The sequence below is a fragment of the Stegostoma tigrinum genome, chromosome 35 (assembly GCF_030684315.1).
Source record: "Stegostoma tigrinum isolate sSteTig4 chromosome 35, sSteTig4.hap1, whole genome shotgun sequence".
Classification (NCBI taxonomy): domain Eukaryota; kingdom Metazoa; phylum Chordata; class Chondrichthyes; order Orectolobiformes; family Stegostomatidae; genus Stegostoma; species Stegostoma tigrinum.
Genome location: NC_081388.1, coordinates 6,360,262 through 7,513,694, shown reverse-complemented (window position 1 = coordinate 7,513,694; position 1,153,433 = coordinate 6,360,262). Strand labels below are relative to the sequence as shown.

At 43.9% G+C, this 1,153,433-nt stretch overlaps 3 protein-coding genes, 2 long non-coding RNA genes and 1 other non-coding gene across 18 annotated transcripts; 5 read left to right on the top strand and 1 right to left on the bottom strand.

Annotated features, from left to right (window-relative positions):
* The first annotated feature begins 28,840 nt into the window (after positions 1–28,840).
* LOC125447581 (uncharacterized) lies at positions 28,841–51,890 on the top strand. Its single transcript, XR_007246571.1, has 3 exons — positions 28,841–28,904; positions 33,239–33,326; positions 49,791–51,890. It is a non-coding gene; the product is annotated as an uncharacterized LOC125447581 (long non-coding RNA).
* Positions 51,891–249,431: 197,541 nt separating this feature from the next.
* LOC125447480 (adhesion G protein-coupled receptor L1-like) lies at positions 249,432–767,432 on the top strand. Of its 7 annotated transcripts, none has more exons than XM_059639848.1 (26): positions 249,432–250,109; positions 327,440–327,504; positions 391,096–391,252; positions 511,672–511,885; positions 559,354–559,463; positions 655,362–656,162; positions 680,254–680,550; positions 682,763–682,866; positions 685,686–685,871; positions 688,794–688,832; positions 689,565–689,748; positions 692,770–692,892; positions 695,867–696,072; positions 702,803–702,976; positions 704,973–705,182; positions 713,837–714,057; positions 717,825–717,891; positions 719,020–719,111; positions 735,214–735,255; positions 747,488–747,514; positions 752,291–752,459; positions 758,365–758,493; positions 762,044–762,140; positions 763,774–763,902; positions 765,007–765,024; positions 766,338–767,432. In XM_059639848.1, exons 3-26 carry the CDS (start codon positions 391,186–391,188, stop codon positions 767,126–767,128), a joined length of 4,497 nt encoding a protein of 1,498 aa, XP_059495831.1. In that variant the 5' UTR covers positions 249,432–250,109; positions 327,440–327,504; positions 391,096–391,185; the 3' UTR covers positions 767,129–767,432. The 7 variants fall into 7 exon arrangements, with proteins under 7 accessions (XP_059495831.1, XP_059495830.1, XP_059495834.1 ...); XM_059639847.1 differs by having other exon boundaries at positions 249,433–250,109; positions 758,365–758,532; XM_059639851.1 differs by lacking the exon at positions 735,214–735,255 and having other exon boundaries at positions 249,433–250,109.
* Positions 767,433–907,200: 139,768 nt separating this feature from the next.
* Positions 907,201–963,479, bottom strand: LOC125447407 (uncharacterized). 2 transcript variants are annotated; one of them, XR_007246551.1, is made up of 3 exons: positions 963,188–963,475; positions 949,371–949,525; positions 907,201–907,309 (listed from the first exon to the last, which is right to left on the bottom strand). It is a non-coding gene; the product is annotated as an uncharacterized LOC125447407 (long non-coding RNA). The 2 variants fall into 2 exon arrangements; XR_007246550.1 differs by lacking the exon at positions 907,201–907,309 and having other exon boundaries at positions 949,370–949,525; positions 963,188–963,479.
* asf1bb (anti-silencing function 1Bb histone chaperone) lies at positions 934,451–951,897 on the top strand. The gene is made up of 4 exons (XM_048521734.2): positions 934,451–934,830; positions 935,358–935,473; positions 946,147–946,323; positions 950,788–951,897. The coding sequence occupies exons 1-4, from the start codon at positions 934,722–934,724 to the stop codon at positions 950,989–950,991; spliced, it is 606 nt and encodes a 201-aa protein (XP_048377691.1). The 5' UTR covers positions 934,451–934,721; the 3' UTR covers positions 950,992–951,897.
* Positions 963,339–1,130,496, top strand: LOC125447405 (cAMP-dependent protein kinase catalytic subunit alpha-like). Of its 6 annotated transcripts, none has more exons than XM_048521730.2 (10): positions 963,339–963,849; positions 1,084,186–1,084,247; positions 1,097,971–1,098,099; positions 1,101,668–1,101,766; positions 1,114,317–1,114,399; positions 1,117,531–1,117,657; positions 1,120,391–1,120,486; positions 1,121,203–1,121,325; positions 1,125,620–1,125,784; positions 1,127,979–1,130,496. In XM_048521730.2, exons 1-10 carry the CDS (start codon positions 963,744–963,746, stop codon positions 1,128,102–1,128,104), a joined length of 1,116 nt encoding a protein of 371 aa, XP_048377687.1. In that variant the 5' UTR covers positions 963,339–963,743; the 3' UTR covers positions 1,128,105–1,130,496. The 6 variants fall into 6 exon arrangements, with proteins under 6 accessions (XP_048377687.1, XP_048377689.1, XP_059496006.1 ...); XM_048521732.2 differs by lacking the exon at positions 963,339–963,849 and adding an exon at positions 990,988–991,065; XM_048521729.2 differs by lacking the exon at positions 963,339–963,849 and adding an exon at positions 1,000,136–1,000,771.
* On the top strand, positions 1,127,497–1,127,578 carry trnas-uga (transfer RNA serine (anticodon UGA)). The gene has a single exon. It is a non-coding gene; the product is annotated as a tRNA-Ser (tRNA).
* Positions 1,130,497–1,153,433: the final 22,937 nt, after the last annotated feature.

Sequence of the window (1,153,433 nt, the reverse complement as noted above, 5' to 3'; positions counted from 1 at the left end):
ATACCATCAGGTCACAAACCATGACACAGTGATGATACCACAGGTATATCTATTAATAGTTCCATAGAATCCATATGGTGGAGGAGGAGACCACCCATCCCACTGACCCACCGAAAAGCATCCCACCCAGATCTAGCCCTCCACCCTATCCCTGTAACCCTGCATTTCCCTTGGCCAATCCATCTATCCTGCACATCTTTGGACTGTGGGAGGAAACCGGAGCACCTGGATGAAATCCACACAGCGACAGGGAGAATATGTAAACTCTACAAAGACAGCCACCCGAGATTGAACCCAGGCCCCTGGCACTGTGAAGCAGCAGTGCTAACCATCCTGCCTTGATAGCGCCAGCTATGAGACATAATATAACTCATGTTTTGCATATTTAGATTCTACCATCTCTTTCAACTTGATCTTTTGCCACTCTGGCATGATTATGTTAGTCGTGCTCTGGTGGAAAGCCCCAATCACAAAGTTTAAAAGTTTTACACATATTGATACTTCTACATATGCTAGATATCCTAAAGTGCCAATGCAGTGTTTTTTTGAAATTTCAAATTGTTGAAATGTAGAAAGCTACTGCACAGGGATATAGGTACATCAGGGCTGCTGTCACTGAAGGGCAGGATAACTGCATATGTAGGTTAATTTGGAAACTCTAAAGCACATGGTTCCAGACATTGTATGTTGTTGTGCCTTGCACAGAGTCCACACTGCACATGTGCGCATCACAGGCATAATATTGAGACAGGAGCCAGATAGGGCCAGGGAAGGGAGGAGAGAATAGACAGGTCTGGAGGTAGAGAGAGATCAGATGGGGATATAGTTGGGGAACGGGACAGGAGAGACTGGATGAGGCTGGCAGGGTGGGGAGGACCAACCCATTTCTACCTCTTCCACCACCCTTGGCTCAGTCTCCCCCCAACTCCATCTTGACTCAATCGCCTTACCTCCATCCAACCTAATCTCTGCCCCCTAAACCCTGCCTGTTCTCTCCCTCAACTCCCAGCTCAAACTTACCCCAACCCCCAACTCAATCACCCCAACACCACAGCCCAGTCTCTCACCCCCTCCCCAACCTTATCTCTCCCCTCACCCCTTCCTGATTTCACCCCCACTCCTGCCTAATCTCTCGCCCACCCCTCCCAGATTCCCCCCATCCCTGCCTGATCTCTCCCTGATTTTGAACCCCAATCCTGCCTAAGCTCTTCCCCACTCCTTCCTGAATCATCCCTCTGCCTGATCTCTCCCCTTATCCCTCCCTGAGTTTTACTCCGCCCCCCCACCCCTGCCTGGTTTCTCACTGCCTCTACCTGATTTCTCTCTCCCTCTCTCTCGCTGAACTCATCCCTTTCCCCTCCCTGATCTTTCCTCCTACTCATGGCCCAACTGCTCCCCTGTCACCAGCCTGACCTCTCCACACACCCTGCCTGATTTCTCCCTCCACCCCTGGTGCATCCCCAAGCCCCCATTCGCAGCCATATCCATTAATTCAGTGTCAGCACTCGTAGCCATATAAATATGGGTTAAATGTGTGGGCAAAATTTTGGCAATTGGAATCCAATATGGGAAAATGTGAAATTATCTGTTTTGGCAGAAAGAACAAAGAAACATGTTATCTAAATGTTGAGAGGATGCAGATTACTACAATGTACAGAGATCTGGGTGTCCCAGTGTATGTATCACAGAAGGTTAGTACACAGGCTCAGTAAGTAATCAGGAAAGCGAACAGAATGTTATGTTTTATTGCAAAGGGAATTGAATTCAAGGAGGGAGATTATGTTTCAGTTATACAGAGTGTTGGTGAGACTGTATCTAGAGTACTGTGTCCAGTACTGGCCACTGTACTGACAGAAAGATGTCAATGTTTCCCAGTTCAATTCTGTTTACTGGACTAGATCTCAGAATGAGTGGATTGTCTTGTGAAGAAAGGCTAACAGGCTCGGTCTGTATACCTTGGAGTTTAGAAGAGTCAGACGTGACTTAATTGAAGCAGATAAGATCCTGAAGTGAATCGACTGAGTGGATGTGGAAAGGATGTTTCCTCTTGTGGGAGAAGCCAGAACTGGGAGGTTGTGGTTTAAAAATAAGAGGGCACCCATTTGAATCAAAAGGGCCGTATAAAACAGTTTAACCAAAGTTCACTCCACTGATTCCTGTGATGAAAGGACTATTTTAAGAGGAAAGTTTGTTCAGATTGGAACGTGGAGCCATTGATGTTTGAAAGAATGAGAGATGAGCTTTTCAACAGATATAAGATCCTTAAGGGACTCAACAGAATGGATGCTGAAAAATGATGTTCCCTACTGTCGGACCAACCAGAACTGAGAAGTACAGTTTAAAAATCAACAGTCTCCCATGCAAGTTGGAGTCAAAGACAATCTTTTTTACACTCAGACTCTGTGGAACTCTACCTCAGTGAGTAATGGGACAGGATCAATGTATTTTTGTGGTAGAAGTGGATAGATTTTTGACTAATAATGGAGTATATTGTATCCCCACTGAGAGTATTGCATTCAGTTCTGGTCACCACATTACAAGAAGGATGTGGAGACTTTGGAGATGGTTCAGAAGAGGATGCTGCCTGGATCAGAGGGTATGAGCTATAAGCAGAGGCTGGACACACTTTGGTTGGTTTCTCTGGAGTGGTAGAGACTGAGGAGAGTCTTGATTGAAGTTAATAAAGTGATGAGAGGCATAGATAGGATTGACAGTCAGAATCATTTTTCCCAGAGCTGAAATGTCTAATTATAGGGGACATACATTTCAGGTGAGAGGGGGAAAGTTCAAAGGAAATGTGAGGGATACGTTTTTTAACAAAGTGGTAGGATTTTGGAACATGCTGCCAGGGGTGGTGTTGGAGGTAGATACGACAGGGGCATTTAAAGGGCTTTTAGATAAACACATGGATGTGTAAGGAATGGAGGGATATGGACCATGAACAGGCAGGTTTCATTTGGTGTCATGTTCGGCAGAACACGATGGGCCGAAGTGCCAGTTCCTGTGCTGCAGTGTTCTCTAGTCTATAACAGGGGATGATGTGGATGTGGGGTTAAGAGCGAAATCTGATGAACCATGATCTTACCAAGAGGTGCTCCTTTCTGGCTGTTATGTTAAATGAGGTCCTAAATTCTATGAACCTTCCCCATCCCTCCCCCATTATTGACTATAAAAGGTTCCATGGCAACTTTTGAACAAGAACCATACTGGGACTTCTCTGTGATCTCCTGTGAGGTCAGTGTTGCTTCACCTTTTTCAGAATTGTGGACTCAACTGAGGCAGAACTTTAAAAGTCCTGCTGCATGGTTTGAAAGCATAGAGTCACCGAGAACACTGTTTAAAGGTGAAAGCTGAAGTCACTATAGCCTTCCCAGAGCATAGGGATGCTCTCTGATTGGAGACAAAGATGACTGGTCGTGGTCTAACCTGAAGGTCACCATGTCTCAGGACAAGCAGTGATGAGAAGGAGAGTCATTCATGGTAACCTCAGCTGGCGTGGGAGCTGAGCCCATGGGTGAAATGGACCAGACCAAAGTCCCTCCAGAATATATTAAGAAGATAGCCTAGAACTCGATGTTGTCCTATTTTCAAAGGCAAGTGTAAGGCATTGTGTTCCAGATGCAATTCAATTGTTCAAACTACCAGGCTGAAAGCACCTTATTTTAACACTATAGTTAAAATACAAACACAAGAAAGAAGAATTGGAATAACAACACTATTAGAAACTTAACAGAATAATAGATGATCTAACAACTAAACAGCAACTGTTCCAATATAGTAACATCTAATAAGCACAGTCTTGGCAAAGGCAAATTCAGTAAAGTTGATTATGTCACATGCAGGTCTCCAGCCCAGGAGGAAACAGTGACAAGAGAAAACTCTGAGAGATAGAGAGACAAAGAGAAATCAAACATTTTGCTATAGTAGCGTGAAATGTATTGCAGCTTCCAAACCCAACAGCTAATGAAAGTTAAACTAAAACCCTCGCCCTGTGGGAGCTTGAACCCCACCCCTTCATGCGTCTATTATTCCAACTTTAAAATAAAACCTAAGGCCTCACGAACTGTTTATTAGTTTGGAGCAGACCACTTGGCACTTCTGTCATGACATCTCTTCATAAAAAAAGGACACAATACACCTTTTAAACACATTATATTGTCATACTGGCTATCCTGCTGACTGAGCTAACTGAGCACCCAAACACTGTTGATAGAACCGTGAGTTATGGCACTGTTTGCAGGCAAACTGGAATCAAGGAGTTGTGTGCAGATGGAGCTTTGGTTGACAACATTGCTGGTTGGTCAATGAACTAGTGACCAGTTATTGATAACAAAGAGCATCGGTTTGCCACCAATGATGAGATTGGTTTGCAGACAGCTAAATAGTTTGGACAAGATGCAGAGAGGTCATCAGTTCATCAGCAGCTAGGAACTCTGTCTCCATTCTCTGCGATTTAAACCTGAAGAAAGCCAGCTTATCTTACTTCAGCAGTTGCTGTGAGGTGTGATTTTTAATTAATAAACCAGACACCTTTTATAAGTAAACCAGTCACCCTGTGCCTCTTGCAAACCAATAGAAAAATTCAGAAAACGGAGTGCTGAGAATAAAAGCCTCCAGATCAGCAACAACCAGCTCAACAATTCAACAATTTTATGAACAAGGACAACTGAACTGATTTCCCAATGTTTCCTGCCATCCATGTTCTTTTCCCTTGTCTGTCTGTGTATGGAAGGGGAATTTATAAAGGGACTAGAATTTTAACTAGCAACATGCTGATGGCTTATAATTGCTTACATGCAGCTAAAGGCCAGTTAATAAATAATAATTCTTGTTAATTGCATAAACCTGGTCCACACTATCATACAGTCATAGAGTCTTAAATTAATCTAGTCCCATTTGCCAGCATTTGGCCTATATGCCTATAAACTCTTCCTAATTATTCGCCCATCCAGATGACTTTTAAATGTTGTAACTGTACCAGCCTCCACCACCTCCTCTGGCAGCTCATTCCATACACACACCACACTCTGTATGAAAAAGTTGCCAGTTAGGTCCCTTTGAAATCTGCCCCCTTTCACCTTAAACATATGCCCTCTACTTTTGGAGTCCTCTGCCTGGGAAAAAGCGTTTGTATATTCACCTTCTCATGCCCCTCATGATTTTATAAACCTCTGCAAGGTCACCCCTCAGCTTTTGACTCCAGGGAAAGTAGCCCCAGGCTATTCAGCTTCTCCCTATAGCTCAGTTCCTCCAACCCTGGCAACATCCTTGTTAATCTTTTCTGAATCCTATCAGGCTTAATAACATCTTTCCTATAGCAAGAAGTCCTGAATTGAACACAGTACTTCAAAGTGGTCAAACTCATGTCTTCTATAACACCAACAGGACCTCCCAACTCCTACAGTCAATGCACTGACAAATAAAAGCAAGTGTACCAAAAGCCATCTTCACTACCCTGTCAATCTGTGACTCCACGTTCAAGGAGCTATGACCCGGCACTTCAAGGTCCCTTCGTTCAGCAACACTCTCCAGGACCTTATCATTAAGTGTATAAGTCCTGCCCTGATTTGCCTTTCCAAAATGCGGCCCCTCACATTTCTCTAAATTAAACTCCATCTGCCACTCTTCGACCCATTGCCCCATCCGATCAAGATTTCTTTGTACTATGAGGTAACCTTCAATCCACATGAGTCTAAAATCAGGTAAATTGCATATGTTTGTATACACATTTTAAAATATTTAACTTTTGTGATGATTGGGAATAGCAGGGCTTGATTTCCAGTGCACCATTGCAGTGAGGCATAACTGGCCAGATCAATAGCTTTCCCCAACCAGTATCAGATAACCTGGTCGTAGTCGCATTGGTGTTCACGGGATTTTGCTCTGCATGAACTGGCTGTCATATTTCCATCATCCCACACCTCAATGGTGCTTCACTAGCCTACGGGGTGCTCTTGGGTTCACCCTGAGGTCTCAAAATGTGTTATGCCAATGGAAGTCTTGCTTTTCTTTTCTCATGGGATGTCAGCTTCATAGTTGCCATGGATCGCTCTGAATACACCTAGACATTCAGACGTAGAATCCCTACAGCGTAGAAAGAGGCAATTCGGCCCATCCCATCTATACTGATGCCCCCCACTCCTCCAAACAGCATCCCATTAGACCCAAACCCCTACCCAATCCTACCCCTGTAACCCTACATTTCCCCATGGCTAACCCACATAACCTGCACGTCCCTGGACACTATGGGGTAATTTAGCAAAGTCGATCCACCCTAACCTGCACATCTTTGGACTGTGGCAGGAAACCAGAGCGCCCGGAGGCAACCCACACAGCCACAGGAAGAATGCACAAACTCTGCACACACAGTCGCCTGAGGGTGGAATGGAACCCGGGTCCCTGGCGCTATAAGGCAGCACTGCCAACCACTGAGCCATTTCCACCCCGCTCCCCACCACACCCCCAACCTTTCTGCACAAGGTGAGTCAACAATCTCCCTGGCATATCTCACCATGACCCTTCGCCATGTCCAGTTAGGCCAGTTATTGAGTCGATAACTGTTTGGAGTGAACAGGTTCGACCCAACAGGCCCTCTGCTTGCCATCCAGTGGAAGCTGTTCTGCTCACACCAAACTGTCCTCTGGATGTTTATGTTGCCTTCTGCAGTGGCCCTGTCTGGAATGGTTGCTGAGAGAAGCAGAGACAACAGCTCGAGATTTAAACCCAGGTCACACAGCAAGGTAGTGCCTGTTGCTATGGTGACCTCCGACGAGAAGAAAAGGAAGCGTGCAAAGCTTGCAGAGGGCATAGGCTCGCTGCCACGCTGGGGTGCTTTGATGGAAAGCTTCACCTTGTGATGAAGCCACAAGTAGATGGCTTGAGTGACGTGACGCATGAGCAGAATACTAATGGCGCTAATGACGGAAGAAAAGGGAGGTTTCAAAAAAAAACATTACGACAAACTCTCTCGATAAAACCTTTTCCGAGCGAGCACACAGGATGCTGGAGAGACTCAGCAGGTCCGGCAGCATCCACGAAGGGACAAATATTTCAAGTTCAATATCACTCTTCTTTGGAACACTGGAAGCCAAACATTGATTCTGTCTCTGTCTCTTCACAGGTATTGCCAGACCTGCTCAGTTTCTCCAGCACTGCCTGTGTTTGTTTCGGATTTCCAGCATCCGCAGTATTTTGCCTTTATTTCATAATGTATCGGGACACTTCCATCACGAAGAGCTTACTTTAACATAGCGCCTGTCATGACTCCCAAGTGTTTTCCTAGCCAGTGACTTAGTACTTAGTCACTGACAGGCCCCATTAGTAGTTATTCAATCTCCCCAGGCTGACTGTTAGCCACACTTTTATCTGTCCAACTGCTCTTCTCCTTCTTTGGGTCCTACCTCCACCTTTTGCTTACCCCTTACTCTCTCCCTCCAGCCCATCTTTTCCCTAGCTACCTTCAGTTCTGAAGAAGGGTCACAGGACCCGAAAGTTTAATTCAGATTTCCCTCTGCGATGCTGCCAAACCTGTTGAGCTTTCCCAGCAATTTCTGGTTTTGTTGAATCCACTGGGCCACTGAATCACAGAATTCATTTGTACCATCAGGCATCCGCAAGTGAGCACTTTATTTATTCATTCATGAGAGTGTCGCTGGCTCGGCCAGCATTTATTGGCCATCCCAGCCTGCTGTTAAGAGTCAACCACATTGGAGTGTGTCTGGAGCCACATGTAATGATTGCAGCTTCATTCCTCGAAGGGCTTTAATAAAACAGATGGGTTTATCTGGCAATTGACAGTCGATTCATTATCATTGGTCATCATTAGACTCTTAACTCCAGATTTTTATAGAATTCAAATTCCACCATGAGCCAGGGTGGGATTTGAACCCAGTTCCCAGAACATCACTTGGGTCCCTGGATGAATAAACTAGTGATAACACTGTTGAGCCATCACTTTCTCCATAGCATTGTTGTCTACCCCCTGCCCTGCTTCCCTCCTCATAACCCTGAATCCTTTTCCAAGTAACACACACACTTCCTTATGAAGACTTCGCTGGTACTGCTGAAGGCAGTTGGACCGTGGAGCAACCTGCCAATGATGTCATGGAGCTACACATCACTGAGCATAAATCGCCCAGAGTGGGCACAGCTGAGGCACCCTGAAAGGAGAGAGATCCTTGATAACACATTGACATGAACACATGACGGATGTACATTAGCTGGGTATTGCATTTCGATATAACAGACAAGGGCAAGGCTTATGCAATTAATGACAGGACCCTGGATAGTGGAGTAGAACTGAGAGACCGAGGGGTTCAGGTACGTAATTCATTTAAACTTACGTCGCATCTTGACAGGGTGGTTAAGAAGGTGTTTAGCACACTTACCTTCATTGCTCAGACGTTTGAGTACAGGAGTTGGGAAGCTATATTGAAGTTATATGGAACATTGGTGAGGTGTCTCCTGGAGCACTTTGTCCAGTTCTGGTTACTCTGCGATAAGAAGGATATTATTAATTTGGAGAGAGTTCACAAAATATTTACCAGAATGTTGCTGGGAATGGATGGTTTTCATTATAAAAATAGGCTGGATGGGCTGAGGTTTTTTTTACTGGAGCATAGGATGTTGACAGGTGACCTTGTAAAGGTTTATAATATCAAAATGGGCATGGATAAGATAAATGCAGGGGTCGTTTACTTAGGGTGGAGGAGTTCGAAACTGGGAGACGTATTTTTATGATGAGTGGAGAAAGTTTTGAAAAGGACATGAGGGGAAACGTTTTTTTAAACACAGACAGTGATTTGTGTGTGGAACGGGCTAGTAGAGGAGGTGGTGGGCGTGGGTGCTGTTACAACATTTGAAAGCCATTTGGATAAGTACATGAACAGGAAAGGTTTGGAGGGGTACAGGCCCAATGTAGGCAAGCAGGACTAGTTTAGTTTCGATTTATGGATTGGCGTGGACTGGTTATACTGAGGGGTCTGTTTCTGTGCTCTATGACTCCATGATTCTATGACTCTAGCCCTTAATATATCTGTAAATCAGAGCCTGATATATCCATGATTTATCATTTAGATACGTAAAGGGTGGAAGAGCGGCAAAAGTGAACATTGCACCACTGTAAAATGATATTAGAGAGATATTAGTGGAGAACAAGGAAATGGCTGAGGAACTGAACAATTACTTTGCCTCAGTCTTCATGATGGAAGACACAAGTTATATCATAAAAAGTCAAGAGAGTCGGGGGCAGACCTGACAGCTTCCAACAAGGAGAAGGTGCCAGAAAAACTGAATGGCCTGAAGGTGGAAATAATCACCAGGACCAGATGGACAACACCCAGAGTTCTTAAGGAAATTGCTGAAGAGATAGTGGAGGCGTTAGAGGTGATCTTTCAGGAATCGTTAGTCAAGGAGAATCCCAGAGGACTGGAAAATCATGAACAAAGAACAAAGAAAATTACAGCACAGGAACAGGTCCTTCGGCCCTCCAAGCCAGCGCCGACCCAGATCCTCTATCTAAATCTGTCAACTATTTTCCAAGGATCTGTATCCCTCTGCTCCCTGCCATTCATGTATCTGTCTAGATACATCTTAAATGATGCCAACGTGCCCACCTCTACCACCTCCGCTAGCAATGCCCCCTCTGTGTAAAGAACTTTCCACGCATATCTCCCTTAAACTTTTTCCCTCTCACCTTGGAATCGTGACTCCTAGTAATTGGGCCCCCCGCTCTGGGAAAAAGCTCCTTTTTGTAGACCTCAATCAGGTCACCCCTCAACATCTGACTTTCTAATGTAAATAATCCTCATCTACTCACCCTCTCTTCCTAGCTAGCACCGTCCATACCAGGCAACATCCTGGTGAAAGTCCTGTGCACCCTCTCCAAAGCATCCACATCGTTTTGGTAATGTGGTGACCAGAACTACACGTAGTATTCCAAATGTGGTCAAACCAAAGTCTTATACAACTGTAACATGACCTGCCAATTCTTGTACTCAATACCCCATCCGATGAAAGAAAGCATGCCGTATGCCTTCTGGATTGCTCAATCGACCTGCATTGTCACCTTCAGGGTACAATGGACCTGAACACCCAGATCTCTCTGTGCATCAATTTTCCCCAGGGCTTTTCCATTTACCATATAGTTCACTCTTGAATTGGATCTTCCAAAATGCATCACCTTGCATTTGCCTGGATTGAACTCCATCTGCCATTTCTCCATCCAACTCTCCAATCTATCCATATTCTGCTGCATTCTCCGACAGCCCCCTGCACTATCTGCTACTCCACCAATCTTAGCATGATCTTCAAACTTGCTAATCAGACCATCTATACGTTCCTCCAGATCATTTATGTGAATCACAAACAACTGTAGTTCCAACACGGATCCCTGTTGAACACCACAGGTCACAGTTCTCCGTTTTGAGAAACTCCCTTCCACTACAACACTCTGTCTCCTGTTGCCCAGCCAGCTCTCTATCCATCTAGCTAATACGCCCTCGACCCCATGTGACTTCACTTTCTCCATCAGCCTTCTATGGGGAACCTTGTTAAACACCTTACTGAAGTCCATATATATGATATCTACAGCCCTACCCTCACCTATCAACTTTGTCACTTCCTCAAAGAATTCTAACATGACACCCACATTGAAAAAGGGAATAAGTCAAAAGATTGAAAATTACAGGCCGATTAGCCTAACCTCAGTCCTGGGTAAGATTTTGGAGTCGATTGTGAAGGATGAGATTTCTGAATACTTGGAACTGCATGCTAAAATAGGGCAAAGTCAGCATGGCTTCATCAAGGGGAGGTCCTGCCTGGCATTTCTGTTAAGGAAAACCAGTGGATGTTATCTACGTGGATGTCCAGAAAGCCTTTGATAAACTCTCTTCCACTGCCCCTTGGGGTATCCCACCCAGATGAGTTTCTCATCTGGGTGGGATGCTCCAAGGGGCAGTGCGGACTTGTTGGGCCAAAGGGCCTGTTTCCACACTGTAGGGAATCTAAAAAATAAGGTGCCGCACAGGAGGCTGCTGAGTAAATAAGGGGCCATGATGTTAGAGGCAAGGTGCTGGCATGGATAGAAGATTGGCTGTCTGGCAGAAAGCAGAGAGTGCAGAAAAAGGGTCCTTCTCAGGATGGCAGCTGGTGACTAGTGGTGTTCCACCAGGGTCTGTGTTGGGACCACAACTTTTCACTTTATACATTAATGATATAGAGGAAGGAACTGAGAGCATCTTGGCTACGTTTGCAGATCATAAAAGATAGGTGGAGGGACAGGAAGTATTCAGGAGGTGGGGAGGCTACAGAAGGATTTAGGTTAGGAGAGTGGGCAAAAAAGTGGCAGATGGAATACAACATGGGAAAGTGTGAGATAATACACTTTGATAGAAAGAATAGAGGCAAAGGCTATTTTCTAAATGGGATGCAAATTCAGAAGTCTGAAGTGTAAAGACATGGGAGTTCTAGTCCAGGATTCTCTTGCAGGTTGAGACAGTAGTTAGGAAGGCAAATGCAATGTTGGCATTTATTTTGAGCAGACTTGAATAAAACAGCAGGAATGTACTTCTGAGGCTCTAAAAGGCTCTGGTCAGGACATATTTGGAGCGTTGTGCACAGTTTTGGGCCCTATGTCTCAGGAAAGATGTATTAGCCCTGGAGCAGGTTCAAAGGAGTTCACGAGAATTGTCCCAGGAATGAAAAACTTAACATATGAGGAATGTTTGAAGACTCTAGGTTTGTACTCTATGAAGTTTAGAAGGATGAGGGGGGATCTAACCGAAACTTACAGAATACTGAATGGCCTGGACAGAGTGGATGTTGGAACAATGTTTCCATTGGCAAGGGAGGGCACAGCCTTAAAGTAAAAGGAAGACCCTTTAGAACGGAGGTAAGGAGAAAATTCTTCAGCCAGAGAGTGGTGACTCCATGGAATTCACTGCCACAGAGAGCTGTGGAGGTCAGCTCATTGAGAATATTTAAGACAGAGATAAATAGGTTCTTCATTGTCAAGGGGATAAAGGTTTGCTGGGAGAAAGTGGGAGAATGGGGTTGAGTAACTTATCAGCCATGATTGAATAGCAGAAAAGACTCGATGGGCTGAATTGCCTAATTTCTGCTCCTATGTCTTATTGTCTTATGGGCTTATGGATTCTAATGTAAATATTATTTAATATGAAGGTATGACAGCATGAACGTTGAAATTAAAACACCATTCTCAACCTACCCCTCTGTTTGACCTGTCTGTACAGAGAGCAATTTGATACAGTGCCATCAACTCACGTGACAAAAGAGTTTGCACCTTGCTTCTATCGCCATCTAAGGCAGTCCATTCCGCACACGCACCACACGTGGTGTGGAAAACTTTTTTTCTCATGTCACTTCGGCTTCTTTTTCCAATGACTTTAAACTTGCACCTTTCATTTTTCATCCTTAAATGAGTGGGAACATTTTCTCCCTATCAATTCTGCCCAGGCCCCTCAGGAGTTTGAATGCGTCTATCAAATCACCTCTCAGCCTTCTCTTCTTGAAGGGAAACAGTCCCAACTTCTCCTGTCTATCCCCATCACAGATGTTCCTCATCCGTCCCACTACTCATTAATCTTTTCTGAAATTTCTCTAAAGCCTTCACATCCTTCCAAAAGCATGTATCTATCCTAAAAACATCACTGGGCGATTCAATTGATCAGAACCTGGACTGGACTATTTGTATCATAGAAACTCTACAATGAAAGCAAGCCATTCAACCCATCAATCTACACCAAGCCTCCAAAGGCTCCATATCCAGACTCACGCTCATACGCTCTACCTACATTTCTTATAACTAATCCACCTAACCTGCACATCCCTGAACACTATGGACAATTTAGCATGGCCAATCTACCATAATCTGCACATCTTTGGACTGTGAGAGGAAACCGGAGGACCCGCAGGAAACCCACACAGGCACGAGGAGAATGTGCAAACTCCGCACAGACAATCAGCCAAGGCTGGAATCAAATCCAGATCCCTGGGTGCTAACTCCTGAGCCACCATACTGCCCAAGCCACCTAATAAACACAGTGGCTACAAGAGCGGGTCAGAGACGAGGAATACTGCAGAAAGTAACTCACCTCCTGATTCCCCAAAGTCAGTCCACCATCTACAAGGCACAAGTCAGGGGTGTGATGGAATACTCTCCACTTGCCTGGATGGGTGCAGTTCCATCAACACTCAAACAGCTCAATTCTCCAGGACAATTAGGAACGGATGATATATTGACTGTACCAGTGATGCCCTTGTTGCATGAAGGGAAAAAAAAAGTTCTTCCTAAAGTGAGGCAGCCAGAATGGAGCAAAACATTCCACTTTCCGATGTGGGAGTAATGCATTAACATCACAACTACAAGTGAGGCTAATTGTAGCATTGTTACTGTGGAGACCAGCCTGACCTTTACATACCAGGAGTTGAGTCTGGAGCATATAGCAGGTAGCTTTAACTGTCTATACATCTGAACAGGAGCAATGATGCACATACTTATAAAAATGAGGGGTATGATTGAGGAACTCTGTTGGTGGGAATTCTCACTGCACCTCAGGTTATTAGTACCAAGTGCTATATCAAGGTTCCCTATGGCACACAGTGTCTCATAAACTCTAGCTGATTGTGTTACACTTCTCCAGCCTTTCTCTCAGAAGCCCATGACTAACCCATCACCGTGTACCATACACAGCAGTCCCAAAACACACCGTGCTGAAAGATCAGTTGTCTGAGAAGAAGGGAAATTGTACTCCAATTGAACAGTAACAATCCCCATGTTGGACAGGTCCCTGGTGCAGGACAGTGTCGGGTCATGTCAAATGAGCCAACCACCTCCCCTCACCATCCAGCTGGCCCAGTAAAAAAGCAAATTGCGACCAAACAAATGTGGCCATGAACATCATTCTACGACAAACACAATCCTTAGCCATCCTGGGTAACACAAAACAGTGTCTAGGAGATGGAATTACTGCTTCTATTGGTAAGATGAATCATAAACCATGGGACAATATCTTAACAACCAAGACAGGCCATTCAGAGGGACGGGTTGAGGGGAGGTAGTCAGGATTTACACACACTCCAATCTGGTGCATTGGCAGTGTGCCTGCCTGAGAGCCAGGTTCAAGTCCCACCTGTGTGTAGTATCATCTCTTACCAAGCCAATTTGGAAAATTTGGTATTTAGACTCTTGGGCATTTGCATTTTATGCTCTGAAAGGAGATGGTAGGGGTAACAGTATCAAGAGATAGAATATCCAACAGAGTAAATAGAGCTGAGATTGAAATTGGCCCTGAGCAATGGAGTAGACATGATCCTGCCTCAATGTCTCCAATCTGATGTTATATATTTCATTGCTAAAGGCCAAGACAATATTAAAGATCACACGACACCGAGCTGTAGTCCAACAGGTTTATTGGAAAACACAAGTCTTTGGAGTCTCGCTCCTTCTTCAGGTGTTAGTGGGAGATGTGGCATTAGATACAGAATTTATAAGCAAAAGTTCAAAAGGTCACAGAACCGATGTGAATGTTTTGAACAATCGTAAGATAGCTGTTAAATCTTTAATCAGTTAGTAAGGAGATGCAGGTTTCAATTGATTAATATACAAATCCCAGAATATTTTACAATTTGATTCATCAGCTGCGCTCACAAGGTAATGCAAAACTTTACCCAAATGCAACACAACGGCCATCTGTGTTCTCAAGACCAGCTGCAACATTGTCATCAAACCAGCAAAGGAGGAGCCATCTTCACACAGAATAGAATGGACTGCTGCAAGGAAATATACAGACAACTGAACAACCTAGAACATACAGACAACTACATGTCAATCCAACCAAAGAATATACCTGTGAAGTCAACAGTCCTTCATTGTACCCTACGCAAGCTCATTCTGCATACTTCTCAAACAGGAGACTTCTACTGTCTTCCAAAGAAATGCAATGCATTTACCTGGATGTCCCATCATAGCAGGCAATGGGGCCCCATGTGAGACCCTCTCTTGTTATGTCAAGGGCAGCTTGAAACCCATTGTACAAGGAACCGCAGCTTCTGTCATGACACTAAGATTTCCTGCAGAAACTCAGCACCCACAGACCAGTCAAACCAGGAAAATACCTCATCACAATGGATGTTTCAGCACTCTAAACAGGCATCCCCCGTGATGACAGCATCACTACAACAGCCTCAGTACTCAATACCAACAACTGCTAATTTGCAGACATCATCCTACATCTCAGAGATAATGGGAACTGCTGATGCTGGAGAATCCGAGATATCAAAGTGTGGAGCTGGATGAACTCACTCGGCCAAGCAGCATCTCAGGAGCACAAAAGCTGACGTTTCTGACCTAGTCCCTTCATCAGAAAGTTTTGCTGATGAAGCATCTAGGCCCGAAATGTCAGCTTTGGTGCTCCTAAAATGCTGCTTGGCCTGCTGTGTTCTCCAGCTCCACACTTTGTTATCACCATCATACATCTCATCTGTTTCATCCTCAACCCCATCACCTTCGACAACCAGTTCTTTATCCAGACACACAGCACAGCCATGGGGACCAGACTGGCTCCCCAATATGCCAACATTTTCATGTATAAGTTTAGGCAAGACTTCTTTGTGCACAAGATCTCCGACCAATGCTATACATCAGTCACATTGATGACATTTTCATGCTTTGGACTCATGGCGTGGAATCACTGAAATGACTACATAGTGGTATCAACAAGTTTCATCCCACCATCAGGCTTACCATGGACCGCTATTCAGAATCAGTCTCATTCTTAGACACACGCATCTCCATCAAGGACAGACACCTCAGTACCTTGCTCTACTGCAAGCCCACTGATAACTCCATGATGCTGCACTTCTCTAGCTTCCACCCTAAGCATATTAATAAAACCATCCCATACAGACAAGCCCTACACATACACAGAATCTGTTCAGATGAGGAGGAACGTGACAGACACCTGAAGGTATTGAAGGATGCCCTCACAAGAATGGGCTATGATGCTCAGCTCATCGATTGCTTGTTCCGACAGACCACAGTGAAAGACAGACACGGGATGCGATAGCATACCCTTTGTCGTTCAGTACTTCCTGGGAGCAGAGAAGCTATGCCATGTTCTTCACAGCCTTCAACACATTATCGGTGACGATGAGCACCTCATCAAGATCTTCCCCATGTCACCACTTCTCACCTTTAAACAACCACCAAACCTTAAACAGACCATTGTTCACAGCAAACTAGTCAGCCTTCAGGACACCATCAACCACTACAATATAATCCACTCTCTTCCTGCCCATCAGCGATCGAATGAGAGACACGATGCATATGCTGTCAATGAATAAGGAGATAAGGTCCACCATTGTCCTAGCAAATTCAGAATTTAATTGTCCTCAGAATGAATACAGCCAACAAACACACACACACGCACACTCTCTCTCTCTTACATGCACACACACATATACACACACACACACACACACACACACACTCTCTCTCTCACACACACACACTCTCTCTCTCACACGCACACTCTCTCTCTGTCTCACACACACATGCGCGCACAAGCATATAAAATCTCTGGGGTGAATTTGCATTTGCAGATTTGTGATTGCGGATACATTCTACTTTGTTCAAAAAGCACACAGACAAATTTTTACAAATGTTTACAGACAGACAATGTGGCATTTTAAAATTTGTGCTTTGGAAATAAAACCAGTCTGACGCCAAGTTAAAACACACACAGATTCTAAACAAGGCCTCGCACCTAAAATGCATTGTCTGGCCTGAGATATTACCTCTGGTACACTAATAAAACCTTTAGTTACCTCATCGTAGTGACTTGAAAGAAATTTTGAGATTTGCATATTAATCATTTGAGACCTGTATCTCCTTTCTAACTAATTAAAGATTTAACAGCCATCTTATATTTGTTCAATACATTCTCATCAGTCCTATAACCTTTTGATCTTTTGCTTATAAATTCTGTGTCTGATGCCACCTCTCTCACTAACACCTAAAGAAGGAGTGAGATTCTGAAATCTGGTGTTAACAAATAAAGTTGTCAGGGGGTGTCAGTTCATTTTTGACCTTGTCTAACACTGGCACTTCCACATCAAGGCAACAGCGAGGAACCTGTAGCCTTGCCAACTTTTCAAAATGTCCTTAGAGTTTCCAGGAATACAGAGCTGACTTTGCAACCAGAAAGGCAGGAGTAAATATATCCCAGCAATATGATAATTCTGTTTCTGAGAGATAACAATGATACCTTTAGGCAATTTGATTATTAAAGGATAGAAAAAGGCCTGGGATGGAAAATGAAGACTGATGGCTGGTGAATAAATCAGCCAATCGATAGACTGTGCTCCTTCCCGTTGCTGGAGGAGGCTGGGGAAGCCATAAGAATGAATGGGCAAACAGCAAAGGGGAAACCCAAATCAGAAGCAGAAGTAGGCCATTTGGCCCATCAAGCCTGCTCCACCATTTGATAAGCTTGTGGCTGATCTGATTGTGATCCCCCTGCCTACTCCCCATAACCTTTATCTCTCTCTCTTTCTCTCTCTCTCTCTCTTTAGCCAGGAATAGATTTCCACCTGCTCTTAAAATACTCAATGAAGGCCACATCCATCTGTCTTGGGGGACTCCTAACACTCTGAGAGTGGAAAATTCTCTTCACCTCCTTCTTAAAAGGGACACTCCTAATAGTTAACTGCCTTTTATTTTGCATTTCTACTCACACATTATTCCCCGCACCGCACCTTTTGTCATTGCCATCCCTCAGGCTAGAGAGTGTCTTACAGTGCCATAGATTTATGCAGCACATGAATAGGCCAATCAGCCCGTCAAATCTACACTGGTCAAAAACAACGACCTAACTATTCGAGAGATAGCAGGAACTGCTAATGCTGGAGTCAGAGATAGCCAGGTGTAGAGGTGGATGAACACAGCAGGTCAGGTAGCATCAGAGCTGCAGGAAAGATGACGTTTCAGATCTGGACCCTTCTTCAGAAACTATTCTAGTCCACTTTTTACCTCTTGGCCCATGGCTTTATGCAAACTATATGAAGGGTTTGTGCATCCGTATTTATAGGGAGGGATTCAGATCCAAGATCATTCTATCATCCGTAGAATTGTAGAATCCCTACAGTGTGGGAGAAGGCCAGTCAGCCCATTAAGTCTGCACCGACCCTCCGAAGAGCATCCCACCCTGACCCAGCTCTCTACCCTGCATTTGCTATGCCTAATCCACCTTGTCTGCACAGCCTCAGACACCATGGGCAATTTAGTGTGGCAAATCCACCCTAATCTGCACATCTTTGGAAGGTGGGAAGAAACTGGAGCACCCCAAGGAAATCCACACAGACACAGGGAGAAGTTACAAACTCCACACAGACAGCCACCCGAGGCTGGAATCGAACCCGGGTCCCTGCCGCTGAATGCTTTTTCCGAGGCACAAAAATAGGACCTGAATCCAGAGCATTTGATTAAGAGGCAAAGGAAATGACCTGCTGCCACACAAAGCCTCCTTATCAATGGTAGGAGGAGGTAGAAAGCCAAGCAGCAATGGAGAATCTAGAATTGTTAAACCAGAATTAGGAACACTTATGAGTCAGCAGCCCTTAACTGCATAAACATATCAGTAGCCAAGGGGCCTGAATGGAAGGGAGGAGTGTTAACTCTCCAATGAATTCAAAGCAATTCTTTTTGACTTACAAGAATTCTAGCTCCCCAGGCAATAAGAAGTGAAATAAAAGGCTTGCATTCCCCGGACTTCTCTGTCAAAACCCCAGCATGAACACAAAAGAAGCCTGACACACTGCAAACACTACATAGTAATTGTTGGAGGCGATATCCATAACAAATAGCAGGCTTGGTCTCCTCTGTCAAACCCGTCCTTTCTTAAAGCTGTTTTTTTGCGCTGTTTGTTGATCGGTAGATTAGTGTTTTCCTCTGTAGAGTTTTGTTAATGAGCTTTTATGTTGACTGTAGATGTCAAAGACAATGACTCCTAACTCCCACTCTCCATCACCACTGTGCCACAAGGGTACGCTTTCTCAGCTAAAGCTATTCAATGGCACAACAGTCGCTAGCACTCGACCTCTTGTGAACTCAGGCAGCCTCAACTCAGCCCCATGAAAAGACTTCCCAGTCGTGAGCATCAAATGGATGAACTGCTCCCTCTAGTCATTCAGTAATAGAACCTTTTGCTTGTTGGCTGTATTCACTCCGAGGACAATTAAATCCTGAATTTGTCAGGGCAATGGTGGACCTTGTCTCCTTATTCATCGACAGCATTTACATCTTGTCTTTCATACAACCACTGATGGGCAGGAACAGAGTGGATTATATTGCAGTTTCAAGGGGTGGTGAAGGAGTCATCATCTAGCAGGTTCAAACTGGAGGCCAGCTAGCTTTCCTTAGTAAAGAGCATGAGATAACCAATCAGCTTTTATTTTAATTCATTCACAGGCTGATGGCAACACTGGCTAGGCAGCATTTATTGCCCACCCTTAATTGCCCAGAGGGCAGTTAAGAGTCAACCACATTTCTGTGGGCCTGGAGTCACATGGAGGCCAGGCCAGGTAAGGCTGGCAGTTTCCTTCCGTAAGGGACATTCATGAAACAGACGGGTTTTTCCAACAATTGACAATGGATTCACGCTCATCATTAGACTTTAAATTCCATATACTTATTGAATTCAAATTCCACCATCTGCCCTGGCGGGACTCGAGCCCAGGTTCCCCAGAACATTACCTGGGTCTCTGGGTTAACAACCCAGCGATAATACCACTAGGCCATCACTCTGCTCCCCCAACCCCCCCCCCCCCCACCCCCACCGCCAAGTCAGGTCTTTAAACAGGAGGCAGCAAGAACTGCAGATGCAGGAGTCAGAGTCGATATAGTGTGGAGCTGTTGGAACACAGCAGATCGGGTTGCATCAGAGGAGCAGGAAAGTCAATGTTTTGGGTTTACACCCTTCATCAGGGCTCATAGAGCGGAGAAAAAGTGTTGGATGAGGGGGTAGAACCTGCGTAGAATGAAAAGCTGTCGGGGCTGTTTGCAGGTCTGGGAGATAGATGGTCCAAGCTGGGGCAGGGCTGACTATAGTGAGAGAAGATGTCAATGCATTGCTGAGAGCGTGAAACTGAGGATCCGCGGAGAAAACCATTTTTGGAGGTTCTGGAGGTCACGGTTTGCTCCAAGTTGGGATGGTCTGAACGTTGTTTGGCGTCCATGGGGGATGAGCTGGTTGCGTAGGCAGGTACTGAGAAAGGAGGCTTGTTGTAGCGCTGGGTTTGTTTCAGTATGTGGTCAAAGAGCTTCAGGGCAGAGGAGATCACCAGTAGGGTGCAGTGGGAGAGAGATCCACTGAGATCTTTTCGGCCAGAGGAGAACAACTTCTTCAAGATGGGAAACCTTGGAAGACGCCTCCCAGTAGGGTTTTCAGTAACTAGGAGACAACAAGAACTGCAGATGCTGGATGCAAGGCAATACAGCGTGGAAGTGGAAGAACATAGCAGGCCAGGGAGCATCAGAAGGGCAGGAAACTCAACGTTACGGGTTTACACACTTCATCAGGGCATGCAGTAAGCCCGAAACATCGACTTCGCTGCTCTTCTGATGTTGCCACACCATTAAACAGTATAGGAACATCAGAAATACAACAAATTCCAGAGGCTCAAGAAAGAAACTCACCACTGCTTAGAGTCATAGGGTTGTACAGCAGGGAAACTCATCCATGTCAACCAGATATTGTAAATTAATCTAGTCCTATTTGCCAGCATTTAGACCATATCCTTCTAAATCCTTCCTATTCATTTACCCATGCAGGCACATTTTAAATGTTTCAATTGTACCAGCCTCCTCCACTTCCTCTGGCAACTTGTTCCATACACACACCACCCTCTGCATGAAGAAGGTTGCCCTTAGATCCCTTTCAAATTCTTCCCTTCTCACCTTACACCTACGCTCTCGAGTTTTGCACTCAGTCATCTTGGGAAAAAGACTTTGGCTATTTACCCTATCCATGCCCCTGATGATTTTATAAACTTCTATAAGGTAATCCCTCAGCTTCCAATGCTCCAGTGAGAAAAGCGCCAGCCTGTTTTACCTGTCCCTATAGCTCAAACCCGCCATACCCAGGCAGCATTCTGGTAAATCCTTTTGCAAACTTATAATGACATCCTTCCGATAGCCTGGAGACCAGAACTGATTACAATATTCCAAAAGTGTCCCAACCAATGTCCTGTACAGCTATAACATGGCCTTCCAACTCCTATACTCAATGCACTGACCAATAAAGGCAAGCATACCAAATGCCTTCTTTACTATCCAGTCTACCTGTGACTTCACTTTCGAGGAACTATGAACCTGCACTCCAAGGTCACTCCCCAGGACCTTACCGTTAAGTGTATAAGTCCTGCCCTGATTTACCTTGCCAAAATGCAGCACCTCACATTTATTTAAATTAAACTCCATCTCCCACTCTGCGACCCATTTACTGACCAAGGTCCCATTGTACTCTGCGACCCATTTACTGACCAAGGTCCCATTGTACTCTGAGATAATCTTCTTCAATGTCCAGTACAGTACCAATTTTGATGCCATCTGCGAACTTACGAACCATTCCTCCTCTATTGACATCCAAATCATTTGTATAAATGACGAAAGGCAGTGGGCCCAGCACCAATCCTTGCTGCACACTACTGGTCACAGGTCCCCAGTCTGAGAAACAAACCCCCATTACCACCCTCAGTCTCCGACCTTCAAGCCAATTTTGTATCCAAATGGCTCAAAGGAAACTCGAACCGGGCAATTAATGCTGGCAAAAAGTTTACCCTATAATTGTTCATATAAAAGATAGCCAGCTCTTCAGTCCATCAAGCCTGTTCCACCCTTCAACTAAATTGTGGTCAACCTCCAAACCCAGCACCATTTCCCCACACTATCCATATATCCCCCTATATCATTAATATCTGCACTTGAAGGTAATGTCCTCCACAGCTCTCTGGGGAGTAGTGAATTCCAAAGAATCATGAAGACTCCCCTCCATGGCTCTGCCTCTTATTCTGGGAGTGTCTTCTCTAGCTAGCAGCTGGGGGAAGCATCCTTCAAACATCTACCCTATTGTAAGAATTTAGCATTTTTTCAAACAGATGACCTCTCATACTCTTAACTCTGCTAAGTATAACCTTTGTCTCCACATAGGACAATGACAATTCAGGAGTCAATTTGGTGAATCTTTTATTGCATTTCCTCTCTAAAGCATATCTTTGTTTTGGTAAGGAGACTAAAACTGTATACAATACAATCTCAGCAAGGGTCTATATTACTACAGCAAGATATCTTTAGTTCTGTACTTCAATCCTCTCAACATCCATTTCCCTTCCTAATTGCTGCACCTACATTTTAGCTCTCACTAAACATTTTGTTCGCTTTGTAGCTTCCTTTCTTTTAGAACTAGATTCAAAATTTCCAGTTGCCTGTTTGAGATGTTATCACATTGGATCATTAACAGTAAATGTAAAAAAGAAATGAATACCACCCAAGATCCTATTTTGAAGTTAGACCCAAACCATGACCTTGGAAGGTGCTGTCAAAGACACCTTGGTGAGTCGCTGCAGTATATCTTGCAGATGGTATACACTGCTGCCACAATATGTTGAGAGTTGATGACAATGGATGGGGAATTGATTCAAGTGGGATACTTTCATCCTGAGTAGTGTCGAGCTCCTTAAGTGTCGTTGGAGCAGCACTCTCCCAGGCAAGTGTGGAATATCTCCTGACATAGAATATAGAACAGTAAACAGCACAGCAAAAGGAACATGACCTTCGGCCCACCACAACTGTGCTGACCATGATGTCATTCTAAGCTAATCCCATCTGCCTGCACATGATCCATATCCCACTATTCCTGGCCTGTTCATGTGCCTGCCTAAATGCCTCTTAAACATTGCTATTGCATCTGCTGCTACCATCAACCCTGGCTGTGCGTTCCAGTCACCTACCACCCTCTGTGTAAAAGACCTTCCTCCTTTAAACTTTCCCCCTTTCACATTAAGCCAATGACCCCTAGTATTTGATGTTTCTACCCTTGGAAAAAGACTCCCACAATCAACCTTATCCATATTCTTCATAATTTTATACACTTCTATCATGTTGCCCGTAATTCTGTAGTGAAAACAATCCAGTTTGTCCACCCGCTCCTTATTGCTAACGCACTCTAATCCAGGCAACATCCCGGTAAACCTCTTCGGCACCCTCTCCAAAGCCTCCACATCCTTCATTTAGTGTGGCGACGAGAACTGCTCACAATGCTCCAAACGTGGATGAACCAAAGTCTTACAGAGCTGCAACATGGCTTGCCAACTTTTATACTTGACCCAATCAATTAAGGTAACATGTCGTATGCCATCTTTACCACCTTATCCGTTAATGTTGCCACTTTCAGGGAGTTATGGACTTGCACCTCAAGGTCTCTCTGTATATCAATGCTTGTGAGAGTCCTACCATTCACTGCATGCTTGCTTCTTGCTCTTGAACTCCCAAAATGCGCCATCTCACACTTGTCCAGTTAAAACTCCATTTACCATTTATCTGCCCAACTTTCCTGATGATCTATATCCTGCTGTATCCTTTCATAACCTTCCTCACTATCCACAACTCCATTAATTTTCATATTGTCTATGAACTTACTCATCAGGCCACCTACATTTTCATCAAAATCATTTTCATAAATGACATACAACAGAGATCCCAGCACTGTTCCTTGCAGAAAACCAACAGTCAAAGATGTCCAATCAGAAAAACAGCCCTCCACAACCAATCGCTGTCTTCTGTGACCAAGCCAATTTTGTATCCAACTTCCCAACTCACCATGGATCCCATGTGATTTAATATTCTGGAACAGCCTGCCATGATGGACTTTGTCAAATGCCTTAGTAATACAGACAGCATCCACTGTCCTACCTCTCATCAATCATCTCCATCAATTTCGCAAAAAGCTCAATCAAGTTTGTGAGACATAACCTCCCCTGCACAAGGCCATGCTGACTATCCCTAATAAGTTCATTCTTTTTTCCCAAATGTGAGCAACCCTGTCCCTAAGGATCTTCTCCAATAATTTTCCAACCTCTGATATAAGGCTGTCCAACCTATGATTTTCATGATAATAAAATGTGAGGCTGGATGAACACAGCAGGCCAAGCAGCATCTCAGGAGCACAAAAGCTGACGTTTCGGGCCTAGACCCTTTATCAGAGAGCTCTCTGATGAAGGGTCTAGGCCCGAAACGTCAGCTTTTGTGCTCCTGAGATGCTGCTTGGCCTGCTGTGTTCATCCAGCCTCACATTTTATTATCTTGGAATTCTCCAGCATCTGCAGTTCCCATTATCTCTGATACTATGATTTCCATGGTTATCTCTGTTGCCCTTCTTAAATAAGGGAAAAACATTGGTGATTCTCCAAACTCCTGGAATCTCTTCCATGGCTAAAGTGGATACAAAGATCTCTGTCAAGGCCTCACTAATCACCCCTTTTGCCTCCTTCGGTATCCTGGAAAAGATCCCATCTGGCTGTAGGGACTTATCTGCCTTAAAATTTTTTAAGACACCCAACATCTCCCTCTTCTTAATATTGAGATGCTTAGAAATATCAATAACCTCCTCCCTAATCTTACCATTTTCCCAACTTATGTCTTACAGATGACAGATAGGGTTTAAGGAGACAGGAGATGAGCTATTCAGAATAGAATTCCTAGACTCTCTCCAAACTACATATGGTTAGTGCTAAATCTGAATTATTGAATTATTGAACATCAAGAACTTTGGTTTTCTCCTGGTTTTTGCTTCTGGGATTCTGTGAAATGTTTTCTAAAGCAACAATTGTCTGTCTATCCAAATTTCCTACAAACACCCAGCAACAGTTATCTCCAGCCACAGTGAATTTCAAGTCAAAACAATCATGATGTATGAATAAGGTGAAATGCCAGTACTTAGGGAAGTTGTATTACCACTAGACTAGCAATCCAAGACCTCAGTTCAAACCCAAGTGTGTAAGTTCAAATTGCACCATAGCAGGCAGTTCTATAGAGATGGAACTAAAAATGAGTCCATCAGCAGCCGTGTATTGATGGTTGCAAACATACCAAACCTGTTCACCATAGCGTCATAGAGGTTTGCAACATAGAAACAGCCCCTTCGGCCCAACTTGTCCATGCCACCCAGTTTTCACAATTAATCTAGTCCCATTTGCCTGCATTTGGTCCCTATCCCTCCATACCCATTTCTATCCAATGCACTGTCCAGATGTTTCCTAAGTGATAAAATTGTACTTGCCTCCACCACTACCTCTGACAGCCTGTTTCAGAAACTCACCATCCTCTGTGTGGAAAATTTACCCAGCTGGACTCTGCTGTGTCTCCCACCCCAATCACATTAAACTATGCCCTGTAGTTTTAGACTGCCCTACCATGGGGAAAAGCTGTGGTCTATCTATCTTAGGGAAGGAAATTTGATGGAACTTAACTGGTCTGGCCCATGCGAGCGTCCAGACCCACAGCAATCTGGTTGACTCTGAGCAACTATTTGAACAATTAAGGATGGGCAGTAAATGTTGGCCTAGGTAGCAACGCCTCTGAACAAATAAAAAATCATTACTGGCGATGATAATTCTAAAGAAATCACAATAAAAGGAAAATGTTCAATCAAGCTGCGTACTGCTCAATCAGATCAACAGACACTTAAGCTCTGATTTCTGTTTTATTTTCAATTGCACATTGCTAATTGCTCACAGAGAAATGAAGAGTCACTTTGCTTAACTACATTCTGTTCAAATTGCTCTTCACCCTTTCTGTCTGTAAGAATGTTCCTTCAGTTTCAAACCAGGAATTTTCTCGGCATTGTCTCTTACTTTTTGATCTGTCTCAGTCTTTATCGTGACCTATGTCTGAGGGAGGAGACTTGCATAGGCCAATTTATCCATTTTAGTGTAATGGATGTTGGTGCTTCTAACTGACCTACTAGTTGGTCCAGAGCCAAATGGTTCTCGGAAAATAAACCATGCTTGTCGTTCCAAGTCAATGTCGTCTCAGCTATCTGTTCAAGCCTTTCTCCTTCAGCTTAAGCGGTTATGATTCATGTGCAATACAAAGGGAGTGTTGCCCCTGCTGGAGATTGTGTATTTTGGTTGGTACATGAAACAAAGGCGCATCCAAGATGGCAACAGAGTAGGATGCTTCATCTGGACCTTGTCCAGTCCAACTGGTCTTCTTCTTTTCTTCTCTTTTCTTTCCTCTTGGTGTATTTTTTCATCTTCTCTCCTGGCCTCTGACAACTCCAGGCCTGGCATTGCGCCCTCCCAGCCCGGCGTAGTGGCCTCCCAAAGTGGCAGGATAGCACCCCCCCACCCCCCGATAATGGAAGCCTGTCAGCCTGGTGTGGCATCCTCGGCTCAGCTTGGCAGTCTGAAGTGAACCCCCTAGCCTTGTGATCTTCAAGGTGAAGCCTGGGGCAATCTGGCGCCAGGCCCAGTGTGGGATAAAGGCTAGGTGCCAGCATGGTTTGGATTGGAAGACCATTGTTCTGGACTTTCATTTTTGCACGTTTCCATGGGGTGGCATAGTGGCTCAGTGGTTAGCACTGCAGCCTCACAGTGCCAGGGACCCGGGCTCAATTCCAGCCCTGGGCGACTGTCTGTGCAGAGTTTGCACATTCTCCCCGTGTCTGTGTGGGTGCTCCGGTTTCCTTCCACAATCCAAAGATGTGCAGGCTAGGTGGATTGGCCATGCTAAATTGCCCTGTAGTGTTCAGGGGCGTGTGGGTTACAGGGGGATGGGTCTGGATGGGATGCTCCAAGGGGCGGTGTGGGCTATTGGATCAAAGGGCCCGCTTCTACACTGTAGGGAGTCTAATCTAATCAAGCTGGGCATTTTATTTCACTACTTTCTAAGCCCGTGTAATTGAAGAAGCTGTACCTAGGTACCTTCATGCATAAGATGGTGCTGTTAGTGGAGATGTATACACTTTACACTGTACTCATTGGATATGTGACAATAAAGCCAATTCATTTTTGGCAAGCATAATCAACTGCGTGACATCATTAAAAGAAGGCCAGATGGAGTTCCCAGTTAAATTTATTCTTTAATCAACAGGATCCAAAATAAGGCTCCACTAAGGGAAAATCACGCCTGACAAATCTATCAGAGTTGTTTGAGGATGTAACAGGGAGGGTAGCTAAGGAAAAGCAGTGGATGTAATAGATTTGGATTTTCAGAAGGTATTGGCTATATTGCTACACATTAGGCCAACAGAAGAGCCCTGGGTTTTGGACATTGTATATGAGCATGGATTGAGGATTGGCTATAAATGGAAGACAGAGAGTTGGGATAAGGGAGTCATTTTCAGCATGGCAGCCTGTAACTAGCGAAGTGCCACAGGAATGAGTGCTGGGTCCGCAATCATTTACAGCATTTTTAACGACTTAGATGAGGAAAGTGAATTGCACTATAGCAAAGTTTGTGGTTGTCACTAAAATAGGTGGGGACTTCGATGGTGAGGATGAGGCAAAAAGTCTGGTTGAGTGAGTGGGCAACAACATGGCAGATGGAATATACTGTGGGATTAGGTGAGATTATGCACTTTGGAAGGAAAAATAGAAGATCTGGATCTTATTTAAATACACAAAGACTGCAGAAAGTTGCAGAACCCAGGGGTTTGGGAGTCCTCATTCATGAATAACAATAGTCAAGCATCCAAGTTAAGCAGGTATTAGGGAAGGCAAATGTAACCTTGGCTTTTATTTCAGAGGCTATGGAGTATAACTGTAGGGAGCTTTTGCTAAGATTATCCAAGGTGCTAGCCCAGAAAACAGCCAGAATACTGTGAACAGTTTTGAGCCCCTTGTCTAATGAAAAATATACTGACATTGGAGACTGTCCAGAAAATGATCACTAGACTGGGACCAGATATGGAGAGACTAATTTATGGAAAGAGATTGCATTGATTGGGTTGTATTCATTGGAGTTTAGAACAATGAGAGGCGACCTTATTGAAACATATGAGGTCTGTAGAGGATTTGACATGGTGGATGAGGGGAGGTTGTTTCCCCTTGTGGGAGAGTCTAGGAGCAGATAATCTAATCTCAGAATAATCGGTCACATATTTCAGGAATTTCTCTCTCCAACGGTAGTGAATCTGCGGAATTATTTACTGCAGAGGGCTGTTGAGGCAGAGTCATTTAGTATATTCAAAGCTAAGGTAGATTTTTGATCAGTAAGGGAATTAAGGTTTATGGTAAAAGAAAATCAGGAAAGTGGATCTGAGGATTATCAAATCAGCCATGATCGCTTTGAATGGTACGCAAGGCTCTGTGGGCTGAATGGCCTAATTCTGCTCCTACAGCTTAGATTGTTATTGTTGTACAATCTGATCATTCAGATAAAAGATGCAGGTCTTTGTGGACAGGGGCGATTCTGTCACTGCGTGGCTCTTTTATCAATCAGAAAGTGTCATGAGAGATAGCCAGTCACTTCTGTGTCCCCACAACACCACAAATGGGACTGGGGCCTGGTTAGAATTTAGTAAACTAACCAAGGTGGACAGTCCTGCTGTTTTGTTTTTTCACACTATCCCTAGTCCAACAAGTCAGCTTCCTCTTGGAATGCTGCCAAAGTTGCTGCTTCCTTTCTGAAGCTGGTTTTCTTGCATTTCAGTTCTGAAACGAAAAGCACGTTTGATGCCTGGCAACATTAATCCCATTGATGTTTACGGAATCATGCAGTGTGGATTAGGTCGCCACAGTTACTGAAATTATAGCTGCGAGGATCCTTCACTGGCTTCCAAATGCTCTGCAGCAACCTGGGGTCACGAACGATAATGAAACCAGGAAAGGTAAGGAGAGGGCTCAAAGAGAATTTTGACAGAAGAGCTGTAATGTTTCGATAATTCAAGCCATTTGACTGTTTCAAGGTTTTGTTGGATTTTCATGTTTGCAACACACACTGTCAGTTGTGCCTAAAAATATTACACCGTGTTTAAATGTAGGACGTGAGGTTTTCTGGAGTTGGAGATCAGCCAACTCAATAGCAGGGTTAATGGCAAATTGTTTCTGACTCCACTTGTCAGGTTTAAAATAGAAAATTGTATCCCCAAGGTCCAATTTTTGCACGATGTTCAAATTGGTGCAGACGAGAGGATTACAGATATTCAGAAATATTTGAATACGTTGCAGAAAGCCAACTAAACTTCCAGTTGTTACCTGATTGCTGCCAATGAGGAAGAATGAATTAGCACCTTCACGAAGGTAGATTAGGTGTAAGATCTGAAGTTAACACGAGCGATTCGCAAAGTGACCTCGTCACAATCCCTTGGCTGCAGTCTCCACTGATCCATTCCCTTCACTTTATATATTCTAATTTCAGATGAACAATCTTAATATGTACATTATTGTGTTTGGAATCCATCAACAAATTCCCATTTCAGATGATCAATGTGAAGGAGACATCAATTGTATTAAGATGTAGGCGAAGCTGTTGAAGTCAGTGTGGTAATGTAACAGTAATACTTTGTTGAAAAAGGAAGTGAATTTAAAGCCTGCTGCCAGAGTTTGCTGATGAAGATGGTATTAGCATTCAGTCGCTGATACACTGATTGTCTCAAACTAGTTCTTCCTGAAGACAACAGTTAATTATAGCACAACTTTCCAGTTCCTTTCATGACTTCTTATGCGAGTTTTTATATCTATGTTGCAAGTGTGGCAGCTTTGACTCTGAGTCAGAGGGTGAAGATTCAATTTCAGGATTTGGGCGCAGACTGTGAGTCAACTTTTCATCGCAGTGTTGAGGGAGTGTAGAGTGCAGTTCTGCAGATGATGTTTTTCTTTTGCAGGTGAGGTTCCTACCTGCTACTCCAGGTAAAAGATCTGAGCGCACCATCCAGATGTTCTCTCAATGTTGACAACAACCTTGGCCCATTGTTCGGTCCAGCATTTATCAGCCTGGTGAATTACAGTAAAAAACTGTGAATGTTGGGAAATCTGAATCAAACACAGGGAATTCTGGAAATTCTCAGCAGGTCTGCGGAGAGAGAAACAGAGTCAATGTTTCAAACCCAATCTCTCCCTGTCACACTTTAACTTACACACATTTTACATTCCTGCTTCTGTATCACCACCATTAGCAATTCCCTTGTCTTTTCCCGTGGGCCGCCACACCATCTGATCCCCTCACGTCTCCTCTGCTTATGACCAAAACTGAATCAACCCATCTTGCAACCCCTTTCAGTTCCAAAATAGTTGTGCTGGACTCAGGACGTTTGCTCTGTTTCTCTCTTCACAAACGCTGCCAGACCTTCTGAGTTTCACCTGCATTCCCTGCTTTAATTCTCCACTATCTGTATGTGGCTATGAGGTGAGGAGATGTTCTGGAGAGGTGTGAAGCAGAGGTTAAAAACACAGAGTGGGTATGAGTTATCATATCACCAGTGTGTTAACATACAAGAGCAGAGAGTCTATAATGGGTCATTCCTCATATTCTGACCTCTTGTGCATCCCCAGTTTTAATCAGTCCAGCATTTGGGAGTGTGCCTTCTGTTGCCTCAGTCCCAACCTCTGGAATATCCACCCTATGCTCTCAAACTTGCTGCCCTCCTTTATGAACATATGAACCAGGTGCAGGAGGAAGTCATTCAGCCATTCAAGCCCATTCTGAGGGGTCCTGGCCAATTAACCCCATTTCGCAGCACTATTCCCATATCGCGTGATGGTTTTGATACCTTGTAATCTATTGATTTCTCCTGAACTCATCTTGACAACTCTCTGAGGGAGAAATTCCAAAGATTCCACTATATGAAGGAAACTAAGTGACCCTCCAACACCACCCCTCAGTGAAAGAAAAACATCATCTGTCAAGCCATTTACAAATTATGAATGTTGGAATACATAATTATCATCTAATTGTGACCAAGAATCAATTGGCTGTTGTCGGGAAAACCCCATCTGGCTCACTAATGTTCTTTAGGGAAGGAAAATGCCATCCTTACCTGGTCTGGCCTACATGTGACTCCAGACCCACAGCAATGTGGTTGACTCTTAACTGCCCTCTGGCCAACTAGGGATGGGCAATAAATGCTGGTCTAGCCAGCAATGTCCTCATCCAATGAATGAATGAAAGTAAGAAACTCAGTATGATCCAAACCTGAGGATCCTCCTTTCGACTTCCAAGTGTCTCACTTTAGAATTGAGGTAGAGCCAGTATAGATAATTTTGGCAAAACTGGGGTGAGAGACTTCAGATGGGAGGATTGTTCTAGCATTGTTCTCCTTTAAGGCTCAGGAAGTGGAAAGTGATGTGCGTTTCTCCCCCTCAAGGATATTTGTACCTAATGTGACAATTGTAACCTTCTGTCTCGTGACTAGAGACTAGGATGTGGTATTGGAGGATCTGACAAAGACTTCTTACAGCAGACTCGTTATTCTGAATGCAAGGATAACCACTGGTACACACACAGAGCAGGCAGGAGACGTCAGCAGCCTGCAACAGACTACACAGATGCATCAATGACACAGCACATCCACAGAGAGCTCACACACACCCCAACCTTTACTTCACACTTGTTGGTTTTTAAAAGTGACAGCAATTCCAAGCTGCCATGGATGCTTCCTGTCACACTCCATCCAGGCTCCCTGCACCAAATCAGATCCCTCAGAGTCCTGCGGTATTTATTTCTACCCAGTGTGCCTGAATGCTGTGTGAATTTACCAACAATCCCATCTCTGTGACAGGCAACCAGTCAGCTGGGCAGTGACATCACCCTGTAGACCTAGGTTTCAATGTGACTTTCATGAATCCATCTGGTAGTGGCATTCACAATAAACATGGCTTTATTACAGCTCACCAATACATACTAATATTGCATTCACATGTGTGGGATAACATTAAAGTATACAGTATAGTCGCACACTTCCATCAGCATGGTGTGCTTCAAGTGGTCCCTGTTAAGATGGAGACTGAGGCCATTATACCCCTAGACTACATGCAGGGATAACATCATGAGTATTTATCTTAAAGAAATATTGTTGCATCAACTGTTGGACCATGGTAGCTAACTGGTTAGCAGTGTTGCTTCACAGTACCAGGAATCCAGGTTCAAATCCAGCCTTGGGTGAATGTGTGGAGTTTGCATAGTCTCCCTGTGCATTGCATCTGGATGGTCCAGTTTCCTCCCACAGTCTGAAGATGCACAATCTCAGTAGGTTGGCCATGCTAAATCACCCCATAGTGTGCCGGCTAGGTGGATTAGTAATGGTAAATTGTCCTATAGCATCTAGGGAAGTGTAAGTTAAGTGGATTGGCCCTAGTAAATGTGGGATTGGGGGAAATAGTGTAAGGGGGTGGGATGAACTTTTGAGGGTCAGCATGAACTTGAATGGCTGAAGGACTTCTTTCCGCACCGTAGGGATTCTATGAACTCTGAGATATGATGTAACAGAGAGGAAATTGATAAAAGTTTCAAATTCATGATGAAAAAGCTTTAATCATGCAGCGATTGGTTAGGATCTGGAATGCACTGCCTGAGAGTTGTCAGTTCAGCGGACACAGGAAAAGGGAAAATTAGACTGTTAACTGAAAAGGAGGAATGTGGAGGGTTGCAGAGAAACAGAAGGAAATTGGTGCTAAGTGAAATGCTCCTTTGAAGAGCTGGTGGAGACACAAATGACTGAATGGCCTATATCTGTGTCATAACTGTGTTTTGGATTTTATTTTTGTTTGAGGAGCCATCTCCCCTCCCAAAAACAAATGCTGTTTGAATCTGGTGGTCTTTTATGGGAAAAACTCTTAACCTGCAGATAAAGAGGTTCATCCGTCAGACTATCATAAGGGGTTAGAGCCTGCGTTTCTTTGCTCTGCCTGGCCACATAACTCAATCATAGCTATTACAGCCACCATCATGGAAGTATCTGATGTTAACTCTGTGCAGCTGATTTTGTGATTCTGTGAACACATTGGGAGAAACTGGTCCCTTCACTTAAGATTGGAGACACACAGGAAATGCATGCAGGACTGAGACGAATGGCAAAAGAACTAAATGTGAACTGAGGTTTTCACCTTTATTCTCAGCGGGGAGTCAAGATTCATCATGAGGTGCCTGAGAGGGTGTGGGAGGCAGATTCAATTGTACCATTTCAAAGTGGAATTCAATAACTTCTCAAAATATTAACAATTACAGGGGTGCTTGGAACTGGAATTAGCTGAGCTGATTTGGAGGAGAGACACCCAGTTGAATGGCCTCTTCTGTGCAGTAATTGAGCAACGAGGTATGTTGGCAATGATAAGTGTAATAATGTTAATGCCAATGATCTAATAATCAAGGGAGCCAAGCAAATGTTTGCCGACATGGGTTTGAATCACACCGTAGCCACTGATGGAATTTAAATTAAAGTTAAAAAGTCTACAGTTGTAAATCTTGGCTCAGCACACCTACAACTGTGTTGCCAAACTTTGAATGAATACCACCTACAAGTTCGCTAACAATACCACTGTAGTGGGACAGATATCTAACAACGGCAAGTCAAAATACAGGTGAGAGATAGAGGGCTCGATGACGTGGCACAATTAAAAAAAAAATCTCTCAACATCGGCAAAACTAAAGAACTGATCATCGACTTCAGAAAGAAAGGAGAAGACACCCCCATCTACATCAATGGAACTGAGGTTGAGAGGGTGAAGAGCATCAAGTTTCTCAGGGTGATGATAGCTGACAACCTGTCCTGGACTTCCCCATAAATGTGACAGTCAAGAAGGCACAACAATGTCTCTTCTTCCTCAGGCAGCTCAGGAAATTTGGCATGTCCATAAGGTCCCTCACCAACTTCGACTGAAAGCATACTGTCAATTGCCCGGTACAGCAATCGCTCTGCCCAGGACTGTAAGAAACCATAGGAGGTGGTGTGCACAGTCCTGACCATCATGGAAGCCAGCCTTCCATCCATGGACTCCATTTACACAGCTCATGCCATGGAGAGGCAGCCAATAATATCAAAGACCCATCATACCCTGGTAATGACCCCCTACAACCTCTTCTGTCAATCGGAAGATGCAGAAGCCTGAACACACGCACCACCAGGTTCAGGAACAGCTTCTTTCCAGCCATTATCAGACTGTTGAATGGACTCTAGCCTCAAATAATGTAACCTGAAATGTAACCTGTATAGATCTAAGTCTTTTTGATCAGTACATCCTTCGCTTGCTGTGATCTGCCTGTACCACTCGTGAACAAAGCTTTTCACTGTATTTTGGTACACAAGACCATTGAATCAATCAAAATGGTGACTGTAACAACTGTCACTAAATGTTCTAAAAACACATCTAATCGCTAATGTCTGTTAGGGAAGGAAATTTGTCATCCTTACCCGGTCTGGTCTACATATGGCTCCAGACACTCAGCAATGTGGTTAACTCTGAATTGACCAGCAAGCCATTCGGTTACAAGGCAACAAATACTGGCCTTGCTCCAATAACAGGGAGATATTCTCTGATTCATCATTGTTACTTGGTTTAATATCCATTCCCAAAAGCACATCAAAGCTGTAATTGGCATGATGCAGTGTAGAAAAGTGGGTGGGATATTCCTCACTCTACAATCTCTAGCATTAAGGAGGCTGCACTGCGACACTGCTTATAACTTTGAATAGGATCGCGTTGGTTCCTCACTGTTGCTGGTTCAGAATTCTGGAATTTCTAACAGAACACAGTTGTTTTGTGATAAAAGCAGAAAGTACTGGAGAAACTCAGCAAGATTTGGCAGCAGTTGTGAAGTGTTAATGTTTCGCGGCCAGTATGACTCTTCTTTGCAACTGGAATGGATTGACTAACACAATCAATGCCACCAAAATCACCAACACTAACTGCCTCAATGTTTCACAATTCATTCAACATGGTCACATCAAAGACTGATTTTATTTTAGAAACAATAGGAACTGCAGATGCTGGAGAATCCGAGATAACAAGGTGTGAAGCTGGATGAACACAGAAGGCCAAGCAGCATCAGAGGAGCAGGAAAGCTGATGTTTTGGGCCAAGACTCTTCATCAGATAAAGGGTCTAGGCCCAAAATGTCAGCTTTCCTGCTCCTAAGATGCTGCGTTGCCTGCTGTGTTCATCCAGCTTCACACCTGATTTTATTTTACTTTCTTTTTTTGGGCTCCCCTCTCGTTTCTTATCTGTGCGTACGTGTCGTGTTTTATCATTTAGTTTCCCTCTTCAGCAGCGGAAAAACTCACTCTTTCTTCTACTCAAGAAAATCGGGTTAAATTGATTCCTTTTTAATCGTGATTATATAGAAGACAGCCATAAAGGAAGGCGTCCTTGTTCAATTGACCCCTATTGCCACCAACCAAAGTGGGTGTTGATAAAGAAAGGGAGACAGTTCCATGCCGTCACCTGGAAGCATATTGCTTCCAGAATCACAATAAGCTGGGGATAGTCATAGCAGGGTGTACAGGACAGTGAAGTGAGGCCACCCAATCAGATTAACTGTGCCTAATTAAATGGCAGAGAAGAGGTGAAATAGCCTCTAGGCCTTAGGTTCCCAAACCAATGCCCCGAAACGTCAGCTTTTGTGCTCCTGAGATGCTGCTTGGCCTGCTGTGTTCATCCAGCCTCACATTTCATTATCTTGGAATCTCCAGCATCTGCAGTTCCCATTATCTCTGATCTCCAACTCCTTCCTGCCATCTGAGCCTTAACCACTTTTGGATTGTGCCTTAGATCCACTAGCCTTCAATTTTGCTGACAGACTCGTAGAATCCCTACAGTGGGGAAACAGACCATTCATCCCATCAGGTCCACATTGACCATCCAAAAAACATCCCCCAAGACTCACACCCCTACTCTATCTCTTTAATCCCTGCATTTCTCATGGCTAGTCCCCTTAGCCTGCATGGGCAGCATGGGACCTCAGTAGTTAACACTGCTGCCTCACAGCGCCAGGGACACAAGTTGAATTCCACCTTTTTGGCGACTATCTGTGTGGAGTTTGCACATTCTCCCCGTGCCTGTGTGGGTTTCCTCTGGGTGCTCTGGTTTCCTCCCACAGTCCAAAGATGTGCAAGTTAGGCAGATTGGCCGTGCTAAATTACCCATAGTGTACAGGGATGTGTGGATCAGGTGAGTTATAGGGGGATGGGTCTGGGTGGGATGCTCTGAGGGTTGGTGTAGGCTTGTTGGGCTGAAGGGCCTGTTTCCACACTTGTGGGGATTCTATGATCTATGGTCACTGGACAGTACAGACAATTTAGCATGGCCTATCCACCTAACCTGCGCATCTTTGGACTCTGGAAGGAAACCTACGCAGACACTGGGATAATGTGCAAACTCCATACAGGCAGTCGTCCAAGAGTGGAATCAAACCGAGGTCGCTGGTGCTATGAGGCAGCAGCGTTAGCCACTGAATTCATTGACTGCCTTTGCCCTTGTGTGAAAGGGAGGTGGCTTCGGGTCATTCCAAACTGATAGCAATTTTATGCCTTTTGCAGTTCACAGTAAAACCTGTCCACCTGAGTGATGAAGACTGGGCTTACTACACTGGGCACCCTAAGGACTCCAAATCAATTCTGGCAGGGTACAAGGCGTCATAAGTTGAAATGGTTGTGCCATCGCAGAATGCAAAGGATTTATTTGGGGGAATGGGGGAGTGGGATGTTCACTGATGCACACTTTGTGCAAGTGGAGAGGCCCCTTTGGGACTATTCACATAGCAGCATAGACAATGTTAAGAATCAAGAGATGTAGGGGGAATGTGTGGGAGAGGGGATTGAAGTTTAAACACCAATAAGGGAGCAGGTGGAATTCAGGTAAGAGGCTAAAGGGTTAATAATCTCAATCCCAAAACCAAGCACACTTTAGCTGTGCTGTTTGTGGGTAGTAGGTGCTACTCTTTCCTTGACTGGGTGTAAGGGCCTGTTTAGCTTGCAGTGCAAGAGGACAGACCACAACAAGAAACATCTGTCTTAAAAAGATGTAGTTAATTGCCCGATAGTAATTAGACAACATATCTAACCCTGTCAAGATCCAGAGCTGCACCGTGACTCAGTGGTTAGCATTGCTGCCTCACAGGCCAGGGACCACTGAGTGATGTTTGCACATTCTCCCCGTGTTTGTGTGGGCTTCCTCTGGGTGCTCCGGTTTCCTCTCCCGAGTCCAAAGGTGTGCACGTTAGGTGGATTGGCCGTGCTAAATAGTCTAGCGATGTGCAGGCCAGGTGGTTTAGCCACAGGAAATGCAGAGTTAAAGGGATAGGGTAGAAGAGTAGGCCCTGGGTGGGATGCTTTTTGGTGGGTCGGTGCAGTTTTAATGGGCCGAATGGCCTGCTTCACTACGATAGGAATTCTATGATTATGGTTCAGAGCTTATCTCTCAACTACCCAACCTGAGACTGTATGACATTACAAGATTGGGTGGAGCTTAATGCAGTCTCCAGCATTAACCCTTTCATTACCTTGTGTAACTTTGACCTATTACTTGTAAGGGAGACAGGGCAGAGAGAAGCAACTAATCTGGTATCAGGAGGTGGAGTGAGACACGTTAGATAAAATAATGACGTGGGAGCTTCATTGATTGTGAATTTGGGAAGCCTGTTACATTCATGATATGATGTCAACTTGACCACTGGATCCAGTGAACCTTGCTGAGCACCATTGCCCACTGTTCTGACTGCCCCCTGATCAATCTGACCCAATCCAACTATTCGGATCCCACTCAGGCTTTTGATTCCCTCCAGTCTACCTGCTCTTTGCCTTCAATCTCTTCCTTTCCACCCCCTTCTCCCAAGGCCTCTAAGAACTCTTACATTTATACCATCCCATCTGAAGATTAGGCCAACTAGTGTGAAAAGTGAGGAAAGCAGGGAGACAGATGCACTATTGTTTCTTCCCTTCTAAACATCCTTTATTCTGTTCTGCATCAACACGTGGACACCCATTAGATGGACCAAATTTAATCAGGAATACCAAGGGAGAGGGTGAGCGATTATCAGGCACAGGCAGGAATATAGATTTGAGGTTGAAATCAGATCAGCCATGATCTCATTGATTGGCACAGCAGATGGGAAGGGCCGAGTGGGCTACTATTCTTCCTTGTTTGCACGTTAGGGTCGCTCATTTTAATTAGTTGGCCTGAACACCAGGCATGGCTGTCGTGCAAAATAGTGGGAAGGATCCAACCAACTGAGGGACATCGGTTTAACATCTCAACTTGAAAGAAGGCACACCAAACATGCAGGACTCCCTCAGTAGAACAAGGAACGGTCTGCTGAGTTTATGTGTCAAAATATTTGCCCTGGGACAGACCTGCAAGCTTCTGATTCAGAGGCAATGAGGATTCTCACAAAACAGTCTCTCATTGGTTGGCATGATCTAACTCAGCAGAGACTTGGTGTTGTATCTGGGACCTTTAAGCTTGTCAAAGAATCCTGACACTGCAGAAAGAGGCCACTCAGCCCATCTTCACTGAACCTCTGAAGAGCTTCCCACCCTATCCCTCTAACCGCACATTTACCAAACTTGCTCATCCCTGGACTCTACGGGTAATTTAGCATGGTCAGTTCACCTAGCCTGCACATCTTTGGACTGTGAGAGGAAACGCACGCAGACACAAGGAGCACGTGCACAGACATCGTCCAAAGCTGCATTCAAGCCTGGCTCCCTGGTGCCGTGAAGCACTAACTACTGAGCTACCTTGCCAAACAAGCCTGCTGTTGGATTACAACATAAGTGAACCATCCGGATTGCATTTGGTCAATGCGGGCCCAGGGGCTGTACAAATGAACTACAGTGCAGGCGCTTTGGAAAATCCAGCAGAACGCAAAGATCGACCTAGTGGCTCAAAAATAGAGAATTATTATTTTTTCCACTGGAGGATGGGAGATGGAGGGATGACATTTTCAAGGTTTGTAAAATAATGAGGGGTATAGATAAGACAAAAGGCAGATATCTTTTCTTTTGGGTGGGGGATTTCAATACTACGCAGAAGGGTTTTAAAGTGAGAGGAGAAAGATTTCAAAAGGACATGAGGGGCAACTTTGTTTTCTGCAAAGAGTGGTTCGGCCATGCAATGAACCTCCAGAGGAAGTTATGCATATAGGGACAGTTACAACAATTAAAAGGCATTTGGATAAGCCCGTGAAGGCGATCCTAGTTTAGTTTGGAAACATGGTCAGCATAGACCGGTTGGACCAAAGACTCTGTTTGTGTGTTGTATAATTCTATCGACTCTGGGTGAAAACAATTGGATGAACAGAGCTACCAACTGGTGCGAAAAGTGAGGAAAACAGGGAGATAGATATCCTATTATTTTTACCCTTCTAAACAACCTTTATTTAGTTCTATGTCAACACGTGGGCACCCATCCATTACAGTTTAGATCAATGATGGTCAGGCCCATTTTGATCATATTTATCGAACAAAGTAGAGGCTTATGAGGCAGAGCATCTGAAACTCAACCCGACTGTGTTTGTCAAGGTTAGTGTGCGAGGAGTAGCTTCTGGAACCAATCCAAGATGCAATAATGCCAATTAAACCAGACTTAAGTTTCAGAGGGAGAATTTCAGCTGTTGGATAAACGTTTCCTGTTGTTCAGCTGAGTTTGGTTTTAAGAAACTTCCACATTGTCTCCATGGTAAGCAGGCATTTGTTGGTGGAGTTTTTTCTGTGAATCTTTCCTCCCATTGGAATCATTGCACAATTTGAGGTGTTCGGATGAGGGGTAAATTTACCAATAGTCTCTGTGAGCTCACATACAAAATTTTCCCTTTCCCAAGTATCCTGTTAATTATTTAACCAATAGAACACAGCTTCAGGAGACATCGCCATCACTCCATGGCCCTCACCTCCAAGAGAGCTGATTCAGACTGAGGTCAGAGATAATTGGAACTGCAGATGCTGGAGAATCCAAGAAAACAAAGCGTGGAGCTAGATGAACACAGCAGGCCAAGCAGCATCTTTAGGAAGCCAAAAGCTGATGTTTCAGGCCTAGGCCCTTCATCAGAAAAGGGAGATGGGGAGAGGATTCTGAAATAAATAGGGAGAGGCCATCTGCATGGGGAAAGCAGGTGTATAGGGACTGGACGTCCATGGTGAAAATGAGATTGGGGTCAGATAGTGGACTATCATCGTTCCTTCTTATATGGTACTAAAGAGGTCAGAAGACCTTCAATGAAATCATCAAAATGTTCAATAAAAACCAAAGGAACTGTGGATGCTGTCAATCAGAAACAAAAACAAAGTTTCTGGAAAAGCTCAGCAGGTCTGGCAGCATCAATGAATGCAGAAAATAGGGAGGGGAGGTGGAGTAAGGTGTAAACAATAGGATAGAGCCCAAAGAGAGAGAAAGACAGTTGGACAGATAAAGGAGTTGCTAATGATCAGGCTGGGAGGGTGAATAGTTATTAATGGGGACTGATAGTGACTAACAACAGGGGGTGTGTAATGGCAGGCTGTGTGGTAACAAGGCCTGGTGTGTGGGGTCGGGGCCTGGGACATGGGAGAGTTTAGGCCCTAAAATTATTAAGCTCAATATTGAGCCAGGAGGGCTGTAGGGTCCCCAAGCGGAAAATGAGGTGTTGCTCCTCCAGCTTGCGTTGGGCTTCACTGGAACACTGTAGCAAGCCAGAGACAGAGATGTTGGTCAGGGGGTAGGGTGGTGCATTGAAGTGGCAGGTTACAGGTAATTCAGGGTCTTTTTTGTGAGCAGAATGTAGATGTTCTGCGAAGCGGTCGCCAAGCCTACGCTTCGTTTTCCCCAATGTAGAAGGGACCACATTGTGAGCAGCGAATGCAGTAGGCTGGATTCTGGGAAGTGCAGGTGAAGTGTTGCTTCACCTGAAAGGTATGTTTGGGCCCTTGGATACTGGGGAGGGAGGAGGTAAATGGGCTGGTGTCGCACCTTCGCTGGTTGCAGAGGAAGGTGCCGTAGGGCTGTGGGGAGGTGTTGGAGGTGAAGGAAGTGTGGACCTGCACAGCCAATATCAGCAGGGCCAATACCAGCAGAGCCAATACCAGCAGAGCCAATACCAGCAGAGCTAATACCTCCAGAGACAATACCAGTAGAGCCAATACCTTAGAACCGGCACCTATAGAGTCAATAACTGTAGAACCAATACCTGAAAGGACAATAACACCTCAAGCGTTCCTAGAAATTCAAACGTCTTCAACACCTCAGTAGCTGCAGAACTTCTGGTGTCCCCAGAGCCTCCAGTGTCCCAGAGCCTAAATAAACCTTGACCATCCAGTATGTCCAACACCTCCAGTATCTCGAGTGTTGATCTGAGATCGGAAGCTTGTCCTCATTGATTCCAGGCCCTCCCTCAAAAGGAAACAACCACTCAGCATCCTCCCTGTCAAGGCACCCTTAGAATCTTGTATTTTTTCAATAAGATCACTTCTCATTCTCCAAAACTCCAGTGAATACAGACTCAACATATTTAACCACTCCTCATAATATTTAGGATCAACCCTGTGATCTTCTCCGGACGGCCTCCAATCCATTATAACTTCCCTTAAAGTAGGGCAAGAAACCGTTCACTGTATTCGAGCTGTGGCCTGATTACAGCTTTGTACAGTTTTAGCAAAGCCTCCCCAATTTTTACAGTTCATTCCCTGTGAAATGAAGACTAATATCCCCTTTTCCGAATCTATTCTGTTCTGTGTATGTATGCCAGCTTTTTGTGATTTATGAACAAACTCTGCTATTCCTGTCAGCAAGTCATACAGCATGGAAACAGACCCTTCAATCCAACCAGCCTATGCCAAACACCATCCCAAACTAAACTAGCCCCACCTGCCTGCAATTGGCCCACATCCCTCCAAACCTTTCCTATTCATGCATCCATCCAAATGTCTTTTAAACATTGTAATTGTACCCACATCCAACACGTCCTCAGGAAGTTTATTCCACTCATGAACCACCCTCCATGTAAAAACTTTGCTACTAATGTCTTTTTCAAATCTCTTCCTCTTACCTTAAAAATGTGCCGCCTAGACTTGAAATTCCCCATCTTACCATTAACTCTATCTATAACTCTCTTTAGTTTAGAAACTTCCATCAGGTCACCTCTCAATCTCCTACGCTCCAGTGAAAAACAGTCCCAGCCTATACAGCCTTCCTTTATAACTCAAATCTTCCACACCTGGCAACATCCTGGTAAATCTCTTCCGAACCCTCTCCAGCTTTGCAATATCCTTCCTATAACTGGACAACCAGAACTGGACACAGTGTTCTAGGGGGGAGACCTCCTGTAACTTTTCGCAGCCTTACTCTATTTGAAAAATATTCTGCTCCTTTATTCTTCCTGCCAAAGCGCATAACCTCACAATTGCCCACATCAAATACCACCTGCCAAGTTTTTTGTCAGCTTATAGCCTGATCAGCCGACATCAATTTTTAGAAATGAGTTGGAATCAATTATAACAAAATAGGGCTGGCGGTGGCCTAGTGGTGTAATCACTAGACTATTAGCCCAGACTAAACCCCGCTAATGTTCTGGGTCCCAGGTTCAAATCTCACCATGGCAGATGGAGGAAGTTGAATTCAGTAATTTTTTTTAAAAGCCTGGAATTAAGAATCTACTGATCACCATGAAGTGATTGCCAAATGCCAGAAAAACCCATCTGGTTCACTATTATCCTTCAAACCTGCCACCCTCACCTTGTCTGGCCTACGTGTGACTCCTGACCCACAGCAATGTGGTTGACTCTCAATTGCCCTCTGAAACACCCAGCAAGTCGTTCAGTTGTAACAATCGCTACAAAGTCTCAAAGAAATGAAACCAGATGGATCACCTGGCTTTGACCTCAGCACCAGAAAAAGCAACGGCAGAAACAGCCCTGTGGACTCTGCAAAGTCCTCCTCACTAACACTGTGGGGTAGGTGCCAAAACTGGGAGAGCTGTCTCACAGACTAGTGAAGCAACAGCCTGACAGAGTCATACTCACAGAATCATACCTTACAGACAATGTCCCAGACACCACCATCACCATCCCTGGGTACGGCCTGTCCCACTGGCAGGACAGACCCAGCAGAGGGTGCAGCACAGTGGTATGCTGTCGGGAGGGAGTTGTCCTCGGAATCCTCAACATTGATTCTGGACCCCATGAAGTCGCATGGCTTCAGGTTAAACATGGGCAAGGAAACCTCCTGCTGATGTCCGCATATCATCCTCCCCCAACTGGTGAATCAGTATTCCTCCATGTTGAACAACACTTCGAGAAAGTACTCAGGATAGCAAGGGCAGAAAATGTACCCGGGGGGGGGGGGGATTTCAATGTCCATTACCAAGAGGTACTCAACAGCAGTACTACTGATCGAGCTGGTCGGGTCCTGAAGGATAAAGCTGCGAGACTGGGTCTGCAGCAGGTGGTGAGGGAACCAACAAGAGGGAAAAACTACTTGACCTCATCCTTACTAATCTGTCAGCTGCAGTCGCATCTGTCCATGACAGTATCGGTAAGAGTGACCATCGCACAGTCCTTGTGGAGACAAAGTCCCGCCTTCACATTGAGAACAACCCCCATCGTGTTGTGTGGCACTACCACTGTGCTGAATGGGACAGAATTCGCTCAGATCCAGCAATTCAAAACTAGGCATCCATGGAGCACTGTGGGCCATCAACAGCAGCAGAATTATGCTCCAGCACAATCTGTAACCTCGTGGCCCAGCATATTCCCCCACTCACCCATTACCATCAAGTCAGGGAATCAACCCTAGTTCAATGGAGAGTGCGGGAGGGCATGCCAGGAGCAGCACCAGGGCATACCTGAAGGTGAAGTACCAACCTGGTGAAGCCACCAAACAGGACTGCATGCACATCAAACAGCAAAAGCAGCAAGTGATAGACAGAGCTAAGTGATCCCACAACCAACGGATCAGATCTAAGCTCTGCAGTCCTGCTACATCCAGTCATGAACGATGGTGGGCTACACCCTGGAGGAGAAGTGTCCACTAATATCCCCATCCTTGATGATGGAAGAGCCCAGTACATCAGTGCAAAAGATAAGGCTGAAGCATTCGCAGAAATGCAAGTGGATGATCCATCTCGGCCTCCTCCAGTGGTCCCCAGCATCAGAGATACCAGTCTTCAGCCAATTGAATTCACTCCACATGATAACAAGAAATGGTTGGAAACACTGGATATTGCAAAGGCTACAGGCCCTGACAACATTCTGGCAATAGTAGTGAAGACTTGTGCTCTAGAACCTGCTGCTCCCTTAGCCAAGCTGTTCCAGCATAGTCACCTATTGCCTGAGTATGTCCCGTACATAATAAGCAGGACAAATCCAACCCGGCCAGTTACTGTCCCATCAATCTACTCTCAATCATCAGTGAAGTGATGGAGGGTGTCAGTAACAGCGCTATAAAGCAGCACCTGCTCAGCAATACCCTGCTCACCTACACCAGTTTGGGTTCTGCCAGGGCCACTCAGCTCCTGACCTCAATACAGTCATGGTTCAAACATGGACAATAGAGCTGAATTCCAGAGGTGAGGTGATAGTCCTTGATATCAAGGTTATGTTGGACTAAGTGTGGCATCAAGGAGCCCGAACAAAACTGGAATCCATGGGTATCGGGGGAAAACTCCCCAGTGGTTGGAGTCATACCTGACACATAGGAATATGGTCATGGTTGTTGGAGGTCAATCATCTCAGCTCCAGAATATCTCTGCAGGAGCTCCTCATGGTAATGTCCTCAGCATAACCATCTTTACCTGCTTCATTAATGACCTTCCTTCCATCATAAGGTCAGATGTGGGGATGCTCACCAATGATTGCACAACATTCAGTGCCGTTTGTGACTCCTCAGATATTGAAGCAGCCCGTGTTCTAATGCAACAAGGTCTGGACAATATCCAGGTTTGGGCTGACGAGTGGCAAGTCCCATTTGCACTACACAAGTACCAGGCTGTGACCATCACCAATACGAGACAATCCAATCACCACCCTTTGACATTCGGTGGTGTTACCATCACTGTATCCCCCACTATCAACATCCTGGGGGTTATCACTGACCAGAAACTCAGCTGGGCTCACCACATTAACAAAGTGGCTGCAAGAGCAGGTCAGAGACTAGGAATACTGTGGCTAGTAACTAATCTCTAGGCTCCCCAGATCCTGTCCACTACCTTCAAGGCACAAGTCAGGAGTGTGATGGAATACTCCCCACCTGCCTGGATGGGGGTCAGCCCCAACAACACTCAAGAAGCTTGACACCATCCAGGACAAAGCATCGCGCTTGATTGGCACTGCATCCACAAGTATCTATCGCTGACGAACCTCAGTAGCCGCAGTGTGTACTATTTACAAGATGTACTGCAGCAGTTCACCAAAGATCTTCAGACCAGCACCTTCCAAACCCACGACCACTTCCAACTAGAAGGACAAGGACAGCAGACTTATGGGAACACCACCCCTTGCAAGTTCCCCTCCAAGCCACTCTCTACCATGACTTGGAAATATATTGCTGTTTCTTCGCTGCATCAAAATCCTGGAATTCTCTCCCTAATAGCATTGTGGATCAACCCACAGCAGGAGGACTGCAGCTGTTCAAGAAGGCAGCTCACCACCACCTTCTCAAGGGGCAACTAGTGAGGGGCAAGAACGCTGCCCTAGGCAGCGACACCCGCATTCCACAAACGAATAGGAAAAAGGAAGGCCAACATTTGAAAGGTCATAACCTAGTCATGGTTTTATGAAAGGGAAGTGATGCCAGACTTATTTTTTTAGTTTGTCAAAGAAGTCCTCAGCAGAGTTGATAACAGGGAACTCGATGGGTTTTATTTGCACTGTCAGAAAATGTCCAGAGACAAGGTATCTGATGAAAGTTTAAGTCCGAAGATATAGAGGCTATGTTATTGACGGTAGTATGTTGGTGTGGTTAGCGAATTAGCGAATGAGCAAGAAACAGCGAGTGGGGATAAAGGATTTTTTTTCAGGTTGGCGAGGGGTTCCATAGGGACCGGTGCCAGGACCACAACGTTTATGATACATGTTAATGACTTGGAGGATGGAAGTGAATGTACTGCAGGCAAAATTGCAGACAAAAAACAAAAGAAGTATTTTCTGATGAAGGGCCTAGGCCCGAAACGTCAGCTTTCCTGCTCCTAAGATGGTGCTTGGCCTGCTGTGTTCATCCAGCTTTCTTATTTAAGTAGAAAGGCAGGTTGCTGGAGGAATACAAACAGCTTACAGAGAGAGAAGTCATAAGTGGGCAAAAAATTGACAAATGGAGTATAACATAGAAGAATGTAAAATTGTTCATTTTGGAAAGCATAAGTAAAGAATAGAACATTATTTCAATGGAGAAAAACTGCAGAAAGCTGCAACAGAAAGGGATTTGGGGGGACTTTCGCATGAAACACAGAAGGCTAGTACACAGAGCAGCAGGAAATCAGGAAGGCTAATGCAATGTTGGCCCTTATTTCAAGGGAGTTGGAGCACATGGCAGGATTTAAACTCACATCCCCAGAGCGTTACCTAGGTCTTTGGATTAGCAGTCTGGAAGTACTGCTAGGCCATGACCTCCCTGGTACTGTGCAATGCCCAGTAAACACTGCTCTTACTGCAACAGGACAAGGTGCTGGTAAGACCACATCTGGAGTGCTGTTAGCAGTTTTGGTACCCATATCAAGAAAAGATATTGTTTTATTGAAGGCAGTTAGGAGAAGGCTCACTCAGATGATCTCTGGTATGATGGGATTGTCTTCTGAGCAAAGGGGAAACAGGTTGGAACTTGACTCACTGGAGTTGCACAGAATGACAGGTGATCTCATTGAACCATATCGGATTCTTAAGAGGAAAGACAGGGTCAATGCTGAGAGGGTGTTTTGCTTCATAAGACCAGAGGGCACAGTCTCAGAATCAGGGCCACCATATTAAGACCAATTGAGATAAGGATGAATCTCTCCTCTCAGAAAGTTGAGAGTCTTTGGATTTCCTTAGTGTAGAAAGCTATGGGGCACAATCCTTGTGTACATTCAAGGCTGAGATAGATAGATTCTTGGCCAATTCAGGGAATGCAGGGTTACAGGGAAAGGTTAAGAAAGTGGATATGCGGAATGTCAGAACAATCATAATCCTACTGAGTGGCGAAGGAGGCTCAATGATCAGCTTAATGCTGAATGACTTTACTTCGAATTTACCTGGAAATGTCAAACCAGAAACCTATATGTTTACGAGCATCACAAATAGGAGTAGGCCATCAGCCACACTTCTCTGCGCAATCGTTCAATTAGACTATGGAGGATCCTTTCATTCAACGCCATTTTCCCACACTCATGCCATATATTTTAATATCTAGAAAATAGTATTCAAGTACTGAATAGATCCAATATTTCTGTACAGTGTAAATGGGATCCTCCCAAGCACTTCCACTGAAAGAGCAGTGTTTACTGGGCATTGCACAGTACCAGGGAGGTCATGGCCTAGCAGTACTTCCAGACTGCTAATCCAAAGACCTAGGTAACGCTCTGGGGATGTGAGTTTAAATCCTGCCATGTCAGATGGTAGAATATGAAATCAATAAAAATAGATAGATTCTTGGCCAATCAGGGAATGCATTCCCTCCCTAATAGCATTGTGGGTCAGCCTACAGCAGGAGGACTGCAGCTGTTCAAGAAGGCAGCTCACCACCACCTTCTCAAGAGGCAACTAGGGAGGAGCAAGAAACGCTGACCGAGCCAGCAACACCCGCATCCCACAAATGAATGGAAAAAAGGAAGGCGAACCTCCCTGGCACTGTGCAACACCCAGTAAACACTGCTCTTTCAGTGAAAGTGGTTGGGAGGATCCCATTTACACTGCTACTGGAAAATTGGATCTATTCAGTACTTGAATACTATTTTCTAGATATTAAAATTCAATAAAAATCTGGTAATAAGAGTCTAATGATGACCATGAATCCATTGTCGATTGTTGGAAAAGCCGATCTGGTTCACTAATGTCCTTTAGGGAAGGAAACTGCCATCCTTACCTGGTCTGGCCTACATGTGACTCCATTTCCATAGCAGTTAGGGATCAGCAATAACTGCTGGCCCAGCAGGTGATACCCTGATCTTTTGCATGAATTAAAGAAGTAACAGGTTCGCACATACCTCAGGGACTGAGGCTGAGCTTGTGGACTCAATACCGGAGGATGTCCGAATAGACTTGTAGCAGGGAAGCTGTCTCCTGTTCCTCCTGTCACCTCTCTCCTACAGTAGCTGATAATGTCCATCCTGGTCTCAATGTCTTCTCCCTGTCCTCCTGCAGACCAAGGGGGACCTTAAAGAAAGAAGTCAGTAACCAAACATATGCATTCTCCTGGTGACTCCTGTAGGGTGCAGCACTAACTCATTCCAGGCAACATTCTCCAAGGAGTAAATCCGAGTGTGTGCCTCAGCTCCTTTCCCAAGATTACCTCTTGAGCTAAACTTGAGTTAATCAAGCAATACAGGTCAAAGTCTCATTTTGGGCTCTTTCAATCAAAACGCCTCTGTTTATAAAATCAAGTTCCCTGTTTGCTTATTCAATAGTCTTCCCAACACATCCTACTATTTTAAAGATTTGTAGGTGCAGGTTAGAGGAGCAATATAGAGTTGTATAGCATGAAAACAGATCCTTTGGTCACCCTAGAGCCTCTGACCCAGGCTTAACCCCTGTACCAGACCCTGGATTTACATCCCACCAACTGCAATGGTTAAGAAGGCTACTCACACCCACCTACTCAAGGGTAATTAGAAATGGGGCAATACATGACGTGTAGCCAAAGCTGCTCACCTCCTGTGAATGGATTTAGGACGGCACGTGGCTCAGTGGTTAGTAGTGCTGCCTCACAGAGCCAGGGACCCAGGTTCGATTCCATCTTTGGACAACTGTCTATGTGGAGTGTGCACGTTCTCCCTGTGTCTGTGTGCGTTTCCTCCTACAATTCAAAGTCTTGCAGGCTAGGTGAATCAGCCATGTGAAAAGCATCCTCACAGCAATAAGACAGGGGGGTGGGTCTGGGTGAGATGCTCTTCGGATGGTTGGTGCAAACTCGATGGGCTGAATGGCCTGCTTCCATGCTGTAGGGATTCTATGAATCAAATAAAATAGGTCTTAAGGAGTTCTTACAGAGGGGGAGACAGGTGTTGAGGTTTAGAAAGAGTGAGCCTCGTCAGCTGAAGGCATAAGCCACCAACAGCAGAATGATTTGTCGAAGGCCTTTGCTGAAGTCCTTATAGACAATGTCCACCACTCTGCCTTCATAAGCCTTCTTTGTTTCTTCTTCAAAGAACTCAATCAAGTAAGTGAGACATGATTTCCCACGCACAAAGCCATGTTGATTATCCCTCATCAGTCCTTGCCTTTCCAAATACATATAAATCCTGTCCCTTAGAATCCCCTCCAACAACTTATCCACCACAGGTGTCAGGATCACTGCTCTATAGTTAGGATTGCATGGATCAATTGGAGTGGCAGTTAAAGGCAATGAGGAATTTACAGGAGCCAGGGGGTGTGATGGATGGCAGTTTCAGGAAGGTAGAAAACCCACAGATATAGTCGAGTAAATGAGTTACCTCTGGGAAAGGTAGGCAGGTAGTGCAGCAGTCTCCTGTATCTATCCCCATCTCAAACAAGTATGCTGTTTTGGGAAATGTAGGGGGTCATAAATTCTCAGTGGAATGTAGCACTGACAGCCAGGATTCTGGTACTGAGACTGGCCCGAATATAACAATGGAGCATGTCAGGTTAAAAACAGCCTCTTTTCTCTAAGATTTGCAGGAATGAGAAGAACACTCATTAAGTGGACAAAGTGCCAAGAGGGTTTAACAGAGTCGATGCAGAAAGGATGGTTGGGAGCGGCGCACATCCAGGGATTCTCAGAGTAATAAAAGATTGAGATGAAGAAGAACTTCTTCACTCAGAAGGTGGAGAAAACTGTGGAGGTTCAGTCATTGAAACTGAGTATAATAGGTTTCTATGCAATTAAAAAAATGATGTAATGTAAGAAAATGATGTGGAGATAGACAATCACACCTTATCTAGTTGAATAGCAGTGTAGGTTTGAGGGGCTGAATGGCCTCCTCCTGCTTATATTTCTAATGTTCTTGTATAGATATCACCTATCCGTTCTCTTTAAAATGATACAATTTAACTTAATTTGCCTCTCTTCATTCTTGCAATTTGAGTTCATCACTTTGCAATTCTGTGCATTAAATTTAATCCACTTTGAGTCTTTGCATTCCACCAGTCTGCCTATCCCCTTTGGGAATTTGTAACAAAGTTCCTCATTGTTCACTGCCTTTCTGAGATTGCTGTCAAGCTGTGAGCTTTGAAATTATTCCATGCATACCCCAACACAAGATCACTTCTACATTCGTAAAGGAGCAATGGTGCCAATTCCACTGGGAAACGTCACTGCATACCAACCCCCTAATACGAAAAACAACCATTCACCTCCACTCGGTGCTTTCTGGTACTTCGCCAACCTGGTGTCCTCACTGCCGCTGTCCCATTAATCACATGGGCCCTCACTTTGCTGATTCCTTTAGTTCTGATATTTGATTCGCAAACAAATTAACTTTGGCACTTTAATCTTCCCAAATCCTCACCAAAGAACTCAACCACATCAGTCAAACATAATTTGTCTTTAACAAATCTATGTTAGCCATCACTTATTTGCCCATATTTATCACCACAATTCAGTTGTCACAGATTATTGTCTCAACATTAGGCTTACTGCCCTGTAATCATTGGGTTTACCCATCAAACCACTTACGTAGAGAAGTACAGCATTTCTAATTCTCGCTTCATCCAGTGGTTCTATTCTATCTGTGGACGATGGTGGTCAGACCCTCCTCCATTTCTTCTTTACTTCCTCCAGCAGCCTAAGATGTTGTCCATCCTGGCCTCTGAGTTCTCTACTTACACAGTAACAAGATCTGACCGAGGTTCTCAGACACGTGGATGGGCTCCTAGGGAGAAGCTCTTCCTGTTCGTAAAAAGAATAACAATGAGAAGGTGTAGAGTGAAAGTGATTTTCAAAAGAAACAACGGTGAAGTGAAGACAAATGTTTTCATATAACCAAGGAGTTAGGATAGAGAATGGAAATGTGGTGGGGGAAGGTTCGGTTGAGGCTTTCAAGAGGAGCACTGGATGATTATTTGGATAAAGTAGTGTGTAAAGATACAGGGAGAATGTGGGAGATTGGCACTAGGCAATGATGCTTGTTTAAGGAGCTGACACTGGCATGGTGGGCCGAATAGCTTATTTCTGCACTGTAACAGTTCTGTGATTCTTTGAGCACTTTTCAGTAACTTGACTTTATTTTTATCCTTTCCAGACTCAGTACCCTTCCTTACTTGCGGTGACAGAAACAGCATCCTCTTTGATAGTGTAGACAGATGGAAGATATTTATTTAGTGTCTCAGCCAGGCCTTCAGCCTTTACATAAAGATGCCCTTTCTGGCCCGAAATTAATCCCACCTTGCCTTCAACGAGTTGATCATAATTTATAAGTTTCTACACTTACTTTAATGTTACACAGACATCTCTTCTCATATGCTCTTTTTGCCTCTCATCTTTGCTTCACTTCTCTTTTGTACTTTTTGTGTTTAGTTTGGGTCTGTGGTACATTATAAGCCTGACATTTATCATAAGCCTCCTTTATCTGTTTCATTTCAATCTGTATATCTTTAGCCACCCAGGGAGTTATGGCTTTGAAGGCTTTCCCTTTCACTGTGAGAATCTATCTTGTCTGTCCCCAAACTATCTCCTCTTTGAAGGCCTCTCATTAAATGTTACACTGAAAGAATGAAGTGGAAGTCAAGTGTTGATGCTATCTCCATAATCAGTTATGTTCGGTAATGATAATGTGGCATAATTCAATTGAATATCACTGCAAGTGAGCTATGTGTTGCAAATCATAATAAAGTTTTTCAATTACTTAGAGCAGAGCTTGTTTTAAACTAAGCATCAATATTAACAACTACTTCTTTCAAAATGATGAGCACATTTCTCAGAAAGGGCTTCATGGATTCCCACCAACCAGATTCCTGGAATGGGACATTCTCCATGATCCCAGTGGGGTCCCACTCAGATTGAGAAACCCACTCCAGCCTATGGTGATCACAGAGATGTACGGCACAGAAACAGACCCTTCGGTCCATACCATCTGTGCCAGCCGGATATGCTAAATTAATCCAGTCCCATGTGCCAGCATTTGTCTCCTATCCCTCTAAATCCTTCATAAGCCCATCCAGATGCCTTTCAAATGTTGTAATTGTACCAGATTCCACCACTTCTTGTGGCAGCTCATTCCATACACATACCACCCTTTGCATGAAAAAGTTACCCCTCAGGTCCCTTTCAAATCCTTCCCCTCTCATCTTAAACCAATGCCCTCTGGTTTTGGACTCTCCTACTCTGGGTAAAAGACCTTGGCTATTCATCCTTTCGAAGCCCCTCATGGTTTTCTAAACATCTGTATGGTCACGCCTCAGCCTCTGATGCTCCAAGGAAAATAGCCCCAGCCTATTCAGCCTCTCCCTGTAGCTCAAACCCTCCCAACCCCCGCAACATCCTGTTGTCTTGAAGTGAAAAAGCCAGCAACGTTCCATTCCTCATTAGAGAGAGAGAGAACCTGTGGTGAGCTCCATGTGAGGGTCCTCAGATAAGGTTGAGAAAGCAGGGTGTCATCAGCTGGTACAGGTAATGAACCCACAGTGTTGGTTTCACAGCCAACTGAGCTAATGACAACATTAGCTGGCAAGTCCTCATTAAACTAGCACAAGCAGAGTGACTACGTGTAGTTTATCATAAGTTCTCTTAGAGGCACATAATCCCACTGCAATTTATTGGACCCCAATGCTAGGCCATGTTGCTTGTCAATTAGCATGAGACCATCGGCTTAATGAGATGGGAAGTAGTATGGATCTATATTCCCAACCTTCCGCTCATAAGAAGCTGATGTTTCACCAAGGAAGCTCAACAAATCATGCCACTCTTTCCGGGAATAAAACAGCTCATCTACAAACAACTGGGCTATCAGGTCCGCTAGCTAGATGGATAGAATGTAGAACAGAAGACACAGGAGTACAAGTATCAGCATCTTTCGGGTTATCGTTGACCACAAACTCAACTGTGCCTGCCACGTACACTCAGCAGCCACAAGAGCAGGTCAGAGGCAAGGAACACTGTAGTGAGTACCTCACCTCCTTACTCCCTAAATCCTATCCAGCATTTACAAGGCACAAGTCAGGAGTGTGATGGAATACTCCCCACTTGCCTGGATGGGTGCAGCTCCAACAATATACAAGATGCTTGACACTGTCCAGGACAAAGCAGCCCACTTGATTGGCATGACATCCACAAGCATCCCATCTACCACCAACGGTCAGTAGCAGGAGTGTGTACTAACTACAAGATGCACCACAGATATTCACCAAATTTCCTTAGATAGTGCCTTCCACGCCCATGTTCAGTTACATCTAGAAGCATAAGGCTAGCAGATACATGGCAACACCACCAACTTCAAGTTCCCCTCCAAGCCAGTCACCATCCTGACTTGGAAATATATCACCATTCCTTCACCGTCATTGGGTCAAAATCCTGGAATTCCCTCCCTTAGAATATTGTGAATCAACCCAAAATATGTGGCCTGCATTGATTCAAGAAGGCAACTCGCCCCACTTTCTCAATGGTAACAAAGGGCAGGCAATAAATGCTGGCCCAGCTGGTGATGCTAACATCCCACAAGTGAAAGAAAAGCAAGTAGGCCATTTAGCCCATCAGGCCTGCTCCATATAAGACCAAGTCATCACCATCAGCACTGCCAGGATCTCCAACAACTCCAGAATGTCCAACACATCCAATGTTTCCATATCAACATAGTTCAGATCCTTAAGGGGAGCACGGTAGCTCAGTGGTTAGCACTGGTGCCTCACTGCACTGGGGGTGCAGATGTTGTTCCCGTCTCGGGTGACTGTCTGTGTGGAGCTTACACATTCACCCCTTGTCTGCGTGGGTTTCCTCTGGGCACTCTGGCTTCGTCCCATGATCCAAAGTTGTGCAGGTCAGGGGGGATTGGCCATGCTGAATTGCACTGTGGTGTGTAAGAATGTGCAGGCTAGGTAGATAGGCCATGGTCAATACAGGTCTATGGCAATAAGCTGGGGAAATGGGTCTGGGTGGATTTGCTCTTGGGAGGCTCAATGCAAAGCCAATGAGCCGAAGGGCTTTTTTCAGCACTGTAGGGATTCTAAAACTCAGGTCCCTGGATTTGATGTCCCTGCAAAGTAGTGAAGAGTACTGAATCACATCCATGGATGATGTCTATCCAATAAAGAAGTAAAAGATAAGACCAAACCCAAAGTGCAATTGTGACCATGTGCCTTCACCAAAGAAAACACCACAACCTGCCCACTCAGCTCTATTCCAGGAGCTACCTCATTTTTCAACTTGTCATCTCAGGTGGACATTGAATGGATAGACATTTAGACATTGCATTAAAAGTTCTTTCCAATACACAACAACATTAAGGTCAGTGGCGGTACATCTTCCAAATACACAAAACCATCCATAAGCCTTTCCAGCTTCTGTTTTCCTTCCATTGAACAAGTGACTTCATTTTAAATGCACTTCATTCTATGTTGATTGTTTTGGAAAGGCCTGAGGTCATAAAAGATGTCGTATTAATCCTTGCCTTCACTTTGTATGCTCCTTCTTCAAAACGAACTTTCCACAAAACTCATCTGTAGGAATATTGTAGGAAACCTATACAAACCTAACAGCATCAAGGACTGAGCTCCAGATCAGTGTTTTTTTTATACATCAGTTCATGGGGCATAGGTGTCACGGGTTAAGCCAGCAATTATTGCCCATCCCTAATTATCCAGAGGGAAGCTCGGAGCCAACAACATTGTTGTGAGTCAGAAAGGACTTGGAGGCCAGACTGGGTTAGGATAACTAACTCGTAAACTTCTTTCAAGGGCACTAGTGAATCAGATGGGTTTTTCCAACATGAATACTTGGCCGTCATTAATATTATTAAATAGGAGCAATCTATACAGATCAGAGTTAGCTGGCTGAACGGCTGGTTTGCTGATGTTGTGTGATTCCAACACCATGGATTCAATTCCCACATTGGCAGAGGTTACCATGAAGGATTCTCCTCCTCAACCTCTCTCCTCAGCTGAGGCTGGTGACCCTCCACCACCAGTCATCTCTCGGTCATGAGAGGCCGGCCTTGAGGTCTGGTTAGACATTTTTTTTGTTATATATTCATGGAATGAGGGCATCGTGGCCAGGCCAGCATTTATTGCCCATCCCTAATTGCCCAGAGGGCAGTTAAGAGTCAACCACACTGCTGTGGACCCACAAGTAGGCCGGACCAGGTAAGGATAGCAGTTTCCCTCCCTAAAGGACATGAGTGGGTTTTCTTTCCCCTTTCCAACAGTAATTGATTCATGGTCATCATTAGATTCGTAATTCCAGACTTTTATTGAATCCAAATTTCATGGTGGGATTCGGACATCACTTGAATCTCTGGATTAACAGATCTGTAATGATACTAGTAGGCCATGACATCCCCTATGATGACTTTACCTTATCTATGGAAGTACAGTAGAGGTGGTCTTCACCAGTGCTTTCTTCCCTCAGTTCTATATAATATGACATCAGAACATAAGAACGTAACTCCTTCTTCATATGTTTCCTAAAGATGCCGTTCACTCTTTGTTCCATATTATCATCTAAGCTTTTCATCATCCCTCTTAAACTAATCATTGGTCAGTATTCTATTCAAGCTGATTCCAAATAACCTCAAGTAGTCCTTTGTACCTCTGAGGCTAAAGATTGCAGGTCAAGACACACTCCAGAAATCTGAAAGTACAATCTAAACGTACACTCCTAGTGAAGTACACTGCAAGTGTTACACTATCAGAGGTGTTGCCATACAGATTAGAGTGGAAAATCAAGGCAGGTGTAAAAGATTCCACTCAACAGTTTGAAATGGAGGGGCAATCTCTCTAGCGTCTTTGTCTCAATCAATAGCAAGCCTGTCAGTATCTAGAAGTAGCCATTATGCCATTGCTAGTTACAGGACCTCCCTGTGTGAAAGTTGGCTGCTGCTTTCATCACATGACCACTGAAATAGCTCCATGAGGGCTGGTATCCAAAAACCAAGTCACCCTTTATTTACGCATGCTCGGTACATTACACAGCCAAGTCGCAGCCAGCTCCTGGAGTCAGCAGAACCCCTCACACTCCTGTTTATAACTGTCAGCCAGGGATCCCTGATTGGACCAGATTAACAGCCCCAATCAGGGAACTCATATTCTCTGAGGTCCATCTGGCTGACTTTGTTCTGATTGCCACAACAACATTCCCCAATGTACTTCATCGGCAGTCACATTTGTGTGGGACTTCCCAATATTGCAAATGGTGCAAATTAATGTAAACCTTTCCATTGTGGTAGAGCCAATGAGCTGTACAACACGAAAACAGACCTTTTGCTCCAACTCGTCCACGTTGACCAGTTATCCTAAATTAATCTCTTCCTAGTTGTTAGCATTTGGCCCAGATCCCCCTAAACCCTTCCAATTGTACACAGCCTTTTGGATGCTGTGATCATGTTCTGAGGAAGGGTCCCTGGACCTGAAATGTTAACTGCACTTTCTCTCCACAGATGCTACCAGGCCTGCTGAGTTTCTCCAGCAATTTCTGTTCTTCTTTCCATTTATGACTCCACCCCTCCAACCTGTAGCACCTCAGGCTATGTTCTATAATTTTGGCACCATTGAGATGAAGTTGATGATACTTAATAAAAGTGCTACTAATTGCATTCAAGCCTCATTCCTCTTCTGGCTTTCTTAACATAGATTTTAACCCCATTTAACTTAACCAGCAGTCAGTTCTAGCCTTTTGAGCCTTACAAAATACATTTTCTTTGGAAGATGAATGATATCTCTTCATTATAATCAGCATTATTATTAATACTGGAGCGGTGAGTTATTCATTCTCAAACTGAGACAGCTTTTATTTCCCAGTTCTTCAACAAACCTCTTTGCCCTTGATCGTGTTAAAATGGAAATTGAGTTCGCTTCCAGCCCAGCCAGTGATTCACTCCAGCATTATTCAACCTTTACAGAATTAACACATGATTTATTTTTGAAATATTTCCTTTAAGATTTACGTTTAAAAGTCCTTTCATGATAGAATCACAACATGAATCTCATTATTTAAATGACCAAGAGGATAGATTGTTATCGCAGATGTCTTTCAAGGTAATTATTTAAGCCCTTTTTTTGTAACAGGCTTCAAACAAATGTTTATTTTGGATCATTGCAATTCAGCTAGTTTAGTTTGTCCCATTGCTGGTTTAACCAGAATGAAGGGGAAGCAATGCACTGGTGGTATTATCGCTGGACTATTAATCCAGAGACCTAGGTAGTGAAATTGAATCCAGTAAAAAAATCTGGAATTAAGAGTCAAATGATGACCATGAAACTGTTGTCAATTTTTGGGGAAAAACCCAGTTGGATCACTAATGCCCTTTAGGGAAGAAAGCTGTTGTCCTTACCTGGTCTGGCCTGCATGTGACTCCAGACCCACAGCAATGTGGTTGACTCTTACCTGCCTCTGGGCAATTAGGGATGGGCAATAAATGCTGGCCCAGTCAGTGCTACCTACGTCCTGTGAATGATTTTTATAAAATATCCTTGGGCCCCTTGAAAGAGTGATTTTTTTTCCCACTATTCATCCATGTGATATAGGCATCATCAATAATGTTAGTCTTATTACAGTCCTTACTGAACTGAGTGGTTTACTCAATCATTCCAGTGGCCAGAAAGGAGTCACCCACATTGCTGTGATTCTGGAGTCACATGTTGTGCGACTCATTACCAATAGTTTCAAAAGCAAAACAATAAGGAGCTTGTGGTGTCTTGGGAATGTCACTTGGACTAGAAATCCAGAACGCTAGGCTAATGTTCCAGGGACCTGGGTTCAAATCTCACCACAGCAAATGATGAAATATGAAATGGAAAAAAAAGTTTGACAATAATGATGGACATACAACAATTGTCCCCTACCATATCAATCCATCTGGTATATTCATATCCTTGACAGAAGGAAGTCTTTTGGCCAACATTTGTCTGCAGCAATATGGTTGATTCTTTACTGTGCATTTGGCAACTATGGATGAGTAATAAGTGCTGGCCTAGCCAATGATGCTCACATCCCACAAAGGCGCCTAAAGCTCTTAAAGACATAAATATCCATCTCCTCTAATCAGCCTCTGGTTTTAGTACAAAACCTTGATTGCTAATTATTTGTTTGATAATGATGGCTTTCTAAAGGATTAAACATGATTCAAACTGAACCAGTAGGGAATTAATTACTTTCGCTCTCAGTTGGCCAAACCAATAACTGTAACCACCTCTAAGGAGAATGTTCTTGGAATCAGATTAATACCAGCCTTAGTGCTCCCTGAAATATCAAGCTTTCGAACAAGTGTCCTGGAGCTAAGTGATAGGGAGCCATCCAGCAAGCGAACAAGTTTGAAACAATTGAGCTGGTAACCAAAGTGTAAAAACTGAGATGGTTTCTATTTGTGTATTTCTTTCAGCTAGAACATCAAGACCCACTGATTACTTACAAATCACAATAAAATGCAATGAAAACCACCCATAGTCCACACATATGCACCTACATGGTATCCTGGGAAGGTACTGTGTAGCTCTTGCTTTACATCATATGCCATGGGCACAGCTAGAACACAAAATTTCATCAATATTGGACATGAATGATGTTATGATAAGATATGCATACACCTTTAAGGGAGAATTTTTTTTCTGATTCCTTCATGGGAAGAAGGTCTTCATCCTCAATTGCCCAGAGGGAAGTTAAGAATCAACCACATTGCTGTGGGTCTGGGAGTGACTTGCAGGCCAGACCAGGTAAAGATGGCAGTTTCCTTCCCTAAATGACATTAGCGAACCAGGTGGGTTTTTCCAACAATTGGCATTGGATTCATGGTCATCATTAGACTCCTAATTCTATATATTATTGAATTCAAATTCAACCATCTGCTGTGGCAGGATTCAAAACTGAGTCTCTGGATTAACAACCCAGTGATAATGCCTCTAGGCCATTGCGTCCTGTAAATTACAATCAATTATTATCTGCCATGATAAGAGGTGATGTGTTAGTCACAAGGCTTGTCAGCACTGTGCACACAGCAAGGTAGATTCTTGTATGAGCCACCTCCAGTATCTTCAATCAGTATGTGCTCCATAGTGGTTGAGGCCAGCTGGTATTTGGTCTAACCAGAAGAATCTCTTGTAGCAAAGAAAATGCAATTTAGTGCATCTTGTGAATAATGCAAGAATCTGTTACATATTTTTTCAGAGACTGTTTGGAGGACCTGGACTTAGACCTGATTCTTTCAAGATCCTTAGCCCCTTTACCTGTCCTTGTGATATCATTTACATCGGGTGAATCATAGAATCCCTACAATGTGGAAACAGGCCCTTCGTCCCACAACTCCACACTGACCCTTGGAGCATTCCACCCAGACTCATCCCTGAACACCACAGGCAATTTAGCATGGCCAATCCACCTAACCTGCACATCTTTGGACAGTGGGAGGAAACTGGAGAACCTGGAGGATACTCAGACAGACACGGGGAGAAGGTGCAAACTCCACACAGAACCTGTGTCCCTGGCGCCGTGAGCCACCATGCCACCACCAAGGTGGTGCGTATGGATTCAATAAAGTACTGAGGCAGAAGTCAGATGCACTATACTTAACTTCCAATAGACGTATCTGCATCAGGGTTTATCCTCAAATAGGAAACCCATGTGATTGTTTCAGCAGTCCTTGTGGGTGCATGGTATCTCTCTATTGAATGGGAGGAGAACGCATCGGGTTTAATAAGATTTTGGGTGATCATATTCTGTGGTGATCCCTGACTCTGGTGAACATGTCAGATCATTGTCACATCATGGTGATCACTATGGCGTTAGGCAGGTTGACTGATGAATTTCCAAAGAGGTTCGAGAATACTGATTTCCTTCCTGAATATGCTGATGAATGCTAAAACAGCACGTTAAACAGCTTAAGGACCAGCTATTCACTCTCTCCTCTGTTAGTGAAAGGCCCCTGACAGATCGGCCTCGATCTTGCGTCGTTCCGGTTTTAACAAGTTGCGTTTTTACATATTGTCCAGATCAGCTGATTAAAGCGCCGGTCAATTTGACAAATGGGGCCAGTGTGGAGCACAATGAACAGGCTCTAGCACAGAGGCTTGGACACTACCACTGCAGCCCAACAGTATAATATTGTTAAGCATTCCTTTCAGAGAGGTGGGACTTGAACCTAGGCCTCCTGGTCCTGAATTAGATACGCTGCAACTGTGCCACAAAATCCTCTCAAAATGAAGCCTGACATGGAAGCCAGAAATGTTGGTTCGTACTGTGATTGAACCCACAATCATGGTATTATAAGCTTCCTATACTAGCTGCCACAGCTAAGCAACCAGCATAACGCAGGCGAAGGCACTCAACACAGCTTTGAAAAGCTGATTCAATCACTGCGATTGGAAAATGCTTAACTGGGTTATATTCTCATCACCTCCAAATAGATTTTCTAATTCTGACTCTTCGTCCTCCCTGTGTTCTTACAGCATTAGAAAGAAGCATTGATGCAGGGGAAGAAAACTCCAGAAAGAACAGTGCATTGAGTTGAGTACAAATCGCCAAGAGAAAGATGAAGGGTTAGAAAATCAATGATTGCATACCATCAGATCATTACAATATCGATCAAATCGAGTGGCTTTTATACTAATGCAAAGGGCATGAGAAGCAAGGGTTATGGAAAAAATGAGAAGATGAGTATAATTGGCTGAACAGAGACAGGATTAAGGCTGAGGGTGGGCAGACATTTTAAAGAACTGGCTCTGCATTCTACATCAAGGACAGTAAGGTAGGCTGGGGGCTGGAAAAGCTATCTTCCAAGTCTGGAATTGGCAGTAATCAAAAGTCATTATTTAATCTGAGATGAAGGGAAATTTTACTCAAACTGGTTGGAAAAAGCGTCCGTGCTAGACCATAGGGTTCACATCAGAATTGTGACATAACAAAAGGACAGAATGAAGAGATTGAAATGGAATTACTTCTGTGATAATAAATTGTATTGGAGCACTGAGAAGTTACAATTTAGATGACATTTAATCACACTGAAAGCAACAAAAGAGCCAGGTATCTTCATAAAGTCAGCGTACAAACTATGCTGAATGAGACATTGCAAGTGTATCTTCACCATGCACCTCACCTCAGCTGCATCTTTAAAATATGGAAATGTTGAGGGAGCATGAATCTTTCTCCAGTCTACGTTATAACTGACCATGTCTTGCCTTGAAGGAGTAATGGAGGGAATATTACATTGTCTCTTACCCTGAGGTATTTTGTTTTCTTCAGTTAAGCAAACTAATTGGAATGTTACTTTGTACTTAATTCATGTATCAACATAATTAACTTACTAAGGTGAGGTGGTCATGAATTCTGTGCTCTTTCAGTAGCTACACAAGTTCAACACATTAGTTTGGATTTGTATGAGTTGCTGAATCAAATCCACGTACACTGCCCAGGTTCACTAAATGATGGAACAATGTAGGGACATCAGTTGCTGGTGGCACGTTGTATATTATTTAACCGTACCTAAGCAGGGGTGAAGTTTATTTACAATGTCCATTTTAAAACATCTACTCCATTTTTCCAGCATGTGTTCTGGCTCATTCTACAGGTAGGATAATTTACCTCTGGGCCCAAACTCCAGCTTAACCATCTAAAAACAGTAAGTGTAGTTCAGTCAACAGACACACACATTATCAAACACAGGTCAATTTAACCATTGAACACTACATCTCGAAGTTGCAAAAATGTTACAGAGCAGCCAGAGGATTGAAGGGAATTGTAGGAAAAGTGCAAAAAAGGTCACAGCCAATACTAGGTGAGGGGATCCAAGAAATCTGAATTAAACTTATATAACACAAGCTCTATTCCCTTTCTCTTTAAACTAAAAATATGGGATTTTGACTAGCAACATCAATTGACTTCAGAGATACCATCAGTGATATTCAATAATAACTTCCATTTATATGGTACCTTTAGGCTATGAGATGCACAAAAAAAAATGCCAATGTGGGCAGCATTCACTAAACTCTTGGTTTAAGAAATAAATTACGTTCAAGCAGGATAGTGGGATAGTGAGGTGGGATTCCAGGAAGCTGAAGGCATGGCTGCGAATTCTAGACTAATTCAAAATCTTGGAGGAGGGGGTAGTGTACCAGAATGCAGGGATTTGATAGGGTGGTAGAGGAATGAGGAATGAGTCTGCATAAGGAGTTAAATAATAGGCTGGCAGCCTTGTTGAGGGTTTAACAAGGGAATGGGCGGGAGGGATCTGGTGCAAGGGAACAGAAAGGCAATGGGTTTGCTGTAGGTGAGTTTAGGTTTATGGAGGGTGGAAGATACCAGACTGAGATCACAGCCTCACCCTTAATATGGCTTGGACGTGCTTTCTCTGACTCCATTCATTCATTCGTGGGATATGAGGCTGACTGGTGAGGCCCGCAATGGGACCAATGCCAAAGCATTCACTTAAGAGTCAACCATATTGCTGTGGGTCTGAAGTCACATGTAGGCCAGACCATAAGACCATAGGACATAGGAGCAGAAATTAGGCCATTCGGCCCACCAAGTCTGCTCCGCCATTCAATCATGGCTGAAAAATTCCTCAACCCCATTCTCTCACTTTCTCCCCATAACCCTTGATCCCCTTGACAATCAAAAACCTATCTGTCTCAGTCTTAAATATTCTCAATGACCTGGCCTCCATATCCTCCTGTGGCAGTGAACTCCATAGATTCAATTTCTCCTTATCTCTGTTCTAAAACGTCTTCCCTTTACTCTAAGGCTGTGCCCTCGGGTCCTAGACTCTCCTACCAATGGAAGCATTTTCTCAACATCCACTTTGTCCAGACCATTCAGTATCCTGTAAGTTTCAATTAGGTCCCACCTCATCTGTCTAAACTCCAATGAGCCCCAGAATCCTCAAATGTTCCTCATATGTTAAGCTTTCCATTCCTGGGACCATTCTCGTGAACCTCCTCTGAACCTGCTCTAGGGCCAGTACATCCTTCCTGAGATATGGAGCCCAAAACCGCATGCAATACTCCAAATGTGGTCTGACCAGAGCCTTATAAGGCCTCAATAGTACATTCCTTTTATATTCAAATCCTCTCAAAATAAATGCGAACATTGCATTTGCCTTCCTGACTACCGACTCAATCTGGAAGTTTCCCTTGAGAGGATCCTGGACTAGAACTCCCAAGTCTATTTGCATTTCAGACTTCTGAATTTTCTCCCCATTTAAAAAATATTCCATGCTTTTATTCTTCTTACCAAAATGCATGACCTCACACTTTCCCACGTTGTACCCCATCTGCCACTTCTTTGCCCACTCTTCTAACCTGTCCAAATCCTCTGCAGCCTCCTCACCTCCTCAATATCTGACCTTCCACCTAGCTTTGTATTGTCTGCAAATGTAGCCAGGATGCCCACAGTTCCTTCATCAAGATCATTAATGTACAAAGTGAAAAGTTGTGGTCCCAACACTGACCCTTGTGGAACACCACTGGTCAGGTATAGATGGCATCATAATGACACCCTCAACGGCATCATTACAGTATAATAAAACCCATGGTGCATCATGGTGATATGACTGATCACATGTCTCTGAAATCCAGGAAAGATACCAGTCTGAAATGTGAAGCCAGGCCTGTAATTCTGATAGAGGCTGAAACCTTCAGAACATATAAGAAGTATTAGATCATACACTTGTGATAGTAAGGCATCCAAGGATATGGGCCAAGTACTGGGAAATACAACAAGAATACAGCAAACCTTTTTTAACAAGTAGCATCTCTGGGGCCAGGAGTGCAATCAAATATTCCAGATAATCAAAGGCATGCATAGTCAGTGTAAAAACACACCAATGTAAAAACTCAGAAATAGAAATGTAATGCAGTGTAATACACACCACTGCTTAATTTTATTTAGAACATGACATGCTCAAATAATAATGCAACTTTGTCTTAAATAAAACTTACCAATATCTCACTTGAACGTTCAGCTGACTACTCGGACATCACAGAGATTGCAGTAACACAGTGAACTTCCAATATTTGTGGTATATAATTTTTTGCCGTTTCATGGCTCATAAGGTGCTGTTTAAAGTCTGGTGTAGTGAGGTGCTTTAGTCCAGTGCAGACTGGGAGGGCTGAAGGACCTTTTCCTGTGCTACAGCTGAATGACACTGCAGAAGTGTATTTGATACCGACCATATAGAGATGAAAATAAGGGAGAGTTACAGTACACAAGGAGTTGAAGAGCCTTCCTTACAGATAAGGAGCTAGCAGCCTCAGTGTACATGCAGACACTCAGTTTGCTATAAAGCGATAGTTGCATTCTTGTGTGACCTCCCGCTAGAAAATCATGCGAAAGAAAATTGCCGTTTAAAATCATGTTATGGGGAAATCGCTATAGAAAATCGCTACGCCTGCAGAAAGTTCTCATTATCCGAACAGCATTCACTACTCATCAAATGCATTACAGCCAATTCACGTCAATGAAATACGTTTTAGCACCTGTGCTACAGATTGGGTGTCTCAATGGCTGAAAACACAAGAAACAGCAATTACTGAACCAGTTGGGAATTTTCCGACATTCAATACCATGGTTACTATTCCTGAGATTTGTTTCAATGGTTTTACTTAAACAGCGATGATGGGACATGCCCCAAGAGCCTTAACCTGGGCCTCTACGTTACTAACACTGTGACTTTACCATCGCAAGACCACCTCTACTGCTACCAGCAATTTCACACTGCTGGAAGATTGTGGTTTCTCCCCAACTGTTCCTGCAGCTCATAGGAGAAAATCTAAGGGCTGATCTGACAAGCCGAGTCAGAAAGGGTAAATAAACAAACAAGTCGGACACCTCCTGCTTTCAGGCACAGATAAGTGCTCTGACAGCTATTCCTATATACAACAATCAGACACTGATACTCCCACTATTACATGTATTGAAACACAACTCGAATTCATAGGAGCATTGGCCTGACCTTGTCAAATGCTGGCAGCTCCTTCACTGAAGGCAAGGACTGAATACAAAGCATGCATTAATTGGATTCAATTGTGATCTTTCTGAAGTGCCTGTTGTTCAACGATTTATACTACCTCACGCATGAGCTGTTTTAGAAAAATTAATTACCAAGCAATGATGTTAGGAGTGTATTTACAAACATTGGATTCCCTTTAAACAAGTGTTTTAACACAGGACTGTAAGATCTGAAAAGATAAAAGGTTCAGGAAGTCCAGAGCCTGACCTAGAAAGTTCTTCCTTCGAAACTTTAGCCATATTCCAACAAAGAATGATGATCACTTTGTTCTTTCTGTGGATGCATTATGCTTCACTTCCTCCCCTTTGCATCTTCTCTGAAGAGTTATTGTATCCTTGCCTACTTTTACTCTCATCCACAATCTCATGGTCAGGTGAGTCCCCATCTTGACCATAAGTTGATAAGGTTCGTTCTGAGGAAGGGTCACCGGACTCGAAACATTAACTCCGCTTTCTCCTCCACAGATGTTGCCAGACCTCCAGAGCTTTTCCTGCAACTTTGTTTTTATTCTTGATAGGGTTAGGGTCAGGGATAGGGTGAGGGTTACGGATAGGGTTAGGGTTAGGGATAGGGTTAGGCTTAGGGTTAGGGTTTGGAATAGAGATAAGGGATAGGGATAGAGTTAGAGTTAGTGATAGGGATAAGGATAGGAATAAGGATAGGGATAGGGATAGAGATAGGAATAGGAATAGAGATAGGTGATAGAGATAGGATTAGGGTTTGAAATAGAATACGGGATAGGGATAAAGTTACAGTTAGTGATAGGAATAGGGATAGGAATAGGAAAAGGGATAGGGTTTGAGTTAATGATAGGAATAGGGATAAGGATAGGGTTAAGGTTAGGATTTGGAAAAGAGACTGGTGATAGGGATAGGGTTAGGGTTTGGAATAGAATAAGGATTATGGATAGGGTTAGAGTTAGTGATAGGAATAGGGATAGCGATAGGGATAGGGATAAGGATAGGGTTAGAGTTAATGATAGGAATAGGGATAGAGATAGGGTTAGGGTTAGGAATAGAGATAAGGGAGAGGATAGGGTCAGGGTTAAGTATAGAAATAAGGGATAGGGATAGGGTTAGGGTTAGGAATAGAGATACGAATAAGGACACCACTACATTTCCTGATTTATATAAATAAGCTAAACCTGAGTGGGCGAGGCACCATTCCAAAACTCGGGAATGATCCAAAACTTCAAAAGGGTTTGTGAACTGTGCGGGTGATAGTGATAAATTTCAAGACAATACAGACAGCTTGGTGTAGTGGGTGGGCAAGTGACTGATGAGATCTAATCGCAGCAAGTGTAAAGTGATTCACTTTACTAGGAAGGGTAAAGAGGGGCCTAAAATAAAGCTTTCAATTCTGCTGGGAGGGTGGGACCAGAGGAACCTGAGTGTGCATAAACGATTGACGGTGGCAGTGGAAGTTGAGAAAGTAGTTAATTCAGAGCAGGTGATCCCAAGGTTTATAAATAAAGAACATGAGTACAAGAGCAAGGCAGTTATGACGAGGCGTTATAAAATTCTGGCTTGGTCCCAGCTGGAACATTGATCCAATCATCACCATACTTTAGCAAGTATGTGAAAACCTTGGGCAGGATGCAGAAAATGATTCACAGGAGTTGTCCTAGGGACGATGGCTTTCATTTACATGGTTTAAATATTGGAGAAGCTGGTGTTGTTCTCCAATTAAGAGAACATTTGATGGAGGTCATTCAAACTACAGAGGGATCTGTTCATTGTAAATAGGGAAAACTAATTTCACTGGCAGATGGATCCAGAGCCAATGGGCACCAATTTAAAATGCTGGTGAATGACAAAATGGCAACATGAGGAAATCTTTTTTTAAGACTACAACACACAGGAGCAGAAGTAGGCCATTCAGCCCATTAAGTCTGTTCCCCCAATCAGTGAGATCGTGGCTGATCTGATAATCCTCAACTCCACTTTCCTTCCTTTCCCCCATATCCTTGATTCCCTTACTAATTAAATATTATCTCAGCCTTGGAAGTACTTAGTGGTCCAGCCTCGACAGCCCTCTGTAATAAAAAGTTCCACAGGTTCACTCCCCTCCGAGAGGAGAAATTTCTCCTCATCTCTGCCTTAAATGGGTGACCCTTTAGACTGAGATTATGCCTTCTGGTCCTAAACCCTCCCAGAAGGGAAACAACCTTTCTGCATCTATCCTGTTAAGTGACCGAAGAATTTTGTACATTTCAATGAGGTCTCTGTCATTCTTCTAAATCCCAAAGGGTACCTATTCAATATCCCCTCGCAAGACAGTCCCTCTACACCAGGTATCAACCCAGTGAACCTTCTCTGGATGCCTCCAATGCCAGTATATATTTTCTGAGATAAGAAATATGCACTGTTCTCCAAACATAGTTCAGCCAGTGCCTTGCATAGTTTTAGCAAGATCTTCCCATTTTTGTACTGCAGTCCCCTTGAAATAAGGGCCAATTTTTAATTTGCCTTCTCTCTTTCCCACTGAGCTTGGATGTTGGTATTTTTGGGATTCATGTACAGGGACTCTCAAATCCCTGTTTGCTGCACTTTCTGCATTTTTTCCCCAGTTGGGTGGCTCAGTGGCTCAGTGGTTAGCATTGCTGCCTCACAGAGCAAGGGACCATGGTTTGATTCCGCCCTCAGGTGACTCTCTGCGTGGAGTTTGCAAATTCTCTCCGCATCTGTGTTGGGTTTCCTCCAGGTGCTCTGGTTTCCTCTCACATTCCAAAGATGTGCTGGTTAGAGTGGATTGGCCATGCTGATTGCCCGTAGTGCCCAGGGATGTGCAGGCTAGGTGGGTTAGCCATGGGAAAAATGTAAGGTCACGGGGCGTGGGTCTGGGTGTGATGCTCTTCGGAAGGTAGGTGTGAACTGAATAGCCTGCTTTGATTCTGTGGGGATTCTATGATTGAATTCTCCATTTGCTAAGTGGTTATAAACAAGACTGTGGTGGTGAGCAGTGTGAAAGTGTGATGATGGAGAGATTCAGCAGTGTTTTCCAAAAGGGAATTGTTTAGTGTTTGAGACCTAAAGCTCACTCAGGAGTTCCAGTTTGCTGCATCAAGATGCATTTTCACCTTCATGTTGTAACCCAGAGATATCATGAATGGTCATGGGTAGAAGCTTCAGGGTTGTGTCCACCAAATATTGACCAGCATCCTCCTCCACTTTTACTTTTTGTCACTTGTACTCTATGATGAAGTAAAATGTAGCAAAAAGCTTCAACAGTCGCCACAATCCAGTGCCATACTTCAAGAATAAAAAGATAAAATTGAAAACAAGTCCATCTTCACTCTGCCATTTGCACCATGAGTCCTGAGCCCTGAGCCAGCCTACCAACCACACCCACGCTGCCATCTGTTGGAGTTGCCACTCTTCAGGTGTCATTTCTTTGTCACTGGGCCCACTCCACCAATGATGCTGGACCCACACTCGCCCTGCAACCAGGAGTCCCCAGCTTTGGGCCTATCGGAACCAGGAGCTATTTCTGCCGCTTTGCCGATGCCTGGAGCTCCCACTCTGGGCCTATCGGAACCAGGAATCCCTGGCTCCACCACCAGGCCAAGCCTCTGCCTCACCAAGAGCCTTGCTCCAGCCGCTCCCCTCCATGATATCATGCCCTCCCCACCAACAGGAAGAAAGCAAACAAAAAGATAAAGAAAGAAGGCAAAAAGGGTAAGGGAAAAAGAGAGGAAGTAGCTGCTGGAGCAGATGGACACAGGAGCCTGAATGCTGTCTAACTTGCCTGCACCACCATTTTGTAATGTGTTGGAAGGATTTGAAGGTTGCACTGTTTGCCCACATTATGAATGCATCTCTCTTGGTCATGAATCCTGGGGGTAGGACTCAAATCCTGAGTTTCTAGAATGGACGCTACTGTGCCTTGGAGTCTCAACTCAAGAAGTGTCTGATTCGGAAAAGCGCAGGAATATAGTGGAGGAATGGGGCGATTAATGTTACACCTCACTGCAGGAATGCACCGGAATGCAAGCCCTGAAGTCAACATAAAATTTAGAGATTTTAAAAAGTGTTCAAAATTCCCCAATTGTCCTGTCTTTTAGACCTAACATGCCAGGTTTATGTATTTAACAAGAATTGCTATTTATTACAAATAAATAGGTTTGAGCTACAGACAAACAATTCTGAGTCTGTCAGCTGAGAACTCTACTAGTTAAAATTCTAATCTTTTATAGTCTTCTGCTTTCACACACAAAAACTACATCAAACTTGAAAAGAAATGGGTGTTTTAGTTGGAGAGATAGAATGGGAAAGTAGTTCAGCAGTTTCTGCCCACAGGCTCAGTTGAGATGGTTCCCATACAGATCAAAACATTGCTTCTCAGTCTTTCTTCTCCGAATGCTTTTACTAGGTTGCAGGAGTCACGCAGTGGCTGGGTCACACTCATAAAAGTCTCAGACTTTTTAATTAAAAGTCACAGCTCACAGCAACTGCTGAAGGAAGAATAAACTGGTTTTCTTTAGGATTAAAGAGGGTTTTTTCTGCACAGGACATACACAGCTCTTGACCTGGTATAGGCCTGATGGCTTCTCATTCCTTTATTCTCAAGACTAAGCTGTTTGCCTACCCAGCAGCTAATCACGTAGCTGTTGGCAGAAATTTGACATTGGTAACAGTGGCTAGTCAACAGACTAATCTATGATTTGCTGATGTTTTAATCTTCATTTGTACACGCACTATTGTCCAGATCTTCTGCACCTTGTCCTGTTACTAATTGAACCAGAAGTTGTGTAAACAAATGCAGAGAATGCTGGAGAAATTCAGCAAGCCTGGCAGCAAGGCCTCTTCAGTTCTGCTAAAGAGTCTTTCCAGGCCCAAAACTCTGCTTCTCTCGCCATAAATGCTGCAAGACCTGCTGAGCTCCTTCAGCATTCTGTATGTCTGTTTCAGATTTTCAGCTTGTGCTACATTTTGTGTTGATTAGAATAGAATAGAACAGAACCCCTGAAATGTAGAAACAGGCCCTTCAGCCCAACAAGTCCATAATGACCATCAGAGCATCCCACCAAGACCCATTCCCCATATAACCCACCTAATCTACACATCCCTGAATGTTACGGGAAATTTAGCCCAATCCACCTAACTAATCTTTGGACTCAGGGAGGAAACCAACGGAGACATGGAGAGAACATGCAAACTCCACACAGACAGTCATCTGAGGGTAGAATCGAACCCCAGTCCCTGACGCTGTGAGGCAGCAGTGCTAACCACTGAGCCACTGTGCCGCCCCAGATAGCTGTGTAAACAATGTTTACAATGAGCATCAGGTTTCTTACTTTCAATAATATTCAGCAGACCTTGGTTTTTAAAACAATTATTTTCCCATTTCAGTTCCACAATCAAAAATGCAGAAAAATGATAAGGCATGACTTGCAGAGGGACATCACAGATAGAATGGACCTAATGATATCCATCTGTGATGCAACCACAGAATCATGGAGTCAGACAAAATGTAAACAGACCTTTCAGTCCAACCAGTCCATACTGAACATAATCCCAAACTAAGCTAGTCCCGCCTGCCTGTGCTTGGCCCATATCCCTCCAAACCTTTCCTATCCATGTACCTATCCAAATGTCCTTTAAACATTGTAACTGTACCCACACCTACCATTTCACCAGGAGGTCCATTCCACATGTGAACCGCCCTCTGCGTAAAAACATTGCACCTCATGTCTTCTTTAGATTTCTCTCCTGTCATTGTAAAAATGCGCCCCTACTTTTGAAATCCCCCATCCTAAGGAAAAGACATCTACCATTAACTCTATCTATACCCCTCATTGTTTCATAAACATCTATCAGGATGCCTCTAAACATTTACATTCCAGTGAAAGAAGTCCTACCCTGTCCAGCCTTTCTTTATAACTCAAACCTTCACACCCAGCAAATTCCTGGTAAATTTCTTTTGATCCCTCTCCAGCTTAATAATGTCCTTCCTATAACTGAGCAACCAGAACAGGGCACAATATTCCAGAAGAGGCTTCATCAATGTCCTGTACAACCTCAACATGACCTCCCAACTCCTATACTCAAAGGACGGAGTAATAAAGGCAAGCGTGCTAAATGCCTTTTTAACTACCCTGTCTAATTGTGATGCAAACTTCAAATAATTATGTGCCTGCACTCCTAGGTCCCTCTGTTCTACACTACACAAGGCCTTGCCATTAATTGTATAAGCTATCCCTGGTCCTTGTACCAAAATGCAATACCTCACAGTTGTCCAGATTGAATTCCATCTGCCATTTTTTACCCCATTGACCCATTTGATCAAATCCTTTTGTAATTGCAGAGAACCCTCTTTACTTTCTACAATGCCACCAATTTTGGTGTCGCCGGCAAACCTGCTAACAATGCCTTCTATGTTCTCATCCAAATCATTGTTATAAACGACAAACAAAACAGGACCCAGAACTGATCCCTGTGGAACACTCAATAGCTCCATGTGTTTTAAAGGATTTTGGTGCCATTTGGGTTGATAGAAGGGGAGGTAAGAAATGTACCATTTTGTCCCTGCCAAATGACCCACTGCTGGAAAATACATCTTCAGAGGGAAAAACATTCAAAATCAACTTTGAACAGCCTGCACAAGACTCAAGGACAGACATAGAGCAGTGTTGGAAGACAGACCCAGCAGCTTGGAGACAGTATTGTGATGACTCTGTCTTGTCGAAAGAGGGGCTTTTTGGGAGACAAAATTGACTTTCAAAGCCTGGTGCGACGAGTGGGTGGATTATAGACTCTTGTGTTAAGGTTGTTAGCTGTTAATATTGCCATCAGGAATGGAAACATTGCTTTCTTTATCATAAAATAGTGTTCTTTTCCAAGTGACAGGGAGAAAAAAATTCTTTATTCTTAAAGCGTTAGAGAGGGAATCAGACAGAAGTCGAGTGTTGTAATAATTCTATCAGTGCCTGACATGGTGACATTCGCCTACACACAGATTGACAGAGATTGCCTGCAGCACATGGAGGGCCCTCTGATCAAAACAGAATCATTCCCTAATCTTATCAGCACGTCTTTGGCTAATACCTTTCTGCCTTGGGCCTCTGCAATTGTTTGCTTGCACGCTGTTTTGTAATTTGAGGTTTTTGCAGAAGGTAAAGAGGCGAGTGGAACCCTGCCCTATCAGAGATGGAATTCTGGCCAGTGTCGGTTTTCGCAACTGGGCAAATGGAGCTCACTTCCATTTCTTCTCCAGCTTGAACTCTGCATGTCATAGCGACAATATCTAATAGCTGCCCTGAGGTTGTCATCTTCCCAGATGCTGTGACATGATTCAATTTCTTTCCCCCTTTCTCTCTCTCTCTCTCTCTCTCTCTGTCGGCTTTTTTTCTCATTTACAACCTCTGTGCCCCACAAGTCTCTGGCAGACTGCGGACTCCGTGCTTGCCAGGCACCTTCTGCTGACTCCTACTGACTCAAGTACACCTACTTGAACTGTGGGGTCAATCCCCTGGGGGCAGCATAGAGTCATAAAGCACAGAAACAGACCCTTCAGTCCAACCCATCCATGTCAACCAGATTTCCCAGACTATAACTAGTCCCATTCATCTGCATTTGGCCAATATCTCTCTAAACCTTTCCTATTCATGTAATTGTCTTTTAAATGCCGCAACTGTACCTGTATCTACAACTTCCTCTGTCAGTTCATTCCTTACACGCACCACCTTCTGAGAATAAAAGTCACCCTTCGGGTCCCTTTTAAATCTTTCTTCTCTCACCTTAAAATTATGCCTCCTAGTTTTGAACTCCCCTAACCTGGGGAAAAGAACTTTGTGATTCACCTTATCTATGGCCCTTGTGATTTTATAAAGAGAGCAGCGAATTCAGGCTGGCATTGCTGGTGTTGTTCAGTGCTAATGATAAACTGAGTTCGGGGGCTGTACAAGATCTCATCACATCATTCAAAGGTGAACAGAGAAGTTTCCACAGCGCCCTGGGGTCAATATTTATCCCTCAATTAAAGCAGCTGAAAGTAGATTATGAATGACAGTACATGTCTTGCAGGATCCTGATGTGTGGAAATTGTCTCCTGCATTTTGTATGGTGCTTACCAAAGTAACTCCACAGAGGCCGGTATCCCATCACCTTTATCTACACGTGCACAGTACATGACACTGAACCAGCTAGCTCAGAGCCAGCTCCCAGAGTGAGCAGAACTGCAGACCCTCCTGTTTATACCTGTTTTTCCTAACCAACTTGTTCAAAGATGTTATTACACACCCCCAGAGCAGGTGGGAGTTGAACCTGGGTCGATGTCAGTCAAGGCTCCCCGATTGGACCAGATTACCAGCCCAAATCAGGGAACTCATATTCTATGGACCTACCTCCTGACCTCCTTCCAATTACTGCACAGACATTTAAAAAATACCAAATTGTCCTGAAAGTAGTTTGGGAAGGTTGTGAAAAGAGCTATAGGCAGTTCCTGGGTTGTGAACAGGTTCCATTCTGGAGACCGTTTGCAAGTCGATTTGTGTGTGAGTCGGAACACAATGCAGAATAATATATAATAGCCTTTTGTAAGCACATTAAATGTTCATCTGTCAGATCTTTAAAGTTACACGCTTGTATGGAATCACATTCATAAGTACAAGGTTTTGCAAGTCAGATGTTCGTAATTGGGGCTGCCTCGATAAAAATCCAAGCCTTGTGCTTTTGTCCTTTCGTATACACACTCAGTTCATTAGGGCCCATGCCTCTGGTTTATAAGCTACAGCTTAAAGTCCTACAGCAGGACTTCAGTGTACAATCCAGGCTGACCCTCTGATGCAATATCATGGGAGAGGCACTAAGCCTCCATGCCCCCTGTAAAAGGGCCACAAAATATCCTGTTTTTGGAGAAGAGCAGGACAGTTCTGGTTGGTGTCCTGGCAAATTCTTACTCATTTAAAAACAGCTTGGTGGACCAATAGTTCACCTTTTGTTCATTGCTGTGTGTGGAGTCTTGACGGTGATGGTGATAATGTTGCTGGAACCTTAATACAGGCTCGTGTTCCAGTGACAAGGGTTCAGTTCCCACTGTGACTGCCGGTGGAATGTAAAATCCAAACAGTAAATCTGGGATACGAAGCTGAACTCAGGTAAGGTGTTCTTAACTGTCACCAATCGCTATTAAAATGTCTAGATCACTGATGTCCTTTAGGGAAATAAATCTGTCATTTTCACCTGATATGTCCCACATGTGACTCCAGACCCACAGGGATGTTGTTCACTCTGAAACAGCCACTCAGCGAAAGGGCAGTTAGGGGTTCTGCCCTGCCAGCAAAACCCATATCCCATGAAATGATGATTTAAATCGGCTGCAGAATTTTGTTAGAATATAACTGGGGCTGTACTCTCATAGTCGATCTTAATAAAGCACTTTGGGATGCCATTGTAGATTCACAGAATTGTTACCATGCAGAAAGAGTCCATCCAGCCCATTGTGGCTGGTCCAGCTCGTTAAATAAGCAACATTACCAAGTGCTAAACTCCAACCTTCTCCCATTACTTTCATACATATAACCACCCAATGCCCTGAATGCCTCAAATGAATCCTCCTCCATTCCCAGCCAGTGCAGTCGATACCCTAACTATTCACCATGTGAAAACACTTTTTTTTTGTCAGATCGCCTTTGCTTCATTTGCACATCATTTTAAATCTATACCTCTCTTGTTCTTGTCCCTTTTAAGAGTGGGAACAACTTCTCCCTGTCTCACTCACCTATGATTTTGAAAACATCTGTCAGACCTCCTTTCAGCTTCCTGGGAAGGTTTGATGGGAACTATACTATTGCAAGTGCTTGCTTTAATTCAGGGCACGACCTCTTGGCATGTTTTTGTTATTTCTCTCCTCAATCCTGAGTTTTCAATTTATGCCCCCTCTCAGATTTAAGCTGCACACTGCAACATAATGAAAAAACTATTTGTGTTTATGTATTACCTTCTTTAATGTGGAAAGTACAATTCAATGCACCTCACTGATATAAACACTAAGTGCCTGAATTTCAATGGAATCCTCTCAAATTCTTCTCTTCACCAAATAGAAAGTCAGAATTTTCTCTCAGAGTTCCTGTGCTTGGTTGTAAGAATGGTAAAGGGTTCAGGAACAAACTTTCAATTCTTAGTAGCATTATACATTCAAAAATCTGAGCCTCTACCCTATTCTTTTTTTCTTTTTATTCATTGAATGTGGGCATCGCTGGCTGGCCCAGCATTTCTTGCCTGGCCCTTAGTTGCCTTGAGAAGGTGGTGGTGAGCTGCTTTTTTGAACCACTGCAGTCCTCCTGCTGTGAGTTGACTCACAATGCCATTAGGGAGGGAATTCCAGGATTTTTACCCAGTGACAATGAAGGAACGGCGATGCAAGTTTCCAAATCAGGATGCTGAGTGACTTAGAACATAGAACAGTACAGCACAGAACAGGCCCTTCAGCCCACAATGTTGACTTGGAGGGGACCGTGGAGGTGGTGGTGTTCCCATATGTCTGATGACCTTGCCCTTCTAGATGGAAGTGGTCATGAGGTTGGACAGTGTTGAGTGAGGATCTTTGGTGAATTTCTGTAGTGTATCTTGTAGATAGTACACACTGCTGTGACTGAGAGTCAGTGGTGGAGGGAGTGGTTGCTTGAGGATGTGGTGCCAATCAAGTAGGCTACTTTGTCCTGGATGGTGTCAAGCTTCATGAGTGTTGTTGGGGCTGCACTCATCCAGGCAGGTAGGGAGTGTTCCATCACACTCCTGACTTGTGCCTTGCAGATGGTGGACAGGCATTGTGGAATCAGGAGGTGAGTTACTCACCATCGTATTCTTATCCTTGCATCGCAAACTCCGTTATTTTCTACTTATCTGTCTGATCATCTTTCAGTTACCTTTCACCAACTATCTATCTCTTTGATTTGCTTGCTTAGGTTGAGGCAAGGAGTTCCATTTGGCTTCTTTATTTTCCTCAGACTTTATTTATTCCTTTATTCATCAATAACCTTCCCTCCATCATAAAGTCAAAGGTGAAGATGTTCAATGATGTCTGCACAATGGGCAGTACCATCCATGACTTCTCAGAAACTGAAATAGTCCCAATCTAACTTTAGCGAGATCTGAACAATATCTAGAATTGGCTGACAAGTGAGATCATAGAATCCCTATAGTGTGGAAACAGGCCCTTCAGCCCAATGCGTCCGCACTGACCCTCGGAGCACCCACCCAAACCCATTCACCTGTAACCCACCTAATCTACTCATCCCTGGACACTATGGGCAATTTCTGATGGCCAATCCACCTAGCCTGCACATCGTTGCACTGTGGGAGGAAAGCAGAGCACCCGGAGGAAACCCATGCAGACACGGGGAGAATGTGCAAACTCCACACAGACAGTTGCCAGAGGCTGGAATTGAACCCAGGCCCCTGGTGTTGTGAGGCAGCAGTGCTAACCACTGAGCCACCGAGCCACCCCCAAAGAGGGAAGTAATATTTATGACACACAAACGATGACTACCTGCCACTGAAGCATATCCAAACATTGCCTCCTGATGTTCAATGGCATTGCCATCACTGAATCCCTCAATGTGAATATCCTGGGGCTTACCATTGTCCAGAAACTGAACTGGACTAGTCATTAAATATGGTGTCAACAACAGCAGGTCAGAGGCTGGGAATACTGCAGCGAGCGGCTCACCTCCTGACTCCCCAAAGCCTGTCCCCCATCTACAAGGCACAAGTCAGGAACGTGATGGAATACTCCCCACTTTCCTGGATGGGTGCAGCCCCATCAGCACTCAAGAAGTTTGGCACCATCCAGGACAAAGCAGCCGCTTGATTGGCACCACATCTATTACTTCCCCCCGTCCACTGCCTATGTTCAGTACAACAGTATGTACTATAACTAGATGCACTGCAGAAATCTATCAAGGCTCTTTTGACAACACTTTCCAAACCTGTGACCTCTAGCATCAAGAAGGTCAAGGGCAGGAGATGCATGGGAGAACCACCCTCTGCAAGCGCCTCTCCAAGCCACTCACTGTCCTGACTTGGAAATATATTCCTTCAGTATCCTAACGTCATTGATACAGATTAATTGGTCATCTGTTTCATTGCTGAGTGCATATTGTACCGCAAAGTATTTCAATCACTTTGGGACATTCATGGAAGGCTGACTACAAATAAAGTCTCTCTTTCCATGATCGGGGCATAAAGTATTTCAGAAAGCCATTTGGAGAAGCACAGAACTAGAACCAATTAGCTGACATTTATCAACAGGGATCTTCATCACAAGAGCAAATCTCCTAACTCAACAACCACAGATTTTGTATGTGTCTATTTATACGGCCTCACGTAAATCCCCAGTTGTTGCATTAGTGTACATTCACTTGAACACAACCAGCACACAATTCACATTGACAATGTTATAAATGATGGCCCGTTTAAGAATGAACCAGGATATGCTCCAGCAATAATAGAGAACAGTCATTGCTCATTGGAGACATATATTTAAGGGCTGCTTTTCAAGGGGAGGCTATGGCCCAGTAATATTGATGATTACAATATTCCACACCATTCATGAATCCTCAGATACTGAAGCAGTCCATGTTGAAATGCAACAAGATCTGGACAATATTCAGGCTTGGGCTGACAAGTGGGAACCAGCATCGTGCCACACAAATGCCATGCAATGACCATCCCAATTAGAGACCATCTAATCAACACCTTTTAGCATTCAATGGTGTTACCATCACTGAATCCCTCACTATCATCATCCTTGGGGTTATTACTGACCAAAAATTCAATGGGATTTATCATGTATATACAGTGATGACAAGAGCAGGTCAGAGGCGCGGAATACTTTGGTGAGTAACTCACTTGCTGACTGTCCAAAGCCCGTCCACCATCTACAAAGCACAAGTCAGGAGTGTGATGGAACATTCCCCATTTGCCTGGATGGGTGCAGCTCCAGCAACACTCAAGAAGCTCAACACCATTCAGGACAAAGCGACTTGCCTGATTGGAACTGCATGCACAAATATCTGTTCCCTCCATCACTAACGCTCAGTAACAGCAATGCGCACTATCTGCAAAACGCACAGCAGAAATCCACCAAGGATCTTTAGACTGCATCTTCCAAACCCCGACCACATCCATCTAGGAGGACAAGGGTAGCACACACATGGGAACACAACCACCTGCAAGTTCACCTCCTGACATGGAAATATAGGGCCATTCCTTCATTGTCACTGGATCAAATTCCTGGAATTCCTTTTCTAAGGGCATTGTGGGTCGACCCACAGTAAATGGACTGCTGTGGTAGAAGAAGGCAGCCCACCATCACCTTTGCAACGGCAACTAGGACAGGCAACAAAATGTTGGCCAGTCAAATGTTGGCCTACATCTCATAAATAAATAAATAATAAACATTTTCACTTGCATTTTAATGTAGAAACTCTCCTAAAGTTCTGGGGAACTCGGTTCAAATCCTACCACAACCCAGGTTGGAATTTGAATTAATTTGTTTTTAAATCTGGAATTTAAAGTTCAACGGTGACCATATTAATTGGAGACACCGGTGAATTACTGGTGGTGGGTAATAGATGAAAAGGAATACTGTAGGTGATTTCATGATGGGAAATTAAGCTGTTCAGTTGTGCGTAGGAGCACTTCTGGATTTTTCAAAAAACATTCTGCCTTTCAAATTGTTTAATGAGTAACATGGCTGATTTAGTGATGATTTTCTAAAATAAAGGGCTGATTTTCAAACTCAAGACTGTTAAAGAGAGTTGGGCATGGTGGGGTTAGAGTGCATTAGTTCCACCTCAAACCTTACTCAAATTTAATTCCATCATCCCTTCCTATCACTCTGTCACATTTGTTATGGTCCCATTGACCCTGGTAGACAGTGCCTATAATTTGTTAGACCAGAGCAGAATTAGGCCATTCAGCCCATCAAGGCTGCTCTGCTAGTCAATCATGACTGATACATTTCTAAACTCCATTCTCCTGTTTTCTCCCTATAATCTTTGATCCCCTTACTAATCAAGAACCTATCTATCTCTGTCTTAAATACACTCTATGATTCATCCTCCATAACATTGTGAAGTAATGAGTTCCACAGGTTAACCATCCTCTGGCCGAAGAAATTCCTCCTCATCTAATTTCTAAAGGGCCATCCCTTCACCCTGAGGCTGTGCCCTCGGGTCCTAGTCTCTACCTTTAGTGGAAACATCTTCTCCACTTCGGCTCTTCCCAGACCTCTCAGTATTCTGTGTGTTTCAATGAGATCCCACCCTCATCTTTCTCAGCTCCATTGAATTCAGGCCCAAAGACCTTAACAGCTCCTCATGTGAAAAGCTTTCCATGTCTGGGATCATTCTTGAAAATCTCCCCTGGATCCTTTCAATGCTACCACATTCTTCCTTAAATACAATGCTCACAATGTTCTAAATTTGGTCTGATCAGAACCTTGTACAGCCTCAGCTGGACATCTTTGCTCCTGTATTCTAGCTGTCTTGAAGCAAATGCTACCATTGCATTTGCCTTTCTAACTGGCAACTGAACCCACACGTTAACCGTACGAGAATCCTGAACTAGGACTCTCAAGTCCCTTTGCGATTCAGATTTCTGAAACCGTTCCCATTTTAGAAAATAGTCTATGCCCCCATTCTTCCAAACAAAATGTATAACCTCACACTTTCCCACCATATATTCTATTTCCCACTTCTTTGCCCAATTACCTGGTTGTCTCTTGTTAGTTGTTTAAGAAGGCAAATGGGTGAATTGGTAATGATTTTATAAAATAAAGGATTGATATTCACCTTTGAGGCTTTTAAAGAGAGGTAGGCACCATGGGGCTGGAGTGCATTATCTCCCACTGCAACACTACGTAGATTTATTTCTCTCGCTCTATCTATACCCTTTTTATTTTTATTATCATCATGGGTCCGTACTGGACAGTGTTTTGTTTCATCATTTGTTCATTGGGTGATTCTATAAAAGGGATAGTAAACTTTTCTTAATCAAAAGGCTAATTTGGTTTGATTTGATTTATTATTGTAACATGTACCTACGTAGAGTGAAAAGTTTTGTTTAACAAGCAGTACAGGCAGCTCATCCCATACAAAGTGCATTAGGGTAATAGAACAGAGTGAGGAATACAATCTTACAGCTGCAAAGAAGGTACAAAAAGAACAAGATCAACAGTAAATTTAAAATTTGGGAGGTCCATTCAGAAATCTAATAACAGAGGGAAGAAGCCGTTCTTGAATCTGTTGGTACGTGAGTGTAGGCTTTTGTGTCTTCTGCCTGACCAAAAAGGGTGGAAGAGAGTATAACTGGGGTGGGAGGGGTCTTTGATGATGTTGGCTGCCTTCCCGAGGCAGCGGGGAGTATCGATGGAGTCAGCAGATAGGAGGTTGGCTTTATGTGATGGACTGGACTATGTTCACACTCTCTTTGGTTTCTTACAGTCCTGGGCAGAGCAGTTGTCATACCATACCATGATGCATCCAGATAGAATGCTTTCTATGGTGCATCCATGAAAGTTGGTAAGAGTCCTTATGGGAATGCTGAATTTTCTTAGCCTCCTGAGGAAATAGAGGCACTATTGTGCCTTCTTAACCATTGCATTTGCCTGGGTGGTCCAGGACAGAACGTTGGTGATCATCACTCCTAGGAACTTGATGCTCTCGACCATGTCATTTTTTTTCATTAAAAGGGGGCTAACTTTGAGCAATAGAGGGAGTTGGCCAGAAAAGGAAGAGTTTGTATTGAACTATGAATTTTTCAAATAAACACTGGTGGAGGATAGATTAACTCCTACTTCCTGCTTTGGTAAATTATGCAACTGGGTCTAGCTTTCCCCTTGGACACTCTGAAATCCAGTCGCAAAATGGTAATTTGAAGTTCGATATAACAGAATCAAAAATTGATGGAGAAACTCAGCTGGTCTAGCAGCATCTATGGAGAGAGAAAAAACAGAGATAATGTTTTGAGACCAAGATGACTCATCTGACAAAGATATTTCCACTAGTAGGAGAGACGATGACCAGAGGGCACAGCCCCAGATGACACTTTACAACAGAGATGAGGAGGAGTTTCTTCAACCAAAGGGTGGTGAATCTGTGAAACTCATTGCCACAGAGGGCTGTGAGCAATTTGAGTGTAATTAAGGCAGAGATAGATAGGTTCTTGATTTGGTAAGGGTATTAAATGTTATGAGGAGAAGGCAGGAGAATGGTGGAGCAGAGTCGATGGGCAGACTTTTCATGTGATCAGATAACTTGAGGTAGTATCAGCTCCCTACATGAACTTTTGCAAAATCAAATCATCCATGTCTCAAATTAAATGACCAATTTATGTGGAAAGCCTATCAATAACAGCAAAAGTGAGGCAACGTTAGAGAGAGAGGGACAGGTGGGACAAAGTGAACATGGAATTGTAGGGAATAAATAAGGATGGGAACAAAAACACCTAAAACAGAACATTATTACCAAGTCTGAACTTCCTGCCTCACCTCACCTTCAGGGTCCACTGTTAGCGGTCCGGATCTGATCTTTGGTGGGGGGGAGGGGGCACAGAGTTCATAATCAGAGTGGAATAGACACCAAAAAGGAAAGCATGTGGAATCTTGACCCAACCTTGAGGGCAAACTATTGCCTGGTCTCTTGGTGCCTGAGACAGATGCTAATGAACGGTGTGTGTTGCAGGGAAGAGTGACATGTTTCCGGAACAGGAGACAAGGTAATCACCTTTGCAAAGAGATGGTACTCTCAGTAAAGCAGAGGTACCTTCAGAGAGTCCTTAAACCGACTTCTGTGGATTTAAGGACTCTGTATGATTCATGTGCAAAAGAAATTGTTAACATTACTCAAGCTGAGTGTTTGATTGTTCCTACCATCTACTGGGCCCAGCAATCGCTTCCAATTTCTGTGCAGTGTTTACAATTCTTTTCAGCCCAGGCCCCACCTCGTACGGGACCTCACACAGAGAAGAGGAGGAACGTATTTTCTAGCTGACCAATCCCCTCACTCTGTCACTGAAACAGATCATTTTGCCATATATCTCACTGTGGGGAGAGCATGGCATCCCCAAACCATTACTCACCTCCCGGTCAACATCATCAACAATGCCATCACTAACCAGGCTGCTGCTTATAGGATAATAAAATGTGAGGCTGGATGAACACAGCAGGCCACGCAGCATCTCAGGAGCACAAAAGCTGACGTTTCGGGCCTAGACCCTTCATCAGAGAGGGGGATGGGGTGAGGGTTCTGGAATAAATAGGGAGAGAGGGGGAGGCAGACTGAAGATGGAGAGAAAAGAAGATAGGTGGAGAGAGTATAGGTGGGGAGGTAGGGAGGGGATAGGTCAGTCCAGGGAAGACGGACAGGTCAAGGAGGTGGGATGAGGTTAGTAAGTAGGAGATGGAGGTGCGGCTTGGGGTGGGAGGAGGGGATGGGGGAGGAGGGGATGGGTGAGGAAGAACAGGTTAGGGAGGCAGAGACAGGTTGGACTGGTCTTGGGATGCAGTGGGTGGAGGGGAAGAGCTGGGCTGGTTGTGTGGTGCAGTGGGGGGAGGGGACGAACTGGGCTGGTTTTGGGATGCGGTGGGGGAAGGGGAGATTTTGAAGCTGGTGAAGTCCACATTGATACCATTGGGCTGCAGGGTTCCCAAGCGGAATATCTTGGATTCTCCAGCATCTGCAGTTCCCATTATCACTGCTGCTTATAGGATCTTGCTGTGCACAGTTTGGTTGTCCCATTTCCTTCGATGTTATGAATGCAGAGATGGTATTTCATGATCCAGCACGCATTGTGATATGTGAAGTCAATGAGTCCTAATACAGCGCGAAATAGGTCACTCAGCCCATTGAGTCCACCTCAGACCCTCTGTAGAATCGGCCTGGTCAGCCCCAAAAGCCGACTCCATCACCTGCGAGTTTATTTTCCTCTGTCCCCATCCAACTCCCTTCTGAAACCAGCCTCTTCCATGCCATCTTATAGGAAACACGTTCCAGGCCATGTAATTCTAATTTAAAGATTGCAAGGTTCCTGCTACTCCTTCATTTCTTAGTTCCACTCCTCACCTCGACATCTTTCTTTCCCCTTTATTCATTCATGGGATGAGGGCACCGCTGGCTAGGCTGCATTCATTGCCCATCCCTAATTGCCCAAAGGGCAGCTCAGAGTCAACCACATTGCTGTGGGCCTGGAATCACATGTAGGCCAGACCAGGTAAGGCTGGCAGTTTCCTTCCCTAAAGGACAGTAGTGAACCACATGGGTGTTTCCAACAATCGACAATGGATTCATGGTCATCATTAGCTTCTTAATTCCAGATATTTATTGAATTCAAATTCCACCATCTGTCATGGCATGATTCAAACCCCAGTCTCCAGAATATTCTCTGGGTCTCTAGATAATAGTCCAGTGAAAATAATACCAGGCCATCGCTTCCCCCATCTCATAGATACTGCCGTCTGTCATCCTGTGGGCCCTACAAGTTGGTGTATAAACTGCAGTATTGTTGCTGTCAGTATCCATGCAATTTGGATAAATAGAACATTTGAGGACTAGATGGAAGTTTAGTCAGAATTTGTATCGAGAGGAGATACTTTAATGGTTGAGCTTTAAGATTCTTTGACAGAACTGGAGACCAGCAGCATTGGAAGGTTAATCTGTCTGTTCCCCTTGCAGATGCTCAAAATTATGGGGGAGGGTCAAGAACCAGAGGGCGTAGGTTGAGGGTAATTAGCAACACAATTGGAAGAAGAGAAAGGGAGTACATTTTTTCCCCTTTAACACAGCAATTTGTTATGATCTAGAACACACTGCCCAAAAGGACGGTGAAAACAGGTTCAGTCCAAATTTCCGACAGGGAATTGAGTCAGTATTTGGAGACGGAACAATTTGCATGGCTTTGGGAGAAGCGAATTTTAAAGACTTCTTTTATACCTCTACCTCCAAGTGTTCTCCTTCCAAAAAGGTGAGACATTCTCCACTCTCCCGATGGGAATAACATAAATTCTGCTCTCACTCTTGTAAATCTTTCTTACACCCTCCCCAGTACCTTTGTATACTTTTAAAATTTAGCAGTTAAAACCATACCCCATACTGTAATTGTGGTCCAACAGTAGTAGGCACAGGGAGCTGCTTGTGGGATCTTCCTGTGAACAAATTATTCCTCTATTACAACAGCGACCGAGCTGCGAAAAGTATTTGAATGTTGCTGACGTAAGACACATAGGTAGAATCCCTGCAGTGTGGAAACAGGCCCCTTCACACAAGTTCACAGAAGCCCTCACAGCATCCCACCGAGACCAATCTACACATCCCTGGACACCGCAGGGCAATTTAGCATGACCTCCAGATGTTTACACTGTGGGCAGGAAACCCACACAGATTCAGGGAGAATGTGCAAACCCCACACAGACAATATCCCAAGGCTGGGATCAAACCCAGGTGCCTGGCACTGTGAGGCAGCTGTGCTAGCGACTGAGCCACCATGCTGTTGCTTAGTTTGTGAATCACTATTTGTACCTATCAGAACATTTGCAAGAATGGTGAGGTAAAAGAAGCCTTACATTTGTGTTGTCTGGGGAAAAAAAGGCCCTATTGGTTGACAAGTGGGAGGAGGCATTGCCCTAGACCAACCAGACCCTACCGATCTATCAATTCAACAAAGCATAGCCCGCTTTCCAACAGCTCAGCTTTCTCTTCGCACACGTAAAAAACATTGCTCTCCTTGGACTTTGATATTCTTGTGAATTATCCCGATAAGTGCATGGCAATACAGTTTTGACAAAATATACCTCACCTGAGAAGTGGGATATGTTTTATGCTACCAAACATTACTTGGCCAGACACACTTGGGCATGCCCTGAAATTACAAAAGGCGATAGGGAAATGCAAATTGCTCCTTTATGAATCTCACGGACAGACAAAACAAACACGCTCGGTCATCCACGCAGATATGCAAGTGCAGCGATAATCCATTGGTCGCCGGGGGTAGAAATTTGAGGTATTATTTGAGGACTTAAAACTGCCCTGTAGTAATCACCGGAGTGAACGTCAATATCTCATGTCCTGGCCACATCACGGTGACTCAAAGCTTCATTGTAATTATGAAGTGTGTGAGAATGAAAGCACAGTGCACCCTCAGAACATATTTAAACATCATGTTTGTTATAAATAGAAAGCAGATTGCCTGTCCGTGACATATGGATTTAATTTCCAATCGTGAGCTGACTATAACTCAATACTGACACATGCGCTCAGCCTCTCCTCCTGGAAATGAAACAGGGTAATGTCGAGGGCTTTGACTCCTGTTCTGTGGATGACATCCGAATCCATCAACAACAGAGTGCGCGTCAATCCGAGGGTCCGTTCTCACTGGATTCAGTTGACCAGGAAAGAGAGGTGTGTTCCAGCTCTGTATTGATCAGACGGCCTTTCCTTACAGCCTCTTACCTGCTTGCAGTGTGCCCCCATTTGGTTGGATTCCCGTTGTATCATCCATTCCGACCTGGTACTGATTTACACATTGACTCAGGCTCTTCCCTCACCTGCTTGTGTGTGTCCTGCTAAAGAAAGGTTAGAAAAGTACAGCACAGTACAGGCCCTTCGGCCCACGTTGTTATTAAACTGGAAAGGATGCAAAGAAAGGGGACATTACCCAGTGAGGTATAAGGAGGGGCTATTTTTCCCTGGATTGTCAAAGGCTGAGGTGTGACCTTATAGAGGTTTATAAAATCATGGGGGGCACAGATAGGGTGAATAGCCGAGGTGCCTTCTCTGGGTTAGTTATCCAGGGACACCCGCCCAAGCAATTGGTGACATTTTAATTCAATAAAATCTGAAATCTAGAGCCAGTGTAAAGGCAACTAAATCAATTCTTTCACAAATCCATCTGGTTCACTTATCCCCCTTAGCGAAGGAAATCTGCTGTCCTTATCTGGTCTGGGCTACATGTGACTGCAGGCCCGCATAGCTGCCCTCAGAAATGATCCAGAGAGACACTCACTTTCAGGGAAGAGAATTGCTACAGTGTGCAAGAAGGCCATTTGGCCCACCAAATCTGCACCAACACACCAAAAAGCATCCTACCCATTTCACATGGGTAAACCATCCAGCCTGCATATCCGTGGACACTATGGGCAAATCAGCATGGCCAGTCCACCCTAACCTGCACATCTTTGGATGATGGGTCGAAACTGGAGCACCCAGAGGGAACCCACACAGACACGGGGAGAATTTTCAAACTCCACACAGGCAGTTGCCCGAGGCTGGAATGTAACCTGGGTCCCTGGTGCTGTGAGGCAGCAGTGCTAACCACTAGGCCACTGTACCATACAAAAAACAACAAGCTGGCATTTAAACTGAACCCCATGTTGCATGAGCTTCTACTTTCTTTTCAGTTGTGGTATGGGATCTTTTACATCCACGTCAAAATGCAAAACAGGCCTTAGTTTAAAATCCAACCTGGCAGCGTCAGCCTCCCTCAGTGCTGCTGATGCAGAGAGCTCTTGGGGCTAAAGAGAATCAAAGGATATAGGGGGAAAGCATAAACAGGCTTTTTTTAAAATTTCCTATTCATTCTACAGGTTGCTGACTGGACCAGATTTATTGCCCATTCAAGAGTGAACCACATTGCTGGGGGTCTGAAGCCACAGGTAGGCAAAACCAGATAAAGATTGCAGTCGCCTTCCCTAAAGGGGTATTAGTGAACCAGGTGGGATTTTCCTGGCAATCATTTAGCACTTAATTCCAGGACTAATTCCCTCATTTGGATTCAAACTCCACCATCTCCTATGATGGGACTTGAACCTAGGTCCCCATAACATTATTTACATCTCTGGATTAACAGCCCAGCAATAATACCACTAGGCCATTGAGTTGGATGATCAGTCAGGATCATACTAAATAGCAGAGCAGGCTTGAAGGGCTGAATGGCCTACTCTTGCTCCTATTTCCGATGTTTGTTATGGTTTTCTTTCTTTCTGATGGTCATGGGCCTATGTAATTCTCTTCCCCAAAGAACAGAGAGGCAGGGTCATTAGATATTTTTTCGATAGAATGTTGACTCGCAAAGGGAGTCAAAGAAGGTATTCGATGGCTCAGCAGGCTTGAGAGCCGAATTGACTACTTCTGTTCTTAATTCACACATTGCAGGTGACTTGAGGAGAGCTACAACTGACTGCAAATGGTGCTATACTGTTATAGCTTCCTCCTTTGGGTTTTAATTGTTACTGCCATGAAAGGCCAATCCTCAGAGTACAGATGAAATTAGGAACATTGATGAATATTATACATTCAGCACCATTTCCATCAGTTGGCAGACATATACCACTTCAAAATTCTTGAGATTCTTCGGCAAGGTTACCAGCACTGGCCAAAAAAAAAATTCCCCTTCCCCAGGAGACTTAGAATCGAAATCACTCAACACTTGCTGACCTTCTCACCTGGGAGGTTTGTCCGAGAACAAACTGTGATAAGAAGGAATATCATCACCAGGTGATGACTCAGACAGCTTGTGAGTTGCTGACTCACTCAGATTCAGCCATGTTTTCCACTCCAATTAGGCTCAGTGTATCGAGACACAAGAGGGGCTCATCCTCAGGCCTCTGCTCTGATTTTTACCCAATAACGGCAGGATCAAACTTAGCTGAGGCCAAACACTCCAGGGTACAAAGCACTCAATAACACCCTCATAGGGGCAGCTACCAAACTGGGATAACTAGATGAATGTGGCTCAGATCAATTATAAATTTGGAAGAGTTTTGTTTTGTTAACTTCATTTGAGAGATGTTGCATCACCAGCCATGCCAGCATTCATTGCCCAGGTCCCCGTGGGGCTGAAGTCACATGTAGGCCTGACCAGGTAAGGACAGCCGATTTCCTTCCCTAAAAGACATTAATGAACCAGGTGGACTTTCCCCTGAAAATTGGTGCAGTCGTTACTAGGCTGTTAAATTCCAGATTGTGATTTGGAAATCAAATTCACATTTTGTAATAGCAAGATTTGAAACCAGGTCCCCTGAACAGTGCCTGGATCTTTAGGTTAATAGTCTAGAGCTAATGATACTAGACTATTGCCTCCCAATGTGCATAGCAGTAATATCACTAGACTAGTAATCTAGAAACCCAGGTAATTGCTCTGCAACATTAGTTTAAGACCATAAGACCATAAGACATGGGAGTGGAAGTAAGGCCATTCGGCCCATCAAGTCCACTCCGCCATTTAAATCATGGCTGATGGTCATTTCAACACCACTTCCCTGCACTCTCCCCGTAGCCCTTGATTCCTTCTGAGATCAAGAATTTGTCGATCTCTGCCTTGAAGGCATCCAACGTCCCGGCCTCCACTGCACTCTGCGGCAATTAATTCCACAAGCCCACCACTCTCTGGCTGAAGAAATGTCGTCTCATTTCCATTTTAAATTTACCCCCTCTAATTTTAAGGCTGTGCCCACGGGTCCTAGTCTCCCCACCTAACGGAAACAACTTCCTAGCGTCCACCCCTTCTAAACCATACATTATCTTGTAAGTTTCTATTAGATCACCCCTCAACCTTCTAAACTCTAATGAGTACAATCCCAGGATCCTTAGCCGTTCATCATACGTTAAACCTACCATTCCAGGGATCATCCGTTTGAATCTCCACTGGACACGCTCCAGGGCTAGTATGTCCTTCCTGAGGTGTGGGGCCCAAAATTGGACACAGTATTCTAAATGCGGCATAACTATAGCCTTATAAAGCCTCAGAAGCACATTGCTGCTTTTATATTCCAACCCTCTTGAGATAAACGACAACATTACATTCACTTCCTTAATTACGGACTCGACCTGCAAGTTAACCTTTAGGAGAATCCTGGACCAACGCTCCCAGATCCCTCTGTACTTCTGATTTGCGATTTTTCTCACCGTTTAGAAAATAGTCCATAAGATCTGACTTACAGGGGAACCACCCCTCGGATTTGCTCTGGGAGTGTCAGCCTGGATTATGAATCCAGGTTAATGTACTGGAAACCTGAGGTTAAATCACATTACATCTGCTGGTGACACTTCTCAATTAATACATTGGGAAAATCTAAAGCTAGTTTCAGTAATGGTGACCATGAAACCATTGCTTGTTGTTGTGAAAAAATCCCTCCAGCCTTTAGGGAAGGAAATCTGCCATCCTAACCCAGCCTGGCCTACACGTGATCCATTCCCACGGCAATGTGCGTGACTCTTAAATGTGCTTGAAAGTGTCCTTAGTCAGCCACACTGTTGCATCAAGCTGTTGCAAAGACTAAAAGGATCGAAATTGCTCAGACCGAACCCTTTAGTATTGCTGGGTCAGTGTTTGTTGGTGTCCCCATGCTTCCGTTTTCTCACAAGGCAGTGGCTCAGTGGTTAACAATGCTGCCAGGGACCTGGGTTTGATTCCACTCTCGGGCATCTGTCCGCGTGGGGTTTACACGCTCTCCCCGTGTCTGTGTGAGTTGACTCCATGTGCTCCACTTTCCTCCCGCAGTCCAAAAGCATGTGGGTTATGTGAACTGGCCATGCTAAATTGCCCATCTAGGCTTGGTGGGATATGCAGGGTTACAGGGATGGGAAGGATCTGGGCAGTATGCTGTTTAGAGGGGTGCTGTTGATTTGATGGGCCGAATGCCATGCTCCCACACTGCAGGAATTCTGTGAATTAGGGATGGGTAACAAATGCTGGTTCAGTCAATGGTGCACATATCCCATGAATCAATGTGCATTTTTTTGAAATTGTGAGAACTTGGGGCTTGTCTGATAAAAGCCCAACTAAGGGTTAACTGTAATAGCCTCCAATGCTACAGAAGGAACTGACAGACACACAGGGGATTTGAGTGGAACACAGGAAGGAACGAAGATGTTCTCAAAGCTGTAAACATCTTCTCATGAAGTCTGAGTGCTTTATAGCTGCCAAGAGTTAATGAAACTGCCCAAACCCAATGACACAAACGAGAATTACGGTCACAGATGTGAAGAGATCAGTGTTGCTCTAACACGTGCAGTGTTTAATTCAGTCTCAGTGTGAATGTTCAGTCTCAGATTAGCTCAGTGGGTGACATGTTGACCAGGAGGTGTTTCTTTGGTTAAACACTACTCCCAAGATGAAAATGACTGTGTGTTTTCTATTTACAGTCATAGAGCTGTACAGCATGGAAACAGACCCTTCGACCCAAATAGTCCGTACCGACCAGATAACCGAAATTAATTTAGCCCCATTTGCCAGCATTTGGCCCATGTCTCTCTAAATCCTGAGATAATGGGAACTGCAGATGCTGGAGAATCCAAGATAATAAAATGTGAGGCTGGATGAACACAGCAGGCCCAGCAGCATCTCAGGAGCACAAAAGCTGACGTTTCGGGCCTAGACCTAGGTCTAGGTCTAGGCCCGAAACGTCAGCTTTTGTGCTCCTGAGATGCTGCTGGGCCTGCTATGTTCATCCAGCCTCACATTTTATTATCTCTCTAAACCCTTCCTACTCATGTACCCTTCCAGATGTTTTTTAAATACTGTAATTGTACCAACCTCCACCACTTCCTCTCAATCATTCCATACGCACACCATCCTCTGCCCCTTAGGCCCCTTTTAAATGTTTTCCCTCTCACCTTAAACCTATGCCCTCTAGTTTTGGACTCCTCCACCCTGGGGAAAAGACCTTGGCTATTCACCCTATCTATGCCCCTCGTGATTTTGTAAACCTCTCTGATGCTCCACGGAAAATAGCCCCAGCTTATTCAGCCTCTCCAGACCAAGCAACATCCTTGTCAAGATAACAAAGTGTGGAGCTGGATGAACACAGCAGGCCAAGCAGCATCTCAGGAACACAAAAGCTGACGTTTCGGGCCTAGACCCTTCATCAGAGAGGCCTAAGTGTCTAGGCCCGAAATGTCAGCTTTTGTGCTCCTGAGATGCTGCTGGGCCTGCTGTGTTCATTCAGCCTCACATTTTATTATCTTGGATTCTCCAGCATCTGCAGTTCCCATTATCACTGACATGCTTGTCAAATTTGTCTGAAACCTTTCAAGTTTAAAAACATCTTTCCGATAGCAGCAACACAGAATTGAACGCAGTATTCCAAAAGTGGCCTAATCAATGTCTTGTACAGCAGCAACATGACCTCCCAACTCCAATACTCAATGTTCTGACAATAAAGGCAAGGGCATCAAACACTGCCTTCACTACTCTATGACTACCTGTGAATGCACTTTGAAGAAACTATGAACCTAACCCGGGTCTCTTTGATGACAAGGTGTAGAGCTGAATGAACACAGCAGGTCAAGCAATACCAGAGGAGCAGGAAAGCAGTTTCGGGCTAGATCCTTCTTCAGGAAAATTATACTCAAATACAACAAAGTCCGAAGCTCAAGGTATTAAGAAAGAAAAAGAAAAAAAGATTTTCTGAAGAAGGGTCTAGGCCCGAAACATCAGCCCTCCTGCTCCTCTGATGCTGTTTGGCCTGCTGTGTTCATCCAGCTCTACACCTTCTTATCTCAGATTCTCCAGCATCTGCAGTTCCTACTAACTCTGAAACAATTTTATCCCCAGGTCTCTTTGTTTGGCAACTCTCCCCATGCCCCCACAATTAAGTGTATAAATCCTGCCCTGATTTGCATTTCCAAAATGCAATGCCTCACATTTATCTAAATTAAACTCCATCTGCCACTCCTTGGCTCAGCTGCCTATCTGATCAAGGTCCTATAGCATTCCTGCAACATGGCTTTTATCTTGAAGTTTATTAACAACACCAACCATTCACACTGTTATAACGTATCAGACTTACAAATGGGGAGAGATCACACTGGGATGTGGCCAAATCATTTGAGAATTTCAATAAGGCCCATCTCAACGTTAGAAGCAACTTTCTAAGATTGGGTGTTGTAGTGAGTTACCTGCTAAGGGGCATTATTTCTTGTTAACAATCTTAATAATGGTCGATCGTGCCTCATTACGATGCAGTTTCCTGTCCCACCAGTGGTAAACTGGACATTCTCGATGTGGAAGTCAGAATGGATACTCGGCAGACCCAGCTCACTATTTGCTCCAAAGGATCTCTATATTAGACACTAGTTACCAATATCTCAGGTAATGCTCCCTAGGCACTGGCCAAGTGCACACCATGTCCATGGACACTACCATCTGATATGTAGTGACATCTAGGAATTGACATTGCACATCCCTATCCACGTACAAGACTTCAACACTTCAGTGCTGTACCTTAGACTGCGTTAGCAACCATCTTAGCCTTCAATATACTTAATGACTTATTCTTTACCACAGTCCACTGTGGTAAAGAATTCCACAGGTTCACTCCCTTCAGAGAGAAGAAATTCCTCTTCATCTCCATCTTAAATGTTCAACCCCTTGCTCTGAGATTGTGCCCTCTCCAGCAGGGCAACAATTTTTCTGCATCTATCCTGTCAAATCATCGAAGAATCTTGCGTGTTTCAATGCAATCACCTCTCGTTCTTCTATATTCTGATGAGTACAGGCTTAACTATTCAACCTCTCCTCATAAGGCACTCCCTCCATGCCTGGGATCAGGCAAATGGGCCTTCTCTGGACTGTCTCCAAAGCTGGTCTCTTTCTTCAGATAAGTGGACCAAAACAGGTCACAATATTCCAGCTGTGTTCGACTAGTTCCTTGAACAGCTTTAGCAAAGCTTCCCTATGTTCATGCTCCTTTCCCTTTGAAATAATCAAAGTGCTTTAAAGATACACACCCTGTCTGATCTGGAGTCTATGCAATACTACGATAAATGCTCAACTCCTCATTTTAGAGTCTGGAACGCATAACCCAAATGACATTCCAAGGCTGTGCAGGGACAGTTTATCTCTGATTGAGATACTATCATTCAGTTAAGGCATTAAAATCTCTGCCTGTCCTCTCTGGTAGATGTATTTCATTCTGCCTAGTGACCCAAGCAAAATTTTATCTCCATCAACATGAGTACAGAGGAGTTTATCTGCTTTTTTACCTGTTGGCCCTTGCCTTTCTCATTTCGGCTTGCAGTCCTTAAAATTTTGAAACTTAAGGCGTGATATCTTCAACGTTTTCACAATATTTCAAAGGATAGATATGGAAAAGCCACTTCTGATCAGGAATGCCATCAATGTAGGAGTAGTCTTTTGACGCTTGAAAAATCCGTCCACATATAGGGGCCCATTTTTGGATATTTTTAAGTCAATCATGTTCTGACACATTTCTGGAGGAAGTGAGACTTGAAGCTGAGCCTTCTAGCCTCAAGCTAGAGATAGTATCATTGTGTCACAAAAGCCCTCAGGCTTCACTTTTACACCAAGTCTAACCATTGCTGTTGGTGTGGGCTGGTGCCATTTTTATCTTTAACCATTTGGGGTCTGGTTTGAGTGAGCATATTTTACATCACGCATGTAATCACAACAGAGCTTGTAAAGTGTTATTAGGTCAAATGGATCCATTTGTTGTGTTTACTGCTAATGGGGGTATGGTGTGGTTGGAGGGGGGAGGTTGGTTTATATTCTGAGTGTATACAAATGTATGGTGTTTGGGACCAAGTTTTTTTTTAATTATTCATTCATAGGATGAGGGCATCGCTGACTAGGCCAGCAATTATTGCCTATCCCTAATTGCCCTAAGAGTCAGCCATATTGCTGTGGGTCTGGAGTTACAATAGGCCAGACCAGGTAAGGATGGCAGATTTGCTTGCTATGGTTAATTGAATAGTATTATACTAAGCAGCCGGTTAGGCTGGGTACTGAATTGAATTAACAGTTAACCAGATTGCTGAGGGCCTGGAGTCACATGTAGGATGGTACTGAAGAAGGTCCCTGGACCCAAAACATTAGCTCTGGTTTCTCTCCACAGAAGCTACCAGATCCACTGAGTTTCTCCAGCAATTTCTGTTTCACATAAGGATGTTAATTTCCCATCCTAAAGGGCATTAGTGAGCCAGGTGGGATTTTCCGTTTCCTGAACATGGAATCATGGTCAGTATTAGACTCTTAGTTCAAAATTTTGATTTGATTTAAATTCGCCATCTGCTATAGCAAGGCAGCACTTGGGTTTCTGGACTAACAGTCCGGCGATAATGCCACTAGACCATCACCTCCCCATGTAATAATGAAGGACATTGGAATGGGCAAAGACCATTCAGCCCATCAAACCTACCCCATCATTCAGTACAATCATGGCTGATTGAATATTTCAATACCTTTACTCACACTACCCGCCTAATCCATCGGTGATCAAAAATTATCAACCAGTACTTTAAACATACGCAAAGACTGACCATGCTCAACCCCCTGGGGTAAAAGAATTCCAAAGACTGACAACTCTTCGAGTAAAGAAGAAATTCTCCTCATCTCATTCCAAGTGGCATTCCACTTACTTTGAAATGTTGCCTTCTTGTTCTAGACATCCCAATTAGCGGGAATATCTTATCTGCATCTACCCTGTCAATCTCTTTAAGTATTTTGTATATTTCAAAAAATTAATTTTTCAATACTGTTAAAAATACTGGCCCAGTTTACCAATCTCTCTGCATAGGAGAGCCCCACCATCCCAGGGGCAATTCTGACGAACCTTCGTTGAACTCCCTCTGTTGCAATAATACCTTCCCTGAGATAAAGAGATCAAAACTGCACACTGCACTCCAGTTCAGATGAACCACTATCCAATAAAATTGAAGCAGATTTAGTTACTGCTGAACTGAAATCCTCTTGTGATAAAGGCTAACATTCCATTAGCCTTCCTAATAACTTGCTGCATCTGCACATTAGCCCTCCGTGACATGTTGACAAGGACGCCACGTCCTTTGCAACACTTTCTGTAAAAGTGGATAACCTCACACTTATCCACAGTATGTTCCATCTGTCATGTCCTTGCCCACTCACGAGACTTGCCCAAATTCTCCTGAAAATATTTTACATTGTCGCAGCACACACTTCCACCAAGCTTTGTATCATCTGCAAATTTTGAAAGATTTGTCCCCACATCCAAAACTTTGATATTTTATTGTGAACAGCTGGGGCTCAAATCATACAGACCCCTAAGTCCAATCAGTCCACACTGATCATAATTCAAAACTAAACTGGTCCCACCTGCCTGTGCTTGGCCAATATCCCTCCAAACCTTTCCTATTCATGAACTTCCCCAAATGTCTTTTAAACATTATAAGCGTACCTCCATCCATCACTTCCTCTGGCAGCTCAGTCCACACACAAACCACTCTCTGTGTTAAAATGTTGTCCCTCGTATCCTTTTTAAAGCTTTCTCCTCTCACCTTAATAATACGCTCCCCTAATTTTGAACTCCCTGAGGTTAGGGAAAAGAAACTTGCCATTCAACTTATCCATTCCCCCCATGACTTTATAAACTTCAATAAGGTCACCCCAACCTCCTACACTCCATTGATGAAACTCCCAATCTCTCCAGTGTATTTTTACATCTCAAACCTTCCATTTCCAGCAATATCCTAGTAAATCTTTTCTGAACCCTCTCCAGCTTAATAATGTCCTTCCTAGTATAGGTAGTGACCAGAACTACCTATAGCACTCCAAAAGAAGGTCTCACCATCGTCCTGTAGAGCCTCAACATGATAGAATAGAATCCCTACAGAGTGGAAACAGGCCCTTCAGCTCAGCAAGTCCACACTGACCCTCAGAGCATACCACCCAGACCCATGCCCCTATATCCCACCTAATCTACATGGCCCTGAACACTACATGCAATTTAGCATGGCCAAACCACCTAACTTGCACATCTTTGGACTGTGGGAGATAAACCAGAGCACCCAGAGGAAATCCTCACAGACAGAGGGAGAATGTGTAAACTCTGCACAGACTGTCACTTGAGGATGGAAATGAACCTGGGCCCCTAGTTCTGAGGTGCCACGTGCCAAATGGCTCCAATGTTAACTGCTAGACACTGGTGGGGACTGAACATGATCTTTGGTTTACGAGACCAACACCTTCCCACTTGGTCACCGTGGCCTCAATGGTGTCCCAATTCCTATGCTCAAAGGTCTCGGCAATGATGTACTGATCCACTCAACACAGTTGGAAAGCACAAGAATGACCAATTATCCTACTCTCTATTTCTGTCCGTTCACCCATCCTTAATCCATACCAGTGCAATATCTACATGATCATGCTCTTTAACTTTTCTACTCAACTTACAGGGAATGGGGGAGAAACATCAAAAGCCTTCTGAAAATTCATCTACTGTCCTTAAATAAATAGTTTTTACACCCTCAAAAAAATTCCCAAAAGTTTGTCAGAGACAATTTTTACATTTACAAATCCATACTGACTATGTTTAAACAGATTTTTATACAAGTGCCCCATTTTACCATGCCCTTTATGATAGATTATACTATTGTTATGTTTACTGATATAGGTTTGAAGGGTCAGAAGTTTCCTGTTTCTCCATTGTGCCTTTCCTAAATTTCGGGTAACATTTTCAAGTTTCTAGTCTTTAGGATACATTAAGATACAAATCGATGGATTTTTGAGAAATAATTCGCAAAGGATCAATTATCTCTATATTCACCTCCTTCAACACTCTGGGATATCGACTATCAGGTCCTGGATACTTTACAGTTTTCAGCCCCAATAATTTCTCCAGGACAATCATCTTACTTATACTCATTTCCTTTAACTCCTCACGACCACTAGTCACTTAGATTTCTAAATCTGACAGATTTCTTACATTATTTCAATAAAACAGATGCAAAATACTTATTTTGTTTCTCTGCTATTTCTCTTTTTCCCCATTATAAATTCTCTTGAATCTGACTTTAATTAATCCACATTTGTCTGAACCAAACTTCTCATTTTCAGGTACCTACAGAAGCTTTTACTGTCTAGTTTTACGTTAATTGCTCAATGGCATTCATATTAAAGTCTTCCTCCTCTTATCAATTTCTAGGTCTGCCTTTGTTTGGAAAGATTGGGAATTTCATCAATGGAGTGTAGGAGATTGGGGTGACCTTATTGAAGTTTATAAAATCATGCAGGGAATGGATAAGTTGAATGGCAAGGTTCTTTTCCCTAACCTCAGGGAGTTCAAAATTAGGGGAGCGTATTATTAAGGTGAGAGGAGAAAGATTTAAAAAGGATATGAGGGACAACATTTTAACACAGAGAGTGGTTCGTGTGTGGACTGAACTGCCAGAGGAAGTGATGGATGGAGGTACAGTTACAATGTTTAATAAACCTCCCAGCCCTCAGACCTTTTGCCATTTCTGGCCACTTCATGAGTCTTTGTTTATTAATCTTATTCAATCCCTAACTTCCCTTGTTAGCTGTGGCTGGCTGATCTTTTGCACCATGATGGATAAAGGGTAAGCCATGTGATAGTTCTTTGAATACCATATCTGACAATGTACAATCGTGTCTTTTAATGTAGTTACCCAAATCGTTTCAGCAAAGTTGTCCCTGGGCAGGGTCCAGAGGTGTTTCACAAGAATGATCCTGGGAATGTGGTGCTTACCATTTGTCAAACAGCTGAGGACTCTGAGCTTGTACTGGAAGGAGTTTAGAAGGATGAGAGGGATCTGATTGAATGTTACAGAATACCGAGACACCTGGATACAATAGACATGGAGAAGATATTTCCACTATTAGGAGAGACTAGGACCTGAGGGCAAAGCCTCAGAGTGCAGGGATAACTCTGAGATGAATAGGAGTCTTCACCTGAGGGTGGTGAATCTGTGGGACTGATTGCCACAAAAGGCTGTGGAGACAAAATCATTGAGTGTATTTAGGACATAGATAAGTTCTCAGTCAGTAAGAGAATCAAGAGTTAGAGAATCATAGAGATATGCGACAAAGGATACTAAAGTATAAAGCTTACTTGGAAAAGGAATCAGAATGTATTCCAAAATATTATTACTTTAAATATAAAATTTTAATGTGGAAATGGAGACTTCGGCAGGTCAGTGCACATGAGAAATGGGTGGAAGTTCACCAGATTGTGTTGGCAGTAGCATACAGTAAGGAAGTATTGTGGGTAGCACAGGAATTAGCTGGAGGGGGTTATCTAGGAGCGAGGAGGGTCTCGGCCCGGAACGTCAGCATTCCTGCTTCTAAGATGCTGCTTGGCCTGCTGTATTCATCCAGCTCCACACTTTGTTATCTTTGATGCTAATTCCCGCATTTGAAGAAACTTCCGTCCGGATTATGATTGGATGTGTCGGCCCCTTTCCTGCAACCAAAAGTGGGAACCAGTATTTGCTCATCCTTATGGATATGTCTACCAGGCTTCCAGAGGCAATTCCATTACGGAATGTCAAGGCAAAAATGATGGTGGAGCAGTTGCTTGTTTTCTTTACCAGTTATAGGCTACCCAGGGAGATTCAGTCAGAACAGGGGTCCAGTTTTACTGCCAAATTATTTAAGGAGGCCATGGATAACATAGGCATCAAACACTTTGATTCCAGTGTGTACCACCCTGAATCCCTGGGAGCATTGGAAAGGTGACATCATACCCTAAAGACCATGTTGAGGACTTACTACCAGGGTTATCCAAATGATTAGGATCAAGGCATCCATTTATATTGTTTGTGATTAGAGATGTTCCAAATGAATCGACTCAGTTTACTCCATTTGAGTTGATATTTGGACACAAAAGTACGAGGGCCTTTAAAATTAATTAAGGAAATGTTGATAGGTCTGAAGTCAGAGGCCTCACAGTTGGATTATGTATCTGAGATGAGAGAAAGATTAAACAGGGTAGATGAATTAGCTCGACAACATTTGAAAGTGACACAGCACATAGTGAAGCGAGAAGCAGATGAGAAATATAAAATTCGGACATTTGCCCGTGGGGATAAAGTACTGGTCCTGTTACCAGTGGTAGGAGATCCCTTCAAACCAAGGTTTAGTGGTCCCTATCAGATTGAGAAGGAGTTAAGTCAGGTGAATTACCTGGCAAAGATGCCAGAGGGGGAAAAAATTATTGGGCATGTCATATGAACATGCTGAAACCTTACTATGACAGGGAAAGGGAACTGGAGAAACAGGTATCAGTTACTGCCACTCAGAGTGAGGAATCAAATCTAGATGATGTGGATTTTGATGTGCCTCAGACTAAATTGAATAATGAGGAAATCCTTAAAGAATAAGATAGGGTAAGACCATAGACACAGGAGTGGAAGCAAGGCCATTCGGCCCACCGAGTCCACTCCACCATTTGAATCACGGCTGATGGGCATTTCAAGTCCACTTCCCTGCACTCTCCCTGTAGCCCTTGATTACTTGTGAGATCAAGAATTTATCAATCTCTGCCTTGAAGGCATTTAACATCTCGGCCTCCACTGCACTCCGTGGCAATGAATTCCACAAGCCCACCACTCTCTGGCTGAAGATATGTCTCCTCATTTCAGTTTTAAATTTACCCCCTCTAATTCTAAGGCTGTGCCCATGGGTCCTAGTCTCCCTGCCTAACGGAAACAACTTCGGAGCATCCAGCCTTTCTAAGCCATACATTATCTTGTAAGTTTCTATTAGATCTCCCCTCAACCTTCTAAACTCTAATGAATACAATCCCAGTGAGCTATCTGTCCCAGGTAGAGTGAACTGAACAGGAAGACTTATTACAGCACTATGAGGACATATGTAAAAATAAAATGTGGAGGACTAAACACCACAGTACATGAGTTTGACGTAGGGAATGCTGTTATAATGAAACAACACCCATACAGGCTTAATGCTTTCAAAGTAGTGCAGGTTTAGAAGTAAGTAAAAGTGATGCTCTAAGGAGACATCATAGAGCCGACTCAAAGTGAGTGGAATTCATCATGTTGGTCCGCAAACCTGATGGGTACTGAACAACTCTGGATGGATTATCGGAAGAACAACACTGCGATCAGATCTGACTCATACCCAATTCCAAGGCTGGAGGACTATGTGGAAGAAACAGGACAAGTCACTTAGATCACAAAGTTGGACTTACCTCTCGGTTACTAGCAAGTGCCTGTTTCAGAGAGATCAAAAGAAGTTTCTGCTTTTGTAACCCCAAATGGGCTATATCAGTTTAAAGTCGTGCCCTTTGGAACGAAAAATGCACCAGCCACTTTTCGAAGACTTATGAGCAGAGTTGTGGAAGAATAGACTAATTGTGCTGTCTATGTAGATGACTTGGTGATCTTTAGCCATTCGTGGCAAGATCACACTGAGCATTTAGCAGAACTCTTTGAGAAACTATGGAAGGCAAAGTTGGACAGAAACTTGGTGAAAGCAGATTTCATGAAGGTGGAAGTGACATTCTTAGGGTACAACATCGGACACAGACGATGATGCTGAGGAATGCAAAGACAAAAGCCATCAAAGAATTTCCAAGACCATCCTCAAAGGAGGAAGTGCAGCGATTTTTAGGACTGAGCGGATTCTGCAGGAAACTTGTGCCAAACTTTAGTAGCGTGGTGAATTTGTTAAAAAAGAACATGAAATTTTGGTGGACAGAGCAATGCCAGGAGGCATTTGAGAATTTACGAGCAGTGTCAATCATCGCTCCAATTGTAGCCACACCAAATGTTTTGAAACCCTTCAAAGTCACCATTGATTCAAGCAATGTAAAAGTTGGAGCTGTGTTATTACAGGACAATGATTGAAATGACAATCAGCTATTTTTCAAAAAAACCTCAATAACCACCAGAAAAAAAAAATCAACCATTGAAAAAGAGTTATTGAGTTTGGTACTGGCCTTACAACATTTTAATGTCTACGTTGCAAACATTGCAGCAGAGAATGTTGTGTATACCAATCATAATCCTTTGACATTTCTGGAAAGATTTAAGGACAAGAACACCAGATTGCTTTGTTGGCGTCTTATGTTACAAGCATTTAATTTACATTGTACATGTTGTGTGTGTACTGAAAATGTTATTACGGATGCTTTATCGCAGGTTTAAAAGAAAAAATGTTTATCTAAGATAGAAACGATAGCTTTCAATGTTGTAAATATATAGAATTAGTATGAGATGTGTGACTCTATATTAATGAGATATGGATCTAGTAATAATAGCACTATGATTTAGAGAAGAAAAAAGTGAAGCCATCTTTTCACAATGATAGTTCATTCTTCATCTTCGGGGGAGGTGTTGCGAAGTTGGGTACAGTACTTGTTGAGTGGAAGGCAGGACATTACAATTTAGTATTTGTAAGTTGTTAGCGTTTGTAAAATGCTATGGGGACAGTAGTGTGTGGTCCCTTTAAAAGATGATAGGCTTTTTTTCTATGTTTCATGATTCAAATAGAATGTCTGTGGGTTTGCAGGTGCACAGAGCACCTGAATTGAGACATTTAAATCAAAAACCTATACTGTTAGCAGGCAAAGCAGCATTTTTACCAAGACAACAGGTTTTTGAATTTAGCCAAATAATTTAAACCAGGCCTTTAGATACCAAAATTAAATTTAAATCTGATGGCTTTGACAACATAAGGCCAATCCCATTGTAAGAAATTAATGTCATCGAGGATATAAAAGAAGAGGGCATTTGGAAAATCAGAGAAGAGCTAACCGTCATCTGCCAAGAGAATAGCTCTCAACTCTAAAAGAAATGATCACTGTCTCTCTCGGAATTCTCTAAGTCTTAGAGTAAGTTCCATCGAAATTAAAGGTACCTATGGCACAAATACTTAATATTCCTGGCAAAATTATTCAACAGAGATGGCATTCCTGACAGAAGGATTCGCCGAGAAGGCATTCCTGACAGAAAAGTTTGTCAGAGAAGACACGGAACATTCCATAAGACATAACCTGGCCAAAACCTTGAGATACCAAATTCTGTTGTATTTATTCTGTTTTTTGTAAATGGTACTGGTATTTGTTGGAATAGCATTCCATTAGAACCTTAATCAAAACCAGAAGACCTGTGGATGCTGTGAATCAGAAACAAAAATGAAGTTGCTAGAAAAGCAACTGGTGCTCTGAGAAAGGGTCACCGGACCCGAAACGTTAACTCTGTTTATTCCTTCACAGATGCTGCAAGACCTGCTGAGCTTTTCCAGCAACTTTGTTTTTGTTCCATTAGAATCATGTTTCGTTAAGGAATAGTTAGTAGTTAGAAAGGATTTATTATAGCTTAATTAATTTGTTCCCTGATGGAGTTAGAGAAATAAATTGTTACTTATTGATTATAACATGAGTGTCAGGGGTTTAGTTTGATTTAACCCCTACTTTATAACAGATTGGGGGCTTTTTAACAGATTATAGAGTGAGGCATGAAACTCTGGGTGTTTCAGTGTTGATGATCAGTGGGAAAGTTTGACCTCCCCATTATAATAATATTGCAAAGTGGCATCAATCATATTCCAGCCTCTCGCAAGAACTTGAAGTGCTATTCCAGGACATGGTCAGGCACAAAGGCAGACACCATTACACTTTTTCCCTTACACACGCAGGAAAAGAAGCCTGAGAGTAACTAGTGATCGATGACAAAGGAAGGGAAATCGAATGAACATACAGACCATTCATGACATAATTACAGGATGATTAAGGTTTGAGTGACTTCGTGACTTGGTGCCTGATTTTTAGGGATCTTGTTCAAGGCCACGATTGTGCCCCAGGCAGTATTTTGTCCAAAAATGTGGCACTTGAAGGAATCGGCGTTGAATGTTCTGCTCAGACTCAAGTTACCTCTTAACTTTACATCACCTCCACCCTCACCACCACTACTCCCAGGGCTAAATGAGGAAGAAAGAGGTCTCTGCTGCAGACCAGACAATGGCGATTCAAGCTGAGCATTAATCTAAACCCTGCAGAGCAGTGGTGCAAAGGCGTTTAAATCAAAACCTTTCACTCAGGCTTTCCATCCATCACTGGCCTCCTCTCCCCATGACCATTTAAGGAGATGTCGAAACAGCCGTTAGCAAATTTGCCTCATGTCGGCTGTGTGTGATGAGCTGCGTGTCTGGAGGTGGCTCACAGAGAAAGCAGCACCACCACAAGTCAGTATAGTGTTGGCCAGTCAAAGGTGAAAATGCTGGCTTCAAAATTTGAGCTTCTTATGGCAACCTGCCGTCAAACCCGCCAAACCAATGCCGTGACATAAATGCCTCATATTAACTCTTTAAACCAGCGATTAACAGCCTTGACATTAACTAGTTCATTGAATCTTTACAATGTAGAAGCAGGCCATTTGGCCCTTCAAGACCCTCTAAAGAGCATCCCACATAGACCCACTTCCCCCACCCCACCCTAACCCTGTAACGTTGCATTTCAACGAGTCTGCACATCCCTGGACCTTAGAGGCAATTTAGCATGACCAGTCACCCTAACCTGCACATCTTTGGACTGTGGGAGGAAACCGGAGCACCCAGAGGAAACCCACACAGACACAGGGAGAATGTGCAAATTCCACACAGACTGTCACCCGAGGGTGGAATTCAGCCCAGGTTCGCTGGCTCTGTGAGGCACAAGTGGTAACCACTGAGACACTGTGTCACCCCACTGTACATGGCCTCAAGATGTCCTAAAGTAGTGTTGCAATGAACAGAACACTGCAACCAATCTGTGCACAGCAAGCTCCCACAAGCAGCAAATCGCAAGTGACCAGGCAATGTGGTTTTGTAATAAACATTAACCAGGAAACTGGTACAAAATCATGCAATAAGATCTTTTACAAGATCGGCTGATGTGCCTTGGTTCACCCAATCAACCGATTGACAGTTCCCAGTACTGTACTGGGATGTCAGCTCAGATTCTTGCCCTCATGTCAAAGAGTGGAATTTTAGACTATGGTTCTGAAGAAGTAAATGTTTATCTTACATTGAGTTATGTTATGTTTACATTGCAGGCAAACTGGGAGATTCATGCTAGCCTTGGTTGGGAGCAGATGCTTTCATCACAATTCCCAAGAGTTCCTAACTAGCAATGATGTAGTTACTCATTGCTATCTTCAATAAACAACGTTGTTTATTCAGAATAGACCTACTTCCGTAAAAACTTTACAGTGGAGTAGCCTCCATTACTGAGTAAGAGACAGTTCCCAGACAGAATATAAAGAGAATCGGTGGTTGTGAACTACCTCAGAGGTGGGACATACCACAAGACTTGATTTGATTTATATTGTATTCAAGTACAAAAGTAGGGGAGCACAGTGAAAAGTGTGTAATGTTGCCACACAAGGCACCATTTCAGGTATAGGTACCTAGGTACAGAATCTCAGGCACAAGATAGAAGGAAAGAACGAAGTTAAAGTTAAACATTGCAGTAATTATAGCATGGTGAAACCTTCTTAATTGTAAATACAAAATAAAGCAATAAAGCTGAAAGTTCAAACATTATAGTCTTTCTTAAGTGCTAATTGTGTTCAGTTCTGGTCACCTCATTATAGGAAGGATGTGGAAGCTTTAGAAAGGGTGCAGAGGAGATTTACCAGGATGCTGCCTGGACTGGAGGACAGGTCTTATTGGGAAATGTTGAGGGAGCTAGGGCTTTTTTCATTGGAGTGAAGAAGGATGGCAAGTGACTTGATAGAGGTTTACAAGATGATAAGAGGCATTGATAGAGTGGATAGTCAGAGACTTTTTCTCGTGGTGGAAATGACTATAATGAGAGGGCATAATTTTAAGGTGATTGGAGGAAGGTGTAGGGGAGATGTCAGAGGTAGGTTCTTCACACAGAGAGTGGTGGGCGTGTGGAATGCTCTGCCAGCAGTGGTAGTGGAATCAGATACTTTAGAGACTTTTAAGTGACTCTTGGATAGGCACCTGGAGGATAGTAAAATGTAGGGTAGATTGATCCTAGTAGGATAATAGGTTGGCACAACATTGTGCACCGAAGGGCCTGTACTGGGCTGTACTGTTCTATGCTCTAAGTTCTATGCTTGGCCACGATGAGTCCGCACTTTGAGGAATCGTCCGTAGAACAGAAGTCCACACCGGGCCGAGAAACCGCCATGTACCGCTGAAAGACCATCACGCCAGGCCGAGACACACCACACCAGGGTGAAAGTCTGCCTTGCTGGGCTGGGAGGCCCCCACACCAGACTGGCAGACTGCCATGCCAGGCTAGGAGGTTATTCTGCCCAAGCTGGGACAGAACCATACCAAGCCAAGGTGCCTGCATGATGAACAGCAATATAGTCTGGAATTGCATGCAGAGATCCCCACCTCCAGGAGACGAGGATCCGAAAGAAAGGAAAATGCTGTGAACAAGCGAGCTTGCCGATTGTAGAGCATTCCCACTTTAAGAAGGCGCAGTCAGCCAGCAGCTAAAATGTGGTGAGTGAGAAACAGAGAGCGTGGAAGCAGTAACAGGGCAGCTACAGCACTCTGTGGACACAATTCCACCAAGAAGTTGGTAAGAGGTACAGGTGAAAAAAGATGGGTGAGGAAAAGAGAGGAAAAAAAACCATCCACATTCAGAAAAAATGAGCGTAGTGAAGGAGGCTCTGTCTCTGAAGTCTCAGTCTGTACTGAACAAAGGAAACCCCTGGGAGTAAAGTTAAATTGGGAAAAGAAGATAACTTTATGAATACAGTGCAAAGACATAGAAATGAGGAGCTGTAATAGGCCATTCAACCCTTCAAGCCTGCTCCGCTGTCCAGTTTGATCATTGCCAATCATTTATGTCAATGCCATATTCCCACTATCTCTCCTCATTCCTAAATAATTGGCATGGTGTCTCAGTGGTTAGCACTGCTGCCTCACAGCGTCAGGGGACCCAGGTTTGCTTCCACCCTAAGCTAGCTTCCCGTGTGGGGCTTCTACATTCTCCCCGTGTCTGCGTGGGGTTCCTCCGGGTGCTCTGGTTTCCTCCCACAGTCCAAAGACGTGCAGGTTAGGTGGATTGGCCATGCTAAATTGCCCGTAGTGTTCAGGGGTGTGCAGACTAGATGGGTTAGCCGTGGGAAAACGTAGGGATGTGGGAGTGGGTGGGATGCTCTCTGGAGAGTAACTATGAACTCAATGGTCTGAATGCAAAACATTATTGATATATTTTGTGATATACTCAGTGACTTGGCCTCCTCAGCGTTCTGTAGTAGAGACTGACCATTCTCTGAGTGACGAAACACTTCCTCATCTCAGTATGAGATGGTTTACTCCCATATCCAAAGACTGTAACCCTTAGTTCAGGACTAGTCCCCCGCCAGCCCACCTCAACCCCAGAAATGTAAGGCAAGGAAATGATAAACAGAGTTTTCACCTATCACCACGAACCTCAGAATGATTGTGATTAGGCTGCGCAAGACATAATTACAATAGACAATAAAAGAGCTGGGGAGAAAACAGATTGGGATGGGGAGACCAATTCTGTAGACCATCAGAATTTACAGTTGCTGAAAAAGATATAAGTTAATGAAATCAAGTGAAAGATTCAATCTGCAGAAGAGAAAGCAGGAGGAGCTAAAGATTTAAAAGACCCGGGCCTCGGTGAAGTAGCTGTAATTTTGGTGGAAGATTTATAAAAGGCCCTTCATTTACAAATTGGAGCAAAGACAAGTGCTTGGATTAGTTCTGAAGAAGAACCATATTGGGCTCAAAATCATAACTATTTCTCTTTCTGTTGAGTTTCTCCAGAACTATCTCTCCAAACTAGGATTCACAGAATTGCTTATGTCAACAGACATTCTGTTTTATTGAAGTTTGACAAATGAGTCAAAGTTAGTATCCAGTCCATACCAGTTACCAAAGCTGAAAAAGTTGAGATTACAGCCTCCAGAGAGGAGGCTAGGTGCCTCGGATGCCTGGAACACAGTTTGCTATACGTTTCACGGCAATATTGGGGTGGAAGACAGTGGATGATGTTTCTGTCGATCACTGTTAATAATCCTCTCAATTTGAGCCAACACGAACCTTTGGACCTCAAAAGAGATTTGAACGAGCTTTGAAAGTTCCTTTAGAATAACTGGCCTAGAAACAACCCTGCAATAGAGACATAGAGGTCTGCAGCACAGAAAATGGCCTTTCAGCCCATTTTATCCAAAACAGCCAGTTTACTAACTTTCGTGGTGGCACAATGGCTCAGTGGTCAGCGCTGCTACCTTACAGCGCCAGGTAGCCAGGTTCGATTCCAGTCTCAGGTGACTGTGGAGTTTGCACATTCTCCCCATGTCTATGTAGGTTTGCTCCAGTTTCTTCCCACAGCGAAAGATGGGTGGGTTAGGTGGATTGGCCATGCTGAATTACTCATAGTGTCCAGAGATGTGTAGGATGGGTGGATTGGTCATGAGTTACAGGAATAGAGCAAGATGCTCTTTGAAGGAGTGGTGTGGACTTGATGGGTTGAATGGCCTGCTTCTGCACCATAGAGATTTTGTGAGCTATTGAAACCCACTGAAGAAGGATCAGAAGAGGAAAACCCAGTAAAGTTGGCTAGAAGAAGCAGTCATTGTGAACAAGAATGAACAGTCCAAACCACTTGAAGTGTCTCAAGAATCCTTAATGGATGCTGTTCAACTGCAGTACAATCAATGTGGGATGGCTATGAGTGAAGCAGCAAAATCCCAGTAACAGAGCTGAGCATGTGAGAAAAGAAAATCTAGTTGGCCAGTTAAACAATCACAGAGAGCAACTGACAATGACCAATCTAAACGCCAAATTGAGGGAGATAGGTAGCACAGGAGCCAGACTAATGTCTGCAGATTGAGGACATGGTCAAGACAAAGACATTTCCTGGATTAAACACCTAGGTTACTGAGGAAAATCAACTACCTCTTCCAATGAGAAGGATCATGCTTGGTCAAGAAATCCAGGAAAATCTAAGAAACAGAGTATATGTTTCAATGGAGCAGCCTCTCCCATGAATTTCAACCCCAACCCCATGATGATGTTTGGCCAACTATCTTTGTTGGCAGCAAAGGGTTTCATTGTGAAGGAGATTGAGGGCCAAGGTCTATAAGGAATGATGATATCGGACGGATTTAAAAAATGTCTTTGGATCAGAATAAGTGTCCACGGTCCTCAATCAAAATCTACCCTTCATCCAGATCCAAAAGAGAGTACATTCTGGGAAAATTGCAAACCTGCCAGTTTATCTGCATTTGTGAGATCAGAAACTTGGGAGAGATAGTGTAGTGGTAACTGTAATATATATAGAATGAGGTAAAAATGAGGGAAAGAGTTTGGGGAACATGCAGTCTGTGGTAATAGTTCTAGCAGAGTTAGTGTTCATGTTAAATAGAGCTCCACTCATTCTACTGATGTCACACACAGCCTGAGAGTGGAGATAAGGTGCTGTTTGGAGACAACAGATACATCTGCACAGCTCCCAGTATTTTATGCCTGAATTGTTACGTAATTGTACTTATTGCTATTGTTCAGAAACTTTATAATGAAGAATAGCATCTCTTCTATAAAGGTTCACCGACAGTGTATCCAGCAGCACTGAACATTAGGTCAGCCCTAGACAAAGGATGTTTGGTGGGAAAAAAAACTTATCTCAAACAAGCCTTACTCTGAAATTTTCTGAAGAAGGGTCCAGACCTGAAACGTCAGCTTTCCTGCTCTTCTGATGCTGCTTGGTCTGCTGTGTTCATCCAGCTCTACTCTGAAATACATGCTCATAGTGGTGACAAATACCATGAGGTGTCAGCAATTGTCATCAGAGTAATGACACACTGCAAACTTCTAACTCAAAGCTGAAAGTGCTAACAAATTGGACATGGTTATCATTAAATGATCAACAGTCTAAACATTAATCCTTTCTGCCTTGGTGACACACATCATAACAAATCTTTCTACCATAGTAATGTTCTACCCTGTGTTACCGAGCAGAGGTTAAATGAAAGGAATCTGTGATACTCATTTTACAAGCAACAAGTGTAACAATTTGTTTATCTAACTCTAACAGTGTACAAATTAACAGAATTACTAACAAACTGAACAAATCTCCCCTTAACAACTAACTATTCCCAAATAAAACAAAATGCTAATGGTGTGCTGTTCCAATGGATATAAATCCTACTTATATAAACTAAATTAATGTAAAAAATGTTTAATCTCTCAAAATTATAGCTAGTATAAGCCTTCCAGAATGTTCTTTGCTTTCTCTGCTGTCCTCCAGTCAGGAACATCTTCCTCCGTCGAATTCTTGTGTCAGGAATATTAGCTAAGAATGCCATAGTGTCTTTATTTTGATGGTGTTTACTCTGAGATCTTAGAGATTTCTGTCAGAGCCAATGATTTTCTCTTTCTTTGGAGCTGACGGCTGTTGAGACCTGATCTTTAAACAGATGGCAGTTTGCTCTCACACTGATTTTCAAATGCCCTGCTCTTTTATACCCATGATGACCTATTAATTTCTTAGATTAAGATTGGTTCTAGGTTCTCAATACCATCGCATTTAAATTTAATTGGGTTTTGGTATCTAGGGCCTGGTTTAACTTATTTGGCTAAATTCAAAAATCTGTTGTCTTGGTAAAAATGCTGCTTTGTCTGCTAACAGTGCTTTTGATACAATGTTTCAATCTCAAGATCTTTCTGTGTATCTGCTGCTACTTGCAGATATTATTAAAAAACCTTTTAAAGAGACCACGCACTCTTCCCCCTATCATTTTACAAACAAATTCTAATGTCCTGCTTCCCAGTTTCTAAGTACTGATCATATTGATCATAATTGCAATATCATAAGGTCTCACTCTCCTGCTGGCCCTAAGGAATCAATAGCACTGACACTAAAACCATAAACTACTATATTTGACATTCCTGACATGAACCCTTCAAATACTGTGATCTACAGCTGATATTAACCCTACACACTGCCATAATCAACAGTTAAGCCTTTGTACCTCAATTGTACACTGCCTGTTAAAGCTAAAATGATACATATCATTAACAGAAGCCCTCTGCGTTGTTCTGAGGACGGGTCACTTGACCTGAAACTTCAAGTCTGATTTCTCTCCACAGATACTGCCAGGCCAGCTGACCATTTCCAACATTTTCTGTTTTCATTTCTGATTTACAACATCCATAGCTCTTTCAGATTTTTAATCTGTACTGCCAATCCACCATTGCATATAAGTGACCTATGGCTCTGAAATTATAAAAGTATAATAGTTTTACATTGCCTTAAATTAACCATTTATGATTTTACACTGTCCCAATATTAACAATTTATTCTACAGTGCTCAAATTAACTTTTTGGATTGTAATGACACACAAATATGATGCTTAGCCTTGACATCATAATGACATATCCTGTTATCAACCTGTTACACTATAGCCTTCATATCAACTCCACAAACCTGAGTGATCAACAGTACTGGCTTAACTGTTAAACATTAAGACCATAAGACATAGGAGCAGAAATTAGGTAATTCGGCCCATCGAGTCTGCTCCACCATTCAAATATGGCTGATAAGTTCCTCAGTCCCATTCTCCTGCTTTTTCACCGTAACCCTTGGTCTCCTTGATAATCAAGAATCTATCTATCTCAGCCTTAAATGTACTCAATGACTTGGCCTCCACAGCCTTCTGTGGCAGTGAATTCCATAGATTCACCACTCTCTGGCAAGAAGTTTTTCCTTATCTCTGTTCTAAAAGGCCTTCCCTTTATTCTAAGGCTGTGCCCTTGGGCCCTAGTCTCTCCTACCAATGAAAACATCTTCCCAACATCCAATCTGTCCAGGCCATTCAGTATTCTGTAAGTTTCAATTAAAGCCCCCCCTCATCCTTCTAAACTCCAATGAGTTTAGTCCCAGAATCCTCAAACGTTCCCCGTGTGTTCACCTTTCTATTTCTGGAACCATTCTCGTGAACCTCCTCTGAACCCATTCTAGGGCCAATATATTCTTCTTGAGATATGGGGCTCGAAACTGCATGCAATACTCCAAATGTGGCCTGACCAGAGCCTTATAAAGCTGCAGTAGTACATCCCTGCTTTTATATTCAAGTCTTCTCAAAATAAATGCTAACATTGCATTTGCCTTGCTGACCACTGACCCAACCTGCAAGTTTACCTTGAGAGAATCCTGGACTTGAACTCCCAAGTCTATTTGCACTTCAGACTTCTGAATTATCTCCCTATCTAGAAAATGGTGCATGCTTTTATTCTTACCAAAGTGCATATCCTCACACTTTCCCCCATTGTATTCCATCTGCCACCTCTTTGCCCACTCTCCTAACCTGTCCGAATCCTTCTGCAGCTTCCCCACCTCCTCAATACTACCTGTCCCTCCACCTATCTTTGTATCATCTGCAAATGTAGCCAGGATGCCCTCAGTTCCTTCATCAAGATCATTAATGTACAAAGTGAAAAGTTGTGGTCGCAACTCTGACCCTTGTGTTAAACCACTTGCCACCGGCTGCTATCCTGAGAAAGACCCATTTTCCCCACTCTCTGCTTTCTGCCAGACAGCCAATCCTTTATCCATGCTAACACCTTGCCTGGAACACCGTGGACCTTATCTTACTCAGCAGCCTCCTGTGCAGCACCTAATCAAAGGGCTTTCTGAAGTCCAGGTAGATAACGTCCATTGGCTGTCCTTGGTCTACCCTGCTCATTACTTCCTTAAAGAATTCTTATGGATTTGCCAGGCATGACCTCCCCTTGATGAAGCCATGCTGACTTTGAAGACAGTAAAATGTGAGGCTGGATGAACACAGCAGGCCAAGCAGCATCTCAGGAGCACAAAAGCTGACGTTTCGGGCCTAGACCCTTCATCAGAGAGGGGGATGGGGAGAGGGAACTGGAATAAATGGGGAGAGAGGGGGAGGCAGACCGAAGATGGAGAGTAAAGAAGATAGGTGGAGAGAGTATAGGTGGGGAGGTAGGGAGGGGATAGGTCAGTCCAGGGAAGACGGACAGGTCAAGGAGGTGGGATGAGGTTAGTAGGTAGATGGGGGTGCGGCTTGGGGTGGGAGGAAGGGATGGGTGAGAGGAAGAACCGGTTAGGGAGGCAGAGACAGGTTGGACTGGTTTTGGGATGCAGTGGGTGGGGGGGAAGAGCTGGGCTGGTTGTGTGGTACAGTGGGGGGAGGGGACGAACTGGGCTGGTTTAGGGATGCAGTAGGGGAAGGGGAGATTTTGAAACTGGTGAAGTCCACATTGATACCATATGGCTGCAGGGTTCCCAGGCGGAATATGAGTTGCTGTTCCTGCAACCTTCGGGTGGCATCATTGTAGCAGTGCAGGAGGCCCATGATGGACATGTCATCTAAAGAATGGGAGGGGGAGTGGAAATGGTTTGCAATTGGGAGGTGCAGTTGTTTGTTGCGAGCTGAGCGGAGGTGTTTTGCAAAGCGGTCTCCAAGCCTCCGCTTGGTTTCCCCAATGTAGAGGAAGCCGCACCGGGTACAACGGATGCAGTATACCACATTGGCAGATGTGCAGGTGAACCTCTGCTTAATGTGGAATGTCATCTTGGGGCCTGGGATAGGGGTGAGGGGGGAGGTGTGGGGGCAAGTGTAGCATTTCCTGCGGTTGCAGGGGAAGGTGCCGGGTGTGGTGGGGTTGGAGGGCAGTGTGGAGCAAACAAGGGAGTCACGGAGAGAGTGGTCTCTCCGGAAAGCAGACAGGGGTGGGGATGGAAAAATGTCTTGGGTGGTGGGTTCGGATTGTAAATGGCGAAAGTGTCGGAGGATGATGCGTTGTATCCGGAGGTTGGTAGGGTGGTGTGTGAGAATGAGGGGGATCCTCTTAGGGCGGTTGTGGCGGGGGCGGGGTGCTCCGCCGCATCTGCTCCCACGATAAGACATTCCACTCCCGCACATCCCAGATGTCCAAGTTCTTTAAGGACCGCAACTTTCCCCCACAGTGATCGAGAACGCCCTTGACCGTGTCTCCCGTAATTCCCGCAACACATCCCTCACACCCCGCCCCCGCCACAACCACCCTAAGAGGATCCCCCTCGTTCTCACAAACCACCCTACCAACCTCCGGATACAATGCATCATCCTCCGACACCTTCGCCATTTACAATCCGACCCCACCACCCAAGACATTTTTCCATCCCCACCCCTGTCTGCTTTCCGGAGAGACCACTCTCTCCGTGACTCCCTTGTTCGCTCCACACTGCCCTCCAACCCCACCACACCCGGCACCTTCCCCTGCAACCGCAGGAAATGCTACACTTGCCCCCACACCTCCTCCCTCACCCCTATCCCAGGCCCCAAGATGACATTCCACATTAAGCAGAGGTTCACCTGCACATCTGCCAATGTGGTATACTGCACCCACTGTACCCGGTGCGGCTTCCTCTACATTGGGGAAACCAAGCGGAGGCTTGGAGACCGCTTTGCAGAACACCTCCGCTCAGCTCGCCACAAACAACTGCACCTCCCAATTGCAAACCATTTCCACTCCCCCTCCCATTCTTTAGATGACATGTCCATCATGGGCCTCCTGCACTGCCACAATGATGCCACCCGAAGGTTGCAGGAACCGCAACTCATATTCCGCCTGGGAACCCTGCAGCCTAATGGTATCAATGTGGACTTCACCAGTTTCAAAATCTCCCCTTCCCCTACTGCATCCCTAAACCAGCCCAGTTCGTCCCCTCCCCCCACTGCACCACACAACCAGCCCAGCTCCTCCCCTCCACCCACTGCATCCTAAAACCAGTCCAACCTGTCTCTGCCTCCCTAACCGGTTCTTCCTCTCACCCATCCCTTCCTCCCACCCCAAGCCGCACCCCCATCTACCTACTAACCTCATCCCACCTCCTTGACCTGTCCGTCTTCCCTGGACTGACCTATCCCCTCCCTACCTCCCCACCTATACTCTCTCCACCTATCTTCTTTACTCTCCATCTTCGGTCCGCCTCCCCCTCTCTCCTTATTAATTCCAGTTCCCTCACCCCATCCCCCTCTCTGATGAAGGGTCTAGGCCCGAAACGTCAGCTTTTGTGCTCCTGAGATGCTGCTTGGCCTGCTGTGTTCATCCAGCCTCACATTTTACTGTCTTGGAATTCTCCAGCATCTGCAGTTCCCATTATTTCCATGCTGCCTTTGCCCTATTTTACTATATACTTCCAAATATTCAGAAATCTCATCCTTTACAATGGACTCTAAAATCTTACCCACGACTAAGGTGAGGCTAATCGGCCTGTAATTTTCCATCTTTAGCCTAACTCCCTTTATTAACAGAGGTGTCACGGTAGCGATTTTCCACACTTCTGAGAAACTTCCTGAATCAAGTGATTTCTGAAAGGTCACCACTAATGCTGCTACTATCTCTTTAACTATCTGCTTTAGAATTCTGGGATGTCGTTCATCTGGTCCAGGATTATTTATCCACCTTCAGGTCAATCAGTTTTACTAGCACCTTCTCCTTGGTGATGGCCACCACACTCAGCTCTGCCCCCAGACTGGAGTATAGATGAATCATTATGACGTACAGGATTCTTAAGAGGCTTGACAGCGTAAATGCTGAGAGGTACATTATGGATCTACAGCTTTTTATATGATAGCTCTGATGTTAGCTTAACTGTTATAGAATCCTGTATTATAGAATACTGAGTGTACCTCTGGCCTCCATAATATAAAGGGGATATGGGAGCATTTTTGGAGAAAGTATACAAATCAGATTTGCAGGGAGTCACAGAACTGAGGGATTATGGTGATCTGGAAAAATCAAACAGGCTTGGATTGATTTGCTACTCAAAATGATTGTAGCTGATCTAGCATTCCTCACTCCACTTTCCTGCATTTTCTCCATAACCCACTCATTTCCCCATTGATCAAGAATTTATCTATCTCAACATTAACTACACACAACTTTCTGTGGAAAGGAGTTCCAAAGTCTCATAACCCTTTGAGAGAAGAAATTCCTTCTTATTACAGTCTTCAGTTGGTACCCCTTAATTCTGTGACTGTCTTCTGCTCCTAGACTGTCCCATGTGGGGAAGCACCCTCTCAGCATTTACGCTGTCAAGCCCCTTAAGAATCCTATTTGTCACAATGAGAACACCATTCATTCTTCTAAACTCCAGTGAGTACAGACCCAAACTTTACTCACAAGACAATTTCTCTGTAAAAGGCATCATTCTACTGTACCTTCTCTGACATGCCTCCAGTGAAATAATTTTTTTCCTTAAACATGGGGGACCAAAACTGCTAACACTACTCCAGATGTGGTCTCACCATTACCTTGTATAGTTGCAGTAAGATTTCCCTACTCTTACACTGAAATCCCTCTTTGAAATAAGGACCAATGCTCCATTAGCCTTGCTGATTACTTGCTGCACCTGTGTGTAGGCTTGCCGTCTCTTGTGTGTAAGTGCCCCCAAGCTTGGAGACCTTGCAATAATTTCCTCCTTTAACCTCTCCACCTGATATCCCACTCTTTCCTCCTTTAAGAAACCTTTAAAATCTACCTCTTTGACTAAGGTCTCTTTATATTTTAACTGACATCACTGAACACCAGACTGCATTGAAGCTACTTGTCAAAGACTTTGGCCTATAGTCCCTCCAAGTCAACTATACCCAATGGCAAGGTGACTATGTTCAAACCTTTCTCTAAGTTACTCAGGACCTGGGGAGCTGAGAGCTGCCCATTGTTCTCTCAAAACAATGTCATGGCCAATCAGAGCTAATTTGCTGACCAACATGCCTAATTTCCAGTTGTGTAAATTGTTGTGATTTTCTGAAGTTTGCAGATCTTGCTTTTTCTAGAATTAGAATCAGAATTAGGTTTTATTGTCACGTACTCAAGCACAAAAGAGCAAGAATTAAGTGACAAACATGCAATGCATCGCACATGGCACCATTTTAGACACAAAGTACCTAGTCAACAAAACCAAGGTACTAAAATACATCAGGTACAAAAATAGAAAAGGAAACAGGAAAGCTAAAAGTTCTACATTGCAGTTCTTCATCCTACAAATGAAGGAACCAAAAATGTAAAGCTAAAAGATAGACATTACAGTCCGTCTATAGCCTGGGGGCTTTCCACATGTGGTCTGCTCTTCCACACACTAGACCGACCCCCCAGCCAGGCTCGCCATTCATGATAGACTGATAGTACTGGGCTCCAGTCTGCCCACTGCTTCACTCCACTCCAGGCCAGTCAACCACTGGCCATCCAAATGATGATTCTGGTGAGTACGAGATGAAAGGCATCTCTCTTCTCAACAATATTTAAGGGCTACCCAGTGTCGGCCTGGTCGTTACCTCATTCCTTTGGCTGGGATCTTGCTATGCACAAATTTGTTGTTGCTTCACCACAGCGCTTAAATCGCGCTTTATGGGCTGCAAAGCATCACGGAGGGGTTCACTGAATTCACTAGCCCGGCACAAGGCTTAGCTGGCTTGCCAGGATCAACACTCCAGAGGTAGATTTATTCTGGAGTTTGAAAATAAATCTGTAGACTGGTGTCCGAGTGAGATGGCTCGGCAAATACCATCAGAAGCTTCAGTGAATGTGACGCAGCCGTTGTAAATCTCCACCCCCTTCCCCTCTCCTCCAGCACTCTGCATATTAACAGGAACATAAATACATTTTCACAGTACCACATGGGGAACCTTAGCCTGCAGTGTCAGTAAACAGGGACATCTCCTCTGTTCAAAAGTAAAGTCAGAATAACAGTGCCAGTCAGTAGCAATGACAAGAATTAAGTGTAGTGCAGAGAGAACTTATTAAAATATACTATTTCTGGAGCATTATGTGTGACTGCTATGGGGCTTTAGTGGAACAGGAAATTAGTCCCAATCCCCACGCTTGAATACATTATTCAAATGAGGCATACATTGAATAACAATAATCTTATCCAGCCATCAGTCCCCTGGCTTCATGCACAGATACATCACCCGTGTTGCACTGTAACAGGGTCAGTAACAACCTGAGTTACAGATACATTGCATCTTTCCCAGAGATGGGATCTCTAGTTAACAGAGTTGCACATGTACAATCACTGGTACAACACTGCAGCACAGTTTGTCACCATCTGACACATCTCCTGCATTACACTGTCGACCGGGGCTGCCGCAGTTTGGTATATCACAGATACTTAGAATAGTGGGAGGTGGAAGAACGTTGGAGCAGTAGAGGTGTGGACAAGTTGGACTTTATGCCTGTGGGAATGCAGGGACTATGAGGTAGAAGACGCAAGCACAGAGATGGCAAGAGTTTCGGTGGTGGTGAATAAGGGAGGGAGGTTTGAGATGGGAACTGATACAAAAGGGAACATAGGCATTCCTATCTCCCACTTAAGATGGAAGTGAGGAGGAATCTTTTTCTTCTCATTAACATTTAGAATTCTTTCCCCCAGAGAGTGGTTGGAGCAGGATTGTTCAATGTGTTCATGATTGAGTTAGATTTTTGAGTTACCAGGGATTGGTGCTGGAAAATGAAATTAGAATAGTTAAGTGGTTATTTTTGACTGGTGTGGACAGGATGGGCCACAGGGCTTTTGTTGGTGCTGCAGGCGCCTATGACTCGATGGCAAATGGACAATACATGGAACTGAGGCCACAAACTGTGAATACATTGAGGCAGCCTTGAGAACTTACGCCAAGTCTTACACTCTAATCTTTTTATCCTTGTTCATTCACGGGATGAGGTTATCACTGGCTAGGCCCGCATTTATTGCCCATCCCTAATTACCCAGAGGGCAGTTAAGAGGCAATCACATTACTGTGGGTCTGAAGTCACATGTAGGCCAGACCAGGTAAGGATGGTAGTTTCCATCCCAAAAGGGCATTAGTGAACCAGGTGGGTTTGTCTAACAATCAGTTAATGGTCATCATTAGACTCTTAATCTCAGATTTCTTATTTTTCATTGGATTCAAATTCCACTATCTGCCACGGCAGGCTTCAAACCCAGCACCCAGAACATTGCCTGGGCTTCCCCATTAACAGTTCAATGATAATGCCACTAGGCCAATGGAGGCTGAAGGCCAGTTATGGGTCTAACAACATAAGTTTTCTTCTTGGCTTCAGTCTAAAACTGCGATTGGAAGGAGTAGAGCTGGTTTCTACTGGGTACAACGTATAATGGAAGCATTGGTCTCCAAAGACCAGAAAGTTCCAGTTCATCCACAGGTTGACCTCTGCTGGGTAACAGGAGTAATTGTCTACTGAGTGGGTGGGGACGCCAACAGAAACTTGGCCGTCACTGCCCTATTGCTGGAAGTTAAATGAATTTTGGTGGAATAGGTTGCTTAAGAGTAGCTTGTTGACAAAGTCAGAATTCAAAACCATAGCAACTGCTCACATAGGACAGAGGAAGAAACCATTTTCCTTCGTGCATGGGGACATAGGGACAGTTCTGCGGATGTGAAACACAGAGAGGATTAGGAATAGCAGGATAATGTCTACCGAAGGTCATCCAGACAACATAAATAGGGCAGAAGAGTAGCATTTATACACAGAGGACCAAGGAGCCAGGGGTTGCATTTAATGGGGCAAAAAGTATGTCTTGAGAAGGGGGGACAAGGTGAGAAAAATATACAGAGCATTACAGGATGGGAACTGTGTGACTGTAGACAGTATGAGCTGAGAAGGGTAAAAACTCTCAGTACAGCTCAGACTCGGTTTCTCATCCTCTGCTTTTGACTCTCTGCTTTGGACACTCTGTTTCTGCCAACTCTTTGAAGATATTGTCTCAGCTTCTGATGGAAAGCAGGGAATGAAGCAAAGGGGAGTTATCAAGTTATAGAGTCGTACAGCATGAAAAACTGACCCTTCGCCCCTGCATTCCATGCTGACCATACTCTGGGACGCAATGGCCTAGTGGTGTTATCGCTAGACTGTTAATCCAGCGACCCAAATAACATTCTGTGGAGAGAGATAATGGGAACTGCAGATGCTGGAGAATTCCAAGATAATACAATGTGAGGCTGGATGAACACAGCAGGCCAAGCAGCATCTCAGGAGCACAAAAGCTGACGTTTCGGGCCTAGACCCTTCATCAGAGCATTCTGTGGAGCTGGGTTCGAATCCCACCACAGCAGCTGGTGGAATTTGAATTCAATAAATATCTAAATTAAGAATCTAATGATGACTGTGAATCAATTGTTGGGACAAAAACCCAACTGGTTCACTAATGTCCTTTAGGGAAGGGAACTGCCATCTTTACCTGGTTTAGCCTACATGTGACTCCAGACCCACAGCAATGTGGCTGACTCTTAACTGCCCTCTGGGAAATTAGGGATGAGCAAAAAAATGCTGCCTAGCCAGTGTTGCCCTCATTGTGTGAATGAATGGAGGAAAAAAAAATCTCAAACTACACTATTGCCCCCTGCCTGTGCTTGATCCATATCCCTCCAAACAGTTCTTGTCTAATCAAATTGTCTTTTAATTGTTGCAACTGTACCCACATCCAGCGCTTCATTCCACACACAAACCACTCTCTGTGTAAAAAAAGTTGCCCCTCATGTCTTTTTTTAAATGCCTCTCCTCTCACCTTAGAAATATGCCCCTAGTCTTGAAATCCCCCAACCTCAGGAGAAGACACCTGCCATTCACCTAACCTATACACCTCATGATTTTATAAACCTCTATCAGATCACCCCTCTACCTCTTAGGTTCCAGTGAAAAACATCCCAATCTATCCAACCTCCCCTTATAAACCAACCCTCCATTTCCGGGAACATCTGGAAAATCTTTTCTGAACCCTCTCCAGCTTCATAATATCCTAAATGCCTTCTAAACCACCCGTTTGCTCACGTGAGGGACAATCTTGTTTCAGGGTTTGAGTATTGGCGAAAGTGCAAGTTGGTTTGGGTTTTTGTTACAGCAGTAGAATCCCACCCTCTGGTCCAGAAGGCCTGGATTCAAACCCCAGGTACATGTCATAAGACATCTGGACAGGTTGATTTGAAAAAAAAGTACCTGCCCAGTTTAGTACCCTATAAAAACCGAAGGGCTGCAGATGCTTTAAATCAGGAACAAAAATAAACTTGCTGGAAAACCTCAGCAGGTCTGGCAGCATCTGTGAAGGAGAAAACAGAGTTAACATTTCAGGTCCGGTGACCCTTCCTCAGTAATGGTAACTCTGTTTTTTCCCTTCACAGATGCTGACAGACCTGCTGAGGCTTTCCAGCAATTTTGTTTCACTTCAGTACCTTGTATCTTTAAGTCTTTGCCTCACCGAGATCAGAATGATGAACTGGGTATTGCAACATCAGGAGGTGTTGGGGTTATTTTGCTAAGGATAAGGACATCGGGAGGGAAGGAAATCTGATGCCTTTAGCCAGTACAGTACAGATGTGACTCCAGACCCAAAGCAATGTGTTAGGCTTTAACTGTCCTCCAGAATGGCAAGTAACACAACTCGAGGGTAATTAGGGATGGGCAACGAATGTTGGCCTTTGACTGTGACACCCACGCGCTTAAAAGAATAATCAAATAAAGCAGTGAGTGTCCTATGCCAAAGGTGGGAATATTCACGTCTGGCAGTTGGGTCCTGTCATAAGCGCAGACACTTCTTGGGTATTGGGTGCAGGGAGGCCCAACAACAGAGGAGAGCTATAACTATCATCAACATGCGTATGCATGGGCATTTTGTTCAATTTGGTTCATGTTTTTAAGTTTGACCATAATCATTTATTATAGCCTGTATCAGAGGATTAATGTTACACATAACAAAATAATGTTTTACTGTAATTTTTTTTCAAGTCCCATTCACAAGGTGCTGAGAGTGGAGGTTAGACAGCAATTACAGACTGGTAACTTGCATGCACTCTGCCACGCTCAATGCAGAGAGATTCCAATGAGAAAGAAACTGAAGCCGGAGCAGAGGCCAGAAATCCAAACAGGAACGACCACATTGTGTGGAAATCAGGACAGGTTTAAGGTGCAGAGCAAGTCCTGGGATTAAAATGGAAAGGGAAGACAGGGGATGTAGTCGGGGTACAGACCGAATGGGAAAAGAGAAAGGCTAGAGAACTTACTACAAATGAACAAAGGGCTAAAGGTACAAATCTCAGGGGCAATTGTATAGGGTTGGCAGAAGTCCTTAAGTGAAAAGGTTTGCAAGAGGCAAACTCATCCTCTCCCCATTCTCTGTACTGACACTTCAAACGAACCCATCAGTTCAGAAGCCTCAAATTCAGAGCTCAAGCCTGTCACATGAGGCAGCAAAGAAAGTCTTGCATTTACATAGCACCTATCGCAAGATGGGGAATATGGTGGCGTAATGGTGGCGTACCTTACTAATAATCTAAAGGCTCAGGCTAATGCTCTGGGAAAGGGGGTTCAGTTCTCACCACGGCAGCTGATGGATTTTAAATTTAATTAAATTAAATTAAATTTAATTAATAAGACTGGAATTGAAAGCAAGTCCCAGTAAAGGTGGCCATGACAACTAATGCCGATTATTGCAAAACCCCATCTGGTTCACTAATGTCCCTTTCGGGGAGGAAATTCGCTGCCATTGCTCGGTCTGGTCTACCTGTAATTCAAGAGACAATCTGACTAATACCCATTGACATTCAATCGTGTTACCATCGCTGAAGCCCCCATTGTCAACATCTTGGGGTCAGCATTGACCAGGAGCTGAAATGTACTCAACAACATGAATACAGTGACTACAACAGTAAATCAGAGACTGACAATACTGCTTTAGCTAACTCACCACCTGTCTTCCCAAAGTCTGTCCACCATCTACAAGGCACAAGTCAGGGAGTGCGATGGAATACTCCCCACTTGCCCGGATGGGGGAAGCTCCAACAACACTCAAGAAGCTCAACACCATCCAGGACAAAGCAACCCATTTTATTGGCACCACATCAACACACATCATTGACATTCAGTAGCAGCAATGTGTGTACTGTCTATAAGATGTACCACAGAAATTCACCAATGCTCCTTAGACAGCACCTTTCAAACTCACTACCATTTCCATCTAGAAGGACAAGGGCATCGGTTACATGGGAACACCACCCCCTGCAAGTCCCCCTCTGAGTCACTACCATCCTAACTTGGAAATATATCGCCATTCCATCAGTGTTGCTGGGTAAAAATCCTGAATTCACTCCCAAACAGTGTTGTAGATCTACCTACAACACATGGACTGTAGCGGTGCTAGAAGACAGCTCACCACCACCTTCTCAAGGGCAGCTAGAGACGGGCAATAATTGTCAGGACAGCCAGTGACACCCACAACCCACGTTCGATTGAATAAAGAAAATAGGCTTGGGGTCCCAGCACTGTCGCTGTACCTACCCCACTTGGACTGCAGTGATTCAAGATGGCAGCTTCTGGCCATCCTCTCAGGGGTAATTAGGGATGGGTGATAAATTTGGGACAACCAAATATGCCCACTTCTTGGTGAAGGAATTAATAAAAAAGGATCCACAGCGGTGTGGCTGGCTTTTAGCTATGCTCTGAAATGCCTAGCAAGCCACACCTCCAGCCACAAAACACTTAGAATCCCTATACTGTGAAAGCAGGCCATTCAGTGCATACCAACCCTCCAAAGAGCATCCCAGCCTGACCCACCTTACCCCTGCATTTCCGATGGCTAACTGACCAAGCCTGCACACACCGCTGGACACTCCTATGAGCAACCCACACAACCTACACATCTTTGGACTGTGGGAGGACACTGGAGCACCTGGAAGAAAGCCACGCAATGGCAGCGAGAGTGTACAAACTCCACACAGACAATCACACAAGGATGGGATCAAACCCGAATCCCTGGCACTGTGAGGCAGCAGTGCCAACCACTGAGCCACTGTGCTGCTGCCAATGAAACCTTTACAGCCAATATTTACGTGTCCACATTGTCATATGCACGTGAAAATCGTTTTGCAGGCGGCAAGCTCTCCAAAACAGGAAAGAGATAAAGACCAGATACAAGATAACAAAGTGTGGAGCTGGATGAACACAGCAGGCCAAGCAGCATCTTAGGAGCACAAAAGCTGACATTTCGGGCCTAGACCCTTCATCAGAGAGGGGGATGGGGAGAGGGAACTGGAGCAGCAACTCATATTCCGCTTGGGAACCCTGAAGCCCAATGGTATCAATGTGGACTTCACAAGCTTCAAAATCTCCCCTTCCCCCACTGCATCCCAAAACCAGCCCAGCTCATCCCCTTCCCCCACTGCATCCCAAAACCAGCCCAGTTGGTCCTCTCCCCCCACTGCATCCTAAAACCAGCCCAGCTCATCCCCTCCCCCCACTGCATCCCAAAACCAGCCCAGCTCGTCCCCTCCCCCCACTGCATCCCAAAACCAGCCCAGCTCGTCCCCTCCCCCACTGCATCCCAAAACCAGCCCAGCTCGTCCCCTCCCCCCACTGCATCCCAAAACCAGCCCAGCTCGTCCCCTCCCCCCACTGCATCCCAAAACCAGCCCAGCTCGTCCCCTCCCCCCACTGCATCCCAAAACCAGTCCATCTCGTCCCCTCCCCCCACTGCATCCCAAAACCAGCCCAGTTCGTCCCCTCCCCCCACTGCATCCCAAAACCAGCCCAGTTCGTCCCCTCGCCCCACTGCATCCCAAAACCAGCCCAGCTCGTCCCCTCCACCCACTGCATCCCAAAACCAGCCCAGCCTGTCTCTGCCTCCCTAACCTGTTCTTCCTCTCACCCATCCCTTCCTCCCACCCCAAGCCGCACCTCCATCTCCTACCTACTAACCTCATCCCACCTCCTTGACCTGTCCGTCTTCCCTGGACTGACCTATCCCCTCCCTACCTCCCCACCTATACTCTCCTCTCCACCTATCTTCTTTTCTCTCCATCTTCGGTCCGCCTCCCCCTCTCTCCCTCTTTATTCCAGAACCCTCTCCCCATCCCCCTCTCTGATGAAGGGTCAAGGCCCGAAACGTCAGCTTTTGTGCTCCTGAGATGCTGCTGGGCCTGCTGTGTTCATCCAGCCTCATAGTTTATTATCTCGGATTCTCCAGCATCTGCAGTTCCTATTATCAAAGACCAGATACACCTGCTTTTAATCAAACACAAACACTGGCCAAGAAAGAGCTGTGCCTTTTAAAAATAGTTGCACGATGTGTTCTAAATCGCCAGAGGGGAAGGTGCAGTCTCCAACAGAACAGCACTCCCACAGCACCGCATGGGAGCTTCAGCTTAAATTTTACACTCAAATTACCATTAGAAAGGGACTTGAACGTGCAATAGTCTGCCTCAGGGAAAAGTTATATACCCCTGACGCGGCTGATGCTTTTAGTCCGTTGCAGGCAAAGGAAAAAGGCTCAGTGATTAGCACTGCTGCCTCACAGCGCCCGGAAGGCAGCTCCACCCTTGTCTGTAGTTTGCACATTCTCCCCCTGCCTGTATAGATTTGCTCCAGGTGCTCCGTTTTCCCCTCACACTCTGAAGATGTACAGGTTAGGGTGGACTGGCCATGCTAATCTGCTTCATAGTGTCCAGGGATGTGCAGGCTGGGTGGGTAAGCCATGGGGAATGCAGGATTAAAGGGATAGAGTGGGGGGGCAGGGGGGGTGCCAGACTGGGTAGGATACTCATTGGAGGGTTGGTGTGGACCCAATGACCTGCTTCCTCACTGAATGGATTCTATTAAGAAATACCAAAAGGCTTTAGGTCACACTGAGCAGCTCTAGCCAAACACCAGACGCTGGAATCTCTCAGTTATTTATTCACGATGTGACACCACCATGTGTCAATGACTGTGCCTCGGGCAGCAGCTGCCAAAAGCCTCCCTGAAGTCTTGGCTGGCATTCTCCATGAAACACGTCACAGGAACAGGAGGGGAGGGTGTAGCAGTAAGGCTTTCCTGCATTGGTGTTTTCAGTACCTTCGCTGGCATCCAGCGACCCGCTCAATCTCTGTGGTGTGCCAAGGCCAGAGACCCTCCGCTCCTAGCTCCATGAATTTAGGTGTTCACAGGTAGTGCAGCCAGTGCGAGGTGGGGGCTGGTTTAGAAACTGGATCCCAGTGGGAATGAAGGGAAATAACAGTGGCTGGCTGTTATAGATTAAAAACACACTCTCCTACTGTGGAAACTCTGCTGAGAAACAAGCACTGTGCAAGATTATTCACATTGGATCAGGAGAAATAGAAAGATTTTCTCCACACCCCAACAAATTGGCAAAGCCACTATTCACAATATAGATGAGGGAACTAAATATGATATCTCCAGGTTTGGGAGGATGACCTGAAGAGATGCTTCAAGGTAATTTGAGCAAGTTGATTGTGTGGGGGAATGGCAGTACTAAATGTGGATAAATGTGAGATTTTCCACTTTGATCACAGAAAGCAGAGAGGCAGTTTATCATCCAAATAACAATAGGTTGGGAAAGGGAGAGGTGCAATGGGACTTGGTTGGTCTTGTGTACCAGCTGCTGAAGGTAAGCATGCAGATACAGAAGGCAGTGAAGAAGGCAAATGGTATGTCGGCCTTCATAGCAAGAGGGTTCGAGTACAGGAGCAGGGGATGTCTTGCTGCAATTGTACAGGGCCTTGGAGAGACCACACTTAGAAATATTGGGTGCAGATTTGGTTTCCTTATCTGGGGAATGGTGTTCTGTCTCTGTATGTGAAATAAATCCACAGAGACCAATATCCTGTCACCGAGTCACTCTTTATTTACACATGAACAGTCCTTAGGTCCAGTACTGCTTCATCGAAGCCAGCTCTCACAGTGTCAGTATCTCTGACCTTCCTGTTTATATCTGTCAGCCAGGGCTACCTGATTAGACCAGGTTAACACCTCTTATTCTGTGAGATCCAGCTGGCTGACCTCGTTACAATCTCCACAAGGAGGGAATACAACAAAGGGTTATCAGATTCATTCCTGGGATGAAAGGTCTGACATATGAAGAGAGATTGGATCTCTTGAATATGTTCATTGGAGTTTAGAAGAATAAGGGGAAGTCATAAAAATTTATAAAGTTCTAACAGGACTAGATGGGATAAACACAGAAAAGGGGTTCCTAATGACCAAGGAGTCCAGAACCTGAGCCATAGTTTAAGGATATAGAGCAAGCCATTCAGGACTGAGATGAGGAGAAATGTCTTCATTCAGAGAGTGATGAGCCTGTGGAATTCTCTCCCACAGGAAGCGGTTGAAATCAAAACATTGAATATTTTCAAGAAGGAGTCAGTTATAGTTTTTAGGGCTAAAGGGATCAAAGGGTATGGGGGAGAAACCGGAAACAGTGGACCGAATGGTGGAGCAGGCTTGAAGGGCTGAATGTTTTAATGTTTATCAGTACAGTCCCAAAATTACCGCATTCATTAAGATTAACAACATGCCTTTACAGAGTAAAATAGGCAAGATATTTTGCAAAAGTATAATCGGAATGAAAACACTGAGCTGAAGAAGGAACAGAAGAAGATGGCCAGAGCTCTGGTCAAATAGGTAACTGTAAGGAGGACAGAGAGAAGGAGAGGTTTAGGATCAAATAAACTGGGGTATGGCATAGCCCCAAATCAAAGCTGATTAGGGAGCAGGAGGAATGAGTATTAGAATTAAGTTTATTGTCACATGTACTCAAGTACAGGGATGCATGGGCACAGTGAGAAGTGTACAAAGACACCATTCCCAGTGCCATCTTCAGTACAAATGTACATAGGTACAAAATTTTGGGTGTAAATTAGGAAATAAAGGGAAAAGTTCAGCGTTGCAATCCTAAAGAAGTGACAGAGATAGAGATGTTTGATAAGCCCTGGGCAAGTACAAGATCACATTAGAGAGAGCACGGAAGGGGTTTCACAAGAAATGGTTCCGGGATGAGAAATGAAATTCACTAATGAAATTGGGACTGTTTCCCCTGGAGAGGAGATTCGGTTAAAGTTTCCAACGTGACCAGGGGAGGGGCCTGGGCAGAGTAGGTTGGGGCAAAATTGTTCCCACTTGTAAGGAATCAGAGAACATAAAAGTAATTTACAAAACAAAAATCAAGTGAGGTAAACTTTATTCACACAGTAAATGGTTAGGGCCTGGAATTTTCTGCCTGAAAGTGTGGAGGTGGAACGTTCAATTGAAGCATTCAGGGATGGTATTGATGGTCATTTGGATAGATATAATATGAAAAGACAAAGGGGAAAGCAGCGAGAATGGCATTGACTCAGTGATGCTCATTTGGAGGGCTCGTGTGGACGGGATAGGCTGAAGGGTCATCTTCTGTGCTGTTAACACTTCCTACTGCAATCACACAGCAGTAACAATACAGTACGTTTTTCTAGACTGAGAATCAAAGCTCCTGGTTACGCACAGGGCCTGGTGCGAGTTAGCGCACGGGGATCAGATATGGTCAACTTCATAGGGACAGAGAGGTGGAAGGTGAGGCAGGAAGCAGAATACGTAAGTCTGGAAATAACAAAAAGCATCGATGACAGTTTCAGCAGTGCGTTGCAAATGATGCAGCCATTCAGTTATGTTGACTTGTTTTTGTGTCGAGTGATTTTCAATCAGCCCACTTTTCACTCAGTTATGTCAAATTCACCTGCCCTGTTACATAACCAACCTAAAGGCTCCTACCACTGTCGAGAATCTCATTGTTTACATTTGCTGAAAGTATCCAGGTTGCTTACATAAGCATTCCAGACTTCCTCGATACTGGGTCATCTGCTGTTATCCAGTTGAGCATTAACCAATAATTAGCAGTTTATTTGCAGCATAGAGTGCTAGAATGAGGACGAGTGGGGACACAGTGAGGCCCAGAGACGATGCACCACTGGATTCGACAGCCTGGGGTGGTTTTTTTTTCAACTAAAGCAATATGTTGACGATGCTGGAAATCTGAAATAAGGGCGGGGGAAAAGGCTAGAAAATCTCAACAGGTCAGGCAGCAGCTGTGGAGAGAACTAGTGTTAATGGAGATCTTTCATCACCGTAAGCAGCAAAAAAGAACCAAAGGGTGTCAACTTAAAGTGATGTGCAAACGAAGCAAGGGATGTAGGTACATAGTTCCTTGACAGTGATGTCGCAGGTAAACAGGATGCTGAAGAAAGCATGAAGAAGACTTGCATTATTTGCCCAGACCTTTGAGCATAGGATGCTGCTTTATAGGACTTTGGCCACCTGAGTACAGTTCTGGTCAGCTTGCTAATAGGAAGGATTTTTCCAAACTGCGGACAATGCAGAAAAAATTTACAAAGATGTTGCCAGGACTGGAAGGCTTGAGCTATAGAGAGAGGTTGGGTAGGCTGGGGCTTTTTTTCCCTGGAGTGTCAGAGGCTGAGGGGTGACCTTATAGAGGTTTATAAAATCATGAGGGGCATGGATGAGATGAATAGACAAGGTCTATACCGCAGGGTAGGGGAGTCCAAAACTAGAAGACATAGATTTAAGCTGACTGGTGAAAGATCTAAAAGGGACCTGAAGGGCAACTTTTTTTCACACAGAACGTGGTGCATGTATGGAATGAAAATGCCAGAGGAAGTGTTGGACACAGCTACAGTTACAACATTTAAAAGAAATTTGGGCAGTTACATGGATTGGAAGGTTGAGAGTGATATGAGCTTAATACAGTAAATTGAAACTAGCATAGTTTGGGAAATTTGGTCATTTGAACTGGAGGGCCTGTTTCCATGCTGTATGACTATATAAAACCTTTGCATACAGCAAGTAGTCAGTGTCTGAACTCCATGGTGTCGGCATTTCAGGACTTCAACCAAATATACAGGAATAAATAGCAGCAGCAGGCAAGTTTGGTCTGAGTAACAGACAAGCTAACACAGAGGCTGCTGGACATGACTAATGTGGGACCCTCCTGTCTCCATTATACATTCATCTGGATGGCTCCACTGAGAGGTCAGATGGCCAATTCCAGTAATGTCAGGGTGTGCTATGTATAAGCACAGACCTGCATTCCATTGCTCAAATCGCTGTTGGTTAGCACCAACAGCAAACCAACAGAAGCACAAGGGTCCTCAGCCTCACTCCAGGTGCCAGGAGGCAAGGTCTGAGCCAATGGGTCTTCTCAGGACACTGCAGAGGTGTCATAGCCTTCTACCTCTGCCCTGCCTGCTCCTCCCCTCAGCCTGGTGGGGGGTCAAATCAAGGAGGGTGCACCTGTCCCTGAGCAGATGCACTCAGCATGTCTGAGCCCTGGAGGCACAAGTGACACACACCCTCCCAGCAACCCCGCACCCCTCACCCCACCCCACCACTACCAGCCCCCCACCCCCCCAACCAACAGCACCCCCCCCCCCCCCCCCCCCCACCCCTGGCCTCCGGCCCCACACTGAAACCCTTGTCTTAGCTTCCAAGGCCCAGGATCTCTCTACCTCTGCTGTGGGCACACCAAGCGGTACGGTTACGGACAAGACCGAAAGACAATTCAATGAGGGCAAATGATGTACTCATTCCCTTCCTGGCTGTCATTCCTATCAACCCCAAAAGCATCCCTAAGTCCGCCTCCAGCTCATTTTTCTAAATGCCCATCTCCTCATTGCGCACCTTCTCTCCATTCACCCCCAGCTCCCAGTATATCAAACAAACCTGGCCGACATTGTAGTCCCCTCTGCCCCGCTCAAAGCCAGAGGCTGCTGTTTGTTAATGACTCCTTTCCCAGCATCTCAGGCATTACCCCTTTCCCCTAACATGCTGTATTGTCTCCCTCACATCACCTTGTTGTATATTCATTTGCTCCTTTGACAGTTGGAAATCCCTCTGAAACCCAGAATTCCAGTTCCATTCGCCATGATTAGGTCCCCCAGCCTCCATTTCTCAGCACTGATAACTCCCACTGGAGTCAAACCCCTCCAGCGATTAGCAATGTGTCCTTTGCCTATTTAGCAAGAGAGCACAAGGAGTGACCAGAGCATTGGCTGACATCTGTACAGTTCTCTGACAGTGTTTCATTAGAGCTGACTGTAGGCCACTCCCCAGGCTGTAGAGGTACACAGGACCTGACACTGAAAAGGCCAAGCTGCCAACTGTCTAATCCCTGCACAGATACTGGGGTGCTGCCCTTGTTTTAATGCGCCAAGAATCCCTCGCAGAAGGGTGTCTCCCTAGTAGTGCCTGAGGCAGAATGCCCTTAGACTTGGACAGCAGGCAGCTTGAAGCCATGTCTTTGATGAGAATGCGGCTGACACACAGTACAGGTGCAGAGCCACACATCTATATGCCATCGACTGATCAATGGTGACCTGAACGAATAACTGCCAGGCTTTGTGTCTGCACTGAACAACAAGGCAATTCTGAACCAAGGTGAGTTTTTAAGGAGTGACTGAGGAGGCAAGGGGCGAGGTGAGGATGGAGTGAGCATTGAAGTGGATGCAAAATTAAACAGCACAAAGACATTAATTGAGGAGCCTGGAGATACAGTCTGATGCCGATCCATGAGCTGGGTTCCAATTCCTGTGTGTGAAGTGTCCACTGCAACACTCAATTGCACCACTCAAGTTTAGAACTGTACCAAAAAGTGCTTTAGAGATGTGCCGTGATGAAGTTGGCATCTGTCTCGTGCCAAAGTCCATCAACTCGGGATGAGTGCAGCTGATGCCCATGAAGTGCCCCTGAGATGTTTTTGTCTGGAACCCATGATCTGAGAGGTTCCATGGAGTGAGTCAAAATCTCCAGGCATCTCCTCAAACATCCCCAAACAAAGTTGGAAAATCACAGTGTCTAGTTTGCATTCCGCAGATGGGAGCCTGTGTATTAATGAGACAGTAAGAACTGCAGCTGCTGGAGTCAGAGTCGACACAGTGTGGAGCTGGAGGAACACAGCAGGTCAGGCAGCATTAGAGGAGCAGGAAATTCGATGTTTCTGGTTTACGCCCTTCATCAGGACTCATGAACGGTCCCATTTCAAAACGTCAATTCTCCTAGTCCTCTGATGCAGCCTGACCTGCTACGTTCCTCCAGCTCCACACTGTGTCGACTCTGCATATTAATGAGGTGAGATTACGTATTAACAAAGTGATAATGAGCAACAATACCTGTTAGTTGGCTTCTTACTGCTCACTAGCAAGAATCTTCTCACAAGGTCAGGAGACTAGAATGGAAAGTGCAACTTTTTGGTCTCAATGTTGAGAAAGGTCTTGCTGAACACCTCCCTGAATTTTCCCAAATTTCTCACCATAGTCCACATTGTCCTGGACTTGCTCTGAGTATAAATAGCCCAAAGATGCAGAGTGGGAGCATTCTAGAATGAATGGCAGTCTTGAGAGCACACAAAATCACAGTTGTACAGCACCAAAACAGATCCTTCACTCCAACTCAACCATGCTGACCAGATATCCTAAGTTAATCTAGTCCCATTTTCCAGCATTTGGCCCATATCCCTCTAAACTTGTATATAAACACATAATGTAGATTGTACCTTAACTAATCTCACTATAAATCAAAGCCTGCTATATATATAATTACTGTATAATAGCAGTTTTTAGCAGTAATGCATAATAAAAGAGTGTCATTTTGAAGTCCAAGGCTGAAAACAGTTCTTGAACTTACGTTTCCCTCTGTTAGACGGTCTTGATATCATTCTTATTGTGTGACATCAAACTACACAGTAAAAGGAACCTTTCTTCAATCTCTATGTAACTTCAGACCCTCAGCAATTAACCAACCCTTTGAAATGGTCCTAGCAGCCCATTCAGTTCAAGGGTCAATTGATAATGGTCACCATACCAGTGACATCCATAATTATCAAAAATCATGATGCATTAGTGGTGGTGATGGCCTAATGGCATTAGTATTAGACCATGAACCCAAATCCCACCTAATGTTCAGGTTCAATTCTCTCCCTGTAAGTGGGATAGATTCATAGAGCATGGGAGCAGACCCTTCAGTTCAGCCAGTTTATGCTGACCACAATCCCAATCTAAACTAGTCCCATATGCCTGTGCTTAGCCCATATCCATCTGAGCATTACTCACTTAAAAGTCTTTTAAATATTGTAATTGTATCCAAATCCACCACTTACTCTGGAAGCTCATTCCACACATGGACCACTTTCTGTAAGAAAACATTGCCCGTTGTGTCTTTCTTGAATCCTCCTATCTCACATTAAAAATATGCTCCAGTCTTGAAATACCCCACCCAAGAGAAAAGAAACCTGCCATTCTCCTTATCTATACACTTCATGGCTTTATAAGCCTCCAATTGATCACCCTTCAATTTCCCACGCTTTAGTGAAGAAAGTCCCAGCCCATCCAGCCTTACCTTATAACTCAAACACTCCACTCCCAGCAACTGCCCAGTAAATTTCTGCTGAATCCCCTGCAGCTTAATAATATCCTTTCTACAACAGTGCGTCCAAATCTGGACATGATACTACAGAAGAAGCTGCACCAATGTCCCGGAACTGCCTCAACTTTTTCAGAAATCCAAAATGAAGAGTCCAATTGTTGACTGATGTCAGGAATAACCCATCTGGTTCACCAATGTCCTTTAGGACATTAATGTTCTGGTCTTACCTATGTATTATCTAGATTTACAACAATGTGGTTGACCCTTAACTGCCAATGAATGCTGCCCTAGGCAACATGCCTTGACTGAATTTTTCAAAAATCGGTTTCCATGTTCAAATGAGACTTTAAATGGGGTCTACTCTGGGAGCGATACATTAAAGGGTGTCTACCACAGTAATGCTTCTCAGTGTTATTTCAACTCAAGTGAGAAATGCACAGCTCTTTCTCTCTCTCTCTCTCTCTCTCTCTCTCTCTCTCTCTGTCTCTCTCACACTGTCAGATGTCAGCTGTGACTCGTTGGGGTACCTCACAACTCTGTATCAGCAAGGGAAGGTATCAAGGTCCCACTGCTGGAGGAGCGAGTACATAGCCCAGGCTGGAACTTTGTACAGGACCATTGAATGACATATGAAACCAAGGCAACATCTGTCCTCACAGGGCAAAAGAAGAGGTCCTGTGTCCCCAAGAATAGCAGGGTACATCTTGTACTGTAATCTATGTTTATCCTTCAGACAAGGCTTTGTTTTTCTTTAGCTTCACCTTGCCATTCTCACACGTTCTGTGGAGCCTTGCTGTGTGCAAATTGACTGCTGCCTTTAACTCTTCTAACACAGCGACTGCACCTCAAGTGTGCTTAATTGGCTGTGAGGCGCTTTGAGACTTCCAAGGTCATGCAAGGTTCAGTGGTGATGTTCACTGTAAAGCCATTCTCCCCTCTGACTTCACTACAGAACTCTTTCCTGCAGTTCTACATGAGGGACAAGGAACATAGAACATAGAAAAATACAGCGCAGAACAGGCCCTTTGGCTCTCAATGTTGAGCCTACCTGTAACCTAATCGAAGCCCACCCCCCTACACTATCCCATCATTATCCGTATGCTTATCCGAGGACTGTTTAAATGCCCCTAATGTCGCTGAGTTAACTACATTGGCAGGCAGGGCGTTCCACGCCCTTACCACTCTCTGAGTAAAGAACCTGCCCCTGACATCTGTCTTAAATCTATCACCCCTCAATTTGTAGCTATGCCCCCTCGTAAAAACTGACATCATCATCCTCGGAAAAAGACTCTCACTGTCCACCCTATCTAATCCTCTAATCATCTTGTATGTCTCTATTAAATCCCCTCTTAGCCTCCTTCTCTCCAATGAGAACAGACCCAAGTCCCTCAGCCTTTCTTCATAAGGCCCGCGCTTCAGGCCAGACAACATCCTGGTAAATCTCCTCTGCACCTTTTCCAATGCTTCCACATCCTTCCTATAATGGGGCGACCAGAACTACACGCAATATTCCAAATGAGGCCGCACTAGCGTTTCCTACAGTTGCAGCATGACATCATGGCTCCGGAACTCAATCCCTCTACCAATAAGACCTAACACACCATATGCCTTCTTAACAGCACTATCAACCTGGGTGGGAACTTTCAGGGATCTATGTACATGGACACCAAGATCCCTCTGCACGTCCACACTACCAAGAATCTTTCCATTGACCCAGTATTCTGCCTTCCTATTATTCTTCCCAAAGTGAATCACCTCACATTTATCTGCATTGAACTCCATTTGCCACCTTTCAGCCCAATTCTGCAGTTTATCCAAGTCTCCCTGCAACCTGCAACATTCTTTCACACTGTCCACCACTCCACCGACTTTAGTGTCATCTGCAAACTTACTAACCCATCCACCTATGCTTGCGTCCAAAGGAGGGAGAAACATGGGCCTAATTACCGTGACACTCAGTGCTTGGATTCAGGAGCAGGGGTATTGAACCAGTGAGTTGGTCGGGCGGCGGGAGGGGGTGGAGGCTGGGTATGCAGAATGTTCAGTGGCCTAGGCCAGGATTAGCACTGGATTTGCATCCCTGCCCCCAAAATCTCAGAAAATAAAGTTCAGTGTTGGACAACTTACCACTGATTATGTTCAAATTCAAATTTCCCGCAATTGTTCCATTTCATTAAATGCTATGATATGTCAAGTGGCATGCAAATATTTTTGTAAGGATTGCGAGGTTTCCATTCCAGATCATCACCTACCTAAGTGAAAAAAAGTTATTTTCTGAATCCAGGGGTGGCACGGTGGCTCAGAGGTTAGCACTGCTGACTTGTGGCACCAGGGACTCAGGTTTGATTCCAGCCTTGGGCAAACATCTGGTTGGAGCTTGCCCATTCAAGCTGTGTGGGCTTCCATTAGGTGCGCTGGTTTCTTTCCCTAGACCAAAGATGTGCAAGTTAAGGTGGATTGGCCATCCTAAATTGTCTGCCAGCATCCAGGGAAGTGCAGGTTAGGTGGATTAGACGCCGTAAATGCAGGGTCAAAGGGATAGGGTGAGGCGTTAGGTCTGGGGGGGTGGATGATTTTTGGAAGGGGCAGTGCGAATACAATTATCTGTCTAACCCAGCTTTAAATATAGTCCATGACAAAGCTTCCGCAGACTCCTGGGGTATACAATTCAATACATTCGCAACCTTCTGAGCAAAGACATTTCTCCTCTTCTCAGTTCTAATCATTTGACACCTTCAAGTCTGTGTGTATTAGACTCCCCAGTCAGGCGAAATAATGTTGCAATGTTTACATATCAGATCTTTTTCCATAATACAGAAAAAGGTCCCACATTGTGTGGCATCCATCATAATCCAAAGTCAATCTCCAAATGCTCTTGTGTCACAACAGTTTGATTGCTACGATGATCAAGGTGTTGGCTCATTCCAAAGCAGAGCAGCAGCAAATAGAGATTGGAGATTTTGGAAGGGGTCAGAAGGAGATGGTTCAAACATCATCCAAGGGCTGGTGCTTCCAACAGTCCCCTTCAGTGCTGCACAAAATCATTGCCTTAGACTTCACCCTCAGGACTCTGGAGTGGGCCTTGAACAATCTGAACGAGTGGTGACAGAGCGAATCACTGAGCCATACCTGACATGTACAAGGGGTAGAGATCAAAATAAAAATGAAAAAAAACATAAGTGCCAGCTAGAAATCAGACAAACTACAAAAAGGGCATCTATATTAAATGTTGAAAAATGATGGAGCTGGTCACTGACATCAGGAAGCAGAGTGGAGGGCATGCCTCTGTCTGCATTAATGGTGCAGAGGTGGGGATGGTCAGGAGTGTCAAGCTTATTGAAGTGACGGTCACCAACAATCTGCAATTACAGTCAAGAAAGCACAACAATGCTTCTCCTTCCTCAGGAGGCTAAAGAAATTTGGCATGCCCACAAAGATTCTTACCAATTTTTGCAGATGCAACATAAGAGAGCATTCTATCCAAATGCATCACAGCTTGGTATGGCAACTGCTCTTCCAAAGACTGGAAGAAACTACAGAGAGTTGTGAGCGCAGCCTATTCCATCACTCAAATCAGCCTCCCATCCATTGACTCCATGTACACTTCTCGCTGCCTCGCGAAGGCAGCCAACATCATCAAAGACCCCTCTCATTCCAGTTATACTCTCTTCCACCCGCTTCCATTGAGAAATAAATATAGAAGTTTGTACACATACAAACAGATGCGAGGACAGCTTCTTCCCCACTGTTATCAGACTTTTGAATGGACCTCTTCACTGTTACTATGGATCTCTCTCAGCAACTTCTCGGCAGCTGTAACACTACATCCTACACTCTGTTCTATTCCCCTGATGTTCTTGTAGAGTACAATCTGCCTTTAAAGCCCATAAGACAACACTTTACACTGTACCTCAGTACACGAGACAGTAATGAATCAAATCAAATCAAAGAGCAAGGCTCAGATTTAAACATGTAATTAATATTTTTGCCTTTGTGGGTCATCTGAGGCAGTTATTTTTGTTTTCACCTTTTGCTGATGTACAAATTGAATTTTGAAAGCGACACTTCAGCTAATTATATCAGCCGTGTATGAACCTTTGTGTTTGAGAAGGAAATAACATCACCTGTGAGTGATAACCTATTCTAATTACTTGCAGTTGTGTTTGATATGGACTAAATGTCGACTCAGCAAACTACCACCAAATAATACCGCTTTGATGTGCGAGCGAGAGGTTGGCTTGGAAGGCCAACTGCAGTGCACGGGTGCCTGAAGAGGGCAGCACTGACCACCCTCCCTTCCCCTCGCTCTGTGATTCTTGTTCTGCACCTATGGACTTCAGCTTGCTCATTGGCTGCTCCATCAGATTCTTCAGCCCTTTCCAGGACTGGCACAACCAGGAACGCCACCCAACTCTCTCACATTCCCACACCACACAGTCCTCAATCTCCCAGAAATAACACCACAACAAGAGCCTCATTCCCACTGTCCTGCCTATGGTAGTGCACGAACAAGGGATGATCTTATTGAAACATGTAAGGCCCTGGGAGCTCTTAGAGTTATAAAGCTGTACAGCACAGAAACAAGCCCTTCAGTCCGACTTGCCCATGCCGTCCAGATATTCTAAATTGATCTAGTCTCATTTACCACTATTTGGCCCATATACCCCCAAACTTTTCCCATTCACAATCCTGTCCAAATGTCTTTTATTTGTACCAACCCCCACCACTTTCTGTGGCAGCTCATTCCATAAACATACCACCCTCTGCGTGAAAAAGTTGCCCCTTAGGCCCTGTTAAATCTTTCCCCTCTCCCTTAAACCTATGCCCCTCTGGTTTTGGACTCCCCTACGCCAGGCAAAAGACCTAGGCTATTCATCCTATCAACATTTATTAACCCCTCAGCTTCTGACTCTCCAGGGAAAATAGCCCCCAGCCTAATCAGCCTCTCCCTGTAGCTCAAACCCTCCAAACCTGGCAACTTCCTTGTAAATCTTTTCTGTACCCTTTCAAGTTTAACAACATCCTTCCCACAACAGGGAGAACAGAATAGCACGTTGTATTCCAATCATGGTCTAACCAATGTCCTGTACAGCCACATTCCAACTCTTATACTCAATGCACTGACCAATAAAGGGAAGTGTACCAAACACCTTGTTCACTATCCTGTCTACCTGCAACTCCACTTTAAAGGTACTATGAGCTTGCACCTCAAGGTCTGTTTGTCAAGGAACACTCCCCAAGACCTTCCCGTTAAGTGTAGAAGTCTTGCCCTGATTTGCCTTTTCCAAAATGCGGCACCTCACATTTATCCAAACTAAATTCCATCTGCTACTCCTCGGCCCATTGGCCCGTCTGATTAAGGTCCCATTGTACCCTGAGGCAACCTTTTTGCTTGACCACAACACCACCAATTTTGATGTCATCTGCAAATTTACTAACCATAGCTTCCATATTCACATCACCTCTTGACAGGATGGATGGTGAGACGATGTATCTTTTTGTGGAAGTTCAAACGAGAGGACGAGATCTTTAACAAGAACATGAGAACCAGGAGCAGGAGTGGGCCATCTGTCCCCTTGACCCTGCTCTGCCATTCAATAAGTTAATGGCTGATCCTTTCATGGGCTCAGCTCCACTTACCCACCCGCTCACTATAACCCTTAATTCCTTTACTTGTCAAAAATCTATCTTTGCCTTAAAGACTTTCAAAGAGGTTGCCTCAACTGCTTCATTGGGGAGGGAATTCCACAGATTCACAACCCTTTGGGAGAAAAAGTTCCTCGTTAAACTCAGTCTGAAATCTATTCCCCCTTACTTTGAGGCTACGTCTCAAATATTTGCCTATGAGAGCAGGTACCAGTTCAACTCATGGAAAAGCCAGCACCTCTGACAATGTCACATTACTTTAGCGCTGCACCAGAGAGGACATGTCTCTGGAGTGTAACTTGAACCAATTTATCTCTCACTCAGAGGCATGCTGCTAACTGGGCCACAACTGACATCTTTTGAAGAAGCATACAACAATTATCAAAGACAGAATCAAGGAACATAACTTATAACAGCCTAGTAGAAATCCCTGATCACACTAGCCTGGACATTTCGTGCTAATTTAATATGTTTGCCATTTTCTGGACTCGTGCAGTTTAGCACAAAAATCCAGCTGCTGTTCCTCATTCCTCGGTTCCTTCATAGAATTTGCAGATGGAAATCAATTTGAAATCAGTGAACTGACATAAGTATTCATTTTTCAACGCTGCATTTTCACAGTAAAAATGCTTATAAAAGCTAAAGATTGAGATACAACTTTTTTGTGTTTATAACAATCACTGTAGATAAACCTTTTAGGCCTGAAAACCTAATGTTCTGTTTGTGAAGTATCATATTTTCTCTCTTCCTTGATTAAAAAGTCTATATGTACATAAAATGTTGGGACGTATTTAATTTTTTAAACAAGTTCAGCATCTACCTTAGCAGTTCCCAATGTTCAAATCACTTTCCATAAGATAAGAAAATGTGCGTGATCAGACATTTTGTCACTTCCTACTTTCCTGTCTGAGAATGGCTCAGTGTGATTGATTCTGATCTTGCCTGAGGAGACCGCTCCTGCTGGACGATAGAGATCAGCTGCAGAGTTACAGCATGAAATGACCACCAGGAAACAGGAAATCCATAGCACTGAGGCCATAGATCTTTATTCAAGGTACATTCACTTTGGGCAGATTATATTCGCTAACACTGCCTTTCATGTTTCTCTATAGATAACAACATCATACATTGTTATTAAAGTGTGAAGCTGGATGAACACAGCAGGCCCAGCAGCATCTCAAGAGCACAAAAGCTGACGTTTCAGGCCTAGACCCTTCATCAGAGAGGGGGATGGGGTGAGGGTTCTGGAATAAATAGGGAGAGAGGGGGAGGCGGACCGAAGATGGAGAGAAAAGAAGATAGGTGGAGAGGACAGTATAGGTGGGGAGGTAGGGAGCGGATAGGTCAGTCCAGGGAAGACGGACAGGTCAAGGAGGTGGGGTGAGGTTGGTAGGTAGGAGATGGAGGTGCGGCTTGGGGTGGGAGGAAGGGATGGGTGAGAGGAAGAATAGGTTAGGGAGGCAGAGACAGGTTGGACTGGTTTTGGGATGCAGTGGGTGGAGGGGAAGAGCTGGGCTGGTTGTGTGGTGCAGTGGGGGGAGGGGACGAACTGGGCTGGTTTAGGGATGCGGTGGGGGAAGGGGAGATTTTGAAGCTGGTGAAGTCCACATTGATACCATTGGGCTGCAGGGTTCCCAAGCGGAATATGAGTTGCTGTTCCTGCAACCTTCGGGTGGTATCATTGTGGCACTGCAGGAGGCCCATGATGGACATGTCATCTAAAGAATGGGAGGGGAAGTGGAAATGGTTCGCGACTGGGAGGTGCAGTTGTTTATTGCGAACCGAGCGGAGGTGTTCTGCAAAGCGGTCCCCAAGCCTCCGCTTGGTTTCCCCAATGTAGAGGAAGCTACACCGGGTACAGTGGATGCTGTCCTCTCACCCATCCCTTCCTCCCACCCCAAGCTGCACCTCCATCTCCTACCTACTAACCTCATCCCACCTCCTTGTCCTGTCCGTCTTCCCTGGACTGACCTATCCCCTCCCTACCTCCCCACCTATACTCTCCTCTCCACCTATCTTCTTTTCTCTCCATCTTCGGTCCGCCTCCCCCTCTCTCCCTATTTATTCCAGAACCCTCACCCCATCCCCCTCTCTGATGAAGGGTCTTGGCCCGAAACATCAGCTTTTGTGCTCCTGAGATGCTGCTGGGCCTGCTGTGTTCATCCAGCTTCACACTTTATTATCTTGGATTCTCCAGCATCTGCAGTTCCCATTGTCACTCATACATTGTTATTGTCCAGTTCTAGTCACTCAGCTATAGGAAGAGTATAATCATGCTGGACAGGGTTCAGAAGAGGTACACCAGGATGGTGTCAAGTGTGGAAGGTTTGGATTATAAAGAAAGGCTGGGACTTTTCTCACTGGAGTGTAGGAGGTTGAGAGGCAACCTTATAGAAGCTTATAAAATAACGAGGGAGTATAGATAAGGTGAATGACAGGTGTCTTTCCCCTAAGGTGGGGGATTTCAAGACTAGGGGGCACATTTTTAAGGTGAGAGGAGAGAGATTTAAAAAAGACATGAGGAGCATTTATTTTTACACAAAGGGTGGTTTGTGTGCGGAATGAATGCCCCGAGGAAGTGGTGGATATGGGTAGTTACAACATGTAAAAGACGTTTAGGTAAGTACATGAACGGGAAGGGTTTGGAGGAAACCGAATGAACTGTGGATTCTGTAAATTAGGAATAAAAACAGAAATTTCCAGAAATGCTCAGCAGGTTTGGCAGCATCGGTGAAGGAAAAAAATCAGAGTTAATGTTTGGGTCCAGTGACCCTTCCTCAGAACTTTTTCTTCAAGGCTTAGAAGAATATGGGCCATGAGCAGGCAGGTGGGACTAGTTGAGTTTGGGATTATGGACTGGTTGGGCTGAAGGGTCTCTTTCTGTGCTGTATGACTCTATAACAAAAACTGACTGTATGTGCCTTGCATTTTTTTTTGGTTTGTAGCTTAAAATTGACAAGATATGGATCTCTTGAACCAATAGCTTCCATGCTGTAAAAATTATGTAATCTACAAGGCTGATCGTTTACGCTGCGAGCGAACTCTAAATGATCTACCCTTCTGCTTACTTGCAACTTTTTAAGCAAAAAAAAATGGCACTGAGGCCAGATAGAAAAATGTTCAGTTCTAACTTCTGATCTTGTAAAATAATCAGTAGCCAAGGGGTACACAGTGAAACGTGTTGGAAAATGCCCATCAATCAACTCCTTTAATCTCAATCCACATTTCCAGTGTTTTGAATACTAGATGTGCTGCAGTATGGTCACTGTGCTGCAAATTAATATTGTTTGTTCAGTCTCCTCTCAGTTTGTATCATTCAAGTCAAAGCTAAACAAGTAGTGAAAGCTTGTGGTTCAAACTAGTTAATGGTTAGTTTACACCAAGTTATGACTGAAGTTTCTTGAGGGATAAAGAGAAAAATTAATAGAAAATTTTAGATAAAGATTGAACCAAGTACAGATAAGACTAAAGCAAACTTAGAAGAAATCCAATAAGCCTCTGTGATGTACCATCCTTTCTTCTTGCTGAAGCAATTTCGAAACATAGAAACACAAATAATAGGGGCAGGAGGCGCCATTCCATCCTGCCACACAATAAGGTCATTACTGATCATCCAACTCAGTCCTCTGTTCCCATTTTCTCCCCATATCCTTTATTTTTTTTCAAGAAAGATGTAAATACAGTTCTTAGGATGAAAGTCTTCCATGATTTAGCCTCAATCTCCTATGACAAAGAATTCCACAGTTTCGCCACTGTCTAGTTGAAGAATTTTTTTCTATTTATTTGTAGGATATGGGCAATGCTGGCTGACCAGCATTTATTGCCCCTCCCGAGGTACCTTTGAGAAGGTGGTGGTGACCTTCCTTCTTGAGGTGCTGCAGCCCACTTGCTATGGGTTGACCCGCAATGCCCTTGAGGAGGGAATTCCTCGATTTTTGACCCAGTGACAGTGGAAGAATAGCGATATATTTCCAAGTCAGGATGGTGAATGGCTTGGAGGGCAACTTGGAGGTGGTGGGTCTTCCCATATGTCAGCTGCCCTTGTCCTTCTAGGTGGAAGTTTCTGTGAGCTTGGAAGGTGTGGTCTGAGGATCTTTGGTGAATTTCTGTAGTGCATCTTGTAGATAGTACACACTGCTGCTACTGAGCGTCAGTGGTGGAGGGAGTGGATGGTTGTGGATGTGGTGCCAATCAAGCGTCTGCTTTGTCCTGGAAGTTTTCAAGCTTCCTGAGGTTTGTTAGAGCTGCCCCGATCCGGGCAAGTGGGGAGCATTCCATCACACTCCTGACTTGTGTTTTGTAGACGGTGGACAGGCTTTGAGGAGTCAGGAGGTGAGTTACTGGTCGCAGTATTCCTAGTCTCTGACCTGCTCTTGTAGCTTTTTTGTTAATGTGGTGAGTCTAGTTGAGTTTCTGGTCCGTGATAACCCCCAGGATGTTGATAGTGGGGGGTTCAATGATGGTAATGCCATTGAATGTCAAGGAATGGTGGTTAGATCGTCCCTTATTGGTGATGGTCATAGCCTGGCATTTGTTTGGCGTGAATGCCACTTGCTACTTGTCAGCCCAAGCCTGGATATTGTCAGGATCTTATTGCAATTGAACACGGACAGCCTCTGTATCTGAGGAGTCACGAATGGTGCTGAATGTTGTGCAATCATCAGTGAACACCCACATTTCTGACCTAATGATGGAGGGAAAGTCGTTGATAAAGCAGCTGAAGATGGTTGGGCCTAGGACACTACCCTGATGAATTCCAGCAGAGATGTCCTGCAGTTGAGATAATTGACCTCCAACAACCACGGTCATCTTCCTATGTGTCAGGTATGTTTCTAACTACCGGAGAGCTTTCCCCCAATAGCCATTTATTCCAGTTTTGCTCGGGCTTCTTGATGCCAAACTCTGTCAAATGCAGCGTTGATGTCAAGGGCAGTCACTGTCATCTCACCTCTGGAATTCAGCTCTTTTGTCCATTTTTGAACCAAGACTGTAATGAGGCCTGGAGCTCAGTGGCTAGCACTGCTGCCTCACAGCGCCAGGGACCCAGGTTCCATTCCAGCCTTGGGTGACTGTCTGTGTGAAGTTTGCACATTCTCCCTGTGTCTCCCTGAGTTTCCTCCCACAGTCCAAAGTTGTGCAGGTTGGGTGGATTGGCCATGCTATAGTGTCCAAAGTGTTCAGGGGTTGGTCAGTGTGTGCTTGTTGGGACGAAGGCCCTGATCCCACGCTGTAGGGATTCTATAATTCTAACCCAGAATACATTTTGTGCCCTTGCTATCCTGAGTGCTTCCTCCAAGTGTTGTTCAACATGGAGGAATACTGATTCACCAGTTGGGGGAGGATGGTATGTGGTAATCAGCAGGAGGTTTCCTTGCCCATGTTTAACCTGAAGCCATGAGTCTTCATGGGATGCAGAATCAATGTTGAGGATTCCTAGAACAACTCCCTCCTGACTGTATACCACTGTGTTGCCCCCTCTGTTGGGCCTGTCCTGCCGGTGGGACAGGGCGTACCCAGGGATGGTGATGGTGGTGAGTGGGACATCGTCTGTAAGGCATGATTCGGTGAGTAAAACTATATCAGGCTGTTGCTTCACTAGTCTGTGAGACAGCTCTCCCAATTTTGGCACTAACCCCCAGATGTTAGTGAGGAGGACTTTACAGGGTCAACAGGGCTATTTCTGCCGTTGTTGTCTCTGTCCTGAAAGGCTTACCCCATATCCTTGGACTGTGTCTCCTGGTTCTGGTCTCCCCAGTCATCAATAATGTCTTTCCTGCATCTACTCTTTCTAATCGTGTTCAAACCCTGTTGACTAACATAGTGTCAAATCCTGTAATGGCTGGCATTGTTGAATAGTTGGCTGTTTTCTTATGCAAGTAGATTCCGCAGCAGAGCAGATATTGGGAATCTCTGACCCCTGGTTCTAAGGGTATGGCACTCTTAGATGCCATGTTGCTTTACGGCAGACCACTGGATGGTTTAAATCTTTCTCTTTTTCTCTCACACGCGCACACGCGCACACACGCACACGCATTCTCTCGATCTCTGTGCTTTGAGATGGTTTTCTTCTAAATGTCTCAAGGTGTCCTCTTGTCTAGGTACTGTTGTTACGAAACAGATCAAACCCTCTCAAAATTTTCAGAAGATAGTCTATACTTTAACATTTTTTTCTTCCTTGAAAAGTAAATGTAAAGTGCTACATTCCAGATGCAATTCGATCGGTTAAACTACTGGATTTAAAGCAATAGAAACTTAACTGCCGTCTGGGCAATTAGGGATGGGCAGTAAATCACCAAATGTATGAATTTCAAAAGCAATGGTGAAGAATGATCACTTAGCCCAACAGCAGTGACGCAACAAGAGGTGGTATTGAATTAGAATCAGTGCAGATCCACTTAGCTGCAGCTCCAACGACACTGAAGAAATTCAAGGCAAAGTCAGACACTTGGCTGGCGATCCACCACTTTCAACATTCACTCCATCCACCGCCTATGCTCAGCAGCAGCAGCGTATACTAGCTGCAAGACGCACTGCGGTACAGCAACTCACTCAGACTCCTTTGACAGCACCCTCCAAATCTGCAACCTCGACCAGCTAGATGGACAAAGACACAAAATCCATGGGAACACCACCCCTTGTATGTTCCCCTCCAACCCAACCAGACGTGGAACTATGTTGCTATTCCTTCAGTGTGGCTGGATCAAAGCCCTCAAACTCCTTGTCTAATAGCTCTGAATTGCATTAGCTTTTTTTGTCACGACTACAGTGAAAAGTTCACAAGTCACACTAAAAGTGCCATTATAGGTACAAATTCTTCACTGTGGGTTCTCAGGAAAAAAACAATGAAGAAATAAATCGTAGGAATAATTTAGAAAATAGAGAAACAAACAAGTTCAGAACAACAATCCTTCCAACTCAGTCCATGCCAGCACCTAGCCTCCAGTCCACACCAGGCTTTCTTAGTGTACGTCAGGGGTGGCAGTGGTTCATGAAGGTCACTCATCACTACCTCCTCTAGGGCAATTAGGAAGAGGCAATAAATGCTGTCTCAGGCAGCAACATTAACCCTCCCAAGGACAATGTTTTTAAAAAATCTGTCTCTTGCTTGAGAACAATTGGCATCAATCTAAGTGAATCTTGAACTATCCACTGTATGCATTCACAACTTAGATTTACTCAAACTTTGCATTGGGATAAAGGTGGCCAGCATTGTGTAAAAAACAACATGGATGGGAAAGTGAAATGACAAAACAAAATATTGATCGATTAAGCAAAAGGTCAACTGAAATTCAATGAAGGCAAACAAGAGTCAATCCACTATGGATCTGAATGGGGTAAAACAGAAACTTTCTAAATACTTAAAAACCAGAAACAACTGAGGTCTAAAGATTTGGCGATCTATGGATGCAGCCCATTAAAATAATCTTATCATGCACAGAAAACATAGAACATAGAACATTACAGCACAGTACAGGCCCTTCGGCCCTCGATGTTGTGCCAACCTGTCATACCGATCTCAAGACCATCTAACCTACACTATTCCATGTGCGTCCATATGCTCATCCAATGACGACTTAAATGTACTTAAAGTTGGCGAATCTACTACCGTTGCAGGCAAAGCGTTCCACTCCCTTACTACTCTCCGAGTAAAGAAACTTCCTCTGACATCTGTCCTATATCTTTCACCCCTCAATTTAAAGCTATGCCCCCTCGTGCTCGCCATCACCATCCTAGGAAAAAGGCTCTCCCTATCCACCCCATCTAACCCTCTGATTATTTTATATGTTTCAATTAAGTCACCTCTCAACCTTCTTCTCTCTAATGAAAACAGCCTCAAGTCCCTCAGCCTTTCCTCGTAAGACCTTCCCCCCATACCAGGCAACATCCTAGTAAATCTCCTCTGCACCCTTTCAGAAGCTTCCACATCCTTCTTATAATGCAGTGACTAGAACTGTACACAATACTCCAAGTGCGGCCGCACCAGAGTTTTGTGCAGCTGCAGCATAACCTCTTGATTTCGGAACTCGATCCCTCTATTAATAAAAGCTAAAACACTGTATGCCTTCTTAACAGCCCTGTCAACCTGGGTGGCAATTTTCAAGGATCTGTGTACATGGACACCAAGATCTCTCTGCTCATCTACACTGCTAAGATTCTTACCATTAGCCCAGTACTTTGCCTTCTGGTTACTCCTGCCAAAGTGCATCACCTCACACTTGTCTGCATTAAACTCCATTTGCCACCTCTCAGCCCAGCTCTGCAGCTTATCTACGTCTCTCTGCAACCTACAGCATCCTTCGTCACTATCCTCAACTCCACCGACCTTAGTGTCATCTGCAAATTTACTTACCCATCCTTCTACGCCCTCACCCAGGTCATTTATAAAAATGACAAACAGCAGTGGACCCAACACCAACCCTTGCGGCACACCACTAGTAACTGGTCTCCAGGATGAACATTTCCCATCAACTACCACCCTCTGTCTTCTTTCAGCAAGCCAATTTCCGATCCAAACTGCTATATCTCCCACAATCCCATTCCTCCGCATTTTGTACAATAGCCTATTGTGGGGATCCTTATCGAACGCCTTGCTGAAATCCATATGCATCACATCAACCAGTTTACTTTCATCTACCTGTTTGGTCACCTTCTCAAAGAACTCAATAAGGTTTGTGAGGCACAACCTTCCCTTCACAAAACCGTGCTGACTATCCCTAATCAATTTATTCTTTTCTAGATGATTGTAAATCCTATCCCTTATAACCTTTTCCAACACTTTACCAACAACTGAGGTAAGGCTCACTGGTCTACATAACTGAATGAATGGAATGCTGGCCTCTGTATCTTGAGGAAGAGAATGCAAGTGTGTCGAATTACCCTTGATCTAAACAAAGCCCTTGGTTCAAGGGTAGCATGTTGGCTCCGTGGTTAGAACTCCTGCCTCACAGCACCAGCGACCCAGGTTTGATTCCATCCTTAGACGACTGTCTGTGTGGAGTTTGCACATTCTCCCCACGTCTGCGTGGGTTTCCTCTGGGTGCTCCGGTTTCCTCTCACAGTCCAAAGATGCGCAGATTAGGTGGATTGGCCGTGCTAAAGTGGTTGTAGTGTTCAGGGGTGTGTGGGTTATAGGGGGATGGGATGCTCTGAGAATTGGTGTAGACTTGTTTGTCCAAAGGGCCTCTTTCCACACTATAGGGGTTCTATGATTCTATAATACAACATACCAGGGTTGTATTCCTTAGTATTTACTCACTGTGATTTGAAAGATGTTAAGGAAAACAGATAGTGAGAAACCATAGATAATGGGAACTGCAGATGCTGGAGACTCCAAGATAACAAAATGTGAGGCTGGATGAACACAGCAGGCCAAGCAGCATCTCAGGAGCACAAAAGCTGACGTTTCGGGCCTAGACCCTTCATCAGAGAGGGGGATGGGTGAGAAACCATCTCCAGTTAGGTGCAGATTCAAGGTCTAAATGTTGCAATAAAATAAAAGAGGAATTACAGGAGTAAATGTTCAAAACACTTTCTCAAGAAAAATGAGAATACCGAGAGTGATAGCTATTTGGTATCACAGTAGTAAAGATCTGCAATACAGAAAAAGGCTTCTTCGGCCCATCAAGTCTGTATGGTTCCAAAAGAAACACCCACCAAACGATTCTTATCCCAGCATTTGACCCATGGCCTTGTATGTCTTGCCATCACAAGTGCAAATCTGTTTACTTCTCAGTGGTAAGAGGACTTCTGTCTCTACCATCAGTGTTAAGGTATAGAAACATAGAAAATAGGAGCAAGAGTGGACCATTCGGCCCTTCGAGCCTGCACCACCATTCCATATGATCATGGCTGATCATGCAATTTCAGTATGCCCTTCCCGCATTCTCTCCTTACCCCTTGATCCCTTTAGCCACAAAGGGCCAGCTCCCTCTTGGGTATATCTAATCAACTGGCCTCTACAGTTTTCTGGTGTAGACAATTCCACAAGTTCACAGCTCTCTGAGTGAAGACACTTTTTTTCCAAACTCAGACCTGAATGGCTGTTATTAAGGAATATAGGGCAGAGGAGAGTACATGGAGATTACACTCAAAATGGCAATGATCATATACACACTATTCAGTACCTCTTCCATTTTCTCCGTCCCAAAGAGCAGAATGGACAAGGCTTGAGGATCTGAAAGTCATCCTCCTGATAGCACCCTATATTCTTAACAGGTGGTGTGAATGCTAAGAGTGAAAGAATGTCTCGTGGGAGTCCTTCTAAAAGTTTCTCCACTCTCTGATGTTAACAGCTCTGTTAGATTAGATTAGAGTAGATTCCCTACAGAATGGAAACAGGCCCTTCGGCTCAACAAGCCCACACCGCCCCTTGAAGCATCCCAACCATCCCTCTTTAACCCACACACCCCTGAACACTATGGGCAATTTAGCATGATCGATCCACCCAACCTGCACATCGTTAGACTGTGGGAGGAAACCAGATCACCCGGAGGAAACCCACGCAGACACGGGGGGGGGAATGTGCAAACTCCACACAGACAGTTACCCGAGGCTGGAATCGAGCCTGGGTCCCTGGCGCTGTGAGGCTGCAGTGCTAACCAGTGAGCCACCGTGACACCCCAATATTGTTTGTTGTACAAACAAAATTGCGGTGAGGCGTCAAGTTCATAATCACACAGCACAGAAGAGGCCCTTCAGCCCATTAAGTCTGCACTGCTAAAAACACACAGCTACTTACACTTGTCCCACTTACCTGCACTAGGCCATAGCCCTGATACTTCAAGTGTTCATCCAAGTTTTTTGTTTGGAAAGGTTGTGAGGTTTCCCAGCTTAACTTCCCTACCAAGGCCACACATTCCAGATTTCACCCCACCCAACCACAAGGTGAAAAGATTTCTCCTCAAATCCCCTTCGAAACCTCTTGCCTCTCACTTTAAAATTATTTCTCCAATTGTTAATGACCCTTCAACTAAGGTGAAGAGATGATTTCAATTCATCCTGTCCATTCCAAAAAAAATAACCCAAGTTTATCCAGCCTCCCTTCATTGCTGGAATGTTCCATCCCAGGCAACAGCCCGGTGAATCTCCCCTGCAACCCCTCCAGTGCAATCGCATCCTTCCTGTCATGCAGTGATCAAAACTCCACCCTGTACTGCAGCTGTGTCCTAACCAAAGGTCTGTGTGGATCCAATATAACTGCCCTACTCTTATAATCTACACCACGACTGGTAAAAACTGTACTGTTAGATAATAAAATGTGAGGCTGGATGAACACAGCAGGCCAAGCAGCATCTCAGGAGCACAAAAGCTGACGTTTCGGGCCTAGACCCTTCATCAGAGAGGGGGATGGGGGGAGGGAACTGGAATAAATAGGGAGAGAGGGGGAGGCGGACCGAAGATGGAGAGTAAAGAAGATAGGTGGAGAGGGTGTAGGTGGGGAGGTAGGGAGGGGATAGGTCAGTCCAGGGAAGACGGGCAGGTCAAGGAGGTGGGATGAGGTTAGTAGGTAGCTGGGGGTGCGGCTTGGGGTGGGAGGAAGGGATGGGTGAGAGGAAGAACCGGTTAGGGAGGCAGAGACAGGTTGGACTGGTTTTGGGATGCAGTGGGTGGGGGGGAAGAGCTGGGCTGGTTGTGTGGTGCAGTGGGGGGAGGGGATGCACTGGGCTGGTTTGGGGATGCAGTAGGGGAAGGGGAGATTTAAAAACTGGTGAAGTCCACATTGATACCATATGGCTGCAGGGTTCCCAGGCGGAATATGAGTTGCTGTTCCTGCAACCTTCGGGTGGCATCATTGTGGCAGTGCAGGAGGCCCATGATGGACATGTCATCAAGAGAATGGGAGGGGGAGTGGAAATGGTTTGCGACTGGGAGGTGCAGTTGTTTGTTGCGAACTGAGCGGAGGTGTTCTGCAAAGCGGTCCCCAAGCCTCCGCTTGGTTTCCCCAATGTAGAGGAAGCCGCACCGGGTACAGTGGATGCAGTATACCACATTGGCAGATGTGCAGGTGAACCTCTGCTTAATGTGGAATGTCATCTTGGGGCCTGGGATGGGGGTGAGGGAGGAGGTGTGGGGACAAGTGTAGCATTTCCTGCGGTTGCAGGGGAAGGTGCCGGGTGTGGTGGGGTTGGAGGGCAGTGTGGAGCGAACAAGGGAGTCACGGAGAGAGTGGTCTCTCCGGAAAGCAGACAGGGGAGGGGATGGAAAAATGTCTTGGGTGGTGGGGTCGGATTGTAAATGGCGGAAGTGTCGGAGGATAATGCGTTGTATCCGGAGGTTGGTAGGGTGGTGTGTGAGAACGAGGGGGATCCTCTTGGGGCGGTTGTGGCGGGGGCGGGGTGTGAGGGATGTGTCGCGGGAAATGCGGGAGACGCGGTCAAGGGCGTTCTCAATCACCGTGGGGGGAAAGTTGCGGTCCTGAAAGAACTTGGACATCTGGGATGTGCGGGAGTGGAATGTCTTATCGTGGGAGCAGATGCGGCGGAGGCGGAGGAATTGGGAATAGGGGATGGAATTTTTGCAGGAGGGTGGGTGGGAGGAGGTGTATTCTAGGTAGCTGTGGGAGTCGGTGGGCTTGAAATGGACATCAGTTACAAGCTGGTTGCCTGAGATGGAGACTGAGAGGTCCAGGAAGGTGAGGGATGTGCTGGAGATGGCCCAGGTGAACTGAAGGTTGGGGTGGAAGGTGTTGGTGAAGTGGATGAACTGTTCGAGCTCCTCTGGGGAGCAAGAGGCGGCGCCGATACAGTCATCAATGTACCGGAGGAAGAGGTGGGGTTTGGGGCCTGTGTAGGTGCGGAAGAGGGACTGTTCCACGTAACCTACAAAGAGGCAGGCATAGCTGGGGCCCATGCGGGTGCCCATGGCCACCCCCCTACAGACTAAGGGGGTGGCCATGGGCACCCGCATGGGCCCCAGCTATGCCTGCCTCTTTGTAGGTTACGTGGAACAGTCCCTCTTCCGCACCTACACAGGCCCCAAACCCCACCTCTTCCTCCGGTACATTGATGACTGTATCGGCGCCGCCTCTTGCTCCCCAGAGGAGCTCGAACAGTTCATCCACTTCACCAACACCTTCCACCACAACCTTCAGTTCACCTGGGCCATCTCCAGCACATCCCTCACCTTCCTGGACCTCTCAGTCTCCATCTCAGGCAACCAGCTTGTAACTGATGTCCATTTCAAGCCCACCGACTCCCACAGCTACCTAGAATACACCTCCTCCCACCCACCCTCCTGCAAAAATTCCATCCCCTATTCCCAATTCCTCCGCCTCCGCCGCATCTGCTCCCACGATAAGACATTCCACTCCCGCACATCCCAGATGTCCAAGTTCTTTCAGGACCGCAACTTTCCCCCCACGGTGATTGAGAACGCCCTTGACCGCGTCTCCCGCATTTCCCGCGACACATCCCTCACACCCCGCCCCCGCCACAACCGCCCCAAGAGGATCCCCCTCGTTCTCACACACCACCCTACCAACCTCCGGATACAACGCATTATCCTCCGACACTTCCGCCATTTACAATCCGACCCCACCACCCAAGACATTTTTCCATCCCCTCCCCTGTCTGCTTTCCGGAGAGACCACTCTCTCCGTGACTCCCTTGTTCGCTCCACACTGCCCTCCAACCCCACCACACCCGGCACCTTCCCCTGCAACCGCAGGAAATGCTACACTTGTCCCCACACCTCCTCCCTCACCCCCATCCCAGGCCCCAAGATGACATTCCACATTAAGCAGAGGTTCACCTGCACATCTGCCAATGTGGTATACTGCATCCACTGTACCCGGTGCGGCTTCCTCTACATTGGGGAAACCAAGCGGAGGCTTGGGGACCGCTTTGCAGAACACCTCCGCTCAGTTCGCAACAAACAACTGCACCTCCCAGTCGCAAACCATTTCCACTCCCCCTCCCATTCTCTTGATGACATGTCCATCATGGGCCTCCTGCACTGCCACAATGATGCCACCCGAAGGTTGCAGGAACAGCAACTCATATTCCGCCTGGGAACCCTGCAGCCATATGGTATCAATGTGGACTTCACCAGTTTCAAAATCTCCCCTTCCCCTACTGCATCCCCAAACCAGCCCAGTGCATCCCCTCCCCCCACTGCACCACACAACCAGCCCAGCTCTGCCCCCCCACCCACTGCATCCCAAAACCAGTCCAACCTGTCTCTGCCTCCCTAACCGGTCCTTCCTCTCACCCATCCCTTCCTCCCACCCCAAGCCGCACCCCCAGCTACCTACTAACCTCATCCCACCTCCTTGACCTGCCCGTCTTCCCTGGACTGACCTATCCCCTCCCTACCTCCCCACCTACACCCTCTCCACCTATCTTCTTTACTCTCCATCTTCGGTCCGCCTCCCCCTCTCTCCCTATTTATTCCAGTTCCCTCCCCCCATCCCCCTCTCTGATGAAGGGTCTAGGCCCGAAACGTCAGCTTTTGTGCTCCTGAGATGCTGCTTGGCCTGCTGTGTTCATCCAGCCTCACATTTTATTATCTTGGAATCTCCAGCATCTGCAGTTCCCATTATCTCAAAAACTGTCCTGTACCTCTTTTTAACTACCCTGCCACCTTCAAGGATCTGTGGACGAGCACCCCAGTCTCTCTGCTCCTCTTGTTATGGACCAGACCAAACCGGCTCAAAATATATTAAGAAGTTAGTCTGGACCCTAACTTTTTCTTATTTTAAAGGTAAGTGTACGGCATTGCGTTCCAGGTGCAATTCAATTTCTCAAACTACTTGACTTTAAGCAAAATACACATTATTTTTACACTACAGTCAAAATACAGACAAGGCAAAAATTTTAAAAAGGCCTAACTGTAACTCTATTGAAATGCTTTAAAAAATGTACATATATTAACTACTCCTAATTCACTGTTCCAATAAAGTAACATCCCATAAACACGCCCTTGGCAAAGGCAAATTCAATAAAATAAATTGATTCACAATTCTAGCAGCAGGAAGAGAACTCTCAGCTTTTAGTTGTAACAGAGAGAGGATTAACAGCTTCAAGACCCCAACAATTGCTAAAAGCTAAAACTAAAAATCCTGATTCTGTGGGGGGCTTGATCCCACCCTATCAGATGCTTCTATTGTTCTAACTTTTCAAAAAAACCGAGGCCTCACAAGCTGCTGATTGGCTTTGAGCAGACCACTCAGCAGTTCTGTCTCAACCTCAGAAACCAGACAAAATGCACCTCTTAAAGCCATAGTATCATCACACTCTAAGTTTCCTAATGTCCTGGCTATTCATTAGATCATGAAGAATGAAGTAATGAAAGGTAATCTGTAGATCAGATTGCAAGATGTTGCTTAGGGGGTACAATCAGCAAAATTCCACATGCTATCTCTCCGGTGACAATTAAAATGAGCTAAAATATAACGACAGCGAAACAAATTGACTTGTTTTCCTGTGACTGGAACCGTCACCACAGCTTTAAGCAAACACGATACTTACTGTCTCTCAAGTCTGTAACACGACAAGGGGAAGCCATAATTAACAGATAGAGCAATTAGAGAGAGCCCTGTTGATGGAGACGTGTGATATGTAGTGAGTATCAGGTGTGAATGGGAACCAACTGCTCCTGCACCACACCATGTCTGTTCAACATTAAGGAAGGATAGGGAGAAGGTGGCCAATAGCTAGAGGATATCCAAATATAAGAACAATGGCAGGGAGAATAAGGGAAGGATCTCTTCACAAACACACAGCAAGTTACAATTTGAAACACACTTCCCAAAAGGTGGACATACTTTAACGGCGGCTTTCTGAAGGGATGGATAGTTTTATTTAATTCATTACACGGGATCTGGATATCATTGTCTGTGACAGCTTATATTGCCCGAAAGCCGTTTGGTCCTGGTCAGTGGCATATGGAGAAACAAACTAATATTTGAGTCTTAATTTATCCAACAGACAAATCCAGGGCATTTCTTATTTGCATAAGATTATATTTACATACATTTGAGGCACTGGGTGGGTCCAACAACTGAACGAACCCCCATTTAACGACTTCAGATGATGATCTTTCCCTGCTGCATCTTGGTGGCAGCTGTCCCAAGCTTTAGCGCATCCCTCAGCACATAGTCCTGGACCTTAGAATGTGCCAGTCTGCAACACTCAGTCGGTGTCAACTCCTCATTCTGGAAGACCAACAAATTTTGGACGGACCAAACAGCATCGTTCACTGTGTGTCCTCCAGACACTGTTGATGTTTGACATGGTGCGTTCACAGAGGAACAGACTGTAGAGCAGAGTCCTGCCTCACGGAGCTGCTCAGGACGAGCCTTGAGTAGAGCACTGTGTCTTATTTCAGACTTCCTTTGCAAAGGCACATTCCAGCAGGAAATATATGACAGTCTGTACCCCTGGCGCAGCTGCTTCAAACGCAGTGTGAGTGGCATATAACCTTGGGTGTATATGAAGCATCTCACAGGTATTGCCCTTCTCACCACCAGCCAGGTGAGGTCCTGGTGCTTTGACAGTCTGCACAGGGAACCACACGACAGGATCCACCCTGTCCTTCACTCACAGGGTCTCAAAGAGGCTATGTGCCGACCTCTTCCCAATGGACTTGTGGTCAAAGGATGTTTTTCTTTGCAATTTCTCCACAAAGGATGGATGTTTCAGAATGATCTAACTATTGGAGCATTGTGTGGCATCAAGGCCAGTCCCATCATTGCAACACCGCAGACAGGTAGAACCTCAGTCAGTAGAGAAACTTGGTGTTTGCAGACTGAGGGCCTACACACAGCTTGATGCAGCCACAGGCATGTAGACCAGACAGGATAAGGACAGCATATTTCTTTCCTTAAAAGGATATCAGTGAACCAGATGGGTTAGAGTGGATTGTGAAACAGGTTAAAATTTGTAGGGCAGTTTCAAAGAGGGGAGGGGTGTGGGACAATTGGATTATTTATTTCAAAGGACTAGCACAGGCAAAAATGGGCAGAATGGCCTTGCTTTGTCTGGTACGATTCTGTGTGATAATGGCTCCAGGCTGAAACTTCCGACTCCCGGTGAAACTATATCAATTTGCATTTCATGAATGCCACTGGAATCTGATGTGTGTGCTGTGCATAGGAGAGAGGGAACGTAGCAGTCCAGACTCTGATCTGCATCTCACAGCTCAGTGTTATGACTCACAGCAAACACAGCCAGGACCAAGCAGGCTGCATCTGCAGACAAAAGGGAAAGCACTTGCATGAAGGAGGACATTAATTGGAGTTGCAGTCATGGCCCCTGATTCGCTGGTTGATATGGCAGTCTGTCTCATCCAAAATTGGCTAATGAGGAAAAATGCCCTCTGAGACCTTAGCAGGGGTGGGGGGAGTGTGGGTTGGGGAAAATGGGGTGGGGCGGCTGTTGTCATCCAAGCCCTTTATTTGCCAGCTCTACCAACCCCAGGTAATGATTTCTCGGCTCAGTTTCGCAGGTCTTGATCATTGTCAGATCCAGGCAATGTTCAGTGGCAATGGGCGAGTGATCAAAAATCAAGGAGCAATAGATGGAGAAGGATACTTTAGGAACAGGGCTTGAGTCACCTTTATGTGTCATCTTTAGGGCAGCACGGTGGTTAGTACTGCTGTCTCACAGCGCCAGGGACCTGGGTTTGATTCCCAGCCTCAGTCACTGTCTGTGAGGAGTTAATGCATTCTCGCTGTTTCTGTGTGGGTTACATCCCACAGTCTAAAAATGTGCAGGTTAGGTGAATTGGCCATGGGAAATTGCCCATTGTGCAGCAGGAAGTGCAGGTGGGTGAATTACCCAACGTAAATATGGGGTTACAGGGATAGGATAGGGTGGGGGCTGTATGGCTCACTCTGCAGAGGGTCAGTATGGACCCGAGGGCTCTCTTACCGCATGTAGGGGTTCTATGATTAAGTGTACTTAAGGGAGACAATGGGAAATGACTTCATGTAGCTATTACCCAGTGACATTGATTGTTGAATAAAAATGGGGGATACTAAAGAGGAGAGGGCAGGAACACGTGGTGGGGGGTGGGGTGCGCACGGAAGAGAAATGAGCAATGGACCACCACTCGGGGTAGATGATCTCTACCTAATTGCCCCTTAGATTTTATTTCAGTAGCACCTTTCATGACCTCAGGCTGTGCCAGTGCATTTTACAGTTGCTGAAGCACTTTTGAAATGTTGTCACTTATGTTACAAGAAATACATCAGGCAACTTGTAAGCTCCCACATACAGAAATGCGATTATGATCAGATTACTTGTTTCAATGCTAATGACTGAGGAGGAAAGGTATTGGTTCCAAGGCACAGGCAGAGATGCTCTCATGATATGCACACAAATGGTGTGTTTTGTCTCACAGCTAATATATCGGTTTATGCCCAGTCATGTTCATAATATAACATTGTATGAGGCATAAAGATATAAAAAGGTCTCAGACTCCATCTTACCTTAGGATCACTTGAAGTGTGGCATGCTTCTAAAAGCATACCCCTTTATTATAAACAAATAGCTTAACACTTATGTGCCTGTGAATGTAAAGCTCGCGCAGAATATTTAGCTATCATAAATATCTGTCGGATTCTCCAATGTCACATCATCCCATGCCTAGTTTCTTATGTTATGGAGCTAATATGAGCATTGTCACACCAAGTAACCCTCTTGGAGCCAAACGTCACATCAGCAAAGGCAACAAATCCTCTGGTTATTGCCTCAACTGAAAGAAAGCACCTCTGACTGCGCACCACTCCTTCCACCATTCCTTTGTTCTTGTGAGAACATAGGACTTAGCAGGCCATTTGGCCCTTCAAATCTGCTCCACCATTCAAAAAGATCATGGTGGATCGGATAATTCATGTTATTTTGTAGGCATTTCAAGAATGAGACTTCTATCCATCTTCTCGCTCTCAGTTTCCATTCTTCCTTTATGAAATCTTATCTCACTTGGGTTTCACAGAGTGCTCCCACCTCAATATTCAAATAGAAATGCATGATGCAGACCACTTTACGCCTCAAACCTGCTCTGTTACTCAATAAAATCATAGCTGCTCTGAATATACCGCTTTCATGCCTATGCCTATTAACCAGTCACCCATCCCTACCCCTTGTACCTCAAACATTTATTTAGCTCCACTTTCAGAATTTTGCTCCTGCTGCCTTTTGAAGATCTGTTCTAAAGATACAACAGCCTTTGTAAGAAAAAATATTCTCCTCATCTCCGTCATAAATGGGTGACTCCTTCTTTTGAAACTGTGACCCTTAGTTCTTTCCGACAAGAGAAAACATTCTCTCCATCTCCATCCTGCCTACATCACTCAGGCTTTTATAAACCAGCCCATGTGCCCTTCCATTGAGCTAACTCTTTGCTTCAGTCTTTGAATACAATCCTTTTTTTTTACAACTCAGCGAAAACAATCTTTCAGTGTTTGCCCTCTCAAGGTCTTCCGGTGTTTCAAAAACCTCAAATAATTGGCTCTTTAGATCTGAAAATCGTTTCTTGTGATGGGCACACTGTTCATTTTTCACATTCATCATATTGATCAGGTGGGTGTTCAGATCTGCATTGTCGGAGCAATTTAGGATCGGGACAAAGGAGTTGTGATAAGGACTTGACTCCATGATGTTTGACAGTTATACATCTCAACACTTAGTGAAACCTGACTGCAAGTAATATGCACAAATACTGATCTAATCTTTTAAGTTCCCTGTTGTGAGTGCAATGTTTGATTTACCGTAGAAAAATGTAGAGTTGTCACTACTTCCTCAATGTGCATTGGATATGTTCTTCAATCACACGATCCCTACAATGTGGAAACAAAACATTTGGCCCCATTAGTCCACATGGGCCGTTGGAAGAGCATCCCCCTACCCCATCTCTGTAACCCCACATTTCCCATGGCTAATCCACCTAGCCTGTACATGCCTGGGCGCTATGGGCAAGTTAGTATGGCCAATCCACCCTAACTTCATAGAATCGTAGAATCGCTACAGTGTGGAAACAGGCCCTTTGGCCCAACAAGTCCACACCGAATCTCGGAGCGTCCCACCCAGACCCATCCCCCTGTAACCCACCTAATCTACACCTCCCTGAACACTATGAGCAATTTAGCATGGCCAATCCACCCTAAACTGCACATCTTTGGACTGTGGAAGGAAACCGGAGCACCCAGAGGAAACCCACACAGACACGGGGAGAATGTGCAAACTCCACACAGACAGTCGCCCGAGGCTAAAATCGAACCCGGGTCCCTGGCGCTGTGAGGCAGCAGTGCTACCCACTGAGCCACTGTTGCACTCCGAACAGAAAAATTTTTGAATCTTTCAACTGTGGGAGGAAACCGGAGTGATCAGAGTAGCTTGCCTTCAGCTGAGGAAGGCACGGTGGCTAAGCGGTTAGCACAGTTGCCTCACGGAGCCAAGGACCTAGATTCAATTCCAGCCTCGGGTGACAATGTGGAGTTTGCACATTCTCCCTGTGTCTGCGTGGGTTTCCTCCCGCAGTCCAAAGATGTGCAGGTTAGGTAGATTGGCCGTGCCCCATTGTGTCGAGGGACATGCAGGCCATGGGAGATACAGGGATAGGGTAGGATGTTCTTCAGAGGATTGGAGTGAACGCGATAGGCCAAATGGCCTGCCTTTGTACTGTAGGGATCATATGCTTTACTTTACTCTGAGACAACACACAGGCTTAACCAGTCTTGAACTTAGATCAGTTACCAGGGTTTCAAAATCTTACACAGAGCAATTGGCGAGCAATAGTAAGAACTATAATGCTGGAGCCTGAGACAACACGGTGTGGAACTGGAAGAACACTGCAGGCCAGGCAGCATCAGAGGAACAGGAAAGCTGATGTTTCTGGTCGGGATCCTTCTTCAGAAAAAAATCTTTTTCTGATTTTTGCTGAAAGCGGGTCCCGACCCCGAAATGTCAACTTTCCTGTTCCTCTGATGCAGCCTGGCCTGCAGTGTTCTTCCAGCTCCACACTTTGGTATCACAGAACAATTGACATTTATTTTCCATAGCATTCAGATTCAAAATGCCAAAATGGATGGGAAATACAACATGGGGAGCATGCTGGACCTGATCAAAGGAGTCTGAATTTTCACCTTGCACAATCTGTTTAATTTACCCATCCCTTGATAGATTCAAAATTAAAACCGAAAAGAACGGCGGATGCTGTAAGGAAAAGCTCAGCAGGTCTGGCAGCATCTGTGAAGAAAAAAAAACGGAGTAATTTACTTCCCACCCCGTCCCCCTCCCTATTTTCTGCATATAAGTTGACATTTTCCATTTGGAAGGGTCACTGGACCTGAAACATTAACTCTGATTTTTCTCCACAGAGATGCCAGACCTGCAGAGCTTTTCCAGCAACTTTTTTTGTTCCACAGTAGATGCATTGGCCCTAACCAATGTTATAAAGATGCATCTGCTTCACTAATGTCCTTCAGGGAAGGAACTCTGCTATCCTTACCCAGTCTGGCCTACACGTGACTCCAGACCCACAGTCATGTGGTTGAAGGAGAGATCAAGGGAATTCTTTGAAGTTTGCATCACATGTGGACAGGATGGTTAAGAAAGCATTTAGCATGCTCGCCTTCATTGCTTAGACCTTTGAGTATAAGAGTTGGGACGTTATGTTGAGGTTGTACAGGATGTTGGTGAGGCCTGTTCTGGAATACTCTGTCCAGTTCTGCTTGTCCTGTTATAAGAAGGATATTATTAAACTGGAGAGGGTTCAGGAGAGATTTACCAGGATGTTGCCAGAAATGGAGAGTTTGAGTTATAAGGAGGTGCTGGAAGGGCTGGAGCTTTTTTCACAGGAGCGGTGATCTTATAGAGATTTTTAAAATCATGAGGCCCATAGATAACGTGCATGGCGGATGTCTTTTGCCTAGAGTGGGGGGGCTTCAAAACTAGGGGGCATATTTTTCAGGTGAGAGGAGAAAGATTTTAAAAAGACAATGAGGGGCATATCTTTTTTGACACAGACAGTGGTTCATATGTGGAATGAAATTCCAGAGCAAGTGGTGGATGTGGGTAAAGGCACAACCTTTAGAAGATATTTAGATAAGTCCATGAATACAATGCAATTGGAGGGATATGGGCCAAATGCAGGGGATGGGCTAGTCTATTTCGGGAGTAGTTGGACTGAACAGTCTGTTTCTATGCTGTATAACTCTATGACTCTAGCTCTTCACTGCCTCCCAGGGCAAATAGAGATGTGCCAGCAAAGCCCTCACGCCATGAGCAAATAAAGAAACGGCATAGGACGGGAACTGCCTGTGATTTGGTGAGCAGCTCCTCACCACTTCTATTACGGGCCAACTTTCTGTGATTGGCCACCCCCATGGGATCAGCTTTCCTACAGTGTTTTGGGGGTTGCCACCCGTGTGTGGAACCTGAGGGCTGTGGCTATGTAAGTGAAGCCCCTCAAACCTGGTGCAATTCTCATTAGGACAATGGAGAGAATCCTAGAGAAACTTAGCAGGTCGAGCAGCATGTGTGGAGAGAGAACCATTCAAATCTGGTATGATACTACTTCAATACTGAAAGGGGCTGAAGAATGATGGCTTCATTCCGTGAAGGAGTGGGTATAACAGAGAGCGAGGGGGCCCAGAACAAAGTTCAAAAGAATTGAAAATAGTAGTAAAAGGATTGAGAGATGTAAAATGGCTGTTAATCAATATAGAGGTGTGAAATGGATGTTAATGAATGTGTGAAAAGGAGAAAATGGGTCTGCTTTGCTGACCACAATGTCAACAAGACAAAACAATGTATAACCAGGTGGTAAGTATGACAAACGCTCTGTTGAAGTTGTGGAACTCAATGCAAATCTTAGAGGCCATTGTATTAAATCTAGTCTGTCCCTTCATAATTTTCCTAAAGGGTGGTTTAGAAGCACAGAGTGGTCATATCGGTGCTAGCTCTCCAAAGGAGCAATTTACCCCAGGCCACCCCACTTTAGTTGGTTAGGCCGTACTAAATTACCCATAGTGTCCAGGGATGTGTAGGCTAGGTAGATTGGTCATGGGAAATGCAAGGTTACAGGGATAGGGTAGGGGGTGGAGCCTGGGAGACATGCTCTTCTCTGGGTCAGCATGGGCTCAATGGGCTGAATGGCCTGCCCCCACACTGTAGGGATTCTGCGATTCTCCCACAGCCCTGTATATTCTTCGCTTTCTGATGGCAACCCTCTTCAAATGCTTCAACTGAACCTACCTCCACCACAGTTAGACTGCATATTCCAGCTCAAAACCATTCACTACGTTCATACAGTTCATCTTGTATCGCCGTTGCCTCTTTTACAAACTTCCTTCAATCCATGCCCTTCTGTTCTTACCCCTTCCACCAACGGGAACAAATTATTCCCTACAAACAACTCAGATTTAGCAGGGTGTTTGGAGGAGAATGATTAATCTGGTAGTTTAAGTAGAGGCAGCACTGTAAAGTCAGAATACAGAGCTGTTAATTGCAAGGCAGCATCGTGTCATTTGGACTGACAGCCTAACAGTACTTTATCCACAGTAGTTTCACATAACCACTGTTGCAATCAAAACAGTCTTGACCCCTGTGCTGAGATGTTACTCTGCAAGATTGTCATCACAATATCTGTCAAGAGGTTTCACAATGCCTCTATACAGCCTTTCAAAGCAGAAGGGGAAGTGAAATATTAAACCCATTTAAATTTATTTCTGTGAAGGGTACTTTTCACTACATCAAATGTTTAAAGGGAAAAAATAAAGTGAGGGATTGTTGCGCACTTCATCGCACTCCACTGAGTTCTTGTTAAATGAATAATTCTGTTAAGTGAACACCAATTGATAACCCAAACCCATTTCCTAACTGCACCTGATAGTTTCATTCTGGTTATCGTCAATCAGCTTTGGTCACAACTGAATGCAAAGGGCGAAAACGGCTATCTTATGATGTGGCTTAGCTCACCTCTGCACCCCTCTATCAAGTTTTAGGCATTCCAGTTGACCCTATACACTATGGAGTCCTGTTCACAGTGAAATACAAATTAATGCCTTTTATGATATTAAGATGACACCAAATGTTTTGCAGCCAGTTACAGCAAAAGTACCTAAAAGGTGCAGTTTCATTTGTTATGCAAGACTGCCAAGATATTGCAACAAACAGCAATGAGTTAAAATGCTAGACATTTCTTCCCAAAATTATTCCCATGGCAACATGGGGTTTGCTACCAGCAGGATTCCTTTATCTGGTGTGACAGTTCTTATGATATCCTGCATAAGAAACAAGGTGTGGACATTGTGGTATTGAAAAGATACAACAGACATTTGTTACAGTTCACTGATTTATACAAATATTACATTCACCGGCACACAGGTGTCTGCGTTACTATTAGGCCATTCAGTTCAACACAGCAGCAAACTTCCAGTAGTGTGGCATTCTTCAGTTATCACCTGTAAGATGGAGTATGGACTGTTAATGCTGTTTTCTCTCCACAGATGCTGACAGTGCTATTACTTTTCTCTAGAAGTTTCGGCTTTGTTAGTTTCAGATCTCCAACTCTACAACTCTTGGTTTTACTTCATCGGAAGAATGAGAGAAGGATTTGGCCAAAGTTGGGAGCTATCATTGCTGTTGCTGGGGTGTAATGAAGATGCGGAGGAGGAACAGACATACCAGCAAATCCTGGGCTCACAGGAAACCGCCGGCAGATGCTGAACAGCCGCCACATGAAGAGAGGTTGCTGCTGAAGGTCTCCGCGGAACGTACAAGAGGTACAGGAGGACCAAAGTCTATCGTCCTCAATCCAGATGACTAAGCTGCAGCTCCATTTGAGACCAAGGAAGACCGAGACACTATCCATGAATTATGCCAACTGCTGGGGCAGGACCATAGGAAGGAGTGAGTGCCAATCCTCTTCCAAGGGCTAATAGATGCGTTACACTTCCATCCAACTGCTTCCTTCCGAGTGAGCTGAGTATGATCATCAGCCCACCAACATATCAAGGCTGTTACTGATGCCATTTGTCGGTAGCAAAGGATAATATTTAACAGCTGGCTGTAGAATATTACCTTCAAGGTGAGAGGAATCAATTTGATGCCCCTGTGATCCCTATGGGATCTCGCATTAGCTTTATGCTCTGTGGCCCAATTATGTGGCTATTTTCACTCTGCAGTGCCTTGGTCCAGATCACTTGTGACCAGCATATCCCACCCAGTTGGAAACTGACCGTGTTTCGCATGCTCTGATTACAGAGGACTTCACCCTGTACTCTGCAAGTGTCTGACTGATATGATCGCTCCCTGAATGGATTCCCATCACTCAGAAATGAAGCTTACATGTTGGGACAGGAAAACAAACACTGAGCCAGTCCACTCCAGGTGTGGTCACAGCTATTTTCAATCTGCGTGTGCTTTTAGGAGTCAAGAGAAAATGAGGTTGCACTTGGCTCCATGTGACATATTCTCAGCTTTGTAATGAAGACCTCCCTGTGTCCCTTTTTGCCCAGCATCGCCACTCATCCCCCACCCAGCACCCAGAGTGACAAGTGTAATTCTTAACCTAACCCTCTGAGTCCTGTCCCTATAGCACAGTCCCGCCCATCACTGTGCCCCACACTGCCCTCCCAAAACAGGCCACAATACCCCACAGTGCTGCAATATTCAATGCATTTTTTGTTTGATATGGCCAAATTCCCCTTTCTACCTCCTCCTACATCGTGAGTCGGTGCCACTAATCCCCAGCATCAAGTTCCTGCATTTCCCTGGCACAGCAGTAACCACTGATGACCAGAGACCCTGCCCCATTCCCTGACCCTAGGACTGGCTGTCTGACTGATGGCTGACCAGACCCCTGACCATTCCCTGCGCAGCTCTCCGACTGACACTCTGCACTCCCCAGGACTGCTGGCACTGGGTGGGCAGGGCAGACTGTGGCGCACTTCCTGGATGGTAGTGAGATGGAGACCCTCATCCCGGCTGGCTCATGCCAATGACTGACTACATCCAAGCCCCCAGACAGTGAGTGGACACTGGCCTTGACTGGCAGTACTGGGATGCTCCGACTAATGGCCATCTCCGTTTGCTTGACTGAGGACTAATCCCTGTCAACATTAGCGTTTGACTGATACCACAAGACACTGGTACATGCTGAGACTGTGAGATTGATCTAACACTGTGCTTTATACATCAACATATCCACCCCTTCACTGACAACCATGATGAACTGCCTGACTACATTAAGCAGAACAGCAAGACAGAAGGGGCAGCTGAAGAGGAACAGGAATGGATGCTGTGAGCAATGAAGCAGGTATAAAGTGAGGGAGGTGCTACCTGGTCCAATCCATGAGCTGGGTGCCTGCCCCTGTTTATAGAGTATCCCTGTAGCAACATTCCAGTTGTCCCTGTGCAGCCCTGAAGACCCGAAGCACATACTCCAAGTGAAGGCTGAGGAACATTGGCTTTTATTTCATGAGAGTTTGGAATAAAAGAGTAGGAAAGCTTTGCTGCAAATTTACAAAATGTTGGTGAGACCATATCTGGAGTACCATGAGCAGCTTTTGTCCCCTTATTTAAGGGGAGATACAACTTCATTGGAGGCAGTTCAGAGAATGTTCACTCGGGTGATCACCAATATAGGGTGGGTGTGAGTGTGCACATCTTTACGAGAGTGATTGCATTTGTCTCTGAGTGAGTGCATATGTGCACATCTATATAAATGTGTCTCTATGAGAGTGAACGTGAGTGCACGGATAATGTGTGTTTCTGTGAGTGAGTATGTGTGTGTCTGTCTCTATGAGAGTGAGTGAACACACATGTGTATCATAGAATCATAGAATCCCTACAGTGTAGAAACAGGTCGTTCGGCGCAACAAGTCCACACCGACCCTTGCAGCATCGCACCCAGACCCATCCCCCTATAACCCACACACCCCTAAACACTACGGGCATTTCAGCATGGCCAATCCACCTAGCCTGCACATCTTTGGACTGTGGGAGGAAACCGGAGCACCCGGAGGAAACGCTCACAGACACAGGGAGAGCGTGCAAACTCCACACAGACAGTAGCCCAAGGCTGGAATCGAACCTGGGTCCCTGGCGCTGTGAGGCTGCAGTGCTGATCATTCTCGGGCTGAAGTTTGAAGTCTGCCTAAGGCTGCACTTGCATCCTTCCATGTGCCTTTTCAACAACACTAAACCACATATATGCGAGTGAGTGTACGTGCGCATGTCTGAGAGTGAGTGTGAGTGAGTATGCCTGTGTGACTCTTACACTGACACTGAAAATAATTCTCTGACTGTGACTCAACTAATTGAGTATTTGAACACATTACATCATCATAACCGAGAAGCAGATTTGTGGCAATTCCTAGGTTACAGACTGGCCTGACGTATTGCAATATAAACTGTGAAACTGCTTGACCCAGTGTGTCATAGCCCATTTATTACAGGATAATTAAGGAGGATGAAGGATCTGCTGATAATCCCAATTCATTTCACTCAAAGTGAGCCATGAAGGCAAGAAGCAGTCTGTTGATATCCAGTGAATCAATGAAAGAAACCTTCACCAAATTAAAAAAAGGACAGAAAAGTTCTCAAAGTCATCACTTCAGAAATCCTGCAAGGTATTGACTCGAGAGTTTACAATGGTCTGGGGTGGCAGGACTGACGTATGAAGAATGAATGGATCGATTAGGAGTTTACAAGAACGTGGGAGGGATTTCACAGAACAGGACTACACAGGTTAAACGCAGGAAGGATGTTCCCAATGACCAGGGGATCCACAACTGGCTGTTACGTCTAAGGGTACAGGGTGGGCCATTTAGGACTGAGATGGTGAGAAATGTCTTCACCCAGAGAGTGGTGAGCCTGTGGAATTCACTGCCACAGAAAGTGGTTGAGGCCAAATACTAAATGTTTTCCAGAAGGAATTGCAGTTCTTGGGGTTAAATGGGGAGGCAATGGCCTTAGTGATACCATTGCCAGACTATTAACTCGGAGAATGTTGTGGTGATCAGAGTTCAAATCCCACCACAACAGGTGGTAGAATTTAAATTGAATTGTAAAGAAAACAGAAAATGGAACTCAGAATCTACAGATGACCATGAAACCACTGCAAATTGTCAGGAAAACTCATCTGGTTCACTAATGGCCCTGAGGGAAGGAAACCTGCCATCCTTACCTGGTCTGGCCTACATGTGACTCCAGGCCCACAGCAATGTGGTCGACTCTCAACTGCCCTCTGTGTAATTAGGGATGGGCAATAAATGCTGGCCTGGCCAGTGATAGCCACACCCTGTGAATGAATAATAAAAATATAGAGATGTGGAGAAAGCAGGAACAATGGACTGAGTTGGATGATCATAATCAAAAGGCAGAGCAGGCTCAAAGGGTCAAATGGCCTACTCCTGCTCTTGTTGTGTTTCATTAGTCTGCATTATAGATTGATGATACAATTCCCCAAGTATCTTAATGTAATGCTACAGTAACTCAATGTAGAACAGTATTGATGGTGCCAAACCTTCGTTCAGATGATGCACACCCATACCAAGGCCTAAAACAACAGGCTGAGCAGAAAACCAACATCAATCGCTATAGGTTGGCAGCCTAATGATCCCAATACAATGTTACATAGGCACAGGAGACAGCCAATCAGCCTCTCTGGTCAGTTCTGTCCCTCAACAAAACCCATTTGTACCTTAACTCCACCCAACCATCTTGGTTCTTTAAACTTAACTTTCACTTTCGGCTGTTAGTTTCAAAATCATCAATTACCCATGTCCACAGTTGAAAACTTTATTTTGGGTTCCCCACTGTACGAAGAAAGTCCCCTGAATGGCCTGTCCTTAATTTTAACTTCACTTTGACTGCCTCTGCCAGAGGAAACACCTTCTACCTTTCAACTCCTGTAATTGTATAAAACTCCTCATTTATACCACCCCAACACTGATTTGAACAAACCCTTTGCCTCCATTGAATAGTCAACACCCATAGCTCTTGTTCCAGTCTTTAGATGTGTCCACTAAGATGATGTCAATAATCAGAGAGCTATTTGGTTTCATGAGCAGTGAGGTCTAAAAAACATTGAAGCTAATGACAGTGGTCTTAGGATATTGCAGTGGTAATCACAAGGTCATTATAACATTCCAACTACTTTCTCAAGCGGGGAAAGATTGTGATATCATGGTAATTATTCATTCATAGGATGAGGGCATCTCTGGCTGGACTGGCATTTATTGTCCATCCCTAATTGCCCAGAGGGCAGTTAAGAGTCAACCACATTCCTGTGGGTCTAGAGTCACATGTCTATCAGACCAGGTAAGGATGGCAGTTTCCTTCCCTAAAGAGCGTTAGTGGACCAGATGGGTTTTGGTTGTTGAAAAGATACATGGAAGAATGCAAGCGCAGCCTTAGGCAGACTTCAAACTTCAGTGCAAGAATGAAGAGGAGCAAGTCTATCAACAAAACGGAAAGGCAACACAGCGGCAGATCTATCTTCTCTGCTTCAAGTATTTGAGACTTGGATTGGGTACTGGTTTCTTGCCAAAAAAAGACTTGAAGATAGATCAGACAGCAGGAGAAAATGCCACATATTAAAGCGCTCATTTATGTGAACATTGTCTGTATCCACAATGTATTGGGCCAGTCACAACTGAGTTGGACTAGCCATGTCGCCCAAATGTAAGGCACTCGCACAGAATGTGGATCAGGAGCAGAAAGTAGACTATTTGGCATCTCGAGCTTGCTCTGCTATTCAATAAGATCATGGCTGATCTGTTTGTGTTTTTAATTCCACATTCCTATCTACCTCCTAATAGCCTCTGTCTCACATGATCTATCAAAGCCACTAATTTGGCCACCTCTATCAAGATGCCACCATCAGATATATATTCCTCTGCCCTCTGTCATCAGTATTCCATGGAGAACATTCTCTCCAGACATCACTCCCAACAACCCCCCTCCTCCATACCCGCATGGCAACTTTCTCTGTGATCGGAGAAGGTGTAGTAACTGCCCATCTACTTCCTCCGCCCTCAGTAACCAATGGCCTAAACATACCGTCCAGGTGAAGAGGCACTTTATACACGCTTTCCACAACCTAGTCTACTGTGTGCCAAAAATGCAACATGGTCTCCTATACATTGGGGAAAACAAAACATAAGCTGGGTGACCGCTATGTGGAACATCTATGTTCTGTCCACAGAATAGTCTTTAACACACCACCCTGTTCCATGGCCAACATCTCTGTCTCAGGCTTGCTGCAGTGTTTCAACAAAGCTCAGCACAAGCTAGAAGAGCAGCATCTCATTTTCAGCTTGGGGACCCTACAGCCTTTAGGACTCAATATTGAGTTCAATAATTTCAAGGCCTGAATGCTTCCCTCCATGTCCTTTACCAAACCCCACATCCCAGGCCCTGTCATGACATTAAATAACAAGGCTGAGCTCCAACCCAAAAGGTTAGACAGACCAGGCTTTCCTCACAAAAAAACAACCCCCTCATTTCAGATATCCATCCAGTCAACCTCCTCTGAATTGCCTCCAAGTGTATTGGCATCGTTCCTTAAATAAGGAATCTGAATCCAAACGCAGAATTGGAGATGCGCTCTGCCCTGTTTAACTGAGCATTTATAATAGTTATCACCAACGCAATGTGCTACAAAGTCACGCTCTAGGCCTCACCTCTGGTGTTTCGATATTAGCTTTGACTCCTCAGAGAATCTCACCAAGGACTTTCACATCTGGTGCAACCAAATGGCAGAAATAAACACTGTGGTGTCCTTTGGAAATGAGACCCCAATCAGAAACCGAGGTGGAGGAGGAGGAGGAGGAGGAGGAAGTCCAAGCCCAGCCCTCATTCACCTGCTGTTTTCTGTCCCGTTTATCTTAGCCATGACCTAATTGCCTGTAGTTTTCATATGTGTATGGGTTATAGGGGAATGGGTCTGGGTGGGATGCTTCAAGGGGCGGTGTGGACTTGTTGGGCCGAAGGGCCTGTTTCCATACTGTAGGGAATCTAATCTAATCTAATCTAATTACCCACTGTGACCATACCAACCCACAGGTAGCACTCATGGTTCACCCCCTCCCTCCTTAAAAACCGACAAGACCATTCCCTGCTCAAAACTACCAAAGAACTGTGAAGCTGAAAAACACAGACGGACACCATTCAGCCCATCAAATCCGCACCAGCTCTTCCAAAGGGACATCCACTAATCCCCTTCACTGGCCTTTTTCCTGCATTGCTGTATTATTTCTGTCTCGTAATTACCTTATAGCTTTCTCATGGCTGTTATTAAATCTGCTTCCTTCGGGCAGAACAGTCCAAATTCTAAGCCCTCAGTTTAAATAATAGTGTTTCTTCGTGAATTCCTGTTCCTCCTGTCAATCACCATCAATCTGTGACTTCTGGTTATCGACCCTTCAGCCACTGGAAACAGTTTCTCTTTATTTACTCTATCGAAAGGCATTGTGATTTTAAGCACTTCTATCTTCCCTGCACACACGTCCAATCTCTCCACTCATTGTCAAATAATTTGCTCTTTGCGCCATCTCCTATAACTCAATCATCGCCAGTCCCTCAAGACTCCCTTCAGTCTACCCCGTGATCTGGAGACTTTACAAAATCAACCCCGAGCCTAATCATTACCCGCTTTCTCTTGGCTTTTCATACCCACACTGTGCCCCTCGGCCTCTCACCCAGGTTTGAGGCAGTCATGTAGCATTTGCAGTAATTACCACTGTTGTACATTTTCCTCGTACGGTTGAACTCAGCTGCATTTGAAACACTGTATGTTGACTACAACACCAATTACTTTAATTATTAGGGAGCAGATCTGACTACAATTAACCACAGCAGTATTTTCCTCATTAAAAACATGGTGCTCTGCTTGTTGAAATAGACACAACTGAAATATGCTTAATTGCCATTAGACATTGACTGCTCATATACGCTCCTGTGCTTGCCAACACATCCGTCAGGATTTGCTTTAATAATGTTTTTTTTGTAACAAAGAGAGGAAGGAGCAAGCCTTAAGATCATAAGAGAGAGGAACACCAGTAGGCCATTCAGTCTTTCAACGTTTTGCTCCTTATCTACCCTGTTAAGCCCCCTACGAATCTTGTATGATTCAATAAAGTCACCTCTCATTCTTTTAAACTCTGATGAGCACAGGCCCAACTCTTTGAGTTGTGAGGAGAGGCTGGATAAACTGGAACATTTTCGCTGTAGTGAGGGAGGACCTTACAAAGATTTATAAAGTCATGAGGTGTATCAAAAAGGTGAATGGCACGTGTCTCTTCCCTAGGGTGGGGGATTACATGCCAAGGTCATATTTTTAAGATGAGAGGAGAAAGATTTAAAAAAAAGACATGAGGGGCAATCTTTTTACACAGATAGTGGTTCGTGTGTGGAATGAACATGCAGAGGAAGTGGTGGTTGTGGACCCAGTTACAACGTTTAAAAGGCATTAGGATAATTACTTGAATAAGAAATGTTTGGGGAAATATGGACCAAACACAGGTAGGTGAGTTTAATTTGGGATTATGGTTAGCGTGGGCTTTTTGGAGTGAACGATCTGTTTCTGTGCTGTGTGGCTCTATGGTGCTACACAACCTCTCCCCATTTGATAGTCATTTCATAACCAGGATCAGCCTGGTGAACCTTCCCTGAACTGCCTCTGATGTTACCATATCTTTCCTTATATCACAGGCCCAAAATTGAACATAGTTTTCTAGCTGTTACCTGACAAGGGCCTTAAGCATATTTAGCAAGACCTCCCTACTTTTATACAAAAATAGAAATTATTGGCAAAATTCAGCAGGTCTGCAGAATCTGTGGGAAGAAAGCAGAGTTAACATTTTGAGCTCCCTATTTTTATACTTCCTTCCTTTTAAAATGAAGGCTAACAATTCAGCTGCCTTCCCTATTATCTGCTGAACTTGAATACTAGATTTTTGTGATTTATATTGAGGACTCCCAAATCCCTGTGTTTGATAACTTTCTGCAGTCTTTCTCCATTTAAATAATATTCAGCACCTCTCTTCTTCTTGCCAAAGCACATAACCTCACATTTTCTCTCACTGTATTTTATCTGCTACATTTTTATCCATTCAATTTGCCTAGATCTCTCTATAGGCTCTGTGTCATCCTCATCATTTGCCATCCCACCTGTTTTTGTGCCATATGTAAATTTGGCAATGCTATACTCACTTTCCTCATTCAAGCCATTAGAAAGAAATGCAGAATATGATGTTCTCATTGTTCAGCAATGTTTCTCTTCCTCTTGTGCAGCACCCTTCTGCCCATTTGCCTCAGAATTAGCAGCTCTACCTTCTGTCACCTCATTTAGACCAGCATTTATTGCCAATCCTTACTTGCCTTTGGTAAAGTAGTAGTGACTCTCCTTCTTGAACTGCAACAGTCCATTTTTGTGGTAATAGGATGTGACCCAATGGCTAGCTTAGGCTATTTCAGAGGATGGTTGATGGTCAACCATTGTGTTGTCTGGAGCCACATATAGGTCAGACCTGGTAAGGATGGCAGGTTTCTTGCATTATAAGCCCATGAATGAACCAGATTTGCTTTTCATAGAATTGAATCCCTACAGCGTGAATGCAGGCCATTCAGCCTATCAAATCCACACCAACCCTCCAAAGAGCTTCATACCCAGACCTACCTCCTTATTCTATCCCCATAACCCTGCATCTCCTGTCGCTAATTCTCTAAGCTTGCACATCCCTGGATGTAGTGGGCAAAATAGCATGGCCAATCCACGTAGCCTGCACATCTTTGGACTGTAGGAGTAAACCAGAACACCTGGAGGAGAACCACACAGACACGGGGAGAACATGCAACCACCACACAGACAGTCACCTGAAGGTAGAATCAAATCCATGTCCTTGGCGCTATGTGGCAGCAGTGCTAACCACTGAGCCACTATAGCACCCCTATGACAGTCAATGGTGGCTATCATAGTTGGCATTAATGGTGGTGTCCCATATTTTGAATAATAGAACAAAGTGTCTTCTATCTTTCTGATATTTACTTGGAGGATATTTCTGCTCCAGCATTTCATGTCAGGTAAGCAGTCTGACAATTTTGGACGAGGCTAAGGCCATGAGAGGTGATGGTGAGACAGAGCTGGTGGCATCAGAGAAAACTGATGTGCTGTCATTATATAAGGTTATGTTTCTGTTAATCTTCAGGTTACTTTGAGCCCTACCCAATCTGCTGATGCACACTGTCTTTGGGTGGAGATGGCCAAAGTTCTCCAAAGGGAGCTGATACAATCTGTATCGATTCCAAGATGATTTCAGTAGGACACCTGAAAAGTTAATGAAATGTTATCAGCAAATAAACTACCTTCTTGTGTAAGAAGAGGACCTTTCTGTTTAGACTCACCAGTAGTTTTACCTTCTACCATTAATTATGAGGTAGGTCCGAGACTCGGCACATAGACAGGAGGATTGATGCCAGAAGACTACACAAACCAGAAAAGCACACAATGGAACCAGTGGTAGCTGAGAATTAAACAATGTTTTGAGTGATGTTGCCATGTAGCAGTTGTAATGTAGGCTGTGTGATGTGCATTCATTTTAATGTCATTTATTTTAACTTTACATTTTTGATGTTTTAATTACTGACAAATGGGTTTTTCTGCATGTCTGACGAGTTTGTCTACTAATTTGTAGGTTGCCATTCTTTTAATACAGCTGGGGAGAGGTAGCTTTCAGAACTGATTGGGTTTTATTTTGATGGTAGCCAAAGATTAAACAATGATTTGGGTGATGTTGCCATGTGGCATTTGTAATGTAGAATGTGTGCTTCATACATATTTTAATGTCATTTATTTTAACTTTACATTTTTGCTGTTTCATTGGTGACATATGGGATTCTCTGTGTGTCTGGAGTTCACCAATTAAATTGTGGGTATTTCTGTAGCCATGGTGACTTCTTTTAAAACAGCTTGGGACAGGTAGTTTTCAGAACTGACAGGGATTAGAGTTGTTTTAAAATAGATCAATTCAGAGGAAAGAATTTAATAATACTTCCAGAAGTGTTTGGATAAAGTCCTGAACTGGTGACTGACAGTTGAGAATATCTAAACTCTCAACCTTCTCTCTATCACAAGAACAGAATTGGGGATGTCACTGAAGTTTGCACACCATTCAATACAATTCACAACTCCTCAGATAATGAAGCAGCTCATGTTCAAATGCAACAAGACCTGGACAATACCCAGGTTTGAGCTGACATGTGGCAAGTAACATTTGCGCCACACAACCACATGGCAATAGCTATTGCCAATCAGAGGCAATCTAACCTTGGCAGTGTTCCTATCACTAAATCCCCCACAATCAAAATCCTTGGGGTTAACATTGTCCAGAGACTGAATTGGACCAACCAAATGAATACAGGGTAACAAAAGTAGATCAGAGGCTAGGAATACTTAGCAAGTAACTCACCTCCTAACTCTCCAAACATGTCCACTATCTACAAGGCATAAGTCAGGAATATGGTGGAATACTCTCCACTTTCTTGATGCATGAGCTCCAACAGCACACAATAAGTTTGACACCATCCTGGATAAAGCAGCCCACTTTTTGGCATCATATCCACAAGCATCCAGTCCCTCCACCACTGATGCTAAGTAGCACCAGTGTACAAGGTCCAATGCAGAAATTCACCAAAGATCCTCAGACAGAACCTTCCAAACCCATCTAGAAGGACAAGGGCAGCAGATACATGGGAACACCACCCCCTGCAAGTTCCCCTCTGAGTCACTCGCCACCCTGACTTGGAAATAAATTGCAGTTTCTTTACTGTCGCTGGGGTCAAAATCCTGGAATTCCTTCCCTAATAAAATTGTGGGTCAACCTACAGCACACGGACTGCAGCAGCTCAAGAAGGCAGCTCACCATTACCTTCTCAAGGGGCAACTAGGAATAGGCATTAAACACTAGTGAAGCTCAAGTCCAATGTCTCATGAGAGAATGTAAAACAAAAGCTGCATCGGAAACTCCAGGAAGAAGCTCCAAGATTTTCCAGACAAATAGTTGAAGTGACTATTAATTTAAACCTATAGAGGTATTAGAGGAAATAACTTTGCTCTGGTCTGACTCCTGTTCTCGGGTGTTTTTGGTTTTGTATCTTGTTTTGGGTTTTTAAAGTTTTTTTATAAATTAATGAAGTATTTGCTATCAAATGCTTAAAAACTTTTCAATTTGTCTTATAAATACATAGTCTGGTTTATTCCATTTTATCCCGATTTTTCTTTTGCTTAATAAACTTCTGTTTTATTGTTAAATCAATGAGTGCTTCTATCCTCTGAGACACCACTTCATTAAAATGAAAGCAAAACAATGTATGATTTATTAATAGAGACAAAAATGCTGTCGATACTAGAACCCAAGGTAGACAAACAGGAGGATGGAAGAACACAGCAAGCCAGACAGCATCTGGAGAAAAGGAGCGATCAACGTTTCAGGTATAACCCTTCTTCAGGACTGGAGTCATTGTTGTGTTCTCCCAGCCTCCGTGATCTAGCAAACATGATTTCAGTCTAGGATCTGACTGATGGCTGGTACAACACAGAATGTAGATGAGAAACAGGAATTAAGCTGTTTCAAGACTTCCACAGATCCCAGTCTAACATGGGTTCTTAATAACACATAGGGACAATTTTACAATTCCATCAGTGAGTACATTTCAGGGAAAGGGAGGAAATGGAGTTTGGAACAACTCTCCCCAGCCACCCTTTAGGAACATTGTTTTAACAACTGAGGAAATTCTGAATGTAAGGTAAATGAGATATGGCATAACAGACCTTAAAGGCCAGGGTGGCGCGGTGGCTCAGTGGTTAACACTGCTGCCTCAAAGTACCAGGGACGCAGGTTTGATCCTAGCCTCAGGCAGCTATCTGTGTGGAGTTTGCACATTCTCCCCATGTCTGTGTGGATTTCCTTCGGGTGCTCCAGTTCCCTTCCACAGTCCAAAATGTGCAGGTTAGATCGACTGGCCATGCTAAATTTCCCATCGTGTCCAGGGATGAGCAGATTAGGTGGGCTAGCCATGGGAAATGCAGGGTTACGGCTGGAAATGATTCTTGGTAGGACGCTATTTGGAGCGGAGGATTGGTGTGGCTCGATGGTGCTCACACACTGTAGGAGATTTAATGATAAGAGAGGGAATCAGCCATTAAATGGCCCATAGATGTTCTGCTGGGGCTTTGCAATCTACTGCACTGTGTTCTGTCTCGATATTGTATTCAAATTTGATCAGCTCTCAGCAAAAAGCCTCTGGGCTTAGAAAGAGAATCATACAGGACCTGAAGAAAGAAAAGGGACTGAGAGAGCGACAGTAGTGTCAGTTGCTGTCCTGGGTCTGGTAGCCCAGAGGCTGATGAAAACAGCGGCTGGATTTTAAATCCAATTCATAAACCTGCGATTGAAAGCTAGTCTGAGTAACAGTGACCATCAAGCTATCACCGACTGTTGTGAAAACCCATCCCTGAGGGCAGGAAATCTGCTGCCCTTACCCGGTCTGGCCTAAATGTGATTCCAGAGCCGCAGTGCTGCGCTGAATTCCAAAATACTCTTCAGGCACAGGTAGCAGAAGCTGGCCTTGCCATTGGTGTCCAGCTCCCCTAAATAGATAAATGAAGTTTGATCTCAAAATAAAATATGCGATGTAAATATTAACTGGCACTATTAAAAGCTCAGGGAGTTTTTGATGAATTTATATAAGACACTAATTAGAACTCAGCTGGAGTGTTGTGCACAGTTCTGAGTTCTACACTGCAGGAAAGCTGTGAATGCAATGGGCAGAGTACAGAAGGGGTTTCTATGAGAATGGTTGCAGGATAAGATTATATGGAAAGATTGGGGAGACTGGATTGTTGGAGAGAAGGGGGCTAAAAGAAGAATTGAAAGAAATTCTCAAAATTGTGAGAGGTCAACACAAAGTAGGTAGGGAGAAACAGTTCCTACTCAGAAAAGGATTAAGAACCAGAGGTTCTAGATAATCCAACCATCTTCAGCTGCTTCAGTGATGACCTCCCCTCCATCAGGAGGTCAGAAGTGGGGATGTTCACCAATAATTGCACAATGTTCATGCCTCCACAAATACTGAAGCCGCATGTGTTCAAATGCAGGCTTGGGCTGACAAGCAGCAATTAACATTGGTACCATATAAATGCCAGGCTATGACCATCACCAGTAAGGGACCATCTAACCTCCACACCGTGACATTTAATGGTGTTACCATCACCGAATATTCCACTATCAACATCCTGGGGGGGTTTTACATTGACCAGAAACTCAGTTGGTCTCAAAATAGCTCCTCAAAAACCGAGTTAGGGAACTGGAGCTGGAGCTGGATGGACTGCGGATCATCCGGGAGGCTGAGGGGGAAATTGAGAGGCTGTACAGGGAGGTGGCCACTCCTCAAGCACAGCTGGGTTACAGTCAGGGGGCGGAAAGGGAACCGACAGACAGAGCGGGGATCCCCTGTGGCCATTCCCCTCAGCAATAAGTATACCGCTTTGGATACTGCTGGTGGGGACGACCTACCAGGGGAAAGCCATAGTTGTCAGGTCTCTGGCACTGAGCCTGGCACTGTGACTCAGAAGGGAAGCGGGGGAGAATGGAAAAAAGCTAGTGGTAGGGGACTCAATAGTTAGATGGATGGACAGGAGATTTTGTGGTCAGGAACGGGGCTCCCGGAAGGTATGTTGCCTCCCAGGTGCCAGGGTCTGGGATGGTGCCGATCAGGTCTACAAGATTCTGAAGGGGGAGGGTGAGCAACCAGGAATCGTGTCACATATTGGCACCAATGACATAGCCAGGAAAGGGATTGAGGATCTGAAAAGGGACTACAGAGAGCTAGGTTGGAAGCTGAAGAGCAGGACGAGCAGAGTAATGTACTCAGGTTTGCTACCGGTGCCACGAGATAGTGAGGTGAGGAACAGTCAGTGAGTGCAGCTTAACATGTGGCTGTGCAGCTGGTGCAGGAGGGAGGGCTTCAGATACTTAGACCATTGGGATGCCTTCTGGGGAAGGTGGGACCTGTACATGAAGGATGGATTGCACCTGAACTGGAGGGGCACAAATGTCCTGGGTGGGAGATTGGCTCGAGTGGTTCGGGAGCGTTTAAACTAGTTTGGCAGGGGGGTGGGAACCAGAGCTACACATCTGAGGGGAGAAGGGGAGGGTGCATAGTAGTAGATGAGGCAGTAGCAGGATGCAGTGTATCTACCAGGAAGGTTTTTCATGTGATGGAATGAAGGGATCAGTTAAAATGTGTCTGCTTTAACGCAAGGAGCGTCAGAAATAAGAGTGACGAATTTAGAGCATGGATCAGTACTTGGGACTATGGTGTTGTGGCCATAACAGAGACGTGGGTTTAACAGGGGCAGGAATGGTTGCTAGATGTTCCAGGGTTTAGAACATTTAAAAAGAACAGGGAGGGGGGAAAAGAGGAGGGTGTGTAGCGTTGCTAATCAGAGAGGGTATCACAGCAAGAGAAATGAAGGTTGCCGAGGAAGGTTTGTCGACTGAGTCAGTATGGGTGGAAGTTAGGAACAGCAAGGGAGCAGTCACCTCATTGCGGGTTTTCTACAGACTCCCAAATAGCAGTAGGGAGATCGAAGAACTCATTGGCCGGCAGATTGTTGAAAAGTGCAAATGTAGCAATGTTGTTGTTATGGGTGACTTCAACTTTCCCCAATATTGATTGGAACCTCCTTAGTGCAGTTGGTTTGGATGGAGCCGTTTTTGTCAGGTGTATTCAGGAGGGTTTCCTTACTCAGTATGTGGACGAGGGGGGAGGCCATTTTGGATTTGGTGCTCGTCAATGAGCCAGGACAGGTGTCAGATCTCGTGGTGGGAGAACACTTTGGCGACAGTGACCACAACAGCCTCACATTTACCATAGCCATGGAAAGGGAAAGGAGCAGTTACCAGGGGAAGATATTTAACTGGGGAAAAGGAAACTATGACGCTATCAGGCTGGAGTTGGGAAGTACAGATTGGGAGCAATTGTTCCACAGAAAGGGCACAACAGACATGTGGAGACTGTTTAAGGAGCAGTTGTTGCGAGTGATGCATAAATTTGTTCCTCTGAAACAGGTAAGAAGGGGTTAGATTAAGGAGCCTTGGATGACGGGAACAGAGGTGCTTCTCGTCAAAACGAAAAAGACAGCTTACGTAAGGTGGAGGAAGCAAGGGTCCAGCACAGCTTTAGCGTATTACAGGCTTGCTCGGAAGGAGCTCAAAAGTGGACTGAGGAGGGCCAGGAGGGGGCACGAAAAGGGCTTGGCAGGAAGGATTAGGGTGAATCCAAAGGCATTTTACTCATACGTGAGGAATAAGAGAATGATCAGGGAGAAGGTAGGACCGATCAGGGATAGCGTAGGGAACTTATGCGTGGAATCTGAGCAGATAGGGGAAGCCCTAAATGAGTTTTTTGCTTCATTTTTCACTAAGGAAAGGGACCTTGTTGTGAATGAGAACATTTATCCTAGGTTGCTCCGGGAAGCGAGAATGGAGGTTGCTAAGCCGCTGGCGAAGATCTTTGCTTCCTCACTCTCCATGGGAGTCGTACTGGAAGATTGGAGGGAGGAAAATGTTGTTGCTCTTTTCAAGAAAGGGAATAGGGAAACCCCTGGAAATTACAGAGCAGTCAGTCTTAAGTCTGTGGTCAGCAAGGTTTTGGAAAGAATTCTGAGGGATAGGATTTATGACTATTTGGAAAAGCATAGCATGATTAAAGGGAGTCAGCATGGCTTTGTGAGGGGCAGGTCATGCCTCACAAATCTTATTGAGTTCTTTGAGGAGGTCATGAGACAGGTTGACGAGGGTCTAGCAGTGGATGTAGTGTACATGGACTTCAGCAAGGCATTTGATAAGGTTCCCCACAGCAGGCTCATTCATAAAGTCAGGAGGTATGGGATACAGGGAGATTTGACTGTCTGGATTCAGAACTGGTTGGCTGACAGGAGGCAGAGAGTGGTTGTAGATGGTAAGTATTCTGCCTGGAGGTCAGTGCTGAGTGGTGTCCCACAGGGCTCTGTTCTTGGGCCCCTGCTCTTTGTAGTTTTTATAAATGACTTGGATGAGGAGGTTGAGGCGTGGGTTAGTATGTTTGCTGATGACACAAAGGTTGGAGATGCCATTGATAGTATCGAGGGCTATTGCAGGCTTCAGCGAGACATTGACAGAATGCAGAGCTGGGCTGAGAAATGGCAGATGGAGTTCAACCTGGATAAATGCGAAGTGATGCATTTTGGAAGGTCGAACTTAAATGCTGAATATAGGTTTAAAGGCAGGATTCTTGGCAGTGTGGAGGAACAGCGGGATCTTGGTGTTCAAGTGCAAGGCTCCCTCAAAGTTGCCACCCAAGTGGATAAGGTTGTTAAGAAAGCATATGTGTTTTGGCTTTCATTAACAATGGGATCGAGTTTAAGAGCCACGAGGTTTTGCTGCAGCTCTACAAAACTCTGGTGAGACCACACTTGGAATATTGTGTCCAGTTCTGGTCACCCTATTATAGGAAAGATGTGGAGGCTTTGGAGAGGGTGCAAAGGAGGTTTACCAGGATGCTGCCTGGACTGGAGGGCTTGTCTTATGAGGAGAGGTTGACTGAGCTCGGATATTTCTCTCTGGAGAGAAGAAGGAAGAGAGGTGACCTGATCAAGGTGTACAAGGTAATGAGAGGCATGGACAGAGTCGATAGCCAGAGACTTTTCCCCAGGGCAGGATTGACTGCCACAAGGGGTCAGAGTTTTAAGGTGTTAGGAGGAAGGTATAGAGGAGACGTCAGAGGGAGGTTCTTCACCCAGAGAGTTGTGAGCGCATGGAATAGTTTACCATTGGTAGTCATGGAAGCGGAGTCATTAGTGACATTTAAGTGACTGTTGGACATGCACATGGACAGCAGTGAATTGAGGGGAATGTAAATTACATTATTTTATTTTTGGATTAGGATTAATCCACGGCACAACATCGTGGGCCAAAGGGCCTGCACTATGCTGTACTTTTCTATGTTCTATGTTCTGTGTAAATGCAGTGACTACAAGAGCAGGTCAATGGCTAGGAATATAGCGATTAACTCACTTCGAGGCTCCTGAAAGATTGTCAACCAACTACAAGGCATAAGTCAGGAGTGTGATGGAATGTTCCCCACTTGCCTCGATACAGCAGCCCCAATAACACTCAAGAAAATTGGCCCCATCCAGGACAAAAGCGGCCGCTGGATTGGCACCACATCCACAAGCATCTCCACCCTCTACTACCGACGCTCAGTAGCAGCAGTGTGTACTATCTACAAGATGCACAGAAGAAATTCACCAAAGATCCATAGACGCCATCTTTTAAATCCATGGCCACCTCCATCCCGGGGGAACAAGAACAGCAGATGCATAAGAACAGCATCCCCTGCAAGTTCCTGTCTAAGCCTAAACCTGACCCTGATTTGGAAACTAGGGATAGCCAATAAATGCCAGCTAGCCAGCGATGCCCATCTCTCATAATGGTCACCGGTTTGAAGTTTTTTGCAAAAGATGCAAATGCATGGTGAGAAATGTCTTTTCACACGCAATGTAATTAGCATCAGGCATGCACTGTCTGGAAGTGTGATGGAGGTACAATGAATTGAGACATTTGTAAGGGCATTGGATACTTAGTTAAATAAAAACAATGTGCAGAGTTTGGGGAAAAGACCCAAGGATTGGCACTATGTTCAGTGAGATAGTGTAAACACGATGGGTTGAATGGCTTCCTTCTGTATTGTAACAATTCTGTGATTATTGCTTCAAAGCCCAGAATGTAGACAAGAGGACAACAGAGGAAGTTAATGTAAAGTAAATTTGGTACAGATATGATGTGTAGCCTTTTAACTCAAAAAATAACAAATGTTTGGATTAATACAGCGATCAAGGAGATGGAAGCTGAAAGTGTCCACTTGAAATAAAATGAGTTAATGGCTCTCAATGAGCTGAATATAATTTTCTTGTGCATTATGTTCTTAAGCCTACAGCAGGCTGTTAATAGGAGTAGTACAGGCAGAGAGAGGCGATTCTGTACAAACACTGCCAGTGCTAAAAAACGCCAAGGTTTCTCTCTTACTTTTGGGAGCTACCTAGAATTAATTGGTTTTGGTCACCATAGAAACACCCCTTTGTATTTTTCCACGATACTTCAGTGATGCAGGCTGTTGAAGGTTTTTAGTTTGGAATGAAAACCTCTAATCTCTTCCAACATCAACCCGGCCTACTCCCACCTCCGTAACCTTGCCCGACTCCACCCCTGCTTCAGCTGTTCCGCTGCTGAAAGCATCACTTGGCGAATGGTGACCCTAAGCTTCAATTATTTCCACACTCGCCTGGCAGTCAGAAGAATTACTGTAAAACAAAGGTAATACTCGGAAATCGGGTGTATACGAGCACCGTTTTGCAGTTGTATGGTCATACAGAGCTACACAAAAATAGGCCCTTCAGCCCATTGCATCCAAACCAGTCAATAACAACTTCCCAACTATTCGAATTCCATTTTCCAGCAGTTGCTTCATAGCCTTGTATGCCTTGGCATTGCGTACCTAAATACTTCTTCAATGGCATGAGGGTTTCTGCATCGACCACCCTTTCAGGTAGTGATTCCCAGGTTCCCGCCACCCTCTGGGTGAAAATGTTTTCGCTCACATCACCTCTAAACCTTCTACCTTCCCTCTATGCTCTTACCTCTATGGTCCCTGGGTATTGACCCCTTCATCAAGGGGATTTTTTGCTTCCTGTCTACCCACTCCTGATGGGCATCATGGGCTCAGTCAATCGGGCAGCTGGTTCGCTAATGCAGGGGTAATGCCAACAGTGTGGGTTCAATTCCTGCACCAGCTGAGGCTACCATGAATCACTCTCCTTCTCAACCTCTCTCCTCGCCTGAGGGTGCGACAATCCTCAGGTTAAGCCACCGCCTGTTGTCTCTCACTCTAAGGAGAGAGCGGGACTTTGATTATTTCACTTTAACATTTATGCCTCTCAAATTTTACACAGTCCAATCATGTCCCCTCTCCATCTCCTATGTTCTGAGGAAAACAACCTCAGTCTGTCCAAGATAACAAGGTGTAGTCTGTCTAATATATCTTTAGATTAGAACAGCCTTTATTGTCGTTTGCACTCGAAGGAAAATTTTGTAACATCTCCTCTCGGGTACCTAGGTACAGATACTTTTAGGTGTTTTTCCAGAAGTGTAATAGTTTAAACAAAATAGACTAGCATGGGAATACAGAATTTAAAAAGTCTAAAATGACAATAAGGAGTATCTTTAAAGTACTCAAGCTATAGTCCTTTTTCACTGAGTCTGTCCCTGCCAGGCTTCACGACAGAAGGCCTCACTGCCTTCATGTGCTGGCCTCTGTTTAGGGCACATATCCCAGGCCATCCTGGGCTTGCTCTGCTCCCGCTCCGGGCTCCAGCTGCAACTCACTTCTGGGTCTCAGCACACACTCTCTCTGCTCCATCTCCAGCTGTGATTCACTTCCGGGACTCAGTCTGCACTCGCTTTGCTCCCACTCAGGCCACGACTCACTTCTGGGAATCAGCTTGTGTTCGCTCTGCTCCCTCTCCAGCTGCGATTCAATTCTGGGACTCATCCTGCACTCGCTCTGCTCCTGCTCTGGCCGTGACTTGTCTCCCGCGCTGGGCTGATCTCGGAATGGTACTTTAAGAAGTTAAAAGTTGTGGGTGTGGGCGCTTGGAAGATAAATTGCAAAAAGAGGGAAAAAAAAGGAAAAGTAGCTGATGAGTAGAGGACCCCCAGCTGAAACATCTTACTCTGTCACCATCTTATACCTGAAGGATGTAAGAGGAGTCAGGTCTTTTTTGTTCTGGGCACCCTCTGTAACTTAAGCTCATTCACAACACGAGTCCCCACGTCCCAATCTCACTGCTTCCCATTTCCCACATCACCATTGCTGGACATTGGTTCCTGGTCTTGCAACAGCTCAATCTCCAAATTCCACAATGTCTTCGGAATCTGTGTCGGCATAGCGGATAAAGGAAGTTACGGACAAACCGCCAGGAAATGAATGGCTCAGACTTTTGAGTATAGGATTTGGGACATCACATTGAAGTTGTACAAGACATTGATGAGGCCTCTTATGGAGTACTGTGCCCAGTTCTGGTTGCTCTGTTATGGGAAGGATATTACTAAACTGGAGAGGGGCCAGAAGAGACTTATGAGGATATTGCCAGGAATGGAAGGGAAAGGTTTGGACTATTATCACTGGAGCATAGGAGGTTGAGGGATGGCCTTATAGATGCTTACAAAATCATGAGGGTACAGATAAGGTGAATGATAGGTGTCTTCTCCCTAGGCTTCAAGACTAAGGGGCATATTTTTAAGGTGAGAGGAGAGAGACTTAAAAAATACATGAGGAACAATCTTCTTCCACCAAGAGTTGCTTGCGTGTGGGATGAACTACCAGAGGAAGTGCTGGTTGCAGGCACAGTTAGAACATTTAAAAGACATTCAGAGAAGTATATGAATAAGAAAGGTTTGGAGAGATATGGATGAAGCACAGGCAGGTGGGACTAGGTTCAATTGGGATCAGGATTGGTATGGACAGGTCAGAGCGAAAGGCTTGTTTCCATGGTGTATGTCTTTAATGCTGTACAAATCTTCTCAAAACTCACTTTATGACTGTGACTCAATGAGAGGACTACAAAATCAAACTGTTCAAATGAACGATTATAACTAGAATCACAGAGTCAGGCAGCATGGAAACCGACCCTTCGGCCCAATGGAGGCCACACTCCCATTAATATCAGGATGGCAAACACCAAGACTGATCAGCTAAAAGACTTGCAGTTATATCGGGCAGAATGTTGGCAAATGGGGTATAATGTGGGAAAAGGCGTTGTATAATGAAGAAAAGCTGTAGAAAGCTGCAACACAAAATGACTGTGGGGTACTTTTGCACAAAACAGAGAAAGCTGCCCACGTCCCATGAAAGAGTTAAAATGTAACAATGGAGTCCCTTCGTTCTGAATGTGTGAGGTTAGCAAGCCATTCCCTCATGCTTTATTGCCCAGAGGTTTATTGCATTAGTTCCATTTCATGCTGAAGCAGCAACTCCTTTGCATCTCTGAAGATTCTGTTTGCATCAATGTGCAGATTATTTAATTCCTTCTTCTGGGCAGCAACACATATCCACTCTCATGCACAGGGTCCCCAACCTCACATCTTTGAACTGTAGCATAGTCTGGCCTGATGAAATAGACACAGCTCACAGCAACCATCAGAATTGGGAAATGAGACACAAAAAATTAACAATCTCTTAGCAAATGGAGAAAAATGGAACCCCGACTCGGAATGCTGAAATGTTGCATTATCAGCACTTTATTATCAGCCATTCTGTTCTGTTTGTGAAACAGTAAAAATAAAAACTGTATTCTGTAACATTCTACAGCACAAGGTGCCCATTCAGTCAGCTGCAGAATTTATAACAAGCTCTGAAAAGCAAGGAATTGGGTAATTTTCAATTTAACAGAGTCAAAATTGTCACCCTCTTTTCTTTTCCGTTGTCTTTACTGCTGGAGGAGAATGAAGTTTGGATATTTAAAAAGCCACCTTTTCCCCTCCCAGATCATGATGGCAGAGCTGAGCTAAGCTGTAGTGCGTGTGATAATGGGAACTGCAGATGCTGGAGAATCCAAGGTAACAAAATGTGAAGTTGGATGAACACAGCAGGCCAAGCAGCATCTCAGGAGCACAAAAGCTGACGTTTCGGGCCTAGACCCTTCATCAGAGAGCCTCTCTGATGAAGGGTCTAGGCCCGAAACGTCAGCTTTTGTGCTCCTGAAATGCTGCTTGGCCTGCTGTGTTCATCCAGCTTCGCACTTTGTTAACTAAGCTGTAGTGCTCTGACTCCAGAGTCAGAAGGCAGTAGGTTTAGTTCCCACTTCAACAACTTGTTCATAAAATCTGCATAGAACATGAACATAGAACAGTACAGCAAAGTACAGGCCCTTCGGCCCATGATGTTGTGCCGACCTGTTATCCTACTAAGATCAAAAATCTAAGATCTCGGCTGATTCCCTGAAGGTTCCACTGAGGGATCACTGAATGACTCAGTTCAATCAATCTGACTTGAGTGCTGGAGGTTAGCCCACTGCTGTGATCAGCTTTCATTAATGCATGTTCTTCAGTTCCTTTTCAGCCTGGCCTTTCGCTGCAAAAGGTACCAGCTGAGCCTTGAGGCAGGTAATGGTAGAGTAGTATTAGAGCCAGGCTATTAATCCATTGACACAGGTAATGTTCGGGGGAGCTAGGTTCAAACCCCACCATAGCAAATGGTAGGAACTAAGAGTCTTGACAATTAAGAGTCCAAATGTCGAGAATAATCCATCTGGCTCACTAATGTCTGTAGGAAACAAAGCTACTGTACTTTCATAGAATCCCTAGTGTGGAAGCAGGCCATTCAGCCCATCGGGTCCACACCAACCCTCCAAAGGGCATTCCATTGGGCTCACCCCTCTACCCTGTCCCTGTAACTCTGCATTTCCCATGGTTAAACCAATCTGCACGCCCCTGGACACAACGGGTAATATAGCATGGCCAATCCAGCTAACCTGCACATCTTTGGACTGTGGGAGGAAACCCACAGGAGAATGTGCAAACTCCACACTGACAGTTGTCCAAGGGTGGAATTGAACCCAGGTCCTTGGTGCTATGAGGCAGCAATGCTGGGCCACAGTGCCACGCAGTCTGGCCTGGATGTGACCCCGGGCTCATGGCCATGGGGTTGACTAATCATAGTGGTAAGCAATAAATGATGACCTGGCCAGTGATGCCCACATCCTGTAAATGAATTTTACACAAATAAAGCACATCTCTTCTGAAATCCAGTCCTGGCAAATGCTATATGTCCGCTGGCTGAGAAAAACCAAAGAAGCTGGTTAGAATCATTGCTTTCACTTCATGGTGACCTGTTCAATCCACCCACTGTCCATTTCTGTTTCCTGTTTGAAATGCCCATCCTGAGAAAGATTCACCAACCCGTGCATCCTAGGGTTTAAGGAATGAGAAGGCCAAAGAGTTCCCTGTGACTAACTTCCATCTGTCAACTCGCAGGCTTTTTGAACTAACAGTGATCCTTGTTAAACCGTAAGATGTACGAGCAGAATTAAGCCATTCAGCCCATCAATCCACCATTCAATCATGGCTGATATGTTTCTCAACCCCATCCTCCTGCTTCCTCCCTGTGACTCTTGACCTTTGTACCAAGCAAGAATCTACCTGTGTCTTAAAGATATGTTTGTTCTACTTTCATCTACACTGGCAGAAACTACCTCATGTTGGACAATAGCAAAGGTTGAGTTTCCAGTGCAATATCCACCACCTAAACATCGTGAACCATAGCTGCAATCACCTAACCCTGGCTACTAACCAAATCTAAGCAGCTACCTGAACTGAGAAGTATAATTGCCTCTTGGTTAAAAATATCCAAGGAACTTTCCAACCTCTCTGAGGCCTCCAATTTTTACAGCTTAAACTCCCGTTTTGACCCCGCTGAGCCAAATTCCCCCACATGGCAAACACTTAGAGATCACACTGCCCTCCACAAACTCCCAAATACAACAGATGTGGTACACAAACTGCATTGACATCTCTGTTGAGCCAGGTGGAATCCACTGAATTCAAGTTTTGTGTAATTCATTTCATGGAAACCCGAGAGTGCAGAAGCAAGCCATTCAGTCTATTGAGCCTGCATTGGCCCTCCAAAGATCATCCCACCTAGGCCCATCCCCCACCTAACTTTATTCACTGTAACCCTGCATTGCCCTTGGCCAATCCACCTAACCTGCACATCTTTGGACTGTGGGAGGAAGCCCACAAAGACACTAGGAGAGTATGCAAACTCAACACAGATAGTCACTTGAGGTGGAATCAAACCCAGGGCTCTGGCACTATGAGGTCAGTAGCGCTAACTCTCTGAGCCACTGTGCTGCCCCTATTTTTCCTGACATCTTTTACCAAAAATTTCAAAAATCATTTGCCTAATTTAAGTTATTAATTAAAGCAATAATGGGCTGTTAAATCTTCTTACCGTAGTGGAAGTCAGGTTGAAACCAGTAACAGCCGCAGAGCCCCGAGCTTGAATTAAATTTGTATTTTGAATTTTCCTCAAGATTTGTCACATGAAACAGGCAGTATGAGACATATTCCCAATTTAATAGTTCTCAAGAATCACCAGAACATAGAGGCTTTTCACACCTGTCTAACTTCTCAAATTGAGATTTTCCACTGTGGTAAGTGGAATTCTGTTTGTAAAGTCACACAGATTTTGGAATAACTATCACAAATTCAGGCTGTTGTGATGCAGTCTGTCCCTTCCCGCAATCCTCATCAGAAATTTAGGCACAGACATCTGTGGATTCGAAATCTTTTTGCACCCATCGGTTTAAAGAAAGAGCTTGCATTTTATTTGTATAGAACATGTTTTATCTTACGTTGATGTAGCAGGTTGCCCGAACTCAAGATATACCCAAACATACTCAGTAGACAATGAAATGCAGTTAATGACTGTTGAGATCCTGAAGAATTTTGAAAACGAGGATGTGTAAAGGATGTCATCTGTTGTAGGTGAGCCCAAGGCTAGTCGGCACCGTTTGAAAATTAGGATTTGCTGTTTTTGGACGCAGATTAGTGGAATTTCCTTTTCTCTCAAAGGGTTATGTGACTTTGGAACTCGGGAGGTGTTGGAGGCAGGGTCATTCAATGTTTTTAAGGCAGAGGTGAATTCTTGTCTGGCAGCAGGTCAAAAGTTTTTGGAGTAGATGGGAATGTGGAATTCAAAACACACAAACAGGTCAATCATGATATTATTGAGCGGAGCTCGAGGGTTCGAATGGTCCTCTTCTGCTCCTATTTCATATGCTCACGCATTACCATGTAGGCTGATTTGTGACAGTAAGCTCCCACAAGCAGCAGTGAAACAAGTGACATGATAATGAATGTTGACGGTGAACAGTCGTGAGAGAAAAAAATTGACTCAGAATTACTCACCAGTTCATTACTGAATTGTGCCATGGGACTTTTTAATTCACCTGGGAGACCAGGCGCATCAACTTAATGTCTCGTATGATGTTCAGCTATTCAGACAATGGAGAACTCCCACACTGGTGAGTCCACTCACACTGTTACCTGGAGTTGGACATAAGCACACAGCCTTCTGACTGACAGTATGAACTATTCGAGATAACAAAGTGTGGAGCTGGATGAACACACCAGGCCAAGCAGCATCTTAGAAGCTCATATTGTCTGGTTGAGCTATGCTTTGTCCTATATGTCATGATTGTAACAACGTAAGTCAGGTGGACCTCATAAAATATGTGATAACAAAGTGTGAGGCGGGATGAACACAGCAGGCCAAGCAACATCTTAGGAGCACAAAAGCTGACGTTTCAGGCCTAGACCCTTCATCAGAGAGGGGGATGGGGAGAGGGTTCTGAAATAATTAGGGAGAGAGGGGGAGGCAGACCAAAGATGGATAGAGGAGAAGATGGGTGGAGAGGAGTGTATAGGTGGGGAGGTAGGGAGGAGATAGGTCAGTCCAGGAAGGACGGACAGGTCAAGGAGGCGGGATGAACATAGAACATAGAACATAGAACATAGAACAATACAGCACAGAACAGGCCCTTCAGCCCGCGATGTTGTGCCGACCATTGATCCTCATGTATGCACCCTCAAATTTCTGTGACTATATGCATATCCAGCAGTCTCTTAAATGTCCCCAATGACCTTGCTTCCACAACTGCTGCTGGCAACGCATTCCATGCTCTCAGAACTCTCTGTGTAAAGAACCCGCCTCTGACATCCCCTCTATACTTTCCTCCAACCAGCTTAAAACTATGACCCCTCGTGTTAGCCATTTCTGCCCTGGGATGAGGTTAGTAGGTAGGAAATGGAGGTGCGGCTAGAGGTGGGAGGAGGGGATAGATGGGAGGAAGAACAGGTTAGGGAGGCGGGGACGAGCTGGGCTGGTTTTGGGATGCAGTGGGGGAGGGAGAGATTTTGAAGCTTGTGAAGTCCACATTGATACCATTGGGCTGCAGGGTTCCCAAGCGGAATATGAGTTGCTGTTCCTGCAACCTTTGGGTGGCATCATTGTGGCACTGCAGGAGGCACATGATGGACATGTCATCTGAGGAATGGGAGGGGGAGTTAAAATGGTTCACAACTGGGAGGTGCAGTTGTTAATGTGTTCGCTGATTGGGGCTGATAACCTGGTCCATTCAGGAGAAGACCTGATGGCAGACAAAAAGAGGAGAGTCAGATATTTTGGCACTCTGAGAGCTGGCTGTGAGGGAGCTGGCTCGGTGACAAGGACTTTTCATGTGTAAATAAAGGGTGATTTAATGACAGGATACTGGCCTCAGTGGAGTGATTGCACTAGGGAATGTGCAGAATCTGTGAACAAATTCCTGCCAACTGGTAAAATAAAACAAAGAACTGGCAAAACCTAGATCTGAAGCAAAGACAGAAATTGCTGGAGAAACTCAGCAGTCTGATAACATCTGTGGAAAGAAAGCAGAGTTCGGTTTCGAGCCCATTTCTGATGAAGAGTCATCAGACTCGAAACGTCAACTCTGCTTTCTTCCAACAGAGGCTGCCAGACCTGCTGAGGTTCTCCAGCAATGTTAGTTTTGTTCCTGACGACTACTATTGAGTCTCAGAGCTGAACGTAGCAATTTTGTGTGTTCTCGGAGGGAGGAGTTATTTTGGTGCAGTGGATAGCATCCTTGCTGCCAAGCCATAAGCTTTGGGTTTGAGTCCCAGTCTGGGACTCTGAGACCACTGAAGGTGCATTTACAATCTCGTCAAAGGGGTCACTTATTGACTGTCAAGGCCCTCTGCTAAGCCTGCAGCAGAAGGTAAGAGTGAGCAATATTATTAGCCAGATCCATGGAGTAATGCGATAGCCTCTCCATATGTTAGCTGTTACCATAGCATTCTGGTAAGTGTCCTCATCACTTTGAGGAGCTGCCTTTGTTACAGCCCATTGTGCTTGCACCAACTCTCTCAATGAGCAATTCATATAATACGATTCTCTAGAATACTTCTCTGTCTATACCAGTCTCGGCTTTGAACGTACTTAATGACCCAGCTTCAACAATTTTTGTGATAAAGAATTCCACAGATTCATTACCTGCTGAGAGAAAGAATTCCTCCTCATCGCTTCATAAATACATGACCCTTTATTATGAGATTATACACTTTTGTCCTAGACACGCCCACTGGTGGAAAAATTCTCTCCACATCTCCCTTGTCTAGCCCCTTAAGAATCTTGACTTTCAATATGATCTCTTCTCAGTCTTCTAATATCCATTGAGCCCAGGCTCAAGTTATTCAACCTCCCTCATAAGACAGTCCCTCTGCAGCTTGTATCAATCTAGTGGGACCTTTTCTAGCTACCCCCCATATTCCTTTCCTGAGATAAGTGGCCCAAAGCTGTTCACAGTATTTTAGCTGTGGTCTGATTGGACCCTTGTATAGTTTTAGCAAAACCTTCCTACTTTTATGCACCATCTCCTTTGGAATAAAGGTCAACATTCCATGTGTTATTTTTAGTACCCTTTGAACTTAGATGCTAAACTTTTGTAATTCATGGACAAGGACTCACAAATTTCTCTGATTTCAGCAGCCTTTCTCCTCTTAAACAACATTTAATTCCTCTATTCTTCCTGCCAAAGTTCACAGTCTCACATTTTCCTACAATATATTCCATCAAATCATACAGAGAGGAGCTAGTAATCCCAAAAGCAGACAGTGATCTTCCTCTAATGAGCTTACATGGGCAGACATATATCATAATTGAAAATACATTTTGTCAGGAGCGGTGATGAGGTCTTTTAATGTGATGCAATCAACTCAGACCGGCTCAATGAAACGAGTGTCAGGAGAGTGGGGTTAGGATCGGGGGTTACACCACTCATATCATTCATTCAACTTTCCAGGCTCCAAACAGCAGGGAGTTTTTGTTTGGCCAATGTTAATGTCAAGCACATTGAGCTTTGTCTGGATGAAATAAACTTTATCTGCCCAATCATCACTCTGGGACATGACCCCACCCCTGACCTCCCAGCTCACTTCCTGTGAGCTCTCAATGATTCGGTCTTCATTATCTTTATGTTCCTTTCCTAGGTCTTTGTATGAGACCTGGGACAAGAGCTACAACAGCTTTTAGGCTGGACAAGTGGAAACAATTCAGGTGTGTTTCAGGAGGATGCCACTTGAAGCCCAATTTCTTCTGCACCCAAAAATATGCCTTAAACTCCAGTTTGGATTAGCCCCAGGTCCTTGACCATTTTCCTGGCTCCTCTAGCCTTACCACCTCGTGCCTGAGCATTTTTTATTCACTCATGTGACATGGTCATTGCTAGCTGGGCCACTATTTGCTCCCTGTCCCTAGCTGCCCTTGTGAAGCAGTGGTGAGCTGCTTAGTGGTCAGCTTTGCAGACCTGCCAATTCTAACAATAAGGCTTGTCAACCCTCTAGAATTGGGCCTGGAGTCTCTAGGAACTAAGGACCAAGCTTCATAACACTGCTCTGTGCAACTTCAGAGCAAAATCATTGGGACGTTATAAAAGATTGTTATCTTTTGTTAATTTTCTATGAACACTTGCCTTTACCAGAAAGGAAAGTATGTAGAATGAGTGGTGAGAAAGCCTGCTTAGCTGACAGTCAAGCGCCTCACAATTGGGTAATAAGTCTTTCTGCCTTTTGATTGATCTAGGGAGGCAGTACCATGGATGAATATATTGGCTGAATAATAGCCAAAACATGGTGTCAAGTCATGTGATGAAACCTCCAAAAATACACTTAAGCATAGTTGTCAAGCCTAACATCCAACCAAATTGAGGAGCAGACTGAAGGGGCTGAATGGCATCCCTCTAGTCCTCAAATGCAATGAGACTAACTAATTCACATTGCTTGAACTACTTAAATAAAACCAATTATCCAGCCAATGTTGGGATCTTGCAATGCGCAAATTACCTGTCATGTTTCCTATACTGCAGCATGTCAACTCACCACTGCAAAGATTAGATGACTAGCATAGAAGCATTTAAGAGGAAGCTTGATGATCCCTGGTGAGAAAATGAAGAGGATATGCTGATAGGGTAAGATGAGGTTCATGCAGAGGAGTATGGATTAGTTGGGCCGAATGACCCAATTCTACAAAGAGCAGTCTATTGAAGTAACCGTAGGAACTTTACTGGCTGCAGAGAGGAGAAAGCTTTCAATGTTAACAAACATCTTCTGAGTTCAGGTGGCTGTAAGCAGCTTTTGCATTTCTCAATTTTGAAGAGTATTGCATTTAAACTTAGTGCTGGATCCATGACAAAGTGAGTGCTGTGCATATAATTACACACATTGATCCTTCAAACGTATCATTCCTCCAGCATTGCTTCGGCATTATGGTTTGTTTATAATTTATTAAACATTAGGATTAACCTGGCTAACCCATCCTTGGTGTCCGCTCCGTTATCTCACACATACAGTAGGTAGCCCTTCGACAGTTTCTGTGAAGAAGACAAAAATAAGTCTTAATTCCTTCCTCCTTTTGAATGGAATTAAAAAGGGGGGAATAACCCTTAGATTGCCAGGAGTTTCAATGAAGCCCAGACTACCTGCAAGTATTCAGCTTCCTAGCTATCGTACGAAGCCTGCTATATATTCTTGCATGGGATGTTGGAATCACTGGCAAGGCAAATTGTTATCTGTTTTTGTTTTCTCAGCCTATTCAGAGGCCAGTTAAAAGTCAACCACATTGCTAAGGTCTGGTATCCCATGAAGGCTGAAGGGCTTGTTATGGATGAGACCCTCTCAAAATACTTTCAGAAGGTGGCCTAAAGCCTATCCTTTTCTTATTTTTAAAGGCAAATATGAAGTGCCTGCTCTGGATGCAAAGCGACTGATCAAACTCCTCACTGTAAAGCAAAACACAATTTATCTGGACACTGTAAGGGGCTGGTGATGACCTAGTGGCATTGTCACTGGACTGTTGACACAGATAATGTTCAAGGGACCTGGGTTCAAATCCTGCCACAGTAAAAGATGAATTTGAATTCAATAAATATCTCCAATTAAGAGTCTAATGATGACCATGAATCCATTGCCAATTGTTGGAAAAGTTGGCCTTCTGGTTCACTGATGTCCTTTAGGGAAGGAAACTGCCATCCTTACTTGGTCTGGCCTACATGTGATCCACAGCAATGTGGTTAACCCTTAACTTCCCTCTGGGCAATTCGGGACGAGCACTAAATACTGCCAGACCAGCGACATCTTCATTCTGTGAATGAATAAAGAAAATAAAACTGCAGTTAAAATACAACCAAAGAAAGAAGAATTTAGAATTGCTTAACTCTATTGGAAACTTAACAGAACAATAAATATATCTTTTACTAATTGACTGTCCCAATATAGCAACATCCTGTAAACACGCTCTTTGGCAAAAAGGAAAATTCAGACACAGATTTTTACAAGTAGTTCTCCAATCCAGGAGGTTAAAAACATCAAGAGAAAGTTCATGGAGAATAGTCACTAGGAGACGTTCACTGAAGCTTTCATCTCTGTTGAGAGCCCAATAAATTCTGCTTAAAACTATACCTAAAAGTTCAGAAATCCTAATCTGTGAGAGCTGACTACACCCATTCAGTCTGCTAAAAAAAACCAAGGCTTCCCAAGCTGTTTACTCAGGTGTTCTTAACGAACCAGCTGGGTACGTTTGCCCTCCAACCTAGCTTCAAAAAAAAGTCCCAGCATTAATGGGAGTTACAGGCTACTTCTACTGAGACTAGCTTTCAATTCCATTTTGTGGGCTTAATTTAACGTGATCAGTTGCTGTTTACAGCATTATGTCCCCACTGTTAGTTAGCCACCTTGTTGCTGTATGAGAGACTCAGCAGCTTAGAAACTGGCCGCTGTGATTTCTACATTTCAACACTGATTACATTTTACAAAGTACTTCATTAGCTGTAGAATAATTCAAAAGACCAAGAATGGTGATATATAAATGCAAGCTTTCACTGCTTTAATAAAGCCATTTGGGTATCAAGTATAACACTATTACTGTCACATTAACACTGAACCAATAAAATAAAGACTTCAAAACCTTTTAAAATGCAGGCATTTTTCTTCAGTCTATCGCCTGTTTTCCTTTGTTACATACATCCCTGGCCTCTCTTACTCACATCTATGTTTTGTTATCTTTACTTACATTCCTCATTGTTTGCGTAAAATTCTTGACTTTTCCCATGATCTGCTGTGGTTTCCAGATAATAATGAAGCATAAAGTGTGTGCAATTCGAGTTTTTAGAAACAAATATTTGTGGCAGAAAATGAAGCAGAAATATTACTCTCACAAAATAGTCGAAGAGTTAAAGTCCAGGCCGGGTCTTTGGATCTGCTGACAATGGCCTGGGCTCTGGTTGCTGACCATGGTGCTGAATTCAAATATCTGATAAAGTCACTAAAGCGCCCAAAAACACACTCAGCAGGTGGAGCATCAGTGGAGAAACGGAATTAATTCTTTTTTCAGTGACCCTTTCACAATGGGGTTGTTGGCCGTGGTGCTGAAGTCAACTGGGAACAGCTGTCCAATTTAGAAAAGAACAATGAAGAGAAAGATAACTCGCATTAACACTGCTTCCAAAAACTGGTGTGAACCTTATGGAAAATTAAGGAGTTTTAAGCCAATATTCGACTTATGTACGTGCTTTATCAAAAGTTCAGGACTTTGGGACTTAAAGTCAAGGTCAACTTATACACAAGATCAACAGGTACTTGAGTGTATATGGTAGTTTTCATGGTGATTGCCACATTGTGTCCCTTGCTGAGTGAGAGTAATCAGGCTATTCTACATCAGGGGATTCATAACCAACAAAGTAGTCAGTTGACTTGCTAACTTGACTTCCTCCTGGGCCATAATGTCTCTAAGTCAACAAGCTCACTTCACATCAACAGTTTTATTTCATCCAGGACAAGATTGCCTGGGAATATCAAAGGCAGTTGTTGTATCCCTATCTCAAGGACAGAGGGTCTCCTTTCAAATCCACCCTATCCTGGGCATGTGCCATAACACGTCTGACAAGTTGATTTTTTTTTAAATCCCCAATTTCATTTTTGAAAGAGACTGTTTTAAAATGTTTGGCTGTACTTCAGCCCCATATGGAGACCCGGTGCAGAAGTATGTGGTGAGCAGCTTGGAGGACATTCTGACAGGCCTGCCGCCTCCTGCATCTGGATATGATTGCCATTGAGAGGTTCAGGCAGCAATGTCCTCCCTCTGGACAAACCTCACTCCAGCATCTGCAGTTCCTAGTATCTCTGTCGACTCTTTTTCCATGATTGTATCCATGCTCAGCTGTCCAGGAAGTGGAATGTGGAGTCCACCAAAACCTTCAGGTGCTGTTGGATGCCACAGAGCCTGGTGTGGGCCATCACCCCGGGGACAGCTTGTTAATTTAATTTTGCTTAATTTCCATCGATTTTTTTTCAACTTTGTTTCATTACAGTATTTAACACGTCTTTTTAAAATGCAGAAGACAGGATTGGCATCAACAAAATACCTTAACCGCAAGTCATCAGTAGTTGGCGTAATATTATTACTTTATGAGCTATGTTGCTTGAAGAACTAGAAGAGGGTCAACATCCCATCAGCGGTACAATCTTCAGATTGCAGACAGAGTGCCCCAGCCTCTAACATTCATTTCACAGCCTGTGCCTGTTCATCCAGTCAATGCGCACATGAAATTTTCTCCAACATTCCAAGGCTGATCCTCCGGTGAGGGCTGACTTAAGTCGTTCAACAAAATTGGGATAAAAAACATTTCAGAATGGCTGGAAAGGTGAGTCAGAGTAAACTTCAGTCATAACCACATTGATGAATTGCCTGTATGACTTTTTGAAGAGTTCCTTTGCTTTCGCATAGACTGTATCCCTATCCTACCTGTCCTAAACTTGTACAGGTTGGTCCTCAATATCTCATGTACGCAGTTGGCCATGCACAAGACTTGACAAAAACAGGCACAGTGGGCAAAAGTGAATGACAGTCAGTGACCAAAACCTAATTACATTTATGATGATTTGGGACGACGAGGGAGAATGCACTCTCTCATCTTCATCTTGGCATGTTTGAGTCGACCTGTAAGGGCAGAAGGGTTGTCAGTTTTATATTTTACCTGAAAGCCAGGCCATTAGATGGCACAGCTCTCCCTCAGTGCTGCAGCAGGAGAGCCAGGCCATATCATGTGCTTCATTCCCTGCCTCAGAATTAAGAGTGCAGCTCATGGCTCTGCAGCAGATAACTTTCACATCTCACATGACTGTGCAGCTCCTGTGTCTCTCATAGGCACCTAGTGGGGAGATGGAAATTTGAGAGTCTGTGATGCGAAGAAGATTTTATTTTTAATAAGTATGGCTGCACCTAGTTTGGAGGCTGGGGAGTATCTGTAAGAGAGGCGGGATGTACAAGGACCATGACAAAACTACATGTGGTTAGAAAAAAGTAAGACTTCATAAGTGTCAAGGTTTGCAAACTGCAGGATCTTTTTATCCACAGTCAAGAAGTGGAGATTGTGATCAGATCTGCTGAAGTCTTACATTGATCACAAAATGTTCTGACTAACATAAACCGCAGGAGAAGTTCTGGGAGAAGTTCTGACTCACTAGTTGATGGCACAAAGATGTTGCAAAGGGCACATCAAAAGAATATTGAGGAAAACATGGAATCTGAGAGTTCAAGGGCTCTGCATGTTCTGTACTTACTCCGCCATTACAGCTGAGACCTTTGCTATTCTGGTGAGTCCTTCAATGGCTGCACTTAAACAGCTGAGTAAGTGAGGCTAGATGGAGCATCCAGAATGGAAACATCTGTTAAAAAGAAATCGTCAGTTAAGCAAACAGAAACAGCATCAGTAATTGTGTGAGGACAGGTCATGCTCAAAACACCAAAGGGGCAAGGAGAGCACTGAGTCCCAAAAAAATATTGAATATCAACTTTTCCTAGCAGGAGAGGAGAAAGTCACAATAACATGCATGAGCATAGCACCTTTCATTGGCTAATATATCCCAAGGTACTTCACAGGGGAATTATCAGGTGATAACAGACAGTGAGCCCGAGAATGAAATGTGAGGAGAGGTCACCAATAGCTTCGTCAAAGGCTGTTGCAGGACATCTTTAATCTTTCGTCTTAAGAGAAAATTCCACAAAAAGAGGCTAGGATACTGAAACACAGCCACTGCTGGCAGAGTGAACAAAATCAGGAATGTACATAAAGCCACTGTGTGAGGATTATGGAGCTTGCAGGAGTTGAGAGGTTTACAGAAATAGAAAAGGCCATGGAGGGATTTGAATATGATAAAAATTTTGAATGTAATGTTTTGGACCAGCAGGTGACGATTGTATCAACAACAGAGCTGAGCTTAACGCATTTTCAAGTTATGTCAAAGTCTTTATTCATGATATGCAGTTTTTGGAGAAGTCTACCAGCAACTGGAAATGTTTTAATCGGATCACAGAATCATCCTTCATGGTGAAGATGACTGTGTTTGTTGTCTAGGGTATGTGATAGGATTTTGATTGTAAATAGGTGATTGCTAAGCCTGGCCTTTGCCTAGAAGCTTCTACTGAAAATAGGACAGGAGACAACAAAATGTTGAGTTTTGGATAAGCTGCTAATGCATGTTTTTCTCCCCCTACATTTTTCTCTCTGCCTCTGATATATACATGCTTTTGAAGGAGGCCGCACTGTTTTGCTAATTTGACTGTACCAGTTGAAATGATCCTGGGCAAGCATTTGCTAGGACTAAGAGTCAATATCGAACATTCTGAGTAGAATCTTTGGAGTGTCCTTGTGGTTCTTCCATTGGCCACAATGGGGTATCTGCTCGGAGTCTGCTCTCCATGGAAGATTCACTTTGATAAGCATGTGTTGGGCAATCCAGCTACATGACCAGCTGAGAGTCACACAGCAGAGGTGGAGGCCATTAGAGCCATCTTCCTTGTGCTACTCCACCTCCCCTCCCACTCTTTTCCCAGTAGCTCAAGCAGATTTTTTCCTTCCCTTTTTAACTATGCCCTTTGTTCCCTGTTCAATTTGCTATTCAATTTGCTAAGGAAATCTGCCATCCTTACCTGGTCTGACCTACATGTGATACAAGATGCATGGAAATGTGATTGGCCCTTAAAAATCCACTGAGCATTGAGTCATGGGCAATAAATTTTGGTCTAGCCAGCAATGCCCACGTTCCATGAATGAATGAGAAAGGAGCTTTACCTTCAATGTGAGAATGGTGCTGTTTATTGGTCGTTCTGAGGTGAGAGAGTGTTACCATTTATAGCATCACCTTCCATGACATAGGAAAATGTGATGCTCTCTATTTCAAAACGAGCACAAGGTCGCAGTGAACCTATTTGCATGTGTACTTTATTGCTTTGAACACTAGATGGACAAGTGAGTGCCTCCAGATTCCTTGAACTGTAATTTATAACTTGATTATACTCGGAAGATGAGGTTCAACTTTCTACAACATGTAACTTAAAGGAGGTTCATAAAAGAGGCCTGTGTAAAGTAAATATGAATGAATCATTGAACATGTTTTTAAGTAGCCAAAGGATTAGAGAGGAGGCCAGAGCACATTATTTCACCCACGGCTTTATGTGTAATGAGCTTCACAGATTCTCCATCCTCTGGCTGAAGAAATTCCTCCTCAACTCAGTTCTAAAGGGTTGTCACTTCACTCTGAGGCCCTCAGGTCCTAGTCTCTCCAACAAGTAGAAACATCTTCCCTGTGTCCACCTTACCCAGGCCTCTCAGTATTCTGCAAGTTTTAATTAGATCCATGCCTAAACACCATTGATTACAGACTCAGAGCCCTCACTAATGTCCTTTAGGGTAGGAAACTGCTATCCTTACCTGGTCTGGCCTACATGTGACTCCAGACCTACAGCAATGTGGTTGACTCTTAACTGCACTCTGAGCAATTAGGGATAGGCAATAAATGCTGCCTGGCTGGCACAGCCCTCATCCTGTGAAGGAATAAAGAAAAAAAAATTGCTCCTCATAAGACAAGCCGTTCATCCCTGGGATCATTCTTGTAAACCTCCTCTGGACCTCAACATCAGCTCATCCTTAGATTTGGGCCCCAAAACTGCTTACAATATTGCAAATGCTGACCAGAGCCTTCTACAGCCTCAGCAGTACATCTCTGCTCCTACATTCTAGCACTTTTTTGATGAATGCTAACACTGTATTTTCCTTCCTACTTGGCAACTGAACCTGCATGTCAACCTCAAGAGAGTCCTGAACTGGGACTCCCAACCCCTTTGTGTTTGAGATTTATGAAGCCTTTTCCCATTTTGAAAATAATTGATGCCGCTATCCTTCCTACCAAAGTGAATAATCACATATTTTCCCATAGTGTATTCCACCTTCCACTTGCTTGTCCACTGTCTTAGCCTGTCCAAGTCCTCTGCTTCCTCAACATGACCTGTCCCTCCACCTATGTTTTTGTCATCTCCAAGCTTCACCAGAATGTCCTCAGTTCCTTTCTGCAGATCATTAATGTATTACGTAAATAGGTGTGGTACTGTCATGGAACGCTATGGAACCCCACTCACCAGCCCACGTGATGGAAATGCTCCAGGGCAGTATTTCAACAATGGCATTGATGTCCACATCAATACCGTTCAACCAACATCATGAGGCAAATAGACCGACCATAGAGTCCTTGCCATTCACAGGGACAAGCTGTGCACATATGGGACTGCTGTACATTTTCCCGAGCAACGTTGTAGCCTGTCCTACTCCTGATCCAAGGAAAGGCACTACATAAATGCAAATAGTTTTTTGGTTTAGCACTCGTAACTGAGTCAATGTGATGAAGAGAGAATCGTATTAGACTCATCAACGTGTCCAAACAAAGTTTCGTTCTTCACGAAAACCCTTTTGACAAGTTATCTAAAAATGAGAAACAGTAAATTTTAGCTGGCAGTCAACAGAAGTCGACTGTGCTGTGACAGGCTTCATCGTCAGTGTGTAAACATAACCCTGTGTTCAAGCATATTGTGTGCTAGCATTGAAGAGTGTCAGTGTAAGAGTGAATTATCTGCTTCGGGCTTTGAAAGATTTTTTTTTCAAATTTGCAAATACTTCTATCTACATGCTATCCCTTCATAATATCCTGTCAAACTCAGCTTCATCACTGTCAGGCTGTGTCAGATAAGCATCTTACACAGGCTTTCTCCTGCATCGCGTCTATGAGTGGGAGCTCGCCAATGACAGGGCTATCAGCGAGTGATACAGAGCTATAATTTCTGAATAGTTCTCAATCTGGGCTCGCTTCAGAAACTCTAACCTTCATTTGGAAGTGAGTAAAACTGCAAAGATTGTCCCATTTTATCCAATGATTGTAAAATATCATGGGCTATCGCAAGGAAGTATAACTTCATGTTAAGGCCACAAATCCTTCAGCAGAACTAAGATGAGATAGGTGCCCCATTCCCCTTAAAGAACTTGTTTTTTATAATCCGAAGAAAATCTATTATTGCCCAAGAATGAATGCTAGAACTAGTTGACAAGTCAAAAGATTAGGTGTGGGAGAAGAACGTTAAGTGTGCCTCCGCAGCAAGCATCGAAAAATGATACTTGCACACAAAAAAAAATTTGCTTCCACAGAATGTCTGAAAGGATTTTTAGGGTGTGTTTTGTGATTGGGACACTTTTTCTGAATCCAGGCACAGTGTAAGATGTGATTAAGAGACAAGAAATATCAAGGTATAATAATGGACAATGTTAAGGGTCAATGTCACAGGTTTGCAAGTTCTCCCTGTGTCTACGTGTATTTCCGCCAGGTACTCAAGTTTTCCTCCCACAGTCCAAAGCTGTGAAGGTCAGGTGATTTGGGCCATGCTAAATTGTCCCATACTGTCCAGAGGTATTCAGGCCAGGGGTGTTAGCCATGGGGAATGCAAGGTTATAGAGATAGTGTAGGGGGTTGGTGCTGTGTGGAATGCTCTTCAAAGGGTCAGTGTGTATTTGATGGACCCGATTCCACACTGTAGAGATTCAATGATTCATGATCAACCGAGCTGGTTGAGGAGGGACAAAAGGGAAGAATATTCATTCCCAATCATGTCACTGAAAAAATGAATGAATTATTTATTGTCTCATATATCTTGAAGATACAGTAAAAAGTGTTTGAAGCCACCTCCCAGTGCTATTTTGAGTTGAAATAAGGAAAATAAGAAATTACTTAAATAGGAGTTCATCCTCAGTTCAAATTGGGATCTCAAGCTAAGCCTCAGAACTTCTACTGGGAAGTTTTTCATGTCCTCAAGGAATCCCACTTCAGGAACAGCAATTATGACACTGTTGTCCCAGGAGACCCCAGGCGCTGGGAACCACCGCTGGGAGTCGAGAGTCTAGGCCTCCCACCACGGCAGGCCAGGCATCAGGCCTACTGCCACTGTGACTCCAGCTGTGGTCCTACCACTCCAAGCCCACTACTGCCAGGAGTCCAGGATCTGGTCCTACCACCACCAGGAGTCCCACTCCAGGCCCACCACTGCCAGGAGTCCAGGATCTGGGCCTACTGCCAAGAGGAGCACAGGCTCTGATCCTACCGTTGCAAGGAGTCCTGGCCCACACCACTGCCTTGTAGCCACCGCTCCATCGACACCGCTCCAGCTTGGAGATGAAGAAGAAAGGAAAAATGATGAAAAGTACATGGGGAAAACGATGCTGCTGGCCTGGAGCAGTCAGACTCTGACGAGGCCGAACACTACCAACTCTGCTGGCCCATCTTGGATCCGAGTGAGAACTGCTGAACGAATGAAGTTTTCTGATCATTTCCTGCTACCGCACAATTTAAGGAGAATGTCTATCTATTCAATGTCACACATTTGTGCCGTTTGTCTTTGTGTGACTGAACAAGGGCAGATTCTCAACCTTCTGAGTTCTTGGGCTCACGAGGCATGATTGGCCATGAGGCGGTGGGAGTGCAGGGCTCACTCATTTTCCTTCTTCCCTGCTGCCCTTCCACCTTATCGTTGAGGCTTTTCGGACTAGGACATCGTGTAGCATAACGAGCAAGTTGTTACCACTTTATGCGATTTGTACTGCGTTCTTCTGCGTTATTGAGGCCAATGCTGAAATTCTCCAACAAAGCCTCTGGATGGCAGGGTCATATTTTCTTTGCCCTCATCAGGAAGACTGACCACTTTAGAGTTGCGATACTATGAATCTGTGCAATTCTTCACCACAGAGTGTTGTCACGGCTGGGTCATCAAGTATATTCAAGGCTAAGATAGACGGATGTTTAATCAGTAAAGGAATCGAGGGTTACGGGGAAAAGGCTGGAAAGTGGATTTGAGGATTATCAGGTCAACCATGATCTCAATGAATGACAGAGCAGTATCGGTGGGCTGAATGGTCTACTTCTACTTCGATGTCTCATGGTCTTATGGACATAGCTTCTCGGTATTATGTGTCTCGCAGTCCATATGTCAGTGCTCATTACCTGGTCACTGCATCATAGTATGTGCCCTGAGGGTATAAAAGTCTCAAGTTCCATCTTATCTCAGATCACTTGAAGCATGTTGTAACGAAATAATTTCAGAAATTCTACCTCATCTCTGTCTTAAAATGGGTGATCCTATATTCGGAGATGATGCCTTCAGTTTTAGAATCTCCCAAATGGGGAAACAATCTCTGTGCTTCTACATTGTCAAGTCCTCTGATAGTTTTACATGTTTCCACAAGGTCGCCTCTCATTTTTCTAAACTCCAATGACTACAGGCCCACCTTACTCAACCTCCCCTCATAAGGAAATCTCTTCATAGGGTGGCACAGTGGCTCAGTGGTTAGCAATGCTGCCTCACAGCACCAGGGACTCAGTTTTCATTCCCATCCTCAGAGAACTATCTGTGTGAAGCTTGCAAGTTCTCCCTGTGTCTGCGTGTATTTCCTCCAGGTACTCGGTTCTCCTCCCACAGTCCAAAGATGTGCAAGCCGTGTGATTTGGGCCATGCTAAATTGCTCCATACTGTCCAGAGGTATTCAGGCTAGGTGGGTTAGCCATGGGGAATGCAGGGTTATAGAGATAGCGTAGGGGGTTGGGTCTGGGTGGAATGCTCTTCAAAGGGTCAGTGTGTATTTGATGGGTCTGCTTCCACACTGTAGAGATTCAATGATTCATGATCAGTCGATGGACCTTCTCTGGTCTGCCTTCAATGCCAAGACATGCTGGCGCAGACGTTGATGTGTCTGAGAAATTTAAGATTTGCGTATGATCGCTAAATCTAACGGTAAGGAATAGCTCTGGATTCTTCAACACCATGATATCTACGACAATCCCTTAAGAGGGTAACATCAACATTTGCACATCAGGTAAACACCCTGTGGAAGCAGAATCAACTTTGTCAAGCCCTCTAAGATTCTTACACCAACTTTAATATCCATTGCTCTGAGCTGCAGAAAGAATTCTCCTGCAAGAAAGGATAACGTGGGTATAGGGGGTGCAGAGCTTCAGGATTCAAAAGGTTAATGAAGAGGCAGCAGGATCGATGGACTTATCCAAGTTAAAGCCTGATTCAATCATCTTCTGGTTCCCAGGCTTTGCCAGCCCAGTCTCAGCCGTATTGCCGGTGACAGTAAGTGCTTTCACAGACCACAGAGGGAGACGAATGTACTTGAACAAATGCTCTTTGCTACCTTATACTTGAAATGCCATCGATTTTTTTTGTTTGGGTGTGTGGGGTGAAGAAGGGGAGAGGAGTGGAAAGCTAGTGCAGAAACGGTAACTCTCTGTTGGTGCCAGAGAGAATGAGGGCCAGGGAAAGAAGCGAGCTAAACAAGCTAATTAAGTGTTATGACAATCAACTTTGTAAAAAGCACTAATCAGCAGAAACTGCAATGAGTTGAACCCTGAAATTTTATTGTAGAGACAGGTTGACAACTCCAGACAAGAGGTTTCTGTCAGCCCACACTTCAGTAACTGACAAAAAGGTCAATTAACTGATGGGATGCTAAAACCTGTCTTGATCTCTCAGATCAATGTGCAGCCTTAATTTTGTAAAGGTAAAGTGATGATGTCAAACAACAGGAGAAATACAAAGAGATAAAGAGTAACAATCACTATGAATGGCACATATCCTGACTGGGATAAAAGCCTAGGTTTTTGCATATTTCTGAAATGTGCCTTCTGTTGTTATAGGACTGAGGGGAAGAGAAGTGAAACATCAGTATTGTGAAAACACAAACATGCCAATACTTAAGAAGTGTCAGACACCCCCAGCTGACAATCCAGTCCTGTTGTATACATTCTCAATGGACTCCGCTCAGTCTTTTTCATTCTCGTTATGTTGGAATCTCCATCAATCAAACCCCTTCCAGTTTATTTCCACTGTAGGAAATTTGAGTGGCTAACTCTTTGCCTTGTAATTTCAAAACATAGAGTCCTTTCTTGTGCAATTTCACTAGACTGAAATCCAGTGAATCAAATTATTTCTCATCCACTCCCAGTATGCAAAATTCCACAGGGTCAAACACTCCCCATTTAATTACTTTGTTTCAAATTCCAAGGATTCAGCTTGTTTATTCCCATTGCATAGAATTCCAATGGACTAAACTCGTTTGATTTGATTCCCGTCTGTGAATAGCAATAGGCTTAACAGACAAACCTATTCTCCTCTAAATAGATCTCATTGAGCACAATTGTTTCCTATTATGTTGAATTGCCTCATCAAGTCATAGAGTAGTACAGCATGGAAACAAAGCCTTTGGCCCATGCCAACAGATATCCTAAACTAACCTAGTCCCGTTTGCCAGCATTTGGCCCATATCACTCCAAACACTTCCAGATGCCTTTTAAATGTTGTAAGCGTATCAGGCTCCACCACCACCTCTGGCAGCTCACTCCATACATGCGCCACCCTCTGTGTGAAAAAGTTGCCCCTTAAGTCCTTTTTAAATCATTCCCCTCTCACGGTGGCTTAGAGGTTAGCACTGCCGCCTCATAGCGCCAGGACCTGGGATCAATTCCACCCTCAGGCACTGTCTGTGCAGAGTCTGCACGTTTCCCCCATGTCTGTATACTTCTGGTTTCCTCCCACAGCCCAAAGATGTACAGGTTAGGTGGATTGGCCGTGTAAATTATCCATACTATCCAGGGATGTATAGGCTATGTGGATTAGGCATAGAAAATTACAGGGATAGGAATGAGGAGTGGGTTGGGGTGAGATGCTCTTCAAGTGTTCTGCCTGGACCCAATGGGCCAAATGTCCTGCCTCACTACAGTAGAGATTCTATTCTATAAATCTTAAACTTATGCCCTCTAGTTTTGGACCTCTGCACCCCCCCCTCCCCATTCCAGGAAAAAGACCTTGGCTATTCATCCTATCCATGCTCATCATGTGTCTCAATGTGTGTCAGTGTGTCTTTCCTTCCAGCTCAATCATTGCACCAAGATATATTGGATCCCCAATCACTTCCAGTGCATCTTCAATATCTAATCCTGCTGTGTACAAACACAATGGGTAATGTAAAGTATCCAATAAAAAAATTACTTTCTCTTTACTTTTATCAGGTCTCATAAAGTCCTCACATTCATTCATTGACAAATTTGCATCAAACATTAGGCTCAACACCATGCAACCATGTAACTATGCTGTGATCTTCTAGGGTGGCCCTTAACATACAAATACATAAATTCAGAGCAGGAGTAGGCCACTCAGTCCCTAAAGCCTGCTCCACCATTCAAGAAGTTCATGGCAATTTGATTACTCCACATTACCGTCTACCCCTGATAACCTTTCACCCCTTGCTTAGCGACAACCTATCCTGCTTTGCCTCAAAAATATTCAGAGACTCTGGGCTGAATCTTGGGTTCTTTTCAGAGAAGTTCAAGTTGGAGTGTTTTTCTCCGTGAGGCCCTGTTGCATTTTTTGACATTCTTTCCAAACTCAGCTCATCGATTACCCAGCCAATCCTGCTGGCACTGTCACATCTGTTTTCTGTGGCATCTTGCACCATTTCTGGAGCAATTTGCCACACAGCAGGATATTCCACAATTTACCAATGACTTACATCCCTTCTGCCTGTGTCATTTTGAAAACGCTGTTGTGTACCTGGACAGGTTCTGTCAGCCTAGAACTGTCCTGTATAGCTTCCTAGTAGGGCCTAGACTGGTCTTGGAGGCTGCCCTTGCCTTACTGTGCTGGGACTCCGACTGAGACCTTCTGACAACTATGGCAATCTTCCCTGATTTGTTCCAGGCCTTAGCTCTGTGCCAAAAGGCAGGGCACAGCAAGACAGCAGTAATATGAGCCTGGCATCTCTGGCCAGGCGTCCAAAGCACACAAGAGTAAGGCAGCTGGTAACAGAGGTGCTGCGAGCATCTGGTTAACAGTCAAAGTGAAGGCATGTTCAGACAGTGAGTGAAGGGCCTGAAGCTAGAGCCTGGTCTAGCCCTTGAGCTGGGTGTCTGTCCCTGAGACCACACTGTGTCCTTGCTATACCATTACAACAAGCATCACCAGGACAACTCAAGGTGCAGCACTGAAGAGCAGAAGGCACTTGTCCATGGACTGGAGATACGCCATGAGTATTCTTAGAGGCTGGCACATGTCAGGTGCTAACATCCATGGATATGGGGTGCACATGGCCAGTGCCCATGGAGCATGCCCAGAGATGTCGGCGTCAAGTGTCCAACATGCAAGTCATTCAGCACAAGCAGTGAGCTGAATCCACCAACTAAGCATATGTTCTGCTTTCCGTGTCAGATTTTCCCAACAGTATACTTTTTTGGTGAGTTCGGCAATATGTGAGGTGAATGTTAATGAGACGAGCAGTGCCATTAACAAGGCAGCTAATGAATAATAATCCCCCTTACTTATAAACTCGCTGCTGCCGAACGAGAACCCTGCCAAGTCTACTTGTTCAAAGCTAAAGAAATGACTGAGTTGTTCCAGATGTCGAAATGGGCTTCATTGGATCTATCACCCAAATCTACCAAGCATTTCGCTGAGGGAGGCACCAGCTGAGTCGCTCCTTTGGAAACCCAACACAGGCATGGAAGGGTGAATGGCCTTGCACTGTGCTGCATCGAGCCCTAGATTCATTTGAAAGGATGAACTGTTTGTAAACGTGTGGAGATGTGATTAATTTACAATGCAATGACATGTTGCTGGGCATTCATGTCAAGACTCAGTGCATCAAAAGCCAGATGTTCAGTTCACCATCGAAGGTTACTCATTGACAGAAGAGGATTGACCTCAAATCAATTTACGGAGTTTCAGGTAATTGCCTGGTGTTCCTCCCCTGTTTAATTCAATAGAACCTCTGAAGGATTCATTAAACAGTGTGGTACAAAGATTTATAGCCAGGTTATTTAGTGCCTGTTAATCCTGAACAAAGTAGAACATTTCTTGACAATGGAGGGAGCTATTCCATAGCATTTAGCCACTTGCATAACGCTCAATGGCCAATGAAAGGACGCTTCATTCTGCATATTAATCAATATGCAGGCAATCACTTTGCATAGTAATGAATACTTGAATATATATGAATCAATACTGGATCTTTCTACAGAACATGTCTACAGGAATAGTGCCAGATAACTGGAGGATAGCAAATGTCGTTCCCCTGTTCAAGAAGGGGAGTAGAGACAACCCTGGTAATTATAGACCAGTGAGCCTTACTTCAGTTGTTGGTAAAGTGTTGGGAAAGGTTATAAGGGATAGGATTTATAATAATCTAGAAAAGAATAAATTGATTAGGGATAGTCAGCACGGTTTTGTGAAGTGAAGGTCGTGCCTCACAAACCTTATTGAGTTCTTTGAGAAGGTGACCAAACAGGTAGATGAGAGTAAACTGGTTGATGTGGCGTATATGGATTTCAGCAAGGCGTTCGATAAGGTTCCCCACAGTAGGCTATTGTGCAAAATGCGGAGGAATGGATTGTGGGAGATATAGCAGTTTGGATCGGAAATTGGCTTGCTGAAAGAAGACAGAGGATGGTAGTTAATGGGAAATGTTCATCCTGGAGGCCAGTTACTAGTGGTGTATCGCAAGGGTCGGTGTTGGGTCTACTGCTGTTTATCATTTTTATAAATGACCTGGGAGAGGGCGTAGAAGGATGGGTAAGTAAATTTGCAGACAACACTAAGGTCGGTGGAGTTTTGGATAGTGATGAAGGATGCTGTAGGTTGCAGAGAGACATAGATAAGCTGCAGAGCTGGGCTGAGAGGTGGCAAATGGAGTTTAATGCAGACAAGTCTGAGGTGACGCACTTTGGTTGGAGTAACCGGAAGGCAAAGTACTGGGCTAATGGTAAGATTCTTTGTAGTGTAGATGAGCAGAGAGATCTCGGTGGCCATGTACACAGATCCTTGAAAGTTGCCACCCAGGTTGACAGGGCTGTTAAGAAGGCATACACTGTTTTAGCTTTTATTAATAGAGGGATTGAGTTCCGAAACCAAGAGGTTATGGTGAAGCTGTACAAAACTCTTGTGCAGCCGCACTTGGAGTATTGCGTACAGTTCTGGTCACCGCATTATAAGAAGGATGTGGAAGCTTTGGAAAGGGTGAAGAGGAGATTTACTAGGATGTTGCCTGGTATGGAGGGAAGGTCTTACGAGGAAAGGCTGAGGGACTTGAGGCTGTTTCCATTAGAGAGAAGAAGGTTGAGAGGTGACTTAATTGATACATATAAGATTATCAAGAGGGATAGATGGGGTGGATAGGGAGAGCCTTTTTCCTAGGATGGTGACGGTGAGCACGAGGGGGTGAAAATTGAGGGGTGAAAAATATAGGACAGATGTCAGAGGTAGTTTCTTTACTCGGAGAGTAGTAAGGGAGTGGAATGCTTTGCCTGCAACGGTAGTAGATTCGCCAACTTTAGGTACATTTAGGTTACATTTAGGTACTTTAGGACAAGCATATGGACGTACATGGAATAGTGTAGGTTAGGTGGGCTTGAGATCGGTATGACAGGTCGGCACAACATCGAGGGCCGAAGGGCCTGTACTGTGCTGTAATGTTCTAACTAATTCTAACTTCTAACAAAAAATATATACTTCCTTTAGAAAGTGAACAACTCCATCCAAGCAGCAAACAAGGCGTTGCCACACCTTTCTATTATGATGGTTGCAACAGTTACCACTCTGGTCGGTTTTAAGTCATTAGCAATAGACTCTGAGATGACGTGTGCAATACCGTGTTTTTCTAACACATGGTTCAGATTTGGAAAGGTCTGCCTGTTGGAAACAGTCGCTGTAAAAGAGAACTAGCAAGTTATTGGAAGGGGATAGTGATGTGGGGAATGAATGGACCCAACCTTCGAAACAGAGGCTTCAGACTCAATCAGTTGTGTAACTCTTATCCAAAAACAAAAATACTCAGGACACTGCAAACACAGAGAATGCTGGAGATCCCCAGAAGGCCTAACAGCATTTGTAGAGAGAGGAACAGAATAAATATTTCAAATTCGTGATGACTATTTAGACCTGTTAAATTGTAAAGAGACAAAAATAAAAATTGCCGGAAAAGCTCATCAGGCCTGGCAGTATCTGTGGAGTGAAATCTGTTCTGAGGAAGCGTCACTCCACCTGAAATGTTAACTCTGATTTCTCTTCACAGATACTGCCAGGCCTGATGAGCTTTTCAGCAATTTCTATTTTGTCTCTGATTTATAGCATCGAGAGTTCCTTCAGTTTTTATTAAGCTCTAAAGAGTATTGAACTCGGAACGTTAATTCTGTTTCTTGCTCTACAGATGCTGCCAGACCTGCCTTGTTTTTCCATCTCTTTCTGAAAATCTTTCATCGAATGTCCTTCATCTAATTATAATAATCAATTCATAATTATAGTGAATGGCAGCTGTACAATGATCAGTGCTCATTATATACTTCCTGCATTTACAATGCATACTCAACATAGAATCAAAGCTTCCATTATATATAGTAATTGATACAGCTCCAATGACTTTTACATAATAATTCATGTTCAGCCAATCCTTGACTGATATCTGTATTCAATATGAAAGCTAACATTCAGCGAGAGTACATTCTTAAAAACAGAAGGCTCACTCTGAAGCCAAACCCTTTCAAATTGTAGTCACTCTCTGGTATGGAGGCATACATTCTGCAGAGCAATCAGATGATCCCAAAATTACTATGGAATTGTCTGCTGTAAAATGTTTCAAAGAAAGAGTTGGAAATATTTGAAAAGATCAAGGTGTATTAGAAGAAAGCAGGAACAGGATAATGAATTGAATGATCAGCCATGATCATATTGAATGGTGAAGCAGGCTTGAAGGGCTGAATGGCCAACTCCTGCCCCTATAAGACCATAGGAAACCATTGACCATCAGAAATGGGAACAGGCACAGGCCACTCATCCCCTCAAGCCTGGTGTGCTATTCAATAGGATCTTGGCTGGTTCAACACTTTTCATGAAATAACTGTACAGAGGGCGGTATCCCATCACCAGGTCACCCTTTATTTCCACATGCACAGTGCACTGACTGTGGCCAGCCAGTTCAGACTCAGTCCCCTGAAATGAGGACATTCTAAGTGTCCTGTTTATATTGGTCAGCCAGGACTTCCTGATTGCCCCAAGTTAACAACCCCAATCAAGGAATTCGCAGTCAACAAGGTCCAGCTAACTCCAGTCCCTACACCTCACGTACACTTCTCTATTTTTCTGTGTTTGCCGGACAGATTCAGCTCAAAAATGTTAGTGCTTTCTCTTATTCTACCTCATGTCATCCTCTCAGCCAACCCCTTATGCACTCTCATATTTCTAGCCAATGTGGGGGCGCTCATTGTGTAGTGTTAGTGTTCCTACCTCTCAGCAAGAGGAACTGGGTACACACCCCATCCTGTCTCTGAGGTATGTGACAACAAATCTGAAAAGGTTGGCGTCAATAACTACAGGCACTCAAATTACACAATCAATAGCTAGTTGCTTCATAAAAAAGCAATCAAAGCTTAATAGATAAACAACCAATTCATCCAATGTCGTCTATTATCAATAAATTCCATCGAGATAATGATCAAGATGCAATACACAAGCATTCCAATTTGGAAAAATTGATGCTTCATAAATAGGCAATACTTTCAACAAAATAATCAGTTGTCATCACACAGTGATATTCTGTGCAATGATTGATGTTCATAAACCTTCGATCACTTGGCCTAGTGGTTTTATCGCTGGACTGTTAATCCAGAGACCCAGATAATGTCCTGGGCAAACGGGTTCAAATCCTGCCACAGCAGATGGTGGAACTTGAATTCAATAAATATCTGAATTAAGAGTCTAATGATGGCCGTGAATCCATTGTTGTAAAAACACATCTGCTTTCACTGACGTCCTTTAGGGAAGGAAACTGCCATCCTTGCCAGGTCTGGCCTACATGTGACTCCAGGCCGACAGCAACGTGATTGACTCATAACTTCCCTCTGGGCAATTAGTGATGGGCAATGAATGCTGGCCCAGCCAGTGAAACCCTCATGCCATGAATGAATTTTAAAATATCTTTCACTTAGAAATAACTATTGGCTACACTATCTATAACAGATGCAACGTAAAGTAATATCACCAACTTGTAGATGATGGAGTTCATGAGCGTTAACAATTTGATGGCAGCAGAGTGGGGCTCCTGAGCCACGTCTTGTATGCTCCAGCATCATTTTTTTCCTCTTTTCCTTTACTTACATCTTGTCCTGAGCTCAGATGGCATCAACGTCAGTGAGGGATCCCCATGCGGGGCAAGGGCAGGGCCTGGTATCGGAATCGGCGGCTGCTACGTCAATTGAGGTGGCATCAGCAAGGCAGGCCCAGCGGTGAACGATGGCGCCTGAGGATGAGTGACCTCATCGTTGTTTGGATCCGGCACTAGACATGGTGAAGTGATGATGGAAGAGCATCGCAGCAATATCGACGAAGCGTACCCAGCAGCGAGAGATGCAACTCTGACATTGGTGGGCCTGGCAGCGAGGCATTGGCAGAGGAGAATCGGCCCAGAAGCAAAAGATGGCGCCTGAAGATCAGGAAGCTCATCGTCTGGTGTAGATGGCAGTGAGGCCGTGGAGGACGGATGGTGGCAGGGGCATCATTGATAATGAGCTGGATCAGGACCGATGGACACTCTTTGAGCTATATCTTTCTATTTTTCTTTCTTATTCTTAAACTATTCAAATTGGTGCCAGATCATGGTGACAGTGAAGTGTTTCACTGTATTGTTGCTGTTTCTCTCACTGTAAAGCACACGTAACAATAAAGCCATTCATTTTCGAAAAGTGTACCTTCTGGTATTATTGCAGTGCACATAATTCTTAAAGTCCAAGGAGCAGCACCAATTGCACGATACTAACTTTTTCAACCTCACAACCTACCAACCATGAAGACTTACCAAGTACTCTCAAATTTGCCTGCCATCAGCAATTTGTCACCAACTCCTCTTGTTGACTCCGTGGTGATCCTCACAAACCAACCCAGCACAAATCCTGTGACAGTGGGAACTAGGTCGCGCAAGGTCATTTTGTTCTACTGACTCTCCTCCCTTTTGCAACAGTCTCTCACCACCAGCAAGTACCCAGAGGTCTGGAGCTGAGAAAGGTGGAGTGTGCTATCGTCAGGTCTGTGGAGAATACATAAACAGTTGGGAAGGCAGGTGATGAGGATGACACAAACAGTCTGCAGGGGAATGTAGACTGGTTAAATGAGGGGCAAACGGCCGACGGAATACAATGTGGGAAAATATGAGGTTATGCACTTTGACAGGGAGACTGAAGAAACAGAATATTAATTAAATGGAAAAAGATGCAGAAAGTTAAAGCACAGAGGAATTTGTGAGATCTTGCCCATAAAGCAAGCATCCAAACTCAACATATAGTAGGAAATGCAACTGGAATGGTGGATTTTATTTCAAAGGGAATGGAGTATAAAAGTAGGGATGTTTTCTTCAAATTATACAAGACACGCACTAGACTATATCTGGAATACTATGGACAGTTTGTCACCCCTAATCTATGAAAAGATAAATTGGCATCAGAGGCAGTCCAGCGAAAGCTCACTATGCTGATACCAGGTAAGGAGGGAGTGACTAATGAAGAGACCTTAAGTAGATTGAGCCTGTATTCATTGGGGTTTTGAAGAATGAGAAATGAGCTTTTTGAAGCAGACAAGATTCTTAAGGGCCTTGACAATGCTGATGTAGATGTTTCCCCTTAAAGGACAGTCTAGGAGCATATGCTATTATCTCAGAATAAGGGGTTGCACATTTCATACAGAGATGAGGAAGAATTTCTTCTCCCAGAGGTGAATGAATCCGTGGAATTCTTTCTCACAGAGGGCTGTCGAGGCCAGGTTGTCAAGGCTGAAATGGAACAATTTTTACTCAGGAAGGGAATTGAGGGTTACGAGGGAGAGGCAGGAAAGTGAAGTTGAGGATTATCAGATCAGTCACAATCTTATTGAATGATGAAGCAGACTCGATGGCCTGAGTGGCCTACTTTTGTTCCTCTATCTCGGGGTTTTCTGGAGACAACGTACAGAATAAAGAGGAAATTGTTTGGCCCAACAGTAAAACTGCTCTAACCTCAGTTGCAGAGCTCCAATGCTTGTGATGATGCTTGTGTCCATGCTCACTGAGAAACCAAGCTCCAGATTACTGACAACTCCTTCTGTGAAACCAATGGGAAAATTGGGCTTTTACCAGTCCCCCAGAAAACTAAAGACCCTTGTCAAGTAGCTCCCACTGCAAAATTCCTTCGTTTCCCCAAGAGCAACAGTGACATCCTGGAAAATACAACATTTTGAATGCACATGCAGAAGGATTCAAAAACATCTTGTTCCCCGCTGTTATCAGGCTTTTGAATGGACCTCTCAAATGCTGACTCTGATCTCTCTCTCTGCACCTTCTCTGCAACAGTAGCACTGTATTCTGCTACCTTGATGCACTCTGCATGGTGTGATCCATCTGTAGACCATGCAAAACAACACTTTTCACTGTATCTCAGTACATGTGACAGCAATAAATCAAATCAAATCAATCAGAATGTGGACCATTTTCTATATCTTGGAAGCTTCCTCTTGGCAAATACAGACATAGGGGATGAAATTCTTCATCACCTCCAATGTGCCAACACAGCCTTTAGGCCGACTGAGGATTAGGATTTCAACTCTGAGACCAAGGTCATGGTTTACTGGGAAGTAGTGATACACAGGATCCTACATATTTTGGAGATTTAGACAAGCTATAGAAGACTTTCAAAACACTGGAGAATTCTCACCAAAGAAACCCTACAGCAGGCCATTCAGCCTATCGAGTCCACACTGACCTTCTGAAGAGCATCCCACCCACTCAGTCATGCAATGGGAAAAATTGAAAGCCCTGCTATCATTATCCACACCAGGCTACAGCAGGCAGGGAAATGCATGCTCCCACAACAACCTAAGCCCTCTGAATGATCTGCAACCTTTGTCATTTTCTGAGGATGTGACTGGTGCTATAGAATTACAGGACTGGCTTTCGTCTAGAGCCAACAGGATCTGAGCAGGCTGGAAACTGAAGCATCAGTTCTAGGGGCAAGGTCCGAAAGTGGGGAGCATAGAGCAAGTTGGCGTTGCAATCTGGTTGGAAAAATGCACAGGAAAACAGAAACCTTTGGTGGTGGGAAATGGGGCCGGGTAGGCGAGAGGGAAGGATGGGGTAAACTCATCTTCCTGTAATTATTCACTAAGCAAGTTACAGCCAGGAAATGTCAGCTGTAACTCAGTAGGTAGCAGCCACACGTCTGAATCAGATGATTTCCCAATTCAACACCCACTGCAAAGAATTTAGCACAAAATCCAGGTTGGCACTGTCATGTAGCACTGAGGAAGACCATCATGGTCATGTTTTTGGATCAAATACCAAACCTAGGTCCCCTCTGTGCTGTTTTGTCAACCTTGAGCTTTGTTTTGAATAACAGCAGTAGGCTTTTCTCTAAGCTACCCAAGGAATATTTATCCCTCCGCAAACACTGAAAAATGTTTTACAGTAATTTCTGTGTTAATATGATGGCAAAAAAAATACTGCTAGCTCTTGAAGTCTGTAACAAACAGAGAATGCTGGAAGAACTCAACAGGTCTGGCAGCATCTGTGGAGAGAGAAAAATGGAGTTAGCGTTTTGACTCTTTTTCACAGCAGTATAGCTGCCTGGATGTGAATATTAAGCCAAGGGTCTGTCTGCCCAGGTGAGTGAATGAAAACAGTTCCATGGGACTATGCCAGCAGACAGCAGGGACATTATCTCCAAAGGCCTCTGATGAAGGGTCTCGGCCCAAAGCATCATCTTTCCTGCTCTTAAGATGCTGCTTGGCCTGCTGTGTTCATCCAGCTTCACACCTTGTTATCTTAGATCCTCCCGCTGGTATTCTGTTCTTTTCCTTTGCCAAAAACACCTCATCAATCCTTAGAATGGTTAGCCCAGTGGAGATGTGACGATGACTGGTGCTCAGTGCGGCGTGATATTTTTGTGTTTCCATGTCTCGGTAAACAGAAATAGTTGTCATTGTTATCACCTGGTGGCATTTGACAGAGCTGCCTGGGAATAGATAATGGTTATATGTTCATTCAGGACAATTGAGTGAGTAGCTGACTGGGAGTACACATATGGGGAACAAATAATCAGTGAAGCTAATATTTATGGTGTGTAAGTGGGGAAAAAACTCTAACTGGAGAAATACGTGTCTCGAGTCTGTCTAACCAGCATTAAAACTTCGGCATTTAACAGATATGGGACATTAAATGCACTAACAATTCAGTAGTCACCCATATGCAAAATCTATGATTAATGCGCAGGATAAAAGTCTTACATCTATTGAGTACTGGAAAGCATGCATCAAGCTTCTATGTGCCTGTACATATAAAGTGTCCAAATAATGAACTGCTTTGCTTTAATAACCACTAGATGTTAAGAGAACAATGATGAATCACTCAGATTTGCTCTTTGGGAAGTGTTAGCTCAATCACAGACCTGTAGATGGGTCAAGAAAGCAATGAATTAATTAAGAAGCAGCAAACATAACCAATTAGATGCGCTAATTTTCCCAAAGCTAACAATCAGAAAGTGGCAGCCAGCACAATCTTGCTTACAGAAGTCTTTCCAAACTGCTTTCAACTCCCATTTCCCTGAGGTTATTCGAAAAGAACACGGCAAAGCATCATACACTTCATCACTTAAAGGAAAAAAATGACCTTGTTCCAAAACAAAAGTCACTAAACTTCGCATAAATGAGGGTTTTACATTTTATGAGCACTAGCTTGAAGATGCACCTGGAAAATCTGGCTATCAATTTGCAAGATAATAAAATGTGAGGCTGGATGAACACAGCAAGCCAAGCAGCATCTCAGGAGCACAAAAGCTGACGTTTCGGGCCTAGCCAGAGGTATGATCTCTGGCCTACGTTTCACCATTTCCCAGTCCCCAACACATTTTCCAGGCAGCAAGAAAAGAGAGTTAGTGAGGCTGTCCTTCAAGAGGCCCATTCAAGTCAATGATGGTCTCCCAACAGGCTCATTCGAGGAAGCCATTTAGGAATTTTTGGGGGATTTTCCAGTCTGTCTTCAGGTTCTGCCAGCACTTCACAAGTGACTGAGAAACCACCAGAGTAACCCTGAGACCAAGAGGGTCAAATTACACTGTTATCAGAGACTGGGGATGAAAGACATGACCTTGCTGAATTTCAGAGTAGGCTAGATGGGCCGAGTGGCCTACTCCAGCAGGCGATTGGTGACCTCGTGATGAAGCCAGGGAGATGGTGCTTCAGGCAGACTTTACCCCTGGGCACTGAAATGTCTTTGGACTCCCATGTGAAGCAGTTTCCCTCTTGCCCTGCAGACAGAAAGGGGTAAAGCTAGTATGTCTCGTGTATCACAGGTAAAATCCAGAGGAATAGATAAGAATGCCCTTACCACTCTCTGAGTAAAGAACCTGCCTCTGACATCTGTCTTAAATCGATCAACCCTCAATTTGTAGCTATGCCCCTTTGTACAAGCTGGCATCATCATCCTCGGAAAAAGACTCTCATTGTCCACCCTATCTAATCCTCTGATCATCTTGAATGTCTCTATTAAATCCCCTCTTAGCTTTCTTGTCTCCAATGAGAACAGACCCAAGCCCACAGCATTTCTTCATAAAGCCTTTGCTCCAGACCAGGCAACATCCTGGTAAATCTCTTCTGCATCTTTTCCAATGCTTGTTACTAAATATTTACAAAGAACCATACAAATAGAAAGAGAATCTTTGGGTAGTTTCATTCAAAAAGGCCAACTGATTTTAAATTAAAAAATTACTAATCTGCAACATAACCATACTATTGTATTACATATTGCCCTGTTGGAATTGCTAACTGATGGATCAGTTCACTGAGAGAGTGCTGCTGTACCTGAGGTGTTCTGGATGAGATATTAAAATGCCAGTACCATCTGCCTGTAATGGATGAATATAAAATAGATCTCATAAGAGCAGAGCATCCTCCCCACTGCTTTCAAGTAATATTATCCCACAGTCGATGTCGCAAAAGCAGATTATCTGGTCACTGGCAGATTGCTGTTTCAAGAACCTTGCTGTGTGTAAATTGGCTGCCGCATTTCCATAAGGACAAGAGCACCTACTCTTCAAAAGTACTTTATTGGGAGGAAAGATCGTTGAGACATTATGCAGGCATAAAAGGCACTATGTAAATGCAAGCCTTGCTCTTTATCTGTTCTCTGTAGATACCTCACAAATTCAAATACTCCCATCTCAACCCTGGGTGGAGAACACCCACAGCTTATCCATAAATGAAGCCCCTCATGCTCAAAACATTCCCATAAATCTTTTCTGTACCTTCTCTGAAGCCCAAGTACCTTCATGTTGATTTGTGTTTGATAAAAGTTCATAGTGCCCTTTTATGATAGTCTTTACCCTCCAGTAATTTCACATGGTCCCCTGGCTGGGATCACAGTGTGTAACCAGGCAGTTCTTATCAGATTTGGGTAAATATAATTAAGAGAAGGCTCAACCACAGCAATTTGCTTAAATATGAATTTTATTGAGTAGTAATAAATGTAAGAGAAAAATAAAACAAAAATCGGCAGGTTTCACACCCTTCTAGAAAAAGCAACAAACCTTACGTCCTCTTGCCTGTCGGGGTCCCCTCGATTGATGGCTGGTTTAGAGGCTAAGGTTTTTCCTGGCACTGTTCGCAATTCTGGTCTGAGGTGAAGTCCAGTAACTTGGAAAGAAACTCTCTCTCCCTCTTATACAATGTAGCAAACAGCCAGCACAAAGAAAGCAGTTACAGAAAACAAAACACAGCTGCAGAAAAACATGTTGCAAGTGTCATCTTCAGCCCATAAAGGAATGTTAACAAAACTCATCTAAAGGTATGCAGCTTGTCGAGTATCATCAACAATTTTAGCTATTCAGTCCATCCTATACGATCTATCTTCTTACGCAGCTGTCGAATATAATCATCAATTTTTAGCCCTTTGGCCCATTCCACACATCCCCTCAAAGTGGAGAGGGTCAGGCACAGTTCCCCACACCAGATAACTCTTTATAATGAACTCCTTATACCTGCCTCATTCTCAGAGTACTGACAATAAATGTTCTTATTAAAGGCTAGAATGAGTCTGTTATTGACTGGAACCAGTTTACCAATTATCTGAAGTCTCCAATGAGGCAGTGTCTCAAGAGGTGAGAATCATTCTGAAATTTCCAAACTGATTTTGTTGATTATAGTGAATGGTGGAGCAGACCACGATGTAGGAGCAGAATTAGACTATTCAGCGCATTGAGTCTGCCTCAGCATTCAACAGTGGCTAATATGTTTCTCAACCCAACTTTCCTCCCTTTTCCCCGAAACTCAATCCCCTTACTAGACAAGATCCTACCTATTTCTGTCTTTAACACACTAAATGACTTGGCCTCCGCAGCCCTCGGTGACCATGAGTTCCACAGATTCACTTCCCCCCGGCTGAAGAAATTCCTCCTTATCGCAGTTCTGAAGGATCATCCCTTCAGGCTGAGGCTGTACCCTAGCTTCTGCAACTAGCAGAAACATTTTCCCCATGGCCACTCTATCCAGTGCTCTATAAGTTTCAATGAGGTTCCCCCTCATTATTCTAAAATCCATGGAATACAGACCCAGAGTCCTCAACCACTCCTCAAATGTTAAGCCCTTCATCCCTGGGATCATTTTTGTAAACCTCCTCTGGACCCCCTCTAATATCAGCAGATCCTTTTTGAGATACACGGCCCAAAACTGCTCACACTGTTCCAAATGTGATCTGAAAAGGGCCTTCTACAGCCTCAGCAGCTTTTTCTGCTCTGGTATTCTAGACTTCTTGAAATGAATGCTAACATTATATCTGCCTTCCCAGATGCCAACTGAGCCTGCATGCTAATTTTAAGGGAATCCTCAACTAAGCCTCCTAAGTCCCCTTGTGTTTCAGATTTGTGAAGCTTTTCCCCATTTAGAAAATTGCCTATGCCTCTATTCTTCCTGAAAAAGTGCATAGCCTCACACTCTCCCACATAGTATTTCATCTGTCACTTCGTTGCCCACCTTCTGAGCCTGTCCAAGTCCTTCTGCAGCTTTCTTGCTGCCTCAATATTACTTGTCCCTCCAACTTTCTTTGTGTCATCTGCTAACTTTGCAACAAAGCGCTCAGTCCCTTCATCTAGATTGTTACTGTGTAATGTGAACAGTTGTGGTCTCTGCAGAACTCCACTAGTAATTGGCTGCCAAGCTGAAAAAAGACCCATCTACCCTACTCTCTGCCATCTGCCATAAGATTCTGATTTGTCTAAACAAGGTGGCTATGGAAAGGGTGTTTCCTCCTGCTGGTCAGTTCAGAATAAGGGGGAGTTGTTTTAAAATTAGAGATTACCCTTTTAGACTGGAGATTTATCTGAGGGTCATGCAGCTTCGCAACTCTCTTCCTCAAACATTGGTGGAGGTCTGATCATTGGAATTTTTAAGGCCATAATGCATGTGGGCAGAAGTAGACCATTTAGCCCATTGAATCTGCTCCACCATTTAATGAGATTGTGGCTGATCTGATAATCCTCAATTTCACTTTCCTGCCATTTCCCCATAACCCCTGATTCCCTTATTGATTAAAACTTGTCTCTTTCAGCTTTGTATTTACTAAATGACTCAGACTCGACAGCCATCTGCAGTGAAGAATTCCACAGACTAACTGCTCCAAGCAAAGAAATTGCACACCTTTGTCTTCAATGGGTGACCCCTTAGTCTGAGATTAAGAACTCCGACCACGGTAAAGAGTCTTGCGAGGCAAGGGTTGTCATGGGGGTCAGGGGTGGGGTAGATGGGAATGTGGATATCAAACTCAGCATTGCGACCATGATCCGATTAAATGGTGGAAAGGGGTCAAGAGGGCCGAATGGCCCACTCCTATTCCAATTTCATATTTAATCTCTTCTCGCTGTCTGATTCTATTCTTCAAGTTAGAGATTGAAAACTAGGAATGCAGCATGACAGTGTGAACATTAAATAGATTCCAATGGCAATCTTTAGTTTCTAAATTTAAATGCAGACATTATCTCATTTACATTCATTAAATTTAATCTAAACTACTAAGGTAGCAGACAGGGGACATTAACCCAATTTATCCCATTCATATTCATTCATGGGATAAGGGCATTGCTGGTTAAGCTAGTATTTCTCGTTTATCCCTAATTACTCCTTTATAAAGTTTAGGTGCTGGAGATGAGAGGCAGTATACACTTGGATAAAACTCTCAGATATAGATAGTTGTTTGGCCACACAGAATTTAAGGGAATTTCAACAACACTCAAAAATCAGTGAGTTTAAAGGGATGAGGTTTCTCCAACACTGGGTCAGGCTCTGTCAGCCTAGGCACAGACTACGCCTGTGCTGCTCTGATCCAGGTAATGTCCCCTGTGTTCAGAGATAATGGGAACTGCAGATGCTAGCGAATTCAAGATAACAAAGTGTGTAGCTGGATGAACACAGCAGGCCAAGCAGCATCTCAAGATCATAAAAGCGTATGTTTCAGGCCTAGACCCTTCATCAGAGAGGGGGATGGGGTGAGGGTTCTGAAATAAATAGGGAGAGAGGGGGAGGCGGACCGAAGATGGATAGAGGAGGAGATAGGTGGAGAGGAGAGTATAGGTTGGGAGGTGGGGAGGGGATAGGTCAGTCTGGGGAGGATAGACAGGGCAAGGGGGCGGGATGAGGTTAGTAGGTGGGAAATGGAGGTGCGGCTTGAGGTGGGAGGAGGGGATAGGTGAGAGGAAGAACAGGTTAGGGAGGCGGGGATGAGCTGGGCTGGTTTTGGGATGCAGTGGAGGCAAGGGACGAGCTGGGCTGGTATTTTCTGGCCAGGCATAATTGAGGTACATTCCTGAGAGGAACCCTGGGGTGCCAAGAGAATGCCAGGAAACATCCTGAAACTCACTTATAAATAATCCTGTGAGATCCATGGATTCCCATCTCGCATGCTGACCCCCTCAACTCAGGTGAACAGTCTTTGCAATGACCCTTGGTTTCTATATTCCAACCCCCACCCTCAGTTTCCTACCCCTCCCTCTCGGTTTTCCCCTCCCTCTCCCCCAGCCTCATTTTCCCCAACCACCTCCATCACTCTGTCCCTTGGTTTCCCTCCCCCTCTTCCCCACCCTAGGTATTCCCATCCCCATCCCTCAGCCCTCAGTACCCCCTCCCTCACCCTCTGTTTCTCTCTGCCTTACCCTCGATATCCCCACCCTCCTTCCCTTCCATCAACCTCAGCTTCCCTCTCCATCACCCTTGGTAACCTTTAGTTTCCCCTCCTTCAGCCTCAGTATCCCCCTCCCCCACCCTCGCTATTCCCCCTCCCCCATCCTTGGTATCTCCCTCCCCTTCCCCCAGCCTCCAGTTCCCCTTCGCCCACCCTCAGTTTTTCCCTTCCTCACCCTCAGCATCCCCAACTCCCACCCTTGGTTTCCTTCCTCTCCCTCCCTCATTCTCAGTTTCTCCCCTCCCCTCAGTTTTTCCCACCTTCAGTTTCACCCCCTTCACTCCCAGACAGGCTTTGAGAGAGAGGGACGGGTGAAGCTGGAGCAGGTGAGGGTGAGAATTTTGAAAGCGAGGGCCAGGCTGCCTGTGTAGGTCAGAGACAACAGCAGCTCAAAGTGTACATCAGGATGTCGGCAACAGACTATCTGCTGAGGCACAGAGACCAGCTTGGATCAGGCATGTTGGTGTGACACTTGGTTGGAGAAAGAGGTGAGCAGATGCCAGGCATAGCTCATGAGTAGATGTACATGGCAGAGACAGGGTGGCAAATATGCCTTGTCAAATAGGATGGCAAAGTTAAAAGGTGCTTAGTTGAGCCTAGGACAGTGGCCAGGGAGACAGGTGGAGTTACTGACAAGTTAATGGGGTTTTTACATTAATTAGTAATGCCTCCTCACAGCGCCATGGACCCAGGGTACAATTCCATCCCCCGTGTGGAGCTTCTGTGCTCTCCCTGTGTCTGCATGGCTTTCCTCCCACAGTACAAAGATGTGTAGGTTGGGTGGATCGGCCGTGATAAACTGCCCCAAAGTGTCCAAGGATGTACAGGCTGAGGTGGGTTAGCCATGGGAAAATGCAGGGTGATGGGGCTAGGGTGAGAGGCTTGGATCTGAGTGGGTTGCTTTTCAGAGGTTGGTATGGACTCAATGGGCCAAATGTAGGATTCTATACTTCATTTCAAAATGAATTTGTTCATTTTTGCCCCTTGATCTAATTTGTTCCGAACGTCAGACTAACACCCAGAATGTGACTGCCAGTCTGTAGCACTCAGTCTGTGACTCCCAGCCTGTAACACCCAATCTGTAATGCCCAGTCTGTGACTCCCAGCCTGTAACACCCAGTCTGTAATGCCCAGTCTGTGACTCCCAGCCTGTAGCACCCAGTCTGTAATTCCCAGTCTGTGACTCCCAGCCTGTAACACCTAGTCTGTAATTCCCAGTCTGTGACTCCCAGCCTGTAACACTCAGTCTGTAATGCCCAGTCTGTGACTCCCAGCCTGTAGCACCCAGTCTGTAATTCCCAGTCTGTGACTCCCAGCCTGTAACACCCAGTCTGTAATGCCCAGTCTGTGACTCCCAGCCTGTAACACCCAGTCTGTAATGCCCAGTCTGTGACTCCCAGCCTGTAGCACCCAGTCTGTAATTCCCAGTCTGTGACTCCCAGCCTGTAACACCCAGTCTGTAATGCCCAGTCTGTGACTCCCAGCCTGTAACACCCAGTCTGTAATTCCCAGTCTGTGACTCCCAGCCTGTAGCACCCAGTCTGCAATGCCCAGTCTGTGACTCCCAGCCTGTAACACCCAGTCTGTAATTCCCAGTCTGTGACTCCCAGCCCGTAACACCCAGTCTACAATGCCCAGTCTGTGACTCCCAGCCTGTAACACCCAGTCTGTAATGCCCAGTCTGTGACTCCCAGCCTATAACCCCCAGTCTGCAATGCCCAGTCTGTGACTCCCAGCCTATAACACCCAGTCTGTAATGCCCAGTCTGTGACTCCCAGCCTATAACACTCAGTGTGTAATTCCCAGTCTGTGATTCCCAGTCTGTGATTCCCAGTCTGTGACTCCCAGCCTGTAACACCCAGTCAGTAATGCCCTGTCTGTGACTTCCAGCCTATAACTCCCAGTCTGTAATTCCCAGTCTGTAATTCCCAGTCTGTGATTCCCAGTCTGTGATTCCTGAGACACCATCTGGTACAGAGTATGTATCCAACATGTGGTAGCTAAAGCGCTCCACTCTGAATCCAACCTCTGGACAGAGCAAGGAGCATGGTCGAGGTGACAGTGGGATGTGTTAGATCAGAAACACTAACACTGTCTCTCCCTCAACAGATACTGCCAAAGGAGTCTTTTCTGGTTTTATTTCTGATTGCCTGCATCTGTAGCATTTTGCTTTCGTAACCATTGTGTGGAAACAGTATTTCAGTGAGCAAGTGTTTAATTTATGGAACAGGCCCCCTAGGGAGATAATGGAAGCTAATAGTATTGATTCATTAAATGTAAATTAGCTACATTTCTCTCAGAAATTATCATTTTAGGATAAAGTCTGTGAGCAATTTTAGATGTGACATGTGATGTGTGAACATGCTAGGGAGGAACAGTGACTTTGAAACTATTCTTCCCAAAACACTACCTTACTGAGATTCTCCTCAGTATATACTTAGATCTATTCTCAACTCATTAACAAAAGCTAATGGTTTTGATTAGTCTTGGTGTCATGTGACTGCTAAAATAGTGAAACTGATTAGATAAATCTTAGAATTTTCTTAACCCTAGTCATTGACGTGCACCATCTACAAGATACAACTATAGCATCTCCCTCAAGGTTCTTTGGGGGATTTCCAGCATTTCCCAAATCTCTGATCTCTAACATGGCTCAGTGGTTAGCACTGCAGCCTCACAGCGCCAGGGATCCAGGTTCGATTCCAGCCTCGGGTAACTGTCTGTGTGGAGTTTGCACATTCTCCCTGTGCCTGCGTGGGTTTCCTCCGGGTGCTCCGGTTTCCTCCCACAGTCCAAAGATGTGCAGGCTAGGTGGATTGGCCATGCTAAATTGCCCGTAGTGTTCAGAGGTGTGGAGATTAGGTGTGTTACAGGGGGATGGGTCAGTGTGGACTTGTTGGGCGAAGGGCCTGTTTCCACACTGTAGGGATTCTATGATCTACGATCTACCATCTAGAAGGACAAGGGTAGCAGACATATGGGAATACCACCATCACCTGCAAGCTTTCCTCCAAGCCATTCACCATTGTGACTTGGAAATATATTGCTGTTCCTTCACTGTTTCTGGGTTCTTTCAACTTAACAGGGTTTGTGTACTTTATCTGCTCTTTACCCTTCCATAGCATATGGGTATCATTGGCAAGGCTTGTATTTGTTGCCCATTCCTAACTGACCCTTGAACTGAATGGCATGGTCACTATTTCAGAGGACATTGAAGAGTCAATCACATTGCTGTGTATCTGGAGTATCTACTGCACAAGAACATCAGCTGTTCAAGAAGGTAGCACAGTGGCAGGATAGTTAGCACTGCTGCCTCACAGCCTTAGCGACCTGGGCTCGATTCAACCCTTAGGTGACTGTACCTGTGGAGTTTGCTCATTCTCCCTGCGTCTGCGTGAGTTTCCTCTGGGTGACAATAGACAATAGATAATAGACAATAGGTGCTGGAGTAGGCCATTTGGCCCTTCACGCCAGCACCACCATTCATTATGATCATGGCTGATCATCCACAATCAGTATCCTGTTCCTGCCTTATCCCCATAACCCTTGATTCCGTTACCTTTAAGAGCTCTATCTATCTCTTTCATGAAACTATCCAGAGAGTTGGCCTCCACCGCCTTCTGGGGCAGAGCTTTCCATATATCCACCACTCTCTGGGTGAAGAAGTTTCCCCTCAACTCTGTTCCAAATGGCCTACCCGTTATTTTTAAACTTCATCCTCTGGTTCTGGACTCACCCATCAATGGAAACATACTCCCTGCCTCCAGATTGTCCAATCCCTTAATAATCTTATACATCACAACCAGATCCCCTCTCATCCTCCTAAACTCAAGTGTATACAAGCCCAGTCGCTCCAATCTTTCAACATATGATAGTCCTGCCATTACGGGAATTGACCTTGTGAACCTACGCTGCACTCCGTCAATAGCCAGAATGTACTTCCTCAAATTTGGGGGCCAAAACTGCAAACAATCCTCCAGGTACGGTCTCACCAGAGCCCTGTACAGCTGCAGAAGGACCTCTTTGCTCCTATGCTCAGTTCCTCTTGTGATGAAGGCCAGCATGCTATTAGCTTTCTTCACTGCCTGCTGTACCTGCATGCTTGCTTTCATTGACTGATGTACAAGAACACCCAGATCTCGTTGAACTTCCCCTTTACCTAACTTGACTCCATTTAGATAGTAATCTGCCTTCCTGTTCTTGCCACCAAAGTAGATAACCACACATTTATCCACATTAAACTGCATCTGCCATGCATCCGTCCACTCACCTAGCCTGCCCAAGTCACCCTGTATTCTCATAACATCTTCCTCACATTTCACACTGCCACCCAGCTTTGTGTCATCAGCAAATTTGCTAATATTACTTTTAATGCCTTCAACTATATCATTAATGTATATTGTAAATAGCTGTGGTCCCAGCACCGAACCTTGTGGTACCCCACTGGTCACTGCCTGCCATTCCGAAAGGGACCCGTTTATCACTACTCTTTGCTTCCTGTCAGCCAGCCAATTTTCAATCCAACTCAGTATTTTGCCCCCAATATCATGTGCCCTAATTTTGTTCACCAATCTCCTGTGCGGGACTTTATCAAAGGCTTTCTGAAAGTCCAGGTATACTACATCCACTGGCTCTCCCTTGTCCATCTTCATAGATACATCCTCAAAAAATTCCAGAAGATTAGTCAAGTACGATTTCCCCTTCGTAAATCCACGCTGACTCTGACCTATCCTGTTGCTGCCATCCAAACGAGTCGTAATTTCATCTTTTATAATTGACTCCAGCATCTTTCCCACCACTGACGTCAGGCTAACCAGTCTATAATTCCCTGTTTTCTCTCTCCCTCCTTTCTTGAAAAGTGGGACAACATTAGCCACCTTCCAATCCGCAGGAACTAATCCTGAATCTATAGAACGTTGGAAAATAATTACCAATGCGTCCACGATTTGTAGAGCCACCTCCTTAAGTACCCTGGGATGCAGACCGTCAGGTCCCGGGGACTTATCAGCCTTCAGACCTAACAATCTATCCAACACCATTTCCTGCCTAATATAAATTCCCTTCAGTTCATCCAGTACCCTAGGTCCTTCAGCCACTATAACATCTGGGAGATTGCTTGCGTCTTCCCTAGTGAAGACAGATCCAAAGTACCTATTCAACTCTTCTGCCATTTCCTTGTTCCTCATAATAAATTCACCCGTTTCTGTCTTCAAGGGCCCAATTTTAGTCTTAACCATTTTTTTTCTTGTCACATACCTAAAAAAGCTTTTACTGTCCTCCTTTATATTTTTGGCCAGTGTGCCTTCGTACCTCATTTTTTCTCCACGTATTGCCTTTTTAGTTATCCTCTGTCGCTCTTTAAAACTTTCCCAGTCCTCCGGCTTCCCACTCGTCTTTGCTATGTTATACTTCTTATTTTTTATCTTTATACACTCCTTAACTTCCCTCGTCAGCCACGGCCACCCCTGCCTCCCCTAAGGATCTTTCTTCCTCTTTGGAATGAACTGTTCCTGCGCCTTCTGCATTATATCCAGAAATACTGGTGCTCTAGTTTCCTCCCGCAGTCCAAATATGTGCAGGCTAGGTGGATTGTCCTGCAGTGTCCAGGGTGTTCAGGCTAGGTGGTTTGGCCATGGTAATACCCCATGCAGAGTTACAGGGAGAGGGAGGAAGGTGGTTCTGGGTCTGAAGATGTCCTTCAAAGTGTGAGTGCAGGCTTGATGGGCCAAGAGGCCTGTTCCTGTACTGTAGGGATTCTAAGGCAGCTCAGGCCATCTTCTCTAGGGCAACTAAGGATGGGCAATAAGTGCTGGCTCAGCCTGTGAATGCATGAAAATCTAAGACAGCAGATTTCCTAAAGGACATTGGGGAAACCAGATGGGTTTTTACAACTATCGCAGAAAATTTCATGGTCATCACCACTAAAATGTTTTATAATTCCAGACATATTAATGGAATTTGCTTAATAAATAAACCACCATTAGCTAGTTTGAACCCAGAATCTCCAGCCTGAGTGTCCTAATCCCTCATCCAGTGCTACTACATCCCACTGTCTTCTGATGCTAGCTGAATGCTGACGTTTGGAATTCAGCATCTGGAAGACAGGCAAAGAGAGAGCACTGTAATATGTAAATAATGGCAAATGGAGTAAACTGAGTGGTTAAAGGCTTTCGTTTATTCATTCATAAGACATGAATGTCACTGATCACACTTCTCCTTGTCCTTCTCAGCTCTTGGCATAATTAAATACATTAATGTCCTCCAGCAAAAACAATAATTGTTGGAGAAATTCAACAGGTCTGACAGAATCTGAGGAAAGAAAGCAAAGTTAATATTTTGGTATCAGTGAACCTCCTTCAGAATTGCTGTTTGTTTTGCTTTAACATCCTTTAGGTTCAGTCCTGTGGTTCCACTCTAATCCTTTCTAGTTGTAACCATTGTGTTGCTATCATGCACTTTGACCTTTAGTGCCTCCTCCCAAGCATATACATATAGACCCCTCCTAACTCTGAACTGCCCACTGCCTCTTAGCAGCATTGCTGTGCTTTCATCAACATATTGATGACACCCAGCTCTACGTTACTACCATCTCCTTGCTGTGGCTAAATTGTCAGGCTATTTGTCTTGAGCTTGGTGTGAGTGGAACCGGAATACCTTCTGGATAAATATGGGGAAGATTGAAGACATCGTCTTCGCTACACCAACCCCCACCCCACCACTGCCTCAAACTGTGTTCCCTAGCAACTGACAGTATCTCTCTCCTGAGCGATAATGTGTGGCAGAGCCACATGTCTGACCCTTAGTTGACCTTCATTGTCAATAAAACAGGTCTTATAATTCCAGGTGGTCCAAAACATCGCCAAAACCATCTCCCCATTTCGGCACCCACAGCCCATCTTGCTGCTTAAAATTTCACCTGTGCCTTTCCTACTTTCTAGACTTGAACAAACATCCCATTAATGAAAAATACAGTCCTGGCCAGTCTTGGTGCGCGCAAACCCCTCCTGCCCAGATGCTGGCCTCTTTCAGTCATGAATGAATGAATGAGTGATTTATGGTCATGTATTCAAAGGGAGACACAGTGAAAAATGTTCTGTGGCCACACTCCGGTGCCTTTTTGAGATACAAAGGAATAAAAACAAAGTAATTAAATAGCATTCTTCTTCATTGGCCAGGGTCCCAAATACAGCTCCAGGACTTACTTTAGGCTCTTGGTCTGGGCCTACCACAGTCAGGAGTTCCCGCTCAGGGCACTGACACCACCACAGTCGATGATCCACCCCTGCTGCTAAGAGTCCATGCTCTGGGCCTACCACAGCCTGGAGGTCCTGCTCCATCATCGCTGTGACCTACACTTTGCCGCCATTTTAGGAAAACAAGAAAAAGGAATAAGATGAAAAAGGTCAGGGGTGGGGTGGAGAGTGAGAGACAGAATGAGAGAGAGTGAGAAAGAACACAACCAGAGTGGAGCAGACAGGCTCAGGGCCCCAACACTGCATACCTACCTTGCCAGCACCGCCATCTCGAATCATCACCCCTGTGCTTGCTAAACTGCAATTAGCTTCTGGTCCAACAATATCTCAATTCTGAAATTCTCATTCTTGTTTTCAACTACCCTTCCATGGCTTCACGTCTTCCCGTCTCTGGCATTGCCTCTATCCTGATAGCTAGCTTCATGCTCCTTGCAGTTCCGAATTCAAGAGCATGTCCAATCTTGAGCCTTCCACCTCTGGAGTTTCTTTAGGGCTGATTTTTTTTTAAAAAGCATACCCTGCACAACATGAGACCACATGTAATGGGTGCCGCTGCAGTTGCTTCGCTTTCCCAGATATAAACGACTTCTTGAACGAGGGCAGAAGGTGAGTTAAAGATAACAGTTACATTCCTGCTAGGCCACTGATGCCTCGTGCTCTGGGTTGTTTCGGAGCTTGAAATGGGAGCAGGCAAGGAGATAATGGTTATCCTCTCATCATGAACAGTTGTCCCATGCTGAAAGGATAAAGGATTCAGAGAAGTGATTGGCACATCACAGGTTGCCAGTCCCAACAAGCACTCAGAGGCAGAGAGCAGTCCTTGTGAGCATTAGGGTTAGGGAGCTGTCTTCTTCACTTGGAAGATGGAACAGAAAAGATTGAGGACAAACCCAGGGAAGAGTAACCTATCCCCTCCCTACCTCCCCACCTACACTCACCTCTGCTGGCTCCATCCCCGCCCCTTTAACTTGTCTGTCTCCTTCCCACCTATCTTCTCCTATATCCATCTTCGATCCACCTCCCCATCTCTCCCTATTTATTTCAGAACCGTCTCCCCCTCGCCCTTTTCTGATGAAGGGTCTAGGCCCGAAACGTCGGCTTTTGTGCTCCTGAGATGCTGCTTGGCCTGCTGTGTTCATCCCGCTCCACACCTTGTTATCTCGGATTCTCCTGCATCTGCAGTTCCCATTAGCTCTGATAGAGTTTCCTAACACTTTGGTTGGAGAGCAGGACACTGCTTTCACCCGAATAATGAGAATCTTGGCACCCTGTGCTAACTGCCTGTTCATTCGTCAGTTTCAGTGAACCATCCAGAATTGTCACTGGTTGCCTACTTATTGTCTAATTAACTAATGTACCGTATCTAAATTGCTGCTGCTTAATAAACTTAATAATCTATCTGAAAATTCCTTTGACATGGTCGATGGCCTTTATTCAGCTAATGTTGTCAAAAACCCCTAAAATTTAACAGCCCTGTTTTCAGGTGCATGGGTCTGAAACCTACACTTCTTAAACAACTCCACCTCACTCCCGAACAAAAATAGAGATTGCTGGAAAAGCTCAGCAGGCCTGGCAGCACCTGTAGAGAGACATCAGAGTTAACATTTCAGGGCTGGTGGACCTTCCTCAGAACCTCATTCCCTCCATTTTATCTTCATAAGGCTCTTAAAATCCATGCCTTTGACCAAGCATCTTTCCTGGTGTGCCCTTATGTGGTCAAATATCATTCCTGTAAAGCACTTTGGGATTGTTCACCATGTAGTAATGGTGCTACATCAATTCAGGTAGTTGTTGCACACAGCACAAATGCCAGACATAAGGCGGGCCGAATGGCCTATTTTTGTACTGAAAGTTTTATCTAATTTTATCAAATTCTGCACAAAAGGTCCAGGAGAACAGCTACTTTGAAATCTATGAAAGGCAGATAAATATCTGTTGAGACAAAATTTCTATTTTTGGCACAGTCGAACAACACAGTATAAAAATCTATGAATACAAGACTTTCAGGACACACAGGATTTTCAGATTCTGCACGATGTTCTGTCACACAATGCTCTGCAACAGTACCTATTGGGAATATTGAAATTCACAAACATACACACAGCCATTGCTTAAGTTGATATTCCTCTGATAGAATTGCACCAACCGAATTTGCAGCGGTTGCTATTTCTTTATTTTTACAGCATCTTGTATTTACGCATGTGTGTTTGCATCAAACAGATGACAGTTTTATTATTGGCTTTCCTTCCAGCTCAGTAAAAAGTCAGCATTGGTGAAATTTAAGATCAGATGACTAGCTATCTGTCTGCAACTTGTTTCCAATTGCAGTTCCACCACATACAAGGCACAAAGACAAAAATAGTATATGGAGAAAGGTCATCAACCTGAAAACCTCAGCTCTGCTCCCCCCTCCACAGTCGCTGCCTGACCTGTTGGGTGTTTCCAATATTTTCTGTTTCCACTCCAAACAAAAGCTAGCTCTTGCACTGCAAGGTTTGTGTCTAGACAGAGGGGAGAGTCACTTCAGCTGCCAACAGATAGCTTTTGTTACACCTGGACCAGAACTGGCTGGTGTTCCAGATAGGGAGGGACAGCAGTCCCCGCATTCCTGTATTGTGTAGAGTGCGATGTGATGGAGGGAACACGAGGACCTTGTTGAATAGGAAGCAATTTGGCAAGGCTAACATTTATTGCCCATCCCTAACTGTCCCTTGGGATTTGTAGAATCCCTACAGTGTGGAAGCAGGTCGATTGGCCCAGTAAACCCACACTGACCCTTCGAAGAGCATCCCACCAAAACCCTTCTCCCCCCTTACCCCCTCCCTGTAACCCTGCATTTCCCCTGCCTAACCCATTTAACCTGCACATTACTGGAACAATGGGGCAAATTAGCATGGCCAATCCACCTAACCTGGACTGTAGGAGGAAACCGGAGCACCCAGAAGAAACCCACACAGACACGGGGAGAACATGCAAATTCCAAGCAGACTGCCGCCCAAGAGTGCAAACGAACCTGGGCCTCTGGTGCTGTGAGGGGGCTAACTGCTGAGCCACTGTACTGCCTTCAAGGTGGAAATCTGCTGGGGAGAATTTGGGGACTTGATATCTTCTTGAACCTCTCCAGCCTATGGGATGTAGGAACACACAAACAGTGCCGTTAGGGAGGGAATTCCAGGATTTTGACTGAAGAAATATTTCCAAGTCAGGATGGCAGAGAATTTGCCGATGGTGGCATTCCCATCTATTTGCTGACCTCGTCCTTTTAGGCAGTAAAGATTACCGGTTTGGCAGGCTTTGTATAGGAGCCTCGTGTGAATTGCTGAATCCCTACAGTGTAGAATCAGGCCATTCAGTCCATCAAGTCCACAATGACCCTCTGAAAAGCATCTCACCCCCCCCACCCTTTAATCCTGCATTTCCCATGATTAATCCACCTAGCCTGCATATCCTAGACATTTTAGGCAATTTACCACAGCCAAACCAACCAGCCTGCACATCTTTGGACATCATTGGTAGACGGAACACAACGCTGCCACTGAGCATTGTCAGTGTGAGGATTGAATGATGAAGGTGGTGGATGGAGCCCTAAACATGTGGGCAGCTTTGTTTTGGATGGTGTCAAGCTGTGCATCAACATTAGCTCGGTGGGTAACACTCATAAGATGCAACGATTGTGGGCCAAGTGGCACTTCAGGACTTGACATGACAGACGTTTATTGACATTGACAGCACCAAGGGAGTGCTGCACTGTCAGAGAGCTGCTAAGTAAAGGATGTATCTTCCATCTCAATCATATGTTAAATATAAGTCCAGAGCCACTATTTTGAAGAAGCAAAATTGCCCCGAGCGTTAGGATTTATATCTATCCCTCAAGCAATGTCACACAAGCGGGTTATCTGGAAATAATCACTTTACTGAGACAGGGAGCTTGCTGAGCACAAATTAGTTTTTGCGATCCCTTTGATGAAAACATTACAAAAGCCCTTCGGGAATGAGATTGCAAAAGTGTCTTGTGAATCTTAGTTTCTTTCTATTTCTGTGAGTGGAGACATGGAAAGAAAGTACTGAGATGGAAGAAGAGGTTACATTCCCCTCAAGGACATGGTGCAATGTGTCACCGTAGTACAATAAGCCAAGCCAGGCTGCTACCATGTTGTTGGTCTTCTGCAAGCTAATCCCCATTCATTGTTCACCAAAGCCAGGGATGGCTTTGGCTTAATTATCTGGGAAATTTCCTTGAGTCAATGGTCTAATCTTATAAATATTCAGTGGCAGAACATAACAAGGTTTAGCTTCACAATTATATCAGTCTGAGACAATACAACATACTGAAAGAAATGGAAAATGTATTTCAATTTACTGATTTTCTTTTGGCCTTTAAACACTGAGTGCCTCAACAAAATTACTGACACATTAAAATACTCATCTCAAAGCCATCTCTGAAATTACATCAAGGATGGGTTATTCAGCCTGACTTGTGGCGCACAAAGTAAGCTTCCTTTCACATTCACCCTATCTACCCCTTCCTCAGCTGCTCCCAGTGGTTATGAATCCCACAACTCAACATATGCTGGGCAAAGAAATTTTGCCTGAATCTGCTCTTCATGTAATTTCAGAGCAGGGTTTGAGATGAGCATTTGAATGCGTCAATAATTTTGTGAGCCAGTCTGTGTTTAAAGCCAAAAAAATCAGTAAATTGAAACACGTGAGGTTTTTTTTCCATTTCTTATATTATAGTGTACTTTCTGAGATTGATATAATTGCAGGATAAACCTTGTTATGTACTGCCACTGGAGATTTGTACCACTCACTCAAGGATGTTTCTCAGAAAATTAACTTGAAGCCACCTTCAGCTTTTACCAGGATTACTGTTTATCTGTCTTTTCTACTACCCTCGTTTCCAACATTGGGCCATTGCTGTCCATTGGGTTAGCCCACTTCTCTGGAGAAAGTGCTGCAGTAGTTTACTGTTGCCACCTGCAGGAAGGTTGAATAGGATACTCTTGTGCTCTTTCCATGTGCCAGGTGGCTCGGAACCTGTTTGGCGACATTACAAACACAAATACAACAACCCACGGCCAACAATCTTGATGTATGACTCGAACATCTGGCCCAGAGGCAGAGATATTACCCACGCTGCTACTAAATTTCCCACTGGATTTATTGCTGCTGACTATTTTATCTTTCTGGCAGTAGTATCTGTCACCCTGGAAACATCCTGTCTATATCCACACCTCCTGTGAGTTGACATGCTTTAAGTCCAGTCTGCCTCCACTGCATACACAGTACAGATTCAATGATAAAACTGTAAGAAATTGGAACAGTAGTAGGCCGTTCAGCTCTCTGAGCCTGCTCCACCATTCAATAGAGTCAAGACTGATCCAACATTCCTCACGTCTACTTTCCTGCCCATTCCCTATATCCCTTGATGAACCAACTGACCAAGAATCTATCTATCTCAGCCTTAAGTATACCTTTGGACTCTGCCCCCACCATTCTCTCTGTGGCAAGGAGTTCCAAAGACTCACAACCCTCAGAGAGAAGAACTTTATTCTGAGAATGTGCCCTCTGGCCCTAGACTCTCCCCATGAGGGGAAACATTCTCTAAGCCCATGCTCTGTATAGGTCTCTTAAGAGACCTATATTTTTCCATGAGTTTACCTCTCATTCTTCTAAACTCTAGTCAGAAGAATCCCAAACTGTTTGTGCTCTATACCAGGGATCATCCTCAGGAACCCTCTCTTAACTGCCTCCAATGATTTTGATGTTGCCTCATTTGTGGGCCAACAATCGGGCTTTCCATAAACAAGAGCCCTTTCTAATTCTACCCGAAGCATGCTCCTTTCTCAGTCATATATGTGTGTGTTTGGAGGTAAAGAAGTCGCCTGAGTGCCTGCTTTAAATCTATTTTTCATTAATTTAAATGGATGTTCTCTAATCTTCTCTTGGTCTATTTTGAATTAATAAACCAGATTCTGTTATATATTGCATTAATATTTTATCCCTAAGCTTCTCCAATCTCTAGCTTTTCGGGGTTAGGAATTGACTTTATTCTCTGTTGCTCCCACACTTGAGTGTTTGCACTGTATGGTCACTCCTGTAACAATGACCTGGATCATCATGAAATTAAAACAGGAAATGCCATGGGAAGGGGAAAACAGTAAATTTTTCAAGTCCGATATGACTCTTTCAACATTAATCCAAACCTACCCTTGCCACAACAGCGTCAAACCATACAGCAACTTGAGGGGCCTGTACAAGGCAAGTCGAGAGTGTAATATCTTTGTCTTTGTTAACAAGGCCAAGATTTATTACTTATTTCTAATTGCCCTTGAACTGGGTGGCTTGTTAAATCATTTCAGAGGGCAGTTACGTTAACCCCATTGCAGTGTGTCTGGAGTCACATGTAACAAAAGTAGGTTGCTGTCCAAAAAGGGGATTAATGACAATTGGGCTTTTAAAAAATATATAAATGATGACAGCGATGGCGACTGAGACTAGTTTCCAAATCCAAGTTTTTGTTTATTGAATTTAAACTCCGCAAGTTTTGGCAACATTTGAACCCTGGCCACAACCAAGCCTTCGGTTCTTGAGTCAAGCGACGAGTTTGCGCCAGTTGTTATTAAAGAATATTTAAGAGAGTTGCCTCAGCCCTGAGCTCAGGGATTCCTTTCTTTAAACATTGCAGCCTCTCTCCTTCTGTCCCCTCTATCTTAAAATGGCGCTGAACACCTGCAGCTTTAACCAAACGCCTGTTCTATAATCTCCTTAAGTATTTTGGTGTCAGTTTTTTTTGATTGCTCTCCTTTCAAGAGCCGTAGGATTTCCCTTCCTGTATTAAAGATGTTACATAACAATATAAGATATCGAAGCAGAATTAGGCGATTCACCCCATTGAGTCCGCTCTGCCATGCAATGTGTTTCTTAATCTCTTTCTCCAGCCTTCTCCCTATAACCTTCGAGCTCTGCACTAATCATGAACCCAAAGAGCCTGCTCCGCGATTCAGTGAGATCGTGGCTGATCTGACAATCATTAACTCCACTTTCCTTCCTTTTCATCACAACCATGATTCCTTTCTTAATTAAAATATCTGTCCAACCCAGCCTTGAATATAGTTCATGACCCAGCCTCAACAGCACTCAACAGTGAAGAATTCACAGATTTACTATCCTCTGAGAAAAAAAATTCTTCATCTCTGTTTTAAATGCGCAAATTACACCCTCTGGTCCTAAACTCTCCCACAAGGGGAAACAACTTTTTCTGTATCTACCCTGTCTAGTCCCCTAAAAATGGTGCATGTTTCAGTAAAGTCACTTTTCATTCCTCTATATTCCAACAAGTACAGGCCCAATCTATTCAACCTCTCCTCATAGGACAATCCCTCCAAATCTGGTATCAGCCTCATGAGCATTCTCTGGACTGTCTTCAAAGCCTATATATCTTTCTTTAGATAAGGGACCCAAAACTGTTCACAGTATCCCAGCTGTGGTCAATTAGTGCCTTGTGTAATTTTAGAAAAAACATCCCTACTCTTGTATTTCATTTCCTTTGAAATAAAGGCCAACATTCCACTTCTTTTCCCTATCACCTTCTGAACTTGTATGTCAGGTTTTTGTGATTTATGCGTGAGGATTCCCGAATCCCTGTGTGTTATAATTTTCTACAGTCTTTCTCCATTTAAATAATATCCAGCTTTTTTATTCTTGCTGCTAAAGTGCATAACCTCACATTTTTCCATATTATGTTCCATCGGCCCAGTTGTTTAACCTGTCTGTAGATTCCTCACGGCTTCTTCAATACTTGCCTTCGCACCTATTTTTGTGTTATTCTTAAACTTGGCTATAACACATTCACTTTTCTCATCCAAGTCATTAATATATATAGTAAATAATTGTAGCCCCAGTTCTGATTCTTGTGTCACTCCAGTGGGTACAGGTTTCCATTCTGAAAAAGCATCCTGCTTTATTCATCAAAAACAACTTTATTCATTAGCTTTATTCATTATTCATTAGCTCATCACCTCAGGGGACCTCCCACCCACAGCCTCCAACCTCATTGTTCCCCAACCCCGCACGGCCCGTTTCTATCTCCTTCCCAAAATCCACAAACCTGCCTGCCCTGGTCGACCCATCGTCTCAGCCTGCTCCTGCCCCACTGAACTCATCTCCACCTATCTGGACTCCATTTTCTCCCCTTTGGTCCAGGACCTCCCCACCTATGTCCGTGACACCACCCACGCCCTCCACCTCCTCCAGGACTTCCAATTCCCTGGCCCCCAACACCTCATATTCACCATGGACGTCCAGTCCCTGTACACCTGCATTCCGCATGGAGATGGCCTCAAGGCCCTCCGCTTCTTCCTGTCCCGCAGCCCCGACCAGGCCCCCTCCACCGACACTCTCATCCGCCTAGCGGAACTCGTCCTCACACTCAACAACTTCTCTTTTGACTCCTCCCACTTCCTACAGACTAAGGGGGTGGCCATGGGCACCCGCATGGGCCCCAGCTATGCCTGCCTCTTTGTAGGTTACGTGGAACAGTCCCTCTTCCGCACCTACACAGGCCCCAAACCCCACCTCTTCCTCCGGTACATTGATGACTGTATCGGCGCCGCCTCTTGCTCCCCAGAGGAGCTCGAACAGTTCATCCACTTCACCAACACCTTCCACCACAACCTTCAGTTCACCTGGGCCATCTCCAGCACATCCCTCACCTTCCTGGACCTCTCAGTCTCCATCTCAGGCAACCAGCTTGTAACTGATGTCCATTTCAAGCCCACCGACTCCCACAGCTACCTAGAATACACCTCCTCCCACCCACCCTCCTGCAAAAATTCCATCCCCTATTCCCAATTCCTCCGCCTCCGCCGCATCTGCTCCCACGACAAGACATTCCACTCCCGCACATCCCAGATGTCCAAGTTCTTTAAGGACCGCAACTTTCCCCCCACGGTGATTGAGAACGCCCTTGACCGCGTCTCCCGCATTTCCCGCGACACATCCCTCACACCCCGCCCCCGCCACAACCGCCCCAAGAGGATCCCCCTCATTCTCACACACCACCCTACCAACCTCCGGATACAACGCATTATCCTCCGACACTTCCGCCATTTACAATCCGACCCCACCACCCAAGACATTTTTCCATCCCCTCCCCTGTCTGCTTTCCGGAGAGACCACTCTCTCCGTGACTCCCTTGTTCGCTCCACACTGCCCTCCAACCCCACCACACCCGGCACCTTCCCCTGCAACCGCAGGAAATGCTACACTTGTCCCCACACCTCCTCCCTCACCCCCATCCCAGGCCCCAAGATGACATTCCACATTAAGCAGAGGTTCACCTGCACATCTGCCAATGTGGTATACTGCATCCACTGTACCCGGTGCGGCTTCCTCTACATTGGGGAAACCAAGCGGAGGCTTGGGGACCGCTTTGCAGAACACCTCCGCTCAGTTCGCAACAAACAACTGCACCTCCCAGTCGCAAACCATTTCCACTCCCCCTCCCATTCTCTTGATGACATGTCCATCATGGGCCTCCTGCACTGCCACAATGATGCCACCCGAAGGTTGCAGGAACAGCAACTCATATTCCGCCTGGGAACCCTGCAGCCATATGGTATCAATGTGGACTTCACCAGTTTCAAAATCTCCCCTTCCCCCACTGCATCCCTAAACCAGCCCAGTTCATCCCCTCCCCCCACTGCACCACACAACCAGCCCAGCTCTTCCCCCCCACCCACTGCATCCCAAAACCAGTCCAACCTGTCTCTGCCTCCCTAACCGGTTCTTCCTCTCACCCATCCCTTCCTCCCACCCCAAGCCGCACCCCCAGCTACCTACTAACCTCATCCCACCTCCTTGACCTGTCCGTCTTCCCTGGACTGACCTATCCCCTCCCTACCTCCCCACCTACACCCTCTCCACCTATCTTCTTTACTCTCCATCTTCGGTCCGCCTCCCCCTCTCTGATGAAGGGTCTAGGCCCGAAACGTCAGCTTTTGTGCTCCTGAGATGTTGCTTGGCCTGCTGTGTTCATCCAGCCTCACATTTTATTATCTTTATTCATTAGCTAATCCTTTATCCATGCTAACATACAACCTCCAATGTTCTTATCATGTTAGGCAGGCTAATATACAGTAGCATAATCAAACATCCAAATATATTGCATAAAGGCAACTGCTGAATTCTATCCAATATATTAACACAGATATTAATCTCGATGAATGTAACACTCCCAAGAAAAGCAGATTGAGTAATGTCTTGCGAACATATTAATAATGCTCATGTTAATATCACCAATGAGATAATGATCAGATAATCTGTTTTAGGTGTTGGCTGAGGAATAAATATTGGCTAGGATACTGTGAAAAGCTCCTGTGCTCTTTTGTGAAGGAGCACTGGCAGATCGCTTGCCTCTTCTGAAAGAAGGCAACTCCGACGTGCAGGACTCCTTCAGTCCCGCACGGACCCATGGTGTGGGACTTGATCCTACGACTTTCTGGCTGTGACGTGAGTGTACCATGGAGATGTAGCTGGCAGGTCAAACTTAAAGAGGGGGCGGAAATCTGAATAGGCCACCAAAAGCCTGCTGAACTTTGGCATGGCCCTGGGGAGCGTTTTGAACAAAGAGATCCAGTGGTGCAGGTTCATAGCTCCTTGAAAGTGGAGTCACAGGTAGACAGACTGGTGAACAAGGCTTTAGAAATGCTTGTTTTCATCGGTCAGTGCATTGAGTAGAGTTGGGGCATCTTGTTGCAGCTGTACAAGACATTGACAAAGCCACATCTGGAGTACTGTGTGCAGTTCTGGTTGTCCTAAAGCAGGGATATCATTAAACTAGAAAGAGTGCAGGAAAGATTTACCAGTATGCTCCCTGGACTGGGAGGTTTGAGTTATAAAGAAAGCTTGGATAGACTGGGGCTTTTCTTTCTTGAAGCATTGGAGACTGAGGGGTGACCTTATAGATGTGTATAAAATCATGAGAGCCTAGGTAAGGTAGATAGCCAACAGCTTTTCCATATGGTAAGGGAGTCCAAAACTGGGGGGCATAGGTTTAAAGTGAGAAGGGAGAGATACAACACGGTCTAGAGGGGCAATTATTTCACACCAAGGGTAGTGAGTTTCTGGAACGGGCTGCCAGAGACAGTGGTGAAGGCGAGTATAATTTTGTCATTTAAGAAACATTTGGACAGGTTCATGGATGAGTTGGGTTTGGAGGGATATGAACCAAATGCAGGCAAATGGGGCCAGATTAACTGTGGAAACAGGGTGGCATGGGAATGTTGGGCCAAAGGAGCTGTTTCCAGGTTGTAAATATGTATAACTCTAAGTTGTTGGCTGGCCAATGGCAGACAAGAAGGATTGATGGGAATGAAGCATGAACAGCAAAAAAAAAGCATAGCAACAGAATACCAGCAGGATCAATGGAAAATGAGCAGGGTGAACAGAAAAATAATTGGCTAGTATCCAAAAATCAGTATGTTGGCAGAGGCCAGCAGAGTGAGTAGAAAACCAGCAGAGTTGCAGAAACCCAGCAGAATAACAGAAAACCAGCAGAATGTAATAAACCAATACATTGGAATAAACCAGCAGAGTCAGTTAAACAGCAGGGCACTAAAAAAATGCAGAGGGAGGTAAACCAGCAGATTGAGATAAACCAGCAGAGATAAACCAACAGAGCAAGATAAATCAGCAGTGAGATAAATCAGCAGAGTAACAAGAAAACCTGTAGAGAATCTGAAGACCAGCAGAATAAGAGAAACTTACTGAGTAATAGGAATAGTATATTTTCCCACTAAACAAATTGAAATCCAGTAAGAACATGGCAAGTATTACCGAATAGAACCATAGAATCATTATAGTGTGGAAACAGGCCATTTATCCCATCAAGTTTACACCAATCCTCTGAAAAACTTTCCACCAAAACCCACCTCCCCACCCACCCACGGCCACCGCTCTCCCCCCCCCAACCCCCATTCTATCCCTGTACCATGCATTTTCCATGGCTAACGTATCCAGCCTGCACATGCCTGGAAGCTATGAGCAATTTAGCATGTCCAATCCACCCTAACCTGCACATCTTTGGACTATGGGATGAAACTAAAGTGCCCAGAACCAAAATCTTCAACAAAATATGTCTTTTCTGCAGCAATATTCAAATTCTGTAGTACCTAATAACTTAAGAATAGCTGTGGACTCTTCTACGCTCAAAGGTATATAAATCTCAAATGATTAAAATGCTGATGCAGCAAGTGTTTAGGAAGGCAGGTGGAAAATTGTGATGTACTGTAAGTGAAATGAACATTAAAGCAGGAAAGTTTGACTGCAGCTGCATTGGGCCTTGGTAGAAGCACATTTGGAGTACAGCGTACTGTTTTAGTTGCTTTATTTGAACAAGAATAATATTGCACGAGAAGAACTTCAGACAAGGTTCACTTTACTCATTCTTGTCAGATTATCTTATGAAGAATGGGCTGAACAGGTCAGAAACAAAAAACAGAAAGTGCTAGATAATCTCAGCTGGTCCCGGCAATGTCTGTGGAGAGGACATCTATCTCACAGATTGGCTCTTTGCTCATTCGAATTTAGAGGAGTGATGGGCAATCTTATTAAAACATATCAGACCCTGAAGGAGCTTGATCAGGTGGATACAGGCAAATGCTTCTTCTTGTGAGGGAGAGGAGCACTATGGGACACCATTGACAAATAAGAGGTTTCTCTTCTGAAACAGTAGATGAGGAGATTTTCTTTCTCCTCGGAGGGTTGTTCATCCGTAGAATTCTCTCTACCCAAGCATGCAGTGGAGGGCTGGCTCAGTGAGCTGACTCAAGCTTGAGTTGGATAGATTTTTGCTAAAGAAAGGCTATCATAGAATCCCTACAGTGTGGAAGCGGGCCATTTGACCCATCAAGTCCACGCCAACCCTCTGAAGAAAATCCCGCCCAGACCCACAACCATATCCCTACCCTATCCCTGTAACCCTTCATTTCCCATGGCTACTCCTCCTAACCTGCTCATCTCCAGACTGTGGGAAGAAACCAGTCCATGCAGAAAATTACCCAAGGTTGGAATCAAACCTAGCGCTGTGAGGGCAGTAGTGCTAACCATTGTCCCACCTTTATGGTGGTGGGATGTTTGGGGGAACAAATGGCTAAGTGGAAATTAGACCACAGTCAGATCACCCACCATCCTATAGGAAAGTAGCGTGATCTCAAAGAACCAAATCATCACAGACTGCTCTGAAGTCCTATTTTTCTCATTCATCCTTTTTTCTACCTGATTTCCTTTTGCTGATTGCAGTAAGCCTGTTTTGATGCACCTCTCACTAATAATCTACTGTAACCCTGGGTTAATAGGAGCAACAGGAAGGCCATTTGGTCCAGCTGGCCTGTTCTAGCTCTTTGAAAGAGGTAGCATGATAGGCAACATCGTCGCCTGATGTCCTGCAGCCTCTTTTCTTCATCTTCTTGTTTTCTTCAGTTTTGATCGACCTTTGGCCATTGGTAATGTGCATAATTAGGGGAGGCAATGGCCTAGTGGTGTTTTTGCTAGTCACATTAATCTAGAAACTCAGCTAATGTTCTGGGGATCTGGTATTGAATCCCATTGTGGCAGATGGTGCAATTTGAAGTCAATTAAAAGAAAATCAAATCCCAAGTTAGGAATCTACTGATCACCATGAATCCATTGTTGGTCATCAGGGAAAGCCCATCTGGTTCACTAATGCCCTTTAGGCAAGGAAACCTGTTATCCTTCCCAGGACTTGGCTACATATGACTCCAGATTGATAGCAATATAATTGGCTCATGACTGCCAACAGAAACAAGCTAATAATACATTCAGTTCAATGCCAGCTAGGGCTGGGCAATAAATGCTGGCATGCCAGTGATGCCCATGTCCCACAAGTGAATTAAACAACCTATTGATGCTGCTGCTACCTTCTCAGATAATACGCTGTATGTTCTTGATACAAAGATTCTGAAAGCACAAGGTCTTGATCAAAAGAGTGCAGCAACACAGAAAGGGAAGGTTATCACATTCAAAAGCAGGCAAATGAAGTGGCATGATGGCTCAATGGTAAGTACTGCTGCCTCTGTGCCAAAGGCCTGGGTTTGACCCCAAACTCGGGCAAATGCCTATGCAGAGTTTGCACATTCTCCCTGTGTCTGCGTGGGTTTCGTCCCAGTCCTCCAGCGGTCCAAAAATATGCAGGTTAGGTGGTTTGACCATGCTAAGTTACTGCGTAGTATCCAGGGATGTGCAGGTTAGGTGGATTAGCCATGAGGAATGGAGGGTTACAGGGAGAGGGCAGGGGTATGTGTCTTGGTAGGATGCTATTTACAAGGTAGGTGTGCTCTCATTGGGCTGAACAGCCTGCTTCCATGCTATAGGGATCTTATGAGAAAGCAAGGCGATGCGGTACATGAGGTTGAAAGGGGTTAGGCAAGGCGGTAGAAGATACTGAGCTCAATAAACACAATGCACTGAGTGCACCATATTGGAGGGTGCAAACAGAGTGGTAAAATATTTAGGAGGTGGCAGAGATTTGAGGTTTTGATACAAAGAAGGTGAGGGGCAAGGGGTTACATTTTCTCCCCCTGAAGATATCACTTTGAAGATGAAGACCTTCTCATTTTGTACGAGTGGATGTACAACAATGTCTGCTAATTTGGGACAAGCTCCGAAACCCCTTCTCTAGCGTCTGACCTCCATGTCCCAACTATTGGGCAGCTTGAGAGCCATTAAAGATCTTAACCCCTGGAAAAACACAACTGGAAACAGAGAAGGGACTTGGAAGAGGGGTCATTCCAACTTCCTGACTGCCATCTCGGAGGCACTGAGTGAGGCAGAGAGGAGCACGGACACCTATACTTGGGCTTCTGGGAGAAACAGATGGGGGAGTGGACAGGGACATTTCTCATTACAGTACAGGATAACAGGCAGCAAAAATCATTCAGGAACGCGGCTCATGGTCCTGGGATAAGCCTTGTCACAATGCAGGAACTGGCTATTTCCCAACCATCACACTGTAATAAATGTACTATATATGAAGACCTGTGTCCGTTCCATTAATATTTTGATGTATTTTAGGAGAAGCCACAATACACTAGAATTAAAAGAAAGAACTGTCTTGTTAGATCTTGTAATACAATGCAATTCAAATGGGAAAGTTTGATTCTTTAATTGAATTGACTGGTAGTTGCCCAGGTAAAGGCTGGCGAACTCCACAATTTGTTGCAGTGTGTCTGGGCTAGTTGCTAATGACCCTAATCTGAACGCCTTCTAGACGATGTATGTCCCAATAAGCTTTGGGTGAAGTGGGATCAGGTTAAGCCGCATCACTTCAATCATACAAAAGCTTGTTTCAATCAGGGTTCAGCCTGGTGTATGTCCCTCTGCTGACCCATCAGCAAGGTACGAGGAGACTACCAAGACCCTGTGTAGGCGAGGCCTGCCAATGTGACCGGGGGAATGGGGCAAGGCAACAATTCACCTTAGGCAGTCGCATGCTACTGGTGATCGCCAGCCAAATTGGGCATATTACACCTTGTCCACTGGTATCTATAAAGTGGATTGCAGCTTCATCCTCCAGTTTTGTGCCCATGAAAAGTGAGTGTTACACCCAGTGATAATACACGGAAATAAAACAAGTAATATTAAATGAGACAACATGTTGTTACCTTGCATTAATTGTCATGCCTCGCTAGAGGGGCACAACCATCACACTGTAATAAATGTGCTATATATAATGGCCTGTGTGCATTTGTCTCCATTCCATTAATATTTTGATGTATTTTAGGAGGAACCACAAGGGACTAGAGTTAAAAGAAAGGACTGTCCTATTAGTTCTGGTATAAATGCATCTTGCATTGCAATACAAACCCATTCAAATTGGGAATATTTGATTCTTTCACTGAATCTATAAATCAAGGCCTGCTATTTTCAGAATCATCCTAAAAGTCAAAGATTTTAAAAAGTAAGCAGAATTCCCCAATTTAGCTGACTTTCAGACCCAGCTTGGCAAAAAGCATTCTGAAAGGATTCTGAACTTAACAAGGATTTCTACTTATAACAAACAAGTTGACGCCAAGTTACAGATAAACAGTTATGAACCATCAGCATATATACAGCCTTTCCAGGGTGCTACAGCTGGATACTATATATATACAACAGTTAGGGCCGTTATTGCATTCCAAAACTGAACTAAAAGGCTTGGGTTCAAGTCTCACCCGCTCTGGAGGTGTGCCATTAAACAGTCCAAACAGTTTGGTTGAAAGTAAAATGACAGCAGATATTGATGTTACTCCTCTAAATGAGAGTAATATCCCTGAGCAATTTACAGAGCTGTTGTGAGGCATAACCTAATACCGAGGTGAAGGAGGGGAATTAAGGGTTGCCAACAGGGTTGGTGAAAGATTTGATGGTCCAGTGAGAGACAGCAGAGGGAGAAGAGTTTAGGTAGAGATTCCAGGGTGCTGGTCCAAGCCCAGGCTTGGAATGGACCTGGCCTCTCCAGTAAGTGTTGGTGACTGTATGGAAACGTGTGAAAGGATAGGTACTGAAAGTTTGTTTCCTCTGGCTAATATCTGTGAAAGAAGCTGTCACATGACTGAGAATCCACCACCAAGAGCAATCATTCCTGGTGTTCACTCTCAACTTTATCAGGTTGGCAATGATAGTGCCTGGTTTAGCCGACACAGTCCATAAAAATCTTAGTGGTCTACAGGCCTTACTCTCTGGACACAACTAAAGCAGGAACACAGTCTGGGGAGCTAGGAGAAATGGGGGAGGTTTTAACATAGGGCAAGGGTTGGTTGGGATTGAGCCTGCGTGAGGTATTACAAAATTACTGGCAGAGATGTTTTTGATTTCTTGAACTTGGATGAGCGGAAGACAAAGTTCTTCTGTGTCATGTCTCTCCCTGTTTGTACGGCATCTCCACCTTCACCAGTCTCAGGATAAGGGTTTACTATTCAGAACTGAGATGCAGTGAGCTATTGGAATTCTCTACCCTGAGAGCTATGTGTGGCTGGCCTTTGGGTACATGTAAAACTGGGATTATGATTATGAACACTATCAAACTCACAGGACATGGTGGCACAGTGATAATATCACTGGGCAAGTCATCCAGAGGTCTCAGGGTATGGGCTCATATCCTACTGTAGCGGCTAGTGAAATTTAAATGAATACATACAAAGCTTGGAGTCATCTTATCCTGAAACTGTCCCCAGAATCCAACTCCTGCACTAATATCACTTGGTGAAAGAAATCTGGCATCCTACCCAATGTGGCCTATATGTGACTCCAGACCCAGAGTAATATAGCTGTCTTCTGAAATGACCCTAACAAACCACTCATTTCAAGAAGATGTGCAACAAATACTGACCTTGCTAGTGAGATCTACTACCCATGAAAGGGCTGAGGTGATGGTCTAGTGATATTATTGATGACTAATGGCCCAGGTAATGTTCTGGGGGCAGGGATTCAAACTCTGCCATGGTATCATTGTTGCCAGACAAAAGCACACACTATTATGCTTTCGGTGATGACCTGTAAACTTTTCAGTGAGCACATGTGACAATAAGCCTAATCCAATTTAATTATGCATTCTGGAGATCTGCAACAGCCATTCAAAACAATTTGCTTCTATTCTCAATTACCGTTAGCTGTCTTTCTTGTGCTCACCAATTAAGCTCACTTCCTTTTCAGATTGTATTCTGCTCTAAATTAGACACTGGGCATTAAAACTTGAGGGCTAGGGTTCAAAGTCCGGACTGAATGATGACAATGCCTCCTTTTGCCTGGTAACAATGATACTCTATCAAATGAATATGTAAAGTTGCAGCACAATCCCTTCTGAGCAGTGAACCATTGAATGAATCTTCTCCTAACTTGGACAGATGGGTAATATCATTCTCAGCAGAGGATATCTGGAAGGAGCAATGTAACAATATCACAATTGGAATAATGGCATACTCTTGTGAGGCATTGTGCAGAGGGAGATTTACTCTGTCTCTAACTTTGTGCTGTTCCTCTCTTGGGAGTGTTCAATGGGGACAATGTAGAGGAAGATGTAGTCTGTTTCTAACTCCATGTTGTCCCTAGTGTGGAGGTGTTTGTTGGGGACAGTGTAAAGGGAACTTTACTCTCAATTTAAAAGAATAGAGTGTTTGAAGGGGACAATACAAAGTGAGAATTATTCTGGATCTAACCTCATGCTATTCCTGTCAAGAGAGTGCTTGATGGGTACCATGTTGAGGGAGCTTTATTCAACATCTAACTCTGTGCTGTCCCTGTCCTGGGGAAGTTGGATGAGAACTGTGTTGAGGGAGCTTTCCATTTAGTTTAAAAGAGTAGAGCGAGCTTTACACCATGTTTGACACCGTCAATAAATGGATGTAGTTAACTGTCTCATTCTTCATTGGATTGAGCACATTTACAGAAGAGGAATCATAACAGACTTGAAACATTAACTATTTCCCACTCTTTGCAGACGCTGCCAGGCCTTTAGAGCTTCTTCAGCACTTTCTGTTTTGATTTATTTTCTGTAGCCCGAGAGTGGTAACCCCGTGGAATTCTCTGTCAAGGAAGGTGGGTGAAGCTGAAACACTGAATACTTTCAAGAAAAAGTTACATATAGCATATGTTATATGTACATATAACTCTTAGGTCAAAAGGGATTATAGGACTGCCAGAAACAAGCCGTTTAACATTTCTATAACTTTCAATGAGTTCTTACAACTAAAGGGATCACAGGGTTTGTGGAGGAAACAGGAACAACGTATTGAGTTGGATGATCAGCCATGAACATACAAAAGCTTTAACGCATGTACCAACAGATTCAAGAACAGCTTCTTCTCCACCATTATCAAACTTCTGAATAGACCTCTCAAATTTCAAATTTTAATGTTAATCTTGTTCTTTGTGCACCTTCTCTGCAGCCATAACATTTTATTCCCCATTCTGTTCAATTATCCTAATGCACTTTGTATGGTATGATCTGCCTGTTCTGCCCACAAAACATTTCACTATATATAGGAACATGTGACAATAATAAATTAAATCAAAAAGGGCTGAATTGCCTACTAAAATAGAAGTTGCTGAAAAAGCTCAGCAGGTCCGGCAGCATCAGTGGAGAGAAATCATTTTAACATTTCAGGTTGAGTGACCCTTCCTCAGAACTGATGGTCAAAGTCATAAGTCAAATGATGCCAGGTCATAGTCCAACAGGTTTATTTGAAATCACAAGTTTTCAGAGCGCCACTCCTTCATCAGGTGAATTCTTGATGAAGGACCAGTACTCTGAAAGCTTCTGATTTAAAACAAATCTGTTGGACTATACCACGGTGTTATGTGACTTCTGACTTTGTCCACCCCAGTCCAACACTGGCACCTCCACATTGGAACTCATTGTAGCAAGGAAAGTATTAGTTTATATGCAGAAGATAGGTTGGGGGAAGGAGGTAAGGAGTAAATGATAGTTGGAAATAGAGCCAAGAGAAGAGAGAACAGTTGGACGGAAAAAGGAGTGGATAACGATCTGCCTAGGAGCCTGAATAGCTATTAATGGGGCTACCAATGTGTTGTGCGTAATGGCAGACTATGTGATAATGGCCCACTCCCGCTCCTTTTTTCTCTACTTGGAGACTGCAGATGCTGGAAGCTAGAGTCAATAAATGTGGAGCTGGAAAAGCACAGTTGGTCAGACAGCATTCGAGGAGCAGGAATGTCACAGATTTGGGCCAAAACCCTTCGGCAGGACTGGTGGAAGAGCTTCAGGGCAGAGGAGATAACCAGAATGTTGCAGTGGGAGAGAGACTCACTCAGCTCTCTACCGAGGGAGGACGAAATCTTCTTGAAGGTGGGCATTCTCAGAACAGCCTTCGCAGTGTGGTTTTCACTGACTTGGAGACAGCAAGAACTGCAGATGCTGGAAGCTAGAGTCAATAAATGTGGAGTTGGAAAATCATAGCAAGTCAGACAGCATTCCAAGAAAAGTCAATATTTTGGGCTGAAGCCCTCTGTGGAGATGTTTATTTCAATATGTTTCTAATTATCTGACTTATTTGACAATAATCTAATTATTGGTAAAAAATGTAGGCAATTCACAATCCATCCTAAATAAAAACCGAAGGAACTGTGGATGCTGTAAATCAGGAGCAAAAACAAAGTTGCTGGAAACGCTCAGCAGGTCTGGCAGCATCTGTGAAGGAGAAAACAGAGTTAACATTTCGGGTCCTGTGACCCTTCCTCAGAGCACAATGTATCCCCCTGTCCGAGGAACATCTGCTTCCTGTGCTGAGATGTTGCTTTCCCTTGAAAACTGTGTACGGTGTCTTTTTTTTTAACCGGGGTGAATCCAGATCGGGATTTCCTTGCTCCCCAATTCGTCCTCCTTCAGCGAAGCCAGCCGCCAGATTTTCCAAATGCCCGGTTGTATCCGGAGAGAGAGAGAAAAAAAACTGGGTTTGTCATTGTTAGCATCTTTCTAGTACGGTGTATGGCCCTCTATGAATGTATGTGTGTGTGAGTGTTTGTGTGCGTGTATGTGTATCCGTACAAGACAAGCCGTCTGGCTCCACCTCTCTCTATCCTCTCTTCCCCCTCTCTATCTCTCCCCTCCTCCTCCTCCACCCTTACCGTCTCTTTCACTCTCTCTCTCACGCATCACACACACTCTCTTTCTACCAGCTGCAAGCAGCTGCCTGGTGTTATTTAGGGGAGACCCAGCGGATTAAAATAAAGGAAGCGAAGAGAGAGAGAGAGAGTGGTGAAAAAGAAAAGAAATCACCAGAAGGAGAAAAAGGTGAAGATTTCACATCAGCCTGCAGAATGCTACACCGTCTGTGTTTGCCTGGTCGGATTGAGAGGCGAAAAGAGCACCGAGAGATTGCATTTCTTTAACAAAATAAAAAAGACCACGCAAGAGAGAGATTTATTTTTAAAAAGATAAAGCCTCCCCATCTCCAGCTTTACACGTGAAAAGATACCATCCAGGCGGCTCGGCGTCCTTTGCAATGCCAGCGGGTCTACAGGATTCCGGGCTGCGGTGAATCTGAACCAGTTTAACGGCTCCCCTCATCCCCCCCCCATCTCACCCCCCCAACCCCAAACCACCATTCCCGGAGCTGGGGCTCGACGGACATTCGGCCAGGTGAGAGAATGAGTGCAAGAGCGGACAGCACGGACGGACAGGTGAGTGGCGGAGGGGCTAGGGGGTGGGGGGGGTGCGAGTGACCGGTGGCTTTTCTATTGGGGAGAGATGGAGGATTATTTCCAGCGTATCTCGGGGGTCGGGGCCGGAACAGAGTGACCACCTTACCGAGGGGGTGAGGAATGACCACTGCATCTGGGGGACAGTGACTAAGAAGGGGATCAATGTATCTGTGAAGAGAGTGGACATTTTGTGGTGGGAGAGGGGAGAGTGGAAGGGAGGGGAGGGGAAAGACCATTGAGATGCGGTGACAGTGGCCACTGTATCTGGCGGGAGAGTAGCTCAGAGAAGGACCAATGTATCCGGCATGTGTCTGTGAGGGAGAGTGACCACTCCGATGTGGTGAGAGTGACCACTGTAGAAAAGGAGGAGTGACCACTGAAATATATTGAGAGTGACCACTGTGTCTAGGGGTGGGAGGGAGCGACCACCGTATTTGGGGAGAGGGACCAATGTATCTGGGGACAGTGTCCACTGAGGTGGGAGAGTGACCACTGCAGTTGGGTGTTGGAGGAGGCTAATGGCACGTGAGTTGCGAGGAGACTAACCCTCTGACGCTTGGGGGGGGGGGGTTGCCACTGAGAGTGACCCTGAGGGAAGGGGTGGGGGTAGTTATCCTTGCACGTGAGCTGTGTTCTGGGAGGGAGATGGTGGTGGAGAATGGCAGTTCATGGGGGTGAACATTGACCCCCAGGGTGGGAGGTGATCTTTGAGTGAACCGGAATAGTGGGCCGTTTGGAATCACTGCAGAATGACCAGTGGGAAGGGATGGGTTGAGGGGCGACCTCTCCCATAGCGAGAGTGAGGAGTTACATCCGTTGGAGGGGCGAGTGAGTCCTGACCGTGAACGGTGGCGGGTTGTGTTGGTCACATAAGGACAGGTCTACTGAAAAGGGGGAATGGACGGGGGACTGTGAGACGGAGAATGATCATTGTGGAGATTCTTGCGAGGAATAGCTCTGCAGAGACAGAAAGGAGTGAGAGAAGCAAATACACATTCCGCAATCTGTCCGCATTTCCTTTTTTTTGGAAAAAGGAGCCATTCCAGATCGGTTTGCCAGCAGAAAAGGGGAGCCACCGACGTTTTAGTTTATTGCCCGCTATCATCTCCTCCCGGGTGGTCGCGACTTTTCCTCATCCTGGCTGGGGAGGGTTCACAGACCGACTGGCAGCTTGGGGTAGGGAGGGGAGAGACGGTATGGGGGGGTGGTGTTGCTGAGAGAGAAAGCAATTCGGTGTATTGGCTGTGGAAGCCAGATCTTCCTTCACCTCAGTCATTTCCTTTCTCTTGACGACCAGGGGAAAGGAAAGCGAGAGGGGGTGGGTGGGCGAGAAAAAACATGTTTTAGCATGGCTGCGGAATTAAAACCCAGCTCACATCTGTGTCAACTCTGCCCGGTGAATGTGGAGCTGGAGCACTTGTATTCCGTCTGTGGATCTTGTCTATTAATGGGAGGGAGGGAGTTGGTGAACTGACTGCTGGTGTGATCCCCCACCTCCAAGTCCTGCTACCCTCTTCCCTCCCTCCCTGTTAACTGTACAGTGGGCACACTGGATAAGATATACCATGCTGCAGCCTCTCAGCTCTGACACAGTGCAAAGCCTTGTGATGATCGGTGTTAAAACTGTGTGTGTGTGTATAAAATCATTTAACAAGGATTGCAACCTAATTCACTTCTTGCAGTCAAGTTGCCACTGCCTTTACTCTCAGAGCAGCTTGATAAATATTTATATATTTTCCGCAAAGACCTGCCTTCCAGAGGAAGACAGTCCGTAAAATTATTGATGGGTTCCCATGTAATGGAAATGATCTAATAGGCAGACACACACATTCACTGTCTCTCTCTCTCTCTCTCTCTCTCTCTCTGACATGCACACTCTCGCCTACTGTGTGACACACATACAATACTAAACAAGTAGTCATTCACAATGGATGTGCAAGGACTGTTTAAATACTGCAACACTGTCTGTAATAGGATTGGGGCTGGAAAGCAAAATTGTGCTGTACATCTGTCCAGTCTAGATGGATCCAACTGTGTTTGACCGGTACTTTGGCTCGTTAAGTGGGAAGCCTGATCATTTTTAAGAGGTGCAGTTGTCTACTGTGCATTTCGATGCTCCGTGGTTAAGAATTAAAACAGTGCCCGGCATAATTAGTCATGTATTGTCATAAGACGTGAGATTTTTCCTGGAGATTTTCACCGGCTGCCATATTTTCATTCTGTTCTCATCATGCCATTTGACATAAGTCGTGTTTCTTCATGCCAATACTGTCAAGCAGTTGAACTTTGTAATGGCTGGATTCATAATTAGAGATGTAATTGGGACTTAGGAGGGATTGGTCAGCAATGTAGCTGGGAAGTAAAAAGGCATTAATAGCAATATCCGGTTCTGCACCAGATTCCAATACGGGGTTATAATCTTCCATTTTCTGCTGCCTGTGCTGTTTATTTAGCCCGGGCTCTTCCGAGAGATCATTGCATGTGCAAACTTCACAATCCCTCGCAATCTTTCCATTTCTTCTCTGGCAATACCTGGGCCTGTTAGTGTAGACCTATTTGGTTGAGAGGAACAAAAGCCATTCCAGAGCAAAAAGCAGGGGGGAAATGAGGATCATGTTCTCTCTCCCTGTTTTTTTTCTCTCTCTCTCCCTCTCTCTCACTCAGATCAGTCTATGAAGATAAAGGTGACAATCGGCCATGCATGGTCTATATGTGAGTTGCCAAGCCTTGCATCTGTCCAGGCCGTAGTTCCTTTGGCGTTCCCTTCTCTGAAGGGAGCTCAGTTGCATCAGACATAGTAGCTAATGTCTTTGCTTTCTGGGTGCCTCGCAATAGCCTGTATTTTTCGTTTGCGGGAGACAGCTCCACACCCTCTGCAGTTTAAGACTCAGTGGAGATTTGTTGGTAAGAGGATGCAGCATATTTGAGGGGCTTTGGGAAGGGAGAGGACAGGTGAGGGGCACCCTACACTTCCCCAGCCCTATGTCGGACATTCCAGCCCATTAAGGGGAGATGGGTTCCACTACACTGCCTGATACCATAAATGCTTCACTTCAAGGGGTCATGGGCTAGCAGACTCAGCTCTTTGTTCAGTGCTCTACGGCTAAACACTTGCACCCATTCCTTTCCCCTCACAAGCACAGGGGGAGGGGGTTTGGGGGTCAGCGTCGCAGTGGCTTGCATCAGGGCTGATTGTGTGCCATTCGTCATGAATGCGGAGTTGGCACTGGTGCCATAAATGTGAGCACGGACTCTGCTCTGCCTTGGCTCGTGTTGGGAGATACCAGCTTCACGGAATTGTTCAAGCCTGCTCACCTGGGTGCCTCGGCCTGGGTGGGAGCAGGCGGGACTTGAAGAACAAGTCCAAAAGACAAGTATTCAAAACGTAATTTTGAAGGCTTCTAATTCTCTTTTTGTTGACTGCTTTGATTTCCTCTTCAGTTTTAAACAGGCGTTCTGGCGTAGTTCAGTTGCTACGTTGTTAGAGAGAGCGCGATCTATGTGACTATAGACCCCAAGCATTAAATGCATTTGTTTGAGCTGCGGGTGCCAACATACTGCCTTCATTGTGTTCTCAAACAGTGCAGTATTGCATCAACTAATCCCAGGCAGTTAATCGACTTGGCATGATTGGCATCAGTTCCTCTGCAAAGGAACACCTCCAATGGGTGTCACCACGCTCAGACTTCGAGTTTCAACTGTGCCAACTGGTAATTGCAGCTTCCACCATGTGATCACTTCCAATGAGTAGGCATTGAGTGAGAGGAAAATCGAATCAAGCTAGCTGCCCACCACACTTGGTGACTTTGTCTCATTTGGATGAGGGTCAGTAAGCGGCTGGTTATTCTTGAAATATATAGCCCTCTCCAGCGGGAGTTGGCATCTCAAGGGAAGGGTCTTTGGTGTCTCCATCCAGCCCGAATCTGCCCAAGACTGACAGCCTCTCCATCACCATCCTCTGCTTCTTACGACGGAAGCGCTGAAGACCCCGTGGCAGTATGGCTTCTCTGCACTGAAACAGCAACTTGTAATGGAAGTGAGTGGTGATGTTGCGATGCTAAGATGTTGCAAGGTGGTCTGTGTTCACAGGTATCAGATTTTCTGCATTGTACCAGTTTCACGCTTCGATCTTCTCTATTTTCTATTCTTTTATCGTCTGCTATATTCGTGCTGTGCCTTCTCCATGTTTCCTTTGATCACTGCATTCTCTCCAATTGCCAATTTCCATCCGTGCTTCTCTGTCCTTGCTCCTTCACAATTTCTCGAACGTTCTGTCTTCACCCCCATCTCTTTCACTATCTCTTGTTCTTTTTTTAATTTTCTGTCTCTCTCACTCTCCCCTCTGCTGTCTTCATGTTACACTCCATGTTTGCTGCACTCCTCCACTCTCTAGTGTTCTATACCTTTCACACATTCCACAAACCTGCTTTTCAGCAGCATCTCCTGTCTCTTTCATATCTCAGAATTTACCTTGATGTGTATATTTTTAAGTTTTTTTTTTATAATGCTTAAAAAAGAAGTTAGGAGAAGTATCACATTTGAAAGAGGCTGAACAGCTCTTTCCACTCCATCTGCGTCAGTCTGAATGATTGCAATTTGCTTGCTAACGATAGGACTATTAGTGCAAGATGAAGCAAAGGGTATTCGAAATGAAAAGCGGAGATGTGGGTTTTGTTATACTGTTTGTGCTTGTTGTCTTGCAAACATACAGAATATTTCGGTTTTAGTGAGGAGATATATATGTAATGTAGCCTGAAGTATCACGATTGTGTTTATCTTAAAGTGTTGTGCATTGTTTGGTGTCTCGGTTCCGTTTGCGGTATCATTCCCTGTGTCTCAATACCTGTATTCTACTTCGCTTCTCTTTCTGAATTTTTAAAATCTATCTTTCTTTATGTATCTTTTTCTAGGGACGTGCGTGTCTATGTGCGCGTGTGTCTCTTTCTCTCTGCAAAGTGTGTATGCCGTTAATGTTGCACCTCTTCTGTCTTCCTCTACCTTTCTCCTTCTGTGACTCAGTTCCTTTGTCTCTCTGTATTTTCTTTCCATCTCCCTCTGTGCCTGAATTTTGAGCTGTTGTTTTTGCTATCCCTCTCTCTTGCTGTTGCTTTCTGCATCTGAATATCTCTCCATCTCTTCCTGTCCGTCTATCCCTCTGTCAGGCTCTCCGCTTGTGTGTATAAGTCTGTTATTTTCCGTGCCCATTTTTCTCTGCCTTTCTGTTCCATATTCTCCATTGTCTTCTCTGTCTCTCTCTCTCTCACATATATAGTGATGCGCACTCACTGTCTCTGTCTCTGTCTCTCTCTCTCATTCGCTACATCTATCCCTCTGTCTCTCAATCCCTCAGTATGGCCATGTCTACCCAGCTAGCTCTGTGGCGACTCTGTCTTTCTCTCGCAATATTTTATCCTGCTCCATTTCTCTCTTTTCAATTGCCCGTTGTGTCCCTCAATTCTGTGTATCTCTATTTATCTATCTCCATATCTTTCCACACCTCTCTCCACACCTATCTTTATTGAATTATCTGTCTCTCTGTCACTACACACCTGTTTCTCCCAGAACGCTTGATCTCTCTCTCTGTCTCAGTCCCTCAGTTGGTCTCCAGCTTTCTATTTGTCTCATAGTCTGCCCCCATCCCTCTGAATACCTCTATCTCTCTCACTTTCTGTCCCTGTCTCTCTTTCCATCTCTCTCTGTCCATTCTCATCTCGGTATCTGTGCGACTCTCTGGTCTCCCTAGTTGTCTATTTCTTTCTCTGCAACAACCTGTCTCATCCTCCTGCCCCCACCCCCCCATCTGCCACCACTAAGTCCCTCCTGCCTCAGCAATGCTCAATGCTCTCCTTGTTGTTCTGTGTCTCTCTCTTTCTTTACCACACCCCTACCCCCCTCCCTCTCTCTCTCGGTTGTTTTCCTTTTGCTCAGGCTCTCCTTCTCTCTGCGTACCTCCCTGAACACACATTTCCGTCTGCACAAATCTATACCTTTTTCTCAGCACTCCTTTGCAGAAAGAGTCAGATTGTGGGTGTGATAAAGGAGCAGTGTACGGAGACAGAAAGGGAGACCTCCTGTGTGTCGTAATCAGTGTGAGAAATGGAAGCTGGTGATATTATGATATCAATCAAGAAGTCTTGCATAGCCTGATGATTAAATTAATTCCAACATTCCCAACACCTCACAGTGTTGTGCAATCTGATCATTTCAAAATGGTAGATTTCCATCATTTGCCTGCTATTCGGTTCCCAGGTATAAAATTCTGATGGCAGCTTTTCAGAACTGTAGCTTGGACTGTGAAGGGCGAAGCCAGAGCTTTTAACTCCGTGCACACTCCATTGTGGAGCACACCTTCCATTAGCCTGACCTCATCCATTAATACAGTTATCGTCCCCAGTCCTGTCTGCCGCATAAATGGATCTTGTGTTTATAGAGTGTAGCCCCTCGTCACTCAAGATGAACCTTGTTTGCAGACAAAGGTTCATCCAAACCAAAGATGCTGTGACATGTCTTGTTGATTTTATTTTTGGTGTGTTTGGTTAAGACAGGGTGGTGTCTGCAATGCTGTCCATTTTCTTTATCAAGTTGAATCATAGCATTATTTCTTTTCAACGTAGCAATGCATGTCGCATGGGATATCTCTGGCATTTGTTGCCTATCCCTATTTGCTGTTGTGCAGTTGAGAGAGTCCCAGGATTATTTTTCCAAATATATTTTTATTTGTGGGATGCCGGTATCGCTGGCAAGGCAAGCATCAATCAGCCACCAGTTGTTGACCACAAGAGAATGGAGGTGAGCTGCTGCGCTGTGTTGTTGTCATTTCTGATAATACTGAATGGCTCATGTTACTCAATTCTGAGGGCAAGTAACAGTCAGGACACTTTACTGTGAGTCTAGAGTCACGTCCAGGTCAGATCGGGCAGGGAGAGGGCATTAGTGAAACAGTTGAAATTTTATGACAAAAATCAGCATTTGTTGCCCATCGCGAATTTCCCTTGAAGTGAGTGACTTGCTGGGCCATTTCAGAAAGCAGTTAAGAATCAATCCTATTGCTGTGAGAGGCACGTGCAGGTCAGACCAGGTAAGGATGGTAGATTTCCTTCTCGAGGGTATTAATGAATTGATGAAGTTTTGTAAGTATACAGAAATAATATTTGGTGATTCTGCTGGTAAACACAGGAAGGATGTTCTCAATAATCAGGGAGTCCAGACCCAGGGGTGACAGCCTCAGGATTTCGGGTAGGCTGTTTAAGGCTGAGATGAGGAGAAGGTTTTTCACCTGTAGAGTGATGAGCCTGAAGAATTCTCAGCCACAGAAAACAGTTGAGGCCAAAACATGGAATGTTTTCAAGAAGGACTTAGATATAGTTCTTAGGGCTAAAGGGACAGAGGAGAAAATGGGAACGGAGGACTGAGTTGGATGATCAACCATGACCGCATTGAAAGGTAGATCAGGGCTTGAAGGACTGAATGGACTATCCCTGCTCCTATTTCCTATCTTTATAATATTCGATGATTGTTGGCATGGTCACCCGCACTGACAGTAGCTTTCAATTTCAGGTTTTATTAATCGAATTTTAAATCCACCATCTGCCATGGGCAATTACGGATGGGCAATAAATGCTAACTTACCCAGCAATGTCCTCACCCTGTGAATGATCAATTCAGAAAAAAACCTGCACAAACCCACAGCAAACCGCTGTAGTAGCTTGCACGCTGTATTAATGTACATACCTGATGGGGGCCTTGGCTACCAGTGCCCTCTTAGGGCGCATTTCCTCATCAGACAGAGATGGCATAAGGGGGCAGAGATAGGGAGACAAGTGTGATTTGTTTTTTAGGCCTGAAGCCTTACCTCAATCATACCCCTCTGCTGCCAATTTTCTGGTTTCTCATTATATTTGGGGCTTTTGTTAAGTCTCATGAAATATAATGATGCAGAACGTTGGGTGTGTCTTCGAGGTAAAAGCAGATAAACTGATGTGGATGTCTCAAATGACGTGCTATGAAAATTAGCCACCCTTGGGATGATGCTATTGTCACCTCCAAAGTGGTAATAAACAGTGAGAAACCACCCCTGGTTGGAAATAAATGTACTGGAACGGTGTTTTGAACTATAGCAGAGGGGTCAAATGAATATGTCACATAGAATCCCTACAGCATGGAATCATGCCATTCAGCTCATTGAGCTCACACTGACCCTCTGAACAGCATCCCACCCACAGCCACGCCCCTATCCTATTCCTGTAGCCCTCCATTTTGTGCAGCAACCTGCTAATCCACCGAGCCTGCCCATCTTCAGGTTGTAGGAGGTAAACAGATCACCCCGCGGAAACCCACGCAGACACGGGGACAATGTGCAAACTCCACATAGTCACCCCAGGCTGGAATTAAACTTGGCTTCCTGACACAATGAGGCTGGCAGTGATAACCACTGAGCCACCATGCCTCTCATCTCATTCTCCAGTTTGTTGATTATTCCTTAATGGGTCAATCATTAGACTCTCTGGGCATAATGTTCTTCAATCCTCTGTCCCCCTAACTCTACCCCATAATGTTCTCAGCCTTGGTGTCTGCAACCTGGTCAAAAGATGACTGGTGAGTGAATGTGACAATGTAATTGAATTCAAATTCCACCATCTGCTGTGGTGGGGTTCGAACCCAGGCCCAAGAACATTACCTGGGTCTTGGGGTTAAAAATCCAGCAATAATACCACTATGCCATCTCCTCCCCAATAGCTGGCTAGGTGTGCTCTCAGGGTTATAGGTTGATGATTACACTGGTAAGCCACATTATGAAGGTAACTTATGCAGCCATTGAGTCCTAAAGTGGGTCTTGAACTTCTGGGTTCTGACTCAGAGGTAGGGATGCTACCTACTACACTACAAGACCTCTATTTGCAACATTGGTGAAGGTTAAAATGACTCTCGGCTAATCCTGTAAGAAAACAGAACCATGCTGGAAAAAACTCAGCAGGTCAGACAGTATGTGTGGAGAGAGAAAACAAACTGTCAATGTCTCAGGGTGATGATCTATCCGCTGGGGAAGGATCATCAATCTGAGACGTTGGGAATATTTTCCTGGTGGGCTTGGGAACCTGAAAGTTGGCTTAAGTTAGGAGGTCTTGTGCCTGTGCTGTTTAGGAGCTAGAGCAACAGGGTTATTCTCCTCAAAGGCACCACCATCTGAACCTGTAGTCTTGTTGAGTTTGGATGGGCAGGCAGATTGCTGATGCTGGCCGAATCAGCAGCCACGAACTAAGGCAGCCCATCAGGAATGGTAGGTAGGTTGAAGATTGAGAAGGCACTTCACAACGGATCTGTGGAAATAGTTACATATTTCCCAGGGTCGGGAAGGCAGAAACCTCTCTAGGTTTGGGAGGGATAATGCCTGAAGATGGATCATTGAGGTGGAGGGTGTTGGTGGTGGGGAGCCAGTGCTTTGGAAGATGGAGCCCCTGGTGCATGTGCTGAAGAAACTCAGTAGGTCCAGCAGCCTCTGTAGAGAGAGAAAAACAAGAGTAAACATTTTGAGTGTGATGTGACACCTCGTCAGGAATCTGGAGACCTCTGAGACCTCCGCAGGGAGGCTGCCATTCATGAAGTTAGCAGCGCCCACCCTCAGCAGGATGAGGGGTGTCTGGAGGGTGTGGTGTATGATGATGGCTTGGCGGTGTGCCATCCTGGCATGGCAAATTTCCCCTGGTGCCACAAATGTTACTACTGCGTTGACTCTATGTTTCTAATTGTACTTAAGTTTTGTACCTGAGTACCTTCGTACCTAAGATGGTGCCCTGTATGTACACTGTCCTCCTGTACTTGAGTACCTGTGACAATAAAGCTTAAATCAACTCAAATGAAATAAATCAAATATACTCCCAACTGGGGAAACAGCAGTCCCAATATCACTCGTGGAGGAAGTCATTCATATCCTGGTCTGCCTCTGAGAAACTGCTGCTCCTGACTCAAAAATGTATTACAGGAGCATGGTTTACATTATGTCTCGCAGTCAGTATGCCTTTAAGGCATATGCTTATTATGTCATCACTGAATTACAGCATGTAACCTGATGGTATAAAGGTCTCAAACTCCATTTTAACTGAAGCCACTTGAAGCATGATTTGCTAAGGAGAGTAGGCTGTTGTTTGTAGCATAATATTCACCCAGGCGCTGAAATGCTTCTGACTGTAATATATGTATACATCAGGAACTATAATAAGCAGCTGTTGATTCTTTCAGTGCCTTGTTATCCACGTCTCGTTCTTGTAGTGCAAAAGATAACATCAATTGTTGCTGCATCAGCTAAGAATTTTCTGCTGGAAGCAAAATGGACACATCCTGACATGGCTCCCTCTCTTATTTTCTCACTTCTCCTGTCTCCCTCACCCACCACGCGACCAGGAGAATACCTCCCTGCTGCCACCACCACCCCACCCGCTATGACTCCTCCCCCCCCCCCCCTTCACCCCACCAGTACCCCGTTGCCCACTCCAGACTGAGCATTGTCTGTTTTTCCATAGAAAACAGGAGCAGGATTAGGCCATTCAGCCCTTCGAGCCTGCTCCACCATTCAATATGTTCATGGCTGATCATCCAATTCAGACCCCTGTTCCCAACTTTTCTCCATATCCTTTTATCTCTTTTTAGAACTAAATCTAACACCTTATTGAGAAACAGCCAATGTTGTTATTTCAGATTTCTGCCGTCTGCTTTTTGTTTCATACATTTTAATCTTCTGCTGTGAGCTGAAATTTGTTTGTTTGGTTTAGCAGAGGAAATAAATTCAGTTGAATTGGCTTGAGGAATGTCTCAAGAAAGTCCTGTTAAAAAACCCCAGACAGAAACCCTGGTCCCTGGTTAACATGCCCACTGTCACACTAACGGTACCTTGGCCTGGCTCACTGATACTTGCTGCCTTGGTGCAAGCATTCCTCAAGGGGGCACTGTTTGTGCTTCAAGAAGATGAACAATTATCCCACGGTGCACAAAGAAAGTGAGTGACCTTCAAAGAGACATATTCTTAGCTTACTGTTTATATTGAAATCTCAATAACTAGCTATTTCTAAAGAAAGTCCTGCATTTTGACAGCGCCTTGTGCAGCCACGGGCCAGTCCAAAGTGCTTCACACGCTGACAAAGTATTTTATGAAGTGCGAGCAGCCCAATAATACATATGGTACAAATCATACCACAAATGGCATTGGAGATAGTGTCCGGATGTTCTTTTTCAGTGATGTTCATCGATAAGGTATCAGCTAAGACAATGGAGGGAGCCCTCAGTTCAATAGCACAGTGGTATCTTTTACAGCCACCTGAGAGAGTACTTCTGATTAATAGGTCATCCAATAGAAAAAAGTACCTCCAACAGTGTAGCACTCCCCTGGTACTGCAGTGGGGTGTAAAGCTCATCCAGGGTGGGAGTTCAACCAGAGGTAAATTTGGTAGGTGTTGACTAGTGGTATTAATGGTAGATGATTAATCTAGAGACCCTGGTAATATTTTGGGTACTTGGGTTGAAGTACCACTATAGCAGATGGTGGAATTTGAATTCAATAATAATCTGGAATTAAGAGTCTAATGATGACCATGAAACCATTGTCATTTGTCAGAAAAAAAATGTGATTCACTCATGTCCTTTTAGGGAAAGGAACTGCCCTCCTTATGGTGTGGCCTACATGTGACTCCAGACCTACAGAAATGTGGTTGACTCTTTACCACCCTGTGTGTAGTTGGAGATGGGCAAAAAATGTTGCCCTGGCCGGTGATGCCCACGTCACATGAATGAATTTTTAAAAAGTGACACAAAGTGATTCAGACTCCTAGATGTTCAGCACAGATTGGATTGGTGCTAACGACACTGACTTTCCTTCTTGTTCCATTTGGGATCAATTTGGGATCTATCCTTGCATCTAACACAGATTGGTGCCAATAGCTTTAAGTTTCATCCTTGGGATGGATTGGGGTTCTACCCCTAGTGGAAGTCTTGACACTGTGAGTCTACCCTGCCTTTTGGACAGGGAACTCAGCATTAATGGGGGAAAGGGGGGGGGGTGCAGTGGTAATGTCTCTGGACTAATAACCAAGAACTCCAGGTTAATGGCCTAGGGATAAGGTTTCGAATCCCACCAGTGCACCTGGTGAAATTTGAATTTGATAAAAATCTAGAATTCGACACCAAACCTAATGGAAATCATAGTTGATTGTTGTAAAAACCCAAATGGTTCACTGATGCCCCTTAGGGAATGAAATCTGCCGTCCTTACTTAGTCTGGGCATACATGTGACTCCAGACCACACCAATGTGCTTGAGTCTTAACTGCCCTCTGGGTAATTAAGGTTGTGTAATAAACACCTAGCCAAAGAGACCCACATGCTATGAATGAATTTTAAACATCATTGCTATTTGAGGAAGAAAGGCATTGACCAACTTGTGCCAGTTTCTAACTTCATTCCCAAAGGTCCAGTTCCAATTTTGTAGGCTATTTTCCAGATTCCTTATCAAGGAATTATGAAAAAAATAGCAAGACAACTGGTACAGCCAACCATGTCTACTTACCCTCTTGTTTTTGTTCATAATTAGATCCCTTTGTCTAATTATTTTTCTCTTTCTCAATGACGCCAGAGATGTTTCAGTTTGCATTGTTGGGAAATCCAGGCCAGAGGTGATCTCTTGTTTGACTTTTCAGCCAGAGGAGAGAGTTGTTGAGATTGAGTTGGACCACGCTCAAGCATGCGGAATGTGTGTTCTCGTGTCAAAGATTTATTGATGTTAAAACCTGTCAATTTGATTTGCTGCCCCCCCACCCCCCTACTCCCTGACAGGAGAGGTGGAACCTTATGCTGATTGGATGAATAATCATCTATTTGTGTTTACGCTTTCAGGAAAGAGGTTTTCTATTCAGTCTGTTCAGGGATGTTATTACAAGCCTCTGGAGCAGTTGGGACTTGAACCGAGGCCTCCTGGCTCTGAGGTAGAAAGCCCTACTCTCAGGATAGGGTAGACAGGGAGGAACTGTCCTCCTTGATGCAACAATCAATGACCGTTGAGCTCTATGATTCTTTTGAGGGATACAGACATCACTGGCAAGGAATGCATTTGTTGGATCTCCCTAATTGCCCTTGAGGCCATTTCAGAGGGTAGTTAAGAATGAACAACATTGCTGTGGGTCTGGAGTCATGTGTAGGCCAGATTAGGTACGGAGGGCAGATTTTCTCCCCCTAAAGGACATGAGTGAACCAGCTGGGTTTCCACAAAACAAAATCAATGATATCTGTCATGGTCACCATCTCTGAGACTAGCTGTCAATTCCAGATTTTTTAATTGAATTTAAACTCCAGTAGATGGCTTGATTTGAGCTCTCAAATAGATGGTATCAACCTGGACCTTTGGATTGTGAAGTGCCTCCTTGTGCAGCACTATCTCACCATTTCCCCTCTGGATAGGAGATGTTCAAGCACACTATAATCTACCTCGGAAGCAGGTGGGGACTTGAAGCTGGACATTCTGGTTCAGAAAGACCCATTTCTATATCTGATGTAATTCTATGTCTGTTGACCATAGTATTCATGAAAAAAATCTTCAGAAACCCACAAACTGTTATGTCATTTCACCTCAATTCTTGCCTGACTTTAGAGCATAGAACAGGAACAGGCCCTCCGACCCACCATGTCTACGCCAACCATGATATCATTCTAAACTGATCCCATCTGCCTGCACATGGTGTGTATTCCTTTGTCCCCTGCCTGATCACGTGGCTGTCTGAATGCCTCTTAAAACATTTCTATTGTATCTGCTTCTCTCCTCTCTCCTGGCAGCACGTTCCAAGCACCTACCACCATTTGCGTTAAAACAAAACTTTCCTCTCACATCTGCCACTGGCCTCTCATTGATGAAATGTTAGCAGGGATATTGCAGGAACACAGTTGAAGTTAAAATCTGATTGGCCATGACCTTATTGAATAGTCGAGCAGGCTTGAACCTGTTTGATTGGACCGAGTCGCAGTTTCAAACATCACGCTGCTTCCCGACTGTCTCCTGCGCTGATTAATGGGAACAGTACTGCCAATGTGCCAAGTCGACCACAAGGGGCGAGGAGTTAAACTGCTTCATATGATGTTGACAATAAAATTCCAAATCATGGATTTGGTTTTTCTCTGAATAATTGCTCTGCTGTCGTCTTCGCATTTAATCTCTGGCTCAAAAGCCTGGAGTTATTTGATAAGCATTACATGTCTCTGTTATTGGAACATTACATTGGCAAAGCGTCATCCTCCTGCACTTCACATAGATACCTGTTGCAATTAATTGGTTGCAAGTGGCACCTTTTCAGCTCTTTTCACTGGAAATGGCAAGGAGCACCAAAAGCCCGATAACGAGCGATCAATCATTCCCCTTTGTTCCGTCTTCCTCTGACTTGATTGAATTCTCATCCTCAGCACCTTCTGCTTCAATCTCAGTCACCCCTTTCTCAAAATCCCACACCGTTTTGTTCTCCCTTAACCACAACCCTGCTCTGAGCAACCGGAAGAAGGGGACACAATGGACTGGTGATTGTCCAAGCCAGGCTAATTATCTGGGAATGAGAGTAAAGTACTTCAGAAACTGGAGGTCTGAAATCATAAGAGACAGCGCTGGAGAAACTCAGCAGGACCGGCAGCCTCCCTGGAGAGAGAAAAACAGAGTTAATGTTTTGAGTCTGGTATGATTCTTCTGAACTGATCTGGGGACAGGAGGTTGAGAGGTGACCTTACAGAGGTTTATAACATCATGAGGAGTATAGATAGGGTGATTAGTGGGTGTCTTTTCCCTAGGGTGGAGGATTTCAAGACCAGGGGCATATTTTTAAGGGGAGAAGAACAAGGCTTAAAAAGGACACGATGGACTTTTTTTTTCCACAGAGAACGGTTTGTTGTGTGGAATGAACATCCAGAGGAAGTGGCGGATGTGGGTTCAGTTACAAAGTTTAAAAGGCATTTAGATAAGTTCATGAATAAGAAATATTTGGAGGGATATGAACCAAGCATAGGCAGGTGGGATCAGCTTAGTTTGGGAACATGGTCAGCATGGACTGGTTGGACCAAAGGGCCTGTTTCCATGCTGTATGACTCTCTATAAATCCTACTACCATGGCAATATATTAAATTTAAATCCAATTAATTAAAAATCAGAAATAAAAGCTGTTTTCAATAATGATGACTCTGATGACTATCACTGATTGTCATTAGAAAAGCTACCTGCTCACTAACATCATTTAGGGAAGGAAATCTGCCATCCTTACCTGGTCTGGCCTACATGTGACACCAGACACACAGCAATGGGGTTGAGTCTGAATTCCCCTATGAAATGGCCCAGCAAGACCCTCATTTCAAGTACATTTAGGGATGAGTTAATGATACCTGAGGTATCCCTCCAGATCTGGGCCCCAATTCCAATAAGATGTGATGATGAATGGCTAAGCCAGGGAGATTCAAATGCTCACACCCTGGATTTTAAGTAAAGCTTGAGGCCATGCTGGGGAGAATAAACAGGTGGTTGTGGAATAAAGATTTTACTGTGATGAACGTTACATTGTCTACAGAAGACCCATTGCTTAGGGAGGACCAAAGGCAGGTGTTGGAGTTTTAAGAATGAAGTTGTAAATGACGGAGATTCAGGGCTCTTGTGGTGCAGCAGTAGTGTCCTTACCACTGGACTAGGAAAGCCTGGACTCAAGTTCCACTTGCTCCAGAAGTGTATCACAGCATCTCTGAACAGGTTGATCAGAAATATTTCTTGGTAACAACAATGGATTTAGAAGGAAGTAGGTTTGCGTGAAGAGTCGAGGATGTTAGATAACAAGGCATGTGGAGAGATGGCATTGTCATTGAATAAGATAGTCCTGTTCCCAGGTGGCAAAATCGAGAAGGGGCATTGGATAGCTGTATTCAGATAGGGGAGGGGCCAAGGTCAGAGACCTGGGCAAGAGTAGCACTGGGAGCCATTGTTTCTGTCCTTGCCCCTGTTAGAACTCAAGAAACATTGTCTCTTCAAGCAAAGTCCAGCCGCTCTTCCAGAATCATGGTGGGATGTGGAAGTTACACTTTGTGGTAGCGTGATGGCTCCTCATTCAGAGGCCCAGGCTGGTGCAAAGGGGATAGGGGTTCAAATCCCACCACAGTAAATTAAATTTCAATTAAAATGGTTGATTGAATAATTATTATTTCAATGGAATTGAATGACAGCAATGATTAATTTCTTGTTGATTATTGTTAAAAATCCATCTGGTTTGCAAACACCCAAGAGAGAAGGAAATCTACCACTGTTAGCCAGTCTATACGAGACTCCAAACCCCAGGCAATGTAGTTGGTAACTAAATTCAAATGCAATGTCAGGTGAGCAATAAATGTTGCCAGGAACATTCCATCAAGAAAAAAAGCTTAAAAAGTCCGGAAGGAAGAAGAACAGTGATAAACCAGTAATACTTGGAATGAATGGACTGGTTGTGCTAGTTCTGCAGTTTGAAATACAAACCTGTATATTTCATTCACCAATTTTGCTGTTTTCTTTCCTTCAAATTCAACTGCTGCTTCGCCCAGTTTTTTAAACATTCATTCATGGAATAAGGTTGTTGATGGCTAGGCCAGCATTTATTGCCCATCCAAGTGGGCAGCTAAGAGTCAACCATGTTGTTGTGGGTCTGGAGTTAAATATAGTCCAGACCAGGTAATGACAGCAGTTTCCTTCTCCGAAGGGCATTAGTGAACCAAATAGGGTTTTCCCAACAGTTCCATGGTCATCATTAGACTCTTAATTTCAGATTTTTTTTTATTGAGTTCAAATTCCACCATCTGCTGTTTGTAGAACATTATCTGGGTTTCTGAGTTAACAGTCCAGCGATAATACCCAACTATTCACATTCCTGGGCTCACCACAGTAATCTAGTTCCCCGCTTCCCTTGCTCTGTATCTTTCTCTCATGACTTTGCGAGCTCAGCTGAACTACAAGACCCCACAGTATCTCACTGACCACTCAACCTCCCTTCCTGGTTCCCCATTATGATCATTGAGAAAATGGTACGCCTCTCCCACATTCGGGTACTGCCCCCTCTCCCGTTCAAGCAGTTGCTGCTGGTCCTCAGAAAAACTCACATGGAGCAGCCTCTGCCCTTGAAAGTGAGCTCTGCCTCTTCAAAACTTCTACTCTGCTTCAAAGTCATCTGATGCATTTGGGCTGCCAAAGGGGGAGGTAACGGCCTATTGGTATTATCACTAGACTATTAATCTGGAAACTCAGCTAACATTGGGGGATCCAAGTTTGAGTCCCACCATGGCATATGATGGAATTCGAATTCCATCAGAAATATCTGAAATTAGTTTGATGACCATGAAATCATTGTTAATTGTCTGAAAAACCCGTCTGACTCACTCATGTCCCTCAGAGAAAGAAATCTGATGTCCTCACCTGGTCTGGCCTACATGTGACTCCACACCCACAGCAATGTGGTTATGCTGTCAGCTGCCCTCAATGCAATTTAGGATTATTGATGAATGCTGTCCTCGCCAGCATTCCCTCAGGCCTGTAGGAGCAAGATACTGCTGATACTGGAATCTGTACTGAAAACTGGAGTTCACACAGTGGGTCAGACAGCGTCCATGTTGAGAGAGCATGGTCAAGTTTTGAGTTTAGATGGCTCTTCATCAAAGCTCTGAGTTCCTCTGACCTGTACCTCCAATAGTGTGACACTCCTTTAGCACTGACCCTCTGACAGGGCAGCAGCAGGCATGCCAGCTTATGTAGGAGAAATGTGCACAAGACCAGAATTGATCACAGAAATGTTATTTTCACACAGCAACAACAATGGAGCATACCCAGACATGATGGACAATTTTTCCCTGTCTAATGAAAGCAAGATAAATTGAATCCACCCAGTTACCTCCCCATCAGTATGCTTGCAATCATCAGCAATTGATGGAAACTGTGTTATCGACAGTGCTATCAAGTGGCACTTACTTAGCAATAATATGCTCGCTGATGCTCAGTTTAGGCTCCATCTGTGCACTCAGGTCTAGAACCTATTACATCTTTGGTCAAATCACAGGTGAAAGGCCTGAATCCCAGATGAGAGATGGGAATGACATTGAAGAAGCATTTTAAGTGGCATGGAGGAGCCAAATTGACGTCAATGAGAGTTGGAGGGAAATCTCTCCTCTGCAACAACAGTAGTTAGTTGATGCATTTTTGGAGGATCAAATTTTGGTGTGAATTATACTGTAAATGGCAGAACCCTTAGGGGCGTTAACATACCGACAGATCTGGGCGTGCAGGTCCACAGTTCCCTAAAAGTGGCAACACAGGTAATTAGGTGATTAAGAAAGCATACGGCATGCTTGCCTTCATCGTCTGGGACGGAGTGTACAAGAGTTGGCAAATCATGTTGCAGCTGTGTAAAACCCTTGTTAGGTTGCGTTTGGAGTATTGTGTGCAGTTTTGGTTGCCACATTACCAGAAGGATGTGGAGGCTTTGGAAGAGAAGGTTCACCAGAATGTTGCTTCATCTCAAGGGCATTGGCTGTGAGAAAAGGTTGAAAAGTCTAGGATTGTTTTCACTGGAAAGACAGTGGCTGAGAGAAGACCAGATAGAGGTCTACAAAATTATGAGAGGCATAGATAGGGTGGATAATCAGAGGCTTTTTCCCAGGGTTGAAGTTTCAATTACAAGGAGGGTCAAGGTGGGATGGCAAAAGTGTGAGATGTGCGTGGAAAGATTTTCATGCAGAGAGTGATAGAAGTCTAGAATGCACTGCCAGAGGAGATGGTGGAAGCAGGTATGTTGGTGACATTAAAGAGGCATCTGGATGGTTAATTGAATAGGGATGGAACAGTGGGATATGGACTGAATAAGGGCAGAAGGTTTGTTTTCTAGTTTAGTCAGGGCATGATGATCGGCACAGGCTTGGGGGGCTGAAGGGCCTTTTCCTGTATCATACGTCTCTTCTTTTATTTATACCTGGCACATAGGAAGATGGCCACAGCTGTTGGAGGTCAGTCGTCTCAGCTCCAGGACATCTCTGCAGGAGTTCCTCAGGGTAGTGCCCTAAGTGCAGTCGTCTTCAGCTGCTTCATCAATAATGTTCTGTCCATCGTAAGGTCAGAAATGTTTGCTGCTGATTGCGCAATATTCAGCACCATTTTGTGATTCCTCAGATACTGAAGCAGCCAGTGCCCTAATTCGGCAAGGCCTGGGCAACTGACAGGCTTAGGCTAGCAAAATGTGAGGCTGGATGAACACAGCAGGCCAAGCAGCATCTCAGGAGCACAAAAGCTGACGTTTCAGGCCTAGACGCTTCATCAGAGAGGAAGGGTCTAGGCCCGAAATGTCAGCTTTTGTGCTCCTGAGATGCTGCTTGGCATGCTGTGTTCATCCAGCCTCTCATTTTGTTATCTTGGATTCTCCAGCATCTGCAGTTCCCATTATCTCTGACAGACTTAGGCTTATGTGTGGAAAGTACCGTAAATGGTACGAGATAGTATTTACATGGCCAGTCTGGTCCTGTGGCTACAACTACACATCAGAGGCTGGGAATTCTGTGGCAAGTAACTGCTGTCTTCCCCCATCATCTGTAGGTCAGAAGTGTAATAAAATGCCTTGATGAGTGAACACCCAAGAACCAAGATGGTATCCTGGGCAAAGAAGTTCACCTTCACCACCCATCCCATCCGTCACCTTTAACATTCACTCCCTCCACCACCAATGTGTGGTAGCAGCAGTGTGCGCTGTTGACAAGCTGGACTGCAGTAATTCCCCCAGGCTCCTTGGACAGCACTTGTGAAATCTGGAAGTTCTACTGTCTAGAAGGACAAGGGCAGCAGACACGAGGGACCTCTACCTCCTGCAAGTTCCCCTCCAAGCCACTCCCCACCCTGACTTGGAAATATACCGTTGTTCCCACTGTCGCTGGATCAAAATCTTTGAATTCTCTTTCTAACAACATTGGGGGTCAACCTATTGCACACGGACTGCAGTGATTCAAGGAGGCAGTTCACCACCACGTTTTTGAGGGGCAACTAGGGAAGAACAATAAATAGCACTGATACCCATATCTCAGGAATGAATAAACAAAGAGGAGGGGGAGAATGTTTTGACAGTTGTCAAAATATACAACAGGTTTTTTTTTAAGTATTAAAAGCCTCACTGGAAAATGAGCAAATGCAGATTAGTGACCCGAGAGGTTATGGGAGATCAGGAGTTGGTGTGAGGACGGTGATGGATTGGAAACAGGCCAGGTTAGAGAGCACAGATATGGCTCTGAGACTATTGTGACAACTAACAGAGTTTCAGAAAGGCAATTTCTCTGCTTGTGACCCTCCTCTCAGTACCTTGTCACTTTGTTGCATTTCCTCCACTTTAGCCCTCTCTCATTGTAATTTTCTTTTTGGCTGTAACTGATCCTACCCTCGGAGATCAGCTCTTAAGAATCTTTCACTGCATCAGTTGCAATGTGATATTTTGCACTAACTGCTCAGCCATTATGACACAGGCTGTTGCTCCAAATTACAGCTTCATTGTTATTATGTTCTACCTGTCTTCTCCGATATTTCCCTGGAGCTATAAGAAAATTATTCACTCCTGCAATCATTGCTTAATGCATATTTATCCCTGTTATCCCAATCCAGTCAAACACTTGTTTCTGTCTCCAACCTCACCACAGCCACTGTGACCTATTTGTGACTCCCTCACCATCTACACCTGGTTGTGCGGCTTCTCTGTGTTACTGTTTTTCCCAATGGCACTCAGCTTGCTGAGGCTGGGTGTGGTCAGTTTGCTCAGTTGGCTGGACAGTTGGTATGTAATACATCAATATCGTGTAGTGATTGTAATGAGATTGGCAGGTGGTCCTCATACAAATATGAGTTCTCTGATTGGGGCTGTTAATCTGATCCAGTCAGGGAGCCCTGGCTGACAGATATAAACAGGAGGGTCAGGCATCCTATTCACTCTGAGAGCTGGCCATGAGGGAGCTGGATCAGTGTCCAGGACACTCCCTGTGTAAATAAAGGATGATTTAGTGATGGGATACTGGCCTCTGTGGAGTTATTTCATGGTGTAGGTTCAATTCATGCACCAGCTGAGTTCACCAGGAAGACCCCTTTTTCACAACCTCACCACTCCCCACCCTCATTGCCTGAGATGTGTCTCTGGTCAAATACACCACCAGTTGTCTCTCCAATGAGAGACTTCTATGGCAACTTTCATTTCTTAGTGCAGTTTCATTGCTGCCAGCCTGTCATTTAGCAACTACTCCATCCTTGTCATCGCATGGCTTTGGAGGAGAGGGTTTTGATGTAGGGATAACACAGCAGTCCGACTGCCATCTCCAACCCCCTTAGTGTTACCCTTCTGTGGCTGTGAGGATGCTGCAGTAGCCAGCCTGTCCACTAGGGGCAGAGCTGCCCAGCAAATAAAACCAGCTCCACGTTGAAAATAGCCAGCAGAATGGAAGTGGGATTGTTCCTCACATGGATCCCATTTGATGCCATTCCTGAGCAAATCTCACTGGGACTCTTTTGGCGCAGTGGTAGCATCCTTACCTCTGAGCCAAGAGGGCCGGGTTCCAGTCCCAACCCCACTAGATGTGCCTTGTCACATCTTTAAACAGCATGTATAGACAATACCAAGAAAATCTCACTCCACAGTCCAGATATATAAAAGGACTTTTCTTCGGGCACAACTGTCTTCTGGGGTTTTTTTTTTGTTTTTCCTAGTGCTGTTGTATGGGAAGTATTTGGACATGATCGTGAAGCTTTAGGTAGTGACAGGTAATGAATGGTCTTTAATCTTTCGTACATTAGTGCAGTTTGCCTGAAAGGGATTTATTTTTCTTCTCTTCCCTAGCTTATGTTTGCTTATGTTTGTAACCGTGCTGAAGCTGTTACAGTGAGTACCTGCAATAAACAGCCACTGACATTCCTGGGGGGAAGAGAGACCTTTGCTGTTCCCAATATTTAATCATCAATACTGCATGGATATAAAGCCCCATTGCATCCAAGAGGGAGAAATAAGCCATCAACACTGTGTCTGGACAATAGAGAGTCAGAGCGTGAATGCACTCTCACTCATATGTACTCTCATACTCGCTCATTCTGATTCCATCTCTCTTTCTTTCTGTCCTTCTCTGTCACTCACTCACTGTCTCAGTCTCTGCTTTTTTCGCTCCCTCTCTGTCCCTCACTCACTTGCCCACTCTCTTGTCACTCTCCCATTTGTATTCATCATAATCCAAGTTGATTTCTGATTTACCAAGTCCCATTCTCCGTCTGTTTTCTGAAACATAGTGGCTCTGTCCAATAGTGTCTCAAATTTACGATTCTGTGCAGAGATCCCTCTGTGGCCTTGAACTTCGCTGCCTCTGTTACCTCTGGAATTCTTACGCTCCTCTGATTCTGTCGCCCTTGTATGTCTTCAGTTTTGATCAATTCGCCATTGTGCACTGTGCGTTATTTTGGCAAGGTCCTAAAGCCTGGAATACCCTCCGCAAATCTTTTCACACTCCCATTTTTGGTCAAAATTCCGGGTTGCCCTTTTAGAACAGAGATGAGAAGAAAGGTTTTCTCTGAGGGTTATGTAACTTTGGAACTCACTGCCATCAAGGTGGTGTGGGTGGGTTCACAGAATATTTTTAAGGCAGAGGTGGATAGATTCTTATTAGGCAAGAGAATTAAAGATTATCGGGGCTGGATGGTAATGTGGAAACTAGAATACAAACAGATTAGCTATGATCTTACTGAATGGTGTAAGAGGCCCAAGGGCTGAGGCATGCTTAATTTGCACATTTGTATCTTTGTAATTACGCCAGTTGATGCAAGAATAGTCCTGCATGTAACTCGGTATCTCATCTTGGCTGCTAACGCTCTTGTAAAACTGCATGGAAAGTGCTATACGAATGCAGGCTGTTGTTGCATGTTATAAATGTAGCGGACAAAGAGACACATTCCTCCCTGATTTGCTGAATGCTTTCTGTGCTCGGTCCGAGAGAATGCCAGCAGCGCAGTGCCACCTGCACCGACAGCCCCGGACACACTCTTGCCCACTACCACCACTGCAGAAGTCAGATCGGTTTTCCTGGGAGCCAACCCAAGGAAAGCGATGGACCTGGATGGAGTCTCCAGATGAGCACTTAGATCTTGGGCAAACCAACTGGCAGAGGTATTCGCTGATAAAAACAGAAGTTGCTGGAAAAGCTCAGCGGGTCCAGCAGTATCTGTGAAGAAAAGTGAGAGTTAATGCTTCAGCTCTGGTGACCCTTCCTCAGATCTGATGGTAGCTGGGAAAGTATCGGTTTTTATGCAGAAGATAGGGTAAGAAGTAAATGATAGGTGGGGATAAGCCCAAAGGGAGAGAACAGTTGGACAGACAAAGGAGTTGATAATGATCTGGCTGGGAGGGTGAATATCTGTTAGTGGGGACTGTTAGTGACTAACAATAGGTAGTGTGTAATGGCACACTGTGACAACGAGGCCTGGTGTGTGGGTTGTCGGGGCTAGGACATGGAGGAGTTCAGTTCTAAAATGATTGAACTCGATAATGAGTCTGAGGGACTGCAGGGTCCCCAAGTGGAAAATGAAGAGTTGCTCTTCCAACTTGTGCTGGGGTATTCACTACAACCTTCAATCTTGCTCTCCTACAAGCCAAAGTTGCCATCTGCTTCAAGAAGACCACCATCATTCCTGTACCTAAGACAGCAAATGCAATGTGCCTTAGTTACTAATGCCCAGTGGCTGTGACCTCCATAACCATGAAGTACTTCGAGAGGCTGGTCATGAATTACATCAACTTTAGTCTCCCAGATTGTCTGAATACCCCACAATTCCTACCAACGTAACAGGTCCACAGCGGACACCATATCCGTACCCCTGCACTCATCCCTGCAATAGCACAACAAGTACACCTACATAGTCCCCTGCTCATCAACTACAGCTCTGCTTTCAACATCTTTATCCCCTTCAGATTCATCTCAAAACTCCGAGACCTTGGTCTCAGCACTATCCTGTGCTACTGGATCCTCAGCTTTCTGACCCACAGACCACCATCAGTGAAGATAGACAAGTGCACCTCCTCCACAATAACACTCAACCCAAGCCCTCCAGTGATGCGTCCTCAGCCCTCTACTATACTTCCTGACTGTGCTGTCAGTTTGCTGATGACATCACCACAATTGGATGGACATTGAACAATGACAATCTAGAATAGAGAAAGGAAATAGGGGGCTTGGTGACATGGTGCAATGAGAACAGCCTCTCAACATCAGCAGAACTAGAGAACTGATTATTGACTCCAGAAAGAAAGGAGGAGAACACACCCCCACCTACATTAATGGAATTGAGGCCGAGAGGGTGGAGAGGGTCAAGTTCCTCAGAGTGATGATAACCAACAATCTGTTCAGGACTTCCCATGTGGATGCGACGGTCAAGAAGGGACATCAGCTCCTCTTCCTTAAACGGCTCAGGAAATTTGGCATGTCTGTAAGGACGCTCACCAACTTTTACAAATGCACCATTGAAAGCACACGGCCTGGGTGCGTAACGGCCTGCTATGGCAACTGCTGTGTCCAGGGCTGTGAGAAACTACAGAAGGTTGTGTGCACAGCCCAGACCATTGCGGAAGCCAACCTCCCATCTGTGATGAATTACTCCATTTACATGGCTTGTTGTGATGGAAATGCTGCCCACATCATCAGAAACCAATAACATCCCGCTAATGCTCTCATACAACCTCTTTCACAGGCAAAAGGTACAGAAGCTTGAACACACGCATTAGCAGGTTCAGGAACAACTCCTTACTGGCCCTTATTAAACTGATGAATGGACTCTGTAACTTCAAATAATGCTGTTCTTGCTAACGAGATAGTATGAACTGCCGATGCTGGAGAATCTGAGATAACATGGTGTGAGGCTGGATGAACACAGCAGGCCAAGCGGCATCAGAGGAGCAGGAAAGCTTGACATTTCAGGTCAGGACCCAAGAAGGGTACTGCTCGTAAACAAAACTTTTCACTGTACTTGCATATCTGTACTGTAATATCCCCTCGCTCAGGCGTTGGTCTCACAACTAGATAGAACAGCCCGGATGTGTTCTGAATAAAGTTCAGCTGAAGCATGGCAAATTTGCATGTTGCATTTGAGCCTGTTTGGGATTACTTCATTTTGTTCCTGTTTGTACCTGTGCTCAATCCTTCTGCGATGTCTGAAGCAAATTTTGTTGCCTTCCCCTAACACCCACTGCAGTATACAGTATGAGCACTGTGTTATTGTTAATAGACTTCCCACCATCCTGTAAGTGCACAGCTGCTGTTTGCAAGGGGGCTGTACGATTGCAGATGGAGTTCTGGCTGGTAGCTAGAAAGGGCTGCACCCATCATCATGCATCAGCTACCAATCTTAAACACCCGTATCAACAGATTCAAGAACAGCTCCTTCCCCGCTGTTACCAGACTTCTGAACAGACCTCTCAAATTTTAAATTTAAAATGTTGATCTTGCTTTTTGAGCACCTTCTTTACTGCCGTGATATTGTATACCTCGTTCTGTTCTGTTGCCCTAATGCACTTTGTATGGAGTGATCTGCCTGTACTGCACACAAAACAAAACTTTTCATTGAAGCTGTGGGGAAGCAGTGGCCTAGTGGTACTATCAGCGGACAGTTAATCCAGAGATCTAGGTTATGTTCAGGGGACCTGGGTTCGAAACCCACCACGGCACATGGTGGAATTTGAATTCAATAAATATCTAGAATTAAGAATCTAATGATGACTGTGACTCCATTGCTGAGTGTCAGGAAAAAGCCATCTGGCTCACTAATGTCCTTTTAAGGAAGGACACTACCATCCTTACCTGGTCTGACCTACATGCTGTTGACTGAGAACTGCCCTCTGGGCAGTAAATGTTGGCCTAGCCAGCGATGCCCTCATCCTCTGAATGAATAAAGAATAAGGGACCTAGGTACATGTGGCAAGAATAAATCAAAACAAAAATTCCTTGGGATCGTCTTCCTCTGGCCGTCTGCTTTGGATCAGATTGTGTTACTTAGTCCTGGCATGCCTGAATATCCAGCTGCTTTCAGTCGAAAAGCATCTGTAAAGGAGACTTAATATCAGTTCGGTGACTCGGCTGCGCAGAGCAAAGTATCACCTGTCCGTCTTCCCTGGACTGACCTATCCCCTCCCTACCTCCCCACCTATACTCTCTCCACCTATCTTCTTTACTCTCCATCTTCGGTCCGCCTCCCCCTCTCTCCCTATTTATTCCAGTTCCCTCCCCCCATCCCCCTCTCTGATGAAGGGTCTAGGCCTGAAACGTCAGCTTTTGTGCTCCTGAGATGCTGCTTGGCCTGCTGTGTTCATCCAGCCTCACATTTTATTATCTAAGTATCACCCTCCGCTATGTTGCAAATATATCCTGGTAGGATAGATACAGAAAGGATGTTTCCCCTGCCTTGGGGAGGGGGGAGAGTAGGGATCTCTAGCTAGGTACAATTTCAGAACGAGGGGTAGGCCAGTCCAGACTCGTCTGAAGAGCCATTAATATGAAAATTGAAAACAATGTAAGCTGTGAGGAGGACACAGACAAGTCGGTGGAGCTGGTGAATAGATGGCAAGTTCAATGCATAACACTGTGAGGTGATACATTTTGGTAGAAAGAACAAGAGGCAGCACAAAATAAAGATTATACCTCTGCAGGGTGTGCGCAGGCAGAGACAGCTGGGTGTATATACGCATAAGCCATTAAGTGTGATCAGAGATAACGGTAACTGCAGATGCTGGAGAATCCGAGATAACAAATTGTGGAGCTGGATGAACACAGCAGGCCAAGCAGCATCTCGGGAGCAGAAAGGCTGATGTTTCGAGCCTAGACCCTTCAGAGCAGATGAAGAGTCTAGGCCCGAAACGTCAGCTTTTGTGCTCCGAAGATGCTGCTTGGCCTGCTGTGTTCATCCAGCTTCACAATTTATTACCTTAGCCATTAAGTGTGACTGGGCAGATAGACAGAGCTGTGATTAATGCATGCAGTATCCTCGACCTTATGATAGGGCATAGAGTACAAGAGTAGGATGTTATAGTGAACCTGTTTAAATACTACTTAGACCTCAACTGGAGTATTATGTTCAGTTCTGGACACCCCACTTCAGAAGGGATGTAAATACACTGCAGAGGGTGCAGAAATGTTTTACTAGAATGGTTCCAAGGATGTAATACTTGAGTAATAAGAGAAGATTGAAGAAGAGAAGGCAAAGAGGACATCTTTTAGAAATTTTCAAAATCATAAACGGTCAGGGCAGGGTAAGTTGGGAGAGACTGTTCCTGCTCATAAAAGGATCAAGAGGAACAGATTTAAAATGATTAGCGAAAGATGTAAATGTGAGGTGAGGAGAAACCTTCTTCAAACAGTGACTAGTTAGGAGTTTGAACATGCTGTCTCAAAGTGCGGAGGAGGCAGATTCATTGAAATCATAGAATCCCTCTCGTGTGAAGCAGGCCATTCAGTCCATCAAGACCACACCAATCCTCCAAAGAGCATCCAACCCAGAACCCACCCCCGACCTGATCTCTGTAATCCTGTATTACCCATGGCTAATCCATCTCACCTACATGACCTTGGACACTGGACAATTTAGCATGGCCAATCCACCTAACCTGTACGTCTTTGGGCTGCGGGAGGAAACCAGAGCACCCGGAGGAAACTCACTCCAACACAAGGAGAATGTGCAAACTCCACACAGACGGCCACCCAAGTGTGGAATCAAACCTGAGTCCCTGGCACTGTGATGCAGCAGTGCTAACCATTGACCACCATGCTGCCTAGCTGCTGGCTTCCAAAGAGTCACTGGGATAGAAATAATATGCAAGGAATTGAGGAAAAGACAGGAGATTAGTCATGAAGCTCATTTGCAAAGCTGTGCAATTCTGTGAATTTTTTCACTCCAAGGGCGATGAACCTTCGGAATTCTCTACCCCAGTGAGTTGAAGAGACTTATTCATTGAATATGTTCAATCCAGGGATCAACAGATTTGGAATTTGGAATTAGTAATGATATCAAGCGATATGATGATAACACAGGAAAACGACATTCAGATTTAGAATGGCATGAGTATTACTAGCAAAGCAGTTCTTGCCTACCCCTTGTTGTTCCTTACGAAGGTGGTTGTATGCTACCTTCTGAAACCACTGCAGTCCATGTGCCGCAGAGTTACCAAGCTTTGTTAGGAAAGGTGTTCCAGCATTTTGAGCCAGGATGATGAGTGGTTTGGAAGGGAACTTGCAATTGTTAGCGCCCTTGTCCTGCAAGATAGAAGTGGTCGTGGGTTTGGAAGCTGTGGGGTTGAACAGATTTAGGTGAGTTCCTGGTCCAATTCCTTCTCACTGACAAATAATGAAACGATCCTTCAAATGTTCGTAAACATCTAAGCCTTGCCTTGCAAGAATACAATGGAATAGCAGACAATATGCAGTGCACTATAATACAGTCTGAATTGATCATGCTTCACGACATATTTCTATAAAGCCTTCACACTTTATAGCAAATGAAGGAATTTTGAATTGCAGCCTGATACATTGGAGGAAATGTGGCAGACAATTTGCACATGGTAAGCTCCCACAAACAATGAAATAATAACCAGCCCTTATTGAATTAGGAATAAATATTGATCAGGTCCCTGGGACAATGCACTCTGCACCTCCCAACGTCTTTGAAGGAGATGCGTGGGATCCTTTGTATCTACCTATGAGGAAAAATACAGCCTTGTTTAATGCCTCAAGTGAGAAGACTGCATCTCCAACAGTGTACACTGAATTGTGGCTGAGATTCTGCTCATGGTGCAGTATTACACTGCCTGGTTTGGTCAGGATACTGTATTATAATGTCTGGACTGGTCAGGGCACAATAGTACATTATGATTTTATTGGCTGCTTTGTTTACTACTGCAGCAGGTTTCCTAAGAAACATTAGTCTCGGAGTTGCAGTTGAGAATGACGTATTTCCACTGCGGTTTGCTGGGGTCTGAGATGTCAAATGAGTCCAATGTGTGATCTGTGCACTGTCCTGGCATAAATTGTGGAGTTTGGAATGTGCTTTCGAAGGAGGGTTTGCAAGTTGCTCGTTCACCTCCTCTTTGTCAATGTCCTCTTGCACCACCTCAAACTCTGTGTCTTCAAAGAGATACTCTCTTTTTCACCTTTGCACCTCTTCAGTATGTCTGGATCCAGGTGTTATACTGTACTGAGCCCAGCTGCTCACCACGAGGAACTGGGTAGCAAAGTGTTTTGACCCAGGGCACAAGATGAAGCCAATTTGGATGATATTGTCTAGAAAATCAGAAGTTTAAAAACCAGAAATTATTCATCAAATGCAGATGAACATCCACATTTGGGTTACATATATGGTCTGAAGTCCAGGTTAGGGTGAGCCATTCAGATGGTTGTGCGCTCTCTCTGATGTCTTAACTTTGCCTCTGTAAGTTCCTAATGAACCTTGATATGTCCACTGCCTTATCACGAGTGAACTTTACACAAGCGGGTTGGTCACAATGTAAAATCTCCCACGAGTGATGGAGATAGAGTCATACAGCATGGAAACAGGCCCTTCACTCCAACCCCAGTCCATGCCAACCATAATCCTAAACTAAACTCGTCCCACCTGTCTGCGCTTGGCCCATGTCCCTCCAAACCTCTCCTATTCATGTACTGATCCAAATGTCTTTTAAATGTTGTAACTGGACCCACATCCACCACTTCCTCATGAAGCTCATTCCACATACAAACCACTCACTGTGTAAAAACATTGCCCTTCACATCCTTTCTAAATTTTGCTCTCCTCACCTTAAATATACCCCCTAGTTTTGAACTCCCCAACCCTAGGGAAAACACCCTTGATATCCACCTTATCTGTGTCTGTCATGATTTTATAAACCTCAATAAGGTCACCCCCCAAGCTCCTACACTCCAGTGAAAAAGCCATGTCCAGCCTCTCCTTATAATTCAAACCCTCCATTCCTGGTGCATCTTTTCTGAACCCTCTCCGGCATAATAATATCCTTCCTGTAACAGGGAAACCAGAACTGGACACAGCATTCCAGAAGAGGCCTCACCAACATCCTGCACAGCCTCAACATGACGTCCCAACTCCTGCACTCAAAAGTCTGAGCAATGAAGGCAAATGTGGTGAATGCTTTCTTAATCACCCTTTCAACATGTGATGCAAACTTCAAAGAATAATGTACCCGAACCCTAGGTTCCTCTGTTCTACAGCATTACCCAGTATCTAAACAACAAATAACAATAAATAAAACTCCAGGGAATTTGCTGGTCGCCTGGATGCTCTAATCACATCAAGGCAGAGCAGTACATGATCCAACAGAGCCTGTGTCCTTGCAAATATTTAAGCACAGCATGTAATGATTTGATTTGTTCTGTTGTTAATGTGATAGTCTTCAGTGGGACATGGACAATGTACCCTCTAAGCCATGGGACTGAGTTGCCACTCAGAGGGTTTGTGCACAGTCAGTTGCGTCCGGATGCTTCTGGAATGCAGTGCTGCGCATGAAGCTTGGAATTCTGCGCAGTGGCAGTGAAAACTGGCAGCTGCATAGGATGTGAGCCTCACTGGAATGCTCAGCATTTGTTGCTGATCCCTCATTGCCCTGAAACTGGCTCACTGCGCCGTTTCAGAGGGCAGTTCGGAATCAGCTACATTGCTGCAGGCCTGGAGTTATCCTGGCCAGACCAGGATGGATTGAGAATTTCTTCCAACACCCACCCCCAGCCAGGTGTTTGTTTTTTTTCCCCTGTTTAAACACAAAAATATGTTGTAGCTTGGGGCATTGTCACTGAAGCAGAGTTTAATGTGGCAGATTCATTATTCATTGAATCTAAACTCCACTACCAATTGTGGTGGGATTTCAACATGTGGCCCCCAAAGCATTGGCCTGATTTTTTTAGACAGCTAATCCAGGGACATTACCACTGCATTGTCTGCCATCTTGTGAAGCATGTCAGCACCCATTTTGTCACGTTTATGCTTTACTGAATGGGGCGTTGGAAGGGTGCAGGGATTGTTTTGTTTCAAACCTCCAGCATCCACAGTTTGTTGTTTTATTTTGAAGTACTCGATGGTGCTCTGGCTAACACTGAACCACCAATCGACATGACTCCGATAGATGATCTGGTCATTGTCATTAATTAATTCTGAGGCTAGATAAAGTAGGAAACTGGGCACTATCAATCTTTTCCTACACAATATAATTGTTTAGAAAGTGCAACCTAACAAATGTCTATCTCCCTTCTAACCAACAGTGTCCCAGAATTCTCCCTTTATACTCTTTGGAGAATTGGTTAACTAATAAATGAATTAACTGATTAACTGATCCTTAATGGAGCATGTAACTGAAACAAAATATCAAAATAAATTTAAATTAAAATGTCATTATTGGGACTGATAATACATTGAAGCCCCTGTGGTGCCCACAGGTTATAGAAGGCCTAACATATAATAGGCATCACGCACTCCCTCCCCACAGGTGAAAATCTATTTATGTCTTATATTCCAAAGCAATTCCCTAATGCACAATGTTCAGCACCATTTGTGACTTCTCAGATACTGAAGCAGTCCATGTTCAAATGCAACAAGATCTGGACAATATTTAGATTTGGGCTGACAAGTGACCATCTCCATTAAGACACAACCTAACCACTGGCCCTTGATTGTTATCATCACTGAATCCCCCTGCAATCAACATTGATCAAAAACTCAGCTGGACCCATCACATAAGCACAGTGGCTACAAGACCGGGTCAGACGCGAGGAATACTGCAGTGTGTAACTCCTCTCCCGATTCCCCAAAGCCTGTTCTCTATGTTTAAGGCACAAATCAGGAGTGTGACGGAATACTCCCCACTTGCCTGGATGGGTGCAGCCCCAACAACACTCAAGCTCAATGCTGTCCAAGACAAAGCAGCCGCTTGATTGGCATCACATCCACAGACATCCACCGCCGCCACCACTGACACTCAGAGGGAGCAGTGTGTACCATCCACAAAATGCACTTCAAAAGATTCACCAAAGATGGTCAGACATCACCTTCCAAACTCGCAACCACTTCCATTTCAAAGAAAAAGAGTAGCAGATATGTGGAACACCACCCCCTGCAAGTTCCCCTCCAAGCCACTCACCATCCTGACTTGGAAATGTTATCATCACTCCTTCACTGTCGCTGGTTCAAAATGCTAGAATACCTTCTTATGGCGTTGTGCGTTAGAGTTAGGGTTACAACCTATAACACATAGACTGCGATAGTGATAATGGGAACTGCCGATGCTGGAGAATCCAAGATAACAAAGTGTGAGGCTGGATGAACACAGCAGGCCAAGCAGCATCTCAGGAGCACAAAAGCTGACGTTTTGGGCCTAGACCCTTCATCCGAGAGGGGGATGGGGAGAGAGTTCTGGAATAAATAGGGAGAGAGGGGGAGGCGGACCGAAGATGGAGAGAAAAGAAGATCGGTGGAGAGGAGAGTATAGATGGGGAGGTAGGGAGGGGATAGGTCAGTCCAGGGAAGACGGACAGGTCAAGGAGGTGGGACGAGGTTAGTAGGTTATAGACTGCAGTGGTTCAAGAAGACAGCTTGTCACCACCATGTCAAGAACAACTAAGGATGGGCAATAAATGTTGGCTAAACTATCGACATACACACCCCTTGAGTGGGTTAAAAAAAAGTGTACTATCCAGCCCCGAGTCGTCTGAGGTCAGATACTTTCAGACTAGTAAGGCCATAAACCAGGCTTCCTCTACTCTCTTCTGAGTGATGAAAGAACCAAATAGGACAAGTCCACGAGTGCCCTCAGGATTGTATTCGCCAGCATAGTATTGTGTTCCTGCAGCTTCATTGTGTGCTTGTCAATTATGGCTAAGCCTGTGGCCTTCATCTGGGGCTGCTTGAGGCCAGTTGTATGCTGAAAGACCATGGGTACTGTGATGGTGTCGCACAAAGGGACCAAAGAGGCTTTGAATGGCCTGCTAGTAGAACAGTGACAGAAGAGAATCATTTCACTGTCTCTGAAAGAAGCTTAGCCAAAGCCAAAACTCCCCATTAAGTAAGCTGAGATTTCAGAACAGGACAAAGCAAGATGCTCATTTCAGAGGGCAGTTCTCTGATCTCTAACATGGCTCATTGGTTAGCACTGCAGCCTCACAGTGCCAGGGACCCGGGTTTGATTCCTGCCTTGGGCAACTGTCTGTGTGGAGTTTGCACATTCTCCCCATGTCTGCGAGGGTTTCCTCCGGGTGCTCCGGTTTCCAAAGATGTGCAGGCTAGGTGGATTGGCCATGCTAAATCGCCCATAGTATTCAGGGATGGGTCTGGGTGGGTTGCTTCAAGGGGTGGTGTGGACTTGTTGGGCCGAAGGGCCTGTTTCCACACTGTAGGGAATCTAATCTAATCTAATCATTCCCTGTAAAGATCGATTCTAAAACAAAGACAATTTTTAAAAGGAACTTAATTAATTAAAGTGAAAATTCAGTTTTTGGGAAGGTAATCCATTCCAGCACCTGGCCTCAAACCTGAGATGTACCAATGTTTAATCAATCAACAGCTTCCACCTTTGTGTCCCTAACCTTGATAATAAGTTAATTATTTCATTGATGTTTTGTGGGAGCTTGCTGTGCACAGAATGGCAGTTCTGTTTCCCTACAGTGAAACGGTTTTAAAACAAAAATGCTCAAAAATACAACAAGGAGCTGCAGATGCTGAAGATCTGAAACAAAACCAGAAATTGCTCAAAAAAACCTCAGCAGGTTTGGCAGCATTGATGGAGAGAGAAACGGAGACAATGTTTTCGAATCTGGTGACACTTTGGCAGAACAGTTCTGAAGAAGCGTCTCTGGACCTGAAACTTTAATTCAGTTTCTCTCTGCACAGACCTGCAGAGATTCTCCAACAGGTTCTGTTTCATTTTCAAAAAGTGCTAAGTCGGTCTAACTTTTTTGAGACGTACTAGGGCCGTGAACAGGACTGTAGAATTCACTTCTATCTTTATTCTGAGTCTCCCATTGCATCAACGTCACAGATTACAGACATTTTGGTTTTGTTTCTGCTCACTTATTTTGTTTCCATTTTCCCCTGACAAATCCACGAGTGCCCTCAGGATTGTATTCGCCAGCATAGTGTTGTGTTCTTGCTGCTCTATTGTGTGCTTGTCAATTATTGCTAAGCCTGTGGACTTCATCTAGGGCTGCTTGAGGCCAGCTGTATGCTGAAAGACCACGGTACGGGTACGGTAAGGGTGTTGCACAAAGGGACCGAAGAGGCATTGAATGGCCTGCTAGTAGAACAGTGACAGAAGAGAATCACTTCACTGTCTCTGAAAGAAGCTTAGCGAAAGGCAAAACTCCCCATTGGGTAGGCTGAGATTTCAGAACAGGCCAAATCAAGATGCTCAAACAGCAGTGCTGAAGACCAATCTGTTCGAACCCTCACACCACTCAGAAAATCGGGATAGGAGCAGAGGCCATCCATCCCCATGTTCTTGTTGCATTAGATATTGGCTGATCTCTATCTTTAATCTGTACATCTGCCTTTGTTCTGTAACCCCTTGAGTGTGCAAGGAGTATAACTGAGCATGTACAGTCAGCCCTTAGGTTGTAAATGTGTCCGTTTCTGAGTCTGTTCATAGGTCAATTTGTTCACAAGTTGTTACATGATGCAGGACACTATAAAATACCCATCAGTACATACAGGAAAGGTTTGTTTGATTAACTCGGGGGCCCTGTCTGGGTGAACTCAGAATACTGTTGGACTGTCGCTTTAAGAGTCCGATCATGTGACATGATGGTGATGTCATGGATGATTTTGGAGGGAAACCGCTCAGTCTACCATGCTGCCTGTAGAGTGAGCATCTCCTTCATAAAGCTCCTGCTATCGTTAAATACCATCATGGCTCTTAATCCATATTGAAATGTAACACAAGACGAAAATTGGTGACAAGGATGAGATCCACTGAGGCTAACTGCTGATTCATTGAAACAAAAGTTAACCCCAGGAAAGAAGTGAGCCCTGCAAACATAGTTTGGCACATACTCTACCCTAAAGGAACACGGCGAGTAGTACATGTCCCACAGCAGAGGCAAATGTTTTGAGCTCGGGCAGACTTGAAAGAACAGGCAGCCTCAGGAATACCTTGTAAAAAGTAATGGTACGGTTTTGTGCTGAAAACTTAGTACTAAGAACTTACGCAGGCAAAGTGGTGCTTTTTAAGGGGTTATATCAATGTATACATTCACTGTGAAGCTTTGACCTTACACAATGTCAAAGGAAAATTTCCAGCTTTATCGGGAAGATGTTGGTTGGAAAAAATCAAACTCAACTGGGCTGAAGTGAATTGCTTGTCTTGTGGCACGCTGGTAGTATCCCTGCCTCAGAGCCAGGAGACCCAGGTTCAAGTACCACCTGTTAGCTCTGAACAGATTGATTAGAAACTTTCAGATGGTGTGACTGATGTAGCCCAAATTCTGAAGAACCATGCTGCTGTTTTAATTGAGGGTCTGGGAAAAGTGTGTGAAAGATCTCTGTCAAGTTGAAAGTCAAGGATGAGAATCAAGCAAAATGTTGCAAGTTTAAATCAGTGCCTTATGCAGTCAGACCAAAAGTCACAGCAGAAGCCAAGCCAAACAAGAAGTATGAATTGAACCAGGATGGTACTTTTCTGAACCTTCCAATTAATCTGCTCAAGAAGACCGAAACTGTCCACTACACCTGGGAATGCACAGTCAACAGCTCACCAGATAGATGCAGCCTTGCCTATGACCTTCAATTAAAAGCTAAAGGATGAAGAAGTTCAAGAGGATGATACTGCCATCCTACATTGTGAAATTAGCATATCAGATACAGCAGTAGAATGGACGGAAAGATCCAATTGACTTCAGTCTAGTGCCAAATATGAAATGAAACTGAATGGATCTATCACTGACCAGGTATTGAGAAGGTTAAACTAGTGGATAGTAGGAGATACACTTGTGACATTGAAAGTTAATGGCCTGCCAGTACTTATCAAAAAGATGCCTCAGAGGAAGGGAGCTAATAAACAAAGAAGTCCGTGAACACGCTCTATTCCCGTGTATCCTCTCTGATTTCAGCATACCACTCTGATTTCCATTACACTCTAATTTCCATGTATACTATGATTTCTGTGTACACCCTCTGATTTCCGTGAACACACCCCGATTTCCATGAACGCTGTCTGATTTGAACGTACGCTGTCTGATTTCAATTTGTATGTTTTGATTTTCTTGGAATACTGACTGCTGTACACAGATACACCAAGTACACATTCTAATATGCTCAGTACACAATCAGACTAACTTAGACTGACTGATTTACAAGGATATACAGTCTGATTTTCTATAATAGTATTTGATTTAAAGTTTTGGCAAAACTCTATAGCCTGGGTTGCGAGTGAGGTTGTTGACTTGCTTGGCGAGCTGGCTTGCTCTCGTTCAGACATTTCATCACCATGCTGGGTGACATCATCAGTGGAGCCTCTGATGAAGTGATGTTATTCTACTCCGCCTGGAATTTATACTGTCCGGCCTGTTATGGTAAGTAATGTCATTTTTGGTTTTGATCTGTATGGGTTTGTATATGGAGATTGAAGTATGGGTGGAGAACCATGCCTCTAGGAATTCCCGTCTGTGTCTATGTTTGGCTTGGGCCACTATGATTACTTTGTCCCAGTTAAACTAATGGCCTTCACTGTCTCCTGAATATCTGTGCATTCAGACAATGAAGGCCATCAGTTTAACTGGGACAAAGTAACCATAGTAGCCCACACTAAACATTGACATGCACGGGAATTCCTAGGGGAATGATTCTCCACCCATACTTCAATCAACAAACATACAGAATTGGACCCTATGCACAAACCCATGCAGATCAAAACCAGAAATGACAGTACTCACCATAATGGACCAGACAGTATAAATTCCAAACAGAGTAGATTAGCATCACTTCATTGGAGGCTCCACTAATGATGTCACCTAAAATGGTGACAAAACATCTGAACAAAAACAAGCCAGCTCAGCGAGCAAGTCAACAACCTCAGTCTTTGATTTACTTTGAAGTATTGGCTGATTTAATTGGTACACTGAATTCTATATAGAGTGTCTGATTGTTGTGAGCACTGCCTGAGACAAACTTTGCATTGTTGATTCCTTCAGTGAAGGTAGGACCAATGTTGGCCAGCCAACAGAATATTGAAAATGAGAAACCGAAATGTCAGCTGGTTTTTGTCTGGTTTTGAAAGCAATGTTGCTTTGAAAGCTGTAGGACTATGTTTTTCTGTTTTGCTCTCTCTACTTATTCTCAAGATATGGATTTGTTGAAAGTTCTGAGAAAAGAATCCCAGTCTATAAAAAATGAGGAAAGAGCTACAGCGGTCAGCAGAAGTTATTTGCACTGCCAGTGACTTCAGAGTTTAAGCAAGGTCCAATTCTACGTGCCTGCAGTATTGTCTGTAGGATTTCATGAAGGTTGGTAGTCATTGGGGAAATGGTTATCGAAAAATTTATCCTTTACCTGTGTGTCTGTCGGTGTGAGTGGGGAATTGATAATCAAAGAAGTTTGGACTTAGATTTTCAATATTAGATTGCCTTGTATCTGAGTTCTGCTTAGATCATTACCAATTTTTAGTTTTCATTTCAGTTATAAACTTGGCATCTAAGATCTATTATTTGTCAAGCCTGGTCGGGAACGAATGAGTGATTTTGAGTATCGTTGAATGTTCTAATTTCACTGTTGCAAATCTAGTGATCTCAAATCTGATTTGGTCTGGCTGGTTGTCCCTGTGTCATAATAGTACACTGTTTTACTTGGTACACTATCTGACTTGCTCAATAGACTTTCACAATGTTTTATTGGTATGTTGTCTAATTTTCATTGTGGAGACAATGCTTGCTCAGAAATGTTTGATTTACTCAGGACAGTCTCTGACTTGCTGGGAATAAGTTTAGATTTTCTGGATACACTCTGATTTCCTTGATACACTGTGTGATGACCAAGGAATACAATCTAATTTACTCAATATTATCTGATATACTGACACAACTGTTGAATTTTCTCTGTTCACCATCGGATTTTCTTGGTATGCTGTTGGAATTGTTCGGAATGGCGTTTCATTTTCTCAGCACCCTTGGATTTTCTCATTACACAATCTGATTTACCCAGGAAACTCTGATTTACTTGAAATATTAGCTGATTTAATGACATTTGGATTTTCATATTCAGTATCTGATGGCCCTGAACACTGTCCCCTTTTTAGACTACCTGCTGTGATTTGCTCAGGACACTGCCTGGTGTAGTTTGAATATTGGCTGAAGTTCTAATGTCCAATTTACTTGGTATATTGCGCGATATTCGCTGTTTACTGACTGAGTTATTCAGTACGCTCTCTGAGGTACTTGCTATACTCTCTGAATTACTTGGTACATTGTCTCACTCAGTACTTCTTCGTCAGACTGACTCAGCATGCTGTCTAATTTACTGGATCACTGTTTGATTTACCTGATGTACTGTCTAATTTTCAGGGTATCCTGAATTAGTCAGCACACTGATTTATTTTTAGTGTCTGGGGGTGCAGAGCTCTGCCTGGTGTGGGCAGGGCTCTGTCTAGTGTCTGGTCACTGCTGTCCAGTTGGTGCAGGAACACCCCACAATGCTGTTAGTTCCAGGATTTTGACCCTGTGATAGTGAAGGAACGGTGATATATTTCCAAGTCAGGATGGTGAGTGGCTTGGAGGGGAACTTGCAGAGGGTGGTGTTCCCATCTATCTGCCGCTCTTGTTCTTCTAGATGGAAGTGGTCGTGGGTTTGGAAGGTCCTATTTAAGATTTTTTTGATGAATTTCTGCAGTGCGTCTTGTAGATAGCACGCAGTGCTGCTACTGAGCTTCGGTGGTGAAGGATGTGATGCCAATCATGTAAGCTGCTTTGTCTTGGATAATGTTAAACTTCTTGAGTGTTGGAGTTGTACCCACCCAGGCCAATAGGAAGTCTTCATCAATTCTCCTGTCCCAAGCCTTGTAGATGGTGGAGAGGCTTTGGGAAGTCAGGAGGTGAGTTACTTGCCACAGTTTTCCTATCCTCTGACCTACTCTTGTAGCCATTGTGTATTATATGGTGAGTCCAGTTGAATTTCTGATCAACGGTAACCTCCAGGATGTTGATGGTGGAAGTACTCCATGATGACAATGCCTCTAAATGCCAAACAGCAGTTGTTAGATCCTCTCTTCTTAGAGATGGTCATTGCCTGGCTCTTGTGTAATATAATACACTATGTACTATAATATGATATGGGATTTAATTGTGGAATATAGTATGTATCTGGCCAAGCATAGATATTGCTCTGGCCTGACTGTTCTTAGACTTTTGAATGCTCCGATACCTAAGAGTTGTGTATGGTGCTGAACATTGCGCTCAGACTCTAGGATTTGATCTCCACTGAAAGCAGGTTACTTTCAGAGAGTGTTGAACAGTTCAGACTCAGGTGGGTTGAGAATTGAAGGAGCTTAGGAAATGCAGGAGGGACTGCAAGGCTTCAATAGAGTGGCATTTAAAGCCCTCTGAACGCATGGATAGGCAGACTGTATGTGAGTTCCTCTTGTTAAGGCACTGAATGGTTGTAACTGCTGAATCTTTATGCCAGTCCATGACCAGATGCGCTGTTGCCACATCCCTGGGCCTGGGAATTGTTTAAAATACTTGCGTGACTTCTGAGCCTCTTTCCCCCACATCTCTTCGCCCTCAGGGACTGCTGTCAATCCCTCAGAAGACTTTTGACATCACATGGGTAAGAGGGTAGCATCCCATTGAAGAACCAGCATGTGTGGGAGGCTGCAAATTGCTGTATTCATTAGGAGCTTCTGTCGGTCTCTGGGGGACCCTATGGGAGTGGAATTTGTCACCTTTCCAGCATCGGGTGCTTAACATGTTTCACTCTGCACTATCTTTTACACTGTGGTGTCACGTAGCATGCTCACATTTATACAAAGGCCCTCATATTGATTTTGGGTTTTCTGGAAACCATCGTCACTTCCTAACTCACCCCATGTCTCCCTTCCTCAACACTCACATCATCATTCCCTATTCTACCATGTATCATTTAGGATTTTTAAAAAATTCACATGAAAGTGGGAGCATCAGATATCACGTCAATAGGCTCTAAGGTCTCAAAGAATCCCTACAGTGTGGAAAAAGGCTGTTCGGCTCATCAAATCTGGACCAACTGTCCCAACAGCATCCCACTCAGACACAGACAGCCCCTTATCCTGTCCCTGCAACTCTGCATTTTCCATAGCTAGTCCACATAGCCTGCACATCCCTGGATACAATGGGCAATTTAGCATGGCCAATCCACCTAATCTTCACATCTTTGGACTGTGGGAAGAAACCACAGTACCTGGCAGAAACCCACACAGACATGTAGAGAACATGCAAACTCCAGTGGACCCGGGTCCCTGATGCTGTGAGGCAGCAGTACTGAGCACTAAGTCACTGTGATGCTTATCACCTCTGGAATAAAAGATTCCATGGCTCTGTGAATTTGTCAGAGGTTTCTGTCAAAAAGAACAGAACATCCTGAGCCAGCAGTGGGACTGGATCAGCAACCTGCCCGGCAATAGCTGCCTGATTGGCTGCTCAGACCCCGTCTGAGATGCACTACAGAAATTGATCGAGCTCAAAATGAATAACACACCCTGGGTCGATGGAATGCATCCATATATTGTAAAGGAATCTGGAGAAGGCATTGCACTGGCATGACTCTCTATATATTTAATCATTTGTTTGAGAAAGGCATTGTGCCAGAGAGCTGACAAATAGCTTAGGTGCCTCCTATACTTACAAAGGTCAGATGAGGAGCCGAACGTGCCCTGGTTATTATAGATGAGTCAACTTCACATTGGCAATGTGAAAAATAGCATGATCCTCACAAAGAGAGATAATAAAAGAATGTATATAGAAATAAGAAATTTAATCATGAATTATAAGCATGAATTCTTAAAGGGAGAATCTTGCCTGACTGACCAAATTGAAGTTTATGAGAAGGCAAGAGAGAGTGTAGACACTGGTCTTGAGTTATGTTTCAATATTGCAACTGTAAAATAGATGCTTTTGACAGAGAAAGCAGATTAGTGCAAACTGGTGAGCTATGTATTTACCCCACTTACAGAGATATTGTTGAGCAGAACTCCATTGCGACCCTCTTCTCTTGCTTCTGAATTTTGTGTGAGGTGACAACATCTGTTATTACTGATGATGCACTGTGGCTATTAACAGTAAATATTAGCAGTTTTATCAGACTGACTTCTGGGATGGCAGCATTGACGTATGGAGAGAGACTGGATCAGTTAGGACTATATTCATTGCAGTTTTGAAGAATGAAAGGGATCCCCGAGAAACCTCAAGTTCTAAGAGGCGTAAATATGGAAAACAAAGCAAGGATGTTCCCAATAACCAAGCAATCCCAGAGCCAGGGTTCACAGTCTGAGGAAACTGAGTAGGCCATTTAGGACTGCGATGAGGAGAAATTTCTTCAGAGAGTGGTGAGCCTGTGGAATTGTCTGCCATAGAAAGCAGTGGGGACCAAAACGTTGAATGTTTTCAGGAAAGAGAATTACATGCAGTTCTTGGGGCTGAAGGGCTCAAAGGGTATGGGAGAAATGAGGAACAGGGTACAGAGTTGGATGATCAGTATGATCATATTGAATGCTGGCGAAGGCTCGAAGGGCTGAAAGGTCCACTCCTGCTGCTACTGTCTATGTTTCGATCTTCTTAACCTTCAAAGCCCTAAATGCCAGAGAATATAGGCCTAGTTTACTCAGCTGCTCATCATAGTACAACCACTATATCTGAGGGCCTAGTTTATGCACTGTTCAATGTACTGTCTCCAATGCAAGTTTATCCTTCCTTAAATAGAGGAGCTCCCACAGTCTTCTGGTGTTGGTGAGTAGCATAGGTTCAATTTACTTGTTAATTTCAAACAGGTTTTCTTGGCAGATTACTTGTAGTTATATGGTGACTATGTACTCATCCTTCATCCAGAGTACAGCTGCTTGACCTCATGACTGGCAGTCTTAGGGTCATGCAGCATGGAAACAGACCCTTCTGTTCAACCAGTCCATGCTGAACATAATCCCAATTTGAACTAGTCTCATTTGCCTGCTGCTGGCCCATATACCTCCAAAATTTTCTTATTCATGTGTTATCATCTGGGTCCTTGGATCATGAGGATACTTAGCCATTAGATATAACATAACAGAGAACAGCAGGAGTTTTCCAGACAGCGGGTCCAGAAAGTGAAATTTGCTACAACTGCAAAGTAAGAGGGTCAGCCAGTGAATGACTCAGTAAGCAGCACTCTCAGAATTTTCACCTCAGTACAGAGAATTAAGTACAAAGTTAATGCTTCAATGAGGCACTGAATCACACTATTGTTATGCCACAGAAGGAGGCCATTCAGCCCATTGTGCCCACAATGGTGGCACAGTGGCTCAGTGGTTAGCACATCTGCCTCACAGTGCCAGGGACCTGAGTTCGATGCCACTGTCGGGTGTCTGTGTGAAGTTTGAGCATTCTCCCCGTCTCTGTGTGAGTTTCCTTAGGGTGCTCTGGTTTCCTCCCACAGTCCAAAGATGTGCAGGTTAGATGGCTTAGCTATGGGAAATGCGGAGTTGCAGGGATAGGGTGGCTCCAGGTGAGGTGCTCTTCAGAGTGTTGGTGTTGGCTTGATGGGCCAAATGTCCTGCTTCTGCATTGTAGGGATCCTATGATTTTATCTAGTGCCAGTCTTTATTTATTCTCTCTGGATGCCTTGACAGAGCATTCTGTCTGGTGAAGGTGCCATTTTCATTTCTGATGAAATGTTCAACTGAGGTTTGCCTGTGTCTCAAATGGATGTAAAACAAACCTAGCCCGCCTCAGTCTCCTGCGCAATATTATTCCTTCTCCAGCATCACAACAACAAAGTATCACATCATGGTTGTTTGTGAACTCTTACTATACACAAATTGGCAGTTGTGTTTCTTGCACTGCAACAGGAACATACTTTTAAACAAAATCCAGTTGTTCTGAAAGTCCCTGGATGGAAGCAACTCTTCCAAAGACATACAGCCAATGGATAGAGCACAGTCATCATTCACCAGCCTGTTCTGGATTGACACCAAAATCTCAGAGGGTCTTAGAAAATACTGAGGAGACCAGTCTACCCATTGCACCCAGTGCTAGCCCTTTGGGCCAGGCTATTGCAGCCAGTGCTGTAACAGTTCTAATTGACAGGCTCGTCGTGGGGAGGATAGGATGGGGGAGGAGGCAACGAAAATGACTGTGTCAGAATCATAGTCCCCTCGCATTTATGTTACTTTACTTTCATGAACAAAAGAGCAAGTCAAAGCTGAAAGAGAGGCACATCCATTCTGTCATCCCATCACACAGAACTCAGAGTTGGGACCATCACAAACAGAATATGCTGAGTCTACACCATTCCCATTTCCCCGCATATTATCTACACCTCAAGATCCCCTTTTGGTGATAGAACACGTTGGGCTGGATTAACGTGTGCAGGTGGGAAAACGTGAGGAGGTCCCTTTTCTGGCTTATGTAATGTAGGCCCACCCTCTGAACTACATTACCACCACAGTCTATGGCCTGGGAAGAGGAATATTTGGGTTTTGGCAAGCCACAATGCAGTGTTAGCAGCTGTGGGTATAAAGGCAGTCCAATTAGGTACCCTCCTCAGTCATAAAATGTAGGAGCAGAAGTAAACCATTCAGCTATTGAGTTAATAAAATGTGAGGCTGGATGAACACAGCAGGCCAAGCAGCATCTCAGGAGCACAAAAGCTGACGTTTCGGGCCTGGACCCTTCATCAGAGAGGGGGATGGGGGGAGGGAACTGGAATAAATAGGGAGAGAGGGGGAGGCGGACCGAAGATGGAGAGTAAAGAAGATAGGTGGAGAGGGTGTAGGTGGGGAGGTAGGGAGGGGATAGGTCAGTCCAGGGAAGACGGACAGGTCAAGGAGGTGGGATGAGGTTAGTAGGTAGCTGGGGGTGCGGCTTGGGGTGGGAGGAAGGGATGGGTGAGAGGAAGAACCGGTTAGGGAGGCAGAGACAGGTTGGACTGGTTTTGGGATGCAGTGGGTGGGGGGGAAGGGCTGGGCTGGTTGTGTGGTGCAGTGGGGGGAGGGGATGAACTGGGCTGGTTTAGGGATGCAGTGGGGGAAGGGGAGATTTTGAAACTGGTGAAGTCCACATTGATACCATATGGCTGCAGGGTTCCCAGGCGGAATATGAGTTGCTGTTCCTGCAACCTTCGGGTGGCATCATTGTGGCAGTGCAGGAGGCCCATGATGGACATGTCATCAAGAGAATGGGAGGGGGAGTGGAAATGGTTTGCGACTGGGAGGTGCAGTTGTTTGTTGCGAACTGAGCGGAGGTGTTCTGCAAAGCGGTCCCCAAGCCTCCGCTTGGTTTCCCCAATGTAGAGAAAGCCGCACCGGGTACAGTGGATGCAGTATATGTACTACTCGCCGTGTTCCTTTAGGGTAGAGTATGTGCCAAACTATGTTTGCAGGGCTCACTTCTTTCCTGGGGTTAACTTTTGTTTCAATGAATCAGCAGTTAGCCTCAGTGGATCTCATCCTTGTCACCAATTTTCGTCTTGTGTTACATTTCAATATGGATTAAGAGCCATGATGGTATTTAACGATAGCAGGAGCTTTATGAAGGAGATGCTCACTCTACAGGCAGCATGGTAGACTGAGCGGTTTCCCTCCAAAATCATCCATGACATCACCATCATGTCACATGATCGGACTCTTAAAGCGACAGTCCAACAGTATTCTGAGTTCACCCAGACAGGGCCCCCGAGTTAATCAAACAAACCTTTCCTGTATGTACTGATGGGTATTTTATAGTGTCATGCATCATGTAACAACTTGTGAACAAATTGACCTATGAACAGACTCAGAAACGGACACATTTACAACCTAAGGGCTGACTGTACATGCTCAGTTATACTCCTTGCACACTCAAGGGGTTACAGAACAAAGGCAGATGTACAGATTAAAGATAGAGATCAGCCAATAACTCACCTCAAGTGGGATATCTGTGGTAAAACCTAACAAATACTCATTCAGTTATCACAACGATGTCATTTGATCTTTCAGCTATGTTTTTCAAATTGTCAGTCAAAACGTGAACATAGCCACTTGCTGAGATAAGTGGTCCATATGTTTGACAAACTCAGCCAAGCATTCATAGTAGTCTCAGCTATCAGAAAAACCCTGAAGAATGTAAACAGTGGAGTCGACTGAAATTGAAAGGCCAGGTGGCTTTTCTTTCTTTATAATTCTCCTTGCTGGCATCATTCTATGAATGTTTATGGTTTCCTGTCTATTTTCCTAACATTCTTCAACCAAAGAAACAAAACTGTGGGAACCAAACCATTGCCTCATATTGTTCATTCACTTCTTTGTTATCAGAGCCTCAGTGGGGATATTGTTATTGTCTTGCTTCTTCTCTGGTACTTTAGAATACAAAACCTCCACATCCAACATTTCTCCATTCTCTTCTGTTTTTACCCTCGAGTTCCCCCTTCAGTTGTTGACTGAACAAAGCCAGCAGGTTTTCATTTCCAATGTTTGTACTTGCCTGTCTGAAAATGATAGAAAAATGTTCTTCACATATAGAGATCTGTCAATCTCAGTCACAATGCTGGATCTCCACAGCCCTCTGGTATAGACACTTCTGAGTAAAGAATTTCCATACATCTCAGTCCTAAATGACTTGTCCCATATTCTGAGACTCTTTCCCCTTCTTCTAGACCCTCCACCCCCTCGGACAGGATGAACCATCCTTCCTGCATCTGTCTTGTCGAGCCCTGTAATAATTTTAATGTTTAAATGAAATCACCTCATGTTCTTCTAAATTTCCAAGAATAAAGTCTATTTGACCTTTCCTCATCAGTACATTGCTCCATCTGAGAATTGCTCAGGTAGACCTTTGTTGCTGTCTCGCTATGGAACAGGTAGAAACTCGGAGCAGGAGTAGTCCATTTGGCCCTTCAGACTTTCTCTGCCATGCAAAATGATCATGCAAGACTTATACACTTAATGGTAAGGTCCTGGAGAGCATTGCTGAGCAAAGAGAGTTTAGCGTGCAGCTTCATAGTTCCTTGAAAGTGGAGGCGCAGATAGATGGGATAGTGAAGAAGACATTCGGTATGCTTGCCTTTATTGGTCAGTACACTGAGTATAGGAGTTGGGAGGTCATGTTGCAGTCATGCAGGTCATTGGTTAGACCACTTTCAGAATACTGCATGCAATTCTGCTCTCCCTGCTTCAGGAAGGATGTTGTTAAACTTGAAAGGGTCGGAAAAGATTTACAAGGATGTTGCCAGCTTTGGAGGGTTTAAGCTACAGGGAGAGGATGAATAGGCTGGGGCTACTTTCCCTGGAGGCTGTGGAGTAAACTTAGAGGTTTATAAAATCATAGGGGGCATGGTTAGGATGAATAGACATATTCTTTCCTGCGAGGTGAGGGAAACCAAAACAAGAGGGCATGGTTTCAAGGTGAGAGTGAAAAAATTTAAAAGGGTCCTAAGAGGCAACTTTTCCAAGCAGAGGATGGTGCATGTTTGGAATAAGCTGCCCAGTGGAAGTGGAGGGGACAGGTACAATTACAACATTTAAAAGGCATCTGGATAGATCTATGAATAGGAAGGGTTAAGAGGGTTATGGGCCAAATGCTGGCAAATGGGCTAGATTTATTTGGGCTATCTGGTCGGCATGGACGAGTTGGACCGAAGGGTCTGTTTCCATGTTGTATAGCTCTACAATTCTATGATTGAGCCTCCATCTCAATCCTGATTTCTCCACTTACCTCTTGATGCCTTAAAGCAATATGCCTTTAATCTAAAAACATATGTGGCTTTCTTGAATATATTCACTTCAATGCCAAGTATGTCCTTCTGTGAGCAGGGCCCTGGACATTCACTGGGGATACTTCTTGTCTCCTAACCAGGGCCCAGTGTTATAGGGATCCACTGTGCTTGGGCTAGGTGCAGCACCATGGTTCGTGCTTTCTGAATCCAGCCCTGTTTATAAATACATGAATGTCAGAATTTAATATGCTGTTTCTTTCCTTTGTAGTCTTTTATAACAGATCCTTACCATCAAAGATCTAAACCTCCAATATCTGTATTCCTTCAATCCCCCACTCCTGACCAACAACAAAATGTTTGTTTTCTCTGCACTGAACTGCACTTGCCACCTGATTGCCTGCTCTGCTAAACTTGTTGTGCCATTCTCCTCAGCTCAGCATCAACAGCAAGCCTGAATTGCCTATGCCTTATGTAGAAAGAAGGATAAAGCAACATTTTCTAAAATAGACCTTTCAACATTGCTGCAATTTTTGCTTTCTGTCCCTGAGTCACCTTCCTATCTGCTTGCCTGAATTTTCATAACAAATCTCTTTAAGGCATCTTATCAAATGGAGGCATCTGGAAATCTGAGAGTGCAGCAATCCCCATTTTTTTTGCGGTAGTCATGAGGACGCTGCAAGAGTCTTGATTAAATTAGTCAAACTTAATTTCTCCATTCCAGATCAGTAGTGAATGCCCTGGTAATTCTTCACCTTACAAAGTGCTTAGTAATTTAATCCAGGATTATAGACTGTCAAGACTCCAGCTATTTAACAGCCATTTTCCAGGTGCTTCAGTGCTGGTGGGAGTGTAAAATTCAGCAGGGACCATCCCGCTCTCTCTCTGGCAGCTGTGGTTCAATGGCATTCAGACCTCTAAGTCAAGAGACTGTGGGTACAAGTCACACTGCAGAAACTCGAACACAGAATCCAGGTTGATGCTGTGGCACGTTACTGAGTGCAGCAGTGTCACTGTGGCCTCTTTCAGATGAGACATTAAACCAATGCCCCACCTGCTTTCATAGACAGATGTGAAATATCGATGGCACACCTGAAAGAAAAGCAGCAGCATTCTGCCTGGAATCCCAGACAGTATTTATCTCTCATCCAAACTAACTGAATCAGACTATCTGGTTAATATTATTGTATAAGTTTCTGGAAAGATTTAAGAACTACGGATGCTGTAAATCAGGAACAAAAACAAAGTTGCTGGAAAAGCTCAGCAGGTCTGGCAGCATCCGTGGAGGAGAAAACAGAGTTAATGTTTCAGGTCTGGTTTCTGAGGAAGGGTCGCTTGACCCATAACGTTAACTCTGTTTTCTCCTTCACAGATGCTGCCAGACCTAGAACATAGAACATAGAACAGTACAGCACAGAACAGGCCCTTCAGCCCACAATGTTGTGCCGACCATTGATCCTCATGGATGCACCCTCAAATTTCTGTGACCATATGCATGTCCAGCAGTCTCTTAAATGACCCCAATGACCTTGCTTCCACAACTGCTGCTGGCAACGCATTCCATGCTCTCACAACTCTGAGCGTTTGCAGCAACTTTGTTTCTGAAAAGGTTAATGCTGGAAATGCATTAAGCTCCATCCAATCTGGTAATGTTCTAACATCTTGGAGGGGAAAAGGCAGATCACCGTAGGATCATGAAGGGAACAGACCCACCTCCTAGGTCTCCTCATTGTCTTTATAGCAACATCGAACTTCCTAATGTAACCCATACTGAGTTACTAACATGCAATAAGCTACACCTTGTGGAGAGAAGACCCTCTTCTTGTTAAGACTGACTAGAAATTTTCCTCAATCACGTTAAACTAAGTAAATCAATAAAAAGGAGAGGGGACAGTGGCAGCAAGCTAATCTAACCACAAACTAGTACTGATTGGCATCATAGCACATACAACAAATTTGACATTATTTTATGGTTGATCACATTGTTTCTGACGTTATAACAGTGGCTGCAGTTTGGAGATAAAGTGCTTTAAGATGGAATGGGTTGTGAAGTATACTCGGGATTTGCGAATCTTTCTTTACAGCTTATTCTCCATAAGATGCAGGAGGAAAAATGGGCCATGCATCCGATCGAGTCTGCTCTGTCATTCAATGAGATTATGGAAAATTTGACAATTCTCAACTCCATTCTCCTGTCTTTTACACACAACCCTTGATTCCACTTCTGATTAAAAATCTGTCGATCTCAGCCCTGAGCGTACTCAACAACTCAGCCCTGATAGCCCTGCGTGGTAAAGAATTCCACAGATTCATTACCCTCTGAGAGAAGAAATTCCTCCTGCTGTCTGTATTAAATGTTTAATCCTGCTTCGGAGATTATGCCCTCTGGTCCTGGACTCTGCAACACAGGGAAAGAACCTTTCTGCATCTACCCTGTTAAGCCCCTACAACCTTTCTTGTTTCGACAGGTTCTGTCCTATTCTTCTAAACTGCGGTGAGTACAGGTCTAAACTACTCAACCTCTCCTCAGAAAAAATCCTTCTGTAGCTCGGATTAGTCTAGTGAACTTTCTCTGGATTGCCTCCAATGCCAGTATATTTCCTTAGATAAAGGGCCCAAAACTCCACACATGCTTTTTATAGTTTAAGCAGAGCCTCCCAACTTTTATACTCTTTTTCCCTTGAAATAAAGGCCAACAATCCGTTTGCTTTCCCTATTAACGGTTAATAATCCGATATATCACTATCGTGCCCTGAATGAAAACAGAGAATTTGTGAGAAAACCAGCATTCTGGCAGCTTCTATGGAGAGAACAATGGTGTTAATGTTTTGATCCCATTATGATTCTTACGACCTGCTGAGTTTCTCCTGCGCTTTCTGGCTTAATATCAGCATCTGCTATACTTGTGTTTTCATTTTACTGCAGACTCCTGAGTTGTGAAACAGATTGTAGAAGTTTTCGACAAATGAAAAAGTTAGATATTTTTAAATTCTTCGATGGGCATTGCCAGTCACATGGTGAGGTACTGTGGGGGTATAGCTGCTGAGGACACTTCCATCCTGCCTAAGCAAGGCAAATGACCAGTGGAAGCCCAGTGCAATGATTAAAGTGAAGCTAATTCCAAGGGATCTTGGCTTCCTGCCAGATAACCCAATCTGAACAATGATGTCAAACGTTGTTGCAGCAAGCGTGTGTAAATGAGCACAGCCCAGTCTGAGCTGTTCCATATTCTGGTCAACAGCTAAACCCACAAATTAGACAAACAGTGCCCTCTTCCTCTTTTGTTTCTTTATACTTCTCCAGCCTAACTTACTCTGAATAATTGATAAGCCAGTCAAGGTAATTATTTGTTAAACAAGTGATTATCCACTTGTGCAGAAAATTTAACGCTCAGCCTGTTGGTAATCTTCAGCTTGTCCCAGAAATGGAATATTGGTTTTGTGCGAATGAAATAATTTCCTTACAGGGCCTTTTATCTTTGGTCAACATAGGACAGTTCTCCTCCATCATTGTTTGTATTTGTGCCATGGACTGGTGTCACGTGCGTTCCTGCAACTTATTCAAATGATTACCCGGTCTACAAGGTTCAGGGGAGTTAGTCTTTAGCTCAGCTGGTATAAGACTTGTAAGTTTGTAGCAAGCCTTGTTTCTGAGGCCTTGGCTTTGGCTATGCATAGCATTGAGGAAACCAGTGGACTGCCAAGGCCCAGGCCCGGGTTAATTCTCCGGGGACAAGGTTTCTAAACCCACCAGGGCAGCTGGTGGAACTGAAACTCAATTGATCAAAAATCTAGATTTGTAAGCTAGTCTCAGTGTTGGTCGCCATGCTAACGATTATTAATTACCAGAAAAATCCATCGTTAATATCCTTTTAGAGATGGGAAAATCTGCCTGCATGACTTCAGACCCACGGCAATGTGCACTGATTCTTAACTGCCTTCTGAAACAGCCATAACAAGCCACTGAGTTCAAAGGTAATTAGGGATGGGTAATAAATCCTGGCATTGCCAATGCTGCCCCCCCCTCCTATAAATGAATGGAAAAAAGAGTAATAAATTCTGGCATTGCCAATGCTGCCCCCCCTCCTATGAATGAATGGGAAAAAAATGTACTTTTCTGAAAGCTTACAGAAAGAAAAAGGTCGTATCATGAATAAAACGAAGAACCACGGATGTTGGAAATCTGAAACAGAGACTGAAATTGCTGGAGAAGCTCATTAGGTCTGAAGAAGGATCACTGCCTCGAAATATTAACTCTACTTTTTCTCCACAGATGCTACCAGACCTGCTGAGTTTCTCCAGTAATTTTTGTTTTGGTTCTTGAAATTGTCTCTTGGTGCGAGTGCACTGTTTTCTGATGTCAGTCACAGGTCTTACATTCTTACATTCCTCAACTCCAAATCCTCACTGTGAACCCCTGTGCAAAATGTTGTAACTGTCAACTCTTGTGACAATATTTACTCACCTCTGTATTTTCCTGTGATTTCCAGTCAGCTGGAATTGAACAACCAGATACATTTTTTAAAAAATCTGTATTTTCATTGCATCTTTCCTAGCCACGGGCATCTCAAAGCACTCTACAAATCCAGTCAGAGAATCATGCAGCATGGAAACAGACCCTTCGGTCCAACTCGTCTGTGCCCTTCAGGTTTTCTAAACTAAACTAGTCCCATTTGCCTGTGTTTGCCCCATATCCCTCTGAACCTTTCCTATTCATGTACCTGTCCAAATGGCTTTTAAATGTTGTAATTGTACCTACCTCTACCACTTCCTCTGGCAGCTCATTCCATACGCTTACTGTTCTCTGTGTGAAAAAAATTGCCCCTCAGGTCCCTTTTAAATCTTTCCCCTCTCACCTTAAACCTCTGCCCTCTAGTTTTGGACTTTCCTACCCTTGGAAAAAGGCTATCCTATCCATGCCTCACAATGACTTCATAAGCTTCTATAAGGTCACCCAATAGCTGCCGAAGCTCTAGGAAAAATTGCCCCAGCTTATCCAGTCTCTCCCAATAGCTCAAACTGTCCAATTAAAGCAACATTCCTGCACATATTTTTCTGTGCCCTTTCTCGTTTAACAACATCCTTCCTATTAGCTGGGCAACCAGAATTGCTTGCCGTACTCTATAATGTCCTCACCAATGTCCTGTATAGCTGCAGCACGACGTTCCAACTCCTATACTCAATGTTCTGAGCAATGAATGTAGATGTAGCAAGGAGGAGTAGGCCATTTAACCCATTGTGTCTACCTTGCCATTCCACCTGTTCATCGCTCTTTGTCTGTCTCAACGTCGCATTCCCATTCTGCCTCAGTGAGGTACTTTTGGTTTTGAGATGAGCTCACTGTTGTCCTGGAGGAAATGCATCAGCCAATTTGTGGACATCAAGTTCCCACTGCTACGAAAGATGACCAGATCACCTGTTTTTTTGCTTTTGGCTAAGAGTCCAGGTTACAGGAAAATCTCACTGGCTTTCCCTCAAAATCATGTCATGGGATCTTTTTGCAGAGATTAGCCAGCCCTTGGTTTAATCTGAGAAGCAGAATATCTGACAGTGCAGGAGTCCCTCAGCACTGTCTTTAAATAGTAGCCTGAATTTTATGCTGAGGTGGGATTTGAGCCCACAGTCGTCTAATGCAAGCATGAATGTGCTACCACCACCACCCCACACACCCAGCTGAGCCACAGCTGACACAATTGCTGTGATAGATTAGTTTGAAATGCCTGAAAAGTCAACAAGCAAAATGTATGCTTAACTATCCATTGGCTGTGCTGCTTTTGATCTACCACAGTGATTTATTGGAATTACTTCTGCAGCAAGTTGTGGTGTGAATCCACCATGTGCCCATTGAAGACGAGTACCAATGGAAGCAACCTTCTGTTAGCAGAGCTAATGCAGAAAATTCTTCTTCTCGACTGCTCTGCCCACAGGACGGGCTGGTTTGACCCACAGCCCCACAATCTCCACCGTTGGGTGGAGCAAGGACGCAGGTGACTCTGGCACACCCAGCTGGAGTGGGGATCAAAGCCTGAACTATTGGCAACAATTTGATCAGGACCGTCTTGTCCAGCTAACCATCCCCTCCCACCACCATTGCTTGGTAACACTGGAGTATGGCGTGTAGTTTTGAGCTCCCTACTGAAGAAAGAATATACTTGCCAAAGAGGGAATGCAGCAGACATTGTCTACATTGGTGCCACTCGGCCTGTATTCACGAAAGTTTAGAACAATGAGAGGGGATCTAATTGACATGGATAGAATCCTAACAGGAGGCATGGGATTCAGGAAAATTTGGCTGTCTGGATACAAAACTAGTTTTCCAACAGGTGGTAGTAGATGTAAAATATTCAGCCTGGAGCCCAGTGACCAGTGGTGTTTGGCAGGGATCTCAGCTCTTTGTGATGTTTATAAATCACTTGTATGAGGAAGTGGAAGGGTGGGTTAATAAGTTTGCCAACAATGCAAAGGTTGCTGGAGTTGTGGACAGCGTGGAGGGCTGTTGCAGGTTGCACCGGGACATTGACAGGATGCAGAGCTGGGCAAAGAAGTGGCAGATGGAATTCAATCCAGAAAAGTGTGAAGTGATTCATTTTGGAAGGTTGAATTTGAATGCAGAATACAGGGTGAACTGCAGGAGTCTCAGCAGTGTCGAGGAACAGAGGGGTCTTGGGGTCCACATCCGTAGATCCCTCAAAGTTGCTATGCAAGTTGATAGGGTTGTAAAGAAGGCGTATGGTGTGTTGGCTTTCATTGGCAGGGGAATTGAGTTTAAGAGCCGCGAGGTTATGCTGCAGCACTATAAAACTCTGGTTAGACCACACTTGGAATATTGTGTTCAGTTCTGGTCACCTCATTATAGGAAAGATGTGAATGTTTTAGAGAGGGTGCAGAGGAGATTTACTAGGATGCTGCCTGGACTGGAGGGCAGGTCTTATGAGGAAAGGTTGAGGAAGTTAGGGCTTTTCTCATTGGAGTAAAGAAGGATGAGAGGTAACTTGATAGAGGTTTATAGAACATAGAGCAATGCAGCACAGAACAGGCCCTTCTGTCCTCGATGTTGTGCCGATCTGTCATTCGTTCTAAGCCCATTCCCCTACACTATCCCATCATCATCCATATGCTTATCCGAGGACTGTTTAAATGCCCCTAATGTGGCTGAGTTAACTACATTGGCAGGCAGGGCGTTCCACGCCCTTACCACTCTCTGAGTAACGAACTTGTCTCTGACATTTGTCTTATATCTATCACCCCTCAATTTGCAGCTATGCCCCCTCGTACAAGCCGATGTCATCAACCTATGAAAAAGACTCTCACTGTCCACCCTATCTAATCCTCTGATCAACTTGTATGTCTCTATTAAATCCCCTCTTAGCCGCCTTCTCTCCAATGAGAACAGACCCAGGTCCCTCAGCCTTTCCTCAGAAGACCTTTGCTCCAGACCAGGCAACATCCTGGTAAATCTCCTCTGTACCTTTTCCAATGCTTCCACATCCTTCCTGTAATGGGACGACCAGAACTGCACGCAATATTCCAAGTGAGGCCGCACTAGAGTTTTGTACAGTTGCAGCATGACATCATGGCTCCGGAACTCAATCCCTCTACCAATAAAACCTAACACACCATGAGCCGCCTTAACAGCACTATCAACCTGGGTGGCAACTTTCAAGGATCTATGTACATGGACACCAAGATCCCTCTGCACATCCACACTACCAAGAATCTTGCCATTGACCCAGTATTCTGCCTTCCTAGTATTCTTCCCAAAGTGAATCACCTCACATTTATCCGCATTGAACTCCATTTGCCACCTTTCAGCCCAATTCTGCAGTTTATCCAAGTCTCCCTGCAACCTGCAACATTCTTTCACACTGTCCACCACTCCACCGACTTTAGTGCCATCTGCAAACTTACTAACCCTGGATGTGAGTTTGCTCGCTGAGCTGGAAGGTTCGTTTTCAGACGTTTCGTCACCATACTAGGTAACATCATCAGTGAGCCTCCGACGAACCTTAAAACTATGACCCCTCGTGGCAGTCAATCCTGCCCTGGGGAAAAGTCTCTGGCTATCGACTCTATCCATGCCTCTCATTGATATGCAGGGTAGGTTGATCATAATCATAAAATAGGTCGACACAACATTGTGGGCCAAAGAGCCAATACTATGCTGGACTGTTCTATGTTCTGTGTTCTAGATATGGACAGACTAGATGCAGGGAAGACATTTTCCCTGAGTGGTGAGTCTGGATTGTGGGGTGGGGGTGTTGTTGGGGGAACACGGGATATAGAGTGGACTATTTAGGACAGAGATCCAGAAGGATTTATTCATTCAAAGGATAGTGAGCCTGTGGAATTTTCAACCACAGAAGGCTGGAAAGGCCAAGCAACTGAATTTCTTCCGGAAAGAATTTTATTTTAGATTTTAAAGGCATCAAGGGGTGGGGAGACAGCAGGAATATAACATTCAGATAGAGGATCAGCCTTGGTAATATTGAATGATGGAACAGGCTTCGAAGGCTGAATGGCCTAATCCTGATTCCAGTTTCCATGTTTTACACATATGTTGTAGCTGGGAACTACAATAGTGATGGTTGAGGCTCCAACTTTCTTCCTCTTGCACAGTAACCAGAATGCGCTCCTATCTTTGTCACCTACCATTGGCATGCTTTATAAACATAGGAAATAGGTGCAGGAGTAGGTTATTCAGCCCTTTTGAGTCTGCATGACCGGCATTTATGATTGTGGCTGATCATGCAATTTCAGTGCCCCACTCCTGCTTTCTCTCCATTCCCTTTGATCCACAGGATAAAATCCCTACAGTGTGGCAACCAGCCATTCAGCCCAGCAGGTCTACATAAACCCTCTAAACAGCATCCTGCCAGACCCAGTCCACTACCGTATCACTGTAACCCTGCATTTCCCATGTGCCAACCTACCTAACCTGCACATCTGACTAATTTAGCATGGCCAATCCATGGGCAGGAAACCAGAGCACTCAGGGGAAACCCATGCAGACACAGAGAGAGCACGCAAATTCCCCTCAGACAGTCACCTGAAGCTGGAATTGAACCTGGGTCCTTGGTATGAAGAGGCAGCTGTGCTAACCACTGAGCCACCATGCCACCTCTTTAGCCACAAGGGCCATGTCTGGCTCCCTCTTGAATATGTCTAATAAACTTCCCCAACACCTTCCTGTGGGAGAGAATTGCACAGGTTCACAACTGAGTGAAGAAATTTTTCCACATCTCAGTCCTAAATAGTTTACCCCTTATTCTTAGACTGTGACCCCTGGTTCTGGACTTCCCCAACATCGGGAACATTCTTCCCACATGTAGCCTGCTCATTCCCATTGGAATTTTATGTTTCTATGAGATTCCCCCTCATTCTTCTAAATTCCAGCGATTACATGCCCAGTTGATCCAGTCTGTCCTTAACTGTCAGTCCTGCCATCCTGAGAATCAGTCTGGTGAACCTTTGCTAGACTCCCTCGATAGCAAGAATGTCCTTCCTCGGACTAGGAGACCAGAACTGGGCATAATACTCAAGATGTGGCCTCACCAAGGCCCTGTATAACTGCAGCAAGACATCCTTACTCTGGTACTCCAGTCCTCTTGCTATGAAGGCCGGCATGGCATTATCTTTCCTCACTGCGTGCTGTACGTGCATGCCAAACTTCAGGGACCATTCTACCATGACACCCAGGTCTCATTACACCTCACCTTTTCCTAACCTACCACCATTCAGGTCATAATCTTCCTTTCTGTTTTTTGTGATCCAAAGTGGATAACTTCATGTTTATCCAAATTGTATTGCATATGTCAAGTATTTGCCCATTCAGCCAGTCTCTCCTAGTCATCCTGCAGTCTCTTAGCATCCTCCTCACAGCATGTACTGCCAGCCAGTTTAGTGTCATTTGCAAGTTAGATATTGTATTCAATTCCTTCATCCAATTCATTAATGTATATTGTGAACAGTTAGGGTCACAGCACTGAACCCTGCGGTACCCCATTCGTCCCTGCCTGCCACTCTGAAAAGGATCAGTTTATTCCAACTCTCAGCTTCTTGTCAACCATCCAGTTTTCTATCTATGTCAATACATTACCCCGATACCATGAGCTTTAATTTTCCTTTCTAATCTCTTGTGCGAAATGTTGTCAAAAGCCTTTTGAAAGCCCAGATACACAATATCTACTGATTCACCCTTGTCCACTCTACTGGTCACATCCACAAAAAATTCCAGAGGATTTATCAACATGGCTTTCCTTTACTGAATCCAAGTTGACTTGGACTAATTTTGTCATTGCTTTCCAAATGCTCAGTTACAACATCCTTAGTAAGTGATCCCACGATTGATGCCAGCCTAATCAGCCTGAATTCCCCTTTTTCTCTTCCCCCTCATTTTCTAAAGAGTGGGCTTACATTAGCTACCCTCCAGTCCATTAGAACTCTGGCAGAGTCTGCCAAATGCTGGAAAATGATCACCAATGCGTCCACTATTTCTAGGCCACTTCCACGCCTTTTCTGCAGAGCATCAGGCCCTGGGGATCTATCAGATTTTAATGACGTCAATTTCCACAATACCGTTTCCTGACTAATAAGGATTTCCTTCAGTCCCTCCTTCATGCTTGACCCTCTGCCCCCTAGCATTTTTTGAAGGTTATTTGTGCCCTCCTCAGTGAAGACATATCCAAAGTATTTGTTCAACTGGTCTCTTTGCTCTGTTTGTTCTCCACTTATGGATTCATCTGATTCTAACTGCAAAGGACCTACGTTTGCCTCCACCAGTCTTTTTCTGTTGACCATTCTATAGAAGCTTTTGTAGTCAGTTTTTGTGTTTACTGCAAGCTTACTTTCATATTCTGTTTTCCACTTCCTGAATTAAACCCTTTGATGTTCTGTAATGAATTTTAAATTTTTTTTCAGTTCTGGTTTGCTTTTTCTGGCCAAGTTATATGTCTCCTCTTTGGCTTTAACACTATCTCCAATTTCCCTTGTTAACCATTGTGAGCCACTTTCCCTAGAGATGTACGCCAACTAGGGATGTACAGCTATTGAAACTGATCCTTAACCTGTTTGGCTGCTTTCTGGACATGCCTTCCTTGGAATCAGGTAGGACTTGAACCCCACGCCCCTGGCTCAGGTGTAGTGGGACTACTCCCCCTCTAATGGAAAGAGTTGCCTCTCTATAACAGAGTCTTCTGCCTTGTATATTCTTCGAGCATCAGGGCAGCTTTGTTACGACTCACACATTATTCTTTGGTCAATCTTCCTCTGCCCAAGCCATCATTTAACATTTAACCCACAGAAAATGAGTTACAGTGGCTAAAAATATTCAAAGAAATCAAGTTGAGTCGGGGTAGGGAAGTTTCTATTTTAACCACATGAACATTAATGAAACCATCCATACCTATCTATGGGGGCAGGTGGTGTAGCATCTTTTGGGCACCTTAGGTATCATTTGTATATCTGCTATTTCACTAGGATTGTTTTGAATATCACTTGAAGAGTAGATTGATCTGAAGATGAGGATGAGGCTCATATTGGTTTGACATTGTTTGCTTTTTGAAAATTAGAAATTTTGAAAATGCTGTGAGTTGAAGGGGTTTGTGCCAGGCTCTAGTTTTCCCCAGGAACTACAGCGTCACAGAGATGGACAATCAGTTCAGCTCTCAATGATACAGCCCAAATGGTGTTGGAACACATCCTGCCTGACCAATAATCCAAGTGGTAATCTACCAAAAGGAAGTCTAAAAGTTGTCAGCTCCTATCGCTCAGTTTGCTTGGGGTGGTTGGCATCACTTTCCGGTTCTGTTTTTCACTGGTTTGTATATTGGGTCCAGTTCAATCACTGAAGAACAGAACTGGAAGTGATGCCAACCACCCCAGCAAACAGAGGCATATAAATAGCACCAACAGAACACCAACGCTTCACCTGAGGTGCACTGACAGTGTTACCAGCAGGGTGAAGAAACATTTGCGATCAAATCCACTGGTTTGGCGAGCCAGTTTACAACCTCATCCACAACCCGAGCTACAAATCTCAAAAACTTTGGTGTTTGAATTGATGGGTTTGTTACCAGGTGGTCTGTCATAATCTGTAGATCTGTACATGTTGATAGAAGACCCTGCTATAAATGATTAAGACAGTTCCAACATTTATAAGGAGTCATATTGATTGTCAAGATGGAAAAAATACAATGCATCAATTGTCAGACCTGTTGTCAGCAATTAGCTTATCATGTATGGACTGTGCCACATTTCTGCTAATTTCCCTGAATATGTTTTGTGCAAGATACATAAAGGAGTGATTTTAACAATCGCACCAGTGTGAATCTTGGCGTACAGTGTGTATTGTCCACTCCTTTTGGGATATATCGCTCAGATGGAGGAAACAGACTTCAGCCTTTCTGATTGTGTCAAACGGCTCACGTGCGCAATTGTCTTTTGTAAGCTATACCAGTGGTTACCTCTGAAACTTGGTTAACATGCTTGAGCCATGGAAGGATATTTGGGAAGATCTTTGATATTGTTCCTCAGTTGAATCTTCTTCAGATGATGCTGTGTTACTTCTCGTTTTTCTCGGAGCACTTGGGCATTGTGCACATTTTAGGCCAATGTCTCTTTGTAGGTATAGGAGGGACTGCCGATGCTGCAGTCTGAGGTAACAAGGTATGGAGCTGGGTGAACACAGCAGCCCAGGCAGCATCAGAGGAGCGGGAAGGCTGACGTTTCGGGCCTGAAGAAGGGTCTGACCCAAAATGGCAGCTTTCCTGCTCCTCTGATGCTGCCTGGCCTGCTGTGTTCATCCAGCTCCACACCTTGTTATCCCTTTGTAGATCGTAGTTGCATATATCATGAAATGCTGGACATTGTTTTTTGTGGGCGAGACGTACCACATCTCATGTGAAATTTTGATGTTTTACTGTCCCTGTTGTCACTTGCAATAACTTTTCTAGGGTCTGTTTTGCTATAATTGCTTCAAAGCTGCTTCCTTTTTCTGGCAATGCATTGATGATCCAATCTTTAGGCTTCTGAAAGTCCCTTTCATAAAGATTTGATGGGTATTGAGGTGATCCCCAGTTCCATCAGCCTTTAAGCTAAGTTAGTTTCAGTGAAGTTAAAATTGTATCAGAAATAATAAGAACTGCAGATGCTGGAGAAACCGAGATAATACCTGAAGGGTCTAGGCCTGAAATGTCAGCTTTTGTGCACCTAAGATGCTGCTTGGCCTGCTGTGTTCATCCAGATCCACACTTTGTTATCTTAGTTTCAGTGAAGTTGCATTCCATACATTTCTATCAATATCTGCATGTGACCAGCATGGTAACTCAATGGTTAACACTGTTGCCTGACAGCGCCAGGGACCTGGGTTTGATTCCACTCTCCGGTGACTATGCAAACTTCACGCAGCCTGTCACCTCGTGTCTGTGCAGGTTTCCTCTGGGTACTCTAGTTTATTCCTACAGTCCAAAGATGTGCAGCTTGGAGAGTATAAAGACTGCAGATGCTGGAAGCTAGAGTCAATAAATATGGAGCTGAAAAAGCACAGCAGATCAGACAGTATCCAAGGAGCAGGAAAGTCAGCGTTTCAGGCTGAAACCCTTTTTCAGGATTGTCAGTGTGTAGGTATCTGGATTAGCAGTGGGAAGTGCAGGGTTAGGGTACAGGGATGTGTCTGGGTGGGATGCTCTCTGGAAGATTGGTGTGGACACGAGAGGCAAAATGGCTTGCCCCCACGCTGTAGGGATTCTATGGACTGATTAATTATTTCACCTGGATGTTGACATAATGACATGAACTCAGGCATATGAATCCTGAAGTTTACTTGGACCTCAGGAATTTTCTAAAATTTAGGAAATTCTTCCAGAATATTTGCAATCGTCAGAAATATTGGAAGAGTTTATTCATCTTGGTGATTCATTTTACAAAGTGGTGAGGAGTTTGACTGCTGTCTTTCTTTATCCGCTTTTGTTGGCCTTTTGAGGTACAAATTCATTCTTTCTTTGAATAATTAAACTTGAGACAAAATGGTATTGGAGTGCCAATCCATGTTCAACTGTTTTGCTTTTTCATCCTCACTCTGGAACTTTACACTTTTGAAAAACTGCCAGTATTTTCTGTGTTGTGGTTAAGTGCTTTTTATTTTTTGGCCACTTCTGCTTTTGTTTCTCTTCCTGTTGCTGTTCCTTTACTCGCTTTAACAAAAATAATTAACTCAGCAGTGTCTGTACATGGTGCTCATGCCAAGAAAAGTATCAGAGTAACATCATGTACATATTATTATCGCTTCCAAAGAGAACAAAACAGCAGAATCAACCCCCAACTGTGCATAGGTAAAGCCTGAATGAAACACAAAATCACTTTTTCAATTATTTTAAAATTTAATTCCAAATCACTTTGCCAAATCAGAGCTGCCCGAGGCCTTTTATAAACTGCTTTTTCTAAAAAAAACATAGACACACCATGGCCTCCCATTTTCCTTTAAAAGAAGGAGACAAAATGTATTCACTATGGTTTCTACTGATCATCATGAAATCATTGTCGATTGTCGGAAAAACCCATCCGATTCACTAATGTCCTTCGGGGAGGAAATCTGCCACCCTCACCTGATCTGGCTTGTATGTGACTCTCAAAATGTATTATCTTCCAGCAGATGTTGGAGTTGGTATAAGAATTGGGACATCATGTTGCCACTGTACAGGACATCGGCTCGGCCACTTTTGGAATACTGCATTTAATTCTAGTCTCCCTGCTATTGGAAAAATGTTATGAAACTTGAAAGGATTCAGAAAATATTTACAAGGATGTTACACAGATTATAGGGTTTGAGCTATAGGGACAGTCTGAACAGGCTGGGGCGATTTTCCCTGGAGTGTCCGAGGCTGAGGGGTGACCTTATAGAGGTTTATGAAATCTTGCGGAGCATGGATAGGGTGCATAGCCAATGCCTTTTTCCCAGGGTAGAGAAATTCGAAACTAAAGGGCATAAGTTTAAGGTGAGAGAGGAAAGATTTAAAACAGACTTAAGGGGCAACATTTTCACGCTGAGGGTGGTGTGTGTATGGAATGAGCTGCCAGAGGAGATGGCGGAGGGTGGTTCAATTACAACATTTAAAAGGCATCTGGCTGGGTATATGAATAGGAAGGGTTTAGAGGGATACAGGCCAAATGTTGGCATATGGCCCTAGATTAATTTAGGATATCTCATCAGCACAGTTGAATTGGACCAAAGGGTCTGTTTCCATGCTGTATAACTCTGTGACCCTATGAGGTATGTTCTGCAATATTATGATCCTTCCAAGCTCAACATTTTGGAAGTAGATGCATCCCAGAAAGGTCTGCTACAGGATGACAAGCCTATAACATTGGTTCCAATGTCCTTGTGAAACATTTCTACCTAGAAAGGGAAGCTGTCACTCCTGTTCGCAGAATATCAGTGTTCCACATGTACGAGCTTGAATGCCTTTTGATGTGTATACCAGCCATAAATCATTGTAAATGATTCGTCAAAAACATAAAGCGGTGCCTAGTAGTAATATTGCAGGACTATGCTCTGGAGCACCAGGTAATGTTCTGAGGACCTGGGTTCAAATATGGTAGATGGTGGAATTTAATTTAAATTTTTGAAAAATTTGTAATTAAGAGCTAATGATGACCATGTATCCATTGTTGATTGTCTGAAAAAGCATTCATTAATGTGCTTTAGGGAGGGAAATTGTTACATCACTTGGTTTGGCCAATTACATTTAGGTCCAGATCCACAGCAATGTGGCTGACTCTTAACTGCCCTCTGGGCAACTCAGGATGTATAATAAATGTTGGTCTAACTGTCATAAGTGAACCTCTACAGTTGCAATGTATACTTGCGAAGATGCTACAGTATGACTTTGTATTACAATACAAACCAGTCTCTCAGATGCCTATTTCCAGTGTTCTTAGTTGACTTGCTATTACCACCAAGAGCAAAGGTAATCCTGTTGACCTACAAATGAATATTATCAATCCAAGTAAAAAGGTAATCACCCCAATGATCTCATTCACTCTGGTCAAGGACAAGCAGAGCAGTTTCAGAAAGTTACATTTAATGCTGTCTAACTCAGAAAGATCCTCATCAGTGGGCAGCACATATATATTCAACAACTTCCTGAGCAAGCATATTCTTTCTGGTCATTATGGAGACTAACTAGGAAACTAATCTTTGTGGTATATGTTGTTCATGGAAAATCACATCACATCCATGGTCTAATGAGAAGCAGTTCTGTTCTTAAACGAGACATAGTTTATTATATAATAGTAACTAGGTGCAAGTTACATTATTAAGATAGATGTTGTTACAAAGTCTACAAGGAGACTTAGATTGTAGGTCTGTCAATCCAGAGATTTTCTGTCTTCCCTCACCCAAGTCCTTATGACAGCATAGGATTGGGTAGAGCTTAAAGCAGCCTTCTGTGTTAACCCTTTCAGAGCCACAACCAAATACCACAAAGAAAAAAATGGCATAGATTTTGTGCTGATATTCCTGAATTAAAACTTGAACTCTTCTGAATAGTAAGGGACTAGGAAATGTGGAAGACAAAGGGGATTTATCCAGCTACCTGGATCGCCAGAAGCTCCTGCACAGGCCATTAACGTCATTACAAAAAGCCAGTGGAAAGGCTATGGCAGAGTTAACCACTAAATATGTACAGTTTAAAAGCACAGACTACATAAGCCAAAGAGCCTGTCTCTGTGCTGTACCATTCCGTGGCTACGGAGAAAAGGCAGGAGATACAGGGAAGTGATAGTGTAGTGGTAATAGTAATCCAGAACCTCTGCCTAATGTTCTAGGTACATGGATTTGAATCCCACCAAGGCAGCTGGTGAAATTTGTAACCAATAAAAAAAAATCTGGGATTAGGAAAATAGACTAATGGTGACTCAATAGGCTAAAACTTTTTTCACTGGAGTGTAGAAGTTTGAGAGGTAGCCATATAGAAGTTTATAAAGTCATGAAGGGTATAGATAGAGTTAATGACAGGTGTCTTTTCTCTGGGATGGGGAACTTCAAGACTCGGGTTTATTTTTACATATGTTTAAGGTGAGAGAAGAGAGATTTAAAAAAAAACACGGCAAATATTTTTAGCAAAGAATGGTTCATGTGTGGAATGAACTTCCTGAGGAAGTGGGGATGCAGGCACAGTTACATTTAAAAGACACTGAGAAAAGTACGTGAATATATTTTCTTAAAGAGCGCTGAATTAAAACGCTCAGAGAGCAAATGCAAATACAATGGGCCAAATGGCTTCCTTCTGTACCATAACAAATCTGTGATTCACCTTGAAGTGTGTCTGTAGTCATGTGGGCAAGACTGGTTAAGAATAACAGATTTCCTCCCCTAAAGGTTATGAGTGAACAAGAGTGGTGTTTACAACAAGCCCAAAAATTGTTGGTGAAATTCAGCAGCTCCAGAAACACCTGGTGAGAGAGAGAGAGACAGCCTTCTTCAGAACTAGTTATTACAACAATTGACAATAATCACCATTAGGCTTTTTAATTCCAGATAGTGAAATTTGAATTCACTAACAATCTATCAAAGTGGGACTTGAGCTCCAGGACATTAGCCTGGGGTTCTGAATTGCTAGTCCAGTGACGACATTACTACACCACTGCCTTGCCAAATCCTTCTCCTGTGTTTTATGTTCTTCATTAGAGGGTGAAGCCTGAACTGTTAAACAGCAGGACTTTCTCTTTCTGCATGGCCGGTGAGAAGAGAAGCTTTGAGGAGGCTGAGCTGGCCTCAGGCAGGCAGGAGGGGAAAAGATACTGACACAATTGGTTCTGACAGAGAGGAAAGGAGGTGTGCTTGGCGAGGTGGAAAGACCAGGGTTTCAGGGACCAAGAAGGTGTGTGTGTGTGTGTGTGTGTGTGTGTGTGTGTGTGTGTGTGTGTGTGGAATGAGAGGTATGTAAAGAGTTTGAGTGTATGCTAATTCACTAGCCTGAGAATTAATTCTATTGTAGATCAGCTGGAAGCCTCAGGAGTAAGTCAGACAAGAATTAATGCTGTGCTAATGGAGGAAAGAGCTGAAAAACACCATTGATTTACAGCAATATAGGTGGAGTTTTCGTGAAAGAAACAGACTTTCCTGTGCTGTTACATAGGGATAGTTCTTCTATGAATGATACCTCTGAATGCAAGAGTACACACTCTTACTGCAGGCAATTACCTCAACCTTACATTATTCCTCCACATCCAACAGAGAGGAACATTGGAACCTCCATTATCACTCTCATACCTGGTTGTCCAGCTCTTGTATGTCATCAGTCCCTACCAATCTTACAAGATGGCATCTGCTGGTTAATATAATCAGATGGGTGCTAGTCATAGGGGAACTGTACATTGATGTTTGAATAGATGTAAAGGACCCTGATGGCTATTGAATGGGTCAGCCAGTGTGGACCCTAGGAACAGGAGTTGGCCATTCAGCCCCTTGAGTCTGTTCTGCCATTCAGTGAGATCATAGCTGATATATGATCTAACTCCATATACCTACCTTTGGTCCATATCTTTGCTTAGCAAAAATTTACCTATCTCAGATTTAAAATTAACAACTGATCCAGCATCCAGTGTCATTTGTGGAAGACAGTTCCAAACCTGTACGACCCCTTGTGTGTTGAATTGCTTCCTAACATCTCTCCCGAATGGTCTGGCCCTAATTCTCAGACAATGCCCCTAGTGTTAGAATCCCTAACCAGTGGAAATAGTTTATTTTTATCTATCCTGTCTTTCCCTGTTAATACGTTAAAAACTTCGATCAGATCCCTGCTTAACCTTGGAAATTCTAGAGAAAACAGGCCACGTTTGTATAATTTCTCCTCATAACCCCAAAAGTCCAAGTGTGATTCTTACACATCTATATTGTACTCCGTGTAGGGTCAGTATATTGTCTGCTCATGAGTAAATATATAGATGTTCCCAAGGAGGCCAGAATGAATTGGCACATTCTAAGAATACAAAGTAGACCTTTTAGGACTGAGATGAGGAGAAATTTCTTCACTCAGAGAGTGGTTAGCCTCTGGAATTCTCTGTCACAGAATGTGATTAAGACCAAAATATTGAATGTTTTCAAGAGGGAGTTGGAGATAGATCTTTAGGACTAAAGAGATCAAGGGGTATGGGTGGAACTGGGAAAGGGGACTGAGTTGGATGTTCAGCCATGATCATATTGAACGGTGGATCAGGCAAGAAGGGCTGAATAGCCTATTCCTGTTGCCTATTTTCTTAGTTAACATTGGTTAGCTGTGGTACATTGGCATGGTCCCTGCCTCTAGGTCTAAGTCTTCTTATTACCCCCAAAAGCCAAGGAGCTTGTGTCTGTAATATGACCTAATAGGTTGATTTTTCTCCACCTGTAAATTCTTCCAATGCAGTTTAACAGGCTAGAAGTTAACAGGGAGAGGGATTCTTGGTAGGCCATGTGAAGAATATCAGAGCCCAAACACTGCTCTCCAATTCTGCGGACTACACCATCTGGAAGTGTATGTGACCACAGCAGCTTGGACTCCCAGGTGAATTTACTGAGCAGACCGGCTCATTCCCATATGTTTCTCAGTGGGCAGTAGATGGTTAGGAAATAAATCCGGTAAACTCTGCTGGTCATCATAGTTTAATTTTTAATCAACCTGTTCAGGCATATTATGCACATTTCTAGGGCAGGTGGAATTTAACCTAGATCTCCTAGCCCAGAGGAATGGATATTGCTCTGGGACACAATCCGTCAAAGTCACAACTAATGAGAAACATGGTAGGCGAGACTTGAACATCACAGGGACATCCCAGTGGATTTGAAAGCTATTGCTTTGATCTCTCTGACGATTACAGGCTCACTGCTGCTTATTACAAGAATAGACTTGACTTTTATTTCTTCAGACATGGCATGTGGATATCTCTGGGCCAAGATTATTGTCCATCCCCTAGTTACCGTTCAAAAGTTGGTGGTGTTGGCTTTCCTGAACTGCTGCAGTCTATTTGTTGTAAGGATGCTATAGTTATTGATATAGGGAAGGCGGGAATAAATACCAACAGACACCCAGAATCCCATCGGGGAGGGAATTCCAGGATTTTCACCCAGCAACAGTGAAGGAATGGTGATATATTTCAAAGTCAGAATAATGGGTGGCTTGGGGTACTTTCAGGGGTGCTGTTACCGTGTATCTGCTGCCTTTGACCTTCTAGATGGAAGTAGTCAGGGTTCGGACGGTGCTATCTGAGGATATTTGGTAAATTTCTACAGTGCATCTTGTAAATGGTGCATACTAGTTACTGAGGGAGTGAACGTTTGTGGATGTGGTGTCATTGAATCAGGCTGCTTTGTCTTGGATGGTGTCAAACTTCTTGAGTGTTGTTGGGGCTGCACCCATCCAGGCAAGTGGCGAGTATTCCGTCCGCACTCCTGATTTGTGCCTTGTGGACAGGTTTTAGGAAGCCAGGAGCTGAGTTACCGGTTGCAGGATTCCTATCCTCTGACGTACTGTTGTAGCCCTTGGGTTTATGTAGCAAGTCCAGTTGAGTTTCTGGTCAATGGTTTGTTATGGATTTGAACCAAGTGGGACTATTGGAAAGGATCAGGTGTACAGATGGGTTCTTGTCGGTTGTCTGAGATAGTCCCAGCGGGCTATTGATTCCTGGCTGGTTGATTTGTTATTGACGAGGGAGGATAGTCTCTGTTGGTTTTCATCTGTCGTTAGTCTGTAGCATTCTGGGTGATGGGACTGTACCTATTTGGTGGCTGGGTGGGCTTTGCCAATTACTGGGTGATGGGTGTTATCCTGTTCTATTGTACCCGAAAGCTCTAGCAGTGGAGATGCTCCTGGCTGCATCCTGGGTTCCAGTATTTAATTCTATGTTTTCTCCGTATCGATGGTATCAGCTCCTATGCCAAGCTGCTGAAACATAATAGCATAAAATCGAGGAGCTGTGGGTCAGCTTAAACAACACATCCAGCGCATTAAACACACAAGGCAAATGAAAGAAACCACACAGCCTGCTACATGCCTGGAATATTACAGTGAACTTCAAGGCAAACGCCAGGTCAAATCTGCTGCAAGTTTCCTGTGCAGGCTTCTGCTTTTCTCTGATTCAGTGTGTGTTGTCCGCCTTGTTCGCACTCTCTTCCCTTCTAATGCTCACTCCTACATAGTCTCATACATTTTAACCGTTTCTCTCACTCACACTCTGTCCCTCACACACATTAATTTCCTCATGCTTGCTCCCTCGTGGTCTGTCCCACGTGCATTCTTCCTCGTGCGCTCTCTCTCTCCCTCGCGCGCTCTCCGTCCCTCCCTCGCGCGCGCGCTGTCATACCTCCCTCCCTCTCTGTGTTGAAGTCTGGACATAACCCATAACAGCTTGTTCAGATCATCGAAACCGTGAGTACCTTTCTTCCCTCAGTCCTTCCCACTTAAACAAGAATCATTTGAAACCCACGTTCATCGTTGCAAACCATTTGGTTACTTAACTTTGTATTTCCCCCCTTACCCAGTGTGGGAGGAGTTCTGTAACCCGAGCTTCACCATGGATTCTGAGTAAAAGTGTAACTACACGACAAAATGTCCTGTGGCATTGAATAAAAGAAGTCAGGGCTATGTTTGATCCACAAATGGAGGGCTGGTGGATAGTAAGGATGTAATTCCATCCCCTATTTTACAGCCAAGCACTGACCTTTTTCTGAAGTAATTCCATTGAAGTAAACTTCTGTCTCTGAGTTCATAATGAAAGTTTTGTATGTAAACATTTCACACTTGAATTTACAGCTTCCTACCTGTGCACCAACCTCATGAGAGAAGACTAGGTTGACAAGTACATACAGATTTATCACCACCATTTCTCTGGAACCAGCTGATTCAACTTGAGGAAGTTCAACCACAAATTGAATCCCAAACAAAATATGACTGACTTTTTTTTATACATAAGTAAAGGCACATCTACCAAACTGATCATCCCTTCCAATCATATTAATGGCCCTGATGATTCTGCCAATTAACATAGATGCGACACCTTAAAGGAGGCTTTTAACCTCAAGCCTTATTCTTTAGGCCTCTAGTCATTAATAGGCACCTTTTAACAGCTCTGAAATATTAGTTTACCTGTAATTTATGCAAGTCGAATACTGTACATCTTTGTAACTTATTGAATTTGTTTCAGGCTGTTTTTACTTACTTAAAGTAGTCACAGTGAGTGTAAAAGATCCACTGACCAAAAGTGATTTTCTTTTTAAAAGTGGTTAATCACTTTCCAGCTGTATTCATGGGACTCAACCAGCCCTCTTGTATTTGTTCATGAGGCACGGATGTCACTGACTGGGCCAGAATTTACGGTATTGCCTGTCCCTAGCTGTCCTTGAGAAGGTGGTGCTGAGCTCCCTTCTTGAACCGCTACAGTCCATATGCTGTGGGTTGACCCACAATGCCATTAGGAGGGAATTCCAGGATTTTGACCCAGCGATACTGAAGGAATGATATATTTCCAAATCGGTGGCCTGGAGGGGAAGTTGCAGTGGGGTGGTGTTCTGTTTATCTGCTGCCCTTGCCCTTCTAGATGGAAATGGTTGCGTTATTGAAGGATGCTGTCTGAGGAGCCTTGGTGAGTCGCTCCAGTGTGTTGCGTTGATAGTACACACTGTTGTGTGCGTTGGCTTCCACTCTTGAATACATCAAATGATTCTTTGGTACTGTCATTACATTAGAAATTACTGCCTGATCGGCAGAGCTGATGAAAGATACAATGCTTGGCGAAATGCAAGTGAGTGTGAGCAAGGTTTAAAAAAAAGTGTAAAATTTTTCAAAATTTGCACAATTTGAATCCAGAATAATGATTGTACCTGAAGCAGAAACTCTTGTCCTCTAAAATAGGTAACAGAGCATATGGGAATAGATCAGCAGCTAAGACCCTGGAGTCATGGGTTCACGTACCACCACAGCAGCTGGTAGACAGAAAACCATAAGACATAGGAGCAGAAGTAGGTCATTCAGTCCATCGAGTATGCTCTGCTGTTTAATGAGATCGTGACTGATCTGATAACCCTCCACTCCACATCCCTGTCACTTCCCCATAACCCTTGATTCCCTTCCTGATTTTAAACATGCCTGTTTCAATCTTGAATATATTTAATGACCCGACCTTGACAGTCTTCTTCAATAAAGAATTCTACAGATTTATAACCCACTGAGGAAAGAAATTCCACCTCATCTTTGTCTTAACTGGGTGACTCCTTCTTAGAAGATGATGCCCTTTAGTCCTAAGCTGTCCGTGGAGGGAAAACTACCCTCCCTATATTGACAGTGTCAGGCCCCCTAAGAACCTTGCATGTGAGGTTGCAGACTTGCTTGCTGAGTCAGTGTATCAGGTTACAGACGTATTGTCACCCTGTTAGTAACATCGTCAGCATGCCTCCAGTGAAGTGTTGGTGTTTAGTCCCTCTTGTTATTTATAGGCCTCGGGTTGTTGGGGTGCTTGGTATTAGTTCTGGTTTTGTTCTTCAGTGGTTTGTATATTGTGTCCAGTTCAATGTGTTTATTAACTGAGTTCTGGTTGGAATGCCAGGTCTCCAGGAATTCCTGGGCATGCCTCTGTTTGACTCGTGCTATGATATATGTGTTGTCCAAGTGGAATTCGTGACTTCCTTTGTCCATGTAAATTGAGACCAGTGAGAATTGGTCATGTCTCTTGGTGGCTACTTGGTGTTCATATACCTTCATTGCCAGTTTTCTTCCAGTTTGGCCTATGTAATGTCTGCATGACTGTAATCCTTATTGGAGCCCAATACATCGAGAAAGCTGATGCACTATTAGCAGATATTGACGCCGACTAATAGATGGCGGTAGACCCAACGCCACAGTTAGGCAACCAGATCACACCAACCCTGAAGAAATTACACAGCTCAGGAGACATCAGCAAGACGGACTACCAAAAGATGAAGCCAGAAGGATCCAACACAGCCCGCTTCTATGAACCCCTTAAGGTACACAAGCCAGAGGTGCCCCTCAGCTATCTCACTACCAGGCACACCAACATATAGGCTAGCCAACAAACTACAATGGAATCTATAATACTTAGTAGACAACATTCCCCACTCCATCCACTCCTCCCAAGAATTCCTCAACATTAAAGGACGTCAGAAGAACAGAGCACGAGATGATCATATCCTTCGACGTAACAGCACTATTTACATCCATTAGCATCGACCCAGCCAAAGAGACAGTTGCCACGTTGCTGGACAAATCAGGAAGGCAGGCATTCCATAAGTCCAACAACATCAACAAGGGCAGACCCCTGAATCTACTGGATCTGTGCCTCAAAACCCACTTCACTTTTAACGGCCGTACATTTAAACAAATCAACGGAACACCAATGGGATTCCCAATATCAGGACTGATAGCACAAGCGGTAATGCAAAGATTAGAATGGATAGTGCTCCCCCCTATACAGCCCAAACTCTGCGTCCACTATGGAGATGATGCCTTCACAAGTATCAAACGCATAAAACTAGAAGAAACCCACACACATAAACAACATCCTCAGTGGAATAAAATTCACAAAAGAAGAAGAGAGCAACAACCGATTATCCTCCCTGGATATAATGATAGAATGCAAAAACAACAGGAACTCCAGACTAGCGTACACAGAAAGACAACACATATGGACCAGATAATTACACCAGCAGCCACCCCAACACCCATAAACAGAGCTGCATCAGGACATTATTCAAATGAGCCACAATACACTGCAGCAACCTGGAATTGTGAAAAGCAGAATGGGAGCCCTTTACGGAGTTTTTAATAGGAATGGATACCCAAAAAGCACAATCTGCCATTACCTCCATGACAAACCACAACACGGCCAGATATGCTAGTTGCCCTACCATACATCAGGGACATGTAATATACAAAATACCATGCAAGGACTGTGACAAACATTACATAGGCCAAACTGAAAAATAACTGGCGTTAAGGATATATGAACACCAACAAGCTACCAAGAGACACAACCAATTCTCACTGGTCTCAATACACGCAGACAAAGAAGGACACAAATTCAAAGTACAAACAACAAAAGAGAAGTACAGCACAGGAACAGGCTCTTGGGCCCTCCAAGCCTGTCCTGACTAAACTAAAAATACAAACCTTCTGCCCTCATTCAATCCATATCCCACTATTCCTTCCTTATTCATATAACCATCCAAATGCCTCCTAAATGTTGCCAATGCGCCTGCTTCCACCACCTCTAGCAGTGCATTCCAGACTCCTACCACTCTCTGCGAGAAAAACATTCTTCGCACATCTCCCTTACACTTGCCCCGCCTCACCTTGAACCTGCTCCCCCTTGTTATTAAAACTTCAACCCTGGGAAAAAGCCCCTAATTATGCACCCTTCTATGCCTCTCGTAATTTTGTAGACTGCTACCTGGTCTCCTCTCAGCTGCTGTCTTTCCAGTGAAAGCAATCCTAGTCTTTTTAACCTTTCTTCATAGCCAATGGCCTTGAGACCAGGTAATGTCCTGGGGTGTGCTCCTGAGATGCTGCTTGGCCTGCTGTGTTCATCCAGCTACACACTTTATTATCGTGGATTCTCTAGCATCTGCAGTTCCCATTATCACTAATGTCCTGGTGAACCTTCTCTAAACTGTTTCCAAAGCTTCCACTTCCTTCTAGTGATGAGGTGACCAATCCTGCACACAATACTCCAAATGCGGCCTGACAAGGTTTTTATATCGCTGCAGTATGTTTTACCAACTCTTGTACCCCATGCCCCACCGATGAATGCAAGTATCCACATGCCTTCTTCAACTTGGACAACTCATTCAAACCACAAGCCAAACAGAGACATGCCAGGGAATTCCTGGAGGCCTGGCTTTCCAACCAGAACTCGGCTAACAAACACATTGAAGCGGACCCAATATACAAACCACTGAAGAACGAAACGAAACAATACCAAGTACCCCAACAAACCGAGGCTTATAAATAACAAGCAGGACAGAACGCAAACACATTACCAGAGGCACACTGATGATGTTACCTAGCAGGGTGATGAAACGTCCGCAACCAAACACACCAGCTCAGCGAGTAAGCCTGCAACCTCATCTACACCCGAGCTATAAATCTCCTCATAAACTTTAAATCTTGCATGCTTCAATAAGGCTGCCTCTCATTCTTCCAAACTCCGGTGAGTACGAGTCCAATTTAAGAAACTTTTCCTCATAAGAGGTGAAATTTAAATTCAGTTTATAAAATCATTCAGTTACTTGATTTGTGCAATTAATTGATGAAATCAATTGAATGTTGGAAGCCAGTCTACTCTATGTTGACCAGAAGCTGCCATTAATTGTCATAATAACCCATCAGCTTCACTAATGTCCTTTAGGGAGGGAAATCTGCTGTCCTTATCTGGTCAGACATAGACTGGACTCCAGTCTCAGAGCAATGTGGTTAACACCTAACTGCCCTCAAAGAGGTTTGTCAAAGCATTCTGCAGCATTGGACCTAAGGCAACATTAGGTGAAAGATTTATTTTTCTAATGATCATGTCTATAGTTATAAGCTTCCATTATAAATATGGAAAGAAATAATATCACTGGACTATCACCAGACTAATAATCCAGAGACCCAAATAATATTCTGGGGATCCAGATTCAAATCCTGCCACAGCAGATGGTGGAATTTGAATTCACTTAAAATCAGGAATTAAGAGTCTGGTGATGACCATAAAACCGTTGCCGATTGTCGGAGAAATCCATCTGGTTCGGTAATGTCCTTCAGGCAAGAGAAATCCGTCAACCTAACCCGGTCTGGCCTACATGTGACTCCACACGCAGAGCAATGGGGTTGACTCTCAATGGCCCTGTGGGCAATTAGGGCTGGGCAATAAATACCTGCCTGGCCAGCGACGTCCACATCCCATGAATGAATTTTTTAAAAAATGTGTGATAGAGAAAAGTTGACTGGAAGCGCAGGCACGCATAAGATGGGAGATACATTAAATCTAGATGTACTGTGGTAACTCAATGAGAAATGTGAGAAGATTGCTGCTGTCAGCTCTGCGCCTTGAAAATGATTAAGTTGCTTAGATTCAGCTGAGAAAGCTCCGCATTAATCACCTCCACTTTGGCTGGAACTTCAATCCGTTATCCCAGATCTTTAAAACCCACTTTTTAGTAAGACCATTGTCGAAATTTGAGTGGTTGATTATTTGCTCATTACGTTGTTGTAAACAGAACTCGAGGCTGGCATCGATTTACTTTGGGTTTTTATTTTAGTTATTTTTTTCGTAAAGGAATGGGTCCCAATTTTCTTGCTTTCTTTTTCTGCCCAACTCTTGTCTGGTTTTCAGCGGATCAATAATTCAGTGTGTAGGCATTGAAATATCAAAGCTGGACTGCTCTGTCAGGCTTGAGACCTAGAGATGAGCATCAGCAGGCGCTTGAGTAAATATGCCCCTTGTACCACTTACGTGCCCAGAGATGTGTTCTCATGCATTTTAAGAACAAGACCTCTGCCCCCACACACCCCTCCCCCAACTATCCAATTGTGGCAGTCCATTCAACCTGTTTAATTGTGGAACGGTGTAGCCCCGAAGGAGACTGTTCAAGTCTGCATTGTGAGCAGGGACATGGGGCAGAGAGAGGAGACTGGAGCCCGGTTAAGATGCTCATCTGAAGAGTTGTGCAAGCACAATGTGTCGAATGGCATCCTTCAGCACTGTATCACTGCTGTGATTCTGAAGTCTGCACTGGTTGTATCAAAGAGAAATCCCCAGTTAGTGTGTTCTTTCCCTGCCTCCGTGAATTTCTTGCCCCTTTCAAATATTCATCCAATTCCTTTTCGAACATGACCATTGAACCTGTATCTATCATCTTCCCAAGTCATAACCTCCCGTCATGTTACAAAAATTTATTTTAACTGTGCTGCCTCCTTTTTATTAGTCCCAATAGAACTGTGTCATTAGATAAGACACAGGAGTAAGTAGGCCATTCAGCCCATTTAATTTGTTCCAACATTCAATGAGATTGTGGCTGATCTGATAATCTTCAACTCCACTTTACTGCCTTTCCCCCATAACCATCCCCTTCTTGTTTAAAAATCTGTCTATTTCAGCCTTGACAGCGCTCTTCAGTAAACAATTCCACAGATAGAGTTCCTTCTGAGAGAAGAAATTCCTCCTCATCTCTGTCTTCAACAGGTGACTCCTTACTCTGAGATTATGCCCTCTGGTCCTAGACTTTCCCCCCAGGGGAAGCCGCTTTTCCAAGTTCTGTAAGAGTCTTGTGTGTTTCAATAATTCTAAAATCCAAAGAGCACAGGTCCAACCTACTTAACCTCTTGTGATAATATGTTCCCTTTGTTCTTTGGCTGTCCAGTCTTCAGCCATTTAGCCATTATAGTGTCTCAATCTTTTATGGATGGCCTTATGGTACAGTGGGTGGTGTCGTTGCCTCTTGGCCACCAGCTTTGGATTTGAGGGATATGCCTGGGCTTGACAGATAATCATAGACTCGCTATAGTGTGAACGCAGGCCATTCAGTCCATTGATTCCACACCAACCCTCCAAAAAACATCCCACCCTCCTTACACTATCCATGTAACCCTGCTTTTCCCATGGTTAGCACATCTAGTCTACACATCTGTGGACAGTATGGGCAATTTAGCATGGCCAGTCCACGCTAACCTGAACATCTTTGGACTGTGGGAGGAAACCAGATCACTCGGTGGAAACCCACGCAGACATGGGGAGAATATGCAACTCCACACAGACAGTCGCCCGAGGGTGGAATCAAACCTGGATCCCTGGCACTGTAAGACAGCAGTGCGAACCACTGAGCCAGTGTGCGGCCCTAAGGAATGTGTTTTCATAAAGCTGCCAAATAGATTGAGTATCAACTGAAAATCTTTACTGTCAATGACAGATGGTAAGAGTGGGAGAGATTCCTGATTAGCCATGCAATGGGGAGCACACTAGCATCCCCACCATCACTGTCCATAACTGTGGGCTACAACATGCTTGAAAAATTATGTATTGCCACAGCAATTTGCATTCTTTTGGGGGAGCAGGGGCCAGTTTTCAGGGTAATGAGTGCAGACCAAGTTGGTGCTAACAGCACCAGGTTAGAATCCTCATCTGGTGGCTTCAGAAACTGCCTTGCAGTGACAAAGATCACAATGTAAGATAACAAAGTGTGGGGCCGGAAGAACACAGCAGGCCAAGCAGCATCTTAGGAGCACAAAAGCTGATGTTTCGGGGCTGGAGACTTGCATTCAGGCAGAGAAGTGAGACGTGAAGGCCTGTGCCTGTCAGACTTCTCTGGTTTAAGTTGAAACAGTGCTCAGCATTCACCTTCTCAAGCTAGCACACGCCAATGAAATTAGCTCACGATGCTCCCTTTCTGCAACAAATATCTACATTAATGTAGCACCTCTGAAATGGTTAAACATCCCAAAGCATGTCACAGGACATTATCAAATCAACATTCATACTAAGGAGTCATTAGGACAAGTAACAAGCTTGGCCAAAGAAGAAAGTTTTAATGAGTGTCTTAAAGGAGGGGAGAGTGAGCTAGAAAAGTGGAGAGATTCATAGAGTATATGGTTCAGACTGATGAAAAGATGGCTACCCATAGTGCAACAAAGGAAGTAGTCTCTTGGGTCAATCAGCACAACCTGTTTGATTTGGCCTGATTTATATGTTCACCCATGTAATATATCCCACAAAGATTGCGTTCAGTTGAGGCAGATGTTCGGAAACTTATTAACAGCACTAACTACTTACGATGCTTTACTATCACTGGCTCACATGATCTGTTTTCCATGCTGACCTATGTTACTGTACGTGGCATATACTTAACTGACGGACGTAATGCACTGCACAGACTTCACAACAATGAGAGAGTGACTAAAGCTGACAATGTTACAATGTTACGCCATATAACTGTCCTAAATGTACACTGGAATTTACGCAATTACACAACCCATACACAAGAGATCACAGTGGGATGTAGCAAGTTAGAAAAATAGGGAGGGGGCAAGACAGGAAAGAGATTTGACTGCAAGGAGAAGAATTGATCCAGTAATCAACAGGCAACCAAGAGCGAGATGAATGTGACTGAGAGTTACGTGAAGCAGGGTCTGTGTTTTTCCAAACTTTCCTCACAGTTCAGTTTTTGGACATGAAGGTCACGTCTCTTTTCAGAATGGAAACAAGAAGATGGTGCATTCTAAAACCAGGCCAGAGTTCATGAGATGACATGACTTGAGTAAACAGCTAATGAGTTTAATTGTGTCTGATTAAGCTGTCCTGTAAAATGAGTATCTACAAGGAGTCATTTTGTCTTCATCTACTTCCTTTCTAGTTCCATTCATAATGTGGATGTGAAGAAAGATACATTAAAAGGCTCTGGGGAGCGTGTGGACAGAGGTAGGAATTGATTTTCAGCTTTCCTTGTTGCAGACTGAGTGCTTGTTGCTGTGTGGGTTGGTGAAGATTTAACAGACTACATAGCTGTATCATTACAGTACAAAGAACACTAGCTACGTTAGAAGAACTGAGATAAGTTTAATGCATCATATTCACAGTACCTAAACCAAGGAAAATCCCATGTCACTGAAACTACCTTGCATCCACTTGCAACAATCATCTGGGTCTTCTTGTCCCAACATTTGAACGATTCTCTTAATGTACAAGTGAAGAAAAGTTTTCTCTTGACAACGAAAACTGCTGGAAATCACAGCGGACCAGGCAGCATCCATGGAGAGAAAGCAAGCTAACGTTTCAAGTCTAGACTCTCCTTGTGACTCAAAATGTTAGCCTGCTTCCTCTCCACAGATACTGCCTGGCCCGCACTGATATCCAGGATTTTTTGCTTTCAGCACAGATTCCAGATCTGCAGTAATTTGCTCCTAAAAGGTTTTCTCTTGCTCTTGTTATCAGTATTGTCTTGCAAAGAGATGTAGAGCTGGATGATCACAGCAGGCCAAGCAGCATCTTAGGAGCAGGCTCCTCTGATGCTGCTTGGCCTGCTGTGATCATCCAGCTCTGCACCTTGTCATCACAGATTCTCCAGCATCTGCAGTTCGTACTATTTCTTGTCTTGCAAAGTATTTGTTTCAGTATCTGTCTTGAGTTCATCTGGAACCTTATTTTATCTCTCAGACTCGTTTTAAAGTGTAACATGGAAAATTTCGTTGAGATTTAGAATGCTAGATTCCACCATGATATTACCATAATGTTCTCACTGACCCCTAATGCAGGCCCACTCCACTTCTCATCACCCTGAGGTTGCGTCCTTTTCAGAATGGAAACAATGAGATGGTGCATTCTAAAACCAGACTAGAGTTCATGAGATGACGACTTGAGTAAACTGATAATGAGTTTAATTATGTCTGATTAAGCTGCCCTGTAAAGGGACATTGGTTTTAATTTTCCAAAACTCATTGCCTGAGTCCAATGTGTCAACTATTTTGTTACCTACTTCATTTTAGACCTGAGGATGAAATGCATCAGGACTGAAGGACTTAGCAGCTTGCAATTCCAACAGCCTACTCGATAATTGTGATTTTCCTAAGTTTCTCCCTCTGTTTCAATTTCTGATTTTCAGCTATTTGCGGGATGTTACTGTACCCTCTCTATTGAAGACTGAAGCAAGTTATCTGTTCAGTTTGTCTGCAATGTCTTTATTCTCCTTTGCTAATATCCCATATTCAGTTTCAATTGGACCCAGACCTACTTTGCTAACTAAGTGTGGAGCTGGATGAACACAGCAGGCCAAGCAGCATCTTAGGAGCACAAAAGCTGATGTTTTGGGTCTAGACCCTTCATCAGAAAAGGGGGATGGGGAGAGGGTTCTGAAATAAATCGGGAGAGAGGGGGAGGCGGACCGAAGATGGATAGAGGAGAAGATAGGTGGAGAGGACAGTATAGGTGGGGAGGTAGGGAGGGGATATGTCAGTCCGGGGAGGACAGACAGGTCAAGGGACGGGATGAGGTTAGTAGGTGGGAAATGGAGGTGTGGCTTGAGGTGTGAGGAAGGGATAGGTGAGAGGAAGAACAGGTTAGGGAGGTGGGGACAAGCTGGGGTTTTGGGATGCACTGGGGAGAGGGGAGATTTTGAAGCTTGTGAAATCCACATTGATACCGTTGGGCTGCGGGTTCCCAAGTGGAATATGAGTTGCTGTTCCTGCAGCCTGCTGGTGGCATCATTATGGCACTGCAAGAGGCCCAGGATGGACATGTCACCTAAGGAATGGGAAGGGGAGTTAAAATGGTTCGCGACTGGGACATGCCGTTGTTTATTGCGAATGGAGCTTGGTGTTTCTGCAAAGTGGTCCCCAAGCCTCCGCTTTGTTTCCCTGATGTAGAGAAAGCCACAATGGATACAGCGGATGCAGTATACCGCATTGGCGGATGTGCAGGTGAACATCTGCTTAATGTGGAAAGTCATCTTGGGGCCTGGGGTGGAGGTGTGGGGGCAAGTGTAGCACTTCCTGCAGTTGCAGGGGAAAGTGCTGGGTGTGGTGGTGTTGGAGGGGAGTATGGAGCAGACAAGGGAGTCGCGGTGAGAGTGGCCTCCGGGAAGCAGACAAGGGTGGGGATGGAAAAATGTCTTTGGTGGTGTGGTCGGATTGTAGATGGCGGAAGTGTCAGAGGACGACGCGTTGTATCCGGAGGTTGGTGGAGTGGTCTGTGAGGGCTAGGGGAATTTTCTTTTGGCGGTTATTGCGGGGGCAAGGTGTGAGGGATGTGTTGCAGGAAATGCGGGAGACATGGTCGAGGGCGTTCTCCACCACCGCGGGGGAAAAGTTGCGTTCCTTGAAGAACGGGGACATTTGGGATGTGCGGGAGTGGAATACCTCATCCTGGGTGCAGACGCGGCGGAGGTGAAGGAATTGAGAATAGGGGATGGAATTTTTGCAGGAGGGTGGGTGCAAGGAGGTGTAATCTCGGTCGCTGTGGGAGTTGGTGGGCTTGAAATGAACATCGGTTTCTAGGTGGTTACCTGAGATAGAGACAGAGAGGCCAAGGAAGGTGAGGGATGTGTTGGAGATGATCCGGGTGAACTTGAGGTTGGGTTGGAAGGTTTTGGTGAAGTGGATGAACTGTTCAAGCTTTTCTTGAGCACACGAGGCAGTGCCGATACAGTCATCAATGTAACAGGAAGAGGTGGGGTTTAGGGCCTTTGTAGGTGCGGAAGAGGGACTGTTCCACATAACCTACAAAGAGGCAGGCATAGCTTGGGCCCATGCGGGTGCCCATGGCCACCCCCTTAGCCTATAAGAAGTGGGAGGAATTAAAGGAGAAGTTGTTGAGGGTGAGGACGAGTTCGGCTCGGCGGATGAGGGTGTTGGTGGAGCGGGACTGGTCAGGTCTGCGGGACAGGAAGAGAAAAATGTGGAGAAACATTTTGTTCCTGTCTTTACATTTTAGCTAACTGTCTCTTTCACTCTAATTTTTCCCTCCTTATTAATCTTCTAGTAATCTTTGCTTTTTAATATTTTGTACAATCCTCAGATCTATCTTTGCACAATTATATGTCGTCTTCACGTTTGTCACTACCTTTGACTTCTTTGGTTAACCACAGGTGGCAGGTCCATCTCTTGTTCTTATTTATTGAAATGTGTCTGGTGTATGCTTTCTGTAATATTCCCTTAAATATTTTCCATTCCATCTTTATTGATCTATTCCTTAACCTAAATTACCAATTCATTTTTGGCTACCTGTACTTTCATGCCCTCATAATTTACCAAATTTAAATTCAAAACAGTGATCTTGCACCCATACTTATTCACCTTAAAATGCATGTAAAATTCAATCAGATTATGGTTGCTGCTACCCAGGGATGCTTTCACTGCCAGGTCAGGAATTAATCCTATCTCATTGGTGAAAACCAGGTCTCGTACAGCATGCTGTCTGTTTGGTTCCATAACATGCTGGTCTCAGAAACTGTCCCAAAAGCAGTCAATGAATTTTGCCTCTTAACTACTTTTATCCATCTAATTTTTCCAGTCTAGCTTAAAATCCTCCCTGATAATTGCTGTACCTTTTTGACAACTTCCCATTATTTCTTCCTTGACCTCCTGCCCTATCAAGTATTTCTGTTAGTGGGGGGGTTATCCTCAGCTCCCACAATTAACCCCTTGTCTTTGTATTCGTCATCACTGCCCAGACTGCTGCATCCTGCTTCCCTGAAGGTAGGTCACTCCTCTCTACTTGGCTAATACCATCTTTAACAGACAAAGCAGTTTTCCCCCACTGTTTCCCAGCTTCCCAACCTTTCCTACTTTCCTTAGAGATATATATCCTTCAATATTCGGCTCCCAGTCTAGGCCTTCCTGAAGCAATGTCTCAACAAAAGCCACTAGATTATACTTCTTTATCTCAATATAAAGGACTGGTTCATTTGCTTTATTTCAAATACTACATGCAGTGTCTTAGGTTTTGTCCTTTTTTTTTAAAAGCCTCTCGTCTTCTCTGCTGATTTTCTCTGACACTTGCTGTTATTGCTTACCATTTCCACATTAATTCCTTCCTTTGCCTTTCACTTCACGCTTTGATTCACCATAACTTCTCAAATTTGGGCCCTTGCTCCCCAAGATGTAGTTTAAAGACTACTGTGGTTCACTAGTTCCGTCATTCACACAAATACTGGTCCCAGGACAGTTCGTGTGAAGACATTCCCAGCGGTACTGATCCCACTTTTCCCAGTGCTGGTGACAGTGCTTTACAACCAGATGCAACTTAGAATCATTGAATCTGCGCACAGTGTGGAAAGATGCCATTTGGCCCACATGAGTCCGCACCGAACCTCTGAAGAGTATCCCACCCAGAACCACTCCCCTGCCCTGTTCCCATAACCATACGTTAACCATGGCTAACCCATCTAGCCTGCTCACAACTGGCAATTTAGCATGGCCAATCCACCTTACCTGCACATCTTTGGACTGTGGGAGGAAACCGGAGCACCCAGAGGAAATCCACGCAGGCAGGGAGAATGCGCAAGCTCCACACGGATAGTCACTTGAGGGTGTAATTGAACCCGGGTCCCTGGTGCTGTGAGGCAGCAGTGTTAACCACTGAGACACCGTGCCACCACTTCTCCCACACCAGTCTTTCAGACATGCATTCATCTCTCTAAACTTGTTTGCATATGATCACTGAGATAGCAATCTGGAGGCTGAAGTTAAGGTTCTGATGACAGGGATTCAAATCTCACTGACAACTGGTAGAATTCGAATTCGATTACTGTATGTGGAATTAGAAGTAATTATAAGTACAAATCTACCATCAATCATCATTAAATCTGTCTGGTTTATTAATGTCCTTCAAAGTAAATCTGCTGACCTTACCTGGGCTGGCCTACACGTGACTCCAGACCCACAGCAATGGGGTTGACTCTGAAATGGCTGAGCGAGCCATTCAGCTCAAGGTCAACTACAAAATGGGCAGTGTGCAGCTGGAGGAACACAGCAGGCCAGGCAGCATCAGAGGAGTAGGAAAGTTGACATTTTAGGTCAGGATCCTTCTTTTGAAAAATTTTCAGCTCTCCGGCTCCACGCTGTGTTATTTCTGACTCCAGCATCAGCAGTTCTTACTATCTCTACAAAATGGGCAGCCAGTGTTAGCTGAAACTGCAGTGCATACATCCTATGAAGGAATAAAGAAATATACCTGTTTGCAACCAAAACACATCTTTTTGTGTACAACAGATTGGTTTTATGAGGTCTGTCGAGAATCAAGAATGAAGCAAAGCTGGTTAGTGTCAGCAGTGAACTCAGAAAGATCATTCGAAGTTTGAGAATAAGCATTTTCTGTCATACTTGGACCTCAGCTGACCCTGACGTTTAGTGTCATTTTACCTGCTGCGAGATTAATATTGATTGCATTACATTTAAAGCTTTTAAAACCCACTCATGTCTGTTCCGTTTGCCAGATACATATTTCTCAGTGTCAAGACAATGCAGCTGCTTTGGTTTATTTTAATGTGAATGCAGCGACACATAATTGTAATCTTTAATGGAGATGTTGATACCTGCAATGGAAAGGTGACCAGCTCGTGAAAGGTATCCTTTCTTCCTCAGCCTTCCTCAGTGAGTTCAGGTGTCATCAAGAGAAGCAGCTTGTAATATACGAGCCAGCTCTATATTAGCGCCTTGATGTTTGGGCTGACTGGCTGGACCCCTCAGGAATAGAATGTCATGCTTTCCCTGTTTGAATTCCTCCTGAACTCTTTCACTCACAACTGTTTGGCATCGTAACTGTCTAAATGATGCTGTTGGAGAGTCGTGCGGTCAGAGGTACCGTATCCTGGTTGATGGGTTCAATCAAAGCCCAGTCTGTCCTTTGAGATGGACGCCATTCCGCTGCTCCAACAACACAATTCTTTCACAGTGTTGGCCTGGAATCAACCTTGAGTCAGTTGCCCTGAAACAGGTAATCTGCTTGTTTTGGATATTGGTCTTCATAACAGCTTGCTGTGAGCAAATTGACTGCGGTATTTCCAAATCACGATGAATGCTCTTGATACTTTATTACCCTTGAAGCCTTCTAAATCTGAGAACCGGCGCTCTATAAATGCAAGTCTTGCTTTAACTTTAGCTAACGGATAATATGTAGATCAAATTCTGATGCAATAATTTATGCAGATAGATGCACATGTTTAAGGCTGACTGATGGGAAACAGAGGGTCATGGTGAATGGTACTTTTCTGTTGAATGGAAGGCATGCAGTATGGCTCCCCAGAGATTTTAACAAGGACTAGTGCTGTCTTTGAAGTTGTTTGGGTACACAAGGCAGATTTCCAAAATTTGCACATCACAAAAAAGTGTTATAATTGGTAAGGAGGACACTGATAAACTTGAAAAGGGGACTACACAGGCTAGTGAAATGCACATGTCTATTTACGAAGAGCTGGTAGCATAACGGTACTGTCACTGTCTAGTAACTGAGACATGGAGAGCAAGAGTTCAAATCCCTCTGTGACAGATGGTGTAATCTGAATTTGGGCTCATTTAATTGCCCTGCCAGATTGTCACTGACGGCGACCTTGTAACCGCTATTAATTGTTATTCAAAAGGAAAAAATGGTTAACCAGTGGGAATTTTCGTAAGAAAAATCTGCCAATCTTACCCAGCCTACATATGACTCCAGACCCACGGTAATGTGGTTAACTCATGAGAATTATATTCTAGTTTTGCGTTAAATTCAAATTTCACTATCTGGCATGTTGAGATTTGAACTCATATTAACCTGGGGCTCTGTTTTTTTTGTTCTTGGATGTGGCCGTTGCCTGGCACTTCTGTGGTGCAATCACTGCTGGCCAAGCCTGTAGTCCAGGTTTTGTTGCATTTGGGTATGGACAGCTTCACTTTCCAAGGAGTAGTGAATAGTGCAATCATCACCAAACATCTCCACCTCTGACCGTATGATGGAGGGAAGGTCATTGATGAAGTAGCTGAAGACGGTTGGGTGTAGGACACAAGCCTGAGGTACTCCTGCACAGATGCCCTGGAGCTGAGATGACTGACCTCCAACAACCATGACCAACTTCTAATTGGCCAAGTATAGAGAGTTTTTTCCTGATTCCCATTGGCTTTGCAATTTTGCCTTAATGCCACACTTGGTCAAATTTGGCTTTGATGTTAAGGGCAGTCACTATAACCTCACTTTTGGAATTTAGCTGTTTTGTCCGTGTTTGAACCAGGTCTGTACTGAAGTCAGGAGCTAATGGAACCCAAACTGAGCGCCAGTAATCAATTTCTTGACAAACAAATGATAGCACTATCGATGACACCTATCACTTTACGGATGATCCACATTGTTTGGTAGATGTCAGTGTTGTAGCCCTACCAATGTACCTAGGTACAAAAAATGCTTGGGTACAAAGTAGTAAGAGAAACGAGAGTTAAACAGTTAAATGTTATTTCACAGAAGAGTAGAAAAATAAAGAAATCGGTTATGGTTTACAAGTCTTTTGTAGTTTCAACCAGGAAAATAAAGGAATAAGCTGACACCTCAACAGTCTTTGAGTCCTCTGCTTATCTGGCTCTGCTGTCTGTTCTCGGAGCCACCACAGGTGTTGGTAGCTGATACCATTGCTGCTGCTGAAACTTCTACGTCTCTGATCTCCCCCAGAGCTTTGGGAATATGCTCGGCCATGATCCATTTGCACATGGGGCCAGCTGTCAGCTGCCAAGAGACTGACCGACATATCACCAAGAGACCGGGCCGGAACCTGCCAGGAGCTGACGAGACCAGGCTGAAAGCCGCCACGCCGCTGACAGAACAAGCCCAGCACCCAACACCAGGTCAGGACCCACTATAAGCTGCCTAGGCTGAGAGCCACTATGCTACCGGGAGATCAGGCTAGGACCCACCAAGAGATCAAAGAGGGAGAAAAGAGAGAGAAACAGAAGGAGTGGATGAGCTCCACTTGGAGTATCCTACTCCGCCACTATTTTGACCGGAAGTAATTGTGAATGGGTCTCTGCCAGACTGGCAGCATGTTATAGATTGGGTGCCGCGTAGATCTGTGCTGGGGCTGTGAACATTTTACAACTTATATCAATGATTTGGATGCATGGTGGCCACATTTACAGATGACATTAAGTTGGGTAGAAAAGTATGTTGTGAAGGTGACATAAGCAGGAAACAGACTGACATAGATAGGTTCAGTGAATGAATAAAAATCTGGCAGATGGAGCACACTGTGGGAAAATGTGACGTTGCTCACTTTGGTGGGGTAAATGACAAAGCAGAGTACTGTATTATTTAACTGGAGAATTGACTGCAGAGTTCTAAAGTGCAGCAGGCACTCTGTTTTAGTGCATTAGCCATAAAAGGATTAGCTGCACATACAGCATGTAATCGTGAACGCAAAGGACATCAATCTTTGTTATGAGAAAAATTGAACATAAAAATAAGAATAAAACAAAGAACTGCGGGTGCTGGAGCTCTGAAACACAAAAACAGAAATTGCCAGAGAAACTCAGCAGGCCTGGCAACATCTGTGGAGAGAAAGCAGAGTTAATGTTTCGGATCCAGTGACCCTTCTTCAGAATGTTCTGAAGAAGACCCATGCCTGGGTCAAAATGTCAACCCTGTTGAAAATAAAATGATGAAGTGCAAAACAAAACCAGAACTTACTGAAGAAACTCAACCGGTTGAGCAGCATCTATGGGGAGAGAAAGCAGAGTTAATGTTATGGGTCAAGTTCTGCATTAAGAACATTCTGCTTCAGTTATGCAGGACCTTTGTGCGACTACATCTTGAATACTGCGTACAGTTTTGATCTCCTTATTTAGCGGAGGATGTGAATGTATTGGAGGTAGATTACTGGAGGAAAGGCTGAGTAGGCTTGTTTTCCCAGGAGTTCAGAAGACCAAGAGGTGATGTGATTTACGAGGTTTATAAGGATATGACAAAGTGAACGTAGGAAACATGTTTGCTCTTGCCTGCGAGTCCAGGGCTAGAGGACCTGGTTTAACAATAGGCCATCCTTTTAGGTCTGAGTTGACAAGAAATAATTTACATCAGGGAATTGTAAGTATTTGGAATTCTTAACCCCAAATACTAGTAGACGCAAAGTCTTTCAAGATTTTTAAGGCAGAGGTGGATAGATTTTTGCTAAGAAAGGGGTTGAAAGATTCTTGGGATAAACGGGAATATGGAATTTAGGTCACAATTAAGTTAGCCATGATTTGAGTGTCAGGGCAGATTCAAAACAGATTCAAAAAGTTAAACAGCCAACTCTAAGCTGGGATAACAAGGTGAAGAGCTGGATGAGCACAGCAGGCCAAGCAGCAGCTGAGGAGCGGGAAAGCTGATGTTTTGGGTCTGGACCCTTCCTCCGAAATGGGGCTGGGGGTGGTGAAGGGGACTCTGGAATAAATAGTGAGAAAGGGGGAGGTGGATAGAAGATGGATAAAGGAGAAGATAGGTGGAGAGGACACAGACAGGTCAAAGAAGCAGGTGTGGAGCCACTAAAGGTGAGTGTTGGTGGGGAGTTGGGGAGGGGATAGGCCAGTCCAGGGAAGACAGATGGGTCAAGGAGGAGGAATGAGGCTGGTCAGTAGATGGGAGTGGGGCTTGAGGTGAGAGGAGGGGTTATGTGGGAGGAAGGACAGGTCAGGGAGGTGAGGACGAGCTGGGCTGGTTTTGGGATGTGTTAGGGGGAGGGGAGATTTTGAAGCTTGTGAAGCCCACATCGATACCATTGGCCTTCAGGGTTTCCAAGCGGAATATGAGGTGCTGTTCCTCCAACCTTCAGGTGACATCATTGTGGCACTGCAGGAGGCCCAGGATGGACATGTCGTCTAAGGAGTGGGAGGGGGAGTTGAAATGGTTCGCGATTGGGGGGCGCAGTCGTTTGTCGCGAACCGAGTGTAGGTGTTCCACAAAATAGTCCCCACGCCTCCACTAGGTTGGTAGAGGAGGCCGCATCGGGAACAGTGGATACATTGGCAGATGTGCAGTAGGTTCATAGATGTGCAGTGTTTCATTTTGGTACAAAAAAACAAAGAAAATGGTCTAAAATAAAGAGGACCATTCTAATGAGGGCCCAAAAATAAAGAAACCTGTGTACAAATGTGTGTGGATGGCAAGACAGATTAAAGAAGGAGTTTAAAAATAAAGATGTTAGGCAGTATAAATAGAGAGATTATTTTGGTTGGGCCACATCCGAAGTATCATGTTCAGCTCTGGGCATCGCACTTTGATAATAATCGAAAGAACTCAGAAAGATTGAAGAAAAGAATTACCAGGATGGTTCCTGGGATGAGTGATTTGTGTTACGTGAATAAAGAGATGAATTTGGGACCGTTCCCCTTCAAGTTGAGAAGGTTAGGAACAAATTTGTTTGAAGTGTTCAAAATAGGGAGTAAATTGAGGGAAATTGTTTCGTTTGGCTTGTGGGTCAGGAATCAGATTTATTCCATTTGATTTGTTATTGTCACATGCCCATAAGCACAGGTAGTTCTGCAATAACACGTGCTTCGTTAACATGAATTGGCTGTAACACATTGATGAATAGTGGACGCTGTTTGGATAACGAGAATTTACTGCTGTACATGTATAGCGATTTTTCTACAACAATTTCTCTATAACGTGATTTTTTTCGAGTGCAAGGCCACACAAGAACACAACTATCACATCATAGGCGACCTGCCTATACAGCGAAAAGTTCTGTTTTGCGAGCAGCACAGGTAGATCACAAACAAACAAGGACATACAGATCATAGGGTGCTAGGTCAGAGCGCGGCATAAAATGTTACAACTGCACAGGAGGTGCACAATAGCAAGGTCAACATTAGACTTGAAATTAGAGATGTGCATTCAGCAGCCTAATAAAGGTAAGAAGATGATGTTCTTGAACCTGTTGGTTTGTGTATTCAAGTTTCTGTATCTTCTGCCTGGCAGAGGAGTTTGGAAGAAAGTATTGCAGGGGTGGGAGGAGTCTTTGATGGTACTGACGCTTAAGACCATGACAGGGAGCCAGCGAATATAGCACAAGGAAAATCCTTGTCTTGTAGCAAGTGCGCTGCCTGAGTGTGTGGAGAATGTAGATTCAGTTGTGGCATTCCAAAGAAAATTGGACCAGCATCTTCTGAAAAGAGAAGATTTTCAGGGCTGCAAGGGCAAGAGCTGTGAGAATTGTGGAATCCACCAGCTTGCTGTTGTACAGAGCATCATCAGGGACACAGTAGGCTGAATGGACTCCTTCCATTCTGGAACTGTGCTGTAATTCTGTGAAAATAAATGGAAGCTTTTCCTGTTTATCTATATCGGATTCTGACGCAATGTTCGAAGATGCATGGAGAAAATGCAGTGTGAGCCTTAGTGAAGATTTGTCTTCTCAAAACAAAAACTGCTGAAAGGTGACCGTTATGAGTAAAACAAGAAAACACTCTCTGCATTCCTTTTAGTGCCAATGAATTATGCGTAACATCCCTTATGGGGAAAGAAAGGACAGGGAAGTCTTTTTTTATTTATTCACAAGATGAGGGCATCACTATCTCGGCCAGAATTTATCACCCATTCCTGATGCCCAGAAGGCAGATAAGAGTCAGCCATATTGCTATGGGTCTGGGGTCAGGTGTAGAGCAAACCAGGTAAAAACAGCAGTTAGCTTCTGTCAAGGACACATAGCGAACCACATTTCTTGACAATCAGCAATGGTTTCACAGTCATCATCAGACTCTGAATTCCAGATTTTTTTTTTATTGGATTCAAATTCCACCATCTGCTGCGACGGGATTAAACCCGGGCCCCCAGAACATTAGAGATAACAAAGCATAGCGCTGGATGAAGACAGCAGGCCAAGTAGCAACTTAGCACCACAAAAGCTGACGTTTTGGGCCCAGACCTCCCCAGAACATTACCGGGGTCTCTAGACTAACAGCCCAGCAATTGTACCAGCAGGCCATTGCCTCCCCACTGATGTTATGCTGCAGTTGCATTTGAAATTTACAGGAAACTTTGAGCTGTTGTCTCTTCAGGTATTACTGTAAAAAGGCATAATTGTTTTTGAAGCTTTTCATTGTGTACTCATCAAATTGTTCACAAGAAATACCTGAGTGTAAGACAAAGAGCTTTGATGAAATGAGTGTTCATTCAAATTCTGAACTATCAAACTGCTAATTGTCTCCTTCTTGGTCTTAGGACCTAATTTTGTTTTTATACATCTGGAGTGTGCCTTCAGATTTAATTTTCCGTAAGTTTGTGGCACTAAATTAGTGCACGCAATTGTTACTCATATCCTCAGGTGCCTGGCCTTCTGTAAGTCTCACTGTCATATTCTCCAGCTTGGAGTTTAGTTTGACCTGCAAATTACAAGGGAAATAATTAATGATGCGCTAAAACGTCATTGTGTTAAATAAAGTCGCTTATGAGAGAAATAGGGTAACAAAAAGACAGCGAGGTGCTCACTGCATAGATTTATTTAGAATTAGATTTTATTGTAATGTGTACTCAAGTACAGTAGTACAGTGAAAAGTGTACAATGTTGCATTACTGGCACCATCTTAGATACGAAGGTAATTCAGTACAAAATAGAGATAAAAAAAGGTTAAAAGTTAAACATTACAGTCTTTCTTAGTATTAAGCAGAAAAATAAAGGAATAAAGTGTAAAGTTCTACAGTCTTTGTTTAGTGCTTAGTCGTGCTGAGCTCGCAGTTCCGACAGGGTCTCAATCTCCTCCACTTTGGCCCATTCTCTGGGAGACCTTGGGCTGCCTGCTGTCAACATGACTGATGCCAGGGAGCTTCTCACTGCTGCATTGAGCTTGCTGTCTATTCTGGGCTCCCAGTCGCAAACCAGACAAAGCCACAACACTGTTGCTGCTGCTTCCTCCACAATCGAGCTCTCTCTAGAAGGTGAGTAAGTAGAAAAGAGAACCACAACTAAGTAAGGGGGGGAAAAAAAAGAAAAGAGGAAGGAGTGGACGAACCACGTTCTGCTGTTACTGTCATTTTTCGCAATTACCTACATAAAGCAGCATCTACAATTGCAATGACTCAAGTTCAGTATGATTAACATATAAAAACTGTTTTCTCACCTTTTTGACCACCTTTGATTCCATTGGTTGATCCATGGACTCCCACTGGATTGATCTTAATGAGCTTTTAGTTAGTGTGCTGCCATGGTTTGTCATTATCTTCCCACAGGATGACTGAGCTGGAGGCTCTCACACTCTCTGTGTCAGGTCAATCAGAAGGATTTACAGCCTATCAACCTGTTTGGCCACAAGTCCTGGTGTCGGACCTGAACCTGCCACTTCTGGCCTGGAAGTAGGGATGTTACCCCCTGCCACACACTGTCAATCCCCCCACCCAACACCCCCAAGACTATTTTTATCAAATCACCTTATGGAACTCTTTAAAAATAATTGAAATTTTCAGCACTCATTCTCACACCTGCCCACCACTCTGTCTCTCTCTAACATACACACAGATACAGAAAGTGCTTGAAGATGAAAGAGGATCCACCTAAGTTGGAAATGAGAAAAATAAATGCTCGAAGTGCCTCCGGCACACAGTGTCCATCTGAACGAAAAATCTGTTTAACTTTCTGTTCACTGTGACTTGCCAGCGTTTTCTGTTATCTGTGCAGGAGGTTATTAGAAACCATCTGATGTGTTTGAAGCAGAAGTTTTCTCATCTTTTAAAAGGTAACAGTCGGAAGTGAAGAAAATTACAGGGAAAGGGAATGGTGCAGTGGAATTTGCTGTATATCTTTGACCTTCATTGGAGCACAGCAGAAAAGGCACTAGTTCTAAGTGTGCAGGAACTTTATTTATAGACTTTTAGACACTGCATACTGCACTTCAGTTCTGAGTTTCTGTGGTGTCTATTTACTTTGCTCTGAGTCAACACCCAGGTTTAATCAATCAGGCACAGTGCACAAAGATAAGTTACTCGATTCAATCAAAACCAGAGTGACTGAGCTTTTGAATGACACACAACTAGAAACAAAAAAGCGATGTTGATGGAAAAGCTCAGCAGGTGTGCCAGCATCTGTGAAGAGAAATCAGAGATAATATTTTGGTGTCCGGTGACCCTTCCTCAGAACTGATGGTAGCTAGGAAAATGTCGGTTTATGTGTAGAAGATAAGGTGGGGGGAGCGGTTATGAAATAAATGATAGGTGGGGATGGAGCCCAAAGAGAAATAAGATCAGTCAGACAGATGAAAGAGTGGATAATGATCTGGCAGAAAAGGTGAATAGCCATTAATGGAGACTGTTTGTGGCTAACAATATGTGATGTGTAATGGCAGAATATGTGATGTGTAATGGCAGAATATGTGATAACAAGACCTGGTGTTTGGGGTTGGGCCTAAGACATGGGAGAGTTGAGGCCCTAAAATTATTGAACTCCATATTGAGTCCAGAGGGCTGCAGGGTCCCCAAGCAGAAACGGAGGTGTTGTTCTTCCAGCTTGTGCTGAACTTCGCCGGAACACTGAAGCAAGCCTGAGACAGAGATAGTAGGGAACAGGATGATGTGTTAAAGTGATGTGAAGCTCTGGGTCTTTTTCGCAGGCAGAACGCAGGTGCTCTGTGAAGCGGTCCCCCAGTCTGCCCTTTGGTTCCCCAGTGTAGAGGAGACCACACTGTGAGCAGCAAATGCTGTAGACTAGATAGTGGGAAGTGCAGATTAAATGTTGCTTCACCTGGAGGGTACATTTGGGCCATTGGATACTGAGGAGGTAGGAAGTAAATGGACAGGTGTTACACCTTCGGTGGTTTCAGAGGATGGTGCCGGGGTGTGAAGGAAGAGTGGACTAGGGTGTCATGGAGGAAACGGTCTATGCAGAAGGCAGGCGAGGGGAGACGAGGGAATATGTGGCTGGTAGTGGCATCTTGCTGAAGGTGGCAGAAGTGGCATCTGATGGTCTTCTGAATGTGGTTGCTGATGGGATGGTAGGTAGGGACAAGGGGAAACCTATCGCTATTGCAGAGAGGAAGACTGGGTGAAGGCAGAAGTGTGGGAGATAGGTCAGACCCAGTCAAGAGCTCTGTTGACAACTGTGCTGGGGTATTCTTGATTGAGGAAGAAGGTGGACATTTCAGAGGCTCCCTTGTCGAAGTTGGCCTCATCAGAACATATGCGATGGAGATGGAGGAAACTGGGAGAACGGGACGGAGTCTTTACAGGAAGCAAGGTGCGAGGTAGCAGGGAGCAGGTAGCTGTGGGAGTTGGTGACTTTGTAGTGTATATTAGTGGTCAGTCTGTCCCCAAAATTAGAGTTGGATTTGTGTAGCGAGGAGCCACTCATTAGTCAAAAGACATGCTATATAAGTCAATGACTCAACACAGACGAGAAGAACGAACTGGGAATGCTACTGATGTGCATGGATTCCTGCCACATCCAATTCGGCATTTTCAGGCATTCGAGTGTGTATGTGATCCAAGTATGAAGACTCTTCGCTCTCAGGAAATCTCTAGAACTGTTGTAACTTGCGGTAGAACTTTCTAGTTCTTTTCATCTACTCCTACTGAGGAAAGTATTATCCACTCTTTCTCCCTAAATGTTGAGCAAACATTTGGGTTTATTTATACATGGGTAGAAGATTTTCACGGTTAAGTTCCACTGTCTCCCATTATCTCATAACCTCACTGATCAGCAACATCAAGCCAGAGACTGCTCCCACCGACTCCACTGCAAGAAGCAGCCAAAAAGTATTTATATTATTGACGTTATTGAGGTTATGTGAAATCTAGATCTTTTGTCACAGTAGAAAATGTTTTCTATTCCTATTCTGATAAAAATAAAAGGTAAAGTTGGCGGAGTCGCTCACACTCAGTGAGTTTCTTGGTGAGGACTGGTGGTGGTTTAACCTGAGGTCATCATGCCTTAGATTAGGCGAGATATTGAGAAGGAAAGCTCCTCATGGCAACTGCAGACAGTGGGAGCATTGAGCCCATATTGTTGTCATTACTCACCAGCCGTCCAGCCAACTGAGCTAACCAACCCTCTCCAAACCTTAACCTGCTCTGCCATCCAGGGCCAGCTAGGAAATCTCTAAATACCTATTTTTGTTTTGCTCCAAGGCGAAGATTTGGATAAATCCTCATTCAAGAAGCTAGGAGTCTGTTCTGGTTATTTCCATTATGCAACTTCATTCTCTAACCATGGCAACACACTGCGATTTTCTTGGTTCCCTTCTTTGTTTTGAGGCTGCTGCCCAAACCGTGCAGAGAGCTTCCTCCAATTGCCAGTATTCCTGTCTGATATTTTTAATGCTTTCACTGCTGCCCAATTATTTGTCTGCCCTGTGATCTCAACAACTTTTCACTTTCTCCAGGGCTATGTATCTGCGACTACTTTTTGATGCTTTGTTACTGTCTTGGAGGTTGGAATTGCAGTGCAAACAAGTTGATACTGCCATCCTGTCTTTTCTTCCACCTATCCGCTCCCCCATCCCAACTCTCTTCCTGGGCTCACCTTTACTGGCTCCATCCCTGCCTCCTTGACCTGTCTGTCTTCTCTCTACCTATCTGCTCTACTATCTACCTTCCATCACCGCCTCCCCCCGCTCTCTATTTATTTCAGAGCCCCCTTCCCCTCCCCCATTTCTGAAGAAGGGTCCAGATCCAGAACATCAGCCTTCCTGCTCCTCTGGTGCTGCCTGGCCTGCTGTGTTCATCCTTGTTAGACCAGTTGATGATTGTCTAAACATTGTATATTGGCAAACACAGGTACAAGGAGCCGTTGCTTTCACTGAGGTGCTATCCTGTGGTTCCATCTACGTGCAAGATGGATTTCACTTCCACTGTGAGCAAGTGATAAACACAAAGTATGTGGACATTTTAGGCAGTGTTGACTTGTATGTGAGATGTATGAAATATAAAGGGCTTTTTTATCCAAAAATAGGGGGTCGACTTTTGCATACGAGCATATGAACAAGGGACACAAGTAGACCAGCCAGCCTTTCGAGCCTGTTTCACCATTCAATAAGATCATGGCTGATTTGATTTTAACCCCAACCCTACTCTCCAGAACTAGATATCATAGTATAAGAAAAAGGAGTAAGCCATTCAGGACTGAGATGACGAAGAATTTCTTCTCTCAAGGAATTGTGAATCTGTAGAATTCTCTCCCACCGGAACCTGTTGGGGCCAATTTGTTAGTTTTATTCAAGAGGGAGCTGGGTATGTCCCTTTGCAGCTAAAGGGATCAAAGGGTATGGAGAGAAATTGAGTGGAATATTGAAATTGTATGATCAACCATGATCAAATTGAAAGGTGGTGTGGGCTTGAAGGGATTATTAGCATTATTACCCACTGAACTTGGACACTAACTTTTTGTGATGCATGCAGCAGGAGTCCCAAATTATTTCTATCTTTAGTGATGCTGATAAAGAGCAGTCTGCTCCCTGTAAAGAGGGCTTTGTGATCTTTTTCGCTGTCTTTAAAAACTTCTATAGGATGTCACTGACAAGGCCAGTACCAATTGTCGTTGAGCACAGTGACCGTCTCGGCCATTTCTGAGGGCAATTAAGAGTCAACCACATTGCTGTGAATCTGGAATCACATGTAGACCAGATTGGGCAAGTATGGAAGATTTTTTTCCCGAAAGCACATTTGTGATCCAGATGGGTTTTGATAACAATTAGACTAGCTTTATAAGTTTAGATTTTTAGTGAATTCAGAGTTTACCATTGGCTATGGTGGGACTCAACCCCACACCCCAGAACACTAGTCTGGATATCTGTGTAATTAGCCCAGTGATATTAGCACTACACCATTGCCTACTCCATCGCCCAAGAGTGTAGACGAGGCCTTAAGAAATAGGATCTGAATTGAGCCATTAGGCCTATTGAGTCTGCTGTGCCATTCAGTCATGGCTGATACATTTTTCAAACCTGTTCTTGCCATAACCTTTGATCGGCTAACCAACCAACCTGTCTCTGTCTCAAGTACACTTGATGACTTAGCTTTCTGTAGCAATAAGTTCCGTGGAGTCACCACCCTCTGGCTGAAGGACCAGAACAGAGAATGCTTCAGTAATTCAGCAGGTGTGGTTAAAACAAAAATACGATTCTCCTTTAGACCTGAACTCAGTTCAGTGTCTGCTTCTTCATTTTTGATTTCTAATATTTAACCTTTTTTGCAAAGTTGGATTGTCACTCTCACTTGTCACATTGTACACCCTTGGCGGTACACTGGGGTGATACGATGAGTGGGTTTTGAAATATATTCGCCCAACTTAATTGGAGACAGGAGCGCAACACAATAAGCCCAAGCCAAACCCCTTTATGGACCTGTGTAATCCATTCCTAACTTTTGTGACTACTGCTGTTTGTCCCTTCCACTTCCGTACATAGGTAAGTGATCTGATTGCCTGGAGGAATGCCGTGTTGACAGAGCCAGCCACCTCCTGTGCACCCACTTGTATTCTGAAAAGAAATGTGGTTTGAAAATAATCCTTCGGCTAAGCACCATCAATCAGGAACGGGTGCCCGTGAGAAAGCTCTCCACTTTTCAACCGCGTAATCTCATCAGTGCTTCACAATCCATGTAAGCGGCTGGCTGGGAACCAGCCACTATTTATAACCTGCTGCTGAGCCCAGAACTGATTCTCCATTACTTTTGAATACATAATTAATATACCGTCAGGGGCCAGAGCTAAAACACGAGGAAGGTTGAGAGAGTTCTGCTGCATTTTGCGACACAAGCGTTTATATGTTGTTTGTCAATATTTTCCATTCAACCTGGTCAGAGATATAATTACACACCTTTTGGAGCAGAGAGGACTCGAACCTAGGCCGGTTGGCCACTGCACCACAGGAGTCCTTACTGTGTTGTGTTCATATGAAAAGGACTCAGGAATGTAGAAGACACTGTCTGTAAGGGTGGTAGAGACAAAAATCCTCATAACATTGAGGAAGTATTTAGATGTGCACTTGAGATGCTAAGGCTCACAAGACTTTGGGGAACCTGCTGGAAAATGGGACAGTTGGGTTGTTGTTTTGACCACCACGGACATGATGTGCTGAAGGGCCTTTGTCTGTAGATCGCTGTGACGCCACGACAACCCGGCAAAAAAAATGAAAGTATGGATAGATTTTCATCTGGCTGGGGTACGTGATTTATTGCCCTTTTTTTTGCTGTCCCACACAGCTTCTGGACATCTAAAAGTTCTTTTCGTCCAGTGACACACACAATGCCATTGGTCAATGTTGAAATTTGTCCCTCGATTTGGGGCTAACCTCTGAACTCCGGGCTGCACCGTGACTAGTACTCGAGGAAGTGAAGGTGCCGGTGTTGGTCTGAGGTGGGCAAAGTCAAAAATCACACAAAATCACATGGTTTCAAATAAACCTGTTGGACTATAACCTGGTGTCGTGCGACTTCTGACTTAATACTAGGGGGCTTGCGTTTAAGGAGAGAGGGGAGAGCTCAAAGGAAATATGAGGGGCAAGATTTTTTTAAACACAGGGTATTAGGTACCTGGAATACACTGTCAGAGGTAGCGGTAGAGGCAGATATGATGGTAGCATTTAAGGGGCTTTTAGATAAGCACATGAATAAGCAAGGAATGGATAGATATGGACCATGGGCAGGCAGAAGGGCTTAGTTTAACTTAGTGCCATGCTTGGTACAACATTGTGGGTCAAAGAGCCTGTTCCTGTGCTATACTGTTTTGTGTTCTACGTTTCTACTGCAGAGCTTCACGTGACTGAACAGGAGCCGATTCCTGACCTCCAGGCCTTTGGGTACACAGGGCCAGATATCTTGGGTGGTGATGGGAACTAGAGTTTGGACTTGCTTCCATTTTGTTCCTTCCTGTGGCACCATCCTTCCTCATTGTTAAGGTGTTTGGACTCAAATGTAGCTTGATGGAGAAGTTGTTGCCATTTTAAAACTTTGGTCACTGAGAATAGCTCGCCACCAATGTTAGTGCTGCCATGATTCAAGGAGAGATTCAGAGGGTCCATGTAGTGTTCACTTTTTGTCCTGCCCTGAATTGCTGGCTATTGACAGTTGAGACAACAGCTGGTGGGGGGTAGAGGTGCTTTTGCCTGTCCCGACACAATTGTCCAGTCCATGAAATGTGCTTTTGCTGGAGTTTACCTTGAAAACCTGTACAGCCGGCTTAAGAAAAACATTAATGTTTATTCAACATGGGAGCAAAGCAAGCTCCCAAAAACAGCAAGCAGCAATGAGTGAATAATCTGGTTTTTGGGTGGGGTATAAATGCACCCAAAATTATCTCATTTGAGTAATAGTCTAGGATCTTTTTGATTTGTATCAGAATTTTTCGCAAGGCGAAATGAGTTGATGCAATCAGAAATGAGAGAACTGCACTTAATTAAAGATCTGTTATATATTAAATAAACTAATCAAACTAATCAACAACAGAGAATAAAAGCCCTGGTCCAGACAGATTATTTTTGCTCATTGTAATGGAATTTGAAGAAAAATGTAGCAGGAACAAAACAAAATGTTTTTAATTAGTTATTAAAGTAGTTTGTAATGGCGTAAGATTGGATGGCTAACATAATGCATCTAATTTGCTTTTATCCTTTAACAGGATGTAGATGACATCGACAAGACCAGCAATGTGTTTACATTCACGGATTGTGCGCATTGCTGACCAGCTAGCATTTATTGCCCATCCCTAGTTGCCCTTGAGATGATCAAGGTGAGCTGTCTTCTGGAACTGCTGCAGTCCATGTGCTGGAGGGACATCTACAATACCCTTAGGGCCAGAATTCCCAGAATTTGACCTAGTGAATGCTGAAAGATACATTTCCAAGCTAGGATGGTGAGTGGCTCGAAGGGGAACTTGAAGGTGGTGGAGTTCCAATGTACCTGCTGCCCTCGTCCTTCTGGATGTTTAAAAGGTGCTAAGGATCTTTGCTGAATTTCTGACATGCGTTTTCTAGACGCATAGGTGCATATTGCTGCTACTGAGTGTCAGTGGTAGAGGGAGTGGATGTTTGTGAAAGGACTACCAATAAATGCTTTGTCCTGAATGGTGTTGAACTTTTGTTGACTTTTGCTGGAGCTTCACCATCCAGACAAGTGGGGAGTATTCCATCCCACTCCTGGCTTGTGGCTTTGTAGATGGTACACAGGCTTTGGGGAGTCAGGAGGCGAGTTGCTCGTGCAGAATTCCCATCCTCTGACCTGCTTTTGTCGTCACAATGTTTATGCAGCTGGTCCAGTTCCATTTGTAGGTAATGGTACCCCCCCAGGATGTTGGCAGTGGAGGTTTCAGAGATGGTAATATCACCTTACGTCAAGGGGCAATGATTAGATTCTCTGTAGTTGGAGGTGGTCTTTGGTTGGCACTTGCGTGATGTAGATATTACCTGCCGTTATCAGCTTAAAACCAAATGTTGTAGAAGTCATGGACATGGGTCTGCTTAAGTGTCTGAAGAGTCGTGAATGGCACTGAACATTGTGTAATTGTCAGCGAACATCCCAGCCTTACGATGGAGGAAAGATCATTGATGCAGCATAGAGGTATAGAGTTGCACAGGATGGAAACTGACCCTTCAGTCCAACTCACCAATGCTGACCAGTTTACCTAAATGAATCTAGTCTTATTTGGCCCCTATCCATTAAACCTTTACTGTTCATATACCCACCCAGATACCTTTTAAATGTTGTAATTGTCTAAAGTTCTTGAGTAGATTTGTAACTTGGGTTGTGGATGTTGTGGTTGGTTTGCTTTCTTAGCTGGTTTGTTAGTTTGCAGAGGTTTCATTACCCTGAAGTTGTAATTCCTTCCTTTGGTGGCTCATTCCAAACTTGCACTACCCTCTGTGTGAAAACATTGCCCCTGAGGTCCTTTTTTAAATCTTTCCCCACAGTTAAAAATGGTTGAGCCTAGGCCACTACCCTGAGATGATTAACCTCCGACAACCTCAACCACCTTCCTATGTGCCTGGTAGGACTCCAACCACAGAGAGTTTTCCCTTGATTCCCATTGATACCAGTTTTACTGAAAGAATTCCTTGATACCATACTGGGTTGACTGTGGCCTTGATGCCAAGAGCTGTCACTCTCACCTCACCTCTGGAATTCACCTGTTTGTCCATGCTTAGTGAAGGCTGTAATGAGGTCAGGTGTTAAGTGGAACACTAACAGAACCCAAACTGAACATCAATGACGGGGCTATTATTGAGTAAATACCATTTGATACCACAGTTGATTCCACGAAGGATATTAGTGAGTCAAGTGGGTTTTCACAATGATCTACAAATGGTTACACGATTGCCATTAGACTAGCTTTCCTTTTGCAGATTTTTTTGTCTTCGTGCGATAAAGAGTCATACATTATTCATTGCTCCCATACTGAAAGCCTCTTGCATAAAAACAAAAATACCATTTGCTTTCTGAGTTGCTTGCTGCATCTTCATGCTGGCTTTATGTGACTTGGAAACCAGGATATTCAGGTCTCTTTGGACATCAAAACTTTTCAATTTCTTACCATTCAAGAAATTCTCTGCATCTTCATTTTTTCCTTCCAAAGTGGATAATCTCCCATTTTAACCACATTATATTTCATCTATCACTGTGTTGCCCACTCACTCAACCTACCTTAAAACCGCTTTACAACCCCTCACATCCCCACCATGTTTTATAACACCTATAAATTTGAAATATTTCAATTGCCCATGATGTCCAATTGTTATAGATTGTGAACAGTTGGGACTCAGGTGAATTCATCATACTAAATTGCCCATAGTGTCTAGGGATGTGTACACTAGGTGGATTGGCCATGGGAAATTGCAGGATGGAATAGGTCAGGGTGGGATGCTGTTTGGAAGGTCATTGTGGGCTTGTGGGCCAAATAGCCTGCTTCTACACTGTAGGGATTCTTTGATTCTATTCTATGATACTGACCCATGCAATATCCCACTGGTCACAACCTGTTAACACAAGAATGGGCTCCCTGCATTGATCTACTGCAGGCCCCTTATAGAAAGACTGATGTTTATCTTTTAAACTTTATTTCTTAATTTTCTAACTTATCCTATGAATAAATGTAACATTTTTTCTTTATGCCTCTATTTTTGTACCTAAGATTTGTACCTAGGTACTTTATAATCTAAAAATTATGCCATGTGTGGTGACATTGTAAATCTTTCACTACAGTCCTGTACTTTTGTACATGAGTACCCGTGGCAACAAACCTAAACCTTTTGAGCCATTTATTCATAATTTTTACTTTATATCTGTGCATCTGTCTTTCTGTCTGTCTGATACTGACCGATTCTCAATCCAAATCAATATATTACCCCCAATTGCCTGCACTTTGATTTTGTTTAATAACCTTCTGTAGGGCCTTAATCAAAAGCTTTCTGAAAATCCAAATCCACCACATTCACTGGTTCCTCCTCATTGACTCTGCAAGAACTGTCCTCAGAAATCTCCCAGGGTTGTCAAACATGGTTTGCCTTTCATAAATTCGTGTCGTTTCATCCCAATCAGGCAGTTATAATCAAAATATCCCATAATCACATCCCTATTACTGCAGTCAGGTTAATATGTCTGTAATTCCCTGTGCTGTCTCCACCTTCTTTCTAAAACAACAGGGTTGCTTTTGTAACCTTCCTATCTGCAGGCATTTCTATAGAATAAAATGAATTTTAAAAAGATGATCACCAGTGCAACTATTATCTCTATAGCCTTCTCTTTTCAGACCCTAGGATGACGGTTACTGGGCCCTAGGAATCTTCCAAAGTGTCTCACTAATGTCTGCATTACTACTTCTTCACCAATGCAATTTTCTTTCAACTCCCAACTTTGACTAGACCTTTGGATCTTAATTATTTCAGGCATACATCGTGTCTTTTTTCCTTAAAGACAGTAACAAAGTCCTAATTTTCCTTCTCTGCAACTATTTCCAATTATAAGTTTATGATACAGTCTCCTGTAAAGGATTCCCATTTTTCCTTGCTAATCTTTTCCTTTTTGACATGCCTGTAGAAGGCTCTGCATTCCATTTTTAGGTTTCTTGACAATTACCTGTGTGTTTTGATTGAGGTGTTTACAATGTTGAAGAAATTTGATAGGATAAGTATGGATAAACTATTTTCTCTGGTTGGGAATTAGAAATGAAGGCATACAGAATTGAAATTATGAATCAATCAGTTCTCAAGTGAATCAGGAAGCACCTTTTCATACAAAGGGTTTTGAATTGGAATTTGCTCATCCGTAAAGGTGATAATTGAGGTTGGTTGGCTTGCCGAGCTGGTTTCTTGTTGCGCAGACGTTTCGTTACTGTGCTTGGTAACTTCCTCAGTGCAACCTCCAATAAAATGTTGGTGTGTTTTCCCGCCTGGTGTTTAAACTCTGGGGTCCGTTGAGATTGGATCCACAACCCGAGCTACAAACCACTCCAAAACCTTAAAGGTGATAGATTTGTGGAGTAAAGGATTCATTATTCCTTTACAGCAGGGATAGCTACTGAGGAAGTGCATATGAATGGTGATGTCCAGTCACATGGAACTAGAGCCTACATCTGCAGGTTTCCAGGAACTTACCATCCCTTATATTTGAATAAAGTCCATTAATGATCTCCTGTAAGAGTGGAGAGATGATTTTAGCACATTATAGGGGATTAAGCCTGTCTTTTTGCCATGCGAATAAGATAGTATTGCCATCACAGGAAGTAATGTATTGTTAAAGGGGAGGCAATGGTCTTGTGGTATATTTGCTGGACTATTAATCCAAAGACAAGATGATGCTCTGGGACTCAGGTTTGAATCCTGCCATGGCAGATAATGGAATTTGAATTCAATAAAAACCTGGAAATGAAAGTCAGTGGTGACCATGAAACAGCCATTAATTGTCAGGAAAAGTCCTCTGGTTCACTAGTGCCCTTTAGAGACGGAAACTGTTGTCCCCTCCAGCCTACATGTGACTCCAGACCACAGCAATATGGTTGACTCCTAACTGCCCTCTGGGCAATTAGAGATGGGAAATAAAGTGCTGATCTAGCCAGCAATGCCCATATACTGTGAATGAATAAATATACATGATGTTGCCGCCCCCACCCCCCCCCCCCCCACCCCAACCTCCTGTATCCTGTTGGCAAGATGACACTGCATTGAGATGTTTTCTAAATAAAATTAATGTTCTGCTTATCTCAGCTGTTCTATACATATTCTTTCACAGCAAAACAACACCAGAGGTATTATAGATATTGGCAAGCAATTGTTTTCTGGACTGAAATCACTAGATTGTTGTAAAATGAAGGAATTAAGAAAAATGATGTGGCAGATAAATGGAGTTAAGGTGCAGATAGACTGTAATCGGCCTGAATGGTGAAGTGGGCTCAATGGAATGAATAGTCTTTTGCTGTTCCAGTGTTCCTATTATATACCAGGTTTAAGACATTGAAACAAATGGAAGTACTGGTGCTAATATTGGCTTTGCCAGACTTCTGCGTTCTGATTACAACCTGGAACTCAAAGTTTAGGTAAAAAGGAATGCCGTTAACGTTTTGTGAGCAGTATGAAGAGTTCCAAAGAAGAGTTGATTCAAAATGTTAACTCTGTTTCTCTCTCTGCAGATGCTGCTGGACCTACTGTGTCTTTCCAGATTTTCTGTTTTTATTTCAGATATCCAATATCTGAAATATTTTGTTTTTTAATTAAAATGAGGTGCTCTTTCTTACAATGTGTGTAGCATGGAGTCGAATGTTTGGAGAAGGGAAACAGCAATCAGTGCAGTGAGAGGAGGGGTTGCTGAGCAGTCAGTTATCAGGCACATTTCCTCATTTGTCACAGGCTCTTTACTAATGCTTATCCGGTGTGAGCCCTGAGTTGTCACTATGACATAGCTCAGCTGCCAGCTGCGATCTTGTGTTGTTCCACAACACACACTGGGCAGAGAAAATAGATTCCTTGCAGTAGAGGAAGTTCACAAGGCATGCCTGGAGAAATTAAACAACCCTATGCGCAGTTTTAATGTCCTTTATTTAAGGGAGGATGTACATTCGAACAAAGTGATTTGGATAAGCTGTGTGAATGGGCAAATGTGGTGCAGTGTGGATATATGTGAGGTTATCCACTTTGATAGCAAAAACAGGAAGGCAGATTATTATCTAGATAGCAATAGATTGGGAAAGGGGAAGGTGCAGCAAAACCTGGGCATCCTTGTGCACCAGATGCTGAACGTAAACGTGCAGGTGCAGCCTGCGGTAAAGAAGGCAAATGGTATGTTGATCTTCACAATGAAAGGATTCGAGTACAGGAGAAGGGATGTCTAACTGCAATTGTACAAGGCTTTTGTGAGATCACACCTGGAGCACTCTGTGCAATTTTGGTTTCTTTATCAGAAGAAGGACGTTCTGGCTCTGGAGGGAAGGCAACAAATGTTTACCAGACTGATGCATGGGATGACAGAGAGACCGAATCAGTTGGAACTCTATCCGTTGGCGTTCAGAAGAATGAGGGATGATCTCCTAGCGGCCAATAAAATTCTAACAGGGCTAGACAGGGTAGACACAGGAAAGTTGTTCCCTATGACAAGGGAATCCACATCCAGGGATACAGTCTAAAGATACAGGATAGGATATTTAGGACTAAGATGAGGAGAAATTTCTTCACCAAGAGAGTAGTGAGCCTGTGGAATTTTCTGCCACAGAAAATGTTTGAGGCCAAAATGTTGAATGTTTTCAGGTAGGGGTTAGATATAGTTCTTAGGGCTAAAGGAGATCAAAGGGTGTGTTGGCAAAAGCAGGAACTCCTACTCCTATTTTCTATGTTCCTGTTGTTCTAAATGTGCTAGAAGTGGTTCAAATGAGGGATATTAGCTTGATACATTGAATGAGTAGGTTATCTTATGAAAAAAAGATTGGACAGTCTGGGCTTGATTCCACTGGAGTTTAGAAAAATGAGAGGTGACTTGATTGAAGTGTATAAGTTTCTGAATAGTCTTGACAAGGTGGATATTCCTCTTCTGCGTTAGTCCAGACCCAGGCAACACTGAAAATTCAGATTCACCTTTAGAACAGAGATGAGGAGAATCCTTTTCTCTCAGGGTTGTGTCAATTTAGAGCTCTCTGCCTCAGATGCCATTGGAGGTGAGTTCATTGAATATTTTTAAGGCAGAGGTGGAAAGATCCATGTTTGGCAGTGAAACTGAAGTTATTAGGATTGATTGGAGTGTGAGAACACAAACACATCAGCTGTGACCTTATGCTATAGCAGAGTGGGATTATTGAATATTTTTAAGGCAAAGATGGATAGATTCAGGTTAGGCAGAGAATCTGAAGTTATTAGGATTGATGAGTGTGTGGAATTTGGAACAGAAAGACATCAGCCATGATATTATAGAAAAAACAGAATAGGAAAAAAGGGCTGAGTGGCCTGCTCCAGCTCCTGATCCATGTGGTTATAGTCCTGCTCAGAAAAAATCTGCCACAGATACTCACAGCCCTCTCACGATTCTCACTCCAACTGTTTACATTTTTCCATAATGCCATAAAAGTATAAAATATTGGATCAGAATAAAACCATGCAGTCCATCAAGTGTTCCACCATTTGAACATGGCTGATACGTTTCATAATTCCATTCTCCTGCTTTCTACCTATAACATACTAACCCATACTAATCAAGAACTTGCCTATCTACGTCCTAAATACAGTCAGTGGCTTGGCCTCCATAGACCTTTGCAGCAGTAAATTCCGCAGATTCACCATCCTCTGGCTGAAGAAATTCCTCCTCATCTCGACCTTAAAGGGTTGTGCCTTCACTCTGATGCTGTATCTTCAGGCACGAGTCTCTCCTCCCAGTGGAAACATCTTCTCCACTTCCAATCTAACCAGGTCTCTTGGTGTTCTATAGCTTCCAGTCAGATACCCCCCATTCTTTTAATTTTCATCGAGTATAGACCCAGAGTCCTTAACTGCTCCTCATGAGATAAGCCCTTCATCGCAGGATTCTTCTAGTAAACCTCCTCTGGACCATCTCCAGTGCCAGCACATCTTTCCTTAGATACAGAGCCCAAAAATGCTCACAGTATTCCAAATGCAGTCTGACCAGAGCATTATGCAGCCTCAGCAGTACATCCCTGCACTTGTAGCCCTGTTGAAACTAATGCTAACACAGTATTTGCCTTCCTAATTGCCAACTGAACTTCTGTGTTAATCTTAAGCAAATCCTGAATTAGGACTGCCAATTCCCTTTGTTCTTCAGATTTCCAAAGCATTTCCTGGTTTAGAAAATTGCCTGTGCTTCTATTCGTCCTACCAAAGTGCAGAAGCTCACACTTTCTCACACTGTATTCCATTTGCCACTTCTTTGCCCAGTCTCCTAACCTGATGCAGCCTCCCTGCATTCCTTAACAAGACGTGTCCCTCCATCTGCCTTTGTTTCTAAGTTGCAGATGACATAATGCCATCAGTCCCTTTTGTCCAATTAATGTATAACATTAATAGTTGTGGCCCCAACATAGACACTTCAGAAACTCTGTTAGTCACCAGGTGCCGACTTCAAAAAGACCCTTTTATCCCCACATTCTGCCTTCTGCCAGTCTATTCATGCCAGTACCTTGCCCCTAACACTATGGGCCCTTGTCTTATTAGCAGCCTCCTGTGTGGCACCTTTGCCAAAAGCCTTCTGGAAATCCAAACAGATCATGTCCGCTGGCTCTCCTTTGTCTAACTTGGTCATTACCTCCTCAGAAAATTCCAACAGATTTATCTTCTCTTCTCTTCACTTCTCTTCACTTCACTTGCTGGCTTAGCCGTGTTTTACCATACACTTCCAAGTGCTCCACAATTTCCTCCTTAGTAACAGACTCCACATTCTCACCAACAACTGAGGTCAGGCTAACTGGCTTATAATTTTGCGTCTTCTGCCTCCCTCAGTTCTTAAAAATGTGTGTTCCTTTGGCCATTTCTAGTCCTCCACTGTCCCCTCCCTTACTTTGGTGATCATTCAAAAATCACCACCAATACCTTGTCAATCTCCTCCACTGTCCCCTTCTGAACTTGGGTGTAGTCCATGTGGTCCGGGTGATTTTTCCCATGTTTAGACCTTTCAGCTTCCCCGGCCCTTTCTCCTTAGCAGTGACCACTAGACTCAGCTCAAACTCCTGACTCTTCCTAACTTTCTGGTATGCTGCTGGTGTCTTCCACTGTGAAGACTAGTGCAAAGTACCTGTTCAGTTCTTCCACCATTTCTTTGTTCCCCGTTACTGCTTCTCCAGCCTTATTTTCCAGCTGTCCAATGTCCACTCCTGCTACTTTCTTACCTTTTAGATATCTTTTAAAGAAACTCGTTCAATTTTCTTTTATATTACTAACTAGCTTACCCTCATATTTCAACTTCTTTCTCCCCAACCACCCCAGCTTATTGTTTATAATGTCCTGTGCTGATTTTTAAAGGCTTCCCAATTCTCTGTTTCCCACCACTGTTCACCACATTGGATTCTTTTTCTTTTGTTTTTATGCTGTTCCTGGTTTCTTTTCAGCCAAGGTTACCTCATCCTGCCCTTAGCCTATTTCTTCTGCCTTGGGATGAATTTCTACTGTGACTCCCAGAAACTCTTGCCATTGCTGCTCAACCGTCTTCCCTGCTTGGTTTCCCTTCCAACTCTGGCCAGCTCTTCCATCATGTCTTCGCAGTTACCTTTACTCAATTGTAATACCATTACATCTGATTCCGCCTTCTCCCCCTCAAACTGCAGTGTGACTCCTGTTGTATTATGGTTACTGCCCTCCAGGGGTTCCTTCACTGTAAGCTCCTGAATCAAATCTGTCTCATTATACAGCACCAAATCTAGAATTATCTGCTCCATAGTGAGCTGTACTATAAGCTGCTCCAAAAAACCCATTTCGTAGACATTCCGTGTATTCCTTTTCTTATGATGTGCAACCAATATGATTTTCCAAGCCCACTTGCATATTAATTATTGTAACAGTGCCTACCTTACATATCTTTTCTAGCTCCTGATTTATTTTCCTTTCCACATCCCAACTACTGTTAGGAGGCCTATACACAACTCCCATCAGGGGTCTTTTATCCTTTGTGGTTCCTCAACTCTACTCGCACAGATTCTACACTTGCTGACTCTATATCACCTCTTGTTACCAATTTATTTTAATTTCTTACTAACAAGGCATCATCTGTCTGTCCTGCTCGGAGGATGAGTGTCCTTGGATATGTAGTTCCCAGCCCTGATCCCCTTGCAGCCACATTTCTGTGATACCCACAACATGGTACCTGCCAATTTCAATCTGTGCTACCACTTACCTTGTGTGCATTTATGTATAACACCATTGATTGTGCATTGACTGAACCCCTCCTCATAATTGTCCCTTATCTGCTGTGTCTGAAGTTAGGTTCCTGACCCCTTCCATACTGTCTATGCTATTTACTTGTTCTGGAAACTTCAATAATGTTTGCCAAGCCCTCCCCCACATTTAATTTTTTCCATAGTTTTCCACACATTTGAACTCTCCACCCCACTATTTAGTTTAAGCCTTACCCAAACATGGTTAAACAATTTACCAGGATTCTTCTTCTAGCATGATTCAGGTCGAGCCCAACCTATCGGAACAACTCCCTCCTTCCCCAGTACTGGTGCCATTGTCCTACAATACAAACTCGTTAACGCCACATCAATCTTTAAGCCACATGTTTATCTCTTGAAGAGTTAACAAAGTGTAGAGCTGGATGAACACAGTAGGCCAGGCAGCATCAGAGGAGCAGGAAAGCTGACATTTCGGATCTGGACCCTTCTTCAAAAATGGGGGAGAGTGAAGGGGGCTGTAAAATAAATAGAGAGGGGGAGGCGATGATGGAAGGTGAATAGAAGAGCAGATAGGTGGAGAGGAGAGGGATAAGTCAAGGAGGCAGGAATGGAGCCAGTAAAGGTGAGTGTAGGTAGGGAGTTGGGATGGGGGTTGGTCAGTTGAGGGAAGACGGGCAGGTCAAGGATGCAGTAATGAGGCTGGTAGGTAAGAGGTTGGGGTGGGGTTGGCCATTTAGGTGGGAGGAATGGATAGGTGGGAGAAAAGATGGACAAGGCAAGGAGGCAGGGACGAGCTGGATTGGTTTTGGGATGCAGTAGGGGGAGGAGAGATTTTGAAGCTTGTGAAGTCCACATTGAGACCATTGGACTGCAGAGTTCCCAAATGAAATATGTGGTGCTGTTCCTGCAACCTTCAGATGGCATCGTTATGGCACTGGAGGAGGCCCAGGATGGACATGTCGTCCAAGGAGTGGGAGGGGGAGTTGAATTGGTTTGCAACTCGGAGATACAGTCGTTTGTTGCAAACCAAGCGTAGGTGTTCCACAAAGCGGTCCCCAAGTCTCTACTTGGTTTTCCCGATGCAGTGGAGGCCACATCAGGAACAGCAGATGCAGTGTACCACATTAGCAGATGTGCAGGTGAACATCTGCTTGATGTGGAAAGTCTTGGTGCCTGGGATGGGGGTGAGGGGGGAGGTGTATGGGCAGGTGTAGCACTTCCTGCAGTTGCAAGGAAAAGTGCTGGGTGTCGTGGGGCTGGTAGGTAGTGTGGAGTAGACGAGGGAGCCACAGTGAGAGTGGTCCCTCCAGAAAGCAGATAAGGGTGGGGAGGGAAAAATGCCCTTGGTGGTGGGGTCACATTGCAGGTGGCGGAAGTGGCAGAGGATGTGGCGTTGTATCCGGAGTTTGGTGGGATGGTACATCAGGACGAGGGGGATTCTGTCTTTGTTTATCTCTTTAAACTGGTTGACTCAGTGCTAAGTGAATTCTGTTCTGCTAACTGGATTACTTTGTGCTGATTGAATTACTAGATGCTAGTTGAATTAGTTATATTTATTATTTCGGCTCTGATGAGTAGGTCAGTAGGCCTGGGGTGAGAAAATTTGTACCGTACATGGTCTTTCCTCATGTAACTGACTTTATATGGATGCCTGTAGTTTTATGCACACACTGTTATAATGCTGGGTAACTGTGTGCTACCTCAGACATCCATTTCTGGTTTGATTGTTTGTGTTGTTGCTGTGGGGTAGCTACAGTTACTAATAGGTGCCTGGACAATGGTGCTACAGCCTGTATTTTCCTACACCTGCCTGCAGTGAACCATGAATGCTGGCATTCTTGCTGAACATACAAACAGGAGGCAGAATGCTGTGATAGCTGCCTGTACTCAACTGTTGTGCAGTATTCCATTGCGGGTGTCTCCATATTGGCAATTCATCTGCACTTTGTACCAGAAACATATATGCTGATGTTCTGTATTCTGCCCAAAGTGCTTCTATGATGTGGCAAATGGCTGAATTCAACACCCAGTGCTTGTATTCTGTAGTCCATGTCAGTGTTAATCAGCCATTGCCTGTATTCTACAGTCAGTGCATGTATCTTGCAGTAGGAGCCCGTATTTTGCAGTTGGCGTTGATATCCTTCCATTGGTGCCAGTATCCTGCAGCTGGTGTCCGTATGCATCAGTCACAGTTTATATCCTGCTGTCAGTGCTGATATCCTGCAGTTAGTGCCTGTAACCATTAGTCACAGCCTGTATCGTTCAGTTAGTACCAGTAACCTGCAATTGGTGCCTATAACCTGTAGAGAGTGTCTGTATCCATCAGTTATAGTCTATATCCTAGATAGCTCTCTGATGAAGGGTCTAGGCCCAAAACATCAGCTTTTGTGCTCCTGAGATGCTGCTTGGCCTGCTGTGTTCATCCAGCTCCACACTTTGTTATCATAGTCTATATCCTGCTGTCAATGCAGATACCCTACACTTAGTGTCTGTATCCATCAGTCACAGCCCGTATCTTGCTGTCACAGCCTGTATCCTGCAGTCGGTACCCGGGTCCTGCAGTCACAGCCTATATTCTGCTTTCAGTACGTGTATCTTGCTGTCACAGCCTGTATCCTGCAGTCGGTACCCGTATCCTGCAGCAGGAGCATGTATGTTACTGTCAGTGTCTGTATCCATATTAGGATGAAAACGTAGTTGTGTCTTCTATGGTAACAGGGCCATTTGTATTGAACTGAGGAGTGGTCTGAAATCAGCACTGTTCCCCAGTCTGTGTGTTCTATTTTGTTATTAATAGTGGTGTCTGTTCGGTTGTATTATCCCCCCGAATGCACAGTAATTGATCAATGGAATAACGATCATTGTGTTTGCTCATAATGAGTTGTTTGTGTTTCTGAAACCTTATCCCTTGCTTGACAGCGGAACACTGGCCCAGGGATTTGAGACTAGTCCTAGACACTGTTTTTATTTTGCTACTGCCCGGACTGTGACTGTCAAAACAAGAGGAAGAGAAAGGGGTTTTTATGTTGTTAGCAGCCAAGCACCAATGCCGAGTTTAGCCACGGAGGTATTCTCCAGTCTGGGTAAGGCAGAGCTGAGTGCTAGTGCGTCTACTGGGAGTACAATTCTTATTTAGACAGAACAGTGGCACACCAGGTCAGTGAATGTTTGTGGGGCAAGTAACAAAAAGCTTAAAATGTTGACCTGAAAAGCCAGAGTTATATTGCAGGGAACTGTAGCATACTGGCAGTGTTGTGGCACTAGTATTCCCAAGACCTGGATTTTAGTTTTAAGTTCGTTCACAGGATCTGGATGTGACGGGCCAAACCAGCATATATTACCCATCACTAATTGCTCAAAGGACAGTTGGAGTCAATCACATTGCAGTGGATCTGGATTCATGTGTAGCCCAGATCAGGTAAGGACAGCTGTTTCCTCCCCTAAAGGACATCACAATTGTCAATGGTCCCATGGTCACCATTAAACCCCTAATTCCAGATTTATTTTTATATTGAGTTCAAATTCTACTGTCTGCCATAGTGAGATTCAGTCCAGGTCCTCAAAACATTATCTGAATTTCTGGATTAACAATGCAGCGATAATACTACTGTGCTGTCGCCTCCCCATGCTTTGGGTCAGGGTTCCAATTTCCCCATAGTGAACTTTTAAATTTGATTAGTATATTTGGCATCAAAAGCTAGTTGGTGACCATGGCAGTCATCATGGGCTGCTGTAAAAACACACCTGATTCACCACTGTCTCTTTAGGGAGAGAATTCTACCTGCCCTTACCCGGTTTAGTCTCCATAGGACTCTGCACTGACAGCATCAATTACCAGGAACTGTATCCTGTTTAATTCCAGTAGGCTTTTTTCATGTCCACATGGGAGATGGACACACTGTTAAGATGGCACCAGGCTAGTTTTAATTGGTTCTCTCACACAACATCTTATCCAGATGTGAATGTGAAATACTGCCTGCTGAAACACTCCACTCGTTGCTAACATTAGTTCATAGCTCTAATATATCACTATATGTATGAAGCAACATGCAACAGCAGCAGAAGGCAATGGCAGCCATGTAAATAGGGCTTACAGTGGCAAAATATTTGGAGGCTGAAATAACTGCACAGAGGCCGATACCCCAATGCCAAGTCACCCTTTATTTACATGGGCTCAGACCAACCAGCTCAGGGCCAGACCCGAGCATGAGGTCACTCTTTTGTGTTTATTTCTTTTTTTCAAACAAGATCTTGTCAGAAGCATCTGCACTCAGCACATGGGCTCTGAGCAGCCAGCTCTGAGCCAGTCCCTAGAATGAGGAGACTTTCTGAATCTCCTGTTTTTGTCTGCCAGCCAAGACACCAAGATTAGCCGAGATTAATAATCCCAATCAAGGATCTCATAGTCAAGGTGATTCACTTGATCCTTGTTCCAATCACTACAGAGGCCATCAGGATGAAGAGTGGATTAGAAGTGATTGAGGTTGCACTTTTTACGAAAACTTCACCAAAACTCTGGATTAGACAATGGGGATTATAAACAAGATCTAATGGAAATGGAACTTCCCCCCACTGAGGGAGAATTAAACTCCAGGGAGAAAATATTTAGGTTTCCAAGATTTTGTAGTGCGGAGTTGAGCTGCATCTCTCAAATATTTGGCACAGAGTTATGTTTTATTGTCAAGTACCCAGGGCAACATTATTAAACTGTCCAGCAGGCTCTTAGTCATGCTTTGCTCATCATGAGTTAAAAGTGGTTAACATTTTGACTTCCGAGAAGAAAATGTTTTCCCTTCAATACTGCGCTTCAGCTCCAGAACCTGTCTTGGGCTCACCTTGAAAAGAAATTGCAGACAGGATTGCACGCTGTTATAGGAACACCAGAGCAAGAGGAGGTTGTTTAGACCCTCCAGCATTCCAATTAGATGATAGGTGATCTGTAACCTAACTTGATTTTTTTTCTACCCACATAAAATATTCTCTGAGAACAAAAGGTTTAACTGAATCTTTCTAATGATCTACACTCAAACCTGGTACTAGCATTGAGTATCACAGCTCCAGTACTGCTGGATTAAAATCACCCCTGACTTCACTTTAGAAAGGTATCTCCGGTAGTTCACCACTCTAACAGACCTGAGCCCTGTCTCAGTGATTTTGTGTGAAATGAAGGGCATTTTTGGCCTGTGAGCACCTGTCCAACAGGAACTGCATGGGAAAAAGAAAGCTTAAACTTGTTTTACATCCTTACCACCTGCAAACAGGAGCATCCAATTACTGAAGCAAAATGTTTTGTCAAAACTTGTCATCTTGCACTCTTCAGGATCATTAGACACAGGAGCAGAAGTAGGCCATTCAATCAGTTGAAGCTGCCCCACCATTCAATGAGATTAGGGATGATCTGATAACCCTCAACTCAATCTTCCTGTCTTTTGTCTGTAACCCTCAATTTCTTCACTAATTAAAAATTTGTCTGTCACAGCCTTGAGTGTACTTAATGATATAATGGATATAATGCAGAAGGTGCAGGATCAGTTAATTCCAAAGAGGAAGAAAGATCCTAAGGGGAAGCAGGGGCGGCCGTGGCTGATGAGGGAAGTTAAGGACTGTATAAAGATTAAAGAGAAGTATAACATAGCAAAGATGAGTTGGAAGCTTTTAAAGAGCAACAGAAGATAACTAAAAAGGCAATACACAGAGAAAAAAGGAGCTATGAAGGAAAACTGGCCAAAAATATAAGGGAGGATAGTAAAAGCTTTTTTGGGTATGTAAAAAGAAAAAAAAATGGTTAAGACTAAAATTGGGCCCTGGAAGTGAGAAACGGATGAATTTATTATGGGGAACAAGGAAATGGCAGAAGAGTTGAATAGGTACTTTGGATCTGTCTTCACTAGGGAAGACACAAGCAATCTCCCAGATGCAATAGTGGCTGAAGGACCTCGGGTAATGGACGAACTGAAGGGTATTTATATTAGACAGGAAATGGTGTTGGATAGACTGTTTGGTGTGAAGGCCGATAAGTCCCCGGGACCTGATGGTCTGCATCCCAGGGTACTTAAGGAGGTGGCTGTAGAAATTGTGGACGCATTGTTAATTATTTTCCAATGTTCTCTAGATTCAGGATCAGTTCCTGCAGATTGGAGGGTGGCTAATGTTGTCCCACTTTTCAAGAAAGGAGGGAGAGAGGAAACAGGAAATTATAGACGGGTTAGCCTGACATCAGTGGTGGGAAAGATGCTGGAGTCAATTATAAAAGATGAAATTACAATTCATTTGGATAGCAGTTACAGGATAGGTCAGAGTCAGCATGGATTTACGAAGGGGAAATCGTGTTTGACTAATCTTCTGGAATTTTTTGAGGATGTATCTATGAAGATGGCTAAGGGAGAACCAGTGGATGTAGTGTACCTGGACTTTCAGAAAGCCTTTGATAAAGTCCCGCACAGGAGATTGGTGAACAAAATTAGGGCACATGGTATTGGGGGCAAAATACTGAGTTGGATTGAAAATTGGCTGGCTGACAGGAAGCAAAGAGTAGTGATAAACGGGTCCCTTTCGGAATGGCAGGCAGTGACCAGTGGCGTTCCACAAGGTTTAGTGCTGGGACCGCAGCTGTTTACGTTATATATTAATGATATAGACGAAGGCATTAAAAGTAATATTAGCAAATTTGCTGATGACACAAAGTTGGGTGGCAGTGTGAAATGTGAGGAGGATGTAATGAGAATATAGGGAGACTTGGACAGGCTAGGTGAGTGGACGGATGCATGGCAGATGCAGTTTAATGTGGATAAATGTGTGGTTATCTACTTTGGTGGCAAGAACAGGAAGGCAGATTACTATCTAAATGGAGTCAAGTTAGGTAAAGGGGAAGTACAATGAGATCTAGGTGTTCTTGTACATCAGTCAATGAAAGCAAGCATGCCGGTTCAGCAGGCAGTGAAGAAAGCTAATAGCATGCTGGCCTTCATAACAAGAGGAATTGAGTATAGGAGCAAAGAGGTCCTTCTGCAGCTGTGCAGGGCCCTGGTGAGACCGCACCTGGAGTATTATTTGCAGTTTTGGTCCCCAAATTTGAGGAAGGACATTCTTGCTATTGAGGGAGTGCAGCATTGGTTCACAAGGTCAATTCCCATAATGGCGGGACTATCATATGTTGAAAGATTGGAGCGACTGGGCTTGTATACACTTGAGTTTAGAAGGATGAGAGGGCATCTGATGGAGGCATATAAGATTATTAAAGGATTGGACACTCTGGAGGCAGGAAACATGTTTCCGCTGATGGGTGAGTCCAGAACCAGAGGAGACAGTTTGAAAATAAGGGGTAGGCCATTTAGAACAGAGTTGAGGAAAAACTTCTCCACCCAGAGTGTCGTGGATATATGGAATGCTCTGCCCCAGAAGGCAGTGGAGGCCAACTCTCTGGATACTTTCACGAAAGAGATGGATAGAGCTCTTAAAGATAGTGGAATCAAGGGTTATGGGGATAAGGCAAGAAGAGGATACTGATTGTGGATGATCAGCCATGATCATAATGAATGGTGGTGCTGGCGTGAAGGGCCGAATGGCCTACTCCAACACCTATTGTCTATTATCCATTGACATAGCCACAGTAGCTCACTGCAGTAAAGAATTGCACAGATTCACAACTCTAAGTGAAGAAATTCCTCCTCATCCCTGTGTTACATGGATGGCCACTTAGTCCGATATTATGCACCCTGGTCCTAGACACTCACATAAGTAGAAAAGACTTTTCCACTTCCTCCTTGGCAAGTCCCCTAAAAATCAAGAATGTTTCAGTAAGGCCACCTCTCATTCTTCTATATTCCAGAAAGTACAGGCCCAAACCACTCAACCTCTCCTCTTAAGAAAGCCTCTCCTTACTCCAGAAGCAGTCTGACGAATCTTCTCTGGACTGCCTCTAATTCCAGCATATTTTTCTTTAGATAAAGAACTCAGATTGTTCACCATATTACAGGCATGGTCTAACTACTGCCTTGTTTTGTTTTCACAAAATCTTTCCATTTTTAGACTGCATTCCCTTTTGAAATAAAGGCCAATATTTCATTTGTTTTTCTAATTACCTGCTGAACTTGGATGATAGCTTCTTGCGATTCATGGACAAAGACTCACAAATCCCTCTGTTCTGTTGTTATTTAAATAATATTCAGTTCTTCTATTCTCCCTGCCAGCGTGAATAACCTCACATTTCTCGACATTGTAGTCCGACTGCCAAATTTTTGCCGTCTCACTTAAACTAATACACAAACTGCCAAGAAATGCAAAAACCTGCATTTAGACTGTGAGAGAGGGGAGATAGAATTTCAAGATGGTGCACAGGATGACTGTTCGCAAGCTCTCTACAGATCTTATTCTCACATTTCTTATAATTGTTCTGCACTTTTTAGCCTCAGTTCCAAGTCTGTTAAAATTACTAACAATGTTCTCTTAAATATTAGATTTCTGAATGAACGTCTCAAATTTAAAATCTAATGTTGGTCTTGCTTTTGTGTACCTCCTGTGCAGCCGGAACTTTGCATCCCTCACTCTGTTCAATCACTCTACGATCTTTGTATGTTATGATCTGCCTGTACTGCATGCAAAACAAAACCTTTCACTGTGCCTAGGTACATATAACAATAATAAATCAAATAAAATAATAAATCAAACCAAAGTACGGATTGATTGGCAAGTGGAGGATGAATGGCTGAGGCATTGAAATGAAAAATGTTTAATGACTGTTAACTGCTAACTTCTTGTGTCTCATCAATGGGAAATGTGGTGGAAATAGGTTCAATCAAAGCTTTTAGACTAATGTGAGAAAAAATAGCATTCAAGATTACAGGGAGAAATGGGAAAACGGCACGAAGCAAGATGCTCATTTGGAGAGACAATGCAAATGTTATCAGCTGAATGGCCTGTCTCAGCACATTGACAGTTCTGGGATATCATTGGGAAGTGACTCACCAACTGTGCCCATTCCCCCCTCTACCGCACCGTGCTCTAAGTTATAATAAATTTGGAGATTCCAAGAAAAATACAGTAGTCTTCCTTGAGTAGCGATGTGAAATCTTTTGAACCCGCCCAAGAGTCATACAGCATGGAAACAGACCCTTTGGCCCAATTAATCCACAGTTAATGTTCTCAAATTAAATTAACCCCATCTTGCCTGCATTTGGCCCATATCCCCCTAAAACTTTCCTATTCATGTAGTTATTCAAATGTATTTTAAATGTTGTAACTATATGTACATCCACCACTTCATCTGGCAGTTCATTCCACAAACAGACATACTGTGTAAGAAATGTTGCCCCTCATGTCCTGTTTAAAACTTTTTCCTCTCACCTTTAAAATGTGTCCCCTAGTTTTGAACTCCTCCACCCTAGGGAAGATGCACCTTATCTATGTCCCTCAAGATGTTATAAACCTCTTTAAGGTCACCCTCAACTTCCTATGCCCCAGCCTGTTTTTATAACTCAAACCCTCCCTTCCAAGCAATGTCTTGGTAAATCAAACTGGGACTCACTTTATGGTTTCACCCCACACCACCCCTCTGAGGATATAAGATATGGGTTAGGTTAGGTCATATAGGCTGTGGCAGCCTGCGTTGCCACTTGGCTAATCTGACCTCGGCCTCAAATCCATTTGCCTGCTGATTCCTTATGACCCTTGTCTGCACTAAAATTTAGAAATCTATTTAATTCAACTTTGAAAATATTCAATGACCCAGCCTCGACTGCTCTCTGGGGTAGAGAATACCAAAGGCAAATCACCATAGCCCCAGAGCCTGCTCTCTGATGAGAGAGACAGAGGAAACTGGTAGTGGTTACATCGGGCAAGGTGTAAGGTTGAGTTTCATGACGACCTCAGCCAAACATGAATTGAAGGAATTCTCCTCCTCATTGCTGTCTTAAATGGATGATCCCCTGTTCTGAAATTGTGATGCCCATTTGTAGATTTTCTCCCACCCCTAGCCTGTCAAAGTCTGTCAGAATCTTACATTTCAATATGATCATATCTCATTCTTTGAGATTCTGCTAAGCATAGGCCCAAGAGATGCTGATCACTATGTGGGTGTTATGTGGGTAGTTTGTAGAATCTGTGACTTATAGCAAGGAGATTTGAAGAAATTATCATGAGAAATTGTTTCGTACCCACTGTGGTGGAGACTGGTTCAATCGAAGCATTCAAAAAGAAATGAGGCATTTATCTGGAAAGGAAGATTATGCAGGGTTATGACAAAAAGGCAGGAGAATGGCACTGAGTGAACTGGTCATTCAGACAGCTGGACATGTTGGACTGAATGGCCTGCTGCGCTGCAATAATTCTTCGCTTTGTTTTTCTATTCACCTATTGGGCATGTATGTCACTGACTGGGCCCAGCATTTATTGCCTACCTCTAGCTGCCCTTGAGAAGGTGGTGATGAGTTGCCTTTTTGAACTGCTGCAGTTCATGTGCTGTAGGTTGACTCACAATGCCCCGGGTTGGGGGGGGATTTCCAGGATTTTGACCTGGCAACAGTGAAGGAACGGCAATATATTTTCAGGTCAGGATTGAGGGGAAATGGCTTGGAGGGGACCGTGCAGGCCGTGGTTTTGTGAAGTACTTGTCTCTCTGCACAGCAGTGATTGTGGATTTGGAAGAAGCTATCTGAGGAACCTTGATGAATTTCTGTAGTGCACCTTGTAGATGATATGCACTGCTGCTGCTGAATGTCAGTGGTAAATAGAGTGAATGTGAGTGTGGATGTGGTGCTAGTCAGGCGTACTGCTTTGTCCTGGATGTTATTACGCTACTTGAGTGTTGTTAGAGTTGTATTCATCTAGGCATGTGGGAAGTATTCCATCACACTCCTGACTTGTGTTATGTAGATGACGAACAGGCTTTGGGGAGTCAGGAGGTGAGTTACTTGCTACAGGGTTCCTAGTCTCTGACCTGCTACAGTATCAATTGTCATGATTCATTGTGTGGCTCTTCTGAAGTGCATTTGAATTTATATCACTCTCTTAACATGATACTACAAATCCAAAACACAAACAGGAATTGCTGTTGAAACTCAGCAGGTCTGGCAGCCTCAATAGAGAGAGAAATAAGAATTAACTCTCCATGACCCTTCTTCAGAACTCCCAGTCCCTGTTTGTCACCCTGTAGATTTGCAAATATTTCCCTGCCCAGGATTTGTTCAGTTCTTTTTCAGAATCTAGGTTTGAGGTCTTCTTTCAATTTTCTTTTCATTCAGCACGCTCTAGATCATAACAACTCATCGCATTGAAAAACTTGCTGTCTTCCTCTCACCTCACTGCTTCTTGACAGCCAGAACCGCACTGACTGACAATTTGTTAGACGATTAGCAGCCTTGTGCCCCACAGTTTTCAGCAGCTATCTCTGGTTAGCAACTCAAGCTGGGAACCTTTGGCTGTGCTTTTCCCAGCCGTCGCCAGGAGACCCATTGTAGCAGACAGACAGGTGCTCTGGTTGCGACCAGCCAAGAATTGACCCCAGGAGCGAGTCAGTTTAATTCACTCACACAGAGTGCGCCATGTTCACCAGCTGTCACAAGGGCAGCTCCTCCGAAACATCCGACTGTAACTCAGTCCCAATGGGAACCTCTTTAAATCTGGTTCAGTGATGATTTCAGGGTGATTAAGTGCCCATATTTATGTGTTGTCACGACAACAAGCGTTCAATGGCTTTGATCTCCAAGCCTCTGTAACAACTTGTATTACACAAAGTTATTGATTACAAGGCAGAAGAGGCAAGTTTATCTTTGTAATGCCCGAATTGCTTTGTAGTTTCGTCCCTGTCAAACCCTCCTCTCCCACAAGGAAACCCCACTTTTCAGAAGGCAGCTTGAAACCAGTGATGTTTCACAGGGATCAGTGATGGAACCCCAGCTATTTGCAATCTATTGTTAATTTAGATGAAGAGACCAGGTGCAATATATCCAAGTTTGCTAACAACACAGAGCCGATAGAGAATGTAAACTACAGGGGGGACACTAAGCAATATAGACACATCTTAGTGGAGACAAGATGGGAAAGTGTGAGGTTATTCACTTTTCTGAAATAGAAAAAGACAGAAAAATATGAAACTTTCAGAATCATCTTTAAAGACTCACATAAGGAAGACAGAGGCAAGTAATTAGGAAGATGATGGGGCATTTAGCCTTCATTGCAAGAGGATTTTAAAGTATGGGAACAGGGAAATCTTGCTGCAATAATGTCGCATTTTGATAAGACCTCACCAGAAATACTGTGAACGGCTTCAATGTATGTACCTAAGAATGGATATATGTGCCTTGGAGGCAGCAAAGGTTCATTGGGTTGGCTCCAGGGCTGAAAAATTTCTCCTATGATCAAAAATTGTGTAAACTGAATCCATATTCTGTAAAGTACAGGAGAAGAGATTCTAAAAATACATTAAGGGCAAAAGAGTAACTAGGGAGAGAATTGGGTCTCTTAAAGATGCAACAAGGCTGCCTGTGTGTGGTATTACAGGAGATGGGGGGAGATCTAAACAAATATTTTATGTCCATAGTTACTGTGGAGAAGGGTTTGGAGGCTGGAGAACTTGGAGAACTAAAAAGTGGTTTTGTGAAAAGTTTACATTTTACAGAAGAGGAGGTGCTGGACATCTTAAAATGCATAAGGGTGGATAAATTCCTGGGACCTGATCAGGCGTATGCCGGAACTTTGTGGGAAAGCTAGGGAAGTGATTGCTGGGCTCACTGCTGAGCTATTTGTCTCATCAGTAGCCAGAGGTGAGTTGCCGGAAGACTGGAGGATGGCTAATTATTTAGGAATGCCATTTATTTAAGAAAAGTGGTAAGGGAAAACCAGGGAACTATAGACTGATGACCCTGATGTCAGTGGTGGCTAATATGTTGGAGGGATTCTGAGGGACAGGATTTACATGTATTTAGAAAGGCAAGGACTGATTAGGGTGAGTCTGCATGGCTCTGTGTGTGGAAAATCATGTCTCACTAACTCTGAAGAAATGACAGTGAAGATTGACAAAGGCAGAGTAGTTGATGTTGTCTATATGGACTTCAGCAAGGCATTTGACAAGGTCCAACATGATAGACTGGTTAGCAAGGTTAGATCACATGGAATCCATGGGGACCTTGCCAGTTGGATACAAAATTGGCTTGAAGGAAGGAGAGAGAGGATGGTAGTGGAGGGTTATTTTCAGACTGGAGGCCTGTGACCGTTGATGCATCACAAGGATCAGTGCTGGGTCCATTGCCTTTCATCATTTATATAAATTATTTGGATGTTAATACAGAAGGTATGGTCAGTAAATTTGCACTTAACACCAAAATTAATGGTGTTGTGGACAGTGAAGAAGATTGGCTCAGAGTACAGATGGGCCAATGGGCCAAGGATTGGTAGATGAAGTTTAATTTAGATAAATGTGAGATGTTGCGTTTTGGTAAGGCAAATCATTGCAGGACTTATACAGTTAATGATAGAGCCCTGGACAGTGTTGTCGAACAAAGAGACCATAGGGTGCAGGTGCATAGTTCCTCGGAAGTGCAGCCATAGGTAGACAGGGAGGTGAAGAAGGCATTTGGTATTCTTGCCTTCATTGGTCAGTTCATTAAGTCTAGGAGTTGGAGTGTCATTTTGTGGCTGTACAGGGTATTAGTTAGGGCACTTTAAGAATACTGCATTCAATTCTGGTCTCCCTCCTGTCGAAACAATGTTGTCAAACTTAAAGGGTTCAGAAAAGATTGATGAGGACGTTGCTGGCGTTGGTGAGTTTGAACTATAGGGAGAAGCTGAATAGGCTGGTGTTATTTTCCCTGCGGCATTGGAGGCTGAGGGGTGACATTATAGAGATTTATAAAATCACGGGAGCCATGGACAGGGTGAATAGCCAGGTCTTTTTCCCTGAGTTGGAGAATCTAAAACTAGAGATTATAGGTTAAAGTGAAAGGGGAAAGTTTTAAAAGGGACCTAAGGAGCAACGTTTTGGTGCAGAGGGTGGTGCATGCATAGAATGAGCTACCACAGAAAGTGTTGGAGGTGGGTACAATTGCAACATTTAAAAGACATCTGAATAGGTACATGAATAGGAAGAGTTTAGGGAGATATGGGCCAAACACTGGCAAATGACTAGGTCAGTTTCAGATATCTGGTAAGCATGGACAAGTTGGACCAAAGGGCCTGTTTTTCTGCTGTGCATTTCCATGACACTATACCTTAATTAGAAATACACAAAATTCTGAAAAGGCTTGATATCTGTGACAGTCTTTAAATCAGAATCAGTACATGAAGAAAAGTGTTTCTTTTAAAGCTAATGATGGTAACGAGGAATGTTTAAGAATGTTGAAAAGGACTTTCATGAGGTCGTGTCAGTTGTAAGGGATCATTGCAATTTTTTGGTTAATAAGAAATGGTGACCTGGTGGCCCTTGATGTGAAAGCAATACCAATAGGCAGTTAAAATCAGATGCCATGTGACTGACAGAAACAATGGAGAGCTGCAAAACATGAAGGACAGCTGGAGGCAGATGCAGATACATAAAGAAAGTAGAGAAGAACAGAAAGGAAGACACACAACTGATGTGACAAGAAGCAGGAATAGTTCAGTATTGACATGTCATATTTTATTTGACCCCTCAAAGCATTGTGGAACTGAAGGAGATTTGGTAGCCTTTGCGAGTCAACTGTGGCCTAGTGTGCTCTCACAATGTTATAGAGTCATACAGCACGGAAGCAGAGCCTCAGGTCCAACCAGTTCATGCTAACCATAGTCCAAAGCTAAACTAGTCCTACCTGCTTGCACTTGGCCCATATCCCTCCAAACATTTCTTATCCATGGACTTATCCAAATAGCTTATAAACTTAGTAACTATACCCGCATCCACCTCTTCCTCTGGAATTTCATTGCGTACATGAAGCTCTGTCTGTGTAAACAAAAAATTGCCCCCATGTCTTTTTAAAATTTTTCTCCTGACACCTTAAAAAAAATGTCCCTTAGTTTGGAAATTCCCCACTCTAGGGAAAAAGAAACTTGCCATTCACCTTATCTATACCACTCATGATTTTGTAAACCTCTATAAGATCACTTCTGAACCTACTACACACCAGTGAAAAAGGTTCCAGTCTACCCATCTTCTCCTTATAAATTCAAACCCTCCATTCCTGGCAATATCCTAGTAAATCTGTTCTGAACCCTCTCCAGCTTAATAATATCCTTCCTATAACAGGATCGCTAGAACTGCTGTTAGTACTGCAGAAGAGGCCTCACCAACGTCCTATACCATCTCAACAAAATGTTCCATCTCCTAAACTCAAAAGGTCTGAATGATGATGGCAAGCATGCTAAATGCCTTCTTAAACACCATTTCCATATGTCTCAGTGTGTGAGACGTGTCTGGATTCAAGATACTCTTTAAAGATATCATTCATATTGACACAACCAGTGCAGTACTGAATGGGATTAAAATTGTGATCAGAGATAATGGGAACTGCAGATGCTAGAGAACCCAAGATAACAAAGTGTGTGGCTGGCCCTGCATTGCCAGTGGCTTTGTCTTTTCATTAAGACATATTTGCGGCAGTGACATGGCTTCAACATTGCCTGAAATACAATTTGATTGTTCTGAAGCCATGCAAATGCTCTGTGACCACAACTCCTCTTCAAGTGCACATTTATCATAAAAACTGCTTATTAACCATATCATGTAGACAGTACAAGCTTCATTTCCCTCCAAAACTACTAGAAATCAGTACCAGCAATTACAAATGACAACTTTGGCATGGAGAAGTCAAATAAAGGAACAAAGATGTTTCCAACAGAAGAGAGACTTTTTTGAAGTTTATCATCTTGTCCTCTTGAGGACGAATGAAAGGAAACAAAATTTAAAATGATTGTGGCAGTTTATATTAAAGAGAAAAGAATTGTGGAACACAACCGAAGTTAAGGCTGTTTGGATTTGGAAATGTATAATGAGGCATCTTTAGAAAAGTAGTCTCAGTAAAAGGTCCCCTTGGGAACAGTGACCATAATATGGTAGAATTTATCATTTGTTTTTGAGAGTGAGCAGCTTGGGTCAGAAACATGTGGTAAATCTAAATAAGGGTCATTAAATTAGGGTGAGGAGAGTTAGCTGAGGTGGACAAGGAAAGGAGTTTGCCACAAAACATTGAGGAACATTGATAGACTCACAGCAAAAACATATTCCAGTGAGAAAGAAGGATCCTAGAAAGGGGATAGACAACCCTCATAACCAAGGGATGTAAGGAGAATATCAAATTGAAAGAAAAATATACAATGTGTCAAAATTTAATGATAAACAGAGGATTGAGAAAGTTTAAAAACCAACAAAAGATGACAAATAAAATAATAAAGAGGGAGAAAATAAACTGAGGACAAACTAACAAGTAGCATAGCAATGGACAATAAGAGCAAGTTTAAACTTATAAAATGGAAGAGAGAGTTTATTAACCAAGTAAATTGCATAATCCCCTTATAATTGACACAATTTTCATGAAATCCTTTTCAAAATTCTTCAGATACTGATTCTGATTCAAAGTGACCATAGACCTCTTAGACAATGAGGTTAATGAAACATTAGGGAAAAGGAAATAGCAGAAGAGTTGTTAAAATGCTTTGCATCAGTCTGCATGGTGGAGGACTCTAATAGCATTCCAAGAATATTAAATAATCAAGGGTTTAAAAGAGAGGAGAAAATCAACACAGTTAGTATCACAAGAGATTAAGTGGTGTGGGAAGCTAATGGGGCAAAAGGCTGATATGTCCTCCAGATAATGGATAGTATCTGAAGATTTTAAAGGAAGCACCTGCAGAGATAGTGGATGCACTGGTAATAATCTTCCAAGAAGGCATAGATTCTGGAGAAGTCCCGGAGGACTGCAAAACTGCCAATGTAGCACTTTTTGTTAGAAAGGGAAGGAGACAAAAAGAACTGGGAAAAAATATAGGCCAGTTTGTGTAACATCTGTCATTTGAAAATGTTAGAGTCTCTTATAACAGATGTAATAGCAAAGCATTTAGAAATGCATAATCATACCAAGTGGTGTCATCAGGGCTTCATGAGGGGAGATCAGAATCATAGATTCCCTGAAATGTGGAAGCAGGCCATTTGGCCCATCGCATTAACACCAACCCTTCGAAGAGCATCCCATTCAGACCTACCTCCCTACCCTGCCCTTGTAACCCTGCATTTTCCAGGCTAATCTACCTAGCCTGCACATCCCTGGACACCATGGGCAATTTAGCATGACCAAACAATCTAAACTGCATATCTTTGGACTGTGTGGAGAAACCAGAGCACCTGGAGGAAACCCACACAGACAATCACTCAAGGTTTGAATCAAACCTGGATCCCTGGTGCTGTGAGGCACCAGTGTTAACCACTGAGTCACCCAATATGCCTAACAAATTTCTTACTTTGCTTTGTGGAGATATCTGACAGAATGGATAATGACGCAACATTTTGGAATTTCAAAAGATATCCAGTAACAAACCACACATTAAACTATTTCATAAGAGCCCATGGTGTTAGGGTAATATATTGATCTAGATAGACGATGAACTGACAAATTGAAACACAGAAAATATGAACAGGACTAGGCCACTTGGTCCTTCATGCATGCTCCACCATTCTATAAGATCATGACTCGCCATGCAATTCAGTCCCCTGTTCCTGCTTTCTCTCCATATCCTTTGACCCTTTTAGCCCTAAGAACTAAGATAGACAATGGCACGGAGGGGAATTTGCAGGGGGTGGTGTTCTCATGTATCCGCTGCCCTTGTCCTTCTAGGTGGAAGTGGTCATGGGTTTGCAAGGTGCTGGTGAATTTCGACAGCACATCTTGCAGATAGTACACACTGTTTCCACTTTGCATTGGTGGTGGAGGGTGCCAGTCAAGTGGCTGCTTTGACCTGGATGATGTCAAGCTTCCTGAGTGTTGTTGGAGCTGCATTTATCCAGGCAAGTATTCCATCACTGGTACCTTGTGGACCCAAGCTGTGGGGAGTTAGGAGGTGAGCTACTTACTACAGGATTCCTAGCCTCTGACCTGCTGTGGTAACCATTGTATTTATATGGTGACCCCAGTTCAAGACCTGGTCAATGGCAACCCAAGGAAGTTGCTATTGGGGATTTGATTATTGTAATGCCATTGAAAGTTAAGGTGTGATTATTAGATTTTCTCTCATTGGACATAGCCATTGCCAGCCATTAATGTGTAGCTTGATGTATCTTGGATATTGTCACGTTTTTCAGTGTTATTGGTGTGAATGAGTTTTTGATGCCCGAGGGCCTCATAATATTGATGTTACGGGGCACTGGTAATGGTCAATGCCATTGACATTGAAAGGCAATGTTATTGGTGTTGAAGAGCAGGGTTTTGGTGCTCGAGGGCAGAGTTGTTGGTATGAAAGGGATAGTACTTTTTGATAAAGGGTAGTGTTATTGATATCAAAAGACACACCATTCCTGCTCAAGGGCAGTGTTATTGGAGTTAAAGAGCAGTAGTTGTTCAAAGGCAGTGTTAGTGATTTCACAGGCAGTGATATTGGCAATGTACTTGTTGTTCAAGGGGAGGATATTGATATCGAAGGGCAGTGTCATTCCTGCTCAAGGGCAGCATTTTTGGAGTTAAAGGGAAGTGTTATAGCACAGCAGTGTTGCTGTTCAAAGACAGCGTTACTGATGGTAAAGGGCAGCATTATTGATGATATAAGGTGGCATTTTAAGTGTTAAATCGCACCGTTATTCCTGTTTATTGGCAGTGTTATTGGTGTTTAAGGGCAGTGTTATTAGTGTGCAAGGGCGGTGTAATTGGTTTTCAGACATAGTTTTATTGATAAAGGGCAGTGTTATTGGCATGCAAGAACAAGGGTTATTGATGTGCAAGGGCAGTTTTTTGGTGTTAAATGAAAGTGTTATTCGTGTTAAAACACAGGGTTATTGGTGTTAAAGGGTAACTTTTGATGTTAAAGGTCAGAGTTTTTGATGCTCCAGAACAGTGCTATCGATGCACATGGGCAGCATTAAAGTGCAATTTTAAGTGATGTTAAAAGACAGCATTATTGATGATAAAGGGCAGTGTTATTGATCAAAAAAGGCGGCATTATCGATGATAGAGGGCAAGGTCATTGATGTTAAGGGGTACTGTTGTTTGTAGTGAAGGGCAGTGTATTTGGTGTTAAAAGCAGCGTTATTGTTGATAAAGATCAGGGTTATTTGCGTGAAAGGGCAGAGTTATAGGTGTTCAAAGATAATGCTATTGGTGTTAAAGGGCAGCTTTATTGGTGAAAAACGGCAGTGTTTTTAATGCTAAGTGACAATATTATTGCTGTTAAATGAGAGTGTTAATGGTGTAAACGTGCAGAATTATTGGTGTTAAATAGCAGAGTCATTCATGTTGAAGGGTAGCATTATTGGTTTGAAAGGGCGATGTCATTGGGTAAGGACAGTGTTAGAGAAGATAAAGTGCAGTGTTATTGAAGATATAGCGCAGCAATATTCATGTTAACTGGCAGCGTTACTAATATTAAGGCACAGTATTATTGATGATAAAGGACAGTGTTACTACTGTTTATCGAAAGTGGTGGTCATGTTAAAGGACGGTGTTTATGTTGTATGGCTGCATCATTGGTGCTGCAAGGCAGCGTTATTGGTCAAAGACCGTGTACTTGTTGTTTAAGGGCAGTGTCATTCTGCTCAGAAGTAGCATTGTTGGTGTTCATGAGCAGCATTATTGATGATCTAGGGCAGCATTTTAAACATTAAATAAAAGCGTCATTCCAATATATCGGTAGTGTTATTGGTGTGAAAGGGCCGTGTCATTGATATTGGAAGGGTATGTTATTGATGTGAAAGGGCCGTGCTTTTAATATAGGCCAGGGTTATTTATGAAATAGGACAACATTTTAAACATTAAGTAGCAGTGATATTCCTGTTTGTTAGGAGTGTTATTGGTGTTAAATGAGAGAATCATTGGTGTAAGTGGGCAGTGTTTTTAATCTGTAGGAGCAGTGGTATTAGTGTTAAAGGGCAGTGTTATTGGTGAAAAGGTGGTGTTATTGGTGTCAAAGGACAGTGTTATTAGTATGCAGGGCTGCGTTATTGGTTTGAAACTTTAGCATTGTTAGCATTAAAGTGCACGGTTAAAGGTGAAAAAGGGTAGCATTATTGTCATTACAGGACTGTGTTATTGACTTTACACTGCAGTGTAGTTGACGTTAAAGGGCAGTGTGATTGATTTTAGAAGATAGTTTCGAAGGGCAGTGTCGTTGGTTTGGGCAGAGTCATTGGTTTAAAGGGCAGTGTTATTGATTTGTGGGCAGTATTTTTTTTTCATTTTTCTCTAAATTTATTTGACAGATTATATGAATCATCAGATTTATTGCTTTTCTGAATAATGGCTAAAGGCAACCATTCAACTGTCAGAATTGTGTTCCTGTGCCCTGAGACAGCTGGCTTTCTTTTGCAATATGGTGTTATTAGTTTAGAAGCGAGTGTGATTGGGTGTGAAAGGACAGCGATATTGATTCTAATCAGCTTTTTTATTGATTCTGATGGGCTAGAGTTTTGGTGTTAATTGGGCAGTGTTATTGGTGTTAAAAGGCAATGCTGTTGATGTTAAAAATGGTATCTTTGATGTTAAGGGCAGTGCTATTCGTGTGAAAGGACAGTGTTGTTGGTGTGAAAGTGCTTAATGCATAAGTGTAGTCTTGAGGTTATTGAGCAGTGTTATTGGTTTAAAACAGCAGTGTTGTTGGTGTATAAGTGCATGAGAATCCATCTAATGTCCTTCCAAAATCATTCTTTATCTTTTCCATGGCCCTTTCAGGAGTAAGCTCAGGAATAACATTAAAAGTAAGACTTCTCTTCAGTTCTCCCTGTATTTCTCACCCAAAGTCTTAACACTGCGTCGCTGCATCATCTAATGAGAGTAGCTCATTTACCTTTATTTTTGAAAACCCACAGATTTACAGGCACTGTTCAGTCATCCTTTGTCCTCCAATGAGGACAATCCCAGATTCTCCAGACTATCATTACAGGCAAGATCCCTTATCTCTGGATTCATTCTGGTCAATCTTTCTTGCTCCCTCACATAAAAAAAGTTGGACTTGAAACCAATCATTGTCACGTCAGGGTTGCAGCAAACTCTGAAATGGGAACAGAGAAGGGAGGAAAGGGGTTAAGATATTTTCTATTTAACACATTCAGAGATATTATGATACACCTCTGGAGTGGGTGGGACTCGATCCATGTGTCCCGGCTCAGGAGCATGAACACTAACACTGCCACCGGAGGCCTTCAGGCATGCAGTTTATAATTTGCAATTGATCTGGATCAATTGTGCAATTATGCAAAAGTAATGTGATACATATAAAAGTGCAAAGCATGTGTTAGCAGGAGCAATAAACAACATAGACACAGGACAAAGAAAATAGAATGAGACAGGGAGACTTGGTCACCTGGGATTGATAGCAGTTATCAATTTCACTGTTAATAGAATGTGGAAACAGACAATAAGGATGACACGGTGTAGAGCTGGATGAACACAGCAGGCCAAGCAGCATCAGAGGAGCAGGAAGGCTGACGTTTCGGGTTGAGACCTTTCTTCAGAAATGGGGGAGGGGAAGGGGATTCTGAAATAAATAGGGAGAGGGGGAGAGGCGGATAGAAGATGGATAGAGGAGAAGATAGGGCGAGAGGAGACAGACAGGTCAATGAGGCAGTGTTAGAGCCAGTGGAGGTGAATGTAGGTGAGGAGTTAGGGAGGGGATAGGGCAGTCCATTGAGCATGGACAGGTCAAGGAGGAGGGATGAGGTTAGTGGGTAGGAGATGGGGGTGGGGCTTGAGGCAGGAGAAATGGTTGGGGAGGCGGGGTCTAGCTGGGCTGGTTTTGGCATGTGGTCGGGGGAGGGGGAGATTTTGAAGCATGTGAAGTCCACATTGATACCCTTGGGCTGCAGGGTTCCCAAGCGGAATATGAGATGTTGTTCCTGTACCTTTCGGGCGGTGTCATTGTGACAATGCAGGAGGCCCAGGATGGACATCCTCGTCTGAGGAGTAGGGGGGAAGAGTTGAAATGGTTCGCGAGTAGGAGGTGTACTTGTTTGCTGTAAACTGAGCATAGGTGTTCTGCAAAGTGACCCCCAAGCCTCTGCTTGGTTTCCCCGATGTAGAGGAGGCCACAATGGGAACAGCGGATGCATTATACCACATTAGCAGATGTGCAAGTGAACCTCTGCTTGATGAGGAAAGTCTTCTTAGGGCCTGGGATGGGGGTGATGAGGGAGGTCTATGGACAGGTGTAGCACTTGCTTCGGTTGCAGGGAAAAGTGCCGGGGGTGGTGGGGCTGGAGGGGAGTGTGAAGCGGACAGGGGAGTCATGGAGAGAGTGGTCCCTCTGGAAAGCACATAAGGGTGAGGAGGAAAAATGTCTTTGGCAGTGGGGTCAGATTGCAGATGGTGGAAATGTCGGAGGATGATGCGTTGGATTTGGAGTTTGGTTGGTACGTGAGGACGAGGGGGATTCTGTTTTGGTTATTACTGCAGGGATGGGGTGTGAGGGATGAGTTGTGGGAAATGCGGGAGACATGGTCGAGGACGTTTTTAATCACTGTGGAGGGGAAGTTGCGGTTCTTGAAAAAAGAGGACATCTGGGATGTTCGGGAGTGGAATGCCTTACCTCGGGACCAGATGCGGCAGAGGCGAAGGAAGTGAGAATAGTGAATGGCTTTTTTACAGGAAGGTGGGTGAAAGGAGCAATATTCTTGGTACTTGTGGGAGTAGGTAGGCTTAAGATGGACATCGGTTTCCAGGTGGATATCAGAGATGGAGACAGAGAGGTCCAGGAAGGAGGGAGAGGTGTCAGAGATGATCCAGGTAAACTTAAGGTTGGGGTGGAAGGTGTTAGTGAAGTGGATGAACTGTTCAAGCTCCTCATGGGAACACGAGGCGGCGCCGAAACAGTCATCAATGTAACGGAGGAAGAGATAGGGAATAGGGCCAGTGTAGCTTTGGAAGAGGGACTGTTCCACATAACCTACAAAGAGGCAGGCATAGCTTGGGCCCATGTGGGTACCCATGGCCACCCCCTTAGTCTGTAGGAAGTGAGAGGAATTAAAGGAGAAGTTGTTGAGGGTGAGGATGAGTTCGGATAAGTGGGTGAGGGTGTCAGTGGGTGGGGACTGGTCGGTTCCCAGAGGTCTGTTTTCAAGAACCGCAACTTGCCCTCCACAGTGATTAAAAACGTCCTCGACCATGTCTCCTGCATTTTCCGCAACTCATCCCTCACACCCCGTCCCTGCAATAATAACCAAAACAGAATCCCCCCCCCCACCCTCACGTACCACCCCACCAACCTCCAAATCCAATGCACCATTCTCTGACATTTCTGCCATCTGCAAACTGACCCCACTACCAAACGCATTTTTCCCTCCCCACCCTTGTGTGCTTTCCGGAGGGACCACTCTCTCCGTGACTCCCTTGTCCACTCCACACTCCCCTCCAGCCCACCACCCCTGGCACTCTTCCCTGCACCTGCCCCTACACCTCCTCCCTCACCCCCATCCCAGGCCTTAAGAAGACTTTTCACATCAACCAGACGTTCACCTGCACATCTGCTAATGTGGTATACTGAATCTGCTGTACCCGTTGTGGCCTCCTCTGCATCGGGGAAACCAAGCGGAGGCTTGGGGACTGCTTTGCGGAACACCTACGCTCGGTTCACAACAAACAAGTTCACCTCCCACTCGCAAACCATTTCAACTTCCCCTCCCACTTGTCAGACGACATATCCATCCTGGGCCATGGTGACACTGCCTGAAAGATGTAGGAAAAGCATCTCATATTCCACTTGGGAACCCTGCAGCCCAATGGCATCAATGTGGGCTTCACATGCTTCAAAATCTCCCCTTCCCCCACCCAGATGCCAAAACCAGCCCAGCTAGTCCCCGCCTCCCTAACCATTCTTCCCACCTCATGCCCCACCCCCAGCACCTAACCACTAACCTCACCCCACCTCCCTGATCTGTCCGTCCTCCCCGGACTGCCCTATCCCCTCCCTAACTCCCCACCTACATTCACCTTCTCTGGCTGTAACCCCGCTTCTTTGACCTTTCTGATCCTCTCACCCTATCTTCTCCTTTATCCATCTTCTATCTGCCTCCCCCATCTCCCTATTTATTTCAGAATCCCCTTCCCCTCCCCCATTTCTGAAGAAGGGTCTCAACCCGAAACGTCAAGCTTTCCTGCTCCTCTGATGCTGCTTGGCCTGTTGTGTTCATCCAGCTTCACAGCGTGTTATCTCAGATTCTCCAGCATCGGCAGCTCCTACTGTCCCTCACAGACAATAAGGAGATGGCTTACCCCAGGCAGCGCTCGAGGTGCCGATGATCAGGTGGTTGCTGTGGCTGAGGACAGACTTTTTGTTTCCACACTTTGGAAGGGAATTACATAAACCAGAGAGAACAGCAACTGGACTCTCTCAAAAGAGTAGAACTAAGAGCGGAGATGAGAGAAACTAAAATAAAATCAAGAACTGTGGATACTAGAAATCTGAAACAAAAAGCAGAAATTGCTGGAGAAACTCAGCAGGTCTGGCACCATCTGTGGGGAGAGAAATAGTTAACGTTTTGAGTCTGGTAACCTTCCTCAGAACTAGTAGCATCCAGGAAAAAGTGATGTTTATTTATCTAACCCCCTCCATCACCCCGCACCTGTCATCAAGATAAAAAGCACTTTTGTTCCGAAGAAGGTCACTGGAATAAAACATTAACTCTGTTTTTCTCTCCACGGTTGCTGCCGCACCTCCTGCAATTTCGCTGGCAATTCCTGTCTTTGTTTGAGAGAAACTAATGTTTGGCAAACTGCTAAAGATCAAAAGGTCAGCTGGAAGTTTGCAAAATATGAAATTATGCCACAGTGATATCTCCACATTGGCCAGGTGTAAAGCGACGCAGTGAGATCTAGCAATTGACTGCAGCACTGTTTGACAGAGATTCTCAGTGCCAAGATGCAGCAATGTCATTAAGCTGCCTAACCAAGCCAATCAAATTGAAGAATTCTCATAGACAAGCAGGATATGAAATGCACTCATAATCAAATCTTTGTAAAAAAATTTAGAGTGAATTTAAAATTTGGACATACATGTGAGGTTAATGTAGAAGTTGAAACAATGTAAGCAGTTTCTCTAAGAAATAAAATATGTTTAAAGATTACTTTGGCAATATTGAATGGTTATAGTTTGGAAGGAGGCTATTCAGCCCATTGTACGCTTGTTAGCTTTCTCGCAGCGAGTCAGTAAATCATCACTCCCTTACTTCCTTTGTAACCCTATAGTTATATTTCTTGCCAACCATTTGCACAGCTCTTCTTTTGAGAGGAACATCTGCAGTAATTTATCCTAATAGGAACTTATAACAGCAGCTCAGGAAAATTACATTAGACTTTCTGGGCCAAAAAGGTTGTTCAGCTAGTTATTAATCAGGTCACTGTTGAAAATGCTGTTATATCTCATTGAACAAGGTTTAATGTTTCTCATACCTGTGAGCAGAATGGACAAAGTTCTCACTGACTAACTGATTTCACTGATAGTGCCTTCAGGGACCAAACAGTCCACAGTGCAGGGTGTGAAGGAGCACTGAAGATTATAACTTCAGTATTTAAGATTTTAGAGTAGATTTCACATAAGTATTCTTTTTACTACCTCTTTGAATCTGACAACGACTTCAGTATTTTCCTGTTAGCCTGGATTTGTGTTAAATCCTGAAGCAGTTGTCAGATTCAAAGAGGTAATAAAAGGAATACGTATATTTATATAACACTTTTCATGACCACCAGTCACCCCAAAAGACTTTACAATGAAGTACTTTTGAACACTGTTGTATCGTATGAAATGCAATAAACAAATTTCACAAAGCAGACTCCCTCAAACACCCGTGTAATCATGATCGATAATCTGGTTTTATGAACTCAGTTGAGGGATATATATTGGCCAGAACAGTAAGGAGGTCTCTTTTCCAATTGAAAATAAGACTGTGGGATCTTTTGTATTGCTAGTCTAGTTTGTAGTCTGTGATACCCCCAGGATGTTGATAGTTGGAGTGGGGAGGTGTGGTGTTTACTGATGGTAATGCTATTGAATGAGAAGGCACTTTTTGAAGAGAATTCACTCTCACTTCATAAGCCAAAGTTTACTTCTTGCATCTCAATATACATTCCCGTCTATCTTTCTGTCATTTGCAAATTTAGCGACCATGCCTTCAATCCCCTTGCCTAACTCATTGATATAAATTGTTAAAGGTTGAGGGCCCAGCACAGACCTGTACAAGACTGCACTCAAAATGGTATTTAGATTAGATTATTAGATTCCCTATGGTGTGGAAACAGGCCCTTCGGCCCATCAAGTCCACACCGCCCTTTGAAGCATCCCACCCAGGCCCATTCCCTTATAACCCAAACACCCCTGATCACTACGGGCAATTTAGCATGGCTGATCCACCTAGCCTGCACATCTTTGGACTGTGGGAGGAAACCGAAGCACCCAGAAGAAACCCACGCAGACATGGGGAGAATGTGCAAACTCCACACAGACAGTCGCCCGAGGCTGGAATCGAACCCCGGTCCCTGGCGCTGTGAGGCTGCAATGCTAACCACTGAGCCGCTGTATGAAAATGATCTATTTGTGGATCTACTGATCAGCCAATATCTGCCTGAGCTATGGCCTACACCACAAACTCCTACTTAGCACATAACTTTTTCACATCAGTCTCATCAGATGCCTTCTGGAAATCCAAGTACAGTGTATCAGTGGGCTTCCCTTTATCAACAGCAAATGTATTTGCTTAAAAGAATTCCAGTAAATAGCTCAACAGGATTTCCCTTTTGTAAAACCATGCTGATTCTTCCTGATTACCTTGGGTTTGTGTACATTCCCAGTTATAATATCCTTAATGATTGATGCACACAGCTTCCCCATGACAGTTATCAAGCCTACTGCCTTGTAGTTTCCTCTCTTCTTCCTCTATCTCTTCTTGAATAAAGGGTTTATATTTTCAGCTTGCCAGTCTAATGGAATCTGTTTAGACTCTTGAAGTTTGGAAAACCGACACCAAGACCTCTGATATTTCATTAACCACCTCTTTTAAGATCCAATAATGAAGTTTCTCAGGACCTGAAGATTTGTCAACTCACAGTTCCATCAGTTTGCTCGGTACCACTTCCTTAGTGGTTATAATTTCACCAAGTTCCTCTCTTCCTTCACCTTTCTGATTTACCGATATTACTGGGAATATTTTTCGTATCCTCTATAGCAAGGCCAGAAACAAGTTATTCATTCCTTACATCCACCATTCATTGATTATCTAATGTTAACTCTTTATTCACACGTCCTAGAGTACCAACACACATTTTTCGTTTTTAGGTATTTCTAGAAACACTTACTATCTGTTCTAACACTTCCAGCTCCTTACTCTCTAGCTCAAATTTCTTAGTGAAGCCTTCAGTCATTCTCTGCTGTTCCTTTTATTCTGACCAGTCATTTGATCTGCCAGTGACCTTTGCACAAATATATGTTTCAATTCTTTAAATTTGATGCCCTCCTTAACTTCTTAATTTAACCACTGATAGTGGCTCTTCTCTCTATACTTATTTTGAGTATTCTGAAATATTCTTTTCAGTGTCTGCCAATGCTTTTGTACATATATCTGTAAATTTCATATACCAGTTCATTTCAGCTAACTCATTTTTAATGCAAGCATAATTTCTATTTTTTAAGTTTAAAATTTTAGTCTGAGAAAACTCTTCTCCATGCAAACTGGATGTAAATTTCAATTATTATTATGAACAGTGCTATATAGAGATGCCTTTACTCCGAGGTCATTAATTAATCAGGTCATGTTACATAGCAGAATCCAGTATAGGCTGCTGTCCGGTTCCAGAATGTGCTGCTCTTAAAAGTTACCTCAGAAGCACTTTATGGACTCTTCATTGAAGTTATTATCACCAATATGATTTAGCTAGTTTCTATGTAGATTAAAATCACCCATTGTTATTACCATCTCTTTATTATACAAGTCTAATATTTCATCTTGTATGATTCGTCCCACATTACAGCTAATGTAAGGCGGCATGTAGAACATTCCCAGTGGTAATCTTTTTCTCCTAACTTAGCTCGTTTCCACTCAAATGGATTCTACATTCTGATCTCACAAGCCAAAATCAGTGCTAACGTTTGCACAGATACTATCTTAGATACTGAGTTCCACACCTCGCATTACCCACCTTCCTATTCCTCTCGAATATCATATACCCTTCAATGGTCATGACACATTCCTTGTCATCCTGTAGCCAAGCCTCTGTAATGGCTCCCTGATCAAATTTGTTTGCTTTGCTGTGTGCAGTTAGTTCATTTACTTTATTACACAATAATACTGCACCAATCGCTGTGTAACACTGCACCAATCGCTGTGTAACACTGCACTATTCACATGTAGTACTGCACCGTTCACCCTGTGATACTGCACCACTCACCCTGCTATATGAGAAAATGCATCCTGTAATTTCATACCTCCAGTATGCAGAATAGCACCACACACCCTGTAATGTTGCATTTGTTCTGTTATCGTTAGATCTCGGGCACTCTCCACATAATGCTGTGCCTTTGGCTTCATAATATTGCAAAATTTGCACTGTAATTCTGCATCATTCACTTTGTAATGTGGAACACACAGTCACATCTTGATCAGAGACCATAAACCAAACCCACAATCATGATCTGTCAAGATATTTACATACTTTCACCAACTGCAAAGCTGTAACTTTCAGCTAATTTCTTTGAGAGTGAGCAAACATTTGCCTCCTTTTGAAAAAGCAGCCAGTTGAACACAAGAACTGCAGCGATTCCACGCCACCCCCCCCCCCCAACCATCATAGATCGAGCAGTTATCGAGCGCATGTCGTTTGTGCTTCTCTGAAGATTTTACAGATCTGTTTTTGTGTAGGGGGTGGCCAGTTGGAACAAGGGACGTGCTTCTTTCTTTGTGGGCAGGATTAGATTCCCAGCTGCCAATTCATCTCTGAGCTCCAGGTCTCTCGACTGTGCTGATACTCCTTACAATTTCCCCTGCTTTCCCTTTCTTTCTTTACTAATCCCTGAGCTAATTTTCTCTACCACTTGGATTTGAGCAATAACTCCCTCCCTGCTACATCAATGCTCCCTTCCCCGCTCCTAATCAGTCAAGAAGTTTTCAATGTGCCCACAGTTGTGATATTAGCCACCCCTGTGCAGTGACTGATTGTCTCTGTCGACATCTAAAACCGAGTAATTTTATTAAAGGGAAGAATGATTCAACATCCTACGTGTGGTTTCTGTCATATTGCCAATGCACGTGTTTGGTTCAGTGCCCTGTTCTGTCATGATTTATTGGGCAGTGTTCGAGGAGAGCCCCGGTACCATCGATCAAGAGTTGCAATACATCCGAAAACCAAAAAGGAAAGACTTTATATTACTCCTCATAAGGCCATAGGAGCAGAAATAGGCCATTCAGCTGATCGAGTCTGTTCCATCATTCAGTGAGATTGTGGCTAATCTGATCATCCTGAACTCCACCTTCTTGCCTTTTCCTGATAACTTTTGATTCCCTTCCTGGTTAAAAATCTGAGATAACAAGTTGTAGAGCTGGATGACCACAGCAGGTCAAGCAGCAACAGAGGAGCAGGAAGGCTGACGTTTCGGGTCAAGGTCCCTCTTCAGAAAAGCGGTTAAAAATCTGTCTGTCTCAACCTTAAATATGCTTATTCACCCAACTTCAACAGCCCTCTGTAGTAAAGAATTATACAGATTTACTACCCTCCTGAGAGAAGAAATTTGTCCTCTGTCTTGAATGGGCCACCACTTAGTCTGAGATGATGCCCTCTGGGCATAGGTTGTCACACAACAGGAAACAATCTCTTCTGATCTACTCTGTCATAGAATCCCTACAATGTGGAAGCAGGCTATTTGGCTCATCAAGTCAACACTGACTGTCTGAAGAGCATCCCACCCAGACCCATTCCCCTACCCCATCCCTGCATTTCCCAGGAAATGCACCTAACCTACACATCCCTGAACACAATGAGCAATTTAGCATGGCCAGTCCACCTAACCTGCACATCTTTGGACTGTGGGAGGAACCCCACGCAGACCGGGGCGGGCGGGGGGTGCAAACTCCATGCCAACAGTTGCCTGAGGGTGAGAACGAACCTGGGTCCTTGGTACTGTGAGCAGCAGTGCCAACCAGTGAGCCACCATGCCACTCCAAAGTCAAGTCCGCCAAGAATCTTTGAATAATATTTCAGTAATGTCACCTCTTATTTTTCTAACTGCCGGTTGGTACAGGCCCAACCTAATCAACCCATCCACATAAGATAGTCACGGCATTTTACCTTTTAAAGTGACAATATTTTGTTAGTATCCCCAATTATAAAATTTATGCCACAAATTTAACACACAGCTCCACCAACTTCCTCGATTGTTTTTCTTCAACTTTCCAACTGGAGACATTTTCCTTGATAATGACAGGTTGCTTGGGCAGTCTTCCTTTGTCCAGAGCTTTATAGTAATTTTTATGTCCAGTAACAATAATGAACACCGTTCCTTCAGGTTTTGTGGCACAGTTAATTAGGTTTGCTCACTGGTCATCCACAGCTGAACCGGATTTATAGTCATGCAGAACAACTGTTTCGTCCTGATAACAAATAAACCAGAGAACTGCAGATGCTGGAAATCAGAAACAAAAACGGATTTTCTGGAAAAACTCAGTAAGTTCTGGCATAGTCTATGCAGAGAAAACAGAGTTAATGTTTCGGGCCCAATGATCGTTCTTCAGAACCAGTTCTGCCAGACCTGCTGAGTTTTCCCTGCAGTTTCTGTTTGTAACTGTTTTTAAGATAAGATGGCAATGTCTCGTACCAAAGTTTCTAAAGTAACCTGAATGATATGTGTCAGTCTTGATTCTATGATAGTGCATACCACCAACATTGTTGGAACTGCCTGGACACTTACTGTGTTTACCAATTCGGCCACGACCGTGGCTAACGCGTCCTCTCAGCTTGTTAGGTTTTCTCAATAGTGTTGGTATCTTAGCTGATGATGGACAGTTCCTTCATGGCTGGGATTAGCCAAGTTCTCTTTTTCTGAATAGCCTGCATTACCCGGATATCTTTCCTTAGATACGGTGTTCCACCTGTGATTGTGGGCGGTCACAAACAGCTTTATAATAAATTAACTGCTTTTGAAGTATTTGGTTGGAACCAGATTGTACAAAGAAGGCTCCCATAAAACAACTATGTGATGATGACCAGATAACCTAATTGAGTGATGTTGGTTGAGTGATCGATGCTAGTTGAAACACTCTGGGCCATCGCACCTTGAATCCCCACTCTTCTTCAAAATGTTTTCTTTTTGCAGTCACATCAGAGAGTAGATAGAAATCTTGGTTTAAAATTTTACTGTCTCAGAATATGTGGCAACCCCTCAGCACTGCACCAGAGTGTTAAGCAGGGCTTTATGCTCAAGTCTCAAGTGGAACTTGAACCCACTGCCATCTTATTCATAGGAATAGAAGCCACTAAGCCACTGCTCCAAGGCTCAGAGTTGAATGTTTTGCTGTGGTCCTGCTGAAGTGAAGACAGGCAACAGTTTTCCCACCACTGTTACACAACCAATGATGCGAGAGATTCATTTAACTGCCTCAAAGTGACTCTGTTGCACATTTGCAAAGGTACAGGATCATGACTATGATTCATGTAATACTGTTTTATCTGCCGAGGCATTCAAGATGCATTTTTTTTCTTTGCACAGCAGGGAGGTGGAGTGGGGCTGGTGTGATCTTCTTCTGTGGCCAGACCCCTTATCTCTGAAATGGTATGCTTTGGTAGGATGTACATAGCAACAGGAGTTGGTCATTCAGCCCCTCAAGCATGCAAGACTCTTGGCTGACCATCCACTTTAATACCAACTTCCCTGCATTATTCCATTATTTCTTCAGTGTCTGAGAATCCATCAATCTCTGCCTTGAATATACTCAATGTCTGAGCCTTCTCTCTACTCCCATCCTCATCTCAATGCTAAAATGACCTGTCCCTTATTTTGACAGTGTGCCTCCTGGTTTTAGACTCCACCACACCCAGATGACATCCCAGGGCATCCACATAATTTAAACTAATCACCACCTAACCCTAATCTTAACCCTATACCTCTAACAATGTTGTAAGACCCATCATGTCCTTGTAAACTCAAGAGAATACAGGCCCAGTCTCCTCAGCCTCTGCGAGGAGAGGCAATCTTAAATGGAGGATACAATTCAAAAAAGTGTGCATATGACAGGGCCCGCTGTGAAAAACAGTGTGTCATAATTCCACCTTAGCGGAGATATCCAAAATTACCATGAGGTGTCACTGTCTCAAAGTTGGAAAGAACTCATTGAAAGCAATCCCAGATTTCAAATGATAAACAAAAACTTCATACTTGAGGTCCAGGCTCAGACAGAAATGAAGGCCCAAGATGGGGTTTTGCATGGGGTAGCTGTTATGTGTAACACTGCCAACTCATGGAGAAATCTCCAATATCAAGTAACTGATGTTCTTTTCTTTTAAAGGTTGTAATTTGTTATTTGGAGCTCAAAAGGTGTTAGGTTGACACCAGAGGGCAATGAGTCAAACCAGGCCTGATACCCTTAACACGCAAATCAGAGGCAGGATTAGGCCATTCAGTTGCTTGGGCCTGCTCTGCCATTCAATACGATCATGACTGATCTGATTTCGGTCTCAATTCCACTTTCCTGCCTAACCCCAATTACCTATTGACCTTCAAGCACCTCTCTAGACAAGAAGTGAGAAGTATTCTGATTGATATTCAGGCAGAATGAAAGGAACAAGAACTACAGCCTCGATAAAGCACCAGATGGGGTAATAGGGAAGTTATTTTTAGTTGTCGCATGTGTGTGTGAGTTATGATGGTAGAGTAACATTTTTCATCTCCAGTTGTCTTCTCGTCTTGCACTCTTAATGAAACAATACTTTTTTAACCTTAAATGCCCTTTCATTGTCATCAATGGAGCCAGCCACATCTCGTGATTCAGCAAAAATAAACTTAGGTGTACAACGTGGATGAATTGAGGTGAGGGTTGGGGAGTGGAGGTGTTAACTGCAATCCTATATATTCCTTTGCGAGGTCCAACTCCTCAGCATAGATGACATCTTTGACCTCTTGTGGAAGTCCAATCCAACCTCCTATGTTTGTTTCCACCTCAGGTCTGAGGATCACTGGTCCCAGTCCTACAGCATTCGAGCGTTAGAATTCAACGGAGGACTGGACAACGCACAGGGACTTCGCTAGAGACAATGGGCTTCCATTGGTGGACACTCTGGGCTTGCTGGATCACACTCTTCAGCCCAAGACCTGCAGAAGGTAAGGCAGCAATTCTGAGGGCCAGTCAGTGGCCATTGGAATTAAGGCTGTATTTCCTGGTATGGAATGAGCAATATGTTTCTGACAGTTGCCTGCAAGTGAGGTTTTAAATGGCAGAGCTGTGATAGCCAAGAGAGATAGATCTGTTCCGACATGTGCCTCTGCTTTATGAGTCATTTGGAATATTGTGTTCAGTTCTGGTCGCCACACTACCAGAAGGATGTAGTGGCTTCCGAGAGGGTGCAGAAAAGATTTACTGGCATGTTGCCTGGTACGGAGGCCATTGGCTATGAGGAGAGGTTGGAGAAACTTGGATTGTTCTCACCGGAGGGGCGATCTGATAGAGGTCTACAAGATTATGAAGGGCATGGACAGAGTGGACAGTTAGAAACTTTTTCCCACGGTGGAAGAGTCAATTACCAGGGGCCATGGGTTTAAGGTGCATGGGGCAAGGTTTAAAGGTGATGTACAAGGCAAGTTTTTTTACACGGGGGTGGTACGTGCCTGGAACTCACTGCCAGGGGAGGTAGTGGAAGCAGATACTGTAGTGACTTTTTAAGGGCGTCTTGACAAATACGTGAAAAGGATGGGACTAGAGGGATACAGTCCCTGGAAGGGTAGGGAGTTTTAGTTGTAACAGGCAGCATGTGGGTGCAGGCTTGGAGGGCCAAAGGCACTGCTCCTGTGCTGTAATTTTCTTTGTTCTTTGAGTGTTTTGGTATTCTGCAGCGAAGACAGACTAGAGAGTGAAAGGGGCTGGAGGAGAGGGGTGAGACTTTGATTTAGGACAGTGGACTAGTTCAGTGATGAATAGCTCAGGTTTTTGGCACCCGGTACATGGCAGAAGCCAACAGGTTGGACAGATACGACCTCACTTGCCAGGTTCAGCTGCCAACTTACGCAGTGATCCCCTTCTTTCCAGTGCCCTGCATTCTGAGAACAGCGTCCGCGATCAGTATTGACAGGCTGATTCTTGATGGCCTGAGGAGTTGATGCATCAGACTATCATCAGGGTGCTTCTGCACTGCATCCTGCGGTTAAAGTGAAGGATGTTCGGCTGAATAGCACAGACCCTCTTTCCACTTGGTGCTCGTGACTGTAATCCAAATGCACATAGCAAGTCCTGGCAAATGTGGTTATGGACTGGAGCCAGCGCACAGGGCACACTGTGCTTGGTTGTGACAATAAAGTAGCTTTAAGCGTCGATGTTTTTAATGCAGATTATAATTAGAAATCAAAGGAACTATTGGTAGAAATACAACAGAAACAATTGGAGAAGAGAGTCCATGAACGTGTGCTTCCTACTTTGAATACAAAGTAGAAACACATAAAAGGCACAGCAACACATCTTTTCTCGAGTTCCAGTAAGCCTGTCTGATCAGTGATCCTAGTACAGTGCATGGTTGCTTTAAGCTATGGATGGAGCAAGTGGGTCAAATAACTGATTCCTGATCCTCAGAGAGAAAATGCTCAAGAGACGAGAAATGCTGCTCCTATCTATGGCTGTGTGGACATTGAAAAATATGTCAGGTTCTAAGATGTTTTAGATTGTGTAAATAAACTGTTTGAATTTAAAACCACCTCTGCATTAGTATAAGAAATATCAGATCCACGTCAGCTCATTCCAAATATAAAGCAACTGATCAATGCTACCATCTTAAATCCCAGCCTTTTAGTATGTCTTTCCATCTCCCCCTAGCTCCCCACAACCATTATGTGTCTCCCTTATTCACAATAAATGCATTCATGTGAATTGTCTGAACTACTCCTTGTGGTTACAACTTTCAGATTTTAATCAATCTTTGGTTAAAGTTACTTTTCCCTGAATTTTGATTTATTAATGTCAAGCTTCAGACTTGCCCACAAGTAGAAATATCCTCTTGGGTTGCATCTACCCACAAATGGCAATTGGGAACTGATCAACTATTCATTTTAAACCTGAGTTGGAGATTTATGTTAGCCATTTTTTCCTTTTTATTCAGGGTCAAAGGGTAAACATCGGAATATGATATTAGGGCACAAATTGGCTATGATCTCTCATACAGTGGAATTATGGAGGTGATGAGAGTTTTATCAGTTGGAGGGTTGACAGGAGAACCATGGGTACCTTTTAGAAATTCCCACCTGATGATAATGAGTTCTGAGGTCACCAGGGCACTTCTTTGGACCAGAAGGTGGTGGTTGCTGCTGGAAATGACACCTACCAGAAGAACCGAGATTGCAGAGTGACCCAAGACCGAATCAAATGATGGTATCAACCAAATACAAATGTTACATGTGCAGGCCCCTGAACAGCTCTTGGGGGGCCACCGTTCCCGACTGCCTGCCCCTCTTCCACAGTTGTGCCCAGGTGTTCTTGGAATGGGAGCATGCAGTGTCCACCAACACACTCGGGGCATTCAGAGAGAGATGTGGCCACCACAGGAGTCTAGAGGCTGATCAGCTCCATGTTCTGGGTCTGACTGACCTGCTTTCTCATGATGTTTAATGAGAAGTCCTTGAGAACATTGAATCTTCAATTGGCACTCGTGGAACCTGGCATTGAGCTGCTGATACCCCTGTTAGTACTTTCTTGGCCTCACATTCTGTCCTACAGTGAGGCTGTTCCAAGTGGTTGGCTTTGAAGCAAACATCTGCTGCCAAATGCATCTAATTGAGCTGAGGAAAATTACTGGGCAGGCTTACCAGGTAGGGAAATAAATAACCTGACCTGGGTACTTTGAATGTGTACCAGCCTTCTTTTGGTCTGGAACCTTCCCAGTGCCCATAAAGATTGCAGGCGCAGTTATTATGATGACTTTGGAAGGAATTAAAACGCCAGCTATTGCCTCCCAAATGCAGTTCAATTAGCTTGCCAATAGAGTGATTCAGTTCCCAACTTGACCAAGGTCAATTTGCACTTGCCTCTTTGAGGAATGTGCCCCTTCAGCTATATATAAAGTCAGTTGCCCCTTTGTAATGGACAGATGCTGACAAAGGCTGTGGCTATTTGCCAACATAGAACATAGAACATAGAACAGTACAGCACAGAACAGGCCCTTCAGCCCACAATGTTGTGCTGACCATTGATCCTCATGTATGCACCCTCAAATTTCTGTGACCATATGCATCTCCAGCAGTCTCTTAAATGACCCCAATGACCTTGCTTCCACAACTTCTGCTGGCAACGCATTCCATGCTCTCTCAACTCTCTGTGTAAAGAACCCGCCTCTGACACCCCCTCTATACTTTCCTCCAACCAGCTTAAAACTATGACCCCTCGTGTTAGCCATTTCTGCCCTGGGAAATAGTCTCTGGCTATCAACTCTGTCTATGCCTCTCATTATCTTGTATACCTCAATTAGGTCCCCTCTCCTCCTCCTTTTCTCCAATGAAAAGAGACCGAGCTCAGTCAACCTCTCTTCATAAGATAAGCCCTCCAGTCCAGGCAGCATCCTGGTAAACCTCCTCTGAACTCTCTCCAAAGCATCCACATCTGTCCTATAATAGGGCGACCAGAACTGGACACAGTATTCCAAGTGCGGTCTAACCAAAGTTTTATAGAGCTGCAACAAGATCTCACGACTCTTAAACTCAATCCCCCTGTTAATGAAAGCCAAAACACCATATGCTTTCTTAACAACCCTGTCCACTTGGGTGGCCATTTTAAGGGATCTATGTATCTGCACACCAAGATCCCTCTGTTCCTCCACACTGCCAAGAATCCTATCCTTAATCCTGTATTCGGCTTTCAAATTTGACCTTCCAAAATGCATCACCTCGAATTTATCCAGGTTGAACTCCATCTGCCACCTCTCAGCCCATCTCTGCATCCTGTCAATAACAGGTTTGCAGCCGTGTGCTGTAGTGGGCAGGTACTGGGTCAGATGATTTGCAACTAGGTATTTGCTTACCACTCTCTATTGAAGACTCAGCAGAGTAATATGGTGGAAGTTATGTGAAGCCAGCACTGTCCTGTGAGACTCAGTCCGGCTGAGTTGCCTACAAAACCAGGACTGTTGCATTCCAGGGGCAACAGAGTGCATTAGTTTTGAACTAACACAGACGAACACTGAGAACTTCGGAGGAACTGAACAGGCCTGGCAGTCTCTGTGGAGAGAGAAACAGAGTTAACATTTCCAGTCCAGTAACACACTTGTTCAGTTTTGAATTAATTGTCTTTAACATATTAGTGCAAATCCTGACTAAGTATTATGGGACAAATCTACATCTTCTGTACTTCTGTCTCCCCCTCCCTTTCTACTGGTATTCCCATTTTCCATCTATAAATTTCAAGAAGCCATAAGGAAGATATAAGGTGGCTTCCAAGCAAGTCGTAAAAATGTGATTAATTTAAAGTTGCCCAGGATTGCTTTCCTCTGGGGTGTTCATGGCAAACTCCAGGGAATTAATCTCCAATTCCAGGAATTCCACTGCAGGGTTAGCAGGCCCACTTTAAGCCCTCTTTGCCACCCACTGCTCCCCCACAAGTCTTAAACGAGCAATTCAAAATGGTGTCTTCATAAGTATTAATGCCATTTTTGAGAACATTTTGTCTATTCCTAGGCAGTGATACCCGTTCACATACCTGTGAAAAATGTCAAAGCTCAGTGACTTACATCCTTTTGTTAAATATACTCAAAGCAATGAATAGTATGCCAAGAGAAACTGGATTGTCGGTAACCTAAAGTGTCTGAGTCATAGTGACACTCATAGATATCATAGTGATTCAAAAGAACCAGGGCAGTGAGGAGGAGAGCACTTACTTTGCACAGAGCATTACTGTGATTGGAATGCCTTGTCTGAATGAGTACTGGAAGCAGATTAAAGGGCAACATTGATAAGAGAGTTTCATTACGTAGGACAAGGGTGAGCAATGTTGCATTTCTAAAAGCTGGTATTATTTTGGTAGACTGGATAGCTCTTACTGAATGCCAGAGACGGAAATCATGGGCCTTGGTGCTGCTTGTGACTACGTCCACTGCCTCAATGCCAAGTGCAGCAGCTGTGCGCCCCCGGCCAATACAAGCATAGGCACCCCTAACTTCAAAAGTCAGACCTCATTTATTGGGCCCTGATGCAAAACTGCCATTCCCAGGCCTTGCTTCCTACTATGATTTTACAAGATTTGCACTTAAAACAGTGAGGATATCAAGAATGGAACTATCTGGAAAGCAGGGCACTTGATGTCGGCCCGCAGAATGGATATCAAAAGGATGCTTCCCCTCGAGGGAGAGTTTGGAACTAACGGGCACAGTTTCACCATTCTGGGCTTCCCATTTAAAGATGGCGATGAGAATTATCTTTCTCTCACAAAGGGTCATTTGATTGCCATTAGAATTCTCTTAAACAAATGTGGTCAATGACTTCCCAGTATAGCTGCAACTTGAAGCAGATTAAGAGTAAGAAAAGCACTGAGCCAGTGTCATCAGTATTCACACCAGTTAGGCCATGAACTGTGATCAAAGTGTCAAACTCAGCAGGACAGATCCAGCTATTGCATTTGCTGCTTGTTATTAAGATTAAATGGACACTTACTCCTGGGATTGGATGCACAGCAATAAAATGTCCTCTCTCCTTCCTGTCAGTTATCCACAGTCTGTAGCTTATCAGAAAGCATTGATGGAGGATGGGCGTGACACTTCAAAGATGAAGTGGAGCAGAATTCCTGGCCTTTATTTTCTGACCAGATAATTGCTCACTGACAATGTAAGGGTCAGCCCCATCTGGTCTCCAAACCTCTGGGGTGTCAACATTCAAAGAGAATCTGCATATTTGTCTTCACAATTGAAGGTATCCCTAATGTTCCCAGGATGGGAAAGGGTGACATAATGGTAACATCACTGCATTAGTAATCCAGAGATCACGGCAGGTGGTGGAATTTAAAATTCAGTTCAGTTTTTTTTTCCTTTTTTAAATTCACTCATGGGATGCGGGACATAGAATGTGGATATCATTGGTTGTGCCAGCATTTATTGCCTGTCCCTAGTTTCCCCTGAAAGAGTGGTGCTGAACTGCCTTCTTAAGCTGCCTTCTTGAACTTCTGCCGTCCATGTACTGTGGATTGACCCACAGTGCCTTTAGGGAGGAATTTCCAGGATTTTGACCCAGTGACAGTGAAGGAACAACAATATGTTTCCAAGCCAGGATGATGAGTGGCTGGGAGGGGAACTTGCAAGTGGTGGTATTCCCATGTTTCTGCTGCCCTTGTCCGTCGAGATGATAGACATTGTGAGTTTGGAAGGTGCTGCCTAAGGATCTTTGGTGAGTTTCTGCAGTGCTTCTTCTAGATAATACACATTGCTGTTACTGAATATCAGTGGTGTAGGGAGTGGATGCTTGTGGCTGTGGTGCTAACCCAGTAGACTACTTTGTCCTGGATGGTGTCAAGCTTCTTGAGTGTCGTTTGAGCTGCAGCCATCCAGGCAAGTGGGAAGGACTGACTTGTGCCTTGCAGATGGTGGACAGGCTTTGGGGAGTTAGGACGTAAGTTATTTGCCACAGTATTCCCAGTCTCTGACCTGCTCTTGTAGCCATTGTATTTATGTGATGAGTTCAGTTGCGTTTCTGGTCAGTGGTAGCCCCAAGGATGTTGTTAGTGGGGGAATTCAGTGATGGTAACACCATTGAATATCAAGGGGTGATGGTTACATTATCTGTTTTTAGAGCTGGTCTTTGTCTGCCATTTGTGTGGCATGAATGTCACATGTCACTTGTCAGCCCAGACCTGGATATGGCCCAGATCTTGTATTTGAACATGGTCTACTTCTGCATCTGAGATGTCGTGAATCATGCTAAACATGAAGCAATCATCGGCAAGCACCCTCACTTGTGAGGAGAGAAGATCATTGAAGCAGTTGAAGATAGTTAGGCATAGGACACAATCCTGAGGAATTCCCGCAGAGATGTCCTGGAGCTGAGATGACAATCATAAACATCTTTCTCTGTGTTTGGTATGACTCCAACTGCAGAGAGTTTACCTCCTGATACCCATTGATTTCAGTTTTGCCAAAGAAAATCTGGAATATAAAGCTCGTATCAATAATGGTGACCTTGGTAATCATCACTGAATGCCATTAAAAACCCATCTGGTTCATTGATGTCCTTTTGGGAAGGTTCTCTGCAATCCTTACCCAGCCTAACCTACATGTGACTCCAGACCTGCAATGAATCTAAACTGCTGTCTGAAATGGCCCTAGTAAGTCACTTAGTTCAAGGGCAATTAGGGATGGGCAACAAATGCTGGCTTTGTCAGTGACACCCACGTCCCATGAAGCAATAAAAGGTGGAATCCTTATCCTCTAGTTTAGTGAGTCCAGAAACGTTCACAGTGCTGTCCATTCCTATTGCTATTCAGCGAATCTCAGCGTGGCTCAGCATCCACAACCTCCCAGTTCCACTTGACATCTGGTGGAACTTTGAAGAGCATCAGAACTTTGGATTTGGGCACCTACATCTTCATCGAGCCAACATTGGGTGGTACTTTCCTTAAAGACAAGAGATTTTACCAGATGGTGTTCAGGGATGGCAGATTGCAGTAACATCAGAAGCTGGGTTTGTTCTCATTACAGCAGAGAAGGCTAAATGAAGATGGGAAAGAGACGTTTGAAATCATGTAGTGTGTAGATAGAGTTATACAGTATTCTAGATTTCATTATTGTGGACCCAGAGTACAAGAGCAAGGAGTTTATAATGAAGTTGTATAGGATCCGGATTAGACCATAGCCGGAGTATTATGTACAGTTCTGGGTGCGACACAATAGGAAGGATATGAACGGTTCCAGGAATGAGCAGCTTCAGTTATCAGGCAACTTGAAAATGTTGGAACTTTTTTTATTGGAGAGATGAAAGATATGAAAGAAGTTTTCAAGATTGTATGGGGTCTGGAGAGAGTAGGTAGGGAGAAATTGTTCTTGCTCAAAAAAGGATAGAGAACTAGGGGGCGCAGTTTTGCAAAAGAAGCAATTGTGAGGTGACAGAGACCTGTTTCACACAGCAAATACCTTAGGGTATGGAATGCACTGCATGGTAATGCAGTGGAGACAGATTTAATTGAGACATTGAAGGGAACATTGGATGATTATTTAAATGGGAACAATGTGCAGACTTACAGGAAACAGTAGGAGATTACCACTAAGTCAAATGCTCAGTGAGACAGTACAGACATGATGAGCCAAATCCCCTTTTTCTGCACCAAAACAGTTCTGTGATTCTGAACATTTGGAGGTTATTTCCAATGGCTGAAGGATTGATAATCAGAGCGCGTACATTTAAGGTGATCGGCAAAAGCACCAGAGACCAGGGGAAGAAGAGCTATTTTATACAGTCGCTCGAATTCAGCTATCTAGTAGGAGTGTGGATAGGGATTCAATAACAGCTTTGAAAAGGGAATCAGTTAAGTATTTTAAAAGAGAAGAAAATGGACTGATATGGGGAAAATGTGGGACTAACTGGATAGCCCTGTAAATGAGCGAGGACAGGTTAGATAGGCTGGACAGTCTCTTACAGTGAACTATTCTGTGGGTCTGTGCATCTGCAATTGGCGTCATTACCTTGGGCTTAAGTTGTAAATTCACCAGCATTCCTCCTAATCTCTTCATATACATGGGGTAACTTGAGCAGCGGAATCTCTGACTTCTCAATAATGCAGGCTTCCTTTTTGACAGAACAGATTTCTTCCAAACGCATGATACCACAGCCCAGTGGTTCTGTGATTAGCAGGGCTGCCATGATAATTAAATAATGGAATTGAAGGACACGCGAATGGAAACCTGTGCTTTCAACGGACAACAGTAACATGTTGAGCGATTTCACCAGGCTGTTCAGATTTGTTATCAAGTGTGTCTGGAACAGGTAGATTATGAACCGGGATGTTCTGACTCAGAGGTCAGGACACGACCGCTGAACCCCATAACGCGATTGTAACTTGTACAATGAATGCATCCCTGCAACTGAAGGAGCATATGAAGTAAGTCTGTCGACACGGGCCCCAGGTAAACATTAAAATGTATTATACAATCAAAGCCCTTCTGACTGCCAGTATACAGTACAAAACACACACACACACACACACACACACACACACACACACACACACACACAAAAACTCTTACTCTCTTTCAGTTACATGCATTCTTTCTCTCTCCGAAATGTACGCTCTTATGTATACAAACCCTCACGTGCACACTAGTGCATACTTTTGTTTGTTCATGGACCGTGGGTGCCGCTGGCTGAGCCAGCATTTATTGCTCGTTTCTTGTTGTCCCTTGACAAGTTGGTGGTGAGCTGCCTTCTTGAACCACTGCAGTCAATATGCCGTAGGTATAGACACTCAATGCCCTTGGGGAGAGAGTTCCAGGATATTGACCCGGTCACAATGAAAGAACGGCGATATACTTCTGAATCAGATGATGACGGTCAGGTGGTGACGTTCCCATATATCTGCTGCCTTTGTCCTTCTAGATGGAACCGGCCATGGGTTCAGAAGGTACTGAGTAAGAGTGACACCAGTGCCCAATCGCACTCGTACACTCCTACACAGACAATCCCGATATGGTTTACTCTCTCAGATAATGTTCATAAACACCCCCTCACTCACTCGCTCATACACACTCATTCTCTCTCAAATTCATGCATACACCACAACACACACAGTCAAATTGAAGGAGAACAATGGAAAGGAGAGGGCGATCTCTAACATAGCCAAGTTCCTTTAGTCTGTAAAGAACCCCAGAACTGGTGTTTGAGAAATTCCACCCCTGTTTGAAAATGCATCTGCTTGTTCATCCACTCCTTGTGAGTTGCTGTAAGTCATGCTTGGGTTTCCTAGGGGTGTTACATCACTAGGGGAAACAGGAACGCAGACCAGCAGCTCCATTATCAATGACTACGTACCCAAACTACTAGGTTTGTGCCTTGCCACATACTTCGTCTTTTATGGTCAAGTACACAAACAGGTCAATGGCACACTCATGGAATCATCCATCTCAGGACTCATCACAGATGCAGTCGTGTAAAGATTAGAACACATCCTCCTCATTCAACTGAAACTGTGGATCCAGTACGGGGCGACACATTTGTCATCGTTAAACGCACCAAACTAGAAGAGACCCGCTACCTCATCAACAACGTATTTGCTGGGATTAAATTCATGAGAGAAGAAGAAAACAACAATCAGCTTCCGTTTCTAGATGTCAGAGTTAAAAGCATGGTGTTCCAAATCTCTGTAGACAGGAAAGCAACCCACACTGATCAAATCCTCAACTTCCACAGCAACCACCCCAGCGTCCACAAACAAAGCTGTGTTAGGACACTATTTAAATGGGCCACCACTCAAGACAACATGCCAGAACTACCCAGGAAAGAGGGACAGCACCCATACAAAATCTTCACTATGAATGGATATCTCTACAACTTCATATGCCGGTGCTTACCAAATAAACAACAACACGGGAATACTGGCCATACTCCCGACATCAATAACATTATCAGAACTGAAAACAAGACTCCCACGACCACTGGGAACCATAGTAGCACAGCCATGCTACGACCAACACTCGCAAGGAATAAATATGTCAACCAGCAGGAAAATGACGCCACGAACTTTCCCTGATATCAGTACACTCGGACAACAAAAGCCATCAGTTTAACTGGGACAACAAAAGCCATCAGTTTAACTGGGACAACATAACGATGGTAGCTCAACTCAAACATAAACATGCACAGGAACTCCTAGCGGCATGGCTCTCAATCCATAATGCAATCCACAAACATGTAGAATTGAACTCCATACATAAACCCGTACAGAGCAAAGCCGGAAATGACACAACTCAGTAACGCACTGGACAGTATAAATTCCAAGCAGAGTAGAACAACATCGCTTCATCAGAGGCCTCTCTGATGATGTTACCCAGCATGGTGATGAAACATCTGAACAAAAAGAAGCCACCTCGGGGAGCAAGTCAACAACCTCCTCACCCACAACCCGAGCTGCAAATCTTTGCAAAAAAATCCCAGGACTGTCTTGAAGGAGGGGGAGATTTACAGGATGAGTGATGGAGTTACCACTCAGTGATTGAATTAGTTTTATGGAATTAGATTTATTGTCACGTGTACTTAAATGAGTACGGTGAAAAGTTTACAAACTGAATAAATGCGATTAACATGGTTCACTCTGATTTGTGGGTCATGCAAGCTCATCCAAGCCCTGTGTTTGAATGAAGATGTTTGTTTTTAAAACAAATCACATGTACCATGGCTAACGTTGCTGGAATTTCAGAGGGCTGCTGCTTTATATATCTGTCACTAACCCTGCTGGTGATGTCAGTATGAGTCGTGCAATGGGAAACAAAGCTTTTCAACACTCTCTTTGAACAATGTAAAATCTTTTGGATGAGATCTCAATACTAAGGCCCTGATGTCCTACTCTAGCAATTATAAAAGATTCCCTGACACCTCACAGGGCTCCTGGGATCTTGGCAAATGAGAGGACCAATTCAAGTCATCTCCTTGACTAAAATTGTTTAAGGATTGAGGAAAAAAAACAGAAAGGAGTATAGGGTGAATTTGAGTCAAATCAGATCCAGAACGAGTAATGAAGGAGGGAGGGTAACAATTGAATGAAGAAAGAAGCAAGATGACATTAAAAAAAATTAATTTTATTTTTTATGAAAAATCTTTAACAACCATTTACTCCCTTTGAAATGAGAATTCCCTTTCCAGGATGGACAGGTTGATTAACCAATCACAACAGAATACCCTCCTGAGAAATGTACTTAGTGTTAAGTTGCAGCCCTAATTGTCCACGGTGAGTTTAATTGGTGGCGCTCAGGTTAAACTACCACCTGTTATGTCTATTTTTATGATTAATTCATAAGGACTGCTAAATCCATTTGTGCTGTAGCTTTCTGCAGTCTCTGTCAGTTTAAGTAATATTCAACTCCTCAATTCTTCTCACCAGTATGCCTAACCTCACCTAATTTTACCTCATCCACAAACTTGGAGTACATTGACTTTCCTCATCCAAGTCATTAATGTTATGAATAATTTTGTCACCAGCACTGATCTTGGTGACATTCCATTAGCTACAGGTTAACATCCTGCAAACTCAACCCTTATCCCAAATCTCTGTTTTCCATTTGTTACCCATTCCTCTTTCCATGCTAATATACTACCACTTGTGGGCTTTACCTTATTCAAATGGCTTAATACCTTATCAAATACCCGCTGAAAAATCTAAATATATTACATCCCTTTATCTACCATGCTTTTTCTTCCTCAGAGAATTCTAATAAATTTGTAAAGCGTGATTTCCCCTTTGTGAAGCCATACTGACTTCCAATTGATTATATTATATATTTCTGAAAGATTTGATACTGTATCTTAAGAATACATGCCAACATTTTCCAATGACAGATGTCAAGCTAACAGGCCTAAAGTTACCTGTTTTTGGTCGTCTTCACTACTTAATTAATGGTGTTACAGCGGCAATTTTACAGTCCTCTGGGGCTTCTCAAGAATCAAAGAATTCCCAGAAAATTATTATCAATCAAACCATTATCTCTCTAGTTAATTCTATGTGCACCCTATCCATCAATTCCATTCTCTGCCTCCTCTACGCTCTTCATAACTTTGAAACTGCAGGTTAAGCTTCTCTGTCCTTAACGTGTCTACAACAGAAAGCACTTGCATTCTTGATTCATTTGGGATGTGCGTATCCCTGATTGGGCCAGTATTTATTGCCTGTTCACTAAATACCCTTGAGAAGGTGGCAGTGAGCTGCCTTTTTGAACCGCTGCAGTCCATGGAGACTCTCAACGCCCTTAGGGAGGGTGTCCTAGGGTTTTGACCCCGCAACAGGTGATATATTTCCAAGTCAGGAAGGCGAGTGGCTTGGAGAGAAACTTGTAGGGGACGGTGTTCCCATGTCTCTGCTGTCCTTGACCTTCTAGATGTAAGTGGTCATGGGTTTGGAAGGTGCTGTCAAAGGACCCTTATTAAGTTACTGCAGTGCATTTCCTAGATGGTACACAGTGCTGCTTTGGAGAATTGGTAATGGAAGAAATGAATGTTAAAGTGTTGGATGAAGTGCCAATCAAGCAGCTGCTTTGCTCTAACTGGAAAAAAAAACTCATTTCACTCACTGCCTCAGCCATCAGTCTGTTACTTCTTGCCTTTATTACACCAATACTCTCCTGACTGACCTCTCAATGCTGCATATCCCATCAGCTTCAGCCCATATCATGAGTCCCACCTATCCCCTATCACTGTGACGTTGTTGGTCGTGATTGGTACTCTATTCCGTGTTTGTTCAGTCTACGGCTTGTATCTTTGTGTTCAAATCCTTCCAAGGTCTCCCTCTCCTATAGTTCCATCAGCCAGACAGCTGCAATCTTTCAACTCCGGCTTCTTGTGCATTCTCTACCTCCATCACTCATCAACATTGGCAGCAATTTCTTACATTGCTCAGACCCGAATGTCTGTAATTCCCTAGCTACACCTCTTTACCTCACTGCCTCCCTCTCCTTCTTAAGTTGCTCCTTTAAACCAAACTGTTTGAGTTAGTTGCTGATCTTAATATCCTCTTGGGAATAGTATCATATGGAGAACATCTGTCTGTGTTAAAGGCCTCTTTATAAGTAAAAAATTACAGTTGTTGAATACCGTCAGTACTTGTTACTGGCAGAATGATACTTATGTCCCGGTATTTTGTAAGTCTTGTTGATGCTGTGGCAGCAACAAGGAAACAGTGAAATTTGATATCACTTTGATGTTGGAAGGAATTATGGAAGAAAGCAGAAACAGCAACACCAATTAGAACCAATGTAATTGGACTGTTCTATCCAAACACTCCAGCTGAAGGGAGCCTGCTTAGTGTGTGTTAAGAGTTTGCTGGGTCTGTATGCATGAAGGTACAGAGCAGTAAGATCCCACATTGGGCCAGTCTCTGAGGCATCTGAAAGTGATGGGCAAAGAGGGAGTAATGAATAAACGAGAAGTTGAAACAAAACCCCAGAATGCTGGAGAAACACAATGGGTTTGGCAGCACCTGCAGAGAGAGAAACAGTTAATGTTTTAAATCCAGTAGCACGCTTCTTCAGGACACTTTCCCTCCTTCTCCTGCAGATTTCCAGCATCCACAGTATTTTGCTCGCAAAAGAATGCAAAACAAATGGGAGAATGTACGGTCAGGTGGCCATTTCCTATTTCACACTAGCACCACCCGCCCCCCCCTTACCTAAGGGAAGTATTTGTATCTTGCATTGCACCTTAGTATACTGCCAAAGTGTTTTACAGCCATTAACAGACTTTGGGAGTGTCTCCCCCATTGCAGTGTAGAAAACACTGCACTAAATCTGCAGACAGCAAGAGGTGTTTTTGTTTGTTCATGGGTTGTGGGTGTCTTTGGCTTGGCCAGCATTTATTCCCTATCCCTAATTGTTTCTTGAGATAAAGTGGTGAGCTGCAATCATGACCTACTACAATCTGTATGCTATAGCTCGACGCACAATGCTGCTGGGGTGGAAATTCCAAGATTTTGACCTAGCGACACTGAAAGAGCATTGATATTTTTCCAAGTTCGATGGTGAGTGGCTTGGAGGGGAACTTGGAGGTGGTGGTGCCCCATGTATCAGTTGCACTTGTCCTTCTGGATGAAAATGTTATGAGTTTGGAAGGTGATGTCTAAGGAGTCCACCGGGTTTCACAAACATCACTGTGAAAATGGCCTGATAATCTGTTTCAGTGGTGTTGCCTGAGAGAGAAATCTTGTCCAGGACATACAAATCTTTGCTTCGGCCATGGTTGGTGTACTCTGTGTGGTTCTGGTCGCCACGTCATATGAAGAATGTGTTTACACTGGACGGTGTGTTGGGGACATTATTCACTATTTATTTGTTGTGGAGCATTTCAATGATGAAAACAGGCAGGATAACCTAGGATTGTTTTTGTTAAGAACAGAGAAGGTTAAGTGGGGGAACCTGAGAGAGGTGTGAAAGATTATGACGGGCATGGACAGGATTGCTAGAAAGCAGCTGTTCCTCTTAATTGTAGGATAATATCAAGAGGGCATAAATTGAAGGTGAAGGACAGAAGGTTTAGAGTGGATTCGTGGGAGATTTTTCTTTTTTCTTCATCCAAGGTGGTAGGAATCTGGAATATGGTACCTGGGAGAATAGTAGAAGTGGGACATCTAACAACCTTTGAAACATACTTGGATGAGCACTTCGAATGAAACATACAGGGCAATGGGCCATGTGCTAGAAAGTAAGATTAGTGTCAGTAGGTCAGCGCAGACTCAATGGGCCAAAGAGCCTCATTTGTACAGAATGGCTTTGTGATCAGGATATGGCATTGGGTCCAACACCCAATTACTTTGCTTCTTCCCCTCGAGACAAGTGTGACGCAGCAATTGGATTCATCATCTGACTGGATGTGACATGAGCCCCCCTTTCTGTGGCCATGGCTGCCTTTAAATCAGTCATGGTTTACTGGGGCAATAGTAATGCATGTACTCCAATATGCTTGAGAGCCTGCGATTTACCACAGCAGCCACCTCAAAGCACTGGAGAAGTACTATCAAGTAGTGTCGTCATAAGGTCCTGCCAATCCAGTGTATGAAAGATGATCAGACTGCAACATCCTGTCCCGACTTAGTAAGAATTGAGTTGCAAAACACTCAAAAACCAGCCATGCTCAACAGGACGTGACATCCATATGTCTGACAATGGACTCCCTATTGCAACTGCTCCACTTGGAATTCTGTGGTTTTGGGGGTGTCCAATGGGGCATGGTGGGTACATTTTAAGGAAGCCTCAATCTCCCTGAAATCCCCTGTCTGGATGCCTGGTCCATAAACAACTGAGAAGGTGAACACTCATTCAAGAAAGCACCAAATGCTTCGAGAAACCTTGACGCAATTACACAGAGGGGACATTGCAGGGTCAGAGCGAGTGCACAAAACTCCAGAAAAACATCATCCATCTAGCTGTTCCAAAGTCCACCTGTCCCTATGGGTGGCGGAGTCCACAGGTCATGCTTGGAGCGATCAGCTGCCTCTCGGGGTGCATGGTGGCTCAATGGTTAGCGCTGTCCCTCACAGCACCAGGGACTCACATACGATTCACACCTCAGGCAACTGCCTGTGTGGAGTTTGCACATTCTCCCCATGTCTGTGTGGGTTTCTCTCGGGGGTGCTCCAGTTTCCTCCTACAGTCCAAAGATGTGCAGGTTAGGTGGATTGGTCATGCTAAAATTGTCCGTAGTGTTCAGGAATGTACAGGTTAGGTGCGTTAGCTATGGAAAATACAGGGCTGGGTTCGGGGATGGGTCTGGGTGGGATGGTCTTCAGAAAGTCTGAGAGGATTTGTTGGGCTGAATGGCCTGTTTCCACACTTGGGGATTTTATGAAATCTCAGAACCCATGGAAAGCAAGTCACCCTGTATCTCAAGGGACTACCTTAGAAGCATGTAGGGCATATAATGACAAATGCGAACATGGAGGATGTCAGGGGAGGGTACAGTCACTCATACTCGCAAGACACTGAGTCTCACACTGGATATTGTTCCAGATCTTGGTTTCCCCCTGGCTAGGTGAGAAGAGAAATGGAGCCTAGCACCCTCAGGTTCTGAGGCCAAGCTGGAGACTTGTTCAATGTCTGGGCACATTGCGAAAGATACACTTGCTTTGGGAATCACTTAACACTAGGCCTCTGCCATCTGGTCCCTGAAAAACACTAAAGTCAGGGATTCCACAAAAACCTGTTGTGGCAGTGACATCGCAGGGCCACCCATCCCGTGAGTGTGCGCTCATGTTAAAGAGTTACAGTGCCCACCAACTCTCATCTCCCGACAAGTTACTGGCTCAGTGGGACTCCAGGAAGAGATGAGAATGCCACTGTCTCCACTCTAAGAAGATAATAGATCGTTAAGTGTTGTATGTTACTGTGTTTTTTTTTGTACCAGTGAATTTTATAGTACTTTCAGTTGCCTAATTAGCCCAGAGATGGATCACGCTGCTGGTGTTGTGATTTTTGAAGAAACGCAAGGTAGTTACAGTGTGGAATTTATTGTGATGTCGAGGATAATAAACCTGGGGCAATCTGCCATTTGAAGAAGTTAATCAGGGCTGGCAAGTGCTGATTGACACTGCTGGAGAATTAGGATGTTTGAGCTGAGCTATAGGTCATGCTGAGATTTGGCCTCTCTGACAGAAAGGCTGGTACAGTGCCCACTGAAATGCCTCAGCCACTATCATTGCTTCAGATTCACATGTCCATCCATTTTCTGCTTGCCTTGTCTGACTTACCTGCTTTCATTTCTGTTTCTCACGATGTGACTCTGTCTTTTCACACTTTCTCAGTTGATATTTCCTTTGCTCTTTGCCTCTAAATCTCAGTCACTGTTTGAAATAACTCCACAGAGGCTGGTATCCTGTCACCAGCTCACCTTTTATTTACACGTAGAAAGTCCATGACACTGATCCAGCTCCCACAGAGCCAGCTTTCAGAGCGAACAGGATGCTTGACATAGAGATAGCAAGAACTGCAGATGCTGGAGTCAGAGACAACACGGTACGGAGCCAGAGGAACACAGCAAGCCAGGAAGCATCAGAGGAGCAGGACAGTTGACAGCCCTGTTTATATCTGTCAGCCAGGACTTCCTCATTGGACCAGCTTAACAGCCACAATCAGGGAACTCATATTCTTGAGAGTCCCCATGCTGACCTCATTATAGCCACTACATTCCTCTCTCATTGCCTCCAGGTCCTGGTTTAATGTCCCACCTCAAAGCTTAAGCATGAGAATTCCCTGCACTAATGAAGGAGCGCTGCTATTCCTCTCACTCATTTCCACTCTCTCTTGTGATGCATGTCTGCCTTTTCTCTCAGTTTTCCCTTCCGCAAGTATCGCCATTGCCCTTTCACCCTCTATTTCTCAATCACTCTGTATATCCTCTCTTCTCCCCAATATCCATTCCTTGAGGAGCCAATCATTCAGTTGTCACTGATGTGCTCTTTCTCTCTCGTCTTCCTTATTCCTTGATTAGACCAAAAGGCATTGGAGCAGAAATTAGACCATTTGGCCCATCCAGCCTGCTTTGCCATTCAGCCTTGGCAGATAAATTTCTCACCCCATTCTCCCACTTTCTCCCCATAACACTTAATACCCTTGACAATCAAGAACCTATCTATCTCTTAAATATACTCAATGACCTGGCCTCCACAGCCCACTGTGGCAATGAATTCCATGGATTCACCACTCTGCCTAAAGAAGCTTCTCCTTATCTCTTTTCTAAAGTCTCTTCTTTTACTTTAAGGCTGTGCCTTCCCCTGCTAATGGAAACATCTTCTCAATATCCACTCTGTCCAGGCCATTCAGTATTCTGTAAGTTTCAATTAGATCACCCCTCATCCTTCTAAACTTCATCAAGTATAGAACCAGAGTTCTCAAACATTCCTGTTATGTTAAGCCTTTCATTTCAGGAATCATTAAGGGAAGGCAATGGCCTAATGGTATGGTTGCTAGACTGTTCTGGGGACCTTGGTTTGAATCCAGCCATGGCAGCTGGTGGAATTTGAATTCAGGTAGTATCTGGAATTGCTGATTGTCAGGAAAAGCCCATCTGGTTCAGGAAGGAAGGTAGGGAAGGAATGTGCCAACCTTACCTGGTCTGGCCTACATATGACTCCAGACCCACAGCAATGTAGTTGATTCATAACTGCCCTCTGGGCAATTAGGGATGGGTCATAAATGCTGGCCTAGCCAACAATGCTGTCATCCCATGAATGAATAAAGGGAAAAAAATCATTCTTGTGAACCTCATCTGACCTGCTCCAGGGTCAGTACGTCTTGAGGTATGGGGCCCAAAATTGCTCACAATACTCTAAACGTTGCTTGACCAGAGCTTTATAGAGCTTCAGAAGTACATTCCTGCTTTTATATTCTAGTCCTCTCAAAATAAATGCCAACATTATATTTTGCCTTCCTAACTACCAACTCAACCTTCAAGCTTACCTTAAGAGAATCCTGGACCAGGACTCCCAAGTCTGTTTGCACTTCATGTTTCTGAATGTTCTCCCCATTTGGAAAATAGTCTATGCCTCTATTCTTCCTAACAAAATGCATTACCATCTGTCACTTCTTTGCCCACTCTCCTAATGTGTCTACATTCTTCTGCAGCACCCCCGGCCAACTTCCTCAGTACTACCGGTCCCTCTACCTATCTTTGTGTCATCTGCAAACTTAGCCAGAATGCCCTCAGTTCCTTTCCCTATATCATTAATGTTTAAAGTGAAAAGTTGTGGTCCTAACACTGACCCTTGTGGAACACCACGAGTCACTGGCTGCCATCCTGAGAAGGACCCTTTTAGAACATAGAACATAGAACATTACAGCACAGTACAGGCCCTTCGGCCTTCGATGTTGTGCCGACCTGTCATACCGATCTCAAGCCCATCTAACCTACACTATTCCATGTACGTCCATATGCTTGTCCAATGACGACTTAAATGTACCTAAAGCTGGCGAATCTACTACCGTTGCAGGCAAAGCGTTCCATTCCCTTACTACTGTCTGAGTAAAGAAACTACCTCTGACATATCTTTCACCCCTCAATTTAAAGCTGTGCGCCCTCGTGCTCGCCGTCACCATCCCAGGAAAAAGGCTCTCCCTATCCACCCTATCTAACCCTCTGATTATTTTATATGTTTCAATTAAGTCACCTCTCAACCACCTTCTCTCTAATGAAAACAGCCTCAAGTCCCTCAGCCTTTCCTCATAAGACCTTCCCTCCATACCAGGCAACATCCTAGTAAATCTCCTCTGCACCCTTTCCAAAGCTTCCACAGCCTTCTGATAATGCGGTGACCAGAACTGTACAAAATACTCCAAGTGCGGCTGCACCACAGTTTTGTACAGCTTCACCATAACTTCATGGTTCCGGAACTCGATCCCTCTATTAATAAAAGCTAAAACACTGTGTGCCTTCTTAACAGCCCTGTCAACCTGGGTGGCAACTTTCAAGGATCTGTGTACATGGACACCGAGATCTCTCTGCTCATCTACACTGCTAAGAATCTTAACATTAGCCCTGTACTTTGCCTTCTGGTTACTCCTACCAAAGTGCATCACCTCACACTTGTCTGCATTAAACTCCATTTGCCACCTCTCAGCCCAGCTCTGCAGCTTAACTATGTCTCTCTGCAACCTACAGCATCCTTCGTACTATCCACAACTCCACCGACCTTAGTGTCGTCTGCAAATTTACTAACCCATCCTTCTACGCCCTCATCCAGGTCATTTATAAAAATGACAAACAGCAGTGGACCCAACACCGACCCTTGCGGTACACCACTAGTAACTAGTCTCCAGGATGAACATTTCCCATCAACTACCACCCTCTGTCTTCTTTCAGCAAGCCAATTTCCGATCCAAACTGCTATATCTCCCACAATTCCATTCGTCCGCATTTTGTGCAATAGCCTATTGTGGGGAACCTTATCGAACGCCTTGCTGAAATCCATATACACCACATCAACCGGTTTCCTCTCATCTACCTGTTTGGTCACCTTCTCAAAGAACTCAGTAAGGTTTGTGAGGCATGACCTTCCCATCACAAAACCGTGCTAACTATCCCTAATCAATTTATTCTTTTCTAGATGATTATAAATCCTATCCCTTATAACCTTTTCCAACACTTTACCAACAACTGAGGTAAGGCTCACTGGTCTATAATTACCAGGGTTGTCTCTACTCCCCTTCTTGAACAGGGGAACCACATTTGCTATCCTCCAGTCATCTGGCACTATTCCTGTAGACAATGACGATTTAAAGATCAATGCCAAAGGCTCGGCAATCTCCTCCCTGGCTTCCCAAAGGATCCGAGGATAAATCCCATCCGGCCCAGGGGACTTATCTATCTTCACCTTCTGAAGGATTCCTAATATCTCTTTCGAGTGAACCTCAATCCCACCTAGTCTAGTAGCCTGTATCTCAGTATTCTCCTCAACAACATCTTCGTTTTCTTGAGTGAATACTGTTGAAAAATATTCATTTAGCGCTTCCCCTATTTCATCTGACTCCACACACAACTTACCACTACTATCCTTGATTGGGCCTAATCTTACTTTCGTCATTCTTTTATTCCTTAAATACCTATAGAAAGCCTTAGGGTTTACCCTGATCCTATCCGCCAACAACTTCTCATGTCTCCTCCTGGCTCTTCTGAGCTCTCTCTTTAGGTCTTTCCTGGCTACCTGGTAACCCTCGAGTGCCCTATCTGAGTCTTCACATCTCATCCTAACATAAGCCTTCTTCTTCCTCTTGACCAGAGATTCCACCTCCTTTGTAAACCACGGCTCCCGCACTCTATAGCTTCCTCCCTGCCTGACAGGTACATATTTATCTAGGACACACAGGAGCTTTTCCTTGTATAAGCTCCACATTTCTAATGTGCCCATCCCCTGCAGTTTCCTTCTCCATCCTATGCTCCCTAACTCTTGCCTAATCTCATCATAATTGCCTTTCCCCCAGCTATAACTCTTGCCCCGTGGTCTACACCTATCCCTTTCCATCACTAAAGTAAACATAACAGAATTGTGATGGCTATCACCAAAGTGCTCACCTACTTCCAAATCTAACACCTGGCCAGGCTCATTACCCAGTACCAAATCTAATGTGGCTTCGCCCCTTGTTGGCCTATCTACATACTGCGTCAGGAAGCCCTCCTGCACACTCTGGACAAAAACTGACCCATCTATAGTACTCGAACTATCGTGTTCCCAGTCAATATTTGGAAAGTTGAAGTTCCCCATGACAACTACGCTGTCTGTCTCACTCCTATCGAGAATCATCTTTGCTATCCTTTCCTCTACATCTCTGGAACTATTCGGAGGCCTATAGAAAACTCCCAACAGAGTGACCTCTCCTTTCCTGTTTCTAACCTCAGCCCATACTACCTTAGTTGACGAGTCCCCAAACATCCTTTCTGCAACTGTAATACTGTCCTTGACCAACAATGCCACACCTCCCCCTCTTTTACCATCTTCTCTGTTCTTACTAATCCCCACTCTCTGCTTTCTGCCAGACAGCCAATCTTCTACCGTTGCTAGCATCTTGCCTCTAACACCATGAGCCTTTATCTTACTCAGCAGCCTCCTGTGCGGCACCTTGTCAAAAACCTTCTTGAAGTCCAGGTAGATAACATCCATGGGCTCTCCTTGGTCTAATCTGCTCATTACCTCCTCAAAGAATTCTAACAGATTGTCAGGCATGACCTCCCCTTGATGAAGCCATGTTGACTTTGCCATATTTTATCATGCCCTTCCAAGTACTCAGAAATCTTATCCATCACAATTGAATCCAAAATCTTACCAATCTTTTACTATTACCGTGTGTGGATGTGGGAGTGTGTGCCTGTTTCTCTCTCTCTCTCTCTCTTCCACCCCGCCTTTGTCTGTTTCTGTGTGTATAATGTATGTGTATGCTGTCTATGTGCATCACTCTGTGTGTGTGTGTGTGTGTGTGTGTGTGTGTGTGTGTGTGTGTGTGTGTGTGTGTGTCAGCCTCTATGTTTTGTCTATGTGCTTGTGGGTCTGTGTACCCCTGTGCATCTATGTATGTGTCTCTGCATCTGTGTCTTTCTGTTTGTGTCGGCTATGTGAATGTTCAAACTGCATTTCATAACGTAGTACACGGTAGATGAATAGCAGATAAAAAGGACATTCGCAGCACACAAAATTAGCTGAGGGATGGAAACCAAAGATTTGTGCAGATTAGCTTTCTTTCTTTCCTGGAGGGAGATAAACGATGGACGTTCCATGGGATCGTTGCTGTTTTTAATACTAATAGACTTTTGGACTTGGTGTTCCAGATCTCAATTTTAAAAATTATAGATGACACAGAACCAAAGAGTGTGATGACATTGAGGTGTTGCAGATTGGTTCAGAATGGGTGAAGATGTGCCAGGTAAAGTTCAATGTAGAAAATTGAGAAGATTTTCTTTGGGAGAATGAGGAGAGGAGTCTGCTCCACCATTCAATTCTATCATCCGACTCAGACCCCTGTTCCTGCTTTCTCTCTGTAGCCACTGATCCATTTAGCCCTTATTGTGACAATTGATGATAGTTGAGCCCAACTTTACATTCCAGGGGCCTTAATATTACATCCCCCATTGGTAATGTTTCATCATGGGGATGGCACATACAGTAGGGTAGGTGGCCAGCCCAGCGTCTTCCCACCCATCCCCAGTACCCACAGCCCACCTGCCATTCTACATACATCAATATTACATTATCAATGCCATTTCATAGTTGGCATGGACAGCTTGCTTTGTTTCAAAAGTTTTTGAAGGGAACAGAAGGAAACGGGGAGATGCGTATCCCTATACTTTTGAGGCACCCCCCCTCCAAAAGATAGTGCACCCCTCCTTCCTAACTACCAGCTCTACAAAATCTACTGCCACTGTGGTTAAAAAAATGCTTATTAGAGCAGATGGGAACTCAAGCATTATATATCAAGGCATATTTTTTAATATTCATTCCCAAAGGCTATGGGTGTCATTGCTGGGCCAACATTTATTGCCTATCCCTAGCTGCCCTTAAGAAGGTGGTGGTGAGCTACCTTCTTGAACCGCTGCAGTCCCGGTGTTGTAGATTGACCCACAATGCCATTAGGGAGGGAAATCCAAGATTTTGACCCAGTGACACTGAAGGAATGGTAATATATTTCCAAGTCAGAATGGTGAATGGTTTGGAAGGGAAGTTGCAGAGGGTGGAGTTCGCACGTGTCTGCTACCATTGTCCTTCTAGATGGAAGTGGAGGTGGATTTAGGAAACACCTTGGTGAGTTGCTGCACTGTATCTTGTTACTGGTACATCGTGAAAACAACAATCAGGAATATGCTAAAGCTTCATAAAACACAAATTTGAATTCAACTGGAGTACTGTATCCAATTCTGAACACGTTAAGAGTTATGCGAGGAGAGATTTACTAGAATCAGATGTTGCTACATAGTTAAACAGAAAAAGCTGCACTTGGGCTTCGTACAACTGGACAGGTAAGAGAAGAGGTATTTGAAATCATAAAGCATTTAGAGAAAATAAATAAATAAATAGCAATTGTTCTCAGTTGCTGAAGTAACCATCAAAAGGGAAACATTTGGAGTGGAAAACAAAACACAGGGAAATGGAGTGGAGTAGCTCTGTTCTCTGAAAGGGCTGAGTGGGCCTGGTTTCCATGACATGCTGAAATGCTTCTGGCACCCTGGTCAATGATCCAGCTATCATTCAAGCTGGTCATCAGGTCATTTATCTGATTGCTGCTTTTGGCCCCTTGCTGTGCGCAGCCTGGTCGCTAGCAACTCCCATATCACAACAGTGAGCTGACCTCAAAAAGTGCTGTGAGGAGATTTGAGGTGTGGTATGTAAATGCCAATTGTACCTTGTTGTTCCCTTTGAGAATCTACTTTGGGCAGTGGGGATGGTGGGAAGGAGTTAAGCTCAGTGTGCATGAGAAACTGCCTGTTATAGTGAGAATGTAACCATTAGAACAGGCTCAGGCAGCAGCACACACCTCTTCATGATTCATTGTTTGGCAGAGAGCTGAGGTTATACTCTATCCATCATTTATTTCAAGTGTCAGTCCATTCATAGCTGTCATCTGATCCCCATTAAATCCAACATAATGAAAGCTGAGGCTGCTAATTACCCCAGTATACTAGAGGGCTCTTGGGCCTGACCCCTCTGTCACTGGCAATGAGGTGTGATGGGAATCATGTCTGTGAGAGGCTCTTTTACAGCACATTCCTGCACAGCCTCAATGCTACATGTTGTGGTTCTACTGAGCACAGTACCAGTCCTCCCTCCTCTGCATGCTGGCCTGCTGTTCAGAGCCACATAGGTGTTTTGTATGTATCAAATTTTGTTCATGGCACATGGGCATTACTGGTTGGGGCCAGCATTTATTACCCATCTCGAATCTTGTCTTGAGAAGGTGGGGGTGAGCTGCCTTTTTGAACCACTGCAGTCCATTTGGTGTCACAATAGAAACATTCAGCTCTTCATAGCCTGCTTCACCATGATTATGGCTGATCATCCAAAACTGATCCCGTACCCTCTGGTACTCTTTTTTTCCCTGTACATAACCCACAAACCCATTAATTTGGAAAGGGTACAGAAGAGATTTACAAGGATGCCACCGGGATAGAGGGTTTGAGTTATAAGGAGAGGTTGGATGGACTGGGACATTTTTCCCTCAGTTATAGGAGGTTGAGGAGAGACCTTTATAGAAATCTATAAAATCATGATGGGCAAAAATAAGGTGAATAACAAAGGTTTATTTCCTTGGGAAAGGGAACTTCACAATTATAGGGCATAGTCTTAAGGTGAGAGGAGAATATTTAAAAAGGACCTGAGGGGCACCTTTTTGACACAGGGGATGATGCATATATGGAATGAACTGCCAGAGAAAGTAATAGATGCAGATATAGATGCAACATTTATAAAAATTTTGGTCAGGTACATGAATAGGAAAGGTTTAGAGGGAGAGATAGGAAGAACTGCAGATGCTGAAGAATCTGAGATAACAAGGTGGAGAGCTGGATGAACACAGCAGGCCAAGCTGATGTTTTGGGCTTTTCTGAAGAAGGGTCTAGGCCCAAAATGTCAGCCTTCCTGCTGCTCTGATGCTGCTTGGCCTGTTGTGTTCATCCAGCTCTACACCTTGCAATCTAAGATTTAGAGGGATATGGGCCAACTGGCAAATTGGCTTATGACTCTGAGATAACAAGGTGTAGAGCTGGATGAACACAGCAGGCCAAGCAGCATCAGCGGAGCACCTGTACACCTTGTTATCTCAGATTCTCCAGCATCTGCCGTTCCTACTCTCTCTGGCTTATGAACTATTTGGCCTCAATTGCTTTCTGTGGAAGACAATTCTACAGGCTCACACCCTCTTGGTGGAGAAGTTTCCATTCATTTCAGTCCTCAGTGGCATACCTTGTAGCCTTAGACTGACCCCTGATTCTGTACTGTCTGATCATCAGGAATATCCTTTCTGTTTACCCACTCTAGTCCACTTAGAATTTTATAGCTTTCTATGAGAGTCCCCCTCATTCTCCTAAACCTCAGTGAACTAAGTCCTAACTGATCCAGTCTCTAACACCATTAGGGAGAGAGTTCCAGGATTTTGACCCAGTGACACTGAAGTTACAGCGATTATATTTCCAAGTCAGGATGGTGAGTGACTCAGAGAGGAACCTCCATGTGGTGGTGTTCCCATGTATCTGATGCCTTTGTCCATTGGTAGATGGAAATACACGAGAACTTGCATTTATGTAGCATCGCTGCTGGTCTGTAGCGGGCTTGAAATTCCACGCAAACAATGAATTGCTTTAAAAAGTGTAGCCACTGCACGGATGAAAGGAGAACAGAGGCTGGTTGGTACACAGCAAGATCTCGCAAATGGCAGAAAGCTAGTTTTGTAATTCCTTCCACAGTATTTAGTTTTTAGAACAGTCCTTTTTGCATTTTGCATACAAAAACACAGAAAGTAAAACAATGCCATCTTCACAACTTTTTAATGGAATGTGGATTCCTCTGCCAAGCAGGAATTTATTGCCCGTCCCTGGTTGCCCCTTGAGAAGGTAGTGCTGAGCTGCCTTTTTGAACCACTGAAGTCCATGTGCTGTAGGTTGACCCTCAATGCCCTTAGGGAGGGAATTCCAGGAATTTGACTCAGAGTTACTGACAGAACGGTGATATAGTTCCAAGTCAGAACGGTGGGTGGCTTGGAGGGGAACTTGCAGAGGTGCTGTTCCCATATATCTGTTCCCTTGTCCTTCAAAGTTATTGAGGTGGTGTATATGGAAGGTGCTGTTGAAGGAATCTTGATGAATTGTTTCAATGTATCTTTCAGATAGTAGCAGCATTATGTACTATATGTTAGTAGCGAATGTTGAAGGTAGTTGATGTGATGCCAGTCAAGGGCTTGCTTTGACCTGCATGGTGTCTAACTTCTCGAGTGTTATTTGAGCTTCACTCATCCAGAAAAGTGAGGACTATTCCATCGTCCTCCTGACTTGTACCTTGTAGATGGTGGACAGGTTTTGAGGAATGAAGAAGTGAATTACTTGCCACAGAAATCCTAGCTTCTAAACTGCTCTTGAAGCCCTAGTTTTTATATTAATTATCCCCCGCATCTAACCTTTTCCAAAGTTTGAATCAAAGCCTTTTAAACAAGCTAGTTTGGGTCCTGTCATTGCACATCCATCAAATGACCCTGGAATTTTTTCCCGTTTGAGTTTTCCAAATGCTGGATTCTGCATCTGGTCAGACCAAAGCCTCAATTGTCTCCCTCATCCAATATCACTGAACCAAATAATCAGGTCGTTTTAGCACATTGCTGTCTATGGGAACTTTTGTATATTAGCTGCTGCATTCCCTTCATTACAACAGTGACTACACTGCAAAAGTACATCATTGGCGTAAGGCATTTTGGGATGACCTAGGGTCTTGAAAGGTGCTATACAGTTGCAATTTCATTTCTTTTCTTTCCTTCTTTCTTTCTTTTACATTCAGTTGCCCAAACAATACATCTGAAATCACAACTTTCATAGCAGCCTTACAACCAGACCATGGACTATAACTCACCATTTAGTAACTTCAAGTTATAGAGTAAATCTTGGAATTGCCTTGCTTAGGAGTATTTCTCCACCTTACTTAAAACGAAGTGATCAAATGCAGCTGCATTGTCCCCTTGCCTCAAGTTTGTCCTCAACTATTCTGACAAAATCTCTTTCCTCCTGTAGATATATTCATTTGCAATGTTGTCTGAAGATTGTGTTTAGGTTATTCATACAAGCACCGATCAGTACAACCATTAATACTGCTATAACTACTGTGACTACTAGTGATTGTGGCTGGCTTGCACCATTAATAACCATCCTCTGCCCAGGCAAGTGTAGCTAATTCCTTAACTAACTCTTACACACAAATCCCACCAGGCCCAATGATGCTCAACAGCTTGTGAGCAGCATTTGTCATATTTAAAGTGGCATTTGTGCTATATAAGTGCTGAGCAATAACCATCCCCAATAAGTGAAAATCTAACCAATCCCCCTGACATCTAATGACATCACCAGTGCTGAATCATACCTGTTTGATATGAAAGCTCCATTTTTAATAATTGCTGTGGACTTGTGTTTGAAGAATTGTGGATATTTTTTTAAAGTTAATGAACAGATATTAGAACTTTGATTTGACAAGGAATTGCTTGGTAGTCGCATCTCTTGTGATAAGTGCTTGTTTACTGGAGACCAGTTGCCTGGGTTTCCAACTGTCAGTTTCCAGCTTCAGCTTTAGAAATTGATTGAAGCAGTTAGGTAGAAGTCTGGAAAAGTAACCTCGCAGCGGGCCTATTGTACCTGGAGCCCAGATCTTGCTGCCGCTGCCTGCGAAGCTTCTGAAAGAGGCTATCAAAATTCCCTGAACGATTGAGTCTGCATGGGGCCATAGCAACAGTTGCAAGTGTTTAGTGACATCTGTCTTTGTGCACTGGTATGGCAGTCTGACAGCCAACTGAACATCTCAAACATATCCTTCTTGTCTCCCAAGAACCAAGATTTATTGGCTAAGATTGTTTCCCATGTTATTTTCAGCCAAGTCTTTCCCTACCGTATAACCTGTCCGTTTCTGTCTGTAGACTCTTTGTGCCATCCTCACTACTTGCCTGTTCGCCTCGAATTATATCATAAGCAAACTGGGCTATAGTACATACATTCACGTCCATCATCCAAGTCATTAATATATATTGCAAATAATTGTGGCTCCAGCACTGATCCCTCTGGTACTTCAATACTTACAGGTTGCCACCCTAAAAATGCCCCTTTTATCCCAACTGTTTGTCTTCCATTAGTGAAGTAACTCTCTATCCATGATAATGTACAATCCCAATGCCATGGACTCACATATAGCGTTAAGTGTGGTATTTTATCAAATGCCTTTCAGAAATCCAATTTTTTACAACCACTGCTTCTGCTTTACCAACCCTACTTGTTATCTCCTCAAAGAAATCTAGTAAATTTGATTAGCATAATTATCCCTTCATGAAACTATGGTGCTTCTGAAATAACTCCACAGAGGCCAGTATCCTGTCACCACATCACCCTTTGCTCTAACATGGAGAGGCCTTAACACTGATCCAGCTACATTAGAGCCAACTCTGAGTGAAGAGAATCTCTGACACTCCTATTTATATCTGTCAGCCAAGGTTCTCTGAATGGACCAGGTTAACAGTCCCAATCAGGGAACTCATATTCTGTGAGATAACAAGGTGTAGAGCTGGATGAACACAGCAGGTCAAGCAGCATCAGAGGAGCAGGAAGGCTGACATTTCAGGCCTAGACCCTTTTTCAGAAAAAAGCCCGAGCGTCAGCTTTCTTGTTCCTCTGCTGCTTGGCCTGCTGTGTTCATCCAGCTCTACACCTTGTTATCTCACACCTTGTTATCTCAGATTCTCCAGCATCTGCAGTTCCTACTATCTCATATTCTGTGAGGTCCAGTTAGCTGACCTCATTACAATTACTATAACCTCTGCTTGATTATACTGTATATTCCCAGATGCTCTGCTATTATGTTCTTTATAATAGAGTCCACCATTTTCTCAAAGATGGATGTCAAGCTAACTGGCCAGTGATTACCAGTTATTTTGGTCTCCATCTCTATTAGAATAAGGGTATTATATTGGTAATTTTCAAACATTTTGGAACTTTTCCAGAATCTAAGGAACCTTGGAAAATTACAAGAGTACATCCGCTATCTGTTTTATTTATTCACTCATAGGGTGTGTGCGTCATTGCTAGCAATAATCATCCATCCCTAGTTGTCCTTGAGAAGATGGTAGTGAGTTGCCTTCATAAATTGTTGCAATCCATTAGGTTTAGATAGACTGAGAATGCCCTTCAGGAAGGAATTACAGGGTTCTGACCCGGTGACACTGAAAGGATGATGATGTTTCTAAGTCATGATGACAAATAGCTTGGAGGGGAACTTGCAGGGGGTGGTGTTCCCATCTACCTGCTGCCCTTGTCCATTCTAGATGGTAGTGGTTGTGGATTTGAAGGTACTGTCTCAGGAGCTTGGTAAATTTCTGCAATGCATCTTATAGATGGTACACACTGCTGTTACTGAAACTCAGTGGTAGAGAGAGTGGATGTTGAATGTGGATCTCTGGGACTACTTCCTATAAAATCCTTGGGTGCAGTTCATTGCATCCAGGGGACATTTTCCCTTTCACCCCCCTTAGTTTCACTGGGACTATCAATATTCAAACTGAATTGGATCAGCCATTTATGGTTACACAAGCGCAAGTTACCTCTGGGGATTCTTTGAGGAATTCACTACCTGTATTGCCAAAGCCTGTACCCCATCTACAGCTCACAAATCAGGAGTATGATAGAATTTCCTCACTTGCTTGTATGCATGCAGCTCCAACAGCACTAATGGCGTTCAGCACCTTCTCTAGGGCAATTAAGGATGGACAAACGATCATATTCTTACCAAGGATACCTATATGCCATGAAAGAGTAAATAAAGAATCACATCTAGGTTAAACTAGCCTATCAGATCAACATTAAAAATTCAGTCCTCTGCTATTGATCATGAGTAGCAGCAGTGTGCTTCAACCACGATGTACATTGCATCTCCTCACCAAGCTTCCTTTGACAGCACCTTCCAAATCTGTGATTGATTCTCAGTCCGTGTTTCTGCCCCTCTGCTTCTCACCCACTTTTTTCCACCACCTACCCCCCTCCACTCCATCCCACCTCCAATTTTCAGCTGCTGGGTCAAATTCCTGGAACTCCTTCTGTAACAGCACTGCCAGTTGTATTTACACCACCAGACTGCAGTGGTTCAAAAAGGTAGCTCAGTCCCCCTTCTCAAGGGCCTCTGGAGTTAGGCAATAAATTCTGGCCTCACCAAAAATGGCCATATCCCAAATTCAAATCAAGCAAAAATGTATATCGTCCAAGCATCCAGTACTGCTTCCATCGTCTTGCCAGATAGCTGACATCAGCTGGTGAGAATGAATGTCTTTCTCTCAAATCCATGCTGGGATTTCCTAATTGCCTCAGCTCCTTCAGAACAATCATATAATTTAACAATCCCTTCTAGCAAATGGGCTTCAACATAGATAGACCTAAACTTTTCTGGCTCTGCCTCTGTGCCTCATTAGATGCAAACATCACGTAATTGCCCTCCGGTCTTTGGGAAGGAGCATGTTCTGTTGCCTTATCCTGGAGTCTTAACACTGTCTGATCCTAGTTGGTTATATGCAGTGGATGTACTGAACTCCTTATAGTCTGTTTCTGTATTGAGCACGTTAGACTGAATGCTAATAACAACATCTTGTCTTTCTATAACACTGTAAATGAAGTAAGAAGTCCCAAAATGCTTCTCAGGCATTTGAGCAATTAGGATTTGACATTAAGCTACGTACGATGGCAGCAGCAGAAGGATTTGGCAACTGCAGAAACCTGTTTGACATAATTCAGAAATGGAGTTGCAGGAAAGATGGGTGTGAACTTGGGAGGTGACAACATATTAGAAAAGAAGGTGGGAGAGGTGTCTGCTCGTCACAAGGAGAGAGAAGCTGAGAGTTGCTGTTGCTTCGAAGAGTCATGGTAGGTTTGGAAAAGGTGGTGCTATAGGAGACAGAGATGACAAGGTGTAGAGCTGGATGAACACAGCAGGCCAAGCAGCATCAGAGGAGCAGGAAAGCTGATGTTTTGGGTCTGGACCCCTCTTCAGAAATGGGGGAGTTTAAGGGGATTCTGAAATAAATAGAGAGAAGGGAGAGGCGGATGGAAGATGGATAAAGGAGCAGATAGGTAAGAGGAGAAAGACAAGTCAAAGAGCCAGGGATGGAGCCAATAAAGGTGAGTGTAGGCGGGGAGTTAGGATGGATATTGGTCAGTCCAGGGAAGACAAACAGGTTAAGAAGGCAGGGATGAGGCTGGTAGGTAGGAGGTAGGCGTGGGGCTTGAGGTGAGAGGAGGGGATAGGCGGGAGGAAGGACACTTTAGGGAAGCGGGGATGAGCTGGGCTGGTTTTGGGATGTGGCCGGGAGAGGGGAGATTTTAAAGCTTGTGAAGTCCACATTGAGACCATTGGGCTACAGGGTTCCCAAGCGGAACATGAGGTGCTGTTCCTGTTCGGGTGGCATTATTGTGGCACTGGAGGATGCCCAGGATGGACATGTCGTCCAAGGAATGGGAGGGGGAGTTGAAGTGGTTTGGGACTGGGAGATACAGTCGTTTGTTGCGAACTGAGTGTAAGTGTTCCACAAAGCGGTCTCCAAGTTCCGCTTGGTTTCCTCTATAAGAGACAGAACTGTTTAGCGTTTGGAGGAACATGGGAACCAGGACGGAAAGTTGGAGAGTCAGGCTTATAATGGACACAGTGATGTCCATTGCTGCCAGTGTCTTCTATTTGCTTTATCTCCACTGTCGTCACCATCCTATAATGTCAGCTATGACCTGAGATGTATTGGGTAGATTTACTGCCACCAATATTTCTTGGTAGCGGACGTTGGTTTGAAAGTTGCTGAGGATCTTTGACAAATTTCTGCATTATGCTGCTGCTGCTGCTGCTGAGTGTTGGTGGTGGAGGGAATGGATGGTTATGGATATGGTGCCTGAATAGTGCGAAGCTTCTTGAGTGTTTTTGGAGCTGCAGCCATCATTCCATCAGACCCCTGACTTGTGCCTTGTATATATGGTGGACCAAGTTTCGTTACCTACATTACGTCAAAAATGCATGAATATCTGTTGTGAGACATACAGCTCAACACAGTAGTAAATAGATATTTGCCACCTTAACTGGGTGCTGTTAACAGAATGAATGACCTCTGAAGCATCTGCTGGAGGCTGTTTATATCTTTCTATCCTGATAGACAGAGACTATCATGTGACGATAAGTTAACCCTTTCAGGGAATATCTACAAGTCAACAATTGAGTGGAAACAGGGATTTGGGAGTATAAAATGGATGGCATAGACACTACATGTTTGAAGAGATTGTTGGGATTGAAGTGAAGAGGAATGGCTGAAAAGACAGGGGCCTTTCTTCCGTGGAGTGTCGGAAGCTGAGGAATGATCTCCTAGAGGTTTATAAAATCATGGGGTGCATTAATAGGGTGAATAGCCAAAGTCTTCATCTGAGGCGAGAAGAGCCCAAAACTAGAGGGGCGTAGGTTTAAGTTGAGAGGGGAAAGATTTAAAAGGGGCCTAAGAGGCAGCTTTTTCACTCAGAGGGTGGTGCGTGTATGGAAGGAGCTGCCACAGGAAGTGGTGGAGGCTGGTACAGTTACAACATTTAAAAGACATCTGGATGGGTACATGAACAGGAAAGGTTTAGAGGGATATGGACTAAAAGCTGGCAAATGGGACTAGATCAGTTTAGGACATCTGGTTGGCATGGATAAGTTGGGCTGAAGATACAGTGGGAGGTACAGTGCGGATAATATTTTTAGGTTTATTCTTATACATCAGGGTCTGTAACCTCGTGATTAGGGTTTGTGCTTAACATGCTCACCACAGCCTGGTATCAACAGCAATCACACTACTGACCCTGGCCCACCTCATGACTCACTGAACTGACCTCGATCTAAACAGTTTCAAAGCTGGTTACTGATGGATTCATAATCACCTGATTGATTAGGTTCTGTATGTCGAGAACGGCTCTGCTCATTCACACTAATCCATTAATATTCAGCGACTGTCGCACTCAGCTCTGCACCTCCATTGTCTGAACGATCGATGCTCAGCCACCGATTCCTTTCTGTGATAGCAGTAGGGGAGGGGCAGCGCACTTGAGTGAGCAAAGTGCAAGACCACTCGGGTCTGACCCTGGACTCCTGTCTGCCAGCTCCCTAATTATACTGCCATCTTCAAAGACAGCCTGATCCAAAAGAATGAGGGATGTTTAATAACAGAGGATCCAGAGACATCAGTAAAGGTTAATGAATTCCCTTCATCTTGTGTGTGGCTCTTAACTCTTCCTGTACTGGGCTAATATTTCCCATAAACGAGTAGGGAAGAGAATTGCGATTCTCACAAAGCCTGGAGATGTGAACTCAAAGCAGTAAAGGCAGAAACAAACCAGAAAGGAAGAGAATAGAATTTTGGTAGATGGATATCTTCATATACTCAGACATGGAGTCATAGAACATGGAGACCATTCAGCCCAACTCGTCCAACCAGATGTCCTAAACTGATCTAGTCCCATTTGCCAGGATTTAGTCCATATCCCTCTAAACCCTTCCTATTCGTGTACTCACCCAGATGTCTTTTAAATGTTGTAATTGCACCAGCCTCCTCCACTTCCTCGGCAGCTTTTTCCATACATGCAGCAATCTCTGCGTGAAGAAGTTGCCTCTTAGGCCCCTTGTAAATCTTTCCCCTCTCACCTTAAACCTATGCCCCTCTAGTTTTGGATTCGCCTCCTCTTGGATGAAGACCTTGGCTATTCACTTTATCCATGCACCCATTATTTTATAAACCTCTAGAAGGTCACCCTTCAGCCTCCAACACTCCAGGGAAGAAAAGCCCCGAGTCTTTTCAGCCATTCCCTATATAATCCAAATCCCAACAACACCCTTGGAAATCTTTTCCGAACTCTTTCAAGTATAACAATGTTTTTCCTGTAGCAGGGAGACCAGAATTGAGCACGATATTCTAAAAGTAGCCTCACAAATATCCTGTACAGCTGCAATATAACCTCCAACTCCAATACTCAATGCACTGTGACATGTTTGAAATGTGGATATAGTATTCTCAAACAGTGGGGTTGCCATCCATGTAAGATCGGCCTATAGACCCAGAAAGTGAAGAGCAACATCAAAGGTCCATTTAAACATAATTTTTTAAAAATTTACATATTTTTTGTGCTCTTAAAAATTGGTTCAGTTGGATGTTCATTTGAGATATTCAGAAAGACATTGGATGATCATTCGGACAGAAATCCTATGCAAAGATATGGGCCAAGGGCCAAGAGCCAGGAGGTTGGTGCTAGGCAATGATGTTCATTTAATGAGCTGATGCAGGTACAATGGACCGAACGGCCTGTTTCTGCTCAAGAGCAAGTCTGTGGTTCCGTGAAATATTGGAGATGGGAAGACTATTTGACTGATATTCAAGGTCAATCCAGTATTAGGGATTGGGCGGGGGCACAAATAAAGGTTTTTCGTGTTTAGTTGGGTGATGCACAAAGGAGTTGGAAAGGGGTGCACAGTTCAAGGGTGCATTTGAAACCTGGCGTTCAGATGTGCAACTGGGCGAGCAGATTACAACCCAATCATCAAAGATACTTTGCCAGGCAGTTTAGCTCTTACTGTCCAAGACCTGCTCACTTCACAGTAATAAGGTCCAATTCCCATTACCAGCAGACCTCGGACTTTAGGCATTAGGAAAGTATCATGCATTGTAAATTTCAACACCATTTCTGACTGCAAATTCAGAGTGCAAAGCTCCTCTTCTCCCTGGCTTCATTTGTGTCTGCACGGGAGGTGATGGCCTAATGGTATTATCGCTGGACTGTTAACCCAGAGACCCAGATAATGTTCTGCCATGGCAGATGATGGAATTTGAATTCAATAAATATCTGGAATTAAGAGTCTAACAATGACCATGGGTCCATTGTCGATTGTTTAGAAAAACCCATCTGGTTCACTAACGCCCTATAGGGAAGGAAATTGCCATCCTTACTTGGTCTGGCCTACATGTGACTCTCAACCCACAGCAATGTAGTTGATTCTGAACTGCCCTCTGGGCAATTAGAGGTGGGCAATAAATGCTGCCTGGCCAGTGATGCCCTCATCCCATGAATGAATAAAGAGGGCAAAAAAAGTCAGGTTTTGAGGGGGTTTGGTCTGGTCCATTGCAAGTTAGGTGCCCTTGTTGGGTTCAAAGTCACTAATTCTAGTTTGGGTTTAGGATTTTTGGACTCAAAGGCAGTGAGTAGTGAGAGTTGATGTTCTCTTTTTGGATGTTGAATTCGATTGGTTTAGTAGGATATGCCTTGTGCAGTAATGGCTATTTTGGTCACTAAGAGCTTCCTGAGGTTGGAAGAAGTCACTTTGGGATTTTTAGAGAAAGTGAGTAAGGCAAAGCTTTTGTAATTGGCGGATAAGCTGGAGTTGGGTTTACCATTGTCCATGCAAAAAGAGGAGGTAATTGCAGCAATAGCTCAACGTTTACAATTACCGGAAATGGCTAAAATTCATGTGCAAATGAAGCAGCTTGAACATGCAAAGGAAATTAAGCAGTTTGAATTATGATTCAAAGCAGAAAAAAAGCAGAAAGAGAGAGAATAACTCTAGCAGAGGGAAGTGAAAAGGTAAGAAAGACCCTGGCAAAACAAAAAGAAAGGATGGCCCTAGCAGGACAAAGGGAGAAAGTTTGTCAACTTGCTCAGAGTTGGCTTGTTCTCGTTCAGATGTTTCGTCATCATGCTTGGTGACATCACCAGTGGAGCCGCCAATGAAGCGATGTTATTCTACTCCGCTTGGAATTTATACTGTTTGGTCCATTATGCTGAGTAGCGTCATTTCCGTTTTGATCTGTGTGGGTTGTAAATGGGGTCCAATTCCGCATGTTTGTTGATTGCATAATGGGTGGAGATCCATGCCTCTAGGAATTCCTGTGCGTGTCTATCTTTGGCTTGGGTTACTATAGTTGGGTGGCACGGTAGTTAGCACTGCTGCCTCATCGTGCCAGGGACCTGGGTTCAATTCTACCTTTGGGTGCCTGTCTGTATGGAGTTTGCCTTTTCCCCGTGTCTGCTTGGGCTTCCTGCAGATATTCCGGTTTCCTCCCACAGTCCAAATACATGCAGGCTAAGTGAATTGATCATGCCAAATTGCCCACAGTGTTCGGGGATGTGTAGCTGGGTTACAGGGAAAAGGGTAATGGGCCTGGGTGGGATGCTGTGAGGGTTCGTGTGGACTTGTTGGGCTGAAGGCCCTGTTTCCACACTGTACGGATTCTATGAAAATAACAGACCAAACAGTATAAATTCCAAGTTGAGTAGAAGAACACCACTTTATCTGAGCCTCCATTGATGATGTCACCTAGAATGTTGACAAAACTTCGGAATGAGATCAAGTCAACAACTTCACCCGCAGCCCAGGCTACAGATCTTTACCAAAACTTTGAAAAGGAGAAAGAGAGAGCTTTTGAACTTAAGAGGCTTGAACTAAAAATTCAAAGTTGACTTCAAATGGCAGAGGTAGAGGTGAAAGGTAGGAGTAGTGATGTGTCAGTGATAGACAACAGTCCCTTCGTCGCCAACAGTCTGGTGGGGATCCGTTTAAATATGTTCAGGCATTGCCTAAGTTTGATCAGAAGGACGTAGAAGCCGTTTTCATTTCATGTCAGAAAGTGGCGAAACAAATGAAATGGGCGGTGACCATGTGGATATTGTTAATCCAAACAAAATTGGTAGATTTTGAGTTAGTGAAGTATTTGCATCACTAACAGAGGAGGTATCTGGGTGGTATGATGAGATGAAAAAGGCCATCTTAAGCACATATGAGCTAGTGTGAGAACCCAACAGATGCCGTTTTAGGAATCTAAGGAGGGAACCTGGTTAGAAGTACAGAGATAATGGGAACTGCAGATGCTGGAGAATCCAAGATAACAAAGTGTGGAGCTGGATGAACACAGCAGGCCAAGCAGCATCTTAGGAGCACAACAGCTGATGTTTCGGGCCTAGAAAAGGCTTTTCATCAGAAAAAGGCTTTTCTGATGAAGGGTCTCGGCCCGAAACACCAGCCTTTGTGCTCCTAAGACGCTGCTTGGCCTGCTGTGTTCATCCAGCTCCACACTTTGTTATCCTGGTAAGAAGTACACAGGGTTTGAAAGGATCATATGAAGTAATTCTGATAGGTGAATGATGACATTGTAAATAGATCAAATATATAACCCTCTTGGACAATTATTTTGGAGGAATTGAAAAATTCACTTCCTGAAGTCATGCGAACTCACATGGAAGAACAGAGAGTTAAGACTGCAACATTAGCAGTAGAAATGGTAATGAATTGGTTCGTAAATCAAAGTTTGGCCCCTGATATCAATTTCAGTCTGTGAGGAAGTTGGGGAAAAGAGAAATCCTCAGGTCCAGGGGAAAAGGAGACTTCATTGAAGATGGTAAAGATAGTTTACCACAGGTTAAAAAGGAAACTCATGAGAGGAAAGAAGAAGTAAAAAAGCTCAGGTGTTTTCACTGGAATAGAGCAGGCCACATGAAGTCACAGTGTTGGTGGGTTTGGAAAATGCACTGCGCAGATGGATGTGGGAAATCAGGATAAGCCTGTGAGTTTTGTTGAAGTGGGAAAGGAAAACATATTGGAAGCTGTAAGGAATATATAGCCTGATCAGGGGTTAGTTGAGAAGAAAGTGCCAGATCTCTTTAAAGAATGGGTAAGATTTACTGATGCAAGCTAATAGGAGTAGGTAATGAAATTAAGATTTTAAGAGATACTGGAGTAAATTAATCTTTGGTGAGAGATCAGGAACTATGTAATTCAGAAGGTGTATTGCCAGAAAAGGTGGTAATGTGTGGAACTCATGGTGAGAAGAGGACTGCTCCATTACATAAAGTAAGGTTAGAGAGTCTGGTATAAAGAGGTGAAGTGCTGGTAGGAGTAATGGAGAAATTCTCTGTCCTGGAAATACAGTTTATTCTTGGTAATGATGTAGCTGGGTGACGGGTGGGAATGATGCCTACTGTGGTTGAAAAGCAAATGTAAAGTCAGACAACCGAGGTGTTACAGGAAGTATATCCTGGGATTTTTCTTGACCGTGTGGTAACAAGGTCACAAAGCCATAGGTGGAAACAGGAGGAGAAATCAAAGAATAAAGATAAGAAAGTTGAAGTTTGGTTATCAGAAATCATTTTTGATCAAAAAGTTGAGAAAAAAAAACAAGAACAGATGGTGGACAAATGGACCTTTTTAGTTCAGCAAAATTAGCTGAATTACAACAGAAAGAGGAAAACCTAGAAGCAATTGTATCACAAAGCATACATAGAAGAAGAATCTAAGTGCATCCCAGAATGTTACTATCTTAAAAAGGAGGTCTTGATGAGGAAACACATTCAGGCAGATGAAAAATGGTTAGCAATTCATCAAGTTGTATTACCAGTGGGTTATAAAAAGGAGGTGTTGCAAGTAGCACATGAATTACCGTCATAGGAGGTCATTTGGGACTAATGAAAACTTACACCCAAATCTGCCTCAATTTTGCCAGACATTTCATGCATGTCAGGTAACTGAAAAACCTCAGGTAGTGATAAAAACTAGTAGCCTTAATACCCATTCCCAGATTTGAGGAATCTTTTACAAGAGTATTAATTGATTGCATAGGACCCCTTTCTGAAATAAAACATGGGAATCGATATTTGTTGACCATAATCGATGTGTCTACTGGATTTCTAGAAGCCATTCCATTATGCAGTATCATGGCTAAATGGATTGTAGAAGAGTTACTCAGTTTTTTTTACTAGATAGACACTACCCACAGAAATACAGTCAGATCAAGCTTCAAATTTTTCATCAAAATTATTCAAAGAAGTTATCGATAGCTCAGGGATAAAACAATTCAAATCCATTGTGTACCATGCAGAATTGCAGGGGCCATTAGAATGGTGGCATCAAAATTTAAAGACCATGCTGAGGGCTTACAGTCAAGACTGTAGAGGAGATTGAGATAAACTAATTCCATTTATGATTTTTGCAATTCGGGTGTACCTAGTGAATCAACTGAATTCAGTCCATTTGAATTAGCTTTTGGACACGAGATGGGAGGACCACGGAAATCAATTAAGGAAAAATTGGGGTGAGTCAGAGACCACAGTGTCAAATTTTAGGCAAAACTTAAACAAAACGGGTGAGTCGGCTCGACAGCATTTGAAAATAGTGCAGCAAGTGATGTAACAAGAAACAGACAAGAAGTCAAAAGTTTGTCGAGATAAAGTGTTAGTGTTACTTCCAGTAGTAGGTGAACCTTTAAAGGGAAGGTTTAGTGGGCCTTATCAAATCGAAAAGAAACTGAGTGAGGTAAATTATTTGATAAGAACATCAGATAGAAAGAAATCTCATACAGTGTGTCATGTAAATGTGCTCGCAAGGTGTTTTGAGAGGGAAGGAAAACAAAAGCAGAATGTGGTACTGGTTACAACACAGAGTGAAGAACCAAGTGCATTCAAAAGCCAATTTCAATTCAACCAAGCAACATTCCTACAGACTTAACCCTCTAAAGTTGGTACAAGTTCAAAACACATGCTCAAAGATAATATAATCGACATGAGTTGCAGCAAATGGAGCTCACCCATAGCAATGGTGCCGAAACCAGATGATACCCCGTGACTATGTGTGGACCATTGCAAAGTTGGTGCCGTTAGAAAACCCTATTCCACTTTGAGAAGACTGGATTGAGAAGGTAGAATAATCAACTTGTATTTCAAAGTTGGACTTAGTGAGGGGATTTTGGCAAGTACCTTTATCTGAAAGAGGGAAGGAAATTTTGGCTTTCGTGACAGTGAATGGACTGTACCAGTTTAAAGTCATTCCATTTGGTATGAAAGATGTGCTAGCCACACTTCAAAGACTAACCAATAAAATAATTTCTGGATTACTCAATTGTGTGGTGTGTATAGACGATCTGGTGATTCTTAGTGGCATGCAGAATGGAACATTGGAGCATCTGTCAGAATTGCGTGTTGACTTGGGGAAGCGGGCTCAGTGATAAACCTGGCTAAGAGTGAGTTCGCAAAAGCCTTAGTCACATTCGTTGTCCATGTAAATGTACATTGACAAATGGTCCTGCGGGATGTGAAAACAAAGATTATTGGTGAGTTTCCCAAAGCATTGACAAAGGAGAAGCACTGTGACTTCCAGGACTGAGTGGTTTGGTCAGAAGTTCATACCAAATTTTAGCAGTGTGGTTGTTCCACTGACTGACTTGTTGATGAAGTGCAGAAAATTTCAGTGGATGGAGAAATGTCAGAAGGCATTCGACAGCTTGGAAGCTTGTTAGCCACACCTAATTACAGAAAGCAATTAAGGCTATTTGAAGCAATGTGGCTGGTGGTGCTGTACTCTTGCACGAAGACAACGAGAAGATAGAAAGACCTATTAGGTATATTTTTTAGAAAATTGAATAATCATCAACAGAAATATTTCACAATTGAGAAGGAGACATTGAGTGTAGTCTTGGAGTTACAACATTTCAACATTTCTATTGCCAGTAATGTGTCTGAGATAATTGCATATACTGATCATAACCCCTAAAGGCTTTTGGAAAAATTTATGGATAAAAATATCAGACTGTTTAGATTATTATGGTATCTATTCAATTTGAAAATTATACACATAGCAGAATGAGAACGTAATTACTGACACATTCTTGCGCCTTTGATGAATGAAGATGGAGGCGCTCAGCGCTGAGAAATAATGGACTGAAATAGTAGTAGTGAATGTTTGCATGTTCAGAGTCAATGCAAAGTATATGTGTTGTAATGTACTAGTAATGCAAGGTTTTTATAAATGAAGACATCTTTGTTTATTGATGGGGTTTTTTTAAGGGAAAACTGTGATGGTAGTTTGCCTTTAAGAGGTGTATTTTGTCCTGGGTTGTTTTGTGAAGAAATATTGAGACAGGGTGGTCTGCACAATGCCAAAAAGCAGCTTGTGAGGCCTTGGTTTTTTAAAAGTTGGAACAGTAGAAGCAGCCTGAATGGGTGGGATCAAGCTCCCACAGAACCAGGAATTTAGGTTTTGCTTTCAGGAATTGCTAGGGTCTTGAAGTTGGATGTGGAACCTCTTATTCCTCTCTCTGTTACAGCTAAAAGCTGGAGTTCTTTTCAGGCTGCTAGAATTACATGTGGGACAATCTATTTTACTGTATTTGCCTTTGCCAAGAGTGTGTCTGTGGGATGTTACTGTATTGGAACAGTGAATTAGTAGTAATTAATATGTCTGTAATTTTGATAAGCATTTCAATAAAGTTACAGTCAGGCCAATTTTAAAATTTTTATTTTGTCTGTATTTTAACTGTAATATAAAATACATATGTTTTGCTTAAAGTCAAATGGTTTGACCAATTGAATTGCATCTAGAACACAACGCCTTATACTTACCTTTAAAATAAGAACAAGTTAGCACTTAGGCCTTCTTCTTAACATATTCTGAGGGGGTTTGGTCTCATCCATAACACTCACTGGTGCTACCACAGCCATTGCCCTCTGGTTGACTGGCAGGACTTAGAGAGTGGGATTTCCATCCCTGGAGCTCCTTGATCCTGGAGAAGGCCAAAAAAGCCAATATGCCTTGCCTCGAGGAGGTGACACGGGACTTCCCATAGCTGAGACTCCCCAAAAACCCTCTTGCCTGCTTTAAATGCCAACCATCATATCCTTCAGCAAAATTCATCTACACCCAGGAAGGGAGGAAGCAGTGCTAACCACTTGTGTGTGTGTGTTTCTCTGTTTCTGCTCTGTCTGCCTCTGTCTCACTCTGAATTCATCATTCTCCCCTCTTCCTCTGTTTTTCTGTGTTTTCTCTCTGTTTCTTTCTTTGTTTATCTCTGCATATTTCCCATTCTGTCCTCGATTTCGCTCCCTCCCTTTGTGGTAATTTCTACTTTTCTCTCCCTGTGTTCATCTTTGTTCGTTTCTCATTCTCTTCTGTTTTTCTCGCTCACTTGCATTCAACTTTCCACTTTTTTTTTGTTTTTCTTTTTCTTCGCCATTTTCTTTATTTCCCTGTTCATCTGTTTATTTCTCGTTTTCTCCTGTATTTCTTTCTGTATTCATCTTTCTCTCTATTTTTCTCTCTTCCTGTTTACATTTGTAACTATTTTCTCTCTCTATCAACTCCCTGTTTCCCTCTGTATTTCTGTTCATCTCTGCCTGTGCATGTCTCTCTCTCTCTTTCTCGCTCAGCCTGTTTCCCTCCCACAGCTCAGACTGCTTGTACAGAATGCAAAAGCAGGCACTAATTAAGCCCAGGACAAAGACAACACCCAGAGCTGTGGATACTGTGCAGCTGACAATGGTGTGATTCTGAGCGAGGAAGCCTGCCACGGGCCTGATTTGTAAACTGTTGATTTGTGACCTAGCGATTCAACAGAAACAGCAAACACTTGCTCTGAATGCTGTTGAGAAAACCCAAACACTGCCCTCAACTGTTTTTCCTCAGCCACCTCTTCATCTGTTTCAGGAGTGAAGGAAAGCACCTGCAGACATTTGTTCACAGAGCACAGCTCTGTCAGCATTCAGCCTCTTCCCAGTCCATTTTGATTTTCAGCTTTTAAGAACCGCCTGCATGTGAAACCCTGGCGGACAGGATTCTTTCAAAGCAAAACCCAGAATTCAGCCTCTTCCCTGGAATGTTGCAAGTGATTTTTGTCTTCCAATCCCAAAGAAACCTGGGGCATATACTCCAAGCTCTCAGTGCAGTACTGAGAGAATGCTGCTTTATTGAGGGTGCTTTCTTTTAGATGAGGTGTTAGACCTCTTCACTGGTGAGCACCAAGACCATCAGGAAACATGATAGTTCCCATCAATGGAACTGAGAAGGCAAAGATTTCCTGGGTGCAGATTTGAGGACAGTCCAACCGCTACATGCATACCCTTCTCTCTCTGTCTGTCTCTCTGTCTCTGTCTCTGTCTCTGTGTGTCTCTCTCTCTCTCTCTCTCTCTCTCACACACACACACACACACACTCACACTCGTATAACATATATACACACATGCGCATACATGCTATCACACATGCGCATGCTGTCATACATTCCATGCACTCTCATACTCTCATGCAAGATCCACAAACACGCGTGCATGCTGTCTCACATATGCACACGTGTGCGCGCATACACATGCTCACACACATCAGTGCTCACACTCACACATGCACAGTCTCACACATCAGCACTCACATGTGCTCACACACACATGCATGCTGTCATACATGCATGCTCTCTCTCACACACACACATGCATGCGCAGTCTCACATGCATGCTTACGCACACATGCTCACTCATGTGCATGCTCTCTCGTGTGCACACACGTGCATGCATATACTCTCATTTGGACGCATGCTCACGCACTCTGTCACTGACAGGCACACTCTCCTACATATACACTCTCTCACACCCACTCACATAGATACACTCCTTTTCACATAACATTACAAATGGGAGACAGGCAGCCAAATCAAATCAGCCTCCCTGTCCCAAAACAGCAAATCGTTTGGTGGCCCTCAGTTTTGACCCAAACAGTTCCTGCCCGGACTACCAATTCCACACACCAGGTTTATGGTTTAATCAAATGATTTAACAATTTATTAATAATCTACAACTTTATCAGAGCAAGGTGAAACCCCAAGATAATATAATTAATGCCTGTGATTTAAACCCGATCATCTTTAATTCTAGCAACCCACTTTCACAGAGACTGACCGGCAAATAGGTACAGCTAAGGGATAAATCAAAAATGAAAATATATGAGATGTAGCTGACCAATTCATTTAAGCAGACTCCATGATCCATAACATCACAGACACACGGGTTGTATCTTGCTTGGTTTTTGAACACGCTGGTGCAGGCACTTAGCTCCCAGTAGTATCTGAGGAATATTCACTTAATACTTAGAAATCAGAATCTATTCTTTAGATTTTCAGTAAGTTAACAATGGGAGGAAAAGCCAAGGACCAATCAAATCTCTGTTTAGCTTTTGCAGGCACAACCCTTCTGACTTAAACACACAGTTCAAAACCAGTTCAAACTTTGGCTTCTCTTTGTTAGACTGGTTATTACCCTATGAGGTCCCAGTTGACATTTGTCATTGCCAACTGATTGAACATAATGCATCTGCAGAACTGAAACATCGAGAGTTGTCTTTGAACAAGAATCGACTACCAGGCCTGTCCTTATAAATAATATCAGTCTGTTTGTTTTTTTTTAAAAACAAGCTGATGCTCACTGTCCAAATGTCACCTTAAGCTCTTAGCTTAGAGTTCAGAGCTCCAAACCAAAAATTATATGAAAAAATAAAATAAGAACAAGGTCTCAACACAAAGTAGAGCAGGGGAGTCTGCAGTGACCCAGGCAATACGTATCCCTCAGCCACTATCTGTGAACACATGATCTGACAATCACAGAATTGTTCTAGAGCAGAAGAGACCATTCAGCCAAATGTGCCTACATTACTTCCATCATAATTACATCTTCATTTTTGTATCTTCCTCTGTTGGTGCTTCATTGGTTGTTAGGATACAAAGTGTCCAGGCAATGATTGATATCTCTTCTCAGAAGCATGATGGCATTTCCCACTTACCAGCCAACTCGCACCAGTCCACATTCTCGCTTTCATTTGCCCTGCAGGAAGCAAGGAGGGGAAACGGGGAAGGAGGAGGGGGAAATGGGTAGAGGGGCAGGATGAGGTGCGAGGAGGGTGGTAGCAGCGAGGGAGGAGGGGGAAAGGGTAGGGGGACAGGAGGAGATATGAAGACAAAGGAGCCAGGAAGGAGGGAGACAGGGAGGGAAGAGGCAGGGAGCAGTGGAAAAGGAGGGGTGCAGGGACAGAGAAATGGAAGAGAGGATGGGTGGCAGAGTGGAGGAGTGGGGAAGAGGGTGTCAGGAGGGTGTGGCAGGTTGGAGGAGGGGCAATGGGGACAGTGGGAGCAGGGAGGGGGGAGCCAGGAGGGGGAGAAATGGATAGGAAAAGGCAGAGGGAGGGGTGGAGCAGGAGGAGGAATGGAAAACAGGAGGGGAAATGAGCAGGGGTGGAGGAGAGGGAGTAGGAAGGGGGGGGAATCAGGAGGGGAGAACAGGGTGTGAGGAGTGGTAATAAGGAGGGGGTTGAGGAGTATGGGAACTGGGGTGTGGGGGGCAAGAGTGAAAAGGAATGGGGAGCAGGGAGGATGGAGCACGAACAGAGGAGGGGGGAGCACGGAGAGAAGAATGTGAGAGAGGGATGGGGAACAGAGGAGTGTAGGGAGGGAGGGGTGAGTTAATCAGGCTGGAATGACAATTCACTTTATAGTAGAGAGAATAAAACTGCAAATGAAACTCTACAGAGGTTTCGCAACCATAAACAGGATCACCTGCAGAACAAAATTCTGTGTGACACCAGAACACTTCCAGTTCTAAGTCCTGCTGTCAGTTTCCTCACAGTGATCACTAGACTGAAACAACACACAATGTGGAACAAGAGCTGGTTGTACACTTTGTATGCAGCTCACAGCATCTAGTTCTACTCGTTCTCTAAACTAAGGGCTCATCTTCCAGTGTCTTCCAATAAAACAATATCCTGCTTCTCTGTCTCTGTTTCTCTCTGACACACACACTTGCGCTCGCTCTCACACTCTCTCTCATTCTCTTTGTCTGAGAAGTTGTTTCCCGTTACATTTTGAATCTTGCTGATCTCCACGTAATCAATGGTTCAGAAGGCAAGGGAGATGAGATGCTCCTGTGGCTAGGAGACCCGACTTCAAGTTCCAATGGTTCCAGAGGTGTGTAACAACATCTCTGAATAGGTTTATTAAAAATGTCCGTACCAGCGGTCTTCTGAATGAAATTGGAAGAAATAGGTTGTTCTGCGTGTTTCACATCTTTATATTGTCATCTTCTGGTCTACAAGGTGCTTTCAATCAGTAGCCTCTTTGTTAAAACAGCCCTGAGAGGTAGATCATCAGCCTTGGTGGGTGGTGCCTGCAGTAGCAGAGAGAGTGTACGGATGTTGAAGTCAGTCATCTCAGCTCCAAGACATCTCTGCAGGAGTTCCTCAAGCTATCTTCTTCAATAATCTTCCCACTACAATAAGTTGAGAAGTACGTGCGGATGTTCACCAATGATTGCATAATGTTCAAAATAATTTGCGACTCCTCATATTCTGAAGTAGTCCATGTTCAAATCCTGTGACAAACTCACATCCTGCGAAGTGAGCCAACAACAAAATAGGCTCAAGAAGGTGACGTTCGTGTTCTTCAAACTGAGCAGGTTCAAGGGAGACTTAATTAATGCACAAACTATGAGGAAATTCGGGAACAAAAACAAGATACTGGAATGGCTCAGCAGGTCTGGCAGCATCTGTGAAGAAAAAAAATCAGAGTTAATATTCTGTTTCTGGTGACCCTTCCTCAGAGCTGATGGTAGCTAGGAAAATGTTGGTTTATATGCAGAAGATAAGTGGGGGGACAGGGTAAGAAGTAAGTGATAGGTGGGGATAGAGCCCAAAGAGCAGTTGGACAGACCAAGGAGTAGATAACAATCTGGCTAGGAGGGTGAATAAACTGTTAATAGAGACTGTTAGTGGCTAACATTAGGTTGTGTGTAATGGCAGACTATGTGATTACAAGGCCAGAAATGGAAACAGCGATGTCGAGGAAAGGAAGTGAGAAGTCAGAAATAGACCAGGTGAAAGTGAGGGCAGGTTGGAAATTGGAAGCAAAGTTGGTGAATTTTTCCAATCAGGATTCCCTTTCTGAAGAATTGACTGACTATTAAAATCCACTACAAACCCACCGACTCCCACAGCTACCTGGATTGTACATCCTCTCACCCTGCTTGCTATAACGACTCCATTCTATTCTCCCAGTCCATCTCTCTCTGCTGCATATATTCTAATGAGGCCAACTTCAACAAGGGAGCCCCCAAAATATCCACCTTCTTCTTCAACCAAGAATTCTCCAGTATCATTGTTGACATGGCCCTCAACCGGAGCTGACCCATCTCCTGCACTTCTGCTCTCACACCGTCTCTTCCCTCCCTTAAAAGCGATAGGGCTCCCCTTGTCCCTACCTACCATCTGACCAGTATCCATATCCAGAAGACCATCAGATGCCATTTCCGCCACCTCCAGCAAGATACTACCACCAAACACACATTCCCTTCCTCCTCATCCGCCTACCACAGGGATCGTTCTCTCCAGGACACTCTGGTCCACTCTTCCTTCACTGCTAACACATCCCCATTGTGCCACAGCTCCTTCCCCTGCAACTGCTGAAGGTGTAACACCAGCCCATTTACCTTCTCCCTCATCAGTATCCAAGGGACCAAATGTACCTTCCAGGTGAAGCAGCGCTTCACCCACACTTCCCAGAGTCTACTCTACTGCATTTGCTGCTCACAATGTGGTCTCCTCTACATTCGGGAAACTAAGCATAGGCTGGGTGACTGCTTCACAGAACAGCTACTTTCTGCCCACAGAAAAGACCCTGAGCTCCCATTTGCCTGCTACTTTATCACACCACCCTGTTCTCTGGCCAACATCTGTGTCTCAGGCTTGCTGCAGTGTTCCAGCAAAGCTCAGCACAAGCTAGAAGAACAACACCTCATTTTCCATTTGGGGACCCTGAAGCCTTCCCAACTCAATATCAAGTTCAACAATTTTAGGGCATGAACGCTCCCATGTCCTAGCCCCCTACCTCACACACCCAGGCCCTGTAATCACATAGTTTGCCATTACACACAACCTAATGTCAGCCATTAACATTCTCCAAACCCAGTCATTACTTACTCCTTTGTCTGTCCAAATGATCTTCTCTTTGGACTCTGTCCCCACCTATCACTTTTTTCTTACCCCCTTCCCCAACTCGATCTTCTATGTATAAATCAACAGGTTCCTAGCTACCATTGGCTCTGAGGAAGGGTCACTGGACCCAAAACATTAACTCTGATTTCTCTTCACAGATGCTGCCAGACCTGCTGAGCTTTTCCAGCAACTTCTGTTTTCGTTCCCCAATTTCCTCATAGTTTGAGTGTTTCCTTTGAACCTCCCTTGAACCTGCTCAGTTTGAGAAAACATGAATGTCACCTTCTCGGGCCTATTTTGTTGTTGGTTCACTTCGCAGGATGTGGGTGTCACTAGCTGGGTCAGCGTTTTAATGCCCATCACTAGTTGCCCTTCAGCTTTTACAAACATTTCTGTTTTTGTTTCTGTTTTATAGCATCCATAATTCTTTCAACTTTTATTTAGGAAATTGGGGAAACTGTTTCTCTAAATGATGGGCGGTTACCATAGGGGACAGAATGAAAATAAGTGGCTAAAGAATGGTATGAGATGGTGTTGAGCATTTTTTTTTGTTGCAATGAAATAAAGACAGTGAAATGGTGGTGAAGGCAGATTAAATATCTGTGCTTTATAATGTGTGAGAATGATGTGCAGGACTGCAGGGAAGTCCTGAGGCAGTGGATAGTGAAATTAAAAAGGCTAGTATGGCCATGACTGGCAAAAGTTGTCTCTTTCTGTCTTTAAGTATCTGTGATTCCATTACTATTTTAATCATTTTATTGTTTATTTTCTTTGAGTATTTTCTCTCTCTGCACACCCCTGTACTTTTCAGGAAGATTCTTTCAGCCATACAGGGCATCGGTGAGACCACATCTCAATTACTGAGTGCAGTTTTGCTCTCCTTATTTAAAGCAGGATATTAAATACATTGGAGATAGCTTAGCTTATTAGTGCAATACCTGAGCAGGCTGTCTTGTAGGGAAGGAGTGAAGAGTGATTCTATAAGATTGTGAACTGCCTTGACCGGGTGGATTTGAAGAGAGCGTTGTGGGGGACTGGAGAACAAAGGGCACTATTTTAAAATTAGGGATCACCGTTTTAGGACAGAGGTGAGGGGAATTGTTTTCTCTAAGGGTTGAGATAATATTCATTTGATATTTTTAAGACAGAGACAGGGAGATTCTTATCGAGCATGGGAACGGAGCTAGGAGGGAAGGTGTATTTTGGAACACAGTTAGATCTTACAGAAACAGCAGAGCTGGCCGTAAGGGCTGAACGACATGCATCTGTTCCTAGTTTGTATGTCAGTACATTCACATCCATCTACTTATGTCTTCTTCGTCCTGTTATAATTCTGCATTGCTACGGCAGGCTCATATCCTTCTTAGGGAAGGGCAGTGACCCAGTGGTATCATCACTAGACTATTAACTCCGAGGCCCAGGTAATGTTCTAGAGACCCTGCTTCAAATCCTGCCATGGCAGGCGGTGGAATTTGAATTCAATTTAAAACAAATCTGGTAACTAATGACAACAGTAAATCCATCTGGTTCATTGATGTCCATTAGGGAAGGGAATAGAGTCATACAACACGGAAACAGACCGTTTGCTGTAGCTAGTCCATGCTGATCATAATCCCAAATTAAACTAGTCCCACCTGCCTGCTTCTGGCCCATATCACTCCGATCCTTTCCTATTCATGCACTTATCAAAATGTCTTTTAAGCATTGTAATTGTGCCCATATTCCACACATGAACCACCCTCCATGTAAAAGATTTGCTCTCATGCCTTTTTTTAAATCTCTTTCCTCTCCCCTTAAAAATGTGTCCCTAGTCTTGAAACCACCCAAACCTTGGGGCGGAAAGAAACCTATCATTAACCGTATCTGTATCCCTCATAATAATATGAAATTCAATACGGCCACCTCTCAACCTCCTAATCTGCCATCTTTACTTGGTTTGGCCTACGTGTGACTCCAAATCCACAAGAATGGCAGCTTTGGACAAATACAAATGGATAATAAATAATGGCCCAGCTAATGATGCCCACATCCCCTAAATGAATGAAAAAATTTTTCTCAATAATGAGAGGTTAATAACTAAAATTGTGTGTTCTTATAGCTGAAGGCAGTATAGTTGAGTTCATTATCTTATTGAATGGTAGGGTAGGCTTGAGGGGCCGAATGGCAGACTCCTGACCCTTTATCTCATGTTCTGCCTGATGTGGTGGAGTCTACTGCTGATGTCTATGAAATGGTGGGGAGTATTCACAACAAATATTTGGATCAGTTTCCCCGGTGTCATCCCTGTCAACAATTTACCCCCTTTCCGCTGAGACAGTTCAGCTCTTTCTTCTTGTTATTTTGTTGAACTGCTCAATCAGCAGTGCCAACCTCTCTCCATTCAGTAATTAACCTGTCAGCCTGACCCCAGTGAGTCCAGAATGAGTGCGAACAGCCTCGTACATTGACAGTCTGCAATCTGGAGATAAGGGAGTGTTGAAGGGGTGGTCTGATGTTATCATTTTACTTCAAGACATTTCCAGAAATGTCAATTTTTCAATATTGCAGATAGTTAAGTACAAACTGAAGAAGTACATCAGTTGTCGAGAGACAGAGAGAGAGAGCTGCCTCCTGAAGAGGTCCCAAAATGTTTTGCAGCCAGTTAATAACCTGTTGCAATATAATTATTGAAGTAGTACTTAAAAAGTCTTTTCTAAATCCTCCTCCCCTTACATTGTGTTGTGTGGCACTATCGCATGCTAAATGACTCAGAATTTGAACAGATTTAGCACTTTAAGACCAGACATTCTATGAAATGCATCAGTAGTGGAATTGTAGTCTGACGCAGTGTGCAGCCTTATGGCCTGGCATTTCTCCATCTACCATTTCCATCTTGTTCAATAATGCTTGTTCAATAAAGAGTGCAGGAGGGCATGCTAAGAGCAACACCAAGCATACCTCAAAATGAGCTGTCAACCTGATGAAGCTACCAAACAGAACTACTGGTATGCCAACCAGCAAAAGCCGCACGTGATAGACAGAGTTAAGTGATCCCACATTAAACAGATCAGATCTGAGTGCAGCAGTCCTCCACATCCAGTCATGAATGGTGGTGGACAACTAAACAACTGACTGGAGGAGCAAGATCCATAAATACCTCCATCCTTGATGGTGGAGCCCAGCAAATCAGACAAGCAGCTGATCTATTTTAGTCTCTTCCCAAGCACCCCCCCCCCCAACCACCGGCAGCATCACTGATGCCTGTTTTTAGTCAACTCGATTCACACCAGGTGATATCAATGGACATCCGAAGTACTGAATATTGCGAAGGCTATGTGTCCTGACAACTTTTCTGCAATAATATGTGCCTCAGAACTAGCCATCCCTGTAGCCAAGCTATTTCAGTACAGCAACAACACTGGTACCTATCTGACATTGTAGAAAATTACGCATTTATATGCTGTTGACAAAAACCCAGAGCAAGCCAAGCTAGTCAGGTACCATCCCACTGGTCTACTTTTGATTATCTTGTAAAGTGATGGAAGGGGTCGCCGACAGTGCTACTAGGTTGCAGAGCAATAAATAGCTCATTGGTGACCAGCTTTGGTTCCATCAGGGCCACTCGCCTCATTACAGCTTCAGGAGACGATGGCCTAGTGGTATTATGGCTGGACTGTTAATCCAGAGACCCAGGTAATGTTCTGGGAACCCGGGTTCCAATCCTGCCTTGACAGATGGTGGAATTTGAATTCAATAAATATCGAGAATTAGGAATCTAATGATGACCATGAATCCATGTCAATTTTTGGGGAAAAACCCATCTGGTCACTAATGCCCTTTAGGGAAGGTAACTGCCATCCTTATCTGGTCTGGCCAACATGTGACTCCAGACCCACAGCAATGTGGTTGACTCTGAGCTACCCTCTGGGCAATTAGGGGTGGATAATAAATGCTGCCTAGCCAGTAACACCCTCGCCCCATTAATGAATTTAAAAAAAATGTTACTGCAGTCACTACGTTCCAGAGGTGAGATTAGAGTGACTGACCTCAACAGCAAGACCACATTTGACTGGAGTCTTTGAATATGGTGTTACGTCTTCTGTGGAGCCTGTGCCCGTCTTTCCCAGAATTCCACTTCTGGGACATTCCGAATATAGTTCCACCTCTGCCACTGGATCAAACAGCTCTTAGCAGGGGTAGACTGTAATGCAGTGGGGTTTGAAGCCCACCATGACAACTGGTGAAATTTGAACTCGATATAAACTCAAAGGCTTCCCTTCCCGTTGTCGCATTTTTAAGGCTGCAGATCACCAATGACTTTCTTTTGTCACTCCTAGTTCTCATTTGTCTTTGGCAACAATCTCCAAGAATATTTCACTTTCTGTCTGTACAGTGCAGACACAGTTTTACCTTGGCAATACTTTTTTTTGGCTAGAGTCTAACTCATGGCCTCAAAAACCTTTTCCACCTCCATTTTGAAGCTTCAAGTTTGGCATAGCCCCCAGGTCATTGCAATCACCAAAAGGAGAATATAGTACTGTTCAGTATTTAACTTACCAAATTTCACTCCATATAGTACACCAAATGAATATCTGTTTTCAGTAATGTGAAAATGTTATTTTATGTACTTCCTTGGCTACCTGTTCATCTCCAGAGCAGAAAAGCACCTGGCTGTTAAGGATGAAATAACTCCAAAGATCATTATCCCTTCACCAAGCCATGTTTTATGTCCACATAGAGAGTCCTTGACAGTGATCCAATTCCCTCAGAGCCAGCTGTCAGTGAACGGGATGTCTGACTCTCCTGCTCTCTTCTGTCAGTCAGGGCTCCCTGATTGGATCAGGTTAACAGCCCCAATCAGGGGATTCACATTCTATGAAATCCACCTGGCTGACCTTGTTACAATCACTACAAAGGAGTTTTGGAACTTTCTACTCCTTCTTTGCCCCAACACTCCAATTGCAGCATGAACTCCTTCCCAGCTCACTGGTCTTCCAATTGCAATTTGTATTCAGCGGTGTAACCCTGTCGTGTGTGTAGTCACTTGAAGGTAAGGTCCCCTCACCTCCCTGTGAACCTGGCTGGAAAAGAAAATTGAGTGCACTGAAATGGGCCTTGTAGCTAATTCCAGCCATGATCCAAATTGCTCCTCCTATGACCTCATGAGGCATCACAACCCTGACTTGGGAACCCTTGCTCTGAATTTCCAGTTCACCTGTCCAGAATTTAACATACAAATTGCCTATTTGCCTTCTGGGAGAGGATCGAAGAATGAAAGAAAAAGTAAAAACAAATGTGAATCTTTGGAAACGAGCATACTGGGACTTCATTTTGAAGTAAAGTCACCATTGTCCCAGAGGACCACAGAGCTACTCCCATATTAGAGAGAAAGAGATGACTGGTGATGATTTAATCTGAGGGTCACCATGCGAGGTTGAGAATGAGAGTCCTTCACAGTGCAGGGATTGAACCCAATCTGTTGGCATCTCTCTGCATTGCAAACTATCCTTTAGCATTTTGAAGTACAGACAGTCCCCGGGTTGTGTTGTTGAAGCCATTCATAAGTCAATTTGTGTATGAGGCGTGACACAATGCAGGGCAACATTAAATGCCTGGTCATAAATACAGGAAATGGTTGTATATTGGGTCTTTAAATTTATGCCTCTGTATGAGATCGAGTTTGTAAGTACAAGCAAAAGGAGATTCCCTGTATATCTCATCCTTCTGGAGTATTCATTAAAATAAAATGGTTAGAAACTGGTATGGTCCCAGTTGCTAATTATTTTGACCATTAACCTCTGACTCAAGACTAACCCAAATTTTGATGGGTGTTAAATTTCAGTCATTGATGTCAGATTAAAGAAAAGGTGTGGATTACTTTAAGTAAGTAAAAATCAGCATGCTTGTGATGTGAAGTAAAAGTAGGAATCAGTTGGTTTAAATTACAATCTTCCGCCGATTTGAGATGATTGCTGATCTTGAAATAAATTGAGATTACTTTAAACGGTGATTGGAACTGTACTTAGCAGCTCATGAGACAGATGGAGAAGGCAGAAAGATGAAGGTCTCAATTTTCTTCGTGAATAGTTCGATATATTTGCACTGATTTCAACTTTTAAGAAGAAAAGTATCTGGTACTGGATGAAGTGTTGAATGCACTTGAGAATTGCTGCAATGAATGTGCATCATTACAGTAATCAGGCTGAAACCATTCATCGATATACGTGGAGGACCAATTCGGTGAATCAACAAGTAAGACCAGGTTAGGGCTTGTGTCAAATAACAGTAGTATCCCTACCTCTGGGCCTGATGTCCTGCTTCAAATAACACATCCGAACAGGTTGATTAAAAGATATCTGAAGATAAGGACAACTTAACAAAGCAAATTCCTTCAGGCTGTAACTGTACAGTACAGATAAACAGCAGAGCACGAATAGTAAAGAAGCTGGTTAAGGACTTGTGCAGTGGGGAGAATGGAATCAATCAGGCATTACTCAGGAATGCGATTACGGAAGATACCAACACGGAATCTGAAAGGCTTTCTGGCAAGGGGAAGAAAGGAGACGATTGTGCAGGGCATAAACTGAAAATCAGACACAAGTTTGGCAGGAGATACGCCAGAAGGAATGATGATAAATGTTACCCACAGCAGTGAAAAAGAGAATTCAACCAAGCATTGTGGAAGCGAAAAAAACTACTTTAAATATCTTCTGCGGATGTGATAGCTGCGAATCAAGCATGAGGATGGAACTTGATGGGTCATGATAGCAGAAGTCACACCATTTAAGTTGGATATAGGTGTGGGAGCACATGTCATCTTCAAGTGTAACGTTTGAACTGATGGTGAATGAAGATACCAGTAAACAGAAAATGCACATGTACCAAACATAAACCCTTATCCTCAGATATTGACCATCCAGTTGTAGCCCTTTTGTAACGAATCAGCAAGGATGGCATTTACAGCAAAGACCTCAGGGGCAGGCTGTGCAATGAAGTCCTCTGTGCCTTGAAGAGCAGCTTTTTAAATGTTTTGTTTAGCTCCCCTACCCACGCACTCAGTCCCAGTGTAAGAAGTGCAGAATAACAAAGGTTGAAAATCAGCCACATAGGAACTGAGTGCGTGGGAGGAGCTGTTAAACAGAGCATTAAAAGGACTCCAGAAGTGGCAACTGAGAGCCTGTTTACATAGCGGCTTCGCTGGATTGGAACAATACTCTGAGATCTATTACATCCATAAATGAATTAATTCCTTTCTGTAACCACTGCCAAATATGTAGACCTAATTATCATTTCCTCCTGACCTCTGCAGAGCTCTCAGCTTGGCAACTGTCTCCTGTCATTTCCACAGGACTTGACGAGCCTTTCTCACACAACAGAACTAGAATCAAACAAACCTTACAGAGAAAACAGGCTATTCAACCCATCAAGGCCACACCAACCCTCCGAAGAGCATCAAGGCCCAGTCTCACCCCCCATATCCCTGTAACTCTGCATTTCCCATGCCAGACCACCATCTTTGGACAATGGGAGGAAACCGGAGCACCAGAGGAAGCCCATGCAGACAGGGAGAATGTGCAAGCTCCATACAGACAGTTGCCTGAGGGTGGAATGGCTGGGGAGGCAATGGCCTTGTGGTGTTATAGCTAGACTGTTAATCCAGAGGCCCAGATAATGTTCAGGGGTCCTGGGTTCAATTCCCACCACAGTATATGATGGAGTTTGAATTCATCAATAATATCTGGAAGATTTTGGAGTAGATTTGTAGCTCACATTGTGGTTGGTTGGCTTGCCAAGCTGGTTCATTGTTCTGCAGACGTTTCCTTACCCTGCTGGGTAACATCATTAGTGAATCCTCTGATGAAGCGCTGTTGTCTTTTCCTGCCTGTTATTTAAACTCTGGTGTCCGTTGAGCTGGACTACCTCATTTCCGGTTTTCCTTTGGAACAACGAACCAGTTCGTCGAGCCAGTGAACCACAAAAATATCTGGAATTAAGAATCTAATGATGACCATGAATTCATTGTCGATTGTCAGGAAAAACCCATCTGGTTCACTAATGCCTTTTAGGGAAGGAACTGCCTTCCTTACCTGGTCTGGCCTACATGTGACTCCAGACCCACAGCAATGTGGTTGACTCTTAACTGACCTCAGTGCAGTTAGGGATGGGCAATAAATGCTGCCTTGCCAGCACCACCCTCATCCTGTGAATGAATAAACCTGGGAATTGAACCTGGGTCCCTGGCACTGTAAGGCAGCAGTGCTAGCCACTGAGCCATTGCGACATACAAACAACTGGCCAAAACTCTCGACCTTTAAAAAGTACTTGAAGCGTCATAACATCCAAGTGCAAGAAAGTGGTAGTATATTTCCAGCAGTACAGATGTTATGGCTGAAGGGCCTCTTCTGTATTGCATTTTTCTATGAAATCAGCATCAATGAGGGGTAGGAAGGGAGAAAACAGGAATAAGGGACAGGACAGGAGAGAGCCATGAATTAAGGTCAAAGCAACAAGTAGGAAATGAAAGAGATTGGGAAGAAAGAAATGGCAGTGGTAATGAATGGCGGAAGTGTCCTCAGGAAAGGATGTATGTAAAATGAATGAGTGGTGCAGGGAGAGAGACTAAATAATATGGAAAGGAGGGATTGATGGATAGAGAAAAGCTAGAAACAGCAATGATGGAATGAGAAAGGACGACTTGAGTTTCTATTCAGTAATTTGACAAATTTCAACTCTGTATTCAGCATCCTTGGGTTTAATATCAGGAGCCATTCCCTTACAATCAGGGGTTCATAATTATTGGCCAGATGCTTATACTAACAATATTGTAATCCCTGGAACATAACAAAACTGATATATTATGGGTGCGCCTGTTATCCCGGGTGTGGGATCCTGTTTGCTGGAACATTAAGGATAAACATTGCAATCAGACCCGGCCAATTATAAACCTGACGTAATGTGTGGGTGAACAGCAGGTAGTTTACGCTGTGTTCCAAGCTGTTCTGCAATGTGCTTTTCATAAACAAAGTTCCCGCCTTTGCCGGGATCAGTTCACTTCACGCATCAGCAAAGACCCCAAAACTAATAGCCTCTGAATTAGGAAGAGAGGGCAGTCCTTGTGTTTTGGACTGCACATGATTATCCCTCTGATAAAATCAGGATACTGTGGATGCTGGAAATCTGAAATAAAAATAAAGTGCTGAAGAAACTCAAGAGGTCCAGTGCCCTCTGTGGAGAGAGGGGACAAGAGTTAACATTTTGAAAAATTTTTTAGTTTGGTTAACATTTCGAGTCTGGAATGACTGTTCGTCAGAATTGGTGACCCTGTGTCCCAGGAGACCAAAGACTTGACATCCTTATTATGGATTGGTCAATTGAGTGGCCAGCCAAGCCAGCTTCCACCTACCCAGGAATAAAGTCCTTTGTCATGTCCTCTAGGTTTACATGGGAGGCCAGTCTATCATAGGCTATCGACTGAATGCCTCATTTTTTAAAATTTACTCGTGGGAAGTGAGCGTTGTTGGCTGGGCCAGCATTTACTGACCTTCACTATGGACCCTTGAGAAGGTGGTGGTGAGCTGCGTTCTTGAACTGCTGTAGTTCACAAGCTGTAGGTTGACCCACAGTGCTGTTGGGGAAGTTATTTCCAGGAATTTGACCCAGTGACAATGAAGGAACAGCGATATATTTTCAAGTCAAGATGGTGAGAGGCAGGTGGTAATCCCATGTAACTGCTGGCCCTGACCTTCTAAATGGAAGTGGTCATAAATTTGGAAGCTGCTATCTAACAAACTTTGGTGAATTTCTGCAGTGTATCATTTAGATGGTACATAATGCTGCTACTGAGCATCCGGGTGGAAGGAGTAGATGCCTGTGGATGTGGTGCCAATCAAGCAGGCTTCTTTGTCCTGGATGGTATAAAGCTTTTTGAACATTGTTGGTATTGCACCAACCCAGGCAAGTGAAGAGTATTTCATCACAACTCCTGACTTCTGCCTAAGAGATGGTGGACAGGCTCTGGGGAATCATGAGGTGAATTACCTGCCACTGTATTCGTAGTCTCTGACCTGTTCATATGGCCACTGTATTTCTGTGGGGAGCCCAGTTGAGTTTCTGGTCAATGTTGATAGTAGGTGATTCAGTCATGGTAACACCATTGAATGTCAAAGGGTGGTGATTGGACGGTTTCTTTTTGGAGATGGCCATTGCTTGGCATTTGTGTGGCACAGATGTCACATTTTGCCACTTGTCATACCAAGACTCGATATTGTCCAGACCTTGTTGCATTTGAACATGGGCTGCTTCAGTGTCTGAGGAGCTGTGAATGGTACTGAACATTGTGCAGTTATTAACAAACATCCCTATTTCTGACCTTATGACTGAGGGAAGATCATTGATGAAGCAGCTGAAGGTGTGTGGGCTTAGAGCCAAGGACTGATGAACTCCTGTAGAGATGCCCTGGAGCTGGGATGACTGACCTGCAACAACCACAGCTATTTTCCTGTGTGCCAAGTATGACGTTGCTTTCTGATACCTATTGATTTCATTTTTTGCTGGAAGGTTCCTTAATGAAGGAGGGCTCCTTGATGCCACATACAGTCGAGTATGGCCTTGATGTCAAGGGCTAAGTACAAAGCAGCCGGATCACTCTTGTTGGTCACACATTTCTAGTTCTGCAACAGAGAGTCAGACATGGGTAGGGGAAAAGTGCATTAGCCATTCTAATCGCAGCCCAACCTCACACCCACTGAGCGAATACACAATCCTAAATGCTGCACATTCTGTGGATTTACCTCACCCTTTGAGCCAAAGCTAAGTTCCCAGAACAGCCACAAGCTGACTTAATGGGCCAGAGCATCCTCACTGGGCTGAACAGCCAGAGATTCCTGGGTAACATCCTCTATTGAAGTGTATATTCGTTCAGATATTAATCCTCGAGAAAGTATTCAGATGTCTTTAAAGTTGACAACAAAGTCTGTCAAAATCTGATTGATAAGCTTGGCTTTATCATTTCTGTCTGCTATGTTCATCATTTCAGTGAGAACATGAGTGAATGTTCAAATTATTATATCTTGAAAAGGCATTGTAAATATGCAGCTTCTTTTTCCAGATATCGAACTTTGAAAAGTAGCTGCCAGATGCAAAAGTAGCTGCCAGATGCAGTGAAGACCTTAGACTGTTTACATGCAACTGAAAAATACTGATTAATAAACATATTTACATTAAGTTACTGGAACCGTATCTTAGGATGTCACAGTTAAACTCCCATCTTAAACCAGCAACCTTGGGTTACCCTAATTTGTTACCCAAGTAATCCCCTCAGGTTTCCCCAGTACTATACCCAGAAGAGGGAGCAGTAACATTGTGGGTGTTAATCCAGAGGCCCGGGATAAAGCTGATGGAATTTAAATTGAATGAATAAGTACAGAATTGAAAGCTACTTTAAATAATAGTGACTATGAAGTTACTGTCAGTTGCTTTAAAAATTTATCTGATCATTCATGCCTTTGAGGAAGGAAAGCTACCGCCCTTACCCAGTCTGGTCTACATGTGACTCCAAACCCACATCAATGTGGTCGACTCTTAATTTCCCTCTGAAATAGCTTTAGCAAGCTTTTCTTTTCAAGAGCAATGAGAGATTGGCAATAAATGTCGGCTTTGCTAGCAACACCCTTACCCCAATAATTAAAAAGGACACATTTTCACACCAGTATCCCACTTTATAGTCATTACATGATTATCCTCATCAATATTGGTTATGCTAATTATACACTCAATTTAGCCCAGTAATTCCAGGTTACTCCAATTATAGACCCAGATTACATCAGATAGCCCTTATAATAGGCCTCAGTGACTCTGAATTCGGCTCTTGGAAGTAATACTCTCATTGAAGAATTAATTAAAAATATAGTGAGTGACTCAGAAGTTGGCAAAATCCTCAGATAAATCAACATAATTAGGTAATGCTAACAAAGAAGTAGCAAATTGCACATTTTGCTTGGCTGTAAGAAACCTCTGATGGGATGTTAAAAAGGATTTTTTTGTTGTTTTGAGCTAAAGAGGAATGCATGCAAATCAAAAATAATCAGATGTGCTGTTGAGCTTCTGACCATTGAAGCAATTGGTCTCTTTCCAAATTAGTGTAAATCCAAAACTCTCAGGAAGGACGGGTGCAGGTTCTTGAAACTTTCTTGAAGATTGGCCTTTTGAAGGAGGAGGAATGAAAACAGAAATAGCTGGAGAAACTTAGTGAGTCTGGCAGCATCTGTGGACAGAGAAACAGTTAACGCAGTGAAAACAAGGCCATGAAATATTTTTAAGACTGTAAGGTAGAGATAGGTTCTCTAAAATAAAACAAAGCATTGTGGGTGCTGAAGTTCTGAAACAAATGTAGAAATTGCTGGTGAAACTCAGCAAGTCTGGCAGCGTCTATGGAGAGAAAGCAGAATCAACGTTTTGTGCCCTGTGACGCTCCCTCAGAACCGATTGTAGCTCAAAAAGATGGTATTTGTGCTAATAGCAAGGGGTGAAGAAGCAAAAGAGTGAGTGGATATTTGGAGATGGAGCCCAGAGAAAGAGAAGAATAGTTAGGCAGACAAAGGGCAGGTTAGTAGTGAGCTAGCGAAGGGGAAAAGCTGAAAATGAGAATAATGAGTCAGTGAAAATGGGTTGAATTTTGCAGAAAGAAGCCCATGTCCTGACAGGACCTGGGATATGGGGTTGGGTGAAGGATATGGAAGGAAGTGTTCAGCCCCTAAAATTATTGAACTTAATATTGAGTCCTAAAGGTTGCAGGGTCCCCAAGTCGAAAATGAGACGCTTTGTCTAGGCTTGCTTGAAGTATCTTTTTCTGAGGTGATGGGATTGATAATAAAGTCAGAATTCAGCTGCAACCACCTCTGTAACCAGAGTTGAAGTTTTCACCAAAGTGGTCAAGAAGTAAAGTTTCTCAGGAGGAGGGAATACTCCTTTATTTTCACTTTAATGTGGCCATGGGGTGCCTAGTTGTACAGCAGTTCTTTGGATGGTATTTGTCTGTGTCAATCTCCTGGTCGAAAATACTGCCTCTCTAACGTTTTTTCTCCGAGAGTTCCTCTTGGAGCTCTGTTTAAAATGGTCTGATCCATCAAGTCAACTTAAGGCAGCTACCATCCCAAAAACTGTTGCATCGTGCTTTCATGTTAGAAAACAAAGCATCCATGATCACTTCGTCAAGGATATTAATTTTTAGCAGTCTCAGTCAGCAGTTTGGATGATTGTCATAGTCATGTTGTGCTGACCAAGGATGAGCTACTCACACCTCCAGGAGAATCCTTGTTAGGGAGTTTCAGATTAATCTTGGAACTAATCATTAAATTTCAGAATGGCTTATCTCCTGCTGACACACTTCAACAGGATGTCACTTTAAATGCCCACATGACAATTTGAGCCAGAGTTTGGAAGTGGAACTGGCAGTGGTATCTCTGTCGTTATTGTCCCTCCCTCACTATTTTCAGATTGTCCAGACCACTCAGTGACCATTTTATCTAGACCTGTCACTGCCCCATTGTCCACTCTCCTCACTGTCACGCTGTCCCACTCTCTGCACTGTTCACTCCCCTCACTGTCCCATTCCTTCACTATCCAGTTTTGCACACCACTCACTGCCCCACTGTCCACTCCCCTCACTGCCCCACTGTCCACTCCCCTCACTGCCCCACTGTTCACTCACCTCACTGACCCATCGTCCACTCACCTCACTGCCCCACTGTTCACTCCCCTCACTGACCCATTGTCCACTCCCCTCACTGACCCATTGTCCACTCCCCTCACTGACCCATCGTCTACTTCCTTCATTGCCCATTGTCCACTCACTTCACTGTACTATTGCCCATTCCCCTAACTACCCCATTGTCTGCCTCTCTCACTACCCCATTGACGATTCCCCATCAGCCCTGTTTTAACTCCCATCACTGCCCACTCTCCTCACTGCCCCATCGTCCACTCTCCTCACTGCCCCATCGTCCACTCCCCTCACTGCCCCATCGTCCACTCCCCTCACTGCCCCATCGCCCACTCTGCTCACTGCCCCATCGTCCACTCTGCACACTGCCCCATCGTCCACTCCCCTCACTGCCCCATCGCCCACTCTGCTCATTGCTTCATCATCCACTTCCCTCACTGCCCCATCGTCCACTCCCCTCACTGCCCCATCGTCCACTCTGCTCACTGCCCCATCGTCCACTCCCCTCACTGCCCCATCGTCCACTCCCCTCACTGCCCCATCGTCCACTCCCCTCACTGCCCCATCGTCCACTCTCCTCACTGCCCCATCGTCCACTCTCCTCACTGCCCCATCGCCCACTCTGCTCACTGCTTCATCATCCACTTCCCTCACTGCTTCATCGTCCACTGCCCTCACTGCCCCATTGTCCACTCCCCTCACTGCCCCATTGTCCACTCCCCTCACTGCCCCATTGTCCGCTCTCCTCACTGCCCCATCGTCCACTCCCCTCACTGCCCCATCGTCCACTCCCCTCACTGCCCCATCGTCCACTCCCCTCACTGCCCCATCGTCCACTCCCCTCACTGACCCATCGTCCACTGCCCTCACTGACCCATCATCCTCTCTCTTCACTGCTCCGTTGTCCACTCCCCTCACTGCCGCACTGCCCACTCCCCTCACTGCTTCATCGTCCACTCCCCTCACTGCTCCGTTGTCCACTCCCCTCACTGCCACACTGCCCACTCCCCTCACTGTCGCACTGCCCCGTCCCTTTATTGACCATTGTCCACTCCCCTAACTGCCCGTTGACCACTCTGATCACAATGCTACTATCCATTTACCTCACTACCCATTATCCATTCCCTCACCACCCCATGACCCCTCTTTCTAGGCTCCCCAACAGGGCAAAGCATCCTCTCAGTATCCACTCTGGGAAGCCCCTTCAGAATATTATCTGTTTCAATCAGATCACCAAATTGTTCAACCTTTCCTCATAAAACAATCCCTTTCATCCCAGGAATCAATCGTGAGTCTTCTGCACCGAAGGCAATTATTCCGTTTTCCTGCTAATAAATGGAACCTCAGTGAGACCACACCTGGAGTACTGTGTGCAGAATTCATCTCCTTACCCTTCAGAAGTTGCCGTTTTCCGAGACTGCTTCCTGGGGGAAGAGAGTGTCTTTTGTGTGGAGATTACATAAACAAGGCCTATATTCAGTCAGGAGAGAAAGAGGGAGGTTATCTCTTTCAAACATATGCATTTCTTAAGGGATTTGACAGATGAAATAATGGGATATTTTGCCCTAGATGAGTTTTTGGAAACGAGGGGATCACATGCTCAGAATAGAAAGTCAGCCAGTGTTTATTGAGATGAGCCGGAATCCCATGAGCCAAAGGGTTAGGAACCATCAGAGTCCAGTATTCCAGTGGCACACTTGTTCTCTGAATGTATGAATTCGGAGAGTGATAAAAAAAATTGGGGTAGCAATACAGGATTACATAGGTGAGGTTGAAGATCAGACATGACGTTATCTAAAGGCTCAAAGGGTTGAATGGCCAACTCCTCCTTTTATTTTTGCATGACTCATAATGAGTTGCAACATTGAGATGATTTTTTTGGTGGCATCACTGATCAGGCATGAGGCTTGTCAAGGAAATGGTGTGCTGAGCTAGTCCAAGGTGAACATCCAGACAGAACAGAGGCTTTAAATCTCGCACCTTCTTTCCCAGACCCTGTCTTCCAGCATCCTGCTAGGGTGTGGGTTCCTGAGGCACACAGGAGGATTCTGAACAGTTGACCTACACAGTACAAAACATCAGTGTTACAATATGGAAGCTGTCACCACCAAACTTCATGTGGCTAGGGTTAGAGATAATGGGAACTGCAGATGCTGGAGATTCCAAGATAATAAAATGTGAGGCTGGATGAACACAGCAGGCCAAGCAGCATCTCAGGAGCACAAAAGCTGACGTTTCGGGCCTAGACCCTTCATCAGAGAGGGGGATGGGGGAAGGGAACTGGAATAAATAGGGAGAGAGGGGGAGGCGGACCGAAGATGGAGAGTAAAGAAGATAGGTGGAGAGGGTGTAGGTGGGGAGGTAGGGAGGGGATAGGTCAGTCCAGGGAAGACGGACAGGTCAAGGAGGTGGGATGAGGTTAGTAGGTAGCTGGGGGTGCGGCTTGGGGTGGGAGGAAGGGATGGGTGAGAGGAAGAACCGGTTAGGGAGGCAGAGACAGGTTGGACTGGTTTTGGGATGCAGTGGGTGGGGGGGAAGAGCTGGGCTGGTTGTGTGGTGCAGTGGGGGGAGGGGATGAACTGGGCTGGTGGACTTCACCAGTTTCAAAATCTCCCCTTCCCCCACTGCATCCCTAAACCAGCCCAGTTCATCCCCTCCCCCCACTGCACCACACAACCAGCCCAGCTCTTCCCCCCCACCCACTGCATCCCAAAACCAGTCCAACCTGTCTCTGCCTCCCTAACCGGTTCTTCCTCTCACCCATCCCTTCCTCCCACCCCAAGCCGCACCCCCAGCTACCTACTAACCTCATCCCACCTCCTTGACCTGTCCGTCTTCCCTGGACTGACCTATCCCCTCCCTACCTCCCCACCTACACCCTCTCCACCTATCTTCTTTACTCTCCATCTTCGGTCCGCCTCCCCCTCTCTCCCTATTTATTCCAGTTCCCTTCCCCCATCCCCCTCTCTGATGAAGGGTCTAGGCCCGAAACGTCAGCTTTTGTGCTCCTGAGATGCTGCTTGGCCTGCTGTGTTCATCCAGCCTCACATTTTATTATCTGTGGCTAGGGTTACCTTGGTTAAAAAAATTCACACCGTGCCTTTCAGACAAAAATGTCAACGTGTCGAAAACCATGATGAAAGACCTTAAAACAAACCTGCAATCACAAAGCTTGGTTATTTTCAAAGAGGCTACTCCAATTCGGGTTGGATATGAACCTCTACAGCCAATAATATAATATCTGTCAGTACAATGCAGAAAGAATTATGTGCTTTCTTCCTGCTTCAAGTCTGATGATTAGTGGCAAGCTGTCACTTGTGTATTAGATTTTCCGATTGATGTAGAGGAAAGATATGCACAGAAGAGAAAAAGAACTATTAAGCGTGACGTTTGCTTATGAAAGGACCAATCAGTTTGTACATGGCTAGGATTAGTGTGAAATGGGCCACAAGCTGCTTAATTGCTCTATTTGTGAAATCTTTGAACAATTGTCCTTTGAATGATGATCAGACGACAGGAATATGACCTGAAGGTGTTCTGTACGTTGGGCAAATTTATACACCGTGGAGGCACTGTCAAAAACAGTAGGCTAGAAAGCAAAAGCTTATGAATAAAACTGATGAGGATAATCATTCTGGCATTAACGCCTTTCTCAAAAATTATTAGACGATGCCAGAATCTGACTGGACGATCAAGTCAGAGGAGAGTGAGACCTGCCTGGAAAGTACAATACTGTAGGGATGACCATGAGGAAAGCAAGATTGCTGTTCACAATTATCCACAATTTCAAGACGGTTGAAACTGTAATGCATAGCTAGAAGTGACAGATGGAACGATTCATGAGAGGAATAGATATGCAATTGTAAAACTCCAAATAAGTCAGCTTCAAAAGATCCATGAGCAAGCTATAGCTGTTGCAAGTGTTGAAATATTGGTGTAAGGCTGGGAGTTGAGTCCAACAACTTCAAATAATAGTAATAGCAGGATCTTAAAACTTAGAATGAGACCATTCAGCCCATCGTGCGTGCGTGTGTGTGTGTGTGTGTGTGTGTGTGTGTGTGTGTGTTTATGTAGCCTATTGGAGATGCACTATGCATTGCAACAACTCACGCAAGCTCCTTCAAGAACACCTTCCAAGGGCAGCAGATGTAGGTGTACACCGATCACCTGCAAGTTCTCCTCCCAGCCACTCACCATCCTGACTTTGAAATATATTGCTGTTCCTTCAGTGTTGCTCAGTAAAAATCGTAACATCCTCTCCCTAACAGAATTGTGGGTCTGACTACAGCACATTGACTGCAGCGGTTTCAGAAGATAATTCACCGCCACCTTCTCAAGGGCAGTTAGGAATAGCCAAAAAATGCTGGTCCAGCCAGCGTTGCCCACACCCTCTAAATGAGTTTAAAACATCTGTTATGAAGATTTATCCAATTAGTTCAATTCTCCTATTGCCCAATAATCTTGCGATGTTTCTTCCCTTTTCCAGAATTTATCTGATTCTCTTTTGAAAGTTCCTTTTGAATTGGTTTCCACCATCCAGGACTTTTCTGGATTGTAACAATTCGCTGCATTAAAAAAGAAGTTACTGACAACTACTCCACATACCCAAAGGTACACTCGATACACAGCACATGCGTAAAGTGATCATCAAAAGCACAAAAATCATTGTTTTGAACCGGGCAAGTAATATCTATAGTGACAAAGGAGTACGCTTTGTAAATGCTGAGTTCAGCCACTTGAATGAAAATGGGATTTGCTCACACCATTACAGTCCAAATTACCCACACTTGACTGAGATGATGGACATGTTAGTATAGAGCATGAAAGATCTCAAAGACAATGAGAATAATGTGTACAGGAATCTCTTCATTTATTATGGTACTCTCATTACAGAACAGTACATCTGCTATTGGCAAATTAGCCATTGAAAAAGAATTCGTCAAGCCAGGATAATTGCTGCACACGAGGACGCCATTCAGCCCATTGTTCCAATGCATTTACTGGTTCCACATCAAAGCTAATCCACATTCTTCCCAATTTCTTGCTCATTCCCCATATGCCTTAATTTACATAAAAGTCTTCAAGCATTTATCCAGCTTCCAATTAATTAACGTGATTGAATTGTTAACAGTTGGAATTGTGCTAAGGATTTCAGCAGACTCTATGTATAACACAGCTCTTTACTAACCTCGCCCCATTAAAATCCTGTCACAAATCCTGTTAACAATGCCTGGCCAGTGAAAGTCATCTATCACTATTTACCCTTTCCAAAACCTTTCATAATTTTCAACACTCCAGTAGATATCCTTTTAAGCTTCTCCACTTCAGTGCAAACAAGCTTACATTTTCAAGCCTCTCGTCATGAATTCATCCTTTCAACTAGGTCATTGTCCCAGGCAAGCAAACTCCTTCCCTACTCCTGAGAAAGGGGAGGAGATACAAAGCTTGTTAGTATGCTCCAACTGTGACTTAGTTGCTATGCTGTGCACACTTACCTTTCCGTAGGACCATTGAGACTGCTCAGCCATTCAGTAGGATTATACCTGATTTTACTGGAGGGCATTAAAACTCAAAGTTTGATTGGCTCCCTCGAGCTGTTTCGAACTAATCTGCACCCTTAAGCTCCCATTCATTCTGTGCTGAAATAAGAATGTACCATTCATTTCTACAGGAATCTAGAAACAAGAGGAGGTCATTCAGTAGCCCCCACCCCCGCTCCGAGAGTCTGTTCCACCTTTCAGTTAGATTGTGGCTGACAGCCAGGGAAGCTATCCGTGGTGACCTTACTAAAACATACAACTTGATTTTGTTTCCTGCAAGGAATTGTTTTTTAGTTCGTGTAGGTGAAAGAAGTTCACAAAATTATGTGGATAGAATGGATAGCTGGAGTCCTTTTCCCAGGATAGAAATTTCAATCACTAGGAGACATAGGTTTAAGGTAAGAGGGAGAAAGTTCAAAGGAGATGTGAGAGGCAGGATTTTTACACAGAGAGTGGTAAGTGCCTGGGATGTGCTGCCGGAGCAGGTGGTAGAAGTAAACAGAGTGGTAACATTTAACATCTTGACAGATACGTGACTAGGCAGGGCATAGAGGCACTTGGACCTCGTAGAGGCTAAAGGTTTTTAGTTTAGAAAGGCGTCGTGCATTAGCACAGATTTGGTGGGCCAAACGGCCTGTTCCTGTGCTGTATTATTCTTTGCTCTCCGTTCTCTGAAACTCCATGACTCTTGTCAATGTCCCACCTACAGTCTGCTACATTCAGACAGTTCCCTGTCAGTGTCTCTTGTCAGCTCATTCCCTCAATGACCAAATCATTTAGTGTCTTAGGTAGGGAAGAATGGTGACCCAGGTGATTATTTCTGGGGACATGGGCTCAAATGGCAGCTGGTAGAATTTTTAATCAAGAAAATAAAATCTCAATGATGGTGACTATCATTGACTGTCATAAAACCCCATCCAGTTCACGAATACACTTTAGGGGAAGGAAAACTTCTATTTTTACCTGTCTGGCCTACATGTGACTCCAAACCAGTATGCTTGGCTCTATAATGGCCTCTCAAGCTGCTCATTTTAGGAGTCATTCAGAATGGGCAACAGATGCTGACCTCCCAGTGATCCCCAATTCTCATGAAAGAATAAATAGCCCAGCACAGGAATCTGGTGGCCAAGTAGATTCTCAGAAACTATAGCAGAAGCCATGCTACTACCCATCCCCACCTCATTAAAACTCACAGAATGTGGCATGTACACCATATGTTGTCCGAGCTGGCCACCATCTAGACTTCCTCTCCAGGGCTGTGCACTGTGCCAACATGCAGGAGATGCCTAAGGAATTGAAGTCCCAAGTTCCAGTGGACATTATTGATCAAGAGTCTGCTGGCTAACTCCACTCACTCACTTGACTCTTTCAGAGAAACTCTAGCTCTCCAGTTATTATGCATTGCTTTACTATTTGTGGCAAGCTCCTGGCATGCAATGGGTGCTTCTTTTTCTGACTTCACCAGTACACATCAAAGTAATCCATCGCACGAAGAACCTTGAGACATTTTTGACATGACAGGGCGCCGGGTAATATAAGTGATATTATTCCAGCATGCATTGTCTGACAAATTTGTCAGAAATGAACAAGGCTTTGTCTTAAAATGACTAATGATGCCCCGTCAAGGTAAAACATCTCAGTGTGAAGGATTGACAAGACCTGGAGAGGTACAGTTCTCCACCCTTAATGCACTTAGTGCTTGCCCATACAGCCATGTCGGAGATGCTGGTCACCAGAGTCCAGACTGAGAGAGATGCACTATCTGGTTAATTGTTAAATGTGCCTGGATCTGGGTGATGGATTGCAAACTGCTCGAGATTCATGCTTTCTTCCCAACAGACAGGAATGAAATATATCCTGCAATCACTCTCTGTCCCAGAGAGCAGACATTCAAATGTACTGATAATATAATTCGTTAAATTGTAGCTCAGTCCCTGCTCAGAACAGATGAGCTGGTTGTTGAGCAAACTGACACTTTAATATACTTACAGCAAGCAGATTGGATATGCCCATGGAATCCTTCCATGTTGTCATGTACTCCACATCCTTCATTATATCAGTCTCTTCAAAAACATATTCCTAGTTCACACCCTGATATTCCCCACATTCCTCACTATAACTCTCTTGATACACCCCCCCACCCTCATTGTAACACTCTCTGATGTACCCCACACCCCTCACTGTAACACTCTCATATATGCAACACATCCCTCACTGTAGCAGACCCTGATATGCCCCACAGTCCTCACTGTAGCAGACCCTGATATGTCCCACACCCCTCACTGTAACACTTACTGATACATTGCACGCTTATCACTGCAATTGTGTCTGATACATCTCACAACCCTCACTGTTGCAACCTCTGATTTTTCTCACACACTTCATTGTCACACTTTCTGATATACTCCACACCCCTCACCGTAATGTTCTGATATACCCCACACCCCTCACTGTAACACCCTCTGATATACCCCACACCCCTCACTGTAACACTCCCTGTTATACCCCACACCCCTCACTGTAACACTCTCTGATATACCCCACACCCCTCACTGTAACACTCCCTGTTATACCCCACACCCCTCACTGTAACACTCTCTGATATACCCCACACCCCTCACTGTAACACTCTCTGTTATACCCCACACCCCTCACTGTAACACTCCCTGTTATACCCCACACCCCTCACTGTAACACTCTCTGATATACCTCACACCACTCACTGTAACATTCTCTGATATATTTCACATACCTCACTGTAACACTCTCTGATACACCCACACTCCTAACAGTAATAATCTCTGGTATTTTCCACACACCTCACTGTAACAACCTCGAATCTAAAATTATTCTTTAGTCAATTATGATATCCAGATGTTGTCCTGAAGTGAATATATCCAAGTTTGGCACTCTCCACAAATCCTCAAGATAGAAGGTAATTTTTATATCTATTAAACCCCAGGAGCAGAAACTTTTATTTCACATTTCCAGTTTGCTAAGTGTTTGATTTTCCAGCAGGAACTCCTCACGAGCATCAGTATCCATGATATATTTTGTATTCAGGTTGTCTTCCAATTCAATATGTTAGAAGTAATCATACCTTGCATTTGGAAAGTTTTGAACTTTTTTTTGTTAACAGTGCCTGGTTAGAAGATCGCTTTAAACAGATGTCCTGTTATGTGTCCTTTGACTCTCCAGTGTAGCCATGAATGTGGCCCTCTGGACCACTTACACAAAACAACTAGTTCCTGGCTAATTAGTTCTTTGCACTTTATAGACAATACAACAACACATAATATAACAGACAACGGGTGGAATGTGTCACCATAACCCAGCGCTGCACAGTCATTTTCTTACTCTGACTCAGTTTCAAGACTCGATAGTTGTCATGAACACACAGCGGAGTATTACAGTGAGGGGTGTGGAGTATATCAGAGATTGTTATAGTGAGGGGTATGGAGTATGTCAAAATATTACAGTGATAGATGTGGAGTATATCAGAGAGTGTGACAGTGAAGTGCATGAGGTATATCAGCGGGTGCTACAGTGAGGGATGTGAGATGTATCAGAAACAATTACAGTGATGAGCATGCAGTGTATCAGAGAGTGTTACAGTGAGGGGTGTGGGGTATATCAGAGAGTGTTACAGTGAGGGGTGTGGGGTATATCAGAGAGTGTTACAGTGAGGGGTGTGGGGTATATCAGAGAGTGTTACAGTGAGGGGTGTGGGGTATATCAGAGAGTGTTACAGTGAGGGGTGTGGGGTATATCAGAGAGTGTTATAGTGAGGGGTGTGGGGTATATCAGAGAGTGTTACAGTGAGGGGTGTGGGGTATAACAGAGAGTGTTACAGTGAGGGGTGTGGGGTATATCAGAGAGTGTTACAGTGAGGGGTGTGGGGTATATCAGAGAGTGTTACAGTGAGGGGTGTGGGGTATATCAGAGAGTGTTACAGTGAGGGGTGTGGGGTATATCAGAGAGTGTTATAGTGAGGGGTGTGGGGTATATCAGAGAGTGTTACAGTGAGGGGTGTGGGGTATATCAGAGAGTGTTACAGTGAGGGGTGTGGGGTATAACAGAGAGTGTTACAGTGAGGAGTGTGGGGTATAACAGAGAGTGTTATAGTGAGGGGTGTGGGGTATATCAGAGTGTTACAGTGAGGGGTGTGGGGTATATCAGAGAGTGTTACAGTGAGGGGTGTGGGGTATATCAGAGAGTGTTACAGTGAGGGGTGAAGGGTATATCAGAGAGTGTTACAGTGAGGGGTGTGGGGTATAACAGAGAGTGTTACAGTGAGGGGTGTGGGGTATATCAGAGAGTGTTACAGTGAGGGGTGTGGGGTATATCAGAGAGTGTTACAGTGAGGGGTGTGGGGTATATCAGAGAGTGTTACAGTGAGGGGTGTGGGGTATATCAGAGAGTGTTACAGTGAGGGGTGTGGGGTATATCAGAGAGTGTTACAGTGAGGGGTGTGGGGTATATCAGGGTGTGTTACAGTGAGGGGTGTGGGGCATATATGAAAACTTTAAGATCAGGAACAGGGGGTGGTAGTATTTAATCCTCAGGGATTTATACAATCTTAACTAACTGCTGTTTCATTTGGTGCGGGAATCTGGCCTCAAAAGTTAACCAATTAGGCCATGTGCCCACTATTTTAAAACAACACACAGATTTAAAAAGGCCTTACAGTTGTTAACAGTACGTCGGAGCTCCATTAAAGTGATTGCTGCTTCCGGGTTCATGACCTCAGAATTCCTAGGGGGTCACACCCTTCAGTTTGGGAGGCATTGCCTTACCCGGTCAAACTGGGCTGATATCCAAGTATACAGCGACTAAAGCAAAAGATCTGCCTCCCTAAAACCCAGATCCCATCAGCAGCAAAATACAAAATAAAACCATGATAGGAACACAGAAGCAGAGCATTCAGTCTTTTGAGACAAAGCTGTCATTCAGTTAAATCATAGCTGATTTGTACCTTAATTCCATTTCTTCACTTTTGCTCCTTTAGCAGTTTACCCAACAATGATCATATCAGGATAATAAAATGTGAGGCTGGATGAACACAGCAGGCCAAGCAGCATCTCAGGAGCACAAAAGCTGACGTTTCGGGCCTAGACCCTTCATCAGAGAGGGGGATGGGGAGAGGGAACTGGAATAAATAGGGAGAGAGGGGGAGGCGGACCGAAGATGGAGAGTAAAGAAGATAGGTGGAGAGAGTATAGGTGGGGAGGTAGGGAGGGGATAGGTCAGTCCAGGGAAGACGGACAGGTCAAGGAGGTGGGATGAGGTTAGTAGGTAGATGGGGATGCGGCTTGGGGTGGGAGGAAGGGATGGGTGAGAGGAAGAACCGGTTAGGGAGGCAGAGACAGGTTGGACTGGTTTTGGGATGCAGTGGGTGGGGGGGGAAGAGCTGGGCTGGTTGTGTGGTGCAGTGGGAGGAGGGGACGAACTAGGCTGGTTTAGGGATGCAGTAGGGGAAGGGGAGATTTTGAAACAGGTGAAGTCCACATTGATACCATATGGCTGCAGGGTTCCCAGGCGGAATATGAGTTGCTGTTCCTGCAACCTTCGGGTGGCATCACTCCACACCCCTCACTGCCACAATGATGCCACCCGAAGGTTGCAGGAACAGCAACTCATATTCCGCCTGGGAACCCTGCAGCCATATGGTATCAATGTGGACTTCACCAGTTTCAAAATCTCCCCTTCCCCTACTGCATCCCTAAACCAGCCTAGTTCGTCCCCTCCCCCCACTGCACCACACAACCAGCCCAGCTCTTCCCCCCCACCCACTGCATCCCAAAACCAGTCCAACCTGTCTCTGCCTCCCTAACCGGTTCTTCCTCTCACCCATCCCTTCCTCCCACCCCAAGCCGCACCCCCAGCTACCTACTAACCTCATCCCACCTCCTTGACCTGTCCGTCTTCCCTGGACTGACCTATCCCCTCCCTACCTCCCCACCTATACTCTCCTCTCCACCTATCTTCTTTACTCTCCATCTTCGGTCCGCCTCCCCCTCTCTCCCTATTTATTCCAGTTCCCTCTCCCCATCCCCCTCTCTGATGAAGGGTCTAGGCCCGAAACGTCAGCTTTTGTGCTCCTGAGATGCTGCTTGGCCTGCTGTGTTCATCCAGCCTCACATTTTATTATCTTGGAATTCTCCAGCATCTGCAGTTCCCATTATCAATGATCATATCAGCCTCATTTTTCAAGAACATTTGTTCCAAATTTCCACTATTTTTTCCAAATTTCCACTGTTTGAAATATGAGAAAAGTCTTTCCTGATTTTATTCCTCATTGACCTCACCCTTGATTATGAAATGATACTTTTGTGGGTTCGGATTTCGGCAGTGAAGGAGTTGGTCTGCTACCTGAACTGCAGGGAGTGCCACTCTGCAGCTCCCTTAGCATGTGTTCTGGACAGCTTGAGGGACCCTGGTCAGCCTGGTGTTAGGCTGCAACATTGACAAAACATTACTAATGTTCAGAAGCAAGGTGAGGTTGTCAGAATCACAAGCCAAGGCTGTGTGGCACTACTTATTCCATGCCACATATCACACACAGATTCCCAAGCTGCTGCAGTTATTTGTTGATCCAGTAGGGGTATGATTACATAATGGTAATGTTGCAAGGCTGATAAATTAATAAGGTAATGGTTCCAAAATAGTTACTGTGGAAATTGCTTTAGCTGCACCTTTTCTGGTGATTTCACACTACCTTTGTGTGGGGAAATAAGTATTCTTGCACTGTTAGTTGTCATTAAGGTTAACTAGTTAATGCTATTTGCTCCAATTGCTGAAACCCAATAAACTACACCTTGTCATGGAAGCAAATGCCTCTTCTTGTTAAGACTCTTGAGTGAGCTTCTCTCTACCATTGATTATTAGATCGGTTCTTAGACTCAGCATAGAAAGTGGAATTGGCTTTAGAAACTGATGGGCACTGCAGGGGCTTGAGTGCATTTTCATCCTTGGCGCCAATCACCTAAATGGAGCCAGTTTGACTCAATTTTGGTTTGAAAGAATAGAAATGAAAATTACATTTAGGGATTGGTGGACAGGGGTTGGGGTTATGTTGTTTTGATTTCATTTTGATACATTTCTTCTCCAGTTCTGTAACTTGTTCTTGACCATTCATTTTGTTTTTATTGCAATTCCCCAGGGATTGTCTAACCTGATTAAAGTTTTATGTAAAATGAGTAGAAAGGAGAATTGGTGACAATGCATTAGCACAACCATAAGTAATCAAATGATACGTAACGGCTGAACTAATACTTTAAAGTTGAGGGTTCAAATCATATCACAGCGGCTTAGGAATTTAAATTCAGTTATGTAACTAATAATAGAATTAAAATGCGTGTAGCACCTTTTGCAGACAAAATATTCCAAGGTATTTCATAGGAACAGTACAACAAAATATGGCATTGACTCGTTTAGGGAGATATTAGGTCAAATGGCCAAAGGCATAGGTTTTAAAGAGCATTTAAAGATGAAAAGAGAGCTGAAGAGGAAAATTTTTAAACATGCATATTAATTAGAACTATAAGAAACCATTCTGGCCCACCAGTAATGACTACCACCTTGAGTTGGCCAGGCCTGTGTATTGTTCCATTGTTTATTCTTTTCTTGAATGTGGGCCTCATTGGCAAGATCAGCGTTTGTTACCCGAGTCAGCCATTTCAGAGCTGACCACATTGCTCTGTGTCTGGAGTTACATGTAGGCCATAATGAGTAATTCCTCCTCTGAAGAGGTTATAGTGAACCAGTGGATACTTACAACAATTGATGATGAAGACTAGATTTTATCTTGCAATTTCGTTCATTAAATTTGAATTTTACCAGTTGCTGTGATGGGATTTGAACCCCTTGCCCCCAAGACCTTTAGCTTTTAATCCAGAAGGTTGCTAGCCCAGTGATATTACGACTACACCACCACCTTGCCTGACTTGACCTACTAAGACAGCTTCAGAGAAGTTCCTGTTTTTGAAGAGTTGTTAGGCCAGAGAATGGCTTTGCCACAGGCATGTGGTGTGGTATCGTATCAAAGCCATGACATTTTGTCAGGGAAGAAGAGTAAATATTCCAAGCAGCGTTTAAGGATTACATTTGGATTGCTCTCTAGCAAAAAACCAACACAGAACTGATGTTGAATGGCCTCCCTCTGTCTCCTAAATTTTCGCCGTTATACAGTAAGAATCGAGTTGGAACAGTATTGATCAAGCTGTTCTTTGTGTGTGAGGTATGTCATAGCATTTTATAGATCTATGGAATATTCATGAAAAATAACGGAAATGGCTGGTAAAGCTCAGTAGGTCTCCAAGCATCTGTGGAGAGAAATCAGAGTTGATGTTTCGGGCCGAGTGACCCTTCCTCAATTCTAATGCTGCCAGACTTGCTAAGCTTTTTCAGCAATTTATATTTTTGTTTCTGATTTCCGGCATCCACAGTTCCTTTGGTTTTTATTTGTGAAGAATGTTTGTAGTGTAATGAGAATGAAGATGAAAATAAGATGGTACTACCTATTTGAATGAAGGCTCTGTTTCTGTGCTGTGTGACTCTATGGTGTAACTGTGAAATCAGTGATCGTAAGCAAGGGACGGTGAAGAAAGAGGGAATAGTCTGTATCAGTAAGAGACATATTCATAGACAACACTGTTCTGTAAATAGAGTTGCGGAAATCTAATAGAGTTAGATACAGCCACTTGTAGGTAAAGGGGAAATCATTGCAGGCCACAAGCTACCAGTGGAGACAAAGTTGTCATCTCTGCAATACGCAGAATAGAACCTTGAGCCGCAAGGTAACTCAGGCTAGTAGCACACAATTTAAAAGGTCCACCACTATAACATACACTGTTCTTGTCTTTATATGTCTGCTTAAGTATGGTCCATCACACTTTCAAGGAGAGATTAAATAAAGTTGTGCTAATTCTTTTTGCCTGATTTGGCCTTTTCTAATTCAATAATATTCACAGCCATTGTCTTGATTTCACTCTCTATTCCGGTTTTAAAAACTTTTGCATTTGTGTTCAAACCTTTAAGAAACGGCCGAGCTGAGTCCAAACTGAACATAATTAACACCACAGCAGGCAAACTGACTTCCATTGTCTGACACTTCCTGAGATACATAACGTAAACTGTTCTTTAATATATTGCCTCCTCAGAGCGTGTGCACATTATGGGTATGCTCCAGGAATTACTGAGCTCAGTTTAGGAATAGTGATAGGCTTTATCTCATTGGCAGCTCAAAATGCTTCTCTCAAGCACAGGCTGCAGTGATTCCTTCTGCTTTGTGAATGTAGGTTTCCATTCATGGTGTTAACCTGGGCTCAGTCAGAGGTCGAAGAGATTGTACGCAGTATTTTAAATGACTGCTCATCCCAAGATGCTGTGCAGGAGCACTATCAGACAAGGTCTGGCATTAAATCACACAAGGGCAAAAGAAAGGCAAGTTTTTACAAAGCATCTTTAAGAAGGAAAGAAACCAGGAGAGATTCCATAAAGGAACCCCAGATTTGTAGGCCTGTTAAAAGTAAAGTCATCAAGATTAGGATAGAGGGAATCAATGATGTGTAATGAAGAGGCCACAGTTGTATTTGTGGAGGTTGGGGGTAGAAGAAGGTCACACAAATATAAAGAAAGGGGATGAGATCAGGGAGAAACTTTGAGAATTTAAATTCAAGCACATGGAGTTTTGCAGATGCAGCTCCTTAAGTGCCCCGCAATGACAGGCCCAGTAGTTTTGTGCTCTTTGTCACCTTCAGTGCTATGTCCGTGACTCTGCTCCACTCATGTCCTATTCAGGAAATTAACCTCTTTGTGCACGTGAGTCTGAACTCTTGAAAATCAGATGTACCGCCCATTGTTTTTGACTTCTGCAAAGACATTGCGAAGGTGAAAATAAAACTGTAGATGCTGGAAATCTGAAACAAAAATAGAAAATGTTGAAGGAACGCAAAGGTCAGACAGCATCAGGTCTCTGATCGTCATCAAAACTTCTTTGATTCTTTTAATTACAAAGACCCCTTCCTAAGCTTTGTGCATGTACAGATTAATTTAAATCCAAGGTTATGTGTGCATGATGTCAGCTGACATACCCAGTGTTGTAGTGAGGGAATGCTGTACTGTTAGGGGGGGCCATTTCGAAGTTAATATTGTAATCCCTGTTCCTGTCTACAGTTTAGGTGGATGTAAAGATCTCTACAGCACTGTTTGAAGGAGAGCAATGTGTTATCCCTAGATAATATTTGTCCTTGGATCAATGGCACCAGTTATGCTATGGCCCAATGGGATTAGAATATTTAGATGTAACACAGTGTGGAGCTGGATGAACACAGCAGGCCAGGCAGCATCAGAGGAGCAGAAAAGCTGATGTTTCGGTTCGGGACCCTTCTTCAGGAATCAGAATATTTCGGTGGTTGTTTTTGACCGGCACAGACTCGATGAACGGAAGGGCCTCTTTGTGCACTGTTGACTGCTTTGACTCATTACCGTACAGCTGTTCATGGAGTTTGCTGTGTGCAAAGTGGCTGTCATATTTCCTGCATTATGACAGTGACTATACTTAAGCAGTCCTGCAGGTTACAGAACTTCAAATGCATTGACGCTATGCTTCTGATTGTTGGAGATTAACTATCACAGTACCAGGACATTGATGCAGGAGTTCTTCGGGTTAGTGTCCTGCTCCCAACCATCTTAATCTACTTCATCAGTGCCCTTCTCTTCATCAGAATGCCAGAAGTGAGGATATTCATTGGTGATTGCACAGTGTCCAAACCATTCAGTACCCCTCATATACTGAAGCAGTGCATTATCGTTGGCATGATGGCTCAGTGTTTAGCACTGCTAACTCACAGCGCCACAGTCCCAGGCTCGATTCCAGCCTTCGGCGTCTGACTGTATGGAGTTTGCACATTCTCCCTGTGTGCATTTCCTCGGGGTGCTCTGGCTTCCTCCTACAGTCCAAAGATGTGCAGGTTAGATGGATCAGCCATGCTAAGTTGCCCATAATGTTGAGGGATGTGCAGGCTAAGTGGATTAATCATGGGAAACACAGGGTTACAGGGTTGGCGGGTTGTGGGATTGGTGGGGGGGGGGGGTGAAATGGGTCTGGGTGGGATGCACTTCAGAGGGTCAATGTGGACTTGATGGGCTGAATAGCCTACTTCCACACTGTAGGAATTCTATGCTTGCATGTTGCAATGGCTGAACCACGTTCAGCATTGGACTAGTGAGTGGCAGGCAACATTCACACTCTAAAAAGTGTCAGGGAATGACGATGTTGAACAAAAGAAAATCTAGCTATTGCCCCTTGCAGTCAGTAGTTTCATTGTCATGGAATCCACCACTGTCAACTTTCTGGGAGTTGCTGTTGACCAGAAACTGATCAGTAGCATCCATATAAATACTGTGACTGGGAATTCTACAGCAAATAATTCACTCTCTGACTCCCCAAAGTCTGTCCACCCTCTACAAGGCTGAAGCCAGGAATGCAATGGAATACTCCCCACTTGCCTGGATGGATGCAGCTCCAACATCAGTTAAGAATCTTGACTCCATCCAGGACAAAGCAGCCGCTTGATTAGAACCACATCCAGAAACATCAATTCCCTCCACCACAGATGCACAGAGCAGCACTGTGTACCGCCTATGAGATGCACTACAGAAATTCATTAGTGCTCCTTAGACAGCACCTCCATGGGAACACCATTACCAGCAAGCTTCCCAACAAGCCACAGACCATCCCGTGTTGCCACTATAGTGCTGTTCCTTCAGACTGATTGGGTCAAGAATTGAAAGCTGCCTCCCTTGCAGAACTCCAAGGACTGCAGCAGTCCAAGAAGACCACTCATCACCACCTTCTCAAGGACAATTAGAGATAGTCAGTAGTCCAGCCAGCAACACCCACATCCTGCAGATGAATAAAACAGTTTTTAATATGAACCTCTGTCAGAATGTCTAAGTACAGAATTCTGTATAACAGTGTCTAAATCATATGGACTGCAGTGGTGCAAGAAAATGCAATGTTTGGCCTACAGTACTAAATGGGTTCTTTAAGGTCTGAATGAATGCAAAAAGATGTGTGCACTTTAACATCGTGTGACTTTATTAGCTTAATCAGGGTGACCTTATAAAGGTTTATAAAATCATGAGGGGCATGGCAAGGGCGAATAGCCAAAGTCGTCTTCCTAGGTGGGGAGTCTGAAACTAGAGGGGCATAGGTTTAATGTGGGGGGGGTAATGTTTAAAGGGGATCTGAGGGCTAACTATTTTTCACACAGAGGGTGGTGCATGTATCGAATGAGCTGCTGGAGGAAGTAAGGCATAATTATGACATCTAAAGGCATCTGCATAGTTACATGAATAGGCAGGGTTTAGAGATATATGGGCCTAATGCTGGAAAATGGGACTAGGTCAGATTGGGTGTGTCTGGTCAACGTGAATGAGTTGGACAAAAGAGTCCATTTCTGTACTGCATGACTGTCTGACTCCATAACTTAAACTATGTTAGTGACATAGGCAAACAAATGAGTGAATCTGTTAGCTTAAATTACATAATATACATGTTTATACAGACAGGTAAGTCTCACACTGCCTTCTATGCATTCGGGACATATATCTCGGATTCCATGGCACTGGTCTCGTGTGTCGCAGCCCAGTATTGAAAAGTCCCATGAGTGGAGCAAAGCCTCTGATATTAATACTATTCTGAATCTAAGATTACATGCTAAATCTCCATTTTGTAATGCTTCACTACTTTCCTGACATTCTGTTATGCAGAAAGTAAGTAGAAAACATCTCCAGGTAGCCCTGTGTTAACACATTTATAAAAATGGCTCTTGTAGGCAATCGAGGTTACGCAGTTAACTTCCCAGCCAAAACATGCATTTTTTTAAACACCGGGCTTATTTTCATTTATTTTTCCACCTTATTTCAATTGCTCATTATCGTGACCAAGTAACCCTTAACAATTAACTCGTACTGGTCTGGCTTGAAGATATCATTTTTTAACCCTTACACTACAGAAGGTGGCTCAGCTCCACCTCCTTGAGGACAATGAGGAACATGTCATTCATCCCACAAATGAATGAACTAAAAATGTGTTTTTCTAAATTTGTTGAAGGGTTTTGCCTCACACAACTCGTTCAGGCAGCAGTTTCCAGATCAGCCACTACCCTCTGGATGAAAGAATAACTCCTCAACTCCCTGCCAATCCGTTAATCAATTCCTCTAAATCAGTATTTCCTGGTCATTGACCTGGCTGCTCAGGGCAATTGGTTCCTCCAGCCAATCACAATATTAAACACCTCAATTAAATCTGCCTTTAGACAACTGTTTTTCAAAGAATACAAATCTTGCCTCATGATTAACATGTTTCAATCTTGGCAACATCTTGGTAAATCCCCTCTGTGACTTCTCTAGTGGAAAGTGAGTGAAGTATTATCTTTCTTTTAGGGTGAAGCAGCAACATTCCAACACTGGGAGAACAATTTTCCTGAATTGTGCATCTAATAGAGCAGGACTTTTAAGGCCCCCTTCAAAAACACTTGTTCATGCATTCCCTTGGTACTTCACTGAAGAGTCAGCCACAGTTATTGCACTCATATCTCTGAATAGGGCTTGGAAACTGTAACGACATCAAAGGAAAGAGTGCTGCTAGCAATGAGAAGCAGTGCTTTTAAAGCTTGTGGGGAGCGGAATCCAGTACCAGTAATTGGTGTTCATTCGGCAGTCCAGAGTTTGAGAAGAAGAGACATGCTGTCACAGCCCTTCACCTTTCTCTGATCAGGACAGAACTGCAAGAATACCAAATCTCTAAGGGAACAACAGTTTATACTGCATGAGAAGAAAAAGCTGATTGATTGGCAAGTTGACTCTGAATGATAGTGATGTTACCATGGGAAATGCACCAGAGAACAATTAGCTGGAGCATTCATTTAAACCAGGATGCGATGCGGTTGTATTCAATGCCTTGACTAATAAAGACAAGAGCAAGGAGCTCATATTGGAGCTGTTTATAATGTTAGGCCACAGCTGGAATACTATGGGAAGGATGTGATTGCACTGAAGAGGGTGCAGAGGAGATTCACCAGGATGTTGCCTGGGCAGGAGCAAATCAGCAATGAAGACAGCCGAGATAGGATAGGATGGTTTTCCTTAGAGCAAAGAAACCTGAGGAAAGGGACCTGATTTGAGGTGTTCAAAGCTCCGAGGAGCATGGACAGAATAGGCACAGATAATTTTCCTGGAGTCCCCTGGATGTTTAAAAACTATTTAGGTGAACACTTGAAATGCCACAGCAGACAAGGCAATGGATTTAATGTTGAAAAGTGCAATTAGAAGAGATAGATATTTGATGACTGGTGCAGACACAATGGACCGAAGGCTGTCTTTCTGTGCTGTGTAAATTCTGTGATTTTGAGATGCTGTAATGGCATACCTCTCTGCTCAACACTCATCTGTAATTGAGTTGGATTTTCCAAAAAGCATTATCAAAGGAGCTTCAAGTGAGACAGACAAGAAAGGTTAGGGCTCATAGAATGGATTGTCAGGAGCAATGGAGAATGACTTAACGACAGAAGACAGAGTCATAATAAAGTCCAATTCTGGAAAGTAGAAGCAGTGTGTTTCCACTATAATCAACAAGAGCATGCTTATATTAATGTCACAAAATGCCCTAAAACACATAGCAGAAGTGATTCTTAGAGGATTTGACAAGATAGATGAGAAAATGTTGTTTCTCCATGTGGGTGAGTGTAGGAACAGAGAGGTTGATCTCAGAATAAGGGGCAGCTCATTGAAGACAGGGCTAAAGAGGAAATTATTCTGTCAGAAGGGAGTGAGTCTCTGGAATTCTTTACTGCAGAGGGCTCTTGAAGCTGAGTCGTTAAAGATATTCAACACTGAGATGGACACATTTCTTAAATCAATAAGAGAAACAAGAGTGGCAGGGAAATGGGAGGAAAATGGTGTTGTGGATTTCAGATCATCCATGGTCTCAGAATTACAAAGCAGACTTGATGGACTGAATGATCTACATCTGCTCCTTTGTCCTACAGTCGTCTTATATTTGATCCTGTGTGGCATAAGGAAACATTAAAATAGATCACCAGAGGTTTGGCCAAAGCACCAAATTTTCAGCTGCATCTCAGAGGAAAGCAGGAGGCAAAGGGATTTCAGGAAGTTACAAGAGTAATTAGAAGACAAACAACTAAAAGCATGGTTGCCAATACCCTTCACTTTCAACAGCAATCGTATTCAATATTGAACTGGGTGTCTGCAGGGTCTGTACTAAATTTGCTGATGGCACCAAGCTAAGTGAAGAAGAAAGCAGATTGACTTGTCTTCAGAGAGATTTGCACCAACTATGCAGATGAGCTGTGACAGGCAGATAGGTTTTAGTTTGATTGCATGAGGGATAATGCACAAGATGAAAGACTCTCCCTTATAAAGAACTCTCAATAAAGAGCAGGGATTCCAGAGTGATCATTGATCAAAACCTGAAAGCAGTTTATTGGCAGAAAGGCTGTGATCAGTGAAGCACTGATAGACACTGGACATTAGCATGTTGTTCAGTGCAATCTGTACCATACAATCAAGATTGTGGACAGTGATGGGAATTTTGATCTCCCAGGCAGTGAACAAAAAAAATATGTGTTTATGTAGAAACCCACCATATCGTCAGGACAAGGGCTGTGTCGTATGACCATGACATCTCAGTGCACTGTAAGAGCTGCTGTTCATAATGTAGAAACAACAGGACCTGTAGAAAACCACTTCCTGGTCTAACTAGAAGAGTCCCTTATAATTAGTACATGTTAGTGACTTGTTACAGGTTACATTGATATGATCAGCAACGTTGCAGGGAGTATGATGAGATCCAATCATTCCTTCGAGATACTCAGCTATTCTCTTATAATGCCATATGACACCATCATAGTTGATGATACTTCCAGCAATCTTTGATATTAACCCTTTCAAACTTTTATACACGGGCAGCACATTAATTATTTGTTACAGATGCAGAGTTACTTCAGCCAAGAATGTGGAAAATTATGAAACCCCACAGAATTGAGAATAATCACCAATACACAGTGATCTTTCCTCATTGATAGTGGATGTAGGGGTGTATATGAGGACATGAGAGAAACACCAAGAATCTAGTAACACTGCACACGGCCTGAAATATAATATTCTACACAGACTGAAACACAGAATACTGTATCCAAACTAAATACAAAACTGTGCCCAGACTGAAACTGTATTGTACACAATCTGAAACTCAATACCGTATGCAGACTGAAACACAATGTTGTATCTAGTATGAAACACAGAACACAGTACCTAGACTGAAACACATAATACTGTATGCAGATTGTACACACACTACCAGTAGACTGCAGCACAGTGAAACATAGGACTCTTGTCAACAGACTAATGCAGAATAGTGTGTATATAATTAATGCACATGGTTTGTTACCCAGCCCACTTTGTACACACTGTAGTAGAAATACTGTATATAGCTGTTACACAGGATACTGTACTCAGACTATTAAACAGCACAGTATGACTAGACTGTTAAGATAGTGACTGTACAACAGAATACAGTACACAACCTGTAGAACACTACCCATACTGTTGGATAAGAATACTGTAACCAAAATGTAACACTGAATGTTATGCCCACACACTTGGACAGAATATTCTACATGCACTCTAACATAAAATACTGTTACCGGACAATTGAACAGAATACTATACCCACGCTGCAACACAAAATACTGAATCTGTACCGTATGCAGCATTACACTTCACTGGGATAGCACAGAAATTGAGCCCCACTGTTCCCAGAGCCATTACGGAGGTTAAAGATTTTATCAAAATACATGAAATTCCACGATGTACCTGATTTTTAGATGCAGGTTAACAGGAACACAGATCAAGTTTGTCTACTTAAGAAGAATGACTGTTTGTTACAAATAAATAGATTTTAGCTTAAGGTAAATAACAAGTTAAAACTGAATCCTTTATAAGCTCCACCTTACAGATGCAGTCAGGGACAGATACAAAAGACATTGGTGTTATGAGGGGAAGGAAAAATTGGGAAAACTTAACAGCCACTCTCCACAGGGTTCATTTGGATGCTGTTTTTGCTTGCCAGGAATAGCTGTTCATTGATTCACCTCATCTCCAGATGTATTCCAGATGTGTTCCATTTGCTTGCAGGAGGCACAGAGTAACTGGTTCACAAATTATAAAGTCTCTGACTTAATGGTTAAAAGCCTTACAACTTACAGAAACTGGTAAGAGAAGATAAACTGGCTTTCTTCTGGCTTCCACCTCTCCTTCCAAAGATCCAAAGGCTTCTGGTAGCGTCATTCACACGCACAAACTGTTAAGCTGCCTGGGAGCCAACCACATACTTGTTGGAAGACATTCGTCCATTGTCATTGTCAACCTATCACCCACCTCTCCACAGACAAATCAGCTATCTGGTATTGGCCAAATCTCCTTTGTATACAGTCTCTGGTTCCAGCTCATCTGCAACCAAACTTCTCCCACTGCTCCTCTGATCTGTCATTACTTAAAAGCTCATGAGAAAAAACAAGCTAATCACCAGGTTTTATTTTCAGAGAGTCAGAAATGAAAAGTAGGGAATGTTAGTCTCAACATGCCTGGACCCTTGGCTAGGCCTCATTTAGAGCCCTCCTCCACATATTGTGAAAGGAGTGAATAAATGCCTTCATTTGGGCAAGACAGTATTTACGAGGATGATACCAGAAATGTGTTGATATACGTATTAACAAAAAAAATGTAATTGGAATAAATAGGAGCACGAGGCTGTTTGGCCAATCAAGCCTCCTGCTTTTGAAATATTAGATTCTGAGGGCATGAGAGCACGGTTTATGATAGTAAAGTTAGATGAGGAAAGGTGACAGGGGCTTCGAGTGTAGTAGAAACATCAGCGTAGTCTCACAGGGCTGTACAGCCTGTTTCATTGGCCTGTGTAATCCAAGATAATCCTGTATGAACACAGGTGGATGTAGCATGTTAGGAACTGTCCTCTTCCAAAGTGCTTTTGGTTTTGCCCACTGTTGTTTCTCAATTCCTTTCTTCTACCCTGGATCTGTCTTTTCTCCAAAGGGACAGCTATGTGTAAGCTATTATTGTCACTGTTCCTGGATCTTGGAGTATTTCTCAGATACTCGTGTGCCTGCCTCTGGGATGAATTTTATTTGACAGTGGCTTCGCTCAGAGGCCTCACATGCTAAAAGCCCCTCTCGATGTAATTGGTGAGGGTGCATTGCTTGGAGAATGGAGCAGAGAAGCAAGAGAGGTCAAAGTGGTGGAGTGGCAAAGCAAGCAGAAGACCACAAAGTGAAGGAAGACGGGGAGCAGCAAGCAGAAAGGAGGAGATGGGGATTGACAAGGAGAGAGGCAGAGAGAAAGAGAAGGAGAATTAACAGAAAGGGAAAAGAAGAACGAAAAAAATAAAACAAAGAAGGAAAGCAGGCAGAGAACACTGGGAAACAGTGAGACACAGAAAGATGCAGTTGAAAAAAGAGGAAAAGAAAAGACATAAAAGCAAACATTATGTAAGAAAGCATGTAAGAAAGAGATGGGAGATTGAGCAAGACAGGACGCATGAGTCAAGTCAGGCACAAGTCATGTATCATATGAATCAGAGTAGCCAATTTGAGCCCAATTCACCATTCTGTGACCCTCTACTTAAGCACAGTTTTCCTGGAGTAGCCCCATTTCCCTTGATGTGTTTAAAATGCAGAAATTTATTGATCATTGCCTTGAACATACTCAGTGCCTGAGACTGCACTGCCCTCTAGGGTAGAGAATTCCAAAGAGCCACCACCATCTGAGTGAAAAAAATGTCTGCAAACCCCCTGAAGCCCAGCCATCATATTGTGGAACATTGCTGGTTGACATCCTTGTGTTTTGACCCAGTCCAGGAGATTGTAGCAAACAGGCATTAGCTGTATCAGAGCTCAGGAATAGGCAAATAAGGGACTCCAAGAAAGAAAAAAAAGGAAAGTAGACAAGGACAAAGCAAGGAAAGAGAAACAGAAGGAACGTGACACGAAAGAAAAAGAAAGCAATAGTTTGAGGCAGCTGCAAAAAAGAGAGAATGATGAAGAGTACCAGAAATTAAAGGACAGGCAGATAATGGAAGAGAAACAGAGATAAAGGAAGACTGAGAGACAGAACGAGAGAGAGAGGGAGGCAGAAGATAGAGGACAGAACAATTGTGACGGACAGACCCAGAAAAAATGGCAAAACAAGGAAGAATTCACCACAGTAAAGATATAACAGATAGGGTCAAGGGTTGATGGAACATGACAGCGAGACCAGCACGGATAAAAATACAACCAGAAAGAGAATTACAGAGACACCGACAAAAGCAGACACGTTGGGAGAGGAGAAACAGAAAAGCAAAGTACAGGAGCACCAACGTTTAAGGCTCTCACAGCCTTCTGCAATCAAGTTCAATTGATTAAAAGATCCCTTCTCACACCACTAGGTGTGACACTAGGGTAAAAACTAAAAGAACTGCGGATGCTCTAAATCAGTAACAAAAACAAAGCTGCTGGAAAAACTCAGCAGATCTGGCAGCATCTGTGAAGGAGAAACGGAGTTAACATTTCAGGTCCGGCGACCCTTCCTCAGAACACATTCTGAGGGAGCCTCACTGTACCCAAAATGATTGACGAGGTCAAAGTGTACGTACGCTTGGAACTTGATTGATCTTTGCAGTGACTGATCCATTGCTGAGTGGACCTTCCTGGAAGCCTCTTACACAGAAGAGGATAGAAGGAAGCCATTCAGTCCCTTGCTCAATCCTACACCTGCTCTTTCAAAATGTAGCTTAGTTAGTCCCACAGCCTCCAACTCTTGCCCATTGCCGTGCAACCTTTCATCATTCAAATGTTTAGTTCATTCCCCTTCTGAAGTAACTGTTGAGTCCGCATCTATCACTTAAGTACCTTCCAAATCATAACTTACCCAGCATGCCTTTTCAAATTAGGTTATAAAGATAAGTCTTGGATGTACTCATGAGTTTGACCTCTATGATGGAAAGTCTTACAGAACCTGTAGTCTGGGGAAAAAAAATAAACAATCACAGGGACAAGTTAATTAAGAAAAGTCAACACAGAAAGAAAGAATGTGTTGAACTAACTTGTTTGAGTTAATGAGGTAGCAGAGAGAATTGACAAGTGTAATGCAGTTCATATGGCATACATGGACTTTCAAAAGGCATTTGATAAAGTGCCACATAATAGCCCTGTCAGTAAAGCTGAAGCTGCGGAATAAAAGGGTCAGTTAAAGCCTAGATACGGGGTTGACTGAGTGGCAGTAAACAGAATATTGGTGAATGTCTATTCTCCAGACTGGAACAGGACCAAAAGCATGGTTTCGCAAGAAAAAAATGTCAACCCTGGCACCACTGTTTTTCTTTATATACTTTAATATCTAGTTCTGAGTGTATGTGACATGGACTGGATTTCTGTACAGAGCCAATTAACCCAATAGGGAAAATGTCTTGTGTGAAAAAGCTTGAAAAGAAATCATTCATTCATAAGATAACAAGGTGTGGAGCTGGATGAAAACAGCAGGCCAAGCAGCTTCAGAGGAGCAGGAAAGCTGACGCTTCGGGTCTAGATCCTTCACTTCCTTTGCAAAGAAATGCTTTTACTACAGCTCTGTAAGAGTATCAGTCAACCAAACTTTTAGACTATCAATAGCAGGAACTACAAGTATTTAACAACTCTTAATCTTGTGTAAATGAACATTGAGCAGCTAAGAAATAAATTTATGAGAAACATCTACCAGTTAAGTAATTATTTCCCTTAGGTACAACTGCTTTATCAGACTAATGGATATCTGGGCTTTTAGCCCAGCCTCTCTGAGAGGGGCATAAGCTAACACAGCAGGTATGAGATGTCATTGATGGGGATTGGTGGAGGAGTGTTGGTTAGCCTGGAGGGGAATACGGGAGAATATTGATGGGGATAGAACCAACTGTGTCACTCTTGTAGAGCTCACATAGCCTGAATTCCCTCTTTGTTACTGTTCTGTGGTTTTACAGCTTGAGGAGCAAGGCTCCCTCCCAACAGGTCTAATGTTGTATTAGATCATGCAGATCAATGTTATTTGTTTCCCACATTTCCTTGCCCTCAGTTTCCTCAGAGATTTGGAAATGTTCCCAATTTTGTTGGCTCTCTGTTGGATAAATCCAGGACATTAGAACACATGCACTTCCTATCAATCCAGGCTTACATGGCAAGTGACTGCCATTGTGTCTCAATAATTGTTTCTGATTACACATTTGCATCTGCACTGCCGACTTGGGTTACGTCCCTGAGAAAGAGAAAGTATTCTTTAAAAAAGGACTGAAACAGTGTGACATGGACAAGGGGAAGGGAAGGACCAAAAAAAGACATTTGGGGTAAGAGGAATTACAGAACTGGATGCACAATGAAGGAGAAGGTGGCCTAGTGGTAATCTCATTCGACTAGTAACCTCAGAGGCCCAGCCTGATGATCTGTGGTCACAGGTTTGAATCCCACCATGGTAACTACTTTCAGTAATGCTGATCAAAAAAAACCCAGCTGGTTCACTGAGAGATAATGGGAACTGCAGATGCTGGAGATTCCGAGATAATAAAATGTGAGGCTGGATGAACACAGCAGGCCAAGCAGCATCTCAGGAGCACAAAAGCTGACGTTTCGGGCCTAGACCCTTCATCAGAGAGGGGGATGGGGGGAGGGAACTGGAATAAATAGGGAGAGAGGGGGAGGCGGACCGAAGATGGAGAGTAAAGAAGATAGGTGGAGAGGGTGTAGGTGGGGAGGTAGGGAGGGGATAGGTCAGTCCAGGGAAGACGGACAGGTCAAGGAGGTGGGATGAGGTTAGTAGGTAGCTGGGGGTGCGGCTTGGGGTGGGAGGAAGGGATGGGTGAGAGGAAGAACCGGTTAGGGAGGCAGAGACAGGTTGGACTGGTTTTGGGATGCAGTGGGTGGGGGGGAAGAGCTGGGCTGGTTGTGTGGTGCAGTGGGGGGAGGGGATGAACTGGGCTGGTTTAGGGATGCAGTGGGGGAAGGGGAGATTTTGAAACTGGTGAAGTCCACATTGATACCATATGGCTGCAGGGTTCCCAGGCGGAATATGAGTTGCTGTTCCTGCAACCTTCGGGTGGCATCATTGTGGCAGTGCAGGAGGCCCATGATGGACATGTCATCAAGAGAATGGGAGGGGGAGTGGAAATGGTTTGCGACTGGGAGGTGCAGCCAGCTGGTTCACTGATGTCTTTCAGGGAAGGAAATCTAACATCCTTACCCGGTCTGGCCGATATGTGACTCCACAGCAATATGTGGTTGACTCTTAACCTCCTCTGAAGTGGCCTCTCAGTTCAAGGGAAATGATGAATGGGCAACAGATCTGATCAGTGACACCCACTTACTAAAAATACATGATTGACACATCATCCACTCAGCCACTTCATACTGCTACCTCAGGGGAGCAACCAACATAATCAAAGTCCACTCCCACCTCAGTTTTACTCTCTTCCACCCTCTTCCGTAAGGCAAAAGGTATAAAAGTTTGTATGCACGTATGAACAGATTCAAGAACAGCTTCTTCCCTGCTGTTATCAGGTCTTTGAATGGCCCTGTTTAATATTCATATCGATCTCTCTCTGCACCTTCTCGGCAGCTGTAACATTGTATCCTGCAATTTGTTCTGTTACCCTAATGAACTTGTATAGTATGATATGCTTCTAAAGCACATCAGACAACACTTTTCACTGTATCTCAGCTTACATTATAGTAATAAGCAAGGTTGCAGTCGTGCTCACCAAGCCAGTGTGTTTGATTGCAAAACGTTTCATCACCCTGTGATGTTTCATCGTCAGTATGCTCCTGGTGAAGCATTGGTGTTCTGTCCCATTTGTTATTTATGTGCCTCGGCTTGCTGGGGTGGTTGGCATCACTTCCGCTTCTGTTTCTCACTGGTTTATATGTCAGGTCCAGTTTAATGTGTTTAATGACAGTGTTCCAGTTCGAAAGCCAGGCCTCCAGGAATTCCCTAGCACATCTCTGTTTGGCTTATGCTATGATGGATGTGTGGTCCCAGTTGAATTTGTGTCCTTTGTCCGTGTGAATTGAGACCAGTAAAAATTGATTGTGTCTCTTGGTGGCCACTTGGTGTTCATGTATCCTTATTGCTAATTTTCTTCTAGTTTGGCCTATGTAATGTTTCTCACAATCCTTGCATTGTATTTTGTATATTGCATTAGTCTTATTGGTTGTGGCTATGGGGTCCTTTACGTTTGTCAGTAGCTGTCACAGGGTGGTTGTTTTGTGGGCTACCCTGATTCTTAGGGGCCTGAGTAGTCATGTGCTCATCTCTGATATGTCCCTGAAGTACGGTAGGGTGACTAGCATGTCTGGCCATGTTGTGTCTTCTTGTTATGGTCTACCATGGAGGTAACAGCGGATTGTGCTTTTTGGGAATCTATTTCCTTTAGAAACTCAGTGCTCCGTTCTGCTTTGCACAGTACTGGGTTGCTGTTGTGTATTATGACTAGTTTGAATAATGACATGATGCATCTTCGTTCATGGGTGTTGGAGTGGTTGCTGGTGTAATTAAGTATCTGGTCCGTACGTGTGGTCTTTCTTGATACACAGACAAAGAAGGACATAAATTCAACTGGGACAACACATCCATAGTAGCACAAACCAAACAGAGACATGCTAGGAAATTCCTGGAGGCCTGGCATTCTAATGGGAACTCACATCAACAAACACAGTGGACTGGACCTGATGTACAAACCACTGAAAAACAGAACTGGAAGTAATACCAGCCATCCCAGGCATATAAATAACAAGCGGGACAGAACACCAGCGCTTCACTGACAATACTTAGCAGGGTGACAAAACATCTGCAACCAAACACACCAGCTCAACGAGCAAGTCTACAACCTCATCCACAACCTGAGCTACAAATCTTCTCGAAAACTGTAATAAATCAAATCAAATAAAAAGTATCGAAATGTTTGCATCCATCCCCCATCAGATGAGGTGGCTGCAAACTCCATGACCCCTATTACCAACAATGGCAGAAATGAAATGGTGCGACCACCTCCTACAAGTTCCCCATCAAGCCACACGCCACACTGACTTAGAACCATATGAATCATTCCTTCATTGTCGCTGGGTCCAAAGCCCTGCAACTCCCTCCCTGAACTGTGCTGTTGATGTCCCTGCAGTCACTGTGATTCAAGAAGGGCAGGCCTCCATCATTGTAAAACAGGTGGATGGCAAATGCAGACCTAGGCAGCGATGCCTACACTCCGAAAGCAAAGCTTTTAAAAACAAAAATCTCATTACTTAAACTGAGCTGGCAGGAGCCAAAGTTTAGTTCGGGAAAGTTCCTGTTCGCAGCTGGAGGTCACATAACATAGCAATGAAGCAAATATTGCTCGACAGCAAAGGGAGGGAGATATTGCCAAGCATGACAATTAGTCAAAGAGTTCTAATTTTTATTACAGCAAGCAGCACTTGTGGAATATGCTAATGAAGTATGAATAATTCATGTTATGTAAAAGTTCCATTATGAATATGTTAATTTGCCTAATGTGTTCTGTTAGGTTGAAGCACCAACAGAAGTTGATGCTCCCGCTCCTGATATAGTGTCCAGTAACGGCTACTCTATAAGACAGGGCATAGGGGTGCCTCGTCTCCAAAGGCTATTTATTGTTCCCCTGCAGTGCCAGGGAGGGGAGCCCATCGGCACTCAGGAGCGCATGCCTGTTGGGGCATGGTCGCATGTTATTTTTCCATCACCGTCTACCAAGACACTAGACACTTAAGAAAAGCTATTAACAGCTGCCTACATTTTGTGTTATCTGTGCGGGGTGTCATTTTCTATCCTGCATGCCAGCATCTCCGACCACTGCCTGGCACTCATTTTGAGGGCCCTGTGCTGCTATTCTGCTACTCCCTGCCTGTGCTGAGGCAGAGCTGCGTCATCCAGCCCGGTTATTAAATCATTAACACATCAGCAAACAGCACACATTATGGCTGTTTAATTCCGAGATGATAACGTAAAGTTGCTGTAACATTCTGAGGAATCGGAGGCCTGCATGCTGTCAAGTGCCATCCACTGTTGCTCATTGCCAACAGCTGGGACTCTGCCCTGACCGCACTAACGAGGGTAAGGGGTTTTCATCAGACATTGACCTTTGGCCTGAGCATCTTTAACCCCTTCATTTCCAGAGGCTAGCAGCCCTTCTTGACTGGTCCATGTTTAGCTCCAAAAACATACAAAAGAAGTCTTTCACGTGCAGGCTAGGACGCTGTGCTTTGGGAAGCTATAATGATACAGTGAGGCTAAAGCACAGGAAGTGGTTATTTGTCAATGTTGGCAGTTCTGGTCCATAGAAAATGGTCAATTTCTCATCTACGTATTCACATCTATCATCTTCTTTAGTGCGGCTTTGCCACTTGTATTCAAACTAGCCTGACGGTATCAAACAACTGTGTTACGAAACAAAACAAGACCATTTGGCCATCATGCCTGCACAGATTCACTTACTGGGTGGCAATCTCCTGTTAAGAAGGCATACAGTGTTTCAGCTTTTATTAACAGAGGGATCGAGTACTGGAACCAAGAGATTATGTTGCAACTGTACAAAACTCTGGTGCGGCCACACTTGGAGTATTGCGCACAGTTCTGGTCGCCGCATTATAAGAAGGATGTGGAAGCTTTGGAAAGGGTGCAGAGGAGATTTACTAGGATGTTGCCTGGTATGGAGGGAAGGTCTTACGAGGAAAGGCTGAGGGACTTGAGGCTGTTTTCATTAGAGAGAAGAAGGTTGAGAGGTGACTTCATTGAAACATATAAAATAATCAGAGGGTTAGATAGGGTGGATAGGGAGAGCCTTTTTCCTTGGATGGTGACGGCGAGCACGAGGGGGCACAGCTTTAAATTGAGGGGTGAAAGATACAGGACAGGTGTCAGAGGTAGTTACTTTACTCAGAGAGTAGTAAGGGAATGTGACGCTTTGCCTGCAACGGTTGTAGATTCGCCAACTTTAGGTACATTTAAATCGTCATTGGATGAGCATATGGACGTACATGGAGTAGTTTAGGTTAGATGGGCTTCAGATTGGTATGACAGGTCGGCACAACATTGAGGGCCGAAGGGCCTGTATTGTGCTGTAATGTTCTATGTTCTATGCCTTTTCTCCATATCCCTGCACACCATTTCTATCCAAATAACCATCCTACACTCCTCTTGAATGGCTCAGTTGAACCTGCCTTCACCACATTTCCAGGTATTATATTCCAGACCCAAACCACTTACTGTGTGAAAAAGGTATTTTTCTCGAATAACCCTTGCTTCCTTTGTGCATCCCTCTCAATCTGTGCCATCTTGTTCATGTTTCTGTTGCCAATAGGAACAGCTTCTCGCTATCTATTCTGTTCAGCCTGCTCATGATTTTGAAAACCTCCAAATTTCATCTTAGCCTTTTCTCCAACAGCCTCAACTTCTTCAATGTATCCTCATCACAAAAGCTCTCATTCTTGCAACCGTCGTGGTGAATTTCTTCTGGTACTCTGCCCAGTTTATTGACATCTTTCCTATAATGTGGCACCCGTAACTGCACACAATAGTCCAACTGAGGTCTAACAAGTGTCTTGTCCAAGTTCAACGCCACTTCCTTGCCCTTGTACTCTGTGTCCCTGATAATAAAGCTCAGAACACCATATTCTTTATCTATTGCTCTCTCTCCCCCTTTCCTGCCACCTTCAATGATCTGAGTACCTGTGCACCCAGGCCCCTCTGCTCCTGCACCCACTGTCTCTGCTTAAAGACATTTCTTCTCAGTTCTCTATTGTATTGATTGAACACCATCCTTTATATTATGACCCCTTCATTTTGGGCTATCAACAATTTCTCTAGCTCTGCTGTAATGACTGCTTTAATTCTATTAAAGGCACAATTCAAGTCACCACTTAGCCTTTTCTGTTCTAAAGGAGTCCTGTCAGCTTTTTGAAAAGTTGAGTTTAGAATAGAATACATCCTCTTGGTTATGGTGCCAAGTGATTTTTCTTTTTACACCTCTTTTTTCCAAAAATCTGGAAACGCGAACTGAGCAGGCTATTCCAAGTTTATTTTAACCAATGTTCAGCATAACTTTAACATAACTTTACTGCTTTTTAATTCAATTGATGCACGGGGGTTTTATGGTCTTTTTTATTCTTCCCTCATATTTAGGCATTTAGTCAAAGCCAGAAATTGTTATCCGTCCCTAACTGCCCATGAATAAAAACAAAATTCTGAGGATGTTGTAAATCTGAGACAAACACAGAAATTGCTGGAGAAACTCAGCAGGTCTGGCAGCATCTGTGATGAGAGAAACTGAGCGAATGTTGCAGATCCAGTGTGAGTCACCTTCAGAATTCGCTCCCTAGTTACCCTTGAGCTGAGCAGCTTGCTCAGATGGATCAGTTAATAGTCAACTGCATTGCTATGGGTATAGCAGACTGAGCAGAGGGCCTTTCCTAAAAGGGCATAGAGAACCAGATGCATTATCACAGTAAATGACAATAGTTACGATCACTGGGGCAAGCTTGATATCCCAGATTTATTGGTTAAGATTAAATTCCACCAGCAGTTTTAGAGGGACTTGAATCCATGTGCCCAAGAACGCTGTCCTGGGCCACACTGTAGCACTAGCATTCTGTCCAAGCAATTCAGGACCCTGGTTGAAGAGGTCAGTCTGCATCAGACCCTATTCACTGCAATCTTTCATACAGTGCCTCATTGTGATTTTCTTTTGATTCTGAAGTTATTTAAATTCTTGGGTTTCACGTTGCACATACACAGCACCCCCTCCCCGCCCTTGGGTTTTTATAACAATTGTTGATAGTTGTCATGCTCACCATTACTAAGTCTAGCCTTCAATCTAGATTTATGAATTGTGATTTAAGTTCCACAATGAGAATGGAGCCTACACCTTCACATCATTAGTCTTGGACACTGCATTGCGAGTTCAGTGACATTACCATTACACCAAACTCTCTGCTCAATGAATGCCAATAAATGTGCTGTAAATTGTGTGAAGATACAAAGGTACAATTGCCAACATATCTGCTGTTCAGTTTTTGATTGAAATGACTGGATACCAAGTGTAGCTGTGATTGATGTGGTTCCTCCTGCTTCGCATCACAGCCTGACACCAAGTTCACCCAGTCACAGAGGCTAACACATTTGGAATTACACTAAAAGTGGATGCTTCTCAGACCTGGGTCCTTTCTTGGCTTGCTTCATCCTTGCTTACCTTTACACTGCTCTCAGCAATGGCCTGTTCCTCCCATGATTGCTTCACAAGGGAAGCTCTAGACACATCACAGCAGCTTAGCACCGGCTATGCAATGGTGGCATTGCTGTGACAATGGGCCTGTGTCCAATCAGCAGCTCAGAACATACAGTCAAACCACTCCCTTCATCAGTCCTGATCACTGTCTGAAAGAGTCTGTAGATTAAGCTATTCCTAATTGAGACACACATAGGGTCTTGCTCATGAACAAAGGTGTAAGACAAAGGATCAGGCATAGCCTGTTTGGCCCATCAAGGCTACTGCGCTATTCATGGTCGATCTATAATTCGAAATCCATTTTCCTAGCTGCTCCCCACATCCCTTGATTCCGCAAGAGACCAAAAATCCAACTTTACATGCTTTCAACAATGGAACATCCAAAACCCTCTGGGGTGGGGATTTCAAAAGATTCACAACCAATCCTATGTGTGAACTAATTTATCCTCATTTCAGTTCTATATATTTGGCCTTTTATCCTGAGACTGTAACCACTTCCTCACGCTATGCTTTAGATTCCCCGACTATCAAAACGATCTTTCAGCGTCTTCACTTGCAACCCTGTCGCAAATTTTGTGTCTTGATGAGAACACTTCTCATTTTTTCTAAACTCCTGAGAATATTGGCCTGTTTTACTTAGCTCCTCTGCCACACAGGGACTATCTAGAGTTGGTGATTGGGCCACAACCTCTTCTGGAATTGTGGGAAGGGGAGGGTAGCTGTAATATTCCACAGTAAGTCTTTTCCTGCTTACCACCTTATACCCGCTACTGAATACGATAGATGTGAGGATGAGATTGGGGTCAGCTGTGATGTCCACTGGACTTCTACATCCACCATGCAGCTTGGCATATGAAGCACAAACATTGCAACAGGTCTAATGCGTGTGGTATGATGAGTGGCACAAATTAAGGCTTCCAGGCAAGAAAAGGAGGAGAATAGGTAATGTTTTTTTTTCCTTTTTTCATTCATGGGATGAGGGCCACACTGGCTAGGCTAAAATCCATTGCCCATCTCTAATTATCCAGAGGATAGCTAAGAATCAACCACATTGCTGTGAATCTGGAGTCACATGTGGGCCAGCCCAGGTAAGGAAAGCAGTGTCTTTCCCTGTAGGACAACCGTGAGCCAGATGGGTTTTTCCTGACAATGGACAATGAATTCATAATCATCATTAGGCTCTTCATTACATATTTTTAAAAATTTAATTCAAATGGGAATAGAGAACAGGGCTGACTTTAGTTGGCAGCTTACAGGATGGACATGAATGACGCAAATATTTTGTGGCATGTAGTTTATCTCTTGCTTTATTCTTTCATGTGATGTGTCATTGGTAAAGGTTACGTTTGTTGTCCATCCCTAACTGCCATTGAACTGAGTGGTTTCTTAAGGCCACTTCAGATTCAACCACGACTTCACACAGGCCAGACAAGGTAAGGATGGCTGAGTTCCTTCTTTAAAGGACATTAGTGAACCAAATGAGTTTCATGTCAATTGATGATAGTGGTCATGGTCAAAGCGAGCTTGATTTATTAACTGAATTTAGATTCCACCAGTCGTGGGGGTGGATTTGAACTCATTTCAGCATAAAACTGGGATCTCTCCTTTGCCATTATCACAAGGCCACCATCTCCTGTGCTGTGGTTGTCTGGAATCACATGTAGGCCAGACCAGGTAAGGATGATAGATTCCCTAGAGCACTTGAGAACCAGCTAACAATCACTGGGACTAGCTTTATAATTCCAGAGTTGTTAAGTGAATTTGAAATTTCACCCATTTACTGGGATGGGATTTAAACTCACTTCCCTCAGGGCATTAGTTTAGGTTACTAGCTCAGTGACATTATCACTGCACCACTGTCCCACACAGCTGATTAATGTACCTATGTTTTACCTAGAGTCCAGTCTCTGGGACTACAGACTGACACATATTGCCTGAGCACTGGGACAAACAATATGCTGAGGCTGATTGATGCAACATAGATTTCTGTTGTGATCACTGGCTTTGAATTTTACTTGTTTTAACAATTCTTTTTTCCGTCCTCTCTGGTTCTTAAGTCACAATCATCTGATATGCAAACATCTGCTCAGAGTTAGACTTGATTTCAGCATTGCACTTGGCTCCCATAATTGCTCTCTGTGACAGTCTCTGAGAATGGAGCCTGGTTCTGTTGCTCTGTTTCTGAGGCCATGCAAACCTTAGCCATAACCCTCAGCACTGTCACCCACCATTCCTCTCCCCTCCTTATCTTCCCCTTGGTGATTCATGGCTGCCCTTGTGGCAGTGGGAGAAGCCACTCCAACTGCGCCCCTTACTGAATCCAACGAAGGGAGGGTTTGAATTTTTAGTGGGGGAGGGGCCCAGTTTGAGATGGAAATCGGCCTCAGTTTGAGTGGAGGAATGGGTGTCTGAGTGAGGGAAGGGGTGCAGTCTGAGTGAGGGAGGAGACTCAGTCTGAGTCGGGTGGGGGCTCAGTCTGAGTGAGGGAGGGGTTTCAGTCGGAGTTCCGGGGGGGGGGACTTTAGTGTGAGTAAAGGAAGACTCTCAGTCAGAGTGAGGGGTGGAGCCTCAGCCTGAGTGGGGGAGGGGACTCTGAGGGGCGAGGTGGTGTGGGTGTGTATAAGTAGGTAGTTTGAAAGGAGGAAGTCAGCCTGAGTGAAAAATATCCTCAGTTTAAGTTCTGAATTCAGATTTAGTTTGGATGTAGTTGCGCTGCAGTGAAGTGAAAGCAAATGGAATCAGAGATCTAATTATTCATGTGCATCACTTCAGCATTAAAACACTAATCTACTCACAGTCAAATTAGTCACTGAGGGAACTCTTAATCATTCAAAGGACGTGCAAAATCCAAATGCTTTTATTGTGTAACTGCAATTTAATTGCTTGTTCCTTAGTTTTGGGACACATGGCGGATAATTGCTTTTGTGTGATGGGTTGACACAGATCATAAAAATCAGAAGCGGAAGTAGTTACGAAAGCTCAAAACAGGAGGAGAGCACAGGAAGATGGAAAATTATCCCCTTTGAATCTAATAGCTATCCTTGAATCACCACGTACCACTCATTTGGTTTGGGAGCTCTAACTTCGTATATTCATGGAATCCTCAGTGAGACTGACCAAACTATTTTAGCACAGATCATAATCGTACACTTTATTGTCACTAGGTCATTGCTGAAAGAAGAAGCAAGCTGTAAAATGCCTTCATTGTGCACTCACTGGGACAGACACCAGAATGCCAAATTTCAAAGGGAGCAGTTTATATCACATGGGAAAAGATCCCGATCAGTTGGCAAGCCAATTCTGATTGAGATATTACTGTGAAAAGTGTACCAGGAAACTAATACCCCTCATGCCTTTGTTTAGTTAAAGAAAAGCACAAATACCTGGGCATGTTCCTAATGACTGAGAGAGCAGGACCATGCAGATGCACATAAAAAGCTTCTAACAATCGGAAGTATAACTGATATGATAGTCGTTAGTGTAAGTTTTAACACACTCAGGACTGATCAGCATGTTCTGTCCAATTATGTAATCTCACCTAATGTTAGGATTGGTTTTTGGGCTGATTGGGTGGTCTGTACTGTGTAGTAATTTTAGTTTACTGTGGCACAGCATACTTCATTCCATATGCTACTTACTGGTTGTTTCATTAGCACAAGCAATGTTGGCACATGATCTCTAATATTTGAGTATAGAATGTTGAAAATGTCCAGATATCCATAAAATTGAACCTCCTTACTTTTCTTTGAATTGATCCCCGAAGTTTTTAAAAACATCTCGTCATAAGTGCTAGATCTGCCCCTACACCTCCCCCCTTACCCCCATCCCAGGCCCCAAGTAAACCTTCCACATCAAATAGATGTTCGCCTGCACACCTGCCAATGTGGTATATTATATCCGCTGCTCCCGATATGGCCACCTCTACATTGGGGAAACCAGTTGGAGGCTTGGAGACGGCTTTGTGGAACACCTATGCTCAGTTTGCGACAAACGACTGCACCTCCCAGTCGCAAACCACTTCAACTCCCCCTTGGGCAATGTGTCTATCCTGGGCCTCCTGCAGTGCCACAACGATGCCACCCGAAGGTTGTAGGAACAGCACCTCATATTCTACTTTGATACCATTGGGCTGCAGGGTTCCCATGTGGATATCCCCTCCTCCCACCTCAAGCCCCACCCCCACCTCCTACCTACCAGCCTCATTCCCGCCTTCTTGACCTGTCCGTTTTCCCTGGACTGGCCAATATGCATCCTGACTCCCCACCTACCCTCACCTTTATTGGCTCCATCCCCGCCTCTTTGACTTGTCTGTCTCCTCTCCACCTGTCTGCTCCTTTATCCAACTTCCATCCGCCTCACCCCTCTCTATTTATTTCAGAAACCCCTTCCCCTCCCCCATTTCTGAAGAAGGGTCCCGACCCGAAATGTCAGCTTTCCTGCTCCTCTGATGCTGCTTGGCCTGCTGTATTCATCCAGCTCTACACCTTGTTATCTCATCGTACTGTAATACTGGTCACACCTTACTCTTGGCCTTGTGGCTCCAACTGAGCAATTTCATTTCACTCAAAGGATCACTTACATCTAATTGATTCTGAAAGCAGGGAAGGAATATTTTCCCTCTGAACTTTGACCTTGATAACTCTTGCTATGGGAGTGCCATAAAACAAACTATGAACTATTTCCTTGCTTCCATTGCCACAGTGACATGCTGTTAATATAAGCCAGTACTACACCATGTCATATGTTGTTACAATCTTTTCTGTTTTGTCATTTCATAGCCAGCAATATGTGCAAAAGCCAGACAGCAGATACTTGTGGGCCATCTCTGTTCAACTAGAAAATGACCCATTTATCCCTACTCTGTTTCCCAACTGCCAATGAATCCTCAATCCATGCTAATGTTTCACATCCAACTCCATGAGCCCTTGTCTGGCACATTAACCTTTTGTACAGAACCTTATTGAATGTCTTATGGAAAACTACGTAGACTGTGTCCAATGGAGCCCCACTATCTGTCATGTTACTTGTGATGTTAGAAGTTTATAAAATCATGAGGGGTATAGATAAGGTGAATGGTAGTTGTCTTTTGCCTAGGGTGGGGGATTTCAAGACTATGGAGGCATATTTTTCAGGTGAGAGGAGAAAAGCTTTAAAAAGACATGGGGGTAATTTTTTTACACACTAAATGGTTTGTGTGTGAAGTGGAATCTGTTTGGAGTCATGGAAGGTAATAGGGAGGGTAAAATAATTGTACAGCGATGAAGACTAGCAGGAAAGCCAAAGGATTGGGAAGCCCTTAATAACCAGCAGAGACAACCAAAAAAATAATAAGGTAGTGGGGAGGTGTCTGTTGAAATATCAGGACCAGCTAGCTAATATAAAAGAAGATTGCAAGAGTATTTTAGATGTATAAAAGGTAAGAGAGAGGCAACAGTGGACATTGGACCAGTGGAAAATGAGGGTAGAAAGTGGTAAGGGGGAACAAAAATGGCAGAGGAACCGAATGGGTAGTTTGCATTAGTTTTCACAGTGGAAGGCAGTAAAAACATACCAGAACTTCAAGTGAGTCAAAAAGCAGAGATGAGTGCAGTGGCCATCACTAGGACGAGGTGCGGGGGGAAGCTGAAAAGCCTGATGGACTACACTCTAGAGTTCTGAAGGAGATAGCTGAGGCGATTGTAGAGGCATTGGTGGTGATCTTTCAGGAATCGTTGGAATCAGGGAGGTACCAGAGGACTGGAAAATGGCTGATGTAACACCCTGATTGATGAAGGGAGAGAGGCAGAAAATGGGAAATTATAAGCTGGTTAGCTTGACCTCAGTTACTGATAAGATTGTAGAGTCCATTATCAAGGATGAGCTTGAGGAGTACTTGCAAGTGTATGGCAAGATAGGGCTGAGTCAACACAGCTTCATCAAAGGTCATACCTAACACATCTGTTAGAATGTTTTGAGGAGGTTACAAGCAGGTTGGACAAAAGACAGCCGGTGGAAGTGACCTATTTAGATTTCCAAAAGATGCCAGTTGGGAGGCTGCTAAATAATAAGACACCACGGTGTTAGGGACAAGATACTGCTAGGGTTGAAGGTGGAAAGTGGGGATAAAGAGGTGTTTTTCAGGATAGCAGCCAGTGACTCATGGAGCCCCACAGGGGTCTGTGTTGGGACCACATCATTAATGTAAAACATAAATAGCTCTGGACAAGGGAACTGACGCCATTGTTACTAAGTTTGCAGATGACACAAAGATTGGAAGAGTGACAGGTAATGTTGAGGAAGCAGGGAGGTTGCAGAAGGACTTGGACAGGTTGAGAGAGTGGGCAAGGAGATGGCAGATGGAATACAATGTAGGAAAGTGTAAGTTTATGTACTTTGGTAGGAAGAATATAGGAATAGACAGTGTTCCAAATGGGGAAAGGCTTTGGAAATCTGAAACACAAAGGGACTTAAGAGAATCTTGAACTTGGATTCCTAAAATTAATATGCAGGTTAATTCGACAATTAGAAAGGCAAATACAATGTTAGCATTTGTTTTGAAAGAGTAGGAATGTACTGCTGAGGCTTTATGAGGTTCTAGTCAGATCACATTTGGAGTTTGTGAGCAGTTTGGGCCCTATATCTAAGGTAGGATATGCTGGCCTTAGAACGGATCCAGAGGACATTAACAAGAATGACCTGGGGGAATGAAGTGGTTGAGTGCTCTGGGTCGATACTCAATGGAGTTGAGAAGGATGATGGGGGTGTGGGGGAGTCTCAAGGAAACTTACAGAATATTAAGAGGCCTTGATAGAATGCACGTGGAGAGAACTTTTCCACTAGTAGGAGAGACTAGGACCACGCCCCAGAGTGAAAGGATGTCCCTTTAGAACTGAGATGAGAAATTGTTTCAGCCCAAAGGTAGTGAATCTGTAGAACCCATTGCCACAGAGGGGAGTGGAGGCTAAGTCTTTTGGTCTAAGGTAAATGTACTTGAAGATCAGATTAACCATGATCCAGTTGAATGTAGGAGCTGATTCAAGGGGCTGAATGGTCTCCTTCAGTTCCTATAATCGATCAAATCATCCCAGCCATATTGCACGATACCCTGCAATCCATACCACATCACTTCTTGCATATAATAATGCCTTTCAATATTCCAAGGCACTTCACGAGAGTATTATCATACTGTTTTTGACACGGACCTGGATAAGGAGGTATGAGGATGACTCGGTCAACAGGGAGTTTTTAAGGAACATCTCAAAGAGGGATAAGGAAGCAAACAAAACCCGAAGATAAATGAGAAGAACTGGGCTATTTAGCATCTGGCCTGCATCACCATTCAATTATAACCGATATGTTTCTCAACCCCATTCTCCTACCTTTCTCCAAAACCTTGAGCCCTTTACTAATGAAGAAGCTATCTATATATGGAGGTAATTTCAGAGATTACGTTCTTAGTAACCAAAGACAAAGCCCTTGATGGAGGAAAGGAATTTATAGATGGACTTGAGGACAGAATTGGAAGAGTACAGATATCTTGTGGGGCCAGAGGTGATTGGGAGGGTTTAGGCTATGTCGAAATTTGAAAACCCTGAAAACCATGAGCTATTCCATACCTTACTGTATATTGCAGCTCCACTAAACCCCATAGAGAGCACTGCATTAAGTTGTGATCACTGCATTAAAGAAGGATATATCGGAGGGAGTGGCAGCTCAGAATACTGGGGTTTAACGGAGAGACTGGCTTGATGTCCTTTGAGTATTGAACAGTATTGAAGGCTGATCTGATTAAGGCAATTAAAATGTCAAAAGGACTCATTCGATAGGGAAGATTCAGAGAAACTGTGGGCATGGAATCATGAATAAGGTGTAATAATCTTAAAATTGGACTTAGGTCAGCAAGGAGAGCAATCAGAAAGCACTTATTAGCTCAAATGGTGGTAAAATTGTGCAATCCATTTACCTGAAAGTTTCAGTGCAGTCCCATCCATCACTGTGCTCTCATGTCTAAGATTTTGTGTTGATGAGCAAGGCAACCCTGTTTTCTCATTGTAAACTGTGGAAAGGGTAGGTGGTAAGAGTAGAGATTGAATGCCTCATCAATTAAAATGAAGTGAAATTGGCTGGGAAACCCCTCCAGCCTGATGATAGCACTGACTCGCCACAGCTGGAGGCCTTTAATTTTTGCCTTGACTCGCTGGGGGTGGGGTGGTTTGGAGGATGCTGTGTAATGCTGGAGTACTGTTTGGGCTGGTGAGTTCTGCATGCCACTTCCCACAGTCCCAGACTGTTTGGATACCAGTTAATTGACGAATAGTGACCAGTCGCTATCGGCACCTTCCAGTGGATCAATGCACAAATTCTCCATGATAGGTAGAAAAGATCCTTAACATATCAAATTCACTGAGACTACTGTCTTATTCACTTGCAGGTACGCACACCCAGATTCTAACCTGCAAAGTCGTACTGGATTATACCACGCCTTACTGTAACCATAACAAACTATATCCACTCAAACCTATGCATCAGGGTACTACACCCTTCCCTAAATGGTTTCCTGTATTTATGCAATAAATAATGTACTCTACTTGCTTGCTCTTTTGGCTGTACAGGATTTTTTTTATTCATTCATGGCATGTGATTGTTGCTGGGTAGGCCAATATTTATTGTCCAGTGGGCAGTTAAGAGTCAACCATGTTGCTGTGGGTCTAGAGTCACGCGTAGACCAGACTAAGTAAGGATGGCAGTTTCCTTCACTAAAGGACTTTAGTGAACGAGGTGGATTTTTCCAACAATCAGCAATTGATTCATGGTCATCATTATGGCAGGATTCAAACCCAGATTTGCAGAACATTTCCTGAGCTTCTTCAGTAACAGTCCAGCAATAAGATCACTAGGCCATCAACTGCCTCCAGGTTAATATGGTCACTTCTGGGGCTTCTTTATGGCAAAAGTGGGGATGTGTGTGGGCCACTCATGTCTGAACTTGCATCGAGCCCTGTTCTCCCATCACCCCTGTGCTTGCTGGTCTGTACTGGTCCCCAGCCAAGCAGCATTTTGATTCTAACATTCTCATCCTTGTTTTCAAATCCCCCTTTGGCTTCAAGCCCTCCCCACTTCTGAAACTTCATCCAACCCCACAACCCTCCAAACACTTACTTGTACTCAATATTTAATCACTCCACCATCAGTGATGCAACAGCTGCCCATGCTGTACGTTACCTTACTTCTTTGAGATGCTGCTTAAAATCTACGTCTGATCAAATACTGCTTTACATTGATATCATGCTTGGTCTTTTTAATGCCACTGTGAACTATCTTAACATTTTATGCTAAACGTGGTAAGAAAGACCGTAAGAAATAGGAACAGGAGTAGGCCATTTGGCCCCTCAAACCAGTTACATTAATGAATACATTGAATATTAAGGGAAAGTGTTTGGATTCTCTTTTGTTGGAAACAGTCATTATTTGACACATGTGCAGCATGAATTTTAATCACCACTTGACCAGTCTTACCCCAAATCTGAGTCATGTTCATGTCTTGCTACAGCTTAATGTTGGGATTGGGACCTGTCAGACGGCTTTAATATGTTAACATGTGTTTAATGAAGAGCAGTCACAGTGAACCTGTGTATTTCTTAATGCCCATGAGTTACAAGATCATTGGGCCATGCATTCAAGCTGATTAACATCTGAGGGGTCTTGTTGGGGGTAGCACTTAAGTGTGAGTGACTGCAATGAAGATGTAGATCGACTGTATCAAAGGGACAGGGACGTAGTTCTCGTATACTATTTACACGACAGAAACAGCTTGCAATCAAACAAGCCTATGTAAGTGTTTATATTTCATAAGCCCTTTGAAATCTCTTTGGCTCCCAGCTCCTTAAACAAAACTCTCTGATTGTGTTCTTGTAATGGACTACCTGTGATGACAGCGCTTCCCAATGTGAGGATCGGGACTCCAAGCAGGGTCACAAATTGAAAGCTTGGTGTTGCAAGTTCCAAAGCAGCAATGGAGTTCTGACTGAGCTGTAACAACCCCTAGTCGAACAGAGTTCCATGCTCACAGCCCTCTCCCATCCATTATTTACGGGTCCCACCAAAGGGGTCATGACAATCTTCAAGGCTCAAAATGGGGCCACAGAGGGAAGGCATTTGGGAAGCACTCTGCCCAGAGCTCCCTGGTCCTTCACATTCGGATACTGGGCTTTACAGATCATGCAGCAGCATCTCACAATGTGAGCAACTGTGTTTTACAGACACAATTTATGTTGAGAGGTGGGAAGAAATATCCACAGTGTTTTGAAAATAATAAACTGAGTAATTAGTTCAGGTTCTGTTTGCACAGAAACGTTGTTATATATTTCATTCTAAATGTGTTTATTGGTTAAAGTCAGAACCTCAATTTGATGAAGGATCAAATCCTGGAATTATACAGCACATTTCATTTCTTTACATTTCAAGTAATTATCCAATTCTCCTTTTGAATTCTATTCCTCAGGCAGTGCAGTCCAGATCATCATAACTGACTGCATAATATTTAAAAAAAAGTCATCTCCCATCTAGCTCATCTGCAATTATCTTAAATCTCTGACCTCAGGATACTGACTGTCCTACCAATGAGAAAGGATTTCTCATTATATAATTGATCAAAATCCCCCACAATCCTGAACATCTTTAATCTCCTCTACTCATAGAGGAATAACCCCAGCTTCTCAACCCCTCCAAATCATTGAAGTCCCTTATCCCTGGTGCTATTCATGTAAATCACGTACAAACCAGTCCACAGTTATGTTTCACACTTGCACTCACTCTCATATTTACACACAGAAACACATGCATACAGGCAAGCGTACATGCATGCACACATATGCACAGTTAGGCACAAACACACACAGTTATACATAGTCACAAACAGACACATATTTGAGCACAAGATAATAAAATGTGAGGCTGGATGAACACAGCAGGCCAAGCAGCATCTCAGGAGCACAAAAGCTTTTGTGCTCCTGAGATGCTGCTTGGCCTGCTGTGTTCATCCAGCCTCACATTTTATTATCTTGGATTCTCCAGCATCTGCAGTTCTCATTATCACTGACATATTTGAGCACAGACATGCACGCAAAGACACACAGGCACACGCATGTACATACACAGTTACACACTGCAGAAACAGGCACTCATATCTGCACACAGGTGCACACATACAAAAACAGGCAAACAAACAGTTATAGAGAGGAGCAAGCAGGCACACATTTTTGCACACAGACACGAACAGACGCCCTTGCACACAAACACAAACAAATGCATATTTGCACAGAGATGTGTGCGCCACACTGTATTGTACACAATCATACAAACAACGTACAAATACACACACACGCAGGCGCGCATATTTGTACACCGATACGCATGCACACTACTGCACCATGGAGGCACAGACACACACATCCAAATACCCTTACATACAAATACCCACACTTCCACATACATATATACAGCTGCACATGCATGCGCATACAAACTCGCAGATGCGCACAGATACACGCCTACATCTACAGACCTATGCACGCACACCCACACACACATATGCTCAATACATCCTGCTCTCTCTCTCACCCTCACACTTACACATAACCCTTACGTAAGCACTAAGACAATTCCACTGGGAACTCTGTGTGCATCCTTTCATTTGCAGCACTCTTAAATATTGTGTGAACCTTCCTACTCATTGATTCATGACTTTTCTCCCCTCACTGAATGAATTGAAACATTTGTGGCTGTTTTATTTTTGTCTCAGTGACAGAAAGCTCAGAAAACTACTTCTCATTCTCACTATTCACCTCCCTTTAATCAGGAAAAGACATTAATTAGCACAATTGGCTGGTGGAGATACTGTGGAACAGCTCATCCTCACATTAACACTTATTAAAAACGTCACTGGAAATCAGAAGTAGCACAGCGCAGTGCAGTCAGGGATTGAGAATAACACGCATATCAGAAGCAATGAATGGACCCCCAATATCATAGACATATCAAAGTCTAATTCGCAACCAGCCTTTGCAACGTTCAAGCATGAAGATTGTTACAGTGAGATGTCTGGGGTAAATCAGAGTCTGACAGAGAGGGGTGTAGGGTATGTAAGAGGGTGTTATAGTGAGGAGTGTGGCAGAGAATGTTACACTGAAGGGTATGGGGTATATCAGAGAGTGTTACAGTGACAGCTGTGGGGTATATCAGGGAGTGTTACAGTGAGGGATGTGGGGTATATCAGAGAGTGTTACAGTGAGGGGTGTGGGGTATATCAGAGAGCATTACAGTGAGTGGTGTGGGGTATATCAGAGAGTGTTACAGTGAGAGGTGTGGCGTCTATCAGAGAGTTACAGTGAGGTGTGTGGGGTATATGGGTGGACTGTAACAGTGAGGGGTTTAGGGTGTATCAGTTGCTGTTACAGTGAGGGATGTGGGTATATCAGAGAATGTTGCAGTGAGGGGTGTGGGGTACATCAGCATGTTAAAAGGTGTGTGCTTAGTAAAGTGGTTGGTTAGTAGCACTAAAAGGACTGTACACTATTCAGTACTATGTTGAACAATGCATGATTGAAGTATGGTGTTGTAATTCTAATTCATAGAATCCCTATAGCATGGAAACAGGCCATTTGGCCCAACAAGTCCACAATGACACTCTGAAGAGCGTCCCATCTAGACCCACTCCCTGACCCTAGCCCTGCAAGTTATGTCTCCCACAGCTAATCCACCCTTCCTACTCATGCCTGGCTTCTTGAATTGCAGCCCATTTCAGTGAGGGTCTGTTTGTGTAGGTGCTGTGTACTTTCTCATTTTTTGGCATGCCTGACGTTACTGGGGACAGATGCGGAGTGAAAAACTGACTTTCTTTCACACAGGCCTGGATTTCAAGGTAGCTTTCAAAATTGCTACCTTGATGGAGTTGACCACAAGCAAAAAAACTCAGTTGGCTGATGACGGATGGGTACGTCAAGTAGAAGAAACTTGGCAGAACGCGTACCAACCATAGATTGCTGCCTGTGTGGCAAGATTGGGCAGAGGGAGTCAACCTGTTGGACTTGAGAAGCCCAGTGCCACAGGTGTGAGTGGGCTATGTTGTATGAAATTGCTAGGTACAGCTCAAACAAGAGAAGGGCAGTCAGAAAGAAGCAACCAGAAAGTGAACACGCCCTAACATACACGCGGTTGGGGCAGAGAGTAGACAGGTAGTCAGCTAGGACTGTGGGAGAAGTTGAAGTCCTAGAGCCTTGCTTAAACTTCCTGCCAGTATGGGGTGAAACGTTTTATTTTTGAGTTCTTCCCAAATTAGAGGGAAAGACATAAAAATGGAAGTTGAACAGGTGCAGCAGTGTCCCTCCATAAGGAGAAGTTAAGGGTACTATCATTGATGCCTGCCAAGATTATACTACGGATAAACATGGAACAAGTGGTGCCACTGAAGGGCTTCATACTGATGCAAGTACAGTTGAGAGACCAGTGTGCAAAATTGCCATTGTTCAAATGTTCCTGGTTTCAAAAATTAAGGCTAAATTGGAGAGTGGTTAATGGACTGGTGGACTCAAACATGAGTTTGTTGGAGATCCCAGATAAACATAAAGAAGTCTTCAAAAGAACCCTGTGGGAAATGAAAGGAGTTGAAACTAAACTACAGCTGAGGCCAGATGCTGGTCGAAGGGGTCTCATGGCATGTCCAGTACCACACGCCATCTGGCCTAAAGTGGAGGCAGTACTGGAATGTCTGCTAGATCTAGGAGCGTCAGAAACAGTAACCACCAGTGAATGGGTCACTCCATCGTTCTGATCTTTAAACCAGATGGTGCAGTGAGGTGTAGTGACTTTAAGGTCATAGCCAACCCCGCCCTGCAGATCAATACCCCTTTCCACTCAATAAGGACCTGTTCAGTGGACTAGCACGGGGTAAGGATATTTTCAAGAATGGATCTGTCACAGGCTTACTTACATATGGGAGTGGCAAAGAAGTCTCAGCTACTATTGATGATAGTGACACACATGGGACTGTTCCAATACCAGTGACTGCCTTACGACATCACGTCAACACTGCCTGTTATTTCAGAGGGCCATGGATAAATAGTAAATGGATTGTTAGGAATCCACTATTATATGGATGATACTTTGATTATTGAATCCTCTGAAGAGGAGCATTTTAAAAAATTGGAAGGAACCCTAAAACATTGCAGGAGCACAGCCTACAAATGATAAGGGAGAAATGCAAGTTTTTTTTAAAATCTCCATAAAGTATCTGGGCCAAATAATTGATGGTGAGGGACTAAACAAAGTGCCCAAGAAGACGAAGATTATCATGAAGGCCCCCGGACCAGAGTATCTCAACTGAGATTGTTCTTGGGATTTATGAATTATTATGGCAAGTTCATCTCGGATCCGACAACCATGCTAAAACCTGGGAGAAGGGCAACTGTGGAAATGGACCCAAGAAAGTGAGCTCGCTTAGCAGGAGGAGAAGCAAGCCTTGAAAAGGTCGGAGATGTTAATGCATTTCAACCGGAAGTTGGAACTGTAGTTGGCCTCACCCATTTGGGTTGGCACTGGATTGTCTCAGATCTTATCAATGAAGAGCTAGACCTATTGCATTTTCATCGTCGTCACGAGCAAAGATGGAGAAGTATGATCAAGTTGAAAAAGAAGGATCGAGCACCATGTTCACCATTAAGAAAGTGACCCACTTCCTTTACGGAAGGCACTTTGTTCTGCCGACAGACCACAGGCTGCTGACCTCCACTTTTGGCCCATATACGGGGGAGGGTCAATGGTGGCAGCACACTTGCAGCTGACTCATGAGTGATCAGACACCAACAGGCAGAGAAGCACTGTAATGCAGATGCTTTGTTAAGGTTACCACTACTGGGAAGTAAGGATGTACCCAACTGAAACCTCAGGATGACAAGATGCTGGTATCAGCAAATCAGGTGTGCAACGTGGCTCGAAACGACCAGTTTTGAACTGAATGGTGGGGACTGAGAGGCAGATTTTTTTCATAGAAACCGCCCAGAATTAGGCCCTTACCTGCCCAAGAAGTGGCTGCTGTCCGTATTGGATGGGGAATGAGAGTTTGTTATTCCAGCCCCATTAAGAGGAAGAGTGCATGGACAAATGCATCGTGTATCCCCAAGCAAGGGTTGGCCATATGCAGGGAGGAAGCAACAGCAGCATCACAGGGCAACGGCAGATAATAGAGAGTGATGTATCAGCGAAACAACAGGAGTTTCCTGAGGCCCAGGAGACTGCACTAGAAAAGGCTCCTGAAACAAGGAGACAGCCTTTAAGGAACTGCCACCCCACTGAGAGGCTAATTATGTCAACGTAAACTGGAGAGATGGTTTTCTTTTCCTTTTTTTGTAATATTCCTTACTATATATATAAAATATATGTTAGCTACAATGCCTGTATAATGGTAATACATGTTGTATGTATGTTTATAATGAGACTTCTAAAATAAAGAGGGAGGGATGTTGTATATGTAGTTGGGGTTCCTGCTGCTTTAAGAAAAATGGTCAGGTAACCTGGGAGGGTGAGATTGGGCTCAATCTTGAACCAGCTGTGAAGATGGTAACCACCATTAAAGTGTTCCTGTTCAGATTTGCCATTCATTTACCTGGTATATAATTACTCGTTCCAAAGGAAGTACCAACATGACACCCGACTGAGAGCTTATGATGCAGGCATCATAGAACTGTACACGACAGAAACAGACCCTCCGGTGCAACTCATCTACGCCAACCAGATATCCCAGATTAATCTAGTCTCATTTGCCAGCATTTGGCCCAAATCCCTCTAAACCCTTCCTGTTCATGTATCCATCCAGATGCCTTTTAAATGGTGTAATTTTGAGAGTGGGTTTGGAGCCTAGGTTCCCACATTCCAGATTAATTATATTAACATGCGCTCACCTGTCTGGCCCTTTTCTGGGCAGAGGGCTGAAAGAATCAGAGAGATATACAGCATGGAAACAGACCCTTCAGTCTAACTCATCCATGCCGACTAGATATCCTAAATAAATCTAGTCTCGTTTGCCAACGTTTGGACCATTAGCCTTCTGAACCCTTCCTGTTCATACAACCATCCAAATGCTCTTTAAATGTTGTAATTGTACCAGCCTCCACCACTTCTCCTGGCAACTCATTCCATACACGCACCGGCCTCTGTATGATAAAGTAGTCCCTTAGGCCCCTTGTAAATCTTTCCCCACATGCTGGAGTTAATGACACGTTCTTCATACATCCTGCCAAGATATCATTCTACTGTCATTTCTCTTCTTGCTACTGGAATCTCTCAAACTGATACACATCTGATCAATGATTTTAAGCATTTTTGTACTATTTCTTTGAATTGTCACAAGCTGCACTGCCATTGGTAAATTATGGGCCTAGTCTCCACAGATCCTGGAAGTTCTTGCAGTATTTTGGTTAGCTTCCCTGCCACTGGGTTTAAGCCTCACTGCATCATTCAGTTCAGTCATGGCTGATCCGATAATCCTCATCTCCATTTTCCTGCCTTTTCCCCATAGCCCTTGATCCCCTTACTCATTAAAAATCTGTTTCAGCCTTGAGTATGCTTAATGACCCAGCTTCAGCAGCCATCTACGATAAAGAATTTCTACAGATGCACTACACTCTGAGAGAAGAAATTCCTCCTCCTCTCTAAATATAACTCCCATTACTCTGAGATGATATGCTGTGGTCCTAGATTCTCCCACAATGGGAAAGATTCTTTCCACACCTACCCTGTAATGTCCTCTAAGAATCTTATATATTTCAATAAGGTTACCTCTTATTCCTCTATATTCCAACTGTCGTAACTCCCAAAATACAATTGTGCACAGGAAACTCCCACAAGCAGCAAAGAGGTAATGACCAGATAACCTGATTTTGCAGTGTTGGTTGAGAGATAAACAATGGCCAGAATATAAGGGGGAATCTTACCGTACTCTTTTTAAAACTCCTGCCATGGGAAATTCTACATCCAGCAGAAAGTAGGAAGCGTATCTTGTTTCAAGTCTGATCTGAAAGGCAGCATGTCCTTAGCACTGCGTGACCCTGGTTTATGCACCAGGGGTCTCAGAATTGGAACAGAGCTTACAAAGCAGGAAATGCTGTAAATTCTCAACACTTTTTTTTTGCTTTGTTCGTGCAACTTGGGCATTGTTAGTTTTGCCAACATTTGTTGCCCTGTGATGAAGGTGTAGTGAACCACCTTCTTGAGCTCTGTTGCAGTCCATGTGGTGTAGGTTCACCCACAGCGATAGAGACCAATAAACTTCAGTTGCTGGAAACAAAAGTAGACAAACAGGAGGCTGATAGAACACAGCAATGCAGGCAGCACTGGGAGGAAAGGAGAGTTCAGCATTTCGCGTATTTTATAATACCCAAAGTGTTGACTTCTTTCTTCCAGATGCTGCCCGGCTTATTGTGTTCTTCCAGCCTCCTGTTTGTACACCCACAGTGATGTTAGCCCAGAATCCATGAAGAAAGACAGAGGCAAAGTAGAGTTAGTATCTTGGGCCAACTCTGTTTTGCTCTCAGAGTTGCTCAACTGAGTTGATGAACACTTCTGGATTTTGCTTCCAAGTTCCTGAACGGTTTGTATTTGTTTTCATAGTGACAGTGCCTGGACAGGAGAAGGTCCTTATGAAAGTTCTACATCGATCTTTGATAGATTCCATTTTCTGGTAGGGTGAAGGTGGAAGGCATGACTCACACAAGCAGGAAGCTTTCAACTCAACAGGGCCAGTACTGAGTTCAAACACCATTTGCGGTGAAAGAGACTTAACATGCAGCATAGATGTTACAAGTATTTGGAGCAGACGTAAATGTCTTATAATAAGGTCTCCAGAACAGTCAAATGTGAAGTAATTTAAATCCCCAGTCCTTTAAAAAAAAATTTTTTAAAGTACACTGCCTGTGTCAGTGAGAGTTGATGAAAGCTGTGCTCTAGCAGTTACAATTTCTATGTGTTGATATCTGCCCAAGCTGTATGTCACTATGAACGCTTGGCCACATTTCATAGATTATATTTATCACACCATACAGATCCTAAGTTTACGGTTCAGTTGGCAGTTCAAAAATGTCAAAAATTAAGAGTTTTTAATGTGCATTAATGAATAGAAAATTGTTTCTTGTTATATGGGTTTAGGCATTTGAGATTTAAAAGTTTTGAATGAGCTTTCATGAATGGTAACGTCGACGCAGTATAGTGAGAACTGTGACAGATATATAATCTCAACATGGCTCCATAGGTCAGTACATACTGCATACTAGGAAAGTTGGCATGGGTGGACTTCAAGTTGGAGGGAAGGTGATGGTCAAATGGTATATCACTGGACTGCTAATCCAGAGACCCAGGGAAATTTTTGGGGACCGGGTTTGAATTCTGATACAGCAAGTGGTGGCATTTGAATTCAATAAAAATCTGCAGTTAGGAGAATTTAGATGACCATGAATGCATTGTTGATTTTCGGAAAAAAACCATCTGGTTCACTCATGTCCTTAGAGAAAGAAACTGCCATCCTTGCCTGGACTGGCCAACATGTGACTCCAGGCGCACAGTGGTTACTCTTAATTGCCTTTTGGGCAATAAATTCTTGCTTAACCATTGTTGACATCTCCTCATCCCATGAATGAATTAATAAAAGCCAGGTGGGGGGAGGGACTTGACATTAATTTGTCCTACATGGCGTGTGAAGTCTAAAGAGCCGGAAAATTAATAAAACCACGTCAGATGAGCTCCAGCCTACCTGTGGCTACCTCTGAACTGTATCCAGGAATGGTGAGTCAGGTTCTACCTTGAATCTATGAACTCCACTTCCCCATCCCCGAATGAAGATAGTATCCTTCAGTGGAGAATCCCCCAAGGTGACTGAACCTAGCCGGAGTATTTCCTGACTCTCAGCACCCAGTTTGGGAGTGAAAATCTGGGTCTAGTCCCCTTGTTCTGACTAAGCCCATTCAAGAAAATTAATTATCTCAGTCAGATCTATCAAATCCTTTAACCATCCCAAGTAAATCAACCCAAAATACTTGAAGGTATATTTGCCCTCATAACTTGAATTGTGCACAACCTGAACCCACAAATTTATGACTTGAGCTGAGAAAATTGTTTCCCGCAGAACCAGAACTAGACATTGTTAGGATGAAGGCAACAGAGTTTTGGAATTGCTCACATTGATGGAACGCAATAGAATTAAACTTCAATCAAGGTGTTGTCCCTTCGTCCCCAACCCCACCACAGTGGTTTCCTTAGACTTCACTTTCCAAACCTACGATGAACTCCTATCTTGAAGGACAAGGCCGGCAGATGCATGAGAGCACCACCCCCAGCAAGTTCCCCTCCGAGCCACTCACCATTGTGACTTGGAAATATATTGCTGTTACTTCAGTGTTGCTGGGTCAAAATCCTGAAAATCCCTGCATAATAGCATTGAGGTTCTACCTGTAGCACATGGACTGTAGCAATTCAAGAAGGCAATTCACCACCACCTTTTCAACAAGGGACAGAGGCTATATTCTGACCCGACCAGCAACACCCAGATCACATGAATGAATGCATGAGTGAAAAACTCATGACTGTCCGGCAATCTGTTCTAACAATTCATAAATAATGTATCATTGTGTGATTTTTTTTAAAAAAAAGACATTGGAAGAAAGTGCAATGGGGGCATAGATTTATATCCCAAGAAGGCAGATGCTGAAATTTTAATTTAATGAAAAATGTCTAACATTATTAAGCTTGCCAAACGACAAACATGTAATCACTGACAAATGTCACAAAAACCCACGTGGTTCACTATGCCCTTGAGGGAGGGAAATCTGTTATCCACACCCTGTCTGGTGTACATGTGACTCCAGACTCTCAGCAATGGACTTGATTCTTAACTACCCTCTGGGCAATTAGGGCTGAGCCAGTGACATCCATGGACTTTTTTTTAAATTGAGCCTAAAAGTCATTATTTTGAACTCTACGGAACCACATGTGTAACTACAACTCTTGCAATGGAGAATAGGCCATGATGCTATTTCTCACAATCAGTGACTCAGGTACTTAATCCAAAGATGTGAAATCAACAAAGCCATTCATCAAATGATGATGCTGAGAAGTGGCAGTAGTTTACCAACAAGGCAATAATTTTTTTTAAAATAATAATACCAGACACAAGACCCTGCTAAGCGAGAGAGGAAGTTTACTTCAGGAGACAAAGTTTGGAGTAGGAACCAAGGGAATAGCCCTGCATGAGTAAGAGGCCTGGTCGACATAAAATCAGGTCCAGTAAATTATAAAGTTCGGGTAGGTGCAACGGTTCTGAACAAACATGGGCCATATGAAAGCTCTAAACTCACAAGCAGTGCGAGAGCAAAATGTGCCCAGTTCCTCGACAGCCTTTCGAACTGGCCAATGGATTCTCCCGCTCCGTCAAGCATTGAAAGTACCTGAAATCTGAGATAAACACAGTGAATGGTACCACTTCAACGCTTTTGCCACCTGAAGAAGAGAGTAAATTTCGCCTGCGACGCTGCAGGCGTGAGAGACTACACACCACCCATATCTGGGGCAGGGTTGGACGATCCTGACCCTGTGCTAAAATGACCCGGAAGGAGCCACAAAAATGCAGAACCTGGCCTATGTCCTCAGACTCAGAGGGGGAGGGATGTAGTGATTGTAATGAGGTCAGCCAGGTGTTCCTCATAGAATATGAGTTCCCTGATTGAGACTGTTAATCTGGTGTAATCAGGGAACCCTGGCTGACATCCTGCTCACTCTGAGAGCTGGCTCTGCGGAAGCTGGATCTCTGTCAAGGGCTCTCCATGTGCAAGTAAAAGATGACTTGGTGATGGGCCACCAGCCTTTGTGGAGTTACTTCAGTGGGTTGCTTGGAAATTCAGTTACTTATAAAGGGCACGAGAAAATGCCCACACGCCCTTTGTCCAAGTTTTGAAAAATGATTCTATATTTCGAAAGAAGAGACTGTTTTTAACCGTACAGATTTCTTTCCTGAACTTACAGAAGTTTACAATCTGGGAGAAAAGACCGATGGAAGGAAACATTATCCCAGACAGGTCTAAACCCTAAACCTGATGCAATCCTGGAAGTTTAATTACCTTGTTTAGACTTGCTTTGATCTGTGATTGTCCCGACTGAGTGGTTTGTCTGAGGCAATGCTAACATTTGAAGCCTGGGGCCTGTTTAGGAATGGCCCAGGGCCCTATCAGTCTGGGGCTGCCTGCAATCCATGTTGGTTTGTCATTGCAATTCATTAGACCACACTCAAATCTCAGATCTGTGAATGTTTCCCCTCCCTACCTGATTGATTGAACCTGTCATGATCTCCAGAATATACTTATTTTTCATTTACACATCGTCTGACCCTGTGAAAGTAGAGTCTTACTCTGATATATAGAGTGCTCGCTTTCTGAAGGATCAATCATGCAGGAGGGATAAACTTTCTTTTCCCTTGATGCCAAAGCTATATTTGTAGAAGTAAATATTTTAAAACTTGACACTTCATAAGAATCCAAATGATATTGTCCACTCATTTTACACTTTATGATTTGCACCTCTGTCCTATTGTTATTTTCATCAGTCTGCTTAGATAATGCACAGCTGGGACTGGTACTTATCATCATATGCATCACAGGTAGCCAGGGTGGTTAAGAAGGTGTTTAGTGCGCTTGCCTTTGTTGCTCAGACCTTTGAGTCTATGAGCTGGGACGTTATGTTGAGGTTGTACAGGACATTGGTGAGGCCTCTTCTGGAGTACTGTGTGCAGTTCTGGTTGCCCTGCTATAGGAAGGGTGTTATTAATCTGGAGAGGCTTTAGAAGAGATTTACCAGGATGTTGCCAGGAATGGAGGGTTTGCATTATAAGGAGAGCCTGGATAGGCTGGAACTTTTTTCATTGGAATGTACAGAGGCTGAAAGGTGACCTTTATAGAGGTTTATAAAATCATGAGAGCTTTGCATAAGATGAATGGCTGGTGTCATTTCCGTAGGGTAGGGAGTTTCAAGACTAGGGGGCATATTTTTAAAGAGAAAAATTTAAAAAGACATTTAGGACAACATTTTTTACACAGAGAGTGATTTGTTTGTAGAATGAACTTCCAGAGGAAGTGGTGGGTGTGGGTCCAGTTGCAACGTTTAAACAGCATTTAGATAATATATGAATAAGAAATGTTTGGAAGGATCTAGGCCGAGTGGGAGTAGCATAGTTTGGGATAATGGTCGACATAGACTGGTTGGACCAAAGGGTCTGTTTCCATGCTGTATGACTCTGTGACTCCATCTGGCTCAGAGGTAGGGACACTACCATTGCACCATCACTCCTGACCACAGTTTTAAATGCTGTCCCCTCAATGACCCTTATAAAACACAAGCACCCATACCTCCTTGACAACAGTCCTTTACATTCTTTCATTCCTTTCACCAGTGTTCCCCAATGGTCAATACCACATCTCCAAGTTAGGTTGTTATTTCAAATTCAAAGCAGAGCTTTGAGCTCAATATACAGACTGACACTCCCAGTGCAGTGCTGAGGGAGTGCTGCAATGTCAGAGCTCTGGTCTTTTGGATGAAACATGAAGCCCATGCCTCATCTACTCTCTCAGGTAGACATAAAGGGTGACGTTGATGAAGCTGCTTAAAGGAGAGATCACTCCAGTCTTTCAAGTGAGACACTAAAGCACCTTTGATCTTTCAGATAGTTACAAAATATCCCTTCCCCTTTCACCATTTGTGTGATGGACATTAGTGAAACAGATGGGATCTTTTGACAGCTGATGGTGGTCCTCATAGTATCCATTATTGAGACCAGTTTCATATTCAACATTTAATTAAATTTAAATTCTGTCAGAGTGGAATTGAAACTCATTTTCCCAAATCATTTACCTGGTCTTCTAGATGTCTAATCCAGAGACTTTCCCACTACATCACTATCTCCCTTCTGGTGTGTGACATGTCCTCTGGGTCTACTATTCAAAACAAGGTTAAACTATTGAACTTGTTCTGTCTTATCCAATCACTTTAATATCCTAAAATAAAACATTGCATCATCTCTGAAATTTCACGTAGCAATCAGGGAAACCCTTAATGGTGGAGGGCTTTGGGATCCATAGCAATAATGTTGTTAATGGTGTATCAATTGTATTGTTTGTGTGGTTAGGATAAATAAGTGGAGGGAATTGATTCCCTTGAACACATAACGAAAAGGGACTGATCATTGGGGATTTGGCATGCAGCAGTCCCTTGCAACAAAAGATTAAAATGGTTCAGAGACTTGCAAGCAACTTGCCTCTTCTGAATCCTCAAGGAGTCTATCTTCCACATGTGTGAAGTCACTTCTTAATTTTTAATTTTGATGGCACTTCAGCCCCACAGTTTGAATGTTTGGCCACCTGGGACAAAGATGAGGTTTGGAGGGCAAGGATAATGACTTGTTGGTGGGTTTGTTCCAGAGCCTGGTTAAGGTTGATATTCATGGATCCAGCCGGTGAACAATTGAAAAGGCCATTAGACCTGGTTTCTGCCCCACTTCTGTGGTTATATCCATGCCTGGGTAACTCTGGCGAGGCAGTGCACCAATACACTTGTGGCCTTCTGTGACTTGTAGGCACCACAGAGAAAGGAGTGAGTCAAGGGTAAGGGTAGCTTAGCTTGATTGGTGGGTTGGCTCATGTATAATGCCAACAGAGTAGGCTCAGTTCCGATGTCAACTGAGGTCAATCCCTTCTCAGGCTCAGCTCTCTGAGAGGTGACCGGCAGGTTAAACTCAGCACCAGCCATCTCTCTCTTTAACAAAGAGAGCAACCTCTGGGACTTAGGCAACTTTTACTTTGGCGCACCAGAAATAATATTTTTGATAAGTTTCCTGTGAAGGGTAGATTTTTGTTAGAAAGCCCCCTTTAGAGGCTGCTCATAACTTGCTTCAAAAGAATATGAAAAGGGACTCAGGAGTAGTAAGGACTGCTGATGCTGGAGTCTGAGATAACACAGTGTGGAGCTGGAGGAACACAGCAGGCCAGGCAGCTCCTTTGATGCTGGGTCACTGAGGGGTTGTAGGTCAGAGGCAGACTTTGGCCACACTACATTTTCTGAATAAATTTACTGCTAATAAGGATTTTTGCCGTGATTCACCGTTTAGCCTGGGTCCATGTAGCATGTCTCAAGTCGCTGTTTCTTTGCCTTCCCCAGGTTTGAGTCGGGCTGCCTTGCCATTTGGTTTGATGCGCCGGGAGCTCGCGTGCGAAGGATACCCCATCGAGCTGCGGTGTCCAGGGAGCGACGTCATAATGATTGAAAGTGCCAACTATGGGCGAACCGACAGCAAGATTTGTGATGCCGACATCTTCCAGATGGAGAATGTGGAGTGTTACCTTCCCGACACCTTCAAGATCATGTCACAGAGGTAGGATGTCAATTATAGGGAATGTGGGCCATTGGGTAAGAGGTGGAGAGAGTGAAAATAAAAGTTTGAAAGAGATGAGTATTTGATCCTATTTCAGGTTCCTTCCGTTCTGGTAAAACATTGGGTTGATTTGCCAATATCCTACAACATTGTACACAAGGAATCCTGACCTGATGTTCAGGATATACAGTGAGTGAGCCAGCTGCTATACAGACCCCATTCTTTCCCTCATGTGCACTTTGTCCTTTTTGTGTACATGACCTCATTGCAATTCTACTTGTCATTGGCATAACAAAATGTATTACGGGAGTTCTAGAAAAGAGCTAAAAATACAAGATTGGGGTGTTTGCAGTGCCACAACAGGCAGGAGGGTGCAAATGCAATGTGACAAATTTACATAGGATTTTTCAGTTACAAATTAGGAGATGGGAGTTTTGAAATTGACAGAAAATTGTGTCAGAACCTGACAGCAGAGCATGAGGTATTATACACTCAAAGTAGGTGCAGACCTAAGATACATTGATTTACAAATATAGAGATGATAATTCCTTGCAGAAGATGGGAAATGTTCAGATGTATCAAACGGCACAAACCACCGGTCGTGGCTGATAGCTCTGCCTTTATTGTCATCATGCCAGTATCACCTGAGTTTCCTGTTCCTGTTCACAAGTGCATTTTAGCTGCCTTTCCAGTTTCAAGATCTTTGCTTCCACCCTCTCCAACGTCCAGGCTCCAATATCCACCTTTTTAAAACATACATCTTTTACCAAGCATTTAGTCACTGAGCTGAATATCCTATTTGCTTGGCTCAGTTTTACATGTTTGTCCGATAATGCTCTGTGGCAACACCTTACAATGCTTTACAGCATAATGTTGACCTTCACAGTGAGAAGACATAAGTACAGGGTCTCAGTGAGACCTCACCTGGAATATTGTGTGCAGCTTTGCTCTTCTTATCTGAGTAAGGATGTTCTGGTGATGGAGGAAGTGCAACAGGATTTACCAAACTGATTCCTGGGATGGCAGGGCTAATATACAAAGAGACTTCAGATCAGTGAGCACTATATTCACTGGCATTCTGAAGTATGAGAGGGATCACATAGAAACCTATAAAATTCTAATAGGACCAGACAGGATAAACACAAGAAAGACGTTCCTAATGACTGGAAAAGTCCAGAACCAAGTGTCACAGTCCAAGAATAGTGGGTAGACCATTTATGATTGAGATTTTGCATCCAGAGTGTGGTGATGAGCCTATGGAATCCTCTGCTAAGAAGAGTGGTTGAGGCCAAAACATTGAATATTTTCAAGAAGGAGGTGGATATAGTTCTTAGGGCTAATGGGTGTGAGGAGAAAGTGGGAACAGGCTACTGAGTTGGACGATCAGCCATGATCATATTGATTGGTGGAGCAAGACTGAAGGACCAAATGGGTCATTCCTGCTTGTATTTTTCATGTTTCCATAAAGTTGTTGTTGACTAGGCAAGAGCATGCAGCAGCTCCTTAAGTATCATTGTATATTTCTTTATGGTTGCCACTGAATCACAGCTCACGCAATTCATCTTGTTAGCGACAATAGCTATCTGGACTCACTGGATCAGGCTGCTGTGGGCTAGAAGGATCTCCCTCTTGCAGATGTTTATTACCTAGTTCCAAGAACAGTGTGGCTCTGATCATCCTGAGTTTCATGAGGGCACCTTCAGCAGCAACCCCTTCATGTGGAAGATTTTCAACATCTGGTGGAGTTTTGCTGCTGGTCTTGAACTTGCTGGTGTATCTACTCTTCCTCTGTGTCTCTGCATCTCCATTACACCCCAGAAACAGCGACGATAACCCCTACTGCAGCCCGATCTGTCTCTCATTCTTCTGATGAAAACAGAATAGGCTCTTAATACTGTGAGCAGTCAGCATTCACATCACACACGGATGATGGTTTTTCAGAGTCCTCTACACGGTGGGACATGGAGTACTTGGACAAGGAGAGCCTTGGATTGTACCTACACAGTAGTTCACCTGTCCACCTTATTCCAACAAATGTATCATATCACAAGAGGCAGCCAGAGAAATTTAAGTGCTGCGTGAGTATTGACACCATCTCCTCCTAGCCCCATTTCATCACGAAAGGCAGCATTGCATGTAAGACCGTGTTGCAGACGGTGAGAGGAATCAGTTCGATGCACCTGTGATGACTGTGGGATCTCTCATTAGCTTTATGCTTTGTAGCCCACTTATAAGGTCACTTTCACAGAGATGGCTATTTTCACTCTGCAGTGACGTGTTCAAGATCACTTGTGACCAGCATATCCCACCCAGTTGGAAACTGACCATGTTTCGCATGCTCTGATTACAGAGGACTTCACCCTGTACTCTGCAAGTGTCTGACTGATATGATCGCTCCCTGAATGGATTCCCATCACTCAGAAATGAAGCTTACATGTTGGGACAGGAAAACAAACACTGAGCCAGTCCACTCCAGGTGTGGTCACAGCTATTTTCAATCTGCGTGTGCTTTTAGGAGTCAAGAGAAAATGAGGTTGCACTTGGCTCCATGTGACATATTCTCAGCTTTGTAATGAAGACCTCCCTGTGTCCCTTTTTGCCCAGCATCGCCACTCATCCCCCACCCAGCACCCAGAGTGACAAGTGTAATTCTTCACCTGACCTAACCCTCATGAGTCCCTTCTCCAACAGGCCACTGTGGCGGTGATGCCAATAACTCCTACTTCCATAGTTTCCTATGTTCTACCGTGTACTACCGTTTTCCCACCCCTCAATACCTTATGTAATACCTAATAGAAGTTAATAAAATGATGAGAGGCATACGTAGGCTTGACAGTCAGAACCTTTTTCCTAGAGTTGAAATGTTTAACCCGAGAGGGCATGTATTTAAGGTGAGAAGCGGAAAGTTCAAAGAGGATTTGAGGGGCAAGTTTTTTACACAGAGAGAGGTAGCTGCCTGGAACGTACTGCCAGGGGCAGTGGTGGAGACCGATACAATAGGGGCATTTATGGGACTTCCAAATAAGCACATGAATAAACAAGGAATGAAGGGATATGGATCATGGGCAGGCAGAATGGATTAGTATAATTTGGCATCATGTTCAGCACAACATTGTGGGCTTAAGGACCCATTCCTGCATTGTTTTGATGTATGTTCTAAACCGTATTTGCCCCCTTCACCATTCTTGTTCTCCCTGCACCCTTGCTGCTGCTTCCAATACCCAGCATTGAGTCCCCCAACTTCACCACTGCAACACAGAAACCAAACCCCCAACCACTTGACTTTCATTGCACTGACCCCGAGAATGACTTTGGCCTACTCCTGTGGCCGACTTAGACACACATGACTCCTGACAGCTCCCTGTGCCCATCCTTAGGAGACTGGTTGTTTTAGTTAGCTAGTGTGGATGAGATTGGTGCCAACAGCAGAGGGATCAATCCCCGTTCTGGCTCGGGTGCACTGGGGACCTGCTATGTTGCCCTACCCCTGTTGGAGATTGCGGTCCTGTGGGTCAGAGCTGCTCTCAGTCAGAGAACTCAGAGTGAAATCCCTAAGTCGTGTTTCAACAAGAAAAGTATTAGAAATACGTAAGTGATCAGTAAGATAAATGTTGCCAAACATTTGGCAAGTGGGAATTCTTCTGACTGCTGTTGAGGAGCCTATATCTCCTGATGGATCTGCACTGATACATCCAGCTTTGTCTCTGTCTCTCTGTCTCCTTCCTCCTCTCTCTCACTCTCTCTTTTCAGTGTATTTATTCCTCTCCGTGTTTGAAAGCACTATCGCTCACTTCTTTCAAAGCAGCAAGGACACGAGAAATTAGTTGCTAAAATTGCCAAGCCTCCACATCTCTCTTTTTTCCTTTCTCCCCTTACTCTCTCTCACTCTTTCTTTCTTTCTGTCTCCCTCTGTCTAACTCTCCCTCATATTTCTCCATATCCCACTGTCATTCCTTCTCTCTTTTTTTCTCTCTTCCACTCACATTTCTCGACCTCATAATCTTGTTGTTTTCTCTGTTCTCTTCCTTTATCCCTCTCTGTTTCTCTTCCTCTCTTGCCCTCTCTCTCTTCTCTCCCTTTCTGCCTTTCTCCTCTTCCTCCTTCTTCTACTGCTCCATCGTATCTTTCCCTTTCCATCTCTTCCCCGGTCTCACCCTTTCACCCATCACTCTCTGTTTCCCATCCCTCTCTTTCTCCCACTCCCTCTCCATCCATCACTTTGCCTCTACTCCCGCCCAGCAGGTTATGCTGCAGCTCTACAAAACCCTGGTGAGACCACACTTGGAATATTGTGTCCAGTTCTGGTCGTCCTATTATAGGAAAGATGTGGAGGCTTTGGAGAGGGTGCAAAGGAGGTTTACCAGGATGCTGCCTGGACTGGAGGGCTTGTCTCACGAGGAGAGGTTGACTGAGCTCGGACTTTTCTTTCTGGAGAGAAGGAGGAAGAGAGGTGACCTGATCGAGCTGTACAAGGTAATGAGAGGCATGGATAGAGTCGATAGCCAGAGACTTTTCCCCAGGGCAGGACTGACTGCCACGAGGGGTCATAGTTTTAAAGGTGTTAGGAGGAAGGTATAGAGGAGACGTCAGAGGGAGGTTCTTCACCCAGAGAGTTGTGAGCGCATGGAATACTTTGCCAGTGGTAGTCGTGGAAGCAGAGTCATTAGTGACATTTAAGCGACTGCTGGACATGCACATGGACAGCAGTGAATTGAGGGGAATGTAGGTTAGGTTATTTTATTTTTGGATTAGGATTATTCCACGGCACAACATAGTGGGCCGAAGGGCCTGTACTGTGCTCTACTTTTCTATGTTCTATGTTTCTATGTATCTTACCTTCCTTCTCTCTTTACCTTCCCTCTCTCCCTCAGTCTTTTTCCTTCCTGCCCTCTTCCAGTGTCGCTCTCTGTCCCCCATCGTGGAATCATAGACTCCCTATAGTGTGGAAGCAGGCCATTTGGCCCATTGGGTCTACATTGACTCTCTGAAGAGCATTCCACTCAGACCCACTCCCCTACCCTCAACCTATCCCTGTAAACCTGCATTTAACATGGCTAACCCACCTAGCCTGCACATCCCTGGATACTGTGGGCAATTTAACATGGCCAGTTTACCTAACCTGTAGACCTTTGACTCATTCACCACTTTTCTGGCTCTTCCTGACCCTGTCTGCCTTCCCCCTGTCCCTTCATTCTCTGCCTCTCCTAATCCCTCCCTTCTTCCAACCTCTTCCTTTGTCCTCTGCCTGCTTCCCTCCTTTCCCCCCACACACCCCCCCCCCCCAACCTTTCTCCCTTCCCTTTACGTCTCTCCTCTCATTCAGTCCTCCTGTTTCCTTCCCCTGGGGCGTTCACTACCAATAAGTGGAAAAGTAGGAAGATGTACTGACCAGCTAAGTTGTCTGGAAGTCTCTGTTTCTGTGGTAATACATGGGCTTTGATCAATATGTTGTCTGCTCCAAACCTCAAGTGCAATCAACAAAGTAAAACTTGCCAATAGATCAATAACAGCTGCATCAGTCAGTGCGGACTGTTCATTAAACCTTGGCGCCAACTAAATCTGTGGGGAGCTTCTACCTGGCGGCCTTTTGGGGATGTGACTTGACGTGTGGTCTGAGCAATGGAGTGTGCAATCAATAATACTACTGGACCAGGATGCTCTGGCACCCACTTCCTAAAAGAATGTTCTGTGATGTGATCAATGCTAATTGAACCTTCTTGAGTGGGAAATGGTCTCTGGGCTGCACAGTGTTTTTTTTAAAAGACTGCACTGACTGTATAACAGATGAAAAGGGAAACTAGGGGACCGTGAACCTGTACCCCACCCTTCATACTCCATAATGTCCCCTGACTCCAAGTCAAATAGTGTCCTCAGTTTTGAATTCAAATCCGTTTTTATCAAATCCCTCCAATCCCCTCAGTCATCATTTCCAGTCTGAGTTCCAGCTGCAATACTGTGCTGCTCCAAGGCTGGCCTCTTGAGCATTCCCTGTATGAATCATGCCTCCATTAGTGAATGTGGCTTAAGCTTTAGGCTCTTTAAACCTCTGAGTCTCTCCCACATCTTTTGTGATGCTCCTCAAAACCTATGTTTCTAATCATGCTTTTGCTTATTTGGCCTATTACTTAACACCTATTACCTGCTTATATTGCTCGGTCTCCTATTTTTAAGTTGCTCCCTGGCAGCTCCTTCAAATTTTTTATCATGTTAAAGACGCTTATCTTGAAGATCCATCTTTCTGCTGGGTCACAAATTCATGTGGGCTGGCACCCTCCTCAACCAAGTCCCTGTCCTTTAGCTCGGGAATGCAGACAAGAGGGAGGCTATTCACCTATTCAAGCATCATAGTTGATCCTAGTCTTGACGCTACCTATCAAGCACAACACCCTTGACATCAACACATGAATAGAAGCTGTCTTTAGCTAGTTTGGGAAACAAGCAATTGATATGCTTGAGTGATCCCAAGCCAGACAGCATAAGTTTTCTGGAAGCAAGAGCCCTCGTGTATTTTTTTTTTCTGTGTAGAATTTAGTCACCCATAAGGGTTAATGAGAGATGTTTTGTTTGTTCATTCATGTAATGTATGTCACTCACTGGATCATCATTTATTGCCTGTCCTTAATTACCCTTGAGGAGGTGGAGGTGAGCTGCCTTCTTGAACCACTGCAGTCCATGTGCAGTAGGTAGACCCACAGTGCTGTTCTAGAGGGAATTCCAGGATTTTGACCCAGCAACAGTGAAGGAACAGTAATATTTATCCATGTCAGGATAGTGAGTGATTTGGCGGGGAACTTGCTACTGGTAGTTTTCCTATGTATCTGCAGCCCTTGGCTTCAAGGAGACATTAATTCTGAGTTTGGAAGGTGATTTATGAATTTCAGTGCCAGCGTGATGCCAGATGGGTAGACAGCAATGTCATAGATCGCCTCAAACAGCACATCCTCTCGACTGTTTGCGGTGGCCACACTGAACAAGCCCATGCTTGCAAAACTCAGAATATAATGTCTAAGCTTAGATGAGATACCATCATTTGACAGCACTTGCTGAATAATGCTGAGTTTGTTAAGAATTGCACTGCCAATCAGTTTAAAATTACCCTTAAGACTTGCAATGTGGCCATCTCTGCAGGCAAAAACATTCTGTTCAGACATTGAACCTTCTTTGAACAAAACAAAAATGTTGACATTAGTTCCCTGGTGCATTCTCCATAGCAATGCTTTGAACAGTTGGTATTAACTTGCCAACCATCAGTGTCATTTTCTTGTGTAGTATATATAGTAGCTTCCTTTGACATTAGGGTGTCTTGCATCTGTCCTCATAAGTGGAAGCTTTGAAAACATGTCTATCTTTTGAATGAAGCTAGTTCCCCTATGTCGGCCTTCAATACCAATGGAAAGAATCTTTCTCGTTTTCTGTGGTCTCTTTGCTTCTAAATTTTCAACACCTGCATAAGCTTTTGTATTGGGGGGGAATGTCAGCCTGATTGACCTTTTCTTTAAAAAAAAAGTTTCTAAGGACTGTCTCATGATAAGACAGGAAAGAAATATATCACTTCTTACAATATCTGAAACATGTCGATTAAGTGAAGGCAGAAGTCCTCTGCATCAGTTAATGTTAATTTTTTGAACCTTCTCAGCCAGCCCACAAAATGTTCATTCACAACGATTGATCAATCACTCCATTCACTCACTGATCAATCAGTCCATTCTCACACTGATTAATCTTTCCATTCACACACTGATCAGCCATTCCATTCACACTCTGATCAATCCTACCATTCACACTTTGATCAATGAGTCTATTTCACACTGATCAATCAATTCATTCACTTAATGATCAATCACTCCAATCACACAGGGATCAATCCTGCCATTCACACTCACTGATCTGTCCTTCCATCCATACACAATAATCAATCCTACCTTTCACACTCTGGTCAATCAGTCTATTTACGCACTTATAAATCAGTCCATTCTCACAATGAGCAAACATTTCATTCACACAGGGATCTATTCTTTCATTCATACACACGCCCTGATCAACCACTCTATACACACACAGTGATCAATCCTTCCATTCATTCATAATGATCAACCACTCCATTCAGACAGCCTGATGAATCATCCATTCACTCACCGATCAATCCTTCCATACAAGCCCAATGATCAATCCGTCCATTCACATGCACTGATCAATCATGTCATTAATACTCTGATCAATCCGTACATTCGCACGCCGATCAATCCATCCGCTACCACATAAGTCACTCAAATCACACAATGACTAATAACTCCATTCACACAGTGATCCTTCATGGTAGGTCCACCCTGGGATTCCAATGGAAGCTGGATCCTTGAGCCCAGAACTGTAAAATGGACGAAGTGAACATTGCCTTGAATTCTCTCTTTTAGTTTCTTTTCTCTATATTATCATGGAAGGACTGTTATTCTAATTCTTTTTTATTTTTCTAATTTAATACTTTGATTTTGTACTTTTCAAGGTTTGTAATGCGGGACTTCTTTGGAAAATTAGGAAAATAAAGAAATAAGAATTTGTACTCAAGAATCTGTACCTTGTTACCTTTGTACATGAGATGATGCCGTAAGTGGCAACTTCTAAACTTTGCAGTGCACTAAAGTGGATACTTGATAGTGCTGCTAATTCAATTCAATTCAATCTATCAATCCATTCGCACACTGTTCAATCACTGATTTGTCACATAGCTTGTTTTTTGACTACATTATTTGCTGATGGTTTTGTTGCATCATGAGGGGTGAATGATGGCTTCTTATGTACTTAACCTGGCAAGTGTTAAAGATGCCAGCAGGTCTGCTGAGATACCACTGACCTACAAATAGCACCCAGGGGTAAAGAGGGCAACTTACACAAGCTGTGATATTTTTATTCCCCAAGAAATAAATTTCAAAAATTGAGAAGGTGTGTTTCAGTTTATAGAGTCTTAATTCAACAGCAGTCAGAAGATTGTGAAAAGGCCCAATTTCCACCCTACCAGGAATGTAGAGGAGCACCAGAGAGTGTGCTGAAGAGATTTACAGTGATCATGCCAAAACTGAAATCATGTAATGGCATGGACGACCTTAACACAAATGAAGATATTAAAGCTACTGCATGTCTTCAAATTTTTGATTCGGTGTGGGACTGACCTGTTTCCACTTGAAGGATACAAATCAGTATCAATATCCAATCAAATCAATAAAAATATAGGATATTCACCATTCAATCCAATTTGGAATTCAGGAGATATAGGCTCACTCAGAGAGTGGCTTGCACTTGGAACTCATAAGTAATATTGACTTGAGTAGCATTGTTGCATAGAAGACCGAAGGCATGTAATTGTGTGATGGAGAAAGGGACAGGATCGTATGCTGATGGATGACTGACATGGACCAGTTGGATAGAATGCCTTGTGTCTGCATTGTGAATTCTATGTATTGTAAATGCTCAAATAATGTCATTCTTGTGTGATTCGACCAACTCTTGCTCCAAGAGTCATTTTTCTTTTTCTCACAACCTGCTTATAAGTCAGCCTTTGGCTTCAAAATCCATAATTTCCCACACAGCTTTTGCCAGCATTATGGGTTTGGCTGGTGGGAACTGCCTTATAAGTCTTTTTCATCATTCATCTTGTAACTTTAATGTAAAGATGACCGGGAGGAAGCTCAGGACAGAATCTAGGTCCATGGTCAGCAACCGATGTCAGTGCTGTTGTCAGCCGTTCCATACTAAGGTCAGCACCATGGTCAGCAATCAGAGTCTGCATCTTAGTCTGCAATTTGAAAGACCTGACACGAATCTAAAACTATCAAAAGTGTCGTTCGTATAAAGTCAGTCCTTCACTGTTTACAAAAATATTTGCCTCAAAATGTCAACTCTTAATCAAGTATATACAATAAAGTCACCGCATAACACTAAGCAAGATTGTGTAAATATTAAATACCATTTTCAAATGAGTTTATTTTTAAATCAACCTGCTCAGAGATGGTGCTATTTGATTTGATTTATTATTGTTACGTGCGCCAAGATACAGTGAAAAGTATTGGATTCCATGCTAACCAAACCATACCTTGCATTCGTACATCACGGTAATAGAACAGAATGTGAAATATAGTGTACAGCTACAGAGAAGTTACAGAGAAAAATCGATGATATTATATGAGAGATTCATTCATAAGTCTGATTACAGCATGAAAGAGAGTATAATGGGGTGGAAGAGGTCTTTGATTATGTTGAAGATAACACAGTGTGGGGCTGGAGGAGCACAGCAGCCGGGCAGCATCAAAGGATCAGGAAAGTTGATGTTTCAGGTCGGGACCCTTCTTCAGAAATGGGGGAGGGGGAAAGGAGCTCTGAAATAAATAGAGAGAGGAGGGATAGTGCTGAGGATGGTAGGTAGGATGGTGACAGGTGAGTGCAGGTAGGCAGTGGTGGGGATTGGTCAATGAGGTGGGAGGGGTGGATAAGTGGGAGAGAAAATGGACAGGTTGTATCAGGTCAAGGAGGCAGGGATGAGAGGGAGGGTTGGTCGTGGGGTGAGGCCGGGAGTGGGGTGAATTTGAAACTGGTAAAGTCACTGAGTGAGTTCTTACTATATCTTAGACAATGTTTGTTGCTTTCCTGAGGCAGTGGGAAGAATAGACAGAGTAAATAGACGGAAGACTCCTTTCTATGAAGGACTGGGCTGTGTTCACAACTCTCTGTAATTTCTTGTAGTCGTGGGCAGAGTGGTTGCTGTACCAAGCTGTGAACCTTCCAGATAGGATGCTTTCCATGGTGCATCTATAAAAGTTGATAAGAGTCATTATGGACATGTCACATTTCCTTAGTGTTCTGAGGCAAGAGAGGTGTTGATGCACTTTCTTGACTGCAGCGCCATGTGGATGGACCAGGATAGATTTTTATTGATACTTAGTCTGAGGAACTTGTAATTCTCAACCGCCTCTGCCTCAGCACCATTGTTACAGACAGGACATGTCCTCCACACTGCTCCCTGGCAGTCACAGGTAGACAGGTATTACAATGAGTCACGTGCTTTTGTCAAACACATGAAGGCAGACACACGTACACATACAAGCATGCATGTACACATGCATATTTACTTTCAAACAGAATGACAGACACATGACAAGTGCACATGCAAACCCTTGTAAGCACAGACACAAATACACACAAGCCTTTGAGCAAGTACTTGCAAACGTGGCTATGCATCAAAATACATATACAGGCATATGCAAATGACAGGTGCACCCATGTGCAATCACAAAAGCAGGACGCCCAGACTCATGCATTCATGTTACATGGCTTTTTCCAGCCTATCTTATTCAAAGACATGAAAGTGACTGCAACAAATCCAGAGAGGCTCTGCACAACTAGTCGATTAGATCCAATGTCAGGTAGATGCCACTGTGTACCCAGGCCTTTTGGGACTCCAGGTGAGAAAACAGTCATGTCTGGGTCACTGCATCTGAGAAAATTGGGGCCTGGCCAGTGTCGCAGTGGGAGTATGTTGTTTGGCTCAGCTTTTCAAGGCATAACCTGACCCTGAATGATTGGAAATAGTCTTTAGGTTCATTTCTTGCTGCAGTTTGCTTCTGCAACCTGGCCTCAAGGGACTGCAGAACAGCGAAAACAACACAATCGATTTTTTTATTTCTGCCAATATCTTCACTTCCTTTAATAAATGCCACTGAGCCTCACAATCCTGCTCCGCGGAAACTTGATATTTGAATCATTTTCCTTCTCTCACTGTTACGTCAAGTCTATTGAGCACAGATTGAGGGCAATATGAACTGTGACTTGAGGCAGACTTGGGGAACACAGCAATTTGATAGAGGATCCAAACCTCAGCATGAAAATAGGGAATTCGAAGACGACAGCTGTGGGCTAGGGGAGTGGGAAACATAGCAGTGGGCTGGGGGGGGGCGGGGAAAATATCAGCGGGCCTCGGAGATAAGGAATGGAACAGCAGTGGTCATGCTTTGTGCAACTTCTGGCCGAAACTCTGCAATTCTGTCTTTAAAACTCTGTATCCATTTCCCTTCTTTAAAACACACCTTGAAACTGATCCCTTTGACCACGCTTTCAGCTGTCTCCCCTAACTTATGGCTCGGTATCACATTTGATTTTGTAAAGCCCCTGTGAAGCACCTTGGGATGGTTTAGTCTGTTAAAAATGCTGTATAAATAGAGGTTAGTGCAGAGTATCATACTTTAGGGTACAGAAGGATAGGGTTCAAGACTGAGCCGTGCTGGACTTCAGTGAACTGTACATTACTGTGATTACAGACCATTTCATTGAGTAGTGTAGTACTATGTAATAAGATTACAGTGAAAACGCAATGTGACAGTGCAAAGTATTGCAGACTGAATTTTGAGTGTTTTCTGTGCATTAACCAATGAATCTCCTGCTGGTCTATTTTTCAAGTGTTTGACACCTCTCTGAGCAGCGTGGTTAATGCTGGCACGCGGGTTTTTAGAGGTAATTATCCAATCATTCTAAAGGTCAGCTTTCACAGTGACTGCTCAGATGGATGTATCTGCGACAAGCTTCTTCTGTTCACGGCCCCTCCCATCTGCCATGGGTGTTGGCATGTTGCTGGTCCCAGCTCACCAAACCAGTGAGGGTAATGATATCAGAAGATCACAAATCGAATGAGATTTGAGATGAGAAGATTACAGCCTCCACCTGTTACCCTGATTGCCAACCTTTATCTGAGGATCCCATTATATCGTGACATTTAGATCCCACTCTGAGTCTCATGCTCAATTCAAATCCTTAAACTCTCTTAATTATTCAGGTCTGGTAAAGTTGTTGATCTTTGAAGCTTGCCGTTTGTGACATTATTGTTACAGGAAAAGCATAATTAAACATGGCATAAATACCATCAGCCTTGGAGTGAAGAAGCATGAAATCTGAACTGAGAGCTGGTTACTAATTAGACTGCACATTCTACAGCGCATACACGAATCTGGTGCGAGCTTTGCCCACCTAATTAACTTGTAGAAATTACTGTAGAGGCGGACAGCCTCCCCAGCGCTGCACTCCCCTAATTACATCCCCCCTGGTGCTGAGTGGGTGCTGGCCAGGCTGTAATACACGTGTTGTGCTGGGTTGATGGTGTGCAGTGGTGTGTGCACTAACGTTGGGAGCTGACTGTATGGGTTTGTGATTATAGAGCACCGTGAACTTGGTTGGTGAGGGGTGCCATTTCGGTTACCTGGAATGAATATGCTGATTGCAGTCGAGTCTCAAGAATTTGAATTATTGCTGGGTGAGCTCAGGTCCCTGAGTGCAGTGAATTTGGGTTCCTGAATACAGAAGCACATTTCAAATCCTTGAGTTCAGAGGGTGAACTGGGCTCCCGAGTGCAGAGCATAGTCAGGTCCCTGAGTACCATGGGTTCAAACTACTGAGTGCAGAAAGATTTAATTTTATTTATTATCATTGTCAGATGTACCTTGGTACGGTGAAAAGTTTTGTCTTGCATGTAGTACAGGCAGATCAGACCATACAAAGTGCGTTAGGATAATAGAACAGAGCAACAAATATTGTCACGGCTACAGTCAAGGTGCACAAAAGGAGAGATCAATATTAATTAATCAATATTAATTGTATGTGTTTGTATTCCAGAATACACTGGATTCAGGTTCCTTAGTTCAGAGGACTTGGTTTCTGAGGAAGGAAAAGTTGGGTCTTTGAATGCAGAGACTTAGGATTCTGAGCATAATGGTTTTGGGTTCGTGATAACGGTGGATTTAGGTTACTAAGCACAATGAGTTTGGGCTCCTGAGTATACAAAAACTTCTAACTTCTAAGTACAGAAGGAGGGTTCAGCAGTTGAGTGTAAAGCATTTGGATTCCTCAATAGCGTATATTCTGGTTCCTGAGAACAGAAAGGGAGTTTGGGTTCCTTAGTAGTTTGTACAGATGGGGGAGTGGGGAGAAGCAAAGAGAAATTTGAATGGATGACCATGATTAAGGTCCAGGAAACCAACCCCTGTCTGCCCTGGAGAAAGTGGAGCTTAGCAGGGCATTGTAAGGCCAGAGGGAGAAAAGAAACCCCCTTGGCCTGTGATCAGTACAGGCTAAGATCAGGTTTAGCAGGTTGATTGGGGGCTCAATGAGATTGTGATGCTAGACATCCATCACTAGACCCACATGATGGCATGTTGAATTAACTTTATGGGTTGATGGCCTAGGTCTAGACAAGTGGAGAAATCTGTGCCATGATGAATAAGGACATAGGTAACACCCAAGCTGCCAAAACCTGCTAATTGCAAGACCTGTTCTGGATCCCATGAAGCAATCTATTGTGTATCACCTTGTAAAATCTTTTCTGAAAATCCAAATCTGTTGTGTCCTTTATTTCATCGTAAACCCCCTTGACCTCGGAAACTCTTAACACATCTATCAAGTATGATTTCCCTTTCATAAGACCATCTTGACTAAACTTAAATATATTTTGATTGTTAAGGTTTGCTATTACTATTTCTGTAACAGTGGCTTCCAGCATTGTCCCTACTATTAACACTGAGATTTTATTGTTTCCTATCTCTCTCGTTTTTCGTGATCAGTAGGTTACATTTAAATAAAAACCAAAAGAACTGCAGATGCTGTAAATCAGGAACAAAGACAAAGTTGTCAGAAAAGCTCAGCAGGCCTGGCAGCATCTGTGAAGAAAAAAATCAGAGTTAACATTTCAGGCCCAGTGACCCTTCTTCAGAACAGAAGGTTACATTTACTACCAATGAGAACTTAGCGATTTCTGGAAGATCAGAACAAGAGTATTCACTAACTGCAGCCATTTCTTATATGACAATAGAAGGTAGGCCATCAAGTACAGGGATTGGCCATCCTTTCGTCCTATTAATCAGTCCTATTTATCTAGTTTTTCCTAAGTGGTATTAATTGTTTTAAGTTCCGCACTCTGGTCAAGTTCTTGGTCTCCTACATTTAAAAATATGTTGTGTATCTTCCATTGTGAAGGTAAACATAAATATTTGCCAACCATCTCTGCCATTTCCTTTCTCCGTATTGTAACTTTTCCTCACCCTGTCTATGAAGGAAGTTCATTATTTTCTTCACTCTTTACATACTTGTAAAAGCTTTTCCAATCCATTTTCATAATCTTTGCTAGCTTAATCACATTTTCCTATATCTCCCTTTTTTAAGACTTCCTTAAACATTTTTTGCTGATTATTATACCCTATCCCGTTTTCAGACTCCTACTCTTCTTGTCAATATTGTACTTTTTCCATGAAATCTAATACACATGTTAACTTCTTTTGTTAGCTGTAATTATACTACTTTTGTAGTGGAATATTTATTCTCAGAGGGAAGTGATATTTAGTGAGAATTATGAATTCATTATTTAAAATGTTTTCCATCAGCTATCTATAATATATCTTTATCTAATTTCCCAATCTACCTCGGCAAATTCTCCCCTCATACAAAATAATTGATTCTGTTTAAATTTAAGAAGCTGATTTCAGACTTAAAGATATCATTTAAAACTTAATATGAAATTCAATTACGTTATGATCACTCCTCCCCAGATGATGCTTTCCTATATGATTATTAATTAACCCTGTCCCATTACACAGCACTCGATATAAAATAATCTTTTCCCTCTTTGGTTTTTCTTTCTCAACACATTACTCCAGAAAGTTGTCTTGAATGCATTCCATTAATTTAGCCTCCAAGCTACTTGCGCCAGTTGATTTGCGCAGTCTATATGAAGATTAAAGTTCCTCACAACTATTGCATTACTCTTTTACATGTTCCTCTAATTTCTGATTCACACTCTGTGTAGCACCAAGATGAATGTTGTTTGGGTGTCTGTAAACTATTCTCATCAGTGTTTTCTGCCCTTAGTCATTTCTGAACCCCATCTTTACAAATTCTGCATCCCATTTTTGTTTTGTGCTAAGATCCTTTCCCTCATCTTTTATTGTCAGGAATATCCCAATTTCTTTTGAATTTTGCCCTGAAGTATTGAGCTCCCAACCCTGGCCTCTCTGCAACCAAGCCTCAAGAATGGCAGTTAAATCAAACTTTTTTTTTGTATTTATGTCACTAACTCCTCTACCTTGTCACACATACTGCCATCTGTTGTATCTGCTGACTGCCATGCATTGTATCTGCTCAACATCATATGTAACTGCTCCCTACAGATATTGTATCTGCTCACCATCATATCCTGAATCCATTCATCGTCATATTTTGTACATCCACTTGCCACTGCATGTTGCATCTGCTTCATGCCATGTGTTGTATCTACTTATCACCTTGATTTGTATATCCCCTCACTATTGTATGTTATATCTGTTCAATATTACATATAATGTTAAACACCACTTGGCTCCCAGAACTGGCAATTCCCAGACGTCTTGAACTACAGAATTGAGCACCAATTCCAGAACAATCTGCCCAGATTTACCATGCTGAGCAGCACATTAACCTGGTCCCAGATAAAAAGTGGTTCTGCCTGGCTGTCTGCCACTGTGGATCAAGCAAGTTTACTTCAAGGTTAAAGAAGATCCATAGACTGGGAGACAATGGCATGAGCAAATTATAAATGTCAGTGTATGTGTCACCAGTTTAAATCCCTTCATGATTGGTGGGCCCTTCTTTATTGGAAAGTCCACTAAGATCAAACGTCCCTAGAGCCATTGCACAATCCTACCTCATTGCCGGTTGTTGCATTCGGGGTAGCTGTGCTTGGACCGACAATATTCGAGGTATTGTTTTGCTGCAGCAGGCTAGACACAGAATATGCTGAGTCTAAAGTTAAACATTTCACAACAAAACATCTTGTGGCTCCATGTTGCCATGAGGCTGTGAGAGACAGCAAGAGCATGCAACATTGCATCACTTCCTCTACTGATGTTCACTGTGTCTCATTAATATTATGTAGTTAGAATGAACCCCTCAAATGACAGAACCAAGGACTAGTAGAAAATACAGTACGCAGAGCTCTATTTCCCTCAATGGTTTTTATCGATCCATACAGTGCTGGGTTCAATTTTAACCAATTCAAACCCCAGCACTTATATGGGGTCAATGTTGGGCCCACTATGTCCTTTTTATCCTTTCTCTGGGAATGTGTGTTGCTCGCTGGGCTAGTAGATCATAGACCATAAAAATTACAGCACAGTACAGGCCCTTCGGCCTTCGATGTTGCACCGACCTGTGAAACCAATCTGAAGTCCATCTAACCTACACTATTTCATTATCATCCTTATGTTTATCCAATGACCATTTAAATGCCCTTAAATTTGGTGAGTGTACTACTGTTGCAGGCAGGGCATTCCATGCCCTTCCTACTCTCTGAGTAAAGAACCTACTTCTGACATCTGTCCTATACCTATCACCCCTCAATTTAAAGCTATGTCCCCTTGAGCTACAGAAGTGAGCACCAACTCCAGAACAATCTGCCCAGAGGAAAAAGGCTCTCACTGTCCACCCTATCTAATCCTATGATCACCTTGTATGTTTCTATTAAGTCACCTCTGAACCTTAATCTCTCCAACGAACACAGCCTCAAGCCCCTCAGCCTTTCCTCATAAGACCGTCCCTCCATACCAGGCAACATTCTGGTAAATCTCCTCTGCTCCCTTTCCAATGCTTCCACATCCTTCCTATCATGCAGTGACCGGCACTATATGCAATACTCCAAGTGCGACCGCACCAGAGTTTTGTACAGCTGCAACATGACTTCATGGCTTCGAAACCCAATCCCTCTACCAATAAAACCTAACACACCGTGCGCATTCTTAACAACCGTATCAACCTGGATGGCAACTTTCAGGGCTGTATGCACATGGACACCGAGATCTCTCTGCTTGTCCACACTACCAAGAATCTTATCGTTAGCCCAGTTCTCTGTATTCCTGTTACTCCTTCCAAAATGAATCACCTCACACTTTTCTGCATTAAACTCCATTTGCCCCCTCTCAGCCCAGCTCTACAGCTTATCTATGTCTCTCTGTAACCTGCAACATCCTTCCCCACTATCCACAACTCCACCGACTTTAGTGTCATCTGCAAATTTACTAACCCATCCTTGCACGCCCTCATCCAAGTCATTGATAAAAATGACAAACAGCAGTGGCCCCAAAACAGATCCTTGCAGTACATTGCTAGGAACTGAACTCCAGGATGAACATTTCCCATCAACCACCACCTTTTTACAGCTAGCCAATTTCTGATTCAAACTGCTAAACCACCCTCAATCCCACGCCTCCATATTTTCTGGAATAGCCTACCATGGGGAACTTTATCAAATGCTTTGCTGAAATCCATATACACCACATCAACCTCTTTACCCTCATCCAGCTGTTTGGCCACCTTCTCAAACAATTCAATAAGGTTTGTGAGGCACGACCTACCCATCACAAAACCGTGTTGACTATCTCTAATCAAATTATTCCTTTCCAGATGATTATAAATCCTATCTCTTATAATCCTTTCCAACACTTTACCCACAACTGAAGTAAGGCTCACTGGTCTGTAATTACCAAGGTTGTCTCTACTCCCCTTCTTGAACAAGGGGACAACATTTGCTGTCCTCCAGTCTGCTGGCACTATTCCTGTAGACAATGACGACATAAAGATCAAAGCTGAAGGCTCTGCAATCTCCTCCCTAGCTTCCCAGAGAATCCTAGGATAAATCCCTTTCAGCCCAGGGGACTTATCTATTTTCACACTTTCCAGAATTGCTAACACCTCTTCCCTCTGAACCTCAATCCCATCTAGTCTAATAGCCTGTATCTCAGTATTCTCCTCAACAACATTGTCTTTTTCCTGTGTGAATACTGACAAAAAATATTCACGTAGCGCCTCTCCTATCTCTTCGGACGCCACACACAACTTCCAACTATTGTCCTTGACTGGCCCTAATCTTACTCTAGTCATTCCTTTATTCCTGACATACCTCTAGAAAGCTTTAAGGTTCTCCTTGATCCTACCTGCCAAAAATTTCCCATGTCCCCCCTGGCTCTTCTTAATTCTTTCTTTAGGTCCTTCCTGGCTAACTTGTAACTCTCAAGCACCCTAACTGAACCTTCATGCCTCATCTTTACATGAGCCTCCTTCTTCCTCTTGACAAGAGATTCAACTTCTTTAGTAAACCATGGTTCACTCGCTCGACCACTTCCTCCCTGCCTGACAGGTACATACTTATCAAGGACATGCAGCAGCTGTTCCTTGAACAAGCTCCACATTTCAATTGTGCCCAGCCCCTACAGTTCCATTCCCCATCCTATGCATCCTAAATCTTGCCTAATCACCTCATAATTGCCTTTCCCCCAGCTATAACTCTTGCCTGCAGTATATACCTATCACTTTCCATCGCTAAAGTAAATGTAACCGAATTGAGGTCACTACCACCAAAGTGCTCACCTACCTCCAAATCTAACACCTGGCCTGGTTCATTACCCAGTACCAAATCTAATGTGGCTTCGCCCCTTGTTGGCCTATCTACATACTGTGTCAGGAAACCCTCCTGCACACACTGGACAAAAACTGACCCATCTAAAGTACTCCAACTATCGTGTTTCCAGTCAATATTTGGAAAGTTAAAATCCCCCATAACAACTACATTGTTCATTTCGCTCCTATACAGAATCATTTTGCAATCCTTTCCTCTGCATCTCTGGAACTTTTCAGAGGCCTATAGAAAACTCCCAGCAGGGTGACCTCTCCTTTCCTGTTTCTATCCTCAGCCCATACCACCTCAGTAGACATGTCCTTATCAAACGTCCTTTCTGCACCGTAATACTGTCCTTGATTAACAATGCCACACCTCCCCCTCTTTTACCATCTTCCCTGATCTTATTGAAACATCTAAACCCCGGAACCTGCAACAGCCATTCCTGTCCCTGCTCTATCCATGTCTCCGAAATGGCCACAATATCGAAGTCCCAGGTACCAACCCATGATGCAAGTTCACCCACCTTATTCTGGATGCTTCTGGCATTGAAGTAGGCACACTTCAAACCACCTTCCTGCCTGCCGGTACATTGTATTCTTCGTATTTATTGCCCATCTCTAATGGCTGTTCAGAAGTTGGCGATGAACTGCCTTCATGAGCTGCTCTGGTCCATGAATTGAAAATACTCAATCAGTGCTACTAGGGAACGAGTTCCAGGATTTTGACCCAAGGACACTGAACGAACAACGATATATTTCCAAGTCAGGATGGTGAGTGGCTTGGAGGGGAACTTGCAGGTGATGCTGCTCCCATATATCTGCTTCCCTTGTCCTTCTAGGACCTTCTAAAAGGTAGAGGTCATGGGTTTGAAAGCTGCTGCGTAAGAAGCTTTGGTGAATTTCTGCAGTGCATCTGATAGATGGTACCCCAGTGTTACTAATGAGCATCGGTGGTGGAAGGAGTGGATGTTTATGGATTTGGTGCCAACGAAGTGGGACTACTTTGTACTGGATGGTGTCAAAATTCTTACGTGTTGTTGCAGCTGCACCCACTCAGGAAAGTGGGAGGTATTCCATCACACTCCTGACTTGCACCTTGTCGATTGTGGACAAATTTAGGGAGAGACTTACTGGGGTTGAGTTACTCCTTGGAGAAATCCCGGCCTCTAAGCTCATCCTGTTGTCCCATGTCTAATTGCACCACATACATGGGTGTGACTCCAGCTCCGCTCCCCAACCCCCATCCCAGCAGGAGTCTAATGTTTTCCGAGTAGAAGATGAAGAGGAAGAAATTGAGAAGCCATGAGAATGGAAGAGCATGATGGCCTGAGGAGATGAGTGGAGGAGGAAGAAAGGTCAAAGAAATGGAAAGGAAGAGGAGGAGAACAAGAGAAAGTGGTGAAAAATAAGTTCAGCAAGTAAAGGTGAATGAGCACAATAAGATGATGCTTGCAAAATTATATTTTTTTATCATCAAATAAACTAATGACATAAAATCAAGTGAACTTTCAGCTCATTCCCTGACAGACAGACATTTGTACCTCGACATTAACAAAACTGTTTAATTTGCTGCAGATCCTCCATAACTGCTGGTTAAAGTTGCCTCTAGCGCATCCAGCGATAACAATGCCTCAAATCTCTGGAGTGTTGGCCTTTTCTGGGATCTGCAGAGAAGCACATTTTGTCATGTCACATAATGATGTTAAGTAGCAGCATCCTTCTGCATGTTTGATTATCTGGATTCAAATTATTCCTGGGGCTTCCTGTTAGATCGCTCTCAAGGTGAAAAGGAAAATCATTTCACTCCAGATCTAAATCAAATATGACATGCATTAAATGTTGCTCATTCTTTGTCTCTGCACTCATTCACTCATCCATTCCTATCTACACCAATGAAACATTAAACCGAACTCCTTGCCTGTCCCCTCAGGACGATGTGGAAGGTCCCATGAGAAAAAAAGTGCAGGGAAGTTCTTCCTTAGTGTCCTGTGCAATATTTACCCCTCAGGCAATGTCGGGCATTAGGCTGTTATCATAGTGTCACCTGTGGGATTTTTCTTCCTGCTCACGAGCTGCTGTATTTCCCACATCATGAAGGTCATGACACTTCAAAGATACCTGATTGTCAGTGGAATGCCCTGAGGATTACACAATTTTGAGTTCCCCTCTGAAGTGCCCATATTCTAAGCATCTTTGCCTTACAAGGGTTGGTGAGATCAGTTGGCTAACTGGCTCTGGTGTGGTTCAGGTTAATGTACACAGTGCAGATTTGGTTACTATCCCAGTATTCTTGCCTTTTCACGTTACTCTATGCTTGATACATAGTAGGGTTCCTCATACTATTGGCACTCTGTAACAGAGAGACATGCCCAGTGTCACTCATGAACTGTAGCTAATTACCTACCTCCTTTTGTCTAAGCTGGCTGCGTGTTCAGCATTTTATTCGGACACCTCGGACATGTGTCTAGTGTATCTAGTGTATTACGGACATGCAGGAGATTTGACTGAACCACACTGATAGAACAGGTAGCGTTAACCCTCCTTCTTCACCCGCTGTGTTCTGGACAAGCACACTCACCACTCTGTACGTCTCTCTCTGTTGCACACACATGCACGTACACACACTAATATACAAATTCCACAACACACACACAAATATGCTCTCTCATACATGCACATACATACATATGCACACGCTCTCTCTCACTCATACATGTGCTCATATACACTCCCGCACACATACTCGTACACACACACCCAACAATGCACACAGACACATCCACACCACGTATATTCGCCACACACTTACTTGCACACGCATACCATGTATATGCGCATGTACACAGCCATGGCACTGGAGCATGTCCAGCAGAGATTCACACCGATGATCCCTGGAATGGTAGATTTAAGGTACGATGAACGGCTAAGGATTCTGGGATTGTATTCATTAGAGTTTAGAAGGTTGAGGGGAGACCTAATAGAAACTTACAAGATAATGTATGGTTTAGAAAGGGTGGACGCTAGGAAGTTGTTTCCGTTAGGCAGGGAGACTAGGACCCGTGGGCACAGCCTTAGAATTAGAGGGGGTAAATTTAAAACTGAAATGAGACGACATTTCTTCAGCCAGAGAGTGGTGGGCTTGTGGAATTCATTGCCATGGAGTGCAGTGGAGGCCGGGATGTTAAACGCCTTCAAGGCAGAGATCGATAAATTCTTGATCTCAGAAGGAATCAAGGGCTACAGGGAGAGTGCAGGGAAGTGGAGTTGAAATGCCCATCAGCCATGATTTAAATGGCGGAGTGGACTCGATGGGCCGAATGGCCTTATTTCCACTCCTATGTCTTATGGTCTTACATCACACACATCACAGAGGCACCCTCTTACACTCTCACACTCTTTGCACAGAACCAGTAAATCTCCTTTACTCGTCCTTTCCAGCAGAATCAAGAAGTAACTAGAAGGTAAGTGCATATCATCCAATTCTAGGCAGCATTACAGCTTCTTTATGCAACGCAATTGACAAAAACCTGAAATGATTGCCGAGTCAGTCGCTGTGAGACATGATAGTGTTCTAAGGATGGTTATTTGTGGGGATATTTGCAACCAAACTAGACTTTGCAGCTGATGCTGAAGTGGTTAGAAGCAATAGGGCTGCTGGTGTGTGGGCAGCTCTGGGTAAACTGACCAAAGGTTGTGTAGGACAGAGCTGTGTGTGTGTGGTACTAAGGCAAGGCTCTGATCTGCTAGGTTCAATTCTTTTATCTAGTTAAGTAATGAACATCTGGTGTACGGAAGGGAGATTTATATATTAAGCAGCTTAGAGGAGCACAGAACAGCAGGGCATTAACAGAGCTATGGTCAGTCACATCCCAGTCAGGAAGCAGGACTCATCAACCTCTGTGCCACAGAAACATAGGAATTGGATTTGTCAACTGGAGTAGGAACAGGGACAAGATTGGAGGAGGGGCAGAAATTGGAATGGGAGAGGGAAAAGGGATATGTTCGCAAGTAGGAGTAGGAAGATGAAGCCGCTCAGCCCACTGAATCTGTTCACCCAGTTTGTTAATCATTGTATTTTTTTAAATCTTCTTTATCCTTTCTTCCTGTTTTCTGTACTCTTTGCTTTCCTTCATCTCACCGGGCGTCTCTGCCCTCATTGCCTTGACTGGTGACATGAGTATTCCCAGTCCTTCCTTGTACCCCTCACCCACGTTCCTCTTTCTACTCACCCCACTTCTAACCTTATTACCTTCCACATTTACTACTAGACAAAGCCCCTTTTTGTATTCTACCTTCCAATTCCCAATTCTCCATTTGCCAAGACATCCCTGGAGGAGTCATGAAGATCAGAGCATGGTTACCGCAGAGAAGGAGGTCCTTCAGCCTATCCGTGTCCGTGCTGGCTCTCTCTGCAACAGGAAGTGAGTTTGCCCCACTCCCCCCGCCACCCTTAACCCATAATACTCTTCCAGTACAAAGCTGATTCCTTCTGAATGCTGTGGTTGATCATTCCTCCACCATACTCTCAGCTTTTGATTTCTACATCCTCACCACTCATTGGGTGGAATGATTTGTGTTCATGTCACCCCTGGTTCCTTTGCAAATCATCTTAAACAAGTGTCCTTTGGGTTTCTCAAACTATCCACCAGTGAGAATGGTTTCTCTCAATCTGCAAATCTCTCTCCACTAAAGAAACAAAGGACCATGAGGATAATGCTGGAGTAGGACATTGAGCCACATGATCGGCTGTGATATAGAATAGTGGAACAAACTTGAGGGACTGAATGGCCTACTTCTGTTTCTTAATGTCCACTCTGTCCAGACCCCTTGCAATGTGGAACCATCTCTATCAAACCTCCCCTCAATCATCTGGCTCTTAACAGCACTAGCTTCTCCAATTCATCTTTGTCACTAAAATTGTTCATTCATCTTTTACTGCACCCTCTCCTGGATAATATTTCCTGGTTGTTTATCCCCTTGGTGTATGTGGGATCTCACTGTGCACAAAATGGCTTGTTTCCTACACTGCAGCAGCGATTGCCCTTTGAGAGTGTGTTATGGGCTGTGAAGTGCTTTGGGACATGGGTGGCACAATATAAATGCAGGTTCTCGCAGACTGAGCTTTGTAAGGCACCCTTGAACACCGTGACTAACCCTTGTCCTGCTGAATAAACACTAACGCAGCTCAAATAAACATCCTCAGGGGGTAAATAGGCCTTTGGATCACCACATCAGAAAGCTACATTCTGAATAATGAATCCTGTCAGGAACGCCCTTGCTCGAAGTAAATGAGGTTTATTGTTAATCTCCTGTAATGAGATGCTATATTTTATGTCTCTGTTCCATTCACCACAGGCGATAAACACGTAAAATGGCTATGTCTCTCTCGGCAGTGAGTGAGTTTAATCTGAATTCTATTACACACACACCAGAGGCTGAGAGCTTCCAGTTTCTAGACACTGTAATTAAAATGTTGAATGGATTTGATTCTGAAATTTGATCATGTACTAAAAACCACTCAAAGCCCTGACTTAATGTGGAAGAATGGCCTAAATCATTGAGTCCAGTATGCTGTCCTTTCATAAGAAACCCTTTGCTTCTGTCTGATAATCTCTGTAATTCTCTGCTGCTTTCTCCAGTTCTATTTCCTCTCTCTAGTCATTTGTCGTCTCTCCAATTCTTTGTTCTCCCCCACCCCACCAGTCCCTAATTCCTGACGCACCTTTTGTGCCCTCTCCGTCCCTCTCTCTGGCAACTGCCTGAGGTTGGACTGGCCTGTTCTTAGCAACGTCAGTGCCAGTTTTGACCCCAAGGTAAGCAAGGGGCCATCTTTCTGAGGCTGGCTGTTTCCACATCCATGGCTTCGCCTGTAAACTCCAACTCTCCCTCAGCTGATGGCTGCTAAAACCGTCATTCATATTCCCACTCCTGAGACGGTTCTCTTCAACGCACAACCAGTCGGACTCCTACCTTCCACCCTCCACAGGCTTAAGGTTATTGAGGTCACTGCCCATGTCTGAACTCATCCCAAGTCTCATTCATCCTTTTACTGTGTGATTACTGACCTGCCTTGGATCCCTGCCTACAATTTAAAAATTCTTCCTTTATTCCCCAGTGCTCTCATGGTCTCCCCCTCCCTACCTTTGTAATCTCTTCCAGCCTTGAAACTATGAGATACCTATGCCCCTCCAATTCTGGCCTTTTTAATGGTTCCACCTTTAGTCGCCATTTTTTCCACTGCCTGAAGCCTGAATTGCCTCTTGCGACTCTCCAGGTCTTCTTCACTCCAATGCTTCAAGAATTTCCTTAAAATCTGACTCCTGACCAAACATTTGGTCAGATGGTATAATGGTGTCAAATTTAATTGTGCAACACCCCCCCCCCAAAAGCCCAATTGGGACATTTTACCATATTAGAGGTGCTTGACAGATATAGATTTTTGTTGCCTTTTCTTCCATTATTATGCAATATCTATATCTCAGCACTTAGTCCATAAAAATAAAAGTTTCCATTTATATGGTGCCTGCAGCCTTAGGGCATCGCAAAGTGTTTTACTGATGTCTTGTCACTATTGTAATGGAAGAAATCCAGGAATTTATTCATGTGCTGTAAGCTCCCAAAACAGAAGGTATGCAGAATGAGGAAATTCTGTTTTTCCTTTTTTATTCATGGGATGAGGGCCCCACTGGTATGATCACATTTGTTACCTGTCCCTTGAACTGAGTGGCTTGCTAAAGGGCAGTTAAGTGTCGTTGCGTGTTAGGAATGACATTTTGCACAGACTGGGTAAGGATAGCAAATTTCCCTCCTGAAGAACATAATTGAGCCAGATGGGTTTTTACGGCAATTGATGAGTTTTGTTGCAGACACCATCACTGCAACTATCTTCCAATGGTCGATTAATTTGACTGAATTTAAATTTCACCAGCCACTAAGGTTGGATTTGAACCCAGGTTCCCAGAACATTAGCTTGCTGCCTGAATTACCGGTCCAGTGACTTACCATGATGCCACCATCACAGTGAGAAAATGGGAAATCTGGAATTGTTCTCCTTAGATCATAATATGTAGAAGCAGAAGAAGGCGACTCAGCCTATCAAGTCTGCTCTGCAATCAGCGGGATCATGGCTAATCTGATAATCCTCAACTCCACTTTCGTGCCCTTCCCCATAGCCCTTGATTCCCTTCCTAATTGAAAATCTTTCTGTCTCAGCCTTGATTATACTTAAGGATTCATTCTTGACAACATTCTGCAGAAAAGAATTCAACCCTCTGAGCGAAGAAATTCCTCCCGAGCACTCTCCCTACCAGGCACTCCATCACACAAATTAGCCAGAGAAATAAAAAGAAGACTCAAGCACCTAGTTAACAAATCACCCCACTCCATCCACTCAGCCCAAGAATTCCTCAACTCCATCAAAGACATAAAGATAAAGGACGAAGAGACCATGATATTGTTTGATGTCACCGTCCTATTCACATCAATAGACATACCACTAGCAAGGGAAACAATGACAACACTACTTGAACAAGAACACGACCCCAGTGGAACCATCTCCAAGGACAACGTGCTTAAACTACTGGACCAATGCGTGACCATCCACTTCACCTTCAACGGCTAAACATACGAGCAAATCAACGGGACACCGATGGGATCGCCTATCTCCGGACTCATAGCAGAATCAGTGATGCAAAGACTGGAAAGGACTGCCCTTCCACAAATCCAACCTAAACTATGGATATGCTATGTAGACAACACCTTTGTCATCATTAAACGAACCAAATTAGCAGAGAGACACAAACTCATAAACAACACCCTCACCGGAATAAAATTCACCAGTGAGGAGGAGAAGAACAAACAGCTCCCATTCCTGGACATCATGGTAGAGCACAAGACAAATGGGGAACTGCAAATGAAAGTACACCAAAAAGCCACACACATACAGACCAGGTACTAAACTTCAATAGTAACCATCCCAGCACACACAAACGAAGCTGCATGCGAACACTGTTTAAAAGGGCAACAACACACTGCAGCAACACGGAACTACGCCAAGAGGAGGAGTAATACCTCTTCCAAGTGTTCAGGGATAATGGATATCCAAAGAACTGGGTCAGGAGATGCCTACAGGAACAACATCGTAAAGATTCTATATGCCCCGACACAGTCATCACACTACCCTTCATCAGGAACACGTCAGAACTCACCACAAGACTTCTATGACCAACGGGCATCAGAGTGGCACACAAGCCCACATCAATCCTACGACAACTGCTCACCCGAACTGAAGACACATTCCTTGCCATGGACAGGACCAGTGTCATCTACAAGATCCCTTGCAGAGACTGAAAGAAACAGTACATCGGATAAACAGGAAGGAAGCTAACAAGGATATATGACACCATCTGGCTACAAAAAGACACCACCAATACCACTCATCTCGATCCACATGGATAAGGAGAGCCACGACTTCGACTGGGACTACACCAAGATCCTGGGACAGGCTAGGCAGAGACACGTGTGAGCATTCCTGGAAGCATGGCACTCCACGAAGCAGGTTATTAATAAACACATTGAACTCGACCCTATATACGTTCCACTACAGAGAAAACCCAGAAGTGAGGCAATCCATTGCAACGGAACGCAGAGTTTAAAAACCAGGCGGGAAAACACACCGATGCTTCATCAGAGGCTGCACTGAGGATGTTACCAAGCACGGTAACGAAACGTCTGCGGACCAACAAACCAGCTCGGCGAGCCAACCAACCTCAACACCCACAACCCGAGCTACAGATCTACTCCAAAACTTTAAATTCCTCCTCATTTCTGTCTTAAATGGGTGACTCCTTATTCTAAGATTATGCCGTCTTGTGCTAGATAGTGGGAAACAATCTTTCTGCATCTATCAGTGGAGTGAAGGAAATCAAAGGGATTTATAATGGAGGTCTGATAAGGAGAGAGAAGGAAGTTCAAGGAAGGAGAGCCAGTGGATGTGATCTATTTGGATTTCCAGAAGCCTTTCACAAGGTGCCAGTCAGGTGTTAAATAAAATAGGAGGCCATGATGTTAGGGGCAAGATACTGGCATGGATAGAGGATTGACTGACTGGCAAAAGGCAGACAGTGGGGATAAAGGGGTGTTCTTCCGAGTGGCAGCTGGTGACTAGTGGAGTTCCACAAAAGTTTGTGTTGGGACCACAACTATTCACATTCTGCATTAGCAATTTGGATGAAGGAACTGAAGGCATTGCTGCTGAATTTGCAGATAGCACAAAGATAGGTGGACGGACAGGTAGTGTTGAAGAAGTGCAGAGGCTGCAGGAGAACTTGGACGGGCTAGGAGAGTGAGCAAAGAAGTGACAGATGGAATATAGAGTGGGAAAGCATGAGGTTATGCACTTCGGTAGGAAGAATAGGAGCTCATACCATTTTCCAAATAAGGAAAGGCTTCAGAAATCTGAAGCACAAAGGGAATTGGGTGCCCTAGTTCAGGGTTCTGTTAAGGTTAACATACAGGTTCAGTTGAAGTTAGGAAGATAAATATAATGTTAGCATTCATTCCAAGAGTGGTAGAGTGCAAGAGCACAGATGTAATGCTGAGCTTGTGTAAGGTTCTGGTCAGACTGCATTTGGAATATTGTGAGCAGTTTCAGGCCCAATTTAAGGAAGGATTTGCTGGCTTTGGAGGAGGTTTACATAAATGATCTCAGAAATGAAGGGTTTCTCATATAAAGAGCGATTGAAGTCTTTGGGTCTGTACTCAATGGAGTTTAGAAGAATAAGCAGGGGGATTCTCATTGAAATTTACAGAATACTGAGGCCTGGATAGAGTGGACATAGAGAAAAGGAATCCTCTGGTGGCAAGGCTAGTACCTGAGAGAACAGCGTCAGAGTGACAGGATGACCTTTAGAATTGAGATGAGAGGAAATTCTTTAGCCAGAGGATGGCAAGTCTGTGGAATTGTCACAGAAGGCGGTGGAGGCCAAGTCATTGAGTGTATTTAGGACAGAGATAGATGGTTTCTTGATGAGTAAGGGGATCAAAAGTGTATGGAGAGAAGGCAAAAGAATGGCACTGAGAAACATCTCAGCCATGATTAAATGGCAGATCAGATTTGATGGGCTGAATGGACTAATTTTGCTTCTATATTTTATGACCTGATCCTCTTGAAGGGACGAATTTGTATTGGAGACATTTCAGAGAAGGTTCATTCAATATAAAATTCTGAGGCCCTCGATTGACCTGATTCCTCGAGGATGTTTCCACTTCTGGGGAACTCTCAAACTGAGAGCCGCAGTTTAAAGATAAAGGCACTCCCAAGTAATGTGAAGGATGTGAAGGAATTTCTTCTCTCACAGGTTCATTAATATTGTGAATTCCATCCCCTGGTGAGTACTGGAGGCTGGGTCACTGAATGTATTCAAAGTCTAAGTTAGACAGTTTTTGAAAGAGTCAAGGTTTGTGAGTGAAAGGCAAGAAAGTGGAGTTGAAGTCAAGATCTAATCAGTCACAGTCCTTCACACTGGCAGAGCATGGGGCTGAATGGCTGTTATTTCTGATATTCTTTTGCAAAGAACCAGAGGAGAGCGGAGAAAATTTTTATTTTTATTATTTTATTGTCGTAACCAGAAATGTTCTGTATGAAAAGGCAATAGAACCAGTCTTAGCTGTCCAAAAGGATTTGGAGCCATAATTGAAAAGGCTATAGTTATGCGAATAGTATGGGAAATGTATCTAATTGGATAAACCTTTCAAAGAGCTGGTACAGCTATGATGGACCAAGTGGCCTCCAGTGAGGTATACAATGTCTCTCCACAATGGTTAACCCAATGACCATCATGAGTAAACTCAACAGTCACATGACACTAGGTTATAGTCCAATAGGTTTATTTGAAATCATAAGCTTTTAGAGCAGTGCCCCTTCACCTGATGTACCAGTTGGGATTTTCCAACAATTGACAATGGATTCATGGTCACCATTAGATTCTTAATTCCAGATAATTTTTTATTGAATTAAAATTCCACCATCCACTGTGGTGGAATTCGAACCTGGTCCTAAGAACATTGTCTGGGTCTCTGGATTAACCGTCTAGCGCTAATACCACTAGGCCATTGACTCCCCATTACAATGATGAACGTGAATGAGCACCAGATCAAATCACTAGCCTCACATGTCAGTACAGCAGGAGGAGGTGGCATGCGGCACTGAGTAGCATCCTCCAAATGCTGAACAATGCTCTGTTCCTTATCACTCATCACTGTGCGGAATAAAGAAAGGACAGCAAACTCCCTTTCCAACTTACAGAGCTGCCCCAATTTCAAACCAGTTTTGATTTGGACACCAGGAAAATTGTGATAAAAGAAAATCAGATAAGAAACGATTCCTGTAAGAAATCACTAAAATTTTGTACCATTTGGCATCCTTGTGACTGGAGTGCTAAAAGTCATGTGTTGGTCTCGCCGAGAGCAGCAAACCAATAGAGGGAAACTGCAGCAATGGGGGGCCCAGGGCAAGAGGGCTAGGGGTGCACTTAGGGCTGTGTTTTTGGCGATTGATGTGAGATGTTTGCCTGGGAGATATCTCAAATTGCTGGATCCTTCTCTGTAACAAGCATCCCAAAATGCATGGTTTTCACCGGGGTCGGGGGGTGACGTGGTGGAGAGGGTGCGGGAGTGATGTATGACACAGTGTGTCTGGAAACAGGCTGGAAGTGGCCTTGAGTACAGGGGAGCGCTGAGGGTGACATGCCTCTATGCTCCACAATGTTGCCCCAGTTGCTTTGAAAGTTGTTGGCTCTTCAAAGCCCGCAACCCCATCCTCCCTTGACCATAACCACACCCACCCACATACCTTCATGCCAATTTGACACCAACCCATACTGTCCCCATGGCCTTCCATATCCATATACCACTTCTATAGCCACTTATCTAGTATCTACATTGAGCAGACATCGAGTGTGGAGATGAAAAATAATAAATTTCTAATAAACCTATATACTTCTTATTCCTACATACTTGATGGGGAAATAACTCCCTTTTTATTTGAACCATACATGAAAAGTAATGAATATTGTTCATTTTATTTAAAACAGTCAATCAAACTGTGAACTCAGAACACTCCACTGAGATACGATAAGCTTCTGAAACTCAGCCAAGCATGCATAATGACACAGTGCTAGTCCTTGATGAAACTTCAACCAAGAGTTCAACTGAAGCTGCATGACCAATCACTGTTTTATCCTAGATAACAAGGTGTAGAGCTGGATGCTAACTGAAACTGCTGTCTCTGAAACTGTTTTATCCTACTTTGCTCGTCAATCAAAGCAATGTAGCACAGTAGGGTTTTTTTCCTAATTTTCACCAACAGTGCAACCTTTTTTTACAAGGTTAGAAAATTCTCCAGATCACAACAGTTCTACAAATATATCTGCCCTTCATGTGTGTAAATGCCTACCCCAGTAAATTTGAGAGTCCTGTGCACTTTCTCCACAGACGTTTGAACTCAGCAATAAATTTAAGTGGCCTCATTGTGTTAGGTACCTAAACTCTGTGAATCACAGCCCACCTTACTCCCCCACAAGAAAACTGGACATGATAGAAATGAGAATTCTGCTTCCACGTGCACTCTTCATTTTTACAGGTGGGCACATTCCATCCTGACACCAGATACCTCGCACATTACTATGATACATTACCTCTTTATCGCAGTCATTTATTCACTGCATACACTGCATGATACCAGCTGACAATCCTATAACTGTTATAAACACACTTGCACTTGTTAATACCCGTTATACAGCTTTAATAGACTGGTTGCACATGACAACAGACACTACGTACATCAAATTAACCTTTTACATGTGAATTGTTCTAATAATTTGAAGGCTCAATAAAATTGAAGTTTCCCCATATTCCTTCTTTCTCAAGTACCCCAAAATGAAAAAGTGACCTCACAGTATCATTAACATTATCATTCAATTGTATCATTACAAAGCTCAATGGATATTCCCAGTACACCATCAGAATCGACCTCCATATTCCAGTTGTTATGGACCAGACAAAACCCCTCAAAAAATTAAGAAAATAACCTAGACCCTAACTCTTTCTTAATTTAAAGGTAAAGGCGCTGCATTCCAGATGCAATTCAATTAGTCAAACTACTCAACATTTAAACAAAACACATTTTATTTTTACACTACAGTTAAAATACAGACAAAATAAAAAGCAAAAAAAAGCTTAACTGTAACATGATTTAAATGCTTAACAAAATAGTATATGCGTTAACTACTACTAACCAACTGTTCCAATATAGTAACATCACACAAACACACCCTTGACAAAGGCAAATTCAGTAAAATTGATTGGTTCACATGCAATTCTAACAGCAGGAAGAGGACCCCAGCTTTTAGCAGTAACTGAAAGAGAAATAAGAGCTTGTGTACTCCACTTCAAGACCCCAGCAACTGCTGAAAGATGAAACTAAAAATCCTGGTTCTGTGGGAGCTTAATCCATTCTGCCTTCTTCTGTTGTTACAACTTTAAAAAGATCCAAAGGCCTGACATGCTGTTTATTTTATTGACTCTGAACAGACTGGTCTCACCTCTGTCTCAACATTTCTTCATTAAAAAAAGGATAAAATACACCTCTTAAAGCCACAGTATCATCAGAATGCACATCTATATCCATGTACACCATCAGAATGTGCTGCAATATCCTAGTACACCATAAGAGTGCACCTCGATATCATAGTACATCTTCAGAATCCACCTCTCTCTTCCATTACATGAACAGGGATCACCGCATCACCCATAACACGAGCAGGAGCCAAGTATTTGTCTACCTTACCAGCAAGACTCAACCGTATACTCTACCGTGTAACTGTGGTAACGTTCCAACTAAATTACATCTCTAAGTTATCGGGAACACAAGTAAGTACATGGCATTCAGGTATTAACCGTGTTCCCTGAATTGGAACCTAGTTACCTGTCTGCAACACAAAGATTGACAATAAATATAGAACATAGAACAATACAGTGCAGAACAAGCCCTTCGGCCGTCGATGTTGCACCGACCTGTGAACTAATGTAAACCCATCCCCCTACACTATCCTCTCATCATCCGTATGCTTATCCAAGGACTGTTTAAATGCCACTAATGTGGCTGAGTTAACTACACTGGCAGGCAGGGCGTTCCATGCCCTTACCACTCTCTGAGTAAATGCATGACTTTAAGAGTTTGGACACAGTAAGGAAGTCAAGGGAAAAGGCAGGAAAGTGTCATAGAGGTTTACAGAAAAGGACCCTCAGCCTGCAGCAACTATTATGTTGCATATAACTCCCAGCTCTCTGCAGCTGCTGAGACTGCAGGATTACTATCTCAGCTGAGGAAGCTTGACGCAAAGTTAGGAGCTGAGGTCACAGCTTGCTCGGGAGATTGGTATATTTACTCTGTGACTCCTCCCGGGATTATCCAGTTAGTGTAGTGTGGGGGATATCTCCAACATGAATGCTCGGCGCAAAGGAGGAGATATCCCACAGGGGAGAGAGACTTCTGTTTATTTATGTCGCCAGAAGAGGGTGAGTGAACGGGGAATAGAATCTTTTCCATCGTCAACCTCCAAGCTGAGACACAATGCACCAGAACAATACGGAACAATTTGCTCATACCTGCTGCTGTGTGATTCCAGTAGTTTCCTCTTCAAATGGAAAGTTACTGTCCCCAGGAGCCAGAATCAAAGAAGAAGCTCTAATGAAAGATTAGGCAACAGTTCATTAGTATCAGCGCTGCCACCTTCCGCAGAATAAAGCTTCCTCTAGACTGTCCCAAACAAACATTCCTGGACAACTACAGCATGAGGTTAGTTACAGACTAAATCTTCTGCTACACTGTCCCTATCAAACACTCCTATGTAAGGGACAGAGCAGGATTGGCTATAGAATAAAGCTACCTCTGCACTGTTCCCATCAAACATTCCCAGGACAGGGACAGCGCCGGATTGGATACAGAATAAAGCTACCTCTGCACTATTCCCATCAAACGCTCCCAGGTCAGGGACAGCACAGGGTCATGTACAGAGTAAAGCTTTCCCTACACTGTGCCCATCAAACAGTCTCAGGCCACAGACAGCGTGGGATTAGATACAGAGTAAACCTCCCTCTATACTGTCCCCAGCAAATGCTGCCGCTACTCTTTTAAACTGAAAGCACTGTACTTTTTTGTACTCTTCCCAGAACAAGGATAACATAGGGCTAGATACAAAGTAAAGCTTTTTCTGCTCTTTTAAGCTGCACGTAAAAGTATGTTGACACTGCCCCTGTCAAATACCGGGGGCAGAAGCGGAACAGAGTTGGGTATAGTGTAAAGCCACTCCTAAACAGCCTCCTTCAAGCAATCCCTGGACAGGCACAATACAGGGTTAGACATAGAGTAAAGCTCATCTACACTGCTTCCATTAAATACTCCCAGGACAGGGTCAGCACAGAGTATGATATGGAGTGAAGCTCACTCTGCATTGTCTTCATCAAGTACTCCCAGGACAGGGACAACACTGGCTTGATGCAGGTTAAATCAATCTCCACACTGACCCAATACATCCCAGTTAATGTAGAATAAGCTGTCATGACCCACTGTCTCAGTCTGACAAAGCAAATGTAAGATTTCTGCTGCTCGTGCTTGGCTCCCTGTGGCTTCATGGAAGCTGACAATCTGCTGCCACTTCACAAGGAGCTGTGAGCATTGCAATGCTGTGGGAGGCTCGCTCATCAAGTCTGATCATGAAACTAGAAATAGACGCTGCTTTGAATCTGAGTGCCACCCAGCTCTGCCAACCTTCCTGATGAATAGGTGTGGCATTTTGATCCGTACGGTCAGACATTGACCGGCAGTGACCAGGCTGCCAAACCTCACCTGCTCTGCATCCTGAGAGAACTCCCATCTTTAAATAAACATTCATTGTTATTCTGTTACCTTTGTGTTCGTGCTGTCTGAATTGAGACTGATATTGCGACTGGGAAATCTATTCCCTGCCTTGTCATCCCACGCCTCTGTCACCACAAATAAACAGAACATTGGTTCCAGTGAGGGTTGCCTCCGGGTCTTTCCATGTTGGCAAATACCCCCCGCTGCCCTGACAAGATGCTCCCAAAGGTGCAGGCGAATGCAGATGCAGTGATCTGTCCCTCCCCCACTTTTTGAAGCTGGTGTGACCTCACCACCACCTACCTCACCATCAATGGATCCCCAAATCCCAGCACTCTGGGAGACGGGGAATGCCAGCCATGTTGCATAGCTGGGATAGGCATGAGGGTTAAAAGAGAAAGCCTCACTGCCAGTGCCAACCCAACCTTGCCAACCATTTCAAAAAAAGACTAATTTGCATGGGACAAGCAATTTGTCTCCTGTGCAGATTACTGAATAACTGCTTAGATAGTGAACACTAGACTGTATAAAGAATTACACCAGAAGCCAGTTTAAGATTATCAGTGATGCATTTGCATGTGCTTGAAGCTGCATAGAGGAACACACAGAGCCCTGTTTCATGTAGACAAAAGAAGTTTGTACGTGCATTGATATATGGCAATATATTTCCAAGCCAGAGTAGTGAGTGTAAGGCCTCCTTCAAGCCACTTACCATCCTGACTTGAAAATATATCACCATTCCTTAAGTGCCACTAGCTCAAAATCCTGAAACTACCCCCCTAACACTACTGTTGACCTCATCTCCACCAAATGGACTGCAGCCGTTCAAGAAGACAGCTCAACACCATCTTCTCAAGAGCATCAAGGGTCAGGTAATAAACGCTGGCCAGCCACTGATGCCCACATCCCATTAGAGAATTTAAAAAATTGTACCTATTACATTTTGAAAGAAAGAACTCATGAAAATGGGGTGGCACTGTGGCTCAGTGGTTAGCATTGCAGCCTCACAGTGCTAAGGATCCGGGTTCAATTCCAGCCTCGGGCGACTGTCTGTGTGGAGTTTGCATGTTCTCCCTGTGTCTGCGTGGGTTTCCTCCAGGTGCTCCAGTTTCCTCCCACAGTCCAAAGATGTGCAGGCTAGGTGGATTGGCCATGACAAATTGCCCATAGTGTTCAGGGGTGTGTGGGTTATAAGGGGATGGGTCTGGGTGGGATGCTTCAAGGGGCAGTGTGGGCTTGTTGGCCGAAGGGCCTGTTCCACACTGTAGGGAATCTAGTCTTAAAAAAAAAACTGCCAATCTCAGCAACATGGCAACACCCTGAACAATCAGAGACTACCTGCTGCATCTCCAAACTAATGATAGCCCAAGCAATTAGCACCCTTCTCTCATGCTGTCTGAATTGGTGTTCTTTTTTAAAGTCAGTTTCTTGTATCCTCATCCTGATGGGTGCCAAGAAGCTGTGGATTTGTGTCTCCTTTTAACCATTTATACCAACGTATATCTGGAGGGTGCAATGGCATAGTGGCAATGTCACTGGGCTAGTAACCCAAGATTAATGTTCTGGTACATGGGTTCAAATCCCACATTCAGATTTGCATTCAATAAAAATTTCAAGTAAAATGTTAGCCCTGTGGTGACCAGGTAACCCAATTTGGATTTAAAGTTAGTTTCGGTAATGATACGACAACCATCCTCAATTGTCATGAAAACCCACCTGATTAACTAATGTCCTTCAAAGAAGGAAATCTGCCATCCCTACCTGCTCTGGCCTATATGTGATTCCAGGCCCAAAGCAATGTAGTTGATTCTTAATTGCCCTATGGGCAATTAGGAATGGGCAAAAAATGCTGGTCTAGCCAATGATACCTTCAACCTATGAACAATTTCTTTTTTAAAAGTATGAAGTAGCCAGGAAATCCAGAGTCTGGGAAGATGAGTGGGAAAGAGATAAGAGTCTGCAGTTATTTTTAATGCATGGGATATAGGTGTCACTGGTAAGGTCAGCATTTATGTCCTTCCTTTAGGTTCTTCACCCAGAGCGTTGTGAGCGCAAGGAATACTTTGCCAGTAGTAGTCGTGGAAGCTGAGTCATTAGTGACATTTAAGCGACTGCTGGACATGCACATGGACAGCAGTGAATTGAGGGGAATGTAGGTTAGGTTATTTTATTTTTGGATTAGGATTAATCCACGGCACAACATCGTGGGCCGAAGGGCACCCATCAGGATGAGGATACAAGAAACTGACTTTAAAAATGGAACACCAATTTAGACAGCATGAGAGAAGGGTGCTAATTGCTTGGGCTATCATTGGTTTGGAGAGGCAGCAGGTTGGCAAATCTTAGTCCCCAGCAGGGACTTTTGTATGTTCTATGTTCTACCCTTGAATTGAGTAACTCAATAACTATTCTATTACTGACGGCAGTTAAGAGTCACCCCTATTGCTGAGGACTTGGAGTCACATGTAAGCCAGACCAGGTAAAGATGGCAGATTTCCTTCCCTTAATGGCATGAGTAAACTAGGTGGGGCTTTTTGAATGACAATTGAGCATAGATTTTGTGCCATTAATTAAACTAGTTTTCAAATCCAAATTAATTAATTGAATTTTAAGTGCCACTGTGTTGTAGTGGTGGGATTTGAGCCCATGTTCTGAGAAGATAAGCAGAGAGCTGTGGCTTGCTAGCCCAGTGATATTATCACCACATTACAATCTCTTCCCAGCACCTTCTTAAAAGACATTCATTTCAGATATTTTCCAATCCTGATGATGTGTCCTTATTTTGAAATGTTTATTCTGTTTTTCTGTCTGTCTCTGATGCATTATGTGTTCTCTGGCACACTGTAAGGGTGGCACGATGACTCAGTGGTTAGCGCTGCTACCTCACAGTGCCAGGGATCCAGGTTTGATTCCACCATTGGGCGACTGTCTATGTGCAGTTTGCACATTCTCCCCATGTCTGCATGGACTTCCTCTGGGTACTCCAGTTTCCTCCCACAGTCCAAAGATGTACAGGTTACGTGGATTGGCCATGCTAAATTACCCACAATGTCCAGGGATGTGCAGGCTAGGTGGGTAAGCTCTTGGAAACAGAGGGTTACAGGGATAGAGTAAGGAACTTGGTCTGGGTGGGATGCTGTTCGGAAGGTTGGTGTATACTTGATGGGCCAAATGGCCTGCTTCCACACTGTAGGGATTCTATATTTCCACCAGACTTTGGCCATGATTTAAAAAGAAATCCCTTATGCCGTTATGGGGATGGGGTGTGTTTGTCTTTCGAGGGTTGGTGCCAACTCAGTGGACTGAATGGCCCCTTTCTGCACTGTAGGGATTCCGTTCTGTCTTTCATTGAGACTTCTGGTGTTGAGGCATTATATATTTGAGGCATTTGTGTTGAATTTTCAGTTGTATTTGTTTGGCAGCTAAAGTTAAATCTAATGAGATTGTGATCACTACAACAGTCAGAGGTAGTACCAGGTGGACACTATCGCAGAAAACCCTCAAAGCAGGCACAGAGATATAGCTAAAACAGGAGGAGTGAGACTGAGGTGTAGGGGCAGACAAAGATGTGATGGATAGACAGCGCACAAACAAAAAAGGAGAGAGTATGGGAACTTAGGAGTTTAGGCAGAAGAAATGAGAAATGATCTGTGAAAATGTTGAGCTGTACTAAGCAATGGAGCAAGACAAATGTTCTCTCATTCCCAGAAACTAATCAGGGATGTTAGTAGATCAATTTGTTATTTCAGAGAGAAAGAGAGATAGAAATAGTGAGGGGGGTGTGGAGAGAGGGAAAATAGAGGGCAAAAGTAAAAAAGAAAGGGTGGTGGGGGAGTGTCAGAAAGAGAGTAAATAAAGAGATGGAGGGAGAAGGAAAGAAAGAGGAGAACAAAACACCAGGGGTTTAAGTCATGGCAAAAAAAAGAGAGGAAAAGAAGGAGTGGCCCTGAGAGAAGGAAAGAGATGGTGAGAAGTAGAAAAAGAGAGATGGGTGGTGGTTACAGAGTCGAGAGAAAAAGGTGGAAGGAAAGAAAGAGAGAAGAGGAAAATGAGAGAGGGCAAGAGGTGAGGGGAGAGAGAGAGAGAGAGAGAAGGAGGAAGTAAGAGGATAGAGCCGGGTAAGCGACGGATAGGAAGAGAAGAAGGGTTAAGGAAGAGAGAGAGAAAGGTGGGATCAGGTTGGAGAAGATTAAAGCAGAAATGCACGGAAGTAAGAGGTAAGTGTTAGGTGAGAGAGAGGATACAGGTGAGACAGAGAGCAGGAGGAAGTGAGAGGGTGAGGTCAGGTGAGAGAGGGATAGAAAGAGAAGACAGTGAAAAAAGAGACCAGTCAGAAGGAGGGAAAACTGAGGGAAATAAAGAAAGAGATGGTAGAGCATTGATTGAGAATGAGAAAGGAACAGAGAGAAAGAGAAAATGAATTGGAACAAGACAAGAGGTGAGGAACTGGTCAGAAAGGATGTGTATAGCCAAACGCAGTTGAGATGATGAAAGTCACTGACCTAGCAACAAGCAAGAATATGAGATGATACCACATGCTCTACACTATTAACTCAGAGCATGCTGTAAGCTCAGAGGGTCTGAGCTCTGCTACAGCCAGCTTCAAATTAATTCATGCTTTCATTCATAAACCCATTACCTCACCTTACTTCAATACATAAATTCATTTACAAACCTATGTCATTAATTATCAATGGATACACTTCCAAATTCATGTGCACATCTAGAAATCAATTTGAAAACTTTTGAATTAATTTGCAAATGTCTGAAGCTATCGTACATTAAGAAATTGATTTATTAATTAGTTTGCACATTAATTGCATTCACAGTTCCTTAATGTGATGATGATAATGGCCTGTATCTCCCAGGTTTCGCATCAGACAGGAAACTGAGAGGGGTTGGCTATTTAGAACCGAGATAAGGGAAAACTTGTGAATCTTTGGAATTAAACTGTGGATGCTCAATCATCAGGTCCATTCAAGATTAAGATATGTTTTTGGGAATAAAGGAATTTGAGGATAATGGACACAGAGGTAGCAAAGAGGAATGGATGTAGAAGTTCAACCATTATCTTATTGAATGGTGGGACAGCCTTGCAGGCTGAATAGCCTAATCTTGCCCGTATTTCTGACATGATTACAAGAAGTAAAGAGAAATGGGGCAAGCAACAATATAAAGAGATTTTTGTGTCATTGTTTCTCAGGCAGGACATGAACCCAGGGACCTTCTGACTGACAGACCTATCCGTGATGTCATGCTGACAACACACAATAACATACAGCCCATTTAATGAAAAAAAGATAGGGTTTGTAGCAGAACACAATTTAGCTGTGTTTAGGAAGTAGATTTGCGATATTGTTAGCAATGCAAAGAAAGACATTTGTGAAGCCAGGCGGAAAGCTGTTAAGGTGCATGTGGAAAACTGTTAGGACCATTTGTGATGGGATGACTGAATTCTGGAAACCAGGAAGCTGTGTGGAGCTAAGTGGCAAAAGGTATCCAGGCAATATGCCTCCTTTGCATTTTCTGGAAGTTACTTATATGCAGAGACCGGTCCTCTGCGAGCAAAGAGAATATTTTCTAGGCATTATGTCTTTTCTAAAGAAAAAATGTGGAGGACAGCAGTTCCCTCTGAGTTTTTGCCTGAGGCAATACCGTAACCTCAGCCAACTTGCCAACAAATCAGTGCCTTTTCTCATGCAAAGTAAATTGTTGCTCCCTTTGAAATTTGGTCTTTTTGTAGTGACATGGACGGCACCTGTTACAGCTCAACAAAACAAGCGAGAGTCATTTGCTTGTTCATGTTCTCAAGATAATTCTTTGACCAAGAAGTCAACCTGTCTGGCTTAAAATTTGAACCAAGTTTGGCAGTTATCTGTCAGTCACCATTAACAGGTGCATTCCCCATGGCAATACTCTACCAGCCAGAGACCACTTGCCAATCAATCAGCATTCTCCTCTCATGTTTCCCTTTAATTTGGTATTCTTGGAAATTGTATTTATGAGTGCAAGATCAATAATTTCAACATAATGTGCCTTTTCTTAGATATACTCAAATTTGATATTCATGGGTCCATACTGATGAGTGCCAAATGAAAAACTTCAAAAGCATGTCCATCTGACAACGCGCATCTATCAAACATGTTTAACAGACTGTGGAAGAGATGGATGCAAAATTTAGGCAGAACAGTTAGAGAGAAACAGGCCCCTTTCTGGGCTCTCTGCTCTAAGATAGTCCATAAATCCTGCCTCTCCGAACAATCTTTCCCTCTCCTGCCCTAATAACTGTTTATGAGTCTCGTTTGAAATCTTGGTTGATTAGGCTCTTGCACAGAAGCAATGCTTTGATCTGTGTGGAAGTTTGTACTGTAAAGGAAGCGGAAATAATAGCCCTGACCATATCACAACAATGGGTTCCTAATGTGGGTTTGTCAGAGGGAATGATTGAAGAGGAACCTTGACTGATAGTCACTAAGAATGTGGTCACCCTGACCTTTGGCATGCTGTACCCTAAGTCCATCTTAATTGGTGCAGTGTTAATTAGGCCAACTTTAAGACGGTGTAGCAATTGTTTTATCAAATCAACCAGGGAAAGTGCTATAGTTCCAGTGCACTGGGGACAATGCTGATGAGAATGTTACAAAGGAGAGAGCGCACGATCAAAGACTTTGAGCACAACTGAAAGCAATGTGATATAATTCATTTATATAGTGTTTTTTGTGATCTTAGTACATTCTCAAGCAATTTAAAGCTGATGAGATACTTTTGAAATGTAATCAGTGTCCTGGTGTAGGAAACATGAGAAACAATTCTGTTAAGAAGGCATACAGTGTTTTAGCTTTTACTAATAGAGGGATCGAGTTCCGGAGCCATGAGGTTATACTGCAGCTTTACGAAACTCTGGTGCAGCCGCACTTAGAGTATTGCGTACAGTTCTGGTCACCGCATTATGAGAAGGATGTGGAAGCTTTGGAAAGGGTGCAGAGGCGATTTACCAGGATGTTGCGTGGTCTGGAGGGAAGGTCTTACGAGGAAAGGCTGAGGGACTTGAGGCTGTTTTCGTTAGAGAGAAGAAGGTTGAGAGGTGACTCAATTGAAACATATAAAATAAGCAGAGGGTTAGATAGGGTGGATAGGGAGAGCCTTTTTCCTAGGATGGTGACGGCGAGCACGAGGGGGCATAGCTTTAAATTGAGGGGTGAAAGATATAGGACAGATGTCAGAGGTAGTTTCTTTACTCAGAGAGTAGTAAGGGAATGGAACGCTTTGCCTGCAACAGTAGTAGATTCGCCAACTTTAGGTACGTTTAAGTCGTCATTGGACAAGTATATGGACATACATGGAATAGTGTAGGTTAGATGGGCTTGAGATCGGTATGGCAGGTCGGCACAACATCGAGGGCCGAAGGGCTTGTACTGTACTGTAATGTTCTATGTTCTATGTTCAATTTGCGTACAGGAAGCTCCACAAATAGGAATGTGATTCTAAACAGACAATCTGCTTCAGCAATGGTAGTTCAGAGATAAGTGTTGGCATCATGTTCTCTTTCCAAATAGCACCATGGAATCTTCTACACCCACCCAAAAAGGCAGAGAGTGCCTCTGTTTAACTTCTCGCCTGAAGTTCTGCACTTCTGACCGTGTAGCACTCCCTCTGTACAAGACTGGAGTGTCCACATTGATTCTCCCCACAGCCCATCTCAAGGCCAGTCACGAACAAGATAATGGGGCCAATTCACTTTGGTCCCCGACAGAGGCAGTTACATTTAAGTATTGTTCAGCCCCAGTTTATGTTCAGCCTTCAATGCGTTTCTCTCTACCTATGCACCTAATGTCACAGAATCTCTGGATATTTAATGATCCCAACTTAAATGCAGTCTCCTGGGAATTGCTGTCACGCCAATCAGCTGACAGCTGTAGATGGCAAGAGTTCAGTAAAGCTTCACATGTCACTGGTTGTCAGAGCTCGTTCGTTCTTACATTATGAAGCTCCGTAATGCCATACTCCTGGGTTGCCAGAGGCAACAGTAATGGACTAATCCTTATTGTTCACCTCCAAGGTAATTTTTCAGTGGAATGTGCTGTTCAAAAGCTTTGCAATGATACCATGACAGACACACTCAAGTAGCTGAGAGTTTGCAAAAGTGGGTTGGTATAATAGTAGACGAATAATTAGAGGGAAAGTGCAGCCACTTTACATTAGTGCGTCAAGTGCCCAAGGTGGTTGCAAGATATTTGCATAAGTGGAAAAGCTCTGACATATCTCTCTCCCTCTCTTGCTGTTTTCATTCTCTACTCTTAATTTGAATTCCAGATTCCTGGAGTCTATGAGACATCTCGCTGTGTTTTTGCTGTTAACTCTGGTCTTCACAGCCCAGTGGAAGACTTTGTTTCACCTGTTCATATCCGCTGTAGCTTCAGGTGCATTGCAGTGGGAACATTTGAACTGCATCCTAAAGTGTCAAATTCACATCCTTGAGTTTAAGTGCCTTCTTGTCTCTGTACTATCCTCTTATTCTATGACCACCTTCAAGCAGCCCCTTCCTGTAGCAGCATAGGAAACAGAGTAGAGAGTGGTGGGCATGTGGAGTGGACTGCCGGCAGTGGCAGTGGAGTCAGATACTTTTGACACTTGTAAGTGACTCTTCGATAGGTACATGGAGGATAGTAAAACATAGGGTATGCAGGGTAGATTGATCTTAGTAGGATAATAGGTCAGCACAACATCGTGGTCTGAAGTGCCTGTACTGTTCAATGTTCTTTTTCTATGAAAGGCCTCGTGACTCTGAACTAGATCATGGCCAACATTCATGCCAGCACTATCGCCCCTGGAGAGCTTCAATATTTAACTTAGAAAATAGATACAGGAGTAGGCCATTCAGCCCTTTGAGCCTGCACTAGCATTCAGTATGATCATGGCTGGTGGTGCAATTTCGGTATCCCACTACCACAAGGGCCATGTCCAGCTCCCTCTTGAATATAGCTAACAAACTGGCCCCAACCACTTTCTATAGTAGAAAATTCCACAGGTTCACAACTCTCCGAGTAAAGAAATGCTTCCTCGTCTCAATCCTGAATGACTTATCCCGTATTCTTAGACTGCGACCCCTAGTTCTGGACTTCCTCAACATTTGGGACATTCTTTCCCGCATCTAGCCTGCCCAGTCTCATCAGGCTTTTACATGTTTCTATGAGATAACCCCTCATTTTTCTAAATTCCAGTGAGTACAAGCCCAGTCAATCCAGTCTTTGTTCATATGTCAGTCCTGCCATCCTGGGAATCAGTCTGGTGAACCTTTGATGGATTCTCTCAATAGCAAGAATATCCTTCCCCAGACGAGGAGACCAAAACTGCACACAATACTCAAGGTGTTGCCTCACCAAGGCCCTGTATAACTGCAGCAAGAAATTTAGAAGACTGTTGATCTCTATCTTGAATGTCCTCAATCATTGACCCTCCATGGCTCTGTGGGGAATTCCAATGGTTCACCACCCTCTTAGGAGAAAAGTCTTCCTCACCTCAGTGCTCAAGCTCAGAGGGGTTTGCTCCTGGTTCTTGTTCTTAAGCTTATGATTGCCACATTTAGAAAGACTCTAATTCAACAGCCCAGCAGCTAGTTTATCAGTTCTTCCGGTCTTGTCTCTTATCTCTCTAGCCCTCAACATTTTTGTAGGGTAATGGGGATAAATATCTAAATGAAAATGATGGACATGCTGATGTAACTCTGACAAATAGTCACGTGTGTGATACTTGAAGAAGAAAGGAAGGGTAGAAATGTACAAGAGAGCCACGGTAAGTATTCTGTATATTAGAACGTAAATAGAGTTTACAGCACCGACAGACAGTCAGACAGCAGTCATATTCAATAAGGGAAGGACAAAGATACAGCAGACTCAGAATTGGAACAGTCCATCTAGAGCTAACTGAACTTGGTCAACCAGAGAGAATAAGTTTAAGGTGAGGAGCAACAAGTTTAGAGGAGATGTGGGAAGGAAATTTTTTCACCCAGAGAGTGGCAGAAATATGGAACATGCGGCTTGAGAGGGTGGTGAAGGGTGGTACTCTCAACGTTTAAGGAGCATCTGGATGAGCATTTAAAATGCCAGGGTAGAGTGGGCTATTGACAAAGTACAGGGAAGCGGGGTTAGTGTAGTTTGGTGATTGTTGGTTAGAACAAACATAGTGGGCCAAAGGACCTGTTTCTATGCTGTATGACGTTTTGGTCATACCAAATGGTGAAGCAGGCTCAAGGGGCTGAATTGCCTACTCACTAATTTACTTACTGCTCCTAGTTCTTCTATTATGTTCTGACCTCAGGACGTGTGATGTACAAACCCATGGTGGGCACAATGCATGATGGCAGAACAATGTCCATAGAGACAGGAGCTGGAACACAAGTCAGTTTTTACATGAGCTGATATATACAGATTCAGGTTTCCTTGCTGACTACCTTTCTTTTCGAACATAGTATACAGTAACAAACCAAGAATATCAACTTCATAGAGCTGAAATCTCTCTCTTCTTTTGCTGTTCCCACTTTTGACCCACCTCTGCTCTGTCCGTTGCATTAGTGGTCACTAACAGTGGATGTGAAAAGTCCAAAACCTTCCACAATTGAACCTGCCCTAACTTACTGCACAGGCCATGAGCTCACCACTGTGCCTGTGAGCTGGCCTAATTCAGCAGTCATGTAAGATGCAGGATGCTTGGATTTTTAGAAATGACACGTGACACAACATTGCTGTACAGTTTTATGAGGTAAAAGCTGTGAGAATACAAACTGAAACCAAAACCTTGACTGCAAATCTGTGCACTGTTAGCACCCAACAAAAGGAAGGTCAGACCTAAGGACAGGAAGTGAATGATCATAGTGTACAATAGGGAGAGTATCTGGTTCTGAGCCAGAGGCACTGGATTCGAGCCCCAGTCCAGGACTTGTTGGCCAAAGAAGGTGCATTCATAAAATAGGTCCAGTGTCAGCGTACAAATTTTCAAGAGAGCACATTAATGACAGGTAGTAAGAGCAGGAAAAATGGTTAGCATGGGATGGGAGGAGCGTTGGAGGCTGTAGCATCACTAGGCAGAGCTCTGGGCTACAACATGTTTATAAAAGTGGATATAGCAACAGTTCCCTGAGTGAACTGGGCAGAATGCTAAGCAACCCCTCTGCTCCAAAGATGGTTCCATGGGAGGAACGTAGAACATTTGTGTGAGTTCTCCTGTTTTCCTGCCACCCCACTCCACCCTTGCCCAATAATTTTGGTGCAACCTCCAAGGAGGCGATGCAGACAGCTGATATCATTCTGCCAAACGGAGGTTAAATCATTGATAATCAACCTGGGAATTGTCTCTGTTCTCAACAGTGGGCCAGAACTCCAATTAGAATCTTGAATACGAATCAAAGCCTCCAAAAGCACAGTCCTACTTCAGTGTTATCACCGATTCATAGTCAGACATGAAGCTTCTGTTAGAGTCATCAAGCCAACCAAGGTGAGAAGAGGTCGATCAAACTGTAACTAACCCATGCTGCACCTGTCCTGGGATAGTGTGGTGGAAACAATGCAGAACAATCTTTACTTTCAATTTAAAAGAGTATGGGAAGCTTTACTGTGGATCTGAACCTGTGTTGACCCTGTTCTGGGGGTGATTAATGGGGACAATGTCAAGAAGGCTTTCCTTTCTGTCTACTTTCATTTTAAAAAGTACAGGGAGCTTTACTTTCGATCTAAAACTATGCCCTATCCTGGGAGTGTTTGGAGTGGACACTGTAGAGAAAGCTTTACCTTCCATTTAAAAGAGTAGAAGCAACTTTATTCTGTATCTGGTAGCATGCCTTCATATCTGGGAGTATGTGATGGGAACAGTGTGCATGAATCTTTACTCTGTATCGAACCCCGTGTTATCCCTGTCTTGGCCATGTATGATAGGGACAGTGTAGAGGTAGCTTTACTTTCCATTTACATTTAGTTTGAAAGATTAGAGGAGGCTTTACTTTGTCTCTAATCCCAAACTGTATTTGCCCTTGGAATTAAGAAATGATTATCTTTTACACTTTCCACAGCAGTTTTCAAGTGTGTAATTGGTTTTGTTTCTTTGGCAGGTGTAACAACCGTACACAGTGTGTGGTGGTGGCAGGTTCTGACGTCTTCCCTGACCCCTGCCCAGGGACCTACAAGTATCTGGAGATCCAGTATGAGTGTGTCCCCTACAGTAAGTAGCAGCTCCCATTCTAATTTCACCCTCACGGACCACTGCCCTTTGTGAAGAGCTTGTTTGTTCATTGTTGTTCTTGCCATGGAGATTGCCCCTGAATCCGGGGCGCACTCTCCTGATCGTAACGACTGTGTATTGTGCTGAGGGGCACAGACGTCACATCTTGGGCCTGTCCTTCGATTGGTTTCAGCAGGCATTGTCTGTCCGTCTCTGACTTCCCTTTCAGACGTTCGCTCAGTGTTGAATCCAGCCAATCACAGCCCTGTCGCCAAGCCGTGAGTCAAATGACTGGCGCGGCTGGTCATTCGCTGCTAACCCTTTCCTTCTAACCCTGCTGACAGCTTCTTTTCAAGGCGTCTTCCTCGTTCCTCCTTTTTTCTCCCTCTTTTGTTTTTCTCCCCGCAGCGCAGTGAGAAGAGGACGCCAACATCTTTATGAGCAGCTTTTCCACACATCTAAGTTTGTTCATTTTTGCAAAGTTGGGGGAGGGGTGGCGTGGGCAGTGCAGGGGAAATAGGTTCTTGTAGCTCTCGATATTCTCTAAACAACCTGTTCAGAGAGGATGTTACCATGCACTTCTGGAGCAGGAGGGACTTGAACCCAGGCGTCCTGGCCCAGACGTCTGGACACAGCCACTGCTCACAAGAGCCCTTTTCTCATGTTTTCTATAGCAGCAACAAATGATAGCATCCATTAGATCACACTATTTAGACTGCTGCTTCACAGCGCCAGGTTTGATTCCACCCATGGGGTGACTGTCTGTGTGGAGTTTGCACATTGTCCCTGTGTCTGCGTGGGCTTCCACCATGTGTTTGGGTTTCCTCCTACAGTCCAAAGATGTGCAGGTTAGGTGGATTGGCCATGGGAAATTGCCCTGTAAAGACCAAGGATGTGCAGGGTAGATGGATTAGCCTCGGGAAATGCATGTTACAGGGTTTGGGTGGGTCGGAGGTAGGGAGGTGCATCTGGGTAGAATGCTGTTTAGAGGGTTGGTGCAGCTGCAATGGGCCAAGTAGCCTCAATCCTCACTGTGGGGAGTCTGTGAGATCAAAGGATCTGCATCTTCTGACATCTGACAGCATGTGTCACAGAGTCTGGTACAGCCCTCACTCCATGCACCCTCTCCCAATCCCAGTTCAGGTCATAGATTCTGATAGATGAGAGGGTGCACATCTATTATCCACACTCAGTCCCGTGTCATGTTTGAATCTGTTGGATGGTCTTCAGGGAGAATAACTTGCCCCAAGACTGTGACAGTTCCCAGTTCTCTTCGCTCTTTGCATCTCTCATTCTGGTGTGTTCAGCTGTCTGACCCATGACCCTGCAGGTCAGTTCTGTCTTGAGACCCTTCACCATCTCCAATTCACTGGTAGGGTCCTCACTGGGATAGTTCAGGGCTGCTCCACTCCTGGAGAGTAGCCACAGATATGTTTTTGATTTAACTTGTTCAGAGATGTTCTTATATATCTGTGGAGCTGGTAAGACCTGTCTCCAGAGCTCTGGGCACTACCACTGCTCCACAAGACTATATCAGGCTGCAGACCAAATCCCCCCTCAAATCAGATATCAGGTTCTGGTAAATGGTCATCCCTTCTTCTACCACACCCTCCTAGGCAGCACAGTGGCTCAATGGTTAACACTGCTGCCTCGCAGTGCCAGGGACCCAAGATCGTTTCCAGCCTTGGGTGACTGTCTGTTTGAAGTTTGCACATTATCCCCGTGCATTGGTTTTCCTCTCGGTGCTCTGGTTTCCTCCCACAGCTCAAAGATGTGCAGGTTAAGCAGATTGGCCGTGCTAAATTGCCCATAGTGTCCAGGAATGCATAGGTTATGTGAAGTAACCGTGAGAAATGCAGGGTTACAGGGATAGCGATGGTAAAGGGCTAATTGTGGGTGAGTTGCTCTTTGGCAGGTTGGTGCAGACACAATGGCATGCTTTCAATCTTGCCCTTACTACAGACAGAGAAGGTTTGAGACAGGAAGGTGTCTGTTGGGACGGAGTAGAGACTCTTGAGGTACATGGGGATATAGACTATTGCAGGTACCCCCATCAAATTTAATGGTCAGAGATCTCAAAAAGACTTGAACACAGAGGGAACGCTACTGATATATAAAACTCCAGCACAACCCCGGATCAAAGTTTCATTTTGAACGCCATACCTCAGGAATTATATCATAGATATTGATCTCCAAAGAGTGAGAACATGTAATGAGGTTTACATTGCCTGTTTTTAATGTAGATTTAGGTTAATATTTACCTGTGCTGAGATTACTCACCATAAGTTTGAACTAAGTTTTCCTGATATCCACTATACTGGCCTGGCAGGGGTGCAGCACAGTTCTATCTGATTCATTCCAGGAATAAAAGGGCTAAATTAGAAGGGCAGATTTTCCTTCTGAATTCATTCACACGCATAATGAGAGCCCCTGGGCAATTACGGATGATGGCATCCCTGTTAAACTGCCTTTTATTGGCCATCACTGTTTGCCCAGTGGGTAGTTAAGAAACGACCACATTGCTGCAGGTCTGGAGGAACATGGAGGCCAGACCAGGTAAGGATGAGATTCCTCCCCTGAATGACATTAGTGAACCAAATATTTACTCCCCCTGAAAGTCACCAGGTCACCCTGAATGTCATAATTCCAGATTGTTATTGAATTCAAATGCCATTATTTGCTGTAACAGAATTTGCACCTGGATCCCCAGAACATTCCCTGGGCCACTGCACAATGCCACTAGGCTATTGCATCTCTAGAGATTGCACATGTTCGGCTTGTATCGCCCTTAAGTACAGAAAATAAGGTGCACGAGCTGGTTAACAGCATTGAGGAAGCAGATGTAGAGAAACTCTTGCCTCTATTTGGAGCAGGGTAAAGACCAGAACAGGGAGGGGAATAACCTCAGAATGAAGCCCAGTCCAGGGGTTGTCAAGAAGTACCTCTTCACCCAAGGAGTAGTGAAAATATAGGACTTACTGTTACCGCCGTGACTCCCACAATAACAACTGAGCCTGGGAGGCGATCAAAAACTTCAAAGCTGAGCTTAATTGACTTATTTTGGGTTAAGTGAATCAGAGTTGGATGAATGAAGTTGAAATACAGATAAGCCACGGTCAGATCAAACATGCATGAGCAAGGGACTCAGAGCCCTTCATCATGACCTAAAACCTGCAAGCAACTTGTGCCAAATGTTCTCCAAAGGGTTCCAGGCCTACCACATTCCTGAGCTCAAAGTAGAATATTGATGACCCCATCTTGCCACTGTCCAACTCTACTATCTCCCCACTTATATCACCTCCTCAAACCCCTACGCTTCTCCACCCAAATTCCAGCTAGGGACATTCCGGAGAGTCTCAAACAGAACTTTGTTAAGGGATACATTTTGACTTTCTCAGATTCTGATTGGGGTGTTTAAAATTTATAAGGAACCAACAATGAGGATGATCTGAAAAGGTCTGAAGGAATCATTTCCCCTGGAGGAATCCAGAACAATCCCAGGAGGGTACCATTAGATCTGGTCTGTTCAGCTCTTTTTCCTGTGAAGGGTCAGGGAAGATCTAAAACCGTCATGTCCAAACTGCTGATGGAAAGTGGCTGGGAGCATTTAAAGTGTTGAAAATGGAGACCAATGGATTTTTATTAGGAATTGAAAGAAGGGATGTGGTGCAAAAACACTTAATGCAGGAATGTGGTTGTCATATTATAATTTCACCAGATTAATAATCCAGAGGCCTTACGAATGCTGTGGGAACAAAAGTTCAAAACCCACCACAGCAAGTGGTTGTTATCCAAATTCAATTAAAATCCCGGAATTTGGAGCTAATTTCAGCAATGGCAGCCAAAACAACTATCATTGAATGATCTGGTTTACTTAAGCCATTTAGGGAATGAAATTTCCTTTCTTTACTCAATCTGGCCTACATGTGACTCCAGACCCACAGCAACATGCATAGGAAATAAGAGTAGGCCCCTGCTTTATCACTCAACTGTACCAGGTTGATCTCCTACATCAGTACCATTTTCCCACAGTGTCGTAACATCTAATCTGGTTCACTAATGTCCTTCAGGGAAGGAAATCTGCCATCCTTACCCGATCTGGCCTACATGGCAAATGGGACTAGATTTATTTAGGATAACTGGTCAGCATGGATGAGTTGTATTGAAGGGCCTGTTTCCATGCTGTCTATCTCTATGACTCTCTTATGTAACTCCAGACCCATAGCAATGGGATTGACTCTTGACTGCCCTCTGAAATGACTCGGCAAGCCACTCAGTTTGAGGGCAGATCTCGATGAGTGGCAAATATTGGCCAAATTGCTGACGCCCTCATCCTATAAAAGATTGACTATATTTTAATCAAATAACCAGACAGGGCTGAAGATTTGCTCCTTCGTGTTTTGGATCAGCACGTTGGCTCAGTGGTTAGCACAGCTGCTTCACAGTGCCAGGGAGCTTGGTTCAGTTCTACCCCTCAGTTGACTGTTTGTGTGGAGTTTGCATGTGCTCCATGTGCTTCCAAACGGGTGAGATGTGAAAGATCTGTCAATCTGCTTTCACCTGTTTTACAGAAGTGTGCAAATTGTAGATTTAACCCATCTGCACCTCAGGGCAGGTCGGGCAGACTCCGAAAACTTCCACAATGTGGCTGGTAAACTTTTACAAAGTGACCCAGACACCTCTTAGTTTTCAGCTGTTTTGGTGCCTCCTTCAGTCCCCAGCAACAGTGCTGCCTCTGATATCATTTCTACAGCTTCCACAATGGGACTGCTACCAAACGGGAGAGAATTAGCAACCCTGCCCGCTGCCCATCCTGGGGTGAATACGCTTGGGGCATTGCAAGCTAGATGCTGGCTGCCTACCTCTGCCTTTGAAGTATCAAGGTGTAATCCAGTTGGTAGCACTCATGCCTCTGAGGTAAAGAGTCCAGTGACTGAAGATGTTCATTCAGGCCAAACAGTGCTGCACATTGCTGAGGGAGTGCCACACTGTTGGAGGTGTGGGAAGTGTCAGAACAAGAATATGAGGTTCCCATGACATCTTTTCTCCCTGCTGACCTGGTTAATAGCTAACAGATTATCTGGCTGCTGTCCTATTGCAACTTGCAGGATTTTGCTGTGCACAAATTGTTCACTCCCGTTCCTACATTATAGCAATGACTAAACTTCAGTAGTACTTTACCACTAGTGGAAAATGCCATATTAAATTTAAGTTCACAGATGGATTGAAGAAATTGGGATTGTTCTCTTTGGAGAGAAGCAGACTGAGAGGAGATTTGAGAGAGATTTTCACAATCATGAGCGGCCTAATAGAGTGTAGATAGGGAGAAACTGTTCCCACTCATAAAAGGAATAAGAAATGATGTGCAAACGGAGGAAGGGTGAAGTGAGGAAAATCTTTTTCACACAGCAGGCAGTCAGGGTTTGGAATGCACTGCTTGGAAATCTGGTGGAGGCAGGATCAATTGGGGCATTCTCAGGGGGCATTGGATGATTATTTCGATAGACATAAGGAGATGTCCGAAAGGCAGGAGATTGGCACCATTTAGTGAGCTAGAGCAGGTAGACATGATGGACCAAATGGCCTCCTCTTGCGCTGTAACAATTCTATGAAGTGTTTGCTGTCCTGAATGTAAGCTGACAGTGGCGATATTCCACCTCATCAAACCTGCAATCCTTTCACTCCTGGTTCAATTGAATCACAAACAACTAAGCAGAAAGGGAGCTGGAGAGGCAGAGAAGTTGATGGAAGGGAATTCTAAATTCGGGGAAGCTGTAGGAATGGTTATCAAGGATAGGTCAGAGGGAATGGAGAAGGCTGGGTTTATTTGTCCCCCAACACTAGGAGAGTACTTCCTGCACAAGCTCAGTTGCCATCTCAGTTTCAACTGTTGCATTACGAGCTGTGTCTAGCTGGCTTGACACAGACTAACATAAAATTCAAGTTATCACTTCTTATATTCGTGCAATCCTTAACCAATTGCAAGTTTTTTATGTCTCATCTATAATTAGTTATCAACTGTGCCTCTTACTGTGACAATTTAGTAAACAATGAAGATATATAATCAGAAAATGTCAGTAAGTGAAGTTTCTAAAGTACAACAATTTCAAAGAAGTATTGATAATATTTAGCTTAAGGACACTGTATCAGTGAAAACCATTAATTAAGCAAGTAATTTGAAAATCAGTAAGAATAAATTCACTACTTTGCGTGAGATATTAACCTTTATTCCTTAAATTGGATATCCCAAAAGCCATTGACAGAGTTAACCAGCTGCATGAAATCTCCCTGACCAAATACAAAACATAAATAGGTTAATTTCAAGAGTCTGGTTATGTGGGACAAGCCTGAAGCTTGCAGGAAATGGATAGAGATCAAAACAAACTGGCTGGAACGGGGTTATTTGGAAATCCAGCAGCAGGTTAACTAAAATGACAAAGAAATCTTGATCACTTGGGTCAATGGGCTGAGGAGTGGCAGATGGAGTTTAATTTGAATAAATGTGAAATATTGCATTTTGGTAATGCAAACAAGGACAGGACCTATACAATTAATTGCAGGACCCTGATTAGTGTTGTAGAGAGACCTAAGAGTTCAGATATAATTCTTTGAAATTTGCATCACAGGTGGACGGGGTGGTTAAGAAAGCATTTGTCACATTTGTCTTGATTGCTCAGACCTGTGAGTGTGGGAACTGGAGCGTGATGTTGAGATTGTACAGGACGTTGCTGAGGGCTGTTCTGGAGTACTGTATATAGTTCTGGTCACCTTGCAGTAGGAAAGGTATTATTAAACTGGAAAGGGTTCAGAAAATATTTACCAGGATGTTGCCGGGAGTAGAAGGCTTAAGATATAAAAATAGACTGGAAAGACTGGGAAGATTTTGACTGGAATGTAGGAGTTTGAGGGGTGACCCTGTTGAGATTTATAAATTCAGGAATGGCATTGGTAAGGTGAATGATGAAGGTCTTTTTTCTAAGGGTGAAGAGTTCAAATCTGGGTGTAATACTTTTAAGGTGAGAGGAGAAAGATTTAAGAGGGACATGAGGGCAATCCTTTCAGGTAGAGAGTGGTTCATAATGCTCACGGTGACTCAGTGGTTAGCACTGCAGCCTCACAGTGCCAGGGACCCAGGTTCGATTCCACCTGCAGGTGACTGTCTGTGTGGAGTTTGCACATTCTCCCCATGTCTGCGTGCGTTTCCTCCGGGTGCTCCGGTTTCCTCCCACAGTCCAAAGATGTGCAGGCTACGTGGGTAGGCTGTGCTAAATTACCCATAGTGTTCAGGGGTGTCTAGATTAAGTGGGTTATAGTGTGGTGGGTCTGGATGGGAATCTCCGAGGGTCAGTGTGGACTTGTTAGGCTGAAGGGCTGTAGGAGTTTTATGATCTATTATTCACTCCGTGAGAACACCATTCTTTTATGATATATGGAATGAAATGCCAGAGAAAGTGGTGGGTGCAGGTACGATTGTAATGTTTAAAAGATAAATTCATGAATACGAAACGTTTGGAGAGAATTGGGCCAAGTGCAAGCAGGTGGGACTAGTTTAGTTTGGGAACATGGTTGGGATGGACTGATTGGATTAAAGGATCTGTTTCCATACTGTATGATTCTATATCCAGAAATACACCAGGAATGGTGAGATGCACATACAAGCATCCAGTTTCCAATCGGGCAGCAGGACTCACTGTGAATGCAGAGGGTGCTATTTGGGGTGTTGAATAGATAAATGATGATGAGTGGTGGGAGTAGAGGGATATAAGCACATGGAAGAGATGGTTAGAGTGAAAAAGGCTTATGTGTTCACACACAGGCAAGCAAGAATGAGGAAAAGCAATGTAAAATCAATGATATGGGCATGTCAGAGTAGAGAGGGCTAAAAGGAATTAAAGTTTGCATAGATCATTCAACGCAGTGGAACTGACTGCGAAGCCAGGGCATTGGGAATCCTAGGGTTTATTATTTTGGATTTAACACCAGTGCTGTGTTTTGGAGTTCAATACTCTGAGCAATGCACACTAATCATGCACAACTGAATGTGCATTAAATAGCTGGAAGATCCATGCCCATGCCAGCTCTGTCATTAAAGAGATTGTCAACTACTTATAAATTGATTTTTGACTGTTTCAACCTGGTTGTTGCTACAATTGTACACATATTGCTTTCTTGCCTTTGTTACGTTTGAAATACCAATGGAAAATGGTAAGCCAGAGTTGAAGTGAAAGGCTGCTGCACAATCCCGTTGCTCCCAGGTTGTGGGAACACTGGTAGGCATTGCTCTTGGAATACCATGAGCGGCAGGAATGCAGAGCAGCACAAGGTGTTGGAAGATACAGGAATGGAGAGTATCAATAACCTATATTAACCCGTTTCTCTTCCTGGAACGATTTATTAAACAATGAAGGTATCTCATCTGGAAATGACGGTAAATGAGATTTCTGACATCCCATGATCCCAGAAAAGAATTGATCGTATTAGTTAATTTAAGGACACTATAAACAAAAAAAATCCAAAAAACTAATTTCAAAATACTTCAAAGAAAACCTACTACCTCTCGTGAGACATTAACCTATGTCCCTTAGAATCTTCTTGAGAGCGTACTTATGAAATGCTAACAGGGTTAGACAGGTAGATGCAGGAGGGATGGTCCTGATGACCAGGGAGTTCAGAACCAAGGATGGCAGTCTTAGGATAAAGGGGTAGACCTTTAAGACTGAGATGAGGAGAAATCTGTTCACCCAGAGAGTGATGAGAACATAAATTCATCATAAATAGGGACAGACAGAGGCCATTCAGCCCTTTGAGACTACTCCATCATTCATCAGGACCATGGCCAATCTGACATTCCTCATGTCTACCTTCCTGCCTTTGCCCCAGAACCTATGATAACCAGACTGGCGAAGAATCAGTCTATCACAGCTTTAAGGCTACACCAATATACACCTGCATTATTCTCTGCCACAGAAAGCTGTTGAGGCAAAACATTGAAGATTTTGAAGAAAGATTTAGAAATGCTTCCTAGGGCTAACAGATTCAAAGGGTGTGGGGAGAAAGCAGAAACAGGGGACTGAGTTGGATGATCATACTGAATGACAGCACAGGCTCAAATGGTCTAATGGCCTGTTCCTGCTCCTATTTTCTGTGTTTCCGTCCATGGCAGCCAAGGGTGTTCAGGGAGCAGTTCCAGCAGCAGAGTGAGGAACAGGGTGTGGATGCCCCCCACTGAAGTCAAACAGCATGCTGCAACTTCAAAGCAGGACTTGTCAGTGGCTGCAGAGGTTTTGATTTGCTTTGATGTTGCCACATGTACCAAGATACATTGAAGCATGTTTTCAGCCACTCAGAGATAGCAAGAACTGCAGATGCTGGACTCAGAGTCAATATAGTGTGGAGCTGGAAGAACACAGCAGTTTAGGCAGCATCATGGGAGCAGGATAGATGACATTTCAGGTCGGGACACTTTATTAGGTCCTCTATTGACCGTGCAGTGTGTTGTTTAGTGTACTATAAAGGCAAGTCGTGTCATACAAAGTGCATCAGGCTGGCAGAACAGTGTACAGAATATAGTGTTAAAGCCACAGAGAAGGTGCAGAGAGAGAGATGAACAGATGAATGCCTTTGCAGAAGTGAAGCAGACACAGTGAGCAGTTGACTTCACTTAGAACGTGGTGCAGGATGACTGCATTATCTTTATTCATGTTGCTATGTGGGTCCCACATGTCAACTCATAAGAAATTCCATTCCCTCAACTTACAATTGGTCTGCACCCATAGGTACTGAACCCTGCGGGTCATTGTCCTATACCCTGGCAACCATCAATGATACCTTTGCCTTGCATCAGTCCACCGTGCCATCTGCATTTGTACCACTGTGCCAGACCAGAAGTATCCTCCAATCACATGGCCCACAAATTCTGTGAGTAACCAGCACACATACACAACATGCTTACAATGAACGTCATGTTGCCACATGTTAAGGCAGACCATTGGTGTGCTGAAACCAGATACTGAATGCCCATCTGCTGCTGTGGCATATACCCATTCTGTTACTGGAGTGAATATTCTCACTAGATCCATTCCCGAGACCCATTCTGTCATGGATTGCCTGAATACTCCATTCTGGTCAATCATCTTCTTTATCTGGATCTGTCCTCTCCTGGACTCCAGAAATGTACTCCCTCACAGGCACAACTCCTGCTTCCACAAACAGTAGGCTTTTCCAGCCCACTTCTACTTTTGGATTTTTCTGAGCGCTAATCTTACTCGGTTGCATTGAGCAAACAGTACCTGTTGGATTATTGATACCTGCTCCCGGCTGTACTGAACTGTTAATGACACATTCTTCCTTATGAGCTCCCAAGACTTCCCTGAGCCTACACTAACCAGCACACTTCAACCACTGAAGGATTTTCCTGAGTTCTCACTACATTAAACCTGCAGCATTGTTAACAGTAGTTCTCCCTAGCCTGGAGACTGAATCTGCCTGTTCAACTTACTGTCTGTCCACATTGAACTCCTCTTCAGAGGCTCCAAATTGTCTGTGTGACCTATTGAAAATATTGCCATGAGTCCCTCCCCTGTTGCTGTGCAGAATTGAATGCAGCCGCAAGCCACCTCTTGGATTGATAAATTCGATAGATGTTATCAGTCTTAGATTTCTGACCTGCTCAGTACAAGTTAAAATAGATTAAAAAAAGAGGATTTCATCACACAATGTTGTCCCAGCCAGCCTCCTGCTTTCCACACTCTGCAAACACCAGCTCCTCCATCATTCTGCTTTCTATGTTCTGCTATATCTCTTTCACTCAGTGTGACACAGTTTGTATCTTGCTGAAGAGAGAGACATGGTTCTCAATCTGGTCATCTTGCATTCATCAGCACCCATGCAAGAATGGCAAATTTCAAAAGACCACAACAATTTATACTACTGCAGAGATGGTTGGGAAATTGACTTTTGTTGGCCAAGTTGTTGCCTTAGATAAAACAACATCTCCCCAAGCTCTTGGGTAATTTTAGACAAAAGACTGAAGGCTTGAATATGTTCCTTTTGTTTGCAGAGAATAGAACCTTGCAAATCGTCCCACTACCTGTTCCTATCCGATCATTATCCCAAATTAAGGCATTGACTAACTGGGAGCCAATGAAGGGTAGCAAACACAGGTCTGGTAGGTGAGAAGGACTTAGAGTCATAGAGATGTACAGCAAGGAAACAGATCCTTCAGTTCAACACGTTCACACCGATCAGATATCCTAAATTAATCTAGCCCCACTTGCCAGCATTTGGCCCAAATCCCTGTTAAATTCTTCCTATTTATGTATCCATCCAGATGCCTTTTAAATGTTGCAATTGTACCAGCCTCCACCACTTCTTGTGGCAGCTCATTTCATATATGGAACACTCTCTGCGTGAAAAAGTTGCCTTTAGGTCCCTTTCAAATCTTCCCACTCTCACCTTAAACCTATGCATTCTAGTTTTGGACTCCCCTACCCTGCGAAAAGACCTTGACTATTCACCCTGTCTTTGTCCCTGATGAACTTATAAACATAAGGTCACCCCTCAGCTTCCAACGCTCTACGGAAAATAGCCCCAGCCTATTCAACCTATCCCTATAGCTCAAACCCTGCAAACCTGGCAACATCCTTGTAATTCCTTTCTGAACCCTTTCAACGTCCCTCCTTAACAACATCCTTCCTATAGCAAGAGGACCAGAATTTAATGCAGTATTCCAAAAGGTTTTTGAATGACACATGCTTTCAAAGGATCACATTTAGAGACCAGGGAGGATTGCTAAATTGGGCAAATCTGGGCATAACGAAGGCATGGCTGAGAGTTTTGGCCACAGATGATCTGAGACAGGATGGACTCAATCTTACAAATCGGGTGTATGTGATGAAGGTGGAAATGGACAGTTTAAGTCGTGGTGCTGATACGTGGTGAGACACTCATCTTCACTCATCACAGAAGGACAGATGGGTTATCCAGGTTGAGAGCAGTCTGGCTGAGCAAACAGATGGCGGGGGTGGGGGATGGTGTTTGGAGCAAGTTATTAAAACAGTGCAATTTCTAACATTCAGTTGGAGGAAATATCTGCTCACCCAGGTCTGGATGTTAGGCAAGTGGTCTGACAATTTAGAGGAAGGCAAGAGGTCAAGAGAGGTGCTTGGGAGTTGGGGAATAGGTGGATAGAGAACTGTGAGTCATCTGATGTCAGCAGCACAATGGCTGTTAATCAATCTAGGACAATGGGCTTTTTATACCAGGACCTTTTGAACTCATATTTCATTCCCAGCTCTCTGTCAATGCACCTTCCTGCTAACTCACTGATTTTTTTCACAAGGAAGTCCCGTCCTCCCAGTTTTTGGGGTTCCCACTTCCCAGTTATCTCTTTGTAGAGAACAGCACTTGCATTTTTATAAAAGACAAGAAAAGGGGAAGGTCATTTGACTAATCAAGCCTATTCTTCAATTTAGTAGCTTGTGGCATTTTCTTCCCCAGTGTTTGTGTTGTAGCTCAAAGTTGGCATGCAATACCCCTTTGTGGGACATGCTCATGATATCCTCACTGTATCACAGCATGTGACCTGACGGTATAAATGTCTCAGATTACCACCGTAACTCAGGCCACTTGAGGCATGACATGCTGGTGGGAGTGTGTTACTGTTTGTAACAGAATAACTTAGTAATAGCCGAGATTCTGATGCGTCTGCGAATGTAATGTCTTCATAAATTGGCGAGCTGTGATAAATGGCTGTTGAATCTTCATATTACACATGCCCTAGATTCTTATGTTACGAAGGATAGCAGAAGCATTGCCGTATCAGGTAAAATAGTCTGGCCGCAGCAAAATTCATATCATCCAGCAGTAACGTTCCCTCTAATTTTCTTACCAACTGCGCATGCCAATGTAACCCATGCATGGCAGTGACTTCTGGAACCAGAAATCATTACCACAATCAGCAACGCCAATTGCCATGGAGGGAACATCAGGACAATGCGTGTGCGCAGTTCAGAGGAAAAGTTGCCTGGCAGTGGAGCAGGGCCATTGAGTATTTATTTTTTGAGATTGAGTGACAAAGGAGTCAAAGGATATGCAAACGCTAGATAGGAAAGAGGGAGGTCACAATCAGATCAGTGAAATCTTATCAAATGGCAGAGCAGATTAGAGGGACCAAGGGCCCACCCTGCTCCTAATTTGTATGTTCAGTCCTTCGCAACAAGGTCATAGTTGATGCTTCCTTCCTGCAATAGCAAAGTAAGAAATAGTGGTCAGACCATAAGAAATGGAACTTTTCACCACACGAAAATATCCCAAAACATTATCAAGCAGCATCAGAGGAGCAGGAAAGCTGACGTTTCGGGCCTAGACCCATTTCTGAAGAGGGGACCAGGCCCGAAACGTCAGCCTTCCTGCTCCTCTGATGCTGCTTGGCCTGCTGTGTTCATCCAGCTCTACACCTTGTTATCTCAGATTCTCCAGCATCTGCAGTTCCTACTAACTCTAAGACATTATCAAGTCAGTTTTTAAAGTGATATTATAGAAAAGGTGTGAGCAGTGAGATAACAACCAGATAATCTGTTTTTGTTTGTTGTGATTTTGCGTCAGTGATACTTATTGACGAAAAGACCTCAAACCACTCTCTGACATTCTTTGAAATGATTCAGTAAACTACCTTACATCCATCCTGGAGGGACAGAGGTCACAGGTTAATGTCTCATTTACAAAAACAGCATCTCCTACAGTGCAGCACTTTCTGAGGTGAATGTCTCCAGTGGCACTGTATTACCCTAGTGCCCCTGTGAGTAATTTCCCTGGTGTCAATGTCTGTATTTTTCCACTCCCAGTGTAGAGTTCCCACTGCTCACATTTGCTTCAGTGTCAGTGTGGGTAGTTCCCCAGTACCACTGTAAACATTTACTCTATTTCGACTGATATTTTCCCACTGGCAATGTGGGGATTTTCTCAGTGCTGGTGTGGGTATTTACAGTGTGGGTATTTTCTCAGTGCCAGTGTGGGTATTTACAGTGTGGGTATTTTCTCAGTGCCAATGTGGGTATTTACAGTGTGGGTATTTTCTCAGTGCCAGTGTGGGTCTTTACAGTGTGTGTATTTTCTCAGTGCCAGTATGGGGATTTACAGTGTGGGGATTTTCTCAGTGCCAGTGTGGGTGTTTACAGTGTGGGTATTTACAGTGTGGGGATTTTCTCAGTGCCAGTGTGGGTGTTTACAGTGTGGGTATTTACAGTGTGGGGATTTTCTCAGTGCCAGTGTGGGTATTTACAGTGTGGGTATTTTCTCAGTGCCAGTGTGGGGATTTACAGTGTGGGGATTTTCTCAGTGCCAGTGTGGAGATTTACAGTGTGGGGATTTTCTCAGTGCCAGTGTGGGTGTTTACAGTGTGGGTATTTTCTCAGTGCCAGTGTGGGTATTTACAGTGTGGGTATTTTCTCAGTGCCAGTGTGGGTGTTTACGGTGTGGGTATTTTCTCAGTGCCAGTGTGGGTATTTACAGTGTGGGTATTTTCTCAGTGCTAGTGTGGGTATTTACAGTGTGGGAATTTTCTCAGTGCCAGTGTGGGTATTTACAGTGTGGGTATTTTCTCAGTGCCAGTGTGGGTACTTACAGTGTGGGTATTTACAGTGTGGGTATTTTCTCAGTGCCAGTGTGGGTATTTACAGTGTGGGTATTTACAGTGTGGATATTTTCTCAGTGCTAGTGTGGGTATTTACAGTGTGGGTATTTTCTCAATGTTAGTGTGGGTATTTACAGTGTGGGTATTTTCTCAGTGCCAGTGTGGGTATTTACAGTGTGGGTATTTTTTCAGTGCTAGTGTGGGTATTTACAGTGTGGGTATTTACAGTGAGGGTATTTTCTCAGTGTTAGTGTGGGTATTTACAGTGTGGGTATTTTCTCAGTGCCAGTGTGGGTATTTACAGTGTGGGTATTTTCTCAATGTTAGTGTGGGTATTTACAGTGTGGGTATTTTTTCAGTGCTAGTGTGGGTATTTACAGTGAGGGTATTTTCTCAGTGTGAGTGTGGGTATTTACAGTGTGGGTATTTTCTCAGTGCCAGTGTGGGTATTTACATTGTGGGTATTTTCTCAGTGTGTGTGGGTATTTACAGTGTGGGTATTTTCTCAGTGCCAGTGTGGGTATTTACAGTGTGGGTATTTACAGTGTGGGTATTTTCTCAGTGCCAGTGTGGGTATTTACAGTGTGCGTATTTTCTCAGTGCCAGTGTGGGTATTTACAGTGTGGGTATTTACAGTGTGGATATTTTCTCAGTGCCAGTGTGGGTATTTACAGTGTGGGGATTTTCTCAGTGCCATTGTGAGTATTTACAGTGTGTGTATTTTCTCAGTGTTAGTGTGGGTATTTACAGTGTGGGTATTTTCTCAGTGCCAGTGGGGTATTTACAGTGTGGGTATTTTCTCAGTGCTAGTGTGGGCATTTACAGTGTGGGTATCTTCTCAGTGCCAGTGTGGGTATTTACAGTGTGGGTATTTTCTCAGTGTGAGTGTGGGTATTTACAGTGTGGGTATTTTCTCAGTGCCAGTGTGGGTATTTACAGTGTGGGTATTTTCTCAGTGCCAGTGTGGAGATTTACAGTGTGGGTATTTTCTCAGTGCCAGTGTGGGTGTTTACAGTGTGGGTATTTTCTCAGTGCCAGTGTGGGTATTTACAGTGTGGGTATTTTCACAGTGTTAGTGTGGGTATTTACAGTGTGGGGATTTTGTCAGTCCCAGTGTGGGTACTTACAGTGTGGGTATTTTCTCAGTGCCAGTGTGGGTATTTTCTCAGTGCCAGTGTGGGTATTTACAGTGTGGGGATTTTCTCAGTGCCAGTGTGGGTGTTTACAGTGTGGGTATTTTCTCAGTGCCAGTGTGGGTGTTTACGGTGTGGGTATTTTCTCAGTGCCAGTGTGGGTATTTACAGTGTGGGTATTTTCTCAGTGCTAGTGTGGGTATTTACAGTGTGGGAATTTTCTCAGTGCCAGTGTGGGTATTTACAGTGTGGGTATTTTCTCAGTGCCAGTGTGGGTACTTACAGTGTGGGTATTTACAGTGTGGGTATTTTCTCAGTGCCAGTGTGGGTATTTACAGTGTGGGTATTTACAGTGTGGATATTTTCTCAGTGCTAGTGTGGGTATTTACAGTGTGGGTATTTTCTCAATGTTAGTGTGGGTATTTACAGTGTGGGTATTTTCTCAGTGCCAGTGTGGGTATTTACAGTGTGGGTATTTTTTCAGTGCTAGTGTGGGTATTTACAGTGTGGGTATTTACAGTGAGGGTATTTTCTCAGTGTGAGTGTGGGTATTTACAGTGTGGGTATTTTCACAGTGCCAGTGTGGGTATTTACAGTGTGGGTATTTTCTCAATGTTAGTGTGGGTATTTACAGTGTGGGTATTTTTTCAGTGCTAGTGTGGGTATTTACAGTGAGGGTATTTTCTCAGTGTGAGTGTGGGTATTTACAGTGTGGGTATTTTCTCAGTGCCAGTGTGGGTATTTACATTGTGGGTATTTTCTCAGTGTGTGTGGGTATTTACAGTGTGTGTATTTTCTCAGTGCCAGTGTGGGTATTTACAGTGTGGGTATTTTCTCAGTGCCAGTGTGGAGATTTACAGTGTGGGTATTTTCTCAGTGCCAGTGTGGGTGTTTACAGTGTGGGTATTTTCTCAGTGCCAGTGTGGGTATTTACAGTGTGGGTATTTTCACAGTGTTAGTGTGGGTATTTACAGTGTGGGGATTTTGTCAGTCCCAGTGTGGGTACTTACAGTGTGGGTATTTTCTCAGTGCCAGTGTGGGTATTTTCTCAGTGCCAGTGTGGGTATTTACAGTGTGGGGATTTTCTCAGTGCCAGTGTGGGTGTTTACAGTGTGGGTATTTTCTCAGTGCCAGTGTGGGTGTTTACGGTGTGGGTATTTTCTCAGTGCCAGTGTGGGTATTTACAGTGTGGGTATTTTCTCAGTGCTAGTGTGGGTATTTACAGTGTGGGAATTTTCTCAGTGCCAGTGTGGGTATTTACAGTGTGGGTATTTTCTCAGTGCCAGTGTGGGTACTTACAGTGTGGGTATTTACAGTGTGGGTATTTTCTCAGTGCCAGTGTGGGTATTTACAGTGTGGGTATTTACAGTGTGGATATTTTCTCAGTGCTAGTGTGGGTATTTACAGTGTGGGTATTTTCTCAATGTTAGTGTGGGTATTTACAGTGTGGGTATTTTCTCAGTGCCAGTGTGGGTATTTACAGTGTGGGTATTTTTTCAGTGCTAGTGTGGGTATTTACAGTGTGGGTATCTACAGTGAGGGTATTTTCTCAGTGTGAGTGTGGGTATTTACAGTGTGGGTATTTTCTCAGTGCCAGTGTGGGTATTTACAGTGTGGGTATTTTCTCAATGTTAGTGTGGGTATTTACAGTGTGGGTATTTTTTCAGTGCTAGTGTGGGTATTTACAGTGAGGGTATTTTCTCAGTGTGAGTGTGGGCATTTACAGTGTGGGTATTTTCTCAGTGCCAGTGTGGGTATTTACATTGTGGGTATTTTCTCAGTGTGTGTGGGTATTTACAGTGTGGGTATTTTCTCAGTGCCAGTGTGGGTATTTACAGTGTGGGTATTTACAGTGTGGGTATTTTCTCAGTGCCAGTGTGGGTATTTACAGTGTGCGCATTTTCTCAGTGCCAGTGTGGGTATTTACAGTGTGGGTATTTACAGTGTGGATATTTTCTCAGTGCCAGTGTGGGTATTTACAGTGTGGGGATTTTCTCAGTGCCATTGTGGGTATTTACAGTGTGTGTATTTTCTCAGTGTTAGTGTGGGTATTTACAGTGTGGGTATTTTCTCAGTGCCAGTGGGGTATTTACAGTGTGGGTATTTTCTCAGTGCTAGTGTGGGCATTTACAGTGTGGGTATTTTCTCAGTGCCAGTGTGGGTATTTACAGTGTGGGTATTTTCTCAGTGTGAGTGTGGGTATTTACAGTGTGGGTATTTTCTCAGTGCCAGTGTGGGTATTTACAGTGTGGGTATTTTCTCAGTGCCAGTGTGGAGATTTACAGTGTGGGTATTTTCTCAGTGCCAGTGTGGGTGTTTACAGTGTGGGTATTTTCTCAGTGCCAGTGTGGGTATTTACAGTGTGGGTATTTTCACAGTGTTAGTGTGGGTATTTACAGTGTGGGTATTTTGTCAGTCCCAGTGTGGGTATTTACAGTGTGTGTATTTTCTCAGTGCTAGTGTGGGTATTTACAGTGTGGGGATTTTCTCAGTGCCAGTGTGGGTATTTTCCTCAGTGCCAGTGTGGGTATTTACAGTGTGGGTATTTTCTCAGTGCCAGTGTGGAGATTTACAGTGTGGGGAGTTTCTCAGTGCCAGTGTGGGTATTTACAGTGTGTGTATTTTCTCAGTGCTAGTGTTGGTATTTACAGTGTGGGTATTTTCTCAGTGCCAGTGTGGGTATTTACAGTGTGGGTATTTTCTAAGTGCCAGTGTGGGTATTTACAGTGTGGGTATTTTCTCAGTGCCAGTGTGGGTATTTACAGTGTGGGTATTTTCTCAGTGCTAGTGTGGGTATTTACAGTGTGTGTATTTTCTCAGTGCCAGTGTGGGTATTTACAGTGTGGGTATTTACAGTGTGGGTATTTTCTCAGTGCCAGTGTGGGTATTTACAGTGTGGGTATTTTCTCAGTGCCAGTGTGGGTGTTTACAGTGTGGGTATTTTTTCAGTGCCAGTGTGGGTGTTTACAGTGTGGGGATTTTCTCAGTGTTAGTGTGGGTATTTACAGTGTGGGGATTTTCGCAGTCCCAGTGTGGGTATTTACAGTGTGGGTATTTTCTCAATGCCAGTGTGGGTGTTTACAGTGTGGGTATTTGCTCAGTGCCAGTGTGGGTATTTACAGTGTGGGGATTTTCTCAGTGTTAGTGTGGGTATTTACAGTGTGGGTATTTTCTCAGTGCCAGTGTGGCTATTTACAGTGTGGGTATTTACAGTGTGGGTATTTACAGTGTGGGTATTTTCTCAGTGCCAGTGTGGGTATTTACAGTGTGGGGATTTTCTCAGTGCCAGTGTGGGTATTTACAGTGTGGGTATTTTCTCAGTGCTAGTGTGGGTATTTACAGTGTGGGTATTTTCTCTGTGCCGTTGTGGGTATTTACAGTGTGGGTATTTTCTCAGTGCCAGTGTGGGTGTTTACAGTGTGGATATTTTCTCAGTGCCAGTGTGGGTATTTAAAGTGTGGGTATTTTCTCAGTGTTAGTGTGGGTATTTACAGTGTGGGGATTTTGTCAGTCCCAGTGTGGGTATTTACAGTGTGGGTATTTTCTCAGTGCCAGTGTGGGTATTTACAGTGTGTGTATTTTCTCAGTGCCAGTGTGGGTGTTTACAGTGTGGGTATTTTCTCAGTGCCAGTGTGGGTATTTACGGTGTGAGTATTTTCTCAGTGTTAGTGTGTGTATTTACAGTGTGTGTATTTTCTCAGTGCTAGTGTGGGTATTTACAGTGTGGGGATTTTCTCAGTGCCAGTGTGGGTGTTTACAGTGTGGGTATTTTCTCAGTGTCAGTGTGGGTATTTACAGTGTGTGTATTTTCTCAGTGCCAGTGTGGGTATTTACAGTGTGGGAATTTTCTCAGTGCCAGTGTGGGTATTTACAGTGTGGGTATTTTCTCAGTGCCAGTGTGGGTATTTACAGTGTGGGTATTTTCTCAGTGCCAGTGTGGGTATTTACAGCTTGGGTATTTACAGTGTGGGTATTTACAGTGTGGGTATTTTCTCAGTGCCAGAGTGGGTGTTTACAGTTTGGGTATTTTCTCAGTGTTAGTGTGGGTATTTACAGTGTGGGGATTTTGTCAGTCCCAGTGTGGGTATTTACAGTGTGGGTATTTTCTCAGTGCCAGTGTGGGTCTTTCCAGTGTGGGGATTTTCTCAGTGCCAGTGTGGGTGTTTACAGTGTGGGTATTTTCTCAGTGCTAGTGTGGGTATTTACAGTGTGGGTATTTTCTCAGTGTTAGTGTGTGTATTTACAGTGTGTGTATTTTCTCAGTGCTAGTGTGGGTATTTACAGTGTGGGGATTTTCTCAGTGCCAGTGTGGGTGTTTACAGTGTGGGTATTTTCTCAGTGCCAGTGTGGGTGTTTACAGTGTGGGTATTTTCTCAGTGCCAGTGTGGGTATTTACAGTGTGAGTATTTTCTCAGTGTTAGTGTGTGTATTTACAGTGTGTGTATTTTCTCAGTGCTAGTGTGGGTATTTACAGTGTGGGGATTTTCTCAGTGCCAGTGTGGGTGTTTACAGTGTGGGTATTTTCTCAGTGTCAGTGTGGGTATTTACAGTGTGTGTATTTTCTCAGTGCCAGTGTGGGTATTTACAGTGTGGGAATTTTCTCAGTGCCAGTGTGGGTATTTACAGTGTGGGTATTTTCTCAGTGCCAGTGTGGGTATTTACAGCTTGGGTATTTACAGTGTGGGTATTTACAGTGTGGGTATTTTCTCAGTGCCAGAGTGGGTGTTTACAGTTTGGGTATTTTCTCAGTGTTAGTGTGGGTATTTACAGTGTGGGGATTTTGTCAGTCCCAGTGTGGGTATTTACAGTGTGGGTATTTTCTCAGTGCCAGTGTGGGTCTTTCCAGTGTGGGGATTTTCTCAGTGCCAGTGTGGGTGTTTACAGTGTGGGGATTTTCTCAGTGCCAGTGTGGGTGTTTACAGTGTGGGTATTTTCTCAGTGTGAGTGTGGGTATTTACAGTGTGGGTATTTTCTCAGTGCTAGTGTGGGTATTTACAGTGTGGGTATTTTCTCAGTGTTAGTGTGTGTATTTACAGTGTGTGTATTTTCTCAGTGCTAGTGTGGGTATTTACAGTGTGGGGATTTTCTCAGTGCCAGTGTGGGTGTTTACAGTGTGGGTATTTTCTCAGTGCCAGTGTGGGTATTTACAGTGTGGGTATTTTCTAAGTGCCAGTGTGGGTATTTACAGTGTGGGTATTTGCTCAGTGCCAGTGTGGGTATTTACAGTGTGGGTATTTTCTCAGTGTTAGTTTGGGTATTTATAGTGTGGGTATTTTCTCAGTGCCAGTGTGGGTATTTACAGAGTGGGTATGTACAGTATGGGTATTTACAGTGTGGGGATTTTCTCAGTGCCAGTGTGGGTATTTACAGTGTGGGTATTTTCTCAGTGCCAGTGTGGGTATTTACAGTGTGGGTATTTTCTCAGTGTTAGTTTGGGTATTTACAGTGTGGGTATTTTCTCAGTGCCAGTGTGGGTATTTACAGAGTGGGTATGTACAGTATGGGTATTTACAGTGTGGGGATTTTCTCAGTGCCAGTGTGGGTATTTACAGTGTGGGGATTTTCTCAGTGCCAGTGTGGGTATTTACAGTGTGGGGATTTTCTCAGTGCCAGTGTGGAGATTTACAGTGTGGGGATTTTCTCAGTGCCAGTGTGGGTGTTTACAGTGTGGGTATTTTCTCAGTGCCAGTGTGGGTATTTACAGTGTGGGTATTTTCTCAGTGCCAGTGTGGGTGTTTACGGTGTGGGTATTTTCACAGTGCCAGTGTGGGTATTTACAGTGTGGGAATTTTCTCAGTGCCAGTGTGGGTATTTACAGTGTGGGTATTTTCTCAGTGCCAGTGTGGGTACTTACAGTGTGGGTATTTACAGTGTGGGTATTTTCTCAGTGCCAGTGTGGGTATTTACAGTGTGGGTATTTACAGTGTGGATATTTTCTCAGTGCTAGTGTGGGTATTTACAGTGTGGGTATTTTCTCAATGTTAGTGTGGGTATTTACAGTGTGGGTATTTTCTCAGTGCCAGTGTGGGTATTTACAGTGTGGGTATTTTTTCAGTGCTAGTGTGGGTATTTACAGTGTGGGTATTTACAGTGAGGGTATTTTCTCAGTGTGAGTGTGGGTATTTACAGTGTGGGCATTTTCTCAGTGCCAGTGTGGGTATTTACAGTGTGGGTATTTTCTCAGTGTGTGTGGGTATTTACAGTGTGGGTATTTTCTCAGTGCCAGTGTGGGTATTTACAGTGTGGGTATTTACAGTGTGGGTATTTTCTCAGTGCCAGTGTGGGTATTTACAGTGTGCGTATTTTCTCAGTGCCAGTGTGGGTATTCATAGTGTGGGTATTTACAGTGTGGATATTTTCTCAGTGCCAGTGTGGGTATTTACAGTGTGGGGATTTTCTCAGTGCCATTGTGGGTATTTACAGTGTGTGTATTTTCTCAGTGTTAGTGTGGGTATTTACAGTGTGGGTATTTTCTCAGTGCCAGTGGGGTATTTACAGTGTGGGTATTTTCTCAGTGCTAGTGTGGGTATTTACAGTGTGGGTATTTTCTCAGTGCCAGTGTGGGTATTTACAGTGTGGGTATTTTCTCAGTGTGAGTGTGGGTATTTACAGTGTGGGTATTTTCTCAGTGCCAGTGTGGGTATTTACAGTGTGGGTATTTACAGTGTGGGTATTTTCTCAGTGCCAGTGTGGAGATTTACAGTGTGGGTATTTTCTCAGTGCCAGTGTGGGTGTTTACAGTGTGGGTATTTTCTCAGTGCCAGTGTGGGTATTTACAGTGTGGGTATTTTCACAGTGTTAGTGTGGGTATTTACAGTGTGGGGATTTTGTCAGTCCCAGTGTGGGTACTTACAGTGTGGGTATTTTCTCAGTGCCAGTGTGGGTATTTTCTCAGTGCCAGTGTGCGTATTTACAGTGTGGGGATTTTCTCAGTGCCAGTGTGGGTGTTTACAGTGTGGGTATTTTCTCAGTCCAAGTGTGGGTATTTACAGTGTGGGTATTTACAGTGTGGGTATTTTCTCAGTGCCAGTGTGGAGATTTACAGTGTGGGTATTTTCTCAGTGCCAGTGTGGGTGTTTACAGTGTGGGTATTTTCTCAGTGCCAGTGTGGGTATTTACAGTGTGGGTATTTTCACAGTGTTAGTGTGGGTATTTACAGTGTGGGGATTTTGTCAGTCCCAGTGTGGGTACTTACAGTGTGGGTATTTTCTCAGTGCCAGTGTGGGTATTTTCTCAGTGCCAGTGTGCGTATTTACAGTGTGGGGATTTTCTCAGTGCCAGTGTGGGTGTTTACAGTGTGGGTATTTTCTCAGTCCAAGTGTGGGTATTTACAGTGTGGGTATTTTCTCAGTGTTAGTGTGTGTATTTACAGTGTGTGTATTTTCTCAGTGCTAGTGTGGGTATTTACAGTGTGGGTATTTTCTAAGTGCCAGTGTGGGTATTTACAGTCTGGGGATTTTCTCAGTGCCAGTGTGGGTATTTACAGTGTGTGTATTTTCTCAGTGCTAGTGTTGGTATTTACAGTGTGGGTATTTTCTCAGTGCCAGTGTGGGTATTTAGAATGTGGGTATTTTCTCAGTGCCAGTGTGGGTGTTTACAGTGTGGGTATTTTTTCAGTGCCAGTGTGGGTGTTTACAGTGTGGGGATTTTCTCAGTGTTAGTGTGGGTATTTACAGTGTGGGGATTTTCGCAGTCCCAGTGTGGGTATTTACAGTGTGGGTATTTTCTCAATGCCAGTGTGGGTGTTTACAGTGTGGGTATTTTCTCAGTGCCAGTGTGGGTATTTACAGTGTGGGGATTTTCTCAGTGTTAGTGTGGGTATTTACAGTGTGGGTATTTTCTCAGTGCCAGTGTGGCTATTTACAGTGTGGCTATTTACAGTGTGGGTATTTTCTCAGTGCCAGTGTGGGTATTTACAGTGTGGGGATTTTCTCAGTGCTAGTGTGGGTATTTACAGTGTGGGTATTTTCTCAGTGCCCGTGTGGGTATTTACAGTGTGGGTATTTTCTCAGTGCTAGTGTGGGTATTTACAGTGTGGGGATTTTCTCTGTGCCGTTGTGGGTATTTACAGTGTGGGTATTTTCTCAGTGCCAGTGTGGGTGTTTACAGTGTGGATATTTTCTCAGTGCCAGTGTGGGTATTTAAAGTGTGGGTATTTTCTCAGTGTTAGTGTGGGTATTTACAGTGTGGGGATTTTGTCAGTCCCAGTGTGGGTATTTACAGTGTGGGTATTTTCTCAGTGCCAGTGTGGGTATTTACAGTGTGTGTATTTTCTCAGTGCCAGTGTGGGTGTTTACAGTGTGGGTATTTTCTCCGTGCCAGTGTGGGTATTTACAGTGTGAGTATTTTCTCAGTGTTAGTGTGTGTATTTACAGTGTGTGTATTTTCTCAGTGCTAGTGTGGGTATTTACAGTGTGGGGATTTTCTCAGTGCCAGTGTGGGTGTTTACAGTGTGGGTATTTTCTCAGTGTCAGTGTGGGTATTTACAGTGTGGGTATTTTCTAAGTGCCAGTGTGGGTATTTACAGTGTGGGAATTTTCTCAGTGCCAGTGTCGGTATTTACAGTGTGGGAATTTTCTCAGTGCCAGTGTGGGTATTTACAGTGTGGGTATTTTCTCAGTGCCAGTGTGGGTATTTACAGCTTGGGTATTTACAGTGTGGGTATTTACAGTGTGGGTATTTTCTCAGTGCCAGTGTGGGTCTTTCCAGTGTGGGGATTTTCTCAGTGCCAGTGTGGGTGTTTACAGTGTGGGTATTTTCTCAGTGCTAGTGTGGGTATTTACAGTGTGGGTATTTTCTCAGTGTTAGTGTGTGTATTTACAGTGTGTGTATTTTCTCAGTGCTAGTGTGGGTATTTACAGTGTGGGGATTTTCTCAGTGCCAGTGTGGGAGTTTACAGTGTGGGTATTTTCTCAGTGCCAGTGTGGGTATTTACAGTGTGGGTATTTTCTAAGTGCCACTGTGGGTATTTACAGTGTGGGTATTTGCTCAGTGCCAGTGTGAGTATTTACAGTGTGGGTATTTTCTCAGTGCCAGTGTGGGTATTTACAGTGTGGGTATTTTCTCAGTGTTAGTTTGGGTATTTACAGTGTGGGTATTTTCTCAGTGCCAGTGTGGGTATTTACAGAGTGGGTATGTACAGTATGGGTATTTACAGTGTGGGGATTTTCTCAGTGCCAGTGTGGGTATTTACAGTGTGGGGATTTTCTCAGTGCTAGTGTGGGTGTTTACAGTGTGGGTATTTTCTCAGTGCCAGTGTGGGTATTTACAGTGTGGGTATTTTCTCAGTGCTAGTGTGGGTATTTACAGTGTGGGGATTTTCTCAGTGCCAGTGTGGGTATTTACAGTGTGGGTATTTTCTCAGTGCCAGTGTGGGTGTTTACAGTGTGGGTATTTTCTCAGTGCCAGTGTGGGTATTTACAGTGTGGGTATTTTCTCAGTGTTAGTGAGGGTATTTGCAGTGTGCGTATTTTCTCAGTGCCAGTGTGGGCATTTACAGTGTCGGTATTTTCTCAGTGCCAGTGTGGGTGTTTACAGTGTGGGTATTTTCTCAGTGCTAGTGGGGGTGTTTACAGTGTGAGTATTTTCTCAGTGTTAGTGTGTGTATTTACAGTGTGTGTATTTTCTCAGTGCCAGTGTGGGTATTTACAGTGTGGGGATTTTCTCAGTGCCAGTGTGGGTGTTGACAGTGTGGGTATTTTCTCAGTGCCAGTGTGGGTATTTACAGTGTGGGTATTTTCTCAGTGCCAGTGTGGGTATTTACAGTGTGTGTATTTTCTCAGTGCTAGTGTTGGTATTTACAGTGTGGGGATTTTCTCAGTGCCAGTGTGGGGATTTTCTAAGTGCCAGTGTGGGTATTTACAGTGTGGGTATTTTCTCAGTGTTAGTGTGGGTATTTTCATTGTGGATATTTACAGTGTGAGTATTTTCTCAGTGCCATTGTGGGTATTTACAGCTTGGGCATTTACAGTGTGGGTATTTACAGTGTGGGGATTGTGTCAGTCCCAGTGTGGGTATTTACAGTGTGGGTATTATCTCAGTGCCAGTGTGGGTATTTACAGCGTGTGTATTTTCTCAGTGCTAGTGTGGGTATTTACAGTATGGGGATTTTCTCAGTGCCAGTGTGGGTATTTACAGTGTGGGGATTTTCTCAGTGCCAGTGTGGGTATTTACAGTGTGGGTATTTTCTAAGTGCCAGTGTGGGTATTTACAGTGTGGGGATTTTCTCAGTGCCGTTGTGGGTATTTACAGTGTGGGTATTTTCTCAGTGCCAGTGTGGGTATTTACAGTGTGGGTATTTTCTCAGTGCTAGTGTGGGTATTTACAGTGTGGGTATTTACAGTGTGGATATTTTCTCAGTGCCAGTGTGGGTATTTACAGTGTGGGTATTTTCTCTGTGCCAGAGTGGGTGTTTACAGTGTGGGTATTTTCTCAGTGCTAGTGTGGGTATTTACAGTGTGGGTATTTTCTCAGTGCCAGTGTGGGTATTTACAGTGTGGGTATTTTCTCAGTGCTAGTCTGGGTATTTACAGTGTGGGTATTTTCTCAGTGCCAGTGTGGGTATTTACAGTGTGGGTATTTTCTCAGTGCCAGTGTGTGTATTTACAGTGTGGGTATTTACAGTGTGGGGATTTTCTCAGTGTCACTGTGCGTATTTAAAGTGTGGGTATTTTCTCAGTGCCAGTGTGGGTATTTACAGTGTGGGTATTTTCTCATTGCTCGTGTGGGTATTTAAAGTGTGGGGATTTTCTCAGTGCCAGTGTCGGTATTTACAGTGTGGGTATTTTCTCAGTGCTAGTGTGGGTATTTACAGTGTGGGTATTTTCTCAGTGTTAGTGTGTGTATTTACAGTGTGTGTATTTTCTCAGTGCTAGTGTGGGTATTTACAGTGTGGGGATTTTCTCAGTGCCAGTGTGGGTGTTTACAGTGTGGGTATTTTCTCAGTGCCAGTGTAGGTATTTACAGTGTGGGTATTTTCTAAGTGCCAGTGTGGGTATTTACAGTGTGGGGATTTTCTCTGTGCCGTTGTGGGTATTTACAGTGCGGGGATTTTCTCAGTGCCAGTGTGGGTGTTTACAGTGTGGGTATTTTCTCAGTGCTAGTGTGGGTATTTACAGTGTGGGTATTTTCTCAGTGCCAGTGTGGGTATTTACAGTGTGCGTATTTTCTCAGTCCTAGTCTGGGTATTTACAGTGTGGGTATTTTCTCAGTGCCAGTGTGGGTATTTACAGTGTGGGTATTTACAGTGTGGGTATTTTCTCAGTGCCAGTGTGGGTGTTGACAGTGTGGGTATTTTCTCAGTGCCAGTGTGGGTATTTACAGTGTGGGTATTTTCTCAGTGCTAGTGTGGGTATTTACAGTGTGGGTATTTACAGTGTGGGTATTTTCTCAGTGCCAGTGTGGGTATTTACAGTCTGGGTATTTTCTCTGTACCAGAGTGGGTGTTTACAGTGTGGGTATTTTCTCAGTGCTAGTGTGGGTATTTACAGTGTGGGTATTTTCTCAGTGCCAGTGTGGGTATTTACAGTGTGGGTATTTTCTCAGTGCTAGTCTGGGTATTTACAGTGTGGTATTTTCTCAGTGCCAGTGTGGGTATTTACAGTGTGGGTATTTACAGTGTGGGTATTTTCTCAGTGCCAGTGTGGGTATTTACAGTGTGGGTATTTACAGTGTGGGGATTTTCTCAGTGTCAGTGTGCGTATTTAAAGTGTGGGTATTTTCTCAGTGCTAGTGTGGGTATTTACAGTGTGGGTATTTTCTCAGTGCTAGTGTGGGTATTTACAGTGTGGGGATTTTCTCAGTGTCACTGTGCGTATTTAAAGTGTGGGTATTTTCTCAGTGCTAGTGTGGGTATTTACAGTGTGGGTATTTACAGTGTGGGTATTTTCTCAGTGCTAGTGTGGATATTTAAAGTGTGGGGATTTTCTCAGTGCCAGTGTGGGTATTTACAGTGTGGGGATTTTCTCAGTGCCAGTGTGGGTGTTTACAGTGTGGGTATTTTCTCAGTGCCAGTGTGGGTATTTACAGTGTGGGTATTTTCTGAGTGCCAGTGTGGGTATTTACAGTGTGGGGATTTTCTCAGTGCCGTTGTGGGTATTTACAGTGTGGGGATTTTCTCAGTGCCAGTGTGGGTGTTTACAGTGTGGGTATTTTCTCAGTGCTAGTGTGGGTATTTACAGTGTGGGTATTTTCTCAGTGCCAGTGTGGGTATTTACAGTGTGCGTATTTTCTCAGTCCTAGTCTGGGTATTTACAGTGTGGGTATTTTCTCAGTGCCAGTGTGGGTATTTACAGTGTGGGTATTTACAGTGTGGGTATTTTCTCAGTGCCAGTGTGGGTATTTACAGTGTGGGTATTTTCTCAGTGCCAGTGTGGGTATTTACAGTGTGGGTATTTTCTCAGTGCTAGTGTGGGTATTTACAGTGTGGGTATTTACAGTGTGGGAATTTTCTCAGTGCCAGTGTGGGTATTTACAGTCTGGGTATTTTCTCTGTACCAGAGTGGGTGTTTACAGTGTGGGTATTTTCTCAGTGCTAGTGTGGGTATTTACAGTGTGGGTATTTTCTCAGTGCCAGTGTGGGTATTTACAGTGTGGGTATTTTCTCAATGTTAGTGTGGGTATTTACAGTGTGGGTATTTTTTCAGTGCCAGTGGGGTATTTACAGTGTGGGTATTTTCTCAGTGCTAGTGTGGGTATTTACAGTGTGGGTATTTTCTCAGTGCCAGTGTGGGTATTTACAGTGTGGGTATTTTCTCAGTGTGAGTGTGGGTATTTACAGTGTGGGTATTTTCTCAGTGCCAGTGTGGGTATTTACAGTGTGGGTATTTACAGTGTGGGTATTTTCTCAGTGCCAGTGTGCGTATTTAAAGTGTGGGTATTTTCTCAGTGCCAGTGTGGGTGTTTACAGTGTGGGTATTTTCTCAGTGCCAGTGTGGGTATTTACAGTGTGGGTATTTTCACAGTGTTAGTGTGGGTATTTACAGTGTGGGGATTTTGTCAGTCCCAGTGTGGGTACTTACAGTGTGGGTATTTTCTCAGTGCCAGTGTGGGTATTTTCTCAGTGCCAGTGTGCGTATTTACAGTGTGGGGATTTTCTCAGTGCCAGTGTGGGTGTTTACAGTGTGGGTATTTTCTCAGTCCAAGTGTGGGTATTTACAGTGTGGGTATTTACAGTGTGGGTATTTTCTCAGTGCCAGTGTGCGTATTTAAAGTGTGGGTATTTTCTCAGTGCCAGTGTGGGTGTTTACAGTGTGGGTATTTTCTCAGTGCCAGTGTGGGTATTTACAGTGTGGGTATTTTCACAGTGTTAGTGTGGGTATTTACAGTGTGGGGATTTTGTCAGTCCCAGTGTGGGTACTTACAGTGTGGGTATTTTCTCAGTGCCAGTGTGGGTATTTTCTCAGTGCCAGTGTGCGTATTTACAGTGTGGGGATTTTCTCAGTGCCAGTGTGGGTGTTTACAGTGTGGGTATTTTCTCAGTCCAAGTGTGGGTATTTACAGTGTGGGTATTTTCTCAGTGTTAGTGTGTGTATTTACAGTGTGTGTATTTTCTCAGTGCTAGTGTGGGTATTTACAGTGTGGGGATTTTCTCAGTGCCAGTGTGGGTATTTTCCTCAGTGCCAGTGTGGGTATTTACAGTGTGGGTATTTTCTAAGTGCCAGTGTGGGTATTTACAGTCTGGGGATTTTCTCAGTGCCAGTGTGGGTATTTACAGTGTGTGTATTTTCTCAGTGCTAGTGTTGGTATTTACAGTGTGGGTATTTTCTCAGTGCCAGTGTGGGTATTTACAGTGTGGGTATTTTCTCAGTGCCAGTGTGGGTGTTTACAGTGTGGGTATTTTTTCAGTGCCAGTGTGGGTGTTTACAGTGTGGGGATTTTCTCAGTGTTAGTGTGGGTATTTACAGTGTGGGGATTTTCGCAGTCCCAGTGTGGGTATTTACAGTGTGGGTATTTTCTCAATGCCAGTGTGGGTGTTTACAGTGTGGGTATTTTCTCAGTGCCAGTGTGGGTATTTACAGTGTGGGGATTTTCTCAGTGTTAGTGTGGGTATTTACAGTGTGGGTATTTTCTCAGTGCCAGTGTGGCTATTTACAGTGTGGGTATTTACAGTGTGGCTATTTACAGTGTGGGTATTTTCTCAGTGCCAGTGTGGGTATTTACAGTGTGGGGATTTTCTCAGTGCTAGTGTGTGTATTTACAGTGTGTGTATTTTCTCAGTGCCAGTGTGGGTATTTACAGTGTGGGTATTTTCTCAGTGCCAGTGTGGGTGTTGACAGTGTGGGTATTTTCTCAGTGCCAGTGTGGGTATTTACAGTGTGGGTATTTTCTCAGTGCCAGTGTGGGTATTTACAGTGTGTGTATTTTCTCAGTGCTAGTGTTGGTATTTACAGTGTGGGGATTTTCTCAGTGCCAGTGTGGGGATTTTCTAAGTGCCAGTGTGGGTATTTACAGTGTGGGTATTTTCTCAGTGTTAGTGTGGGTATTTTCATTGTGGATATTTACAGTGTGAGTATTTTCTCAGTGCCATTGTGGGTATTTACAGCTTGGGTATTTACAGTGTGGGTATTTACAGTGTGGGGATTGTGTCAGTCCCAGTGTGGGTATTTACAGTGTGGGTATTATCTCAGTGCCAGTGTGGGTATTTACAGCGTGTGTATTTTCTCAGTGCTAGTGTGGGTATTTACAGTGTGTGTATTTTCTCAGTGCCAGTGTGGGTATTTACAGTGTGGGGATTTTCTCAGTGCCAGTGTGGGTGTTGACAGTGTGGGTATTTTCTCAGTGCCAGTGTGGGTATTTACAGTGTGGGTATTTTCTCAGTGCCAGTGTGGGTATTTACAGTGTGTGTATTTTCTCAGTGCTAGTGTTGGTATTTACAGTGTGGGGATTTTCTCAGTGCCAGTGTGGGGATTTTCTAAGTGCCAGTGTGGGTATTTACAGTGTGGGTATTTTCTCAGTGTTAGTGTGGGTATTTTCATTGTGGATATTTACAGTGTGAGTATTTTCTCAGTGCCATTGTGGGTATTTACAGCTTGGGCATTTACAGTGTGGGTATTTACAGTGTGGGGATTGTGTCAGTCCCAGTGTGGGTATTTACAGTGTGGGTATTATCTCAGTGCCAGTGTGGGTATTTACAGCGTGTGTATTTTCTCAGTGCTAGTGTGGGTATTTACAGTATGGGGATTTTCTCAGTGCCAGTGTGGGTATTTACAGTGTGGGGATTTTCTCAGTGCCAGTGTGGGTATTTACAGTGTGGGTATTTTCTAAGTGCCAGTGTGGGTATTTACAGTGTGGGGATTTTCTCAGTGCCGTTGTGGGTATTTACAGTGTGGGTATTTTCTCAGTGCCAGTGTGGGTATTTACAGTGTGGGTATTTTCTCAGTGCTAGTGTGGGTATTTACAGTGTGGGTATTTACAGTGTGGATATTTTCTCAGTGCCAGTGTGGGTATTTACAGTGTGGGTATTTACAGTGTGGGTATTTTCTCTGTGCCAGAGTGGGTGTTTACAGTGTGGGTATTTTCTCAGTGCTAGTGTGGGTATTTACAGTGTGGGTATTTTCTCAGTGCCAGTGTGGGTATTTACAGTGTGGGTATTTTCTCAGTGCTAGTCTGGGTATTTACAGTGTGGGTATTTTCTCAGTGCCAGTGTGGGTATTTACAGTGTGGGTATTTTCTCAGTGCCAGTGTGGGTATTTACAGTGTGGGTATTTACAGTGTGGGGATTTTCTCAGTGTCACTGTGCGTATTTAAAGTGTGGGTATTTTCTCAGTGCCAGTGTGGGTATTTACAGTGTGGGTATTTTCTCATTGCTCGTGTGGGTATTTAAAGTGTGGGGATTTTCTCAGTGCCAGTGTCGGTATTTACAGTGTGGGTATTTTCTCAGTGCTAGTGTGGGTATTTACAGTGTGGGTATTTTCTCAGTGTTAGTGTGTGTATTTACAGTGTGTGTATTTTCTCAGTGCTAGTGTGGGTATTTACAGTGTGGGGATTTTCTCAGTGCCAGTGTGGGTGTTTACAGTGTGGGTATTTTCTCAGTGCCAGTGTAGGTATTTACAGTGTGGGTATTTTCTAAGTGCCAGTGTGGGTATTTACAGTGTGGGGATTTTCTCTGTGCCGTTGTGGGTATTTACAGTTCGGGGATTTTCTCAGTGCCAGTGTGGGTGTTTACCGTGTGGGTATTTTCTCAGTGCTAGTGTGGGTATTTACAGTGTGGGTATTTTCTCAGTGCCAGTGTGGGTATTTACAGTGTGCGTATTTTCTCAGTCCTAGTCTGGGTATTTACAGTGTGGGTATTTTCTCAGTGCCAGTGTGGGTATTTACAGTGTGGGTATTTACAGTGTGGGTATTTTCTCAGTGCCAGTGTGGGTGTTGACAGTGTGGGTATTTTCTCAGTGCCAGTGTGGGTATTTACAGTGTGGGTATTTTCTCAGTGCTAGTGTGGGTATTTACAGTGTGGGTATTTACAGTGTGGGTATTTTCTCAGTGCCAGTGTGGGTATTTACAGTCTGGGTATTTTCTCTGTACCAGAGTGGGTGTTTACAGTGTGGGTATTTTCTCAGAGCTAGTGTGGGTATTTACAGTGTGGGTATTTTCTCAGTGCCAGTGTGGGTATTTACAGTGTGGGTATTTTCTCAGTGCTAGTCTGGGTATTTACAGTGTGGTATTTTCTCAGTGCCAGTGTGGGTATTTACAGTGTGGGTATTTACAGTGTGGGTATTTTCTCAGTGCCAGTGTGGGTATTTACAGTGTGGGTATTTACAGTGTGGGGATTTTCTCAGTGTCAGTGTGCGTATTTAAAGTGTGGGTATTTTCTCAGTGCTAGTGTGGGTATTTACAGTGTGGGTATTTTCTCAATGCTAGTGTGGGTATTTACAGTGTGGGGATTTTCTCAGTGTCACTGTGCGTATTTAAAGTGTGGGTATTTTCTCAGTGCTAGTGTGGGTATTTACAGTGTGGGTATTTACAGTGTGGGTATTTTCTCAGTGCTAGTGTGGATACTTAAAGTGTGGGGATTTTCTCAGTGCCAGTGTGGGTATTTACAGTGTGGGGATTTTCTCAGTGCCAGTGTGGGTGTTTACAGTGTGGGTATTTTCTCAGTGCCAGTGTGGGTATTTACAGTGTGGGTATTTTCTGAGTGCCAGTGTGGGTATTTACAGTGTGGGGATTTTCTCAGTGCCGTTGTGGGTATTTACAGTGTGGGGATTTTCTCAGTGCCAGTGTGGGTGTTTACAGTGTGGGTATTTTCTCAGTGCTAGTGTGGGTATTTACAGTGTGGGTATTTTCTCAGTGCCAGTGTGGGTATTTACAGTGTGCGTATTTTCTCAGTCCTAGTCTGGGTATTTACAGTGTGGGTATTTTCTCAGTGCCAGTGTGGGTATTTACAGTGTGGGTATTTACAGTGTGGGTATTTTCTCAGTGCCAGTGTGGGTATTTACAGTGTGGGTATTTTCTCAGTGCCAGTGTGGGTATTTACAGTGTGGGTATTTTCTCAGTGCTAGTGTGGGTATTCACAGTGTGGGTATTTACAGTGTGGGTATTTTCTCAGTGCCAGTGTGGGTATTTACAGTCTGGGTATTTTCTCTGTACCAGAGTGGGTGTTTACAGTGTGGGTATTTTCTCAGTGCTAGTGTGGGTATTTACAGTGTGGGTATTTTCTCAGTGCCAGTGTGGGTATTTACAGTGTGGGTATTTTCTCAATGTTAGTGTGGGTATTTACAGTGTGGGTATTTTCTCAGTGCCAGTGGGGTATTTACAGTGTGGGTATTTTCTCAGTGCTAGTGTGGGTATTTACAGTGTGGGTATTTTCTCAGTGCCAGTGTGGGTATTTACAGTGTGGGTATTTTCTCAGTGTGAGTGTGGGTATTTACAGTGTGGGTATTTTCTCAGTGCCAGTGTGGGTATTTACAGTGTGGGTATTTACAGTGTGGGTATTTTCTCAGTGCCAGTGTGCGTATTTAAAGTGTGGGTATTTTCTCAGTGCCAGTGTGGGTGTTTACAGTGTGGGTATTTTCTCAGTGCCAGTGTGGGTATTTACAGTGTGGGTATTTTCACAGTGTTAGTGTGGGTATTTACAGTGTGGGGATTTTGTCAGTCCCAGTGTGGGTACTTACAGTGTGGGTATTTTCTCAGTGCCAGTGTGGGTATTTTCTCAGTGCCAGTGTGCGTATTTACAGTGTGGGGATTTTCTCAGTGCCAGTGTGGGTGTTTACAGTGTGGGTATTTTCTCAGTCCAAGTGTGGGTATTTACAGTGTGGGTATTTACAGTGTGGGTATTTTCTCAGTGCCAGTGTGCGTATTTAAAGTGTGGGTATTTTCTCAGTGCCAGTGTGGGTGTTTACAGTGTGGGTATTTTCTCAGTGCCAGTGTGGGTATTTACAGTGTGGGTATTTTCACAGTGTTAGTGTGGGTATTTACAGTGTGGGGATTTTGTCAGTCCCAGTGTGGGTACTTACAGTGTGGGTATTTTCTCAGTGCCAGTGTGGGTATTTTCTCAGTGCCAGTGTGCGTATTTACAGTGTGGGGATTTTCTCAGTGCCAGTGTGGGTGTTTACAGTGTGGGTATTTTCTCAGTCCAAGTGTGGGTATTTACAGTGTGGGTATTTTCTCAGTGTTAGTGTGTGTATTTACAGTGTGTGTATTTTCTCAGTGCTAGTGTGGGTATTTACAGTGTGGGGATTTTCTCAGTGCCAGTGTGGGTATTTTCCTCAGTGCCAGTGTGGGTATTTACAGTGTGGGTATTTTCTAAGTGCCAGTGTGGGTATTTACAGTCTGGGGATTTTCTCAGTGCCAGTGTGGGTATTTACAGTGTGTGTATTTTCTCAGTGCTAGTGTTGGTATTTACAGTGTGGGTATTTTCTCAGTGCCAGTGTGGGTATTTACAGTGTGGGTATTTTCTCAGTGCCAGTGTGGGTGTTTACAGTGTGGGTATTTTTTCAGTGCCAGTGTGGGTGTTTACAGTGTGGGGATTTTCTCAGTGTTAGTGTGGGTATTTACAGTGTGGGGATTTTCGCAGTCCCAGTGTGGGTATTTACAGTGTGGGTATTTTCTCAATGCCAGTGTGGGTGTTTACAGTGTGGGTATTTTCTCAGTGCCAGTGTGGGTATTTACAGTGTGGGGATTTTCTCAGTGTTAGTGTGGGTATTTACAGTGTGGGTATTTTCTCAGTGCCAGTGTGGCTATTTACAGTGTGGGTATTTACAGTGTGGCTATTTACAGTGTGGGTATTTTCTCAGTGCCAGTGTGGGTATTTACAGTGTGGGGATTTTCTCAGTGCTAGTGTGTGTATTTACAGTGTGTGTATTTTCTCAGTGCCAGTGTGGGTATTTACAGTGTGGGGATTTTCTCAGTGCCAGTGTGGGTGTTGACAGTGTGGGTATTTTCTCAGTGCCAGTGTGGGTATTTACAGTGTGGGTATTTTCTCAGTGCTAGTGTTGGTATTTACAGTGTGGGGATTTTCTCAGTGCCAGTGTGGGGATTTTCTAAGTGCCAGTGTGGGTATTTACAGTGTGGGTATTTTCTCAGTGTTAGTGTGGGTATTTTCATTGTGGATATTTACAGTGTGAGTATTTTCTCAGTGCCATTGTGGGTATTTACAGCTTGGGTATTTACAGTGTGGGTATTTACAGTGTGGGGATTGTGTCAGTCCCAGTGTGGGTATTTACAGTGTGGGTATTATCTCAGTGCCAGTGTGGGTATTTACAGCGTGTGTATTTTCTCAGTGCTAGTGTGGGTATTTACAGTGTGGGGATTTTCTCAGTGCCAGTGTGGGTATTTACAGTGTGGGGATTTTCTCAGTGCCAGTGTGGGTATTTACAGTGTGGGTATTTTCTAAGTGCCAGTGTGGGTATTTACAGTGTGGGGATTTTCTCAGTGCCGTTGTGGGTATTTACAGTGTGGGTATTTTCTCAGTGCCAGTGTGGGTATTTACAGTGTGGGTATTTTCTCAGTGCTAGTGTGGGTATTTACAGTGTGGGTATTTACAGTGTGGGTATTTTCTCAGTGCCAGTGTGGGTATTTACAGTGTGGGTATTTACAGTGTGGGTATTTTCTCTGTGCCAGAGTGGGTGTTTACAGTGTGGGTATTTTCTCAGTGCTAGTGTGGGTATTTACAGTGTGGGTATTTTCTCAGTGCCAGTGTGGGTATTTACAGTGTGGGTATTTTCTCAGTGCTAGTCTGGGTATTTACAGTGTGGGTATTTTCTCAGTGCCAGTGTGGGTATTTACAGTGTGGGTATTTTCTCAGTGCCAGTGTGGGTATTTACAGTGTGGGTATTTACAGTGTGGGGATTTTCTCAGTGTCAGTGTGCGTATTTAAAGTGTGGGTATTTTCTCAGTGCTAGTGTGGGTGTTTACAGTGTGGGGATTTTCTCAGTGTCACTGTGCGTATTTAAAGTGTGGGTATTTTCTCAGTGCCAGTGTGGGTATTTACAGTGTGGGTATTTTCTCATTGCTCGTGTGGGTATTTAAAGTGTGGGGATTTTCTCAGTGCCAGTGTCGGTATTTACACTGTGGGTATTTTCTCAGTGCTAGTGTGGGTATTTACAGTGTGGGTATTTTCTCAGTGCCAGTGTGGGTATTTACAGTGTGGGGATTTTCTCAGTGCCAGTGTGGGTGTTGACAGTGTGGGTATTTTCTCAGTGCCAGTGTGGGTATTTACAGTGTGGGGATTTTCTCAGTGCCAGTGTGGGTATTTACAGTGTGGGTATTTTCTCAGTGCCAGTGTGGGTGTTTACAGTGTGGGTATTTTCTCAGTGCCAGTGTGGGTATTTACAGTGTGGGTATTTTCTCAGTGTTAGTGAGGGTATTTGCAGTGTGCGTATTTTCTCAGTGCCAGTGTGGGCATTTACAGTGTCGGTATTTTCTCAGTGCCAGTGTGGGTGTTTACAGTGTGGGTATTTTCTCAGTGCTAGTGGGGGTGTTTACAGTGTGAGTATTTTCTCAGTGTTAGTGTGTGTATTTACAGTGTGTGTATTTTCTCAGTGCCAGTGTGGGTATTTACAGTGTGGGGATTTTCTCAGTGCCAGTGTGGGTGTTGACAGTGTGGGTATTTTCTCAGTGCCAGTGTGGGTATTTACAGTGTGGGTATTTTCTCAGTGCCAGTGTGGTTATTTACAGTGTGTGTATTTTCTCAGTGCTAGTGTTGGTATTTACAGTGTGGGGATTTTCTCAGTGCCAGTGTGGGGATTTTCTAAGTGCCAGTGTGGGTATTTACAGTGTGGGTATTTTCTCAGTGTTAGTGTGGGTATTTTCATTGTGGATATTTACAGTGTGAGTATTTTCTCAGTGCCATTGTGGGTATTTACAGCTTGGGTATTTACAGTGTGGGGATTGTGTCAGTCCCAGTGTGGGTATTTACAGTGTGGGTATTATCTCAGTGCCAGTGTGGGTATTTACAGCGTGTGTATTTTCTCAGTGCTAGTGTGGGTATTTACAGTGTGGGGATTTTCTCAGTGCCAGTGTGGGTATTTACAGTGTGGGGATTTTCTCAGTGCCAGTGTGGGTATTTACAGTGTGGGTATTTTCTAAGTGCCAGTGTGGGTATTTACAGTGTGGGGATTTTCTCAGTGCCGTTGTGGGTATTTACAGTGTGGGTATTTTCTCAGTGCCAGTGTGGGTATTTACAGTGTGGGTATTTTCTCAGTGCTAGTGTGGGTATTTACAGTGTGGGTATTTTCTCAGTGCCAGTGTGGGTATTTACAGTGTGGGTATTTACAGTGTGGGTATTTTCTCTGTGCCAGAGTGGGTGTTTACAGTGTGGGTATTTTCTCAGTGCTAGTGTGGGTATTTACAGTGTGGGTATTTTCTCAGTGCCAGTGTGGGTATTTACAGTGTGGGTATTTTCTCAGTGCTAGTCTGGGTATTTACAGTGTGGGTATTTTCTCAGTGCCAGTGTGGGTATTTACAGTGTGGGTATTTTCTCAGTGCCAGTGTGGGTATTTACAGTGTGGGTATTTACAGTGTGGGGATTTTCTCAGTGTCAGTGTGCGTATTTAAAGTGTGGGTATTTTCTCAGTGCTAGTGTGGGTGTTTACAGTGTGGGGATTTTCTCAGTGTCACTGTGCGTATTTAAAGTGTGGGTATTTTCTCAGTGCCAGTGTGGGTATTTTCTCATTGCTCGTGTGGGTATTTAAAGTGTGGGGATTTTCTCAGTGCCAGTGTCGGTATTTACAGTGTGGGTATTTTCTCAGTGCTAGTGTGGGTATTTACAGTGTGGGTATTTTCTCAGTGTTAGTGTGTGTATTTACAGTGTGTGTATTTTCTCAGTGCTAGTGTGGGTATTTACAGTGTGGGGATTTTCTCAGTGCCAGTGTGGGTGTTTACAGTGTGGGTGTTTACAGTGTGGGTATTTTCTCAGTGCCAGTGTAGGTATTTACAGTGTGGGTATTTTCTAAGTGCCAGTGTGGGTATTTACAGTGTGGGGATTTTCTCTGTGCCGTTGTGGGTATTTACAGTGTGGGGATTTTCTCAGTGCCAGTGTGGGTGTTTACAGTGTGGGTATTTTCTCAGTGCTAGTGTGGGTATTTACAGTGTGGGTATTTTCTCAGTGCCAGTGTGGGTATTTACAGTGTGCGTATTTTCTCAGTCCTAGTCTGGGTATTTACAGTGTGGGTATTTTCTCAGTGCCAGTGTGGGTATTTACAGTGTGGGTATTTACAGTGTGGGTATTTTCTCAGTGCCAGTGTGGGTATTTACAGTGTGGGTATTTTCTCAGTGCCAGTGTGGGTATTTACAGTGTGGGTATTTTCTCAGTGCTAGTGTGGGTATTTACAGTGTGGGTATTTACAGTGTGGGTATTTTCTCAGTGCCAGTGTGGGTATTTACAGTCTGGGTATTTTCTCTGTACCAGAGTGGGTGTTTACAGTGTGGGTATTTTCTCAGTGCTAGTGTGGGTATTTACAGTGTGGGTATTTTCTCAGTGCCAGTGTGGGTATTTATAGTGTGGGTATTTTCTCAGTGCTAGTCTGGGTATTTACAGTGTGGTATTTTCTCAGTGCCAGTGTGGGTATTTACAGTGTGGGTATTTACAGTGTGGGTATTTTCTCAGTGCCAGTGTGGGTATTTACAGTGTGGGTATTTACAGTGTGGGGATTTTCTCAGTGTCAGTGTGCGTATTTAAAGTGTGGGTATTTTCTCAGTGCTAGTGTGGGTATTTACAGTGTGGGTATTTTCTCAGTGCTAGTGTGGGTATTTACAGTGTGGGGATTTTCTCAGTGTCACTGTGCGTATTTAAAGTGTGGGTATTTTCTCAGTGCTAGTGTGGGTATTTACAGTGTGGGTATTTACAGTGTGGGTATTTTCTCAGTGCTAGTGTGGATATTTAAAGTGTGGGGATTTTCTCAGTGCCAGTGTGGGTATTTACAGTGTGGGGATTTTCTCAGTGCCAGTGTGGGTGTTTACAGTGTGGGTATTTTCTCAGTGCCAGTGTGGGTATTTACAGTGTGGGTATTTTCTGAGTGCCAGTGTGGGTATTTACAGTGTGGGGATTTTCTCAGTGCCGTTGTGGGTATTTACAGTGTGGGGATTTTCTCAGTGCCAGTGTGGGTGTTTACAGTGTGGGTATTTTCTCAGTGCTAGTGTGGGTATTTACAGTGTGGGTATTTTCTCAGTGCCAGTGTGGGTATTTACAGTGTGCGTATTTTCTCAGTCCTAGTCTGGGTATTTACAGTGTGGGTATTTTCTCAGTGCCAGTGTGGGTATTTACAGTGTGGGTATTTACAGTGTGGGTATTTTCTCAGTGCCAGTGTGGGTATTTACAGTGTGGGTATTTTCTCAGTGCTAGTGTGGGTATTTACAGTGTGGGTATTTACAGTGTGGGTATTTTCTCAGTGCCAGTGTGGGTATTTACAGTCTGGGTATTTTCTCTGTACCAGAGTGGGTGTTTACAGTGTGGGTATTTTCTCAGTGCTAGTGTGGGTATTTACAGTGTGGGTATTTTCTCAGTGCCAGTGTGGGTATTTACAGTGTGGGTATTTTCTCAGTGCTAGTCTGGGTATTTACAGTGTGGTATTTTCTCAGTGCCAGTGTGGGTATTTACAGTGTGGGTATTTACAGTGTGGGTATTTTCTCAGTGCCAGTGTGGGTATTTACAGTGTGGGTATTTACAGTGTGGGGATTTTCTCAGTGTCAGTGTGCGTATTTAAAGTGTGGGGATTTTCTCAGTGCTAGTGTGGGTATTTACAGTGTGGGTATTTTCTCAGTGCTAGTGTGGGTATTTACAGTGTGGGGATTTTCTCAGTGTCACTGTGCGTATTTAAAGTGTGGGTATTTTCTCAGTGCTAGTGTGGGTATTTACAGTGTGGGTATTTACAGTGTGGGTATTTTCTCAGTGCTAGTGTGGATATTTAAAGTGTGGGGATTTTCTCAGTGCCAGTGTGGGTATTTACAGTGTGGGGATTTTCTCAGTGCCAGTGTGGGTGTTTACAGTGTGGGTATTTTCTCAGTGCCAGTGTGGGTATTTACAGTGTGGGTATTTTCTGAGTGCCAGTGTGGGTATTTACAGTGTGGGGATTTTCTCAGTGCCGTTGTGGGTATTTACAGTGTGGGTATTTTCTCAGTGCCAGTGTGGGTATTTACAGTGTGGGTATTTTCTCAGTGCTAGTGTGGGTATTTACAGTGTGGGTATTTTCTCAGTGCCAGTGTGGGTATTTACAGTGTGGGTATTTACAGTCTGGGTATTTCCTCTGTACCAGAGTGGGTGTTTACAGTGTGGGTATTTTCTCAGTGCTAGTGTGGGTATTTACAGTGTGGGTATTTTCTCAGTGCCAGTGTGGGTATTTACAGTGTGGGTATTTACAGTGTGGGTATTTTCTCAGTGCCAGTGTGGGTATTTACAGTGTGGGTATTTACAGTGTGGGGATTTTCTCAGTGTCAGTGTGCGTATTTAAAGTGTGGGGATTTTCTCAGTGCTAGTGTGGGTATTTACAGTGTGGGTATTTTCTCAGTGCTAGTGTGGGTATTTACAGTGTGGGGATTTTCTCAGTGTCACTGTGCGTATTTAAAGTGTGGGTATTTTCTCAGTGCCAGTGTGGGTATTTACAGTGTGGGTATTTTCTCAGTGCTAGTGTGGGTATTTACAGTGTGGGGATTTTCTCAGTGCCGTTGTGGGTATTTACAGTGTGGGGATTTTCTCAGTGCCAGTGTGGGTGTTTACAGTGTGGGTATTTTCTCAGTGCTAGTGTGGGTATTTACAGTGTGGGTATTTTCTCAGTGCCAGTGTGGGTATTTACAGTGTGCGTATTTTCTCAGTCCTAGTCTGGGTATTTACAGTGTGGGTATTTTCTCAGTGCCAGTGTGGGTATTTACAGTGTGGGTATTTACAGTGTGGGTATTTTCTCAGTGCCAGTGTGGGTATTTACAGTGTGGGTATTTTCTCAGTGCCAGTGTGGGTATTTACAGTGTGGGTATTTTCTCAGTGCTAGTCTGGGTATTTACAGTGTGGGTATTTACAGTGTGGGTATTTTCTCAGTGCCAGTGTGGGTATTTACAGTCTGGGTATTTTCTCTGTACCAGAGTGGGTGTTTACAGTGTGGGTATTTTCTCAGTGCTAGTGTGGGTATTTACAGTGTGGGTATTTTCTCAGTGCCAGTGTGGGTATTTACAGTGTGGGTATTTTCTCAGTGCTAGTCTGGGTATTTACAGTGTGGTATTTTCTCAGTGCCAGTGTGGGTATTTACAGTGTGGGTATTTACAGTGTGGGTATTTTCTCAGTGCCAGTGTGGGTATTTACAGTGTGGGTATTTACAGTGTGGGGATTTTCTCAGTGTCAGTGTGCGTATTTAAAGTGTGGGGATTTTCTCAGTGCTAGTGTGGGTATTTACAGTGTGGGTATTTTCTCAGTGCTAGTGTGGGTATTTACAGTGTGGGGATTTTCTCAGTGTCACTGTGCGTATTTAAAGTGTGGGTATTTTCTCAGTGCTAGTGTGGGTATTTACAGTGTGGGTATTTACAGTGTGGGTATTTTCTCAGTGCTAGTGTGGATATTTAAAGTGTGGGGATTTTCTCAGTGCCAGTGTGGGTATTTACAGTGTGGGGATTTTCTCAGTGCCAGTGTGGGTGTTTACAGTGTGGGTATTTTCTCAGTGCCAGTGTGGGTATTTACAGTGTGGGTATTTTCTGAGTGCCAGTGTGGGTATTTACAGTGTGGGGATTTTCTCAGTGCCGTTGTGGGTATTTACAGTGTGGGTATTTTCTCAGTGCCAGTGTGGGTATTTACAGTGTGGGTATTTTCTCAGTGCCAGTGTGGGTATTTACAGTGTGGGTATTTTCTCAGTGCTAGTGTGGGTATTTACAGTGTGGGTATTTTCTCCGTGCCAGTGTGGGTATTTACAGTGTGGGTATTTACAGTCTGGGTATTTTCTCTGTACCAGAGTGGGTGTTTACAGTGTGGGTATTTTCTCAGTGCTAGTGTGGGTATTTACAGTGTGGGTATTTTCTCAGTGCCAGTGTGGGTATTTACAGTGTGGGTATTTTCTCAGTGCCAGTGTGGGTATTTACAGTGTGGGTATTTACAGTGTGGGGATTTTCTCAGTGTCACTGTGCGTATTTAAAGTGTGGGTATTTTCTCAGTGCCAGTGTGGGTATTTACAGTGTGGGTATTTTCTCAGTGCTAGTGTGGGTATTTACAGTGTGGGGATTTTGTCAGTGCCAGTGTGTGTATTTACAGTGTGGGTATTTTCTCAGTGCCAGTGTGAGTGTTTACAGTGTGGGTATTTTCTCAGTGCTAGTGTGGGTGTTTACAGTGTGGGTATTTTCTCAGTGCTAGTGTGGGTATTTACAGTGTGGGGATGTTCCCAGTATTAATCTGGGTATTTACAGTGTGGGGATTTTCTCAGTGCCAGTGTGGGTATTTACAGTGTGGATATTTTCTCAGTGCTAGTGTGTGTTTTTACAGTGTGTGTATTTTCTCAGTGCCAGTGTGGGTATTTACAGTGTGGGTATTTACAGTGTTGGGATTTTCTCAGTGCCATTGTGGGTATTTACAGTGTGGGTATTTTCTCAGTGCCAGTGTGGGTATTTACAATATGGGTATTTTCTCAGTGCCAGTATGGGTAGTTACAGTTTGGGCATTTTCTCAGTTCCAGTGTGGGTATTTACAGTGTGGGTATTTTCTCAGTGCCAGTGTGAGTATTTACAGTGTGTGTATTTTCTCAGTGCCAGTGTGGGTATTTACAGTGTGGGTATTTTCTCAGTGCCAGTGTGGGTATTTACAGTGTGGGTATTTGCTCAGTGCCAGTGTGAGTATTTACAGTGTGGGTATTTTCTCAGTGCCAGTGTGGGTATTTTCTCAGTGTTAGTGTGGGTATTTACAGTGTGGGTATTTACAGTGTGGGTATTTTCTCAGTGCCAGTGTGGGTATTTACAGTGTGGGTATTTTCTCAGTGCCAGTGTGGGTATTTACAGTGTGGGATTTTTCTCAGTGTCAGTGTGGGTATTTACAGTGTGGGTATTTTCTCAGTGCCAGTGTGGTTATTTACAGTGTGAGTATTTTCTCAGTGCTAGTGTGGGTGTTTACAGTGTGGGTATTTTCTCAGCGCTAGTGTGGTATTTACAGTGTGGGTATTTTCTCAGTGTCAGTGAGGGTATTTACAGTGTGGGTATTTACAGTGTGGGTATTTTCCCAGTATTAATCTGTGTATTTACAGTGTGGGTATTTTCTCAGTGCCAGTGTGGGTATTTACAGTGTGGATATTTTCTCAGTGCTAGTGTGTGTATTTACAGTGTGTGTATTTTCTCAGTGCTAGTGTGGGTATTTACAGTGTGGGGATTTTCTCAGTGCCAGTGTGGGTATTTACAGTGTGGGGATTTTCTCAGTGCCAGTGTGGGTATTTACAGTGTGGGTATTTTCTCAGTGCCAGTGTGGGTATTTGCAATGTGGGTATTTTCTCAGTGCCAGTGTGGGTAGTTACAGTTTGGGCATTTTCTCAGTGCCAGTGTGGGTATTTACAGTGTGGGTATTTTCTCAGTGCCAGTGTGAGTATTTACAGTGTGTGTATTTTCTCAGTGCCAGTGTGGGTATTTACAGTGTGGGTATTTTCTCAGTGCCAGTGTGGGTATTTGCTCAGTGCCAGTGTGAGTATTTACAGTGTGGGTATTTTCTCTGTGCCAGTGTGGGTATTTACAGTGTGGGTATTTTCTCAGTGTTAGTGTGGGTATTTACAGTGTGGGTATTTACAGTGTGGGTATTTTCTCAGTGCTAGTGTGGTATTTACAGTGTGGGTATTTTCTCAGTGTCAGTGAGGGTATTTACAGTGTGTGTATTTTCTCAGTGCTAGTGTGGGTATTTACAGTGTGGGTATTTTCCCAGTATTAATCTGGGTATTTACAGTGTGGGTATTTTCTCAGTGCCAGTGTGGGTATTTACAGTGTGAATATTTTCTCAGTGCTAGTGTGGGTGTTTACAGTGTGGGTATTTTCTCAGTGCTAGTGTGGTATTTACAGTGTGGGTATTTTCTCAGTGCCAGTGTGGGTATTTACAGTGTGAGTATTTTCTCAGTGCCAGTGTGGTATTTACAGTGTGGGTATTTTCTCAGTGTCAGTGCGGGTATTTACAGTGTGCGTATTTTCTCAGTGCTAGTGTGGGTATTTACAGTGTGGGGATTTTCCCAGTATTTATCTGGGTATTTACAGTGTGGGGATTTTCCCAGTATTAATCTGGGTATTTACAGTGTGGGATTTTCCCAGCACCAGAATTGGTATTTTCCTCACTATCAGTACAGGTAGCCTCAGTGTGAGTGTTATCCCTGCTCGCAGTGTGGGCCTCAGTGCCAGTGTGGTTATTTTGCCTGGTGCCAGTGTGGTTATTTTGCCTTGTGCCAGTGTGGATATTTTCCCCAGTGCCAGTGTGGATTTTTTCAATCTGGGTATTTTCCAAGAGCCAGTGCAAGTATTTTCGGTTTGACCATTTTCTCAGCTGCCCCTGTTTGTATTTTCATTCTAGGTATTTTCCTCATGCCTCTGTGAGTAATTATTCACAGAATGGTTACAGTGTAGAAGGAGGCCGCTCAACCATCGTGCCAGCACCGGTTCTAATACTTTCTCTTTTCCCCGTGTCCCTGTGCACCATTTTGATCCATATAACCATCCATTGCCCCTCATGAATGCCTCAATCGAACCTGCCTCCACCACATTTCCAGGCAGTGCATTCCCTACCCTAAGTGCTCACTGAGTGAAAATGTTTTTTTGCTCACATCAAATTTGCTTCTTTTGCACGTCACTTTTATTCTGTGCCGTTTCAGCCTTGTTCCATTTATGAGTGTTTATTCAGAGTGCCTTAGATTCCTCAGTTCCTCATGAGCTCTGCCTTGCAAAACAATAAAAGGTGAATTTATGAGCCATTTAAAGGACAATGTATACAAATCTTTTTTAATGCACCATGTTACAATAATAGTACCCGCATAGAATATAGTTTAGAGAACCTATTCATTCTTGTAGCAACTTTCACTTCCTCTCCTTACTTAGCCTGAATAGTGTCCCAACCACCTCATTCTTAACTTTAATATTGGTCAGTCCTCATCACTATCCAAAAGGTTGGTTGAAGAGTTAGATTTTAGAGAACATCTTATGGGAGGAAGGGAGACAGGCAGAGAGTTCTAGGGAGGGAATTCAAGTCTGTTACAGAAGGTACAATGAGGAAAAGGTGATGCACTCTCAACTGTCAAGCAGATTGAGAGAAAGAACTTCACAGGTCAACCTGCAGGGGGTGTGTAAATAGACTGAGTTCCTGGCCTCTACTTAACCATTTCTGTTTCCTCATGTTTGCAGTGTCGCCGGGCACTAGTTACAGGGAGACGGAGACCGATAACCACGTTCTCTCAGTCAAACAGTGAAGAATGGAGGAATGTTGCAGTCGAGGGGTAGGGGAGAAAACGCAAAGATGACAAAGAGGCCCACAAACATGGAAACAGGGGGATGGATATCTTAGAACTGTACACATAGATGGAAGGGGAGCAGCCATACAGGGGAAAAACTGTTACGGAGAGGCAGACAGATAGAGCAAGAGCTCAGGCAGATGGAATCTAACAGGCTTTGCCCCCTTCTTGTCCATCTGTTTGCCCCATCACTTGACCTGCTTGACTCCTGCCGCATTTATTCGGTATTGACTAATGTTATGCGAAGTTGGGTTCGGGGGGTTTGTTTGAAATAGGAAATCGAGTTGGCTGGCCAGTACAGAAAACAGACATGTAAGATCAAATTACTCTTATGTAGCATCTTTATGACAGAGCACAGCTCCGAACATCTCAGAGGAGCTCACAAAGCAGACGCCAAACATTACTTTAAAGGAAAAAAAGGGAGTAAAACTGGCACATATGACGCAATGGCCCAAATCAACTTGTATGCTTCAAAATAGCACTCCAGTACATTAAGTTCCCTTTAAGATTGACACAACACTCTGCATGGTAGTGGAAAGTTTAAGGGAGTTGAATCATCAGGTAGGTTTTCTGGAGCGTTTTGGAGATGGAAGAAGGGAGCAAGAGGAATGAGTTTCGTGGAGAGTTGGAATAAGGGAGATGAAGGTGAAGCAGAGGGAAGAGAGTACCAGGGAGGGATACACAGTTGGCACAGACTGACATATAGGACTGAAGTAGCTGGCAAAGCAGGGAATATAAAGCCTCAGAGGGATTAGAAAACATGAGCAAGATCTTTTGATTTTGGTGACTGGCATGATAGCAAGGACCAGATTAATTACTGTCTGGTGCTGAGTCCAGTAGAATGCAGAGTGAGCTGGGATTTTAAACTTGGTCAGAAACGTAGATTTTTTAACATCACTTCATTGGAGAAGAGAGTTAGAGAGATGGAGAGATTTAGAATGGCAATCTCAGAGTTCTGGATATGAAGAAATGGTCACAGTGGTGCAGTGATGAAAACTCAGGTTGTGTATGAGGCCAGAATTGGAGGAGTGCAGACATTTCCAAGGGTTGTAAGACATAAGGTGGTTAGAGACAAGAGGGTTTGAAGTCCTAGAAGGATTTGAAGATAAGAATGAGAATCTTAACTTCAAGATACCCAAGAAACTGGAACAAATATGGAGGAGAACAAAATTTAGTGCAGGTGAAGATATGAACAACTAAGATTAGGATGAGTTTGTTTACTTGGATACCAAGGTGGGAGGCTAGCTTCAGAACATTGGAATAAGTAAACCTGAGGTAAAAAAGAATCATGAGTTCATTTCTGACTTGTTAGGCCTATATGGGCAGGAAACTGAACTTAGAGAAGGGAAGTCAGAGAGGAGATTTATTTGAGGTTTCACGGGTTTGGGCAGTAGTAGTCTGGACAGTGTAGTTTACAGAGAGAAACTATCCCTCACTGCACAAGGGTCAAAAACCAAAGCACCCCAAGTTAAGGCGATTGGCAGAAATTCAAAACCGGCATTGACATGAGGAAACAACAAAGTGTAGAGCTGGATGAGCACAGCAGGTCAAGCACCATCTTAGGAGCAGGAAAGCTGATGTTTTAGGCCTAGACCCTTCATCATGAGAAAAGGCATTTGTTAAATCCAGTGAGGGGTTACAGATCTGAGATGCACTGCCCGAGAATATTGTGGTGGCAGATTCAAACAAGACCTTCAAAAGAGACTAGGACTAGGATCTTAAATGAAGACAAAAAAATCTTCAGAGTTACAGAAAAACGGATGTGGAATTGGGATTAGACTCTTAAAGAGAGCCAACATAGAACTGACCAGCTGAGTACCCTCCTTCAATTCTGTAACCATTCTGGGGTTCTGTAAGTTCCTTAACAACATACTGGTGTCTTTGGAGTAGTCAGCATTGATCTATGATCAGTACTGTTACCTCTTGTCACTTCCTCTGTCAGTTTACTGATATTATTTCTGGATGTTCTCTAAAGAGCAACAGACAACGTTTTGTTGATGTAGCAACCTTGAATTAGGCTCCAAGCCACTGCACAGGAAGAGCCTCAGATGAAAGTGGCACAGAGGGAGATACTAGGAGTTCCGAACATAACATCAGAGAGACAGTAGAATTGGTCTGCATAGGGAAGCAACCAATGCTGGAACTTACAGCACACAATTGTAACGAGAGGTTACAGAGTTAAAGGGGACAGAGTTCAAACATAAGATCACAGCAAGTTGTGGGAGGGTAAGGAGGTAGTGACCCGCAAGCAGACATCGGAAGTATGAAAATACAGTGTGTTATTATACCGAATAGGGGTGAATTGCTGTACTTCCCTGATCCTGTACCATGGCTGTATGACCCCATGTTCCCTGTAATGCTTTGTCTGTTGTTGTGTAAATGCCTTATCAAGATTGTGAAAGGATGGCCATTGTGAGTTGTGAGCTGCCTGCTGTTAAACCGGAACCTGACTCTGACACTTTTCAGTATTGTGTATTTCCGGGGAAGTGCCAAACTCTAAGCTATCGGTTTTGGTTCAAGACCTGCAGTTGGGACTGTCATTAAATTAATCACCAAATCTATCTCGTTGTTTCAGCTCTGTCTTGTACACCACCCCCTAACTAACGCTTTCCACCTCATTGTACTGGGAGGATCTTACAGGACCTTTCTCCCCAGAAGAAGTTGTAATCACTTTTTGTTATTGCAGATCTAGCTCTGTGTAAACAAAGATGGGATCAGGCTGAATGCTCTAATCACGCTATTTCCCAATACTAGATCTTTCCATGAAAAGTGCATTACATGACCCATTTCTCTATCACTTCTCCCTGTGCTGCAACATTATGAATGCTCAACTTGGTTTATGCTCCCTATTTATAAGACCTGGCTGGCTTTTTCTTCATCCCATCTTTCTTTTTCCCATTCTTCCCCATTTGTTCCATGCTCCAATTCTCTTCTCTCACTTGGCCACTCTACCCCTTTGTCACTAGCTCTTCTCTTGCATGCTTTGAGTGTCCCCGTTCCTCTCACTTTTTCTCCTGACCCACTTATTCCAATTTCTCCCTCCTTGTCATGAGCAAACATTCTCTGGGTGAGTAATCACTCTGAAGAGTGACTAATTCCTTTTCTTAACCCCATCCTCCCAAAGTATGGCAAACTATAATTCCTGCAATGTGCTCCATGCCATTTTTTAAAGTTGAATTGAGTCATATATTGTCATGTGTATTCGATATAAAAATACTGTGAAAAGTGTGTACTATCACCGTACATACATGGCCCCATTCACATTAACTTAGAGTAAGATAAGAGAAAAAGATAACAATAGAGTCCACCTTTCCTTTCCATTGCTGCAGCCCTGCTCCGGGCTTTCCAGCCCTTGCCATGCCTCAGCCAGAGTCCCACTCAGGGCTTTCCAGACTTTGCCGTGCCTCAGCCAGCATCCTGTTCTGGGCTGCCTCAGCAGCTTGCTCTCGCTGCCGCTGTCTCACCAACCCGCTCTCGCCGGCCCACTCTTGATCTGCCGCCGATACTTTGGCCCACACTCGATCTGCCAACACTGCAGGACAGAACCTGCGTATTCAGCTCCCACCAGATGGCGCCCGGTCATGACTCAGCTCCTTCCCGACTCCTTAGGTAGGCAGTTTAAATGGGTTGTTGGGGGATAGAGTTATTACAAAGGGAGAGAGAAAAAGAGGAATAAAAGGAAGGACAAAGAAAGGAAGAGAAAAATAACTGGGAAGCAGAATGGAAAGTCTTATCCTGCCACCATCTTGCCAGAAGTCATTGGCTTCAGCCTTGTGAATGATGCACAATTATAGACCTTTCCCTTCCTCAGAATTACAAAATTAAACCAACAATCTTCTCTCAAGAGCAAACAGCTTAAAAAATAAATGATGATATCTTGCAATAACATTTGTAAAAATCGGCAATAGCTCTGCTCCTAGTATATGTAGGATTGGAAGACATATGTCGTATTTTTGTAATGGAAAGGTCAAGCAGCATTGTTAGCAATGTAGATGGAAACGGGACACCATGAGGAGATATTTAATGGGTTCAGTGAAAGGGTCTTATGACAGAGTGGTAGCATCCCGATCTCTGAGTCAGAAGCTGGACCAAATTCGCGGGAGTTAAAAGTCACCAAAGTGGCCAACCAGATTGATTTCTATATCTGTAAATCCTTCCCATAGCTGGCAGTAAGAGAAGGGAGGATGTCATGTCAGCTAGAACCATTTGGGAGCTGGGGTGTCACAGACTCACTGCATTAAAAGGCTCCATGGTTCTTACCGTGGGTTGCCATAACCCTTGCTCTGAGGTACTGGCATACAAAGAATACAGAAGCTCAGTCCGAGAAACTGAGGCAGATGGATTTCAATGTTGGCGAATGTACGGCCATCCACTTCAAACCAGAACCCTATCACTGGAAAGTGAAAAGCTAAAAGCCAGTGACTTGGAGTCCAGCTACTCTCATTACTAAAGTGCCATAACCAGGTATAGAACATCATTCAGGGCAAAAACAATGTTAATCCTTCCACTTGGAGGAGCAGAATATAGTGGGATAAATATCATGATTTATCTGTCCAAAGCCCTAGTTAGACCACACCTCGAGTTAAGGTGAGCAATTCTGGGTCCCACACCTTAGAAAAGATATATTGGCTTTGGAGGGAGTGCAGCATAGATTTAGCTGAATGATATTAAGTGTTAAAAATACAAAGCAAGAACCCATAAAGTTAGGTTGCATTCCTCAAGAATTTGGTAGGTTACGAGGCAGCTTCATCCAACCGTTCACTATATCAAGGGAGCAGGTAGGATGGGTACAGAGGAATTTTCACTGCTTGCAGAATCTAGGGGGTGTTGTCTAAAATTAAACCAGAACTATTGGGAGTTGAATTAGCAAACACCCCTTCAGAGGAAGGGTTATGAAAGTTTGGAGCTTGCTTTCACAAATAACAATTGGTTAAAATTAATACTTAACTATTAGCTGAAGGTGTTAAGTGATGTGGGACAAAGTCGAGGATATGGAGCAAGGTCACAGGTCAACTGTGATCTCATTAAGTGGTGGAACAAACTTGAGGACTTTAAGAGGCTTCCAGTTTTTGCATCCCCATATACAGGAATTATTCAGGATTATAACCAACGGTAGAGCCATAGTCAAAGGTGCTGAACTCATAATTATCTGCAAATTGTTTAGAAACTGAGACCCGTAAGTGGTAGATTCTCAGGAACTGCTTCATGCTATGGGGCTTCACGTTAATTTTAAAGGTTAATATTAATTTTAAATAGTTCAATACTAACAAGCACCTTTGAGTTCAGATATTTTATTGGCCTTCTGAGCCAATGCCACATGTATACTGACTTTAAGTGGGGCAGGAGCAACCAGGTTGTTAATCGATATGTTTCAGCTTGTTGATATGTAAAAGAATTCTCCTTCTGCCGGCTGTAAGAAGAAGTAACCCTTCTACATCCTCATTCAGCTCAACACATTCAATACTCTCTGCTTTTCAAGCTAATGTAACATTGACAAAAATAAGTTCAATGGCATGCCAAGTCCTCAGCAACACTGAATGCTAGTAAACGGTGCCCTTTCCTTCATTATTGTTGCCACTGTTTTGTCTGAATAAACACTCACATTGGTGTGGTAATAACTAACTACTTTTACTTCCAGCTCCACTGGAACAGCCCCAAAGAACAACAAAAGGAATATAAAAGCAATGTGATTACTACAATGTTGTTATTTCCCAACAGGAAGCCATCTAGTGTTCAGTTAATAATATCCTTGTACAAATGTATCATGAGCTTCTCTCGTTTCCATTTTCTTTTCGCCATTTCCTTCCTTTGCACTTGTCTCAATCTCCCACAGCTCTTGCAGACTCTTCGCTGAATATCTTAATCACTTGTTTTATATTGTTCTTCTTGTTTTATTCTTTTATCTTTCGGAATCCTCCCTCCGTTGCCATTCTCGGATTGACGCATTCTGTTCCTCTCTCCCCCCCCCCCCGACCTCTCTGCCTCTGTCTTTCCCCAAACCCCATTCTCTCTCAGTCTCTCTTTGTCCCCCCTTTCTGTCTGTCCCTCTCTGTCTCTCTTTCATTCTCTCTTTCTCTCTCTCCCACCCTTCTCTCGATCTCTCTTCCCATCCCTCTCTCTCTCCCTCTGACTCTCTTCCTCACTCTGTCACTCTTTCTCTCCCCCTGCTCCCACCCCAGGGTCATTCACCTTCTACCCATTTTTTTTTCTTCTCATTACCTTTGTATTCTGTTACCTCCCCTGTACCTCTCACCACTCTCCACACACTGTCTAATGGGATTTGTTCCAAGTGGTTTATTGCTGTGCATTGATTTGCCATAGTGATTTCACTAAGTGCACAGTGTAATTTAACAGAGCAGAAAGGTATTAACAGTTTATCAATATTAACAATTAATATTTTACAGCAATAAACAGGATGCAGACTCCCTGTCTCAGATATGTATAGATCGTTCATTTTAATTCAAGTGCATATAGTTCACTCTTCCCATTTCACATGTGAGTGTTTGTCAGGGTGAAGGAGGATTATGCTGGGAAATGGACTATGTCTCCACCCTGAGGCAGGCTGGACACTGTTAGTCACTGGATTCCATTTGTCTTGCCATGAGGCTCCATGACCCATTTCTGTCGCTGTGTGTTGTCTGTCCTGTAGTCTGTCTGTATAACATCAAGTCCCTTTGGTGCAGCTGTTTGATACATGACACCAATAAAAGTGTGGTAATCGTTGCAAAGTGTGCAACGCACACACAAACCTCCGTGATAAAATACCTTCAACACACCAGTAATTCTGTAATAACACATTAACAGTGAGATATCACTGCAGCTAACAGTGCAAACACCCCATCAACAGTGACAGCACCCCACTGGCAGTGATACCAGACCTGTAATAGTGCAATAACACAGATGTAACAGTGTGATAACACACCAGTAAATGTGCAACAAGGCACTAGTAAACTGTGATAATATACCAGTAACAAATCTGATTACAGACCATAAAAAGTATGATAACTAATGATTATGATAACACACCATTATAACATACCAGTAATTATGGGATTGTATCGGTGACAGTGCAATAACACACCAGTAATGGCAATTTAGATTAGATTCCCTACAGTGTGGAAACAGGCGATTTGGCCCAACAAGTCCATACCGCCCCTTAGAACATCCCACCCAGATCGATCCCCCTAAACCCACACACCCTGAACACTACGGGCAATTTAGCATGGCCAATCCACCTAGCCCGCACATCTTTGGGCTGTGGAACGAAACCGGAGCACCCGAAGGAAACCCACGCAGACACGGGGAGAATGTGCAAACTCCACACAGGCAGTTACCCCCAGGCTGGAATCGAACCTGGGTCCCTGGTGATGTGAGGCAGCAGTGCTAACCACTGAGCCACTGTGCCGCGATTTTATATGTAATATAAAATCGTGTCACAAACAAAAACAGAATTTGCTGGAAAGGTTCAGCAGGTCTGGCAGCATTTGTGTTCAGAAATCAGAGTTAACATTTTTGAGTTCTGAGGAAAGGTCACTGGACCTGAAATGCTAACTCTAACTTCTCATCACAGATGCTACCAGACCTGCTGAGCTTTTCCAGCAAATTCTGTTTTTGTTTGTGATTTAAAGCATCCACAGGTTTTTTTTTAAATTTAGTTTGTAATCCATAGAGTCCCTACAGTGTGGAAACAGGCCCTTCGGCCCACCAAGTCCACGCAACATCCCATCCAGACCCGTTCCCCCTAACCTACACCTCCCTGAATACTTGGGCAATTTAGCATGGCCAGTCCACCTAGCCTGCACTTCTTTGGACTGTGGGAAGAAACCTATGCAGACACAGGGAGAATGTGCAAACTCCACACAGTCAGCCAAGGGTGGAATCAAACCCAGGTCCCTGGTGCTGTGAGGCAGACTGGGCCACCGTGCCACCCTAATTGTGCGATAGTTGCACATCAATAGCACAATAACTCACCAGTGACCATGCCAATAGTAACACTGTAATAACAAACCAGTAATAGTACAATGACACACCCAAAACAGTGGCAATACTACAGTCAATACATACTATGGTAGTAACTATGATAATGCCAACAGCAGCATAATAACCCCAGTCATACTGTAAAAGCACAAATAATGTTATTATATTTGTAGTAACCAGTCGCTAGCCCCAGGAAATGTTTGAATACACAGCAGTATCTGTAGTCGTGCAGCAGTAACTGTGTGAGTAACACACCAGCAACTGTTGTAATACAACAGTATCTAAGTGGTAGCACAGTGGTAACAGAGATAATGGGAACTGCACAGTGGTAACAGAGATAATGGGAACTGCACAGTGGTAACAGAGATAATGGGAACTGCACAGTGGTAACAGAGATAATGGGAACTGCACAGTGGTAACAGAGATAATGGGAACTGCACAGTGGTAACAGAGATAATGGGAACTGCACAGTGGTAACAGAGATAATGGGAACTGCACAGTGGTAACAGAGATAATGGGAACTGCACAGTGGTAACAGAGATAATGGGAACTGCACAGTGGTAACAGAGATAATGGGAACTGCACAGTGGTAACAGAGATAATGGGAACTGCACAGTGGTAACATACCAGTGACAGTACTAACATTCTTGCAACAGATTGGCAATGCAATAAATATGTAGTAATACACCACCAACTGCCTAATAAAACATTACAACAGTGACTACAGATCAGTCAGTTTATGATAACTAAGAATGTTGTTACCAACTGCACTAACAGTGATAAAGCACCAATAATAGTGTGATAACATGCCAGTCATATGTTACATTACTCATAACTCATCACCTACGATAGGGTTAGAAACAGTATGATTGCACACCAGTAATAATAGAGCCACATGCCACTTATAGCATGATAAGACATACCTAATATGATTACATTGCTAATAACTGCTCACTAATTCCCAGTAACAATGTGAGAACACACCTGTAATAGTGGTAATACGAATAATAATATGATAACATGCCACTAATAGTGTGATAATATACAGTAACCTTATCACATTAATGAGTTACTCACACCAGTAACAATAATGCACCAGTAGCATAATAGCATATCAATGACAATGATGACATAACAGTAACATTGGTATTGTATTTTGACAGCAAGTGATCTGTATTGTATCCTGCTGTGCTCTCTGATGTAAGAAGCACAAAAGAGGGAGCTATCTTGGTCACTCTGCATCAGCTAGACTTCTTGAAAGATGGCATCAGCTTCTTTCTTGACTGTTTAATACTCACCACATTCATTTCTGTGTGGGATCAAATGATACATCTTGGACAGCTATCATTGCATCAAAGATCTGGTCTCAGTGCCTATATTAGAGTGTACACCACATGAAAGGACTAAGATGGGTGCCCAACAGCTTCACCAGAGGCAACATTCCTATCATCATCCATACAGAATTTGCACAGAGGAAACCAGAATATATGTAATAATTCTGACATCAAGTATCATCATCATAAAGAAATGTCAGAGTCTTGGTACCTGAGACAAAGTTCACTCTAGGCTAACGGGATAACAGCCTCTGCTGTCTAATTCCTCACTCCTTGTCAAAGTAATTCAGTGTGAATGAGCAAGGGTTTCAATGGGACTGCTACACCAAGGTTATGTAAACTCATGCATGCTATTTTTGAAAAATGAGGGAGCCTTACTCTGTCCCTAACCCACATTATGCCCTGGGAGTGTTTGATGAGGACAATTCACAGAGAGCTTTACTCTGTGTCTAACCCCGTTCTGTCCCTGAAATGGCAGTGTTTGATGGAAACACGAAAGGGGAGACTTACTTTCAGTTTAAAAGAGTAGAGGCAGCTTTCATTTCAGTTTAAAAGAGTACAGTGGGCTTTACTCAGCATCTGAACTCATGCTGTACTTGGCCAGGGGGTGGTTGATGAGGACAATGCAGATGGAGCGTTACTTGCAATTGAATAGAGTTAGGGAGCTTTACTCTCTATCTGACTTCATGCAGCACCTGTCCTGGGAGTGGTTTTAGACAGACGATGTAGATGGAGCTTTACTTTCACTTTTAAAGAGTAGAGGCAGCTTTCCTCTGAATCAACCCTCTCTTGTCCCTGCCCTGGGAGTGTTTGAAAGCATTGGTAAAGAAGAACCTTTACTTTTTTATTATCCATTCACATGATAGGGGTGTTGTTGGCTAGGCCAGCATTTATTGCCCTTCCCTGACACTCACTCATACTCCTGTGGGTCTGAAGTCATGTGTAGGCCAGATAGGTAAGGATGGTGTCAAGGAAGCTTTACTTGCAGCTTAAAAGAGTAGAGGAAGCTTTGCTCTGTACCTGACCCTGTGCAGTCCCTGCCCTGGGACTATTTCATGGAGACAGTGTAGAGAAAGCTTTCACTTCAGTTTGAAAGAGTAAGGAGCACTTTATTTTGTATCTAACACCATGCTGTGCCTGTCCTAGGAGTTTTGATGGAAATAGGGTAGAAGGAGCTTTACTCTGTATCTAACTTTGTGCTGCCCCTGTCCCAGGAGTGTTTGAGGGAGACAGTGTAGAGGAGACTTTACTTTCAGTTTAAAGTAGGAGAGAACTTGCACCTTAAGAGAGTAAAGGGAGATTTACTCTGTATCCAATCCCATGCTGTATCTGACCTGTAGTTTTTGACCACTTGCTGAAGCAGTGATTGTGTCGTTTTGTAGTTATTGCTGTTCAGATATGTGGGTTTATCACCCGTAGAACATGGTTTCAAATTCACCCACGATGTTAAGAGAATGAATCAATTTTAAGCAAGCTATAATTAAAAATGTGGCAGTACAAAACTTGAGAATTTTTGTAAACATGTGTTTGAAAATCAAAGTGATTCTCTAATAGAGCAGGCTGTGTGCTGTGATAATGTCACTGCATTTGTAGTCTAGTGACCCATGGAAATGCTGTACAGACAATGATACAAATTTCACCACTATGGCGGAGCTAAAGTCAAATCCGGAGCTAAGAGCCAGTCTCTGTGAAGGTGACAACTATTACCAATTGTTTTTAAAAACTCATATTAATGTTCTTTAGGGAGGAAAATCTGTTGTCCTTACCTAGTCTTGACTACATGTGGCTTTGGATCTAGAGTAATGTGATTGTCTCTTAACTTCCCTCTGAAATGACCCAGCAAGCCATCTGCCAAAGAACAATCAAAAAGAAACCAGACCAACCATCTGGGGCCAACCTAGGCAGGAGAACTGGCAATAGCAACCCCAGGTCTCTCAATTCTGCCATAGTTGGGAGAATTGACCTGTAGGCTAATCAAACAACAACCTAATGTAATCATATTCGCTGAATCGTTCCTTCCAGACAATGCCCCAGACACCACCATTACCATCTGAGTAGAGGTGGCAGTACAGCCGTTATACAGTCAAGACAAAGATTCACATGGAGTCCAACATGTTAGCTCCGATCTTACTGACATTCATGGCATCAGGTCAAACATGGGCAACGAAGCCTCTTGCTGATTAGCACCCACCACCCCCATAGCCCTGCTCTTGCCCGCCTCGGGTGATGAATCAGTTCTCCTCCATGTCTAACAATACAAGCCACCTAAAATGTATTCCAGGTGGGGAATTTCAATGTCCACCACCAAGAATGGCTCAGCAGCACCAGACTGGGTCTGCAACAGGTGATGAGGGAATCAGTTAGAGGGAAAAATATACGTGACTTTGTCCAGACCAATCTGCCTGCCACATCTATCCACGACAACGCCACACAGTCCTATGTAGACAAACACCTTCACGTTAAGGATACCCTCTATTATGTTGTGTGACACTGCCACCATATTAGACGTGACTGAATAGATCTAACAATTCAGCATCCACAAGGCACTGTGGGCCATCAGCAGCAGCAGAATTGTACTGCAGCACAATCTGCAACCTCATTGCCTAGCATATCTCCCACTCAACTATTACCGTCAAACCACAGGATCTACCCTAGTTCAATGGAGAGTGCAGGAGGGCATGCCAGGACCAGCACCAGGCTACCTAAAAATGAGGTGTCAACCTGGTGAAGTTACCAAACAGGGCTACTTGAATACCAGATAACATAAACAGCAAGGCATAGACAGAGGTATGTGATCCCAGAATCAACAGACCGGATTTAAGCTCCGCAGTCCTGCCACATCCAGTGTGAACAGCGGTGGCCATTTAAAAACTCAATGGAGGGGAAGGCTCCCTAAAATTCCCATCTTCAATGATGGGATATCCCAGCACATCAGTGTAAAAGATAAGGCTGAAGCATTCACAACAGTCTTCAGCCAGAAGTGCCAAGAGGATGATCATCTCGGCTCCTCCAGTGGTCCCTAGCGTCACAGATACCAGCCTTCAACCAAAGTAGTTCATTCCACGTGATGTCAAGAAACAGCTGAAGTCATTGGATATTACAACAGTTTTGAGACATGACAATAATCCTGAACAATACTGAAGACATGTACTCCAGAATGTACCTCACCCCAGCCAAGCTGTTCCAGCACAGCTACAACATCTGGCATCTACAATGTAGATCTACAATCTACCCGACAATGTGGAAAATTGCCCTGGTGTATTCTATCCACAAAAAAACAGGAGAGCAGTGTTCACCAAGCAATAACTGCTCAATGACATTCACTCCAGACCTCATTACATTCTTGCTCAATTCCAGGGCTAAGGTGACAGTTACTGCCCTTTACATCAAGGCCACATTTGTCTGAGTGTGGCACCAAGGATCCTAGCAAAACTAGCATCAATGAGTATCAGTGGGAAACTCTCCTCTGGTTGAAGTCATACCTGGCACCTGGGAAGATGGCTGTGGTTGTTGGAGGTCAGTCATGTCAGCTCCAGGACCTCTGCAGGAATTCCTCGGTATAGTGTTCTTGGCTCAACTATCATCAGCTGCTTCATCAACGACCTGGCCCCCATCGTCAGGTCAGAAGTGGGGATGTTTGCTAATGATTGCACAATGATCAGCACCGTTCCCAACTCCTCAGATGCTGAAGCAGTCCACATTCAAATGCAGCAAGATCAGGACAATATCCAGTCTTAGGCTGACAAGTGGCAAGTAACTTCTGCACCTCACTGGACAAAGTCTAACCTTCACCCCTTGACATTCCATGGCATCATCATCTCCACTATCAACATCCAGGGGATTCAAGTTGCCCAGAAACTGAACTGGAATAAGCATACAGATATTAAGCATAAAAATGGACAATATAGGAACACAAGTAGATTAATTGGCCCTTTGAATCTACTCTGCATTCAATATTATCGTGACTGATCATCCAACTCAGTCATCTGTTCCTGCATTTCCCGACATCTGTTAATCTCTTTAGTCCTAAGGACTGTGGATGGCACAGTTGGTAGTGCTGCTGCCTCACAGCACCAGTGACTGGGTTCAGTTCCAGCCTTAGCTGACTCTCTGTGTGGGATTCCACATTCTCCCCTTATCTGTGTGGGTTTCCTCTGGGTGCTACAGTTTCTTCCCGCAGTCCATAGACATGCAGGTTAGGTGGATTGGCCATGCTTAAATTGCCCATACTGTCCAGGAATGTGAAGGCCAGGTAGATTAGCCATGGGAAATGTAGAGTTATGGGGATAGGAGAGGGGGTTTAGAGAGTCGGTGTGAACTTGTTGGGTTGAATGACCTGTTTCCACACTGTAGGAATTCTAACTATGTTGATGTCATTCTTAAAATTCTTCAGCGTTTTGGTCTCAATGGTTTCCTGTGGCAGAGAATGCCACAGCCTCTCAGCTCTCTGGATAAAGAAATTTCTCCTCATCGCTGTCCTAAATGGCCTACCCTCTATCCTTAGACTGTGACCCTGGTTCTTGACTCCCCAATCATTGGGAACATCCTTGTATTTACTTTGCCTTGCCCTGTGAGAATGTTACAGGGCACAATGAGATACCTCTTTTTCTTCTGAACTCCACTGAATATAATCCTAACTGATCCAGCCTGCGTTCATACATCAGTTCTACCATCCCAGGAGCTAGTCTGGTAAACTTTCTGTGCACTCCTGCAATATACTGAGCATCTTTCCTCGGATAAGGAGGCCAAAACTGCACACAGCTCCAGGTGTTGTTTCACCAAGGCCCTGTACAGTTGCAACAAGACATTTTTGCTCCTATACATGAATCCCCTCACTACAAAGGCCAGCATAGTGGTACTGCATGGTGCCTCACAGTGCCAGGGACCCAGGTTCGGGCCCACCCTTGGGTGGCTGTCGGTGTGGAGTTTGCACATTCTCCCCGTGTCTGCGTGGGTTACCTGTGGGTGCTCTGGTTTCCTCCCACAGTCCAAAGATGTGCAGGTTGGGGTGGATTGGCCATGCTAAATTGCCCACAGTGTTTAGCAATGAGTAGATTAGGGAGATGGGTCTGGGTAGGATGCTCTGGTGGTCAGTGTGGATTTGTTAGGCCGTAGGACCTGTTTCCACACTGTGGGGAATCTATGATGATCTGTGAACATACCATTTGCCTTCTTCACTGCCTGCCGCACCTGCACGCTTTCTTTCAGCAACTGGTGTAAAAGGGCACCCAGGTCTCATTGCACCTCTCCTTTTCCCCAATCTGTCACCATTCAGATAATAATCTGCCATCCTGTTCTGGCAAACAAACTGGGTACCTCACATTTATCCACATTGTACTTCATCTGCATATTGTGTCTACAATAGCTCAAAGGCTGGAGGTGAATAACTCAAATCTTGTCTCTACGAGACCTGTCCATCATGGAATATTGTGGATTTCAGGTCATCTTCCTCTAGAGGATTTAAATTGCTAATTGCTTATCACTATCCCTGCTGAGTGTGGGAAGAAGAAGAAATATGGCTCCTCTTTGATGCAAAGGGAGGGAGAACACAATGTGTTTCAGTGACAACACCATGAGCTTATATATAGAAATTAGACAGACTGTGTGAAGGATTTTTGTTCATACCAAATGTGCACACAAAACTCTTCCAGGGCTATACAGGGTAAATGCAGGGACAGTGATGCTGCAGGCTAAAGATATTGTATAACAGGAGTCACAATTTCAGAATAAGGGGATTTACGATTGAGTTGGGGAGGAATTTCTTTCACTCAGATGGTGGTGAACTTTTGAAATTCTCTACCCCAGAGGGTTACAAATGCAGATTCACTGAGTGAGTTCAAGACAGAGATTGATGGATTTCTTAAACAATAAAATGTCAAGGAATATGGCTGTAGCATAGGAAAATGACAGAGATGGAAAATCCGCTGTGATCTGGTTGAATGGGCTTGAGGGGCCAAATGGCCTGCTCCTCCTCCTACTTCAGACGTCCCTGTTTGTTTTGTGCCAAATTAAGTAGATTTAGACACTGATTGTGCAGTCCCCATACTGAGTGTAATGAGTTTGGGTATTCTGAACATTGTCCTTGGGGGTGAAGGACAGGTCAAAAAAAAAGAGGAGCCAGTTTTAACAATCTAAAGGCCCTGATGCTGATTTTCATGATCCACTGGGCACTAGACCTCCCTCCCACATACCACATTGCACCATCCTGCCTCTTGGGAAGATGCCAGGTGTGGAGATGGTCTCCACAAGAAACCTGGAAGCTTCTTGACCCAAAGAGGCATCCAGAGATAGAAAAGGCTGCCCTTCTCCCCAGCCTGTACCATTGAGAGGCCATCCAAAATGTGCTGTGCTCTTGTACCTTGAACCTTTACTTACAGCTTAACTTTTCAAGTCTACCCTTCAGTCCGAAGGATACCTTCAGTCTGACTCAACAATGCCCAGCTTGCCCCACTGGGGCTGTTGAGGCTTTCTTCATTTCCTCTTTCATAAAATGTGGGTATCACTGGCTGATCCCTAATTACCCTTTAGAAGATGGTGGTTGACTACCTTTTTGAACAACTGCAGTCCATGTGCTGTAGGTTGACCCACGCTGCTGTTAGGGAGAGAGTTCTAGGATTTTGACCTAGTGAGACAGTGAGACAATGGCTATATATTTCTATATATAAGTCAGGATGGTGAGTGACTCAGAAGGGAACTTGCGGGGGTGGTGTTCCCATGTATCTGCTCCTCTTGTCCTTCTAGATGGAAGTGGTAGCGGGTTTAGAAGGTGCTGTCAGTTGAACCTTGGTGAGTTGCTGCAGTGTATCTTGTTGATCGTACTTCCTGTTGCTACTGAGCATCAGTGGGGAACAGAGCATGTTGAAGGCGGTGGATGGGGTTCTGCTGCTTCACCTGGATGGTGTCAGGCATCTTGAGTGTTATTCCGGCTCTCCACGCAAGTGCGGAGTCCTTTGAGGTGGGCTTCCTGAACTCCATTTTTAAACACCTCGCTGTCAGCACAGGTCCAGTACATGGGGTGACGTAGTGGCTCAGTGGTTAGCTCTACTGACTCACACAGCACCAAGGTTTCTGTCTGTGTGGAGTTCTCCCCGTGTCTGTGTGGGTTTCCTCTAGGGTCAAAAATATGCAGGTGGCTTGGCAATGGGAAGTGCAGGGTTGCAGAAATAGGGTGGGGGGAGGATCTGGGTGGAATGCTGTTCAGGTGGACCCAATGGGCTGAATGCCCTGCTTCTACACTGTCGGGATTCTATCATGGGGCACAGCTTTTGGACCACGTCATGAACAGATATAGACAGGATTTTAAAATATTGCTCTCAGTCAGCGTACCTGTGTTCTGTCACCATAGTTGGCATAGCCTTTTGGCAGGTGAAGTGCCAGCAGGCCACTCAAACCCTCATGAAGCAGGCGGGTAACTGGGTTTTACTGTCAGCAAGGAGCAGCCTTAGAGCACAATTCATGGAGCTTCTCTCTCTGGACATGAGCAGCCTGCAGCTTGGGGTGGACCTGATTTTGGTCATTACTCCAAGCAGGGCTACAAGCTTTCCCTGCCATTTTGGGTGGGGAATATGGCCAAAGGCTGCCCTGCCAACCCCCACAGCCTTGGCTTTTTGGTTTGTTTTATGAAGGGCTGTGGACAATGTGCCCCCATGTTCAAAATCCCTCTCAGTCACTGCAACCCTCTCAAGTGGGAAGGACTCTCATAGGCGTTTGATAGCTCCCTCCCTCCCCACCTCCCTAGATTTCCAGGGAGCCAGTCTCCATGCCTGTCAAGAGGGCACCTCCATACAAATCCTAAAGGTCACAGAATCACAGAATTGTTATGGTGCAGAAGGAGGCCGTTTGGTCCATCATGCCTGCTCTGGTTCTTATGCTGAAAGATTGACTCCATCCCCTCTGGATGGTGTGGGGAGGGATTGTGGGTTCATGATCCACAATCCGTGCCATCTCCTGCTTGCCGTACCACCACCATGACGCCATCCCCTCCCCTATCTTCTCAGAGGGTATAACCAGCCCCATTGAGTTTGGACACTCTGAATCCCATTCTGTGAAGGTGGTGCGTTAAATTTAGACAGCCTGATCCCCAGTATATTGAGTTCTGAATGGTCCTATTCTCTAAAGTAATTATAGTTTGGGTTTGACCCTTTGTAGTCAGTGTTTCAACTTTTGGTACTCTTAATCCACCTTTGTCAGGGAAAAGATTTCCTTCTATTCTGGCTCCATTCTGTACAGTCTAATATTAAAGGCTGGAAAGTTGCAAAAATCCTGATGAAAGTACCTTCAGGAGCACGCTAAATCTGAGCAGGGTATAGAGAAGCCTCTCATGTATAATATACCAACCTCCACTCACCAGTTGTCCAGTCAGGCAATGTTCCATTTGTCACTGATTTTCCTATCTCTTTGATCAGAACACCTGCCTGTATTTCTTTTTGTATTGTTTATAAAGCAGAATTCTACATTTTAATGCATTTCACGTGAAGAAAATACATTGGAATTGTGACAGATGTAACAAAAACGTCAAGTACATCACAGCTTATTGGGATATCACCAATAATCAATAGCTCCAGTAACTATGCTGCAGAATGGTTTGAAGTTCAATATTGCAAAATCATATGCAAAATTATTCATTATCATATGCCCATATGTATTATTGTTTTTTATTGTCTTTTCTTTGTAGTCGTACGATAGAAACTGTTAAATTACTGTACATTATTGTATATTCATGAGTCGTGATTGCAGAGTAGAACAATCCATCTGTTTGCACACAAATGTTCTCTGCAGTGTTGCAAGTTATCACAGTACAATGTATCATGATTATGTGGAGCAATACAGATTGTGTTACCATGCTGTCTCTGTTTTATATGCCTGTGCTTTCAAGTTCTGTGCAGTGTAATTAGTTGTATGCCCTTCCATCATTGTAAAAAAACACAGGCCAACATAACTGTCTGCCTAATCTCTAGGCAATTCAGGGTAACCAGGCAACCAGTTAGGGACCTGAGAGGCATCAGAAAAATCCACATGGATAACTCTTCTTTCCCTCTCCCAATGGACTGTCAACTCCATCACATGCCACACTTCCCTCTCCATCACCTTTTAGATTGTGCATTCCTGTTCCACTTAAACTCTTCACTCCTTTCTGCATAGATCCCTCACATTCTTCTGCTTTCATTCCTGTTGACCCTTCCACTCCGTCTCATGCTGCCCTGTAGTGCTATTAGTCTCTCCTCACCACCACCATTTACGTTCCCCACTCTGTCTCAATTTAGACAATCCTCCATGTTGCCTACTATACTCACAACCCTCTCTCCTGCTAAGACTTCCATTTTCATTGTTTTTCAGGCTTCCCACTCTGGCACTTGTTAAACCATTGTCTTCAACACTGACTAAATTCTTCATTAACTATTGGACCTTCCAAACCCTTTATTATCCCCCTCAACTCACCAATGAGACTCTCCTGCAGTTGCTCATTCAATTCCTTCCATTAGCCTCTCCTCTCCATTAATTTTCAAATTGCCATCTCGTTATCCTCACTTCTCCACCATCTAGTGTGTTAGACCTTCCATTTGGCCATCCTTTGCCTCTCCCTCTCTTGGAAAGCTCTCCATTTGCATTACTTGTAAAGGGGCTCATGATGCTGGAATGAACCCCCATTCCAGTATTGGATGCTTAGACGTCATGCGGTCTTTATGGTAACACTGCTGAGCTTTCGTCTGAACGCACTCAGTTTGAAGTACTTTTCTTTTGAGTCAGTTACCTGTGATGGTAGCCAGGTCTAAAAAAAGAAATTATTTTGAATCAACTATGAGGACACATGTCTCAGGAGTGCAGTCGAGACCTGAACCTGGCCCTTCTGGCCAAGAGGGATGCTACCACTGCACCACAAGACCTTTATGTTGACAGCAAGCCAGCAAGTAAAATAATCAATTTGATAACAGAGTGACATAGTTACAGAGGCACAGAAAGCAAGATCTCAAGTAAGACCATGAGCTTTATTAACATTTTTGGAATGACAATAAAAACAGGTCAGGGTGCGAAAATGATGGATGGGATGGTCCTAGATGTCTCTGAAGAAAGACAACAGGGAATTAAAAAGAGCAGCAGTATTGATTTTTTAAAATATGTCATACGGGATGTGACGTCAAAGCATGTTCCACCATTATGTCAAAGAGAATCAGCTCCTTAACTGGTTAGCCAACAGTTGACATAGTATTTAACACTCTCTCCCCTTCTCCTCCACCCCTCATTTTAACTGGTTGTTAAGTGACCGTCGGGCCTAGATTCTCAGTTGCTCCAGAATTCCAAAATAAAAGCTTGACCAGAGTTGGTGCAGAGTGTAAAGTGAGATGCAGTCCTCTGCCCACATACGTCAATACTGGGTCAGCATTTGTGTAACCTCAATTAATGGATCCTTTTCTCAAAGTAGGTAATGGCTCAGGCCCCATTTTCAGGTGATTCCGGTTGTTTCATCTGTTCTCATTTTAATCAATCTTGTCATCATTTTTCCAAGGGATTGTGAAATGTGACTTGTCAAGTCTGTGGAGATTCCAGGTCTCTAACTAACCTTTCTCTCTTAACGTGAAACTGTGTAATGATCTGCTAGCTGCTAATATTAGCTCTGCTCCAGATTGCTGTTGAATAGATGAAGGATATACAACGGGAACAAAACCATTTCATTATTCTGTGACAGGTTTGTTGACTCATCAGCTTTAAAAAAAAGAAAAATTATTCCACTAGTTGCAGTGCTCGAAAATATGTTAATCTATTTTCTCTTTTTTCTTACACTTTTTCACTCTCTCTCTCTTCCGATGCTTAAATAGAAGTGGAACAAAAAGGTAAAGCTATAACATACACAGTTCCAACCCCGACACTTTGTTTTTTGTACCTTTATAATTGTTTACTCCCTTTATCCCCTTTTCTCTGGTCTGCTGGCCCTAAGCAGGGCACATGTGTAGCCAAAAATTAATTCAGTCTTGATCTCTACATGTAACTAGCAGTCATTAACCTGTATCACAAACCTAACATGGGGACATCAGTAAGTGTTTTATATGAAAATAGAAGCTGCTCGGGATGTGTTGTTTTACCTCCTTAGGGATATTCCTCACCCATGGGTGCCACAATTTGTCCATGCATCTGATTTTATCCAGAAACCTTCTTCATGCTTCCCATAGCAACTGGGTTTCCTGGGCTACCTCACTTGCTGTTCCTCTTCCTCCTCTGCTCTTCCTTTCCACACCTGTAAGCTTTGTTTAACTATGATTTGGTTTCGGTGGCGCAGTGACTCGACCAGATGCCAGATTTGCAATTTATTTATTTTCTGCTTAATTTAAGAGACAATTTGCTTTTTCTTTGTTAAAAAAAAGAAAATGGTCACAAGCTTTTAAAGATAAACAGAGATACAAAATGCAAAACGAGACAATATGGTGACTGTGCAGCCGTAGTGTGATTCAGTCATGATGTGATATTCTGACCACGTTTGATCTGAGGTAGGGTTTCTTCGCAAGGGTTCATCAAAATTGGGATTGGAGGGGGTATTATGATGGGCTGAATTACCAAGTAAGAACCTGAGGGATGTGCAGGGCTGATAATGCGCCTCCCAGCTACTCAGCAGTGTTTTCCATGGTTTTCGATCTGCATCTTACTTTACACTCTGGGCCTGTTGGAGCTCCTGAGGGAAACAGGTGGCAGTGTATATTGTTCTCAGAGGCTTCAGGGAGACACGAGGTGGGGGGCAGGGGAAGGCGAAGGAGGTTGGGGTGGGGAATGGGTTGCTGCTTAGGTCCGTCGTGTTTTGTTGTGGTCTCGAGGTAAAGCATGACAACCTTGGGTTGCCACCCTCCTGAATTGTCCTGGAGTCTCCAGGGCCAGGAGATGAATCTCTGACATGATATTGCCAGCAAACTCCAGGGCCAGGAGATGAATCTCTGACATGATATTGCCAGCAAACTCCAGAAGGCAAACCATTGGGGAATTTAAGGTTGGTGTACCTCTGAACTCTTTCGGAAGACTTTTGTTCATTAAGAGTAAATAGGGAAATATGTGTCTTCTGGAAATAGGGAAGAGAAACTGTTTGACAGTCAGAAATTGTCCAGTCAAACAACACAGAGCCTGCTTGCTGTCCAATTGACCCTGTGTAGTCAGGTAGGCAGTAAAAGTTAATTTCCTGCATTTAGCAAGCAGCTAATGGGTGTGATACTGACCAATAGCTGGATAAAACCATGGCATTTACTTCTTGTTCAAAACCAATCATGCTATTGTTTCACTTAGTTGGACTACCGTTGCTTTCAGCATGTTGCCCTGAGATACTTATGATCCAAATGTATTGCCCTCAGATGCCTGTTCTCTGAATGTGTTCCCATGGGTTACATGTGCTCCAAGTATATCGCCCTGGGATAGTCATATCTGTATGGTCCCCAGGGAAACTTTTGCTTCAGATGTGTTCCATTTGGTCACTCATGTTCTTAGTGTGTTCTCCTGGAGCACTCCATGGGTATCCCAGGGAAACATATTCAGAGTACAAATATCCCAGGGGAACACACTTGGAGCATGAATATCTTTCAGAAACACGCTCAAAGCATGAGCTCTCTGCAAGTGTACACTCTGAGGACGAGTATGTCATAGGGACACACTTAGAATATGAGTATTCGAGGGAAACATGCTCAGAGGAAATTACTTTCTCCACTTACTGATGTGCTTCAGCTGCAAGACTTACTCTGTTTCTGCCAGAACTGGATTGCTGCAATTGATCGAGAAGATTGAACAGACTGGGATATGTTTTCTCCCCTGCAAAACGAAGACTGAAGGGAGTCCTGATAACAGTCTTTTAAAAAGGTGTTTGATTGGATGGATATGAAGAAATTGTTTCTCTACAGTTAATTGCACATGATTAAAATCCATAGCTGTAACAGGCAACTGATAGGATGAAGTGAGAAAAATCAAATCACTGTTGCCCACCGCTCGTAGCTGAGTGAAGAACCAGAGGACCTGAGAATATGTTAGTGTTAGTACACAAGCTGACTGTCAAATTTCCCACATTACAGCAGCAACTACATCTTGAAATTGTCCAAAGATGTGCAGGCTGTGTGGATTGGCCATGCTAAATTGTCCCTAGTGTTCAGGGATGTGTAGATTAGTGGGATGGGCCTGGATGGGATGCTCTCATGTTCAGTGCGGATTTGTTGGGCCAAAGGGCCTGTTGCCACACTGTAGGGATTCGATGATTCTTGATTCTATGAAAGCACATTAGCAGTGAATTCCTTTGATCCTTGTAGTAACTGTGGACGGTGCAACCTAACAGCAAGTTTTTTCTTAAATATCAAACAACAAAATTCCAAGTAGTGAACACGGGGTCCCTGTGTCATGCTAAATAATTAAAAGTGAGGCAATTGAAATGTCTAAGATTTGCTTGGTGTGAATGTGAGGGAAAAGAGAATATAAACATAAGGAGCAGCAAAGAGTGAGATAATCAGGGTGGATTCAAGCTCATATGGAGCAAAAGCAACACCATTGGCCAGTTGGGCTAAATGGACTATCCTTAAGATTCACATTCTTAATCTTTTGTCTATTCATCTGAATACCATTGTAAGACACTTCTAGAGCAGATTTCTAACAGTTGTACATTCTACATATCTCAGCCACGCAGAGATGAGACTAGTTTCTCAGTATGCGCCAAATTTGTTTATAAGTTTTAAAATATTTCTGCAATCACAAAATGCCTGCACTCATGCTTACATCTCAGCTTCTGGAGGGTCTGTTTACTTTACTGAGAGACAAATTATGCCATCAAGCACAGTGAACATGGATCAGTTAGCAGACTCGCGTAATCAAATGTAGACAGTTGGACATCACACCTCCTAAACTGTTACTTGCTCCCTATTCAGTATCCGCCATCCTGCAAAGTCTTCTGAGACATAGAACATAGAACATTACAGCACAGTACAGGCCCTTCGGTCCTCAATGTTGTGCCGTCCTGTCATACCAATCTCAAGCCCATCTAACCCACACTATTCCATTTACGTCCATAGTCCATCTAACCTACACTATTCCATTTACGTCCATTTCCTTATCCAATGACGCCTTAAATGTACCCAAAGTTGGCGAATCTACTACCATTGCAGGCAAAGCGTTCCATTCCCTTACTACTCTCTGAGTAAAGAAACTACCTCTGACATCTGTCCTATATCTTTCACCCCTCAATTTAAAGCTGTGCACCCTCGTGCTCGCCGTCACCATCCTAGGAAAAAGGCACTCCCTATCCACCCTATCTAACCCTCTGATTATTTTATATGTTTCAATTGAGTCACCTCTCAACCTTCTTCTCTCTCATGAAAACAGCCTCAAGTCCCTCAGCCTTTCCTCGTAAGACCTTCCCTCCATACCAGGCAACATCCTAGTAAATCTCCTTGCACCCTTTCCAAATCTTCCACATCCTTCTTATAATGCGTTGACCAGAACTGTACACAATACTCCAAGTGCGGCCGCACCAGAGTTTTGTACAGCTTCACCATAACCTCTTGGTTCCGGAACTTGATCCCTCTATTAATAAAAGCTAAAACACTGTATGCCTTCTTAACAGCCCTGTCAACCTGGGTGGCAACTTTCAAGGATCTGTGTACATGGACACCGAGATCTCTCTGCTCATCTACACTACTAAGAATCTTACCATTAGCCCAGTACTTTGCCTTCCGTCTGACCATAAATGGTGAGCACTCGAGTGTGTTTTCCTGGGATACTGCTGCACTGTGCATGTTGCTTCGAGCTCCAGCATGATTAATGGCCAACCATTCATCTGTACAATCTTAATATAAATCATTGTGTCTGGATAGCTTGGTGCTTTGAGGCACATATCACCGCCTGATTTGCAATATTAATGTTTTGGACAGCCAAGTTGCATTTTAAGGTGTGATCAATGCTCACTATTTGTTTTACATTCTAATAGTGAAAGGGCTTGAAAAGGAGTTGTCTGCCTTTGCTCTTGTTACTTCTTGGTATTTTTTTTTCCTATTCATCCTAACACAACTTTGTAAGATGCTCTAAAGCACCATTCTTGGGCAGCACAATGGCTCAGTGGTTGGTACTGCTGCCTCACAGTGCCAGGTAACTTGCAGTCAATAAATGTGGAGCTGGAAAAGCACAGCAGATTAGACAGCATCCGAGGAGCAGAGAAGTCAACGTTTCGGGTTGAAACTCTTTGTCAGGGCTGGGAATGGGGAGGGGAACCCAGAAATAAATGGTGGGAGGGTAGGTGAGATGAAGATAGGTGGATGCAGATAGGGGGTTATTGTGATTGGTCAGTGGGAAGGGTGGAGCTGATAAATGAGTCAGAAGATGGGCAGGTTAGGGGAGGGCAGATATTGAAAATGAAGAGGTCAATATTCAGGCCACTAGGCTGTAAACTCCCAAAGCGAACTATGAGGCGTTGCTCCTCCAGTTTATGTTTAGCGTCATTCTGACAGTGGAAAAGGTCAAGAATGGACACATCACCAGGGGAGTGGGAGGAGTGTGTTAAAGTGGATGGCAACCGGAAGGTTGGGCTGGTTGATGCGTGAAGAGGGCCGGTCCTCCACAAACTGGTCGCCGAGTCTGCGTTTGGTCTCCCAACAAAAAACCAACCATGCACCAACCAACCTGACCTCTGGTTCCCATTCACTTTAACCACCTCCCTCTGTACCCATCCGACTTCCCTCGTGACATGTCCATCCTTGACTTCCTCTACTGACATAGTGAAGCCAAACATAAACTGGAGGAACAGTACCTGGTACTTCACCTTGGGAGCTCACAGCCCAATAGCCTGAATATTGACTTCACCAGCTTCAAAAATCTATGTCCTCCCCCAACCTGTCCATCTTCCGACTCACCTGTCTGGGCCACCCTTCCCACTGACCAATCACAATAACCCCCTACCTGCATCCACCTATCCTCACCCCAGCCCCACCTCCTCCCTCTATTTATTTCTGGGCTAGCCTCCCCCTCCCCAGTCCTGACAAAGGGTTTTGGCCGAGGTAAATCCCCCATACTGTTCAGGGATATGTAGGTTAAGTACAATGCCACGGGAAGTGCCGGGTTAAAAGGATTGGGTAGGAGGATGGGTCTGAGTGGGACCGTCTTCGGAGGGTCAATGTGTGCTTGTTGGGCCGAATGGCCTGTTTCCACATTTGGCGGGGATTCTGTGATTCTGTTCCTCCATGTGACAAGGGCATCACTGGCAAGGCCAGCATTTGTTGCCCATCCCTAATTGCCATTGAACTGAGTGACTTCCAACGCCATTTCAGAGGGCAGTTAAGAGTCAACACCACTGCTGAATCTTGAGTTGCCAGACTAACAGATTTCCTTTCCTTATTACAACAATTTTTGGTGGTTGTCATGGGTTCCATCATTGCTGACTAGCCTTCAATTCTAGTTTCTTGAAGTGAATTTGCTTTCCATCAGATGCTATAGTGTCCTATGTCCTAAGAGCATTAGGATGCCTCCCAGCATTTCTGGACCGGTGACATTAGCACCATACCACCAAACATCATTCTGTCATTTCACCCATTTAACAAGTCTACCATCTCACAATTCATCTACATCATTCAGTCTGCAAATCATAAATTCAGCTCATTTACTGCATACAGAGCATCGGGTCTTCAGCCCGTGTGATGTGATGACCCCCTGCCACATGTCATTCAGAGATAGTGTGGAGTCACTCTGCTCCTAAAGTGGATCGCAGAGGAACATTCACTGTTACTCCGCCTCAAGCAGAGGTCCTTCTGTGTACAAGCAACATGGAGTGTCTATCTGTGAGAGAGTGTGAGTGTTAAAGAGTGAGTGAGTGAGTTGTGTGCGTGTTGAGAGAGAGAGAGGGACAGAATTCAAGTGTTCTGCTCACTCTTGGAGTCAGCCCTATGTGAGCTGGACCAGTGTCAAGTACAATGCATATGTAAATAAAGGATGACTCGGTGACAGGACACCAGTCCTCCTCGTATTATTTCAGAGGTGATGAGTGTAAAACATGCATTGAATAGATTCACTTGCGACAGTTGTCTTCGAGTTGGAGTATGCATTTCTGGCATCACACCACGAGTTGGGAAGCCTGACTTGTTTGATCTTGCCATCAAAGACTGGGTCCAGTGTGTGGAAAAAATGCATTATGACATTAGGGCAGATGCAAAGCAACAAGTAATTCTCCTGACAGCTTTTTCAGTTATCTTTCCCTGACGCAATGATACTAAAACATTTCAAGAGTTGATGGATTTAGTTAAGGAATATTTCAACCCTAAGCCTCCACTAATTCTGAAACACGATCAGTTTTACTCAGCAGTTCAAGAAACAGGGGGGATTTTTGACTAGGTTAAAGAGGACTGGCAGAGGCATGTGACTTTGGTTTAACTATTAATGAGAGGCAGAGAAACCATTTGTTATATGAAATTAATGATGTAGCCATGCAGAGGTGCCTAGTAGCTGAAGCCCAAGTGGACTTCAAACAGGCAGTACAATTGGCTTTACCATTGGAAAATATGGCAAGTGAAGCATATGAATTACAGGGTATGCCAGTGTAATGGATATCCTTACTAGGCCGACTGAGCTTGGGAGTCACCACTTGAGTGAAGGCAATTGCATTGCCTCACTCAGGATGTATCCTGAGCAGAGGGAGTCTAGGTCAGCCCACAGCAAAACCCCAAAACAAAACCAAGCCTCGACAAAATGGTTAACATCTTCATCAGGACCTGGGCCAGCAGGCCATTGTAGTTACTGCTGGTACATGGACTCAGGATGGCGAAACAGTCCCACTCGGCCACAGATGAGTAAGAGAAGCCGTAGGCCAGTATCCAATACAGTGTACACCCTGGAAAGCCCACCAACAACTTCCAAATCAGAACCAGTCAAAATAAACTCCTGGTTAAATGGTCACCCAGTTCTAATGGACGTCAATACTGGTACAGCTATATCAGTGGTTGCAAAACCAGTCTTTACCAAAATTCACTCTGGACTCCAAGAGTTTGCGCAAGACTGTGGCTGGGCTGAGAACCTAAACCAGGGAACCATTATCGATTAAGGGTACAACTTCAGTTCTGGTCTCTGATGAGAAACAGTTCAGTAGTAAAAGGCTCAGGCCCAGGCTTGATGAGGTTAAATTGGTTGACAAAGATTCCGCTTCATTGGCTCAACTCTTTTTGATTAGAAAATAACTGCCTGAGTGAAATCCAAATGAAATGCTCAGAGGTTTTTCAGGAAGCCCTGTGGACTATCAAAGAGGCCAAGGCCACCATACACATTGACTGGGAAGTAATTCCACAATTCTGAAAGGCCCACCCAGTGCTTATTGCCTTACAGGTAAAAGTAAATCAAAAGGTAGCAAAGTGGAAGAATCGTCAAATCAGTCCAGTTTGTGGAACAGGCATCACCGGTCATACCAATTGCAAAGCCCAATGCGTTAGTTCGTTTTTGTGGGGATTTCAAACAATAAGTAAACTGCTTTGTTCAGTTGCAAAAAATACCCAGTCCCTCGCATTGAGTACTCAGACACAAAACTGGAAGGAGGGCTATCCTTCACGAAGATGGAAATGAGCCATGTAGACCTGAAATTGTAATTAAATGAAGATTCCCAGAAGCATGCTACAATTAATACCCATAAGACTTTGTACCAATATACGAAATGTCTTTTGGGGTATCATCAGCCTGTGCTATTTTCCAGCAGATGATGGAGAACATTTTATAAGGTCTGCCTCAGGTCACCATTTATCTGGATGATGTGCTAATAACTGGGAAGACCAATAGAGAGCAGGTAGAGAACTAGGCCTTAGAAGTTTCTCCCAGGCGGACGTATACCTTAGAAGGGAAAAATGTGTGTTCCAAGATCCCCAAATGACCTACTTGGGCTACAGTGTTACACCTGTTGGTAGATAAAGTGAGGGTGATCAAAAGTGTTCCAGCTCCCATGTCCGTACCAGAGTTTAGGTCTTTCCTTGGATTGGCGAAATATTATGGAAAGTTCACATGTAACCTGGCCTCCATCGTTGCCCCCTTACATTTGCTATTGAACAAGGGTCAGCCTCGGAAATGGCCTCATAGCCAAGATGTAGCCTTTAGAGAAACCTGAGGCGTTGGCACACTATGATCCCAAGCGAAATGTGCTACTGATATGCGATGCCTCCCCCTATGGTATTGGGGTAGTGTCGATTCTCTAGTAACCCAGCAGAGAGGAGCACCTGTTACCATATACTTCCCAGACTTTGGCTAAAGCCAAGTGAAAACACACCCGGATAGAGAGGGATGGTTTGGTGGTCATCTTTGGTGTGAGAAAGCTCAACCAATACCTTTTGGATGTAAAATTGTAATAGTAATGGAACACAAACCCCTGGTTGAGCTACTTAAAGAGGACGTGGCCAGCGGCCAATAGCTTCAGATCGAATTCAGCGGTGGGCTCTTAGTCTGAGTACGTACAGTTATAAGTTCGAAAACCGTATAGCGGACCAAGTGGAAATGTGGATGCTTTGAGCCTCCTCCCTAGTGTTGCTGCCACTGGAAGAGTCCATTCTGGTTTTAAATTTTCTGGACAGTCTTCCAATTAGATATCAGACTGTGGACGAAATAAAGGTCCGTCCTGGCAAAATTAAACTAGCTGATGATGGGAGAAACAAAATGGCCACCACAACCAGAATTTAAGCCTTTCTGGACCCAGAGAGACCTGATCACTGTAGAGGATAGTACATTGTTATGGAGAGCAAAAGTGATTGCCCTGAGCAAAGATCCCTGCCAGGTACTGGCTGAACTCCACCCGGGTCATCCAGGGGTTTCCAAAATGAAGATGTTGGCGAGAAGTTGTTTCTGGTGGCCACGATTGGATGCTGACATAGCCATATTGCTGGGCCAGTGCCCAGAGTGTCAACAAGAGCAAAAATGACCCCCAGTATCTCCCCCACATTGGTAGGAATGACTGCGTAAACCTTGGACTCAGTTACACATTGACTCTGCCAGTCCTTTCATGGGTTGTATTTTTTTAGCCGTTGTTGATGCGCATTCAAAGTGGCCAGACATGCATAGAGTTCATTTATCAAACATGGATCGAAGGTAGGAAATCTATGAGCACCTTTTGCAATACTCGGACTCCCAGAGGTTGATCACAGACAACGGGCCATCATTTATCAGCAGGGAATTTAAGTATTTCCTAAAGTCGAATAGCATTCGGCACATAAGGACTGTTCCATGCCATTCACCATCCAATGGTCTGGTGGAAAGAGCAGTCCAAACCTTGAAAGCAGGCTCAAAGAAGCAGCCTACAGCTTCACTTGATACCGAACTGTCCTGGCTCCTATTGGATTATACAACCACCCCTCACACAACCACATGGATAGCTCCAGCAGAGCTACTAATGGGAAGAAGACTCCGCACCAGATTACACTTGATCTTCCCAGATCGGGCTGGGGCTGGGGGTGGGGGTGGGGGGTGCATGGTGGTAAAACGTCATCAGGAATGCCAATGCCAGACACAAGAGTCCTTAAAGCGGAGAGGCAGTTTACTTCAGGGGACAAAGCTTGCTGTCAAAACCCTGGGAATGGCCCTGCATGTTTAATAGGTATGGTCAACATGAGGTCAGGTCCTGTAACATGCTCAGTTCAGGTGCAATAAATATCATGAACAAGCACATGGACCACATGAAAGCTGCAATCTTACAAACGAAGCTGGAGCAAAACATACTCAACCCCTCTGAACATCTGGTAAGGCTGTCAGAACCCATGAGCTCTCCCCCTCCACCTAGCATCGAGGAAACCTCTGAGGACGAGGTGGACACAGCAGATGTCACAGTCTCAATGCCATTACCACCTGAAGAAGATGAATTTCCAGGTGCAGGAGGCAGGGTACAGCCTGGTACGTGCTGCCTATATCTGAGGCACAGTTGGAGGATCTGGATCCAGTGCATAAACACGTGTGGATAAAGATGTGGATGCTTTGGAGAGGGTTCAGAGGAGGTTTACCAGGATGCTGCCTGGACTGGAGGGCTTATCTTATGAAGAGAGGTTGACTGAGCTCGGTCTCTTTTCATTGGAGAAAAGGAGGAGGAGAGGGGACCTAATTGAGGTATACAAGATAATGAGAGGCATAGATAGAGTTGATAGCCAGAGACTATTTCCCAGGGCAGAAATGGCTAGCACGAGGGGTCATAGTTTTAAGCTGGTTGGAGGAAAGTATCGAAGGGATGTCAGAGGCGGGTTCTTTACACAGAGAGTTGTGAGAGCATGGAATGCGTTGCCAGCAGCAGTTGTGGAAGCAAGGTCATTGGGGTCATTTAAGAGACTGCTGGACATGTATATGGTCACAGAAATTTGAGGGTGCATACATGAGGATCAATGGTCGGCACAACATTGTGGGCTGAAGGGCCTGTTCTGTGCTGTACTGTTCTATGTTCTATGTTCTAAACGCTGTAGGAGAAGTTACAAGAAAAATAACCGGCCTACATTCCAGGACTTAGAGGGGGACGGATGTAGTGATTGGAATGAGATCAGCCAGAGAGACCTTAAAAATATCGGTTTCCCGATTGAGACTATTAACCTTGTCCAATTAGGGAGCCCTGGCTGACAGATATAAACAGAAGGGTTATGGGTTCTCCTCACTCTAGGAGCCGCTCTGTGCTAGCAGGGTCAGTGTCAAGAAGTATGCACGTGTAAATGCAGGGTGACTTGGTAGCAGGACACAAGCCGCCATGGGGTTATTTGAGACAGAGTATGTGCTTGTGTGTGAGACAGAGAGTGCGTCTCTGTGTGTGTGTTTTTATTTTATTTACCCATGGGATGTGGACATCGCTAACTGTGCCAGCATGTCTAGTCCTTACTTGCCCTTAAGAAGGTGGTGGTGAGCTGCCTTCTTGAACCGCGGTAGATCATGTGCTGGAGGTTGACCCAGAATATCCTTAAGAAGGGAATTCCAGGATTTTGACCCAGCGGCTGTGAAGGAACGGCAATATATTTCCAAGACAGAATGGTGAGTGGCTTGAAAGGGAACTTGCGTGGGTGGTTTCCCATGTATCTGTTGCCCCTTATGCTTCTAGATGGAAGTGGTTGTGGGTTTGAAAGGTGCTAAGGACCCTTGCTGAATTTCTGCGATACATCTCATGGATAATACACACTGCTGCTACTGAGCATTGATGATACTGAGCATGGTTATGGTGTGGTGCCAATCAAGCGGCTGCTTTGTCCTGGATGGTGTGAAGTTTCTTGAGTGTTGTTGGAGCTGCACTCATCCAGGCAAGTGGGGAGTATTCCATCACACTCCTGACTTGTGTCTTGTAGATGGTGGGAGAGTCTTTGGGGAGGCAGGAGATGAGTTATTACATTATTCCTAGTCTCTGACTTGCTCTTGTAGCCACTGTGTTAATGTGGTGAGCCCAGTTGAGTTTCTGGCCAAGAGTTGATAGTGAGGGATTCAGTGATGTTAACACCATCGAATGTCAAGGACCCATGGTTAGATTGTGTCTTATTGGAAATGGCCATTGCCTGGCACTTGTGTGATATAGATATTAGCAGCCCAAGCCTGGATTTTGACCAGGTCTTGTTATATTTGAATATGAGCAGCTTCAGAATTGAGGAGTTGCAAATGGTGTTAAACATTGTGCAGCTATTGAAATTCATTCTGACTTTTGACCTTATAATGGAGGGAAGGTCATTGATGAAGCTGCTGAAGATGGTTGACAGAGCAAGAGAGAGAGGCAGGTAGTGCATAGAACATCGAACAGTACAGCACAGTACAGGCCCTTCGGCCCACAATGTTGTGCCGAACTTTTACCCTAATCCTAAAGTCTATCTAATCTCCACCCCTACCTTATACTATCATCCATATGCCTATCTAATAGCCGCTTAAATGCCCTTAATGAGATCAACTCCACTGTCCTCTCCAGCAATGCATTCCATGCCCCTAACACTCTCTGAGTAAAGAACCTACCTCTGTTGTCTCCTCCGTAACTACCTCCACTCACTTTAAAACTGTTCCCCCTCGTAATAGCTACCTCCACCCTAGGAAAAAGTCTCTGGCTGTCTACTGTATCTATACCTCTGATCATTTTGTACACATCTATCAGGTTACCTCTCATCCTTTGTCGTTCTAAAGAGAAAAGTCCTAGCTCTCTCAATCTTTCCTCATAAGACCTTCCCTCCATTCCAGGCAACATCCTGGACCTTTTCCAACACTTCAATATCTTTTCTGTAATGAGGTGACCAGAACTGGACGCAATGCTCCAGGTGTGGCTAAACCAGGCTTTTGTATAGCTGGAGCATAACTTCACGGCTCTTGAACTCAAACCCTTTATTAATGAACGCTAACAGACCATACGCCTTCTTAACAACTCTATCCACCTGGGTGTCAGCTTTCAGGGAACAGTGGACATGACCCCCATGATCCCTGCTCCTCCCTGCTGCCAAGAATCTTTCCGTTAACCCTGTATTCTGTTTTCAAACTTGTCCTTCCAAAATGAATCACCTCACACTTTTCAGGGTTAAACTACATCTGTGAGTTCTCAGCCCAGCTCTGCATCCTATCAATGTCCCTTGGTAGTCTAGAACAGCTCCTCCACATTGTCCACAACTCAACCCACCTTTGTATCATCTGCAAACTTACTAATCTATCCTTCCATTCCTACATCCAAATCATTTACAAAAATCAAATAGAAGAGAACCCAGAACAAATCCTCGTGGTACACCACACGTAACAGAGCACCATGTTGAACATTTTCCATTCACTACCACCCTTTATTTGCTAAGGGTCAGCCAAATCTGAATCCAATCTGCCACATTTCCCCCCTATCCCATGCCTCCTTACTTTCTGTATGAGCCTACCATGGAGAACCTTATCAAATCCCTTTCTTAAATCCATGTATACCACATCCACTGCTCTACCTTCATCCAAATGTTTGGTCACCTCTTCAAAGAATTCAGTAAGGTTTGTGAGGGATGATCTACCCCTCACAAATCCATGCTGACTATCACGAATCAAACTGTGCCTATCCAAGTGATCATAAATCCTATCTCTCCGAGCTCTTTTCAATAATTTGCCCACCATTGACGTAAGACTAACTGGCCTGTAATTTCTGGGGTTATCCCTATTCCCTTTTTTAAACAAGGGAATGACGTTTGTCTCACTCCAATCTTCCAGCACTATGCGCGTAGACAGTGAGGACGACAAGATCATCACCAAAGGCACTGCGATCTCTTCCCTCGCTTCCCACAGAATCCTTGGATAAACCCCAAGAGGCCCGGGGAATTTATCCATCTTCAATTTCCTGAAAATTCCTATCACATCTTCCTTACTAACATACACCTCTAGCCTACCAGCCCTGTTTCACACTGTCCACCCCTACAACTAGGTCCCTCTCAGTTGTGAATACCGAAGGAAAGTATTCATTAAGGACCTCTCCTATCTCTTTAGGCTCTGTGCACAAATTCCCTTTACAATCCTTGATCAGCCCTAACCTTTCTCTGGTCATTCTCTTATTCCTCACGTACGTGCAAAAAGCCTTGAAGTTTTCCTTGATCCTATCTGCCAAGGTTTTCTCAGGTCCCCTTATAGCTTTCCTGAGCCCTTTCTTCAGCTCCTTCCTAACTAACATATATCCCTCTGGAGCCTTTTCCGTTCCTTGTTTCCTAAATTTTCCTAACATCCTTCTTCCTCTTAACCAGTCATTCAAACTCTTTTGAGAACCACTCAACCGCATCTTCCCTTTTTGCGAGGGGCAAACATATCGAGCACACACAGTGTGCATTCCTTAAACAAAGTCCACATTTCAGTAGTGCTCTTCCCTAACAACATCTGTTCCCATTTTATGTTACCCAGTTCTTACCTAACAGAATTATAATTACCTTTCCCCCAATTATAAACCTTACCCTGCTGTATGTACCTATCCTTTTTCTTGGCTGTTGTAAAAGTAACAGAGTTATGATCGATACCGCCAAAATTCTCTCCTACTAACAGGTCTAACACTTTACCTAGTTCATTGTCAAGCACCAAATCCAAAGTGGTCTCTCCTCATGTTGGTCTATCTACTTACTCTGTCAGGAATCCTTCCTGAACGCACTGGACAAAACCTGCTCCATCTAAACTATTACAACTAAAATGTTTCCAATCAATATTTGGAAAGTTGAAGTCAACCCTGTGAAGTCTGCACCTTTCCAGTATCTGCCTCCCAATCCACTCCTCCACTTCTCTGCAACTATTAGGGGGTCTGTAAAAAAAAAAACCAACAAAATGACTGCTCCTTTCTTGTTCCTGACCTCAACCCAAACTGACTCTGTAGTCATATCATTCGGGAACTGCCTTTCAGTAGCTGCTATACTAGCCCTGACTAGCAATGCCACTCCCCTGCCTCTTTTCCCACCCTCTCCATTTCTTTTAAAGCATCTAAATCCTGGAACTTCCAACAACCATTCCTGCCCCTGAGTTACCCAAGTTTCTGTAATGGCCACAACATCGTAGTTCCAAGTACTGAGCCATGCTTTAAGTTCATTCACCTTAATTCTGATACTTCTAGCATTGAAGTATACACACTTCAAACCATCCCTGTGTCCACAATTACGCTCCATCGACCGCTTTTCTTAATTAACGACCTCATTCCCTGTTGTGTCTGTTGGGAGGCTGAATACCTCATCCTATCAATTAGACATCCAGTTCCCCAACCCCTGCCAATCTAACTTAAATCTCCTGTGGCCATTCTACTGCAAAATAGCTATCCTGCTCTGGATAGTGTTGAGGGGAATGACCTCTCAAGGGAAAACAGTAGCAGCCAAACTCATTGCACCATGGTTGTTTCTGCAGCAGAGGGGAGGGGTAAAAAATGGTTACGGGGGCGCAATTGTAAGGGGAATAGACAGGCATTTCTGTGGCCGCAAATGAGACTTCAGAATGCTATGTTGCCTCCCTGGTGCTGGGGTCTAGGATGTCTCGGAGAGGGTACAGGACATTCTGAAGGGGGAGGGTGAACAGCCAGTGATCATGGTACACATCAGTACAAGCAACATAGGTTAAAAAAAGGATGAGGTCCTGAAGGCAGAATACAGGGAACTCGGAAGAAAGTTGAGAAATCAGACCTCAAAGCTAGTAAGCTCAGGATTACTACCAGTACCACATGCTAGTCAGAGGAGAAATGTCAGGATATACCAGATGAATATATTGTTGCAAAGATGGTGCCGGGGGAAGGTTTCAGGTTCCTGGGGCATTGGGACCAGTTCTCGGGGAGGTGGGGCCTGTACAAATTGGACGGGTTGTACCTGGGCAGAATTTTTTTATCAAGATGGAGAGTGAGGTTGTTGATTCGGAGACCAGGGCGCTGAACCTTAATAAAGGGAACTATGAGGATATGAGGTGTGAGTTGGCGTTGATGGATTGGGGAGAGTTACTTAAAGGAATGACAGTAGATCGGCAATGGTAAACTTGTAAGGAATGCATGGGGGATCTGCAACAATTGTTTACTCCTGTCTGTCGCAAAAGCAAAATGGGTAAGTGGGCCAATCCATATCTTACACAGGAAATAAGAGACAGTATCCAATCCAAGAAAGGAGCATGCAGATTAGTTAAGAAAAATAATAAATCTGAAGATTGGGAGCAGTTTCGAATTCAGCAAAAAAGGACCAAGGGATTGATTAAGTTGGGGAAAATAGGGTATGAAAGTAAACTCAAGAGAAGCTAAAGACTGACACTAAGAGTTTCTATAGGCACGTGAAGAGAAAGAGATTGGTAAAGACAAATGTACCCCCCCCCCCCACAGACAGAAATGTGACTGTATAATTGGGGTCTAAGAAATGGCTAAGGAACTGAATACATACTTTGGTTCCGTCTTCACAAAAGAGGACACAAATCAGATACTAAAATTGTTGGAAGATGCAGGATTCAGTGAGAGGACAGAACTGAGAGAGAGCAGTGTTAGTAAAGAAATGGTGCTGGAAAAATTATTGGGATTGAAGGCCGATCAATACCCAGGGCCTGGTGAATCCCCAGGGTCTGATAATGTACGACCCAGAGTATTTAAGGAAGTAGTTCCAGAAATAGTGGATGCATTAGTGGTCATCTTTCAGGATTCTGTAGACTTTAGAACAGACCCTGCAGATTTGACCGTGACTAATGTCACTCCAATATTCAAAAAGTGGGGTAGTGAGAAAACAGGGAATTATAGACCAATGAGCCTAACATCAGTACTGGGCAAAATTCTCAAATCTATTGTCAAGGATTTTATAAAGGCGCATTTAGAAAGCAATGTCAGGATCAGACAGAGACAGCATGGATTTATGAAGGGAAATTCATGCATGACAAAACTGTTGGAATTCTATGATGATGTAACTAGTAGAGTTGACAAAGGGGAGCTGGTCAGTGTAGTGTATTTGGACTTTAAGAAAGTGTTTGACAAAGACCCATATAAGTGATTAATGTGCAAGATTAAAGCTCATGGGATTGGGGGAATTATATTGAGATGGATAGGAAACTGATTGGCAGAGAGGAAACAAAGAGTAGGAATTACTGGGTCCTTTTCAAATTGGCAGATAGTAACTAGTCGGATGCCACAGGGATCAGTGCTGGGACCCTAGCTGTTCACAACATATATTACTGATTTGGATGGCAGAACAAAAAGTAACATATCCTAGTTTTTCAAATGATACCAAGTTGGGTGGGAGGGTGAACTGTGATGAGGATCCTTCAACATGATCTCAACAGGATGGGTGAGTGGGCGAATCAATGGCAGATGCCGTAAAATTTGTATAAGTGTGAGGTTATTCACTTTGGAAGCAAAAACAAGAAGGCAGATTACTACCTGAATGGCTGTAAATTGGGAGAAGGGAGTGTTAAGTAGGACCTGGTGCACCAGTCTTTGAAGGTAAGCATGCAGGTGCAGCAGCGGTAAAGAAGGCAAATGGTATGTTGGCCTTCATTGCGAGAGATTTTGAGTACAGGAACAGGAATGTGTCGTTGCAGTTGTACAGGGACTTGATGAAGCCACAACTAGAATATTGTGTGCAGTTTTGGCCTTCTTTTCTGAGGAAGGGTGTTCTTGCTCTCAAAGGAGTGCAACAAAGGTTTACCAGGCTGATTCCGGGAATGGCGGGTCTGATGTACGAGGAGAGATTGACGAGGTTGGAATTGTTTTCACCAGAGTTCAGATGAATGAGGGGGCATCTCATAGAGATTTATAAAACTGTAACAGGACTGGACAGGGTAGATGCTGGGAGGATGTTCCCGATGGTGGGTGTGTCTAGAACCAGGGGTCACAGTATGAGGATTCTGGGTAGATCATTTAGGACAGAGATGAGGAGACGTCTCTTCAGCCAAAGAGTGGAGAACCTGTGGAATCCATTACCACAGGAAGTAGTTGATGCCAATGCATTGAATGCATTCAAGAGGCAGCTAGATATAGTTCTTGGGGTGAATGAGATCAAAGGTAATGGGAAGAAAACAGGATTAGGCTGTTGAGTCGGACGATCAGCCATAATTGTGAAGAATGGTGGAACAGGCTTGAAGGGCTGACTGGCCTCCTGTTACTCCTTTCTTCTATGTTTCTATGTTGAGCCAAGGACATTACCATCCAGGACCTCCTGCAGAGATGTCCTCTTCTCATGCTCAAGCACCGTTACCTCTTGTGTCCCCCACCAGTGGTCTGCCCTTAACCCCTGTCTATTTCCCATCTATGTGCTGCCCCTTAGAAACACCATCTGAAAGCACATTACCAGTTTCCACGTGAACAACCATAGTACCCAGCTCCAGCTCACCATTGTCTGTAAATTATCAGATTGCTTATCCAACATCCATGATTGAATGAGCAGAAATTCCTTTTAAGCAAATATCAACAAGGCCGAAGATGTTTTCTATGACCCCCCAGTCACAGAATCCACCCCGCTCCCTGGGAAATGAATACAACTTTTTTGCAGACTGAGTGTTTTACTTGACTTCGCCTGCATCCATTCGACACCATCACTAGGGTTGCTTGTAATGCCTTCCACACCATTTGCTGAAATCCATTTACTTGCCTTTGTTTCCTCAATGACATTGCACTCCTGGGCAGCACATGCTGTAATCTAGAGATCATTGGAGACTCTGCTGCCCATGTCCTCACTCATGCCCAAGTCCTGTCCACCTGCACCCCTGTGTTGGTTGACCTACATTGATTCACGGTTAAGCATCGCCCAATCTTAAAATTCTCAGCTCTGTTTCCGTGTAGGCTCGCCTCTCCTTGTGTAATTTCCTCCAGTCCTACAACCCTCCTAGATATTTCCGCTCCTCCAATTCTGGACTCTTGACCATCTCTCATTATAATGGCCCACCATTCCCTCTCTAATCCTCTGCTCACTTTAACTTTCCTTCCTCCTCGAATGTGTAGAAAGTGATTTGTCTACAACCAGGTCCTCTACTCATTTCTCCATAGGCCTAGACTTGCACTATCCTTTTCAGTTGTTCATAAAAATTTCCTTGTTCAATCTCAACTTGCTTAACAAGGTTTTGCTCCTTCTCACTCTTGGCTTGTACCCTTCTCTGACCTTCTTTCAACCACCTCCCACAGCAAGTTCTCACACTTACAACAATGTTCGGGCCTTTTCTCAATGACTTTTGCTGACAATCTTTCCTCATCAGCCATTTTCTCAAAAACAAATTAAATGGCATTTTTGACAGAAGGAAAGGTTCTTTAGATTCTTAAGAGGAATATAATAAAACAAAGCTTGACGCTAAGCCTCATTTGAGGCCTGGGGTGGGGTGGGAGCCAAATGGCCTAAGAGCTTGGTCGAAGAGAGAGGTTTTAAGGAACATTTTATAGGAGGAGATTGAGATAGAGAAGGTGAGAAAGAAAATTCCCGAGTTTAAGACCAAAGTAACTCTCAACAATAAAATATGGCTCAATTATAATTAGGAGAGATGCAGAGGATAACCATATTATCTCCAATACTTTTAACTGTGGACCATGAAGGAGATTTCATAGATTGGGAGGGATGGGGATGAGGCTATGGAGGAATTTGAAAACAAGGCTGAGAATTTTTCAAATCAAGACATTGAGAGGAAGCCAGATCAGGTCAGTGAACGTAAGGGTAATGGGTAGACAGGAGATGTCTGTGTTCAGGCGCAACAAAAGATGGGATGAGGATTTCAGCAGCTGATCAGCTGCGACATGAGTCTAGCTGGGCGACTTTACAGAGGTGGAAATAAGCAGTCTTAGTGATTAGTGCGTATGGGATCAAAAGCTCATCTGATGTTCAAATGTTATTGTTGAAGGGATGGAGCCTATAACAAGGGAACACTCCTGGTTACTTGCTTACATTTTTCTGCATTAAGGTCTATACGAACGCAAATTGTTGTTTTGAGTGTGCTCGCCCAAGATGTTCAAGCTCTGACTGTGTTCCCCTGAGATACTTACATTCAAAGTTTGTTCCATGGGGATACTTGTGTTCAGTGTCTGTTCCCCAGGATACTTAGATTAAAAGTGTGTTCCATGGGGTATTTGTGTTCAGAGTCTATTCCCCTGGAATAATTGTACTCAGAGTGTGCTTTGCGCTGATAGTTTCCTCCTCCTCAGTTCTCTTCAGGTTTGAAAGGAGTTCTTGTGGAAATTCTGTGGTATTAAGCTATAATTGTTTAATTGTTATCTAGAATGAAAAGGAAATGATGGATCGAAAAGCTTCCAAATAAAATGTGTCAGTGTTGGTATAATCAGGCTTCATTTGCCTGCTTTGGAATCTAAAGAGGAACTAAAAGATGGCTCAGAAATGCAGCACCTGTGGATTCTTGGCTTGTCATTTTATTATGAATCAGTAGCAGCTGTCACTCACTTCTGGAATCAGAGGTGAGTGGGTTCAAGCCTACTCTTGGGATTTAAGTAGAAATGCATCTGGGCCACCAGCACGGTTGTGAGGCAGGTCTACACTGTCAATGGTGCGGTCTTACAGATGTGACATTAATCTGACCCCTCTTTGCTCGTGGATGGATGTAAAAGATTCCATGACACTGTGCCAGAGAGAGCATGGGAGTTCTTCCGGTGCCTCAGCCAATGTTTGTCCCTGACCCAGTATTGTTTCCTAATGGCAAATTGGTTTTTGAACATCTTGCTTCAAACAGTTGGCCAAAGAGTGCTTTTAGGGTGCCTTGAAGTTGTGAAGGGTGCTGTATAAATGCAAGTCGTTCCCTTCCTGAGGATGACAATGCCATCAAGAGCAAGAGAGAAGGTTCAGGCAGCAGTCAAACTTAATTATCCCATTCTAATGGCACCTTCTCCAACATTCCTTACCCTCTGAAGGAGATCATCCATTATTGTTTCTGATCCCATTAACAGAATATGTGCCTGGGCTGAAAATTACATGCAGTACCCTCCAAACATATGAACTAAGAGCAACAGTAGGCCATTTGGCCCCTCACATCTGTCCCACTGATAAGATCAGGACCAACCTGATTGTGGCCTCAGCTCTACTTGCCTTTTAGTCCCTTCATTCCATTTAACTCTGGTCAATCAAAAATGCACGTAACTTGGCTTAATATTCAAAGATCAAGCCTCTGCTGCTCTGTGGTCAAGAGAAAGGAGGCAGTGGCCTCGTGGTATTATTGGTAGACTATTAATCCAGTGATAACAAAGTGTGGAGCTGGATGAGCACAGCAGACCAAGCTGACGTTTCATGCCTAGACCCTTCATCGGAAAATGCTTTTCTAATGAAGGGCCTAGGCCCAAAACGTCAGCTTTTGTGCTCCTCTGATGCTGCTTGGTCTGCTGTGTTCATCCAGCTGCACACTTCGTTATCTCAGATTCTCCAGCATCTGCAGTTCCCATTATCTCTGATGCAATATTAATCCAGTGACCCTGGTAATGATCTGGGGATATAGGTTCAAATGGCAATTGTTGAAACTTGGATTCAAATAAAAAATCTGGAATTAAGAGTCTAATGATAACCATGAAAACATTGTTGATTGTCAGGAAATCTGGTTCATTAATGTCCTTTTGGAAAAGAATTCTGCTGTCCTCAACTAGTCTGGCTTGTGTGTTACTCTAGACTTTCAAAAATGTGGTTGTACTGTTAACTGCCCTCTGGGCAATAAATGCTGGTCTAGCTAGTGACACACATATCCTGTGAATGAATTTTAAAAGAAGTGTATAGACAAGTGAGCCTCTGGGAGATAAGTAAAGACCGTCTATTCACTGGGAAATCCTTTTACTTTTAGACTGTGTTCCCATAGCCCCAGATTCACCACAAGGGAAAAAAAACCTGCCATGTCCCCTCAGGACATCTTTCAATATCTTATCTTTCAATAAAGGTATCAATTTCGATATATTCAATAAAATCACCTCTCATTCTTAACTCCAATAGATACAGGACCAAAATTTCCTCAAGACAATACATTCATTGCAGGAATCAGCTGAGTGACCTTTTCCTGAAGTGTTGGCATGGGCGTCCGTTAGCTCATTTGGTTGGATGGCTGCTCTACAATACAGAGTAATACCAACAGTGTGTGTTCACTTCCCACGCTGGCTGAGGTCACCATGAGACACTTTGCTTCTCAGTCTCTCCCCTTGTTTGAGGTACAGTGACCCTCCAGTTAAACCACCACCGGTCGTCTCTCTCCAATGAAAAAGCAGCTCTGTGGTCTGGTTGAACTATGGTAACTTTGCCCTTATATTTTCTAATAAAGATTTTGTTGTGTTTATATGTACGCCCATTGACTCTCACAAATAAAAGGATTCACTCTGTAATTGCTGGCAGAAGAGGTGGAAGCCACAGAATAAGTGGTAAAGTGTAGTTTCGATAGAATTTAGTATGCTTCAGCAGGAACATGAAGGTTATCTTATTTTTTCATGGGGATGTGAGTGTCACGAGCAAGACCAGCATTTGTTGCATATCTCTAACTGCCTTTGAATTAAATGGCTCGTTCAGACCTACCATTTCTTGGCCAGTGTTGGCTGATACTTTAACTGTCCTATGACTGAGTAATTCCAACAGGTTAAAGTGAGGAAAACTAGGATGGGGAAATGAATGCACAAATACAAGAACATAAATCAGAGCATGAGTAAACTATTTAGTCCATCAAGCCTGTTGCCCCGTTCAGTACATTATGGCTGATTTTAGTCTTCAGTTCTACTTTCTCACCTCTCTCCATATCCTTTGATTTCCCAATAGACCAAAAATCCACCTTGCGTAGAGAATTCCAAAGATTCCCAATCATTTGAATCAAGACATTTCTCTTCCACCCAAACCTGAAATGATCGGCCTTTATCCTGATTAACCTGTCCAAGCTCCAAGAATGTTGAATGTTTCAGTATGATTGTCTGTCATTCTTCTAAACACCAACAAATATTGACCCAATTTACTTTGCTTTTTGTTGGAGGGCAAAAGTCCCCTCAACCCAGGAATCAATCAAGAACCTTCTCAATTGCAAATACATCCTTCCTGACATGTGAAGATCAAAACTGCACATAATATTCCAGTTGGGATCTCTGCAAAACCCTGTACAATTGTAAGAAGACTTCCCTATCCTGTACTCCAATTTCCCTGCAATAATTTGCCTTCCTAACTGCAGATAAATCCTGAAAATGAAATCTAGAAGAGGTTGTATCGTTGCTATGTGACGTGTTGTTTTGGAATCCTATGGTACTGTGCACAGTGCCAATTTTCTCATTGTAGTAAAAATATTATGGCCCCAAAAACAAGTGACTGAGATGGTTACAAGAATCAGCAATTGAAGTTATGGTGAAAGGTTAAACTGAGATGAGGTGAAACTTGACCCAAATTAAAGGGATTCAACAAACATTGATACAGGCATAAAAGAGAAAATGCTGGGGAAGCTAAGCAGGCCTGGCAGCATCTATTCAGGGAGAACACAGTCAATGTTTTTGAGACCCAGTATGACTCTTCTATGGAACTGAAAGGGTTCGAAAGATCCTGTTTTTAACACTGTTGACAGAGGAAGAGGAGACAGTGAGACAGATGGTGAGGGTGCCTAGAGAGTGCTAATGGTGGTAAAGGAGAGTTAGAAATGTAAAATGGTGTAAATAGAGATAGATGTGTAAAATGGATGTAATGAAGATGTGAAAAGGAGATAACGGGTCTTCTCTGTTAAAAACAAAGTCAGCAAAATATGGCCAGGGAGGACGGGGGTTGATGCCGACTGTAGGAGAAATAAAAGACAGAGGTCATGCTCTGAAGTTGTGAAGCTTAATTTTGTGTCCCAGGGCCCATGAATACCTCCACGGAAAATGAAGTGTGCCACAAGTTTGCACTTGGGCAAATAGTCCCAGGTTAATGAGTGAAAGTGGTTGAGTGAAGTCTCAAATGCAGGTTACAAAGAACAAAGGATTACAGTTCTGGAATAGACTATCTGGGAATTACAAGGAATGAATAGTGGAGAAAATATGCAGAAATATGCTGGAGAAAATCAGCAGTTCTGGCTGCATCTGTGGAGAGAATATCAGAATTAACATTTCACGTCCAATATGGCTTCAGAACAGATAATGGGATATGTTTCTGGAAACAGGAGTTGATGAGTACAGTGAGAGGAAAGATAAGTGTGATCAGTCAACCCAGAAACAGCACTGGATGTGTTTAATGGTCTCTCCCTCTTCCTAAAACAACATTCTGCTCCTGAACTAATTGGGTTTCTATCACAGCACACACTGGTTTCGTGTCAGGTTCACATTAGTAGATGCACTCATGTCTGGTTAGGATACAAACCTTTGCCTAATGCACCAGTTACAATGATGAACAGAAAAATGTCAATCTCTGCTGTTCAAATGGTGTGAGATCTTGGTGTCATTTGTAACTCAATGGGTTGCATTCTTGCCTTTACGTCACAAGATTGTGTATCCAAATTCCACTCTGCAAATCTGAGCACGATATCCAGAGTTCAGTGCAGTCATGAAGGAGTGTTGTATTGTCACAATCTTTGTGTGAAATTGAAACTGATGCCCTGTCTGCCGGACATGAAAGATGCCAAAGCAACATGGGCAAGTTAACAGCAACATGATAGCCAATATCTATCCATCACAGAAAGTAGACAATCTGGTCAGTATTATATTGCTGGTTATGGGGGTTTGCTGTGCCCAAATCAGTTATGTTACAACAGTGACTACACGTCAAATTTAATTAACGGACTATCCTTTTTAATATTATGTCTTTGCTAACAACATACCACCTAATTTCCTTTGGAGTATACAATGATTTGTTTAAGTGCACAGCCCCATTAAATCTTCTTTTGCACAGCAGCACATTTGACTTGCAAAGGAACTGTGCAACTGTTCAGTTTAGAGGGAATGGTGTTTGTGAAAGGTACTATATAACTGCAAGTTCTTACTTTCAAGGTAGAAGGGCTGTGCAAAGTTAAAACGTGTGTAGGGCACAGATTAGAAGTCACCAATTGACATCTCAGTAGTGTTTGTCGAATCCTACAGTGCACAGTCAGTTGTTACATCTGTCAATTAAAAAAATGTCACTCTGCACTTGTACACTGGTGTGTCATGGAACAAGCTTGGTGGTAAACAAATATAATCTCCCTCTTAGATAATGAAATGTGAGGCTGGATGAACACAGCAGGCCAAGCAGCATCTCAGGAGCACAAAAGCTGACGTTTCGGGCCTAGACCCTTCATCAGAGAGGGGGATGTGGAGAGGGAACTGGAATAAATAGGGAGAGGGGGGGAGCTGCACCCCCATCTACCTACTAACCTCATCCCACCTCCTTGACCTGTCCGTCTTCCCTGGACTGACCTATCCCCTCCCTACCTCCCCACCTATACTCTCCTCTCCACCTATCTTCTTTTCTCTCCATCTTCGGTCCGCCTCCCCCTCTCTCCCTATTTATTCCAGTTCCCTCTCCCCATCCCCCTCTCTGATGAAGGGTCTAGGCCCGAAACGTCAGCTTTTGTGCTCCTGAGATGCTGCTTGGCCTGCTGTGTTCATCCAGCCTCACATTTTATTATCTTGGATTCTCCAGCATCTGCAGTTCCCATTATCTCTAATCTCCCTCTTCCCTTACTCTGGATCGATGTGGTTCCAGACATGATTTGTAAGGTTTGCCGGACACACTCAGCCTATTGCAAACCCAATACAAACACACACAGTACACACTCAGAAACACACTGCCACCCACTGACCATCACTCCCTCACCTGACCCTCACTCTCTCACACTGATCCTCCCTCGTACTGACCCTCACTCGTTCACACTGATCCTCACTCCCTCACACTGACCTTCACTCATACTGACCCTCACTCCCTCACACTGACCCTCACTCATACTGACCCTCACTCACTCACACTGACCCTCACTCATACTGACCCTCACTCCCTCACCTGACCCTCACTCTCTCACACTGATCCTCCCTCACCTGACCCTCACTCGTTCACACTGATCCTCACTCCCTCACACTGACCTTCACTCATACTGACCCTCACTCCCTCACACTGACCCTCACTCATACTGACCTCACTCTCTCACACTGATCCTCCCTCGTACTGACCCTAACTCGTTCACACTGATCCTCACTCCCTCACACTGACCCTCACTCATACTGACCCTCACTCCCTCACACTGACCCTCACTCATACTGACCCTCACTCCCTCACACTGACCCTCATTCACACTGATCCTCACTCCCTCACACTGACCCTCACTCATACTGACCCTCACTCACTCACATTGATCCTCACTGACGCTGACCCTCAGTCCCTCACACTGACCCTCACTCATACTGACCCTCACTCCCTCACACTGACCCTCACTCATACTGACCCTCACTGACTCACACTGATCCTCACTGACGCTGATTCTCAGTCCCTCACACTGACCCTCACTCATACTGACCCTCACTCCCTCACACTGACCCTCACTCATACTGACCCTCACTCACTCACACTGATCCTCACTGACGCTGATTCTCAGTCCCTCACACTGACCCTCACTGATGCTGATTCTCAGTCCCTCACACTGACCCTCACTCCCACTCACTCACTCTTGGACCCTCACTGCCTGACCATCTCTCTGTGGTTGTTTACTTTTGCACCGACTTGCTTTTGTCAAAATTACACAACCTGGGTACCCCTCATACCTGCCTGGCAGGCAAAGATCATCGTTGGAATTTAGATGATTGAATGTAAAAGGTGTAGCTTGTAATTTGTTTAGTAAACTGCACAGTACTGCCTTTCTATGGCATTGATATTAATGAGAGTTATTTGGCATTTCATTTCGAGACACAATGATATAGTCAGATATTCTCTGAGATTTTGTGTCTTTCTCTCCTTGTTTGGGAGTATTAAAATACTTCAGAAGCAAGTCATTCTGCCCAACAACTCTATGCTGGCCCTTAAGCTCAAGTCTAGCGTCCTCCTGCCGTATTTCGCCTCACTCTACTGCCACATTCCTCTTTCCCATTCCCTATCACATGTACCTTTAACCTTTCTTCATGTGCATTGATGTTAGTGATCTCAACGATCACCTATGAACACATTTCATTTAATAACCAGTAATCAAAAAGCTTTCTGCGGAACTCCTGATTGGTTTTATCACTGTCTTTATTGTATTTATTGCAGCATCACTTCACCTCTGCCATCCCAGTTCCTGGCTTACTGACCTGTGGAAACATTTTCTTTTCAACCATCTGGCCTCTCCCCTTGCTTAAAGACCATCATCAGGTTAGCCCTTCTATCCACAAACAAACCTGATAGTCAAAATCCCTCAGCTTTGGCATTATTCCAGTCAGTCTTTCTCTCCAATCCTTTATAATATGGTAATCACCAGTGTGTTCTGACTAAGCTTAACACATCTTAAATATCACACGAAAGAGAGGCACGTTGGCTGAAATTTTTCATCCTACGCTCATAGGACAGATATATGAACTTTTGTACTCGCTCATGGAATGTAGGCATTACTGGCTAGGCCAGTATTTATTGCCCAGAGGGCAGTTATGAATCATTCCCATTGCTGTCGGTCAGGAGTCACATGTAGGCCTGTCAAAGTAAGGACAGCAGATTTGCTTCCATAAAGAGTGAGATGTTTTCTTTTAAATCAACAATGGTTTCATGGGTCATCATTAGATCCGTAATACCAGATTTTTTTTATGGAATTCAAATTCCACTATATGCCATGGTCAGACTAGAACCCAGATCTCCAGAACCAGTTACTAGTGGTGTCCTGCAAGGGTCGGTGTTGGGTCTACTGCTGTTTGTCATTTTTATAAATGACCTGTACAAGGGCGTAGAAGGATGGGTTAGTAAATTTGCAGACGACACTAAGGTCAGTGGAGTTGTGGATAGTGACGAAGGATGCTATAGATTGCAGAGAAACATAGATAAGCTGCAGAGCTGAGCTGAGAGGTGGCAAATGGAGTTTAACGTGGACAAGTGTGAGGTGATGCACGTTGGTAGGAGTAACCAGAAGGCAAAGTACTGGACTAATGGTAAGATTCTTGGTAGTGTAGATGAGCAGAGAGATCTCAGTGTCCATGTGCACAGGTCCTTGAAAGTTGCCACCCAGGTTGACAGGGCTGTTAAGAACGCATACAGTGTTTTAGCTTTTATTAATAGAGGGATCGAGCACTGGATCCAAGAGGTTATGGTGAAGCTGTACAAAACTCTGGTGCGGCCGCACTTGGAGTATTGCGTATAGTTCTGGTCACCGCATTATAAGAAGGATGTGGAAGCTTTGGAAAGGGTGCAGAGGAGATTTACTAGGATGTTGCCTGGTATGGAGGGAAGGTCTTACGAGGAAAGGCTGAGGGACTTGAGGCTGTTTTCATTAGAGAGAAGAAGGTTGAGAGGTGACTTAATTGAAACATATAAGATAATCAGAGGGTTAGTTAGGGTGGATAGGGAGAGCCTTTTTCCTAGGATGGTGACGGCGAGCATGAGCGGGCATAGCTTTAAACTGAGGGGTGAAAGATATAGGACAGATGTCAGAAGTAGTTTCTTTACTCAGAGAGTAGTAAGGGAATGGAATGCTTTGCCTGCAACGGTAGTAGATTTGCCAACTTTAGGTACATTTAAGTCGTCATTGGATAAGCATATGGACGTACATGGAATAGTGTAGGTTAGATGGTCTTGAGATCGGTATGACAGGTCGGCACAACATCGAGGGCCGAAGGGCCTGTACTGTGCTGTAATTTCTATGTTCTATTACCTGGGTCTCTGCATGAACGCTCTGGTGATAATGCCACGAGGCCATTGTTTCCCATGTCAAATATCAAATGATAACAATAATTTCTACCACTGGAGAAAGGAAAGTGCGGGGGGGTGGCGTTGTGCCAATTGGTTGGCAGGTCAACTCTGAATGGTGAAACTTTACCATGATGATCATTACTGCACCGACTAGCCATCCAATCGTTACCCCCTCTTATACTGAAGTATAAATTGGTATGATTGTTTTAAATTTGACATTGTTGCATTTGGTCCTATGAACATGAGATGGAAAGCTTTGCCGACATGCCTGTCTTGTCAGCAAAATTTAACATATCCTTTCTTTTTCCAATTTGATTGACAAATGAACCCTAATGCTTGGTTTGTTTTTCTCATGGTGCTGTTAATTTGTGTCGATATTTTTAGCAGCTCGTGTATCTGTAGCTCCAGATCCCTTGACTCCATTTCACCATTTCAACTTCTTTTTTCCAAGGAATTCATGACCCCCTTTTATCGTCTAACCTAATCTCATGCAGCAAGCATTTCTACATTAAAATTCATTTGCAAATTTTACATCCATTTTGCAAGTTCATTCATGGTTTTTAATTAATCTGCTTCTGTTACCACATCACAAAATCTCTCCATCAGTCCATCTTGTTGTCTCTGTCACCATCTCTCAGTCACGTTCACACCCTCTAAACTTGGGAGTATGTTCACCCACCCTCAACAAGTTCCATTAACCAAGCTAATGTTTTTCATGCCACTGGGAATTACAGTCGTGTGTGGGTGTCAGAATTGAAATGGTCGTTCCAACACTTGAAGCTGGGAGGGAGACTACTGCCACGTCATTAAGGTTGACCCCCTTTGCTGGCTCGTAACACTGCCCCCTGCAGTTTCATCATTCCCACAATTATGCACTTGATCTGGAATTACCAGAGGCCAATCCGGATTGGAAACCTTTTGGTTGATCTTGTCTCCCTATTAATCCAGGACACTGAAGCCAGTTGGAGTATCTAAGTCAATTCAACGTTTTGAGTCCAATATGACTTTTCCTCAACCGAAGAAGGGTTACAGGACTCAAAAAGTTAACATGGTTTCTCTCTCTCTCCACAGATGCTGCCAGACAGGCTGAGTTTCTCCAGCATTCTCTGCGTCTGTTTCAGATTTCCAGTATCTGTAATATTTTTGCTTTAATCAGAACTCTTAGCAGTTGTCAGGAAACTCAAGATAAAGTGGGCTGCCAACCATTGTTGCTCCTGGTACCTGTATCCTGGCACTACCACGTGCCAGGGGGCATTGCATCTCAGGCTGTGGTCTAAGATGTTTGATGTTGAACTAACCGCCATGAAAGATACAATATTTCCCTACCATCAGTTTTTAACAGCAAGGTGGGTCAACTGATGGAACAATGTTAACTGGTTAAGAAACCCGGCAGGTGACCTCTTCAGTTGCCCCCATTTTGCACCATTCCCTGCAGTTATCACCAAAAGTCCTCAGTGTGTTTATTATCCGCTGGAGTCTCTAGGGATGGCGAGAGTGGAGCTTTGGCCTGGGAAATGGTGCCAATCAACAGGTTGATTCTGAATGGCTGGGGTTAGACCCTGGGCTGGCACTGACCTTGCTGAGACATGGAAGCATTATGGGCTGATGGCCAGGCAGTGAAAGCGATGGATCTATTTCGCGAACTCTTGTGAGTGAACGATGGTCAGAATACCAGCTCATGACTGGATTGCAAGCATTAGTTCATAGCAGACTGGGTCTGTCCATGAATCAAGTACCGAATCATGCCCAACTGTTTGATATGATGTGACACATTTTTGTTTGTGTGATTATGTGCATTATTAGGAATAAAAGTGATCAGTTTGTGTCTCTATCCTACTTGCTCCATAGTATTCGTCTGCCCTGGGACATTGCGGAAAGTCTTCGAGCCAACCAATGTGTTTGAGTCAGAGCATGAGGCAGGGGCCTGGTGCAAGGATCCTCTTCAGGCCGGTGACCGTATATACTATATGCCGTGGATCCCATACCGCACCGACACACTGACCGAGTACGGTTCGTGGGGGGACTACACGGCTGGACGGCCCACCACCTCGTACCGCCTGCCGCACCGAGTGGACGGCACAGGCTTTGTGGTGTATGACGGTGCTGTATTCTATAACAAGGAAAGGACACGGAACGTAGTCAAGTTTGACCTGCGGACCCGCATCAAGAGCGGCGAGGCCATTATCGGTGGCGCCAATTACCACGACACTTCACCCTATCGCTGGGGGGGCAAGACTGACATCGACCTGGCCGTTGACGAGAACGGGCTGTGGGCCATCTATGCTACTGAGCAGAACAACGGCAAGCTGGTAGTGAGTCAGCTCAACCCCTACACACTGCGCTTCGAGGGCACCTGGGAGACGGTGTACGATAAGCGGTCAGCCTCCAATGCCTTCATGGTCTGCGGGGTACTGTATGCCGTGCGCTCGGTGTCCAAGGAAGACGACAGCGAGGTCATCGGTAATACCATCGATTTTGCCTTCAACACCAACCTCAACCGGGAGGAACCGGTCTCCATCGCCTTCCCCAACCCCTACCAGTATGTCTCATCAGTGGACTACAACCCCCGGGACAACCAGCTCTATGTCTGGAACAACCATTTCGTGCTGAGGTACTCACTAGAGTTTGGACCCCCTGACCCAACCGCAGGTAGGAACTATTCCTCCATCTTCAAACTTTGTCACCTCTTGGGAGTGTTAGTCTGTATCGAGCAAGTCAGGTTAGGGAATTTGGTATAAAATAAGTCAATACTTTACACTTGATGTGCTGCAGATTTTAAAATTTGCCCCAAATTATTATCTTTTTTTTCAAGCCAGTATTATTTCAAACATATGGAAGTCTTTTTGTTTTATTTGGACACAGGGTGTGGTGTCATTGGCTGGGTTAGCAATTATTGTCCCTCCCTTGTTGCTCTTAAGAATGTGGTGGTGAGCTGTCTTCTTGGACCGCTGCAGTCCATGTGCTGTAGGTTGACCCACAGTGCTGTTTGGGAGGGAATTCCAGGATTTTGACCCAGTGACAGTGAAGGAACAACGATATATTTCCAAGTCAGCATCATCCGTGGCTTGGAGGGGAACTTGCAAGAGGTGGTGCTCCCATGTATCTGCTGCCCGTGTCCTTTTAGATGGCAGTAGTTATGTGTTTAGAAGGTGCTGTTGAACAAGATTCAGTGATTTTACAGTAGCCCATCTTGTAGATGGTACACACTGTTGTCAATGAGCATCAGAAGTGAAGAGAATGAAAGTTGTGGATATGGAGCAAACTAAATGGGTTGCTTTGCCCAAGAAGGAATTGAACTTCATGAGTGTCCTTGGAGCTGCGCCCATCCAGGGAGGTGGGGGGTATTCCGTCACACTCCTGATGTGTACCTTGTTATGCAGTGGGTCATTGACTTACCACTGAAACAAAATCTCTGGGTTTGACTCCACTTCAACTTGGTGGAGGGAGGTACATCATAACAGGTACATCGAATGGGTATCAACTTGTAAATCCTTCCAGGCTCATTACACACTCTTCACTATATGTGATTTGCTATCCACTGATCTTTTTGCTTGCAAGGTTGATCCCAGAACCGTCTTGTTTTCCCACATGGGCTTGTCTGGTCTGATCACATGTGTGGGATGTAAGAACATTGTTAGCTGTAGGAATTCTGTGCCCTATCTGCTGTGGATAACAAAGATTTGATGTACACCTTTGAATTTGTACTGAGGAGAGATCGTTCATCTGCTCTGTGTATGTGAAGAAATGTATTGTTCAGTGGACATTGCTGAACTTAAAAAGAACAGAGGTAAGTTGTTGGAATGGGCAGTTAGGTGGATGATGGAATTTGGAGTAGAGTGAAATGATGCATCTCGGTGGGAAGGTCATATACAAACAATAGGGCTACAATTAAACAGGAGCAGAAGGACCTGGGTGTTTATGTGCTCAGATCATTCAAGCTGGTTGGAAAGGCGGAGGCAGTAAGTAATAAAACCTATAGCGTCCTGGGAGTTAAACACAGGCAAATAGGAGCAAAGGGGAGGAGCTGAAATTGTATAAGACACTTCTTACAGACCTCAGCTGGAGTATTGTGTACAGTTTTGGGCACTATGTTATGGGAAAGATGGAAATGTATTGGAGAGACTGCAGAAGCGATTTATAAAAAACGATTCCTGAAGTTAGCCCTTGCAGTTATGAGGACAGATTGGAGAAGTTGTCACTGTTTTCATTGAACACAGGAGGCTAACAAGATTTCAAAATCGTGAGTGATCTGAATACAGTGGGTAGAGAGAAATAGTTTCTCCTTGTTGAAACACTAAAAATGTGAGGGCATAGATTTACAAAACAAAAGCAAAAACTTTGTCGCTCAGTGATGGTTAGATTATGGAATGCATTGCCTAAAAATGTGGTGGAGGCCGCTTCAGTTGAGGCTATCAAGAGAACATTGTTTCCATTGATATAATCATTCAGTTTGCAAAGGAAAACGCAGGCAAAAGGCACAAAACCATAATGCCTATTCAGCCAGCAGGTGTAGATGCAATGGCCCGAATGGCCTCGTTCCATACTGTTATTGTCCTCTGATTCCGAAGTGTTCACAGCAGGAGAGATTTATGGTCAGCCATTTAACAGTAAGAACATTGAAGCTTCACCCATTATTTTCCATGGTACGTCACAAAACGGTGGTACGGTGGCTCAGTGATTAGCACTATAGCCTCACAGTGCCAGGGACCTGGGTTCGATTCCAGCTTCGGGCAACTGTCGGTGTGGAGTTTGCATGTTCTCCCAGTGTCTGTGTGGCGTCCTCCGGTATTCCGGTTTCCTCCCACAGTCCAAAGATGTGCAGGCTAGGTGGATTGGCCATGCTAAATTGCCCGTAGTGTTCAGGAGTGTGTGGGTTATAGGGGGATGGGTCTGGGTGGGATGCTTCAAAAAGTGCTGTGGACTTGTTGGGCCAAAGGGCCTGTTTCCACACTGTAGGGAATCTAATTTAATCAAAAACACATGTTGTCACAGGATCGTGGATTTTTTGGGATATGAAATAACTCCACAGAGGCCAGTTTCCCATCACCAAGTCACTCTTTATTTACACATGGAGAATCCATGACACTGATCCACCTGTCTCAGAGTGAATTGAACCTGTGACCCTCCTGTTTAAATTTGTCAGCAAGGACTCCCTGATTGGACCAGTTGAACAGCCCCATTCAGGGAACTGTTCTATGAAGTTCACCTGGCTGACCTTGTTACAATCACTATATTCCCTCCCACACTGAGCTTGAGACACAAACTATAGCTCTTCCTGGCACACTTTAGCTTCGGGTAAGTTTCCTGTGAATCTGCCTGTGATATGGGCGGTGTCTGATGCACAGTAGCTCGCCTCTTACACCCAAAGCACCTTGGAAGAAATTCATGCTCCTCTTCACGTGGCAAAGGCATTAAGGTGGTGACATGCACAGTGTCCATTTCAGATTCTGATGTATTCTCAACGCTTGACGGAGGGGGAGAACCATGGGTTCCGTAACAGTCGGAACTGCAGCCTAGGAGGGAGGCACATTTTGCTCCGGCACCATTTACATGTTTGCAGCTTTTATATGGTCCATACACTTTGTTCAGGACCATTGCACCTACTTGAACTTTATATATCACTGGACCTGACCTCACATCAACTGTGTCTCTTACCTATACAAGACCATTTCCATGGTTTTGGTGCAAATCTTCATCACTTACGTAAACTATCTCTCTCACTTAATGGAGTCTTTTATCTGGCATTGCTGTTCCTTATGCCAATTCACCACCACTCCCCGGGGTACAGGAAGATCAGATCTAGCCTGGTGCAGATTGTTCTCCCCATTAGGAACTCTGCTGGAGCTATCCCCGTGGTTGCATGAGTGGTGGCCCTATAATCAGACAGGAACCAGGACAGTTAGGTATCTGGTGAAGCTGTAGGCTGCTTCTTTAAGCCTGCCTTTAAAGTTTGGACTGCTGTTTCTGCCAGATCTTTGGATGATGGGTGGTATGGAGCTGTCCTTACATGACGAATACCATTCAACTTTTGGAAATACTCACATTCCTTGCTGGTAAATAATGGCCTGTTATCTGTAACAGGGAATCCATGTATTGCAAAAAACAAGGCACTTTTTCCGTAGTCATCCCTGTGTTTGACAAATGAGCTATATGCATTTCAAGCCATTTTGATTGAGCATTCACAATGACTTAGAACATCGAGGCCATGAAAGCACCTGCATACTCAATGTGCAACCAAGTCCAGAGTTTAGCTGACCATTCCCATATGGGAGAGCTTTTTGTAGGAATGTTTGTCCTTGTTGCTACTCTGGGCACTGTCCCACCAATGCAGCTATGTCTGTATTCAGTCCTGGCCACTAGGCATAACGTCTCACCAACATCTTCATATTGGAAACCCCTGGATCACCCTGGTGGAGTTCAGTCAGTACCTGGCGGTGACCTTTGCTCAGGACAATCACTCTTGCTCCCCATAATAATATACCATCCTCTACAGTGATCTGGTCTCTCTGGATCTGGAAACGTTTCAATTCTGCTTGTTACAGCCGTTTTGTTTCTCCATCACCACCAGCTGTTTTAGTTTTGCCTGGACCAGATCTTGTGTATCCAAAGTACGATATTGTCAGCTGTGACTGGAAGTGTGTGCAGAAAATATAAAACCATCACAGACTATTCCAGTGGTGTATCTGCCAGCAGGAGGTGGCTTAAAGCATCTGCATTTGATACCTGACCTCCCAGACAGTGTTCCAACTTCTAATTATACGCTGTTAGTACTGGAGCCAGCCACTGAATTCAGCTTGAAGCTATGGACAGCACTGTCTTGTTTTCTTTAAGTAGATCTACTAGGGGTTTGTGGTGCATTATTATTACAAACTTACGTCCATAAAGGTATTGGTGGACTACAAGTATGCCCGCCAAACCTTCCATCTCTATCTGGGCATATGTATGTTCTGCATTAGCCTGGATGCATGTGCTTTTGGGCTACCTATGAGCTCGTACTACCCCAGTTCTGTACAAGGAGGCATTGCATGTCAATACCAAATCTTGCTTGAGATCATAGTGTGCCAACACCTCAGAGGATAATAGCTGTTTCTTCACTTCCCTGAAGGCTATTGATTGGTTATGTGACCATTTTCAAGATGACCCTTTCTTAAGACTTAATGCAAAGGTGCTCGGATGGAGGTTACGCATGAACTATCCATAATAGTCCACCAGCCTAAGAAAAGCCCTAAGATCCAGTACAGACATAGGAGTTGGAACACCTTTATTCGCCCTCACTTTATCTTCCAACAGGTATAACCTGGTCTTACCGACTCTGTATCCCAAGTAGGTCATGTGGGGTACCTGGAACATATACATGTTCCCTCAAAGGCATTTCCATGTAGGGTCTGTGTTCAAGTTTTCTATATGCTCCTTATTGGTGTTCCCTGTTATTAGCACATCATCCAGATAAATGGCAACCTAGGGTAGACCTTGTAAAATATTCTCCATTGTCCACTGAAAAATTGTACAGATTGACGATATCTCAAATGGAAGTCTCATTTATAGGTAATTAATTGGAACATACTTCTGGGAATCATGATCTAACCACAATTACAAATACAAATGGCTCATGTCCAGCTTCGTGAAGAGCAGCCTGCCTGCCAGCTTTGCGTGTAAATCCTCAATGCAAGGAGTAGGCTATTTGTCCAGCTGCGAGAACCAGTTTACCATTTAAAATCCTCACAAAGCCGAGCCAACCCATTGGGATTCATAGTCGATACGACCAGTGCTGCCTGTTCCACATACTAGACTGGTTTGATGATTCTTCCACTTTGCTGCCTCCTGATTTCTGCCTCTACTTTTGCCCATAATGCAAATGGCACTAGACTGGCCTTGCAGAATTGTGGAATTGATTCCTGGTCAACATGCGAAGTAGCCTCGGCCCCCTTGATAGTCCCTAGACCTTCCTGAAAAACTTACAGTTATTTAATTAGGACCTCACTAAAACAGTTATTTTCTAATCAAAAAATGATGAGCCAATCTAGGTGAATCTTTCTCAACAAATTTCGCCCCATTAAGCTTGATTCCGAGTCTTTTATTACAATCAGTGGTAACTGAATCAGCTGCTTCTCATAAGAGACTAGAACTGAAATTGTACTCTTAATCTGTAGAGGCTCCCCATTGTAGTTTCTCAGTCTTGCAAAGTCCTTGTGCAAACTTGAAGATTGGAGCCCAGAGTGAATTTTGGTGAAGACTGATTCTGCGATCACTGAAATGGCTGTACCAATGTCAGACAACAGTGTGGAGCTGGAGGAACACAGCAGGCCAGGCAGCATCAGAGGAGCAGGAAAGCTGACATTTTGGGTCGGGACCCTTCTCCAGAAATGGGGGAGGGTAGGGGCCTCTGAAATAAATAGACAGAGGGGTGGTTTGGCTGGCAAAGGTAGGTGGGATGGTGATAGGTGAGTGCAGGCAGGTAGTAGTGGGGATTGATCAGTGAGGTGGGAGGAGCAGATAGGGGAGAGAAAACGGACAGATCAGGGAGACGGGGATAACAGGGGCTGGGGAAGGTAGGTGAGATGGCGATCAGTGAGTGCAGGTAGGTGGTGGTGGGCATTGGTCAGTGAGGTAGGAGGAGCAGATAGGTGGGACATAAGACAGACAGATCAGGGAGGCGGGGATGAGAGGGAGGATTAGTCATGGAATGAGGCCGGGGATGGGGAGGTTTTGAAACTACTAAAGCCCACATTGAGACTAGTGGGTTTTAGGCTCCCAAGGCAGAATATGAGGTGCTGGTCCTCCAGTTTCCGGGTGGCATTGTTGTGACACTGGAGGAGGCCCAGGATGCACATGTCGTCCTGGGAGGGGAAGTTGAAGTGGTTCGCAACTGGAAGACGTTGTTGTTTGTTGCGAACCGAGCGCGGGTGCTCTACAAATTTGCCTCCGAGCCTCTGCTTGGTCTCACTGATGCAGAGGAGGCGACATCGGGAACAGCGGACACAATATACCACATTAGCGGATGTGCAGGTGAACATCTGTCTGATGTGGAAGGCTTTTTGTGCCTGGGGTGGAGGTGAGGGGGGAGGGGTATAGGGGCAGGTGTAACACTTCCTGCAGTTACAGGGAAAGGTGCTGGGGGGGTGGGGGGTAGGGCTCATGAGAAGTGTGGAGTGTACATGGAGGGGAGCCACAGAGAGCACGGTCCCTCTGGAAGGCAGATAAAGGTGGGGAGGGAAACATCTCTTTGGTAGTGGGGTCAGATTGCAGGTGGCGGAAATGGCGGAGAATGATGTGTTGAATCCGGAGGTTAATGGGGTGATATGTGAGGACAAGGGGAATTCTGTCTTGTTTTTATTGCGAGGAGGGGATGTGAGGGCAGAGGTGTGGGAAATGTAAGAGACCTTGTACTGATATCAACTCCCATTAGAACCAGGTGGCCATTTAACCAGATGTTTATTTTGATTGGAAACAAAAACAGAAGTTGTTGGAAAAGCTCAGCAGGTCTGGCAGCATTTGTGAAGGGAAATCAGAGTCGGACTGACGAGGGTGTCCACTTCTCTTGGAATACACTGCAACTTATATGCTTCACTTGCCACATTTTCCATGATAAAGCCAATTGTAATACCTGTTTGAAGTCCAGTTGGGCTTCAGCTAGTAGGCACTTTTGCATGGTTACATCATGAATCCCACTCAGCATCCCATTAAGGGTTAAACCAAAATCACTAGCTTGTGCCAATCATCTTAACCTCGTCAAAGATCCTAGTAAGGATTCCTCTGGTTCTTAAATTGCTGAGTAAAACCAATAGCATCTCAGAATAAGAAGAGGCTTGGGCTAATAATATTCCTTAGCTCAAGAACATTCAACTCTTTACAGGTTTTAGTATCTGTTGCTTCAGGGAAGGTAGACTCCTAATAACTAAAAAAATCTGCGGGTCCACAAGCTGTCGCAAGAATTACACATTGCTTTTCATCAGTGTGGTATTCCCTTTTAGGAGATTCCTGCACATTTGATGCAAATGCAATACGCCAACTTCTATGAATAGCCACAGTTTATTGAAGCAAGTACAAGCTTTTGGAGGATCACCTAACAATCTTCGCAGGGCTTTGCAGAGCCATGTCAAGCGTGCTTTACCTGTGAATAAAGAAACTTTAGAGATATTAGCTGTTGAAAGTATCTTTGCATTTCCTCTCCCATAATATATATGTCTACGTGGGCAGGTGGGTCTGTGTCGGCATCCCAAGCGGTCCCACTGGGTCGGCCATTATTATTTCTGTCAGTCCAGTGGTCGAACGTGGGGTAATTCTCATATGATACAGGGCCAAAGGCAAGGCCTTCAACCAGTTGAGGCCTGTTTCAGATGTTAACTTAGTTATTTTTGTTTGAAGGATCCCATTCGCCCTTTCCACTATTCCTGCCGCCTGAGGGTGGTAGGCACAATGGAATTGCTGCTGGATATGCAGCACCTCACATCGTTCTTTGTTGATTTTTCCTCTAAAGTGGGGGCCATTGTCTGAACTAATCTGTTAAGGCATCCAAACCTCGGTATGATCTCTGTCAGTAGTAATTCTACCACTGTTGAGGCTATATTATTAGTGCTTAGAAAGGCTTCAATCCATCTGCTAAATACATCAACAATAACAAGATAATACTTATAGCAAAGTGTGGAGCTGGATGAACACAGCAGGCCAAGCAGCATCTTAGGAGCACAAAAGCTGACGTTTCAGACCTAGATCCTTCATCAGAAAAGGGGGATGGGGCGAGGGTTCTGAAATAAATAGGGAGAGAGGGGGAGGCAAATCGAACATGGATAGAGGAGAAGATAGGTGGGGAGGAGACAAACAACTTAAAGAGGCGGGGATGGATCCTGTAGAGGTGAGTGTAAGTGGGGAGGTAGGGAGGGAATAGGTCAGTCCGGGGAGGACGGACAGGTCAAGGGATGAGGTTAGAAGGTAGGAAATGGAGGTGCCGCTTGAGGTGGGAGGAGGGAAAGAACAGGTTAGGGAGGCGGGGGCGAGCTGGGCTGGTTTTGGGATGCAGTGCAGGGAGGGGAGATTTTGAAGCTTGTGAAACCCACATTGATACCATTGGGCTGCAGGGTTTCCAAGTGGAATATGAGTTGCTGTTCCTGCAACCTTCGGATGGCATCATCGTGGCACTGCAGGAGGCCCAGGAAGGACATGTCATCTGAGGAATGGGAGGGGAGTTGAAATGGTTTGTGACTGGGAGGTGCAGTTGTTTATTGCGAACCGAACGTAGGTGTACTGCAAAGCGCTCCCCAAGCCACTGTTTGGTTTCTCCACTGTAGAGGAAACCACACTGGGTACAGCGGCTGCAGTATACCACATTGACAAATATGCAGGAGAACATCTGCTTGATGTGGAAGGTCTTCTTGGGGCCTGGGATGGGGGTGAGGGAGGAGGTGTGGGGGCAAGTGTAGCACTTCCTGCGGTTGCAGGGGAAAGTGCCACGTGTGGTGGGGTTGGAGGGGAGGGTGGAGTGGACAAGGGAATCACGGAGATAGTGGTCCCTCCAGAAAGCAGACAAGGGTGGGGATGGAAAAGTGTCTTTGGGGTGGGGTCGGATTGTAGGTGGCGGAAGTGTCGGAGGATGATGCGTTAGATCCGGAGGTTGGTCGAGTGATATGTGAGGATGAGGGGGATTCTCTTTTGGTGGTTATCGCAAGGGCAGGGTGTGAGGGATGAGTTGCAGGAAATGCGGGAGAGGGCATTCCCGACCACTGCGGGGGGGAAATTGCGGCCCTTGAAGAACGAGGACATCTGAGATGTGCAGGAGTGGAATGCCTCATTCTGGGAGCAGATGCAACGGAATACTTTTAGCAATGTACATGCGGTAATTCAATGAAATCAAGCCGAATACACTCAAATGGGCCACCTGGCAAGTGTGTTTTCCCTGTTATGCACCACATTCCTTGGCTGACATTATTTTGCTGACATGTCAGACATGACCTGACACGCTTCTGGGCCGCCTCAACCAATCAGGGGTGCCACCAGGTGCGTAACATGATATTACTCATTCCCTCCTTGCCGAGGAGGGTATCAGTATGAAAACAGTCAATAAGCATTGGTAACAAAGCATCAGGTATACAGATTTGTCCAACTGGATTGAGACCTCTTAACGCAGAGTGCAAACACCCATGCGTCTTCCATATTTCTTTTTCTGAGTCAGGGACGTCCCCATATAAACACTGCGCAGTGACAATGTCTGGTATGCCTATTGTCTTCGAGGCAGGTGAGCGATTTAACGCCGGCCAGTTCATAGAGGACACAATAGAAGTGCGTGCTGTTACAGCATCTTTGATAGCTTGATCAGCTCTGGCATCGCCTTTGCAGATATCTGTGTTGTCCATTACATGGGCCATACATTTGGTTATGGCCAATTGCTTGGGGAGGAGGATCCTGGTCAACGGTGTCATTATTTCGGAACAATATTGGCCGACCAGACATGTCATGAGGTACTTCCATTTTATTCCCACATGATAAACCGGCTTGACACTTCAACACTGATTCCTTATTTTGTCTCTCCTTTCTCAATCTTTCCTGTTCTGCCTCACTCACGTCATAATCCTCACACTGCCGTTTCAACACCTCCCACGACTTAGAGTATGTGATCATGAGGGAAACCCTAATCCCTCTCTGACGTGCATTGTTCTCCCAACTGGCCTGTTTAGATTTATTCGTTACTTCCTCAGCCGTCTTTCTCCACGTGGATATTAAAGTTTTCCATTGTGTCCCCGTATTATGTTTCCAAATTGCCTCATCCACTTTTATGCATTTATCTACATCCCAAGTTCCCCCTATTGGCCAAATTTCATTTCCCAATTTCTTATTTCGGAATGCCGACAAGATGCCTGAACCGTTCTTCATTTTCAAGGTCATCCCGACATAACCGATGCAAAGGGGTTCCAACACCCAACTTTTCCAACATTTGTCACATTTTAACGCTTCAACTTCTTACTTCTCTCTATATACTAGCCCAGTGTCCTTGGTCTCCACACCCACTTCAGAGTCCTGACCTTTGTGTGGGGGATCTCCCCTCTTAACAACCAGTCTAAGACAGGGAGGTTGAGACAGACGCTGTAGTTATCCTTTACCTTCAGTATTACGTTCCAGGGACTCGAACTCTGGTATTGGAGGACTCTAACCTCCGAATTCCCGACACTTATAGTTGGGAGGACTCTAACCTCCGAATTCCAGAGGGTCTCAAACCTCCCTGAGACGAGCACATCAATGTACAAGTGCGTAAGTTATCGCGGAGTTTCCATCTCTACAGAGTTCTAGGGGATGAGGGGTCAACTGAGTAATGAGAGAGATCAAGGCAAATATTACGTTGTGGGCCCATCCATCTCATGTTACCATCACGCAGGCGATCACTTATTTAATCCACTTAGGAGATTCCTACGCATATGATACAAATGCAATACGCCAACTTCTGTGAATAGCCACAGTTTATTTAAGCAAGTACAAGCCTTGCTTGGAGGATCTTAACAATCTTTGCAGGGCTTTCAGAGCCATGTCTAGCGATGCTTGCTAATACGGGAACCATCCTCCCTTTATATAGGATTTTACATCACAGTCAGTCATGTACGCATGATACAATTTTTTACTCCCCCCATCGTCACATGCGTAGCAATAGTGATAGTACATGACTTAATCACCTAACAGTAGAAGCAAAGGTCAGCTGCCCAAAAACAATGTGTATGACTAGATAGTTCCTTATCTTTTAGCCTTAGTTCAACATTTACAGAGAGCAGAGCGTAATTACATTACCACAGTTTGTCTGCGAGACAGAGGTGCCCATGGTGCAGCTTAGCACCTAATTTCTTACATGTCAGCAGAACAAATATTAACCTTTTAACATTTCATCTGCTCCAATATAATTTGCCCAGAAAAAATAATGCTTTCCTTCCATATACTGGACCCATCCTTTGACAGCAGGTTTGAACAAGTCAAGTTTCCCAAATAAAAGCATGATGCCAGAAATGCTTACCCAACACAAACACGACTGTTGCGAGTGAATTTCTTCAGTACTTTTGTCTCATTGCCACTGAAATAACTCCACGAAGGCTGGTACCTGTCACCAAGTCCCCCTTTATTTACGTATGAACTGTCCTTGACACAGATCCAGCTCCCTCAGAGCCAGATCTCAGAGTGAACAGATAAACAGCCCCAATCAGGGAACTCGTATGAGCTCAGTGTAGCTGACCTCGTTACAGTCACTGCAGGGCAGGTAGTTTTCTCAGCTGGTTGGATAATGGTGTGGATCAGATTGGTCCCAATAGCACAGGGTTGAATCCCCATTCCAGCTGGAGTGGATTCGCAATCTGCCACCTTGCCATACCCATGGAGGCAATCTCAGGGCAGTCAGCCAAACCTCCCTTCTGGCTGAGAACAGAAGAAAATCCCAAAGACTGCAACAGTTTAAGAAGGTAGCTCATCGCCACATGTCAAGGGCAACTAGGGCTGGGCAATAAACTTCAGGTCTAGCCAGTGACACCTACGTCCAATGAACAAGTAAATAGAAAAGAAAGGCTGCATAAAGAAGGCCAATTTCCTTTCATAAAGAGCATTACTGAACCGAATGGGTTGTATGATTTGAGCTCACATTTACCAATTCGTGTTACTCTGATTCCAAACCAGTTTAAGAAGTATGAAACTAGACACTAATACATCTCTGGATCATGGCATTACACATATCTGCCTCCTACCTACCATCAACCCAGTACCCCAGCAGTCTCTCTTTAAATGTGCTCTCAGCCTTTTTCTTTTCATTGGTATCAAATGATCCCAATATGCATCTGTTGGTGTGAGATACTTGTGTATCTAACATACTGGCTTCCTGTTGTGTATTTAGTAATATAAACAGTTTAGTAGGATTTTCATAAAAAGTGGGGATTCAAGCTAATCTTTCCCATTTTTGGTCAGAGACCTTATTACTCAGCTCTGCAGCAGGGTGGACTTAAACCTGGACCTTCCAGACCAGACTTAGGGCCACTACAGCTGCACCGCAAGAGCCCTAAGATATCTTCGAATCAACCAGTTCAAAGATGTTATGACATACCTTCAGAACAGATTGGATTTGAACCTGAGTCTCCTAGCTCAGAGGTAGAAACACGACCACTGCACTGCAATAGCCACATGAGCAGCACAGTTTTTGACCAGCACAGATATGATGGGTCGCAGGGCCTTTTATGTGCTGTAGGCTTCTATGGCATCAGGAGTAGATGGGATTTGAAGCTTCCTGGCTTAGAGGTAAGAACATTACTACTACACTAAAAGAGGTCAAGATTCAGTTCCATCCATATTTACTAACATGTGGGATCAACGTACCATGCCGGACAGCATATGTGATGCTGCCGGGTTTTAAAATGGGGACTTTATATATTTAGGAGCGCATGATCACCTCTGCACTACAGAAGCACAGTACAAAATGTTCTCAAAGATTTTAAAAAATTATTGAACCAATTTTTAATCTACTTTTTCAGAGACGTTATTACATATTTCTGGAGCAAATGGGACAGGGAACCTGAGCTTGCTGGTCCAGAAGTAGTGACACTACCGCTGCACTATCTAATTAAACAGTTCCCTTCATCTGTGCACTTCAACAGTGTAATCAATATGTCGTTAACAGGTTTCTGGTTTAATAGCTTAGCTACTGTGCCTGCAGAGATGCTGTAGCCAAAACAATCAGGTATTACTGTGTCTACAGTGAAACAATGAGCTGTTATTGTAACTGCTGTCAAGTAACACTTAGATATTGCAGCCTGAATCTGTGCATTGTTATTACACCCTGCCCAGTGCACCAGCAGGGAATTACACACATCCAAAGTGAGAACTAGAGCTCTGCTCTGCTTATGCATGAATCAGTCAGCTAACCCTAACCTTCTGTCCCTTTTGTGATTGGAGTATTTGGAGCATGAGCAGAACGACAGAGGGGGACAAGGTGGTGCAGCAATGATGTTGAGCAAGACCCCAGTGAATCTTATGCTGTCATGGGCCCAAATCCCACGTTATGCCAAATGGTGACATGTAATTTCAATGAATAAATCTGGAACTAAAAGCAATGGTGACAATGCAACTATTACTGATTGTTGAATAGCCCGAGTTGGCTCACTCATGTCTCTTAGGGACAGAAACTGCCATCTTTACCTAGTCTGGTCTACATGTGACTCCAGACCCACAGCAATGTGGTTGGCAGCTAATTGTCCTCTGCCACAACTTTTGAAGGACAGTTAGGGAGAGGCAATAAATGGCAGCCTTGCCAGGGATGCCAATAAAGAAGTTTTGAAAAGCACAATCAGGAATCTATCACTGAACTTGTTCATTCGGAGTATTTCAGACTCATTGTTGCTGTACCATGGAGTAGGAAACACACCCTTTATCCTGACCCTGCACACACCACACACTACCTGTAAGAGAAAAGGGGCCCCATAACTAAACCATTCATGGAGCTTTTGTACCAGGTTTGATGTGTTCAATGCAGATTCGTGAGCCTGTAAGGCAGGTTGATACACTGAAGGAGTGCCACACAGTCAGAGGAACCCCTATCTGCCCTGCCAGGTGGATGTTAAAGATCCTACAGCAGTTATGACATACTCCATGTTTGGTTCACTTCGGGTTGGCCAAGACTGTGGAAAGTGAATTAGGTCAACAATGGCAACTTAATCACTATGTGAATTATGTGAACTTAATCATTTTCTGAAAAAGGGCCCAGACTCATAACGTCAGCCTTCCTGCTCCTCTGATGCTGCTTGGCCTGCTGTGTTCATCCAGCTCTACACCTTGTTATCCCTTAATCATTTTGTAGTACCTTTACCAGAATGAAAATGACTCAAGGTGCTTCACAGTAGTGTTGCAAAACAAAATATGAAACCAAACCGTATGAGGAGTTATTGGGTCAGCTGAACCTGATGAAAGAAGCTTTCAGGATTGCCTTAAAGGAGGAGAGTGACGTAGAAGGTCATGGGGCAAGGAAGAACTCCAGATTCCAAAGGCAGGGCAATTAAAATCAGTGACGCTTCAGAGACCAGAATTAGAGCAGTGAAGAGATCACAGTGATTTGTGGGGTTGGAGGAGGTTACAGCGATAGGGCGGAGTATAGAGGCTGGAGGAGGTTACAGAGATAGAGGGGGGTGCAGGAGCTGGCAGAAGTTACTGACATAGGGAGGGGTGTTGGGGCAGGAGGAGGTAACATTGATTGGGAGTGGTGTAGGGTCTGGAGGAGGTAACAGAGATAGGGAAGGGCGTAGGGGCTGGGGGAGGTAACAGTGATTGGAGGACTGTAGGGGGCTGGAGAGGTTACAGCGGTATGGAGGCTAGAGGAGGTCACCAAGATAGAGTGGGATGTTACTGAGAAAGGAAGGGGTGTAAATTATAGAGATAGAAAGGGATGTAGGGTCTGGAGGAGGTTGCAGAGATAGGGAGGGTGCAGTGGCTGGAGGAGGTTATAGATAAGAGAGTGTAAGGGGCTTGAGGAGGTTCCAGGGATGGGGAGGGATGTAGGGACTGGAGTAGATTACAGAGGTAGGGAGGGTAGGGGCTGGATGAGGTTACACAGATATAGGTGGGTGGGGGTTGGCAAGGGATACAGAGATAGGGAGGAGTGTAGGGGCTGGAGGAGTTAACAGTTAGAGAGGGTGGAGGATATAGCAAAGATAGGATGGGTTGTAGAAGCTTGAGGAGGTTGCAGAGAAAGAAAGGAGAGTATGGTCTGGAGGAGTAACAGTGAAATGGGAGAGGTGTAGTGGCTGCGGAAGACTACAGAAATGGGGAAATAGACATAGAGAGGGGTCTGGGGTAGGAGTGGATATGGCGATAGGAACAGGTGTAGTGGCTGGAGGAGATTGCAGAGGTAGGGAATGTTGTAGGACTGTATGTGGTTACAGAGATAGGGAGGGGTATAGGCACTGGAGGAGGTTAAAGAGAGAAGGAGGCAGTGGAGCAATTTGAAAGTGAGGGTGGGAGTTTTGGTCTTCAGATTGCATCACCGAGAATCAGTGAGGGTGAGTGAACACAGGGATGTTAGGAAAATGGGGCTTGTTGCGTGTTAAGACAACAGCATTGTGAATGACCTCCAGTTTACTGAGGTTAGAATGGAGAACTAGCATTGAAATGGCTGAGTTTAGTGGTAACGATAAAGCACAGATGAGGATTGCAGCAGTAAATGTGCTGCACCTTATCTCATCAAATGCTAATGTGAGCCCATTGCAAAGCTCTAAGCCAGCATTGATCTGAAGCACAGAGAAAGCAAGCTGCATGAGCCCCAGAATCAAAGAGTGGAAGCTAGCTTTGAGATGGTTCAGCAGCAGGGGGAATGGGATGATAATCCTATTCTCCAGCAGCCAGGTTTGATACTGATATAGATTTGCCTGGCCTTGATGTGACTGACGTTTGGAAAGGTCAGCTCACACAACAAACAATAAGAAACACAAATATATTTCCCAAGGTCCAGTTGCATTGTGAAGAAAGCAAAGGTTTTTTAAAAAATTGGACTGTCCGCAGAGCAATCGAATATCATTCAGGCAACCACTCTGCCAAGTATCTCCTGCAAATTGCTGGAAAATCACATAACTCTGAAACTGATATTCTATTGTCCATTTGCTCCCTGGATATGCGCTCTGTAAAGTGATGTGATAAATTCCTGAATTTGGGCTTAGTAAATGGTAGAGAAGTTCTGAAGGTTCAGGCAGTCTTTGGAGAGAGCTGTTCAGAGGTGGTACTGGTCTCTGTCTGTACTTTCAAATGTTTTGTGTGCTGCATGCTTACAGCTTGAGTTTCTAGCAACTTTGACAGTTTGTTCATTTCAAGCTCAAATTCTGCAGTCAGCCATAAAAGTCTGCCTCAGCACTGAATATACTTAATGACCCAGCCTCAAAAGCCCCCACTGGTATAATATTCTACAGATTCCCTACCTTCCAAGCGAAGAAATTCCTCCTCAGCTCTGTCTTAAATGGGCAACGTCTTGCTCTGAGATGATGCCCTCTGGATCTATACTGTTCCACAGAGAGAAACAATCTTATTACATCAGTCCTGTCAAGTCCTTTATGACCTTGTATCTTCCAATAAGTTCACTTGTCACTCTTTCAAACTCCAACAAGGATAGACCCAACCTACACAACCTCTGTTCATAAAATAGTCCCTCTATAACTGATATAGACTGAGTGAACCCTCACTGGACTCCTTCCAATGCCAGTATTTCATTCCTTAATTAAGAGCCCACATTTGTTCACACAGTATTCCAGCTGTGGTCTGACTAGTGCCTTCTATAGTTTTAGCAAAACCTCCCTACCTTTATACTCCCTTCCATTTGCCTTCCCTATTAATCATGGAACTTGGATGCTAACATTTGATGATTCTTGAATTGTTGCAGTGCATGGTGGATTAGTGCTGACAAGGCTCAGCTTGGCCTTCTTGTTTCCAATGTCTAGTTCAACACATTATCCTGCTCTTACATTCCAGCACTTCACCAAGATTTGATTTAGCTCCAAGGTTAAATACTATGGCAGTAGAATGAGGCTCTTCAGCCCATCATACGTGAACTGGCTCTCTATAGAAGCAATATACCTGATGCCACTCCCCTGCCCTCTCCCTGTAAATCTGCACAACCTTTCGTTTTGGATAATTATCCAAAGCTCACTTGAACCTTGTTTGAGCCTGCCCTCCCCCACCACCACCACCATTCTCTCAGGCAGCATATTTTAAATCCCAATTACTCACTGCAATAAGATGCTTTTCACCTGATGTCGTCAGTGCTTCGTTGCTCGATGATATACTGAGGTTGCAAATGGCATTCAGAAAACATCTTATTTCCATTTTCTCCTGCTCTTGGCCAGTCCTGCCAGCCATCCATCATCTGGACCTTGAATGCTTCCCACAGAGTGATGGAGGCCAAAGCCAGCACAACAGCAAGCAGGTTGTGGGTTGATGAGTTAGTCTGTGATCCCTGTGACTGAGGGTTCCACTCCCAGCGTTTGCTATCTCCCTTAAATAGACTGCCACTCTGTTGCCTTCCTGCACACCCCATAGACACCGCTCATAAACCCTTGCCTTCATTAGACACTGGGTGCTGGGCACATCTACTGGGTGCTAGCCCACATCTATTGCCCTACCTCTGATGCCCTTGATTCTCCCTGATCCTCCATCAAACCTTACCTGTGTCAAGAAAGTATGAAATAGGAGCAGGAGCAGGCCATTGAGCCCTTGCTCCAACATTCAGTAAGATCTTTTCTGATCTGATTATAGCCTCATCTTCATTTTCCTCTCCGCCTGCCTCCATCGTCCTCCATTATCAGTCAATACCCAGTCGACTACAAAAGTTATCCTACTTTGCACTCATGTTACAATTAAATTCTTTTGAGATTGGCTCTTCAGTGGTCTCGCAACCTCAGGAATTGGGCCCAGTGATGAATTAGCGATGGGAACATGTGTTCAAGATCCGTCTTATTCCTTTATGGCAGGATCTGGCCAAAATAAACTGGGAACTTTGGCCTCTAAATCTCAGCAGAACAGTCGGAGGTGTTCAGGAAAGTATTGGGGAAGGTACAGACTTAACATTTTCCCTTCAGGGTGAACTGTAGGAGCAATGTGTCCAGAGAATCATGGATGTCAGGAATATTCAGGACTGAATAAAAAGGAAAAGAGAACAAATCAATGGGGGACCTACAGGAGTATAGAAAGTTCAGGAGGAAACATGAGAAAACTATCAGGAGAGCAAAGAGGACACATGAAAAAACTGCTAGTGAGCAAAGTTAGGGAAATTCAGAGATCTCCTACAAATATTTCAGAGGGTAGAGAATGACCAGGGAAAGAGTAAAGCCGACGAGGGACAAAGGGGGCAATCTGTGCATCGAGCCAGAGGACATTGGTAGAGTGTTAAATCAGCGCTTCATATCTGTCTTACTTTGGAGATGGAGGCTGCAAATATAGATTTCAAGAAGGTGGACTGTGAGATTCTTGGTCAGATTGATGTATAAAACATGGAGGTATTGGTAGGTGAGCGAGTCGAAAGATCACCAGATCTGGAATGAGTTCTATCCCAGGCTGCTGTGGGAGATAAGGCAGGAAATAACAGAGGCCCCGACCCAAATTTTTAAATTGTTTCTGGCCACAGGGAAGCTGCCAGAGGACTGGAGGATGGCTAATGTGATTTCACCCTACAAGCAGCTAGACCAGGGAATTATAGACCTGTCAGTCCAATATCAGGGATAAGGGAACTGTTGGAGAAAATAGTGAATGAGAAAATCAATCTCCATTGAGAGGGGCCAGGTTAAATCAGGGATAGTCAGCATGGCTTTGTCAGAAGCAGGCCACAGCAAACAAATCTGGTGGAATCTGATGGCCGAGGAGGTGTCCAAGTGTTTGGATGAGGGTAGGGCAGTTAAAGTAGTTTATATAGATTTCAACAAGGCCTTGCACAAGGTCCCACGTGGGAAACAGTTATTGAAGGTAAAAGCACATGGGATCCAGGATAGCTTGGCAATTTGGATCCAAAACTGGCTCAGTGACAGGAGACAGAGGCTGGTGGTAAGAGGCTGTTTGTGTGACTGGATCCTGGTGTGCAGTGGTATACCACAGGGCTCAGTGCTGAACCCCTTATTGTTTGTGATATTCACAAATGTTATAGATGAGAATTTTGGGGAATGATAGGTAAGTTTGTGGATGACATGAAGCTTGGCCAGGTGGTTGACAATGAGGATGAAGGTCTTCCGTTACAGATAATACAAATAGATGGGTCAGATGGGCAGATGGAATTTAACCATGATAAGTGTAAGGTAATGCACTTTGGAAGAAGGAACAAGACAACAGAATACTCAGTGATTGGCAGGACACCAGAAAGCTTGGGATGTTTTTCCACAGATCCCTGAAAGTGGCAAAGCAGCTCAGTTGGATAGTTTATGGGATGCTTGCCTTTATCAGACATGGTATAGATTATAAGAGCAGGGAGGTCATGTGGAGCTGCAAAGAATTTTCATTACTCCACAGTTGGAACACTGTGTACAGTTCTGGGCCACCACACTGTAGGAGGGATGTTATTGCACTGGAGGGTTTGCAGAGCATATTCATCAGAATGTTGTTTGGGATGGAGCGTTGCAGCGATGAAGAGAGGCTGGTTAAGAGAGGTGTTCTGCATGGCAACATTTCTGCCATTCAGGCTCCACTTGCCAACATATCCTGAGTGTAAATTGTTGTGATCATTTGAAGTTTGGCATTCTTGCATTAGGCCGGACAAGTGAAAGATGAGATATACAGCACAAGGCTAAACTCTTCATCCAACTCATCCATGCTGACCAGATATCCCAGATTAATCTAGTCCCATTTGCCAGCATTTGGCCCATATCCCTCTAAACTCTTCCCGTTCATATACCCATCCAGATGCCTTTTAAATGGTGTATTTGTACGTGTCTGTACTGCCTCCTCTGGCAGTTCATTCCATACACACCATTGGCGTGCATTGACTAATTCCTTATTACATAAAGAATACTCAATGAATGGCAGGATCTGAAAGTGGCAGGGTGGGCTGATCAGGTGGTTAAGAAGGCGTGCATGACATTTGCTGTTGAGTTGAGGCATAGATTGTAAGAGTAGGGCAGTTATATTGGATCTACACAGAACTTTGGTTGGGCCACAGCTGCAGGACAGGGTGGAGTTCTGATCCCCACACTATACAAAGGATGTAATTCCCCTGGAAGGGGAGCGGGGGTGATTCACCAGGAGGTTCCCTGGGATGGAACATTCCAGCAATGAAGAGAGGCTGGATAAGTTCAGGTTGTTTCCTTTACAAGAGAGAAGGTTGAGGGCTGACTAATTGAGGTGTATAAGATTATTTGAAACATGAACAGGCTGGGTAGGAAACAGCTGCATTGAAGGATCAACAACAAGGGGAAAAAGTTTTAAAGTGAAAGATAGGAGATTTAGAAGGGATTTAAGATAAAATGTTTTCACACAGAGGGCAGTGGGGGGTCTGCAATTTGCCACCTGGGCAGATAGTTGAGGCAGGAAACCTCACAATGTTTAAAAAGTACTTGGATGAGCACTTGAAGTGTCATAACATTCAAAGTTATGGACCGAGTGTTGGAAAGTAAGACCAGTGTAGATATTAGTGTATTTTTGGCAGTACAGGCTGGATGGACCAAATGGTTTTTTCTGTACTGTGTGATTCTACAATTCTGTGAAATGATTCCTGCAAGTTTTTAAAAGATGCTGTTTTTATATTACTTTATATTACATAAAGTATTACTACCTCAGCACTCAAACAGATCAGCTTAATTTTAAATGCTTTACTGAAGAAGCTACAGTTGCTGATTAATTCCACCTGGGAATATGGCCAGGGTTGTGGATGGGTCTGGAGAGGGATACGATAGTTTCTGAGATGCCAATTTTTTAAACTGGTGCAAAGATGGGCGGCAAACAATATGTGGTAGAAATAACCTTACACTTAAAAGACCTCAATCCTTTGCTCTGGTTTATGCTATTTTGGGTTTCATAAACTTGAAAGAACAATGGTACGCACAATATGGAGCTGGAGGAACACAGCAGACCAGGCAGCATCAGAGGAGGAAAGCTGATGTTTCAAGTTGGAACCCTTCTTCAGAAATTCCTGTGTGTCCTCCGGCTCCGCACTGTGTTATCTCTGACTCCAGTATCAGCAGTTCTTACTATCTCTGAGTGGTACCCACAATTCCTTATTTCATGGGACATGGCTGTCACTAACCATAGCAACATTTGTTGCCCCTATCCTGAAGGTAAAAACAATAAAACTAACAAAATAGACCAAGTGGTCCAATTCATCTCATTCTTCTAAATGGAGAACCAGTACATTCATGTTGCTGGTTTTCCCTTTCGGATAGGGCCTTGAACTGCTTGGCCTTTCAGGGGACAATTATGTGCTAACCACATTGCTGTGGGCCTGGAGTCACGTGTAGGCCAGACCAGGTAAGGATGGCAGATTTCCCACCCTAAAGGGCCAGATGAGCTTTTACAAATGATGATTTTATTATTTTATTCAGATATTTAATAATTGATTTTAGATTCAGTTGCGCTGGATATGACCCCACATCCTCCAAAGTGTGAGGCTGGCTGTTGGGGTTGTTAGTCCAGTGATGTTACCAGCATGTCACGGTTAATTTGACATCTAACAAGTCAAGGGTTAAGTCCCAGATGGCCATTGGAATGCTCTCTCATTAGAAAGAGAGAGAAAGAGAGAGAACTGGTGGTGGTTTAACCTGAGGGTCACCGCATCTCAGGTGAAGGGAAAATTGAAAAGGGCAGTCCTTCATAGTAACCTCAGCCAATGCAGGAATTGAACCCACACTGCTGGTGTCACTTTGTATCCCAAACCAGCCGCCAGCCAACTAGCTAACCCAGTGACTGTTTAATAAGTGCTGTCCATTCTGATGGTATTTCTGCAATCTCCGGAGACAGACATTGGCTGTTGCCCAAAATTTAACTGGTTGAAGGAGTCAAATCAGTCACATTGTGGCACCCCTGTGTATCATTCTTTCAAAATCACTGGGGGATTTCAGTGAGATTGTGAGAAATGTTTGCTGTGTTATGAGAGACTTCAGTGCGGTAATGAAATTTTGCTTTTGCATCGTTGTGGCATTTAGCAGATCTGGGGTGATGTTGTAAGCCAGTGCTGAGGGAGTGCTGCACTGTCAGAGACTCTGTTTTCCACATGCAAAATAAAGTGCATTTACTCTCTCAGGTGAAGACAAGGAATCCTGTTGCAAGACATGAAAAAGAACAGGCGAGTTCTTCCCTACATCCTGACCACTATTTCTCCCTCAACTAATATTTCTAAAACAGTTAATAATACTAATTTTGCTGAAACAGTTAATAATACTAATATTGCTAAAACAATTTATGTGGTCTTTATCACATTGCAGTCTGTGGGAGCTTGCTGTGCACTAAATAGCCACACCATTTCCTACATTACAACAGTGATTACAATTCGAAAATACCTCATTGGGTGTAAAGCATTTTAGGATGGCCTAAGGTTATAGAATCGTGGAATATTACAGGACAGGACAAGGCCATTCAACCCACTGTGACTGTACCAGCTCCTGCTGGGGCAGCATGGCAGCTCAGAGGTTAGCACTGCTGCCTCACAGCACCAGGGACCTGGGTTCACTTGCACCTTCAGGTGACTGTGCGGAGTTTGCACATTCTCCCTGTGTCTGTGTGGGTTTTCTCTGGGTGCTCCGGTTTCCTCCCACAGTCCAAAGATGTGCAGGCAGGTAGATTGACCATGCCAAATTGCCCCATTGTGTCCAAGAATGTGTAGATTAGGGGGATGGGTATGAGTGGGATGCACCAGGGGTTGGTGTGGACTTGTTGGGCCAAAGGGCCTGTTTCCACACTGCAGGGATTTCAATGATTCTATGAAAGACCTATCTAGCTGGCCCCATTCTCCAGCCCTAGCTTTCTAAATTCATCACATTCAAATACATATTTAGCTGTCTTTTGAAACCTCATATGGAATCCGCCTTCTCCTCTCTCCCAGGTAGCCCATTCCAAATCTTAACAACTCTGAGTAAAGAAGTTTCTCCTTAGCTCAATCCTAGCTCTTTTGCTGTTGGTCTTGGAGTTATGACCCCTAGTTACTGATATACCACTATTTGAAACAAAATATCCTTCTTTACCCTGTCAGAATTGTTCATAATTTTGAACAGTTCAATAAGGCCACCTCTTAATCTTCTCTGCTTTGAGGAGAATAAGCCCAATTTCTCTAATCTTTCCTCATATCTAAAATTTCTCATTCCTGGTATCGTTCTAGTGAATCTCTCCAGGGCTTTAACATCCTTTTAAATAAAGTGCCCAGAACTAAACACAGTAATCCAAATATGATCAATGATTTATGGAGTTGAAGCATCACTTCCTTGTTTTCATACGCTAGGCCTCTATGTATAAACCCAAGGATCCTATGAGCCTTCTAACAACTGTTTAACTTGGCTGCCTGTCTTCAGAGAATCCCAAGGTCACTCTACTCCTCAGAGTTGCATTGTCTCTCATGATTCTTCTACTACAGTGCATTTCCTGACATCTCTCTGCATTGAAATTCATTTGTGAGGTGTCTGACCATTTGGCCAACTTGTTAATGTCCCTCCGAACTCCATATTCTCCCTGCAAAGTCGGAGATCCCTCAACACCCATCTCCAAATTAAATTGCTGTAGATACATGAATCAGAAAAAGCAAGGATCCCGGCATCAATCCCTGGAGAACTCCTCTTTCGGTCTGAGAATTGCCCATCTATACATATCTCTGTTTCCGATCTTTTGGACAACTTCTAGTCCTTGCTACAAGGACCCATCAATCCCAAACATTTCAAGCTTGCTAACTAGCCAGCCAAGTGGCACCGTATTAAATCCTTTCTGAATGTCCAAATATACAATGTTCACAACACCAACCTCATCAACTGCTTGTGTTTACTTCGTCAAGAACTCAACTAAATTTGTCAGAAATGACCTGCCCTTCACTGTCTAGTATTAACTTATTTTTCTGTAAGCGTATATTTACCCTATCCCATATTATGGCCTGTATCTTGGTGTCAAACTGATAGGCCTGCAGCTCCCCATGGCTTATCCTTTGCCCCTTTCTGGTGAAAGGTGTTATATAAATGCAAGTTCTTTTTTTCTCTGTCCTCTTTGTCCAGGGAATTTCAGTCAACCTCTTTACTGTGCCTGGACCCGATATTTGGCTGTGGTTGCTGTAGATACTGAGTGACAAGTTTTTCTTTCTTTTTAGCACAAGTCACAGTGGCTTCCACAAGCAACACAGCGGCGGCAAAACCCACCATGGTAACCACGACAACCACCACCAGGAAAGCCCCGCTCACTACCATGGCGGTGGGTGCAATTAACCAGCTGGTACCGGAGCAGCGGCCCGTCACGCCCAATGCCCCCAGTACCAGGCGGACACCTCTGTCCAACCAACAGCCATCACCTCAGCGATACTGTGAATCAACAGAGGCCAGAGGCATCAAGTGGCCATCGACGCAGCAGGGTGTACTGGTGGAGAGACCGTGTCCCAAAGGGACTAAAGGTATGAGGCTGGCATTTGTAAACTGGCGGAGGAAGAAATATCCTGTAACAAGAGATAGCTTGCCAGTGCCTATCGCTGGGGATATGCATATGTGATTCATCCTCAATCTGTCTAACACATAAGGACTTGCATCCCCGCACTGCCTGGCACCTGTTCCCTCATTCCCAGTGCTGCCTGGCACCTGTTCCCTCATTCCCAGCACTGCCTGGCACCTGTTCTCTCATTCCTAGCACTGCCTGGCACCTGTTCCCTCGTTCCCAGCACTGCCTGGCACCTGTTCCCTCATTCCCATCGCTGCCTGGCACCTTTTCCCTCACTCCCAGCACTGCCTGGCACCTGTTCCTTCATTCCCAGAACTGTCTGGCACCTGTTCCCTCATTCCCAGCACTACCTGGCACCTGTTCCCTCATTCCCAGAACTGCCTGGGCAGAATTTTCCATTCCCAGCTCTGCCTGGGTAGAGATCCCCATTCGCAGCTCTGTCTGGGTAGAGATTTCCCATTCCCAGCTCTGTCTGGGTAGAGATCCGCATTCCCAGTACAGCCTGGGTAGAGATTCCCCAATCCTCGTGTTATAGAACATAGAACAATACAGCGCAGAACAGGCCCCTCAGCCCTCGATGTTGTGCCGACCTGTGAACTAATCTAAGAACCTGCCTCTGACATCTGTCTTAAATCTATCGCCCCTCAATTTGTAGCTATGCCCCCTCATACAAGCTGATGTCATCATCCTCGGAAAAAGACTCTCACTGTCCACCCGATCTAATCTTCTAATCACCTTGTATGTCTCTATTAAATCCCCTCTTAGTCTTTTTCTCTCCAATGAGAACAGACCCAATCCCTCAACCTATCTTCATAAGGCCTTTGCTCCAGACCAGGCAACATCCTGGTAAATCTCCTCTGCACCTTTTCCAATGCTTCCACTTGCTTCCTGTAATGGGACGACCAGAACTGTATGCAATATTCCAAGTGAGGCCGCACTAGCATTTTGTACAGTTGCAGCATGGCATCACGGCTCCGGAACACAATCCCTCTACCAATAAAACCTAACACACCGTAAGCCTTCTTAACAGCACTATCAACCTGGGTGGCAACTTTCAGGGATCTATGTACATGGACACCAAGATGCGTCTGCACATCCACACTACCAAGAATCTTTCCATTGGCCCAGTATTCTGCCTTCATATTATTCTTCCCAAAGTGAATCACCTCACATTTATCTGGCACCTGTTCCTCTGAATCCAGTCGAAGGGGTGATCAGTACATAAACTATCTTTAAACTAAAGTTCCTCCTCTACATGGCACAAACTGCACTCAAGCAACCTGCTAAAACCTCCTAAAAGCATCACTTTCAAACCTGTGACCCCTGACCTGTCCTCTTTTGAAGAGCAGGGTTAAACAGCATGAGGGGAAGCAGCTCAAAACACTGCAGTTAGAATGCAGAGTTCATGCATTTCATGTGGATTGCAATTCCTAAAGTAATGAAATGGCAGTGTATTAGCCCTTCAAAAACCAAGTCTTTAGCGCTACTGTTTTGTCACTGGAAGTAAATACATTTGCAGAGATAACTGCACACAGCTGTTATAGTTGTCTCTCTCTCTCTCTCTCTCTCTCTCTCTCTCACTCACTCTCACTCAGTCATTCATTCACTCCTTTTTCTGTCACTCTCTCACTTTTAATTTCTCTCTCAAACTCTCTGTCCTCCTTTCTCATTCCGTTTCTCACTGTGTGTATCTCTTTTGCTGTCTCAGTCACACTGTCAATCTCTCTCACTCTGACTTTCTTTTTTCTCTTTCTCTCACTACTCTCCTCTCTTTTTATCTCTTACTCGCTCTTTCTCTCTCTCTTGCACTCTCACACTTTTTCTTACTGTCTCTCTTACTTTCTCTCTCACTCTTTTTCTCTCTCACCCAGTCACTCTTTTTCACTCTCCCTCTCTCATTCACATTCTCCGTTCCTTTCTCATTCATTCATTGACTTACCTCTCTCTCTCTCTCTCTCTCTGAGCTCTGCAGCACAGAATCAGACACTTTGGTCCAACCTGTCCATGCCGAACATAATCCCAAGCTAATTAGTCCCACATGTCAGCTCCTGGCACATATTCCTCTAAACCTTTCCTATTCATATTCTTATCCAAATGTTCTTTAAATATTGTAATTGAATCCGCATCTACCAGTTTATTATTTTCTTTCTTATATTTTCTCTCTCTGACAGGTATCGCCTCCTACCTCTGTCTCCTTTCACTCGGACTCTGGAGCCCAAGAGGCCCTGACTTGAGCAACTGTACCTCACCCTGGGTAAACCAAGTGGCACAAAAGGTAGCCATGGAAGAGAGAAACTTCAGGGTCAAATGCAGAAATAAAAACACAGAATGCTGCAGATACGCAGGAGATCTGGCAGCTGCAGTGGAGAGACAGAGACATAGCGTTAACGTTTCAAGTCAAACATGACTCCCCTTCAACTTTCTGTTTTCAATGTCCAATTGCCAGCATCGTCACTGTTTGGCTTTTGATCACGGGGCCACTGGCCACATGCCGGAAAGGAATTTAGAAAAGTGGATGGAATGTTAACCTTAGTCTCAAGGCTGGAATACAAAGGGCTGGAGATTAGCTAGCAGTAGTACGTCTATCCCATCAGCGCTGTTCCCTTCTATTCCCTATCACAATTTAAGAAGAGAATATTGATCTTAAAAGAGTGTAAATTCATTAAACACTGGTGCAATAAAATTAAATTATATAGACGTAAAGATGTGAAATTAGAAAGTATGGTTAGGAGGTTTGCAGATGACACCAAAATAAGCAGTGAAGAAGGTTACCTCAGAGTACATTAGGCCCTTGATCAGATAGGCCAATGATCCGAGGAGTGACACCTGGAGTTTAATTTTGATTAATGTGAGGTGCTGCATTTTGGAAAGGCAAGTCAGGGCAGGACTTATACACTTAATGGTAAGGTCCTGGGGAGTGTTGCCAAACAAAGGGACCTTGGAGTGCAGGTCATTGTTTCTTGAAAGTGGAGTCACAGGTAGACAGGATAGTGAAGAAGGCATTTGGTATGCTTGGTTTAGGGGGATATGGGCCAAATATTGCCAAATGGGACTCGATTAATTTAGGATGTCTGGTTGGCATGGATGAGTTGGACGCAAGCGTCTGTTTCCATGTGGTGCAGCTCTATGACTGTATGACATGTTAGCGAGTTTTGAGAAGATTTGTAGCTCAGGTTGAGGTTCTGGATGTGAGTTTGCTCGCTGAGCTGGAAGGTTAGTTTTCAGACGTTTCGTCACCATTCTAGGTAACATCATCAGTGAGCCTCCGACGAAGCCAGCTGTTCATGGGTGGCACTGTCGGATGGCATTGGTTTCCCATCTTCAGGCCTGTTTTAGCGTATTGCGCCCATAGGTGCTAACGAGTTTTGAGAAGATTTGTAGCTCAGGTTGAGGTTCTGGATGTGAGTTTGCTCACTGAGCTGGAAGGTTCGTTTTCAAATGTTTCGTCACCATTCTAGGTAACATCATCAGTGAGCCTCCGACAAAGCTTCGTCAGAGGCTCACTGATGATGTTACCTAGAATGGTGACAAAACGTCTGAAAACTAACCTTCTAGCTCAGTGTATGACATGTAGCATAGACCCTGCTTGTGTTTCCTTCAGATTAGAAGATAGAGGAGACCTTTTGATTTATTGTCACAGTGCCCTACCAGAAACTGTTTAACCTGGTTAATCTTTATTTAAAAAAAAGAGTAGAGGATGGAGTACTGATCGAATTGAACTGCTAACACTGATTAAACAATTTGACATGCAGGACAGAGAGAAAGTGTTTTTTCTCACAGAACCAAGAACAAAAAGACACAACGAATGTCTCTTTGGGTGTGATATCAGGACACCACTGGCACTTCATGTTTTGTATTCATCCAGTAGGATGTGGGCATTGCTGGCTGGGCTAGCATTTATCGCCCTACTTTAATTGCCCTGAAGAAGGTGGTGGTGAGCTGTCTTCTTGAATTACTGCAGGCCATGTGCTTATTGCAGGGACTCCTCTAGACCTCTTAAGAGGAGAATTCTGTGATTTTGACCCAGTAACACTGAAGGAATGGCAATATAGGGTGAAATCTTCAACATTTTACCTAGATAGTGGCTTGTGTGTGGAATGAACCACCAGACAGGTACTTGTGTACCTGTGACACGGGTACAGATACAGTGTTTAAAAGACATTTGGATAAGTTCATGAATAGGAAAGGTTTGGAGGAATATAGCCCAAGCACAAGCAGGTGGGACTAGTTTAGTCTGGAAACATGGTTGGTGTGGACTGGTTGGACCAAAGTGTCTGTTTCCATTCTGTGCGACTCTATGAGTCCTGGATGCAATGAATGCAGGAGTGAGCAGAGGATTTAATTGGGTGGGGAGGGTTGGACTCCAAAACCCTGCCACCCTCCCACCTCTACATGCAACCAGTGCCAACCTGTCATTGGCACAGCACTGCCAGTGCAGAAGTTTAGAGATCCTGCATTGTGGGTGAGAGTGAGAGCAGAGTGCACAAGTGTGGCAACCTGGACCAGGTAGAGGAGTGTGAGTCTGATTCACATCTTTTTGTTATGAACTGGGTACAGACACAGCAAGAGCTCAACGGTAGTTTACTTTGCAGAGTTTTTCGGTTACCACAGAAGGAAAATACAGTAAAATTAGTGAATGAGACAAACTGGTCGCCTTCTGGTTAACACTGGTGTCTCATGGAGCCCCAGGTTTGATTCCAGCCTAGGGCAACCGTTTGTGTAAAGTCTGCTTAGGTTTCTGCTGGGTGCTCCAGTTTCCTCCCACTGTCCAAAGATGTGCACTTTAGGTGGTCTGGACAAGCTAAATTGGCCAATAGTGTCCAGGGATGTGTGGGCTAGGTGGGATAGCCATGGTAAAACAAAATCCTATGGGGATAGGGTGGGGATTGGTCTGAGTGGAATGCTTTTTAAGAGTGTCAGTGTAGACTTGATGGGCCAAATGCACTGTAGGGATTCTGTGATTCTAAATGGTTCATTTCAGCTCATGTACCTGAGAAATGATTGTCCAGTCCACCCAGCACATTGGACCGGTATTTTCGTTCCCCTGGGATTTTCTGGTGCTGATTGTGCATCATTTGGACCTTGCTTCAACAGATTAAGAGTGGAGAGAATGCAGCTAACATTGCGAATGAGCTGGCCCGGCACACCAGAGGCCCGATTTATGCTGGCGATGTCAGCTCCTCTGTCAAACTGATGGAGCAATTACTGGATATTCTCGACGCCCAGCTGCAGGCTCTGAGACCCAGTGACAAGGAGTCAGCAGGACGCAGTTACAACAAGGTTCGCACCATTTTCCTTCATGTGGATTGCATCTGTTTATAGGGTACAGTTAGCATCCACAAGATCCACAGTTCAGAGAGGGAGAAGTGGGTGACTGCAGAGTGGAGAGATAAAGAAAGCAGAGCACAGAGTCAGTAGAGAGAAGAGTGTGACAGAGAATGCAGAGTGAGGAGTAAGGGATAGAGAATTCAAACCAGACAGAGAGTGAACAGAGCAGCAAAAGAGAAAGAATATGCAGTAAAGAATGAGAGAATGCAGAGCAGAGAGCAAGAGAATGCAGAGTGGAAAGCAAAAAAGACAATATAGCGTAGAGAAAGAATAGAATGGAGAGAGGGAGTGTGCAAAACAGAAAGAGAGAGAATTCAGAGTTGAAAGGGAGTGAATCCAGAGTGGAGAGACAAAATGCAGGGTGGTGGGAAAAAGAGAAAGAGAGTACAATGCAGAGAGAGAGAGGAGAAAGAGAGGAAGTGAATATGATGGAGTGAAGAGAATTCAGAGCAGAGAGGAGAATGTAGAATGGGAAGCAGGAGAGAAAGAGCTTGCTGAGCAAAAAGAAATATGGAAAGAATGCAGAGCTTAAAGGGACTGAATGCAGAGCAGTGAGTCAAATGCAGGATGGTGAGAAAAAGACAAAGAGAATACAGAGTGAGGAAAATGAGAGAAAGAGAATGCAGAGGGAGAAAATATTAGAACAGAGGGAGAGAATGTAGAGCAAAGATAGAACGCAGAGTGGAGAGAAAAACAAAATATATCACCGAGAAAGAGTGGAGAGAAGACATGTGAGAGCAGAAAAAAAGAGAGAAAGTAGAGCTGAAAGGGAGCAAATCAAAATTGGAGAAAAAGAGAATGCACAGCTGTAAGGAAGTGAATACAGAGCAGAGCAAACTGCAGAGTGGTGAGAGAAAGAGAGAGAAAATGAGAAGAAGGTAATACAGTGGAGAGAAAAAGAATGCTAAGTAGAGAAAGAGACGGGGAATGCAGAGCTGCAAAGGAGTGAATGCAGAGTGGAGAGAGAGAGAGAGAGTTCAACCTGGGGCGAAACAATGCAGAGCAAAGAGTAAATGCAAACTGGGAAGGAGGAAAGAGAGAGTGGAGAAAGAAGGAGAATGAACTGCAAAGAGAGACGGAATGAAGATTGGAGCAAAGGTAGAGCAGAGAGAACATTCTCTTTCTCACTCCGGTCTGATAATGTAGATGAGAAAGAGACAGAAGTAATGCAGCTCACAGAGAAAGAGAAAGGAAGAATACAGACTGGACAGACACTCCAAACATCGACTCCCAGCCTCACCCTCACCCACTCATTCCTATTCACTGCATGGACAAAATGTTGAAGCAACCAGAGGGAAAAGAGAAGGCCAGCAGCTGTAGCTGGATGGGGAATATATATTCATCTTGGATAACAAAGTATGGAGCTGGATGAACACAGCAGGCCAAGCAGCATCTTAGGAGCACAAAAGCTGACATTTCGGGCCTAGACCCTTGATCAAAAAAGGGTCTTTTCTGATGAAGGGTCTAGGCCCGAAATGCCAGCTTTTGTGCTCCTGAGATGCTGCTTGGCCTGCTGTGTTCATCCAGCTTCACACTTTGTTATCTCGGATTCTCCAGCCTCTGCAGTTCCCATTATCTCTGAGTACTATATTAATCTTGGAAACTGGATTCACGGCAGCAGTTTTTAAGATTTACAATCACAGTATGTGAATGTTTCTTGCACAGCTTGTGTGGTGGGAGGTGGGTGTCAGCTGAAAGAATGCCTTTTGAACAAGCTCCAGAAATAGCAGGAGCAAAGATTCTGTATTAATATAGAGCATTTAATGGAAGGATTTATTTGCACAGTGAAGAGCAATTGGAGAGAAAAGGTTGACAGTGTGGAGGAGGAATGAAATGAGCAAAACAACACCAAATGGATTTAAGTGTCAGTAGGCATGAGGTCATCACTTGGGACCAAAGGGTATGTTTTTAAGGTTGAAAATGCAAGAAGCAGAATGAAATTTGAGGGATCTTAAATCTTGTGGAGACTGGAATGGAAAGAAATTGGGAAAGCTTCTGGCATTTTGACCTTTATTGCAAGGGGACTATAATGCATAGAGGTTAGGAAGTTAGTTTTCAAATGCTGAAGAGCTGAGCTTTGACCCATCTAGACCACTACACCCAGTTTCCACCACTGAAGGCCTTATCAACTTGTGAGGAAATGCAACCCAGATTTATCAGGATGGTGCTGAGGGTTAGGGTTTAGGTTCAATCAGAGTGGTCAGAGGTTGTGTATTCACTGGAATACAGAAGATTACAGGGATATCTGATCACATCTGAAGTGACTATAGTGACCCACTGGGAAAATCCATATACAACTTGCAAATAGGAAATATTGGTTCGACCCTGAATAACTCAGAATGGAGGTTCAGCAATATCAAGGTATTCATTTCCAAATATTTCAGGGGAACGATAATCTATTCCTTCTGCTTGGATAAGGGGCAGTGGAGAAAGTCCTAAACAAGTGGGAATAATCTAAAAATTAGAGCTAGGCTATTCAGGAACACATGCGGGAAACACATTTTCTCAAAGAAACTTGGGAAGTCTTCTTTCCTGTAAGGCTGAGAACATGACAGTTCCCAAGGCTGAGGTTAATCAGTCTTTGTTGTTTGTTTGGCCAGGGTGAAAGAGTGAAGTGGGATATTGGGGTTTGGGTTGAAGACCCTACCTGACCCCCTCCTGTCCCTGGTGATTGTTCACCATGACACATACACACATACATACACACACACACACCCTCACACAACTCTGTGGAGCAAACAAGAGCTCAGGACGTCAGCAAATAAGAAGAGCAGGGAAGTTGGTTCACAGCAGTGGGACTTCCTCTGCACGTGACAGTTTTGGAGAATGTGTGACAAATGTTATGTTTTCCTCTCTCTCCCCCAATGGGCACAGATACAGAAACGGGAAAGGACCTGCAGAATGTACATAGAGGTACGTGAGTGTTTCTGTGAACGTATTGGGGTTGGATTCATGGATTTTGCACAGTTGCTTGATATTTACATGTAACCTCTTTTACCTTCCCAACACAACATCCTTCCTATCCTCTTTAATTCACTCCCACACCCCAGCTGGGAGCACTGCCCCTGAGAATCATCAGGTGGTGGCATACAGACCCACTGGCATTTTTTCTTTACTCTTCCATGGAATGTATGCCACACTGTTACTCATTCCCCAGATTCCCACAAGAAGGTGAACCATTGTACTCCTGTGGATTTATGGTCACCCACAGTGTGTGGCTGTTAGGGAGGAAGCTGCAGGATTTTGACCCAGCAAAACTGAGGGAACAGTGAAATATTTCCAAGTCCGGACAGTGAGGATTGAAAGGAAACTTGTGATGGTGGTGTTCCCTTGTACCTCCTCCTCCTGCCCTCTTGGATGGTGATGGTCATGCATTTGGAAGATGCTGCCAAAGCAGCCTGGGCGAGTTGTTGCAGTGTCTCTTGTAGCTGGTACACACTGTGTGTCAGTGGTGGGTCTAATCTAGGCTGGCAGGCCAGACGTTGGGACTTCTGGGCTGGGGTGTTCTCTATGGTGATAGACTGTGCTTTCCATCACATCCCAGAGATGGTTCACTTATTACTGGAGACTCCGGAGCAATCCTGGAGAGGTTGGCAACTCGAGCCTAAAGCCATTGATCTTGATACAGATGTGATTTACTTACAGGCTGTTGTACAAACCGTCGATAACCTTCTGAGACCAGAGGCTCTGGAATCATGGAAAGATATGAACACCACGGAGCAGGTTCACACAGCAACCATGTTGTTGGACATCTTGGAAGAGGGGGCCTTCCTACTGGCAGACAACCTCAAAGTGCCGGCTCAAGTCAACACCACCACTCAGAATGTCGGTGAGCATTGATGGGGGGGTCAGTTAAATGTAGCTGTTCTGGCCTAACTCCATATGCCTGCCTTTGGCCCATATCCTTTCCTGCCTTTGCTTAATAAAAACAAAAAGTGTAGATCACAGGTTTAAAACTAATACCTGATCCAGCATCTGTTGTTGAGATTTCCAAACATCTGACTCCAATATGTTACTGCTTCCCACTCCACAACACCTTTTTGTTATGCTGCTCACCTGTTGTTGGTTTAGCTCAGTTGGCTGGATAGCTGGTTTGTGATTCAGAGTGATGCCAGCAGAAGGTTCAATTCCCCTACCAGCTGAGTTTACCCTGAAGGGCTCTCCTTCTCAACCTGCCCCCTTTCTGGAAGTGTGGTTAACCCTCAGTTTAAACACCACCACTAGTTTCTTTCTAATGAGAGAGCAGATATGACCAGCATGACAAAGTCTCTGTTTTGTCCATTTTAAATTTCTTGGCATTCTCATTGCAATTCCACTGTCTTCCTCCTCTTCTCTCTGAACACTGAGCTATCTCGGTCCAACCCAAATGCCTCAATACAACCACTGCATCTCAATCTGCGTCCCACCTCAAAGTTTAATCCAGCAAAACCCCAAAGCCATTGTCCTCAGGGTGTGATTCTTAATCTTTCAAAACCCACCTTTATATGTTCCCCTAAACGTTAAAGTTTTGGCGAAGATCTGCAGTTCGGGTTGTGGACTTGTTCGCCGAGCTGGCTTGTTTTTGTTCAGACATGTCGTCACCATTCTAGGTAACATCATCAGTGGAACCTCTGAAGAAATGATGTTATTCTACTTCACTTGGAATTTATACTGTCCAGTCTGTTATGGTGAATACTGCCATGTCTAGTTTTGATCTGTATGGGTTTGTAGATGGGGACCAATTCTGTATGTTTGTTGGTTGAAGTTTAGGTGGAGGACCATGCCTGTAGGAATTCCCATGTGTGTCTATGTTTGGCTTGGGCTACTATCATTACTTTGTCCCAGTTAAACTGATGGCCTTCACTGTCTGAATGCACCAATATGTACTGTATACAGAAAAGCAGCAGATCAAATCCTGAACTTCCACAGCAACCTCCCCAACGTCCACAATCAAAGCTGCATTAGGACACTATTTAAACAGGCCACCACTCACTGCAACACTCCAGAACCAAGCGGGAAAGAGGAAGAACACTTATACAAGATCCTCACTTTAAACTTCATCCACAGATGCCTACAAAACAGAAGACAACAATAGGACACAGTGTGCCCTAACACACTGGCCACACTGCCCTACATCAAGAACATATCTGGACTGACAACAAGACTCCTAACACCACTAGGAATCATGGTAGCACACAAACTTGCAGCCAGTCTACGACAAACTCTCACAAGGATTAAAGACCCCATTCCCACAACATACAGAATGAACGTGGGTTACAAAATACCATACAATGACTGCCACAGATATTACATCAAACAGACAGGAAGGAAACTAGCCATCAGAATACATGAACATCAGCTAGCAGCAAAACAGCACGATGAACTCTCCTTCATATTGGCACATTCAGACAATGAAGGCCATTAATTTAACTGGGACAAAGTAACCATAGTTACCCAAGCCGAACACGCAGAGGAATTCCGAGAGGCATGGTTCTCCACCCACTTCAATCAACAAGCATGTAGAATTGGACACCCTGCACAAACCCATACAGAACAAAACCAGAAATGACAGTACTCACCATCCCGGACTGGACAGTGAAATTTCCAAGCGGAGTAGAATAACATCGCTTCTTCGAAGGCTCCACTGATAATGTCACCTGGCATAGTGATGAAACATCTGAACAAAAACAAGCCAGCTCAGCAAGCAAGTCAACAACCTCGTTCCCCTAAACTAATCCGTTGACGTTGTGAGTAACAGCACAGGAAATCATTTAACATGTTGGAAGTCTTGCACAAAGTATATGTTTTCTATGAGGCATCAAACTTTCTTCCTGTTACATGTGCTGCTTCTCTTTGTCATGAAGAGATCTGGTTATTGTCAGAGAGAACACCTTTCCTGCCAAACGAACCCCATGTCCCTCCATGTACATCACACGCAGCATCCTGTCCCACCATCTGTAGACTGATTTACCTCCATTCACCACAGACCCGACTTGCACATCCCATCCTGCCTGGGCTCCGACTAATCTAGTGCCACGGCCTGAGATCAGAAGGCTGTTTTGGACTTGAATTACCCTCTGTGCATTCATAGGGGAAATGAGAAACCTAGCCCTCTTTCCAAAGAATACCACATCAGCGCTAACCGCAAACATGTTTTTCTTTCCTCCTGTTTATCTGACACTGTATACCTGTTTCTGTCTTACTATTTTTTCCTCTGTCCCGTTTCCTCATTTGGTTCTTTTGATTTATCTGTCCCTTCACTTTGTACTACTTTTGTTTTCTGTGTTCCTGCCCGTTGTCCTCTTTGTTGGGATACTGGTGCTCACTCTTCCGCTGTTTTTCCTTGTTATGCATCAACCATGTCTCCTGTGTGTTTCATTATATGTTTCAACTGATCGTATCTCTCAAAAATGCTGTCTTGCTCTTTCATATCCTCTTATTGCATTTCAAATTTTTCTTTCCTTCTCCCATTCCTGACTTCTGCTCTCTTCTCCTCTCCCCTCTCCTTCTTTCCTCTCACCTCTACCCCCCTCTTTCTCTCCCTTTTTTTCCATTCCACCTCTCCCTCCTCCATATTTGTTCTATTCCCCTTCCCCACCCCACTGTGTTTTCCTCTCTCCTTTTCTTTCCATACCTCGCTCTCCTCTCCTCTCTCCATCTCCCTCTCTATCTCACCTTCTCACTCTCTCCATTTCCCTTGCTCCACTTCCTCTCCTCTCCTCTCCCTCTCTCTACCTTCCTCATGCCCCTTTCCTCTCTGCTTACCTCATCCTCCAAACTAATGCTTCTCGTTTCACTCACTCAACCCTCTCTCCCTTCTCCTTTCAATCCCGGCTCTGTTTCTGTCTGTCTATCTATCTCGCTCCAACAGTGTTTGAAGTCTGCGTGCTCAACACTGAAGAACAGGTGAAGGAGCTGACATTTCCAAATGGCTATCTGACAGAAAGCTTTATCCAGATCTCGCCAAACACCATCAAACAGAACAGCCGTAATGGTAAGTGTGAACACAATGCAGACAATTAACTCCTGCGCTTCTGAAATGTATTGACTGAGTGAGCACCATTCAGGTTCACAACATGCACCACCTCCCCAAAACTGTTCCCAAAGCAAGTGATAGTAAGAACTGCTGCTCCTGGAGTCAGAGTTAACACAGTGTGGAGCTGGAGGAATAAAGCAGGCCAGGCAGCATCAGAGGAGCAGGAAGGCTGACGTTTCTTCAGAAAGGGTCGCGACCTGAAACATCAGCTTTCCTGCTCCTCTGATGCTGCCTGGCCTCCTGTGTTCCTCCAGCTCCACACTGTATTAGAGATAATGGGAACTGCAGATGCTGGAGAATTCCAAGATAATAAAATGTGAGGCTGGATGAACACAGCAGGCCAAGCAGCATCTCAGGAGCACAAAAGCTGACGTTTCGGGCCTAGACCCTTCATCAGTGTATTATCTTCCACACTGTATTATCTTGTTCCCAAAGCAAGAACCTCTGTACGAAGGATAGGCACCCACTGTATTTGGGAAAGTTGTTTGTGCAGTGGTGACAGCAAGAGATGCAAGCTAATGCTCTGGAGATCTGCAACGAAAACAGAAATTGCTGGCAAAACTCAGCAGCATCTGTGAGGAGAAGCCAGAGTTAACGTAGCATCCACAGTTGTTTGTTTTATTTTAATGCTCTGGGGAAGCATGGTCTCAAATCCCACCAAGGCAGCTGGTGGAATTTAGCTGTTTCTTTGAAATCTGGAATTGAAAGCTAATCTGGGAACAATGACAGCTTTTGACAATTGTCATAAAAGTTCATCTGATTCACTCATGTACTTTAAGGAAGTATGCCACCCAATCTGACCTACAGGCAGTTCCCCTATAATGTGATAGTCACATTCTTGTGTGACCCTCACGCTGTAGAAAATCACCATAGAAAATTGCATTATATGAAATCGCCATAGAATATCACTATACCTGTACAGCAGAAAGTTCACGTTCTCCGGACAACATCCACCATTCGACAATCGTGTTACAGCCAATTCACGTTAGCAAAACACACATTACAGCAGAACTACCTGTAGATGTGACTGCAGATCATGCAAGCAATGTGGTTGACATTTAGCTATCCTCTGAAATCCCCCTCACACCACTCAATTCAGGGCGGTGAGGGATGGGCAATGAATGCTGGCCTTGCCAGTGATGCCCACATCCCATAAAAGAATATAAAAACTATCAAGTTTGATCTGCTTATCCAAGTGGGATTCCTCCTCCTTTCAAAGACCCATCTGACTTTGAGACTGTTATCCAATTGTTAAAAAGGAGACTGAGAGAACCTTCTCTTTACTTTCCATAACCCCACCCTGAGCCCAGTCTCAAATCTTTCTGGCTTGGGCATTAAATCCTGTCTCTGCCATTTGCCTGAAAATACCCTCAATTTTCTGTTTGTTCTTAATATAGTCAAACACAATGATTATGCAGCTATGAACTGAGACCTGCAATCACTAATTCTCTCACCACAAACCCTCACAGAGCAGCAAGTGAAACATGGAGCCAAGCATCAGGAAATCCCATTGACTGGCAACGGGTAGTCCCAGGTCCTGGCAACAGTTGGCCCTAGCAACCTAGATTCTAGCCAATGGGCAGCCCTAACGGTGCAGTCATGACAACAGTCAGTGGTGTGAATAGCAATCTTTGGCCCCAGTTGGTGATCATCGTGGCAATGAGCAGTCCTTGGCCCTAGTAACAGAAAGTCCCACATTCTGAAAATGGGTAGTCAAGAAAGTGGGTAGTACTTGGTACTAGTAACTGATGGTCATGGTAATAGGCAGCTCATGGTCCCAGTTTGAAGCAGCCCCAAGTATTGATTGGCCCCAGGTGGTCACAAGAGCAGGTTGTGACTTGAACTCCATGAGGAAGTTAAATTGAGAGGTAGACAGCCTAATGACACAGGGGGTAAGAGGCCTCCATTGCTGAAATTTGGGCATGTTACCTCGAGTACAGGTTATTGAGAAATGATCTAATTGGTGCATTTAAGGTTGTAAAGGCATTTGATAAATTAAACAGAGAAGAACGATTTCCCAGAGTAGGGATGCTGTTCAGTACAAGAAGTCATCACCTTGACAACAGTGCTGAAGTGTTGTCTGAAAGCAATTCTTCATACAAAGCCCATTGAAATGTAGAAAATGCCCCAAAAAGTCTGTTGGGACCGCAGTTGGGTGACGGGATTGAGGGCAGGTGGGGAGAAGTGATGGAGGATGATGAATGACAGATTTCAAGACCAAAAAAGAGAGATCCTTGATGAGTATCAAGGAATGTGGGTACAGTGACAGGTTAAGGGAACCATGGAACAGATCAGCCACGATCTAATTGATTCACACTAACTTAAGTGGGATACGCGACACGGAAACAGGCCCTTCGGCACAACCAGTACTTGCTAGTGTTATGTACCATTGATACTTCTTACCAAGTGTCATCATCTAATTCTGCCAAAATAGCCCTCTCTGACAGTTTCCCTCTCGCGCTTATCCATCATGCATTGAGACTCTTCATTTGAACGCCCCTGCAGCTGCAACCTCCATGGTAAATCTCTGGATAGCAACATTTATTTCCGAACTCCCTACTGGATTTTTTTGATGAGCAGCTTATTGTGATAGCCTCTCGTCCTGCCTTCCCCCGTGAAGGGAAAAATTCTACATGTACTCACTCAAGTATAACCTTGCACCATTCTAGAAGGCCAAAATGGTCACCTCCTCAACCTTAATCTTTGGACAGAACTGGCAGAATAAGTTTGAAGGGCTGAATGGCCTGTTCTACTTTCTACAAAGAGTGAAAACATGGCTGAAGCACATTTACATTCCCTGGGAGGGGGGACAGTAAATGGTTTGGGGAGACATCTACTGGGTAAAGAAGGGATTTAGCAAACAGTTGTGAAAGCTTATCAAGTCTCATTGAACCATTTAGGACTCACTGCGACCTGCTGTTGTTTCCTGCAGGTGTTGTGAAGGTGGTGTTAATCCTGTACAACAACCTGGGCCAGTTTCTATCAACAGAAAATGCCATGGTGAGAATGGGCACAGACATCAGTAGCCAGAGCACTTCCATCGTCGTCAACTCTCAGATCATCGCTGCTTCCATCAACAAGGAGTCAAGCCGGGTCTTCCTCACTGAGCCAGTGATCTTCACCCTGCAGCACCTTGATGTAGGTATCATGGACGATCACCAGGGGACAGACTAGACCAGTTAGGGGTATAGTGGCACTTGTGTCAGCCACCTATACACTCCACCAGATTTCTTCAGCACCCTCTGTCAGGATGTGGGTGTTACTGACAAGACCAGTGTTTATAGTCTCATAAAAATATGGGACAGCTATTTAGGACCAAGACGAAAAGACATTTCTTCACCCAGAGAACAGTGAGCCGTGGAATTCACAGCAACAGAAAGCAGTTGAGGCCAAGACATTGTATGTTTTCAAGAAGGAGTTAGATATAGTTCTCATGGCTAAAGGGATCGAAGGAAATGGGGAGAAAGTGGGAACAGGTTACTGAGTCAGATGATCAGCCATGTTCATATTAATTGGCAGAACAGGCTGAAAGGGCCCAGCTGGCCTATTCCTGCTTCTGGTTTCTGTGTTCCTGTGTTTATTCCCTAATTGCCACTTCATGAGGCAGTGCAGAGCTCCCTTCTTAAACCACTACAGACCATTCCCAGTGATACTGAAGGAACTGTGATATATTTCCAAATCAGAATGGTGTGAGGCTTGGAGGGGAACTTGCCAATCGTGGCGATCCCATGTATACGATTCCTTTTCTGGTAATGATCGTGCATTTTGAAGGTGAAAGGAGCTTTGATGAATTTCTGCGGCGCATCTTGTATATGACATTCTGCCACTACTGAGCATTGCTGGTGAAGTGATTTTCTTCAGAATCTCTGGGCCAAAACCCTGGAACTCTTCCCCCTGCCAAATAGCACTGGAGGTGTCCCTACACTAACTGAACTGCAGCAGTTCAAGAATACAGCTTCCGTTACCTTCCCAAGAGGAGTTAGGGACAGGCAATAAATTATGCCTCAGCCAGTGATGCACACATCTCATGAATGAATGAAACACACTCTGTTAATAAGGGAGGCAACGGCCTAGTGGTATTATCCCTGGAATGTTAATCTAGAGACCCAGATAACCTTCTGGAGAACCACGTTTGAATCCTGCCATGGCAGATGGTGGAATTTGAATTTAATAAAATATCTGGAATTAAGAATCTTAAGACGATCGAGAGCCCATTGCTGAATTTCAAGGAAAAACCCATCCGGTTTGGTAGTGTTCCTTTGGGAAGGAAACTGCCATCCTTACCTGGTCTGGCCTACATGTCACTCCAGATCCACAGCAATGTGCTTGACTCTGAACTGCCCTCTGGGTAATTAGGGATGGGCAGTAAATGCTGCCCAGTCAGTGACACCCTCATCCCAAGAATGAATAAAGAAAATGTAAACTTTTTCCTTCCTGCATGCCAAGCTATGCCCTGTCTGGTTTACAAGATAACACTTGCACTAACCTATTGGTACCTTGTTCTGAATTAATGCATTAGCCAAGACACTTTCTACATTATTTCATGCTTTCAGCAAATCCTGCAACCTGTACTTTGAGATACTGGTCTGGAGTATCTTGAGCTGTGGGTGTCTGTACGTACACTGTCCCTGAGGCTTAGGGTTTTTGCAAAGATTTTGCAGCTTGTGTTGTGGGTGAGGTTGTTGACTTGCTCGCTGAACTGGCTTGTTTTGGTTCAGATGTTTCATCACCATGCTGGATAACATCATCTTTGAGGCCTCTGATGAAGCGACGTTGTTCTACTCCGCTTGGAATTTATACTGTACAATCTGTTATAGTGAATTGTGTCATTTCCGGTTTTGTTCTGTGTGGGTTTGTATATGGGGTCTAATTCTATATGTTTGTTGATTGCATTGTGGGTTGAGAACCATGCCTGTATGAAATCCTGTGTGTGTCTGTTTGGGTAGGCTACAATGGTGGCAGTGTCCCGGTTAAACTGATGGCCTTCATTGTCCAAATTTGCTGATATGAGGGAAAGTTTGTGTGCCATTTTGCTGCTAGCTGGTGTTCATGATGACTAGTTTCCTTCTGTCAGTCCAATGTAATGCTTGTGGCAGTCGCTGCATGCTATTTTGTAAACTACATTGGTTCTGCACGTTGTGGGAATAGGGTCTTTAATCCTTGCGAGCGTTGGCCATAATGTGGCTGAGGGTTTGTGTGCTACCATGATCCCTAGTGGTTGTAGGAGTCTCATTGACAGTTCTGATATGTTCTTGAAGTAGGGCAGTATGGGCAGTGTGTTAGGACATTCGTGTTATCTATTTAGCAGGCACATTTGGATGAAGTTGTGGGGATGTCCGTTCATAGCAAAGATTTCGTATCGGAACTCTTCCTCTTTCCTGGGTAGTTCTGGCACGTTGCACCGAGTGGTGGCCCATTTAAATAGTATCCTACCACAGGTTTGTTTTTGGATGCTGGGGTGGTTGCTGTGGAAGTTGAGGATTGGGTCAGTGTGGGTTGCTTTCCTGTATATCGAGGTTTAGAACTCTCCGTCGGTCATAATTTCAACCCTGAAGTCCAGAAACAGAAGCTAATTGTTGTTCTCTTCTCCGTGAATTTAATCCTGGTGAATACGTTGTGGATGAAGTAGTGGGTCTCTTCTAGTTGGGTGCGCTTAATGATGTCAAATGTGTCACCCCACGTACAGGATCCGCAGTTTAGGTTGAATAAGAGGGAGGGTAGTGTATTCCAGTCTTTGCATGACTGCCTCTGCAATGAGTCCTGAAACGGGTGACGCCATGGGTGTGCCATTGATCTGTTTGCCTACTCGACTATTAAAGACGAAGTGTGATGAGACACAAGTCTAGTAGTTTGAGTATGTTGCCATTGCTGATGGAGCTGCTGGTCTGCATTCCAGCTTCCTCTAGTGATGTGGCCAGTGTTTCTTTGGCTAGTGGGTTGTCAGTTGATGTGGATAATGCTGTGACATCAAAAGATACTGTAATCTCATCATCGCTGATTTTTATGTTAAGGGTATTGAGGAATTCTAGGGTTGCGTGGATGGAATGGCATGATCTGTTGACTAGGTCTTTGGCCAGTCTGTGTGAAGGTGTGCCTGGTCGGGAAACAATGGGTCTGAAGGGCATGTCTGCTTTGTGTACTTTAGGAAGTCCGTAGAAGTTGGGCGGGTCGGGGGTGGGGAGTGATGGTGTGGGAGTGGTGGAGTGTGCAGTGTTCATGCCTTCTGGTTTCATTCTCATGTAGCCTGTCTTGGTTATCTGTCCTGTATCCCTTCAGTCTCTTGAGTATTTGGGTGATCTTATGACCTCGCTGCGGTGTTGGGTCTATAGCTACCTGTTGGTAAGTGTTTGTATCTGCAAGCAGTGCCTGTGCTTTCTCAACAAATTTGTTCATAGTGCCGGTCATGCCCCCTTTGTTCACTGGTGGGATTATAATGTTGTTGTCTTTCTTGAGTTTTTCTAGTGCTTTTCTCTCTGATATGTTCAGGGTGACCCATTCATTCCTTTGGCTTAATGTGGGGATTATAGTTTGTCGGATGGCTTGTTGTGTTTCATCCGTGAGTCTGTAATATAGTTTCCGGGACGGCCTCAAAGTCTGTTCTGTTTGCATCTTTATGGTTATAGTTCAGTTATAGTTCACAAACAGTGCTGTGCTATGACACTGTTTAAACGGGCCAGCACTGACTGCAACATGCCAGAACTACGCAGGAAAGAGGAAGAGCATCTATACAAAATCTTTGTTATGAACAGATATCCCCAAAACTTCACTTGCAGGTGCCTACTAAATAGACAACAACAATAGGACACAGTATGCCCTAACACACTGGCCATACTGCCCTATGTCAAGAACATATCAGAACTGACAGCAAGACTCCTACAACCACTACGAATCATGGTAGTACACAAGCCCACAGCCACGCTACAACAAACACTCGCAAGGAATAAAGATCCCATTCCCACAACATGCAGCACCAATGCAATTTACAAAATACAATGCAACGACTCCTACAAGCATGACTTCGGACAGACAGGAGGGAAACTAGCCATCAGAATACACGAACATCAGCTAGTAGCAAAACGATGTGACGAACTTCCCCAAATATCAGTACGCTTGGGCAGTGAAGGCCATCAGTTTAACTGGGATAACGTAACCATAGTAGCTCACCCAAACACACACAGGAATTCCTAGAGGCATGGTTCTCAACCCATAATGCAATCAACAAACATATAGAATTGGACCCCATATACAAACGCATACAGAACAAAGCCGGAAATGACACTATTCAGCGTAAGTATAAATTCCAAGTGGAGTAGAACAACATCGCTTCATCGGAGACCTCACCAGTGGTGTTACCTAGCACGGTGATGAAACGTCTAAACAAAATCAATCCAGCTCGGCGAGTAAGCCAACAACCTGTACCTAAGGCTGCCCACACGTTCTCACTGAGTTAGGCCCTTCAACTCCTTATAGACTGTAACACCCATATTTATATCCATACACTGTAGGCTCTCGCATACAGCCCTCTAGAGCAGTGTCTAAGACCTCTATCTTCACATGCTCATTTTAGGTGGGCATCTTCTGTCTTATGGATGTCAGAGCCATATCATCAGTTACACCATCGTGATATACATGAATCTAATTGAATCACATTTTGCCCAGTCAATCTGTTTTGCACTCTAACATTTCCCAGCAGGTACAATATAATGGAAGTACTCACCCCTCACAAGCATACATTTTCCCAAACGTTTCTAGGTTTTTACTTTAGCTCAACTCATAGCATTCATACCACTGAAGCAGAAAGGTGTGTGTTCAAGCCTTACTGCAGCCTTTGTTTCAATGATCCTTGCTGACAGATCAGTGCCATTCAGAGGGAGCACTGCATAGTTGGAGGTTTCATGCTCTGCTCTGATAAGCTGAGGCCCTCCTCTACCCCATTCAGGTAATTGCAAAAGATCTCATGGATGCCATTTGAAGGAGAGCTCGAGACCAATATCCTTCCTCAACCAGCGTCTCCACTAAATTACACAACCACTGAGTGTCTGTGCACCCAGCATCAACTTCTGCTTTTCAGAAGTCAACGCCATCCACATACCTCAGCGGTCCCTGCAGGAAGAAACAAATTTAGAGGGAACATAGCCCTGAAGCAATTTAACTGGTTACTGAACTCCCGACTGTCGGGACTTTCCCATGTCAGCTATGCTACCATGCTTCTGTTTCTTGGTACCACATTTGATCCTGAGATGAATTTCCAACCTCATATTCACACCATCGTCAATCAGATTATTTCCACCTTCTTGTCATGCTCCAAATTCACCCCTGGCTCAGCTCATCTGCTGCTGAAATCTTCATTGAAGACTCTGTTGCCTTTTGACTCAATCATTCCAACACACTCCTGGCTAGTCTCCAACGTATTTGACGGCACGGTGGCTCAGTGGTTAGCACTCACAGCGCTAGGGCCCCAGGTTCGATTCCAGGCTCGGGTAACTGTCTGTGTGGAGTTTGCACGTTCTCCCCGTGTCTGCGTGGGTTTCCTCTGGGTGCTCCAGTTTCCTCCCACAATCCAAAGATGTGCAGGCTAGGTGGATTGGCCGTGCTAAATTGTCCGTAGTGTTCAGGGGTGTGGGTCATAGGGGGATGGGTCTGGATGGAATGCTCCAAGGGGTGGTGTGGACTTGTGGGGCCAAAGGGCCTGCTTCCACACTGTAGGGAATCTAATCTAATCTAATTCTACCCCCCACAGACTTTGAGGCCATCATGACCCTGTCACCAAGTCTTAACTCACAGCAAATACACTCTTCTCACACCTCTGTACCTACTGACCTGTGTTAACTCACAATCCAGCAAGTTTAATTTTGAAACTCATTGTCAAAATCATCCCAATCCTTATCCCCTTCATAATCTCCGACACCCCCCTAGGGTATCTGCAGTCCTCTAATTTTGGTCCCTTTGTATCCCAATCACAATCACTCTATCACTGGACACTGTGGACCTTCAATTTCCTGAGGCCCCTAGCTCGGGCATTCCTCTTTACCTCTCTCACACAGCCCCCCAACCCCCTTCCAAACACAGACACACACACACACACACACACACACACACACACACACACACAGGTGCGCGCGTGCACAGAAAGACACAGACACACACACACTGTTTTCCTCATTTCAGATGACCAAGCTTCTGGTTTTCTGACCTAATCTCCCCTTACACAGTTCAACATCATATTTCATTTATAATGCTTCCATGAACTATCTTGGGATATCTCTTTATGTCAAAGGTGCTATCGGAATGTAAGTCCTTGTTGACCACATGCACAATGTGCACATTTTCCATGAATACTGACACTGGAATGAGTAACAAGGATGTTTAAGGCTGAGAATCTATATAATATACTGATTGGGAAGGGTGTGAAAGCCAATGGTACTCTGTAGGGTGGAGTGAATGGGTAGGGATCGCAAGCTATGGAATTCTATAGCATCAGGTGGAAAGAAGTATAGAATCCCTACAGTGTGCAAGTAGGACATTTTTTCCATCAAGTCCACACCTCCCTGTGAAGAGCATCCCACCCAGACCCACCAACACAGGAAGGGCAACAGCGTATGGGATTCTGCAGTATGGAGTGAATAGAGACGGGAACATGCTATGATATTCTATAGTATGGAGTTAATGGAAAGAGGAGACAGCCTGTGAAATTATATTGGAGTGAATAAGAAGCGGTAAGAACCTCTGGAATTCTATGGGATAGAATGAATAAGAAGAGGGAACAGCAATGGGATGGAGTAAATGGAGAAGGCATTGACGGACACTGAAATGTTTTGCATTTTTCTTCGTATTGCCCAGCATTCAGTTGATATTTTTTCTCTTTCAGTCAAAAAACCACTTCAGTGCAAACTGCTCATTCTGGAATTACTCGGAACGAACCATGATGGGGTTTTGGTCAACGCAAGGTTGTCGTCTGATAGAAAGTAACAGAACTCACACTGCCTGTGCCTGTAGCCACCTTACCAATTTTGCAGTGCTGATGGCTCACAAGGAGATTTTGGTAAGTGGCTCTGTGACATTATGAACATTCCCTTTACATGTCATAATTTCACCATCAATGCAGATGTCACTGGCTGGACCAACATTTATTGCCTGTCCCTAATTGCCCTGGAGAAGTTGGTAGCAAACTTAGTTTGAACCTCTGTAGTCCATAGAGTGTAGGTAGGACCCACAATGCTGTCAGAGAGGAAGTTCCAGGAACTTAATCCAGCAACGCAGTTCACAGTTGTGTGTGGTTTGTGGGGAATAGGCAACTTTCCATTCTGAGCAGTGTCAGAGCCTTTGAAATCCAACTGCACGGAATGTCAGGCAGATAAACGTGGTAGGGTCAAAGGGCGTGGAATGAACCAGTTGGGTTTTTCTGGCAATTGAGCAGTTGGCACTCTTGGTACTGTCTCACAAATCCCCAGATTTATTGCATTCAACATCACAACAAGTCATGTCAAGGCTTGAACTCATGACCTCTGCCATATTATCCCTCATAGTTTTGTGTACGGTTTCGGTCACTGGAAGTTGTTCAAAAAAGATTAATTCCCATGATAAGGGAACTTTTATAAAAGGAAAGTTTGAGCGGGTTGGGCCTATATTTATTGGAACTCAGAAGAATGAGAAGTGATCTTATTAAAATGTCAAAGATTCAGAGAGAGCTTGGCAGGTTAGCCCTAATGCAGGCAGAACAGATGCTGAGACATTGTTTCCGCCCATGAGGAAATCTAGAACCAAGAGGTACCGTTTCACTCTAAGTAATCAACTTGAAATAAAATAAGTTACGAAATAAGGTGGGGGAATTCAAAACTACGGGGCATATTTTTAAGGTGAGAGAAGAAGGATTTAGAAAGGGCATAGGCAACTTTTACAAACAGACAGTGGTTTGTGGTGGAATGAACTTCCAGACAAAGTGGTGGATGTGGGTACAGTTACGACATTTAAAAGACATTTGGATAAGTACATAAATAGGAAAGGATTGGAGGGATATGGGCCAAATGCAAGCAGGTAGGACTAGATTAGTTTGGGAACATGCTTAGAATGAAGCTTCTGTTTTCATGCTGTATGAATCTATGACTCTATAAATTTGGAAATTAATATGTCACTTTCTATGCCCTTTCATTATTTATCACAAAATTATGTCAGGTTTAAGGGGACAGAAGGAGGCCTTGTGAGTAGTATCACTGCCTCTGAGCCAAAGGCTCCAGGTTCAAGTCACTACCCATAGCTCTGGGCTACTATTTGCATATAAAAGTGTGCAGAAACTAGGAGCAGAAATTGGCCCTTCAAGCCTGCCCTGCTATTTAATGTGATCGTGTGTGACCCTCTATTTCAAGCAATATTTTAACTTTCTCCCCACACCTAATGCCTTTAAAAATCTAAAAATATATTGTCTCTTTCTTGAATAAACACAGTAACCTGGCCTCCACAGCCTTCCGTGGTAGAGAATTCCACAGGTTGACCACTCTCTGACTGAAGGATTGTTTCTTCATCTCAGTCCAAAATATCCATCTTGCATTCTGAGACTGCGAACCTTGGTTCTAGATTCCCCAAATAGGGAAACATCCTCCCTCCATCTAGTCTGTCCAGTCCTTCACAAATGTCTACATTTCAGTCAGGCTCCCATTTGACCTTCTAAACTAGTGAGCCCTAGTGTGCCATTTAGTGTGGTACTGAGCCAACATGACACAGGTACAGAACTTGAGAAGTAACAGGAATGTCTGAAGGGAACTGACTAGCCCAGAAGCTAAAGGTGCCAGGTATCATGGTACTGAACCAGTGGGACCAGGCACGTCTGGGTTGGGGGAACTAGAGGCTTAGTTTGGATCAGGATCTTATAAACCCTCTCACCTAGTGTATTGCTGAAGGGAACAGTTGTTTTAGGCACTTGGGGTAGAAAAAAGGTCTAGATTGACTCAATATGTCCAGGTCCTCAATTACTTTTGATGTTTCCGTGGGCCATGCTTGTTACTATGTGCCTCCTTTCACGGAGTTCCCTTTTCTCCCCTTAGTATGAAGACCGCATGCACAGGTTGCTACTATCTGTTATCACCTGGGTGGGCATCGTCATCTCCCTCGTCTGCCTCACCATCTGTATCTCCACATTTTGCTTCCTTCGAGGGATTCAGACAGACCGCAACACCATTCACAAGAACCTCTGCATCAACCTCTTCATCGCAGAACTCATCTTCCTCATCGGTATCAACAAAACTCAGTATCAGGTGGGTACCGTCAGTTCCAGGAACAGGGTCGGGAGCAAGAGTAGAAGCAGCTCCAAGGGTACAAGTGACCAACAGGGCCTGAGGGAGGGTTGAAGATCATTTGCAAAGTTTGGGTTGGGGTTTTATTTTATTCTTGTACAGCATGTGGGCATTGCTAGCTGGCCCATATCTGTTACTCATGAAGGCAGTGCTGAGCGGTTTTTTTGAACTACTGCAGTCCAAGTTGTGGGTACACCACAGTAGTGTTAGGGAGAGATGTCTTGGATTTTTAAGCCAGCAATAGTGAAAGAACGGCAGTTTGGTGGCTTGAAGGAAAACTTGCAAGCAATGGTGTTCCCATGCACAGCTACCCTTGTCATTCTACATGGTCAAGGGCACGGGTTTGGAAAGTGCTGTTTAAGGAGCCTTGGTGAGTTACTGTAGTGCATCAAATAGATGGTACACTGTGCTACTGCTAAGTGTCAATGGTGGAAGAAATGGATGTTTGTGGATGTGGTGCCAATAAAGCAGGCTGCCCTGTCTTCAATGGTGTCAAGCTTCTTTAGTGTTGTTAGAGCCGCACCCATCCAAGCAAGTGTGAAGTATTCCACCATGCTGCTGACTTGTGGCTTGTATATTTGGGGACACGCTTTGGAGAGTCAGGAAGTGAGTTTCTCATTGCAGTTTTTTCAACTTCTTTCCTGCTCTTGTAAGTCACCACCATCTTCTCAGGAAAATTAGGGATGGGCAATAACGCTGGCCCAGCCTGAAACATCCATGTCCCATGAATGAATGTTTTAAAGGGCTGCTGTATTTTTTATCTCAGAGATAATAGGAGCTGCAGATGCTGGAGAATCTGAGATAACAAAGTGTGGAGCTGGATGAACACAGCAGGCCAAGCAGCATCAGAGGAGTAGGAAGGCTGACGTTTTGGGCCTAGAACCTTCATCAGAAATGGGGGAGGGATAGACGATTCTGAAATAAATAGGGAGAGAGGGGGAGGTGGATAGAAGATGGACAGAGGAGAAGATAGGTGGAGAGGAGATAGACAAGTCAAAGAGGCCGGGATGGAGCCTGTAGAGGTGAGTGGAGGTGGGGAGGTAGGGAGGAAATAGTTCAGTCCAGGGAGGACAGACAGGTCAAGGGACTGTCATGAGGTTAGTCGATAGGAAATGGGGGTGCGGCTTGAGGTGGGAAGAGGGGATAGGTGAGAGGAAGGACAGGTTAGGGAGGCAGGGATGAGCTGGGCTGGTTTTGGGATGCAGTAGGGAGAGGGGAGATTTTGAAGCTTGTGAAATCCACATTGATACCATTGGGCTGCAGGGTTCCCAAGCGGAATATGAATTGCTGTTTCTGCAACCTTTAGGTGGCATTGTGGCACTGCAGGAGGCCCAGGATGGACATGTCGTCTGAGGAATGGGAGGGTGAGTTGAAATGGTTCACGACTGGGAGGTGCAGTTGTTTATTGCGAACCAAGCTTAGGTGTTCTGCAAAGCGGTCCCCAAGCCTCCACTTGGTTTCCCTAATGTAGAGGAGGCCACAACGGGTACAGCGGATGCAGTATACCACATTAGCAGATGTGCAGGAAAGTCTTCTTGGGGCCTGGGATGAGGTTAAGGAAGGAGGTGTGGGGGTTCCTCCCTGCCTCCCTACCTCCCTACCTACACTCACCTTTACTGGCTCCATCCCTGCCTCTTTGACTTATCTGTCTCCTCTCCACCCATCTTCTCCTCTACCCATCTCCTATCCACCTTCCCCTCTCTCCCTATTTATTTCAGAACCCCCTTCCCCTTTCCCACTTCTGATGAAGGGTCGAGGCCCAAAACATCAGCCTTCCTGTTCCTGTGATGATTGGCCTGCTGTGGTCATCCAGCTCTGCACCTTGTTATCTCTGTATTTTTTGGCTGTTCAGTTAACAGTTAACATCAACCGCTAAGTTGTGGATTGTCGGGGTTTCAGTGGCAGTAGTGGCATTTACCGATAACGGGAGACAGTTAGATTCTGCTTTGTTGGAGACAGGTCAAGGCAAACAGGAAGGAACCTCTGAAGTTTGAACTCCTCCTTTGAGATGCCAAATATTTATTTGGAATCCCTTCTGTTGCAAAATAGGACTGGACAGGGTAGATACAGGGTGGATGTTCCTGATGGTGAATGTCTCCAAAGCCAGGGATCGCAGTATGAGGATTCGAGGTAGATGATTTAAGATAGAGATGAGGAGACATTTCTTCACCCAAAGAGTAGTGAGCCTGTGGAATTCATTACCACAGGAAGTGGTTGATGCCAAAACATTGTATGTATTCATGAGGCGGCTAGATATAGCACTTGGGGCAAATCGGATCAAGGGAGAAAGCAAGATTAGGCTATTGATTTGAACAATGAGCCATAATCATGAAGAATAGCAGAGCAGGCTCGAATGGGCTAACTGGCCTCCTCCTGCTCCTATCTTCTACGTTTCTACGTAAATTCATAAATAACTGCATCATGTCTAAGTGGGGTCTAACAAAGACTTTGCAGTACCCCTAACGTTCCACCTCCTCCAAACTTCTAGCACTCCAAACCAATCTATTTGGGCCTAGGTTCATTAAAATCAATCTTTGAAGTCACGAAACGTCATTGCCAACTAGTTGTAGCGAATGAACTTCCAGTTTGCTGTGGCATCAACATAAATGTCGTGAGTTTCCCCTCACAGCACTCAGCAGCAAACCTTTGACAGTTTTGACGATTACAGATTATCATATCAGACACTTTGCCTGGCCCGGCCATCATTAATTGTATATCAAATATGTTTAATTATGTGTATATACGGGATATTAATTGGCATTTTACTTAAACTCATATGAAGAGATGCTTACTGAAACTTTGAGGCGCTTGAGTTGGGAGGTGTACACTTGTCACATTTCATTCTGTAAATAAGTATAAGGGTGAGTAAAGATTGGCTCCAGTTGCATCCTTCCTAAACTGGCTCCCTGGTGTTGAGCAGTACTGACCGAGGTTGCTGATGGGTCTTGTCAAATCTGTCTGTTGCTAAGCTCAGAAAATGCACAGGAATCTGCTGCTTTCACACGTCGTTGCTTACAGCAATAAATCTGCGGCAAAACAATGACATCTTTTGCTTTGATATGATTTTAAACGTGGTAACTCAGTATTAAAAATAACATCAGCCATCTGTGCCTCTGACACTTGTGATGGAAGCTCCCTTTGTTCTGCAGAAATGTCAGTCTGGGGGTGGCCGATTTGCAAAAGCTGCCAACAAATAGGCCTTGTCACTATTCAGATAGATCAAGAGTTCTCGCGTCTAAATGTTCAACTGTGCAATCGATCGGGAAGATGCATCAAACTAACGTTGACAAGTTACTCACTACAGCTGTCTATCCTAAGCATACTTGAATTGCATTTCACTGTAGAAGCCTGGATCTACCAGAGAGAGATTAAGTGCATAGGTTATAAATTCTACATGGGCGCGGGGATGCTTTCAAAAACGTAGCTCCAACATCAGAAGAATCCAACTTCTTCTCTGGAGACATTCCACTGTCGGGGGTGTGTCACTGACGTGGTCATTCTTCAGGCTCATTTCAATATTGGGGGGCTTCATTAAAAACTGAAAATGTTTTAGAATCTTAGTTCATGGTTAGAGATGGACATTCCATCTTAGAGATTGGCGACAATGCTGAAAGAGGCTGGTCGGCCTGTTGCCTCAATCCTTGCTGTCTGAAGGAACAGCTCACTGAGTTTCCCCTCCCCTGTCTTGTTATGTCCATGGTCCTGCAATTTCTCTCTCTCTCTCTCTGTCTGTCTCTCTCTCTCTCTCTCTCCCTCCGCTCCATCTCTCTCTCTCTGCTCTCTCTGTCTCTCTCCCCCCACCCCATCGCTCTCTCTGTCTCTCTCCCCCAACCCCATCTCTGTGTCTCCGTCTCTACAAATAACTGCCCAATTCCCTCTTCGATTGGATCCACCTCCAGCCCATTCTCAGACAGTGCACTCCAGATCCCAACCCAAGCCCACCTCCTTTTGCCTATTTAAGTATCGGAGAGTGTGGGGTGTTGGATTTTGCGCATTCAGAAAGGGCCAAAGATTTTTAAAAACAATGCAGAAAGTTGGGCTGCACTAAACAGTGTTTGTTCTTAAAATTGTGTAGTCATGTTATACCCGTCACTTCAAGGTTTGGGCTGAGAAACCAGTGCAGGAACTACACAGACAATGCTCCACTATCCAATGTGATCGTGGCTGATTTGATTTTAACCTCAACTCTACATGCCTGCATCTCTGATGAGCTTTCATCCCCTTGGTCATCAGGAATCTATCTCTGCCTTCAAAATATTTAAAGACCCTGCATCTGCTGCCTTTTGAAGACAGAAATTCCAAACACTCAGTTCTGTGGGGGAGAAATAATGTTTTCTCATATCTGTTTTAAATGGGTGCCCTCTTATTTTTAAGCCATGACCTCTAGTTCTAGATTCTCCTACCAGAGGAAACATCCTTTCCACATCCACCCAGTCAACTCCCCTCAGGATCTTACCCGTTTCAATTGAGTCACCTCTGAGTCTTCTAAACTCTGGAGGATACAGGCCAAGCCTTGTCCATTCCCTCACAAGGCAATCCACTCATTCCAGGTATTAGTCTAGTAAACCCTCTCTGAACTTCTAACACACCTGACATCCTTCTGAGCATATGGTGACTGGAACTGTACACATTGCCCCAGATGCAGTCTCACCTGTGCCTTATTCGACTGAAGCATAATCTCCCTACTCTTGCATTCAATTTTCTGCACTGTATAACATTAAATTTTATGAGCTGTCCTGGTTACTTGCTGTACCTGCATACTAACCTGTCATTCATGCATAAGGTGACCTATACTACACATTGCCTAATCAAGTAGACCACCACACACAGTTTTCAAAATTATGTTTAGTTGTATTTAATGTCCTGAGAGTCTACTACATCACGTGGGACTAATGCTAATCCATTGCTAATGTTGTCCCCTTGTTTGAGAAGAGAAACAAGGATAATCCAGCTAATTATAGACCAGTGAGCCTGATGTCAGTGGTGGGGAAGGTGCTGGAGAAGATACTGAGGGATAGGATCTATTTACATTTGGAAGAAAATGGGCTTATTCCTGATAGGCAGCATGGTTTTGTGCAGGGAAAGTCATGTCTTACCAACTTGATTGAATTCTTTGAGGAAGTGACAAGGTTGACAGATAGGGAAGGGGCTGTGGATGTCATATATATGGACTTCAGTAAGGTGTTTGACAAGGTTCCCCATGGTAGGCTGATGGAGAAAGTGAAGTCACATGGGGTCGAGGGCGTATTAGCTAGATGGATAGAGAACTGGCTGGGCAACAGGAGACAGAGTGTTGTAGCAGAAGGGACTTTCTCAAAACGGAGAACTGTGACCCATGGTGTTCAACAGGGATCCATGTTGGAACTACAGTTGTTTGTGATTCACATAAATGATCTGGAGGAAAGTATAGATGGTCTAATTAGCAAGTTTGCAGATCATGCTAAGATTGGTGGAGTAGCAGATAGTGAAGGGGACTGTCGGAGAATGCAGCAGAATATGGATAGATTGGAGAGTTGGGCGGAGAAATGGCAGATGGAGTTCGATCCAGGCAAATGCGAGATGATGCATTTTGGAAGATCCAATTCAAGATCGAACTATATGGTAAATGGAAAAGTTCTGGGTAAAATTGATGCACAGAGAGATCTGGGTGTTCAGGTCCATTGTACCCTGAAGGTGGCAACGCAGGTCGATAGAGTGGTCAAGAAAGCATACAGCATGTTTTCATACATCGGACAAGATATTGAGTACAAGAATTGGCAGGTCATGTTGCAGTTGTGTAGGACTTTGGTTCGGCCACATTTGGAGTACTGTGTACAGTTCTGGTCGCCACATTACCAAAAGGATGTAGATGCTTTGGATCGGGTGCAGAGGAGGTTCACCAGGATGTTGCCGGGTATGGAGGGTGCTAGCTATGAGGAGAGGTTGAGTAGATTAAGATTATTTACATTAGAAAGATGGAGTTTGAGGGGGGGCCTGATTGAGGCCTACAAAATCATGAGAGTTATAGGCGGGGTGGATCACAAGAAGCTTTTTTCCAGAGGGGGGACTCAGTTACTCGGGGTCACAATTTCAAGGTGAGAGGGGAAAAGTTTAAAGGAGATATGTGCGGAAAGTTCTTTACATAGAGGGCATTGGGTGCCTGGAACGCATTGCCAGCAGAGTGGTAGGGGTGGGCACGATAGCATCATTTAAGATGTATCTAGACAGATACACGAATGAGCAGGGAGCAGAGGGATACAGATCCTTGGAAAATAGGCAACAGGTCTAGATAGAGGATTTGGATCGGCGCAGTCTTGGAGGGCTGAAGGGTCTGTTCCTGTGCTGTAATTTTCTTTGTTCTTTGGGACTGAAGACACACTTAAGCCTGATAAAGGGAGGGAGAGCAAACTCTACTCCCTGAGGGGTATTAATGGCTGGGTCAAGTATTTGTAGTAACCCAGTCCATTTTATGATCATTTTCAGATATTAGCCTATGTTAACAGATCTGTTGAATTCCATTTCATAACTTGGGAGAGAATAAATGAACTGCAGAGCGAACTGAGAGCTACAATCACTGAGTACTGAGCTACGGTGTGATGTGGAGTACCTAGAGATTTGACACCCATTCTGAAACTTCACGCTGTACACTGCAGGCTAGTTCTTTCTTGGCCCATATCCAGTTCCCAGAGATTGGAGCAGGTGAAGACAATTGAGTCCTTTTGAGCCTGCATCCAATCATGGAAGATCCTGTAACTTGATCTCCCAAGGCTTAACAACTGTGAGGATTACAATACACTCCTGGGGGTTTTGTGCACTCTGGCCTACCATTGACCAACAACCCCATCCTAGTAATTCATTATCCTTTCCTGGTCAACCAAAAAAGAGAGGCCCCATTGGACGATGCTTGACATTCTCCAAATGGGCATTGTTTCTCAATCCTATTATCAATATTTTAAAACTTGTTAAAAATAAACCTTCAAAGTAAATTATAAAAAATACTTTCATTTTTCTCCAGACAGCAGGATCCTGGAGAGTGATCTATAATTCCCAGAAATTCCAGGCCATCCTGGAGAGTTGGCAACCTGAAATTCCTGCATTATCTCTATGTGCCCTTAATATTCCAAAATCTCTCCTTTGAATATAAACAGTGGCTGAACATCTAGAAGCCTGTGTAGTAGATAATTCCAAGGCTTCGGAATGAACTGCTGAGTGACAAAAACAAATTTTCCTCCTCTCAGTCTTAAATGATCACCCTTCGCTGCCATTTTCTGATGAAGGGTCTAGGCCCGAAACGTCAGCTTCCCTGCTGCTAAGATGCTGTTTGGCCTGCTGTGTTCATCCAGCTCTACACCTTGTTATCTCGAACCCTTCCCTGCGAACTTGCTCCTGAAATTGTGTCCCTGTGGTCTCAACTCCCCAGCCTGGAGGGAAGCTCACTCTCTAACCATGTTCATCACCTTCAGAATTGTATGTGTTTCAATAAGATGGCCTCCCATTCTTTTAATCTCCAAGGCATTTTGGGCTGGGTTAACTGATCAAATTGTGTACTGTTCTTGAAGACCAAAATAGCTGATCTAGCTAGCTGTTCAGATGTATCCATCACACCATATTGTAGAGCATTAGTTACTTTCTGTGGGACTCAGAATTGGTAAAATTTAGGATCAGTTCTCAACTGGTCTCATTTTAAATGGATTTGAATCATTTCAATCCATTTTAGAAATACACAAGCCTTGCAGGGCAAAGCTGCCCCTCACTCATGACCGGCATCTCAGAACTGACCAGAATGGAAGAGAATGTAGTATCTATGACATTTTTTTGTTGCTGTTCACAGTTTGCATTGTGACAGATATCTGTTTACACTGGAAGGTCAGCACTAGTCCCAGGTCAGTTCCAGTTCAGCCCTGGTCTCAGGGCCAGCCCCAGGTTTTAAGCCTGAGCTCAGCCCCTCACAATCCCAATCCCCATTTTGAATCCAATCCCAGTTACAGGCACAATCCCAATCATCAAATCCCAGTACTGGCTCAATCCCGCATCCCAGCAGCAAACCCAGTCCTAGTTCCAGCCACATGCCCTTTCCCAATCCCCTGTCCAGGCAATGGCCCAGTCCCATTCCCCAAATCCCATATCCCAGATCCCAGATCCCAGCCACAGCCCCAGTCCCAGTCCCTAATTTCAGCCATAGCCCCAGTCCTAAATTCAGTCCCAGCCACAGGCCATATCTCACCCACAACCCCAGTTTCAGTCTCCAATCCCAACCATAGGTTCTGTCTCATTGCCTAATTTCCAGCCATTGGCTCAGTCACAAACCCCAATCCTAACCATAGGCCCAGCCTCAATCGCAATCCCGAAATCAGGTTCAGTCCCAAACCCAGACACAGAACCAGTCCTAATCCTATATCCCAGCCACAGCCCTGTCCCATTCTCCAAGCCCAGGCCCAATGTCTAAATCCCAGTAACCGTTCCAAACGCAAAACCAGCCTCAAGCCCAGTCACAACCCCAATTCCAACCTAAGTACCAAAAACCAATCCACAATCCCAGCCAATGACCTCGCCCACATCTCAAATCCCAGTATCAGGCCCTAGGCCCTGGCCCTCTCCCAGTCACTGATGCCACTTACTTTATGTCTCTTTTGCAGATTGTGTGCCCAATAATTGCTGGCTTCCTTCACTTCTTCTTCTTGGCGGCCTTCTCCTGGATGTGTCTGGAAGGTGTCCACCTCTACCTCATGCTGGTCGAGGTCTTTGAGAGCGAGTATTCCAGGAAGAAGTACTATTACCTATGTGGTTACTGCTTCCCTGCTCTTGTGGTTGGCATCTCAGCAGCAGTGGATTACAGGAGCTACGGAACTGACAAGGCGTGAGTAAAGCAAAGAAATTCAACTTCAAATAGAGACCAGTGGAAAAATGGAATTCCTACCATGCTGAGTTGTGTTTTCCTTTTCTTCGATATGGGCATGTCAGCATTTTTGCCCATCCCTAATTGCCCAGGTAAGGATGACGGATTCTCTTCCCTAACAGACATGAGTGAACCAGACAGGTGTTTATGGCAATCGATGGTTGGTTTGTGATCAAAATTAGTGAGACTAGCTAACTGAACAAAAATTCTGCTCCTCTATTGAGATCTACGTCCATGTCCCCAGAGCATTATTTTGGCCCTCTGAATTACAAGCCTGGTGACAGTGTTACTACATCCACCATCGCCAAGTTTGTTGGAATACACAAGTAGGGAAGTCTTGCTCCCACTGTAAAAGACAACTTCTCAGACGTGTGTACAGTTTTGGCCTGACTTTAGCAGGGACAGGCTTGCATCAGAAGCAGTTCAGAGAAGGCTCACTTGGCCATTTCCTGAGGTTAAGGGGACTTCTCATGAGGACTGGTTGAACAGGTATGGATGGTCCTCTGTGAAGTTTAGAAGAATGAGAAATAGAGTCATAGAGGTGTACAGTGCAGAAAAAGGCCTTGCAGCCCATCACATCCATGCCAGTGAAAAACAACCCCACTGACCTGTTCTAATCCTATTTTCCAGTAGGCAGCCCATAGCCTTGAATGTCTTGACATTATATGTGTACATCCAAATACTTCTTCAATGTTATGAGGGTTTCTGCCTTTACACCCCCTTTACGGGCAGTGATTCCCATATTCCCACCAATTCTGGGTGAAAAGATTTTCCTCTCATCTCCTCTAAACCTTCTGTCTCTTGTCTTAATTCTATGCCACCTGGTCATTGATCCCCCTCATCAAGGGAAAATGTTTATTCCTGTCTAGCCTATCTATGGCCCTCATAATTTTATGCATCTCAGTCATGGTCCCCTCTCAATCACCTCAGTTTCAACAGAAACAAGGCCAGTCTCTCTCTTCATTACTGAAAAACTCCAGCCAAGACAACATCCTGGTAAATCTCCTCTGCACCCTTTCCAGTGCTATCACATCCCTTCTGTAATGTGGATTCCAGAACGGCACACATTATTCTAGCTTTGGCCTAACCAACATTTTTATACAGCTCCAGCTAACCACTCTGCTGCTAATAAAGGCAAGTTTCCAGTATGCCTCCTTCACCACATTATCTACCTGTCCCGTTACGTTAAGAGACTGCTGGACATGCATACCTAAAAATCTGATCTTCAGGGTTTTCCAGAATCTTATTGAAACATGTAAGACCTGGGGATGCTTGATAGGATAGATGTTGAGAGGATATTTCCCCTTGTGATAGAACCTGTAAATAAGAAGGCATGGTTTCAAAAGAAAAAAATCGTCTGTTTAGACTTCAGATGATGAAGAATGCCTCCTCCTAGACAGTCCCTCACCTGGGAAATTCTCTGCCCCAGCGAGCAACAGAGACTGGATTTTTGAATATGTTCAAGGCTGACTTAGATTGAACTGACAGGTGCCAATGTTGGGGGAACAGGCAGGAAGCTGGACTTGAGTTCCACCAATCATCCATGATCTTATTGACTGGCTTGAACAGGCTTGATGGGCCACACAGCCTATCCCTGTTCCTAATTCTGACGTATTTAAGGGTTTGAATCACACAACGGCTGTTTGAGAAGTAATTAAGAAGCTTTGTAAAATCTCACCTGGTTCATGAATGTCTTTTAGGGAAGGCAACCTGCCAATCTTGCCCAGTATGACCTATGTGTGACTCCAATCCCCAACCATCAGGATTGACTCCTAACTGACCTTTGAAGTAGCCTAATGAACCATGATGGATAAAACTACTGTCAGTGGTTCACAAAGAAAACTCAATTCCACCATCTCGTGAACAACTAGAGATAGGTTATAAATGCCAACCTTGCCAGTCACACCCATATCAATACTTGCTAGGGCTAAAGGAAGCAAGGGTATGGGGAGAAAGCAGGTACAGGGGACTGAGTTGAATGATAAGCCATAATCATGTTGAATGGCAGAGCAGAATTGAAGGGCCAAATGGCCTACTCCTGCTCCTATTTTCTATGCTTCTGTGTCGCAGAGAGGAATAAAATGAAAAGGAAAGCAAGATGTACAACGATAGAACATGTTTTTCCATGTTCTTCACTTCAGTCAATCGATATTTAAGTGAACCATTCATTCGGAGTGAGCATTATTTTCAGAAAATGGGCTGTATTACACAGAAGCATTTGTTCAGCGATTCCCCGAAGGGGTCATGGCCAAGGGTAGCAATCAGGTCAAATGGAGTCTCTAGACAGAGAACAATCAGCCCAAGCTCTAGTTATATCCAGATTGTGAAGTCCCTACTTTTCTTTCTCTCTCTTTGAAAGATTGCAATGTCTGCCTTTATAATGGAATCTACCTATGTAAACTCATCAACTGTAATTACAACTTCCACCCCTGTAGAGGGGAATGCACATGAGGTCTGCTACTTTGAGATAGGAAGAGTAATTTTTTAGTCTGTTCAGGGAACATCAAACACAGTCATATTATGAGAAGGCAAACTGGCCCTCAACAATGCTTTGAAATTGCTGTTGCCAAGGAAACAGCAAGGAAATTGTACATACTTAGAGCCTATTTAAGCTTTTGAAATAACAACCTTTGAGCTGTGTGGACACAGTGAAGTGCTGCAGATTTTTGTAAAGTGGAAAAGCTCATGGAAACCATGTCTTAATAAGCAGGTGGTATTTTGCCCTGTCTCTGTGGGATTAATACTGTGTGTGTGGGCGACACTGAGAGAGTAACTGTTGATCACAGGGTGACTAGCACACAATGTTGTCTCAGACTGAGTAACACACACTGCAGGAGTAACACACAGTATGCCACAGGTCAAGTAACGCATACAGCGAGAGTAACATGCAATGTATCACAGAACAAATAACACATGGCGAGAGTAATACAATGTGCCACAAAGCATGTAATATCCAAAGAGAATAACTCAGTGTACTATCTGGTGAGTAATACACGGCAACAGTAATACACAGGGTGAGTAACACACAGTATGAGTAACAAACAGGATTACTCAGCTGTAGCGAGAACAAGGATCAGAACCCCTCCAGCTGTGTGCCTGATATAGAACTTAAGTTGTAATACCAACACAATTAAAATTATGTTGACACACCTGAGAGTAGATTGCACTGCGTGGAAAATAGTTTAATTTCACTCTACTATCTGTAAGGTTCAATTTGAAATGTATTGAACAGCCCTTTTAAAGATGTTATGAATAATTGGGATAAAAACTCCTGACTCTAAGTTGCTGCTTTAAGTAATAGGTATTATAGCCTTCTGGAACGAGTCACATCTAACGCTGGGTTTTCCATCCCCTGAGTAACATTCCCCTTTAATCTTCCAGGAAAAACAGTATTTGTTGTGGCTTCAAAGTTCTGTTTCACTGATAAGTGTCTCTGCGCCCGGCCAGGGTTGATATTTAAGTTGGGAGTATCCATCACCAATGTAAGGACAGTTAATGAGGCTGACTGCACCACATTTATCACCAACGTTGTTTCACTCTGTCTAACACATTGAGCTAATGCTTTCCCTTGCTTTCTTCCTCCATTTATCATTCCCACTGTTGTTTTTTCTTCCCAACATGCATTTGTTTTCCCTTTTATTTGTTTAACTCACCCCTTGCACCCCTCCCACCCCACCCATCACGGTCTCGTCTAATCTCTCTTAATCTCCCTTCTCCTCCGTACTCAGATGTTGGCTCCGAGTGGACAACTACTTTATCTGGAGTTTTATTGGACCAGTTTCCTTTGTTATTATGGTAAGTGCAAATTTTGCTATTATCTGTTTGCACATGTGTGCATCTACTTGTCTATGTATCTATGTGTGTGTGCATCTACATATGTGTGCTTACGTACCTAGATAAGCATGTGCACACGTGTGCATTTACATGTGTGTGTATGCATATTTACTTGTCCATGCGTATCTACGTGTGTGAGACTGATAAGAGAAATAGAACAGTGATGGGCTTTATCCATTTCTCCACGTCGGTCTTCAGTTTTGAAGAAGGGTCACTGGACTTGAAGTTTGTTTCTCTCTCCCCAGAAGCTGCCAGACCTACTGAGTTTCTCCAGTACTTCTGTTTAGATTTGCGAGACTCATACCTGGAATGTGTGGATCATGAGGAAAGGTTGGACAGGCAGGGCTGGAGTTTTGAGGAGTAAGGGAGGACCTGATTGAAATCGATAAGATCCTGACAGGTCTTGACAGAGGTGATGTGGAATGAACCAAGAACTATGGGCTACTGTTTAAAAATCAGCAGTCACCCATTTAAAACAAGAGATGAGCACATTTTTGATCCCTGTTGAACTCTTCTTGAAAAGTTGGTGGAATCAGAGTGCTTGAATATTTTTAAGGCAGAAGTGGATAGGCACACTTGTTAGGTAAGGGTCAATGCAGGGATGTTGTTCCCAGTGTCTGGGAAGTCCACAACCGGGGTAACAGTCCAAGGATACAGGATAGGCCATTTAAGACTGAGATGAGGAATTTCTTTACCCAGAGAGTGGGGAGACTGCGGAATTCTTTGCCACAGAAAGCAGTTGAGGTCAAAACACTGAATGTTTTCAAGAAGAAGTTCGATGGAGCTCTTCGGACTAAAGGGGATCACAGGGTATGGAGAGAAAACAGAAATAAGATACTGGGTGAGATGGTCAACCATGATCATATCGAATGGTAGAGCAGGTTCAAAGGGCTGAATGGCCTACTCCTGCTCCTGTTTTCCGAGGGGATGAGAGTATCGGGGTATATGCAGGAATGTGGATTTGAGGTTACTATGAGAGTAGCCATGACCTTACCAAATGGTGGAGCAGATTCAAGGGACTGAAAGGCCTACTCCTGCACCTTGTTCATATGCTCATGTGACATCCTGTGTTTCTCCTTGTCCCGGCAGATGAACCTGGTTTTTCTGATGATTACCCTTCACAAGATGATACGAAGCAGCAGCTCCTTGAAGCCAGACTCCAGCAGGCTGGAGAATATCAAGTAGGTGATGTCTTACCTGGGTAATGACCCCAGGGTGGAGTGGAATGGGGGTGCTGGTGGCAGCAGCGAAGAGGGTAGGCAGGACGTGGTGGGGAAGAGGGCAATTTGTAACTGTGGGTGAACAGAGGATGGAGAGTTGAATGATGGTGAGGGAGGAGGGAAGACAAGGGGAGGGAAGGGCAGGGAGTGGTAGACAAAGACAGAATTTGATTAGAATTGGTCTGGAGTAAGACTTATTGTCTACTTGAGAATCAAATAGCTCTATTTCAATGCTCAGTTGGAGAAATAATTAGAGACAGCCTCACTTGCTTCCTATTGGGGGATAGCATATTGAAGGTGATTTCATTGGCCGAGCCAGCATGGTGATGCACTTAATTGGCTGCCACACGGTGAGGGGTTCATTGGATTGTGAAAAGGAAGGATTTGATTGGACAAGGAGACATTTGGCTCATTAATGAAGCTGGAGTTGACATCTGCACCCATACAAAAGATGAACAAAAAAATAGATTTGTTTTAATGGGAAAAAGTCCAGGACAGAATGACACCATGAGCTCTGTCTCACTTAGCCCAAATGATCGCAGGCCTGTCTCTCCTTCATACCTTGGAAGTCAAATTCTGTTATGGGGCTGGGAAATATGTGCCCACATTATATCACGAGGAAACTAAGCAGCCACACTGCCAGGCTCCCAGCTTCCCCCGTGGGCAAGACTCAAAATTCCTTCATTGCAGCTGTTCGCAGGCTTGTGTGTACCCTCTGCTTTCTTGAGAGGAGCTCCTGCATTTTATCCCTGACCCTTCACTCGCCCCACAGCTGTAGGACTGCAGCGGTTTGAGAAGGCAGCTCACCACAATCTTTGCCAAGGCAGTTGGGGACAGATTAGCAGCAAATGCTGGCCCACCCAACAATGCCCACATCACATGAGAGAATTTTTTTAAAGGGAAACTTTCTGAAAAGGGGTCACACTGTTGGAGCTTACATTCATCAGGACAGAATGGCAAGAATGCCAAATCTCAAAGGATATAATGATTCATACTGCATAAGAAGAGGGTTCTGGTTGGTTGGAAAGTGGACTCTGATTGGGAGGAGTGTTGCCATGGGGAATGCCCCAAGGAGTGGCTTCCCACAAGTATTGCTTTAATTGACAGAAGCACAACGCCTGGATATATTCTTTCTGATAGCAGAGGGCAGGGTCTTACATACGAATATGTACTGCTCCTAACGTGTGTAAGTGAGCTGAAAAGCTTTTCTGTTTAAATTGGCACCTCTGGGCCTTCTGTGTTAGTTGAATGACAAACATCAGTCTCAAAGCCAGCATTCTTTTACTGTTTCTCTTACAAAGGTTGGATTTTTGTACCTTGCCTTGTCTTTCCACATTGCTGCCTTTGCATTGATTTTATCTGTAGTTTGCTGCTGTGCATTTGAACCATCGGGGGTGTCCCTATGCCCAGATCTCCTGCATTAGTGCTGTGCCAGCCCCTCAGTCACCAACTCTGTCCAACCCACAGATGGGTTCTTGGAGGGAGAGTTCACACCAAGGTGAAGTGGAGAAAGTCGACTGGGCATCTTTCCTAATCTGTCAGGTCACCAGGCCAATGAACTCCCATTCCCTCAAGCCTTTAGAGACACTCACTTGTCTGAGAAGATTCTGCCATCTTCCAGAGGAAGCCCTGTGGAAGCTCATCTTGTGCTATCCCCTAGAGCCAGGGATGGCAGCGAGATCAAACAAGGGTATCGGCCCCTTCTCATGCCTGGGAAAGCCTTGATGTTACCAGATCCACCCCAGCCCACCATATTCACCACTCTAGTTCGGTCACAGCAACCTACTGAACACAGGGACACTTCCATGTGAGAGCATAGGAAATGATAAGCCATCTGGTCCATCATTGAGCCTGCTCTGCTAAGGCCTCATTAATGACAAGTGGGATCCCTTACAACACCCACATTGGCTTTTAATCTGTTTGCCCCCTCCCCCGGAGATCACTAATTGTATGAGCGTGGAAAGCATCTTACACTGTGATCCACTGTGCATTGCCCCGTAGATTGGGTGGAAATACTTCAGCTCCATTCATTTGGAGCCAGTGATGTTGCCCCACAGGAAAATGGAGGGTAGCCTCCAACAATAGTCTTAATGTCTTAAGTTTGCACCAACATTATATGGCGTTTCCAGGGGATGTCAACACTGGTTGCTAGGGGGTATGAGTTCTCTCTATACCCTTTGCTGGTGACTCCAGTCAGGAAAGCCTGCAGTTAAAGGTCAAGCAATCGGAAAGGTCCATGGGAACTCTAGTGGATAAAATGGGATTTCATGGGAATGGAAACTTTGTTATGGCTTTGGTGAGACGGTGTTCAGTTCTGGGCCCCTCAAGAAGTACACATGAGCAAGGCCGCTCCAGCAGAGAGAAAGCAAGAGGCAAACTGGTTCATTTGTGAGATGCATAGATTTGGCTGGAATCTCTTCAGTTTAAAAGACAAAAGGTGATTGGATAGAGCTGCTTAAAATTTCTGATGGATTCAATGGGGCATGGCAGAGTCAGGGACAGAAAGCAGAATATAGGAATAAGAGCTAGTTCCATTCAGCAGGGAACTCAGGAACAAAATGAACCTTGTCCCCAACAGGGTCAGGGAACTAGCTCATGATTAACGTTGTCGGAGTTCTGTTGGTTTGGGTTATGAAGCCAAATGGAGCAAAGGTGGGAAAATGGGTTGATCACAGATCAACCAGGATGTGACTTTACAAAGCTCAAGGGGCTGAATGGCCTCCTCCTGTTCTGACATCTGAATGGGTAGTATAAAGGACTTCCTGCCCATGTCTGAAATCAGACCCAACCCTCAGCTGTGGGCGTTTTAAATCAAAGATTCTGTAACCCGGCCTGATCAATGAGTGTTTTCCCATTGCCTGAGTAATCATCAGCAACCCCCCCCCCCCCCACAACCCCAACCCACCATTCTGAATAATTTTATAAATACGGAGATTGGAAAGCCTTTCAGGTGGTGGTAGGTAGAGGGGAAAGAACAGAAGAACCTGCCCAAGAAGCACAGGTAGCCAGAACAGGCTAATATTTCAGTCATCAATGGAGATTTTTTTTAAATAAATCTGTTAAGTGATTATATTTCACACCTTGGAGCAGGGGAAGCCTGAACCCAGAGGTAGGGACATTGCCACTGCACTATAAGAGCCTCTCAGTCATTGATTAATAGGGCTTATACCGAGAAGCTGCAGCTGTGGCCTCAAAACCTCATTGATTTTCCATAGATCAGAATCTTTACAAAGAACAAGCACTACCTGAACACCACCAATCTCTCCTGCATGTCATTCCAGCCTGCATATCACCCCAGCCTGCAAAACATTTCAGCCTGCATATCACCCCAGCCTGCATATCACCCCAGCCTGCAAAACATTTCAGCCTGCATATCACCCTAGTCTGCATATCACCCCAGCCTGCATATCACCCCAGCCTGCATATCACCCCAGTCTGCATATCACCCCAGCCTGCATATCACCCCAGTCTGCATATCACCCTAGCCTGCATAACACTCAAGCCTCCATACCAATATTGCCTCCACTATCATCCCCATCCTATGTAGCAAAACCTATAACATTGACCTGTGCCTTCTTTCTACAAACGTGCAGTGAACACTGCCACTCTGTGCCAGTGTGTGACCCTGTTCACTTCTCTAAGGCTCATGCTCTGAAATTCTGTTCCTAAATCAACCCATCTCTCCAACTCTGTCTGTTCCTTTAAGATGTTCCTACCTCACTGACATCACCATGCAGGTATAGTGGTGAAAGGATGGGTCTTCAGACAGAAGGTGCTATTGTATAAATTACCTTTAGATAGTTCAATACAGGTAACCTTGTCTTGTGCAATGTTATATTAACACGGCGTGTTACTGTGCTCTTCACCTTTTTATTCTTTAATGTGACATTAGCATTACTGGCTAGACAGCATTTATTGCCCATCCTGAGTTGCCCTTGAGGATGCTGTGAGCAACCTTCTTATTCCGCTGCAGCCCAATGCTTTTAGGGAGAGAATTCCAGGATTTTGACCTGATGCTGAAGAAACAGCAATATATTTCCAAGACAGGATAGTGAGAGGTTTGGAGGGGAACTTGCAAGTGGTGGGGCACCCTTGTATCTGCTGTTCTTGGCCTGCTGGATGGAAGTGGCTGTGGATTTGGAAAGTGCTGAGGAACCTTGCTGATTTACTGCAGTGCATCTTGTAGATGAGTGGAGCAGTATGGTGGTGCGAGGGATAATTACTTTGCATGACCATGGTTAAACTGCAGGACATGTTGCTGCAAGAGGACTCGAACCCCATAGCCAGCTCTGTCAGAAGATGCTGTGATTTCCTGAAATCAGGTACTGAAAAAGAAGAGGGAACACAGTGTGGAGCTGGAGGAACACAGCAGGCCAGGCAGCATCAAAGGAGCAGGAAAGTTGATATTTCGGTTGGGGACGCTTCTTCAGAAATCTTTTCCTAAGAAGCATCCCCACCCAAAACATCAACTTTCCTGCTTCTCCGATGCTGCCTGGAGTGCTGTGCTCCTCCAGCTCCACGTTATATTTTCTTTGACTCCCGCGTCTAACTATCTCTGCTGAAGAAGAAGCTTCCTTTCTGATTTGAACTTTACATACGTAGCTACCATTTACTAAATTACATAAGACTTTTTAAATACCCTCCTAAAACTGTCTGAGAAAGCTCTCAGTCCCCATTTTCAAGTTATGCTGCAGTTTGGCTAATGCTGAGTCCTCGAGTACTGAGCAAAGTATTGGAGGTGAGATAATCCACTGTCTGAGGTACTTTCTGATATCTCCCACTAGATGGAGGCAATGAGCTATGGAATCGGCAAACTGCACACTCCCATTATCTTTCCTGTCACACAAGTAATCATTTTCCTTCGTTGCAAATATCCCATTTAATGCACTCTTTTTCCTCTATTAGTGTAAATTATTATAGCTCCATCAATGGTATATTCAGAGGGGAAGTCTTCAAATCCTATGACATAGCAGCAGGTGCAGGCCATTCAGCATTTTGAGTCTTTTCTGCCGTACCACTCAGTTGTGGTGAAATGACTTCTTGCCATTCTCCCTCCATATCCTTTTATATCATTGGTACTTAGAAATCTATCAATCTCTACCTTAGCTACTCAGAGACTGAGCTTCCAAAGGCTGAGCTTCTGCAGCCCTATGTGGTAGAGAATTCCAAAGATTCAGAACCTCCTGAATTAAAATTTTATTTATCCTCAACTTTGTCATAAATGACAAATTTATTTGAATTTTGTTTTTGAATTTTTGAATTTATTTTTGAATTTTTTTTTAATTTTTGAATTGTCCCCCTGGTTCTAGACTTCCCAGTTGGCGAACATCTACCCTGTCTATCTCTTTTATGTACTTTGTCGCTTTCAGTGAGATCATCTCTCATTCTTCAAATATTTACAGACTACAGGCCTAGTTTGCCCAATCTCCCCAGCATCTTGGGACAAGTCTGATGAACCTTTGTTACACTCAATATTTTTCCTGAGACAAAGAGAAACTGCAAATAGTACTCCAGCTGCAGTCTAACCAAGCTGTTATACAACTGAAGAAAGACTTTGTTACTCCTGAACTCAAATCCTCTTGTGATAAAGGTTAACATTCCATTAGCCTTCCTACACATTAGCACTGCACATCAGCTTTCAGTGACATATTGACAGGGATACACAGATCCTTTCGAACAACTGCACTTTCTAATCTCGCATCTGTTTCTCTTACCAAAGTACATAACCTCACATTATTCCATATAATATTCCATCTGCAGTGTTCTTACCCATTTACTGTGTATACTCAAATCCTCTTCAAGTTGTGCTGCATTTTCCTCAAAGTTTTGTGTCATCTGTGAGTTTGTAAATTTAAAAGTTAGTTCCCAACCCCAAATCATTGATATACACTGTGAAAAGCTGAGGCCAAAATCCTGACCCTTGCAGAACCCCACGAGTCACTGCCTGCCAACACTGGCCTAACCCATTTCCTGTTATTTTCTGTTTTATATTTGTTTGTCAATCATTAATCAATGCCAGTACATTACTTCCTATCACATGTGCTTTAATCTTTCTAAACAACCTCCTGTGGTGAGTTCATCAAAAGCCTTCTGAATCCATGCAGTCTGCATTCTCTGACTCTCCCTTTATCAGTTCTGCTGGTAACATCCTCAAATCACTCCAACAAGTTCAATAAACACAGTTTCCCATTAGTAAATCCCAAGATAACTATGCCTAATCAGATTATTCTCCTCCAAGTGCCTATTTTATCCCATCCTTTGTCATATACTCCATCATTTTCCCTACTACTGATGTAAAGCTAACAGGTCTGTAGTTCCTTGTTTTCTTTCTTGCTTCTTTCTTAAATCGTGGGGTGACTTTTCTACCTTCCGATCCACAGGAATCATCTCAGCATCAGTAGAATATTGCAAGGTCATCAACAGTGCATCCATTACCTCAATAGCTACCTCTGTCAACACTCTGAGATGTAGAAGCTCAAGTCCAAGGGACTTATTAATCTTCAGACCTATTAATTTGTTGAACACAACCTTTTACCGATACAGATTTCCTTCAAATCCTCATTCTGTCCAGTCCCTTATATTGTGAATTCTGGGATATTTCTTGTATCTTCCTCAGTGAAGACAGACTCAAAATAATAATTTAGCGTCTCCGTCGTATCTCTGTTCCCTATTATAAATTGTCTTGACTTTGCCTGTAATGGACCTGCGCTCATCTTCACCGAGCATTTCCTTTATACATGCTTGGAGAAGCTTTTACAGAAGCTTTTGTCCCTCCCTCCCTACTGTTGAAGGCTGCCAGCATTGAAGACTGTTGCAATCCAACTATGACTAAATTAATCCGGTTTTTGTTTTGTTCCAATGTTTTCTTCAAATTCAATGATGTGCTTCTCAACAGCTGTGAGATGCTGGTCCTAACTGTGCTTCAGTAGGTAGCATTCTTCTGCTGTTACCAAGAGCTGGTTCAGTTCACATCTCACTCCGGAGGTCTGTGTTGACGCACCAATGTAGTGCTAAGGGGAAACTGAAGAAAAGCTTGGCATTCTCCCTTTCAAATAGTTGGGGGAAGGTTGTGACAATGTGACAGGAAAAGTCAACAAAGGACCCAGGGTAATTGTGGTTTCAAATCCGACCACCGCAGTTGTGGATTTTAAATTCAATTTAATAACATGGAACATAAAGCTAGTCTCAGTAAAGGCAACTGTGACAAGTCTTGTAAATTATCATTAAATTTCTTTAGAGGAAGATATATTTATCGGTCCTTACCAGGTCTGTCCTACACATAACTCCAGGCTCACCTATGGCTGACTCTTAATTACTGGGCAAATTTGGATGGGCAATAAATGCTGGGCTAGACAATGATGCCCACATCCTGTGAACAAGTGATAGTGGAGTTCAAGGTGCAATTAGTATCAGGCAACAAATTCTGTCCTTGCCAGGAAAGCCTACATCCCATTAAAGAATAAACAAGAGGGGGGAGTAAAGCGAATCTACACTTTACCGGCATTACTTTTTTAAATGTGGGATCTTGCTGTGTACCCTTGGTTCCCTACTTTGCAAAGTGACAATGCATCCAAAATGTTTTGCGATAAAGACCTTTGAAGCATCTCGCAGTCGTGAGAGGCGCTATATAAAGGCCAGCTTTCAGACACTAGATTGCAGCCACCCCTCTAGACTGGGCTGTCAGGTGGCCTATGACCTCCTGTATCGTGCATTCAGTGTGGAAGACAGACAGTGCCAAACAAATCTTTCTGAAGGAGCATGCTGGAAACACCCAGTAACGGTTGGATAATTTGAGCTGAAAATCTCTGTTGGTAAGCCTTGCATTGGAACAAACTGATTCCTGAGATGGCAGGACTGATATATGAAAAAACACTGGATCGGTTAGGACATCATTCACTGGAGTTTAAAAGAACTTGCGGGAGAATGGGGGTGTCACATGGAAACCTGTAACGTTCTGACAGGAATGGGCAGGTTAAATGCAGGAATATATTCCTGATGACCGGACAATCCAGAACGAGAACTGGGAAGGTGATGGGTCATGGTATTATCACTGGACTATTAATCAGATAATGTTCTGGGGACCCAGGTTCGATTCCTGTCACAACAGATGGTGGAATTTGAATTCAGTAATATTAAAAAAATGGGCAGGGCTCAGTGGATAGCACTGCAGCCTCACAGCACCAGGCACCCAGGTTCAATTCCACCCTCAGGCAACTCTCTGTGTGGAGTTTGCACATTCTCCCCCTGTCTGTGTGGGTTTCCTCCAGGTGCTTCAGCTTCTTCACACTGCCTGAAGATGTACAGGTTAGCTGATTGGCCATGCTATAATTGCTCCATAGTGTCCAGGGATATTTAGTTTAGGTGGGTTAGCCATGGGAAATTCAGGGTTACAGGAATAGGGTGGGGAGGTGAGTCTAGGTTGGATGCTCTTCAGAGGGTTGGTGTGGACTTGTTGGGCCAAATGGCCTGACCTGACATTGTAGGAATTCTATGGGTTCTGTTCTGAGTCACAGTTTAAGGATACAGAGTAGGTCATTTAGGACTAAGATGAGGAGAAATTTCTTCACCCAGAGTGACAAGCTTGTGGGATTCTCTTCCACATAAAGTGGTTAAAGCCAACACATTGAATGTTTTCAAAAAAGGGTTAGAAATAGATCATAGAGCTAAAAGCGGTCAAAGATATGGAGAGAAAGTGAGAACTGAGTTGGATGATCAGCCAGAATCATATTGAATAGCACAGCAGGCACGATGGGCTGAATGGCCTGCTTCTATTTTCTAGCTTTCTGTGGAAAGCACAGTTAACATTTTAGGTTAATGACCTGTCTTCAGATTAAGAGCTGTGACATGTCTAGGGCAAGTTAAGAGTCAGAGGAAGGAGGGAGAGGAGGACTGACTGAAAGTGAGAGTCTGTGATAAACCGGAAGTTGGAAAAGGCAAAAAGGCGATATCATTTTCAGTTGCCCAGCCCTGTCATCCATTTTGTCACTGGAATTGTTTCCCCGCTCTTCCTGGTTCCACCCTGCAGTGAAACATCAGACAAGGCAGTTGTGCAGTAGTAATGTCGCTGGACTAGCAGTCCAGATTTCCTTGTTATTCCTCATAGGATTTATTGGAATCTTTCGAAAGAGCAGTCTAGTTCTGTGTTTATTTGAAAGAGGGCACCTCCAATATTTTTCAGCTTTGGCGGTACGGGTTGTATTTAATGCTGCACGGCTGGTGAGGGAGAGGTGTAAAAGGAGATAATCCAGTGGGAGTTCCGCACTGCCAACAGTAGAGTGAGCATCTGGCAGCCTTGGGCTCATCGAGGCCCTGAAGTAGACAATTAATCCCCACCTTCCAGGCTGTCAGTCCACTGGCACCTGATGAAACCAGCATCAGGAGAGGCCCACGGCTAGTGCCACACACTCACACATGAGGTCTGGTCAGTCTAGTTTGGGGAAAGTGAGGTCTCCCTCCTCAATGGTTACCACTCCTTAGGCCAATAAGTAGCATCCAGACCCAGCATCTCCTCCTTGCCCCATTTCTCTTAATCCGACTCTTCCCCAGGGTGTCACATGGGATCGGACCTTGTCAAAGTGCAAGCCCCCAGAGAGGGAGGGAAGCAAGGCCTGTCCTCCACAGTTGGACGAGTGACAAGTCACAGATTTACCTAAAGGCCCATTACCCAAAACCCTGCAGAGAGATCTGAGGGAGATGAAGAGTGGAGGTCACAGTGACAAAAGGTGCAGTTGGTGATTTCATAAAATCACAGAATTGTTACAATGCAGAGGAAGGCCCATCATGCATGCAATCGTCCTGCTACCTAGCGCCTATCTCCTGCCTTTTTCCTGTTTCTCTGCAAACCCCATTTCTATACAAATAACCATCCAATGCACTCTTGAATGTCTCAACTGAACCTGTCACTACTGCAGTTTAAGGCAGTGCAATGGCTCTATTTTCTCACATCATCCCTGCCTCACATGCACGCCATTTCAAATCTATGCCTTCTCTTTCTTGTTCTTTTTATGAGTAGGAACGGTTTCTCCATATCCATTCTGTCCAGCCCGCTCATGATTTTGAAAACCTCCCTCAAATCTCCCTGAGCTGCCTTCTCTTCAAAGAGAACAGTCCCAACTTCTTCAGTCTGTGCTCATAATTGAAGTTTCTCATTCATGGAACCATTCTTATTAATCACTTCTGCACTCTCGCCAATGCATTTGTATCTTGCCTATAATGTCATGGATTCCTTGGAATAAGGAGGATACTTGCTATAAGTCCCAGAATAAGAGAGAAAAAAATTTAAAAAAGGGAAAGGGGGGAGGCCGTGAGAGATGAGGGTGAAGTGAGAGAAAGGTAAAGGAAATGGAAGACACAAGATCACAACATTTGTGAGTTAACTAATGGTTGGAAGAATTCTGAACCGAGGATTTGTAGAGATGAAGATGGATTTGAGAATCTAACAGAGGAATGTTCGGTTGGATTACAAATGAGTAATAGTTGCAGTGGGTTTTATGAAGAGTGGATGGGTCATGATTATGTTGCACAGCACAGACACCATGTAGCTCAACGTGTATGTGACCTTCCTTCCCTGACCTTCCCTCATGGCCAACTTCACTGTCCCCAGTTGTTTGTCCAATCCCCTGTTGAAAGTACAGGGAAGCCTCTGTTACCTGATGTTCTTAGAGTTGGGGGGGAGATAGTGGTAGTAGTGGTGGTGAAGCTGGCTAACCAATGGTTTCATTACACAGGTTACAAGGCAAGGCTGTATCTTGCAGCAGGTGAAGTGTCACAAGGAGCATCCAGGCAGTCAAGGGATCCCAGCACAGCAGGGCACCATGGTATAACCACCACAGACAAGAACCAGGCAGAAATCATGACCTTTAGGTGCACATTGATAAATGAACTAAGTGGTCAGCCTCAATAACAGCTGCTGCAAGTGGCACGTAGTATCTTTGTCCCAGGTACAATTCCCAAAATTGACCCAATAAATTAATAACATTAATTCTACAGACCACTGTACAAAGAACGTTAGGCAGATTTATAATACGCTGCTATTATTATTCTTTCTTGTTAAAGAGAAATGTCTTGACCAGCTTTTAAAAGAAATTTGATTGTCAGAAATTCCAGTTGGCACGGTAACTGTGCTATCAAACCGGTTTCCATTGTCTTCTCAGAATCCAGATCTCTGCAACTCAAGATTCTCCTTATCTATTTTTACTTTTGCCATGCTTTTAAATCAGTATTTTGGTTATCAACCTACTTGCCACTGGACCTAATTCTCCTTATTTATGTGTTCAAAGCTTTTTGTAATTTTGAATGCTGGTAGATGACCCCTTAACCTTCTCTATTGGAATGAGAATAATCCCAGTTTCTCCACTGTCTCTCCATGTTACTGAAATCCTTCATCTCCAGTATTGTTCCAATATATCGACCACCTCATGGTCTTTGACGATTTGATATCCTTCTTAAAGCACGGTGCCCAGAATCGGGCATTTCAGTTAGCTGCACCCTGATGAATGACTTACAAAGATTTCCAATTTCTATGCTGCTGCTTACAAAAAAAATCAAGGGTAGTGGAAGATTTTTTAAAAATCACTTATCAACTCCTGCCTCCTTTGATAAGATATTTGTACATTGAAGAGAAGGCAGGGGGTATGGAAACTGATGGAGATGAGTGTAAAACTGTTAACAAGGGGATAAACCATGAAAGGAGGTCAGGTGACATCTGTGGGTGCATACCTACTTCAGGCCAAAGGCAAAAATGAATGCTGAGCGATACAGTTACCTGGTACAAACGTGCTACAAAGGAAGAGCCCCTGGAGCTGGAATAGAGCATAGAAAAATACAGCTCAGTACAGGCCCTTCGGCCCACGATGTTGTGCCGTGGAATATTCCTAATCCAAAAATAAACTAATCTAACCTACATTCACCTCAATTCACTGCTGTCCATGTGCATGTCCAGCAGTCGCTTAAATGTCACTAATGACTCCGCTTCCACGAATACCACTGGTAAACTATTCCATGTGCTCACAACTCTCTGGGTGAAGAAACTCCTTCCGACGTCTCCTCTATACCTTCCTCCTAACACCTTAAAACTATGACCCCTCGTGGCAGTCAATCCTGCCCTGGGGAAAAGTCTCTGGCTATCGACTCTATCCATGCCTCTCATTACCTTGTACAGCTCGATCAGGTCACCTCTCTTCCTCCTTCTCCCCAGAGAGAAATGTCCGAGCTCAGTCAACCTCTCCTCGTAAGACAAGCCCTCCAGTCCAGGCAGCATCCTGGTAAACCTCCTTTGCACCATCTCCAAAGCCTCCACATCTTTCCTATAATAGGGCAACCAGAACTGGACACAATATTCCAAGTGGGGTCTCACCAGGGTTTTGTAGAGCCGCAGCATAACCTTGCAGCTCTTAAACTCGATCCCCCTGTTAATGAAAGCCAAAACACCATATGCTTTCTTAACAACCTTATCCACCTGGGTGGCAACTTTGAGGGAGCTATGCACTTGAACACCAAGATCCCGCTGTTCCTCCACACTGCCAGTAATCCTATATTCAGCATTTAAGTTCGACCTTCCAAAATGCATCACTTCGCATTTATCCAGGTTGAACTCCATCTGCCATTTCTCAGCCCAGCTCTGCATTCTGTCACTGTCTCGCTGAAGCCTGCAATAGCCCTCGATACTATCAACGGCACCTCCAACCTTTGTGTCATCAGCAAACATACTAACCCACCCCTCAACTTCCTCATCCAAGTCATTTATAAAAACTACAAAGAGCAGGGGCCCAAGAACAGAGCCCTGCGAGACACCACTCAGCACTGACCTCCAGGCAGAACACTTACCATCTACAACCACTCTCTGCCTCCCGTCAGCCAACCAATTCTGAATCCAGACAGCCAAATCACCCTGTATCCCATACCTCCTGACTTTATGAATGAGCCTGCCGTGGGGAACCTTATCAAATGCCTTGCTGAAGTCCATGTACACCACATCCACTGCTCGACCCTCGTCAACCTGTCTTGTGACTTCCTCAAAGAACTCAATAAGATTTGTAAGGCATGACCTGCCCCTCACAAAGCTATGCTGACTCCCTTTAATCACACTATGCTTTTCCAAATAGTCATAAATCCTATCCCTCAGACTTCTTTCCAAAGCCTTGCTGACCACAGACGTAAGACTGACTGGTCTGTAATTTCCAGGGATTTCCCTATTCCCTTTCTTGAAAAGAGGAACAACATTTGCCTCCCTCCAATCTTCCGGTACAACTCCCGTGGAGAGTAAGGAAGCAAAGATCTTTGCCAGCGGCTTAGCAACCTCCTTTCTCGCTTCCTGGAGCAACCTAGGATAAATCTGGTCTGGCCCTGGGGATTTATCAATCTTAATGTTTGACAAAATTTCCAGCACATCAACTTGCTCAATCTCGATCTGTTCAAGCCTGTTTTCCTGCTCCTCAAAGTTCTCATTCACAACTAGGTCCCTTTCCTTAGTGAAAACCGAATTCCTCCTTGTTTTCCTTCATGTAAGTAACAGGAAAACCTGAGGTATCGCTTTACCCAAACAGTTCAGTGGCTGGCACTTCAATTTCTGATCTCCTGTAAATCAGTAAATCCAAACCACTACGATTCTTAGTCTGGGTCAGAGTAAAATTATTATCCGGATACTTCTGTAGCAACAATTTAAACTTATACAAAGCATTTCTGATGCTCCAGAGGGTTTTCCCTTGGTTGTATGTTAGTTATTGACTGAGATGTCCTCCCTTAGCAAGGCAAGATGTCCCCCAAGGTTTAGGAATGCCCAGACATTTACACAGAGATGCAGTCACACTGGCTAAAGGCACTGTGACGCATTAAACCATGACTTCAGCACAGATGGAGACAGAGCTACAACCTGGTGAGAGACAAGTTCAAGACTGATCAATCTCTGGGACTAGAGTTTCTTGCAACTCTCCTGGATAGCCCCGGACCCTCCAGAAGTTGAAGATTAATCTCCAACAAGGAACACGCTGGGTAAAGGATGTTTGAAATTGTTCCTCTTCTCAAACAATATATTTCTACACCTTTATTTCTTGAGTGGCAGAATCTCCCGAGGTGTGTAATTGACTAGCTCTAACCTTAATTCACCAAGATAATGGGATTTGGAAGCTCTGCCATTGGCCAAAAAGTGATGGATGCCGCCTTGATGGGCAGGTCAGGTGCACAGTGAGGCAATGAGGAAGTGTGAATTCAGGGCAGGAGGCCTTGTGATGAAGTTTCCAGAAATATATTCAACCAGAGCTGGTGAGCCCAGCATGGTGGGGTTGGAAGCATGTGACAGGAGGCAAATATTTTGATATTGCATTTGAAGAAACACGGGTCACCACAGAAGGCAACCAATGAACCAAATTCCACTGTCACCCCAATTCCTGACTTCTATTTAATGATTAGTCCTAAGGGCCTCACCTGAGAGGTGACTTTGGAGGACATTGCCAGGAATTGAGGATTCCAGCCATGTGGAAAAATTGTAAACAGAGCTGTTTTCTTTTGAACAAGAGAGGGCTGAGAAGGGATTAATTCAATAGTATTTTGAAGATTCCCGACTGAGTGAACAATAAGAACCTATTAGTCGGAGAAGGGTGGTCAATCACCAGGAGATTTCAATTCAAAGTGAGTCTCGGAATGATAAGAGAACTGGAAGTATTTTCACTCAGCGAATGATGGGGTTGGGTTGGCACGGTGGAGGGAGCTCTGGACCTCTCTGTCTGAAAGGATGGTAAAGACAGGACCCATTCAAGGCAGTTGTAAAACACTTGGATCTGCACTTTGGAGTGCTGCAAGAATTGAATTCGAGCTGCTACAGACACAGAGGAAGGGCTAAAATGGCCTCTCCTGGGCTGGGACGCATTCTCACTTTCTACATGTGCTTCTCACCCACCCATCACCCTTGCAACACATGCAGCAGGTCCTCAGGTAGGGGTGAGGTTGGCGAGTATCTGAATGAGGAGCAAAATTGGGACATAGTTTTGAAAGCACATCTGCATCCACCATGTTCTTATACTCAGTGACCAGGGGAATGCACTGGATATTCACCAACATATCCCTGGAGTGACTGGATCACACAATGACTAGGGATAGAAAGGGAAAACAAGACAAAAGGTGGTTATGATTGAAAGCTTCTGTCAATGATTGATGTCTTGTCGCATTCCATCACATTTAATGGGCTATTTAATGTTCGCTGCTCATCCCACACTGTACTATACGGACAGGAGTCTCATTTTTATTCTGAGTGAAAGCACCGTTGGATGTTATTTCTTCAGTCATTTCAAAGCTTCCAAGTTGCACTGTGCTACTTTGCCAGGTCAATGTTGGGTTTGGGCCTTACCCCGCCTCTGAAATTGTTCCCTGACTCTGACTTTGTCCTGTGCAGTGGACCTCCATTGCTATGATTCTACCCTGAACTTTGGCCTGCCCCTCAGATCCTGGATCCTTGCCCCTTAACCTCAGCCCATCTTGATGTCTTTTACCATCCTCTTTTCCCAGGCCTACATCCTCCCCCTGGGCCTACCTTGGGGTCCAGACTCCACACCATTTGGGCCCAAATCACCCACTCAGACAGCATCTTTCCCCCCCTGGATCTTACTCTTCTCTCTGGGACAGCCGAACCCCTCCCAAAGGCAACACCCTCTCCCACATCCTCCCCCAGAAACCCATACCCTCCCCCTGTGGCCCACATCCAACCCTGGGGACAACACACTCTCTGGAGTCCACACACTACCCTTGGGCCCTTGACATTGCCCTTCCCTGAGTACCACATCCTCCTGTTTACAAGACCCTATCCTAGACTTTACATGCTCCTCATATTTGCAAATATGCCTGTGATCAGTACCTTTAAGTATTGACTCAGTATGTCACCAAGCGGCCCTGTGATTTGGAGTTAACTGAGGTTTACTGTTTACACTCTGGAGTATTCAGATGGGAAGATGTGTAAAAACAAACTCCCATCTAAGCTGCTGCATGCTGCATGTTTAGAGTGAGTTAACTTTTTCGTCCTTCTTTGTCTCTCTCTCTCTCTCTTTCCCCTCCTGTTAATTTTCATGCTTGCTAGTTACCCCATATGTGATGGCTACTATAGTATGGATTTGCCTGGGTAAGGAAAACCAAGCAGCGCTTTCAGTTCAGAGCTTGTATTCTTCATAATCTGCCTGCTAGGACATCGGTTACTGTACAGACTGGATCTAGCTTGATGACTGACCATCATTAGTGACCAGTCTCCTGTCCCTAGTTGCCCAGTGGTTGACTGGATGACCCATTCACAGTCACTGTACCACTACATCCAACTGTGTCTGACCCCCTTGAACTACCTGTTAAATAAAGCACCCAAAAGGCATGGGACCCAGCAACACCAGTAAAGGCAGTCTGCTGACTTTGAATGTGACCCAGTGGCTCCAGGACAAGAGACTCTGACATTGACCATATGACCCAGTGGCATCAGGACATGTGACTCAGACACTGACCATGTGACCCATTGACACTGACCATGTCACCTAGTGGCACCAGGACATGGTCCATTGACATTGAACATGTGACCCAGTGACATTGAAAGACCCAATGGTGTGTCATCACATGATTCAGTGACATCCGGATACCTGACCTCATGAGTTGTAAACAATTGACCCAGTGGCACTGAACATGTGACCCAATACTATGTGAACACATGACCCTGGGACCCTTGGATAACCTGAGCTCGTGCCTCCCACATTGCCCAGTGACGTCTGCAACCACTGAATACCCAGTGGCTAGTGCCCAGAATCTGGATACAGAATTGTGTGTGAATCTGTTTCGAACACATCCTTCAGGACATCATTTCAACCAAAAAGCAGATTCTCCTGTCAGTAATGCGATGCTGTCTGAGCTTTGTATTTGCAGGGATTCTATTGCAAGGAATATGTGCTGGTGCTGGCTATTATTCCAATGAGTATGGGCACGGGTCATTAACCAACCACATGCTTCATGATCCTTGCTTTCATATAGTCTGTCATTAATAGGGGCCTCTCAATGGCAGAACACTTCTCTACTGCTCTGCTCTCTACACCAAAGGCAGACAGGAATCCCCTGCCAGAATGAAAGGAGTGCCTTAAATTGGCCTTACAAATTATTGGGGCTGTTGTCAAAGGGGTATCCAGCAAAGGGAGTACCATTGAAACTATTGGTAAATTGAGCTAGGCATGAACTTCCAAATAATATGTCACCCCACATGTAACCCAGTGAAATACGCTGACAACATGGAGGGTAGGAAGTCTCATAAGAGCATGGCAGAGCATTGAGTTACACATCTACCTCCTGCTGTCCTGACCTTCCCCTGCTGAGAAACCATTCCCGTCTTTGGATAATTCTTCATTTCAGAAGGATTGTTGACCTCCCTGGCTGCTCTCACATCTTTAATTAAACCCATCTGTTATAACACACAGCGCATGCCTGAAGCAGATGGGACCTGAACCCAGACCTTCTGGCTTAGAGGTAGGGACATTTCTGTTACGCCACAGAGCCTGGTTTCCAACATCATGGTCCTCACTTTTGCTAAGACCATTGACTGCTTCTATTTCCACTTGACACCATACCCCTCTCTTGCCCCAAACAATCTTAACCATTGTACATGAAACCCTCCTCTGTGCCTTTGTTACCACCTGTCTCTCTGCCCCAGCATTCTCCTGGTCCGTCACCAAATTCCACTCTCCATAAACCTCAATCCTTCTGAAACTCTGCTGCCCATTGCCTACCTTGCAGCCTCTCCTCCACTGTTCCCCAGTACCTAAAAACCTAAAACTCTCGCCCTATGTTTAAATATCTTCATGGTCTTAAGCCTCCCTATCTCTGTATCTGCTCCACTTTTGCAACTCTCAGTGACCTCACAATTCCTTGAAAGTTGATTTCTCATGAGTGCCCCCCTCCCTTTACCCTATCAATAGGATCCATGCCTTTAACTCTGTACCCCCAATATACTGTTCTTCAATACCTCCACTTCTCTGTGCTTCTTTAAAGTCAATAAAGCACACCACTTCAACTGCTTACGTGGCTACTTCTTCCAGTCTGTCTGTTTCCCTGCATCCAATCTGTCCCCTTACCCTGGATGTAACATTTTAGAATTTTCATCTATGCTAAAAGTTGAACCAACATTCCCAGTCTATGATAAACCAGGTTCAAGTTGTGTATTCACACCTGTGTAGAGATTAAAGACACTTTTATGTTTTTTTGGCACCAATTCTTGGCCCACCGTTGGCCAGGGCCTCCTAGTAGATATAACAAGTCCCCAACGCATGGTCTTCTCCAAGAACTATTGTTGATATAACTGAGGCTGTGACCTTTGTGAAGCCAGCCTGTTCAATCTGGAGTTGCCAATGGAATCCTCGCATTGGGACTTGTGGCTTTCATGTTTAAAATAGATGTCACCATGGGCTTCTGCACTGGGGAGAGACACAACTGGTGGTGCATTTACCCAGAAAGTTACCACACCTCAGGCAAGGGGTTAGGTTCAGGGCAAAACAGGGCCTTCATGATGACTGCAGCCAAAACAGAAACTGAACTCACATTGTTGGGCATCACTCAGCATTACAAACCAGCTAACTGAGCTAAACCAACCTTGACTGTAGGCCCAGTGTGAAATCAGCTTCAGCTAACAACATCCTGGGAACTGGAGGAGGCCATTCAGCCCCTGAAGCTTAACCCAACATTCAGTTAGATCTTGGCTGATCGACAGTATCCTTATTCCACTTGCCTTGGATCAGCACGCCTTGTGGACTTTGATGTAATTTTCCTTTGCGTGAGCTGAGTTTGGGATTAAAAGCTGAAAAGTGCACTGAGAAAAGAAGGCTAGTGAAGCGACAAGAGACACATGAAGCATCTGGAGCTCATATTGAACTTTAGTATTTCGTGCATGTGTTGTACATTAGTCAAACTGTTTTGAAATTGCAAGGGCTGGCTTTTTTCTAAAAATGTAAGTATCTGGGGCTATCTTGATTCCTTAAGGCTTTTATTTAGCATAGAAACTGATAAAACTAATCTGATAACCCAAACCTTAACAGCACTAAAAGCCAATGATTCGACCCAGCCAGAATTTATTCTCCACATGAGCTTCCTCTGCTCTTAATCTCCTCACCAACCTCCGCATCCAGCACATCATCCTCTGCCACTTTCCCCACCCAACACCAAAGAGATATTTCCCTCCCCACCCCTATCTGCCGTTTGAAGTCACTCTGTGATTCCCTCATCCGCTGCATACTCCCTACCAACCTCACCACTCCCGGCACCTCTCCCTGCAACTGCAGGAGGTGCTAAATCTGCCCCTATACTTCCCCTCTCACCTCTATACAAGGCCCCAGACAGACTTCAAATCCGATAGGGATTCACCTGTACATTCTCCAACCTGGCCTGTTGTATCCATTTATCCTAATGTGGTCTCCTCTACATTGGCGAGAACAAGCGCAGACATGGGAACTAACTTGCGGAGCATCTGCGATCTGTATGCTATTATCAATAACGCCTTCCAGTTGCTAACTGTTTTAACTGCCCTTCCCAATCTCTGGGTGATATGCCCATCCTGGACCTTCTCTAGTGTCACAGTGAGACCACATGCAAACTGGAGGAACAGCACCTCATATTCCGCCTTGCGAGCCTCTCAAAGGTCTCAATGTGGACTTTCAAAATCTCCCCACGCTCGGCCTCATCTCATGTCCAACCCTCCCTCTCATCCCTGCCTCCTTGACCTGACACTACCTATCCATCTTTTTTCCCACCTATATGCCCCACCCTTCCCACTGATCAATCCCCACTCCCCTCCACCTGCATCCATCTATCATCATCCTAACTACCGTCCCCCAGCCCCATTACTCCACCTTGTATTTACTTTCCAGCTCCCTTTCCCCCTCCCCAAGTCCTGATGAAGGGTGTAAATCCAAAACGTCAACTTTCCTACTCCTCTAATGCTGCCTGGCCTTCTGTGTTCCTCCAGCTCCACACTGTGTTGACTCTGATTCCAGCATCTGAAGTTCTTGCTGTCTCCAATAGTTGGCCCAAATCCAGGGTAATATAAAAATGTCTTAATTATCCACCTCATCCAGCTATCATACCCAATGGCTATAGACATTAAATAGCTCAATCCTGTCATGCTGTGTCCAGCGTTTACAGCCCTATAACCAACAGCACCCCAATGTCTTGGTCCTATCTGACCTCCGATGATTGGAAATTATGTTAAGGATGCAGTAAGACTGAATGTGAGAGCTGGTGCATGTTTGTGTTCCAGTGTGTGGGTAGAGACGTGTACACACACCAGACAAATGCAGAAATCATAAGACTCAGTACAGTGAGAAGCAGATAACTTAGTTAAGTTGGGTGGCTCGAAACAACAGTACATCATATCACTAAAAGAAAGAACACAGAGGTAAAAAGATATTAGAATCCAGACAGACAAGAGACTTAACAATACACAGAGAGAGATACAGAACAACAGAAAATGGCATAGCAACAGAAGCAGAGAGAAACATCAATACACATAAAGAAAGGCAAACATTTATTCCCTAGCCCTGGTTGCTCTGACAACGAAAAATCTTACTGGATCATCTTTGAGTGTGCAAAAAGCCTTCTGCGTCGTGTGGGGCTTGAGCCACTTGGAGTTCCTTCTGAAAGGAGTGAAATGTTCCTCTCTGTTTCCAGTTGAGTATTTCATTCCGGTGTCAAGCCTTTATGTTGGTACCATTTGTGAAAAGATAGCAGAGTGATGGTGCCACTTGACTAGCGCTCCTGAGGTCTCTAGTCTTTAAGGACATGGCAGCTGGTAGAACTTAAGTTCAGTTATACAATATGGAATTTATATGAGCATGTCCGTTCACTGCTGCTCATGATGAAGTTTGCTGCCACTATCCTCTTTAACTGAAGGAAACTACCGAACCCAGCTTAGTCTATTGGAGAGAAACTCCACTTCCTGGTCCAACTAGAAGAGTCTCTTCTGATTTACAAGGTTTTGGCAACTTACACATTAGCAACTAGTTACAGTCTTCATCAAGATGATAAACATCCATACTGGCCACCAATGCAGGGGTGCATTGATAGTATCCCTTTGAAGTCTGGGTTCATGTCTAGCCTCTCCAGAGGTGTGCAATAAAATTTCTCTGAAAAGATTGATCAGAAAATATCTATATTGAGACGATAGAGATTGTTACATATAACATAGAACAGTACAGCACATTACAGGCCCTTTGGCCCATGATGTTGTGCCAAACTTTTACCCAAAACCGAAGGTCTATCTAACCTCCATCGCTACCTTATACGATCATCCATATGCCTGTCTAAAAGTCGCTTAAATGCCCGTAATGAGGCCGGCCCCACTAGCCTCTCTGGCAATCCATTCCACACCCCGACCACTCTCTGAGTAAAGAACTTTCCTCTGACATCTCCCCGATATATACCTCCTTTCACTTGAAAACTATATACCCTTGTAAAAGCTACCTCCACCCCAGGAAAAAATCTCTGGCTGTCTACTCTATCTATACGTCTGATCATTTTGCACACCTCTATCAAGTCACCTCTCATTCTTCGTTGTTCTAAAGAGAAAAGCCCGAGCTCTCTCGACCTTTCCTCGTAAGACCTTCCCTCCATTCCAGGCAACATCCTGGTAAATCTTCTCTGCACCTTTTCCAAAGCTCCCACATCTTTCCTGTAATGAGGTGACCAGAACTAGACACAATGCTCCAGGTGTGGCCAAACCAGGGTTTTGTACAGCTGGTGCATTACTTCACGGCTCTTGAACTCGATCCCTCCATTAATGAAAGCTGACACATCATTCGCCTTCTTAACAGCTCTATCCACCTGGGTGGCAGCTCTCAGGGAGCTGTGGATATGAACCCTGAGACCCCTCCTCTCCTCCACGCTGCCAAGAACCTTTCCGTTAACCCTGTTTTCTGCTTTCATTTTTGTCCTTCCAAAATGAATCACCTCACACTTTTCAGGGTTAAACTCCATCTGCCACTTCTCAGCCCAGCTCTACATCCTATCAATGTTCCTTTGTAACCTGGAACAGCCCTCCGCACTGTCCACAACGTGACCCACCTTTGTATCGTCCGTGAACTTACCAATCCACCCTTCCACGCCTTCATCCAAATCATTTACAAAAATCACAAATAGAAGAGGGCCCAGAACAGATCCTTGTAGTACACCACTCGTAACTGAGCACCATGTTGAATATTTTCCGTCCACTACCACCCTTTGTCTTGTAAGGGTCAGCCAATTCTGAATTAATAAGACTTTAAGGAGAACACCCTGATGATGCTTACAACATTCCTTAGTTAACCCTTCAGATCCTTATACGTCTCCTCCACCCGCAAAATTTTCTTGCTGTTATTACTGTTAGTTACATCGACCACAAGCTCATCTCCCCCACAGTTTCTGGCTTTATAAATGCAGCAAATGTGGAAGATTCACTGTTCTCCCAGAACCCATTCTCTTTGGAGTTGAAATATTGATAGTTTTCTGGATACTTTGATTCTATTCCAGACTGAGGTCTGTAGCTCATTTTAAATCTTTAATCGCTTGGACTTCCTTTACTGAGACTTCTTCCCTGCCGTGGTCCTGAATCGTTAGATATTAGTCATCACGTCTCAGTGGTGGCTTCTATGCAACTGTGTACATACTTCCACAATCTGCATCAGCTGATTTAATTCACAAACTGCCTATGAATCTGTGCTGAAGGCCCTCTTGTAGCGCATAGAGTCCCTACCTCTGGATTGTGAGACCCAGGTTCAAGTTCCACTTGCACCAGAGCTGTGTAAAAAAACATGTCTGAATAGATTATTTCACGAAAAAATGGATCTGTGCTGAAGCAAGGAAGCTTTTACTTCACTTTGCCAATTGGTTTAGATTCTCTCATTCACCCTCAACAGTTGCATTTTTGGTGAAGTCACACTTCTCCACTAATCTGTAAGGATCATTAATTAAATCAACTGGTTGCTGAACTCGATGAACACTTGTTCTTTCAAAAATGTTATTAGCTCTTAGGTTGAAGTAATTGTCCAAGACTTTTAGTACCTCTTCAAAAGTATCTGTTATTTCTTTGACTCCCTGGCAAGTTATAACATCATCAGGTATATTCCCAATTCCTTATAGAAGTGTCATTAGTTAATTGTTCAACTTCTGATTAAGCAACCAATTTGGAAGCCGTTCAATATCTCAGAAATTGTTTTTTCTGAGATGTCCAATTCCGTGTTCTATTTGACCCATCTCTGCAATGAAGTCTTCCTTGCAGTATTACTTTTGATGCCTTGTCTTCTAAATGTGAGCATGTATGTTGCTTGCTTAAAAGACTTTTGTTTCTTAGCAGTAGCATTTCTACCGCTCTGAGCCATGGTCCTGGTGGATTCCCCTGTGTTTTGCAGCTAAAATAGAGACTTTCTGTCCTCTTGTGGCTAAAAGGCAAGATTGCCACCCTGCACAGATTAATTTTTGGTGAATTCCTGCCATTCATGGATAATGTGAAGGAATCCTACATTCTTCCTGCATTTCCATTGAATGAATTCTGCTGCCTGTCTTTAATAAACAATTCCTATTTAAATCACTGTGTTCTGATTAAACACTGACCAGCAATGCCTACATCGCAAGTAGGAATTTTAAAAAAGTTATAGGTTACATTGTTATGATCGACATTGTTACAGAGACTTTGAGAAGGATTAAACGTTAGGTCTCTCTTCTTTGAAATCCTCAGTTGTTCCGCTCACTTCTCAGGATAGCATCAACATAATATGGCACTCCTGTAACCTCTTCAGACACATACACAATGTGAAAAATCAAACTAGTCTCAGCACCTATCAGCAATTGTTGTAAAATCTCATCAGGCTCACAAATGTTCTCAGGAAGGAAATCTGACATACTTACCCTGACTGGCCTACATGTGACTTCAGACCCACAGCAATGTGATTCACTCTTCACAGCTCTTTGAAGGGATCTAGTAAGCCTTCAATCTACGAATGAACACAATTTTGAAAAACACTCAATAGCATTAAGGAATGGACAAATCACACTGACATTGCCAATGACAAACATATCCCGGCCGAAAGAACAGGTCTACTAGAATATTATATCTCTTTTCACAGTTGCTTCATATTCTGATAAGAACTCCTCCACTGCAATCATATCCATCATTCTGGAGGGAAGCACTATCCATTATAAATGTCACACTGATTAGACGTGTGTATGTGTGTGGTGTGTGCATGTCTGTGAACATGCATGTTTACTCAGGTGAACGTATGCACACACTGGAGAGGGGTATGCACTGATCAGTGAGTGATGGAATGAACGGGCCCTTATTTCTCCCAGGGCTGTGTGAAGATTTGGTCAGTTAGTGGTGAAGAGAGGAATTGAAAATAAATGAGGGATTTTTTTTTCCAAAAAGCCTTAAAGAGTGCACTGGTGAAGAAGCCCCAGGCTAGACTGTTCGCATGCTTGGCATTGCTTGTTGAGTGAATTAGCATTGGCGCTGATGTGTTGCTATGATGCAGATTTTAACATTTCAGTGCATTGCTGCTGTTGATGAATATTCTATGCTGTATGTGTCTGTGTAACCCAATGGGCCTTTACCTCTTTAAAACGTGGGGCATCATTTAAGAATCTTGTTGCACAGAAGCAGACCATTTGGTCCATCTGGTCTATGTCAGCTCTTTGAAAGACATATCCAATTAATCCAATTCTCTTGCTCACTCCCCACAGCCTTATCTTTTCTCTCTCCTTCTCAAGCATTTCTCCAATGGCCGTTTTGAAAATTACAATTAAATTTACATCCACCACCCTTTTCAGACAAAGCACTCCGGAACATCATAATCTAAAAAAAAATTTGCTTCACATCCCCTCTGGTTCTTTAGCTAATTACCTTAAATCAGTCTCCTTTCATTACCAACTTCTTCATTGTATCAAAACCTGAAATAATATGAAATATCTCTGCTAAATTTCCTCATAACTTTTCCCACTAAATAATATAAATATTATATAAATTCCAGTTTATCCGCATTACCATGCTTAATTGGTAGATGAATTGGCCACAAGAGGTTGGCAGCAGAAGTGTTCGATTCAGCACTGGGAGTTTCCCACATTTTAACTGCTGTCTCTTTATTTTTCTGGACTGAGACTTTTACAGAATTATGTGCAGCAATGCAGTTAGCTCAGGCAAATTTTAACTAATCAGTCACCACCATGACACGGCAGACTGACTATTTTATTTATCAATTTGCTGGCAAAGCCACTACACAGGTAGCTAGGACCTAAGAGCATGAAAAGACCATTCAGCCCTTCTATACTGTTCCACTAATCTAAAGGAAACTGGTTGTGAATTCAACTCCACTGTCCGGTCTCCCCATCACATGACTCAGAGGTTGATCAAAATACTATCTAACTCAGCCTTAAACAAGCTCAATGAATCACCCCACCCCCCCCAAACAGCCCATCCCCAAACCCCATCTAAATGTCGTGCAAATGCAATGGTGAGTTGCATCCTTGAAGCATCTGGGAAGGTGCTCCCTCAAGACAATGTTAAAGGGAGCTCCAGGGTTCTGAACTGATTACACCCTGACATATGATGTAGGTATAACTGGACACATGGCCCAGAGATCCACACACGTGATCCAGTTATACCCAGGACATGAGATCAACCAATGGCTGAACACATGACTCAGTGACACCAACATGTGTGATGCTGACAGCCAGTAACTGCCCCATATACCATAAGTCAGAAACTGGACTGAATAGAGATCCGGACCCACGAGGCCAAGGAAACTTTGGCGAGTTGCAGGAGTGCATCTCATTGAGGTACATACTGTCACCGCAGAGGCCACAGGCCAGAGACGTCTTTGGCACCAGGGTTACTGTGTACCAAGATTTTCTGTAAGCTTTCTGTCAGTCTCATTTTGTACTTGGCCACACAGCTGTCTCATGGTCCAGGTACCTGCTTTGAGGGCTTCTCCAGTCAAGCCCCAGTTGCATAGGTTTGTTTAATCAATGTGAAGTAATTGAACAGCAGCCACATGCACCTCAGTGCCACAGTATGCCCCTATGAATACATGAAATGGAAAAATATCATCATTTAAATAGCACTGAGATTTGATCCATTGTTTTAATTCTAAAAACCCAAATAATTCCAAGAAAATTTCACATCCAATCTTAAATTGTTTAACTTAATTTTTCTGATTCTCATTAAGTGCTCTACTTTCTAAAAAGCATTCACAGGCATGTGTCATATGAAAACTTTTTATTTTTCTGATTGCCAATGTTAACATCAAACACGCACTGGACAGGGGCAGCACATGTTTAGAGAGAGATTAAAGCCTCCTGTACCCTTTTAAACTAAAAGGGAAGCCTCCTCTACACTATTCCCATCAAACCCTCCCAGTAGAGGGACAGCATGAGGTTCGATACAGAGTAAAGTTCTCTCTACGCTACCCCTATCAAAAAACTCCCAGCAGGGAGTCCGATACAGAGTAAAGCTTCTCTACGCTTTCCCCATGGCAACATTCCCAGGACAGGCACAGCACAGGGTGAGATACAGAGAGAAGCTCCCTCTCTCTTATTTCTCACCCTAATTTCAGGAGGGCACCCTTCTAGTTCTGCCTGTGTAGCATTCCTTCCAGTGGCGATATTGATGGTATTTTGGATTAAAACTATGCAGACTCCCCATAATTAATGTTCTCATGGGCTGAATCTGAATCCACATGTGCCGAGTTAAAGAGCAATGTGTCGTGGTCAAGCTGGTGAATTCGTGGGCTCGTGTGCTAACTTGCCCCAGGAAGGCCTTTTAAACAGTGCCCAGGACAGAGCAGCATGGAATTAACTGCACCAAGAGGGTTGCTCATATCCAGAGACTGCATAGTTGCTTTGCATTCTGGAGACTGTGCACCCCTCCAAGGACTCAGCTCTCTTGTGGACTTACCAGCCTTAATCCTGTCGTATTTCCCAAACTATGCATCCTCAATCTTGTTCAGTGAAACATTCAAAAATTATTGGTTAGACCATCACTGAACCATGTGGTCAGTTCTGTGCACTACACTTTATTCTTGATGTGAAGGCCTTGGTGATGGTACTCGGCCATAGGATATCAATAATATTGAGACTCTGGAAAAACTGGGATCATGCTTCTTCAAGTAAAGATGATGGGTTTTGTTGGCAGCAATAAAGATATCAGTTTTCTCCAACAGACCAGAAGACTTAAGATCCTTTGTTTAAAAAAAGCAGTGGGGAGATGAAAATAGAAAGATTCATACACAGAGTTAATCTGGAACATGAAGCCTGAAAGAACGTACTGGGAAGGGGAAGTAGCATATTTAGTAGGAACTCGTACAATATTATTGGACAAATATTTGAAAAGATAAAAAGCAATTTCAAGGGACTGATGGATGACTCCTTCAAAGAGCTGGCACGGGCATGATGAGCTGAATGGCCTCCGATTTGTATTGTATTCCAGTACAGTTCCAATATTGTTAAAACGTCTGGGAGACTGCAAAGCACCAGGTCTGTGTAATCTAGAAATTGTGTCACCCGCCCCCCTCCCCAGTAACTGTGTACCTTCTGCACTGTGACCCCAAAACCCCTCACCCAGTGCTGACTTTCTGCCAGTTTCTGCATATCCCTTGGAGAATGCATGGCAGTAATCTCTGTCTAGAGAATGTGATGAAGACATGGACGTCAGGCAATCAGTGTAAGCATGAGGTAGTCACCAATAAACCCAATGTGGAATTCAGGAGAAATCTCACCGCCATGGGGTGGAGGTAAATGAAATCAATATATTTAAGGGGAAGCTTGGTAATTGTGCAAGAGGGAAAGGCATAAAGGATGTGCTCATAGGGTGAGGTGAAGCCAGTTGGGCAGTTCATGGAGTTTAAGCACCATCATGGACAAGTTTGGCTGAATGGCCTGCTTTTGGCCCTAATCTCTGTTGAATATGATGTCAGCATTTCATGTCCTATCATACATGTGACCCACTTGTCATCATGGTTACAGATAAGCACATTGGGATTTGCACCTCGGTGCCTCATTGCCAGCTCAGGGTCATTCATGTCCCTTTTTCCAACACTGGCTATCCTCAAGGATGGCAAGTGCATTTACCTATACAGTGTAACATTATACCGGGAATACCCGCCTTCCAAACCTCCCACAAACTGGTCCATCACACAAGAACAGTCATTTGTAACGGAGTTGGCCAGATGTTAAGTGTTGGAGTTCATAACAGTTCAGTTTCCTGGAGTTTGGTGCTGGCTGTTAGGACTTGGGTTACACAGAGCCATTGTAAAAGTGTTGATGTGATCTCCCGCAACTGGCACTTATTCTAATGGAACCTCTTTTCTTTGCTTCTGTAGATATGAGGACAACAAACCGTTTCTCAAGTAAGATCTAGTGTTACAATGTCAAACCTAGTGCAGCTATTATTCGCTGTTGTCTGACCCTGTCGGCTGCACCCTTCCTTTGTATGGTATTAACAATTGCAGCGTTCCTCGCTATTTCTGGTGTATGAGTCACTGTTGCCAAGAGAATCAGAGAACATAAGAAATATGTCGATGGGTGTCTTGTGTCCAAGAGCGTCACACTTTAAGAAGAATGTCAAAGCCTTGGAGAGGGCGTAAAGAAGATTGGCTTTGGTTATGTAGATAGACTAGTGAAACAGCAGGTGGCCCCTTTTGAAAAATGCAAGTTTGAGGGGTGACTGAACAGAGGAGACTGTGAGTTTTTCCGGAGTAATTAGGAGGATCCACAGACAGAAGAGTCAGTAACTACAGGACACAAGTTCATTATAATCAACAAAAGAAACACAGGCAAAGGATGAGGAAAGTGGCTCTGGTGCATTGGTTAAAAGGGTGGGAAGCAGATTCAGTGATAATTTTGGCTTATTTCAAAGTATGAGAGTACTGAACAAGCCAGATATTTGTTAAAATCTGGCTTTATTGTCCATAATCTTTGAAAAATGTGCGGAAAAACCAAAAGTGAATCAACAAATGGCAGGATGAATGTAAACCCCAATAAAAATCTTTATCATACAAACCTGAACAAAGCAACTGCAAATCATAATAACTAAACAGCTGAAATGAACATTCAAAGCCATGAACACTGTGTATACAATTTACTTCTACCAACTAACTGGAGGAGAGGGGAAACTTGGCTTACAAAGCAGAAGGATATAGCAGCGTTGCAGAGCACCAACTAGGATAGTACATCCAGAGTGAAACAGGAGAATGTCTACATCCAAGTTCAGCTGGAAAGAGGGAGAGCAAAAGGAACGTTGGCCTTTTTTCAAAGGGAACGTAGTGTAACAGTAAGGAGGCTTTGCCGAAACTATACAAAGTGTGACCACAACTGGAAGGCTGCGTGCAGTTTTGAGTCCCTTAACTTAGGAAAAATGTACTGGCTTTGAAGGCAGTCCTCAGATTGTCATAAAAACGTAGTCCTTTAAGGAAGAAAATCTGCTGTCCTTACCCAGCCTGGTCTACATGTGACACCAACAATATGGTTGACTGCCCCTGAAATTGACTAAACAGGCAGACAGTTTAAGCGCAAATAAGGATGGGAAACAAATGTTGACCTTTCCAGTGACTGGCCACGTTCCATTTAAGAAGGAAGAAAAATGTAAAAATAGTGCAGTCTTTACCCTTCTTTCACTCCTGGTCACTATTACCAGCCATGAGAGGGCAGGTGCACTGTAGGTTTGATCTAGTTATCCATGTCGGTCTAGCCTATCAACACTGGGGTAACAACTCTTATAAAGCCATGTTTATCTGACCTCATTACACAGTTCCCTTTGTTATATCTGAATTTCTTCTCTGCTGATTTGAAATGCATTTCCCCCAATCTGTACTCTTAACACAAAACTTAAAATGGAGGAAAACCTTTATTTTCAGGTCACCTTGTACTTTACACCAAATGAAACATCTCTTCAAGTGTAGCCACTGTTGTAAAGTAGGCAACATGGCAGCCAAATTGCACACAGCAAGCTCCCTCTGAGGGAAGTATCATAATAAGTAGATCATCTGTTTTGGGTGAGACTGGTTAAGGGGTAAATATTGCCAGAACACCAGATGAATATCTCATAATCTTTCAAGCACCATTGTGACATTAACACTTGCAGAAACCTTAGAAGGCAGTTCTCGGCTGAATTGCAGCATCCCTACCAGGGAACACTGCTTTTGTGGGTGGGTCAGCAGGCTCTTGTGCTGAAGTGTTTGCTTTGGGACTCTTTTTATTCATTCACAAAATGTGGGCATTGCTGGCTGGGCAAGCATTTGTAGCCCATTCCTAATTGTGCTTGAGAAGCTGCTGTCTTTAACTGCTGCAGTCCATGAGGTGGAGATACCGCCCCCACCCCCAGCCACCTGTGTTTATAGGGAATGAGTTCAAGGATGTTGACTCATTGACATTGAAGGAACGACGATATATTTCTGAGTCATGGTAATGTATGACTAGAACTTTCAATCTCCTGACTCAGAAGCAAGATGCTACTCATTAAGCTCTGGCTGATGTCAGTGGAATTAACAATGGGAGAGATGTTAATTCATTGGGTTGTGAAAATATTTACAATATTACACAAAGTCAAAATGTAGCCACAAGCCTGCTGTTACACAGACAGGGTCTAGAGGCTTTTGATCACCTTTCATTGAAAGCAGTTCAAAGGATGTTCGCTCAGCTTCAGGGATAACAGCATTGTGTTATGATCCAAGTTTTGGCAGGTTGTTCATACTGTCATTACTTTTTAGAAGCATGGAAGGCAATTTTATTGAAACGTACAAGAATCTGCAGAAACCTGAGAAGGTTAGATGCTGAGAGGATGTCTCCTCTCATGGGGGAATCTAGAACAAGGTAAACTAGTTTCAGAATAAGTCACACAGCGATAGTAAGAACTGCAGATGCTGGAGTCAGAGATAACACAGTAAGGAGCTGGAGGAACACAGCTGGCCAGGCAGCATCAGAGGAGCAGGAAAGTTGATGTTTTGGGTCGGGACTCTTCTTCAGAAATGGGGAGGGGGAAGGGAGTTCAGAAATAAATAAAGAGGAGGGGTGGGACTGGGAAAGGTAGGTGGGATGGTGACAGGTGAGTGCAGGTAGGAGATTGTTCAGTGAGATGGGAGATGCAGATAGGTGGAAGAGAAGATGGACAGGATGTGTCAGGTCAAGGAGGTGGGGATGAGAGGAAGAGTTGGTCATGGGATGAGGCTGGGGATGGGGAGATTTTTTAACTGGTAAAATCCACATTGAGACCATCAGGCTGTAGGGGTCCAAGATGGAATATGAGGTGCTGCTTCTCCAGTTTCCAGATGGTGACATTTTGCACTGGAGGAGGCCCAGGATGGACATGTCACCCAAGGAGTGGGAGGGGGAGTTGAAATGGTTCGCGACTGGAAGGTGTTGTCGTTTGTTGTTCACCGAGCCTAGGTACTCTGCAAAACAGTCTCTGAGCCTCCACTTGGTCTCACCGATGTAGCGGAGGCCACATTGCGAACAGTGGATACAATAGACCACGTTGATGGATGTGCAGATGAAACTCTGTCGAATGTGGAAGGTTTGTTTGGTGCCTTGAATGGAGGTGAGGGGAGGAGGTGTAGGGACGAGTGTAGCACTTCCTGCGGGAAAGGTGGTGGGGAGTGTGAAGCGGACGAGGGAATCACAGAGAGATCAGCCCATATGGAAGGCAGGTCGGGTGGGGAGGGAAATATATCTTTGATTGTAAGGTCAGATTTTAGGTGGCGTATGTGGAGGAGAATGAGTCCTTTACTGAGGACTGACTGTCCTCAGTGAAGGAGTGGTCTGGAGGGATGGCGATGACCCAGCAGGGCTTGGGGCTGGGACTGGGTGTTGAGCTGGTGGCTGGGTTGGAGCTGGCTAAAGGGCGGAGTTAGTGACACGTCAGCAACATCAGTCATGGGCAGGGTGAGGCGTCAGTGACGTCGATCTTGTTGTCGGAAGTGACATCGTCCCTGATGTTGGCGGCGGGAATGGCGTCCTTGACGTACATGGCGTCTCATCTCCACCTCCTTGACCTGACACATCCTGTCCATCTTCTCTCCCACCTACCCACTCCTCCCACCTCACTAACCATTCCCCACCACTCCCTACCTGCACTCACCTGTCACCATCCCACCAAACTTCCCCAGACCCACCCCTCCTCTCTCTCTTTATTTCTGAGCTTCCTTCCCACTCCCCATTTCTGAAGAAGGGTCCTGACCCAAAACGTCAACTTTCCTGCTCCTCTGATGCCACCTGGCCTGCTGTGTTCCTCCAACTCCACACTGTTATCTCTAGTTTCAGAATAAGAGGTCTTGCATTTAAGTCAGAAGTTAGGAGCAACTTCTTTTTCAAGAGGGTCATTAGTCTGTGGGATTCTCTTCCCCAGAGAGCAGTGAAGGCTGGATCATTGAATATTTAGACAGATTTCTGATCAACAAGGGTTGTGGGGGGTACAGTAAGGAAACTGGAGTTAAGGCTACATCAGATCACCCATAATCCTAAATGAATGGTGGACTCAAAGGAAAAAATAGCCTTCTCCTGGACCTAAGTCATATGCTTTCATGTCCTATATGTTTGGGTAGGTTTAAATGGGAAAATATTGTAGCAGAAGTAATAACGCCATTAGGAAGGACTTGCCCCTGGGGTGAGAATCCAACTCTCTGAGAAAGGATGTGAGTGGCCTCTCAAGTACCAGGCACATTGTTTAATTGATTTGCTGAGGGAGTTTACTCCCTCATCCATTCAGCTATCCTTCCACATTTAGATTTACAGAATTTGTTGTCACTCACACCTTTCATTGATGACTGGAAATGTACTGAGGAGTCAAGGAAGCTGACAGTCAACAATGTCACTAGCTAACTCCTACACGGCAGTTTGCGATCTGCTGCTGGTCTGTAATCCCTTTTTTAAGTACAATTTGCCAAAATCAATTTATGTTTAGAAGGCAGAGCTCTGATGTTAATGTACCTTTCGAGTCAAGCAGCTTAATGAAATAATAATATTGACAGGCGAGTATGTCTATTTGCTGTTCTCTCCAAAACTGTGACCACCTTCCCTTGAAGTAATTGCAAAACTACAGAGTTTCCTCTCCCTCTCCATTTGGTTGATAAGAGGTCTCTTGAAATCCCTCATGCAGAAACTTACTGATCGTTCTTTGTGTTGTTTTTTAGGTCCTGGGCTTTGGGTGCAATCGCTCTCCTTTTCCTGCTGGGTCTCACCTGGGCATTTGGCCTAATGTTTATCAATGAAGAGTCCATGGTGATGGCCTACCTCTTCACAACATTCAATGCCTTCCAGGGAATGTTCATCTTCATTTTTCACTGTGCCCTCCAGAAGAAAGTAAGGCTCCCCAAAAGTTCCTTGAATTTAACCTGTGAGAATATTCGCTGAGATTTAGAAGATCGGGGTGATTTATTCATAGTTTTCACAATATTTTAGGGAACTGCCAGGGTAGATGGAGAAGAAATTGTTTCTGCTGTTTACAAAGTCTATGTTCAGGTGCAAATCAGCACACACCTTTTGGGAGTGAAGTTAGAAAACAGCTTTACATTCTGAGGGTAGTAAAAGTTCGGCATTTCCCTCAGAATACAGTAGGTGATGCATTTTAATTATTCATTTTTAAATCTGAGATTGAAACACTTTGGTTAACTAGAGGAGGTTCTGAGGAAGGGTCACCGGACCCGAAATGCTAACTCTGATTTCTCTTCACAGACGCTGCCAAACCTGCTGAGCTTTTCCAGCAACTTCTGTTTCTCTTCCTGATTCACAGCAACTGCAGTTCTTTTGGTTTTTATAATAACAGGGATTGGCTGGCTCACTCAGGCAGACTAACTCCATGATTGGTTGCAGGAGCTGCAAAGTTGGAAAAGCACAAAGAGTTGCCAATCCCTCCACGTCTGCTGAGGGTGAGTGTGGGAGAGAGGTTGTTCGATAACTGTAGAATAAAGCTAGGCTAGACCTCAGGTTGCATCACCTTTGAATGATGAAAGACGGTGATCCATGTGTGCGTGGAACCAAGATGGCACCACAGTATTCCTATCCAGAGAGGAACATTGGAAGGAGTCATCACAACAGTAGCATGGCCTTCTTTCAAGAGGCTCTATATCCAGCAAAAAGGAATTTTTAAAAATGTTGACAAGCTGAAAAGAAGTGACAAGAGGCTCCTAAGGAACATAGAGCACAGCATGGACATATTGGGCCAAATGGCCTGCTTCTGTGCTGCACAGACTGTAAAAATGTGTCAAATGCAATTATTTTGCAGAGATGAAGTGCATAATTGTTGTCACTGTGCCACATGCCAGTGTCAAAGGTATTTTTCAGTGAGAGACATAAAGCACCAAGTGGGTCAAGAAAGAGGAAAGGGGAATTTAATCTTTTCACTAAGGTGCTCGCCCTTTCAATCGACATTTCTTTCAATAAGAAGCAATTTTGTTAGTAATGATGATCAAGGGGTTGGTTTTGAAGTGTTTCTGGCTGTGTAATTACATGCAAAATCAATAACCCATGTTTGAGGGGATTTAACAAGTGCATAAACTCTACGTGCGCAAGATCAATAATGAAAGTCATGCAGTGATGCATCCCAGGATCGAACAATGTGCCTCCTGGACCTGTATAACCAAATGTACAAAAAGGTGTCAGTGGAGAGGCTTCGCCCATTGAAATTCTATACAATGGAAGTGAGTGGAACGTGTTTCATCCCCTGAGAATCCACTGGAGTGCTGTTTGAATGGATTTGATCCGAGCATCACTGATCCTGAATCTATGTTAAACAAATCGCTGGCACAACTCTCTGCAACAGATGGTCATGTATTATCACAGAGTGAATGGCAGCTTCAAGTGAAGCACCGGTGTTACAAGATTGTGTCCTCTCCAGTTAATGGAATGGGACATCAGAGAGACTCTCAGCATTTCCAAGTTGCATTGATGGTCATGGAATTTTGCCCCAGTGATATAAAAGATAATGATCAATTATATGCCCTGTCAATTAATTTCTACAATAAGTAAAATTAGATAGTCGCCCATTTTACAGCATCCCCAGTATTAATAATTCCACCAACTACCATCAAGTGGACACTGCAAATCCCCCATGGCCAGTATTGTGTTTCAACAACAACAACAACTTACATTTATGTACCACCTTTACCCCAACAAAATATCTCAAGACTCTAAATAGTTAAACTAGATTTGACCCTAAACTGTATAAGTAGATATTGGGACAGGGTTTCTAGTCAAAGAGGCAGGTTTTAAGGAGGAACTTAAAGGTGGAAATAAAGAGAGAGAGGTGAAGAGACAGAGAGGCCTTGAGAAAGGCTTCCAGAGCTGAGGGCTGCTGAAGCCACAAGCATCAATAGTGGAACACTGGAAAAAGTGTATGCTAAAGGGACCAGAATTAAAGGAGCACAGATACCTTGGTGGGTTGGGGGACTGGGGGAGATTAGAGAGGTGGGGAAGTGTGAAGTCCTGAGGAAGCTGGAAACAAGGGTGAAAATTTAAAATTTGCGTTGTAACCGGACTGGGAGCCCAGTGTGGGTCAGAGAGCGTGGGACAAACAGAACTTGCAGTGAGTCAGAATCTGGGCAGCAGATGTTTGGATGGACTAAGGAGAATGGAAGGCCAAGTAGAAGGACTTTGGGATGGTCAACCCGGCAACAAAAGCAAGGATGAGGGTTTCCGCAGAGTTGAAGGCCATATTCAGTGATGTTGAGGCAGAGGCAGAGAGAGATTAAGACGGTAGCCTCAGACTGTTCCCAGGGCTGGTAATCACAGATATGAGATAATCAAGGCCAGCATCACACTCACCAGCTTGGCACGTCTCCCAGTTTCCAGCCTGGTGACAGCTGCTGCTTAATAAACCAGAGGCAACTGCTTTAATTGTGCTGACAGACTGCCGTCTGATTTACTCAGTTTTACTCCACTGCAAAGTGGGAAGGATTGTTTTGACCTGGCTCCTCACAACTGGTTTGCTGCACTCTGAAGCCTGTGGGATGACGAAGGCAGCAGGTATTAAAGCAGTCAGCAGAAAAGCTAACACTTAGAGGAGCAGCAAGTCTGAGGGGACACCAGGCTCCAGACATTGTCCACTTGCACTTTTCAGCCTTTGATCTGCCTCTAACTACTACCTTGAAGTAGAAGCTTAGCATCCCCAAGTTATAAAAACAAGTAATACAAGTAGACCATTAAACCTCTGAGCCTGTTCCATCATTCAGTAAGACCATAGCTGATTTTAACCTCAAAACTACAATTCTGTATATCCCCTGATAATCTTTCATCTTCTTGATCATCAAAAATCTGTCCCCACCTTAAAACTATTTAAAGATTCTGCATCCACTGCCTTTTGAGGAAGGGAGTTCCAAAGAATCCTCGAGTAGAAAAAGTTTCCTCTTCTCTGTTTATATATTGGCAGCCCCTCATTTTTAAATTATGAACCTGAATTCTGGTTTCTCCCACAAGAGGAAACATCCTTTCCACATCTGCCTGGTCAAGTCTCCTTAGGGTCTTATATGTTTCAATTAAGTCATCTCTGACTCTTCTAAACTCCAGAGGATACAAGCCAAGGCTGTCTAGCCTTTCCCCATAAGGCGATCCACTTATTTTAGGTATTAGTTCAGTAATCCTTCTTTGGATGCTTTACTGCATTAACATTTTCCTATAAATACGGTGACCAGATTTGTACATAGTACTCCAGATGCAGTCTCACCACGTTGAAGTAGGCTGCTTTATTTTTAGTTCAGTTGCCTAACAAAGGAACAATTACCGACAATTCTGGACAAACTCAACAGGTCTGGTAGCATCCCAGGAGAGAGCAACAGAAACATTTCTAGTGCAATGTGACATTTCTTCTGAACTAAAGAAGTCAAAACAGATTTGAAACATTAACTGTTAATGCCATTTAATCACCGATGAACGAGGCCCCAGTGTAAAACCCGCAATGAAAGCTATATATAATAACCATCAATCCTTTTGGAGTTTGGACTTTAAACCAGTGCTATATTGGTTTGGTATATTCGTATGAAGGAATTTAATAATTAACCAGATCATTCTTTTCAGAAGCATGATTTCAAACTAGTTTGTGTAAAAGAGTAGATGACCTTAGGCCTCCAAAGCTGTGAAAGGAAGTTTATTTATAGATATTTTTCTAATCAGTCTATTGAGAGATGTTATGATGCACCACTGGAGTAGTTGGGACTTGAACCCATTGCCTCCTGGTTCAGAGGTAGGGGCACTCCCACTGCACCACAAGAACTTCAAGTATTTATGTAGTGGTGTTTATGCAGGAGAGAAAAGATACACTAAACCTGAAGTTTAATAGAGGCTGAGATGAGCAAGCTTTTTAAAATTCATTTAAAAACTATTGATTTTATTTCAAAAGAGACACGACATATTAGGCACAAGATTAGAAAAAGGAGTCTGTTCAGGGCACTTAACCGAATATGTTAGTATGGCGTAAGGGTTTCAGCACTTCCAGACCAGGGGCGTTTGGTTGGAAATCTTTATTGGCTAATCAAAGCTGAGAGAGTCTAAGCTCTCAGACACGTAAGTCAAAAGGAAAAACTTCACAGCTCACGGAATCAAAACTAAAAAGAAGCAGCAAAGTCAACCTACAGGTATGATAGGAAAGCAACATTACTCTACATTTTTATTAACTATGAATTGCCATTTTTGAGGAATAAAGGGGATTTTGATTTGTGGATTGTTTGAAATATTTTAAACTGTGTTATATTGAGATAGCTTGTTTTGTTTTATATATCGTTCTTTTATGTAATGAATTGAAAATGCACTGACTTTATGGGTGGCATTGTGGCTCAGTGATAAGCACTGTTGCCTCACAGTGCCAGGGACCTGGGTTCCATTCTACCCTCAGGCAACTGTCTGTGTGGAGTTTGCATATTCTCCCCATGTCTGCATGGATTTCCTCCCACAGTCCAAAGATGAGCAGGCTGTGTGGATTGGCCATGCTAAATTGCCCATAGTGTTCAGGGATGTGCAGATTAGGTGTGTTATGGAGAATGGGTCTGACAGGGATGTTGTGAGGGTTAGTGTGGACTTGTTGGACCAAAGGGACTGTTTCCACACTGTAGGGATTCTATGATCTGATCTGTGAATTTCTATTTTCTTTTTAAAAAGAAATCTGCAGCTTTATTTGCTTATATTTCAGTGAAAGACCGCCAAGTTTTTAAAAAACCCACAGATTATGGTCCATAAGCCAATTTCATTCAGCAATCTAACTTGTCCAGAAGTAATGTCACCTGGGATCAATACATACTGATCAGCTAGGTTTCAAAATAAAAACTGACGAGTCACAGGTCACAATGTATGGACCACACTGTAATCAATAACCAACTAAGCCCCAATACAACCACTTAGTACGGTGGGGGGGGGGGGGGGGGGGTGGGGGGCGAATGGACTGTCTCAAATTTTCATGCGCTCTTTCACAATTTGGCTTTTCATCCCACATTCTGGGAAACATCCTGGATCTTTTCTCTGTGTCTATCAGCTTTGTGTCTACAAATTCGTCATCCCCAGAAATATTGAGCTTAAAACTTTGGTGCTTTCCAGTAAGTGTCCTGACAGTGTTTTACAAGGACAGTTCACCCTAGCTGACCAGTCAGACCCATTAAAAACCAACTAGGCTTCAATAAAAGCCTAACTGGGCTGCTGTAGAAACACTGACCAGCTATGCCCCAGTACAAACACCACGCACCAGGCCCCAACAGAAACACTATAAAATAGACCTCAATAGAAACACTGACCGGATAAGCCTCAAAGCAATTTTTATGTTGTTCTTTCATGGGATATGGCGTCATTGACAAGCTCAGCTTTTGTTGCTCATTTCTAACTTTCCTTGGACTGAGTGAATTGCTAGAACACTTCAGAGGGGAGTTAAGAGTCAACCATATTGTTTTGGCTCTGGAGTCACATAGGCGAGACTGATATGGATGGCACCTTCACTAAAAGATATTAGTGAACCATCACTGAAAGTAGATTCCAGGTTTTAATCACAGAATTTACATTCCACAAGCTGTTGGGGTATGTGTTGAGCTTGTGTCCCCATAGACTCTGGACCTGAAGATTACTAGTCCAATAACCATCAAAGCTTCTTCATTCTGCTATGAGCTGCATCCAACCTCTGCTAGAATGAACTGCCCCGATGCTACATCGATCCAAGTCACTGTGGATCACAGCACAGTGTTAGCAAGCTGTCCTACCGTAACTTCTTTTTTTTTCTCCCTGTTTCTGTGCTCAGGTCCACAAGGAATATAGTAAGTGCCTGCGGCATGCCCATTGCTGCAGCCGCCCCTCTGCTGGGGTCTCCCATGGCAACCTGAAGACATCCACTATCCGGAACAGCAGCCGGTACTACACTGGTACTCAGGTACAGAACGCTGCGGCAAGCAGGAGGATGGCTGAAAAGGTCATTTTTTGACAGGGTCATATAAAGTTGAATCGTGTTGTTGTCCATTTTCTCAGACGATGGGTTCTTCAGCTAATTCACCCTCTTGGGTTGTGGGGAGACATGATGGATTGACGAAAGAAAGCCAAACATTTCATTAGTGGGGATGGGGGGGGAAGAGGTGATGGTGAGTGGATACTGGCAGGTGACCTTTCCCCCACCACTGATCTGCCCTTGATGCAGTAACCCCCATCCCAAGGTGAGGTGACATTTTCTCCTCACCGCAGAAACTGCCTCCTTGGTAAATATGGGAGCCATTCACAACTTAGAATCCCTACAGTACGGAAACAGGCCATTCGGCCCAACAATTCACACCACCCCTCTGAAGAGCAACCCACCCAGACCCATTCCCCTATATTTCCCATTTCTAACCCACCTAACCTAAACATCCCTGGGAACTGTGTACAATTTAGCATGGCCAATCCACCCTAACCTGCACATCTTTAGACTGTGGGAGGAAACTGGAGCACCCGGAGGAAATCCATTCAGACAAAGGGAGAACGCTGAGACTCCACACAGTCGCCCGAGGTTGGAAGCGAACCTAGATCCCTGATACTGTGAGGCAGTAGTGCTAACCACTGAGCCACTGTGCAGCCCCACTTTCCACTTGTTTCTGACATTGCCAACAGCCCCTGCCATGAACCTGTTTACAATTGCTCAATGTCAGCAACTTGGCACAGCATGGAAAGTGATGAAACTCGATTTGTTTTAAAGCAGTCAGTTTTAACCCTCGTTTCAAAAACAGCTATCACAGTTGTTTGAATGGCAGGATCCCAAATTCACACAATTTCCAGGGATAATCCAACCATTGCTCTAAATTATCGGTGCAAGAGTGGTACAACCCTGCATTGTTTCTGGATGGTTGTTACAGCCTCAGGCCAGTTGCTATGTCGATGGTACAGCCTCGGGACTGTTGCTATGTCGATGGCACAGCCTCAGGACCATTGCTAGGTCAGTAGGGCAGCCTCAGGCCTGTTGCTATGTCGATGGTACAGCCTTGGGACCGTTGCTAGGTCAGTGGTACAGCCTCGGGACTGTTGCTAGGTCAGTGGGGCAGCCTCAGGCCTGTTGCTATGTCGATGGTACAGCCTCGGGACTGTTGCTATGTCGATGGCACAGCCTCAGGACCATTGCTAGGTCAGTGGGGCAGCCTCAGGCCTGTTGCTATGTCGATGGTACAGCCTTGGGACCGTTGCTAGGTCAGTGGTACAGCCTCGGGACTGTTGCTATGTCGGTGGTACAGCCTCGGGACTGTTGCTGGGTCAGTGGGGCAGCCTCAGGCCTGTTGCTATGTCGGTGGTACAGCCTTGGGACTGTTGTTAGGTCAGTGGGGCAGCCTCAGGACTGTTGCTGGGTCAGTGGGGCAGCCTCAGGCCTGTTGCTATGTCTATGGTAAAGCCTCGGGACCATTGCTATGTCGATGGGGCAGCCTCAAGCCTGTTGCTGGGTCAGTGCTGCAGTTTTGGTCTGTTGTTAGGTAGTCAGTTAACCTTGGGCTGTTGCTGAATTATTGCTGCAGCCCCAGGCCTGCTGCTAAGTAAATAGCCCTCAGCCCAGTCTGTCAGTGTGCTTCACAGATGTATCACTGTCCCAGTGTTTTGACCCTCTCATGTGGTGGAATAGAGGAGTCAGAGCTGAGAAAGTGGGAGGGCATGCGGGCATGCCTTTGGTTCTATCTAGCTCCAATCTGCCAGCACCGTCCAATTGAACCTTTGTTTTACAATCTCATGGCAGGCGCGGTTCGGCAGGGAAGGCACTCTCCTCATTCAACCTTGTCCTTTTCACTTGAACAAACACCAGTAGCCATCGTCTGAGAAACCGTGGTGATGTACCGTGTTCATGCTCTCCAATGTCCCCACCTTTCGCTTTTGCAGTGCAGCTCTCTGTCCTTGTCCCTGCTTTGTACTGCTTGTTTGTTCAATGTCTCCCTCTGAGGAGCTTAGGAACCACTATGATGAAGAGAGTTGACCTGAAGGCAGTGGATTTTTTTCAATGTTTTTCAGAGGGAGGAGGGGGACTTCCAGTAGAATGGGACTATGCGGTTACATGTAATAGAATGAAATGTGGCTTAACCCAAGACCCGACCAGAATAAGGCAAAGGGACAGGGAAGATACCTAAGCTTATTATAATGGTGTGATGAGGATATAAAGACCTAAAGCCATTACAGTAGTGTTGAAGATACCGGTGATTAAGTTGGACATTGAACCAATTTTTATTCAATTTCTGTAGAGTGACACTTGTGACTATCTCTTTGCCAGTACGTTTTCTTATGGAATGTAAGTATCATTCGCAAGGTTGGCATTGGTTGCTTATCCCTCATTGCCCTTGACCTGAAGCTTGCTGGGACCATTTCAGGAACCAGTTAAGTGTCACTACATTCCTGCAGGTCTGGACTCAGATGTAGGCTGGACTGGATAAGGATGGTAGATTTCCTTCATTGAACGACATTAGTGAACCAGGTAGAGTTTTAAACAATATTGTTAAGACAAGATTTGTTTCTGGATTTATTAATTGAATTCTTCCACCTGCAATGGTGGGATAGGAACCAAATGTTCCCAGAGCAGCACAGGCTAGGTCGCTGGATTAGTAGCCCAGTGATATTATCATTGTACCACCATCACCATGGTAGTGAAAAGGGCACTAGTAAGAACGACAATCCCTCTACTCTCCCAAACCTTGTGTTACCAAGGAAAGGAACCCAACAAAGTAACCTAACCAAGTGCTGTGACTCCTTCAGATGCTGGGTGACAACTGCGTGGCATTCCTCTCCTACACTTGTCTCAACAACCCCTGTAGTTTCCTACATTTAAAGAGGATAATGACAACACTTTCAATACAGTCTATGAGTTACAGCTCATGATGAATGGCAGACCATACAACTGCAGTTAGTGGAAACTTGATGTGTGTAAACTGCGTATCATGCCTCCTTTATTAGAACAGTTCAACCCTTCTGAAGTAAATCAGTAGCGAAACTAGACACTGGTCCAATGTGGAGGAGGAAAACCCCTTCCTGGTCTAAATGAAAGTGTCACTTTAAAAAGATATAGTTTATCACACATTAGCAACTACTTACAGGTTATTTTGACGCATGTGACATTGTTACAGAGACTTTGAGGGAGTTTAGTTGTTAGATCTAATTCCTTGGAGATCCTAAGCTGTTCTGGCCGCAACTCCCCACAACATCATCATTGTCGCTGATGATTTTGACAGTCTTTCACGGGATCATCCCAATAGACAGGGGCCTCAGAGAGGGTTTTCCACTGGGAAGAATCAGCTGTCAGGGATCTCCTGGGGATAATCCCATGTCAAGGGATTCCAGACCTGCATCAAGTGCTGCTGTTGCTTGCTCGTATAGAATTGTCTGCTACTGCCAGTCTGTTTCTCCAACTGTCATCTGGTCCAATTCCCCATTCCCGTGCCTGGCAGCAAAGTTTAGGCCACAAACTAACACACTGCGCCCTCCATTTACAGAGTCGGATCCGGAGGATGTGGAATGACACAGTTCGTAAGCAGTCGGAATCTTCCTTCATGGCAGGAGACATCAACAGCACTCCAACCCTAAACCGAGGTGACCTTCCAAACAATGGCTCGCAGGCTGTCAGAACCTGTTGACATATTCAATGGGTGTCACAGAGGGGAGGGGGTGGCAAGATTTGTAGTGGGAGCTTATTGATTTGTCTGTATGGAGGTGGCAGTAGGTTTGCAAGCACAGCATTCGATAATGCCAGTACTCTTCAATGATCATTAATACTAGAGGACCACTCCCTGCCAAGGGTCCCTGGCAGTCTGACCCTTGAAAAGGAGATACCTCATCTCAAAGGCAGAGGCACTACCCATTGCACTACCAAACCTCCCTGAGTTCTTGTCTTCGAATTATTGGAACTATTTTCTGCCATTTTCCAGCACCAAGGTACAAGCTCAGGTTCACCTAAAAGATGGACTATGAGAAAAAAGAATAGAGAGATTAGGGATTTGCATTACACAAATCTTTAAAAGTAGTGGTAAGGGGTGGGGTAAAGGTTGCTAAAGATATAAAACAAATGATACACTGGATTGTGAGTGTATAAGGAGGGCTACTGAAAACAACCTGTATACTCTTGATTCCTGCACCAGCCAGAAAGGTCATACCTGATCATTGATCCCAGGTCTAATTGCCCGACCAGATACCCACAGTCCTCAAATTCCCCTGGTCTCTGCCTATTCTTCTGGAAGCCAATTTTCATGAAAACTGTTCTGAGAGTAGCTGAACTAAAAGAACTTTAGCAATGTCTGCTTCAGTGTCAGCTTCACTGTCAGAGTTCAAGAATCTCTAGTATTTTGCCTTTGTCATTGTCTTCCCTCACCACCTCCTGTCTCCCTCACTTCCTGTCCCTCTCCCTCACCTCCTCATGTCATTAAACCACACCCCCTCTCTCTATCCCATTCTATAGAATCATAGAGGCCCTATCGTGCAGATAGAAGCCATTCGGCCCATCAAGTCTGCATTGAACTCCAAAGAGCATCCCTCCTGCTCACCCTATCCCCGTAACCCCACATGTACCATAGCTAGCCCACCTAGTCTTCACAACCCTGGATACTACAGGCAATGTAGCAAGACCAATCCACCTAACCTGCACGTCTTTGCGCTGTGGGATGAAGCCAGAGCATCCAGAGGAAATCCATACAGACTCAGTGAGAGCATGAAGATTCCACACAGACTGTCACCCAACGCTGTAATCAAACCCGAGTCCTTGGTGCTGAGGAAGCAGTGCTAACTCCTATGCCACCATGCCAAGATCACACACCCTCTCTGTCACACCCTCCCCTCTTTCCCTCACTGCCTCCTGTTTCTACAGCTCAACCTCTTCAGTCTCTCCCTCACCTTCTCCTGTACCGATCCTTACCACATCACTTCTTCTCTCTCCTTACTGCCTCCCTCAAATACTCCCATCTCTCCCTGACATGCCTCTCCCTCCTCCCTCCTCCCTCCTCTGTCTCCCCCTCACACTCTCCTGTCTTCCATATCTCCCTGACATGCCTCTCCCTCCTCCCTCCTCTGTCTCTCCCTCACACTCTCCTGTCTTCCTCCCTCACATACTGCTGTCTTTCTCACTTCCTTCCTTTACTCCGACTACTTCTTCTCTCTCCCTCACTTCATCTCTCCCCCTTCCATCCATTCTGTCTCCCTCACTCAAAGTTATTTTTTCTTCCTCTCTTACTAGGAACTATGGGCAACCACCTGCTGACCAATCCTGTTCTGCAGCCTCGTTCTGGTGCCAGCCCCTACAACACTCTCTTGGCTGAGTCCGTTGGCTACAGCGCTCCCTCACCCACCGTCTTCAGTTCACCAGGTTGGCTATGATATTTTCTTCAGGCCTCTCAGCCCACTACTCGAGCTGACACTGTGATTCAAACTCGATATTGTGCCTATCAATATCCTACAATCTTACATTAGAACTCACTGTTCAACACATTGGCTTGTCAATGCTGAGCAGTCACTCCACAAACATCTAAAGATAGTTGGTGTCTGCAGGAGACTGAAAAATGTAGGCAGAGCATCTTCACCACTGCTGATGTCTTACTCCACAGACCCAACGGTGCATTGGTGAGGAAGTATTGTTTTGTTGGCGGTGCCATCTTTCAGATGAGGCATGGAAATGAGTACTGTTTGCCTTTTCTCATCGACTTGAAATATTATACTCTGCAAAGAAGACTAAAGGCATCTCCTCAGTATTCTGGCCAATATTTACTCCTATTCTTGTGTCACCAGATTAGAATATCTGGTCATTATCGCATCCATGTTTGTAGAATCTTGCTGTGTGCTTAACTTCCCTAAATTTCAAGAAGCTGCAAACCTTAAAAGGTACTTGATGCAGTTTGTGGTGTGATGAATTCATGAAAATCACCTCATAGACTTTCTTCCATATCTACACCTGCAACTTTCAGAACAGGGGCTACTGATAATTTATCAACAAGGAATTCCTAAAGGCAACTGAGGAATGAGAGTACCTGTAGCTGAAAAGTGTGAAAGTCTCTTAACACTGTAGGCAATAGAGTGCCCTGAACTTAAATCAAAGGGTCCTAATAACCAAAGGGGGGAAATAATCTCTTTATCTGAGAAGAGACCAAACCCTTGGACCTGGATTTCTAAGGCTGGACATCTTATAAGTTGCTCTACACTGCTGTGTGACAGGACCCTGCTGGTCACATTAGCAATCACCATTCCTGCACAACCATGCGAATATCAGACCTCTGATGAATTAACGGTGGCTAACTATCACGGAAACTGTGTATATTCAGAATTAACAATTAATGAAACTTGCTGCTGATGTCCGTGTGCCTCTGCTGAAAAATATTTACACTCATAATTAGTGCTCTGCGTTGATGTCTGATTGAAGTTGACTTGGTGATACCTCACTGTTTATTGTTGATTGTCTCCACATGCTTCCATACAGGGACCTACAGAGAGACAAGTACGTCAGTTAAGCTTGTAATTTCTCAGTGAATGTAACTGTTTCATGCTTGGGCCTTAATGTTTTGTCCTTTTCTAATATTTCTAAATTTCTCCAATTGGTTTGTTGGTTTATTTCTGTTGCATGGAAGGGTTTATGTTAACCCAAACACCACCAATCACAATTGTGGCCCCTGAAGCTCCATCAAAATTGACTGCTTCTCCAATTTTAGATCTTTATCAGTTTTTCTCCCATTGAAAATCCTGTTGATCATTATCCAGAGCAGAATACGAATAATCCTAGGCCCCCAGTATTCTTAACTGAAGTGCTGGCTGTAACCATTCGCACTGTCTGTCAGTCCCAAGCTTGCAGTCATTTGCAGTTCATTTCTCAATCCCAAACTGACAACCATTTATGGTGTGTTATAAAAAGATGGCAGTCATTTTTAGTGTACTAGTCATCTTCGTGTCAATATTTTGCTGTAGATAATTTTGCCTTTCCTGGAAACACTGCTGACTCACCATTTTTACCCATACAACCAAGTTCATAATAAAGAAAACAGAACTTTGTAAAAATACCAAGGTGCCTGCACTACTGGCAAGATCTGTGGGTAAAACACAATTGTGTCAGCTTCACACTCAGTGTCACTGAAAGACTGGAAGGACACCATTCAGCCCATTAAGTCTGTGCTAATTCTCTGTAGAACAAACCAGTCAGTTCACTGCCCAACATTATCCTTTCGAAAGGATTGTTTTTGTTTCTACACATTTGTTAGTGTTTACATTTCGTGTGTTGAGGACTGGCTAATATGAATTTATTATTCACTTACCACCATGACGACCAGGCTGCATGATCCTCTGAAATGGAGCATTGAGATAAAAAGGGGAAAGATGGCTGTAGAGTCAAAGTAAAGAGCAGGAGTTGTTGCCGGATTTAATTTCTGAATGGAATATGGCTTGATACCTACTTTTAAAGCCAATCTCCCAAACTTCTCCCAAGTCATTCTCATTCTATTCCTAATCACTTCCACATACTTCCCAAGCAATTCTATTCCACCCTCAACTGTTTTTCCATTCATTTCTCCATCACTCCCTATTATGCTTCCTAATTATTCCCCCGATGCCTTTCCAATTCTTCCCTTCCCAATCGCTCCCCATTTGCCTAACAATCATACTTCATGTCCCTCCTCCTGGCCACACCCAATCCCTCACCATCTTCCCTGTCCACCTATTCCAGGTGATACTTTTCAGGACAGTAAAAACCAGCTTTAAACATATCTTTAAACTAATGCTTTCTCTTTCCTCATTCATTTGAAGTCTTGTGTTTATTGACAGAGCACCCAGTGAACATCACGAGAGACCCATGTGCAGTGGACACACTGCCTCTCAACGGCAATTTCAACAACAGCTATTCCTTCCGAAACAATGACTTCAGCGGAGATGGCACCCCCCTCACCGACTGCCGGCGCAACCTCAGCGATGCTGCCTTTGAGAAGATGATCATCTCCGAGCTCGTCCACAACAACCTGCGTCCTGGTGGCAAGACCCTTCCCGGGGAGCAGGGAGCGCCAAGCAGCAGCGGGGGTGGCAGTGGAGGAGGGGGAGGAGGAGGTGGAGGAGGAGCAGGAGGAGGAGGAGGAGCCACCAGCAGTGAAGATGACGCCATTGTCCCCGACGCCCCCTCGCTGACCCAGGAGGATAACATGGAGATCGAGCTGATGTACAAGGCTCTGGAGGAGCCCCTACTCCTACAACGCGCTCAGTCGCTCCTCTACCAAAGTGATCCAGAACTGGAGGAGTCCGAGAGTTACACTGCCGAAATAGCAGATGGCTTAGATGGCCAGCTGCCATCCCCAAACAGAGACTCCCTCTACACTAGTATGACCAACCTGAGAGACTCCTCCTATCCTGACAGCAGCCCGGAGGTGATGGGTGAGACCATGCCCCATTCCCAGGGCAACGACGAGATCTACTACAGCTCCAGGCCCAACCTGGTGTTCAGGAGCCAGCTCCAGGCCTACTACCAGTCCAGGAGAGGCAGCAACAATGACTACGCCATCTCAGTCAACGTGGATGACTCTGTTGCAGAAGGTGATGGGCAAATGCAGTTGGTGACCAGTCTCTGAAACAAAAAGTGTGGGGTTGGGTTGGGAGTTGGGGGTGGGGGGATTGGTGTTGTCGGGACAATTCATGGACCCAGAGAAATGTTACCTTTAGTAATGGTGGAAACGTAGGGCTGTAATCTGTACAGAGGACCGACCTGGTTGGAGCAGGGCTGCCAGTTCTTTTATTTCTCGATTGTTGTCATTGTTGCTCGACACTTACAAACCTTGGGATCGCCTGATGAATCAGTTACTACCTCCAGCCAACTTCTCCGCACCCCAGGCGTGAACATGTCGCCGGTTTGTTAGCTGGGGGCTGGGGGTGGGGGGCAGGGATCGGGTGGCGAGAGAGAGAAGTGCTGGGGTTGTGGGTGTATGGGGCAGGATTCATCACTCATCTGGGGCAGGGAGTGGTAGTCGATGCAAGGAAACAGATCTGTGGCCCCATGTTGACAGACATTCCCGGTGCCACGTGGATTTGCTGGCCGAGGTGTGGAGTGGGCCAGCGGTGTGCACATGGAAGGACACCTCTCAGCTCCTGTGAAACATGATGAGGACTGGGGAGGCAGCTTTGACATCCAAACCTGAATCCGGCCAGCAGTTTCCGAGTTCACTGTTGGAGTGCAAATGGAGCGTCCTTTGATAAAGCTTCCTGCCCCACTGTGTGGATGCCCGGGCCTCAATTTCATCACACGTAGCCGGGACTCCCTCACCAGAGACTTTCTTTGCTCGGGCTCAACCGTGCTTGGGATTCCCTGCTGCTAAGTTGTCTGGAGTCCAGCATCAGGTCAAGGACTGTCCCTGCCACCACCATATTCCTGCAGCCTCACCCCTCCCTCCAAAACGTTGCAGACATGGGATGCGTGATCAAAGGAGATCGCAAGGGAGGCGAAGCGACGAGGGATTTCATGTAGGCCGTACCAGGGAAATTAGCCTCTTGGCAGCAGCATATCTGCACCTCAAGCCCTGCCAACCTCGCTCCCCATCTCCCCATCCCATTACCTCCACCACCTGCCGGGGCCTACCTGGGTGGCAGAAGAGGAGCGAGCGCTACTCTCTCTTGATCGAGCCTCCCGCACCTGTCAGGGGATGTCAGTTGCTGGATGGTTGGAGGTTAGCGCTGAATGTACAGGGTGTGGGAGGGGCGGAAGTGGGGCATGAGGAGGCAGGGCAGACGCCACTCCCGCCCACTGCCATTCACCAGAGCTCACAGACAATGTAAATAGAAAATGGATCCACCCGCATCCTGTGTGGGAAGCCACATTTTTGGGTTTTTTTAAAATATGAACAAAAATCCGGATCTTACCCTGTGCTTCGGTGCCACTGAACTGACAGGAAGTTATCGACTGACAGAGCTCAGGCCCTGCTTCATACGGCGAAGTGACATTGACATTATTCATCTCTTACGGTACATGTATTACATACACTGGTTGGCCTTCTGCCCCAAACAAAAGAAAGGATGTACTTTCACCTCAACGTTAAACAAAGAATTCTCAACGGTGGATGGGCCCCATTTTATTTTGTTGTGATTGTACGTCATCATTTAGCTGTGTCATTGAACAACAAACAAAAAAAAACACAAAGTGTTTAATGTCCTCTTAAACCCTTTGAGTTATCAGAGCACAAAACCTTTTATAATCGCGTCGTGTCCCCAATTATAGAGGAGGAGGCAGATTAGACTTCCGTGTTCAGAAGTTGCCTTTTGTTGCCTTTTCAAAAAGGTGGGACTTTTACAAATGGTGTGTATGTGTGTGTGTGTGTAAAGATAAACAAAAGAGAAGAAAAATCTTGCCAATATAAGCTTTAGACACAAAGAGTGTTACCGCACAGTCTGATCACAGCACTTTCAACATCAGTCTGACATAAGCTATAACTCATGTCATTAGTCCAAGTGGGCAGCCAGCTAAATCTGTACTTCTTTCTTTCATCATAATACCACTGAAACCAAGGCTTGAGATGTAGTCCTACTGAAACCTGCTCTGTGCTCTGGGTGTAGAGGGCCCTAACATGGAGGGCCCACCCAGTGAGTGTCATAACCTAAATCTGAGTGGCTGGTGTGGAGAATCCAAGACTGTGTGTTGGGGGTTGTGGGGGGTTCCCAGGTGAGTCAGGCCATAGCACAGAGGGCACCTTGTCCAAGGCAGACTCACTGCTGGTGAGGAGGAGCAGAGATCAACTCTGTGTTAGTGATGAAGAGGATTTGACACTGCCCAACGTGGATGGTAACCTGCACAGCCCAGATGAAAACCCATTAAAACTTGATGCCTACTGGTCCGAGACATCTTACAATCTTCAAAATGCATGACCAGTATGTTCCTTTCGAAGTGTTACTGGGATTTTCTTTTCAACTAGTTTTCCCTTCTGCATGGTGTCTGGTGCTGAGGTCAGACTCCACTCCATGGGCTTCCTGTTAATGCTGACATGGTCAATCTTGATGAGCAGCCAATGCAGTCCTATGTAAAGAGGTGTGTATGTATCTGAATGCTTATACCCGTTCACAATGCAGTCACAGACGCACCACAATGATATCTTCACAGCCCCTCGTACAGTCACCTCTGATTAAGTGTTCAACATCCCACTTTAACTCATCAACATGCTCCATGGGCACACCAGCTCTCTCACAATGATAGGGTCAGTACGCAGTACAACCAACATAATGGTAGGAACACTCAGTGTATCTGGGATGAGAGAGAGATGGAGTTGACAGGCTGGATTTTCATCTCCAAGGAGTTTGGAAATTGCCCTGCCCAGCACAACTGCCTCAAGATAAAGTGCCCTGAATGGCATGATTTTAATCCTGGGGTAGAGGTTGTATTGCAAATGTGGAATGGAGCTGGGCTGATCATGCTTGGACACAGGTCGGGGTCGATCATGGACTGACAAGTGCCAATACCTTGAAACATCCTCCCAGCACTTTTGTTAAACATTTGGCTCTCTAGCCCTCCCACCTCATCTTCCATTCCCCAATCCCTCCTGGCCACACTTCCATGGCCTCATTAAATCCATGCTAACTCACCCAATATCCACCATGTGGATACCTTGGGAACCAATATTAATTACAGATCACAAACAACCATAAACATGATGCCATTTTAAATGAACATTTCTATTAATGAAAGCCCACTGAATATTATCTAAGCTCTCAAGTACTTAATCGCCATAAAACAAGCAGATTTTTATTCATAAGCACATGCCAAAGACAGCAAATCTTTCAATAACTTCTTGGTGCTGTCAATCAAATGTCCAACTTGAAATAAATCCCTGACCACCACAACTTTACTCCTGCCTTCACCACTACACAATAATCATAGGCTGTGGGAAACAGCAAATGATGTCTAGTAGTAGCCCTTGGGTTGATGTGAACAAATGGCTATTGTAACTTCCAGAACCTTTTTGATTACTCTCATTGACACATGAAAGTTTTTTTTCCATATTTTGTTTAAAGAGCTGGGGATTTAAGTACCTTCGTACCTTGAGATTTTTTTTTAAAAACATCACCGACACAAGCAGGCTTTTTTTTATTTTAGAAGGCTAAGAGCAGGCACCTTGCTGCAGGTTTCTAATTTGTCCACGTTCAACCTCACACACACGCAGGAATCGCATGTTCTATGATGAGTGTGAGTCTCAGGTGACATGCATGGAATTGTGCGCAGAGCTGCCACTCCTGGGGCAAATGGCCAATTCTAAGCACCTGCACATGCCAAACCCACTGTACACACCAAGCATATAACAGAAGCCCACTTTAAACCCCATATCACACCCTACCAGTGATGAAGGAAAAGGCAATCAAGCTGACTCAACATGGTCTTAAAGCAAAACTGAAATAGCAGATCTTTCATTTTAAATGATTCTGTACACTTTTAATTATTAATACAAAGTAAAATTACAAAGGGCCAGGCAATATTTGAAATATTGGCTTATGATCTGATTTTTTATACTAATATATTACATTTAATGTATATTGAATGTGATTGGAAAGAATGGCTGTCAATGGATGACGAGCTGGTTAATATATTTTCTGTTTATTTATTATGTATTCTACAGACTAATATATAAAATGGAAACATTGGTTGTTGTATGTGTGACTACAGTCTGGTAATTACCATGTACAATCAGACTTCAGATGCAATTTCTTTTGGGGGGAGAGGGGTGGGTGTATACATTCTGCTTACATTGGTTCAGATTGGAGATGAGGTGGTTTTCACATGCCAAGTGGGAGCTGGTCACTTACAACGTATCCCATTCTGGGGAAGGATTTGCAAGGAAATGGGATAGAAGGGAAGGAAGAGGGATGCACTCAATACTCAGAGAGAGAGAGGTTGTAACCAGTGTAGGAAAGGAGTATTTTCAAGCCTGAATACATTAGCTCTACTTGAAATTGTGATGTCCCTGATCTGCAACATAAGGAAGATTCCTTATCTGAAGTACTGCACAAATTCTCCATTGTTAGAGGTTCATCTTTCTAATTCAACCTCATCTGTTTGCTCCCCTTCCTCATCATGTTGTACATTTCTCAAGTTCTGAACTTTTCCAGCCCAGAGTTCTGTCAGCACACAACTGGTTTAATGGTTAATCTTTTATTTATTGTACCTGCCAACTCCATTCCTGTCCTCCAATATTTATTGCCTCATTATAACCCTGTGGAGAATCTAAAGGAACTGGGATGTTTCTCCTCAGAGCAGAGAAGCTCCCCTGGCCATGCTTGTTTCTCACAGTGTTGGCTGTCCAGGGTGTGTTAAGATGGAGTTTTGGGACCTGGTAGTTGATTGTGGCCTATTTGAGGACAGTCCTGTCATCATGATTGTATAGCTTGCATTAAAAAAAAACTGGAACTAGCTGTTTCTACATTTTTTGAAAATATATATATAAACAAGGATTTGTTTAATAGAAGTGCTCAAAATGTCAAGGGGCTTTTGTAGAGTAAATGAAGAGAATTTTTTTCAGTGGCAGGAAGGTCAGTAATCAGAGAATGCAGATTCAATGCGATTTGCAAAAGAACCAAAGGCAACATGAGGAAACTTTTAATGTAGCCAGTTGTTATAGAATTTCCCACCTGAAAAGACTGTGGAAGCAGATCCAATAATAAATTTCAAAAGGGAATTGGATAAATACTTGATTTTTTTTCTGATTTATTGTGAAAGAGCAGACAGGAAGTGGAATGAATTGGATCTCTTTCTTAGAGCTAGCACGGGCATGATGGGACCAATGGCCTCCTGTGCTGCATGACTGTATCTTCCATTCTCCTCTGAGTTCTGTACATTGCTTCCCACCTTGCTTGCTATGTGATACTTGAAACTCCTCCCTTGTTTCTCTGTGTCTCCCATGGCTCACTCTATCCCACATTGTAGGGTGGGGCACCCCCTCACCTCATCGTGGAGCCACCTGGGCTTTGAATGTAGTCGAGGTTGGGGGTGTGGCAATTGGGAGGGGTGGTTGCAATGGCTCCCCTGGCCATGCGTGTTTCTCACAGTGTCGGCTGTCCAGGGTGTGTTAAAATGGAGTTTTGGGACCTGGTACTTGACTGTGGCCTGTCCCAGGACAGTCCTCTCATCACAATTGTATAACTTTCATTAAAAAAAAGACTGGAGCCAGCTGTTTCTGCATCATTTTTTTAAAATCAAGGATTTGTAAGAGCAAACTGTTTATTCGCTTGTATAATGTGATTTCAGGAACCAAAAGAAAATTGGCAATGTGGTATGAATAATGTATGAAAGGAATAACATTGTAACTTTTTTAGTTTAAATATTATGCATTTTAACACTGATATAATCAACTGCATTGTAAACTGCAAAGAGCATATGTCTTGACATTGGGCGATCAACATCCTATTTTACATCTATTTTCATTGAAATCAATAAGAATAAAAGGGATAGAAATTGACTGCCCACGCATTACAATTCACTAAATCAAAACTGATACAAGGAGTTTAGACAAATTGTTTTAAAAACAGACTAGAGTCTGATGGAGTAACTGCTGTTGCACGTTGGAATCCGTTCTGGAGTTTATCCTGGTGTCCACAAATGCTGCTACTGGTACATGTGTGTCCTGGAGACAGTATAGGTGTGTATTGGATTTGTTAGGGTTTTTGTATTAGTTCACAGTATGGGAGCTTCAATGGCTTCTATTTCCCACTCTTAATGCCCACCCTTGAGTGGGCGGTGGTGAACTGCCTTCTTGAAACACTACAGTCTAAATGGTTTGGGTTGACTCACAATGATGTTAGGGATACAGTTCCAAGATATTGTTCTAGCAACAACACACACGTAATGCAGTTCCAAGTCAATATAGCGAGTAGCCTAGAGGGTAACTTGCAAGTGGTGGCATTCCCATTTATATAAATAATTTGGATGAGAAACAGGCATGGTTAGTAAGTTTGCAGATGGTTCCAAAATGAATGGCAGAGTGGATATTGCAAATTAAAGGAGATTTTGATCAATTGGGTCAAAGGGCTGAGGAGTGGCAGATCAAGTTTAATTTGGATAAGTGTGAGGTATGGCATTTTGGTAATACAAACAAGGACAGCACTTGTACAATTAATGATCGGGCCCTTGGTAGTTTTGTAGAACAGACAGACCTAGGGTTTCAGGTACATAATTCTTTGCAATTTGCATCACAGGTAGACAGGGTGGCTAGGAAAGCATTTAGTACACTTGCCATCATTGCTCAGATATTTGAATGTAGGAGTTGGGACCTCTTGTTCAGGTTGTACAGGAGGTTGGTGAGGCCTCTTTTGGAGTACTGTGTCTAGTTGTGGTCGCCTTGTTATAGGAAGGGTATTATTAAGCTGGATTGGATTCAGAAAAGATTTGCCAGGTCATTGCCGGGAATGGAGAGTCTGATATATAAAAATAGACTGGAAAGATTGGGACTTTTTTCACTGGAGCATAGGAGGTTGAGAAGTGACCTTATTGAGGATCTTATTGATAGTTGATAATGGCATTACCACCACTGAATCCCCTCTGAAAGTCTAGGGACAATGGCTAGATTCTTTGTTGCAGAAGATGGTAATTGTCTAGCATATGTATAGCCAGAATGTTACTTGCCTCTTAACAGCATGAACCTGGTTATTGTTGAATCTTGTTGGGTTTGGATATTGGCTGCTTCAGTATCTGCGGAATGGTGCTGTATGTTGTGCAGTTGTCAGCGAACATCTACGCAGTTCTGACTTTATAGTGGAAGGAAGATCATTGGTGAAACAATTTAACTTGGCTGGACCTTGGGTACAACCTTGAGGAACCCATGAATGGGGTCCTAGAACTGAGATGACTGACCTCCAACAGCCACAGTTATCTTCCCATGTGCTAGAAGTGACTGCAGCCATTGGAGAGATTTCTCCCAGGTCTCACTGACTCAAATTTTACCTAATTTCCTTGATGTCATGCTTAGTCAAATGTTTCCTTGATGTAAAGAGACATGACTCATGCTTCACCTCCAGAGGTTGGCTCTTGTCGTGTTTGGATCAAGTTGAAATGAGTTCCAGAGTCACAAAATTTTAGCGAAACCCAAGCTATATATCAGTGATCAGTTTATTGCTGAATAAGCAACTTCTTGATAGTAAAATTAATGACACCTTCCAAAACTTTCCTGATGATCAGGTGTAGATAAATCGAACAATAATTTGCTGATTAGATTGTTCTGTTTTCGAGTGCTGTTAGGGGAGGTGACAGCCCAATGGTGTTATCACTGAACTGTTAATCGAGAGACTCCGTTAATCTGGGGACCTGGGTTCGAATCCCACTATGGCAGATGATGGAATCTGAATTCAATTAAAACAAAAATCTGGAATTATGAGTCTATTGATGACCGTGAATCCATTGTCAGGAAGAATCCATCTGGTTTACTAATGATCTTTAGGGAAGGAACGTGCCAGCCTTACCTGGTCTGGCCCACATGTGACTCCAGACTCACAGCAATGTTAACAGCCTGCTGGGCAATTAGAGATGGGCAATAAATGCTAGTTTAGCCAGTGATGACCCCCATCCCATAAATTAATTTAAAAAGGACACGCCTGGGCAATTTTCCACATTGTGAGGTGGTTGCCATTATTCATACTGTACTGAAACACCTTGGTCAGATGTGTGGCAAGTTCTGGAGTCTTCAGTACTGCAGTCAGGATGTTGTTAGAAACCATGGGCGTGGCTGTACTCTATATGCCCAGCTATTTCTTGATCCCATACAGAATGAATTGATTAGGCTGAAGATGGGCATCTGAAATTCGGTGGGCTTCAGAAGGCTGAGGTGAGCATCCAGTTGTTACTTCTGGCTGAAGAGGTTGTAAATGCTTCCACTTTGTCTTTTGCACTTGTGAGGAGTTATCCCTCCTCGCTTGATGGTGATGATAGAGTGGTGGCTATATCAGGCCACTGTGACCCATTGTATGGAACTTTTGCTGCTGATTGCACACAGTGCCTTATGGATACCCAGTCTGGAGCTGCTAGATCAGATCGCCATTCCATCAACGTAATAGAATGTAAATAAAGATCTTTGGAAGTTAATCTTAGCAATTCCATCATGGACAGATGCATCTGCATCAAATAGACTGCACAGTTCCACGAGGTTTTTCTCTCGCGTTGCTTCACTCATCATGTGCTACAGAGCCAGTCGCTAGGGCTTAGCTGGCTCAATCAGTAGTGGTGTGGCTCAGTCACCTTTTATGATGGACATTGAAGTTCTCCATCTAGAACACATTCTGTTTCCTTTCCCACCGTCAGCTATCCTTCCATGTGGAGGAGTAATCTGTTAAGGAGAGGGACTTGGATGGTAATCAGCAAAAGATTTCCTTGCCCATGTTTGACCCTATGCCTTAAGACTCCATGGGCTGTGGAGTCGATGTTGAGGACTCCCGGGTTAAGTCCATCCTGACTATATACCGCTGTGCTGCCACCTCTGCTGGGTTTGTCCTGCAAGTGGGAGAAAACATACACAGGAGTAATGATGGAGAACTCTCAGACATAGCCTGAAAGGTGTGTTTCAGTTCAAGACAGCCTGACTAGTCTGTGCAATAGCTTTCCAAATTTTGGCACAAATTTCCATATATTACTGGGAGAACTTTGCAGGTTCAACTGACCAGAGCCTACCTGTCTTGTTGCAAGTATCCAGTTATTGCCACGTGGATTGATTCTCACTGTGGTTTATCATAAGTGGTTTAATCCAACTGAGTGACAGAGGGTAGTTAAGAGTCAACCACATTAGTGTGGGTCGGAATCACATGTAGGCTAGACCAAGTAAGTACAGCAGATTTCCATCCCTAAATGACATTAGTGAATCAGCCAGGTTTTTATAACAATCATTACAGATTTATTTAATTAATCCAGTTTAACCCATTCCCACATCCCCTGTCATACTAGGGTCTGAACTTATGTTGCAGGAGCATTGATCCAGTGTCTAGATTACTAATTAAGTAACATTGAGTCTTTGCTACCATTCCCATGTCTGCAGGACTGAGTGTTGGTAGATTCAGAAGTTGGGTGAATGTGTTTTGGAATCAGTACTGTATTGGTATTGATGGATATTGGAGCTGGTTTGCCAGCCGTGTGTACTTGTTGAGGGAGCTGCTGCAGTACAGTGTTAACTTAGGACAGATTTGTCATGTGTTTCCAGTTAAGGGCTGCTTTAATTCCTTCAGTTAACCCAAACTTCCCTGAACTATACATCCTGCTTAGGTTAGTATATCAAGAGTTTATAATGTCTGTTTTCTGTTGCCTTCCTCGGAGCAGAAAAAAAGATTGAGAGGGGACATGATTGAGAATTTTTAAATTTATTAGGTGCATAGATAAGGTAGGCAGGAAGGCACTTTTTTCCTTGATGAAGGGATCAGTGACAAGGGGACATAGATTTTAGGTAATGGGCGGAAGATTTAGAGGAGATGTGAGGAAAACATTTTTCACCAGAGGGTGGTGGGAGTCTGGAATTCACTGCCAATTAAAGTGGTAGAAACAAAAATCGTCAGAAGATTTGAGAAATTTTTAGATGTATGCTTCTGATGCCAAGGCAAACAAGGCTACAGAAAAATGAAGGGTCTAGGCCCGAAATGTCAGCTTTTGTGCTCCTGAGATGCTGCTTGGCCTGCTGTGTTCATCTAGCTTCACACTTTGTTATCTTATACAGAAAAATAAGATTGGAATGATTGGGTGGGTATTTTCAGCCAGCAGGGACTCAGTGGATTGAAGGGCCTTTTTCTGTGCTGTAAACCTCTATGACAGCATAACTACTTTGTACAGATGGTATGCATAACCTATCACATTCTCACTCTTTCTAAGAACAGAAAGCACCAGCCTATCAGATCTATGCAGAAAGTCCAAAAAATGTATTTCCAAGTTCAGAGGTAGTTGCTGATCCTTCTTCTCCTATGGTCACTCAACCAGGATTGTTCCCTCCATTGTAGGTGAACACAACAATAGCTTTTAGAAGCTACCCTGAGCCTGGTGATTACTGTACATCAGTAGGTAAGGAAAATGGTACGGGCATTAAAGTTCTGCTTAGACAGTATTCCTGACACAGCATGAAGCACAATCAGAATTCTGAAAAAAGTGATATTTTGCTCTGTACGTTGCTTGGACAATGTAAATTTCTAATTCCTGGAGCTCAGATCCTCAGACAAAACTAAGACTGAGTCATCAAAGCCACATTTCCACAGACACTCCTCTCAGAGCACAATCCAAGCATGAGCAATAACTTTGTGGAGAAGGCTTTGACATCAGGAAAGTGTCTTTCTTGAATAATTTTGCAATTACAGCCTTTGAATTAATAGTTTTATCTGATCTATTAATCATACTTTTAAACTTACGCTTTTATTTTCAATTAACTTTTGTTGACACAAAACAGACCCCTATCAATAGTAGGCAGATATATATTTGGACAAACCAGTCATTTTAGACCCATTTCATTGACTTCAGCAGGCTGATTTATTCAATACTGCCCACTTCACGCCATTAGCTAAAGTTAATATTTACTCCTTGTAACATAACTGATCCTCTTGACCATGAGTCAGTGTTACGTAGGCAAATGCACACAGAAAGATTCCACAAAAAAGGGGATAATAATGATCAGATATATGCAGTCCACACTCAAGAAGCTCAATACCATTCAGTACAAAGAAGCCCACTTGTAGAAATGTAGAAAAATGGAGCAGAATAGGCCATTCAGCCCTTCCAGCCTGCTCCACCAGTACTAATCATCCAATTCTGTCCCCTATTTCCACTTTCTCCCCATATCTTTTTGATCCTTTTATCCCAAAGAACTACAGATTACCTCTCCTTGAAAATATTCAATGTTTTGGCTCCAACCATTTACTATGGCAGAGAATTCTACAGGATCACCATTCTCTGGTCAAAATATTTGGAAGTTTTCCTGCTGTTCTTCAAATAGTGCCAAGGGATCCTTACCATGTACATGAAGAAAATAAAGAATTGTCCAAGCACTTTCCATTCACCTAATCTATATGTCTCATGAATTTATAAACCTCAATAAGGTCACCCTTCAACCTCTTACACTCCAATGAGAAAAGCCCCGGCCTGTCCTTACACGCATTGGCAATACTACAGATCTATGAAGGAAGTAGGTGAGAGTAGTTTTTCTGATGAAGGGTCTAGGCCTTAAACTTCAGTTTTTGTGCTCCTAAGATGCTGCTTGGCCTGCGGGGTTCATCCAGCCTCACACTTTGTTGTCTTGGATTCTCCAGGATCTGCAGTTCCCATTGTCTCTGAGAGTATTCCAATGTCCTAGTTATAATATTAGAAGGCTCTCTCAATTCAGAAGCATTTCTTTTCAATTCAAAAATTGTGCCTGTCACTCCACAATTTAAGAAGTGAGAGGCAAAGTACAGAATAAAGGACCAGTTAGCTAGGTTCTGTTGCTGGCAAAGTGCAGAAATCTGTAACTAGGACAAGGTGACTGAACACTTTGAATTGATCCAGCAATGGGTTTGTAATGGGTGGCCATGCCTGATGAACCGAGTGAAAAGTTTTGAAGCAGCAAAAGTAGTGGGCAGAGGAATATTTCTGGATGTTATTTAAATGAGCTTCCAGTGACATTTAATAATGTTTCTCATGTGAAAATGTTTGCTGAAGTTGGAGCTCATGGAATTGAAGGCAAATTGTTGACTTGATTAGAGAATGGGCTGAGCGACAGGAAAAAAAAGTAGAGATAATGGAGAGATTCTCTCATTGACTGTAGTGGGATATTGTCGTGAGTATATTAGATTGGGGAATCTCGAAAGAGTATACAGCAGGTGAATATTGCAGTGAGTCTGCTAGTTTCAGGATTCAGCAATGAGATATTACAAAACATTTGGGGATTCCATACTGAGTACACTGCGGAGTGATACTGCAGTGAATACAGTAGATTAGGGATTCTACAGCAAGATACCACAGGGAGTGTACTGTATTAGTGATCCTAAATAAGTACTTGGCCCATATCCCTCCAAACATTTTTTTCTCATGTCCTTAAGCTAAATGTCTTTTAAAAGTTGTAATTTTACCTTCATCCATCACTTCCTCTGAAAGTTCATTCCACACATGATCCAATTTCTGTGTTAAAAAATTGCTCCTCATGGCTTTTTTAATCTTTCTTCTCTCACCTTTAAAATATGCCCCTAGCCTTGAAATTCCTCACTGTAGGGAAAAGACACTTTCCATTCACCTAATCTATACATCTCATGAATTTATAGACCTCAATAAGGTCACTCTTCAACCTCTTACGCTCCAATGAAAAAAGCCCCAGCCTCTCCTTATAACTCAAACCTTCCATTCCCAGCAACATTCTGGTAAATCTCTTCTGAACCTTCTCCAGCTTGATAATATCCTTCCGTTGACAGGATGACCAGAACTGGACACAGTATTCCAGAAGAGCCTCACCAGCATCCTGTACAGCCTCAACATAACTTCCCAACTCCTATTCTCAAAGGTCTGAGCAATGAAGGCAAGCATGCTAAATACCTTCTTATATGTGATGCAAACTTCAAAAAAGTATCTACCTAAACCCCTCGATCTCTCTGTTCGACAACACTACCCAAAGACCTACATTGCAGGTCCCAACCTTGTTTATTTTACCAAAATGCAATGCCTCTTATTTATCCAAATTAAACTCCATCTGCCACTCTTCAGCCCATTGACCCAATTGATCAAGTTTGGAGGAATGAAGGGAGATCTCATAGATCCTCACTGTATCTCAATGTAGATTCACCAATCCAGTTTACTCACTATACAATCATCAAATTAGTATACTCACTAAGTGTACTAGATTGGTGAGTCTACAGTCAGTGCATTGGATTGGAAATTCTACAGTGAGTATACTAGATTGGTGATCTGATAATGGGGTACTGGATTGGGGATTCTTCAGTGAGATACTGCAGTGACTATAATAGATTGATGATTCCATAGTGACTATACAGAATTGCGGAATCTACAGTGAGGTATTAACAGTGAGCTTGCTAGATTGGTAAGCCTATAATGAGTGCAATGGATTAGAGAATCTACAGTGAGGTCACATTTGGGAATCTACTGTGAAATTCTGCAGTCAGTATACTAGATTGGTGATCTGATTGGGGAATCTGCAGTGAGATACGACAGTGAGTATAATAGATTGGTGATCTAACATCTCCAAAACAATCAATGTTTAGGCCTCAACCACTTCTCCATGGCAAAGAATTCAACAGGCTCACTAGGCTCAGGTGAAGAAATTTCTCCTCATCTCAGTCCTAAATGGCCTACCCCACATCTTCAGACTGAAACTCCTGGACCAAACGCCCAGGTCATCGGGAACATCCTTCCTGTATTTACCTTGCTTAGTCCTGTTAGAATTTTGTAGGTTCTATGAGACTCCCCCCCCATTCTTCTAAACTCCAGTGGATGTAGTCTTAAGCAATCCAATCTCTCTTCATCAAGTCCTGCCATCCCAGACAGGCTTTACATTCCTAAAGCAGGAGAAAACAATGGGCCCAATCTGCTGCTTGGCACATTCCCTTGCTTTTTAAAGAAAATGTTTCAGGTTTGTTCACATGTTATGACACACCTCAATCACCATCTCATTTTTGATGATGTTTCTGCTCAGTTTTGAAGCAGGGACCTGGTGCATGCAAGGAAAAGAAATAATGACTGCTCAGTAAAAATCACTGCACTACTTCTGTCTGTGGCTGGCTGGTTTTAATTGTCAATGTTAATTTGGCAGTAGATCATTCAGACAGGTGTTGCTGATAATGAGGAGCCTCTACATATGACCCCTGTCATGCAGGCTGGTACCAAATGCATGCAGCGAAACAAAATAGCTCATTTTCTCTTAATTGCAGGTTTATTTAACAAGCCTGACTTCCATTGATCTCTTCAAGTTCCAGTCAAAATAAGACTTGATAACAACATCAAGCATTTATATAGCTCCTTAAATGCATCCCAGTGCACAGCACAGGAATGTCACTGAGCAACCAAGTGGATGAGAGCAACAGTTGTATCAAAACATCACTGACCTGAAACGCTAACTCTGTTTTTCTCTCTCTACAGATGCTGCCAGTCCTGCTGAGTTTCTCCACCATTTTAGTGTTTGTTTCAGCCTCTCCAGCATCTGCAGTATTTTGTTTTACTCAAGTGTTTCCACTACATTTTGTCCTTGTTTCAGATTTCCAGTCTCTGTGGTGTTAAGGGACATTGACCAAGAATGTGGTCAAAGAGTCAGATTCCAAAGAGTGTCTGAAAACAGAAGGAAGGGGAGACCTTGAGGGAAGACATTCCAGAGTTCACGGCCCAGGCTGCTATTGTCTGCTATTGCTATGGCAATCAGGAATGTACAAGTGGAGTTGAAGAACGATGGAGATCTAGGAGAATTGGCGGGCTGGAGGAGGTTTCAAGGGTGGCAAATGAGTCAGGCCCTGCAAGGATTTGAAAATAAGGATAGGATTTTTAAAATTATGACATGGCCAGCCTAGCGGCCAGTGGAGGTCAGCAAACAGAGAGGTTTTGGCTGAATGAAAGTTGTTGTGAGTTGGGCGATGGTCAACGGAACTTTGGTTGAGGTTAAGTCTCGAGGGGGGGGGAAGGTGGAAGAATGACCAGAGCAGCATTGGAATGTTAATAAGACCTTAGTTGATGGTTTCAACAGTCGATGAACTGAAGCAGGAATAAGAAGGTTGGTACCATAGAGGATGATGGTAGTGCTTTTGGTGATGGTGAAAACATACCTTCTGAAGATAGGCTGACACTGTATTATCCTCACTGTATTATCCTGAATTCCTACTTTAATATACTCACTATAAAATTCCACTGCAGAATCCCCAGTCTAGTTAACCCACTGCAATATCCAATTGTCGGAGCTCCCAGTTTAGTATACTCACTGCAATATCCCAATGAAGATCCTCTTATCTAGTATTATCCACTGAAACATCCAACTGTAGATACTCCAGTCCAGCGTACTCACTGCAGTATCCCACTGCAGGGCTCCCAGTCCAATTTACCCACTACAACATCCTACCATAGAACCTTCAGTCTAGTATATTCATTGCAATAACCACAATTCAGTATAATCATTGAAAAATCACACTGGAGTATCCCCATTGTGGAATTCTGAGTCCATTATACTCACTGTAAAACCCTGACTGAGTACCCTCACTGAAAAATCACACTGCAGAATCCCCACTGTGGAATTCCCAGTTTTTTGTACTCACTGTAAAATCCACAATCAAGTACCCTTGCTGAAAAATCACACTGCAGTATCCACGCTGTGGAATACCCAGTTCATTAAAACCACTGTAAAATCTCCCATCGAGTACCTTCACTGAAAAATCACTTAATAGTATCTGCACTGTGGAATACCCAGTCTAGTTTGTTCCCTGTATTCTACCACTGTATAATTTCTAATTTAGTACATTCACTGAAATACTCCCCTGTACTACTCTCACTGTAGTGACTCACTGTAGAAGCATCAATTTTGTACACTTACTGTTGTAGAATCTCATTGTGGATTCCCTAAACTACTACAAGTCAGGTATCCATTACTTGCATGCACCAAAGATTGAAAAGATCTAAAACTGAATGCCTTTCCAAAAGTACACCTAAACAGACATGTAGACACACCGAGTTTGGTTCCTTTGGATGGAAAAAAAACCTTTGCTTGGCCCAAACAGATCCGAATGGACATATAGGAAAAGGTTTTTTTTTCTCTAAAGGACCCAAACAGACCTGCCAAAGGATAATTGTACCTGAAAACTGACAGTGCCTTTTATCTGAAAACCAGTTGTTCTTTGGATGGAATGAAGGATTCCTGAACTATATACATGCTATAGCAGCTAATTGTGAAATTCCTAATTTAGTGTACTCAATGTAGAGACCATAATTTAGTACAGTCACTATCATATAAAGGCCAGTATACTCACTGAAATACTCCACTGTAGTGGTTCACTGTAGATTTCCTCATTGGGATACTCACTGGATACTACCTGCAATATCCCATTGTAAAATCCTCAATCCAGTACACTCACTATAGGATCACCAATCTACTATGCTCGCTGTAGTATTCACTGTAGATTTCCTAAACTAGTATACTCAGTACACAATCCTACTGTAAATTCCCAAATCCTGTATACTTACTATAGGGATCACCAATCTATTGTATTTATTCTAGTATCTCATGGAAGAATTCCAAATGGTGCACACTCTCAATAAGATCAACTATCTAGAATACTCTGGAATTTCACTGTAGATTCCCCAAACAGTCTACTCACCATATAATCACCAACCTAGTGTACACATGTAGTATGCTACTGTAGAATTCCCAATCCAGTGTACTCTTTATAGGATCACTAGTATACTCACTATAGTATCTCAATGTAGATTCCCCATTCCAGTGTACTCTTTACAGGATCACCAATCTAGAATACTCGCTGTAATATCTCACTGTAGATTCCCCCAATCCAATATATTCACAATAGGATGACCAATGTAGGATATTCACAAGACTATCTCTCTGTAGATTCCCAAATTGAATATACTCACTATTGAACCCCAATCTAGTTCACTCAATGTAGTATCTCACTTCAGAATCCTTAATGCTGTATACTCACCATCAGATCACCAATCGAGTATACTCACTGTTGACACTCATAAATTCCCCAAATAGTAAATTCACTGTTGAATCACAGGTCTAATGTACTCACTGTAGAGCCACCAATCCAGTTTATTCATTATAGGATCATCAATCTAGATATTCGCCGTATGATTTCACTGTATCTTCCCCAATCCAATATCACAATCACCACAGGATCCACAATCACCTATACTCACTGTGGTACCTTACTATAGAATCCCAAATCCAGCATATACACTATGGAATCTCCAATCTAGTATGCACATTGTTAGCATCGTGCTGTACTTTCTCCAATCCAGTATATTCATGATAGAATCATCAATCTAGGATCCTAAATGTACTGGAGTTGATAGGGCTTCTGTATTTGTTCACAGTATGTGAGTAATGGCGGCTTCTATTGCCCACTCTTAATGCCTTGAGTAGGTGGTAGTGAACTGCCTTTTTGAAATGCTACCATCCAAATGGTTTGAATCGGTTTACAACACTGTTAAGGATAGATAGTGATCCAGTACAACAGGTAATGCAGTTCCAAGGCAATATAGTGAGTAGCCTAGAGGGTAACTTATAAGTGGTGATGTTCCCATTTAATAAATGATTTGGATGAGAATATAGGAAGCATGGTTAGTAAGTTTGCAGATGGCACTAAAATTGGGGGTCATTGTGGACAGTGAAGAAGGTTTATCGAAGCTTACAAAGAGATCTTCATCAAATGGCTCAATAGGTTGAAGAGTCGCAGATGGAGTTTAATTTTCATAAATGTTAGGTGTTGCATTTTGGTTAATAGTATACTGTTAATGGTAGGGCCCTGGGTAGTATTGTAGAACAGAGAGACATAAGGACTCAGGTACATTATTCTTTGCAACTTGCGTCACTGGTAGACAGGGTGGTTAAGAAGGCATTTAGCGCGCTTGCCTTCATTGCTCAGACCTTTGAGTATAGGAGCTGGAACATCATGTTGAGGTTGTAGAGGAGATTGGTGAGGCCTCTTCTGCAGTACCATGTCCAGTTCTGGTCGCCCTGTTATAGGAAGGATATTATTAAACTGAAGAGTGTTCAGAAAAGATTTACCAGGACGTTACTGGGAATGGAGTATTTAATAAAAAAAAATAAACTGGAAAGATTGGGGCTTTTTTCATTGGAGCATAGGAGGTTGAGGGGTGATCTTACAGAGGTTTGTAAAATCATGAGGGGCATAGATAATGTGAATGATGAGGATTTTTCACTAGCATGGGGAGTGTTCAAAACTAAGGGGCATATTTTTAAGGTGAGAGGAGAAAAATTCAAAAAGAACACGAGGAACAAACTTTTTACAGAATGAATGGTTCATGTGCAGAATGAACCTCCAGGGGAAGTGATGGATGGAGGTACAGTTAAAATGTTTAAAAGACTTTTGGATAGGTTCATGAATAGGAAAGGTTTGGAGGAATATGGGACAGAAGTAGGCTGGTTGGACAAGTTAAATCTTAGAACATTGTCGGCATGGACCGATTGGACCACAGAGTTTGTTTCCATGCTGTATGACTCTATGATTCTATGTCTATATAATTGCCATATTTGCTGTGGAACCTCAATCCAATATACTCATGATAGCAACACCACCTATCTAGTAAAATCACTGTATTATCTTGCAGTAGAATCCCCAGTCCGGTATACTCACTAAAGAATCCCTAATCTGGTATACACACTGTAATATCTCACTGTAGATTCCCCAATACTGCAGACTCACTGGAGGATCCCCAATCCAGTATATTTGTTGTAGAATCTCACGGTAGACTTCAAAGTTTAGTAAACTCACTGCAGTATCTCACTGTAGAATGCCCTATCTTTTATATTCAGTATAGAATCCAGTGTACTTGTTTTAGTGTCTCACTTTAGATTTCCCAATCTAGTACACCCACTGTACTGCCTCTGTAAATTCCTCAACTCAGTGCAGTCATAATAGGATCACCAATGTAGCATACTCACTGAATAATTTCACTGTGGATTCTCCAATCCAGTATACTCAATATAGTATCTTGCCGTAGAATCCCCAATCCAGTGTACAAACTAGGGGAATCACCAATCTACAATGCTCACTGTGGCATCTCACTGAAGATTCGCCAAACCAATCTAGTATACTAATTGCTGTATTTTGCTGTAGAACCCCTAATTCATATACACATTATGGGATCACCAATCTCTTATTTTCACTGTAGATCCCTAATCTGCTATACACACTGTATAGTCTCACAGTAGATTCCTCAATCCAGAATATTCACAATAGTCTCAACAATCTGATATACTGACTATCTTTCTCCCTGTAGACTCTGGTATACTCGTTATTGTTTCTTACTGTAGAATCCCCATTCCAGTGTACTCACAATGGGATCATTAATCTGAAATACTCACTGTAGTATCTCGCTGTAGATTCCTCAATGCAGTATACTCAGCAGATGATCACCAATCTGGTATACACACTGTAGAATGTCACTATAGATTCCCCAGTTCAGCATACTCACTGTAGAATCGCCAATCTGGTACACTCATGGTATCCTGCTGTATATTCCCCAATCTATTATACTGACTGTAGTGTCTCCAATGTAATCTATTCACTGTAGAATCTCACTGAAGAATCCTCAATACAGATTAATGGACTATGGGATCACCAATTTAGAATGCTCACTGTAACATCTCATTGTAGTTCACCAATCCATATGCACACTTTTGGAAACCAATTTAGTATTCTCGCTGCTGTATCTTGCTGTAGAAACAGAAATCCAAGGTTTAAAAGGATCAATGTGCATGGGGAGAAAAGATAGCCGGGTATTGAGTAGGAGGATCAACCATGATCATGTTGAACGGCAGAGCAGACTCGAAAGGCTGAATGGTCTATGTTTCTATGTAATACGCAGGAACTGGAATAGCCATACAGTCCCTTGACAATTCACTTGGATCATCCCAACCAATTCCCATATTCCTTAATGCCAAAATGTATCAGTCTCAGTCTTTAAAATAATCCTCAACTAAGCATCTGCTGTAAAAATTCACAATCCTCTGCTGAAGTTTCCCAAGTGGCTACCTCATTTCTTCTGAATCCATGGTCACAGCCAAGGGGAGGAGCCTGTAAACATCTCCCTTGTGAAGCCCTGTGAGAATTTTATACATTTCAATGAGGTCACCTCTCCTTCTCCTAAACGCCCTGTGTACATACAACATGTCTCCCTCATGCCATTTGTCTTCCAAACTACTTGTACTTGTATAATAAAGTGTGAAGCTGGATGAACACAGCAGGCCCAGCAGCATCTCAGGAGCACAAAAGCTGATGTTTCGGGCCTAGATCCTTCATCAGAGAGCTTTTTTTTCAGTACCTGTGTCTGGGCAGCCAGTGCCTTTACAAATGAAAGGCTGTTGAATGGAAAAAAGGTGACAATTATAGTGTTTGATTAAGTTTGTCTGATTACAGATCTTTGTACAGAGCTTGATTGCTTCAGCCTGTTGAATGGAGTTCGGTAGCTGATTCCTGGCTCTCAGAGAAAGATTCCCAGGGAGAGATTAGACATAGTGCTCTTTGATATGACTATATATATATATATAAAACTCTGTAAAACTCTGAGATATTTTAAATTAATAAACTGTTTATATTTAGAACTATCTTTGCATTACTCTGTGAAAAATAAGATCTACAGCAACTCAAACTTAACAGTCATGATTTAAACATTATCACCAGAAGAGAGACCATAAGAATCACAAGTAGAAACCAAAAGAACTCTAGATGCTGTAAATCAGGAACAAAAACAAAGTTGCTGGAAAAGCTCAGCAGGTCTGGCAGCATATGTGGAGGAGAAAACAGAGTTAACATTTCAGGTGGTTCTGAGGAAGGGTCACCGGACCCGAAACGTTGATTCTGTTTTCTCCTCCACAGATGCTGTCAGACCTGCTGAGCTTTTCCAGCAACTTTGTTTTTGTTCCAGAATTACAAGTAGGCTGTTCAGCCCATCAAGTCGGCCATACCAGAGATCATGCCTGATCTGACAATCCTCAACTCCACTTGCCTGCTTTTTCCCATTGCCTGTGATTCCCTTAATGATTGAATATATTAATGACCCAACTTCTGCAATACTCTGTGGTAGAGAATTCCACAGATTCACTTCCCTCTGAGAGAAGAATTTCCTCCTCAGCTCCTTAGAGTAGCGACCTCCCTTCCAATCCCACATTGGGGATGAGCTTTTGAGCGTGCTGAATTGGTACAAGATTGCTAAGTGACTTCGAAAAGAATTGTTTGAATGTAATGACGTTGGTTAAATCACTTGGAAGTAATATGAGTTGGGCTTCAATACTGGTACAAAGAATGACAACTGGGGAAGATATAAAATCACAAGCCACCTTCAAATGTAATAAGCAAGAAGCATGGAATTCCTGGCAAATCTCCCCACAGGTACGCGGCCAAGAGCAAGCCTTGCCAAACAAAGGCCATTGCAATTAATTTAGGAAACATAGAATTTCGAGTGCAGCATTGAGGGAGTAATGCCCTGCAGCACATCCTGTCTTTTGAATGCAACGCTGTGCCTTTTACCCTTGCAGACGGGTGTCGGAGATCCCACAGCAATAATCCCAAGAGAGTTGGGGAATTTTCCCAGATCCCTAGCTAATGTTTATCCCACAAATTCAGAAGTACCAGACACATATTAGACCTCAGCGAGAGTGTTGTATGTAGTTATGGGTGCCACATCACTGGAAACATGTGAATGCTTTGGAGAGTAAGCAGAAGCGATTCACATAGAATTTTGAAAGAAATCATTCTGGTTCTTAACCCAGCAGGCCCCTTGTGTCAAATGGCTTCATTTTAACTCCACTGAAACTGTGTCAAAATATGTTTATTAAAGGGATCTTTGCAGAAACATGTCAGGCAGATTTTGAGATAGCACGAACTGCCGATGCTGGAGTCAGAGATAGCACAGTCTGGAGCTGGAGGAGCACAGTAGGCCAGGCAGCAGATGTTTCAGCTTCCTCAGAAAATCAGACAGATTTTGATCAGGTATGACTGTGACTCAGTGGATCGCACATTTCCTCAAAGTCAGGAAAGCAGGAGTTCAAGACCCACATCGAAGCTTTACGCACATAATCAAGACAGGCACTCAAGTGCAGCATTGAGGGAGTAATGCCCTGCAGCACATCCTGTCTTTTGAATGCAATGCTGTGCCTTTTACCCTTACAGGCGGGTGTCAGAGATCCCACAGCAATAATCCCAAGAGAGTTGGGGAATTTTCCCAGATCCCTAGCTAATGTTTATCCCACAAATTCAGAAGTACCAGACACATATTAGACCTCAGCGAGAGTGTTGTATGTAGTTATGGGTGCCACATCACTGGAAACATGTGAATGCTTTGGAGAGTAAGCAGAAGCGATTCACAAAATGCTGCTGGAGATGAAGACCTTCAGTTACGTGGATAGATTGAAGAAGTTAGAGCTGTTCCCTTTGGAGTAAAGAAGCTGAAGAGAGGTTTTCAAAGTCTTGAGGGGGCTGGAGACGGTAGATAGGGAGAAGCTGTTCCCACTTATAAAAGGAACAAGTAAGCATAGGTTTAAATTGATGTGCAAATGAAGCATGGGTGATGAGAGAAAACATTTCTTTCACACAGCAAGTCGGTAAGGTCTGGGTGGCACTGCCAGGAAATGTGGTGGAGACAGGTTCAATTGAGGCAGTCAAAGCATTGGATGGTTATTTGGTTATTGAAGTGGTGTGCAGGGATGTGGGGTAAAGGCAGAGGATTGTCAGTAGATAATAGAGACAGTGCTGACACGATGGGCTGAATGGTCTCCGTCTGCACCATAACAATTTTGTGAAGCTCAGGCACTTGTTTGCGGATTGCATGCAGCTGTTTGTCCTGACCCATTCTTCCATAACTCCAAATTTCCCATAAAAGAGTCTTTCATCTCCATTTTTCAACCCCCACCCCAACTCCCGAGGGCTCCAGATGTTCCCTCCAGCTAAACGGCAGCTTACTTAGATAGTAGGCTCTGCAGATGCTGGAGAATCTGAGATAACAAGGTGTAGAGCTGGATGAACACAGCAGGTCCAGCAGCATCAGAGGAGCAGGAAGGCTAGCGTTTTGGGCCTAGACCCTTCATCAGAGAAGGAGATTGGGGAGAGGATTCTGAAATAAATAGGGAGAGAGGGGGAGGCGGACCGAAGATGGATGGAGGAGAAGATAGATGGAGAGGAGAGTATAGGTGGGGAAGTAGGGAGGAGATAGGTCAGTTCGGGGAGGACGGACAGGTCAAGGGGGCGGAATGAGGTTAGTAGGTAGGAAGTGGAGGTGCAGCTTGAGGTGGGAGGAGGGGATAGGTGAGAGGAAAAACAGGTTAGGGAGGCGGGGATGAGCACTCCCATTTCCTACCTCCTAACTCATCCTGCCCCCTTGACCTGTCCGTCCTCCCTGGACTGACCTGTCCCCTCCTTACCTCCCCATCCATACTCTCCTCTCCACCTATCTTCTTTTCTCTCCATCTTCGGTCCGCCTCCCCCTCTCTCCCTATTTACTTCAGAACCCTCTCCCCATCCCCCTTTTCTGATGAAGGGTCTAGGCCCGAAACGTCAGCTTTTGTGCTCCTGAGATGCTGCTTGGCCTGCTGTGTTCATCCAGCTTCACACTTTGTTATCTCGGATTGTCCAGCATCTGCAGTTCCCATTATCTCTTGGATCCAGTGTCCACAAGGCTTCTTGCTCTGAGGGGACAACTTAGAAATATATATCCATCAGACAACTTTATGAATGCAGAAATGAAAATTTATAGGCAGCAATAAGAAGCCAACTAAATTAACATTAAGAGAATCAAGGGATATAGAAATAGGGTAGCAGATATGGAAACCTTAAGGGTTAGTAGAGTTGCTGGAGATGGAGGTGCTGTTGTTTATCATCTCAAGTAGTTTATCTTGTTCATTTCTACAATGGTATCTTCTACCAGTGTGTCTGTGACAATGTGCTTTCTAGAGATATCAGTGGAGGCCACGGATTATGCAGGAGCAAGCTTGAGAATGCTTTACGAGTTGTTTTTGTCTTTTTAGAATTATGTCAGAATTATACTTAGAGATAGCAAGAACTGCCGATGCTCGGGTCAGAGACAACAAGCTGTGGAGCTGGAGGAACACAGCAGGCCAGGCAGCATCAGAGGAGCAGGAAAGTTGATGTTTCAGGTTGGAACCCTTCTCCAGAAATGTGGAGGAGGAAGGGAGCTCAGAAATAGAGAGAAGAGGGGTGGGGCTGGGGAAGATAGGTGGGATGGTGATAGGTGGGTGCAGGTAGGGGGTGGTGGGGATTGGTCAGTCAGGTGGGAGGGGCAGATAGATGGGAGAAAAGACAGACAGGATGGATCAAGTCAAGGAGGTGGGGATGAGACGGAGGGTTGATCATGGGATGAGGCCGGGGGTGGGGAGATTTTGAAACTGGTAAAATCCACATTGAGACCATCAGGCTGTAGGCTCCCGAGGAGGAGTACGAGGCGCTGCTCCTCCATTTTGTGGGTGGCGTCATTGTGACACCTAAGGCAGCCCAGGATGGACATGTCATCCCGGGAGTGGGAGGAGGAGTGAGAGTTGAAATAATTTGCGACCGGAAGGTGTTGTCGTTTGCCACACATAGCGCAAATGTTCTACAAAATGATCTCCGAGCCTCCACTTAGTCTCACTGATGTAGACGAGGCTACATCGGGAGCAGCGGACACAATAGACCACATTGATGGATGTGCAGGTGAGCCTCTATCCAATATGGGAGGTGTGTTTGGTGCCTTGGACAGAGGTGAAGGGGTGGTGTAGGGGCAGGTGTAGCACCTCCCGCAGTTGCAGGGAAAGGTGCTGGGGATGGTGGGGCTAGTGGGGAGTGTGGAGCAGATGAGGTGGTCACAGAGAGAGTGGTCCCTACAAAAAGGCAGATGGGGTGAGCAGAGAAATGTGTCTTTGGGGCTGGATTGTAGGTGGCAGAGAATGATACACTGGGTGCGGAAGTTGGTGGGTTGATATGTGAGGACAAGGGGTCTTCTGTCTTTATTTTAGTTGCGGGGAGGGAATTTGAGGGCAGAGGTGCGGGTAATGCAAGGGATGCAGTTGAGGGCATTTTTGATCACCAAAGTTGGGAAGTTGCGGTCCTTGAAACAGGAGGACACCTGGGATGTGCAGGAGTGGAACGCCCCATCTTGGGAGCAGATGAGGCAGCGGAATTGGGAGTCGGGGATCGCATTCTTGCAGGAAGGTAGGTGAGAGAAGATGTGTCCTCGATGCCTGTGGGAGTCAAAACAGTCACCGAGATGGAGATGGAAGGAGAGAGAGATATCGGAGATGGTTCAGGTGAATTTGAGGTTGGGGTGGAAGACGTTAGTAAAGATGATGAACTGTTCAAGCTCCTCATGGGAACACAAGGCAATGCCAATACAGTCATCAATGTAATGGAGGAAGAGTTGGGAGATAGGGCCAGTGTAGCTACGGAACAGGGATTGTTCCATGTATCCTACAAAGAGGCAGGCATAGCTTGGACCCACGCGGGTACCCATGGTCACCCCCTTAGTCTGTGGGCAGTGGGAGGAGTTAAAGGAGAAGTTGTTAAGCGTAAGGATGAGTACAGTTAGGCAGATGAGGGCATCGGTGGAGGGGGACTGGTCGGGCCTGGAGGAGAGAAAACGGAGGGATTTTAGACCATGCATGTGGGGAATACAAGGGTGTAGGGACTGGATGGCCATAGTGAAGATGAGGTTTTGGGGGCCAGGGAATTGGAAGTCTTGGAGGAGATGGAGAGCATGGGTGGTATCCCGGGTGTACGTAGGGAGTTCTTGGACCCGGGGGGAAAAGGCAGAGTCAGGGTAAGCTTGGCGGGGCAGGAGCAGGCAGAGACGATGATTCGGCCAGGGCAGTCAGGTTTGTGGATTTTGGGAGGTATATAGAAACGGGCAGTGCAGGGTTGGGGAACGATGAAGTTGGAGGCTGTGGGTGGGAGGCCCAACCAGTTGCCACTCCACCAACAGCCTCACCTGCTGAACCGAATTCGCCCTTACCCTTAACAATTTCTGCTTTAACTCCTCCCCCTTCCTACAGACTAAGGGATGGCCATCGGCACTCAATTGGGCTCAAGCTATGCCTGCCTCTTGGTGGAACACATGGAACAACCCTTCTTCTGCTATTACCTGATGCTATTCCCCACCTCTTCCTCTGCTATGTTGAGGGCTGTAGCAGTGCTCCCATGAGAAGCTTGAACAGTTCATCATCTTTACTGACATCTTTCGCCCCAACCTCAAATTCACAATCATGCCCCCCTTCCTGGGCCTGTCTGTCTCCATCTCTGGTAACAGCTTCAACACTGAAACCACCAACTCCCACAGCTACCTGGACTACACCTCTTCTCACCCACCCCCCTGCAAGAAGGTGATCCCCTACTCTCAATTCTTCTTTCGCAAGCTTCAAAATCTCTCCTCCCCTTTCACATCCCAAAACCAGCCCAGCTCGTCCCCACCTCCCTAACCTGCTCTTCCTCCCACCTATCCCCTCCTCCCACCTCAAGACGTACCTCCATTTTCTACCTACTAACCTCATCCCACCCGCTTGACCAGTCCATCCTCCCCAGACTGACCTATCCCCTCCCTACCTCCCCACCTACACTCACCTCTACAGACTCCATCCCCACTCGTTTAACTTGTCTGTCTCCTCTCCACCTATCTTCTCCTCTATCCATCTTTGATCCGCCTCCCCTTCTCCCCCTATTTATTTCAGAACCCTCTCTCCCTCCCCCTTTTCTGATGAAGGGTCTAGGCCCGAAACATCAGCTTTTGTGCTCCTAAGATGCTGCTTGGTCTGCTGTGTTCATCCAGCTCCACACTTTGTTATCACTTTCTATCCTATATATCCACTCTTCCCACCTCACTGACCAATCCCCACTACTCCTTACTTGCACACACGTGTCGCCATCCCACCTACCTTCCCCAGCCCCACTCCTCCCCTCCCCATTTATTTCTGAGCTCCCTTCCCCCTACCCATTTCTAAAGAAGGGTCCCAACCCGAAACGTCAGCTTTCCTGCTCCTCTGATGCTGCTTGGCCTGCTGTGTTCCTCCAGCTCTATACCTTGGTATCTGGGTGGAATTATATTGTTTGCTCTACCTGATCTTGAGGGTAAATCGAGTTTACAGAGTTAAGCAAATCTTTCAGAATTGATGGAAATCTAAGAGTCTTGCAAACAAGTGAAAGAGAAAGAGATGGAGAAAATTGGGAGTTGTAATCTTTCACTTGCATGTTTACAGTAAACAGCGTTTTGCTTTTAACCATCTCTGACTCAGAGTGGGACAGTTTGTTCCACCACAGCAAGCAAAGAGGTGAGGTACAAGATACTAAGAGGGTTCATACAATCATAGAATCGCTATAGTGTGGAAACAGGCCCTTCGGCCCAACAAGTGGGGTAGCATGGTGGCTCAGTGGTTAGCACTGCTGCCTCACAGTGGCAGGGCCCGGGCTCAATTCCACCATCAGTTATGTCTCTCTTTAATGAGAGAGCAGACCTCTGGTCTTACAGGATTGTGGTGATTTTCCCTTTTCTTGCTCTGAACCATTAGGTCCACTCCAGTTCGTATTTCTTACGTTTCTACTTCATATAAATATCCACATTGTTGGATGAGGAAATGAATGATTGTGTTCTTCATAGCTCTGTTGAAATGAAGCAGTTTTGGAGTACTGAAGTGTAAGCATAATATTTCAAAGAATGACATATGGAATAAACCTCATCCTTACAGGCTAGTTAATCTAACATCTGCAGTGGGAGAAGTATCATAATTGGGCATTTGAAGTGTCAGTATGATGGAGCAATTAACATGGGAATAGCAACAGTTGGTAATGCCGCGGGGGCAAGGTTGAGAAAATGGGACCCTCATGTTATCTTTGGCCAGTACAGGAAATGAACCCACCCTTTTGGTATCACTCCACAACACACTCCAGCCATGTGAGCTAACTGGAATTCTTTGAGGAGATTACAAAGTTATTAGACAAGGGTATTTCACTCAATTTATTCATTTTAATTTCCTTGGATTTTGACAAAGAGTTGTGACAAAGTTCCAGTACAGGATTTACAGGGAAAGTTAATGTTCAGGGTGTAGGCATTGAACCAGATTGAGAATAGATCAACGAGAGATGCTGATAGTTAGAAAATAAGGAGATCTTCATGTCTCTAAAGGACACATCCTGAGATCTTGCTATTCCCAATATATGTGAAGAAGATGCAGTGGGATAAGTTTTAAAATATTTCAATTTTGAGGGTGTGGGCAATGTTGGTGAGGCCAGTGTTTATTGCTAATCAATGATGCCTCTTGAGATGCAAGTGAAGCAAGACTTACATTTACTTACAATACGTTTCACAACCTCAGGACATTGCCAAATGTTTTAACAGCCAACAAAGTACTTTCTTTGAAATAACAAGGTGCGGAGCTGGATGCACGCAGCAGGCCAAGCAGCATCAGAGGAACAGGAAGGCTGACATTTCGGGTCTAGGCCCAAAACGTCAGATTTCCTGCTCCTCTGATGTTGCTTGGCCTGCTGTGCTCATCCAGCTCTACACCTTGTTATCTCAGATTCTCCAGCATCTGCAGCTCCTGCTGTCTCTGAAGCAAATTTCATTGAAATGCAGTCACAAAGGATACACAGTATCAGTATTCGCAAAGCAGGTTCCTACTAACAGCTCCAGGGTCTCTCAGTTATGAAAGGTGCTATAGTAATGCAGATCCCCCTACAATACCATCTGGGTAATAATTACCATTTGAATAGACATTTTGCCCCTGAATCTCTCATGGAGAAACCCATGCAGAATTTATCCAGAACAGGTTAATTTATTTTCTAATTCCTTAATTGTTCTAACCACAGATGTTGTAAGTGACTGTAATTATCCAGATTGGATCTATTTGAAAATGAATAATGCACCAGTTACTCACCGGTTCTTTGGCAAACATCTGCTCTCAAGTGAAATTGTAACTCTTTATAAATCATGCTTTTGGTTTAGGAACGTTGTTTACGTCGCCATTTGCCTGGGCAGTTAAGATTGGGGCCAAACGGTTTGTCTTCTGATACCCAGGCAGGGATCCAATCCTTAACCCGAACATCATTCTGCAGGAGGTAGCTGTGATGTCTCTTCTGCAGGAAATGAGTGCAAATACTTTCCCTTTTTGCAGTCACTTTGCGGTACTGAATACTGCCGTCTGCAGACTCTCGCTGGATAAGTCTGACTGGATGGTCCTGGCAGCATGTCGACCTGGTTTGGGGCAAACTGTCCTCCCAATCCACCCCTGCCTTTTCATCCTTCCCTTCATTCCCTTCTGGTGGAAATTCAGGAAATGCATTTCATGTATAACCTTCCATCATACAGGGTGGAGTGAGCAGATACAGACCAGGCAGCCCATACTCCCCCCTCTGAATGCATTAAGAATGACTTATTTCCTTTGCAAAAGGAATATGTCCAAAACTTATGTCTATCAGGGAAGAATGAAATCTTGTGCTGCAGTGGATAGCGTGTGACTCCCTGGGGCAGAAGCTGATGGTTCATGTCCAACACCAGGATTGCTGGCTACAGGGAGGAACATTCATGTTAATCAGCTTACCACCCTTCTAGACTTCTGCCTCACCCAGGGGATCATGTGGATTTGGCACTGGTATGGAGCATTGATACTATCGTTCACAATTGTGAGGAGCACCTAGATGGACCACAGAGTCTTTCTGAATGTAAGAACTCAAGAAACAGGAGCGTGTGTAGGCCATTCAGCCCCTTCAAGCCTGCTCTGCCATTCTCGATTCGACTTTCTCACTTTTTCCTCGTGTCCTTTCGTTCCTTCAGCATTCCACCATTCCCCAAAGGAAAAAGACTAGGAATGCTACTTCTATGTGCCACTAGAAATGCGCAGGTGCAGAAAACTCCACCAGGCAGTGGCACAGTCACAGCTAAGCAGCACACTCAGCTGCCTTTCAATCAGAGGGATTGTTTATACAGCCAGCTCTTGGGCATTCATTGAAGTTGGGCAGGGAAGTCCTTGATGCTGGCAGGGGACACTCCAAATCCAAATTCAGCCCAAAGCTGCTGCATCTCCCTTGCCCTCCATGGGGCGCTGCCCGGCTAAACACTCACCAGTACTTCACATTCTGTCCCCACTCCCCAGCCTTTGCCTCTGCTCCCAGCACTTTAGTCTCTGGGGAACTATCTGTGCATGCAAGGCTAGAGTGATGTTATTACTCAGAGAACGGAGTAACACCTGATGCACATGTGCAGCAGGCCATTTTGATAACCATCTATTTTGTTTGTGCTAATCACTCTGAAGGCAAAAAAACATAGTGTGGGCAAAGGAAATCTGAAACAAAAATGGGAGATTGGAGAGCTGGGAGTTGCTGTTACTTTCTTAACCCAACACCTCAAAAAACCTGAGATCACAAGGTGTGAAGCTGGATGAACACAGCAGGCCAAGCAGCATCAAAGAAGCAGGGAAGCTGACGTTTTGGGCCTAGACCCTTCTTCAGAAATGAGGGAAGGGAAGGGGGATCGGAAATAAATAGGGAGAGGGGGAAGCAGATCGAAGATGGATAGAGGAGAAGACAGCTTTCCTGCTCCTAAGATGCTGCTTGGCCTGCTGTGTTCATCCAGCTTCACACTTTGTTATCACGGATTCTCCAGCATCTGCAGTTCCCATTATCTCTGATGCAATTTTAACCTCACTGCGAAGCCTCTTCCAGGGATGTCTACCCTGAAGAAGTTACCCTCCTCCCTCTGGACAAACCTCAGGGGAACTCTCTCCCACTGCAAGTCTCTTGTAATTTCTTCGGCCTTGAAACTGCTCGACCATGACCTGAAGAAAACAAGGTGCTACAGCCACATCACCTTTCTTAGTACTTGTCTGCCTCCTCTCCACCTTTCTTCTCCCCTATCCATCTTCGATCCGCCTCCCTTTCTCTCCCAATTTATTTCAGATCTCCCTTCCCCTCCCCCATTTCTGATGAAAGGCCTAGGCCCGAAAACGTCAGCTTTCCTGCTCCTAAGATGCTGCTTGGCCTGCTGTGTTCGTACAGCTCTACACCTTGTTATCTCGGATTCTCCAGCATCTGCAGTTCCTACTGTCTCTCAAACAACCTGAGTTGACTTATCAACTCAATCAGCACCCTCGTTCCTGTATCATAAATTGGGATGATTGTTTAAAATTTGGCTTTCTAGCATACTGAAGATTGCAAAATGAAAAGCTTTAGCAACATATCTCTCACTTTAACAGCCATATTGCATCTCAGGATCTCCCAGAGGACTTTACAACAGACATTAGTGTAGTAATGGGGGAAATAGCAGAGATCATTTGTGCATAGCAAGCTCTCACAATGTGATAATGATTAGATCATTATTGGACTGTGAGGCCTGCTTCTGTGCTGTATGACTCTATATTACTATGAATGTATAAACAAGGAACAAAAGGAGGCCACTCAGCTCTTCGAGCCTGCTCTACCATTCAAAAAAATCATGGCTGATCTGATTTTGACCTAACATCTACGTTCCTGAAAATCCCTGATAGTCTTTTATCTCCTTGATCACCAAGAATCTATCTACCTCTGCCTTCAAAATAGTTAAAAATTTCTGCATCCACTGCCTTTTGAGGATGAGAATTCCAAAGACTCACAGGTCTGAAGGATGTATTTTAGACAGGACAGCAAGAGAACACCCCTTTCCCCCCACCATCCTTCAACCTGGTGACCTAGAATTGTTCTCATTTGCTCAGAGTGTGGACAGTATCTCAATTAAAGCCTTATCCAAAAACATGATACTTCCAAGAGTGCAACGTTCCTTCAAGACTGCGCTGGAGTGTCATCTTAGGTTTTGTGTTCTGGTCCCTGAAGTGGAGGTTACAGCAATAAACAGCAGTGCAAATTGCTTCCACCTAACCCACAGCAGATGGTCATGAACTTCAGCCACACCCACATCTGCAGCGAGGAATTTTGTACAGACTCTTAATTAATGGCCTCCAGCTGCATTATCCAAACTAGAGTCAAGGTAGGAGCCCAGCTTTGTCTGCACCAAGCCTCTTCTGACAATGTACCTGTTGACCAAAGTATAGAGAATGGGGAGCATCATTTCCGCCCTCATACAGTGAATGCCAATTCACTCAAATTTCTTCAAGCAAATGTTGGACCTGGGCTGATAATCCTTTTGATCAGTAGGTGAGCATTATATGACATTAGTCAGGACCAGCATGGTCTCCTCACCTATTTATAATTGCCTAAGGAGCTCAGAGAAGGATTTTCCTATGTTGTTTTCCCAAATTGACTTTGGTTTGTGTCTAGACTTTTGCCTCACCCAGGGGATCATGTGGGTTTGGTACTGGTATGGAGCATTGACACCATCGTTCACAATTGTGAGGAGCACCTAGATAGACCACAGAGTCTTTCTGAATGTAAGAACATAAGAAACAGGAGCATGTGTAGGCCACTCAGCCCCTTCAAGCCTGCTCTGCCATTCTCAATTCCACTTTCTCACTTTTTCTCGTGTCCTTTCATTCCTTCAGTATCAATCTGTCTTGAGACTTAGAAGCAGATGTAGGCCATTCAGCTGTTCAAACCTGCTCCACCATTCAGTAAATTCATGAATGGCCTGTGGACAATTCAGCAGGACGCACTCAACAACTCATTATCCACAGCTCCATGTGGTAGAGCTCCATGCTGGGGGTGGGTGGGGCTGGTGGGGAGTGTGGAGCAGGTGAGGGAGTCACGGAGAGAGAGGTGCCTCCAGAAAACAGATAGGGGTGGGGAGGGATTAATGTCCTGGGTAGTGGGACCAGATTACAGGTGGCAGAAGTGGCGGAGAATGATGGGTTGAATCTGGAGGTCAATGGGGTGATGCATGAGGACAAGGGGAATTCTGTCGCTGTTATTGAGGAGAGGGGGTGTGAGGGCTGAGGTGCTGGAAACGCAAGAGATGCAGTTGAGGGCATTTTCAACTACTGTGGAGGCGAAATTGCAGCCCCTGAAAAATGAGGACCACCACTTCAACTGCCCCTCCGACTCCTTGGATGACATGTCTGTCCTGGGCCTCCTCCAGTGCCACAACAATGCCGCACGAAAACTGGAGGAGCAGCACCTCATATTCTGCCTTGGAACCCTACAGCCCAATGGTCTCAATGTGGACTTTACTTGCTTCAAAATCCCCCCCAACCCCAACCTCATCCCAAGACCAGCCCCCACCCACCCCCCGCTGTTGTTCCCACCTCCTTGACCTGGCCATCTTCTCTCCCACCTATCCGCTCCTCCGTCTTCACTGACCAACCCCCATCCCAACTGCCTACCTACACTCACCTTTACTAGTTTCATCCCTACCTCCTTGACCTGTCCGTCTTCTCTCTACCTATCTGCTCCTCTCTCCACCTTCTATCACCACCTCCCCCTCTCTCTATTTATTTCAGAGCCCCCTTCCCCTCCCCCATTTGTGAAGAAGGGTTGAGACCCTAAAAGTCAGCTTTCCTGCTCCTCTGATGCTGCTTGGCCTGCTGTGTTCATCCAGCTCTACACCTTGTTATCTCAGATTCTCCAGCATCAGCAGTTCCTACTATCTTTGTAAACTCTTAATTTACAGTAAGATGAGGCAGGTTATATACAATACACAGCCTTATAGAAATAATTGGATTCTCATAGGATTTAGACTGAGGAGCTTCAAGAGCACAGTGTAGAACATAGAATCACTACAGTGTTAAACAGGCCATTCTGCCCAATGAGTCCACACCGACCCTCCGAACAGCATCCAACCCAGACATAACCCCTACCCTATCCTTGTAACCTTGCATTTCCCATGTCTAACCCACCCAGCCCGCACATCCCTGAACACTTTGGGTAATTTGCCAATGGGCAATCCACACTAACCTGCACATCTTGGAACTGTGGGAGGAAACCGGAGCACCCAGAGGAAACCCCCAAAGAGACACAAGGAGAATGTGTAAACTCCACACTCCGAGGCTGGAATCAAACCCGGGTTTCTGGCATTGTGAGGCAGCAGTGCTAACCACTGAGCCACTGTGCTGCCAAAGACAAGCAAGCAGGGCTTGTCTGGGATATGAACCTCACGTATATCTGCCCTGCGGAATCCCCAAAGCAAGAATCACACCCCTAGAACAATGAGCCACTGCCACAAGCTCAAGCTGAATTCACATTCCACCATTTTCCATGGCGAGATTCAAACCTTAGCACCTTAGCCGAGTTTCTGAGATAATAGCCTAGTGATAATACCACTAGGCCATCGCCTCCCCCGTGGCCTCCAGGGGATCCTAGGTAACTCTGTCAATCAACTGTTTGGATCCTTCTATCCAATACCTCCAGGTCAGGAGGTTAGGGATGATCACTTCTCACCTTCCCACCTCCGAGCTCCAGGTCAACTGATATAAGTCTGTAAGATATGGGAGCAGATTTAGGTCATTCGGCCCATCGAGTCTGCTCCACTATTCAATCATGGCTGAAACGTTTCCCAGCCCTATTCTCCTGCCTTCCCCGTGTAACATTTGATCCCCTTACTAATCAAGAACCTATCTCCTGGCCCTTTCTAAATACGTATATTAATAGTAAATGTGCACAAGGCACTATCCTACCTTAACAAAGTAAAACAAAGAACCACAAATGGTGGAAATCTGAAACAGAAACAGAAATTGCTGGAGAAACTAGCTGCATCAGTAGACAGAAAGTGGAGCGAATATTTCGGGTCCAGTGACCCTTCTTCAGAACCGATTGCAGCAAGAAAAAGATGGGATATGAGCTGAAGACAGGAGTTTGGGTTGGCGTTAAGAAGTGAGGGAATAACTAGAAATGGAGCCCAGAGAGAGAGAACAACAGCAGGCAAAGGAATTGATGATAGTCAGCCAGGGAAGGAGACAAGCTGATAATATCTCCCCGACCAACTTGGAATGTTAGTGTAGAAGCCTAATGCAGAATCTCCACAAACCGGTTTTAGAATTGCTGATGCTGTTGTGCAAATTTCATTTGTTGTTTGCTCAGCAGCAAGTACCATTTTTTAAAGAATCCCTACAGTGTGGAAACAGGCCCTTCAGCTGAACAAATCCACACCAACCCTCAGAGCATCCCACCCAGACACACCCCACTGTAACCCACCTAATCTACACATCCCTGAATACTGCAGGCAATTTAGCATGGCCAATCCACCTAGCCTGCACATCTTTGGGCTGTGAGAAGAAACCCACACAGACACGGGGAGAATGTGCAAACTCCACACAGACAGTCACCTGAGGTTGGAATCGAAACCGGGTGCCTGGCTGTGAGGCAGCAGTGCTAAACACTGAGCCACTACGCCGCCAACAATTCTAAGGCACAGGATATGTTTCTTCAAAGTTTGAGGAGAATTGAACAGATGCACAACCAGGGAACAGAGAGTAAACTACCAAATCTGTACACTAGACAGAAGCTACGAGTTAGAAGTATGTTTAGAAACACTGAAGATGCCAGCATAGGTTTCTCAGATAGGCAAACATTCATACAGAATCATTTCTGATCGTGGGGCTACCTTGTCAAGGAACAGAGGCCACCTCAACTAATGTACGGCACATCAATTACACACAAAGAGAGAAGGGCACTCTGACAATAATGTGGAATAGCAATAATAAACAACAACAAGATAACCATGCATACGAGCAAGGGGCTAAAGAAAAATATACAGATGCTGGAAATCTAAAATAAACCCAGAGGACACTGGAGAAACTCATCAGGCCTGGCAGCATCTGTGGAGAGAGAAACTGAGCTAACGCTTCCAATCCAGGATGACTCTTCTTCAGAAGGGTTCTATCCTAAACTTCTGTTCTGAAGAAGACTCATACTTGCCTTGAAATGTTAACTCTGTTTCTGTCTGCACAGGTACTCCCAGCCTTGCTAACGTTTACCAGCATTCTCTGTGTTGTTACACACAAGGGGAACAGAGAACAACACATGCCTCTCCAGATGGTTATAACGACCATCAGGTCAGGAAGTAGTGATTGTAACGAGGTTGGCAGGTCGACCTCATAGAATATGAGTTCCCTGATTGGTGCTGTTAACCTGCTCCAGTCAGGGAGCTCTGGCTGACCGATATAAACAGGAGTGTCAGAGGTTCTCTTTACTCTGAGATCTGGGTCTGAGGGAGCTGGATCAGTGCCAAGTCTCCACACATAAATAAAGGGTGACTGGGATGCCAGCCTCTGTGGAGTTATTTCAGTAGTGGCAAGAAAAAAATCATGCTTCCGAAGAAATTCATTCGCAGCAGTTGGCTTTGAGTTAAGCATTTCTGGCATCATGCTGTTATTTGGAAAGTTCAACTCATTTGATCCTGCACTGAAGACTGGGCCCAATATGTGGAAAGAATCCATTATTTCTTTTGAGCAAAATACATTCAGACAGATGAAAAACAACAAGTAATTCTCCTGACACCTTGTGGACCTGCAGCTTTTTCAGCTATGAGGAGCCTGACATTTACAGAGGAACCAGATACTAAAACTTTTCAAGATACAATGGATTTAGTTAATGGATATTATGACCCAAGCCTCCTCTAGTTCTGATTGGCATCGATTTTACTTGCAATTTGAGAACTGGGGGAATCCATGTTGGGATTTTTGACCAGGTTAAGGTGACTGGCAGAGGCATGTAACGTTGGTTTAACTGTTAGTGAGATGCTGAGAAGCTGTTTGATATGTCGAATTAATGCTGTGATCATGCAAAAGTGCCTATGAGCTGAAGCCCAACTGGACAAGCACTACAGCTGGCTTTATCATTGGAAAATGCAGCAAGTGAAGCACATGAGTTGCAGGCTATTCCAATGGAAGTGGACACCCTCACCTGGGTGACTGAGATTGGAAGCCACCACTTGAGTGAAAGCAATTGCATTGCCTCACCCAGGACATATCTTGAACAGAGGGAGTCTAGGTCAGCCCCCAGCAAAGCCCCAAAACAAAGCCAAGCGTCAGCAGAATGGGAAAAATTTCCTTCAGGATCTGGGCCAACAAGCCATCGTAGCTGGCATGTAGACTCAAGGCAACAAAAGAATCCTACGGGATCTCAATTGAGTAAGAGAACTCATAAGCTGTTATCCAGGAAAGTGTGCATACTAGAAAGTCCACCTACATCTGGTTTGGAACAGTTTAGCAACAATGAAATCAAGACCAATCAAAATAAATGCCTGTTAAATGGTCACCTGGTTCTCATGGTGGTTGATGCCGGTGAGGCCATTTCAGTGATTGCAGAACCAGTCTTTAACAAAATTCACACTGGGCTCCAACCCTTACGTTTGTGCAAGACCTCAGCTCATTTGAGAGCCTATATACCGAGGAACCTTGATAACAAAATGTGAAGCTGGATGAACACAGCAGGCCAAGCAGCATCTCAGGAGCACAAAAGCTGACGTTTCAGGCCTAGACCCTTCATCAGAGAGGGGGATGGGGAGAGGGAACTGGAATAAATAGGGAGAGAGGGGGAGGTGGACCGAAGATGGAGAGAAAAGAAGATAGGTGGAAAGGACAGTATAGGTGGGGAGGTAGGGAGGAGATATGTCGGTCCAGGGAAAACGGACAGATCCAGGAGGCAGGATGAGGTTGGTAGGTAGGAAATGGAGGTGCAGCTTGAGGTGGGAGGAAGGGATGGGTGAGAGGAAGAACAGGTTAGGGAGGTGGAGACAGGCTGGGCTGGTTTTGGGATGCAGTGGGGGGAGGGGAGATTTTGAAGCTTATGAAGTCCACATTGATACCATTGGGCTGCAGGATTCCCAAGCGGAATATGAGTTGCTGTTCCTGCAACCTTCGGGTGGCATCATTGTGGCACTGCAGGAGACCCATGATGGACATGTCGTCTAAGGAATGGGAGGGGGAGTTAAAATGGTTTGTGACTGGGAGGTGCAGTTGTTTATTGCGAACCGAGCGGAGGTGTTCTGCAAAGCGGTCCTCAAGCCTCCGCTTGGTTTCCCCAATGTAGAGGAAGCCACACTGGATGCAATGGATACAGTATACTACATTGGCAGATGTGCAGGTGAACATCTGCTTAATGTGGAAAGTCATCTTGGGGCCTGGGATAGGGGTGAGGGAGGAGGTGTGTGGACAAGGGTAGCACTTCCTGCGGTTGCAGGGGAAGGTGCCGGGTGTGGTGGGGTTGGTGGGGAGTGTGGAGCAAACAAGGGAGTCATGGAGAGAGTGGTCACTCCGGAAAGCAGACAAGGGTGGGGATGGAAAAATGTCTTGGGTGGTGGGGTCGGATTATAGATGGCGGAAGTGTCGGAGAATGATGCATTGTATCCGGAGGTTGATGGGGTGGTGTGTGAGAATGAGGGGGATCCTCTTTGGGCGGTTGTGGCGGGGGCAGCGTCTGAGGGATGTGTTGCGGGAAATGCGGGAGATGCAGGAGATGCGGTCAAGGGCGTTCTCGACCACTGCGGGGGGAAAGTTGTGGTCCTTGAAGAAAGTGGACATCTGGGATTTGCGGGAGTGGAATGCCTCATCCTGGGAGCAGATGCGGCAGAGGTGGAGGAATTGGGAATAGGGGATGGAATTTTTGCAGGAGGGTGGGTGGGAGGAGGTGTATTCTAGGTAGCTGTGGGAGTCAGTGGGCTTGAAATGGACATCAGTTTCTAGCTGGTTACCTGAGATGAAGGTCCAGGAAGGTGAGGGATGTGCTGGAGATGGCCCAGGTGAACTTGAGGTTGGGGTGGAAGGTGTTGGTGAAGTGGATCCAGGATTACCGAGGAACCTTTACAGATTATGGGTACATCTTCAATTCTGGTCTTTTATGAGAAACAGCAGGTTCAGTTAACACTGATTGTAGTAAAAGGCTCAGGCCCAAGCCTGATGGAGCGAAATTTGTTGAGATTCACCTTGATCAAAGAATCATAGATTGGGTCAACATTTTTCAATTAGCAAGTGGCTGCCTGAATGAAGTCCTAATTTAACACCTGGATGTTTTTCAGAAAGGTCTCAGGGCTGTCAAAGGAACGGTGGCCACCTTACATGTTGACCAAGTAACAATTCCATGATCCTGAAAAAACTGAGGCAGAAAATCAGGAGGCTGAAAATTGAGGGAATTATCAAACCAGTGCAGTTTGTGGAATGGGCATCACCGGTCTTACTGATTGTGAGGACTGGCCCAGTTTGCCAAACAAATGGTGAACTGCTCCTCACAGCTGGATAAATACCCAATCCCTCGCACAGAGGCTTTATACACAAAGCTGGCAGGGGGAGGCTGTCCTTCACAAAGCTGGACATGAACCAAGCGTACCGTAATTGTGGTTAGATGAGGATTCCCAGCAGTGTGCTACAAATAATTACCTATAAAACAGTTCGTACCAATGTTTCGAGACTGTCATTTGGGGTTCGCCAGCCTGTGCCATTTTCCAGCAAATGATGGAGAATATTTTACAAGGTCTACCCCAGGCTGCCATTTATCTGAATGACGTGCTAATGACTGGGAAGACCAATAAAGAACTGATAGAGAACTTGGACACAGTCCTTAGGCGTTCCTCCCAGGCAAGTGTACACCTTAGGAGGGGAAAGTGCATGTTCCAGGCACCCCAAGTGACCTACTTGAGTTACAGAGTTGATCGGACTGGGTTACACTTGTTGGAAGATAAAGTGAGGGCGATCAGAGGTGACCCAGCTCCCATGTCTGTACTGGAGCTTAGGGCTTTCCCTGACCTGGTGAACTATTATGGAAAGTTCATACTTAACCTCCCTCCATCCTGGCAATGTTTTCATCAACTCTTTGTAAATATGTTTGCCTTGGAAATGTTCATGTAACCAAGCCATATCTTTCAGGGAAATGAAGATACAGCTATCGTTCTCTGAGGTGTTGACACAGCAAGATCCCAAGTGAGATCTGGTACTAACGTGTGATGCCTCCTCATACAGCATTGGGGTACTATTAGCTCACAGATGGCCCAGTACAGAGAAACACCCAACAGCATTTGGCTAATGCAGAGCATAAATACACCCAGAGAGAGAAGGAAGGTTTGCTGGTCATATCTGTAGTCAGGAAGTTCCTCCAATACCTTTACGAACGTAAATTTGTAATAATAACGGACCATAAACCCCTGCAAGATCTACTTAAAGAGGGCAAGGCATTGTCACCCATGGCTTCAGGCTGAATTCAGCGTTGGGCTCGAATGCAATCGCGCTTATAATTACAAGTTGGAGCAGCGTGCGCGGGGCCAAGCATCAAATACAGGTGCATTGAGCCACCTCCCGCTGACAGGTACACCACCGGTGGGAGCGCTGCTCAAAGAGACTGTACTGGTGTTAATATTTCTGCACACGCTTCCAGTCACAGCTGACGATATGTGCTTTGGACACAGGAAGTTCAGGAAAGTAAAACAGCTCGTGGTGATGGTGGAACCCAAAGGGCCATCACCAGCAGAAATGAAACCTTCCCACATCCAGAGAGACCAGATCACAGAAGGACGGCATATTATTATGGGCAGCGAGGGTGATTGCCCTGAGCAAAGGTCACCACCAGATACTAGCTGAACTCCACCAGGGTCATCCAGGGGTTTCCAAAATGAAGACATTGGCGAGAAGTTATATCTGGTGGCCAGGACTGAATACAGACATAGCCACGTTGATGGAGCATTGCCCAGAGTGCCAACAATTTACCACCAGCAGCACCCCGAGCACCCCGACACCCCCAACCCCCTCACATTTGGAAATGGCCAGATAAACCTAGACTGAGTTACACATAGACTACACAGGTCCTTTCATGGGTTCAATGTTCTTTGTCATTGTGGATGCCCACTCAAACGGGTTGGGTGTGCATAGAGTTCATTCATCAAACACTGAAACGATGATAGAAAAACTGCCGTATCTTTTGCAATACATGGACTCCTGGAAGTGTTGGTTACAGATAACGGGCCATCCTTTACCAGCAAGGATTGTGAGTATTTCCGAAAGTTGAATGGTATTCATCATATAAGGATAGATCCACACCACCCATCATCCAAAGATCTGGCAGGAACAGCAGTCCAAACTTTGAAGGCAGGTTTAAAGAAGCAGCCTACAGCTTCACCAGATACCTAACTGTCCTGGTTCCTGTTTTATTATAGGCCTACCCCTCATCCAACTGCAGGGATAGCTCCAGCAGAGTTCCTAATGGGGAGAACAATCTGCACCAGGCTAGATGTGATCCTCCCAGACCTGGGGTGGAAGGGGAGGATGAAACAGCATCAGGATCACCAATGCCAGACACAAGACTCTGCTAAGCAAGAGAGACAGTTTACTTCAGTGGACAAAGTTTGGTGTAGGAACTACAGAAATGACCCTGCATGGGTAAGAAGAATGGTCAGCTCAGTTTTGGGAAGGTGTGATAGGATTGAACACGCATGTGGACCATTTGCAAGCTGCAAAATGTGCCTAGCTCCTCAACTGCCTTGCTGTACATTCTCCCACTTCATCAAGCATTCAAAATACCTCAGCCTAAAAAGGGCACAGCAGATGTTGCTGCCTTGATGCTTTCATTGCCTGAAAGAGGGAAAAATTTCTTCCAAGATACTCTGTGTGCAAGATGAAAGCTATTGTGCATCACACACTGCCCATATCAGAGGCATCGCCGGAGGAACCTGGCCCAGTGCTAACACTCCCTGGAAGGAGCTACAAAAAAGAACAGGCCTTTATCCTCGGACTCAGAGGGTCAGGAATGTAGTGATTGTAACAAGGTCAGCCATTGTATAGAAGTCCTGATTCAGGCTACTAACCTGGTCCAATAAGGGAGCCCTGGCTGACAGATATAAACAGTAGGGTCAGAGGTTCTGCTCACCCTGAGCGCTGGCTCTGAGGGAGCTGGATCAGCGACAAGGACTCTTCACATATAAGTAAAGGGTGTCGGGATACCAGCTTCTGTGGTGTTATTTCACAGGATGAGTTATCAAATCGCCAGAGTGTTACATTGATTTTGAAATGTTGACTTTTATATACTCTGCTTTACCCATTTGTAGAATTATCAGATTGATAAGATGTGTCTAAGTACAGCCATTGGTTTGGAGCAAATAATTAACTTTTGAAAGAAGTGGGTTTGTTATGTCTCAAGGTCAGTATGCCTTTAAAAGACATGATCATAACATCATTGCCCCTATAAGACGTGCACTGAGGTATAAAGGTACCAGCTTCCACTTTACCGCAGATCACTTACAGCATGATGTGCTTCTGGAAATATGCTACAATGGTTTGGAAACTAGCAAGTTAAACGTGCCTATGAATATAACGATCATTCATGGGTGGGACTTGAACCTTCTGGCTCAGATGGAAGGACACTACCACTGCACTGTGAGAACCTTCAGCACCCTATATGCATCAATCAGTAAATTAAATACATAGCCCCACACAGCTGGTCTCTCCTTAGAAAGAGATGTCTGGCGGTGGTTTAACCTGAGGGTAAGGGGAGGGCTTGTGAAGGAGAGCCCTTCATGGTAACATCAGCTGGTTTGGGAATTGAACTGTTTCTGCTGGCAACACTCAGCGCTCTCTGCCAGGCATCCAGCCAACTGCGCTAGTGAACATAAGCTCAGTTTGCTTCAGAAGACAGCCCACCCATTCCAGGTAATGAATGACTTGAGTGAAGGGATGATTTTTAAGGAGCATCCTCAAGGAGGAGAGCTGCCCGCTCCCAGCAACAATCTATCAGCCTCAGTGTTGAAAATTTCAATCAAATTTCAGAATCCTCAACTGACCACACCCCCAACCTGCCATGCCTCCATCAGAATGTGTGGCATGTTCCTTCTGCACATTTAATTAGACTGGTGGTTTGGGATTAATTAATAAACACAAAAGCAGACAGGAGATCATGCAAAGGCTAACTCCTGAATGTTTTTGGATGTCCCACAGTGATGAGATTGGATTCCTTTCCTAAATTCAGTTAAGCCTCTTGGGAAGTCTAATTACACCAAGTTCTCTGTCAGAAAATAGTAAAAGAGCTGAAAGTGACAGATTGATCAGCATTCATCACCATCCAGTCATCCTATCTCTCCTCACTTGTTACAAAATGCAGTCCCACCTCACATGGATTGGATATCACCAGGAACAGAGTATCCTCCTGGGAATAAGATATTCCCACTTTTGCTGGGATTCATCTGCCCGACACCAAGACCAAACAGAGTCCAAAGCAAGAACAGTTTAAGGCAGTCTGTAATAAATGACAGAATCTCCTGCTCACATTGCCAGTAACAGCTCAAACTTGCCAGCATGTGACACAGAGACAGTCACTGCTCACACTACCAGGGTATGAGAGATAATCCAGTCTTCCTACAGGATGACTCTGGAATGTCAGCTTCAATGTTGTGCTCGTCTCTGGACTGAACGCCCACTGCCATGGCCAGACATACTAGCCACCCTACTGTACATCAGAGACACATCAGAGACAAATACCAAATGACTCAGGCCACTCAGTGTCAGGGTAGCCCACAAACCAACAACTACCCTGTGGCGGCTATTGACAAACATAAAGAATCCCATACCCACAAGCAATAAAACTAACTTAATATCCAAAACACCATGCAAGGAATGTGAGAAACATTACACAGGCCAAACTGGAAGAAAATTGACAACAAGGATACATGAACACCAACTGGCCACCAAGCGATGTGACCAATTCTCACTGGTCTCAATACACATGCACAAAAAAAGGACATGAATTCGACTGGGACAACACGTCCGTAATTACACAAGCCAAACAGAGACACGCCAGAGACCTGGAGGTCTGCTATTCCAACTGGAATTCCATCAACAAACACATTGAATTAGACCCAATATACAAACCATTGAGAAACAGAACTGGAAGTAATGCCAACCACCCCAGCAAATCGAGGCATATAAATAACAAGAGGCGCAGAACACTGACACTTCACTGAAAGTGCACTGACGATGTTACCTAGCAGGGTGACGAAACGTTTGCACTCAGCCTCACCAGCTTGGCAAGCAAGCCTGCAACCTCATCTACACCCGAGCTACAAATCTTCTCAAAAACTTTGAAACCCACAACGTATGACCTCAAAGAGTGAAGTGCTGCCCACTGAGCCACAACTGTTGACTTTGTAAAACTTATATGATGCAATCTGGAGAAAACAAATCATCTCATTTGTTTAAAAAAAATGACAAGCTTTCCAATGAATCTTGCATTGAGTCTGCCTTTTGGAACATGAGAAACTGAAGCTGTATGAGGTCTGAAGCTGGAAGCCACCAGGCAATCATTGGTGGACATAGTCAGACAGAAGAATGAAAGGATTAAAACAGAACAGAAGAAAGACAAAGAGACAGTTTATATTTAAGAGGCACATTCTTGCTTTGCTTCATCAGCACTGCCACAGAAGGTCATCGAGTTGCACTGTGGATGAGAACTTTGAAGGTTCATTCCACAGAGACCGGTACATAACAGTCACTGCAGAACAGCATTTCAAAAGCAGTTTTTGGAGACATGCTACAGAAATGTACAAAGAAAAATTACAGCACAGGAACAGGCCCTTTGGCCCTCCAAGCCCGCACTAATCCAGATCCTCTATCTAGACCTGTTGCCTATTTTCCAAGGAGCTGTATCCCTCTGCTCCCTGCCCATTCCTGTATCTGTCTAGATGCATCTTAAATGACACTATCGTGCCCACCTCTAACACTTCCACTGGCAATGTGTTCCAGGCACCCACCACCCTCTTTGCACGCATATCTCCCTTAAACTTCTCCCGCCTCACCTTGAAATCGTGACCCCGAGTAATTGAGACTCCACTCTGGGAAAAAGCTTCTTGCTGTCCACCCTGTCTATACCGCTCATAATATTGTAGACTTCAATCAGGTCACCCCTCAATCTCCGTCTTTCTAATGTAAATAATCCTAACCTACACAACCTCTCTTCATGGCTAGCACCCTCCATACCAGGCAACATCCTGGTGAACCTCCCCGGCACCCTCTCCAAAGCATCCACATCCTTTCAGGAATGTGGCAGCCAGAACTGTACACAGTATTCCAAATGTGGTCAAACCAAAGTCCTATACAACTGAAAAATGGCCTGCCAACTCTTGTACTCAATACCCCGTCCGATGAATGAAAGCATGCCATATGCCTTCATGACTACTCTATCAACCTGCGTTGCCACTTTCAGGGTACAATGGACTAAACACCCAGATCTCTCTGTTCATCAATTTTCCCCAGGACTTTTCCATTTACCATATTGTTCACCCTTGAATTGGATCTTCCAAAATGCATCACCTCTAATTTGCCTGGACTCCATCTGCCATTTCTCCCCCCACTCTCTAATCTATCCATATTCTGCTGCATTCTCCGACAGTCCCCTTCACTACCTGCTACTCCACCAATCTTAGTGTCATCTGCAAACTTGCTAGTCAGACCATCTATACCTTCCTCTAGATCATTTATGTATATCACAAACAACAGCGGTCCCAACATGGATCCCTGCTGAACACCACGGGTCTCAGTTCTCCATTTTGAGAAAGTCCTTTCTGATACAACTCTCTGTCTCCTGTTGCCCAGCCAGTTCTCTATCCATCTAGCTAGTACACCTTGGACCCCATGCGACTTCACTTTCTCCATCAGCCTACTATGGGGAATCTTATCAAATGCCTTATGAAGTCCATGTATATGACATCTAACGCCCTTCTCCCATCTACGAATTTTGTCACTTCCTCAAAGGATTCTATCAAGTTGGTAAGACATGACTTTCCCTGCACAAAACCATGCTGCCAATCAATAATAAGCCCATTTTCTTCCAATTATAAATAGATCCTATCCCTCAGTATCTTCTCCAGCAGCTTCCCCACCACTGATGTCAGGCTCACCGGTCAATAATTACCTGGATTATCCTTTCTACCCTTCTTAAACAAGGGGACAACATTAGCAATTCTCCAATCCTTGAGGGCCTCACCTGTGCTGAAGGATGCTGCAAAGATATCAATTAAGGCTCCAGCCATTTCCTCTCTCGCTTCCCTCAGTAACCTGGGATAGATCCCATCTGGACCTGGGGACTTGTCCACCCTAATGCCTTTTGGAATACCTAACACTTGCCCCTTCCTTATGCCAACTTGACCTAGAGTAATCTAATATCTATCCCCAACCTCAACATTCGCCATGCCCCTCTCCTCAGTGAATACCGACACAAAGTACTCATTAAGGATCTCACTCATTTTCTCTGACTCCTCGCGTAACTTCCCTCCTTTGTCCTTGAATGGGCCAACCCATTCTCTATTTACCCTCTTGCTCATTATGTATGAATGAAAAGCTTTGTGATTTTCCTTAACCCTGTTAGCTAAAGATATTTCATGACCCCTTTTAGCCCTCTTAATTCATTTCAGATTGGTTCTACTTTCCTGATATTCTTTCAAAGCTTCATCTGTTTTCAGTCACCTAGACCTTATGTATGCTTCTTTTTCCCTCTTTGCTCATCTCACAATTTCACCTATCCTCCATGGTTCCCTAGTCTTGCCCTTTCTATCCCTCATTTTCACAGAGACATGTCTGCCCTGCATTCTTATCAACTTTAAAAGCCTCCTACATATCAAATATGGATTTACCCTCAAAAAGCTGCTCCCAATCCAAATTCCCCGGCTCCTGCCGAATTTTCCTTTAGTTGGCCTTCACCCAATTCAGAGCTCTTCCTTTAGGACCACTCTCATCTTTGTTCATCAGTATTCTAAAACTTATGAAATTGTGATCACTATTCCCAAAGTAATCCCCTCCTGAAACTTCAACCACCTGGCCGAGTTGGACCATTTACATCCTGCTCTAGAAAACCCTCCTGGATGCTTCTTACAAATTCTGCTCCATCTAAGCCCCTAACACTAAATGAATCCCAGTCAATATTTGGAAAATAAAAATCTCCCATCACCGCCAAACTGTTGCTGCTACATTTTTCCATAATCTGTCTACATATTTGTGCCTCTATCTCACGCTCACTGTTGGGCGGCCTGTAGTACAGCCCCAACATTGTTAACGCACCCTTCCTATTTCTGAGTTCAGCCCATATTGCCTCACTGCTCAAGTCCTCCATCGTGCCCTCCTTCAGCACAGCTGTGGTATCTTTTTGACCAGTAATGCAATTCCTCCACCCCTTTTAGCTCTCTCTGTATTCTGCCTGAAGCATCTAAATCCTGGGATATTTAGTTGCCAATCTTGCCCTTCCCTCCACTCTCAGTAATAGTAATAACATCACACTCCCAGGTACAAATGCAAGCCCTAGGCTCATTTGCCTTATCTACTACACTTCTTGCATGAAAACAAATGCACCTCAGACCACCTGTCCCTTTGCGCTCATCATCTGCTCTCTGCCTACTCTTTCCCTTAGTCACACTGACTTCATTATCTAGTTCCTTACAGGCTTTAGTTACTACCTCCTTACTGCCCACTAACCTCCTCATTTGGTTCCAAACCCTCTGCCACATTAGTTTAAATCCTCCCCAACAGCGTTAGCAAAAGCACACCCTAAGACATTGGTTCCAGTCCTGCCCAGGTGTAGACCGTCCAATTTGTGATAGTCGCACCTCCCCAGGACCGGTCCCAATGTCCCAAAAATCTGAGCCCCTCCCTCCTGCACCAGCTCTCAAGCCACTCATTTATCCTGCCTATTCTTTCATTTCTACTCTGACCAGAACATGGCCCTGGTAGCAATCCTGAGATTACTACCTCTAAGGTCCTACTTTTTAACTTGGCTTCTAACTCCCTAAATTCTGCTTGTAGGATCCAGTTTATTACTGAAATCATTGGTGCCTATATGCACCACGACAGCTGGCTGTTCGCCCTTCCCCTTCAGAATGTTCTGCAGTCAATCTGAGACATCCCTGATCCATGCACCTGGGAGGCAACATACATTCGGGAGTCTCGTTTCCGACCACAGAACCGCCTATCTACTACCCTTACAATTGAATCCTCAATAATTATAGGCCTTCCACTCTTTTTCCTGACCTTCTGTACAGCAGAGCCAGCCATGGTGCCAGGAACCTGGCTACTGCTGCCTTCACCTGGTGAGCCATCTCCCCCAACAGTATCCAAAACAGTATACCGGCTTTGGAGGGGGATGACCACAGGGGACACCTGCACTGCCTTCCTGAGCTTTCTCTGCCTTTTGGTCACCCATTCCCTTTCTCCCTCAGCAATCCTAATCTGCAGTGTGACCAATTCACTAAACGTGCTGCCCATGAACCCCTCAGCATTGCGTATGCTCCAAAGTGAGCCCATCCGCAGCTCCAGAACCATCATGCGGTCTAACAAGAGCTGCAGCTGGACAGGTGAAGGGGTCAGTGACATCAGCCGTGTCCCTGAGCTGCCACATTGAGCAAGAAGAGCATAACACGGGTCTGGGATCTCCTGCCATTTTTACTCTTAAGCTTAACTTAGTCCTACTATAATATCAAACACTAGATAAACAAAATGAAAAAAGAATTGTACCAAATCACTCTACTTACCTGCACATGATAGTAAAAGGAAAAGCATTTATCTTCTCAACACACCAGAGACTTTTTTTCGGTCAGACGAGGAGGGCGGGTGGGAGACACTGCATGTGTGGTGTCTCGGGTTTAGCCCCTGCCCAAATATATCAGTTCACTCACCTTCCGAGAGCGCAATTCAACCGAAATGAAGGCTATTTATTTCTTGGTCCACCTCCTGTCTCTCTCTTTTCTATCCTTCACACGCTCCCCTTCATTTCTATCCATCCATCTTTGGTTTCTCGTTCACTCTCAAAATCCCTTCCACTTTCTGTTTCTTGCCCTGCTCTCCTATCTCCCCTTTTTCTCCCCCAATTTCTCTGTCTCACTCTCGCTCTCTTTTTCCATCTCTCAGTGCACTTCCCTTGTTTCCCACTCTCTCCCTGTCCTTAGTCTCGCAAATGTGTGTATTTCTTCTAACCTTACCCAGATCAAGGGAAACCTAACAAGATGCGAACTGCTTTCATTCCTCTGGTGGGTCCTAACATGAGGTGCCCTGTGAGGTGGAGAGTACAGCTCTGGCTGAGGGTTAAATTAGATGCCCCTGAGAATGCAGAATTCCAGTGCACAGTGAGATCAGCAGGGACTCCCACTACCTCGGTCCTCTTTGATCACGATGCAGACTGTATATTAACTGGTGATTTTTCTTTTCTATTTTTCCTGCCAAAGTGGACAAGTTCACGCTTACCTGCGTTGACCTCCTCTTGACAACTTACTTTCTTAATTCACTCAATGTCATCCACAAATTTCGTTCCCATATACCCCAATTATTAATAAAGATCGTAAGGAGTCAAGGAAGCAACGTCAGTCCCTCGCTAGAGCTTGCCAACCCAAAAATTACCTATCTATCCCCACTCTCTACTTCCTATTAGCGAACGTTCTTTATCCCTGTTAGTATGTTAAACCCTTTATACCATGCACTCTTATCTTGTGGCGTAACCTTTTGGTGTGGCACCTTATCAAATGTCTTCTGGAAATCCAAGTGCACCATGTCCCCAACCACCATGAACATCACTCCATCAGCAACCTCTAACCGATGAGTTAAACACAATTTCCCTTGTGTAAAGTCGTGTTGGCTCTGTCTTATCACATCTAGATTTTCCAAATATCCTAATGTTAAACACCTTAATAACGGGCCCTAGTACTTCCCAATGACAGAGTTAGCTGAACAGCTCTACAGTGTCCTGGCTTCTGCCTCCCTCCTTTTTTCAATAAATATATTACAATGGCTATTTTTCAATCTGTTGGGATCCTTCCAGAATCTAAAGGCTCTCTTTCTTTTATTCATTCATGGGATGAGAGTGTCATTGGCTAGGCCAACATTTATTGCCCACCCCTAATTGCCCAGCAAGTCAGCCACATTGCCAAGGGTCTGGAGTCACGTGTAGGCCAGCCCTGGTAAGGATGGCAGCCTCCCTCCCTAAATGACATGAGTGAACCAGATAGGTTTTTCCTACATTTGACAGTGGTTTCATGGTCATCATTTGACTCTTAATTCCAGATTTCAAACCCAGGCTCCCCAGAACATTACCTGGGTCTCTGGATTAACAGTCTAGCAATAATATTACTAGGCCATCGGCTCCCTTTGCAAGATCTTAACCACTACATCTTCTATCTGTACCAAAACTACTTTTAGGCCATCTAGCCTTACAGACTCATCAGCTTTTAAGTCAAATAGGTTTCCTGGCACCTTTTCCCTGGGGATTGTTTTAAGTTCATCCCTCCCCATCAGTAAACTTAATTATCTTTGGGAAATTTTCTAAGTCTTTCCCTGTGATCTGGGGAGGACTTACACAGAGATTTCTCTCCTGCTTGACTCTAGGATAGCGCCATAATGACATTGTCATATTGAGGGAATGTTTATTGCGCTCAATCAAGTTAATAACTCTTTCAGGCCCGTAAACTGCAGCATCAAAAAGTTCACCTCCACATCAACAGGATATTTGGGTGAGACCATGTCTTTAAGATCAGCAGGGACTCCCACTACCTCAATCCTATTCTGCTCCCCATTACTGTGGTACAATATGACTCAGGCAGAGTGTAATTGGATTTTTCAGATACCTCTTCCACTTTTAAAGGAGTTTGAATAGTTTGAGCTATGACTAATGCCTGGCTCTCCATGGGCCAGATGAAAAGAGAAGCATTTTTCAATGTGTGCTGCAGGTAGTGGGAGGCCTCCTGTGAGCCTGCCTCCTGACACCCCACAAAACACAGAGATTGTTGCTGACTGATTCCCTGACAGTAAATCTGTAAAGGGTCAGGCTCCAGTCCTAGCCTGGGGAGGACTGTCAAGACATGTTTGAAAAACAGAGACTGATAGGTATGTCTTTAGAGCTCCTCAGCGTTACTGTTAGCAACAGCTCTGGGGCCCAGCTGACATCTGGAAAGCCTGTCAAAGTAGGCCTGAGATGAAGTTTGCTCATCGTGAGCCTTTTTTCTCAGTTGAAAAATAATAACAGCAGAGATGTTGCAGAGGTCCGTGTTGTGTTCAATGGTGAACGCAGAGAAATTGCTGTTGTTTTTTTAAAATTCTATAAAAACGTGCCTGTAAAGTGAATGAGATGCCTTGGTTATTTGCAGCTAAATCAAAATATAAAGGTAGTTTTAAAAAGAAGGACCTAATATTTCTGGCGCATCTTTCATGGCCTTGGGACATATACTGCTTTTCAGTCAATGAAACACTACTGAATTGAGTCACTATTGTTATGTTGAGCATGTGCCTGACGATTTACACACAGCAAGCCTCCACAAATAATGTAATAATGTCTAAATAATGTGTTCTTTTACTTCAGTTGAGGGATAACCAATTGGCCAGGAGACTGTGAATAACTCCCCTGCTAAATAGTGCCAGAAGGACTCGTTTACAGCCTGAGAAAGCAAAAGGGCATTCTATCTGTAAAGTCAGCTTTGCAGGGATCCCCAATATTTGGCATGCTTAGCAATGCTGTGCTTTACACATTTGATATGTAATGTCTGGAGTCAAGTATCCATTCTGAATATTCAATATAGAATGTTATATGCCATACAAAGCCAGTGAATCTGGGTCCCCAAGAAGCTGATGATTAATACCCTATGTTCAAAACCCACATTTGTATTGTCATTTTGGTATCCTTTGATCAGTCATTTGTTCAATACTGTACATTTACCTGATACCATATAATGTACTAGATGATCAGGTGGTGGAATTGTAGAACCATGCAGCACTGAAAAAGGCCATTCAACCAACTGAGCTCCTGCCACCTCTTTGAAAAAAGCTCGCCAATTAGTCTGAGTCACCTCACTATTTCCCTACAGTCCTGCATTATTTCCTCATTCGAGTACTTCTCAAATTTGCCGTACAGTTCCATACAGTGCATGATCCAGATCATAATAACTCACTGCATCGAAAAATTTCGTCCTTTTAACGTCTCACTCTTTTGCCAATGACCTGACGTGCCTAGGACAAGTACTTTTCAGCCGAGATAACAAGGTGTAGAGCTGGATGAACACAGCAGGCCAAGCAGCATCAGAGGAGCAGGAAAGCTGACATTTCGGGCCTAGAGCCTTCTTCAGAAATGGAGGAGGGGAAGAAAGTTCTGAAATAAATAGGAAGAGAGGAGGAGGTGGCTAGAAGATGGATAGAGGAGAAGATAGGAGAAGAGGAGACAGACAAGTTAAAGAGGTGGGGGTGGAGCCAGTAAAGGTGAGTATAGGTGGGGAGGTAGGGAGGGGATAGGTCAGTCCAGGGAGGACTGACAGGTCAATGGGGCAGGATGAAGTTAGTAGGTAGGAGATGGGGGTGCGGCTGGAGGTGGGAGGAGTTGATTGGTGAGAGGAAGAACAGGTTAGGGAAGTGGGGACAAGCTGGTCTGGTTTTGGGATGCGGTGGGGGGAGGGAAGATTTTGAAGCTTGTGAAATCCACATTGATACCATTGGGCTGCAGGTTTCCCAAGTGGAATATGAGTTGCTGTTCCTGCAACCTTTGGGTGGCATCATTGTGGCACTGCAGGAGGCCCATGATGGACATGTCATCTGAGGAATGGGAGGGGGAGTTGAAATGGTTCGTGACTGGGAGGTGCAGCTATTTATTGCGAACTGAGCGTTTCAGCCTACCTGTTCAAAGCCCTTCAAAAATCTCCCGATAGCCTTGTCCCATCTCAGGAACAGGACCCCAGTTTCTTCAGGTCTTCTTCATCCAGACATTCTATTAAATCTCTAAATGAACTAAACTACAAAAATCATGTTGCTACACCTGGACACTGATAATGCCAATACTTTTGATATTTAATTTGCTCTTTATTGCAACTTATCTTTCTTCTTTTCTTTCTCCTTTGTACACTTGTATGTTCATACACGTGTGTACTGCAATAACTGTCCCGTTCATGTTTTGCATGTATGAATGAACACTGTTGGTTTAAACCCTTAAGAACATTTTTAAAGTGGGCTTCGTGAGCAGAGGGTTTGATTGGGGATTACGCCACAGCCAATTTCAAAATGGGAGAAATGAAACCAAAAAAATCTGAGGGAGGGTCACCGGACCCGAAACATTAACTCGGTTTTCCCCTTCACAGACCTGCTGAGCTTTTCCAGCAACTCCTGTTTTTGTTGTAAAAAAACCTTTGCTTTCGAACAGAATAGGCCAATAAAATAATTCGTTTCACCACCCCCCCCCCACTTTGTTTTTAATAATTCATTGGAAGTTAGCATTGTTGCCTCAGCCAGTATTTATTGCCCGTCCCTAGTTGCCCCTTGAGAAGGTGGTGATGAGCTGCCTTCTTGAACTGCTGCAGTCAGTGTGCTATATGTAGGCCCACAAGGGAGGGAGTTCCAGGATTTTGACAGTGAAGGAACAGTGATATATTTCCAAGCCAGGATGGTGTATGGTTTATCGTGGAATTTGCAAATAATGGTGTTCCCATGTATCTGCTGCCTTTGTCCTTCTAGATGGCAGAGGTCACAGTTTTGGATGATGCTGTCCAAGCAACCTTAGTGGGCTTCAGCAGTGCATCTTGTAGATAATACACACTGCTGGTACAGATGGTTAGTGGTGGAGGAAGTGAATGTTTGTGGAGCTTGTGCCAATCTGCTTTGTCCTGGGTGGTGTCAAGCTTCTCGAGTGTTGTCAGGCAAGTGGGGAGTATTCCATCACACTCCTGACTTGTGCCTTGCAGATGGTGGATAGGCTTTGAGGAGCCAGGAGGTGAGTTACTCACAGTATTCCTTCCCTCTGACCTGGGTTTTGCAGCCACTGCATTTATATAGATAGTCCAGTTGAGTTTTGAGTCCATGGTAACCTGAAGAATGCTGTTTTTTGTGGATTCAGTGATGATAACACCATTGAATGTCAAGGAGTGATGGTTAAACTCTCTGTTACGGGGGGCAGTCATTACTTGACACTTATGTGGCCCTAATGACACAACACTTTCAATGTTGTAAGATTTGACAAGTCTGGGCTTTCAGTACCACACACATCATTTTATTTGTGATAGTAGGAACTGCAGATGCAGGAGAATCTGCGATAACAAGGTGTAGAGCTGGGTGAACACAGCAGGCAAAGCAGCATCTGAGGAGCAGGAAGGCTGATGTTTCGAAACGTCAGCCTTTCTGCTCCTCTGATGCTACTTTGCCTGCTGTGTTCATCCAGCTCTACACCTTGTTACATCACTTTACTTGTTTGTTCTTGGAGTGTGGGCAAGAGGGTATCTATTATCTGCTTCTATTTGACCAAAAACAATCACAGACAACACACACCATGGGTCTGTGACGCATGTAGGTCAGACTGGGGTAGTGCCTGACAGCATCTGTATCCTGAAGAGCATGATCAGCTGTTTATGTTTTTGTAACTGTCTATCAGCATTTTCAACATTTGCTCCTGGGATGTGGGCATCACCGGCAAAGCCAGAATTTATTGCCCATCTCTAATTACACTTAAGAAGATGGCATTGAGCTGCCCTGTGGGACTGCTACAATCCGTGTGGTATAGTTACACCCACAGTGCTACTGGGGAGGGAGTTCTGGAATTCTAACCAAATGACAGTGAAGGAGCAGAATGTTGCTTCAAGGCAGCATGGTGGCTCGGAGGGGAGCTTGCAGTTTGTGTTCCAAAGTATCTGTCACTTTTTTTTTGACTTTTGGGTGGGTGAGGTTGTGGGTTTGGAAAGTGAACCGGAGGGGCCTTCAAGAAATACCGCGGTGCCTCTTACAGCTCACCTCTGTACATCAGAGTGGAGGAAAGAAACGTTGAAGCGTGCCAAGCAAAAGCGGGTTTCTTTGTTCAGGATGATTTTGGGCATTTTGAGGTCTTCCTAAAACTGCATTCACCCAGGCAGATGGGATGCAACCATCACTCTCCCAACTTGTGCCTTTTCAATGGTAGATAGCCTTTGAGGAATTCGGAGGAGAGTTAATAGCTGCAGTATTCCTAGCCTCTTTAGCCACAATATTTATGTGTCAAATCCAGTTCAGTTTCCACTCAATGGTCATGTCAATGTCGATGGTGGGGGATTCCACTGTGATAGCCATTACTTTCTCACTGTCAAGCCCACAGACTAATTGCACCCCATTTCAAACCTGGCCTACGGTGGGGGCTGAACTTGGGAGCATCATCCTGGAACCCCCCTCACACTGCTCTGCCTTCTCTCTCGAAGTGGATGGTCAATGTCAGAAATTCAGTGGCAGATGTTCCACACCATATGTCCAGTGTCGGATGCCTGGTGCTGTACATTCATTGTCACCCAGGTCCAATGCCAGGCATTTCTGTGACAGATGTTGATGCTAGCGAGTCTGTTGCCTGGATCTGTTCTTGGATCCTATGCTGGAGCCGTTGCCTGGGTAATGTCACTCATTCTTCCTGCACACGGCAAGAGATGCCAATGCCAGAACGGAAATAATTGATATGAGGGCGCATTGGCTTCATCAACGAAGCAGTTGGCAGAATGTTTTACTATTATCTGGGTCAGGAAGCATGCTCTATGTCACTGTGAATCATGCAATAATGCTGTTCAGAGACATCACTGTTGTCGGATCATATCCTGATGAAGTATCAAATGCGAGCTAGCTCTCCGCTAAATAACCGCAGTGGTTTCCATGTCAGAATCTTTTCACACTTGGGCCTGTGTGAAAAGGTGAGACCTGCCAATCCCCAAATCCCACTCGAAGACACCAGCTCTTGCCCGAGTGTCTCTGCAAGCCAAGGCTAGGTATTCAAACGCCACAGCAACAAAACCCAGGTTGAAACTTTCATTTCAAGTGGGCAGGAGTACTGTTTGTTCACGGTACCATCTTTCAGATAAAGCAATAAACTCAGACTCCATCCAACCTCTCGGACACCGTTTGAAGAAGAGTCCTCTCTCATCATCAAAGCAGATTGCTGTTGTTATGGGATCTTGCTGTGACCTACGTCATAACAGTGATTTCACACTTAAGGTCTGAAAAATGTTTTGGGTCGTCCTGGGGTTAAAGGTGAAGGGTGCTACAGCAAAGCAGGTTCTTGCTTTGCAAGTTCTGAGAGAGTTAATATTTGAGCTATGCTGAGCTCCTCCCCCTTCTGGGAATGGCACACAGCCTCAGAGAAGGGGCATCAGTCTCACTCTGGCAGAGTGCCCTGATGTGGATACCCATGTTTTAGCTACCTCTTGTTCATGTGTCAATGAGTTAATGTAACCCAGATACCGTTACTGTGTTGGGTACAATACGAACTTCTTCTGCTGAGAACTGTTTGTGGTCCATCCTCCATCACAGACCGCTCACAGTCCTTTGACTAGCACAGGAAGCAGGATTGGTGGCTGCACTCTCCGCTGACCATAAGCTTGGCACTCAGGCAACATGTTTATTACAACACGGTATCAGCAGTGAGCGTTGATGCTAATAGCACAGTCTTGACTGACAGATGGGCCATTCCAGGACATTGAGCTGACATTTGAGACCATTTGATGATCGTTATGCACAGCTGAAGAATGTGTATGGGTCTCAATGAATTGATCAACTTGGCTGAGACCAAACCTTTGTCTATTTTGGTAGCTCTATCCAGGGAAAAGTGGGCTGGCCGTGGGAACAGAATGGAAGGGAATAGGTGAGGCTCTACACTGCGTTAGAGGCCACTGATACACTGTTCTTATCCCACAGCCACATGGATCAATTTTCATACGCTCTAGCATCGACCACTTCTTTGCCAGGGAGCGTGAGAAAGGAGCATTGAGAACCAACGCTTCACCTCACTCTGAGCCTTGTGTATCTGTTTCAGTCGTCGCGCAAATCTGTTCCAGAATTCAATTAGTTCATTGCAAATCCAGATCTCAGCTCCATTTCTCCAGCTTTTTCTCTCCCTACTCCCCAACAAGCAGGTAATTTGTTTTCCAGTGACGGGAGTTAAGGGATTAACATTGGTCAGAACATTGAGAGATCTCACTTATACTTACTACAAACAGCACCATGGAATCTTTCAATGGATCCACCTGAGATTCTTTGATTTCTCCTCCTGTTTCACTCTCACTTTGTGACGTTGTTACCACAAAGTCAGGAAAGATCCCAGGATGTACTTCTTGTAACACCTTGGTTGTCTGACTTTACCCTGGCTTTTCAACCGCAGTAGGCATCACTCCCACCTGCTATCCAGTTATATCATTACCAGTAATAAACTCTATTTCCAGAACTGAGAATTTCTCTATTTCTCCTATCACCATTCCACCTCTTTTATTACTTTACTACCACTTTATTACGGTGAAAACACCTGAATGTTTTTAATTCTTCTTTCCTCTCATGGATTTCTTTTTTAACCAGTGGTAAAATATTTTTACTATCTTCAATGAAGTCTCCTTTTCCCCTGGGCCTGAGGATTTCTCTTTTTCCCAACTTCCTCACAGATTGAAATTGATATCAGAGGCCATACGGAACCAATTCATAATCATCTGCATTTCCACTGTTAATCTTAACTCTCTGCTCCTCCACATGAGTTCTCATGACTTCAGGAAGTGAATTTTTGAATTTCTCCAAAATAATTATCTCTCTAAGAGTGTCACATGGTTGATCTATTTACAATGTCCTTATTCACCTACCAAAAGTACTTTGTTTGATCCTTTCAAACTCTGCGTATGTCTGACCAGGCCCCCTCCTTAGGTTCCTAAAATGATGTCTGTTGGCTTCTGGTATAAGCCATATGTGCTTAAGACGGCCTTTTTCACCTCATCGGTGAAGGGAATAGATTATTACTTTCAAATGTAGCCAGCTGTCCAAGATGGTGGAACTGGCAGCGTTCAGGCTCCTGGGCCCATTCGCTCAGATGGCCATTTCCTCCCTTCTTTCATTCCCCTTTTTGTCTTCTTCCTTTTTCCTTTTTCTTTTCTTTCATCTTCCTCCTGGCAATGAGAAGATGACATCACGGAGAAGCATGGCCGGAGCGGGAGTCTTAGCAAGGTTGGTGGCCTGGCCTAGCAGTGGATCTCAAGGACTCCTGGTTGTGGTAGGCCCGGAGTGAGGGCACGAGGTGTCATCGAGGCAGGGAGCTCCTGTTGGCTGTAAGCCCGGCACGGGAAATGCTGGTGATCGATGGGGCAGTGGCAGCAGCTCCTGGTTGGAAGTAGGCCCAGACTCCTGACGAAGGGTGTAAACCCGTAATGTCAGCTTTCCTGCTCTTCTGATGCAGCTGGACCTGCTCTGTTCCTCCAGCTCCACACTGTGTTGTCTCTGGCTCCATCATCGGCAGTCCTTGCTGCCTCCCAGAGCTGGATTTCCTGGCTATCAGCAAGGCAAAGGCAGAGCCGAGAGCTCCTGATTGAGGAGGGAGTGCAGCATGGGATCCACCAAAGTTGGAAAGGGCCCAGAGATGGAGAGATGGTGCCTGAGGAGTGGCATCTCTGCGTTGGTGCTGCAGCATGGGTGTGACCGGCTCAGGGCTCCAGACTCATAGTGGTGGCAGCAGAGAGGAGATAGACTTTCTTTCAGCTTCAGAGATAATGGGAACTGCAGACGCTGGAGAATCCAAGATAACAAAGTGTGAAGCTGAATGAACACAGCAGGCCAAGCAGCATCTCAGGAGCACAAACATGATGTTTTGGGCCCAGACCTTCATCAGAGAGCTTTGTAGAGGAGAGTGTAGGTGGGGAGGTGGGGAGGGGATAGATCAGTCCAGGGAGGACGGACAGGTCAAGGAGGCGGGATGAAGTTAGTAGGTAGGAGATGGAGGTGCAGCTTGAGGTGGGAGGAGGGGATAGGTGAGAGGTTTCTTTCAGCTTTATCATTTTATTCTTTTTATTCTTAAAAAATTCAAATGGTGCCAAGTTGAGGCAGCAGTTGAAGCTTTTCACTGTAGTTTACTGTGTTGTTCATCACAGAGTGCAAGTGACAATAAATCATCATTCTTTCATGCATTCTGCCAGTTGGGGAATCAAAGGTTCGCGGAGCATGGTATTAAAACTCTGAACCAGACTTTCAGCATTGATGTTAAGAAACCCCTAAAGGGAGAAGATTAGAACTCTGCTGATAAGCAAATACGTGATGCAAGATTTGCAGCTAAAATTTTAAAACTGAGATGAATAATCTTTTGTTAACCAACCTTTCTATTACAGTGTGGGATGTGGGTACTGTTGATCGAGGCAAGGAATTGTTACCCATCTCTAACTGCTATTTAGAAGGTGCTAGTAATAAGTTGTAAAGCAGCAAAAATGGCAAACTGGAATTATGTTTCTGATAAGTTGGGATCTCTTTAACTGATCACAACAATGTATACTCCTGAAGAGTGCTGAATGCTTGGCTGAGGTGTTGCTGCTCTCTGCACGCTGCATAAATTTGTTCAAAACTTGTCCCTTCTTCTGAACTGCTTGGGAGTTTGATAAGCCTCCGATGCTATCTCCATGGCATCAAGACATGGACTAAATTCAAAGGAGAGACGGGCAGATTTTTAATGAATAATGGATTAAAGGCTTACAGACAGCAGGCAGGAAATGGAGTTGAAACCAAGATGAGATCAGCTGAAATCGTATTAAATAGTGGTGCAAGCCCAAAGTGCTGAACAGCCTTCTCCTGCTCCTAGCTGTAATGGGCTTGTTTGTAAAATAAAATTTAAATATTTCACAGAGGTTGAGCAAGATGAATATTACAGCTGGATGGAAAGATGGGATTCATACTTCTTGATTGAATAAAAATGGTTACGGAGGTTTTCTCCAAAATAAAATTTCTCTTTAAAAATTCATGGGGGTCCTTGGGTACGATCACCTCTTTCCTTAATAGTTTCCTTCGCTGGGCTCATTACGAGGTCCCCTCCATTTTGAGGGATTTATTAAAGACTTGGGCACAAATGTAAGGGACATGGTCAAGAGGTTAGCAGACAACATCAGTATTGGCTGTGTGATCGATTGTCAGGGACAGACTGCAGAAATGGAGTTCAGTGCAGAGAACTACGAGATGATGCAGGTCAAATGAAACAAAGGAGTTTGTAACTAATGGGAAAACACCTAGTGATGAGCCTCAGAATGAACGCCCACAGATACCTGAAGTGAGCAGGACATGTGTATAAGATGGTTAAGAAAGCAGACAGAATTCTTTATTTGCTGAGGTGCAGAATATAACATAAGGGAGGTTGTGGTGCCCTGGTAATATTTTACATAAATATATATGTATATGAGAGACAGATCTTTCTTACTGGAATATATAGAAACCCTACTGTGTGGAAACAGGCCATTCAACTCAACAAGTCCACACCACCCCTCCAAAGAGCATCCCACCCAGACCCTTACCTTTCCCATATCTAACTGAAACATCCCTGGACACTATGGGCAATTTAGAACAGCCAATCCATCTACCCTGCACAGCTTTGGACTGAAGGAGGAAACCCACACAGACACAGGGAGAATGTACAAACGCCGCTCAGATAGTCACCCAAAGGGGGAATTGAACCTAGGTGCCAGGTACCATGAGGCAGCATGCTAACCACTGAGCCACCACGCTGCCTATGTTGCTGGTCTGGTAATCCAATGACCCAGGTAATACTCTGATAGAATTTGTATTTTTTTAAACTCTGGCAGTAAAAGTATAACAGTGGCCATTGTTAATTGTTATAAAAACCCATTTGGTTCACTAATGTCCTTCAGGTAAGGAAATCTGCCACCCTTACCCGGTCTGGCCTACATGTGACTCCAAACCCACAGCAATGTGTCTGACTCATAATTGCTTCAATTGAACTTACCTTGACCCGTACTTCCAGCCAGTACATTTGGCAGGGTCAGACCCAAATCACTCACTGAGTGAAAAAGATTTTTATCACATTACGTTTGTGTCTTTTGCAAGTCACTTTAGTTCACTGCCCTCTTGTTCGTGATTCCTTTATGAGCCGGAACAGCTTCTCCTGATCTAAACCATCCAGCTCCCCAATGACTTTAAAAACCTTTATCAGCTTTCCTTTGTCTCACCAGGGAGAACAATCCCAACTTCTACAATCTGTCTTCATAACTGAACTTTCTCATCCCTGGAACTATTATTGTTAATCACTTCAGTACTCTGTCCAGTGCATTCATAGGGCTGTACTCCAGGGCTGACTGTATACAGGTCTGTAGGGCTGTACTCCAGGGCTGACTGTATACAGGTCTGTAGGGCTGGACTCCAGGGCCAACTGTATACAGGTCTGTAGGGCTGTACTCCAGGGCTGACTGTATACAGGTCTGTAGGGCTGTACTCCAGGGCTGACTGTATACAGGTTTGTAGGGCTGTACCCCTGTGCTGACTGTATACAGGCCTGTAGGGCTGTACTCCAGGGCTGACTGTATACAGGTTTGTAGGGCTGTACCCCTGTGCTGACTGTACACCGGTCTATAGGTCTGTACTCCAGTGCTGTCTTTATACAGGTCTGTAGGTCTCTACTCCAGGGCTGACTGTATACAGGCCTGTAGGGCTGTACCCCTGTACTGACTGTATACAGGTCTATAGGGGTATACCCCTGTACTGACTGTATACAGGTCTGTAGGTCTCTACTCCAGGGCTGGCTGTATACATGTCTGTAGGGCTGTACCCCTGTACTGACTGTATACAGGTCTATAGGGGTATACCCCTGTACCGACTGTATACAGGTCTGTAGGGCTGTACCCCGTGCTGACTGTATACATGTCTGTAGGGCTGTACCCCAGGGCTGACTGTATACAGGTCTGTAGGGCTGTACCCCTGTGCTGACTGTATACAGGTCTGTAGGGCTGTACCCCTGTGCTGACTGTATACAGGTCTATAGTGCTGTACCCCTGTGCTGACTGTGTACATGTCTGTAGGGCTGTACCCCAGGGCTGACTGTATACAGGTCTATAGTGCTGTACCCCTGTGCTGACTGTGTACATGTCTGTAGGGCTGTACCCCTGTGCTGACTGTATACAGGTCTGTAGGGCTGTACCCCTGTGCTGACTGTATACAGGTCTATAGTGCTGTACCCCTGTGCTGACTGTGTACATGTCTGTAGGGCTGTACCCCTGTGCTGGCTGTACACAGGTCTGTAGGGCTGTAGTCCAGGGCTGATAAAAGCCTGGGTTGTACAATTCCTGATTCCTCTAAATTGACCTGAAACAAAAACAGGAAAAGGGAGTGGAGATGGGGTGGAGAATCATTGTCCCCCCCCCACCCCCACCCGCCCCATTGACTGAGCTTAATCCCTGAGAGAGAGAGAGACGTCTCCAGTGGTTGACCTCACGAGGAGTGAGCGATCCCCTCCAATAACTGACCTGCTTTGTGGGGAGGGGGGACTGACAGTTCCACGGGCTGGAGGGTGGGGAAATGGAGGGACTTCACGCTCCAACACCTCTACGTTGAGATAGTTTTAATGGAGAGTAGGAGGAAGCGGAACCTTGCCCATGGTAATGCAGGCTGACAATCAGATTTGAAGGGCCAACGAGTGTCAATTTAATCTTCTCAGAAATGAAAAGGGGAAGTGGAGCTGAACAGAGTGAATCACTGATGACATAAAGGGGGAATAAAACAGATTCTGGTTTCTACTAAGTTCTAGCCTCTCCCATTCTGTCCTTTCATTTCCTGAGGGCCCAGAGTCCCACTGAGCACTCTATCTCAGGATTCATTCCCCAATGCGTGTTTGGAACTCGCTGGGATAAACCAGGGTAATGTTACACCCACGTTCTCTCTCATTTTCACTCACAGGTTACATCCGGGGACAGTGAGGGACAGGGGGACAATATGTGTCCGGGCAGAACACCTCCAGGCAGGTCCGGACTAGCCAGACCCATTTTTAATCAGAAAGGGAATCGAGGGCTACGGGGAGGAAGGCAGGAAGGTGGAGTTGAGGATTATCAAATCAGCCATGATCTCATTGAATGGCGGAGCTAGATCAATGGGCTGAATGGCCTACTTCTGGTTCTACATTTTTAGTCTTATTTGTGCCTTGCCAATGTTTGTGATCCCCTTAGTGAATACATTCCGGTTGGGTTGGGGGAAGGAATTTGCCCGTGAGAGCAGGGGCCTGTTATGTGCTGCGCATCATTAACTTTCCTGGGTAACGAGTCCTGGTTCTGGTAACATGCAGTTGTTGACTCATAGTACTCAGGAGGAGTTAATAAACCAGGCACAGGCTAACTGCGGCTCATCGTACTCCGATCCTCATGTTTCCCTTCCTCTCTTCCTTACAATCCCTAGCAACACCTTAGCACCTTTGCCCTTCCACTACTGCCAGTTATCCCAGTATAACAGCCATTAACAGGAGCTGTCACAGAGTGGGATCATTGACCAATGATCCTTTAACAACTTAGAGTTATAAAGGACAAGGCTCTGTTAATGTCCCCTCGGTCTGGAGTCACTTACAGAGCAGACCAGGTAAGGACCAGATAATCCAATGATAATTATTGATCAGGCTAGCACTTTAATTCTTAATTTGTTCATATTGAATTTAAATTCAACCAAATTCCACAGGTGAGATTTGAACCGCTGTCCTTAGAGCACTAGTGATCTCCCTAATTTGTACACGGTGACTTGTCAGAGGGGTACACTGCCATCCAAGTGATCCTTCTTCATGTTAGCAAGTCACTCGATTCAAGGAGGGTATTTAAGACTGCGTTCAGACAACTAAGAAATAAAAACAGCAGGTGTTTGAGAAACTCAGTAGGTCAGGCCAGTGTCCATGGAGAGAGAAACAGAGTTAACGTTTCATGTTCAATGACCCTTCTTTAGAAACCATCACAACTCAAGAGAAGAGTCATTTTGAATGTGAAACAAACAGACACTGGCCTGACCTACAGAGTTTCTCTCGCACTTTGAGGAGCAACTGCCTGATCACCTTCACCTTAACACCATGGGTTCTTTTAAACTACTTAGGAGAGCCAACAGAGCCAAGATTTAACATTTAAAATTCAACAGTGCAGCACCCCATCAGAGCTGAATTCAATGCATTTTCCCAGATTTTGTGCTCCACTAACACAGCAAAGCCTGAACCTATATCATCTGAGACGAAAGCGCTACATTTAAGCCACAACTGAAGCCTACAGGAATGGCTGCTAATAAATAACATGGAGTTTGGCGGAACACATTGTCTGTTCCATGTCTTACAAAAGTATGAAGCTCAGCAACTTGGTGAAGCTTTGTGAATTTGGAATTCACATCACAAAGTGCTGGGCTTTTCTTTCCCCCCTCCTTCTTTGCCTAGTTATGCAAAGGATTTTTAATATTCAAGGCTGGAGCAAGTTTCTGATTTAGAAGTTAATGGTTTTCCTGAAGCTAAAACACATAGCAATGTCATCTTTGTAATAATTTGAAAAATCACTTGATAGAAATTTATAGGACGCTGGTCCCACTGGCTACAAAACTCATTTACACCGAGTGTAATAAAATATTAAACATAATGAAAGACATTTTCACCCAGACTTTTTCCTGTCTGGCATTTTCATCAGCATATCACCTGCTCCTACAGGGCACACTGGGCAGTTGTGGCTCAGGTTCAAGGTGTCAATTGTCAAGAGTGATCCTGGGAGCTCTAGGTTTGAAGATTAACCCGAAAACTCTGGTTGAAATTCAAACGGGGCATTCAAAAAAGATTACAAGCTGTTTTCAATTTCTTTGAACACTTTTATTCATCAAGTAAAAGTATTGGATGTGGGGGAGAAGGTTTTTAACTAGGGCGAGTTTGTTGCAGAGAACAGGTCCTGTGAGGAAGCTTCAAGGAGTTTGCCCAACTCATGTAGGATGTAGAAGTGTAGTCTGTAGCAGGCCTATTTATCCCCACCCTTTCTTCATTGATACAGTACACTCCTAAGTTTCTCTTCAGTGAGCCAAAATCTTCTTTCCTCAGTCTCCCATCAGCTCCACAAATTCTCTATTGAATGGTCCACAACAGAACTGGTTGAGGGCTTAGGACAAGTGAAGCACTTTTGGTAACCACAGATTCAAAGCCATCTGGTGTTATTAGTGCAACAGACCTACCACAAGGTAACGAGCCAAAGAGGCGAAGTTTGCAGGCTGCCCAATCCTGATGAAGGAACCCGACCTGAAACATCGACTTTCCTGCTCCTCTGATGCTGCCTGACCTGCTCCGTTCATCCAGCTCCATACTGTAATGTCCATAAGCTCTCACTCTCCCGCAAGCTCCCACTGGCTCCCAGCATCCACAGAGCTTTGAGGTTCTGAAGTTCTGAATTAAACTGTTCCTTGTTTGGAGAAAGTGCTTCGTGACTGTGTTGTTGAATGGAGTCACTCTTTATATTTAAGTTCATGGCCCCCTGTTCTGGAGCGCCACTAACCCTCACAGCCAGAGGGAATAACTGTTCTGCATTATCCCTGTTTTAGCATTTCCCTATTTTAACATTTTAAACACCTCTATCATAAAACACCCAAGGGAATGCAGGTTGGGTTTATGTATCTGTCCCTGCAGTTTAACTCACCTAATCTAAGGTTTGACTCCATTGTACTTTCAGAAAACTGTGACTCCTAACCCAAAATCAGCAATTCTCCCCCTTAGTGTTATGGCCCACTCTCCTCCTGTTGAATTGACTTCAGGTATGGGCTCTGGAACTGTTAAGCTGTGTCAGCCCCTGTGTGTTTGTAGTAGCTTGGCTATGACTTCAATTTAGGAAGTTAAATTAAGAGACTGAAACAGCTAAGACTTCTTCCTAGTTAATTAATGGGGCCAGATTAAGGTAAATGGTAGAAGACTGGGGAGGGACATGAGTAAAAGCTTTTTCGGGCCTGAGGTGCAAACCTGTCAATAATGTAAAAAGATCCTCATCTGCAGCTCTGTAACCTGCAAGGTACAGGGAGGTGGGATTAGAATGGATACCCAATTTATTCAGCTAGTGCAGACACAATGGGCTAAATAGATTAGACTAGATTCCCTACAGTGTGGAACAGGCCCTTCGGCCCAACAAGTCCACACCTCCCCTTGAAGCAACTCACCCAGACCCACCCCCCTATAACCCACACACCCCTGAACACTATAGGCAATTTAGCATGGCCAATCCACCTAGCCTGCACATCTTTGGACTGTGGGAGGAAACCGGAGCACCCGGAGGAAACCCACGCAGACACAGGTAGAATGTGCAAACTCCACACAGTCGCCTGAGGCTGGAATCGAACCCAGGTCCCTGGCACTGTGAGGCTGCAGTGCTAACCACTGAGCCAATGTGCCGCCTTTTTCTGTGCTGTAACATTTCTATGGCTCTAAATACATAGACAGATTGAAGATGTTGGGATTGCTTTCCTTGGAGAATATTCTTGAGAGAAGGTTGAGAGGAGGTCTGATAGAAGTGCTAAAAACCATGAGGTGCCTGGACAGAGCAGATAGGGAGAAACTGAGCCTGTTTGTGGAAGGCTTGAGAATGTGAAGTCACAAATTTTACGAACTAGTAAAAACAAAATCATGGAGACAAGCAAAACGTTTTTGCATAGTGATCTGGAATTTCCCAGGGGAGCCAGTTCTTAAATATGTGCTCCAATTAGTATTAGCTGCTCTCAATTATACCCTGAGCCTGCATATAGCTACACTCAATTAGCTCATCATTTGTAGCATTAACATGAAGTCAGAACTGGAGGGGCTCCCAGTGTCAGGGTTGTAGAGGTCAGAGAGAATCAGAGAGAAGTGAAGCCATGGAGGGCATTCGACACAGAGAAAAGAATTTCAAAACCAAGGGTGATGCTGGCTCAGGAGCGCATGCAGCTCAGCAAGCGCATTATATGATGGAGGACACGAGCAGCAGAATTTTGGATGAGCTCAGAAGATGAGAGACTGGAGGTTAAAAAAAGAGGGATGAATTTGTCAATAATTAATGCTGTCGCTTTCACCCACAAACTCACCCCACATAAAAACTCTGCGATTTCCACGAAATTTTGCGATTCCAGGAGCAAGATCAGTCACAGTAGTGATAATGGGAACTGCAGATGCTTGAGAATCCAAGATAATAAAATGTGGGGCTGGATGAACACAGCAGGCCCAGCAGCATCTCAGGAGCATAAAAGCTGACGTTTCGGGCCTAGACCCTTCATCAGAGCGGGGGATGGGGTGAGGGTTCTGGAATAAATAGGGAGAGAGGGGGAGGCGGACCAAAGATGGAAAGAAAAGAAGATAGGTGGAGAGGAGAGTATAGGTGGGGAGGTAGGGAGGGGATAGGTCAGTCCAGGCAAGACGGACAGGTCAAGGAGTTGGGATGACGTTGGTAGGTAGGAGATGGAGGTGCGGCTTGGGGTGGGATGAAGGGATGGGTGAGAGGAAGAACAGGTTAGGGAGGCAGAGACAGATTGGACTGGTTTTGGGATGCAGTGGGTGGAGGGGAAGAGCTGGGCTGGTTGTGTGGTGCAGTGGGGGGAGGGGACGAACTGGGCTGATTTTGAGATGCGGTGGGAGAAGGGGAGATTTTGAAGCTCGTGAAGTCCACATTGATACCATTGGAAGCTGGTGAAGTCCACATTGATCTGTCCACCTGCACATCTGCCAATGTGGTATACTGCATCCACTGTACCCGGTGCGGCTTCCTCTACATTGGGGAAACCAAGCGGAGGCTTGGGGACCGCTTTGCAGAACACCTCCACTCAGTTCGCAATAAACAACTGCACCTCCCAGTCGCCAACCATTTCCACTCCCCCTCCCATTCTTTAGATGACATGTCCATCATGGGCCTCCTGCAGTGCCACAATGATGCCACCCGAAGGCTGCAGGAACAGCAACTCATATTCCGCTTGGGAACCCTGCAGCCCAATGGTATCAATGTGGACTTCACCAGCTTCAAAATCTCCCCTTCCCCCACTGTATCCCAAAACCAGCCCAGTTCGTCCCCTCCCCCCACTGCACCACACAACCAGCCCAGCTCTTCCCCTCCACCCACTGCATCCCAAAACCAGTCCAACCTGTCTCTGCCTCCCTAACCTGTTCTTCCTCTCACACATCCCTTCCTCCCACGCCAAGCCGCACCTCCATTTCCTACCTACCAACCTCATCCCAACTCCTTGACCTGTCCGTCTTGCCTGGACTGACCTATCCCCTCCCTACCTCCCCACCTATACTCTCCTCTCCACCTATCTTCTTTTCTCTCCATCTTCGGTCCGCCTCCCCCTCTCTCCCTATTTATTCCAGAACCCTCACCCCATCCCCTCTCTGATGAAGGGTCTAGGCCCGAAACGTCAGCTTTTATGCTCCTGAGATGCTGCTGGGCCTGCTGTGTTCATTCAGCCTCACATTTTATTATCTCAGTCACAGTAGTGTCTGGTGCTTGTGAATTACAGGTGTAATTTGTGGTCTAAAATAACAATAATGTGAACACACCTCTGTCAATGACACAATGGACACCATGTAGTCATAGAGGCATACTGCTAATCATCCATGGAAGGGTGCGAAGCAGGCAGATCATGATGGAGATAGCAAGAACTGCCAATGCTGGAGTCAGAGAATACACAGTGTGGAGCTGGAGGAACACAGCAGGCCAGGTAGCATCAGAGGAGAAGGAAAGTTAATGTTTCGGGTCGGGATCATGATATTTTGGCACAAGCAGTACCTTGTGGAGCTCAACACACTTTTAACACCCTCTCTTAACCCTACACTGCTAAAAACGCATCGAGCAGCAACAAGGAAACTCCATCTGTGCTCTTAAGAGGATCATCACCTACTTATAGATTAGTTACTGGTTTCGTTTCTCCTTTCTGTTGCTCTAATTTTGCAAATGCTTGGCGTTTTCTACTTTTTTCTGTCAAAAGCTTTAACGGCTTCAGGTGGATACAGCACCTGGTGGAACACTGCAACAAAATCTAATGGTTAATGGAAACTTATAGAGATGGAAAGGAAACGTCTATCGTGATGAAACTTGATAATACAACCCGACCTCTGTTATGTCCATTTGTCTCAGAAGGCATCCGTCATTCCAGTGGACACTGCATGCTCTCTCTCACCTGAGTGTGGACATTACCATGGTGGAGAGGATCTCTTCGTGGCCTTGATGCTTTATGAATGTTTCTAGTTGCAAAAGTCTACAGGGAGTGATGTTGCAAGCGATGAAGAACTTATTCCTGTTTTCAAGGCATAAGCCATTTGCTATCAAGTATGAATGAACTAATTGTCCATTCCCGTGCAAAACAGTAGGAGAAGGAGCCAATATTGTACAGAGCAGGACAAGCTGCAAGAAGAGGGGGGAGGTATAGGGAATGTAGAAGGGAGAGACGAGATGAAGATGTGGAAGGGAGGTGACACAATTGACAGCCTGTTGCTGCCTGGGTTGTAGATGAAGAAGCTACAACTCCAATTCTCCATTCACCAAATGAGTGTCCCTGCCTTTGACATTGAGACTGTACTTGATTAGTTGTGGCGTCGAGTGGCTGTAGTAAATTTAGTGTTAATGGAAATTGGAGGAAACTCTCCACTGGTTGGTGTCAAATTTGGCACAAAGTAAAATGGTTGAAGTTGTCAGAGGTCAGTCATTTGAGCTCCAGTACATCTCTGCACGGGTTCCTCAGGGAAGTGTCCTTGGCCCAACAATCCTCAGCTGCTTCATCAATGATCTTGCCTCCATTATAAGCTCAAAAGGGGGGACGTTTGTCAATGATTACACAATGTTAAACATCATTTATGACTCCTCAGATACCAAAACAGTCTATGTCCAAAAACAGCACAAGCTGGACAGTATCCAGGTTTGGATAGACATGTAGCAAGTAACATTCGCACCACACAAATACCAGGCAATGTTATCTCCAACAAGAGACAATCCAATCATCATGCCTTGATATTCAATGTCATTATTATGACAGAATCACACACCATCAACATCCTGGGAATTACCAGAAAATGAACTGGACCAACTACATGAATACTATGGCTACAATAGTTCAGAGGTTGGGAATCCTACAGGAAATAACTTACCTCCCATCACCTCAAAGCCTGTCCACCATCTACAAGGCACAAGCCGGGAGTGTGATGAAACATTGTCACTTGCCTGGATGAGTGCAGCCCCAACAACACTCAAGAAACTTGACACCATCCAGGACAAAGCATTTGTCAGTTGATTCGCACATTCCATTACTATCAACGTGCATTCCCTTCATCACTAATGTGTAGTAGCAGTAGTGTGTTTCATCTACGAGAGTCATGAAGACTTCTCCGACAGAGCATTCCAAACCTCTGCCCTACAATACAGAAGAACAAGGGCAGCAAATACATGAGGAACACCACCACCACCTCCCTCCAAGCCACTCACCGAGATGGCTTGGAAATATATTACTGGTCCTTAAGTGTCGCTGAGTCAAAATCCTGGAACTCCTGCCAAACAGGATGTGGACCTCAGCAGGTCAAGAAGGCAGCTATCTATTGTGTCTATTGCTTCTGATGTGGTCTCTTCCATATTGGGGAGACAAAATGCAGAGTCAGTTCCAGTTTGCAGAGAATCTGTGCTCTGCATGCACTATCCAATCTGACCTTCCGTTTGCCATCCATTTTAATGACAGTTCCCACTCCCCTGGTGATATGTCCATCCTTTGCCTGCTCTAGAGAGACCGAATGTTAATTGAAGGAATGACACCTGATATTTCACCTTGGGAGCTTACATCCCAATAGCCTCAATATTGACTTCACCAGCTTCAAAATCTCTCCATCCCCAGCCTTATCCCATGTTCAGCACCCCACCTCTTCCTTGCCTCCCTGACTTGACATAACCTGTCCATCTTCTTACTTATCCTAACAGCTCCAACCCTTCCCATGGACCAATCACAATAACCTCCTACCTGAATCCACCTATCACCATTCCACTTACCCTTCCCCCTTCTGTGTCCCCTTGCCTGTCCTGCTGCACATGTACATTACTTCCCAGTTGCTGCAGTATGAAGGGGAGAAAACCACTGAAGTCTCCTGGGGGATAAGGGATGCAGGGGGGGAGCGGAAATTGCAGATGGCCTTATAGCACCGCTTTGAGCAGCTCTGGGCTTAGAAGGCCCGGCTTCATACAGCATCTTGCATGGGTTGTAGCAGTCTAGGATGAATGGCAGGCAACAGCAGGCTACTGGTGGAGATCCTGCAATGACAATGTAAATGCTGTTATCCTGAGATGGCAGAGCAGGGCTCATAATGGCGCAGCCCTGGTGAGGCATCTTTAGCAATCCTGGTAACATGGGTACAGTTTGGTGCGCAGCATGAGTTCCTTTGAACACTGGTATTCTCAGCTTTGATGGCAACAGTTCGTTTTTGACACCAGTCTGAGCTCCCTCGACAATACTCAGGCTTCTAAGAGAAGTTGCCTGCCCTGCGTTGGAGATATCTGCCACCAATCATTGCATTACAGTGGGGCCCACTGGTGCACTAATGGATTGGTCACTAATACCTTGTTTGGAAAGAACAGACTGAAAGCTCTGTGCAAAGATCTGTGCCAATTTGGTACTGGGCTGCTCACTGTTCCTTGACACTGATTACAAAACAGCCAATAGGCTTGTCAATGTGCCAAGAATTTCATCGGCCAGTTTACCGCTGTAGCCAGGACCATCAAAACTGTCATCACAAGCCTCTACCGGAGAACCCACATGCAAGTGCACCTACAGGTAATTTAGTACCTGTGCTGTTGTTGACTTGACTACAGGCCACACTGGCCCAGTGCCCCATCATGAGCAGATCCCACTTCTAAGCTGTCATCTGAATTACACAGAGTCAGCTAACAGTTGTAAGTGTGACATCTGGTAAAGGTTCTGTATCCTTATCTTTATTTTCTTCTTACCGTTCCTTCAGCACCTTCAGCATTTGGATAATCGCAAGGTAATTAGGCAGAGCCAATATGGTTCTGTGAAAGAGATATCATGTTTAACTAATTTATTGGAGTTTTTTGAAGAGGTAAGTTGTGCAGAAGATAATGGAGAATCAGTGGATGTATTGTATTTAGCTTTCTGGAAGGCATTTGACAAAATGCAGAAATTGAAAGGTCATGGTGTTGAGGTAACATTTTGGAAATAGAGAATCTTGGCTGGCTGACAAGAAACAGAGAGTGAGAATAAATGGATCATTTCCAGGATGGCATGGTATCATTAGTGATGTACCATAGCTGGATACTCAAATTTTTATAATTTTTGCTGCAATATGTTGTATTATATTGAAATTTATACTATGAAAATGATTTGGATGAAGGGATCAAACGTCAGGTCACTAAGTTTGCTGATGACACAGAGATAGAAGGTAGAAGAGAGAGCTGTGACAAGGACATAAAGTGTGAAAATGCCCATTTTGACAGACAGAATAAAAGTGAAGCATGTTGTCCAAATGTTGAGAGGATGCAGAGTTTTGTGATGCAGAGAGATCTAGGTGTCCCAGTGTATGTATCACAGAAGGTTAGTACACAGACACAGCAAGTAATCAAGAAAGCTAATAGAATGTTATGTTTTATTGCAAGGGGAATTGAATGCAAGAGGAGAAGGGTTACATTTCAGTTATACCGGGTGTTGGTGAGACTGTATCTGGAGTACTGTGTATAGTAATAGTCACCATACTTACAGAAGGATGTTACTGCATTAGAAGCAGTTCATATACAGTTTATCAGACTGAAATATGGAATGAGAGGATTGCCTTATCAGGAAAAGCTAGACCGAAGTGACTTAATAGAAACATGTACGATCCTGAGGGGACTTGATTGGTGGGTGTGAAAAGGATGTATCCTCTTGTTGGAGAATCTAAAAATAAAGGTCATTGTTTAGAAATGAGGAGGGACCCATTTAAGTGAGGAAATGGGATAAGGAAAAAAAACGTTCCAGAGGGTTGTGAGTCTTTGAAATTCCCTTTCTCAAAGGACAGTAGATATGGAATGTTTAAATATTTTTAAGGCAGAGGTAGGTAGATTCTTGATTAACAAGAGGATGGAAGATTACTGGGGATATGCAGGAATGTAGAGCTGGGGCTAAAATCAGATGACCTATGATCTTACTGAATGGCACAACAGACCTGAAGGGCCAAGTGGTCTACTGTTCTTCCTTGTTTGCAACTGGGAGTGGAAAGGCATTCGGATAAGGTTGTAGAAAGGGAATAAATGAAAGCATCATTTGCAGCTTAGAATTCAGAAGGGCTTGTGGTATAGAGTGGGGGAAGGGGAAGGATTATATATGAGGATGCTGTTACCTTCAATTGCTTCAGCCTCACCACTGACCACTCTAACCATGATCAGTGCCTCTTCTCCATCAGGATATGGGCAGTAAAGCGTATCTGTCTCCCTCTAGATAGTTCCCCCAGCATGCACCACCTTACCCAGCAAATGGTAGTGAAGAGTGTCAGTGAGTGTTGCTTGGCTGATAAGGTTGCCACAGTGAGCTCACCTGGCAGTGGGCATATGCTGTGAGATACGGGTACGACTGTGCAGAGGCTCCTATGAATTTTGGACCTGAGTCCTGATTGATAAATTGGATCAGGATGTACAATTAACCCAAGCCTGCTGTTTGAAATGCAGGCTGTGCACCAACTTCATGCTGCCTGCTCATTGCAATCATGGCTAAGTGCAGCCAATGCTAACTATATTCATTATTGATTGCAGGAATCAGCAAAGTCCTAACTTAGACTTAAAGTGAGTTGCCACTACTCAGCAGGGGGGCTGAGATGGGGAGAGTGATTAGGGTGGTTTCTAAGGCTTGTGGAAGGACATGGCATTTGAAGGCATATTCACTGAAATTGACCACTCCAGAGAGGTCACTGTTCTTGCTGTAGCACCGCCCTAGATGTGCCTGAGGTGAAATAGACTTTGACCACTCTAAAACTCCAAGATGACTGTGCCCTTCCCCACTGTGGGCTGGTTCCAAGCTTGATTCACTTTCTATGTGACTGTCAACATCAGCTCCAGCCACAGTGTGCCTCTCATTCAGAGATGCAAGCTTGCTTTAATTGGTGTAACTATGTATTTGGCTCCCCAGCCAACGTATGTTGCACTTAGCACTGGTTACACTCAGAACTAATTTTAATGAGCAAGGGAAAAGCTGGAGAAATACATGCGCTTAAATCAACAAGCATAGCATAACTACACCTTGTGATTCACAAATCCATCCTTTTTGGGAGAGCACTCCCACAATCACTCTCACTCTCCCTCCCACACCCACTCCCACTCCCACTCTCACTCCCACTCCCACTCTCACTCTCACTCTCACTCTCACTCCCACTCCCACTCCCACAATCACTCACACTCTCCCTCCCACACCCACTCCCACACCCACTCTCACTCCCACTCGCACTCCCACTCTCACTCTCACTCCCACTCTCACTCTCACTCCCACTCTCACTCTCACTCCCACTCCCACTCCCACAATCACTCACACTCTCCCTCCCACACCCACTCCCACTCCCACTCTCACTCTCACTCCCACTCCCACTCTCACTCCCACTCCCACTCCCACTCTCACTCTCACTCCCACTCTCACTCTCACTCCCACTCCCACTACCACAATCACTCACACTCTCCCTCCCACACCCACTCCCACTCCCACTCTCACTCCCACTCCCACTCCCACTCTCACTCCCACTCCCACTCCCACTCTCACTCCCACTCCCACTCCCACTCTCCCTCCCACTCCCACTCTCACTCTCACTCCCACTACCGCAATCACTCACACTCTCCCTCCCACACCCACTCCCACTCCCACTCTCACTCCCACTCCCACTCCCACTCTCACTCTCACTCCCACTCTCACTCTCACTCCCACTACCACAATCACTCACACTCTCCCTCCCACACCCACTCCCACACCCACTCTCACTCCCACTCCCACACCCACTCTCACTCCCACTCCCACTCCCACTCTCACTCCCACTCCCACTCCCACTCTCCCTCCCACTCCCACTCTCACTCTCACTCCCACTACCGCAATCACTCACACTCTCCCTCCCACACCCACTCCCACTCCCACTCTCACTCCCACTCCCACTCCCACTCTCACTCTCACTCTCACTCCCACTCTCACTCTCACTCCCACTACCACAATCACTCACACTCTCCCTCCCACACCCACTCCCACACCCACTCTCCCTCCCACACCCACTCCCACACCCACTCTCCCTCCCACTCCCACTCCCACTCTCACTCTCACTCCCACTCTCACTCTCACTCCCACTCCCACTACCACAATCACTCACACTCTCCCTCCCACACCCACTCCCACACCCACTCTCACTCCCACTCTCCCTCCCACACCCACTCCCACACCCACTCTCACTCCCACTCCCACTCCCACTCTCACTCTCACTCCCACTCTCACTCTCACTCCCACTCCCACTACCACAATCACTCACACTCTCCCTCCCACACCCACTCCCACACCCACTCTCACTCCCACTCTCCCTCCCACACCCACTCCCACACCCACTCTCACTCCTACTCCCACTCCCACTCTCACTCTCACTCCCACTCTCACTCTCACTCTCACTCCCACTCCCACTACCACAATCACTCACAGTCTCCCTCCCACACCCACTCTCACACCCACTTCCACTCCCACCCCCACGCCCACTCCCACTCCCACTCCCACTCTCACTCTCACTCCCACTCCCACTCTCACTCCCACTCCCACTCCCACTCTCACTCTCACTCCCACTCTCACTCTCACTCCCACTCCCACTACCACAATCACTCACACTCTCCCTCCCACACCCACTCCCACTCCCACTCTCACTCCCACTCCCACTCCCACTCTCACTCCCACTCCCACTCCCACTCTCACTCCCACTCCCACTCCCACTCTCCCTCCCACTCCCACTCTCACTCTCACTCCCACTACCGCAATCACTCACACTCTCCCTCCCACACCCACTCCCACTCCCACTCTCACTCCCACTCCCACTCCCACTCTCACTCTCACTCCCACTCTCACTCTCACTCCCACTACCACAATCACTCACACTCTCCCTCCCACACCCACTCCCACACCCACTCTCCCTCCCACACCCACTCCCACACCCACTCTCCCTCCCACTCCCACTCCCACTCTCACTCCCACTCCCACTCTCACTCTCACTCCCACTCTCACTCTCACTCCCACTCTCACTCCCACTCTCACTCCCACTCCCACACCCACTCTCACTCCCACTCCCACTCTCACTCCCACTCCCACTCCCACTCTCCCTCCCACTCCCACTCTCACTCTCACTCCCACTACCGCAATCACTCACACTCTCCCTCCCACACCCACTCCCACTCCCACTCTCACTCCCACTCCCACTCCCACTCTCACTCTCACTCTCACTCCCACTCTCACTCTCACTCCCACTACCACAATCACTCACACTCTCCCTCCCACACCCACTCCCACACCCACTCTCCCTCCCACACCCACTCCCACACCCACTCTCCCTCCCACTCCCACTCCCACTCTCACTCTCACTCCCACTCTCACTCTCACTCCCACTCCCACTACCACAATCACTCACACTCTCCCTCCCACACCCACTCCCACACCCACTCTCACTCCCACTCTCCCTCCCACACCCACTCCCACACCCACTCTCACTCCCACTCCCACTCCCACTCTCACTCTCACTCCCACTCTCACTCTCACTTCCACTCCCACTACCACAATCACTCACACTCTCCCTCCCACACCCACTCCCACACCCACTCTCACTCCCACTCTCCCTCCCACACCCACTCCCACACCCACTCTCACTCCCACTCCCACTCCCACTCTCACTCTCACTCCCACTCTCACTCTCACTCTCACTCCCACTCCCACTACCACAATCACTCACACTCTCCCTCCCACACCCACTCTCACACCCACTTCCACTCCCACCCCCACGCCCACTCCCACTCCCACTCCCACTCTCACTCTCACTCTCACTCTCACTCCCACTCCCCCACCCACTCACACAACCACTCCCACTCCCACTCCCACCCCCACTCCCACACCCACTCCCACTCCCACGTCCACACCCACTCCCACTCTCACTCTCACTCCCACACCCACTCCCACTCCCACACCCACTCTCACTCTCACTCCCACACCCACTCCCACTCCCACACCCACTCACACAACCACTCCCACACCCACTTCCACTCCCACCCCCATGCCCACACCCACTTTCACTCCCACCTCCACGCCCACACCCACTCCCACACCCACACCCACTCCCACACCCACTTCCACACCCACTCCCACACCCACTTCCACACCCACTCCCACTCCCACTCCCACTCCCACTCCCACTCCCACACCCAGTCCTACATCCACTTCCACTCCCACTCCCACTCTCACTCCTTCCCTGAGCGCTCTACCCTCGTTCTCCCATCTTGTGAGTGGTGTGGTCTGCTCAGGTTTGTCCGCAGTGCTGCTGTTCCCAATTAATTATTATTCCTTCCAAACTGAAATGCTGCTGTGTGACTCTGTCTGCCACCCGCAGGCTTCAACCTCTCTATTAAGCTGATTAATTCACCATCTTATTCCATTCACAACCTTCAAGCTCCACTACCTTGCTCTTCATATTCGTGTAAACACTTCATAATTATTATAATCCCAGCTCCCAGCTACTCATTTATATATTTAATCTGCTCCTATTTTTAACTCCTTCTTTCCCTATCACTTATCCTCTACTTATTTGACTTTTACCTTTCTGCTAAACACTCTGCATGCTCAATCACTCTGGGTGCATTTTCCATCCCTGTAACCTTTTCAATAACATAAATTCCCCCTTCTGTTATTTCTTCCTCCCCTTTCTTCTCAGTCCTATTTCTTCACACCTTTTGTGCTAACTCACTACTTCCCAGAGAATCACAGAATTGTTACAATGCAGAATGAGGACATTTGGCCCCATCCTAACTATGTCTGTGCCAATGTCCTGCCTTCCCCCGCAGACCATTTCTATTCAAATAATTATCCAATGCCCCTCCTGAATGCCTCAATCGAATGTGCCTCCACCACATTTCCAGGCAGTGAATTCCAGATCCTAACTACTTGCTGAGTGCAGATGGTTTTGCCTTTCTCACGTCACTCTTGAATCATTTGCGCATCTCTTTAAACCCCCATCTTTGCTTCCCACACTTCTCGATTTGAGCACGCTCTCCTCATTCTGTCTTGCTCCCTCATTCCTCTACTCTTGCCCCTTTTATTCGCTGGTTTCTCAAACAGGAGAGTAAGAAATAGGAGCAAGGCCATTCAGCCCCTCAGGTCTGTCCCACTATGCTATAAAGTCATGACTGATCTGCTCCGTGCCTCAACTCCTCTTTCATGCCAACTCCTTATAGCCATCAACTCTCTGGTATTCCAAAAATCTATCTGCCTCCTGTTTACCTCGCTCCCTTCTTCTTTTGTTCTTCTTTCCTCTTACTTTATTGTTTATTTTCTTGCTTGTACCTCTCTCCTGTTTCCATTCTTCTTTCCATGTTGTGCTTCTCCTTCTTCCTCTCCCTCTATTCCATTGCCAATTATCCCTCCCTCTCCATCTGTTACCTCCGTCTCCCTCTAACATTCTCCTGTTGTTATCACTCGCTCTTTCCTATTTCTTGTATCTCCCAATCTTTCTCTTCCCTTACACTGCTCACACTAAATCACTTTTACAGCTTCGCAGTGTCACAGCTTGCTAGGGGGTGATCTTTGCCCAATAATCATAGGCAGCTACTGCACGCTCTGCCTAATATAGTGTACCTCCTTTTTTCAACTGAGAGCTTAAACCAAACCTTTGACACCCTCCCCCCAGCCCCGCTTAAATCTCTGTAAGATTTAAAGGTTCCCATGGCATGCAAAAGAGCACAGGAGAATGCTGTCTGCAAATTGCTGCTGTCTTTCCTAGAGCAGTAACTACCCTTCAAATAGTGTCATTCACTATAAAGCACTTTGAAGCACTTGGCTTTATATAAGTGCATTCCACATTCTAATCACTTGTTATTTTTTAAAATTCCTCTTTATGAGACATTTAATTTTATGCCCCTTCAGTCATCAGAAACAATCCCTCCTTTTTTACTTCGTCAAAACACTTCCCATTTTTAAACACCTCCATCGAATCTGCTCTAAGGAAAGCAACTCCAGCTGCTGCAATCTATACATGAATTTCCAATTCCCCGTCCCTGGGTGAATTTGAGTAATTCTTTTCTTTTCCTTCTTTGTTTTATTTAAGCTCTTCCTGAATGTGGTGCTCAAAATCAGACTCAAGATTCCAGCTTCAGAAAAATGAGGTTGTTTTTTATGCAGGTTTAAACTAACTTACGAGCTCTACTGTATCCACATTCATAAAATTTAGGATCCAAGCAACATTTCATTCCTGCTTTGTTAACTTGCCCTGTCACCTTTGAGGATTTGTGCCGAAATTCTATTCTTGTACCTCCAACGAAATTTTGCTTGTATCGTCTTTTCGCATCCTTCTTCTCAAAATGTATCACTCAAACTTCTCTGTATTGAATCTCATTTGTCATATCTACACCAGCCACTATGAAATCTATTGACACCTTGCTCACTTGTTTGCTGTATTTTTCATATTTCATATCATCACAAGTTTTAATATTATAATCTATATCCCGAAGTCATTGATGCCAAGTTAAAAGCAAGCAGCTTTGCATCTATGCACTGTTCTTTTATCTCATGTGTTTTAACAGTGCCTAACAAACCTCATGTCTGGCAATTTATCAAATGCCTTTTGATAACCCATATACACTATATCAACTGCATCATTCTGTATTCACGTTTTTAACCTCCCGGACCAATGTCGCCACCCTTCTATCTAAACGAGTTTGTAAGATTTTAACCTACATCTTTGCAATTCCCATCTTCATATTTTCCAACAACATATAATGGATCCCATCTGTACCAGGCAACTTATCCATTGCCCACCTTTCTATTATATTTGTATTTTATTTCATCCAGTATCCTAACGAGTTCCTTATTTGCTCATTCCTAAGCTATTGGTAAATGCCAATGCAAAATACTGAGTACCCAAACCATGTCTTTTGCACCACCCCCCCCCAACAGAATTCCATTTTCAATCCTAATTAGTCCCTTTGACTATCTTTCTGTTAGCATTACGCTGGATTCTTTTAATTCTCTACTAAGTCAGCTGCCAATACCGTATCTTTGATCCTCTTATTTCCTTTCACACTTCTCCTCTGCATGACTTATATTCAGTCTGAGCCTCCCTTTCATTGACAAGCTGCAATCTGTAAAAAAAAACATTTTTCTCAGCTTCATTCTACAACCTACTCATTTGGAATTCAGGAAGCTCGCCCTTCAGTTGACCACTTGTTCCCCCTTGTGAAAAAGTACCAATTCCTTCTTTAAAGCACACCATTGCTCTCTTACATTTCAGCCCACTTTTCAGTCTTGCACTGGAATTCGACCAGGCCAGATCCTACCTCTGTTTGCTGAAAGTAGCCCTTTTCTGATTAAGTATTTTGTTCTGCATTGCTCCTTGTCCTTCTCTATAACCAATGTAAACTTTATGATCACTATTTCTGAGTTGCTCCCCTAGTACGATATTCTCCACTTGATCCACATTAGCCACATCTCAGCCTTGCCTTTGAGTTAGAAAGCTTATGGAGTTTAATTTAGATAAATGTGAGGTGCTGCATTTTGATGAGACAAACACAGGCAGGATTTACAGAGTTAATGTAGGGGACTCTGGGGAGTGTTGTCAATACAGAAACATAGAGGTTCAGCTACATTGCTCCCTGAAAGTGATGTCACAGGTAGGCAGGGTGATGAAGTAGGTGTTTGGCGTATTTCCCTTCATTGGTCAGAGCATTGAGTCTAGGAGTTGGGACACCATATTGTGGCTGTGCAGGACATTGGTCAGGCCACCCTTGGTGTACTGTTTACAGTTTTGTTCATCCTACTTTGGAAGGATATTATTAAATTGGAAAGAGTGCAGAAACACATTACAAGGTTATTATCAGGATGAGAGAGTTTGAATTAGTAGGAGAGGCTAGATAGGCTGGGACATTTTTCTCTAGAGCACAGGAGGTTGAGGGGTGACTTTATAGAACTTTGTTATATCATAGGGGGCATAGATAAGATGGCTAGCAGGGTAGGGTCTTTTTCCCAGGGCAGGGGAGTTCAAAACCAGAAGGCAAATGAGACAGGAAAGATTTAAAAGCGACCTGAAGGGCAACTTTTTCACACTGTGGCTGGTGCGTATGTGGAATGAACTACAGAGGAAGTGGTAGAAGCAGGTACAGTTACAACATTCAGAAGACATTTGGACAGATACATGAATAGGAAAGGTTTAGAGGGATATAGCCTAAACACAGGCAAATGGGACTAGTTTAGTTGGGGAAATCTGGTCAGTATGGACACGCTCAGACCAAGGGATTGTTTCTGTGCTGTATGATTCTAAATTGTGAGTTTATGCCGTCCTCAAAGAACCCCACCACATAATATACAGGGAGCATTCCAGTGCAGTACTGTAGAAATACTAAACTGTTGGGGATGCTGTATCTTGCATGACATATTAAACCTAGGACTCATTTGCACTTGCAAGTGGACATTCCAAGGCACTAAGCAAAGAAGAGCAGAAGATATCACGGCCAATAATTATCCCTCAAGCATGGTTACTAAAACAGATTACAGTCATAGAGGACTGCAGGACAAAAAAAGGCCATTCAGCCCATTGAGTCTCCACCATTTAAAAACAACCACCTAACTGTTCTAATCCCATTTTCCAGCACTTGACCCATAGCCTGAAAAAGCATCAAACACCCCATTCCCCCAACCTGGAGACCGGAGACCCCAATTTAGTGAATAGGCAACCCACTCTGAAATTTTACAGCCCTGGTCTATGACAGCAGAGGAATAGACCAGGTTGTCAGCTAATTGACCCATGCCTGGCACTGAAACCAATAAATCCTGAATCATTAGGGAAATGTGAGAGGCAGGCATTGATATTTCTGAATCAGACGGGATCATTAGCCCCAGGGATTCAAAAAAAAGCCATTGCTTATCCTTAAGGTGGGAAACAGCTGTTTAGTCTGAGCTGGGGTTGAGCTCAAGCACCACTGATGACCTCTCACCAATTTAGCATAATGCCCAGCCATTAATGAGTCTGATTTTGGATCAATTTGTACAGCATTGCAGACAGAAGGTGGAAAAATCCCTGCATTTCTGGCACTTGCCTCCTTCATTACCATTCACCAGGAGTACTAATGACCTCAGTCCCACGGCTGATAAAGTGACAGGGAAATTCTCAACCTTCATGATGCATCTATCTCATGCCCTTGAGGTGATAGATACAAATTCATCTTCATAATCACTTCTGTTTGGAAGTTAGGGAAGGGGTTGTAAACAGTGCCAACAATCAAAGTTCCTTCAACCTGCGTTATCATTCCTGCACTCAGAGTATCCAAAGTTTACAGACGTGAAGCACACATTCAATAAATAACACATTTCTATCTCAGTCCCTTGCTGACCAAGGCTAAAGAGATGATAAAACCACCAACTCCATGGCCTCTTGTTAGACGCTATGGACAAGGAGTGACAATGATTTAAGCATTGGATTCTACCATTATAAAAGCCATTCTAATGATTTTCAAAGAGGCAAACTGACGTATCAACTCTGCAGTCAGTTGATTTATGTGCTTTGGGTGTTGATCATTCTGCAGTGTTTATTATTTATGAATCTCATTCATTTCTCATATCATCACATCAGAAATACAGTGCCACTGTTCCTGAGGGATAAAAGCTATCTTTCACCGAGAATTCTTCCTCCAGTGATACATCAGCAACAGCAATTAACTGTAGTAAAATGCCTTTGATGCAGGGACAAAGCCCAAACCCTAATACACCTACAGGGAAATGGACCAAATCTGAAAGCATCCGTAGGGACAAAACACAAATCTCCACAGGGTCATAGCTCAAATCTCCACTTGGACGTTACCAAAATCAAATTCATTAGGATGCAACCTAGCATTTGAACACGGACAGATATAAAGTATGAACCTGCAAATTCCTGAATGTATGGTAGTTGGACGGGAACTGTGAGTTGAGAAATTAATCCCAGAAATCTTTGAAGTTCTCAAAATCAGGGGATGATAAATGCTCACCATTGAGTGTATTTCAGGCAATGAGAAATTTTTGGGAACCTGAAGGATACAGGGATACAGCAGGGAAGTGGAATTTATGTAGAAGATCAGCCATGATGTTACTGAAAGACTGAGCAAACTCAATGGGCTGAATGGCCTACTCCTGTTGTCCTATTTCTTGTGCTCTTTGCATAAGCTTTGTTTTCATTGGCTGATGCTAAGGACAAATGAAAAGGCAGGTGGTGGATGCTCAAAAAGAAAACCAGTAAAACTGGCAAACAGTGCACTGGTGTTGACTCAACTTGTATACTTCAAAATTGAACAACAATATGACCAGTGCATTCATTTCCCAGTATTACTGGTTTTTCCTTCTGAGTGATTTCAATGAGCTATAGTGAGGGGTCTCAGTTCCATAATAGATGGTGTGGTCTCAATTTTGTTAAAAATAGGCAATTGCAATCCATCCACAAGGGTGATATCAACTTAAAATTAAATCCTTTATTAGCATTAAAATGAGAGTTCACCAGGAGAAAGGATATTAGAGAATAGGAATTTTTATTGATAATTCCTCAAAATAAGAGGGCCAACAGCATTATTTGGGGGTTGGTGGTGTAAGGGTAACGCCACTGGACAGTAATCTAGAAGATTAGGCTCATACCTTTGAGCACTCAGGCTCCGCTACAGCAACTGGTGGAAATCATTTTGATTTGAGAAATTGGGAATTGAAAGAAAGTCTCAGTGACTGACACTTAAATGTCCACTGAAATGGCCATGTAGTTCAAGGGCCATTGGAGATGGTCAATAAATATTGTCTTTGACGGTGATACATACATCCCATGGAGGAATGAAAACAGCACTATAACACCAACCAAATGGTGGGTTTGAAGGAAATTGGATACAATATATCCTCCATTGTCTTTCACTGAGAATAACTTTAGTATAAGCATGTGTTAGACCAGTTTCCTGTCAGACAAATTAAGTTAAATGCTTATTTCTATAGCAACAGCACCGAAGATTGTTACATCTATTGCGCTTTTGATTTAAGGAAAGATAAAAGACTTTCAGGTCATATTTTAATTCATTTATGGGGATGGGCATCACTGCCTGAGCCAGCAGCTGTTGCCCATCCCCAATTGCCCTTCGGCAACTTGCTAGGTTCATATCAGAGAGCAGCTAAGAGTTACCCACATTGCTGTCGGTCTGGAATCACACGTAGGCCTGGCTGAGTAAGGATAGCAGATTTGGCCCAAATGTTTTCACAACAATTGACAGTGGTTACATGGTCACTATTAGGCTGGATTTTAACTCTAGAGTTGTAGTGAATTTCACTATCTGTCACAGTGGGGTTCAAACCTATGTTTCTAGAGCAGCATCCTGGGGTTCCAGGTCACTAATCCAATTATTTTAAAACAATACCTCTTCACTTTTCATGACCACAGGGTCTCTCCAAGCATATTCCAACCAATGAAACAGTTTTGAAGATTTGTCACCATTTTAACTTGGAAATTTTTGTGTATGTAATATATATTTAGATACACAAATATATTTTTAAAAATTAGCAATTCAATAGCATGGCTCCAATTTGTTCACAGCAAGCTCCCACAAACAGTAAATTGATAACAATCAGATTTTTTTAATGATTGGGCGATTAATATTGGCTAAGACATCAGAAATAACTTGTGATCTTCTTCTAAATAGGTATTGCTCACCAAAGAGAATGCAAGGCAGCTCAGTCTAACATCTCGCTCAAAAGGTACATCCCATAGTATTGCAATTATTGCTCTGAGTATTTGTACGCAGGTTCTGGGCTGGGATTCAAGCTCATGTCCATCTGCATCAGAACAAAGCCTGGTGGGGCACAGCTGATACTGAGACTGATTCCTCTGCAGATTGTAATGCCGTCTGCATTTCTGTTCATTGTCTGCAGCTCAGAATAATGAGCCTGACTCCTATACATATTTTTGCCTAGGGGCACTTGTGGCACAGAGATGGTGTCCCTATCTCTGAGTTAGGAGGCCTAAACTCAAGTCCCTTCTGCTGTAGACATGTATCATAAAGAGTCTGAACAGGTGGGTACATATAAAAACATTTTTTGCCTAAGGGTTCTTGTGGTATTGTGAAAGGTTCCAGGTTCAAGGGCCACCTCCCCCAGATATTTATTAACATATCTCAACAGGTTAACATCTACCTTAGTTTGGGTCTTTTACTGAGGTGTGCACATTGAAGCCAATTATGGAAAAATATAGTCACCACCTCTATAAGCCACTCACCGACGGGAATTGGAAACATCCCACCATATCTTCACTGTCGCTGAAATCCTGAATTCCCTCCCTAAGGATATTGTGGGCCTGCCTATAGCACATGGATTGTAGCAGTTCAAGAAGGCAGATCACCACCACCTCCTCAAGGGGCAACTAGGGACGGGCAATAAATGCTGGTTAACCAGCTTTGTCTACATCTCATGAGCGAAGATAGAAAGTATTCTTTAAATATATTTGCTCCTGAAAAAGAATTGTACTGGACTCAAAACCTCAACTCTCTTTCTCTATCCAAAGATGCTGCCAGACTGGCTGAGTTTGTCTAGCACTCTTTATCTTCTGCGTATATTTTGAGGGTCAGTTGATCAGTTTAGCCACTGGCAAATCTCTCAGGGAAAGCAGTGGAGACTGGCAGCGTCTGGTTTGTCTGTTAACTTTGTGCTATGGATGTGTCAATCTCAACACAGGATTCCTAACCACTCTGAACAGAGCACCTTGGCAATAGGACAGGATGTTATCAACTGGTTTTCAGTAGCTTTTGTTGAAACATGGGGAAGGAGAAAAGGATCAATGGGAGCAAGTTTTAACAAACTCCCAGCTCGATACAGCAAGAGGGAGGTCACCACTTCCTTGCCTCTGAAGCGTTGCTAATTCCATCGCGTTGACATGGTGTCTGCAAACAGCATTTTTACAGCAGTCCCCAGTGCTCTGCCAGCGAGAGTGAGTGATCTAACTCTGCACCCTTTGTATTGATCCCATCCATCACCTTCCCCGGTTCACTCTGCAACTGCGAGCCTCAACCAGTCAGCCAGCAGTCTGTTATCAGAAGCTGACAGATACTGCTTCAATCACTGGCTCTATTTCCAGTCACTTTTGTCAATAAGCCCAATTAGCCTCAGAAGAATTTGTTGGAAACAGGCAGCATGCTGACTCTGTTTGAACCTTAACAGAAAGCTGAACATGTGAAAAGGCAGAGGGAGCCTGGAAATTGCTGTTGGTACGCTAATCTGGAATTAACTGCCAGTTCGGAAAATCTTGGAGAAGAATCCTGCCTGTTGGTTAAAGTTATTTTGCTTCTTTCCCCCTTTATACCTATAGCCCAAAGGAGAAAACAACAGCATTGAATCTTCTGACTCGACCTGAAACAGCACTGTACTCCCGATGGTACACTCCAATCACTTTTTCTGCGAAAAGCATATTTGGGAGAAGAGTTGTTGCTGCCTCTACATGCTATCAGCAAGAGAAAACACACAGAGCAAAATATTGTGCAAACCTTTGAAATCTGAATTACCTGTAGGATCATTCACCCTGCAAAACCCAAGATACCCTAGTTCCACCAGAAGCTGAGGAACAACACTCATCTCTATTCAGATAACCTCTTGTTTAATTTGGTGCTCCTCATTTACATTGACAGCAGAAACATGGGTCATTCAGCTCAATCATTCCTCATGGTCCAGAATGGCACAGCGGGTTTGAGAGGCTGAATGGCCTATACCTGCTCCCATGTTCCCAGTTGCAGTTTGCCTTTTCAGCAAGTCCATCCTTTCCATTATCTACCTTCATACAAATTCACGATCTTCCAGTATTCCGGGATCTCACCCATGGCTAACGATGATGGAAATATATCAGCCAGGGCCCCTGCAATTTCTTCTCTAGCCATTACCCAGGATGAGCTTGGAGACCGTGGAGACAGTCCCTTCATACCAAGGATGAACTTCATGAATCGTCTCTGGACTGCCTCCCATGCCAGTATACTCATTCTTTAAGTAAGACACTATGCCTATTCACAGTTTTCTAGGTGTGATCTAACTGGTGTCTCATTTAGTTTTAGCATGACTCCACTCCCTCTGAACTAAAGGACAATCTTTCATTTGCTTTCCCTCTTATCTCCAGTGAGCATCATCAAAAATTCATCCCTTCTTTATCGGAATCAGCCTGGTGAGCATTCTCTGAAATGCATCCAAAGTAAATGTTTCACTCTTTAAATAAGCAGACCAATGGGATGAAATATTCTCAATGTGTGGTTTCACCAATGCCCTGCGCAGTGGAGCTAGACCTATCCATTTTCAAACTATTGGATTTATTGATCACTACATGAATCAAAATTATGAGTGCCAAGTAATTTTAGATGCCGATGTTCTTATGATATATGGCAAGTTTATTCAGCTGATTTAGAAACTGTGGGCTCAATAGTCCTAGCTAGCTGTGAAAATATAAAATGTGATGGTATTGTAAGAGTTAAAATATGGTTTTACTCTTTAATACAAATGTTCTCTCCCCATTTTGTATACTGTATCTTCTTCTTAAATTTGTAAAAAAATATTATTTTATGTACCCACCAATTACTTAATCTGAACCACTCCATCTCATAAACCTAGGCAGAAAGCAATCAATACTCTTCATGTTCAGATTTTCTTTCAGCAGTACTGATCTACAGCAATGTCACACCAGGCTTCCGAAAGTCATTGATTTCATTATGTGACAAGTCAAATAAACTTTTAATTTTATACTTGGGATTTCAAATGTCACAAAATAATATTTTATTTACAATATTTTGTGTCCAGTCACCAGCAGGTTACCCAGGAAGGAAAGGGTATCTCAAATGTATGAGTGAAAGTGAAGCTAGATAATTCGCACTGCTACTACTCTGCAGTAGAAGCACAAGGGATGTTCACAATTCACAGAATGCTGCCAACAAGCCTAAAAGATATTATGCCTTTTGTACAAACGATAATGTAGCATAGGAAGTTCAGCGCTTATATAATGCTAGTTGTGTACCCCCCAGACACTGGCAGACCGATAAACAATCAGTATCCTTTTGGATTTGTGTTCTAAAGGTGAATCATTTTGGACTCACAGCGTTAACACAGTTCCCTCACTCCAGATCCTGCCGGACCAGTTGAGTTTCCTCAGCATTCTATTTGTTAGTTATCCTTTTCATTGTTTGTAATGGTCAAAGTACTGGTCATTTCCAACTTGCAAAACTCAAAACCTCGTGTGCTGATACTATGGTTTTTCTGGGATCAAGGGAATCTCTGGACGTACATAGAGGATACAGGAGTTTCCTGAAGAAGAAGGGCAAAATGGGGAGAATAAGATAGCTTTGGCTGAGATGATTAGGATGAAGCCAAAGAGATTTTCTAAGTACATTAAAGGAAAAAGAATAACTAGAGAGAGAATAGGATTTCTTAAGGACCAAAGCGGAACTGTAGGAAATAGGTGAGGCCCTCAATGAATATTTCTCCTCTGTGTTTACTGTGGAGAAAGACATGAAGATTTTTGAACTTGGGGAAGTTAGCGGTGATATGTTGGGCACAGTCCATATCAGAGGAGGCGTTGGAAGTGTTAGAATGTATGAAGGTGGATAAATCTCCTGGTCCTGATTAGATATATCCAAGAATAGTCCAAGAGACTGGAGCAGAAATTGTGGGGTCCCTGGCTCATATACGTGCATCATTGTTAACCACGGCTGAGCTCCCGGAAAACTGGAAAGCAGTGAATGTTGTGCCCTTATTCAAGAAGGGCCACAAAGTAAAGGCGAGAGAATTATAGACCAGTAAGCCTAACATCTGTGGTAGGTAAGTTCCTTCAGAAGATTCTGAGGGTTAAGATATACAGACATTTAGAAAGATAGGGCTTGATTAGGAGTAATCAGCATGGCTTCGAGCTTGGGAGATCATACCTAACACATATGTTACAGTTCTTCAATGAAGTGACCAGGAAGGTTGATGAGGGCAGGGCAGTAGACGTAGTCTATATGGATTTCAGTTAGGCCTTTGATAAGGTTCCACATGGTAGGCTGCTCTGGAAGGTTAGATCGCATGGGTTCGAGGGAGATCTGGCAAATTGGATACACAATTGTCTTGATGGCAGGAAGCAGATGGTAATAGTGGAAGGTTGCTTGTCAGACTGGAGGCCTGTGACTTGTGATGTGCCTCAGAGGTTGTGCTGGGCCCATTGCTGTTTGCTATCTATTTCAATGATTTTGATGAGGATGTATAAGGCATGATCAGTAAGTTTGTGGATGACACTAAAATAGGCAGCATTGTGAACCGTGAGGACTGTTATCAGAAATTGCAGCAGGATCTTGATCAGTTGGGGAAGTGGGCCGAGAAATGGCAAATGGAATTTAATATAGATAAGTGTGAAGTATTGCATTTTGGAAAGTCAAATCGAGGTAGGAATTTCATGGTAAGTGGGAAGGCCTTAAGGAATGTGGTAGAACAGAAGAACCTTGGAGTTCAGTTGCACAGTTCTGTTAAAGTGGATTCACAGGTAGGCAGGGCAATGAAGAACACATTTTGCACACTGGCCTTCATCAGTCAGGGTACTGAGTATAGAAGTTGGGAGCTTATAGTTTTGGTCACATTGCTGTAGGAAGGATGTCATTAAACTGGAAAGAGTGCAGAAGAAATTTATAACGATATTGCCAGGACTCAGGGGACTGAGTTATAGGAAGATGTTGGACAAGCTAGCACATTTTTTATTTAGAGTAAAGAATTCTGAAGGGTGATCTTGTTAGAAGTATATAAGATCATAAGAGGTCTGGATAGGGTGAATGCACTCAATGTTTTTCCCAGAGTTGAGGAATCGAGGACTAAAGGGCATTAGTTTAAGGTAAGAGGAGAAAGAATACATGGGAACATGAGAGGCAATTTTTTTATGCAAAGGTTGGTACGTATATGGAACGAGCTGCCAGCAGATGTGGTTGAGGTCGGTGCATTAACATTTAAAAAGTGTTTGGACAAATGCATGGATAGGGAATGTTTAGAAGGATATGGGCCAAGTGCAGGGAAATGGGATTAGCCTGGATGGACATTTTGGTCGGCATGGACCAACTTGGACCAAAAAGCCTATCTCTGTGCTGTAGGACTCTATGATTCTGAAGAAAGGGAATGAGACAGTGTGAATTACGATTGAAAATGGAGGGAAAAGAAGATGAAAGGGAGGCTGTAGCAGAAGAAAGGGAGAAAGAGAGATATTTTGAACTTCGAGGTAATGGGAACTATCAATGCTAGAATCTGAGCTAACAAGGCATAGAGCTGGATGAACATAGCAGGCCAAGCAGCATCAGAGGAGCAGGAAACATTTTGAACTTGACAAGTTGGATCTGCAAACTCAAAGTTGACTTCAAATGGCAGAGGCAGAGGTGAAAGGTAGGAGTAGTGATTGGTCAGTGATGGACAGCAGCCCCATCATAGCCAAAAGTCTAGTGGGGATCTGCTTAAATATGTTCAGGTGTTGCCTAGGTTTGATCAGAAGGATGTAGAAGCCATTTTCATTTCACTTCAGAAAGTGGCTAAACAAATGAAATGGCCAGTGACCATGTGGATATTGTTGATCCAAAGAAAATTGGCAGACAGAGCTAGTGAGGTATCAAATTGCTTAGCAATATCCAATCAGAACCAAGCAAAATGTCTGCTTAATTGGTCACCCAGTTGTAATGGAAGTCAACACATATACAGTTGTATCAGTGATTACAAAGCCAGTCTTTCATAAAATTCACTCTGGACTCCAAAACTTAAATTTGCAAAAGATCTCAGCTAGAATAGAACAGAATCGAGTAAAATAGAATAGAATGCCCTTTATTGTCACTTGTACTACAATATAAAAGGATAGGAGCACAATGACAAGTTTTTTTTACGATGGCTGCCATTTAATGGTGCCATCAAGTATCTGGGTACAAATCTTACAGCGTTAAAAAATATAGTGGTCTTACACAAACAGGATGAAAGAAAGCATCAGCATTTCTTACGGAAATAGTTACAACATAGTGAAACTGAGAACCTATATCAGGGAACATTACAGATTAATGGTGTAACTTCAGTTCAGTCCTCATGTGAGAAGCAGCTGGCTCAGTTACCACTGATTGTAGTAAAAGGCTTGGGCCTAAGCCCGGTGGGCTGAAATTGGTTGAGAAAGATTCATCCAGATTGGCTCAACATTTTTCGAGAAGAAATTGGCTGCCTGAGTGAAGTCCTAATTAAATAATCAGATGTTTTTCAGGAAGGTCTAGGGACTATCAAAGGAGCCAAGTTCTCTTTCCTATTCGCCAGGAATCAATGCCACGATCCTATGGGGTAAAAAATAGAGGAGGAAGGTTTGGTGTGAGAAAGCTCCACTGGTACCTTTATGGATGTAAATTTGTAATCATAACAGACCACTAACCCTGCCAGGGGTTTATCATAGAGTTTTACTCAAAGAGGATAAGGTCATGCCACCAATAGCTTCAGATCGAATTCAGCAGTGGGCTCCCATTCTAAGTGTACACAATTACAAGTTGGAACACTAGAGATAACAAAGTGTGGAGCTGGATGAAAACAGCAGGCCAAGCAGGAGCACAAAAGCTGACGTTTTGAGCCTAGACCCTTCATCAGAAAAGCGGGAGGGGGAGAGGGTTCTGAAATTAATAGGGAGAGAGGGGAAGGTGGATAGAAGATGGATAGACGAGAAGATAGGTGGAGAGGAGACAGACAGGCCGAAGAGGCAGGGATGAAGCTTGTAGAGGTGAGTGTAAGTGGGGAGGTAGGGAGGGGATAGGTCAGTCCAGGGAGGACAGACAGGTCAAGGGGGCAGGATGAGGTTAGTAGGAAGGAAATGGGGGTGAGGCTTGAGGTGGGGAGGGGGGGATGGGTGGAGGAAGGACAGGTTAGGGAGGCGGGGACGCGCTGCGCTGGTTTTGAGATGCGATAGGGGGAGGGGAGATTTTGAAGCTGGTGAAGTCCCAAGTTGGAACATTATACAGGAGGCCAAGTGGCAAATGCAGATGCCATAAGCGCCCTCCCACTGGCAGGTACACCACTGGAAGAGCCCGTTCTGGTTTTATGAACTTTCTGGACACTCACCCAGTCACTGGAAACAATGTCAGACTGTGATCACAAAAATCTCCCATCCTGGAAAAACTATAACAGCTGATGGTGATAGGAGAAACAAAAGGGCCATCACAACCAGAATTTAAACCTTTCTCGACCCAGCGAGACCCAATCACAGTAGAGGGTGGTATATTATTATGGGGAACAAGAGTGATTGCCTTGAGCAAAGGTCACCACCAGGTACCGGCTGCACTCCACCAGGGTCATCCAAGGGTCTCCAAAATGAAGATGTTGGCGAGACATTATTTCTAGTGGCCAGGATTGGATGCCGACATGACCATATTGCTGGGCCAGTGCTCAGAGTGTCAACAAGAGCAAAAATTACCCCCCGCATCACCCCCACCACATTTGTGGGAGTGGCCAGGAAACCCCTGGACTCAGTTATACGTCGACTATGCTGGCCCTTTCATACGGTCTATGTTCTTAGTTGTTGTGGATGCCCACTCAAAGTGGTTGGACGTGCATAGAGTTCATTTGTCAAACACAGCGATGATGATAGGAAATCTGCAAGCATCTTTTATAATAAACAGACTCCTGGAAATGTTGGTCACGGACAATGGGCCATCATTTCCCAGCAGGGAATTCGAGTATTCCCTAAAGTCAAACAGTGTTCCGCATAAAAGGACAGCTCCATACCATCCATCATCCAATGGTGTGGTGGAAAGAATGATCCAAACTTTGAAGGCAGGCTTAATGAAACAGCCTACAACTTCATTCAATAACAGATTGTCCCAGTTCCTATTTGATTATCAGACCAACCATCATGCACCTAGTGGGATGGCTCCAAGGGAGTTGCAAATGAGGAGAAGACTCTTCATCAGGTTAAATCTGATCTTCCTGGACCTGAAGGGGGGAGGAGGAAATGGCATCAGGAATGGGAATGCCAGATACAAGACTCCTCTAAGAGACAGAGAGAGAGAGAGACAGTTTACTTCAGGAGACAAAGTTTGGTGCTGAAACCATAGAAATGGCCCTGCTTGGGTGAGAGGCATGGTTGATGCAAGGTCGGATCCTGTGATGTACAAAGTTCGAGTTGGTGAGGTAGTCCTGAACAAGCATGCAGACCACATAGAAGCCACAAACTCTCAGATGGGGCAGAATCAAAGCATACTCAGTCCCTCAGGCTGCCAGAACCTTTGGGTTCTCCTCCTCTGTCTGAAGTCAAAGGAACCTCAGGGCCTGGGAGGGACACAGTGGATGTCACAGCTTCAGTGCCTCTGCTACCTGAAGAATCAGATGAATCTCTTCCAAGAGGCTCCAGGTGTAGGAGGCCCAGCTACAGTCTGGTACATGCCACCCATATCCAAGGCAGAATCCAGTATGAAAATGCCCCAGGAGAGGCTACGAGAACAGGCCTGTGTCCTTGAACTCAGAGGCAGAGGGACGCAGTGATTGTAACAACGTCGGCCACATAGGCCTCATAGAATAGGAGTTCCCTGATTGGGGCTGTCAACCTGGTCCAACCGGGGAGCCCTGGCTGACAGATAGAAACAGGAGAGTCAGGGGCTCTGTTTACTCTGAGAGCTGGCCCTGCGGGAGCTGGGTCAGTGTCAAGTACAGCGTGTAAATAAAGCGTGACTTGGTAATGGGATTCCGGTGTCTGTGGAGTTATTTCAGTTTGTATTTTAGCTATAGTGTAAGACTAGAGAGTATCTTGCTTTAAGCCTGGTAGTTTGACCAATCAAATTGCATTCGGAACACAACGCCCTACAACTTGCCTGGTTTAACATTTAAACAAATCTTGGCAGTACTTGCCAGTCGTCAAGTAACTACCACATTCTCTAAGGTTACATCTTTACATCGAGAAACTACTTCCCAAACAAGCAGTACACACCACTCACACAGTTATAAATGTTGATTTTCCCTTTACTTTGGCGTTCTTGTGAATAGTCCTGCTGTGTGCAAGCTGAGAAACTTCAACAAAAGAAGCATTATTTTCAGAAATATTCAAGGTCTGTAGCAAATGATGATTTGAGGTAATTTTTACAGCCCTGGAGGCTGCAATCTTATTGTGGATTCTGCTACACAATACAGCTTCAAAACCTAACAGATTTACCCGCAATTTAATGACTTACTTGAATGAGGGGTCATGATCCTCCCAACCCACTGGCCCAGAAAATCTTGGACAAATTCGTAAAGGGACCTGAGCAATGTGGGCTTTGCTGAGATTTGAGGGAGAATCAATCGCACGAGGAGTTAAGTGAGACCTATCTCGGAGCAAGAGATAATGGGAACTGCAGATGCTGGAGAATTCCAAGATAATAAAATGTGAGGCTGGATGAACACAGCAGGCCAAGCAGCATCTCAGGAGCACAAAAGCTGACGTTTCGGGCCTAGACCCTTCATCAGAGAGGGGGATGGGGAGAGGGAACTGGAATAAATAGGGAGAGAGGGGGAGGCGGACCGAAGATGGAGAGTAAAGAAGATAGGTGGAGAGAGTATAGGTGGGGAGGTAGGGAGGGGATAGGTCAGTTCAGGGAAGACGGACAGGTCAAGGAGGTGGGATGAGGTTAGTAGGTAGATGGGGGTGCGGCTTGGGGTGGGAGGAAGGGATGGGTGAGAGGAAGAACCGGTTAGGGAGGTAGAGACAGGTTGGACTGGTTTTGGGATGCAGTGGGTTGGGGGGAAGAGCTGGGCTGGTTGTGCGGTGCAGTGGGGGGAGGGGACGAACTGGGCTGGTTTAGGGATGCAGTAGGGGAAGGGGAGATTTTGAAACTGGTGAAGTCCACATTGATACCATATGGCTGCAGGGTTCCCAAGCGGAATATGAGTTGCTGTTCCTGCAACCTTCGGTTGGCATCATTGTGGCAGTGCAGGAGGCCCATGATGGACATGTCATCTAGAGAATGGGAGGGGGAGTGGAAATGGTTTGCGACTGGGAGGTGCAGACTGCAAACCATTTCCACTCCCCCTCCCATTCTCGAGATGACATGTCCATCATGGGCCTCCTGCACTGCCACAATGATGCCAACCGAAGGTTGCAGGAACAGCAACTCATATTCCGCCTGGGAACCCTGCAGCCATATGGTATCAATGTGGACTTCACCAGTTTCAAAATCTCCCCTTCCCCTACTGCATCCCTAAACCAGCCCAGTTCGTCCCCTCCCCCCACTGCACCGCACAACCAGCCCAGCTCTTCCCCCCAACCCACTGCATCCCAAAACCAGTCCAACCTGTCTCTGCCTCCCTACCCGGTTCTTCCTCTCACCCATCCCTTCCTCCCACCCCAAGCCGCACCCCCATCTACCTACTAACCTCATCCCACCTCCTTGACCTGTCCGTCTTCCCTGGACTGACCTATCCCCTTCCTACCTCCCCACCTATACTCTCTCCACCTATCTTCTTTTCTCTCCATCTTCAGTCCGCCTCCCCCTTTCTCCCTATTTATTCCAGCTCCCTCTCCCCATTCCCCTCTCTGATGAAGGGTCTAGGCCCGAAACGTCAGCTTTTGTGCTCCTGAGATGCTGCTTGGCCTGCTGTGTTCATCCAGCCTCACATTTTATTATCCTATCTCAGAGCAACTTGGGACATCCTTTACACAACTGCCAAATGAAGAAGTGAGTTTCTCACTGGGCAAGTTGCCACTTAAGCAGGATTTAGCTTTTTAAGCATGTTATTAATGGCTCAACTCATTAATATTCAACATGCTAATGACAACTTGTGGGAAGGTGCAGTGGCTCAGGACTATCTGAGGTCATGTTGATGTCTGGCTGTAGCACTGCAGGAGGTATTTTGAAATGATCTTCCGAAGGAGGAGAAGAATCCCGAGAGCAGGGCAAGGGCAGGCTAGACACTGGGCATCAGTGCAGATCAGAGCTCATGATATCAATTGGAGATAGCAAGAACTGCAGATGCTGGAGTCAGAGATAACACATCGTGGAGCTGGAGGAACACAGCAGGCAGGGCAGCATCAGAGGAGCAGCAAAGCTAAATTTTCGGGTCGGGACCCTTCTTTAGAAATGGCCCATTTCTGAAGGAGGGTCCTGACACAAAACATGACTTTCCTGCTCCTCTGATGCTGCCTGGCCTGCTGTGTTCCTCCAGCTCCACACTGCATTGTCTCATGACATTAATTACTGTTTTTGCAAACCCAATTAGTATCACAAACAGTCATTTTGGAGCTGTTGGATTAAGAGATGACCTATTGAGGTGTGCAAGATGATTAAAGGGTGACGCAGAGGAGCAAAGAAACCTTGGAGTTGTGCCGGTATTGTGCCAATGTTACTTGATTTGTAATCCAGAACGCTCTGCATAGAGCACGGGAGTTTTGGCATCCCAGCATGGGAGTTGGTGGAAACTCAATTCAATTAGTAAATGTCAAAAACTGAAGTAATTTATAGTCATAGTGACCATGACGCGCACCATCAGTTATTGCCCAAAGTAACTTTCGGGAAGGAAATCTGCCAATTTTATTTGGACTGGCTTATATGTGACTCCAGACCCATGTCAGTATGATTGACTCTGACATAGCCTCGCAAGCCACCTAGTTCAAGGGACAGGCAAAAAATGTTGATGCCTGAACCGCATGAAGAAAAATAACTGATCTCCAACAGGAGGAAGTCCAGAACAAGGTGCTACGACCTTAAAATTAGAGCTGGGTCAGTGAGAGGTGATGTTAGAAATCACCTGTATGCACAAAATGGTGGTGGCAATATGAGAAAAGCTGTTACAGCTGGGGGCCAAATGAAAATTTCAGATCTGAGATTGATAGCTTTTTATTTGGTTAGATCAAGCCCGGTACAAACTGCAGAAGTGACGTGCGTAAGTTAAGACACAAGTCAGTAATCAACCATCCCTGCCCCACCATTTCCCTGGTGCATGCTGCCTGTGTGTGACCTAGACTGTTTGTCTCTGCTCCTTCTCTCTGGGACTACCTGTGATTTGCTTCCTCTGTTTTCATTGCCCTGACAGATTAGTTTGAACCTTGGACTTTGAGGGTCTGTTGTCAGCGCACTAAGACACATTCCCACAGGACCCCGGGTGTAACTGTGCCATCCTCTGCCCTGCTCTACGCAACCTGCTCTTTCATCTCTATCGGCCACGGTCAGCAAAGCATATATTGCCTGGACTGTGTAACTGAGAGAGTGACAACTCTGCACACAAAATACACCTCGCCACTCATTTTGTTTTCCATTTCTGCTCAGTCAAGCAGCATTTTGCATGAGTTGTGATCATATTGGCAGGATTATTATTAAGCTGTACCTCTATTTCTCACTGAAACATTCATGCTTATACTCACCTTTCCAATTTTTCAAAATTTGTCCACGACTCAGCCTGCACCATCTCTTTAATCTTCTTTATCTTTACAAAATTTCAGACACTCTTCACTCCTCCAATTGCAATCTCTTGCAGATCTCTAATTTTCATTGCACCAAACCTCTTCACAAAACCATCTGCAGACAGACATTCGCCTAAAGGGGCATAGGAAGATATTGGGGCAGGTGACCACACAAAGAGGTCCTGTGGTGGAGAGGATGTCTCTGGGCCAGAAGATCTGAGTTCAAGTCACAAACTCAGGATGTCATGGCCAAGTGAGAAGGCAGTGGTCTAATGATAATGTCACTGAGCTACTAATCAGGGCCTCAGGCTAATGATCTGGGGTGTGGGTTTGAATCCTACTATGGCAGATGGTGAAATTTGAATTCAATGGAAAATTTGGAATAGATGATGACCACAGCCAATTATCATTGAACATCCATCTAGTTCACTAATGTCATTGAGAGAAGGAAATCCCCCATCCTTATCCGGTCTGGCCTACATGTGACTCCACATCCATTGCAATATGGCTCTTGACTGTCCTCTGGGTGATTAGGCCTCGGCAATGAATGCTGGACTAGCCTGTGACACCGACATCTCATGAAGGAATAAAAACTAAAGAGGAGGTCTGTCATAATGGGCTGACTGACAAACAAACACAGGCTTAAAGGCATCTTAGAGTGGAGAGGAAGGAAGAGATGCTAGACCTGCACAAGGGAATACACTGTGGACCTCATTTCAGTCAGTGATGTGACTAACTCTAAGAAAAGCAGAACAATCTGAACTGGAGACTGTGAAAGGAGTAACGCTCTGCAGTCAGAGAGATATGGTTCTAATGAGGACTGTAGTAACATATACAACATGAGCAATTATTTCCCAAGCCTAGATCTGGCAGAGCAGACAAACTGGACCAGGTCAAAGGAGACTTGGACAAACCAAGTTAAGGACAAAAGACAGACCAGACAATGGTCACAATGGTACTTTCCATGGTTACCCCAGTACCAAAACAGATATTACCCCCAATGAAGGAACAATCAAAATCAGAGAATCACAACAGGCCAGAATTACAGAAGCACAGATTTCCCTGGGAAGCTGTGAGGCCTGGAGGAGGGGTCTGAGGAAGGGTCACCGGACCCGAAACGCTATCTCTGATTTTGTTTTTACAGATGCTGCCAGACCTGCTGAGCACTTCCAGCAACTTCTGTTTTAGGCCTGGAGGAAGATCGGGAGAGGACAATGCCAGAGAGGGATTTGCGACCAAGATGTGAATTTTAAAACCAAATGAGTTGCCAGATTGTGAAGCCATGTGTGTAAGTTTGTGGGGACTGAGGTGGTGAGGGAACCAATAAACAAAAGCATTGAAAAGCAATAACCTTTTTCTCAAAACCCCCAGGATTGAAGCATTGCCCTGGAGTTTAATCATTCACTCGTAGAGAATGTAGCTCAGTCTTGGAGGATCAGCAAACCCTGTAACCCTGTAATATATGAAGAAAAAAAAACTCACTGTGCTATCAGCCATTCCTTTTTTGCAAATAAACTGAAATTAAGAGGCTCATTTCAGGGCAGTTTGCTGCATCATGTAGAGCCAATATAGTGAGTGCAGTTTTTTAATTAGGCTAATATATGCACAGCGCTAAGCTCATTTCCCCTCAAGCTTGGTTTTAATGACAATATGAGAATCTTCTCACATCAAAAAAAATTATGGGGACGTCTCTTGCATAAAAATTATTTCCAAGGAAAACATTCAAATGCCTGTCTTCCCCTTGCACAGCACTCACACGTCTCTTCTACACTAGAGATGTCCAGTATTATCAGCTATTAGCCACTACTGTGTCAACTGGGAGCCCAAAAGGAGAAGGAGGGAGAGGATAAGGAACAAAGGAAAGGAGGGAAACAGAGAGGAAATGGGAGGGGAGGAGTGGAGACGAGAATGACGGTAGGAGGGAAGGACTGAGGGTAAGGGTGGGAGGGAGTGGGGACAGAAAGAGGAAGGGATGGAGGAAATGAAAGAGAGAAGGAAGGAAGGGCAGGAGCAAGGGAGGGAAGGAGGAGAGTGGGCAGGAGGAAAAGAGCAATGGAATGACAGAAAGAAGACAGGAGAGAGGGAAGAAGGAACAGAAAGATGGAGGCAAAAAGGATCAGGAGGAACAGAAGGAAAGACATATGCAAAAAAATAGAGAAAAAAGGAAGGGAGAAAAGGAGGGAGGAAAGGTATTAGGAAGGGAGCAAGAGAGGGAAGAACAGAGTGAGAGAAGAAGGTAGAGAGCAAGATTGGGATGAGCAAAGATTTATGGTTGATCCCTGCCTGAACTCTATGTTGCCACCCACTTCCTATGTCCCTGAGAGACTGAAAATCCATCAATCCCAGCCTTTGGTATGTTCAAGGATGGGGAACCCTTGGCCCTCTTGGGGAAAAACATCAAAAAAAATCTAAAGGTTCACAACCTTTGAAGTGAAACAATTGGCCGTAATTTCTTCCCTTGCTTTAGACATCGCAGCCAGGTGGAAACAATCTCTCAATATTTACTTGACATTTCAAAATCTAACTCATTCTTCTAAATGCCAGTTTATATGCTCAAGTTACACATCTCCCCACAGCACAACCTCCAGAGGTCAGTGTTGTTAACCTTACGCTGGCCCACATACAACTCAAATATATCCTTCTCGAGACAGTAGGAACTGCAGATGCTGGAGAATCTGAGATAACAAGGTGTGGAGCTGGATGAACACAGCAGGCCAAGCAGCGTCAGAGGAGCAGGAAGGCTGATGTTTCGGGTCTAGCCCCTTCATCAGAAATGGGGGCGGGGAGGGGATTCTGAAATAAATAGGGAGAGAGGGGGAGGCCGATAGAAGATGGAGAGAGGAGAAGATAGGTGGAGAGAAGGCAGAACGATCAAAGAGTGGGGATGGAGCCAGTAAAGGTGAGTGTAGGTGGGAAGTTAGGGAGGGGGTAAGTCGGTCCAGGGAGGACAGGCAGGTCAAGGGGGCGGGATGAGGCTAGTAGGTCAGAGATGGGGGTGGGACTTGTGGTGGGAGGAGGGGATGGGTTGGAGGAAAGACAGGTTAGGGAGGCAGGGACACGCTGGGCTGGTTCAGGGATATGGTTGAGGGAAGAGATATTTTGAAGCTTGTGAAGTCCACATTGATACCATTGGGCTGCAGGGTTCCTGCGTGAAATATGAGTTGCTGTTTCTGCAACCTTTAGGTGGCATCGTTGTGGCACTGCAGGAAGCCCAGGATGGACATGTTGTCTGAGGAATGGGAGGGAGAGTTGAAGTGGTTCGCGACTGGGAGGCGCAGTTGTTTAGTGCGAACCAAGCATAGGTGTTCTGCAAAGCGTCTCCAAGCCTCTGCTTGGTTACCCCGATGTAGAGGAGGCCACATCTGAAACAGCAGATACAGTATACCACATTAGCAATTCCTAATTCCTTTGCCTCCACCGCGTCTGCTCCCAGGATGAGGCATTCCAGTCCCGAACATCTCAGATGTCCTTGTTTCTCAAGGACCGCAACATCCCCCCTTCAGTGGTCGAGAATGCCCTCGACTGTGTCTCCCGCACTTCCCACAACTCATCCCTCACACTCCCTCCCCACAATAACAACTAAAACAGAATCCTCCTCATCCTCAAGTACCACCCCACCAAACTCTGGATCCAACGCATCATCCTCCGACACTTCCACCATCTGCAATCCGACCCCACCACCAAAGACATTTTTCCCTTCCCACTCTTATCTGCTTTCTGGAGGGACCACTCTCTCCATGACTCCCATGTCTGCTCCACACTCCCTCCGGCCCCACCAGCCCTGGCACTCTTCCCTGAAACCACAGGACGTGCTACACTTGCCCCTACACCTCCTCCCTCACCCCCATGCCAGGCCCCAAGAAGACCTTCCACATCAAGCAAATGTTCACCTGCACATCTGCTAATGTGCAACTCCAGACATCTTGGGCTCTTCAGAGGTATCAAGGCATTCAACTTCGATTAATATTCATTCCCACAAATGCTGGACTTTCCACTCAATCAAAACACATTTACACCTGCTCAAAACTCTCAGGAAGCCAGTTCACAACCAAGGGGACGACAGAAACGCAACGGAGAACACAGATTTGTGAGGTGATAATGGAGCACACTGTCTGTACAATGCTGGCCCTGATATGGGAGAGAGGGAGGGAGAGAGAACCATCCCCGCAGCTACCAATAGAAGAGAGATCCCAGGCAGATACTATCCCCAAGATCTCTCTGCACAGCTATCTCCCTGAAACCTACCGACGCAGGGCAGTTCCATGCCAGGGGAACCAACGACAACCGACCACAACCAGCAGATCTGACGACCGACAACCTCCAAAAATCACTGACCTGACTGACAAGGCCTCAGGCACATCCTGAGGTGAAATCCGACTCACAAAACCACCACAGAGTAAGAAAACCCAAGTTCTCAAACCAGCCTGAACACCGTCCAAAGTCTTCAGTGAAACACCGGCCACAGCAGGTTCGAGCTGTATTTCAAAATTATGTTTATCCCCAGTGGTGAGCCTAACTCTTCAAGGCCCAAAGTACCTAACCTAGCTAGCAATGTGGGGAAGGTATGGTGGTGACAGTGCAGGTCACCCCAAGGTCAGGAAGCCGGATTGAAATGTCTGTGTCTGAAAATACTGTTCAGTAATTAGCCTGTGTTAAGTTAATAACTGATAGTGTCAATTTTAACTGTTTTGAATTTGCCTTTTTAGCGCTTGTATTTTATTCACCTTTGATTTATTTTCCTGTTTATTACTTTTGCCTTTTTATTTCTTGCGATGTATTCACCTTTGCATTTAATAAACATGTAGATACTTTGTCCTCAAACGCCCGTCTACTGCCTTCCTCACTTCACGTTCCGAAATTAAGTCCGGTGTCAGGACCAGGGATCTGGGGGTGATTCAAACCACCTTGAAATCAGTAGATTACTGATTGCAAACCAGAATCCCTACACCCATAATAACAAAGTGTGAAGTTGGATGAACACAGCAGGCCAAGCAGCATCTCAGGAGCACAAAAGCTGACGTTTCGGGCCTAGACCCCTCATCATCCTCTCTGATGAAGGGTCTGGGCCTGAAACGTCAGCTTTTGTGCTCCTGAGATGCTGCTGGGCCTGCTGTGTTCATCCAACTTCACACTTTGTTATCTTGGGTTCTCCATCATCTGCAGGTCCCATTATCTCTGATCCCTACACCCATACTCCAGGTGTGGTCTCACTAAAGATCTATATGATTGTAGCAAGACTTCCTTATTCTTCATGGTCCATCCCCTTTACCAATAAAGACCAATATGCTCTTTGCCTCCTAAATTGTTTGCTGGCTATATAGCTTAACTTTCTGTGTCACATTTACAACCAAGTACCTCTGAATATTCATCATTATACCTTTTGTGTACTTTAAAAATATTCTGCTTTGTTGTTCCTGTTGCTGACACAACTAACCTCACACTTCTGAGCAACGTATACCCCATCTGCTACCTTGTTATCCACACAACCTATCTACATCACTTTGCAGTAACATGGTGTAGAGCTGGATGAACACAGCAGGCCAAGCAGCATCAGAGGAGCAAGAAAGCTGACATTTCAGGCCTAGACCCTTCTTCAGAAAGGGTTTCCAAAGAGAAGAAGATTTTCTGAAGAAGAGTCTAGGCCCGAAACATCAGCTTTCCTGCTCCTCTGATACTGCTTGGCCTGCTGTGTTCATCCAGCTCTACACCTTATTGCCTCAGATTCTCCAGCATCTGCAGCTCCTACTGTCTCTACATTACTTTGCAGTCTCTTTGTGCGCTCCTCACCCAACACTCTCCCCTCTCTGTTTTATCAGTCAATATGAATATATTACTGTCAGTCTGTTCATCAAAGCCATCAATATAGTTTGTAAATAGTTGAGGCGCCAGCACTAACTGTTGCTGCTTTCCACTATAGCTATAGCTTGCCAACTTGTCAATGTCTCGTTCGTCTCTAACCTGTTCCCTATCCTCTTTAACCCTGCTAATATATTACTCCCGACTCCACAAACCCTTATCTTCCGCCTCTTGTGTGGCACCTTATAGAATATCTTTCCAAGATCCAAAAAATATTACATCTGCTGGCTCCCCTTTACCCAGCCTACTAGCAATAACCTCAAGAAATTTCATGAAAATTTGTCAGACCTAGGTTCTCTCTCAGACATATTGCCTCTCTGTGATCAAAGAATAATTTTGTGGGGCATTGTTAAGACTTACTTAATGATGGATTGCAGGATTTTCCCAAGAAGTGATGTCAGGTGAAGTGACCTGTTGTTCCCTGTTTTCTCTTTCCTCTCTCTCTTAAAGAAATGCATGACATTTGCCTAATCCTCATTCCAAAGGCACCATTCTTAAACCGAGGGAGTCATGGCCAGCATATACAATATAACAGTTGTTACCTCCTGAGAACCTTCGCATGTAGACCATCACATCCTGGGGATTGAACAGTTTTTAATCCCCTATGTTTCTCTAATTTTGTTTTTGCTGCTGGTATTAATTAGTTTAAGTTCTTTATTAATCCCTTGGCTGTTCTAATTCTAGGATTTAATTTGCATCTTCTGTGAAGACAGGCACAAAATATTTATACAACATCTCTGCCATTTTTTCATTCCCCATGATAATTTCTCCTGGTCCGCCTCTCATGGGCCTAGATTTACTTTTGCAACACTCCCTTTTTGTATACTCAAAACAGTTTGCAGTATCAACAACCTGGGGATTATCGTTGACCAGAAACTGAACTGAACCAACTGTACAACTGCTGTGGTTTCAAGAGCTAGTCAGAGGCTATGAACAGTGCAGCGAATAACTCGCCTCCTAACTCCCCAGAGGGCTACCAACCGTAAGGCACAAGTCAGGAGTGATGGAATACTCCCCACCTGCCTGGATGGATGCAGCCCCAACAACACTCAAGAAACCTGACACCATCCAGGACAAAACAGCCGCTTGATTGGCACCGCATCCACAAACATGCTCTCCCTCCTCCACCAAGGCTCAGTAACAGCAGTGTGCACCATCAATAAGGTGCACTGCAGAAGTTCACCAAAGGTCCTTAGGCAGCAGTTTCTACCCATAATCACTATCATCTGGAATGACAAGGCTTGCAGGGAAGGAAATCTATCATCTTCATCTGCTTGGCCCTACATGTGCCCCCAAACGTACAGCAATATACTTGACTCCTCTCAGTTCATGGGCAATTAGGGATGGGAAACAAGCTAATCTGGCCAGTAAGGTATCAAGGTGTAGAGCTGGATGAACACAGCAGGCCAAGCAGCATCAGAGGAGCAGGAAGGCTGACGTTTCAGGTCTAGACCCTTCTTTAGAGCCCAAAACATCAGCTTTCCTGCCCTTTGATGCTGCTTGGCCTGTTGTGTTCATCCAGCTCTGCATCTTGTTATCTCAGATTCTCCAGCATCTGCAGTTCATACCATCTCTAACCTAGCCAATGTTGCCCATGTCCTATAAAGCAATAATGTTGTAAACATAACCCTGTTTAGTTTATTCTCACCTTCTTCTTTTTTAATTAATTCTTTGCTGGTTTCTAAAATACTTCCATTCCTTAAGCATATTACAATTCTTTGCAACAATATTAGCCTATTCTTTTAATCAAATGGCATCCTTTACTTCCCTAATTAGTCACTGATTAAACTTTCACTGGAATTTTCATGTTTAATGGAATGCATATTATTTAATGTTTTGAATTGCTTTAAATCCTTCCCCCTGTTTATTTATCACCATACATTTCTTTTGATTCACCCGATCAACTTTTCTAGCATTCCTCTCATATTTACAGGGCAATATAGTGGCTCAGTGGTTAGCTCTGCTGCATGCAGCACCAGGGACCTGGTTCAACTCCTTGGGTGAAAATCCCTATGGAATTTATATGTTCTCCCCATGTCTGTGTGCTCTGGTTTCCTCCCACGATCCAAGGAAGTGCAGGGGTAAAGTGGGTCTGGGTGGAATGATTTTCAGTGGGTCAGTGGGCAAAATGACCTCTTTCTGCACTATGAAGCTTCCAATTAGCTTGTTTTAAATTTAAGATATTGGTTTGAGATGGAGTATGTCACTGTCAAACTGTCCATTGTAGTATGATCACTTTTTTTGCAGGGAATCTTTTACTATCAGATTATTAACTTAACCTATTGCATTTCAGGATATTGCAATTACTTTATCCCTAGTTTGCTCCACAATGTGTTGTTCCAAGTTAACATTTAATCTGAAAGAAAGAGCCTCAGATGATGCAGCACTCCCTCAATAACGCAGTGGTATGTTTACCTGGACTGTTTTAGAGACTTGGAAATCAGACCCCGGGGATTCACCCGTGAAGCAGAAAAACAGAATCAGGACATTTCCTAGCTCTGCTGAACTAGACCAGATGGCAATGACGTGGAGATTGCAACTTTGAATGCAAGCTTTCTTAAGAGTTGGAGCAGATGACTCGAGAGTGAATGCAGAGGTTGCCCGCTATGGAGGCAGGCTGGGCAAGAAGGCTGGTCTTAGTGCATTGGTACCGCAGTGACGTTTTACAAAAGGACCAGAAGTATCCCTGCAGGCTTCACACACACTGCACCACACCTATTCCCCCACACTCACATACATACATTTCACATGTTCCATCCACACCAGCCAGTGCTACCTCACACTCTGTACCCAAATGTAATAGCTCCTCATTTCGTCCATGCCAACTACTGTTGTTATAGTACCCCATGAATCTTTGTAAGCCTTTAAGACAACTTATTGTTCCTGCCTACCCACACTCCTTTGTAGCTTCATGCCAATTTGTCCTTCTGTCTACCTCACATGGTCATTTATAACCTGTATGCCAATTTACTGCCAACTCATGTTAACCCATGCCCCTTACCCATCACCGTTTGCCCTTCATATTTATCATGTAAACTCATCACTATCCAACATGGTGGACCTCAAGGATCATTTAAAGGCTTTTGAAAAAAGTTCTAAGTGTCACTATCTGGAAAATACACCTTCATTCATAAAAACCAATTTACTAAATTCACATCCCATTACATAATTATATAATTACATAAAGCCTTACAATACCAAGTATTTTATTCAAGCACATTGCCTCTTAGAACAAACATTGAAATTTATAACCCCACTTCACTGAATATGCAACCACTTGGAGCAATCAAACTATGAAATGGTAGGCACCCTGCTGTGCTAACAAGAGGCCATTGTGAAATTAGACATGCAGTGCTAATCCAGTAATTGTAACCTGCAGGTTTACATCAACAGAGAGTGTAAAATAACAAATAATATTTTATTTAACATTCTGGACACAGACACTGTTTGACTACTTCCTTTCTCAGTTCTTTTTAACAATATCATTTGAAACCTTGATAATAAAGTGTGAAGCTGGATGAACACAGCAGGCCAAGCAGCATCTCAGGAGCACAAAAACTGACGTTTCGGGCCTAGACCCTTCATCAGAGGGCTCTCTGATGAAGGGCCTAGGCCCGAAACGTCAGCTTTTGTGCTCCTGAGATGCTGCTGGGCCTTCTGTGTTCATCCAGCTTCACACTTTATTATCTTGGATTCTCCAGCATCTGCATTTCCCTTTATCTCTCATTTGAAACCTTTGGTAGTTTGACCTTATACTTTTGAATATTCCTATTGACAGCTCGAGAATGTGTGTGTGAGTTGATCCTTTATAACTGTTTGACGTTAACCAGGATTGATCCATCCAGAATGGACACAAACTGACTGAGTTACAAACTTCACAGTGACAAATAGTTGGTGCTTTTGACACACAGTCATGGCTACATTTAACAATTCTAAAGGGCATCCGATCTCTCCCAGAAGATCTCCTCCAAAGATGCCCTAGGACCTTATTCAAAAGGGTACCCTATCTGTCTAAACGGGTGGAAGAGCAATCCATGTTGCTCAGATCTGCTTCCACCAGGTCTAATCTATGTATATTGCAATTCAGACACTGGCAGAACCAAGCTCATGCATGAGAGGAGGCATTTGCTGACTTATATGCACAACTGCCTCTAGAAAATATGCAATGCATGCAACACAACCTGTCCCTGTTCCTGCCCCATGTGTCTGTGTCAGTGCTGTGTTCAGGGGCAAGGCTTCTGATTTCCATGCTCACATATCAGTTTCCCAAGAAGGGTGTGCCTCTCTACCATTGAGATCCACACGTTTCAGTTGAAGAAGTGAGCCATCATAATTAAGGGGAGATGCTAGCATCATGACAACATCACTGAACGAGTAATGCGGTAGATAATAAAATGTGAGGCTGGATGAACACAGCAGGCCCAGCAGCATCTCAGGAGCACAAAAGCTGACGTTTCGGGCCTAGACCCTTCATCAGAGAGGGGGATGGGGTGAAGGTTCTGGAATAAATAGGGAGAGAGGGGGAGGCGGACCGAAGATGGAGAGAAAAGAAGATAGGTGGAGGGGAGAGTATAGGTGGGGAGGTAGGGAGGGGATAGGTCAGTAGAGAAGACAGACAGGTCAAGGAGGTGGGATGAGGTTAGTAGGTAGGAGATGGAGGTGCGGCTTGGGGTGGGAGGAAGGGATGGGTGAGAGGAAGAACAGGTTAGGGAGGCAGAGACAGGTAGGACTGGTTTTGGGATGCAGTGGGTGGAGGGGAAGAGCTGGGCTGGTTGTGTGGTGCAGTGGGGGGAGGGGACGAACTGGGCTGGTTTTGGGATGCGGTGGGGGAAAGGGGAGATTTTGAAGCTGGTGAAGTCCACATTGATTCCATTGGGCTGCAGGGTTCCCAAGCGGAACATGAGTTGCTGTTCCTGCAGCCTTCGGGTGGCATCATTGTGGCACTGCAGGAGGCCCATGATGGACATGTCATCTAAAGAATGGGAGGGGGAGTGGAAATGGTTGGCGACTGGGAGGTGCAGTTGTTTATTGCGAACCAAGCGGAGGTGTTCTGCAAAGCGGTCCCCATGCCTCCGCTTGGTTTCCCCAATGTAGAGGAAGCCACACCGGGTACAGTGGATGCAGTATACCACATTGGCAGATGTACAGGTGAACCTCTGCTTAATGTAGAAAGTCATCTTGGGGCCTGGGATAGGGGTGAGGGAGAAGGTGTGGGGGCAAGTGTAGCATTTCCTGCGGTTGCAGGGGAAGGTGCCGGGTGTGGTGGGGTTGGAGGGCAGTGTGGAGCGAACAAGGGAGTCGCGGAGAGAGTGGTCTCTCCGGAAAGCAGACAGGGGTGGGGATGGAAAAATGTCTTCGGTGGTGGGGTCGGATTGTAGATGGCGGAAGTGTTGGAGGATGATGCGTTGTATCCGGAGGTTGGTGGGGTGGTGTGTGAGAACGAGGGGGATCCTCTTTGGGCAGTTGTGGCGGGGGCGGACTGTGAGGGATGTGTTGCGGGAAATGCGGGAGACACAGTCAAGGGTGTCCTCGACCACTGTGGGGGGAAAGTTGCGGTCCTTAAAGAACTTGGACATCTGGGATGTGCGGGAGTGGAATGCCTCATCGTGGGAGCAGATGCGGCTGAGGCGGAGGAATTGGGAATAGGGGATGGAATTTTTGCAGGAGGGTGGGTGGGAGGAGGTGTATTCTAGGTAGCTGTGGGAGTCGATGGGCTTGAAATGGACATCAGTTACAAGCTGGTTGCCTGAGATGGAGACTGAGAGATCCAGGAAGGTGAGGGATGTGCTGGAGATGGCCCAGGTGAACTGAAGGTTGGGGTGGATGGTGTTGGTGAAGTGGATGAACTGTTCAAGCTCCTCTGGGGAGCAAGGGGCTGCGCCGATACAGTCATCAATGTAACGGAGGAAGAGGTGGGGTTTGGGGCCTGTGTAGGTGCAGAAGAGGGACTGTTCCACGTAACCTACAAAGAGGCAGGCATAGCTGGGGCCCATGCGGTTGCCCATGGCCACCCCCTTAGTCTGTAGGAAGTGGGAGGAATCGAAAGAGAAGTTGTTGAGGGTGAGGACGAGTTCGGCTAGACGGATGAGGGTGTCGGTGGAGGGGGACTGGTCGGGCCTGCGGGACAGGAAGAAGCGGAGGTCCTTGAGGCCATCTGCATGCGGAATGCAGGTGTATAGGGACTGGACGTCCATGGTGAAAATGAGGTGTTGGGGGCCAGGGAATTGGAAGTCCTGGAGGAGGTGGAGGGCATGGGTGGTGTCACGGACGTAGGTGGGGAATTCCTGGACCAAAGGGGAGAAAATGGAGTCCAGATAGGTGGAGATGAGTTTGGTGGGGCAGGAGCAGGCTGAGACGATGGGTCGACCAGGGCAGGCAGGTTTGTGGATTTTGGGAAGGAGATAGAAACGGGCCATGCGGGGTTGGGGAACAATGAGGTTGGAGGCTGTGGGTGGGAGGTCCCCTGAGGTGATGAGGTCATTGATGGTGTTGGAGATGATGGTTTGGTGCTCGGGTGTGGGGTCATGATCGAAGGGGCGGTAGGAGGTGGTGTCGGAGAGTTGGCGTCTGGCCTCGGCGATGTAGAGGTCAGTGCGCCATACTACCACTGCGCCACCCTTGTCGGTAGCCCAGGCTAATGTGCCAAGGGCACGGTTTCATAATTTCATCCCAACAGCTGGGGAAATTTAAAATTCAACTCATATATTGGAACTATAAGGCTAGGCTCAGCTTAATGCTCACCATCACCTTTAATTGTTGTTAAAGCCCATTTCGTTCACTCTAGTCTTTAGGGAAGGAAATCTATTGGTCTTACCCAGATTAGCCTATGCTATACTCCAGACCCATAGAATGCAGTTAATTCTTGATGTCTTTCAAATTATGTCATTCAATGGTATTTAGGGATGGATAACAAATGCTGGCTTTTCCCATGTACAATGAAAAGATAAAGAAATTGAAAATGTGTTTCATTACGATTCTAATCAGTAAATTTAAAAATTGACCACAATGACCATGTGATGTTTTTTGTGCCTTAATTATTTAAATAGACAAACATAAAACAGATTATATGTTTCAATTGAGCTTTATTCCTTGTTCTGACTTGAGCGAACATTGGTCCAATAAACTGACTGAGATGTAAGGTCATTTGATTTGCAATCCAAAATTGCATAGATAAGGAGAAACTCTGAAATGCAAATCATAGAATAGAATCTCTACAGTGTGGAAACAGGTCCTTCGGCCCAACAAGCCCACACTGACCCTTGCAGCACCCCACCCAGAACCATTCCCCTATAACCCACCTAAGCTGAACGTCCCTCGGCACTATGTGCAGTTTAGCATAGCCAATCCACCTAACCTGCACAGCTTTGGACTGTGAGAGGAAACCAGAGCACCTGGAGGTAACCCACCCAGACACAGGGAGAACATGCAAACTCCATACAGTCGCCCAAAGGTGGAATTGAACCCAGGGCTGTGGCACTGTGAGACAGCAGTGTTAACCACTAAGCCACTATGTTGCCCAAATGTCAATGAAGATGTTCAGTCTCTCTATTTTATAGATTCTATTCTGTTCAGTGGAATGTCTTAGTTCCCTTGTCCCTAAATTGAGAATATTACACTCATAATGCAGCACATTTGGCCCAACTAGCCTATGCTGATCTTTATATTTTACTGAAGTTTCCTATTCCACCTATCTCAGCACCTCCTTCAGTATTTCTTTCTATCCCCGTTTCGCTCATATACCTATTTAGTTTTATTTTAGAAGAATAAAATGCATTCGGACAATACCCCTCCAAACTTTTCCTATTCATGTACTTATCCAAATGTCTTTTAAATATTGTAACTGTACCCACATCCACCACTTCCTCTGGCAGTTCATTCCACACATATAAAAAGTTGCCTACCTAGCCTATTTTTACAACTATCTCCTATACCAACGAGCCCCTCTTTCTAGTCACATTCTGAGTAAAGAGATTTATCCTTAATTCCTTGTTATGTTTATTAGCAACTATCCTATTTTTTAGGCCCACTTTCATGATTCCTCCCACAAGTGTGAACATTCTTGTTTCTTCTCCCCAGTCCACTGCCATTTGTAATTTTGAAGGCCTCTTTCCAAGAGAAAAACGACACAATCCAATAGCTGAGATAACAAAGTGTGGAGCTGGATGAGCACAGCAGGCCAAGCAGCATCTCAGGAGCAGGAAAGCTGACATTTCGGGCCTGGACCCTTCGTCAGACCCTTCTGATGAAGGGTCCAGGCCCGAAATGTCAGCTTTTGTGCTCCTGAGATGCTGCTTGGCCTGCTGTGTTCATCCAGCTCTATGCTGTGTTATCTCAGATTCTCCAGCATCTGCAGTTACTATTATCTCTGATACAATCCAATAGCTGTAATCTCATCTTCCTTGTACCATCCATGTCATTTTGTTTTCAATCTCCTCAATGCTTCCAGATCCTTTTTCATAATATGGGAATCAGAACAATGCAGATTAACCATAAAAGTTTAGCATCACTTCACTACGTTTGAATTCTATATCCCTAGAAATAATTTCCAGTGCAGTATTACCAATTTTTATTGCTTTACTGTCCTACAATGATGCTGCTAATGATTTGTTCCCAAAATCCATATCGTGCTGCTACACAAAAACCTTCATCTTTGAATTAACGTTTTGGGTCCTGCCCTTCCTCAGTACAGTTCTGAGAAAGGGTCACCGGACCCAAAACGTTAACTCTGATTTTTTTCTTCACAGATGCTGCCAGACCTGCTGAGCTTTTCCAGAAACTTCTGTTTTTGTTCATGATTTATAGCACTTGCAGTTCTTTCGGTTTTCATCTTTGAATTTTCACTGTGTTCAGTTCAAAATTCAGTATACCACATCCGCTGTTAACTCATCCATTTCCTGGGACTCAAATGTTCTCTCTCAGACTTATTTACCTTATCTATGTAGCATCCTCAAGTCCTCAAGTTCAATGCATTTCCCAGGCAATTATTTCTGTAACAAAATAAAACAAAGAGCTATGGATGCTGAAGATGTGAAACAAAAACAGAAAGTTCTGGAGAAATTCAGTTGGCCTGGCAGCATGTGTGAAAAAAGAAAGAGTTAACATTTCAAAACTCGTGACCCTTTTTCAGAGCTCTGGATTCAAAACATTAACTCAGTTTCTTTTAATGATGTGCTAATTCGTCCACTGAAGAATCTCACGAGCTCTGGTGAGATGAGTTATCGGTTAACATAGAATCATAGACTCGTACAGCATGGAAACAGTACCTTCGGTCCAACTAGCCCATGCCAACCATGATTCCAATTTTAACTAGTCCAATTCGTGTACATATCCAAATGTCTTTTAGATGTTGTAACTGTACCTGTAATCCTCACGTCCTTGGGCAGTTCATTCCACACCTATAAAAAGTTGTCCCTCGTTCTTTTTTAAACTTACTTCTCTCACCTTAAAAATATGCTCCCTGGTTTTGAACACCCCCCACTCCAGCCAAAAGGCCCTTGCTATTCACCTTATCTATGCCCCTCATGATTTTATAAACTTTTACAAGGTCGCCCCCTAAACCGCCTACACTCCAGTGAAAAAGTCCCAGCCTGCCCACCCTATTTTTATAATTCAAACCCTCCATTCTGGCAATACCCTGGTAAATCTTTAATGACCCCTCTCTAATTTATTCAAGGCTTCCTATAGCAGGGCAACCAAAACTGCACACAGCACTCCAGAAGAGGCCTCACCAACACCCTGTACAACCTCAACCTGTTTTAACATTACGCCGTAATCAACAACACCTTCTGGTTGCCCACCATTTTAACTCACCCTCCCACTCCCTGGGTGACATGTCCATACTGGGCCTCCTCCAGTGTCACAGTGACACTACCCACAAACTGGAGGAGCAGCACCTCATATTCCACCTTGAGTGCCTTCAGCCCGATGGCCTAAACGTAGAATTCGCCAGTTTCAAAATCTCCCTACCCCCAGCCTCATCCCATATCCAACCCTCTTTCTCATTCCCACCTCCTTGACCTGACACAACCTGTCCATCTTCTCTCCCAGCTATCTGCCCCACCCTTCCCACTGACCAACCATCTCCGCACCCTATCTGCATTCACCTATCACCATCCCACCTACCTACCTATAGGCCCAAAGCCCTCTCCCTATCTATTTCCCAGTTCCTTTCCCCCTTCCCCAGTCCCGATGAAGGCTCCCAACCCAAAATGTTGACTTTCCTGCTCCTCTGATGCTGCCTGATCTGATGTGTTCCTCCAGCTCCACACTGTGTTATCTCTGACTCCAGCATCAGTGGTTCTTGACTTAATATTGTTGGTTAAGTGATAACTATTGACTAACGTTCTAGGGAAAAATTCCCTGCTCTTCTTCAAACAGTCTCATGGATTAGTTACAACCATGATGGCAAGATGGATAGCATTCTGGCAATGCAGCATTCCTTCTGTATTACACTGACATAATTTCCTGATTTATGCAGCGAGCTGGCCATTCCCTGACCATTGCTTTTACTCTTGTTCATCAATGATTTAGCACAGTATAAACTCTAACCATCAGATATGAAGGACTGTTCCTGGGAAGAGCTGGGCAGTTCTCATTCGAGGTTGTAAAACTAAGTTGTAAATTGTGTACCGGAATGTTTCAGTGCCTGTAATGCGTACCTACCCTTAAGTTGACACCAACTTTTCACAAGAAATGACCATGTGCCATTTTGTGATGTAACTTGCCATTAGGTACTATGTACTTAAGGATGGAGAATGGGTAGCTCTTTCTGGAGCCAGTACAGACATGATGGGTTGAATGGCCTCCTCTGTACTGTAAACTTCTATGATTAATATATTGTTCATCAAAATCGAGCATTTCTTCTGCCGAAGACTTCATGTAGACATCCTTCCCCACATGATATCTGTAACTTACCATACTTATCCTGACATGGTCAGGCCTATATAAGACTCAATATGGTCAATGTGGTTGACTCTAAACTGGTCCCTGAATGGGTAAAGCATTTAGTTCAAGGGCAACTAGGATGGGCAACTAATGGTGACCTTGCTGGCAGCAATTTTATCCTACAGATGAATAGAGAAAAAAAAATTTAGACTAATACCATGGATCGACGGCAGTGGAGTTACCCAAAATTCCTCTGCTCCACCATTATAATAGGGCCCACTGTGACTCAAACTCAACACTAATGTGGTTGACTCCAATACCCCTGAAATGGCCCAGCAAGTTACTTGGTTTTATACACAGAACACCACCACATGCACCAGAACAAATAGGATATAATCTCTAAATTCAGTGCCTGCCTGTGACGGCCACATCAGGAGTGAATGTAAAGAGAAACTTTATGCTCTACTTGGAACTACAAGGGTGTTGAAACAGTCAATTGGCTTCTGGAGGTTGAACTGCCAAATAGTGGCAATGTTGGCATTTTTTAGGGTTTAACCCTCCAATCTCCCAGTACCTGGTGTTGACAGTTAGTTGTAATATTAACTTAATTGAATCCTTTTATCTGCTTGATTCAAACAGCCATTAATCTAATGCTTAGGCCACCAAAAGTCAAGTTTTTCAAAATAATGTTGATTGTTCACTCTGGTTAATGGGTATGATTAATACATTAAAATTCCTCTGGTGTTCCATATGTTGATGCTGTTGTTTCTGATGATAAATGACAGAAAGCAGACAAGAATTTTAAGTGCGGCCATCTCCCATCATGCCTTTTCACTGGTCAGATCACTGCAGTTGAAGCTCTAATTACCTCATTCAAACGGAAGATTGGCTTTAACTCTTCACTTGCACAAATGGCATTATTTCTCACGATGGAAGATTGGCACTTACTGGAGAGAAGGAGCTTTTCATCTCAGTGTTTCCGATCAAAACAACAATCATGCTCATGTATTACTTGCAGAGTTCAAGGGTTGATTTGATGAGTGGTTCAGCAGTTTGCACAAAATGCACACCCCATTAAGTCTTGCAATTTAATTTTCCACATGAACACTTCCCTTCTTGCAGGAGCACATTCCTAAAGTGCCTCTCTCAGTTTTAGGATGTCCCAAAACTCTTTACAGCCAATCAATTATATCCACTGTGTAAGAACTGTTTTAATATGGAATAAAAGTCATGAATGAGCTTCCATTACTGATATTTTCTGAGGGCTCATATCTAAACAACTGTGAACACTTGTTCATTTGGAGTATGGAGGAGATACCTAGATTGTTTTATTTTAACAGGTCATCAAAAGAACACTGTGAGATTCTTTATTTTCAAAACCATTTGTGTTGAGCTCAGGAAACAGCTATGGTTAGAGCCCGTGGAACAGCTGGAGTCACTAGAAGTCACATGTCTGAGCTGATGGTTGTTATGAACGGTAGCAATTTTGATGTTGTTTGGAGTTCAGTTGGGGTGAGCCCTGTGAAGTGATAAGTCCTTCCCAGCTCAGCTCCGTGTTATCTATCTTTAGAGGTTCTCTGAATCTCTCTTGAGTGTGAGCGTTGAGAAACAAAAAGAACTGTTTTCCTTAAAAGAATTCAAAGTGATTGCCATTTCACAAACCAGCGACAACAGTTTACATCAGGTGACACTTGTCTATGTCTGTGAAGACACCAGGCTGATAATATCAGGAACATTTCATACCTTCTCACTTTTAAGAACTAATCATTGTTTGGTCATAGTATCTTTCTCACAGATCACAGACTAGACCAGGATGCATTTCAGGGTTGCTCGCTTCCTGACTTTGCTCCTAGCTGCATTCTCCAAGGTGCCTTCCAAGTTGGTTACTTATGGCCAAGGGCTACCTCCTGCAACTATGGCTCATGACTCCATTGTGCAAGACCCTGACTGATATGGAGCACAGTTATAATGTTTCACCCAGGCTCATGGACGAGCAGACAACGGAGCTGCTGAAGATGTAGTTCCAGCCTTTTCCCCATTATAGCTCAGACAGAGTGGGTGGCATCATCTTCTCGTTCAATACTCTGCACTATTGGAGCAGGCAACAAGGCAGTGTATTGGATGCTGAGGAACTGGGGAATAGGAGCAGTCTACTGAGGAGGATGAGAGGACAAAGTTCTCAATGCGCATGACAGCTGCAATGTGTACTACAGGACAGCCAGGAACCAATGGACACCCAGTTCAGGCCAACGAAACCTCGGTACATGAGGCCAACATGGTCATAAAATAATGGTCGGTCATGATGAGCTTGCATTGTGGGTGTGAATTACAGTCTCTGTTGGTTTAGTTTGTGTTCTCACTCACTGTATGTAAGTTCAAGCTCATGCTTGCAATTGTCTGAGAGTGTGATGTTGGCCAACTGGGAAATGACAAGATATGGGTCGCCTGTGGCCATTGGGAACAGGGTAGCGGCAACATAGACAGGGTGTTTAAACAGGATGAAGCTAAGGACAATAAAGTGTGGGGCCTGGTGAAAGAATGGAGACGTATGTCTGAGGGAGTGTCAGGCCTGTCGGCTCTGTGCAGCTAAGCATTGTCAGTGAGGGGCAACGCCAGTCCGCTAACACTCATCTTTTAAAGTTGGCACAGGCTATGGGCCTGGTGGGGTACATCTGATGAATAGCAAGTTCTTCCAGGAAACTAGGATTAGAACTGGGGTGCCTTAGGGCAGGATAGCTAGTTATTGAGGTGAGTTTTACAAGGCATGGTGAGAGATCTTACTTGACCTGACAGGGAGAAACCCCACCCTCCCCCATGAAATTCCATGACAAGACTGATACTTAGTCAAAGCAAAACATAAGAGTCAGCCCTTACTGTAGCTGGCCAGGTTGATTAGCTCAGTTGGCTTGCAGCATTGAGTGATACCAACAGCATAGGATTGACTGCCACACTGACTGCAGTTACTGTGAAAGACTCTTCTTCTCAACCTGTCCCCTTGCTTAAGGTTTGGTGACCCTCAGTTTAACCCCCACCAGTCTCTTCCTGATGGGAGATTGGGACTTTGGCAACTTTACTATGCCCATTTCATTAAATGTTTATATTTACCCAAATGCGTACATATCGGTACGATAATGCTTAACACGAAGGGTAATAGTTACATCATGAAGAGAGAAGCAGCGTAGGAATGATGTGGGACACTGGAGTTGAAGCTGAAGTCTAGCCATGTTTGTGTTCAGCTACATTTGTTTCATATGTCCTGGTTAAACATCATGGTCTACTTCATAAATTTTGGTCATCTCAGGATGTCCTAAAGGCATATGTGCAGGCTGGGTAGTAGCACAGTGGTAATGTCACTGGATAGTAATCGCAAACCCTGAGCTAGTTTTCTGGGAGATGCAGTTTGAACATACCATGGCAGGTGGTGATATTTGAATTAAATGAAGCAAAAATTCTGAAATTGTGGTGACTATGATGTCTGGCATTAATCGTAATAAGGGCCCAAGTGATTCTCTCAGCCTTGCTTGTTCTCTTGGGATGAGTTTCATTCCATCACGCAGCCTCAAACTATTACTAATTGCCTTAAAAACCCCATCGGGTTAATTCATGTCCTTCTGGCCTACACGTGACTCCAAACCCACAGCAATGTGACTGATTTTTTGATGGCCTTGAGAGCCAATCAGCCCAGAGGGAATGAGGAATGAGCAATAATTGTCCACAAGCACTAACATCCAGTGTCAGAATTAAGAAAAAGAAATAAAAACAAAGTTGCTGGAAAAGCTCATCAGGTTCTCAACCTGCTCTGAGGAAGGGTCACCGGACCCGAAACATTAACTCTGTTTCCTCCTCCACAGATGCTGCCAGACCTGCTGAGCTTTTCCAGCAACTTTGTTTTTATTCCTGATTTACAGCATTCACAGTTCTTTTAGTTTTTAAGAAAAAGAAATATTGTATTTCAGGAAATGTGAGAGACAATTTGTGTACTCTCAAAAGCAACAGTGAGTTTAGTGATCAGATCTAATCTTATGATGTTAGATGGGGAATGAACGTTTGTGATGAGGCTGGGGAGAACTCACCTTTTTTTATTTACTCATGAGACATGGGCATCGCTGGCTGGCCCAGCATTTGTTACCCGTCCCTCGCTGCCCTGGAGAATGTAGTGGTGAGCTACCTTCTCAAACCACTGCAGTCCATGTGCTGTACATAGACACTCAATGTCCTTAGGGCAGGAATTCCAGGATTTTGACCCAGCGGCACTGAGGGAACGGCAATGTATTTCCGAGTCAGGATGGTGAGTGGCTTGGAGGGGAACTTGCAGGGGGTGGTGTTCCCATGTATCTGCTGCCCTCGTCCGTCAAGATGGAAGTGGTTGTGGGTTAGGAAGGTGCTGTCTGAGGATCTTTGGTGAATTTCTGTGTACATCCAAGATAACAAGGTGTACAGTAGGATGAAAACAGCAGGCCAAGCAGCATCATAGGAGCAGGAAGGTTGCTTTTCGGGCCTAGTCCCTTCACCAGAAAAAAAATTCTGTTGCAGGGTCAAGGTCCGAAACATCAGCCTTCCTGCTCCTATGATGCTGCTTGGCCTGCTGTGTTCATCCTACTGTACACCTTGTTATCTGAGCATCAGCGGTGGAGGGAATGGATACTCGTTCATATAGTGCCAATCAAGTGGGCTGCTTTGTCCTGGGTGGTGTCAAGCTTCTTGAGTGTTGTTAGAGCATCCAGGCAAATGGAGACTATTCACCACACTCCTGACTTGTGCCTTGTAGATGGTGGACAGGCTTTGGGGAGTCAGGAGGTGAGTTACTTCATGCAGTATTCCTAGCTGCTGACCTGTTCTTGTAGCCACTGTGTTTATGTGGTAAGTCCAGTTGTGTTTCTGGTCGACAGTAATCCCTAGGATGTTGATAGTGGGGGATTCAGTGATGGCAACACCATTGAATGTCAAGAGGTGGTGGTTAGACCCTGTTCCTTAATGGAGATGGTCATTGCCTGGCATTTGTGCGATACTAATGTCACATCTCACTTATCAGCCCGAGCCTGGGTATTGTGTGAGTCTTATTGCATTTGAATATGGACGACTTCCTCTTCAAAATTGTGCCATGGGCTGATATGGCCTTGCTTAATATCCCATCCATAACAGTTTCACAGTCTCTCAGATTCTGGGATTCAGGGTTTTGGATTTGAACTTTCTGAATCAACAGCTGGGTACCACATCAGTTGATCTAAGCCAACAACAGATTTATCTTGAGCTAATATTTCCATCATTAATCTTTCCTTTTAAATTTGGCAAATCAACAATTTTCTTTGCCTCTTCATGAGGAACTGGAGAAGATTATATAAAGTCAAAATACTGCGGAATCCGGAAATCTGACATAAATAGAGAAAGTGCTGGAGAAACTCAGCAGATCTGGCAGCATCTGTGGAGAGAGAAACAGGGTTAAAGTTTTGAGTCTGGTATGAATCTTATTCAGAACTCGAGTATTGATGTTACAGAGAAAACTAAATTTCAACTTGCATTCATCAGGGCAATGCAAGAAAACCGAATTTCAAAAAACCACAATCATTTGCACTGCTGATCAATACCTCTTTTCTCCTTTATACAAATTGTTGAGATGGTTTGAAATTTGGCATTCATGCATCTGTCCTGATGAATGCAAGATGTGAAGATTCAGTGATTTCTAGTAATGTTCAACATGTCCATCAACAATCACTTACGAATGAGTTACCTCCAAACTCTGCCACCTAAGACTCTGCTACCCCACTGTAACTGGATCTTCAACTTCCTGGCCTGCCGACCACAATCAGTAAGGATAGGCAACAACACACCCTCCTCAAGGCTACATACTCCGCCCTTTACTATCCTCCTTATATACTCACGACTCAGTGGTTGAATTCAGTTCTAACCCCATTTACAAATTTGAGATCACAGAAACATTGTGGGTCAGATCTCAAACAACGACAAGACAGAGGACAGGAAAGTGACTGAGAGCTTAGTGACATGGCGTAAAGAGAACAATCTCTCCCTCACTATCAGCAAAATGCAGAAGCTGGTTTTCAACTTCAGGAAGAGGAGTGGAGGGCACAGCCCTGTCCGTATCAATGGAGCTAAGGTGAAGGTGGTCGAGATCTCCACGTTCCAAGGAGTAAATGTCGCCAACAATCTGTCCTGATCCATCCACATCAATGTTACAGGCAAGAGAGCCACCAATACCTGTACTTCCTCAGTAGGTTAAGGAAATTCAGCCTGTCCACAATGACTCTTACCAAGTTTTATCAATGCACCATAGAAAGCATCCTATCTGGATGCAGCTCAGCTCAGTGCCGCAACTGCTCTTCCCGAGACTGCAAGAAATTACAGAGAATTGTGAACACAGCCCAGTCCGTTACAAAAACCAACCTTCCTTCCATTGAACCCATCCACACTTCGCACTGCCTCAGGAAAGCAGCAACATCATCAAAGGATCTTCACACCCCAATAATAACTCTCTTCCACTCTCTTTCATCGGGCAAAAGATATAAATGTTTGAAACCATGCAAAACAGATTTAAGAACAACTACTTCCTTGTTGTTATCAGACTTATGAACGGACCTCTCATATATTAGAGTTGATCTTTCTCTGCACCTTCTCGTTAGCTGTAACACTGTATTCTGTTCTATTACCCTGATGTTCTTATGTAAGGTATGATGCGTCTTGTTCGCATGCAAAGCAATACTTATCACTGTAGCTGGATAAGTGACAATAATAAATCAAGTCAAATGACTGTCCACCTGAGAAATCACATGTCATTGGTAATGGGTTCTGTGGGTCCTTGTGCGTCTGATAAGTCTGATTCTGGAGCGTCATCTCTGACCACATACTCTCTAAAGATGCAGTGATTCACATACTTCATCTGCTGGGAGGCTGGATGCTCTGTGCCTAAAGGGAATACAATCTAAAGGGACTTGTTAAGCCTCCTTGTCAAACAGCAGCAGTGTATGTGCTGGAGGTATAAATTTCCCATCGCTTCAAGATATCATATAGGGAAGGCAATAGCCTAGTGGTATTATTGCTGGATTAACCTAGAGACCCAGATAATGTTTTAGGGATAACAAGGTGTTGAGCTGGATGAACACAGCAGGCCAAGCAACATCAGAGGAGCAGAAAAGCTGGCATTTTGGGCCTAGGCCCTTCTCCAGAAATCCCCAGGTTTGAATCACACCATGGCAGATGGTGGAATTTCAATTCAATAAATATCTGGAATTAAGAATCTAATGATGACCATGAATCAATTGTTGGAAAAACCCATATGGTTCACTAATGTCCTTAAGGGAACGAAACTGCCATCCTTACCTGGTCTGGCCTCCATGTGACTCCAGACTCCCAGCAATGGGATTAACTTTTAACTGCCCTCTGAGCAATTAGGAATTAGTAATAAATGCAGCCTAGCTAACGATGCCCTCATCCCGTGAATGAATAAAGAACAAAAATGTTATTTTCAGCCAACTTGCTCTGATCTGTTCTGACAGATCAGGTGGGACTTGAACACAGACCTTCTAGCCCAGAGAAGGGATACTATCAATGTGCCAGAGGACACTCAGTTATTATGGATTTAATTCAGATTTATTTAATTAACCGAAATTAAACTTCCCAGCTACCATCACGGGATTAGATTCTTATTTCACATCTCTGGATTATTAGTCTAGCAACAAAACCACTTTGCATATGATAGATGAATGCTCATATTTACCTACATATTTAGGTGAATATGCATTTGGGTAATACAAAAATTTTGGAGTAAGGGAAATGTTTCCAATTGTGAAGAAAAGCAAATTGTTATGGTCGATGGAAATGTTGAATTAAGGCAAAGTAACTGTCATTTTATTAATTGTGTCAATTCTTGATTCAAGGGCCATCTGATTTGATCCCACTCCTGTTTCTTGCATGACGATTACAAAACCTGGTTCAAACAATGAGCAAAATAGCACACTGCACTGAAACAAACTCGCAAATACCTTTGCACATCATGAAAATACCCACTGCACTTAAAACAATCCTGCAGTACCTCATTCAGCATAATTCATCTTGTGGATAATTCTGGTTAAATGTCTCTCTCTAGTCCTCAGCTGTCCCAATTTCAATGCTAACTCAAGGGAACCCAACCCTGGATTCTGGAAATTCAAATTCTATGTGCCTCTCTAATTTAAGTTCCAATCCCTCTGATAGTTATCGGTGTGTTTAACTCTATCCTGTTCACACCCTGAGCCTCACAAAGGTACATGGGCAGAATTACCTCTGGCTGACAAGGTCATCAACATTCGCAGCTATAATACCACAACAGAGCTACAAGCCTTAAATTCTTTCTCAGCTGGGAGAGCCAAAGTAAGGGGTTAATCACTGCTGAACCAAGCTTGCAAAAAACTGAATGAAATAAACCATGGCCACACCACCTCCGGCTTGCTATACACTGCAAGGCAGTGGTTTAGAAAGTTTGAATTGATTTAAGTCTCAGATCTCATTTACATAACACAAGATATCATCCTGCCGTTGCAACTTTATAATGCTTCAAATGTATCTTGAATGCTGGCATCAATTCTAATGCTAGTATAATGAGTCGCGTGGGTTTATGAATCTGCAAGAGTCAAAGATTAGGACGCAATTAGAATTGTGGATCTGATTTCCCAATCAATTGTGGAGAATTTTCACCTGGCCACAGATGAAGATCAATGTGGACTGTTCCCAACATTTCTGAAGACACCGCAATCTTCCTTCCATTGCAGTGTCAGGCCCAAGATGATTTGGGGTAGATTCACTACCAACATTCTTGCTGCTGTTAGTCTAAGACACTAATACTGTGTGGGGAAGAAGGAGAGGGTCAGCCCTGATGACTAGAAGTGGTCGCTTGTAAGACATAAGGGTGCACTGTGAAGAAAACACAGAGCTCTCAACTAAAACAATCTGGTACATAATTTAGCAACAACTGAACAACTACAAAGCTGCTGCTTCAGCTGGTTCGCTCCTCCCCAGTACAATCTTTTATATCCCAATGGGTGAAACTGAATTTGCAATGTCAGTTGACCCCTTTAGGTACTAACTGTCTGTACAGCTCCTGCCAGGTTCTCTACACCACCAATGCCCACCTTTCTAATGTCATCCCAGCATCAGGTAGCAGCATGGAGGCTTAGTGGTTAGCCCTGCAGCCTCACAGCAACAGAGACCCGGGTTGGATTCCAGCCTCGGGCGACCGTCTGTGTGGAGTTTGCACATTCTCCCCATTACTGTGGATCTCTACTGGGTTCTCCAGTTTCGTCCCACAGCCCAAAGATGCTCTTTGGAGAGTTGGTGTAGACTCATTGGGCTGACTGGTCTGTTCTCACATGGCAAGTGTTCTACGAATCTGTTGACAAACTCCACACTCAGGCCTTTGTTACTTTCAGCTTGACCACTCCGAAACACTTCCCTAGCTTTTATCCAGAGATAGTGGGAACTGCTGATGCTGGAGAATCTGAGATAACACCGTATGAAGCTGGATGAACATGCAGGCCAAGCAGCATCAGAGGAGCAGGAAAGCTGATGTTTCGGGTCTGGACCTTATCCTCCAATTCTGAAGAAGGGTCCAGACCTGAAACATCAGCTTTCCTGATGCTGCTTGGCCTGTGTGTTCATACAGCTCCACACCTTGTTTTCCTTGGTTTTTATTACGCTGGTCAGGTATTTGGTCTATGAACACAGGCCAGTTGGTAGTGTATCAATTCCCATGATCATCCCATTCAGACTGAAGCAACAGAGGAAATCAATGGGGGCCAAATGAATGCAGTAGCGGTAAGACTTTGCCAGAATTTGAACTTGCCTAAAGGTGGTAACCAGAAGCACGTGCTGATTGGCTGGGATTTTCGTGGAGTGGTTGATGTGAGTTTCTCGTAATCACTTACACTGAAAACGTGAAACGTTCTAACCACCACACAGTGACAGAGTTCAGGATGGGCCAGGGACTGAGGGCAAAGCTGTCTCGGTTCTTGGATGTGGTACTGCACATCTTACCCCTCACTCTCTGTCACTCCATACTGCAACAGCTAGACCTTATTTCCTCCTCCCATCAGGCAAGGGAGAGCCTTTGCAAATACCAAGCATTTCTTTTCTCTTGCTACTGTTGAAGACATTGTATCTCTGGCTTTCTCCAAGTGAAATCCCACCTACTTCCCACTTCCCAGAACTAGGCATACAGTCTTGAATGTTTTGACTTTTCAAGTGCGAGGTTTCTTGCTTTTGCTGCTCTCCCAGGCAGTGGATTCCAAATCCTCTCCACCCTCTGGCTAAAAAAGCTTCTCCCCAAATCCCCTCAAAGCTCCTGCCATTCACAATAAAATGATGTTCCCTTGTAATTGTCCCTTCAACATAGGGGAACATCCAGAGTTAAACCTGTAAGGCAGGATAAATATGAGAGATGCGGCCTCATTTATAATGTTTAAATAACCAAGCTAAATCCAATCCTTCCAGTTCGGGGGATTAAAATTGCCCCCAGTGGTTCAGGGGTCTGAGTGCCGTTTCTATGTCTTCAGCTATTCTGTAAAACATTGCTTCTTTTCCCTTTGGGTTTGAGTAGAGAAACGTGACAAGGACGGTTCTTGTTCGTGCTACTGTTTTTGATTGTTTCGAAATGTTTGCCATTAAATCTTATGTCTTTACACAAGGGTCATGAATATAACATTTATTCACAGCCTGATGTTTCAGTATCATAAATCTTTGTCTCTTTTCTTTTCAAATTCAGAGTGATTTATGTAAAATATTACAATGCTGCCAAATCTTCTGTAGTACTGGGGAAAGAGCTGCTCTCATCACTTTGCACAGCAAAATTATAAAGCTTCTCTCAAGGTACCAGCCTTAATACGGAGCAGAACGTTATGGCATCGGGTTCCACTCCACACAGAATCTTGTTGAAGGGAATTGTTGGCGAGGGAGAGAGTCATGGAGCAGGGATTGCAAATGGAAGTTTCCAAACTTCCCAACATTTAATTTCAGAAGATTTCCTCTAATTCAGTATTCACCTCCTGTTTCGCCAAGTATATCCTCTGTGACAAAGTACAGTATGATGGAATCCCACTTAGCTGGATGGGTGCAGCTCAAACAACACTCAATAAGCTTGGCACTGTCCAGGACAAAGCAGCCTGCCTCATTGGCACCACATTCACAATTCTAAAAACATTCACCTCCTCCATCACCCATTCACAATGACAGCATTGTGTTTATCAGAAAGGCACAATGGTACTTTCCAAACCTGTGACCTCAACCACCTGGAAGGACAATGGTAGCAGATTAGCACTGAGGCCCCTCTTCCCAGACAGCAAACTGGAGTTGTCGGCTCTACCAATGATGCAACGTATAGTGGCCAAAGTTGCAGCTTCTCTTGCAGTGCAAACAGTTTCTATTAAATGTTTGGGTGTTGCAGTGGAAGTTTAAAATTATTTTAAAGTCAGTGTCCCTGGCCAGGCCAGCATTTCTTGAGCTCTTGAGAAGATAGTTGCGAACTACCTTCTTACACCCACAGTGCTGTTGGAGCAAATTGGAGCATGTTTGTTCAGCCCAAACACAAACTTTCCAGAAAGCTTTACAAGGCACCAAACGTGCTATTGCCAAGACTCACCAGCCTTCTTCTGTAGCCTGGCCCATCAAAGTCCTTATCTGAGTCATCTGCAGCAGAATATCTGTATGACCTCCCCCTCCAAAGAGCTAGAAATCTCTGCTGTCCCCAGCCCTGGCTACCGCTCACTCATGTCCAGTATCTGAGTGTAGGTCGTACCCTATGCTCTCCACGATGAAATACATTGTGTTTGACCTGATGGCTGCAACTGTGTGACAACAAGTGATCATGTGTCATCGCCATTAACAACTTGGTCTTCTTCCACTACCTGGGCAGGTTGCTGAGTTAGGATATCTGAAAGGAAAACGGGATGAGGACGAGGTTATATCAAGAAGGAAAGAGAAAGTACGAAATGCATTCTTACATAATCTTACAAAAGAGATTGGGGGATGAGGAGAGTTTGGGGTTTCTTGGCAAGGCCAGCATTGATTGCCTATTCCTATTTGTCCTTGAGAATGTGGTGTTGGACTGTCTTTCGTGGACCACTGCAGACTGCATGGTGAAGTTTCTCTGACAGTAATGTGAGGTAGTGATTTCCGCAAAATTATTTGACTGGCCCAGTTCAATTTCTGGTCAATACTGAAACTCAGGTTATCGATGGTGGGGTGGTGCTGCCCCTGATGTCAACAGTCGCTGGCTAAGATTTTTCTGTTTGAAGATTGTTAATGTATGTTTTTGGTATTGTCTGGATTTCCAGAAGGCATATGACAGAGTGCCACATTAGAGGTGGAAAATAAAAACTAGGGGCACCATATTAGAATGGACAGCGGATTGGACAGCTATTAGGAAACAGAGATCGGGCAGAGTGGGTCATTTTCTGTTCAGTAGGATGTGTACCACAGAGACCAGTGCTGGGGCTTCAACATTTCACAATGTATGTAAATGATTTGAATGAAGGAAGTAAAATGTGGTTTTCAAATTTGCTGATGACTGAAAGTTAAGTTGGAACGTAAACTGTGAAGAGGACCCGAGGAGGCAACAAAACGATAAAGATAGGCTAAGTGACCGGGAAAAGATCTGGCAAATGGAGTGCAATGCGGGAAATGTGAAATTGTCCATTTTGCAGGAAAAAGTGCAGAATCCGAAAGGTGAGAATTGCAGAGCTCTCAAATGTAGAGGGATCTATGCACCCCAGTGTATGAATGGCAAAGTCTCCAGTTAATAAAGCAGGCCATTTCAGCTTGAGATGAGGAGAAATATCTTCACTCAAAGGGTAGCACTGTGGAGGCTGTGGAGGGCAAATTACTGAATATTATTAAGAAACAAATAGATTGCTTGAGGCTAAACGGTGTCAAGGAATATGGGGACAGAGCAGGGGTCTGGGACTGAGATAGACGATTGAATGATAAAGTAGGCTTGAAGACTGCATGCTCAATTCCTGCTATTTTCTATGTTTCTAAAAGGCAACCTAATGGAATATTATTATATTTGCAAGGGGAGTTAAATACAAAAAGTGGCAAGATTATTTTTCAACCGTACCAGGCAGAGGGCTGTTGTAGGCTGCAGCGGGACATTGACAGGATGCAGAGATGGGCCGAGAGGTGGCAGATGGAGTTCAACCTGGATAAATGCGAGGTGATGCATTTTGGAAGGTCGAATTTGAAAGCTGAGTACAGGATTAAGGATAGGATTCTTGGCAGCGTGGAGGAACAGAGGGATCTTGGTGTGCAGATACATAGATCCCTTAAAATGGCCACCCAAGTGGACAGGGTTGTTAAGAAAGCATATGGTGTTTTGGCTTTCATTAACAGGGGGATTGAGTTTAAGAGTCGTGAGATCTTGTTGCAGCTCTATAAAACTTTGGTTAGACCGCACTTGGAATACTGCGTCCAGTTCTGGGCGCCCTATTATAGGAAAGATGTGGATGCTTTGGAGAGGGTTCAGAGGAGGTTTACCAGGATGCTGCCTGGACTGGAGGGCTTATCTTATGAAGAGAGGTTGACTGAGCTCGGTCTCTTTTCATTGGAGAAAAGGAGGAGGAGAGGGGACCTAATTGAGGCATACAAGATAATGAGAGGCATAGATAGAGTTGATAGCCAGAGACTATTTCCCAGGGCAGAAATGGCTAGCACGAGGGGTCATAGTTTTAAGCTGGTTGGTGGAAAGTATCGAGGGGATGTCAGAGGCAGGTTCTTTACGCAGAGAGTTGTGAGAGCATGGAATGCGTTGCCAGCAGCAGTTGTGGAAGCAAGGTCATTGGGGTCATTTAAGAGACTGCTGGACATGTATATGGTCACAGAAATTTGAGGGTGCATACATGAGGATCAATGGTCGGCACAACATTGTGGGCTGAAGGGCCTGTTCTGTGCTGTACTGTTCTATGTTCTATGTTCTATCAGTGAGACGACATCTGAAGTACAGTGAACTGTATTAGTCAGATTATTTAACAAAGGGTGTACTTGCCCAGCCCATTCCTGAATCGTGTTGTTTCTGGTCATGGACAGCTTCATCTTTGAGAAATTGGAAGTGAAAATGAAGATTATGTAAACATCAACAAACATTCCCACTTCTGACCTTATGACTGAGGGAAGGCGATTGATGAACAGCTGAAGGTCAATGAGACTAGCACACCCTTTGTTAAGTACTAGTTGTGTCTGAGATGATTAGCCACCAACCATCACAATCATTTTGTTTGATGCTGGGAATGATTCCAAACCAGGGGAGAGTGTTTCCCCCGATTCTCATAGGCTCCAGTTTTGTTTGGACTCCTCATGTCACATGCGGTCAAATGAAACCTTGACATCAAGGGCAGTCCATCTCAGCTCAGCACAGGGCTTGAGCTTTTCTGTCCATGTTTGGACCTGGGTTGTAATAAGGTCAGGAGCTGAATGGGCCCTGGTGGAACCTAAGCTGAGTATCAGTCAGCAAGCTGTTTTACTGTAAATGTCACATGATAAACCTGCTGACAACTTTTCCATCACTGCTCTGTGGATTGAGAGCAGGACAATAATTCCCTGGACTGAGATTTGCCCTGTTGGTTGTGGACAGGACCTATTTGGCAAACTGACATTTTGTCAAGTTGTGGGTGTAGGATGCAGTAGACTCAGCGGTTAGCACGGCTGCCTCTCAGCACCAGGTGACTGTCTGTGTGGAGTTTGCACATAGTCCTCGTGTCTGCATGGGTTTCGTCTGGTTTCCTCCCACAGCCCAAAGATGTGCGGGTTAGGTGGATTGGCCATGCTAAATTACCCATAGTGCCCAGGGATGTGTAGATTAGGTGGGTTTTAGGGTCTGGGTGGGATGCTCCGACTGTCAGTGTGAACTTGTTGGGCCGAAGGACTGTTTCCACACTGTAGGGATTCTTTGATTCTATAAACATAGACGAGCTTGATCTGAGGTTTGGATGACTAGTACTGGAGCTCAGATCAGCAGATGCTTCGGGGACTCATATCCACAGCTGTAGCCTGTGTGGTCAGCCAATATTTGCTATCACTTGGTATGAGATAAATTGGCTGAAACGCGGCAATATTGGGGACCTCAGGGGACTGTTGTGATGGATCATCTACTTAGCACTTCTTACTCGGGATGGGTGCGCAGTGTCTGAAAGGGGAAAAGGACCGGCACAAAGGCACTTTGTGGTGAGGAAAGGACAGAAAATAAACTGCGCATGGCTACACCATCATGGGCAGTTGTGGTATGGTGGTAGCATCCCTACCTCAGAGCAAGGAGGTCCGGGTTCAAGTTCCACCTGCTCCAGTGGGACATCCCTGAACAGAGGATATCTACAGTACCTGCAAATTGCGAGTCAGCAGAGAGTACAAGATTTAGGGGGGGAAGACTAAGTATGAAGACACAAGTGATTTTCAATGGATATAACCTTGCTGATGATCAAAGCCACAGTAGCAGTCCTTCCAGCCCAATAGAAACTAGTATCTCTCTGTCTCTCATCTGTCTCCACAGTTACACGTCACTTTGTCCAGCAAGAGGGAGGAACATTTGTCAGTCAGTGTTGTTCAATGTGTTTGTGTGATGTGACTGTCATGGTTGAATTGCTGGAAGATTCATCAAGCTTGTGAGATATGGCTGTGAGGCTGAGATGAAGCTGATGAGATTTCAGTCTGTGTTCGGATTTAGAGGGATCGTTGGCAGTGATTGAACAGTGCCTGAGTTTGCTGATGCAGTCAGCAGTGAATGGCATCCACATTCTCTGGGCTAAACTCTGGCTTTGGCTTCTAAGGCTATCTGCTTCCACTGCCTCGTCACTGCTATCTGAGGCTCCTTTTCTACCCCACCCTACCCCTCCCTCCTTTCCACCTCCTCCACCAAGATTTCCAACACAGTATGTGAAAACCTCAGGGAGCTCTGTCTCGCATGTGGCCAGTTGGCCAGCAGTTTGAAAAGCTCCAATCCCATGAAGAGGTGCCCTGTAAGACAGGCCAGCTTTGAATAGCCAAATAAAGGAAAAGTCTTGCAGATGCTGGAAATCTGAATCGAACGCAAAGAACGCTACGGTGAAACTCAGCAGGTCTGGTGACATCTGTGGAGAGAGAAGAGTCAATGTTTCGAGTCCAATGTGACAGAAGCTCGAAATGTTAAACCTGTTTCTCTCTGCAAGGAATGACTCCAAGGAAACCAGCTGAGTTTCACTAGCACCCTCTGTCTTTGTCCTGGCTTTAAATAGTGTCAGCGTGCAACATTATTGGTCTCACTGCTGATGTGCAACCTATGAGCAGCACAGTTAATGCTGGATGTGCTTAACAATTGATGTAAGCAGGCAGAACAAGGTAGGCATTACCTGCATTACAGTAAGAGGGCATGGGGCAATGAAGCATAGTGGCCTGGCTGCCCATTCTCGGGATTTGTCCAATTTAGCCAGGAGGCTGCTTTTTGGATTTTGCTCAGTGGCTAGATCAGACAGAATACCAATGAATTAAAACTACCTCATCTCTTACTCCCACACAGCCTTATATTCTTTATGTGATTTACAATTTCATAATTTACAAACAATCCTCCAAAAGCTCTTGAAATGTTGTTTACAGTCTCTGCCTCAGTAACAAAGTGTTCCATGCTTCGGTGACCCTCTGTATGAGGGGAAACCTTTCTCTACAGGGAACATTGTGTTAATTTGGCTTAGTTCTGGCTGTAGCTGTTCTGATTTAACCTGGGTTGTGGATATATTGCGCGCAGCTTTTTGAACCTTTCCTGCCAGTGCTGAAGTCCTGACAACAGTCTAAATACTGTCTGTTTGAACAGCAGGTATTTAGCTTTTATTGGACCCTGTAGTGTTTATTCAATGAGAGGACTTCATGAGCCCTCTGCACTACTACATCCTTCAAGAAAATGTAATTGCTTCCTTCTGCTTTTCCCTTTATTTTATTACATGGTTATTAACTCATGGCCAGAAACTTTGAAGGTCTCTGACAGTGACATCTGATTAAACAAAGCCCAAACATTCTCAAAGCAGAGTGACATGGCTAGGCAGCTTCCAGCTGATACAAAGACAGCTGTCTGGATAAGGACAGTGTTGAAATGCCATCTGCTCTTCGTACCTCCTTGTAGGCCAGTTGTTTAATTGGCAGATGCATTTGGCCTTTAAATGTGGCCTCGCAGCGCCTGTGAATCTTCTGGCTCTAAGCATCCTGCTAAGCCCCTGATAGACTGAGCAGGGAGCACTGTCACCTTTCCAGCAGCAGTGCACTGATTGCAACATTGAGAAAGAGAAAGATATCATTGAGCAATGCTCCCACTCAAAATTTGTACCAGTCTCTCTAAAGATAAATAAGGAGCCGAACATCTGTTCAAGGTCCTCAATCCAAGAGTGCTAGTGTGTTTTTGTTAGGTTATTCACTCACTGGATGCAGGTATGATGGGCTGGGCCAGCATTTATTGACTGTTCCTGTTTGTCGTCGAGCAGTTGGCAGTGAGCTATATTCTTGAGCCGTTGCGGTCCCTTTGACGCAAGTGCACTCACAATGTCATCAGGGAAGGAATCCCAGGATTTTGGCCCAGCAACACAGAAGGAACAGATGCATTACCAAGTCAGGGTGGTGAGTGTCCTGGAGGTGAGCTTGCAGGGGGTCAATGCACCCATGTATCTGCTGCCCTTGTTCTACTAAATGAAATTTGTCATGGGTTTGGAGGGTGTTGTCAAAGGAGCCCTTTTGAATTTCTATTGTGCTTTTTGCAAATGGTACAGGTTGCATCTCCTGGGGTGATGACTGAGGGACTGAATTCTTATGGATGTGGTGTCAGTCAAGTGGCCTGCTTTGTCCTGGATGGTGTCAGGCTTCTTGAATGTTGTTGGAGCTGCCCCCATCCAGGCAAGTGGGGAATATTCCATCCCACTCTGGACTGGTGCCTTGTAGATGGTGGGCAGGCTTCTGGGGAGTCAGGAGGTGAGTTACTCACCACAGCATTGTTAGCTTCTGACCTGCGCTTGTCAATACTACTTGTATGACTAGTCCAATTTAGTTCATGGTCAATGGTAACCCCAGGATATTGTTAGGGAGGGGCATAGTGATGATGATATTAGTTAGATTCTCTCCTGTTGGAGATGGCCAATGCCTGGCACCTGTATTATGAATGTTATTTCCCGCTTGTCGGCCCAAGCCTGGATATTGTCCAGATCTTGCTGCATTTGAACATAGACTGTTTCAGTATCTGAGGAGTTGTGAACTGAACAATGTATAATCATCAGCAAGCATCATTACTTCTGAACTTATAATGGAGGGATGGTCATTGAATGAAGCTACTGAAGGTAGATGGGTCTAGGACACTGCTATGAGGAACTAGGGTCTTGGGGTGCAGTGTTAGTGTCACTACCTCCGAGCCAGGAGGCCCAGGTTCTGGTCCCATTCTGCCCGAGAGCTGTGTGATAACCAGAGTTCGATTAGAAAACATCTACCGTGAAAATGACCTGCAAAGATGTCCTAGAGCTGAGATAGCTGACCTCAATAACCATAACAATCCTCCTTTGTACTGGGTAAGTCTCCAACCAGCAGGGAGCTTCCCCCCAGTTCCCATTGCCACCTGTTTTGTTCGGGCCCTTTGATACCACTCTTGGTCAAATGTGGGAATCCAACTTTCAAATATACTTAGTTGGAAGTGGCAGCGTGACTCTACATTTAAACAATACAGTTTTATCACTCTCTTTTCCCAATGAGTGCTCCCCAGCTCATCCTGATCCCTCTCCCTGACTTTCAATTACCCAGCGGCTCCTGTGACCCTCAACTTCATTTACCATCTAGCGGTAAGGCTTTACCAGCTCTGTGGGACTGGGGGTCAAGGCCCAATATTGGGGTCTGCTCAGCATTCAGGCACCAGGATCAGTTTGCTGGATACTGTATCTCCTTCCATGCTGGAATTTTTTGTGCCATGCCGAGGTTTGCCATCTCAATCATGTCAATTCCAGATACAGTTTGCAACAGGTCAACAACCAGGATCCATTATTACTGTGGAATCACCAAGTCTCGGACAATATTCAGATCCATATCAGTTCCATTACAAATGGATCTCTCCCAAGTCCAACACCACTCTGGTGAGAATGAGGGCCTGACTGGTATGGTAACTTCTCCCTGCTCCCTTCCTTATTTCTCAAACTTATCTGACAAAAGGGAGCTGTTCGGCCAGAGGTGGCTTCGATGGGCTCCAGAGTGATGGCAGCGTCTTTAGAGGCAGCATGGATGCAGAGTTGGTCAGTCCGGCTGTGAAGCCTGGAGTGGGATCTGACTTCCCCGTGGAATGGGCCCATGGTGGAGGGTTGGCGTGTGTTGGGTGTACCGGTGAGGGACACTCTCAGCGACAGGCCTGGGCTGGGAATGTTAGAGCGGGAAACTTTCAGCGACAGGGCCACAGGGCCTGGGCTAGGAATGCTGGAGCGGGACACTCTCAGCGACAGGGCCTGGGCTGGGAATGTTAGAGCGGGAAACTCTCCATTACAGGGCCTGGGTTGGGAATCCTGGAGCAGGACATTCTCAGCAGCTGGCTGGGTAGCAGTTTAGAAGGTAAAATTGGATTCTCTTTAAGTTATTTTTTATTTAAATTTTATTTCAAGTTCATCTAAATGGCACCTATGTACGATGACGGTACACACTTTCACCGTATTTTATATTGAACACAGATGACAATACAGGATATTCTATTCTAGCCTACTCAGTTAGAAAATATGGGTCTGTTTATTGGGAGAGAGGTTAGCCTTAGAAAGAAGATGGCAGCATATCAATCTGTGTCCTATTTGGCTATTTTGTATTGGCCCTTCTGTGCAGTCTGAGCTGATCCTTGGCTAGTCAACATCAGACAATACCCCAGATAAAAGTCAAAAGATCTTGAGTAAAGCTCAGTGGATCAGGCAGCATTGAATGAGAAGCAGAATGAACATTTCAGTCAAAGACCCTTCATCAGAAAACGGTTCACCTTTCACACCAGACACATCCCATCAGGAACAAAAACAGAAGTTGTTCTGAGGAAGGTTCACCCAACCCGACATGTTAACGCTGACCTTTCCCTTCACAGATGCTGCCAGACCTGCTGAGATTTTCCAGCAACTTCTGTTTCTGTTCCTGATTTACAGCATCCGCAGTTCTCTCAGTTTTTATTTCGTATCCAGCCAAGGTTCTACATGATCTTTACAGGGAATTAAAATTGCCAACCCACCAGAATTGGCTAGCGATTTCAAGAATTAAAGCTTAATGCTTCGGATACTACTACCCCAGGAGAATACTCATGGGGGATTTGTTTTAAGAAATTGCATTTTTGGTTTCCATTTTCTTTGACTCAAGCCTGTTTATTAATTATAACACAACTGGAGGTGGCAACTAAAGGATGCTTGATGGTCTTTCCATTGAATAACAAAGACATGGGAACACCTCCATCTACAAGTTCCCCTCCAAGCCACTGATGATGCTGACTTGGAAATATATCGCCGTTCCTTCAGTGTTACTGGGTCAAAACCCTGGAATTCCCTCCCTAACAGCATTGTGGGTCAATCCACAACAGGAGGACTGCAGCAGCTCAAGAAGGCAGCTCACCAACTTCTCAAGGGGCAACTAGGGACGGTCTCAGCTAGCAACACCCACTATCGAACAGGCAAGTTGGGGTGTTGGGGCTCCTGAATCCAGCCAAAGGTATTCCTGGAGATTTTATCACAGCGTCACACATTGAGACGTCCCATATCCACTGTCCCATTATTTTCTCTCCCCTTTCTTTCACAATCCTCTCACTGCTAATGTGTTTATGAAAGGACTTCAGAGTTTCTTTAATGTTAACTACAAAACTCTGTCTTTGTCCCTCACATTTTTCTCAGTTTTCCTCCGCACTGTCTCGACTGCTTCACAAGTCTGGCTTGTATCAGGGTCTTTCTTTCAACCCTAGTTTGGGGACAGGGCATGAGCGAGTGTTTTTGGAGGTGGACGGTAGGAAGGCTAGCGAGGAATGTAATAGTGGCACGTATCGGGCTGTGGATGACTACACAAGTCAACACAATGTGATTATTCCATTGGTTCATACATCCCCTTGAATGGTCTGAATGTAGAATTTCTATTTTGGGCACAGCTGGCAGTCTGGGTGAGAACTATGCTTGATTTTCTGAGGTGAACTTACCAAGATTCTACTCAAATGTATCTGCACGATGATATACATTAAATCTTCTGTAAACTGATACAATTAAACAGCATAACTAAACCTCACACTCTTGCTGAGTTTTTTCTCCCACTTGCATTTAAAACAAAATGCAATGACTTATTTATGAGTGCTGACCTGCTGCAGTTTGATTAATACAGCTACAGAGGGGTCTATCACAAAATGTAAGCATTTGGAATAAGAGTATTGAGACAACCATCAGCGAGTAACCAGATTTTAAACAGCTTTAAAATGTACTTCTTCTTCACTGGCAACTCCAGTGTTTGTTGCCCGTCCCTATTTGCCCCTTTTCTGCGGCTTGGATGTAGGCCAAGTTGGGTAAGGGTGGCAGATTTCCCACCCTAAAGGACATCAGTGAGACATGTGGGTCTTTTTCATGGTAACGAATGATTGTTGTCACAGTCATCACTAAGATCAGGTGTATAATGTCAGATTTTGCCGGGGTTGTCTGGGGGCTCTTGTAGTGCAGTGGAAGTGTTCCTATCTCTGGGCCAGGTGGCCCAGGTTCAAGTCTCAACTGCTCCATGAAGTGCCATGACACCTCTGAACAGGTTGATTATGTAAATATCTGAAATCCCCCGGAGATCAAGCCAGATGGAAATGATTAACACAAGTAAAACAGCCTTGACTTAATTAATTACACTGCCATGGTGGGATTTGAACCTATATCCACCAGGACATCAGCCTAAAACTCTGAGTTTCAGAGATGGTGGGAACTGCAGATGCTGGAGAATCTGAGATAACAAGGTGTAGAGCTGGATGAACACAGCAGGCCAAGCAGGATCAAAGGGGTCTGAGTTGTTGGCTCAGTGGTAGCGCTTCAATACTGTCATCTGAATCACTTACTAGCACTGGAACAATTATTAGCTTCATTGGTGTACACTGGCTAGTTTCTTACGGAATTCAACTTTAAAAAAAACATCAAAACATCTCAAACATGCCTTCTACGGATAGCCCCTGGGTTACAAATGGTTCTAGAGTATGTTTACAAGTCAATTTCCACACAAATCTAAACAGAATGCAGAACGATGTGCAGGAGGCGCGTGTGAGTACAGGAGAAGTTCATATGTTGGGCCATTCAAGTTACATCCCCATATGGGATTGCATTCATGAGTACAAACTTAAGTCAGGTGTCCATAAATCAGGGACCCCCCCCCCCCTCCCCCGGCAATGTCCTCAAACGAAAGCACAGCTCAGTTTCTAAGTAATCGCAATGGACAGAATTCAGCACATGCCCTACTTCGATCTCGGATAGCAGTCATGTTTCCAGATGGTGCCATCTTCTGGCACAATGTTTCATTCAAATTGTTAAAGATTATGGTAACTCAACTCATTCTGTACCCAACTCATGTTTGAAATTCCTTGATATCGTACATTTTGGTTTGGCTGATTACAGAAGCAGAAACTATAGGTCAGGGACTTTCTGCTGAGGGGGGGGGCATATTGTGGCTGTACAGGACATTGGTGAGGCCACTTTTGGAATACTGTGTTCAATTTTGGTCTCCCTGCTATAGGAAAGATGTTGTTAAACTCAAAAGGGTTCAGAAAAGATTTACAAGGATGTTGCCAGGGTTGGAGGGTTTGAGCTACGGGGAGAGACTAAATAGGCTGGGACTGTTTTTCCTGGAGCATCGGAGGCTGAGGGGTGACCTTATAGAGGCTTATAAAATTGTGAGGGGCATAGATAGGGTGAATACCCAAGGCCTTTTTCCCAGGGTGGGGGGAGTCCAAAAGTAGAGGGCATTGGTTTGAGGTGAGAGGGGAAAGATTTTAAAAAGGACCTGAGGGGGCAACCTTTTCACACAGAGGGTGGTGCGTGTATGGAACGAGCTGCCAGAGGAAGTGGTGGAGGCTGGTACAATTACAACATTTAAAAGGCTCCTAGATGGGTACAAGAATAGGAAGAGTTTAGAGGGGTTTGGGCCAAATGCTGGCAAATGGGGCTAAATTAATTTAGGATATCTGGTTGGCATGGACAAGTTGGACTGGAGGGTCTGTTTCCATGTTGTACATCTCTACACCTCTGTGATTCTGATTAAATCTATTCCTGGAGGTGTTGGCACACAGCCCCTGGACCCCTGCCTTCCAGCACATCAATTCTAGTGTTCACTGTCTTTCCATGCCAACCTGAAAGCAAAAAGATTCCTTGCTATGAAACTGGATTATTCTTGACTGTCAATCAAATGGACTTGCTTCCAAATCCTTTTCTTTAAAACCACAAAACAAAACAATTGTTGGTCAATGAAAACACAGGACAGAAAAGCATTTTTTTTCCCCAAAAAGACCCTCTGATTGTTCTTTGGGATCTGCTTTCAAAAGCATCCTGGACATTAATTTCCGATACCCAATGACCTCCAGACAAATCCGAAAGGAGTGGCACCCCACTGTCATCTTGTGTCTGCCACGTGATGCCAGCTGAGCCCAACCTTCTAGTTTCTGGGAGCCAGGGGACTGCAGTAAAAGGTCTATTGCATTGAGGTGGGAGCAGGTACATCCGCGGACCTGTAGGGCCAAATGGCATATTTTTGGGACGTAACTGTTATGCAGCCGTTGCAAAGAGAGGCTGCCGAGCAAGTTCACAGTGCGGTGTGCCAGGACCCAGCTGTGGACCTTTGTCGCCATCTCCTGGGCAAAGAATGAGCAGCAGCCAAAAGGCTGAGCAGTTCACAGAATTGGTGACATTTCATCCTTCAGGAAGTGACGAGGCTGCCCAGATGAGAGAAATCACAGGACTGTTGTCTCTGTCACAGAGAAGTGACTCATCAACACTTTCCAATGTGCTTAAGATGTCTTTATTTTTAGAACTGCGTTGAAGCTTGGCTAGTAAAGTCAGTTCGTTAGCCTGCGATGTAACTGACATAATCATAGCGAGCAATAAACATGCTTTCTTTCTCAGAAAAATTTGGATGAAAAGATGCAAAAGGATTGTGCACTGTAAGGTTCTATTTCAATAGAAGGCACATTGTTTCAAAGTAATGCCTCGACATTAATGAACAAGATTTGACACCAGGGTTGTAAGTCAGATGACTAAAATCTTGAACAAGGGGTAGCTTTTAAGGAACACCTTGAAGAGAGAAGAGATGGCAATGCTGAGATTACAAAGGATTTCAAATATCGAGCTCAATCTGCTAAAAGCACAGGCGTGCTGGATAATGTGATGAAAAGCAGGGATGTGCAAGAGGTCAGGGGATTGGAAAGTGGCAAACTTCACAGACTTTTTCCAAGCCAGGGTGTAAGGCCAGCGAGCACATGGCAGTCAGTTTAACATTACCGGTGGATAAGATTTTACAAGTGATAATCAGGGGGAAATAAAATTAACAGGAATTAACTTGAAGAAATTTGGAGTTAATTAAGGAGACACAGCACAGATTTGTAAAAGGCAGACAGTGTTTGACTTATCTAATTGAAGCTTTTGATGAAGTAACAGAGAAGGGAGTGCAGAGAATGTTGCCTGTGTAGATTTTAATGCAATGCTTGACAAAATGTTATACAAGAGGCTAGTTAACAAAATTATCTCATGGGAAGAGAGGGTCAGTGTCAGATGGGTAAAACTTAGACACAGACAAAATAGAGAGTCAAGTCAAATTGGAAATGTTGCTGACGGTACCAAATTCGTACAAGCAGCAGACAGTGAATAACAAATCAACAGCATCAGGACATAGGGATAGCAGAATGCATAGTTAACTGGCAGATACAATTTCACACAGAGAATTGTGAAATGAAGCATTTCAGGGAAGGAATTAAGAAGAAACATCTACTGAGTTACACAGAGACACAGCAGGAGAATGGAACTGACTGGATTATTGTCCACACGGCTGACAAGAGCCTGAGGTGTGGAATGACCTACCTCATTTTGTGCCATAATTGCTCCATATCAAAGTGCTTTATTTCCTTGTTTATTTGTTTACATATATGGTAACATTCTTGGCAAAGTCAGTATCTATTATCCTCCCCTAACTGCTCTCCAGAAGATAGTAGTGTGAACCACTGCAGTCCATGTGATGTAGACTCACAGCGCTGGTAGAGAATTAAAGAATTTTGAAACAGCGACAATGAAGGAACAGCGATATATTTCCAAGTCAGGATGGTGAATGTTTTGGAAGGAAGCTGGCTGGCGATGTTCTCATTCCATTCTCCTTCTGGGTGATTCAGGTCACAGGATTGGAAGCTGGTATTGAAGGAGACTTGATGAGCTGCAGTTCTGTATCCTACAGAAGCTCTACACTGCTGCCACAGTGCATCTGCAGTGGTAGGAGTGAGCATTCAAGTGGGAGATGAGATCCCAAACAAACAGATAACATTTGAAAACAATAAGAATTTCAAAATCAATGTGTTGCCTTATTGGGAGCTAATGTGGGTCTGTAAACACAGGGGAGTTTAGAGAATAGGTTTTGGTAAAAGTTAAAAATAAAAGGACTGTAGCATTTTTTAACATCAGTATAACTGGGGAGCCGAGGTGAGAGGACAATGCTTATTGTGCAGGTTAGCTGAAGAATATGGTTTTAGTGAGCATGCATCAAATATATTCACATTCAAATACTTAACTGTGGACAAGATTTGCTCTAAATCCCATGCCAGTGCAGAAACTCAGAAGTCTCTTTGACATCTACAAATGAACTATAACATTTTCCCACATAGACAGTGTTCTGATCCCAGCTGGATCCAGTCCGAGCCCAGACTGAAACCTGGTTTGATAGATCTGCTTTTCTCGTTTTAACAAGCTGGTCTCTCGCTGAAATGTAAAGAGGCCACATTGCAGATTTGTTTTTAACACTAAAACAGAAGTTTATTGAGGAAAGGAATGAAGATAAGGTGAGAGTGGAGTTAAGGTGAGAGCTACAGAGGAATCAAGAGGGGTAATTCTGCATTGAGTGGGACTTGGGTGTCCCTGCATACCCACTGCAGTGGTTCCTGGTCTTCTCCCATGTGACCACTCATAGGAAACAAAAGCATAGACGTCAGGCTCAGCTGGCCCTTTTTTTGTACGGTCTTCCTCTGCCCTATTCTGGGCCGCTTTCTCCTGTAATGAGCAAACAAAGGGGCCAGTGAGTGAGATTAAAGCAACTGACAGCTTTTTATTTCCTTTATTCATTCATGGGATGTGAGTGTCGCTAGCTCGGTCAGCATTTATTGCCCACCCCTAACTGCCCAGAGGGCAGTCAAGAATTAACCGCATTGCTGTGGGTCAGGAGCCACATGTGGGCCAGGCCAGGTAAGGATGGCAGTTTCCTCCCCTAAAGGACATTAGTGAACCAGATGGGTTTTTCCTGACAATCAACACTGGAATCATGGTCATCATTAGACTTTTAATTCCAGATATTTATTAAATTCAAATTCCAACATCTGCTGTGGCAGGATTCAAACCCAGGTCCCCAGAGCATTATCTGATTCTCTGAGTTAACCGTCCAGTGACAATACCACTGGGCCATCGCTTCCCCTGCTAGTGCATATAGGTGAAAAATAGGATGAATTGACTCAAAGAATTGAGGAGGCAGCCTGTGGGGTTAGTGATGTGGGAGGCTAAGGCCAGGCGAGGCGGGAGGCTGCACAAGAGGGAAGGCGTTGCATGCGGCAGTGAGAGCAACAGGGCGTGAGCCTTGGTGGGAGATGGGCGCAGTAGCAGAGGTAGAGTGAGTATGAGATAGCAGAGAGAAGAATGCGGCACTTTGCCTGCTCATTGACCTTCTTTCTGGAGATGGCACTGTCCTGGGTGTTGACTGCCTTGGATCACAGTGTGTATGCAGGAGCAACTAGTGTCCCTGCTGACTACATCTGTGGGAAGTGCACCCAACTCCAGCTCCTCGAAAACCGTGTTAGGGAACTGGAGCTGGAGCTGGATGAACTTCGGATCATTCGGGAGGCAGAGGGGGTTATTGAGAGGTGTTACAGGGAGGTAGTCACTCCTCAAGTACAGGAAAAAGGCAGATGGGTTACAGTCAGGGGACGGAAAGGGAACCAGCAGGTAGTGCAGGGATCCCCTGTGGCCATTCCCCTCAACAATAAGTATACTGCTTTGGATACTGTTGGGGGGACGACTTACCAGGGGAAAGCAGTGGGGCACAGGTCTCTGGCACAGAGTCTGTCCCTGCTGCTCAGAAGGGAAGGGGGACAAGGAGCAGAGCATTAGTCATTGGGGACTCCATAGTTAGGGGGACAGATAGGAGGTTCTGTGGGGACGAGAGAGACTCACGGTTGGTGTGTTGCCTCCCAGGTGCCAGGGTGTGTGATGTCTCTGTTCGTGTTTTTGGGATCCTTAAGGGGAGGGAGAGCAGCCCCAAGTCGTGGTCCACATAGACACCAATGACATAGATGGGAAGAGAGATGGGGATTTAAGGCAGAAATTCAGGGAGCTAAGATGAAAGCTTAGAGCTAGGATGAACAGAGTTGTTGTCTCTGGTTTGTTGCCCATGCCACGTGCTACTGAGGCCAGGAATAGGGAGAGAAAGGAGGCGAACCCGTGGCTACGGGATGGTGCAGGAGGGAGGGTTTTGGATTCTTGGATAATTGGGGCTCTTTCTGGGGTAGGTGGGACCTCTACAAGCAGGATGGTCTTCACCTAAACCAGAGAGGTACCAATATCCTGGGGGGGAAATTTGCAAAGGCTATTCAGGTGGGTTTAAACTAATTCAGCAGGGGCATGGGAACCAAAATTGTAGTTCGAGTATAGAAAAGGTTGGGAGTAGGGAGGTCCAAAATAAAGTTTCAGGTATGCAAAATGGCACTGGCAAGCAAGAAGTTGGTTTGAAGTGTGTCTACTTCAACGCCAGGAGCATCCGGAATAAGGTAGGTGCCTGGGTTGGTACCTGGGACTTCGATGTTGTGGCCATTTCGGAGACATGGACAGAGCAGGGACAGGAATGGTTGTTGCAGGTTCCGGGATTTAGATGTTTCAGTAAGAACTGAGAAGATGGTAAAAGAGGGGGAGGTGTGGCATTGTTGGTCAAGGACAGTATTACAGTTGCAGAAAGGATGTTTGGGGACTCGTCAACTGAGGTAGTATGGACTGAGGTTAGAAACAGAAAAGGAGGCGTCACCCTGTTGGGAGTTTTCTGTAGGCCTCTGAATAGTTCCAGAGATGTAGAGGAAAGGATAGCAAAGATGATTCTCGATAGGAGTGAGAGAGACAGGGTATGTGTCATGGGCGACTTCAACTTTCCAAATATTGACTGGGAACACTATAGTTCGAGTACTATAGCTGGGTCAGTTTTTGCCCAGTGTGTGCAGGAGGGCTTCCTGACGCAGTATGTAGATAGGCCAACAAGGGGCGAAGCCACATTAGATTTGGTACTGGGTAATGAGCCTGGCCAGGTGTTAGATTTGGAAGTAGGTGAGCACTTTGGTGATAGCCATCACAATTCTGTTATGTTTACTTTAGTGATGGAAAGGGATAGGTGTATACCACTGGGCAAGAGTTATAGCTGGGGGAAAGGCAATTATGATGAGATTAGGCCAGATTTAGGGAGCATAGGATGGAGAAGGAAACTGCAGGGGATGGGCACATTAGAAATGTGGAGCTTATTCAAGGAAAAGCTCCTGTGTGTCCTAGATAAGTATGTACCTGTCAGGCAGGGAGGAAGCTGTAGAGTGCGGGAGCCGTGGTTTACGAAGGAGATGGAATCTCCGGTCAAGAGGAAGAACAAGGCTTATGTTAGGATGAGATGTGAAGGCTCAGTTAGGGCACTTGAGGGCTACGAGGTAGCCAGGAAAGACCTAAAGAGAGAGCTCAGAAGAGCCAGGAGGAGACATGACAAGTTGTTGGCGGATAGGATCAGGGTAAATCCTAAGGCTTTCTATAAGTATTTAAGGAATAAAAGAATGACGAGAGCAAGATTAGGGCCAATCAAGGATAGTAGTGGGAAGTTGTGTGTGGAGTCAGAGGAGATAGGGGAAGCACTGAATGAATATTTTTTGACAGTATTCACTCGAGAAAATGACAATGTTGTCGAGGAGAATACTGAGATACAGGCTACGAGACTAGGTGGGATTGAGGTTCACAAGGAAGAGGTATTAGAAAACCTACAGAGGGTGAAGATAAGTCCTCTGGGAAGCCAGGGAGGAGATTGCCGAGCCTTTGGCATTGATCTTTAACTCGCCATTGTCTACAGGAATAGTGCCAGACAACTGGAGGATAGCAAATGTGGTTTCCCTGTTCAAGAAGGGGAGTAGAGACAACCCTGGTAATTATAGACCAGTGAGCCTTACCTCAGTTGTTGGTAAAGTGTTGGGAAATGTTATAAGAGATAGGATTTATAATCATCTAGAAAAGAATAATTTGATTAGGGATAGTCAGCACGGTTTTGTAAAGGGTAGGTTGTGCCTCACAAACCTTATTGAGTTCTTTGAGAAGGTGACCAAACAGGTAGATGAGAGGAAACCGGTTGATGTGGTGTATATGGATTTCAGCAAGGCGTTCGATAAGGTTCCCCACAATAGGCTATTGTACAAAATGCGGAGGAATGGAAATGTGGGAGATATAGCAATTTGGATCAGAAATTGGCTTGCTGAAAGAAGACAGAGGGTGGTAGTTGATGGGAAATGTTCATCCTGGAGACCAGTTACTAGTGGTGTACTGCAAGGGTCGGTGTTGGGTCCACTGCTGTTTGTCATTTTTATAAATGACCTGGGTGAGGGCGTAGAAGGATGGGTTAGTAAATTTGCAGACGACACTAAGGTCAGTGGAGTTGTGGATAGTGACGAAGGATGCTGTAGGTTGCAGAGAGACATAGATAAGCTGCAGGGCTGCACTGAGAGGTGGCAAATGGAGTTTAATGCGGGCAAGTGTGAGGTGATGCATGTTTGTAGGAGTAACCGGAAGGCAAAGTACTGGGCTAATGGTAAGATTCTTGGTAGTGTAGATGAGCAGAGAGATCTCGGTGTCCATGTACACAGATCCTTGAAAGTTGCCACCCAGGTTGACAGGGCAGTTAAGAAGGCATACAGTGTTTTAGCTTTTATTAATAGAGAGATCGAGTTCCGGAACCATGGGGTTATGCTGCAGCTGTACAAAACTCTGGTGCGGCCGCACTTGGAGTATTGTGTACAGTTCTGGTCACCGCATTATAAGAAGGATGTGGAAGCTTCTGAAAGGGTGCAGAGGAGATTTACTAGGATGTTGCCTGGTATGGAGGGAAGGTCTTATGAGGAAAGGCTGAGGGACTTGAGGCTGTTTTCGTGAGAGAGAAGAAGGTTGAGAGGTGACTTAATTGAGACGTATAAAATAATCAGAGGGTTAGATAGGGTGGATAGGGAGAGCCTTTTTCCTAGGATGGTGATGGCGAGCACGAGGAGGCATAGCTTTAAATTGAGGGGTGAAAGATATAGGACAGATGTCAGAGGTAGTTTCTTTACTCAGAGAGTAGTAAGGGAATGGAATGCTTTGCCTGCAATGGTAGTAGATTTGCCAACTTTAGGTACATTTAAGTCGTCATTGGATGAGCATATGGACGTACATGGAATAGCGTAGGTTAGATGGTCTTCAGATCGGTATGACAGGTTGGCACAACATTGAGGGCCGAAGGGCCTGTACTGTGCTGTAATGTTCTATGTTCTATGTTCCTTTCAGATTTGGGCAAACCTTATTAAGAGAAGGCTCAACCACAGAAATTTTCTTAAATATAGATATTTATTGAGTAATAATAAATTGCTAAAGTGGTAATAATAAATGGAAGAGAAAAGGGAAAAAAAAAGTCTCAAGCCTTTCCAGAAAAAGCAACAAGTGTCACGCCCTCCTGCCCGTCGGGGTCCCCTCAACCAATGGCTAGCCTGGAGGCTTCAGTTTGTTCCGGCACCGCGCATAATTCTTAGGCAAAGTGAAGTCCAGTGAATTGGAACTAAACTCCCTCTCTCTTATACAATGTAGCAAACAGCCAGCACAAAGAAAGCAAATACAGAAAATAAAACACATCTACAGAAAAACAAGTTGCAGGTGCTGTCTTTGGCTTGTAAAGGAATGTCAACAAACCCCATCCAAGGTCATGCAGCTTGTCAAGTATCATCAACAATTTTAGCCATTCAGCCCATCCTATACAATCTATCTTCTCACGCAGCCGTCAAATATCATCATTAACTTTTAGCCCTTCCGCCCATTTTGTACATTCCACCCCGATGATATTTGACAGCACGTGTTACAATTGCAAATGCTGACGCAAATCAGCAACAGCCGTGAAAGTATGTATAATAAGAGTATGTAACCGGCACTAGAAGATTAAAACTAAAATGAAAATAACTAGTATCAATACGAAAATACAACAATAGGTTGCATCATCAAATTAATGATTGCAGTGGTCTTTGGGGACCAACCCTTATACCAGAAGGCCATGATAGAACTAGCAAGCCATGCCATCTGATTGAGGTGACATTCTTTCTCAGTTAATTTATTTAAATAATTTGCTCTAAAATTCAGTACTTTCCACATTCCTTAATTTATGTTTCCCCAGTTCCCTATGCACAGATTCCTACACCACGTGGGTCTTAGCTCAGTGTTTTTCACATCCACTAACTGCCCTAACACATTACAATTTCACTGACTGGTTTAGTCAAACAAATGATCAAGGCGGGATATCCGTATGTCATCTGCTGCGCCCGTTAACTCAGTCCACCATTCCTCCTCCCAGATTCCATATTCTTTCAATTCTGTAACATTTTCACATAATAACCGATCACACTTTTTATTTTGATTTTAATTCTTTTTGCACCCCTTTCACTAACGCTACTTTCATTGTTTTAAAGTCAGTTTCTCTATGGTTTTTGTGTCAGTGCCTTATCATATAAACTATCTATTTGCGCTCTTCCAAGTCACACTCATCCTTTCATCAAGTAGTTGCACATGTCTGAGACCCATTGTTTTGAGTGCATGTTCTTTACCATCTCATATTTATTACCTCTGAGGTAATACTCACTTTTGCACACTTACATCGGTAACACAAGACCATGTTACGCATTCTTGACACCCACATGATCTTATCAAATGGTCAATGCGGTTTTACTCATCTCTTCCATGTCTAGTCCCAATGTCTCAGGTAGTGGCTTGATCACCAAATCAATTCTCTTAAGAGGAAAGACAAGGCCTCAAACATCACCAAGGGAAAACTATCAGTTTTGTGCTCATAGCTAAACCTCCTTTCCATGGCTGTAACATTTTAACCTGAATTAACGCTTCAACCTACTATTCTAATTTTATTTTCTTCTATCACCAGTCTCCACCTTTAACTACTTTGTCTCTTCCAATTAGATTGTTAATTGATCGTTAAGGGGATCAAGGGTTACAGGTAGAAACTGGGACAATAGACTGAGAAACCATGATTGAATGGCAGAGCAGACTCAATGGGCTGAATGGCCTAATTTATGCTCCTATGTCTTGTGGTCTTATAATTTTGCAACATAACTATTATGAGAGAGTGTGTGTGTGAGAGAGAGTAAGTGAGAGAGAGAGAGTGTGTGTGACAGAGAGAGAGTGTGTGTGAGAGAGAGAGTAAATGAGAGAGAGAGTGTGTGTGACAGAGAGAGAGTGTGTGTGTGAGAGAGAATAAGTGAGAGAGAGAGAGTATGTGTGACAGAGAGAGAGTGTGTGTGACAGAGAGAGAGTGTGTGTGAGCGAGGGAGAGAGTGTGTGTGAGAGAGAGAGTAAGTGAGAGAGAGAGTGTGTGTGGCAGAGAGAGAGTGTGTGTGAGAGAGAGAGTACGTGAGAGAGAGAGAGAGTGGGTGTGACAGAGAGAGAGTGTGTGTGAGAGAGAGGGAGAGAGCGTGTGTGAGCGAGAGAGTAAGTGAGAGAGAGAGAGTGTGTGTGACAGAGAGAGAGTGTGTGTGAGAGAGGGAGAGACTGTGTGAGAGGGAGAGTTTAACTCTAGAGTCCTATAGAGATTTGTAGTCCATGGAACATAATCTTGTAATATTTTAAAACAGAAGTCAAATATTTCTGTTTGATTCAGGCACAGCATACATTGTTTGCTTCTTCGTTAAGACAACCTACAATTTTTTTTAATGTTACTAGACGACTCATTCTAGATATTTGACATATCTCTATGAAAATTTGTCCAAATTCAATATTCTGTTTACTTCTTTGAAGTTACCAACTATTTTCATGCAGTGAAACCATTGAGACCAAGTATATGCACTTCATCATTTCTCAGAATCCCTTTAAATTTTCAGGTAACCATTCCATTGAAATGTTTTAGAATACGAGGGCATATGAGTCTTAACAAAGTTTTTGTGACAACGTTTATCAGTGGTTTTGAGATTCCTGGCACTCACCATAATTAATATTTCCACAGTACTTCCCCAAGGCTGAAAGGTGTTATTGATGAGTGGCTTGATGGGTTGAGGGTGCCTCATCCATCGCTGTATTGCGACGTTGAAATTCTGCAAGTAGGTTCAGCCTTCAGAGTCTCCAATTTCTTAAAAAACAAACAAGCTCCACCATTCCACATCCAGCAGAATGGACTAATAAGTATTAATCCTCTATGGATTCAAAAAGGGGGTTGGGCATAACCTCCTGCACCAGGATTATGTCATCCATCTCTCCACCTCCTTGAAGGTAGGTAAAGCCAATCCTTTGTTGAGTTTGCCTTTCCTAAACTCCTCCCATAGAGACTTCCACTTTCAACATTCCAATATCCCAATCACTTGAATATTAATAATGAATCAATCTTATCATCTGGAATTAAATATTTACTCATGTGTCAAAACAATGTTTGGAAGTTCACTGTGGCCAGAAAATGAAACTCCAAATATGGTAATTTCTGGCATTAAAATCTACCCAAGGTTCTTTTGGTTTTATTTTTTCCCAATTAATTTTAATCACCTATGGCTAATTTCAAGAAATGAATTTTTACCATGCTTTTAAGATACAAATTCTAGATCAACAATTTGTCGCAGATTTTTGCTTTACACAACACTGATGGTTTCTTGAAAGGGCATTACATTAACCATACATGTCACATAGAGACACAGGCATGCAACATGCTTTCAAATCAGCAGACAGTCCTAAAATGCAAATTAAACCTTCAAAGTATCCCCAGATCTCAAGCTCTAGGGAATCGGAAGACACAAATTGTACAAGATGGCATCAGAGATAATGGGAACTGCAGATGCTGGAGAATTCCAAGATAATAAAATGTGAGGCTGGATGAACACAGCAGGCCCAGCAGCATCTCAGGAGCACAAAAGCTGACGTTTCGGGCCTAGACCCTTCATCAGAGAGGGGGATGGGGAGAGGGTTCTGGAATAAATTGGGAGAGAGGGGGAGGCGGACCGAAGATGGAGAGTAAAGAAGATAGGTGGAGAGAGTATAGGTGGGGAGGTAGGGAGGGGATAGGTCAGTCCAGGGAAGACGGACAGGTCAAGGAGGTGGGATGAGGTTAGTAGGTAGATGGGGGTGCGGCTTGGGGTGGGAGGAAGAACCGGTTAGGGAGGCAGAGACAGGTTGGACTGGTTTTGGGATGCAGTGGGTGGGGGGGAAGAGCTGGGCTGGTTGTGTGGTGCAGTGGGGGGAGGGGACGAACTGGACTGGTTTAGGGATGCAGTAGGGGAAGGGGAGATTTTGAAACTGGTGAAGTCCACATTGATACCATATGGCTGCAGGGTTCCGCCTGGGAACCCTGCAACAGCAACTCATATTCCGCCTGGGAACCCTGCAGCCATATGGTATCAATGTGGACTTCACCAGTTTCAAAATCTCCCCTCCCCCCACTGCACCACACAACCAGCCCAGCTCTTCCCCAACACCCACTGCATCCCAAAACCAGTCCAACCTGTCTCTGCCTCCCTAACCGGTTCTTCCTCTCACCCATCCCTTCCTCCCACCCCAAGCCGCACCCCCAGCTACCTACTAACCTCATCCCACCTCCTTGACCTGTCCGTCTTCCCTGGACTGACCTATCCCCTCCCTACCTCCCACCTATACTCTCTCCACCTATCTTCTTTACTCTCCATCTTCAGCCCGCCTCCCCCTCTCTCCCTATTTATTCCAGTTCCCTCTCCCCATCCCCCTCTCTGATGAAGGGTCTAGGCCCAAAACGTCAGCTTTTGTGCTCCTGAGATGCTGCTTGGCCTGCTGTGTTCATCCAGCCTCACATTTTATTATCTTGTACAAGATGGCATTTGGCAACCAACAAATAAAGGTGCATTCAAACCAGACTACGAAAAAGTTCTGAAGAAGGGTCTCAACCTGAAACATCAGCTTTCCTGCTCTTCTGATGCTGCTTGGCCCGCTGTGTTCACCCAGCTCTACACCTTGTTATCTCAGATTCTCCAGCATCGGCAATTCCTACTATCTCTTGCGAAAAAGTTAACACTTCTGTATTCTTGGAAGTATTCTGAATGACATCTTAAGGTCATTTTGCACTTATTGCCAACATTGCTCATTAAGAAATGTATGGGCTTGAGCAGCTTGATTTTTGTGCAGAACACAGGCCCCCACATTAATTTGCAATGTGCTTCTCGGAATGGGAAACTTTCTTAAGCGAGGTGTTTCGGTGCCAGATTGAGCCGCTTCTAATAATGCAGTTTGTGTTTCTTCTACATTCGCAACAGAGTTGGCAGTGAACTTCTCAGCTTTTGGAAAATCTGGAGCAGGAGCAGGAGGAGGAGGAACACAAGATGTAGTGGCTGGTTGTTCTGTTTGAGAACATTCCCTTTTATCCTATAGCTCTTCAGATACTGCAGACGTTGTCAGTTTCAGCTTCCTAATTCCATAGTTTGCTCCAATTGATGCCTAAAGTACGAAGTGTTCATGGTTTGGTGCAAAAATGAATCTTGCTTTTTAAGGTTACAGTTTATCATTGCATCAGAAATCTTTCGAAGCATTTCTTTGTTTTGCCCTGATTTGGTAGCTTCCGTTAGAGAACTGTGTAAAAACTCATCTTTCTGCACTGGTTTCTGAACAATGTGTTTCAATCTCTTGACTGCCCGAAACAGTTTGGTAACACAGTGTGGAGCTGTGGGAACACAGCAGGCCAGGCAGCATCAGAGGAGCAGGAAAGCTGACATTTCCAGTCGGGGCCCTTCTTGAGAAAATGGGGACGGGGGGTGGGAGCTCCGAAATAAATAGGGAGAGGAGGGGTGCGGCTGGGGAAGGTAGGTGGGATGGTGACAGGTGAGTGCAGGTAGGCAATGGTGGGGATTGGTCAGTGAGGTGGGGAGGGCAGATAGGTGGGAGAGAAGACAGACAGGATGGGTCAGGTAAAGGAGGTGGGGATGTGAGAGAGGATTGGACACGGGATGAGGACGGGGCTGGGAAGGTTTTGAAACTGGTAAAATCCACATTGAGACCATTGGGTCGTAGGTTCTCGAGGCGGAATATGAGGTGCTGATCCTCCAGTTTCCAGGTGATGTCATTGTGACAGTGGAGGAAGCCCAGGAGGGACATGTCGCCCAGGGGGTGGGAAGGGGTGTTGAAATGGTTTGCAACTGGAAGGCGTTATCGTTTGTCACAAACCAAGCGTAGGTCCTCTCCAAAACAGTCTCCGAGCCTCCACTTGGTCGCACCAATGTAGAGGAGGCCAAATCAGGAGCAACAGATGCAGTAGACCAAGTTGACACATGTGCAGGTGGATATCTGTCTGATGTGGGAGGTTTTTTGGGGGCCTGGGAGGAGGTGAGGTAGAAGGTGTAGGGGCAGGTGTAGCACCTCCTGCGGTTGCAGGGAAAGGTGCCAGCAGTGATGGGGCTAGTGAGGAATGTGGAGCGGATGAGGGAGGCGCGGAGTGAGCGGTCCCTATGAAAGGCAGATAAAGGTGGGGAGGGAAACATCTCTTTGGTAGTGGGGTCAGATTGCAGGTGGCGGAAGTGGCAGAGAATGATACGTTGAATCCGGAGGTTAATGGGGTGATATGTGAGGACAAGGGGGATTCTGTCTTTGTTTTTGTTGCGGGGAGGGGCTGTGAGAGCAGAGGTGTGGGAGATGTAAGAGACGCTGTTGAGAGCATTTTCAACCAATGAAGGTGAGAAGTTGCGGTCCTTGGAATAAGTGAACGTCTGGGATCTTCAGGAGAGGAATGCCCTATCTCGGGAGCAGATGCAGCAGAGGCTGAGGAATTGGGAGTAGGGAATTGCACTCTTGTAGGAAGGTTCACGACAGGAGGTGTATTCTAGGTAGCTGTGGGAGTTGGTGGGCTTGAAATAGATCAGCAGGTCTGGCAGCAACTGTGAAGGAGAAAACAGAGTTAACGTTTTGTGTCGTATGTTCAGGGGAAGGGTCACCGGACCTGAAACATTAACTCTGCTTCCTCCTTCACAGATGCTGCCAGACCTGCTGAGCCTTTCCAGCAACTTTGCTTTTGTTCCTGATCTACAGCATCTGCAGTTCTTTTGGGTTTTTTTGGCCTGAAATAGATGTCAGTTTCAAGGTGGTCACCAGAGAAGGAGACAGAGAGGTCCAGGAAGGGGAGGGAGGTATCAGAGATGGTCCAGGTGAATTTGAGGTTGAGGTGGAAGACATTAGTAAAGTTGATGAACTGTTCAAGCTCCTCGTGGGAGCACAAGGCAGTGCCGATACAGTCATCGATATAATGAAGGAAGAGGTGGGAGATAGGGCCAGTGTAGCTGTGGAAGAGGGATTATTCTACGTATCCTACAAAGAGGCAGGCATAGCTTGGGCCTATGCAGGGGCCCAGGGTCACCCCCCGCCTAGTCTGTGGGAAGTGGGAGCAGTTAAAGGAGAGGTTGTTAAGGGTAAGGATGAGTTCGGTTTGGCAGATGAGGGCGTCAGTGGAGGGGGACTGGTCGGGCCTGCGGGAGAAGAAGAGCGGAGGGTTAATTATAGCCCCAAACATTGTGGTATTGGGTTTGATATTGAAGCAATCCGTGTGAAAGGAAGGTGAAGGTTCTGACTGTGTCGCAAACACTGTTTCAGTAACAGGACAGGATACAGTAGATATTGTAGGCAGGTTTAAGGCACATGAATTATGTGAGATGCAATCACCTTGTTTCAAAGCAGTAACATGACTTTTAACAGAATCTGAAAATAAAGGTAAAATTGGATTGATTGCAAAGGTCACAGAGATGTGCTAATTGACTGATCACGTGGGGGACTGGAAATCACGGCATCTTTCAGAAAAGGTGGATGCATTTTACTTTGTGGAATCTACCTATTTGCAGTGGGACATTGGCTGTCAGTAGGAAAGGCAGACACATCTTTAATGAATGAATTCTGATTGAGAACAGTTTTAGCTTCCCTTATGCACTGTCATGTTTTTACTTGCTGTTTTGAAGTGGAGTGGGCACTCTGTCTCCTGTTGGTTTTCCTTTCCTCCCTTCATTTCTGATTTGATCTCTCTGACTTCCATAGGCTTCAAAAAGCATTGTGTTCTCTCCAGATAGCACATGGAGCCCATAGGTATTCCGTCTATCTTACTCCTCTCTATCCCTGCTTTTAGTAATGCCACAAACATTTCCCTTCTGCTTACGTTTTGTTTCACCTTCAAACCTACCGTAACTCCAATTTGTTGTCCATGTTCGTCACTTGTTTGAGTGGACCTTACTGTTCGCTTACTAGCCTCCACATCTTCTAAGCGTCCGAACAAGGAACATACCTGGTCTTGGCCTGGCACTCTTACAATTCCCTACATGTAGAACTCTAAGCTGTTAACAATATCCATCCCATTTGTGGTACACTGTCCTTTCTTTTGGGGAAGCTTGCCTCCTGTAAGCACTCATGTACAGCAGCTTGTATGACTAAACCTGCACATCTGTGAAATTGGCAGCTGCTGTGGTGACCTTATCTGGATATGGTAGGATGCACAAGACATTCCGAGGTGTGCTGCGTTTGTTTTCGCCAAGGAGTTGGGACAAAGCCCTCTCACGGGGTTTTAAGAGGTCACCAAGAACAATTCAAGGGTTACAGAACAACAAGGGTGGCACGGTGGCTCAGTGGTTAGCACTGCAGCCTCACAGCACCGGGGACCCGGGTTCGATTCCAGCCTCGGGTAACTGTCTGTGTGGAGTTTGCACATTCTCCCCGTGTCTGCGTGGGTTTCCTCCGGATGCTCCGGTTTCCTCCCACAGTCCAAAGATGTGCAGGCTAGAGTGGATTGGCCATGCTAAATTGCCTGTAGTGTTCAGAGCTGTGTGCATAATAGGGGGATGGGTCTGGGTGGGATGCTCCAAGCGGCAGTGTGGACTTGTTGGGCCAAAGGGCCTGTTTCCACACTGTAGGGAATCTAATCTAATCTAAACAGATCCCAGTCAGTTTGTTGGTCAGGGGAGTGGGAGTCAGAGAAGCTGACTCTGTGTTGCCACAATCGACTGTTAACTGGCTCCATGAAGCTGAGACAAAGGACAGCCCATGGGCAGTAAGGTTAGAAACTGAGAAACTAGGAGGACGAATAGGCCCTTTGGCCCATCAAGTCCATTCTGCTATTCAACATGATCATAACTGATCTAATCTAATCTAATCTAAACAGATCCCAGTCAGTTTGTTGGTCAGGGGAGTGGGAGTCAGAGAAGCTGACTCTGTGTTGCCACAATCGACTGTTAACTGGCTCCATGAAGCTGAGACAAAGGACAGCCCATGGGCAGTAAGGTTAGAAACTGAGAAACTAGGAGGACGAATAGGCCCTTTGGCCCATCAAGTCCATTCTGCTATTCAACATGATCATAACTGATCCTTTAACTCAACGCCATACTCCCACTCTTCTCATTCCCGTGGACAACTTTAGCCTCAAAAAATCTATCTTTGCTTTCTTATGGTAGATTCAGTGACACAGAATTTTGGAAAATGACAACCAAAACATCTACTTCTTCCATGATCACCCTCCTTAGCATCATCGGATAAGATTAGCACCACCTCTGAATTATTCACCTTTCAGTTCCATTAATCTCTCCAGTGTTGCGTCTATAACTTTTCTTTCATTTTGGTTGGGAATTGTGAGATGCGGTCGAGAATTAAAGTTTGAACTGCGCTGGTTTTAAAGATGAGGTTAGAACAAAAGACATGTTGAGATTGTACAGGGCGTTGCTGAGGCCTCTTCCGGAATACTGTGTCCAGTTCTGGTCGCCCAGTTATAGGAAGGATATTATTAAGCTGGAAAGAGTTCAGAAGAGATTTACCAGGATGGTGCCAGTAGTGGAAGGTTTGAGGTAAAAAGAAAGGCTGGATAGGTTGGGACATTTTTTTCCTGGAGTGTGGAAGATTGAGAGGCGACATGATAGACATTTATAAAATAATGAGGGATATCAATAGAGTTAGTGGCAGTTGTCTTTTTCTTAGAATTGGGGATTTCAAGACTAGGGGGATCATTTTTAAGGTTGGAGAGGAGAGATTTAAACAAGACATAAGAGGTAAATTTTTTACACAAAGGTAGGTTCGCAAGTGGAATGGGTTTCCTGACGAAGTGGTGGATGCAGGTACAATTACAATGTTTAAAAGACATTTGGATGGATACATGAATAGGAAAGGGCTGGAGGGATATAGGCCAGGAGTAGACATCTGGGACAAGTTTATCTTGGGTTCATGTTTGGCATGGACTTGTTGGACCAAAGGAGCTGTATGACTCTATGACTGATGTTTGCTATTGGGAACTGGCCTGGAAAGATAAATCAAGAACACTGTTGATGTTTTGGCACTGAGCGGCTACTCAACTCAGGAACTAGCAGCTGGTTGGATGTTGAAATGGTCAATCAAAGGAGGACTGGCGATGGCCAGCCAACCACAGAGAATGTTGAACAAGAAAGACAGAACAAAGACTGAACTGGCTCTGTCTGTAGTTTGCACAGATTTCAGTCAAGGAAGGTGTTTTTGGTGTGGTTATTTTTAGTTATTTTCTAGTTATTGACTTGTTGACAGCTTTGAGAAAAGAATTCCAGTCCGTAAGAGACTCAGAAAAGTCTCTGGAGGTTTGTAGAAGCTGCTTTCATTAGAACCAGAGAAGACCTACAGTGTGGAAGCAGGTCATTTGGCCCATTGACCCTACACTGGCTCTCTGAAGAGCATTCCGCCAGGCCTACCCCATACCCTATCCTTCCCATGGCTAATCCACCTAGACTGCATGTCCCCAGGCACTATGGGCAATTTAGCATGGCTAATCCACCTATCCTGCACATCTTTGGACTGTGGGAGGAAACCAGAGCACCCTGGGAAAACTCATACAGACATGGGGAGAATATGCAAACTCCATACAAGGGCCTGAGGCTAGATTTGAACCCAGGTCCCTAGTGCCATGAGGGAGCTGTGGTAACCACTGTGCCACCCTACACACCGAGAAAAAAATTATATCTGAGTTGAAACCTCAGATGTGGTCAAAAGTATAATAACTATCTAGTTAAAATCTTCCAATTTTAAGTACATGTGATGGAAAAGTATTAACTGAGATCTCATCAGCCTCACAAAGGCATATTTATATTGATGGCTCTTTGTGTGCAGAAATACGTATTTTGAAATGAATGTTTGCTGCAAACCTATGCCTATTGTCTTGTGCCAATTTAAATACAGCGAGATTGAAGAAATGAATGTTTTCTTGTGCGCTTTGATTTTAATTTATGAAGGGTTAAGAATTATTGATGGCATTAATAAATTATTCCAGTTCTGTTTTTGTGAGTGCACATATCCCAACACATATACGGACTGTATTGTTATATGACTGCATCACATGATAGATAAATTAATAAGAATGAAACGGAGATAATGGGAACTGCAGATGCCGGAGAATCCAAGATAACAAAGTGTGGAGCTGGATGAACACAGCAGGCCAAGAGCTCTGATGAAGGGTCTAGGCCCGAAACATCAGCTTTTGTGCTCCTAAGATGCTGCTTGGCCTGCTGTGTTCATCCAGCTTCACACTTTGTTATCAAGAATGAAATGGAGGTGGCTGAAAACCAAGAGGTAGCCCAAGAAAATCTCAATACAATCGCTAGAAAAAAAAATGCATTTTGCCTGATTGGTGCCGCCCCTTGCATATCTCTTGAATTTACAGAATAGTGAACTTCAAGATTGTGGTACATCTCAAACGGCAAAACTTGCACTGAGACTCTGAAAGAAGTTACCAGGAAGAGGCAATTGAGGAGGATCCCTGCAATGGTTTTCCTTGTGGCAGACAGGTATGTAGTTACCACAACTGTATCCGAGATAACGGGAACTGCAGATGCTGGAGAATCCGAGATAACAAAGTGTGAAGCTGGATGAACACAGCAGGCCAAGCAGCATCTCAGGAGCACAGAAGCTGACGTTTCGGGCCTAGACATAGTTGGATTTGTCTCCGATATTAAAAAATAGTCATAATCACAGTGTCATGAATAGGTAATTATATTATAGGTCTTGCGAAAAGCTAACTTTTCTTTGAGTCGGCACAAAGAGCCTTAAAAAGTGGCTGCCAAAAATCACCTGAACTCTCTTGTGGATTCAACTGCGAAAAGCCAAATGAAGAAACCAGACTGCTTATCTCAAGAAGGATCTCAAAGGAAATCTGAAAGACATTTGAAATTCAATGAGCTTTGGACAACAGATTGGAAACTGCTGGTGTGAAGGGTGTGATAAGATCAGAGTTTTTGCAATCATGGCCAGAAATCTGAGTTTTTTTTATTATTTAGTGCAATGTGGGAGTTGCTGGCTGGGTCAACATTTGTTGTTCACCCCTGGTTACCCCTAAGTAGGTAGTGGTGAGCTGCCTCCTTGACCTGCTGCAGTTCATTTGTATTGGTGCACCCACAATTCCCTTAGAGCGGGGGTGCAAGAAGTTTGATTCGGCCACACTGAAGAGCATTGATATATTTGGAAGTCAGGATGGCTAATAATTCTAAAGAGAATTAAGTGGTAGTGCTCCCACATATCTACAGCTCTGAAGATGGGTCTAGGCCCAAAACATTAGCTTTGCTCCTGCTCTGATGGTGCTTGGTCTGCTGTGTTCATCCAGCTCTACACCTTGTTGCCTCTTATCTATAGCCCTTCCTGATTCTTCTAGATGGTAGTGGTCGTGGGTTTGGAAGGTGCTGTCTAAGGAGCCTTGGTGAATTTCTGCAATGCATCTTGTAGACGGTACACACTGCTGCTACTGAGTGTCGGTTGTGGAGGGAGTGAATGTTTGTAGGTGTGAAGCCAGTCAAACGGCTGCTTTGTCCTGGATAGTGTCAGGTTTCTTGAGTGTTGTTGGGGCTGCACTTATCCACACAAGTGGGGAGTATTTTATCACACTCCTAGCTGGTGCTTTGTAGACGATGGACAGGCTTCGTGGAGTGAGAAAGTGAGTTAGTCCCCACAGGATTCTTTACTTCTGAGCTGCTTTTGAAGCCACAGCATTTACATGGCTAGTCAGTTCAGTTTCTAATCATGGAAATCCCCAGGGATGTTGATAGTGGGGAATTCAGTGATGGTAACACTATTGAATGTCAAGGGACAGGAGTTAGATTGTTTCTTTTGGAGATGGTCATGGCTTGGCATATGTGTGGCACAAGTGTTACTTGTCGCTTGTCATCCCATGCCTGGATATTGTCCAAATCTTGTTGCATTTGAACTTGGAGTGTTTCAGTTTCTGAGGAGTGCAAATAGTGCTTAATATTCTGCAATCATCAGTGAAGGAGGGATCGAGGGAAGGTCATTGATGAAGCAGCCGAAAATGGTCAGATCATCAAATGGCTTCAAATGAACTCCAGCATGAGTTCTCTGCCTGTTTGTTTGAAAAGAATGTCCCTCTGGAGTTGTATATTGAGTTTTTGGACAATATAAGAAACACACTGAAAACTATTTGTGCAAAGACTTCAGAAGAATTTGAGAAGACCGCTCCAGGCCACAGCTTTCAGATAAGTAATTGTGAATAACGTACAAGCACTAGGTTTTCTCTGTGTACCAGGCATCATAGAGGGAAGGTTTTAAGAAATCAACCCCATTATAAACAGCATAGCTTCTTATTTTCCTGTGTTTTTGATTGTGGACTGAAATGGGAAAAGGGCTATTTTTTAAGGGATTGCTGCACATCAAGAAAAAAAGCTGCCAAATGTTTTTTCTAAGTGCTATTTACACTGCTGTTTGTTAAACCAGTAAAAGAAGTTTAATTGCCAAGAAACTGGACTAGGGGTATAAATTGTTACAGAGATAGTAGGAACTGCCGATGCTGGAGAATCTGAGATAACAAGGTGTAGAACTGGATGAACACAACAGGCCAAGCAGCATCAGAGGAGCAGGAAGGCTGGCGTTTCGGGTCTAGACCCTTCTTCAGAAATCTGAACAATATAAGAGACACACTGAAAAAAGAAGGGGAACCGCCGCATTTGCTCCCAGGATGAGGCATTCCATTCCTGTACTTCACAGATGTCCTCATTTTTCAAGGACTACAACATCCCCCCCGTCAATGGTCAAGAATGCTCTCAACTGTGTCTCCCACATTTCCTGCAACTCATCCTCACACCCCCTCCCCGCAATAAAAACCAAAATGAAATCCCCCTCGTCTTCACGTACTGCCCCACCAACCTCCGGATACAACGCATCATCCTCCGACACTTCCACCATCTACAATCCGACCCCACCGCCAAAGACATTTTTCCATCCCCACTCTTATCTGCCTTACGGAGAAACCACTCTCTCCATGGCTCCCTTGTCTGCTCCACACTCCCCTCCAACCCCACCACACCCGGCACCTTCCCCTGCAACTGCAGGAAGTGCTACACCTGCCCCTACACCTCCTGCCTCACCCCCATCCCAGGCCCCAAGATGACTTTCCACATCAAGCAGATGTTCACCTGCACATCGCCAATGTGGTATACTGCATCTGCTGTCCCCGTTGTGGCCTCCTCTACATTGGGGAAACCAAGCGGAGGCTTCGGGACCGCTTTGCAGAACACCTCCGCTCGGTTCGCAATAAACGACTGCACCTCCCAGTCGCGAAACATTTTAACTCCCCTTCCCATTCCACAGACGACATGTCCATCCTGGGCCTCCTGCAGTGCCATAATGATGCCACCTGAAAGTTGCAGGAACAGCAACTCATATTCCACTTGGGAACCCTGCAGCCGAATGGTATCAATGTGGACTTCACAAGCTTCAAAATCTCCCCCTCCCCCACTGCATCCCAAAACCAGCCCAGCTCATCTCCACCTCCCTAACCTGTCCTTCCTCCCACCTATCCCCTCCTCCCACCTCAAGCTCCACTCCCATCTCCTACCTACTCACCTCATCCTGCCCCCTTGACCTGTCTGTCCTCCCTGGACTGACCTATCTCCCCCCTACCTCCCCACCTACGCTCACCTTTACTGGCTCCATCCCTGCCTCTTTGACCAGTCTGTCTCCTCCCCACCTATCTCCTCCTCTATCCATCTTCTATCCACCACCCCCTCTCTATTTATTTCTGAACCCCCTTGCCCTCCCTGTCTCTAAAGAAGGGTCCAGGCCTGAAACATCAGCTTTCCTGCTCCTATGATGCTGCTTGGCCTGCTGTGTTCATCCAACTCCACGCTTTGTTATCTTGGGCTAGGGGTGTGTTTGAAGGGAGATCCAGCCAGCAACAATTAGCTGATTGGTCTTTAGAAGGGTGAACAGTTGACAACAATCATATGATAGGCTCTGGAGCAGCTGAACAGCCTGCGCATGTCAATGATACTGCCACAAACCTTTAGATCTCCAGAAGGGGAAGCAGCGTTCTTGACTGTGCATTAAATAAATGCCTCAAGCCTGAAGAAAGGTGGCTTATTTTCCCTCATTAGTTGCTGAAAGCTATTGCTTTTAACCAATAAGTCAAGGAACTTACAATCTGTGAATCAGTCACTCTGTGCCTCCTGCAAGGAAGTGAAAAACAGCTGGAAATGGAAAGAGACAAAGAGAAGCAGCAAGTCCTGATGAGCAAAAAGATTACTTAAGCAAAGGCATTGAACTTCCCAGCCCCTTCACTACAACACCTGTGTGTGTGTTTGTGTGTGTGTGTGTGTGTGTGTGTGTGTGTGTGTGTACGCATGCGTGTCTGTCTGTCTGACTGTGTATGTGGGGGTTGGTCATAAGGGGATGTGATTTCAACTGATAGAGTTGTACATCGATGCTTTGTGCTTGTTTGCCTGTTAGTGAGAAACTATTTATCTGCAAAAAACACATTCTTGTTCAGCACAGAAAGTCAGTTGGTGCTTCTGTTAACCTGTGTCTAACAGGGCAGGTGAATTGACTAGATTTGGATACTTCGATAAAATCTTTAGCATTTATGACATTTGCAGGAACAGCCTGATGTCCAGCTCAGTGAGAGATAACAATACTCTGCTGGAGAGGAATACCGGCAGTCTTCACTTTCACACTGGCACAACCAGTAAAGAAAAGGAACTCCCCAAAGTTCCTTGACCTACTCAGTCCACCTACATTGGCTGACTGACTTGAAAAGCTACTGAAGCCACTGTGAGAAACAGTACCTGCTCACAAATTCAGCCTGAGACAAAGCCTTGGAAACAAGACAATTTTATTCTGTACGATCTTTCAAGAAAGGGTGTCTGCTAGGCAGGCACACACTACAAAGCATGTTAAACATTCTTATACAGTTTACAAGTTGCGGAATCACGCCTCCCTGCTCCCATTGGTCTTCTCTTATCCTATCATTCCCCGTCCTGTCGGACAGCCCTTGTTTATTGTTCCTTTTCTGCCGGCCGAAGGCCCCATTCCCTTGTTTACTGCAATCCTTATTTGCTATCCTAAAGAGCGCTAGACATGCTGTACGTGTGAATTGTCAGGTTTGCAGAAATAAGCCTCTGCTACAACACCCTTATCTCTACCACGTCCTTGTCTGCAGAAACAATATTTCTGGTCGTGCTAACTGCCGCCTTTGCAGAACCTAATCTCTGGCTAATGATAAACTTCTGCTACAAAATCTTGTGACTATAATGTTCTTCTTTTGCAAGACCTCACCATTCATCCTTAGCTGCAGAAACAACATTTCTAATCTCTCACAATACTAAACAGAGTTCTTCAAGCTCAATCGTTCATTGCAGATAACCAACACTTCAAAACACAACCTACTGGCCTTTGCTGAATGGTAAAGAACTAAAACTGTATTCCAATCTTTGCAAATATTTTTATCATTATCTGCATTTAATTTTTGCATGCATTTCATCACTAACTTTATCAATTCACAGCAATATTTGGTAATAAACTTATTTTATGTTGTCCAAGACAACATCTTTGCTGTTGGCTTTTAAGCTAAGCCACTCAAAAATTAATGGGGGCTACGTACAAGTAAGGAGCTAGATAAGCATGCACATTCATTCTTAGCCCATGGGTCACTTTTACGAAATGCATTAATTTACATAATGGAATGTACTCATATAGACAGCAAGAACTTCATGGAAATAATATTTTTTAAAACAAAGGACACCGGCTAAAGCAACAACAATGTTAATTTACAAAGAGCAAACTGCTTGAATGGAGACACCAAGTCTGTGACTATGTGCAAATAATTTGCATGACCCAATTTGTAGGTGCAAAGGAAAAATTGGTTTTGGACAATTAGTGGGATCTTGGCTCTGGGCAACAGCTACTGCGCATTCTCTCCTCTCTCTCTCTCTCTCATTCCCTCATCAAAATTTGCATAGAAAATCCACTTGAAATGCTTATCACCTTAAAGTGGAGGATTCTTAAAGGAGAAGTTTGTACCTGCATCACGGTTTCCAGAAAAAGAGGTCTCAGCCAGCCATAACTGATCTAGGAAGAACCCTCAGTGCTTATGTGGAAAATGATTTAAGATGTTCAACAATATTTGGATAAAATTTGTGATCAATTTAACTGTTATGCCGCCAAAGTGTATTTAATATAACATTCTGCAGATTGTAATGTTCTTTTGTTCCAGGCTTTTAGGAGGCTGTGTGTAAGTTACAGAAAAGAATGGAAGTTGGATTTTAAACCTATTGTTAACTTTCATTGTGATCAGAGATAATGGGAACTGCAGATGCTGCAGAATCCGAGATAACAAAGTGTGGAGCTGGATGAAGACAGCAGGCCAAGCAGCATCTTGAGAGCACACATCGTTTGTCAAGCTTCAACAGCAATTATGGGGTTAAATGTTTCTCTGATGCTAAACTTATAAGGGGCAAAAGCAATAAAGCAACTTCTATTGAGAACATGAGTCACCTGCATTGTTAAATGAAGAGGCCATTCAGATCCTCAAGTCTAATCCACCATTCAGTGAGATATAGAAGATCTGTGGCCTAATTCCATAAGGTCCTTTGGCCCATAAACAGTATCACAGACACATTTCCTGAGAATATTTTGCTGGAAAATTGGTATCTAGCACCCACTTTGATCTTCCTAGTCTTTTCTGGTCAGGTTCTCAATGTTGATGTTACTTCTACAGCGGAAAACAACACATTCCTGGCTCCCAAGCTGATCTTTATGTCAACGATTTTCTCTCTGTCTGTGACAGGGCTGAATGGATGTTATCTGGGAACAACTGGTTGCAAAAATAGCCTACTCTCTTTCTCAGTAAGATCACAATATTGTGTTTAATTATTGCGGTGTCTTCAATTCCAGTCCTTCTTTATAGTATCAGTCCTATTGTAGACAGTACTGTGATTGTGACACAGTTAAAACAGTAACTGAACTGCTTGAAACTCAGTATTGGTGAAGATATCCCTGGTTTACCAGTACATATTGTGTAAACGCTTGACATTTGAATGAAATCCCTAAAAGAGGGTTGGTTTAGAATACTTCATAAAACTTGAGTATTTTTTCCAATCAATTGGTTCGTTGTTAGCTAACTTAAGGAACCTGGTTGACTTGTTTCAGATACTGAGCTATATATTATCTTACACATTGGCAGTAATACCTTCCTTTTAAATTTAAAGTTAATTAACATAGAATTCCTACAGTGCAGAAACAGGCCATTCAGCCCCTCAATCTACCAACACTCTGAAGAGCATCTCACCCAGAAACCGTCCCACTCCAACCCAATCCCTGTAATTCCCATGGACTATCCACCTAACCTGCACATCTTTGGAATGTGGGAGGAATCCCACACAGTCACAAAGGGAATGCGTAAACTGCACAAACAGTTGCTCCAGGGTGGAATTGATCCTGCGTCCCTGGCGCTGTGAGGCAGCAACAATCGTGTCCCAGCATGTGCTCTACCTCCCATATGAGGTAGTGTAGCTCTGCCAGGAGAGTATCAACATCATATTTCAGGGATTCCATCTGCTGTAGTGGCTTGGTGGCTTTTTCAGCTTTGCTCCAAACTGAACGAGCATCGAGATCAAGCCAGATGGGGCACTAATGCACAGAGTCAAGGATACATTGAGTCAAAGGCAGGGTCTTGGTTGAGGAGTTCTTCAAAATTCTCTTTCAAGGCAACTCTGCCTCCCTGTCCTTCATGAGTTTCCCTCAGTGCTTAGCTGCCAGTAGTATGTGCCATTGAATATTTGGATCAGAGATCATCTCAAGATCGCTGATGAAACATCATACATCATTGGTTTCTGCATGTCAATGAATTACTCAACTTCCTCCATTCACCATTTGCTCTTTATGTTTTCACAGGTTTAATGCTTTACCACAGCTTTCAGCCACCTGTAGAATTTCTGCTTATCCCTTGAGCCATTAGAACAAAAGCTCATTAGACATAGGAGCAGGATAAGGACATTCAGCCTAATAATGTTGAAGTTTCCAATCAATTACAACTTTGTGCTTATATTCTTGTAGGTCCTGTATCTCTCTGTCATTTTCACCAGTCACAGTGTTTGTTGATAGAGAGACCGGGCCTTATTTGCAGCAATTTATCTTGATGAATCTTAAGTTGGAATAGGCACACTGATATTACTAGATCAGTAACATAACCACAATGTTGCATCTTCCATATTGTGGAGTAGCATAGGGTTTGTGAAAGATGCTATTATAGAATAAGGGCAGGATGTGCAAAAAGTGATAACGTAGGAGGATTTGAAGGCGATGCATGGGTTAATACCATGTGTGGGACATGTGCCAAATATCACAGCTCAACTAGGACTTTTCAAACAGCAACACTGAAGGTACAACCACAAATTTACATCACTCAGTTTTTCCAAGTTGTAAAACTCTCCTGGTATTCCAACTACGTAACAATGCAACATATATATTAATATGAGATATTTTAGAGCTTGAAATGTGAACTGGTGGTACACGTGTTTGGGTCTGTGTTTGTGAGAGTGTTTAATAATCAACTTGTCAGTCTTTCTGGAGGAATGCTTTTTATAAAACCCCTTATGACGGAGAGCGAGCTCCATCAGACTGTGGGATGTAGGAGCAGAAGTAGGCCATTCAACCCATCGAGTCCGTTCCTCTGTTCAATTAGAACTTGACTGATCTGATAATCCTCAGCTGCACTTTCCTGCTTTTGCTCCATAACCCTGATTCCTTTATTGATCTCAGTCTTGAATATACTTTGCTACGCAGTGTTGACAGTCCTCTGTGGTAAAGACATCCACAGATTCGCTGCGTCTGAGAGAAAATAATTTTATCTTATTTCTGTCTTAAGCAAGTAACACACCTGATTTAATGAGGTTGTGCCCTCTGTTTCTAGACACTTCCAAAAGGAGGAACAACCTCTCAGTATTGACCCTGTCAAGTTCCTTAAGATTCTTGCATGTTTCAACAATGTCTCTTTATTCTTTAGAACATGTCCAACACATTTAACTTCTCCTGACAAAACCTGCTAATGGGCACAATGAGTCTGTGAAAATGGGTTAGATTTTACTGAAAGCAGCCATGTCATGACAGGACTTAGTGTGTGGGAGTGAGTAAAGGATATGGAGGAAGATGTTCAGGCGCTAAAATTATTGAACATGATATTCAGACCTGATAGCTGTGGAAAATGAGATGCTGGTCTTCCAGCTTGTACTAAACTTTGCTGGAGAACTGCAGCAAGCCCGAGGTAGTGATGTTGGCCTGGGAATACAGTGATGTGTTGAAGTAGCAGGCAAAAGAAAGCTCAGGTCATTTTTTGCAAACAGAATGTAGTGTTCCGTAAAGTGGTCGGCTAATCTGTATTTTGTCTCCCCATTGTCGAGGAGACCACTTTGTCAGCAGCGAATACACAATAGACTGGATTGAGTGAAGTGCATGGAAATTTCTGCTTCACCTGGAAGGTGAGCTTGGGGCCTTGGATGGTGGGGAGGGAGAAGACAGAGGAAGAGTGGCCCAGGGTATCCCAGAAGAAGCAGTCCCTTGTAAAGGCTGAAAGAAGTGAAATATGTGTCTATTGACGGTATCCCTTTGGAGTGACGGAAATAGGAACTTATGATCCTATGGATGCGAATGCTCATGGGTAAAAAGTGAGGAGCAGGGACTCTGTCAGCGTTGTGGGAGGGAAGAGAATGGCAGGCGGCAGAAGTTCAGGAAATGAGTGGGACACAACAGAGGGCACTGTCAACCATGGTGGCAGGGAATCCTTGGCTGAGGAAAAACGTGGGCATTTCTCAGGTCCTGCTGCGGCAGGTCTCATTACGAGAATGGTTGCCACAGAGACAGAGAAACTGAGAGGATGGATTAGAGTCTTTACAGGAAGCAGAGGGTGAAGATGTATAGTCTCCTGTTCTCTCCTCTCCTGCTTGAGGAGTTCCAGTTGTAGCATGTTTGCCTGCCCATTTATTCATCAACTGCCATGATCTCATTGAATGACAGAGCAGACTCAATGGGCTGAATAGTGTACTTCTGCTCCTATATTTTATGGTCCTTGCTTGAGAAGTTTTTAAATGCACCTGTGAGTCTGTCAAGGAATGTGGGCATGTAATCCAACAATGAGGATTCATCTTTTTGCCTTAACAATATTTCCAAAATCAATATTAATGGATCTCAAACCTCATGACCATTGACCAATTCCAACGGATTAAATCCAGTAGATTTATTCAGGAAATCTCTGGAGCAAGTCAACTATGTCCACAGGTAATTTCGTAACAACTTTTGCTTCCACTGTTCCACACAGGAAGTGGCAGCATGGTGTCTCAGTGGTTAGCACAGCTGCCTCACTGCATCAGGGACCTAGGTTCACTTCTCAACCTTGGGCATCTGTGTGTAGTTTGCATATTCTCCTTGTGTCTGCATGGGTTCCCTCTTACAGTCCAAAAATTTTTAGGCAAGGTAGATTGCCGATGCTAAATTGCCCATAGTGTCCAGGGATGCATAGGCCAGGTGGGTTAGCCATCGGAGGTCTGGGGTCACAGAGATAGGGTAGGGGTGCGGGATGCCTTCCAGAGGGTTGAGATGGGCCCAATGGCCTGCTTCCACACTGTATGGATTCGATAATTCTATGACAACAAATCAAATTACATTTGGACACTAAAATAGAAATTGCTCAAAAAACTCAACAGGTCTCGCTGAAATAACTCCAAGAGACCGGTATTGTGTCACCAGGTGACCCTTTACTTACAACATGGAGGGTCTTTGGCATTGATCCAGGTCATAGAGTGAACAGAGCTTCTGTCACTCCTGTTACGCCAGTCAGCCAGTGCTCCCTGATTGGGTAGGTTAACAGCCCCCATCAGAGAACTCCTATTCTCTGAGACAATGGGAACTGCAGATGCTGGAGAATCCGAGATAACAAGGTGTGAAGCTGGATGAACACAGCAGGCCAAGCTGGATCTCAGGAGCAGGAAAGCTGACGTTTTGGGCCTAGATCATTCATCAGAAACGAGGTCCACCCACTGACCTCATTACAGTCTCTACAGTAGTAACTTCTGCAGATTGAAAGGCAGTGTTAATGTTTCGGATCCAGTGATCCTTCCTGAGAACTGGCAAGGGGTGCAGATTGTGAGTACATGGGACAGGGTGACTCGGGGGCTGGCCTGTGGGTGGAGGGGCTTGGGCAGCTGGAAATGGGCGGGGCCTGTGCATGAATGAGTGGGGATGATGTGTTGTGGCATCATATGTTGTGGGCGTGATCTATTTGGTGAAGGGCGGGGTCTAAAGGAATGGGACGTGGTAATGGGCGGGGTCGATTTGCAGGGGTTGGACCAGTGGGTTAGGGGCGGGGACAACTGGTGAGTCCGAGTGCGTGATGGGCGGGGTCAGTGTGGGAGGCGGTGCCTATTTGTGTAGAAGAGCGCGGTCTATGAGGGAATGGAACGGTGTCTCCAGTTGCGGGGCGGGGACGGGCGGGACTATGATTGAGACGCGGGGACCGTAGTGGATGGGCGGGGTCTGCTGATGTCGGGGCGGGGAGGGGCGTGGCCAGTTGCCTGAATTGTTTATAAATAAAGTTAATCGACTGACCCGCGGGGAGCTCTCGCGAGAGTGAGCGCAGCTATAAATAGAGGAGGGGGTTGGCGGGACGCACGCAGTGTCGGAGCCGCCCGTCAGAGGAAGTGGGACTTTAGCGCGAGCGCGCAAAAAAAAAAGCGGGCAGGCCTGTGGAGACGGCGGGAGGAGGGAGACGCTGGACAGCTGCGGCCGCTTGTCGTTAACAGCGAGAAGGCGGTGGTGGGGAGGGGGAAAGAGTCCCGCGTCACGGAGCAGGCCGGACACCGAGTCCTTTCTTTACCCTAACAACCTCATTTCCCCCCGGGCGGGGGGCGGCCCCTCCGCCATGGCCAAAGTACAGGTGCTGAATGTGGTGGTCCTGGACAACCCGTCCCCCTTCAACAACCCCTTTCAGTTTGAGATCACCTTCGAGTGTATCGAGGACCTGCCGGACGGTGAGTTGGGGGGAGGGGAGGAGATGGCAGGTTCGCCCCCGGGCAGCAGCCTGTTTTATCAATGGAGCTGTCAATCAGTGGCTATGGCGCGCGCGCCTTTCTCTCGTTTCTCCCCCACACCCCCGCTTTTGCTGCTGGTGCTTGCAAGTTCCGTTGAGCGTTCTCCCCCCCCCCCCCCCCCGCCGCCCCACTTTTCTAATTTTTATCCTTACGTTTATTGTTGGCGTTGCTCCAGATTTTATTGTCCCTTTTTCATCCCCATCCTCTTTCTAATTGCTCACTGTTATTGGTCTTTATTTCATCGCCTTTGCTTTTGCAGCAAGTCATAAGCTCTTATTTTTCATTCTGCTCTTCCTAACTAGATCTACTCTGCTTCTGTGCTGAGGAAGGATCACCAGACCTGAAATGTTAACTGTTCTTTCCTTCACAGATGCTGCCAGACCTGCTGGTCTTTTCTAGCAACTTTGTTTCTATTTGTTTGTTTTTGACTTTACTGTTTTTTTCCTTTTTCCTTTTTTCCTATCCAGATCTAGAATGGAAGATTATCTACGTTGGCTCTGCAGAGAGTGAGGAGCATGACCAGGTGTTGGACTCCGTGCTGGTCGGACCTGTCCCTGCTGGTCGTCACATGTTTGTGTTTCAGGTATGAATGGGATGTATTTGTTTAGTGGGGAGGTGGACATGGTCCAGTGATGCTCTAATGGGATCTCTGTAATGTTTAAGACTGCCAACCTGCAGTCTCCTTGTACTCATTCTGTGTGTATATCCATCATGACTGGGACTGGCTCTTCCCAGTTTTCTGTCCTTCTAGATTTTCTGGCTTTCCTACTCATGCAGGTTCAGCACCAAGCAAGATGCAGTCAGAGCTGGGTTTCTGTCCTGCAACATTACAAGTTACAAACTGATGTTGGCTCATGGGGCCTCTGAAGTAAATCATTTGGCCTTGTATCTGCTACTAATCAATAAGATGCTGATCTGTTTATCTTGCCTTAGTCAGTCCTACAGAATGGAAAAAGACTGTTTGGTCCAAGTAGTCCCCACTATGTTCCCAAACTAAACTAGTCCCACTTGCCTGCATTTGGCTCATATCCCTCAATCTTTCCTACTCGTTTACTTACCCAAATGTTTTATAACCAGGTTTGTCTGCCAATTCCCCTGGCAGTCTCATTTTATACATGAGCCACTGCATTAATAAAACATTCCTCAGGCTGTCCTAAAAAGTTCTCCCCTGCCTTAAAAATATACCCTCTAGTTTTGAACTCCTTCACCCTAGGGAAAAGACCTTTGCTTATTTACCTTATCTATGCCCCTTGGGGATTTTGAGCTCACCCCTCAATCCCTTATGATCCAGTGGAAAAGTCCCAGCTTATTTTTATAACTCAAACCCTCCTTTTTGACAACATCCTAATAAATATTTTTTGAACCCTTCAATTTAACGATCTTCTTGCAGTAGCACAGCTGGAACAATACATAGTACTCCAGATGAGGCTTCAATGCTCTTTACAACCTGGCTCCAATACTTAAAGTTCTGTGCCATGAAGACAAGTGTGCTAAATGTCTTAACACTGTGTTTACCTGTGAAAGTTCCAAAGAATTGTGCATCTGAACCTCTGTTCCCTGTTCTACCTGGGCCCTACCACTATCTGTACAAGTCCTGCCTTGGTTTGTTTTCCCAAAATGCAATCTTACTTATCCAAATTAAAATCCATCTGCCACTTAGCCTGCTGACCCAGTTATTGAGATCTTGTTCTTGGACAACCTTCACTGTCCACTGAACCACCAGAATTGGTGTCATGAGCAAACTTATTAGCCATGTCTTCTATATTCTCATTCAATTTCTTTATATAAATAAGTAGACCCAGTACTGATCCCTGTGACACACTGGTCACAGGCCTCCAGACTGGAAAAACAACCCACCACCACTGTCTTGTACCACCAAACCAATTTTCAATTCAATTGGCAAACACTCCTTGAATCTGATGTGGTCTAACTTCTCTAATTAGACTACCATGTGGTACCTTTTCAAAAGGCTTTCCTAAAGTCTCTGTAAACAAGTCCACTTCTGCTTTCAATCCTTTTAGTTATTTTGAAAACTTAGTTTGAGAGACATGATTTGCTCTTGCACAAAACCATGCTGACTATTCCTAACCAGTCCTAGCCCCTCTATGTAAAATCTGTTAGAATCACTTCAAATTTATCACCAATGTAAGGCTCAGGCTTTTTGTAGCCTTAAAGGCATAACATTACCCACTCTTCACCTTACCTGTGGTTATAGATGTTACACATCTTTGAGGGCCCTGTAGTTCCCCACAACTCTCAATGTCCTAGGATACACTGGATCAAGTCCCAAAACTTTGTCCACTTTTTGTTTTGAGATCTCTAGCACTTCCCATTTCAAAATACTGATTTTATTTCAATTCTCTATAGTAAAAACTGGTGTGAAATGTTCATTAGTGTTTCCATCTCCTGAGGTTCCTTCTTGATCTGTAAGGAGTCCCTATTCTCTCCCTAGTAGCTCATCTACTTGTAGAATCTCTTAGCCTTAACAGATTAGGTTAGAGAATGCAATCTTATAATCCCCTCTTTACCCTGCTAACTTCCCTGTTCAGACTGCCCTACACTGTTTATAAACTGATTCCTTTGATCCCAGTTTTCTACATCTGATGGTATTTATTCTTGATGGGAACTTGTCTTGTCTTTGTTACCTACTCTTAACAGCCTTACCTTCCACTCTACAGAAACAATGCCTGTGAACTCATTATCATATTTTTGAAAGGCTCCCACTTGTCAGTCCCTTTACGTGTGAGCCATCTACTCCAATCAACTTTTGAAAGTTCCTGTCATTCCATTAAAATTTGCCCTAGACAATAAACATTAAAATTCTTAATTGGAAGGCTTAAGGTTTGTGATTTCTATTTTAAAACTAATAGGCTTCCATGTTCCTACTCATCCTGTCCACAACCCATAACTTCTGCTCTTAAGATCCTTCAGTTTGAATGATTAATGACCCTGCCTTCACTGTCTTGAGGCCTTTCAAAGTTGTGCAACTCTTGGGGAAAATCTCCATATACTCTGATAGGGTAACCCTAAGTTTTGACCACTTCCTCATTCTGAATGGACTCTTGGAGGGTCAGCCCTTCCATGTCTGCTTTGTCATTACCATTCAGCATCTTGTGTACTTCAATCAAATAACTACCCCTCTTCCAAACTTGTGGAAACAAGCCCACCTTGCCCAACATTGTCATAACAGGCCACTCATCCCAGGTATTGACCTGGTAAGCCACTTCTGAGCTTTTTCCATTTTATGACTTGGATGTGGGAACAAAATGTAATATCTCCAAGTTTGCAGACGATAAAGTTGGGTGGGAGGGTGAACTGTGGTGAGGATGCAGAGATCCTTCAGGATCTCAAGTTGGGTGAGTGGGCAAATCAATGGCAGATGCAGTATAACTTGTATAAATGAGGTTATTCACTCTAGAAGCAAAAACAAGGAGACAGATTACATGAATGGCTGTAAATTGGGAGAGGGAGTGTGCAGTAGGATGTGGCTGTCCTTGTGGTAAGTGTACAAGTGCAGCAGGCAGTAAAAGGCACGTTATGTTGGCCATCATTAAGAGGTTGAGTACATGAGCAAGGGTGTGTAGCAGTTATATAGGGTCTTGGTGAGGCCACACCTAGAACATTGTGTACATTTTGGGCTTTTTGTTTTTGGAGGAAGTTTGCCCTTGCTCTCAAGTGCAGTTAGGGTTTATCAGGCTGATTCTGGGGAACGGTGGGACTGATGTATGAAGACTGACTAGGATTGTTTTTTGCTAGAATTCAGAGGATGAAGGGAATTTCAGAATTATAAAACTCTAAAGGACTGCATAGGCTAGATGTAGGGAGGATGTCCCTAATGGTGGGTGTCCAGAACCAGGAGTCAAAGTCTGAGGTTTTGGTGTAGACTCATCAGGACAGATGAGATGTTTCTTCAACCAAAAAATGATGAGCCTTTGGACTTTGTTACCACAGGAAGTAGTTGGTGCTGAGGTGAATGAAATCAAAGGTTATGAAGAGAATGCAGGATTAGGCTATTGAGTTGGATGAGCAGTCATTATTGTGAAGAATGGTGGAGCAGGCTTGAAGGGTCAAATGGCTGCCTTCTGCTCTGTTTCCAATGCTTTTGGGTCTGTCTTTGAATCAGGAGACCAAAGTTGCATGTCTTGTGTTTCCGGTTTCACTAGAGCCCTGTGTAGCTCATGCATAACAGCACTTTGTTCAATTCCTCAGGGTAAAGTATAAAAGTTATTTAGTTTCCCAATTTTTCCTGCGTACAAATGTGGGTTGTTCACTGAAATCTCAATCCTTCTGCAACTCTGAATTCTGCAGTCATTCTCTTGAATTAATACTGCTGTTTTTGATTTTGTTCTCAATGTAAACTTTACTATCTCCAGTATCATGCTGCTTGGCAGACTTTTGCCCATTCACTTAAAGCAAGTGAGTTGAATCAGTGTGGTTAGCAACACTGCTGCATAAGACTTGGGACCCAGGTTCAATTCCTTGAGTGAAGTTTGCCTCTCCTCCATGTCTGTGTGGGATTCCTCCCACAGCCCAAAGATGTGTGGTCTGGGTTGATTAGATATAGTACATGTAGGGTTATTGGGGGAGGAGGAGGAGGATGATGAGCCTGGGGACAACACGTTCGCAGTCTTTATGGGCCAATAGCCTTTTTCTGCACACAGACTTTTTGAATCTTAGCCTAGGAATGTTTGTTCATGAATCCTACTACTTAACAGACAACCAAAGACTAATGTAAACTAGTTGAGACTATTCTCCATCCTGTGTTCCTATATCTCTAATCATCCAATGAAATGAACTCTATGGTTCCTGCTTTTAAGTGGCTTTAATGTAATATTCCATTCAAACCAATAACTGAGGGAATTGTGCTCCTGTCTGTGCAGTTGGTATATGTTGGAGTTAGGTGCTGTTTTAAACTAATCAAGACTAGCAATATGTATTGTCTTCCAATTATTAGGGCTGGATTAGGACAGTTGGATCTGTGGCTAATGTCTCTAGCTAGCAGTCCTCTGTAGGTGTTTTCTCCTCAACCTGTTCTATAGAAGGGATGCAAGAGCAGTTGCAGGGTTATATGCACTTGCTTCATCTGATTATTGGGTTGACTAAACTTTTCAAATGGAGTGGTATGTTTTTGGCTGTGGTGATAGAATTCTAAAACAATGCTGCCTTGCAGAGGGGTTATCTGCCGCCCCCTCCTAGGTGGTACCACCTGAGTTTAGAAAGTGATGTTAATAGATTCCTGGTGAGCTGCTACGGTATATATTTGTAACTCTAGCTCTGCTGTTAAGTAGAGGAACAGAGACTTGTGAATATATTCTGCAGGTAGCAAGGCAGTTGAGGTACTCAAGGTATACACATCATGATTTTGGAGCAAACCATTTGGCCTGTTGGGCCTTCCCTTGCTCTACCACTTAAAATTCTGGCTGGCCTTAAATCAGCATTTCTGTTTACCTCCAGTAACCTTCATTCTTAAAGTCTGCACATTGGGCAGCATCTATGGAGTTAATGTTTCAGATGCAGTGACCCTTCACAACCTTAGATTCTTCTCTGATAAAAGGGAGTTTTGTTTTATACACTGACCACCTCCACTTGTTCAATAGCACTCAGTCCTGAGAATTCAAAGATTGCTTATTATAAGCAGGTGCATTCATGTCTCCCACATGAAACATCTTTCAGTATATCCTCTGAATCTGCATCTTTCTTCAGGAGAAGAACGAGAAGTGAATTTTAACCTCCAAAGGATAGGCTGGCTGACCTTCCTTCAGAAGTGACTGATCCCTGGATAGTCTAAAAATTGAACAACTATTTCCTCAAATACAGAAATCAATACTGTACATAATACTCTTGATATAACCCTACAACTGCTCTTGCATCCCTTCTATATTCCATTCCCTTACAATAGCAACATTCCATTTCTTGGCTGTTAAATTGCCACACCTGCATACTAACTTACCTGCATCTCTTTGCTCTTCACAATTTAGTTTCTTAATATCTCAGCAAATTTATGCCTATCTATTTGACCCCCTTAGTTCAAATCAATGGTACAGTTAATAATTAACTGATCCAGCACAGATTCTTATAGCATTCCATGAATTGCATCTTGCCAAACTGAAAGACCTATTTGCATAAATGTGCTGCTTCCCATAATCGAACAATCCTCTAGCTGTTCTCTTGGGTGGGGGGGGGGATCTAAATGTAATGTCTCTAAACTAATAATCCAGAGCCCATGTTCTAATTTATGGGGGTATGGCTTCAAACCTGACATGGTGAATTTTGAATTCAATAAGTCTGGAATTAAAATCTAATCTAATGGTGACTCTGTAACCACTGTAGATTGTGAGCCAGGTGAAGTTTGTGTCCTTTTTAAAGAAAGGAATCTGCCTGTATCTGCTATCGGCTGCATTGGACTTCAGGCTCACAGCAGTGTGGCTGGCTCTTAACTGCTCTGAATACCAGTAAAGCCATTTTGCCTGCTCCTAATTCCCTGGAACAATAAATGCTGGCCGGCCCAGTAATGACAGTGTCACAAACTGAAATTATCCCTACAATGAGCTCTTTCTTTGCATATGGCACCTTGTTAAATGCCTCTGGAAGTCTTAAGAACAGTACAATTACTTCTCATCTGTTACTATATTCTTTATCTAAAGAACTGGGCGCCCTATTATAGGAAAGATGTGGATGCTTTGGAGAGGGTTCAGAGGAGGTTTACCAGGATGCTGCCTGGACTGGAGGGCTTATCTTATGAAGAGAGGTTGACTGAGCTCGGTCTCTTTTCATTGGAGAAAAGGAGGAGGAGAGGGGACCTAATTGAGGTATACAAGATAATGAGAGGCATAGATAGAGTTGATAGCCAGAGACTATTTCCCAGGGCAGAAATGGCTAGCACGAGGGGTCATAGTTTTAAGCTGGTTGGTGGAAAGTATAGAGGGGATGTCAGAGGCAGGTTCTTTACACAGAGAGTTGAGAGCATGGAATGCGTTGCCAGCAGCAGTTGTGGAAGTAAGATCATTGGGGTCATTTAAGAGACTGCTGGACATGTATATGGTCACAGAAATTTGAGGGTGCATACATGAGGATCAATGGTCGGCACAACATTGTGGGCTGAAGGGCCTGTTCTGTGCTGTACTGTTCTATGTTCTATGTTCTAACTATGAAAAAAGAGGGGAATGGATAGGATGAATAGCCAGTCTTCTTCCTAGAGCAGGGGGTTTGAAACTAGAGGGCACAAGTGTAAGGTGAGGGGAAAGATTTAAAGGACCTGAGGCAATTTTTTTATGTAGAGGTTGGTGTGTATAGAACAAACTGCCAAAAGGAGTAGTGGATGCTGGTACAACTGACATCTAAAAGCTATCTGAATGGGCACACGAATAAGAGGGGGTTAGGGGATATGGCCCAAATGCTGGCAAATGGGACTGATAGATGGGGGATGTCTAGTGTGTACAAGTTGCACAGAAGGGTATGTTTGTATGCCATATGACTAGTTGACTGACTTTTCTTTGACCAAATCATGGAAACCCTTCCTAAAATAGGAGTCACTTGCAGTTTTCTCAAACTGAGGGCTTCCTGGATTATAAGGAATTCTAGAATATTAATTTTAATGTCCTCACCACCTCAGCAGCTATCTTAAAGCCTGAGAATAGAATCTCAGGGCAGGTCAGATTTTAGTTCTCTCATACACTTGATTTAAGTTCCTTGTTCCATTCACACTGATGTGCAAACCATAAAATGCAAGAAACATGGCTCATTCAATCCATTGTTGTAGAGCAAATCCTGTCCATCCCATTCCCTGCTTTATTCCCCCAAAGTCCTTGTGTTCCTCAGCTGTCAGCTTCATTGTAAAATCATTCATGTCTCCTTCGGTTGCCTCAGGAGCAAGAGCTTGTGTTAGTGGAGAGCTGTGATCTCATTCCTGAAGTTGCTGAATGGAGACTTAACTGAGGGAAGATTGGATAGACTAAGGTTAAATAGGCCACTTTCTCTGATCATGTCACTGATCAGATGGCATAAGTTTAATGTAGCTGGTTGGAAGCAGAAGGGAGTTAGAAATGCTCTTACCCAGAGTTAGCAACATTGCAGCAAACTTAATACCCACACCTTAACCTACAACTGAGCTTAAATTTATGAAGAAATCTTAGTGTATAGTATCATTCAGATTGAATTGTGTGCTGCAGCTGCAATGTAACTCTTCCTACATAAGCTGGATGCTGTGTGGGATGTTCTTCACTGTTTACACTGGGTTCTGAAATGTATCCTCCAATATCTTTAGCCTTCACCATTGTGGTTTTAAAAGTGAATCTTGGCAAATTGGTCCAGTTAACTTCAACAATTGAAAGCTTGTCACTTGAGCTTTGAATAGCCATTCCATCAGCAGTATGTCAGAACTGACTGATGTATTAGAGCATCCAACCCTTGTTCAGCTGCACATAAACATCAGATTGCATAGTACAACAATTTCTTGTCTTATTTCATAACTGAATACATAGCCAATTTTGTTTAAACTATTACCTATGGCCTGCACAGAAGGCATAGCATTATTCCTTTAGTTCCTTTATCCTAACTTGTTGTGAAACAGCCTTTGAAAACTGTTAATTACTGGCTGTAGTCAGTACTGCTGCTTTAGAATTGTTACAGCATTAAGATTGTGCCTGTTCTATGGCTGGCTGGTGCAGTGATTTGCCAAATGTGTATACTGTGGAAACTAAGCCTAATCTAATAGTACAACTTAAAAGATTATCCAACCCTTGCTTATGCTGGGGCTTTCTGGGGCCTGCTGGTTGTCTCCATATTGCTGAAATTATTTCCAGTCTGATTTTCTCCCCCTTCCCCCCCCTCCCATTGACTAGGTACTGTCATCCAAACTAGATGACTTCATAAAAGTATCATGTGGGTTCTAGTTCTATCCTCTGCAAACCTCTTCCTCCTGTTTGGTAAATGCACATTCTACATATTTAAGGCAGGCACCTTGAGTTGACACTTGAAGCGTCATCCACTTCATCAGATGTCTTACCAGAATCTCTTTTCTGAATCATAGTTCTTAGCCATGGAATTGAAATCTCTTAAAACACAGCTGAGTCTCTGACCTGAGTATACAGGTGCTGAACTAACAGCTAGGAATGGATAGTGTTCTGGTAATGTCTGTAAGACACAAATAGGAACAGGATAGGCTGTTTGGTGCCTTGAGTGCTGCACCATTCAGTAGGGCCATGCTGATCTGACATTCCTCATATGTACTACCAGCAATTTCCCCATAAAATCCTCAACTTGCCCAATGGATGAAGAACTTATCTATGGGAGTCTTAAATACATACAATAATTGTTTGATCAGTAGTCCAGGCCTGTGTTCTGGGGCATATGTTCAGGTTTCTCCATTGTAACTGGTGACAGGGCATGTTACTGACATTATGTGCAGTGATCTCAGCAGCAGCATGTCCAGATTGTAAGTATATGCAGTTCAGTGTACCATTGTGCACAAGCTGCTCACTTTGTTTTTGAGTTGAGGGTTGGGACAGTGTCTTGAGGTGCAGGGGAGCTGGAGTGACGAAGGCAAGCTTCCCCTCTATGGTTTTGTCCCCTTCCCTAAATGGCAAGGCTGAAGGAGTGGCAGCTGAGATATTGCTGGAGGGCATGTCTTTTTCAATACAAAAGATGTACAGCATGGAAACCAGATTTGATGTAACTTGTCCATGCTAACTCTAACCTAAAATCTAGTCATTTTCCAGCATTTGGCCCATATCCCTTGGCCTTGCCCATCCAGGTACCTTTCAAATTTTGTAATTGTACTAGCATCCACACTTCCCCTGGCAGCTCGTTCCATACGCAACACTGCATGACAAAGTTGCCCCTTAGTCCCTTTTTATGCCTTTCCCCTCACCTTAAACCTTTGCTGTCTAGTTTTGGATTCCCCTACCCTGGAGAACAGACTCTGACTATTCACCCTATCCATGCCCCTCATGATTCTGTAAACCTTTAAGGTCACCCCTCAGCCTCTGATATGCCAGGGAAAATGCCTCTAGCCTATTCCGCCTCTCCCTATAGCTCAAACCCTGGCAACATCCTTAAATCTGAACTGGACCATTCAAATTTTACAACATCTTTTCTATAGCAGAGACCAGAATTGCACACATACTCTGAAAGTGGCCTGATCGATACAGATTAAACTCCAGCTGCTTCCCCCTTCTCTCCACCCCCCCCCCCCCCCCCCCCCCCCCCCTCAGCCAATCTGATCAGGTCCTGTTACACTGAGCCAACCTCCTTCATTGTCCACCACTGTTTGTATTCACATCCAAATGCTTTGTACAGATGACAAAATGGACCTGGCAATGATCCTTGTGGCACACTGCTGATCACAGGCCTCTAGTCTGAAAAGCAACCCCCCCACCATCACTGTCTCCAACATTCAAGCCAATTTTGTATCCAGGTGGCTAGTTCTCTAAGTATTCTTTGATCTAACATTGTTAATCTGTCTACTATGTGGAACCTTGTCAAACCCCTCACTTTAGTCCATGTAGACAACATTCATTGCTCTGCCTACATCGATTCTCCTGTCATACTTCAAAAAAAATCAATTAAGTCGGACCTGATTTTCCCCCACAGCTATGTTGACTATCACGAATCAGTCCTTGCTTTTCCCAAATACACACGTTCTGTTTCTCTGAATCTGCTTCAACTTGCCTATCACTGTCTGGTTCACTGGTCTAGTCTGCACCCCAAGTCCTTGACTTCAATTTTAAACTTGATCCACTGCATCCAATTTCTCCATAACTGTCCCAGTTTGTATGCTGTTTGCAGCATTTAGAGGTGGCTTACAGCATTTTCAGACAAATTTAAATTCAAATGTCTAGAGTTGCAAGCTAGTCTATAGTGGCAATACTTGGTTAGCAATGGTAAGTACGGATAAGCAACAAATGCTGGCCTTGCTAGTCATGTCTAATGACAATAGATTTTAAGGATGTGGTGTTCATGTTGTTTAAAGATGCAATTTAGTCTTCAAATGAAGCTTACAACAGCTCTGTATGCATTAGTTTAAGTCAAGAGGCCTGTTAGGTGTCCATGCCTTGGAGCTGGTGGTGAATTTGTACAAAACTGATTAAACAAAGCAGTGGTTTTTCAACCGAGAAAATACAAATTCCTGTGGGTTTGAATTGTGGAGGCTTGGGCTTGTCTTTACAGAAAATGTTACAGGTTTGTATTTGAGGATTGATCCATATTTGCACAGATTTCACAATTGTATGGATCTCATGGACATGTTTAATATTCTAGGCTGATGCTCCAAATGCAAGCCTCATTCCAGATGCTGATGCAGTTGGTGTGACTGTGGTGCTGATTACCTGCACATACAGAGATCAAGAGTTTATTCGTGTGGGGTATTATGTGAATAATGAATATACAGACCCTGAATTAAAGGAGAACCCACCAATGAAACCTGTCTATGCCAAGGTAAGCTTTCTATAAGATCCTAGAGTCTCCACTTGAGTGGAAAGGAAGTTGGTGTAGCAGTCATTCAACCTATAGTATTGGTTTAAACTTTGGTTTAGTTACAAAAAGTTTGTGAAGATTAAATCATAGTAATTAGCACATTTCCCCCTTTCAGATGGTGTATTCTGGCTTCTGATCACCCACTGAACGTTCCTCGTGACTTTCATGTTGGCTTTTTCTTTGTCAATCACTTCAAATTTATGGCTTCTGATTGACCCTTCTATATCTATTTACATCCTATGTGGTCCATATCTGTAATCCTTTGAGGCATCTGGATGGGTAAATGAATACAATGTAATTGTGCCAGCCTTTGGCTGCATATTCTATATATGTACTGCCCTCTATGAAGAAGTTTCCCCTTGGGTCCAAATTTAAATCTCCACCTTCTACCCATGCCCTCTAGTTTTGGGCTTCACTACCCTGAAGGTGGGGGTGGGGAAGAACCTTGCCTACTTGTCCTACCTATGCTCCATCTGTTTTATAAACCTCCCAGCCTCTCATGCTTTAGGGAAAATGGCTTGCCTATAGCTCAAACCCTCACCTGACAACATCCTTGTAAATCCTTTGAATCCTTGCTAGCTTCACAATATAGGGAGACCAGAATTGGCCACAATACACAGTGGCCTAAGCAATGTTTTGCACACCTGCAACATGATCTTACAACTCTATGGTCAGTGCACTTTTTAATGCAACCATACCAAAAACCACCTTAACTATCCTATCTACCTGGGGCTCCACTTTCAAGGAACTGTGAACCTCCACTTGAAGATCTTTGCTTAGCAACGCTCCCCATACCTTAACCATTAAGTGTACAAGTCCTGACTGGTGTCTTGCCAAAATGCAGCACCCAGCATTTATCTAAACTAAATTCCCTCTGCTGTTCCTCAGCCCATTGACCTATCTGATTAAGATACTGTTTACTGAGTTGCCTTCTGCCTACAACACCTCCAATTTTGAAGTCATCTGCAAACTTACTAAACACGCGTCTTATGTTCACATCTAAGTCACTTATACAAATGACGACAAAGCAGTGGACCCAGCGCTGATCCTTGTGGCACCCTGCTGGTCACAGGCCTCCAGCCTAAAGCGCAATCTCCTCCTCCACCCTCTGGCTTGAAGGTAGAAGACAGTTCTGTATCCAAATAGCTAGTTCTCCCCTCTGATCTAACTTGCTAAACAGTCTACCATGAGGAACCTTGTCTAATGCTTTACTGAGTCATAAATCACATCTGTTGCTCTGCCCTGTCATCCTCTTATGACTTCAAAAACTCAATCAAGGTGAGACAATTTCCCATGCACAAAGCCATGTTGATTATTCCTAATCAGTCCTTGCCTTTCCAAATGTATGTAAATCCCGTCCCTCTGGATTCTGTCCAACAACCTAACCACCGAGGCTCACTGACCTCTAGTTCCCTGTCTTTTCATTACTGCCTTTAAAAGTAGTGGCATGTTAGCAATATCTCTTCCCTAGGCACCTCACCTGTGGCTATTGATACAAATATTCTAGCAGTCTCTTCCCTCTCTTCCCACAGTTCTCAAGTACACCTGATCAGGGCTTGGAAATTTATCCACCTTTGTTTTAAGACCTTCAGCACCTGCCCTGTAATATGAATAGTTTAAGATGTTGCCATTTATTTCCCTGCATTCATGTCCATATCCTTCATGGTAAACACTGCAAAATACTTGTTTAGTATCTCCCCATCCTGTACAAGTGGCATTGATCCTTAAGGTCCCTGTTCTCTTGATGTTGCCCTTCTGACCTTGATGTATTTGTAGAATCCCTTTTGGATTCTCCTTTACCCTATTTGCCCTTTGCTTTTCCTCTTAAGTAAACTTGTGCCTTGTACTTTTCTAGGAATTTGCCCAATGTCTGCTGTCTATATAAGTAGTTCTCCTATAAAATGATAGTGGTGTTCTTGTGTGATCTCATGCTATAGAAAATTGAGCCATAGAAAATTGCTAGATGTATAGTAGAAAGTTTGCATTAGCCAAAGTGTCCACTCTTCTTCCATGTTAAGCATTAATAAAATTAATGAAACATGCATTCTAGCAGAAATATCTGTACCTGACATGTTTGCTGTCTCTTGAGCAACACAATTTCTGTAGTTATTCAGCATTCTTTACACTTACCAGCCTTGCCCTTCTCCCTGATGGTAGGAACAGAGTCTCTGGATGCTTGTAATCTCATTTTTGAATGCTTCCCATTTTCCCCTCTGCCTCCAATCAAATTCTAAAAGTTTGAGACTGATACTGTTGAAATTGGCCTTCAATTTTAGGACTTCAACTTTTAAATCCAGTCAACCCTTTCTATTCCTTTTTAAAAATTAATAGAATTATGGTCACTGACCCCAAAGTACTCCCTCACTGACACCTGTCACCTGCCTGACCTTATTTCCCAAGAGCAGGTCATGTTTTGCACCTTCTCTATTTGGTACACATACCAATTCAGAATTTGGTCTACTTAACAAATTCCTCTCCCTCCAAGCCCCAAACACTATGGTAGTCCCAGGAAAATTAAAATCCCCTACAATAACCACCTATTCTCTCAAATAACCAAGACCACTGTACAAATTTGTTTTATCAATTTCCTACTGACTATTGGGTCTATAGTACAATTTAATAGGAAATCAGTCAATCCCTTCCAAAGTTGTTTCCCATTTGTCCCCCACAGTGATCACAGCTTAAAACAATCCTCTCAACTACTTTGCCAAACTATTTCAAAACCTTTTTTAAACAAAAAATTTAGATTTAGGCATGAGAAATAAAACTTAGGTTTTTTTATACAAAGTCCTTAAGTGTAAAGATTAAGGCATGGACCATTAGAATAAAAATTGATTGCAGTGCAGTTGATATGGTGCTGATTCAGTTTGAAAGCGGCTGGATATAATCAGGATGAATTTGTCTATAGTAGGTGTTTTGCATTTCAAGTAAGCTCAGATCAGTGTTGAGAAGCTGGACTTTGGGTGCAGCAATTGTGCCACATTATGGAGATGGAATATTGTAGATACCTTGCTCCAGAGGTTGTCACAATCCCCAGTTTGATCTTTCAGGTTTGGTTGGATCAGGATGGATGTCTGCAGTCAAGGCCGGTATGGAGATCCAAGGCAAAGCTTTTGAGGAGTCTTGGCCTTTGCATTTCTCCAGTAGTTGAGATTGTTTCAAGCTGTGGACAAGAGCAGGGATGATGAGTCAACTGGCCTCTGCACTGTCACAGGCAGCCTTTAAGTGGATGGGGAAATGTTTGTGGCTATAACAAGACAGTATGGTTGTGTGGGTGGAGGAGAGAATATGTACAGTTGTCCTACAGACTATACTGCCTGCCCTGTGTCAGACTTGAGGACACTTCAGAACTGGAGAGCTACAGAGTCCTGGTGAGTGGAATAATTAAGGCTGTAGGTGAGGGCTTTTAAACATGGGAAGGGCAGGGTGCAAGGAAGACCCTTGGAATGTATAGGCTGAAAAGCAAAAGAATGTGCCACTGTTTGAACCTAGTGCTGGGGCTAAAATTTACATGGCTAGGCTTGACTGGGAAAAGACCTTTGGGGTAAAGGAGGCATTTTCAAGGTGGAGTGCTACATGGACCCGTTTGAACTGGTTATTTTCAGTATATTAATGAAGTGAATGTACTAATGTCAAGTTTGTAGGTGAAAAGGCAAATGGGGATGATCGTCTACAGAATACTGATTAAGCAAGTGGGCAAAAACTGGCAGATAGTAATGTGAATAACATTGCAGAAAGCTGCAGTGATTTTGTAGATCAGTTGTCCAAGTTCTGTAGGTAATAGGAAGGCAGGTGGAATGTTGGCCTTCCTTTCAAAGGAAATCATTGTTAAAATATTTGGGTGGGGTGGTTCAGCTAGAATACTGAAGTTTTGTGGGGTTTTATCCTGGACTTAATGGTGTAGGGCAGTCCAGAGAAGGTTCACTAGTTTAATCTTGGGTATGGAGGGATTTTCTTGAATTAGGCTTTTATGAATTTCATTTAGAATGAGATGATCTCATTGAAACAACTCAATTCTTTGAAGGCTGACTGGGTAAGTGTAGATGGTTGTTCCTACTTGTCCTCCTAGATGCTCCCATGTCCTCTGACTAAGGGTTCCCCATTTAGGACAAATGAAGAATTTCTCCTAATGAAGCAGTGATTTAATGGGACTTTACTGCAGAAGGCTGTTGGGGATAGGTCATTTAAGGATGTTCAAGGCTGAGACTTTTTGAACCAGGAATCTAGAATTATGTCGATAAGACAATGGAATTGAGGATCCAGATCAGTTGTGGTCCCATTGAGTGGTGGAGTAGTCTTGATGGGCAAAATGGTCTACTTCTGTTACATTGCAGATCTTGCTTTTCTCATCTGTTTAATTTAGTGTAAGATCTAGATGGGTCGGAGTGTGATCTGCAGTTAACTGTCCATTTTTCTCCCTTTCAGCTCCAGCGAAATATTTTGGCCTCAAATCCAAGAGTTACCAGGTTCCACATCAATTGGGAGTGCACTGGTGAAAAAATGGAAGATATTGAAAATGTTGACCCAAGTTCAAATGCAATGCTTCCTCCTACCTGTACACCACTGAAGGGACTTGGAGCAGGAAGTGCCCTGAGTATTGTTCCAGAGAACTCAATGGACTGCATGTGAAACCTGCCAGTGAATAAGGATTACAGTGGATGAAATATGTTCTTTTGTATCAGGGTTTGCTAGCTTTTGGAGTTGTTAATTTTACAGAGTATTTAAGTCAAACTTCAGTACCCCAGAGGTGATATTGTCTACAGGGGTAGGGGAGTGATAAGGATTGAAGGCCACAATATTGTCATTCATGGCAATGTGCCACAGTGTATGTGGCTACCAGATATGTTGATCTACATTCAGCTGGTTGCTTTTGCCCAAAAGGGAGCAATAATGCTTTTTACTGGTAAATGTCTGGGATTGCAAAGCCAGTTGGTGCCTATTGTAAACTAGCCAGAAGTGTGTTGAACTACAGAATGTATTTGTAGGAGTTCTGTCTGTTTTGTGTAGCATGTCCATAAATTCTGGGGTGGGGGGTGGACAAGTCCTGTTTATGTTGAATGTGTTTTTTCTGTTCAATGCCTGTTCAAATATAACCCTGAGAACTGGTCACTTTCAAAACTTCAATTGGCAGCTGGCCGAGCAGTTATGGTCAGTAATAAGCCCACTAACCTTGTGGCCTCAGCAACAACTTAGCCCTCTTGTAGAGGAACCAGTCACCAGACTGACATTACCATCAGTCCAGCAGTGTTATCATAAACCCAAGCTGGAAGTTTAACTCTTCTTGAACATTGGCTGTCTGGCATAATTGTCTTAGTTCCATGAAAAACACTTTTGTAACTTTTAATATACTTTGTAAATCGTGATCCAAACCTGCCTGCATCCATTATGTGGGAGAGGTTGATTAAAAAGGTTGAAATCAATATAGCTTTATAAAGCAGCAGCATTGGTTTTGAAAACTGCAGCCATTTTTATAAGTGTTAGCTGTGTAGAATTGTATTGTCTTGCTTTGTCTGAATAAAAGCACTTGTAAATGCTGTGGTGCCTTTTTGTTGCCATGGTTATTGATTTTATAAATGGATGCTGTTACACAATGAAGCTGGTTCTCCCTTGCTTCAGTAGCATTCCTTAACATGACAAGAGGTGCTTCTGTTAAGATGAAGCAAATCTTAAACATTTAAGCCCTTGGTTGGGGGGGTGCAATGTCCATAATATTGCCTAAAGGAGGGATTAGAGTTGATGGCATAGTCTTTGCATCCTTGCCAAATTGTTAGATTTGGACTGGCTGTCCCACGTTGTAGGGCTCCTTTGCAATAGACAGATTGCTAACTTTTGAATGTTATTTAAAATAACTTCAAATTGACAATTTTTCCAAAGAAAGTTTGCACATTCTCCCTGTGCCTGTGTGGGCTTTCTCCAGGTGCTCCAGTTTCCTCCCACAGTCCAAAAATGTGCAGGCTAGGTGGATCGGCCATGCTAAATTGCCCATAGTGTTCGGGGTGTGTGGGTTATAGGGGGGATGGGTCTGGGTGGGATATATCAAGGGGTGGTATGGACTTGTTAGGTCAAAGGGCCTGTTTCCACACTGTAGGGAATCTAATCTAAAATCAAGGTATACAAATAGTATGCCTTGAAGTGAATCATAATGATTATTCATCCAGAGTCATTGACACTGCCCTTGCTGTTAGATTGCTGAAGTTCCTGTTGCACTTCTACTTGGCATCCTTTAGAATATTTTGGAAATGGCTTTCATTATGTAGCTTGAGGTTAGCAATTTGGCATCTCCACTGCCAAATTTGAGCCTTTCCACCATTTCTGGTTTTGGTTTACACAATTACTAATTCAGACTAACATTTTTGTCCTGTCATGTTCTGATCAAAAGCTGCCATCTAGTTACACCAATTTTGATTTATCAAATCTGCCATTATGGGTTAGAAACTATATTTTGGACCCAATTTAAACCAAGTTCTGCATCTTTTCAGAAAGCAAGACATCCAAACTTTTGACAATCTGGATAGTCTTGTTACCTGCAGCAATGCAAATGAGTGGCATGAGACCACTTCTGCATTCTGAAACGCAGGTGTCACTAAGCCAATTTTTAAACCTAATTCCTAGTCCTTGAAGTTATTCAGCTGTTTTGTACTGCTGTAGGCCTATTCAATGGCATTAGCTTCTTCACTACACCCTAGGGAAAAAAGTCAGTCTGATTTGTGGATCCAAATCAATGCTTTTGTTTCTGAATAGGAACAGGACAGCCTCATCTGATCTGCCATCCCAGCAGATCTACACCCTAATTAGTGTATATCCACTAAAATAAAAATTCTGGATGTTGGGATTGTAGGAGAAACTGCCCAGGTCAAGTAGATAATGTGAAATCCATTGACTCTTAAGTACTACAAGGTGACCATATTCCACATTGTCCTCCCTCCTCAGATGCTATCAGATCTAATAATGTTTCTATCCTTAAACCTATTATCAATACCTTGCATAATAAAAATCCATCAGTCTTGGAAAAGTGCCTGGCATCCCACAGCCTTTTGAACAGTTTTTGAATTTCCACTAATGTTTGTAGTGAGTTAGATGACAATATGCTGGGCACCTGATTTTGTTCAGTACCAACCTACAAGTTAAAGGTAGGCTGAGGCTTTAGGTTTTTAAAACCCTCCAAACATCTGGTGGACTTCCAGAATAGATGTGGATGGTAAAGATGTTAATCTGCAAGTGACTGTTGTGCATGCAAATGCAAAATGGTATCAAAGGCCAGAGACTGTTCAGAATTCTCAAGGCAAATTGAGTTGTGCAGAGTTGGTAACTTTTTTGAATGGCTGTTTATATCCGGTTGTGGCTTTGCCCCTTTCTATAGATTGCCATGAATGGACATGCTGGATGTATGCACAATTTCACTGTTCTAAACTTTTCAACTCTATTTCACTGGATGTACAAATGTAACAACTAATGAAAGGTTGGAAACAGTGGTAATTTGTGCACAGCAAGCATCTACAAATAGCACTGAGATGAACAACTCTACAATCTGTTGGTAGTTAAAAGATAAATGGAGAACTCCCCTGCTGTTCAAAGGGTATTGCACGTTTTTGCAAGGGTTGATCTCACTTAAGTTCAATGTACTGAAAGACTCCTTCAGCAGTGCAGCAGTCCTCTGGTATTGTATTGAATGTTGATTTGGTTCTTAATGCTGGAGTGAATGCATAATTTCCTACACCAAAAGCAAGTGTGCTGGAGCTACACCAAGGCTGCTACTGAGCTGAGGCCAACAGGTTTTTAAAGCCACTTGTGTTGCTTGGATCAGTGTGCTGGAGAAGCACAGTCCGTAGAAAGAGTTAATGTGTTGAGTCCAGTGACCCTCAGAGTGGAAGATTCATCAATTTTAACATGTTTAAATTCATACCAATTTCTTTGCGCAAGCATTACAGGAATGTTTTGCAGTGTTGGATTGTTTGAGTAAATACAAACCAAGTAGCTTGCAGTGTAGCCCCCGTTACAAAATTATATTTCAAAAAAAGTATTATATTAATCATTATTTTAATTTTCTGAAGAAGGGTCTCAACCCGAAACGTCAGCTTTCGTGCTCCTCTGACACTGCTTGGCCAGCTGTGTTCATCTAGCTCTACAGTGTTATCTCATTCTCCAGCATCAGCAGTTCTGACTATCGCTATTATTTTAATCAATCTGGTCAGATGTGTCTAAGATCTCCATGGCACATGGAATTCAAAGCCAGACCTCTGACCCAGGGGTATGAACACTACCAATGGGTCGCAAGAGCCCATGACTGAGGGAATTATATCTTTTAATCAGCTGTTCAGACATGTTATGTTATCTTTGGAGCAAGTGGACCTTAAACTGAGACTAAATAAAAAAACTAAAAGAACTGCAATGCTCTAAACTGGGTACAAAAACAAGTTGCTGGAAAATCTCAGCAGGTTTCTGGTCCAATTATGAGGAAGGATCACTGGACCCAAAATGTTAGCATCTGTGAAAAATCGGAGTTATCAGACCTGCTGAACTTTTCCAGCAACTTCTGTTTTTGTTCCTTGTACCTGGCTCATTAGGTACGAGTCACTACAACTGTGCCACAGGAGCCCTAGAGAATTATATTCCTGTATGATCTGAGGTGGCAATAATTTACACAGCCACATCTGACCAGTTCAAACCCCACCCACCCCCAGGAGTCAGAATGTATTTAGAGCACTGTGTTCGGGAAGAATGACTGAGACTAGAACGCTGAATCATTTAAGGGACAGCAAGTTAGGTACAGGTCATTCAACCTTGCCAACGTGTTCAGCTATTTATTTAGATCTTTATCTTAACTTCTTCCACTGCCTTGGTTCTGTAACCCTTTATAACTTTGCTTCCCTCAAATGTACTTATCAATTGCAATCTTTAAGTTTTTAATTAATGTAGCATCAGCAGCTGCCTGTCTGATATACAGTACTTACAAATCTCCTCCTGTTAAACACTAGAAATAAGTTATCATGTTCAGTTCTTCCAGAAGTCATTCACTAGCTACTCACTCTGTCCCTGTCTGAAAACTGAGGCTGAACCACATTCTTTTCAGTGCTGGTGTTTTCCTCGATTGTTAGGTGATCTTATGGCTACGTAGGTCAAATGTTTTGATGGGCAGCAACTACCATCAGATTGCCAATCTTCTCCATTTTTGTGTTATGATGGAGCTTTGCATTTCTAGCTGGCACCTCCCAACATGGCCTATTTAGACATGTGGAGTAATTTTCTATCAGGATCCATTTTGTAAGATAGGATTGTCAGAGGAAGACAGACAATGGCCCCTTTTATAGAACCAAGCAGCACAAAATTGCTGCATTCTGGTAAGTTCTCACTTACCAACATGCTACAAAACTTTGGGACATCTGAATATTTTTCAGTACGTTAGTGGATGAATGTGTTGAGGTGAGTGGGTAGATAGGGTGCTAAAATATGGAGTGAAACCAAAACTGTACATAGTACTCCAGATGTGGCCTCACCAACACATTTGCAACAAGACTTCCCTACTTTTATAACAAAGGCAATTTCCATTTGCTTTCTTTAGTGTTGTTGTACCTGCATGCTAACTTTTTGTATTTCACCCACGAATCCCTCTGTGATAGACTTATTTGGAAACACCCTCTGTTTAAATAATAGTCTTCCTTTTATTTGTTCTTACCATAGTGCATGACCTCATACTTTCCTTCTACCATTTTTTACCTACTCAATCGTTTATTCCCTTGTAGATTCAATATGTCCTCATTATGACATGTCCTCCCAACCATTCTGTATCGTCAGTAAATTTAGATACGTTACACGCTGTCCCTTCCTCCAAGTCATGAATATAGACACCAAATGATTGAGGACTGATCCTTGTGGCACTCCACTAGCTACATATTTCCAACCTGAAAATGACAAATTAATTTAGACTTTCTGCTTTCTGTGTTTTAACGAATCCTCAATCCATTACACATTTCCCCCAAATCTATGAGCTCCTAACTTGTGCAATAACCTTTTATATGGCATCTTATTGGATGCCTTCTGAAATCCAAACACACCCTGTTGCGCAGTTCCCCTTTATCAGGTGTGTTCGTTATATCCTCAAAGAAAGTTAGCTCATGATTTCCCTTTCAAGTATCCAAGTTGACTTTCTTTAGTTGCATTAAGCCTTTCTAAATATCCTTCTGTTTCACCTTAATAATAGACTGTATAATTTTCCAAAAAACAGGCTGACTGGTCTGTAGTTTTCCATATTCTGTGTCCCTCTCTTGAACAGCGTTGTCAAATTAATTGTTTCAATTGGTGGGAATCCCATTGGAGGTGGCATGGTGGTTAGCACTGCTGCCTCCCAACGCCAAGGACCCAGGTTCGATTCCACCCTCAAGTGACTGGAGTTTGCACGTTTTCCCCATGTCTGTGTGGATTTCCTCCCACAGTCTAAAGGTGTGCAGGCTACGTGGATATGGCCATGCTAAATTGCCCATAGTGTTCATGGATTTGTAGAATAGGTGTGTTATAGGGGGATGGTTCTGGGTGGGATGCTCTGAGGGTCAGTGTGGACTTGTTAGGCCAAAGGGCCTGTTTTCACACTGCAGGGATTCGACGAGGAAGTCCAGTCAGTTCTGGAATATTTCAAAAAATGTCTCCACCATTTCCACAGCCACTTCCTTTAAACCTCTTACATTCAAGTCATCACATCATAAGACCATAAGAAATATCAACACGAATTGCCAAGTGGCCCCATCAGCCTGCTCTGCCATTCAACAGGATCACAGCTGATCCAATATTCCTCACATCCACTTTCCTGCCCTTTCCCTCCACCCTTTGACTCACAGTCATAGAGTTATACAGCACAGAAACAAATACTTCATTCCAACATATCCATGCTGACCAGCTATCCTAAACTAATCTAGTCCCATTGGCTAGTATTAGGCCAATATTGCTCTGAACCCTTTCTATTCCTGTATCCATCCAGATTGCTTTTATTTATTGTAATCGTACCAGCCTCCCACACTTCCTCTGGCAGCTCGGTCCATACATGCACCACCCTCTGCATGCAAAGGTTGCCCTTCAGGTCCCTTTTGAATTTTTCTCCTCTCACCTTATCCTCTGGCCTCTAGTTTTGGACTCCCCTACCCCAGGAAACAGACCATGGCGTTTCACCCTATCCATGCCCTTCATGATTTCATTATCCTCTATGAGGTCACCCCTCAGCTTCCAACACTCCAGGAAATATAACCCCAACCTATACAGCCTCTCCTATAGTTTAAACCCTATAGCCCCAACAACATCCCTTTAAGTCTTTTCTGAACCCCTTCAATTTTAACAACATCTTTCCAATAGCAGGGAGACCAGAATTGAATGCAATATTCCAGAAGTGGCCTAACTAATGTTCTGTACAGCCACAATATGACATCTTAACTCCAAGATTCAAAGCAGTGACCAATGAAGTGTGCCAAATACCTTCTTCACCTGTCTACCTGTGACCCCACTTTCAAGGAACAACGCACCCCTAGGTCCCTTTGTTCAGCAACACTCCCCAGGCCCTACCATTAGGACAGCACGGTGGCTCAGTGGTTAGCGCTGCTGCCTCCCAGCGCCAGGGACACAGGTTTGATTCCAGTTTGTATGGAGTTGGCACATGCTCCCCGTGTCTGCTAGTCCGAAATTGTGCTGGTTAGGTGGATTGGCCATGCTAAATTGCCCATATTGTTCAAGGATGTGCAAGCAAGGTGGATTAACCATGGGGAATGCAGGATTACAGGGCTAAGGTAGGGCGGTGGGCCTGGGTGGGATGCTCTTTGGAGGGTCGGTGTGGTCTCAATGGGCCAAATAGCTTGCTGCCACATGGTTGGATTGAGTGATTTTAAGATAAGTCCTGACCTGGTTTGCCTTACAAAAATACAACACTTCAGATTTATCTAATTTACACTCCATCTGCAACTCCTCAGCCCATTGGCCCATCTGATTAAGGTCCCGTTGTACCCTGAGATTATATTCTTCACTGTACACTATACGACCAATTTTGGGGTCACCTGCAAACTTACTAACCATATTCCTATATTCACATCCAAATCATTTACATAAATGACAAAATGCTGTAGACCCAGCACCAATCCTTGTGGCACACGACTGGCACAGGACTGGTCACAGGCCTCCAGTATGAAAAGCAACTCTCCACCACCCTCTGTTTCCGACCTTCAGGCCAATTTTGTATCCAATTGGCTAACTCCCTGGGGATCCCATGTGATCCAACCTTGCTCAGAGATAATGGGAACTGCAGATGCTGGAGAATTCCAAGATAATAAAATGTGAGGCTGGATGAACACAGCAGGCCAAGCAGCATCTCAGGAGCACAAAAGCTGACGTTTCGGGCCTAGACCCTTCATCTAGGCCCGAAACGTCAGCTTTTGTGCTCCTGAGATGCTGCTTGGCCTGCTGTGTTCATCCAGCCTCACATTTTATGATCCAACCTTGCTATCTGGTCTACCATGCAGAATCTTATAAAACACTTTCATGACCAATCCACCTAACCTGCACAACTTCGGACAGACAGAGGAAACTACAGCGTCCAGTGGAAATCCATGCAGACACGGAGAACATGCAAACCTCACACAGACAGTCACCTGAGTTTGAATTGAACCTGGGTTCCTGGGGCTGAGAGGCAGCAGTGCTAACCACTGAGCCACCATGCTGCCCATATTTCTACATTAGTACATTTCTCTTTCCTTCTCCTATTTGAATGGTGCTCTGGACTACAGTGCTCTGATCAGTTTGCTCATCCTCCCTGCAATATTTACCTTTGTCCACACAGAAAGATCTTTGCACCAACTGGGTAAATGCATTGGCAGAGGTTCCTCCAAAGCTAAATTCTGGTTCTATAAAACTTTTTCACTTGCAGTCCAACCTCCCTGTCCCTGACATGAACCAAATTTATTATAATTTCATTTTAGGTGATTGTGACTACATCCTGAAACTCAAGTGTCCACGTACCTCTTCCAGTCTTTGAAGTGTTGCGGAGTTCACAGCTCAGACTCCAGCTCATCAACTCTAAGCTGAAGTTGCTTAAGCAGCCAACAGTTGCTACAGGTATGGTCACCGTGGATCACACCAGGACCCTCATACTACAGCTGCAATACATCACATGCTCAGCTTTCTCAATTCAATTTCATTAATTATTAGGATTTTAAGTATTTTAAAAGTGAATTCCTTAACCACACTCATCAGCTGTTATGACATCCCCTTAAATCACCATTGTTTGAGAAGCTGCAGTTCCCACTTTCTTGATGAATTTGTGATGCTGCACATCCCACTCACTCTCTCATGCTGTTTCAGATGCATATGGTCCCCCACTCTCACTGTTTTAGGTGCTGGTGACTGTCTCTACAGCACACATGACGATGAAGAAGAAAACTATCTTCATAGTTTAACAGCAGATTGAATTTATTTGACACTTTTAAAAATAATAATGTCCCAAGGTGCTTCACAAGCATATTTTAAAACAAATGAGAACCACAAAAGGAGATGTTAAGACAGATTTACAAGGATGTTGCCAGGATTGGAGGGTTTGAATTATAGGGAGAGGCTGAATAGTCTGGGACGATTTTCTCTGGAGCTGAGGGGAGACCTTATTGAGGTTTATAAAATTGTGAAGGGCATAGATACGGTGAATAGTCAAGGTCTTTTCCCCAGGGTAGGGGAGCCCAAAAATTAGGACATAGGTTTAAGGTGAGGGGGGAAAGATTTAAAAGGGAGCTAAGGGGCATCTTTTTCACACAGAGGGTGGTGTGTGTATGGAATGAACTGCCAGAGGAAGCGGTGGAGGCTGATACACTACAACTTTTACATCTAGTTGGGTACATGAATAGGAAGGGCTTGGAGGAATACAGGCCAAATGATGGCAAATGAGGTCTATTTCAACATGTTTGTTTCGCACTGGTGGTTGAAAACTAGGCCTCCAGGAATTCTCATGCTTGTGTTTGTTTTGCTTGGCCCAGTCAAATTGATGTCCTTCTATGTCAGAGTGTATTCAATCAAGGGAGCGTTGGTCATACCGTTTTGCTGCGAATTAGTGACGAGTTTCCTGCCCATCTGTCCTTTGTAGTATTTCTCTCAGTTGCTATTTTGTGTATCATATTTGTCGTGCTCATTGTGGGTATGGGGTCTTTCATCTTTGACAGTAACTGGTGAAGTGTGGCTGTTGGTTTGGGTAATATCCTTATTCCAAGATGTCATTGGAGTCAGTTCTGATGTGTTTCTAATATAAGGTAGGGTGGCCAGTGTGTTGGTTAATTGCCTAGCATTGGTGAATGAAGCCTCTGGGACACCCATTGGTCATAAAAACTTTGTATAAGTGTCCCTCTTTGTTTCTGCACAGCTCCAGGTGTTGCAGCGTGTTATCACTCATTTAAACAGAGTCTTGACTAGATTAATTTAGGATATCTGGTTGGCACGGACAAGTTGGACGAATTGGTCTGTTTCTGTGCTATAGATCTCTATGACTTTATGACCATAATTATAGTGCAAGGTAGGTTGTAAAGGAGGAATGTGAGGTAGAAAGATGGAGAGACGAAGGAGGAGATTCCAGAGCTTTGGGACTTAGCAGCTGAAAGCATGGCCACAAATGGTGGAGAAATGAAAATTAAGGATGCCCATGAAGCTAAACACAGGAGCCCAGGTTTCTTCACAAGTTGGAGGAGGTCATACTGGGTAGGCAGGGCAAACATAAAAAGAGATTTGAAAATCTAGGAAGAACAATTTAAAATCAAAGTGCTGCTGGTCAGGAGCAATATAGTTCAGTGTGTGCAGGGGTGATAGATGAATAGCAGAGTTTTGGATGAGGTTAAGTTTATGGAGGGAAGCACACAGGAATACTCAAGCCTGCTGATTTAAAAGAAAGGCACAGACGAGAGTTCCAGCAGCAGATGGCCTAAGATAGGTTGGACTAAGATCATGAGATAACAAGGTGTAGAGCTGAATGAATACAGCAGGCCAAGCAGCATCAGAGGAACAGGAAAGCTGACGTTTCAGGCCTAGACCCTTCTTCAGACATTCAGGACTCTGATCATGTTAGAGGGGTGAAAATAGGGGAGGCGATGGCCTAGTGGTATTGTCACTGGACTGTTAATCCAGAGACCCAGGTAATGTTCTGGGGACCCAGGTTTGAATCCTACCATAGCAGATGGGGGAATCTGAATTTAAAAAGAAATCTGGAATTAAAAGTCTAACAATTACCAGGAATCCATTGCCGATTGTTGGAAAAACCCATGGTGGTTCACTAATGTCCTTTACGGAAGGAAACCGCCATCCTTATCTGGTCTGGCCTACATGTGACTCTAGACCCACAGCAATGCGATTGACTCTTAACTGCCCTCTGGGCAATTACAGATGGGCAATAAATGCTGCCTAGCCAGCGATGCCCACATCCCATGAATGAATAAAAAAAGTGTCGATGACAGTGTGACTGCATCCAGAAGCTTATTTTCTGGTCAAATTGATGCCAAAGTTGAAAACAGCTGGTTCAGCTTCAAACAGTTTCTAGAGAGAGTAACAGAAATTGAGAATGTAATTGGTTGCAGGGACTACAATCTTTATGATATTTTGTCGCTGGAAATTTCTGCCCAGCCGACACTAGATGTCATGTAGAGACATTGGAGTTGTCAAGCCGCTATGAATGAAGAGAATCTGAATATTGCATATATAGAAGAGGAAAATGATTTCAGATGATTGTGCTGACGAGCAGCTTGTCGATAAGAAAGAGGTTGGGTGAAGATACATTCTTGAGGGTGAGGGGTTGGGTGGGGATCAAAGACAATGCAAGTGAGTCTTTGGATACTATAAGATAAATAAGAATTAGATTGCAAAACACTTTTTAGGCCGGTATTATTCAGCTGAATCTGCACTGCACCCCTCTAAAGCTATTGTATTGTCCCAAAGATGCAACAGCCGGACTGATCACTGTACTCTAAATGGAGTCTAACCACAGCTTTATATAACTGTAATATAACTTCCGCCCCTTTGTATTCTATCCCTTTTGAGATAATGGCCAACATTCCATTAGCCTTTGATGATGTAATAAAAAGACAGTACGGTTAGAGGGCTGTCCGACATACATGGAAACCAGCGCCATTTTCAAGTCTCTAAATCAAGCTATGGAGAGATCAACACTCAATTGTAGGGTTTTTGTTTGGCCAAGATAGAGTATGCACTCTCGCTCTGTGGAGTTCAGACAGCTTAAACATAGGTTGGGCAGACCAAAGGATAAGAAACCCGAAAAAGCAGTCCTACTAGAGTTGAACCATCTCAAGAATCCGCCTGAGCATCTTTCCATTGCTGATCCGGATAGGACCAACCATCTGATGGACTATCTTGAATACTGGCCAGGTAAAATCAGGGTTGCCCAGATAGTTGAGGGCTTTTCTTCAACATGGTCTCCATGTAAAACCAGGGTTGGCTACTTGATCAAGTGGTTATTGCTTCAGGCTGGACTTCATGTAGAATAGTACAGTCCACTTAATCAATGTTCTTGCTGTGTGGACCACTCTCCTTCTCCCTGGACACCAGGTTAACCAAGGGATTTCAGAAAAGGTGTGGGGGGAGGGGAGAAAGGGATTGGGAGTTGAGAGAGGATAACATCAACGAAACGGTTGAGGCGGGGCGTCAAACACCAGGAGTGGGCGGGGCCGCAACCTATCAATCCCGGCCAGTGGGTGGAGCCACGTCATATCAATAACCGTCAGTGGGCGGGCCAAGAACCTATCAATCACCAACGGTGGGCGAGGGGCAAACTTCCCTTGCGCGCGTCCGTCAACCTGTGACGGATGTCAATCACCTGGTGGGGTGCTAGGCGTAGCCATGAACCGTCAATCATCCTCAGGAGGCGCGGACACGTTGCCCAAGGAAACGTGAAGCTCGCTCAAGAGCGGCAGCCTTTGGGGAATCACGTGATGTGCGGAGCCCCACCCCGAAGAGGGCGGTGCTTGTGCTAGCACTGCACCAATCAGTGAAGGCGCCTGGCCTGACGGACAGTCCTCCCACCCAATCGGAGGCGGAGGAGCCCTTCGAGCCTCTGCCATCGTCGGTCCGGGGAAGGAGGGCGGTTTGAGGCCTGTCGGGGGCACTCGATCGGGAAAGGTGGTGGAAGGAAAAAAATGGGCCCCGCTGCCTGTCGCCGAGAAGCTCCACCAACCGGCGGCCGGCCTGGCCCGTCGGCCGCACCGCGATAACCCAATCGGTGCGGCCCGAAGGCGGGATATCCGCCGCCGGTGGTGCTGGGGGCGGGGAGAGTGACTCTTTCCCCACCCAGCTCCGCCCCGCCTCCGGGGCTGCCGGTCGGCCTTCAGGAGTCGAAGGTGCCACTGCTGCTGCTGCTGGCTGGTGGTGGGGACATGAAACTCTGGCGTCTGACCAGTCGCGAATGGTCCAAGGACCAGAGCTACAATAGTAGCAAAACCGGCATCTCCACCACGAATTCGACGGAGCGTTTGGAAAGTGGTGCGTCCTCGCTGCGGGCGCGAAAAGGGTTAATGTTAGGAGCGTTGGGGGTTAAATATGGGGTCAAAGTGCAAGGGGTCAGGGTGCAGAGGGTAAATGGTAGGGGAGTCGGGGGCAAGGGGTCAGTGATGGAGTCCGGGTACAAAAGTTAATGATGGGTTCAGGGTACATGATTGGGTTAATGGTGGGTTTAGGGCCCAGGAGGGGGATTATGATGGGTTCATGGTACTGGGGGTCAATGATGAAGTCAGGGTGCAGAGCGTTGATGATGCGATCATGTTGCAGGAAGATGTTGATGACCGGTTCAGGGTACAAGAGAGACTTAATGGTGGGTCAGGATGCAGAAAGGGTATAATGATGGGTCGGGGTACTGGGAATCAGTGATGAGTCAGGGTGCAGAAGGGTCCAGGTGCATAGAGCTGATGACGGCGTCGCCGTGTGGGTGATTTATGGCAGTTTCAGAGTGCAGGGTTAAATGATGGTTTAGGATATAGGGAGTCAATGATGAAGTCAGGGTGCAGAGGATCAATGATGGGATCAGGCTGTGGGGTGGCATTGATTACTGGGGTCAGGGTATGGGGCTAAATAACGATGTCAGGGTATAGGAGGCCATTAATGACAGGGTCAGGGTACCAGAGGGCTTAATGTTGGAAGTACTGTGCAGGGCAATAAATGTCAGGGTACAAGCAGTTTATGATGGAGTCTGGAGCTAGGGGTTAATGACAGGGCCAGGATTCAAAAGGGCTTCTTAATGGGGTGGTATATATAGAGGTTAACAATAAGATTAAAGTGGAAAACAGTTTATAATAGCAGCTGGATTCTTGCAATTGATGAAGTGGTCAGGTTTGAAGAGGTTAATAATGGGGTGAGCTGCAAGAGGTTAATGACATGTGGAATGAAGTTATTAGGTGGAGGCAGTGGGAGACTCAATCTGAGAAACCACTTTTGCCACCTCTAGTCCTTTCAGTTAATTCTGAGAAGTATGGGCACCACTGCAGCAAAACTGAGATGGCCCACTGTGCGCAGAACATCTAGGAAATCTTTCTGTGATGTCATTTGCAGGAGAGTGGGATAACAGGATTCATCTTACTTTCAATGGTTGCCATAAGTGATTTTTTTTTCATTCACCTGAGACTGCAAGAGGGTTGACAAAGTCAATATATCTGCTAGTGCAGGATTACTTGATGCTGCAATGAAAATCAGTAAGTGTTAGAGAGAGAGAGAGCGCCTGAACAGGTTGGGTAGAATCTGTGGATTTTGAAATAGAGTTAACATTTCAAGTCCAATATGACTGTTCTCTAAACTGAAGGAGGCTGGAAAATGATCAGTTTTGTGCCGCTGAAACAAAAATTGAAGGAGGACCAAATAGAACAGATGGCAAAGATGTCTGAGAACAAGAGGGAAAAGGAATGCTGATGGTATTAGAAGAGATACAGATGAAGTGTAGGTGTCTCTGGTGCAGGAACTGGCAGTGTCAGACATGGATTATGTGTCACACACCTGGGGAGTGATTTAGCATCACCATATTCGATCTTTTCACAGATAGAAGTGCTGCCACTGGCTTAACAACAACAGCTGGTGTGACAAAAGATTAGACCTAAAAGCAAACCAATGCAGAGAGTGCATTTGGTAAACCTGTGTCGGTTTTGGTTTATATATGTATATAACGTGAGCGGAGATAAATCCTGTTATAAGTGTAAATCTGGGGGGACTATCTTAACATCTTCATGGAATAGTAAATCTGGAAAAATGGAAGTTTTATTTTTTTCACCCAGCTTAATTGTTGGAAATAGATATGACTATTTCAACAGAGTTGGAAGCTGGTGTATGAGATTAGTGGATTATGCTTCAAAGCAGTAGTGGTGAAAATGGTAAAATGCAGCTGTCACCATCCAAATTGTTTCTAATACCATCTATCACTTTTAGACATAGATTCTCTTCCACAGAATAGCAACTGAGTACTTGAGGCGAGTTTTAGAAGTCTTAGTAATAGTGATTGGCCATCAAGGCTTTGTTCTTACCGTGCTACCTGGTGTTACTACCGGACAAGTTAGATCACAGACTGAAACAGTCTGACAGAGGAATCCTGCATTCAGGAACAGAGGATCCTCCGCTCTTGAGCTTGTCCAACAGGTAGAACGTTCTTGTTCCCTGTGTGGGTCAGGAACAGGGCTGTGGGGAGGGTGAGCCAGCTGACCACAGCATTATAGCACAGAATGCCATTCAAGAGGGGAGCAAAGAGACAAATGGTAATTGAAGGGGATTCTGTAATTAGGGGAATAGATAGCATCCTTTGTAAGCTGGATAGAGAGTCCCGCATAGTCTGTTGGCTGTCCAGTGCCAGCTCTGACTGGCTTGAAAGGATATTGGAGAGGGAGGGGGAGGGGAAGGATCCAGTCGTGTGGTCCAGGTCAAGACAAACAACATGGGCAACACTAGGAAGGGTAAAAGTCCCAGAAGTATAATGACCAATGGGAAACAAAGCAGCAGGTGAACATCTGTGGGGGTGGATTCAACCGGATGGAAGAGTATGAAAAAAATGAAATGAAAAGAGAACTTGGGAGATGTTATTAAAGTCTCTAGCCCACAAAACAACAATGTTTGGAAAGGGTTAGGAATTAAATTTCAAGCTCCCTATATAAACGAATGAGAATGAAAAGCGGGATGGTCAAGAGAAGACTGAAGGTATTGTATCTGAATGCACGCAGTGTACAAGGTAAGGTGAATGAGTTTGTGGTGCAGATCGAAGTTGGCAGGTACAATGTTGTGGGCATCATGGAGACATGGCTGCAAGGAGATCAGAACTGGGAGCTAAATATCCAAGGATATACATCCTATTGAAAAGATAGGCAGGTGAGCAGAGGGTGTGGGGTTGCCTCATTAGTAAGAAATAAAATTAAATCAATAGCAAGAAATGAAGTAGGGTCAGAAGATGTAGAATATATATGGGTAAAGTTGAGGAAATGCAATGTTTTTCAAAAAAAATGGGAATTACATATAAAGTGTCCAAGCAGTAGTCAGGATTTGGGGCACAAGATATACCAGGAAATAGAAAAGGCATGTAAAAAAAGCAAGGTTACAGTGACCGTGGGGGATTTCAATATACAGGTGGACTGGGAAAATCAGGTTGATAGTAGATCGCAAGAAAAGGAATTTGTGGAATGTCTACAAGATGGCTTTTTGGAACAGCTTGTGATGGAGTCCACTGGGGAACAGGCAGTTCTGGATTTAGTGTTGTGCAGTGTGGCAGACTTGATAACGTAGCTTAAGGTGAAGGAACCCTTTTGAGGCAGTGATCTTAATATGACAGAATTTACTGTGCAATTTGAGAGGGAGAAGGTGGCATCAAATGTAACGGTATTACAGTTGAATAAAGACAACTGCAGAAGCACGAGGGAGGAGTTGGCCAGATTGACTGAGAGGAGTCTGGCAGGAAACACAGTGGAACAGCAATGGCAGGAATTTCTGGGAATAATTCAGGAGACACAGCAAAAATTTATCCCCAGGAAGAAAGCATACTAAACGGAAGATGAGACAATCATGGGTGACAAGAGAAATCAGGGACAGCATAAAAGCAAAAGATAAAGCATAAAATATAGTGAAGGGCAGTAGGAAGCCAGAGGACTGGGAAGTCTACAAAGACCAACAGAGGACAATGAAGAAAGAAATGAGGAGGGAGAAGATTAAATATGAGGATAAGCTAACCAGTAACAGAGAAGAAGACTGCCAGAGTTTCTTTGTATATCTAAAGGGCAAAAGTGGACATTGGGCAGCTGGAAACTGACACTGGAGAAGTAGTAATCGGGAACAAAAATAGCTGAGGAAATGAATAAGTACTTTGTGTCAGTCTTCATGGTGAAAGAAATGTGTAACAGCCCAAAGTTCAAGCAATCATCGGTTGTGTTAGGGGTAGGAGTGAGGAGCATGGCTGAATATGGTGGCCATAACCAAGGAGAAGGTGCTAGAAAAACTGAAAGGTCTGAAAGTGGATAAGTCACCTGGACCAGATGGACTATACCCCAGAGTTCTGAATAAGATAGCCAACGAGTTAGTAAAGACATTTATAGTGATCTTTCAGGAATCACTGGAGTCAGCAAGAGCCCTTGAAGACTGGAAAATCGCTAATTTAACCACCCTGTTTAAGAAGAGAGTGAGGCAAAAGACAGGAAATTACAGGCCGATTAGCCTGACCTAGATTGTTGGTAAGATTTTGGAGTCAATTGTGATGGATGAGATTTCTGAATACTTGGAAGTGCATGCTAAAATAGGGCAAAGTCAACATGGCTTCATCAAGGGGAGGTCATGCCTGACAAATCTGTTAGAATTTTTTGAGAAGGTAATGAGCAGGTCAGACCAAGGAGAACCAATGGATGTTAACTACCTGAATATCCATTGACAAGGTGCCGCACAAGAGGCTGCTGAGTAAATAAGGGCCCATGATTTTAGAGGCAAGGTGCTGGCATGGATAGAAAATTGGCTGTCTGGCAGAAGGCAGAGCATGGAGAAAAAGGGTCCTTCTCAGGGTGGCAGCTGGTGACTAGTGGTGTTCCACAAGGGTCAGTGTTGGGCCCACAACTTTTCACTTTATACATTAATGATATAGAGGAAGGAACTGAGGGCATCCTGGCTACGTTTGCAGATCATAAAAGATAGGTGGAGGGACAGGAAGTATTCAGGAGGTGGGGAGGCTACAGAAGGATTTAGGCTAGGAGAGTGGGCAAAAAGTGGCAGATGGAATACAACATGAGAAAGTGTGAGATAATGCACTTTGATAGAAAGAATAGAGGCATAGACTATTTTCTAAATGGGATGCAAATTCAGAAATTTAAAGTGTAAAGGGACTTGGGAGTCCTGGTCCAGGATTCTCTTAAGGTAAACTTGCAGGTTGAGTGGGTAGTTAGGAAGGCAAATGCAATGTATGCATTTATCTTGAGAGGACTAGAACATAAAAGCAGGAATATACTTTTGAGGCTTTATAAGCTCTGGTCAGGCCATATTTAGAGTATAGTGAGCAATTTTGGGTGTCATCTCAGGAAGAATATATGGGCCCTGGAGCGGGTCCAGCGGAGGTTCATGACAATGATCCGAGGAATGAAAGGCTTAACATATGAGGAACATTTGAGGACTCTGGGCCTATACTCAATGGAATTTAGAAGGATGAGGGGGAATCTAATTGAAACTTGCAGAATACTGAATCACCTGTACAGAGTGGATGCTGGGAGATGTTTCCATGGGCAGGAGAGACCAGGACCCTAGTGCATAGCCTTAGAGTGAATGGAAGACCCTTTAGAACAAAGTTAAGGAGAAACTTCTGCCAGATAGTGGTGAGTCTATGGAATTCATTGCCGGAGAAGGCTGTGGAGGCCAGGCCATTGACTATATTTCCAACGGAGATAGTTTCTTGATTGTCAAAGGGATCAATGGTTATGGGGAAAAAGCAGGAGAATGGAGTTGAGAAACTTATCAACCATGATTGAATGGCAGAGCAAACTCAGTGGGCGAAGTGGCCTAATTTCTGCTCCTATGTCTTATGGACTTAGAAAACCTGGCTTGATGGATAATATCTTTTTTCACTTACATTGATGATCTTGCAATGAAATCTAAACATGCAACGTTGCAGATGTGGTTGTAGCAATAAAGTAGTTAGTTACACAAAAGAAATGAAGCTAAAATAGTATATACCGAACTATTTAATGTAATTGAAAGGGTTTTGAAATAAGCAACGAAACAAAATCCTATGTATTCCCAACACATGGCTTTAGAGTACTCGAATACCAGAGGGAGCGACCGTTCGCTACCACATTGACGTAACTGTTTCTTTCTGTTTCCAGTCTTGAGAACTTTAATAGCCTTTGCCTTGATTCATGCAACTGAGCTCAAATTTTCTTACCTTCAAATAACCTGTGCGAGCTTCTAACCAAGCATTTTTAGTCTGGAATTTTCAAACTAAAACCCTTGCGCTGAGGAAACCTATTCCCTAAATATTTTGAACTGACTCCTTTCTCAGCATAACAAAAACAAAGTGCTGGAGAACACGACTGCATGTTTAACATAGGTTCCTGACAGAGATTTTTATGTGTTTGCTGTGCGCTGGATTTGAACTTGTATTCTGGGAATAAACATACAGTGTGCTAAACCACAATGATCAGGGCTGTTCTTACAACTGAAGTCCATGTTTCCAGTCATCCATTTAAATCCCAATTTTCTTTTGCTAACAGATATCTAGTTCTGATTTAAAGTTTGTCCACCAGTAAGGCAGCTTTGCTATTAATGGTGCTTTCCCAAAGTTCCAAGCCCAGAAAAACCCACTAAGACAAACCAGTTATTGTGAATTTGCACAAACATAACTGCATTACCTGTGATTCAACCATATGGCCCACAGACTACAGTTTGGACTCTGAGTTGTCCATATTCACTGGATGAATTGGGAGTTTTAACATAGTTTGCATGAATGTTTATAGCTATTTGTTTTGGCTTAGGCTTTGCTTTTGACTTTTCTACACATCTTGCTTGGAAAGAAAGCCTCATTGCTGCTTCCCTGTTCTAATGTCTTTGCAAAAAACCCATTATTTAGAACTTTCCCTCAATATCTATGCTTCTTGCTGGAAGGCTATGCCAGTTTTTGTGTGTATTTTTCTTCTTTACTGTGTTCTGTTCTAAAGGTGCTAGCTTCTGGTTCGTCTGACAGAATGTTGTTGGCTTTAGCCGGGTCATGGCTGCCAACAAAGCTTCGCTCATCTTGCCTTCTCTTCCCAGTATTGGATGTTTCTGAGCTTGTGTTCATTTTGTGGCATGTTTTCCCAACTATGCACCTGCAGGGCTTCCTTTGCACCCATCCTTGTGGAGTCTCGCTTGCTTCTGTGAAGACGGATCAGAAGGACAGCTGTGGTTTGGAACTTCATATCAGCTTTCCTGAAGAAGGAAGAAAGGTGATGTGAAAAGAATGACGTTTTTGTGGTGGATGATTCTCATTTCAGCCGAAAATGACTGCAAACAACTCTGTGGAATGAAAATGCAAACTACCTCCTGCAGTGTAAAATGAGGAATAAAATGCCACATGTTACTGACAACTATGTTTTCAAAAGGAACAAAAATAATGAGACTTAATCGAGAGTTTTAACTTCACTGGATTATTTAAACATACAAGTTATTTAACTTTTTGTATGAGGTAAGCATTCTGAATGGTTTAATAAAGTATCTTGTCACAAAATGAAGTCAATTTTAGTATCTTTTTCCTATTCTACACTTCAGGACTGGTTTGAAGCTATTATTTAGTTCAGAATTCTGAACTGGTTCCAAATCTTAAAAGCTTTCTGTCAAAACAATAAACTGAAAAAAAAAACAAGTGAATGAGGTCACTGAGCACAGTTGTGTTACAGAGAACCTCGTTGAGTTATAGGCTGACGTCATGCCTTGTCCTGCTATGTTTAACTGTCCATCTTTCTCAATTCTGTTCTCTTAGCAATTGCGCATTACAGATTACAGAAATCAAGGGAAAATGGATGGGTTTGCAGATTAATTATCGCTTTTTTTTTGCCATTTTTCTCTCTGTCCTTCTAGCTGTGCTGTTTTGTATTCAGGTATTGTTTGATTGGAGCTTGCTGTTCTTCAAGGCATACCCAAGTGATGAGTTGTGAAGCTAAGTCTTGAGTGGCTGTTGGTTACTTAACCAAAGGCTACAGATCTTAACTTATCCTGACTCTGTTCTTGATCTTGACTTCGATATTCTATTCCACTAGGAGTCAGGAGCACTCGATCTCCCATTCAGAGGTTCAAGTTCTGATGTTTTGGGCCTGGTGACCCTTCCTCAGAACTAATCTCTTCCTAAAAATAAAATTCTGAGGAAGGGTCACCGGACCCGAAAAGCTAACTCTGTTTTCTCCTTCACAGATGCTACCAGACCTGCTGAGCTTTTCCAGCAACTTTGTTTTTGTTCCTGATTTACAGCATCTGCAGTTGTTGTGGTTTTTCTTCAAATTTTGATGTTCCTGCTGCTGGCACAATGAGTTCAGTAATCTCAGCATTGACCTGGAATTAAACCTTGGATTTTCCAGGTCTTGACAGCTCATGACCCAGTTTTGAAGCTGAAACATTGACTGACCAGATTATTTTTGTTTGGGAACAAAACTGGTGTAATACAAAGTGTGGTATTTGAGTTTCATGGCATTTCTCAAACGGAGTAGTGAAGGTTAGTGCTTGGCCTATAACTTAGAATGTGATGAATTTTTAGGAATAAGTGATTCTGTAATCCCACTGGTGTTGCTACTTGTATCACCATTTGTGTGAATGAATGTAACTTGTATGTCTGGAAAGATGCTGCTATAGTCTTGGTGGTTCGTTGACATTGTAGTAATTTCTTGTCACATGGGACAGCCTTGGAACACCTGCAAGGTTTCTCAGATTATTGAGTAGAGGTGTCTGATCTTATCTACCTTGTGGGATATGCAGTATTGAATGAGCAGAAATTTTCGCCACTTAAATTTGGTCAAGTTTTGTTTTTCCCCAACTGTTCATAACCTGTGTTATGCTTGTCTTAGAAGCGAACTTTGAAACCATACTCTCTCCATCCACAAAGTTGTTTGCTTTCTTTTTGCACTTCTCTTGAAACTATGCCTATTCTTTCAAACTCCTACCTGGCCTCCAATCTTCCAACTTCTGGAAACCTCAACTCATTCCAAAACTCTTGCCTGTATCTTGACTTGCACTAAATTCTTATTGTCCATCGCCCTTGTTTACGCTCAACTGCACCAGCATTTATTTCAGTGATACTTCATTTTAAATTCTCACCTCCTGTTCAAATTCCTCCCTGGTCTGACAGCAATAGCCCCCTCCAGCTCGAGAACTTGTAGAAAAGTCTGCATTTGTCCAACTGTGGTCTCTTGCAATTTCTGATTTCCTTTGATCTTCTACAGGCAATGATGCCCTCAACTGTCTAGGCACCGAGCTCTGGAATTCCTTGCTCAACGTCATCACTTCTCCCCTTTCTAAGACATGGCTTAAAACCTACCTGTTTGATCAAGCTGTCATCTCTAGCCCAATATTTCTTGCATAGTTTGTAATTGTATTTTCGTAATGCATAACATTGACAAGTTGTACTCCATTATAATAAGGTGTGAAGTAAATGCATGTTGCGTGTTTCACCCCCTCATTCCAAGCATCTGTGTTTCAATCTGCTGAGCTTTAGTGAGTCCAATGTCACTGGCATACCTTTCTCACATTTATTTTGAATTTCCCACCAAAATGTTTTAGATTGCTCTTGATACCTTTTCCTGGGATGTTTAATGAATTCTAGCTACAAGCTAGTGACAAATAAAAGCTTCACAAATGCAGTATTACCCCTGTGGCTTTGCTATCTTTGTGTTATCAGCTTCATGATTTACCCTCACCTTCAACATTAAGATGTAGGGACCGTTGTGCGGCTTTCACTTTCCATCTTGCTGACTTCTCATTTGCAAACACACAGCAGGGCAATGCTTCCCGCATTTTTACCCTAATTTAATGCTGTGTTCAGCGTTGCAAGTTGTTATGGCCTCTCACTATGATCTGAAAAAGTGGGGACTAAAGTTGAAGTAGAGAATAGAGCAGGAGAGTGAGACCAGTTAAGAGTGGAGCTGCGTTGAGAACTATGGGTACAATGTAGAGGCAAGTGAGACCAGGGGAGATGGCTGAAAGGGCAGATATCTGTTACGGTAGGACAACAGCTGTGATAATTCAATTAGAGCTCCGTCACAGCCATTGTAGGTTTTCACTTGGAATCCTGTTTTGGGAAGTCTACAGTAGAAACTGGTTTTACCCAAGACTTGATAAATCACGGTATTCAGAAAGTGAAGCTTACCAGAACATTCACTTGTCTTTTTAACCAATCTCTCGACTGTTACCTGAAGAGATAGCAGGAACTGCTGATGCTGGAGTTGGAAACAATACAGTGTGGAAGTGGAGGAACGCAGCAGGCAAGGCAGCATCAGGGGAGCAGGAAAGTTGACGTTTCAGGTTGGGACCCTTCTTCATTTTTCTGAAGAAGGGTCCTGATCTGAAACGTCAACTTCCCTGCTCCTCTGATGCTGCCTGGCCTGCTGTGTTCCTCCAACTATTACCTGAAGTTCTTACTTTATTACTTCCCTGAATTTTCAAGTGTTTCAAATGTTTCAGCACACTTGAATTCTGGCATATTTTAGCATGACTTAACCGTACTTCTCCTGATTAATATCTTGGACACTTCTGTGAGATTCTGCCAGCTTTCAGCTGAAAGTAGCTGCTTTTCTGATTGTATAATTCTTTGTCGATCTGAAGTGAGCCTCATAGCAGTTCTATGTATTACCTTGAAGACTTCAGCAGCATGTTTGATAAGGCAGCCTTCCCTCCATGCCACATAAGGATATCAAGCTGGATTATGTGGTCAAGCTCTGAGTGGGACTTGAGCTCACATACTTCTGATTCTAAAATGAAAAGTGCCCCTGACAAATCTCAGCTGGAGTACTATATGGATTAAGAGCAGGGGTAGCCCGTTCAGCCCCTCTAGTATGCTCTGTTATTTGATAAGGTCATGAATGTAGCTTGAACTTCACATTCTGTTGAGCCTCAATACTCTTTGACTCCCTTATTAATTAAGATACAAGCTTTTGACACGAGATACAAACTGCCTGCCTCTGGACCGTGACACCATCATGGAACACCAGGCTACTTTGTCTAAGCTGCAGTCTCTAACCACATTTCATTTAGTGATCTCTTTCCCGCGCTCCAAGCTGCTACCTCCTCCCCAAAATCCACAAACAGGACTGCCCGGGTAGACGCATTGTTTCTGCCTTCTCCTGCCTCTGTGAGCTCATCTCTTCCTACCTTGACTGTTTTCTTTCTCCAATTTCTCTCGCGCTTTACATCAATTTCAGACTTTCCAGTACATGGGGTCCAGCTGTCTCCTCTTTACTGTGGATGTGCAATCCCTTTACACATCCATCTGCCTTCAGGATGGTTTCGGAGTTGTCCGCTTCTTCCCGGGGAAAAAAGGCCTGAACAGTCTCCCCACCCATCACCACCACTGTCCACTCACTTTTTTCAGGTCAAAGCATGGCCATGAATACCTGTTTGAGCCCCAGTTATGCCTCCCTCTTTCTTGGGTAGGTGGGACATGTCTTGTTCCATCTTACTCTGGCCCCCACCCACAACTCTTTCGCTGGTATCGAATTAGATTTCTTTGTCTCTTGTACTTAAGTACAGGAGTACAGTGAAAAGTGTACAAAGTTGCCATTCCTGATGCCACCTTAAGTACGAATGTGCCTTGATACAAATAGAAAAATAAAGAAATACTGTTAAAAGTTCAACATTACAGTACTTCTATAGCCGTGAGACTGCAGTCGCTCTATGCTGGGGTTTCCCCAGGAGAGCTCACTGTATCCTGCACTGGGCCCATACTCCCCATGAGAACACACTCTGAGCTGCGCCAGGCTGAGTTCCATGCTGCCTACTGTCTTCTGGGCTCATCAGCCACTCCTCCAATGGCTACTGCTGCTCTCACACTCTGGACTCTACTGTCACTACTGCTATGATGGCACTCGTTCCAGCATCATAGAATCCCTAGAGTATGGAAGGAGGCAGTTCCCATGACCACTGCAACCAGCCTGGGCATCCCTGGACATTATGGGCAATTTATCATGGCCAATCCACCGAACCTGCACATCTTTGAACTGTGGGAGGAAACCAGAGCACCCAGAAGAAACCCACACAGACATGGGAAGAATGTCTGACAGTCACCTGAGGCTGGAATTGAACCTGGACCCCTGGCCTTGTGAAGCAGCTGTGCTAAATACTGAGCCACTGTGCTGCCTGAAGAAAGTAAGTTTTAAGAGGAAAACAGACTTTTTTTTAAAAAAAAAGAAAAATGGAAAAGTGGATGGAATCGACAAGCCTTGGGCTCAAGAGCCCGGACACTGCCTACTCAGCTGCCAATGACATAATCAGTGCTGCTTCCCTCTCATCTGGAATTGGAAAAGTTTAACTGTTTCGCTTCCAATTTTCACCCTGCTCACACCTTAAGTTGGCCCATCTCTGACTCCTCCCGTTCCTTCCTCAATAGCTTTGTTTCCATTTCCGAGAATAGGTTGGCCAGCAATATCCACTACAAACCAAATACCTACTGTTACCTCGACTATACATCCTCATACCCTGTTTCCTATAAAGACTCCATTCCGTTCTTCCAGTTTCTGTGTCTCTGTTGCATCTGCCTGATGATGCCATCTTCAACAAGGGGGCCTCCAAAATGTCCACTTTTTTTCTTTAATGGAGGATTCCCCAGCACACTGGTTCAACCCATTTCATGCACTGTGGTCCTCACTCTCTCTGCTCCCTCGTACAACAGTAATAGGGTCCCCCTTGTCCTCGCTTACCATCCCACCAGCATCCACATCCATAGAATCATTGGCTGCCATTTCTGCCAACTCCAGTGGGATGCCACCACCAGACACATACATCCCTCCCCTCGATGAAAGGGCTCATTTTCCTAATTGTTTGCCTCTTTTTGGGAGTTATATTTGCATTCTAGTGTCCCTGGAGAGTGTGTATGTGGTGCTCACTGGCACAAAAGGGGCCTTTAGAGACTGGTGGGCACTGTGGGCTGGTGTGCATCATCAGCCTGGACAATGTTATTTTAATTTAATAAGTCTATGTTGGGTTATAAAGTTCTGTTCAACTGTTAATTTGTTTTGTTTCGAGACAGTGCCCCAGCAGGGGCTGCTTGCTGTTTTTGACTTCCTGTTTCAAGAAGAGTGGACTGATTGAACGTGGTTGACATTTGCACTAATTATCCTGTAGGTGGTGGTCTTGTTCTTCTTGAACCACCTCTGTTACACATTTCAAAGTGCCATGAGGATTAAAAGAACATTTTGGTATTGATATGCGCAATTCTGTAATTTATTCTACAGTATTTCTTGAAAGTGATCTTTCAGCTTTCATCCACAAATTAACTTCCATTTTCAACCTGCGTTAGAGGTGTGTAAATCCAAGGCATGAGCTGCCTTATTAAGTGCATATTTAAAGTCACAGAAACATGGCCCCTGTAATCAGTGCAATTTGTGATATTTGATACTTCAGGGGCTTTGCAAGATTTTGGTTCGTGTCTTCCCAACTGAGTTTGGGATATGTATTTGTGATAACTTATCTCCATGTCTTGTTGATATTCTTAAAATGCCTGTGGGCTTAGTTTATTGATCCAAACTATTCTGATAACACTTCTGCTAATAAATATAAATGGTAAGCATCTGATCTGAGTGTACTGTCGGTCTCATCTTTGTGTAACTTGCTCCTAACTGGATGGGTGAATGTTGCAGCTTTTATAGCCATTCGATTGGTCATCTGCAATCCTACTCATACTATATGATTGAATTAGTAAAGACAAAATCGCTGGTCTTTATGAGAGTGCATAGCATCCTTCCCCATTTAAAACAAAGATTCACAACACATCCAAAAATTATCATGTTTCCAAGAAAGTGAATAACGCAGTTGAGCTGTTGATTAAATCTGCATCTCCATTCTTGAATTTACAAGGGCCCTCCCCATTTAGAACTTCCCAGCTCTTTCTTGGTGCTTTGTTCGCTGGCTTCTAATAATTATTCCTTGTTTCTGCTGTCTCTGCTTTTAACCATTAGTTTCAGTTTTGTTCAAGCAAGGCATTATTGAAGTTGCTCCCACCCTTCAGTACAAGATTTTTGGCTAGCAAGTTGTTGGAAATGCAGGCTGTAACGGTGTAGTAAATGTAACAGGACATATGAAATCTGAAAGTCCATTTGAGATGCCAAGAGGCAATACTAGTCTAAATTAGAAACTCAGACTAACCACACGGACACCAGCCATCTGTGGGTAGCAAAGTCTACATGACATAATGGATGACAGAATGAAGCAGAACAGAATAGCAGACAAAAATACATCCCTCCCTGATGCATAAAATGCATTGGATGCTTGGTTTAAGGTCAGCTAAATGGTGTTACCTGCTCCGACAGCCTCAGGCGCACCTGTTCCCTCAGTCACCACCGCAGATATTAGATTGGTCTTCTCAAGCATGAACCCACGGAAAGCAACTGGCCCAGTTGGAGTCCCCGACCATGCACTTGGATCCTGTGTGGACCAGCTGGCTGGAGTATTTGCTGACACCTTTAACCTCTCGTTGCTGTAATCTTAAGTCCCAGCTGATTCAGGAAGACCACTATCATTCCAGTACCAAACAAAAAACATGCAACGTCCCTCGATGTCTACCACCCGGTGGCTCTAACCTCCATAATTCTGAAGTGCTTTGACAGGTTAGTCGTGGTTCACATCAACTCTAGCCTCCCAGCCTGCCTCTATCCCTTGCAATTTGCCTACAGTACAACAGGTCCACAGCAGATGCCATCTCTGTAGCTCTACACTCACCCCTGGAACATCTGGATAATAAGGATACCTAAGTCAGGTTTGTATTTATCGTCTACAGCTCTACCATCAACACTATAATCCCAACCAAACTAATCTCCAGGCTCCAAGACATAGATCTCTGCTCTGCTATCTGCAAGTGGATCCTCAGTTTCCTGACCCAGAGACTACAATCAGTGAAGATAGGCAACCACACCTTCGCAATGACAATCCTTAACACCGATGCCCAGCAAGGCTGTATACTCAGCCCCTTACTGTAAACCCTGTACACTCATGGCTGCGTGGCCACATTTTGTCCAAACTCCATCTACAGGTTTGCTGACAACACAACCATTGTAAGCAGGATATCGAACAATAATGAGACAGAGCATCTGGTGGCATGTCATAAAGATAACAATCTCTCCCTCAATGTTAGAACTGAAGAGCTGATCATCGACTTCAGGAAGCAAGGAGGAGGGCACACCCCTATCTACATCAACGGAGCTGAGGTGGAGAGAGTTGAGTGTCACGTTTCTAGGTATGACGGTCACCAACAATCTGTCCTGGGCCACCCACGTTGATGCAACGGTCAAGAAGGCATGACAATGCTGCTTTTTCCTCAGGAGGCTAAGGAAATGCAGCGTACCCATAAGGACTCTTACCAACTTTGATAGATGGACTATAGAAAGCATTCTATCTGGATGCAACATGGCTTGGTACAGAAACTGCTCTGCCCAGGACCATAAGAAACTACAGAGAGTCGTGAACACAGCCCAGTCCATCCATTGATTCCAACTATGCTTCTTGCTGCCTCAGGAAGGCAGCCAATGTAATCAAAGACCCCTCCCACCCTTCCATCAGGCAGAAGATAGAGAAGCTTAAGCACACATACCTACAGGTTCAAGAGTAGCTTCTTCTCCACCATTATTATATTTCCGAATGCACTTCTCAAATTTCAAATCTAATGTTAATCTTACGTTTTGTGCACCTCTTCGCAGCTGTTACTTTGTATTCCTTATCTGCTCAATCACCCTGTGATCTTTGTATGTTGCAATCTGCCTATACTGCACGCAAAACAAAGCCTTTCACTGTACCTAGGTACATGCGACAATAATAAATCAAATCAAATCTTGGTGAAAGGCAGGACCAAGAGTCATTCCCCTTAACCAAAGGCTTGTCAGAGCTGAGAAAGAAGTAGGGGAATGGCAGAGGGGAAGATTGAGTCAAATCAGGTGCAGAAGGAGATTGTGAAGAAAAATTCACAGAAGAGCTGACAGCAGAATGGAGCTAATTACTGAACAACTTGTATTTGGAAATTTACAGGTTATTGGCTGATCACTGCAAGAACCAGCAAGAGCTATTAGCCCAGCTGTAATTTTGACAGCAAATTCTGAGTCAATGTACATGTAGCATCAAAAATAGTATCATTCTGCTTTCTCTAGTTTAATTGAGGCAATTAGTTACAGACTATTAAAAAGTCATCAGAGTAGAAAAATACCATGAAATCTTGGCCCTAGTATCACAAATGCTTCAGTTGTTCCGGTCACTTATTGCTAATTGGATGTTGTTTTCCTAGTCTTTGGAATTTTTGATTCCTCTGTGGAGTCTGCACACTTAAATAGTGCACAACATCTCTCCCAGGAATGTGCCAAGACACTTCAGCCCCAGGAAAGTGCAGTAACTGTTCTATTACAGGTGAAATAGCACTCATTTTGTGTGGCGAAATGCCTTACAAATTGTAATGAGCTGACTGAGAAGGAACTGTTTAATTCAGTTTTTACAGTGCTGAGGCAAATAGATCAACCAGGATTTTGGGAATTGTGTCACAGGATCAGGAATGTCTATTTCAATCATTGAAATAGGGAGTTGGGGCCATTGCTTTGGGTGGACGACACCTCTGGTAAAGTGAATTCTCCCTCAGTATCCGACATGAATTACATCCTGGAGTATGCTCACGTCATGGAGTAGAGTTTGAATCCATGAGCTTCCAGCTTGGAGAGTGGAACGAAACAAACTAAGCCAACACAAACATTGCTTTTTCTTTTCTTGCTAAAAGTGTCATGGGGCTGCTATGCCTAGTGGCAATCATGGGTAAACTTGCCATTAAAATTAAAAGACCATGGCTAAGAGGACCCATTTCCTATTGACTTTTCTTAGCAGCCATCCTTAACAAATCCATGAATCTTCCTTTGCATTTGTGCCAACTGCATGTGCACTGTGTGTTTCAGATGTTACGTCATTTGTACAAATCCAGTGAAATATTTTAGAAATGTCGTTGTGGCAACTAGGGCTAATGTGAATAAATAAAGTCTTCACTGGAGGCCATATTAATTGAAGCATCAACCAAGATGAAGTAGCAACTAAACCAGATGACACCTTGAGACAGATAAGATTTACAAAGGAAGATCAGAATTTTGTCATCTAGTATTGTCGCTGTTACCTTACTTGACAACTTGTGTTTGTTGGTGCTTTGAGCTCAATGCAAGCAGAACAATAGGTGGAAATCATTGCCTATCTGGTCTTTCAACTTGGAAGCCTTCAGAGTGTAACCCCCTTCTAGCTAGCTGCCCTTCGTCAAGGTCTTTTTAAACAACGTTATTTAGATACAGAGATAGTAGGAGCTACCGATTCTGGAGAACCTGATATAACTAGATGTACAGCTGGATGAGCACAGCAGACCAAGCAGCATCAGAGGAGCAGGAAAGCTGACGTTTTGGGTCTGGACCATTCTTCAGAGAAGGGTCCAGGCCTGAAACGTCAGCTTTCCTGCTCCTCTGCCGCTTGGCCTGCTGTGTTCATACAGCTCTACACCTTGTTATCTCATTATTTAGATACACTTGCGATTGCCCGATTGAAGATTTAATGCTGCTGGGAGAACCTGACCAAACTTGATAAAGTGTACGCTATCACTGTGGCTGACTAAGGAATCAAAGGTGGAATCCGCTATAACTTGGTAAACTGGCTGAATGATGGGGGATAATGTAACAGTTTGGATTGCAGAGAGCAAGGTACCATTGCTGCAAAGCTGTGTTGATTATTTCAGTGTTTGGGTATCAATTGTTGTCAACTTGCTCTGTAAGCCAGCTTTTTCTTGTCTGGAAGTGGCTTTGCAGCAGGAATCCTGATCCACAGTTGTGATGCTTGCTGGTTTTGTTCACTGCGTTGATTAATTGAAACAGTTCAAAGCCAACTCTTTGAATGTGGCGAATCAAACCACACAATGGTGATACAGAGCTGTGGTTCAGGCTGTCTTTCAATCAATATTACCGAAATATACTTGGCTTTCACAGTTATATAGATAGTGAAACATGCGTTTAACAGATACTTGTAACGTTGCTGGACTGAATAAGGTGTCTGATCAGTGTGGTGGCAGATCTGATAGCTGTACCACCTTCTGTCAGGATATAAGCACTAGTTTTCTCAAATAACTTGAAATCCATAGTTAATATGTTTTAACACTAAGTTGTAACAAAAAAATCAGACTTCTGTCAACCTCCTTGTTCTTCTGCAGAGATATTGTAGAATGTTACATTTTGTCTGTGAACACTGCAGTCTGTTTTTGAATCGAAGAAATATGGCCTGTTAAGCCTTCTCTGTGATTTAGCAAGATCATGGGGTCATTTGACTTTGGTCTCAACCTGCTTTCTTCTTTCTTCACCATCACACTTGACTCCCTGTATTTCAAGGCTGTGTCTATTTTAGCCTTGCTTATGTTCAATGACTCAGCCTCTACAGCTCTCTGTACACACTGATGACCCCTTTAAAGAAGAAATCCTTCTCTCAATCTTAAGTGGACCATCCTTTATTCTTAAATTATGCCCCTTGCTCTAGATTCTCTAATGAGCATCCACTCTGCTCGGAATCTTTATTTAAGAAGATCATGGCTTATTCCTCTAAACTTCACTAAGTTTAGACCTGATCTGATTGATTTTTTTTCTCAAAAAGCAAGTCCTTCACCTTGGGAAGCAACCTAGTGACCCTTCTCAGGACTGCCTCCAATGTGAGCATATTTTGAAATACGAAGACCAAACCTGTATTCATTATTCTAGCTATATTCACACGAATGTCATGTACAGTTGTAGCAAGACTTCCCTACTTTTATACCCCATCCCCCTTGCAATAAAGGCTTAAATCCTATTTGCTTTCCTAGTTACCTGTTGAACATGCATACTACTTTTGTTTCATGAACATGGCCAGATGCCTCTGTGCTGCATCATTCTGTAATCTTTCTCCATTTAAATTGTGTTCCTAAAATCAAAATGAGAAATGAGAGACTGTCCCCTTTATAGCTCATTCGTAAAACTTACTTACTTGTAAGCTATCCAAATCCCGAAGCAGATTCTGTATTATCTTTGTAATTTACCTTTGCACCTGTTTTCTATCATCAACAACTTTGATTACAGTATGCTTGGCACTTTATCCAGTACATCAACATAGATTGTATATATTCGGGTCCCTAGGATTGATCCTACTACCAACTCCAAGATTGACTTATCTTGACTGTTATCTGTTAGCTAATCCATGCTCATGTATGTCTTTCTCCTCTCCAAATAAAATACTGTGTACTTTTTCTGTGCAGTTGACTTTAATGATATGTCTTTATAGAATGCTTTTTGGAAATCCTGAAACACTGATTGGAGTCATGCCTGCCATAAAAGGAAAATTATGCATTTGTTAGAGGTTGGTGAAGCCCCAGGACATCTCTGCAGTAGCTTTTCAGGAGAGGTACTTTCTAATTAGGCTGTTCAGAGATGTTATTACGCATCTTGAACCCGGGCCTCCTGACTGAGAGGTAGCTAGCTACTAGTATAACCTATTTTTCTAGTTCACATGTTCAGAGATGTTATTACACACCTCTGGAGCAGATGGGACTTCAACCTGGGTCTTTTGTTCCAATGCTAGGGACACTACCACTGTGCCACAAGAGGACCTCTTTAGCTACTAGTGTAAATGACCTAGGCCCAACCGTCTTCAGCTGCTTTATCCATGGCCGCCTTTAGGTCAGAATCAGAGATCTGCACCAATTCCTCATGTTCAACACCATTTGCAACTCCTTAGATACTAAGCAGCCCATGTTCATTTGCAGCAAGACCTGGGCTAGACCAGAAACTAAACTGGACCAGCTACATAAATACTGTGGCTGCACAAGCAAGTCAGATGCTAGGACCTCTGTGTTGATTAACTTCCTAATTCTCTAAAGCTTGAATAGAAATAAAAAGAGGGTAGCCATACTGTTAGAGGAGTGTATTTTAGGTCCTCAAACAGCCAAAAGGCAACAGAGGAGCAGATATGAAGACAATTCACGTGAGTCGTGTAAAAACAATAATCGGGTAATTAATTACATCGGGGGATTTCAACTTTCCAAGCATGGATAAGCGTGGTATAAATTTGAAAGTTTAGAGGAGGCAGATTTCTTAAAAGATATTCAGGAGAGCTGTTTCTATCAACATGTTGTACAAGGCACAGTGCAGTGTTGGATATAATTAGTCATAGAGATGTACAGCATGGAAACAGACCCTTTGGCCCGACTTGCCTTGGAGAATCAGATATCCAAAATTAATCTAGACCCATTTGCCAGCATTTGGCCCGTGTCCCTTCAAACCATTCCTATTCATGTACCCATCCAGATGCCTTTTAAGTGTTATAATTGTCCCCCTCCTACAGCACTTCCCTCGGGCATTTCCATACACATACCACCCCCTGCGCGAAAAGGTTGCCCCTTGGCCCCTTTTAAATCTTTGCCCCCTCACTTTTGGTGAACAAAGCCAGACAGGCCTTCAAGGTGGCAGTAGGGAGCATTTTAGTGATGGAAACCAAAGCATTGTAAATTTTAAGTTTGTTATGGGACAAATAGGTGACCTGCAAAAAAGAGGGCTTTGAATTGAATTAAAGTAAATGTTATTAAAATAAGGCAGGATCAGGCAAAATAGACTGGGAACAGCTACTTGGGGGTAAATCCATAGTAGAACAGTAGGAGGCTTTCAAGAAAGAGCTGTGGAGATTATAGGCTCAACATGTTCCCTTACGGGTGAAAAGTAGGAGCAACAAGCCCAGAGAACCTTAGATGTCTCAGAATATTCAGAATGGGATAAAACAGAAAAGAGATGTGTATAATAGGTGCAATGGGAACAATTAGTAGATGCTCCAGTGGAGTATAGAATGTGCAAGGGGAAGTTAAAAAACCAAATAGGACAACAAGAGGAGGCATGAGAAAAGCCTGGTGGTCAAGATCAGGGAAAGTTCCAATACTTTCTACAAGTATTTTAAGGGGAAGCAAATAACCAGGAAAGGGTAGGTACCAGGGAGCTATCTGGGTGTGGAGTCAGAAGACATTGGTAAATTGTTAAATGAATACTTTACATCTGTCTTCAACTGAGAGAAGGGGGATCCAAGGACAGAATTCATGAAGGTGGACTAAGCTTCTTGAGCAGGTTGGTATAGGGAGTAAGGAAGTATTGGAGGTTTTGGCACCCTTAAACCTGAACAAACCCCCAGGTCCAAATGAGTTGTATCCCATATTGCTGTGGGAGACTAGGGAGGAAATCACAGATGCCTCGACCCAAATTTTTAATTCTTCACTGGTCGCAAGGGCAGTATCAGAGGATTAGAGGACAGCTGATGTGGTTCCACTTTTCATGAAGGATAGTAGGGAAAGACCAGGAAATTAGAGACCAGCTGCTCTCACATCAGTGTTAATGAAACCACTGAAGAAAATTCTGAAGAATAAAATTAATTTCCATTTAGAGAGGCAACGTTTAATTAGGGATAGTTGGCAGAGCTTTAACAGAGGGAGAACGTGCCTAACAAACCCCATTGAATTTTTCAAGGAGGTGACCAGGCATGTAATGCAGTTGGTGCAATTTATTTGGATTTCAGCAAGGCGTCTCACAAGCTTGGACATGGAAGATTGATTTTTTTTTAAAAAAGTAAACAGTATCAAGGGTAACTTGCTAAGTTGGATTCAAAATTGGCTTGGTGGCAAGAGACAGAGGATGATGGTTGAAGGCTGTTTGAATGACTGAAGGCCAATGTCCAGTGGCATACCACACGGATCAGTGTTAGGTCCTATGTTGTCCCTGATGTGTATAAACAATGTGGGTCATAATGTGGGATGGGTGATAAAGCAAGTTTACGGATGACACAAAGTTATGCTGGAGCTGTACAAAAACTTTTAGGCCCCAGCTGGAGTACTGTATACGCTTCTGGTCACTGCATTATAGGAAGGATGTAATTGTCCCGAAGGGGAGAGAAAGGAGATTCACCAGGTGGTTGCCTGGGATGGAGTGCTTTAGCTATGACGAGAGGTTGAATAAGCTTAGGATGTTTCATTTGGAGCAGAGATTGTTGAGGGGAGAGTCTGATAAAGGTGAATAGTATTGAGGGGCATCGACAGGGCAGACATAAAACAGCTGTTCCCCCTTGTTGAAGGGTCAGGAGCAAGGGTGCACACTTTTTAGGTGAAAGGCAGGAGGTTTAGAGGAGAGTTGAGGAAAACCAAGAGGGTGGTGGGAATCTTGAATGCACTGCCTGGAAGGATAGTAGAGGAATGTAACCTGACAACCTTTAAAATGTACTTGGATGTGCACTTGAAGTGTCATAATGTTCAAGACTATAGGCCAAGTACTGAAAAGGTGGACTTATGCAAATTTAGCATAGTTTTGGAAGCACAAACTTGATGGTATAAAGGGCTTCTTCTGTACTTTATGATTCTATGAACAGAATGTTGGGGACATGTAAATACAAGTACTTACTCAAGACTTTGGGCTGTTCTCAGTTAGAAAGCTGAATGCCAACCAAAACTTTTAGTTTCTTCACCTGTTAGGTGATGTTGAAGAACAAGTGCAATTATTAGTTTGATGCACCTTAGTTATTAAGGTAGCCTGACTGAGTCAGAACTTTACACTTGAGAGAAGTTGTAAAACATAAGAACTTGGTTAGATTTCTAGCAGTGGTTCCTTTCCCAGAGAACAAGGGAGTGGATTAGCTTAGTGGCTCATGAGGGGTTGATACTGATTTACTTGACTCCCATCAAAGCTGGAATGGACAACACAATTGTAAAGGTTACGTTTCCATAGGCCTAATGGACGATAGTGTTGCTGTCTCATTAGAGTTAGTGGGGTTTAACCTGAATGCCACATTACCTCAAGTGAGCAGAGGCATTGAGAAGAATAGTCCTTTATGGTAACCTCAGTCAGTGCAGGAATTGAACCATTGCTGTCGGCATCACTTTGCATCACAAACTAGTCATCCAACCAACTGAACAAACTGCCAAAACGTAAGAAAGCTGTGGAATTAATTAACGGGGCCAAAGTGGTGATCTGAATGAGTTTTGACTGCCTACAGAGGGGATGTGTTAGTGATGAATTTCCCAGATTATTTTTCCAAATTTGGCAGGATTTTCTCTCTTCACCTCTTTCTGCATATTACATGCTTCTGAGTGGGGTGGGGAGTGTATTTATTATGACACATAATATATCATAATCCTGGAACACCCTGAACGCGCTGGAATGTCTTAATTCCTGTTTGTATGTTCTTATCTCCCTTGGCCTCTCCACTCCCCATAGCCTGAATTGCTGACCTGGGACTGTTCACATTCACTTCAATATCTCCTTATTACACTCAATCCCATAGTATCTTTCCAATGCTATTTCCTTTTGCAATCATCCAAAGAAATATTTCTAAGTCAATTACAATAGCATCTTGGATTCACATTTGTCTGTTTTTGGTCTTCCATTCCCCAGATTACTTCCTGATTTACAGAATACTTGACTTCTTCCTTTGATGCCTTTGTCAAACTTTTACTATCTCCCAACATAGTCTTTAACTGAAAGTTTTTTCCCTCAAGGGTCATAAACATTTGTATATCTACATCCCCCACCTGGTCAATTTGAGGATTTACTATAGTTGAAAAGAAACAGAAAAGCTTTAGGAAGGCCATAACCTTCCAGATCAATCACACAAGCATTCAATTGTGACTACTTAGTGGAGTCATGCTATGTGCCTAGCATGTGTCTTAACACAGAATCCTTATTGTCCAGTCTTCTTATAGTGCATATGTAACTAACGTAGGTTCCCGCAGCCTTACAGAGGACTGAAGCATCAAACAGACAGTGAGTGTTTGAATGAAAGGTGTATTGGCGATCAAGCTTTTCATCTTTCCTTGGATGTTAGTGTGGATCTTAATGTTTTTGGTGCTGCACCCTTTAAAATTTCTGGCTTTACCCAACAATTTTGAAGAGCCCATGATATTCATTGCTAACATATTTAGAGTTAGCTCCTCCATTCTCTGCTGAGCGGGTGATGTTTGCTTTGTGTCACTGAGATCAGTACTACCTTAATACCTTTACTCTACATATTTGTCATGTATCGTACTATTGTGTATTTTAAAACATGATCCTTTTCTGTCTATGGAGGAAAGAACTATTGACCCAGGTGAATGGTTTTAAGAATGGCCTTGCACTTCTCTACCTGTAACCTTCTCCAACCTTATGATTTCTGTGTTTCTCTGATTCAGTTTGCTTGCACATCCCAAATTCTTTAGTCGCACCTTTGTTGACCATATCTTCAGCTGTCTAGGCCCTAAGTTCTTTCCTCCTTTGAGATGGTCTCTTTGTGTGCATCATTATTAAATTGTATTTACCATTAAGTGTGCTGTGAAATTCCTTAGGACACGTTACATTAAATGCACAATACACATGCAGATTTTTGTAAAGAAAAATATAATATCACTGACAGAAACAGTTGCTGCAACAACCTTTAGTCATTAAGATTCTGTCATTACTGCCTGTTCATTATGCCACAGATGATGATGTGGTTTGGTCACTTCATAGCCACTATCTCTAGAGATGTCCAGACTGTAAATGGAAAGTTGACAGTAAATGTAAAGAAATTGGTGTATCTTCCATTATTACTGCAAAACTAAATTACTCATATGGAGAATAAATGAAATGGGGGTGCACATGCCATCTGTTGGAATGTTTTCTTTGGTTCCGTCGATCAATATTTGGCACTAGCTGGCATCACTGCCCAGGTTCTAACTTTAATATTTCATTTCCACACATGGTATACATCTTGCCTTATGTTACTTCTAGGGTGCCTAATGATTCACAGTATTTGTTCATTCTTGTTGCTTTGAGTGATGATGTGAACAAGCCTCAGTAAGCCACCTGGGACAGGTGCCGTTGCTGATCTCAGTAAGTACTCACACGCGCACTTCTCTGGGAGATTACAGCTAACAGCTTCATAACGTATCAATGCCACAAGGACTGGGCCTGCTTAGTCAGCTTGACTTATACCGGAATTGTGCTGCTTCTCTCTTCAGCAACTGCAAACGTGCCCAAAATGCATTCCCACTTCTACTGTCTATGACAGAATTAATCTATTAGACTGGTTGTGGAGCTGCATGTTGTGTCAATGTGACTGTATTAGACTTATCAGTGGAGAGATGAGTAGGACTTCAATCCTATTTAAAAGAGAAATACTTTACGTCCCATTAACACTACACCACATATTCAAATAGAACAGGTTATTCTGTGTAGATAGTCACAATGCACTGGTTAATTCTGTTGCCTATACTGTTTTGTTGAGTATATATGTATGTATCTGCTATATATGTCCGCATATAATTGACTGGTGATACCAAGTGTATAACACATGAGTGACTGCCATTGAGTTTCTGTGGTTAGTGTGTGTATTGACACCTTTTGTTGCACCTCCTGATGGCTAGAACTATTCTGGTCCCAAAGTACCGAGTATTTTTGTTTGTCGTAAGAATCCACTTGTTTTTGAATTTAACCCAGAAAAGAATTATGTCAGGATTGATGCTGATAATTTGAAGATTGTAGGTTGAAGGGATGCCGGAATTGACCGTTACACTTTGAGGTCGTGATTCTGCTCCTGACCTGTGTACACCCTCATCTTCCTGTATCCTGTATGTTTGACTCAATGAATATGGGTACAATATTACAGTAGCAATGTTGCAGGAATAATAAGTACAAAAACCTCTATGATAGATGGTATGTTAAAATTCAGTTCGTTCAATAAATCAAATAAAAATCTACTATCAGTCCTGGTGATCATGGAGCTACTGGATTGCATTAAAACCCAATAGTTTTCTAAAATCTACTAGGAAAGGGAGCCTGCTCAAGCTTTTATGTGATTGTCATGTAAGTGCCCTCTGAAATAGCCTAGCAGGCTACCCATTTGTCATCAGCATCTTCTCAACAGCAGTTAGCAATTGACAATAAATGATGGCAATACCAGTGATGTCCACATTCTGTGAATGAACATGTGAACACATAAATAAAAGCAAGAGAATGGGTTTGGTTGTGATATTGAGGAATTTTTAAATGGGCAGAAAGTTTCGAGGAGTGGGGGCATGCTGTGCCAAGAAAGGCGGCCTACTGGTAATTTGAAATTGATCTGATGATGTGCTTTGATCTGAAGGTGAATGGGTCAGTGATGTTATGTTCACAGAAGTTGAATTGGGAACGGAGCTGCAGATTCAGAAGTTGGTTTTCATTGGGAGTATAGGCAGACACTGGAGTGAAATATTTCATTAGGAGATGGTGAAGTAGTCTTTGCTAGATGAAATGGAATTTATCCTCTGGTTGTTAATTCAAGATAATTTAACTTCTGTGGAAGGATTTTTCCAGAAAATGATGATCTGATTTTATGGGAAAACCCTGTCTTACCCATGCCAACTTCAGAGAGCCCTTGTACTAAATATTAATTATGAGTTTTGCATCAGAGCAGTTGTAGCAATATGGTCAATAAGTCCTGAGTACTTTTCTCAGTGGAGTTGTTTATACAGGGCAAAGACATAAAAGGGAACAAGTTGACTGAAGGATGGTTTGAGCAGAGAAGAGGTAAGGAGGCTGGTGCTGGATATGGTAGCTTACTAGTTATGTTACTGGACTAGCAATCCAAATGCCTAGACTCAGAATCCAAACAATTTATATTAAGCATAATAGTTTGAGAATTTGCTTTAAAAAATCTGGAAATTAAACACTGGTAATGAACATGAAGCTGTTAATTTAACCTAAAAACCTGATATTATTTGTTGAAGTTCTTTATAGTTTATCTGTGATTTCAGTACTACATCTAATGTTGAAGTGGTCAAGCAGATCACTTAATTGTGTCACAGGTCATCACTGCAAAACATTTTGGTGATTCTGTGGGAAACCAACCATCATTATCGCAAAGCAACTAGGTTTGGGCAGTAAATGTTAAACTTTCCAGTAGTACTTGCATCCTGAGAGAAATTGTCAAAAAAGTGTTGACCTTTCAAGACATTTAAAGGAGAGATTGGTACAGGTGAGGATTGTTCAAGAGAGCAGAACAGTTATAAGAATTATGATAGAAAACAGAAAAGAAGCAATCAAAGTTTTGGGGACTGGGTGCAAATAAAGAGATTTTGTGTCCTGGCATTTCTTGATGTTATAGGACTAACAGCCTCTGGTTTATACATTTTTTTTTTTGGACATGTTTGCTTCACCAGAAGATTGTTTCCTGTTGTTTGGATTAGTCTTGCTTTTAAAAACCCTAAAATAGTTCCCTGCATTTTTCGGCGTGTCATGTCATTTTAAAAGCCAAAAACAGCTACATCAGCCTTGCTGTTAATGATTACAAGGTAATTCTGAAAATTGTTCGTGCATTGTTCTGTCTGTCAATAGTAACATTATGCTAGGCGGGGTAATGGGTAGCAAGGAAGCGTGCTGAAGCAGAGGTTTGCTACCTCCATCACTCACTGCGTTCCTCATAACATGAGTTTGGATTTTCTGGCACACATGCTAAGCCAAGCCTTGTTTGGAGGAATTTTGAAGACAACAAACACTGGTTCCGGTAAGTGTAATCTCCTTGTAAACCTGTAATTTGTTGAGTTTTTTACTGTTACAAATTTTATTTCCGGCAGTAAGTTCTCAGTTCAATAGAAAAGTCATGATTTCCAAATTATTCTGAGCCTTTTCAATAGTTCATCATCTTTTGGTCAATGGTTCTGGATTAAGCATTCTCAGTGAATGTCTCAGTATCTTATTAATTGATATATTTGTGATTACTGCCTTCTGAGAATATGAAATTTGAACTGCCCCAATCAGTATTGCCACAAATCATGCATGTTGAAAAATGTGATACGCTAGAGTGATTCCTGGAATGTATGCAATATATACAGTGAATCCAACTCTATGACATTGTTTCACTTCTATGATATTACTTATTGTTGACAGAGAAATGGAGAATCTGCTGTTCATGACATTTATTATTCATTAATTTACATTGTTCCCACTGCTCAGTGAATATGTGAGGAGAAAATACCTGTTGGCCAGTGCATGACTGTAGAAATAGTGTCCTTGTTGCTTTGAGGGTCTGCATGGATGGATGATGCTCCCATTGCCCAATGACTTTCATGGACTGGGGAGTAACTAGCACCTCTCTAGTGCTTGGCAGATATGTAAATTGGTGGGATGATAATGCTTCCATTTCCCTGAAATAGTGTTCTTGTTGTCTGATGAATACCTATGGGAGATGGGAGCTTTAGTTCTCCCATTACTCAGTATGACTTGGTGGGACCTATAATGCTCCCATTACGTGATGAGGATAGGGGAGGATTTTATGTGGAAATGGTTCTCCCATGCCCATTGGAATATATGAGGGGAGATGGTGCCTCTCATAGCCATTGAGTACCTGGCGAGGTACAGGGCATCCATTGCCTGGTGTTCGAAGTTAATGCCTTGCTGATTAGTCCCATGCCTGTCTGCTTTTCATGGCCTTTCAATCTCACACCATTGCATTCTTCAGATGACACTAAAATAAAACCAGGTTTTAATCCATCCGCCTATTTTTGAGTTTCTGTTAGTGTAATGTATATTAAAAATACAGTCTTCGCATAAGCAGCCAAAAGTATGAAATCCCAAGTTATTAACAATGCTGAGTTTGATCCTGTTATATATATTCCTCAAACACAAAGAATATCTATATTTTGGCAACACACACAGGGCAACTTTGTGGAAATATTGTCAGGGGAGGGGATGAGACAGGGTGACTGTGACTGTTGTCACTTGCTAACTACTGTGGAATGCAGCCTTTGATATTCTTGGTTCAGCAGTTGGAAGATTTATACCCATAAGCCTTGTGGAAGCTTTTCCTATATAGTGATTTCATCCACTATCATGTTAGGTCTACGTTAACCATGCAAAAAGAATTCTGGGAGTGGTAACCCCTCACTGCCACTGCCCATAACCAGGAGGAACTTAGTGCTACGTTTAGGCATCTTTTGCGTGGCTCATTACTTGGCTTGGAAATAAGTTCAAGAAGTGTTGGTTTCCATTTCAAGTGCTTAAATGAGGAAGGATATAAGTTGGCAAGATTGGTTCCTTGGAAACTGTGACTGTGCACAGCAGCTGTGGCTCCTGATACTCCAAAATAATTCCCAGTGATAGCAGACAACAAATATTAAAGGTACACGCTAGTCAGGATGGTGAGTGAATATCCATTTGGCTTACAAAACTCACTTGCTAAAATGTTTAGATCATTCTGAACCAATGTAATATGGTCAATTGTGGGTTCTAGAAGTTATTGTGGAGTTTTCATACCATATGTAAATATTTGGTTATAAGCCAAGGAAACAGTCTTTGCAGAGCAACTGGTGACCAGATCAAACTCTCAAGCCTTTTAATATACTTGAAACCCACCAAAAGAAAGCTACCAGGATAACAATCTTACTTTAGACCTTTTAGTCACCATGAAGATGATATTTAGTTTTCTCATCTGGGAGTATATTGCTGTTGTTTGTCTAATATCACTTACATTTTACTATTAGGAGGGGATCTTGTAAATTGTGTGTCCCCATGCATCTGATGCCTTGTCTTTCTAACTAGTAGAGGTTACAGGTTTGGAAGCTGCTGTTAAAGGAGCTTGGGTGAATTCCTGCAGTGAATCTTGAGTGAGTAGGATGTCAGTCAAGTCAATTGTTTTGTCCAGAATCGTTTTTTGAGCTGCTTGGACTGTTGTTGGAACTGCACCCTACCAAAGAAGAGGAGAATGTGCCATCACACCCCTGACTTGTGCCTCATAAGTGGTGGACGGGCATTGGGAGGCAGGATTTGAATTACTCTCAGCAAAATTCCTAGTGTTTGATCTGCTTTTGAAGCCTGATCTACTATGTAAAGTATGATTTGCCTGGATAGCATGCAAAACAATACTTTTCACTGCATCTCTGTACATGTGACAATAACAAAGCAAATCAAATCACATTATTTTTACTAGTTCAGTTCAGATTCCTTCTGTTTTATTCTCCTGTGGGATATGGAATGTGGATGTCTCCGGTAGCCACCATTTATTGCCCACAGCTAGTTAGCATCTAGTCAGTGCCAACCCAAGGATGTTGGTAGTATAGGATTAAGTGAAAATAGTACCGTTGAATGTCAAGTAGAGATGGTTGTTTGATATGGTCATTTATATAATGAATGTTTATATTTATGCATTTGTTGGACATAGAAAAATGTTCCAGAACACTTTACAGAGACCTGATTGCCTTTTTGCAGTGTCTACTGCACCCACAGACAAGGGAGAAGGCAATTGAGAAGTCCTGGTCTCACCATTCCTTTCACTGCTCAGCATTATCTTGATGCAGCGAGTGCTTACTTCACTAGCACTTCCAGGTGTTTTCAGCTTCTCCCATCCATTCAGTGCATTGAATTCTCTGCGTTAAATCCCCTACTTAATGTATGCTGAATTTTTTTTTCCTTTGGTTCAGCCTGGTTGAGAGTTTGGTCTTAACGTCTTTGTAGCTGCTTGGCTGCTTTCACTAGCTTGACTAATTGCTTGGATATCTGATATACTGCACTTTTTAATTCGGGTCACTTTTGTAGCTCCAAATTAGTAGGAACACCAATACTAATACCGTAGGGCATTCAGTTGTATATAATTTCCAGATGTGAGTTTGCTCGCTGAGCTGGAAGGTTAGTTTTCAGACATTTCGTCACCATTCTAGGTAACATCATCAGTGAGCCTCCGACGGAGCTTCGGAGGCTCACTGATGATGTTACCTAGAATGGTGACGAAACGTCTGAAAACTAACATTACAGCTCAGCGAGCAAACTCACATCCAGAACCTCAACCTGAGCTACAAATCTTCTCAAAACTCGCTCGTATATAATTTCCATTTTAAAAATTGAATGAGGTTGATATTTTACAGTCTGCTCTCTTGTTAAACTGTGTTGCTTGTCATCTACTAATTGTTTTCATACAGATATCAATCAAGTTTGTTATTAATAGTTATTTCCCTTTTATTTGGTCTGTTCTGCTGTTGCGTTAAGGCTGATGCATTTATAGTTACCAGTTTGTTTTACTACCTTTTGAATAAGAATCCAACCCAACATTCAACTTGATTTGGTATCTCACCACCCCTTCAACCTAAACATACAGTCTGACCATACCATAGCTATCTACACCCGCAAATGAAATGTACAAATTGTTGTTTTCGGCAACTAATTTCCCCTCCTACAATCTGCCATGTAAAATGAGAGAGAAATAGAGAGAGCCATAAGAAGCTGGAGAGTACAGGAAATCTTGACAGATGATTCTGTGATCATAGCCAATATTATTACTGGGTAAGCCAGATCCCAGACCTTGGTTTGATAGATCATATTTTGTTTTCTTCTGGTTTTAACAATCTGGTCTATTTCTGAAACATAAGCATTTTTTTATGCATTCACAGATGATGACGTCGCTGGCTAGGCCATAATTTATTGCCCATCCCTAATTGCCCAGAGGGCATTTAAGAGTTAACCATATTGCAGTGAGTCTGGAGTCACATGTAGCCCAGATGAGGTAAGGATAGCAGTTTCCTTCCCGAAAGAATTTTAATGAACCAGGTGGATTTTTCAAACAGTCAACAGTGGTTTCATTATCATCATTAAACTCTTAATTCCAGATTTTTATAGAATTCAAATTCTGCTAACTGAGCCTATTTCCTGGATCTGGATTGACAGTCCAGCGATGATACCATTAGGCTGTCACCTCCTAACGTATAATGGTAGAGGTTTTTTTAAATAATAGAACAAGAGCTTATTCACCAAAAGAAATGAAGACATTCTATTTATAATCGAATGAACCAACTATTTACTTATTACACAAATTTAAAGATTTCTAAACATAAAATCAAAGTATGATCGTACTAATCCCAAGAGATACCTCTATAGATTCCAACAAAAATCGCTTGTGAAGTACCCAAAGCATCCCTTATACAGAACTCACATCAGAGGAAATGTATTTTCCTAACACCTTGATAAGCATAATGTTAGTGTGAATTTAATGTCAAGATCGAAAATGCTGATAACTTCTTCCTGGACTTCCTTACACCCAAGCTTGAATGTACTCAGCTTCAAATAACTTCTGCATTGTTTTACTGCAACACTTCTGGTTTGGAGCTATCACTAACTCCTTACTTAGAGCAATCTTGTTTTGTAATAGTCTGTCCTTCTTAGGAAGACTGCTCTGTACAACTATCTCTATGCAATAACTTTATAGAACTGCAAAAATAAAGTAAAACATTTTTTAAAAGTCTTGCTAAGCTATTAGTGCCTCCCCTAATCCCAAAAAAATCCATGCCTAGAAATTGCTAGCAGACCATAAAGCACAATTGTTCACCTTGCTAAATCATAACATATCCTAAAATAAACAAAAACCTCTCAAACTGTTTTAAAAGAAATCACAATGGCCACAGAAATATTTACAAGTTAATAACCTCAGACACACTGAAACGCACGTTTCTAACCCAAGCCCAAAATAAATAATATTTTAAAAATAGATAATCCCACAGTTTATTTCACAAAACACAAGTACTAACAATCAAGCTTGAAGATGACAGGAAAAATGTGGGGGGAACTAAGCCTTAATTGGCTAGACTATATCACCAGTTCATGCCAGCCTGGAGTCTGTTCTTCTTTAAACCCTAAACACTGAGCAGGTCAGGCAACATCGTGGAAGCAACCAATTATTTCATAAAGGGTCCAAATCTTAAATCTACAAGATGTAGTCTTCACAGATGGTACTGGATCTGCTCAGTGTTTCTAGCATTTTATGTTCTCGTTTTAGATTTCCAAAATGAGCAGCACTTCTTTACTTCTTTGGACCTTGTTTGCGCTCATTAATCTTTTGTTTCCTTTCTGGCTGTGACAACAAGGAACAACGATGTGGTATTTTTCAGGTTGGATTGAGGCAGAAAGTTCTGTGAGGTGCTGCTTTCAGCTCTGCCTTTAAGGAGGGATGTAGTGAACACAATCATGGGAAGATTTCTTGCTTACCTTTGCAGTTCTCCTTAGATCAGATGTGTTCCTGCTTCCTTTGCAGATATGACTGGTCGGTGAAGCTGATTGTTTTGCCATTCTCATATCTCTATCTCCATCTACCACATTTTTACCCGTAACAAGAAGTTGCATTTAAATAACTTCTTTTAATGTGCTGAAACATCCCCTGGGCCTTATGAAGTATATTAACGAACAAAATTTAGCACAAATGCACATAGGAAAAATTTAGTTAGAAAAGGGCTATGTTTTAATGACTATCTTAAATAAAGGAGAGATGGAAGGATATTCCAGAGCTTGCAGCTTAGGTAGCTGAAGACAGTTGCCAATAGTGAAACAATTGAAAACAGGAAGATGCAACAATTGACATTGGAGGAATGCCGAGATCTTGAAGGATTGCAGGACTGGAGGACATTGAAGAGAAGAGGTGGCTAAAGGATGTGAAGGTATGAGTTAGGAGTAAGAGCAGGCCATTTGGCTTGTTGACCCTGCGACATCATTTAATAGGATTGCGGTGGATTGTTTTGTGTTTCGAATACCACTTTTCATCTACTCCTGATAACTCTTGATTCCCTTACTTAATATAAATCTATCTAACACCACATTAGAATTATTCAATGACCCTACCTTCACCACCACCTGAGGCAGTGAGTCCTGAAGTCATGCAAGTCTTTTCCTTAAAAGGGCAATGTCTAATTTTAGAACATTGGCTTTTTAAAACTGATCTCTGGTTTTGGTCTCCCCTACAAATGGAAACCGCATATCCACATTTACCTTGTCAAGACTGTTCAGAATTTTATACTCAAATAAGTCTGCAAATTTTGAAAATGCTGAACTGGAAGCCAGTGCAATTCAGTGAGCACATAGGGTGATGAGTGAATAACACTTGGTGAGTGTTAGAGTTTTGGCATCAGTGATGAACTGAATCTTGTCACTGATCATAAGGTGGTTACAAAAGGAGGCCATTTGATCTGTCATGTTGATGCCACCTTCTGGAACAGTAACTTGCCTCTTTCCGCTTTATAGAGCATGTCTGCACATTGCTCTTGTTCAGTCTTAACTCGCTGTTTTCTGGCTATGTACTGTAGCCTAGAGTGTTTAGTAACTGAATCACTGTTCTTTTTGGTATCTTTTCCACCCTGTGATGGCTGAATTTCATTCTTGGTTTGTGCCGCTTAAGAGCCTTGTCAAATAGTAAATACGTATCATTTGAAGGAAATTCTCGATGGTTTATCCTTTGTGTATGCATTGAAACAAATTCCATTTCAGAAATTACTGTGCTGAAAAGTGCCCATTCCCTGAAGTCTTTAAGAAAGAATTAACATGCATTTGGATGCCAAGGCTAGAAGGAGATGGGATATTTTGATTCCTAGATTGGTGTTAAAGTTGTCACATTCTGTACACTGGGTACAATTCCTTGCTCATTTGCTAAATTTGATTTCTAATTTACTGCAACATGTTCACAAAATGAAGTTGAAACCACATTTAGTGTGAAATTACAGCTAATGTTCTTCCATCAAGTCCTGAGAAAAGAAAACAAATCAGAGCTTGGGATAACAAGGTGCAGAGCTGGATAAACACAGCAGTTTTCAGACCTGAAACATCAGCCTTCCTGCTTCCCTGATGCTGCTTGGCCTACTGTGTTCGTCCAGCTCTATGCCTTGTTATCTCAGATTCTCCAGAATCTGCAGCTCCTACTAAATCAGAGCTTGGTACCTGGTATCCTACATCTTGGACATGAGAACATATGAAACTTCCTTCTTTGTGGAGAGATTGTTTTGTAAATACAGTTCTAGAAGTGGATAACGTAAATAATTTCCCTCAGTGTCAAACTTCTATTTTTTTAGCTCAGTTTCTTTCAATGAATTTGTTTTTAGAAAAACTAATGATTGGTGGAGAGGTAGAGTCCTTTGGTTCAACTTGTACCAATTCTCGATTCTCCCTCACCCTTGTGCTCGCTAAACTATGTTAAGAAATGTCATAATTTTAAAATTCTTTTCTTCCTCAAATCATTCCACACCCCTCCCCTCCCTACTTCTGTAATCTCCTCCAGCTCCAAAGCCCTCTAAGGCCTCTGCCCTTCGCTAATTCTAGCCTTTTTGTGCGAGCATGATATTGGTTGCTTTGCCATTGTTGACTATGCCTAGGCCTGAAGCTCTGGAATATCTCCCTAAACCTATCCAACCTATGACCTTACTCTTTACATTTAAGACATCCCTTAAATTCAACCCCTTTGATCAACTAACCTGTTCAGACATGATATGCTCCACTCTAGAGCAGGCAGGGGTTATGGACTAAAGGTAGGAAGACTACCACTATGCCACGAGAACCCTCCGTACTTTATTTTATAATGCCTTTGACAAGTGTCTTGGGTTGTTATTTCAATAAAGAGGCTATGTAAATGTATTATAAATGACTGTTATTGCATGGACAATAAGAACAGGTACCTGTTTGTCATTTTTAACTTGTTTCAATTAATCTTTTTGCCCTCTTTCTTTGTGATAACAAGACATTCATTTTATATTGGCATCCCATAGTGGTCTTTATCTGCTGTGGCAGAATAATTTCTAAAGAAACAAAGTGAAATATTTTACCAGTTTACAATTACAGCCTTGTTTTAGATTTAATGGAGGATTATAGCAGACACACGCAAATGAAGGTGCCTGTGATTATTAGCAGTTTCAGCATTGAGGCTAAAAATAATCACATGACTAAGTCACATGAAATAGTGCCCAAATCAGCTGCACCAAATGTAAGAACTGAGTTCCAATTTACTGGAAAATGCGCTCCTATAGAGTGATAAACCAGTCTTTTTTCCCTCTTTGGAGAAGGGCAGGTATGCTTCCAAGCATTTATAAAAGAATAAATTGTCAACATTTTCAATCCCCACCTCTGTATATCCTTGCCCTCTTTCGTGCTCCTCTCCCCCCTTTGCTTCCCATAGCCTAGCTCTGGCCACGTTCCTCCATGCTGTGTTAAGTCTTGATTGCCTCCCACTCCTCTTTGCCAGTAACATGATTCTAGTCCTGCTCTCTGTTGCTGACCTCAGCCAGTAGTTCAGGGGCAATAGTGAAAGATTGCACAGGGCCAAAGGGTAAGCACTCCTTTACAAGCTCCATTTTGTCATGTGTGCACAGAATGAGCCCAATGGACCAGTGGAGTTCCACTACCCGAGTAAAGCAGAATTTCCATTTATAGAACGTGAGTTTTTTTTTCTATTATCGCCATTGTCATCATCACTGCTTTCTAAACCACGGCTTTGAGTATTGCTGATAAACAGTGCATGCCTTAACCACTTCATTATTTGTGTCAGCGAAGTTGTAAATAATTGCAAATTGATCTTGCTTTATTTATTGTGGAACCAAATGGCTGCTGATACAGTGCAAGTAGATGGGTTTTTTCTTAAGTGTTAGAAATGGTATCTAGTCATTTGTCCTTGTGTCCTCTCACTAGGCTGTCACAGAGTATGTTGCAGTTGTGTAGATCTAATATATTGATGGGGGTGGACAAGAGACTTTCAAGTATGACTGACCATATTTGAAAGGTGTGCACTGAATGCAGATTGGCATGTTTGCTAAGTGTGCCTTCAGAGTCATATTACATGCTTTACTCTTTGCCGTCTCATAGCTGCCCGTTTCAGTGCTTGTGTTAAACAGGCAGCAGAAACTCTAAACTGAATGTTTTGCCTGAATTTCCAAAGGTTTATTGAAAGAGCGACATGCCTGAAGCTATCGAATCACTGGTCGGCAGCCAGAAGGAAGTTGGTTTTATTGTGTTCTTGCTTTCGTTGAGTAACCAGCTGGAAGCAGCGTGCATCAGTATCAGTGCTGCTGTGGGCTGCTGCTGTTTAATGTGTATAATAGGAAGGTGTGCGGTTTGCTGCAGACTGCTCAGCCAGCCTGTGCATTAGTTGCCTTGCTGAGTGAAGCCAGGATGTTGTTCGAGTCTCGCTGGTAAAATTAGCTCCCTTTCTCTCTGCTGTCTAACTGCTGATGCCAAGAGCCAAGGAAAGAAGAATCCTACGGATCTATGTTTTAAAATCATGAATCAGTGTTCAGAGGTGACCTGTCAACAATCTACTGATCATAAAGGTTCGAAGATGTCCTCTGCCTTGCAAAAACTTGAGAACTTGGCCATAAGAATATTTAACAGGAGTACAAGGGGCTCTCCACAGGACTTTGAGACAGGTTCCGAAAGTGATAGCCGACAGGAGTCGGAGTACTGTTTAGCCTGGAACTTGCACAGTAAGTGTCTATTTATGTATTAAAAGGCTTCCTTTTTTAGATCAATTTAATGCTTGACTGAATTCCCCTGCCACTGTTAATTAAATGCTCAATGTGGTATCATTTCTTAATTGCAGTGTACCTGAATATTTGCTCATAGCTGAAGGGCTTTGAGCTGTAGTGAACTGGCTGAATTAAGAGCACTGTGAAAAGCCATTTGCTTGATCTACTGTGCAGTACTTCGAAAACCCACAGGCAACCTTGTACTTCAGGACCGAGCGCAGGTGCTACAGCTCCTTGTGCAGTGGACCCGATCAGCTCATCACCCACCTTATTCTCACTTGAATGTTTATCAGGGCTAAATAACTCACTCTAATGCTGGGTTTTATGTGTCAGTGTTACCACCAAGACAGCTGGGTCGAATTCAGAACAGCAGTTGGTTTCCCAGTTTGTTTGAGTGCTTCCTCTGAGTTCAAGAACACACTAATTTGTTGCTTCAGTTTCTCTTGAAAAAGTAGGGGGCTGAGCTAGTGAATGCTGGCCTGTCATCCTTGGGATTTGGATTTGGATTCAGCTGCCAGTAATGAAGTCAAACTCTCCATACTTGTCTTGTTAGTCACTGGGATCCCAACATAAAATGTCCCTGGCCAGTCTGCACTTGGTTTGCAATGTGTTTCGACCCAGAACACTTCCACTGCAATAGGTTTTATTCCCCTGAGTTTGGAGTAAAAGAGTGGAAGATTCATTTTGTATGAATATTCCTGACCTTGAGATGTCTGCTGCATGAGTGCTCGTATTGAAAAATTCACTATCATAAAGCATTGAAGGAGGCCATTTGGTCTGTTGCACCTGTGCTGCTTCTTTGAAAAGCTATCCAAATAGTTCCATTCCCCTTCTGATTTCCTAGAGTTCTGCAGACGTTTCCATTTCAAATGTGCATTCTATTCAATTTTTGTGAGTCCCGATTAAATTTGCTTCCACCACCGTTTTAGGCAGTGCATTCCAGATTATAATTTGGTTATTTAAAACAGATAACTAAACAAAATTGCTTCCTATCCCCACTTGTTCAACTGCCAATTATCTTAAATCTGTGCCCTTTGGTTACCAACAACCACTCAAGAGAAAACTGTTTCTGTTGATTAACCCCATTAAAGCCCTTTATTTTAACAGCTTTATCAACTTATCCTGCCATCTTCAAACATTTATGCATGTGAACCGTCAGCTCCCATTGTTCCTGGACCCCTTGTAAAATTAGCATCTTAGGAGCACAAAAGCTGATGTTTTGGGCCCGATGAAGGATCTAGGCCCGAAATGTCAGCTTTTGTGCTCCTAAGATGCTGCTTGGCCTGCTGTGTTGATCCAGCTCCACACTTAGTTATCTCGGATGCTCCAGCATCTGCAGTTCCCATTATCCCAAGTAAAATTATCCCATTTTATAAATTCCTCTCCCTCTTCATCCCAATATGACACAACTTCACACTTCTCTTTAGCTTTGTATTTGCCTATTTTATTAGCTTATCCACTTTCATCCAAGTTTTGTGCCACCTTCAGTTTTTAAAATTGCGCCATGTATACCTAAGGCCAAGTCATAAATTTGTGTAATGAGGAACAACTTCCCTTGATACCAGCTCCTATGGGAGTGCCATTGTCCATTTCCTTCCAGTTTGAAAAACAAAAGTTCATAGTTACTCCGATAGTAGGAACTGCCGATGCTGGAGAATCTGAGATAACACAGTGTGAAGCTGGATGAACACAGCAGCCCGAGCAGGAAAGCTTGACGTTTTGGGTCGGAACCCAACCCGAAACGTCAAGCTTTCCTGCTTCTTTGATGCTGCTTGGCCTGCTGTGTTCATAGTTACTTCATCTGCTTTCAAATTTGTATCCAATCTGTTGTTGGCCCTTTAACATCACAGACTTCAATTTTGCAAACAGGTTTACTAATATAGCATTTTATTAATTCCGTTTGGTAGAATGTACTACATTCATTGTTCTTTTCTGTTTTTACTCACGAAAACTCATAGAAAATTGCTACATTTGTCAGCACTAATATCTGTCACCTTGATGTACAAAATTCACAGACACAGAAAAAGTCAGAACTTCTTTTAGCCCTCCCTGTGGCTTCTGGTAGGGTAAAGTCACCAAGGAAATATTATCCACGTGAAGAAGGTTCAGTATTTATCAATTAGTTACTCCAGAATTAGATGATGTTTAGAACCTTGGTAAATCTTGTGGCGTGCTGGAAACAGTCTGGCCTCTGTATTGCAAAAAATGATAGAAAGGCTGGAGCCGGTGCAAAAAAATGATACTAAGAACTGAGGATGCAATGGTCATTCAAGAACCAATATGCTGGAGCTCCTTCTTTAGAACAGAATATTTATGAAGCAGTAAATACTTTAGAGTAGATTTGGAAAAGCTTCTGTCTGTGTGGCAATCCAAAATTATAGACTGTAAATACGATGGTCACTGATAAATCTAGTAACAAAATCAAGAATACTTCTATCCAGGGATTGATACGTATGTCAACTTGCTACGTAGTGCTATAGTTGGGCATAGATGTATTAACAGTGACTGTCAGTAAGCACTTGAGGGAAATTGGATGCACTGATAGGATGAAGTAAAGTAAGGTAAGAGAATGCTTGTGGGGGTATAAGAGTGCAGGCATAGAATATTTGAACTGAATGGTCTGCTTCTGTGCTGTAGCATTCAATGTAATTCATTCAGTGTGATATATTTAGTTAAATCCTGAATCGTGCTGGCTTCAGTTCTGTTCAGCTTCAACCTGATCTTTAAAATAATACCCTTGTCTCTCTCTTCTCTAGCTGTATCTGTTTGAAAACTCTAGAAATAATATTAAATGTGGAACTAAAAGATGTCAGATTCAGAAGATGGAAGGGGCTGAATTTCAGTTGGTTTGAAATGTCAGAAATCTGGCTTTTTATTCCCACTGAATGTATTCTTTTTCCTGCCACTAAGATTGTCCCCGCACTGAGCAGTTGACTATTGCTAGATAATGAATATGAATCTGACCATTTGTTGACATGATCTGCACAGCATCATTCTTCAACAAAGCTACTGTGCATGCTTAAGGTATCTTCCGTTTGGAAAACATTATAGTATGTTTTACTTCGATGCAAGGTTCTGGTGGGCTGACGTACTTATGGCTTCATTGCCTTGTCGGGAGCTGAACAGTGGCACACAAACACAATGCTATCTTTTGCTATGGAGGACATACAGGTTTGGTTCACAAGGAGCTTTTCCAGTCCCTCTGGAGATTTCAAATAGGATTGTTTACTTGTTGCACTAGCTGTGGAAGTAAGTAGAGTGGAAGTGAATTCTAGGGCGGCTGGAAACTGAAAAAGTTGTTAACTATTTTAATGTTTTACAGTGCTCTGTCAAAATTTAATGACAAGATTCTGGACTCTTATTGACAAATTGAGATTTTATGCTATGATGTTGTGAAGCTATTCTTTGATCGATTCAAAGTGCTGAAGTGGGATAGTAAATCACTTGGAGGATCCCTGACAATACCATGTTTAGTAAGGCTACGTTGAATTTGCCATTGATTTTTCTGAGGCGGGGGTGGGGGGAAAGAAATAGAATACCCTGATTCCTGTGCACAGCCAACCCAAACTAACTTAGCGGCGCAGGTCCCAAGCCATGGAGAAATTGATACAATGATGCCCATAAACAGCACAGACTTCTCTGATGGTTCTGTGGGTTTGACCAACACAGAGCTAAACCACTAAACCGAGAAGGCACTAAATTGCGTTATTGTTCCATGCTACCTTCGCTGATCGTAGCTGGGCAACACTGCAGGGGCCACTACCATTCTGACATTGCTGTGGATCGGTGGAAAATCAGCCACTCTTAATTGCTATCCTGTGACCATTGATGAAAATTTGTGTTTGTTGATGCACATTAAAGAAGGAAATGATCTTGCCAGCTTTAATGCTTTTATGACTCCCTGCTCTTTCTATTTATTGAGCTTTCTGTACTAATGGAAAATGTATGGACAGCATATATAAAGCTATAACATTGATTTAGACAAGGTTAGCTATCCTCCCGGGCTGTGTGATGGATCATAGAAGCATTGTGATTCTGGTCCCATTTTCTCCTGGATTATTAAATCTATGTAAATACTTATGAGAGGGAGGCCATGGATCAATACATGGACATAACTATTGAAGAAATAGTAGAGACACTATTAAATATGTTCAATAATTGGTTAGATTAAAAAGCTATATTAGCGAAGACTATTTCTAAAATTAAGATTGGAGACAATCCTTGGTCTGTAGACCAACCACTTTAACATTGGTGTTAGGAAAACGAATTCAATCCCAAACAGAGAAATATTCAGAAACTAAAACTGTAATAACAAATAATGGATGTGTCAAGTGGAGGGAATTTCAATCGAGGCATTCAAGAGGGAATTGAATTATTATCAGAAAAGGAAAAATGTACAGAGAGATTTAATAAACAACAGGACATTAGATAGTTCAGAGGAACAGAGGGATCTTGGAGTAATTATTCACAAATCCCTGTAGTCAGCAGAGCATGTAAATAAGATAGGGGATAAGATAAGTGAGGAGTTTCAGCAAGATGTTGCCTGGGAAGAAGCAATTGTGCCAAAAGGAGAGATTGGATAGGCTAGGATTGTTTTCTTGAGAACAGAGAGGCCTGAGGGGGACCATGATTGAGGTGTGTTAGATTATGAGGGATATGGGTAGAGTGAGTAGGGAACAGCTTTTCTCCTTGGTTGAGGAGTTAATCAGAAGGGGATATGGTTTGATTTGAATTATTATTGTTTCTTGTTTCGCATTACACTGAAAAGTATTGTTTTCTGTGCTGTACAGGCAAAGATTTGTGTGCTGTATACTTTTAATGTGAGGGGTTTTAATAAAAAACTTCTTCACTCAGAGGATGGTGGGAATCTGGATTGCACTGTATGAGAATGTGGTGGAGGCCGGAAACCTTACAACGTTTAAAAAACATTTGGTTAAACGCTTGAAATATCATAACATCTGAGGATATGGGACTAGTGCAGGAATTTGGGATTAGTATCTCTTTAGTGGTAATTATTGTTAGTGCAGACTCAATGGGCTGAAGGGCTTTTCTGCACTGTATGACTCTGTGACTGAATGGGGAGAAAGCCATTGTTCCTTCAGAGTCAGTACAGAAAGAATGGGCAAAGTAGCCTCCTTCTGTGCTGTGATTCATTGTCTAACATAATACAACAGCATGACAATGCTCACAGTTGTGGTCCACATGTGAATATGTTAGAATCCCTATGGAGATCAACAAACAAACGGAACCAAATTTACCAAACATTGTCAGTGGGGGAATAAAAGTCAACAAGATTTTGCACAAGCATAACATTTACACTAACAATCAAATGCACCTCCGTGGTTCGCACCGTAGCCTCACAGAGTTGGGGACCCAAGTACCCTGAGATTCTCTTCAGAGGACAATTGTAGAATCGATGGGCTGAATGGCTTCAATAAAGCTTGAATTAACAGGCAAATCGCCATCAATATAAGTTGTAAGTTGCGCTTTAAATAGTAGATATAACAAAAGAAAGTTCTCATGATGTACTAGGCAGTCCATTCTGTGTATATGGCATGGATTTCAAACACATACCTTCAAACTTCTGATCTTCAGGTGCTATTGCAGTGCCTTTTCCTTGAAAGATTGAACCATCAGTTCTCATCCAATTTCCCTTTAGCCCGCGTTCAGCTGACACACTCCTCCAGAATCTTCTCAGCTTTGCCTGAATGGTGAGGACTCTTCTCAACTTTGCCTGATGATGTTGTTTTTATCTGAAATCAAAGATGGCCCTGTGCACTAAATCTCCAGTTCTGGGCATCAGTATCTTCAAAATGATTGAGAAAGCAGCAAAGTTTTTGTTACAGTACCTGTTATGTAATAAAACATCCAAGCGCACTAGTGTTATTAAACAGAGCTTGACACGGAGGCGGTATGCAAGATGACCAAAAGCTTGAGCTAAGAAAGTAAGTTTTAAGGGGCATCTTAAAGAGACAAAAAAGACAAAGAGTTAAAGAGTGAATTCAAGATCTTAGGACCCCTTACTGATGAAATGCTTAAAAGCCAGGGGTGCTCAAGGAACCAGAGTTAAAAGAATGTAGACCTCTGAAGATTGGAGAGTTGGAGAAGATTACAGCTGTGAGGATGAGGTGAAATTATGGAGGGATTTGAAAGCAAGACTGTTGAACCGAGTGCCAAGAAGAACTCCCTAGCAGGAAAGAAGATAGGCCATAGGAAGCTGCCAGGCATGCATAGGAACACTCAAATCCAGAAGTAGCAAACGCATGGATGAGTTTCACCGGAAGGTGAGGTAAGGTAAGGGCCAAATCAAATAATGTTGCAGAGGTGGAAGGAGGTATTTTTTCTGTTGGTGCAGTTCTGCCTTTGCAAATTCATCTGGGTTCAAATAAAACAACAGGGCTATATTTAAATTCTCATTCACTTACAATGTGCTTGGAGTCACTGCTGAGAGAAGTGATGAGTCACTACAATCCATGTAAATTCTTTTCTAATGCAACTGGGTGGATTTTGCCCATTGTGCAATAAATGGCTGTCTCAACAAATAACTCCTCATTGTAACAACAATGGAATGCAAGTCCTTGTCAACTCTGTAATGGAAAGTTGTGCAGATGTTTCAGGTTGGGGAGTATAGCTACTAAACGTGCAAAGGAAGCAGCAAATGTTAGAAAATGGTGAGTTCATTTGGATTTGAAAAATAAAATTTGCAGGATGAGGGCTTTGCTGGCTAGGCCAGCATTCATTGCCCATCTCTGATCACCTAGAGAACAGTTGATTTTCAAGCACATTGCTGTGGGTCTGGAGTCACGTGTAGGCCAGACCAGGCAAGGATGGCAGTTTCCTTCCCTAAAGGACATTAGTGAACCAGATGGGTTTTTCCTGACAATCAGCAATGGCCATCACTAGATTTTTCATTACAGATGTTTTTTTATTGAATTCATATTCCACCATCTGTCATGGCAGGATTTGAACCCAGATCCCCAAAATATTACCTACGTCTCCAGATTAAGAGTCTATCAACAATACCACGAGGCCGTCACCTCCCCCTAACAACTAAATAGCATTCCCAAAGCAACACCTGGATTGCATTGAATAAATAGTTCCATGACTGTATTGAATTAAATTGCTCCTCCAGCAGACTAGTAATTAAAAATGACACATTTGGCCTAGCTGAGGTGATAGCTGTGCTATGTGTACATGTACTGTAATGTGCATGAGCAGTATGTTCACAACAATTTTATTTGGCATGGGAGATGTTAATATGCAAAACCATTTTAATTCTTCTTTGGATATGAGCAACTCTGATGAAGTAACACTTCTTATCCTGAAAGCACTATAGAGCTAGCCATATTGTGCAAGACTGGAGTCATTTGTAGGGCAAGATCAAGAAAAGGCAGGAAGCTTCTTCTCCGGAAGGCATCAGTGGAGTTAATAATTGCCCACCAGCTCTTGTAGTACTTTCCTGTTGCAAGATTTAATGAATTCAGTTTAACAATATACATTTCACTGGAGGTTTTAACTCGTATCTGTACCTAGTTTTGCCATGTGTCTGTGTGAGTGAGATGTGGTTTTCTTGGTAACCTCCAGGGTGGGGAAAAATAAACTAACCGTTTCTCCTTTAAATATAAAAGGCTTGCTACCGCATTATTTATAATCGACACCCTCACTCCAAGGGCAGGAAACACACATCCACATTCAAATGAGGTCACAGGGTGTAGAATTGGATGAACACAGCAGGCCAAGCAGCACCAGTGGAGCAGGAAGGCTGACGTTTCAGGACTAGACCCTTCTTCAGAAATGGGGCAGGGGAAGGGGGTGCTGAAATAAATAGGGAGGGAGGGGGAGGCGGATAGAAGATGGACAGAGGAGAAGATAGGTGGAGAGAAGACAGACAGGTCAAAGAGGCAGGGATGGAGCCAGTAAAGGTGAGTATAGGTGGGAAGTTAGAGAGGAGACAGTTCAGTCCAGGGAGGACGGACAGGTCAAGGGGGCGGGATGAGGTTAGTAGGTAGGAGATGGGGGTTGGGGCTGGAGGTGGGAGGAGGGGATAGGTGGGAGGAAGGACAGGTTAGGGAGGCAGGAACAAGTTGGGCTGGTTTTGGGATGCAGCGGAGGCATCTGCTCCAAGGATGAGACATTCCACTCCTGTACATCTCAGATGTCCTCGTTCTTCAAGGACCGCAACTCCCCACCCCCCCCAGTGGTCGAGAGCGCCCTCAACCGTGTCTCCCGCATTTCCCGCAACTCATCCCTCACACCCCCTCACCGCAATAACAACTAAAACAGAATCTTCCTTGTCCTCACGTACCACCCCACCAATCTCCGGAGCCAGCGCATCATCCTCTGACACTTCCGCCATCTGCAATCGACCCCACCACCAAAGACATTTTTCCCTCCCCACACTTATCCACTTTCCAGAGGGACCACTCTCTCCGGGGCTCCCTTGTCTGTTCCACGCTCCCTCCGGCCCCATCACACCCGGCACTTTTCCCTGCAACTGCAGGAAGTGCTACACGTCCCCCTACAACTTCCCCCCTCACCCCCAACCCATGCCCCAAGAAGACTTTCCCCATCAAGCAGATGTTTACCCACACATCTGCTAACGTGGTATACTGTATCCGTTGTTCCCGTTGTGGCCTTCTTACATCGGGGAAACCAAGCAGAGGCTTGGGAACCGCTTTGCAGAACACCTGCGCTAGGTTCGCACTAAACAACTGCACCTCCCAGTCACGAACCATTTCTACTCCCCCACCCATTCCTCAGACGACATGTCCATCCTGGGCCTCCTGCAGTGCCACAAAGATGCCACCCGAAAGTTGCAGGAACAGCACCAAATTCCGCATGGGAGCCCTGCAGCCCAATGGTATCAATGTGGACTTCACAAGCTTCAAAATCTCCCCTCCACCTACCACGTCCCAAAACCAGCCCAGCCTGTCCCCGCTTCCCTGACCTGTCCTTCCTCCCCACTATCCCCTCCTCCCACGTCAAGCCCCACCCCCATCTCCTACCTACTAATCTCATCCTGTGCCCCCTTGACTTGTCCATCCTCCCTGGGCTGACCTGTCTCCTCTCTAACTACCCACCTACACTCACCTTTACTGGCTCCATCCCCACCTCTCTGACCTGTCCGTCTCCTCTCCACCTATCTTCTCCTCTGTCCATCTTCTATCCACCTCCCCCTCTCTCCCTATTTATTTCAGAACCCCCTTACACTGCCCCATTTTTGAAGAAGGGTCTAGGCCCGAAACGTCAACCTTCCTGCTCCTCTGATGCTGCTTGGCCTGCTGCGTTCATCCAGCTCTCCACCTTGTTATCTCAGATTCTCCAGCATCTGCAGTTCCTACTAGCTGTCCACTTTCAAAGCATTGATTGTGGCAACACTTCTAGCACCATCCATGACAATATGTAGCCCCAATAAAGTGCATATTTAGAACAATTCTCTTGGTTCAAGTACGGAGCCTTGTCTCGGGTCCAGTGCACACATGATTATTTTTTCAGTCAACAGCAAACCAATTTGGGGTAGCTGTTGTGTAGAAACAAATGGCATTCCCAGGTTGTTTGAGTTGCACTGAAGATGAGCATACCACTTGTCAAATCTGCATGCTTGCTTGAAATGACTGGTGTACAAGGACACCCATGTCCTTTTGTACATTAACCTTTCCCAGTCTGTCACCGTGTAAATAATACTCTGCAGTTCTGTTTTTCCTACCGGTGGATGGCTTCACATTTATTCACATTATGCTGTGTCTGCCATGTATTTACTCACTCACTTGACTTATCTATATCACCCCGGAGCCTCTTTATGTGTTCCTCATCATTCCCACTTCCACTGAGTTTTGTTTCGTCAGCTGACCTGGAAACATTACTTTTGATTTCTTGATATGTAGTGATGAAACTGTGAGATTTATACATGTGTATTTCAGTAGTGGGGAGGTCATGGCCTAGCGATATTGTCACAGAACTGTTAACCTAGAGACCCAGATAATGTTCTGGGGACCCAGGTTCGAATCCCATCATGGCAGATGTGAAATTTGAATTCCATTTTCAAAACGATCTGGAATTAAGAGTCTAGTGATGACCACAAAACTATTGTTGATTGTCTGAAAAACCCATCTAGTTTTTCCTTTAGGGAAGAAAACTGCCATCCTTACCTGGTCTAGACTACATGTGGTTGACTCTTGACTGCCCTTTGGGCAATTAGGAATAGGCAATGAATGCTGCCTAGCCAAAAGTCCCCTCATCCCATGAATGAATAAAGAAAGAAAAATCATTTACTGTGAGTTTGGAGTCTTGGAATTCTAAGTTAAACGTTGGTATTTATGTGTTTTGTGTTACCAATTAGCAATTAACAATTAACCAAACTACAATATCCTTAATTCCAAGTGAGAGGAAGTTACCCAGAGTTACTGATGAATTACACAGAAGGCTTGGAGGAAGAACTTTCCAGGGTCTGACTTTCATTTTCAATGCACTGGCATATAGGGTCAGTGAGTCATAGAATTGTACAGCAATTCAGTCCAACTTGTCCATGCTGACCAGATATCCTAAATAAATTTAGTCCTATTTACCAGCATTGGGCCCATATCCCTCTAAACCGTTTCTATTCATGTACCCATCCGGATGCCTTTTAAATATAGTAATTGTACCAGCTTGAACCATCTCTTCAGGCAGTTCATTCCATACACAAATCACCCTCTGTAATAAAAGGTTGCTCCTCAGGTCCCTTTTTAATCTTTCCCTTCTCATCTTAAACCTATGCCCCCTAGTTTTGGAGTCCCCTACGCAAGGAGAAAGACCTTGTCTTTTCACCCTATCCATGCTCCTTATAATTTTATAAATCTCTATGAGGTCACTCCTCAGCCTCTGATGCTCCAGGGAAAGTGGCCGCAGCCAATTCAGCCTCTCCCTCTCCAACCATGGCAATGTTCTTATAAATTTTTCTGAACCCCTTCAAATTTTACAACATATTTTCTATAGCAGGGAGACCAGAATTGAATGTAGTATTCCAAAAGTGGCCTAACCAATGTACTGTACAGCGACAACATGACATCCCAACTTCCATACTCAATGCACTGTCCAATAAAGGGCAGCGAACCAAATGTCTTCTTCACTATCCTGTCTACCTGCAACTCCACTTTAAAGGACATGTGAACCTGCACCCCAAGGTCTCTTTGTTTAGCACCATTCCCCAGGACGCTCCCATTAAGTGTATCAGACCTGCTCTGATTTGCCTTACCAAAATGCAACGCCTAAATTAAACTCCATCGGTCTCTCCTTTGCCCATTGGCTCATCTGATCAAAGCTCCATTGTACTCCTAGATAATCTTCCTCACTGTCCACTAAACCACCATCTGCAAACTACTAACCATACTATAATACATAGGAGCAGAACTTCGGCTATTCGGCCCATCGAGTTTGCTCCGCCATTCAAGCGTGCCTGATAAGTAACTATGATCAGCACCCCATAACACGGTTGATGACATCTTCCATCACTTTACTGATGATCGAGAGTAAACTGATAGGGCAGTAATTGGATGAGTTGAATTTGCCCTGTTTTTGTGTATAGGACATAGCTGGGTAATTTTCCATATTGCCAGGTAATGCCAGCGTTGTCCCGCTTTCTTCCTGTAACCCTTGATCTCCTTGATAATCAAAAACTTGTCTATCTCTGCCTGAAATGTACTCAATAACCTGGCCTCAACAGCCTTCCATGTCAATAAATTCTGTAGATTCACCACTCTCCGGCTGAAGAAGTTTCTTCTTTTCTCCCTCCTGTATTCACATCCAAACCATTTATATAAATGTCAAAAAGCAGTGGACCTAGCACCGATCCCTGCGGCACACCACTGGCTACAGACCCTTAGTCCAAAAAGCGACCCTGCACCATCACTAATCCATCATCACCATTTTTTCTGAAGAAGCCTCCAGACCCGAAACATCAACTTTCCTGCTCCTCTGATGCTGCTTGGCCTGCTGTGTTCATCCAGCTCTACACCTTGTTATCTCAGATTCTCCAGCATTGGCAATTCCTACTACCTCTCTCTCCCCTTCCACCATCACTATCTTCTACCTTCAAGCCAATTTTGAATCCACATAGAGAAGCATGTATTAGGAGCTGAAGTTCTGAGAAGTAGCATGTGCTAAGCAACATTCCTAAGAGAAAGGGTGTAAAGTAATGAAATGATCTTGGGTTAATAAGTTATTATTAGTACTAAACAGGTGTTGGGATACAGTTGGTGGAAAAGAAGTAAAGCTTTGAATTTTTTTAAAAAAAGACAAAGAAATGGTCGCTGTGCCAAGGAAGGAAGCTAAGCCTGGACCATATTAATAATGATTATGAAAGTGTTCTCTACAGTTCCAGTAGAGGATTCGAAATTTTAATCACTTCAAGCCCATCAAAGTATTTAAAAAAGGAATGGTCTCCCTCCTTTGGAAATGAGATGAGTCGGGTCTTTCTGGAGCTATAGCACTAGAAATTCTTAGAGCTGCAACGATTGAGAATGTACTGATTCTGGTACGCAGCAGTTGTTTCAAAAAAGTATGTGGGTTATTTCTGCTATGTGTTTAAAAAAATTGAATGTGTTATAAGGGAATTGAGTGATTTTTCCCTTGGTTATCTTCATCTCTGTTATAATAAAATTGTGTTTTATTATTAAAACAAAGATTGAGTGTTGTGTTTTAGTGTCAGATTACTTACTTCAGTCACAAAAAAAATATGATCTATTCCACCATGATCCTGTGTTGGGGATTTGACTTGTTTGGTACTAACTTTAGCTGGGTATCCCCTCGTAACAGTTAGGGCAACCACGTTATAAGAGCATTTGTGAATGTCTGGGGCCCAAGAACTGATGCTTGTTCTATGCCACATGCCAGCACTCTCAATTCCGGAACAATCCATTTATTCCAACTCTGTTGCCTGTCTACTAATCAAGTAGCAATCCATGCAAGTTTACTACCACCAGTCATATGTGCTTTGACCTTGCATACTAAGTTCTTATCTGGGACTTTACTAAAGTTCTTCTGAAAATCCAAGTATATGACATCCATTGATGTTTCCCTCATCTATTCTACTTGGTATAACTTCAAAAATCTCCATTAGGTTTTGCAATATGGTTTTCCTTTCATAAATCCATGCTGACTTTGTGTTTTAAGTGTCATGTTATTAGATCTTAAGACTCTGGCTTTTTTCCTTACTACTGGTGTTAGGCTAACCATTCTGTAATTCTAAGTTTTATGACTCCCTCTTGTTTTTAAACAGTAGAGTTACATTGCCACCCTGTAATCTGCTGTTTCAGAATCTACAGACTCGTGGTAGATGACAACCAATGCATCCACTGTTTCCATAGCTAGCTCCTTTTATTACACTAGGATGCAGACAATCAGGCCCTGGGGATTTATCAGCTCTCAGTTCCAAGTCAGCCTGGTTCCAAAATCAAAAAAGAAAATTTATTGCAAATAAAAAGTACTTAAACAAATGCATGTTGACAATAAAGGATTCACACTATGCAACGATAGATATGAATTTCAACATGCCAAGCTTAACATGAGGCAGATATGATTAAAAAAACTATGATCAGCACCCCATAACACTGTTGATGACACTTGCCATCACTTTACTGATGATCGAGAGTCAACTGATAGGACAGTAATTGGATGAGTTGAATTTGTCCTGTTGTTTGTGTACAGGACATATCTGGGTAATTTTCCACATTGCCAGGTAACACCAGCGTTGTAACTGTACTGGAACAGCTTAGCTCATGGAGCAGTAAGTTCTGGAGCACAAGTCTTTAGTGCTATTGCTGGAATGTAGTCAGGGTGCATGACCTTTGCAGTATCCGGTGTATCCAACTAATTCTTGATATCACATGAAGTGAATCGGACTAGCTGAATACTGGCATTTGTGATGCTGGGGACCACTGGAGGAGGCCAAGATTTTTCTTTCACTTGGTACTTCAAGCTGAAGGGGCTACAAATATTTCAGCCTTATCTTTTCCATGGATGTGCTGTACTCTTCCATCATTGAGGATGGGATATTTATGGAGCCACCTCCTTTAGTTAATTTTCCACCACCATTCACAATTTGATGCAGCAGGACTGCAGAGCCTAGATCTGACCTGTTTGCTGTGGGATTGCTTAGCTCTGTCGACCATTTGCTGTTTATGCCATTTGGCATGCAACTAGTCCTGTTTGGTAGTTTCACCAAGTTATCACATCATTTTTAGGAATGCCTGGTACTGCTACTGGTATGCCCCCCTGCACATTCCTTTGAACCAGGCTTGATGGTCGTGGTTGAGTGGGAGATATTCTGGACCATTAGGTTACAGATTGTGCTGGATTACAATTCTGTTGCTGTTGAAGGCTCACAGTCCCTCATGTTTGTCCATTTTTGATCTAGATCTGTTCAAATTCTGTTCCATTTAGCATGTTGATAGTACCAAACATGGGAAAGGAGCCTATATCCCAAGTGAGTGATGATATACAACAGTCAGCAATGTAGAGGCTGCTATGATCGAAAACAGCTGGTGGGACTGACTACATCATGATTAGGAAAGGGTGGAGCCCAAATTAGACCTTAGGAAGATGGAATTTGAGGAGGTGAAGAGGAAACTAAGAAAGCAAAACAATGACTCGTTGGAAAGGAGGTGTGAACGTGATAGAATGCATTGCTGATATTACCCAGCACCTATATTCCACTGGGAAAGAAGCAAGTGCAACGGAAGAAAAAGAAACCATTGTCAGCAGAAGGTGAAATATGTGGAAGACACGGCAATCAAGGAGTAACAGTAAGTTCACAGATGGTTTAAAGGATTGACATAATACAGGAAAGTATGGTTGCTGAAGGGGCTGATGTAAAATTGAATTCATTAAATTTGCATGACAACAGGAAGCATAATCTGAGAGGCTTTAGAAGTGCATGCAGCAACCAGACAGTTGAGATAACAGTTGGGTTCTTTAAGGATATCAAGGTTGAGATTTCAAATGAATATTGTTGCTTTTTAAGATAACAAGGTATAGAGCCCCATGAACACAGCAGGCCAAGCAGCATCTTAGGAGCAGGAAAGCTGCCATTTCGGGCCTAGACCCTTCTGATGAAGAGGTTCTGATGAAGGGTCTAGGCCCGAAACATCAGCTTTCCTGCTCCTAAGATGCTGCTTGGCCTGCTGTGTTCATCCAGCTCTACACCTTGTTATCTCGGATTCTCCAGCAACTGCAGTTCCTATTATTATTGTTACTTCTTACACTGATTTTGTGGAGTTGAACTGTTTCTTTTTGTGGAATGTTACTAACAATTGATCCCAGTGAACCCAATAACTGAGTCAAGGAAGCTGCCAGATGATTTGAGGCAACTTAGAGCGTACTCCCCGAGACCAAAGCAAAATAGATTTGGCCAATAGTGCAGCAACGTTTCTAGGCGAGAATGAGAAAATGTTAAGCAGGAGGGAATATTAATGTACAAGCAGACGTTAAAAAAGGAAGGAATTTTTTACCATGAAGCTTACTGATGATATGACTATGTGTGAACGCTGTAAATTGAAACCAAATTAACAGGTCTGAATTAGTGATACACACTACTTTTGACAAATTCACTCAAATCGCAGCACCAGCACTTGACATTAGTTCATTTATATTATACAAGTGTACCTGTTCGAATTTATCAAGAAAAGAGAACTGAAGCTAATAACTCATCATTTTGTAAAGGTGCACAAGCCATAGGTAGCTGCCTACGGAATGCGATTAGAATTTTGTGCGGCATTTCTTTGAGTCCTTGTCAAAATATACTGTATTGTCCTTGGACTGCATTTGACTTTGGAATTTCCATACTTGGAGTAATCTGTCCAATTTGCACTGTCTCCCGTGAAAGATATTATGGTTTGGAAAATAGATGCAGTAGAGCATGAGCAGGATAATATGAAGTATTACATTTTGAGAACCCGCTACAAAACAAAGGGTTTTTTTTTTACTTTGTAGAACTTATACTCAAAAAACAAAATGATTCGAGGTTTTTAGAAGTGACGAAGAGGTGGATGTTGTCCAGTGAGACCCATTCTAATGCCCTCTTTAGCAAATCTTTGGAGAGGAGTGATACTTGGAGGGAAGACTATCAAACGTAATAATTTATAAATGTTAAGGTAAAGATCAGAGCTTTAGCAACATCTGAGAGAGGCAATATTGAAACACCCAGAAGAGATATGTAGACTAGCAAGAGGGGAATGAAGATACTCGAAATTGAGTTCTTTGTCTAAGCTACTTAGAGGGCATGGGTAATGCATAATATTGATGATATATATTTTGATTTCACTTTTTAATTCATTGTTAGCTGTGATAGGGTTAGAGTTAGGCCAATAGTTCCACATGGCTGATAAATACAGCATGTTGTTTGCTTCTCATGTGCCTTGAAACTAGCTGAGTCAGATGAACCAACCTGATGAGACAAGGAAGGGGATAAATTGATTTGCCTCAGGATTTGCCGTTTAGGTATTTCCTAGGACTCCACCTGACAATACAGCAGTGTTCCAAAAGCTTGTCATTTTAAATAGACCTGTTGACTAGCAACTGGTGTCATGTGACTTCTGACTTTGCCCACCCCAGTGCAACACTGGCACCACCATGTCATAGGTATTTCCTGTTCATAATTTCTACTAGTCATTCTGTTGCACCAGGGACATTCTGGTAGTGTAGAGAATACAATGCTGACAGTTAAATTGATACTTGGAAAGGCACAGAACTTATTAAAGAAGGCCTCAGTAAGGTGCTTACGTAGATATGTTTGTTTGATATTTTTGCAACAAGGTGACATAAACCTTAAGCAAATAAAAAGGGTCAACAGATGAAACAAATTTGCACAGGCAATGATGAATACCATTGTCGTAAAGTTCCTTATAACAAATTCCTTCAATAGCTGGTAATGTCAACAGTTTTAAGTGGACCTTGATAGATATTTGGCTGAGAAAGGAATAGGAGAAATACAGCTGTATATGGCACTGTTTTGAACTTGGGAAGTGGCCTGATAGACTGCAATGATCTACTCCTGTATAGCTCTAGAGATACATAGAAGTTACAGCACAGGAGGGCATTCAGCCCATTATGCCTTTGCAAGTGCTAGCTTATTGGAGTTATTGAATCAAATCTCAAATCTTGAATCAAATCTCAAATCTTTGTATACTTCTTACCCTCTTGATTCTCATCCAATTCCATTTTAGTATATACCTTAATAGCTACTTGAGGTAAAACCCAATTTCCTCATTCCAGTAACTTCCCATGTAGGAACAGACATTTTTCATTGATTGTTCCATTCCTTTAATGATAACTCTGAGTCCGTACCCTTTGCTGTCAATCAAATTTATTTTAAAATGATGTATGAAGCATGCTTAGACATTTTGTTATGTCAAAAGGTGCTAAATAAATGTGTCAATAAAATAAACCAAAGAACTGTGAATACTAGAAATGTGAAACAAAAACAGGAATTTCTGGAGAAACTCAGATCTATCAGCATCTGTGGAGAAAAAGCAGATTTAACATTTTCAATTCAGTGGCCCTTCTGTAGAACCCAGGAATTCAAATAAGGGTCATCAAACTTGAAATGTTAACTCTACTTTCTTCCCATAGATGCTGCCCGACCTGTTGAGCTTCTCCAGCAATTTCCATTTTTTATTCTAAATAAATGTGGTAAGATAATCTCACAGTATTTAATTTAAAATCCCTCAGTTTTGAAACCCCCTTAAATTTTTCCCAAAACCCGAAAATGTCTTAATACTTCTGAGTCTTAAACCTTTAATCTTGAGTTAATCCTCAGTCTTCTTTTTCCTTTGCTCAGTTACCTCTTGTAGAGAGGGTATTGTATTTGTCTTTCTCGTCATTGTTTTTGGACTTTTCCAAAAATGTTTCGGTTCACGTTTTTTTAACTTGCACTGTACTTGGCCTTACTGCAGGCTTGCCTATACCCTATTGAAGCCTCTTGCATCCTTCCTTACCATTTCTCATGCTCCCAAATTTGTTGTCCAAAAGCTCCAGTACCATTCCTGTTGAATCTGTGTCAAGTTACTTCAATAGGTGATAATTCCTACTTTATGTAATATTAGCAGAAACTGTGTGTGATCGTGCACAGTATGTTACATTTTAATTCAAGCAATGTTAATTTTTGGCAAGTTTTTGACTTAAATCTTCAGGTTCAAAATCTCTGGACTGTCAGCACAGCACAGCCCTTCTAGCAATTACACAAATAATAACCATGTTGTCTTTTTCTCCCTCATTCTTTGCTCAATATCCATCAGATTTGTTGATGTGCCCCCTTTGTAATTTCTGAGAAATTTAGATCTCTAAAACTGGTGGCAAAATGACCAAGACTTGATTCCATCAACTAGTGCATGTCTTTTATTCAGTACCTGCTATTTCTGATACTAAAACAATGACCAGCTAGAAAATTCAGTGAGTTTACTATTGATGGACTTAGGTTCAAATTTCAAATTAACTGTGTATTGCCAGAATTATGACCAGAATTTAGGAGTCTTGCCCTGTCTCAAATTGAAATGAACGTGTGTGGCATCTTTTGAATAATATCATCAAAAGTAAAGGAGGAATATGTCGATAATCTTTGAGGAGTGGCCAAGTAACAGAAGATTTGTTTGTAACGTAAACATTGGCTAAAACAAGTTGAGCCAAATGGTCTGCTTCATTTGCTGGAATTGGTGAGTCCAGTTGAACCTTGACAAACAGTGAGCTTTGCATTTTCCATTGGTGGTCTTGTTATATGACAGGGGTTGTTCTTGACAGATTCTGCTGCTATGTTAGTACACATGCTGATTAGTTACCTTATCTCTTTATAAAAGTGTTTTTTCTTACATTGTAAGGGTTATGGATGTTATTAGCAACACCATCCCAAGTTGCTTTTGATGTTTTGGTGACACTTCCGCCCATTGAAGTCCACATAGTGGACTTCTGAACTTGGGAAGTGGCCTTCAACCAGCAGCGCTATCAGTTTCGGAGCCTTCATTTACTGAGCCAGATTTCTCAAGGAGAGATAAATCCAGTCTTATGCAATCTCTGAAGTCAATGGTTTACCATTCCAAATAAGCTGCCAGAGAATTGCAGTCTACTCTTAATGCAAAGTTGTTTCATTAAAATTTCTGAGGACACCTCTAGGAAAATGGCTGCTGAAAGCATCAAAAAGATTTCCTGTCTGTTAGGAGAGTTCCTTGATTTCCACATTGTGCTTTTGCACTTTTTAACCTCTCATGGCCCACCCATCATTCTTCTTGGCTCCCTTGCTTTCACTGTCCTAGTGTGCTGCAGGTTATAAGATAGTGGCCTGAAGTACTGTACTGTTTCCATTTTCTACCAGTAGGATCTGGCTTGTTGTAAGGTTTAGGCTGATCCAAACCGACAGCACGGCAAAAACCTGAAATAATCAACGACCCCAAAGTGGGATCATTTGTTGGAGTGGTTTGGGTGACTGGAGGTGGTAGCCAGCAAAATACACGTGCATCTCTTCCTCAATATGTTTTTGGGTCCTCTACAAAGATAAATTGAGTTAATCAGTAACTCATTCTATACACTTGAAACTCTACAAGACACTTGGAACAAGCTAAAAGAAAGCAATCAGCCTGAGCAAAAGCAGGTTTGAGTGTTTAAAGAGCAAGGTTGTGACAGACAGGTGGAACCACCCCTAATGTATATATATATCAATCTATCTATCATTTAGTTTCTGTAATGAACCTGTGCTTAATTTAGTACTGTAAAATGCTTCAGCCCTGAAATATTTCTTACTAATTATATGTACTGGAACTACCAGTTTACTGCTATGTTTTTTTGTTGATGCAATTCTGAGTCACAAATGAAACCGCACATTTATTTTGACGGGCACATTCCTAACTTAAGGTTTGGTATTTTTTTTCAACAATAAAACCCTGAGTTTAATGGCGGTTGAATCTCACCAGTTTTGCTGCATTTCTTAGCTGCCTGCAAGAGAAGCCAGCAGCCCACTCCAGCGCTGGTTGCCTGAGACTGAAGTGTGAAACCAGCTGGTGAAGGCTTAAGAGACAGCAGGAACTGCAGATGCTGGAGAATCTGAGATAACAAGGTGCAGAGCTGGATGAACACAGCAGGCCAAGCAGCATCAGAGGAGCAGGAAGGCTGACGTTTCGGGCCAAGACCCAAACCTCACTGTAATCAGTGACACCACTGGTTCACTATCCTAAGCTTTGGAATAAATTTGCTGTATGTCTGATATATTTTTAGACTGTTTTTAAACTAGGATTTTCCATTTTTATTTTGCTTTCATGTCTTTTTATGTGCTACTGATTACTGAACATGGACAATGAGCATCTCGGGTGGTGTTGAACTGTATTGAAAACATTTGTTAGTAATTGGAAATTCAGCGGCTCTATAACAGCAGCCTTTCTTTTCTTCCCATAGAATTCAGTTTTCTATTAATACAAAAGCAGGGTTTTTATTGATGGAAAAGGTACTACAGCTCTCCATTAGCTTTTTGTATTATCTCATTGTCACAGGACCTGACTGCAGGTCTCTAATGATGGAGAGTTTTGTATACCCCTGCTCACTACTCTCTGGTTGCTTGTGGTTGTTTAGTGCATGCTTCATTTTCTGGTCTCTCCACGATGTCATGTCATTCTGGTCTCTCGCAGCCCTGTCTTCTCACGTGAATATATATACTTTCATTTTTATTTCTATTGGCTTAGTATTTTCTTTTCTTCCGAGTACTCTGAGCAGTTTCCAGTTCCTCTAGCTTAGCAGCCTTGACCAAATGTTATATATGACCTGGCATCTTCATTGTCAGGTAGCATCTGTGCAGTGTCAATAACTTGCTAGCATGAGTACCAGGCTGCTGAGTGCCATTTGACCTGGATGGAAGGGGGCATATTAAAAGGAAATAGGCATAAGTGAAGTAGGATGCCTAAGAGAGACTCTAGGTGCATAAAAGTATAAAGAGAATCAGCAAACTGAGCCAAAGAATAAACGAGCAGGGAAATACCATAGAGAACCGGAAGAAAAGACTTGAATGCACCCAGAAAAGCAAACAAATGAGAGAGAATCTGTGTGTGTGCAACAAGAGAAGGTGCAAAGAAATTGAGTGCCAGTGAATGTATCCAGATGCACAGGGAGAGAAAGGAAAGGTGACTACTCCGAGGGGAACTTTCGAAAAAATGAGCAACTGAGTGCATTTGTACGCAGAAAGTAGCAAGATTTATTGTTTCCATTGAAGATGGAGGAAAGGGGAAGAAAAGGAGACAATTAATTATAAAGAAGTATTTTAATCAATTGCTTTGGACATGCTATGACACACCTCCAGGGCAGCTCGGACATGACAGTAAGTATGCATACAGAAGGACATGGGATGGCAATATGTGCATCTGGAAGAGCTGCTAAATGAGTGTGTTAATGAATGAATCAAGGGAAACCTTGACTGCAACCATGAGAGATGCACAGTGTACGGAGAATCAATCAAAATATGTCAGAATGCGGGAACTTGACTAGAAATTGAAATATTTTGCAGAGAGTATCAAACAGAAGCCCTCAAGAGACAGAGGAAACAAAATAGTGAATGCAACTGGGGTGTTGCAGTGAGGCACACTGCAATTACAACTGGTTCTTCAGCCAGAACAGCATTTTTTTGGCTGGTGCTGTCAAGTTTATTTGTTGCCAATCGATTCCAACACTTTTCTCATTTTCCATACCTTATCTGACTCATCTTAACTTCTCTATAATGCCTCCTCTGTCCCTTCCCATCTTTGAAATGGAGATTGAAAAGTCTGTTACATGAGTGGTGCTGAATGAATGTAAGCTGTTGTAGGGGACCAATTAATTAATAAAGAAGCATGTAGCTGTACTCGAAAGGTTCTTACTCTTAAGGTGGCTGAAGCAATTCAAAAAAACAAGTATTAAGTAAGAATATGAGTATCATTTGGGTATTGTATTCTGTTCTGGCCACCTAACTATAGGAAATTTATGCTTCTGCCCCTGAGATCATACAGAGAGGACAGATAAATTTGTTACATTGGAAATCTGCATTGTACATAAAGAAAAAGCTTATGGTTCTTTCATATCCTCAAAATATCCTCATATATCTTATATACAATAAATTATTTCTGAACGATAGTCATTGTCGTCTAAGCAGACATGGTGCCCATTTTAGTGAGAGCAAGGTGCCAGAAAGAAACTACAAAATAAATTATTTATTGACCTGTTGCAGTGATGTGGACTCTGGTTCTAGGAGTATTCTTTTGTTCATAGAGTCACAGAGTCATACAGCACAGAAACAGATTCTTTAGTCACCTTTCAATTTTAAAGCAAAGTAATTTTTTTGGATTAGATTAGATTCCCTACAGTGTGGAAACAGGCCCTTCGGCCCAACAAGTCCACACCGCCCCTTGAAGCATCCCACCCAGACCCATCCCACTATAACCCACACACCCTGAACACTACGGGCAATTTAGCACGGCCAATCCACCTAGCCTGCACATCTTTGGACTGTGGGAGGAAACCGGAGCACCCGGAGGAAACCCACGCAGACACGGGGAGAATGTGCAAACTCCACACAGACAGTCACCCGAGGCTGGAATCGAACCTGGATCCCTGGTGCTGTGAGGCTGCAGTGCTAACCACTGAGCCACCGTGCCGCCCAAATCTTATAGGATGCATTTGTTGCCCATCTGCATTTTCCCTGAGAAGCTAGTAGACTTTCCCCTTGAACACTGCACTGCTCGTGTTTAGTGGTGTTTGCATAGTTATGGGTCAGACAGCTTAAAATTTAAAGACATTTACCTGGGGTATTGCAGCACTAATGATTCAAGTTGCACGTTTGTAACTTAAATGATTCCCCCCCCCGCCACACACAGCATTGCTTACCTTACTCTTTATTAAGGGATGATTGGTTCTAAGACCCTGTCAAAGTAATTTTGATGAGTTGGAGCACTTCTGTTGGTTGTACATGTGGCAGTAGTGGAAGAAGGAAATATTTGTGCCCCGCTGCTGGACTGAATCAGGTGAACCATTGTAACCTTGAATGGTTTCAGACTATTAGCAACCATCCGTGAAAGTGTTGAAAATCGCATCACACTGTTGGCTTGAGTATTGTCAATGGAATAACTTCAAAGGGTCAGGAGCTAAGCAATGGATAGAGGACCTAGGCCATGTCCTGATCTTGTATTCATTGTTGTTAAAATTGGTGTAATTCAGTTTCCTGAATCAGTAGTTACAGCAAAATGGTGCTAATGGGAAGCTCAGTAATGAAAACATTGTTGAAGCTCAAGACATGGCTGGGTTTTCTCTAGTTTCAGGTGGTCATTGCCTTGCGTTTCGTCCAAGCTTGATCATTAACTGAAGACTGCTGTGAGCTGACATGAATTGTGTCATTGCCAGGGAGTTACAAATGGACCAGAGCACTGTGAAATCATGATGAAGAAGCCTCGTTTCTGACCTTATGGCAAGGCAAAAATTATTGATGAATGGGTGAGGATGATTAAACTGAGAATGATTGCTGGATCTGCATTGGTTTCTGGTAAAACTAAAGCTCAATTTGAAAATTCTTATCCATGGCGTTATAGAACATAGAACATAGAACAGTACAGCACAGAACAGGCCCTTCAGCCCACAATGTTGTGCCGACCATTGATCCTCATGTATGCACCCTCAAATTTCTGTGACCATATACATGTCCAGCAGTCTCTTAAATGACCCCAATGACCTTGCTTCCACAACTGCTGCTGGCAACGCATTCCATGCTCTCACAACTCTCTGCGTAAAGAACCTGCCTCTGACATCCCCTCGATACTTTCCACCAACCAGCTTAAAACTATGACCCCTCGTGCTAGCCATTTCTGCCCTGGGAAATAGTCTCTGGCTATCAACTCTATCTATGCCTCTCATTATCTTGTATACCTCAATTAGGTCCCCTCTCCTCCTCCTTTTCTCCAATGAAAAGAGACCGAGCTCAGTCAACCTCTCTTCATAAGATAAGCCCTCCAGTCCAGGCAGCATCCTGGTAAACCTCCTCTGAACCCTCTCCAAAGCATCCGCATCTTTCCTATAATAGGGCGCCCAGAACTGGACGCAGTATTCCAAGTGCGGTCTAACCAAAGTTTTATAGAGCTGCAACAAGATCTCACGACTCTTAAACTCAATCCCCCTGTTAATGAAAGCCAAAACACCATATGCTTTCTTAACAACCCTGACCCTATTTCTATAATCTCCTCCAATCCCACATCCTCTAATATCTGCGCTCCTCTAATTCAGTTGTCTTGAGCATCCTCAATTTTAATTGTGCCTCCATAAGTGATCACACTGTCATACCCTGAGCGAAGGATGTTCTCCCTTCAACTTCTCTCTCTTTTTCTTGAAAAACACTCCTTTGAACCAAGCTTTTGGTCATAGTGTACTAACATCACCTACGTGGTCAGTTTATATAGAGATATTTTCTAGAGAGCAAAGTGGAGGTCTAGTTGGATCCTGATGTCAAAGTGTGGTTGCAGATGAGCTACAGCGGGTGTGCAGGGACGTTGCAAAATGGACAAATGTGAGATAGCATGATGGTACATCTCTTTGTAGGAGTGACCACAAATATGACAGATTATGTGTCCTATTTTACACCTTATAACACTGCTATTAAGTTCCACAAGACATTTTGTATCATTAAAAATGCTGTATTAATATATATTGTTATTGGTCGATGAAGATTCACCTGCAATATTATCCTGAGATCGTAATGATGGACCTCAAGAGCCAAAACCTTTCTTTGCATGAGGCTTGACTTGAACAACTGGAGAGTTTTCTCTGTGATCCTCATTAACTTGTCTTGTTTGAACTTGTTGGTCTTATGCTCAGTGGAATTGCTGCTTTGATGTCAAAGGCAGCTACTCTCATCCAATCTGGAATTCAGCTGCTGAATTCATATCAAAATCCAGACAACACCAAGAACTGGGACTGGCAGAATTGAAACTGGGATGTTAATGAGTGTTTTGTTCATTTGGACTGGTATGATAGCAGTGTTGGTAATCAAAACAGAACTCTTAACCACTGGGTGATGTATAGTGCCATGTGATCATTTACATGCACCATCCAAAAATGGCATCTCCAGACGCAGCACTGCCTTACATCTGCATTAAATTGTCAACCTGAATCATGTGCCCATATTGAGAAGTGGGCTTGAGCCACCCTGAAATAAGTTTTAAGTTAATAGGATGTGAAAAATGGAGTTGGTAAAATTTAATTTGCGACAATAAATTCCTTTCCCGTAACTGTTATCATGGCACTTTGCTAATATGCCAGATTATTATGCTTTTGAGTCTAAATTTATGTTCTGCTTTGTCATCCCATCTTGCTGACGTTCTTCTACAGTGATTAAATACATTTAAAGCACCTTATCTCAGTGAAATGTCTCCACACATATAAAACAATTAACTACTTTTGAATTGCAATTATGATTATGTCAATCAATTCTTAAGTTTACCTGCCTTATTCCATTTAATATTTTATGTACTTAAATGAAAGGGCTCATATCAGCTGACAGTGACCCCACCACAGTAAACAGTTGCAAAACACAGAAATCGACATGCAACCTAATTAACAATTACCCAAGACCAAAGACCAGCAATCCCTCCTGGTGAAAGAAAATGTAGTAAGCTAATTTACATGGTATGGGAATGATGCTTGGACTTTATCAGGACATAGAAATAAATAGCACAAATTTCTACTTAAAATCCATTTTTGCAGATGTAGTTAAAATTAATTCTAAGCATGTTCTTCTAACTTATTTTTTATACAACTAAACAGTGGCCACTGTTGGTAGTAGATATTTGTTAACATTCTGCCTATGTGGGCATTCCCAGAACTGAGGAAGGGTCACCAGACCGGAAACGTTAACTCTGTTTTCTCCTCCACAGATGCTTCCAGACCTGCTGAGCTTTTCCAGCAACTTCGTTTTTGTTCTCTATTTCAGTAGTTGCCTCCACAAAACACAGTTCCCTCTTTTATGCCAAGAATTTTAATTCTCTAAGAAGCTTGTGTCTGTCCAATGCCTGATTTATCTGGGGAAAACATTTCTAGTAAAAACACAGAAATTTCCTTCTCTTGGTTCAATGTTCTCCTGTGTTTCTGTAGCCTCATTAATTTTAATATGGTTTTGTTGGTAAAACTGGTTGCACTACTTTTTGTGTCAGCCTGTGAAAATCCTCATGTCGCGATCTTTCATTCTACGTGTTAATCTAGCAAATATTTATCTCATGAGGAAGGGAGCAGGAGCTTGTTTGTTTTCTGCATACATTTATTCATACTCTTTAGTCCAGATAAAAGTAGACCATTATTCTTTTCTACAGATCCTGCCGCACAGGTAGAAACCAGTTTTATTTAAGCAATAAACACACTACCATGACCTTCCCAACCCTGGCCCCTCTCCACATCGAAGAAACCTCGTTTTTGTTTTGGGAAACCTACCATTAAAGCACCTAAATAATCAGTCAGACAAACAAACACAAGCACTGCCTACCGGGAAGTGGGGGATGGAGCTAAATTTCTGAAGAAGGGCCCAGACCCGAAATGTCGGCTTTCCTGTTCCTCTGATGCTTCCTGGCCTGCTGTGTTCATCCACCTCTACACCTTGTTATCTCCGACTCCAGCATCGGCAGTTCCTACTACCTCTGAGCTATATTTAAATTATGTTAGAAGGGGAAGTAATGTAATCCAGCCTCTGCAGTGCCACGTCTGCCTTTGACGGATGTGGCGGACACTGTATGTCCCTCTCTATGGACACTCAGGCATGAACATGACAGTGGAAGAGGCAGGGAGGCAGGAATCATGACCCTGTCCATTGCTTGACAGCAATTTCAGTCACATCCATGAGAAGGTCCTCTAACATACCTGCTGCTACCCACCCTGCCCGACTCCACACTGGGTGCAGAAACCATTTTTGTTCTGTAGTAATAACAAAGTGTGGAGCTGGATGAACACAGCAGGCCAAGCAGCATCTTAGGAGCACAAAAGCTGACGTTTTGGGCCTAGACCCTTCATCAGAAAAACTTTTTCTGATGAAGGTCTAGGCCCGAAATGTCAGCTTTTGTGCTCCTAAGATGCTGCTTGGCCTGCTGTGTTCATCCAGCTCCACACTTTGTTATCTCGGATTCTGCAGCATCTGCAGTTCCCATTATCTTTGTTCTTTAGTAATTCTGTTCAGACGTATTATGCCATACCCCTAGATCGAGCAGTCTGATCCTAGCTGTCTAGTTCAGAGGTAGGGACATTCCCACTATGCCACAAGAGCCCCCAGAAATTGGTTCTTAAATAAGTACACCAATTAACATTGGTTTCTTTGAATCATATCTAGAAAATGCATGGGCTGTCACTTGATTAGTTCATCTTTGGCCACATTAGCACTGTAGACTTTTCAAAATCCACAACATGGTATTCTGTAGCTATTGACTTAATATCAACCTTGGATCTTAGGTTTGTTTTCTTGAATAGATTCAATCATTTTTGGAATGTAATGGCCCCTGTATGTTCTGAAAATACAACTACTCTGATGTGTCCATGGCGGTAATGTTCCGACTTTATTGTAACACCAACGTAACACCTACAACAGTGGCTCAGCCATATTATCCAGCAAGCAGCAAAGCCACGTAGGGCTTGACTGAGCAGCCCTTTAAAATAATGCGGAGTGCATAGTGATGCTGTTGAGCACTGCTGCATTTATCACCAGTTCTGACTGTGTGGTGATTCTGGTCACTTCAGTGAGGTTCTGATGTACGTGATGAAACTGCCAGCAATCTCCAGGTCAAATTCTGTGTTGATGTCAGCTTTGACTCTGTTGATAGTACTCCAGGCCCTCAATAAGAAAGTTAGGGACTCGGGTGCCACTCCTCTAGCCTTGAACATGTAAACCAAAAAAATGCTAGCCTTCAGCTGTAGTACTGAAGGAATGCTGCACCATCAGAAGTGCCGTTGCTGCCTTTCAAATGAAAGGTCACAGAGTGGTTTTGTCTTCCCTCTCAGGTGTATGTCTTTGATTCTGGGGCACATTTAAAAGAGGAGGGGAGTTAACCCCTCAGTGTTCTGACCAATGATTATCCTGCAATCAGATTCACAGAAGCAGATAATCTGGTCATTATCACATTATGTGAACTTGCTCTGTGTAAATTGGCCACCATACTCCCAACATTCCCGGAGTACAGATGTATTTCAAAGGCTGAAGCAGTTTTAAATGAGTTGTGTTTGTGAAGGATGTCCCTTGTTGTTTTGGATATGGGGTGACAAATTGTAAACCAAATCAGCTCACATGTTTTCTCTCTCTAACCATCTCTCTCTCTCTCTCTCTCTCTCTCACTGCCCACTTCTCTGTTGTTTTATTTGCCTTACTTTTCTATAGGCAGTAATTCATCTTGTGTAAAGGTCCGTGGGTACTAGCAAGGCTCTTCTCATGTGTTTATTCTTCATGAATGAATTCGACCATCACTGTAGATGTTATTAAATGCATATAGGAGGTATGCTTAGTAAGTTTGCAGATGACTCCAAAATTGGTGGTGTAGTGGGCAGTGAAGAAGTTTATCTCCGAGTATAATGGGACATTGATCAGATGGGCCAATGGACTGAGGAGTGGCAGATAGAGTTTAATTTAGATAAATGTGAGGTGTTGCATTTTGGTAAGGCAAACCAGGGCAGGACTCATACAGTTAATAGTAGTGCCCTGAGTAGTGTTGCCAAACAAAGAGAACTGGGGGTGCAGATGCATAGTTCCTAGAAAATGGAGTCGCAGGTAAATAGGGTAGTAAAGAAGACATTTGGTACGTTTGCCTTTACTGGTGTGTACAATGAATGCAGGAGTTGTGATGTCATGTTATGGCAGTGCAGGGCATTGGTCAGGTTACTTTTAGAATACTGTGTTCAATTCTGGGTTTCCCTGCTATAGGAAAGATAGAACATAGAACATAGAACAGTACAGCACAGAACAGGCCCCTCAGCCCACAATGTTGTGCTGATCATTGATCCTCATGTATGCACCTTCAAATTTCTGTGACCATATGCATGTCCAGCAGTCTCTTAAATGACCCCAATGACCTTGCTTCCACAACTGCTGCTGGCAACGCATTCCATGCTCTCACAACTCTCTGTGTAAAGAACCCACCTCTGACATCCCCTCTATACTTTACTCCAACCAGCTTAAAACTATGACCCCTCGTGCTAGCCATTTCTGCCCTGGGAAATAGTCTCTGGCTATCAACTCTGTCTATGCCTCTCATTATCTTGTATACCTCAATTAGGTCCCCTCTCCTCCTCCTTTTCTCCAATGAAAAGAGACCGAGCTCAGTCAACCTCTCTTCATAAGATAAGCCCTCCAGTCCAGGCAGCATCCTGGTAAACCTCCTCTGAACCCTCTCCAAAGCATCCACATCTTTCCTATAATAGGGCGACCAGAACTGGACGCAGTATTCCAAGTGCGGTCTAACCAAAGTTTTATAGAGCTGCAACAAGATCTCACGACTCTTAAACTCAATCCCCCTGTTAATGAAAGCCAAAACACCATATGCTTTCTTAACAACCCTGTCCACTTGGGTGGCCATTTTCAGGGATCTATGTATCTGCACACCAAGATCCCTCTGTTCCTCCACACTGCCAAGAATCCTATCCTTAATCCTGTACTCACCTTTCAAATTCGACCTTCCAAAATGCATCACCTCGCATTTATCCAGGTTGAACTCCATCTGCCACCTCTCAGCCCATCTCTACATCCTGTCAATGTCCTGCTGCAGCCTACAACAGCCCTCTATACTGTCAACGACACCTCCGACCTTTGTGTCGTCTGCAAACTTGCTGACCCATCCCTCAATCCCTCATCCAAGTCATTAATAAAAATTACAAACAGTAGAGGCCCAAGGACAGAGCCCTGTGGAACCCCACTCACCACTAACTTCCAGGCAGAATATTTTCCTTCTACTACCACTCGCTGTCTTCTGTTGGCCAGCCAATTCTGTATCCAGGCAGAGATAATGGGAACTGCAGATGCTGGAGAATTCCAAGATAATAAAATGTGAGGCTGGATGAACACAGCAGGCCAAGCAGCATCTCAGGAGCACAAAAGCTGACGTTTCGGGCCTAGACCCTTCATCAGAGAGGGGGATGGGGAGAGGGAACTGGAATAAATAGGGTGGGAGGGGGAGGCGGACCGAAGATGGAGAGTACAAGAGAGTTGCAATGGGAGAGAGATTCCCTGAGGTTGGTCCGGAGGGAGGAGGGTAACTTCTTCAGGTTAGGCATCCCTGGAAGAGGCTTCGCAGTGAGGTTAAAATAGTATCAGAGATAATGGGAACTGCCTGCTGTGTTCATCCAGCCTCACATTTTATTATCTTGGAATTCTCCAGCATCTGCAGTTCCCATTATCTCTGATACTATTTTAACCTCACTGCGAAGCCTCTTCCAGGGATGCCTAACCTGAAGAAGTTACCCTCCTCCCTCCGGACCAACCTCAGGGAATCTCTCTCCCATTGCAACTCTCTTGTACTCTCCATCTTCGGTCCGCCTCCCCCTCTCTCCCTATTTATTCCAGTTCCCTCTCCCCATCCCCGTCTCTGATGAAGGGTCTAGGCCCGAAACGTCAGCTTTTGTGCTCCTGAGATGCTGCTTGGCCTGCTGTGTTCATCCAGCCTCACATTTTATTATCCCTGTATCCAGGCAGCTAAGTTCCCCTGTATCCCATTCCTCTTGACCTTCTGAATGAGCCTAACATGGGGAACCTTATCAAATGCCTTACTGAAGTCCATATACACCACATCCACAGCTCGACCCTCATCAACTTTTCTAGTCACATCCTCAAAGAACTCGATAAGGTTTGTGAGGCATGACCTGCCCCTCACAAAGCCGTGTTGACTGCATTTGATCAAGCCATGCTCTTCCAGATGGTCATAAATCCTATTCCTCAGAATCCTTTCTAACACCTTGCAGATGACAGACGTGAGACTTACTGGTCTGTAATTGCCGGGGATTTCTCTATTTCCTTTCTTGAAGAGAGGAATTACATTTGCCTCTGTCCAGTCCTCAGGTACGACTCCAGTGGAGAGCGAGGATGCAAAGATCCTCGCAGGTGGCGAAGCAATTGCATTTCTCGCTTCCCAAAGCAGCCGAGGACAAATCTGGTCCGGGCCTGGCGACTTGTCAATCTTAATGTTTGACAAAATTTTCAGCACATCAGCTTCCTCTATCTCTATCCATTCCAGCATGCACACCTGCTCTTTAAAGGTTTCATTCACTACAAAGTTCGTTTCTTTCGTAAAGATGTTGTTAAACTAGAAAGGGTTCAGAAAAGATTTACAAGAATGTTGCCAGGATTAGAGGATTTGAACTATCGGGAGAAGCCGGCCACGAAAATAAGACCCAGCCTGGATCATTGGAGGCTGAGAGGTGACCTTATAGAGGTTTATAAAATCATGAGAGACATAGATAGGGTGAAAAGCCAAAGTCTTTTACCCAGGGTAAGGGAGTCCAAAATTAGTGGGCATAGGTTTAAGATGAGAGGGGTAAGATTTAAAAGGGACCTAAGGGACAACTTTTCATGCAGAGAGTGGTGTGTGTGTGGAGCGAGCTGCCAGAGAAAATGGAGGCATAAACAATTACAACATTTAAAGGGCATCTGGATGGGTATATGAATAAGAAGGATTTAGAGGGATATGGGCCACATGCTGGCAAATGGGACTAGATCAGTTTAGTGTATATGGTTGGCATGGACGAGTTAAACCGAAGGGCCTGTTTCTGTGCTGCACAATTCTATGACTCTGTAAGTGGGAACAAGAACCCTGGTGAATGTTCTCACGAGTGCTGTCTCAAATTCTGCATCTCACACATGCTGATGTAGCTAACTTGGCATTGAACCTGGGACCTTCTCAATTTGCCTCATTCTGTTCCACACTTGGTAATGGTGGTTTGCAGCTGAGACATTGAGGAAGTCATCATCAGACATGACCTTTCTGTGGCAGTTATGGAAACAGAAAATCAGCATTTTGACGTAAGAAAACATTTTCTGGAATGTCTGCTTTGTTAATTAAGACTAAATTGTGGTGTGTGTTTATGTGAAGATTTTATGTGCAATCAGACCTTCTTGCTAAACTTCATCTACATATCAGAGGCCATTCGTGAACTTCAATCACAGAGTTTCTAGTTTGAACAACATGGTGCAGTGCACAGTGATGAATGATGTGCATTATTCTTCTTAAGTAAGTCAGATCTATTTTTCAAAATTGATTAGTGAATTAGCTAGAATTGAGGATTTCTAGGGGATTGTTGCTGTTGTGAAATTTGCAAAGTTGTGTTCCTTTGCTCGATGAATTCCCTTCATGCTTGAAGCTTCTCTCAATCACCAAAACCCACGGAGAGCAGCAACTCTACAGAAGTAAGCGCTGATATTGCAGTGCCCTGTCCACAGTGCTTACAAGTTATTCTGCAGACAGCTATTGTTTCAGTTTCACCTGCGTCCCATTTAGACCTTGGTATCTTATGGACTCATAGGGTCATGCAGCTGAGAACAGACCCTTCTACCCAATCAGTCCATGCCGAATGTAATCCCAAACTAAACTAGTCCCAGCTACCTGCTTCTGGCCCATATCCCTCCAAACCTTTCTTATTCATATATCTATCCAAATGCCTTTTAAACATTTTAATTGTACCTGCATCCATCACTTCCCCAGGATGTTCATTCCACATACGAACTGTATAAAAAAATTTGCCTCTTTCATTTTTTATAAATCTCTCTCCTCTCACCTTAAAAATGTGCCCCTAGTTTTGAAATACCCAATTCTAGGGAAAAGGCAACTCCTATTAACTCTATCTATACATCTCATTATTTTATAAACTTCTTTCTGGTTGCCTCTCAACCTCCTACATTCCAGTGAAAGAGCCCCAGCCTATCTTATGAAATCCACGACCACTTGACCAAAGTGTTATTTTTAAATGGCAGAACTCCTGCTTCAGATTGTTTCACAGTGATGATGAAGTTGTAGGTTGGCAGTAGCATTTTGCATGGATCTGTTAATTTTCCCATAGTCTGTTAGACTGTTACCTGTTCCCATCATGGTCTGACTGACAGTCCCAGCTTGGTTGACTGTGAGTCAGCCAATTATTCAGGACCCAAAGTAGAAAATCTAGGCTGACACTGCAATGCAGTACTGACAGAGCACAACATTTGAGGTCCCATCACGTTGAGAAACTAAAACTAGATGTTTTTATTCAGGTGGATTTAAAAAGTTCCCAAGGCTCTATTCAATTAAAATACTCAGTAGTTCACCTGGAGAGCAGTGGTTACTCAATTGTTGAGTATATTTAGGGCAAATGGATAGGTCTTTGGATGCAGAAGGATTTGAGGGATACAGTGACAGTGAAAGAATGTAGGTAGAGGTAGAAGATCAGCCATCATTACTGAATTGTGTAGCAGGCTCAAAACGTTAAATGACTAATTCCAATTTCTTACATTCAGTGGCCTGGTCCTCATTTTAGAGCTCCAAGCACTGCCACTAAAACGACTGAACTATCATCCATCTCATGAGATAATGGGAACTGCAGATGATGGAGAATCCAAGATAACAAAGTGTGGAGCTGGATGAACACAGCAGGCCAAGCAGCATCTCAGGAGCACAAAAGCTGATGTTTCGGGCCTAGACCCTTCATCAGAGCCTCATCAGATCTGATGAAGGGTCTAGGCCCGAAACGTCAGCCTTTGTGCTCCTAAGGTGCTGCTTGGCCTGCTGTGTTCATCCAGCTCCACACTTTGTTATCATCCATCTCATTGCTGTTTGGACTTGCCAGCAAAATTACATTGCCTTTTAGGGGAACAGTGCACAAGAAAGGACACAGCTTTGGGTTTGAACCATGAGACCCAACTATAAGTGAGGCCTGTGAGTAATTTTTCTGTGTTAAAATAGATAAGAATTTCCAAAAGTACCTCGATGTCAAAACCAATAATTGGTGCCTTTTGTTAAGCTACAAGAGCAAGTTCCATAACCCTAAAGTGTTCTGTTACTTTCTCAGGTGGAGGCAAGGCCACCCCTCTTGATCATATTTGTCATGTTGATAGAGATGAATCGTGTGGTTCTGGGGGCAGGAAGACCTGCTGCTAATGAATATTCAGGAGTATTTATTAAAGTCAGTAAATTGAGAATGCCTGAGGAGTGCTCATCCTATTCTTCACAGCTTTCAGCTCACCAGCGGTGTTTAATTACTGTGGATTCTAAATCATCTTTTGTTGGGTGCAACTTCAGTCAGGATTCTTTTGTGCAGCAGCACGGAGTGATTTGGGAAGTGTCAGAGTGATGAGTTTGAGCCTTCAGATGTGTGGGTACTGTTTGTAGCAGTGGGAGTTTAATTTCAGAATGATATGAGGCAGGCACAGTGGAAGAGCTGTACCATATACTTGGTGGATGTAAACTGCAGCAGTCTTGCCCTGCAGGATGGCCCTTTGTTCATTTCACACTTGTGCCTTCACAAATTAAAAGTCTGTCATGTTTGAAGTTGAGAGAATGCGGATGTACAGTAGCCCAAAAAAACGTTGATGAGTATTTTCACTGCAGGCTTGCAGAGTGTTTTGATAGACAGCCAGCTGCAGTTCATCGCCACATCCACGCAGTTTTATCAGGTCTAAATGCTTATAAAACTATAGTGAGGTCTGGAACCAGTAACACCACATCTCCTGGACTACATTTAATTGAATTTGCAGCTCTAGTTTTGTAAACGTGCAGATCAGTCTGATGTGATTTGTAAAAAGTGCTATAGTTTTCTCGTCTTCTCACAAGATCAATTCATTAATTCCAGGATCAGTAATACCACTTGTGTGCTGATCATTTTAAAGATTTGAAGTTGTAAACTTCCACTTTGTCCACCTTTTGTCTGCTGTTTTTCGACCTTCAACCTGCTTCTCTGGTCCGGCCCAGTATCACTTGCTTTGGTTTCACATCCACTTTGTCGAATTGTATCACAGTAAGGGTGTTTGGGACAGTGGAAGGGTTAAAGCATAAGCGTGCATCAATGTGACTGGAACGCTTCCAATAGTTTGCAAATATATTTCTAAACCATTTGATTCAGTCTGTAAACTGATCAGCATAATCTCAAGTGTGCTGGCAATTTCCTTTTCAGGTAATTAAGGATTTTGTACACATATGCATGGAACTGAGGTACATGTTTGACATACTCCACATCTAAAACTTGGATTTGTCAGATGGTGAATGAGGTAACTGCGTGCATTTTTCCTCTGATACATTGGGGACTATTGGTTTGTATTATTGTGAAAAATCAACAGTAGAAAGTCGTACTGGCCAATTAGTTTAATCTGACTTGTTTAAAAGCAGGTGGGAAAGACTCAGAACTTGAAAATTGAAGATGCATATTCCCATATTATTAAAATAACTTAGGACATTCCTAGAATGCCAGTGTGCAGTACAGCTGGTTACCAGTCTGCCACTGGTCCTGGAGCCATCAGAAATGTTCTTTAAAGTGGAGAAGTGTTTAATCTCTCAACCTCTGTATCTTTGGTGCAAATGCGTCCACAACTGCAATGAGGTGGTTTTGCTAAAGTTTCACCAGTAATTAGGAGTGTCCCTAAGGAGATGAGAAGTCACTGGGCCAAATTTTACATGTAATTTAGTGCCTCATTATAATCTCATATATTCTCAGTATTTCTGGAATAGCAAACCAGTAATTGTTTATGGATGCGATCATGGGAAATCATATTTGACTAATTCGTTAGAGCTTTTCGAGGAGCTCTCAACCAGAGTGGATAGAGGGGAACTGGTAGATGTGTTGTATTTGGACTTCCAGAACATGTTTGACAAGTTTTGTCACAAAAGGTTCAGTCATAAGGTAAGAGCCCATGATGTGGATGGAGAATTAGGTAATGGGCAAGAAACAGCCAGTGGGGATAAGGGGTTCTGTTTCATTTTGGACAGTGTGTAACCAGTGAGGTTCCGCAGGGATCACTACTGCAAACTCATCTGTTTGCAATGTATGTTAATGACTTGGAGGAAGGCAGCGAATGTACTGTAGCTATATTCACAGACAACACAAAAATAGGTGGAAAGGTGAAGGTGATACAACAGTTTATAGAGAGATATTGATAGGTTAATTAATTGGGCAGAAAGTTGGCAAATTGATTGTAATGTGGGGGAAAATGTGAAAATGTTTATATTGGAAAACAGAACAAAAGAATTATGACTATTCTTGTCATAATTTAAATGGAGAAAAGCTGCAGCACAAAGGGTCTCAGACATATTTGTGCACAAAGCACAGAAAATTGGTACGCAGGTACAGCAGATAATCAGGAAGACTAATGGAATGGCCCTTATTTCAAGTGGTTGGAGTATGAGAGGAGGGAACTTTTACTGTAACTGTGCAAGGTGCTGGGTAAGACCACAACTGGAGTACTGTGACAGTTTTGGCCTTCTTATTTGAGAAAAAAAATCTCATAGTTTCATTGGAGGCAGTTCAGAGAATGTTCACCATGATGATTCCTGGTATGGAGGGATTTAAAGAAGAGTGAGAAGTGATCTCATTGAAATATAGAGGACTCTTAAGGAACTTGACAGGGTAAATACTGAGGTGATGTTTCCTTCATGGGAGAGTCTAGGACATAATAAAGGGGTGCCAGTAAAAGATTGAGAGGAGGATAAATTTCTTCTCTCAGAATGTTGAGTCTTTTTGGAACTTCTTGTGGCCTAAACAGCCCACTCCTTTTCCAACTCCAGTATTACCAAGATGGCACCAGCATGTTAGGTCGTGTTCAGGCCTTTTGTTTTGTTTTCTTTTCTTCTTCCTTTCTTCTTCATCTCCAAAGCCGAAGTGGTGTCGGCAGGTTAGTGCCTGCAATTTCAGCAGCAAGGACCAGGGCTGCTGGCAGTGTTGGCAGTGCCAGGAGCCTGGACCCCCAGCGACAGTAGGCCTGGAGTCTGGACCCCCAGCAGCAGTAGGCCCGGAGCCTGGACCCACAGTGACAGTAGGCCTGGAGCCTGGACTCCTGACAGTGCCAGCAAGGCAGCGATGGCAGAAGGGGCATCGGGGTCGTCGTCGCTGTTCCTGGAGCGGGACTCCTTGAGAAGAACCCTTATTTAAGTAATTTCTTTTTAACCAGTTAGAACTTAAAATGATGGTAGATTGTGGCAACAAAACAGTTTTCACTCCATCTTCAAGATATATTGGACAATAAATAAGTCCTCCTTCCCTCCCTCCCTCTGATGTGATGTGACATGATTTGCAGCTTACTACCAGTCCAAGCTCTCTGTCAGCCTGGATTGAGTGTATTCTTTCTTTGGATAGTCATACATCTGAATTCTCTTAATTTCAATCCGGACAGACATTTATTTTGCTGGATCCAAATTAATAACATTTGAAAGACATTATCTCTCCATTTTGCTAGTTGTGGTCTCTGACTAGGAACTCCTGTGCAAGTGATATGCTTCATCACATAATAACAGACACTCTGAATAAGAATGCTTTTGTACATAGATGATCGCTGTTATATTTTGCCTTGCATTCAGCTTGTCCCAAAGATGGATTGACACTTGCTGCTGCTATGGTTGGTTTCTGCACTTAAGTATTAGCACTGTGTCAGGAGATTCTCCAATGTTTGAATCAGTGATGAATGTTAATGTAAAAGGAAGGTGTTTTTTCTGTTTCTCCCAGTATCAATATGATGCTGCCTGGGTCAGTATGGTACTGATTAGTCATTTAATAGAGCTTCTTCTGTACTACCCCTTAAGACTCTCCAAGGCAGCTATTACAAGTTTACACTCAGCTTTAGCTGTGCAGTGTTTTAAATGTAACACAATGTCTCGGGGTGCTTCACAGGAATTGTATATACCTACATTTGCCACCAAGCTGCATAAGGAAACAGTAGGGCAGGTGACCAAAAGCTTGGTAAAAGAAGGAAGGTTTAAAGATTTTGGATGGAAATGCCAGAGCTTGACGTTCAGGCAGTTGAAAATGCAACCAATCTAACGACGGGGAGATGGTTGCCATTGAAAGAGCACAGGTCTGTGAAGATTATGGGACTGGAGTGGGTTACAGAGACATAAAAGGGCAGAGTTAGGAAACAATTGGAAACAAAGATGATAATTTTAAAAATAGGCCATTGGTAGGAAGGGGTTCACTGTAGGCCCAGAGCACATAGATGTTGTATGAATGGAACATTGCATTTTAGGATACAGGGCAACAGAGTTTTGGATCTCAGCTTATTGAAGAGTGCAAGGTACAGAGCATAGCTCTCCCCACAATGCCCCATCAAGCATACCTGAGGCAGACACAGGGTAAAAGTTTCCACTGAATTATCTCCATCTGACATTCTCAGGACATTAAAGCACGTAGTTAAATTTAAGGTGAAGCATACTCCACACTGTCCCATCAAACACTGTCAGGGCAGGTAAGCACAAGTTCAATCGAGAATGCAACTTACTGTCCTGGCGAAAAATGTTGTAGCATTTTATAATTCACAGCATCTTATAATTCCAAGTTTTCAGTACTGCAGCAGGATTGCAAAGACATTTTAGTATGAAAGCAAGTTTGCTTATGAAGATATTTTTGTTGTGTTCAGAAACTGCTTTCTACTATTGGGACTGAATGAATGACCTTGTAATAAGAGGTTTAACTGAGCTGACTGTTACAAGACCACCCTCGTTCTTCCTTTTCTTTGCTTCAAGCAGCCTGCAGTGGCCGTGCAAAGCCAGGAAGTCCAGTGTAAATATAGTAACTCTATCAATGTTGCCATGTGAATATCCAGTACAGCTAGTGGAGTGTGGAAGGTTGACGTCCTTGGGTGTCTATCACGTGAGCTGATTTGTATTGCCCTGAGTGCCGAAGGCAGGGGCCCCAGCGTTGTAACAGCTTCTTGTTGTCTTTGCTGAACATGTTATATTGGCCCAGATGTAGTCTCTCAGTATGCTCTTAAGAGATGGCGCAAACTATTTACTGAAGTGTTATTAACTGTTTGCCAGCTCCCTTCTCTTCATGGCCTGACTCGCTTGTTTTGGGAAAGTTTGAAGTGATTGATCTCAGAGAGCACTCTTTGACTGTGACTGAACTGCACTGATTTCCAGGTGTGATTCGTGAAGTGGGTGCTAAAGCTGTGTACTCTAAAGCAACATTTTGCACTAGTGTGGCTCAGCCTCTGAGCCAGTTGCAGAGCAGCCAACTGGATACAATAGAGGAGCTGACGATAGGGTACATCACTCCCCACACATTCCTAAAAGCAAGTCAGGAAAGCAGGATGTCCGAAGACGGTTGGGATGGTAAGCAAGGGTGCAGCCGAGCAGTTTGTCTGTCACACTTTTCCAGTTGTTCATTCGTGACATTTCATGTTTGTGTCAGAGCAGTCTCTCAAATCCCCATGTGAACAGAGTTTTTGTCTAAAGAGACTTCTGCAGTACTTGAGGGTAAATGGTATGTTAAACTCCAAAGGACTGTGCCAATTTATATTTCAGTGTTTTTCTGCTTGCGTCTTTATATTTATGTGTGTCTCCTGCCTAAAATCACTGGATTCAGCAGGGCAATGTGTGAGATGGTGCCTCATACTTACTGTTCAAGATGTACCAACTCTGAGAGACCAGATATGACAGTTGCCCCTCCGAGTGCTCGTGTGTATAAGTTTATTAGCAGTGAAGAATAATGGGCTGTGTTTCTTGAAAAGGATTTCACAGACTCTGCATTGTTCTGTCCCAGTTCCACTTATATTGAGGACTTGCACAAGTGGTATGTAATTTATAAACTAGATTATTCTTAGAAAACGTAAATTCTTATTGTGTATTTACAGTATTTTTTTTAAAGTTTTTTTTAAAGCGTGATCTGATGTGTGCTGAGTTAGGTAAAACGTTAAAAACTGAAAGAACTAATGCTGTAAATCAGAAACAAAAACAGGAGTTGCTGGAAAAGCTCAGCAGGTCTGGCAGCAACTGTGCAGAGAAATCAGAGTTAACGTTTTGGCTACAGTGTCACCGGACCCGCAACATTAACTGTGATTTCTCTCCTTAGATGCTTCCAGACCTGCTGAACTTTTCCAGCAACTTCTGTTTTTGTAGGTATAACATTATGTCATGTTAAATTAATATGGTGTTTGAATGTCTGAATCAATTTCCCTTACCCGAGTGGGTTCATTGTGCTGCATGCTGCCAAGTATATCTGTGATCCATCAGTTCATTGAAGGGTTAACTTATTTTTTTTCAATTCCAAGCTTGAGACCTGTAAATTTAAGCAGAGTCTGGAACTTGTAAGACTTCTGTAAAATGTGAACATTTAAATGTTTTTTGCAACTGAAGTCTTTGAGATCTGGCCGTAGTAGTAATCACATCTTGAGAACTTGTCAGTGATGTCAGAGAATGCAGATTTGCATGGCAACCATTTAGTTCCTTATTAGCTGTTCGTCTAAAAATCTCATCATTCTGAAAAACTTACAAGTTATCAGAGTTTGGTGGCATAATGTCATAAGGGCACAGAAGGAGGCCATTTTGCCCATTTTTCAAAATTCTTTCATGGGACGAGGGTGTTGCTGGCTAGCCAGCATTTATTGCCCGATCCCAGTTGCCCTTGAGAAGGTGGTGCTAAGCTGCCTTCTTGAACTGCTTGGGTCCATGTGCAGTAAGTAGACACAGAATGCTGTTAGGGAGAGAGTTCCAGAATTTTGACCCAGTGGAGCTGATGGAACATCAATATGATTCCAAGTCAGGACAGTGAGTGACTTGGAAGGGAGCTTGCGTGTGGTGGTGTTCCCATGTATCTGCTGCCCTTGTCTTTCTAGATGGAAGTGGTTGTGGGTTTGTAGGTGCTGTCTCAGGGTCTTTGGTGAATCTCTGCAGGGCATCTGGTGGAAAATACACACTGCGGTTACTGAGTGTCAATAGTAGAGGGAGTGGATGTTGTGAATGTGGTGCCAATCAAGCAGGCTGCTTTATCCTGGATCGTCATCGAGTGATACAGCACGGAAACAGACCCTTTGGTCCAACTAGTCCATACCAACCAAATTTCCCAAATTAGATAGTCTGACTTGTCTGCATTTGGCCTATGCCCCTCTAAACCTTGCCTATTCATGTACCTGTCCAAATGTCTTTTAAATGTTGTAACTCAGCCTGCATCTACCACTTCCTCTGGCAGTTTATTCCATATACGAACCATTTGCAGTGTGAAAATGTTGCCCCTCAGGTCCCTTTTAAATTTTTCTCCTCTCACCTTAAAAATATGCCCCGTAGTTTTGAATTCCCTCACCATAGGGAAAAGATATTTACTATACACCTAATCTATGCCCTTCGTGATTTTATTAACCTCTATAAGGCCACCCCTCAACTTCCTACACTCCATTGAGAAAAGTTTCAGCCAATCCAGCCTGTAACTCAAACACTCCTGTCCTGGCAGCGTCATTAGTCAATCTTTTCTGAACCCTTTCTAATTTAATAATATCCTTCCTAAAGCAGGGCAACCAGAACTGTGTACAATGTCCTGGACAACCTCAATATGACATCCCCTCTACTCAATGGTCTGAGCAATGACGGGAACTGTACCACCCTGTTTCCTTGTAACATAGCATTCAAAGAAATATTTAGGTGAACCCACTAGTTCTCTCAGTTCGATGGCACTACCCAGGGCACCATTCACTACATAAATCTTGCCCTTGCTCATTGTAGCAAAATACAATGCCTCTTATTTATCTAAAATAAACTCCATCTGCCACTCCTGAGTGATAGGGTAAATCAAGATCCCTTTGTAATCTAAGATAACCTTCATCACTGTTGACTATACCATCAATTTTGGTGACATCCTCAGACTTGCAAACCATGCTTTCCATATTCTCATCCAAATCATTGATATAAACGACGAACAAAAGTGAACCCAGTACTGATCCCTGTGGAACACCACTGGTCACAGGCCTCCAGTCTGAAAAACAACCCTCCACCACCACCCTCTGTCTCTTTCTGTCAAGCCAATTTTGTACTCAGTTAACAAGCTCCCATTGTATTCTATGTGATCTAACGTCACAAATCAGTCTACCATGTGGAACCTTGGCGAAGGCTTTACTAGAATCGTACAATCCCTAACAGTGTAGAAACAGGCGATTCAGTCCAACAAGTCCACACCAACTTTACAAAGAGCATCCCACCTAGACTCACCCCCTACCCTATCCTTGTATCTTGCATTTCCCAAGGCTAAAGCACTTAAATGATGTAGGCAATGTCTACTGCTCAGCCATCATCAATATTTTGGTTACATCCTCAAAAATCTCAATCAAGTTTGTGAAACACAATTTCCCATGCACAAAGCCATGCTGACTATCTCTAATCAGTCCTTACCTTTCCAAATGCATGAAAATCATATCTCTCAAAATCCCATCCAATAAGTTAGCTACCATCGATGTCAGACTCACCAGTCTGTATTTCTGAAGCTTCTCCTTACAACATTTCTTAAACAAAAGCATAACTTTAGCCGTCCTCCAGTCCTCTGGTACCTTGCCCATGGCTGTAGATGATACAGGTATCTCTGCTGGGGGCCCTGCGGTTTCTTTCCTAACTTCCCATAATATCCTGGGATACACTTGATTAGATCCCAGAGATTTAGCCACCTTCGTTTTCTAACACCTCCATCACCAAATTGTCTGTAATGTGGACTGTTTTCAAGACATCAATATTTATTTCCCTGAGTTCCCTAGTCCCTATGTCTTTCACCACAGTAAAAACTGGGGCAAAATATTTGTTTAATATTTCTCTGATCTCCTGTGATTCCAGACATAGATGGCCTTGTTGATCTTTAAGGGCCCCTCTTCTCTCCCTAGTTGTCAAACTTCTTTCCTGTTGTTGGAGCTGGCAAGTGGAGAGTGTTCCATCACACTCCTGATTTGCACCTTACAGATGGTGGACAGACTTTGGGGAGTTGGGAGGTGAGCTCCTCATGCAGTATTTCTAACTTCTGACCACTTGTAGCCAGTATATTTACCTGACAAGTCCATCTGTGTAATCATCAGCGAACATCCCCACATCTGACCTTGTGATGGAAGGAAGATCATTGATGAAGCAGCTGAAGATGGTTGGGTCAGAGACACTATCATGAGGAACTCATGAAGATATGTCCTGGAGCTGAGATGACTGACCTGCAACATCTACAATCATTTCCCACGTCCCAGGTATGACTCCAACCATAGGAGAGTTTGCCCCTGATTCACATTGATTCTAGTTTTCCTAGAGCTCCTTGATGCCACACTTGGTCAAATGCAGCCTTAATGTCAAGGGCTGTCATTGTCATCTCACCTGTGGAATTCAACTCTTTTATCCATGTTTGAGCCAAGACAGTAATGAGCTTGGGAGATGAGCGGCTTTGGCAGAACCCAAATTGAGCATCAGTTTTTGTTGCTGAGCAGGTCCTGCCTAATTGATGATATCTTCTATTACTTTACTGATGATCGAGAGTACTGATGAAATGCTAATTGACTAGAACAGATTCATCATCTTTTTGTGCACAGGAAGTACCTGGGTAATTTTCCTCATTGTCAGGTGATTGCCAGTATTGTAACTGTACCAGATCAGCTTGGCAAGGGGTACGTCAAGTCTTCAGTGCTATTGCTGGAGTATGGTCAGGACCCTTTGCCTTTACAGTATCCAGTGCCTCCAACTATTTCTTCATATCACTTGGAGTGAACTGGTATGGTTGAAGACTTGCATCTATGATGTTGGGGACTGCTGGAAGAGGCCAAAACAGATCATTCACTTAGCACCTCTGTCTGCACTGGTATGTTGGGCTGTTCCATCAGTGAGGATAGGGATATTTGTGGAGCCTCCTCATTCAGTGAGATATTTAATTGTGCACCACCGTTCATGATTGGATGTGGCAACGCTGCAGAGCTTAGATCTAATATGTTGGTTGTGCGATTGCTTAGTTTTATCATTTGCTGTTTATTATGTTTGGCATGCAAGTAGTCCTGTTTGCCTGGTTCACAATGGTTGACACCTCATTTTTAGGCACGCTGGTGCTACTCCTAGCATGCCCCCATGTACTTTCTATTGAACCAGGGTTGATCCCCTGAGTTGATGATAACGTTTGAGTGAGTGATATGCCAGGCCATAAAATTTCAAGTGTGTTGGAGTACGATTCTTCTGTTGTTGATGCCTCACAGCACATCATGAATGCCCAGTCTTGAGCTGCTACATCTGTTCAGAGTCTGCTCCATTTGGCATGGTGGTTAATGCCATACAAATGAGGTGAAGGTTATTCTCAGTGTGAAGACAGGACTTCATCTGCACAACGATTGTACTGTGGTCGCTGTTACCAATACTGTCATGGAAAGAATCATTTGTAGCAGGCAGATTGGTAAGAATAAGGTCAAGTATAGCTTCCATCTGTTTATTTCCCTCATCTCCTGCTGCATTCCCAGTTTAGCAGCTATGCCCTTTAGGACCTGACCAACTTGATCAGTAGTGATCCTGCTAAGCCGTTCCAGTGGACGACAGTGAAATCCCCCACCCAGAGTACATTTCACATCCTTCTCATCCTTCTTCCAAGTGTTGCTCAACCTGGAGGACTACCGATTTATGAGCTGAGGGAGGACAGTACGGGGTAATCAGCAAGTGATTTCCTTGCACTTGTTTACCCTGAAACGTGAAACATGATGGAGTCTAGAGTCATGGTTGAGGTCTTCCAGGCAACTCCCTCCCAACTGTATATCACAATGCCGTTGCCTCTGCTGGAACCTGTCTTGCCAATGGGATGGAAAATATCCAGGGATGGTGGTTGTGGTGACATAATCATAATCACAGAATCATACCTTACAGACACTGTCAATGGTTTCTTAGTCTGTGAGACAGCTTTCCTGGTTTTGATACTAGCCCCTAGATGTTAGTTCGGAGGACTTTGCAGAGCCAACAGGGCAATTTTTCCTATTGTTTCCGATGTCTAGCTCAATGCTAGGTGGTATATCCGGCTTCGTTTCTTAGTTGAAGCTTCGCAGCAATGGAAGTAACTGAGTGGCTTACTGCGACATTGCAGAGGGCACTTGAGAGTCAACCACATTGCTGTTGGTGTGGATTCAGATGTAGGCCAGACCCAAGTGAGGATGGAAGATTTCCTTCCCTGAAGGACATTAGGGAACCGGATGGGTTTTCCCAACAATTTGTAGTGATTTTGTGTATCTATACATTCTTAATTCCACATATTTATTGAATTCAAATTCCACCATCTTTGAACACAGGTCTCCAAAGCGTTAACTGAATTTCTGGATTAATTCCACTAGACCATCCCTGCAGAGTCCATTACATTTGTGTGCCTGTCCAATTAGAACTGCTTCCCCACTGTATCTCTGTAGCCCTGAGTTCCCATTCAACTTCCTTTTTGAACTCATTCGTGTCTCCCTTATAGATAGACTCCAGGTCATTACCATTCGCTGCACAAACGCGTACTTTCCCACAGTTCCTCTTTGTCTGTTACCCAAAACCATAAATCTAAGTCCCACGGTCCTTGCAGCATTAACAATTGGAAACAACTTTTCTTTATCTGCTTTATCTAAACTTACCATAAACTTGTCCACCTCAATCAAATCTCTCATAGATTTCCCTTAGTCCAAGGAGAAGAACTCCAGTGTCTTAATGCTAACCTTGTAACTAATATCAAGCTATCCCTGGAACAGATTTTCTTTACATCCTTTCATGGACCTTCAGTGGTATGGTTTCCCCATAACCAAATTCCTGACTGTATCTGCCCTGAGCTGTCTTTAATATCTGCCTGCAACACTACATCCAACTTTACTAAGCTTGTTGGATACACCTGATAGAAAGAAAAACTCAGCTTCATAGTGTCCAGGTTCAAAAGGCCCTGCCGAAGGACAACCTCAGAATGCAGTAGTTAACATGATGCCAAAAGAGGCACCTGTACAGATTTGCCCCTGTGGAACTATTGGGAACCGTTGCTCAGTCGAACTTTGTAGCCTCCAGAGCCTGGAACTTGGTGCAGTCTGGTCTTTCGAATCATATCAGGCTGTGTTGCAAAAGGAAAAGCTGAGCACAGCATCGTAAAGTCAGAGACATTCAGACCCTCAAACCTGTTCAACCCATTCAGTTAGATCATGGCTGAACTGTCCCCCCAAACCATAACCTTTGGCACTCCTGCAGTCATAAGAATATAATAACCTCAAGTCTGCTCCACCATTCAGTAAGATCATGGCATGTCTCTTCACGGCCTCAGTTCCACTTACCCATCCTCTCACCATAATCCATAATTCCTTTACTGTTCAAAAAATTATCTATCCTAGTTTTAAAAACATTCATTGAGGAAGTCTCAACTACTTCACTGGGCAGGGAATTCCTATATTCACAACCCTTTGAGTAAAGAAGTTACTCCTCAATTCAGTCCTAAATCTGTTCCCTCTAATTTTGAGCCTATTTCCTCTTGTTTAGTTTCACCTGCCAGTGGAAACATCCTCCCTGCTTCTATCTTATCTATTCCCTTCATAATTTTATATGTTCCTATCAGATCACCCCTCATTCTTCTAAATTCCAATGAATATAATCCCAGTCTATTTAGTCTCTCCTCATACGTCAACCCTCTCAACTCCAGAATCAACCTCCTCTGCACCCCCATAAGTGCCAGTACATCCTTTCTCAAGTAAGGAGACCAAAACTGAATGCAGTACTTCAGGTGTGGCCTTGTCAGCACCCTATACAGACGCAGCATAATCTCCCTGCTTTTAAACTCAACCCCTCTAGCAATGAAGGACAAAATTCCATTTGCCTTCTTAATTACCTGTTGTACCTGCAAACCAACCTTCTGCAATTCATACCCAAGGACAGCCAGGTCCCTTGGCACAGCAGCATGCTGCAATTTTTTACCGTTCAAATAATAGTCCTTTTTACAGTTATTCCTACCAAAATGGATGACTTCTGTTTTCTAGCTGCTCCTCCCTCTCACTTGAAAGATGTCGTGTTGAGGGCAGGCTAATGGAGCTGAAGATAGACAAATCACCTGTACCCTGATAGAATAGGGTTCTAAAAGAGATGGTGGGAGAAATAGCAAATGCGGTCATAATTTTCCAAAATTCTCTGGACTCTGGGCCAGTTCCAGTGGGGTCAGTTATAATTTTCAGGACAAAGTTTTTGGGTTGGGAGGAGTAAGAGCAGCGAGTGGGATAGATACCAACTTGCACCGCACTTTTATTAGAAAGGTACTCTCAGATTTCAGTGCATTATGGCCAAGCTTGAATATTGAAATTATGCTTCTTATTCTAGAGTCAGTCACTAGAGAAATAGCTTGTTTGTATCCACCCAGATGGTTATCCACCCACAGATTTCTGGGAATTATATCATCAAGTCTTTGAGAATGAGTCACGACTTCTTTTAGTTGAGTAAATCAGAAAGGCTGAAGCCATTACCCTCAGCTCCTACCACAAACCCCACTCCTTGATCCTGATGCTTTATTTGTGCCTACATTTCAAATGTTCTGCTGCCGTCCTCGCTGATTTCACTTCCTTCACCATCTGCTCCCGGATGTCGAGAAGCTGCAATTGCAGTAATACTCACACACTCAGCGCTCCCACTACCCTTTCTGACCCACACCTGATCCTTTCTGTACAGCATATAAAAATTAAAATACTATGCCTTCAGTTCAAATAACCACACCTACTACCACCACACTTGCTTTGCTTTATCCCACCACTTCCAACTCCGCCCCCCCCGACAATTTGCTTTTCTTCTCCCACCACGGAGTCTTCAAACCCACCCTTCCTATGCTGATCCATCGAGGTTTTCAAAGCCTCCATTTCTGCAACTTCCTGCTAAATGCCTGCACATCTTTCCCAACTTTAAATATGCCTTTTTAAACCTATCTTTCCACCTAAACCTCTAGCCATCTCCTTGAATCTCCCCCCAACTCTTAGCACTTTGCTGAGCAGCAGAAACACATTTGCGACACCTCAGCCTGTCCATGGAAGGTCATGGCGTCGACTTTGCTTGGCTGATGTAACACCATTAGGAAAAACGAGGTCAATGATTGCACAATCCAGCCTTTGGCATTAGAAAAGGACCAGACAATTTGTGTGCTCGGACCTCATTTGGATGTCTTCCATGAACTGCAAGCACTCATGAGGTGTTGACTGACATCTCACCAGCACAGGGTCATAGAGTTAGCACAGAAGTTGCCCTTTGGCCCATCAAGTCTACATCAAACTAATGTTATGATATTTCAAGTGCACATCCATGTATTTTTTAAAGGACGTGAGGTTTCCTGCCTTCACCACCCTCCCCAGGCAGTGCCTTCAAGGTTCCCGCCCTTCCGGCTGAAAATTGTTTTCTGCAAATCCCGTCTAAACTTCCTGTCCTTCACCTTTAATTTGTGATCCCCACCTCCCCCCATTAGCACCAGGCAACAGAGTGGCTCAGTGGTTAGCACTGCTGCCTCACAGCTTCAAGGACCCAGGTTCAATTCCACCCTCAAGTGACTGTCTGTATGGAGTTAGCACGTAATTCCTGCGTCTACGTGGGTTCCCTCCAGGTGTCCCAGTTTCGTGCCACAGTCCAAAGATGTGCAGGTTAGGATGGATTGGTCATGCTAAATTACAGCATAGTGTCCAGGGATGAGCAGGCTGGTGGATGTGACATGGTTAAATGTGGGGTTAAGGGGACAGGATGGGATATTTTTGGAGGGTACAGACTCGATAGGCCAAATGGCCTCTATCTGCCCTGCAGGGTTTCAATGATTCACAGCCCGTCATCTTATACACCTCAATCAGGATGCCTTCAGCCTTCTATGCGCCAAGGAAAACAATCCAAGCCTCTCTTTATTCCTAAACTGTTCCGTCCCAGGCAACATCCTTGTGAATTACCTCTGCACTCTATTCAGTGCAATCACATTGTTCCTACGTGACCAAATTTCGTCCAAACTTCATCTGCAAATTGGCTGACGACACCATTGTTCTGGGCAGATATCAAACAATGACAAGACAGGGTAGAGATAGATTGCTTGGTGACGTGGTGTAAAAATAACAACCTCTCCCTCAACATCAGCAAGACCAAAGGGCTGTTTATTGTCTACAGGGAAGAAGGAGGAGGTAACATCCCTATTTACATCAATGGAACTGAGATGGAGGTTTATGAAAGCATCAAGTTCCTAGGTATGACAATCACCAACAATCTGTCCTGGACCACCCACATTGATGCATTGGTAAAGAAGGCATGACAACGCGTCTCCTTTCTCGGGAGGCTAAGGAAATTCAGAATGTCCGTTACTAACTTTTACAGATGCACCGTAGAAAGCATTCTATCTGGAGGCATCACGGCTTGGTACGGTAACTGCCCTGCAGCAGGAATTACTGCAGTCTGCCCAGGACCATAAGAAACTACAGAAAGTTGTGAACACAGCTCAGTCCATCTCACAAACGAAACTTCCAATCATTAACTTCATCTACACTTTTCACTGCCTCGGGAAGGCAGTTAATATCATCAAAGACCCCTCCCACCCTGGATATAATCTCTTCCAACCTCTTCTTTCAGGCAGAAGGTACAAGAGTTTAAACATACATGTAAACAGGTTCAAGAACAGCTTCTGCCTCACTATTACTTGACTTCTGAATGGACCAGTCAAATTTCAAATGTAATGTTGATCTTGCTGATTGTATGCCTTCTTTACAGCTATAATTTTGCATTTCTCGCAGTGTTCAATCACCATATGATCTTTGTATGTAATGAACTGTTTATACTGCACACAAAATGAAACTTTTTACTGCACCTAGGTACTTGTGACAATAATAAATCAAATCAAGTCAAATCAAATCAAATATAATGAGGCAACCAGAACTCCAGCCTGACCAAAGTTTTTTGTATTGCTCCAACATAACCTCTGTGCTCTTAAAATCTATGCCATGACTGATAAAGGCAAGTGTTCTGTATGCCTTCTTAACCACTCTATTAATCTAGCCTGTCACCTTCAGGGATCTGTGGACAAGAACACCAAGATCCCTCTGTTCCTCTGAGCTTCCTAGTGTTCTGCCATTCTTTGAATGAATGAATGATTTATTTATTGTCATCTACATCGTGAAGATAGAGTGAAAGTTGTTTCGTTGACACAATCCAACACCATTTTGAGTTGCAGTGAGGATAAAAATCTTACCTAAGTGATTTAAATACGATATCATCTTCTGTTCAGATTGGGATCTCAAGCACAGTGTTCTGCAAGGTGTTTAAGTTCTCAACAAATCCCACTCCAGAAAAAGGATGGCGCTGATGCCACAAGTGACCCCAGCTCTGCAGCTGCCACCACTACCACCACTTTGCTAACATCAGCAAGAGTCCAGGCTTCAGGAATTCTGGTCTCCCTCCTGTAGGAAGGATGTCATGAAACTAGAAAGGGTTTCATGAGGAGGATGTTGCCAGGGTTGGAGCGTTTGAGCTAGAGGGACAGGCGCAATAGTCTGGGGCCATTTTCCTTGGAGCATTTGAGGCTGAAGGGTAACCTTATACAGTTTATAAAATCATGAAAGGTATGGATAGGATAAATAAGTAAGGTTTTTGCCGTGGGGTAGGGGAGTCCAAAACTAGAGGCCATAGGTTTAAGGTGAAGGGGGAAAGATTTGAAAGAGACCTCGGGTGCAGTTTTATCACACAGAGAATGGTGCATATATGGAATAAGCTGCCTGAGAAGTGGTGGAGGTTGGCACAATTACAGCATTTAAAAGGCATCTGGGTGGGTATATGAATAGGAAAGTTTTGGAGGGATATGGGCCAAATGTTGACAAATGGGACTAGATTTATATAGGATATCTGGTCGGCAGTTGGACCGAAAAGTTTGTTTCTGTGCTGTGTCTCTCCATGACTCTACCACAGCCAAGAAACCCCACTCCAGGCACTGCCTTACCAAGAGCCCCGACTCCAGGCCTACCCCCGCCAGGAGTCCCTTTTCCAGGCATCCTGTCACCACCAAGAATCCAGGTTCTGGGCCTACTGCCATCAGGGGTCCCCGCTGTGGGCACTGCTACTGCCAGGAATCCAGGCTCTAGGCCAACTGCTGCAAAGGGTGGCAGCTCTGACCATTGCTGCTTTGTCATGTTACTTGTTCCAACATGTATCATCTAACCCTTTACAGGATTAAATTCCATCTGTCATCGATCTGCCCACCTGATCAACCTACCTATATCTTTCTGCAACCTAAGACCTTCCACACTATGAACCACCTGGCCAATCTTTGTGTCATCTGCAAACTTACTTATCATACCCCCATCGTGACGTTTTTATTTATATATATTATGAGCAATAAGAATCGTAGCAGTGATCCCTGTGGTATGCCACTGTACATTAGCCTCCTCATACAAACATCTTTCTAGTACCACTTACCCAATTTTGGATTCAATTTGTCAAGTTGTGGCCTGGAGTCAATAGACCCATGGCTCCTCTAAACTGGCTAGCTGAAAGTTGAATGTTTTAAAGATGGGACATAGGGTAGGAATCATGAAGCAATCAAGTGAGTTGGTCTCAGCATGTGCTGTTCCTGACCCTGCAGAATTCAGTTGGACCTATTTCAGAGCAAGCAGTCCTTTCAACTATTGTTGAATAAGCAGCAGCACGACTAATGCCAGCATACACACCATACTTTCAAACTGCATGGAAAACTACAACTTAAGCCTGACAATCAATGTAAAACAAGGCAGCAGTCCACTCACTACAAAAGCTCTGATCTCTCATTTCAAGGACTGCTTTGAAATTTAATTTGGCAGCTAGTGGGTGGTAACATTTAAAAAAAAACAAAAAAATCTGTCAGTCTACATTTTCAGGCGGTAGGAAGACTAATATTTCACCCCCAGATTACTAGAAAAGATTTGGCATATGAGTGCTATGAGCCACTTGTGTAAAATTGTGGCTGATTTTAACTTCCGGGCACCACTGTGTGGTGACGACAAACACCTGTACTGTGATATTTTATATGAGATAGAGAAAGAATGAATCCCTTAAAGTACCGCAATTATTTGTTAGCTATTGACAGAATTTAGTGGAACTTCCAGTCGGTATCTCTCAGTACAGACAAAATCCAGCTCCATGAATGAATGCTCCAAATGGAGATTGTCAGTAACTGAATGAGAACTGACCTAGACCTGAGCTCCATTCCAGTAGTACAGAATCCAGAGTCTTCGCTTCGGGTTTCACTGTGGCAGAGTGGTATCCCTGGATAATCAACTAGCCTACTGGTTTAAGAAATTCTTGCATAGTTTCTCTCTGTTAATCCTAAGGCAAATGAGCTTAAGATTCATGAGAGTCATAAGATATATTTTCAGCACATTGGAGCAGTGGTTGCATGGGTAGGGGTTTGGTGGAAGTGAAGAAACTTGCTTGAGGTCACACACTGCCGGCCATTTCTCTGTTCCGGCCCTATCAGAGAAAGACCTCAGTCAAGAGCAATTATCACATGCTGGGGCTACTGTGTTGTGGGTTTGTCATGTATAAGGCTAAGTCTACTAAATTTTACTTTGAGAACTGCAAGTGCTCCAAATAACAGGGGCTTATGATATGTCAAGGGCCCCGGTGTATGAGTCTTCTATTTAAAGTGATGTCAGTAAGTGTGCCACTTCTCACTGGGTGAAGTGTGTGCAGGAGATTGGGAGCTTGGCTTCCATACTGATTTGTCCTATTTTTACCCCTCCTCCCTGCTTCTCTTGTGTAATACCTAGGACTGCATTTATTAAAGTGCTGTTAACACAGTGAAGTGTTGCAGGGCACTGTACAGGATCTCAAAGTATACATTTGGCATTCAAATAAGACATTGTTAAGGTTGGCCATCAAAAGTAATGAGAGAGAGCTTTTAAGAAGCATTCTAAAGGAAGAGGGGAGAGGCAGAGACTATTTGGGAGAGTACAAACGTTGAGCCTGGGCAGCTGAAGGCCCAAAAGCCACTGGTGAAGTGATTAAAATTGTGCACGTGCACAAGACCAGAATTGAAGGATTGCAGAAATGGTGAATTTTTACATTGAGTAATTACTGGAGCAAGATTGGTTTAGATCTGTAAACACTGGAGTGTACAAGAAGTTATTTGTTACAGATACTTTATAATTAAACCATAGCCTGTTCACTGACCTAGTCTGCTGCATCTTGTGATCTTCTGTGCAAGAGATGAACAGCACCAGAGGCCAAACTGATTTCAGAGTTTTTAGAGAGTGAAAAGCTATAAATAATTATCATTTTAAAACTTTATGCAGTATCACCCAAACACTAAGGGGTGTGAGCCCAACCAGTCACCAGGAAGCTAAAATTCAGTACACTGAAAAGTTTGTCTTTATGCTGCTGAAGCTGAATGTATTACAACTTAACCTGCAAATTTCCAAGGCCTGCACAATAGCACCAATTTGTTCATGTTCTACTGGAATACTGCTCCAAGCAAAAATTTCTCTTCTCCTGGTACAAAATTAGATACTTTGTTCATTCTTATTGTAATTTGTAATGCTGTATTTGCATTTTTAGAGTTTATTGTTACCAGAAGAAAGCTGGAGTTTCAGGTTTATGTATCAAGTGCCAAAACCTTAAGTGCCACAAAAATGTTATGATCTGGAGGTGCCGGTGTTGCACTGGGGTGGACAAGGTCAGAGGTCACATGACACCAGGTTATAGTCCAACAGGCTTACTTAAAATCTCAAGCTTTCAGAGTGCTGCTCCTTTGTCAGGTCAGGTGAAGTGAAGGGATGCACACAGGCACAGAATTTTTAGGCAGAGAGATCAAAAGATAATACAAGTGGTGTGAGTGGTGTATCGACGGGCTGAATAACAAGTCACTGCAGGTGATCAGAAGTGTCAAATGGTGTGAGTAAAGTGTCAACAGTTGAATAGCTATGATCTAATTAATTGAGGCAGAGAGATAATTACAAAAATTAAAAATGAGATAATGCTGGAGACAAACCAAATAGCTGGAATGCCATGGTGGGTATAAGAGTCATGTGCTGGGTAAGGAAAGCAAAGTAGCACATAATCAAAACTGTACAAACTAATTAAGGTAGAGAGATCATAACAAGTTATCCAGGTAATGGTGTCAAAACAGAACAGTAATGAAGATTTTACAGATACAAAACAGTATGATGGGGTTATATGAAGTGCAGGGTAGTGCGACATGAACCCAAGCCCACGGTTGAGACTCTCTTCATGGGTATGGCAAATGGCTCTCAGTTTTTACTCGGTGATTCTGCGTGGTTATGTCTCGAAGGCCACCTTGGAGCATGCTTACCCAAAGATCGGAGGCTGAATGTCCTTGATGCTGTAGTGTTCCCCGACTGGGAGGCAACATTCGGTCGGCAGTTGTTACGCGGGTGCCCGTTCTCCTGTTGTCATAGCATCTGCATGGTCTCACCAATATACCTTGCCTTGGGGCATCCTTGCCTGCAGCGCATGAGATGGATAACAGTGGCTGAATCACATGAATATCCGCTGTGTACGTAGTGGGTGGTGTTCCCAAGTGTGATGCTTGAGAGCGGCGCTGAGGTGCCTGTCCTTGATCAAGGATGGACACCTCCGTACCTCACTCTACCACGAGCCAACGGAAAACCTCACGATACTGCATTTCTCTAGCTCCTACCCTAAACATGTTTAAGAAGATTCCCTATGGATAAGCCCTTCATATGCACAGGATCTGGTCAGGCATGGAGGAACACGACAGACACCTAAAGATGCTGAAAGACACACTCATACGCATGGGATATGATGTTCAACTCATCAATCACCAGTTCCAACATGCCACAGTTAAAAACTGCAACAACCTCCTCAGAAGACAGATGCAGGATACGATCAATAGAGTTACCTTCATTGTCTAGTACTTGCCCTAGCGGAAAAACCTACACCATGTTCTTTGCAGCACTCAACATGTCATTGATGACAGCAAACATCTCGAAAGGTCATCCCTATGCCACTACTTCTCACCTTCAAACTGTCAAACCTGAAACAGACCATCATTCGCAGCAAACTGCCCAGCCTTCAGGACAACAGTGACCACAACTCTACACAACCCTGCCATGGCAACCTCTGCAAGACGTGTGAGATCATCGACATGGACACTACCCACCACGTACATGGCAGATACTCATGTGACTTAGCCAATGTTGCCTACCTCATACGCCGCAGGCAATGTTGGTGAGACCATGGAGACATGACAACAACAATTGAAAAGACATCACTCAACAATCACCAAACAGGAATGCTCCCACCCAGTCTGGGAACACTTCAGTGGTCATGGACATTCAGTCTGCGAACCTCTGGTAAGCGTCCTCCAAGGCAGCCTTCAAGACACACAACAGGAAGGAATTGCAAAACAGAAACTGATAGCCAAATTCTGTGCAGTGAAGACAGCCTCAACCATGATTTTGGGTTCATGTCACACTACATATAACTACACCATACTGTATCTTCCTTACTGCTCCACTTTGACACCATCACCTAGATAACTTTTTTTATATGGATCTCTCTACCTTGATTATTTTCGACAGTTTTGGATTACTTGTTACTTTGGTTAGACCCTCAGTATGTGACTCTTATACCTAATTATATTAATCCAGCCATTTTAGTTCGTCTCCAGCATCATCCTATTTTTAATTTTGTGTAATTATGTCTCTGCCTCATTTAATCAGATCATAGGTCATCCCTTCGGTTGCTATTCAGCTGTTGACACTTTACTTGCACTGTGTGATACATTTAATCACCTGCAGAGACTTTGTCATTCAGGCTGTCGACACTCCACTCACACCATTTCCACTAGCTTTCAATCTCTCTGTCAATAAATTTTGTGCCTGTGTGCTTCCCTTGACTTCACCTGACAAAGGAGCAGCACTCCAAATGCTTGTGATTTCAAATAAACCAGTTGGACTACAACCCGGTGTCATGTGACACAACTGTCAGATAGTGACCGTCTCCAGCAAGATAGTACAACCATTTCCCTTTAACCTTCCATGTCATTAGCATCACTGAATTCACCCACCATCACCATTCTGGTGCCACAATTGATAGAAGGTTAACTGAAGCAGCCATATAAATACAATGGCTGTAAGAGTTACTCTGCAATTACCATCCTGACTCCCCAAGCCTTGTCCACCAACTGCAAGGCATGAGGAGTTTGACTCCTGACTTGCTGCAGCACCAACAAAAATCAAGAAACCTAACACCATCCATTTGACACCCTATCCCCCACCTTAAACATTCACTTCTTCCATCACCAATGTACTGTAGCTGCAGTGTAACTGAGATAAACCAACCAATCACAAAGGTGTCTTTGACATACCCTAAATATGAAACCTCTGCTCCCCAGAAGGACATAGGGAGTAGATACATGGAAGCTCCACTACACGCAAGTTCCCCTTCGAGCCACATACCATCATCTCTAAGGAACAGTATGATTGTTGTTTCACTGTCACTGGGTCAAAATCAAAAAAAGACAAAATTTTATATTCCATCCAGGAAGTTAAAGCTACTAAACTGTTATTTCTCCTTGTAATTATACCATTTAAAAGGAGCCAGGATGGGTACATGAATTGGAAGGAGTTAGAGGGATATGGGCGAAATGCTGGCAAATGGGACTAGATCAATTTAGGATATCTGATTGGCAGAGACAAGTTGGACTGAAGGGTCTGTTTCCATGCAGTATACCCTTATGAATCTGTAACTATAAGTTAATGGTGAGTACTTCAAAAGCAAGGGCAGGTTACAATAATTAAATCATGCAAGCCATCCCTGAAGAAAGTTGCTGACCAAACATAATGAGAACTGTATTTAAGTTAGCAATACTGGTGGTACATTTGTCATTTAGACAGACCATTGTTAAATCAAATAGAAGAATAAAGCTGTTTATTTAAGTTGTTATCTTCATTTTTATTGCATCCTAAAGATCAACAACATGCCAGTGCTGTGTATTAATCACACTCAATTTTCAACTTCTGCATAAAGAGACTCTGGGATTATTTATTCCGAACAGAGGGATTCTGAGGTTTTCTCCTGTCTTTCTGCGATTTGACTTCAACAGAGATAAGAGCCATCAGTTCAGGATTAAACGAGTAAACCCAACCCTGGGCAGTGCTGGGAAATCAAAATTAGAGGAGGATCACGATAGCTATGACAGGTAAATGTAGGATCACTGAACTGTTCCAGCCCTGATTATCAGGCAAGACAGCTCTGAGACAAATTACACTGGAGCTCTCCCATTAGCACCTTAAATAAACAATCTGTGGTAATTCCCATGCACTTGTGACCCATGTGGAAAATGTTCCAATAATTTTTTTTCTCAGAAAATGTCATTTGAAATGCACGGATCTTGAAACCAGGAAACAGCTACTCTCTTGCGTCGGTTTTTGTAAAAATATTTTGGTAGCAAAGCATTGGTGATCAGTACAGCAACAGATAAGCTAAGGCGGGGTGGAATCATGAAATGTTATAGAGTTGAAACTTGATAGTTTCCCTTGTTTTTGTATAGAAAACCATTTGTGAAGGATAGAACTAGAGCCAATCTTGGCACACATTTATGTTTATTTACAGTTATACTTTATAACCTTGCACTTACTCAACCAACAACCACGCATTCAATCTCCTGTCTGTTTGTAAGAATTCCAGTAAATTACCAGGTAATGCCCATCACCGCCTAGCTATCAAACAATTTTTATGCATCTGATATTCATGATGGAGTCAATAGGTGATTGCTGGTTCATCTTGGATGGAATAATACACTAAAGTTGTGAACATTTTGATTCATTCACGGCTACCAAAGAGCAGGATAGGGTTAGCAGCAAGCATCCAAAAACAATAGTCTGACAATATAGTGAATAGTACTCATTTAGGTCAATGAGTGCAGATTAAATCTGCATAGTTGAATTTACCTGCATTTTGCTCGTAATTGATTTGTACGTTAGAAGTTAGATTATATACGAGATACTATAATAGCACTAGACATGGAAATGAAACTCGACCTTTTCTGGGGTGATATTCTTTCATTCTACAAACAGAACTTCTGTGAGGAAAGCAGCTTGGTCTCTTGGGCTTCAAAATGTTTGTACATCGTGTTTAAATAATTTTTGCCAGGGTTGTGACACCTTTCATATTGGAAGCCATAGATGTTTAAAATTCAGGAGGAGGCTAAACATGTCAGTGCTATCTATCTCTTTGCTTGATCTGTGCAAAATGAAACACACTGCTTTGCTTTCTAACCATAGCCTGTATATTCTACATGTAAATTATTACTGAATTTGTTCTTAAAAGATGCACTGAGCTTTGCTTAAAATATTTTATTTGACAAAGCACTCAATGATTGTACACCCTCTGTGCAAAATATTTCTGAACTCTCTCCGTATTCTTAGTAGTAACTAATGGTCCTCTTCCATTAACTCCTCCAGCAGCTAATGCTGTTTTTCCTTAATTAATGTATGATAGGGAAATCAGATAATGGCTTCGCTTGGTGCAAGAAAGTGCACCAGAAGTTCCTTAAAAGTGGAGTTGCAGGTTGACAGGGTGGTGGAGAAGGCATTTGGTATGCATTGATCAGTGCATTGAGTAAAGGTGTTAGGATGTCACTTTTGCGGCTGCACAGGACATTGGTTAGGTCACCTTTAGAATGTTGCATTCAGTTCTGGTCACCCTGCTGTAAGAAAGATGTTGTTAAACTTGAAAGGGTTCAGAAAAGATTTACAAGGATGTTGACAGGTTTGGAGGGTTTGAGCTACAGGGAGAGGCTGAAAAGTCTGGGGCTATTTTCCCCATAACGTCGAAGGCTGAGGGGTGACCTTATAGAGGTTTATAAAATCATGAGGGGTGTGGATAGGGTGAATAGCTGAGGTCTTTATTCTCAGGGTAGAGAAGTCCAAATCTAGAGGGCATAGGTTTAAGGTGAGAGGAGAAAGATTTAAAAGGGACCTGAGGGACAACTTTTTCACTCAGAGGGTGGTGCATGTATGGAATGAGCTGCCAGAGGAAGTGGTGGAGGCTGGTCCGAATACAACATATAAAAAGGTATCTGGATGAGTACATGAATAGGAGCGATTTGGAGGGATATTGGCCAAATGTTGGCAAATGGAGCTAGATCAGTTTAGGACATCCGGTCGGCGCGGACATGTTGAACCAAAGGGTCTGTTTTCACACTGCATAATCCTCTGACTGTATAAACTGAACATTAGGATCAAGAAGATAGTTTATAAGGGCAGTGTTCTCAGCAGCTTGCTATATGGCTGTGAAACATGGACAGCAGAGAGCTATCAAGAAAGGGGACTTAATAATTTCCATCTTTGCTGTATGTTGCTCACTATGGGTATGACCAAATCCATATATGTAGCACTCAAGCACTCATCAAATTGAGGTGGCATTCGTGCAGGATGGAAGATGGTTACATCCTCGAAGACTTTCTGTATTGTGAGGTAGCTGGACACAGCTGGCAGGAGATTAGCCAAAGCTCTGCTTCAAGGTGCTTGCAAGCATGGCATAACAGTCTGAAGTGCAGAGTAAAATTTAAAATTTTTTTTATGATTTGCAGCTTTGAAGTATAGAAAACAGTGAGGGTAGTACTTGTTGCCAATAACAGGAGAGGGGAAGCAATGGCATAATGGTGTAGTCTTAACTGTCATAGGAAGCAGTTGTATCAAACCATTGGAAAGTCTCAAAGGAATGGAACTGGGCAGACCACCCAGCATCAACCTAGGAACAACACTGTGGGTGTACTTACACCAAAGCAACTACAGCGGTTCAAGAAGACACCTCATCACCATCTTCTATAGGGCAGCTAAGGAATGAGCCATAAATGCTGGTGCAGGCAGCAAAACCCAAATCCTCTGAATGAATAAACCAAAATAAAGCTAGCAGAAAGGGCAGAGAAGTAGCAAATAGAATTTAATACAGTGAGATAATGTATTTTAGCAGGTGGGGTGGGAAGATAGAATGTATGCTTCAAGGGAAGGGAGAACTTGGGGTTCATGTGAATGAGATAGGTAGCAGAGGGCATGATTTTATGGAAACCATAAATAGTGGTGTTCAGTACAAAAGCAGGGAAATTACACTAAATCTTTATGAATAACCTATGATAGGAGTATTATGTCAAGTTCTAATCACCACAATTTAGGAAGGATGTGAAAGACCTTGAGAAGGTGTAGAGGAGATTCCCTGGAGTGATTATAAAGATGAGAGAATTTAGCAACAGGTGAGTTGAAGAAGCTGACACTGACCTCGCTGGGTCAAAGGGCATTGAGGGGAAATCTGATCAAGGTACAAGGGGGAGGCAATGGCTAGTGGTATTATCGCTGAGCTGTTAATCCAGAGACCAAGATTAAGTTTTGGGGACCCAGATTTGAATCCTGCCACAGCAGCTGGTGGAATTTGAATTCCTTAAATATCTGGAATTGGAAATCTAACAATGACCGTGAATCCATTGTCAAATGTCAGAAAAACCCATCTAGTTCACTAATGTCCTTGAGAGAACGAAACCACCATTCTTACCAGGTCTGGCCTTCACGTGACTCCTGACCCACAGCAATGTGGGTGACTCATAACTGCCCTCTGTGAAATTAAGGATGAGAAATAAATGCTGCTTAGCCAGCGATGCCCTCATCCCATGAATGAATAAAGGGAAAAAAAAACAAGGTTATAACAAGGTTTAGATAAGGTAGATAAAGAAAAGCTGTTCTCTTTAGCTATAAGGACCAGGGGTCTCACGTTTATGATTTTGGGACAAGGGTTTAAGAGGAATGTGAGGAAGACCTTTTTCATGCTGTTAGTAATGACTAGGAACCACTGCCTATGAGGATGTTGAAAGCAGAGAGGATAAATGTTTTCGGATGGAAATTGAATAAGCACTTGAAGGAAATAAACTTGCAAAGCAACAGGGATGGAGTTGGAAAATTGAACTGACAAGAGCTGGCTGGGTTCCAAAAGGCCAAATGGCTTCCTTCAGTATTATAATGATACTATGTACAACTGAATGTATGACAGCTTTACCCCAGAAAAGGGGGATCCTCTGACTGGCTTCCCAGAGACACAGTTTCAGCAAGCTACTTTTTAAAAATCGGATATATGCAATATATCTGAAGCTACATGAAACAAAAGCAGCTAAGTTCTCCAAATCTTCACACACTAGACATTTGATCATTAGTATTTGGTGAAAAGGACAAGCACTCCTTCTAACATTGAATATGAATCTCTTAGTTTAATTCCTCAGTGGAGAGTGATGAAAATATCATGTGCCTTGGGCATAGCATAGCCCAAGTACCAATTGGCTGTAAAATACTCAAAAGACACATGCTGCCATACCATCATGAATTCCTCAGATTAAACTTCAAAACGCCAATTTGTTACTACAAACAGTTTCTTAGCACCCATGATCTGAGTCACTGTGACTGAGCTATTTCAAGTTTGTCTGTATTTAGAATATTTCTCTTTAAGTGCTCACAATATTATCAGTCCTAGTCTATTTGAATATTTTGTTTATTATTCAACCTCCTTATGTGATTATTAAAGTTGTTTATCAATTTAATTTGAGCCAAGCAAGTTTCATTTTACCAATTTAATGATTAGAGATGGCTCTCCACCTCCAGAGTCTGCTGTTGCTGATATTCATTGTCAAAGAACTTGAAAATTAGAAGTAATGGAAGCACTGTTTGGAGCTGCCAGCGAAAGCGTCTTTCCCCAATTAGAACAGTTTATAGTCCTGGAGAAATTAATCCAGTTTCTGCAAGAATAATCATGTATTCCCACCAGAAATTTTTTGCAGATACTGTGGAATCTTTGTGACTTCCTCACCATGTGTTTACTTGGTTACTTTTCCTGAACCTGGTTAATCTGAGGTCTTCCATATTAGACCAGGCAGACGACTTAATTTTCAGTGGAAACAGTGGAACAGTGTTTAGCAAAGACTTCCTTTTTGTAGGTATGTTTTCATTTGGCAAAGCTGTCCGATGGAGTGTAGATTGGGAGGGTTGTCAGCTGGGGTGGTGTGGTCAATTTTAACATTTCATCTTACATTTCAGCTGCCTAACATTAAGGGCAGTAAGCCTGACTGGAGAACATTTTTAACGTAGGAATATCAGATTGTCTTTGAAATTAATTTAAAGCCTATTTCTGTTTATAGTTGTATCTGTTGTCCCTCGTTTATTCGGTGTGGTTTGTTAAAGTGTGCTGTTTGTGCAAGTTACTTGGACATTAGGATCTGCCATAGCTTCACTTGTTTCAAATTGAGGCCACGGCCTGTATTGCCATGGCTAAGGCAAATCCAAACTGCAAGTTTCAAGATATACAACTTACGTAATTAAATAGCACTGTCTTCCACACAAATGTCACCCCAGGCACTGTACATACCACAGTATTGCCCTCAGGTTGCCTGTGTCACTTCGATGTTCCACATGTATCCAAAATACCCCCTTAGTATGAAAGATATCTTTTTGTTTAGATCTCCATGTAGGAATCCTGCACATTGCTGTGGAGGTTAATTTCCAGGCTCTGCGTGAATGCTGGTCAAGATATCAGCATTCACCAATGTGCAGTCGCTGATGGAATTCATTAAACAGCACTCGTGGAATTTCTAAATGCTGCGGTAATAGCTATGAACCCAGAAGGGTCCCTGCTTGGAGCTGTGCTGTTGCCATAAACCAGGAAGTTAGATCTGTCATTGTATAATTATCACATCTCTCGAACATCAGAAACTGCTTCATGTAGAGCTCAGTCATGTAGTCACATTGCGTTTTCTTTTTCGACATGGTGAGAGTCAAAAACTAGTGTAGTGATGAACAGACTATTTCAGCTAGAGATGAATTCAGCTAGCCCTGATTTTCCACTCGCCAGATCGTCATTACTTGGCCTGGATGGGAATTATTTGTGGTGACACTGCAGAATCTCATTGTACAGATTCCAAAGGAATTGTTGGGGAAATTGAAGATTCTGCTGGTCAATTCCTCTACGCCTGGAATCTTCTTGAAGTCTCCATTTAAATCCGAGAATTTTGTGGAACAGGAACAGTTACATAGCCTAACTTGAGTAAATATTCAGGTAACCCCATATCAAGCTCACACATCCCCAACTTTATGTCTGCCAGACCAATTACACCACCTAGAGACAGACTCAACACCTGCCTCAGCTTCTCATTGCAACACAAGATTGTGAGATGGTTTTCTATAGTGAATGCTGGAATTGTGATGTACCATTTCACTGTCAGATTATGTTCCGAATATCAAAGAAACGCTTTTTGTTAAAGCATATTTTGTGAATCCTTTTGCTGTGTCTGATTGAACTGTGTAATTCATGTTCAAACATGATGAAAAAGAATTGTGACGATACCATGTTTGGCTCTCCTCTATCAAGGGTCAGAATACACAGACAGCTGTATAGCAACCAAAAATGTTGGTTAGAGTTCTAATCAAGAAATTGGAAGAGTTTGTGACAAAAGCAGGGTAATAATCATGTAGGACTTCAATCTTCATATAGACTGTGCAAATCCAACTGACAAAAGGAGTTTGTTCAAAAAAGGAAGTGGTAGAAAGCAGGAAACTTAGGCCATTTAGCTTAACATCTATCATAGGGAAAACGTTACAAGCTAATAATAAAGAAATTATAACAGGGCACTTGGATATATAAGTAATCAAGCAGAACAACATGGTTTTCCTATTTGTGTCTAACTATTTTATTGGATTGCTTGAATAAGTAACTTGTGCTGCAGGTAAACCAGTGGATGTATTTTATTTGAATTTTCAGAAGGCATTTGATAAGGTACCACACCAGAAGGTTATTGCAGAAAATATAAGTTCAGCTGTGGGGTAATGTATTGGATTGAAGATTGGCTTGCTAACAGGAGGCAGAGAGTAGTCTTTTTCAGCCTGGCAGGATGTCTTGAATGGTGTACCACAGGGGTCAGTATTGGGGCAAGTGAGTTGTGAAGAGAGCACAGGCTTACAAAGGGATATAGCTTAAGTAAGTCTGTGGGCAAAGATCTAGCAAATGGAGTACAGTGTGGAAAAATGCGAAATTATCCACTTTGGCAAAAGAATAAAAAAGCTTATTATCTAAGTGGTGAGCCATTGCAGAAAGAGATCTGGGTGCCCAAATGCACATATCACACATGGTTCGTATGTAGGTACAGCAAGTAATCAAGAAATCAAATAGAATATGTTATATTGTGAGGGGAATTGAATGCAATAGTGGGGAGGTTATGCTTCAGTTTTACAGGGCGTTGGTGAGGCTGCATCTGGAATATTATGTACATTAATGGTCTCTGTACTTAGAGAAGAATGTTTGTACATTGTAAACACTTCGGAGAAGTTATGAGGAAAGGCTAGATAGGCGAGGCCGATATTCTCCAGAGTTTAGAAGAAGCAATGGTGACTTAACTGAAATGCACAAAATGCTGAGCGAACTTGACTAGGTGGATGATGAAAGGATGTTTCCTCTTTTGGGAGAGCCTAGAATGAGGGGTCATTGTTTAAAATTAAGGATGTGCCTTAAGGCAGATGGAGACTCTTGATTATTAAGACAATGGAAAATTATTGGGAAACACAGTAATGTAAAGTTGAGGCTAAAATAAGATCAGCTATGATCTTACTAAATAGCAGAACAGGCTCCCAGAGCCAAGTGGCTTACTGTTGTTCCTTGTACATGTTTGTGGTTTGGAGGATGAGTTTTTAGAATGCTTTTGAAGCAATTTCCTGAAATAGTATGTCACAGAATTAACTGGGAAAGTGGCATAGATTGACCTTGTTTTGTTTAATGAGACAGAATTAATTATTACTCCCATGGCAAAGGATCACATGGGGACTAATGATCAATGTTTGATAGAATTTCATGCTGAATTTGAGAGAGAGTAGTCCAGAAGGAATGTATTACACATAAAGCTTAGTGCGTAGTTATGTGCTGCAAATGAATTGGCAGTTGAGAGATTGGTTGTTTAGAGTATAAAGTTTTCTATTGAAGCACAAGATCATGAGATGGCTCGAGATGGTGAATGTTGAAAAGCCTTTACCCGTACAGGAAGAAGTACCAGAGTGAAGGGTACACAATTTCAAACTGAGGACTGTCTTCATTCAGTGGGTTGTGCATTAGCATTTGTATCCTAGGACACTGTGGATGCTTGATAATTTAGCGTTCAAGGCTAAGATTGATCAGGCTTTTTTGTATTCTCTAAGATTTGAGGGAAATATGAATCAGGTGGAAAAGTGGAATTAAAACTGAGGGTTAGGTCATCTGACCAGAAACTTGGTCAAAGATGTAGCTTTTAATTATTTTCTTAAAGGAATGGAAATAGACTGAAAGTTTTAAGAAGGAAATTCCACAGCTTAGTACCAAGAAAAATGAACATAATCGTGGAAAAGATTTGGCAGGGCTAACTCTTGATGCAGGAACGGGAATTGAGAAGTTGGTAAATATTAGTAAGCTGGCGGGTTGCATCGGGATATAGGACTGAAAGAGATCAGCGAAGAAGGGAAGGGCAAGGTTACTTAAAATTGCAGGAAATTAATTTGCCAAATTATGCAGTGTATTATTCTGCAAGTTTGTTAATGTCATATATAATGTAAACTGTAGGATATTTCAATATTACTTATTGTTAGTTTGCATTTCTGGTTTGCCAAAGAGAAATTTCTTAACATTAGCCTATGATTAAAAATAGTATGTTCTGATTGGGCAGACATGTTTATTGAATCCTGTGCATTGTTGCACATTTGCTAGCTGCTGGGCTTTGTGTGCGGAGGTTTAGCACAACGTTCAGTAGTTACATTTCTAGACTTATTACTGTGCCACATCATGGTCAGAAACAGTGGGTTGTTTTTGGAGAGTTTATTATTATATAGTCTGTCTAGTTTATGAAAGAGGAAAATGTAGATTTAACATTTATGACTGACCATGGAGTCTCTTGCATGATTGTATGGAAAACCCTTCTTTGACACATATTTGCTTGTTGCAACATGATAACCACCCCACTGTTTTCTGGAATGATTCTCAAATTGTGTCCTTACTCAACCTTTCTCCTCGTCACTCTCTTCTCCAGTGATCTTTTTTGAACATGTTGGTTTTGGTTTTCAAGAATACTTTACTGTACTGAGATCAGTTTTTCCCATATGAAGTGAAGGTTTCTATGCAAATTCAGTCCTTGTTCAAGAGAGTAGACTTTCATCCTTAAATAGGTGGTTGTGGTAAGGCAGAACTTTCAGTTGAAATCTCAGGATTCAGGCCGTTGGAAAATGGAAGGAAAGATACTAATTATAAAGCATTCATTAGATGTACTAAAGCAAAGCATAAGCTGCCTGCACCACTTTCATGCAGGAAAGACAACCTGCATAATTCAGTGATTACTGAAGCAATTGCAATAAAATACTTGGACAGCAACTTGTCACTTAATTATTGGAGCTTGCAATGAGATCCTGACAGAAACTCTACTTTTATTGTGAGATTGTGCTGAGATTATTGTGTTTTGCTTTAGCTGTCAAACTGCAACATTTAACTCAAAAATTGATTCAGAAAACTAAGTTAGTCACTGAATTCCCTCAAAATGCATATTGTTTGGCATGCATATTTGATTAATTCCTTTGAATGATCTTTCAATCACATGGTGCTTTGGCACAGGAACTTGTGAACTGTGAAATGTGTGTCGTGCCTCTATATCTGTATTTTGGAAACTTGAACAACTTACTGCAAACACCACAAAGCATGGGATAAGTACCATTGGCAGTATCTTCACAACAACAAATCCAGTGGCAAAGGTGGCCCAACAACAGTGCCCTCTCCCAAGCCAACTTTCCCAGCATTGAAGTATTAATCCCTCAAAACTAGCTTTGCTAAACAGGATATCTCACTCATATGCCTGACACCAGACTGAGGGGTCTGGTTGAGATGCTCTTGGGAGGTTCGGTGCAGACCGGGTGGGCAGAATGGTCTCTTTCTGTATTGTAGGGATTTTGTTCTATGAACTGTTCTACCTGGAACTCAGTCACCAAAGAATCTCGCAGAAGGATCATCCCTGCAGATGTAAAACATCAACATTGACTGATGAGTCACCCTGGCTTGTGAAGATCCATTCTAGAAAGCACTGGCCATATATTGATCAAGTTGGTCAGTCAGAGACATGCAGAGGTGAAGTGAAAGCATCAGAGGGACTCCCAAAGCATCTAAAAGTTGAATGTAGCCAGTCCTCCTGTTTCGCCACCTGTTTCGCATGTGTCAAAGTTTTCAGATCCCATACTGGACTTTTTCAGAATCCCTGAAAGTTGTCTGGAGGCAAGTCATCCTTGATCCTAGGGAACTGCATTAGAAGGAAAATATTTTGCATCTTAAATTTTGCATCTAAGCTGAAGGGTGCAGACAAAGATGACTGCAGTTAGAAAGTTGTTTGTATGTGTTTCAAGGTGAATTAAATTAAGTTACAAGTGGAAAAATAGCACATTATACCATGGGTTCTCCAGGCTAGTCTAATTCATTGAGTAACACGAGGCGTTGGACATTGTATGATGGCAGTATTACTTGTAACCTAGAATCCCAAGTTAATGTTCTCAGTCCATGCTTTTGAATTGTACCATGGCAGGCAGTAAAATTTGGATTAATTTAAAAGTTGGCGGAGTGACAACCATGCGATTGCTGATAATAGTGGCAAAATCCCATCTGGTTTACTTATGTCTTCACTGTAGGGAAATCTGCTGCCCTTACCTGGCCTGACTCCCAGCAATGTTGTTGATTCTTAACTGCCCTCGAACAATTAGGAACTTTAACTTTCCAAATTTTGACTGGAGATGCTATAGTTCGAGTACTTTCGATGGCTCAGTTTTTGTCCAGTGTGTGCAGGAGGGTTTCTTGACACAGTATGTAGATAGGCCAACAAGAGGTGAGACTGAATTGGATTTGGTACTGGGTAACGAACCAGGCCAGTTGTTAGATTTGGAGGTGGGTGAGCACTTTGGTGATAGTGACCACAATTCGGCTACATTTACTTTAGCGATGGAAAAGGATAGGTATATACTGCAGGCAAGAGTTATAGCTGGGGGAAAAGCAATTATGAAGTGATTAGGCAAGATTTAGGATGCATAGGATGGGGAATGGAACTGTTGGGGCTGGGCACAATTGAAATGTGGAGCTTGTTCAAGGAACAGCTGCTGCATGTCCTTGATAAGTATATACCTGTCAGGCAGGGAGGAAGTGGTCGAGCGAGGGAACGGTGGTTTACTAAAGAAGTTGAATCTCTTGTCAAGAGGAAGAAGGAGGCTTGTGTAAAGATGAGGCGTGAAGGTTCAGTTAGGGCGCTTGAGAGTTACAAGTTAGCCAGGAAGGACCTCAAGAGAGAGCTAAAAAGGGCCAGGAGGGGACATGAGAAGTCTTTGGCAGGTAGGATCAAGGAAAACCCTAAAGCCTTCTATAGATATGTCAGGAACAAAAGAATGACTAGAGTAAGATTAGGGCCAGTCAAAGGCAGTAGTGGGAAGTTATGCATGGAGTCCGAAGAGATAGGAGAGGCGCTAAATGAATATTTTTTGTCAGTATTCACACAGGAAAAAGACAATGTTGTCGAGGAGAATACTGAGATACAGGCTATTAGACTAGACGGGATTGAGGTTCAAAAGGACGAGATGTTAGCAATTCTGGAAAGTATGAAAATACATAAGTCCCCTGGGCTGAAAGGGATTTATCCTAGGATTCTCTGGGAAGCTAGGGGTGAGATTGCAGAGGCTTTGGCTTTGATCTTTATGTTGCCATTGTCTACAGGAATAGTGCCAGAAGACTGGAGGATGGCAAATCTTGTCCCGTTGTTCAAGAAAGGGAGTAGAGACAGTCCTGGTAATTATAGACCAGTGAGCCTTACTTCGGTAGTGGGTAAAGTGTTCGAAAGGATTTATAATCATCTAGAAAGGAATAATTTGATTAGGGATAGTCAACACAGTTTTGTGAAGGGTAGGTTGTACCTCCCAAACCTTATTGAGTTCTTTGAGAAGGTGACCAAATGGGTGGATGAGGGTAAAGGGGTTGAAGTGGGTGTATATGGATTTCAGTAAATCGTTTGATAAGGTTCCCCTCGGTAGGCTATTGCAGAAAATATGGAGGCATGGGATTGAGGGTGATTTAACAGTTTGGATCAGAAATTGGCTAGCTGTAAAAAGACAGAGGGTGGTGGTTGATGGGAAATGTTCATCCTGGAGTTCAGTTACTAGTGGTGTACTGCAAGGATCTGTTTTGGGGCCACTGCTGTTTGTCATTTTTATAAATGACAAGGATGACGGCATGGAAGGATGGGTTAGTAAATTTGAGGATGACACTGAAGTCAGTGGAGTTGTGGGTAGTGCGGAAGGATGTTGCAGGTTACAGAGGGACGTAGATAAGCTGCAGAGCTGGGCTGAGAGGGGGCAAATGGAGTTTAATGCGGAAAAGTGTGAGGTGATTCACTTTGGAAGGAGTAACAGGAATACAGAGTACTGAGCTAATGGTAAGATTCTTGTTAGTGTGGATGAGCAGAGAGATCTTGGTGTTCATGTGCGTAGATCCCTGAAAGTTGCCACCAAGGCTGATAGGGTTGTTAGGAAGGCGTACGGTGTTGTTAGGCTTTATTGGTAGAAGGATTGAGTTTCAGAGCCATGAGGTCATATTGCAGCTGTACAAAACTCTGGTGCGGCCGCACTTGGAGTATTGCGTACAGATCTGGTCGCCGCATCATAGGAAGGATGTGGAAGCATTGGAAAGTGTGCAGAGGAGATTTACCAGGATGTTGCCTGGTGTGGAGGGAAGGTCTTATGGGGAAAGGCTGAGGGACTTGAGGCTGTTTTCATTAGAGAGAAGAAGGTTAAGAGGCAACTTAATAGAGACATACAAGATGATCAGAGGATTAGATAGGGTGGATAGGGAGAGCCTTTTTCATCAGATGGTGATGGCTAGCAAGAGGGGACACAGCTTTAAATTGAGGGGTGTTAGATATAGGACAGATGTCAGAGGAAGGTTCTTTATTCAGAGAGTAGTAAGGGCGTGGAATGCCCAGCCTGCAATAGTAGTAGACTCACCAAGTTTAAGGGCATTTAAATGGGTCATTGGATAAACAAATGATGATAATGGAATTGTGTAGGTTAGATGGGCTTCAGATTGGTTTCACAGGTCGGCGCAACATTGAGGGCCGAAGGGCCCATACTGCGCTGTAATGTTCTATGTTCTGTGGGAAATAAGTACTGGCCTAGCCAGCAATGTAGTTATCCAATGAATGAATATAAGAAAATTGATCTTCTCATTATCCGGTCCCAATCAGATTAATATAGTCTGGTTTAAGCATTAGGAATTATGGTGCTGTGCCTGCTGTGTCAGACTGAATACATTAATTTAGAATCATAATGAGTGGTATGGACTTGACAATCTTATCCAATTCAGGGGGCTAAATCCAAATTGAAGTTATTTCCTCTCTTCAGGTGTCAAATAATGCTAGAATATTCTATGCCTTGGCTTTGACCAAGAGAAGATCATGATGCGTGCACACAAGCATGTGAATTCGGAGCAAGAATAGACCATTCAGCCCATCAAGCCTGCATGACCATTCGACAAAATTATGGCTGATCTGATTCCAGCCTCATCTCTACTTTCCTGCCTACTCCCGATACCCTAGTCTTCCTTTGTTGGTAAAGAATGAATATAACTTAGTTTTACTAATATTCAGTGCCCTGCCTTCGCTGCTGACAGGTGAAGAGTTCCATAGACTCCCAATCCTGTGAGAGAGAAACAGTCTCCTTGTCTCCACTTAAATGGGAGACACCCTTCTTCTCATCTCTCCCAAAAGGCAAAACATTCTGTATCTTGATTTTGTAAAATCTCATGAGGATCTCACACATAGCACTGAACATTTCCATTTTACTCTACAATCTTTCCAAGTGCCATCGTTAATTTTGTATCCAGAAAAAACTCAAATGTATGAAGGGCACCCGTAATTTCTTAGGGTTGGAGAGGGTGGGTGGCTGAGTTAGTGCCTTGACTTTCTCAGCATTGAAATGAACTATTTGTCGGTCTGCACTGGCTGAAAGTGCAGTTTATACAATGCATTCCAGTTCAGAGGTGAGGGTTAATGGTAAAAGTCAGATGTTAAGTTCCCACTTGTTGCCTCAGTGACCTCAGATGTGCCTTTGGGAGATGTACACATGCAGATGGATGCCCAGAATTTCTTTCCAGGGAAAATGTTCAGATTGACCACATTTTGCTGGATGGTGCATTTAACATCCTGCGCTTGGGTTGAGGGGCATGGTTCGGGTGACTAGAAAACAGCTGTTCCCATGAGTCAAAGGGTCGATAACAAGGGGTCACCATTTTAAAGTGAAAGGCAGGAGGTTTAGAGGGGATTTGAGGAAAACTGTTTGCACCAAAGGGTGGTGGGGAGCTGGAATGCACTGCCCAGGAGAACAGTTGAGGCAGGAAACCTCATAGCCTGCTTGGATGAGCACTTGACATGTCTTAACATTCAAGGCGATGGACCTAGTATATTTTTGATGGTACAGACTCAATGGGCTGACGTGCCTCTTTTGTATACTCTAAGGCATAGAGTGAGGTATTGACCAGTGCTGTGATGTCCACTGTATTGCCATAATGATGCTGTGTTGCCTATCTGTGTGATTGCAATGTAGTATTGAAGGGAAACTATTGACATCGCAGAACACTAAGTTTTAATCCCATGTTAAAATTGGTAATATTCAGTCGCCTAAACGAAATAAATAAACAGAAATAATGGCCAAATATGTTCCCTGCAACACCCAGTAGAAAGCTAGAATATAGGAGCAGGAGTATGCCATTTGGCCTTTTAAGCATGCTCTGCCATGCAATATGATCATGGCTGAACATACAACCTTCGTAACCAGTTCTGTCTTCTCATATCCTTTTATCCTTCTTAGCCCTAAAGAAGAAACCGAATTCCTTCATGAAACCATTCAATATTTATTCCCAACTCCTTTCTGTGGCAGAGAATTCCATAGGCTCACCATTCTCTGGGTGAAGAAATTTCTCTTTATCTCAGTCTTAAATGGCCTACCCCATTTCTTTAGACTTCTCCTGTTTCTGGATTCAGGAAAAAGAAATACTGAAAAGGCAGTAGCTGAGTTATGCAACCACTGTTAATCTTTGATTATGCACAGCTTTCCTCGAGCACCAGAATCACAGAAATGTGTTTTGGTTTAGTTATTTAGTCTCACGCACTGTCAGGTGGAGCTCTGCTTAAGCAGAAGTGTTGTATTTACTGCACACAAGCCACCTACCCCTGGTTACCAATCAACCAAAACGCTGCCTCAGATTGTTTAGAATTTGGGAAGGAAATTGAAATGTACTGAGTCACGTAACTCTTTAAGTGAAACATGTTGATGATCTGATAAATAAAAGGGTGTTGTCACTTGCTAATTGCATCCCTCTAAATAACTGCTGTGGAAAAGATCTTCAGGGATAAAACGGGGACATCACTGCCCATGGACCATGAAGCTAGCTTCTGACTAAGGTTACAGGTAGGGCTTCCAAAGGTTCCAGATGCAGACTTTTAAAATGTTGAGAGGAATAAATAATAGAGGTGACGCAAGTTATTCAGGATTAATCTGCCACTGCAGGACTCTGAACTTAATAAGTCAAAGGCTTTGCAAGGAACGATGCCAGCTGAGCTCACTGTGCTCCGAGTGTGCACTTCATCAAGATGTCAAAATAGAACTGAGGTTTTTCCTGGGTGTTGTCTCCAAGGACTGTTTGAACAGTAATGATGAGCAAGTCAAACAGTACTGTTTATTTTATCCAGTAGAATTACTGTAGCTTCACTTTATAACTAACCTGTGCTCTACATTGCAGCTGTGAGACCTCTCTAACGAATAAAAGAGAGATTTTGCAGTTTCAGAGCAGAAGACAGCCATAGTTTCATTCTGCCCTGAGTGGTAAAGCTTCCTGTGTTGGTGAGCAACATATGTTGGGATGGATGTACAAAAAGACACAGAAACATAAACATAGTAAATAGGAGTAGGCCATCCAGCCTTTCACCCCTCCTCCATCATTCACTAGCATCATGGCTGACCATTCAACTCATTGTCCTGTTCCAACTTTTTCCCCATACCTTTTTATCCCTTTAGTCCTAAGAACTATATCTAACTCCAATGTTTTAGCCTCAACCACTTTATGTAATGGAGATTTCCACAGGCTCACCATTGTCTGGGTGAAGAAATGTCTTCTTGTCTCAGTCCTAAATAGGCTATCCCATATCCTTGAATAGTATCAGAGAATTTGGGAACTGCAGATGCTGGAGAATTCCAAGATAATAAAATGTGAGGCTGGATGAACACAGCAGGTCAAGCAGCATCTCAGGAGCACAAAAGCTGACGTTTCGGGCCTAGACCCTTCATCAGATGGGGAGAGGGAACTGGAATAAATAGGGAGAGAGGGGGAGGCGGACCGAAGATGGAGAGTAAAGAAGATAGGTGGAGAGAGTATAGGTGGGGAGGTAGGGAGGGGATAGGTCAGTCCAGGGAAGACGGACAGGTCAAAGAGGTGGGATGAGGTTAGTAGGTAGCTGGGGGTGCGGCTTGGGGTGGGAGGAAGGAATGGGTGAGAGGAAGAACCGGTTAGGGAGGCAGAGACAGGTTGGACTGGTTTTGGGATGCAGTGGGTGGGGGGGAAGAGCTGGGCTGGTTGTGTGGTGCAGTGGGGGGAGGGGACGAACTAGGCTGGTTTAGGGATGCAGTAGGGGAAGGGGAGATTTTGAAACTGGTGAAGTCCACATTGATACCATATGGCTGCAGGGTTCCCAGGCGGAATATGAGTTGCTGTTCCTGCAACCTTCGGGTGGCATCATTGTGGCAGTGCAGGAGGCCCATGATGGACATGTCATCTAGAGAATGGGAGGGGGGAGTGGAAATGGTTTGCGACTGGGAGGTGCAGTTGTTTACAACAAAGTAAAATTAGAGATGGGACATCCTCTGGAAGTGAGATGGGTTATGCAGTAACTTGCTTATCTTTCTATTCATTGTTTGTGTTTGTCCAGGCAATTAATTTCAACTGTGTCAGTCAGAAAGGAGAGGTATCACAACCTGATGTTACACAAAACCAGAATGATGATTAGGTTAGTTTTGCCCCTGAGAAAATTGAATGTGTAGAGCAGACTACCAGCTCATGTACAGTCTTCTGATTTGCTGAATTTCTATCTCAGAGAGAGATCAAAAAATAAGAACTATATGACGTTCATCAAGAGCAGACTGGCCTTAGGGACAATCTTTTTCTAAAGAAGTCGGAAGAATATCCAGACTTTTAAGGTTTTATAGCCTTTCACTCACCCCAAGCGAGCTCTTGTGGGTCGGTGTCTCATTGTACATTTCGATGGACAATGCATTGCCGTTGTATGGAATGTGAAGAATGACCAAGAGAGCTTTTTCCTGCATATTATGGTTTATATATTCTATGCAGTAGTCCAATGGCATTGGCAGCAGAGTGGAGTTCCAGATGTCGCTACAAGATGCTCCAAAAGTTAGATTCTGAAGTTGGGTCTCAGACCTGGGTCTTGTGTGACCATTTCTGTTGACTTTTCAGCATGCTTCCTTCTGACATCCTTGCAAGCCCTTGGATACTTTTTGATCACAGGGGCCAGTACTTTAGCCATCACCTCAACCTTTGCTCTCAGTGTTGCTCACTGGCAAACTGTTTTCATGAGCCTGGTTTCTCTAAAAATGAACACTGAGTCTCTGAGTATCTCACAACCAGCTTTCTGTAGACACGGGCAGTATGGTAGCTCAGTGGTTAGCACTGCTGCCTCCAGGGAGATGGGTTCAATTCTAACCTTGGATAACTGTCTGCGTGGAGTTTGCATGTTCTCCCCGTGTCTGCATGGGTTTCCTCCGGGTGCTCTAGATTCCTCCCACAGTCTAAAGATGTGTAGGTTTGGTGGATTGGCCATGCTAAATGGCCCATAGTGTTGAGGAATGTGTAGGTGAGGTGCATTAGCCATGGAAAATGAAGGGATATGGTAGGGGGATGGATCTGGGTGGGTTGCTTTTCAGAAGGTCAATGTGGACTTGTGCCAAATGGACTGTTTCCTTACAGTGGGGATTCTATGATATGTAAACTTTATGGCTGAATGTGTCTCCCATCTCCAAAAAGCCGAGGTGGAGATCAAGCACAAGCAGTGGAAGGAGCATCTGAAAAACTGAGTTCGCTTCAAATATTACCTGTGGCAGGGTGTGTGAGTCCAGCAAATGGGCTGTTTAGTCGCCTCAGGACCTATAACCCCACAATGGAATAAAGTCGTCCTCAGTCTCAAGGCACTGACTGAGAAGAAGAAAGAACTGAATTCATTCCTGAATCTAATGTATAATTAGCCAATCTACTTGCTATTACTTCTGCTTCAGTACCGATATGTAATGACAACTGAACAGTTCTGTTTGTCACTCTGTCTCAGTCACACTGTTTCTCCTTCCTTGTCCTTCACATCCCTTGCTTTCTTTGTTTGGTGATTGCTTATTCTGCCTCTGCCCGTTTTCTCCATAATGCCAACCCTCCCCCTCTTCCTTCTTTAAAATACATCTTAAAAGTCACTCCTTTGATCGGTTCTGAGGAAGGGTCATATGACCCAAAAAATTAACTCTGATTTCTCTCCACATATGCTGCCAGACCTACTGAGTTTTTCCAGTAATTTCTCTATTTTTGTTTCTGATTTGCAGCATCTGCAGTTCTTTCAGTTTTTAATGTCACTCGTGTTTGATTGTGTCTTGAATTCTGCAATTCTCTTTATATTGCCTCCTTATTGTAAAGCATCAAAAGATAACATCTTGCGGATGAAGTGTGCAAATTAAATGGAAATGTTGCAGTGTGCATCACTGTAACCATATACCTGTCTGCATCCCAACAGGACCCTAGGTTCCTGAATCTTGAAGAACTGTTTCATAGGGTGTTCAGTTGCCTTAGTTCCAGCATTGTTACTGCACTGTGAAGGAGAATGGGAGCTATTTTTTCACAGACTAAATGCCTCCTAGCACAAGTTCACTCTCTATATCCTGTAGGACCTCCATGAATTTCTAAACACTCACTTTTGCCTGTAAGTACATGATTTGCCTATTTAATGAACTCAGGACAGCTTTGGAATCAGTGTGATGGCTGCTTTCCCAGGTTTGTGTTAATTCCCAAGTGGGCGGTGTGAGATCAGTAGAGTTTTAGTATCTTCTGTCACTGTGTGCTGGGAAGTGTTTATCAAGTCAAAGCCTTTGGATGGATTTCAGTTCAAATGTTCTAATTTTAGATCCCCAATGACCTCTTTGGTGAATTGCTGTGGTTGTCACAATGATCCCTGCTGTTTTACTGAATAAAGACTGCACACCGCTCAAAAGTGGCTCCCGAAGGAAGGCTACATGCAGTAAAGGACAGAAACAATTTTTTCTCCTCCTTGCTTCCATATTCAATCTGCCTGCCGCACAGCTTTGCATCAGTGACTGTGCGTAAGAAAGGGGGTGGGTGTTACTTGCGTGTCTGAATGCATGCATGTCTTTAAACATTCTAAATAAATGAAAGTCATTTTGTTTTAATTTGACTGATGTGAGGAATAATGATAAAGAAGTGATTCATTTTCCTTCTCTGGTGACTTGATGAAAACTAGGAGACAATTGGAAGAAAGTTTATGAACTGCCCTATTGGGCCACAATACACTGTCTCAGCAGTGGCGCCTCCTTGATGCTTCCCTCTGTTAGATGTGTTGAGAGTTTCTGACTTTTGTACACCTCAATTTAAAAGCGATGTGTTTTCTTTCCCAGAGACTCACTTTGCCCCTTCGGCTGTGGAAACTGAAATACTTGTCACTTCATTTGCAGTGGATCTATAGCTAACCTCAGGGATACAGTTAGGATTTCGGACCACGTCTCAGGATCAAGGGTCACGGGAGGAAGGTGGGAGAATGGAGTTGAGGAAGATATTAGCCATGAAGGTTGGGACAGATTCAATGGGCTGAATGACCTAATTCTGTTTCTATACTTATAATCTCACAGGACACTTTGTTTTTAAATTCATTCTTGGGATGTGGGCTTTACTGACTGGTCAGCAGTTATTCACTGGCTGTAGTTGCCCTTGAAAAGGTAATGGTGAGCTATCTTCTTGAACCACTGCAGCTCATATCTGTAGGTAGACCCACAATGCCCTTAGGGAGAGAATTCCAGGATTTTAACCCCATGACTGTGAAGAAACAGCAATATTTTATAAAGGCCCAGGATAGTGGTTGCGGGGGAGGGGGGAGCTTGCAGGTGGTGGGGTTCCCAAGTATCCGATCCTTGTCATTCTAGATTGAAATGGTCGTGAGTTTGGAAGATGTTGTCTAAGGATCTTTAATGAATTTCTGCAGTGAATCTTGCCGATAGAACAAACTGATGCTCCTAAAAGTCAGTGGTGAAGGGAGTAGATGCTTGTGGATGTGATGCCGGCCAAGCTTCTTGAGTGTTGTTGGAGCTGCACCCATCCAGATAAGTGGGGAGCATTCCATCACACACCTTGGTAGTTGGACAAGGCTTTAGGGTGTCAGGAAGTCACCACGGCATTCCTAGACTGTGATCTGCTGTTGTGGCCATTGTGTTTATGTGGCAAGTTTAGTTGAATTTCTGGTCAGTGGTGAGACCATGATGGTGATAGTGGGGGATTCAGTGATGGTACACCATTGAAAGCCAAGGAGCACTAGTTAGATTGTCTCTTATTGAAGATGGTCATTGCCTGGCACTGGTCAATCCAAGCCTGGATATTGTCTAAATCTTGCTGCATTTGAGCAGGGACTGCTTCAGTATCTGAGGAGTCGTGAATGGTGCTGAACATTGTGCCATCATTGGCAAATATCCTCACTTCTGACCTTATGATGGAAGGAAGGTCATTGAAGCAGCTGAAAATGATTGGGCCGAAGACATTATCCTGAGGAACTCCTGCAGAAATATCCTGAAGCTGAGGTGACTGACCCTCAACGACTATAGCAATATTCCTATGTGCCAGGTATGACTCCAACCAGTGGAGAGTTTGCTGCCTTATACCCAGTGATTCCAGTTTTGTGAGGGCTTGTTCATGCCACACTCTGTTGAATGCAACCTTGATATCAAGGGCTGTCACTCTCAGCTCACCACTGGAATTCAGCTGTTTTATCTATGTTTGAACCAAGCTGTAATCAGGGTCAGGTGCAATCCCTTTACACATCATCTCCTATCAGGTTGGTCTCAGGGCTCTTTGCTTCTTCCTGGAAAAAAGCCTGAACTGTCCCCATCCTCCACCACCCTTCACCTGGCTCACTCTGAACAACTTCTCCTTGAACGCTTCTCACTTCCTTCAGGTCAGAAGGCTGGCCGCAGGTACTCACATGGACCCAGTTATGTCTAGCGCTGTGTGGGGCACAATGGAGCATTGCTTGTTCCAGTCCTACTGTGAACCCCATCCACAACATTTTTTCTGATACGTTGATAGCATCATCTGTGCTGCTTCCTCTTCTTGTCTAGAATTGGAAAACGTCTATTTTACTTCCAATTTCCACCCCACTCTCAGTTTCACCCGGCACATGTCTGACTCTTCCCTTCTCTTCCCCAACATCTGTGTTTCTGTTTTTAGAGATATGTTGGCACTAATATCCACTCTAAATCTGCTGACTCCCACAGTTACCTTGACAGTACAAGATCACATCCTGCTTCCTGTAAAGACTTTTTTCCATTCTCCCAGTCTGTTCATCACATCTGTTTTGATGGTGCTAACTTCGACAAGGGGGCCTCCAAAATGTCCACCTTCTTCCTCAACTGAGCATTCCCTACCACTGTAATTGACAGGGCCCTCTGCTGTGTCTGATCAAACTCGGCATTTCCGCCTTCATCCCATCCCTTCCTGCAACAGCGATAGGGTTCCCCTGGTCCTTACATGCCATTCCACCAGCATCCACATCCAAAGCATCAATAGTTGCCATTTCTGCCACCTCCAGCGGGATACCACCCCCCCTTCCTTGTCTACCTTCCACAGGGACCATTTCCTCCAGAACACCTTGGTCCACCCCTCTTTCACTCCCAACATCACCTCACACCCACATGGCACCTTCCCATGTAATTGCAGAAGGTGTAACGCTTCCCCATTTATGTCCTCCATCCTCACTGTCCAGGGCTCCTGATATATATTCCAAGTGAAGCAGTTGTACTTTACTCAATTTGTCTACTACGTTCGCTGCTCACAATGTGGTCTCCTCTGTTTTAGGGAGACAAAATGCAGATTGGATGACTGCTTCACAGAACACCTACATTCTGTCCACAAAAAAGACCATGAGCTTCCAGTTGCCCACCATTTCAACACATCACCGTGTTCTCTGACTAACATCTCGGTCTCGAACTTGTTGCAGTGCTCCAACCAACTTCAGTCTGGAACAACATCTTATTTTCTGCTTGGGAATGCTCCAGGACTTAAGCAATAAAATCGTTGAATTCAGTATTGAGCAACTTCTCCCAAATCCTTACCCAAACCCTGACAACGCCAGACCTTGTCATTCACATGGCCTGCTACCACAGTCCATTGTCAGCCACTAACTGTTCCCATTAGAAGCTATTCATTCTCCTCGTCCAACCTTTACCCATTTCTTTGTCAGCCCAGCTGTTTTTCTGTCTCTCTGGGCCCCATTCCACATATCATTTACTCCTTTCCAATACCCCCCCTCCCCTTCTTTAGCATATACACCAACCAATCAGTTCTGAAAAAGTCACTGGGTCCAATACACTAATTCTGCTTGCTCCCCACAGATGCTACCAGACCTACTGAGCTTTTCCAGCTACTTTTGTTTTTATTTCTGATTTTGAGCATCTGCAGTTCTTTGGCTTTTTTAAAATCGAGTGTAGATTGATGTGGCAGTAATTGGCGTTTGATTTGTGCTGTATTTTTGTGTACAGGACATACCTGGGCAACTTTCCACATTGCTGGGTAGTTGCCAGTTGTAACTGTGCTGAAAGCTTGGCTACAGGAGTGGCAAGTTCTGGAGGACAAGTATTCACGATTATCTCCAGATTGTTGTCAAGGCCCATAGCCTTTGCAGTATCCAGTGCCTCCTACCGTTCTTTGATATCACATGGACTGAATCAAATTGGCTAAAGGCTGTTATCTGTGATGCTGGGGATCAATGGAGGAGGCCAAGATTGATCATCCGTTTGGCACTTCTGCCTGAAGATTGCTGCGAATCCTTCAGCCTTCTGCACTGATGTACTGGGCTCTCAGTAACACGGCACTCTCTCATCACTACACTGATTACATATTTATTTTCTGGAGTAAGACTTGAGCCAACAACCTTCTGTTTGGGAAACAAAAGAGGTATCAGTGAAGCTAATGGAAAACCTGCCTCAGAATAGTAGTTGCTGAAAGGCTTCAATTGAATGCTGAATACGTGAATGCCCTTTCCTATATCTGTATCCATGGATAGATTGTAGAAACAGTTAGCTGTTACAATGCTTCACATCTCCGTCTGATTGATAGAGTATGACATGTTCGTATTGAAGTTAGGCATAAAATCACAAAACACTCATGGAGTATATGGTGAATTATATGGCTCATATTGTTGCTCTTAAAGCATTCCTAGTGACTTTCAAGAGGGTATTCCTAACTACACTTATCATTTGATAATTGTCCTTGTTGTGTAGGACAGCTGGTTACGTAGGGTTATTTTAAGTTTTATGTGCCTCTACTTCATTAAAGGTTGAACCAGATCCACCCCTCGAGCGTGCCCTGGCCCAGTAATCCAATTCCTGAATCCTTGGCCCTTCAATGCATCATTTATGATTGGTTGTCCAGTTTAGAAGTCTTCATACTGTGCTCAAAATAACCTGACATACCAGAGCTAGAGGTAGGCTGATCTTTGCATAGTGAATAATGAAAAGCTTGTTTGTGCTAATGATTGTCATGTTGGCGTACTCAGGTAGACAATCTCCTAGCTATTTCAGAATAGGCTGGCAATATCATGCAAAGAAAAACTCTTTACTTGTGTGGCTTTCACAGCAAACTAATTGGGAAACTTGGCAAATCGGGATGAATTTCCAGATTGTTTCAATCTGCTCACTAAAGAAAATCATGTGACCCTATACATTGCATATCAGAAACTACTGAAGAACCACAAAGCATTATCATCAGGCCTTGTCATGCCCTTTAACGTACGCTTTCACGTTCTTTTAGGAAACACTAAACAGCATTTAGGACAAGAAACTCTGGCTTATTTTCTTTGCCCGTATCAGAAATGAGCTGAGAATCGTTTTTGCACTCCTTTTGTACCTTATTTCAGTTAACTCAGTACAGACCATACATTTTCTGATCTGGTTATTTGCTTAACTGTCTGAACCATCAGGGCAGCTTAGCTGTTTGTTTTAAATCAACAATACCGTCAAATAATTTCTTTGCAAGCTGAAGGTTTGATTCTCGCATTGAAATAGTGGTGGATGCAATATGGTACTGATACACTCTGATTACTTTAAAATCCTACTGCCAGTTACTCTTTATGTGTTTACCTTTTGCCTTTAGCTGTGATAAAGATGAGTGCCTGTGGATATCTGAATCTTCCTTTTAAAATTATGGCCTTTGATGTTACAAATTTCTTATGTTTTATATAGTGCCACACTTTGACCAGGTTGTTTTGCAAGTTGAATATTTATAGTGCTGCTTGCAGCTGGCAGAACCTATTGGATGTCAGTGAACCGTGATCTTGAAGGGAGTTTCATGGACTCTGGAAGAAGTCAGTGGTCCTGTTATGAATGCCAGGAATGGTGCATTGAATGACAAGAGTTCTGCTGACATCTAACATTTATTATTTGCTTTATTATTTTATTGAAGGTTTATTTGCCTTTGAAACAGATTGGTGATGTTTCTCATTACTGTTTTGTGGGATTTGGCTGCAGCACTTCCCTACATAATATCAGTGAATATTTGTTATATTTCTTTGCAAGATTTATTTATTCATTTTGTTTTATGGCATATTTAGATGGCTGTACAAGAATGAAAGTTGTTCTTCTTCATTCTTTATGACAAAGTAGTGTCTCAAAGCTCCCCTGTGCTAAGTGACAAATCAGCCGCAACTGAAACCAAATCTCAGAAAAGTTGCCATAATGCCCATACAAGAATGCTTTCTCTGTAAATCAAGGTAGGCTGCTTAGTAAGTGTTTTAGATCCAGTGATTCTATTAATAGGGGGATGCTCTGAATGTGTTTGGCTGCAGTTTTACCAAAATGCCAACGTCCCCAGGGGCCTTGTATTTGAGGTACACCTAATGTTTGAGTGTGAACAAGCAGCCCAGAAAGGCAGCAGCATTGCTTTGCAATTTGTACACTTAAATGTCCAAGACTGGAGATCCTTGGCACCCTGTTCTGAAGCAGCAAATATTTGGAGCTATTTTGGGCCATCTTGTCTGCTGGGATGGAACTTCTCTCCAGTAGATCTGCAGATCTGCCCATGTTAACGTCCTACATCCCAGGGCTACATCATTTATGCTGGTGGGTAGGGTGTTTGGAGGGTGCATGCTGCCCAGGTGTTGTGGGTTAGTTGTTAAATGTTGTGTGGTGATGTGGCTGAATTAGCTTCAGAATGAAGCATTAAACATTGGATGACTTTGTCAATAATGAGTGCAATTGCCTGTTGCTAACAGACATTTCTAGAAGCTGAACTTTCAGGGTGTGGTCATGTGCCTTTTGGGGTATACCCCAGCACATCTTAAATCCTCTTTGTAGAAGAAAATATAAAGTATCTATATGATTTCAAAAGCTAAATAGTTTGCAAGTTAACATTTTTAAGTCTTGTGTTACCCTGCTTGAGATGTTAGGTTCAGCAGTGCTGCTTCGCTGAGACTGTATCTGAGCTGCTGTTACACATGCCGAGATAACAAGGTGTGGAGCTGGATGAACACAACAGGCCAAGCAGCATCTTAGGAGCACAAAAGCTGACGTTTCGGGCCTAGACCCTTCTCTCGGATTCTCTAGCATCTGCAGTTCCTATTATCTCTGTTACACATGCTGTGCAGCTTGTACTGAAATTAGATTATATCTGTGGTTTACCAGTGGAATTGGTAGAGTATTCTGCAAATCTCCAAATTTACCCCCCTTTGTAAACAGATGTTCTTTTGTGGCATAAAGTACAGGTGGGGTGATTTCAAATTCAAAGTTGTTGCCTTAGTTCTACGGCTCAGCATATATTGGAAATTGGTATTATTAGTCATTCACACCAACGCACTGTAGCATCACCATAAGCAAACACATTGTTGGGCTCAGTAACTATGACAATCTTTGCTTGACAGCAAAGCAATCTGTGTTAGTTTATGTTTAGCCAGCCTTCCTGGCCTGAACCACATTGTGACGTTAAAGACAGAGACTAATTGTCAATTCTAAAATTCAACAGCTAGCCAACCCACAATTCAATTCATTCTGACTTATCAAACCCTCTACCTAAATTGTTCATCCCGCAGGCTAGAAGCTTTGTGAATTGCGATATTTGTCCAAACGTTGGGAGTAATATATTTCTGTTCTTTTGTTACAGTGAAAGATTTCTTAGAGAAAGCGAGAGAGGAGTTCTTACAGAAATGGGAGTCCCCACCACAGGTAAGTCATTGTCTTTCTAGAGAGCCTGAAATAGGTAGGTCACATAATCCACACATTCGTTAGTGTAAAATAATCAAATTAAATTGGATTGAGATGTTTTCTGTGGAGATGCAGCATAGATAGGGAAAATTGCAGCAGAATTTGCAAGCTGTACGTGGCCTTTCCTCTGACTGATCACTTCCTCTAGATGCCTGTTGGCCTCTACTGTAATTCAGCAGGAACTTAATCCCAACCCCTCTTAGCAGAATTTCAAAAAATTTCATCCTTGAGTATCTGTAGCCCAGAAAGTTAGCAATGTTTCTGGGAGGTTTGTATGATTTTAAAACTTTTGGCCTGGTAATTCCGCGCACACTGTTATTTTTGTCCAAGTGTACCAGAATGGAACTTTCTATCTGACCATATCCCAGGGAGAGAGCCATTTTCACAATGGTCCAACAACCCACCAGTACATTGCACAGGGGAACTTGGAGTGATACCATGGCCCTCTACCAGAAAATGCCTGCATACATGGAAATGTAAACAGTGTGCACTAGATACCTCAAGTCCCTCAAAAAAATCATGAGTGATGCCTCTGTAAAATCCTGCAAATTCACTTACAGGTGGATAGGTGATCTGATAGCAATGCCCCGTCCCAGATCAAAATCCTCATGATCAAGCAATGATTCCACTCAATCAGCTGCATCAGGTAGGCCACATCATCTTCATGCCTGATACAAGACTTCCAAAACAAGCCCTTTACTCTGACCTTTGACACAGCATGTGGTTACCAGCAGGGCAGAGAACACACTTCAAGGAGGTCGACAAAACCTCCCTGAAAAATTCAATAACAGCACCAACTTGTGGGAATCTCTTCGCCAAAGACTGCAGGATTTGCCGGTTAAAGTGTAAGAAATTATCCCAGATAGGAAGGGCTACCAAAGAAGGCAGAACATGGTTTGGTTTGATTTAAAAGCTCAAAGGAAGAATAAAAGTGAAAGTGCTCGCTACTCCTTGAATTTTTTTTTACTATTCTCACAGTGGCAGTGGGCTGTTTGGAGATGGATTGTGGTGGACCGCCCCATTCTACTTTTTTTGTTCACTCATGGGACCTGGGTGTCACTGGCTGAACAGAATTTTTTTGCCCGTTCCTGATGCTCTCCAGAAGGTGGTGAGCTGCCTTCTTAAAGCACTACACTTCATGTGCTGTTGATTGACCCTCAATGCCATTAGGCAGGAATTCCAGGATTTTGACCTAAGTAAGGACGGTGAGTGGCTTGGAGAGGAGCTTATAAATGGTGGTGCTCTCAAATTTTTTCTGCTATTGTCCTTCTAAATGGAAGTGGTCCTGGGTTTGAAAGGTGCTGCCTAAGGATCATTGGCAAATCTCTGCAATACGTCTTGTTGTTGTACATGCTGCTGCCGCCACTGAGTGTCAGTGGTGGAGACAGTGGATGCATGTGGATGTGGTGCCAGTCAAATGGGCTGCTTTGGCTTTGTCCTGTTTCTTAAGCATTCTTGGAGTTGCACTTGTCCAGCAAGTGGGAAGTATTCTATCGCATTCCTGACTTGTGCCTTGTAGATGGTGGACAGACTATGGGGAGTCATAATTTTTAAAGCAGAGGAATGATTTGGCATTTATATTGATCTTTATGACCATCAGACAGTGCAGTCGCTGCTGTGTTGTTGTGAAACTCAGCAAGCAATTTGCACACACAAGATCAGATTTCTTTCTTGGTTATGTTCATTTGTGGGTAAATATTCACCAGGACAAAAATAGTGACACTCTTCTTTGAATAATGCATTTAGATCTTAGCAGGATGTCTTGGGAAGCTTGACATGACAATCCCTCCCCATAAGAGGTGAGAGAAGCAGCACTAAACACCAAAAAATGGCTTTTGTTTTTGCTTTTTGCAGTTGCTGTTTAATAGCAATTGAAGGCAAAACATATTATATGGAATTTATTTTCCTCTTTTTGCTGAGGGGCACTGATACTTACACTGGGCCCCAAACGGCTGTTTGAGGCAATGTAATGTGGAGCTCTGATGCAAGATTAGTCCACAGAGAAGCCCTGATCTCATTAAGTGGTAGAACGTGCTCAAATGGCTAAATGGTCTACTCCTGTTCCTGCCCCTAGGTTCCTACTCAGCCAGGCAGTTCTCAAACAGTGCCAATTCCCACCTGGTCTCCTGCTGCTCATTGGACATTACATGGTGGCAAAATCCTCCTAGGGCACTCCTAACTTCCTCAGTAATAATAAAATACTTAGAAATGTACAGGGAAGGGTGAAGATATTTTTTTTTTAAATAAGGAGAAGAAAAGTTTTGAGAAGAGTCAGCAAAAATAGTCATTGCACCAAAATCAATTATTGGAAATTCAAAATGGGTGAAGAAAGGCTTAAATAATTGCCATTTTCTCTATCAGTTGTATTAAGAAAATACATCAAGTATTCATCCTATCTTCTGTGCTTTTCATGCTGTTGCACGAATTTCTGTTTCATGCTAAAGAAAAAAGGTTGGTGAGTTAGGAGGTGATAAGAAACCCCGCAGAGTGGAGTCTGCATGGAACCATAATATCTGCAAACTCATCTGGCTAATTCCACATTAAACCAAGAGAAGTGTAAATTATGACCCACAATAATCAAAGGTGCAGAAATCGAGCTCTGAATATACCTCAAGAAGGGTCTAGGCCCGAAACATCAGCTTTCCTGCTCCTATGATGCTGCTTGGCCTGCTGTGTTTATCCAGCTCTGCACCTTGTTATCTCAGATTCTCCAGCATCTGCAGTTCCTACTGTCTCTGAATATACCTAGTGTTTGGTTAACAGCAAATAAAATTTGCAATGTTGGAGTGTTAGATTATGGTTTATAATGCACAAAGCACCACATTACAGTTAGAAATCCAATGGGACATTTCCTGGAAATTCAAAAATAATGCAGTTCATCGCAGTCTAGATGTCACACTTTGTTACACCATGCAAGCAATTCTTTGCAATATGCTGGAGATGGGGACATTTCAAATGGAAATTACTGCCATTAGTTGGTTTCCAACAGGGAGTACTTGAACAATAGTCATATAAGTGGTAGATCAGGTTAGTAACTAACATATACAAACACATTCCTGGTTAGTCTCGAGCAACCTCATAGGAGATTAAAGTTCTGTAATATGAATAATGGCTGGCATTAGAGTGCAAGATTTTGCAGAGGGCGGAACATTCAAAGTGTTTACATCTTAAGAAAGCTTGGTAAAGTAGTACGTGAATAGTGCTTCAGATATTATAGGGCAGAATTTCCTATTCCTGTGGATGAGAATAATTCCTAAGAATAATAGCCACAGTGCTTACTTGCTATTAGGGTGTTTGCCTATATTGCTGGCTGTGAGATTCTTCTGCTTGATTTTTCCAATATTTGCTGTCCCAATATCTTTCACTTCTAGTAAATGATACAATGTATTTTCAAAACAGCCATGTGCTAATCCTCCCTCAGTCAATGTGCTGTAATACCACTGCAGCAGTACTGCAGTAAGTAGCAAAGTCCACAATCCAGATTCAGAACTACAAGTAATCAATAACCATGGACATTTATTGATAGTGATTAAAATTCACAACAGTCAGTGATAATGTGTAGCTCAGCTTTGAAAGTGTGCTGTGTGTTGATGACCTAGTTTAAGGAATGTGCTGTTTGTTAGCAATGAGCTGGCTTAGTAAATAGTAACGAAAGTGCAATCCACTACTTACAGAAAATCTTATCTTTTGTTATCAGCAATTTTATAACAATCATTTGCTTTAAGTGTTAGTCTATTTCTGTTGAAGGAGGGATTATGCTATGAGAAATTGAGTAAAAGTAAATGGTTCCTTCAGCATTAAGACAGTAACGGTGTGTTTTATTATTTATCCTTTCTGTAGAAGAGCAAAGAAGCTGATGGACACCAGGCTGCATTTTACCAGTTCAGTAGAGCGATAAACATTTGTACATTTATTGTCTTGGTATTTAAGAGAAAGGTTACTGTCACTGTGGGCGTGTTTCTGTTTGTCTAGTTGGGAGTTGCTTTGAATAGAGATTGTGTTGTATAATCCTTTTGAGCCAAACAAGACACGCCGTAGAATTTTTTTGTGATCTGAGTAGGTGCTGTCCTTAATCGACCAATGGGAAGTTCCTTGGAAGAAGGGAAAATGAAGTATGTTGGAATTCCTCCCCATCATCTGAAAAGGAAGTAAACAAATTAGCCCTGTGTGGCTCTAAAGTAAAATAACTCACTAAAAAACTCAAATGGCTGCAGAGATGCTAAAGCTAACATCTGGTGACAGTCAAGCTAGGAGAGTGACTGCACTGAGGCTCTGTAGGAACATAAGATTTTCTGTTCCAGTATTACTCTTGCAAGTTACCATCTGCCCAACTGTTAATCTGCTGATCTGCCTGATTTTTCAAGGTTGACATCAACAATGTAGGAAGCATTAGCTCCTTGTCACATTGTGCTATTGTCAGCTCACCCAGAGGTTAACAGCCAATAACTGCTGCAGGCGATCAACACCGTGCAATCAGGTTGGGGAGGCTTTACCCAAATAAGATGGGTCCATTATGCAGTAGCCATGGGGATTTAACATTCCAGAAGTTAAATAGACAGATCTGAAAAAAGAAACGGAAGGAGTGGAATGACAAGCAAGAAAATGCATTGAGGCAGTTGAACATAGCTAGATAAGTTAATCTTCACCTATGAATGTGGGACAGAGGATACAGTCATAGTCTGCCTATGTTGGCGCTTGATTGGCCTGGCATTTGTCCAAAAGTAAAAACTGGAGAATTTTCACTGGGAAAAACCACTTTCCCAATATTATGGATATACTTAATATGTCACATTCCCAGAAACGTGTGACAAAGCCTTGTTACCAATTTGGTGGAAATGGAAAACAGCAAAGGAGGGAACTCAAGAGTTGCATGGCCTGTCCCCAGTTTGCCCAGAATTTTTTATGTTGCTGGGAAGGTAGATTATCTCTGTAATGGCATAAATGATCACATCTAGGGGAGGCAATAGACTAGTGGTGTTATTGTTGGACTGTTAATCCAGAGACCCAGACAGTGTTCTGGGGACCTGGTTTTGAGCCCTGCCATGGCAGATAGTGGAATTTGAATTCAATGAATAACTAGAATTTAAGAGTCGAATGATGACCATGAATCCATTGTTGATTGTCGGAAAAAAACCCATTTGGTTCACTAATGTCGCTTAGGGAAGGAAACTGCAATCCTTATCTGGTCTGGCCTTTATGTGACTCCAGACTGCACAGCAATGTGGTTAACTCTTAACTGACCTCTGGGCAATTAGGGATGGGCAATAAATGCTGCCTAGTTAGTGACACCCTCATCCCGTGAATGAATAAAGAAAATAGATCCTGCAATTGAAGCTAGATGCCAACATTGAGCCAATAGACAAGTCAACTAAAAAATGTCTGAGGTGTTAAATAGTTGGAATTTTGGTCTGCACCCATTTTCAAATAGTTACTCCCTCGTTGTGGCTATTCATTGTGTAATCAATTAGAAAATCCAACCCCGCCCCCAAAATACACACGCCATTTAGTACATTTGTTGAGACTTGCATTACATAGCATATTGTGATGTTTAAACATAATGAAGTGTGTTGCACAATCACTTACTTTGAGTAATAGTGGCATTCCACAAATTGCAACAAATGAATCATCAGTCAAGCTGCTTTTCTTTCTGAAGATGTTGGTTGATCCTCCTCCATAAACAATGGCCTGAATTTTTTACAATTCACAAAAATTGATGAAACCAACATCTCAAATGATCTCACTTAGTATTCCAATAGAACATTAGTCTGGATTATAGCATCAAGCTCAACTATGAGCTTTTAATTCTCTGACCCGAAGCTCTGTTTTGATGAAGTATATCACTTAGTTGTGCACCTAAATATTTTTCACATGGAACATCTTTTCCATTGTTTTGACATTCCCACATTTTAGAAGGCATACATCCTGTGGGTCTCATAGTCACAAGCACATTTAGCTGAGAAGGATATCTTCCTGATATCAACCCTAAGCTTACCCTTTACAAGCTTGTCCCTATGTTCCATTGTCTTGTAGTTATTTGATTTGAAATAATGCTCACAGTTAAGGTTTCCCATTCCATTTAATAACTTCTAAAACCCTAATAAAAGTTTTTACTCACTCAGCTCCATAGAAGCCTCAACTCCCACCTCAGCCTTTCCGTTTCTACATAATTGAGTTCTGTCGATACTGTAACCTTCCCTTAACCATCTTAAAGCTTGGATCTTTCTTTTGTCTGGTGAAGTTTGTTTCCCATGCAATCCTTGCATGTCTACATTCCCTAGCAGTGGGGATAGGCCAGACCTCCGCAGTAGTTTTAAAAGCAAGATAGTAGCCAGTGTGTTCAGATCAGCCACTACCACATAAATTGTTGCTGATCGTGGATACTTCACTATTTGTTCACAAAGAACGTGTTATCCCAAGTACAGGGAACAACAGGAGAGCTTGTTTCCTCTTAGTGCTTCACCTGCCTCAAGCTTTCAAACTGATGGGTAATCCTGATATTGTGTTCAGCACTGTTTCATAGATTATATATACACCTAGGGAGAATATAACATTGTTAACCCATGATACGTAATTGAGTCTGACTGTGAGCTGAAACTTAAGATAAAACTGTAATGAGATGGAGGAGTTATAATGAAAAACTTAAGACGTGCAACACACATTGCATGAGCCAACAAGAGTGGCTAGGTTATATTAAAATGGATAACTATCACAGATGATCAATATGATCAGGACAGAGGGCTTTGGGGTCAAATCTTGATACATTAGGCATTGGGATTTATCCACCTGGATATTGAAAAGACAGTTTCAAGAAAGTCATAAGTAAAGGTGACCATCAAGCCTATTCATTGAGACAGTTGGACATTATTGCATCATGTCAGACAGGCTACAAAACCAGAAGCTGCACTGGATTTAACGGACAGCAATTGACCAGAATTGTTATTGGTATAGAAATGGAAACATCAGCTTGGCTCAGTGGTAGCAATGTGAGTCAGCAAACTGTGGGTCCAAACACCACTCCAGGACATGCGGGCATGCGCTAGGCTGATGCAGAGTAGGCAATGGTCTAGTGGTATTTTTGCTGGACTGTTAATCCAGAGACCCCAGGTACTGTTCTGGGGACCTGGTTTTGAATCCCACCAAGGCAAACGGTTGAATTTGAATTCAATAAATATCTAGAATTAAGAATCTAATGGTGACCCTGAATCAATTGTTGGAAAAACCCATCTGGTTCACTAATGTCCTTTAGAGAAGGAAACTACCATCCTTGCCTGGTCTGGCCCACGTGTGACTCCAGACCCACAAAATTGCCCTCCGGGCTATTAGGAATGGGCAATAAGTTCTGCCCAGCTAGTGACACCCACATCCCATGAATGAATAATGAAAAAAAACATCAGGGGAGAATTGCAGTGTCAGAGATTTTGTTTTTCAAATGAGATAGTAAAGTGTGACCTGATATACATGCTTATGAGATGGCAGTGAACAGCTCAAAGTTATTCTTGTGAATTGCCCAAAGTTTTGGCATTAACCTACATCACAAGAATGGATTAACTGACAAGCAATTCCATATGTCTTTTGTGTGTCTTTGTTGTGTTTGATTACAGAACAGCAACAGGATATCAAAGGCTCTACGTAAATTCAAATCCCTTTTATTTCTTTCTAACCTGAAGTACAATGCTTATTTGGATTAATGTATTTTTAGACTCCTGTTGTCAGGACATTAGAAGAGCTGATTTCAGAGGTAAAGGGAAAACTGTACGGAAAACTAATTTGGAATTAAGATATAAAGCACCACATTTTTCTATTTTTAAGGTTATTGCACAGGATAAGAATAGATAGTATAATCAGCCTCAGAAATACACAGCAGGGTATGTATGAGTTAATAAGCAGGTTAGAAGAGTCTAAAAAGGAGTATTTTGAAAAAACAAGAGAACAGAGATTAGAGATTGAATGCGTAGATCAGACAACTTATAATAGATAGTGAAAATATTAGAAAATGTCAGCACCAAATAAACATATTACAGAAGCTGGAGGAAAGTGCTAGAAGAGGTTTGTATCTGTGGCATGTGTTTTCTGTCATTGGTGGATGACAGTGAGAGTACTGTCGAATACAGAATAGTGGTGAAGTTGGGATTGTGTCCTGTATTGCCACCTAGTGTCCACAGCTTGAACTATTAGCATAACAACTTAAATGTGGAGTGTGAACACATTGGTCTGTTCTGGTAGTTGTTGAAGCAAGGTAATGACCGAGAATTGTAGACTTGACCCACATGCACTATTCAAGATATTTAATTGTGCATAATTTAATGACCTGTGACGCTGCACGTAGCACACCTGATTTTAACTTTGTTCTTGTTAATGATCAACATACAGTATTTTTTATACAACTGCAAGAAACTCCTCTAGTAGAAGATTGTTGTACCTCATGCCATTTTCCTTGATGTGATATTTTCCCAGAGGACCACCCCTGGTCCCTTGTGGTATTTATCACACTTGAAGTAGTGACTGTAATGAGTTTAGCCAGGTGGACCTCGTAGAATATGGGCTCCCTGATTGGGGCTGTTAATCTGGTCCAATCAGGGAGCCCTTGCTGACAGGTATAAACACAAAGGTCAGAGATTTTGCTGACACTGAGAGCTGGCTCTGAGAAATTCAGATCAGTGTCAAGTGTTATGCACATGTAAATAAAGGATGATTTGGTGCGGGGGTACCAGCTTGTGCAGTTATTTCAGGGCATATCTAGTGATGACTGAGTGAGGATGCCCCAGGCTACACTACTTTAAAATAACAAGAAGGTTAATTTGCATGATAGCAATAAAAACAAACATATTTAGTCAGAGTTAATGTTTCAGGTCCAGTGACCCTTCCTCAGAAGTTCTCTCTGATTTTTCTTCACAGATGCTCGCAGAGCTTTTTGCCAACTTCTGTTTTTGTTTCTGATTTACAGTGTCCACAGTTCTTTTCATTTTTATTTCTTCAGACCTTTGGGAGATGGACAATTAGATCTGCTGTCTCTGAAAATTAGAGTAAAATTCCCTGTCTGTACCCATAGACTTTGTTTGACCTCATCCAAATGGGTGGAGCCAATGTAGCAGGAGCATTAACCTCTTAAGAGCCGTTAGCTCATCCAAAATTTGAAACGACCCTGGCTGGTGACTTCTCTGTGTTCAAAACTCAGAAGATGTGGCCACAGTCTCCTTTTCAGTGACTGCTGCCAGCCAGTCTTCACAAGCCATATTGGCAGAATCATGGGTGTGTATTGAAGGAGCGAATGACAAAGGAACAGATTCATGAACATTCTGATAAAGGGCAACTTGCTACTCCTGTCACATCACTACCATTTCTTCGGGGCTGAGCTAGACACCAAAATCGCTGACAGTGAGGACATAAAGGCATATTACTTCGGTGCAGGAGTAGATAACCCAACCTCTCAAGCCTGCCATTCAATACGTTAATTACTGATCTTACTGTAACCTTAATTCCACATTCCTGCTACTGCAAATTAATTGAATTTATTTATGAAATGAATTTAAAAGCCACCAGCCAAGCCGACATTGTGGGATTTGAACCCACATCCCCAAAGTATGAGCCTTGGCCACTGGATTACTTGTTCAGTGACATTACCATTATGCTACCATCTCTCTAAAGATTAGCAGCAACTTTTGTGCCCAGTGAAAACACACAAGGAAGGCTCATTTGGATAGTAGCCCATCACACTTTGGAGTGGAGGAAGGCAGAGGTTGAATTTCTTGTGAAAAATTTGTCTAAGGGATAGTAAGCAGTGAGGATGTTAGAGGGAGACGAGTGGGTAGGTTAATATGTCAATAACTGGCTGGGGGAGAAGACAGGCTAAGGTTTGATCAAAACCACAATACCAATGCCAACTGTTTGATCATGGATGGCAAGCGATATGGTTGCAAGAGGCAAATGTGGGTTCAGGAAGTGGCTGATCTGTTGAGAGCATCCAAGTGGATAGTGTTGGGGCGGGTGCCTGAGATGGGAAGGAGGCTGCTGCAGCTCAAGCCCAAGGACAAGCTTATCAGGCAGTTTGGCAAAGAGCGGTGAGTGGGACAGCCAGGGTTGCTGCCCACGAGGAGGCATCATTCGAGGAATGTCAGGAGTATTGCAGAGGTTAACTTTACTCATTCAAGTGGAGGTTCAAGTTGAGGACAGTGGCAGGAAATTAAGAGAAAAGGAGTGAACTCTTGGGGTAGGGGTTGGTAGGGAGGAGGCACAGTGACCAAGAAGGAGACAGTGAATGGTGGAATGGTCTTCATATGCTCCCTTTAGGGACCTTTGAGCAGGTAACATGGGAGGGAAGTTCCTAAAAGGCTGAGAAAGAGAACACAAAGGTGGAGAAGAGATAGTAGGAACAGCAGATGCTGGAGAATCTGAGATAACAAGATGTAGAGCTGGATGAAGACAGCAGGCCAAGCAGCATCTTAGGAGCACAAAAGCTGACGTTTCGGGCCTACATCCTTCAAGAGAAATGGGGGAGGAGAAGAGGGTTCTGAAATAAACTGGAATCAGTGGATATCGGGTGGGCGGGGGCTAGAGTGGGATCTCTCTGCTGGTTGGAGTCATACCTGATACATAGGAAGATGGTTGTGATCATTGGAGGTCAGTCATCTCACCTCTAGGAGATCTCTGCAGGAGTTCCTCATGGTAGTGCCTAAGCCCAACCATCTTCAGCTGCTTCATCGATGACTTTCCCTCCATCATAAGATCAGAACTGGGGATGTTCACCAATGATTGTACAATGTTCAGCACCATTCACGACTCCTTATATACTGAAGCAGCCATGTTCAAAAGCAACAGAATTTGGAGAATGTCAAGGCTGGGGCTGACAATTAGCAAGGAACATTCATGCCACGTAATCTGATCACTGCCACTTGATATTCAATTGTTTATCATCACTGAATCCCCCACTATCAATATCCTGAGAGTTACCATTGACCATAAACTCAACTGGACTTGCCACGTAAACATTGTCACTACAAGAGTGGGTCAGAGGTTAGGAATATTGCAGCGAGTAACTCACCTCCTGACTCAACAAAGCCTGTACACCATCTGCAATGCACAAGTGAGAAGTGTGATGGAATACTCTGCACCTGCCTGGATGGGTTCAGGTCCTTCTACACTGAAGAAGCTCAACACCATCTAGGACAAAGCAGCCCACTTGATTGACAAACCATCACCAGTTGAGTAGCAGCAGTGTGTACTTTCGACAGGACATACTACAGAAATACACCAAAGATCTTTAGATAGCACTTTACAAACGCACAATCACTTCCTTCTGGAAAGACAAGGGCAGCAGTTCTATGGGAAGGCCACAACGTGCAAGTTCTCCTCCAAGCCATTCATTATCCTGACTTGTAATTACATCGCCATTCCTTCACTGTCACTTGGTCAAAATCCTGGAATTCCCTCCCTAACAGCATTGTGGGCCTGTTTATAGCACGTGGACTGCAGTGGTTCAAGAAGGCAGCTCACCACCATCCTTTCAAAGGCAGTTAGGGACAGAAAATAAATGCTGGCCTAGCCATCAATGTCCATGTCCCATGGATGAACAAAGTCGAGTGTTCAAGGAGAAGGTAGGGATCATTCTTAGGGCTAAAGGATATGGGGAGAAGGCAGGAGCAGGATACTGAGTTGGATGATCAGCCACGATCGTACCGAATGGCAGAGCAAGTCTAGTGGCTGAATGGCCTACTTCTGCACCTATTTTCTCTCTTCCTAAAACAATGAGCTGAAATAATGACCTATATCGATGCACAGCAAAACTAACTGGTATAGCAGGGGAATTGCACCATCAGTTCACAGGAGGAATCCAGATCAATTCAGGATGTTGTTATGAAGACTTGAATCAAAAGAAAATGGGCAAAAGAGCTTAAAAGTTAATATTTAAAAAGGCAAGAGACAGATTATCTGTATATGAATGCATTCAAGCAAAACTCTAGCAATATCAACTACAATGGACGGGACGCCATGCCCAGATAGCTGTGAAACTTCTCCACTGGCATGTGTTGTTTACTCAGTGGTCAGATAGCAGAGGAGGGCACAGAAAATGCTACAAAATCACACTGAAGCTCTCCTTGAAGCCCAGCAGTGTTGACAGTAATGACTGAATAAGCTTGTGACCAGTTGTTCAAAGCGAAGACAACTTGTTCATTAAGCTGCACCATGCTTTGAGTCCAAACACTTAAATGATAAGGCACAGAGGCGGCAGAAATCCCACTGCCTCATGGGGCTACCAAAGATCTGAGGGTCAAGAATTGGCCTGTTCAGTCTCATGAAGACCCATGACAGAAACCTGCACCCTCAGTAGATGTCACTCTCGAAACAAGAGACAGTCGCATTGAACGTCTTCATTGTTACTGCTGGCTGTAACTTGCAATCTGCTAAACAGATTATATAGTCGCAATCATAGGTCTTTTGAAGTTCAAAATGACACTGTCAGACAAACTAAACTTTGTATTTTAATACAGAATTAAGTTGAGGCTTGAATATTAACTGTTAACTATTGACGTTTAACATACTTCTCTGCTGTAACTGGACTTTACCAAGCTAACACTGGATTAAAACGGCGTTTATGTCATTGGCCTCAGCAAATACAACTATGACCCCGCAACAGTGTGATGGCTTGACTCAGTTCATAGAAAGCACTGTGATCCAAGTCAGGAGTGACAAACTCAAAACTCCATTCTTGTTTTTCTGGAACAAGTCGAGAATGATACTACAGCTGTGATAACACTATGCAAATCTCATTCAATTGTACAAAAGTACGATCTTTCAAATAAAGGAAAAGCTTCTTAGCCAGCAAGTTCAAGTGAACATTTTTTAAAAATCCCATAACAGTGCTCAAAGAAAAGGAGGGACTTCTCTCAGTGTTCTGGCTAACATTATCTGATCTGTTGCCGTCACCAAAACCTAATCAATTAGTTATTCGCTCATCTATTAACTGTTTGTTATTAACATCTATTTACACACAAACTACAAACACCATTTGTTTCCAAGACACTAAGAAAAACCTCTCCTCCCAAGAACAATCCCTCAGTGGATTAAGCTCTAAAAGAAAATAATTCATAGCCCCAACTGCTTGAAGACCCATTTTTAGTATTCTGTCATTTAAAAGTTTAATGATCGGAGCTATCATCTCAGCAGTCCCTGCCTGGTTCAGTTACCATCACCCATATAAATGTTGGCAAACTGTGGTCAATAGTCTATGATGCCAACGCAAGTAAAACAGAAGCTGTAACTGAACTTCAGTTTATAGACCTTGGAGGATTTTAGAAGAGTGTCTATAGGTCTATAGGTGAAAGCTGTTTCTTTAAGAAATTTAAATTTCAAAGGTTTATAAGACACAAGTTTGTAGATTGGAGCATTTAGTGCTTTTTATATGTTTGTTTCAAGTCCTATGACTCCAGACTCTCAGCAATGTAATTGACTTTTACCTGCAGTTGGGAATGGCAAACTACTCATTTCAAGGGCAACCAAGAGGTGGGCAACAAATGCTGGCAATGCCAGCAACATCCATATCCCATGAAAGAAGATTTTTTTAAATCAGCATTGCTTCTAAATAGCATGGTCTACAGCAAGGGAACTCTGTGTGTGAAAAACATCATATGTTGACCAACTGGAATGTCGAAAATAAACAGGCCGCTCACTGACTTTCCTTCTCTTGCAGAATACAGCACGTCTGGATGACTTTGAGAGATCAAAAACGCTGGGCACAGGGTCCTTTGGTAGAGTGATGTTGGTGAGGCACAAAGTTACTAAGGAACACTATGCAATGAAGATATTGGACAAACACAAGGTGAAAGGACTTAATGAGGCTTTGGGTGGTTTCAGATTGAATGGTCACAGTGTTCACCCAGTTTCCATTATAATACACACCTAAATATTCCTCTACAAGATGTGAGTATTCACTATGGATGAAATTTATAACAAGGATTCCGTAAGTAAGCTGTGGAATCTACTCTGAATCACAAATCTTTTGTTAATGTCAGACACTGTTAAAGATTAGAGTCCATGGACAGTCAGAATCGTAAATGAACAATGTAGGACAATATTCTCAGCATTCAGGTATTTAAAGATCACATAAATCCTATAATTAGATCAGGGCCTGCAATTCCATTCACAAGCATCATTATTATTGTACAAATACAATCTGAGCTCTTTGATTGGAGCTTCGCATTTAACTCAATGCTGGCTGTCCATTGTCATCTTGTGTTGTCTATATTTTGACCTGGACCTTATAACTGAAATGGTAGGAAATGAAGGCCTTGATGGTCATATGTTACTGGGGATATCCTTTACACAGGACCAGTCAAGTGATGGTGAGGATTTGCATTCAGATTGAGGTGTTCTCACTTAGATAGAGTCACAGAGTTTTACAACTCAGAAACAGACCCTTTGGCCTAACTCGTCCACACCAACCAAATATCCTAAACTGCTCTATCATAGAATCCCTACAGTGTGGAAACAGGTCCTTTGGCCCAACAAGCCCATACCGACCCTCAAAGCATCCCACCCAGACCCATTGCCCAGTAACCCACCTGATCTACATGTTCCTGAACTCTATGGGCAATTTAGCATGGCCAATTCAGCTAACCTGCACATCTTTGGACTATGGGAGTAAACTGGAACACCCAGAGGAAACCCACATAGACATGGGTAGAATGTGCAAGCTCCACACTGACAGTCACCCGAGGGTGGAATTGAACCCTTGACCCTGGCACTGTGAGGCAGCAGTGCTAACCACTGAGCTACTGTGACGCCCAGGTCTAGTCCCTAGACTAGACTAAGGCCTAGTCCCATTTGGCCCATATCACTTTAAACCCTTCTTATTCATGTACATATCCAGGTGCCTTCGAAATATTGTAATTGTACCAACCCCCACCACTTCCTCTGGCAGCTCATTCCATACACACACCACCCTCAGCATGAAAAAGTTACCCCTTAGGTCCCATTTAAATCTTGCCCCCCTCACCTTAAACCTATGCCCTCCAGTTTTGGACTCCCTTACCCTGGGGAAAAGACCTTGGCTATTCACCCTATCATTGCCCCTCATGATTTTATTATCCTCTGTGAGGTTACCCCTCAGCCTCTGATGCTCCAGGCAAAATAGCCCCAGCCTATTCAGCATCTCCCTAAAGCTCCAATCCCAGCAGCATCCCTGTAAATCATGTTTGAACCCAACCAAGTTTAACAATATCCTTCCTGTAGCAGGGAGATGAGTGTTGAATGTAGTATTCTAAAAATGGCCTAACCAATGTTGTGCACAGCCGCAACATGACATCCCAACTCTTATACTCAGCACTCTGACCAATGAAGGCAAACATGCCAAACACCTTCTTCACTAACCTGTCTGCGTGTGATTCCACTTACAAGGAACTGTGCACCTGTATCTCTAGGTCTCTTCGTTCGACAACACTCCCCAGGGCCCTACCATTAACTGTATACCCTCAGTTGCCTTATTAAAATGCAAGACCTTGCACTTATCTAAATTTAACTCCATCTGCCGCCTCTTGACCCGTTTTCCCATCTTTTAAAGGTCCTGTTTTACTCTAAGATAATCTTCACTGTCAGCGACACCTCCAATGTTGGTGTCATCTGCAAACTTACTAACCGTACCTCTTTATTCACATCCAAATCAATTATATAAATGACGGAAAGCAGCAGACTCAGTATGTAGGCAAAAAAACAAGTAAATATCACGTACAGGAAGCAAGATAAAGATTAGATTAGAGACATAGAAGAATAAAACACAGAAAGTACATTTTTAAAAGTTTAAAACCTGCAGCATGAATTTTCTTCTGATGGAATGAGACTCTGCATTGGCTACATTGATTTTTCATGGACATGGTGGTTGTTCAGCAATCATTATTACTCACCATGCAGTTTTAAAATTCACTGACTGATAAATGTACCGTCCCTAGCTTTTCAGTGATCTTCAGCGGATGACTGATGGATAAGGACCCCAAGTACTCCCATTTCAGTGATTGAAATGCTGAACTTATCACCAAGGACTGCATCAATGTACCTGTGGTGGACCAGGGTATTTGACAGCAAAATCTGAATTTCCTTGTTTAACTGAGCATGCATGGATGCCAAACTTTGCTGATGGATTTACCCTGTCATTACAGTTAGCACTGATAGCCTGAATATTAATCAAAATTCCTGCCATTGTATCCAAAATCTAAGCCAACAATAAGTTCCATTTACACTCACATATGTGCTATATATATACACACACAGAGGCACACACATTCATGTAACTGAACATGATCTGTAAATGCATGTATATGTAAACACACTACATGTACCTACACATCCATACAGTTTAACTAAGATTCAAACTGGCTATTGGCCAGGGCATATGGAATAAGTTAACTGCTCCTTGTTGAAATAGTGTTTGTGGAACTTCTATGTTCACTACGAGGGCAGATGGAACTACAGTTCAAAGTTTAGTTTGAAAAATGGCAGCTCTGAGAGTGTGGCATGCCCCACTGTGCTGGAGTGGCAGCCTTGATATTTGTGCTCATGTCTCAGACTGGGACTTGAACCCACATTCTCCTGACTCAGAGGCGGGAGTGCACCCCACTAAGCCACAGCTGATCCATCTCTTCAAATTATGCAACACCCAACTGCACGCTGCATGAATGCACCCAACCACCCACTCACAGCCCGGCAGACTCACACAGCAACAGATTTTGTTTTCATTGTATCACAGAATGGTTACGACACAGTAACCTCTTATAACTTTACTGGTTCAGTATAAGACCACCTTACCTAGTTGCTCTCCCCTGCATTTTCCCCACACTTCTCTTCAGATAATTATCCAATTCTCTTTTGAAAACCTTAATTGAAGCTGCCTGCACCATATTCTGAGGCAGCGCGTTCCAGATGCTGTTTTTAAAAATAAGTTTGACCTCCACTTCCTTTCTAAGTTGTATTGACTGCAGTAGGAAGCAGAAAAGTAGTTGTTTCAGTAATGGAAAACCCTCTCTGAGGAAGGAAAGCACATATCAGAGAGCAGCATGTTAGTGACTGTGTAACTGAAGTGCATGAATTTAGAATATTGAGACAACCAATGTTTGATGTGACAAGAGATTGGTGCTTAATAGAAGCAGCATAAATTAAGATCTTACAATAAGGAACGTGAATTTGTTAGGTCAATTGTAGTTACAAATATAAGACTTTTGCACTTGAACAGCCCCAAGTTCCCACAATGCCAGCAGCCAATGCTGAGTGACAAGTAACGGGATGTAATGGCTTGATAAAGGAACATATTTTCTTTCATGGACTCGATATATCACTCTAACTGTGATAAAAAAACAGTTGTGGTTTCAGCTGATTCAGTACTTGTCTTTCCTACCCAGGTGGTCAAGCTGAAACAAATCGAGCACACACTCAATGAAAAAAAGATTCTTCAGGCTGTCAGGTTCCCTTTTCTGGTGCGCCTGGTATTCTCATTCAAGGTGAGTGTTTGATGCCAGTAGACCTTATATTCCCAGTTCTCACTTGTGTTGGGATTACCATGTAATTATCCATAATGTTTGATAGGATTACAGTAGGTACATAGGTAACAGCTGAGGCTGGAATGTTCTGCTGCAAATAGGACAGAACACCACAAAGATTGTTGGCTCAGTGTTTTACCTGCTTCCGACGTGCTTTCAAAGTAGGCCACGTGATTTTCTTTTTAAATTTAGATCTGCCAGGTGCAGTGATCCTGGCCAAGTTTCTCCCAGAAGTCAAAATTGATATCAGAATCTTTAAATTAACATTTTTAGCATGTCCTTCTATCCCTTCCTTTTGAATGCTCTGAGACCGTACCCTAGATACAAGTTCTCCGGAGAATTTTCGCTTTGACAAGCAAGTCCCAGGGTTCTGTTGACATGACTAGTTCCATTTGGGTGTAATTGTTGCAGTACCATGTGGGATGTGCCACACCAGCTCTGGTGAGAACACCTAACTGAATGGTTAGCCCAGTTGGCTGGATGACTGGTTTGTGATGCAGAGTAAAGCCAAAGGTGTGAGTTCAATTTTCATATCAACTGAGGTTACTATGAAGGTCCCATGCTCTAAACTTCGACCCTAGCCTGAGGCGTGGTGACCCTCTGGTTAAACTAGTCGTGTCTCTCTGGGGACTTTACCTTTGCCTCACTCTCAGTCAACTCTGCTGTTCTGCTTGACCCTTAAAGGAACCTTCACTTCTGTTACTTCTTTTAAGAAGAAAATAAATGTTTCAGCAATTGAAAAAAAGACACCGTTTAAAATTTACCACTGTTTACAAATTTCAAGAAAACGTTGTTGACATGGCTAAAAGGATTTTCAAAATGACCTTGCCGGACGTAGCAGAATCTATCCTAATCTCTCTTTCCCTGAAATATATTCCTCATAGCCTCTAACTGCCAATCTAGCCTTGGCCTTGTAGATAACAAGGTATGGAGCTGGAGGTACACCACAGGCCAGGCAGCATTGGTGGAGCAGGAAAGCTGACATTTTGAGTCGAAACATCATGTTTCCTGCTCCTCCAGCTCCACACCTTGTCATCTCAGACTCCAGCATCTGCAGTTCCTACTACCTCTTGGCCTTGTAGATCCCATCTGGTTTAACCCTTTCCATACAGACAGAACAGATTGACCCCCATCATCAACTTTCGAATGTACGATTAGTTCCTTCCAGTTCTATAACTTTTTTTGTTTTAACCTCTTGCTTTGTCATCCTATTTTCTACAACTTTGTCCACTATGGTCCATTTGCCCTTAATGATTATCATCGTGGATATGCTGAATTTGGTCACCATGTCTGCAAAATATAATGGATAGATATTCTGATTTTGGCCCTGTATTTCAGATAAATGGCTGGTACTTTGTTAAATTCCCAGGCTAAAAGAACACTTGCAACCAAGTTAGCTGTGTCTTGCGATAGTTAATACAGATATCACGTTACAATGTTATCTGCTTTCTTTATCCTCCATCTGAAGAGATTCAAGATTAATGGTCTGCTACCACATTTAACAGACTGATGTACATATGCTTAACTAGGCAACAAAAAACTTTCAGAGATTTACAAAAGTTTTATTACACATCTGTTGTTTAACACAAACACCAGTTTCCACCCTTCCTTGTCCAGAAACCAAACCATCACAGGGGAACAACCCCGTCATCTCTGTGAAAGATACTTTCTAATCAACCTGTTCAGAGACTTTATCACAAACCTTTGGAGCAGGTGGGACCTAAACCCAGGCCTCCTGAACTCTGGTGTGCAAAGACAGATTCTAGTAGACTGAGTGGTTGAGCCTAAGCTCAGGTCCGTTGGTGTTGAAGGTGGGTTATCAATGCTGTTGTGAAACATGTAACATTTGACAAGAAAGGGAGTTTGGATTGCTATCACTGCAAGACCCTAAGAACCCAGGACCCAAATACAGAGTCTAATGAATATCAACTCTGGAGCTGTTGTTGTTAACCCTTAAAGGAGCCTCCATTTCTAACACTTGACAACATTATCCTATCAAATATTGAATGACTAAAGATTACATACAATTGAATTATTGTGAGGGAAACTTGTGTATCATTTGCCTTCCTCTCTTGTCTTGACCTATCTAGACCTAGGAAGACAAGTTTAGATGGCTGGAGATCAGTCTGGATACTGAGGCCTGCCAAGACATAGGCCCCTTTCTTGTCAAATGTTACATGTTTCACAACAGTATTGATAACCCACCTTCCACACCAACGGACCTGAGCTTAGGCTCAACCACTCAGTCTACTAGAATCTGTCTTTGCACACCAGAATAGACAAGTCGCTAAGTTGACAAGGATAGGACACTCAGCAGCTGTTGTATCCCAACTGTTCAAGTGTTTACTAGGGCTTGGCTTCTGTTGTGTGTTAATAATTACTTACAGTTGAAGTTGAGAACTTAGCAAAGGTGGGAATCATTTAGAATGAGCCACACCAAAGAGTGCAGCGAGATCATCTGTGAAAGGTACTACCCCTCCCTCTCTAATTGATACTGTAACAAAAACAACGTCCTAAATGCTGCTGTGGTCTTGTTGGTGATTTATTTGTTAATTACGGAGCCTGAAAAAGAAGCTACCTTCTCCTGTATGGAAGATGTCTCTTCTTACCTTCTGCAGGAGGTGCTGCTGTAAGCTTCAACCGCAAGGAGAGAGTTGTATAGAGTTCTAATTTGTAATGTTATCAATATGTTAAAACAATGATGTTTCTGTTCCTGTGGAATTCCTCCCTCTGCTTTTTACAATTTTGAAATCCTATTCTGGTATCAAGTGGTGTGAAGAAATGAACTCTTGTTGAAATGAACAAGTTTATAGTCATAGTGTAGGTTTTCCCTGAAATAAATGACAGAACTGACACTCAGACTTCTGTGTCTGTGCACATTTTTCTCTTTCTTTTTGCCTTTTTCTCTCTTTCTCTCTCCCTTAAGCTTTCCAGGCCTTGTTTCCTTCTTTCTCACTCCACCGCAGAACCAGTCCACTGCATTCCTCCATCCCCCCACTTCAGTATTTACCAAACTTGAAGCATTTTCTTAGATGTCCTGAAAACCTTTGGGCATTGCTGGGAATCTCTTGATGACCTGTTTTTGGTTTGCTCTTATTTGGAGCATCTTTGTCCTGTGGAATCATGCTGTGAACCTTTAATTCAAGATCTGGTCGCACAGACATATTATAAATTGTTTTGTAGCCTGTGAGACAGAAGAGTTCAGATGATGATCTTAAACTTGTTAAAACTAAGAAAGTTTTGGGCAAATAGAATTGTGAGAGGTTCCTAAAAAAAAAAGTGGTCTCAATTGTCCAAGGGAAAGAAACTAGAAAGTGTCAACTAAAACAAAGAATAAAGAACATAGAATTGTGAGAGGTTCCTAAAAAAAAAGTGGCCTCAATTGTCCAAGGGAAAGAAACTGGAAAGTGTCAACTAAAACAAAGAATAAAGAACAAAGAAAATTACAGGAGCAGGTCCTTCAGCCCTCCAAGCCTGCACCAACATGATGCCTGTCATAACTAAAACCCCCTCCCCTTCCGGGGACCGTATTCCTCTACTGTCATCCTATCCATGCATTTGTGAAGACACCCTTTAAAAGTCACTATCATATCTGCTCCCACTACTTCCCTCAGCAGCGAATTCCAGGGGCCCATCACCCTCTGAGTAAAAAACTTGCCTCATACGTCAAAACTCCATGATGGTTTTTTTAAGACTGCAATACAAGCAATATTTCTCATAGATTGAGTCTCTATAATGGATAGTGTTGCAAAACAGTCTGAAACATTCCTTTGATTCATGTGTTAAGATCTTTCTTATGGTCTATCAAGACAGGTTTCATTCTGGGATCTGACATATCTAGTGTTACCATCAGCTGGGACTGTAACGGGGTGGTACCATCTAGAATGTGAAAGATTTGGAGGTGATTTAATCAAAGCTTTCAAGATATTAAATGGAACGGATAGGGAGAAATTATTTACATAAGTTGGCACGTCTTGAACTACAGAACATGCTCTAAAAATTAGAGCCTGGCATTCAGGAGGACATTTCGGAAACACTTCTGTAATTTATTATCATCCCAACTGATGATAAGACTGAAAAATTCTGATCCCAAAGTGATTTATGGCTGGATAGACCATAATTTTATTTTTTTCTTTTTTTTTTGTTTATCACAGAGGTCACTCACTGAACATATTCACAAAAGGCAATCGATATACTTAGAACAAGTGAATAAATCTTTATTGCACAAAGAAAAACATGCACTACATTGCATTATGTAAGAACTATTGGAGTAAATAGTCATTTGATTGTATAGAATAAGAGTATTTTCATAGTTTATTAATTTTTTAATCTTACATTCCTAAGGACAATTCACAAGAAATAATAAAGCAAAAGGAAGATAAATTTATACTGTTTGAGAGGAGAGTACTGATTGATTTGCAAGTAGATTCTAATTGGTCCAAATCACTCTACACCTTGTTATCTCAGATTCTCCAGCATCTGCAGTTCCTACTGTCTCTGAAACTGTGTATGTACATTTCCTTTCTGTTTGTAAAGAACAGGGCCCTATGTATGTAGCTTCCAGTGCTCGCACATGTACCATAAGGTGAGCACAATTAGCAATCCTAAACTGGTTGTCAGCATAATTCTCCATACACTCAGGATTATGTAGCAAATATTGGCCAATTGCATAATCACATCTAATGTTGGACACTGTGCTGTGAGTTTTACAAGCATGGACTGGGTAGATATAGTCAGAACATTGCTTTTTTGAACATAGAACACAACATAGAACAGTACAGCACAGTTCAGGCCCTTCGGCCCACAATGTTGTGCCAAACATTTACCCTAAACCTAGGGTCTATCTAACCTCCACCCCTACCTTATACAATCATCCATATGCCTATCTAATAGCCGCTTAAATGCCTCTAATGAAACCAATTCCACTACCCTCTCCAGCAATGCATTCTACGCCCCTACCACTCTCTGACTAAATAAGCTACCTCTCTGTTGTCTTCCCTATATCTACCTCTACTCACTTGAAAACTATGCTCCCTCATAATAGTATCCCCACCCGAGGAAAAAGTCTCTGGCTGTCTACTCTACCTTTACCTAATATCATTTTGTATATGTCTATCAAGTCACCTCTCATCCTTCGTCGCTGTAAAGAGAAAACCCCTAGCTCTCTCAACCTTTCCTTGTAAGACCTTCCCTCCATTCCAGGCAACATCCTGGTAAATCTCCTCTGCATCTTTTCCAAAGCGTCCACATCCTTCCTGTAATGAGGTGACCAGAACTGGACACAATACTCCAGATGTGGCCGAACCAGGCTATTGTATTGCTGGAGCATAATTTCACGGCTCTTGAATTCAGTCCCTTTATTAATGAAAGCTAACAGACCATATGCCTTCTTAACAACTTTATCCACCTGGGTGGCAGCTTTCAGGGAACTGTGGACATGAATCCCAAGATCTCACTGCTCCTCCTCACTGCCAAGAATCTTTCCGTTAACCCTGTAATCTGCTTTCAAATTTGTCCTTCCAAAATGAATCGCTTCACACTTTTTGGGGTTAAACTTCATCTGCCACTTCTCAGCCCAGCTCTGCATCCTATCAATGTCCCTTTGTAGTTTAGAACAGCCCTCCGCACTGTCCACAATGTGACCCACCTCTGTATCATCTGTGAACTTACTAGTCCACCCTTCCACTCCTTCATCCAAATCATTTACAAAAATTGCAAATAGAAAAGGACCCAGAACAGATCTTTGTGGTACGCCACTCGTAACTGAGCACCGTGTTGAATATTTTCCATCCACTACCACCACCCTTTGTCTTCTAAGGGTCAGCCAAATCTGAATCCAATCTGCCACATTTCCCCCTATCCGATGCCTCCTTACTTTCTGCATGAGCCTACCATGGGGAACCTTATCAAATGCCTTACTTAAATCTATGTATACCACATCCACTGCTCTACCTTCATCCATGTGTTTGGCCACCTCTTCAAAGAATTCCAATAAGGTTTGTGAGGCATGATCTACCCCTCACGAATCAAACTGTGCCTTTCCAAGTGATCATAAATCCTATCTGTCAGACCCCTCTCCAGTAATTTGCCCACCACTGACATAAGACTAACTGGCCTATAATATCCAAGGTTATCTCTATTCCCTTTTTTTTAACAAGGGAATGACGTTTGCCTCTCTCCAATCTTCAAGCACTATACCCATAGACAGTGAGGACTGCAAGATCATCGCCAAAGGCCCTGCGATCTCTTCCCTCACTTCCCCATAGAATCCTTGGATAAATCCCATCAGGCCCGGGGGACTTGTCTATCTTCAAGTTCTTCAAAATTCCTATCATATCTTTCTTACTAACATCCACCTCCTCTAGCCTACCAGCCTGACTTATACTGTCCTCCTCTACACCTAGGTCCCTCTCAGTTGTGAATACCGAAGAAAAGTATTCATTAAAGACCCCTCCTATCTCCTTAGGCTCCATGTACAAATTCCCTTTACAATCCTTGATCAGCCCTCTGCTTTCTCTGGTCATTCTCTTATTCCTCACGTACGTGTAAAAAGCCTTGGAGTTTTCTGTGGTCCTATCTGTCAAGGTTTTCTCATGCCCCCTTATAGCTCTCCTAAGCTCTTTCTTCAGCTCCTTCCTGATAACTTGTAACCAGCCTTTTCTGTTCCTTGTTTCCTAAATCTTATATAAGCATCCTTCTTCCTCTTAACCAGTCGTTCGACCTCTCTTGAGAACCATGGCTCCCTCACTTGATCGCATCTTCCCTGCCTGCTAGGAACAAACAGATTGAGTACACACAGTATGCATTTCTTAAACATTCTCCACATTTCTATAGTGCTCTTCCCTGACATCTGTTCCCATTTTATGTTACCCAGTTCTGGCCTAACAGAATTGTAATTACCCTTTCCCCAGTTATAAACCTTACCCTGCTGTATGTACCTATCCTTTTCCATGACTATTGTAAAAGTAACAGAGTTATGATCGCTAGTGCCAAAATGCTCTCCGAAAACAGGTCTAACACTTGGCCTGGTTCAGTGGGATGTGCTGTTTGATAAGATCTGTTAGTCTTTGGGACATATGGTCTACATATCACACCGACATTGAAATTCATATACCACCTTACCCATTTGTGTAATTGGCAGAACACATTTGGTTTGATGGGAAGCAGCCGATTATTGGTGAATACCATTAATTTTGCCACTATATATATTAACAGTGTGAAATAGTAGCTTCACCTTTTGCTTAAACTTCTAAGATATCTTGGTCTTCCAGAGCAATCTGAGATTTACTGGGCAAAAGCGATGGCCTTGGCCCTATTCATGATTTTGTGTGATATACAGCAAGAAATTATCTGGTCAGACTAGCCATTATCCTGCAATGTCAATCTGAGGCACCCTACTTCAGCATCAAGTGGCTTGGTCCCTATTTCAGATTGCCATTAAGGCTAATCTTAGAGCACATGGAACTATAGGAATCCCCATTTTTATATTGACCAGGAAGGTAGGTTTGTGGCAGACAGTAGTAGAGAACCCTCAAGTTGATATTTCAACTAGGACATCAAGGAAAGGAAGCTCATTCGACTGCTACATTTCAAAAATAAATTTGAGTACAGGATGGAGCCCATTAAGACAAATAAGGAAATCCATACATCTAGCTACAGATTCAAATGTATCATCTTTGTATCAAAATATGGCAGGTTAGATGTCATTTCATCAAATACCCACTTCTCATGGGACTTGATGGCTCTTTACATCCAATCTTATCTATGACTGGTTCTACACAGCATGAACTGGTCAAAAGGTTAGGAAAATTCCTGTGACCAATTTTAAACAAGGATTCCACACACCCAGTGAAGGATTCCTTCACATTTGCAAAGGCCTTACAGGGCTTGCATTTTGATGCAAGTGCCCATGTGCTCATCTGACATTGCTAGTCTGTTCACAGTGTACTACTCAAGGGAAACATAGGTATCTTCCTTGCACCATTATATATAAGAGATCTAGACCTGCCACCATTATGTGAAATAACAAGGCGTAGAGGTGGATGAACACAGCAGGCCAAGCAGCATCAGAGCTGATGTTTTGAGGGTCTAGGCCCAAAATGTCAGCCTTCCCGCTCCTTTGATGCTGCTTGGCCTGCTGTGTTCATCCAGCTGTACACCTTGTTATCTCAGATTCTCCAGCATCTGCAGTTCCTACCATCTCTGAAACCATTATGTGAATCAGTGTTTGTTGAACGTAAAAACTCTGCAATTCATGTGCTTGGGTTCAGTTTTAACAACACCCTGTGTGCCCAAATAAATGGTGTTGCTAGAGGATTCCCAATAGGCCCAGCTCCACAAATACAGTAATCAAAAATTCATACCTTTTAATCCAGCAATAATCTTGCTTTTACTGAAACCTCAGTGAAGAGTCATCCCCATCTCCAGCCTAAAGACTCTTGCTCACCTGCCCTAGCTGTATTCTATTTCCTTTTGACAAACACCTGGGCATTTACTCAATGTTGTTTACTTCAGTTACTATATCTCTCTAAGAACTTAATAAATGAACTTGATTGAGTTTTTTGAAGATGTAACAAAGAGGATTGATGAGGGCACAGTGGTGGACATGATCAGTATGGACCTCACTAAGGCGTTTGATAAGGTTTCTCATGGTAGACTGGTTAGCAAGGTTAGATCACAGAATAGAAGGTGAACTAGCTATTTGGATACAGAACTGGCTGAAAGGTAGTAGACAGAGGGTGGTGGTGGAGGTTTGCTTTTCAGACTGGGGGCCTGTGACCAGCGGTGTGCACGAGGATTGGTGCTGGGTCCACTCCTTTTCATATATAAATGATTTGGATGTGCACAAAGAAGGTATGGCTGGTAAGTTTGCAGATGGCACCATAGTTGGAGATATGGGGACAGCAAAGAATGTTACCTCAGAGTACAATGGGATTTTGATCAGATGGGCCAATGGGCTGAGGATTGACAGATGGAGTTTAATTTAGATAAATGTGAGGTGTTGCATTTTGGAAAGGCAAATCAGGACAGGATTTATACACTTAATGGTGAGGTCCTGGGAATCATTGCTGAATAAAGAGACCTTAGAGTCCAGGCTCATAGATCCTTGAAAGTGGAGTCAGGTAGATAAGATAGTGAAGAAGATATTTGGTATACCTTTGGTATGGTCACTGCATTGAGTATAGTCGTGTTGCAACTGTACAGGACATTGGTTTGGCCACATTTGGAGTATTGCATGCAATTCTGGTCTCCCTGCTAAAGGGAGGATGTTGTGAAACTTGAAAACGTTCAGTAAAGATTTACCAGGATGTTGCCAGAGTTGGAGGCCTTTAGCTATAGGGAGAGGCTAAATACACTGCAACTATTTTCTCTGAAGCGTCAGAGGCAGAGGGGTGACCTTATAGAGCTTTATAAAATCATGAGACGCATGGATAGGGTAAATAGACGAGGTATTTTCCCCTAGGTGGGAGTGTCCAAAACTAGAGAGCGTAGGCTTAAGGTGAGGGAGGAAAGATTTAAATGGGATCCGAGAGACAACTTTTTCACTCAGAGGGTGGTACTTGTATGGAATGCCAAAGCAAGTGCATTTAGGAGGGTATAAGAATCACTTTATCGCTTGTTTGGCAAACCATCAATGAATCTGATCTCATCCAAGTGTTATACATAAGACCAACTAATGGGGAACATCAGTATAACAGGGATTTTCGCACAAAAGTTAGATTTTAAAACAAGTAAGTTTCAAAATAAAGATTAGTTTTAATGCAAGATGCTGAAATATGAAAAGAATTTTGGTGATCCTGTAATCTAAATTCATTCCATCCAAATCAGAGCAGCAGAAAGGTTTCTGTGGTTAGGTCATTCTTTTCAAAAAATATTCATTCTTGGAATGTGGGCTTTGCTGATAAGGACAGCATTTGTTTCCCATCTCTAGTTAATCTATGAGAAAGTGGTAATGGGTCACCTTGAAATGCTGCAGTCTCTGTGCTAAATGCTGTTAAGCAGAGAGTTCCAGAACGTTGACCCAACAAATGTGAAGGAACAAACACGCAAGTTAGTATCAGATTAGATTGCATTCAAATTCTGCAAGAAATCCAGTAGGTATAGGATTGAACATATTATATAGTTTGTCCTCTGCATTATTTATCTAAGAATAAGAAATAAGATAAATACAAAGAGATAGTGGTGAGAAAAAACAAAGGTGCAAAAACTAGAAAACAGTGTAAACAGCAGAACGGGGAGAAATCCGTCTGAAGTGTGTTCAAGAGGCCTTCCTGGATTAGTATCTTTCCAGCCCAGTGAGGGAGAAGACATTGCTGAGCCTGGTTCTGGGAAGTGGGATGGGTTCAGTAGATCAAGTGTCAGGAGGTGAATATTTAGGGAACAGTGATCAGAGTGTCATGAGATTTTGGTTAGTTGGGATAAAAGCAAAAGGAGCAATCTAGGTAACAGTACTTAACTGGGGAAGGCCCAGTTTGGGAGGACAATAGTTCACTTGTGGAAGCCACAGTGGAACAAGAGATAGTTATGATACTGGGTGGGTTAACAACTAACAGACAGTATTAGATATATACTGGCTGGAAATAAAGTTAATATGCCACAAGAATTGGATGGAATGTATCCAAAGATATGAAGGAAAGTAAGTTTCAGGGAGGGTAAAATTTACTGTCTAGGAACTATATCACTTAGCCATGAAATACTCTAGACCTACAGATGGGAAACAAGGAAGGTAGCTTTGAAATAGTCAAAACAAATAGTAATATTTTTCTGTAAAATTCAGTCACGGCTTGACTGGTTGCATTCCTGGAATTATAATTACAATAACATATCACTTAACCTTCTCTGTGGAAGATTGAGAAGAGTTCTAGGATGTTCCTTTGACCTATTTTATTATTACAACAACAACCTGCATTTGTTTGGGGGCTTTGATGTTACGAGTTACAAGGCACTTCGCAGTAGCGTGATCAGACAAAATTTGACACTGAGCCAAAGGAAGGGCGGGTTCACTGAAATGCTGTTCAAAATGGCAAACGCTTTGATTAAACACACAAAACACAACACATGTTGAACTTGGATCAGAGTGCTCAGGAACCAGCGTGCTAACCATTACACCACGGTAACCAGAGGGCCTAGGCCCGAAACATCAGTTTTTGTGCTCCTGAGATGCTGTTTGGCCTGCTGTGTTCATCTAGCTCCACACTTTGTTATCTCGGATTCTCCAGCATCTGCAGTTCCCATTATCTCTGATACAATTTTAACCTCACTGTGAAGCCTCTTCCAGGGATGCCTAACCTGAAGAAGTTACCCTCCTTCCTCCAGACAAACCTCAGGGGATCTCTCTCCCACTGCAATTCTCTTGTAATCTCTTCGACCATGTCCTGGCTTTTTCTAATGATGGGTCTAGGCCCAAACCATCAGCTTTTGTGCTCCTAAGATGCTGTTTGGCCTGCTGTGTTCATCCACCTCCACACTTTGTTACAACACATGTTGATATGTGTTGACACATTAAACAAGCTTGCATTACAGCCATACTTAATGATAAGTTTGGCAGTTAATCTAGTACATGCACTCTTAACACTTAATAAGTAGAGACATTCCAGTGAAGTGGAAGAGGTGATAATCTGTTCGATCCACACCCGTGGGCTAAAGATTTTAAAGATGAGTTTTAGTAGCAGTTGTAAAGATATCGCTTTTATTAATCCTATAATCAAGATTGTTTAAGGTTGTCAGCTATGTACGCTGAAAGCGCAGGTCATCTGTATTTTTGATTATGGACAGAAATGTGGAAAGAGCTGGCTGTTTAAAGCTGCACTTTTTAAAACCAACCAGTTGAGATTTGGTGTAAGAGCTGCTTGCAATGTTGTTTGCTCAAACAGTGAGAGAAGATTATTCTCAGTCAAACTGGCATCATGGGAATGTATACAAAGTATGATTCTGCAGGCTGTTTGTGGAGGAGTAACCAGTTGTTGATCACAAAGGCCCTCTGCCTGCCAACAACAATGTTATTGGCTCCCAGATAGCTGCACAGTATTGGGTATGAATGAGATTGGCAGAAACATTTGGACCACTGGAAGGGAAAGTGATTTCCTTTTCCCTACAATTAAAAAAAACACTAAAAGCCAGAAGGAAGCCAGTTTATTTTCTCTCACCAGTTCCTGTAAACTGTGGATTTTAACCAATGAGTCAGAGATTTCATAATTTGTGAACCAGTTGCTGTCTGTCTTCTGCAAGGAAGTACAAAGCACCCAAAGAGCTAGAAACTGAGAGATTGACAAACAGCAAATCCTGACAAGCAGAAAGAGCATTTCAGCTAACTCTGTGGACTAGGGCCATTGAACTACCTTTACAGTCTTTCCTTCCATCCATAACTCCAATCTTTTCTTGACTGTGTGTGTAAGGGACAGGTGGCACGTTAACAGTCTGTCATTAATAGTTAGAGGTAAACAATACAATTCCTGCATTGTTTTTGTGCTTTATGGGACTTGTTTATAACTTGCCTTCCCTTTCTTTCCAGGATAACACTAATTTGTATATGGTGATGGAATATATTCAAGGTGGAGAGATGTTTTCACATTTAAGGAGAAGCGGAAGGTTCAGGTTAGTCTCTTAAAGCTGTAAGAAATAATGCAACTGATTGGTAAATACTCAAGACAAAGGATTCAGATTGAATATTGCACTAAGCTCGCTACTGGACACATCATAGCTGACAAACAGTGTGGAAGGTGTGACCAAACCCTTAGGTGGAAGACAGTAATAATCTTTTTTAACTGTGTTATCCTATTTTTGTTTTGTCCCATGTGGAAGTTGTTAAGCATGTCAATCTGTGAACAGTGACATTTGACATCTAAGTTTGAAACAAGTATCACAAAAATTCAGGACTAATAAAGGACCAGAGCTACAATGTGTCTTCACTGGTGTATTTGTAGAGGCAAAACACAGTCCTCCTTTCTTATATTCTTTTATAAGATGAGGGCATCACTGGTAAATTGCTCATTCCTAGTTAACCTTGAACAGGTGCTGGTAAACCAGTTTCTTGAACCGATGTAGTCCATATGGTGTGCTGCTACAAAGAAAGCTCAGGATCTTAACCCAGCAACGGGGAAGGAACAGAGAGGTAGTTCAAAGTGAGGGCATTGTGCGGATTCGAGGGGATCTTACAAGTAGTGGTGTTTTCATATATCTACTACCCTTTTCCTTCTGATACTAGTGGTTGTGGGTTTGGAAGGAGCCTTAGTGAATCCTTGCTGTAAATCTTGGACATAATGCACATTGCTACTTTTGCCAATCAGTGTGGATGGGTTGAGTGTTTACATTGGAGATTGGGACAGTGTGTAAATGCGCTCCTTTGCCCTGGATGATGATAAGCTTGAGTGTTGCTGGAGCCACTTCCAACTAGGCAATTGGAAAGTGTTCCATCACACTCCCAATTTATGTCTTGTAGAGAAGCTTTCTCTGTTCTGCTTTTGTAGCTACAGTATTGATATGGCTGGTTCAGTAGAAACCCATAGTGGGGAGAATTCACTAATGGTAACAGTACAGAATCCAGAAGAGATGGTTAGATTCTTTCTAATTACTTATGATCATTGACCAGCACTTTATATGTTACTTAGTATTTATCAGATCATGCCTAAAAAAAATCTGTTCTTGCTGTATGTTGGCACAGACTGCTTTAGTATCTAAGGATTCAGAATGATCGTTGTGCAACCATCAACATATATCCCCACTTCTACATTTATGAGAAAGGGAAAATCATTGATGAAGCAGTTGAAGGTGGTTGGGGCTAGAACACTGCCCTGAGGAACTCGTGCAGCCATATCCTGGAGCTGAGATGACTGACCTGCAATAACCACAACCTTCCTGTGTTAGTATGGCTCTAACCATCGAACAATTTCTCCCTTGATTTCTATTGACTTCAGTTTTTCCAGAATACCATAGTTGGCAGAGCCTTCAGGGCTATTATTGAAATGTTGTCAAAGCCCATGTCCTTTGCAGTATCCATTGTTTTCAATTGTGTTTTGATATCACGTGGAGTGAATTGAATTGGCTGAAGATTGGCATCTCTAATGCTAGGGACTTCAGAAGGAAGCCAAGATGGATCTTCTAGTCAGCACTTCTAACTGAAGATTGTTGCAAAGCTTTAACGTTGTCCTTTACAATGATGTGCTAGACTCCCGTACGATTGAGAATGAGGATATTTGTTGAGCTCCTTCTTCTGATTAGCTATGAATTACCTACCAGCATTCATGACTGGATTTGGCAGGACTGTGGAGCTTAACCTGATACATCTGTTGTGATATCACTTAACCCTGTCTATTGCATGCTACTTCCACAGTTTAGAATGCAAGTAGCCCTGTGTTGTGGCTTCACCAGGTTGGCACCCCATTTCTAGGTATGCCTGTTGCTGCTCCTAACATGCCCTCATGCACTCTTCATTGAACCAGGGGTTGATCTCCTGGCTTCATGGTGATGGTATAGTGAGGGACATGCCAGGTTGAAGGCAATTCTGCTGCTGGCCCACAGCAACCCATGAATGCCTAGGTTTGAGCTGCTAGGTGTGTTTTGAATCTCTCCAGTTTAGCATGGTGGTACTGCCACACTCCAGAACAGTATGCTCAGTGTGAAACTTTGTCTTGTCAGGAATATGCAGTCGTCATTCCTCCTAGTACTATCATGGACAGATGCACCTGCAACAGGTAGATTGGTGAGGACAAGATCTTGTACGTTTTTTCATCTTGGCTCCGAACTGCTTGTCTCAAGCCCATTCAGGCAGATATGACCATGGGGATTCAGGCAATGTGGTCATTAGTCGTACTACTAATCTTGCCTTAGTGGATGGACATTGAAGTTTCTCCACCCAGATCTCATTCTGCACTCTTTCCACCCTCTGTGTTCAACCTGGAGGAGTTCTGGTTCATCAGGTGAGATGGGTGGTAGGTGGTAATTAGCAGGCAGTTTCCTAACACATCTTTCACCTGATGCTGGGTGGTTCAGAGTCGGTGTCGAGTATGACAATGTCAGTTGCCTCTTGACTGTGCCATACATGCCTTCCTTTGTACAATTAAGTCTTATTCCCTTATTATATTTCCTTATTAATTTGCATAATGCCTGTGTTACTGGCTAATGCCTCAGGTGTACAGCAAGCTGGAAGTTAGCAAATAATGGGCTGCAAATTGATGGAACAAAATAGGAAAATGTTTCAGGGAGTTTTAAACGCAGAGGGCTCCTTCACCTGGCACAATGCTGCCACTATGAAAACAGACAGGATTGTTTTTCATAAGCTATGTCACAGAGTTCCTTTGGCAGGCAGTATGATTAAATGTTAATAGGTGCATAGAAATAATATGGTCTTTTTGAAAGCTGGAGAGGTCATCGTTGATGACTGTTTTCTTCTAGAAGCAGTAATAACATATCTGTGATCAATTTCATGTTTGAGATGCTCTGTAGTTTCTGAGCTAAAGATCATGAATAGGATTTGCTGTTTTATCAATAATACACTTGTATAATTATTTCAGTTGCAAAGGACATGCTCCTGGTCAAAATAAAACCTCCATTTCTGTAATGTCCCCGCATTTACCACTTCTCTGTTGTGGCCTCCGTTACTGTCTTTCAGGTGAAGGTGCTTGAGCACCAATCCACAATCAATTTCCAAAATGCTTCCACATTGAACAAGGTGTTTGTTATCTCTCTGCCCTCGAATCCGAATTTAATTATAAATCTCTTGCTTCCAGTGAACCTCACTCACGATTTTATGCAGCGCAGATTGTCCTCGCGTTCGAATACCTCCATTCACTAGATCTTGTCTACAGGGACCTGAAGCCTGAAAACATACTGATTGACCAAAATGGCTACATCCAGGTATGGGGGAGTGCCCCAGAAATGGCCTAAACATTTCAGCATCAGGTACCGAATTAGACGGCATACCTTGAGAACAGGGTGTCTGTCATACTCCAAGAGAATGCCAGATTATGTGACTACTTCAGAGATTGAACAAATACAATAATCTTGGGGCAGGGAGTAGCTATTCAAGGGATACAACAGATATGCACTGGCCACAGTTAAGTGAAATGACTTACATATGAGCACAGGGTCAGGGTGGAGGGGAGAATGTTCTATATGGTAGGTGCAGCATTGGAAAGAGTTTTAAAAAAGAGTGAGAGAGTGGTGTTTTACCAGCAAAAATAGTATGGGATCTACTGGCACAATGTTAGGGTGATTGAAAGGTGTGGATTTGTAGCAATCCAGAACAGGTACTTTGGATCGATAATTATGCAGTGCTGATGGAAGGGCTGTTCTTTTCGTCCTCTTTAGATAATGCCTGCTTTCATTGCCCAGTGAGAGAAAGGCTTTATACTATCACTGAAGAGAAGATAAATCCCACTCTGGATTGAAGTAGAGTCACAATAAATAATTATATTTGAGAAAATTCTACTGATGAGGGCAATTGCTTAAGTCCTGGCTTTACGATTGTCTCACAACTGTGTACCAAAGTCAGTTTCCTCCACCTGCATCTCTAAATTACACTTCTCTCCACCTGTATCTATAAATTTCACTTCTTTGTCATTTCCTGCAATTATCCCTGCTGTCTTCCCACTGAGCGACATGCAAATGGCATGAGCAATTACCTTGTTAAGGTACTACTCAGTAATACTGAGACACACTAGCTCCAACTCTACGTCCATCATTTCCAAAGCAAAAAAGTTTGGAATGCTGAAAGACTGTTGATCCCATCAAGCCCACTTCTGCCGCATTCCTAAATTGTGAATATGAATGTGTAATGTGAATCAAATAGACCTGTTAACATCTCAATAATCCTCAATTCCTTTTCCGGACATTTTTTTAAAATATCACTTGATTTAGAATTAAATTTTTCTCCTGATCATATATTAACACATCAACGATCCTTGAGAAACCTTATATTTTAATCTTTTTCTCCAGCATTATTGAATGTGGTCCCTCCCAGACTTGATGGCCTATTCTGAAGATTCACTCTTCATTCTTTTCCTGAAACTTTCCCAAATAAAGCAGTTACTTTATTGAGTGCCCAAACTGGATTCCATAGTCCAAGATTGGATGCCTGCAATTCATACAGCATCAATACAGTTTGGAACTTGTATCCTCTACTTTCTAGATGAAATCAGATTCCCAAATTTCCTTTGTTGCAACTTCTTCATTTAGCCACCAACTATAGGAGTCAGATCTATGACCATGTCCGTTTCATCCCTCAAACCTGTTATGTGTTGGGCATTGAGTCAGAATGAGCACAGCCAATGGTGTATTGTTCATAATACTTTGAAAACACTAGCTTATTCCTAACCCATGATGTTGAGATATCTGCATCCTGTGCACAGTTACTCCTTTCTGTCTCTGTGACCCAGGTTAAAACATGTGCTTCACATGCCTTAGCCCTTGGATGACATCCCCTCCCAATTACTACCTGTACCACATACATGGTTCAAAAGATGCAAATCAAATTATTACTACTACTAGTACTTTCGTCCAAGTTACCACCAGTAAATTCCTGCCTGTTGGATCAGCAGTTTCAGTAGGACTCAGTACTCAGTAAGAATACCTGTGCTTGGTGAATAGCCGCAGCCAGAAGCAGCTTACTATTTGCTGTAACCTTGCCTTGGTTAACAAGCTAAACCTAGTGAGAGCAGCCAAGGAGTAATGTTTAAACACTGACAATTGCAAATCTCTGGGATGGAAACCAAAATTTTCTCTGGTATTTACAAACAAATTGAACATCTGTGAGCCCAATGTGGAAAATTCACAGCATTTCTTATGTATCACCATCCTCTACTTGAAGGACTTCAGACTTCTTTAGGCAGCGTTGCAATAAAGATCTCAGTGAAATATTTTCTGAAAGGCCTAGCTACGTAAATCTATTAATGTGGACCAAATGAAACTTAAACAAAATGTCCAAACATATGAACCAGCACCAGAGTTTGATAAAGTAGTATTCAGGAAATAGTTTTAGTTAAAAAACTGCAGAGGAAGTAATCAATTTCTAGATTAATTTTCGAAGAAAACAGCTCGATGCCATGATTATGGGCGTTGAACAACGACTGAATGTTCCTGATTTTCACTTTGAGCTATGTAGTGATTATGGTACGGATTGAGTATGTTGATACTGTTAACTTGTTGTTTTAGTGGGAGGGATCATTATTAATCAGATTTGTCAGTTGCAAAGAATTTGGCTTATGTGAAAAATGTAAGAAACCTTCATGCAGAAAAGATATTTGAACAAAAGAAGTAGATGTGGCTAAGGAGAAGCAGATGAGATTTAATGTAGATACAAGTAAGGCAACAAATGTTAAACAGGAAGTGTGAACCTTGTACAGAATAGAGGGGTCAGGTCCTATGTTAAATGGGTAATTGAAATTTTGAGGCTTAGCACATGAAACCTTACAGATTTTTATGGTCCCTTTTAAAGAGGATAAGACTCAAGATGATCTAGCCTACGTAGATCGATTCCTCAAATTACAATTGAAATTAAATGAAAATGGTGAAATAAGGGGATAAATAAAACACACGAGTGCTCCAATCTGTTTCAACTCAGATTGATTTTAAAATCTGGTTCATGTCTAGGTGACAGATTTTGGATTTGCAAAGAGGGTAAAGGGTAGAACTTGGACACTGTGTGGGACTCCCGAATACCTGGCTCCTGAGATCATTCTCAGCAAGGTAAGGAGCTGCTGCTTTCTCCTTACAGCTTGCAGCATCTTTCAACTCCTTCCAGTTCATGAAAAACACAATCCAAAGACATCCTGTAAATCTAGTGTCAAAATGTTCTGTTCCCTTGTGTTTCTTTCTTTGGTATTCAGTGTTGTCAGTGTATAAATACCAAAATGTTTGTTTAGATTCAGTGATAGGAGTACTGTGCTGGCATGTTAGAGATACTGTCACCATGTTGTAAGCTACCCAGTTAGATTCTAATTGTAGTCCTACACTTTACAAATCTCGGGATTCAGTCATTGCTTCACTGTAGGCAGATGTCTACACAGACCTGCAACAATAGGAGTTCTACAGTGACTCTGTCAAATATATTTGGATAAGTCCTGGTTATGTGATGTACTAACCTATCTATTTGGAAATAGTTTAAACCTCATATACAAATGGCATTACCAAGAGGCCACCATCTCCTCCTAGAGGGCTGAGAATTATTGGACTTTGATGTGCGAAGATAATTTTGCTATCATGAGTCAAAGCCTACACTCACTTTGCACCCTTTCAGTAGGAATTGTTTTAACCAGTTGCTTTCTTAGCAACTTTGACTGTTCTGCCACAAATAACCCATTGAAGCAATTGTAAAACCCAAATTACAGTTTAGGCAAGATCAGCAAACTTGATAGAGATTGTTTTGAATCTGTCTTTTTGATCCATATCTCTTATTCCTCCAGGGCTATAACAAAGCTGTGGATTGGTGGGCATTAGGAGTCCTAATCTATGAAATGTGTGCTGGGTATCCTCCGTTTTTTGCAGACCAGCCAATTCAGATTTACGAAAAAATAGTCGCGGGAAAGGTAAGCATTGTGCTTCAGAAAATATTATTCTGATCCTCTGTAATTAAATAAGGAGAGATTTGAATTTAAACAGTATCTCCCTCCATCATTGAAACATCTTGACAATCAAGAGTGTGCAAGCAAATTTTGTAGATCTTAAAAGATCTTACAAAGAGCAACGAGATGACAGAGTGAAATGTTTTTACAGGAGGAACGTTGTCCAGAATCTGCCCGAACTCCATGTCTTTTTACGTAGTATCTTGCAATCCTTAACATTCACCAAATCCAGTGGGACGTGAAGAATGTCACATGGTTTAGTGTTTCTGAGGTACAATGCAGAACTCCTTCACTGTCAAAGTGAAGTAACAGTCTGGATAATGGGTTTGAGCTCTGGAATGAAATTTCTAACTGGAGAAAGCTATCATTTGAGCCATGTTGACACTGTTTTTGTTGAGGACTCAACTGGAGGCTTTGTCTAATCAACAGTCAGTCATGTCTTAATTATAAATGATATGCAACGAGGGAAGATAATAGCGTTAGATATTCATAGCGAGAGAGAGTTTGTGCCTTTGTGTATTTCATGTCAGGCACACCATTGATTCATAAAGCCATATAGCAACAAAACTTCACTCCAACCAGTCCATGCTGAATATAATCCCAAACTAAACTAGCTCCACTTGCCTGATCCTGGCCCATATCCCTCCAAACATTTCCTATTCATGTACTTAACTAAATGTCTTTTAAACCACTTTTAAGCTAGTGAATGGCCTGTTTGTCTGTTTAGGTAGATGTTAAATATTTCATGGTGTTTGTACCCAAAAGTTTCACGTTTGAAGATCAGAGCAGTTCTCCTGGCTGACATTTACACCTTGATCATAAACCATGTTTAAAAATGTATTTAACTGCTCTGTTACTTCATAGCTATTTGTGGAGCCATGCTGTCTGCAGTGACAAACACATTTCTAATTCTTACACTTCGTATGTCGTTGGCAGCAAAGTACTTTGGGACATTATGGGGATGTGATTGGCACTGTATAAATGTGGTTTTATTCTTTAAGTAACCTGTTGAAAAAAATGCATTTAAGGCAAACACAATCGAACATTTTAACCTACCTACAGAGTTCTCTCTGACTACCCCGTGTTACCTACTAGTCAGCTAAAGTCCGTTATCCTAAAGGATCATTTATTGCCATCCAAGAGGTGAGAAAATGGATTAGGTCCATCTGGTTGGACGCATGTCCAACACGAACATAGTTATGCTCATGGACCTGTTGTATGCATGAATTGGTGCTTCTTGTCAGTGTGTTCGAACATTGAATGCTGATTCCCTTAATAGGACATGTGCTGCACAATGCTTACTCCTGGGGATTGAGAAAAATGACTATGAGCATTGTCCTTTTACATATTGGAGCTTTATTTGATGGATTGAACTTTACAATGTTTCACCTCAATGCGAGGAGTTTGTGCAATCGTAATGTGTTTTCTTTTAGAGTGACTGAATGAGTTGTCTGTAATTTGGCATCAGTTGTTACTACCTTCTCAACCTTGCTCAGAAAGGTCATGAGGATATTTGATTTGGAAGACACAAATCCCACACAATGTAATAGCAGATGCTTTGCTTAAGACTAGGAGACACTGAGGAAAGATAGCAGAGACACTGTTACATATGTATAAAAAATGCTTTTTTCTTACAAAGAATTTTTTCAGAATACAGGCAAATAGCTGAAGCGATTCCTATATTTAAAAGGGAGGTGGAACAAGTCCAATACATTGTTAATGCAATATATCGAGTCATTACTGTATGCCAGTTAGCTCAATATCTGTGGTTGCAAAAATAATGTTACACTTACTTAAGCATCAAAAAACAGAAAATATGATTATCAGCACAGATGTTTAAAGGGAAGATTGTGCTTAACTAATTATATTGTCTGAAGAAATAACAGCAAGAGTAGTTAAAGGAGTAATGCAGTGAACATATTGTATTTAGATTTTCGAGAAGCCTTTGATAAGGTACTGCATAGGCAACTCCTGTAAAGACAGAACAGATAGAACCAGAAGAAATAGCAGTCTACCTACAGGACAGAAGGCAGGGCGTTGAATTAATCAGACTGCACAAAGCGGGGAAATCCATGAGGATTGGTGCCAGGACCACAACTGTTCACCAGTTATGTCAATAATTTGGAATTGGGATTTGGAAGACAGTTTCAAAATATCTTTTAAATGTTGTAATTGTACCAGCCTCCATCACATCCTGTGGCAGCTCATTCCATACACACACCACCCTCTGTGTGAAAAAGTTGCCCCTTAGGTCCCTTTTAAATCTTTCCTCTTTCACCTTAAATCTACGCCCACTAGTTTTGGACTACCCCGCCCTGGGGAAAAGATCTTGTCTAACCCTATCCATGCCCGTCATGATTTTATAAACCTCTTTAAGCTCACACCTTGGCCTCTGATGCTCCAGGGAAAATAACCCCAGGCTTTCAGCCTCTCCCTATAGTTCAAACCCCCAATTCCGGCAACACCCTTGTAAATCACTTCTTTACCCTTTCAAGCATCATACTGGAGATGCGATTGGAAGAATTAGTAAAAGAACTGCCCAAAATATAGGAAATTCTTTATAGGCTTGCAGAACAAGCATGTCATTGGCAAATGAACATCACTGTGAATAAATGTGAGGTGTATATTTTCATAGAATTAATAAGAAGGTCACATACTCCTCTAAAAAAATCCTTTGCTGTCATCGTAGTGTTCACGAAATAGAAAGAGGCTGTTCAGCCCACTCGGCCTATGCTATATGCCCCAAGGCGGATGCCTCACCCTGATAGGAGCTATCATTAGTTCATCAACCTCCTCTGAATAATAAAGGACAGTCTGGATTGAAAGTAAATAGCCAGATTGTTATGCTTGTGTCCTGACTTTAGGACCCCTCACAGCGGTAAGGTGAAGTATTGAGCTCTGATACACTGAAGCGGTGCTGACTCCAAGCAGACATGGTTTACTATTCACAAAAGATGCTGTAGTTTGTGAATCCACAACCACAACGAGATAATCCCCACCACCCACCCACCCACCATAAACAAGTGTCCAAGTTGCAGCAATGATGCGCACAATTTTTTATTTGTTGGTTTACAGCGTATTAGTGTGTCATGACATCATAGAGATTTACAGCACGGTCCAACTCGTTCATACCAACCTGATATCCAGAGTTAATCTAGTCCCATTTGCCAGTATTTAGCCAACATCCCTCTAAATTCTTCCTATTCATGTACCCATCCAGATGCCTTTTAAATGTTGTAATTGTACCAGCCTCCATCACATCCTGTGGCAGCTCATTCCATACACACACCACCCTCTGTGTGAAAAAGTTGCCCCTTAGGTCCCTTTTAAATCTTTCCTCTTTCACCTTAAATCTACGCCCACTAGTTTTGGACTACCCCACCCTGGGGAAAAGATCTTGTCTAACCCTATCCATGCCCATCATGATTTTATAAACCTCTTTAAGCTCACACCTTGGCCTCTGATACTCCAGAGAAAATAACCCCAGGCTTTCAGCCTCTCCCTATAGTTCAAACCCCCAATTCCGGCAACACCCTTGTAAATCACTTCTTTACCCTTTCAAGCCTCACAACATCCTTGCTATAGTGGGGTGACCAGAATTGCACACAGTATTCCAATGGCCTGACTAAGGTCTTTACAGCTACAATGTGACCTCCCAACTCCTATACTCAATGCAGTGATCAATGCCTTTTTCATTGTCCTATCTATCTGTGGCTCCACTGTAAAGGAACTATGAAACTGCACTCTAGGGTCTCTGTTTAGCAACAGTACCCAAGACCTTACTCATTAAGTGTATAAGCTCTGCCCTGATTTGCCTTTCCAAAATGCAGTGCCTCACATTTATCTAAATTAAACTCCATCTGTCACTCCTCAGCCCATTGGCCCATCTGATCAAGATTCCATTGTACTCTGAGGTAACCTTCTTCACTATCCACTACACCTCCAGTTTTGGTTATCTGCAAACTTACTAACCATATCTCCTATGTTCGCATTCAAATCATTTATGTAAATGACATATGGCAGTGGACCCTGGCCCAATCCTTGTGGCACAGCATTAGCCACTGGCCTCCAGTCTGAAAAGCAACTCTCCACCACCACCATCTTCTACCTTCAAGGAAGATCCGTATCCAGATAGCTGATCCTCCCTTTATGTGTATGTTAAATCAGAAAATCTACCCTTAAGCTTATTCTTTGCTGAACATCTAGTGTCATGTAAGCCTGAGCCATTCTTGTGTAATTAACCAATATTTCTTTTCAGGTGCGGTTTCCATCTCATTTCAGCTCTGACCTAAAAGATCTACTGCGGAACCTGTTGCAGGTTGATCTGACCAAACGGTTTGGTAATCTCCGAAACGGTGTCAATGACATCAAAAACCATAAGTGGTTTGCCAACACAGACTGGCTATCCATCTACAAAAGGAAGGTACTGTGACTGCAGCCAGTCAGCCTGTATTCCCCGAGGCAGGAGTTGCTGAAGCAGTTTACTGCAGACTGGGTAGTAGTGTACCGGGAGAGGATTCAGACTTCCACCACTTTCTGTGACCAATTCAGTTACAGCAACACACGCATAAATGTTCTTGCTGTCTCAGTCTTCTTACCTCTCACTTTATACCCACTGACCCATTCCTCTCAATTTCCTTTCTCTGCTTAAATGGGCATAAGCATTTTGTTTCAGTGATAATGGGAACTGCAGATGCTGGAGAATCCAAGATAATAAAATGTGAGGCTGGATGAACACAGCAGGCCCAGCAGCATCTCAGGAGCACAAAAGCTGACGTTTCGGGCCTAGACCCTTCATCAGAGCTGGTTTTTTTTAATTTTTCTGATGAGGTTAGTAGGTAGGAGATGGAGGTGCGGCTTGGGGTGGGAGGAAGGGATGGGTGAGAGGAAGAACAGGTTAGGGAGGCAGGTTGGACTGGTTTTGGGATGCAGTGGGTGGAGGGGAAGAGCTGGGCTGGTTGTGTGGTGCAGTGGGGGTAGGGGACGAACTGGGCTGGTTTTGGGATGCGGTGGGGGAAGGGGAGATTTTGAAGCTGGTGAAGTCCATATCGATACCATTGGGCTGCAGGGTTCCCAAGCGGAATATGAGTTGCTGTTCCTGCAACCTTCGGGTGGCATCATGGGTCTAGGCCCGAAACGTCAGCTTTTGTGCTCCTGAGATGCTGCTGGGCCTGCTGTGTTCATCCAGCCTCACATTTTATTATCTAGCATTTTGTTTCTGTTTAGGAGGATATCTAATGCACATCTCACCTGTTCATGTGTTTCTAAAATGGATGGGGAGTTTCTGTTCTGTGTGACAGATTGTGGATGAACTCCCTGTATAGACGTACCCTATCTGCCTAGCTCAGCCAGCACTGGATCTTTGTTTCAGTGAAGTCAGTCACAGTGTAAACTCCTGTATATTCAGAATACAGAATTAGCATTGAGTTTTCCTGTTGTCATATTTATCCTATACGTTAGCTTCAGCTAGCCTGAGGTAGCCAATGTCACATTTCCATTCTGCACCTGAAGGACTATTGTTTTCTTTGCTACAATACTGCTCAAGAAAGAATAAAGGTTCTGTGTTGAAAGGGAGCAAAACAAGTAGAGTGTGTATTCAGGGCTGTAATGTATGAGCTGTTATGGTGAAAAGAGAATGGATTGTGGGTTTTGGTGTGCATCTCAGTGGGAAGGTGGGGTGGGGGGGTGTGTTAGATGTCGATGTCACAGTGGTCATGTCATTGACCGGTAATCCAGGCTATTACTCTGGGATTTTGTTTCAAATCCGACCACAGCAGCTGGTGGAGTTTAAATTCGATTAAATAGTTTAAAGATATGAAAGATAGCCTTGGTGATGGTGACCATGACAACGATAGTGGAATATTCTGGTTCACTCATGTCCCATTGTGGTTGAAGATCTGCTGTCCTTTACTTTTCTGGTCTACATGTGACATCAGACCCACAGCAATGTGACTGACATTTAGTTGCCCTCTCAAATGGCCTGGCAGCCATCCAGATCAAGGGTATTTAGGGATGGGCAATAAATGCAGGCTGTGCCAGCAATGTCCACAACCCAAGAATTATTTTTAAATTGTGATGTTGCAACCAAAACGCAATGTCCAAGCATTGGATCAATGGCCTTATGATGCGGCTTCTGTAGTCATGGCCAAGTGGTTAAGGCAATGGACCTGAAGTCCATTGGGATGTTCCTGCGCAGGTTTGAATCCTGCTGACTACTGGTGAAAGCTGAGAGCAAATTCAAAGGAAGCTTGCTTACTGCTGTGGGACGGCATGGTGGCTCAGCACTGTTGCCTCACAGTACTAGCAACCTGGGTTCGATTCCACCCTCAGGTGACTGTCTGTGTGGAGTTTGCTCATTCTCCCCTCTGAAGGCCTGGTCCCACACTGTAGGGATTCTATGATCTATGATATTTTAGCATGTACTGAATAGGTGGGATGGTTTGGGGGGTTCATTGCAAGTATTTAGGGTGTCAATGAGAACCTTTTGCTGTAACATGTCACTGAGGGTGAAATGCAGGATACTAGAGAAATCTAGTGAGCATCTCTCAGGATACGTGTGTCTGAATGATTCTTTGACTCTAAAGCGACTTAAATTTAGTTTCTGTTCCTTTCCTCAGGAGGAGCCTCCTTTTAAACCCAAGTTTAGAGGCCCCGGGGACACCAGTAACTTTGACGAGTATGAAGAGGAGGCGATCCGCATATCTCTCACAGAGAAATATTCAAAGGAATTTGCTGATTTCTAGAGAAGGAAATGAGACAAAGCTGTAAAATGACTGGAAAACTTGATACACGGCTGAAAAGGCAAGGAGGCACTATTTGGAGGGGAACCCAAACTGTTGTATTTACTGAAAACTTTTGTGTTAAGTCTGTGCATTCCACCAGGTGGAGTCCTACCTTGCCTTGACTTCGAAGGGCCTGGCCCTCTTTCCCTTAAACAGACTGCACCTGCAAATCCTGAGGTCCTCCAGACAGTCACTATCCCCAATGACACACTAAACTCCTCTTTTTTGCCGCCTTCCAATAAGCGTTTGTATCTCATTGTGTCTGAATGTTATATATGTTCTGTGTTTTAAAAGATATTTTACTTATACATTAAAGACCTTTAGTTTTCTTTTCTAAAACGTATTTCTGAGTAAAGGGACTACTTTTCCATTTCTGACCTACTGCAGAATAGCTAAATTAGGAGCTTGAACTCTTTCCTAACCTGTCTTACTCATTCCAAGCAACTACAGAGTTGGCATGTACAGGTGTATTGTTAACTGTGCACCATCTCTGCAATCGATTCCCTGCACTCACTCAAGTCTGGGAAATGATGAGCTTCTGTATCATTTTGGGATCTCGCATTTAAATAACACAGAATTAGATGGATGATGTAGCAATATAATGTTTCCCACAGTACACTTTGGCCCAATTCTATGGCTTTCACATTTCTTCGGTAACCTCAAGGTTGAAGTGTTTGCTTTATTTTAAGATTCCTCTGGTGGAGGCAATCCCATGGCAATATTTCAGCAGAGTGGTGGAGTTCTCAGTGACATGGCCAATGTTTACTTTTCAGTCAATATCACTGAACGAATTACCTGGTTATCACATTCATGTTTGTGGGAGCTTGCTTTGGGCAAATTGGCTGCTATGTTTATTACATTGCAATATTACACTTCAAAATAAAAGTACTTCATTAGCTGTAAAGCACTTTGGGACTTCCTGAGATTGTCAAGACACTATGGAAATACAAGTGTTTCTTTTAGTAAAAGGTGGAATAAACAATTTTACATCCTAGTACCAATCCCCTGTTTAACATAGAGACCTGAGCAAGAAAAGCTGTCTAGAACATCAACACGGGCTCTTTCCCTCTCTCTCCAATGTGAAGACAAGGCGGTGAGAGTGGGAGCAGGCAGCCCGAGGTGGCAGCAGGAACAGGCTGCAAGGTGGCAAGAGCAGGCAGCTCGAGGTGGCCAGTAAGAAGAGCGAGAACTGGCTGCTCGAGGCGGCAAGAGTGAGAACAGGCAGCTCGAGGTTGAGGGCAATGAGAGTGAGAACAGGCAGCCCGGAGAAGCGGAGGGGCCAAGTTCGAGTCCAGAGCAGGGGAGGTGGAGCCCTTGTGAGGAGTGCGAGCCCAGCATTGCTGGGTGCTTATGGACTGTAGTGTTGAACTTTAACTGTCTTTCTGTTTTTCTATGTTTTGGTAAGAAGGACTAACATGTTTAATGTTTTAACTTTGGTTTCTTCATTTTTCTGCTTTGTACCTAGGTATCTTTTCACCTAAGTGGCGACATGTAAACTTTTCACTGTACTCATGTGAACATGACAATAAACCTAATTCAAAAGTACCCTTTTTTTATTTTGGGCCCAAGTGCCTTATCCTCTTTCAGGGGAACACTGACTGTATTGCTGTCCCATGCAAACCATATTTTTAGCTCACTACATAAGTGAAGGTGGAAATGAGAAGTGGGCAGCTCTGAAAATGTAATCTGTTAGGAATAAATAAACCTCTGTATCTGAAACTTAATATTGAAACAGGTCATGAATCCCAACTACAAAGAGGATGAGGGGGTCACCGTTACTTAAAATTTGTTCCACAGCATTGTTCCTTTAGCACTGCAGATTAGGTAAACTGTGATAAGCTGTTTCTCAGCTTGACAAAGGCATTGCATTCTTTGCATTGTTGTATTAGAACATAACTTTTCACATATATTAGAAAGTCATACTTTTGTAAACATTCACATGTTTCTGTCTGCTGGCCTTGCTGATGTTTTGTTGTGGATAGTTCATGTTGCGTCTCTAGTTCATGTTCCTGCCAACCAGCAAAGACCCTTGCCTGTGAAGAATGTCACAGAATCATCATATTGTTGTTTTATGATTAATATGTATGTAATAATCAGCATCAAATTATGCTTTGGTAACATCACAGTACTCCAAAGGTATGTTGTTTATTCAAATACTGAAGAAGAGCTAAACGTGATTATTGCCTGATCCTAAAGAAGACCTCTCTGATGAAGGGTCTCAGCCCGAAACGTCAGCTTTTGTTCTCCTAAGATGCTGCTTGGCCTGCTGTGTTCATCCAGCTCCACACTTTGTTATCCCTAAAGAAGACCATCCTGGTAATATATCTGTATTGCTAGGCCTGCACTGTCTCTGGAATTGGTAAATTGTAAGATTCTATATTAAAATACCTTTACTGTCTCACATCTGAGCGACAGATAACTGGGTGGGTGTTGAAGCAATATATATTTAAACTCAATGTGTACTTAACTAATAATGTGACTTCCTCCTTATTTGCAACAATCTTGAGGTTAAACTGCTTGCTTTGGTGCAGATTCTTTCATTCCCTGGTGGAGGCAAAAGATTCCATGGCACTACTTTATCAAACGTTGTACGTTCTCATCATGGTCATGGCCGATATTTAATCTTCAAGTGAATGAATACAGTGATATAGGAACATGTTTCCAATCCTTACCTAGGAAGGAGGTCACTTGTGTGTAGCCACGGGCATATTATTGGTTAAACTTTGAAGAATGCTGCCAGAGATATTGACCTTGGAATTACGGACATCAGCTTTACTGATGTAGTCAGTACCGTGTGAGATTTGTTTTTTAGTTCAGTAAAAACCGAAAGAACTGCAGCTGCTGGAAGTCAGAATCAAAGACAGAAATTATTGGAAAACCTCAGCAGATCTGGCAGCATCTATGGAGAGAAATCAGAGTTAACATTTCATGTCCAGTGACTCTTCCTCAGAACTGATGGTAGTGAGGAAAATGTTGTTTCTTATGCAGAAGATAGGGCGGGGAGAGGGTAAATGATAGGTGGAGATCAAACCAAAAGAGACAGAATGACAATGGGACAGACAAAGGAGTAGATAGCGATCAGCCTGGGAGAATGCATAGCTGCTAATGGGGACAATTAGCGGTTGTGTGTAATAGCAGACCATGTGATAACAAGGCCTGATGGGTGGGAGTTGGGGCAAGGACATAGGAGAAGGTGCCTCAAGCCTTTAAATTATTGAACTCGATATTGAGCCTGGAGAGCTACAGGGTGACCAAGTGGAAAATGAGGTACTGTTCTTCTAACTTGTGCTGAGCTTCACTGGAACACAGCGGCAAGCCTGAGACAGAGATGTTGGCCAGGGAACAGGGTGGTGTGTTGAAACGTCAGGAAACTGGAAGCTCAGGGTCCTTTTTGCAAACAGAACATAGGTATTTGCAAAGCAGTCATCTAGCCTATGCTTCATTTCCCCAGTGTAGAGGAGTCCACGTTGTGAGCAGCGAATGCAGTAGGCCAGATTGTGGGAAACGCAGGTGAAGTGTTGCTTCACCCGGAAGGTGTGTTTGGACCCTTGGATACTGGGGAGGGAGGAGATAAGCAGGCAGGTATTACACCTTCCGTGGTTGCAGGGGAAGGTGCGTGGGGCTGTGAGGAGATGTTGTGTTCCAGAGGAAACAGTCCCTGCAGAAGCCTGACGTGGAAGAGCAGGGGAATATTTGTCTGGAGGGTGGAAATGGGGGCTAATGATCTTTTGGCTATGGAGGCTGGTGGGATGGTCAATGAGGACAAGGGGGGCCCTATCGCTGTTGTGGGAGGGAAGAGAGGGGATGAGGGCAGAAATGCAGATGGGTTGGACCCAGCTAAGGGTCCTGTCAATCACAGTGCTGGGGAATCCTCAGTTGAGGAAGGGAGATAGACATTTCAGAGGCTCTTGAAGTTGGCATCATCAACAGATGTGATGGAGATGGAGAAACCTGAGAGAAAGGGCTCTATCTCCATCTATTGTTTAAGCCTTACCCCCTGCTCCCTATCCTATCTTCTGCATTATAAAACACTTGTTCCTGGCTGCCATCATGGTGACCAGACCCGAAACGTTAACTCTGATTTCTTTCCAAGATGCTGCCGGACATGCTGAGCTTTTCAACAATTTTTGTTTTTGTTACATTCCTTTGCTCTATGCCTTGCGACAATAGAGAAATGGGTACTGAAGGAAAAGCCATTGGATAGACTTGCAGCAAAACAGAATATTAACAGCAATCGCAAATATGAGTGAAAGGAGAAAGCTGGGGTTATATGAAAGAGTAAATTTTCTGAGTTCAGAGATACAGCACACTTACATCACACTCATTGTTTGTATGGTGGGTGCTGCAAGAATAGACCCGCAAAAAAAGTTGGCAAAGTCAAAATGTCCACAAGAAATGATTTAGTAGCTTAACTGTTGACACATGAATCAGAGATGGAGTACTGAAGGATTATAACTGAAAGAAAATGGCCCTCTTCCACCACATCTCACACCAAACCTCTCTGAGTTGGGAGAGATTAAAATCCAACCAGAAAACCCAAGCCAAATTCCTCTTCCCTTTGTTTCGGCTGTCACAACCAGCCCATGAGTCAACACTGGGCCTTGTAATTGAACAAATGCACAGGTATCCTCCCCAGTAGAAACAGGTCCAACCCAAGAGTAAATGATTTTGTCAGTTTAATTTTTCACTCCACATGCAAGGAATCTGATCCACACGTCACTTCAATGGAAAAGGACCCACCTCCTGACATCTGACCTTGTTTAGCATTCAGCTATCCTCCCCTAATTTACATAAATTTAAAGAAGCTAACTTGGGGTGGCACGGTGGCTCAGTGGTTAGCACTGCAGCCTCACAGCACCAGGGACCCAGGTTCGATTCCAGCCTCAGGCGACTGTGTGGAGTTTGCACATTCTACCTGCATCTGTGTGGGTTTCCTCCGGGTGCTCCGGTTTCCTCCCACAGTCCAAAGATGTGCAGGCTAGGTGGATTGGCCATGCTAAATTGCCCATAGTATTCAGGGGTGTGTGGGGTATAGGGGGATCGGTCTGAGTGGGATGCTTCAAGGGGCGGTGTGGACTTGTTGGGCCAAAGGGCCTTTTTCCACACTGTAGGGAATCTAATCTAACTTACACAACTGTAACCTTAAATGGGTTAATTCTGATGGAAGGTCACTGATCTGAAAAGGCAACTGTGTTTTCCATTCCTCAGACAATGACGAACCTGCTAAGTCTCTTCTGTGTCCTTTATTTAAGTTTCCAGTAATATTTCAGTTACCTCCATAATAATGTCTTTTCAAACCCCTGTATCTGTGCTTTTCTGAAGTGTAGAATCCCAGCTCTTTCACCTTAACTTGGAGATTGATCCATTCATTCTCCTCTGAACACATTCTGAATCCATTCTGTTACCGACTATGGGAGGAGATGAAAATGGCCCATAGGTTCCCAATTGAGGCTAAGCCAAGGTCTTGTACAAGCAGAAAATAGTATGCATTGTTTTCTAGTCATACAACCTTGCATCTAAATCACACTAGCTATCTCTTCACAGTATTGCTGAAGTACCTTTAGAAATCAATGTAATTTGCTCAGATAGCTCTCTGTTTACTGTGACACTTTTCCCTGAGGGATTGTATGTATATTCAACATGCAGACTCCTCCACAATGCTGACTCCACCACAGATCCTTACACTTGTAGATACTAACCACCCCAATTCCTTCATCTGGATTAGTGCTTCCTAAGTCTTTCGCCTACTGTCACCCCATTTCCAGACTTGAAAATTGTTGAGACCCCCTCCGTGAGAACTGAGAGAATGAAGTTTAGGGCCTGTTAGAGTTGGGTGCAGGGTGCTAAGGCTGTAAGGTCAGACTTCCACAGAGGTTACCTCAGAGCTCACAACCCCACTAGGTGTCCTGAACCCCCCCCCCCCCGCCAACCCTGTTACACTTTGGGAAGCCCTGATCTAGATTATTAAAATAATAAACAGCAAAGACCCCCAACACCAATCTCTGTGGGTCAGTGTTGGTGCCTGGTTTTCATTTATCCAAATCCAATCATAACTAATTTCTGCCTGGGGTAAGAGCCTGAACCACCAATGGGCATCGTGGGCCTCTGACTCATTCTTAACCAATGTGTCCTGGATTAACAGACAGGCCCCACTTATTGACGCAGATTTTGTAAACCCTCCCCGAGGGGTTACCAACTATGTTAAAGCTTTAACATACTCACAGTGGGAAAAGATTTGGAAGCACTGGCCTATCACCTTCAACCATTTCTCAGCCGAGCTCAGCATATCACAATTAACACTGGAGGCTTCAACCTTGTAGAAAAGCCTCCTGTGTGCTATACCCCGAAAAAGTTTGGAACTGCATCCAATCCTAGGATCCCAGAAGTTATTAAAGGTACAGGTTTGGTTCTGCAACAGCAGTTGTCCCATCTCTCCCAGAATGGAGATTGTCTGGACCAAATCTCCTGTTTTTTTTTTCAGCTGATCCAAGTGCAGCCTTGGTTTCCTTTAGCCTTTTCCTTGTTTTTCTATGTGGGATGTTGTAAAAAGGGGCCTTTGGGAGTGTTTAAAAGCACTTTTACAGCCAATGCGATACTTTTTCAGGTGTAGTCACTGATGTATTGTGAAAAATGTAGTAACCAATTTATGCACAGCAAGCTCAATGCACACCAAACAGCAACAATACGAGTTTTGCTGTCGGCCACATAGTGATACACATTCCTTGATGCATATCATGATTAATAAATACTATTATGCAGAAATCAGAGGATTTCATATGTACAATCTGTACAATATCTAGAAGGAATACGACAAACAATTCAAGGTTTCTAACAAGGGAATGTAAGATGGTTTTATTAATGATTTCATAGAACAAAACATACTGCAAGTGTTCTGAGACAAGGATAGTAAATATCGATTTTGACATCTACAAAGCCCAGTGCTGCAGAGAGCACCTAACACTTTTCTGAACACCATGGCATGCTCACCAAATTGTAATACATTCAACATATAGCTAAATCTGTTGTATATAGAAATAATTTACTTTGAATTGGCAAAAGACAATCATTGACTCTTACAGGAGGTCATCCCTGTGTCTTTGAAAGAGTTGTCTCCAGTTAGACTTACTTCCTTGCCCCACACTTTTGATCCTTCAAGCTGTTTCCTTCCAAATAATTATTCAGTTTGTTTTTGAAAGTTACTATTTGACCTCCTTCAGCCGCACTTTCAGGCAGATAGTTTGGGAAATTAGTTTGGCGTCATCTCCATTGGCAAACATTTCAGGGAATGTTCCCATAAGGGATGTATGTTCCATCAGGGAATTAAAAACCCCAAAGGGATTGTGATTCAACTGTGCTGGGGATTCAGGATGGGAATAGAATGAAAGGGCAAGGCTTAAGTGATACAATATCGGATCTGACAACTTGCTTACTAGGAATCAAAAAGAGATGGCTGCAGGAATAATGGATGCACTGTTCATGATCTTGTATAATTCCTTGGATCCTGCAATCATCACAGTGGATTCCAAAGTAAGAAATGCAACAAGAAAAGAGGAACAGAGAAGTCAGGGACTTGTAAGTCAGATCGCCTAAACTTAGTTGTTCAGAAAATGCAGGAATCTGATGCTAAAGAATCTTTATATTCTACAGGTGAGGTGAGAGTGACAGCCCTTTATGTTGAGGCTGCATTTGACCAAGTGTGGCATTGAGGAGCCCTACTAAATGTGGAATCAATGGGAATAAGGAGGCAAACTCTCCACTGGTTGGAATCCTACCTCGCATAAAGGAAGATGGTTGTGGTATTGGAGGCCTGTCATCTCAGCTCCAGGACAAGTCTGCAGCCATTCCTGTTCAAATAAAGCAAGACCAGGATAATATCCAGGCTTGGGCTAAGTGGCAAGTAACATTCATGCCACACAAGTGCCAGGCAATGTCTGTCTCCAACAAGAGATAAGGTAGCCATTGTCCCTTCCATCACTGAATTCCCTACTATCAACATCCTTGGGGTTACCATTGATCAGAAACAGAACTGGAGTCACCACATATAAACACAGTGGCTTCAAGAGCAGGTCAGAGGCTAGGAATCCTGCAGTGAGTAACTCACCTCCCGACTCCCAAAATCCTGTCCACCATCTACAAGGCATAAGTAGGGCTGTGATGGGATACTCCCCACTCGCCTGGATGGGTGCAGCTCCAACAACACTCAAGAATCCTGACACCAAGCAGGCCCTTGTTTGTCACTACATCCAGAAAAACCCATTCCCTCCACCACTGACACTCGATAGCAGCAGTGTGTATCATTCACAAGATACACTGCAGAAAGTTACAAAAGCTCTTTAGATAGCACCTTCCAAACCCATGACCAATTCCATCTAGAAGGACAAAAGCAGAAGGTACTTGGGAACGCCATCATCTGCAAAATTTTTTCCAAGCCATTTACCATCCCGACTTGGAAATATATCACTGCTCCTTCTGTGTTGATGGATCAAAATCCTGGAAATCCCTCCCTCAGGGCATTGCGGGTCAGCCTACAGCACAGGGACTGCAGCGGTTCCAGAATGCAGCTCACCACCACCTTCTCAAGGGGCAACTGGGGACAGACAAGAAATGCTGGTCCAGCCAGCGACAGCTACAACCCATGAATAAGAAATAGATATCTACACTGGGGTTCCAGCAGAGTGCCTGTTGTGGATTTTGCCTGCAGCGTGATATTTTACCTGATGAGCCTTGGTATATGTTATCCCTCATATATAAGAAACGGGGTGTGGTTAATGTGGCAATGAAGAATCCAATAGACATTTATTACAGCTAACCAATATATACCGAGATTACTTTCACGGGCACATCAGTGTCTGGGCTTGTATTAGGTTTTTCGGTTACAATAGAATTTCATGTTTCCCATTATCTCAAGTGAGATGGCGACTGAGACCTCAGGTCACGTGGTAATGAATTAAACCAGAAGATGTGAGTTTCTTATCGTTGAGTTCAAAGGCTCATTCCAATGTTTTTAACCAAAATGGTAATTTCAGTTCCGCTGACTCTCTTAATTCCTATAAAGCTTTGAATTTACCTTAATCACCTCAGCAGCCATTCTAGGTCCATGATTTTTCAATTTTGTAAACAATTTTATTCTGTGACAGTTGGTAATAAAGTCTGATGGTGGAAGTTGAGTAATGTTTATCCATATATTACCATATGCATGTATAAGAACCTAGGGCAGCTCCGTGCAGATGTAACAGGGGTCATGGTCTTCCTTATCACCTGCCCTCTTATCTGCTCAACTCAAAGTGCTGGTACTTAACATTCAAGTATACAGATCTACCTTGTACGTACATCAGTATCTCTTGCCCACAGCTGGAAAGAGTTACAGATATATTCCAGATGTGCAGCAGAATAGTAACTGGGCAAAGACTGTATTCCGTTGGGTGTGATATCTTGTTCCTGTGTAGAGATAGTGCTGACTGGGGAGGTCTGTAGCCTCTCCTGGACCTTTACAGAGAATGTCAACCATGCTGCACCATAGCAGGTATCATGCCCCACCGTGAGATAATACCAATTCCCTCACATTAGGCAAATAAACGGAGGACATTCAAAGACTGGTCATACTTCTCAAAGCAAGGATTACGATTCCCTCTCCAGACACTATTATCCAGGCCGCTCAGACATGAGAGAGGAATATGCAAGAAACAGAGAGAGAGAGAGACAATACTTTCAAAACAACAGCTAGTAAAAGCTTATCACAAATACAACCTCAAAACATTTCAGACTGCAATGAGTATTGGCAGAAATGGGAACCTGTGATGTCTCTAGCTGCTGCAGTCCACTTCTAGCTGGAGTAAATCTGGATTGCATTGTTAGGATTGTGGTTGGATGTTTATTAGAGGGCTCCATGTTTTGCGACATACACGTGCACGTGCACACTCACACACTCTCCTCTCTCTCTCTCTCTCACACACTCTCCTCTCTCTCTCTCTCTCATACACACACACACACTCACCTCTCTCTCTCATATACACACTCACACACTCTCCTCTCTCTCTCTCTCATACACACACACACACACACACACACACTCACCTCTCTCTCTCATATACACACACACACACTCTCCTCTCTCTGTCTCTCTCACACACTCACACACTCTACTCTCTCTCTCTCATACACACACACACACTCACCTCTCTCTCTCATATACACACACACTCCTCTCTCTCTCTCTCACACACTCACACACTCTCCTCTCTCTCTCTCTCTCATACACACACACACACTCACCTCTCTCTCTCATACACACACACACACACACACTCCTCTCTCTCTCTCTCATACACACACACACACACACACACTCCTCTCTCTCTCTCATACACACACACACACACACACTCCTCTCTCTCTCATATACACACACACACACACACTCCTCTCTCTCATACACACATTCTCTCACTCACTTACACACACACACATTCTCTCACTCACACACACACACACACGCACACATTCTCACACACTCTCTCTCTCACTCACACATACTCATGCTCTTACAGATGCCCACACAAATATACAAACATGTGGCACCTTCTCCCATAATTGTTAATTGGGAAGATGAGCACTTTATGTTAGGTTATGTGAGGTAAATGGTGTGTATTGTGTTTGTTATACACTGAGTGCTTTGTAGGTACTGGATTTACAAAGCCTGCAGCGTCAAAGGCTAGATTTACTTGTGATTTACATTGTGGCTTCAGTGCCAAGATTAATTTAATTGATGTATATTGGTCAGGAATCTGACCTAGTAGTGATGGTGGGTCATCTGATTCTTGGTACCTTTTATTTTAGTGAAAGACAGACAGACAGAGCAATTCTTGTTTTGTGAAAGAGATAAAAATGGGGTAAGAATGTGAGACACAGGAGCTGGAGTTGACCATTCAGCCGCTTGAGCCTACTCTGGTGTTCAGTCAGATAAAAACTGAAAGAACTGCGGATGCTGTAAATCAGGAACAAAAACAATGTTGCTGAGAAAGCCCAGCAGGTCTGGCAGCATCTGTGAAGAGAAAAACAGAGTTAACATTTCGGGTCTGGTGACCCTTCCTCAGAACAGGTCACCGGACCCGAAACATTAACTCTGATTTTCCCTTCACAGATGCTGCCAGACCTGCTGGGCTTTCTCAGCAACTTTGATTTTGGCTCTGTCAGTACTATCTTGGTCCTGCCCATTGTCCATTCAGGTAGTGAACGGAACCCTGCCCTCTCCCAAAACCCTCCGCTCTGTATCAGGGGATGTCTCTGAAGCCAGATTACAGCGTAAACAAGAGCATGTTTATTAATAGTGTCACCTGAAGTGGAAAGTCCCTTCAATTGCACAGCACTAAGGATGGTGGCTGAGTTGTAATATCACTGAATAATTAATCCAGGTACTCAGGCAAGACACACCATGGCAGCTGGTGGAATTTAAATTCAGTTACAGAATCACTACAGTGTGGAAGCAGGCCATTCAGCCCACACTAAACCCCCAAAGGGCATCCCACTCAGGCCCATCCCTGCATTTCTCATGGCTAACCCACCTATCCTGTACACTATGGGTAATTTAGCATGGCCAATCCACCCTAACCTGCACATCTTTGGACTGTGGGAGGAAACTGGAGCACCCAGAGGAAACCCACACAGACACGGGGAGAATGTGCAAACTCCACACAGACAGTCACCCGAGGGTGGAATCGAACACGGGTCCCTGGTGTTGTGAGGCTGCAGTGCTAACCACTAAGCCACCGTACCACTCAACTGGAAGAAAAATATCTGGAATTGAAAACTAGCCTCAGGAATGGTAACTATTGCTGTTTAAGAGCTGAGCCAGGCAGCTCTTCCATCCTTAGCCTCATTCCATGATGCCCATTGTGGCCCCACACCCTGTCATTGCTCAACGGCAGACCATCAGATACAGGAAAGGCTTCAAACATTCAGATGTTTATTCAGCGGGCAGTCAAAGCCAGCAGTAAATTAAAAAACAGAGACTTCACTTGCCTCAACGTCGAGAATTTGCTTTCTGCTGATCTTGCCCAATTTTGCCAAATTTCTCATGAGCCCCCACGCCACTCAGCAGCAGCAAGATTCCAACCGATGGATCAACCTGTTACTGTTGTAAAAACCCATTGGTTTCACATTTAGTCTGGCACAATGGGCCAATGCGACAGAAATTAAACCCCACTATTCCCAGAATCACCACAAGTATGAATAAGTCAAACTAGTCATCGTGACGGCGACAGAGTAGGGCTCCCGAGCCAGGGCTCATCTGCTCCAACCCCTTCTCTTTTCTTTTTACTTACCTCTAGCTCTGAGCTCGGACGGCATCAGCAGCAGTAAGGAGCCCTTGAGCAGACCTGAGTGGGCCCTTACTTACCAACCCAGGGCAGGCACGGGATCGGCAGCTGTTATGTTGGCAGAGGCAGTGTCGGTGAGGTAGGCCCCGCGGCACAAGCTGGTTCCTGAGGATCGGTGACTTCACAAGCGTCGGTGGAAAGGCATCACAACAATATTGATGAGGTGGTCCCTGCGGTGGGAGACACAACTCTGACATTGGTGGGTCTGACCAGGAGGCAGTGGCGGAGGAGAATCAGCCCAGAAGCGAAACATGGCGACTTCAACACTGGTGGGCCTGGTGTAGATGGCAGTGGAGGAGGGATGGTGGCACAGACATCGTCGATGATGTGCTGGCCCAGGACCGATGGACTCTCTTTAAGATCAAACTTCCTTTAATTTCTTCGTGTTCATAAATTATTCAAAATGGTGCTGGATCGGGGCGACAGTGAAGAGGTTTTTCACTCTGTTTTACTGTTTCTCTCACTGTAAAACAAAATGATCATTCATTCATTGATATGCCAAGTCCCAAACTTAGCTATCTAATCAACTCAGGGTGAAAGGAAATATTCACCAGGTTTCTGTACTTAATAAGAAAATAGTAAATTTTTATGAACATTATTATAACTAGGAAATACAAATTGCTAACATGTAACTCTCTACAACATAAACGCTATGCCCTTAAAAATTGACCCCTCTCACACATAGACGTACATAGACAGACAAGACATGAATATTGAGGGTGGAAAAATATGAACGGAGATTCAGGTAAGCACAGTTCAAAAGTACCAAAAGATCCAAGGAGCTGTTTCCTTTCTTTCAATGTTTAGTCCTTTGTGTTTATGTTATAGAGTTACATGTTAGCAATTTGTATTTCCTAGTTATAATAATGTTCATAATAATTTACTATTTTCTTATTAAGTACAGAAACCTGGTGAATATTTCCTTTCACCCTGAGTTGATTAGATAGCTAAGTTCGGGACATTGGATGTCAATGAATGAATGATCATTTTGTTTTACAATGAGAGAAACAATAAAACAGAGTGAAAAACCTCTTCACTGTCGCCCCGATCCAGCACCATTTTGAATAATTTATGAATACAAAGAAATTAAAGGAAGCTTGATCTTAAAGAGAGTCCATCGGTGCCATCTTTCACCTTGTGCACGCACTGATGCTCCCAGTTTGAGAATTGGTCCATTCATCATATTTGGAGATGTTGTAACAGCCTTTAAAAGGGAATTTGCAGAGTGAGATGAGTGGAAAGCAGCTAGCTTTCAGATACCTACACGCAGAAGAGTGAGACACAGAGAGAGATTTTTTGATGTGTTCTCCTGGGCTGGTTCTCTCCTGCACCGAGCCCACATAAGCCATGGTTACCTGGCCAGGAGCCAACCAAACCATTGTTGCTAAGCGATTGTCCCATAGTTAGCTCTGCAGTGTCTTCCTATTACAGGAAAAAATGAATCACTGTCTATAACTCACAAAGAGCTCTGTATGATTTGTAAAACTGCAACCATGGACTCCTTGGTTTAAAGCAGTATCTTCCTTTGTTTTTTCAGTGTACAGTACAAAATAAGAGAAATAAAGTAGATTAGATCTTTACAACATCCTTCTTTGGTCAGGCCTACATCTGACTCCAGACTGACAGCAAATAAGGTTGACTCTTTAACTATCCTCTAAAATGGCCGAGCAAGTTACTCAGTGCAAGGGCAGTTAATGATGGGCAACAAATCCTAGGCAGCAATGGCTACATCTCATGGAAGAATTTTCAAGACTGTTGTAGCCTTCCATTGGGTGTGTGAGCCTATTGCAATGGACTGGTAATGTCAACACTAAATCACCCAGCAAGAGTAAGCACCACAAATGCCCAATAAGGCCATTATCAATATAAAAGGTAAAGCTGCCATAGTTCTGCTCTCTCATAAGAAAGAAATGAGTGTGGGGTTTTATTCTGAGGGACACCACACTTTAGGCAAGAGGAGACATTGAGGAGGAGGACCCTACAAGGTAACCTCAGCTGATGCAGGAATTGAACCTACGCTGTTGGACATAAACCCATGTTGTCAGCATCACTGTGCATCATGTTATGGACCAGGCCAAATGCCCTGAATATATTAAAAAGATAGCTTAGACCCCAACATTTCTTATTTTTTCGAAGGTAAGTATAAGGCATTGTGTTCCAGATGCACTTCATTTGGTCAAACATACTTAATTCTTACACAATAATTAAAATTCAAACAAAAAAAAGAAGAATTGGAATAACAACTCTATTGGAAAGCTTAACACAATAATAGATTATTTAACTACAAACAGGAACTGTTTATATATAGTAACATGCCATAAACATGTCGGAAAGGCAAATTCAGTAAAATTTATTGTCTCACATGCAGTTCTCCAGTCGAGGAGAAAAGAACACCAAGAGAAAACTCCGAGAGAGAGAGAACTCAATCATTTTGCTGTAGCAGCAAACGATGTATACCAGTTTCCAAACCACAACAAATACTGAAAGTTAACTTCATTATGTGGGAGTTTGACCCTAATCCCCTCCTGCTGCTTCTATTGTTCCAACTTTTTAAAATAAAGCCCAAAGTCTCACAGGGCTACTTACTTTATTGGCTTCAAAGTCAAACGAGACCAGGTGTTTTCAAGCAGGAACATGAAAGTCAGCATTAAGTATACTTTTAACACCTACTTTTCAATATTGGAACAAAAATGCCAGGGGTAGATCAGCAGATCTGGCAGCAGCCTTGGAGACAGAAAGAAAGATAATGTTCTGAGTCCGATATAACTTTCACAACAGCAAAAGACAAGGTTGAAGCCTTTAAAGTTCTTTAGCTAGAAGGGGATGATTAATCTTGGTCTCCTCTGGAGGTGCCCAGCTTCACAGATACCAGTGTTCGGCCAGTTCCCCTCACTCTTGTCATGTCAGGAAATGGCTTAAGACTCCGGAAAGTGCAAGAGTTACGAGCTCTGACAACTTTCCGGCAATAGTATGGAAGATTTGTTCTCTAGAATTAGCTAGGCTGCTAGTTGAGCTTCAGCACTGGCACCCTAGCTATGGATCACCTTATCGGTCTCCATCTTGGTCATCAGTGAAACGATGGAACGGGTCATCAACAGTGCTATCAAGGTGGACTTGCTTAGTAATAGCCTGACATGCAATGTGGATTTTGGTAGGACTATTCAGCTCCTGACCTCATTACAGCCTTGGTCCATACAGGGACAAAAGAGCTGAATTCCAGATGGGAGCATTTCTTTGGCCTTTGCCTTCCTTACCCATCTCCTTTCTTTTGCTGTTCACACCTCTCCAGAGGTTGGTGTTCCTTCTGGCACTGAGATGACCAGCTTGTCTCCCTTTTGTGACAATTCATCAAGGCTGGAGCAGAATCCATCTCTGACCCTCACGCATTGGGTCCTACACATTGATGTCAGTGATAAACTGCTACTGGGTTAGTGTGAGCCTAAGATCATGAGACACCTGGGGTAGCTGAGACAGAAAAAACCCTATGGAGTCAGCACTCTTCCTCAAATTACCCGACCGGAATGAGATAAACCTACCTCCTGGATCTTTGAGCTGACCTACTCTTTTTAAAATTCATTTGTGGGAGGTGGGTGTCGCTGGCAGCACTAGCATTTATTGCCCGTCCCTAGTTGCCCCTTGAGGAGGTGACGGTGATCTGCCTTCTTAAACCACTGCAGTCCGCCTGCTGTGGGTTGACCCACAATGCCCTTGTGGAGGGAATTCCAGGATTTTGACCCAGCGGCAGTGAAGGAACGGCAATATTTCCAAGTCAGGATGGTGAGTGACTTGGAGGGGAGCTTGCAGATTGTTCCATTTATCTGCTGCCCTCTTACTTCTAGATGGAAGTGGTTGTGGGTTTAGAAGGTGTTGTCTGAGGATATTTGGTGAATTTCTGCAGTGCGTCTTGTAGATAGCACACACTGCTGCTACTGAGCATCGGTGGTGGAGGGAGTGGATGCTTGTGGATGTGGTGCCAATCAAGTGGGCTGCTTTGTCCTGGATGGTGCAGAGCTTCTTGAGTGTTGCTGGCAAGTGGGAAGTATTCCATCACACTCCTGATTTGTGCCTGTAGTTGGTGGAAAGGATCCGGGGAGTCTGGAGATCAGTTACTAGCCACAGTATTCCTAGCGTCTGACCTGCTCTTGTAGCCACTGTGTTTATGTGGTGAGTCCAGTTGAGTTTCTGGTCAGTGATAACCCCCAGGATGTTGATATTGGGGGATTCAGTGATGGTAACACCATTGAATGTCTAGGGGCAGTGGTTAGATTGTCTCGTATTGGTGATAGTCATAGCCTGGCATTTGTGTGGCATGAATGTCACTTGCCACTTGTCAGTCCCAAGCCTGGATATTGTCCAGATCACGTTGCATTTGAACACGGACTGCTTCAGTATCTGAGGGGTCATGAATGGTGCTGGACATTGTGTAATCATCAGCGAACATCCCCACTTCTGACCTTATGATGGAGGGAAGGTCATTGATGAAGCAGCTGAAGATGGTTGGGGTGAGGACATTCCCTGAGGAACTCCTGCAGAGATGTCCTGGAGCTGAGATAATCGACCTCCCACAACCACAACCATCTTCCTATGTGTCAGGTATAACTCCAACCACCAGAGAGCTTGTCTCTTGAAAGCCATTGATTCCAGTTTTGCCAGGGGTCCTTGACGCCACACTCAGTCAAATGCAGTCTTGATGTCAAGGGCTGTCACTCTCACCTCACCTCTGGAATTCAACTCTTTTGTCCATATAGAACATAGAACATTACAGCACAGTACAGGCCCTTCGGCCCTCGATGTTGTGCCGACCTGCCATACCGATCTCAAGCCCATCTAACCTACACTATTCCATGTACGTCCATATGCTTGTCCAATGACGACTTAAATGTACCTAAAGTTGGCGAATCTACTACCGTTGCAGGCAAAGCATTCCATTCCCTTACTACTCTCTGAGTAAAGAAACTACCTCTGACATCTGTCCTATATCTTTCACCCCTCAGTTTAAAGCTGTCCCCCCTCGTGCTTGCCGTCACCATCCTAGGAAAAGGGCTCTCCCTATCCACCCCATCTAACCCTCTGATTATCTTATATGTTTCAATTAAGTCACCTCTCAACCTTCTTCTCTCTCACAAAAACAGCCTCAAGTCCCTCAGCCTTTCCTCATAAGACCTTCCCCCCATACCAGGCAACATCCTAGTAAATCTCCTCTGCACCCTTTCCAAAGCTTCCACATCCTTCTTATAATGCGGTGACCAGAACTGTACACAATACTCCAAGTGCGGCCGCACCAGAGTTTTGTACAGCTGCAGCATAACCTCTTGGTTCCGGAACTCGAGCCCTCTATTAATAAAAGCTAAAACACTGTATGCCTTCTTAACAGCCCTGTCAACCTGGGTGGCAACTTTCAAGGACCTGTGTACATGGACACCGAGATCTCTCTGCTCATCTACACTACCAAGAATCTTACCATTAGCCCAGTACTTTGCCTTCTGGTTACTCCTACAAACATGCATCACCTCAGGCTTGTCTGCATTAAACTCCATTTGCCACCTGTCAGCCCAGCTCTGCAGCTTATCTATGTCTCTCTGCAACCTACAGCATCCTTCGTCACTATCCACAACTCCACCGACCTTAGTGTCGTCTGCAAATTTACTAACCCATCCTTCTACGCCCTCTCCCAGGTCATTTATAAAAATGACAAACAGCAGTGGACCCAACACCGACCCTTATGGTACACCACTAGTAACTGGTCTCCAGGATGAACATTTCCCATCAACTAACACCCTCTGTCTTCTTTCAGCAAGCCAATTTCCGATCCAAACTGCTATATCTACCACAATCCCATTCCGCCACATTTTGTACAAGTTTGAACCGAGGCTGTAATGAGGTCAGGAGCTGAGCGGCCCTGGCAGAACCCAAACTAGGCGTCACTGAGCAGGTTACTTCTGAGCAGATGCTGCCTGATAGCACTGTTAGTGACACCGTCCATCACTTAACTGATAATCAAGAGTGAACTAATAGGGTGGTAATTGGCTGGGTTGGATTTGTCCTGCTGCTTATATAACGGGCATCTGTGGGCAATTTTCCACATTGTCGGATAGATACCATACAGTATAACACACAGGCACACACACATACATGCATACTCACAGGCAATCACACACTGTCACATGCACACACATTCACACTCACACAGATACACATGCAAACCCACACATACACACCCACGCCCTCACACATACATGTACCCCCACACACACACACACACACACACACACACATGCACACACACACTCAGAGACAGACATGCACACACACGCACACTCACAGACAGACATGCACACACACTCACACAGACACACACACACACACACACGCATGCACACACACACTCAGAGACAGACATGCACACACACACACACACTCACAGACAGACATGCACACACACACACACACACACTCACAGACAGACAGACACACACATGCATGCACACACACACTCACAGACAGACATGCACACACACACTCACAGACAGACATGTACACACACACACTCTTACAAACAGACACACTCACACACACACATACAAACACACACGCACGCACACACATACTCACAGACAGACACACTCACAAACACACACACACACACACACACACACAAACACAAACACACAGAGTATGCCTTTCCGTTGGTCAGCCCCTGTAAGATCAGTATCGATTCATTCCTGCCACAGCAAGCTGTATGCTTGAAAAATGGTCAAACAGAACCTCCCGCTGTGCCAACATCTCTTTAAGACCATGGGAAACAGGAACAGAAGTAGGTTATTTGTCTCTCGAGACCGCATCGCCATTCAGTTGGATCATGGCTGATCGAACATTTCTCACATCCACTTCCCTTCCCTTTCCCCATGACCCATGGATCCCTTACTGGCCAAGAATCTATCTCAGCCTTAAATATAGACAAGGACTCTGTGCCCATAGCCCTGTGTGGCAAGGAGTTCCAAAAGATTCACAACTCTCTGAGAGAGGAAATTCCTCCTCTTCTCAGTTTTAAATTATGCCCTTTTACTCTGAGACTGTGCACTCAGGTCCTAGAATCTCCCATGAGGGGAAAGATCCTCTCAGCATTGACCCCGTCAAACCCCTTCAGAATCCGAAATGACTCAATGGGACCACTTCTCATTTTTTCCTAAACTGCAGGCAGTTGTCCCAGAGTGTATTCAGAGGTATTCCCCCCCGGCAAGATACAAATCCTGCCAACTTCAATTCAGGGCCCTTGTGGCACAGTGGTAGTGTCCTCACCTCTCAACTAGAAGGCCTGGGTTCTAGTCCTGTGTGCTCCATAACATACCTGAATGGGTTTGTTAAAAATATCCACACTGTTTGAGGGAAAGGCACAATTCTGAGAAAGGAAAAATGTGCCAACAGAAGTTATTTTTACCAAAGGCCTATTGTAATTGTATGAGAATGTGCTAATAGTCCTTCCCATTTGGCATTAAAATACTTCTTTTGTTAAAACTCTTCTTTGAATTGCTGGAATACAGTCCTTCTATTTCTAAACTCTGTTTCAATTTTAAGTAGTCTTATCAATTTCAAGCCTGATAACTATGCTTTTACATTGACTTTTCCCAGACACAGGAGAGGTGTCTGCATCACCTTGTGTCCTTACCAGCTGATACAGTAGTTCTCTGTTAATTGGATATATAGTGGTTGGAAAAGGCATTAAGGACCATATTGTATTTAGTGAGCCCGCACCGGCATGGGGCACTCTAGCTGCCCATTTACCGTTACAGTGTTTGCATTAATGGCCCTCACCCTTCCTAAAACTGTGCCTGAAATTGTTTTTGAAGGAGGTCAGTTGTGGACCAAGATATACCACTAGATGGCATCTGTCCTTTTAATGTGCTAACTGGGAAGGGAGCGATTATAAATTCCAAATAAACTTGTCCACCCCAAGCTATTAAAAACAGATTAACAAGACTATCAACGTTTAAAACAGAACATCATCACTATTAGGATGGCTAAGTGAATAGAAAAAGACTAGAAGCCAAACACAGGCAGGTGGGACTAGCTTAGTTTGGGAACGTGGTCAGCATGTATGAGTTGGAGCTATGGGTCTGCTTCTGTGCTGTATGACTCTGTGACTCTATGAATAACGTGGGGGTTGGTAATAAGAGCAGGGGTAGGCAGCCCAGGGTGGCCAGTGGTGAGAGCGAGAGCATTTCAGTCTCCACAAGCCAGACGGACAAGTGCAGCAAAATCCCCACCACCACCACCCCGAGACATGGACATGTATCGCCATTCTTTTATGGTGGCCTGGTCAAATTCTGAAAAAATCTTAGGGCCGTTCACATCCTCAGAATAAAATTCACCACAGGACCCTGTCATAGAGTCATGGAGCTGCACGGCACGGAAACAGACCCTTCGGTCCAACCAGTCCATGCCGACCAGATATCCTAAATTAATCTAGTCCCATTTGCCAGCATTTTGCCCATGTCCCTCTAAACGTTTCCTTTTCATAGACCCATCCTGATGCCTTTTAAATGTTGTAATTGTACCAGCCCCCACAACTTCGTCTGGCAGCTCATTCCAAACATGCCCCACCCTCTGTGTTAAAACATTGCCCCTTAGGTCCCTTTTAAATCTTTCCCCCTCACCTTAAAACTATGCCCCTCTATTCCCCCCATTCTGGGGAAAGACCTTGACTATTCACCCTATCGATGCTCCTCATGATTTTAGGAACTTCTATAAGGTCACCCCTCAGCCTCTGATGCTCCAGGGAAAATAGCCCAGTCTATTTAGCCTCTCCCTGTAGCTCAAACCCTCCTAACCTGGCAACATCCTTGTAAATATTTTCTGAACCCTTTCAAGTTTCACAACATTCTTCCTGTGACAAAATTTGTACACGCAAAATGAGTTTGTGGATATGTTACACTTTTTCATTGAGAAAGGATTCTTGGAGGCTTGCAATCCCATCTGCATTCCAACAGTGTGGAAACAGGCCCTTCGGCCTGACAAATCCACACTGACCCTCAGAACATCCCACCCAGACCCATCCCCCAAACCCACCTATTCCCAAATACAGTGGGCTATTTAGCATGGCCAATCCACCTAACCTGCACGTCTTTGGACTGTGGGAGGAAACTCACGCAGACACAGGGAGAATGTGCAAACTCCACACAGACAGTTGCCCCAGGGAGAATTGAACCCAGACCCCTGGTGATGTGAGGCAGCCGTACTAACCATTGAGCTGCCTTATATTCCTATTGGCAATCTACTGACTAATCAGAGCATACCTGCATGATCTGTAGTTAAGCAGCAAATCCTCGGTTAGCTGTCTCACAGCACCAGGCACCCAGGTCTGATCCGTCCCTCAGACAACTGTCTGTGTGGAGTTTGCACCTTCTCCCCGTGTCTGAGTGGGTTTCCTCCGGGTGCTCCAGTTTCCTCCCACAGTCCAAAGATGTGCAGGCTAGGTAGATTGACCATGCTAAATTGTCCATAGTGTCTAGGGGTGGGGTGGGTCTGGGTGGAGTGCTATTTGGAGGGTCAATGCAGGCTGAATGGCCTGCTACCACACTGTAGAGGATGCTATGAAACTAACACGAACTGTGAACAGACCCTGCTGCATCTCCATGCCAGCCATGGTCCAACCAATCAGCACCCTCTACCCAAGCTGTATAAATTGGTGTTCCCTTCTAAAGAACTGTTTCTTGTGTCCGCATCCTGATGAGTACTGAACAAAAAGCTTGAACTTTGAGTCTCTTTCCTGTGATTAGTTTTTCAAGCAATCATCCTCAAAACGGCACAGAACACAGCTCCTCAATCAACGCTATAAAACAAAGAACTGTGGGTGCTGGAGATCTGAAACAATAACAGAAAATGCTGGAGAAACTCAACAGTTCCGGCCGCATCTGTGGGGCTAAAGCAGAGTTAGTGTTTTGAGTCTGGTGGCTTCATCAGGACCAAGTGGCTGGGAAAATGTGGTGTTTATCCTGAAGCCAAAGTTGAGGGAGGGATAGAGAGTTGGAGGGGTGAGGGGGAAGGGAATAGAGCTGGAAATGGAGCCCAGAGAGAGGGAGAGAAAGATACAACAGGAGTAGGTAAACAAGGAAATTATGGAGAACAGGCCAGGACAGAAGAAAATCTGAATAAGTGATCATAACCAGCAAAACGTTTTTGAATTGTAGTCATTGCAGAATGGAGGGGAAAAAGAACAGCAGCCAATTTGCACCCACAGCCAGCTGCTATAAAGAATGATGTGTTTCCCCAATAATCTGTTATGATCTATGTGTAAAACGACAAATTAATCGGGAGAAATAGTAACATCTTTTACATTCACGTAGAGTCACAGAGTCCGACAGCACAGAAACAGACCCTTTGGTCCAACCAGTCCATGCTGACCATAATCCCAAACTAAACTAGCCGCACATGCCTGTGCTTGGCCCTCATCCCTCCAAACATGAACTTATCCAAATGTCATTTAAACACTGTAACTGCATCCACATCCATAAAATCGGCCCTCGTATCTTTTTTTAATATTTCCCTTCACAACTTAAACATATGAGCCCGACCCCACTGTCTTGAAATTCCCCAGTCAAGGAAAAAGACTCCAGTTCACCACACCTATGACCCACATGATTTTATAAAACTCCAGAAAAGTCACCCCTCAGCCCCCATGCTCCAGGGGAAAAATTCCTAGCCGACTCAGCCTCTCCTTACAACACAAACTCTTCATTCCCCGCCACTTCCTGGTAAATAAGTCTCTTATGAGTTTAGTAATATCCTTCCAATAACAGTGCAACCAGAAATTCTCCAGTTTAGCAATATCCTTCCTATAACAGTGCAACCAGAGCTTCTCCAGTTTAGAAATATCCTTCCTATAACAATGCAACCAGAGATTCTCGGGTTTAATAACATACTTCTTATAACAGTGCAACCAGAACTTCTCCAGTTTAGTAATATCCATCCCACAACAGTGCAACCAGAACTTCCCCAGTTCACTAATATCCTTCAAATAACAGTGCAACCAGAAATTCTCCAGTTTAGTAATATCCTTCCTATAACAGTGCAACGAGAACATCTCCAGTTTAGTAATATCCTTCCTATAACAGTGCAACCAGAACGTCTCCACTTTCGTAATATCATTCCTGTAACAGTGCAAACAGAGCTACTCCAGTTTAATAAATCCTTCCGATGACAGTGCACCCAGAACTTCTCCAGTTTATTAATATCCTACCTATAACAGTGCAACCAGAACTTCTCCAGTTCATTAAGATCCTTCCTATAACACAGCAACAAGAACTTCTCCACTTTAATAATATCATACCTCTAACAGTGCAATCACAACTTCTCCAGTTTAGTAATATGCTTGCCATAACAGTGCAACCAGAACTTCTCCAGTTAGGTAATATCCTTCCCATAACAGTGCAACCAGAACTTCTTCAGTTTAGTAATATCCTTCCTATAACAGTGCAACCAGAGTTAATCCAGTTTAATAAATCCTTCCTATAACAGTGCAACCAGAACTTCTCCAGTTCATTAAGATCCTTCCTATAGCACAGCAACCAGAACTTCTCCACTTTAATAATATCCTAGCTATAACAGTGCAACCAGAGTGTATCCAGTTTAATAATATCTTTCCTCTAACAGCGCAACCAGAACATTTCCACTATAGTAATATCCTTCCTATAACAGTGCAACCAGAAATTCTCCAGTTTAGTAATATCATTCCTATAACAGTGCAACCAGAACTTGTCCAGTTTAATAATATCCTAGCTATAACAGTGCAACCAGAACTTCTCCAGCTTAGTAATATCCTTCCTAGAACTGTGCAACATGAACTTCTCCAGTTTAGTAGTATCCTTCCCATAACAGTGCAATCAGAACTTCTCCAGTTTAATAATATCCTTCCTATAATAGTGCAACCAGAACTTCTCCAGTTTTTAATATCCTTACCATTACAGTGCAAACAGAACTTCTCCAGTTCAGTAATATCCTTCCCATAACAGTGCAACCAGAACTTCTCCATGTTAATTTTATCGTTCCTAATGCAGTGCAACCAGAGATTCTCCTGTTTAATAATATCCTTCCTATAACAGCGCAACCAGAATTTCTCCAGTTTAGTAACATCCTTCCTATAACAGTGCAACCAGAACTTCTCCACTTTAATAATATCCTAGCTATAACAGTGCAACCAGAGTGTATCCAGTTTAATAATATCTTTCCTCTAACAGCGCAACCAGAACATCTCCACTTTAGTAATATCCTTCCTATAACAGTGCAACCAGAACTTCTCCAGTTGAGTAATATCATTCCCATAACAGTGCAACCAGAACTTGTGCAATTTAATAATATCCTTTCTGTAAGAGTGCAACCAGAACTTCTCCAGCTTATTAATATCCTTCCTATAACAGTGGAAACAGAACTTCTCCAGTTTAGCAATATCCTTCCTATAACAGTACAACCAGAACTTCTCCAGTTTTTAATATCCTACCACTTACAGCGCAAACAGAACTTATCCAGTTTAATAATATCCTTCCCATTCCAGTGCAACCAGAACTTCTCCAGTTTAGTAATGTCCTTCCTATGACCGTGCAACCAAAACTTCTCCATGTTAATGTTATCCTTCCTAGTACAGTGCAACCACAGATTCTCCTTGTTAATAATATCCTTCCAATAACAGCGCAACCAGAACTTCTCCAGTTTAGAAAATATCCTTCCTATAACTGTGCAACCAGAATTTGACCAGTTTAATAATATGCTTCCTATAACATTGCATCCTGAACTTCTGCAGTTTAATAACATCCTTCCTATAACAGCGCAACCAGAACATCTCCACTTTAGTAATATCCTTCCTATAACAGTGAAACCAGAACTGCTCCAGTTTATTAATATCCTTCCGCTAACAGTACAACCA

Coding starts and splice junctions, on each gene's coding strand:
- LOC125447480 (XM_059639847.1), top strand. CDS start 391,186: ATGGGCTTCCATTGGTGGACACTCTGGGCTTGCTGGATCACACTCTTC. Junction 680,551..682,762: donor GTGTCCCAAAGGGACTAAAG/GTATGAGGCTGG, acceptor TCTCTCTGACAG/GTATCGCCTCCTACCTCTGT. Junction 735,256..747,487: donor TATAGTATGGATTTGCCTGG/GTAAGGAAAACC, acceptor TTGCTTCTGTAG/ATATGAGGACAACAAACCGT.
- asf1bb (XM_048521734.2), top strand. CDS start 934,722: ATGGCCAAAGTACAGGTGCTGAATGTGGTGGTCCTGGACAACCCGTCC. Junction 935,474..946,146: donor GTCACATGTTTGTGTTTCAG/GTATGAATGGGA, acceptor TTAATATTCTAG/GCTGATGCTCCAAATGCAAG. Junction 946,324..950,787: donor TGAAACCTGTCTATGCCAAG/GTAAGCTTTCTA, acceptor TCTCCCTTTCAG/CTCCAGCGAAATATTTTGGC.
- LOC125447405 (XM_048521729.2), top strand. CDS start 1,000,570: ATGAATCAGTGTTCAGAGGTGACCTGTCAACAATCTACTGATCATAAA. Junction 1,000,772..1,084,185: donor TTTAGCCTGGAACTTGCACA/GTAAGTGTCTAT, acceptor CTTTTGTTACAG/TGAAAGATTTCTTAGAGAAA. Junction 1,098,100..1,101,667: donor AGATATTGGACAAACACAAG/GTGAAAGGACTT, acceptor TTTCCTACCCAG/GTGGTCAAGCTGAAACAAAT.